Below are 1,153,433 nucleotides of genomic sequence, written 5' to 3' on the forward strand. Positions count from 1 at the left end.
AATTCACATTGTAAAAAATTTTTTTTTGAACATTTCCATTTTTAAAATTCCAGGAAATACGTAATATTTCATTAACGTTCAAGTTTCACATGTTTTTGTAGGTGTTATATTAAACCAAGAAATAACGAAAGTCAATGAGGTAATTGGTACTGCTTATTTCTAACAACCTTTTTTACATTCGCTACGGTCGCGGCCAATGAACATTGTTAATCGTTATCCAACTTCAGTCGATTCCTTTTTGTTATTTTCATTCCGCCGCAGTTGCAAATTCACTTTTGGCTCCTATAATTTAAAGCGAATGGAATCAGTACTCATAAGCTTTTTATAATAATGATGGGTACTCATCAACAATCTTTCTCCAAAATATTGCTAGTAACATTTTACAAAAAACTGTTTTCAGCGTGTTGTCTACACATAGTGCAATAAGTTCTGCTTTCGCTTGAACTTTATCACCGGAAAATATTTCTTCTTTCTCCCGAAACAATCTTAAAACCTAGGCGTTCAGCTGGCGATTCTCCATTTGTTGAAAATACACTACTGGCCATTAATATTGCTACACCAAGAAGAAATTCAGATGATAAAGGGGTATTCATTGGACAAATATATTATACTAGAACTGACATGTGATTACATTTTCACGCAATTTGGGTGCATAGATCCTGAGAAAGTAGTACCCAGAGCAACCACCTCTGGTCGTAATAACGGCCTTGATACGCCTGGGCATTGAGTCAAACAGAGCTTGGATGGCGTGTACAGGTACAGCTGCCCATGCTGCTTCAACACGATACCACAGTTCATCAAGAGTAGTGACTGGCGTATTGTGAGGAGCGAGTTGCTCGGCCACCATTGACCAGACGTTTTCAGTTGGTGAGAGATGTGGAGAATCTGCTGGCCAGGGCAGCAGTCGAACATTTTCTGTATCCAGAAAGGCCCGTACAGGACCTGCAACATGCGGTCGTGCATTATCCTGCTGAAATGTAGGGTTTCGCAAGGATCGAATGAAGGGTAGAGCCACGGGTCGTAACACATCTGAAATGTAACGTCCACTGTTCAAAGTGCCGTCAATGCGAACAAGAGGTGACCGAGACGTGTGACCAATGGCACCCCATACCATCACGCCGGGTGATACGCCAGGATGGCGATGACGAATACACGCTTCCAATGTGGGTTCACCGCGATGTCGCCAAACACGGATGCGACCATCATGATGCTGTAAACAGAACCTGGATTCATCCGAAAAAATGACGTTTTGCCATTCGTGCATCCAGGTTCGTCGTCGAGTACACCATCGCAGGCGCTCCTGTCTGTGATGCAGCGTCAAGGGTAACCGCAGCCATGGTCTTCGAGCTGATAGTCCATGCTGCTGCAAACGTCGTCGAACTGTTCGTGAAGATGGTTGTTGTCTTGCAGACGTCCCCATCTGTCGACTGAGGGATCGAGACGTGGCTGCACGATCCGTTACAGACATGCGGATAAGATGCCTGTCATCTCGACTGCTAGTGATACGAGGCCGTTGGGATCCAGCACGGCGTTCCGTATTACCCTCCTGAACCTACCGATTCCATATTCTGCTAACAGTCATTGGATCTCGACCAACGCGAGCAGCAATGTCGAGATACGATAAACCGCAGTCCTGATAGGCTACAATCCGACCTTTATCAAAGTCGGAAAGGTGATGGTACGCATTTCTCCTCCTTACACGAGGCATCACAATAACGTTTCGCCAGACAACGCCGGTCAACTGCTGTTTGTGTATGAGAAATCGGTTGGAAACTTTCCTCATGTCAGCAAGTTGTAGGTGTCGCCACTGGCGCCAACCTTGTGTGAATGCTCTGAAAAGCTAATCATTTGCATATCACATCTTCTTCCTGTCGGTTAAATTTCGCGTCTGTAGCACGTCATGTTCATGGTGTAGCAATTTTAATGACCAGTAGTGTAGTTACCCATACAATTTAGTCCCGATGATAAGTAATGACTTGTAAGTGCCGATCAAAAAGTTTCCGTTCGAAGCCAATACTGTCTAGAGTTGTTATACCAATCGAATGCAATCGCTATTATAATTGACGCAGTCATCCCTTCGACGCACCAGGCTGAGGATACTCTTTTGGTGAAACACCGTGTCCTACTACGCGAAAAAGTCCATAACTGCCTGCTGCACATCCTGGTCCGACAGGAATAGTCGACCCTTCAAGGTGATAATCGCATGGAGAGAGGTCAGGATTATACTGTGGGTGGTCGAGAGTCTTCCACTTGAGTTGGCGTAACTTCTGAGTTACGACATTTGCGATAGGGGGGGACGTACGTCATAATGCAGCAGCACCCGTTGGCGCACCACTCCACAATGGTGGTTGTCAACAGACGTGCTGCACCGTATATATTCTTTATTCTCCGATGGATGTCTATCTTGTTTATCCTTCGTAAGACAAGAAAATAAAAACAGCACGTTGGTCCTGTTTGGACGCATATGACAACAACGGCGCCACAGTCCACGTTTCCACATTCAACGCGCGCACGTTGAAAAGACACGAATGTCAATCTAATTCCTTGCCTACATGTCGGCGCATCAGAGTCGTTCTATGTTGGGTATACGCTGCAGCAACGCCCTCAAACGGAAGTTTTTTAAACGCCCCTTATATTTCATGTGCGAATGAGCATTTTTCACCGTTGGCTTCTAGGGATAGCATCATTTCTGGAAACATCGAAATACTTTGAACTTTAGGCCTAAGTTCGTAAAGCTCCAAACTCCGAAGAAAACTTGCAACTTTACCTTCTGCTGTCAAAATATTTACCATATTTCTACGCAAGCTGAGTTCTACAGACAAATTCGCAAGATATGGCACTTTCGAAACAAATACGCACAGCACTAGTAATGGCTAGGCATTAGCCGAAATATAGATTTACTTAATAAAACCTGAAAAATAGGACGACTGATTGCTGTGCTCCATCATTTTGAAAATAGCATATACCACCTGTAATGGGACTACGGATAGGTGAAATTGTGGGCCTCGATCTACACACATCAAAAAAAGTGTTGCATCACCCCTGTTCCCAGAAATCCTGAAGGTAGACGTTGACTGTGGACATTGTATCACAGACACAGTCCCTTTGACTGTTCAGAGATGTCTCTAACCCCACAAAAAGATGTAGACAACCATGCATGAGCAACGCTTATTAGACGGAGGGGATCCGACAGAGCCGACCAAAGTGGCCGAGCGGTTCTATGCGCTACAGTCTGGAACCGCGAGACCTCTACAGTCGCAGGTTCGAATTCTGCCTCGGGCATGTATGTGTGTGATGTTCTTAGGTTAGTTAGGTTTAAGTAGTTCTAAGTTCTAGGGGTCTGATGACCTCAGAAGTTAAGTCCCATAGTTCTCAGAGCCATTTTTTTTTGGATCCGGCAGCCGATCATTTCCAGTCATTCCACCAGGAAGGAGGTACATGGCTCGTGTCGTCTGTAGTTCAACCATGCCTTGACGGTTAATACCGCAGTTCGATCGCGTCCGCATTGTTACTTTGTGCCAGGGCTCACAACAAGGGAAGTATCCAGGGGTCTCGGATTGAACCAAAGCGATGTTGTTCGGACATGGAGGAGATACAGAGAAACAGGAACTGTCGATGACATGCCTCGCTCAAACTGCCCAAGGGCTACTACTGCAATGGATTGTCGCATATGCCTTCAACCAGACAATCGTCGGAGACCTGTTTGGAGGCAGGCCGGTCAGGCTGAACGCCTTAGACATACTGTCCAGAGAGTGCAGCAAGGTGGAAGTTCCCAACTGTTTTGGGGTGGCACTGTATGGGGCCGAAGTACGTCGCTGGTGGTCATGGAAGGCACCGTAACGGCTGTACGATACGTGAATGCTATCCTCCGACCGACAGTGCAACCATATCGGCAGCATATTGGCGAGGCATTCGTCTTCATAGATGACAATTCGCGCCCCCATCGAGCACATCTTGTGAATGACTTCCTTCAGGACAACGACATCGTCAGCATGTTGTCCAGACATGAACCCTATCGGACATGCCTGGGACAGATTGAAAGGGCTGTTTACGGGCGACATGACCCACCAAGCACTCTGAGGGATCTACGCCGAATCACCGTTGAGGAGTGGGACAATCTGGACCAACAGTGCCTTGATGAACTTGTGGATAGTATGCCACGACGAATACGGGAATGTATCAATGCAAGAGGACATGCTACTGGGTATTAGAGGTACCGGTGTGTACAGCAATCTGGACCACCACCTCTGAAGTTCTCGCTGTATGGTGGTGCAATACGCAATGTGTGGTTTTCATGAGCAATAAAAAGAGCGGAAATGGTGTTTATGTTGATCTGTACAGATTCAGGAACTCCCGGAACCGAGGTGATGCATAACTTTTTTTGATGTGTGTATGTTATCTGATTTTTTTAGTACTTAGGTCGTTTTCCTTTTCCATACTCACCCTTTTCAGAAACAAAGCAATTTTTGTCGAAGCTCCAAAATGCTACGCAACACTTTTCCATGTGGTAGCCAACGTACTTTTGTGTGGAACAGCAGCGCAACGAAATAGGTCCTAGCCTCTTTGATGAACTCTTTGCACTACCTCGGATATGGTTTACAGTTATCACTGCCTGAATGAGAACATTCAAACAAAACGAGTGGCAACGTTTTAACTGTCAAAGCATAATGCAGTGGCTGAAACTTGCATTTGTAGAAATTTCTTCCACCAGTGTGGAATCCAGAGTGAACCCTCAACATGGAAGGTTCCCAGTCTGTACATACACTTACGATATTCGACCAATGCATCTCCTCTTCCTCAACAAAATTTCTCGCTGATAAGCAGCATCTTTAGTGTGTGTAGAAGCGCCCAGATTCCTCGATACGAATTCTAATTGTATTAGGAAAAGATATCTTATTTATCTTTTCCACGTGGGGCTCTCCTAGAACTAGGTTCACCGCATCTAGTAAAGAAATGAGATCCTTTACTATTGTATGATGTTTCTTGGTCTCAGCGATACGACGAGCGATTCGGTACGAATCAGCAAGACCAGCTTCTGCGCAGTGGAAAAGATAGTCTTATGAATCCATGATTCAACTTTTCAGTGCAGATTCTTTGCGTTCGAAGAATGTAATGCATTTTCTGGTGAACTGTGCATGACTTCTTTCAAAGTGGTCTTTACGTTTGCCGCTGTAACCACTTTACTGCAGAAAACAAATTGGGGATTTTCATTAGTTTTATCAACTGTCATGCTAAAAACCGACATCAGAAAAGCCTATTTGCATTTTTTTTTCTAAAAGTCATGACTGCTGAAAGAAGGAAAAACTTCCTGACTATGAGTACTTAAGATCAATACGCAAATCTTAATGCATTTTCCAAGAAAAATGTCACGAAAGTGTATCATTATTATTCAAAAATAGTTTGCATCTGATGTTTGCTATATTGACAAGTTTGGGATTTTGCAAATGAATTAATGCAGTTTAAATTTTTCATGCACGTTTGCTCCACTTCATTATTATCCACCCCCAGTAGCTTGAAGTACAATGATACGTAAAACTTAAAGACGAAAGTGATTTCGCATGATGTCACAGTCATGTAATACAGCACGACGAGAATTGTACTATACAGAGAAAGAACTGAGACAGTATAGTAAAGGAGGTAACAGAAAGAAATATACAATGAAACGAAGAGAAATGACACTTTTGTTCAAAGACCATAGTTACATTGAAGTCACCGAGATTTACGATGGTTCTCTAGCACATTCCAGAAGGTGGTCCATGGTTCCTAATAGGGCGTGTGATCAAATTGGACGGTAACACATGCTATGCAAGCCGGACGCAGTGGCCGAGCGGTTCTAGGTGCTTCAGTCTGGAACCGTGCGACCGCTACGGTCACAGGTTCGAATCCTGCCTCGGGCATGGACATGTGTGATGTCCTTAGGTTAGTTAGGTTTAAGTAGTTCTAAGTTCTAGGGGACTGATGACCTCAGATATTAAGTTCCAAAGTGCTCAGAGCCATTCCAACCATTTTTTCTATGCAAAGTGCACCCATGCTGCCCACAAAGTTGGTAAGGGTTTATTGTGATACGGCGTTCAGTTTCACTACCAGCGCGGATGACAACAGCTGAATGCTGATGCATGGGCACGCGCTGCAATATCTCTCCACCACGCATCTTACACGTGCTCGATAGGGTTTAATTCGGAGGAACGGGCAGGTCAGTCCATTCGCCGAATATCCTCTCGTTCTAAGAGCTCTTCCACCTGCACTCTTCGATGCGGTCTAGTATGTTCCCTCATAAAAATGAAGTCAGAACCGCATGCATCGTTGAAAAGGCACACGTGAGGAAGGGGTACAGTGTCACAGCGCTGACTAGTGAATGTAACGTGTTCAAAGATTTGGAGGTCAGTACGCCCCCAGTACATGGAGTGAGAGTAAAGTGGAAAAAGCTAAAAGTAACAAGAAGTAGGAGAAATGAGAATAGCGAGAAACCTTATATCAAAATTGATAGTCACGAAGTAGATTAAGTTAAGAACTTTCGCTATCTTGGAAACAAAATAGCCGACGATGAACGAAGAAAGGAAGACGTAAAAATCAGCCTAGCATAGGCAAAGAAGGCATACGTGTGGAGCGCAGCATTGTATGGTAGTGAATTGTGGACAGTGGGAGAACCGGAAAAGAAGAGAATCGCAGCGTTTCAGATGTGGTGCTACTAACAATGTTAAAAATTAGACTCATTGATCAGATAAGGAATGACGAGGTTCTCCACTAAAATTGGCAAGGGAAGGAACAAAAGTGAATGTCGTGTGACTAGGGCCTCCCGTCGGGTAGACCGTTCGCCGGCTGCGAGTCTTTCGATTTGACGCCTCTTCAGCGACTTGCGCGTCGATGGGGATGAAATGATGATGATTAGGACAACACAATACGTAGTTTCTGAGCGGAGAAAATCTCAGACCCAGGAGGGAATCGAACCCAGGCCTTTAGGATTGACATTGTGTCGCGCTGACCACTTTTTTTGAAATCTCATTTTGTTCGCTTTTGTTCGTTGCATCTGCTCGGGGCGGATGTCGTAAGACATCCGTTCAGGTTCGTTGTTGATCGATTAACACAGTTTTTTTTATTACTGAGGGCACATACCCTCGGACCGAACACGCTGAGCTACCGTGCCGGCTCCACTCATCTACCGGGGGTGGACGAAGGAACAAATGGAAAACACAGACAAGAAGCAGGGATAAGATGATACTGTAGGGCGGTGGGTGGAATAATACGAGAGCCTGAAAACTATTTTTAAGGTCAGCCAGAAAGCGATGGAGAACATATTAACCATAATTTCCAGACTACAAGTCCACATTCTTCTTGTACTGACTGAAACAAATGTTTCTACACTCTCTTTACTCAACGGGTTCAGGAACTATGATTATAAACAAAGATTTTGAGTACTAATTGATTCAATTGTATTAAGAAAAAAGTTCACACTCAAAATATAACAATATTCCTGACAATAATAATAATGATGTCCATATCACAAACAGTACTAGTAGCAGTACAGAGGCGACCTCAGCAGTGAATTCTCATTAAATGGCCTTTGGCCCTGACTTCTAATAATCAGAGTTAATTGCTCGCCACAAAATTGGAAAATAATATCACCACTTGCCACGCGGTTTTGTTAACATTACGGGCGGCACACAAACAGTTACTTCCGCGAAATCTAAGCGATCCAGAACGGTGTACAGTCCTCGCTAGTTCACTTTCTATTTGCACCGGAAACATGCGTTTAGTTGCAGCCCGGCGGTGACTCATCCGAGGCTTTGCGTGAGCCGGCGTTTGACTGACGCGGAGCGATTGATAGCTGTGTGCGAAGTGAAGTGTCACTGCCCCTCAGGCAGTGTTTATATTGGACGCAGCGGACGGCCGAAGTGAACATCAGCCGTCATCCGCCCGCTCTATGCCTCGGTAGCAGCCTCTAAATGGCCGATTTCGCGGACGCATATTATTTTGTACCTCTGTCATGAATCAATTTACTATCTTCGTAATTTTTGTATGGGTGGAGTTAAGTTGGCTTTAATTGTAGAACTTTTTTTTCTCGACTGCATTTAAACTTTGCCGGATAGAATTTTTAGAACTGAACAGACAGTAGAACATGACCTCTTTTCTGCATCTTTAGGAGACCTTGTATTGATTGGTATTTGCATCACGGTTTTGAAACTTGTTATAGCTCTATTATTTAATGGATTTAATGAAGTGCTGTATTCAGTACTTACTATCATTAACATAAATGATACTTCATCTATTATAAATAAGAACGTTTTTGTTCCAAATTCAGTTTTCAGTAAATTACTTGAAAACTGTTAAAGGTAGCTTAATGGGGTCACATAGTCAATGTTTTTATACCGAACTGAAGCTTCATACTAATCCTCATATTTCTATGTCTAATGTTTAGCGCCTTCAATTTTTCGTAAAAACGTTGATTTTGATCAAAACATTGCTCCGATCAAGATGAGACTTGTAAAAGTTGATTTTCGCACATATTTGCACATCTTAAACAATTTTCGACTTCCTAGCTTTATTATTTAGCGCCACCTGTTTTTTTTACGTAGAAAGATGAATTCAGGGAAACGTATTCATCTGATCACTTTCAGACTTAACAATTTAAACATTAATATACTAAAGCGTAGGTTGACAAAGTTTAGGAAAGCTTCTTTAATTTGTAATTTCATTCTTAGATTATGGCGCAATACTTGTATCCTACGTTGCGCTAGAAGCAGTGAACTGGGGTAAGTCTTGGAACACTCGCTTGCCTCTGTATCTCACGAATGATACACGGCTTGTTTCGCCACAATACGACTTGTATTAAGACATCATGAAATGATCTTCATGGTACTAGAGGGAACTATCGAGAGTAAATACTATAGGGGTAGACAGAGATTGGAATACATCCACCGAATGATTGTGGACATAGAGTGCAAGTGCTACTTTGAGATGTAGAGATGAATTTAGAAGCAAAAACTTCAAACAGCCAAGATCGCTATAGTACAGCTTTTAATTTGATAACCGAAGGTGGCGACATATTTTGCTAAACCAGTAATTAAAATAAATGCTGTACTATACTGATCTTGTCTTTTTGAGGTTTTTACTTACAATTTCGTATTAATATACAGGATGTATCATAATTAATGGCGTAAACGCATACAGATGAAAGTACACGATACTAGAAGCAAAAATGTCTCATTAAACATAGGGTCGAAGATGCATACCTTAAGGGCTGTGAGCAGTTTTTCATCTTCGATACTGTGAAACAAATCTCTTCTACTGCAAGTGCTTTGCTTTTCATGTTTTGGTAACTGGTAGTATGGACAAAAACAAGAAAAAATCCAGTAAACATGTTCTCTAAAATGTATTCCTTAGAGCCGTGAGCACTTGTTCCGGTGTGGCCGAGCGGTTCTAGGCGCTTCAGTCTGGAACCGCGGGTCTGCTACGGTCGCAGGTTCGAGTCCTGCCTCGGGCATGGATGTGTGTGATGTCCTTAGGTTAGTTAGGTTTAAGTAGTTCAAAGTTCTAGGGGACTGATGACCTCAGATGTTAAGTCCCATAGTGTTCAGAGCCATTTTGAACACTTGTTCGTCTTTGCTACTTTGAAATACAACTCTTCTAATGATCAAGTGCTCCTAACTTTTAAGGTATGCATTTTAGAGCACATGTTTGCTGGACGTTTTTTTCTTATTTGGTCCATACAACCACTTCGCAAAATATGGAAAGCAAAGAACTTGCAGAAGAAGAGATTTGTTTCACAGTATCGAAGATGAAAAATTTCTCATAGCTCTCAAGGTATGCATTTTCGACCCTATGTTTACTGAGACTTTTTTGCTTCTAGTATCGTTTACTTTCAACTGTATGCGATTACGCCATTAATTATGATACACCCTGTATATCACCCTCATCGTTAAGTGTGTCAAGCATATACATTGAGATGAAGAATTGGCGCAGAAGAGGAATTCGTGGCAGGGCGCAACAAACCAGACATACGAATGATGAATTAAAAAAGAAATTTAAAAAAAGCGGCCATGTAATATTATGCCTCCCCACACCATAACTCATGGACCATTGAAACGATCATGTTCGACAATGTTCCTGGCTGCATTACGTGTTCCAACCTCTGGCCATACCCAGGGTGTGTCCTGAGTCACTACTAGGACTGAATCTGCTCTTGTAAGAGCACACGAACCGAGTCCTGGTTGGTCCAATCCCTCCGCTCTTGGCACCATAGCAAACAACGCCTCTGATGTGCGGGGTCATCGGTGACCACTCCACGCAGTTGCCCTACCACTGTGGAGTGTGCGCGTAGCGTCAGTCCTGTTAAATGTGGTTCCAATTACTCCTGCTGCTTGACATGGATCCCTTCTTGCCTGCTGCATAACGTAGCGGTTCATCTGCTACCGTAGTTGACTATGGTCGATCAACTCCTCTCCTCTGGTCTGTAGTATCTGTTGTTCGGAACTCTCCCATGCGCGTGAAACAACGCTGCGAGTAATTTCGAACTCCTGGGCTACACTTGCCGCACTTCATCCTTCCTTCAGTTTTCGGCAATTCTTCCCCTTATAAAGTCATACAAATGTCTCTGTGCCATGTTGTAATGAAGATCATCTCCACAGTGCACCGCAACTTTTCGCTAGTTGGCACACAGTCTTTCCGCGTTCATTCAACTGCCTTGTGTTGCGAGGCCAGCCCCATTTTGCGTTATAGCCACGCTGACCTCAACCACGTGTCGGACAACTTTCTGTGCACGACCGAGTACTTAATATAGTATGTTTCGAGGCCTATCCGCAACGTAAGGTCCGATCGGTCGCACTATCGAAACCACTGTGAAAATCAAAAACGTTGTATTTCTAACAGTTAGCTACTTCTCTACATAGTCGCCGCTCAGATTTAAACATTTATCGTAGCGTTGTACCAACTTTCCAATACCCTCATTATAGAAGGAAGCGGCCTGTGCTTCCTGCCAATTCTCTACAGTGGTCTATAACTCATTGTCTGTGCCAGAACGTTGTCTTCATAGCTAGCGGTTCACGTGAGCAGAGATGAAACTCAGGGAGAGTCAATTACGGGCTCTACTATGGGTAATCAAACACTTACTATCGAAATCTCTGCAGGAGCGTCTTCATTGCCTATTCAGAATGCGAGCGAGAATTCTCATGCAGAAGGAAACGTATGGCAGTTGTCTTATCTCCGAAATCTAACACCAGATCCTCATACTTGGCAGGAGACACTATAGTTCTAAGCACCTTTACGTGCTCACTGTGCGCTCAGAACTGAAAAGAACGACGTCACGCGATCGATGGGCATACTAGGGACACTCTCGAACGCATCTATGCAAAGCATCTTAGGATTTTCACTGTGGTTTGCATTTCGCACCCCATCGGACTTTACTTTCCGAATATCCCTCGTACTTTACCTAGTTCGTTGTTAAGTTTTGCAGAACCGTGTATATACATACATATGTGCTGTTCATGTCATTTATTTATTTGCACATGGACGTAACATATATGATTGTTACACTTTGTTCATCGTTTGTTGAACACGGATGTCAACATTGTGCTGAGTATTGTGTGACATAGGAAAAACAAGACCTGACCACGGTGGAAGCTCTCTTTTTGCGTCCGTGAAAGAAAGAGAGAGAGAGAAAGAGAGAGAGAGAGAGAGAGAGAGTGACAATAAAAGCTTACGCTGAAGTAACGTTACGCTTAGCACACAGTGGAACGCAAAGGTGCCACTCATTGTCGAAGAGCTGCTCCTGTACTGCAACACAGAAGAGTCCGCAACACAATGTCTTGAATCCGCGAGTCTGCATCTTTGATTTGGTGGTGCTTCCTGGACAATATTTTGCAGGTTTTTGACTCCTACTTGGGATTCTGCAATGTCAGTGCGGATGTGAGTCAGTGCCATCATGCGTTACCCCCAGGTTGGAAGCCACTGATTTAGTTCCTTGTAAAATTTTCTTAATCTCTACGTGTTTCGTTGTTTTATGGAATGTACTGCTTCTTCATTTTCTCAAATCGTTTGTCAAGGGTCTTTCATATTTCATACTTACGAAATTTGTTACTGTGAAAATCCAAAGCAAGGGGACGAATTGAGTCTGTTGTACAAATTTCATCATATTAAGCTCAAATGGTAATGTGTACGGACACGGATATACTGCATATAAAGCTATGAAAGCTCGAGAGGATGCAGTGTGAACGACCTGTAGTTGAGAATCGTCGTTGCTTGGCTCATTCAATCACACAAAGAGTTCCGTGAATCATAAAGTCAGCCTTCAGAGATATGGGACGATTGAACTTATACATTAAAAGGCATTCGCTGTTGCAGTAACACGCCAATCCTGCCTCGAGCATGGATGTGTGTGATGTCCTTAGGTTAGTTAGGTTTAATTAGTTATAAGTTCTAGGCGACTGATGACCTCAGAAGTTAAGTCGCATAGTGCTCAGAGCCATTTGAACCATTTGAAAGCAGTAACACGCCACGTCTGTAAGGTACGCAAATGACCAATTACGTTTGGTTCCTTGCCCCAGTTATCTTTGTATATGTACAGCAATGAAAATAGCGCACAACAGCGCAAAAATCTAAGGTATGCACTGTGTATCTTGTTTACATTGACACACGGTACCTACTGTTGACCACCGTAATGCCCTCCTTACCTCGTTGCCCTCAGGGGTGCATTCTGCTCGGTGCCGTATAGGGTCTCGTTGTCCAGCAGTGTTCGTTGTGCTTTAATAGTGATACACAGTTATGTGGATATGTTTACTGATGAAGTGTTGGCGGATATGCAGTTCGTGTATGCGTCCACTGAAGGCAATGTAAGAGCGGCACAACGGCTCTGTGGTGAGCTGTTCCCATACTGATGAGAACCGCATCACAAGATTTCTGTATCTGACGGTTCTTGCAATACTTTGCTTGTACGCTTTGGTTATTGCATATTACCGGCTACTTTTCTGTTGTGAAGACTTTACATTTAACGAAAGCGATTCTCATAGTGATTACCTTATTATAGTTAAATCAGATGTAAAATGCATTACTCAGTGAAAGATATTGAAAGATTGATGATTATGATAATGGGCATGAAGGGTAAATACGTGTTTTTATGGTTAGTACATTTTACCATTTCGCGCAGTTAATGTATTTGCTTCCCAGCATAACCGTAATCCCATTATTAAAGTTAGTTGCAAAATTATTAATGCTAATTCCCTGTTATTTGACGTGGCCTTTCGATGTGAAAGCGGTGTTGCTGACGATCTGGCTTTACCATCTGTGAAAGGACGGAATACGCCATTCCGTGTAGTAATGTTTCTCATCATAATTTTGTTCTTTAAATGAGATGTGACCTAATATATCTTAGGAAATCAAACTGGAAGTACTACATGCCTTTTAAAGTTAATGTTTTATCTTCTCCACTCGCGCGCACTGCGTCGAGTCCTCTCAAACTTCAATAAAAATCATTGCCCTCGTTTCTGCGACGAGCTCACCAGACTTCAATAATTGACTTTCCTCGTTGCTCTGACAGTGTGAAATTTCATAGTCACCGAAGTCACACTGACCTGGCCAAGAAACACCTGACATTATTACGTCACTCTACTTTGGAAATCTTAACCTTGAGTTTTCTTCTAATTACGCAGGTTACTTGCACGACCTGACTTCCGACGAAGATTTTGACATATAGAAGGTACTGCTAAGTTCGTTTGCCTTCGATTTACGGTGTTCCATTACACCTCCGTACGTAACATACGTTGTTCAAACGGTTGACACATTACAGTTCACTGAACTCGTGTTTTCAGCGCGTGGAAGGATTGCTCTGTTTAAAAGACACGTAGCTTTCTTTATTTCTACTGATATGAAGTTCCTCTGTTGTAAAGGCACAGTGTATTAAAGGTAAGGTATGTCTCCAACATCTCCATTGTCGTTTGTCAATTCTTATGGTGCCCCAAATGAACACGTTTCAGTTTCTTCATGCGTACTAGCAAAACAAGCGTGACTGCGCTAACAAACCAAATAAACCGTGATTACATTATTGGTATGTAACGAGTCGGTGGAGACGGGGCCTTTAATGACAAAATATTCAGATGGTACCGCTGAAAGATCTCTGAAAGTTTGTCGGTGTAGTCCTGGTTTACCCAGAACATATAGTGTATACTCGATGGCAGAACTTCAGGAATGGATTCCTCATATAACAAGAAGAAAAAAGGCTATGGCGACATGAGTCCTGATGTCAATAATTACAGATTTTTTCGATCTGCAGTTCCTACAAAGTGTGCTGTACGTCTGTCACGCCAGTTCGTACACTCCGGTTACGTATTAAGCGACCTCCTCCTGCCTAAATACAGGCCCCTGTTCTTCGCCTCATTGAATTTCACACACGATTAAACCTGCATAGTGTGGTCCGTACCGTCTGAAAGGTTTCCACAATACTGCGTGGAGAGTGGTTCATCCACATGTAACGCCGGAAATGCATATCTTCCTATTTCCATCTATTGTACTATAAAGTTTTTCCCTATTTTGTTACCTGAAGATATGACATTTCTGTGTCTTTATATATTGTAATTGTTTTGCTATTTGTATATATTTATGCATTTATGTCGATGTATAATTGGTTTGTTTTGTGAATATTATTTGTATTTTTACGCTGGGTTTGCCTAGGGAAAACTATGCCATCGAACGACTACATCGATAGGTCGTGTGGAGAACCAAAGTGTTTAGGATCTTTGGTAGTGTTAACTCTGCCGCGTGGAGCGCGGGCAGACGGGAGTCTGGCTGGAGTAGGGCGGTGGAGTAGGGATGTTGTATGACGCTCCCGCGAGTTGCCGCGCTTTCGAGGTTTGGCAGCATGTAATTGCGCTCGACTTGCTATGATAGTTTCTGACACGGTGTCGCGGACGGGAAGCATTAGCTGGTGCACATCAAGAGCCCGTTCCGCCTGGTGACAGTGTCGAGAAGAAGGCTTCTGCAACAGCGACGGCCGACAATGAGTGACTGTCGCCAACTCCTCGACCGACGGCTGCAAACCTTCAATCAACCAACAAGGAAGACTAAAAGCACGTAAAGTTTTAGACCTCAGCTTTTCAAACTGTTGCATCACAAAAATACAGCAACTTAGCATGAACCTTTGTTGCTCATTGTCCCAATTGCATTACCAAGCAGGGTCCCTGCCTTTTCCGGAATGAACCCGAGTGTCATTGAAATTCAAACGCCAGCATTAAAGTCATATCATTCGATTTCACTGCTTTAATCTCAAAGTTCACTAAACATAGCTGGCTACAGTATTTAGATTACACAAGCACAAATTAAGAGTGCGAGTTTTGTTACCATATTTTAGCTTACCTGTGACTGCAGCTCAGCTTGGTACGTACTAAATTTTACTATTGTTAATTGTTCAGAATAATTTAATTCAAGTTCAAAGTTAAACCTCTTATTTCTAAATTGCGTAGATTCAAGAAGCTTTTGAAATGATTGTTGAGGTAGCCCAAGACTAACCTTATTTTATTTAATTTCGTAGTGCTTCAGAAACAAAGTTCACTATTAATTTCAGTCACTAAATTAACTTTCAATTTTCCGGTTTTATTAATTCTTTTGCTAAATTAAGTCAGAGTGTAGCGAAATTTATTACTTCTGACAAACTTTCAGTTTTCACACAACACGTGTCAACCTTCAGCTGCCACGCTTTTAGTGCTAGCTATATGTGCAATAACCTTTCTTTTTCAGTTATTATAGCAGTTGTCCATAGGACTGGCGACCGTAATTTTCCCCAAATCTCCAATATCTAATTAACGCCAATTAATTGTTAACGTGACGACCGCACATTTACTTTCTTTATTAATTTTACCCTTTTCTCAAAATTAATTTCCACCAATTTCATTTGTATTTTCCTTTCATTTAGATGTAACCCTTTCCTCCCTCTTTACCGACAAATTAACTTCGGTGGCGATTGCTTTTCCAAAATTTCCATTAGGTGCACGCGGTTTAATTTTTCACTGTCATTAAGGACGATAAGTGAGGGGGAGGTTACACACAACACCACTCGAATACTCAAGAGACTTTACGCGTCCTCATTGGTGAAAGTCCAGGGTTTTACGTCACCCGAACTGCGTCACCAAGCAATCGGTCCGTCTGTACCTGTCCAGTGTTTAAGATTAAAATGTGCCGGAGCACCAGCGAGCATGAAATACAGTTGTCGATGGGATGCCAGTGGCATGCCTTCTAAGTACTCAGGCAATGCAGTACGCAAGATATCTGTGTAGTTACGGGGAAAAGTCCCAACAAGTAATCGCGAACAATGGCTGCCCAGACGTTAATGGAAAACTTCTGTTGATCAGACCACAGGATTTTTGTTCGCCCACACATGCTGGTCATGCATTCACACCCTTATGAATGTCGCTCTGTCTGTTGAAAAAAGGCAGCTGCTAAGTTGGGCGTCGTAGCACATTGCTACAGGAACCACTGGCAGACCGTTACACTTGGCGAGGACAACCTTCAGGAGACAAGGCCTGTAAACGCTGCAGATGGTATGGAAACAGCATGTTTCCCATAAACGTTTCCAAATCGTCACGTGCAGCATGTTCCTCTGGAAGCCTAATCGTCTTGTGCTGATTCTAGTACTTCACAGCGCTCAGTGCGAGTTGGTCTATGCCGAACACCGCTACTTGGTGTACGTGTGGAAGTCCCATATTCACAGAGGTAGCGAAGAATTCCTTCAGATGTCTTTCGATCTGGTAATTCGTGCTATGGGTAGCGTTTCTGGTACAAGCGATGTGCCTTCAATGCACTGCCATCCGCCAAACCGTACTCGTAATGCATGGCCACGAGCTATTTGTTGGTGTACCTATCCAGACTACAAACTACAGGCACAGGTAATTACAAACCACCCCATACACACCTTAACTAACAGCTACGGATACATTTTACGTCCTAGTACTTACTTGTCACTTCATAACAGACTGCCCACAACAATCACTAGCCACAGTTAGGCCGACAGCTAAATACTTGTATTTACCTGGCGATCACTGTACTACCTTTGCCCATATCACACCGAATCACAATTTTATTATTTGTGTAACGCTTGTAACTGGCGTCATGCATTTTCCTCCTTCAAATAGCACTTTTCAGTGAGTGCTGTATAACAGTAACATACTCCAGTGACTCGGTAACTATGCATTTCAGGACCCATGTTGACAGAGCCTTTTCCTTCTTATTCTAGTATGAGTAATCCATGCCTGAAGTTTTGCCACCGAATTCTGAAACACCCAGTGTAAAGAGTGTTTGTTTTAACTTGAAACGATATCTCGACAACAACGTATCGTAATGGTCTAGGTGAACGTTAATACAGTATTAGTAAACCACCCCTCATGCGTGGGTGGGGTCAACTTTGTATTTTAAATTGGAACCTCCTATTTTTATTGCATATTCGGATTCTATGCCAAGAAATACGTACGCTTTATCAGACGATTGTTTTCTAATCGTAGTAGATAACGCTCTAATCGACAAAATATGAAGTGTGCCTGTTTTTGCAATTGAGAACCGACGCATTTGATTCTACATTTCATTTTCAACGTAAATGTAAAACTTCGTGTTCTAACGGTTGATATTTATCTTCAAGAATCACTTAGTGTTGCAGTTTGATTCTGCAATACAATATGGTTAGCCGTTACAATGTCTGCTTGATTTCGGTGAGTTCACTTGTCTCAGCATTCAGGTGCTTAATTTCGGTGAGTCCCCTTGCGTCTCACTGTTCGGATGGTTGATTTTGGTGAATACCCTTGCCTTTCATCATTGGGATGCCTGATTTCAGCGACCCCCCCTTCCTGATTTCACCGTTTGGGTGCTTGATTTCAGTGATTTCCCTTGCGTCTCACCATTGGGACACTTGATTTTGGTGAATACCCTTGCCTCTCATCATTGGGGTGCTTGATTTCGGTGAGTCCCCTTTCTTCTCACCATCGGGGTGTTTGACTTCAGTGAGTTCCTTTGCGTCTCACCTTTAGGATGCTTGGTTTTGGTGAATACCCTTGTCTCTCATCATTGGGCTGCTTGATTTCAGTGAGTCCCTTGCCTCTCAGCATTCAGGCACTTGATTTCATTGAGCCCCATTGCGTCTTACCATAGGGATGCTTGATTTGGGTGAGTCCCTTTGCCTTTCACCATTAGGATGATTTCGGTGAGTATCCTTGGCAGATGCGCCTGTCACTATCACATCATGGACATTTTACCTTATTACAATGGTCAGCACGATAGTTACGCCGGTTGGATGGAAACACACACCTAAATCACACCCTGATGGCGGGATTCGAGGGCGGCCACCGAAATCAAACATTCTGATAGTGGTTCTAGGCGCTACAGTCCGGAACCGCGCGACCGCTACGGTCGCAGGTTCGAATCCTGCCTCGGGCATGGATGTGTGTGATGTCCTTAGGTTAGTTAGGTTTCAGTAGTTCTAAGTTCTAGGGGACTGATGACCTCAGCAGTTAAGTCCCATAGTGCTCAGAGCCATTTGAACCATTCTGATAGTTTGGGGACTCACCACAATTAACACAGTAGGGAACATAAACCATATATGCACTGCCTCGTGACGGCTGGGTGTTGTGTGCTGTCCTTAGGTTAGTTAGGTTTAAGTAGTTCTAAGTTCTAGGGGACTTATGACCACAGCAGTTGAGTCCCATAGTGCTCAGAGCCATTTGAACCATTTTGTGAGCAGCAGAAGAACACAAAGCTTTACAAACACATCGTAAATGAAATGCAGGATCAAATGCGTTGGTTCTTAATTGTAAAAACAAGCACACCTGATATTTGTCGATTACAGTGCCATCTACCACGAATGGAAAACAATGCTCTGGTAAAAAGTACATTTGTTTAGGCGCAGAATCAAATATGCAAAAAAAATTGGGGTCACCATTTGAAAATACAAGGTTGATCCGGCTTACGCAGGAGGCGTGATTAGGAAGTGGCCAGATGTCCCCTTTAAAAACATTAACATTTTTTCGTATGATGCGTCGTTTTCGAGATATTTAGCTGTCTCGAGTTAACAGAAACACCTTGTATACAGGGTGACAATAATTAAAGTAATTAATGTTCCAGTTCCAAAACACTGTAAAACGGAATCCCTGCTCAGAAAGACGTCAAATTTGAACGGAATATTATCGAAAGAGGGGGAAACGTTATATGTATATATATATATATATATATAAAAACGAAATTTTCCCAGTAGATGGTGTTGTAACGAATTCGGCTGTAAGTGACGGTTGAATCGCTGAGTTACACACTAAGCCAACCGTAATAGTGCAATGTGTATGACCGCACAAGTTGTGGCACTGTTAGTCATGTAAACTCATCAACCACGGCAAAGCGCACCACATCGATCGGGAAAAATTGATTTTTAATTATCATGAGGTCAAAAACCGCATAAGACGCAACGGTGAGGTCGGTTTTTAATCGTCCTGAGGCCAAAAATCGCATAAAGAGCTGTAACGAAATCGGTTTTTACCTATCGTGAGACTTCCGCAAGACATGCTCAATATGCTGTCCGCAGTTTTCTGCCATAGGTTGAAAACGGATACAGTTTGTTCTACAGCAGATCGTAGTGTTTCAGGGATCACGCTCAGACTGAGTTGTGCAAAGCGTGCCTTCAATTCAGCTACGTTTGAAATCGGAGCAGATAACCTCATAGCCAAAAGACACACGGGTTAAGATCACTTGATCTGGACGGGAAGGCTGTAGAAAAATGACGACGGATAATTTTAGTATTTCAAAAATGACTCTGCAGCAGCTGCTTCACTGGTTGTGCAACGTGCGGAGGGGCACCATATTGCATAAAAACGATTCTGTCGGTGCTGTTCAAGGACGGGACTGACGTTGATGCGCAGAAGACTCTCATAGCTTTTACTAGTGACGGTACAGGTAACAGAATATGCAGGACCCATCTCCTCTAAAAGTATGATCCTACGATAAGCGACACCGTCAACCCACATCACCATCTTTGCATAATGTAGCGGTACCTGGTGATGTGCAATCAGGTTTTCCGTTGTCCATATTCTGCAGTTCTGAGTTGACGTGTCCTTGGAGATGGAAATGGACTTCGTCTATCCACAGAATGTGTCAAGGCCATTCATTGCCCACTTCCATGCGAGCAAAAATTTGCTTACTGACTGGTAAGTATGGACGAATATCGGTAATTATGTATAGATAACAGTGCATGATATTTCGTAGAATTTTATGCATCCTGCTAGAAGGCATGTCCAGTGTTCGGGGATTCCCCGTGTACTGCATGTCTGCACATCTCCGCTTTACCCTAGCTGCACTGCTGTGGCCACGTCTTCTGCTGACTTTGGATCTATTGTTTTCCTCCCTCTACCACATTGCACTTCAAAAGATCCTGTCTTTTTCGAAGTTCGTAATCATTTTCTCCAAACCCTTGGCAACTGTTGGTTCACAGTCACGGTTCTTGTATTAAAGAGCTCTACCAGCAACGTGCGATGCTGCATTGAACAGTCATGTCGAGCGACTCAGACGGAAACTGATGGATAGCCGTGCCGCATCTCATATTTTGCAGCTTACAGCGCCAGCTGGTGGAAATTTTATTCCGTAACGTTTCCCTCTTCTTCGTTAAGAGTCCGTTCAAATTTGACGTCGTTCCGAGAAGTGGATTTTTACAGCGTTTTGAATACATGCAAAGAGGAGGACTGAAACTCCATCAATGACTGGCTTGAGCAGGATGCTCCCCCCACTCAGTAGTACTAGCCTCTCGAAATTGGACCACTGGAAATGCTTCGTGTTTTACTGAATCTGTCGGTACATATCGCTAAAACAAATATGGCACTAATTTGTCACTGCCCTCTCGAATGGACAAGTAAAATTCCGCTTTAAAAATCATTTTCTTTGTAACGGACAACAAACCGCCGCTTTCCGTCGACACTGGGTGCCGATAAAAGATGTGATGAACAGTATTTGTTTGGAATAACTCCAGTTACACATTGGGAAAACGTAATTGCAAGTATCAACCGAAATACCAGAGGCAATCTGGGGGCTGGGTTGTTTGGGGGAGGAGACCAGGCAGCGAGGTCATCGGTCTCATCGAATAGGGAAGAACGGGGAAGGGAGTCGGCCGTGCCCTTTCAAAGGAATCATCCTGGCATTTGTGGGGAGCGATTTAGGGAAATTACGGTAAACCTAAATCAGGATGGCCGGACGCGGGATTGAACCGTCGTGCTCCCGAATGCGAGTCCAGTGAGCTAGCCACTGCGAGGAAATATGGCTGACAATTCTTAGGAATATATATACATATACAGTAACTCTCATTTTTTTCTCTGTGATTTATTTCTTTTTCCACTTCATTTAGCTCCTGTTTTTTTTTCATAATTTCATTCTCCAACTGCACTTCCCATCCGACAGCTATTTTATTTGTGTGACTTTATCTCTAAGACTTCTGATGAATTTACCCGGGCTCGTTCTAGGTTTTTCTTTCATTTCAGGACACAGTTTTCACCCATTCCGTGTGTGTTAAAATTATGTGAGTATTCTGTATCTTATTAGTAGTAGACTGGGGCTGTGCCCATAATATTTTAATCTTCTTTTTTTGGATGTCTGCCAGTAGTTTGGTTTAACTTTTGTAATTGTCATTTTTGTTCAGTTGGAATTGGCCCTTGGTCCAAGGTGTATTTCTGTGCCACACGTTTCGTCTTCTAAAGCTGTAGACATCGTCAGAGGCTTAAGAAACACAAGAGCAATCGTCGTCTGGGAAACACAGATAAATCGTTAGTAGCAGAACTTGCACTGACACCAGCGAAACACGAAAATTCGAAAGTGCCGTTTGAATATTTCCAGCTCTGATGATGTCTGCAACATTAGGAGACGAAACGGTAGGCACAGCAACATGCCTTGGACCCAGGCCTAAGGCCCATAAAACAAATATCACCAAGAATGGAAACACTGGTCATGGAAGTCTGCATGGTATGATAAAAAAAAATGGTACAAATGGCTCTGAGCACTATGGGACTTAGCATCTGTGGTCATCAATCCCCTAGAACTTAGAACTACTTAAACCTAACTAACCTAAGGACATCACACACATCCATGCCCGAGGATTCGAACCTGCGACCGTAGTGGTCACGCGGTTCCAGACTGAAGCGCCTAGAACCGCACGGCCACACCGGCTGGTTGGTATGATCCATTTTCTATTGCTTTCTGGGATTTTAGTCTGTAGCCATATTCCGTTCTGTTTGGACTGTGAATCGTTCTCATAACTTTTTCCTTCCTCTTCCATGACATTTTCCAAATCACCTTTCGTGTGAAGTGTGAGAATTTCGCTGGCGTACAAAGTTTCTAGTCTGATTACTTAGTTGTATTATCTGATTTCCTCATTTGTGGAGAAACGTATTTTGTTGTTAATATCGTGAGTTATCCTCTAGGCCTTCTCAACTTTCTGTAGGTGAATTTTGTGTACTATTTTCTCTACCTCAGTAGGTTCAAGGATCTCGCGTAGGTACTTGATATAGTGTAGTCTTTCGATTTGACCATACTTTCTGCGTCATTTTTGATAGGGAGTTCTGGACTCACGCATAATTTGTTTTGGAAGAACATTTGTAAGCTAACTTTCTCAGCACATTCATAAGAACAGGACGCTCCTTTAGCACATTTAAGATGTGCTCAGCGCAATCATTAAAAAAAAAGAAAAAAAAAGAAATGGAGTGCAGGAGCTATATTTTTTTTAGAGAGATTCGACTTAGCAGCGTCAGGTATAGGACGACATTTTGGCTCTGAGATTCAAATGAAGTCTGAATATAATAAGTCATTTACTTACTCAAAATCTCGACGTACGAGGTGTGCGAGAGAAGTAATGAGACTGAATTTTTATGTAGGAAAGTTTTTATTTTTTCAAACAACGGTTTTGTTCCCTGCAGTGTAGTTTCCTTTGGCATCTATACACGGATGGAGCCGTTTTTTCTAATCCTGGTAGCAAGCACTGAAAGGCTTAAGTTGTTAGGGCCTTTAGCATGTCGGTCACTTTCTTTTGAATGTTCTCCAGAGTCTCAAAATGATGTGCTTTTAAGGAATTTTTCAAGTTTCGGTAAAGGAAAATGTCACAAGGACTCAGATCAGGTGAATATGGTGGCGGTGGTGGTGGGGGGGGGGGGGGGGGGAGGGGGGGGTGAGGAGGTACGGGTGTCGAACAACAGGAACGCCTTTTGAGATAAAGAATTCCGTGATGAAAGTGACTATGCGACATGGGGCATTATCACGATGCGACATCCACTTAGCACAAACCTTTCGCACGTGAAAATCTTCAGACAAAATTTGATGTTTAGTGAAAATGTTTAGGTTTGACTGGTCACCCATCATCCGCATATAAACGTCTGTCTGATCTCACAAGAGCACACACGCGTTCTACGTTTTCGTCGGTTTTTGAAGTTGCAGGTCTCGCTGAATTAGGTTCATCTTTAGCCTGTTCTCGGCCCTCCAAGAATGTTTAGTGCCAGCGAAAAACATGTGCTCTTGACAATGAATGTTCCCCATAGGTCTGTTCCAGCACTCGCGGATTCCCCAAGTTTAACAGAAAACTTGGTGACATAATGTTCTTCTAAATTCCGCCTTTCCATTTTCGTAAAACACAGCAAAAACACAACTTCACTGATGACGCTCTCAAAAATCAAGTGATAGCTGTGCGGAGCTGAAATTCCGACTGAGCATCTAGAAGGGTGAATACACCGGTCTACACAACTGGCCAACACAGCGTTGCCAGATCGCTCGCAGTGTTGTCAGTTTCATTACTTTTCTCATACACCTCGTATATCACCACTTTGCAACTATAACAACTTAAATTCTGGTAATGTTAACTTAGTAATTGCTCCAACTCAATGAGAACAATGTTTGTTGTCTAAAACAAAAACCGCTTTGCAACTACAGTATATCAACTTAAATCCTGGTAATGTTAACTTAGTAATTGCTCCAACTCAATGAGAACAATGTTTGCTGTCTAAAACATTGATATACAAAGCTCTCTAGGAGCATCATGAATGTCCAGCTAACACTGTGGGAGGTACGTCATATGCATGGAAGACTGCTAGCGGAAGATTCAAAGCTTTCCTAATCTGTGGCGCTTGCAGATGCAAAGTAAACAAGTCCAAGACCCACAAAATAATACATTTAGTCAGGCAACTCAAGGAGATTCCGCAAATTGTCAGCTGCTCAGAAAGTGGATAGCACTAATGCGAAATGTGGCATTGTTCAAACTCAGCAAACGTGCTGCAGAACGCGCCAGTCAGTAGCACATAAGAATAGTCGCGATGACGGCAGAAACAGGCTGCGCCCGAAAACCACTGGACCACGAGAGATCCAGACGGTTTCCCACTGACAAGCGCCCAAACTTCTCATCCTCTAAATCTACCTCTCGACTTCTTTAAAAACTCTACAGGAAGGGGAGGTCGCCAAGACATTGTCGCAGTGAGAAGTGAGAATTCTGCTTTGTTTTCGTGACTAAAATTGGAACCCTGCAGAAATTTCCCATTCTTGGCATTGAGAATGCATCTTAACATGCAGTAGTTTGGTATCGACTTCTAGCCATGCTCCACTTTTTTGGGGTCATCGTATCTACACTGAGGTGACAAAAGACATGGAATACCTCCTACTATTGTGTCGGTCCTCCTTTTGACCGGTGTAGCGCAGCGGCTCGACGTGGGAAGGACTCAACACGTCTTTGGAAGAAATATTAGCAGCAGAAATATTAGCCATTCTACTCCCATAGCCATCCACAATTTCGAAAGTGTTCCCGTTAGAGAATTATGCGCAGCAGCTGACCAGTAGATTATGTCCCATAGATGTTCTATGGGATCCACGTCGGGTCATTTGTGTGGCCAAATCATTCGCTCGAATTTTCCAGATGTTCTTCGAACCAATCGCGAACAGTTGTGGCCTGGTGACATGTTTGGGAACGTGAATTCCATGAATGACGACAGGCGGTCTCCAAGTAGCCGAACATAACCACTTCCAACTAATGATCAGTTCAGTTGGACCAGAGGACCCAGCCCACACTGTTAAAGAGCCACCACCAGCTTGCATTGTGCCTTGTTGACAATTTGGGTCCTTCGTTTCGTGGGGTCTGCGCCACACTCGAACTCTACCATTGGCTCTTACCAACTGAAATCGGGGCTCTTCTGACCACGCCACGGTTTTCCAGTCTGAGGTCCAACCGATTTGGTCACGAGCCGGGAGAGGTACTGCAGGCGATGTCGTGCTGTTAGCAGAGGCACTCGCTTCGGTCATCCGCTGCCATTGGCCGTTAACGCCAAATTTCACCGCACTGTCCTAACGGGTACGTTCGTCGCACGTCTCACTTGATTTCTGCTTTTATTTCACGCAGTGTTGCATGTCTGTTAGCACTGACAACTCTACGCAAACGTCACTGCTCTCGTTCTTTAAGTGGAGCCCGCCGACTACTGCGTTCTCTGTGGTGAGAGGTAACGCCTGAAATTTGGTATTCTCGGCACACTCTTGACACTGTGGATCTCGGAATACTGGAATCCCTAACGATTTCCGAAATGGAATGTTCCATGCCTCTAGCTCTAACTACCATTCGGCATTCAGAATCTGTTAATTCCGGTCGTGCAGCCATAATAAGGTAGGAAACCGTTTTATATTACTCACCTGATTACAAATGACAGCTCCCCCAGTGCGCTACCCTTTTATATCTCGTGTATGCGATACTAGTGCCACCATCGCTATCCCACGACTTTTGTCACATCATTTAAACACAGTAGAGGGCAAGACTCAGTTGATTGGATGCCCAGATTTGGAGGGACAGGCAAAGAATTTTCTCGCTGTGTCTGAGTAGCGCCGTGGCGACCCGTGCTTAGATCTGCGTACAGGGAGAGGAATTCATCACTCCCAGTTGTACTTTAAGGACTCACAGTGACATAGTAGCAGCTGCTGCCTTTAAAGAAGGAAACCGCGTTTGCAGGGCACTATGAACCTACTTCTATTTTACGGAGCCTCTGTGACTGACCTCCTGTGGTCGAGGAAGGCCACGGGTGAACACCTGGGCCTGCTCGTTTCTTGACAAGATAATATGAAACCTTCCTTTTGTATTAGCAAGCCGTACTCTCCTCAAAAATAGACAAGAAATGAGCAGAAAATTAATCACTCAGCTACATATAATGGCCACATCACAATATCTGTCTTAATTATGGTGCTCTCGTCATTTGATAATATGGCAAATTTGGTCATATGGTTTTTTATTTTTTTAAAGAGAAGCCATTGCTCTACGTCCTACTCTGTTCACTTGATGTTTCTGTCTCCTACTTAATTCATTTCAATTATCTATGCATTGGGAAAGCTAAACACATAATGTACACGATGACTAGGAATTAAAGCCCAAGGAGAAGAAGTAAAAACTTTGAGGTTTGCTGATGACATTGTAATTCTCTCAGAGACAGCAAAGGATTTGGAAGAGCAGTTGAACGGAATGGACAGTGTCTTGAAAAGAGGATGGAATTGGGGAGGAAAGAAATTTTTGCACAACCTGGCGAGAAGAAGGGGTCTGTTGGTAGGACATGTTCTGACGCATCCAGTTTAGTACTGGAGGGAAGTGTGGGGGGCTAAAAATTAAATAGGGCGACCAGGAGATTTATACTGTAAGTAGACTCTGAAGGATGTAGGTTGCAGTAGTTACTCGGAGACGAAGAGGCTTGCACAGGATAGAGTAGCTTGAAGAGCTGCATCAAACCAGTCTTCGGACTGAAGACGACAACACCACCACACGATGACTTTGCGATGTGTGTGGAAACGTCACCTTCAGAGAGGACACACAGCTCTTCCTTCTGTTGTTTGTGCAACACCTAGTAAATAATTAAGGTAATTTTTTATTTATAAGAATGACCTTTGGAGACAGCCTGTAGCCAGAGCGGACAGCTGTGTACGAATATCGGCGGAGACAAGCACGCAGCGAATGTATAGTGCTACCAGTTGCTAGTCAAAAGTTGAGCAAGTTCGACGTTCCTCAAGTTACGAGGGGGAATCAAATGAAAACTTAAATTTGTAATAACAAATCGAAATTTCGCGCTGTTATCCTATAAGTTGGTAAGCGTGCTACAAACAGCATGCAGAATGGCCTGTAGGTGGCAACATAGTGTAGATGCACACATACCGTCGCATTATCAGTATAAAGATGGCCGCCCCACTTGCGACTTGCACATCTACATCCCCGTTTTCAAGAAGGGACGTCGAACAGATGTGCAGAACTATAGACCTATATCTCTAACGTCGATCAGTTGTAGAATTTTGGAACACGTATTATGTTCGAGTATAATGACTTTTCTGGAGACTAGAAATCTACTCTGTAGGAATCAGCATGGGTTTCGAAAAAGACGGTCATGTGAAACCCAGCTCGCGCTATTCGTCCACGAGACTCAGAGGGCCATAGACACGGGTTCACAGGTAGATGCCGTGTTTCTTGACTTCCGCAAGGCGTTCGATACAGTTCCCCACAGTCGTTTAATGAACAAAGTAAGAGCATATGGACTATCAGACCAATTGTGTGATTGGATTGAAGAGTTCCTAGATAACAGGACGCAGCATGTCATTCTCAATGGAGAGAAGTCTTCCGAAGTAAGAGTGATTTCAGATGTGCCGCAGGGGAGTGTCATAGGACCGTTGCTATTCACAATATACATAAATGACCTTGTGGATGACATCGGAAGTTCACTGAGGCTTTTTGCAGATGATGCTGTGGTGTATCGAGAGGTTGTAACAATGGAAAATTGTACTGAAATGCAGGAGGATCTGCAGAGAATTGACGCATGGTGCAGGGAATGGCAATTCAATCTCAATGTAGACAAGTGTAATGTGCTGCGAATACACAGAAAGATAGATCCTTTATCATTTAGCTACAAAATAGCAGGTCAGCAACTGGAAGCAGTTAATACCATAAATTATCTGGGAGTACGCATTAGGAGTGATTTAAAATGGAATGATCATATAATGTTGATCGTCGGTAAAGCAGATGCCAGACTGAGATTCATTGGAAGAATCCTAAGGAAATGCAATCCGAAAACAAAGGAAGTAGGTTACAGTACGCTTGTTCGCCCACTGCTTGAATACTGTTCAGCAGTGTGGGATCCGTACCAGATTGGGTTGATAGAGGATATAGAGAAGATCCAACGGAGAGCAGCGCGCTTCGTTACAGGATCATTTAGTAATCGTGAAAGCGTTACGGAGATGACAGATAAACTCCAGTGGAAGACTCTGCAGGAGAGACGCTCAGTAGCTCGGTACGGGCTTTTGTCAAAGTTTCGAGAACATACCTTCACCGAAGAGTCAAGCAGTATATTGCTCCCTCCTACGTGTATCTCGCGAAGAGACCATGAGGATAAAATCAGAGAGATTAGAGCCCACACAGAGGCATACCGACAATCCTTCTTTCCACGAACAATACGAGACTGGAACAGAAGGGAGAACCGATAGAGGTACTCAAGGTACCCTCCGCCACACACCGTCAGGTGGCTTGCGGAGTATGGATGTAGATGTAGATGTAGATGTAGAAGGAAGAACAGCGTTCTGTTATTCGGTTTTTGCGTAGTGAAGGTTTAAAACCTATTGAAATTCATCTACGAATGAAGGTTCAGTACGGTGATGCGTTTTGTCACAGCAGCAAGTCTACGAATGGCGTAGGAAGTTCGCAAATGGTGTGACTTCAGTGGAAGATGCTCCTCGTCCAGGTCAGGCACAACGAGTTGTGACTCTACAGAACATGGCAGCAGTTTAAGCCACAGTGAAGAAAAACCGCCGAGTGACACTGAATGACATTGCAGCGTGTTTACAGATTAGTCATGGGTCAGCACATCACATTGTGCGTGATGTGCTCCAGTTTCACAAAGTGTTTGCAACAATCACAGACCTACATTTTGAGTGTCTTCCTCATCCACCATACTCACCAGACCTTGCCCCAAGTGATTTCCATATGTTTGGACCACTCAAACAAGCAATGAGAGGAAAGAAGTTCCGTTCTGATGAAGAGGTACGCCACGCGGTGCATGAGTGGTTGCGCGGACTTCCAAAGCCGGCCAGGGTGGTCGAACGGTTCCAGGCGCTACAGTTTGGAACCGCGCGACCGCTACGGTCGCAGGTTCGAATCCTGCCTCGGGCATGGATGTGTGTGATGTCCTTAGGTTAGTTAGGTTTAAGTAGTTCTGAGTTCTAGGGGACTGATGACCTCAGCAGTTAAGTCCCATAGTGCTCAGAGCCATTTGAACCATTTGGACTTCCAAAAGAATTTTTTTCTAAAGGAATTTATGCACTTTGTAACGCTGGAGGACTTGCATTGAGCGTGGGGGAGATTATGTTGAAAAGTGATACAGCTTTGTACCACTTTTGCACAATAAATAATATTTTAAAAAATAGTTAAGGTTTTCATTTGACTCACCCTAGTATTTCCTTCTACCATCTACGCTCTGTTCACGACTGAAACTTTTCATGCACTGCTCGTCAAACTTGCTTGATTTAGAGGAGACAGTGCCATGAAATCTTTATATTGTAATCATGTTACGTATAATTTAGTTAGTTTTATGTTGTTTCTGCTTTTTTTGTATGAGTCTCAGAAAACTATCAGTACGGTTTGATTTTACACGTATATCAAAAGTCACCCTATATATTATTTAAACATCAGTGTTAACCAGAATTTACGTCCACGAGTCCAACTCGTCTGGTAAATTACAGAAGGAGTGGTTAGTAACAGACTCCGTTATTTTGTGTTGGACTATCTGAGAATTTCGTTTCGTGGCTGATGATATCTACTAGCAACCCGTTAGAGGATTTTGCACTGGAATATATGACTTCACTCTGAATTCTAGACAGTAATACTTTTAGTATCGTCATTGTGAGTTGCACAATCCATCCTAAATTAATTATTATTATTAATCGCATACTGCATTAGGAAGTTAATGTACTAGTTCACGAGTGTTGAAAACTCTTCTGCAAGAAAACACTTCTGCAAGATAAATAAATGTCTTGCGACTAGGGCCTCCAGTAGGGTACCCCGTTCGCCGGGTGCAAGTCTTTCGATTTGACGGCACTTCGGCGACGTACTCGTCGATGGGGATGAAATGATGGTGATTAGGACAACACAACACCCAATCCCTCCAACCCTTGTGCAAGATGTTGAATTATCAGCTTACATAATTTTCTTACTGTCTGTTTGCGTAGAAAAAATAACTTTTTGGCGTTAGCTGTATTTCAACAGTATTGGGAAGTAATGAGCGGAAGTATTTGGTCCCATTTCCAGGTCAACACTGAGAGAGATTTTTAGTTGGAAAATAAACAAAACTGAACTCTTTAGTTATCTTATTCTCGTGTTGGTACCACCTCAATTTGTTATCCATCTTTATGACTAGTAGGAATTTCACACACAGAGTTTCGTTTACTGTGTGTCCTTCTGCAATGACTGTATTAGACATATTCAGTAACATGCTTATCAAAGACTTAGGTAATGTCTGTCTTGACGGGTTTCTGTAGTCCTGGATAGTCTGTTCTGCAAACACCGAAAGCCATGAGCATCTTTCTTAACTATCTCACGTGGTAATTTGAGAGTTCCTATTTACTTTTAATCTGTTGCATTTCGTGGTTGTCGATAGTGAATATTCAGACACGTTAGGCTTCTGTAATACTTACAAGAAAAATATCAAATATACTCTGCTTTCCACTTTTCTTGCACAGTAGGAAGCTCATATATGTCAAGAGTAATATATTAAATGACCAATGTCAAAATACATGTTGGAAATTACTTCGTAGTGAGCGCTTTATGTGGGGTACGTCACTGATTGTTATTAATCTGTCTGTTCATTCTGCTTGACAGTCTCTCTTGGAAAGGACCGCAGCTGAGCGGAAATTAAATTTTTGGGCCACGTCTTTCTGACAACACCCCAGGGTGACAGCAATGATTTATTTATCGTATTGTGTGCGGAAGAGATGCACAAAGGCAAAAATTCGCTTGTCAGGTCTCTTCACTGCAGTCGGACAGTGCGACGTCCACCTTTGATAATTTCACATGGCGGCGTACTCAGTCCTTCGCGGGAGATCTTGTGTTACACAGATGAATCCCCACAGATAACGTGCGTTAGAACTGAGTTTCAGATTTAGACCGGATAAACGTACTTTGCGGTAAGTTGAAGAAAAGGATTCATGCTGCAGCAATGATCTTGATTATAACGAAGAACTCATTTAGTTGCAAAACTAGCACTTTAATTTCACATACACCCTCTGTCCTACAGTTAACAACGCATGTAATATTTCGGTATGATTAAACGAGAGGAATTAAGTGAACTATATGTCTCTGCATAATTATTTTGGGAAGTGAAATTTGGCTGTTTTATGAACGAGTCCGTGGTTCAGAGACGATCTACATCGAATGTCATGTGTACAGTGGCTCCTGTATGATGTGGGGAAATTGGACATACGAAAAAGCGATACATGTGATAACTGGTCAGGAATTCTGCCTCTGCATTCACAAATGTGCACGAATTTCTCAAACGGCCTTCTGGTCGACAGCAGAGCATGCTCATTTTTTGTTGATGAATTAAGAATTTGCGATTTGAAAGTAAAGAACCACTATCGTCTCATTTGATGTGGAAGAAAGTATGAAGGTCGACGCAGTAATCAACGGTAGGCAGTGGGAAGCACATTAAAGACTGGTACTTGCAAGCACATTCGCTTGAAATGATATGAGAAAGTCACTTATAAGTTATATCAACATAGCAGACAGCAGAAGCTTTTTTTGGAGATGGAGGGGGGAGGGAGAGAGGTGTAGGGGTGGTAGGATATTTCTCCCAAATAAAAGTCCTGTTCTTTCACTTAAAGGGGTTCATTTTTGGGGTTAAACCTGAAGAATACTGTGCAGCGTGAATACAATGGATTTAGATTACGTTGGACAGCATCATTACACTAACACATGACTTATTTTTATATTTGCAATGTAGAACGAAATATCAGTTTTGTCAGTCAACAGATGACCAACCGATGCATCATTAAATGAGCTAGAGAACAGCTATACGGAAGAGTCAAAGAAACTGGTATAGGCAAGCGTGTTCAAAAACAGAGAGATGTAAACAGGCAGAATGCGGCGCTGTGGTCGGCAACGCCTATGTAAGACAACAAGAGTCTGGCACAGTTGTTAGATAGGTTACTGCTGCTACAATGGCAGGTTATCAAGATTTAAGTGAGTTTGAAAGCGGTGTTATATTCGGCGCACGAGCGATGGGAACAGCATCTCCGAGGTAGCGATGATCTGGAGACTTTTCCATACGACAATATCGTGAACATCAGGAATACGATATGAAATCTCCAACATCTCTGTGGCCGAAAAAAGATCCTGCAAGAACGGTAGCAACGACGACTGAAGAGAATCAACGTTCAACGTGACAGAAGTGCAATCCTTCCGCAAATTGCTGCATATTTCAATGCTGGGCCATCAGCAAGTGCCAGCGTGCGAACCATTTAACGACACATCATCGATATGGGCTTCCGGAACCGACTCGTGTACTCTTGATGACTGCACGACACAACGCTTCACGCCTGGTCTGGGCCTGTCTACACCGACATTGGACTGTTGATGACTGGAAACATGGTGTCTGGTCGGGCGAGTCTCGTTTCAAATTGTATCGAAAGGATGGACGTGTACGGGTATGGAGACAACCTCATAAATCCATGGACCCTACATGTCAGCATGTAACCTCCAACTCACTTATCGACCTTAATGACAGTGAAAAATTAAACCGCGTGTACCTAATGGAAATTTGGGAAAAGGAATCGTCACCGAAGTTAATCTGTCGGTAAAGGGGGAGGAAGGGTTACATTTAAATGAAAGGAAAAATGCAAATAAAATTGGTGGAAATTAATTTTGAAAAAGAGTAAAGTTAATAAAGAAAGTTAATGTCCAGTCGTTACGTTAACAATTAACTGACGTTAATTAGATATTTGAGATTTGGGGAAAATTACGGTCGCCAGTCCTATGGACAACTGCTATAATAACTGAAAAAGAAAGGTTAATGCACATACAATTAGCACTAATAGCGTGGCAACTGGAAGTTGACACGTGTTGTGTGAAAACTGAATGTTTGTCAGAAGCAATAAATTTCGCTACACTCTGACTTAATTTAGCAAAAGAATTAATAAAACCGGAAAACTGAAAGTTAATTTAGTGACTGAAATTAATAGTGAACTTTGTTTCTGAAGCACTACGAAATTAAATAAAATAAGGTTAGTCTTGGGCATACCTCAACAATCATCTCAAAACCAACTTGAACCTGCGCAGTTTAGAAATAAGAGATTTAACTTTAAACTTGAATTAAATGATTTTGAACAATTAACAATAGTAAAATTTAGTACGTACCAAGCTGAGCTGCAGTCACAGGTAAGCTAAAATATGGTAACAAAACTCGCACTCTTAATTTGTGCTTGAGTAATCTAAATATAGTTCTGTTTGTTTATTGAAGCCAGCTATGAATACTTTAAGTGAACTTTCAAATTAAAGCAGTGAAATGGAATGATATTACTTTAATGCTGGCGTTTCGGAAAAGGAAGGGACCCTGCTTGGTAATGCAATTGGGACAATGAGCAACAAAGATTCTTGCTAAGTTGCTGTATTTTAGTGAAGCAAATGGAACAGTTTGAAAAGCTGAGGTCTGCCATAAGGTTCTAAAACTTTACGTGCTTTCAGTCTTCCTTTTTGGTTGATTGAAGGTTTGAAGTCGTCGATCGAGGAGGTGGCGTTAATCACTTATTGTCGGCCGTCGCTGTTGCAGAAGCTGGTTGTTGGCGCGCCTTCTTCTCGACACGGTCACCAGGCGAAACGGGCTCTTGATGTGCGCCAGCTAATGGTTCCCGTCCGCGACACCGTGCCAGAAACTATCGTAGCAAGTCGAGGGCAATTACATGCTGCCAAACCCCGAAAGCGCGGCAACTCGCGGGAGCGTCACTCAACACACCTGCTCCACCGTCCTACTCCAGCCAGACTCTGCTCTGCCCACTCCCCACTCGGCAGAGTTAACACTACCAAAGATCCAAAACACTTTGATTCTCCACACGACCTATCGATGTAATCGTTCGATAGCATAGTTTTCCCTAGGCCAGACCCAGCGTAAAAATACAAATAATATTTACAAAACAAACCAATTATACATCGACATAAATGCATAAATAAATAAATAAATAAATAAATAAATAAATAAATAAATAAATATATATATATATATATATATATATATATATATATATATATATATATATATATATATACAAATTCTAAAACAATTACAATATATAAAGACACAGAAATGTCATATCTTCAGGTAACAAAATAAGGAAAAAAATCTTAGTACAACAGATGGAAACAGGAGGATATGCATTTCCGGCGTTACAAGCAGGGGGGGGGGGGGGGGTTGGGTTGTTTTGGGGAAGGAGACCAGACAGCGAGGTCATCGGTCTCATCGGTTTAGGGAAGGATGGGGAAGGAAGTCGGCCGTTCCCTTTCAAAGGAGCCATCCCGGCATTTGCCTGGAGCGATTTAGGGAAATCACGGTAAACCTAAATCAGGATGGCCAGACGCGGGATTGAACCGTCGTCCTCCCGAATGCGAGTCCAGTGTCTAACCACTGCGCCACCTCGCTCGGTCTACAAGCAGGGACTGTTGAATTTGGTGGAGGCTCAGTAATGGTGTTGGGCATGTGCAGCTAGATTGATATGGGACCCCTGATACGCCTAGATACGACTCTGACGGGAGACACGTACGTAAGCATCATTTCTCATCACATGCATCCATTCATGTCCATTGTGCAATTCGACGGACTTGGGCAATTTCAGCAGTACAATGCGACACCCCACGCATCCACAATTGCTACAGAGTGGCTCAAGAAACACTCTTCTGAGTTTAAACGCTTCCGCTGGCCACCGAACTCCCCAGACATGAGCATTATTGAGCATATCTGGGATGTCTTGCAACCTGCTGTTCAGAAGAGATCTACACCTCCTCATACTCTTACGTATTTATGGACAGCCCTGCAGGATTTATGGTGTCAGTTCCCTCTACTTCAGACATTAGTTGAGTCCATGCCACGTCGTGATGCGGCGCTTCTGAGAGCTCGCAGGGGGCCGTACGCGATTTTAGGCAGGTGTACCAGTTTCTTTGGCTCTTTAGTGTATATTGGACTACAAATATCGAGTTTACATTACAAACAATAAATGTTTAGTCAGCTAACTACAATGCGATGTAGCGAACATACGAATGAAGGAAAAGAAACTGCAGAAGTATAAAATGTAAGAAATTATGTTAGATTATCCATCCTCTAAATTATTACATTGGGGCACTTAGGGATCTTGGAATGAGCTTATATTTTCTAGTAGTTCCCATATTTCTACAGAAAAACCTACATTAATATTGAGTTCATAGCTTACTTTCTCGTTGAAACATGTATATAGCAAGTAAGGAACGAGAGAAGAAGTTTAAGAGAAGTTTAAGATATATTTCTTGTGTGTGTAATGGTGTAGATGTCCTTGCCTCGGTAGGGTGTATGTGCGGATTCAGCGAAGAGACTCAAAATCCTCAGAGTGCTTCACTAACGCGCCTTCCAGTTCATATTCTATGACAATCCATAAGTAGTACAGGCGAAGTACCTGTCGTCATTGGAGTCTGCTAGCACTGAGAAATAAAAGGCTCTCTCCTTGTTGGAATGAGTGTTGCTACTGTACAATTTTCCACAAAATAATTAAATCAATACACATTTTAAAAAAGTATTCTGAAATATAGTTCGAATGTAACTAGAACGGATACTTTCGCAGCTGTATAAATCTGAAGATGATGCAGGAAGACCGAAACTAGTCATACAGTACTATATTAGTAAAATACCTATAGTGAACTTGCGACAAGTTGATTACATATGTGAGGTCACTTGCACAGGTCAGTCCTTTACCTATGTCGTCACAAGCCACGTTCTCTAAGTATGATTTCTTCACCATGACGTCATGTTCTAAAGTGTACGAACGATATGAATTTTCCAGCATGTTAAAAAATATCTAAATGACCCAAAATTTTCACCGTGTTCAAAAGAATTGAATAGCTATAAAAAACTATTCATGACCAATATGCCCGTATTGTCTGTCAAAATGTACGACACTGTTGCTGATCAAATTTACAGGTTAAGTAGAATATGTCGATGACCTAAGATCGATCTCGGTACCATATTTTGAGTAAGGCATAGTGGAGCCCTCTGTATTAAAATATTTCTTCATCTCGATTACCACTATTGCTTATAAAACACACACACACACACACACACACACACACACACACACACACACATGGTAAGCACGTAGATGGCAATTCATCTTAGACCTAAATGATGTTTTGTTCAAAAACGAAAGTGTCCAAGCTCATAACTGTACAAAACATGTATAGCTAACACAAAAAAATAGGTAGCTTCAGTTACTATTTTATAACTCTCATCTGCTGGAAGAGTGCTATTAGAATAACTCTGCTAAAACAACAAAGTCAACAGACAATTGACAGAAGGCCCACTTGAGGCTGTGCACAAAAAAACGAATTGCCCAAGCATCATTTTAGTGTGGAACAAGAAACTCTGACGAGAACTTTAATGCGCCACTTAAACTACATGTATTCGTAATATGCTAGAAAAACTTTTTAATGGTCCAGATAGGAAATGTAAATACGCAACATCGCTAAAGAAAATGATGAGCAAGATTCCACACAGAGAGAAAAGTTTCGTATCTCTAAAATACGATCTTCAAACCAAAATAAAATTACTTATCAAAATACTTAACGATTTAGAATACAAAATATATGGAAGTTACTTATCACAATATGCAAGTGTAATTACAGATATTTAATAATAATCAAACATTCCACTGTTACACAGAAATAAAACTATCTGTGTTATTTATGAAAATGCATAAAGATTTATTCTGTAACATTACAAAACACATATGGCACTAGTGTGCATTTAACTTGCATCTTAAAGTGTTGTTGTTGGCGAGAATAGTTTGATCTTTGTACCAAAGGGAATAATGTTATTCTAATGTCTAAAGTAGCTATGTTATTTGTGAACAACTCATCTTAATTCAGCTGAAGCCAATATCAAAGTTAGCCACGCATTATAGTGACCCCATGCTAGGACATAACTTTATATTACATTACAAAACTGTTTGTCATCTTCTGCCAGCGATACTAACTTATGCTATTGCACAGTGGAGAAAACAAGATACTTCGTTCCCCACACATCAAATATTACAGCAAAATTGTGAGAAACTGACCCACACATCAGCATGTTGAAGCTAAAGTGTAAGAAAGTACCCACCTACAACCATGTTACAGCAACATTATAAGAAATTGCCTCATCGTACAAAAAGTTTGTCGTCTTCTACTGAGAATGCTAATGTATACTACCTCATAGTGGGAAATACAATACTAAGCAGACAAGACAGCAATAGCTGAAGCAAACAAATAGGCATTCAGAACTGAAATAGACAGCCTGTCTGTCATAACTTGGCAGCGAGTGTCAGCTGTTGGATTTTAAAACGTCTTGTAACACTATATGCTAACAATGTATGTTTCAAACTTGACATTGTGTGTCAGCTGTTGGATCACAAATAGTTTTCTCAGTTACAGATGAGCAAGAAACAAAACTGTAACAAATGTTACTGCAATGTTACACTGAAACTGTAACAAAACGCTCCATGCATTGTTATTTAACAGAGACATTACAACGAATTGTCCCATACATCATTATGTTACAGCCTAATTGTAACAAATTACACCATATACCTCTAACTACAGTACAATGGTAGCAAATTGCACCTGTTATAGGAAAATCGTTACAAATTATCCCTTACATTGACATGTTACACCACAATCGTAAAAAATTGACCCATATATTGCCGCTGGGTGTCGCCTTCTGGCCCTTAGATGGTATTCCAGCACCAGAATCTGGCAATGCGTGCGTGGTAACCTGACAGTGCGCAGCAGCTAAATGTATCATCAGAAGCTGACAGTAAATGCGCTATAACTTGAGAGTGACTGTCAACTACTGAATCTTGGATAGTATCTCAAGCAACAAAATTTCAGTAAGTTGCCTCATACATCATCACAGTTACACAGAAATGTAACAAATATATAATATTAATAAATATTCAATATGAAATTGTTACATATTGCCTCTGCATCACTGTTGTTAAACAAAGCTGTAACAAACTGCTCCATATATCATCAACTTAGCAAGTTGAGGCTTATTTTGTAAACTGCAGCTTGGTCCAACAAACAAAAGTGAATGGTTAGGAAGTTGTCGCTTGTTGATGCCAGCAAGTCAAGACTTCTTTCAACAAGCATAAGATTTTCCAGATTCATAACGTCACATGCACAAAACACTACTGTATCCATGGCATGGCAAGCCATAGCCCCTTTTTATGATGTCATCATGAAATCACTTTCAGGTCATTCAGCTGTACTGCGTGACGTCATAGTCAGCACAGTATTTTACTGGTCATTAAAACAAAACAGCCAATCTGCAATCTGCAATCTGGGATTGTTTTTCTGACTTTGATATCTGTTTCTGCTGAACTAAGAAGAGTTTTGACAGACAATATTGACGTATGAGACGTGGGAATAGCATTGTTTACTTTGGTACAAAGATCAAATTATTCTTGTTGACAAGAGCACTTCAAGCTGTAAGTTCAGCAACAGTGACATTGTAAGTAGGCTGTTTAGGTTCTTACATTCGTAACGCCACCGGCACGTAGCGCTCTCTGTATGAAAATCACTGGCTGTGCTGTGTGCAGTCTGTGGCTAGTTTGCATTGTTGTCAGCCATTGTAGTGTTGGGCAGCTGGATGTGAACAGCGCGTAGCGTTGCGCAGTTAGAGGTGAGCCGCAGCAGTGGTGGAGAGAGATGGCGGAGTTTTGTAATTTGTCATGAACTGCTATATATATTATGACTATTAAGGTAAATACATTGTTTGTTCTCTATTAATATCTTTCATTTGCTAACTATGCCTATCAGTAGTTAGTGCCTTCAGTAGTTTGAATCTTTTATTTAGCTGGCAGTAGTGGCGCTCGCTGTATTGCAGTAGTTCGAGTAACGAAGATTTTTGGTGAGGTAAGTGATTTGTCAAAGGTATAGGTTAATGTTAGTCAGGGCCATTCTTTTGTAGAGATTTTTGAAAGTCAGATTGCGTTGCGCTAAAAACATTGTGTGTCAGTTTAAGCACAGTCTTGTATAAAATTGTTCAAAGGGGACGTTTTATATGTCGACCCTTAGCCTAGGATACCTCTACATCTACATCTACATTTATACTCCGCAAGCCACCCAACGGTGTGTGGCGGAGGGCACTTTACGTGCCACTGTCGTTACATCCCTTTCCTGTTCCACTCGCGCATGGTTCGCGGGAAGAACGACTGCCGGAAAGCCTCCGTGCGCGCTCGAATCTCTCTAATTTTACATTCGTGATCTTCTCGGGAGGATAAGTAGGAGGAACCAATACATTCGATACCTCTTCCAGAAATGCACCCTCTCGAAACCTGGACAGCAAGCTACACCGCGATGCAGAGCGCCTCTCTTGCAGAGTCTGCCACTGGAGTTTGCTAAACATCTCCGTAACGCTATCACGCTTACCAAATAACCCTGTGACGAAACGCGCCGCTCTTCTTTGGTTCTTCTCTATCTCCTCCGTCAACCCGACCTGGTACGGATCCCACACTGATGAGCATACTCAAGCATAGGTCGAACGAGTGTTTTGTAAGCCACCTCCTTTGTTGATGGACTTCGTTTTCTAAGGACTCTCCCAATGAATCTCAACCTGGTACCCGCCTTACCAACAATTAATTTTATATGATCATTCCACTTCAAATCGTTCCGCATGCATACTCCCAGATATTTTACAGAAGTAACTGCTACCAGTGTTTGTTCCGCTATCATATAATCATACAATAAAGGATCCTTCTTTCTATGTTCTCGAAATACATTACATTTGTCTATGTTAAGGGTCAGTTGCCACTCCCTGCACCAAGTGCCTATCCACTGCAGATCTTCCTGCATTTCGCTGGAGTTTTCTAATCTACATCTACATCTACACTGGAATCTTCTGATTTTTTCTTGTAGTTTGTGTATTTAGTGTAGCTTTTGTTTATTGCTAGCGCGTAATTATAGAGAGAATTTCCTTGGTAGTTGTGGTTTTTCATTGTTGCACAGTAAAACAGTTGTGGCATGCATGTAGATTTGCACCAAGTATTTCGCAGCTGCGCTTGCAATTAACTAGATATTATTTTCAGCGTTATGTTAATGTGTTCTCTTATTTTTGCTCTTCAAATTGTGCTTTTCTGTGTTATCGTGTGAAATATTGTGACAATAATGGCGTGTGAAAAACGTAACACTAGGCTCCAAAGTAAACTGAGAAATAATAGTGACGACGAGTGTAACTTATCAGCACCACTGTGTAGTGAATTAGCAGACATTCGAAGTAGTAATTTGGTAATTGTGCATAAGGAAATGGAGCGGGCGGCAAGCAATGGCGTAGGCAGTGAAACAATTAGTGAACAGGGAAGCATTATCGATCGATCGGTCGGCAACAGCTCGCCTCAGGATTCCGAAATGACAGGACACAATCTTGCAAATACTGTAGATTCAGGTTTTGCGTCCTCACCGTTTTCTCAAATAAATCAAGACACATTTTCTGCTTTTCAAAATGCGAATATTGCCAGTTCAAATGCACTGCCGAATAGCACTGAGGAACATGTTTCAGACACCAGTGCACTGTTATTACAGTTAATGCAACAAATGGGACAAAGGCTACAAAAGTTAGACACAACGCTTGAATAAAATCAGAAACAAATGGGACAAAATCTTCAAAAGTTAGACACAATGGAACAAAATCTTCAAAAGTTAGACACAATGGAAAAAAAATCTTCAAAAGTTAGATACAATGGAACAACACCAGAGACAAACACAGCAACAGTTAGACACAATGGAACAAAATCTTCGGAAGTTAGACACCACACTTGAACAAACACGTGAAGATTTAACTACTGAGTTACATAAAATTGAATCGAAATGTCAAAAAGTCTGTAATGACGTAAAAACACAAATTTGTGAGCATTTTCAACCTATTTTTTCGCGGCATGAAAATGCATTACAGAATCACGAAGCAGCCATAAAAGAACTCCAAACTATTGTTCATGAAAATCACGACACCTTGCAAGCTAAAATTGACTCAGTTGCATCTGCCGATTCGGTTACGCAACTTGCAAAAACTCAAGAAAACTTAAAGGACACAGTAGATACGATTTCAACACAAATGGACACTCTGAAACTTGGTTCAGAAAAACACACTGAGGAAATAAGTACACTATCGGAGAAAGTAGGCGAACTTTCGGATCAGTTCACTAACTTATCTGCAAAGGTAGATGATGATCTGAATGACACAAGACCTGTAGCCATCACAGACACAGAAGAGTGCGAAGAAATTAGGAAATTCAAACAAAATCAGAATAAAATTAATAAGCAACACCAAAGAGAAATCCGGGAAGTACAAGATCAGCTGACACAGGTAATACAAGAATTACGTATTTCAGAGGACACTCCCGCCCCAATACGGGAAGAGGGACATAGAAATACAGAACAGCCACAAAATAATAACACATGGCATTTCGGAAGTTATGAAAGAAATTGGCAATGTACACCGAATTTTGAGATGGAACCGCCGACACGACGTAACAATGACCGATATGCTACTCGCCGACTCGATGATTTTGACTATAAGCTGTTCATTACTACACGTAAATTCAAAACATTTAAGAATTCTGGCAACGACATTCATCCACAAGCATGGCTCCATCAATTCTCTCATTGTTTTCCTCCCAACTGGTCTTTAGAACACAGATTAGAATTTATGTGTGGCTACTTATAGAATGAACCAGCTGTAAGAATGCGATCGGTCATTCACGATTGCCACAGTGAAGGAGAATTTTACCATGCCTTCCTCTCAGCATATTGGTCTCAAGCCACACAAGACCGAGTAAAACATGGCATCATGATGATGAAACATTTCGAACAATCTGAATTTTCTAGTCTTGTGAAATATTTTGAAGACGTGTTGCACAAGAATCAGTACCTGTCAAACCCATACAGCCCCTCAGAACTCATCCACATTTGCTTAATGAAATTGCCTGAACATTTAAGAAATATTATTTTGGCAGGGCGTTGCAAAGACGATACTGAAGCTTTTCAGGGACTCTTACAAGAATTAGAAATTGACACAGACAGTCACGGGATGCGAAAACAGGAAAACAATCACTACAGGTCACATCTGTCACAATTTCGTGACGACAGAAACAATAACTGGACACGACAAGTCTATTCTTACAACGCAAATCGTGACCAAAACAGACACCACCCATATGACAACCACTGGCAGAGTAATACTAGTTACAGAGAAAGATCGCATTTCCGTAGTAATGAATATGACAGAGATTACCATAGAAACAGACAATATGGGAACCAAAATATATATTATCAAGGGAGACAGAATAACTTTAGACGCAACGGTCCAGCGCGCAGTTACGATTCAGGGAGAAATTCTCCACCACTTAACCGACAAGAAAGAAAGTACAGGAACTACCGACATGACGACAGACGATATAATCATAACGACAGACCTGAATTTCATCAGAACTGGCGGGATTTAAACAGGGCAGGGCCCTCTCGTCACGGTGAATTTGTAGAAGTTAGGTCTCCAAATCCCAATAACGACGCGCGCCAACAAAGAAACAGACAATGACTCGCACCGCAGGCAGCCACGTGCGCCCGCTGGCTCAGGGACAAATAACATAGACGCTAACCTTGAGAAAAATTCCCGTATTCTTTACCGACGTATACCACATGATAATTGCGTCGAAGTTGAAACACTGCGTACTAGGAAGAGTAAAGGTTTACACCACATTTCACATGTAAAACCATTTATTGACAGATAATCTGCTTTTTAACTTAGTCTTTGCTATAAAATTTTCACTTAACGCTACTTGTACAATTTGTCGCACTGAGAAACTGTTAACATGCAACAATGTTTTGAAGTTCAATATCCACTCAAGAACCAAGAGAACTTATTTAAACAGAAATTACGAATGCATTGTTATAGTGAACGGACGACGCAGTGTTGTTGTTTGTACATTCTTGCTTGTTAGTTGCACGATCGCGTAACGGCTATGAGGCTCAAATATTTGGAACATATACCGGCACTGCTAATGAGATTTTCATGCAACATTTTGGTTTGCTTGAGAGTGGATTCTGGATTTGAGGTGCTTTCTGTGAAATGCCAGATGACATAGTGGTTTGTTTGTGTGACAGCTACACGATTTTATCACGACGCTGCTAATGAGTGACAATTTACAATGTTGCTTTTGCGGTGTATCTGCTTTATATCTGCACACTTTTTTTTTAATTCTTCTGTAAAGTCAGACATGTTTTAGGCGTAACTTTTGTGGTATAGCTACAATGAGACAGCCTCTTTCGTAGCACAACAATACGTTACAGCACAGTACTTTCTTCACCACAACAATAAGCATAATAACTAAGATATCTATACGCAAAGCATCTCACTTTTGTTTATCATGAGGTAAGTACATTGACTTCTGCAGAACTTAGCTTTCGGAGGACAATAACTACGACACTTCCACAGAGATTATCTTACAGCAAGACGCACATTTAGCACTACAGGACACGTATTTGAGTGGTTAATTTTGTACTTAAATCATTTATTTTTAAAGATATTTGAAGTACGATGATACAAAGGTTTTCCGTAATACATTTCATTCCATTCTTGTAATCTGTAACACCTGAGGGTATTATTCATTAATCCTCAGGGGGGTACACGCTTACTTTGTGTATCATGTGTTTGGCAAGCACAAGGAGCCCTAGCTAATATGGTATTTGCTTATACAACTTTACACATCGGTACCATATTTCTCTAATACATAAATTTCACAGCTATCTGATCATTTAACTGAGAGATAAACTTTTTTTTACTACATCAGTGACACATGTTTACGCAATTACAGAGTTGGATTACTTCACACTTACGAAATTGTATTTTGTCTGTACTTTGTGAACTGTTCATATTTTTTCAGAACCATTGTGATACTATGAGAGCGTTGAATGATGTATTTGGTAAGGGAGCATGATTTTAAAGTACGTTTGAGTTAGATGACACTATTGAAATGAGCAGAGAATATTTTTTAGATTTTGAAATTATTGGCAGAAGCTACGACGATTTTCAGATTTGACTGAGGTGTTATGATGTTATTTTTACGACGACGATGTGTGTTATGCTGTTGAGGTATGTTTATGATCAATAAGATGATGCTACTATATATGAGGAATTTGATTATGCTACATATTTATTATGATGAAATATTGAAGAAGTGTCGACGAATACATATATGAATAATGAGTAGTGTTTAGGGACTCTGATTTGTGGAAAAGGATGTTGGAAACTAAGAAACGTACTTTAAGAGTTATGAAATGTGTGTCTATATTCGTGAATGTATCACAATGCCGGGGAAAATTTTTTGGACACTGTTATATTTATAGGATTTTGTTTCGACACATTTGCAACATAAATTCTTGACCTGTGAAATATTTTTATATGAGACTGTCACTGTAGCGGAAACTGCAGTCGTAAATATTTCCGTAAGAATGTTAAGTGACCACCTGCACGTAATGCGTTGTGGGCACCCAGCTGTGTCAGCCGGCTGGAGAAAAAGCCATTAGTGTGTTCCTTTTCAGAGGCACAGGTAGAAAAAAAAGGGAGGCCATTAACCTCGCTATTGACATTCCTTTATAGAAAGCATCGTAAATACGACACGCTCAAACTTGAAAACATATGATTATACTTTGGAGCTCTTAATTTATGATATTTACTAAAATGCCTAAAGAAACGATGAGAAACATTTCTCAGCTATTGTCTTGCTAGTTGAGAAAAATGCCATATGGCTTGCTTTATGTATTTATTTACTCATTTTGTTTAATATCTAGTTTCTAGCTGCACTGCAGCATTGGTTAAAATAAAATTAAATATATGTACTAATATAGATATTTTATGCCTACAGATCCAGTAAACAGTAATTGTATGATCTACTTCCAAAAAAATGAGGGAGTACAAAAAGACATTTCCCTTCACAGGAACTGCATAATAATTTGCTTTTCATGTACTTGGTAATTTTTTGTAGAACAATTTGTGGTGCACCACTTTAATTACATAGACATTAAGATGTGAATACACATTTCCCTTGTCTGCATTGTTGTCTTTAGTGTACTATTTTTTCTGCTTGAGCTTTGTCATGCTTAGGTATAAGTTACAGCATTTATTGCTGATGTTTGCCAAGCATATTGTTACTGAATTTGACTTTGTATTACGCTGTTAAGCCAGTTTTACTACGGATTTATTTTTCTTGTTTGCTGCACAGTGCCTTATATTAGTTGTCGTACTGCAATTGCTTTGCCTATTTAAAATTTTTGTCCTTGATGTTTGTGTTAATTGTTTTATGCTGCTTCATTGCCTCATTTAGCATCTGAGCTCAGTAGATTTAAGTTAGCTTGAGAGGGGGTAGCCTATAAGAGAATGAGTTGCGATGAATTTGAAGACATGCACTGAGAGGTTATACGAGAAAAATACAGAAAGCATGCTTGGATAGGATTTTTTTGGTGGAAGCAAAGGTCGAAATAAGACGAAAGATCTATGGAATGAAGTTTTGGGTTGGACTGCAGTACCAAATATTACACTGAAAACAAACCCTGTCCTTTCCTTTTGTGTTATCCCACTATGTGTTTGTGTACCCTTGTGTATTTGTTTTCTTCCTGTCTCTGTGTAGTTTCATAGAATTTTTTCTTCTTCTAATACTAAGCTACATTCACTATGATGAGGAATGCTGTTATCCTCAAATATAATTGGCATTAATAATATGTTATTTACCTTGTAAATATGCTTAGACATTATTTATTCTGTTTTGTTTTAATGCTAATGTGTGAAGTGGATGTTTCAATAATTATTCTGATCTTTTATGTATGTACTCATGTCATAATTCCTGTAACACTGATGTATATGTCTATTTCTATTCTTTTGTAAAGCCTGTATTACTATAAATGTTATCTGTATTGTTATGTTTTTAATGATGTATTTTGTACCTTTGTTATTGTATTATTATGTTATAAAATTGTAATTGACACCAGTTCATCAAATTAAGTAACTTGTAAGTTACATTTCACTGCACACGTTTCTGTTGGTCATAGTATATGGACAATATGTGGGAAGTTAGGGCTCTTAGTGTTTACATGTGTGTTAATAATTCAGCAAGGGACTGGATAACAGCATTGCTGGTTCTAAGGAAAGTTCCAAAAACTTTGTGAGTGCACAAGTGTTGATTATGGACTTGCTATATTAACTGCAACACTCTTCAATGGTGATTGTGCACCCGCACAGTCACCACAGATGGCTGCTGGCCATCTCTACAAGGACTGCAGTGGGTCTGCATCTCTGGTGGCCCACCAATACCACAATCTCTACCAGGACTACAGTGGGTCTGCATCTCTGGTGGCCCACCAATACCGTAATCTCTACCAGGACAACAGTGGGTCTACTCTGTGATGACCTACCTACCAATATTCATCAAAACTTCGACTGACTCTGCTGTGGGTTTGCCCTGTTGTGGCCCATTACCTGTCTGCATGTCAAGAGTCAGCACTGTCTTTCCGTTGGAAGGACAACACTACTACTTCAAGACTGCATGGAAATCCACTACTTCCGTGTGCATTGTCTTTTACTGCTCAGACTTCGAAAAAAAAAAAACACCGAAATTTTACTGTGATGAACAATCTGGACTGTCTTTATGGACTGAGAAAATTTTAGCTTTTGACCAACATTGTATCAATAAGTGTGTCCATCTGATTTCTTTGTTATTGTAATTACGATTATCAAACATTTTAACAAATATGTATTGCCCAGTGCCCAAAACAATTTGTAAAATTTTTTGTGGGGAGCATGGGGGCTATGTAAGTAGGCTGTTTAGGTTCTTACATTCGTAACGCCACCGCCACGTAGCGCTCTCTGTATGAAAATCACTGGCTGTGCTGTGTGCAGTCTGTGGCTAGTTTGCATTGTTGTCAGCCATTGTAGTGTTGGGCAGCTGGATGTGAACAGCGTGTAGCGTTGCGCAGTTAGAGGTTAGCCGCCAGCAGTGGTGGATGTGGGGAGAGAGATGGCGGAGTTTTGTAATTTGTCATGAACTGCTATATATATTATGACTATTAAGGTAAATAGGTAAGTAGGCTGTTTAGGTTCTTACATTCGTAACGCCACCGCCACATAGCGCTCTTTGTATGAAAATCACTGGCTGTGCTGTGTGCAGTCTGTGGCTAGTTTGCATTGTTGTCAGCCATTGTAGTGTTGGGCAGCTGGATGTGAACAGCGCGTAGTGTTGCGCAGTTAGAGGTGAGCTGCCAGCAGTGGTGGATGTGGGGAAAGAGATGGCGGAGTTTTGTAATTTGTCATGAACTGCTATATATATTATGACTATTAAGGTAAATACATTGTTTGTTCTCTATTAATATCTTTCATTTGCTAACTATGCCTATCAGTAGTTAGTGCCTTCAGTAGTTTGAATCTTTTATTTAGCTGGCAGTAGTGGCGCTCGCTGTATTGCAGTAGTTCGAGTAACGAAGATTTTTGGTGAGGTAAGTGATTTGTCAAAGGTATAGGTTAATGTTAGTCAGGGCCATTCTTTTGTAGGGATTTTTGAAAGTCAGATTGCGTTGCGCTAAAAATATTGTGTGTCAGTTTAAGCACAGCCCTGTATAATTTTTCTAAGGGGACGTTTCAACATGTATGTATTGCAATATTATAGAACAACTTTTCATATATTTTGATAGATTAAAAGAGATAATCTTTGGTTTCTTTAATGCATGAACAAAGATAAAATTAAGAATGTCGATTAACCTGTAAGTTTATCAGGAGTGCCAATACGTGAGCCATACGTAATTTAACCTGTATATTATACAAGAATTCTAATGTGCCAGCCTTGTATATTTTTTATTCTTATAGAACAATTATGTCACGATGGGAGACATGTCAACACCAGGGCATGAAGTCCTTGCGAATTTCATTCTGTACACTCAATTGGAGAGTAACAATGCTTCGTAGACAGGTACACGAACAATAGTTGCAGATGTCAGAATTTGAGAGAGGAAGTGTAGTTAGACACAAACAAACCGGTTCGAGTAATCGGCGAATTACTCGATATTTGAATAGGAGCGATGCCACTACTCGAGGATGTTGGCAGGAATGAGTGAGTCATGGCCGAACACAGCGTCAAGAAGGAAGCCGTTGAGTTAGAGGGACGACAGAATGTGATGATCGAGCAGCCGTGAGAGAATCACTCAGAGCCCCGAACTCATCATTATAATCTCTTTGACGTGCAACTGCTGCTTCAGTGACCACAGGGACAATTAACAGCTGCTCAGAGAAAAGGGGGCTGAGCTCTGCACATCAACAAGCCCCTACCTAGCGGTGCCAGGCACATTCGGCCTAACATCTGGTTGACAGGAGTAGAACTGTCGTCAGCGAGGTGCCCTGCTTCGAAATGAGACCTGGTAACGAAGACGCGTCTGGAGACGCCCCAGACAGCAGTGGCATAGCAACCTGACTGACGCCCACCATATGGCCCAACATCCAGGAGTGATGGATTGAGGTGTCATTTCATTTCATAGCAGGACCCCTCTGGTTGCCATCCGCTGCACACTTACAGCACAGCGGTACATCGACGATATTCTATGCCCTGTTTTGTTGCTCTTCGTGGCAGCCTGGGATTACATTTCAGCAAGATAGTCCCCGCCTGCACACGGAGAGAGTTTCTGCTGCTTGTCTTCATGCTTGTCAAACCATACCTTGGCCAGTAACGGTGCCGTACCTCTACGCAACTGAGAACGTTTGGGGAATTATGGTCAATACCCATCAACCAGCTCGAGATTTTGACGATCTAGCGCGCCAATTGGACAGAATTTGTCACACTATCCCTGAGGAGGGCATGCAGGAATTCTGTCAGTCAGTGCCTAGCCAAAGAACTGCTTGCATAACGGCTAGAGGTGGACCACCGCGTTATTGACATTCTCAATTTGAAGCTCTTGAATAAACCAGTAAATTCTTCTGAAATTGCAATAATTTGTTGGGCTGTACATGTAAATCATATCTTACGATTTCTGTCCCATTCGGATGATTTCTTCACGGTGCGTCATTTTTCGTTTTAGGGTGTATACTTGCATATTATGATACGTAACTTAGTGCGTTTTGTACACGAAATCATTACGTATTTTGATAAATAATTTTATTTAGGTGCGGAAATCGTATTTTCAAGATATCAAACTTCTTTCCTTCTCTATGGAACCCTGCCTACAAATTTGTTTAGCCATGTTGTGTGTTGACATCTCCTGTCTGGAGCATTAGGAAATTGTTCTATCATATTAAATCACATTACATTAATAGTTGTTCCATAGATCATGAATACGACGTTTTGTAATGATGTGGAACGTGTAAGACTAACATAAGGTTTCGTCACACGATATAATTAATTTTTTTGCGAATAAATGTAGTTTAAGTTATACAATACACTAAAGAAGTCGTCAAAACGCCTTCTAGCACTGTAAAATGGTGATTGGTCAATTCGTTTTTGTGCACAGTCTCATTTAGGTCTAGAACGAACTGTCAACTGCCTACTCACTTTGTTGTTTTTGTAGAGTTGTTTTGTACAGTTGTATAACAGTTTAGACGTGGACAGGTCGCTTCGGCAATTATTTTGAGAGTGAACAGTGATGTTTTTAGGTAACAAGTGTAGGTCACACATTAATTGCATACTACCAGTAGTTGACAGTTACATAACAATAACTGAGACTGGCTATTTGTTAGTGTCATCTATCTCTGGAGCGTAATATTTAGAAAACATATTTTTTGCAGCTATAGACTTGGTAAGGTTCGTTTTCTTACATAACACCAAGTAAACCAAAGTTGAGTTCTCAACTGCCTTCTACGCATATGTGTTTGTGTTTGTGTGAGTGTGAGTGTGTGTGTGTGTGTGTGTGTGTGTGTGTGTGTGTGTGTGCACTTACAGATTTTTTTTGTAAATAATACTGATAATTTGGATGCTGAAATATTTAGTAAGGGAGTCTTCATTGTGCCTTACACCAAGCGCAGCACAGATATCGAACATAGATCATTCACAAGTGCTGTTTTATCTGTTAAGTTCGAGCGGCAGTAGTGTAACGCATATTTTTAAAAATAATACGTACGTTTTAACTGTGGAAATACTGTTGTAATATTAATATTCTTAATATCTTTACACGTTTTTAATAACCAACCAAAAACTTTTGAACAATGCACCAATTTCAGGGCTTTTGGATATTTCTGAATATGACACAAAACGCAGATCATTGGGATACTTTTGAACATTGAACATTTTAGATGAAGCTCACATATTTTGTGAGATAATTCTCATTGTCAGGATACTTTTGAACATGGCACAAAATATAGCATGTTGGATACCTTTGTAAATGGCGAAGATGGTAACTCTAAGACTAAATTCTGATTGGCTGTTTCAATGGTCAGTATATACTGCGCTTAGTTGTCTGTTTCATAGGGGCATTGGCTTGATGGAGTGGTAGAAAAGTGGCATGGCTTGTGACTTCATAGGTATGAGCGTAGATAGGGGCGTAGTTGGACATAATTGGTGGGTTTGCTGACCTACACAAGTGACATCACCGTTGTAAACAAAAGTGTGGGAGGTTCGTCATAGCTATTTTGCTTGTATTAAATGTGCAGCTGAGACTGAAATATAAACGACATGTAAGTTTTTTAACATACCATCACAGCTGGATTCTCTCTTGACGAATCTGTCTAGTATAGTGAATACATATTTTGTTTGTAGATGTTACAATCATTGCGATAAATAACAAATCTAGTATAATTTGAGGAAGAGCTGCTAATGGAATTCTCATGGGCAGTAATAAATTATATCGAGCTTACTGTTTATGATTACAATGGCTGACAGTGTGAAATTATCGGGACTGTAACTTCATAATAAACTCAGTTGGGAGGAGTATACCACAGATTTTATGAAACGACTAACCAAATCTTTGTTTGCAATGTGGGTGTTCTAGTGTAATTTGAGAATGGAAACGCTGGTAACCGTAGCTTACTTTCACTTGATTATTTCACGCCAGTTTATATTTAAGGTTAGTTCACGAAGCCAAGCAAACGCCTCCCGAGTCCAAAAGCTTGTAATATGATTTATTGGTGGTGTGAACTCGAAAAAGGCATGTAGAAGCTTGATCGAGTTAATGGGACCATTACCTACTGGTTCCCAGTGTATTTATTCGTTAATAAATGAATTAATATTTATAATTATTTTATACTAAGCTCTAACTTAATGAAATAAATACTAAAGATAATAATTATCCACTAAAATATATAAACCCACTTATTTTGGTCCAGAATGGTGTCCATTACTCGAAAACACACATTTGCTACAACTTGCTAACAGCCATAAAATGTTTAGCTACTGATGAAGTCTAGTTTACGCTAGTGTCAAAGAAACTATTAATGGCCAGTTTTTTTAATCCATTGGTGTATTTATTAGTAGTCCAACTGATGTGTATATTGTTAATGATATGAGATAATGAAAATGCTACACAAAATATGACTTCTCTGCAACTTCAGTGTAGTAATACGGTCTATGTAACTAAGAGTTGCAAAGTGATCTTGTAAGTTTCGTTGTACATGCTTCTAAATGTGAGAGACAAGTTTGGTAATAACTTTTAAATGAAATATCATTGAACAGTTTCAGTTAAAAAAGGATCATTCCACTTACTATATGTGGAAGAAACTCTAGCATATCTCTACCTCTGTAAATATGTGTATGTATCTTCTTGGCAAGCACTACAACTTTGGGAAGCATCTGACTATTCATCCATGGAACGAGGACTGTGTCTATCTATTTTTCAGTATCTCGATAGATAAATTAGAAAGTTAGTAGAATTTAATCGTGATGTGGTATGTTATGACACAATGTAATTAACTAGATCGAGGTCCACAATTTCATCTATCCGTGGTCCCATTACAGGTGGTATATGCTGTCTTCAAAATGATGGAGCACAGCAATCAATCGTTCTTTTCATCAGGTTTTACTAAGGAAATCTAGATTTCGACTAGCGCCTAGGCATTATCACTGCTAAAAAATACAAGAAGTACATAGGGTTTAGTATAACGAGATACAACTCGTGGCATAACCTATATTGCTTCTACATAGAATACATACCAATGTATCATAGTATCACTGAATGACCTGGTAAGTCAATCCCCTGTTCGGGCTTCTGTCACAGTTCGTTCAAGACTACTGTACAACGAAGGTAGGCTTTGCGGGGAACACATATGCTATTGTTGCCATTTGAACTGACAGTTGTCTCACTCACGCAGTTATAGAAAGATCTACAGTTTATGAAGGAATTCAAATTACGGCACAAATCGTCGGTTGGTATATGCACCAAGTATTACCGGTGATGAACATCACTTTTATTGTCAGAAAAAAACTGTACGATTTGTAATCTGATGGTAACACAACAATTTCCTTTCGTCTTTAGGGTTCGGTGATGAGGCTACATTCCATTTCAGTGGCAATGCCGTAAGAATGTTGGAAACACAGCAGCCACATACCTTCATGAGTTTTGCAGCATTTCCCGAGATAAAAATTTACAGTCCGTTGTTATAGAAATCACGTACCTGGCTATGTTGGATATCTGGCTTCTTCCACAGTCACGGGAACATGCGGGAAAAATCATTTTTCAACAGGACGGTGCACCGCCGCCCTGCCACATACACGTAAGAGCCTTTACTAATAGTGAACTGACTGAGCGACAGATCTGCTGTAAGGGCCTCACGGATCTCACATTGCCCCGTTGGCCTCCAACGTCGTCTGACTTCGCAGTACAGGGGCTGGACAAAATATGGAAACATCGCGAGAAATTCATGACTGAACATAAGTCCTGGTGCTAGCCATCCTGCAGGCTGCGTTGTTGTGTTTGACTACAAACGACATCTGTACAGTGTCCTTAACATGTTGCAAGTGTAAGTCGTGGTCACAACAGTGTTCCGTGTAGTTGTGAACGTATTATGTCGGAGTTAAGTGACTTTGGACGTGGATAAATTGTTGGTGCTCATGTGGGGGTACTTCAGTAACCAAGGTAGTCGAAATGTTTGGCGCTTCAAGAGGCACCTATCGAAGATGCATAGCGCTTACAGGGAAAGCGGAAAAAACATAATCCGCTCAGTCACAACGTGGGTGAAAGTGTGTGTGCTGAGTGATTGTGAGGGACGGTCATTGAAGAAGATGGGACGAGCTGGGATTCCAAAGCCAAACACAAATGACGCAAATCCCCATAAAAGGCAAACATGGCGCGGAAACCATAAAATCTGGACTATGGAGCAATAGTAGACGTCATTTAACCGGATGAGTGTTGCTTCACACTGTTCCCAACATTTGTCCTAACTTACGTCCCAGGAGTGAAGCTTGGTGGGGTTCGGTGATCATTTGGGCAGCCATATCGCGTTATTGTATGGGCCCTGTAGTCACGCTGCAAGCTCGCATTACTGCCATGGACTATGTGACCGATTTGGCTGATGTAGTAGCTCCAAAAGTAGAAAGTTCTTCAGCGGTGATGCTGCCACCCTGTTCACACCGTTCGCATCGACCAGGACTGGTTTTGTCAGTACGCGTATCAATTGTACCGTATGCCCTGGCCACCACAGTCATCAGATTTCAATATTATTGAGGCTCCGTGATCTACTTTTCAGAGAAGTATGGGTGAGCTCTATCCACTTCCATCACCGTTACTGGACTGCCACTATTCTTCAGGAAGAATGGTATGATATTCCCTTGAAAACAATACAGGACCTGTATATTTCCATTCCGAAACGATCGGAAGCCGTTTAGAATGCCATCGATTTTCCTGCGCCGTATTAGGCATGATAAAGTGTTATGTTTTCGGCCTTTCAATATTTTTGTCCGCCTCCTGTGCGTCACTTTTTGTGTGGGGGTTCTGACGAATCCCTCCACTACCCTGTCCCGCTAACAACTTTGCGTGAACTGGGTCGTAGCAAGATCAGTCAATGCAGTAGTCCCAGACATGCTCCCGGTAGTATGTGACGACTCTATCATCTGGCTAGATGTTTGTTGTGAGACCGGTAGAGGTAGCATCGAACATTCGTGAAAGGGAAATGAAAATTTTGATCCGAAACGTAATTATAAAAAACTGCATGTGCCTGCAGGTAAAATGGATACCCTTGTAAAATCTAAGGGTCATTTTGAAAATAAAACCTTAATAGTTCTATGTCTAAGTTAAAATTCACTCAAAGTTTCTATTTTCAGTCATGTAAAAAATACGAGTGTTATTCGCAAATTAGGGTCCGATCCGGTGGGAAATGGAAAACACAGTGAAAATCTGATGAAGCTTTCCACAGATGCGGTGGGCACTGTATTAGTATGCCCGTTGATCACATCATATCGCTTTTTTCAGTTCTGAACGTAAATATGGCTAGAATTTAGTGTCTCCCGCCAAGTATGAGGGCCTGGTGAAAGTACTACAGACATTCTGCTTTTCATGGATTCTGCAAGTCCTACATTCGATGTGGCACCAGTTGTCAAATCACAGGTCAAGCAAATCACGGGATGGTGCTTTTCGGGCAAGCAGCTGGCGCTCGATATGTGTTCCAATGGGTACAGTCTAAACACATTTGCTTGCCAAGACATCAGTTTGAGTTCACTATAGTGGCCCTCAAAACACTATAGCCCTGTTCTGAAGTTGCGACTCGGACAATAATCCTGCCTAGAAGATGCCAACGCCGTAGGGGGAGTCCTCAAGTATGAAGCGATGCAGGTGGTGCGTGATAATGGCTACTTAAACCTAACTAACCTAAGGACATCATACACATCCATGCCCGAGGCAGGATTCGAACCTGCGACCGTAGCGGTCACGCGGTTCCAGACTGAAGCGCCTATAACCGCTCGGCCACTCCGGCCGGCCGTGCGTGATAATATTCACGTAGTTCACTGCTGTCATAATGCATTCTATTACCGCCACAGATCCCATGGCTCTCAGGGTATCTTGGTCTGCTGTCACCAACATGCTTCTATGGCGCGGTGCATGTTTCGTACAGCCATTCTCTTGGATGACGGCGTATAAGGGCCCAGCCACCGACTTGGCGTCACAAGAAATGCCATCCATGCGACAGGCGACACCTTTCCATTGATCCTCTATGAAAACTTCGTGGTGCTGTGCCAACTACAGTCATAGCTGACGATGTCGCTGGGTCAATACACGAACACGTAGGGGTCGTGTGATGTGGAGCTCCATATTCAACAATGGCCTTTGAACTGTGTGGTCTGGAACACTTGTGCTTGCACCAGCTTTGAACGCTGTCGTCAGATATGCCACACACCGCTGCCTATTCTGGATTACACAGTTGGGATTTCTCCAACACGTTTTGTGATGAGACGTGGTCGTCCAATACATGGGACCTACTGGTCATTTCACCATACTTCAACCACTTTCCATAGGTGTAGTAGCACGCCAACAGGCGACCAGCTTCGCCGTTTCAGAGTTTCTCGTTTCCAGCGAGGAGTGCCACAACAATGTGCCTTTTGTCAAAACTGCTGACACCAGTGAATATCCGCATTTGTGGCCCATGTCTTCGCTAAAAAGACTGCCCATTCATCTCTATTCCGCTTATCTTACTGCGTCATGTGCCCGCAACAGTACCAGGAGGCATTCGACCTCACGGTGGGCAGTGATTGTGTTTTGGCTCATCAGTGTATATGTGTAAAGGATGAGCCAGACAGTAGGGGCTTTTACTTTATTGTATGAGCTTTCAAACGGTAACTTCATTTTTCCATTACGGTCAAGCCACAGCTAGCAGTGTTGGCTGCCTGTAAATTATTTCATCACACGGCTTAGCAACAGGAAGTCAGAACCGAGGTAGGGCACCTTGGCCACTCGCCTCCCTCACGTGCTGACGAGGTAACGTCGCCCCAGGCGTCACTTAGCAGGCGACGCTCTGGAAAATTCCATGCTACGCGCACGGTTTTCTCGACCCCGACCAATCAGGGCGGAGGAAGCCGCGTGGTGCATCGAATATACCCGGCCACCCATCGCTGGGCTCGTTCTCTAGTCCTCTTGTCTTCTCACTCTTTTGGATGCGCCCCCTGTAGCAGTGAACATCTCCCGCTTCTCCCGGTGCTGCGGCGCCGGGGACTTAGTTTTCGCAACCGGCATGCCGCTCGGACTGACCCGATTGGCAGACGCCAACTTTCGTTAGCTTCGCGAACTATGTTTCGCCAAACTCTACGCTCTGGCTCACCCTCACCTCCCTAGGCCCATAGGGTGATCCCATTTTTAACATGCTTTCGCCAATAAATGGCCTTTGTCTGAATATTATCCTATTCATTCCATAACGACCACCGCCTTCCCATATGCCCACCATGTACATATGCATACATACTTCCAGTTTTATAACTTGCTTGGATGCTGGGACCCACGGGAGATGACACATTGTGTCGAAATGAGATTGAGTATGCAAACGAATATCGTGTTTTACAAAGCCAGAGCTTTTTTTTTAAGACCAATATCTGATTTTCAAACACAAAAAGAGGGGTAGCAGGAGGTTAAATAACAGCAAGATTATTATACATTTAAATTTGTAATGCACAAATATCTATACTGTTCGTTTGGGGCAAATGAGGAAAATCTTTTAAGTATGCTCTTTTTTTAGAATCTGTAGCGCAAGAGTATAAAAACAGTCGTTTTGCTGCAATGTGGCGAACAGTATCTCAGACCAGTACGGTCTTCTGTTTTGTGCGTAAACTGTTCCATTCCTCCGGTGTCAGTCAGTCCTGCGAAGTGATAAATTTCTTTCCATTCGTTTTCTCAAAGTTCGGAAGGCTTTCCGGATGAACAGCAATGAGTCTTGGTCCACTAACTACGGCCCAGTGTCGGGAGCGCAAATTTCACTCGCCCAGTATTTTGCCGCTGTTGCTCGTTATTGTGACTGGGAGGGTCGTGTATCTGCCTTCCGCCACATTAACCGCCGCCCTCTCGCTCGCTCCGCCCTTCGCTGTAGATATTGTCTCCCGTAACTCAGGCCGAATGGCTTTCCCTGCGGTCTACGGTCATACATCTTCCCCGTCACGGAGCTGACTCAGAATCCCGTCCTTGCCGACTGTGTACCTGAATCAGTTCAATTCACTCTCCATATTTGGCTGTGCTTACGGGAAAATATTCTGTTCGACCCACCTATGATTTACTGTGATTAGGCACACGATAGTAAAACCTGGTGGTCAAGGGAAGGCAGGATTCGGTTACGATTGTGGACGGGGCCGTAATCAGTTACTATTGGTTGCCTTTTACAGTTACACACAATTTATTTTAAATCAGTAATTCCAGACTGCGTGAAGAGTTTGACAGAGCACTGAAAGACCTAAGTCGAAACAAGGCCCCGGGAGTATACCATCTAGTGAGAAAGATGTATGAGACAGACGAAATACCCTCAGACTTCAAGAAGAATATAATAATTCCAATCCCAAAGAAAGCAGGTGTTGACAGATGTGAAAATTACCGAACTACCAGTTTAATAAGCCACGGATTCAAAATACTAACACGAATTCTTTACAGACGAATGGAAAAACTGGTAGGAGCCGACCTCGGGGAAGATCAGTTTGGATTCCGTAGAAATGTTGGAACATGTGAGGCAATACTGACCCTACGACTTATCTTAGAAAATAGATTAAGGAAAGGCAAACCTACGTTTCTAGCATTTGTAGACTTAGTGGAAGGTTTTGACAATGTTGACTGGATTACTCTCTTTCAAATTCTGAAGGTGGCAGGGGTAAAACACAGGAAGCGAAAGACTATTTACAGTTTGTACAGAAACCAGATGGCAGTTATAAGAGCAGAGGGGCACAAAAAGGAAGCAGTGGTTGGGGAGGGAGTGGGCAGGGTTGTAGCCTCTCCCCGATGTTATTCAATCTGTATATTGAGCAAGCAGTAAAGGAAACAAAAGAAAAATTCAGAGTAGGTATTAAAATCCATAGAGAAGAAATAAAAGCTTTGAGGTTCGCCGATGACATTGTAATTCTGTCAGAAACAGCAAAGGACCAGGAAGAGCAGCTGAACGGAATGGACAGTGTCTTGAAAGGATGTAAGATGAAAATTAACAAAAGCAAAACGAGGATAATGAAATGTAGTCGAAATAAATCGGGTGATGCTGCGGGAATTAGATTAGGAAATGAGACGCTCTAAGAAGTGAGTGAGTTTTGCTATTTGGGGAGCAAAATAACTGATGATGGTTGAAGTAGAGAGGATATAAAATGTAGACTGACAATGGCAAGGAAAGCGTTTCTGAAGAAGAGAAATTTTTTAACATCGAGTATAGATTTAAGTGTCAGGAAGTCGTTTCTGAAAGTAATTGTATGGAGTGTAGTCATGTATGGAAGTGAAACGTGGACGATAAAGAGTTTAGACAAGAAGAGAACAGAAGCTTTCGAAATGTGGTGCTACAGAAGAATGCTGAAGATTAGATGGGTAGATCACATTAGTAATGAGGAAGTATTGAATAGATTTGGGGAGAAGAGAAATTTGTGGCACAACTTGACTAGAAGAAGCGATCGGTTGGTAGGACATGTTCTGAGGCATCAAGGGATCACCAATTTAGTATTGGAGGACAGCGTGGAGAGTAAAAATCTTAGAGGTAGACCAAGAGATGAATACACTAAGCAGATTCAAAAGGATGTAGTTTGCAGCAGGTACTGGGAGATGAAGAAGCTTGCACAGGATAGAGTAGCATGGAGAGCTGCATCAAACCAGTATCTAGACTGAAGACCACAACAACAACAACAACAACAATTCCAGACTCAACAATAAATTTAAAAATACCACACGTTATTAATGAAGGAATAAACAAGTGTAAATAGTAAAATTTTCAGTGAGTTACAATTTAGAAAGTCACCACTAAATTCAGATACAACAGATAATGTTTTAAAAGCGAGCCACTATGATCTGTGCAGAAGGCCTTACACACCAGGAATGGCAATAAATTAAGAATTGTTAAAAACCCGGTGCAAATTATAAATTACAGGTATTGAAATATTAAATGCAAGTAGTCACAAACACCTCAGAAGGCATCAGACTTCAGGAATGGCAGTAAATAAGGTTTTAAGGCTTACTGCTAAAGGCTTACTGCTAAAATACAATTTTAGGGCAAATGACCACAATCGGGGCTGAAGTCCTTACACGCCTGGAACGGCAATAAAACTGAAAAAAATTGAAGCCTGCTGTAAAACAGCAAATAAAATAGCGAAAGTTAATTTAAAAAGAAGTAACTGATCGAGACGGTGCTCCCGGAACCGACCTCTGAGATGTTCCGGCAACAAAGACTTTCGCGAGCGATGAGATAGGCAGCCAAGAGTTACATTCACTTCACAAGATGGTAACTCAGACTAGTGGCAGTCTAATGGATGACTAATGATAATCTTGCTGAAGCTACCTGGCGTCCGATAAATCAAATGCAATTATGGAACAATACGTCAGAGTCAGAACTGGTGGTCTGCACTACGTCCCCAGAATACTGTGTTTAGAGCGCCCGGAACGAGAATGGAGCCACTACCAGATTTCCGTCCGATTCCACAAACCGAAAATCTGAACAAACAAGTCACAGTACAGAACACCAGACAAACTAACAGTAACTTAAACCCCACTCGATTTGCGTGCGAGGCAAAACCGAAATGTAACAAACCAAAATCAGCAACCACACGTCATTGCGGAAACAATCGCAAAGCGAGCCAAAACCAAGTACCAAATGAGTGACACCAAATTCATTAGGCACACAAACGCACACTGATCTCAATGTGACAACTCTGACGAACGTTTGTCACAATGAAACAAATCTCTTCACTACCTTATTGATTCATAGTTGTGTAACCACACCGTCTAATCACTGAGCCAAGTGCCTTTAACACAGTAGGGTCTTCAAGTACAAAGCATTACGCAGATCCACCAAACTGCACATGACGGCGCGAGGATAATCTGTCACAACATCACATACGTACTACGGGGCCCACACGGGTGACTAACTCCGCTCTACTTAAAGCTTGCTGGATCCGGTTTACGACGAGGTCGTGCACCCTCGTGACCACAGCCCTTTCATCCGGCAGTCCATGCGTGCCGCCAGTGGTCCCAGGGTGTTCACACACTGCGCGGACCTGGTTCCTCCTGAGTCCCCAACCAAACTGGCTCACTCACACCACCCGGAAAAACAACGACGTCGCCCCAAAGGTAGGCCAACAGTTACTACACATCGACAACCGCCGCTACTGCCACTAGCGGACAGGCAACGCTTGCGAAACCGAGTGGTGACAGTCAACACGAGAAGAAGACAAACAAACGCAACCATTCCAACTAAACGGTACCGTCTGGCCTGTAACAGAGCGCGGAAACCTACAAACAGCACCAACACGAGCCGCAGCACGGTTCAAATGGTTCAAATTGCTCTGAGCACTATGGGACTTAACATCTGAGGTCATCAGTCCCCTAGAACTTAGAACTACTTAAACTTAAATAACCTAAGGACATCACACACATCCATGCCCGAGGCAGGATTCGAACCTGCGGCCGTAGCGGTCGCGCGGTTCCAGACTGAAGCGCCTAGAACCGCTCGGCCACAACGGCCGGCTGCAAGGCTCAGATATAACACATTTCGTGTTTTTACAAGTAAGACATATAAGTTTTTAATTAGTGAAACGTGTAACAATTTGTATTAAAAGTGGCTAAATTAGGGATTTGAACGGTTGTAATAACGATGGTGAAGAATCGTCTTTAAAATGGTTGACATACTTCTAGTGTCTTCGTAAAAAACACTGCCGAATAATACGATAAAAACCTAGCCAACTGGTGCTGGAACACAACTGGATCTTGTTTAAGTGACCACACGCTGTCCATTTCACCGTTGGTAACAAATATATAGATCTGAATACGATCATACTTTAATAATACACTACTGACCATTAAAATTGCTACACCACGAAGATGACGTGCTACAGACGCGAAATTTAACCGACAGGAAGAAGATGCTGTGATATGCAAATGATTAGCTTTTCAGAGCATTCACACAAGGTTGGCGCCGGTGGCAACACCTACAACGTGCTGACATGAGGAAAGTTTCCAACCGATTTCTCATACACAAACAGCAGTTGACCTGCGTTGCCCGGTGAAACGTTGTTGTGATGCCTCGTGTAAGGAGGAGAAATACGTAGAGTCACGTTTCCGACTTTCATAAAGGTCGGATTGTAGCCTATCGCGATTGCGGTTTATCTTATCGCGACATTGCTGCTCGCGTTGATCGAGATCCAATGACTGTTAGCAGAATACGGAATCGGTGGGTTCAGGAGGGTAATACGGAACGCCGTGCTGGATCCCAACGGCAACGGCCTCGTATCACTAGCAGTCGAGATGACAGGCATCTTATCCGCATGGCTGTAACGGATCGTGCAGCCACGTCTCGATCCCTCAGTCAACAGATGGGGACGTTAGCGAGACAACAACCACCTGCACGAACTGTTCGACGAAGTTTGCAGCAGCATGCACTATCAGCTCGGAGACCATGGCTACGGTTACCCTTGACGCTGCATTACAGACAGGAGCGCCTGCGATGGTGTACTCAACGACGAACCTGGGTATACGAATGGCAAAACGTCATTGTTTCGGATGAATGCAGGTTCTGTTTACAGTTTCATGATGGTCGCATCCGTGTTTGGCGACATCGCGGTGAACGCACATTGTAAGCGTGTATTCGTCATTGCCATACTGACGTATCACCTGGCGTGATGGTATGGTGTGCCATTGGTTACACGTTTCGGTCACCTCTTGTTCGCATTCATGGCACTTTGAACAGTGGACGTTACACTTCAGACTTGTTACGACCCTTTGACTCTACCCTTCATTCGATCCCTGCGAAACCCTACATTTCAGCAGGATAATGCACGAAGGCATGATGCAGGTCCTGTACTGGCCATTCTGGATACAGAAAATGTTCGACTGCTGCCCTGGCCAGCACATTCTCCAGATCTCTCACCAATTGAAAACGTTTGGCCAATGGTAGCCAAGCAACTGGCTCGTCACAATACGCCAGTCACTAGTCTTGATTAACTGTGGTATCGTGTTGGAGCAGCATGGGCAGCTGTACCTGTACACACCATCCACGCTCCGTTTGACTCAATTACCAGGCGTATCAAGGCCGTTATTACGGCCAGAGATGGTTGTTCTGGGTACTGATTTATCAGGATCTTGTAACATCGGAAATGCATATCCTCCTGTTTCCTTCTATTGTACTATAAATTTTTTATTTTCTTATCTGAAGATATGACATTTCCGTGTCTTTATATATTGTAATTGTTCTACTATTTGTATTTATATGTATATATTTATGCATTTATGTCGATGTATAATTAGCTTCTTTTGTAAATATTATTTGTACTTTTACACTGAGTCTGGCCTGGGGAAAACTATGCGATCGAACGATTACATCGATAGGTCGTGTGGAGAACCAAAGTGTTTAGGATCTTTGGTAGTGTTAACTCTGCCGCATGGAGCGCGGGCAGAGCGGAAGCTGGCTGTAGTAGGGCGCTGGAGCAGGTGTGTTGCGTGACGCTCTCGCGAGTTGCCGCGCTTTCGGGGTTTGGCAGCATGTAATTGCGCTCGACTTGCTATGATAGTTTCTGACACGGTGTCGCGGACGGTAAGCATTAGCTGGCGCACATCAAAAGCCCGTTTCGCCTGGTGACCGTGTCGAGAAGAAGGCGCGCCAACATCCAGCTTCTGCAATAGCGACTGGCGACAATGAGTGAATGTCGCCACCTCCCCGATCGACGGCTGCAAACCTTCAATCAACCAACAAGGAAGACTAAAAGCACGTAAAGTTTTAGACCTCAGCTTTTCAAACTGTTGCATCACAAAAATACAGCAACTTAGCGTGAACCTTTGTTGCTCATTGTTCCAATTGCACTACCAAGCAGGGTCCCTTCCTCTTCTGGAATGAACCCGAGTGTCGTTGAAATTCATACGCCAGCATTACAGTAATATCATTCCATTTCACTGCTTTAATTTCAAAGTTTAGTTAAAGTATTCATAGCTTCCTACAATATTTAGATTACACAAGCAGAAATTAAGAGTGCGAGTTTCGTTACCATATTTTAGCTTACCCGTGACTGCAGCTCAGCTTGGTACGTACTAAATTTTACTATTGTTAATTGTTCAAAATCATTTAATTCAAGTTCAAAGTTAAATCTCTTATTTCTAAATTGCGTAGATTCAAGTAGGTTTTGAATGATTTTTGAGGTAGCCCAAGACTAACTTTATTTTATTGAATTTCGTAGTGCTTCAGAAACAAAGTTCACTATTAATTTCAGTCACTAAATTAACTTTCAATTTTCCGGTTTTATTAATTCTTTTGCTAAATTAAGTCAGAGTGTAGCGAAATGTATTACTTCTGACAAACATTCAGTTTTCACACAGAACGTGTCAACCTTAAGTTGTCACGCTTTTAGTGCTAATTATATGTGCATTAATCTTTCATTTTCAGTTATTATAGCAGTTGTCTATAGGACTGGCGACCGTAATTTTCCCCAGATCTCAAATATCTAGTTAACGTCAATTAATTATTAACGTAACGACCGCACATTTACTTTCTTTATTAATTTTACCCTTTTCTCAAAATTAATTTCCACCAATTTCATTTGCATTTTTCTTTCATTTAGATGTAACCCTTTCCTCCCTCTTTACCGACAAATTAACTTCGGTGACGATTGCTTTTCCCAAATTTCCATTAGGTACACGCGGTTTAATTTTTCACTGTCATTAAGGTCGATAAGTGAGGGGGAGGTTACAATCTATGCACCCAAATTGCGTGAAAATGTAATTACATGTCAGTTCCAGTGTAATATATTTGTCCAATGAATACCCGTTTATCATCTTGGTGTAGCGATTTTAATGGCCAGTAGTGTATAATGTAATGCTCCTGACTGGCTGCCTAAGCTCCCTCCGCTCGGATAGAATGGGGTGTGGCTATAAAATAACGCTACTGATGCTGACAAAGAGTAAGCATGCATGCACCAAAGGACGACCGATAGCTGTGAAGCGTGAAGCCTTCACAGCCGAATTCACCACGTCTGTTGTCTATAGACAAATCAGTGTGGCCGTGGCCTTCGTTTGTGCAAGAGCTGTTAATATGTTTTGTCGGAAAAATGATAAGTGAAGTTTCTCATGAAACTTGGAAAAACTGCTACTGAAAACTATCTGTTGTTGAAAGAATTGTATGGCGAAGACTTTTTACCACGTACATGTGTTTCTGAGTGGTGCGATAGTTTCCAAGAGAGCCGAGAAGACGCTGAGTGTGACTCACTCCCGGGACGCCATAAACATCAAAAACTGATGAAAATATCGAAGTAGGTGATCTGCTTCAAACTGACGGCCGGCTGAGTGTTAGATCGATTGATCAAACTGTAAGAACTGCCAAAGAATGCATAAGGCAAATTTTACATAACCAGTTCTAACAATACCACCACTTGCAAAGTAGGTTAGAAATCAGATTAATAATGTTGCTTACGCAGCATATGTTCGCTTTATCGGGCAACAAAAAAGTTATTGACTGTGGATGGTATCGTCAGAATGGAAATAATGAAGTCACTATAAAAAAGTCATTAATTTTGGCACTTATCTTGAATGGATTCCCACGTAGATTTCGTCGAAGTTGTTATGGCTTATCTTGTTGATTCTAGGGTGATTCCACTTTGACTGCTAGAAGGTCCAGATCTGTATTTAAGCAATATTTGAAGACCTAACAAATGCGTTTTTCAGGAAATTCTTAATGATCAAACAATTCCAGATCAGAACAATGGTATGGTAGAAATAATTTTTGACTTGGTGTTCACGATCCACATCTTTATTAAACTTCTTGTAAATTCACATATACTTCTTCTTAATTGTCACATCATCAAGAAAACAGTTTTATATCAATCTTCATATATTTAATTTCCACTTTAACCAAACACAAGATTTAACTGTTCTTTTACAAAGCGAAATATCTTAACTTCTGCAAAATGAAACAAAGTCTGCTCTGTGCGCATTCGTGCCAAAACGGTTACAAGTAAGTAAAATATTATGACAGTCTCACAGAAATGAATACACACAAGAACCATATCACTGTAATATATCAATACATCGGGGTACCTATACATTAATAAAACCAAATGTGAATATTGTCACAAAGATATGTCTATTACTTCGCAGAAAAATAGTACGATATTACTGGTATCGAGAACTGGAGTTGGAGTGTCGTAATGGTCATGTAAGTAAAGAACCATTACACTGTTCAACATGAAGAAAGTGTATGCAAAACTGGTGACGAATATGTTGAAGATAGAAAGAAAAGAAGTTCGTGAATATATTTGTGCCGACAGTCTGAATACAACTGAAAATGATCCTAATTTCTTGGAAAGAGTGATAGCATATGACGAATCTTGGTTTTTCACTTACGATTCAGAAACTAGGCGCCCATACGTGCACTGATAATTCCCAACTTCACCGAGAGCAAAAAAGCGCGAATGAACAAATCAAGATTCAAAACGACGATGATTGTTTTTTTTTTGATATCCGTGGAATTGTGTATATTTAATGAGTCCCTTAATGCCAAATTATTAATCAACGTTACTAACTTCAGGTTCTCCGTTACAAAACAAGAAATTGACGACCCGAATTGTGGAAAAACAAGTACTGGTTTCTGTATCAAGACAACGCACCGGCTCTTACGACATTGTCTGTTAAGAGGTTTCTAGCGAAGAACAGCATCTCAATGTCAGACCACCCATATTATTCAGCTGACTTAGCACCATGTGGCTTTTATCTTTTCCCTAAGGCCAAATGTGCATTAGAAGGAACAGGATTTCAGTCCGTTGAAGCAGTGAAAGAAAAGCGGCACAGATCATTAACAACCCCACAAAGGAAACTTCCGGTAGTGTTTTCATCAACGAAAAATTCGCATGGAGCGTCGTAGGGATAGAGGAGGGGAGTATATCGAGGGTAACAGTAACTAAATATTATGTTTTTGAATTATAATGTCCTGTTATATCATAGCCACACCTCGTATGCTACTATAACTACCTGCTGACACGTCACTAACAATCATCTCAAGTTCTACCCAGTCTGTTGTCACAGCTTTAAAAAAAAAAAAAAATGTACGAAAACCGGTACAAATACGAAATCACAATATGAAGACTTCGGTTACAATGAAAGGTAAAAGACAGTCGATGAGAAACAAAGTTATTGCATGTAAAGCATGATAGGTGATGTGTTTTTGTTCATATTAGTTGGTAGTTCCAGGTAATCCGAATAATCGCAGTCCAGTCTCTAATTTCAGATTCTCGTTAATGGCAATTTTGTCAGGTCGTGTGCATGTAAGCAGTGTTAAGTGCCAAAACATGGTTGGCAGTAGTAGTGGTGCGTGTGGTGTTCGCGCCAGGAAAATGCGTTTCAGTGGCGATTTCTATGAATCTGAGGGTGATTTATATAACTGCAACTCATGTAAAGATCCTAAATTTGTTCCTGAACCCAAATGTGTTTCAAAAGTTGTTGCTCATCAGGCAAATGAGAATATTTATTTAAGCAAGTATGCACTGTTAAGTGGTATCTCTTACCGTTGCTTATGTGAATTTACGCGACAGATTGATGATAGACACGTTAAGGTTCATCGTTAACGTTGTTTACGCGCTGTAATAAAGTGCTTGCTAAACATAATTTTATATTCTTCTTAATTATAGATATATTTTTGAGACTTTCATAGTTTATTACAGCAAAACTGTTGATGTAAACCTCAGTATCACAAATTGAAACAATTCAGAACTTTTAAATGTACAGGGTGATCAAAAAGTCAGTATAAATTTGAAAACTGAATAAATCACGGAATAATGCAGATAGAGAGGTAAAAATTGACACACATGCTTGGAATGATATGGGGTTTTATTAGAACAAAAAAAAAAATACAAAAGTTAAAAAAATGTCCGACAGATGGCCCTTCTTCTGATCAGAATAGCAATAATTAGCATAACAACGTAAGACAAAGGACAGATGATGTTCTTTACAGGAAATGCTCAATATGTCCACCATCATTCCTCAACAATAGCTGTAGTCGAGGAATAACGTAGTGAACAGCACTGTAAAGCATGTCCGGAGTTATGGCGAGGCATTGGCGTCGGATGTTGTCTTTCAGTACCCCTAGAGATGTCGGTCGATCACGATACACTTACGACTTCAGGTAACCCCAAAGACAATAATCGCACGGACTGAGGTCTGGGGACCTGGGAGGCCAAGTATGACGAAAGTGGCTGCTGAGCACACGATCATCACCAAACGACGCGCACAAGAGATCTTTCACGCGTCTAGCAATATGGGGTGGTTCTAAATAAAACCCCATGTCATTCCAAAAATGTGTGTCAATTTTTACCTCTCTATCTACATTATTCCGTGGTTTATTAAGTTTTCAAATTTATACTGACTTTTTGATCACCTGGTTTATTGTTCAGATGTAGTTTTGTGTTAATTCGTCCAATAAATAAGCAGTACTAAGTCAATGCCAAACCATCTCAAGTGCACGCAGTTAGGAAGAAAACAATATAAAGTATCCATTGGCGAATTTTTAAGAATAAAATATTGGATAGAATTATCATTTTATAAAAAAAAAATTTTACTGTAAATATATTTGAAAGCAACGACTTACCTGAGTTAAAAAAACAACTTAACATTTTTTTTGAGATGTCTCATTTACGGTGGTTTATGGTGTGGGTTCCTGTTGTCATGGCCTAGTTCATGAACCACGGGCAACGTATGAGTGGCCAAGTAAGCGGTCCTGACAGTCAGGATACCAGTTACTTTGGAATAAGGCTGGGCATATCGGACATATTCTGAGTCGTGGTCACCTTTGTGCTCAGACGGCAAAGACTACCAAATCCACCGGTTAGTCCCTCAACCGTTAGGGGTAAAACCCAATGGGACCCGGGGCAAGTAAGGCTAGTAACCTGCTTCCCTGGTACTTTAAATATGATGCTGGCAACAATCAGAGCAAAATGCCTCGGACCTTTGGAGGTGAAGGAGCCCCACCTCCAATTGACAAACCAGGGACTCCTAAGATACAACTCGGCAAACGAATGGTAACGAGATGGGGAGCTATTAATATCAATGGGGGCTACTCTGGGAAGAAGGTAGAGTTGGCAGAGGCTGCAAGTAAGATGGGGTTGGATGTTTTAGCTGTTAGTGACATTCGGGTAAGGGGTGAGAAAGATGAGGAAGTGGGAGAATACAAGGTTTAGCTGTCAGGAGTCAAAGCAGGAATAGCACAATGTGGTGTAGGGCTTTACCTCAGGAAAGAAATGGAATCCAGCGTAGTTGCAGTAAGATACGTAAACGAACGACTGATGTGGATAGATTTGACAGTGTCTAACATGAAAATTAGGATTGTGTCAGTATATTCGCATTGTGAAGGGACAGAACAAGATAAGGTTGGTTGGTTGGTTTGAGCAAGGAGACCAGACAGCGTGGTCATCGGTCTCATCGGATTAGGGAAGGATTGGGAAGAAAGTCGGCCGTGCCCTTTCAGAGAAACCATCCCGGCATTTGCCTGGAATGATTTAGGGAAATCACGGAAAACCTAAATCAGGATGGCCGGACGCGGGATTGAACCGTCGTCCTCCCGAATGCGAGTCCAGTGTCTAACCACTGCGCCACCCCGCTCGGTGGAGAACAAGATAAGATTGATAGTTTTTATGACGCACTCAGTGATATAGTTGTTAGAGTAAAAGACAAGGACAGTGTTCTGCTCATGGGTAATTTTAATGCCAGGGTTGGAAATCGAACAGCAGGGTATGAAAAGGTTATTGGTAAATTTGGAGAGGATATGGAGGCCAACAGGAACGGGAAACAACTCTTGGATTTCTGTGCCAGTATGGGCTTAGTAATCACAAACTCATTTTTTAAACATAAGAACATTCACCGGTGTACTTGGGAAGGCAGGGGAACCAGATCTGTCATTGACTATATAATAACAGATCAGGAATTCAGGAAGTCTGTGAGGGACACACGTGTATTCAGGGGATTCTTTGATGACACTGATCACTATTTAATCTGCAGTGAAATTCGTATCGTGAGGCCGAAGATGCAGCAGGTCAGGTCTATATGTAGGAGGATAAGAGTGGAGAAACTTCAGGATAAGGAAATCAGGCACAAGTACATAACAGCGATCGCAGAAAGGTACCAGTTAGTTGAATGTAGGCAATTACAGTCATTGGAAAAGGAATGGACAAGGTACAGGGACACATTACTAGAAGTGGCTAAAGAATGTTCAAAAATGGTTCAAACGGCTCTGAGCACTATGGGACTCAACATCTTAGGTCATAAGCCCCCTAGAACTTAGAACTAGTTAAACCTAACTAACCTAAGGACATCACACACACTCATGCCCGAGGCAGGATTCGAACCTGCGACCGTAGCAGTCGCGCGGTTCCGGACTGCAGCGCCAGAACCGCTAGACCATCGCGGCCGGCGGCTAAAGAATGTCTTGGAACAGTAGTGTGTAAAGGTAGGATGAAGCAAACAGTTTGGTGGAATGACACAGTCAAGGCAGCCTGTAAAAGGAAAAAGATGGAGTATCAGAAATGGCTACATACTAGAACTCAGGTAGACAGAGAAAGGTATGTTGAAGAAAGAAACAAAGCCAAACAGATAATTGCAGCATCCAAGCAGAAATATTGTGAAGACTTTGGAAACAGGTTGGAGACTTTGGCTCAAGCTGCTGGAAAACCATTCTGGAGTGTAATTAGCAGTCTTCTAAAGGGAGGTAAGAAGGAAATGACAAGTACTATGGACAGGTCAGGAAAGCTGCTGGTGACTCCTGTTGATGCCTTGGGCAGATGGAGGGAATATTTTGAAGAGTTGCTCAATGTAGGTGAAAATACGGTGAGTAATGTTTCAGATTTCGATGTACAATGGGATAGGAATGATGATGGAAATAGGATCACATTTGAGGAAGTGGAGAAAATGGTCAATATATTGCAGTGCAATAAAGCGGCTGGCGTGGATGAAATTAAGTCGGAACTCATCAAATACAGTGGAATGTCAGGTCTTAAATGGCTACACAGGATAATTGAAATGGCGTGGGAGTCGGGACAGGTTCCATCAGACTGGACGAAAGCAGTAATCACACCAATCTTTAAACATGGAAACAGAAAAGATTGTAACAACTGCAGAGGTATCTCTTTAATCAGCGTTGTGGGTAAAATCTTCTCAGGTATTGTTGAAAGGAAAGTGCGAGTATTAGTTGAGGACAAATTGGATGAAAATCAGTGTGGGCTTAGGCCTCTTAGAGGTTGTCAGGACCAGATCTCTAGCTTACGGCAAATAATGGAGAAGTGTTACGAGTGGAACAGGGAATTGTATCTATGCTTTATAGATCTAGAAAAGGCATATGACCGGGTTCCTAGAAGGAAATTATTGTCTGTTCTACGAGATTATGGAATAGGAGGCAAACTTTTGCAAGCAATTAAAGGTCTTTACATAGATAGTCAGGCAGCAGTTAGAGTTGACGGTAAATTGAGTTCATGGTTCAGAGTAGTTTTAGGCGTAAGACAAGGCTGCAACCTGTCTCCACTGTTGTTCATATTATTTATGGATCATATGTTGAAAACAATGAACTGGCTGGGTGAGATTAAGATATGTGAACACAAAATAAGCCGTCTCGCATATGCAGATGACTTAGTTGTAATGGCAGATTCGATTGAAAGTTTGCAAAGTAATATTTCAGAGCTAGATCAGAAATGTAAGGACTATGGTATGAAGATTAACATCTCCAAAACGAAAGTAATGGCAGTGGGAAAGAGATATAAACGGATTGAGTGTCAAATAGGGGGAACAAAGTTAGAACAGGTGGACGGTTTCAAGTACTTAGGATGCTTATTCTCACAGGATGGCAACATAGTGAAAGAACTGGAAGCGAGGTGTAGCAAAGCTAATGCAGTGAGCGCTCAGCTACGATCTACTCTCTTCTGCAAGAAGGAAGTCAGTACCAAGACTAAGTTATCTGTGCACCGTTCAAAGTTTCGACCAACTTTGTTGTACGTATGGGAGCGAAAGCTGGGTGGATTCAGGTTACCTTATCAATAAGGTTGAGGTTACGGATATGAAAGTAGCTAGGATGATTGCAGGTACTAGTAGATGGTAACAATGACAGGAGGGTGTCCACAATGAGGAAATCAAAGAAAAACTGGGAATGAACTCTATAGATGTAGCAGTCAGGCGAACAGGCTTAGATGGTGGGGTCATGTTACACGCATGGGAGAAGCAAGGTTACCCAAGATACTCATGGGTTCAGCAATAGAGGGTAGGAGGAGTCGGGGTAGACCATGGAGAAGATACCTGGATTCGGTTAAGAATGATTTTGAAGTAATAGGCTTAGCATCAGAAGAGGCATCAATGTCAGCACTGAATAGGGGATCATGGAGGAATTTTATAAGGGGGACTATGCTCCAGACTGAACGCTGAAAGGCATAATCAGTCTTAAATGATGATGATGATGATGATGATGATGTCTCATTTACGAGGTTTTATTAAAACTTTACTGCGCTATGCCTCAAAACAACCAACTCACGTCTTACCACTATTTACAACCGATGTCCTCATACAACTACTTGACAAGATAAACTGATTACTAGATTCTTCTGAATTGTCGTGAATGAATATTTAGAATATGTTTTATTGTATGAAACTGAGGGTGTGTAACCAAAGTGAATTATTAACATTTACTGAGTAATTTGCTGTACATTGTATGGCAATATGAATTACAGCAATATGCGCCATCTAACTAAATACTGATAATTCATTAATGTACGCAGCTTTCCTATAGATGTACAGATTATAGGAGTGCATAGTTTCACGGCGATATGTGCTCGGGCTTCCAGCTGCGACAAGTGGTTTACAATCCACGAGCTTTCGGCCGAGTACTCCTCGGCAATTGTTAAGTGATTCTGGTTGCTGCTGCCGTCCTTATATAGCCGCGCTGCCTTCCGTGACGTCACTGGTATCCAATCCGGCACCATATATGGTAATGTCTGCGTTGTGCGGCCGCCGCGCCCACTTCAAACTTCCTATGGCCGAGTCCCACGCTGTGATTAGCTGCAGGCCGCCGTCTTTATTGAGCACGTTCTCACAAATTTTTGTTTCGATCGCTTCTTTTATTACGCTATCCCAAAAACTGTTAGTCCGTGCGATAATAGATGTCTCGTCGAACGCAATACTATGACTGTTTTCTAAGGCATGCTTTGCTACCGCCGATTTCTCTGGGTACTGTAGACAAAAACATCTTTCGTGTTCTACACAGCGCTGTTCAATGGTACACACAGTGTGTTCGATATAGAACCGTCCACACCCACATGGTATTTTATATAATCATCTACGTTCACATAATACTCCGCAAGCCATCTAATGTGATACAACGTAAGTGGTCGAGCTGCCAGAGGGAGGAGATTTTTTATGACATTACCTCGACCACCTACATTGTATGGCCTTGCAAAGGTTCACAAGAAGAACACTCCTCTACGCCCCATCGTGAGCACCATTGCATCGCCGACTTCCTTACCCAGCGCATTGGTCACTGTGTGCACAACATCAACAATACAGCCGACTTCATCAGTCGAATTAAATGACTGCGTCTTGGAGAAGGGGATATTATGGTCAGCTTTGATGTAGTATCATTGTTCAAGCGCGTTCCCATTAAAGACTCTATAGATCTGCTCTCCCAGTTATTTGACGACAGTGTTGTGGATTTATTCAAGCATACTCTGACGTCATCATATTTCTTGTATGATGGAGAATCTTTTAACCAGACGGACGGCGTTGCGATGGGAAACCCATTAGCTCCACTTGTAACCAATCTGTTTGTGTTCACTGTATCTTGTCAGTTCACATGTAAACTTATATAAATACAATTGCTGCTTAGTGAGGCAGCAAACTTAAACAACAATTTGAGCCCATTAGTTGGCATAACATACAACCGAAACCGTCACATTAAAATTATAATTACCGCCTGAAAATTAAGAATACACCATTTCATAAAAATAAAGTATAAAAATATTAAAATTGACAATTGTGACGATGAAAACAATTCAACGTATAGCTCAAAATTATACAAAGCAGACGTTAACATAACTTCTCCCTCCACTGTAAAGCATGTAAGGCTGTATTGCAATCTCTTTTTCTGTTTGCAATGAGGGCTTAAAATATGACATTGTTATTAAAATACATAGAAAGGGCATTGAAATATTAATATTAAAAGCAACTGTAGACTTCCGTATAGCCGCCATCTCGCGGCTGTAGCGTTTACTTCTGGTGTTGAAGCTGCAAGCATGGCCATATACTGAAATTACGTGAAAAGTTTGCTGGAAATCGCAAAGTGTTCCGATTCTCAAATTCTAGATGAATATAGTCTAGCGCATTTCTGCGCCTTTCCTTTGAACTTTTTTGTCTTTAACGTAAGATTATACCTCTTAATGATAGAATTGTGACAGCATTTTACGTTTTTAAATTCGGTAATAACTGTATGAAAATTCTAAAAATCAAAGATTGCCAGCTTCTGAAAGCCATCAGACAGACAACCCGCAGCTGTATTAGTGTGACTTTTAAGCGATTTAGTAATTCGTATGTCTTTGATTTGCACACATTTATGTAAAAAAGAAATGAAATTTCAATAAATGAAAAACGTATTCCTTTACTAAATATATTTCTTGAGTAACAAAATACGACAATGTTTTCTTAAGAAATATTTCACAAATGGATAGCTTTTTTATTATTCGGACAGAAGATAACTTCTGAAATATGGGAATAATACTGGAAGTCAGTGCTTTCTGGGATATTCTTTTTCCCCTACAATCGTCTTCAAATGTTTTTACATGTTACCAAGGATTTTTGCAATGTACACACATCCAGTTAAGCCGAACGGGGTAGCCGCCCGATCTGAGGCGCCTTGTCACGGTCCGTGCGGCTCCCCCGTCGGAGGTTCGAGTCCTCCCGCAGGCATGGGTGTCTGTTGTCCTTAGCGGAAGTTAGTTTAAGTTAGATTAAGTAGTGTGTAAGCCTAGTGACCGATGACCTCAGCAGTTTGGACCATAGAAACGTACCACTTATTTCAAAAAAAAAAAAAAAAAAAAAAAATCCATCCAGTTACTTTACGTTCTTCCTTCAGCTTCTTTTTCAGATTTTCTTTTGAACTGACTGCAGTTCCTGTGATCTTTAATACCAAATTCATCTTATGCTGTTTAGCGGCTGATATGGAGCATGAATTACTTTTCGTCGCTTACAAAGAAGCCCCCTATGAACCATAGACCTCCGAGATGGGGTAGTTTGCGTGTCTCAATGATGCAGATAATCGTGTCCTAGGTACAATCAAAACAGGGATGCATCTGTGGAGAGAGTGAGTTTCAGGGAAAGCATGGGGAACAATTGACAAAATGGTTCAAATGGCTCTGAGCACTATGGGACTTAACATCTGAGGTCATCAGTCCCCTAGACTTATAACTACTTAAACCTAACTAACCTAAGGACATCACACACATCCATGCACTAGGCAGGATTCGAACCTGCGACCGTAGCGGTCGCGCGGTTCCAGACTGAAGCTCCTAGAACCGCTCGGCGAACAGTTGACAGAAATGGGGGAAAGAAATACAGTATAAGACGAATGAGTAGATTTGAGGGATGAAATAGTGAAGGCAGCAGAGGATCAAGTAGGTAGAAAGACGAGGGCTAGTGGAAATCCTTGGGTAACAGAAGATATATTGAATTTAATTGATGAAAGGAGAAAATACAAAAATGCAGTAAATGAAGCAGGCAAAAAGGAATACAAACGTCTCAAATATGAGATAGAGAGGAAGTGCAAAATGGCTAGGCAGGGATGGCTAGATGACAAATGTAAGGATGTAGAGGCATATCTCACTAGGGGTAAGATAGATACTGCCTGCAGGAAAATTAAAGAGGCCTTTGGAGAAAAGACAACCATTTGTATAAATATCAAGAGCTCAGATGGAAACCCAGCTCTAAGCAAAGAGGGGAAAGCAGGAAGGTGGAAGGAGTATATAGAGGGTCTATACAAGGGCGATGTATATGAAGACAATATTATAGAAATGGAAGAGAATGTAGATGAAGATGAAATGGGAGGTATGTTACTGCGTGAAGAATTTGACAGAGAACTGAAAGACTTAAGTCGAAGCAAGGCTCCGGGAGTAGACAACATTCCATTGGAACTACGGACGGCCTTGGGAGAGCCAGTCCTGACAAAATTCTACCATCTGGTGAGCAAGATGTGTGAGGTAGCCGAAATACCCTCAGACTTCAAGTAGAATATAATAATTCCAATCAAAAAGAAAGTAGGTGTTGACAGATGTGAAAATTACCGAAGTATCAGTGTAGTAAGTCACGGCTGCAAAATACTAACGCGAATTCTTTACAGACGAATGGAAAAACTGGTAGAAGCCGACCTCGGGGAAGATCAGTTTGGATTCCGTAAAAATGTTGGAGCATGTGATGCAATACTAACCTTACGACGTATCTTAGAAGAAAGATTAAGAAAAGGCAAACCTACGTTTCTAGCATTTGTAGACTTAAAGCTTTTGACAATGTTGACTGGAATACTCTCTTTCAAATTCTGAAGGTGACAGTGGTGAAATACAAGGAGCGAAAGGCTATTTACAATTTATACAGAAACCAAATGGCAGTTATAAGAGTCAAGGGGCATGAAACGGAAGCAGTGGTTGGGAGGGAGTGAGACAGGTTTGTAGCCTATCCCCGATGTTATTCAATCTGTATATTGAGCAAACAATAAAGGAAACAAAAGAAAAATTCGGAGGAGGAATTAAAATCCGTGGAAAAGAAATAAAAATTCTGAGGTTCGCCGATCACTTGTTCTGAGGCATCAAGGGATAACCAATTGAGCCTTGGAGGGCAGCGTGGAGGGTAAAAAGAGGGAGACCAAGAGATGAATACACTAAGCAGATTCAGAAGGATGTAGGTAGCAGTAGATACTGGGAGATGATGAAGCTTGCACAGGATAGAGTAACATGGAGAGCTGCATCAAATCAGTCTCTGGACTGAAGATCACATCAACACCATCTGTGGGGAGACCAAAGTAATCGGTGGTTTACGAAGATGGGCACCAGCCTTTTGAGAAGTTGCTGAGGCAGCAGTCTGTATGATTGGCTGATCTCGCCTTGTAACCATGACCGATGATTGGTACCTCTACAACGGACAGTCGTACCCACTCTAAAAATTTTAGAGAAGGTAAGATTCTTACGCTGGACACGAGAGAAGATGTACATACGCTGAGGTGACAAAAGTCATGGGATACTGCCTAATATCGTGTCGAACCTCCTTCCGCCCGGCGCAGTGCAACCACTCGACGTGTCATGGACTCAACAAGTCGTTGGAAGACCCCTGCAGAAATGTTGAGCCATGCTGTCTCTATAGATGTCCACAACTGTGGAAGTGTTGAGGGTACGGGATTTTGCGCACGAACTGATCTCTCGGTTACGTTGTATTAGTATTCGATTAGATTCATGTCTGTCGATCTGAGGGGCCAAATCATTCGCGAACAACTGTGGCCCAGTGGCATGCAGTATTATCATTCATGAAAACTGCATCGTTGTTTGGGAACATGAAGTCGATGAATGACTGCAGATGGTCTACAAGTAGCCGAACGTTACCATTTCCAGTCATCGATCGGTTCAGTTGCATTTCATGTAAACACAGCCCACTCATTATGGAGTCACCACCAGCTTGTAGTTGTTGACCACTTTGGTCCATGGCTTTGTGGGATCTGCATCTCACTTTTACCATCCTCTTTTACCAGCTGAAATCGGGACTCATCTGGCTATGCCACCGCTTTACATTTGTTTAGGATCCAACCGATGTGGTCACGTGACCAAGAGAGGCGCAGTTGGCGATGTGGTGCTAGCAACGGCATTCGCGTCGGTCGCCTGTTGCCATTGCCCCATAAAGCCAGATTTCGGCGCTCTGTCCTAATGGATACGTTCGTCGTACGTCCTACATTGATTTCTGCGGTTATTTCACGCGTATTTACTGCTCTGTTAACACTGGCAACTCTACCCAAACGCCGCAGCACTCAGTCATTAAGCGAAGGTCGGCGACCAGTGCGTTGTTAGTGGATAGAGGTAATGTCTAAAATTTGGTATTCTCTGCACACTTTTGACTCTGTGGATCTCAGAATAGTGAATTCACTAGAAATTTCCAAAATGGACTGTCCCATGGCTCTAGCTCCAACTACCATTCCACATTGAAAGTCACTTAATACCTATCGTGCGGCCATAATCACGACGAAACCTTTTCACATGAATTACCTGAGTACAAATGACAGCTCCGTCAATTTACTACCCTTTTATATCTCGTGTTAGAGGTACTACAACCATCTGTATGTGTGCAAATTGATATCCAATGATATTTGCCACCTCAGTGTACACTAAGTCAACGTACACGGAGTAGCTGTGCTAACTGCAGCTACAACGACGTACTTAAGCCTTAGAGCTCCTCTCCCAAAGAGCTAACCATCTTCTCCAACACGCCGGATAGTAGCCGTATCTCATTTGGGAAGGCTGCACTCGCAGATGTTACGGCAGCCATTCCAAAGTGGGGCAGCAATGCTACGAACGTGTGGTGGTATTAGCTAACTTAACACTTTCGAGACGGTCCTCAGTCACTGGACGGCTTCTTTTAAGACATTTTCCAACTATCATAGGATTGTAACTGTAATGCAATAAATTCGTGTGATGTGCTATACGAAACGAAGAAAGCTGCTTTAACTATTCGCCAAAGGGGAGTTATGAGATAGTAAAATTAACAGATATACAAACAGTTTTACTGAACCATGCTTCTATTCCGGAAAAATTAATACATGCCGTTCGTAAACACAAAATTCATGGAATAGCGATATGCACATACACAGATGGCGGTAATATCATGTACACAAGGTATAAAAGTGTAGCGCGTTGGCAGAGTTGTCATTTGTACTCAGGCGATTCACGTGAAAACTTTTCCGACGTGAATATGGCGGCACAAAGGAATTTAAAAGACTTTGAAGGCTGAATGGTAATTGGAGCTAGGCCTAAGGGACAGCCCATTTGGGAAATCCTTATGGGCATCAATATTTCGCTATGCACAATGTAAAGAGTGTACTGAGAATGCCAAATTTCGGGCATTACCTCTCAGCACGGGCAACGCAGTGGCCGTCGGCCTTCACTTAACGATCGAGAGCAGCTGCGTTTGGGTAGAGTTGTCAGTGGTAACAGACAACCAACAATGCGTGAAATAAGCGCAAAAATCAGCGTGGAACGTACGACAAACGTATCCTTTAGGACAGGACGACGAAATTTGACGTTAATGGACTATGGCAGCAGAGGACCGACCCGAGTGCCTTTGGAAACAATACGACAACGCCTGCACCGCCCATCCTAGCCTCATGACCATATAGGTTGGAGCCTAGACGACTAGAAAACCGTCGCCTGGTCATATGAGTCCAGATTTCCCATCAAGCCATGGACGCTAGTTGTCAGCACGCCACTGTGTAAGCTGGTGGTGGCTCAAAAATGGTGTGGGCAGTGTTTACACGGAACTGACTGGGTCCTCTGGTCCAAGTGAACCGGACATTGCCTGGAAATGGTGATGTTCGCTACTTGCCATTCGTGGAGTTCATGCTCCCGAACAACGATGAAATGTTAATGATAGCAATATGGCATGTCACTGGGCCGCAACTCTCCGCAATTGGTTTGAAGAACATTCGATACAATTCGAGCGAATGATTTGGGCACCCAGATCACCCGTCGTCGATACCATCGAACATTTATGGGGTAGATTGGAGAGGTCAGTTCACGAACAAAATCCTGCAATGGAGACACTTTCGCAATTACGGACGACTATAGAGGTAGCATGGCTCAATATTTCTGCAGGAGTCTTCCAGCGACTTGTTCAGTCTATGCCACGTCAAGTTGCTGCAAACAACCCCAGGGAAGAGAATGTGCCACACGATGTTAGAAAATATCCCATGACTTGTATCGCTTCACTATAACTTGCCTGAGTGTAGTGTGTTTTAAAACATTTAAGCATGCAAAGATCTACATGACAATTTCGACACAACCAGGATGTTTCTTTTTGGCACGTTTTTCCCCTCTGGCTCTTACGGACAGACGAAATTAATATGGAGGCAACACAGAGCAGTATTAAGAGTGCAGAAAGATCGGAATTCGAATACTACGTCGTAGCACAAAGCACAGACGCTTCCTTGTGCTGTGTACATGGTTACCGATTCACGGATGGAAGCATAGTGGCGGCTACGGTGTTTTAAGCACTGCACGGGCAGGACTCGGGCGCCGTCCGCCTGACTAATTGCCGTTGCCCGAGACTCACTCGGGTTCCGTTGCGGAAGTGTTAACATATTGGTGTAGTTGCAGAGGCAATTTACTCAGGCATCATCTGAGTGAACGAACAATGCTTTAATGAAGATTTGTGGTCGAGGTAACTAACCGAAAGAAAAAGGACCGACGAGAAATGGTTTAAAAAGCGTTATATTTTGTTTTTATATTTTCTTGAATTTCACGGAAATGGGATGCTTATTCTGAACGCTCACTACAGACGAGTATTAAAAGCCATTTTTCAAACTCTTAAACGCTTACTAGCTGACACCTCGAGCGTCAGTTTTACCAAATGAAAAGAATAAGTGACACTATTTTTCGCCAGTCAGTGTTTGCCTTTAGTCACCATTAGTCGGTTTTCCATTGCTCTTATAGCTTAAGGATATCAGTTATCTTTGTCTTTTCTTCTATATTCATACTGTCGTAGTACCAAGTGAAGTTTATCGCAGTGAGTCAAGAACATTTTGAGGAAGTAAACGACCGTCTACAGACTTGGTATATATATCATTCACTGTCTGGAAAGAATTACTGTAGGGTAAGAACCGCCCACCTACCAAAGAGGTGGGGGTAAAAAAGCAGAGTAGTCCACGATTCGAGAATACCCATAATTTAATTATTCAGAATTTGAGAATGAGAGATTCGCAACAAACTTTACACATTTTTCAAACCTTCATGAACCTTTTTCTCGGTGACGACCCCCACAAAATGCTGAAAGGAAAAGTTTGTCGCTTCCTACATTTATTCTGTTCATTCAGTAACACTGTCACATGAAGCACGACGCTTTAATTTATTATTTCTTTACTAATAAATGTGTTAGCGACACATCTTGTGGGCAGTATTCACATATACCTCTGAATGTACCAGAAAAAATACACCTTGTACGACACTTAGCTCAGGAGATACGACGTCATAAACACTGCGCGAAAAACTACCGTATCATGCAAGACGTTTCAGTTTACTACTTCTTTGCTGCTAACTGTATTCGCAAGATATTTCGTGACGGTATTCACATATGCCGCTGAATGTTCTTACAAAAATATATAATTCTACGACACGTAGTTCAGGATATATCACGTTAAGCACTAAGTCGCGTGAAAAACTGCCACATCATCCTTGATGTTTTAATTTATTACATCTTTGGCACTAACTCTACTCACAACACATTTCACAGACAGTAGGCACATTACTGTTGGGTGTACCTGCAAAATTATATCATTGCACAGCACCTAGTTCTAACATTAAACTGCGTGAGAATGAAACTGCTGGGCGAAATTCACTAGATATATACGTTATACATGTGTACAAATACCTGTGAAATAAATTAGGTATGTGTGATATATATATTTGACATGTGCGTATACGAACAAAGCCATGGGTAAAAGCCTCATGCGAAATACTTGGAACGATTTCAGTATAATTTGATGCACATATTATTGAATGATTTCAGTATAATTTGGTGCACATATTATTCACAATCTGGAAAGAAATACTGTAGGGTAAGGACCACCAGCCTCCTACTGGATAATAGTGATAACATGGAGAGAGGATGAGGAGATGGTCAGATCAGCGAGGGGCAAGGCGGAGATGACCCCATATAGGAGGAGGAACAGACGGACGGTTAGGGAAGGAGAAAATGGACAGAGAAAAGGGAGGAGATGGACAGAGAGAGGGTAGAGGAGGATATGGACAGAGAAAGAAAATGAGAGGACGTGAAAAGGAAAGGAGGGAGGAGGAGATTGAGAGAGAGAAGGGGCTGGTGGCGATGAACAGAGAGATGGGGAGGAGAAGATGAAATCGGAGGGGGGAAGAGGAGATGGCCAGATCGGGAATAAGCAGATGGGTAGAACGGTGAGGAGAAGATTGACAGAAAGGGTGGAGGAGATGGATGGAGAGGTGAGGATGAAGGAGCAGGGCTGAGAGAGCTGGTAGTGAACAAGGACAGGGAGGGGTGGTGGTGATGGACAGGGAAACAGGTGATGAAAAGAGACAAGAGGGAAGAGATGTGGATACAGAAAGTGGATCTGTAGACAGAGGAGGGAGAAAGAGGTGGATAGACAGAAGGGGTAAGGAGAAGCTGTACGAAAAAATGATTGGAATAAATAAATACCCGGACAGCGCCAGATTTCTCAGCTAGTGCAAAATAAAACCTTCTGCGGAAGCGTTTCAGCAGCAGTGGCGTTGCCCTCTTCAGGCTCTGCCTTCTGCATTTTATCGGGAGCTGCTGCAGATTTTTCATAACGCCGTGCACACGTGCTGAGGCCGACGCCGACGCCGACGCCGCCGTCAGACGCACCGGCGCCGCCACGCCCCAGAGACGCGCCGCGTCGCTATATTTACCTGCGCTTCTTTTCACCTGACTGATGAGTCCAGCGGCAGCCTCCGGTGCAAAAAGAAGGAAGAGCTGCAGGTGCGCGCGCACAAAAACACGCAAACACACGCGCCCGCTGCGAGGAACCACGGCTTTCCGGGACACATTTTATTAATACATCCCGCAGTCGACAGCTGCGGTGGGACGTTGCAGGAACATCCATAACGTGCAGCCGCATCGAAGACCATAGCACGCTATTATTGTTGCAAAAGGAGTAATTGCAACATTTTCGTTTTATTTACGCTTTTTTTTAGTGAGCTATTTCCGCTCAGTTCGATGCAGATTTTTTTTCTACATTATTCAGATCTTTTCATTTACTAATTTCTGGAGCATCGTGGTCCTAATTAATATGATTTACAGTTCATGAAATATTCTCGGTGTATCAGCCGAGTCGTGGCGCAGTGTTGTTACGTTTCGACGAATTTCCTCCTTGTCTTCTTCAGGATAAGAGACGGGTTCATGTCCAGTTTGATCCTTTATAGCCGCCGGACGGTATATTCCTCTGTCGGTGGTCCAATGGGTGAGGCAGTCGCTTGCCTCCGAAAGAGATGTCGCGGTCGGTGGTAAGGCGGCCGCTGAGGGGTCTGGGCTGCGAATCCAAAGGCTGCCTGTCTATTCGGCTCGCTGTGTCGGCTGCTTTCACAGCAGAGCTTTCCTCACCTATTTTAGGTAACACCACGTCCCATACCGAGCTCCGTTGAAAAATGTGGTCCCTAGTGACAAGACCGTCATGTACTCTTATTTCGACTGCATTTCTTGTGATCAAATATCATAGAACCTGTTGGAGTGGCACAGCATCTTTGGCTGTTAAAAACAAACATATATCCTTCGTTGATGCTGTACTTTGCCACTGTAAACTCTTTGGTTTGGCTGAGCTGAATGATCCGCAAATTTTCTGAACAGCCCTTGGTGACGTATCGCTGCATCTGGCCAATATACTGCACAACGTTCGGCAACAGAATGCAGTCTGATTTTGCACTGTTCACGTGAGCACTTGTTTTCTAGATGCATGTTAATTTCAGCAGTGACTCACATGGAAGTGTTTTTATTAGAGATTACTATCTTCTTTAAGGCCTTTCCTTTGCTGCAATTTTAGTTGCTCTCCCACTACTGTGTTCAGCAGATCAAAGTTTCATACCAATAGAGACATTGGGTCTAGATACCCACAGAAATATGATACATTTCCATAAATGAGGATATAAACAGTGTATATGTAGTATTATTTAAGTTTATTTGTGGTATTCATTTGTCAGTTAAGTCTTTTCATGCCCAGCTTTAGTTCATTGTTTCCTGCAGTAACATCTTAGTACTGAGTTACATAATTACTGTAATCGTAACTGTTGTTGTTATAAGTGGAGTACAATCTTGCTTTTTATGATAACTGGTTTGTGCATTAGTGGTAACTACTGCTACCCACATCTTAGATCGCCTTGTAGTCGTGTGTACTACTCAAAAGGAATCTTAATGAAAGTCACTTTAACTACTAATGTTCAATGTTCTTGAAGTAATGTTTCAAATTAATATGCCTAATAAGGCTGGCGACCGTTTATTGTTTCATTCGTATGAACTTTGAAAACACGCCCTGGACACGGCTCCTGAAAAGCCTAGTTGCTTTTATCGTTGCATCGACGACACGTTCGTTGTCTGGTCTCATGGACGTGAAAAGCTGAGAGAATTCTTGGATCACATCAACAATATCCATGACAATAACAAGTTCAAAAAATGGTTCAAATGGCTCTAAGCACTATGGGACTTAACATGTGAGGTCATCAGTCCCTAGACTTAGAACTGCCCGAGGCAGGATTCCGACCTGCGACCGTAGCAGCTGCGCGGTCCGAGACTGAAGTGCGGAAAACGAAAACATACCACATATAAAATCTTTTACACTTTCATTACCCCCAAAGCTAAAGCCTGCTTAGTTTTCTATTGATTGCAATGTATACAAAAATACTGTCCGATACCCTTTATCCGTTAGACACATGCACGGTCGAAACTCAAATTCCTCCCAGAGGGTAACACTAGCTCGTCTCACAGCAAAAGAGAGCTAGTGTTATAGGGTACACACAACAATGTATGGTACTGCAGATCAAGAACCCTTGAGGTACCAGACTCTATTTTTTCAGTCCAGCTCTTTAGGTTCAAGTACTAGTCAGAGTGTAAGTGACATACAGACAGAAGTACATGCAGACAAGTGTACTGTATATACAAATAACCATTTTCGCAAAAGCTGCCTCGCGTGGATGGGCCTACAGGGAACGCTATGTGAGTGAGCAGTCAGACTTACTTAACTTCGTACACTAAGATGGACTTGCAAAGCTTGCCTGTGCTCGCGGCTTTTGATGTTGAATGCTCTTTACAATTTCTTCTTGGCGACGCATTTTCATCGTGTTAGAGCCATTCCGTATTGCCGAAAACACTATGCAAAAGCCAAATCCACATCCGAGGCTATTTTCCATCCAAATCTGCTTCCAAATGACGTCCGTGGCACCCTCGATGTGTACCGTGCAACGGCTCGCCACTGACGCACTGACTGCCAACCGTTCCCACCAAGGAGCCGCCCAGATCCACCGCCACAACCACCTTTTACACCGCGCTAAGCCACTTCCGTTGCGGAGGGGGTTCCCTACAGCTTTTAAATTTCACAAGTTCCATAAGCATGAACCGGTTTTCAGTACACAAATTTTTCTTTATGTACATACATATATTACAAAATTTCATTACTTTTTAAATATCATTTACTTTTTCCATATATATATTGCAAACTTTAAACTTCTTGTCACAAATCAATGACCTTAACTAGCAAAGAGCAAACACTACATAATCACAAACAGATTTTTACATAGTATACACACACTTCTAATCGATTATGGTGTTGCAGCACGAACATTAGCAAAGTTATAGAACGGGGTGGCCACTTGTTCTGGTGATTGGTTATAAGCCTCATCCTGAAGTCGTAAATTGCTTTCTGTTCTCTTCTGCATGTTCCATCCTAACAGGGGAAGAAATAATACAAAGCAGACCGGTAAGCCAGGCCAGAGTCTCATGCCCCCTATCATCACCACATATCTACCTCGTTGGCCAAACATCCGAGTCATTGTACTATCTCCAAGCAGAGACCTAAAAAATCTCAGTTGGACCGTCCTGTACACAGCCGCTTGCGTAGGAAGAAACGGATGACCAAAAATCCCGCTTCACCTCTGATCTTAACGTGAACTTCTAAACTAAGCGTTTTGGGACCTACGTTGGATTAGGATAATATAGTGGAATTCGGTTTGATTTCTTAAACAATCGGTAGTGGGCGGGAGGTGGTGGCGTTACTGGTGCCGCCGGCCGGGGTGGCCGAGCGGTTCTAGGCCCTACAGTCTGGAACCGCGCTACCACTACGGTCGCAATCTCGAATCCTGCCTCGGGCATGGATGTGTGTAATGTCCTTAGGTTAGTTAGGTTTAAGTAGTTCTAAGTTCTAGGGGACTGATGACCTCAGATGTTAAGTCCCATAGTGTTCAGAGCCATTTGAACCGTTACTGGTACCACAGTACCAGAAACAGTGATGTGACCGAAAATGAATGACAAGCTCTGCAGTTCCTACTGAAAATGATTTGCCGTTTCCATCTTCCAATGACATGTCGAGTGCGCGTACATATTGAGTGTGTGGCTTTGGTAAGTGCTTGTGACATGCAGGGCTATGTCTGTGACGTTATGGGTCAGAATGAAATCAAATGAAGAGGTAAATGAAGCAGTAGATATGCCAAGAACTTTTTCCACCTAAGATGTGAAAGTCTGATTATAGCCCCCGTAATGAGGCGACCCAGTAGTCAGAGATTCGGGAGGATTGCGGTTCTAATCTCGGTGCTGCCATATACAATTACTTGTGGAAGTCTATAGCTCTCATGGACACGAGACAGCAGCTGATAAGTAAATAAAACGAACCCCCGCAGCCATATCGTCAAAGAAATCTATTTCAAACAGCTAGTTTCAGCGCAACACTTACGCCATCTTCAGCTCTTGTTTACCAAAGAACAATTTCTATAGTTTCAGTGCCTAGGCCGTATAACTGAATTAATATAAAAATATACCACAAAAGAACTAAAACCATAAAGGGAATAACAATTACACTGTGAGCGTATATGTCAAATACATTATATATATATATATATATATATATATATATATATATATATATATATATATATATATATATATATATATATATATATATAAAACTGTAACTAGAATCATAAAATGAGCGAAAGTGTATGAACGTAAAACACACAATAGAAACTGTATCAAAGTCATCATACATGAAGTTATTGAGGCATGAAAAAATTTGAAAAATATATGGAAAGATGTGGAACGTACGAAAGATAACATTTGGTTCACTTTACATTTGGACCAGTAAAATGCAGCAGAGTATACAGCAGTTTTAGACTTAACAAAGGGGCTTTCACAATTGTCGATGGGTTTTTTATTTTTTCCAGTGGTTTTTGACCAGGTTGTTACTTTTGTTCCTTGGAGGTCGTTCGTCCCAGCCATAGTATTTACGTATGCTGTTTTGTATTTATACTTGGTCTGCGATTAGCTAGCACAATTTTGTTTGCTTCCTGCTGTCTTTAATTCCTTACACCACTTTTATGATCTACATGTGTTTTTTGTACATTAATACACCTGTTTTCAGTTGGATCGTGTCTAGTATTTTGTCCCTTTGTTAGATCCATTGCATGTTACTGGTACAGTTTTAAACAGAGTCAAATGTTGTTTTCTGAATGTTCCACCCATTTAAAGGTTTCCAATTCACTGAACATTTATTGTTGCAACAGTGCATATGGAATACCTGCAATGATTACATTTACAGATCAATAGCACAAGCGATTTGGTGTACGAGGTATCGATCCATGCTGGAAAGACGCACATTAGTTCGTGGTGTAGCCCCCACGGACGGCCATGCAGGCGCTGACTCTGACGTCCAGTCGATCGTACAGGTGGCGAATACTGTCCTGAAATACATTGCTCCACGCTTGCTCGACCTGTTCGCGTAGTTCTATAAGAGTTGTTGGTTGACGAGTCGCACGAGTCATTTCTCGTCCCATCATATCTCACACGCGTTCGACTGGAGGCGAGTCCTGACATCGTGCTGGCCAGAGAACTTGGTGCACGTCTTACAGAGCACGTTGAGTTTCACGGGCAGTGTGTGTGGGGAGCATTATCCTTTTGAAACGACACATGACATTCCTGTTGCAAGAATGGCAAAAGAACGGGTCTAATAACGTTCTGCAAGTACCGAGCTCTGGTTAGCGTCCTCTCCAGAAACACCAAAGGTGAACGAGAGTTGTGGCTTATGGCATCCCAGACCGTATGGCCTGGAATGGGGCTTGTGTGTCTTGGATGAATGCACTCTACGAGACAGCGCTCACTAGTTATGCGTCGTATTCGCAAACGACATCACTTGTGTGCTGGCAGAATCCGCTTTCATAGCTGTAGACGACGGCGCGCCACTCCATCTTCCAATTGATTCTCAGACGGCAACAGTCAAGGCTTGCACATCGATGCTATGGCGCGGCGGGCTACAGGTGTGCATGTCAGTTGGCCCACTGCTAATAACCGGTTCGCAACAGGTCATGTGGACAAGTCTGGGCTGGCAAGCCCTCTTATCCGTGCTCTGGTAGCTGTACGATCTGCCACTGGTGCCCTTACAATACGACGATCCTGGCGGGTGTCTGTGCTGTGTGGACGCCCACAAACTCGTTTGCACGTGTGATAACGTTCATGTGATTCCTGATATCAGCACCGTTGCATAACTGACGCAGCTCGTCCAACTTGCGTGGCAATTCTCCAAAAGGACCATCCCGTCTTACGGAAGGCCATATTCGACCCATTTTCAAACTTGTTCGTTTGGCTGTAGGAAACACGAGTGCATCTCCGTGGCACGGTTTCCTGCTTGCTTCACACGTCTGCAACACGCTGAGCCTTCTGGCTGTGAGCATTCCCTATTAAAGGATAGACACAGATGACGCTTTGGTAGCTATGCCACTACACAATGTGTTGGCGAACGAAATTATTATCAGTACATGTACTATTCCCCAAATGGTACATGCCTCCATAGGATCAGAATCATCGCCTTTACAGGTGAAAAAATTTTTTTCCAGCGCTGTAGACTTTCATTGGCTGAGTTTATGAGAATCCTTCAGATGGGCTCACGCGTGATTTTGGTGGCATCGCGAACGAAACTGATTGTTGAGACAGTTTTTAGTATCATCTCAGGCTGAGGTTTCGAGACTGGACATTCGAGATTAGATTTTGGAGATTCGGTTTTCGACAGATGCGTGACGCCATTTTGCTGCAATTTCAGTTCGCCGTTCAGCTCGGCATAACAAATGTAAGTTTATACAGCAACGAGGCGTGTCAGTGGCATTGACGTGGGAATTTACATAACTAGGAATTACATCAGTCACACATTGAGAGTTGATACACTGGCCATTGTTTTGCTGTTTGATCTTCATGGTTCGAATGGCTCTGAGCACTATGGGACTCAACATCTTAGGTCATAAGTCCCCTAGAACTTAGAACTACTTAAACCTAACTAACCTAAGGCCATCACACACACCCATGCCCGAGGCAGGATTCGAACCTGCGACCGTAGCAGTCCCGCTGTTCCGGACTGCAGCGCCAGAACCGCTAGACCACCGCGGCCGGCTTGATCTTCATGCACACTTGTTCCCTACCTTTTGGTAATCGACGCAATCATAATTTTAATTATTTCTTTAACCTGATATGATTAAAGTCACGCACCCTCCCTTACATCGGACCAGGGTTTCACATTTACAGTACCTATTTTACATCATAGTTGCCTAAAGAATAACAATTTTAATATGACAAATAGTATGAAAATGATTTGAGTGTCTGAAGTGGCAATGTGAGTAAATAATACTACTGTGAACTAATAAAGTTAATACTAGCTATACCTGAACTTTGTAGCTGCTGCCACTAATAATGTTAATAGCAATAATCATATTAATAATGACAATGATGACGACAGTAATAACGATAATGACAGTGGCAAACGTAAAAATGGCTTACAAGTGTACAAATTGCATGTTTTCTGATACAGAGAGTTCTGGAGAAAGGAAATTTAAGGAGACTATATCATCTAAGGATACTGGTAAATGACGAAGATCTGGTTGTAAGGAGGGTGTGCAAAGGAGACGAGTAAGTACAGGAACAACGGCAGTCCTTATTGTTGCTGTAGTAGATAAGTCATTAACAGTCTTCTGAGGATGGAGGTGTTATCCAGTTTTCTAATGTCGTGTGGAAGGTTATTCCAAAGTCAGGTCCCGCTACTGAGAATGACTTCGACAAAGTGGCTGAACGATGGAGTGTGACAGAAAGGATTTTGCTCGGATGGAAACGGGTGTTTCTGGCGTGTTGTTCAGATAAGAGTGTTACAGCACAGAAGAGATATGAGGGACACTTTTTGTTGATAAGACAGTAGAGAGGACGAAGGGTATGGAAATCTCTGCGCTTGTCTGTACGCAGCCAGGATAGCTGTGCATATGATGGTGAAATATAACCAAAGGATCAAACATTACAGATAATACGAGCATAGGCCTTCATGACCACTTCCAGCGGCCGTCAGCTTTCTTGAGAAAGACCTTGCTGAATAACATCGCTGTAGGCAATACTTGGAATTATAGGTATCTGTGCAAGTTTCTGTTTTGGAGAATAGCTTACTATATTTTTGTAAGGCATAACTTTTTGCCTTCTTGCGTGCTGCAGTTACGTTCTTAGTCAAATTTAGATTTTCATCTATTATTACTCCTAAACTCTTTAGTGAAGGAGAGAAGTCGTTATGGTACAGATTTCCGATATTCCTGGCTAATGCGGCTAGAATGACCAAGTTCTGCTTGGGTTTGCATGGGTTGAGCTTTAACCATATGTCCTGAACCATTTTGATAGTGTACATAGATCGGCACCGAGATTCTCGATAGCTGTTTTCTGATTTTCTTGTTTTGCACATAGATACAACTGGAGGTCATCAGCGTGCATGTGGTATTTACTGTTGGAGAAAGCTGATGACACATCATTTATGTACAATGGAAAGAGTATAGGAGTTAATGTCGAACCTTGGGGGACACCTGGTACTGCCTGCCTCCAATGTGACTTATGAGATCCCACATTTGCTGTTCAATTAGGTATACAAAAGTTTCTTCCATTCTTCCCTGGGATATCCTTTCCGATCCAGTATCGTAAGGAACTAATTTGTACGGATTCAGATTCCGCTCTGCACTCACCTCCGGCTTGTGAGATTATCATCTTTGTAATTTCATGCCCTGTGTTGCTTTACACGCAGTCAGACTTTGCTAACAAATCATGTTTTTTAATGAATTCCACTTTAATTTCAGTACGTGAACGTACCTTCCCCTACACCTACTATTATTAATGTAAGACAAGACCAACAGCTACTACTCATCTGTCAGGGCCACCCAGCTGTTCCGTTCCCTTGCTCATACCTCATTATCATACATCTGAATTGTAGTGGGGCGATCTGCATATCGAAAGGGGATGCTCGATACAGGTCATGATTTAATACGCATAATTCCAATAACGCCAGTGGCCTCTTGCAATTTGTAGTAAAAATGTTAACGTCATATTCTTTTCTTGAGCATCGTGTTATCATATGGGGTATCAAGTGGCACGTTATCGTATGGGCTATCAAGCGAATATTGTGACTGGATTGAGGATTTCTTGGTAGGGAAGGGACAGTATGTTACCTTGGATGGAGAGATAGATGTAGAAGTAACTTCGAACGTGCCCTAGAGAAGTGTGTTTTGACCCTTGCAGCTCATGTTGTACATTAATGACCTCGCAAACTCTATCAATAGTAACCTCAGACCTTCCGATAATGATGCAGTTACCTATAAAGAAGCACTGCCTGAAAAAAGCTGAACAAATATCCAATCGCTGCAAAGACTGGCAACAAGCTTTAAATGTTCATAAACGTAGAACTGTGCACTGCACAAAACGGAAAAACGTAGTACCCTATGACCATGGTCCACCGAGTCACAACTGTAATTGGTCAACTCGTGCGAATACCTGGGTGTAACTATTTGTAGTGGTGCGAAATGGATTTATTTGTGAAGTACAAGGGAAATGTAATCAGTTCACAAAGGAGATTGCTTAAAAGTCAGCCGTGCTACCCATCCTAGAATATTGCTGAAAAGTGTGTGACACGAGTCAAATAGGACTAACAGGGGATAATGAACTTACGCAGGGAGGTGCAGCAAGTATTGTCACGGGTTCGTCTGAGTCGTGGGAAAGTACTACAGAAATACTGAAAAAACTGAAGTGGTAGACACAAACTCCCCTACTTACAAAGCTTCAAGAAACAGCTTTAAATGACGAATATAGGAATATACTCAAACTCTCTAAGTGTCAGTCCCGTTGGATAAAAAGTAAGATTAATTACAACGGACACAAAGGCATTTAAGTAGAATACATGAATGGAATGGAAACAAATCCTAATAACTGATACAATGCACTTCAGTAGTTTGCAGAGTACGGATTTAGATATAAATCGTCGTATGGTATTCTTGAGAGTGATGTTCTTAAGGGTTCAGTCGCCTAAATCGGAAGATTTTTTTAGTTCTCACAAAATGAGTATTTTTCTTTTGCGAAATGTGATTCCCTGTCGGTGTAATTGTATCATTTCTGTTACTGTAATGAGTATAGAGTTGAATGACGTGATGTGCTGACGATGAAAACGAGTGAGGAAGCAAGCAACAGGTGTAGACCACGTGGACACGTAGCTTAGTCCTCTTGATGAACACACAGTGGGCTGTCCCGCTTAATGTCTTCACGTTACGGACTACGTCCCGCCCTTGTAGGTCGCTGTTGTGAGATTTTGAATTTTGAACCTATGGCATCGGCGCACAGTTAGGTGGTAAGGAATCTTACGTCATCACCTTTCCTACCTTTGCCGACGATATACGGGTGACGATAATTTCTTGTAACGCTGGCATTCAAAGAGATTACCTCTGGCTCGGAATCTACTGCTCCACCGCGCCGTTGCTACGTGGGACATGTTTGATGAACCACCTTATCCGTAGTTCTCACAGTTTCCACAATAACATTCAGCCGAGCAATGTAGCTGAATGGCTTCCCCAATATTGTTAATAATAATGTCACAGTCACTCAAGGGGGCAATGTAATAATTTAATTTACTATGTTTAAACCAATTTTTTTTTCTGTATTGTGATTTCATTCCCCTGCCCCATATGGGCAGGGGAGGGCTGTCAGCGGCACAATCCACCGCCCTTCAGCCGAGTGACATGACAACTTAAAATAAGAATAAAATGTTACATACATAAGGCGATAAATGGGAACTTAAAACAGAAAATTGGAGAAAATGGAGGTAAAAAATAGACTAACACGGAGACGTTCGTGGAGGACAGTTAAAAAAAAGTCACCAGAAAGTTAAAAAACACAGTTGGCAATTCTTCAAAACTCAGAGAAGACACTGAATGGACATGCACAGATTAAAAGTCGGCCACAGTAGTAAAAACACTCTGGAACAACACACTTAAAACCCACTTGGAGCACACACGGCGAAGAATAAAACTGCCAGGCGGGACCTGCCGAGGGAAAGGGCAGAGAGGATGGAAAATGAGGGGAGAGCATGGGGCAGCAGGGGAAGCGGCGGGATGAAGAGAGGAGGGCATCAGTGGGTACACGAAGAGGCAGGAGACACGTGCGGTGGTAGATGAAGAGGGAAGACAGGGCAGGACAGAGTGCAGAGACACTGAAAGGAGGCACAAGAGATGGAGGGGGAGTAGGAGGGGGAAGCCGATCAGGAGGAGGGAGGGGGACGAGAGGGAGCCCTGAGGAGGAGGCAGGAAGATGGGGTTAGAGTTAATAGGAAGGGTAGATGTCAGGGCGAAGCTCATCATCCGGGAGGGGTAGATGGTGGAAGTTGTGTTGGGAAAGGAGATGGAGTTTGTGGAGATGGAGAGAGGGTGGGACACAACGGAAAAGGCGCGGCAATGGGTTGGGGGTGGAGAGGAAGGGAGACACCAGGGGGTGATTTAAAACAAAGATTTGGTGTCTCATATAATACTATCATCATGTACAATCTCTTAGGACAATTACGGTATTCTGTCTTCGGTCATCTTCGCTGCTGTAAGGACGTCATATTATCTGCTCGCTTTGAATAAGAAATAATAACTGTTGTCTTTAAGTTTATGTATGTTTTATGCATTCTACTGTCATTTGCTAATAACATGTAAAGATTCTTTTAAAGCTCTAGTTACTTGGTAAGTGACTGGCTTGGTTACTTGTTGATTCGTTACTGATCCGATCGCCAAAACGTGCAGATGGCGCAGACGTCGAGCATTGCAGTTTAAATTTACTCTCACTAAGTCCGATTAATGTTTCTACAGCTCAAGATACAACTTTCTGTCGCATTATACTTCGTACTATCATGATCTGTTCTTACGAAACGTATCTGCTCAAGAGCAAAGACTCTGAACCGACGACTACGTAAGAAGATAAATAAGTCTTAATTGACCGTCAGTAGAATGTGTTTTTCAAGACTGTTAATATTTCAATATATCATTGCATGTTCTGCTTCTGCTGCGGTTAGTGTGCTGTATCCTGGCTGTTTACAAGTTGTTTTCGTAGGGATTGAGCGCTCTCATTATTTTTCCACCACGTTTCACCTTTTATTTTGAAAGGGATATGTTACAGAATGATTTTAGTAACGGGCTTTTAGAGAAAGTAGGCTCTCCCGTGCGCAGATTACGTATTAATTGCTCTCTACTTGGAAAGATATTTCTTTTGTTCAAAACTTGTTTATCTGAACATTGTTGGTTTTGTAATTAGTAAAATTCCTTTATCCTTCTTTGTTTTTATTAGTTAACAGTTGCTACTAGAAGTTATCTAATTCATCATTTATTCAAACTAGACAATGATTTACAATATCAACGTGCCTACAAAATGGTTTTACTTTGTCATTTAAAATTGGCCAACATTGACTTGGGGTGTATGTAATGTTGATTCCACCAGTAGCACAAAACGTAACAGTAAAGTGCCAAATTCACACTGTGCTATCAGAATTTTGCTAATAATTTGCATAATAGTACATACACGCACAAAGCAATATTAAGTGCAGATTACAAAAATCTCAATTTCAATTTTGTGCCTAGTAAATATTTCTAAATTTGAAATTAGTAAATCTACTGTCCGCCATTATACAGTGTGTGCGCTAATCACCTGTCATGATATCTGACTGCAGAAATAAGAAACAACTGAGAGCTATAGTCGGCACTGTGTGAAATTTGATTGGTGGTGGGTGTGTGTTTCGCTGTTTTTGTTTGGGCTTACGCAATTTACGTTTACATGGGCATTGTTTTCTCGTGAAAAGTGGGTCCGTGAAAAGTTTTTTGTTGCATTTTTTGTGGGTAATGAACTGTCTTGGCTGTTAGAGAGTTTCTTGGTCGATGTTTCAGTCTAGCGACGCTTTTATTGTCATATGTCGGAATGTCCACTACAGACAGTCACAAGAAGTTTCCGACTTTTTACATTGCTTTTATTGTTGTGCGACAAGAGTTTGTGTTTTGTACAGCATTTGTAATTTTTTAAATCCCATACTTTTAATTGCTGTAATATATATTAAAACTAATTGGAAGACACTGTTAATTGTTTAGTTCCAGAATCGTATGGTGAGTATGATGATACAAACTTTTAAATCTAATTACATAGCATGTGGAAAATTAAACCATACATCGCTAGTCCCTCGCCATCTTGCACCTTAAAACGGAAGAAGATCTTTTATAATGAAACTTCTGATATTTGCAAATGAATTGAGTTTCTTCAGTTTCTTAAAAATTTTACCTCTTTTGATACTGAAAATCTGTGTTAGTCTTCAATACCTTCTATTTAAAAGTATTTTAACTTGTAACTGGTTTTTGGTAATAATTGAACTTAATTAGATTTCAGTTGTAGATTATTGGTATGTCGTGGAGGAATAATGTAACAGATGGACAGTTAAATACAGTGTTGCAACACTTTTAAATTTCAGCCAAGTGAGGTGACGCAGTGGTTAGCAGACAGCATTCACATTCGGGAGGACGACGGTTCAAACCCACGTGAGGCCATCCAGATTTAGGTTTCCCGTGATCTCCTTAAATCGCCACAGGCAGATGCCGGGATGGTTCTTTGACACCATCTGGGTTTGCGCTCCAACTCTAATGACCTCGACTTCGACGAATGTTTGTTCCTAAGTATATGAGTATGTTACACCGTAGAAAATTTTCTCACGTTTGGAAAAACCTTACTTTCACAAAATAATTTTTGTAATCTCATAAAAAGACTGCAGCACACAAAAAATGAATGCTATAATTTAAAAAAGGCAACAGGATGATGTATTAAACTTGTATTACGGAGCTGGCTGAAGATGAAAGTCTGAAAAGTGTTCCGAGGTAAACACTCTCCCCTCACACTTTCAAATCGACGTAAAAACACTGTATAATAAAAATATCTCCAACTATCCCATAGTCGGTCCCAAACTCGGTTGAGAAGGGAGGAGTTAAAAAAAAACCTTTGGTCGCCTGCCCCGGGTGATGGTAGTACCTTGTGAGGGTCCCTTGTCAGGGTACGACGAAGACCACAACGGTATCAACAGCGGAAAAGATGGACTCTGGTACAGTGAAGCTGGTGGAAGAAGCAACCTTCCCCACTTTTGGAAGGAAGTTAAATCCAGAAGCGTCTGTTTCACATTGAGCAGCCCCCTGGCAGGCGTCTGTTCACGATGTGAGGTGCGGCCGCTTCCTACACATCTGACCTTCAAAAGTAAGAGCTGAACCCGATTACCACAAACTAATCATCAAAACAATAATCAGTATGGATAAAAATCTTTATGTAACCGGAATATCTCGAGAGGTCAATCCCCACCATACCCATTGGAATGTTTCAAGTGGTCATTCGCATTCTGGGGTACCACAACATAAAGATTTGGGTGAATAGGAGCACCCTGAAGATCGCACACGCAAAATTAACTCAAAGCAAAGAAACTATGTAGCAACATTAAACGTTCAATCTCTCATTAAACTTAGAAAACTAAAAACTATAACAGTTGTCTAACATAAAAAGAACATAATGATTACAGCTGTACAGGACAAATGGATACAGAATCTATTAGAACAAGTTCAGCAGTAAGATACTGAAACGTGCACCCATTTTCGTCAGTGGTTTCGTTATCTCTAATAAAATAATTGGCTCAATAGTAAGTTTGGACCCAACTGAGGAAGAAACGTCCTCTCTAACATTTAAATCCACGAACAAAACGAACACAATTCTAAATATCCATGCCCCAACAAATGATAAAAACCAAAAGAAAACCAGACAAGACGTAGATGAATATTGGGAGAAAACTGATAACTAAATGAGGAAAAACCATCGAAACACACTAATTTTCTATTGGCGACTTCAACGCACAAATTGGAAAAGAGAAAGACAAAAGTTGGCAAACATTCTGCACTTAACTGTGTCAACAGGAACGAGGAAAGACTGGTAAAACTATGTAATAACCACAGCATAGTCATGAAGTCCACGTCCTTCGAGAAAAAACCTAAGAAGCAATCCACATGGGTGTCACCAAACCCAATATGTGGGGAAAAACAGCTTGAATATATAACAATAATCAGAAAGTCGTCTAAGGAAATGATGAATGTCACAGTTATAAAATCCGCAAGTATCTAATCGACTCACTACATCTCTTTTTTAAGTTTAGAATTAAACGTGAAGTATTCAAGAAACACAAGAGCCAATCTAAGATCCCAGAATACTGCAGCACGGAAAATTTATGTCAGAACTTGAAAACCAGGACTTTAAAGCATGGGATTATCTTAGAAATGGCATCATCGAAGCAGCGAGCAGAGCGCCAACATCTAGCAAACGTAAACAACAGACATGGTGGAACTATCAATGTGACAAGGCTGTACAAGGAAGACAAAAATTATGTGAAAAGTTGAATGCAAACAACAGTCAGGAAAACAGAGGAAACTTCCTATAAAAGAGAAGGGAGGTCACTATAATTTTTAAAATAGAGAGGAATCTCTTCATCATGAATGACCGATGTCAATTCAATGAAGATTTCAAAATGCGTAAGACGAGAAATTATTAGCGACTGTTTAAGAAACACATAACCAGATTTATACCGCCAAGATTACAACTAACCAATTGGCCCATTGGTAAGCAGTATAATTGTGACATAATGGCAAAATATTTTGAAGATTTACACATCTGTCATAAACCTGAAATCAAATTCACTTTTAGTGAAAATTATTCTCAAAATAACAATTCAACGGCCCCAGATTTAAAAGAACTTAAAGAAGGCATATTCGCCTGAAAAAAAAAAACGATCAGGCAGCTGGTGAGGATGGGGTTAAGGCGGAGCTGTGGAAGGCTCTAGATAATGACATTATTCTTAAACTTAGAAATCTAGTAGATAAATTCTGGAATAAAGAAGAAATTCCGGAAAACTTTAAAACTACCATCAAGAAAGGCACTAAAACAGATTCCAATAATTGTATGGGATATAACTTCTGCCAGTAACATATAAAATGCTATCTAAAGCACTACTCAATCCGGCTGAACGTCGACCAGACCCACAAATAGGGGAATACCAAGGTGGATTTCGAAAAAAATATATATTGCATTGAACAGATCTGGAATCTAAAAACCATCGTTGAGATGAGGGAACTGAAAAACGGACACAACTGTTACCTTTGTAGATTTCATGAAAGCATCCATTATCTAGATTATAAAAGAATTCGGCTTGGATCCAAAAACTACAAACATTATCAAGACACATTGACAAACACCACGTCTAAAGTCAGTTTCTGCGGAGAATTCTCCGAAAGCTTTAAAATAAAAACAGGAGTCAGACAGGGAGACAGATTGTCGCCTATATTTTTTAATTGTGCCCTGGAAAAAGTGATTAGAGTGTAGACAAAATCCGATAAGAAATGTATCAAATTAGCAAACCGGAAGGATAACATCTATGTAGATTGCTAGGTATTCGCGGATGGCATTGTCCTGATCGCAGACACACCGGATAATGCGAAAACCCAAATAGGAAACCAAACTGAGCAATCAAGGGAAGTCGGTTTACACATTTATTTCGCAGACAGAGTTTATAACAAATGTAAAAAACTGCCGAGAGAAACAACTGATAAATCGAAATAGAATTAAGAGAGTCAATTCATTCAAATACTTAGGTGAATGGCTAACCATAAACAATAGTGATAAAGAAAGTCTTGCAATAAGAGCAAAGAAGATGAAAATCGCATCCCAGACGACGAGAAACATATACAAGAAGAAGGTATTATCATGGAATACCAAAATTAAACACTACGATACGGTGGTAAGAACAGAGGCTCTCTATGGTGCCGTAATGCTAAACCTAATACAAAAAGGTGTGATAAATAAAGTAATGAAGGAGACTGATTAGAAACATACTCGGCTCAAGGACAACAGGAACAGAATACAACAAACCACGACCAAACAAAGAAATCTACGAAGATGTAGAGAACATAATACATACTTTGCGCAAAAGAAGAATTGGACATTTGGCAAAAACGGAAAACGACAGGCTAATAAAACAATTCTTTAATTAAATAATGGAGCTTAAAGGACAACAATCGTCGTTTCCACAGACTTTAAATGAGGTTAAAGAAGTTAACATTGAGATAGTGGACATACACAGCAGAAATTTATACAGGAACAAAATTCAGAAGGTGATCTTCAGGTAAGAACAAGAGAGAAAAATATAACAGCCTGAAAACATCGAGGAACTTCGAAGACAGAGATCAGAATCCATGAAATTAATGTGGGCAGAAAGAAAGAAGAAGGAAGAAAGCAAGATTTGATGTGTTGATTTAACGTGCTCTGTAAAACTGCCATTGGAATAAATAAAAAAAATCTATGTAGGATATATTAACATGTAAAACGCTCATAATTAAGTTATTAGTTGTCTTGGCCATGAAAATTCACAGCAGAACCTGTGTTGCTGCCACGTTTTAACACAGTTCTGTCGCAGCCCTACCATGTACGTAAATATTTTTACTATAATAAATTACTTGAAAATGATACTCCATACCGAAGCTAGTACGCAATAAAGAACTATTTACTAAAAGCAGTACACGGTAGTAGCATGAGTTTCTTCAAATACGAGTATGGTGGGTAAATCACCTGAAACTTGTACCGTAAATGTTGCGGAATGGAAATATTACTAATGTGTGGTTTTCACAGAATGGATTGGTAGTCAGCGGCTCGTATTCTTGGAAAGTGTATTTTTTGGACAAACACACTTTTTTGAATGAGACAATGTCTATCGATATTAACAAACTAATATTAGTGTAAATTAGAATGTCAGTGGTCTTTGTTGCTTGATTCGTTTACGAGATATCGTATTGTGAAGAGTTCCCACACCGACATTTGTTTGGGCCATTCAACCTGCGTAGTTGCTAGGTCCTTGAATGTACTGCTAGTCAGTTACTTGACAGTCTAAGCAGTAGGTCGTGAGCAGAAGATGGGATTTACCAATGCAGAAAAAGCTGACATGCTCATGGTGTATGGAGAGTGTAGAAGAAACGCAGTTCGTTTACATACGGTGTATGTGGCAAGATATCACAATAGACGCCAGCCATCTCGGCGGTTATTTATCAACCTCTTCAACGTTATGTGAAAGTGGTAGTGTAACTCCTAGACAACCTAACAGGAGGAAACAAGTGACGACAGAAAAGGGGAAAATTAATGTTCTTGTTGCTGCTGCAGTTGATCCGCACGTTAGTTCCCACACGATCACACGAGGAAATGGCATGAGGCAGGCAAGTTTTGCTCTGAGCACTATGGGACTTAACATCTTAGGTCATCAGTCCCCTAGAACTTAGAACTACTTAAAACTAACTAACCTAAGGACATCACACACATCCATGCCCGAGGCAGGATTCGAACCTGCGACCGTAGCAGCCCCGCGGTTCCGGACCGCAGCGCCTAGAACCGCACGGCCACCGCGGCCGGCGCAGGCAAGTTTCCTACACATTACCCATCGACATAGGTTCCATCACTATCTCATTTCTCTCCAGCAAGGACTTTATGGAAACGATTATGAGAATCGTGCTAACTTGTGTGCATAGGCATGAAGACAGGATACGTCAAATGTATCACGTATCTCGTTTCGTGATGAAGCCACATTTACCAATCACGGCCATGTAAACCGCCGAAACACGTACAACTGGTCTTTTACAATCCCCGTTGCCTTCGTTAGCTGGAACGTCAGAGTCCATGGAGTGTAAAAGTGTGGTGTGAGATAGTGAACCATCAGCTCTTAGGCCCGATTTCACAGACGGAACACTGAATGCGTACAAGTATCGCAGCCTCCTAACAAACCATCTTCCACGGATGCTAGAAGGCTTTCCGCTGGGGACTAGTAGGAGCCTATGGAACCAGCATAATGGCTCTCCATCCCACAGCGCACGAGGCACTACAGCACGGGTCACGAATTGTTTCCATATCGCAGGACAGGACGCAGAGCCATATTGCAGGACTGGACGCAGAGGACCTATACCTTGGCCGGCCTGTCCCCCAGATTTTACGCATGTAGACTTTTTCTGTGGGGAAAGCTGAAAGACTCTGTCTGTAAGGACATGCTGACTACACCCGATGATATGGAACATCGTATTATTGCAGCCCTCTCGGACATCTCCGTTGAAATGCTACAATGTGCGCAGCGATCGTGCCAAACGGGAATGAAAGCTTGTATTGCCGCTGCCTGTGGTCATTTTGAACACTACCTGTGATGTTCAGTTGTCTCGTTCCTGGTCAGAATCCACATGACTATTGTATGTATTTGCGTTGTTCTTCAGTGAGTACTGCAACAGGTCTTGTACAAGTATCGGTATAGAAACTTTCCAAAAGATGATATGTCGTAAACGACTCGCACTAGAATCCTAACTTAACCTACTTTTAGTATGTTGATGTCAATAGGCATTGTTCCATTTAAAAAGTGTTGTTGTAGTTGTGGTCTTCAGTCCTGAGACTGGTTTGATGCAGCTCTCCATGCTACTCTATCCTGTGCAAGCTTCTTCATCTCCCAGTACCTACTGCAACCTACATCCTTCTGAATCTGCTTAGTGTATTCATCTCTTGGTCTCCCCCTACGATTTTTACCCTCCACGCTGCCCTCCAATACTAAACTGGTGATCCCTTGATGCCACAGAACATGTCCTACCAACCGATCCCTTCTTCTGGTCAAGTTGTGCCACAAACTTCTCTTCTCCCCAATCCTATTCAATACTTCCTCATTAGTTATGTGATCTACCCATCTAATCTTCAGCATTCTTCTGTAGCACCACATTTCGAAAGCTTCTATTCTCTTCTTGTCCAAACTATTTACCGTCCATGTTTCACTTCCATACATGGCTACACTCCATACAAATACTTTCAGAAATGACTTCCTGACACTTAAATCTATACTCGATGTTAACAAATTTCTCTTCTTCAGAAACGCTTTCCTTGCCATTGCCAGTCTACATTTTATATCCTCTCTACTTCGACCATCATCAGGTTTTTGCTCCCCAAATAGCAAAACTCCTTTACTACTTTACTTACTTAAAAAGTGTATGTTTGCAAAAAAAAAAAAAAAAAAAAAAATACAGTTTCTAAGTATTATTACAACTACGAATCCTTTCTGTGAAAACCGCACAGCAATAGCACTTTCAGTTTCCTCAATACTTACGGTGGAAGTTTTAGGGCATTCACTCTTTATTAGAACTGTGGAGCACGTTATACAAAAGTGTTTCGCTAAGATTAACTTGGATATGATATCTATACATTCTATACATTTTCCTCTCTTTCTTTTTTCCATCTTGATATGATCATCTTTCAAATTCAACACACTTTCACGTTCACAGAAGTGTCTGACAGTTACCGGTATCTCATCACTCGTCTTTTGGTATTTGTCATGTTCATTTGTTTGGATTTTTATTTCTGTTCAATTGGTCGCTATTAAGTAACTACCCAAAAAGAAGTGTACAGCTGTCACCTTTTTAGAGTGTATTGATTGCGGTGTATTCGTCAGACGTTCGCGCCGGGCGGAGCGATTGGTTGCTACACGTCTGAGGCGCCATGGCGCTCCGGCCTTTGTTCGACTCCTCTGATTGATCTCTCGGCGAGAGGCTGTTGGCAGGGCTGAGGCTTCTGATAGCTCACAGCTTCGTCAAAGCTCTCTCTCAGGCCTCTCTGCGGGCCGCTGAAAGTTCTTTTCATAAAGCGCCGTCTTATCGAGTGGTCGGCGAAAAGAACTTTTTCACAGAGGCCGATATTGTACCTCCGGCCGCAAAGAGGCGAGACAGCACTTCAGCCTCTTCTCCGCCCTCCATTCTCCTGCACAAATGGTGTACACTTTCAGGGTACCGAAAATAGGAAGAATTTAATCATACAAGAGACGTCCTTAAAAATAGACTAAAACGTAGTGGGCAAATGTTGTTGTTGTAGCCTTCTGTCAAAAGATTATTTCCATGCTGCTCTCCTCTGCAGGCTATCTCGTGCATGTCTTTTGATATATGAGTATAATAAATGCACCGTATACCCATTTAAACGTGTTTAATGGGTTCAAGCCGTGGTGTCTCCCTCTAATTACAACACCTTCTCCTCCTACCGCCGCCACCGCCACACTCTCCTTTAGCAGATTAAGTATTCCTTGATGCCTCAGGAAATTTCCAGTCAACCTAGTCTGTTCTCTAGCCACGTTGCAACACAAGGCTCTTCTCTTCCCAGTTGGATTTAGTATCTCTCCATTACGTATCTGATCTAATCATGTAATCTTAAGTATTCTCATGTAGTTCAAAACGTCAAAAGCTTCTATTCTTTTCTTATCTTCACTGTTTACCGCCCACGTTTCACCTTCGCATAAGACAATACTCCAAACAAATGTTACATCCATGCTTGATGTTGGTGAACTACACTCCTGGAAATTGAAATAAGAACACCGTGAATTCATTGTCCCAGGAAGGGGAAACTTTATTGACACATTCCTGGGGTCAGATACATCACATGATCACACTGACAGAACCACAGACACATAGACACAGGCAACAGAGCATGCACAATGTCGGCACTAGTACAGTGTATATCCACCTTTCGCAGCAATGCAGGCTGCTATTCTCCCATGGAGACGATCGTAGAGATGCTGGATGTAGTCCTGTGGAACGGCTTGCCATGCCATTTGCACCTGGCGCCTCAGTTGGACCAGCGTTCGTGCTGGACGTGTAGACCGCGTGAGACGACGCTTCTTCCAGCCCCAAACATGCTCAATGGGGGACAGATCCGGAGATCTTGCTGGCCAGGGTAGTTGACTTACACCTTCTAGAGCACGTTGGGTGGCACGGGATACATGCGGACGTGCATTGTCCCGCTGGAACAGCAAGTTCCCTTGCCGGCCTAGGAATGGTAGAACGATGGGTTCGATGACGGTTTGGATGTACCGTGCACTATTCAGTGTCCCCTCGACGATCACCAGTGGTGTACGGCCAGTGTAGGAGATCGCTCCCCACACCATGATGCCGGGTGTTGGCCCTGTGTGCCTCGGTCGTATGCAGTCCTGATTGTGGCGCTCACCTGCACGGCGCCAAACACGCATACGACCATCATTGGCGCCAAGGCAGAAGGGACTCTCATCGCTGAAGACGACACGTCTCCATTCGTCCCTCCATTCACGCCTGTCGCGACACCACTGGAGGCGGGCTGCACGATGTTGGGGCGTGAGCGGAAGACGGCCTAACGGTGTGCGGGACCGTAGCCCAGCTTCATGGAGACGGTTGCGAATGGTCCTCGCCGATACCCCAGGAGCAACAGTGTCCCTAATTTGCTGGGAAGTGGCGGTGCGGTCCCCTACGGCACTGCGTAGGATCCTACGGTCTTGGCGTGCATCCGTGCGTCGCTGCGGTCCGGTCCCAGGTCGACGGGCACGTGCACCTTCCGCCGACCACTGGCGACAACATCGATGTACTGTGGAGGCCTCACGCCCCACGTGTTGAGCAATTCGGCGGTACGTCCACCCGGCCTCCCGCATGCCCACTATACGCCCTCGCTCAAAGTCCGTCACCTGCACATAAGGTTCACGTCCACGCTGTCGCGGCATGCTACCAGTGTTAAAGACTGCGATGGAGCTCCGTATGCCACGGCAAACTGGCTGACACTGACGGCGGCGGTGCACAAATGCTGCGCAGCTAGCGCCATTCGACGGCCAACACCGCGGTTCCTGGTGTGTCCGCTGTGCCGTGCGTGTGATCATTGCTTGTACAGCCCTCTCGCAGTGTCCGGAGCAAGTATGGTGGGTCTGACACACCGGTGTCAATGTGTTCTTTTTTCCATTTCCATTCTCAATTACGGATCGATGGTGGAGAAGAAAACCAGCTACTAATACTTTAAAAATATTTTAATAACATGACCTGATACCAGCTGTAAAGCCTGTCTTCAGATGGCTACACTTGTTTCATTACAGTATTATGTTGTACAGCAGCATATAGCGAGATGCTACTCAGAAAAGAATATTTGAATACACTATTGGCCATTAAAATTGCTACACCATGAACATGACGTGCAACAGATGAGAAATTTAATCGACAGGAAGAGGATGCTGTGATATGCAAATCATTATCTTTTCAGGGCATTCACACAAGGTTGGCGCCGTGGCGACATCTACAACGTGCTGATATGAGGAAAGTTTCCAACCGATTTCTCATACACAAACAGCAGTTGGCCGGCGTTGCCTGGTGAAACGTTGTCGTCATGCCTCGTGTAAGGAGGAGAAATGCGTACCATCATGTTTCCGACTTTGATAAAGGTCGTATTGTAGCCTATCGCGATTGCAGTTTATCTTATCGCGACATTGCTGCTCGCGTTGGTCGAGATCCAATGACTGTTAGCAGAATATGGAATCGGTGGGTTCAGGAGGGTAATACGGAACGCCGTGCTGGATCCCAACGGCCTCGTATAACTAGCAGTCGAGATGACAGGCATCTTATCCGCATGGCTGTAACGGATCGTGCAGCCACGTCTCGATCTCTGAGTCAACAGATGGGGACGTTTGCAAGACAACAACCATCTGCACGAACAGTTCGACGACGTTTGCAGCAGCATGGACTATCAGCTCGGAGACCAAGGCTGCGGTTATCCTTGACGCTGCATCACAGACAGGAGCGCATGCGATGGTCTACTCGACGACGAACCTGGATGCTCGAATGATAAAAGTCATTTTTTCGGATGATTCCAGGTTCTGTTTACAGCATCATGATGGTCGCATTCGTGTCTGGCGACATCGCGGTGAACGCACATTGGAAGCGTGTATTCGTCATCGCCATACTGGCGTATCACCCGGCGTGATGGTATGGGGTGCCATTGGTTACACGTCTCGGTCACCTCTTGTTCGCATTGACGGCACTTTGAACAGTGGACGTTACATTTCAGATGTGTTCCGAACCGTGGCTCTATCCTTCATTCGATCCCTGCGAAATCCTACATTTCAGCAAAATAATGCACGACCGCTGTACGGGCCTTTCTGCATACAGACAATGTTCGACTGCTGCCCTGGCCAGCACATTCTCATCTCTCACCAAATGAAAACGTCTGGTCAATGGTGGCCGAGCAACTGGCTCGTCCCAATACGCCAGTCACTACTCTTGATGGACTGTGGTATCGTGTTGAAGTTGCGTGGGCACTTGTACTTGTACACGCCATCCAAGCTCTGTTTCACTCAATGCCCAGGCGTATCAGGGCCGTTATTTCGGCCAGAGGTGATTGTCCTGGGTACTGATTTCTCAGAATGTATACACCCAAATTGCGTGAAAATGTAATCACATGTCAGTTTTAGTATAATATATTTGTCCAATGAATACCCGTTTATCATCTGCATTTCATCTTGGTGTAGCAATTTTAATGGCCAGTAGTGTAGTTAGCGCCATTTTATCTGTTAAATGCACGTATCCATACTTCTCTGTATTATTATAATTATTTCGAAAACAGATAACGTTAGCCTCGCTACACACGTATTATTATGCAGTGAAAGAAGGTGAGTACGATCGCCCTAAACCTGTCACGGTGATAAAATAAAAGTACGGGTGGTTACAATTACAGTGCAGCTACTCATGGCTGTCCAGTGTGGGTTTCAATTATCGTATAGCAGCGAATCTTGGTAGATGTGCTACTACGTTAATGCGGAACCGATTCACCCTGGAAAAAAACAACTGCTTTCAGTTTTGACTGTCACAGAAAATCTGGCGCTGTACACCGTTTATATGACATTATAACATCCACGCTGTCATTTGACAAGCCATAGCGTGAGTGAACAGTGGCTATCGAGAAGAGAGATCTTGCACTGTTTGTGAAACTGTTGTATGCGGACAGCAGCAATTACATCGCTCCACTGAGGGAGTAATGAAATTCGAAAATAAGAGTAAGCTTGATGTGGCACCTGGAAGAGGAAGGCTTGCTACCCCTAAGGAAATTATTGACGATGCTGCTGTTGCTGTAGCTGACCATGCAGCGTATACTCCGATAGTGCCAGCGCTCGTGCAGTGTCACGAGAATCGTCCATCCCATGGTCAACAGAACGGAAAGTTTTGCGGTGTGTTTTACACTGGTACCCATACAAGATCAAGACCATGCAGCAACTAATCCTCATGATCCGCCGCAACATTCTGAATTTGCTCTTCGGTTCGTGTCACGGATCGAAATGTGACCGGGCAGTATTCCATGGAGTGACGAGACACATTTCAGACTACACGGTGTAATGCATTCAGAGAACTACCGAATCTTGGCTACTGTTAAACAGCGTATTGTGCACGAAAAACCATTGCAGTCACCGTATGTGACTGCTTTGACTGGATTCACAAGCATCTTTAGTATCGGTTTGTTCTTTTTTTAAGAGAATACACCAAGAAGGCCTGTAAGGCGTACCATCATGTCTGGACGTAATCGAGATCTCCATGTGCAGCATGTGATTGTTGTTCTGGAAGCGCGAAACCTTGTGGAAATCACGGTTTTCGTGGGAAACCTTACGTCGCTCGCCCAGTGAAAAATCTCCTAAATAAAACCTTCCACGAAAGAATTAATTCCAGAGCTTTTCCAGATGCATAGCCTACAAGATCACCTATCGAACTGAGCTGCATTGGAACTATGTTCAAAAGCATACAAATCATCTGCCTTCGCGTAAATTGTCGTCATGTTCAAAAGTATGCAAACAACCTGAGTTGCATAAACTGGTGGCATATTCCAAATTACCTGAACGACCTGAATAGTGTAAACTGGTACCATGTTAAAAATTCTCCGAACAACCTGGATTACATACCATAGCACCTTATTTAAAAAAATACAGAAGATTTGAATTGTGTAAATTGCTGTCATGTTCAAAAGTATCCAAATGCCCTTAGTTGCATATATTGCCATTAAGTTGGAAAGCACGCATACTCCTGAACTGCATAAATTGGCACCACGTCCAAAAGTATCTGAACGACCTGAAATGTGTAACTGGTGCCAGGATCAAAAGTATCTGATGATTTGAATTGTATTAAGAAGATAACGAGTATGTCGCCTCGCAGCCACAATCTTGGTCACATTCAGAAGTATCCTAATGAGAGGAAGTGTATAAACGAAACAGCCAGTAAGCACATATCCTAGGTTGTTCTCTATGCCAACACGTAAAGTTAGATATTTGTAGCCCGCTTGGTGAAACGCATAATAGATGCTACATTAAATATTTCCAGATTGAAATTGGCTGCATTAATCATCGAAAGACACATGGTAGTATTTATGTAACTACAACGAGCAAAGTTAGATGTTTGCAACACACTTGACGCAAGACACAGTGGACCCAAAATTAAATATTTCTATATCTAAATTGTCTGTATTATTGTTTCATTACAGTAAAAACAGATGTGGCTAAAATAACATGCTAAGCAAGCACTGTAGTAATAGTTGACATTTTCTTTTAGGCCTAAATGATGGTACGTTACTCGTGGTACAAAAATGAACTTTCATCAACTGACCATGTACCATTTTAGGAGGGAAAGATGATAAAGCATGATACTCTACACCAAAAAATATAAGTGACATAAATGACTGGCTAATACAGCTTTAATTATTACTTTTGATCTTCATCTTAACTGAGTTTATGTTCCACTCATAGACAAGTGCGAACTTTCGAGGAAGTCTGTGAGATCTACTAAACGGAACTGTGGTATCAAGGCTGCCTAAAAACGTTTACAGACTCTCTCTCTCCACAATCAACAACTAAATAACGTCAATATCTATCGAATGTTTATCTAATGGTGTCACATTTTAGCACAACAAAGCACTTCGGTGAGATCTTTAATGCATTGTACAACTTAAACTACATATTTTCGCTTTATGCAAGTGTAACTTCTAAATGCACCATACACGAAATGTTAGCCCCATAAACACCGCACAGTCTGCTTATGTCAGAGACAATGACAAACAACGTTCCACACAGACCTCTGATCAAGAACGAAAATTTGATCTTGGCTCCAAAGTAAAACAGCACTTAAAGTCGTCTGTATTACTTATCAAAATGCGTAATGATTCGTTTTATAAGAGTATAAGTGCACATGGCTCGCATACTGCCACTGCTGATCTAAATTCCAGGTTAAGGTACTCTCTGTGAGGAGTGACTTGTTTTTGTCAGACAGTGGAAACTACAAGACACTTCGATAAAATAGCTTACAGAAGAGTAGATTTAACATTTGAATTTAATACACATTTGGTGACATGGAACAGATTGTTACACAGTACCTACTAGCCCCAATAAAGTTGTAACAAATTTCCACATAGTTGGCATGCACATGGCATGACGCAAATTGTTAAATCATAACAACTAGCGCCTCCCTCCCCCCCCCCCCCCCCCCGCCCTAACACACACACAACGAAATTATAATAAAATGCTCCAAATATAGCAATTTTATTTTCAGTTATAGGCAAGTATCAGTTCTCAATCGCACTGCAGTAGGAAGGACCAGGGAAAATTGTTATGACGTGTATTAAATTCAGTTATTAGAACTTTGCATGTAACAAAGCCACCCCATGTGAGAATTTCCCCCAGTCAGAGCACCTGAAACTTGTGTAGAATAAGATTAATTATCTTTTCCTCCACCTACCCCAAACTGGTGCTTGATTAGGTGAAGAAAACTCGTTTTTGTATCGCCAGTAACACAGCCTCATTTAGGCCTGAGAGAGAGATGTCAGTATTACTGCAATGCCTGCTTAGCATGTTAATTTAGTCCAATGTGTTTTCTACTGTTGTAAAATAATGATACAGACAATTTAGACGTAGAATTAGCGTCGCGGCACTTGATTTCACAGTCTCCATTCATGTTGTAGTCGGCAAATGCAAATCTACAAGTTATACAAAAATTGTATTCTTCAAGTAGCTGATACCCACTGTCAGGTTAACGCACACAAACACACACAAACACTCTACCTGTTTCTGGTGTTACAATACTTTTTTTGAGTTCTGTATACCTATTTCTTTGTTTGGAACTTTCAGCCATCACTGCCTTGTCTGCTTAGCATATTATTTTAACCATCATCTGTTTTGTACAGACATAGAACAGTAGTGCAGACAGCAAATTTGTTCGTTGCCTGACTAGCATATTTTTAGCCAACATTTGTTTTGTAAAGTTACAGGACAGACTGTCTAATTCTTTGGAACCGTTAACTATCACTGCCTTGCATTCTTAGCACATTATTTTTACTAACCTGTATTTTGTATTGTTATGGAGCAATAATAAAAACAATTCAGATACGTAAATATTTAATTTGGGGGTTCACTGTGTCTTGCGGCAGGCGTGACCCTAAGATCAAACTTTGCTTATCGGAGGTGCTAATTAACCTGTAAGTTAGATTAGTAGTGCTACGTGTATTTTGATAGTTAATACAGACAACTTCCATGTGAAAATATTTAATGTAGTAGCCATTGTGCGTTATGCTTTGTACTTAGTTCGCTACAAATATCTAAAGTTACATGTTGGCAAGTATTAGGTACATAAAAGAAGATGGGATATGTACTGATTGGTTTACACAATTCCGCTCATCAGAATACTTTTTAATGTGGCCAAGATTGTGGCTATGGGGCAATATACACGTTATCTTGTTTACACGATTCAGATCATCAGATACTATCGAACCCGGCGCCAGTTGCACATTTCAGGTCGTTCAGATACTTTTTAACAGAGTGCCAGGATACTTTTGAACATAATGACAATGTACTCGTATGCAATTAAGAGTGTTTGGATAGTTTTGAACGTAACACCAATTTACGGAATTCAAGTCATTTGCATTTTTAGAAATAAGTTGCCATGATATATAATTCAGGTTGTTCAAACAATTTTTAATATAGTACCAATTTGCGCAATTCAGGTCGTTCAGATAATTTTGAATATGGCCCCAATTTACCAGTTCAGGCTGTTCGGATAATTCTGAACATAGTATCAATTTAGCAATGCAGTTCGTTTGTGTGGGTCTGAACATGGCCCTGGGGTTACTTACCGACTGGCTGTTTCGTTTTAACGTCAAGTAACGTACTAGATTGTGCTAGAGATATATAAACGTATCTGTTGTGGGTGTTTTACGTGTGTGGTGTGTGGTGAGCGTGTGTGTGTGTGTGTGTGTGTGTGTGTGTGTGTGTGTTTTGCTGATGAAGCTGTGCAATGTTGCAGCTGACAAAGTTTCTCACTGCTCTTGTGCCACTACATGTAACCCACTTTTGCGTGGCTGTACCACTCTGGTACTTTCAGTGTCCCACTTTCTAAGGTGATTTCCATCGCTTGACTTAGTCGATTTTCTATAATTGATTTCCCAATACTGACAGAATTACTGTGTCATTTGTTCTACCTGAACGTTAATTCCTTTTCCAAATATATTTTCAGTTTTCTTTCTTGCTTACCTAATGTCCATACTGAGTTACACCTATATCCGCTATCGCCTTCCTTCCATATCCTTCCATTCTTATAATCGCAGTCTAATTTCTGTATGAATTATAGAAAGTCTTTCGCTCTTGGTTATATAATGACGTGACAAGTGCCGAGGACAGTGAAACTAAGAAGTGCCTAAAGCACTGTATTGGTGACTTATGACTGTGACAGTAGTCTTGTCTGATGTCAATATATAGAATAATTTGTTACTAGTGTAACTTACCCGCCGAATATTTTCTTACCTTATATGAGTCGGCTCTTATGTACCTGAGGCAGCGAGAACAGACCCATCACTTAGTTACCAAATGTGTAGTCACATTTACATCCATCTACAAAGTGATTTAAGGAATCCTAAAGAAATGTATTGAAGAACTCTTAGGCATAGTCGTACATTTTTAGGATAATGGAACGACTGCATATCAATTGCTGCCAATAGCCGCCGGCCAACGATAATGCTTCTTTTCCTCAAGGTTGGCCTTTGTAATAATAAGTAGACAGCGCTGGTTACATTTCTTGCATTGTATGAATTTTATTGCGACCGCATTGTTTCACAACAGATATTGTAGTCTTATGAATTCAATACTACACCGTATTATTCATTGTGGATCCTCTCAATTTCTGTAACGATGATTCTTAGCACATACTGATAAACCCCCTACTCATTAAAGAATCGAAATCTCATTTACAGAACAGTGTCAAACTTCTGATTACTTTACAAATAAGCTAATGTATCAAATATTTGACGTCAACCATGTAAGCGAGAAAAAGTTTAGAAAAGATTTGAATTTATATGTAAAGTTTGTTGTACGATACAAAGTGTTCTTATTCTCAAATACTGGGGGAATATAACCTGCATAGTTGTACATAGTGAATTACGCTGGTACAAGACGTATACGCTGCTTCTAACTGTAATAGTTATCTTACTGTGTTAAACCTTTGACATAAGATTATACCTCTTAATGAGTAGATTATGACAGCGTTTTGAGTTTTTAATTTCTATTGATAATTATAAGAAATATTGAAAATCGAATTTTTGTTGCCTCTGGAAACCGTTTAGAGAGACAGCCTACTACTGGGACCATGCAATTTGAACCATGAACCATGAACTCGGTTAGACGTTTATTAAGATATATTGAGAATAATACATGCACGAATAATAACTGCTCATAATGTATCACACACGGCATACCTAGAACTTAATCTGGGAACACATATCCGTGTAATTATGTTTGAACTACTTCATCTACAGTCAGCATCATTCATGTGTTACCAAAACACTCTTCTTTTTTACGAACACAATGCACAACGTTTTAATGTCGCTGATAGGAGGGATGTCTTTGGTTTATCGAGGGACTTTCCCTCAATTTTAGGCTATGATGAAACAATAGCAAGTAAATTGTTGACATGTTGTGTTGCGTCACGACTCCTACTCAACTTAACTGGACGAAGATTTTTATTTGTTTCAGGTTGGCTGGCTCATACTGTTTATTTCCCTATCATCGAGGCATCTGAACGCCATACACTATTTTATTAATACTGTTAATGGTATGAAAAGATATAATGGAGATTGTATGTGAAATTTTTTGTTACTATAGCTATAGTTATATGGTCATCGCTTATTGTTTTAACGAGAGTAACTACTCATACACCAGTACAACGATCTTGAGAAAGGGTGCTAATGACCACGCTGTTTAGAGCCAGAGTTTTGAATCCATGTATCTGTCCACTAATTAACACACACATTACGAAATGTGCCCGTTGGGACGCCATGTACGGGCAGAACACTCATGAACTGTTCCATGAGCCCACTGGTTGATTCCAAAATGAGGATGTCTGATGAATGATTCCAGTTAACTATAAGTTATATTTCACAACGTTCTGAGTAACCACTCCATCTTTAGTGGTACTTTTTTTTTATCAAATCCACTACAACGCTACGGTCTCATAAGCAGGAATACCACAGGGCTTCCGGCGCTCGTTGATCTTCATTTGATCTTGAAGACTATCATGTACCCTACATGTCATCCTCCACCTACTTACTTGCTTACCTTCATTCTTCGATGTGTAACAACGACGGTTGCTGCACTAAATTTGTTTGGTATTATTGTTTATTAGTGTCGTGAATGAGTCTTTCCCTCTTTACATTGTTTTTATCTCATGAGACGAGTGTTTGCATGCGATTACTAGTTTTATTATTTGACACGGGTGTTTGCTGAGATTCCTCACCTGAACAGCTGTTGCCTTGATAATACTCGTCACAGTGTTCCGGTATATTCCTTAACATTCACGTTCTCAATTAACCATCTGATCACAAATATTCTAACTGACATATTACACATTGTGTGGTATACCCGAACACATGTGCTCTGGTGGTTTTTTTGTCATAGGTCATGCTATCTTTTCTCTTCGCTTCTTTAAGGGATGCATGACATGTAGAGGTAAACCGCCTTTGGTTGTTCTGATTGTAATTAGTGTCTTTATGACATACTGCGTATACATCGCAGTACTTTTCTTTTATGCTTATTCCATAACTTTTGATTCAGTATATCACATCGTCACACGCCTGCTTATTGACAGACTTATCACCTTCGTGATAACGTGGTTTTATCTTTTCCATGTTTCAATACTTACTGCTTAGTGGGAATTCGTTACGGTTTATTACATCAGATTCATAGTTTGATTCACTAGAAATGTGTTATTAAATTTGTTGCATCTCATGGGTTGTGATCGATAAATTGTACTGATGTAGTTTTATTCTTCTTTTATTAGTTACTATTAGTATATGATGATAAAGATAGTTATGGGGTTGACCTCCAATTAGTTTTACTAGTATATGACACCATTTAATCAAACTTTTTATGTTCAGTCTGAACTCGTCAGTATATGACTACATTATTTTACTCCTGTTGCTTCACGGGCATTGTATTAGCATTATACCGTGATTACCTATGCATAACATGAAATATTGACCTCCGTTTAGTAGATTCCTTTTTTAAGGTTATATGACTTCATACTTTGCTCACTAGTTTTAGTTAATATGGTGTGCACAGTTCTCTTATTTTATTCCTCAATTTATCTGTAACTATTGTAACTTCCTGTACTGGCTGGTATGTTATTGTTACGTTATTACATATTGCCACTGTATATAAGACGTGCACCATGCCCTTGTTTTGTTATCTATTTTATACCGGTGGTATTGTTGTCTGTACAAGGGCCTGAAGATGGCATAGTAAAACGCTGAAACTGGATGCCAAATAAAATAAGATTGAAAATTGGCTGCTGAAAGGTATTTAATTTGACGTTCTCTTGCATGTATCACGTCATAAGGATGGCAGATGGCCCGAAATTTAAAAATCCAACGTGGCGTTGGTGGGAAATGCAAGATGGTAGGAAATAAAAACCTAAACCATTTTTTTTTAAATTCAAGAAATGTTCCAAGATGGCAGAACTAAGCCAGGTGTCCTTTGTAACCCCCTCTCTCCTGTTCCTCTTCCATCCCCTTCCCTCTCTTCCAACCAAAGCTTAGTATTTCATCCTCCTTTAATAAAAACCCAGCCATTTTAATGGTCATTAAAATGAAACAGGAAGGCATAATATAGCTGTCTTGGCTGTGTCAGAAAGTACCTGAATGCTTCGAAATTTGATTTTTGTGACATGTTGAAAAGTATTTACCCAAAAAATTACGTAATGGGTGTAGCTAAAAGTACTTAATAAGCCATTGAAATGGCGCAGATAATCACACTATAGCCCCAGGCAGGCGTCTTGGCCGTGCTCAAAAGTATCTAAACGATCTGAATTGTTGCGCCCTGTTAGGAAGCAGTTATGTAAAGAATTACGTAAAGGAGTCCCTGCGCGTGGGTAGAGTTCGATTTCTGTAGCAAAGGTGGTGAAAAGGCACAACGGAGCTCGAGGTAGTTGTTTTCTACATAACGCTATGCAGAAGTATGTGATGAATAAGTGGATTAAGATAGGAAAATTCCCACCCACAATTAAAAAAGGAACGCAGAAATATACACTGGCGAATGTTAGTAGAAAATGATTCATCCATGAAAAGATCGATGCCCGAAGTATACAACTACCACCGTTATAAGTTAGTGAGATATCTTGCCGAGAACTCGACAAAATCCCCATGTTACGCAAAACTGCTAAGCTGGTCGAAATATCGTGTTCAGTTACTCGCCAACTGTTCTGCTGTGGCAATAGAAGACAGCAAAGGAAGGCTGACGTTTTAAATTTCACGTTTAAAAAAAATCATTCACTTAGGAGGGTTTAACAGTCGTACAGACTCCTATAGAGTACTTAGAAACGTAGAACTAACTGAAAAAGTTGAAAGGAAATCAGTCGCTAGATATGGACGGAAAACCAGTTCAGGTTTACAGAGCGTAATCTACGGCGTTGTTCACTTACCTGATTGCATTCGTCTTGAATCTCCCGCCAAGAGAAAAGTTCAAAGTGAGTGGGAAAAATACGCAGGTGAGTCCTGTGCACACGATGGGCGAAAGAACGGATCCATAGTTACAGACCATCATCCATAACGTCGGTTTGCTGGGGAAGTCTTGAGTATATTTTAAGTTTGAACATAATAAATTTCCTTAAGACAGAAATGTTTCACCCACAGATCAGCGCGGATTTAAAAAGCATCGCTTGTGCGAAACTCACCTTCCCCTTTCCTCGCACATCCTGCGAATCGTGAATGAAGGGCAATAGGCAGTGTCCATATTCTTAGATTTCCGGGAAGCATTTGACACAGCGTCCCACTGCAGACTGTTAACGAAGATCCAAGCATACGGAACGGGATCTCATTTATATAAGTGTCTCGAAGAGTCGTTAAGTAAACGAGCGCAGTACATTGTCCTGGACTACAAGTGTTCATCAGAGATAAAAAGAATCGTTAGTTGTTCTCCAGGGAAGTGTGACGGGACCGCTCTTCTTCTGTACATACATACAGGATCAGATGAAAAAAGTGGCCAGCAGTTTGCGACTGTTTGCTGGTGTCGCTGTAATGCGCGGGAAAGTCTCGTCGTAGAATGACTATAAGAGGATACAGGATTACTTAAACGTGTGCTGCTTGAAACAGGTACATCCATGAAATATCTAGGTGTAACGTTGCAAAGAGCGCTTACGGTCGGTAGTAGGGAAGGCAAGTGGTTGACTTCGACTTACTGGGAGAGTCCTAAGACAGCATAGTTTGTGTGCAGGAGAGATTGTGTATAGAACATTTGTCAGACCTATTCTTGAGTAATTCTCGAGAATTTAGTATTAGCACAAGGTCAGACTAAAGGAAGACGTAGAAGTAATTCAGAGGCGTACTGTAAGATTTGTCACCGCCAGTTTAGATTAACGTACTCTGTGAATTCAAATGGGAATCTATGGAGAGGACGATGATCTTTAGTGAAACAGCCCTGAGAAGTTCAGAGAACCGGTTTTTGCAGCTGATTGCTGAACAGTTCTACTACCACCATCGTCCATCTCGCGTAAGGACCGTGAAGACAAGGTAATAGAAATTAGGGCTCACACAGAGGCGTAAAGAACTGTTTTTCCCTCGCTTAGTTTGCAGAGGGAACAGGAAAGGAAATGACTAGTGCTGGCTTGGTTTGTAGATAGACACAATGTGATCAAAAGTATCCGGACACTCCAAAAACATACGTTTTTCATAGTAGGTGCATTGTGCTGCCACCTGCTGTCAGGTACTCCATATCAGCGACCTCAGTAGTCATCAGACATCGTGAGAGAGCTGAATGGGGCGCTCCGCGGAACTAACGGACTTCGAACGTAGGTGATTGTGTGTCACTTGTGTCATATGTCTGTACGCGAGATTTACAGGCTGTTAAACATTCCTAGGTCCACTCTTTCCCAAGTGATAATGAAGTGGAAACGTGAAGGGACACGTACAGCACAAAAGCATACAGACCGATCTCGTCTGTTGACTGACAGAGACCGCCGACAGTTGAAGAGGGTCGTAATGTGTAATAGGCAGACATTTATCCAGACCATCACACAGGAATTCCAAACTGCATCAGGATCCACTGCAAGTACTATGACAGTTAGGCCGGAGGTGAGAAAACTTGGATTTCATGGTCGAGCGGCTGCTCATAAGCTACACAACACGCCGGTAAATGCGAAACCATGCCTCGCTTGGTGTAAGGAGCGTAAATATTGGACGATTGAACAGTGGAAAAACGTTGTATGGAGCGATGAATCACTGTACACTATGTGGCGATCCGATGGCAGGGTGTGGGTATGGCGAATGCCCAGTTGGCAGCGTCTGTATTGCCAACAGTAAAATTCGTAGGCGGTGGTGTTACGGTGTGGTCGTGTTTTTCATGGAGGGGGTTTGCACCCCTTGTTATTTTGCTTGGTACTATCACAGCACAGGCTTCCATTGATGTTTTAAGCACCTTCTTGCTGCCCACTGACGAAGTCTAGGATGGTGATTGCATCTTTCAACACGATCGAGCACCTGTTCATAATGCACGGCCTGCGGCGGAGTGGTTACACGGCAATAACATTCCTGTAATGGACTGGCCTGCACAGAGTCCTGAACTGAATCCTATAGAGCACCTTTGATATGCTTTGGAACGCCGACTTCGTGTCAGGCCTCACCAACCGACATCGGTACCTCTTCTCAGTGCAGCATCCGTGAAGAATGGGTGCCATTCACCAAGAAACCTTCCAGCACCTGATTGAACGTATGCCTGCGAGGGTGGAAGCTGTCATCAAGGCTAATGGTGGGCCAAAACCATACTGAATTCGAGCATTACCAATGGAGGGCGCCACGAACTTGTAAGTCATTTTCAGCCAGGTGTCCGGATACTTTGGATCACATTGTCTAGACGTACATGTATATGTACATGTTAATGGTGAAATATTTTACATATTTTACTGCTGTCAAGGTACTCTGACATATACTCAACTACCTGATGTGTCAACCAATACCTGCAACTGACTCAAACGTAACTTCCATTTATAAATATGATTAATAATTTTTTTAAAGCATTCTAGACTATCTTACACTAATAAAAGATAGGATGAAATCATTTAAGAAAGACAACTATTAGATTACTAACTCGAATGGCCTATCATGTTGCACAGATGCCAATCAAATTACCGAGTGTACAGCACAGCTCCTAAAAATAAGGTACTCTTGAAATGGTGAGTGTAATTAATGCTTCATCAGTTATGAAGCACGATGCTATGCAACTTCTAAAAACACACAAGAAAATCTGTTCTGTGTCAGTCCTAGGGTTTAAGACGTGGACTAGGTGAGTTAGAGTTAAGGGCAGAATAACAACAAGAAATACGGGTGTATAGCACGTTTCAGTACAGTGAGTTTGTATTTTGATGGCATAATCAATAGACTCAAGCAACTACACGTCGGGAGGATTAGGATCGAACCAGTACTTTGAGCAGTTAGGCGGGTAATAATCGCTGCGTCTGTGGCAGTCGATAAGGTACTTGTGTCCAAGGGACGGGCACTTCAGGGAGCTCAGTTGGGTAAGGGTTTCGTGAACCCGGGTTTCCTGAGATGGGGACTGGTGAGCACCGCCATTACTCTGTAACCGTAAGCTCTGGGAATGCTTTAGCGGCGCGGAGGTAGAACATTGTGTGTCACGGAGGACGTGGATCCTGACTTACGCTCGGATTGTGAGGATGGTAGAAATGTCTATAAAAAAGTTTGAGTGTGGCACGCGCCGATGAAGTGCACGGCTGTTAGCGGGCAACCTCTGGGAAACCTACCATTCGTCCTTTGTACAAGGCTTACCTAGATAAGCGGGGTTGTGTCTGGGTGGACCTCCATGTCCATAGCTGCTCGTTGGAACACTATGGCAGATCAGCTACACGACAGGACTTCCACTGCAGTGGGCGTACCGATTGGGATAAGGGATAACCACTCTTCCAAAAGACAAAGGTAAACTATGCCAATTCTCCTGATGATCAGAATGTATTTAGTAACGGAACTCGAGAAGTCAGAATGTTTTTCTAATGATGAAGAGGAAGGAGCGGACGTTTGACAAAGCGTCCCGTTTCAGTACCCACAGAGGTTTAGGAAGGTTTGCAGTTACCTTAAAATCTTTTAAAAGATTTCAAATTGGTTACTTGTTGGTTAAAGTAACAAATCAAAGCAGATGGAATCTTGTTGAGTTCCACAACTCTCTCAACTAAAAGAAGGGTGTGGTCACATGCCGTGATATTACGGAGATGGGTATCTCTGAAATGAAACAAGAACAGGCATCACAGACAACAGTCTATGTTGTGCAAAGTACGAGCAGAAATAATGGAGAGAGGGAAAGAGAGAGAGAGAGAGAGAGAGAGGGAGAAGACCGCCACTTTCATTGTGATCTTTAGTTCTCCGTCGCTACCTAAGCACATCAACGGAAGGTTCTTCCGACTTATCCGAGGTAGGGTTAAACGTAAGAAATGAAATAAAATGATCGTATGTCATTGCGACCGGGAATCCCCACCTACGTAAGTTCAGTCGCCGAGTTGGAAGTCTTTTCCGGTGACACTACGATGGAGGATGTACGTGTCGGTGGTGATGAAATGAGGCAACACAGCACCAAGTCCTCGAGGGTAGAAGCTCCGACTCAGTTGGAAATCGTACCCGGACCCGTTGCATGACTGTCAGATGCGCTGACCACTCAGCTAATGGGGTGGACGATTTGGCGTCACAAGTGCGCGGCTGAAGCAACTTGTGTGAAATGCGGAAAAGCAGCCCGTGAATCTGGCACTGGCATCTGGTCTCCAGCTATACAGGATGTAACAAAAAGTTATCGCCATACTTTCAGGTAACATTCTTCTCACAAAGAGCAATAAAATGTGTTCTAAGGACAAGGATCCGGAAATGCTTTATTTCTGTATTGGAGCTCATTTTCTGCTTCTCTTCATAATCACATTAATGACGGGAAACACAAAGACAAAGAACGTATCAGATGAGCAAATCGTTATAGGAACGATATTCCCATATTGTCACAATGACGTCGCCAATTATGACTGCATGGCGAATGGGATCATCGATATGGGACCGTGGATCAGTATAAACGTTTCTTGTTACGCGAGGTTGATGGCCGTGGCCGTGTATGTCTTCATTCAGGCAGACGGCTGCTCGAAACATGCACTGCGCAACGGACGCAAGTCGGCGAGGACAGTTAATATACTATGGAGTGCATTCATCTGGCCTTCCATGGAGCTGAAGGCGCCATAACAGCTGAGGACTACGTGAACACTGTTACTGACCACCTGCATCACTTCATGCTTGACGTCTTCTCCTACTGTTATGACGTCTTCCAGCAGGCTAACAGTCGATGTCACTATTCAGGAATCGTTCTGCAGTGTTTTGGGGAGCATTGTAGTGAACTTAGCCATCAAATTATCGTGATCTGAATTCTATGGGACACTCGCAGACTTGGCTCCTACAAACCACCGAGGGAGTCGAATGAAGCTGATGACACATACCTCCGAAAATGTACCACTGACTTGTTGAAGCCATGCGATGCCAAGTCGCTGCTGTATTTCATTCCAGAGGTGGACCAACACGCTACTAACCACTTCGTTATGATATTTTTTAAGAACAGAAACATGGTTTAACCATACTGTAATCCATATATTGTCTGGGATATTAACTAATTTCGACTGTCGGTCATTTTCAAGCACCTTGAGGTCACTGCTACTTGCAGAGCAGTGATCCCACATAAGAACAAAATTCTAAAACACTTTGCCAGAAACGTCGCGGGGTAAAATTAGCTGATATCGGTGGAAATTCATAAAGATGGTAAAGTTGAACGAATGCAATCGTTTCAGCAAGAAATATCTACAAGCAGCAGTGATACCAGGGTTCTTGAAAATGTCCGGTGGCACATGAGATAATAGCAGAGACTATAAATACATTGGAACGTGCTTGGGCCATGTTTTCGTTCTTAAAACATATTGAGGCTGTGGACCACCACAAGAACATAATGTTTTCTCTCCTCAGTGTATCTGTTTACTTACGCATCTGTCGTGAAAAATCACGAAGGACACAAGTATTAGCATTCGTAATATAAATTGAGAACTATTGTCAATCAATCATTTATGCAGTCTGCTACAACAAGTGATGTACAGTTAACGAATTTCTTTTACGTGATCACAATATCTTTTTTTAGTATATGTAACACTAACGTCCAAAATGTTCGTGTCACAGGGTTGTACTCATTCCCTCTGAATACTGTAATAAGTATTTGTGCATAATAACTAAATTACTTTAGCCATAAAGTCTCAGTTTAATTAATGACGAGGGAATTCCTTACGAGAGAGGAAACTATATGGCATTGAACGAGGATGTAATGTGAATAAAGTGACATCATCATTACTATTAACTCAATGTCGTGCCAAGACTTGTAAGCAAAACGTTTGTTTTTCTCCATCCAGTGTAAGTTGAAACAGTCATGAATAATTCTACTACGACTCGACAAACTGAAATAATGTCACCACAGCACGTGTAAACCAAGATTGAAAAGAACTGCAATCTTCATTTCTCTTTACTTCAAAGTATTAAATTGGTTTTGCAGTTACTGTCTTGCAGTCAGAATGGGATGACATAGTAGCCAAAACTGTTATTTAAATGATATGTTTGAACTATCTAGTAAATGGGAAAAATCACTAGCTATTTACGCAGCGCTATAATTCGTTTCACTGTCCATTTATTCCGTTGCATCTAACAGTAAGCTAAAAAATATTGAAACTTAACTATAAAACCACCTTAAAAAACCTTTTTTTGAGGGGATCCACAGCCTCGACGTATTTTGACAATGTAACCATGACCAGGAAGGTTGTTTTCTTTTTATTATCTATGCGATTGGCCAATTTGAACCTCCTCTCATTTTCAAGCATGTATCTTAAGTTTCGAGCTTCATTTTACATTATAATACACACATCAAAAGAAGTTTTGCATCGCCTCGGTTCGAGAGTTCCGGAACCTGTACAGAAAATTGGAGTGGAGATCAACATAATGATCATTTCCGCCCTTTTAATTGTTCATGAAAATGAGTCAAAGGGCCAGTGTCTGTGATATAGTATCCACAGTCAAAATTTTATCTTCAGGAGTTCCTTGAATTGGGGTGATGCGAAACGTTTTTTTTTTATGTGTGTATATCGCCGGTACAAGTGGACACCAATAAATCTTACTTCTGTGTGTGTGTGTGTGTGTGTGTGTGTGTGGGTGTGTGTGCAGACGAAACCATGTGCAATAGTTTAACATGTATTCCTCTCTACGTATGGCAGTGGTATATTATAATGTAAAATGAAGCTGGAAGCATAATACACGTGCTTGAAAATGACCAAAGCTTGGAAATGACCAATCGCATAGATAATAAAAAGAAAACACCCTACCTGGGCGATGTTTTCATTCTCAAAATGTGTAATTGCTTATATTGTATCCAATATTGCAGATGTATGCTCATTCATTATCTCTTAATCGTCTGTAGTTTTTCAGTGTATTTCAACTTGTGGAATTTATAGTCAGTAACTCTTGGTCTTGCACCTAGCACGTTTTTAAAACTTTGCTTCCTTTTTACCTCTTCGGCATGTAGCTTAATGCTCTATAAATCACTGGTTCTACATTTAATGATTACGTTTATGAATGGTTGATAAGACACACGTATCTGTTGTATTTTCTGCATCACATTTTGGAGAAAGAAATTTTTTGAGAAGTTTTGGTTGCTGACAACAACATCAACTATTCCGAGAAGTTTCGTTTATTAACATAAATATATTCCTTGCAGATTCACAAAAAAATTGCATTTCGTATCTTTTAGAATTACTGATATTGCGTTTTCCTATTATTTTGTAAGTATCCCACAAATTTAGAACACTTTACTGACAAAAATTTACTGGGCAATTAGTGTTCAACTTTAATTTGGAAAAGTTGTCAAAAATTCTATGAAAGCAAATCAGGACCGAATGATGCTTTGTATTCAATAACGTCGTACATTGAAAAATCAAACATGACGTTGTCGATTAATTCCCGTGGTTGTCTTGAGTACTTCATCACCTGCAATAACAACATAAAAGTGGTTCAGGAACTTATCAAACAGTGATTTTCAGCTGGTAGGGAAACTACTTTCAGCAGATAAGTAGTTTACAAGCAGTTGTGTTATTCGTGGTTATCAGATAATTGGAAATCATAATATAGACATGGTTTGTACACAATATTTATTGAAAAATAAGGCAACAATTTCTTACAATGTTACACTGCGAGTTAGTAAAAGAAGTTTTCGAGTTACAATAAAAGTCAGTTTCTTTCATTAAACTGAGACAAGGACGAACATGACGTCTGACAGTTAAAAGGCCACTGTATGAAAGGTGATTATCTTACAATTTTTCTTCCAACTTTTACAATAGTAGCAAGAATATCTGCTTAACAACAGCTACAGTACTGTGTTTCAAACTGTTTACGAACTTACAAATCTAGACAACTGTACAGTTTTCGATACGCATCTGTATCGATGAAATGACTCTTACCTACCAAATATTAAGACGCACTCTTCCTTTACGTTGTGATTGTTGGACACGTGGAGTTCGTGTCGTTTGCAGAGTCCGTCGTGTTAGCGTAGAATCTTACCGAAATATATTAAAAGTATTTATACTTAATCATTAAATCTAAAACCTTTCGCTAATTGAATAACTTACATATCTTCGAGCTACCCGTCAGTTCGTTCGAATCGTGCAATTTCTAGGTAATGAAAAGGAATTTTATTCAAGTGAAAGTCTACTTGAAATTTACGCCCAGAGTGTGACAACTATTTTCCGTATTGGTAATTGAAAAGACGTCAAAAATTTTCGCTAATTTCTAACGAATGTGTTAATGAAACTTAAAGAGACTCTTATTATTGTACACGCATCCGCCAGAACGGAATGCACAAAAGTGACGCACTCGGTGGACCAAAAATTTCGACGGTCCAGCGTCTCAGTAGTGTCTTACAGTACTTTAAACATTTTAGAAATTGTCATGTAATTTGGACACTCAGCGCAAATACTGCGACGTCTGACTGTCTTTAGAGGGCAGAAATTTCAGTTATCGTTGTTCATATAGCCATTAATCCAGCTATTCAAAATACAATGACGTTGAAAGACCGCGCAAGGTTTCGGTTAAATATGTGAATATCGTTATTTGAACAGAGTTACTACAAACGACTTACCGACATTCGGGATGTTGCGAATCCGAAGTTAAATCGTCCATTCGCTAATGTCATCCGTGATAAGAAAGGAGACGTTCTCAAAATTCAGTATTCGTGGTTTCAGTTTACCTCAAAGCATAATAGAGGTAGTGGCGTCAGCAGATGGGTGGCTGCTGTCTGGATAACAATTTGTCTTTTAAGACTTACTGGTATAGAAATTTTTGTCCATGTGATGCATCTTAGAGATGCATACGCGGTAGACATAGAGAGGTATTCGGAAGAATAGATAAGTAAAGAAGTAGATGTAAAATCCTAAGGGAAAGAAAGAACTTATTGGTTGAACACTTGCCGAGCCATTCAGTACTATGTAACTTGTAAAAGTATGCAGCGCTGGAGGCGAAATCCATAGGACTAGGAAAGGTTCGAACATTTAAAAAGGTTATGAAGAACGTTGGAAGTACCGCGTGTGTAGAAATATTAGCGGAGTGTAGGAGGAGATGGAGCAAGAGAAGTATTTAGCTCCGCAACCACGCTGAATCTTGAAGATCGCTGAATGGAACTTACTGAAACCTACATCCGCCACGTACAAATACTAGAAAGGAATGTGTTCGCTGACGAGATGAGGATGCATACTGCATTTATATTGCGGTGGGTAAAACTTGTGCAGTATCCACCAGTTGTCAGTAATCTCCGCACGGTTTCTAGTTTATGCAGTATAGTGTTAAATTAAGGAGAAGCTTTTGTAGTAACCCTGTAATTTTGGACGTACTTAACAAGAGTTCCTGGAAATTTTCGCTGTGCTGCACTTCACCGACTTGTTGAAAAACTTGGTACACTGTTACAGTTCTCGCAAATGATGCCACTAGAATTGTTCTCGAGCTGGTGCTCAGAAGTAGCTCTGGAAACGATCCCTCCAGCACGCTGTCTCGGATCGACACCACAAACGAAGTAACACGCTACGCAGTCAACACGTACACGGTACGCGTGCCCAGTGGCGCGGTGTACGTCTGGTGAAGAATGAGTCGAAGGCAGGGTTTCTCAAATGAAACGGAGTCACAAAGTGTTACAGAAGGTGCGTGGTGGCGGGGAGGCTGTGGAGCAGACGGCGGCTCCCGGCTAGGGCGCGCCGGCGCCCCAGTGGAAGTAGCCGCCGCGCGTCTCGGCGCCGCAGGTGCGCGCGCTGCCGCACCAGCGGGTCTCCACCAGAGGCGGGCACGGCCTGCCGCCGCGCCGGCCCACCTCGCGCACCACCTTGCGCCGCCGCTGCATCTCGCCGATGCCACACGACTGGCTGCACGGACCCCACGCCGACCAGTCGCCGACTCGGCAGTCGCGGATGCCCGACCCTGCGAACACCAACTCCTGTACCAACTTAACTCTAAACAGTTCAAGAACTGAACATGTCTCTCAGCTTCAGTCACGTAGACACCCTTCTCTATTGGGTCGGCTTAAGGCCCAAGCGTCACAAGCAAACATAGTTTGTTTCATAAAGTCTTTTGATACCATTTCATTAAAATGAAACGGCTGAATTCTTAAAACGAAAGGAGAAAATACGAGATAAAACACTGACTGTGACTGTCAGTTCTATAAATTTACACTACTGGCCATTAAAATTGCTGTACCACGAAGATGACGTGCAACAGACGCGAAATTTAACCGACAGGAAGAAGATGCTGTCATATGCAAATGATTAGCTTTTCAGAGCATTCACACAAGGTTGGCGCCGGTGGCGACACCTACAAGGATAGTTTCCAACCGACTTCTCATACACAAACAGCAGTTGATCGGCGTTGCCTGGTGAAACGTTGTTGTCATGCCTCGTGTAAGGAGGAGAAATGCGTACCCTCACGTTTCCGACTTTGATAAAGGTCGGATTGTAGCCCGTCGCGACTGCGGTTTATCGTATCGCGACATTACTGCTCGCGTTGGTAGAGATCCAATAACTGTTAGCAGAATATGGAATCGTGGGTTCAGGAGGGTAATACGGAACGCCGTGCTGGATCCCAAGGACCTCGTATCACTAGCAGTCGAGATGACAGGCATCTTATCCCCACGGCTGTAACGGGTCGTGCAGCCACGTCTCGATCCCTGAGTCAACAGATGGGGACGTTTGCAAGACAACAACCATCTGCACGAACAGTTCGACGACGTTTGCAGCAGCATGGACTATCAGCTCGGAGACCATGGCTGCGGTTACCCTTGACGCTGCATCACAGACAGGAGCGCCTGCGATGGTGTACTCAACGACGAACCTGGGTGCACGAATGGCAAAACGTCAGTTTTTCGGATGATTCCAGGTTCTGTTTACAGCATCATGATGGTCGCATCCGTGTTTGGCGACATCGCGGTGAACGCACATTGGAAGCGTGTATTCGTCATTGCCATACTGGCGTATCACCCGGCATGATGGTATGGGCTGCCATTGCTTACACATCTCTGTCACCTCTTGTTCGCATTGACGGCACTTTGAACAGTGGACGTTACATTTCAGATGTGTTACGACCCGTGTCTCTACCCTTCATTCGATCCCTGCGAAACCCTACATTTCAGCAAGATAATGCACGAGCGCATGTTGCAGGTAGTATACGGGCCTTTCTGGATACAGAAAATGTTCGACTGCTGCCCTGGCCAGCACATTCTCCAGATCTCTCACCAATTGAAAACGTCTGGTCAATGGTGGCCGAGCAGCTGGCTCGTCACAATACGCCAGTCACTACTCTTGAGCTCTGGTATCGTGTTGAAGCTGCATGGGCAGCTGTACCTGTACACGCCATTCAAGCTCTGTTTGACTCACTGCCCAGGCGTATCAAGGCCGTTATTACGGCCAGAGGTGGTTGTTCCGGGTACTGATTTCTCAGGATGTATGCACCCAAATTGCGTGAAAATGTAATCACATGTCAGTTCTAGTATAATATATTTGTCCAATGAATACCCATTTATCATCTACATCTCTTCTTGGTGTAGCAATTTTAATGGCCAGTAGTGTAACTCTTAGGAAGTCCTTTGTTAAGGGATTTGCCTGGAGTGCAGCCTTGTACAGGTCGCGGAGGATACGGTAGCCGATGTGCAGTGACCAGTTTTCGTCCAAAGAGGTGGGCGAGTTCATTCGTGTGCTGGATGGTGCGAGCCTATTACGAGAGAGGCCAGAGATATGCCCGCAAGCAACATGCCGCCAACGCCTTCTCGACAGCATGTGTTTGGGACGCCGCTGGTGACCGGAAGGACTCAGTCACACTTCCAGTTTGGCGTCTGTCATTCATTCGCAGAGTGAGCCGAGTAAGTGACAGGCTACGACAGTGAACAGCGACCAGATTAGTGACCATAGTGGAACTAGCAGTGAGACTACAGTTTGTAATAGAAAGATTGCCGATGTTGTCTGCAAAAGGACAATGATTGACGAGCTGGTACCAAAACACATGGACTCTATTCCACTTAAGTAAATATATACAGTTCATGCAATTAAATAACTGTACTAATCCACATACGCATTTGTGTTGTAGAAAGAGGATACTGGCCACCCGTAATATCATCCTCTCCCTTGCTTCCTTCCACAGCAAGGCTCTACAATTCATTTTTTCAGGAGGGGAGGCTGAAAAGCGTTTGCCACTTTTCGATCGGTCGGAGATGTCAGAATCGACGCGCACGCCCTACAGTCTTTCGGAAACGATTTTACAGAAATTACTTGGTAAAAGAATTCATTTTTGCTTTACTTGTAGCCTCAGATGTCAGATTCATTATGATATGCCCATCATTCCGTTAATGGACATAGTTATTGTGATCTTTACACGGAAGTAAGACACTGCGCTAAATTCGAAAAAGTTTGCAGTTGGAAATAGAGGATTCTATGATTTTTCGTGTGGTACATATTACATACCATGTCACTGTACATGAAATTTAGCTATATATTGACTTTTTCTTTAGACTTGGTTAGAGGTCTCTATCTGTCAGCAGTCTCGAGAAAATTGATCTCGTGCACTCATTTGCGATCGCACCGTGTCAGTGGTAAAGCCAGAGTGTAATATCGACAGCATTCTTCATATATGAGGATGTCGAAATGAGATTTTGGCAAATGATAACACACAAAGAGGAGAGAATTCTGACCTAAGGTTATTATGGCTTTGAGCACTATGGGACTTAACTTCTGAGGTCATCAGTCCCCTAGAACTTAGAACTACGTAATCCTAACTAACCTAAGGACATCATACACATCCATGCCCGAGGCAGGATTCGAACCTGCGACCTAAGGTTATTACGCAGAACTTCATTATCTACCGTGTTATTACACTAATTTCAGACTTTTCTGATGAAAGAATGTAATTTTGGAAGGTCATCGATAGCTGATGCAACGAGAAGAGCTATGGGTTTTGGAGCAACAAAAGTGAAGTCATTAAACGTTTATTTTGTACCAAGGGTGTACTTTCTCATAGGATACTGGCTTACTTTCCCTCAGTTCCTCACTTAATAAACTTAATAAACCACTGTTTCAGAATTCTCTCGCAGTTGCGACTGCACAACATGTTAGTCAGGTGAGACTGTCTAAACTCGCCGGCGTCTGTGGCCGAGCGGTTCTAGGAGCTTCAGTCTGGAACCGCGTGACTGCTACGGTCGCAGGTTCGAATCCTGCCTCGGGCGTGGATGTGTGTGATGTCCTCAGGTTAGTTGTGTTTAGGTAGTTCTAAATCTAGGGGACTGATGACCTCAGTTGTTAAGTCCCATAGTGCTGAGAGCCATTTGAATTTTTGAACTGTCTAAACTCCAAAGAGTTTTGGCAAAATAAGCAAATTATAAAGTGGCAACAAGAGAAATGTGTGGGTTTTATTCAAAATTCTTCATTCGTCACTTTTCTCTGTAAGTTACAAACCGTTAAAAACCAGACGAAAATAAATCGCTCCATTTTGGACATAATTCTTTCTAGATACTAACCAATGAGGAGCTGATAGATGTTTTTGAATGGTCACCATTCAAGTATGGTCGCGAAGGGGGCCCGTTTAATATTTACCAAAAATGTGAGTATAGGCATCAGTTTAGAATGGCACTTCCCCTCCACCGTTCGGCATTTCCCCTACAGCGCTCTGAGTAATCCCCCACCACTGCCACTCTCCCCACACTTCCCCAGCCGACTGCGCTTCTGGTGGCCAGAGCATTTTGCTCGCATTATATGGAAGTGAAAAGTGGATGACAAACGATTCAGACATGAGAGAAGCTCCTGAAATGTGACGCTACAGACGGATGCTGAAGATTAGATGGATAGATTGGATAACTAATAAGGTACATCGGAGAGGGCCGAGAAAATGGGAGAACTTTATTAAAAAAGAGATCAGCTGACAGGGTGCATCCTGAGGCATCAGTAAAGGAGGGAAGTGCTGGCGGTAAAAATTGTGGCAGCAGACCAAGGCTGTTATGCCGTTGTCGAATGAATTACTTGTTGAAATACAACATTTTGTCGACCATCTGCGGAGGACATCTTCAAGGGTTTAGTAACTTTAGCGAAGGCCCAATGCATTCTCTGGATCGCTAGTGGCTACAGTAAAATTCCATGTGCTCCCGTGCAGAGGCATGATGTTACTTGTTTTAAAAACTCAAGAAGAATTGGCTATTGCCAGTTATTGTCGTCTGCTTAACCTGTCATCCCATGGTGGATGATTGGTAGACATCTTCTTCAGCACCAGAATTCAGATATCATTCATGTTCATGCCATCCTCCTTCCAATCAAAATTATTGGGGTGTTTTGTAATCTTTGCCTGCTCTCTGTACAACCTTTCATAATACCACTGTGACTGCCAGTGTCTGAGTGTTACCAAACCGAATCTGGTTGTCTCCTGGCTGCAACAGCTGATCTCTCTTCTCTTCTACAGCTGTCCTTATCTTCCTCTAGTTATAAAAGAGGGGAAACACACAGGTCTGCGGTTGAGGGATATGCTTTGCAGCCAGGAAACCACCGCATTCTATTTGATAAGACTCAGGTACTTGCAACCACAAGCGGATATTATGAAAGGGTGTATAGGGAGGCTTTGGAGATTGCTGAACACTCCAGTAATTTTAATCGGAAGGAGGATATTGTGAACCTAATGATATCTCGATTCTGGTCCTAAAATAGGTGAGTAACAGTTTTCCACCATGGGGTTACACTAATAGTGGACAAGAGTAACTGACAATGGCCAACTGCTCGTGAGTTTTCAAAAATATGAAGTCACAGTTTTACGCTTCAGCACGAAGAAACCGAATTTTTTTCTTAGCCAGTGACGAGCCTTTGAAAAAGCTACAACCCCTTTGAAAACGTCCTCCACAGATGAGGATGAAAGTTGGTTTCAACAAGATATTCATCAAACCATGAAATAATAAAACGGAATATTTTAATAACTGCGACCTTTCCGGCTGCAAAAGTTTACTTTTTACGCTTAGACCAGGACATGGCACAGATAAACAGACTGAAATCGATGAACACTGTGCAACACAATTAAAGGGTCACTTTTTTGAAACCCCTAATTGTCCGGCATTGCAACATAGAGGATTGAAATACGGTTCAAAGGTGCCTACAACCTCCCTCTGTAAAAGTGCAAAATCTTGCCCCCCTGTGACGCCTGCCTCTGCCTCGGCAACGCTTCTAACAGCAAGGTATCGACACATGCGAAAAAAGGACCGAGCTCAGAAGTTCATGCGAGGTATAACGTGCGTTAATGACGTCACATTGACACCAAATTTCACCACAATGCTTCCCAACGCCATTGTCGACGTGTCGCGCGATGTGGAGGTCATCACACTCCTTGTTACCAACATTTCACTCCTCCTTTTGAACCTCTCCGATGGAGGTCAGAAGCCCATAGCTCAGCGTTGATGTAACGCGGTTTTGTCGTGGGTGGACGAATGAAACATGTAAGATAATAATCGACATGAGAAGGAAGGTCTCTGGAGATGGCATAAGGAGAGTCAATGAAACGAAGCCTTCTCTTGTGGGTGTCGATTCCCACCAGCCGCAGGACGACTTTCTTGACAACGTTCGACACTACAGACAACCTTGGTTGATTCAACCCTTTTCTAAGGACATCGTGGTGCTTCAACCATTTGGAGGGTAGTGCGACTGCAATTTTTGGTGTAGTTTAGTGGAACCACTAGGGACCGTTCAAAACCATTTAACGATATTTGAACGTATTGCGTTTTTCAGCCCTTCGGATTCACGCACGCCCTCCTGGAGGGGGGGGGGGGGGGGAGGACCACATTGGAGCGTCTGTGAATAAAACGGCTAAGAGACCCTCTAAGACCTTCAGTTTCGCAACACCCTAGGTGCTACACTACTACACTATACTGCTGATTAGCACTTTAAAACTGGACCTGAATAGATTCTTCGACGTCCATACAGCTGAGTGGCGCTCCAATGCTACTCTAGCGCCAGTTTGATGACATGTATATGGAGCTGTGGAGCTGAATCGGTGTCGAAGTCTCTGTACAGGTACAGTCTTAAAGTGCTCATCAGCAGTGTAGTGTAGCACCGAGGGTGTTGCCGAACTGAAAGGGGTGGGGGAGGGAGCTATTACAGGATCCCTTTGCCGTTTTATACGCGCACGTGTTAGTATTGCAGCCATCTAGATCGCGCCACAGGTGGCCTCGAATCAGGAGGGTGATGGAGCATAAAGACACTTTTCTGACCGGCCGCGGTGGCCGAGCGGTTCTAGGCGCTTCAGTCCGGGACTGCGCGACTGCTACTGTCGCAGGTTCGAATCCTGCCTCGGGCATGGATGTGTGTGATGTCATTAGGTTAATTAGGTTTAAGTAGTTCTACGTTCTAGGGGACTGATGACCCGCGATGTTAAGTCCCATAGTGCTCAGAGCCATTTGAACGATTTGAACACTTTTCTGCTTCGAGTCACGTTCAAAGTTTGTCGAATGGTTTTGGACGGTCCTTAGTGTTTCGACTCTGCATACCACAGCAAAAATAGCAGTCTTGCTACACTCTGAAGGCGTATGGGGTTAGAAGGCAACGATGTCCTTAGAGAAGGAATAATCGTCCAGGGGTGTCAGCAGTGTCGAAAGTTGTCAAGAACGTTCTCCTGCTGCTCGTCCCACTGCGAACTGTCGTCTTAGTTTTCGACCTCGCAGTCTGTGGAAATCAATGCTCCAAGGGAAGGGGTGGTGTCACTGACGCCCTTTATTCCATCTCCTGAAGCCTTTTCATGTCGATTCCGCGCTACGGTGTGTCTGAAATGTTTTCCTCCGTGATTTCAACGCTGGGTATCGCGGTTCTGACGTCCATTTAAGAGGTGTCGAAAGGAGAGTTGAAATGAGGGTAAGAGGAGGGTGTGATGAGCTTTGCATCGTATGACACGTCCACGGTGGCTTTGAGTAGACTTGTGGTGAAATGTGGTGCCAATGCGACATCATTAACCAACTTACACTTCGTATCAACTTCTGAGCTGAGGCCTATTCTTTGCGTGTCGGCACCTTGGTGTCTGAAGCGTAGAGGAGCCCCAGGGTGACGTCGCAGGGCACCACCATTTTGCACCATTACAGAGGAAGGTCGTAGGCAGCATTGAGACAGATTTCACACTTCTACTTCCCAATGGGACACAATTACGGGATTTAATGTTCTCATCAGGTGAGAATCAACACCGTTGAATACCTTAGAAAATGCATTCCAACCATCAGCTGTTTTATGTACAGGGTGACAATTATTGAACTATACGAAATAAAATCGTCGTGACTTCTGAACGGTTTTGCGTTAGTATGTTCAAACTGCGCGATTGGCCGCGGATCATGATGGGAATTAGTATGCGCGTTGCTGTTTGGCTTAGCGACGAAGCCCACTTTCATGTGGATGGCTTCGTCAATAAGCAAAATTCGCGCATTTAAGGGACTGAGAATCCGCATTTCGCGATAGAGAAGTGTCTTCACTCTCAACCGGTGACTGTGTGGTGTTCAATGTCCAGTCACGGAATAATCAGTGCGATATTCCGCGACGGCACGGTGACCACCGAACGGTACATGAAGGTTTTGGAAGATGATTCCATCACCGTTACCTAAATTGGCCCTGATTTCGACAAGATGTGGTTCGTGCAAGACGGAGCTCGACTCCATCGAAGTAGGAGAGTGTTTGATGTCCTGGAGGAGCACACCGGGGACCACATTCTGGCTCTGGGGTACCCAGAGGCCACTGCCATGGGCCTCGATTGGCCGCCATATTCTCCTGATCTGAACAGATGCGACTACTTTCTGTGGGACTTTATTAACGACGGTGTACAGCAACAACCCCAAAACCGTTGCTGAGCTGAAAACCTCCATTCAGGAGGTTATCGACAGCATCGATGTTCCGACACTTCAGCGGGTCATGCAGAATTTCGCTATTCGCCTGCGCCACATGACCGTCAATGATGGCACGCATATCGAACATGTCATAACCTAAATCCGAATATCTGTAGTGGTGAATAAAGTGTGTGCAGGCCGCAGTTTATAACTAATTTACGTTTTATCATACAGTTCAGTAAATGTCCCTCTGTACCTAACCTGTATATAATGATATGCACGGTTCTTCTTATTAAAGTTTAAAAGCCCCTGAAGCGACTTAGGTGACGCTGAGAAAAGCAATTTCATATAAAACAGAAGAGGCCGCAATGTCGGTTCTAATGGCACTATGGGACTAAACATCGGAGTTCATCAGTCCCTTAGAACTTAGACCTAGTTAAACCTAAGGATATCACACACACGTCCATGCCCGGGGCAGGATTCGAACCTGCGACCGTAGCGGTCGCGCGGTTCCAGACTGAAGCGCCTAGAACCGCTCGGCCACAGTCTCCGGCGCAAATGTCGGGAATGAATAATGTTGAACATGTGATGTCATCAGGTCGGTAAGGAGCAGTGTGTACATCGCCCCGCTAGACTACTCCTTTTTCGAATACCACGCAAAAGTTGTAAAATTATTGTCCTCACAGTAATCAAGCAAAAGCTGTTTTTATTTTGTGTTTCTATTCTTTTGTCACTTATGTTTTTCGTTACGGACTATATTTAGTAAAGAAAATGTAGGTCACTTTCTGAGAGCGACGCAATTCGAAAGCTCACACTGATTTAATAGCGATGCAGTTCGCTAGGTTTCTGTTGTTTTGTACTTGGGAATAAACCAGCGGAGACCGCGAGATGGGTACATAAAATAGCGAATCTCACCTCAGGGAAAACACATAACTGACTAACGCAATGCTCGAAACCTGAGCCCCGGAGTTACAGTCGCGCACGTGGAACCGGAGCCACAGCCACGTGAATAATTGACTTGGGTCGGGATGACCGGGTGCGACAGACCGACAGGCTCAACCGCTGCATGTGCGGCGAGGTTCGTTGTATGGTGACGTCACATGTTAAACATTTGTCTTCCACTTCTGGGGTATTTACCGACATTTGCAGCCCGATGTGTCTTATATTTAATTACTCGTCTCAGCGTCATTTTCGCCGTGTCAGGGTTTCTTGAACGTCAATTAATCACCCTATGTTGGTTAAATAAAACAGCTGATGGTTAAAAAGCGTTTTCTAAATAATTACGGGGGCTGTGCAAAGATAGAGAGATTTGTACAGGATAGACTGTCGTAGAGGGCTGCCTCAGACCAGTCTTCAGACTGAAAACAACAACAGCGATAGCCGTAGTATTATTTGGGCAGTAGTGAGTTGGGTACTGACTGAGTTTCCTGCGGGCAGCCTTCTTGTTGTAGCGCATGATGTGCTTGCGCAGCGCCTTCTTGTCCCCGCGCTTGAAGACGAGGGGCAGCGGGGCCGGCGGTGCGACGCTGGTGGTGCTGGTCGCCGCAGCCGTGCTGGTGGGCGGCGAGGAGGCCGGCGCCGGGGGCGGCGTGGACGCCGGGGCGGGCGCCGGCGCCTGCTCGCGACGCTCCTGCTCGATCTCGTTCTGCAGGTCGTCGTTGTTGGTGGGCGGCGGGGGCGGCGTGGCGGCGGGCTGCGGCACCACCAGCTCGTAGCGCAGGTCGTCGGCCGCGTGCTCGAACACCGCCCCCAGACGGTACTCCCGCACCTGCGGCAGACAGAAAGAGGTGGAGTCAGCGAAGAGCTCAGCAACAGGCACGCACGACGAGTGTTGTCCCGTTTGTACTGACACTAGTTTGTTCCAGTGGTAGTGAAGCTTAGGTAGAGCAGATACAGACACAAACAACGACAATACCACAACAACGCAGTCATCGTAGGCTAAGAAAAGTCTGCTGTAGGGATGTTTCAAGCAAAACCAATCCGTAGCACGATAGGGTAAATGCCGGAGAGGTGGACCACTTTCTTTTCAGCATTAAACGTGTGTGTTTTTCAACTTTTTTTTGACTTCCGGCAGCATGTTGGTATAGAGAACGGGTGGTCAACCTGTCGATCGCGATCGACCGGTTTCATCATGAATAAATCGGCTCCATTTATACTTGACTAATCCTATACAGACAAAATCGTACACACGACCCGGGTTTCAGGATGTGAATCCCATCGCCAATCTCCGCCTCTTTCGTGTCTAGCTGCATTTCACGGCCAAGCAACAGTTTTTCCTCATACATGGCGAGGTTACCACTCGTTAACTAGGCGCGTTGTAAGCGGGGTTAGGCTGAGCGGGGCGAGAGCTCAGGATCCACTACTGGATGAGATGTCGTGTGTAGTGCGTGAGGGAACAAGCCTCGCCTCCCGTAGGCAACACATGCCTCGTTTTTTTCCGTTTCCACGAAACAACGTTGTGCTTGACGGAGGCAATATCAGCCGAATACTTTATTTTATCGAAACCAAGGTTGCTGTTCGTATTGACATGTCAAATAACCGCCTCATTTTTCAGAATGAGTAAGGTTTGTTGAGACAAATTATTAACCAGATTGGAATAAACTGCCAACAATGTGCAAAGCCAAGTATCCGACTAAACTTTTTTCAGCAGTTTTGATGCTGTCTATTTCCATTTTTTCACAATTGTAATATCTTGAAAACTGAGTCGTAGGCCTGCAACTTTTAACGCAGAGGAAATTATCTTTTATGTCTTTTGTGTAGTTAAAATGATTAATCTTGTCTCTGGAATGTTGATCCTCTTAAACCTTTATGAATTTTTAAATGAGTAGATCTCTAAATTGACTAAATTTCATGTAGTATATCTCAAGCCTAGAATGGTTCGGTATCCCTGGTATAGAGTGTCATATAAACTTAAGTGCAACTGAGGTACTGCCACTTAAAATACAAGGGATATGATAAAATGAAATGCGGGAGATGGACCAGTGTGTTGGGGGAGATGGACAAACATAAAAATGGCTACACATGCAGAAAAGAGTGAATTAAAGTTACATGTTTTATTTCGGATATGTTGTAATGATTACTGAATTATACTGTTAAATATTTTAGTCGAAAACAATTTTATTATCTTATCATAAACCTTAATTGAACAATGGCCTTTCTAATTAGTTTTTCGTTTTATTCACGCATTAACCTGTCTTCCTCTCACCGCAGTGATAAAATTTATCACCGAATACTGAACAACAGTCATGCGACCATCGTGAACAGGAAACACACTGAATCCAAACGTTGTTGTTCTTTAGTTTCGTCATAGATTCCACCATACCTCACACATTCATATTCATCCCATTCATCAAAGTTATTTTCGTAATCATCTACAATTCCTGCATCTGATGAATACGGTGAACTATTTGCTGTATTTTTCATTTTTAAGTTTTTTACTCTGTCTTTGTCTTCACTGGTGTTTCTCTTTGATGACTTTTCGTGTTTTTTTCCTGTTCCTTTCTTTCTCATCCCTCTCTTTCTTTACAGTTTCAATATTTTTAGCAGAGTTTAGCTCTACGGAAACAGTTGCTGCCTCCCTCTTTAAATTCATGATTTTATCAATAGAAGGAACAGGTAATATTTCTTCTCAAGTTTTGTCTCTTTCTACTTAGAAGCCATCGCTTTTGAGGGGACAATATTAGAAGTTTTAGGTTTAGTAGGAATGGAGTACGAAGTTGTGTCCTTGAAAGAATCTGACTTCTGCAGGTAACTCTGGTCTTTTGAAGCCTTTGCTATCAGTAGGTTTTTTGATGAGCTTTGAAGTGATTGGTTGACACGCGTGTGAAATTCAGCTCTTCCATTTGTTGGTACAGACGTATCTTTCGATAAATAAGCATAGTCTGGGACTGCGGCTATCTTCAGTGGCTTGAAGCTAGATTTACTTGTGCTCCATCTGTCTCATATTAAAACAAGTGGTCCATCTCTCCAAAATAACACTGGTCCTTCTCTCTCGATTGTCTGGGAGAGACGGACCACTCCATTACATCTGCGAGTAGCGTACTCGGTGGCCATTTTAGGTTACTTTCATTCCTCACCTTTCTCAAACTCGCAGTTTAAAAAATGCATTAATATCGTGCAAATTAAACTTTAATACTAAAGTCATGTAACTATACCATCAAACTTTCGGCTTACCAGGACAAAAAATGAGATTTTTCTCCAGGAATAACAAGAAAATTACAGCAACACGTTTGCCCCACGTTTGTTCACAAAAGAGCTTCCACGCAAGTAGCGGGAGCTACTCCGTAGCGGCGCGTTTGTGAAATACGCCACTGGTCTGCCTCAACCAGTGGTCCAACTCTCCCAGATTTACCCTACCAGTGTTACACTTAAACGTCGTACATAATTTAAAGTACGATCGTATAGAATATCAAGCGAAATTTGTGACTGGATTGACGATTGTTTAGTAGGGAAAACGCTGCATGTAATCTACCGTGTAGTCATCGACAGATGTAGAAGTAACTTTGGATATTCCCAAGGGAATTGTATTGGGATCCTTGCTGTTCATACTGTTTCTTAATGAACTTGCAGATATTATTAATAATAACCTAAGATTTTTCACATGTTATGCAGTTTAGTATAATGAAGCACTGTCCTGAAGCACTGTACGAAAAAAGTTGCAGAAATATTCAGGGAGATCCAGACAAGGTAGGAAAGTAGCGCAGAGATCAGGCTTAAATGTTCAAAAATGAAAACTGTGCACTTCACCAAATCTGTAGTATCCTATGAATATAATATGAATGAGCCACAATTTGAATCTGTCAATTCATACAAATACCTGGGTGTAATACTTCGTAGCGATATGGAATGACACGATGACGCAGGCTCAACTGTAGGCAAATCAGATGGCAGATTTTCACTTATTGATAGAATACTAGATAAGCGCAATCAACCTACAAAGGAGATTGTTCACGAATCACTCGTCCGACTCTGTCTAGAATATAGCTTGTGTGTATCGAATCGGTACATAACAATACTAACAGGGTATAATGAACGGCCGGCCGCTGTGGCCGAACGGTTCTAGGCGCTTCAGTCCGGAACCGCGCTGCTGCTACGGTCGCAGGTTCGAATCCTGCCTCGGGCATGGATGTGTGTGATGTCCTTAGGTTAGTTAGGTTTAAGTAGTTCTAAGTCTAGGGGACTGATGATCTCAGATGTTAAGTCCCAGAGTGCTCAGAGCCATTTGAACCATTTTTGATATTGAACGTATACAGAGAAGGACAGCAAGAACGGTCACACACTTGTTTCACCGTAGGAGAGTCACGGAGATGCTGAAGAAACTGTGTTTCAGTTTACACTACTAATAATGATACAACATGTATTTATCATCTCCACATGGATTGCCGTGTACTTTCAGCTATGTCAGTTTTCGCTATTAGAGGAAGTGGTCTAAATTTTGACTAAGATATAAATTTTGGCTAGCTTGCTATTTGGACAGGGAGGTGCTGCAACCTAGCGGAAACAACGTTAAACAGCGCTTTAGGCCACATCGGTTGCTCTTCATAACAGTCAGTTCATTGTCGCATGCGACTGTAGTAAACATTAACTCAGTTTCGATGAGCTTAATTTTTTTGCAGATAATCATTCATTATATTTCATGCAGTTTCTGTGTTTATGAATAGTTTAGAGCAGGGCTTCCCGACGTGTAGTCAGCGGACCCTTATGGTCTGCTGGGCTCGTTCTACGGGTCTGTGGCTACCTTTGACCAATATTTGTAAAATAATGAGTAACATTATTAATTAAACATGTAAAAAGCAAATTCATAAATATTATCCTTTTTTCGTTTGATAAATACGTGTATGGCTGCGGTTCCCTGGATGTTGCCTCTCTGCTCGAGTATTTCTGCAACACTCCGGAGGACGCGTACGCGCCGCCTCACGGCTGTCGATGCGCAGAAATCTTTTGCGCAAGATATTCCGGAATGGCATGATATCAGTCGAGCAATTAGAGCTCTTGCTGGCATGTATGCGGTCCGAGACGACATTCGATGTTAAACTTCCTTCGTGAATGTTTCATCATTCGCTTTCAACACGTATGTTACTTCCAATGTGGATTGGTCGCTGTAGTTGGGATGATTGAAGAAGCGAGCAGTTTCTCAATAGCCTTCACAGCAAGGAAAGTTTCCGGCTCAAATTAATGTGGAGGGACGACTGCCAAATGAAGAACAATCACTTGAAGCGCCACAGCCGGATTTATTGCGCGAAAAGTCTGCAAGTGCTCCATTAGCTGCAATACCCTGTGGAAGTAGTGTAACGAAAAAGGGTAAGGACAACGAAAGCTATTTAGAAATGGGCTTTATCGATACAGAGGAGAGTAAAGCTCAGTTCGTAATTTATACGCGAGTCGTTCCGAACACTTCGATGGTTCCAGTTAAATTGCACCATCACTCTGAGGGTACTCATCTGGACTTCCACACTAAAGAGATTGAGTTTTTCAAGAGGAAGAGCACAATTCAGCTGTTTCTCAACACTGCTTGAAAACTCATGCAAAAGCAATTAATGAAATCTCATTAAAAGCTTTTTTTCTTGGTTAATTATAGAGCAGCAAAGACAAGCAAAACTCATATCATTACGGAGTATCTCATGAAATAGTGTGTCAGCGATACTGTTTCTTCTATGCTAGACAAAACGGTAGTAAAACTTGTCTCCTCAGTGCCACTATCGATAACATGTCAAATGATGAGAAATTATCTCTCGCTTCTTGCTTACAGCACAATTGAGTACCTGACAGTACAGCAGGTGCTGAATATCCCGGCGGAGGTTCGAGTCCTCCCTCGGGCATGGGTGTGTATGTTTGTCCTTAGGATAATTTAGGTTAAGTAGTGTGTAAGCTTAGGGACTGATGGCCTTAGCAGTTACGTCCCATAAGATTTCACACACATTTGAACATTTTCTGAATATCTCGTTTCTTTGACGATTTTTTGAAGCCCAACGAAATTTAATGGTCTAATAGCATCGATGCGTGCACCGATGGGGGAAAAATTATGACTGGACCAACGGTCGGAGCGATAACTAAAATAAAATAGAGCTCGAAGGATTGCAGTAGTAGTCATTCTGCTCTCCACAGAGATGCTTCAGCTACGAAAAAAAATACCTGCTTCCTTCAAAAAAGCTTTCGATAAATCCGTCGAAATTATTTATTACATAAAATCAGATCCGTTGAAGTCAAAACTTTTCACAATACTTTGTCAGGATGTGGGAAACCTTCATCGTTCCCTGCTTCTCCATACAGAAGTGAGGCGGTACTCAGCTGGGAATACTCTGTCTCCATTGTATGAATTACGTTTAGAAGTCCCAGATTTACTTTTAGACCAGAACAACAAATTGGCAGATCTTATTAGTGACAAAAATTGCCAATGTATACTTGCTTATTTGGCAGATATTTTTTTCAAAATTAACGAAATGAAGATTTCACTACAAGGGAAAAGTATAGCAACGGTCACCGCCAACGACACAGTTCAAGAGGAAAATCAATTCTTGGACAAAGAATGTCGGGGAGGGAAAGGTCGAGTGTTTCCCTCTTCCCTACGATTTTTTGAAAGACAAGACATCGGATGTTGGGAGCAATTTGTTTCATGAAATCCTCGAACATCTCCGAAGCTTGACGTCATCGTTGTTGTATTATTCCCAACAGTTCAAGGTGAGAAGCTGCAGGAATCCGAATGGATGGTCAACCCATTTACTGTATCCAAAAAGCCGAACATTCTATCGTCGAATCAATGTGAGTTGTTGATAGAAATTGCCATAGACTCAGTACAGAAATCTACTTTCGATAGTGACGGTTACTTACGCTTTTGGCCCGTTGGAAAACAAAAGAATTCTGCCCCCTTGTTGAAAAAGCAAAGTGAGTTCTGCTTCCACTTACCACAACTTATCTGTGCGAATCCGGATTTTCGATCTATGCCTTCAACAAAACTAAGTACCGAAGCTCTCCCGACTTTTCATGATTGTGTCAGCAGAAGCACACTCAACATTCACATTAAGATTCCATTATTATACTTTCATATTCATCTCTAGTAAAGAAGAACGCATTTTGCTTCGTCGACGAGCAGTGAACGTTCCTGGACTTCAACTTTCGTAGGTATTTTGGTTATGTTTGGTCTCAGTTACTAAATATTTAGTTGAATTCTGTTGGTATTGATATTTTTGTTCCGAAAATTAAAATGATATCCAACGAATTTTGCTTTTCTTTCAGTATTCCCCTCCTCATATGGCCGGCCTAGTGTACTGAAAAATGCCACGAAATAATAACCAACCAGTTGCATAAAATAAATTTAATTTCTTTACAGGTTTCGGGAGCTTAGTGCCCTTCTTCTGAACTTTATATCTATGGCATTATTTGCGGCTGTCAACAATAAGATGCATACAGCAAAATGCCATGGTCATGTGGTTCATGGGTCTGTACACTAAGCGCCGGAAAACGGTGAAGAAATTAAATTTCTTTTGTGCAGCTGATTGCTTATCATTTCGTTATATTCGAGTACAGTTCCTGGGGATGCATAAAATATTGAACAATGGAAGTAAATCCAACAGCAAACATGTGAATATAGTGGGAATTCAGACAAATGGTAATGTCGTTAGTTTCATGTTGTTTCCATTCATCATTAAACTAAAGACTCTTGATTCATCGTGGGGTTAGTGGAAAAATGGCATCTGCATTACGAAGTTTTCAATTCCAATGGGCTTCGCGCTGAATTTCGTTACTGGGCACTTGACTGACGAAGGATCCACCATGCACTTTTACCTGAAAAAGGGATCCGCCAGTTAAAAAGGTTGGGAAGCCCTGCTCTAGAAGTATATCGTGTTACGGGTAATCTTAGCTTTAAGAACAGCTTTATGCAGCAAATATTTTTCGTAGTTTTATAATAAACCTAAATTTTACGTCGTAGTGATGGTCTAAATTTGGTCTATTACGTATGATCTAAGCTTGGGCTATATCCATATTTTGCTCCACTTTGTCATTACGAACATGCTTTGCTGTTGTCGTTCTAGAATGGAGAGAACAAAGCCAAAATATATCTCGCAGGTAAACAGGAGGCAAATAAACGAAACAGATATGACGAAGGCGATTCAGGCAGTCGGAGATAAAACTATGGGGATAACCCTCTCAAGATTTCCACCCCTTTCGGATAGTCTTGTATGCTGGGAACATTTGACTTGTCAGCGGAATTAATTCATTAACCTCAGCCAAACTGGTTTACCTCATCGGTTGTGTGCCAGATACTAATTATTCAGAACCCATTTTGTATGAAAATAACTTTTCTGATGACGTGTTTGGTGAGACATGTGTAACATGTGGGCACACAATGAACGAGCAGGGATTGTTAAAAAAATGTTTTGTGACTTTTGTCCAGAGAATATATGAAGGACCACACTGACTTAAAAACAAAAACGTGCCATTTTATTTTTCAAGTAAAAATGTTTCTGATACTGTATTCTATAAGTAAATCCTTTTCTATTCATTTTATTGAAAGTTTTCAATGATATTTCAATATTTTTATGACCACATCTCTAAACTGCATAAATTTGACATTTTTTAAAATCCAAAACAAGAAAAAATAGTGGGAGCCTGTTACATTTCACCATAATTGTTTAAATAACAACTCTTGAAAGAATTGTTTGCTGTAATTTTCTATAATTTCAACAGGACGTGAGTTGTGTCTTAAAAACAAAATGGTTGCCCAAATTTAGACCACTTCCTCTAATGATAATGTAACCTGTATTTATTATCGTACTACATGTGTATAGAACCATATAAATGTTTGCTTTTAACGACTCTGACATAAGATGAATAGGACTACAAAATATTAACAATATTTCATTAATCCTTAATAAAATTGCTCCTGTTCTTGTACGAGGGTAATCGCAAAAGTAAGGTCTCCTATTGTTTTATAAGTATATAGACCTGTTTATTTCTACAATAGTTCAGATCAGTTTTCAGCTTGAACATTTAGCTATTTTTCGACATAATCACCATTTCTGTCGGCGCATTTTTGTAGACGCTGTGGCAGTTTTTGTATGCCCATGTCATACCAGCTCGCCGCCATGCTGTTCATAAAGTTATGGACGTCTTCTTTCACCTCGTCGTCTGAACTGAATAGCTGGGATCACAATTAACGCTGAAAGATACTATGAGACTCTGAAAAAACTCAAACAGGCAATTGAGAACCGAAGAAGAGGAATGTTGAGCAAGGGCGTACAGATTCTCTATGACAACGCTCACCTGCACATCGTTCGGCAAACCGTTGCTCTCCTGCAACAGTTTCAGTGGAACATAATCACCCATACACCCTATAGTCCTGACTTGGCGCCCAGTGACTATCACCTGTTCCCTAGGTTAAAAGAACATTTGGCTTGAAAGCGATTCAGCTCCGACGGCGAGGTGAAAGAAGAGGTTCATAACTTTCTGAACAGCATGGCGGCGAGCTGGTATGAGATGGGCATACAAAAACTGCCACAGCGTCTACAAAAATGCATCGACAGAAATGGTGATTATGTCGAAAGATAGCTAAATGTTCAAGCTGTGAACTGATGTAAACCATTGTAGAAAGAAATAGGTCTATGTACTTATAAAAAGTAGGAGACGTTACTCTTGGGATTATCCTCGTATTTAGAATGAAATTTTCACTCTGCAGCGGAGTGTGCGCTGATATGAAACTTCCTGGAAGATTAAAACTGTGTGCCGGACCGAGACTCGAACTCGGGATCCGAGTTCGAGTCTCGGTCCGGCACACAGTTTTAATCTGCCAGGAAGTTTCATATCCTCGTATTTGTTGTCCGAATTTCCAAATAAAGAGTTTAGTTTATAGCCAGGCGTAGCCTTACCTCCAAACGCTTGGCTAGATGTCCACGGTCAGTTTTAGGACCAGCTTACCGTGTAGGATACATCAGGAAATGTGACTACAGATCCTGCTGCAGCGTCTGGGAAGAGAGCGTCCTTGTCGCGTTATTCGCGCTCGGCTGAGGTGAGGCGCGCATTTCGGTGGCCTGCGGCTAACGACGCCATTTTCGAGCCACGTTGCGCACCAAGGCGCGCTTTCAGGGACCCTCGCAGGGTAATTCAAGTAAGCCTTTTAGTTCCAAGGAGAGGACATTGTAGTACTTTTCCTCGGAGGAAATGTGCGCCTTGCGCTCCGCCGAGGTATCGCGTAATGGCGGACAGGAATGCCGACCACAGGACGTGTGCGGAACAATCTCGTCCGCTGGCGGGCATACGCGTTGAGACCAGCCGCTACCAGTTCCAGCCGCTGCGCAGTTCTGTCCCGGAGGCGGCATCCGCGGGACGGATAAGCGCATTAAACAGCGCGGTCCCGCCGTAGCCAGAGCCGCTACAAAAACCACAAGAGTGTAGTTACAGCGCAAATGCTCGTCCGAAGAGTTGCAGTAAATTGTCTCAGCGGCGTCTCGTTAAGCCCTGCAGGCTTCACTGCGTATTCAGGAGTAAAAGGGTAATACGGACACCGCTGGAATCCTGCCAACGAAATGCAGGTAGAGAGTGCTTAAAGGGAACAATTTACGTAAATATTCGCGCCCTGAGAAATGACTTCTCGGACGACGATGTTTGGCTTCCAGCAAGTATTTAGTTCTCTAGGAATGGACAATGCTTGTTCAGCTTTAGTTAAACTGGCCGCATATGGAAAGAATTCTTATCTGTGATAAAATACAGCCAGCGAAAGGTTACTTACAACTTGCGCGAGAACCAGACTGGAGCGCTAACAGTCAATGACTTTACACTGAAACCAGTCTCATTTATTCTTCGGTCTCAGTTGCACATTTTCAATTTCATAACATTTTTTGATGACTCTGGATAATCTTGAGACGTAAGTAGCTGCGTCAGCAACCCATCTTGTCTGTTCAGAACTTCATATCAGAGTACTGCTATTTAGATTTGAACACGATCCAGACTGATGGAAACACGTTATGTAATTAAAAATGTGCAACTGAGGCTGACGAATAAATGAGAATTGTTTCAAATACCAGTACAGTTGCTGCTTCTGCCGGGACGAATATGTCAACTGTAATGGATTTCACATTGAATATACTGCACAATTAACTCCTTTCCTAGCTCATATTTATCGAGATGCTCCTTCGCAGAGAACAGTTGAGCCTGACTGTAAAAGAGCACAGGTCGATCCTGTTTACGAAAAGGAAACTATAGAATTACCAATATAACAGAATTACCAATATCGCTGACTTTTGACTGTTGTGGGTACCTGTAATATACAGGGTGATTCAAAAAGAATACCACAACTTTAGGAATTTAAAACTCTGCAACGACAAAAGGCAGAGCTAAGCACTATCTGTCGGCGAATTAAGGGAGCTATAAAGTTTCATTTAGTTGTACATTTGTTCGCTTGAGGCGCTGTTGACTAGGCGTCAGCGTCAGTTGATGCTAAGATGGCGACCGCTCCACAGAAAGCTTTTTGTGTTATTGAGTACGGCAGAAGTGAATCGACGACAGTTGTTCAGCGTGCATTTCGAACGAAGTATGGTGTTAAACCTCCTGATAGGTGGTGTATTAAACGTTGGTATAAACAGTTTACAGAAAATGGGTGTTTGTGCAAAGGGCAAAGTTCTGGACGGCCGAGAACGAGTGATGAAAATGTAGCACGCATCCAGCAAGCATTTGTTCGCAGCCCAGGAAAATCGACTCGCAGAGCTAGCAGAGAGCTGCAAATTCCACAATCAACTGTATGGAGAGTCCTACGAAAAAGGTTAGTTATGAAACCTTATCGTCTGAAATTGGTTCAAGCACTGTCTGCAGCTGATAAGATTAAAAGAATCGATTTCAGTGATTTTATCCTTGCTCAAATGGGAACAGTGAATCTTTCGTTTCAAAGATTGTGTTTAGTGATGAAGCAACTTTCCACACTAACGGGAAAGTCAAGCGTCACAATGTCTGTATATGGGGCACTGAGAATCCGCGGGAAACAACTCAGTATGAACGTGACTCGCCTAAGGTGAACGTTTTCTGTGCCATTTCAGCCAATAAAGTTTTTGGTCCCTTTTTCTTCGAAGGTGCTACTGTAACTGGACTACAGTATCTGGAGATGTTAGAGAATTGGCTGTTCCCTCAGCTCGAACAAGAAGAACAACAATTCATATTTCAGCAGGATGGAGCGCCACCACATTGGCACTTATCTGTCCGTAACTACCTGAACGTCAACTACCCGAGGCGATGGATCGGCCGCCAGGCAGCCCGTGACAGAGCACTTCATCACTGGCCTCCAAGAAGGGCTTCTTACCCCCTGCGATTTTTTCTTATGGGGGTATGTTAAGGATATGGTGTTTCGGCCACCTCTCCCAGCCACCATTGATGATTTGAAACGAGAAATAACAGCAGCTATCCAAACTGTTACGCCTGATATGCTACAGAGAGTGTGGAACGAGTTGGAGTATCGGGTTGATATTGCTCGAGTGTCTGGAGGGGGCCATATTGAACATCTCTGAACTTGTTTTTGAGTGAAAAAAAAAAACCTTTTTAAATACTCTTTGTAATGATGTATAACAGAAGGTTATATTATGTTTCTTCCTTTAAATACACATTTTTAAAGTTGTGGTATTCTTTTTGAATCACCCTGTGTTATACCTGAAACGTTATGACGTTCCTGATGGTAGACAAGCTGCTCTCAAAGAATAAAGACGAAATCAGGAAACCACACTTGTGGAACATGTCTTGTTCTATTCTTACAGGATATTCCGAAAGGTTGCTTTTTACACTGTTTTACATCGTCAACTGCTAACGAAGATACGATCACACAGAGTATCCTCGCCGATATGTGACTGGCTTTGGGAAGAATTGCTTAACAGAACCCAGCACGTTATACCGGATGGAAACCGACGGAGGTGTTTCAGTGGTTAGCACACTGGACTCGCATTCTGGAGGGCGACGGGTCAAACCTGCATCCAGCCATCCTGATTTAGGTTTTCCGTGATTTCCCTAAATCGCTTCAGGCAAATTCCGGGATGGTTCCTTTGAATGGGCACGGCCGACTTCCTTCCCTATCTTCGCTAATTCAATGGCACTGACGACCTTGCTGTTTGGTCTCCTTTCCCCAAATCAAACAACTATTGCTCTGGGTGTATTTCTTTATATTTTTTATTGTTTTCGACAGTGAATAGCGGCTCATATTAAATGCGAAATAAAGCATTAGGTAAAGAGAAAGAAAAGTGAGTTTGGGTGTCCCAAAACAAAACATAATACGACATCTAATGTTATACAAGTTACATACTGGGTGATTCAGTAACTCCTGCCGATTTCGTTTTATGCAACCCCCATTACCATCAGGAACGGTATCCAGACAGGCGACTGTCACGTAATTGATGTACGTCCCGTCTTAGAGCTTTGGGCCATTTTTAGCAAACGTAATAAAAAAATGGCTCCGAGCACTATGGGACTTATCATCTGAGGTCATCAGTCCTCTAGAACTTAGAACTACTTAAACCTAAGGACATCACACACATCCATGCCCGAGGCAGAATTCGAACCTGCGACCGTAGCGGTCGCGCGGTTCCAGACTGAAGCGTCTAGAACCGCTCGGCCACACTGGCTGGCAAACGGAATCACACTGTAAAAAATAAAAGTGAGGATTGACCATGAATTACACGGTATTTTTTGACCAAGATGTACCTTACTTCTATCATACTTATCCAATTGTCCCTAATTTTTCTTTGTATAATGAGAGGTGTATTCATACAGCTTTGGACGTCTCTGTTGTAAGTTTATTTCGTTTATAGTACTTCAGCTTTCGTAAATGGTTCAGAAACGTTGCCTTACAGAGTGTAGTTCACCATCACAGACAACGAAATTAACATGAGATATCAAAATGGGAAGTGTGGAAGTAAAAAGTTTCTCGTATATAACCTAATGAAAAAATTAATGTAAGGGTGATTCAGCTGCTACTACCTATGTCGTTTTATGCAACTCTTCATGACAGAATATTATTGCCAGTTGTCTCTGGAGATGTGAGGCACACTGTTAAAAGGTTGTAGAATAACCAGTAAAGTATATGAAAACATCTTAGATCTACTGTACACATTTTTTCATGGAACTACTTCAGCACATTAACGCGGCGAGTCATATATTAATCTTTTCATTTGGTTATATACCAGAAAATGGTTACATCCACACTTCCCATCCTGATATGTCCATTTAATTGCGTTATTTTCAATGGTGAAAAAGCTTTATAATGCAACGTTTTTTAATCATTTGGGAAAGATTAAGTACTATAAACGTAATAAACTTACAGATGCATCCAAAACCTGTATGACTACACCTCTAATTATACAAAGAAAGATTGGAACACCTGGATAAGTATGGCAGACGTAAAGTATATCTTGGTACAAAATATAACTATTCGTCAGTCCTCATTTGTATTTTTTACAGCATGATTCCGTTTGCTAAAAGTCGCCCAAAGCTCTGAGACTTGTCTTACATCGATTATGATGCTGTTCCCTGTCGGGATACCGTTTGTGATACAAACGCAATGCGGTTTCCATAAAACGAAATCAGTTTGGGCTGGTAAATCACCTTGTGCGGGATGATACGTTCTTTTGCGATTTTAATTAAAGTCTTATTACATCCAAACGAGCTTCGCTTTATTTTAAACTATCTTTACTGGTTACTGTAACAATATTATTTTTTTTATAATATTGTTTGCTAGGATCATGAACATTTTTTATACTTTAACTTATTGCTGTAAACAGTATGAAATTAGTATCATTACGCATGGTTTTCTTGGTAGCTACATCATTATTAACGTTCATTTTCACATAATTTGTACGCAGCACTTTCATTGCCACAAAATATGTTTTACGGTTTTATGTTGTATAGGAACATTGCTATCTTGCTATTCTGTGTACTTTGTTTTGATATTGCGTGATGGGCTCGTCTGTTCTTTTGTTTTGGCGATAGTGGAAGCTCAGAAATGGGGAGGCTTAGAAGTCTGTTAGGTACAGATAACGCTGTTTCAAATTAGTATGCGGCATATCCGTGTCCTTCACAGTTACCGCTCAAGACTAACATGTTCACAACACAGATCACTAAATATGAAGAACTCGAATGCACTCTGGTGCCGTTCCACCTGTCACAGTGAACTCCAGTTCTAATCCCTCAGATACCCACTGGCGGTGTGAATGTGTGTGAAATTATATTGACACCTGTACGTGTTTAGAATAAACATGCAGAATCACATCGATGTCAAGTTATTTATGGACACGAGAAAATGGCTCTGAGCACTATGGGACTTAACTTCTGAGGTAAGCAGTCCCCTAGAACTTAGAACTACTTACACCTAACTAACCCAAGGACATCACACACATCCATGCCCGAGGCAGGATTCGATCCTGCGACCGTAGCGGTCGTGCGGTTCCAGAATGAAGCACCTAGAACCGCTCGGCCACTCCGGCCGGCTGACAGTGGATGCGTCTGCTATTCCTCTGGGTGTATTTCTTTATAATTTTTAATAGTTTTCGACAGTGAATAACGGCTCTTATTAAATGCGAAATAAAGCGTAAGATAAAGAGAGTGAACCGACAGTATACGTTAAATATTTATTGTCGTGTAGTTCTTGCCAATAACTGCGACCAATCGATATTTTATACGAATCTTTTACACCGCTGATCCTTTCTTTTGTTATCGGTACTGGCTCTTTCCTTAATGTGGAAGAGAGAACGTGTATGTTTTTCTGGTTTACATAGTTTCTGGATGATCGTATGGTCGTAACTTGAAAACATATCAGCTATCATTAATCTAGTCAAAGAAAAGTATTCAAGAAAACAGCGCTCTTGTATATTGACTTCCTGTGTTTGTATACAGGGCTTTCGGAAATTCCCCTTACAAACTCCTAGGACGTGTAGAGGGGAGTGAGTACATAATATTTTGAACAGGAACACATGTCTAGGAACGTACTTTTTCCGTGCTAAAGACATTTGAAAACATGTTTTCTAGGTAAATGTACGGGGAAGCGGAAGAGAGTGATTACATTGGATAGGCTGATGTCATGCGACGTCTATCCTACCTCTCTGACCTAGTTCTAGCCTCATTCAAGTGTCTGTGAGTGTTCGAGCAGCATGGCCGAGTGCACGTTTGCAGAACACACCGACATGATCCTTCGGAATAGCGAAGCTCACGGTAGTGGACGAGCTGCTCTTCGCCTTTATCAAGATCGTTCTCCACAACGTCCGACTCCATGGTATCCCCTTTTCGCCTCAATTACGCAACGACTTCGGGAAAGGGTACCTTCATTGTCAGCAGGCGTAACTGTGGTGCTTCAAGGAGATGCCACACACTCGAATTGGAAGAAATCCTACTGCATCAGCTAGAAGAGAACCCGTTAACAAGTACACGATCAATTTCATTGGCTATTAATGAGTGGAACTGTAGAAGAAATCATGTACTGGGCCATGTCTAATAAATTACTTGTAAAAGTAGTCGCGTTACCAAAGTGTTCTCAAATGGTTGCAGCACAGAAACGGTACGTTTCCGGACAGGGGTTCCAGTTCCAGTTCAAAATATTATCTATTCACTCCCCTCTACAAGTTCTCGAAGTTTGTAACGAGAATTTCCGAACACCTTGTATAAATTTGAATATTATTTGGAATGGCATCAGAGATCGCCATTCTGTCTCTCTCTCTCTGCCCCATCTTTAGAACCTAGTTTGATATGGCTCTTACTATTTTGAATATCACCTGTCCATTACTCTTTCTTCTTATTAAACTTTCATTCCACTTCTTTAGCCAATACAAATCCATATAGTCTCTCGACTAATATTGGTACTGCTACTTAATACATTAACTATTATTATTATTATTATTATTATTATTATTATTATCAATGTTATTATTTCTGTTATTATGCTGAGGTATAACTTCGTAATCAATCAAAACGTGTAACAACTTGAAAAGATGTTAAAACAAGGACGCGTATATCTAAAGGAAGCAATAACATAATTTTAAAAAATAAATAAATACTCGTAAATCCGTTGACCTGCGGAATCGACATGTTGTTACCATATCATCGGATGCAAAATCAGTTCATATTGTGAACAAATAATGAAGGTAAACTATTTCATTATTTGTTCAAAAATGGTTCAAATGGCTCTGAGCACTATGGGACTCAACTGCTGTGGTCATAAGTCCCCTAGAACTTAGAACTACTTAAACCTAACTAACCTAAGGACATCACACACATCCATGCCCGAGGCAGGATTCGAACCTGCGACCGTAGCGGTCGTGCGGTTCCGGACTGTAGCGCCTTTAACCGCTCGGCCACTCTAGCCGGCCATTATTTGTTCACATAGTAAACAAAGAGTGATCTATTCATACTAATGCGTGTTGCCGAAAATAATTTCTAGTGTTATCCCAACCAAAAATTCAGAGAGAGCTTGCAAGGAGAATTTCGTCCGATTCCGCAGAAACAACATTAAGGAAAAGAGAACCAAAATTACTTCATTTCATATTCAAGTTGAAACAATTAGAAATCCATACTTATTTATCAAATATGAAAATTAAATTTTTAGGATAGTATATGGTGAACATCTTGAGCACGTCATCTCGTTTAGATAATGTGGTGAAAAGGGAATGTGTCACATCATGAACACCTTGGCCAGATGTTACCAAATTCATACACCAGTATTTTCATTCTTTAGTATATGTTGATAGAAATTTCATCCGTAAGCGAGTTGATCTTCATTATTTTCAGTACAGAAAAATGACTAATGGTATCATTTCATGATGGGTGTTTGGTATATATAACATTACTGGAACTTATAATTCGCAACACACCATGTACAGAGGATGTATTACAATTTTCGGTCTTGGAGAAAGGATCGATTCATTGGCATGAGGGACGGAGGAGCACCATACCAACAGATTTATAAAGATCATTGCTGCTATATCACTATCAATATGTTATCCATCACAAAGAATGGACCCCACTGTTTCCGAATCAAGCGCTACCAAGAAATCCATATACAGTGTTTCCCAATAATGTTGCAACAAACTTCTCGGAGGTGCAGAGAGTGTCCTGAGAAACAAACGAAGGATAGGAATCCGTGCCCAGAAACGTCATCCAACGACGCTACAGAGAGTCGAAGTTATATGCGCCGGCGCCTGTCACTAGGCAGCCCCTTCCGCAGCAGACGTGATTTTGTATGTTGACGGATCGTAGGCGGAACATCTCGCAGTGTTGTTCGTTATTGACTGACTGCCACGATCGTCATTGGAAAAGATGGAGGTAGCTGTGGCGTAAAAGGCCTTCTATCCTATGAATGCGGTGCTCCTTAGTGGATGACGGTTTCAGAGACGGATTTCCATCCATGGTTAATATTTTTCTTGGAATCCTCTATGAAGTATACAAGGTTTTCGGTATTAGGGCGAAATATAAACTGCAGATGGAAATCCCCGTCCGCAACCGTCATCCACCGAGGCAAGAGAGCAAAGAATTCATAGGAAACAAGGTCTTTCTACATGGCAGCTAACTCCATCTTCGTTACTGGCGATTATGGCAATCACTCACGATCACTGAACAACGAACAAGATTGTCAGACGTTCCGCCTACAGTCCGTCAGGGCACAAAGTCACGTTTGCTGCCAAAGGGGTTGCGTATTGGCAGGTGCCGGCGCCTATAACTTCGACTCTCTGTAGCATCGTTGGATGACGTTTCCGGCACGGGTTCCTATCCCTCTACACCCCTTCGAAGTTTGTCGCAACATTTCTGGGACACCCTGTATAGTGAACATGTTCATCGGAAGTGTTACATTATATGCACTGAAGACGAAATAAAGCATAAAACATCTAGTCACAGAACCGCAAAAGTACTAATGAAGAGCAAATTGGTAAATTATTATAAATATCTAAGGACAATGAACGAAGTCCACCTGTATCGCAGAATAACCTCAGGGGTAAGTTTTGTGATTTATTGTTCCAAATATTACCATCACAGGTCGTTGCACTTATTTCTGACCATCATGACCCTATGATCCCAGTGTCTCCATACTGGACGATTACCAGCTTCTCTTAGAGCCTGCTGAAAAGATAGATTCAAGATATTCTTGATTTTATCAATCCACCTGTTCGCTGACATTCCTCTCGGTCTCTTGCTTTCCATCTTCCCTTCCAGTGCTACTTTATTTTGGTTTTCTCCATCCCTTCTCACAATATGGCGAAGAACTGGAGAATTTTTTGACTGACACGAGAAGAAAGACGCGTGGAGACGTTCAACTCCTCAATAATTTGTTCTTTTTTTGCTCAGTTCTATGCGCAAAATGCTGCACAAGGACCAAAGCTCTAATGTATCGACGCACTGTTTGTCTCTGGCCTTTAGTGTGCATGTCTCGCAACCATGAAAGAAGATGGAAAACACGAGTGTTCCAATAAACTGGACCTCTGTGTATTTCTCTGTTCTTGGTGAGCATCTTCATAGCCACTCCCTTTAGCGTGATCCGTCTTCTTATCTCATCTTCACAGCTTCCCGTGTTACAGACGGTGGACCCAAGATAGATGAACGAATGCACGACTTCCATTTCCTCTGATCGACCAGTAAGTTGAACCTGTACTCCTCGATCAGTTATCATGAGTTTTGAATTGCAGAGACCGAGGTCCAGTTCATATGGTATACTAATGTCCTTTACTTTTGTTAATAGCTCAGCAAGTTTGTCTTCGCTGCTGGATAAAAGAACGGTGTTATCAGCAGATCGGTGGTTATTAGTAGTTCTACCACCAACTGAGATGGCTTTAGTCCAACCATCAAGACCTTTCCTGATGACAAGTTCGACATAGATGTTATACAGTTGGGGGGCTGGGGGGGGGATATAAGTCAACCCTGTTTGGTACCTTTTGATAAACTGAAGAAATCAGACGCGCCATCTCTTGTCTTCAAAGCTGCTAGGTGATTATTGTAAAGACTCCTAGTCAGTGCAGCCGACCGGAGTGGCCGAGCGGTTATAGGCGCTACAGTCTGAAACCGCGCGATCACTACGGTCGCAGGTTCGAATCCTGCCTCGGGCATGGATGTGTGTGATGTCCTTAGGTTAGTTAGGTTTAAGTAGTTCTAAGTTCTAGGGGACTGATGACCTCAGAAGTTAAGTCCCATAGTGCTCACAGCCATTTTCCTAGTCAGTGCTGTCAAGTGCCGTGTGACACCGAATTCTGCAAGCGCCAGCTAACACAGTCAAAGACTTTCCTATAATCAAGAGAGCGGATCAAGACAGGAACAAAAACTCTCGAGGTTTCTCGGTTATTTGTCGAATCTTGAGAATCTGTTCACGAGTTCCTTTTCCTTCCACAAAACATGCTTGTTATATGAGGCTGAATGTATGGTTTCAAAGACTGGTTCAGTTCGTAGAGTAAAATTTTGCTTGCTAAGGTTTGGAGAGCAATTGTTCGGTGGTTGGAGTTGTTCCTGATTGACCCTTTCTTATGTACGAGGTGCATTCAAGTTCTAAGGCCTCCGATTTTTTTTCTAATTAACCACTCACCCGAAATCGATGAAACTGTCGTTACTTCTCGACGTAATCGCCCTGCAGACGTACACATTTTTCACAACGCTGACGACATGATTCCATGGCAGTAGCGAAGGCTTCTTTAGGAGTCTGTTTTGACCACTGGAAAATCGCTGAGGCAATAGCAGCACGGCTGGTGAATGTGCGGCCACGAAGAGTGTCTTTCATTGTTGGAAATAGCCAAAAGTCACTAGGAGCCAGGTCAGGTGAGGAGGGAGCATGAGGAATCACTTCAAAGTTGTTGTCACGAAGAAACTGTTGCGTAACGCTAGCTCGATGTGCGGGTGCGTTGTCTTGGTGAAACAGCACACGCGCAGCCCTTCCCGGACGTTTTTGTTGCAGTGCAGGAAGTAATTTGTTCTTCAAAACATTTTCGTAGGATGCACCTGTTACCGTAGTGCCCTTTGGAACGCAATGGGTAAGGATTACGCCCTCGCTGTCCCAGAACATGGACACCATCATTTTTTCAGCACTGGCGGTTACCCGAAATTGTTTTGGTGGCAGTGAATCTGTGTGCTTCCATTGAGCTGACTGGCGCTTTGTTTCTGGATTGAAAAATGGCATCCACGTCTCATCCACTGTCACAACCGACGAAAAGAAAGTCCCATTCATGCTGTCGTTGCGCGTCAACATTGCTTGGCAACATGCCACACGGGCAGCCATGTGGTCGACCGTCAGCATTCGTGGCACCCACCTGGATGACACTTTTCGCATTTTCAGGTCGTCATGCAGGATTGTGGGCACAGAACCCACAGAAATGCCAACTCTGGAGGCGATCTGTTCAACAGTCATTCGGCGATCCCCCAAAATAATTCTCTCCACTTTCTCGACCATGTCGTCAGACTGTCTTGTGCGAGCCCGAGGTTGTTTCGGTTTGTTGTCACACGATGTTCTGCCTTCATTAAACTGTCGCACCCACGAATGCACTTTCGACACATCCATAACTCCATCACCACATGTCTCCTTCACTGTCGATGAATTTCAATTGGTTTCATACCACGCAAATTCAGAAAATGAATGATTGCACGCTGTTCAAGTAAGGAAAACGTCGCAATTTTAAGTATTTAAAACAGTTCTCATTCTCGCCGCTGGCGGTAAAATTCCATCTGCCGTACGGTGCTGCCATCTCTGGGACGTATTGACAATGAACGCGGCCTCATTTTAAAACAATGCGCATGTTTCTATCTCTTTCCAGTCCGGAGAAAAAAAATCGGAGGCCTTAGAACTTGAATGCACCTCGTAGTGGGATGAAGACAGACTTCGACCAGTTTCAAATACATCAAAGAGAAAATAGCACTGTCGGTTCACCGTGGTGTTTCAGTGCACACCGAGCTGACTGGAGAAGCTGTCGCTCCGGGCGGTGTAACAGCGACAGCTACTGTCAATTTCGCAGTGCTGCCGTTCCAGATTTGCCGCTTCAGCTGAGCTTCCATGCGCCCTATTAATGCGCGCTGTTTCTGTATCGTATCGGTCGTCGTGTCACTTGCGGCGCTGTCACACGAGCGCGCGATACGTCCAGTAAAAGCGCGCCGGAATAGCGGCGCCTCGTTCTTGCAGCTGTCGGGCGTTGCAACAGACGGCCGCTTGTTTTCCTGGAGCGATCCCAGCTGCGCCGCACGTGCCTCGGGCCACGCGCCCGGCCCGCCAGCCGCAAGTGCATTGACTGGCGGCTGCCCCATGTGCACTCGCTGCTGCTGCTTGTATTACGTACGCTTAATCTGTGGCGGTACCCATCATTACGTAAGTTTGTTCTTCAGTGATGAGTCCAATGTCACAAAATGTATGGCTTTCAAGTTGCTGAGACGCCACACAGCACGTGACTGACGAATGAAAAGAGGCATAAGTTATCCACAATTCACTGGAAGTGAGCTAATGGACTCACTGTACATACGCGCAGCATTTTTCCACACCATTATAGCGTAGTATCAGTCAGAGATGTAATTAAGATGGACCTATACATTTACAAGAAAATGTGTTATTATGGGCACCCCTTCCGTTTTTGACTTAAAGGTACTTTCTTTTGAGAAAATTCTAGATTTTTTGCCTTCACTAACAACTGTTGCAGCTTTATTCAATAATAGGAGTCAAAAGAAACAATTATATGGATTATTTATATTTGAAAGCGACTATTCACAGAAAGCTTACAAAACAGCACTAAACATAAGTATGGGATCTGCACAAGAAGGTAAAAATTTTGTAACAATATTTTAATAAAGCTGAATAAAACATTAGGAAACACTAGACTAATCTAGCAAGATCAGCTTGTTCATTTAAGCATTTTAAATTATCATCGAAACAAAAATTATTTACAAAAATTGCAGACTAAAATTGCTCGGTTGCCTCCAGGACAATCTAAGTGTCCACGTTTGGCACATGATGCACAGAAGCCACGCTTCTCCGCAACTGTCTTGAAAGAATTTTTCATCACCGAAGATGCACGTTGCATCGCTTAAGTCTGTTGTAAGCCCACGGTTGATATCAAGGTACTTATCGCTGTCCACAAAGAGACGGTCGCAGGAATGTGATGAGGTTGGTTCAAATGGCTCTGAGCACTATGGGACTTAACTGCTACGGTCATCAGTCCCCTAGAACTTAGAACTACTTAAAACTAACTAACCTAAGGACAGCACACAACACCCAGCCATCACGAGGCAGAGAAAATCCCTGACCCCGCCGGGAATCGAACCCGGGAACCCGGGCGTGGGAAGCGAGAACGCTACCGCACGACCACGAGATGCGGGCAATGTGATGAGGAATCGAATCGTTTCGTGGATGGAATTTTTATTTTAATGAAAGCCTTCGGCTCTCCCACCCGTGCCCACTAGCCACCCTCCAACCGCAGATACACTGAACGACCTTTTTTCCACAGCACTGGTCAACTGATCCTTGTATGGCGTCCAGTGATGAGGCTGATGACTGCGGCTTTGCCTCCGCGTGTGGTGGTTATGTGGTTAATAATGAGGACATGAGGTATCCTGAACAGAGAAACTGTATTTGAAGGCCCCTTAGAATATTGCGGTGTTTAAATGGTGGCCCATATATACACCAACCCCATCTAAGGAAGACGGCCCTTATGACATGTAAAATAAAGACGTATTTCTAAAAGTAGCTTAGTATTCTGTTTTCCGGATATCGCTGTGAAATTACTTTAAACTAACCATAAGGAAATGAAAAAGGTTTGCAGTCCAGAAGAAACATCAATTCGCACAATAACCGACGTTGCTTCCACACTATTTCAGAGGAAGTTTACAAATCTTCTATCAGCAATGTGATACCGTTTACAGTCCTGGCCAGCAGTCTGCCGCACTTCTCATACCCTTCTGGGGAGGGGTGCCGATATTTACACCTGTACCCGTTTTTACATGTTCTCCTTTATTCTGTTTTGTAAGATTGTTCTTAGTTCATTGCTGAGACTCTTGTTAGCGACGAGCGTCGTATGACTGCTTGGCAATATTCTCTTTCTCTGGGGTGGTTGCATTCTAAAGCTTATGTCGTTTTCGTTTCTGTACAACTCTTCTCTATACTTGTAATTTACCATGTTCTTTCTTTATCGTAAAATACGACTGTCAAAATAGAGAGAAAAATCAATAATTGTAAAAGAATCGCAGATATCCGGATGTGATCATCTCAGAAAATCATAGAAGGATTTTTTGTTAGAATAATAACACGTGGTCCTAATAGGTGACACGGTAATGGTTTCGGGTGTCCTGATCTACGGTATTTCATCACGTTACATAGAGTGGCTTAATATGTCCTTTACAACGTTTCCCACGTCCAACGCCCTTAACCCAGTGCACCAGCTCAGGAATACTAGTCCTACTCTGTCGTTTCCCGCCATGGCATTTTCACTTCTCAATCTTCTATGGACACGATAACAGTGCATCACTACGTACATTAGCCGGCCGGCGTGGCCGAGCGGTTCTAGGTGCTTCAGACTGGAACCGCGCCACCGCTACGGTCGCAGGTTCGAATCCTGCCTTGGGCATGGACGTGTGCGATGTCCTTAGGCTAGTTAGGTTTAAGTAGTTCTAAGTTCTAGGGTACTGATGACCTCAGATGTTAAGTCCCATAGTGCTCAGAGCCATTTGAACCATTTGAAAAGGTTTTCAAACAGTTTGGTGTAGACTACAGGGAGCGCAAGGGCTTTTCCAGAGGGCATACGGAAGGCGCTGATATATTCCAGTAATATAATACTTCTTCTTGGGGTCACTGGGGTGACAGAAGTAACGGGGTGGCGTTACGTATAAATACAGAAGGAAAATTTCTACAAGAGAAAGAATCCTAACTGTCTATTACATAGCAATTGAATATGCGCTTCGCATTTTCAGCTTAATGGAAGTGTAAATGAGTACAAGCGTTACTTCAGATTACGCTGACACATCGGCACGGCTTCACTGTTCGTTCATTGTTCTTCCCTCCTCCTTTTAGTGAATCCGCAGTAGAGCATATTCAGATGTTTCGGACACACCTGAGTAAATTGCTACATTGTTAAGGAACAACATTCTTACTGCTTTTCAAGCGAGCAGGTGCATAACTGAGCATCTCCAAACTTCCCATGGTGTCAAATTGCTCCAGTTGACATTTAGTGATAACCGTGACCTCATCCGCTTTGTCCAGTTCGAAATACTTCCAATGTTTTTAAGTATGTACGTAGGATGAATTGGAGTTATGAAACCACACGAAGCCACTGCCGTACGGAGGTGGCCGATGTTATTAGCAAGTTGCGAGGCGCTTTCCATCATCATATATTTAATGTAGCAACTGAAACGCTTTTCAGTGCTATCCATCATTTTATCGCAAACAGAATTATCATGTATCATCGCACCAACCTCGTGACTGCACTAAATCACAATACAAACTCCCAGTATAACAAACGCCACATGTCGATTAAAAATATAATAATTCTTCTAATAACTTCATGTTAGCGCGTAAAAAAATATCCTTAATCTGTCTGTGTGTTTGTGTAAATCAGCATCGCGCTCCTGGTAAGGCTTTTCCAACTTTCCAATTATGACTTTTCTGTTATTTGTGAATCAATAATTACGTGCAATATCCTGTTACCAAACGTACAATTTTTTATTAATTTATTAATCTGATCATAATGTGCCAAAGCGGGTATTTGTAGTTCAGCGAAGTAATCGAAAAAAATGTTCGTTACCAGTTGCTCGAAGGCAGCCTGAAGATTCCTCTTCAGCATGGAAGATGGATGCTGTCCTGTACACAGTCACAACATAGCTATCGCGGATCTGAAACTTGGGCTCCTAATTAATTGATTTCTGCTTCTGATTTGTCCGGCTGTCATAATAAGTGCAAGTATGAAAGAAGAAGTCATAGCCGCTGAATTACAATGGGAATTTTAATTGTGGCAGCAGAATTCACGTCCAACTAAATAAGAGAAGCCGCGCGGTGAGGCCGCGCAGTTTGAGGCGCCATGTCACGGATTGCGCCGTCCCTCCCGTCGGAGGTTCGAGTCCTCCCTCGGGCATGGGTGCCTGTATTGTTCTTAGCATAAGTTAGCTTAAATAGTATGTAAGTCTAGGGACCGATGACCTCAGCAGTTTGGTCCCTTAGAAATTCACACTATTTGATTTGAAATAAGAGAAACCGAACTGAGACACTAAACATTGACGAGAGACCATTTGGGTTACGAGACATAAGTTTGTGAACGAGTATTGGAAACAATCTTAAACAGTTTTATGAGGAATAAACAGATCAACAGCACGTCGAAGAGAAATTCAGAAGCAAGTGTACGAGGATACTTTTGTCTGTTATTGAGTTAATTAGAGAAGTGGTTTTCTCGAGACATACCTTACAACTTCATGTATATTTATGCCCAGCTCCCCGGAGACGGGAATTAATCAAGTAAAATTACAGTGGTTTCGAGGGCGCCAATGCTGCTGTACATAACTCAACGACTGGCCGCAGAACGAAGAGATTTATTCTATAAGCAATTCCTAGAGGCTATAAGGGAAGCCTGAACTCCAGGAGATGAGAAGGATTGCTCATGGAAATCTACTAAACGTACACAAGCAGATGGTGAAGGGAGTCGCACGTAGCTGATAGGAAAAGAACATGCAAGGGAGAATGTGCGCTCAGAAAGTTGGTGACTTGATACGGAAACCAACATTCAGGAAGCTTTTTTTCAATATCAAGTTTTATCTCCTAAAACCCCACTTGAGTACGTTTTATACATGGCAGAAATGAAAATAATACACATTACAGCAAATTTTCATTTATTTCGGAGAGAATTTTTTTTCTCAGCAAGATACCGCAGAACTTAAAGCAGATTACTGCTGCGGCTATCACTGCAGCTGGCAGTTTCTCCCGGGAGCTCAGCAAATGGAAGAATCCTCTACACTGTGGCGAAAAGAGGAGATTCGTAGCGTTTGTCAGAGACATACACGTGTAGAAACTCACACAAAAAAGTGGCAACACAAGAAGGACTTGTGCGATATAAACGAAAGTTGCTAGGCGTGTTTCTACACCTGAAAGTTGTTGTCTGTTCATATCCCGCACCAATTGCGTAAGAGTGGCGATAGTAGCACCGCTATGAGGGTATAAATCAGGTTTGCTTTAAATACACTCTGTAACGATCGTGAGCCTTAGCTGCCTTCGAGATTGGACGTGGTGAGTCGACGTTAGTCAAGAATACCTTTAAGGCGACAAAGACGCCATTATCAACACCGTATTGAGACTGAACGCGGTTGTGTACGAGGTGCATTCAAGTTCTAAGGCCTCCGATTTTTTTTTCCGGACTGGAGAGATATAGAAACATGCGCATTGTTTTAAAATGAGGCCGCGTTCAATTTCAATACGTCCCAGAGATGGCAGCACCGTACGGCAGATGGAATTTTACCGCCAGCGGCGAGAATGAGAACTGTTTTAAATACTTAAAATGGCGACGTTTTCCTTACTTGAACAGCGTGCAATCATTCGTTTACTGAATTTGCGTGGTGTGAAACCAATTTAAATTCATCGACAGTTGAAGGAGAAATGTGGTGATGGAGTTATGGATGTGTCGAAAGTGCGTTCGTGGGTGCGACAGTTTAATGAAGGCAGAACATCGTGTGACAACAAACCGAAACAACCTTGGGCTCGCACAAGCCAGTCTGACGACATGATCGAGAAAGTGGAGAGAAATGTTTTGAGGGATGGCCGAATGACTGTTGAACAGATCGCCTCCAGATTTGGCATTTCTGTGGGTTCTGTGCACACAATCCTGCATGATGACCTGAAAATGCGAAAAGTGTCATCCATGTGGGTGCCACGAATGCTGACGGACGACCACATGGCTGCCTGTATGGCATGTTGCCAAGAAATGTTGACGCGCAACGACAGCATGAATGGGACTTTCTTTTCGTCGGTTGTGACAATGGATGAGATGTGGATGCCATTTTTCAATCCAGAACAAAGCGCCAGTCAGCTCAATGGAAGCACACAGATTCACCGTCGCCAAAAAAATTTCGGGTAGCCGCCAGTGCTGAAAAAACGATGGTGTCCATGTTCTGGGACAGCGAGGGCGTAATCCTTACCCATTGCGTTCCAAAGGGCACTACGGTAACAGGTGCATCCTACGAAAATGTTTTGAAGAACAAATTACTTCCTGAACTGCAACAAAAACTTCCGGGAAGGGCTGCGCGTGTGCTGTTTCACCAAGACAACGCACCCGCACATCGAGCTAGCGTTACGGAACAGTTTCTTCGTGATAACAACTTTGAAGTGATTCCTCATGCTCCCTACTCACCTGACCTGGCTCCTAGGGACTTTTGGCTATTTCCAACAATGAAAGACACTCTCCGTGGCCGCACATTCACCAGCCGTGCTGCTATTGCCTCAGCGATTTTCCAGTGGTCAAAACAGACTCCTAAAGAAGCCTTCGCCGCTGCCATGGAATCATGGAGTCAGCGTTGTGAAAAATGTGTACGTCTGCAGGGCGATTACCTCGAGATGTAACGCCAGTTTCATCGATTTCGGGTGAGTAGTTAATTAGAAAAAAAATCGGAGGCCTTAGAACTTGAATGCACCTCGTAATAAGGCTACGAGAAGTTGGATGTTCTTCCTGCGATACTGCAGAAAGGTTTGGCAGGAATGTAGCCACTGTACATGATAGCCGGCAGCGGTGATCACGGGAACACACGGTCGCAAAAAGACCGGGCTCCAGACTACCAAGTGGCACTACCTTGAGGGAAGATGGTAGTGATCGGCGTATGGCTCTGGCACTTCATACTGCATCTGCATCAGCAATTTGAGCAGCGATTGGCACCACAGTGATGCAACGAACTGTTAAACATCGGTTACTTAAAGGACAGCTTCGAGCCAGACGGGCTATAACGCGCATTCCTCTGACTCAAAAGAACCACCATTAGCGTCTTCAGTTGCGTCAAGCGAGAGCTCACGGGAGGGCGGAGTAGAGATCTGTTGTCATTTCTGATGACAGCTGGTTCTGCCTCGGTGTCACTGATGGCCGTGTGGTATTAGAAGGAGGCCGATTGGGGGCCTAGAACCAACCTGTTACACGTCGCTTTATTGGCTGACCAAGTGCAACAGGCATGGAACTTCATCCCACAATGTGACAACTGCCCACAACGCATGCACGTTTGCATGTATCATTCTGGCGGCAAGCAACACTCGAGAACTAAGTAACAGTAACTACAAAAAAAGGGTGTGTTTCAATTGTGTCCCGAATGACAGTTACATTCGAACTAATGTTCTAGTTTGTGCCGGACAGTTATAATTAAACTGCAAATACTCACAGAGGTCCAGTGTGGGCTGTAACAATCGTATGGCAGCGAAAATTCGTTGATATTCTAATGTGTTAAAGCGGAATCGATTGACGGTGGGGAAAAATTAGTTCCAACTTTGTCCACCAGGTGCAAATCTGGCGTTGTGAATGCAAGAAAAACGTATAGAAATGTTTCCATATGTGATGGATTGGGAATGGGACGTGGGCAGAAGAGTAGCTGCACTTCCCGGTGTCAGATAGAAATGTAATTGTACTGTGCTACCGTCCTCTAAACAGGTTGGGCTGTTCGCGAACGGTGTAAGGTGTTGACGTAGTGCTGTTAATTTAGCGTTCGCATTACGCGTCCGTTCCCCTTCTGGCAACCTAATCGCTCCTCGGCACTGCGCTCTATGAGCAGATGGGCACGCACTTGACGTGACGCGTATAATCTCGGGACACCTACACAGGGTTGACGTCACCAGACCGGGAAGCACAATGCTCGGCCCGGCACAGCGCGTCACGCGTGTCCGTTCTCCTCCCCCCCCCCCTCCCCCCCCGGGCAATCGAGCAGAGTGAGAGGCTCTCGTGAATGCGACCCGAGCTTGTCACGGCGACGCTACAGGGAGCGGACGCGATCGGTAAGCCCGCAGTCAGCTGAGAGCCACGCTTCGACTGACATCTGCGCGCTGTCAGGGCGCGCTGCGACGCGTCGATCGGCCGTTGTTCGCGACGCGAAGAGGGGCGTGGGGGGAGGTGAGCGGGGATACATGCGCCCCGCTTCACGGATGGTCGAAGAGGGACCGACACACACAGACAGACAACACATACGCACACACGGCCGGCGGTGCGCACCGCTGCCTGTCGTAACGGAGTGCGCTTTCTGCGTCTCACAGGCAGAGGCCAGCCAGCCAGCGAGTGCACGCGCGAGTTCAACCAACTCTGATGTTAGCTTTGTCCGAGCGGCAGCGAACACCCGCGCGTTCACTTGCCCGCATTTCGGCCGAGGCGAGGTGAGGGCGCAGTAGTGTTTGTGCACGAGCGGCGAACCGCCGCGAAGCATCTGCTCTGGCTCGCTGCTCTGCTTTGCCGACCGCCCGGATGAGCTTCCGCGTACTGGCTAAGATCTCCTCCTGCCCCAGAGCAGCGACCGCTACCCCACGCGAAATAACAAATATTTTCGCGCGGAACGTTTTGAAAAGCTGCGGCGCGCGGAGCGGTCAGTGGTCTGGAAATTTGGCGGCTTTACAGCGAATGTGTTTTCCTTTCACGAGCTGCTAGAGGGGGCGCGAAGTTTGCCGACGCGGAAGTTATTCGGCCTCCGTGTGAAGTGGGGAGGGGCGCCGGGACGGCGCGAGACGCAATCTGATAACACGTCTGTGTGCGTCCGTCCTCCTGGAAAAAGGATTTTGAGCTGTCGTAAAATAACATTATTATAACAAGCAAGAAAGGTTTTGCGAGGGACCAGTAGGATCATTCGGGTCGATATAGACACACATGCATTCATGACGTGGAGCTCCTCGGACACAATATACTACAACCTCTCTGAAAAGTAACTGTTCACGTTTCTACATGTACAGTCATGGACAAAACGAGCGAGACCCCTCGTCTTTTCGTTATGTTGATACGGACAGCTTTAAAGTCTGCTACACAGCATAACAGGTAAGGCGACGAAGTGCTACCAACATACTACGCACAGGCGTGAAATTGAAAACCTATCCCAACTTTGTCAGACTGTTTTCAGTCATGTGTAATGTTGATTAGTGTGTTAAACACAACTCGTAAATATAAGATATAAATGAAGGAAGCTCACTTTTTACACCGCCAAGGGACCGTCTACCGCAGGAAGTTCGACACATTTCCGTTTATTATGTCTACCCGTACTCGAGGTAAACAGGGTTTAAGGTGGTGGTGGTTAGTGTTTAACGTCCCGTCGACAACGAGGTCATTAGAGACGGAGCGCAAGCTCGGGTTAGGGAAGGATTGGGAAGGAAATCGGCCGTGCCCTTTCAAAGGAACCATCCCGGCATTTGCCTGAAACGATTTAGGGAAATCACGGAAAACCTAAATCAGGATGGCCGGAGACGGGATTGAACCGTCGTCCTCCCGAATGCGAGTCCAGTGTGCTAACCACTGCGCCACCTCGCTCGGTCAGGGTTTAAGGTTTGAGTAGACAGATAGACGGTCAAGAAAGTGATACTAGTAGGGTTCCATTTTTACCGATTTAGGTGACGAAATCCTAACAAAAAAATAGCTACGACCGTTACTGAAGATGAGAACCACATAAATAATTCTCCCTAGTCGTTATTCGAAATGTTCTAGTTGCAGCCGATACATCAGCATATTAATCGTATCTAAGCTTTCGATCCAAATCACGTTTACACGAATGAAAATAAAATCCATTTGCCTATACACGTGGTAATTCAGATCCCAGTATTTTAGAGGTGCGAGCATTCCCATGGCTAGCTAGCTTAAGAAACACTTCGGCTAATGAACGTTTTCTGGCTGTGGCGAGTCTAATGCAGCATTCGAAACATTGTAGAATACGTTTGGCAGCTATGTAGGCGTTTATTTCCTGGGGTGGTGCAGAATTTTCCTACTAAATTTACTCGCTAATAACAGTATTTCGTTATTTCGATAAACATTCCGAATGATTGTCACATGAGCGGTGACAATAAGGTAGAAAATTCATGTTTTTGAGTCCACAAAGCTCTACGCAACAGAAACTGCATATCATTTTGCCGTTTTGTTTGCGAAATTGACGGCTTATTCATGTCTGCGGTAATAATAGAGGGCTGTTTGCCTGAGTTGTCTGATAGCGTAGTGAAAGGTGTTTGCTACTGCAAGGAAGGTCTGGTTTGTTTTCGGTTCTAATCTCGATGCAGGTAGGTAGATTATCAGTAAAGCAATTTTAAGAAATTCTCGCGCCCCAATACGTGTTATTGCTATCTTTATTCTGTACCGGCGGCCTGTGGATGTCCATAGAAACCCTTGTAGAATTTTATACTTGTTACTGCCTACTTTTTCCGCTTCTGTCAATAACTGAATTGACTTAAGTGTGGCACTGAATGATTTTTAACTGAATTTCGTTATGAATCTTCACGCATTAGTAAATTTGCACACTTTCACGGTAGGCCAGCAACGGTAATCCATTATGACTGGTCTGAACGTTGACACAGACCGTTTCGCGGCGGAATGCACATAATATTTTGCTAATTCGTAACGATATGGGGTACTTTGTCTTACTAAAACAGTTCTGTTATCTCGATAAGCTGAATTTCATTTTTATTAGTACAGTTCATAGTAATTAACGTTACTTATTTCATTTATATCTTATATTTACGTGTTGTGGTTAACACACTAATGAGCATTAATATAGTCTTATACACGATTGAAAACAGTCTGACAAAGTTCGGAAAGTTTTTCAATTTCACGCCTGTGCATAGTATGTTGGTAGCACTTCGTCGCCTTGCCTGTTACGCTGTGTAGCAGACTCTAAAACTGTGCGGATCAGCATAACGAAAAGGCGAGGGGTCTCGCTCGTTTTGCCCACGACTGTACATCTACAGGTGTTTTTTCTTTTCTTTTCTTTTTCTATTTTTTTTTTTTTTTGCTTTTATATAATCCATGTTACGCACTTCTAGAAGTTGTAGAGGAGACTTAGTAGATCAGGTTTTACACAGGAACCGATGGTGCGAAACGTCATCCAACGACGCTACAGAGAGTCAAAGTTACAGGCGCCTGTAAGTGTATATACTTACAGAGTGATTCCGTGATGATGTTACAAACTTTCTAGGATAATGGAGAAGGATAAATGTATTAATTTTAGGCTTGGTTCCTGTACAGGAAATGAACAAGGGAAGTTATGAGTGAAAATCGTTCTGATACCTCTGACAGCGGAATACACGAACTACTACTGTTGTTGCTAACATTATACGGTAGGCAACTTTCATAGGTGGTAGTATGGACCAAAACAAGGACAACTGGTCAGTAAACATGGGCTCTAATATGCATACTTGAGAAACTATGAGCACTATCTTCACTATTGTGAAACGCACTCCTCCATTGAACAAGTGCTCATAGCTTTAAGGTACGCCTTGAGCCGTGTTGGGCTCATGTTATGCGTTGGTTTAAACCTTAGTTCCTATTCTGTGTTTCGTTTCACACAGTTATCGCGATTATGCTGTTGTTCGCTCTCTCCGTGAGAGGCAGCAATGGTGTATGTCGATATTCGCACCTTATACTATCTTTGGTCTTGTGCTTATAGTTTCCGGCTATGCTGTGTGCGAGCAGTCGGTCGATTGGCGTGGAGCAGCGAGGAAATCTCCGCAGGGTGTAGTTTGGCCGGGCACGCTGGCGGTCTCTACGCAGTGTCGGAGTGTGTGGGGCTGTTCCCACTGCTACGAGGTCCGTGTCTCACCGACCCTGGACACGAAAGTTGAGTTTGGATTTAATTTATCAGCAAGTCAAGACTGTTCACATTGTGCCGTCTGGTTCTCGTTGTGGGCTGTTGGGACATTCCCGCGAGCAACAACGTGTGTGTTCGAGTTGGCGAAGGTTTAGCCACTGTCTGGTGGAGTCTATGTTTAGTTACTTGCACCAACAGAATTTTCTGCCTTGTGGCCGTTAACGTTCCGGTTACCTGCCCTGGCCGTTGACGTAAATTCAGGCAGTGTCCTTTCCTCACCGTGTTGTCGTTGTCCAGTACGGTGTGTAATTTGACAGCTTAATGTATGCTTCGTTGCGGGCGTTCATGCCTTTTACGTTTTGCATTGAACTCCCGGTTCTGTGCTGGTCGAGTGGAGCGTAAGTTACCTTGTCGGTGGGTCCGTTGTGTGTCTGTTGGTTCGGTTGTCGTCGGATGGAGAATGGTTGGGTCGACTGCCTGTCTCACCTAAGTGGTCGTTAGTATTTCAAATGCTGGACGACCCCCGAAACTTCTGAGAGCCGTTAGCTGCACTGCCTTTTGTTATGTTCTGTTGTGTGTATTTGTATGTCTCATAACCGATGGTTTTGAATTAAAGTTGAATTGTTTTTAGTGGTGTTTTCAGTCATGGGCCTTCAGCCGCTTTAAAATTAAAATTCCTTGCTTGTCAAGTGTTAGATTGTTTGGGTCTTTAGCCTGATTAAAATATTGTTTATAGATAAAGTCTTGGGCCTTCTGCCTACTAAAAATTATTTTAGTTGTGTTTTGAGTCATGGGCCTTCAGCCGTTTTAAAATTAAAAGTTTCTTGCTTGTCAGGTGTTATGTAGATTGTATGGGCCTTCAGCCTGATTAATATGTTGTTTAAAGATAAAGCCTTGTGTCTTCTACCTACCAAAAATTATTTTATTTGTGTTTTAAGTCATGGGCCTTCAGCTGTTTTAAAATTAAATTTCCTTGCTTGTCAAGTATTAGACTCTTTGGGGCCTTCAGAATAATTTAAGATAAGACTTTGTTGTTTAAATTTATTTTACCTTGAGTTTTAAGTCATGGGGCCTTCAGCCGTTTTTAAATTAAGGATCTTTGTCTTTCGAGCATCAGACTGTTTGGGGTCTTCAGCCTGATTGAAGATAAAGTCTTCTGCCTTGTTTTTTTTTTAATTAATTTTACCTTGAGTCTTAAATCATGGGCCTTCAGCCTTCTTTAAATTAAGGTTGTCGCTTTTCAAGTGTTAGATTTTGGGCCTTCAGCCAAATTGTATAACTTACTTAACGTGAGACCTTCTGCCCTGTAAATATTCTCTTTGGCGTCTGAAGTTTGAGTTAATGGCTTTTAGCCTTAAAAAAATTAAAGCGGTTGTGCCCTTAAGGCATAAGATAGTGTAGCATATTCAGCTGATAACTAAGTTCAAGAATTTGTGCTCTAATGTTTGGTCAAATAAATAAAGTTATATGTGTTCGAGTGTAACTGACAGCCGCTCATTTTGGCCCCTTTCCACAATTCCAACTACCTGTCCTATCCTGTGGGTTTAGCAAGGCGTTTCACGCATTTTAGAGCGTATGTTTCCGAGACTTTTTTTTCTTGTTTTCATCGGTACTACCTCCGTTGAATGGCTGGCTCTGAGCACCATCGGACTTAACTTCTGAGGTCATCAGTCCCCTAGAATTTAGAACTACTTAAACCTAACTAACCTAAGGACATCACACATATCCATGCCCGAGGCATGATTCGAACCTGCGACCAGAGTGGTCGCGCGGTTCCAGACTGTAGCGCCTAGAACCGCTCGGCCACTCCGGCCGGCTCCTCCTTTGAAAGTTGCCTACACTGCAATTGTAGGAACAACAGTACCATTTTTTGTGTAACATGAATTGTGAAACACCCTGCATACTCGGCAAAGCACCCTGCGATGTGTATGTGTGTGTGTGTGTGGGGGGGAGTATTCCTGGTTCCACATCAGTTTTCCTCCTCTCCTGCTCCATTGGGAATGACGCATTGGCATGACTGGCGATAACCATTGGAATGAGCTCCAACTTCTCTGATTTTCACCTTAATGATCACTTCACGACGCCGAGTATGTGAAAGAATTTGCTCCTCTTCTAGTAGAAGTGTACCGTAGTACACTGGATGAACGAAGAGTTCCTCGTGATTGGTAGATTGTGCACGTCATTCTTATTTTTGAGGGGCGTCATCGAACACATGCAGATAACTGCCGCCCTGTATCTCTGACAACTGTCTGTTGTAAAGTTTTGGCTGATGTTTTATGCTCGCGTATAATGGGATTTCTGGAGACCGAAAACCTCAGCTGTAGAAATCGGCATGGGTTTCGGAAAGCACGATCGTGTGAAACGTAACCCGCTCCGTTTACACACAAGACCCAGAAAGCAGTAGGTACAGGCGGCCACAGTGATGCCGTGTTCCTTGATTTACAGATGATGTTCGATGAACGAAACACGAGGGTACGCTGTATCAGACCATCTGTGTGATTACAATTATAGTAATACCTTCAGCTGCTGACGGGCGTTGATGTATGTCAATGGGAACAGTTGAAAATGTGTGCCCCGAGCGGGATTCGAACCCGGGATCTCCTGCTTACATGGCAGACGCTCTATCCATCTGAGCCACCGAGGATACAGAGGATAGCGCGACTTCAGGGACTTTCTCGCGCACACCTCCCCGCGAGACCCATATTCTCACCTTGTATGTCCACACACTACATTTGCAGTGTCCCACCCCAACACACTCATTACTCGTGGAAGACATTCTTACTAAGTCCCGTAAGAGTTCGGGGAATATTTGTGCATCGGCACAGAAGAAGAAGGTCACGGCCGGTATTGCCAGAACTATGTACATAAATGGATATGATGTCCGTCCTTTGGGATATGTCCGAAAGAACAGACACCATATCCATATAAGTATATCTGTGTAATTGGACTGAAGCGCTTCTAGCAAACAGAACACAGCGTATAATTCTCAACAGAGAGAAACCTTCAAACGCAATAGTAACTTCCGGTGTGCCCCCAGGGAGTGTTACAGGACCATTATTTTTCACAACGTACATAAATGACCTAGAGCATAACGCCGAGGGACCTATGAGGCTTATCGCAGACGATGCGCAAAACTGTAGAGAAATGCAGGAAGAGCAGGAAGACCTGCAGAGAACAATATTCAAGAAAGGTAGTAGGAGTAATCCACTAAATTACAGGCCCATATCGTTAACGTTGATATGCAGCAGGATTTTAGAACATATATTGTGTTCGAACATTATGAATACCGCGAAGAAAACGGTCTACTGACACACAGTCAACATGGGTTTAGAAAACATCGTTCCTGTGAAACACAGCTAGCTCTTCATTCACATGAGGTGCTGAGTGCTATTGACAAGGGATTTCAGATCGATTCCGTATTTCTGGATTTCCGACAGGCTTTTGACACTGTACCACACAAGCGGCTCGTAGTGAAATTGCGTGCTTATGGAATATCGTCTCAGTTATATGACTGGATTTGTGATTTCCTGGGAGAGAGGTCACAGTTCGTAGTAATTGGCGGAAAGTCATTGAGTACAACAGAAGTGATTTCTGGCGTATCCCAAGGTAGTGTTATAGGCCTTTGGCTGTTCCTTATCTATATAAACAATTTTGGAGACAATCTGAGCAGCCGTCTTCGGTTGTTTGTAGATGACGCTGTCTTTTATCGACTAATAAAGTCATCAGAAGATAAAAAAACTGCAAAACTATTTAGAAAAGATATCTCAATGGTGCAAAAATTGGCAGTTGACCCTAAATAACGAAAAGTGTGAGGTCATCCACACGAGTAGTGAAAGGAACTCGGTAAACTTCGGTTACACGATAAATTAGTCTAATCTAAAAGCCGCAAATTCGACTAAATACCTAGGAATTACAATTACGAACAACTTAAATTGGAAGGCTGTTGGAAGGCTGTTGTGGTGAAGGCTAACCAAAGACTGCGTTTTATTGGCAGGACACTTAGAAAATGTAACAGACCTACTGAGGAGACTGTCTGCATAACGCTTGTCCGTCCTCTTTTAGAATACTGCTGCGCGGTGTGGGATCCTTACCAGGTAGGACTGACGGAGTACACTGAAAAAGTTCAAAGAAGGACATCACGTTTTGTATTATTGTGAAGTAAGAGAGAGAGTGTCACTGAAATGATACATGATTTGGGCTTTCTCCTCCGAATGTGAAAATATTTTGTTGACACCGACCTACACAGGGAGGAACGATCACCACGATAAAATAACGGAAATCAGAGCTCGCACGGAAAGATATAGGTGTTCATTCTTTCCGCGCGCTATACAACATTGGAATAATAGAGAATTGAGAAAGTGCACTTAAATGTGATTTGCAGAGTATCGATGTAGATATGGATATAGACGCTTGGTGCTGGGAGTGGGAACTGACTCTCAACTTAAACAAATGTAACGTATTGCGAGTACATAGTCAGAAAAACAATTTATTGTTCGATTGTAGAACAATTACTGGAAGCAGCCACATCCATAAAAAGTCAAGGAGTGTGAGTACAGAGGGATTTAAAATGGGAAGACGCACAACACTTATAGCAGGAAAGGCAAATATTAGGCTTATATTCCACAGGAAATGTAGTCCATCAGCAAAGGAAGTCGCGTACAAAACTCTTGTTCGAACAGTACTTGAATATTGCTCATCGGTGTGGGATACGTCTCGGGTAAGACTGATAAAGGAAACAGCGACAATCCAAAGAAGAGCACCGCATTTCGTTACAGGTTCATTTAGTGAGCTCGAGCGCGTAACAGAGATGCGTAGCGAGCTCCAGTGGTAGATTATGCAAAAGAGTGGTTCTGCATCACGGTGTATCCTGTGCCCCGTAAGGCAGACAGCGTAATGACCATTGGAAAATGCGGACAAAGGCCGCTGTTCATTTGCGCGGCCGACGCAAATAAGGCCACGAGAAGGGCGCGAAATCAGGAGAGAATGGGAGCGGCCTTGTGGGGCGCCAGATTGTGCCGACCGAGATTCCGCGGCCACGCCTCTCGTTCGAGAGAAATTCCCCGCGGACTTGGGCTGCCACGATGTTGCCCTCTTCAATTCCCACAGCAGTTAAATTTCTGGAGCGCAGCGAAGATGTTGTGGATGCTGTTTCACTTTACGTTCCACAACTCAGATACTCCAGGTTACTGGAGAACTATGTTTTTTCCGTGTCGGTATCAGTGAACGTAAACAAATTATGGATAAAGTAAAGCGAATCTTCTCCGCAAAAGCTACAAGTTTTCAGAGTTTCTTCTCGAGATTTTCCCTAAGGAAACGAAAGAATATATCTAAAACGGTAACTCTGTTCGAGTAAAGTATATCGCTGTGCAAAAATTAAAGATGAAAGTAACATTCACATGATGTGTCACTATCAAGACCCATAACTCGATGAAACTTGGACCGTACATAGAATGAACTGCTAAAGTATAGTACAAAAGGTAAAGAAGGTAACAGGAAGAAATACATAAAGAGACGAACAGAAATGAAACTTTTATTCAAAGACAATAATTACACCGAAGTCAACGTGATTTATGATGGTTCGCTGAAGATTACAAAAGAGGGGACATGGTTCTTACCCCTAGAGATACCAAGGCAGTTACATAAAGTACATTCCAAAGGGGGGAGAGGGTGAGCGGTAAATTATACCCACCATAAAAAAGGTAAATGCAAATTTCAGTGATTGCTATTGACTTTTACTGGCAACATAATTATTGAAGAGACATTAACGCGCAAGTAAGTTTCTGACCCTGAAAATACTGAGTATGACATTCACTTCGGAAAGTGACATCTACTACGAAGACTTGAATTTCTGAGTATATTTTAAATGAAATATTTAAAACATTAATGGTATCTGGCAGAAGAATTCATTAAAAACAACAAACATTTCTTTCCAAATTTTAAAATACAAAATTACTCACTAGATTACACTACTTTCAAAAGCTGGGCACAAACGTACCACCCCCCCCCCCATCCCCACCCCCCACATTCCCCTTGGGTGTTGCAGGGTGGTTGTGACAACCACGGGCAGCAGTATGTGCTCCCCAAAGTGCTCGCGTGCTGGCCACAAAGTTGTTAAGGAGTTCTTGTCGTAAGGAGTTCCACACCTTCACCAGTGCGGTTGACATCTGCTAGAGAGGCGTTGTTGGATGTGGATGTGCTGCAGTACGTCCGACCAATGAACCACAAAAGTGCTCGATAGGACTTAAGTCGTTACAAGAGCTTCTCCGTCTGCGGTGTTCAAAGCGGTCGCACATTGTCGTTCATAAAAATGAAGTCAGCATCGAATGCCTCCCAGAAAGGACGCACTTGTGGAAGAAGTACAGTACTATAGGCCTATATCTCTGACATCGATCTGTTGTAGAATTTTAGAACATGATTTTTGCTCGCGTATCATGTCATTTCTGGAAACCCAGAATCTACTATGTAGGAATCAACATGCATTCCGGAAACAGCGATCGTGTGAGACCCAACTCGCTTTATTTGTTCATGAGACCCAGAAAATATTAGATACAGGCTCCCAGGTAGCTGCCATTTTCCTTGACTTCCGGAAGGCGTTCGATACAGTTCCGCACTGTTGCCTGATAAAGTAAGAGCCTACGTAATATCAGACCAGCTGTGTGGCTGGATTGAAGAGTTTTTAGCAAACGGAACACAGCATATTGTTCTCAATGGAGAGACTTCTACAGACGTTAGAGTAACCTCTGGCGTGCCACAGAGGAGTGTTATGGGACCATTGCTTTTCGCAATATATATAAATGACCTAGTAGATAGTGTCGGAAGTTCCATGCGGCTTTTCGCGGATGATGCTGTAGTATACAGAGAAGTTGCAGCATTAGAAAATTGCAGCGAAATGCAGGAAGATCTGCAGCAGATAGACACTTGGTGCAGGGAGTGGCAACTGACCCTTAACATAGACAAGTGTAATGTATTGCGAATACATAGAAAGAAGGATCCTTTATTGTATGATTATATGATAGCGGAACAAACACTGGTAGCAGTTATTTCTGTAAAATATTTGGGAGTATGTGTACGGAACGATTTGAAGTGGAATGATCATATAAAATTAATTGTTGGTAAGGCGGGTGCTAGGTTGAGATTCATTGGGAGAGTCCTTAGAAAATGTAGTCCATCAACAAAGGAGGTGGCTTACAAAACACTCGTTCGACGTATACTTGAGTACTGCTCATCAGTGTGGGATCCGTACCAGGTCGGGTTGACAGAGGAGATAGAGAAGATCCAAAGAAGAGCGGTGCGTTTCGTCACAGGGTTGTTTGGTAAACGTGATAGCGTTACGGAGATGTTTAGGAAACTCAAGTGGCAGACTGTGCAAGAGAGGCGCTCTGCATCGCGGTGTAGCTTGCTGTCCAGGTTTCGGGACGGTGCGTTTCTGGATGAGGTATCGAATATATTGGGTCAAATGGCTCTGAGCACCATGGGGCTGAACATCTGTGGTCATCAGTCCCCTAGAACTTAGAACTACTTAAACCTAACTAACCTAAGGACATCACACACATCCATGCCCGAGGCAGGATTCGAACCTGCGACCGTAGTAGTCGCGCGGTTCCGGACTGAGTGCCTGAACTGCTAGACCACCGCGGCCGGCTCGAATATATTGCTTCCCCCTGCTTATACCTCCCGAGGGGATCACGAATGTAAAATAAGAGAAATTCGAGAGTGCATGGAGGCTTTCCGGCAGTCGTTCTTCCCGCGAACCATACGCAACTGGAACAGGTAAAGAAGGTAATGCAGTGACACGTAAAGTGCCCTCCGCCACACACTGTTGGATGCCTTGCTGAGTATAAGCGTAGATGTAGATGTCACAATGACGGTGACCGGTGAGTGTGGGTATTCAAAGATTTGGATATCAGTACGCTCATGCAACATTGTGCCATCCCCACACCGTAACACCTCGACCACCAAAACTGGACGTATCCTCTTACGGCGAGAGGTGAGAACATTTAATGAACAGAGGAACATTGCCGAACAGTACAGCAGCGGTTCTAGGCGGTGTAGGATTCATAAAGTCCTTACTAGGTTTCCGAAAGCATGTGGCCCCATATGTCTATGAACACATCGTGCAGATCCTGTGGAATACGGGCGAGTCGTTTGTGGGCGCGAGGCTGGCATAGGTTGTGTTCCACTAGTTTCAGCTCAGGCGAATTTAGTGGCCAAGACATCAACGGATGCTAGAATTCAGCAGGTTTCCTGTTGGGAGATATCATCACCTTCGGAGAAGACGTAATCATGAGGTACGCTGGTGGTCCGCAATACTGATCACGTAATCCACAGAGGATGTGTTAGATGACGATGAAGTAGGCTTTAGGAAAGGTATAGGCAATCTGATGTTGCAATTGCTAATGGCAGGAAGGCTAAAGAGAAATCAAAACTTGTTCATAGGATTTGTCGACCTGGAAAAAGCTTTCGACATTGCAAAACAGTGCAAGATGTTCGAAATTCTGAGAAAAATTGTGGTGAGCTGTAGCGAGAGACAGCTAGTATACAATATGCACAAGAGCCAAGAGGAAATAATAAGAGTGAATGACCAAGAACGAAGTGTTCGGATTAAAATGGGTGTGAGATTGGGACGTAGTTCTTAAAGAACTACGCAAAATATAGGCATGAAAAAGTTCTTGTGCAATCATGGATCATGTGACGAATGTCCAGTGTACAAACTTTGCATAAAGGCGGCAAGAAGAAATATTAGGTGTAAAATGTATTAACGTTTAATTTCTGGGGATAATTCATACTTTGTTTTATTTAAATTAAATTTGGTTTCGTAAATGCAGAATGTCTTTTTATAAACCGCTCTCTGTAATGGTGTTGGATAACTTAGAAATTATAGCGAGTATTGGAGTGCAGGAGCTCTCCTGTTTGTATACCTAATTCAACACCCAGTAGGAACTAAGCATCTACCGCGCTTTGTGTAGTTCTTTGTGATGCAGCTCTGTGTCTCTTGCAGTCTCTGGGAAACCGTCTTACAGCACGAATCAATGTAGGACTGCACAATACAAATTGTTGTTAAGATGAAGTAGAACTTACGTTCTGTTGGTTCTTTTATCGTGACTGCAAAGAAACCGCACTATTAAATGTTTTAGTGAAAAACTGGACCTTTAGTTCGGAAGATATTTGCTTGTGAACTGTCATGACGTCCTTAAAACTCCACGTGGCGTGTTTCGTGAACATCTCGAGACGTTATGACGAACACTTATTTCGAAGAAGTCCACATGGACAACTTGATGTAGTAACACGTGAATGGCTATGCGTCAGTGACCGTACAGAACCTGAAAATTATTTGTGTCGGACTGGTGAACTTCGGGTTGCTTTCGTGTGAAACTTTGTAGTTAAACAGTACCCAACTTACACCAATAATAGTTTAGCAGTAAATACGGACTTGATAACCATTTACAAATTGCTGTGGAAGGCAATAAAGCGTAATTGATGAAACATTGAAACTTATTATGCAAGTAAACCTAGCCAAGAGTTTACTTAGATTTTGATCAGCTTTGAATATGTTGCCGTGTAGACTAAAATAAGACACACATTTTTACATACGTGCGCATACTGCTGATAAGGGGTGAAACACCCCACTGAAAATGTGCTTAGATGGTGCATACAGATTTGTCCAAAAAGTCATTTTTTCGAAATCCCCTAACCCCATTATTTTGTTTTTCATTTTCACATTTGACTGACAGCAAAACGTACAGCATCGTTAGTACCAAATGCAATCGTATGTGATGAAGTGGTATTCCAGAGATGCATTTGTCAGAAATAAGCCTCAAATTTTCTGCATCAATGTGCGTTCAGTAATTTTTTTAACGCAAACAATTATGCGACTTTCTCATTATTGTATTGTACATATTTATAGTAATGTTACAATTACAACGTACAAACAATTTCAAATATAACAAACTATATTGTAATGAAATATGAAAATGGTACAACCTGAAAATAAAAATAAATACACCAAATGGTAAAAGAAACGACAAACAAAACAAGATATTTCATATTTCATAAAATTAAAAGAAAATGTATGTAAAGAACAATATACATAGAATATCAATTTAGAATATATTTATCTGGGAAAGTATTACTGAAGAACCCAACATTACAGTTGGCACTGAAGCGGACATACATCGTGCACGCAACCTTGTCATATTTAATTACGCTGTATTTGAAATTGTTTGTACATTATTGTTATAGCATTTCTGTAAATCTGTACAATAATGAGAAAGGCACAGAATTTCTTGGGTCAAAAAATGCTGAACGCACTGTGATAATGGAGATATTTCTAGCTTATTTCTCTGACAAAGGGGTCTTTGAAACACCACTTCGTGATATACTACTGAATTTGGTATTAACGATGCCATACGTTTTACTATTAGTCAAATGGCTAAATGAAAAAAAACATAGTGGTGGGGAGGGGGAGGGGAGGAGAACTTTAGAAAAAAATGACTTTTTCAACAACTCTGGATGCCAACTTTGCAGCGTACATTAAAAACCATACAACTTTTATTTGAAGGTTTTTTTTTACCTGTTACCATTTCGAGGGTATACATTCAGAAATATTAAACTCAGTTTTTTTTTCAAGAGACTGTTTTGTCCCCTTAACGTCCATATGGGCATGTATAAAAAAATAAGAGTCTCTTATTTTGTTCCACACTACAACATATTCAAAGCCGATCAAATCGAAGTGTGTCCTCAAGGCAGGTTTACTTGATAGTATCCCGCTCTACCGATATTTTTACGAGCTTACAGCTGCCTCCAAGCTCGAGTTACGCTGGCTTCGCGGTCACAGCACTACTACTAACGCAGCCGTTTGTGTTTTGGTTTAGACGTAGCCTACGCATGGGACGATAAATTCCTGGTGCGACTGGCACTAGTCTCCGGTCCTTGGTGTGGGATGTTCAAATGTTCAAATGTGTGTGAGTTCGTAAGGGAGCGAACTGCTGAGGTCGGCACTTTTACGATGGTACACAGCAATTGCCTCGCATTTTCATACAACAGGGTCTAAGCCGCCGTTCCTAATGTAATGAGGTGATTACTATAAGTGCATGAAATGTCTCCTGAGTATAAATAACTTGACACGAATGCCCTTTTCCAAGCTTATTCTAGACTTGGTCCTGTCAGATTTCCGATTGTACATAGAAATTGCTTCGTCTATTCATACAACAGGCTCTACGCCGACGTTTCATTGTACTGATTCGATTACGGTAATCACACGAAACCTCTCCTGCCCAGCCGGTCGGAATGGCCGAGCGGTTCTAGGCGCTACAGTCTGGCACCGCGCGACCGCTACGGTCGTAGATTCGAAACCTGCCTCGGGCATGGATGTGTGTGATGTCCTTAGGTTAGTTAGGTTTAAGTAGTTGTAGGGGACGGATGACCTCAGAAGTTAAGTCCCATAGTGCTCAGAGCCATTTTCTCCTGCCCATAAATAACTTGACATCGATGTGCTTTTGCATGTTTATTCTAAACACGTACAGGTGTCAATATAATTTCACACATGTTCACACCGTCAGTGGGTATCTGAGGGATTAGAACTGGAATTCACTGTGACAGGTGGAACGGCACCAGAGTGCATTCGAGTTCTTCGTATTTAGTGCTGTGTGTTGTGAAAATGTTAGTCTTGGGCGGTAACTGTGAAGGACGCGGATATGCCGCGTACTAATTGGAAACAGCGTTGTCTGCACCTAACCGACTTTTAAGCCTCCCCATTGTGGGTCTCCGGTTAGTGCGCAGGTCCAATCCTGCAATCACCACAAAGGAGCGTCGCTGTATTGTGCACCAAGCACGTCTTAACCGCTTTACATTTGCACCTGCCAGTAAAGAACTTCTGTGTCATCCCACAACAGTCACGCGGAGTGGCTCCGCGGTTTAGGGCGCCATGTCACGGATTGCGCGGCTCCTCCCGCAGGGGGTTAGAGTCCTCCCTCGGGCATGGATGTGTGTATTGTTCTTAGCATAAGTTAGTTAAACTAGTGTGTAAGTCTAGGGAGCGATGACCTCAGCAGTTTCGTCTCTTAGAAACTCACACACATTTGAACATCCCACACCAAGGACCGCAGACTAGTGGCAGTCCCACTAGGGATTTATCGTCCCATGCGTAGGCTACGTCAAAACCAAAACACAAACGGCTGCGTTAGGAATAGTGCTGTTACTGCGAAGCTTGGACTGCTGACAAATGGCGTTGTGCTTGGTAGGTATTTAATCAAATTTTCTTCGAAGCGCCTTTTATCGGCTGAACTAGTATCTAACAACGCAGAGTGAAGGAGCAGACAACAAAGAAGCCTATCGAGGTAGGTGGACTGAATGTTAGGGAAGAGAAGTCATAACCCGCCCCGCGGCACGATGTCAGAAAAGCGCGTGTTTACGTCTGTTGCAGCGGCTACGCCCCACAAAAAGCAGTCAGCCTTACGCCGGTCGGCCTGTGACAGCGCCAGCGATTAAACGAGCCACGAGTGCCAGCGCAACTGGAGAGTCGCCCGACTGCTTCAACAGACAGCCACTTAGAAATGAGAAAGATAAACGACATTTCACAAGACAAATGGAGGGGACCACCTGTGGAGGCTTCTCATTATGGAACTGCAGATGGCTTGTTAATTGAATTGAAATGAATTTGAAATGGCAGTCTTTGCTGAAAGAGTGAAATGCTACACAGAGCGAAAGTGAGGGCAGGAGCGGCAGCAAGAGCGAGAGATGTGAAAGAGGAAATATAAAGCCTCGGATTCGGATGCTGCCATCTACAGCAGCGAAATGAACTCAGAATACTCCAGGCTGCAAAGTGGAAGTAAGTAAAGGAGAACACAGTCGTTAAAGCTTACAAAATGTGTAAATTTGTCTAAAAATAATGCAGAGGTTTGAATGGTAGCTTGTGGAACAGTTCGAGTTATTTGTGCATTTCACATTAATTAAATTCCAATCGCCTTTTGTCACGACTATTACTTGCTCTTAGCTCAGAATGGAATCATATAAACTGTCATCGTTTCAAATGACAACTTGATATAGGGCAAGCCGGTGCAGAACGAAACCACAGGGCAGAGCGGAACTATCGGTTTATTTCGGTTGTAAAGCGGTGCACTGTAGAATAAATTCCAGGAACTATTCTTCAAGCGACGAGGATGGTAATAAGCTATTGTAGAAGGATTTTTCTTTGACTGTTGTGCCTGTAACGTGTTTGCGCTTTTTTTTTCCGCGTACGTACTGCAACGTTAGTGACTCTTTATGTGCAAGGTAAGCAAAAACGCAGTATCTACAAGTTTTCTCTTTCTTAATATCTCAAACAAATGTTAAGCTCCTTATTTCAAGGCGTATAGACGATGTTTGCTTTTCAAAGGGTTTTGTGGGCTTTGAAGTACACCTAATCTCACATGTCGGAGTAAAAATGGAAATGCCATGTGACTAGGGCCTCCCGTCGGGTAGAACGTTCGCCTGGTGCAAGTCGTTCGAGTTGACGCTCCTTCGGCTTCGTGCGTGTCGATGGGAATGAAATGACAATGATAAGGACAACACAACACCCAGACCCTGAGCTGAGAAAATCTCCGACCCAGCCGGGAATCGAACCCGGGCCGTTAGGTATAACATTCCGTCGCGCTGACCAATCAATTACCAGAGGCGGACACAGGTAGGGGTGGAACGGACAAAGGTTCCGTTCTGCCACAGGTACCGTACCATTCTTCCATAGTACTCATATTTATTCTCACACTTCCAAGATACATTAGTACATTTTCCAATTTTTCATACTGATGCTAGTGACAATTCTTCTTTCCTCATACATAGTTAGAATATACTAATCCTCGAAACTGGTATACAGAAAACCTGGAATTGACATCGGTTGTGAAAATGGAAAGGGGACCTAGGAAAGCTAGTATTCAGTTCAACGTTTCTAAAACAACTCTTCAGAGAGCAGTTCAGAATAATCTTCAGAATGAGACTTCTGAAACTGACAAGTCAATGGGAAAAATTTGCCGTGCTTTCTGGAATGAGCAATAGTTAGAGCCTGTCGGTTATTTAAAAGACATGGATGGCAGATTGTTTCGACTGACAGTGAAAGAGTTCAGTGCGTTAGCTTTTCAGTTGGCAGAGAAAAACAAATTGATGCCCATGTGTAATACTGAAATGAAAATGGCGCGCGAAGACTAAATGACTCAGGCATCTAACGTTTTGCCACGTGCAAACTCATATACCTAATGTGTTTTTGAGGATTTTGGGAAATATAATCAAATTTTAAAGTTGAACTTGTAAGGAAATGTAAATTTGTGATACCACTGACTGGGGCGCAACGGGAAATTTTTTTTATAACGTTCGTCTGAGAGCCTTTACATCTGATTTCTCTGAATATATTAAATGTCACACAGAAATATTTTTATCTGTTTCTTTGCCAATTTACTTGAACTGTGGTCACTTCAATGTTAGAATTACTGTCCTGCAACGGGTCCCTCTGCTCTGCATGAAGTGTTAAACAGTACTGTCAGAAACGATGTAGATGACAGACTGCTTCTTGTTACAGTCGTTGAAAGCGACCAAATTGTATCAGGTACGACTGCAAAACTGTTGAATAATTTAAACAGAGGCAGCTCGCTCCCTGTGCGAACCGCCGTAATGGACAACACTGCTGTTCTCTTGAATGTGGAGCTCAAACACTAGCACATACAGAACATTCCTGCTATCGTGGTGTGTTCTCAGATGCGTTTCCGATCACTGAAAGCAACATTGTCAAAGATCTTTTATCTCCACGTTCGAGAGTCCTCAGAATGTTCTGACTGGTATTTGAAACCCGTACCACTTAGATACAAGTCCTGTGTCTTAATTACTAAGCGTCGTCGAGACCTCGCAGGAGCAAAAACTATGAGGTCCGAAAAATATGAAAATAAATATTTCCCTCGTGCTTTCCGTGTTTTATGCTTATGACCCCATCTTTTCTTCACTAGCTGCTCTCTGTAGTTATCTGATAATTGAAGTCAGGTTTGTGAAGTAATGAATTCTCTCGTCGTAATCTATAAGGTTTTTGAGACGGTTTTTGCATCTTTGCCTGTTAGCTCGCGAAATCTTTCGGTGCTATTTTTGCCTTCATGAAGTCTGTCCTTAATAAGACGATTCAACAAACTAAATGAGAAATAAACACGAGTGAACAATATGACTTTGCTATGTTTTCATCTGTCAGTATGATGCAATACCTTTTAAAAGCTGTCCATGAGTGTCATTAAAAGTACGAGCATAACCTTATGTCATTAATGTGCCTATTTACGTTTGTATCTTTGAACTCATTCGCTATTGGAAAACATCTCAAGATCATATATATGTAAACAGTCTCGTCGTTATAAAGCCGTCGAAAGAGTATACCTTCAGTGTATTACCCACACTATTCGCGCTCATTCCAGCACATTAACAATGGATGATTGTCCTTTTCGTGGATTCAAATGCATTAATATTTCCCCAAAGCATCGTAATTACATTAAAATATTTTAAAACAGTGTCAGTGTGAAAGACATGGTGCTCTTTCATACATTAGCTACTATCTCCACACTTTCTATGGATGTAGATATCCAGATCGATAGAAGTGGCTGCTGTATCACCTTCCAGCATCTCTTTGTTAAAGTTTTCCAAGGCCGTCCTGCTTCGCATCATGTGGCGTGAATGCCCCATCAACAAGAACTCTTGCTTATTCAGTCAAGATCGAGAGATGAGTTAGCAGAGAGAAGATAAGAGAGGAGAGTTTCCCTTCTTTAGGCAACGCCGCCACCAGAGACATCCTGGAGAACTTCGTGCTATGGTTGCTGTTGTACATCTGCATTCTCGAATGGGTGAACACCCTACAGATGCGACCACTAGACGGAGGGTACCCTGTTAGTTACGTCGGATAAGAAAAGTCAACGTGTAAATGGCAACAGAGAGAGCAGGTAACTGTATACTCCTCCAAGGTGGTCTAAACGGTCGCAGAGCATGCGAAATAGAACTGTTCCACCGGAAACAGACGCGGAAAGATACAGACAAAGATGCCCCCTCCCATATTTTCAAATAGTGGGACCGCAGTTTGTGTACTCAGAGGGCGACTTAGTCGTTGCTATCACCAAATGATAAGAAAAGGCACGCGCTTAGGATACGGAACAATAAGGTTCTGTTGGACAGGGCTCAATGTGAAATCTCTGCAGCGACCTCTAGACTGCCAGCGGCAGCAACAGGGACTACAGCTCTCCGCCTGATGTATCCTCTATTTTATGTACGCAATAACCCTTTTTAAATCCTACCAGCCAAGAACTTAAGCTACCTAAATGCTACCCTTGATCCCTAAATATTTATTTTGAAAAATTAATGGGAGCATTAGAGCACAACAATTATTCCAGCAAATTCAGCAATACCACAGAGAGGTACCAGCACCGAGTCTTGGGACGGGAATTAGGATCCTGGAAAAATTATTAATCTAGGTCGTCGCTCGAGTGGCTTACGTCAGCCATCAGCAGAGGATCGTCTGCCCAACTGATCTTCTAGTCCATTACCTACCAGCCCAACGGAACGGAAAAAAGTGTAACTGATGGAAACATCTGGGTGTACCAGTCGCCATACTCTCAGTAATAGGGTGTTGAGTGAAGGGGCTGATAGAGTATTAACTGTAATACACTGATGCGCACTACAAAAATATGAAACTAACTGTCACATGACGTGTCACTGCCAAATAATACAGCTTTATGGAACTTAAACCATACATATAAAGAAATGCTGCAGTATACTACAGGAGGTAATTGAAGTGAACATGCAACGAGACGAACAGAAATGACATTTTCATCCAACGACAATAATTACACTGAAGTCACCCCAGTTAATGATGGTCCCCTGGACGTAACAAAGGCGGGACATGGTTCTTAATAGAGTGTGTGATCATAGCAGACATCAATGTATGCTCTGCAACTTGCTTCATGCTGGCTATAAGGTTGGTAAGCAGTTTGCAGTTTTTATGGGAGGGCATTCCTTTCCTCCACCAACGCTGGATGGTCGTTGGTGCGGTGGACGTGCTGCGATACGTCTCCTCAACCCATCTCATATGCGCTCAAAGGTGTTTAATGCGGGGAAAGGCAGGCTATTCCATTGGCAGAATGTCTTTTTATTGCAGGAGTTCCTACACCTGCGCGTTCATGCGGTCACGCATTGTCGTCCTTAAAAATGAAGCCAGGATCGAATGCAGCCATGAAGAAACGCGCACAAGGAGGGAGTGCAATGTGATAAGAATGTTGACTGGTTAGTGTACCGTGTTAAAACATTCGGAGGTTAGTAAGACCATGGAAAATGGAAATGAGCGTTTGGCATCATTGGCCTGGAGGCCCCTTACGAGAAAGTTCCGGCCGCCTTGGTGCAGGTGTTACTACATGCGACGCCAAATTGGGCGACCTCCGTGCCGGATGGGGATGAAATGATGATGAAAACAACACAGCATCCTGTCCCTGAGCAAAGAAAAACCCTGACCCAGTCGGGAATCGAACCCGGGCCTGTACGACGACAATCCGTCACGCTGACCACTCAGCTATCTTTTTTTTTTTTTGCTCCATTTTGTTCGTTGTTGATAGTTGCGTTTATTCGTTGCGGACGTCACATGACATCCGGTCACGTTCGTTTATTGATCGTTTCACTCAGTTTTTTTTTATTACAGAGGCCAACCCGCTCTCTTTTTTTTTTTGTTCGTTTTAGTTCGTTGCATCTGCTCGGGGCGGACGTCGCAAGACGCCAGTTTCAGTTCGTCGGGGATCCATTAACTCAGTTTTTTTATTACAGAGACAGCTAACCCTCTGACCGAACACGCTGAGCTACCGTGCCGGCACCACTCAGCTATCGGGTCGGACAGTAAGCCCATGCAACATTATGACTCCCCATACCTTAATACCTGGGCCACCAAAACGATCATGTTCGACAATGCTCCTGAGTGAATTACGTGCTCCAATCTTGTTCTTGCATGCATTACGTGTTCCGATTTCTTATTAAAAAAAAAAAAAAAAAAAAAAAAAAAAAAAACACGCCCCCACTCCTCGTTGGTCCAGTCCCTAAGCTATTTGCACCATAGCAAACGGTGACGCCGCAACACACAGGCCGTCGGGGAAGAGACCACTTCCACGCAGTCGGCGTATGACTGTGGAGAAGATAGTTGCATGCCTTGCAGTCCTGTTAACTATGGTTGCAATTACACCCACTGTTTGACGTTGGTCCCTACCTGCAAAATGGTTCAAATGGCTCTGAGCACTATGGGACTTAACATGTGATGTCATCAGTCCCCTAGAACTTAGAACTACTTAAACCTAACTAACCTAAGGACATCACACACATCCATGCCAGAGGCAGGATTCGAACCTGCGATCGTAGCAGTCGCGCGGTTCCGGACTGAAGGGCCACCGCGGCCGGCTCCCTACCTGCCTGTTGCACAGTGTACCGGTCAGTTGTTGGTGTAAGTGACCGTGGTTCCACCTCCTCTCCTTCGGACAGCAGTACCAGTGGTATAGGACGCTCCCAATGCATGTGAAAGAATGCTGTGAATAATGCCGAAATCCTGCGACACTCTCGTCACACTCCGTCCTTCTTCCAGTTTCCCTATAAGCCTCCCCCATGTGAAGGCACCCAAATGTTGTCTCCAGGCCATTTTGTATTGGAGAAAACCGCAACAGTGCACCGTAGCTGCTCGCTGATTGACACTCTTTTCCCGTTCCCTGAACTGCCACGTGTTGCGGGGCCAGCGTTATAGTCACTCTGGCCTCACGCATGTGACGTCCAGCTTTTTGTGCACGGCTGGCAACGGAGGCCACAATTCTCAAAAGGGGGAAGGAGTGAAGTGGCCCAAGCGACAAGAGCACCTTGTCAGTCTGCCAAGTAATATGCAGGTCAGCTACAGCCGCAGTCCTGCAGCTGGAAACTGAAGTAATGCTTACGTAAGCTGTCGTTGAATTGCCACAAACCAGGGAAGGTAGCTCACGTACTGCCACATGGGGTAGCACAAGCAACGTTTCCACGTCGAGTACGTGATGGAAGCCCGCCTGGGGAACAACGCACCTGGCCGGAGTGAGTATAAGTACTCCTGGTTCAGCCGGAAAAATCATGCACTTGAAAGGTGCTACCTTATGGCTAGTCTTTAGTGGAATGAATCGCTAGACTACATAGGCCCTTGCCGAGCTGCGTCGTCTACTAGTCGAAGTCGCTGGTCTACAGGCCGACAGCCAGTCCTGGTGATTCCGGGATTTGAAAGGATCCGCCGGAGCTGTGTCAAGGCTTTAGAGTGGATTTTCCAGCTCAAAGCAAGGTTTTGAATGCACGGAAGTCTTTTTCGATGTGTACGGGGGCAGGCATTATGCCAGAGTAAAGTCAAACCTTTTGACAGCTTCCCAGACCGTTTTGATTTTCGGTTTCAGATCTCGCAGCACACACCTCTGTGTTTTGATTTTGGGTTTCAAATCTCGCAGTAGCTCATGGTTGCTGTCATTGTTCACTATTTCATCTTTAGGAGTGTAGCGAATCAGCAATGGACTTTCCATACCCAAAAACACTGACATCGTCGACTTTCCTGTGGGAGCTTGGCTTTTGAACTTTCTTACTGCGGCTAGACATGAGTGGCGCCACAATGTGCTCTGCTTCTTACTCTATGATTCGCCTGGTCATTGGTTAGTGTATGACCGAGACAGGCTTCTCCTCCTCCTTCAAAGAGCCTTTTGCAAATGCTGAACCGTAGCTAATGTTCAACTCTTGCGTCACATCATCAGTTTTGGCACGACGATCATTAGAAATCATTCCATTAGCTGTCTCGATGTTCCTATCCGTTTTTCAAGTGGATGGCCTATCGGGATATTTTTTGTCGCTGACAGTCCACTTCTAAAGCGATTAGCGATTTATTTACATATAAATTTTTCGTTCACTAGGACAGTTGTCACTATAATGGAGCTGCATTATGCGAATAATACCCGCAGTTAAATCCCTTCACACTACAGAAGTAACTTCCCGCATTTCTTCCTTGAAGCATGCCATAACAAAATGCTCTGATATCATTACGAGTGGAGCTATTCACTGTACCATCGCAGATAAAGGCCTCACACACGGACGACAGATCCCAGCAATTCTTCGTCCGTAGGTCGCACGTGTACCTCCAAATCACAGATCACGGCGATCGATCTGTGGTCGCTAGTACATCTTACGCGGTCTGACGAATCGACTACGACGAATCGGGCACGTTTGGAAATACGACTGCCTGAGTGGGACTAATTTTTCTAGTCATTAAACGTGGAGTATGGACTTTAAAATAAGCAGTTACTCTGGCAATACCAGTATGAAAAGTCTAGTTGACGACGAAATTGCCACTAACATTAAGAAGAAATACAAATCTAAAAATCTCTTAGAGTTTTTTTATTGAGCACCATTTTAAAGCTTGTGGTGTAGAAACGGAAATTAATGAGAAGCGCCAATATATTGGGCTCCACTAGTTGATATAGAATTATTTATGAAACAACTAGACGGATTATTATTACAGATTTTAATTTCTACAGAGAATATTAGGTAATATTAAGTGAATTGCCATTTTGTGTAATCTAAATTTCCCTCACACACAGTTTATAGCAAAATTTATGGAAACCAGCTGCACTACTATTGATAACATTTGGAAAGACACAATGCAATTGTAAAGATATCGTGGAAATAGGAATTTCTTACACATAGGGTGCTCTGCAGCTTGTCAATATTGGAAATTATGTCCGTAAGCTGCCCAATAGAGTATATACGACAAGTTGAGTTATATGATAAAGTAGCAGTAAGAATAATTAATACGGAATACAAGATACCAGACGTAAATGTGCTTTGAATGATATTTTGTCTTTTGTAATGCAGATGCCGCTGATGACGGATATGTGCGTCTGATACTACTCTGGCAACAGTTAAATAAGTAAAATTATTCTATGTTGGACACCTACACGCACGCACGCACACACACACACACACACACACACACACACACACACACACACACACACACACACACACACGCAGGGTGTGCCACCTAACTTTGCCACTTCATATATTTCCGAAATGTGAAAAATGCAATTAATGGGGCGCGCGCCCATGTCAGGGGCTGAGACAACAGGCAGGAATTCACTGGAGGTTCCATTAATGTCAGTCTCTGTTTCACTACTCTGAACTCTATACCTTCTAGAATACTTAGGCTTTAATTAATGGAAACGGCGTCACAGTTTCTATCGCAATGATGTAAAGCTACAATGCGAATTGCCTGCCTGAAGCGTGCTGTAGGCAACCCTCGCACTGCACATTACGGCGGACACTGTTGTGCCGTTGCCATCCTTTAAAGTCTACTTCTTTCAGAAGGTATGAAGTTTAGGACAGTGAAAACAAGTCTGTCATCACTAATTGCACCTCTGGTTTTCATTTCTGTAGAAAAAACATACATTTGATGTTTAAAAAAGGTAAATTCTTGTTGAAAGTGATTTGTTACATTTATGAATTGTGCATTCCTGCCCGTTGTATATGATACATTTCCAATTCTGTAAACACCTGTAGTTAAGCAACAAGAAATAAGTGATATTAAAACATATTTATAAAATCAGGCTTGTGGGATCAACGCAGGACACTTAGTGTCCATGGAAAATGTAATGTGTTCTGTAACAGCCTATAATTTGCAAGAAAAGCACTCCAAAACAAGTTGTTGTTGTTGTTGTGGTCTTCAGTCCTGAGACTGGTTTGATGCAGCTCTCCATGCTACTCTATCCTGTGCAAGCCTCTTCATCTCCCAGTACCTACTACAGCCTACATCCTTCTGAATCTGCTTAGTGTATTCATCTCTTGGTCTCCCTCTACGATTTTTACCCTCCACGCTGCCCTCCGGTACTAAATTGGTGATCCCTGGATGCCTCAGTACATGTCCTACCAACCGATACCTTCTTCTAGTCAAGTTGTGCCACAAACTTCTCTTCTCCCCAATTCTATTCAATACCTCCTCATTAGTTATGTGATCTAACCATCTAATCTTCAGCATTCTGCTGTAGCACCACATTTCGAAAGCTTTTGTTCTCTTCTTGTGTAAACTATTTATCGTCCATGTTTCACTTCCATACATGGCTACACTCCATACAAATACTTCCAGAAACGACTTCCTGACACTTAAATCAATACTGGATGTTAACAAATTTCTCTTCTTCAGAAACGCTTTCCTTGCCATTGCTAGTCTACATTTTATATCCTCTCTACTTCGACCATCATCAGTTATTTTGCTCCCCAAATACCAAAACTGCTTTACTACTTTAAGTGTCTCATTTCCTAATCTAATTACCGCAGCATCTCCCGACTTAATTCGACTACATTCCATTATCCTCGTTTTGCTTTTGTTGATGTTCATATTATATCCTCCTTTCAAGACACCATCCATTCCGTTCAACTGCTCTTCCAAGTCCTTTGCTGTCTCTGACAGAATACAATGTCATCGGCGCACGAGAACAATAGCGACTATAAGGCATGTCAGTATGGTGCCGGTGGTACCAACCCCAGGAGAAGAAAAAACTTGCATCTGCTTATTGAGTTGCCTCGGTATTTTTTTAAGTTAACAGGAAGTTACACAGAACCACTCCTCCTGCTGCCGAGCCAAGTAAGAGGGCAGTGTGTACAGGTGTGTGATGTCCGCGCCCTCGTGCTACGTGTCATTACACGGTGTTAGCAGCCGGTGCGCGCGGCTGCAGACGGCAGACAGCGCGCTGAAGGAGGCGGAGGATGGCGGCACTGGCGGCGGGCCAGCACCTCCCGGAATAGAGCGGCCGGCGCTTTCTCAGGTTACCGGCGGGCCGGCAGCGCCAGTGGCAAGCTAGGCTGGTCACGCGCCGGCTACCGCCTTCTGCGAACGCCGTGTCGGGGGACCGACCTGAAGCCGAGGGCCGCTTCGCCCTGGCTGCGCCTCGCCCCCGCCACGAATGTCGCTTTCACTCACTGGAGATACTTCCTCCCACAACATATCGGCTGTTAACTTTATTTACAGACGAATGGAAAAACTGGTAGAAGCCGATCTCAGGGAAGAGCAGTTTGGATTCCGTAGAAATATTGGAACACGTGAAGCAATACTGACCCTACGACTTATCTTAGAAGCTAGATTAAGGAAAGGCAACCCTACGTTTCTACCGTTTGTAGACTTAGAGAAAGCTTTTGACAATTGACTGGAATACTCTCTTTCAAATTCTGAAGGTGGCAAGTCGAGGGACATGAAAGGGAAGCAGTGGTTGGGAATTGAGTGAGACAGGGTTGTAGCCTCTCCCCGATGCTATTGAATCTGTATATTGAGCAAGCAGTAAAGGAAACAAAAGAAAAGTTCGGAGTAGGTATTAAAATCCATGGAGAAGAAATAAAAACTTTGAGGTTCGCCGATGACATTGTAATTCTGTCAGAGACAGCAAAGGACTTGGAAGAGCAGTTGAACGGAATGGACAGTGTCTTGAAAGGAGGCTATAAGATGAACATCAACAAAAGCAAAACGAGGATAATGGAATGTAGTCGAATTAAGTCGGGTGATGCTGAGGGAATGAGATTAGGAAATGAGACACTTAAAGTAGTAAAGGAATTTTGTTATTTTGGGAGCAAAATAACTGATGATGGTCGAAGTAGAGAGGATATAAAATGTAGACTGGCAATGGCAAGGAAAGCGTTTCTGAAGAAGAGAAATTTAACATCGAGTATTGATTTAAGTCTTAGGAAGTCGTTTCTGAAAGTATTTATATGGAGTGTAGCCATGTATGGAAGTGAAACGTGGACGATAAATAGTTTAGACAAGAAGAGAATAGAAGCTTTCGAAATGTGGTGCTACAGAAGAAAGCTCAAGATTGGATGGGTAGGTCACATAACTAATGAGGTATTGAATAGAATCGGGGAGAAGAGGAGTTTGTGACACAACTTGACTAGAAGAAGGGATCGGTTAGTAGGACATGTACTGAGGCATCAAGGGATCACCAATTTAGTACTGGAGGGCAGCGTGGAGGGTAAAAATTGGAGACCAAGGGATGAATACACTTAGCAGATTCAGAAGGATGTAGGCTGCAGTAGGTACTGGGAGATGAAGAAGCTTGCACAGGATAGAGTAGCATGGAGAGCTGCATCAAAGCAGTCTCAGGACTGAAGACCACAACAACAACAACAACAACAATTTTATTTCTCTTTATGGACCTCTTGGTCAAGGTCGCTATATTGTGGCAACACAACAAATCGCCTGCATCAGATTATTACTCTGATCTCGGAACTCCCTCCAGAATATACCCTGAGGTGACAAAAAAAATCATAGGATACTTCCTAATACGATGTCAGACCTCCCTTTGGCCGGCATAGTGCAGCACCTCGACGTGGCATGGGGTCAACAAGTCGCTGGAAGTCCCCTGCAGAAATACTGAACCGTGATGCCTCTATAGGCATCCATAATTGCGAAAGTGTTGCCGGTGCAGAATGTGTACGAACTTATCCCTCGATTATGTTCCATAAATGTTCGATGTGATTCATGTCGGATCTGGATAATCAAATCATTCGCCAGAATTGTCCAGAATATTCTTCAGACCCATCACGAACAACTGTAGCTCGATGACATGTCGCACTGTCATCCATAAAAATTCCATCTTTGTTTGGGAACATGAAGTCTACGAATGGATGTAAATGATCTCCAACGAACCAAACGTAATCGTTTTCAGTCAATGGTCGGTTCGGTTGGAATAGATGACTCAGTCTATTCCATTACACACAGCCCACACCATTATAAAGCCACCACCAGCTTGCATCTATATCTACATCTACATCCATACTCCGCAAGCCACCTGACGGTGTGTGGCGGAGGGTACCTTGAGAACCTCTATCGGTTCTCCCTTCCATTCCAGTCTCGTATTGTTCGTAGAAAGAAGGATTGTCGTAATGCCTCTGTGTGGGCTCTAATCTCTCTGATTTTATCCTCATGGTCTCTTCGCGAGATATACGTAGGAGGGAGCAATATACTGCTTGACTCCTCGGCGAAGGAATGTTCTCGAAACTTCAACAAAAGCCCGTACCGAGCTACTGAGTGTCTCTCCTGCAGAATCTTCCACTGGAGTTTATCTATCGTCTCCGTAACGCTTTCGCGATTACTAAATGATCCTGTAGCGAAGCGCGTTGCTCTCCTTGTTGGATCTTCTCTATCTCTTCTATCAACCCTATCTGATACGGATCCCACACTGCTGAGCAGTATTCAAGCAGTGGGCGAACAAGCGTACTGTAACCTACTTCCTTTGTTTTCGGATTGCATTTCCTTAGGATTCTTCCAATGAATCTCAGTCTGGCATCTGCTTTACCGACGATCAACTTTATATGACCATTCCATTTTAAATCACTCCTAATGCGTACTCCCAGATAATTTATGGAATTAACTGCTTCCAGTTGCTGACCTGCTATATTGTAGCTAAATTATAAGGGATCTTTCTTTCTATGTATTCGCTGCACATTACACTTGTCTACATTGAGATTCAATTGCCGTTCCCTGCACCGCGCGTCAATTCGCTGCAGATGCTCCTCCATTTCAGTACAATTTTCCATTGTTACAACCTCTCGATATACCACAACAACATCCACAAAAAGCCTCAGTGAACTTCCGATGTCATCCACAAGGTCATTTATGTATATTGTGAATAGCAACGGTCCTACGACACTCCCCTGCGGCACACCTGAAATCACTCTTACTTCGGAAGACTTCTCTCCATTGAGAATGACATGCTGCTTTGTTGACATCTTGAGTTCATAGAGTCGTGGGATCTGCGCTACACTCGAACCCTACCATCAGTATTTACCAACTGAAATCGCTACTCATCTGATCGGGCCACGGTTTTCCGACACGGTCTCGAGCCCAGATGACAGCTCCTCCAATCCACTGGCCTCTCATAACTTGTGAGATGATACTACCGCCATTTGTATATATGCATATTCCTATCCCATGACTTGTCACCCCAGTGTTTCTTCCAATCTGCAGTCGAGCGTGCGCTGTTGTCAGATTTTCTGGCAGATAAAAAGTGTGTTCCGAACTGGGACTCAAAGTCGGAACCTTGTCTTCTGCGCGCAATTCTCATACCGGTTGCACTCTCCGCGCATTGCTCACGACACACCCTCTCACATTTACATAAGTAAAGGAAGTTTCACAACAACACACAAACTCTTGCAAAGTGAGACAGTCCCATAAGTGGCTGCTAAGCTACATCTATGCACCATATCTTCTTCCAGGACTGCTACAAGAATAAGGAATGCAGGAGTATTTCTGTGGACTTTTCGCTGGAATCCCTCTGGCATACAGATACTTCTGTCAAAATTTTTGGTTGTTGGTGAAACTTCCTGGTTGTCTGCTCGTGCACCATGAATTTTTATTGTTCTTGACTTTTAGTCCAGACCTGGGTCGAATATTTTCAGAAATACTCCTGGTATCGCAAAGTTTTGCCGACTGACTGGTCGGACGTCGGTGATCAACATAAATACCGTGAAAACCGATCCTGGTAGAGGTTTACACTTGATCGGAGACGTAATACTTGTCAAAGATAAAGTTTAGCTGTCGTACAGTCGTTTTTCAAAGATAACACTTATATTTCGAGTCTGTAGAGCCACTGACCATACACTACCTGTGCAAAAGAATATGAACACCCGTTAATGGACATTAATATGGGCAATGTCCACCTTGCGCCTTGATGGCAGCTTGAATTCTGCTGGGAACACTTTTAGTGAAGTGTCCCAATGTCTGTGGAGCAATCCCGACGGTGATCTACTGGGTTCAGATTGGGTTTCTGGACAGGCCATTCCATTTCAGGAATGTTATCGCCCACAAACCATTGCCTCGCAGATGCTGTTTTATGACATGCCCACTTTCATGGCAATGTCTTGCTGATCCAAGCAATCATTGTCTCTGAACTGTTCCTCTACAGTACACAGTACACAACGCTGTAAAATTGGTTAATTTTGTTCCACATTTAGCGTTTGTTTAAGCGCAATAAGTGGGTTGACAGTCTAACCACCCCATAACACCAAATCCTCATTACTCCACTATTGCCACCATGCGTGATGGTAGGTAACGTTTACTAGGCATTCGCCAAATCAAACAACACCATCGGATTGCCACAAGGTACGTCATGATTCATCACTGCAAGACATCATTACTCGGCATTCATTGCCCAGTGGATTCGCTCTTTACACCACCTCAAGTGTCGCTTAGCATTGCCCGCAGAAATGTGACTTGTGAGGGATTGCTCTACCATTATATCCCATTCTCTTCAACTCCATACACACAGTGACTGTGCGAGCTGGAATCGTAGAGGCACTAAGGACCTCACGAGTCAATCTTTCCGCGATGTTTTGCAACCATCCTCCAGAATGTTTGACGGTCCCTGACTATCAGCTTTGTCCAGGTTTATCTTTGGTTGTTCCTTTGCTTTTCCACTTCAAAATCACATAATCAACAGACGACTTGGGAGCTTTAGAAGGGTTGAAATGTCCATGCTGGATTTGCTATTCAGGTGACATCCAATGACTACTCCACGTACATGTCACTGAGCTGTCTTGACTAACTCATTCTGCTGTTACTTCTACTCTACTGACAACAAAATTCTCCTGTCTTCTTTTATGCTGGTGTGTCAGCATCTCATTACATGTAGTGGTCAATTCATTGTTACATAGGGGTTTTTTGATCATGTGGTGTATATCACTAACTTGATCAAATACTGTATATCACTAACATTCATGGCTTCTTCTTCTGTGTAAAAATTGTGTCCATATACTTCGATGACATCTCTGTTAAGCTGTGGATAATTTTCCATCACGTTGCGTCCCTGCCTCGTAGTTCACCCTTCCATCACGGAGACGTATCATCATGCCTACATTAAGGCAAAGCCAAGAGCGGTGAACATTTTGGTAGCTGTCCGCAGAGGTCGTCAGTTGTGGGCGCACTATTTTGGCGTGTCTCATCACAGGCACCAATTTGCCAAGACAATGGCATCACTCCACTTGGACAGCCGACGATGATGTTGGTTTGTGGTGTGCTCAACATCGTGGTCATCAGCGCCAGTACGAGTTCCAATCTTTCCATTTCCAGTCTCGCCTCTACTCAAATGATGACGGAGGACAGCACAAACACCCAGTCCCTGGGCGGAAAAATGCCTGACCCGGCGGGGAATCGAACCCGGGACCCCGTGATCCAGAGGCAGCAACACTAGCCTAGAACATAAGCTGCGGGAGCCAGCGAGTCGAACGCATGTTATCGTCAGTGGCCTCAGCCAATGCCCAATGAGTCAGCGCGTAGTTGTTATCTACTGGAGACATGAGTTAGTCTTCAGCAGGTATGCAGTCCTTCGCAAGGAGCAAATGTGTTTCGTCAAGAGTAAACCAGCCACGCCGTCCTCAGTCTGGGACTGGCAGCAGCTGAGGAAAGCAGCTACCTGTCTGAATCAGCCTCCTACAGCAAACAACCAACGAGGCTAGGAACCGCCACAACTCCTAGTGCTGCGGCGTTGGTAAAGGACGTAGATTCTGGTCTGCTGTTTATTTCTGAAAGTGAGAGTTTTGCGTTGGAACTTAGCATGAGCAGGTCTATATGTGACTAATTTGAACCGGATGTTACGGTTTGTCTTCAAGAAGAACATTTATTTTTAAGAAAAAAGATTCTATCTTTCTCTTAAGAAGGAAATAACTTTTAGTTGCAACGCAGAAAACTTTATAAAAAAGGAAGGCCCAAAGTTAGCTACATTCGTTACATGAAAAAACACGTCCGAGACCTTTATTTTACAACCAAACAAAGATTTTAGCTGCGCCATGTTACAAGACAAAGAAAAGACTTCTTGTATTAGAAGAAGACGAAAGAGCCACATGAATGCTTCCTTTCTTTTTCTTTTTAATAAGTTGAAAAGTATTATTTTTCTCATGCCAACGCATTTAGAGGAGATAGGTTTTTTTCACTCCAGATACAGCCCAAGCCAATGCAGGCAAATGTTGGTGATCGGAAGGAAAGGCTGTTGATGAGGAAAGAGGCCCTAAAAAAAGGATAGCTCAGCCAGTGAGAGCAATGGCCGTGAAAGGTAAGGTTTGGGTTCCAGGCCCAGACGGACAGAGAATTAAAGTCTGCCTGGAAGTTTCATAATTTTGTTTCATTTTATAGGCAATAACTTTTGTTTTAAAATTTGTGATGTCATAGTTGTTTATTTCAGCTATGTTGGGTTGCACATGTCCTGATTAACCTATTAATTTTTAAACAGAATGCCACTGAAACATACATTTCAAGAATGTTATAAACACAATTTCTCAGTTTTCGGAACAGAAACAACCGTCTTGGTTGCACAAGATGGATTTATTCCCCCCCCCCTCCCTCCACACACCCCCTCCCCTTGTGACACGTTTACCCTGTTCTAGACAGCATCAGACAATTTGGTGAAATTAAAAACTGGTGCAAGTATAAATGGCTATTAAACGCAATAATGAATGAATAAATTAAAAAATAACAAGAGGAAGACATACACAAATTGAACTACGGAGCACAGAGCCACGTTTGTGTTTCATTGCTTGGTGAGGGGTATAAATTTCAACTCATAAAACATTGCACCATAACTAAGCTTATCGATAAAAATTCTTGCTGATCGTAAATGTGGCGTCGAACGTAATTAAGAGTGCCATAGAATTGGGAGGTGAAAGCCACATAGCCAGTGTTAATGCTTCATTACATCACCGATAAAAATTCTTCGTACTCGTAACCGAGGCGTCAGACGTAATTAAGAATTCGAAAGATATGGGAGGTAACAGCCAGACAGCCACTGCCAATGCTTCTTAGCATCACCAAAAAGCAACGCGAGAAACTGTTGTGACACTAGGAAAGAGAAAGCTATCAAAGCGTGCAGGGGGCACCCAACTTAGGCAAATAGGCATATTCAGTTAGCGGAAAAAAACTCACTAGTGCAAAATACACCCGTAGAATACCTAGGCTAACACACCTTGGCCAAATGACTGGGCGATTATAACACTAAATAAACAGTTAAAATTCTTTTCTTATCGGTAAGGTTAGTTACGGTGCAATATTTTATGAATTGAAATTTATACCCCTCACTATCCCTTGAAACAGAAATGTGGCCCTGTGCTCCATAGTTCGATCGGTGTGTGTCTTCCTCTTGGTATTTTTAATTTATTAATTTGTTACTGCCTCTAATAACGGCCTTGCCGCAGTGGCTACACCGGTTCCCGTGAGATTACCGAAGTTAAGCGCTGTCGGGCGTGGTCGGCACTTGGATGGGTGACCATCCAGGCCGCCATGCGCTGTTGCCATTTTGCGGGGTGCACTCAGCCTCGTGATGCCAATTGAGGAGCTACTCGACCGAATCGTAGCGGCTTCGGTCAAGAATACCATCATAACGACCGGGAGAGCGGTGTGCTAACCCCACGCCCCTCCTATCTGCATCCTCCACTGAGGATGACACGGCGGTCGGATTGTCGCGGTAGGCCACTCGTGGCCTGAAGACGGAGTGCTTTAGTTATTGCATCTAATAGCCATTTATACTTACACAATTTTCTGCTTTTTCCCAGTTTGTCTGATGATGCCTAGAACAAGTGAAACGCTTCACATGTGAAAATTAAATAAGCCTATGTTGTGCAAACAAGACTGTTTTTTCTGTTCCAAAGTTCTATTACGATTCCTGCACCAGTGTCACTGTGGTAGTCATGGAGTGGAGTGATTTCAGTTTCTCACTTGATATTGGAAGCATCTTGATGCAATGATATTTAATAAAAACGTGTGGATTGGTGGTGCTAAAATTACGAGTCAGTTAATCAGAACTGGAGAGAACTGAGATAGAAATGTGATGCACTACGGTGGAAACGTTAGAAGAGTACTTCAGTAGCAGAGGGCTTGACGTACGTCAGAGATGGGTCCAGCTCAAGCTGCCGGGAAAAGACTTGCCACTGCCATATGCTCGCTGCTTCCAATAGAGTGTACAGCACGCAATAATTACACCTTAATTCTGAAAGGGTTCCCAAAGCATTTCAGAAAAAAACGGCTGCTTTTAAAGGTAAAGAGAAAAGGAGAGAGAGAATGAAGGAGAGAGAGAGAGAGAGAGAGAGAGAGAGAGAAAGAAAGAGCGAGAGAGAGATTTGAAAACCTTAGTGTCAGAACGGATTTAATTTATTGTTGAAGACGTGTTCATCGGATATGAGGCACGAATTTAAACTGGGAATGGGTGGGAAAGGAAAACGTCGCTGTTCTTTCAGAGAAATCATCCCTGCATTTGCATTAAGAGATGTAGGGAAATGACGGTAACACTAAACCTCGATGGCCAGAGGGGAATCTGATCATTCGTCCTGCAGCGTTTTATCATGACGCTACTTTGTTCGTCCTCTTTTAATAAGGCGAATTCTGTTGATCGTTATAACAGTTTCGTGGAATGTTGTGAAGAACAGTACTGTAGATCAGTTGATAAGGTTTCAGCTTGTCGTACTAAAATATTGTGGACTAAGTCCAACATGCTGGAAATCAACAAACCTTCTCGGTTGTAAAGATGCGTGTACACCCTACCATTCCAGAAAGTATGTGCGCAAATGAAGACTGCTTCTTAAAAGAAAACAAAGAACATTTTTTAAACATCAGTAGTCGACCCCCAGGATGAAAAGGAGACAAAATAGGTAAGGGGACGGGGTATGTACTATATCAGACAGTGTTAATGTAGACAGGCAACCCGCCTATCCGCACTACAAGCTAAGAGCAACTGTACCACAGAGGCAACAATATACCGGTAGTCTGCAAGTTTCTGCAATTTTAATGACCAGCAACTTCTGTACCCCGCTTCCATCCCTGCTACACACACCTCCACACGCTGTAGCAGACTTTCCCCCTCAATTCCCCTGCGGTACTGTAGGTGTGGAGGCGCGGAGACAATGCCCCAATTGTTCTCCTTATGTAAACAAACTGGTCACTTGGCTGGGATGTTTTAGTAAAGAAACTGGTCACTTGGCAGTAACCTCTGCGTAAACAAACTGGTGCTGATGCTCTTATGTTATGTTTATGTAAGTATAATTTATGGCTCAATGATTTTAGTGGTTACAATTTATGATAAAAAAATGGCTTCATTCCCATTTATCGTCCCCCTCCACACTCCTCTATGCCAATAAGGTGATCTGTAAATGGCAGGATGTTATTTTGTCGGTTGAGTTATTTTAATTCCTATAATTTAGCACCCAGAAATCGGTCACTTCTTGTGTTTGGCTAATATAATTTGTTGCTTACTATGAGATCATGACCACCTGAGATTCTTCTCTCCACACCAAGAAACGTGTGTAGAATTATAAATACACTATCGACATCGTCAGCATTATACTAAAGGAAATTTAACGATTACAGACGTATTATAATTTTTTGACTATGTATTAGCACCAGTCAACATCATCTGTAAGCTGTACGTAACGTTAACATGTTCAAGCGAACATCTCATTCAGCAGAGCGGTGGACTTAGAAAAAAATCCACTTACTTCAAGTTTAAAACTGTATAGCTCACTGGTACCGCCACGGAAAAAAGTCATTGAAGTTTGTAGTAGAATAGGGACAAGAGAGATAGGTACTTGCATCTTTATTAAACTGTTGGTGTAATTAAGGTATTTCAGTGAATAAGATAACGCTCCGCCATTTGTACATCACACAAATGGCGTAGAGGAGTAGGGGAGGAGGACAGGGAGAGGGGGGAAGCTGTCATTCTTTCGACCATAACTTATAACCATTACAATAAGTGAGTCAGACTTATTTAAAGAAAAGAGCACAAGCCACTAGTTTCCTTACGAAAGGGTCCCAGCCGAGTGACTGGTTTGTTTGTATAAGGAGGATAATGGGCCCATTGTGTCTGTGCCCCCACAGCACGAATACCGTTTGAATTTCCTGTCACCCTATACTTGGAGTGGGTCTGCTGTGACATCTTAGGGTATGGGGAGCGGTAGTATTGGTCAATAAAATTTAAGATTGTGTTCAGTTTTGCCCTCAGCTTGTAGCGCCGGTTGCCTTTCTACCTTCCCCCTCTGCCTAACATAACCACTCCCCCCCCCCCCCCCAATTAAAATATTCCTACGAGTAGATGGTACCGGCGTCGGAGAGTATGTGGTTCAATTTATCTTTATGGAAACATACTTTGGCTGTGTATATGTTGTGGGACCAGCTGCACCAGTTCACACGCAGTGTGAAACTGGTGTTTCGCTATGTAATGTACGATGTACGAATATCGCCTGTGATCATTCATGCCGTTTGTTGAAGGTTTAGTATCGCAGTTTTCTATCTTATTCGGTGTAGGCAGCAGAAGTTGGGCATCACGGCACTTGGTGGCCAATGAGACAAATGGCATTACAAGTGCCCAGTAACGACTGAGTTCACTTAGTGAATGGCTAGCTGGAAACAAAGTCCAAATCGCAACAATGTCGTTGGAAGCGTGCAAAAATCAATCCAGAGTGAATACCGAATAGGAAAACTTACGCAATAGTCGAACACTATCAAATGGCACCGTCTGAAGGCTTGAAGAGATAACAGACAAGTGGCTATACGTGACCGATTGCGCGTATTTAAGCGCTTTATACCCTGTGCTTGATTACAAGGGGTATGGGGATAATGTGGTGTCACTGCCAGACACCACACTTGCTAGGTGGTAGCTTAAATCGGCCGCGGTCCATTAGTACGTGTCGGACCCGCGTGTCGCCACTGTCAGCACTTGCAGACCTAGCGCCACCACATGGCAGGTCTAGAAAGGCGGACTAGCACTCCCCAGTTGTACGGACGACATTGCTAGCGACTAGACGTACGAAGCCTTCCTCTCATTTGCCGAGAGACAGTTAGAATAGCCTTCAGCTAAGTCCATAGCTACGACCTAGCAAGGCGCAGTTAACCATATCTGGAGAGAGTCTTACTTGTATTCACCATAAACGATGTATACCAAAAAGGATGGATTAAAGTTAAGTATTCCCAAAGCAACGTACTTTTCTTATAGCATTAATTAGGTATCCTGTTCCAGAACTCACGCCAGCCGGCGTGTGTGTACGCGTGCCTTTCTATCGGCTACCCGTCACTGTGGACTGGCTGCCTTGACAGTCCACAACATTGGCGACGAGGATGGGATACGAACCCACGCGTGCAAAGCACAGCACCGATCCCGAAATCCGATGCATCTACCATCAACAAAAGGGGTTTCTGGGGATCGAATGGCGTAAGGCAAGTATTTGAAAGCAACGCCGATTTCAATTGGCGAAAGGCGCGTTCGCATTCCGTCGACCAGACGAACGGAACACCCTTACGGCGTAAGCGATGAAGCGGAGCTGAAATGGAAGAGGCATGAGGAAGAAATTTATGATAATAATTAACTTTTCCCAACACACTCTGTAGCTGCTTCAAATTTTGCGGTGAAGGCAAGTCCTGTATGGCACGGAGGTGCTCTGGACTCGGATGTATGCCTTGGGCATTAAGTACATGGCCCAGATATGGCAAGTCACGAGCAAAAAACACATTTGTCCTTCCTCAAACGAAGACCATTCTGTCGCAAGACCTGAAATAATGTTCGGAGATTTTGTAAATGTTCTGCTTCTGTCTTTCCGGAGATCACTATATCGTCCAGATAGTTTGCTGCAGTAGGGACCGACGCACAAATAGTTTGTAAATATTGCTGAAACAATGCAGGGGCGGATGCACACCCGAATGGCAGTCTTTTGAATCTGTACAATCCAAGATGCGTGTTGACCACCAATACGCGCTGGGACTCTTCGTCCACCGGTATTTGCAAGTACGCATCTGCTAGGTCCAACTTTGAAAAATATTTTCCCGGGCACAGTTTGTCAAAAAGATCTTCCGGGCGGGGCAAAGGAAAAGTAGCAGTCACTAGTTGTGGATTCACTGTTGCCTTGAAATCCACGCAAAGTCTCAATTTTCCGGAAGGTTTTTGCAAAATTACTAAGGGTGATGCCCAGAGAGAAGCCTGCACACGTTCAATTACACCTTGGGATTCTAAATCGTTTAATGTTCTTGCGACCTCATCACGCAATGCGTGGGGAACATTGCGCGCTCTGAAAAATTTCGGTTGCGCGTTGACTTTGAGTTCCAAACGTGCTTCATAGTTCTTAGCGCAACCAAGGCCCGGTGCAAAAATGTCTGCAAATTCCTCACATAGTCGAGAAACACTGGCTGAAGGCACAGTCTGGTTCACTGATAGGACCTGATTCACTATTGACAAGTTAAACAATTGAAATAAATCTAAACCAAACAAGTTCACTGCAGCAGAAGAACGAAGAACGTAAAACGACACAAGTTTTGTTTGTCCCTTGTATGTTGCAAGAAGGCTGCACTGTCCTAACACAGGGATATGCTGTCCTGAATAACTAGTGAGCTGAACTTTTGCGGCACGCAACGGCGGTGCGCCCAGTTGTTTGGAGGTAGCGTGATTGAGCAATGAAACTGCAGCGCCGGTATCGAGCTGGAACGGTATCACTTGTCCAACAAAGTCCAAATCTACAAAAAGTTTATTGTCCTGCTGACGACAAGAGCGACTGTTTTGTGCAACTTGAACAGACACTGGGACAGAATCACTTGCGACGTGACGGGCTTGCCGTCGACGTCGACGCACACTTTTTGCGGGACGAACACAGTCACTGTGAGAGAGAGGAACACTGGGCGGAGTGGCATGAACTACATGAATGTCCATGGGCGAATGTTCCCGAGCCTGAGTGTCCTTGGTTTGATTCCGGCGCGAAGCAAAGGGCCTGGAATGGGTGGCAGTGTCCGATCTAAGCTTTTTCTGGCAAACACTTTGAACATGTCCTTTCCTATTACAGAAGAAGCAAATAGCTTGGCGGGACGGGCAATTCTCACGCGAATGTCTAGTTGCACACCGCGGGCATGATTTCAGCACTGCATTTGCTCGCTTTCGCGGGGCACATGGTTGGGCGGACGTGCGCGAAGGCTGTTTACAGTTCCTTGCAGCGCGCCCGGCGGGCCGGTTAATGCGACACACAGCTGGCGAAGTTTCAAATGATTCCTGAGCAAAGTCAAGTGTGTCTTGCCTATCCAATATGTCTATCACTTGTTGAAGGGAGGGATTAACTAGTTTCAAAATCTGTTCTCTTATGCGAACATCAGAAACGTTCTGTGCTATTGCATCACGCACCATTGTATCTGAATAAGGAAGGCCACAGTCACATTCAAATGCGCAGTCCCTAGTAAGGCCTTGCAAAGTTGCAACCCACTCCCGAGTAGTTTGACCAAACCCACGAGACATGGGCGGAAGCCTTATAACACGACCGTTCGCCGATTTGCGGGGGAGGCATGTGGTGTCACTGCCAGACACCACACTTGCTAGGTGGTAGCTTAAATCGGCCGCGGTCCATTAGTACGTGTCGGACCCGCGTGTCGCCACTGTCAGCACTTGCAGACCTAGCGCCACCACATGGCAGGTCTAGAAAGGCGGACTAGCACTCCCCAGTTGTGCGGACGACATTGCTAGCGACTAGACGTACGAAGCCTTCCTCTCATTTTCCAAGAGACAGTTAGAATAGCCTTCAGCTAAGTCCATAGCTACGACCTAGCAAGGCGCAGTTAACCATATCTGGAGAGAGTCTTACTTGTATTCACCATAAACGATGTATACCAAAAAGGATGGATTAAAGTTAAGTATTCCCAAAGCAACGTACTTTTCTTATAGCATTAATTAGGTATCCTGTTCCAGAACTCACGCCAGCCGGCGTGTGTGTACGCGTGCCTTTCTATCGGCTACCCGTCACTGTGGACTGGCTGCCTTGACAGTCCACAACAGATAACATCCTCATACACCTCTTATTTACATTCAGTTTTGATTGCAGTAAAAACAAGTGCACCTAAGCACTGCACGCACGCGCGCGATTTTGTGTGTATGTGTGTGTAAGCTGGATGAAACGTTCACTATCGGAATGAATCTCTTGTGGATGCCAAGATGCAGTGCAATACAACTATCCTAAAATATAACTCTCTCTTCGTTTCGTAGATATTTCGTTAACGTATGCCCAAATTGCCGTTATTTTTGACAGCACCTCAACCCCACCGTCCAGCTGTATATGGTGCAGAAAATTATGTTCTTGTAACACTTCAGTCAAATTCTACAGTGGCTCGAAAGCTATTTAATTATTCAATGAATCGTAGCAAATGAAAAACAACTGGTTGCATATCATACCTATATAAACTGCCAATAAGAATTTGTTGTACGTATTTATAGTATATAACTAAAAGACAGTACAATTCTTTCCGCTCCATGACGTATCTGGTACAGCAACTATGGGTAGAATTTCTAAAGAAAAATAGTCTTGATTTAAGGACAAACAATACTTTTATTGATGCGTTTCACGCTTCTGGAGCATCATCAGATGTGATGAATGCAAATTTTGCTATATATTAAAATTTTCTAATGATTTCCCAGAATGGCGAACGGGTCAATAGAATACTGTTTCCATTGCAAACAAGACTGTTTTTCTTTTGAAGTAAAACACAGCTGATATTACTTTCTGACGACAGGACTTTAACGACATAACATACTGATGACATTCTGTTTGCAAGTATCTTTGTGTGTTTACATCACATTATTCGATGGTCACTATTGGGTTCAAATGGCTCTGAGCACTATGGGACTTAACGTCTGAGGTCATCAGTCCCCTAGAACTTAGAACTACTTAAACGTAACTAACCTAAGGACACCACACACATCCATGCCCGAGGCAGGATTCGAACCTGCGACCGTAGCGGCCGCGCAATTCGAGACTGTAGCGCCTAGAAGCGCTCGGCCACCGCTGCCGGCGATGGTCACTATTCATACATGGAAATTTCCTGTTCGCTAGCAATCTATAGTGGTATCACTATTAATTTACCAGCCTCATTTACCTCTGCAAATTGAAATTAATGTCATTTGTTTACTATCTGTTCAGTATAACTTAACTGGATACTGACCAACTGTAATCTTTGTTGAGAGTTCCGTTTGCTTGCTCTGCGAGGAGTTCTCTTGTTTCCTCAGTAACTACTAGAGGCGTTCAATAAGTAACGCAACACTTTTTTTTCTGAAAACGACTTAGTTTCATCCGAGAGTCCAATACACTATATTATTTCCCACTGTTTTGGCCACCGAACTATATTTTTAACTTCATCTCCGTTCAGTATGACATTTCTTGTGCCACCAGGGCCTGAACGCCCGCATGGTACCACTCTACTTAGACGACGTCGGAGCCAACATCTTGCTGCATCAATGACCTCCTCATCATCCCCCAAGTGCATCCTTCATTCTGCACTGCTGACCCTTCGTTGCTATTTACGATCTGCTATTGGGTGGCAAGGAACCCATTGGGCACACACCTTTGATTACCGCAACTATTGGACGTGTGTGTCAGCACCACCAACAGACACGTCCATTTGAGCAGGTGTTTGTCATCCGTCGAGCCCCTCGAATGAGAGTGTCCACACGTTCCAATATTGAAGAAGTCGCAGCTGTGTGCGGCCGGCCAGCACGCGGGAGACCGGACAGTTCTGAGCGACGTTGTTGCGATGACGACAGACCCCTCCCCCAACGAGTCGGTGCGCTTTCCTTCACTGTCAGATCACCGCAGATATTCTGGAAGTGCACATGAATATTTGCGATGCTATGGTTTCCCGCCAAAGAAACTCAATTACAATCTCTGGTTCAAACATACCTCCTTTAGAGACGCCATTTAGAAGGCTACGTGTAGCGCCACCAAGTATCGGAACTTCATGAAACTATAGAGGCTGGAGTCTGAGTATTCTGCAATGTCCCACAAAAAATTCCCCTTTTTTTCGACCTCAATTTGCCGAGAATAAAGTATGTTGCGTTACTTATTAAACCCCACTCTTATAATATCGCTCTAATCATAAAGAGAAATTTTCCTCGTTACGAATACTGTTCGGAAAGCCATCGACGTGTATCAGGAACAGTAAAAGGTAAAGGTAAAGTCTGTGACACAAGTCCGTGATTGGAATATCGTCTGATTGCCGGTAGGGAGCAGTGCAGCCCTCTTGTCTGCCGCAGTACTAGGAGTGTAGGGGTGCAATTGTCAAACTACTTGCATCTTTCATTTCACTGTTCCATCCAGAAGCAACGACGTGGGAATTTTCATTGTCATGAACTGCAAACGGTGCCTGAACCACGCCATTTATAGAGCCTCCACAATGAATTTTTCACTCTGCAACGGGGTGCGCACTGATTTCAAAATTCCGAGCAGACGAAAACTGTGGGCGGTTTGTGACTGTAAGATTCATTCTTGCAACCGTCCTCTGGACTATGGCTGAGTACACTCCACTGCAGATTGAAAAATTCAATCTGAACAGCGGATAAGCGTCGTAGTTCAGGCATTCCAGACTATCATTCCGTTGCTTCTGGATGAAGCGCATATATATATATATATATATATATATATATATATATATATATATATATATATATATATATATATATATGTTTGTGTTGAACATCTCTTCCTGGGCCACTGGAGCGGCTTCTACCAGTCGTAGTACACATACCCTTCACTAGCAGGCAACTATCAGTGTGGGGTAAGAACAACTTACCTAACATAGTTTAGAAGATATGTCATAAACAATAATATGCTTGAAAAACTGCGTCATCATGCATGACGTTTACATTTATTACTTCTTTTCTACTAACTGCATTCTCAACACATTTTGCAGACGTTATTCACATATGACTTTGAATCTACATACAAAACTGTATCAATGTATTACAGATAGGTCAGGAGCTATGACGTCGTGACACAAGGGTGCATGAAAAACTGCTGAATCACTTTTGAGTTTAAATTTATTGCTCCTTTGTTACTAACTCTTTTTGCAACATACTTCGCAGACAGTACCCACATATACCGTCGAGTGTGCTTACAAGAATACGAGGGTTGTTCGGAAAGTAAGGAACGATCGGTCGCGAAATGGAAAATATAGTGAAAATCTGATCAATCTTCGCACAGATGGGTTGGGCACTGTGTCTAGTACGCCCGTCGATCACATCACGTCGCTCTTTTCAGTTATGAGCTCGCAGTGAGAATGTAAAGATGGCTGGAAAGTAGCGTCTCCTGCCAAGTATGAGGGCCTGGCGAAAGATTTCGCCTGAAGCTATGAAATCCACATAACATAACTGTCATGCAGTTCGTTCTACACGACAATTCTCGGCCGCACTCTGCAGGGGCAATGAAGATGCTCCTGCAGCATTTTCGATGGGAAGTGTTTAATCACCCACAATACAGCCCGTAATTGGCTACGTTTAAGATTCATCTCTGCTCAAATGAACCGCTGGCTATGAAGACAATATTTTGACACAGACAAAGAGCTGCAGCCTGGAGTAGAAACTTGTCGAAAAGCACTAGCGGCTGTCTTCTATAACGAGGGAATTGAAAAGTTGGTACAACGTTACGACAGATGTATAAGTCTGAGCGGCAACTGTGTAGAGAAGTAGCTGGAAGGTGTAACTAGCCGTTGCAAATAAACAGTTTTGATTTTCACTTTGGTTTCCATTTCGCTACGTATCGTTTCTTATTTTCCGAATAGCCCTTGTACATCATTGTAGGACACGTATATCATGACATACGACGTCACAAACACCGAGATGCGTGAAAAGTTGCCGCATCATGCATGCAGCTTTACTACATTTATTCTTTGCTGCTAAGAAAATTTCTACAGTCGAGTCAAATTAAGGAAATCCTTAACACCTGACAGCGCTTCTGGTAGCTTTAGCTGCAGTCGAAAACAAAAGCTGTCTATAGCGTTTTGAAGAGCCATTGCCATAAGAGATGTCTACAAAATCGCGTTGTAGACACCCGAAGCAGCTGCTACCGGCGTGCAGAAAGTGTCTGGATGCTGAACACATTCATTTGTACATTAGGCAAACTTCTTTGTACGACTGTTTCATGACTTCAAATGTGTTTTCACGAGTACATGGAAATTTTTTATAGTCCACTACTAACGAAGTTAATGTTTTGCTTTCGTTTCTAACAGAAAATATCCAAAATGAAAATCCAGGCAATGCCGGGTTTGTCATCTAGTAAGTCGATAAACAAAACAATAAACCCACTTAGAACATATGTTTCTGAGTGTAGTGGATAATAAAGAACAGGCAGAATAAATGGTATCATGTTTGGAGTAGACACTCCGACGTAACTAAGACAGGTTTCCTGCATACGCGCAACAAACATAGAAACGATACTATTCCTATTGCAAATATCGGTACTTCATCCAATTCTCGGGCGCCACTGTAATAGGTAAACAGTAAGTTTTCTTGGCATTCTACTGTAATACCAGCTTTATTTTAGATGCTGTGTCCGACGAGGTGGCGTCAGAATTTCGCTTCAGTACATTGCGGGTCTGGACTGATGCAAGCATCGGCTGGAAGGGTTAGAGGTAACAACGTTCTTTTGGTGGACTACATATCACGCTCCAGTGAAGTGCTGAATCGGGCAGTCATAATGATCACTCATACAATTATCTTCGTGTCGCACAGTACCGTAAATTTCGGCGTGGCTCACACAGCCGTGTAAAATTTAAGGCAATAATTCACGAAAAAATACCACATTTAAAATTATCGCACGTCGTCGGCCGCAGTCGTATTTCGTACCGTGACTGGCTTCGCATGGGCTGTGCGGTCTGGGCTTGTCTTTTTTTTTTTACGCACCACTGACCACGCCCCACTGCACTCCCTCCATGCACAAACAGCGATTTCCGATATTTTAATTATTCCATAAAATAATTACGCAAGTTGTTATATTTTTGCGGTTATCTGACAGCTTATGAATTGGATACACAAAAATTTTCAGTGATTTACAATTGTTAGGCTGCGTAACTAGTAATTAATTTATCGAGCAAAAACGTATGGAGTCGGCATCACAGAAAATATCTGCTTCTCTTTATAAAAGAGTATTCATTTTCATATAGAGAAACTGAAATGAAAGAAATATTTAGGTTGCTATGCTTGAAACCTCAGAAAAATCTTGGTGTATTTAAATCTATGCGGTACAATTTTACTAACGAATGCCCAAAGGTGTTCTACGAGACAAAATTCTTTTGTCTTTCCAGCCACCGATCATACAAATGGTGTCGTAAATGTAACAACTATCAACGATTACTTTTACAATACCGTTTGTATGATCAGAGATTCGAGACGTCCCACTAGAAATGTTTACAAGACAGTTGCATTATTCTTAGGCATTTTCAGCTGCAGATTCCCGCTCAACGGTGTACGACCCATTCTAGTCCATACCTACACGCGACTACATTAACAGTAGCTAAGAGGTCGAGATAATAATATCACTTGTCCCACAGCTGTCTGCCAATTAACATCAAGAGAAGTTACACTTGACGAAATATGAGTGGCAACAAGTTTTGCAGTACACGATCACTATTAAGAACTGAACATTGCTTCAAGTAAATGTTTCCTCACATGGAGAAGAAGGTTCATATGATGGAAACAATTTCAGAGTGCGTGTGCGCATTGAAAACCTGGGACAGAGATATTCTTAAACATCAAACGGCTACGATTTATTTAATCTAAATGATAGTGGAAACTGAATTTGAATATGTGAAACATTTCTCTTGTGTATAATTCCAGTGACTAGCATTTTGCGGCGTCATATAGTGGGGCGAATTAATGTTTTGAAGGGAAATAGTTATTTCTCAAAAACGAATAGAAGGGCGGTGACGTAGTGTTCATCCTTGAACGTCATGAAGATATCTCTTTAGATAACTGTGCATACGGGCAGTAAGACTAACCGCAAATTTATTTCGCCATAGCGTTTGTCCGCAACAGAAAATCAAAGTTTAAAAATAACAGTGCAACTCAGTAATATTAAAAGGAATATAATGGAATACACTAACAGGTACGCAGCATCAAAACGACACGGGAAGACTCACGCTGGTCGGGCGGAATGGCCGAGCGGTTCTAGGCGCTTCAGCCTGGAACTGTGCGACCGCTACTGTCGGAGATTCGAATCCTGCCTCGGGCATGGATGTTTGTGATATCCTTAGGTCAGTTAGGTTTACGTAGTTCTAAGTTCTAGGGGACTGATGACCTCAGATGTTAAATCTCATAGTGCTCAGAGCCATTTGGACCATTTGAAGACTCTCGCTGCCATAAAAGATACTGGCAATTTGGTAAGTAATTTGAATAGTGTAATAAATAATTATCGAAACAAATCATACTACAGCGAGGTGACGAAGGCATGGTATAGCGAAATGCAAATATGCAGATGGCGGTAGAATAGCGTACAGAAGGTATAAAAGAGCACTGCATTGGCGGAGCCGTCATTTGTACTCAGGTGATTCATGCGAAACGTTGTTCGACGTAATTATGACCACACGGCAGGAATTAAAAGACTACACGCTGAGCGGGAGTTGGAGCTAGCAGCATAGGACATTTGATTTCGACAAACCATAGGAGATTCCGAGATTCACAGTGTCAAGAGTATTCCGAGAATATCAAATTTCAGGCATTACCTCTCACCGCGGACAAAGTGGTGGCCGACAGCCTTCACTTAACGACTGAGAACAATGGGGTTTGCGTAGAGTTGTCAGTGCTGATAGACAAGCAACTCTGTGTGAAATAATCGCAGAAATCAATGTGGATCGTACGACGAACATATCCGTTAGGACAGTGAGGTGAGTTTCGGCTTGAATGGGCTATGGTAGCAGACGACCGATGCGATTACCTTCGCTAACAGCATGACGTCGCCTGCAGCGCCTCTGCTGAGCTCGTGTCCATGTCGGCTGGACCCTTTTTTTTGATTCACCAGTCTTCTGACTGGTTTGATGCGGCCCGTCAGGAATTGCTCTCTTGTGCCAACGTCTTCGTCTTAGAGTAATTCTTGCAAGCTACATCCTCAATTACTTGCTGGATGTGTTCTGTCTTTATCTACAGATTTTACCTCTATAGATTCTTCTATTACCATGGAAGATATCCCATGATGTCTTAACAGATATTCTATCATCCTGTCCCTTTTTCTTGTCAGTGTCTTCCATGTATTCCTCTCCTCTCCGATTCTGTGCAGAGCCTCTTCATTCTTTACCTTATCAGTCCACCTAATTTCCAACATTCTTCTGCAGCATCACATCTCAAAATGGCCGTTTTGACCGTGCTACTTTGCTTTTGATCTCTTCCTTGCTCTGACCGTCATTCGTTATTTTTTCTGCCTAGGTAGCAGAATTCTTTCACTTCATCTACTTCTTGACCATCAATTCTGATGTTAAGTTTCTCGATGTTCTCATTTCTGCTCTCCTCATGACTTTTGTATTTCTTCGATTTAGTCTCAGTCCATAGTCTGTACTCATTAGGCTGTTCATTCCATTCAGCAAATCTTCTACATTTTCACTGAGGATAGCAATATCATCCGTTAATCTTATCATTGGCATCCTTTAGTTTTTAGTTTTAATTTCAGTCTTGAACCTTTACTTTCATCATTTCTTCTTCGATGTATAGATTGAGAAGTAGGAACAAAAGACTACATCCCTGTCTTACACACTTTTTAATCCGAGCTCTTCGTTACTGGTCTTCCACTCTTATTACTCCCTCACGGCTCTTGTTTACGTTGTTTATTACCCGTCTCTCCCTTTACTGCAATTTTCCTCAGAATTTCGAATATCATGCAGCATTTTACATTGTCTAATGCTTTTTCTAAGTCGACATAACCTATGAAAGTGTCTAGATTTTTCTTTAGTCTTGCTCCCATTATCAACTGCAACGTCAGAACTGCCTCTCTGGTACGGTGAATTCCGACTTCAGTTGGTAAGAGCTGATGCTAGGGTTCAAGTGTGCGCCGATCCCATGAAGCCATGTACTAAAGTTTTCAACAAGTGGTTCCATAATAGTGTGGGCTGTGATTACATGGAACGGTTTGGGTCCTCTAGTCAAACAGAACCGATCATTGTCTGGAAACGATTATGTTACGCTAGCTGCAGATAATTTTCAGCCATTCATGAACTTCAAGCTCCCAAATAACGATGGAATTTTATGGATGACATTGCGCCATGTCACCAGGTCATAACTGTTCGCGACTGGTATTGAAGAACATTCCAGACCAGGGCTTCCTAACCTTTTCAGCTGGCGGACCTCTTCTTCAGTCGAAAATCCATGGCGGACCCCTAGTCAGTCAAGAGCACAGTAACTTTAAATTTCAGAGCGAAACCCATGGGAACTGAAAGCTTATTAATGCAAGTGCCATGTCCCCAATGACCCCCTCCCCCCCCCCCCCCAAAGTATCAATAGTCTTTGGAGCTTCTTGTGATAGTTCTTCTTTTGGTCGTCCTCCCTCCTCATTCATGTCAACTGGAAACTTCCCTTGTTGTGAAGTTGATGGAGAAACTGCACTCTTCTTCAATGATCCTGACTTCAACCACCGATCCATGTTAGAAGTAATAAACTGGTCAAAAATCGGCTTATAAAATAGGTAGTGCACTGGCAAAGCAAGTTTAACATTTAATGATGCCTGGGGCCGCATATGTGCCAGCGAGTGCTGTGATAGGTCGACAAAGCTCGCTCCGCGCATGCGTAAAAGGTTTCAGCGCATCTACCGGCGTGAGCCGGCGCACAAACGACCCCTGTATTGTTGCTAAACAGTCGATCAGAGAAGCCGCATTCTCCGGCACTAAACTGTGTATGTGTTCTCACTTAGGAACCGCAAAGGCTGTTTGGGAATACGACCTGAAGTAAAAGTACACATGTTTTTCACACGAAAAACAAAATAGTGATGTATTTGATTTTCACATTTTTATTCAATAATTATACTCATTATTTTACACGATTTGGTGAATGGTGGCCACGGACCCTCTAGAAAGAGCCGGCGGACACCTAAGGGGTCCGCGGACCACACGTTGGTAAGCCCTGTTCCAGACAATTCGAGCGAATAATTTGGCTATGCACAGCATCCGACATGAATCGCATCGAGCACTTACGGGACATGATCACGAGGTCGGTTTGTACACGAAATCCTGCACCGTCAACACTTCCGCAATTATGGACGGCTATAGAGGAAGCACGACTCAGTATTTCTGTAGAGGACTTCCAAAGACTTGGTGACTCCATACCACGTCGAGTTGCTCTACTACACTGGGCAAAAGAAGGTCCGACTAGATATTGGGACATATCCTACGATTTTTGTCACTCAGTGTATACGAAACAGTGTGTGTGTGTGTGTGTGTGTGTGTGTGTGTGTGTGTGTGCGCGCGCGCGGGCGCGCTTTCCCATAAAATTAAATTTAGTTTGTCGTAAACATAGACCGATGGGGAAAAGAATGACTGTTGTTGTTGTGGTCTACAGTCCTGAGACTGGTTTGATGCAGCTCTCCATGCTACTCTATCCTGTGCAAGCTTCTTCATCTCCCAGTACCTACTGCAGCCTACATCCTTCTGAATCTGCTTAGTGTATTCATCTCTTGCTCTCCCTCTACGATTTTTGCCCTCCACGCTGCCCTCCATTGCTAAATTGGTGATCCCTTGATGCCTTACAACATGTCCTACCAACCTATCCCTTCTTCTGGTCAAGTTGTGCCACAAACTTCTCTTCTCCCCAATTCTATTCAATGCCTCTTCATTAGTTATGTGATCTACCCATCTAAAGAATGACTATGTACGCGTAAATACACGAAACATAGCCATGCAAACAGCTAACGGATGTACTGCATTTACACATGTCCTAACATTTTGACACATAAGAAATTACTTTATTTTCTTTCCGTGGAAGTATCTCTGCAAGTAGAAAACGTTCTTCATCAGTCGTTAAAAAGAATGTTGCATTCTGTCATGAGCTATACGGTGATTGCCACTAGAGACATATATCGTCAGTGCTGCTGGAGGTCACTAAGCGAGAACTGAATGTTTGCGGAGATGTTTGTACAGATTTAGTCACACAATTTACTCACGAGCAATTGAATTACAGTTACGAAAGATGAGCCAAAACATTACGACCACCTGCTTGATAGCGTGTTGGTACACCTTTGGAAGAGAATACAGCAGCGATTATGCTTGGTCTCAAAAATGGTTCAAATGGCTCTGAGCACTATGGGTCTTAACTTCTAAGGTCATCAGTCCCCTAGAACTTAGAACTACTTAAACCTAACTAACCTAAGGACATCACACACATCCATGCCCGAGGCAGGATTCGAACCTGCGACCATAGCGGTCGCGCGGTTCCAGACTGCTTGGTATCGACTCAGCAAATTATTAGTAGGTTTCCGGAGGTGAGTGCCACAAGACGTCTACCCAAATATAAATTAACCCCCTACATTAACCCCCTAGTAGTCTGTGGGCGTGGAGCTGGCATCCGGTTGCGTCCCAGATGTGTTCCATTGAGTTCATATCAGGCGAATTTAGTGGCCAAGGCATCAACTTGAGTTCACTGTCATACTCCTCGAACCGCTTTATCACGATGCTGGCCTTGTATCAGAGGCAGTCAACACTCTGAGAGGTGCCATCGGAGTCGGGGAAAACATCAAACACGAAGGGATACCGGTGGTCCACAATATTGTTCACTTTGTTCACAGCTGCAATGATGCCTTCGATTACCACCAGTGGTCTCATGGAAGCCTAGATAAATGACCCTCACACCTTAACGCTGCCCGCGCCAGTCTGCAGCAGTGGCACGGTGCACGTTTCGAGCTGCCTCTCTCCTGCATGACGGCGTATGGTGGCATCACCATCGGCCTGGCTTAATAAGGTCATGGGTCATCCGACCAAGCGACACATTTCCGTTCATCCATGGTTCACTCTAGATGATCCTGTTCCTACTGCATCATAGCTGACGATGTCATTCAGTCAACAAGGGAACACGTACAGTTCGTTTGCTGTGAAGAGCACCACGTCCAGCGAAGTGCGTACTGTATTCAGTCGTCAGATATGCCACACATTCCCTCCTATCTTCCTTATACAAAACGGGAAAGCCTCTGATGTCCGCGTTCTGTGATGGGGCGTCGACATCCAATGATTTTTCGCCTACTCGTAGTTTCATCGCCGTTCAGTCATTTATCATAGAACCTCATGACAGAAACGCGGAACAGCTAACCAGCATGGCAGTATCTGAGACGCTTCTTCCCCACTGCCGGGCCTTAACAATATGCTCCTTTTCAAATTAACTTATGTCAGTGAATTTCCGCATTTGCGACCCGTATAGTCAGTAGAATGATTTACCACTCGTCTTTTCTCCACTTGTATACTTTCCTTACTACGTCACGTTCCAGCAGCGTCACCACGCGATATTCAGCCTCGCTGTGGGCAGTGGTCATAATATCGCAGGATGACTCCGGCTATGCAGATCACCAAGGTTTTTGCGTCGGTTTTTCTAATACACTCCTGGAAATGGAAAAAAGAACACATTGACACCGGTGTGTCAGACCCACCATACTTGCTCCGGACACTGCGAGAGGGCTGTACAGGCAATGATCACACGCACGGCACAGCAGACACACCAGGAACCGCGGTGTTGGCCGTCGAATGGCGCTAGCTGCGCAGCATTTGTGCACCGCCGCCGTCAGTGTCAGCCAGTTTGCCGTGGCATACGGAGCTCCATCGCAGTCTTTAACACTGGTAGCATGCCGCGACAGCGTGGACGTGAACCGTATGTGCAGTTGACGGACTTTGAGCGCGGGCGCATAGTGGGCATGCGGGAGGCCGGGTGGACGTACCGCCGAATTGCTCAACACGTGGGGGCGTGAGGTCTCCACAGTACATCGATGTTGTCGCCAGTGGTCGGCGGAAGGTGCACGTGCCCGTCGACCTGGGACCGGACCGCAGCGACGCACGGATGCACGCCAAGACCGTAGGATCCTACGCAGTGCCGTAGGGGACCGCACCGCCACTTCCCAGCAAATTAGGGACACTGTTGCTCCTGGGGTATCGGCGAGGACCATTCGCAACTGTCTCCATGAAGCTGGGCTACGGTCCCGCACACCGTTAGGCCGTCTTCCGCTCACGCCCCAACATCGTGCAGCCCGCCTCCAGTGGTGTCGCGACAGGCGTGAATGGAGGGACGAATGGAGACGTGTCGTCTTCAGCGATGAGAGTCGCTTCTGCCTTGGTGCCAATGATGGTCGTATGCGTGTTTGGCGCCGTGCAGGCGAGCGCTACAATCAGGACTGCATACGACCGAGGCACACAGGGCCAACACCCGGCATCATGGTGTGGGGAGCGATCTCCTACACTGGCCGTACACCACTGGTGATCGTCGAGGGGACACTGAATAGTGCACGGTACATCCAAACCGTCATCGAACCCATCGTTCTACCATTCCTAGACCGGCAAGGGAACTTGTTGTTCCAACAGGACAATGCACGTCCGCATGTATCCCGTGCCACCCAACGTGCTCTAGAAGGTGTAAGTCAACTACCCTGGCCAGCAAGATCTCCGGATCTGTCCCCCATTGAGCATGTTTGGGACTGGATGAAGCGTCGTCTCACGCGGTCTGCACGTCCAGCACGAACGCTGGTCCAACTGAGGCGCCAGGTGGAAATGGCATGGCAAGCCGTTCCACAGGACTACATCCAGCATCTCTACGATCGTCTCCATGGGAGAATAGCAGCCTGCATTGCTGCGAAAGGTGGATATACACTGTACTAGTGCCGACATTGTGCATGCTCTGTTGCCTGTGTCTATGTGCCTGTGGTTCTGTCAGTGTGATCATGTGATGTATCTGACCCCAGGAATGTGTCAATAAAGTTTCCCCTTCCTGGGACAATGAATTCACGGTGTTCTTATTTCAATTTCCAGGAGTGTAGTAATACTTAGAAGCGAGCGTCGCGATGACGAGAGGCTTGTGAGGACGTATTTTCACTCATTGACTTGTAATAGAACTCAAAAGGTTTGAAGTATTTTCCAAAATTTCATCGATTGACAAGTGTTTGGTGATAACGGACCTACTGACTCGGAGGACGGGAATAAGTCGCTGGTATTCTATGTCACGGTCCTGAACAGCGCGTGTCGTTTATCCGTCGTAAGAGTAGTCGAACCCACACGAAATCCTATTAAAACCCGCCTTGCGCAGCTCTAAGTCTGCGTTCGCAATGTCACCGACAATTGTCGCCAGACGCCGTCATCACAGGTCGCCCGATTCGCCAGATAACATCGGCAGACACCTTGGTCGTAGTGTCCCGATCTCGTTGGTCAGCTTTTGGCGAGATGGAGGAGGTCTGGTTAGGATAGAATCTTTTCTGCGAAGGAGATTATAATTTACACTGCGCAAAAAAATTAACGGATCGCCTTTTCGAAACGTCTTAATTGTCTCCCATTGCGACGCTGAACTTCGAAATTTGGCTTAAAGGTGCCTACAACATTCCTCTGTAATGATGATATAGCGTGGTGCCATCATCGAGCTAGAAGACGCTTCGAACAGCAACATGCTGACACATGCGAAAAAAGACCAGAACTCAGACGTTCGTGTAAGGTGTAAGGTGGGTTGATGCCGTCACATTGACATCAAATTTCACCACAATTCTGCCCCAGGTCACCGTGGAAGTGTCACATGATAGAAAGTTCGTCGTAGTCCCTCTTACCCACATTTCACCTATTTGGACGTCTTTGAGATGCAGGTAAGAACTACGACGCCCAGCGTTGAAATCATGCTGTTTGCTTATGAGTGGTCGAGGAAAACATTTCAGACACACCGTCGCTCAGAATCAACACGAAGGGGAGGTATAAACGTTGTCAGTGAAATCACTGATTTCCTTGGGGCATTCATTCCCTCGTATTTCGCGGCCAAAAACGACAGTTCGCGGTGTGATAACCAACGGATGTTCTTGGAAACCTTTGACCTACTGACAATTCCGGACGCTTCACTCCTTATCTGAAGACATTATGGGCCGGTAACCCCAGTGAATGTGATCGCACCTCTTTGATCCGCAGTTTTACTATGATGTAAACGGTCTAACTACTAGGGACCGTTCAAAATCATTATACGAAATTTGAACGCAGTACAAAGCAGAAAAGGCTTCTTCAGCTTTTACAGCCATCCCATTTCGCGTCCAACTGTGGGTTTAGTCACAGAGGGGCGGGACATTGATAGATCCGTCAATAAAACGGCAAAAGGTATCTTTAAGCCCCCGCCCTCAGTTCGGCAACATCTGCGGCGACTCCCTTCTGACCTTGTTGAGCACAGAAACAAACTTCGATGAGAGTTCTAGGTGCCTGCAGGTAGACTACACTACTGCTCTTGCGTCCGCTAATAGGCATGTGGAAGTGAAATGTTGAAGGATTAGCTGCCTGCAAGCGCCTAGGACTCTGTCCAGTCTGTCAGTGTACAGATACATTTTTAAAATGCTCAACAAAGACGAACGGATGGCACCGATGGTGTCAAACTGGGTGAGTTAATTTCAGATTTCAACCTTCCGCATAGAAATGGGAGACAGGTACGGCGTCTAGAAAAACTGATCCTTTAACTGTGTTCCACAGTGTTTTTTAACCTCCTTCTGTGTGATGGAGGACACGACGCCTCTGTTTTTCGAGACGAGTACAGCATTGCGACTTATCTATTAAAAAGACGCCGAATGCTTGTGAATGGTTACTTAAAAACAGAACGTGGCGAGTACTGTACAGCCTTTCCTCAGTTATTGGAATGATCAGACAAGTTTTACGAATTTTTGAGAGGAAGAGATAAACGTTCTATTACAAACGCTAGAGGATTCTTGGTGAACATCGAAAAACAAGATTACGAACACTCTATACAACTTCAGATATATTAGGCAAAATATACAAGTCAGTTACCCTTCAATGACTCTCATTCTGCATACGTACGAAGGACAAACATAAATTTTAGAATTAGGTACTCTGAGCACCTAAAAGTGTAAATACAAACCATCTCATATAACAAAATCACCAACCTACTGGCATAAAAGTGGCAGTAAGCTGTAATAGCTGTTCCAAGACTGCCAATGACCACCTATTGTAACCCAAGAAAGTTTCACTACAGGAACTTTTTTTAAGGTACGCTTTGCTTCTCAATGAAACATTATTTTTTGAGGATTTAATTTACGCCTGAAACTTCCGTTGAAGGTTTGCCCACTTCTGGTTACGAATAAACCAGATATTTCAATCCACAGATTTCGATCTGTATCCCGATTATTGATATTTTTCATCCTCAGGAAACCACAAACTCCTTTCTCGTACAAAACTCATCAACTTCTCACAGTCCATCTCTTGTGTACGCGGTCGTCGGCCGATACGACCAAAGCAACAATAATTTGAATTACACCGATTGTCGTTCCAATTATGTTCGTTCGGGCGACGAGATCGGCTGCACTGTGATCACGTGTGTAATGGCGTACTCATTTGAAAAGATCGGCCGTCTTCAGCCGATGTCATCAGAGGAAGCGAGTGATGTCGGTGCCACTGTGACCGTAGCTAAGTCGCCTTTGACCGATCCTAGAAGCGCCGAGATTTTTGCTGGATGACGCAAGATCACTCAGGTTTGTGTTACCCTGTGTCAAGCACTTCACTAATTTAAGTAAATGTTATGAACGAAATCCTCACGTATGCGTGTAGAGCGGAATAAGTCTACCTCCATCAATTGGCAGAACTGTGTCCTTTGTCTAGCAGGATGCCTATGGGTTCACCGATGTACTAACGTGAACGCTTCGACGAACTCGTCTCCCGTCATTGACAAATACGAGCGTGTACCCCTCCGTAACAGTCTAGGCAACCTTTCTCCATAATTAAAGCACCCATTTGAATCTCTGAGTTCTGTGACCTGCAGACAGCAGACGTACATTTGTAGGGCAGTTGATTCTGTACCTCATGGCGAGGAAGTGGTACCGGATAATACGGCTGCTCACAGGTGCAGTGTGATTTGTGCGCTGTATCCCACGTACCCGCTATTACACGTAGGCGTAGGCGCCATCGTCAGGGTCTGCATGACTGTCACATGGTACTTTACTTCGTATGACGGAAGAGGAATCCCGACGTACGCCAGAGTTGTTGTCAGTCTTTAGTTGCGAAGCGGCAAACGCTGCTGGCTGTACCGAAGCTACGTGACTGAAGACAATAGTCGTCTATAAAACTGCAGCAACAATGAAGCGTTACCGCAGAAACGTATACAGAATCGTATTACGTGACTGGAGTTGGCAGGCTCACGAAGTATCTGCGCCAGGCCTACTTGTACTCCCAGAGCTCTTCATTCGGTGTAAGGACTGGAGGTATGTGCCTAATTACGCTGTACTTCAGTGAATGTAACGCTTTAAAAACGTGTTTACAGGCTGAATGTGGATGAGCATCAAATATTATAATCCTCGTTCGCTTTTGTTCAATGACTACGAATTTTCAGAAACGCGGGCTACTTCCTAATAAAATCCGATTTTAAAACAGCGAATGAAAAAAGTGAATACATCTTAATATACTGATTTGTTTGTCTTAGAGACTACTCTATGCCAGAAACAACTGAATTATTTAGTTAGATCCTGAAATCATTTTCTTTACTCTCAATTAACGCCCGCATGGGAACATAACAGTTTATAAGTATGTACCTTTCTGAAAAATCTTCACCAGCTACAATGATTATTAGCGTTTATTTTGTGCCGGTGCAGAACACCTTATTGTTGACCGTGCGACCAGTTACTTATCGTTTTTCCAATAATATTATTTGCAAATTTCTCTGAAGGTGGTAACACAGTGTTTCTGATATTCGAGAGATGTGTAGCTCAAATTCCGTTCGTATCTATCCTGATAAAGGAAAATACACGTAACTCTCAATCGCTTCATAGCAAAACTGGTATGTTTTCTTAAGCAAGACGACTTTTTCGTAGTCCGGCCCAATAAAACACTACATCTCTTAACGTCCTAGATGTCGATGGGTTGCTCGCCTCTAATCTTTTTAATTTCTTCTTTTGTCTCTGTATTATTAATTGCAGTAATTCTCATAATTGTATACACACTGTCTTTGGCGCTCCATTCTGTGAATCGTCTTGCGTTCCCAAAAAGCCAATGTGCATGGAAATCCATTGGATAACCTTACAAAATGAAATCTATAAAGATGGTCACTGCATTGTGTGTTAAGTTCCGGGAGTGAAACAGCCACGGGGATAGTCGTTTTGGTAATTCCTTGTTTACCTAATCACTTGCGTAAAGCTTTTTCCTGCTGTTTTATTGTCAGCGCTGAATGAAACTCAACAACGGAAAAAGCTTTTGCTTGTACGTCAGAGGCCAATTTCCAGTTGGGCTGCTCTTGTATAAAGGTGAACACATGCGAGAAGAGTTATAAAATCAGACTTTATCTTCATTAACCGGGGAAAATCTCTGTGTTGAATAAATTTCCTCATGAAACGGTGGGTAATTTCAATCTTCCATTTTACTATTGTAGCTGATTTACTTGCGAAACACGTTAGTGGCGACGTACTCTTAGATGTCAACAATGATCAGGAAAATTGCTTCGATGATCATATGGGAAACCGTCGTAAAAAAGCTGTACAGTATGAATGTAATACGTTTTGCTCAAAATCGAGTTCTGTAACTTTGTTCACTAGAATGAATACTCGTTCCTCTGAGACAGTACTTGCCTCTATGAGATTAGGTTTCAAGGTGAGCTGGAAACATACATCTGCTAAACGTACTATTTTCGCAGGGTTTGCACATGAATTATTTCATCGTTAAGTTCGAATACGGAGTACGGTAAATAAATGTACTATGTATCGTAAGGAGAACAGCAAGTGGAGTGAAGTAATAAGAGGAAAAACTGTAAAGAATGTCGTAGTGGCAGTTACAAAATTGGGACATGCAGAAGAGTGAATTGACAACAGATGGACTAAGAAAAGTCTTTGCAAGATTTGTCGTTGGAAGAATTGATTGAGAAGGCGGTCTAGGAAAGAAGGATCAAGAAACAGACAGAGCATACTTGGAAGTATCAGGATGATGACCGTTGTATGTGGAGATATCTGGAAGGAGAATTTATTCAGGAATGACTGACGATTATAGTGAAACGAAGTAATAGTAATAGAGGTACGACTGATAATGATTAATAAGCCTGTGAGAGGTCTTGCAGTTTGATTTGACTCTGTCGTATTAGAAAGAGAGAGAGAGAGAGAGGAGGGAAAGAGAGTTTAATGTCCCGCTGATATCAAGATTATTCATGAACTGCGTAAGTGAGTGTAACGCCGAAAGGACTTCTACCTATATCGTATTAAACTGTTTTAACAAGAAATTAAAGATAATAAATCGTTAGTTTCTATTACACCGTAGATACACGTACAAGGTGTGCATGCAGATCTACAGGACGGAATTTTAGTGATTAACGTGCATTGCCTCTAAAAGTCAATGACTATGCCCTATAATTAGTACAGGAAGGCCCCTTTCACGCGTTTAATAGGGATCTTACAAGGGAACCTCCACATCGCACCCCCCCCCCCCCCCTCAGATTAAGTTATAAGTTGGCGCATTGGATAGGCCTTGAAAAACTGAACACAGATCAATCGAGAAAACAGGAAGAAGTTGTGTGGAACTATGACAAAAATAAGCAAAATATACAAACTGAGTAGTCCATGCACACGATAGGCAACATCAAGGATAATGTGAGCTCACTAGCGCCGTGGTCCCGTGGTTAGCGTGAGCACTAGCGGAATGAGAGGTCCTTGGTTCAAGTCTACCCTCGAGTGAAAAGTTTAATTTTTTGTATTCAGACAATTATCAAAGTTCAGGCATTTACACATAATCAACTTCGCTCTCCAAAATTCCAGGACATGTTCAGATTTGCTTGGACATATGCAGGATTTGACTGTCTACACAAGGAAAAATTTGAAAACATTAAAAACATATGTTTTGACAGAGCACAGGGAAAACTGTGCGACTGTGAAACTGTTGCATTCATTTGTTGCAGTTTATGTGACAAACTCTTATGTTTTCATCACTTTTTTGGGAGTGATTATCACATCCACAAGAAAACCTAAATCGGGCAAGGTAGAAGAATCTTTTTTACCCATTCGCCAAGTGTACAAGTTACGTGGGTCAACAACATATTCCTGTCATGTGAAGCACATGCCGTCACCAGTGTCGTATAGAATATATCAGACGTGTTTTCCTGTGGAGGAATCGGTTGACCTTGCGATCAAATGTTTTCGGTTCCCATTTGAGAGGCACGTCCTTTCGTCTACTAATCGCACGGTTTTGCGGTGCGGTCGCAAAACACAGACACTAAACTTATTACAGTGAACAGAGACGTCACTGAACGAACGGACAGATCATAACTTTGCGAAAATGAAGAAATTAAATTTTTCGGTCGAGGGAAGACTTGAACCAAGGACCTCTCGTTCCGCAGGTGCTCACGCTAACCACGGGACCACAGCGCTCGTCAGTCCATATTATCCTTGATGTTACATATGTTGCGCATGGACTACTCAGTTTGTATATTTTGCTTTTTTTTTCATAGTTCCACACAACTTCTTCCTGTTTTCTCGATTGATCTGTGTTCAGTTTTTCAAGGCCTATCCACTGTGCCAACTTATAACTAAATCTGAGGGGGGTGCGATGGGGAGGTTCCCTTGTTAGTAATTTTCATTTTATATATGGAATGAAACTTGCTTAAAAAATGGTTCAATTGGCTCTGAGCACTATGGGACTTAACATCTGAGGTCATCAGTCCCCTAGAACTTAGAACTACTTAAACCTAATTAACCTAAGGACATCACACACATCCATGCCCGAGGCAGGATTCGAACCTGCGACCGTAGCGGTCGCGCGGCTCCAGACTGAAGCGCCTAGAACCGCTCCGCCACCCAGGCCGGCAAACTTGCTAAAATTTAGAAGATAAATGCAATGGCATTTTGTTCATTTGCGTGAAGGGCTACAGCTCAGATGTTGCTAATTGTTTTGTTATTCTAAAACCTCTATTTTTATAATTTGTGCAGCTTTCCAGCATGGCCAGATGTAAGCCTATCGAAGAACACCCGTAATACAAGCTATGAAATGCAGCAAGTTAAAGATCTGTAACGCACTGAAATACTTCTAGGAACGAAATTCTGCTGTTTTGCTTCCTGATGTCATATGTTTGATCATGGTTCAATCTTAGGGAAACTAAAATATTAATTGCACATGCTCATTCTCCACTTCATGGATACAACTAGCAAAATATCCTAGTGTTCCTACCTTAAAATACGCATAACGGCTTTTATACCCATATAATATGAACCTAATAATTGAGACGCTCATACAGAAATGTTATATATACGTGAAAATTGTTCGAAACGTGTATACACTGACCGGCAACACATTACCTAATGTACCTACCACTTATCTTGTAAAAATGGGGTGTTAAAGTAATAGTATGGATCAAAAGAACACGAAAATGTCCAATAAACGTGGGCTTTAAAATGTATGTTTTAAGAGTTATGAACATTAGTTCATCTTCGCTACTGTGAAACACACCTGTTTAACTGCAAGCTTTTGCTCTCCATATTTTGAGAGGTTGTAGTATTAACCAAACAAGACAAAAATATCCAGTAAACATGTGCTGTAAAATGCATACGTTAAGAGTTATGAGCAATTGTTCAGTTGAAAATATGCGTTTCACAGCTCTTAAGGTATGAATTTTGGAGCTCATGTTTACTGGATATTTTTGTCTTATCTTTCAAATTATGGTATTATTTTCTGTAACAACCTGTATATGGCCTTGCAGTCACACAAATTAGCCCTACAATACTTGGTGTTTACTACAATGTGTTTCGATATTTTACAACACCCTGAATGGTAATTATAATGGCACATTTGTGATACTTACCTATGAAAGATAACTTTTCCTCCTTTGACATAGTCTGAATTGCATTCCTAGAGGCAAACATTATTCATCGTTATTGTTAGTAACAAAAATGTCAAATAATGGCAAAAAGTATAATGTTAAACTTTTCTCTAAATGCAATATGTAAACAGAATTATAAAGGATGATTCAGCTGCCCCTACCTAGTGGTTTTATGCAATTCGCAACGCCTTCAATTACCACCAGTAAGATTTTAATTTTGCTCATTCGTTACATGCAAACTATTCGCCCCACAGGAAAAATTAACAGAACCCTTTTGCGGCAAATGTAATGTAGTCTAATTTTGTACTGGGTCATTAGAGGCCACAGTTTTCGAATTATTCAAGAAACACGAAAGTGATCTCAAACGTATCTTTCTTGAATAACTTGAAAACTGTAGCCTCCATCGAAAACGAATCCAAGCGCAAAATTTAACTACATTAAATTTCTTACAAAAAATCCTATTCATTTTTTCTGTAGAATTAATAGTTGGCACGCAACGAGTGAGAGAACATGAAACTGTTGCACGTGGTCTTTGAAGGTGTTTTGTGGGTTATATAAAACGTATTGGTAAGTGCAACTGAATTACCCTGTACGTAAGTCGCGTGTAATTTTGGTGTTTGCAACATCGCAGTATGTCCAGCTCACTTCATCCATATGAGCACTCAGCATTTTCTATCGAATGTTCTAATGCAGCTAACTTAAGTGCTAGCAGAGATTACTAAAACACCATAACGGCACAGTCTCTTTACGATTCAGCTACTGACAGAATTAATTATGCAACCTAAAGAAATTTTCCGTAATTTTCTCAGTGCCATGCAGAAGTTAAGACCTATGCATCCAACACAGAATATGACACGAAGTTTCCGGTTTCAGCAGACAGTGAGTCACGTATTGTACAGGAGCATGCAGCTAACTGGGGAAACGGCCAATATGTCGTAGCAGGCGGGGACTCACAGTAGTGGTGACGCACAGTGGGCCAGAATCTTGAAAACGTGGCCAAAAAGGAAAAAAAAGTTTAAAGATGGGGATTTTGGACTATCAGGTTGGCAGCAGCAATGCTGGGACAACTGAATGCCGGCTGTGCGGACGACCAGATGTTCATTTGTTCGGTAATATCTCAGGTCAAATGCGGCAGTTCATTGTTAGCGTGCGCGCAACTGGCCAGGCTACGAAAACAGTCGTGTTGTTGAAGGAAGTTATTTATGTTTTGTGAGAGTGAAACCAATACTTTCAATATGGAATGTATTCCACCAGGTATGTACTAGTGAAAAAACACTTATATAACTATTAAATCATCAATTATGCACGTTTACATTTCAATTAACGTACTACAGGGAAATGATGACAAAACCGTAAAATGCGCTTAAAAAATAGAGATAAGTTACAAATTCCACGACATTCCGCTTTCTTTTGCGCTGTGTGCGCAAGTATATATTATTACCTTTGTAAATTAAGCTTCAAATCCTGCGACTAGTTGCGACTCTGGCTTTGAGCCACGTTTTAAGCGACACTTGCAAAATGTCATTGTTCAGACATCTTCAAAAATGACAGTAAAATCAATTAATTATGAGTTTTATTTGTACAATTTAAATTACAATCGACACGTAGAAGCATTGTAAAGAATAAAATAATTAGAAAAATGACGAAAAGTGTAACACAGATTTTTTTTTTTAAATTTCAGTTTCATCTGATCCAGCGTATTCCAGAATCGGATTTTCGAGGAAAGATATTTTTCTAATAACAAAAGAGTATTTGTCAAATTATTTGGAAGGGGTCATAGAACATTTGGAAAGGTCGTTGACAGAAAAAAGTGGACATACAATTAAAATTCCCTATGATATGAGGCCTACCATTTCGATTTTGTTAACAAAGTTAAGAAACATGTATAAGGAAGCAACTCGGCGACAAGGATATTTTTTCAAGAAGAACGAAACCTGGTTAAATACAATAGTATATATTCCGATTGATTCGAAACCTGCAAGTGTGACTAAATCAACAGGCCGACCTGCCACAAAATTTGAAACATTATCTGATAGGTCTAAAAGAAGGAGAACTGAGGAGATTCGTACGAAGTTCAGTCCTGTGGAATTACCGTTCGCCGCGCAAATGAGTCTTCGATCTTCGGGGCACCCAGATGCTGCGAAGATTGTGAAAGATGTCACACTCTCAAGTCCATCCAAGGTGAAAAAATACAAGGCAGGCTTACGATTTTCAACATCATCGCCATCCTCATATGATGCAAATGAAGGTCTAGCACTCCTTTTCGACTTGAAATTGTCAAAAGAATCTTACCAGCATTTGAGAAATGGGGCTACAGGAAAAGGCTTAAACACACTATATCCACCGTATTCAGCTGTTTTGGTAGCAAAAAAAGCGCTACGGGAGAGCGTCTTGCTCGGAGCTGTCCTTCAAGTAGCCAATTTGTAACAGTTCGTTGTGTCACTGGGGTGTCAACTGCTGCTGAAATTGTTGCTGCAGATGCAGTACGACGCGACCTTGTTAAAACTCAGCGAGGTGTTGATAATGGGGCCTTTGTCGCTTTAAAAGCATTCTTGAATAACGTCAACTCACCACATCCAGTCTCAAACGTAGTTAGCCCTAACGACCCTTACAACGTGTACTTAAAGGAAACCTGTTTCGCATCGTCATAGCTACGCTACTAGCGCCAGTTTGTTGCGATTGGCGCGAAATTTGAGTAGGCATCATCTTCCAGATGCAGAAACACACCTACCAACTTTCGTTTATGTCGCTTGACTCCTTCTTGATGTGGCGATTTTTTTCCGTCTGTATTTTAGTGATCAGACAGCTGCAAATACTTTAACGATTTTTGTAGCTTTCCCTTTAATTTATTGTACGTTTTCTGAGCAATATGGTTTAACGAGTACTGAGTTTATGTGTGTGTGTGTGTGTGTGTGTGTGTGTGTGTGTGTGTGTGTGTGTATGTGTGTGACTTAGTAGAAGTTTTAGGTCACTTTATGTCTTCTAAGTAAATCAGTTTCATAATACTTTTGTATAACTGTTATTTGCCACGCAAGCACCTCATGAACTATGGAGTTTGAGCCGAATGTATCCGTTTTGCATTCAGATTATGCAACAATTCCGTCATTGAACCCTGACCGAGAGGAGAACGGAAGTTGATGTGCGGTATTCCTGATAATAGGTCAGTGTACTCTGTACATTGTAGACTGTACTTTGATATAGTGTGACCACACTGTCAAATAGTGATGTTGGTCAGCACGTTGGGTGGGACATTACTGCTGGAGATTCTGTTCGGAAGGTGTAGCCAGTGTGTTGGCGCCGATTGCTTGCCTATATTTTTCTCTTGTCTCTACAGCACAAATACAGCTCTAATCCTTAAAACACTCATCTCACTGATCTACAGTGAAATGAAACTTTACGATTAGTCGTCTTTCGAGCGAAGTACCAAAGGACAGGTATAGTTAAGTTACGGTGTTATTAATATCCAAGATGAGCATATCGATACCAAGTATTCCACAGAACAGAAGAAATATGGAGTATCGATATATAATGTATCGAATGTGTGGGGGGAAATTAAACCTTTCATTACTGGTTTAATTAATTAAAATGTATGCAGTATCTACGTAGTACACAGGAAACATAAAGAACAGTAGTAAAAACTTCATACGATGTGTAATTTATAATGAACATATCAGCTTTCAAGAGAATATACCGGTAATATTAAGAACGTACACACTACTTTCGGCAAGTGGTTCAAGCACTCAAATGCGTGTGAACTACATTAGATCAAAGAAGACGTTAATATTTTTTAGGCAGTGCATCAGAAGAAAATGATTATGGAAGGTATGAGCTTTCACTGTTGAAATACCGTAGTTTGTGTTTGAAATGTTTGTCGTTTCCTTGTAGCGGTTATATCTGAATTTGTACTTGTCTTAGTTCATGCAAGCATGGCATAATTCCATATTTCGTCTTCTATTGTCAAAAGGCCATTTTGCATCAATGAAACTCTTACAAATGCAGGAAAAAAGCAATCAATACCTTGCGAGATTGTTAGTATCCCTACTTTTATTTCGATATTATGTTGGTGTCGATACACTGTTGGGTATTGGTTGCGTATATACACATCCCCTACTACGATAAGAAAGAAAATGCTCGTGGTTGTTCTGCAGAATTTGTAGGTTAATATACTGAATTGGAAAGATTCATACGTAATACGAGAGCAAATTATCACTAACAATGTACATTGCCTTTCCAAATGAATGCAGTATCTACGTCGTACACAGTAAACACAAAAAACAGTGGCAAAAACTGCAATACGATGTGTGATTTATAATGAACATTCCAGATTTCAAGAGAATATACCAATAATATTAAGAACGTATCCACTACTTTGGGCAAGTAGTTCAAGTACTCAAATGTGTGTGAACTAAATAAAAAGGACATTTAGAAAACAAACTTTTGTTTCCTCCATTATGTGTCGACCAAGAAAATGTGAGGACTCCGCTTGTATAAAACTTTACTTAACAGATCATACTAAACGTACAGCAGTGCGTTGTGGATAAGAACACGTAGGTTTATGTGGTACAGTATTGCGTGATTGAGAATTAGTTGACATCTCACCTCCCGAAACAACCTGCTCAAAGTGTCTGACTGGTTCGTAATTCCTAATACAAACAATTACATTCAGTATAATTAACCGGTTCTGAGAATTACTACTGGTTAAACGAATTATGTGGGTTGTGAACTCGTGCCACTGCAGAGGAATGTTCCTTGGAAAATAAACGTACGATCACGCTGCAACAAATGATGGCAACTTAAACGAGATAAATGAAACGTGAACTGCAAACCCCTGACGCAAGATGTTAAACTCGCGGTCAGCGCTTATTTCAGTTCCTGCAGAATCGTAGCAGGCTAGAGCATTTGTTGATAGAACTCGGAGCGCCTGATGTAATGAAATGCAACGATCCTGAATCATTGGACTCATGTCTGCGATTGTCTGAGCCAGAACTTAAGTCTAGTCATTCAAATGAAAAATTTTTCGTGTATTCTCTACTGATACAAATGCACTCGTTCTGACCCGCGAAATACGACGGTGCGCCGGTTTAGTCCATATAGGGCTTCTTATGACTAAGCTCTTTGTACGTGACTGTCACAGCAGCCCTGTTTTGGGAATGGACAGAGAAAGGCTGCAACTATTTTATTATCTAAAACTGACATAGTGAGACCGTAGCTGTGTACAATTAAAGTACGTTGATTCTTACAAAGAAGAATACAGCAACCAGCCGCTATTAATACTGCTATTTATTTAAGTAAATAGCGCCATAACCTGTTTCGAACTGACAAGTTCATCAGATGGCTGTTCACATTATTTGAAAGATACATTTTACATATTCGTCAGTTTTAGATTTTTATTTGTCCACTGTGGTGAAATATTCTTGGTGTGTTGGTGCCCTACGGTAGAAAACAGCGTTAGAAGTACCCTATGTGAACATAACTAACCTCCAAGCGATGAAATACAGAGTAAATAAATATGTGAGGTTAAGTGGTTATGGTACTTACATCGAAAATTCCGCGCAATTTTGTTGCGAAGTTGCAGGACTGAATTTTTCAAATATTCCAAAATATATGCAGCACTTATATATTTTGCACATCACCATATTGTGCAAAGCACCACACACAAATACTTTTTGGTGTTTGTGGATCACATTTCATAACTGCGTTACCTGAGGGGAGTGTGTCTCAGGAAAGAACCGCAGGGTCACGTTGTTTATAATGTCTCGGTGAATCTGTAACTCGTTTCCAACTTTATGAAAAATTTATGAGACGCGATGAAATGTTAGGTTGTAATGCTTATAGTAAGCTAGACGCCCTTGTGGATAGGAGATCTGCGTTCACCTAGTCAGTGTAAGTTGTTGTTTGCAAGCAGTCAGTCAGTGTGTTATTGTTTAGTCTGTGTAAGTCAACAGTCAGTCTCAGCTGTAAAAGTTTTGTGAAAAAATAGTTGGATCTCATTAAACTATAATCAAAATTGGAAGTGCTGGGTTCGTCATTTTCATTAGAGTGCAGCATCAATGCCCCAATGATTTACATCCAGGACGATGCAAAATGCAGCGAGCAGATTGGACACAGATAGTCGATATAGCACTGGACAGACAAGCAAATGAAAATCCTACAAATTCGTAATATTCTTACCGCCTTCACTGGATTTGCGGTGCCCTTCGTTTTTTTAATAAAGAAATAATACACAAATAAAAATTATAATTTATAGAGTTCTGTTGGTACTGGCATGGTTCTACAAACAGTATTCACCAGATTCGACACAATGGCTATGACAGAACACTCATCCTTGACAAATAATTGATTCAGGTATGCTGGTGAGCAGAAGCTTCGATGAACAATATTGGACAGTCTGATGATTGACCGTATGGTGAATAAGATTCTTGAGATAATCCATACAGACACCCGTTCTAATACTCGTACTTGTGTAATATAACATTCGTAGTGCAGCGTAGAATAACGGTCCCATTCAACCTAATTAAATAAAAAGAGAAAAATAAGGCAGATCACTGTGTCGTCGCTAGACTCCTGCGTGACTACCGAGCACGAGATGGGTACGCCGGAAGACGTCATGTTTCCTACAATGAGATCGCTGCGACCAACTTGTATAATATTCTCTCGGCGAATAAGCCATGTTGTATTTGGATTGAAACCTGAGCTTTCAAAGATTTACACCATCTTTCTCGTCAGATGGCTGACTGACTACTGACTTCGAGATTCTTCTCTTTTACGGGTGTGATCGTCTTCCTATAGGTGACAAGACGAAACCTTGAAAGGTAGTTTAAGATTAGTAGTCGCAAATGTACGAAATATTTCTCCTTGAACCGGAATTACGGAGTGGAAGAGGAGAGAGGACCTTTCTCTGAACCATTGCTCTCTTTTAATGTTTGTGTTTGTGAACCTTTTGCTTGTATTAACCTTCCCCAAGCTCCATCAATCCCAGAAATCAGTCATCTCCTGACAAGGAAGATGATGCAAATCTACGAATGCTCAATTTCACTCGAAAATGACGTGACTTTACTACCGTGCTGACAAAAGAAGTCTATAATGCTCACGTTTTCTACGATCCTGCGAAGCCCTGGAGACTGGCGGTGTGGTGAAACATTCACAAGTTACAAACATTGGTAACATCGTGTAAAGGGAAAGTAGTACTTTTCGGGGCAGTCTTCACCCTGTCCGAAAGGTATGACAGGTTAGATTGCCTTCATTGCCGACTTCGCAAAAATGTGCACACGAAGTTTTCGGTCAACCCTCCCTAAGGTGAAGTCACTAAATATACAATAAGTCATTCCGCGGGTATTGATGAGAGATACATCGATGAAAGCAATTAGTCATATCCCGTTGGAGGCGATGGTGCATATTTTTGAAAGCGCGGGGCTGTACCCAAACGTGTGGTATGACATTACGGCGCTCTCTGCTGGATATTAAGGAATTCTGCGAGCAGGAGCATCGCAGCTCCGGTTATCCGGCAAGTTACGACACTGCACCCAAGTTTTGCGCATTTGCAACCTCTAGTTCCCAGCGACATTAAATTCTGGGGAATTACTGGGAAAACAAAGTTAAAGTTATGCGACCTGCCGATAGAATTCTGTGCTTATGTAATACTTGCAAATGGATAGCCTCGTACTGAAATCGGAAGTTGTGTGCGCAGCTTAAAACAATTCGCCGAACTCTGCATTGTTTTTGGTTTATTCTTAACGCTCTCCGAAAAGCGCCATGTAGGCATTTGCCGGTGACGATCAAGTATATGCCAGTTCACTGCGCGCTGAAGAGAATATTAATTGACCAGTTCCAAATATGGGCTGGTCGAAACGGTGAAAGAACGCGCTGTTGTACGCAAAATCGGAAATATAATGTTTTACGTTTCACTTTCTGCTGTAAGTATCTGATCACGGAAAGAACAAAATAGCGTTACAAATAAAAGATCGAGTCAACGCTAATATTATCTTCGAAGTTCTTGTTAGGTTAAATTTGTAAATTGGATAAAAGTTGTATTTCATCTTCTATAAAGTGGGTGCCAACGCCTGTGACCGTAACACATTTTTTTCATTGTCGTAATGATAACATTTGTCAGAAGCATAATACAGATTTATTATTTTACAGATTAGCAATAAAGCAATATGATATTTTCTCAGTCGTTGTTATTGTGAAGTTTCGTCCGAAGACTGCGCTGTTTGCACCTCTCCACGCTAGAATTTCGCGTGAACGTCACTTCATGTCTGAATAACTATTGCAACTTATATGCGATTGCAGGCTTTCTCGGCGTATTTCAGCTATAAAATCTTCACGGGTTATCAGCCGAGTGGCGTCGTCTTCTAGTAGCAACGTTTCAATCGACTGCGTATCCATCATCTTCAGGCGAAGTATTGCAACTTACATCCATTTATCTCGATGTCAGTATCTCTATAAAGGGTTGTTTCAGTCAAACTGGGACATCTGTTTATTCTCTCCCCGATTTGATTCAACACCGGTTTATTATGTATCCTATCTACTCACATAATCTAATTTTTCTCCCCATAGGGAACGTTTTCATAAGTAAAAAAGTATACCTTATATTCAGCAGCTTTCTTCTAAGCACTGTCATAATTTTTTTCAATGTTTGAGAAAATTAATGAAACATCTAAAGAAAATAACTGAGCCACTTTCGAGTATTTCATTTAGAATTTGGTCTTTAAATTCTATAGAAAAACACTATATCGCGAGTGAAGTACCTCAATATATTTTTCTGACTTTTCAAACGGGTGTTCTGCAATAATCATGTGAACGGCTATTGACGCTCTTCTGTATCGGTTACGTGTGAAAGCATTTACGTGTTCGAAATGGGTGGTGTGTAAATCGCGGCTGTTTCGTTCCTTGTAGAACGTGCAACATTCCTGGCAAGCCATTTTCGCTTGTTTGCGCTAAGGTGAAGTTTGTGGGAATTTTGCAGCAGCTCGTATACATTTAGGTCTCCAGATGTTATAAGAAAAAACTTAAAAAGGAAAAAAAAATAGTGCTTGGCATGAGTCTTGTTGAAGATAAAATAAACAAGTCACTGACCGGCAGCAAAAAATTTTTGATCGTAAAAACGATACCATGCATAAAATCCTTGGGGGAGCACGTACCAGCACTGAAGCTGGCAGTACACACTAATCTTTTATCAGAACACGAGAAAGACTTGCAATCATTATCAAACGGGAAGACCACGCTGTTGGATGTAAAATGTAGTTTATGCATACACAAAATGAGAACGACAAAGCGAAGGCAGAATAGGAGAAAGTAATATAGAAACGAGCCAAACATTTTATTTGAGCAAGGTACAATAGAAGGACGGAAAGAATTTTCTTATTTGGGAAGTAAAATCACAAAAGGTAGGCCAAAGGGAGCTGGGAGAAGGTGCAGTGTGTTTGTGAACTCCCTGAGTTTCATTACTTCCAACAGCCTTGCCACGTTGGAAGTTAAGCAATACCGCACCCAATTAGTACTCGAATAGCTGTCCGTCTGAGTGCGCCGTAAGCTTTCGAACAGGCAAGTCACCACAGTGGCTTCCAGTTGAAAGACTTGCACCGGGCTGTTGAGACACACGATTATTATTATCGTTGCTTCAATTTGAGTTTGATAGATATTGTGGACTACTCGTCTGTATCTGTATGTTATCCATATTCCTCTTCAGATTTTGAGTAATTTCATCTTATACAGGCGAAGATTTTGTCAAGATCTGCATATGCCTTTAAGGCATCGTGTATTTTCTATATAATTACTTGCATTAAATTCTTGCTTGCAGCTTCATTTTTTCCTAGAACTATCTTTATTTAGACAGGCTTATTTTTCTCTCTTGTCCATTCTGAGGTTGTTTTACGCTTGCTTCACATTTCATTTCCCACAGACCTTTTTAAGATTTTGTATCTCAACTTGTCACTGAGATACGTCTTTCATCATCAGTTTTCTTCTTTTGAATCAGACATGTCCGTTACGCTACCGATTCAACTGTACATACAGTGGGCACTTTGGATTTTAAACATTTCCTTCTCTGCTGTGTTCCGCTCCTCTTTCTGGCAACGACTCTCAGCAACTTAACTTAATCCAGTGCTGCAAGACTCAGAGTAGCTCTTTGGTGTTCAGTTTCTCCTCGACGTTCCGCTTTTTAGTTTACTCCATTTTCTTTACGTTCTTCTTCTTTAACAGCATGCCGCTCGTTATTAGTAATTTAAGTTCTAAGATAATATTTATTGACGTGTATGCTTTACAGCCACCTGTGTTTTACAATATAACTATTCCGTTGACAGTCTTTCTATCCTCTGACCTTTTCCAACTGTACTCTCTTCTCTCGTGAATTTTGAGTAAGGTACCAGTCGAATTCCAGAAACATTTATCCCTCTAGTTTCCTTCCATCTATTAATTTTTTCATTAACCGTCACCTGATTAATCCACATTCTGTCATCATTACGCATAATTCGAGTAAGGCTAGCCCATACTATCCACCTCTGTTGTAATTTTGCATCTTCCTTTCTGTATTAAAGTTGTTAATTTTCCTGTATACGATTCCGAGAAACATAGCCTATTTGACCTCGCGATGATCCTATCTCGAGAATTCCAATCTTGTAGTTTCTAACAGGGAATTAACGTACCTTTGAGATCCTTTACTCAGGAGGAGGTTGTATCAGAAATCTTAGGAGAATGAGTGCCCTGTAGCTACCCTTTTTCTTTATTTATTTCAGTAGTCTCCTTGCCTTCTGCAGACCGAAGCCGATAATCACTGCAGAGTCTTCCACCTTTATGGGAAGCTTCTCACCTCAACGTGCCCTTATCTCTGTCCACTCCTCCGCATTCTTTTGAAAAAAGGTTTCGTAGGAATGAGTGTGATTTCTGCTACTGTAAGTTTTCAGTTGCTCTAGCATAAGACCTACATTACTCGTTATTGAAATTGGCTTTACCTCAGAACTGAATGATCATAAAGTTAAATATGAAAGGAAGTTACAAACGCTTGTTCTTGGCAACTTTTTTAGTTCCGTAGTTCCGTAGTAGTTAAGTCCGAAACATATAATTTATATAGTGCAAAAAAAATGAAATTACTTGCATTAATTGAATAAATATTTTTACTGTTCCATAAATTAATCTCATAATTCTCAGCACGAATCTATGTATGTAACACCAAATAACCTGAAAATTATCTCATTCCACGTTATTACGACATTTTGTACAGATCACCCTTGGAAGGCGTAAATAAGTAGACTGGATTTTCAAATACTAGCAGTGACTGCAATCAAACACGAGACCTCTACGATTGTGCTAAAAAGAGTCTAACCACTGGACAATGGCTGCAGTTGATTAATTTAATGCTGCAAGGCAAGAAGGGTTTTGTTGGAAAATTTCGATTTTTACAAACTCTGTTATCTAAAAGAAGATATTTGAATGCACTGGTGAATTCTCAGAATCTAGTTTCGAATCATTGTAACCTTCGCATAATTTGAACGAAATGACTGATTCATCAACGTATTACCGAGGCCATTATGGAAACGTGTTTTCAGAAGCGCCGAGCGTAACTGTAGGAATAGTGGCAAACAACTGTAGATACGATACGTTACGAAAGGAAATACGCTGCCTAGCCGTGTGAGGGAGACAGTTTACACGAAAATTTAAAGAAGACGGGATGGTAAATTCAGACGTCTGGGATTCAAACCGTGTTTGGCTGCAGTATTTTTTCTGGCATTTATCGCTTCTTCCACTTCTGGAAATGATTTCTTAGTGTGGAAAATACCTTGCTACATATCGGCTCAGAGTCAACATTAAACTGTAGGCTCCTTTATAACTGATTAGTGAGGAAGGCAACTGGATACCCCCTCTTATTGGACAATGTCGAGTAAGGGACCGTAATTTGCAACTCAACCTTCCGGTTGATGACAGTTTTTTTAATTCTCTGTTACAAATTGCTGTGTTGATGTTAGACGAAATTAAAAGGAGAAATCGGGTATTTTCTATTGACGTTTGGTTGTAACATGTTGGTTAATGCCAGAGTAACCACGTCTTTTACTTCATCACTGGGCTCTAATAATTGCCTGCTTCCGCGTTATTTGTAAGCAGTATTACCCATTAAACACAATATGTCCATAAACAGCACTCGTCTAAAGACATGAAACATTCACACATGCACACGGCAGAGCATTAGTTCGTTTTGTGAGCGCAGAAGAGAACAAAAGAGAGGAGTTCGTGAAAATGGCTAGTTAGCCTTTAAAAACGCCAACAAAAGGACGGACAGGACGGCGGTGCTGTGGGCGCGCCACGGGGTCATCGATATAATGCTCAGCTTACTCTGACATCGGAAAAGCTCACGGACTGCTGTCAAAGGTGCTTTTGTGAGAGGAATTGCGAATTTGTACGAATGGGGTGCCGGCCGAGTTTTTGTGAGAGGATTAGCGAATTTGTACTAGAATCCAAGTTCAATGAAAGAGTGGAACGCTCTTGTGACAAAACAGGGAAAAGGACGCACGATCTGAAACGATCGAGAATGTTCACTGCCCGTACCGTCGCGACGAGAGACATATTGTGTCTCCAATCGTTTTGGTTAATATTCGTAAAACGGTTATCTGCTTACTTTATTTTCAAACTGCAACATGTTTCTATTAATGACCGCGCGTACTTTATTAAACATCATGCTATAAGTTTTCTATACAACTTTAAAAAACAACGGAGAACAAAACTTCACAGTTTCACCCTGACGGAACGAGGACAGTCCCTAAGAGAACTCATATCTGACGAACGAAGCGGCTCACAACACACGGTGGCTAGAAACTACTACATTAAGATCAAGAGATAAGGACATACTTCGAAACATGTTGCAGTCTTAAAATACAATAAGCAACGTCACCAAGAATTGTGCCGGCCGGAGTGGCCTAGCGGTTCTAGGCGCTACAGTCTGGAACCGCGCGACCGCTACGGTCGCAGGTTCGAATCCGGCTTCGGTCATGGATGTGTGTGATGTCCTTAGGTTAGTTAGGTTTAAGTAGTTATAAGTTCTAGGGGACTGATGACCTCAGCAGTTAAGTCTAATAGTGCTCAGAGCCATTTGAACGATTTTGAACCAAGAATTGTGAGTAGCAGCGATATGTAAAAAAAAAAAAAATTTTTACGAGCAAATAACAGTCAATAGCTCTAAACATTCCCGTTGCTTAATCAATTTTCTTTACATACGCCTGGAACTATAGTGATGATGTTGCACTCGAATGTCGTAAAATACATTCATCAAACATTACTAAGGAAAATCAGAGTTTAGCGTCTCACTGACGACAGTATGATTTTAAACGGATGCCCAGGTAGGGGAAAAAGATGTGGAAAGAAGCTGAAAACACGCAAATGAGATGAAAGTTAATTAACTTTAATCAGTAGTGACTGCATGAGTATAGATGACTGCATATATGCGACAAGTCTTATCGTTAATATTGTCTGTGAGGTCACTAATACACAACATGTACAACAAAGGACCAAAAACACTTCTTTGCGGCACATCTGAAGCTATTTCTACATCTGTCGACGATTCTCGTTCCCAGTTAGCGTGCTGCATGCTCCCTGCCAAGGAAACTCCAGTCACAAATTTCGCTTGATACCTCGTGTGATCGTGTTTTTTATAGCGATGCGTACGTGTGGTGCTGGGGCAAATAGTCTTCTAAAGTCAAAAAATACTGCATCCACCTGAAGTCCTCGATCCATGGCTCTCAGGATGTCATTTGACAAAAGTGTGCGCTGGGTTTCACATGACTGATGGTTCCAATGGGGTGTATCGGTCCTTGTTGTTAATGCTGTATTTTAATGACCTATCAGACAATATTAACTGCAATTTCACACTTTTCCCAAATAATGCAGTTATGTACACTGGAGTGCAAATCTTAAGGACCCAAGTAGATTTCGCATGATGTGCCCCTGCCGAATAATGGAGCTCGATGAAACGAGGACCATACGTAGAAAGAACTGCTGCTGTACAGTACAGAAGATAAATAAACTAAGTATGCAATGAAACGAACAGAAATGGCGGTCTTATTCGAAGACAATACTTACACTGAAGTTACCGCTATCATGATGATCGCCTGGACATTAGAAAAGGGGAGACATGGTTCTTAATAGAACGTGTGATCACCAAAGATGGCAATGCATATTCTGCAAAATTCTCTCATGCAGGCCACACGGTTGGTAAGGACCACTTGTGGTATATGGTTCCGTTCCTCCACCGGTCCTCCACCGGCTGACAATTGCTAGATGGTCGCTGAAGCTTCTGGACGTGCTGCAATTCGGTTCCCCAACACATCCCACATGTCCTCGATGGGATTTAAGTCGGGGGAACGGACAGCCTAGTCCATTCGCCAAATATCATCTCGCCCCAAAATCTTCGGCACCTGTGCCGTTCGATGCGATCGCGCATTATCATCCACAAAAATGAACTCAGGACCGAATGCAGTCCTGAAAATACGCCTGGAGAAGTAGAGCAATGTCATCGTTATACCTGGACTACCAAAACGATCACATTCGACAACGCTGGGGGTGCCCTCATAAGGCGAGAAATGGGATCGCGAAATGCACACAGGTACACTGTCGAGCATGATTGTTACAGTGGCGCAGGTCATACGATGTGGCGAGGCAAAATGTTTCACTGATATAGTGACCTCCAAATCTACGAACGCGGTACGCTAACCGTCAACGTTATTTTGACACTGTACTCCTTCCCCAAGTGCGTCTTTTCAATGGTGCATTTGGTCCTGTGTTCATTTTTTGCGGATGATAATGCGCAACTGCAGCTAATAGCACACGTGCAGAAGCTCTTGAAACGAGATGATATACGGCGAATGGACTGGCCTATCCGTTTCCCCGACTTAAATCCCACCGACTCGTGGGCTGTGTTGGGGAGATACATTGCAGTATGTGCAGAAGCACCAACGACGACCTTGCAGTTGTCAGCCCCACTGTTGGAGGAGTGGAACGCACTACAACAACTACTCTTTACCAACGGTGTGCTGCTTGGAGTGACCGCGTGGTTATAGGCGCCATGTCACAGACTGCGAGGCCTCTCCCGCCAGAGGTTCGAGTCCTCCCTCGGGCGTGTGTGTGTGTGTTGTTCTTAGCATAAGCTAGTTTAAGTTGTACGTAAGTCTAGGGACCGATGACCTCAGCAGTTTGGTCCCTTAGGAATTCACACACATTTGAACATTTGAACCAACCGTGTGGGCAGCATGGGAGCTTCTTGCACAGCATGCAGTGCCGTCAGTGGTGGCCACACACCGAATTAAGAACCATGTCCCGCCTTTTTAGTGTCCAGTGGGCTATTATAACTCGCCACGCCTTGTAATTACTGTCTTTGAATAAATGTGTCATTTCCATTCGTCTCATTGCGTATTTCTTTCAGTTACCTTGTACTGTAGTGCAGCAGTTCTTTCCCTGTATGGTCCACGTTTCATCGATGCTATATTACTTGGAAGTGACACATCATGCTAAAGTTACTTTCGTCATTAAATTTCGCACACCAGTGCATGACAACACTCAAAAATGGTTCAAATGGCTCTGAGCACTATGGGACTTAACATCATCAGTCCCATAGAACTTAGAACTACTTAAACCTAACTAACCTAAGGACATCACACACATCCATGCCCGAGGCACGATTCTAACCTGCGACCTAGCGGTCGCGCGATTCTAGACTGAAGCGCCTAGAAACCCTCGGCCACAACGGCGATAACACTCATTCCGAGAAAACTGTACACGTATTCGACCTAACGTTGATGAGATTTCTAAGTGGTGCAGTTGTTGGCAACTTGCTTTAAATGTACAGTAACATAAAATTATTCATTTCACAAAACGAAAAAAACTTAGTGTCCGATGACTACAGAATCAACGCTTGACGACTGGCATCAGTAACTCACACAATTATCTGCAATGAATGTAAAAATTTAAGACATGAGGGAGTTAGAGACATTGGCGGCGAGTGGGTATTGATGGGAAAGTTGAAAGTTTGTGTTGGACCAGGATTGGAACCCGGTTCTTCTGCTTATTAGGCTGATGCTCTGACACTAAGCTATCTCGACACAGTGGTCATCCCAACTGGCCGGACTGTCCTAGCACGCCTTCCGTAAGATCCAAATACTCAACTTATCCACACACTACTAATGTTATAGATACACACACAATTAAGGCGAGGATGGCCAGTGATCTCTTCAGTGCGGATGCACACCAGCCTTAAACTCGTATGGGAATCGGCGAAATGCCGCGAGTGGTGAAGATAATGGGGAAGGAACACTACGTTAGTAGTGTTTCGATAAGTTGAGAATTTGGGTTTGACGGGAGGCTGTTGCACTGACCACTGTATCTGGACGCCTCAGTGGTCGGCACATCTGCCTAGTTTCCAGGAAAACTGGTTCGAATCCCCGTCCGGTATAAATTTTCAAGTTTCCGCATTGGTTTAAATCAATGTCCACTCGCAACCCATGTCTGTAATTCCTTTGCGTCTTAATTCATAATGGCTGCTGCATCAAAATGATGTCTGTTCTTTCGCACATGTCCGAAAGAACAGACACTTTACATACGTATAGTGTAACAATTTGTAGGAAATGAAAATAAATAATGACACAGGCTCAGTCTAAGGTAAGGCAGGTGGCGGACTTCGATTCATTTACTGGATACTGGAAAAATACTGTCGATCTCCAAAGGGGACTGCTTAGAAATCACTTGTGTGTCCCGTCTTACGATATTGCTCAGCTGAGGTCGAGCGGTTCTAGACGCTTCAGTCCGGAACCACGCGGCTGCTACGGTCGCAGGTTCAAATCCTGCCTCGGGCATGGATGTGTGTCATGTCCTTAGGTTAGTTAGGTTTACGTGGTTCTAAGTCTAGGGGACTGATGACCTCAGATGTTAAGTCCCACAGTGCTTAGAGCCATTTGAACCATCTGATACTGCTCAAGTGTGTAAATCTCATGCCAAATAGGGCTAACGAAGGAATGTGGCACGAACGGTCTAGCGTTTGTTTCACTCGCAGGGAAGTATCATAGAACTGTTGAAAATTCTGAATTTGTAGGCTCTTACAAATAGACCCAAGTTATTACTAAATTTCATGAACCAGTATTAAACAAAAATGGTAGAGGTACGTTGGTGAGCCGAAATGTTAGATAATAAGAAGTGTGAGGTCACCCACATGAGTACTAAAAGGAGTCCGTCAAATATCAGTTACACGATAAATCATACAAATTTAAATGCTGTCAATTCAACTAAATTCCTAGGGATGACAGTTACGAACAACTTAAATTGTAACTATCACATAAATAATGTTGTGCGAACGCGTTTTATTGGCAGAACACTTAGAAAATGCAACTGGACTACCAAAGGGGCAGTTTACACTACTCTTATGCGTCTTCTTTTGGAGGACTGCTGTGCGGTGTGGAATCCGCATCAGTTGTGATCATCGAAAAAGCTCAAAGAAGGGCAGCTCGTTTTGTAATGTGCCGAAATAGGGGAGTGACTGTCACAGATATGATACGCGAGATGTAGTGACAACCACTAAAACACAGGCGTTTTTCGATGCTGCCAAATGTTTTCGCTAAATTTGAATCACCAGTTTTCTCCTCCGAATTGCAGAATATTTTGCTGATGCCCACCTGCGTAGGGAGAAACGATCGTAATAATAAAATACTAGAAATCAAAGCTCGCACGAAATGACTCAATTGCTCGTTCTTCCTCAGCGCTATTCGAGAGCGGAACGGCAGAGAAGTAATTAAGTGTCACGCCCTTAATTGTCAACCACAGAGTAGTCGTGTAGATGTTATCTTCTACATGCGTATCACTCCCGTAGTGATAGCGAAGACGAGATTATACCAATTACTGAACGACTTAGATACCTAAGTAAAGTGTAGCTACTGACGCAGGTCCAGTGAGGGGTGTAATTATCGTGTGACAGCGAAAATTGGTACATATGCTAATGTGTTAACGCGGAACCGATTTATCGGAAAAAAATTAGTTCCACTTTTGACCATCAGATGCAAATCTGCTTCTATGAATGCAAGAAAGACGTATAGTAGTGTTTCCGTATGTAATCGATTACGAACGGGACGTGGCCTGAAGGGGTCAAACAAGTGGGCAAGGCATGATGTTGATTTTATCATTAACCTCGCCTTACACACTTTGTTCAGCATGAGTACCGGAGATGTCGGCGAGATGCTGCATCCGTAAAACGACGTAATCAATAATTGTTCGTAGAGTTCTGGTGGAACTGTACTAAGTGTTCCTGAATACTGGCCTGCGTTCCTTTAGATATCTCAAGAGCCAAAAGTCGCAAGGATTATCAAGTGATCTTGGAGGCCATGCATCCGGTATACCTCTTAATATAACACGTTCGTGGAAGGTTGCAAAAATGGTTCAAATGGCTCTAAGCACTTAGAACTACTAAAACCTAACTAACCTAGGGACATCACACACATCGATGTCCGAGGCAGGATTCGAACCTGCGACAGTAGCAGCAGCGCGGTTCCAGACTGAAGTGCCTAGAACCGCTCGGCTGGAAGGTTGCATTAAGCAGATCTTCCACTGGGCGAACGATCCGAGGTGTTGCTGCATCTTGCATGAAAACAGTGGTTTCCACACAGTTGAGCTCTTCCAAAGGAGGTATCACATTATGCACAAGGGCGTCTCGATAGCGTCCAGACGTCACCTGACAAGCCCTCTGGGTGTATTTTCTTTGAAGAATAACGGGTCGAGAATAAAGGTGCTTCTGAATCCACACCACACAGTGACATACGGCGCTTGCAGTGGGTCTTCGTGCGCAACACGTGATTTAGCAGTACCACAAATTCCGTAGCTCTCTGTATTCATTGTACCCTATAGCGTAAAAAGTGCCTCGTGACTGTGTAGAATACTGCCCGGGCACATGTTATCAGTTTCGATCCGTCGAACAATTTCAGAATGCCGTTGCGGATCATAAGGTTTCACTTGATTCATTGTCTGGATCTTGTCCGGGTACCAGTGTAAAGTAGATCGCAAAACTTTCCATACTGTTGGCCATGGGATGGATAATTTTCGTAAAAGTGCTCGAGCACTATTACTACATGGGACACGTGCCGCATGGTCAGTTACAGTAATAGCAAGCTCGTCAATAACTTCCACTGGGATAAGGCGTCTTCCTCTTCCGGGTGTCACACCAAGGTCACCCGTGTCATCCTTTGTAAACCATTTAATGACATCGGGCCTCTCCTCAGACTTTCAGTCGGCGACACTCTCTCAATGCAGTACTGTAATTGCTGCCGTTCACATAAAATAGTTTTACTAACAGCGCACGGTCTCTCTGACCGATAGCCATACTGTCCCTTACGTTATGGCTTGTCAAATGACACTGTGGATACCATACCGTCATACAAACACTGTACAGCGACAGATCTTCCCCTGGCCTCCAAAACTGGAAGTAATTTTTTTCCAGCGTGAATCGGATCCACATTAGCGTATCTACCAAGTTTCGCCCCCATACGATAGTTACAGACCACGCTGGACATCGTGAGTAGCTGCACTTTAATTATAGCCACCCGGTATTTACGCAGTCACTCTACCCACGATCCGTACGCAGTTGGAACAGGAAGAAACCACAGCATGTGGTAGCACGCTACGTATTTTATGCTGCCGGCCGGGGTGGCCGAGTGGTTCTAGGCGCTACAGTCTGGAACCGCGCGACCGCTACGGTCGCAGGTTCGAATCCTGCCTCAGGCATGGATGTGTGTGATGTCCTTACGTTAGTTAGGTGTAAGTAGTTCTAAGTTCTAGGGGACTGATGACCTCAGAAGTTAAGTGCTCAGAGCCATTTAGTATTTTATGCTTCACAGTTGTTAGCAGAACATGTATGCTGATGTACATTGATAAGCCAAAACATTATGACCATTCCCCACCGAGACGTCGGATGCCGCCTCGTGGCGTTGCGAGCACGTGACGTGATAACAAAAGTATATAAGGAGAGCAGACACGGACGGGGGAAATATGGGCTGCAAATGGGGAAATCTGTTGAGATAAGAGACTTTGGCAAAGGTCAGATTATTATTATGCAGAGCCTGTGCACTAGTAACTCGAAAACGGAGAAACTGATCGAATGATCACGTGCTACTGTCGTGAGCATCTACGGAAAGAGGTAGGAGGACAGTGAAACTACCAGTCGGCGTTAAATGTTTGTAAATTCACGACTCTTCACAGAACGTGTTTTCGGAGGCTTGTCTACCGTCTAAAGTAAGCTAGATGTTGGTCTGTGGCATCTCTGCCGAAAGGTGACAGTGCTGGTGTACACACAAATGTTTCGGAGCACACCGTTCGTCGTACATTGTTGAACATGTAGCTCCGCAGCAGACCACCCCTACGTGTTAATATGTTGACCAAAAGGCATCCTCTAATGCGACTGGAGTGGGCAAAGGAGAATCGGGACTCGACCGTCGATGAATGGAAACGTATCGTCTGTTCGGGTGAATCACTTTTTTTCTACATTAAGTCGATGGTCGTCTGGACAAACGCCGTCATCTAGGTGAACGAGGGCTCAAAACGTGCAGTGCGCCACGGGCGCAGGCTCGTGGGAGCAGGATTATGCTACGGGAGACATTCTCCTACGCTTGCATGGGACCTGTGGTAATAATCGAAGAGACGTTGACAGCTGTGAACCACGTGCATTCATTCATGCTACATGTCTTCCCTGACGGCGATGTCATTCTTCATCAGTATAATTGTCCGTATCCCGGAGATAGGACCGTGCTACAGTGGTTTGGGGAGATTATAGTGAAGTCACGTTGATGTATCAACGACAAAATTTGACTGGCGTAAATCCTATGGAAGCCATCTGGGTCGCTGTCGGGCGCCATCACCGAGTACGCAAATTAGCAGCCCGTTATTTACGCGAATTACATGACCTGTGCTTAGACATGTAATTCCACATACCACCAGAAACCTACCAACAAATTTCCGGATCCCTGATACGCAGAACCAGTGATGTATTTAGTTCCAGAGATGGACAAATAGCCCATTAAGTAGGTGGCCATAATGTTTTGGCTCATCAGTGTTGATTTGGTTTTGTTTTCCTTTAGGGCGCAAAAAACAACTGGCGTCATACGCGCCCAAGTCAAAACTATAGAACATGAAGACAGAGATGAGTTAAAAAACAACTATATGACGGATGAGAGACATGGATGAGGTCATTCTGTCGAAGACAACTCGTTACGCCAGATGCAGAGGCAGGGGGAGAGGGAGAGTCAGCTGTGTGGCGCACGCACCTTGATGATCTGGAAGGTGGCGATGGGCGGCAGCTCGTCCAGCTGTGGGTAGTAGAAGGAGCCGGCCGGGTGCGCGGGCGCGCGGCTGGTGATGCGGTAGACGGGGCCCGGCGGCTCGGTGCGCCAGTTGGGCGCCGTGAACGTGAAGCCGTTGTCCGTGCCCGCGTCCAGCGGGTCCGCCTGCAACACACCGTCCACAACGTTAAGAAAAAAGAATAGTCTACAGTCTTACAAGGAATAGCAACTGAAGCACAAGAAGGCATCAACACCCACATAAAGTGATGCATTCAGGACAGTGATGAATGACCGAGGATCGCTGCACGAGGGGTACCCATAAAATTTTAAGTTACCTACTCGAAAAAAGAAAGTTACGTATTCTTATTGAGGTTGAAGATCTTCTGTCCGTGATTGCTTACAAACAGATTTATTTCTGGAGAGGATCCTCCTTGAGAGAAACATTTTTTTTTTCTTTTACTTTTTATTCCCCGGATATCTTTCGCTGAGATTTCAGCATCATCAGTCGATTTTTGTTATCTTCTATGAAACAGCACAAGTCCTTTCTACTACTGGTACACCCATTCATTTGAGCTTCTAAAGACAGTATGTAGATATTTGAAGAACTTACAAAATTTCTGTACACACACCTTGTTACCACATGCTGTGGAGTCCCTGGATTTTATGTAATTTAAAGTAGTTGTCTTGTTCCACAGATTTTAACTACTTTTATGTGGAGGATTGTGTGTGTGTGTGTGTATTTCCAAATTTGTTTCACTTACTTTTGTTGGTTTCCCCATTATCTTCACCTTGAAGGAAGTAACTTTTCGTGTCAGTGTTTACAAATGACAGAAACAAGATGGCGGACAGCTGAATATTGAATGTTTTCTGGGCTAGAGTTTTGAATCTTTGTAGTGTGTGTGTGTGTGTGTGTGTGTGTGTGTGTGTGTGTGTATGTGTGTGTGTGAGAGAGAGAGAGAGAGAGAGAGAAAGACAGAGAGAGAGAGAGAGAGGAAGAGAGGGAGAGGGAGAGGGAGAGGGAGAGGGAGAAAGAGAGAAAGAGTGAATGCCTGTGACTCTTATTTATTAATTATTACTTTTCCTTATTTCACTTTATTTATCTTTTTATTTAGTGTGTGTGTGTGTGTGTGTGTGTGTGTGTGTGTGTGTGTGTGTGTGTTGCGCGTGCATGTGGTTTGCAAGGGGTGTTTCGGGTGTTTAAGGGCTGTAGTTATCTGATAGTCTTTCGAGGACAGCGAACAGAGTTCAATTGCAAAGAACTGTCTACTCGTTTACTTGCTTTCTTTCAGTTATGGAAATTTGTATTTGATAGTTTTCCTCAGAAAAAGTGAAAGTGAAACATATTGCAAACACTCACTCACACTCACACTCACACACACACACACACACACACACACACACACACACACACACACTATCTTCCACATAATATTAATTAATGGTAGGCATAACCATAACATGCCCAGTCGTAAATTTTCGAAGTAAATAACTGTTCTACATATGGTTGCAGATGACAGAACGTGAAATAAAACAAGTGCATTAAATTACATAAAATCCAAAAATACACAGCGAATGATAACAAGGTATACTTGTATGTACAGAAATTGTATCTGTTTTTCAAATGTGTAAATACTGTCTTTAAAAACTCAAATTTATGTGTGTACCAGTAATAAAAAGCGTTTTTCCTGTTTTATAGAACATAACAAAGTCCTGCTGATGATGCTGAAACTTCAGCGAAACATGTTTGTGGAATAAAAAGAAAAAAAAAACGTATTTGTTCAAGGCGGACGCTCTTCAGAAACAAATCAAAGTTACGTAATTAACTTGTTGGTTGTTTACAGGTACACGTGGTAACCACTGCATCACAGTTTCGTAGGAAGCCGCTAGCTGGACCGAAACAAAATGGCGCAACCTGCCTCCATTTTATTAGTGGGATGGTCATTTCGTATTAGGTCCTCAAGGGACATGCTACGGTAATGTGTCTAGGGAATTTTAATCTTTACCAAGACTGTAGACTGGTACTTGCAAACAAAAAAATTAATTATTTGTTTTATTTATTTATTTGTTTACTGTAGAAACTGATAGATGAAACTTTATGACTATCCTTCTTGTCGAGAAACATATCGATAGGCAGTGCGAGGACCTACCAAATTCGATTCTTACTAACCATCAGCAAGCACAAGAAGATTTTCAGTCGCAGTAACTGTGTTCCGTCTCACTCTGTCTGACGTCATAACTAACAACACAGAACTCTTTACATAAAATTCAGAAAATTCAATGTTTCAGTAACACAGTTGTGTACACATAAACAAAACTTGTAGGTAAAGGGCATCAACAGATTTAATTTTTTTTTATTAGTTAAGCCCATGACACTAAAGGAAGCGTCGAAAATGGTTGATTAAATATATTTTTTTTTACTTAGAATTATGCGTGTCGGTGTCCTTGTTCTACGAGTTATTACCGAGCGAGGTGGCGCAGTGGTCAGCACACTGGACTCGTATTCGGGAGGACGACGGTTCAGATCCACGTCTGGCCGTCCTGATTTAGGTTTTCCGTGATTTCCATAATGGCTCCACGCAAATGCCGGGATGGCTCTTTTAAATGAGCACGACCGATTACCTTCCCCACTCTTCCATAATCCAAACTTGATCTCAGTCTGTGATCATTTCGCTGTAAACGGGATGTTAAACGGTAATTCCCACTTCCTCCTCTACGAGTTGTTGATCAGCCGCAGTCCGGCATCCACATCTCTGTGATGGACCTACAGAAACATACACAAAAGATTTGCATCACCCTAATAGGTCGAGCAAGTATTGACTGTTCCGATACCGATGGGGAGGCGACGCCTGACGTCTTTTGGAAACACACAAACAGTTACCTTAAGCGTCGGCTAGGAGTAGAACGCCACAGTCGAATGGACTGCACAATTTCAATTGAAAGTATAGTGCCAGCAGGAACGCATTAGAGAGGACTCAACTGAGTGATCATACATCACGCCACAAACGACAGTCGCAATGCAATTTGGGTCCGCGTCATCGCGCTTGACAACCGCGTAAGTTGGTCGACGTGTGCACCGGAGTCGAAGTCATGTGGTGCGGATATCGATCCGGTTCTAATTGACTGGTTGTGTTCAGGACTACCTCGCACAGGCCACCCACGTTTGAGAGGTGCACAGAATGATCGATATCTACGAGTCAAAGGACCCTTGAGCTTAGTACTCCAGAACAGAATTCGGCATTCGAAGAGGCTACAGCAGTTCATGTATGGCATCATACTATTTGGGGACGATTGCATGATTCATGACGAGCACCACGTCGTACGTCACAACAGCATGGACACCTTTACATACGGCAAGATATCATGTGGAATCGAAGCCCTAGGATCAGGGCCACTTGTTGTCAATGGACGAAACTCGGATCTGTTCGTACACTGGTAATCGTGGACAATGTGTTTGGAGGAATCCCGATAATGTAGAACACCTCCAGCACTGTCCCACACGTGCAACAAGGTGGTGGTGGAGTGATGCTCTGGGCTGGCATTACATGGGGCCAACGTGCGCCTCTCGTAGTTGTTATGGGTAATCTCGCACCACTACGGTGCAGGGACGAGATTCTGTAACTAATAGTGGGATAGTGTCACAACTCTTTTGGAGACAGTTTTCATCTTGACCATCGATACCTCACGTGCTCATCGTGCGGTTCTGGTGAACACGTTTCTTCAGCATGCTAGGATCACCAATATGGAGTGGCCTGCATGTTCCGTGGGCATGAAATCAGTCGAACATGTGTGAGGTCGATTGAAACGAGTTGTTTATAGTCGTCTACAACGACCACGTACTCCTGCACTAACATAGGATAGCTTGGACCGGCCAATTGATATTGATGTGTCCATCCCTTCATACAGACAGTGAGTGTTCAATCATACCGTCGCTTAACTGTTTATGGGCGTTGGTTGGACGGTTTCACTGATCTGTGCTGTGGGCCGCATCGGAGGAAAACGTGCTACGTTGTTTCCCAGATCTTTGAAAACGAAAGCAGCCTATTTTCTGTGCGGTATAGTTTCACTCCGACGCATGACCTCCATTTGCCCCCGCAGTTCAGCGAGAAAATCTTGAGTAGCATGATAATGCAAAGGTTTGCCATGTACCAAACGCGTTTGCAGATCTTCTTTTAATGCACTGCGTAATCCCAACAGCACTAACTGGAGGGCATCAATCCACAAATCCGTCATCTGTAGGCACTGCACAATGCCGTTTGCGACTGCGTGATATGGTGAAGTCCTTTTGTCACGCGTATTCCTTATACTTGTGCCATTGTGTGAAATCTCTCACTGCCAACCCTGCTCGGAAGCCACTAGCTGGTGACGGCCAAAACTTGAAATCCATCCGTAGATGAACGAGCGCACCATATTCTCTATAGATCGTGTTGACTGTGGGAATGGCTTCAGTCACCTGCTGTATCTGGCGATCAGTGTGAGACAGTCCCATTGGTTAACATGCAGCCGGTGTTGCTGTTACCAAGTCCAGATGGATGCGTGAGAATCGTGACTCTAGAATGTCACAACTTCCGAAGAGAGCTCATATGTGTTACTTTGCACTTCTGGCTGGGAGCGCCAGTATGGGTCCTTTAATGGCAGTCCTGTATATCGGGCCACGAAAAACGTTGCGTACTAACGCCCTCGTGGCAGGGATTCCCGAATTGCTGAGTTCATGTAAAAGTCGCAAACCTTCGCCGTAGAAGGGCAGGCATATGCGAAGGTTGAATGTTCGTAACACGTTGGGCTACCACTTTGTAACTATACACGCTATTGGTCTGTACAACAGTACGACAAATAACTGCTGTTACATAACATACGAGACTGAGAGGAAAAAAATCGGAACACCAAGAAGAAGTTGTACTACATAAACGAAAGTCGGTAGGCACGTTTTCTACATCTGAAAGATGACGTCTCTTCAGATTTCATGCGTCGCATACGAGTCGTGCGAGCAGAGCTACTACGTTGAAGCAGATCAGTCTTCCTTTAAATACATGCAAACTACTTTTGAGATTGGGCGTGATGAGTTGATGTTAATCAAGAATGCCTTTAAGACGACAAAGACGGCATTATTAGAACCTCACTGAGTTTGAACGAGGTCGTGTAATAGAGCTACGAGAAACTGGATGTTCCTTCTGCTATATTCCGGGAATACTTGTCAGGAATGTAGCCTCTCTACATGATTGCTGGCAGCGATGGTCACGAGAATGTACGGTTCCAAGAAGACCATGCTCCGGATGGCCACGTGGCACTGCCGAGAGGGAAGACCGTCGTATTGGGCGTATGACACTGGCGAATCGTACTGCACATGCAGCAGCAATTTGAGCAGCAGTTGGCACCACAGTGACACAACGATCTGTTGCAAATCGGTTACTTCAAGGACAGCTCTGAGCCAGACTCCCTGTAGCGTGCATGCCACTGACTCCAAACCACCGCCATTTGCGACTTCAGTGCGGTCAAGCGAGAGCTTATTGGAGGCCATGGTGAAGGTATGCTGTGTTTTCTGATGAAAGGTGGTTCCGCCTCGATGTCACTGATGATCGTACGTTGATTAGAAGGGGGCGAGTTGAGAGCTTGCAACCAACCAGCCTACGTCCTGGACACACTGTACCTGCACGTGAAGTTATGGTCTGGGGTGCGGTTTCGTATGACAGCAGAAGCACTCTCGTGGTTATCCCATGCATCCTGACTGCAAATTTGTGCGTCAACTGGTGATTCGACTCTCTTTCATGATCAGAATTCTAGGGGATGTTTCTTAACAGGTTAACTCTCGCCCACATACCAATACTGTGATCTAACGTGTTCTACAGAATGTCGACATGTTGCCTTGGTATGCTTGACCACCAGATCAGTCTCCAGTAGAGCACATAAGGGACATCATCGTACGACAACTCCAGTGTCAACCACAAACAGCATTACGCGTCCGTGTATTGGCTCTGAGCACTATGGGACTTAACTTCTGAGGTCATCAGTCCCCTAGAACTACTTAAACCTAACTAACCTAAGGACATCACACATATCCAAGCCCGAGGCAGGATTCGAACCTGCGACCGTAGCAGTCCCGCGGTTCCGGACTGAAGCGCCTAGAACTGCTCGGCCACACAGGCGGGCGTGTATTGCCCGACCAAGTGCAACAAGCATGGAACTCCATCCTCCAAACTGACAGCCGGCACCTGTATATCATGATGCATGCACGTTTCCGTGCTTGAATACAGTATTCTGAGGGATACACCGGTTATTAATGTACCGGCATTTCAGATTTGCACTGGCTTGTCTCACGCTTACATTACCATGTGATCTTGCAATATTAATCACATACAAATGTTACCCAGACGAATGTATCCCGATAATTTCGTAGCTCTACATTGATTATTCTTTGGCGTTGCATTGTTTTTCCGTTAGTGTATTACCGTTCCTCTGGTTACTTAACGTTCCGCGCATCCAACAGCAGCACACATGCTGATCCCTCCGCCGCGGCAGGTAGCGATATACTATGGGTGCGACTGTTACAGACCGCATCGACTGAGAATTCGAAGATATCACAACAACATTTGGATTCGATATCAGTCACAACGGATACGGTACGATTCAACCAGCTGACCAAATGGAGACCCACAATGATGCCGCTTTCAAACTCTGTCAGGTGCTGATAATGCTGTCTCATACGAGTGTGTGGTATCTCCTTGTTCTTCACATTGATCACTCAATATCTGACGCTGTTCAGGCCCCTTATATACTACACTAATGCATTCTGGAGGCCATTCTACCTATCACAGACATCTGAAACTCTTATAATTTACACACCCGTCGATGGCGTGTACATGCACGATGCTGGAGCAATGTTTAGGGGAAGGAGGGGGCCTATTCACTTCAGCCATACGTATATCAACGAAGGCAAATATCTCGAAACCGAGAGGGAGGGGGTTAGTTAGTTTTCAACAAGACTTCCCAGACAGATATGGAAGTCCTAGTATGTGTTTCGGTATCTGTTTCTGTGCTAGTAAAAGACTGAAGTCAATGAGTTGCTCAGAAGGCATCGTGTACCTACTGCATCAAGAGAGCTGGAACAACAGTTCTGAGAGAAATAGAAAGACAGTCTGTTTGTATATCTCTTGTTTGTAGAATTTTATTGATTGTGAGTGGGACTCCAGTAGTACTGCGTAGATAGGGATCTGAAGCAGAGTTTTTCTTCCTGCAGCGGCGGAGCACTGGGTCTTTTTCCTCAAGGAGAGGTTTATGAGACGAAGGGAAGAGAAAATTAGAGCGAACGGAAAGGGAAATGGTAATGGGTCCGCCTGAATTCCGGACCTTCGTATTGGCGTTGCGCCAGTTCCCCCGCTGAAGATTAACTCGGCGCGCATAATTTAGGTAGCACGTAGATCTGGCACACATGTGATCATTTGGAAATGTTACGAGCTTACGGAGAACATCCTCTTCACTTGGCAGAGTGTCGTGTTACATTACACAGTGGAGAGCCGTAAAAGATACCCAGCAATTTTGTCGGGACTCTTTAGAAAGTATGGTTCCAGCCTAAAATTTAACCGAGGAATATTTTTCTGCACGGTATCTCGTCCGGTGCGGATTTGTAGCTGCAGTTTTTTATCTGTCCTGTAAAAGAATAATGCAGCTCTCCGGGAACGAACGCTCCCACAGTATCTAATCAGGTTTTACTTACTGTGATCGACCGAAGTGGATTCAAAGGATTTTTCAGAGATGTATTGCCAAGAGAATCTGATACAGATACAGACCCATAGCCCCGGCTCTGAAGTGAATGTCGGTCATTGGATTCTCGACAGGCGAGAATTTTTACAGCGGCCTTCTCTTTACTGGTCTACAGATATCGCCCTTCGATGTGGTATATTTTAGCGGAATGAATGCGTCTTAAGAACTACGGCCGCATTTCTTGCCTTTTCAGGGAATTCTAGTAATAATAAAAGAAGAGTTGACGTAGAGAAGGTGGCTTTCGTTGTTGTTATTGGGTGTTCGTCAGAAGACATGTTTGATGCAGTTCTCCACACTAGTTTATCCTGTGTAAGCCTCTTTATCTCCGAATATCTACTGCTATTCAGCCTGCTTACTGAATTCATGATTAGGTCTCCCTCTACAATTTTTACACTGTATACCTCCCTTCGTTGCCAAACTGACTAATCGTTGATGCCTGTTGAAGTAGCCTATCAACTGGTGCTTATTTTAGTCAAGTTGTGCCAAAAATATCTTTTTTCCTCGATTCCATTCTGTACCACCTTATTAGTTATATGCCTGTCTGATTTCCAGAATTTTTCTGTAGCATAAATTTCAACAGCTTTTATTCTCTTCTTGCCCGAAGTGCGTATCGTTGAAGTTTCACAAATACCTTCAAAAAAGAATTCGTATCATTTGTATTTATATTAGGTTTTAAAAAATACCTCTTTTGTAGAAAACTTTTCTAGCTGTTGCCATTCAGCATTTTACACCATTTTTATTTCGGCTATCATCAGTTATTTTGCTGCCAAAATATCACAATTAATTTATAAAGTAACAAATGAATTTTAGTATTTTGGTAGCAAAATAACTTTAGTGTCTATTTTCCTCAATACCTCCTAATTTAATTTGACTGCATTCCATCACCCTTGTTTTAGCTTTGTTGATTTCCATCTTATAACCTTTTCCCACCTTTTCCCAAGACTCTACCCGTTCCTGTCAACTGATCTTCCAATTCCATTACCATCTCTTACAGATTTACAATATCGTCAGCAAACCTCAAATTTTTTATTTCTTCTCCCTTTCCAAACTTCTCCTTGTTCTTCTTTGTTACTTGCTAAATGTTGAGATTGAGTAACATCGGGGATAGGCTACAGCCCTGTCTCACTCTCTCCTCATAAACCGCTTCCATTTCGCGTCCTTCAAGTTTTACAACTGCAGCATGGTTTCTACAGAAACTGTAAATAATCTTTAAATCCCTCTGGTTAACCCTGCCAACAGCAAAATTTCAAAGACTGTAGTCCAATGAACACTATCAAAAGCTTTCTCTACGTTTACGAACGCTGTAACCTTAGATTTACTTTTCTTTAACCTACTTCGAAGATATGTCGTAGGATGAGCATTGCCTCGCGTGTTCCTATATTTCTCTGGTACCCAAACTGACCTTCCTCGAGGTCGACTTCTACCAGTTTTTCCGTTCTTTTCTAAATAATTCTTATCACTCTTTCGCAATCATGATTTATTAAAATAACCGTTTGGTAGTATGCACACCTGTCAGCACCTACTTTCTTTGGAATTGGGATTATTACGTACTGTTTCTTTCTCATTCCGTGTAAACACCATGTACAGTAGTTTTGACATGGCTCGTTCTCCCAGGGATCTCAGTAATTTTGAGGGAATGTCATCTACTCCAGGAGCCTTGATCGAGCTATGTCTTACAGAGCTCTGTCAAAATAATCTCACAGTACCATATCTCCCATCTCATCTTCATTTACTAGCTCGCGTATTGTTTGGTTCAAAAATCCCTGACACTTCGATGGGTTACTACTCGAATATTCGACTCTACCTTTGAAGTAGCGGATAAAAATAATTTTAAAAAATCTATAATATTGCTTTCAAGTTCACGGATACTGATTGTCAGCCTAACACGCCCTAACTGACCGAGTCACAGAGAATGAGTGGTTATTAACTGACTTCCGACTTCATGGAACTGTGAAGGGTAAAATACACTGAAAAAAAAAAGACACACTACGAAGGAATACGCAAATGGGTCACAAATCGATATTTATACAGGTATCGACGGATGATACAAAACTGTGAACCCTGGCGGCCGATGAATGAATATGTGACGCTGCATCGCAGTTTCACCGCGCAGCTCGGAAGGATAGTAAACAAGGGACATACTTAAACAAGGGCATAAAGTCTTTGCGAATTTCATTCCGTGAATGCTTCGCAGGTAGGCGCGTTAAGAATAAATGCAAAGTCGGCATATGAGCAAGGACGTGTCGACGCATGACGAACGAGTGATACAAATTGATGACCATTCAGGTATCGACGGAAAACACAAATTCGTAAACTTTGACGGTCGATGGATGAGTGTGTCGCGCTGCAGCGCAATTTCACCGCGCAGCTGGCAAGGATAGTACGCAGGGTACATGCTGATACCAGGGAATAAAGTCTTCGCGAATTTCGTTCCGTGCACTCAGTTGAACATCAACTACGCATCGTAGGCAGTCGCGTGAACAATATGCGCAGATGTCATCATTTGAGAGAGGACGCAGAATTGATCCCAAAGAAGCCAACTGGAGTAATCAGCGAATCGCTCGATAGTTGAGTAGGAGCGATGCCAACTACTCGACGATGTTGGCGGGAACGGGTGACTCATGGCCGAACTCGGCTTCAAGGAAGAAGCGGCCAACCTAGAGAGACGACAGAACGTGCAATCGTCAAAGAGCCACTCAAAGCCCTGGATTCATTGCTACCGTTAATCCGACATGCAACTTACGCTTCAATGATCACAAGGTCATTAATAGGCGGCTAACAGAAAGCTGGCTGACCTCACGGTGCCCATTGCTCCGACTACCATTGACTACTGTGAACAAACAAGCCCTTTTGCAATGGTTTCGGGTCCATTTGGCCTAAAATCTCATTCACATAAGCACGGTACTAGGGAAGACGAGTGGTCGACTTCGGTTTATTGGGAGACTTTTAGGAAAGTGTGGTTCTAATTCTAATGGTTCTAATGGCTCTGAGAACCATGGGACCTATCACCTGAGGTCATCAGTCCCCTAGAACTTAGAAGTACTTCAACCTAACTAACCTAAGGACGACACACACATCCATGCCCAAGGCAGGAATCGAACCTGCGACCGTAGCGGTCGCTCGGTTCCTGACTGAAGCGCCTAGAATCGCTCGGCCACGTCGGCCGGCAAAGTGTGGTTCATCCGTAAAGGAGAAAGCGTATATAAAACTAGCGCGACCCATTCCTGAACAATGTTCTATTGTTTGGGATCCCCTACAGTTCGAATTAAAGTAAGACATCGAAGGAATTCGGAGGCGGACTGGTAGATTTGTTACCTGTAGGTTCGGTCAGCACGACAGTATTACGGAGATGCTTCGTGAAATCAGTTGGGAATTTCTGGAGGGAAGACCACGTTCTTTTCGCGAGGCACTGTTGAAAAAAAAATTAGAGAACCAGAGGGTATTCCACACCAGTTGTCGAAAATGTGCGGCTTAAGAGCTGAATGTGTCAACGTGATCAACGAAAAGACAGAAGTACCCAATAAGCATGTGATGCTGATGGTAAAATGTTTCTATTTCCGCCAACGCACATTTCGCGTAACGACCACCACGGTAAGAGAAATTAGTGCTCATACGGGATCATACAGTCAGTCATTTTTCCCTCACTCTATTTGCGAGTAGAACAGGATAGGAAATCAGTATTAGTGCTTCAGGGTACCCTCCACCACGCACCATACTATGGCTTGCGGGGTGTGTATGTAGATTTCGGTGTACATATATCCTTTAAGTTTTTACAGAAGTTGTGTTCCTTCCTAGTATTATATTTACATTTTACAGACCTTTTTTGACAACAGAGGTATACTGGTAACTACAAACGACATCAAGCTCGTACATTGCGAAACAGTGATCAAAATACGAAGCTTTGGCTCAAAAATGGTTCAAATGGCTCTGAGCACTATGGGACTTAACTTCTGAGGTCATCAGTCCCCTAGAACGTAGAACTACTTGAACCTAACTAAGCTAAGGACATCACACACATCCATGCCCGAGGCATGGTTGTGTCGAACCTGCGACCGTAGCGGTCGCGCAGGTCCAGACTGTAGCGCCTAGAACCGCTCGGCCACACCGGCCGGCCATACTATGCTTTCTGAAGACGTTTAAGTGTAATTTTCTAGTACTGACTCCAGATATAAATGTGGGAAACTGGCTACATACTCTGAAAATATTACGCTTGTAACTCTAATTTCCCCGATAAATGATTCAACATTCATTATTGAAAGAAAACATGAAGAGTGAACAACATTCTTCGTTTATGAAACACATATAATTATAGCAATGCTTACTGAATCAAAAACTTTAGTTACGTCTGGTACATGGGTTTTCTAATCGTATTTGTGATCTGGCTGTAGCTGTAAAAATTGAAACCATCTCTATCTTCTGTTTCTCTGTTTAAAGATATTTAATTTGTAACATCTGACGTTATACGATCAGAACTGAATTTTGTGTATTGAATCTTGTCAAAATTTAATAAAAATCTACCTCGAACCACGCACTGTTACAACGTAATGTTTCCTTGGGGACCTCTTTAGAAAGAGGGCCATCAAAATTATCTTTACAAAATGGCACAATGTGGTACACCTAAATTCTCATATCATTTTCCGATTCCCTATAGCTATGTGATGGAATTGGAATTGATGTATCCTATTGAGCATCATCCAAATGAGATAAAACCGTAACATCCCATAGTGTTTTAGCTTTTTGATGATGGTATCACAATTCGCACAATCAAAATTCTTAAGCAACTGACAAAACGTAACCAATGGCAAAAATCCCTCATTTATTGATTCAAATACATGATATGTGGAAATGAATATAACCTGTTGACATACCAATCCCTTTTGAACTCTTACTCGCAACAAACGCTTCAATATACTTGGTAAAAATGCCATAAAGTCATGCGTGGCGAACGGTTTAAGCATTTTTCGAAATATTCAGGAAGCGAAAAGGAGAGAACAGCTAAAGAAATTAGATGCATAATAAGAAAATAATGTGGTTTGTTAAATATCTACAACAAGAAGCATTTGAAATTCGTTATAAAAATGAATATCTGTATGCGTCGGTAACGCTAACTTTGAACAGGATAGGAGATTTATAGAACAGACAGTAAAGGGATTGAAAAATGAAAAGGAAAAATTGTTCTACGGACAACTATAGGCCACAGTTTGTACCAAGAAAGAACCAAATTCTATACACAAATTCAATGTGACATCAAAAGATGCAGATTGGCTGAATTTTATCAAAATACGAATTGCGAAGAAACAAAGAACTGGAGTAATGAAAATGAATAAGAATTGGAAATAATTTCACAACAATAAAATCAGAATAATAAGTTTTATATACAAGGTTGGCCAAGAGAAGAGAGCCGAAGAAGAAGTGGGTAGCCTAGATCTGTGGAGAGGAAAACAGCTCACAATAACGGGAGAAAAGAAATATGACCATAACGAAAGGCGACACAATGTCACTAACTACTGTGAGGAGAAACTATCGTGCTCTTTGGGAAAAGAAGTCATAATAACCGTCACCGTCATACAGTTATCAGACATAGTGGCACTCCCCTAATATGCGGCAACCACGCTGTCTAGGTGATCTGCACTCTGGCTGTTTGGAGATCAGTTTCTAAGATGGAACATTCTCAGGCGATATTTTCATATGGCAAATTTGATACGACACTAGCATACGATAGTAAATCTCTTCAAATTAAGTCGTCTCATCCATGTTTAAATACTATGTACCTATTCGTATGTTCGTGAAATTAGCAAGTATACGACTAGTTTACAAAAGCCTACACTATTTTCATCGTGAGCATTTGAATAATAGAACTTTCACAATCAGTCTAATCGGGTGGAAAGTTGTTCAAATGCCTGTCTAAACGCTGAGATTTTCCCTAAGTTAATAAGCAATTGAACGATATCATGGCCGGTTTCTTTTTAAGTTGTCGAACCAAAGCGCATACTTCTTTTTCATGACCTCGAAGTCAACGGGACGATGCTCTCCAGTTTCCCTCCACTACTTTTTCATAGTACTGTTTCTATCAGCCACATTACGTCAACAGAAAAGCTTGTCGGAGATACGCATTTAGCTCTTCTGTTACGCTGAGCTGAGGAGGTAAGATTTTCTTGAAGACCGCTTTGATGGAGATTAATTTCGAAACAGTGTCCGGCTAACGAACTGCTAACGATGCCGACTTGTTCCAGTGGAAGTTTCGCAAGCGTCCTTCGCCAAATTCAGATTTACGATGTCGTCGCCGACGGCCAGGAATGCGACCCCTGCAAATCGCGTAACAAATTACACCGTGGTGGTTGTTGCCAAATATTAATCCTCTCAAGGCTGAAGCCGCTGGCTGGCGAAGCGCTGACTTGCACAATCGAATCGTGCTGCATCTCTTTATACACAACAGCGTTTTTTACGTCTTCTTCAGACACGATGTAAACTGCCAATCCTTGACCACTGCATAGGAATTTGCGTTCCGCGGGGTTTGAGAGCTCGGGGCAATTTAAAATATTGCGTCCTCTCTTACGCTATTACAAATTCAAGTTTTAAAACTATTCATTTTTTAAACCTAAAATTACAATTGTAATAGCCCATTAATTCTAAGCAGCATTGATGTAACAGCTTATAGGTATCAACGCAAGAATAACCGAACAGGGAGTCAGAAAAAAACGAGTATTAGAAATTTCAACATATAAATTGCACTTGCTTAAAATGTTATGGATTTTATTCTTGTTCAGTGACATGGTTAAAATTTACATATATTTTTATTTCAATTGATAAAATAGGAAACTTACTTAACCTCAGTCTCTACTAGTTCTTTGTTAGCTTTAATTTCGAAAAACTCCTTTCAAAGTAGCACTCGACACAGTGAGTGTTAAACAAGTTCTTAATGTCACAACAATGTTAATTAAACTAGCTTGCAGCTTCCACTTCATTGTCCAGCTTAACATGAAAAAAATATTCTGAATTGAATGTGTCAACCATGACTGCTCAAGTACGTCGCATTAGACGCCACATTTCTTTATTTAAAGAAGTGCATTCAGAAGAGAACATTTTTGTTTGAACAATATTTTAATAAATATGTATTGAAATCTCCAGAAACTGCTTCTTGTCGAACAGATAGCTCGATAATGTATCTGTATATCTCATAAATAGCTGAAAATATTCTCAAAGGTAGACACGGACTGTTACAATTACAAGAGAAGTATTCTGCATTAACAACTCTTCTGCTTCGAGGTAGTGATCTACATAAAAACCGCTTGTTTTAGTATTTTTGGCTTTATATGTCCAACAAATGTTGCAATTCAGGCTTTTCTACAGGAAAATGACGCTAAATAATCTTTGATATCTAAGTTCTCTCTGCCTTTGATTACACTGTGTTCAGAGAGGCACAGAGAATCGATCACTTCAACATTTATTACATCTTCTAGACACGGAAGAAGCTAATCTATCTCGATTTTCAGGCCCATTACGTTCTGATGATAGAAACTAACTTTTCTGGAAACTGTTACAAATATTGTGGTCCTGTTCTGTTGTAATTTCTTTGAAGACTGTGTCTCTGTAACCTGACTCTAAGCTAAGAAATGTGACCCTCTGACTCCAGTAATGGCAGTGTGTTTGAGCCCCCGCCTCCCCATACACTTTCTTCAAGAAGCTCTGCTAATGTGTGCTCCAGCCTCCTATTCAGTTACAGGCCACGTTTTCCTGTTTTATTCTGCTGTGAGTGAGTGAGTACGTCGTGGAATGTTCTCGACATTTTGACGCACATTAGCAGCATGAAGCAGTATGTATGTATTAAGCTGGGGACCTAGAAACGACGGAGAGGCCTTCTCCCACGGTAGCCATCAGTGGTTCACAACCCCACAACAGGCCACAGCAGTCCACCCACCCCACCGCTGCCCCACACCGAACCCAGGGTCACTGTGCGGTTCGGCCCCCGGTGGAATAGCACCTCAGCATCGAAAGAAACGGGGGATCCTGTCTGCAACCAAGGAATAGTGCATTAATCAAATGAAACTACATGGTTCCAGAGACCTTTTCAAGTTTCAAATATATGTGATGTATATTTGCAAACTTCAGCGAGGAATGGAAATTCGTACCGTTTCATTGGATGCCGCGGTGCTATTCGAGTACAGCTGGAGAACTCTGGAACGCTGTTTCGGTTTAGGGAGGATACCAAGTGAGCTGAGACGTGAGTGGGAATTAGGATTGAGGAGGGAGGTGTGCCAGGGTAGTCCGTGCAGTTGTGCAAAGCCACTGTGTGAGGATGACGTAGTTGTTAGCGCATCTGCCTAATTAGCAGGGAACCCAGATTTGAAGCCTGGCCTTACAAATTTTCATTCGTCGCTTCCGTCTGCATACATACGTCATATATGTTTGAAACTTCAAAAGATATCTGGAACAATATAATTTCATTTGGTAAATAAGATTTTTCATAAATCTGAAGAAACAGTATTATTTTTACGTTTACCTTTTTAAATAAATATTCGTTTGACATATTACTTTGTAAGGTGCAGCGGAAAACACTTTATCTGCAACAGACAGTATATAGTACAATAGTTCGTATTTAGTGACGTCGGTGAAAATAGTAAATAGTGAGATATGTGTTAAAAGACGCTCACTGTTTATTGTCTAAATAGAAGATTCAAATATTAGGAACTGGTTCTTCCGCGGGACGCTCTTTTACTGTATATCACGGACTTCTCATCGCCGCGAGCTTGCTATTGAACAAAGCAGTGCTTAACATCTTCTGTCTTCTCCTGAATGCCAAGTCATCTGATGACCTAAAAATTTAGCCCTAGCTTCTATCACAAACAAAACACGCTACAGAAAACTACCGGACTCTGATCGACCGACCACGGACTGGACTTTACTAAATGCTTTCTAGTAACTCTCTGGCTCTGAGCACTACGGGACTTAACATCTGAGGTCATCAGTCCCCTAGAACTTAGAACTACTGAAACCTAACTAACCTAAGGACATCACACACATCCATGCCCGAGGCAGGATTCGAACCTGCGACCGTAGCGGTCGCGCGGTTCCTGACTGAAGCGCCTAGAACCGCTCGGCCACTCCGGACGGCCTAGTAACTCTCTCTTACAGACCACAAGACATTAGTGATCATAGGAGGAGAGAAAGCGTGCTGGGATGCAGATTGGGGGAAAGTTTAAAAAATTAAATTGACGCTTAGAGGTCACTTATTAACAAAACGAAGCATACCCCTGAACGTAATTAAACATCGAATATATATATAAAATACTAACGCTATGGTTTCCTAAGGGTAAAATGTATTAATCGTAATTATTCAGTAAGAAGTAGGCCGGCTCAGGGACGCTTCACCCACGCTCATGTGCTCACTTGTAAAGACTCAAACGTTCAAAGAATAACGAAGGATAATATTAACGTTTTCCAGTAATAGTTGAATTGTCAAAACTGGCTTGAGATTTGCAGTGGAAGGAAACACGACACTCAGTTGGGATCAAGATGCATGAAGTGACCCGTGACAGCATGAGGAAGATCTTAGATCTCATCTGAATGTCGTTAAATGGTACCAAAACCATCACCTGTGAAAACCCCATAGTGCTAATGACATTAAAATTGCAGAAAGTTCCTAATTAGAGAAATCTCAACTAACTCTCAACCAGAACGACAGTCTACTTCCGCAGAGGAGCGGTAAATCATAATCACCCCACACCAATGCAGCATCTCTACTGGGACTCACCAACTCCACACAGTATTGCCTCGCTTCAGTGCCGAGAGACCAAAAAAGCTTGGAGGAGGCGAGCTTGACCAATCAATAAGGCGAATTTTTCAGTGGTATCAAGCGTCTCCACCAATTAGAAGACTGGTGAAGCAACACTTGTTGCCTATATTCCAAAATATTCCATCGGTTCAACGTCTAAAATTTGAACAAAGGCCTCAGTTGCACGTGGATCTGAAATAAGTAATCGCAAGGCCGTCAGTTGAGAAAGTCGCCGCAGAAACGTCCTGCCTCAGTGGCGCCTCAAGCTAATTTTGATAATTGAACTCAACTGCTGTTCTCGGGTCTCCACTGCAAGGCTGAACCAAGAAAGTCCACCTCGTTTCACCAAGTTCCGTGCGATTTAAATTACACCCTGTGGGGTCCTGCCGACTCTTCCCGTATAGGGTGCCTAAAAGGATGCTGCGGTCTCGGAATGCTATACGACAATTCAAGCAAAATCACATTTACAGTTTTATTTCATTAAAGCAGATTGACACTACTTAACTTTGTATTTATAACAAGTGTCGCAAGCGATGGGCGTCATACAAACAGTAATGTTCTTCGCTATAGACAATGTCCAAACAAGCAATGGATATGGATCACTAATAACTGCTCTGCGGGTGTCGGTCTACAAATGTCCGAATACTGAGCCGATACCAAGCGACTACTGAGCTGCCGAGGCTCGCAGGAGCGGCGGTTGTATTCTCCTCTTGTAGAGGTGGTGCGGTCCTAATCAGCGCACCACTGGCCGAAGTCGTTTCACCACCTTCCCTTCTCTTGCGTTCTTCATCTTCGTTCCGGCGCTAGCGGTTACGCCAGAACACACCCACATTCATTCAATCCACCTATCATCGATGTTTAGGAAATTTGTTTACTGGTATATGGTGCACTGAATATCAAATGTAATGGAAATGAAAATAAAACATACTCAATTTCGGTTCCCAGCGTGATCGTCGTCTCCGTAATGGACCCAATGTGAGAAAACACAGGCAGAGAAAAGAAACTCTGCAGAACTTGATAAAGCCACAAAATTATATGAAAAGTTAATGGACTGCCGCATTTTAGTGTGAATGTAGACTTCGTCGGCATATAAAAAAACTAAACTCCGTCCGAACAGGCCTTGGAAGGTCCAACGGCACCGACTGGCCGCCGTGTCGTCCTCAGCCCTCAGGCGTCGCTGGATGCTGATATGGAGGGGCGTGCGGTCAGCACACGGCTCTCCCGGCCGTATGTCAGTTTACGAGACCGGAGCCGCTACTTCTCAATCAAGTAGCTCCTCAGTTTGCCTCACAAGGGCTGAGTGCACCCCGCTTGCCACCAACGTTCGGCAGACCGGATGGTCACCCATCCAGGTTCTAGCTCAGCCCGACAGGACTTGACTTCGGTGATCTGAGGGGAACCGGTGTTACCACTGCGGCAAGGCCGTTGGTCTTCCTCGGCATATTCTACTGATAAATACCAAGATACACAAACAAGATTTACACAAACACCCCGTATCACTATCTCTAACCTGAAAGACGTCGCTCATTTACATGGGTGTTCATGAACTAACAAGGTACGTTACCTCTCCTACTCTTAGCTGAATATGTTATGAGTATGTAGGGTGCTTATTATAACTTAAGACAAGTAAATATTTCGAAAACGACGCATCGTACGAAAAAAATATTGTACGTGAGAAGTTAGTATCAGTAAAAGGGACATATGTCTGTGCTACAACTAGACGTATTCTAACCACCCCTCCTGCGCTGGCGGGACCAACCTTTCAATTTCGAAAGTAAATCCCCCATTTTTATTGCATATTACACTGTATGCCAAAAAATGCGTGCGATTTACTCGAACAATTGTTTTCCATTCGTTGTAGGTGGCGCTGTAATCGGCAAATATCAAGTTTGCCTGTTTTTGCCATTAAGAACTGACGCACTTGATTCTACATTTAATTTACGATGTAAATGTAAACCTTTGTGTTCTAACGATTGATATTAATATCAGAAATTTGTTTTAGTGTTGCATATTTGATTGCATGGACCAATATGGTTAGACTTTTTCTGTCCCCATCTAAATGCTCGATTTCGGCGAGTCACGTTGCCTCTCACCATTGAGGTCCTTGATTTCGGTGAATATCCATGGTAGGTTGGCCTGTTACTATCACTTTTACCGTACTGCAATGGTTGTGGTATGCATTCCGCCTGTAGCCGCGTAGCGGACAGCGGGAGACTTACGGCAGATGGATAGAACACTGACGCCGTAATCAGTCACCATGATGGCAGGTTTCGAGGGTGGGAACAGAAAGTAAAGCATTCCGATGGTTTGTGGACTCACTACAATCAACCTCGTGAAAACACGAAAGCACGTTACTATACGAGTAGCTTATGTGCCAGAAATTTCAAAGCCTAGCCATATTATTTCTGCTGTTCAATCACACTTGCAACACTCAAGTAACGTCTGACCATCAGTATCTACCGTTAGAGCACAAATAGTTATATTTACCTCGTAAATGAAATGTGCAAGGGTTGCCCAGAAAGTAATGCACGGCATTTTTTTTTCTCAGCCGAAAACAATGATACGAATGCGAAACGATACGTATATATTATTTGAAGTCTCCTCAGCGAGCGCGCCAAGTTTCCAACACTTCTGACAGAGAGCGTGGCTGCAGGTTAGTTTACAAATGGCATCTGTAGGAGATGTACGTTACTAGCAACGTGCTGTCATCGAGTTTCTCACTGCAGAGAAAGAAACTGTGGGGAATATTTACAAACGCTCGTGGAAGATCTATGGAGCATCTGCTGTCGACAGAAGTACAGTTAGTCGCTGGGAACCGAGGGTGAGGTAATCAGAAGGCGGTTCGGCGGGGCTCCACGGTCGGGGAGACCAACCATGGTTGCCCCACCTGACACGTTGCAGCGAGCTGATGTCATTCTAGAGGACAGACGCATTATGGCTCGGCAGTTGGCGCTGCATCTGTCAGTAAGCAAAGGAAGTGTGGATGCAATTATCTGTGAATAACTTCCTTCAGGATAAGAACATCGCTCCACTAGGGTAGCCAGCATGTTCTCCAGACATGAACCCCATCTAACACGCATGGGATAGATTGAAAAGGGCTGTTTATGGACGACGTGACCCAGCAACCACCCTGAGGGAACTACGCCGAATCACCGTTGAGGAGTGGGACAATCTGGACCAACACCGCCTTGATGAACTTGTGGATAGTACGCAACGACGAATACAGGCATGCATCAGTGCAAGAGGACGTGCTACTGTGTACAGCGATCTGGACCACCACCTCTGAAAGTTTCGCTGTATGGTGGTACAACATACCATGTGTAGTTTTCATGAGCAATAAAAAGGGCAGAAATTATGTTTATGCTGATCTCTATTCCAATTTTCTGTACAGGTTCCGGAACTCTGAGAACCAATGTGATGCAAAACTTTTTTGATCTGTGTATATACACTGAAAAGCCATAGAAAGTGGTACAACTGCCTAACATAGTGTAGGGGCGCCGCGAGCACGCAGAAGAGCCGCAATCTGACGTGGCATGGATCGACTAATGTCTGTAGTAATGCTGGAGGCATTGACACCATGAATCCTGCAAGGGTGTCCATAAATCCGTAAGCTACGAGGAGGTGGAGATCTCTTCTGAACAGTACGTTGCTAAGCATCCCAGACATGCTCAATAATGTTCATGTCTGGGTAGTTCGATAGCCAGCGGAAGTGTTTAAACCCGGGAGCCATTCTGTAGCAAATCTGGACGTGTGGGGTGCCGCATTGTCCTGCTAGAACTGCCTAAGTCAGTCGGAATGCACACTGGACATGAATGGATGAAGGTGAACAGACAGGATGCTTACGTACGTGTCACCTGTCACAGTCTTTATCTAGACGTAAGAGAGGTCCCATATCACCCCAACTGCACACGCCCCACACTATTACAGAGCCTCCACCAGCTTTAGTAGTCCCTTGCTGACATGCAGTGTCCATGGATTCATAAGGCAGTCTCCACATCCGTTCACGTCCATCCGCTCGATACAATTTGAAACGAGAGTCGTCCGACCAGGCAACATGTTTCTAGTCATGAACAATTCAATGTCGGTGTTGTCGGGCCCAGGGGAGGAGTAAAGGTTTACGTCTTGCAGTCATGAAGGGTACACAAGAGGGCCTTCGGCTACGAATGCCCATATCGATGATGTTTCGTTGAATGGCTCCACGCTGACTCTTGTTGATGGCCCAGCATTGAAATCTGCAGCAATTGGCGGAAGTGTTGCACTTCCGTTTCGTTAAACTATTGTCTTCATTCGTCATTGGCCCCGTGTTCTAGCAGGTTCTTTTTCCGGCCGCAACGATGTCGGAGAATTGATGTTTTACCGGATTCCTGATATTCACGGTATACTCGTGAAATAATCGTACGGGGAAATCCCCTCTTCATCGCTACCTCGGACATGCTGTGTCCCTTCGTTTGGCCGCCGACTATGACACCACGTTCAAAATCACTTAAATCTTGATAACCTGCCATTGTACCAGCAGTAACTGATCTAACAACTCCGCCAGACACTTTTTGTCTTATATAGGTGTTGCGGACCGCAGTGCCGTATTCTGCCTGTTTACCTATCCCTGTAATTCAATACGCATGCCAATACCAGTTTCTTTGGGGCTTCGGTGTAAGTTTAAATATCTCTGTATTTGAATACCCATGCTTATACCAGTTTCTTTGGCGGTTCAGTATATAACCACCCTGCATAAGTTAGAAATGTAATTGTACTGTGACATCCGTCCTCTAAACAGGTGAGGCTGTTCGCCGACGGTGGAAGGTGTTGACGTAGCACCGTTAAGTTAGTGTTCGGATTACTCGTCCGTTCCCCTTCTGGCAAACTAAACGCTCCGACACTGCACTCTATGAACATGTGGGTACGTACCTGACGTGACGCGTATAATCGGGATACCTGCAACGTGTTGACGTCACCAGACGTAAAACTTTTTAGAATATATCTTCTGGAAAAGGAGGATGTTTATTTCATTTCTAAATTGCTTCTCTTGAAAGTGATACCTAGATACAGTGTAGCCTGCAAACTTCGGCAAACACAGCGGCATTATTTATGAATGTATTATACCACTTTCTTTATCACGGAGCTGGACGGTGCATCCTTTTCTTCAAGAAAGAAGAGGTACATATCACTCTCTTCAAATAAGAGTTAATACATCAATCAATTCAGACTGTTACAGTGGTAATCGTAGCGAGAAGCTGTATAGGTGCGAACTTTGATGCGTGAACTGCGGCTGGTGAAAATACCCGCCGGCCACAGACATCGAAATAATCCACATCATTTGTACCTCCTTACGGCAACAGCACTCAAACAGCAGTATAAAACGTACGATTCAGCAAACAACGGTGGCACGGTTTGCGTTCTTTACAAGAGCTTTTCTTCCTTGTTGGACGCCAGTATGTGAGTCCTGCCTCCAAGTGTATCTAAAGGATAGTTGGCCAGCTGACGGAAGTCAATCGGTCGCGATCCTTCTACGGCGCGTCTGAAATGAGTCAGCTTAGCCCGATGACCCAACGATTGTCCTCGGTTGGAGCTCTCGACCTTCACGACCGTCTCCCGTCTGTGAGTCACGGTCCCAGTTTGTCAATCTGTAGGATGCTGTGGTGTCACCGCCAGACACCACACTTGCTAGGTGGTAGCTTAAATCGGCCGCGGTCCATTAGTACATGTTGGACCCGCGTGTCGCCACTGTCAGTACTTGCAGACCTAGCGCCACCACATGGCAGGTCTAGAAAGACGGACTAGCCCTCGCCCCAGTTGTACGACGACTTTGCTAGCGACTACACTGACGAAGCCTTTCTCTCATTTGCCGAGAGACCGTTAGAATAGCTTTCAGCTAAGCCCATGTCTACGACCTAGCAAGGCGCCATTAGCCTTACAGTGATTGTAATTAACCGTATCTGGAGATAGACTCATTTGTATCGTCAATAGCGATGTACTACAAGGATGCATTAAAGTTAAGTATTCTAGGAGCTGCATACTTTTCTTATAGCATTAATTAGGTATCCTGTTCCAGAACTCACGCCAGCCGGCGTGTGTGTACGCGTGCCTTTCGGCTACCTCAGAGTGGCGTGGCTGTTTTGCTACGCCACAACAGATGCTTCTCACCACAGTCTCTGTGGTAGTGCCTCGTTTCCTGACTGCAGTTGTAAAAGGAAGTCTGTCACGAATACTGTTGATTTTTGTCAAGTAATTAAAGGTGGTAAGAAATCCTTAAAGGAGTGTAGCCGTCACCTCTATTGAAACTTCTTCGTTCCCAGAGACCTGAGCCGCATGCCAGACTTTCCTTCCATAAAGGTTACGTTCTTTGGCAGGCATTCACGCTTTGAAATATACGTGCTCCTGATGGTCAGCTACCAAAAATTTGACAAGTTGTCCGTAACGTGTGAGGCGTTTTTCTCCGATCATTGCTTTAATTGTCCTTCCATTTTCGCCTACATATTCTTTGCCACAGGCACACATGAGTTCACAGACTCCCGCACTATAGAGATGGTCAATCGCTTCGGTTTTACGCCTAAATACGACTTATTTATTGTACTGACTGAAAAATGTGACCTTTATAGAATTTTTGCAAAGAATTTTGCTCATGCAGCCAGTACCGTAAATTAGGACGATTAGAAATAGTTTTTAACGTCAAAAGAAAAAATTATAATATGAAAAATAAATATGAAAATCAGAATTATATAGGATCAAAGGTCTTGGGCCTAACTTTAAACTTACAACAAAATTTGGGACCTAGCGCATGTTTTTGACATAAAAAATAAAAGCTTTGCTTATCTGTTAACCCTACAAAGAGAGGTGATTAGAAACAACGGTGTTAATTCTATTCTTCATTCTATATATATCTTTGAGATGAACAGCGACATGCCAAAATATGTTTTGGATCTAGAATAAGAAACAAAGTTTATATGGTTCAAAAAAAGTTATATTACATATAAAAACTGTGAAGTATGCGAATGCACAGTTTCGCGACTATATATACTGATAAAATTCCCTCGAGCTTCGAGCCGCATCAAGTGGTTTAAAATCCTCTAGCTTTCGGCTGGGTGCTCCTCGCCCATTGTCAAGTGGTGACGGTCTTTTGGTTGCTGCTGCCAACCTTATAAAGCCGCTCTTCCTTCCATGACACTAATGATGCTCGCTACAACGCCATATAAGGCAATGTCTTCATTGCGCTCCCGCCGCGTCCGCTTCAACCTTCCGATGGCAGAGTCCCAAGCCGTGCTTAGCTGCGGGCCACCTTCTTTGTTGAGGGTGTTGTCACAAAATTTTATCTCTATCAACTTCTTTTAACACGCTATCCCAGAAACTATCAGTCTGTGTAAAACAGGTACCTCGTCGGACCCAGTGCAATCTCCGCTTTCTAGGGCATGCTCTGCTACCTCTAATGTCTCGGTATACCGAAGGCGAAAACCTCTCTCGTGTTCTACATAGCGCTTTTCGATAATGCGCAAATTCTCTAAGACATGAAACAACCCCACCCACTTGGTATTTTATATACTCTTGCCGTTATGAGGCCTATATCGTCTTTCACAGGCCTCATAAGTGGTCCAATTTTTGTTGGAGCCCTGAAGTCGGAGTCGATATTATGCCTCGTTAGGAGCCGCCTATCTTTGCTATTACTGAGCCACAGAACGGCGAAAACGCAAGCTTCTTCGTGTTCTCCTCGGGGTCCTTCTGCTTACGTACTTTCGGAATGACGGCTTGCGAAATTTGGCAATCGTTGTATCCGTTTCCCATGAATACTTTCCGTAAATGGGTCAGGTCTCAAGCATCTGAGACGACTTCCGCTCGATGCACCAAGGTCCTCAGAACAGAATGTTTCTGCGGCGGATTGTGATAGCTGTTATCGTGCAGACGTAGGTCCGTGTGGGTGGGTATCCGTTAAACACTATGGCTGAGGCACTCATTTTCCTAACGGCAGACAAGGGCGTCAAGGAACGGCAAGGCACCGTCTGTTTCTTCCTCCATCGTGACTTGAAGTTGTCATTGATGTTGTTGATGAGGCCCAACAATTCTCCCAGTTTTTCACGTCCATGAGACCAGACAACTAATATATCGCCGACATAATAGTAAAGGCAACTAGGTTTCGCAGTATCTGTGCCCAGGCCAGTATCCTCAAAGTGCTCTACAAACAGGTGAGCTATAACTGGAGCTAATGGGCTCTCCATCCCAACGCCGCTCGTCTGGTTAGAATACCCTCCATCAATCAGATTCTATGATAACGTGAGAAAGTGTTTAATTAACGATATACCTCGCGAGGACATCCAACAAACCTGTCAACCAGTGACAGCAAAATAATTGCTCGCATAAGAGCCCAGGTGGACCAACGCGTATTGACTTGCTGAATTTGTGAAACTCTTTCTCTTAAATAAATCATCCAGTTTTTCTGAAATTGTAGCCATTTGTTTGTCTGAACATGTACATCACATCTACCGATTTCAATCCAGTCAGACTAACTCCTTCGTGTTGCGTCGTCTCTTTTGTTTTAGAGAGTAAAATAATTATCTACGTCAGTAGGAACTGTTAGTAACGTTTATTATGTGTTTCGAAACATTTCGTCTTAATGTTTAGACGGGTACAATTGTTCATCAGCTGTATAATGAACAATCGTGACTGTACAAACAGTAGTCTAAATAGGCGAAATCAGAAACAGGTTGTTGTGACATGTATTGTGATGCCTACATCAGCTTGGTGTTGACAAGTGCAACAGAGAGGAAAAGTAACAAAGGTAAAGAGTAGTACAAATACATAAAATAGATTATCTGACATATTGGGAGTCTTAGGCACACCCAGAAGGATGAGATGCAGGGCAACATGAAACAAATTGTAAGATTGTTCAATTTATGAAATAATTTTAAAAAAGAAGACAGCGGTATGCAAGACCATAGTAAGTAAAAAAAGAAAAGAAAATGACACTAGATTCAATAGAGCTGAATCAATTAGCGAAAAAAAACTGTTAAGTTCCAGAAATTAATTAAAATGTATCATTGGAACTGAGAAGAGCTTAAAACTTGATTAATTAATTCAAAAGAAGAGTCACGAGCGTTCAGAGTAGTGAACTGCTCTTTCTTCCTTTTTAAAATACACTAGAAAAAGTACAGAGCTATAAAATTCCCCAATTTAAACTATATTAATCAATAGGAACCAAGGGGACAATATAATGTTATGTTAAGCCGGTAATAGACCAAGGGTTTTAGTGCAACAAAACGTTTTAGGTTTATGTTGCATGTAAACAAAAAAGGTAAATTCATTTACCTTTCTAGACTATGCCTAATAATTGTGAGTGTCAAGACATATAAAGAAAGAAAAAATGAGATTCGTGAGTGATACACCTTATAGAAATTTTTAAAGTAACGTTAGAAGAGAAATCCTCACGAAATTGTATACAATCATAACTATTCATACTCTACGATATGAGAGAGAAGGATGAGTTACAATGAAAGAGAAGGAAAGAAGGTTCCAGATTGCAAAACTTAGTTTTTGAAGAGAACAGTATGTTACACGCGGAAAGGCAAGAAAGAAAAACGTGGAAACATGGTTAGGATCGCAACGTAGTAGCATACAACATTTGCAGTAAAACGGTTTACTACTTAGATGGAATAGGTCACACCTGCGCTCACACACACACACACACACACACACACACACACACACACAAAAATAAAAAACGGGAGCCGGCCGCGGTGGTCTAGCGGTTCTGGCGCTGCAGTCCGGAACCGCGGGACTACTACGGTCGCAGGTTCGAATCCTGCCTCGGGCATGGGTGTGTGTGATGTCCTTAGGTTAGTTAGGTTTAAGTAGTTCTAAGTTCTAGGGGACTTATGACCTAAGATGTTGAGTCCCATAGTGCTCAGAGCCATTTGAACAAAAAAAAGGTTGGACGACTACTGAGACGAAAAAGTAATTATGGGAGAGAGTAAAATGGCTGGAAGAGGACGCAACAACGGGTTTAATAGCAGATTAAATGAGAGGAGAAGAAGAAGAAGAAGAAGAAGAAGAAGAAGAAGAAAACTACATGATGGAACTGTTTCCATAAATGACTGAAACTAGTCGTCTTTTTGATGGTTGAAGTTTACTTTCCCGATTACCGGTTTCAAATCACCTAGCGACTTTTCATCAGATAGCACACAGTTCTTTGTGGCTGTTTACAGCATTTTGTAGATCGTTGTGTAGCTGTGGCAGAACAGAAAAGTATCGGAACAAGTAAGCACTGAATGTTGCGATATGTACGGCATTATTTACATCATAAGGTCGACTTGATGGCATTACTTCTCAGATTACTCCTGATGCGCTGATAGTTTTGGATAACATTGATTATGCCATCTAGTTACGTTAATCATGCGGCACTATCAGTCGATCATAATATTATTGCACCTAGGAGTGAAGGCGCTCCGTTCGACGTATCGTGAGTTTTTATCTGATACCTCACGAGCACACACAGAGCGACGTGACAGCATATGCACAAATGACCTGGAAACATTGACAGTGTCCTGTGTTTCCTTAGTCACCACTGTACTCGTGTAATTCGAAGACAGTAATTTACATTCTTCTTTAAAAAACTGACTTATGTTCTTTACTAATTCAATAAAAGCAGGGTACAGAGTAACATTTCTTCTGTATTACTTGGTGCTGAAATTACACAACGCCGGTTTCTACTTACTTACTACGTATCCATTATGAACTGGGTATCAGAGGTTAGCGCCGGCTGGGGTGGCCGTACGGTTCTAGGCGCTGCAGTCTGGAACCGAGCGACCGCTACGGTCGCAGGTTCGAATCCTGCCTCGGGCATGGATGTGTAGCCGGCCGCGGTGGTCTAGCGGTTCTAGGCGCGCAGTCTGGAGCCGCGCGACTGCTACGGTCGCAGGTTCGAATCCTGCCTCGGGCATGGATGTGTGTGATGTCCTTAGGTTAGTTAGGTTTAAGTAGTTCTAAGTTCTAGGGGACTGATGACCAAAGATGTTAAGTCCCATACTGCTCAGAGCCATTTGAACCATGGATGTGTGTGATGTCCTTAGGTTAGTTAGATTTAAGTAGTTATAAGTTCTAGGGGACTGATGACTTCAGCAGTTAAGTCCCATAGTGCTCAGAGCCATCAGAGGTTAGCATGCTGGTGGCTCCACTTAATGGAAATACTAAATGACGTGGGCGTTTGGGTGCGTTGAGGTGGGGGTTTGTGTGTGTGTGTGTGTGTGTGTGTGTGTGTGAGAGAGAGAGAGAGAGAGAGAGAGAAAGAGAGAGAAGGATGATGATACATCACACACATCCATGCCCGAGGCAGGATGCGAACCTGTGACCGTAGCGGTCTCGCGGTTCCAGACTGTAGCGCCTTGAACCGCTCGGCCACTCCGGCCGGGAGGAGGGGCGGAGGGGGTCGAGGTATGGAGGGGTTGATGTGTGTGTGTGTTTGTGTGTGTGTGTGTGATTTTTCAAGGCTCAGGTATTTAGTGTCAGAATACGTGCTTAATTTTGCAGGGTTGAAAGCTCATTTAAACTTCTCAAAATATGGGTTGTGTGGTAGGTCTGTTCGTAGATTTAAGATGGTGTGGGGTACTTTAAGGTTATTGATGAGAATCTCTCCCTTTAAACACTCTTATTAAATTCCGTTGCGTTAGCTACTCATTCCACTACAGACGTAAAAAGTTGCCTCCATTTCCCTACACTGGAGACAGGAGGGTACAGAAAGACCTTCTGGAAGTATTACTTTCACCGGTGAGCATAAATCACCGCACACTTCCGTAAATAGACGAATTCACTTATCCCACAATCTACATTTCAGAAATTTAAACAATCTTTATCCTTAAAAAAATAAGGATTTACTCTGAGACTAAATACCTCAGGCTAAACACACATAACACACAAATGTCTCTACAACATCACCCCCTTAATCCCTCTCCCAGCCACACACCTACTTACCATCCATCACATACACGCGACCTCCCAAGAGTCAAGAGCCAGGAGCCAGGTAACAAAGTATTTTCACTAAGTGAAGCCATTAGTATGTTAAGCTTTGAGGCCTAGTTCATATATATATATATATATATATATGAAGTTACGCACCGTCTGACGTGGCCAATACTTGCATGCGTCATTTTCCGGGTACACCACAAGCTGCTGACAATTTTCCCTTTACCTGTACGACAGGAGTGGCGATGTAGTCCCTGATCATCAGCTTTTGCGCCCATGCCCAGGTTTCATTTCCACACCTCTCCTCAGTGCCTGGTGAAGTGATGGCATGCGCCACTGTTGACTGTGATCCGTCCGTCGAATCGGGACGTTAAGCTTGGCGGCTCCCTTGGTGCTCTTCGAGAGGAGTAGTCTTATGTGCCGATAGCGGGTTTTACCCTTTCCCTTCTCTCATCATCTCCAACACGAAAATGACACTACACCGCACACACACTCACACTCACACACACACACACACACACATACACACGCACACACACACACTTAAGAGATAAACTTCCACACTCGCGCAACGCTAAGAAAAGGTGCCTGCGGGCGAGGAGGATAGCGGAAACCTTTCTAGTTAGGCGGCTGAACCTGGCCTTCGGGGTCTCCCAGCCGTTCACGACAAAAACGACTGTAAAGGAATGTCATTCCGAAATATGGTCTTATTTTGGAAATAACATATGCCTATTTTTTAACAACGAATGAAATTAATTATCATTCAAGATCAGTGTGCAACTTTCAAAAGTGTGAAAGTTCAGCCAAGAAAAGTCGCTAATCTAGCGCAAGATATTTGAACATTAGCTTAAGTCATACTCTGTGGTTTGTTTACATCCCGTACAGCACGTGGAAGCTGTTACGTGTTGGAAGACATGTGTAGTGCCGTGTAATTAACACCGCTGGAAGACATAACCAATATTCTCCGAAGTGATGTGTGCACAAGGAGTAATGCTGTCAAATCAAAGAAGTGAAAGTAATAGCATCAAGTCGACCTTATGATGTAACTGACTGAAGACACCTCGCTCCGTTGAGTACATATTTGTTTCGATCTTTTCCTGTCTTTCCATAGCCATACAACAATCCCCCAGAGCTACAGTCACTAAGAGCTGTGGACTGTCTAATGATGAGTCGCTAGGCGATTAAAACCAGTAATGGGAAAACAAAAATTCGGTGATCACAAAAGGCGACTGGTTGCAGTCAGTTCTGAAAGCCTTTGTTCATCATACACTCAGTGGTTCTAAACCATAAGGCATGAAACTTTTGTTTTGAAGACTAGATGTTGTCGTCCCGACTAACCTGTTGCCAGAATGAAGAATGTTCCTATCATAGCACAAAAAGGTGAATATATCCTGAGCAGAGTTAGGGACATAAAAGAAGGGAACTAGCTCTTCTATTTATTCGGTACCTACAAAGGCATTTAAATAACAACAGCTTGACATATTCGCGCAAAATTGATTTAGAACCCCCCCAAGAACAAATCCACTCCTAGAAATGTTATCCCCCAGAAAATATTTTTAGCTGTTACGTGTATGCTGTTCAGCCATATGATATATATTGTTCACCATGGCTGACGTATCTAGAGGATTTCAGTCACAGTATCAGGGACTTCACCCTGTGAATTGCAAGATGCGCTGGGGAAGTAGCATTAACTTGCAAAAGCGTGTATATGTAACAATGTTTTGATTTAAATGTCTGTGAAGCTGCTGGATAATCGAAAAGCTAGTTCCCTTCTTTTACATCCCTAAATTGGCCCAGGGCGTACACGACTTTTTTGTGCTTTCAGTAATACCCGCTATTCTGATTCCGCAGAGGCATTTTTCATCCTGGTTCCCAACTTTTACTCTACTATAATTTTGAAAGTAGGCCGCCACAGCTTGGCAAACGATGTAGATTTTTGTTGATTCGTGCGACGAATGATCCGTATAGGTATTTTTTTCATTGTACTGTCGTTCTAATAATGTTGCTTATGTCGGGCAATGGATTACGTTTTCACAAACCAACAGAGCGGACATTAATTACATGAATTTGTCTCCTTCTTACAAAATTTGGGCCGATTGGCGTAAGTTAGAAACATAGAAGTGGCGCGTGTAAAAAAACCTCACAAAAATATTTTTTGCAAGTAAAACCCGAATGAAACTGGATTTTTAAAAGCAAGATTTTAATTTTATCGTAAGAATCCATTCACTTTAAACCGTTTCCGCGCATTCATTTCACGTAAGAACTAAGTTTACATGCTACATTTTGACCGACTTCCAGTCACAGAATCTCGACAATGGACACATATTACTGGAGAAAAATTTCCTTATGACTTTATCCATTTATCTACCTTCGTGCCATGTTAGAGCCTATTCGTACAAATTTAAGGTACAGATGAGGCATGCTTCATAGACGTCCCGGAAAAATGTGTTTTTTGTACGTAAAATCCAAACGAAGAAAGACTTTTTCAAATGGTTAAAACTTATCTTAGACCAAGGTCTGACATACCAACGAGTCAAATCTGAACCTTCAGTCTGCAGTCCAGAGTTATTTAAGGGTGACTGTTTCTGCACGTAAGATCCGAAGGGTGGACATGCAAACGGTGCCATTAGGTGAGCATTAATTTCAGCCCAATTAAAATCGTTTGCGAAAGAAATTCATCGATTTGCGCAATTTGCCTGGGCGCCAGATCCGGTTCGTGGTTCAAACCTTGCTTAATATAATGTAACACAGCTATAGTAATATAAATGTACGAATGCCTATACAGATAGCGGATGGTCCGGGCTAAACCAAAAACTTTGACTCCATATTCCTAGCTCAAATAGGAACCGAGCACCACTAACCCCGCAAGCCGTAATTGTGCGCGCTGCCTCTTCACACGTACACAATGTGACCAAAAGTATACGGACACCTGAAGTTCGTGGCGCCCTCCATCGGTAATGCTGGAATTCAATATGGTGTTGGCCAACCCTTAGCTCTGATGACAGCTTCCCCTCTCACAGGCATAAGTTCAATCAAGTACTGGAAAGTTTTTTGGGGAATGAAAGCCCATTCTTCACAGAGTGCTGCACTGAGCAGAGGTACCGATGTCGGTCGGTGAGGCATGGCACGAAGTCGGCGTTCCAAAACATCCCAAAGGTGTTCTGTAGGATTCAGGTCAGGACTCTGTGCAGCACAGTCCATTACAGGGATGTTATTATCGTGTAAGCACTCCGTCACAGGCCATGCATTATGAACAGGTGCTCGATCGTGTTGAAAGATGCAATCGCCATCCGCGAATTGCTCTTCAACAGCGGGAAGCAAGAAGGTGCTTAGAACATCAATGTAGGCCTGTGCGGTGATAGTGCTACGCAAAACAACAAGGGGTGTAAGCATCCTATATGAAAAACACGACCACACCATAACACCACAGCCTACGAATTTTACTGTTGGCACTACACACCTGGCAGATGACGTTCACCGGGCAGTCGCCATACCCACACCCTGCCATCGGATCGCCACATTGTGTACCGTGATTCGTCACGCACACAACGTTTTTCCACTGTTCAATCGTCCAATGTTTACGATCCTTACACCAAGTGAGACGACGTTTGCAATTTCAAGTGTGATATGTGGCTTATGAGCAGCTGCTTGACCATGAAATCCAAGTTTTCTCACCTCCCGCCTAACTGTCATAGTACTTGCAGTGGATCCTGATGCAGTTTGGAATTCCTGTGTGATGGCCTGGATAGATGTCTGCCCATTATACATTACGACCCTCTTCAGCTGTCGGCCGTCTCTGTCAGTCAACGATGTCGGCCTGTGCGCTTTTGTTTCCACTTCAGTATCACTTCGGAAACAATTGACCTATGGATGTTTAGGAGTATGGAAATCTCGCGTACAGACGTATGACACAAGTGACACACAGTCACCTGACCACGTTTGAAGCCCGTAGGTTCCTCGGAGCGCCTCATTCTGCTCTCTCAAGAAATCTGATGACTACTGAGGTCGCTGACATGGAGTACCTGGCAGTAGGTGGCAGCACAATGTACATAATATAAAAAACGTATGTTTTTGGGGGGTGTCCGGATACTTTTGATCGTATAGTGTATTTGTTACGCCGTTTCCACACAATAAAGATTTTTGTGGACTCTGAACATAGAACAACTTGCTGCAAGGGAATGGTGAGAACTGTGAGGTTGACGATAAAAAAAAAAAATGATTCGAATGGCTCTGAGCACTATGGGACCTAACATGTGTGGTCATCAGTCCCCTAGAACTTAGAACTACTTAAACCTAACTAACCTAAGGACATCACACACATCCATGCCCGAGGCAGGATTCGAACCTGCGACCGTAGCGGTCACGCGGTTCCAAACTGAAGCGCCTAGAACCGCACGGCCACACCGACCGGCGGTTGACGATAACCTTCACAGTTCAGTTTAAGGATGTGTGAATGAAGTCCAGTAGCATTCTCAAGAACGATGACAACTGCATGCGCTAGTTTGCAGCAGAGTCGTTGCTACTCCCTCTTGTGATGCACGTCTTCATACCAATTTCACTGAGCTGTTGGGTAGGATTACATGAAGCAGAAATGAATTTGCCCTTGGACAGAGACGACAAGCCAGTATGGAGTATGAATGAAGGCATACCATTGCTCGTTGAAGATACGTGAGTCGCAGTACGGACGTCGCTTCTCGAGTGCCGGCCCACTTGACCGCGGCCGCTCTGACGACACACACGCACGAACACAAACACACGCTTCCCGGCGCATTCCTTCACCAGTTGCCCTTTCCAAGCGGGGAGCGGTCTGCAGATGCTGCAGCGCCACGTCACGTCAGCCCGCCGCCTTCAATTTGCCGGACGACACTTTTACGGAACGGTTAGCTTCACTTCTGTGGTGGCCCTTGTTGTCTGTGCACGGGTGTCACGTCGGGCGGCGGAGGTCAATCGCGTGGATGACGAGTTGCGAGATACGAAACTATCTTTAGGTCTTGCACGTACACTAGATAGTCTGTGAATAACAATGAATTTCATCAGTGACGTACACGCGACGTTTCTCCGTACGCAACGAATTGTTAGTCGTAGTGCTAATACGATGCGTCAAATCCCCTTTGTTCAGGGTAGAGCGGTAAATGGAGTTGGAGACCCAACGACTCTCTGTGGGATACTTCACATTCTATGCTATGAATTTACGGTCAGATTTGTGGAATGCTGAGCTGCTTAATGAAATTTCTATCGCGTGCTTCGTCTGAAATTGACGCACAGATCACGTGGTGTTCCACCACGTTAAGGGGAGACGGAAGGCAAGTGGGCTTAAAAAATTTGATTTTTAGATTTAAGCAGATTTGAAATGCCTGGTGTTTTCTGCGTGAAACAGTTTTTGTTTTATGTAAATACAATAATTTTTTTCGTGAGATATGATGGCTTTGCTGACGCTCTGTGCAATCTGGGGACGATGACAGAAAGGCTTATGACCGGGTATGTGCAGGAGAACCCTATGGTCCTAATGTCACAATTTCTAAATTAGAGTGCATTGGGCATGTCCAGAAGAGAATGGGGTCCAGGTTGAGAAGATTATTGAAAGAAAAGTAAAAAAAAAAATAGTATTGAAAGATGGTAAGAAGATAGGTGGTAAAGGTCACCTGACAAATGTTGAAGTAGATGAAGAATTATTATGGCTTGGCTATAAGAAGAAATGTAGCGAATTTAGAAAACATGAAAAAAGCTGTGTGGACTATCTTTTCCATAACATTTCCACAAATTAAAATACAGTGCATGGTCTTTGCCCGAATGATCCTGACACTTGGTGCAAGTACAGGAGAAGTGCCATATACGACCACAAACATTCTTTACCTGCAGCAGTAATGAATGAAATTAAACCCATATTTAGAGACCTTTGTAAAGATACTTTGTTGAAGAAATGTCTTCATGGGAAAACCCAAAATATAAATCAATGTGTGAATTCTGTCATTTGGAACTGGTTACCGAAAACTGTATTTGTTCAGCTTACAACCCACGTATTTGGTGTTTATGATGCTATTTTATGCTTCAATAATAGCGTAATTAGAAAACTGGATGTTATGGAATTATTGGGCATAAAATCTAGTGGAAATACTGCAAAATCCTTGATGAAAATAGATAAAGAGAGAATCCGCAAAGCAGGTATTGCTAATTTAAAATGCACAAAAGAAGCCAGACAAAAAAGAAGAGGGACCAAGAGAAGAATAGATCAGTATGATTCAGATTATGCTCAGTGTGGTGCAGGTAAGTATTAGTGGTAAGTAATTCTTATCAATACCCATACTACAATTGCAATATTAAATTGTAAATGGATATTTCTCAAAACTACATTTTTTTTACTTTCGGGTACCATTATTTGATGAAGTAATGGGGTTAGAAACATCAAATTTGGTCAGTTGTACTGCAGATGGTAAAAAGTTATTACACGTAAATTGAGAACCACCAAACAATCAGAAACTGTTTCATAATAACTAACGTCCAAAAAAAGAGTGAAATTTTACTAGTGAAAGAATAAATTTTATTTTCAAAACCATACGAGGTATAATGTTCATTTTACTTGTAAATTGAGAAATATGTGTTATATATATATATATATGCAGTAAAAATTTCATTCTTTTATCACTTATAGTTCTTTTGAAAAGTGCACTTGCTCAAAGGATAAAATAGCATTGGCAGAATACGGATAAATATCGGCTTCCGTCTCGCCTTAATACATTGGACACTTTTCCTGTAGGAACAAAGTCATGTTCCAGTCTACCCATTCTGAATAAAATATGCATTCCTTTGAATAAGATCTTCTCGGTTTACAAGCGGCATCAATACAAATAAAACAGTCCAGCTTTCCACGGCTGTCTTCGCCAGCGTGATCAGTAGTAAAAACCACTGACTGCCGAGGCTGGCAGTGTGTCACGCATATACACTCTAAGACAAAAAAATGGCGCACCACGGAGGAGTTATGCAGATTGGTGACAAACTGATATTCAAAAATGGTTCAAATGGCTCTGAGCGCTATTGGATTTAACATCTGAGGTCATCAGTTCCCTAGAACTCATATCTACTTAAACCTAACTAACCTAAGGACATCACACACATCCATGCTCGAAGCAGTATTCGAACTGGCGACCGTAGCGGTCGCGCGGTTCCAGACTGAAGCGCCTAGAGCCGCTCGGCAACTGCGGCCGGACAGATTGATATTCATACATGTATCGACGGACGATACAAAACTGTAGACTCTGGCTGCCGATGGAAAATAGTGTGACGATGCAGCGCAGTTTTACAGCGCAACTAGGAAGGATAGTAAACAGCGGACATTTCGGTACGAGGGCACAAAGTCTTCGTGAATTTCATTCCGTATACTCAGTTTCACAGCAACTATGCCTCATAGGCAAGCACAGTAACAGTATACACATATGTCAGCATTTGAGGAAGGACGTGTGGTTTGGCTCAAAGAAGTCGGTTGGAGTAATCGGCGAATCGCTCGACATTTGACTAGAAGCGATGCCACTATTCGACGATGGCGGCAGGAATGGAAATGAGCGTTTGGCGTAATTGGCCGGGAGACCCCTTGCGGGGCAGATCTGGCCGCCATGGTGCAGGTCTTACTACATTCTACACCACATTGGGAGACCGGCGCGCCGGATGGGGATGAAATGATGATTAAGACAACACTCATTCTCTGAGCTGAGAAAATTCCTCGACCCAGCCGGGAATCGAACACGGGCCTGTAGGACGGCAATCCGTCACGCTGACCACTCAGCTGTCGGGGCGGACGGGAGGAATGGGTGAACCGTGGTCGAACACAACGTCAATAAGAAAGCGGTCGACCTAAAGAGACGACAGAACATGAGGGCCGAGCAATCGTCGGAGAAGCACTCAGAACCCCGTATTCACCATTATCACCGATCCGACGTGTAACTGGTACTTCAGTCACCACAACCTCCATTAATAGGTGGTTCACAGAAAGGGGTTTGAGCTCACGGCGCCCCTAGCGCCGATTGCCATTGACCTCTGTACACCAACATCCACGTTTACAGTGGTGGTGTCGGCCACATTTGGCCTGGAATCTTATTGACTGGAGTAGAATTTTGTCTTCAGTGGTGAGTTCCGCTTCTAACTGAGCCCCGACGACCAGAGAAGACGTGTCTGGAGATGCTTTGGATAGCGGTGGGGTACCACCCTGACATTCGCCCGCCATACGCCCCGACAACCATGAGTAATGGTCTGGGGTGGCATTTCTTTTCATAGTAGGACCCCTTTGTTTGTCATCCACGGCATCCCTATACCACACCGGTATACCGCGTTTTGTTGCCCTTCATGGCAAGCCATCCTGGGCTTACATTTCAGAAAGATAATGCGCCCCCACACGCGGCGAGGATTTCTACTGCTTGTCTTCGTACTTTGCAAATTAAATAATTTAGTCGGAAATGTCATCGCTTCTCTCTCCAGTTGAGAACTTTGGGGCGTTATGGGTAGGGCTCTTAAATTTTTGACGAACTAACGCGCTAATTGGGCATGAGTTGTCAAGATATCCGTTAGGAAGACATCCATCAATTCCGTCAATCAATGCCAAGCCGAATAACTGCCCACATAAGGGCCAGAGGGGGACCAAAGCGTTATTGGCTTGCTGAATTTGTGAAGCTCCTTCTTTTGAATAAACCGTCCAATTTTTCTGAAAAGTAATCATTTGATTTTCCGTAGATGTACATAGCATCTACCGATTTACGTCACATTCGGATGATTTCTTCCTGGTGCGTCGCTTTTTTTTCTCTCAGAGCGTAATTGTGGAAAGAATCGATCGTTCCTTTTCGTGTCCGCGTCGAAGCATTTGGCGAAACATAATTTAGGAATCCGCAGCAAATATAGACCAGACTATGTTGGTTGGGAAGACACACGACACCACAGTGCCAGACCAGTTTTAGAACAGCTGTGACGCGTCGCCGGGAGTTGGGCATAACATTTACCATTCGCTCGATAGCAAACCCGTCGCCAATAGAGACACAGAGCAGTATGTCTACGCCATTCAAAGGGAAACTTGATTTGATAGGAGAGACACAAAGCAGTAGGTCACCACCACTTAAAGAAAAACTTCATTTGATATGATTCCTTTGCGTAGCTTACGTTTCGCTGTACTACATTACACATTGCAGTAAATGTGAGGACGTTGTTCAAGCAGCGTTTTCGCCATCTCGTAGCTACGTCAATGGTTTGCTGAGTTCTGATGGCGTTGAACAACGAAAAGGATTCATCGCCTCATCTTTGCACAGTAGAGGGATAGATCAGTGTTTATATTAAAAGCAATCAAAATAAGAACAGGAAATTCATATAATGAGTTTCTTCATAGTTTTTAGTTTCCTCCATTTCGCTGAGATAAAGTACAAGTTTGTTGCTTCTTTCTTCAAGTGATTTCTCAAGTGTATTCACGAGACTACATCAGAGTATTTCATGAAAAAAAAGGAAACACTAGTGCTTCTAACACTGAAGTTCAGTGTCAGTTTTAAAATGTGGGTTGTCATTAAATTAGCGAAGTGGGCTTGGTTCTGAATAACATCACTGTGAAGGATGCTTCCAGAGTACTTCACCTTGCTACCTGGAGACAGGAGGCTCTCACCGTCTGCAGCAGTATTATAAACTGCCAAACCAGCTGCATGTCAGCGAATGGCTGTGATGTTAGGTCCAAAAGGAATGGAGAACGTAACAATAAGCCATATGAAACTAAGAAACTTACTGTGAAGTAACAGCAAAAACTACCAAAATTTAGACAGTTTATCCGAATGAGATGAAACTTGCGTGTCAGCTTGCCATTTCCATTTTTCAAATGCATTTTCTTTTTTATCTCGCAATTGAGCTGTTGCTAAAATTGTGCGAAGATAGTACTCAGTTTGATAGGTCGATTGAAACTATCTTGATTAATTCGTAGTGTCTTTAAAATCTACTGGAAAGTCATGATGTTGCAGCTTTCTGGTAGAATGCGCCAATCAGAGCACAGCCTGACCCTAGTCGACGCTGCCTATAATTTCAAAATCTCTAAGTGTTCTGTTCTACTTCCAGTGGTGTTCTGGTTCCCGGCGCGGTGTGTACGGCTTATTTTGATCGCGGTGACGTGTGTTGAATATGACTGTTCAGACTGGTAGTTATGGTCATACACTTCAAATTATCTGGATTATCTGTAGGCATTGACGACTCATTCAGCTTTTTTGATGAAGTGTACAAAAATGGTTGAAATGGCTCTGAGCACTATGGGAACTTACAGCTTAGGTCATCATTCTCCTAGAACTTAGAACTACTTAAACCTAACTAACCTAAGGACATCACACACATACATACCCGAGGCAGGATTCGAACCTGCGACCGTAGCGGTCGCGCGGTTCCAGACTGAAGCGCCTAGAACCGTTCGGCCACTCTGGCCGGCGATAAAGTGTACATGCCATGTTCATATACATGTGTTATACACAGTGTGTCCTAGTTCCGTTAGGGCTGTTGCTATGAAAAATAAAAGTCATGAATTATGTTCATAAAAATCACTATATTTTTTCAAAATAGTCACCCCCTGAATCAAAACAGAGCTGGAATCGTTTCGAAACTGTTTTAAAACTGTCACTATAGTCTTTCTTTAGAGTCACAGTTACACTGAAGCGCCAAAGAAACTGGTATAGCCATGCGTATTCAAATACAGAGATAAATAAACAGGCAGAATACGGCGCTGCGGTCGGCAACACCTATATAAGACAACAAGTGCCTGCCGCAATTGTTAGATCGACTACTGATTCTACAATGGCAGGTTATCAAGATTTAAGTGATTTTGAACGAGGTGTCATAGTCGGCGGCCGAACGATGGGACACAGCATCTTCGAGATAGCAAAGAAGTGGGTATTTTCACGTACGACCATTTCACGACTGGACTGTGAATATCAGGACCCGGTAAAACATCAAATCTCCGACATTGCTGCTGCCGGAAAAAGATCCTGCAAGAATGGGACCAACGACGATTAAAGAAAATCTTTCAACGTGACAGAAGTGTAACCCTTCCGCAAATTGCTGCAGATTTCAATTGTGGGCCATCAATAAGTGTCAGCGTGCCAACCACTCAACGAAACATCATCAACATGGCCTTTCGTGGCGGAAGGCCCATTCGTTTACCCTTGATGACTGCTTGACACAAAGCTTTACGCCTAGCCTGGGCCCGCCAACACCGACATTGGACTGTTGATGGCTGGAGACGTGTTCCCTGGTCGGACAAGTCTCGTTTCAAATTGTATCGCGCGGATGTACGTGTACGGGTACAGAGACATCCTCATGAATCCATGGACCCCGCATGTCAGCAGGGGACTGTTCAAGTTGGTTGAGACTATGTAATGGTGTTGGTCGTGTACAGTTGGAGTGAAATGGAACCCCCGATACGTCTAGATTCGAATCTGACAGGTGACGTGTACGTAGCCATCCTGTCTGGTCACCTGCATCCATTCATGTCCATTATGCGTTCCGACGGACTTCGACAATTCCAGCAGGACAACGACACCCCACACGTCCAGAAATGCTACAGAGTGGCTTCAGGAACACTCTTCTGAGCTTAAACACTTCAGCTGGCCATTTGACTCCCCAGAAATGAACATTATTCAGCATATCCAGGAAACTTTGCAACGTGCTGTTCACAAGAGATGTCCACCCCCATGTAGTCTTACGCATTTTTGGACAGCCCTGCAGAAATCTTGGTGTCAGTTCCCTGCAGACTACTCCAGACATTAGTCGAGTCAATGCCACGTTGTGTTGTGGCATTTCTGCGTGCTTCCGGCGGCCCTATACAATATTAGGCAGGTGTGTCAGTATCTTTGGCGCTTCATTGTAAATCACTCTCTCACACTGACTATGGAATGTCTGAATTGTATCCGTCTGCATTCCAACTAACAAGCAGAGATGCGTGTACTGCAGGCTGCCGCCTCTCGGCCCGCTAGCGACAGCACTGCGAGAGATCGCAGGAAAGCAGTACTCCAAAAACATACACACATCGAGTTGTTGTCAACGTCTCTAGCAGCCGCCACGGTAAAACGTGGCTCCAAATTCGCCGCTAGGGGCGCGAGAGTAGCCGCAATCAGCGCTGCCAACGTGGGCACCAGTCCTACCTTCGGAGATCACGTGGCCGCTCAACGTCATGGCAGCATTCCTCCGCCGGGTGACTTTAGAGGACAGAACCGCCCGCTCTGCAGCAGTTCGCATCGGGAGTGTTCCAAGTCAAGCGCCGACCGTTACCATGCGGGTCCCTCAATCGGAGGTCCCTTCGCCCCAGCGCTGCCGTCTGCTCCGGGCCACATAGAGTGTTCACTCCGGGCCTCGCCTGTCTTCTCCGCGCTGGGTCCAACGTCAGCGCACTCGTGACCCGTCTGTTCGATCTCGATGTCGCTCCAAGACTACGCTGGCAGGACCGCGGCACTTTCAACGGAGTTCATCGTCCAACATCGTCCGCAACAGCCACGCTATTGCCGGTAGCTCTCCCCTGGATTGTCCTTGACCTGTAACGGTCTCCACTTACACGGCTGCACTTACGTCGCCCTTCTAAGAACTCCTCCAGAGCACCGTCAGGCCAGGCGCAAATTGAGAAGCGTGTAGCACGTGTCACGTGACACGACACTACAGCGTTACACGCACGTGCCGCACGGCTCGCGCGGGTGCAGCGCATATTGCGACGCGTATACCATACTTTCGCACACGCCGACTGGCGACGCTCTGCGCTGACTGAACCGAAGCGCGCGCAACCTCTTATCTTTCTCAAACGATTTTACAGAAACTATTCTCTGAGAATATATGATTTTTGACTTACTAGGAGCATTATACACTCCTGGAAATTGAAATAAGAACACCGTGAATTCATTGTCCCAGGAAGGGGAAACTTTATTGACACATTCCTGGGGTCAGATACATCACATGATCACACTGACAGAACCACAGGCACATAGACACAGGCAACAGAGCATGCACAATGTCGGCACTAGTACAGTGTATATCCACCTTTCGCAGCAATGCAGGCTGCTATTCTCCCATGGAGACGATCGTAGAGATGCTGGATGTAGTCCTGTGGAACGGCTTGCCATGCCATTTCCACCTGGCGCCTCAGTTGGACCAGCGTTCGTGCTGGACGTGCAGACCGCGTGAGACGACGCTTCATCCAGTCCCAAACATGCTCAATGGGGGACAGATCCGGAGATCTTGCTGGCCAGGGTAGTTGACTTACACCTTCTAGAGCACGTTGGGTGGCACGGGATACATGCGGATGTGCATTGTCCTGTTGGAACAGCAAGTTCCCTTGCCGGTCTAGGAATGGTAGAACGATGGGTTCGATGACGGTTTGGATGTACCGTGCACTATTCAGTGTCCCCTCGACGATCACCAGTGGTGTACGGCCAGTGTAGGAGATCGCTCCCCACACCATGATGCCGGGTGTTGGCCCTGTGTGCCTCGGTCGTATGCAGTCCTGATTGTGGCGCTCACCTGCACGGCGCCAAACACGCATACGACCATCATTGGCACCAAGGCAGAAGCGACTCTCATCGCTGAAGACGACACGTCTCCATTCGTCCCTCCATTCACGCCTGTCGCGACACCACTGGAGGCGGGCTGCACGATGTTGGGGCGTGAGCGGAAGACGGCCTAACGGTGTGCGGGACCGTAGCCCAGCTTCATGGAGACGGTTGCGAATGGTCCTCGCCGATACCCCAGGAGCAACAGTGTCCCTAATTTGCTGGGAAGTGGCGGTGCGGTCCCCTACGGCACTGCGTAGGATCCTACGGTCTTGGCGTGCATCCGTGCGTCGCTGCGGTCCGGTCCCAGGTCGACGGGCACGTGCACGTTCCGCCGACCACTGGCGACAACATCGATGTACTGTGGAGACCTCACGCCCCACGTGTTGAGCAATTCGGCGGTACGTCCACCCGGCCTCCCGCATGCCCACTATACGCCCTCGCTCAAAGTCCGTCAACTGCACATACGGTTCACGTCCACGCTGTCGCGGCATGCTACCAGTGTTAAAGACTGCGATGGAGCTCCGTATGCCACGGCAAACTGGCTGACACTGACGGCGGCGGTGCACAAATGCTGCGCAGCTAGCGCCATTCGACGGTCAATACCGCGGTTCCTGGTGTGTCCGCTGTGCCGTGCGTGTGATCATTGCTTGTACAGCCCTCTCGCAGTGTCCGGAGCAAGTATGGTGGGTCTGACACACCGGTGTCAATGTGTTCTTTTTTCCATTTCCAGGAGTGTATGTCAGCATCGTGTGGAAGTGCCCATCACCTCTCTAATGACCATTCTTATTGTGATGTACACATTTTAGTAAGACACTACGCAAAACTATAAAAGTTTGCAACGAAAATTAGGGGTCGCTATGATTTTGCGTTTGGTGCGTGTAACACCATATGTTGCTGCGTATGAAATTTAGCTAACATGTAGAATTTTTGTTTAGACTTGGGAGGAGGTCTCTATCTGCCTCCGATCTGGAGAAAATGGATCCCATGTAGCGCGCTCACTTCCGATCTCACGCCCGCGAGAATGAAATACTCGCAACATCTCTCGTATCTCCTAAACCGCTCGAGACATCGAAACGAAAGTTTGGCGAATGATAGCACACAAGGAGGAGAGTGTTTTGCCAATTATTAAACACACGGAACTTTCTTATCTATGGCGATATATCACTACATATACTTATTTTTTTATTTATTTCACTCCAGTGACTGTAATTTTTTAAGAGTTATCGACAGCTAGCGAAACAAGAGCTTCCTAGTATGAAAATAAACATGAAATTTCTTCTTTTATATTACTGCAAACCGATACTATGAGGTTTTTCGTAAGCTATTGAGCTCTGTAATTGCCAATTACTTGTTTAATGAGGCACTCCGTTTCGGAATTCTGTCTCAATAGCTGCTGTGAGATGAGTTTGGCAAATTAGATTGTGACAAAGGAAGTACAATTAAACCAGTCACCAAGAGAAATGTGGCCTTTACTCACAAATGGTTCAAAATGGCTCTGAGCACTATGGGACTTAATATCTGAGGTCATCAGTCCCCTAGAATTTAGAACTATTTAAAGCTAACTAACCTAAGGACATCACACACATCCATGCCTGAGGCAGGATTCGAACCTGCGACCGTAGCGGTCGCGCGGTTCCAGACTGAAGCGCCTAGAACTCACAAATGGTGATGCTTCTTCGAATGAGAAAAGGTTAACAACTCACACAAAAACAGATTGGCAATTCTGTTGGAATTTTGGTGGAATCCCCGTAACCCATCGTATTTTTAACACTGAGCGACGGGATGGAAACTTACCATAGGATTTTATTCCTTCTCTTGATCTGTGCAGTATTAAAATAATGACGAGCGTTCCTTCAGGCGGAATGAAGGGCACATGCCAGATACTGTTTACTCACCTAGGGCTTGCCAAACTTACAATGCGTGATCGCGAATAAAATAGTTGTTATTGAGAAAAATAAACAATTGGATCTGTCGCACAACACAATGGTCAGTGTATTGTCAGCAGCGAAGGATAATGCGCGCGACAGGAATGCACAAGTTAGCAATGTGTGCCTTGTGAGATGGAGTTCGAAAAACATTGTCATGAAAATAGATCTGCCTTTGTCAGCAGCACATTTCAACAAATTAAATATATCTAATCATAACACTCTTTTAGGATATTCCTACTTTCGTAATATAATACTGACCATTTTCTTCATTTGTGTAGCCTGTTGTTGTGTAATTAGTTTATTAATGCTGATAGTGTCCATGTAACAATTGAAATGCTTTTTCTCATCACGGCGAACCAATTAAAACATTGTTATTTGTGACTGCTTTTCGACTGTTTCTAGCTTGCAGTGGAAATATGTTGTTCACATGCATGTAGTACAGTGTGTCGTATTACATTATTACATACATATCAGAGTAATCACAATGAAACTTCTATACTTCAGATCTTGGACGCTTTTTACCACAAGAACAAAGGGATCACACCTGTGGAGATTATCCCTTTCTAAATTTTTGTAACAGATCGTACAGATACGCTAGCTTACTAGGCAGCGAGGATATAACCTTGCTTTACTTTCCTGCCTTGATTCTTAATCACATGATTTTATAATATTCCTTGCTTCCTTATTCACTACCCTCTGTCCCTTCTTGCGATCTGAAAACATCACGGAGGCATATGGTGCAATTCCAGCGGCCAATGGCTTATCGGTTACTGAAGTATACATTTTTCTTGACAGAAGAAAAACAAAACAAAATTATGCAGATATAAATAACAGAAAAGTATAACGTGCTAACAAAGAAAGCTGGAGTGTTTAAATGGCGAAAAACGAAACACTACCCAAAGGCAATAAAATTCAGTACACAGTAAGGCAAAATTTATCGTATTTGCAATACTACCACTGCTGATATGCGCCGTTCCATGGCTGGGCTACTTTTCCGCTCCCCTCCTCAAATTTCCCACGATGCTAGCGAGGCAAGCGCGACGCGCGGCGCGAGAAACTGTGCCTCAACCACAACGCCGCGCGACCTGGCGCAGGGGCGTGTCGCGTCCCAGTCGCGTCGCGTCGCAATTTGCGCGGTCCCACTTGAATCTGTCATGTTACAAAAATGCGCGCTGCGTCGCGCTATACGCGTCTCAATTTGCGCCTAGCCTCAGTGACTATAGGTGTGTTGGAACCAAGTAGTGCGAATAAAGTTGTAGAATTTTGGAACACGTATTATATTCGAGTATAATGACTTTTCAGGAGACTAGAAATCTACTCTGTAGGAATCAATATGGGTTTCGAAACAGACGATCGTGTGAAACCCAGCTCGCGCTATTCGTTCACGAGACTCAGAGGGCCATAGACACGGGTTCCCAGGCAGATGGCGTGTTTCTTGACTTCCACAAGGCGTTTGATACAGTTCCCCACAGTCGTTTAATGAACAAAGTAACAGCATATGGACTATCAGACCAATTGTGTGATTGGATTGCAGAGTTCCTAGATAGCAGAACGCAGCATGTCATTCTCAATGGAGAGAAGTCTTCCGAAGTAAGAGTGATTTCAGGTGTGCCGCAGGGGAGTGTCGTAGGACCGTTGCTATTCACGATATACATAAATGAGCTTGTGCATAACATCGGAAGTTCACTGAGGATTTTTGCAGATGATGCTGTAGTATATCGAGAGGTTGTAGCAATGGAAAATTGTACTGAAATGGAGGAGCATCTGCAACGAATTGACGCATGGTGCACGGAATGGCAATTGTATCTCAATGTAGACAAGTATAATGTGCTGCGAATACATATAAAGAAAGATCCTTCATCGTTTAACTACAATATAGCAGGTCAGCAACTGGAAGCAGTTAATTCCATAAATTATCTGGGAGTAGGCATTAGGAGTGATTTAAAATGGAATGATCATGTAAAGTTGATCGTCGGTAAAGGAGATGCCAGACTGAGATTCATTGGAAGAATCCTAAGGAAATGCAATCCGAAAACAAAGGAAGTAGGTTCAGTACGCTTGTTCACCCACTGCTTGAGCAGCGCGCTCATTTAGTAATCGCGAAAGTGTTGCGGAGATGATAGATAAACTCCAGTGGAAGACTCTGAAGGAGAGACGCTCAGTAGCTCGGTACGGGCTTTTTTTGAAGTTTCGAGAACATACCTTCACCGAGGAGTCAAGCAGTATATTGCTCCCTCCTACGTATATCTCGCGAAGAGACCATGAGGATAAAATCAGAGAGATTAGAGCCCACACAGAGGCATACCGACAATCTTTCTTTCCACGAACAATACGAGACTGGAATAGAAGGGAGAACCGATAGAGGTACTCAAAGTACCCTCCGCCACACACCGTCTGGTGGCTTGCGGAGTATGGATGTAGATGTAGATGTAGATAAATGTCCGAATAACTGTTTCGTTGCATTCAGTTTGCGAATGTAAATAAAATTCATTTGTTTACTGCTACTTGCACCACATTAATTGATGTGGCTCTCTCTTTCACGATAGAACAGTTTGATATCGCTTATGGGCTTGGTCAAAGTACTATGTTCATTTCTGGTTTGTGAGAAATGTGTTTGTGCACTGCCGTTGGGCTATACATCGTTTGGCTACTTGCTTGTGAATCAATTATATCAAGTGGAAATCACGTACCTTCTTTCATTTAAACTACCTTGGCCAATAATTTGATATTTCTGATATGATTTTGATTCTGTCAGCATTATAAGAACAACTCTTGTAAGATGCATACTTTTCCCCAGCAACTGATTTTAACGCTGATCTTTGGGTCACTTTATAAATCACAAAGTTTCCCTTAATAGTATATGTCATACAGGATGTGACAGGTACAAGAGCAGATTTATTACATGTAGTACCTTAATACAACAACACAAAAAAATAATAAATGGAGAGTAATGAAATTTCGGTTCTATGTTTGTCTCACATATGTAAATGATTAGCATTGCAAGACCACGGGTTATTGTAAGCGCGAGACAAGCCGTTGCAAATGAGCAATAACAACCGATGTAACTGTCAGAATTATGAACTAAAGCATGCAAACGTGCATGAATTATGTTGTACAGGCGCCAGATGTCAATTAGTGGGACTGATTCCATGCCTGTTGCACTTGGTAGGTCAGTACAAAGACGGTTAATGCTGTTTGTGGCTGACGCTGCAGTTGTCGTCTGATGATGGAGATTGGAAACAAATCTGGTTATCTAGTTCGCCAAGACAACAAGTCGACTCTCCGTACAACATATTGGGTTACAAAGACGATGTGTGGATGAGCGTTATCCTGTTAGAAAACAGCCCCCAGAATGCTGTTCATGAATGGCAGCGCAACAGCTCGAGTCACCAGACTGATGTACAAACTTGCACTCAATGTGCGTGGGATACGAGTTCGCACTCCAGTCACAGTTCCATGTATAGGCCCAGTATTTTTAGCACACAGACAGTTCGGTTGCACACCCTCAACTGGCCTGCTTCTAACCAACACATGGTCATCACTGGCACCGAAGAAGAACCAGGTTTCGTCAGAAAACACAACAGATCTTCGCCCTGCTCTCTAGTGAAGTCTCGCCCGACAGCCCTGAAGACGCAAATGGCGGTGATTCGGTGTCAGTGGAGTGCGCTCTATAGGGCGTCTGACTCGGAGCTGTCCTTGAAGTAACCGATTCGTAACAGTTCGTTGTGTCGCTTTGGTCCTAACTGCTGCTCAAATTGCTGCTGCAAGGGCAGAACGACGTTCTAGTGCCATACACCGAACACTACGGTCTTCCATCTCGGTGGCACCACGTGGCTGTCCAGAGCGCGGTCTTCTTGGGACAGTACGTTCTCGTGACTACCGTTGCCGGAAATCATGTACAGTGGATACATTCCTACCAAGTTTTTCTGCCATGTTGCAGAAGCAACATCCAGTTTCTCGTAGCCCTATTACGCGACCTCGTTCAACCTTCGCGAGCTGTTGACAACAGTTTCTTTGCCTCCTTTACAGGCGTGCTTGACTAATATCAACTCATCACGTCGAATATCAATGGTTTCTAACTGCCACTACCGTAACACTCTAATTTAAAGTGAACCTGATTTGCACCTCATAGAGACGCTACTAGCAACACTCTTACGCGAGTGGCGCGAAATATCAGATGTAAAAACATACATACCAGATTTAGGTTATGTCACACAATTCTTGTTTTGTTACGTCAGTGTTTATATAGATATCAATATTCGCGTTCTGTGGAAGAAACTGCAGTGACAGAGGCTCGTTTCTTGGTGTTGCTGCTCCGAAAAATGATGTTCAAATTTTTTGCGGTAATGCAGTAATTGCTGCTCAACCAATTACGTTCAGAACGATGTTCGCAATTCTTGAAAGTACAAAAACAGGGTGTACACAAAGCTGACATAAGACACGTTATAGCGATACACAGGGTATAAAAGGGCAGTACATTGGTGGAGCTGTCATTTGTACTCAGGTGAGTCATGTGAAAAGGTTTCCGACGTGATTATGGCCGCACGAAGGGAATTAACAGATTTGGAACCCTGAGTGGTAGTTGGAGCTAGAATTATGGGACTTTCCATTTCGGAAATCGTTACAGAATTCAATATTCCGAGATCTACAGCGTCAGCAGTATGCCGATAATACCAGATTTCAGGAATTACCTCTCACCACGGAGAACGGAGTGGCCGACGGCCTTCACTTAACGACCTAGAGCAGCGGCGCTTCTGTAGAGCTGTAAGTGATTACAGAAAAGCAACACTGCCTGAAATAACCGCAGAAATCAATGTGGGACGTACGAATAACGTGTCCGTTAGGACATTGCGGCAAAATCTGGCGTTAATGAGCTGTGGCAGCTAACGACTGACACGAGTGCCTTTAGTAACAGCACGGCATCGCCTGCAGCGCCGCTCCTGCGCTCGTGACCGTGTCGGTTGGACCATAGACCACTGGAGAAACGTGGCCCAGTCAGATGAATCTCGATCTCAGTTGGTAAGCTCTGATGGTAAAGATCGAGTGTGGCGCAGGCCCTACAAAACCATGGACCCAAGTTGTCAAGAAGTCACTGTGTAGGCTGATGGTAGCTCCATAATGTTTTGTGCTGTGCTTACATGCAATGTAATGGGTCCTCTTATCCAATTGCAATGATCATTGATTGGAAATGGTTATGTTGGACTACTTGGTGGCCGTTTTCAGCCATTCATGGACTTGATGTTCCCAATAAACGACGGAATATTTATGGATGATATTGTACCATGTCGCTGGGAAACAGTTGTTCTGGACAATGATTTGCCACCCACATCTTCCAACATGAATCCAATCGAGCATTTGTAGGATCGGGAGATCAGTTCGTGTACAAAATCCTGAATCGGTAACACTTTGCAATTATGGGCGGATACAGAGGCAGCAAGGCTCAATATTTCTGCACGGTACTTTCAAGGAATTGTTGAGTCCATGCCACGTCGAGGTGCTCCATTAAGCCGGGAAAAGGACGTCAGACACAACGCTAGGAGGTGTCCCATGCCTTTTGTCACCTCGGTGTATGTTTATCGGTACCTTCTGTGTCGTTGCGATAGAGCTGAATCTCGCATTGCAACCTCGTCTCGAGTAAGTGTAGATTCTTTTTTTGGTGACTGAGGACAGTGTAATGAACAACATCAGTTTTTAATTAATGTGCAGACTAATAATTATTGCTCTTATGTGTTGTATGTTTTTAGGTTGGTTAGTACCTTCAAGTACATGTGGCAAGAGCAAGCCATTAAAGCTTATTTTCCTCCAGGTAGTATGTCAGGTGTTAAAATGTGGACGCATGGAGGCAAAACGGTTAGTTTATACTGCAGGTGTAGTCTACTCAGTGGTGCAGTTCAACCTTCCATGAAACCTCATGTAGTACACTGTGTGATATGTTTGTCGGAAGACTGTTTGACGCAGAGAAAAAACAACTAAGACACTGATACTTGTACATATTAAGGTACACATAAAAATTATCTGCACCTATACCTGCAACACCCTGTTTTGTTCAACTTTGGTACGACCTCATCAATGAATTTTCAGGTTCAACCATGTTGAATCAATACTTCTACGCCTAATTTCATTACGTTGCGTAGTTTGTTGTATGTTATACTTAAGTAATACCCCATGTTTTTCCTTAATCAGGTTGCATTTACTGCATTTAAATGGGTGATTTTGTTTTCATTATAAGGCATATCCTCTTATTATCAGGTCATGATAGGTTTTCAATGAACAAGTAAAACCAATTGTTGGAAACAGATAGACACGTTAAATAGTACACTTTTAGACATCTGTGAAATCAAAATCTACAATTAGGTAACATTCAGTACGAGGTTACTCCACGAGATGCAGGCAATATGTTGGTGCATTATCGTCTTGAAAGACGAATCCTTCGCCGAAATGTTGATTGCAGGGCTGGGTATAAGATTGGATGATCCTCTCGGAATACTGTACAACCCTCAAAAGTGAAGAGAGACTTCTGACATCGGTGTGTGATACTGTCCAAACCATAGCTGACTTTATGTCCCTGCATTATCCGTTGTAATTTATGTCTGAAATGTGCACTGGCTGCCTTCAAGTCCTCCTACGACGATCATCAGGGGCCTGAAAAATCCTGAACTCATTAGTGGATATAGCCCAAAGGTACTGATCTACTTTCGACTGGAGGTGTTCCCTTGTCCACATCCTTGGTCCATCACGCTTCTAGACGGTATATACTGTTGTTGGTAATAGACACATGGGGGTCAAATTGAGCGTTTGGAGACGATTGCATATTGTCTGGGTCTACATAGCTGACACAGTTGCCACAGTCTTCTTGCAGTACCTGTGAACCGTAATTTTCAGGTAGCAGTCATCAGCGGGTTTTGTTGATCGTGGCTGACCACAAAGAGGTATATCTTGTCATAGGCCTATTGAATGCAGCATATTCAGTGACTTGTCCTCAGACTGGATACTTGTTATTATTTTGATGTGAGTTGCATCGAAGGGCATATCCATATACTAATATATATAGTTTTTATTTAGCTGATTGTCTTGATGTTGGTTTATTTGTCTTCTTTAGAGGCATGATAACGCCCACAGACTGGGCAGGTGTGTAGAAAATCGACTAATGAAAGAACTGTGGAAATCTGGCAACTATCAGATTACGAAATGAAGTAAAGTAACTGAATTTTTAATCGATTGTATCCTGAAACTTTTCACACATTATAAAGACACAATAAGAAGTAACAATTCGGACTATATGTCTGCTTCCTGCAGTGTCACACAAAGACTTGACCACCATTCATCGCATCTTCCCGCCAAATCCGTACGCACTGAACAAGAACAGAGATGCTATACAAATCAAGGTGTTTACATATTCGTCAGAGATAATCGTTGGTACATCTTTAGCAAAAGGTTTTTTAAGTGAATTCACAAAATTTTGTGTTGAATCTGTAACATACTTCTAATGATAAGCAATACAAACATTTAAGCATAAAATAATTAATTATTATGAGCATAGTTTCTTATGTGAACTTTTATTTTTGTAACCGAAGATACCGATACTCGTTTCTATCGTAGAATTCCGAAAGTTTCATGTGCTTGAAGACATTACAATCTTCAATGATTTGCGTCCCACGATAGTGATGAAATACTTGCTGTCTGTCGCCATGCGGTCAACTCTCCTTGCTGACTTCCCTTGTCACCGCAAAATAACAATGTACGTATAATCTGTGCCTATGATTATTCGAGGAATGGTGAGAGACTAAATAGTGCACGCAAGTTGAACTGTTCCATTGTGATTTGAAACGTTTATTGCCATGAAATATCCTGTTCTGCACTCAGTTAGACTGATTACCGTAACCCTTTACAAAACACATTCCAAGACAGTAAACAAATTTTAATTTCACGCCAAAAGTGTAAAATGAAACATTAATATTTGAACTATGTTTTAAATTATCTCAGAGCAACATTCGTGGGTGTTAATTATAGCTTTGAGAAACACAGAAGCTTGGCTGGTGGACTTTTGCTTCCGTCAGATAGAGCATTTAATCTCGAGGCTGTGACTGGTCTGTAGTATTTGTCGGCTTTTTCGGTCATTGTCTGACGCCTATGCTGTACATCAAATGGTTGAAATGGCTCTGAGCACTATGGGACTTAACTTCTAAGGTCATCAGTCCCCTAGAACTTAGAACTACTTAAACCTAACTAACCTAAGAACATCACAGACATCCATGCCCGAGGCAGGATTCGAACCTGCGACCGTAGCTGTCGCGCAGTTCCAGACTGTAGCGCCTAGAACCGCTCGGCCACCCCGGCCGGCTACTGTTCATCCATAGAGACTCAGCCTTCAGGAGTGTGTATGACAGTGACTTTGCTGAACTGGATCAGGCATCTACTAGCAATAGTTCCAACTGGGTGCCATAGTTTGCACCTATGATCTAAGTCTTCAACAACCTCTAAACACGGATTGATGTGTGCCACATCATATGTAGTTGCAAAATATTCCAGTCTCTCTGTCTCTTTTCAACATTATGAGAAGTCTGCTCGCTATACATATAAATTAAGCGAAAATGTGGAAGTTCATTTGAGTGTCAGATAACTAAAGGGTTACCACGAGGAGGCTCGATACGCAGGTAGGTAGCGTGTGCTGGGGTTAGCTCCAGGTCGCTGCAGAAAGCAGGAGTAGTGAGGCGTGGTGGTGGTGATTTGGGAGAGGGGGGGGGGAGGGGGTGATAGACAGCAGTGGACTGCTCGGCCGAAGCCGCCTGGAAATGCCACAGAGGCAAGGCTAAACTGTGTCACCGTGTGGCTATGGAAGCTAAGCAATATGGCAAGATATGAATGTGCTAAAATTAAATGTTCAAATATTCACTACAAACACGAAAATAACTTCCAGACGAGCGACAGAAAATTTGAAGACACCATTGAAATGATACTAAGGTGACGAATTAAATAAAGTTACTTCCGTATTTATAAAACAGCAGTTATGAGAAGTTATTAACATTTATGTGTAAAATAGTTTATAACAACACTAACAAAAGCTACAAGCATGCTAAAATGGGTACGATACACCATCTGACAGGACTTTGAGTTATCTGGAAGATGGGTTTATTCATAATAGAACAGAATAGACACATGAACTGTTATCAATAAATTATTTAATAAGTATTAAATGAGTGCTAAAACGAAGAGTTTTTCACAGCTACACGATAGATCAACATGACAGATTGCTACTATTACTCCAATTCATTTATAGTTGATTAATAAGAAAATTTATAAGTGAGTGTTTATACGTTATCTGTTTGAGCAACGTAGAGAGGAACCGCCAGACTGAATAAAGTAGTGTATTTGACTAGTGCTTGCCATTACCCGTTTGGTGTGAACTGCAAAATATAATTAAATTGTTTATTCTACAATGTTTAACATATATTGAGATAACAAACCTCTGCAAACTGTTAAAATGTATATAATGTATATCTGAAATACTTAAAATTATTAACACTTATGTACAGTGGAAAGTTAGTCTAACTTCCAGCCCAGCCCAGTAATTGGTCACGTGGAGGAAATTATGAAGGGGAAAGTAGGGCAAATTTCATGGTCTTCTGAAGTTCGTAGCCGGTTGGGTCACGTACTTCGCTTTGTTGAGTTTTTTGTTGAATATAGTCTTGAATTAGCATGTTGGGCATTAGGACTTATTCAGTTTAGTTGATTTGGTCCCTCCCACAATGCCTTTGGCTTTCAATAATCATTGCCTGCAAATACCTGCTTGCTCTGTTAGGTCAGTTCTTTCATATTTCTTTTGTTTCTCTGTTTATAATGTTGGTCTGCGTAAAGACCCTCTGAAAATATCTTGTGCTTAATCTGAATAAACTGATAGTGAACTTTAATACCGTAATTAGCTTTCATTAATAGCCTGATAAATCATTTCTTATTTCCCTTATTTACATATCTCATGTGGTCGATCGCAGCACATCAGTAGTCGGCGACTGCACGGGTGCTGCATGGCCAGGCAGCACCATCAGGCACGAACCAGGAAGAAGAAATAAACCACGCCTCCCGAGAGATTCCAGGCGTCATTACCGAGTGCAATGGTCTTCAGATACGGCCGCAAAGAACAAGCGTGGCAGTTCTATTAGTTTCGCAGTTCTGTCATGATGTCTGACTAGAGGTTCTACTGCCGCCTCTAGAGGACAGTGTAATTGTATCGTCGCTCAATCGAGACTAGTGACAGTTATTAATGTACAGCGTGCCGAGTGCCATCAAAGGACATATGTTGTCGTAGCTGCAGTAACCATTCAGAGTTCATTAACTGCAGCTTGTACTTTCATGCGTCTCAATGTATTCAGCTGCCTCTTGTGTATTTTGACAGCAAGCGATTCAATTGGATAATTAATTCCATTCGTGTTCCCACAGCCACAGAAGTGAATAGGTAAATATAATTCCAGTTTTTACATCAAATAAAGTGTTCTCGTTTGAGTGTTCGTTGAATTGATTGTTTCAGTTGTCCACTTGTGAGTTCAAAAGCAGAACACAACATATCATATTCATTTATCTGCTCTTATATATCACTGATAGTTGTTCAATCTGTATATTGAGTAAGCAGTAAAGGAAACAAAAGAAAAATTCGGAGTAGGTATTAAAATCCATGGAGAAGAAATAAAAACTTTAAGGTCCGCCGATGACATTGTATTTCTGTCAGAGACAGCAAAGGACTTGGAAGAGCACCTGAACGACATGGACAGTGTCTTCAAAGGAAGATATAAGATGAATATCAACAAAAGCAAAATGAGGATAATGGAATGTAGTCAAATTACGTCGGGTGATGCTGCGGGAATTAGATTAGGAAATGAGACACTTAAAGTAGTAAAGGAGTTTTGCTATTTGGGGAACAAAATAACTGATGATGGTCGAAGTAGAGAGGATATAAAATGTAGACTGGCAATGGCAGGGAAAGCGTTTCTGAAGAAGAGAAATCTGCTAACATCGAGTATAGATTTAAGTGTCAGGAAGTCGTTTCTGAAAGTATTTCTTTGGAGTGTAGCCATATATCGAAGTGAAACATGGACGATAATTAGTTTGGACAAGAAGAGAATAGAAGCTTTCGAAATGTGGTGCTACAGAAGAATGCTGAAGATTAGATGGGTAGATCACATAACTAATGAGGAGGTACTGAATAGAATTGGGGAGAAGAGGAGTTTGTGGCACAACTTGACTAGAAGAAGGTATCGGTTGGTAGGACATATTCTGATGCATCAAGGGATCACCAATTTAGTATTGGAGGGCAGCGTGGAGGGTAAAAATCGTAGAGGGAGACCAAGAGATGAATACACTAAGCAGATTCAGATGGATGTAGGCTGCAGTAGGTACTGGGAGATGAAGAAGCTTGCACAGGATAGAGTACCGTGGAGAGCTGCATCAAACCAGTCTCAGGACTGAAGACCAATACAACAACAGTTCTTTAGGCTGGTCAGTTGATTAATGTAACGGGTGTTTCTTTAAGGGCGCAACGCAACAGAACACACCCAAAACCGTATGTTAGTAAATGAACCATAAGCAGAGTCAAGATTGTACTCTGGACATCTGGTTGTTACGTAGCAGCATACTGATTTCAACAGACGATCAATTTCACAATAATTACCTATACCATAAAACCGCACGTTGCATTCTTGTGTTCCATAAAATTTGGTCTGGACATGTCCTTAAATTTCATTGGCCCCCTCACACCTCTCTTCTCGCCTGTTACATTTGTTGCTGTTACGGCGTTAAGTCAAGCGCCGGCACTCCAATCGGGAACAATAGAGCAGAGAGGGCTGCGACAAGACGTCAGCCAATTGCACGCTTTCCGACTCCTTCCAGTACGACAACGCGACAGCAACGGCCTCTATGTGAAATGGAAATAAGCATCACGCTCGACAGGTCGCGGTCCAGTCGAACAGCAGCCTCAAGACTAGTGACTTGCATAGAAGCGTCAAAGCTCATTAATTTGGTTGAACCCTCTTTGTATCAGACTTTGGAATTGTTACACTGGAGAAGATTGATTATTTTGCCTGACTCCCTATGCTTGCGACACCTCTATGTAATTCTCAAAGTTAAGTATATCATTTCCTTTCCGTAATAAAGCTCGTTAATACGATTTGCTTGAACTGATGTCTAGCGATCCGAGAAAGCAGGTTTCCTAGACGCCCTATCTTTGACGAATAGGCACGATTTAGCAGTTGCTATTAAGGAAAGTACTTCAAAAATGGTTCAAATGGCTCTGAACACTATGGGACTTAACATCTGAGGTCATCAGTCACCTAGAACTTAGAACTAATTAAACCTAACTAACCCAAGGACATCACACACATCCACGGCCGAGGCAGGATTCGAACATGCGACCGTAGCGGTCGCTCGGCTCCAGACTGCAGCGCCTAGAAACGCACGGCCACTCCAGCCGGCAAGGAAAGTACTCCTTACGTTCGATAACGGAGTACGCTCTAGACAAGAATGTTCTTTACTTTAAGCACTTCACTCCTGACTATTGTCTCGTTTACCAAGATCTCTCGAAATAAACCCGAATCCTTGTCCTGTCAAGTCGTAAGTCATATGCGATCCTGACATGTACACTTGCGTCTCCAAATTATCATTGACTTACACGTCAATACAGTCCTTTTCTTTTTTAAAATTTGTTGGCTTTCGCTTCGTGCCCATACAGCCATTTCAATAGCAGATTGTTAATTAGGTCGATACGAACGTAAGGACAACGCAACACTCAGTCCCCAAGTGAAGAAAATCTCCGACCCGGGCGGGAATGGAACTCGGGCTCCTTCGGTAGCAATCTGCCGCGTTGACCGTGCAACTATCAAGGCTGACGAATGCCATCCTTGAATCGGTCAGCCAGACCTGGACTTAAAGCAGCTAGTTTTCCAGAAAATGGTTTCTTTGGGTCTCGTGGGTATTTAGAGGGTGTCGTTACAGACACATCACAAGCATACGAAAGGCCACTGAGCTAACTTTCTCACCAGATTCCATTTATTTATGTGAGTCATTTAGACCCTGCTACACAACAGTATACCTAGTGGTTCGGAATATATAGCAAGGCAATGGCACACAGTTTTGCGATAAACAATGATAAGGCTGCACCTCATTTTTCTGATTTTGACACAATTTCGCAGAGAGACATTTCCTATTCCCCTGAGATTCAAAGCTTATGAAGAGATTTTAGCAACTATATCGTCATCCGGACATTAGATATGTTAGTTAGACCGTATCCAGTATCTTCCAGTTAACTTTGTTCGCGCCATAGAATGAATTTAATAATAAGAGATATGACTTTGGTATATCTGAACAGACATTGCAATCAATAAATATCTAGCGATTGCTTCTGTCTAGATGGCAACTACATTTTGAGTGATATAAACTGGTTTATATTTTTTTCTCCAAACAATTGATAATAGCTGATCTTGTGAAAAACTACATTCTCAAATAATGTAAATCGAGGTATCATTTTATAAAGAAGACTTTGAGTTATAAACAAATATCGGTGCACTTAACAAACATAAGCCAGTTTTATTGATTGGCCGTCCCTTTGTCTGCTCCAGCCATAATGCATTTGACGTGCGACGTCTTTGTGTTGGCAAAATTGCGAGTAAACAAAGTAGTACCTGAAGCATCTAAAAATGTAGCACTAAAAGGTATAATTAAAAAGGCAGAACTAAAAAGGATCCAGTTACGGTATTGTGCATGAGCTTCACACTACCACTATATTACTACTGATGTGTTTGCTACGCTGTTAGGGTTCACGGAAAATCATTAATTATACTTAGTTGTTCCTCAACTTCATCATATAACCCAATTTTGGACAGATATTAAGGATGTAACGGATGTAGCTGCACAGATGCACATATTTTGAGATGTGGTAGCCTAACATGTGCCCATAGTTATTTTTTCTCTGTGCCTAACAGTCTCGTGATGACTGGGTGTTGTGTGATGTTCTTAGGTTAGTTAGGTTTAAGTAGTTCTAAGTTCTAGGGGACTGATGACCATAGATGTTAAGTCCCATAGTGCTCAGAGCCATTTGAGCCATTTTGCCTAACAGTCTCCCCACAAACACATCACATAATTTACTGCCTGGTCTTTTCTGCAAGGTCGTAACTGCACCACTAACAAGGGGACCCTCCATATTGTAAATCACGGATTTTGATGCGCTTCAAATATGTTGTAGAAGCACTTACCCTGAGTACCTGGCTATCCGTTTTTTTTTTTAGCGACGGGCCTTGGTTTTTGATAAAATCGATTTTGAAGTTCATTGCGCCCTTTGTATATCCGTAACATTACGTATATTCCGAGCAAGTCAGCGTAGCGCAGCGGTAAAGGTTCACGGCTACCGCGCTGGAGGCAACCGTTTTCGAATCCTGCTCGCGGGGTAGATTTTCGGCGTATTTAATGGCATTTGTGATTTCGTCTTTTGATTATTCGTTCAACTCCTCTACTTGTGGATCTTTTTCTAGCTGCACTACTGCAGAAACACTTGGTTCTTCCATTTCACACAGTTTTTCTAACACTAGAGGCGCTTTGCGAGCAACACGCTGTAGTTAGATGCGAACGTGAAGGAATGCAGCTCTGATCCTCATTGGCCGCAACTGGGAGCTGGTGTTCCCGTTACGCCTAACGGTATTCACGGGAGAGGGGACGATAATGGGCGGAGATCGATTTCAGGTAATGCAAGAAGCGACCGTTGTACGAACTCCAACTGCGAACTACAAACGGAATGAATATTTGAAAAAATTAATAACTGAATATATCTTCATAATTTCGCAAACATTACACTGTTTGTTGATATTCTTTGAAATAAAATTGAAAAATTCGGTCGACTTTGAAAAGAGTACACGAGCAGGATTCGAACACGGTACCTCCAAAGCGGTGGCCGTGAATCTTTGCCGCTGCGCTACACTGACTTGTCCGAAATAGATCTAATGTTACTGGTATACAAAGGGCGCAATGAACTTCAAAATCGATTTGATCAAAAACCAAGGCCCGTCGCTAAAAAAAAACGGATAGCCAGATACTCAGGGTAAGTGCCTCTACAACATATTTGAAGCGCATCAAAATCCGTGATTTACAGTATGGAGGGTCCCCTTGTAAGTGGACTATGCCTGTCAGTATAGACTAATTGTTTTACGTCCATACATCACCGCTTCAACACTTGGCCGCGCTGAGTGGCCCTGACACGGATTGCGCGACCCGACCGATGACCACAGCAGTTTGGGCCCTCAGGAATTCACACACATTTGAATATTTCAATACCTGACCTGCTACCCAGGGGAAAATCTTCATTAGTAACTTGCTCTTGCCATACGAGGTTCATTCAAGTTCTAAGGCCTCCGAATTTTTCTCCAGACTGGAAAGAGATAGAAACATGCGCATTGTTTTAAAATGAGGCCGCGTTCATTGTCAATACGTCCCAGAGATGGCAGCACCGTACGGCAGATGGAATTTTACCGCCAGCGGCGAGAATGAGAACTGTTTTAAATACTTAAAATGGCGACGTCTTCCTTACTTGAACAGCGTGCAATCATTCGTTTTCTGAACTTGCGTGGTGTGAAACCAATTGAAATTCATCGACAGTTGAAGGAGACACATGGTGATGGAGTTATGGATGTGTCGAAAGTGCGTTCGTGGGTGCGACAGTTTAATGAAGGCAGAACATCGTGTGACAACAAACCGAAACAACCTCAGGCTCGCACAAGCCGGTCTGACGACATGATCAAGAAAGTGGAGAGAAATGTTTTGGGGGATCGCCGAATGACTGTTGAACAGATCGCCTCCAGAGTTGGCATTTCTGTGGGTTCTGTGCACACAATCCTGCATGACGACCTGAAAATGCGAAAAGTGTCATACAGGTGGGTGCCACGAATGCTGACGGACGACCACATGGCTGCCCATGTGGCATGTTGCCGAGCTATGTTGACGCACAACGACAGCATGAATGGGACTTTATTTTCGTCGGTTGTGACAATGGATGAGACGTGGATGCCATTTTTCAATCCAGAAAGAAAGCGCCAGTCAGCTCAATGGAAGCACACAGATTCACCGCCACCAAAAAAATTTCGGGTAACCGCCAGTGCTGAAAAAATGATGGTGTCCATGTTCTGGGACAGCGAGGGCGTAATCCTTACCCATTGCGTTCCAAAGGGCACTACGGTAACAGGTGCATCCTACGAAAATGTTTTGAAGAACAAATTCCTTCCTGCACTGCAACAAAAACGTCCGGGAAGGGCTGCGCGTGTGCTGTTTCACCAAGACAACGCACCCGCACATCGAGCAAATGTTACACAACAGTTTCTTCGTGATAACAACTTTGAAGTGATTCCTCATGCTCCCTACTCACCTGACCTGGCTCCTAGTGACTTTTGGCTTTTTCCAACAATGAAAGACACTCTCCGTGGCCGCACATTCACCAGCCGTGCTGCTATTGCCTCAGCGATTTTCCAGTGGTCAAAACAGACTCCTAAAGAAGCCTTCGCCGCTGCCATGGAATGATGGCGTCAGCGTTGTGAAAAATGTGTACGTCTGCAGGGCAATTACGTCGAGAAGTAACGCCAGTTTCATCGATTTCGGGTGAGTAGTTAATTAGAAAAAAAATCGGAGGCCTTAGAACTTGAATGCACCTCGTATGTTCTTGGCGATACTAACCAACATAAAACGTACTACTTCTAACAGCTATAAAAATTAGTCTGCAAATGATGTAAATACTAGTGTAATGTTGTTCAGTACACCGTTCTCCGTCACTAATAGAAATACGTGCACTTACAGGCGTTAAACCCTGGATACTGACGCAGACGTGCTGCACGTAGCTGAAAATCGAAGTAGTTACAGAAAAATATGTTTTTCTGCGGATTATACCTGGCGAATCATTCCATAAACTGTATCATTCACGGCCGGGCCTAGCGTTGTATGTTTCCATTTCGCCGTTGGGCGGCAATTCATGTGCGATAAAATTTTGTGAAATTTGCATAATTTTACGACCGCCACAGTTTTAGAGTGTGTTTGCATTCGAGTGTGAACAGCGCTTTTTGAGTGGGTTCCACTACATTAACTTTTGGTCGTTATTCACCGCAAAATTATATGTGGTCCGTCGCAATGTGGCAACTGACGACAGTAAAAATGTTTTATAATATTTCGCTTTCCTTAATGAATGTAGCGAAAGAAATATAAATACCAGCTCATAAAATATATCACCACATAAAAAAAAAACTGATAGCGGTCGTGGAAGTTACTTTATAACCAAGTCATAAAGTATCAAATTTCGTTGCCAACGGTGCTAGAAAATGACACCTCTTTTTTTTTTATACTGCACATTGCTCTGGACACATCTAGGTCGTTATGAATGTTCTTAATTGTCGAAGACTGTGTACGGACCGTTACGTCCAGGTACATCTGCATATAGTCTACAGGGTGTACGGGAACTCCTCGGACAAACTCTCAGAGGTTGTACTAGGATACCTAACGATTATTTTGGTATGACGACTCACGGTCTCCAACGGCTCGTTGCTGAGTCACTGCACTTCTTTTGGTTTCTCCTCCACACCCCACCAATTAGATTTGGTGTGTCTGTATTGCGCTGAAAATAGTGCAAACAGTACAAACAGTTAAGTGTCGACCCCTCACCATAACCGCTGTTGACAACATTAATGCCCTGAGTTAGCACTCAGTACTGCTCGCTTCTGTCTAGGGTTTTGTTGTCCTGCTTTGTTAGTTGTGCGTCAACAGTGATACACGTCTGTACTATGGATAGGTTTACTGATGGAGAGTTGGCCGATGCGCTCCTCTTGCATCGGTTCACTGAATGCAGTGGAAAAGCGACGCAACGACTCCGTAACTGTTCTCGCACATGGGGCAACCAAAGCATAGTACTTTAACGTTCCATGGTTGCTGCATTACTGCGTGTTATATATAGCAGTTTTGGTGATTGCATATTATAGGATTTTCCAATGTTGTGTAGGTATTTTGACAGAAACAAGAGCGATTACGGTGCACCACCGTAAATCCGAATGGGACGGATATAGGTGGGTGTGATGTATATGACAGACACACAAATGATTAAAATTTCAGATATAATTGGATGATTTTGTCAAGAGAAAGAGCTTCACAAACTGAGCAAATCAATAACGCGTTGGTCCATCTCTGGCCCTTATGGAGCTTGGCATTGACTTATACATTTGGTGGACTTCCTCGTGAGGGATATCGTGCCAAATTCTATCCAACTGGCGTGTTAGATCGTCAAAATCTCTGGCTGGTTGGGGGCACTCCAAAAGTTCTCAGTTGGGGAGAGATTCGGCGACCTTCCTCGCCAAGATAAGCAGTAGAAACTCTCGCCGTTTGCGAGTGGGCATTATCTTGCTGAAATGTAAGCTCAGGGTGGCATGCCATGATGGGCAACAAAACAGGTTGTAAAATACAATCGACGTACCGCTGTGCTTTCAGGATGCAGCGGACAACGACAAAAGAGGTTGTCCTAGAGTGTGATTACTGGTAATGGGTGAATAACGTTGAGGCACCTTGCATGGCTAATGCAAGGGGCCGCAGAAGTGGGTCAGTATGGATCGACGAGCTGAAGTTACATCAGAGACTAGTTGCTGATATGAAGAGTACCGCCGGCCGCGGTGGTCTAGCGGTTCTAGGCGCTCAGTCCGGAACCGCGCGACTGTTACGGTCGCAGGTTCGAATCCTGCCTCGGGCATGGATGTGTGTGATGTCCTTAGGTTAGTTAGGTTTAAGAAGTTCTACGTTCTAGGGGACTGATGACCACAGATGTTAAGTCCCATAGTGCTCAGAGCCATTTGAACCATTAAGAGTAGCACCCCACATTGTAGAGACTGTTTCCACGCCCTACCGTCAAACAAAAGTACGAGAGGCGCAGTGGCATTGACGCACAGGAAGGCAGAGCCGTTATGGCGTGGATGGTTTGATTGCTTGATGTCCAGGCAATCGTTGTGTTATGGCTCACATGACAGTAACCAGTGCTTCAGCAAAACAAGGTTGGGCCTACGTCATATAAATACGCCTAATTTCTTGTCAAACGCTGCTTTGGCCAGCAAGGTGTCCAGATTTCTACCAAACTGAGAACGTGTGGAGAGTTATCGGCAGGATCCTCCAACCAGCTCGGGAATTTGATGATCAAATGCGCCAGTTGGAGAGAATGTGGCGCTATGTCCCTCGGGAGGACATCCAAAAATCTATCAATGGATGGACCTTATTGACTTGCTCAATTTGTGAAGCTCTTTCTCTTGACTAAATCATCCAATTTTTCTGAAATTCTAGGCATTTGTTTGTCTGTTCATGTACAGCATATCTACCTATATCCGCCTCATTCGGATAATTCCTCAGTCGTGCGTCGCTTCTATTTTGTTCTAGAGTCTGTAAAGGGACGCCAGAGACCGTGGGTCCCTTACACCAAAACACTGAGAAGGTAAACCTGAAGAACATCTGAAAGTTCGTCAATAGAGTTCTGGTTCACCTTTACACTTTGCAAACGACGGCACAGTACCTGGAATAGGGTCCATTCCACCAATATTAGACATTTTCTCCGCTGCTCCAATACTGTACTGAATGAGGGGAAACATGGCTGTCTAAATGCCTCTGTATGCGCCCTAGTATGTAACATGTTGTATGCATGATTCCTGCTAGAGAAATCGGACTGAAGCACAGTCCTCTTCGAATGCCGGTTCTCTAAATTTATACAACAGCCTCCCTCGAAGTTCCCTTTCTTCCGAAGATACTCATTTAAATGCCCGAATCACTTCCGATACATTTATGTTTGTATGAGCTGTACCGATCTGTTATAGTCCTAACAACGAATACATAACTTTGAAGCTCTGAGTCTGTTCCAGCAATGTCTGAGCCGCAATTCACAAAATGCAGGGTCCAGTCACATGCGACCACCGCATATGTTAGACATCAACGTACAATAACCACTCATAGACGGCAAGTGGCATGACTAGCAGTGGAGGGCATGTAAATCGTGTCGGGATGACACAGAAAAAAGTGCAGTCGTTCTTATAAAGCGGAAACTGAGCGACTTATGTGACGACCAAAAGGCATGGAAATTGGCTTTTGGGTCAAGGGTGGAGAGATTTCCTAGTCCGCAGCTCGTGGTGTAGTGGTTAACGTTGCTGCCTCTGGATCACGGGGTCCCGCGTTTGATTCACGGGCGGGTCGGGGATTTTCTCCACGCGGGGACTGCGTGTTTGAGCTGTACTATCATTTCATCAAAATTTGGGAAATGGCGAGACTGGACAGTGTAAGGATTGGGAATTTGTACGGGCGCTGATGACCAAGTCGTTGAGCGGCTCACAAACCAAAAATCCCCATGAAGCATTTCCCAAACGGCTAACTCTGTAAAATGTACGCATGCCGCAGTGGTTAAACTATGCCGTGCGTGACAATATGGCGCTATCCGAAACCAGCACTGAGGCAACTGTGGTGAACCACAGGGCATAGATGACAGGAGTGAATGACGGATTTGGAGACGTGTACAGGTGAACAGATGTGTAGCCGTTGAGCAACTGACCGCCCTGTTGAACCAAGGAGCTACCAACAGTGTCTTCTCAACCACCAGTCGGCGAACGTTGCTGCGTATGGGCCTCCACAGCATTCGCCATATTCATGCACCCTTACTGTCTGCTGTTCATCGGCGACGAAGGGTGAAATTCGCACTCCAGTAACGCAACTGTACGTCCACTGAGTGACAACATATGGCTTATTCAGATGGATCGCGTTTTATGGCTGTTGGTGTGTACGACCCTGAAAGGCCATAGAGGAATAGCTATGGTCTGGCATTTCCTACGTGATCTCGTTATTCTGGAAGGCACAGTGGATCAGCGCATGTATGCTTCTCTCCTTGGGGACCATGTCGACCACTACATGCAGATTGTTTTCTCCTCGTCGCAATATCATCTACCAGTAGGACAATGCGTAATGCCACACAGCTCATAGTGTACGTGCGTGGTTCAAAGAGTACCAGGTTCAGTTTACCGCTCTGTCCTCGCCACTAAACTCTCCAGATTTAAACCCAATCGAGAATCTGTGTGACAACCTTGATCAGGCTGTTCACGCCATGGATCCTGAACCGAGAAACCTAGCGCCTCTGGCCACGGCACCGGAGTCGTCATGGCTACACTTCCCTGTCGGTACCTTCCAGAATCTCACTGATTCTCTTCCTGCATCTCTGCACTGTAAAAGCTTATACGGGCTTTTGACAGGCGGTCATATAAATGTGAATGGACCATACAGCAGTTTTGGATATAGCTTGAAGAGTACTAGCGTTTAGCACTGTTCGTTGTAACCTCATTGAGACCCTTCCGATATTTGGCCATGAAACTCGGTGACAGGCGTCTTAAGAAGACATGCGGTCAGGTATATTAGCACGCAAAGAGTGAAATGGAAGGCGGCATCCTGTGGTGGCGTCTGTAGCGCCATTAGGAATAGGAATACGTGACCCGCGCTGGTGCCAGCTGGCGGACCATCTATGAGTTGAGTCTTCAGCTCAGATATGGGCGGCCCGGAGCTCGCTGTGTGCGGTCGTCTAGATATTATCGATATGCCAGAGTGATAAGTGCAACTTCCTTTCGGAAGTACTTACATAACTTTTCACTTTCTGCAGTTCACTCCTGCTACCACGATAATTTCAAAGAGTGTGTTCCAGTCAACAACATCGAAAGATTTCTCTGAGTCTATAGTTGTTATAAACTGATGATTGCCTTTCTTCAGTCTACCTTGTGAGTAAAGTTGGTTCAAATGGTTCAAGTGGCTCTGAGCACTATGGGACTTAACATCTATGGTCATCAGTCCCCTAGAACTTAGAACTACTTAAACCTAACTAACCTAAGGACATCACACAACACCCAGTCATCACGAGGCAGAGAAAATCCCTAACCCCGGCGGGAATCGAACCCGGGAACCCTGGCGCAGGAAGCGAGAACACTACCACACGACCACGAGCTGCAGACGAGTAGAGTTGTAAAACTTCGGTAAGGTACCGTTGACTGTCATAAGCAGACGTAGACTATGGCAGTTTTGGTGGTACCCTTGGTCCGTTAAGGCCAACGGCCTTGCCGCGGTGGTAACACTGGTTCTCCTCAGATCACCGAAGTTAAGCGCTGTTGGGCTGGGAAGGCACCTAGATGGGTGACCATCCGGTCTGCCGAGCGCTGTTGGCAAGCGGGGTGCACTCTGCCATTGTGAAGCAAACTGAGGAGCTACTTGATTGAGAAGTAGCGGCTCCGGTCTCGTAAACTTACATACCGTCAGGAGAGTGGTGTACTGACCACTTGCCTCTCCTTATCCGCGTCAAGTGACGCCTGTAGGCTTAGGATGACACGGCGGCCGGTCGGTGCTGTTGGGTCTTCCAACACCTGTTCGGACGGAGTTTAGTTTAGTTTTTTTTGGTCAGTTAAGACTGTAACCGCATTACCTGTACGATAGGTGGGTTGCATACCTAACAGGCGTTACCTCATTTCAGTCCCTTTATTTGCATATGCAGTCAGTCTCTTACTAATCGGAAGTGGTGAAAGGTCTAGAAACTGAGTGAGGATATATACAGCGCCACATAACCCAGTACGTTTTTGTACTACGTAGTTATCCCCTGTCTGTTACTTCAAAATAAATAGTATGTGTAGCAAAACTGATTGTCAATATTAAATTCAGATTTTATTCCAAAACAGAGGGACGTTGTAGTAAAAGTAAAAAAAAAGGCAAGAGCGATTTATGATATAGCGCTACAAAAAGCAATTTCCTCAACAAAAAACGAAAACAAAAAGAATATTAAATAACTCATAACAAAAACATATCAAACGTTTCTTCGGCACTTCAGAGAGCTTATGTAAAACATGTTTCTGTTATTGATAAATATCTTTCGCACGTATTGGTAATAACAAGATGCTCTTATCTTGATTATGGTGACCTACATTATATTAAGTACAGAACAACAAGAACAATTATATAGATTTCTTTATGTTTATGCATGTTATTTGTACTTGCATCGCCGGCTAGAATGTCCGATTGTTTCTAGACGCTACAGTCTGGAACCGCCTGACCGCTACGGTCGCAGGTTCGAATCCTGCCTAGGGCATGGATGTTTGTGATGTCCTTAGGTTAGTTAGGTTTAACTAGTTCTAAGTTCTAGGGGACTGATGACCTCAAGAGTTAAGTCTCATAGTGCTCAGAGCCATTTGAACCATTTGTACTTGCACCAAAAGAATTGGTTTGATTACAGTTACGTGATAAACTAATTTTTATTATTTATAAAATGTAATTTGTATTTTATAAGGATATAAAACACGCAATGGACTAACCGTGAATGATGTACGATTCTAATATGTGCAAAAGAAACAAAATAACAAAGAAAAGTCGTCGTCTCCCAGTTCCACTCTAACACATTCTTTTATGTTTCTTGCCTTACCTGTGTTACCAAACTACCGGTAATACTATCATTTATTACGATATTTTTGTACTGTATCGAAACTATGGAATCGTAGTTTTGGTACAGTGCAATTCTTCTGCTGAGGTAAGTGTTAGGGTCTGCACGTTGTTGCGTGTTCGTACGTTTTTCCGGAACCCGAACTGGTCTTCTTCAGGATCGGCTTCTACAGATTTTTCTATCCTTCTATAAGATATTCGTGTCAGTATTTTTCAAGAAGAAACTGAAAGCGATCAGCTTCACACAGTCACCGTGCTACGTGGACGGTTGTTTGTCTACGAGTGACCGACTGTGGCGCTATTAATCAAATGGTACGAAAAACACGCGCAGAGCCGGAAGTGAGCGTGTGGGTGTTGGGGGCAGAGGTTCGCACGTGGCCAGTGCAGGGGAGGAGAGGACACGGCGGGCGAAGCGTCCGCCCGGGGGATCGATAATCGCCGCCCCCGCAGTCGAGTCCGGCCCAGCGCAGTCGACGCGGCTGACGGCAGTCGCCGGGCGACACTTTGTCAGCGGCGCAGTTCTGTGGCCGGCGCTGCGGCCGCCGTGTCCCGCTGATGGGCGGCTGTCAGCGCGGAGCCGGCGGCCGGTGTCGCGGTCACCGTTTGTCACGCTGGGCGGCGCGCTGATTTCTAACAACACCCACCGACCATCGTTTAGGCCGTACACGATACGGACCGCGCATGACGTCATTATACACTAAATGGGGAAAAAAATCCCAGCAGTTAGAAATAACTGATGTAGAGAAATGAAATGTCAGGAATACATTTGTCTAGGCAGAATATTTAAGTGATTAATGTCGCAAGATCACAGGTTAATGGAAGCGAGAGAAAAGCCATTGCAGATGCGAAATGCTGGTACATTAATAACGGGTGTAACTGTCACAATGTTGAATGTAGAAACAAGTTCTTTACATACAGCTTTTACTTTTTAGCAATCGACAGAGCTTGAAAAATACAGTTTAGGAATATAACGCCTATTAAAACTTGCAGTGAAGTTGTTAGCGAACATATCATGCTAATATTGCTTTTCAGTCACAGATTCATCAAGTATAGATCGCATTAAAGAGTCTTAGTTTCTATGAACAATTCACTTAGCAGCCGTTTTCCGGAAACGCTTCACTACAAACTATGTCAGTCATTAGATCTCTAGAATTCCGTTGCCAAGAACTCTCGCATTTGGGAGGACGACGGTTCAATTCCGCGTCCGACCATCCTGATTTAGGTTTTCCGTGATTTCCCTAAATCGCTCCAGGCATATGCCGGGATGGTTGCTTTGAAAGGGCACGGCCGACTTCCTTCCCCATCCTTCCCTAATCCGATGAGACAGATGACCTCGCTGTTTGGTGTCTTCCCCCGAACAATCCAATGCCAAGAACTCTCGAAAGCTTTTGGGAGGTAAACCACGTGAACCAATGAAGACAGTTTTCCTTCCTTACATTTATAGACTGAAAGAGTACGAAGAATACCTACATTCTACGTACTGTACTATTCGTTGTCGAAAATCTTGATGCATTTATGAACTGCTATGGGTGCCAATATGTACGCTGTCTGAAAAAAATAGTATCGCATCCAAAGGAGGACGGGCGGAGGGAGGGGGGGGGGGGGAGAGAGGAAGTGGAATGAAACGTAATAAGTTCGGGATGTTTATGATGTTATTTGACTGATTACAAAACTGAATGAAATTTACAAAGAACTTGAGAGTAAGAGCCCACTTCCTATAGCATGGATGCATGCACTTATTCAGTTGACAAGGGTTTCATAAAGCCGTTGTATTCTCTCCGAAGCAATATGTCCTACAACTGGTGTAATTCGTACTTAACATCGTGGATGCTGGCTTTGGAAACAAGTTGACGTCCGAGCTGGTCCCACACATATTCTATCAGAGACAGATGGGGGATTGCCTCAACATAACGCAGACAGTTCTTAGAGACACTTTCCATGTCTTCGCGAGCATTGTCCTGTTGAAAAATGGCACCAAAAACAGACGCATCAGAGGTAACACATCAGTACACAGGATTTATATAATATACTGTTATGCCGTCATTGTTCCTCAGTCACTACCAGCCTTGATCTGAAGTCATATCTGATGGACTCCCACACTATGACGTCTGGAGAAACATCGCTGTGCATCTCAAAAACACTGGAAGAACGAGACCTCTTGCTCATTTCGACGCCCTGCTCGCCGACTATGGTCATTTGGGGTAGTGCAGAAAGGCGATTTATCGCTGGGCACAATGGGATATCATTCCCCAGCAGTCCGTGCTCACCGATCAAGTCACCGCTCTAAACGCAGACGTTTGTGTTTACGGTAGCCTACACACGGGACGGTAATCCTCTAGTTCGGCTGCTGTTTGTCTCCGACCTATGGGTCGGGATGTCACAGAATTTTGCACGGAGTCCAACACTTGTTCTTGTATGGCAGATGTCTATGTGAAGGGGGTTACAATATGCCTGGTGCACAGCACGACGATCTTACCTTGTGGTGGTCAGGTGTGACCAACTGGAACCTTCACAACGTACTTGCCTGCCCACACGCTCCGATGCAGTCCGCCGACGGTTCACTGTGATGTCCTAACCCCCACAAATCTGGATATCTCACGATTCGACTAACCAGCCGAATGGAGACCCACATTTAGGCCCCTTTCAAACTTTGTCAGATTCTGAACAGCGTGTCTGGGCTAGAACTATACAAAGACATCTATTTATATTTCAGTGCCTATTAAAGTGCCGGCCGGGGTGACCGAGCGGTTCTATGCGCTACAGTCTGGAACCGCGCGACCGCTACGGTCGCAAGTCCGAATCCTGCCTCTGGCATGGATGTATGTATTGCCCTTAGGTTAGTTAGGTTTAGGTAGTTCTAAGTTCTAGGGGACTGGTGACCTCAGCAGTTAAGTCCCATAGTACTCAGTGCCATTTGAATCTATTAAAGTTTATAAGTCTACTTGTCCAACACTGTGCACATGAGCTCAAATAATTTTATGCATCTTGCTACAGTTCAGTAGGGACACCTTTTGTTGCTCGACAGATATTGAAAAGGTACTCCACTTCTCCCCACACTTTCATAAGCATGAGAGGTGTTACGGCCTCTACTGCGGCGTAGATCTATTGTCTCAAATCTGCCAGATCTTACCCCTTCTTCTGTGTGCAATGTCTTTGGTAACCTCACAGGCACTGAAATTCAGTGTAGTAAGACCGGAGACTGAGAGGGTCAGGTAAAAGGAACCCTTCCCCCCTTCGATCCAAGGCTCACGAAACGTCTCATGGGGAAATAAACGTTACAACATCCCCATGATAGTGGGGCAGGGCATCATTCAGCTAGAAAACGACGTCGGGAGCCATCTGTGGAACCGAAAAGTCCACTAACATGTCCAAATAGCTGTGCCCGGTCACTGGCGCGAATACCATGCGGCTCAGCGCTATTCATCAAGTGGTGAGGTGAGGATCATCTCTTGGAGAGTGTCTCTATCGATTGTGCATTTAACCAACAACTACAATGTCGAGTTCTTTAGTTATAATAATTTTTTTGTGAACGCCTCTAGCCTGGACACACAGTGTATTCTTCCTGGTCTGGTAACAGTACTAAAGACGAACAACGCTGCTGCATCCTGGTGGCAACTCTAAGCATGTACACACCGGTCGAAGATGTGTACATATACGAATCTACATATGACCATGTCTTCTGGATGCATCACTTTATCAGGCGGTGCACTTCAAAAACAGTGAGCGTATTACGAACCACCAACGTAAATATACACTCTAGTTTCGCAGTTTTCACTATGCCACCCGTCGTGTGTCTTACCTCAAGAGTGATGGAGTCCAACCAGGAGCCGGCCACCAGCAGGTCGACGCTGTCTATGCCGATGAACCAGTCAGGAGACGGCGTGATGCGACTTACGGCGGACACCTGCGACAGACATCAGAGGGAATACCTTCAGTCAGTTTTACATTAAGTAAAAAGCAAAGATTCTGTGTTAATTGCGGTGAAAACGCACTAAAATACATAGTAAAGTTACTCCTAGGCTATTGGCAAACTGAGGTGCCGGGAATTCCAAAATCGGCCAGACACGTGACACAATTCTGTGTACGACTATAAAAACGACTGGAAGACGAATCCAAAAACATGACTGCGTTATCATGATTTTCCGCCTGTAGACTGGTTTTATGTCGCTCTCCAAGTAAGCCTCTTCATATCTCATTAAGTACTGCAACCTACAACCATTTGAACCTGCTTGCTATAGGCCATCTTTCGTTTCCTACTACAACATTTACCTTCTCACACCTCACCCCATTAACATTACCACGTTTCGTTTAACGTTTCAAGACGTGTCCTACCTTATGATCCCTTCATTTAGTCAAGTTGTGCCTCATATTTCTTTTCTCCCAATTCGATTCAGTATCTCCTCATTAGTTAATCGACCTAATCATCTGATCTTCGGCATTCTTTTGTAACAGGACATTTCAGAAGCTTCTGTTCTCTTCCTGTCTGAACTATTTATCATACACGTTTCATTACCTTCAGAAAAGATTTTCTGACATTTAAATTTATGTTCGATGATAACAATCTTCTCTTTGTGAAAAATGCTACCATTGCTATTGTCAGGCTGCATTTTATGTCCTTTGTATTTCTGTCATAATCAGTTATTTTGCTACTAAAATAACAAAACTCATCTATTACTTTAATGTGACCCTTTCTCACCTAATTCCCTCAACATCGCATGATGTAGTTCGTCTACATTCTGTTATCTTCGTTTTATTTATATTGTGCATCTTATAAACTCTTTTTAACACTATCCATTCCGTTCAATTGCACTACCAGTTCCCTTGACGTCTCTGTCATCGGCAAACCTTAGTTTTCAAAAATTGCATGAGCTATTGTTTGAACTCGTTTTGCAATGCAAGATTCATTTCTATTGCAAAGAGCCAGAAGGTACCGACCAACATATTGAGCTTCTCTTCCAAGGCAATGAAATCTTCCTCCACATTTAGCCATTCTATCAGCTGCTACTGTCCGTCCCTACCCTACGCACCATCAGTGTTCCCCACCCACAATTCCATCCGCCCTGTTGATTTCCTTTTCCATTCTATGGCTCGGCCCACTCTCCAATTCACGACTAACATCTATCTCCCATCCCCCACCGCCTACCTACCGTTATCTTTACATTACACCCGAACGTAATCTCTTTATGTAGGACTACACACAATTTTATTAACAAACAAAGAGCATTAACTATTGTACATTTTTCCCATCAATAAAAACACAGTTCATAAATTTAAAATTACACGTAATCGTTTCCTCTAGTAGTATACCTTTTTCATGTATTTAAAGATGACGCTTGGCTGAAGAGCAGGGCGTTTATACCGCTGACAGCCCACCCCGGCATATATGGAGTGATGGCTAAAAGGACGAGCTCTAACTCATCCCTCACTATACCACCCAATAACGTGGTTCACCCGGTCTCTCTTCATCTTTCCCTATTCCTTACCTCTAGAAACCATAGACCAGCCCATATCCCAGCGTGTACTCCATTTCTGTTTACTAAAATCCCTCATCGGCTCCCTTCTTCCGCCCCATCGCCGCATTAGAACTCACATAACCACTTTCTTTAGAGATCTTAAAAACCTCTTATTTTTTCATTCATATCAACCATTCTTTACCAGTGTAACTCCTTCAGGGATTGTGCAGTCTTCATTTCAAGACCTTCCCCATTTCCCTACCGTCTTTTTCTGTTTAATTCAATATAATTCTGGACAAGATTACTCTGTTGATCGACCCATTAGGATTCTTAGTTTGGACATGAAGACATTTCTTCAATAGTCTTGCATCTGAAAAATTTCTGAAAGTTTCTTTCAATACCTCCACTATGTCAAAAGGTATACACGATTTATGAATAAATCTCTCACAGTTTTGCTGTGGTATGTTGAATTTGCTCCATCAATCACTTCCTGAAGGGCATAGGCCGTGAATGAGTTTCTCTTCTATTGAAAGGAGGTGAAACAAAACTGCCCATACAGTTTGTCTCGTATCTTATACGTTACTAACGTTTTGCTTCATGGCCATGCCATAATAATTATAGGTTTTATCTATGATAGATTCTGTGGGTCTGTTCTTATCATTTAATCCTCTGCCGTTTTCCAATTTATTTCTATTGTATGCAGTTTTCAGTCATCGCAACCTCGTACTCATTTGCTTTGTACATGATCTGTGAAATCCAGATTAGTCATAGTTACATTTTCTCTAGGTGGCTTCTCATCCTCAACAGTCTTGAAAGCTTTTAACTCCCCATCTCCTAAATAACTGACGAATCTTACCTTCTTCAGCTTCTTGGAAAATGGTCATGCTCACACAGTGTTTTATTTAAATGAATGAAAAAACGAAAATCAGGGTAATAATGTACATTGTAGAGCCAGAGACAGTGGTACACCTGCCTAATACCGTGTAGGGCCCCCTCGATCACGCAGAAGTGCCGCAACACGACGTGGCATGGACTCGACTAACGTCTGAAGTAGTGCTGGAGGGAACTGACACCATGAATCCGTAAGAGTACGAGGGGATGGAGATCTCTTCTGAACAGCACATTGCAAGACATTCCAGATATGCTCAATAATGTTCACGTCTGAGTAGTTTGGTGACCAGCGGAAGTGTTCAAACTCAGAAGAGTGTTTCTGTAGCCACTCTGTAGCAATTCTGGATGTGTGGGGTGTCGAATTGTCCTGCTGGGATTGCCCAAGTCCATCGGAATGCACAATGGACATGAATGGATGCATGTGATCAGACAGGATGCTTACGTACTTGTCACCTGTCAGAGTCGTATCTATACGTATCAGGGGTCCCATACCATTACAGAGCCTTGAAATGCAGGGTCCATGGATTAATGAGGTTGTCTCCATCCTCGTACACGTCCATCCGCTGGATACAATTTGAAACGAGACTCGTCCGACCAGGCAAAATGCTTCCAGTCACCAACAGTTCAATATCGTCATTGACAGACCGAAGCGATGTGTAAAGGTTTGTGTCGCACAGTCATCAAGAATACAGGAGTGGGCCTTCGGATCCGAAAGCCAATATCGATGATGTTTCTTTGATTGGTTTGGACACTGACACTTATTGATGGCCCAACACTGAACCTGCAGAAATTTGCGGAAGTGTTGCACTTCTGTCACGTTGAACGATTCTCTTCAGTCGTCGTTGGTCCCATTCTCACAGGATCTTTGTCCGGCCGCGGTGATGTCGGAGATGTGATGTTCTACTTGACTCCTGATATTCATGGTGCACTCGTGAAATGATCGTATGGGAAAATGTCCACTTCATCGCTACCTTGGAGATGCTGCGTCTCATCGCTCGTGCGCCGACTATTTCACGACGTTCAAACCTCGCTTAAATCTTGATAACCTGCCATTGTAGCAGCAGTAACTGGTTTAACAACTGCACCAGACACTTGTTATCTTATATAGGAGTTGCCGACTGCAGCGCCGTATTCTACCCGTCTCATATCTCTGTATCTGAATGCGCTTGCCTATACCAGTGTCTTTGGTGCTTCAGTGTATATGTGTTATACGAGTATATAACTGGAAATGGGTAATTACGTATATTAATGTCAATGAAAAAAACAAGAAAACTCTCCACTTCATTCGGATCACGTTCCATTCCAAGGCCTGAGAGTTTTGTGTTTTACTGATCACTCTGTCACTTAGCATAGTGCTCCAGAATGCCTTTTACATTTCAGTGTTGTTACAGATGGTTCACCTGTGTACTGGCATAGCACTCTGTTCCCACTCCTACAGCTGGCCGCTGTGGCCAAACGGTTCTAGGCGCTTCAGTCCAGAACCGCGCTGCTGCTACTGTTTCAGGTTCGAATCTTGCCTCGGGCATGGATGTGTGTAATTTCCTTAGGTTAGTTAGGTTTAAGTAGTTGACCTCAGATGTTAAGTCCCATAGTGCTCAGAGCCATCTGAACCATTTTGAACCCTCTCCCACAGCAAGACAAAAAGTCACTGGCTACTGGGTCACTAGAACCAGTCTTGTCTTGATGTCTAGAAATTACTACCATAATACACTGACGAAAATGGAAAGTATAACACCATGAAGCACACATTACATGTTTTACAAACTTTGTTCAGATGTTTATCACATATAAGATATTAAACGATTAAACTCCCATTGTTTCAGAACTGATATCTAGCATCAGCATCAATATAACGTCTGACCACACTATTGTATTCCCTGTGGCAGGTAGGCAAACAACCTTGGAATGTAATCTTGAGGGTTTTCTTGGCATATGTGAAACACATATTGTGTCAGTTCATGAAAATTATTCGCTGGCGGCTGGTATGGAAGTGTACATTTTCCATTGCATCTCAGTTACGGTCAATGGATGACAAATCATGGGACTAGGAAAATCATTCAAGGTCCTGTATATTCCTCGAGGCTCTAATGTTGTGAACTGCACTGGACGTCTTGCATTATCCTGCTGTACCCTGCTCGTGAAGAGTGTGACAAGAGGGTTTACTGTTTTTGGCATGTACTAGTGACTTTCAGCCTTTCTTCAACAACTATCAAATCACTCCTGTGGTCATATCCAATATCCCCGCATCTCATGAATCCAGGCGTGGGAGAGGTATGGCACTCGAAAATCGCTGCTTCCAATAACATTCTACCAAGTCCTCTGTGGACACGTTAGCGTCAATATGACCAACATATACTGATGTGAGTTAAAAAAATGCCACTCATTCTCCCGGTTTCTCGGGTTGTACACATTTAGAGTGTCTGAAGATCTGTACCTAGTTTCCAGCAGCTTTCTCGACAGTCCATGGTGACACACTGCTCGTTATCTCTGTACGTATTTCAGCTGCTGCCATCTAACTATTCGTCAGAGCCAGTCGAGTAATGCTATGGTCTCCTGGCAGTGCAGTCTTGCCGGAAGGACCAGAGTCTACTTGCCACACTGATGTCCTGAGTCCACCTCGCCAGCTCTCGCTCTGCAGTCACTGCAGTACAGCCAACTGTCTGTGCGTTCTTTCGTATAATGTAGTGAGAAGAGTCATAGGATAGCGACATGCACATATACAGATAGCGGTAGTACCACGTACACAAGATGGAAAAGGATAGGGACGTGATTATGACCACACTACGGGGATTCGTAGACTATGAACGATAGTTGAAGCTAGACCCGTGGGACTTTCCATTTCGGAAATCTTTGAGGAATTCAGTTTTCCAAGATATACAGCGTCAAGAGTGTGCCGATAATATCAAATTTCGGGCATTACCTCTCACCACAGACAACGCAGTGACCGACGGACTTTACTTAATGACGAGAGCAGCGGCGTTTGCGTAGGGTTGTCAGTGTTAACAGACAAGCAACAATGCATGAAATAACCTCAGAAATCAATGTGTGACGTACGATGAACGTATCCCTTACGACTGTTCGGTGGAATTTGGCGCTAATGGACTATGACAGTAGACGACGTATGCGAGTGGCTTTGCTAACAGGACGACATGGACTGCAGCGCCTCTCCTGGGCTCGTGACTATATCGTTTGGGCCATAGAGGACTGGAAAACGGTGGGCTAGTCAGATCAGACGGAGGTTCAATTGGTAAAAGCTGATGGTAGGGTTCGAAAGTGGTTCAGACCTCATGAAACCAAGAACCCAAGTTGTCAACAAGGCACTTTGCAAACTGGTAGTGCTCCATAGTGGTGTGGTCTTTGTTTACATGGAATGGACTATGTCCTCTAGTCCAACTGAACCAACAACTCACTGGAAATGCTAATGTTCGGCTACTTGGGGACCATTCGTTGCGACTGAAGGACTTCGTGTTCCCAAACAATGATGGAATTTTTATGAGTGACAAGGCGCCATGTCAGCGGGCCACAATTGTTCCCGATTAGTTTGAAGCACGTTCTGGACAAATCGAGCGAATGATTTAGCCATACAGATCGCCCAACATGAATCCCACTGAACATTTATGAGACATAATCGAGGGTTAGTTCGTGTAAAATATTCTTTACCGGCAATACTGTTGTAACTATGGGCGACTACAGAGACAGAATGGCTCAGTATTTCTGCAGGGGATTCCAACGACCTATTGAGTCCATGCCACGTCGAGCTGCTTCACTATGTCGGGCGAAAAGATGTCCGAAACTATATTAGGAGGTATGGCATGACTTGTGTCATCTCTGTGTGTGATGTCAATGATTCGACCGTTCTGAATGTCTGATCACGATAAGTTTCACGTGAACGTGCGTGTCCTGTCCGCATGGTATGTTGAATTCTACATCTGGAATGTACAATAAGGCCAGAAGCATCCAATAGCCATGAACTAATCGCAGAACTCTCTTTTCCGTGCTGCAAGTACTGAAAATAAATTACTGCAAGGACGAAATTTCAGCCAGGTGTCACTCGCCCAGGCGTTCATGGAGTAACACTTTGCATTCCTGTCGGTGCGAAATATTCTATTTGCATTTTGGCTGTGAATAGATGCTGGTTGATGTATATGAAATAGTTGGATAGGGTGCCTGCAAACGCAAGTACGGAGGCACCGAGATGGACTACACGCTCCATTCCTCCTCGTTCCAGTTTGGTAATAATTACTGAATAATTCTTTCATGAGCTAATGCAAGCCAGAATTATTCATATTTGAGAAAAGGCGAGATGGTAGAAAAAACTTAATTGAATATTTTATTTGCATGTAATTCATTTCATGAGCTAATGTGAGCTCGAATTATGCACGAGAGCAGAGAGTATGAGCGAAAGTACGGAGAGCTAACATTACCGATTTTATAGCGTATTCTTGCCGGGGCAGGGGTACGTGGGTATTACGAAGCTTCCAGGCGAATTGGCGGACTAATACAGCCGACAGTTCCTCAGATTTAAACGCAGTTTTCTTGCGACGACGCCTCTTTCTTGAAAGAATAAGACCGTCCGTTTCACCCGTGCAGAGGGAGACACAAAGTAGTGCGAAACATTTTTACATCTGACAAATGCTTTCTTGTATCGAAGAAGAGGGTGTGAGGCAACGTGCATGAATTAACTTTATTAAGTTCCACAGGTGATTACACAACAAAGATGTCGTCAAAATAGTAGTCTATCTTCTCTGAATCGAGGCCATAATTAGGGGTGTCATCTGGTCTTCTGAGAGAAGGCGTTGTGACAGGCGCTCGACGGAAGGCTGTGTGGGTGTTAACGTCTTAGCTATAATAGATAAATATTGGCTGGTCACGGCGGAGGTTCGAGTCCTCCCTCGGGCATGGGTGTGTGTATGTTTTTCCTTAGGATAATTTAGGTTAAGTAGTGTGTAAGCTTAGGGACTGATGACCTTAGCAGTTAAGTCCCGTAAGATTTAACACACATTTGAACATTTTGAATAAATATTGTGAATTAATCACGACAAGAGCTACAGAGAAGTTACCAGAATCTTCTACACTGCATCACGCTGTTACGCGGATTCATCCCAGCAGTAGCCGTAAGGGCACCCCTTGGTGTTAGCGATGGCGACGTAGCTCCGCAGCTTACTCCATGTCTCGCGTAATGTACTGACTCACTAGCGCTTCGTGTTTGTGACTTCTAGACAGTGGTATTAAAACTGCTGAGAGCCACTGGGTCGAAATGGAGCAGGTGCTGTGCTGAAGTGCTGTACCATTTGGGCAAATTTTGCGTGTAGTGAAAGTGTAAGACCGGTGTGGAATTATTAAGATTTGGGTATTTCTGCTTTGGTGCCAGGCATAATTGTAATTGAAGCTCACTATACTGTCTTAAGAAGTCACCGAGCTTCAGAGTAAATGCTTGTCCATCAAAAAATAAATTTGTTTTGATTAGCCCATCGAACAAAACATTTCCCTTGCGAAAGCAAGTGTTTTTCCGTGCTTCACATGTGGTATGGAGAGAATGCATCGTGTGCCTCGTACCTTTTGCAAACGATAAGCAGGGGTGAGTTACAGGATACCTGTCGTTAAGACAGTGGGGTGACACGGAATTTTAGTACCTTTTATTGGAGTTCCATTCGCACTCTATTTGGGCACCAGCATAAAGGTGTGATTAGGTGTCTTCCTAGATGGGCCAGCCGCACAGAACGAAAAACTCTATGCTGCAAGCGAAGATAAATTGTGTAGTACACTGCTCGATACAATTAAACTGAAACTTTATCGAAACTCCATAATTGTCTCTCGTTGTGACGCAGACGGTTGAAATTTGGCTCAAAGGTGTGTCATGTTATGTGAGCCTCACTACCCTTTTTTTAATCTAATTTGTCCCTGATGTTATTCTGAGAAGCTCAGTAATGTATGTAAATGCCGTAAATGTAAATTTGATTCAAAAAGTACTTGAAGTGAAGTGAAGAGCAGCTGGACAGCAACAAACTCTTTAGTGCGCAATCCCCGCAACGATAGTAGTTGTGAATCTTTGAGTATGGACTCTAAAAAAAAAAAGACAAAGAGGACGGTTAATCTGTATCTTGTGGAATGAGGACGTGTTGCTAGCACGTCTAACGTCTAACAGAACATATTGTTACATTTAATGAAAATTGCAGTTTCAGTGATAAAAACGAGTAAAGTACGTGTAATAGTTGCCCAGGAAACATTTCAGATACACAACTGTTCAGAACGGACACGAAAATGCCACAGAGTGTAGCATAAAGGACGTTAATGCAGCTACCACTTTCCATTGGGCCGTTGATTTCCACACGTTTCGCGATCGAAAATGCAGTTCGCAGTGCGATAAGCAACAGGGTCAAGTTCTTTACTACTTTTTACACTGCTGACAACCCTAGACGGTTCAGCACTTCTCGAAGGACATTGTGGATCCAGGACGCCATTAAACGTGAGCACACCTTTTTGGGATGCAGCGTGATAGCAATTTTTGCTCCGGTATTCAGTGTGGGACCACAAAGAACCGTTCAAAACTGCTCGACAGAACATGAACGTGAATCGAAGCAGCAACCGGGCCTTTATGCCTTTTCAGTCTTCCTGTTTGACGCCCTATGTGGCCTGATCACGCCGGCCGTGGTGGCCGAGCGGTTCTAGGCGCTACAGTCTGGAACTGCACGACCGCTACGGTCGCAGGTTCGAATCCTGCCTCGGGCATGGATGTGTGTGATGTCCTTAGGTTATTTAGGTTTAAGTAGTTCTATGTTCTAAGGGACTGATGACCTCAGCAGTTAAGTCCCATAGTGTTCAGAGCCATTTGAACCATTTTTGACCTGATCACCAGGGAGGGGGAGGGGGAGCGGGAGGGGAGTGCAGTATCGACACAAACGTCAATAAAGCAAAAAAGGGTTCCTGCAAGAACTCCCAGTTGGGCAACACCCTCAGTGTTACCCGCGCACCTTTGTTGCGCACCTCTGAAATGTCCCTGTACAGAGAAAGCCATTCGTCATTCCTAGGTGCCATTGCGACAGCCAACCATTTCGGGAAGCATCAGATCAGTGCAGCTACGTCGCTCAGCTACGTGTGCTGGCCGCATGCGAAGTTTTACAGCTAACGTGTATGAGGAGCGTTCAAAAAGAAACGACCGGAGTCTGGAATGCGCAAACCGGTGACAGGAGGGTAATGTCGTGACGTGTGTAACGAGGTGTGGTTCCGACCAGAGCGTGGAAGTTCACAGCCCGTCGCTAGAGGGCACTCGTGCACGTCACGTGACTATACAGAGCTAGCAGCAGCATGCATCATCGTCTAACGCTGCCAGTCGCATTGCAAACAGTGAGATGGAGGCGTCCACAGAAGAGCAAAGAGGTATTGTTCATTTTCTGACAGCGTAAGGAGTAGGAGGAACGGATATTCATCGACGAATGTCACAAATGTACGGCGAACCCTGCATGTCCCTTGCAAGGGTCAAGGCGTGGCACAAGATCTTCAGGGAAGGACGGGCGTTTTTAGCCGATGATGCACGGTCTGGAGCACCACACTGCATTTCCGATGACATTGTCCAGCTGGTGGGTGCACTCATTACCCAGGACCACCGAGTGACAGTGAAAACCATAGCCGCCGTGGTCGGATTGAGCGTGTGTTCACACAATCATGAAGGAACGACTGCACATGCGCAAAGTGTGCACCCAACGGGTGCCCCACAGTCTTCAACCACACCAGGAAGCATGTCGAATGGCCCACTGTCTTGCTCATCTGCAGCGCGATGCTCGGGAAGGGAATGCGTTCCTGGCACGAGTGGTGGCTGGAGATGAGTCATGGTGTCATCACTTCGAAACAGAATCAAAACGACAAAGTCTCCAGTGGAAGAATCCAAGGTCACAAGCACCAAAAAAAGCGAAGGCCATCCACACGAGTGCAGGAAAGGTTATGCTGACGCTCTTCTTCGACCAAGACGGCCCCCTTCTGGTTTACTTCCTGCAACAAGGGACAACAGTGAATGCAAACGTTGACCATCCTTCGACAAGCAATCAAATCAAAACGACCAGTCAATCTGACTCGTGGGGTCATTCCGCTCCGACGATGTAAAGCCTCGTACGGCCAACACAGTCGCAGCACTCCTGCAGAAATTCAAATGGGAGATTCTTGGCCACCTTCCATACAGTCCGCACCTCACTCCCTGTGATTACGCCATTTTTGGTCCCCTTAAAAAGGCTCTGAGGAGCAAACGTTTAACATCGGACGACTCGACCTGCGCCACAGCTGACTGAAACACAGCCAGCAAAGAAGAAAATAAATACTGAGAAGGGCAACGTGAAGACAAGAAGACAAAGACAAGAAAACACATATCATTCCACAGAAGACCTGGAGGCAAAGCAGGGACAGCCTACTAGGACTCCGCCTACCCAGGGGTCGGGGTGCCCTTGATGAAGCCCAGACGTCACGTCACGTCACCTCGGACGACGACGTCCATCTCTGAGTGCGGAACTGGTTAACATCGCAGACCCGGGAATTTTATGAGACAGCCATTCACCGCCTTGTGTCACAGTGGGACAAGAGTCTGAACAGCCAGGCTCAATACTTCTAACATACAGGTAGTGGTTTCTGTAATTATGCCTCCGGCTCGTTTCTTTTTGAACGCGCCTTATACGAGGGTTATTTGGAAAAAGTAAGGAACGATCGGTCGCGAAATGGAAACCACAGTGAAAAACCGATGAAGTTTTGCACAGGTGTGCTGGGCAGTGTCTCTAGTATGCCCGTCGATCGCTTTACGTCGTTATTTTTAGTTCTGAACACACAGGGAGCACATAAAGATACCTAGAACAATAGTGTCTCCCGCCACGTACGAGGCCCTGGTCAGAAATTTCGCCTGAAGCTATGCAGCCAACATTACATAACTGTCGTGCGGTTTCTTCTTCAAGACAATTCTCAGCCGCATTCTGCAGGGGCAATGAAGATGCTGCCGCATCGTTGTCAATTGGACATGTTTGATTACCTACAATACGGCCCGTAATTGTCTCCCTCTGAGTTTCATCTTTGCTCACATGAATCGCTGGCTATGAAGACAATTTGGCACAGACAACGAGCTGTGGGCCAGCGTAGAGAATTGGTGGAAAGCACTGGCGGCTGCCTTCTATAACGAGGGTATTGGAAAGTTGGTACAACGCTACGAAAAACGTCTGAGTCGGATCGGCGATTATGGAGATAAGTAGCTGGAAGTTGTAGCTAACTGTTGTGTGTGTGTGTGTGTGTGTGTGTGTGGTTTGAGGTTTTCGGGCGCTAAACAACATGGTCATCAGCGCCCAAACGCATAGAAACAGGAACACAATCGGTGAAGGGGCGAAGACGGACAGCGAACAAGGAGAACGGCTAAAAGACACAGACCTGCCGCAGTTCCAAATCCTCACATATAGAGGCAAAACAAGAGGAGAAGAAACGCACTAAAAAAAGGAAAGGAAAGACAAGGAAAAGAGAACAGAAATTGAAGTGAAACAAGTAGGTAATCGTGACTGGCGGACCTCTTATCTAAAGCCTGGGTGAGCCAGTCACCCAGCAGCACATTAAAATCCTCTCCCTGAAATCCGAGGCAACAAATTGGACAGAACACAAAACCGTAAGACCTTAACCACAGTCTCTGAGTCGTCTTGCAAAATAGAGGGCAAATCCGGTGGCAAGAAAACCACCGCCCTCTGGTCAGAGAATAAAGGACAGTCAAGTAAAATGTGGCGGACATTAATCTGGACGCCACAAGCACTGCAGGTTGGGGGGTCCTCCCGCCGGAGTAAAAAACCATGCGTTAAGGGACTGTGCCCGATGCGGAGGCGAGTGAGGAGAACCTCATCCCGTCTGCATGACTGGTAGGATGTACGCCATGGCCGCGCGGTGCCCTTGACCAGACGCAGCTTATTTTCACCGACTGCCAGCCACTCCTCTTCCCATTGACGCATAACACGAAAACGCAAAAGGGAGATAACAGCATGGAGGAGGACGGCACATTCAACAACGTGAGGGAGGGAACATGCATCTTTGGCAGCCACATCCGCCAGTTCGCTTCCCCTATGTTGCAAATAAAACAGTTTTGATTTTCACTGTAGCTTCCATTTCACGACCTATCGTTCCTTACTTTACGAATAGCCCTCGTACTTCTGAATCCTGGCCCAGTTTCGCACGTGTCGAGATCTTGCTGTTTGAAGCGACACCGAGTCCGAGAATAACGTCGGAGGGTGCTACTGTTACAGATCGACATTTTAGGGACGTTTGAGCTAATTTTCAGACTTGTGCGCCGCAGCGGAAGACAATTACAGGTTTCGGATAAGTGACGCTTTAATTGTGTTGCACAGTGTAAGTCGGTCTCGAGAAACATTGGAGGTGTCCGCAAAAGCAGCCTGAATGAAGACTGAACGAGGTGCGTGCGACGTATGCCGCGCACCTGAGTTTCTGGGAATGACGTCTGGTGGCCCGCGGTTCGCACAGGTATCTCAGGGCCAGGGAGTGCTCGCTTGCGCCGCGGCCGTGGGAAAGTGGCCCCCTCACAGCTGCGGCCGCGAGGCGCTCGTAGAATATTACAGCGCGGACAAACAATGCGCCCTGCACTGTCCCGCTCCCAGATTGGCGCTCAGATGAATACTGTAGCGATGCATCTGCCGGAGGCCGTCGCCTGGCACGCGCGCGCATGTCTGCGCGGGCAACACGCCGCGTGCAGATACCGGGCGAGGGGCGAGCTGCCGGAATAATTCATAATTGTCCCGGAAAGCGCTCCCTGGCTACACTCGCGAGCTTGTCGGCAACAAGGAGCGACTGCTGGGGCCAGAGTGCGCTTTAAATCATGCTGGGACTGAAGAGGAGCCGTGTCAACCGTTTCGAAAAAAAGCAGAGGAGTTTAGATTTCAACTCTTTGTCGACACCGACGTCATTAGACACACAGCACTGGCTCGTTCAGAGAAGCATAGACGGAGGAATCGTTGGTCAGATTTAAAAAAAAATTATTCTGGCATTCCCCTTAAACTGTTTACATGAATAATCGAAAACCTAATCCTGGATGGCCACACAGGAAATTCAGCCCTACTCTTTCGATGTAAAAGCCGAGTGTCTTACTCATTGTACAGTTTTATTCTGCCTACTTGTTTCGAAAAAAAAAAATGGTTCAAATGGCTCTGAGCATTGTGGGACTTAACATCTGAGGTCATCAGTCCCCTAGAACTTAGAACTACTTAAACCTAACTAACCTAAGGACATCACACATATCCATGCCCGAGGCAGGATTCGTACCTGGACTGTAGCAGTCGTGCGGTTCCAGACTGAAGCGCCTAGAACCGCTCGGCCACACTGGCCGGCTACTTGTTTCGAATTAAGCATTTTTAGCAATTTTGCTAACTCCTGGTATCGAACCTCTGCCTGAGAGAGGAGACGCCAATACGAGCTACGATCAATAAGTAATGCAAAAGATTTTTTTTCTGAAAGCAGGTTGGTTTTATTCAGGATTCCAATACACCGTATTATTCCCCACTCCTTTCGCTGCAAAACCCTGTTTTTCAATATAATCTCCGTTCAATGCGACGACCTTATGCCACCTTACTGGCAGGGCTCTTACGCCCGCATGGTACCATTCTAACTGACGTTGGAGCCAACCTCTTGCTGCGTCATCTGTGGAGTGGGTACTTCGATGGACAAAACAGACAGATCTCGGGAGGTGTGGGATCCGGGCTACAGGGTGAAAAAGGAAGAACAATCAAAGGAAATGTTGTGAGCTCCTCTCGGGTGCCCAGACTTGTGTGAGACCTTGTCATGGAGAAGGAAACTTGGCGACGAACACGCTGAAGTTGTTTCTTCAATTTCCTGGTGGTGGCACAAGGCACTTCAGAGTTGATCGTTGCACCGAAGAGAGTAACCCCTACAGAGTCGCAGAAGAACTTCGCCATGACTTTAACTGCAAAAGGTACGCCTTTGAGCCTTTTTGCAGAAGAGAAATAGTGTGGCACCGCGCCATTATTCTCAGTTTCGTTTCCGGTTCGTAGTGATGAACCCACGTTTCATCGCCTGTGTCAATGTTCGACAAAAATTTGTTACGATCAGCATCGTAAAGCGCAAGCAATTCCGCACAGATGGTCCTTCGTTGCTCTTAATGGTCTTCTGTTAAACAGCGAGGAACCCAGTGGGTACAGACCTTTGAGTACCCCAACTGGTGAAGGAGTGGGCCGTCACTACCAACAGAGACGTCCAGTTGTGCAGGGAGATGTTTGATTGTGATCCGTCAATCACCTCGGATGAGAGTGTTCACACGTTCCAACATTGGATGAATCACAGCTGTGTGAGGCTGGTTGGCACGCGGGAGATCGGACATGTTTGCACGATCTTGTTACTATGGTGACAGACACCTCGCCCAACGACTCACTGGGCTTTTGTTCACTGCCAGGTCTCGTAGACATTCTCCAAAAGGAACTCAATGAAAATTCTCTGCTTGGAACGCAGCCCCGTCACAGCCGCCATTTTGAAGGCTACGTGTAGTGCGACTAGGCATCTGGACGTCATGAAACCATAGGGGCTGAAGCGGGAATATTCCACGATGTTTCACAACAAATTCCGAGTCTGCACTTATTCTGCCTCAATTATAGACGCTGTTGTCACCAATACTGATAATTATCGTTTATTACTTCTAAATGAAATGATTAAAAATAAAAACCTTTTTTCACGTTTAGTGGAGCCTTGACGCTGTACGCAACCAAACAGATAATTTTATTGATCGTGTCTTCTCGTGTTCATCAGATAGGGCTGGCCGCTGTTGTAGAGCGGGTCTAGGCGCTTCAGTCTGAAACCGCGCGACCGCTACTGTCGCAGGTTCGAATCCTGCCTCGGGCATGGATGTGTGTGATGTCCTTATGTTAGTTAGGTTTAAGTAGTTCTAAGTTCTATGGGACTGATGACCTCAGATGTTAAGTCCCATAGTGCTCAGAGCCATTTGAATCATCGGGTAGGAAACTGAGTTACTTACTTACTCCTCATGACAGGTTTCCATCTTGTTCCACCATCAGGTTTCAGACCACCTTTTCGCGGGACGACCAATGCCTGTTCTTCCAGTAGGATTATTCTCGAGGGGGACATTCAACATCTGGTAGTAGGGTAGTAGGGTTCCTCGCTGTTTAACAGAAGACCATTAAGAGCAACGAAGGACCATCTGTGCGGAATTGCTTGCGCTTTACGACGCTGATCGTAACAAATTTTTGTCGAACATTGGCACAGGCGATGAAACGTGGGTTCATCACTACGAACCGGAAACGAAACTGAGAATAATGGTGCGGTGCCACACTATTTCTCTTCTTTTCAATTCTCTTTACTCTGAGATACTTGTCATTCAAGGAAAATAAGAAGTGCGTTCAGAAAGAGAATGAGCTTTTGAAATATCGCGTGAATCGGTAGAGGGACCACGCTGCGGCTACGCAGAAAACGCAGTGGCGCGTTTAGGAGCAAACTGCCGTTACTGTCTTCCCGCTGTGACCGTTAGTCGTCGAGCTACAGCCGCCGAAATGGCCACGTGGACCAGCTGTTGTTCGGATAAGTGACGAAATGCTAATAGAAGAGCTTGGAGAACAATGTGTGTATGTGTGTGTGTGTGTGTGTGTGTGTGTGTGTGTGTGTGTGTGCGTCTGTGTGTGTGTGAAATTTGATTACAGATTTGACAAAACGTTTACAGACACATTTTGATTGTTTTGTCGAGCGTACAGGGAGGACTGTATGTGTCACAGGCAGTGCCATGAGTGGCTGAAGCCTTTTGAACACGGCAGAGTGTCGGCAGTAAGGACCGCACGCCAGGACGACATTCCGCATAAACAGACGATGACGTCTAAAATGGAAGAAACTTTGAGAACAGTGTATAGCCAGTGGGGAGGAGTAGGTTGAGGAGGGCAGTGCTTATAATGTAGTACAATGTGCAATAAAGATGTTACAGGCAAAGTTCGGTCTTGTTTGAGTACCTTCCTATTGCTGTCTAATTTCTTCATTCCTTTTGTCATTCCTTAGGGAGTAACCTTTTATTGCTCTCAGAAATCTCATTTAAGAAGCTCGTATTTCATTTTTGTAATTTATTTTATTCATCCACGTATCGCTTCCATACAGCAGACGCGGTACAGCCATAGCTACACTGAACTTAATCTGAGTCTCCACTCGTACTTTACCCTTGAGTGTTCGACGAACTCTATCGCGCCTGTATTGAAATCTGTGAAATTTCTTTTTCACTTCGTTGTCGTCGTCATTAAGAGCTAGTTCACAAAATCTCTTAGTCTTAAATCCGCCACGGTGATAGACAACAGTTAAAAAAATACTTTTATCTGGAGGGTAGTAGCAGATTTACAGTGTCTTTGTGCTTTTGTCGGCTTATAGTGTCTGTAGTGACTGATGTTGAAATATAACTGCATGCTGTGACAGTCGTCTCTTACAAGATTAAATACAGCGTGTATATTGTGTGAAGTCAATGAACAGTATAGCATTAGCTGTCTATATTATGAAGTATCTTCTTTCTAACGACGTCCGAGGTGGGCAGAATTAAACTGGCGCGGAAAATGTTTCATGCATCGTAAGATAGGCAACCCATCATACATCACCTTCCTGGGCTGCGGATGATGTCAGTTGGGTTGCCTGTCTTAAGATTTCCCAGGCCTGTTTGGTTTTGCCCAGCATGTTTAAATGAAACAGTGTCGTGCAAAGGGGATAAACCGAACGAAATTGTACCTTTAACAGAATGGCATTTTAGCAAAATGGCTTTCATACATTTCTAGCTATCCCGATTTAGATTTTCCGCGGTTTCGATAAATTATGTCAGGCAAATGCCTGGATGGTTCTTACTTCAAAATCATAGCCAACTATGCGTCCCGTCCTTGTTAAACTAGACATGTACCGTAACCCGGGTATACTTTGACCGATTTTCAGACTAAAATGTGATTGTCATGACTGTTTTTTAACTTCTGTGGTATTTATGTCAGTGAACACAGTAGGTTGTATAAAAGGATTACGTACTAATTAGTACAATACATTTTCTAAAATACAGAGGAAGTAATGGTAAAAAATGTAGGATGGTCGAAGTTAGAATCGATTGGGGACACGTTGGTTGGCCTACACATCCACAACACGTCAGCTACTATTCGATTTGTGGCCAATATTTCAAAAACGCTGTGAAACTTTGAAATAAATACGTTGATCTAAAGTTTTTAAAGTGCTTAATTAAACTTCGTGAAAGAAAAACTACTACGGAACATAAATCAGAGCAATCCATCATCAAAATTATAAATATAATGAACGTTACTAAGATGTAGTACAACTCATATAGCTCCAAATTTAACTGAGCATAGTACTTGTACTTTTTATTTCATTCATCTTAGTGCTGAATCCTCGTTTCAGAACACCCATTTGAATTAATGACATCTGTTCTTTATTTAACGAGTCAATATGGTCAAACAAACTTCAGACCTCGATTCCAGAGATGCTTCACATATGTCGTATATGAACCACCTCAACAGCTTGCAGTTTGAGCAATATACAACCGACTTTAGTTTCTCTTAGTTGTAGGAACATTAACAGTTACAAATGAGCCTTCGTCTATATACCGATGGTTAATATATGTATTTCTTAGTTTCACATTGTCATTGGCATCAACACTATGTAATAAATTGTGTATCTGTAATCGTGGGGTAGCAATGACTAGTTGTCAAAGTAACCTCGAAACGGTGAAATCGTGCACAGAACATCCGAAATCGTCATACAGTGACATATACGATGGTGAGTCAAATGAAAACCTTAAATTTGTAATAACAAATCGAAATTTCGCGCCGTTATCCTGTAAGTTGGTAAGCGTGCCAAAAACAGCGTGCAGAAATGCCTGTAGGTGGCAGCACAGTGCATATGCAAACGTACCGTCGCAATATCAGTATAAAGATGGCCACCCCACTTACGACTTGCACCAGGGAAGAACAGCGTTGTGTTATTCGGTTTTTGCGTAGTGAAGGTGTGAAACCTATTGAAATTCATCGACGAATGAAGGTTCAGTACGGTGATGCATGTTTGTCACAGCAGCATGTCTACGAATGGAGTAGGAAGTTCGCAGATGGTGTGACTTCAGTGGAAGATGCTCCTCGTCCAGGTCAGGCACAACGAGTTGTGACTCCACAGAACATTGCAGCAGTTGAAGCCATAGTGAAGGAAAACCGCCGTGTGACACTGAATCACATTGCAGCATGTTTACAGATTAGTAATGGGTCAGCACACCACATTGTGCATGATGTGCTCCAGTTTCACAAAGTGTCTGCAAGTTGGGTGCCACGGCAGCTGACTCCTGAAATGAGAGAACGACGTGTTGATGCTTGTGAAGAACTTCTTCGGCGCTTTGAACGAGAAGGTGATGGCTTCCTTGCAAGAATAATTACTGGGGACGAAACCTGGGCTCACTTCCACCAACCGGAAACGAAGAGAGCGAGCAGGGAATGGCACCATTCCTCATCACCAAAACCAAATAAGTTTCGAACAGAACCATCAGCAGGGAAGGTTATGCTGACTCTCTGTTGGGACGAAAAAGGCGTCATTTTGGAGCATTACATGCCTAGAGGGACCACTGTCACCAGTGCATCATACACAGATCTCCTAAAAAAATCATCTGCGGCATGCAATCAAATCAAAGCGACGTGGATTACTGTCAGCAGGTGCCCTTTTGGAACATGACAATGCAAGGCACCACACTGCCCGTACAACAGTTGCAACAATCACAGACCTGCATTTTGAGTGTCTTCCTCATCCACCATACTCACCAGATTTTTCCCCAAGTGATTTCCATATGTTTGGACCACACAAAGACGCTATGGGAGGAAAGAAGTTCCGTTCTGATGATGAGGTACGCCACGCGGTGCATGAGTGGTTGCGCGGACTACCAAAAGAATTTTTTCTAAAGGAATTTATGCACTTTGTAAGCGCTGGAGGACTTGCATTGAGCTTTGTACCACTTCTGAACAATAAATAATATTAAAAAAAATATTTATGGTTTTCGTTTGACTCGTATATACGTGTGAACGAAAAACTAATCAGTGGTATTTTTTGCGTATTAATCGAGTAAAATAAATGATATACTTGAAAACACCGATTGCAGTTAAATGATATCGGTGGATTTTTTACAACCTTATTTTAACACGCTTTTGTGTATACAATTCTCATTCGTCGCCAACTGTTGCGCAAGAAAATTGGCACTACATGGCACTTTTTTGCGTATATTGATGTAACAAACAGTACATAATGAACTCCCAACTGAGAGCCAGCAGAGAGGTGCAAATCTTTTGCTGTATGACTGGTCAAAGTAATCACGGTGATCAAAGCATATCCGGTCCACGGTATGTGAAATGTCTGTATATATTTTAAACTACAATTCCACATTTCCAGCATTCTTGTGAAAGTATTCCGCGCATAAATTTAACTTCTACTACTGATACTATTGATCCCTCTGGTGGTAGTAGTAGTACTAGTAGTAGTACACAGGTCGTCGCCACAACTTCGCGTGTACCCATGAATTTCACTTGAGATATGATATGACTAGTAGGCGCTTCTTGCTCGTGTTGGAGGCCTACTCCACGCCTTGAACAACAAGAGCCTGTTTTGCGCTGCTGGGCGTTAACCCTGAAAACACCCGCCTCCTGCGCATGCGCAATTCCCTTGTTTCCCCTACAGCGGGCATCTCACAACGTAAACAGGAGGGGGAGCCAACGGCGCATTATCACGCTTGTTTATTCGATGACAGAAGCGAACGTAAACGTCATTATAACGCCGTGTTTTGCGCTATTCTGAGCTGAGACGCGAGTGGTGGGGACCAAGCAGCATCTACACCTGTCGCCACTTAGGTTCTCCTCCATGGCGTGTATTGCTCTGAGTCGCTTTGCAACAGGCGTTTGAATACTGAGAGTGAAAAAAGGTGAGCAGGCGGCAGTGAAAACAAACCAAACCGTGTTTCATTATTTTCTTTACAACAGAGAGACTGGACCACTTCCAGCTGCAGAAAGAGAACAACGTAACTAGTCGACCGTGGAGTCTACTCTTCTGTAAATAGCACGGAGGTACGTGCCACAGTGAAGCAGAACCAGAGAGTCATGTTGCTGGGCCTCTTCTTCCAATCTATAGCAAATTAAACGTTTGTGTTAGGTACAGCTACATGCGGCATGCAAAAGTTACAGTCTCTTTCTTTCTTCAAGGGCAACGTTCTCCAATGACGCGAGGAATTTTGTCTCAAAAAATTAGACATAAGAAATATCTATAAGGGGTATTCAAATTAAAACGAAAAAGATGGAGAAAAGTAAGTAAACTATTTATTATTTCAAAGGCAGTGCAAGACGATCACTGCATCCATGGAAAAATGTTTGCGGTTGCCTACGGAACCATGACTGTATCCAGGCATGCAACTCTTCGTTCGAAGCAAATGGACAGCCACGAGCGATGTTCTTCAGCGTTCCACAAACATTGAGACCGAATAGGGAGGTAGGGATAGGGACTGCAAGGAGAAAGTGTAAGGGCTTCCCAGCAATACTTATGCAGATTTTGGGAAGTAATCTTGGCAACATATCAGCGGGGATTCTGTTGGCAGGTTGTTTCGACTACGCTACAGAAGTTTCGTTGGAAAGTACTTATACATCTTCCATACTGTCACGATACCTCCCATGCGGTTTAGATATTTGTGGAGTCCTGAAGAGAAACATTTGTGACCGTCCACTTGCATCTGACTCAGAGGTGCACTCCTGCGGTACAATCATGGTTCTGTGGACAACCGCAAACGTTTTCCCATGAAGGCAGGGACCATGTTACCTCACAATGGGATCATTGTATTAACAATTATAACGATTACTTTTGAAGTAACAAACAGTTTACTTAAGTCCCGAGTTCGAGTCTCGGTCCGGCACGCTGTTTTAATCCGCCAGGAAGTTTCATATCAGCGCACACTCCGCTGCAGAGTGAAAATCTCATTCTAGTTTACTTACTTTTATTCATGTGTTTAGTTTTCGTTTGATTGTCCCTTAAATTAATTGGTTCAGTATATTGCATGGGCCTTAAGTCTGTTACCCTCAGTTCGTGCCCAGATGTTTGCTGCCATGCTTGAACCTGAATCCTGCTGTCATGCTTGTTCGAAGATGTACGAGTACATCGGCCCACACGTTGTTGATGTGGTAACTTATTTTCTTACTCTGTGAGACGCTCGCGTCATCCGTAAATCAAATTCAAATAGTGCGCTATGGATTTTCTGCAGTCCGTCTTAGAATTCATTGTCAGAACTCTAATCTGCAATGTTGGGCTTGTGGCTTGAGAGCTTGTACACGCGGTATATGATATGGAAGAAGCAACTGCTTGTGCTTAATTTTCCATTCACATGTGCGGTTTATGCTTTCAGCAACTTCAGTTCTTCGCATACTTATTTCAGGACGTTCTACTCATCGCACGCTCTCTTCTCCTTTCGGGGCGTGCAAAATGTGCGGTCTCTTGTACTTGCGAATTTCCCCGTTTCTGTAAACTTATCGACAAACCTCCTGCCCCTTTTTTCAGATGGAATTCGGCGGAATTCGTTCGACGTACATGAGACCCGCCTGTCGATTAACATTGACTAAATCAAAGCAAAATATTACTATTATTATTATCTTAATGTTCTGGCACTTGACTTCTCGTTGTTCGCCTCCGTGGTTTGTAGTACAATGTTGTTTCGTCTGCATTACATTCACTTAATTTTGCACACTGTTTTAAATTATCTTTGTTCATGACCAAAGCGATCTTGTGACACACAATACGTTATGAGATGACAGGATGGAGACGTTATATAAGAGGGAGTCCGAACAGTCATGTCCCGTATTCAAGCGGAACATGGCTCTTGCTTCTCTTCTTGGTCCATAGGCTACTACTAACTCGCACACGAGGTTTTTCCAGATCTTTCTCTGACATGAAATTTGTTATATCGCTTTAATTCTTCTTGCAGTATGTTGTTAACAGTGTGTCTCCCTGGAAAATACGACAATTTATTTTCCCAATCATTTCAACTTTGGTGCGCTATTTGTGTAGAAAATCTGCTTTTTCGTTACCATATAGGTCACAATGAGATGGCATTCACTGAATTGCAATTGTCTTGTTCTTCCGTTGTAGTGATTTATTTATTTCTTAAATGTCAGGGGTTTTTTGATCTTTCTTTTGATAACTGCGCCGCTCTGGAATGACAAAATATGGCTGCTTTGTCGAATGTATGTAGAATGTTGTTTAGATGATTTGATGCAGCTGAAATTGCTTCACCTTCACTTTCAAAATTTGTCGATGTGGTCCTAAAGTCTGATGGAAAGAGAATTGCTGCATATTCCTACGCCAAAGTTCCCTTACTTTTTCGATTAATGAACCCTTTGTCTAAATATCGGTCACGGATCCACACCAACTCTTCATTCATTGCTACGTTCATCATTTTTCATACCGCAGTAGATGCTCCACAAACCTGTCCATTGTTTTGGTAAGTTTTCCATAAACATTTTTCCTTGCTGTTCTGTCTAGTATCATCCCAATGCTTATTTTGCCTGCTCACTTACTTTTTAAAATCCTTCTGTAATACCACATATCAGGCGCTCCCCCTCTTTCTACTCAGGTTTCACCACAATCCAATTCCAACGTCTGCATCTTCCCCACAGGCATACGATTTTAGTTTCAGTAATTTCTTCCTTAAAGTTATCGTAGTAGTTGTTATCAGTAAACTTATTTCGTTGGAAAGATGTTTCTTCGTCTGCTCTGATGTATTTCTCACGCCTCCCTCATTTTGACTATATTGTTTAATCTTGATTTCAGATAAAAGTATTCCTTAAGTCCGTGACATGGTCAGGGGGAAAACGGCGGTCTTAATCTGGTTAACTAAATAATTTTTTAAGTTAAATCTTTCAGTGTATAGACCAAAATTTCTCTACACAATTGAAGTTCGATAGCTAGTTTCGGTTGATACCAGCAACCATCTTCAGTTCGTTCAAAACATGAAAAAGCGATGAATAAACATTGGAAAGCGTCGTTAGCTTTAGTCATGCATAGATGCTTTGTACCAAAACAATAACAGTACGTAGTTGAAAACGTCACCGGGAGCAAGCCAGGTTGTAGGCGGTAAAGCCGCAGATTGACGATTATACAGGAAATTGTCCAGTTGCATAAGTAAATGGAAATGTCGTGTGACTAGGGCCTCCCGTCGGGTGGACCATTCGCCGTGTGCAAGTCTTTCGATCTGAAACCACTTCGGCAACTTGTGCGTCGATGGGGATGAAATGATGATGATTAGGACAACACAAAACCCAGTCCCTGAGCGGAGAAAATCTCCGACCCAGCCGGGAATCGAATCCAGGCCTTTAGGATTGACATTCTGTCACACTGACCGCTCAGCTACCGGGTCGGACAGTTGCATAAGTACAAGTTGGATCAAAAGCTCATTATTTGCAACAGTAGAACAGATATTATTGTGAGAACAGTATATGCAACGATCGCAGCACTTCGTTATGACGTGTCTTGTTAGACTGGTGGACGTGCAGCGTTCTCATACATCCTTCAATCTGTGCATATTTGATAAAGATGTTGCAAGTAATGAGCATTTGATCCAGCTTCTACTTTTGCAACTGGAAAATTTCCTATATGACCGCCAACCTTCTAAATTACCGCCTACAACCTGGCCTGCTCGCGATGACGTTTTCAACTACGTACTGTTATTGTTTTGGTACTTAAGAAAGTATGTTGTTGCAAGACTACAACTAACGATGCATTTCTATGCTTATTCACCGCCTTTTCATGTTGTAAACGATCTTAAGATGGTTGCAGATAGCAACCGAAACTAGTAGTCGAACTTCAGTTGCGACAGGAAAATTCCGGTCTATGTATTAAAAGTTCATACGTAAAAAAATTATTTAATTCTTTAAGTCGTTATTATTTTCTTTACTGATCCTCGTCCTTCCTGCTTAGGATTTTGTTTAACCTCATTCCAAACACCGTGGAAGTTAGGTACTAAGCCTATTCAGTCTGCAGAGCACTGTTGTCTGCACATCTTAATACTGGCATCTGCTAAATCTTGCTTTTATTCTTGTGCACAAATTTTCATTATTTCATTGATTACCTCTCTGGAGTTCACATTAAAGAGCAGTTATGATAAGCTATCCCACATAAATTGTTATTCGTGACTTTTATTGATGTGCAAAGTACAGTGTAAGGTGACCTTATTATTTGACACATCAGATGACACGTACACTGTTATTAATACATGTTTTAAATTTTTAATATGTAAATAATTAATATCTGAATTTTCTCCTTTAATTACAAAAGTACTATGATAGAAAGGAATTGTCCAGATAAATACTGTGCTCTTCAGATCATCCCCTGAGAAACACTTGTTTTGCTACTGCGAAACCTTGCGTTGCGTTCACGTGATTAGAGCGTGACACGCAAGTGGAGACACTGTGGAAAGAGGACGCCAGTGAGCCAGGCCGGGGTAGGCGGCGAGGCAAGAGAGACAGGCCGAAGAGACAAACGTGAACGGAGTGCGATTGCAGTCAGGATTGTGTGCAGAACTGACAAAAATTAACGACTGTGCAAATCGTCCAGCGCGCACAGAAAGTGCGACTATCACGACTAAATAATAGGCAAATTACTGTGTTCACTCGATGTTCGATCAAAGACGGAGCACCAGGTACTAGCTGTCTACATTAAAAACTGGTGCTGGGTATCTTTGTGATTATTAATAACTCGTAATTAAAAATCGAATAAAATTGTGAACTTTTTATTCGATATCACGGATATCACGTCCAAAGTTTACAGTGACGTGATGGGAGGTATGCACTCAAGCTGGGTTCTTTGTCATCATGCAACTGAAACAGAGCACATTGTTGGCATGCTCCGAAAGTCATCACTTTCTTCGTAGAGGAAAGATCAAGATACACTTTCAAGATGAGGACAATGGATTTCAGTATTGAAGAACAGACATCAGTACATGCCATAAATTCTTTACTAATAATAAGGATTCAGATTGCAGCAAAATAAAAACTTTGGGCAGCATAGGTTTAAATATCAATTACATGACTGGAATAGTTCATACTACAGACTTAATAATCAATTGTAATGCACTTGATTTTTTCTTGAATTTCGTCGCCAGAATAAAAGCAAAAAAATTATTTCAGTACTATCTCCAACTCGCAAGCGCACTCTACGTGCAAAATCCGCAGACTTCTCATCACAGCGAGAGGACTTTTTTTGTGGAACCTTTTTTTTTCTCTTAGAAGGACCCACCCTTGCAGCCGGAGTCGCTAACGCACGCCTGTGCGATGCGCTCGGCTCATAGATAAGCTGGTTCGAATTCTGGTAGTGGGTGAAATTTCCGCTTCCAATATTTAGCCGGAAATAGGAGGAGAGTAGATGGCGTTAGGTTCCTAATCACCATTCTTTGGCCAAATGTCGTGGATTAAATTCCAAACGTCTCAGCAATGTCTCATGAAGTAAGGGCATGTAACACAATTGACGGTGACCAGTCTGTTGGATGGAGACCTTAAACTCTGCGGCCCCTTGGTACTGTTCGAGAGGAGGAGGCTACTCGCTGGCACCGGGTTTTACCCTCTCCGTTCTCTCATCACCGTCCTCATACAATACATATTTAACACGACCCTGTACACGCATCTATTACACTCAGCTACGCTCTGCAAACCCACATATCACGCAACTCTCACATACCCGCAGCGACAGGGGCCGTTGTGCAGGGAGGCGAAACATCTTGTCCGACAGGCAGTCGAATCCATTTCGTGGTATACACTACCAACAACGTCATACAACATTTACATTTATTTACTTTCGAGTAATCATCCACTAACGGCTACTAGATAAAACTATTTTCAGACAGCATTTATAGCGAACTTTGGTAGAACCAAGAAAGGGATGCAAGAAGATTAGGGGTGAACGTTTCGTTGATGATGAGCTCATCAGAGATAGAGCGCAAGCTCGGATTGAACCCATTGTCTTTTTCTCGGAGGCGGAACATCCTTTCCGACAGGCTGTTGAACCCATCTCGTCGTATACACCAGCCAACAATGCCATATGACATTTACATTTTTTTTCTTTCAAGTAGTCGTGCACTGACGGCTACTAGATAAAACTCGTTTCAGACAGCATTTGTAGCGAATTTTGATAGAATAAGAAAGGAATGCATGAAGATTGGGGGTGAACGTTTCGTCAGTGATGAGATCATAAGAGATGGAGCTCAAGCTCGGATTGGAAAAAGCTGAGGAAGGATATCAACGGATCCAACCCATAACTTGCCTTATTCGGATTCGGGAAAGTACGGAAAACGTAATTGTGGATGACCAGATGTGGATTCGAACACAGATCCTTCCAGTGCCTTAACCACTGTAGAGCACGGAACCGGGTCATGAAGCCTGAGTATAGATAGTTCAACTGATGTGATTAAAGTAAATAGCCCCATTCCGCAGAGAATGCAGTATCCTGGAACACATTTCATAAAATCTTAGAATCCGTTTTCAGTATGAAATCTGAATACTGCCTGTCACAACTGCTTCACATCTTGCTCCACTACATAAAAAATCGCATGGAGCAGTAAATTTTCATGAGCTGTGGATGAGTGTGAGGGCAAGTTTCTCCCAGGTGGTGGGTAAACCTGTAAGCGTTGCTCTAGTACCACAGAATAGCTGCCAATTAATCGCCTGCACAGTTTCGGTTTGGCAACTCTAACAACAGGGCAGTGTAGCGGGCTGCCTACTAGCAGGTGCTGCTAATTGCAGAGTCCATTTAATACGGACTGCAAATACGTACTGCGGAGAGCAGTAGCCTTGCAGCATTGCTCGATATGGATTTAGTACATTCATTCTGTAATAGAAAGGCCTTACCATCACCATGCTAAATCCTTCACTTAAGTGGCTGTCTTGGATAGAGAGATCATGTATTCCGACTCTCACGGACTGGACAGTTCCAGCGTATATGTGCACCAAACCGGCATTCACCCAAACTTCTGTTGATGTAATACCATAAACGTCGTTAAAACTGAGCGGTGTAAAGGCCAAAGATTGGAAATCCGGCGCATATCTTTGTTTCTGGCCTTGTTAATGTCTTACATGTCTCAAAATAACATCGTGTGTGATGGTGTATTTCAACAGGGCATTAATCACTGCAGTGATCGCTTCAAATGAAACTGTACATTAGTCATAAATGTGCATTTGTCCGTATCAGAGCACCCTCCTTTTCTACAACATGTTCCCTACGTTAAATCCATTTCTTAGGCTGAGTGGAAAGCCTGAACACGTTCGCTGCTTACAACTTACTGTTACTTTGACCTCAAGCTCGATTAAAATATAAGATCCTGCTGTCACACTAGCCTATTAACACTCGTTCAGAAATGCGTAAGATTTCACGTGTTCATTATTGAAACATATTTCAGAAACGTACTCTGCAGAACTCCACTTCTTAGCAAACGTTACCTGTGAACACTTAAATTTACTTTTAACTTTCTCTTTTCGATCTGATTTCAGTTTATCCATCTAAATAAGAATTTTATTAGGTTCTAATATCCTCAGCTGCGTTCCTTAAAGCATACATGGAATCTATAGTTTGTTTATGTTCCTTTTCAGGACCGTTTTATACCACGCATATTCTTCGTAAAGCAGCGCTGTCTCTAGGTTCCCTCCAACCATTGCTTCAAATTACTGCATAAGTTGTTTACTGCTCGTCTTCTCACTTTATATTTTTGATTTAGTCTTTGCGTTACTTGATACCAAGCTGCATTTTGACCTGTCACGATGAAAACATTAATGAGAAGAATTAAAAAAGAAATAGTACCGTTAACATTTACAAATATGTAGTCTTTTTTTACAGCTGTGTTTTTGGCTACAGCTCTCTTGACTACCTCATGATAATAACACTCTCGACAACCTAAAATAAAGAACTAACGTGGTGAATTATAATCTATTGATGGAGTCATAAATATAGTTAATTCTGTCAAGGAAACGAATTCTCAATAATTCTTATAGAACTTTTGTAAAGTCAGATTCCATGTACAGTTGTCATCACGAAACCAGTCACACAGCTGAGACAATACTCCACACGCACGCAATTTCATTACAAGTCGCTTGAGAGAAACAGCTTCAGAATTCTCGTGGAGATCTAGAAATACGGGGTAAATGTGACATCCGCTGTCGAAAGCACTCATTACTTCGTGTGAATAATGGTCCCGTTGTGTTTCACAAGAACTACATTTCCTGGATCTCCACAGCCTTTACTTTGAAGTATTCGTTCTTTTTTAAATTTCACGACAGCGATGTGATTATTATTTGAAACTGACTAACTTAAATAATTTGCAACACAGGTGGCGAATCAGTACACGTTCGCAGAAATAACGACCGATGATTAGGATTCAACGCCCTGTCGACCAGCTGCTCATCATAAATGGATGAGGCAAAGGATGGTAAGAAAATCGAACGTAGTGTTCTGAAAGCAACCATGCTGACCTTAAACGATGTGTGGAAATCACGGAAAACCTAAATCCTGGTGACGGTCGAGGATTTGAACGCCAGAACTACTGCCTGTGCGTCCAATGTCTTAACCGCTCCACTCTCTCAACTATAATTTACAGATATAGTTTACAAATATCATTGCTTAAAACAAGTCTTTATTTCTGAGTGTGGCAGCAAATTGAAGCTGCATGCGTGAAGACCGCGAATGTGATATCAACTCCTCCGCGTTAATGATTCTTGCCGTACGAAAGACAGATTTCCTAATTTCTTTGCTTTGATCACAGTGAAATTTAGTCCACGGTAGCGCATACCAGTGTTTCATGTGTTATGCGTTCTGTTTAGGTAATTTACGGATAGAGAGTAGTGGTTGTAGGCGGTCTCAGTTAAGGCTTTCGGATATAAATACAGATTGGTCTTTGTAGAAGTTTCAGGGAAAATAATCCAAAATATCTTGAATATTGACGGTAAAATATTAGAACACGTTAAATATTTTAACTATCTAGGATGTGATATTACTTATGAATAGGCTGGAGATACAAAAGAAATACTAGAAAAATTCTCAAATATTCGTGTAACTATCAACAGGTGCCTGGGAAACAGGACAAAGAATGGGACACTACTGAAATTTTATAAGAGATGGGTGTTCTTATTTTATTGCGGAAATGGGTGACGGATCACAGGTAAACGAAAAGAGAGTAAAGAATTGAAAATCTATGTATTAGTGAATAAAATCCATGAAAACAGAACGTAATATAAAGAACACATTAACAGGATGAGTAGCCAAAGATTATGTCTCAAAATCATAAGATACAATCCTAAAAGGAGAAGAAATCAAGGAAGACGTAGGAGGACATTAGTATCGCAAGAGGTAAATGCTTAATGCTTGAAGTATGGAGGAAGAACAAGTAATTTAAATAATTATTCGCGGCTGTAATCATTTCCGCGTCACAGTAACGATCGCATAACGTAGCAGAGATGATCCGATCATTCATAATGGACCAGATGTTGTTAAATTCATTGAACTAGTGCCTCCATGAGCAGCTACATTTCGGAGTGACAATTTAGCACGTAGAGTAATTGAAAGCATTCCCTGTACGCTGACCAGATTACGAGGCTCGCCAGTCTAGATTAGTCTTGTTACCGACTCGCGATACCGCCAAACTGTTTGATTATGAGCTGACCCAGTTCGGTCGGTAATGATATCGGTGTGGACGAGAGCTAATCCCTAAGCCTCTTCCTCTGAGCTGGTGGAGTCACCTGTCAGTGCGCTGGAGCCGTGGGTGACAAGAGTATCTTGCGTCAGTGGTCGTTGGTAACAACTGACTGTCGTACTGCTGACCGCGGCCGTTTGTTGAAATTCTAAACAGGCTTTATAGAGAACGCTGCAAGTCACAATTCGTTGTTATCTTGTTTAAATCATTTAAACTTTGGAAGAGGTAGAAAAATAGAATCCGCATTTCATATGGAGCCCCTTGTAACGGAACTGAAATGATGGTGGGCTGACAGTAATTTGGAGCCCGCGCGTCGGAAACGGGCGCGCTTGTGTGAGACTGCCAGGGAGTGCACCCTGATGCCATCTATTGGCGAAACTGGGAATTAGCGCTGTCTGTCAGACAATGCGCTAAGCTCTCAGAGTCAAATGTATTCTTTTTCTTGGTAATTATAAGTTATTACTGTATAATTTAATGTTGTAAAGCGCTAGTAGTAAATTATTATGACTGGTATGAACTCCAGGGTAGTAAATATAAATATTCTTAAATACTAAATGATTTCGGTAAAAAGGTGGTAGTGGAACGCCCCCACTCTTGGTGATACGAGCGTAGCTAGGGGTAGCTGGAGACACAGGGACTGAACAATGAAATGGCCTGGGGAGTGTTGACGTGATCGGACGTGCGTAACTGTGCTCACGCAAAAGTGATTGTGCAACAGCGAAGAGGCGAATATCGTCGCCTTTTTGGAGTAAAACGCGACGAATGGTTGTTGAAGCCGCCTCTATGCCACTGGGGCTGATTGTAAGAGTTCCTGTGCCCAGATTTTATGGCGGACGTGCAGTAGCTTATACAAGTGCTACAGCTCATAGTTCCAGCCGCCATTAAGGGCATGAGGCGTGAAGAGCTGCGTTAGTCACATGCATCTCACCACCAGCACCGACACGTCTACCCAAGGCAAGACTGCTTGCAATTGTTAAGTTGAACATTGTATACATGTTAAAGGAGAATACCAGTTTTCTTTTATGCAAGTGCAGAGGACAGAATATAGTAATGAGTAAAATTACGACGCATGTTGTTCATTGTAAAGTGTAGTAACCTCAAACATAGTATAGTGAAATCAGACTGAGGCCACCATCGCCTCTTTCATTTACAATTCTTTTGGTTGTAGAATACTTTAGCGTATAAGAATGTTGAAAAGAGCAATGGTCACACCAGAATGAGTCGCCTATTTACAGTTACTTAAATTTTTCTGAGCAACCTTTCAAGTAAAGTCACTTAACTGATTCTGTATCAATGGTCCAAAGAGTAATATCCAAAATCATTAAATAAGTTGAAGGATAGAATTTTGTTAACCGAAGTTGCATAACCTGTCTTGGTAGTAATTACCAAGCCACCTCACAGAAATTGAGAGAGTATTTGCTTTGTAGAATCATCTAGAATGATCAGAAATAGTAATATTCAGAATTAAGTTTAAATTCAACTCAAGCCATTTCACTTTGAAACGGTCCCAAAAATTGATTTATTCTTTTGCTCCTTCAGAGCTGGCGACCGTAGTTATAAGTATTTTCAGGAGGATTCGACGGTAAGTCTGCTGCTCTCGTCGTGCTGATAGGATTATCCACTGCTGCTAGCAGTGGTGATTGGATACATAAGCTCACTACCAAGTTAAGTGGGTCAGGTAGGCAGTGTTACCGTGTGAACTGTAGGGCACTGTAGGCCGTGGATCGAACCCGTTCAATCATCACAGCTCTTAGGGAAATAGTCCGGTTAGGAGTGTACTATTCATTAGGTAAATACTGGCGAGTAACGGTCAAAAATGTATACGCAAGTGAATTTAGCAAGGTCCACGTAGCACCTAGTTAATGTGGTGCAATGGCGAGGGTAGGAGTGGAGTAAAAGTGAGCTGAGCTTGTGGCAGCTGTGCTGGATTCAAATATTAACTACGTGAATTCACTACTGCCTCTTGCCATTGGGACTGAGCTATTTACAGTTAAAATACGTAGCAGTAAGCGCAAAGGCGTGACAGCTGCAAGTCCGTATTGGTTTTATACATACGGAATTGGGAAGTGGGTCATTCCGTCAGTGGACGGGGTTAAAACAACCGAGTCAGTGGAGAACATACCCCATTTACTGATGGAAAGATTCAGCGGTTCGGTCGCACCCTCCAAGAATTTTCAAGCTCCTTCTCCAACGTGTGTAGTTCTTGAGCAAATACATATATTCAGCCATTGCTAAAAATGGAAAAACTAACTCCTGAATAAACTGACGGATATCATAATCTCAACAACTTTAATCTCTCCAACTTCAATTCAGTGACGTTGAATTAGATAATCTGTAATAATAATCAGTAGTATGTATCGACCTCTTTTTTTCAATAACTACACACATATTCTTCTAGGTTTTAGAATAAGCGTGTGTTTGTAATTAGTGATAGCAAATAGTTTATATTCTCCATTATCGTCACGCAGTTCATGTACACAGAAGAACCAAAGAAACTGGTACACCTGCCTCATATCGTGTATGGCCCCCGAGAGCACGCAGAAGTACCGCAGCTCGAATTGGCATGGATTCGACTAATGTCTGAAGTAGTACTGGAGGGAACTGGCACCATGAATCCTGCAGGGCTGTGTATAAATACCTAAGAGTGTGAGATGGTGGAGATCTCTTCTAAACAGCACATTGCTAGGTATTCCAGATATGCTCAATAATGTTCGTGTCTGGGGAGTTCGATGGCCAGCGGAAGTGCTTCAACTCAGAAGAGTGTTCCTGGAGCCACTCCGTAACAATTCTGCCCTGTGGGGTGTCACATTGTCCTGCTGGTATTGCCCTAGTTCGTCTGAATGCAAAATGGACATAAATGGATGCAGGTGGTCAGTAGGGGGCTTACGTACGTGTCTCTTGTCAGAGTCGTATCTAGACGTATCAGGGGGCTCATATCATTCAACTGCACTACACCACACCATTACAGAGGCTCCACCAGCTAGAACAGTCCCCTGCTGACATTCAGGGTCCATGAATTCATGCGGTTGTCTCCATATCTGTACACGTCCATCCGCTCAATACAATTTGAAATGAGACCTGTCCGACCAGGCAACATGTTTCCAGTCATCAACAGTCCAATGTCGGTGTTGACGTGCTCAGGCGAGGCGTAAAGCTTTGTGTCGTACAGTCATCAATGGTACACGAGTGGGCCTTCGGCTGCGAAAGTTCATATCGATATTTCGTTGAATGATTCACACAATGAAATCTGTTGATGGCCCAGCATTGAAATCCGTAGCAATTTGCAGAAGGGTTGCACTTCTGTCACGTTGAACGATTCACTTCAGTCGTCGTTGTCCCGTTCTTGCAGGATGTTTTTCCGGCCGCAGCGATGTCAGAGATTTGATGTTTTACCAGATTCCTGATACATACGGTACACTAGTGAAATGGTCGTTCGGTAAAATCCCCACATCATCGCTACCTGGGAGAAGTGTGTCCCATCGCTCGTGCGCCGACTAAAACACCACGTCCAAAATCACTTAAATCCTGATAACCTGCCATTGTAGCTGCAGTAATCAATCTAAGAACTGCGCCAGTCACTTGTTGTCTTATATAGGCGTTGCCGACTGCAGTGCCGTATCCTGCCTATTTACATATCTTTGTATTTGAATACCCATGGCTGTACCAGTTTCTTTGGCGCTTCAGTGTACTAACACCAATGCTCCTTCTCCGAAGTATGCAGAAGACAATACAAAGTGACAGATATCACCAGCATCGAAACAGTGGACGAGAAAAATCGTGGGCGACTATGGTGGACGAAGGACAATATGGCAGCTATATCTGATGAAAATATTGAGTGGTGAATTTCATGTTCGTGTTATCAGCAGACCAGCAAACGAATAAATCACACTTTCAAACAAGTTATATTTCTCTTTCTGGGCAGCCACTCAACATTACATGCTGAGGTTAAAAACTGCTATATTAAGATTTACGAATGTTTATGTTGAAACTTTTGGTGTTAATAATTTTGCCTGGTAGTGAGGTTATATGGGGAAAGAGTTGCTGTATGATGATTAATAGTTAAAACAGCACTCCTAGTTGTGCTGTAATTAGTTTCTATATCTTGCACAACTAATCTTTGCAAAGTTTTCGCAGAGATATGCTGTAATCAGTAGCGGTATGTTGGGAACACGGTGTTTATGTCTCTTTGAGATACTGTAGTGGCCGGTAGCGGTGGCCGAGCGGTTCTAGGCGCTACGGTCTGGAACCGCGCCACTGCTACGGTCGCAGGTTCGAATCCTGCCTCGGGCATGGATGTTTGTGATGACCTTAGGTTAGTTAGATTTAAGTAGTTCTAAGTTCTAGGGGACTGATGACCTCAGATGTTAAGTCTCATGGATCTCAGAGCCATTTGACACTGGATCGCTGGTGGGTTCCGGTCGCTTCCAGCTAATCAGAACAGCAGGTGGTATTGGCCCACGCTGGCGGTTGACTTTGTATACACACTGTATTCCGCTGTCGTTGATGCGAGATGTCGTTAGAATTCGGAAGTGACGGTCATAGTTGGAGCTTTGGTGACACCATTTCAGTTATCTGTCGCGATCGTTAACAGTCGACATTGACAGTAATTTCACTCGTGTGGTATTTGCATTTGCACAGTTATTTTGCGATAATTTCGCATGCCGTATTTCTGGTGTCTTGCAAATATGTTTAGCTAGTCAGACGTGAAATATTACAGAGCTCCAGGAATAGCTGGTTTTCCGTATGTTGAAAATTGATTGCAGAATCAGGTCTTAGTTATTGAATCCAAAGTGTTATGAAGTAAATTTTGTCATTATCTTGTGCACTTGAGCTTATGCAACGCGTTGCTGGATGTCATGTAGAGAAAGCTTAAATTTTTGTGGTTGCCAGAATTTCGTCTCGTGTTTCACGTTTATTGTGACTTCTACCCGCAAAACGCTCAATGTTTGATTAATCTGAAGTTAGCATAAAATATCAGTTCAAATTTACTGTTACTCATTTTCGCATTATTAAGTCATTCATTGAATTATAGTAGGTAATTCTGATCCATGCTTTCTGTGACGCGCCGGTCGGAGTGGCCGATCGGTTCTAGGCTCTACAGTCTAGAACCGCGCGACCGCTACGGTCGCAGGTTCGAATCCTGCCTCGGGCGTGGATGTGTGTAATGTCCTTAGGTTAGTTAGGTTTAAGTAGTTCCAAGTTCTAGGGGACTGATGACCTAAGAAGTTAAGTCCCATAGTGCTAAGAGCCATTTGAACCATTTTCTGTGTCGCCATCTTACGCACACATTTTGTGAGGGGTTTCTTTTGTCTAGCCAATGACTGCCAGTGGTACGTAAAGTGAAATAGTTCAGCTCATACACTGCAGTTTCCCATGAAAGCAGTAAATATCCCGCTCTGTTGCACATACAGCTTTCAGGCTATGAAAGACAGATTTTGTTCGCGGATACCTGCATTGCTGTGTTGTTGTTCCACATTTACTACAGTGTGTATTTTTTCATGTCTCCACGAAATAACTTGCACATGCAATTTATTAATACCAGAAATAGGCCTTCGTAGTAGCCTACATTCAGCGTTTGTCTTTCGAGCACCATCATTATTCAACTGCTTTGGCTAAACGTTGTCAGTAATTAACTATTTCCAGATTGTACTATTATGGCTACAGTCGAAGGGAACTATCTCGTCGCACGGTGTTTGGCTGTAAGCTGACCGCTTGTAAACTCTGTTGTTCTAATAAAATTTCACGAGTGATTTTTGTACAATTTGACGTTCATTTCTAGATGCGCCGTTTCTCGTGAGTGTGTTTGACTGCGATTATTTCCTTTTCTTGTTTTCGAAGTCATATTGACTGGACATGGTATCTTTACTATACGCGAGTCCGCTTCCAATCAACTGCCAAGTGTGCCTTTGTCAGACAACGCTGTTAGTCGTTTTGTAAGGGCTTTGATGACCATGGTGTTGAGAGGGCCAAAAAACAAAACTCGGCGAATAATCGATGTCGCTAAAGACATTAACGATCATTTGGTTGGAAAACTGAAAAGTAATGTTGATATCCCTATTCATTTATATGATCTTAGAGACAACCACAATGATGCGTAAATAATTGTTGCGTGTTGTTCATACATGACAACAAATTTTGTGAAGATCTTCTTTTCTGCAGCAAAATAACTCCCGTAACAAAAGAAACTGACAATTTGAAAAACTACACTCTATAATGAAAGAAAACATTAAATGAGAAAATTTTGCAGGCGTTTGAGAAAATGATTGTAGTATTGTTGGCGGTTACCCCGGCTTTCAAGTTCTGATCGGTAGAAATGTTCCTTATGTTTCTTGGACACATCGTTTCTTACACTGAGAAGGACTGGGATGAAAATACATGAACCTTGTCCTTCATGAGGTTCTTCAAAGACTAATGGAACTGATACGCTTCATTACAAGTCGGCCTCTAAAATCGCAGTGTTTTCAACAAATATGTGTTGATGTAGGAGCTGAGCACATTTCCTTATTTTGTTCAGTAAGTCTCGCTGGCTTTCGCTGGGGAATGTCTTTAAAAAAGTATATATACTCAGGAATGAACTTTACTCTTACCTTGCCGAGAGAAACATTTGTGATCCGAGAAGTTCGTGGAGTGAGTTTGTTTTGTAGCTGCCATAAGTTTGTGACGCCTTTGGAAAACTCTATTAATTGTTTACCTTTGAAGTAATGAGAGCAACATTGTGCAGCTGTCGACGAAATCTGTTGTGGAAGATAAAGTTGGATGCTCTTCACACGGTTTTGGAATACAAGGACTTTCTGTTGAATGAAGAAATATAGCCCGAGTTTGTGGCTCATTTAACAGGGCACAGTGATTTTCTTTTGATATACTTAGCAGAAGAAGTTAATTAACACAAATGGGTCGAAAATCCTGCCAGTACAACGACTGTCAGCAGAATATGGAATCGGTGGGTTCAGGAGGGTAATACGGAACGCCGTGCTGGTTCCCAAAGGCCTCGTATCACTAGCAGTCGAAATGACAGGCATCTTATCCGCATGGCTGTAACGGATCATGCAGCCACATCTCGATCCCTGAGTCAACAGATGGGGACGTTTGCAAGACAACAACCGTCTGCACGAACAGTTCGACGACGTTTGCAGCAGTGTGGACTATCAGCTCGGAGACCACGGCTGCGGTTACCCTTGACGCTGCATCACAGACAGGAGCGCCTGCGATGGTGTACTCGACGACGAACCGGGGTGCACGAATGAAAAAACGTCAATTTTTCGGATGCATCCAGGTTCTGTTTACAGCATCATGATGGTCGCAACCGTGTTTGGCGACATCGCGGTGAACGCACATTGGAAGTGTGTATTCGTCATCACCATACTGGCGTATTACCCGGCGTGATGGTATGGGGTGCCATTGGTTACACGTCTCGGTCACCTCTTGTTCGCATTGACGGCACTTTGAACAGTGGACGTTACATTTCAGATGTGTTACGACCCGTGGCTCTACCCTTCTTTCGATCCCTGCGAAACCCTACATTTCAGCAGGATAATGAACGACCGCATGTTGCAGGTCCTGTACGGGTCTTTCTGGATACAGAAAATGTTCGACTGCTGCCCTGGCCAGCACATTCTCCAGATCTCCCACCAATTGAAAACATCTGGTCAATGGTGGCCGAGCAACTGGGGCGTCAGAATACGCCAGTCACTACTCTTGATGAACTGTGGTATCGTGTTGAAGCTGCATGGGCAGCTGTAGCTAGCTGTACACGCCATCCAAGCTCTGTTTGACTCAATGCCCAGGCGTATCAAGGCCGTTATTACGGCCAGAGGTGGTTGTTGTGGGTACTGATTTCTCAGGATCTATGCACCCACATTGCGTGATAATGTAATCACATGTCACATGTCAGTGATATTTGTCCAATGAATACCTGTTTCTGATCTGCATCTGTTCTTGGTGTAGCAATTTTAGTGGAAGACTGCGGTGCCATGCTATTTAGTAAAGAGATGGCAACGAGAAGGCTCAAAGTGTTCTGGTCGGGTGACGACAGTCAACTGAGGCGGCCGCCCTTTGGGCCCAAGGGATGAAATCAACCGTCTCTCACGAGGAGAATGCCTTTAGCACGTGGGCCAAGTTACTTTGTACGGGCTGTACTGGGTGAACTGTCAATACGAGGTTGGCAGCTGCTTTGAGCCCGCCGGCAGAGAAGCGCGGTCTAGCTGCAGCGCATCGCACGGACACTGCGGAGTCCATTGCGGGCAGCGGGCAGTGTGAGGGCAGGGCGGACAGATGCCTATCTTGTCCTCTGGTGGGCGACCCGGCAGCAGCTGTCGGCGGCGGCGCGCGGCGCATGCGCCGGCTGCCGACAGACCAAGTACGCATTCCGCGCGCGCCGCAGGCTTGACCGTGGCACTCTGCAGCCATGCGGTCACGTGCAGACGCTTCACCGCTCAGTGCCCATTCTGTCGGAACAGGAATCCAGTGCAGAAATGTAGCGAAGGGTCCGTATTGTACAGCTCGGACTTTCAGACCGCCCAGTCTTTGATGGGAAGGGGCTGACGTGAGTTAGCCTGTGGTCACACTGGTGCCGACATTGGAGGATTCGACCGACATCGTACGTATACGACCGAAAACCGCCAATCTTTCCAAATCTGTACACCAGTACGTGCGCGGTCTCAGAGGAATCGATCTCAACGGCCGAAAGTGTAGATTTCGAACTACAGTTGGTAGGACTCAAATCGATTTGTTTCCTTCGATCAAATCGGCTGACGTTCCAGCACTCAAATTACTGATTGTGAGGAAATTTTAAGTTTCATATAAGAAAGAAGTTTGTTTCATACTGAGCATGGGAAACATAATAACGAGGATACGTCTCGGAATCTGTGGTCTGAAATCGCTATTCCATTGGAAGCCGCAAATTTGGAACAAACTAAACAATTTGTGATTTATTGAGAGGTTCCTTATATTACATTATGCAAGTCCAGTGCCTATGTAGCCGTGTCACCCTCATGTCTGTACTTAATGCAGCTCCTCATCCGCAATACAGGCTAAGGCGCTGCAGTCATGGACTGTGCGGTTGGTCCTGGCGGAGGTTCGAGTCCTCCCTCGGGCATGGGTGTGTGTGTTTGTCCTTAGGATAATTTAGGTTAAGTAATGTGTAAGCTTAGGGACTGATGACCTTAGCAGTTAAGTCCCATAAGATTTCACACACATTTGAACGTTTTTTCGCAGTACAGGCAAAATCAGTACAGGAAATTTTACGCCAACTACAGTTGGTAGGACTCAAATCGATTTGTTTCCTTCGATCAAATCGGCTGACGTTCCAGCACTCAAATTACTGATTGTGAGGAAATTTTAAGTTTCATATAAGAAAGAAGTTTGTTTCATACTGAGCATGGGAAACATAATAACGAGGATACGTCTCGGAATCTGTGGTCTGAAATCGCTATTCCATTGGAAGCCGCAAATTTGGAACAAACTAAACAATTTGTGATTTATTGAGAGGTTCCTTATATTACATTATGCAAGTCCAGTGCCTATGTAGCCGTGTCACCCTCATGTCTGTACTTAATGCAGCTCCTCATCCGCAATACAGGCTAAGGCGCTGCAGTCATGGACTGTGCGGTTGGTCCTGGCGGAGGTTCGAGTCCTCCCTCGGGCATGGGTGTGTGTGTTTGTCCTTAGGATAATTTAGGTTAAGTAATGTGTAAGCTTAGGGACTGATGACCTTAGCAGTTAAGTCCCATAAGATTTCACACACATTTGAACGTTTTTTCGCAGTACAGGCAAAATCAGTACAGGAAATTTTACGCCAACTACAGTTGGTAGGACTCAAATCGATTTGTTTCCTTCGATCAAATCGGCTGACGTTCCAGCACTCAAATTACTGATTGTGAGGAAATTTTAAGTTTCATATAAGAAAGAAGTTTGTTTCATACTGAGCATGGGAAACATAATAACGAGGATACGTCTCGGAATCTGTGGTCTGAAATCGCTATTCCATTGGAAGCCGCAAATTTGGAACAAACTAAACAATTTGTGATTTATTGAGAGGTTCCTTATATTACATTATGCAAGTCCAGTGCCTATGTAGCCGTGTCACCCTCATGTCTGTACTTAATGCAGCTCCTCATCCGCAATACAGGCTAAGGCGCTGCAGTCATGGACTGTGCGGTTGGTCCTGGCGGAGGTTCGAGTCCTCCCTCGGGCATGGGTGTGTGGGTTTGTCCTTAGGTTAATTTAGGTTAAGTAATGTGTAAGCTTAGGGACTGATGACCTTAGCAGTTAAGTCCCATAAGATTTCACACACATTTGAACGTTTTTTCGCAGTACAGGCAAAATCAGTACAGGAAATTTTACGCCCAGATTATAACCTTAAAATGTGATTGTTGAATTGAAACATGTGGTGTACGACCATTTTGATGCTTATTGTTAGTTCTTGTTGTGGCTGTCTTTTGGGTTGTGCTACTTGGGCACTAGTTGTCTACGTATCATTATTACTGCTTACCGTCGTTTTTATACCAGTAGGGTAGTGATTCTCTTATATGAGGTGGCTTTCAAATGGTGTATATGTCTTTCCACTTTTCAGTGCTTTTGGTGTTCACAGCATCTTATTTTAAAATTTTTCTTTCCCTTTCACAGGTATCTTGAATGACAGCTGCCTACGTTGACCCTGATGTCTATGGGACGTTGAAACGTAATCTTCCATTCTGAATGGCATTTGCTGAAGGTTAATTAACATGGGTCTGTATTGCTGAATTTGTTTGAAGTGATGCAGAGTTTTTGTAAGCTTGCTTTTCATTGTCACAAGACTCATCTCGATAGCATAACAGAACGTTTCCTCTTCGGTTCAGTTATTCATAAAACTTGTCTAGTTATTCCAGTAGGTGACGAAAGAGTGTACATTACCTCTCCCCGTTCTTTTCGGGACAAATATTGGTTACAATAGATTGTAACCCCGTCCATAATCGGAAAAGATGGGACGCACTGTGACCGAGCTGTCGGCCGATGTTATCGGACGACCTCTGCCAACGGTCGGCACTCGCCAGATGACATTGGCCTACAGCTCGGTCTCAGCGCGTCCGATCTTTTCCGGCAGTTTTGGCGAGCTCTTTTTCAGCAGTTTTGGCGGGCTCAAGGATGTTACGTTAGAATCTATTGCATTTTTGAAGTAGTTTACATTTTACCTTCCTAGGGTGGGACGAATACCACGATGCCTCTATGCTTGGAGGCTGTTGCTACGGAAGAGAAACAGAATGCATGTGAATGAGCTATATTTGTCTCTAAAAGAACGTGGGGAGTTCTGACACTCTTTTCAGTTGTTGGAGTAACCATACATGCCTAGGAACATACTGTATGAGATGAACGGGGAGACGTTCTATTATACGCATGTGTTGATGATTCGGGATGACACTGAAAAGCAAGATTACAAGCTCTTTGCACGACTTAAAATAAATTCAGCAAAACAAACATAAGTGAAACTTCCTGGCAGATTAAAACTGTGTGCCGGAACGAGACTCGAACTCGGGACCTTTGCCTTTCGCTGGCAAGTGCTCTACCAACTTTTTTTTTTAAATCTCATTTTGTCGCTTTCGTTCGTCGCATCTGCTCGGGGCGGACGTCGTAAGACATCCTTTTAAGTTCGTTGTTGATCCATTAACTCAGAGGGCTGCTAATCCTCTGTCCGAACACGCTGAGCTATCGTGCCGGAACCAACTGAGATACCCAAGCACGACTCACGCCCCGTTCCCACAGCTTCACTTCTGCCAGTACCTCGTCTCCTACCTTCCAAACTTTACAGAAGTTCTCCTGCGAACCTTGCAGAACTAGCACTCCTGAAAGAAAGGATATTGCGGAGACATGGCTTAGCCACAGCCTGGGGGACGTTTCCAGAATGAAATTTTCACTCTGCAGCGGAGTGTGCGCTCTTTCTAGAAACATAAGTGAGTTGTCCTTCAATGTCCGTCATTCAACGTAAATTTGATAGACAAACATAAATTTTGGAACGAGATACTTTGAACGCCAAAAGCGCTGAAAAGTGGAAAAACATGCACCATATTTTCGAACGACCTCCTATAACAGAATCACCACCATGGGGCCATAAAACCGCAAGTAAGCAGCAATTACAATTCGTAGGCAACTAATGCCCACTTACCAAAAAGAAGATCCACTATTGTAACTTCAATCATAAGATACGCCACCCATTTCACTTCAACAAATTATTTTTTAAGGTTACAATTTACGCCGGAAACTTCCGATAAATAATTTACCTACTTGTGATTGCAAATAAAGCTACGATTTTAATCCATACTTTCCGAACTATATTCCGACTATGATATTTTTCATACCCACGATTCCACAAACTCCAGTACCATTTTGTTTATTTTTATTTCAATTGATCATGATAAATATCAGGATTTTTTAAACATAAGCCATACTAAAATGTTTTCATAACTTGTAAAACGGGTACTCAAACAGTAAACCAGGACGAAAATACTGAATCCTAGAATATTGGTCGTTAGTATGGAATCAGTACCAAATAGGACTCATAGAGGAAATAGAGAAGATTCGAAGAAGAGCAGCACGTTTCATTACAGTATCATTTAGTAAACACGAAAGCGTCACAGACATGATCAGTCAACGCCAGTGGCACACGCTTCATGTTACGGCAAGGGTTACTGTTAAAGTTCCGACAATTACAATTGTAGAAGATTCAACAAATGTATTGTTTCCTCCCACGCATATCTTACGAAAAGACCATGAGGATAAAATCAGAGATATTCGGACCCACACGGAGGCTTACTGCCTACTGCTCTTCCCGCGGAGCATTCGCGACTGGAACAGGAAATGGGGGAAATAACAGTGGTACACAAAGTACTTCCGCCGCAAACCATAAGGTGCCTTGCGGAGTACACTTGTAGAAAGCAGTAGAGAATTTCGTAACTTTCCTTCCGTAGTCTGGCGTTTCTTCTAATGAATGATTTCGTGAACGACGTTTGAGAGTGTTATGTGTCGACAGAAGTGCCGACACAGTGTTATTTTGAAGGGGCCGAATAGGCACGCTATACGCTCACCTAGAATATCGTGAAGTCTGAAACAGGATGCTCAATGAATGCTAATAAGAAAAGTACGTTGCTTTGGGAATACTTAACTTTAATCCATCCTTTTGGTATACATCGTTTATGGTGAATACAAGTAAGACTCTCTCCAGATATGGTTAACTGCGCCTTGCTAGGTCGTAGCTATGGACTTAGCTGAAGGCTATTCTAACTGTCTCTCGGCAAATGAGAGGAAGGCTTCGTACGTCTAGTCGCTAGCAATGTCGTCCGTACAACTGGGGCGAGTGCTAGTCCGTCTTTCTAGACCTGCCATGTGGTGGTGCTAGGTCTGCAAGTACTGACAGTGGCGACACGCGGGTCCGACATGTACTAATGGACCGCGGCCGATTTAAGCTACCACCTAGCAAGTGTGGTGTCTGGCGGTGACACCACAGAGAGTTAATACTCTTAAGAAATAAGGGGGAAGACACTGTTATAATTGTAGGTGAACAGTACTGTTGAGAGATCAATTGTATACAGTCATTTGATCTTGATTTTTGGGGTGGGCTATGTGGGAATGACAATCAGAAGATTAGCAATAAAAGCAGTGAAGGTATTCAACCTTAATAATTGAAAGCAATTGAAATTTCCCCACGTTTTAACAATTGATAAGACACAATTTAATAAACTCTTTGTACATAAACAACTGTGACATTTACCTGTCATGACAGAGAGGTCAAATGTTAACATACTTACAAAGAACGTAAAAATCTACAATTATTTCTCCAAAATAGATCATTACTTACGCTGTGGAAGTGAATTTGACACAACTGCAGATTAAAATTCTTTTTTGTAGCGAGACTAAGCGAGCATGTGTCTAAATGTTTAACTGTCAGAGCATGCCCAACAATGCAAGTAACGACATCAATCCGTCAGTACTTTGCTCTGTAGTTTCTAAAACTACAGAACCCAGAAGTTGGCTGTATGTGAAAATTGCGACCCCACGAGGAAGGATTTTTTTTGGGTCATCAGTCGGGAGACAGGATTGATGCAATCCTCTGCAACTTCCTCTCCTGTGCCAAGCCCTTATTTTCAGAGTAGTGCATGCACTCAACGTACTCGATTATCTGTTGGGTATATTCCAGTCTCCATCTCCATTTACAGTTTTTGTCCTCCAATGTTCCCTCTAGCAATCATGGGTATTATTCTATGATGTCTCCATACATGTCCTACATCTGTCCCTTATTGTAGTCAGTGTTTTTCACGTATTTCTTTCGTCACTGATTCTGTGGAGAAATTTCTTATTTCTTGTCTTAGCAGTACGCTTAATTTTCGTCACACTTCTGTAACAGCTCATCTCTAATGCTTAGATTCTCCTTCTTTCTGGTTTTCCCACAATGTGAAAAGATAGTGCGAAGAAAGTCTTGATTCTAGAATCATAAACGTTAGATCACGTTGGTTCAGCTGACACATTAAAATTATCGGATTATGGCTATAACTTGGGTCCAGAGGTGTGTTCTGCTGGCTTAGCTAACAGGGCGTTACTTTTCAATGGTACGAGTCAGTTTCACTCAACCGGATAGCTGTGCACGTCGAAGCGCCTCTTTCGGGACGTGAAGTGCGCCGTTTTCAAATAGAATGGGCCCGCCTGATTAACGACGAAGGTGCGTGTGCTGGCCAGCCTGATGTGGTATTCAGGCGGTTTTCCACACCCTGCTACATGAATGCCAGACTGGTGCCCAAGTCGCACCTCAGTTACACGATTCGCAAACATTTGGAAAACTTTCGCTCTTTCATATGAATAACAGTAGGCGCATGCGGTTGCAGTACACACTGTACATCCTAAATTTGGTCAGGATGGGGAAATGAGCAGGAAGCGGAGCGTCCGGTGATGTTAGGAGAAAACCTTCGAAAGAAAAGGCTGTTTCCAGTCACCAGTGCGCAATAGGAGGCTGCCGCAATTAAACTGAGAGTCATTGCGCCCCCCCAAAGGAAGGAACTAGTGGACACGTCCGGTCGCGGACAGAGCTGGAAGGCAAGAGAGCGTTCGTAATACCGACGCATTCTCAGCAACCTGTCCGGCGCGCCTCACGTGACCGCTCCCCAGTGCTCCTATTGGTGGGCAGAGGGTTCTTCAGTGGCCGTCCCTTCGTCGGTGGTACTCAACATAGCGTCTCCAATCAGCGGTACTACCGTGGGACGATGTTCATGTGGACTGAGCGTGGGCGTTATGTAAAACATCCAGTTTACGCTGGCCCAGTCTCAGCCACTGGCTTACCAAAGAGGCAATAACATATGTGATATGAAAGAAAATTAAAATGGAATATTCGAAAATAATAGAAATGTGATGACAGGAAGGGCATCAGGCCACCCATTAAACTAACCGAGCCAAATATGTTAATAACTATGCCGACACTGCGCCAACGTGACGTGAAGACACAAAGAAAAGAAGAATAAAAGACAGAGTCAATTTAGGATCCATGTTAGACAAATTCTCTCAGTCAGTGTGCCGTTCTAAAATGTCTCTTCATAAGCGACCTCCATTAAAGTTTGCATTTACCTTACGTTGACGGAAAGAGACAGGCTCTATCTTAGTCACCATCTCTGTCCACCTGCAGCCTCTTCTCATCACATTACCACCTAATTTTTTCCTTCTTTCCTCCTCTCTTTCTTTACTTTTCGTTTGCTCTCTCTCTCTCTCTCTTCCTCTGTCACTTTCACAAACACCCACCCGCCCACCCACCCACCAACCCACCCACCCACACACACACACACACACACATATACACGCTCACATGCACGCACGTGTAAACGCACAGGCATACTCTGACACCTTCGCTTACTGGCACAAACCCAGCTCAGGGTACAAAAGCATGGTGTCTATTACTTTTTCTCTGCACCAAGGACAATGAGACGAGAACGTTGAGAGAAGACTGCGTTTAAAAGGCGGTCGTAATGTAATTGCGGACATTCATACTATGTGAAAATGTCATCTGCAGCTCTCATACGTAGCAATTAACATCCGACAGTGAAAGGGGGAGACGACACTCGGAGAACAGAATCTCGGCGGCAGGGGTCCCCTTGCTTCGCGAGGCGGCCAAGCTTGGTGCCGTATAATTATAGCAGCGTCCCCCAACGTACGCATTAAACCAGGGTTTTAAGAGCTGTGGGAATGAACAAATTGCACACAGTAGTCTGCCGTGAAATTTATTACGACTGAGAACAAAGGAGAAGTCATAGAATTTTCCTCAGCCGAAACGCATCGTAGTATTAAGAGTGGTGTTAACTACTGCGACAGGAAATTTAACTACCACCAGGAGAATTAAGGAACAAGTCTCGCTTATCCCAAACTGCTCGTTACAGGTCAATATGATAAAGTTTCTCTCCGAACAACAGCCCTAATGAAATGTAATTACATAAAGGACATCATTATTCCTCTCGTACCACTAATTAAGATCCCATTACCCTATGGTAATGCTCTTTCGTCGCTTTCATTCTTAAACCGTAATGTTCAACCATTCGCTAGGTTTTTTTTAAACTCGTTACGAAAATTTTGATAAAAATGTTGTCGAGGTCAGGTGATGAAATACAAGGTTTGGTTCCATGTAAAAACCTGGCGATACCACACGTATTCGGAAATCAGGGGATTATGTTAACAGAATTTTCACAGCGCCTACAAAGTGCATAAATTCCTTTAGAAAAAATTCTTTTGATAGTCCACGCAAACACTCATGCACCACGTGGCGTACCTCTTCATCAGAATGGAACTTCTTTCCTCCCATTGCGTCTTTGAGTGGTCCATACATATGGAAATCACTTGGGGCAAGGTCTGGTGAGTATGGTGGATGAGGAAGACACTCAAAATGCGGGTCTGTGATTGTTCGAAACTGTTGTACGGGCAGTGTGGGACCTTGCATTGTTATGTTGCAAAAGGACACCAGCTGACAGCAATCCACGTCGCTTTGATTTGATTGCAGGCCGCAGATGATTTTTTTAGGGGATCTGTGTATGATGCACTGGTGACAGTGGTCCCTCTAGGCATGTAATGCTCCAAAATGACGCCTTTTTCGTCCCAACAGAGAGTCAGCATAACCTTCCCTGCTGATGGTTCTGTTCGAAACTTATTTGGTTTTGGTGATGAGGAATGGTGCCAATCCTTGCTCGCTCTCTTCGTTTCTGGTTGGTGAAAGTGAACCCAGGTTTCGTCCCCAGTAACGATTCTTCCAAGGAAGCCACCATCTTCTCGTTCAAAGCGCCGAAGAAGTTCTTCACAAGCATCAACACGTCGTTCTCTCATTTCAGGAGTCAGCTGCCGTGGCACCCTTCTTGCAGACACTTTGTGAAACTGGAGCACATCATGCACAGTGTGGTGTGCTGACGCATGACTAATCTGTAAACATGCTGCAATGTCATTCAGTGTCACTCGGCGGTTTACCTTCACTATGGCTTCAACTGCTGCAATGTTCTGTGGAGTCACAACTCATTGTGCCTCACCTGGACGAGGAGCATCTTCCACTGAAGTCACACCATTTGCGAACTTCCTACTCCATTCGTAGACTTGCTGCTGTGACAAACATGCATCACTGTACTGAACCTTCATTCGTCGATAATTTCAATAGGTTTCACACCTTCACTACGGAAAAACCGAATAACAGAACGCTGTTCTTCCCTGGCGCAAGTCGCAAGTGGGGCGACCATCTTCATCCTGGTACTGCGACGGTATGTGTGCATCTGCTCTATGCTGCCACCTACAGGCCATTCTGCACGCTGTTTGTAGCACTCTCACCAACTTACAGGATAACGGCGCGAAATTTCGATTTGTTATTACAAATTTAAGGTTTTCATTTGGCTCACCCTCGTATATGAATGGATTGTGTCCTAAAGCAGCCGGGTTCTTAGAAAGTGGGTAAATGCAAACTCATGCATATGAACTTAGTTAACTAGGTTTACAATGTTGTAACACTTATGTTAAAACAAGTATCAAATATCTGTAATATGGTGCAATATGTCGAAAGACCTACAGTCTGGGCAGAATGACATGGAGGTCCCAGTGTGGCACAACGTCCTCGCTTGCTATTGGCCAAGCAAGGCTACGCTATATGTAGTGGCAGAAAATCTTCTTTGCTGTGACTGGCTAAATCGCTCGAGCAGACCCTCACTTGTGCCGGCAGGAACTAGAAGGTCATGGCTGGTAGCTTCAGCGTGGTAGCGGAGGTCACAGTGGTCAGTAATATTGGTGGTGGCTGTCGCCAAGTACGTTAACTATTGCATTGGAAAAGAGTCTTGGAGTGGAGGCCGGAGTACACGGTCGGACCGGTTGTGGCTCTCGTCAGTTGTTGAGAATTATTGTGGGCAATTTTATTTACTACTGATTGTGAATAAGTAAGCTACTGTACGTATAATAACATAAGCTGCCCTCACTTGTCTACCTGTTTGGGTAAGCATAGCTCGTGATGTACTCCGCGCTCTTCCCTCTCCAAAGCTGTCTGAACTTAAGATCTGTCGTGATACACAGCGTCGCTACCAAGTCGTGCTTACAGATGGGCAGGAGCAGGAGTGCGTATTCAAAGGTAGGCGTCGTGCTGTAAAATTAGCTATACACTATACAATGCGTACATTATGCACCAAATAGTGTGTAAGTATGGGTGAAACTACATAAGTATGATATTAATAACTTAGAATCGTATCGCTCGGCACGTATCAGTCATTTTCGCGAATATGTAAAAAGGTTCAAAAGTCAAAGAAAAAACAGCTTTTTCAAAGACTAAATAATTTTTCCTAATTCTAGTAATATTTTTCAAAGGGTTAAAATGGCTCTGAGCACTATGGGACTTAACATATGAGGTCATCAGTCCCCTAGAACTTAGAACTACATAAACCTAACTAATCTAAGGACATCAACCACATCCATGCCCGAGGCAGGATTCGAACCTGCGACAGCAGCGGTCGCGCGGTTCCAGACTGAAGCGCCTAGAACCGCTGGGCCAACCCGGCCGGCAATATTTGTTTTTTTCAAATCAATAAATATCTTTTACTGTACGCTTTCTAAAGTATTATGAGATTTTGAAGTGAAAGTACTGTACGGCACTAATTACCAACGATTTCACCATCTTCTTCCGTATACGTGTCCTCTCCAATTGTTAACAACAGATCAGTTTCGTATTCACGTAACTCAATGTTTATGACGTCATACCTCCTGAACTATGTGTAGAAACGCGCCTAGAAACGCTCGGCCACAACGGCCGCCACTCCACAGCGATTCTTTCCAAAGAATAAGTGATATGTGTAGTAAGTAAGGATGAAGTCTGCGTAGTGGTTTGGCAGGAGATGTGGAACACACGTACGTACATACATACATACTTTTTTATAATATGACGGATTTTTTTTTCGTGGTCCGATTATTATGAAATAAAGCCTAAACGGTACCCAAAATATGTTCAAGTTACCTGCGAAAATCCCGTGAACATTCATGTAGTAGTTTTGGAGAAGAATGTTCAAACAGATAAACAGACAGACACGGCAGTTCCACTGTTTTATTATTAGTATAAAATAAATCAAGAGTCGGAGAGCGGAAACCACAGTAAAAAGTCAGATCGATGGTGGCTCTCGTCGAATGTTGGGAATTTTCATGAAACATGTTATTTAATAAAGGTCTTGGAGCTGGGATCACAGCAGACGATCGAATCGGTGGTTGCTCTAGCCAATTGTTTGGTAAAGTGTGTTAATAACTGCCGGCCGGTGTGGCCGAGCGGTTCTAGGCGGTACAGTCTGGAACCGCGTGACCGTTACCGTCGCAGGTTCGAATCCTGCCTCGGGCATGGATGTGTGTGATGTCCTTAGGTTAGTTAGGTTTAAGTAGTTGTAAGTTCTAGCGGACTGATGACCTCAGAAGTTAAGTCCCATAGTGCTCAGAGCCATTTGTTAGTAACTGTATTGAAAAGACTTCATCGCGTGCTGGTGAACAGCGCCGTCGTGTATGCCACCTAGAACTAATTAAAGATTTAATTAGAGAGTGATTCCAAAATTTTAAGAACAAACGGTTTATTGTGCATATCAACGAGTGCAGTGGCGACTGTGCTGTGATTAAAACCACATGATTTAATTAAAGGCATCCTCGGACAAAGATAAACTCTGAAAATTAGTTAAGGATTTCCTCCAATTTTCATAGTTACTGCGCCACATCTATACAAAGCAACGACCTAGCGCTTCCACTGCAGCTAGTGGACATCTCATTAGAAGAAAGATTAGTGGATTACAGAGAACTATCGCGTGATATTTCTGATTTGCACATTTCTACCCTCGTGTGTCTACTTAATCTTTTACAAACAGACTTGGGGTACCTGCATGTTAACGCAAGGACAGTGTGGTAATGTGATTCAGATGAATTCAACAGATTATGAATTTTTCAAATCGAACTTCCTTGTCAGATTAAAACTGTCAGACTGCGACCCGAACTGGAACGCTCTCTGTAGAAGCTTTCTTACGTTTTGTGATATCGATGTATGAGTCGCAACTAGTATACACAAGGATTAGGTGTCAAGCCCCAACCCGGCGCAAAGCTTAAAAGAGCGACAATGATTTATAAAAGAATAGTATCTAATACAAGGTACGATATTTATTTTGCTTAAACATTAATTTTCTCTTAAAACTTCAGCAACACTGTGGCCGCAGTACGTGATGATTAAAGTGAGATTAGTGATTAATTTGAAGATGTGCAGTGCATACAGAGAAGTAAGGGCAGCAGTGCGCATCTGAAGGTGGGCATCGTGCTATTGAAGTAGCTATACATTATACAACATGTACATTATGCAACAAGTAATGTGCAAGTACGGGTTAAGCGCACTTCAGACTGTACAAACATGCTGCTGCGTACTCTACTCGCCAATGAGAACGGCAGGCTCTACGCTAAGTAGGAAATCTGGTTCATCATCTATCAACATAAGCACGGGCATTTCACGGAAGCAGTTCGGACACAGTGCATACCAATGAGTACTAGCACTGTACATTCCAAGACCGACACGAAAGTCGCCAGCCAATGCGACCACGATTGATTTACAGGCTGTGGCTTGAACGTATTTTAGAAGTGAGCAACCTCGTATTCAATCAATTGTTCTCAATTCTGTCACGACTGATATTAATGAACACTTTCTGGTACATATCCGACAAAGTTTCGTTTTGCCATGAACCAGAATGTCAAAGATGCGAGTGTGGATTTTTTTACGCGAAATATTTCACAAAAACGGACATTTACAATCTGCCTCGTCGCTAAACTTCCCTTTTTGTTGCCAGGAACTCAACACCGCTATTAGCACTGCGTTACGTGTTACAGATATATCTGAAACCGTTGAACCACTTCAGAACATTAGCATCAGTGGTGCACTTCGTTTTCTAGTGCAAAATACAGGATGAAATCTGTACTGACAAACTTCGAGGGACTGAAGAACTTTTCAAAAGGAAAGAATTGAAGTTAGGAATCAATGTCTGGGAACATCGTCCAATGACGCTACAGCGAATTTTGCAGTCTTAAGTCAATAAACCGACGCACCACGAAGAAATTTTCCGCATGGTACGGTAGTCAGTAGATGTGATGCGCAAGTACAGACGAACAAATGATTACAATCTCAGAAAAACTGTATGATTTATTCAAGAGAAACGTTTCACAGACTGTGCGAATCAATAATGCGTTGGTCCTCCTCTTGAGCTTACCCAAGCAGTTATCCGACTCGGTATTGATTGACAGAGTTGCTGGATGTCGTTCTGACGTATATCGTGCCAAATTATATCCAACCGGCTAGTTAGGTCGTCAGAATCCCGAGATGGTTTGAGGGCATTGCCCTTATTGCTCCAAACGTTCGCACTTGTAGAGAGATCCGGTAACGTTTCTGACCGAGGTAGAGTTTGGCAAGCACGATGACAAGCAGGAGAAATTCTCGCCGTGTGCGGACGGCCAATATTTTGCTGAAATTTAATCCTAGGATGGCTTGTCATGAAGAGCAACAGTATGTCGTCGACGCACCGCTATGCGGTAAAGGTGCTTAGGATGACTATCATACGACCCAACAAATAGGAATGATGTTCTGGGGTGCCATTTCTTTTCATAGCAAGACGCCTTTGGTTCTGATCCACAACAGCCTTACAGCACACCAATATGTTGACGATGTTATACGCCCTGTTTTGTTTTCCTTCATGGCAAGCAATCCTGGGTTTACATTTCAGCAAGATAACGCCGGCGCGCACAAGGAGATATTTTCTACTGCCTGTCTACGTGCTTGCCAAACCCTTTCGTGCCCAGCAAAGTAGCCGGATCTCTCCACAGTTGAGAACATTTAGAGCATTATGAGCAGAGCCCTCCAACCACCTCGGGATTTTGACGCTATAACGCGCCAGTTGGGTAGAATTTAGCGCGATATCCGTTAGGGGGCATACAACAACTCTGTCAATCGATGCCAAGCCGAATAAGTGCTTGCATAAGGGTCAGAGGGGGGTCGGCGCGTTACCGTATTGCTCAATTTGCGAATCTTTTTCCCTTAAATAAATCATTCGAATTTTCTGACATTGTAATCATTTGTCCCATTCTGATAATTCCTTCGTGTTGCGTCGCTTTTTGTCTTGGAGTGTGTGTTGCAGATGCAAGCGCGTTGAGTCGGGCCACCCCTTCGACACTTACGTGAGTTTGTGCTCTGTAGATGGTGTTATGACAGGGGTACACGCCCGCCAACGTACCAACTCATGTTTGCAACAGGGGATGAGACGTCCCAAAAATGCTCCTCAGTGCACTTAATTGATTTCATTGAATATCGCCCCGTGACTCTGCAGGCACTTGACGAGACAAGCAACCAATTTAAGCGGACCAGAGGTGAATGAGTGCTCCTTCTGGCGACAAGACCGGGCGCAAATGGCGAAATCCGCTGACATAACCGAGTTTGACAAAGGCAGAGTGTTACGTAGGGCTCGGCCTCTATGAATGAGCATCTCGCAATCGGTAAATGTGGTCGGCTGTTTGCGTGGTTTTGTCGTTCGCGCTTGTGAAAAGAGGCTGAAGGACTTGCAACCACGATTGGGCGACATGGTTTTGGACGTCTACGCCACATTACGGAACATGTAAATCAGAGGTTCGCCCTGTAAAGCACGATAGGCAGCCGCGGCGATATGCGGCGGGTCTGACGACAGAGCAAAATTCTCGTGCAGCCACGAATGTTTCGGAGCACACAGTGTTTGAAAATGAGGCTCCCCATTATACGACCCCTAAGTTCTCCAGTGTTGACCCAACGACATTTTCAATAACGATTGCAATCTGTACGGGATAATTGAGATTCGATGGTGTGTCAGTGGAAATGTGTCACCCGGTCTGATGAATCACATTTCTTGTTATGCCAGGTCGATGGTCGTCTGTAAAAATAAGCAGCCATCCAGGCGAACAGTTGTTCCAAACATGTACCGCGCCACTGACGCAGGCTGGCTGGGGTAGTGTTGTGACATGGGGGACATTTACCTTGGCTGCCATGGGACTTGTGGTAGTAACGCAAGGAACCATGGTTGCTGTGGACGACGTGAACATTATGGCCGACCACCTGGGTCCCTTAATCTCTTCCCTGACGGCGATGGCACCTTTCAGAAGGATAAATGTCCGTGTCACAAGGTCATCGTGCTACACTGGTTTGAGGAGCGTGATAATGAACCTACCTTGATGTCTTCACTATGGAATTCGCTTGATTTGAACCTGATGGAATATGTGTGGGACGCTATCAGTCTCCAGGCCCTCGCCAGCAAACCACCTGCTCGTAACTGTGTGACATGTGCTTAGACATCTCGTGGCTCATACCTACGGAAATCTCCCAACGGCTTGTCCAATCATTGCAATGCAGAATCGTTGCCGTATTGAGTTCCGCCTTTTGGCAGGGTAAGCCACTGTCGTCCATTGACTCCATATGACACATACCTCATGAGAGACAGTCTGGTAACAGTGTTTAGAAGTCTTAGGTAGGAAATCGCTAACAATGAAAGTTTGAGGCAGTTCTGGGGGCGACCCTCCAGATAGCCTAATGGTTAAGCCGACTGCCCGTGAAAAGTAGGAAATCCATTTTAGATTCCCAGACTGGAACAAAATTTTCAGTTTTCAACATTTGTTCGTATCGTTCTTTGTTTTGAGCTTTTTGTTGACGATGGAAACTAATTTGAATTCTGTCCCATTTTGTGAGGAGTCTGTTCCTTCATTTTGACCAGGTTAAGAATCTTTTGAGCAGCTGGTGCCCCATAGCTCGTAAACGTCTCAAGAAAATTATATTTAACAACCATCAAGAGCTGCTGCTGAAATAAACCTGTTGTTCATCACCAGTTTCGATCAGACGAGACATCATGAGGCAACGTTATTTCCATCGGGTTTTGTAGTATCGTCCTTACTGTGGCGCCCAATAGTAAAATAAAGACCCAGAATGCAGGATAGTTTTTTTATTTCACTTCTTGACACCTAAGCAAGACAGGCTGATGTGAGTAACATCGTGATTCCTCATGATGACTGGTTGATTGAAACTGGTAAGAAACAAATAATTATTTAATCAGGAGCTCTACGCGGTTCTTATGTATAGCTTCCTTCAGAGTTCATGAATGGGCAGCTAAATTGCACGTGGCCGCACTTCTTTTGAATACGATCGGAATGTGGGACGTACAAAAGTGCAACAAAAAAATGAAAACAATGGGAAGACGTGCAGTACACTAATGGGCGACAGACAATTTAAGACGTGAGCAACGGATAGCGCTAAACCCATACTACAAGAAAGACTACCGATCATTTTATGGAAAGAATCAGCTATGAAAAACCTTACAGACAGACCACGCAAAAGTTTTTCCTGTTAAATATGTAATAATGAATTTGAGAAAATACGCGCTTGAAATCAGGGAAGCAAATATTTATGTAAGAGGAAAGAATACCATTACCCTCACAGACACGTGAGATAAGGACTCAGGATATTATAACTGACCCCTTAAAAGCACTGCTAGGGTTCAACGTCCCACGGCAATGCTAGACTAAACTCAAACGTATGCGAAGCGGCCACACAACATGCAAGGCGATGAACTGTTAATAAAAACATGTGGACAGTCCGATTTGTGACTTCGGAGCACTTGAGTAGATTATGGACCATATAATAAAAGTATGTCATATAAGAAAATACGGTGGGTCAGATGGAGACTTTACAGAAGCCGCACATCGTGCTACGAAGTAGATACGACGTCTGGACATCGATGTCTAGTCAACAACTAGTCTCGAATTCTACATATCTTAATGAATGTATTTGTTAAGTGGCATTTATAACGTCCTTTATGTTCTCTTATTCTTGTTTGATGCCTGCTGGAGCGGCCGAGCGGTTCTAGGCGCTACAGTCTGGAACCGCGCGACCGCTACGTCGCAGGTTCGAATCCTGCCTCGGGCATGGATGTCTGTGATGTCCGTAGGTTAGTTAGGTTTAAGTAGTTCTAAGTTCTAGGGGACTGCTGACCTTAGATGTTAAGTCCCATAGTGCTCAGAGACATTTTCTTGTTTGATTCTGAATTTATATTTGTATACGTGCAGCTGCCATGTGCTATACAACAAATAAATAAATAAAATGAGAAACTTTCGAGCAACACGCATACTACATTTGATGAAACTGACATACGTACACTGATGAGCTAAAACATTGTAACCACCTACTTAACAGCTTGTTTGTCCGTTTTTGGAACAAAATGCATAAATGATTCAGCGTATCAGGGATTCGACAGCTTGTTGGTACGTTTGTGGTGGTACGTGGCATTAGATGTCTCGCACAGGGCATGTAATTCGCGTAAATAAAGGGCTGCTGATTTGCGTATGTAGTGATCGCGCCCGATAGCGACGCAGATGGGTTTTATAAGATTTACATCAGGGGAATTTGATCGCAGAAAAATCATCGTTACTTTATTATTATGCTCCTCAAGCCACTGCAGCACGGTTCTGGTCCAGGGACTCGGACAATTATACTACTGAAAGGTGGCACAGCCGTCGTGAGAGACATCAAGCATGTATGGATGCAGGTGCTTCGCAGCTGTCGATGTATCCTCGATTACTATCATAGGTCCCATGCAAACGCAGGAGAAGCATAGCGTGACACGGCTTTGACCAGCCTGCGTCTGTGGTGCGCTGCATTTTTCGAACCGTTGTACACCTAGGTGACGTCGCTTTTGGGGACGACCGTGGAACTAATATAGGTAAAATGTGATTGACCCAAGGAGCTGACACTTTTCCATTGATCGACGGTCGAATGCCGATGGTCCTGTGACCACTGCAATAGTAATTGACGATGTCGTTGTGTAAACAGGTTAACATGGCGGCGTGCTCTGCTGCGGAGCTCCATTTTTAACAATGTTCGATGAACGGTGCGCTCTGAAGCACTTGTGAGTGCACCAGCATTGCGCTCTCTCGGCAGAGATGCCACAGATCACCGTCTGCCCTACTTTACAGAGCAGAGAAGCTTCCGAACCCTACGTTCTCTGAAGAATCGTGGACGTCCAATCATTTAGCGCCTAGTAATTGTTTCAGTGTCTTTTTACCTCTTTCTGTAGACGCTCGGGACAGTAGCACGTGAGCATTCGACAAGCATCGCCGCGTTCGAGACACTCGTTCACAGCTCTGCGCTGTAATAATCCGCCCTTTTTCACGGTCGCTTATCTCAATGGATTTCACAGTTTGCAGCCCCTATCTTGCTAGGGTGATCCCCCGTTCGTGTCTGTTCCTATTACATACTTTTGTTATCGCGTCACATTACCACAAAGCCACCAGGGGGAATCCAATGTCGTGGTGCTCAGTGATCATGATGTTTTGGCTGATGAGTGTAAATGTGAAAATGCATGTCTGAATCGTTTTGAAAATAAGCCAAATTATTTTGTGTGCGAGTTCCTTACAAACGATGGGACGCGAGTTCATCGCTCACGCGATCAACGAAACGATAAATGTAGCAGTGGAGGGAAGCTGGTTGCTGTGCACCGAAAAGGCCATATCGAGTTCCTCTGTCTGAAAGAATACTTAATGTTTTCAGGGATGCGAAACGGATTATTCTTATTATTTTGCTTGCATAGATGTAATAACTGTATGAAAACATTCTTAAAGAGAAGACTCGATTCTACATGGTGAAAGTCTTTCGTCAGGATATCGAAAGTTTCTGTAGAGGTGATGTACCTGATGAATATAAAGTAGAAAATATTGAAATATCCGGCGTAGTCAGCAAATTTGTTATTACAAACAATCCTGCCAGCTCTATCATTCTCTGAGTTTTACCTGCTTTCACATCAAAATTACGTTGTGCCTGCAAAAATTGGCCGGGTTCCAGTAGGATTCGCACACAATGGATTCCGTAGAAATTTAATTACAGGTACGAAAAGTTCATGTATTCCGGGAATCGAGAATCTTATCCATTTTTGCCTGTTATCACCATTAATACTGGCAAGATATCGGTCCCACGGATTCCAAGATTTTCGAGAATGTTTTAATTTCAGTAATATAAATGTTACATAAAGTCATGTAGGACGCAAGCCACAATTACTATAATAATCTGTGATTCTCCAGTCAGGTCGATTGGGTCGCAATGGTAAAAGTCGAACATCAAGACAAGAAATGACTTTATTTCTCATACGACGCGTTTCGGAATTTATCCATCATGAGGTATCCAGGAGCGATTATTGCACGTAGATATGACGTTTAAATTAGTTGAAATGCCATTTCTATGTGCACTAATCGCTCCTGGATATCTGATGGATAAATTGCGAAACGCTTCAGATGAGAACTAAAGTCATTCCTTGCATGATGTAAGACTTTTACCATTGCGACCCAGTCAGCCTGAATGCAGAACTACTGACTGTTTTGATTTCAAGTTTGACATGGAATAACAAATGACGAAAATTTTTAATCTTGTGATATAATCACAGATTTACATTTTTCGTATTTTTTTCTTTTGGTTAAACTTGAAAACTTACTTCTTGCCAAATCTCATGATTGTAAGCCAACGGGATGTGTAATATAGGGTTTGATGAATGAGTCTGCGGGTATCAAAATATGACATAAATGGCCTTTTCTTTTGACTACATGGGCTTAGAAGCTTAAATTTTTCACACCGTCAAACGACCATAGGCTTATACATGTGAGATGAATTTCATTTTGATCCGTCAACTCGTTCACGAGAAAAGAGTAAACGGTTCGACTCCATTGGAGAACTTTGCAGGCCGCGCGGGGCTGTTTTGCATACCTCCCTCTTTCATAATCAGATTCCGAGAATGAAATTTGTTGGGAAAAAGTTGATCAAAGTACATTAAACTACCTGGAAAGAAGAGCACGTTTATATTTAAACACACAATCTGTATCCGATGAACCGAGAACTTTTCACCTTTCCCTCATACCAGTGAAAAGTTCTGAACGCTGTGTTTTTTGGTTTTGGTATGAATTCTTGGAACTAAATGAATTAATCCGTAAGGGGCCACATTTGAGAAGACTGCTGGAGAAATAAAACGGAAGTTTCTGGACTACAGGGTTGATTTCCATGACCTCGATGTAGTAAAAAACTTTTGCGAGGCGAAAAATTATCCCGTCTTCATAAAAGTCGTTCTAGACGTAGAGTCCTTTTTAGACTATTTTCTGCATGAATTGGCGTGCAGTTTCATTTACAATTCAGATTTGGGTAAACAACGATAAAATTAAATATATCGTTGTGTTTTATTAGTCTTGATAGGAAATTGTTCACTATATCACCGAGATGATTATGTTCTAATTAGCAAAATACGAGAGCTTTGTTCTTAATGATGTAGTAAAATGTGACGACGATTAACCAATGAAAGTTGTTCATTGAAGAAATTTATTTTTACCTAATAAGGAAGAGTTGTACATTTGTTCATACTGTGGATCGACAACTTTAGTGTTTGGCATACAAACTGATCCCACAGTATGAACCTATCATTTCACATAACGATGAACCGCTCCTCTCGCTCACGTGTCAAATAAAGTGGAAACAGGGCGTCGGTTCTTGCTGCTTCTTACATGGCTTTAACAACAGTGCCTGGGATATTTGTAATGGCGTGATGGAAAATTGATCCCCGTCATGCTTGGAAGCTCAGAATTTTTTTTACTTTATGTTCATGTCAGCAATCCGCCTCTTGTCATTGAGCCATATATAAAGCTCGAATAACCTCGTACTCTTTCTGCTAAAGCAATCAGTGTTCCGTTCAGTTTACTGTCATCCTTCACCTCTTCCCAGCTTGTGCTACTATTTTCATTGGTATACTAGCTGAGTACCCGGCGTTGCATGGGTATGTATTTATTCCAGTCTTCTATTAGTCCATGTCCTCGTCCCATTCTCTCGGTCCACCTGCTCCAATCCCCCTACCTCCACTCTCTGTCCATCTCCTCCTGTCTCTCTCTGTCTCTCTCTGTCTCTCTCTCTCTCTCGCTCTCCATCCGCTCCTGCCTCTCTCTCTCTGTTCATCTGCTCGACCGCCTCTCCATATCAGTCTGCTCCCCCCCCCCCCCCACCCTCACTGTCCATCTCCTCCACCCGTCTCTCTCTGTCCATCTCCCCCCTCCCCCTCTCTGTACGTCTCCTCCTTTCCCTCTCCGTACATCTGCTCTTCTCCCTTCTCTCTGTACATCTACTCCTCCATCCTCTCTGTCCATCACATCCTCCACTGTGTCTCTGTCCATCTCCTCTACCCCTCTAAGCCCACCTCCTCCTACCCTCATTTCTGACCTCATCACGCACTATTCATTCCTGTTCGATACATAGGTGGAGTATGGGGAGAATGATTGCTTCTACTCTTCTGATTGGGCTATCATTGGTCTAATTTAATCTTAACAACGAGTAAGAGAATAAATAATATTATAGCTGCCATCATGTTTCTAGGAATTTCTACACTGCAGACGATTAAAATTTCTTCTAAGCTTTTGGCATTCAGTTTCAGAACGTTGTTCTTCAATTACAAGTCAGTAGTCGATAGCAGAACAGCTCTTTCCTAGATGAAAACTTAGTGCAGTGACACTTATTTCTTCTTCTGCCGCTCTTAATTCGATCATTTTGTATAATCTGCCCATCCCCATATTATATCAATGTGTCACGTCAAATTCTGATGTTAAGTGAGCCGCTGTCTTCTTCTCTATTACTATTCATTCCTTTTGCGTATGTTTTGCCTGTATTTAAACCGCATTCTGTCCCAAGTGGGTCAGCTATTTCATTCAACACTTCCAAGTCCGCTGTACTTGTGGCAAGGACTGCACAGTTAATGTGTTACAGTTCGTATCGCCTGGTCATTAGAGTGACGTACACAAATGTAGGGTGGCGCTAAGGCAACAAGAGAAGCAGAGAGCAAACTGGCGAAATTGCAGTGGATTCCTGCCTGTGCTTTAGATGCACTCTTCAGTAAATGATGTACACAGAAATGAATACCTATAGTGTCCCGTGTATAGCACCAGCAGTGTTTCCTTATTGTTACACATAATTCACAAAGTGAGGAAAACAAAATTGGCCTGGCAAATATAAGGGGTGATTAAAATGTTTATATTCGAAGGACGTACAGTCCAGAATCGGTATGCCAGTCAGGCACAATCTCTGTGAGCACTGAGGCAATCATCCCACCGTCGCACGAGGTTGGAGATACATATTTGGTAAAACACCGTTTCCTGCTGCATGAGGAAATCAGTAACTGCTATCTATACATCCTCGTCAGAAAGAAATCGTCGACCCTTCAAGGTCTTTTCTAAAGGACCGAATGCATGATAATCGCATGGGGAGAGATCAGGACGAGAGGGCGGGTGCTCGTGTGTCTCCCACTTGAGTTGGCATAAGTTCTACAACATGGGGACATGCGTGATCATGAAGTAGTTGCACCCAATTCCACAATGGTGATTTTCGAAAGACATGCTGTCCGATATTCGTTCTTCATTCTTGTCCTTCGGCTGCCAAGAGAAGAATAACAGCACGTTGATCCTATTCGGACGCATTTGGTAATAACGTCGCCATAATCCATATATAAGCATTCACCGCACGCAAGTGGGAAAGACACGAATATCACAGTAATACCTTGCCTACAGGTCGGTGCTCATATACCAGCATCGGATTAGCTCTCCGTTGCATATACGCTGCAGCAATGCCCTCAAACGGAAGCTTTCTCATCGTCCATCATTTACCTTAAGATAGGCAGTTCAGCTCACATCTTTTGCACCTGTGGAAGATGAAGTAAGCTGGGTTGCCTGTCTTAAGGAGCATTAAGTATTTTCTAGGCCAGTTTCATTTTACCCACCATGAAAATCAGAACACCTGTCCCCAGATGCATTCTTTGGCTGCAGTGGAGCGTTGAAGATTAGACACGGTGGAATCAATGTGGCTTCGGATTGACTTTCTATCCAGATTAGGTAGGCAACCCTTCAGCCATCACGGAAGTGGATAGGCTGCTGCGCCTGTGAGACTCTTTGTATGCGAGGTGTCCAATTGATACGAGGGTTGTCCAGAAAGTAAGTTACGATCGGTCGAGAAATGGAAACCACAGTGAAAACCAGAAAGGCTTTATTTGCAACAGTTGGGTACACATTCCACCTACTTCTCTACATAGTCGCCGCTCCAACTTCGAGTGTTGTCATAGTGTTGTATCAACTTTCCAATATCCTCGTCATAGAAAGCAGCCGCCTGTGCTTTCGGCCAGTTATCTGCACTGGTTTCCAGTTCGTTGTTTATGGAAAAAGTTTGTCTTTATAGTCAGCGGTTCTTGTGAGCAGAGATTAAACTCAGGGGGAGCCAATTACGGACTGTATTGTCGGTGATCAAACACTTCTCATCGAAAACACTGCAGGAGCGTCTTCATTGCCCCTGCAGTGCGCGGCCGAGAATTGGCATGAAAAAGCAACTGCTCGGCAGTTGTGTTATGTGGGATGCATGACACAGGCGAAATCTCTAACCAGGCCCTCATACTAGGCCGGAGACGTTATTCCCTACGCATCTTTACGTGCTCACTGTTAACTCAAACTGAAAAGAGCGACGCGACAGTATCTCCGGGCATACTAGAGACACTGCCCAACACATCTTTGCAAATCTTTACCGGATTTTCCCAGTGGTTTCCATTTCGTGACCGATCGGAACTTACTTTCTGGACAACCTTCGTTATTTTTCAAGATGGAACTTACGTCAGGAAATGGGGCTATCGGTAGTCGAGATCTCTGCAGCCACTTTGCACCGATGGCTACTAGGTTGCATTAATGATTAGGATATCAAACGCATCCCAAAGACTCATTGATGATAACGTTCTCGAAATTTATTGACTAATGGCTCTGAGCACTATGGGACTTAACTTCTAAGGTCATCAGTCCCCTAGAACTTAGAACTACTTAAACCTAACTAACCTAAGGACATCACACACATCCGTGCCCGAGGCAGGATTCGAACCTGCGACCGCAGCGGTCGCGCGGTTCCAGACTGTAGCGCCTAGAACCGCTTACTTTACAGTGAGCAAACTGTGCATTTCCGGACAGCGTTCCTCTTGAAAGGCCGGCCGGTGTGACCGTGCGGTTCTAGGCGCTTCAGTCTGGAACCGCATGACCGCTACGGTCGCAGGTTCGAATCCTGCCTCGGGCATGTATGTGTGTGATGTCCTTAGGTTAGTTAGGTTTAAATAGTTCTTGAACTATTTGAACCTCTTGAAAGATGAGAATAAGCTGTTCCGCACAACATACTAAGCGTTCTTGTTGTTTTACGATACAATCTGTAAGAATATTAGTGTGGATCTTTCGTGACTCAACGCAACCTTGAGTAAACATGAAACGCCAAGGTCTTCTCTTAGCTTACAAGAGCCATATTTCACTACAATGTGTGGCCGCAAAAATGGTGCGTTCAAATTCGCTGCAATGTGCCGGGATTGTCCATCAAGGGTGGAGAATGTTTTGTATGGCCGAGCCCTATCTGCATCTGACCTTGGTCTCTTAAATGCTTCCCTCTCGCTCTCGAGATTGGTTCCTCCTTCTCACGCCGACAGCGCTGCCGTGTCAACTCAGGTAATATTAAACAATATCATGAAACTTCAATTTTAAAGATGGCGTTTGCACGCGGACCAACATATTTTTTTTCTGCCTGCAGGAGTGTAGAAGTGACAAAACAAGACAAATATGAACGCTATGACACCTACATCTATAACCAGAGCTCTAGAACACAGAAAGTAATATGTACAAACACGGAAATCCGATAGCGTACAGTTTTACTGCTACCATCATAGTAGAAGATCTGCAGCAATGAGCCATAATTTTATTCTACATTGGTTCGTAAGACTTCTAAACTTTCTGAAGCTTAATCACTTGTTTCCGTGTTCAGGAGTATCGACTCATCAACTGTCTTTTTTTAATTGCGGTATTTATGTCATTTATACGAGGGCTTTTTCTTCAGCCTCCGATCGGTCATGAAAGAGAAACCAGAGTGCAAATCAAAACTATTTTCAACATTTAATTGCACCTTTAAGCTACTTATCTACAAAGTCGCTGTTCCGTTTTAGACATTTATCGTATCGTGTTATAAACTTTCCAATACCCTCGTGGTGTAAGGCAGCACGCCTATGATTTCCAACTTATTACACTGGTCTGTAGCTTGTCCACTAGGAGCCGAACCGCGCAATAACCTTGGGTTCGGTGTGGAGCGGCAGTGGGGTGAGTGGAGTGCTGTTGCCTGTTGTGGGGTTGTGTACCACTGAGGGTTACGGCGGGGACAAAGCCTCTCCGTCGTTTCTAGGTCCCCAAGTCAGTACATACATACATACATTCGTTTATATGCGAGAGCTTCTAGGTAATTGACGTATAAACCAATGACACAATTTTGGACGCATTACAGGTACTTGAAAATGATCCACAATTGAAAATGGACGATTGCACGGATTAAAAAAAAAATAAAATAAAAATACAGCCAACTTCCTAAGGAAATATGTAACCATCATCAGTTCACCAGCTAAATTTGCGGAAGCTGTTCGCTTACGTAGAAAATAATGCATCCATGTACGAAACCCATTTTCTGTTTTCCTTACTAATTTCTTTTTCATTGTGGAATACAAGTTCAGGAGAACCGCCCTCACTTCCACTAGCTCGCTTTCGCCTACGGTACGGCCATAGTAAGGCCCATATAACTGCTTGTGGCTCGGAAATGTATTACTACAAACATTCCTGGGTAATAGTGACCAGCTGACCAGCAACGCTGCGGTAGCAATCGTGTGGCCGGCAATATTCCCAGATAATACTGCTGGGCTATATTGTGGGCAGTGCGCAATTTCTACTGCTCGCATAGACGCACGTTTAGCTAGTACTAGTCGACTAATAAGTTCACTTAAATACACGACCAGAATTCTTTACAACGATTCTGCTCCGAAACACTGCAATGTTAAGAGAAGAAGGAAGGAAGAAAGGAAGGAAGATTACAGTTCAACGTTCCGTCGACTGAGCGTCTATTAGAGAGGGACAGAGTTGCCTACCTACGTTTGGGTAGTTTTGGTGCTGTACATAAATGAAGTAGTGAATGGTTAGCATTGGTAGGGAAGAAGTATAAATGATTGTGTAAGAGAGCAACTGGTAGCTAATGTCTTGTTTTTGTTATTTTGTTTGTTTGATTTGCACATATTTAAACTGCACACCGTTAAGCGGTAGTCCATTGTATATTGTATATCCTTACAAAATAATAGTTGCATTTTATCAGTAATAAAAATTGGTCAGCTACATAACTTCTGCGCTTTTATGTCATCAAACAAATTACTTTTGATGCAGGTATAGATTATATACATGAAAACAAAACAAAAATCTATGTAATTATTGTTGTTATTTTGTACGCGATAGAACATTCTTCATTACGATCAGAGGCAGGAATTACCTGTTATTATTGATAAGTGCGGAAGTTATTAAGCAATAACAGAGACATGTGTTACATAAACTCGACGAAGTACTGAGGCGATTCTGATATGTTTTGTTATGCGTTTTTTTTAAATTTTGTTTTTTATTTTTTATTTTCATTGAGGAAATCGCGTTTTACAGTGCAACATGAGAAATCTGAATTTTTAAAACGAATTTTTACTGTAACAACCTTCTGTTTCACGTTAAAAAATCAACACGTTTCGAATAAAGTCTGAATTAAACATTGACAATCTTAATTCTGCTGTAAATACTTTTTATCTATAAGTTTCAGACAGGAGGTTAACTATGTACAACAAATATCGTCTGTAGGTTACACTGCTCTTTATATATCTTCACTCAGTTTCTAGATTCACTGCTTTCGGTTTCTAGGAGAATCTAGTAGCGATGGACATGAGGTAATGCCTGACAGGTATGCAACACACTTAACGTCCATTTAACGTTGTTATAATCTCAAATGACTAAAGCTACTAGGTAAACTACCGTAGTTTACACTTACGATAATATACGGTAGCCTAGTTTTACAACCCTAGAGACTGAGTAAAAACTCGAATTACAAAAGATTGGGGCCGTGCAGTTTTCAAAGAAACCATACTAGCAGTTGCCTGGAGCGATTTAGGCAAAGCGCAGTAAATCTAAACCTGAATGGTCGGAAGAGGACTTGAACGGTCGTCCTCCCACATGCGAGTCCAGTGTGCTAAACACTGAGTCATCTCGTTTGGTTCTAAGAGAAGAAATAACTAGAAATGCAGCACAATAACGAAGTCGTTATGTGCTCATGGCACTGTTCTCGTTTTCGGAAGGTGTTGTTGTTGTTGTGGTCTTCAGTCCTGAGACTGGTTTGATGCAGCTTTCCATGCTACTCTATCCTGTGCAAGCTGCTTCATCTCCCAGTACCTACTTCAACCTACATCCTTCTGAATCTGCTTGCTGTATTCATCTCTTGGTCTCCCTCTACGATTTTTACCCTCCACGCTGCCCTCCAATACTAAATTGGTGATCCCTTGATGCCTCAGAACATGTCCTACCAACCGATCCCTTCTTCTAAACAAGTTGTGCCACAAACTTCTCTTCTCTCCAATCTTATTCAACACCTCCTCATTAGTTATGTGATCTACTAATCTAATCTTTAGCATTCTTCTGTAGCACCACATTTCGAAAGCTTCTATTCTCTTCTTGTCTAAACTATTTATCGTCCATGTTTCACTTCCATACATGGCTACACTCCATATGGAAGGTGTGGGGTTCAAATTCCTATTGTGTATCCTGATTCGTGCTTTCTGCAGTTTACCTAAATTACTGCATTTGTCAAGATTATTCCTTAAAGAAGGTGTGGCCATTACCTTACTCTGGTTTTGTTCACTTATCCCTTGGGTTCCGTCTTTATTGAAGATCAAGCCGTTTAACCTCTCTCCCTTGGGAACTACGTGCCACATTAAAACTGTGTGCAAATCGGGACCCAAACCCAGAAATATTCTTATCTACAGAGCTATCCCGGCAAGACTCACGACATGTCCCCACAACTTCATTTTCGCCAGTACTTCTCTGTCTTTCCCGTCAGCCAGGACGTATGAGAACAGCGCACACTCCGCCAAAACTAGTGCTGTACTACAAAATGCTGAACTAAAACATGGAAAAAAAGAACTTTTGTCAAATTAGAACAGACAGTATGATGCAAGTTCTTCACTAGCATCAAGAAGCCATCGATCCACACGCCTTACGAACTACACCCGTAAAAAGTACATTGGTTTCATTAAATGAAAACTGACACGACGTACCTTTGATAATTGTCGATCTGCATTTTTAAACTGTTGATATATAAAAGCGCTAAAGCTGACAACATAATCTGAGTTAATAACTCGTAACTTTAAGACTGATACAAGATTTCGCCAACAGCGGTTCAACAATGTCGCTACAGGATTTAGTCCATCTCCTAATACACCTACTTTCCTCGAAGTTCAATCGTCTTGCCCCCAGAATTGATTTTCTTCCTTTCTCTCTCCAGGGGAAGACTCATTTCACACTGTTTCCTGCAAACGTGACGTAATTGTGACGTCACGATCAATATCGCCGAATGCAGGAATTGCTATCGACTTTCCTTGGCGTTCGATTCGTGCCTCTCACAAGACTTCATCCACACATATTGGAGATTTATTAAAATACGTCATTCTTTCAACGATTTATTATAGTTATTGTTATAATTAAACATCACATAATGATTTACCAACGATTAATGTTTTCAAATGAGAGTGATCTCTGAGAAGTGGGTTGTTATGATTTGAAGTAAGCCGTGTAAAGGTAACGGAGCATTGAAAATTTATCACAAACACACCAACAACACCATTAAATGCCAGTTAATAAGGCATCAACAAATAAGCCTTCAAAAGCCAAATACCACTTGACTAATGGCTAGCATAATAGATAAAAATCGTGGTTTCTAGAGTTGCAAGTTATAGGTTCGCATCTAGACACATGAAATTTTTTGTCTTGTTAGCATTGTTAATACATTCTGGGACTTTGTTATGAATGTAACGAAGTATGTCCTGCAATGTTCGATGTGTGGTGAGCGAACGAAGAAAGAAATAAACATCTACCGATTTCCGAGTGTGTTGTTATGCAGGAACCTAAGAGGACAGCTTCCGTTGCAGTGAGTTAAACGATCACCAATAAAATTCATATTCTTCCTTGTCACAAAGTCGACAACATATGCGGTCGTCGATATTGCACATGACATCAGAATGACGTCACGTTCGCGCGAATTGGTGTGAAAAGGCGTTACTCTTCTATATCCTCACGCACGCAGCAAACAGGAGGTCGACAGTCTCATGGTCTCACTGTCATAATTCCCACTCTCGCCATAAATCGCCGCCCGCTGTTTTCGAACTTACGTCAGTGCCATGAGTTCATTTCTCTCAGGGGGAAAAGACTCATCTGCCATACATACAAAAGCAGTCGCAGTACCACGTTACACAATATACGCTGGAGAGAGAAATATTAGTTCTAGACATTCACTCTCATTCGTCATTTCCTTAGAGTTTGGCAGAAAAGAAAATTCTGATGACAGTCCGGCGCACCACGATCAAATGATTCTCGGATCCATTAATAACCTAGAAATCAGTAGTAATTTAAAATATTGAAATCGCTGTTGTGTTTTTCATTCCACGTCTGTAATGTTTCGTCAGGCGTGTCATAGATAACCTACTGCGAAATTAACTAACATTGTATTAGGAGAGCTTCTCTGCAACCAGTCTACATTATAATAACGTACTGGGAAAAACTATAACGGGTCTGTCCTACTTACATAGCCGGAAATGAACCAAATGTTTGCTGCTGCTCATATATGCAACAAGTGATTTGAGTAGCCAAGAGCTGCAGTAATTGTTTTTACAGCCGCTGGCTTCGGAAATAGGCTGTGGTCATCAATTTCCCTTCTGTCTGCTGTCGTCTAAATTGAAAGTTGCTGCTAGAAGTGGTGATGGTATTGAATTGTGGCAAAAACACGTGAAGATCGTTTATTACAACTGATAGCATATAAAAGAGTTTCAGGTATCTTTTGCAGCGCATGGTGCGGTGGGATTAAAGTGACATTTATATTTAAATGTGGTATTTTCATTCGATTTTGTATCGGAGGTGTACGATACCGTTGACTGTTGTACCATTGCCAACATTTGTCGATGGAGCTGTGAGAGTATAATAGTAGTCGTCTTCTTGCTGCCAATCTCGAATAACGCTCTTTGACAGTGACTGTCACGTAGTTATCTCATTTTGTACGCTGCTGTGTATATTATTGTTATTAGCAGGCATTTTCTTCTTCCTCACTCCATTTCTTTCCCAAATTCGTCAACAGAACTGGTCTAGAATGCTAAAGAAATCTTCAGATGATATAAGAACGTAGGCTTCCGCAGCCGGTGTCATAGTGATTAAAATTCTTCTGGGTATTAAGCCGCGTCACTGCTAAAAACTAGCAACAATAATAAACAAAACCGACGTTTCGGCCGAATTGCAACGGCCTTCCTCAGGGCACGACTCAATGGAAAAGTTGCTATTTGGCCGAAACTTCGGTTTTAGTTTATTATTGCCGTTAGTTTTTAGCAATTACGCGGCATAATACCCAGAAGAATTTTAATCACCAAATCTTCAGAGGTTATGAAGGTTCAGTTCTGTCAATGTGTGTCAGAAGTTCCAATATCTTCATAATCGTTTCAGAAAGCAAATTTTTGTACCCAGTTTATGGCTAGAGATAGTGAATATAGATTAAATACGCCTGTTTACGCTCTGAAACATAAACTTCCGCGCGACCGCTACGGTCGCAGGTTCGAATTCTGCCTCGGGCATGGGTGTGTGTGATGGCCTTAGTTTAGTTAGGTTTAATTAGTTCTAAGTTCTAGGGGACTGATGACCTCAGCAGTTGAGTCCCATAGTGCTCAGAGCCATTTGAGCCATAAACGTCCGATAGGGGCCACATACTTTCTTCTGACCCAAAAATTTTTATGCAGATTTATACAACGGTTTAAGTCTGTTTCTGTGCAGATTGGCGATACACAGGAAGCTTACCTGGGTGAAATTCAGTTTTGATTCCATCACTAGTGCTCGTACTGTGGTGAGTAGTGCTCATAACCTTATTTTCTTAATACAGGCATGTGGACCAGAAGAAATTATAACTTTTTGTTCTTGGGTAGCATGTTCAACCAATATGGAGTCTGTGACAAACATATTAGGCTGGTACATAAGTCCTTAGCGTTCACCATAAGTTTAATAAACACAACATATATACTTACCAGAGATATTAGTCATCAATAATACATTCTACTTCAATATTTACTACTGCCTGCTAACGCTGGGATAACTTTTCGATTCCGCGACAGTAGAAATCACATGGCTTTGAGGCGAAGAACTTGTCCAGACATTTTCGGAGTGCAGTTGAATCCGGAAAGGAAGTTTCTTCAAGGTTGTTCGATAGAGAGCGGAAAAAATGAAAATCTCAAGGAGCAAAATTAGGCGAATAAAGTGGGTGCGGAACTGCTTCCCTACCGAATTCCCGTATAGCGTTTTTTGTCAGTCTAGCAGAATGTGGCTGGGCGTTATCGTGGAGTAGCATCACTTCACACAATCTTCCTGGTCGTTGTTGTTGGTCTGTATCTGCAGGATATTTCAGTTGTTGACTACGAATGTCATCAGTGATGGTTACACTTCGGGGAAGCAATACATAGTACATCGCACCGTCGCTCTTCCACTAGATGCATAACATTACCGATAGTGGATGCGCGCAGGTTTACTGGGAGTTACGTTTAAACGCTCTTCATCAAACCCCGAGCGTCTTCCTAAACGTGGACAAACACTAACGTCAAAACGATTCTCCTTAAAACAGGAAAACCTTTTCTTCCCATTCTCTTTCGATGGAATTATCCCCACACACGGCACAAAAGTTTCCGGCTGCCTCTGCTGCTGTCACCCCATCTATCGAACTCAAAGGGAAAAATACATCGGAAATGTTCAGATCACTCCACTTGGCGCTCCATTTCTAGCTTCCACAGCTCTATTCACTATCTCCAAATGACAAAATGACAATACTAGCAAAAGTGAGTTACAAATAAAAAATAAATATCCTAAAATAAACCCATAGAAACAGGAATTCCAAAATGAAAAACAAAAACAAAAAAAGCTACGATCTTATGCACCATCCTAATATACACTACTGGCCATTAAAATTGATACACCAAGAAGAAATGCAGATGATAAACGGGTATTCATTGTACAAATATATTATACTAGAACTGACATCTGATTACATTTTCACGCAATTTGGGTGCATAGATCCTGAGAAATCGGTACCCAGAACAACCACCTCTGGCCGTAATAACGGCCTTGATACGCCTGAGCATTGAGTCAAACAGAGCTTGGATGGCGTGTACATGGTACAGGAGTCCATGCAGCTTCAACAGGATACCACAATTCATCAAGAGTAGTGACTGGCGTATTGTGACGAAGCAGTTGCTAGGCCACCATTGATCAGACGTTTTCAGTTGGTGAGAGATCTGGAGAATGTGCTAGCCAGGGCAGCAGTCGAACATTTTCTGTATCCAGAAAGACCCGTACAGGACCTGTAACATGCGGTCGTGCATTATCCTGCTGAAATGTAGGGTTTCGCAGGGATCGAATGAAGGGTAGAGCCACGGGTCGTAACACATCTGAAATGTAACGTCCACTGTTCAAAGTGCCATCAATGCGAACAAGAGATGACCGAGACGTGTAACCAATGGCACCCCATACCATCACGCCGGGTAATACGCCAGTATGGCGATGACGAATACATGCTTCCAATATACGTTCACCGCGACGTCGCCAAACACGGATGCGACCATCATGATGCTGTTAACAAAACCTGGATTCATCCGAAAAAATGTCGTTTTGCCATTCGTGCACCCAGGTTCGTCGTTGAGTACACCATCGCAGGCGCTCCTGTCTGTGATGCAGCGTCAAGGGTAACCGCAGCCATGGTTTCCGAGGTGATAGTCCATGCTGCTGCAAACGTCGTTGTCTTGCAGATGGTTGTTGTCTTGCAAACGTCCCCATCTGTTGACTCAGGGATCGAGACGTGGCTGCACGATCCGTTACAGCCATGCGGATAAGATGCCTGTCATCTCGACTGCTAGTGATACGAAGCCGTTGGAATCCAGCACGGCGTTCCGTATTACCCTCCTGAACCCACCGATTCCATATTCTGCTAACAGTCATTGGATCTCGACCAACGCGAGCAGCAACGTCGTAATACGATAAACCGCAATCGCGCTAGGCTACAATCCGACCTTGATGAAAGTCGGAAACGTGATGGTACGCATTTCTCCTCCTTACACGAGACATCACAACAACGTTTCACCAGGCAACGCTGGTCAACTGTTGTTTGTGTATGAGAAATCGGTTGGAAACTTTCCTCATGTCAGCACGTTGTAGGTGTCGCCACCGGCGCCAACCTTGTGTGAATGCTCTGGAAAGCTAATCATTTGGATATCACAGCATCTTCTTCCTGTCGGTTAAATTTCGCGTCTGTAGCACGTCATCTTCGTGGTGTAGCAATTTTAATGGCCAGTAGTGTATTTGCGTTTCCCTGGAGCTAAACTTAACATAAATTTATGTTCTACCGTGGCCACTAGTCGAGAAATTTGGCGTAATGGAGAGGGCTTCCTTTTATTATTTATTATTTTATTGATTATAAGTTGGTCTTATGCTAGATTTTAAAATCTGATTGCTTATTGTTTTCAGTATCTTGTCGAGCTGCATCCGATGAATTCAGTTACCATTCGGTTTCTAGCGCGGCTTTTCGTCAGCTCACTGTATACATTTTTGGTTATCAAGCTTTCTGTGTTTGCAAGTAGCTTAAGTGTATATAAAGCCTTAAAACATGTATATAATCGCTGTGTATCATGTCTATGTGAAATGGTGGTATAGAGTACATTGCTTCGAAGTTTTTAACTAAGCTCTTCAGCATTGCATTTTCGTTGCCTAATAATAAGTTACGTGTCTCTCCAAGGTATATTGCAATGCAGAGAACTGTGACATCTTTCTGACGTAGAAAAGTGGGTCTCTAGAATATTTTCCCTCCAATTGAGCCACCTTCATGTTTAGTTTCACACCTGTAATCTGTAGGTACTGCTCTTCCAGTGTTTCAGACTTAATGGATGTACTGTTGGAGTGGCACTTTTGGAAGTAAGAATGTGGTACAGAATGACTTAGAGTATAAGTCAGTGAATACCTGATATATGTGGCCATGATTCTGTAGCTGCTATATAGAATACTGGTTCTGCTACCGTCTGTGCAACTCCTAAACTAATGTCATCATATGCGTTTCCTCTATTCTACAATACATATGAAACACCTAGACGGTCATGACAAAAATGACGAATATAACGACAATGTATCAGAGGTTTCCAGTCAGTCTCTACCACCATTTCAATAGAATGCTTCCTAATTTGCATTAGACTTGTGAGGATTGCGTAATCTCCGATGAAATATTTGTTTCGGATCCAATTATTTGTTATTTCACTCTAATTAAGCTTTCCTCTCATCATTTTGAAATTTTCTATAGTCGGGTATGAGGTAGGTAGGAAATAGTGAAGGGGACCTTATAAACTGCTGAAGTATCGAAATGCACATGGTAATAAAACACCCATTATTTTAGTTTTTGAGTAGACGGTATCAAGATCAATAAAGAATGTACGTAGGTCAGTAGCTTACTTATTAAAAGAAGTTTTATTTATAATTGAAATAGAAATTTTACTGGCTCCAGGGGCTTAATATCGGGTTGTCAGACTTTCTTTGCGAGATTGTAAAAACCGCCGTAAGTCTACCATAACTATTTAAAGAAATATAAATAGAAATCAGGATACGACCTTTAGCTTATTAGTTTTACAACTGCTGAATGTGAAAACCAGAGACTCCCACTGATGGCCCCTGAAATGTCTGCAAGCTAGATCTCCAGAATATTTGCAAATTACGTTTCACGGAAGCTGGGAGTGTTGTTGTTCCCTCGCAAAGCAGAACTTTCTGGAAAGCGCCTACATAGAACCATCTCACGGTAGTGCACAGAGACTCGCTTCCCATTTTGAAACCAGAGCAGTGCATCTGCCCTCGCCTGCAAAGGTGTCCTGTTACAAAACTTTCGTGTCTAGACTTGTTCACAGCGTGGGAAGTTGCATCTGCAGCTACGAGTTCTCCGCACAGGAAACGTTTGCAAGTTTTCGTTCAGACTGCCTTCGGTTCTCTCGCCTGCGACTCTATTCTCCGCAACGGTCAGGTTAGCAGAAACTCCGATACTTCTCCCTCTTTGCTCACAATCCACACTACTTGTCGTAAACGAAGTTCTGCTTTGGCAGACAAAGGTGTAGCTCTGTCTTCTGTTTCACCAAAACATCTAAAACGAGACGGCCAACTCTTTCCTCACACCATCTCACGTTATGACGGATGTTGGGTTTTTCTTTCTTTCTTCACGGGCGGGGTATGAAGCTATCATCCTGCTCCTTGCATTGCCAATTGGACACCTAAAGAACAACATTATCAAAAAACCGTTCTCATATTTTCCTCTTCTTAATGAGAGCTTCAAAAACATTCGATTGCTCCAGCATGATGTGTTACTGCTGTTATGGACATCAATCTGAAGACTGGTTTGACGTAATGTTACAAGCTAGTTAACCCTATACAAGCCTGCTCATCTCCGTGTAACTACTGAACCTACATCCATTTGAATTTATTGTCAAATCTTGATCCCACAATCTTTACCCCCCCCCCCCCACACACACACACACACAACTCCCATCCATTACAAAATTGACGATTCTTTGATGCCTCAAGACGAGTCATATCAACTGAACCACTAATTTAGTCATCTTCTGTCATAAATATCTTTCCTCCACATTTCGATTTACTTCCGGACAAGGTTACACTTCAGACGGTTTCTTTCACAAAAAGGCTCCCTAACACTTAAATTTATGCTGCATGTTAAAAATACCTCTTTTTCAGAATTTCTTTCCTTCCTACGGCCAGGTTCACTTTGTGTTCTCTCTAAATCCGTCATCGTTAGTTATTTTGCTTTTCAAATAGCAAAAGTCATCTGCTACCTTTATACGAGGGTTATTGGGAAAGTAAGGAACGATCGATCGCAAAATGGAAACCACAGTGAAAATCCTATGAAGTTTTGCACAGGTGTGTTGGGCAGTGTCTCTAGTATGCCCGTCGATCGCTTTACGTCGTTCCTTTTAGTTCTGAGCACACAGGGTGCACATAAAGATACTTAGAACAATAGTGTCTCCCTCCAAGTACGAGGGCCTGGTGAGAAATTTCGCCTGAGGTTATGCAGCCAACATTACATAGCTGTCGTGCGTTTTCTTCTTCACGAGAATTCTCAGCCGCATTCTGCAGGGGCAATGAAGATGCTCCTGCATCGTTTTCAACTGGAAATGTTTGATTACCCACAATGCAGCCCGTAATTGTATCCCTCTAAGTTTCATCTCTGTTCACATGAACCGCTTGCTATGAAGACAACATTTTGGCACGGGCAACGAGCTGTAGGCCAGCGTAGAGAAGCGGCGGAAAGCACTGGCGGCTGCCTTCTACAACGGGGGTATTGGAAAGTTGGAACAACGCTACGGCAAACGTCTAAGTCGGATCGGCGACTATGGAGATAAGTAGCTGGAACTTGTAGCTACCGATTGCAAATAAAACAGTTTTGATTTTCACTGTGGCTTCCATTTCGAGACCTATCGTTCCTTACTTTCTGAATAGCCCTCATATCTCACCTCCTACTCTTCTTCCCTCGGCATCACCTGCTTTTACTCGACGGTGTTTCACTATCTTAACTTTCTTCTGTTGACATTTGCCTTATAATCTCTTTCCAACACTTCTCTTTTGTTAGAATAATCTTCCAAGTCCTTTGCCGTCTCTAACAGAAACACAGTATCACAAGAAAATGTTAAAGTTTTTATTCCTCCTGTCTCATATTTCCGCTTCCTTTATTGCTCGTCCGTTAATGTCAATTCCCCCCTCAATTTTAATTCCCTACTCGAATTTCTCCTTGGTTTACTTTACTGCTTGGTAAATGTACACACGCAATAAATATTATAAGCCTCGAATCTTTTCTTGTGCCCCTCAAAACAAGTTATATCTTGTGTGACGAATTCATTTCTATTTAGTATGCTACTGAACAGAGGAAACTGTAGACTCATGTTTCAGTACCACAGGAAATTATAAAAGGTTAAGAATAAAAGATATCATCTGAAACTGTAACCTCTGGAATTAAATTATACGTATCAACTATATGAAGTATCGGCAAAGGTCTTTGTCTCCACAGCTGATGGCGCTGGCGTACACTTGAGCAATTATTCTTGAATCGAAGGTAATCGATAGTAAAATAAATTTTCCATCACTAGCGTTTGTCAGGCAAGCGCATGAGAGGTGGCAGCTCTGACCGCTGACTGCTAGGACGGGTATCACCGCCTCGAGCTAAATCAGAACCATTGCCTTACCCCTCCCCCTCCCCATTGTGGTGAGACGTCGTTTTGACACTCGAGACAGTAAGTGGCTTGAACTCGACCGCTGCTTTGACGGCAGTCGAATGGAGAAAGCAGTATGCGGAAACCACGAATCGTCTTATCTTTCCTATCTCATTGCCATTAACAACACGAAGACGACTCTGCAGTCTAAATACATCGAACACAATCGCCAACAAGAAACAGTTAAAAACACACTCAAAAAGGAGAGATGATCGACTGTGTGCCAAATTTTAGGATCGTTGAGAGCAAATGGCGTGTCGCTACTAGACTCGGTATTTTTTTTATTCATATGTAACAATTTCAGCGATAAGATCTAATAAAGGCCATAAAACGCAGGGGTTCTCACAAATCTGAATACTCTATGCTATCAGTATCGACAAATACAAGGTGCGTCTGAAAAATGGGATGAATGGTCCAAGAAAATAAAGGAAACAAGAGTTAGAAACGAATTACCTTTACTGGCCTTAAAGGTAATCGGCATTAGCAACACACTTCTGTCACCGGTTGTAAAGCTGTTGAGAACTTTCAGCAAACGCTTCTTGTGAAACCGCTCGAATCTCCGTGGTGAGGTATTGTTGGATAGCCGCATCATGAAAGGAGAAGAAACCTGGTTCTACCAATACGATTGGGAGATCAGGCGACAGTGAATGGCATGTTCTTTCCCGTCTCCAAAAAGCAGTAGTCTGACGAAATCCAATATTAAGACGATGCTGATCACCTTTTTCGACAGCAACGGCTGGATTCGTCATACTTTCTGTCCGAGGGAGATGGGAAGACTACGAACACCGTGCCATTGAATGTTGGCTCGTCTCCGAATCGTATTGCTAGCACCAGGTCCCATCTCTAGTAATTATGCAGATGTCCAAAAACGCGTGACCGCGGTGCTTCGGGCGAAGTGTTTGCTGACAGATTTCAGCAGCTTTACAGCCGGTGTCAAAAGTGTGTTCCAGCTAATGGTGATCCGTTTTTAACCCTTGTTTCCTTTATTTTCTGAGACCATTCACCGAACTTTCTCATGCACACATGCACCTAGTAAATGTTTCCTTCCGCTGCTATGGTGTGGAGGAAACAAACTTATAAATAAAGGAGAGAAAGCTACCCACATTCTGCACAAACGTAGATCACCAGCAACTAGAAATTCAACATTTAAATTTGGGAATACCTAAGACTGCTAATACCTTGGGGTAAAATGATGAGAAGACTAATTATTTTGATCACATATCAGCAGCAGTCGTGAATAAGGCTATATTAATTCACAACATAAGAAGTATAGAACTGCTGATTTCAGGCTACCACCGCCCGCCATGAGGTCATACGACAGTGCCATATAAGCCAGCAATGGGCGTACCGAGTCTCTGGGGTGTTCCGAACCACACCATTGGGGTTATGTCTAACGAAAGGTAAAAAAAAGCCCTCCATCCAAAAGATTTGTGCAATAAGATACCTCGCTGAGTCAGAGGGACAATACTGACAAGATGTTCCATAAAATTTCGGGCGTGCAGCCGCACAAATTTGACGTCTTCTTCTGATATTTCGGCCGCATACCTTTCAGCCATGATCAGAGTGAGCCGGGGGAATGACGCTCCTGCGCTTGCTCCGTCCTTTTAAAAGAGCGGACCAGATAATTGTTTATCGGCCACAGATACATAATAGACCAGAAACGTTGATCGGTGGCAATGAGCTACAACATACGCATCAAATTAGATCTATGGCTTGGCACGGTGGATTCACACGGTGAAATCGATGTATCACTGCGAGCTGCACCGTTGCGAAATCTCGCAGTGATACATCGTTGTCACCGTGTAGATCGACCATGCAGCCATAGATCTAATTCCATGCATATGGACCGTCGCCGGTCAACGTCTCTGGCGCATTTTGTACCTGTGGCCCCATGTACAGTGGCGCGGTCCACGGGTCAGAAGGACGAACCAAGTGCTGGAGCGTCGGTCCCCTGGCTCACGCTGAAGATGACTGGACAGCTGACAGCCAAAATATCAGAAGAAGTGAAATTTATGCGGCTGTACATCAGAAATTTTATGGGTCAATCACTGCGCCGCAGAAATATGAAGATGTACAATACCGACAAGAGTTTACTCTTTATTTACAAACATCTGGGAAAGACTGAAAAATGCTTCTTTAAAGTCTTAGTCGTGGAATGGTGCATCTTTTGACAGGACACTGTCCTTATACCAGTCATTCTGAACGACTCACAACCAGAAAGAGAGGCGAGTTCCTAGCGCAGAGACAAAGGCACTACAGGACATGTTGCCTTTCACTGTGCAGTGTTTAACACTGCTGTACAGGATGTTCCATTTGATTTAAGTCTAAATTGGACCCTGAAAAGGGGTGTCATACTGACGACCTTACAACAAAATATTAAACAGAGACGTTGACCGGCGAAGGGGACGCATGAAATTAGATTTATGACTGCACGGTCGAGCGCGGACTCACAGACCCTGCGGATGCAAATTAGGCAGTAGGATTCAACAGTGAGTGCAAATGAAAGTATGAAGGTAGTGAAACCGAAAAGTTCAGTGACGATCTTTACGCATGTGCAGCTCATATCTCCATTGTCAGTACTAACAACGGCATCGTAATGGTAGCAAAGGCCTTACATCTTCAGACACTGAACCACACCGACAGGATTACATAGAAGTGGAAACAGTAACAGAATTTAGGCAACTACGAGGGCTATTCGGAAAGTGAGGAACGATCGGTTGCGAAATAGAAAACCACTGTGAAAATCCGACGACGCTTTTCACAGACGTTTTGGACGCTGTCTCTAGTATGCCCTTCGATCGCATCAAGACGCTCTTTCCAGTTGTGAGCGCACTGTGAGCGAGTAAAGATGCCTAGAACAACGATGTCTCTTGCCAAGCAGGAGGGCCCGCTGAGAGGCTTCGCCTTAATGAATGCAGCCCACCTAACACAACTGCCACGCACTTCCTTCTTCATGGCAATTCTCAGCCGCACTCTGCAGGGACAGTGAAGACGCTCCTGCAACCTTTTCGATGGGAAGTGTTCGATCACCCACAACACAGCCCTATTTGGCTCATACTGAGTATTATCTCTGTTCATATGAAACCCTGGATACGAAGACAACACTTGGGCGCAGGCTACGCGCTATAGATCAGTGTAGAGAATTATCGGAAAGCACAGGGGGCTGCCTTCTAAGACGATGGTCTTGAAAATTTGGTATAATGCTTCGATAAATATCTAAGCCGGAGCGGCGACTATCTAAAGAAGTACCTGGAAGGTGTAGCTAAATGTGCAAAGAAAACAGTTTTGATTTTCACTGTGGTTTCCATTTCGCGATCGATCGTTCCTTACTTTCCGAACAACCCTCGTAGTTGTGGGGGTGTAGTCTCGGTAAATAATCTAGGGCCTCAACAACCGACGTCTGAGGCGAGGACTTAGCCCCCGTCTCTGTCAATTTACACAGGCTGAACCAGAACGCAGCAGACAAGTGTTGGAGACTCTGTACACGGGGCCCATTCTTTCCAGCGGCTCGTTACAGAACATTTCATTCTGTTTGGTTTCTTGCACCAGTTAGCATTATATTTTTATTGCACTGCAAATAGCACAAATGTAAACGGTATACGTTGTGTATCTTGTTTGGAAACCAGTTTGATCCATTCGTTTACAGTATTTGCTGCCGACAACAACAACGCGACGTTTACTCTTCGCCCTCATACTTGCATCCAATACTGCTCCGTCCTGTCTTGAGTTTGTTTTTTCGTCACAGTTACTTTGCCATTCTGCAGTATGGAAGGTTCGCTGATAGAAGGTCGGCCGACACGCATCTCGTGAGTGGGATCACTGCATGCTATGGAAAGGCGACACGACGACGCTGCGCTGAGCTTGTACCTCAGCGATAAGAGCGACATATCAGTAATTTTGTACGTTTTGATGATTACCTACTACAGGCATCTTCACTCTTGTGAACGTATTTTCACAGTAATACGTGTGACAGCGGTAAGAAAACCGCATAAGCCATAATTATAATATTACACTAAAACGAGCCGCTGGAGACCGTGGGTCCTTCATACCAAAATACTCAGAAGGTATCCCGGAACGACCTCTGAAAGTTTGTCAGTCCACCCTGTATATACCTTATCTTACTATAAATTGGTTCGATCTCTTCGGCTTTCCGCATAATTTAAACTGAAGAGCCATAAAAACTGGTACACCTGCCTAATATCGTGTAGGGCCCCCGCCAGCACTCAGAAATGCCGCAGTACGACGTGACATGGACTAATGTCTGAAATAGTGCTGGAGGGAAATGACACCATGAATCCTACATGGCTTCCATAAATCCGTAAGAGTACGAGAAGGTGGAGATCTCTTCTGAATAGCACGTTGCAAGGTATCCCAGATTTGCTCAATAATGTTCATGTTTAGGGACGTATTTAAACTCAGAAGACTGTTCCTGGAGCCACTCTGTAGCAGTTCTGGACGTGTGTGAAGCATTGTCTTGCTGGAATTTCCAAAGTCCGTCGGAATGCACAATGGACATGAATCGATGCAAATGATCAGACAGGATGCTTACGTACGTGTCACCTGTCAGAGACATAACTAGACGTATCACGAGTCCCATATCATTCCAACGGCACACGCTCCACATTATTACAGTCTCTCCACAAGCTTGAACAGTCCCCTGCTGACATCAAGGGCCCATGAATTCATAAGGTTGTCTCCATACCTGTACATGTCCATCCGCTCGACACAATTTGAAATGAGACTCGTCCGACCAGTCATAATGTTTCCAGTCGTCTACAGTCCAATGTCGGTGTCGAAGGACCTAGGCGAGGCGCAAAGCTATGTGACGTGCAGTCATCAACGGTACACGAGTGGGCCTTTGAGTCCGAAAGCCCATATCGATAATGTTTCGTTGAATGTTTCGCACGCTGACACGAGTTGATAGCCCGCAGCAATTTGCAGAAGGGTTGCACTTCTGTCACGTTGAACGATTCTCTTCAGTCGTCGTTGGTCCCGTTCTTGCAGCATCTTTCTCCGTCCGCAGCGACGTCAGATATCTGATATTTTACCGTATTCCTGATATTCTCAGCACTCTCCCGAAATGATCGTACGGGAAAATCCCCACTTGATCGCTACCTCGGAGATGGTGTGTCCAATCGCTCGTGCGCGGAGTATAACACCACGTTCAAGTTCACTGAAATCTTGATAACCTGCGATTGCAGCAGCAGTAACCGATCTAACAACTGCGCCAGACACTTTCTGTCTTATATAGGTTTTGCCGACGGTAGCGCCATGTTCTGCCTGTTTACGTTTCTCTATATCTGAATACTCTTGCCTATACCAGTTTCTTTGGCGCTTCAGTGTAGAATGGATTACAGAAAAAAGAAAGTAACTAGAAAGAAACAATGTAAAATAATTGTGGATCATAGAAATAACAAAATATTAAATTTAGAATGTTTTCAAAGTAGAGAAAAATGAGAAATCAGGAAATGGCGCAGATGAAAGGAAAAGGCGACATGGGAACCAGACGAAAGAGAAATGGAAGAATAGGAAACCACAAACAAAAGGGGAGTTGTCGCTCGATCCTAGGTCCATTGTAAGATACCTGACTAACTCGTGGAGCCATATATAACATCTAACTTGAGCGAACATGAAGTAGCTGACGTATGAAGTCATTAGGCGGAGAGAGGCAGAAAAGACAAATGTTTCCACGTAGCTACAGCGGTCGTGAAAAACTGCGACAGCTGAATCGGCTTGTGTTCTGACTGGCTGCCGTAATAACATAATATAGAGTGATAGACGTCCGGTCTGTACGCCACATCTCATTTTTACATTTATTAATTATTACCAAATTAATTTTCACTTTGTGTTTACAATTACATGATGGAATCTTTTGATACTGCACTATGATTAAATAGTGAAAAAACCATTTTATTGATAACTTTTAGAACACATTTGAACAATAAGGAAAGCCGCATCATTCCGGGTATCATCGACTTCGGGCCGAGTTGGTTTACGCCAAACTTTCGTGTGTTAAGTCGTTACAGTTAAGCTTGATGAACTGGAGTGAGCATTTAAGGCTCATAATTGATGAGTTTAGGAAGGTGTAATTTGGCTTTAGAAATATTAACAATATTTAACAAAACAGAAAGCCCGTGGGGTTTTAACTACCTGACGCGGCTGGAAGCCCGAAAAGATTTTATTAATCCATAACGCCACGATCCATGCATACTCATACATTAATAGTATTTATTTATCAGTTTTAAAGCAAAAAAGAATTGTGTTTGAGCATTAAGATTGATTAACCTTTTCGTGTGAGTTCTATAAGTATGCGCAACGCTACGCAATATTACTGTTCAGTTTACTATTTTATCTGAAGAAATGTGCGCAATAAACAGAAGCTTGCGTCCCAATAAACTACGGGCCTCATTACTTCAGTAAGAGAAAGCCTTGGCCTGTTTCTTCGTAGTTCCGTTAAAGCGTTTCAGTGAAAGCAGCAGACTCAAGATCTATGGGCTACCTCTGTACTGGGGTGACGGCATCACTTAAAAAAAGCCACGTGTATGGACCTATTACAAATTCTGCGTTTTGCTTTGGCATTTCAAGCTACAACTAGGCCGTTGCACTTCTTGGTATTTCAGTACAAACGGAGAAGAGAATCGCACTGATGACTAACTATATTCGTATTCAGCTGCGATTGCAGAATCGCCATGCCATACGAAGATACGAGCAAATAAAAAATAATAAATCTATATTATTCTTCAACTTCTGGTGAACTCATCACGAAATAATTCACAGGTGAACAGAAGGACATCAGGGTCCAACGGGCACAATATTTCGGGAGGTGACAACGTTGCCATCATCGGAGACTCCTACGACCTACTCCGCCTATAAATCCACCAAAAAACAGAAGAGGAAACTGAAGAGGACGCGGCTTGTGTCTTTATTAAACAGTGTTTTGTGACACATTGTCTAGAAAGAAAGGACGAATTCTCCTGAAACACTGATTTCCGCGCACCAGCTGAAATACAGGAACTGCTTGATAGTGTCTTAGAGGACCACAGGCTACAGCAGCTCCCCTGCCGAAGTGATAGGACATGCATAGGTCAGATGGCGCTTACTATAGAAAATTGCTGCCGTTAACGCCAGCAGCACTCCAGATCGTCGCAGTCTAAATAGTCGGCAAACACGGAACACTGCCTATCCGAACTACACTGAATGGATTTCGTTTGTACAGAGGTTCTGACACAGAGGTCTAACTTATGGGACTGTGTTGTTGTTGTGGTCTTCAGTCCTGAGACTGGTTTGATGCAGCTCTCCATGCTAATCTATCCTGTGCAAGCTCCTTCATCTCCCAGTACCTACTGCAATCTACATCCTTCTGAATCTGCTTAGTGTATTCATCTCTTCGTCTCCCTCTACGATTTTTACCCTCCACGCTGCCCTCCAATGCTAAATTTGTGATCCCTTGATGCCTCAGGACATGTCCTGCCAACCGATCCCTTCTTCTAGTCAAGTTGTGCCACAAACTTCTCTTCTCCCCAATTGTATTCAATACCTCCTCATTAGTTATGTGATCTACCCACCTAATCTTCAACATTCTTCTGTAGCACCACATTTCGAAAGCTTCTATTCTCTTCTTGTCGAAACTATTTATTGTACATGTTTCACTTCCATACATGGCTACACTCCATACAAATACTTTCAGAAACGACTTCCTGACACTTAAATCTATACTCGATGTTAACAAATTTCTCTTCTTCAGCAACACTTTCCTCGCCATTGCCAGTCTACATTTTATATCCTCTCTACTTCGACCATCATCAGTTATTTTGCTCCCCAAATAGCAAAACTCCTTCACTACTTTAAGTGTCTCATTTCCTAATCTAATTCCCTCAGCATCACCCGACTTAATTCGACTACATTCTATTATCCTTGTTTTGCTTTTGTTGATGTTCATCTTATATCCTCCTTTCAAGACACTGTCCATTCCATTCAACTGCTCTTCCAAGTCCTTTGCTGTCTCTGATAGAATTACAATGTCATCGGCGAACCTCAAAGTTTTTATTTCTTCTCCCTGGATTTTAATACCTACTCCTAATTTTTCTTTTGTTTCCTTTACTGCTTGCTCAATATACAGATTGAATAACATCGGGGAGAGGCTACAACCATGTCTTACTCCCTTCCCAACCACTGCTTCCCTTTCATGCTCCTCGACTCTTATGACTGCCATCTGCTTTCTGTACAAATTGTAAATAGCCTTTCGCTCTCTGTATTTTACCCCTGCCACCTTTAGAATTTGAAAGAGAGTATTCCAGTCAACATTGTCAAAAGCTTTCTCTAAGTCTACAGACGCTAGAAACGTAGGTTTGCCTTTCCTTAATCTTTCTTCTAAGATAAGTCGTAAGGTCAGTATTGTCTCACGTGTTCCAACATTTCTACGGAATCCAAACTTATCTTCCCCGAGGTCGGCTTCTACCAGTTTTTCCATTCGTCTGTAAATAATTCGTGTTAGTATTTTGCAGCTGTGACTTATTAAACTGATAGTTCGGTAATTTTCACATCTGTCAACACCTGCTTTCTTTGGGATTGGAATTATTATACTCTTGTTGAAGTCTGAGGGTATTTCGCCTGTCTCGTACATCTTGCTCACGAGATGGTAGAGTTTTGTCAGGACTGGCTCTCCCAAGGCCGTCAGTAGTTCCAATGGAATGTTGTCTACTCCCGGGGCCTTGTTTCGACTCAGGTCTTTCAGTGCTCTGTCAAACTCTTCACGCATTATCGTATCTCCCATTTCATCTTCATCTACATCCTCTTCCATTTCCATAATATTGTCCTCAAGTACATCGTCCTTGTATAGACCCTCTATATACTCCTTCCACCTTTCTGCTTTTCCCTCTTTGCTTAGAACTGGGTTTCCATCTGAGATCTTCACATTCATACAAGTGGCTCTCTTTTCTCCAAAGGTCTCTTTAATTTTCCTGTAGGCTGTATCTGTCTTACCCCTAGTGAGATAAGCCTCCACATCCTTACATTTGTCCTCTAGCCATGCCTGCTTAGCCATTTTGCACTTCCTGTCGATCTCATTTTTGAGACGTTTGTATTCCTTTTTGCCTGCTTCATTTACTGCATTTTTATATTTTCTCCTTTCATCAATTAAATTCAATATTTCTTCTGTTACCCAAGGATTTCTACTAGCCCTCGTCTTTTTACCTACTTGATCCTCTGCTGCCTTCACTACTTCATCCCTCAGAGCTACCCATTCGTCTTCTACTGTATTTCTTTCCCCCATTCCTGTCAATTGTTCCCTTATGCTCTCCCTGAAACTCTGTACAACCTCTGGTTCTTTCAGTTTATCCAGGTCCCATCTCCTTGAATTCCCACCTTTTTGCAGTTTCTTCAGTTTTAATCTACAGGTCATAACCAATAGATTGTGGTCAGAGTCCACATCTGCCCCTGGAAATGTCCTACAATTTAATACCTGGTTCCTAAATCTCTGTCTTACCATTATATAATCTATCTGATACCTTTTAGTATCTCCAGGATTCTTCCATGTATACAACCTTCTTTTATGATTCTTGAACCAAGTCTTAGCTATGATTAAGTTATGCTCTGTGCAAAAGTCTAACAGACGGCCTCCTCTTTCATTTCTTAGCCCCAAACCATATTCTCCTACTATGTTTCCTTGTCTCCCTTTTCCTACTGTCAAGTTCCAGTCACCCATGACTATTAAATTTTCGTCTCCCTTCACTACCTGAATAATTTCTTTTATCTCATCATACATTTATTCAATTTCTTCGTCATCTGCAGAGCTAGTTGGCATATAAACTTGTACTACTGTAGTAGGCGTGGGCTTCGTGTCTATCTTGGCCACAATAATGCGTTCACTATGGTGTCTGTAGTAGCCTACCCGCAGTCCTATTTTTTTTATTCATTATTAAACCTACTCCTGCATTACCCCTATTTGATTTTGTATTTATAACCCTGTATTCACCTGACCAGAAGTCTTGTTCCTCCTGCCACCAGACTTCACTAATTCCCACTATATCCAACTTTAACCTATCCATTTCCCTTTTTAAATTTTCTAACCCACCTGCCCGATTAAGGGAACTGACATTCCACGCTCCGATCCGTAGAACGCCAGTTTTCTTTCTCCTGATAACGACGTCCTCTTGAGTAGTCCCCGACCGGAGATCCGAATGGGGGACTATTTCACCTCCGGAATATTTTACCCAAGAGGACGCCATCATCATTTAACCATACAGTAAAGCTGCACGCCCTCGGGAAAAATTACGGCTGTATTTTCCCCTTGCTTTCAGCCGTTCGCAGTACCACAACAGCAAGGCCGTTTTGGTTAATGTTACAAGGCCAGATCAGTCAATCATCCAGACTGTTGCCCCTGCAACTACTGAAAAGGCTGCTGCCCCTCTTCAGGAACCACACATTTGTCTGGCCTCTCAACAGATACCCCTCTGTTGTGGTTGCACCTACGGTACGGCTATCTGTATCGTTGAGGCACGCAAGCCTCCCCACCAACGACAAGGTCCATGGTTCATGGAGGGAGGCTTGTGGGACTGTGTCATTAAAAAAAAAGGGCATCGAGATTCGAGTAGCGGAACTGCTGATAGGTCGCGATAGTGGTTACATCCTTAATATGGCCTGGGACCGGCAATTAGTTGCTAGAGCAAGGAGATATTGCTCAACGAACCGACTTCGGGGACAAACAGCGCAAGAGCTTAGACGCCGCCAACAAGCGTCCGTGGGTGCAAACTCCGGGCGGAGCGACGAATCGGCAGGACGGGACGAGGAGATACGCTATGTGATCAAAAGTATCCAGACACCCCCAAAAACATACGTTTTTCATAGTAGGTGCATTGTGCTGCCACCTGCTGACAGGTACTCCATATCAGTGACCTTAGTAGTCATCAGACATCGTGAGAGAGCAGAATGGGGCGCTCCGCGGAACTAACGGACTTCCAACGTAGTCAGATGATTGTGTGTCACTTGTGTCATACGTCGTACGCGAGATTTCCACACTCCTAAACATTCCTAGGTCCACTGTTTCCCATGTGATAGCGAAGTGGAAACGTGGGGGACACGTACAGCTCAAAAGAGTACAGTCCGACCGCGTTTGTTGACTGATAGTGACCGCAGACATTTGAAGAGTGTCGTAATGCGTAATAGCCAGACATCTATTCAGACCATCACACAAGAATTCCAAACTGCATCAGGATCTACTGCAAGTACTATGCCAATTTGGCGCGAGGTGAGAAAACTTTGATTTCATAGTCGAGCGGCTGCTCAAAAGCCACACATCACATCGGTAGATGCCAAACGACGCCTCGCTTGGTGTAAACATTGGACGACTGAACAGTCGAAAAACGTTGTGTGGAGTGACGAATCACGGCACACAATGTGGCGGTCTGATGGCAGGGTGTGGGTAAGGCGAATGCCCGGTGAACGTCATCCGCCAGCGTGTGTAGTGCCATCATTAAAATTCGGAGGCGGTGATGTGATGGTGTGGTCGTGTTTTTCATGGAGGGGACTTGCACCGCTTGCTGTTTTGCGTGACACTCTCACAGCACATGCCTACATTGCTGTTTAAAGCACTTTCTTGCTTCCCGTTGTTGAAGAGCAATTCGGGGATGGCGATTGCATTTTTCAACACGATAGAGCATCTGTTCATAATGCACGGCGTGTGGCAGAGTGGTTACACGACAATATGTGGGGTGCGTACTGTAAGACCTTCGATTCACACACCATCAGATTATTTGACTTGTCGCTCTAACGAAGTAGGCTAGTGTCAGCAATATGTCTCGTGGTCTTATTGTGATGTGTTTATCTTTTGACATTAGGTCAGACGATAGAAATGCCACTTGCACGCTTAGAGTAGCAGATTGACGGTGACCAACTTTAAACAGAACTTGATTAATTTTCGCACACATTTATTAACATAATAACAAGCATAAAAATTTCTTAACTTGGTTCTGGATGCTATTTACAATTGACAGTCTGAAGTTCCTTTGGTCTTCGTGCGTTAATCTTATTCTCACATATCTCTGAAACTTGACAAAGTGTCTATACATTTAACTTCATGGCTATGTACAGGTATATGATAATCTTATTAGGTGCAGACTGAAACTTGACTATAGACTGGTACAGACTAATGCAGAGTGGTACAGACTGGTGCAGACAAATGCAGACTGACTAATCGGAGGTCTGTACACTCGTTATAATACCTCACGTGTTCAGGTATCACTGCGCGAGTGTGATCCGCGAGGAGAAAAGGTTCTATGTTAGCAGCAATCTCATTGGCTGCGTTACATATTAATACGCGGATCGGCGGAAGCAGAATTTCGTCTGTCTCTAAGGCAGCGCCATCTCGTAGTGTGGAGGCGGACGAGCGCTGCGCCTGCGCTGTTGTGCTTAGCGGGGCGCGCTCTAGTGGGAAAGTTGTGTACGCGCTGACTACGCGGAAGTATGTACACAACACAATAACATCTCTGTAATGGACTGGCCTGCACAGAGTCCTGATATGCATCCTATAGAACACCAAGAGATGTTTTGGAACGCCAACTTCGTGCCAAGTCTCACCGTTTGACATCGATAGCTTTTCTCAGTGCAGCACTCCGTGAAGAAAGGGCTGCCATTCACCAAGAAACTTTCCATCACATGATTGAACGTATGGCTGCGAAAGTGGAAGCCGTGATCAAGGCTAAGGGTAGGCCAACACCATATTGGATTCCAGCATTACCGATGGACGGCGCCACGAATTTGGTCATTTTCAGCCAGGTGTCGGCATACTTTTCATCACATAGTGTACAAGCTCCGTGCGGCTTTTGGGCAGTCAGTTCATCAGCGCACCTGATGACAGTCACGCGATCACTTATCGAAATATTGTATCTCTTGGTCACTGTCATCCAGCCGTTCACCGGTGGACTGTTTCATCAGTAATTCTGTGGCTGATAATGTGTCAGCGACAAGCAGACTCTGTGCGGCTGGTCCCGGTGGAGGTTCGAGTCCTCCCTCGCGCATGGGTGTATGTGTTTGTCCTTAGGATCATTTATGTTCAGTAGAGTGTAGGCTTAGGGACTGATGACCTTATCAGTTAAGTCCCATAAGATTTCACACACATTTGAACATTTGACAAGCAATCAAAATATCCATGGATGTACTGCCAGTCTACAGTGTCCAACGGGCACAATATTTCGGCGATCATACATGTCGCCATCATCAGGTGAACTGACGGACTGAGCTCCTGTGAGCGTGCCGGCACGGAGATCCGTACGCTATGACTGCTCAGAGGGAACTGGGTTCAGTCGCGGCGGCGGCCGATTAAAATACCCTCCGTCCGCGGCGCGCTCCCTCCGCTGTCAATGTGGCAGGTCGTATATTGGTCAGACGATGCGTACCGTCGAGGATCGATGCCGTGAACACCAGAGGCACATTCGACTGATGTATCCGAGCAAGTCGGCGGTCGCTGAACATGGTCGGAAAATCACGCTATGGAGTATGAACGCACGAGGATTCTGGTACAGACGTCGAGATACTGGGAAAGCGTTGTTAGAGAGGCCATCGAAATTCGCGCCAATGACGACCTCATAAACCGTGACTGTCTGGAACCAGCGATTGGATTAATCAAGAGTAAATCGAGCAAACGTATAGGTGTGACGACGACGGCGGACAGAGCTATCACTCCGACGTCATCTCAGACGCCGTCGCAATCTATTCCACCGCGCGACCGTGGCGCGGGGCGCGGACAGCGGAGGGAGCGCGCCGCGGGCGGAGGGTATTTAAATCGGCCACCACCGCGACCAAACCCAGTTCCCTCTTAACAGCCATAGCGTACGGGTCTCCGTGCCGGCACGTTCACAGGAGCTCAGTCCGTCAGTTCACCTGATGATGGCGACATGTATGATCGCCGAAATATTGTGCCCGTTGGACACTGTAGACCGGCAGTACACCCGTGGATATTTTGATTATCAAATACGCCAGGAGGAACTCAAGAATCACATTTGACAAGCAGACTGTGATAAATCAACAGAGGAGCCGCTGCTGACCTTGGAGTGGTTGGTGTCGACGAAGAAGTGCGTCTCGGTGCGGCCGACGCCGGCTCGCACGGGCGGCGCGGTGAACTGGTCGAGCACGCCGGCCGCCGGCTGCCCCAGCGCCGCGTCCAGCAAGTCTGCGCGGCCCGTCTCCGCCAGCACGCGCAGACCCGGCGAGGCCACGGCGCCCACGCGGAACAGCGGCGCCGCCTGCCCGCTGTGCGACCGACCTGCGGAAACACGGGGAAACGCGGCGCTGTATACACTTACCGACGTACCCTCTCCACAAATCAAGGACAAGGCTAGTCTAGCAAAAGACTACCTGGACCACTTCAAAAAAAAAAAAAAAAAAAAAAAAAATGGTTCAAATGGCTCTGAGCACTATGGGACTTAACATCTATGGTCATCAGTCCCCTAGAACTTAGAACTACTTAAACCTAACTAACCTAAGGACAGCACACAACACCCAGCCATCACGAGGCAGAGAAAATCCCTGACCCCGCCGGGAATCGAACTCGGGAACCCGGGCGTGGGAAGCGAGAACGCTACCGTACGGCCACGAGATGCGGGCACCTGGACCACTTCTCCGTGCATATGCAGGGAGGTCAGAAACAGTCTGAAAAGCTTGCAAAACTGCTGCAGGGTAGGTTGTGCCATATCGGTGACACCGAGCGAGGCGAAAACGAGCTCGCCCAGCTGTGGTCTGGCGGTGGAGATTTGAGCGGTAAACCACATTAGGAGGTGGATGGATGGAGAGGTTGGTATGGGCGCACATCAAGGTCTTCAGCGCCCGCTCAATAACAGAGTCAAACGGGTGTCAGGAAAATTCTCAGAACAGGAAGATAAAACAGAATGTAAAACACAGGTAACAAGTTTGAAAAAATATGTGCCTACCCACACCTAAGCATGGGACGAAGCTTGTCGTCAGCAGGAAAAATATGGACAACACAGGAAGCAAACTGGGAGAAGGAGCTAAAACAATATAGCAGATGGAAGTGGCTGGCTGACGACAAGGAAAGAAGGGAGGAGCCAGCAACTCTGCAATACACTAAAACCTCTGGCCTAAAAGTTTACGCCAGAGTCCAGACACATCACAAAACTTTAAAACCCCACATTACGAGACTGTCTGACACTGATTTTTTTGGGACCTTCTTTTGGTGGGAAGAATTAATTAGAATTTAATCAAATTTCTACTTCATTTCATTCCTATTTCCAATAGTTTTTGTTAATTTTTTTGAATAATTATAGCCAGAAATAACTAAGTTACTCTGTGATGTCCGCTGAAGGTTGTGAGTATAGTTCTCCAATTGCGTGGAGTGTAGCCATTCCGATTTACATCTTAAATCAAAAAGGTTTTGATTTTGCATTAATAACTAATTTTCTAAGAATATGAACCCCAATGCAGGTGAAAATAATTAAAATTAAAAAAAATTACAGGTGTTGGAACAATTTACTTCGATTTTCACGATTTTTTTCTCTAAGTATGCAAAGAAAAATACCCTTAAAATCATGATATCACCTCACAAGTTGGTTCATAGAATTCGTAATTTTATGAAGAATCAAACTATTATTTTCATAATGATCGGTTGTATACTTTTTGAGTTAGACTGCACGCAAGTGTAAAAAGGTCATTTCGAGATAAACGCCTTTGGAAAATAAATTCTCGGAAACTAGAAATTCAAGGAATCAACAATAATATAAAACGCTTACATATTAATCTGACATTCCAGCACCACATAGTAATCCTCCTTCTTCTTCACAGGCTTCGTTTTACACTTGCAGCAGTGGTTTCCGAGCTTTCCGACCTTCCATCGATTCCAATGAACAATATCGATTCTGCCGGCTCAAGCGCTGGTTATTCATTTGTTCGGCATAAATGAAGCCTTGCGTGCCTACTGCAATTCCTACCTTGTTCATGACCATCAGAAGGGATGAATTTCCTTCACTGAATAAGCCTGCTGCTAAATACAATGTCATTTCAACGATTTTTGGTCCGGAGTGCAAATGTTTAGGAGCTCATCGACAAATAGTGGAATTAAAATGTTGATTCGCATTTTGTGCGTGGCCACCTAAAAGTCTCTCGAGTAATTCATCCCTTGATAAATCTTCATATATTGGAAAAATTTCCTTCTGTACGTCTGGGTGCAATGAAGTAGGGTGCGGTTCATGTTCCATTCCAAGGGCTGTTCGTTTCTCCCACTCGCACCAGCTGTCTTCTCCCTCTGGGCAATACCCGTGTCGAGGATTTTCATCCGTGGAATTCATATGATAATATGTCGCCATAACTGCTTTTTTTCATCGATGTGACTCGGTTGTATGTTCATAAAATCTAAACGAATGCGAATTTCGCTTTGAAATTTTGACAGGGTATTCTTGGATAGTTAAGCTAACGATTTATGAAATTTAAAAAAAATTGGATTTTTTGAACCTCCTAATGTGGTTTCCCCCTTTAACGTGCCGTCGTCCGCGTAGCTGTGAGAAGCGTGCAGCCAGCCGGGTGCAGACAGCGAAGAAGCCATCCATACCGCAATAACAACTGTAAAACGATGTCCTGCATAAGGTGGATTTCCCCTTGGAACTTTTCTTAAAAACATCCAAATAATGTGCTAAAATTGGAAGACAAGGCGGCCGAAATCGGCTATTTCCGCGTAAACATCGCTATGTTGTGCTCCCATAACAGGATCTGCTGTCATATGCAGAAATAAGATTTGCATATACATTAAGATGGCACGTATTTCATCTTGGTCCTACCGTACTTTGGATGACATAGATACGTGGCCAGGTCCGATTGTCTTAAATGTAAGCCTATCTTCTATTTTATCAGAAAAGGCTTAGGACAACTATTTGAAATCATTGTGTATACTCGTATTTAAGTGAACAGCTATTGTGGAAACGTGTAAACAGTGGAAAAGTTTGATACAACAGCGGAACCTGGCTGGAGACCCCGACTTGTCCGTATTTATGCTGCAACAGCCAACTTTGTCGACCTCGCCTTTCAATTGTAGCACATCTCTCCGATATTTTTGCGAAAAATTTCACTACCTACATTAAAAAACGTTGTATCGCTGCACTCAGCTTTCAAAGCGCTTTCCATTGTCCTTAATTACCACATCGTTCCATTTAAAGAACCACACTTGCTTCTGGATCTCAGTTAATAAAAGAGTTGAGAACATTATCCACAGTTACGTGCGCCTCTGCCTGCTATAATTTAGCGGAAATCTCCTTTTTACAGAGTGATTCCGTGCCGATGTTAGAAACTTTCAGGCATGATCGAGAAGGATGAACGTATCACTTTGAGGTCAGGGGTCCTGATCCATAAACGACCGAATCGAAAGTTATAAGCGAAAATGGTTGCGGTACCTATGGCGGTAGAGTACATATACAGGTACTCTTGTTGCTGAGATTGTAGGGTAGGCAACTTTCAGAGGTGATTATATGGAGCAAAACAAGAAAACGTTATCTAGAAAACGTGGACTCTAAAATGCATCCTTTAAGAGCTATGGGCACTTGTCCAGTAGAAGAGATGTTTCATAGCAGTGAAGGTGATAAGTGCTCATAGCTGTTAAGATATGCAGTTTAGAACCCACCTTTACTCGACATTTTTTACTTGTTTTGGTGCATACTATCTCTTCTGAAAGTTACTTACCCTACAGTCTTAGCAACAACATTACCGGCACATGTATTCCAACATTACAAGTAACAGAACGATTTCCGCTGGTAACTATCGAATTGGTCATTTCCGGACCAGGTTACTTTCCTCAAACTGATGTGTTTTACCTTTATCCATTACCCATTACGATCATCCTGCGTATCTCGAACTGTTCACGAAATAAATTTTTAGGTTATTTATTAGGGGGCTCTAAGTTTCGGTTAAGCGACCATCTTCAAGTCAAGGTTGAACACTACACCAAATTAATTGAAGTTTTATAATTCGCCTCTGGCCACATAATATGCTGAACACAGTAATAGACTGCTAATTTTTTGCACTTGCTGACCGATGGAAAATATAAAATATATCGACGTGCATCTGGGTTGGAGTGGGTGCGAATTACGTGGCGCCGTGTCATGTATTCTACTCTTATGAGACATTCAATACATTCCATAGACAATATCTAGAGCACAGACTTTTCTTTGATCTACAACAAGGCGTGCAAAATCCTCAACTGCAGTCCTGTCCAGCCTCCAGAAAAAAAGAGAGAGTGATTAAATAAAATGTAATTAAAATTTCTACCACAGATTTGGATTGCGCCGTAGAATTACGAATCTGATTATATAGGACACAGGTTGCTCAGATTATTAATTGAAAACTCAGTGAAATTAAATAATCGGTAAATGATATTAAACCAGATTTCCCGGCAATTAGAGCCTATCGTCTTGTGAGGGTAGAGTAATTTTCTGGAACCTGTTTTAATTACTCCTAATAATTTGCAATATGGCTAAATTCTACGAAGGCTGCGGAACCGTGACTTTAAATTTCGAGCCACGGATAATACGAGATGAAGGAATACCAGACGATATCGCCTTTCGCGGAATTGCTGCCAAGTCCGTAGCTCCGATTTCCGAATTGAGTAGTGAGGCTATAGCTGGTCGAAACAAATCACAGTGGCGACCTTTATGAGATTGGCCATGGGTTCTTCTTTCTGCCGGCGTAGGCATACTGTGTACGGCGTTCGCAGTGGCGAAACTGACGAGAGACACTCTGCAACCCCGATGGGTCGCATTTATTATTCACAACCACCTTGCGATGAGCACTAGTGCGGGTGATATCGCCATTTTCGCGTCGGTATACACACTTCAAGTACCTGGTAGTCACCAAGGACCGCTTATCACGTGTAAGTATCACGTTTGATATGTGACACGGTTCGGGATTATTTCGGATGTGATTGCTCAGCGATGCTTCCGGTGGCACCCCGATCGTTAGTCATACTGTATTTTATATCTCCCGTTATGCCAAGTTTCTTCGTCCTTGAAGCTTTGACGTGGCTCTGCATTTGTGCCACAAGAGTTTGCTAGTGTCTAGTGTCCAGATGTTGGGGGTCTTTGCACCGCAGCACGTTTACGGGTTGTCCTTATTAGAGATAACTATGTTTTTATGGCTTTTATTGTTGTTAGTGACTTTTATAATTTTGGATTTTACTGATGTGTTCAGTACTGCTGTGAATAATATTCCTTAAAAATCTTGCATTGTGCTTTTTATTGTAATAGCTATTCTTAAAGTGATCAATAGTGCTCTGAACTAACTGCTTGTACTCTAATTGCTGGTATGCCATGAGTCCTTTACTGCTTTCTTTCCATTCGCATTAGTTGTTCCACAACTTTGTACATCTACAAATTAGTGATAATCTGGAACTATGCTATCTAAATCTTGGGTGACATTACAGGAATTATGTCAGTTCCCTTTGGTCCGACCCTATTGGTGGTTTGCAGTGTATTCAAGTGCAGACGCCGTAATCAGTAATTAGTGCCTCGCTGGTACACGAGAGAAGTTAGCTTCCATGTAGCGGATGATAGTTAGTGGTTTCTTAGACCTGTTGTTGTCGGCTGCATTAATTCAAATTTTGACCGTCAGATGATGTGAGCAGTTAACTCGCTTACAATGCGGCTATACGGCTGCTCCCGCTAGCATTTCAGATTTGGGTTGTTCTTCGCACGTGACTGATGGGTGTCTATGCAGCACTGTGTGCGAGAGACCGCCTATCTGTCTTCATGCGGATCCATGTGCGGCGCGCCCGTAGACCCGGGCCGTTGTTCTCTGCGAGAGGCTTTATGCAAAACCTAGGATTGAAGAGGGTATCCGTTGCATGCCATGTACCAATGATGCACTATGTTAACATATTTTAGCCCGTTTAAATCTCAGTTTTGCATCATTCGTGGACTCACATTTTAATATGCAACTGAAAATAAGCCACTTGGCCTGTAACCGGATTGTGACTTCCTTTTCAGAAACAAATAATATTTACCAGTGTAGCAGATTTTATTATTTTTTCTGATTCCAGTTAGTTACAATTTCAAAGTATTTAATTAAATCTCACAGTCATTGCTTTTGTAATTTCGTCATTACCCAGTCACGTCATAGTATGCAGCATCTACAAATGCCTTGAAATATTTCTCGTAGACTGTTCAGCCCGGTTCAATGTACTTAAAGAACGCCATCACAGAATCACCAGAAGCAGGTGTAATGTGCATTTATTCACGAACAACCAGTTTCGTCAAGCAAACATTTTCGAATCATGGATTAACACTATATCAAGATATAACGTCATTCTGATGAAGGCTGTCCACAATAGCAGCCGAAACATCGGTAGTTTTATCGCATTTGACGCGATCACACGCCCAGAAGTACTGTTTTGAAATGGGCTCCGGCCGCGAAAGCACTGTCACAAATCAAAGAAATGTCGGTCGGTAACTATGGTAACCTCGTGTGTGTTTACTGTACTGACAATGTTCGCTGCGTGCGCGTACGCCATAAGCCAGCGCTTATTTTATGACGACTGCTTATCAGAACGTCAGAGAATTCCCTTATGATACATCCGGTTGACGACGTATCATACACGATGTCAGCAAGACCGAAAGACCGAACAGTCGCCAGTGCAGCAAGATCTTCCGTTGAGATTATCTAGGAAATTTTCTCTAGTCACGTCATTTGCCAACGGCTACTTGCTTGACCTTTAAGCATGTGTTTATTTCCTTAGAGGATATTTCAAGGAGAATGTACTCGTCTGGCAACTTATGGAACTTATTCGCCAGAAACTTGGAGCTATGTTACAGGTAAGATGTAAAACTTTACACCAACAGTAACGTAATCAGTGGTTAACGCTAATTTAAATAAAAATCGTGGAGCATGTACAGGAACTGGGCTTGACGTTCATAGCACCCTGTTTTTCACAGGGTATTTTGCATAATGTACAAAGCTATCATATTTTTTTATGAAACAATCTAGATCATGAATTTTTGTTTTACTAGCTGGTTACAGCCGATTTGGCCATCTTCAGATAAAAAAGACGGAGGGATTGGTAGATGGACCTCGTCAGAAGTTGACTTTTGATGACACTTTCTGCTTGTTACTAGAGATCTATATCTGCTGATTCACCACAATCAATCACTGAAATAGTAATTTAGACTCTGGTGATAAAATCGTCTATGACGAAGTTGTGGAAGACGGAACACAGTCTTGGATTGAGTTACAATGGGGGAGTAAGTCTGCCGCGACATTTGAAAGAAACCACAACGCCATTCGTTCCAAGAAATTTGGGCAAATCACGGAAAAAGTAATGTGGATTGAGGGTTTGAACTACCAGCTTCCCAAATACGAGACGAGTGTCTTACCACTGCGACACCTGGCTCTGTCAGACTTATAGAACAAGACAACGCTGCATGTCTGTAAAGCTGTAGTAATTCACATTATTTTTGACGTGATCTTCAGTCCGAAGACTGGTTTTATGCAGCTTGCCTTGGTATTTTAGACTATGTGAGCATCTTTATGTCCCATAACTAATGCAAGCTGCATAGATTTGAACCCGCTTGCAGTCACAAGTCTTGCTCCCCCTCTACAATTTTTACTACATCGCCCCCCCCCCACTACACACACACACACACACACACACACACACACACACACACACACACTCTTCTCTCCATTACCAAATTGACCATTTCTTGATGCCTCTGAATATGACCGTTTTTCCTTCTTCTTTGCCATAAATTTCTTTTCTCCTCAATTCGATTCAATAACTCCTCATTAGTTACCTGATCTATCCATTAAAAGTTCAACGAGCTCCCGCACCCTCACATTTCAAAACCATCTTTTCACTTCTTTCCTGAACTTCTATTGTCCACGTATCACATGCACACAAGGCTACACTCCAGACAAATACCTTTTCAACACCTACTTTTGTATTCAATGTTTACAAATTTCTCTGTTTTGGAAATATTTTTCTTGCTAGTGCCAGTTTATGTTCTTTCTAGTTTGACCTTCATTAGTTTCTGCCCAAACAAGAAAACCCATCAACAAACTTTAATGCCTCTTCTCCTACTTTAATTCCCCTAACATCCCCTAATTTAATATGTCTTCGTTCCATTACCATTTTTTTACTTTCGGTAATATTGACCTTATAACTTCGTTTCAAAGCACTACGCATTCCCTTTAACTGCTCTTCCAAACTTTTTGCTGTCTCTCACAGTATGACAATGTCATCAGGAAATTTCAAAGTTTTTGTTCCTTCTTCTTGAATTTTAATTTCTTTTCTAAATTTCTCCTTGTTTATTTTCACTGCTTGCTCAGTGTACAGACTGAATAACATCAGGGATCGACCAAATCGTTTGTCACTCTCTTTTCAATCACTGATTCTCTTTCGTTACGTTCTACTATTAAAACTGATGTCTGGTGTCTGTACAAGTTGTGTGTAACCTACAGTTCCCTGTATTTTATCCCAGGATTTCAAAGAGTGTAGTCCAATCAACGTCGTCATAAACTTTTTCTAAGTCTGCGGATGCTATGTATAAACAGAGGTTTACTTTTCTTTAACTTCTCTTCTAAAATACTTGTTACGTTTTTCCGGAAGTCAGCTTTTCCACTCTGCTGCAAATAATTTCTGTCAGTATTTTGATCCACGACCCAGCATACCGACATTTGACTGTACTGTTGTATATTTAATTACGACCCAGGTTTCGGCCTTGCATGACATTTTCAAGTGAATGAGTTTATATCATTAACGTAGTATATTGCAGGACATCAAGCTTCAAATTGGTCATTAAGTTAAGAAAAATATTGGCTCCCCACGAAATGCCTGCTGTAAAATAACCATCTTATAGAAAAATCAGTGAATGATAGTAGGAGCACGTCATACTTAGTAGTCCGGCTGCTGTGACCGAGCGGTTCTTGCCGCTTCAGTCTGGAACCACGCGGCTGCTACGGTCGCAGGTTCGAATCCTGCCTCGGGCATAGATGTGTGTGATGTCCTTATGTTTAAGTAGTTCTGAGTCTAGGGGACTGATGACCTAAGATATTTAGAGCCATAATGCTCAGAGCTATTTGAACCATTTGAACCATACTTAGTGAAACCTGGTTTTACTAAATATGACATGCTTCCACCAGCAAAACCTGGGTTTATTAAATATGACGTGCCCTCACCAGTAAAACCTGGTTTTATTAAATATAACGTGCTCCCACTATCATGTTGCTAAGCAACATCAAAAACTGTTCACGACTTAACACACTGAAATTTCGTCAATATTCACACACCTTGGCAACTGGCGTCGTTAGAAATGGAATTATTACATCCTTCTTGATGCCCGAGGATATACTGTCTGTCTCATTTATCTTCCGCAACAGGTAGTGAAGTTTGGCAAGCTCTTCCAAGTACCACAATAATTCTAAGGAAATGACATCTACTCCTGGGTCCTTGTCTCTACTCTAGAGCTCTCTCAAATTCTTCTCGCACTGTCACATTTCGCCTCTGACCTTCATTTACTTTCTTTTCCCTTTTTCTAACTTTGTTTTCATGATCAATTCACATAAAGACCTCAGAAATATTTTTCTCTGTCGCTCCCAGTTCCTACCTCAGCGACTGCCACGGAAGGCACGCAGTAGCAACAGCAGGCGATGATACACACTGTTCATAGTTGTCTGTTACATTGCAAGTTTTAATATTTAAGTATCTATATTTACAGTTCAGTTATTTCGTGTACTAGTTACCGTAGTCTTACTACAAAGATGCAATTCTGTGCGTTATGTCAATTCATAACAGCTTCATTATCTCATAGTCAATCTGTCAAGTGTTAGGAAATATTCTCTGAGTTCTGGCTGAGCCGGCCAATAAATTCACAGTCTGACTGGCTAAGGATACTGGGTCGGTTTTTAAGAAGACACTCTGTTCTGTTCTGCTGAGCGTTGCAGAAGTTAGCAGTCTGAAGAAGCGGGTCGCTGTTTGCAGCTTTGCAGTGTGGTAAGACGTACTTTGATGGTGTGAGTTGTGAGCACACTTGTAATATGAATTTTCGGTTCGTTTCTGGAAACTGCATAGTTCATGCGTAATGAGGTTCTCGGTTCGTATAGTGGAATTGGAGGTACGCAAATTGACTACTGAAACTTTCTTCGCCGGGAGTCATGTCTACCACGTGGAGATCCGATCTTCGTGTTTTTGTGGGAAGAGATACTTGACACAAAATCTTTTTGCAATTCACCCAGGTGGTTGTCTTCCTTCCCTGCCACAGCAGGGCATGCCACTCACATGAAAGTAACTTTTTGAGTCAGTAAAATTTTGATAGTTTTCTTACTTGAAATTGAAATAATGCAAAACTAATTTTAATCCTCAGACCGGATTTTACGCACACAAAAATTTTGATGTGGTTCATTACTACAACATGGGGTTCCCAAAACCCTTGTGATGATACAGGAGGCACTTCACAGCATATTTCTTCCTGCTAAGTCACTCTACAAACTACGTTTTCGCAAGTAGGGTAACTTTGAACCTCTGTATCTCTGAAACAGATAAAGATATCAAGAAAATTTTCAAGGTTGTTCTAAATTGGGATCTTAAAAATACATTGTAAAAATTACAGCCCTTTGCTGTGCATAGCCGACTTGAATCTGAGGCTCGGTTTTCGTACCCAAGCACCACGTTCTTTGGGTGTTTCTCGATAACGGATAAAGATGTTTGAAAGCGAGAAGATGGCACTTCTAGATAAATGCCAAGAAACAGAGAATATAACGTTGAAATATGAGAAATTAATTGAGCTTATTTATTATTTAGATTTCGCCTCACAACGGAATATACGTGCATATTTTACGTGAAGAGGTAGGGTAACTTTGAACCTCTATATCTCGGAAGTGGATGAAGATACCAAGAAAATTTTCAACGTTGTTCGAAATCGGGATTATAGAAATATATTGTAGACATTTCAGCCATTTGGTGTGGGTAGTTGTCCACAAATCTGATATTCGATTTTAGTACGAAATAATAGTTAAAAAATCTTTCTTTGGGGTTCAATAAGGAACCGCCCATGAGCTATTGGTGCTTCCATAAGCCCCTTAAGGCCTAGTGTGACCACATCAAATGCAAAAAGAACCAACCGATTTGCTCCATTTGTATAAGCAGGAGGAAGAGTGTAATATTCATTCTTTCACCCTATACTGTAGGGTAGGTACTCTCAGACAATCCTTCTGTTAGATACACAAATGGGTGCTAGAACAAGGGCTATCCAAAACACTTGACCCTATCTTTTAGACACCAACAGAAAACGAGGTATAAGCCCTGGAAGAATCCCGTTTTTATGCAATGCGTTTTGGAACGTATTGTGTAGCGCATGCTGTCCCGTGCGTATTGATGATGCAGCTGGCGGAATTGCAGTTCTTCCTTCTATATAAAACTTGATTGTATGATATCTCGTATTTCTGAGCATTTATACAGACTGGGTTCACTTGCCGACAGCACTCCACGAGGCTTAAGCTACTTCGCTCATACAGTTTCACTCAAAGTGAGATTTCTTCTTCTATGCCTGTGTAATATTAAACGAAGTCAGCAATCAGATCGCATTCATAGGGCTAACCATTGTGTGAGAGTTATTTCTTTTAACGATAGATTACTAAACCCTCGTAAAAATTACGATCGCAGTTGGTACTAATTCGCAATATCCGCCAATGTGGTATCGTCAGTATAGGCTGTAAAAAGAGCTCATTTTCTTTGTGGCAAAACAGTGGAGACCTTATAACTGTAATTAACTAGTGCATAAAATATAAATTATTACGTTGAATAAAATATGGAGTAGTAAAATTTACGGTTGTCTAGTAACACCGTACGATTTTTCCTCCCTTTTGTGTTCTAGAGTTAACTGAGCGCAAATTCCGACAGATAATCCGAGTTTGAAACCCAACGGAAACCTGACGCTATGTACATAACCACTCGCTGAATCCCGCGAGAGGAGAAGCCAGTTCGCCAGACTAAACGTCGCAGCCGGTCGAGGCAGCTGACTGCTGAAAAATGCATTGAGGGGCAGAGGACATAAGCGAGACTGCAGCCGCTAAGCTGACACCGGAACGAGGACACGCCAGCAACACGCCGACAAGCCCACGTGCGCTGTGACGTCAGCCGCCACTGGCCTATGCACGCGTCCGCATCGACCACCCGCTAGCTATAAATAGTGCCACGCTTCCGAGACCGCCCATCACTTGACGAGGCCGTGTATCCCAGATAGCTCCGTCAAATCATCCTGATTGCCACTTCCACGAGCTGCGTCCCGAGCTATCAGCTTCAAATGCGTTCAGAACCGTAGAAGGAAGCGTGTGTTCTATACAACTACCAGACATTTACAAATCACTTATGCAATTTTTCCCCTTCATTGGCCCCAGGAGTAGACAATATTCCATTAGAACTACTGACGGCCTTGGGAGAGCCAGTCCTAACAAAACTCTACCATCTGGAGAGCAAAATGTATGAGACAGGAGAAATACCCTCAGACTTTAAGAAGAATATAATAATTCCAATCCCAAAGAAAGCAGGTGTTGATAGATGTGAAAATTACCGAACTATCAGTTTAATAAGTCACGGCTACAAAATACTAACGCGAATTCTTTACAGACGAATGGAAAAACTGGTAGAAGCCGACCTCGGGGAAGATCAGTTTGGATTCCGTAGAAATACGGGAACACGTGAGGCTATACTGACCCTACGACTTATCATAGAAGCTAGACTAAGAAGAGGCAAACCTACATTTCTAGCATTTGTAGACTTGGAGAAAGCTTTTGACAATGTTGACTGGAATACTCTCTTTCAAATTCTGAAGGTAGCAGGGGTAAAATACAGGGAGCGAATGGCTATTTACAATTTGTACAGAAAGCAGATGGCAGTTATAAGAGTCGAGGGATATGAAAGGGAAGCAGTGGTTGGGAAGGGAGTAAGACAGGGTTGTAGCCTCTCCCCGATGTTATTCAATCTGTATATCGAGCAAGCAGTAAAGGAAACAAAAGAAAAATTCGGAGTAGGTATTAAAATCCACGGAGAAGAAATGAAAACTTTGAGATTCGCCGATGACATTGTAATTCTGTCAGAGGCCGCAAAGGACTTGCAAAAGCATTTGAACGGAATGGACAGCGTCTTGAAAGGAGGATATAAGATGAGCATCAACAAATGCAAAACGAGGATAATGGAATGTAGTCGAATTAAGTCGGGTGATGCTGAGGGAATTAGATTAGGAAATGACACACGTAAAGTAGTAAAGGAGTTTTGCTATTTGGGGGGCAAAATAACTGATGATGGTCGAAGAAGAGAGGATATAAAATGTAGACTGGCAATGGCAAGGAAAGAGTTTCTGAAGAAGAGAAATTTGTTAACATCGAGTATAGATTTAAGTGTCAGGAAGTCGTTCCTGAATGTATTCGTATGGAGTGTAGCCATGTATGGAAGTGAAACATGGACGATAAACAGTTTGGACAAGAAGAGAATAGAAGCTTTCGAAATGTGGTGCTACAGAAGAATCCTGAAGATTAGATGGATAGATCACATAACTAATGAGGAGGTATTGAATAGGATAGGGGAGAAGAGGAGTTTGTGGTACAACTTGACTAGAAGAAGGGACCGGTTGGTAGGATACGTTCTGAGGCATCAAGGGATCACCAATTTAGTATTAGAGGACAGCGTGCCGCGTAAAAATCGTTGAGGGAGACCAAGAGATGAATACACTAAGCAGATTCAGAAGGATGTAGGCTGCAGTACGTACTGGGAGATGAAGAAGCTTGCACAGGATAGAGTAGCATGGAGAGCTGCATCAAACCAGTCTCAGGACTGAAGACCACAACAACAACAACAACAATTGGAATTTCATCTCCCTTGCCCCATATTGGTAGGTGGTGGGCAGTCAGGGATACAAGAAGCTGCTCTTCACCTACATGAGATTAAAAAATTTAGAACATAGTATAAAATTGTACATGGTGGTTGACAAAATGAATGTGTGACACGATAAAAAGACAGTCAGTTGCATATGCAAAGATATGAAAGGTTGATTTCGTGATTAATTATAATATTGGCACAGATGAAATGACAAACGAATGTTTCACAAAATACAAAAGACAGTGGACAGTTGGATAAGTTAAACGATAAAAGCCGATGTCTTGACTGATTATGATAGAGACCTAGACATGTGATGTGGGCGTAGACTGCCAAGGAGAGGGTCACCATGGGAACGTGGCATTCGGGGTAGTGCTATCGACTTCGTTGCCAAACTCCGTCCATTCTAATGCTTTTTCTCAGTTTTGATGAGATCGTCAACGACGCCACGTTAAACCCTGAATCTTCCTTTCCTCCTTCCATCCTTGCCAACATTACGAATCTAGATATGTTGATAAAGTTTGACATTGTTACAAACGAGAGTACAGACAGACAGCTGCCAGTAGCGTAATACTTCTTAAAGCCACAAATTTCTCACATAATTGTCATGATATTGTAGAGATAATAACTAAAATCTAGGATATTTGTTATCTGTAAGCATCACTATGCATCGAGCATTGTGCAAACGTTTGTGGTACTATTACGTTTTTTCTACCTGATTCAAACTAGAGGAAACGCTCTTGTCTGTAAACACTAAGTGGAAAGAAGACTATCTTGATACTTGCAACAACTTTGACTAGTCGAGGAAGTGGTTCAATATTGTTACGCCATTGTCAAGTGACTGTCACAACCGCAGATAAAACAGCCATAAGACTGAGTTACTGACCTTACTATGTTTGTGAATGGAAACTTGATTTAAAGTGCAAATTTTATACAAAAACATTTTCGTTTTGAAAACTAATCATTTTCTGGGGTTTTGTACATGCGGTCTTTTCATACGTGTATGAAAAAAAATACTGGTGTTACAAGCGAAGAAATATTCTGCGTATTTTTACCTTAATACTAAGCTCAATTTCCCTGCAGTATCGTTATGGTTTCTAATATGTACAGCTGTGCCACCAATCTACCGTTTTCAGCATTATGGAAAACATTTCGTAGTACATAATTTAGTTACAACGTGCTTAGTTTAAGCCGAAGTCGTTTTATAAGGTCTCCTACTTATCTCATGGTTAGCCCACACAATTGCGACAGCTCTGCCTAATTGGCCGTCGCAAATCTTTTCCCACGTTGTGTATAAATGATCCTACGAGTATTACTCTGTTCTAAAAGCTTTAATGTAACTAAACTGTGGATTGATGCTATTATTATTACTCGCGGTCGGTTTTTGTTATAGTTTAACTTTTTTTAGAAACTTTGAAATGTTGTCCAAAATCGGAGGCTGCACTATTATTTGTCGCTGCTCCTTGGTTCTTGTCAATGTGTGACAGATACAGAAAGAATAAAAGTTTTGCAAAGCGGGGTAGCCGCGCGATCTCTGGCGCATTGCCACGGTTCGCGCGGGTCCCCCCTGTAGGAGGTTCGAGTCCTCCCTTGGGCTCGGATGTGTGTGTTGTCCTTAGCGTAAGTTAGTTTAAGTTAGATTAAGTAGTGTGTAAGCCATAGGAACTTACCACGAATTATCATGAAATAAGAGTTTACGTCTTCTTTTAGTGTATACGTTACCGATCTGCCAGTGTTGCTGCTGTTGCTGTAATCAATATGTTTAACTACTGATTCTGCAGAATTTTAAAACCGTTATTTACTCAGTAGGTTGCATGAAGCTACAGCTATCATAAATGTACGTGCTCCATACGACAGGTAGATGCAGAAAATGAACACTGAAAAATAGTGAATGAAAATTCAGCATCTTTGTCGGCAGATATTTCTCCCTGAAATTTAGCGTATAGGATAGTATTGAAAGCGGGCCAATGGCTTTTACGATTCACTGTATTCTAGCGCTCTAATGTTAAAGTACATTCCCAGTCAGCAGAGGCTCCGTAAATCGTGGACCAGTGGTTTATCTGAGTAGATTTCATCACAGGTGCCAGTTTGCTCTAGGTTTGCCCGACGCTTCATGTTCCACAATGTTGCTTCCGAGCCAATAGACACTTTTCGTTCATCTGACGCACGGTTACTTTCTACCTCTTGCTTCATATTCGGACGTCACGACTGGACAGCGTCTGCCGTGATTTGCGTGCGTGCGTGAGTGTGTGTGTGTGTGTGTGTGTGTGTGTGTATGTATGTGAATTCCTAAGCGACCAAACTGCTGAGGTCATCGATAGACTTACACACTACTTAAACTAACATAACCTAACTTATGTTACGAGCAACACACACGCTCATGCCCGAGGGAAAACTTTAACCAAAAAATGGTTCAAATGGCTCTGAGCGCTATGGGACTCAACATCTTAGGTCATAAGTCCCCTAGAACATAGAACTACTTAAACCTAACTAACCTAAGGACGTCACACACACCCATGCCCGAGGCAGGATTCGAACCTGCGACCGTAGCAGTCGCGCGGTTCCGGACTGCAGCGCCAGAACCGCTAGACCACCGCAGCCGGCAAACTTTAACCTCTGGTGAGAAGGTCCGCGCAATGCGTCACATAGTGCCTCAAACCGCGCGGGCACTCCGCGAAGCTTACTGTGACTTTTCTTCGTCCCTCAACTGTGATTGAGCCTGACAGCGGCAGTTTCCTTTCTACAGCCATCGCAATAAACATATGTCTACTTTAAAGTTTCTGTCACAGTTCTCGGCAGTACATATTTAATTTGACTGTTATATACGATTTAACATCTAAATTTGGATGTTACTTGTTGGTAGAACTTCGTTCTACATACTATTATTCTCGAATTGAATGTGGATGCCAGGTCGAAGTATTTATCGTTTGCAAGACACTAGGAGGTGAACTAGCAAGCAGCAGTGGAAGGCGTGATAACGATGACGAACTATAGAGTGTTGACAATACGATAGTGGTGAGAAAACGGAAAATATGGAGCCGAAGAAAGTGAATTTATAATTAAAGAAATTGTGTGTGTACAGAAAGAAGCCAGAGCGCAGTCAAGGTCATTCCGGAAGATGAAAGTGTAATTTTAATGTGACGTTGCTTCTCTGCTGATAACTCCCTGATAACAGTCGAAAGACGGGAAACACCAGAAAATGGAAACCGCCGAATCGGGTCTTTCTACAAGATAGCGATACATCGACAGTGGCCTGAAAGCTCGAGCTATTAATAACAGCCGGCACCAAGTCATATCTAAGTTACCATTCCTTGCGGCCTTAGCTCAGGTTGTGTTTAAGGAGACAATGACAAACAGTGGAACATCTTCGTCTACATTACTTCTCCCACAAAACTGAATCCCGACATCCCATCATTGGAAGCCCTGGCCTTTCGCTGCACCAGTATCAGCAAATCTCACTTACCCTCTATCTCAAAACTTTGTACATTCTTTCTCAGGTGCCGGCAGCGGTGGCCGAGAGGTTCTAGGCGCTTCAGTCGGGAACTGCGCGACTGCTACGGTCGCAGGTTCGAATCCTGCCTCGGGCATGGATGTGTGTGATGTCCTTAGGTTAGTTAGATTTAAGTAGTTGTGAGTTCTAGGGGACTGATGACCTCAGATGTTAAGTCCCATAGTGACATCTTGGGTTGTCGGGTGTTCTGCCGGATATCAGCGTCGTACTTGCACGATATTTCGGTCACGTAGCTCGTGACCTTCATCAGGTGCGACCTGAGACTGCTCCTCGAGTGGACCTGGTCGAGTATTTATGCCTATGGCCTTCCCCCTCCACCAACGGCTGCAGGCGCTTCCTCTGTGGTCCGCGCCCATTCCCTGCGACCTGCTGGAGCGTTGCTGCTCCGTTTTCCGGAGCAGAACACCCGACAACCCAAGATGTCATTAGATCGCCGGGAAAGCCTGAAGAGTTACAAGTCCCATAGTGCTAAGAGCCATTTGAACCATCTTTCGCAGGGTAAGTTCAATCATCTTTCCTACCAGGACATTAAACCAAACTTAAAATATACCCGTCCTATCAATTGTAATCTACAAATCCCCTCACTTCCCATGCTCCAAATGACCTTCCTCTTTCCTAGCTAGAAACCTACTCACGTTCCATCCTACACCGCCTTCCCCCGCCCTCTCAGCATACGTACCACAAAACATTTTACAACCTTTCCCGACTGAAATTCGTAATCCACTGTTGCCAAGCCCGTCAGCGTAATCGTCCCCCGTAGGCTGTAGGAATGCGAATACCGTCAAAATCATGAAAGAAATTTAACCAACGAAGTTTTATCACATAGATGTTTGAATATTTCTATAAGTTCTTTCCCCGCCCAGCCCGCTGCCGGTCTGTTCTCAGTATAGAGAATATAAATAACGATAAGTAAAATAACATGAAAAGATAGTGAAGCAGATTAATGCGAGATCCAAGTAGATCACTGCCCGGCCACAACACAGGGACAGGAATGGTATCGACGAGTGACTGGGAACGGGTGCAAAAAACGGATCGCTGGCGATGGAGACCAGAACTGCATGACACTGACAGTAATCACATGCAAGTTACAAACCACACCAAGACCTCAGCAGCAAGTAGCACATTTTCGATTGGCCACCCTGCTAATATGTAGATGTGCTGACGCTATCTACGGCTACAAATCGGACCGATATAGTATGCTACTCACTTTAGTTTGGAACGTTGGCCAGTGCAGCAGCTTACTGAGGAAGTGGAAGGGTTCTGATGCATGAAATGTGTTGCGGCTGTCCAACACCGAATGCACTGTTGAGGAGACAGTCATTTCCGCACAGACGTACGTTATTGAGGTGAATAAAGTAATGGCATGAGGCGAGTCCTGTAACAAATGTAAAGCATAAGAGACTTGAAATGACAGAAAGCTGGAAATTATCCGACGATTTCGAAAAGCTCTGTATTGAAGCCTACAGCGATCTTTCCGTTGCCATTTCAGAACAGTGACATTCCTCTGCAAAGGTGTGCTAGGTATTTCTAAACACGATTTAAAGTTTCATCCCGATAAGCTGCAACTGGCTGAACAGTTAGCCGGGCGCAGTTTCAGCACAAGATTTCTGGACAAAATACACTCCTGGAAATTGAAATAAGAACACCGTGAATTCATTGTCCCAGGAAGGGGAAACTTTATTGACACATTCTTGGGGTCAGATACATCACATGATCACACTGACAGAACCACAGGCACATAGACACAGGCAACAGAGCATGCACAATGTCGGCACTAGTACAGTGTATATCCACCTTTCGCAGCAATGCAGGCTGCTATTCTTCCATCGAGACGATCGTAGAGATGCTGGATGTAGTCCTGAGGAACGGCTTGCCATGCCATTTCCACCTGGCGCCTCAGTTGGACCAGCGTTCGTGCTGGACGTGCAGACCGCGTGAGACGACGCTTCATCCAGTCCCAAACATGCTCAATGGGGGACAGATCCGGAGATCTTGCTGGCCAGGGTAGTTGACTTACACCTTCTAGAGCACGTTGGGTGACACGGGATATATGCGGACGTGCATTGTCCTGTTGGAACAGCAAGTTCCCTTGCCGGTCTAGGAATGGTAGAACGATGGGTTCGATGACGGTTTGGATGTACCGTGCACTATTCAGTGTCCCGTCGACGATCACCAGTGGTGTACGGCCAGTGTAGGAGATCGCTCCCCACACCATGATGCCGGGTGTTGGCCCTGTGTGCCTCGGTCGTATGCAGTCCTGATTGTGGCGCTCACCTGCACGGCGCCAAACACGCATACGACCATCATTGGCACCAAGGCAGAAGCGACTCTCATCGCTGAAGACGACACGTCTCCATTCGTCCCTCCATTCACGCCTGTCGCGACACCACTGGAGGCGGGCTGCACGATGTTGGGGCGTGAGCGGAAGACGGCCTAACGGTGTGCGGGACCGTAGCCCAGCTTCATGGAGACGGTTGCGAATGGTCCTCGCCGATACCCCAGGAGCAACAGTGTCCCTAATTTGCTGGGAAGTGGCGGTGCGGTCCCCTACGGCACTGCGTAGGATCCTACGGTCTTGGCGTGCATCCGTGCGTCGCTGCGGTCCGGTCCCAGGTCGACGGGCACGTGCACCTTCCGCCGACCACTGGCGACAACATCGATGTACTGTGGAGACCTCACGCCCCACGTGTTGAGCAATTCGGCGGTACGTCCACCCGGCCTCCCGCATGCCCACTATACGCCCTCGCTCAAAGTCCGTCAACTGCACATACGGTTCACGTCCACGCTGTCGCGGCATGCTACCAGTGTTAAAGACTGCGATGGAGCTCCGTATGCCACGGCAAACTGGCTGACACTGACGGCGGCGGTGCACAAATGCTGCGCAGCTAGCGCCATTCGACGGCCAACACCGCGGTTCCTGGTGTGTCCGCTGTGCCGTGCGTGTGATCATTGCTTGTACAGCCCTCTCGCAGTGTCCGGAGCAAGTATGGTGGGTCTGACACACCGGTGTCAATGTGTTCTTTTTTCCATTTCCAGGAGTGTAGACCAGGTTGACTCTTTTCTGACAAGGCAAACTTTCATCTGAATGGGTGTGTCAATATACAAAACTTCCGATATTACTCGGAAACAGACAATGCTCTTGGCAGCCCAAAGGTCCTTCTATGGCCTGCGAGTAGACAACCTACTGAAATCTTTGGACGAAATTTTAGAACGTTTATATTTTTCTTGTCTGTATGTTGGGTACAAATTTTGCAATGAATTTTAAATTTTCCGGTGGGCTAAGGACTTAAATTTTTTAAATATAGCTCATAAGTGGATGGCTGTGCGATATTACCTCTCTTTTTGTCTCGTGTGCCGGAGGTATTTTGTTTAGCACTGCCATATCCCCTTTTCCTGTTCTACCCGCGAATGGTTAGAGAAAAGAACGACTGCTGGTAAGCCCTCACGTGAGCTAGAATCTCTCTAATTTTTACTTTCATGGTTGTTTTGCGAGATATGCGTGGGAGGAAGCAATGTATTGCTTGAGTCAGGTGAAGAGAAACTTGAATAAACCTGAGACTTACCGCGTGTCTCTGTTCCAGTCGGCTCCAAAAGTTAGAAATCGATTGAAAAGTTTCACGGATATAAGAATAAAACCAAGAAAATAATTATTTAAATGAAAATAAGTATTTAATGTACGCCTTTCCTTAACCGGACAAAAGAGTATAAAGTAATTTCTCCCAGGCTCGTAAGGATTTCCGAAGCCACACAGATTATCGTGAAAATTTGTAATTGACTTTTTGAAGCTATGAAAATACGTGTAAGATTTAAAACGAAAAACGAGGGGTGCATACATTACATAATTCATGCTTGAGTAGTTCGCCTCAGCACTATTACACTACTTGCTAAGTGATGCAGGAATAATTGACTTCATTACAATTATCTATTGCATGCGACCCACGGTTTTCGTTTTAAATGGTACAAGGATTGCCATAGCTGCTAAAAATTCATAATCACAAATTTTTGGAGCTCTCTGTATATGTTTAGGAATGTATAAGGTGCTAGGGCAAATTGTTTCACACTATTTAGTCCGATTTGAAAAAGCACTACATTAAAAATACCTATTTATTTAAATAATTACTTTTAAGGCAAAGACGGCCAGCCGATCGATATGCCACCACGATTAGTAATTTTTTCATTTCACAGCTGCAGGGACACTGCCGTCTAAACGCGTTATATTTGCATGACGGGGCTAGGCGCACATGGCTTGTACATTAGTGACTACGCTGAGGCGCCATTTTCCTCGTCGATTACTCTCACGATTCGGTGATTCCCATGACCGGCGAGATCACCTGAACTTTCAGCCCCGGATCTTTTTCTGTGGGGCCACTTCAAGAACAAACTTCTTCCACGGCGATTCCGCAGTAATGATGAGACGAAGCCCGCAATTCGGGAAGAGATAGACACCATTCCTTATAAAATGATTGAGAACGTTGTGAGAAGCTTCCGCGAACGTCTTCAGGAAATTTGTCACCAATGATGGATACCAATTGTCATATACTTTTTAATAAATGAACGTCTTTGGTTTTTGAAGATTTATTGGTGTAAATATATGCTAAATCTCATAACAGTGAAGTGAAAATGTAGTGCTTCCTGTGGACCTCCCTGTAGCAGCCGTATCAACTTGACTTTCGTTGCAGGGAACATAAAATTTCAAAACTGAAGACGCGAGACAACGTTTAATCAAGCTTATCTCACTCAGTCTCACCTTTCGAGCATCCCTACTGTATCTCTTGTACCTTGTTCACTATTCACTCCACAGCCGCGAGAGCGTAGACGAACAAATGAAACCGCTAGCACGAGATAATTGTTCTCCATCTCACACGTCTGCCCACGTGTGCGACGTGTTGGCAGTGGCGATGCGTGAGAGAGATGTAGAGCGTGAAGGCTTGGGGACCGCGTGTGCGCTAGTGACGTTGCATAGAAGTGGGTAGGGTAGTGGAGGGGAGTGGCGGCTTTGTAGGGAGACTGGTTACGAGTGCGCCTCGTGCGTACGGTAGGTGCGGCCATCATCGCGGGCAGAGTTAGGGGCGCGCTAACTGCCACTGTCGCCCGGGGAGCCCAATAAAGGCTGCGACCGCCGCACTCACGGGGCGTGAATTATTCAGGGGGCTAATATGAGGCGCCTGATGCAACATGTATGCCCCTGCAGACTCGTTACTCACGCCGTGACGGCGGCAGGGCGCGGCGGCGGGGGCGGCCAAGATCCCTCCCCTGGTCACGCTCCCTACCTCCGCCCCCGCTAGGTGTGTGACTGCGTTACGAGATGTCGTCGCCACTCCTGCGGCCGCATACATCTCCGCGGGGCGCGCGAATCTCTGTTAACCGCCTGGCAGGGCGTGCTTTGTGTCGCTCAGTGGCCTCGCGCCCTGTCGCAGCTGGGGTGCGGGGAAGAGGTGTGTTCAGCTACGCACTCACCTCGAGTACACTGCTAGCTATTAAAATTGCAACATCATCAAGGTGGCTTGCAACAAACATTAAACTGGAATGAAGTGTACCACATAGCTGAGTATGCAAAAGATTAGCACTTCCGCGAACAGCAGTACGTGGACGTGGCAAAAATTATAGCGCGCCATCAAGTACAAACGGCCAGGAATGTTGATGGACGGGATCATTCTGTTGCAAGACAGTGCTCCCCAACATGCTGTCAACGTTGTTTCGACTACACTACAGAAGCTCTGCTGGAAAGCCCATACACATCCTCCATACAGTCCCGATTCTCCCCATGCTATTTCCGTATTTTTGTAGTCCTGAAGAAACACGTGGCCGTCTATTTCCTAGAGACGAAGACATGCGTGCCCGGATTTAAGCACGGTTCCGTAGACTACGGCAGACATGTTTCCAGCAAGTTAATGAGCGTCCTGCCTTACGGAGGGTAAATACATTAACAACTATGGCGGTTATATTTGGAATACCCTCTAAGGCAGGGCTCCCCAACCTTTTCAGCTGGTGGACCGCTTCTTCAGTCGAAAATCCATGGCGGACCCCTAGTCAGTTCAAATGGCTCTGAGCACAATGGGACTTAACATCTGAGGTCATCAGTACCCTAGATTTAGAACTACTTAAACCTAACTAACCTAAGGACATCACACACATCCATGCCCGAGGCAGGATTCGAACCTGCGATCGTAGCGGTCGCGTGGTCCCAGTCTGAAGCACCTAGAACCGCTCGACCCGTAGTCAGTCAAGAGCACAGTAACTTTAAATTTCAGAGCGAAACCCATGGGAACTGAAAGCTTCTTAATGCAAGTTCCATGTTCCCAATGACCCCCACCCCTCCCCCCCGACCCTCCCGACGTATCAATTATCTTTGGTTTAGAGATGAATGAAAACAACTTGAAGGTCAAAAATCGACTTATGGAATAGGAAGTGCTCTGACAAAGCACGTTTAACATTTAATTATGCCTGGAACCGCATACGTGCCAGCGAGCACTGTGATTGGTCGACAAAGCTCGCTCCGCGCATGCGTAAAAGGTTTCATCGCATCTACCGTCGTGAGCCGGCGCACAAACGACCCCCGTATTGTTGCGAAACAGTCGATCAGAGAAGCCGCATTCTCCGGCACTAAACTGTGTATGAGTTCTCACTTAGGAACCGCAAAGGCTGCTTGGGAATACGACCTGAAGTAAAAGTACACATGTTTTTCACCCGAAAAAAATAGTGATAATTTGATTTTCACATTTTTATTCAATAATTTTACTCATTATTTTACACGATTTGGTGAAGCGTGGCCGCGGACCCCCTAGAAAGAGCCGGCGGACCCCTAAGGGGTCCGCGGACCACACGTTGGGAAGCCCTGCTCTAAGGCAAAGACCACGACTCACCACGAAGGAATTATCCGAACGGGACGCCATCAAGTAGATGTGATTTACATGTACAGACAGACAAACGATTACAATTTCAGAAAGACTGGATGATTTATTCAACAGAAAGGGCTTCATAACTGAGGAAGTCGACAACGCGTTGATCCGCCTCTGTCCTATATTCAAGCGGTTATTCGACTTGGCTCTGATTGACAGAGCTTTTGGATTTCTTCTGAGGTATACCGTGCCAAATTCTGTCCAATTGGAGCCTCAGATCGTCAAAATCGCCACCTATTTGGAGGACCGAGCCCACAATATTCCAAAGGTTCTCATTTGGATATGGATAGAGTTCCTGCGACTTTGCTGGCCAAGGTTGGGTTTGACAAGCACGACGGCAATCAACAGAAATTCTTGCCATGCGCAGATATCTCTCTGAAATGTAAGCCTAAGATGGCTTGCCACGAAGGGAAACAAAACGGTGTTTAGAATATCGTCGACGTACGGCTGTGCTTCAAGCGTACCGCGGATGGCAATCAAAGGGGCTCTGCTATGAAATAAAGTGGCACCACAGACAATCACTCCTGGTTCTCGGCCCGTATGGCGGGCGACAGCTGTCCCGGGGGTCTCCAGACATGGCTTCCGCCTGCAACCGCATAAATGCGCAAATAATTCCCTCAGTCGTCGAGTGCACCAACCTTCACATTGAACGCATGGAGCTCTTCTATAAAAACAAAAATAGACGCTGGGAAACCGATGTAATAGAGGTACGATCTTTCATTGGATTACTTAAAATTGCTGCTTCTTACAGAGCAGCTAAAATGAATCAACAAGATCTGCTTTCTTCATAGGCATTAGTAGAAATATTTCACATTATTATGCCATTGGACGGATTTTTGTTCCTTATGACATATTTGAGATTTGGCAATAATCATGGCAGGCACAACGTAAGTAATTGCATAAAATTATTGCAATATCGGAAGCATTCACCTTGTTCGACGAAAACTGCAGAAATGCATCCAGCCTTGGAAGTTATTGAAGGACAGTTGGTGCCTTCAGAAGCAAATGTTACTTTTTGTATATCCCAAGGAAGCGTGCTAAATACGGAATCAAGATACAAATATTATGTGATGCGAGGACTTGGTATACATCACAAATAGAAGTGTGCGCCGGAAAGCAGCCTGAAGGGCCTTTCCAAAATCCAAATTTCTAATTCAGGCAAAGACGTTGTTTTGAGACTTACTGAGGGGATTCAAGATACTAGCCGAAACATCACAACAGGTAGCTGATACACTAGTATTTTTCTTGCTGAAGAATTACTGAAGAAACTATTGATACTTGTTGGCACGATAAGAAAAAATAAGCCTCATCTTCCTAAAGAACTGCCTGTCATAAGAGGGAGAGAAACTAAAATTTTGTCACTTGCCTTTCATATGAATAAAAAAAATGTTGAAACGTTATACTTCTGTGAACAATGCATCTAAATCATAAGATTACTGATACTACAACAGGTGACGAGAGAAAACCTGAGATCGTTACTTTCTAGAACGTTACAAAAGGTGGAGTTGACTCTGTTGACAAGCTGTATGCAACATACTCCGTAGCAAGAAGAACAAACTATGAGCATTAGTGGTGTTCTTTCGGATATTTGATGTTGAATGCATTAATGCTCAAGTCATACCGAGATGCAACATCCTAAATTTTGCTGTGGAAAGAAGGCAATTTATAAGGCAGCTGGGGTAGGAGGTTGTACGTCCTAATATTTTAAAGAGAGCCTCAAACGCAGCCGTTCAAAGATCCATCCGGATGAAGGCAGTCAAGATCTCAAACACTGAAGAGGTTATTCCAGCAGTTCAAAGCGATATACGTAAATCAGTAAGTCGCACAGTTTGCCTAAGAAATGCTGATAAAAGATCATGTTCTGTTGCTACTAAAAGCAGTTTATGTGTTTAAATCATATGAGAAACACCTGCAGTAAATGTATCGATTCAGAAACGTCTTGTAGTAATGATGAAAAGGATCAGTACTAAAATGTATTTTCTCACCTGGCTTATGACAATAATGATTATTTTAATTGATATAAATATGTCTGTTCCTTTGTCTGTTAACATCTCTCTATAATTTTAAAATAGTTAAAGCTCTCTTATTTTATTAGTTTGAGAAATAGTACCCTAACATTTGCAATCATTTTACATGTGTTATTGGTTTATCAATTGTAGATAATTATTGGAGTAACTGTCCGCAGCTCGTGGTCGTGCGGTAGCGTTCTCGCTTCCCACGCCCGGGTTCCCGGGTTCGATTCCCGGCGGGGTCAGGGATTTTCTCTGCTTCGTGATGACTGGGTGTTGTGTGACGTCCTTAGGTTAGTTAGGTTTAAGTAGTTCTAAGTTCTAGGGGACTGATGACCACAGATGTTAAGTCCCATAGTGCTCAGAGCCATTTGAACCACTGGAGTAACTTAGTGATTCAAATTGTACTCAGCTGAATTAATAAAAGATTAAATATAAAGCCTAATGTATGATAAACAATTTTTTGAAACTCTTAACCTAAGTATGATATTTATATAGGGTGCTGTGAACATCATTCCTCAATATTTATGTTATGAATGCTCCCCACCCCCCCCCCTCCCCCCCGTTAAAGGCAAGCCATCTTATATTTCAGCAAGATAATGCCCATCCGCGGGAATTTCTTCTACTTGTCCTCGTGACTTCCACACCCTACCCTGGCCATCGAGATCGCTGGATATCTTCCCAGCTGGGAACGTCTGGATCATTATGGACCGGCTCCTCCAACCAGTTCGGTATTTTGACGATCTAACGCCCCAACTGGACAGAATTTGGCACTATATCACTGAGGAGGACATGCTACAACTCTATCAATTAATGTCAAACTGAATGACTGCTTGCATAACCGCCAGAGGTGGACCGACGCGTGATTGACTTGCTCACTGCCTGAAGCTCTTTCTTTTGAATATATCATCCTACTATTCTGAAATTGTAATCATTTATTTGTGTGTACATGTCTTAAAGTGTAACAAACAATTTACTTCCTCTTTTCCATCTGTGTCGTTTTCATTTTACTGCACCTTATATCATCGCCACATCAGAATTAGGTTCATGTAGTGAGACATAAACAAGCTTTTGAGGCAAGCAATGAAAGTCCCGTACGAAATAATTAATTTTGACTTACATTTGATTCATGACTTTAAGTGTGTTGTAAGAGCAGACTAGAGACAGAACATGGACTCCCAGACTCCTGAAGTCCACCTCTCAGATAGAAAGGCTTATTCTCGAAACAGTCCCATGAGCCGTGGCTGAATTGTAGCTCTCCAAATTCTCTCTTCCTGGGCGCCCGTGGAGAAAGTTAAGAAGAAGAGCTTCTGTGAGAATATGAAAGCTTATAGGAGAGGTACTTTCAGACTGAAGCTTTGATTTGAACTGTGTTCTTGTTGAAAGGTGGCAGTATATGCCAACATTCAGTTTTAGTGTTTGATACTGCTTAAATACCCCGTATAGGCTGCAAGGACAGTTTTTCCGTCGGTTGTACTCCCACTGTAAGACAACACACATTATGCTACTATATTTATTCACCCTCTCCGTAACCTCTCCGTTTTCCTGGATAAACACTGCAAAGCAAATATCGATGGATGAATGTATGTAAATCTGCCAGCCAGGGAAAGAAAGACTTTCTTATGTGGTCTGGGCGGTGCAGTACCGATATCGATAGCCTTTACCAGAGAGATCTAGCACAGTTGCTCCTTTGCAAATCATAACGCTTCCCGCTTCTTCTCACTTTTGGAACTGTGCCCCTCCCTCCACCATCATAAAAAACCGGACTTCCGAGGCAACCGCCTCCGTCGTCTTTCTTGAAGCGACGCTTTGGATCCTGCCACTATACTGGTCATATTTATGTTCCTTGGAACATCTCTAGGTATTTGGACTAGTTAGTGCGGATAGGTTCTTGTCAGTTATGAAGAAATTTAATTTTTATGAATAATACTTAAACTGCTACTCTGTCTTTGTTCATACTGGTGGTGACCATGTGGTATCAGCATTGGTGGCCCCTTGATTGTCTACTGTGATTTGCTTAAGAACAATGTACCCTTTAAAACTGCAAGAATAACAGTACTGATTTAAATCGTTTTCATTACCCTAACCGGATAAGTTTCTGTATGATGAACCACGTGTCAAAAATGGCTCTGAGCACTATGGGACTTAACATCTATGGTCATCAGTCCCCTAGAACTTAGAACTACTTAAATCGAACTAACCTAAGGACATCACACACATCCATGCCCGAGGCAGGATTCGAACCTGCGACCGTAGTAGTCGCGCGGTTCCGGACTGAGCGCCTGAACCGCTAGACCACCGCGGCCGGCGAACCACGTGTCGATCACTTGTTTATTCAAGTTACTGATTTCAGCAATCGCTTGTATTCCTGTCATGTCAATCATGAATCAGCTTTTGGAATTGGGGATTTGGTTTTCCATTTGTGCAGCTTCACAGTCACATGAGAATTGAGCTATGATACTATAAGCGCATGCTGTCCCGTTGTGTAGGACACTTAATTCTACATCGATCGAATCCCAGTTTGATTAATATTTCTCGAACAGAATGACGGTTATGGAGTTTATCACATGCATCGGGAAGGTTTTGTTGAAGCATGCTGGAACAGCTGTGAGTCAGCAACTTTTGTTAATCATTGCAACGAAAAAGCGATCAAAAGTTGCAAATTTCAATTTTTTTTATTCACTCGATGACTAGTTTCGAATCACGGTAGCAGTCAAAAATGGTATTACCGAAAATGCCGAAACATGCAAACGATCAGTTACAGCGCATGCTGTTATCTGTGGATAACTGTATCTGTTATCTGTATGCAATGTAACTGTTCGTTTGCACATTTTTGACATGTTTTTGAATTTTCGAAAATACCATTTCTGACTATTTTACGATGATTCGAAAGTGGGTCCCTGCCAGAAACTAGTCCTAGAGTGAATTAAAAAAATGAAATTTGCAACTTTCAGCTGGTTTTTCGTTGTACTGGCTTTGATTTTGATTTTGGGACTTCTGTGGCTCATCCGTGTAGTTTCAGGATTGGTCGCAAGCTGTATTTCTTTCACTTGTCAAGCGTGATTTTATTTAAATATCGATGCAGGAGTATTCTGCTTTTATGTAGTTCCAGTTTTTCTTGTTCCCATCTTTGATTTCATTATGCTGGTTTACCTCATAATCTTTGTTTGAAACATAACCTTTTTATAGGTAAGGGGTTGTCATTTCATGCCGGCCGTTGGTGGCCGAGCGGTTCTAGGCGCTTCAGTCTGGAACCGCGAGACCGCTACGGTCGCAGGTTCGAATCCTGCCTCAGGCATGGATGTGTGTGATGTCCTTAGGTTAGTTAGGTTTAAGTAGTTCTAAGTTCTAGGGGACTGATGACCTGAGATGTTAAGTCCCATAGTGCTTACAGCCATTTGAACCATTTGTCATTTCATTTCTGGTTCAACGTTAGTTCATATATTTGATGCGGAATGCGAACTACAATATTAAATCGCCAGCAACAAAGATAATTACAAATTTGCAAATATCTTTCCTGTAATTGTTCCCCTCAAAAGATAATGGGAAAGCTCAGTATAACCAGTATGGTAAATAATGGCATTTCTCCAGTATGTGACGCACTCGCGGCCTCCATGTAGTCTGACGGCATCACAGGAATCGTAGAGCTGCGCTATTTAAAATCAGGCATCTTCAAAAATCGTTCCGATCGGCCGGCACTGCATATACGGTAGACGTGGATGACATATAAGGTACTTGTGTTCTCCCTTTATTGAAGTAGGGCAATTACTAAAGTCCATGGTATATGGCAGCTTGTTTGCTTACTCGGCATAAAATCCATGTACGGATTTCTAAGTTCATTCATAGGATCAAAAAGAAACAGCAAATAACTTGCACTTGGCAATAGGCAAATTGGCTTTTCTTGAAATTCGAGCTTGGAATGTGAGTGATCAAAAAGAATTCTTCTCATGAAAGCCAAAGGTTCGCATTCGAATCCATGTCCAGAATAGACTTTTAATCAGCCAAAAAGTTTCGTTATGACCTACTTGTTCATAAAGAGCAGAAATTTTATTAGGTCACTAGAGATTTCCTAGTAGATTTTCTGTTTCGCTCGCTATTAAGTAGCACATGATCTTATATTTCACTATTTTTTTACTAAAATAGTTAATGTTACTTGCGTTTGAAGCGTTCATGAAACTTCAGAGGTATCTTACGGTGCGTTTCTCCTCAATCTCTGGATGGTTTTACTGGAACGGCTCACGGACTGTGCAGAAGCAAACGGTGACTGTCCGACTTCATATTCCAATTTCGATCGCAGCCGCCACTTCCCGCCAGCATAAACATTCGGCTGTTTTTATAGCGAATGTTTCTTGCTGCTTGCAGAAACAACATTTCCTGAGAAATTTTGCGCAGTTGGCGTGCCGAAAATACTGGGGCGAGAAAACAGGCCGAGTTTATCGCCGCCGCTTTGCAGCAAATAGCCAGCAGCGTTAAAAGTTTCCAACTGAGCCGCGACCTTCTTAAGCAGCGAGACTTTGCGCTCCGAATACAGCGTCGTCTCCTGGGGAAACAACTCTCATAATGTATGCAAATGATACCATAATTTGTGGAGAAGTTTTACTGCTCAGAAGATATTTACGTACCCGGTTTGTCAAGAAACGAGGCACACTAGGTACGACAATGAATTATGTACAAACTTAGTTATCAGAGTCGAATATTCTACTGATTTTGTAATCGCTAGACATGAAAATAACAAAAAGTTCTGATAAATTAAGAAAATTTTAAGGTACACTATAAAAAAGAACTGCATAAAACCACACAGTGCCGAAAGCTCGTATAAGCCTCTTGAACTGCTAAGGCACAGTGAGATATCATTTCGTTTAATAAATGTTTCTACAGTTTTTTTTATTTCATTGCTACAATTGTTCTCTTAACCATAGAGTAAATAAGAACTCTCAAGGTGGCATTATTTATTTTTGTGTCGGCATAGTTGCCTCCCACGTCTTCATTTCTTCAAGAGTAAGGCAGAAGTTTGTGTTTTACATTGAAACTTTATTAACTGCAATCAACTTGCACATTCGATTGCAGCTCCAGACTTCTTTATGACTTCTAAACTGCTGTTTTTGCGCAGTAGTTAAATAACATCGTTAATTTTCTCCGATCTTTTCTTGGTGCCTTTACGTTTGGCCACTGCACTTTTAACGTTTGCGCAGTAAAGTCCAAACAAACAAATTACATCCGTGAACAATAAAAACGTAATATAACGCTGAAGCTTCTTTGCTCATGTACCCACTATATCATCACTCCCAAGTGTTGTCATGCGTCCCTTTTACCTTGTTCCAACTTTTTACCAATCTTTTGACGTCCGGCCACTGATGTTTATTACTTAAGCATATTAAACTGAACCCAAATTACGTTGGAGCTCTGCTGGTATAATTAAAGGCATGAGATCCGTGTTTTATTTTGCAGTAGGCTTTTTAAATCATTAAAGATCGAAGCATAACTGTATAATATCATCACAATGAATACAGACGAGTGTCTGTTGGACTTAACGCTCGGATAACGCATAGCGGGCCACAATGTACCGGCTGGTTTTAATGAAATTGCAGCTATTCACAGAGGTGCAGCGTGTGCTGTGATTATCGTATGGCAGCGAAACTTGGAAGATATTCTAATACGTTAATGCGGAACCGATTTGCGATGAAAAAAAAGTTATTGCGTTTTTGGCCATCAGGTGCAAATCCGGCGTTGTGAATGCAAGAAAGACGTATAGAAATGTTTCCATGTGTAATTGAGTAGGAACGGGACATTCGCAGATCAGGTCAAACAACTGAAAAGGCGTAGTGTTGACTTTATCGTAGCCGGCCGTAGTGGCCGAGCGGTTCTAGGCGCTACAGTCTGGAACCGGGCGACAGCTACGGTCGCAGGTTCGAATCCTGCCTCGGGCATGGATGTGTGTGATGTCATTACGTTCGTTAGTTTTAAGTAGTTCTAAGTTCTAGGGGACTGATGACCTCAGAAGTTAAGTCCCATAGTGCTCAGAGTCATTTGAACCATTTTTTTTGACTTTATCGTTAATCGCCGCTTGCGGAATTTGTTCAATATGACCACCGAAGACGACGATCGAGCGAAGTGTAGCAGTGGTTAGCACACTAGACTCGCATTCGGGAGGACAACGGTTCAAACCCGCGTCCGATAGTCCCGATTAAGTTTTTCCGTGATCTCCCTAAGTCGCTTTACGCAATTACCGGAATAGTTCCTTTGAAAAGGCACGGCCTTCCCCAACCCGAGCTTGTGCTCCGTCTCTAGTGTTCTCGTTGTCGACGGGACGTTAACACTAATACCCTCCTCCCGAAGTGTCCACAAGATGCTGTATAGCACCAGATTTACACCTGGTAGTCAAGATTGGAATGAATTTTCTCCAGCGTAAATCGGTTCCTCGTTAACGCATTAGCATATCTGCCAAGTTTCGCTGCCATGAAATGATTACATCCCACACTGGACCTCCATGAACAGCTACACTTTAATTATAACCACCCGGTATTTCATTTCTTTGCTAAGTCAACGCAGCTGGTGATGCTATTGTCTGCCTCAGATTTTAGATCGTAAAACTTTCTGTTTTAGTGACTCCGTGGGTGAACTCACAACGAGAACGTACAATTAATTATATGTGCAGTTGTGGAGGTAGCTTGGGTATTTGTCATCGCGCTTCGCAAACTATGTGTGATACACAGCTTTATTCAGCATGTAAACATACGAACTCATGGAGTAAATTAATAAACAGGGGAAGAAATCTCCTCCGGAAAGCGTCCACAGGATGGGTTTTCGCAACAGTCTGTTTATCTCTCCTTCGAGGTAAAGTAATTACGAAAGATGCTGCATCTGGAATCAGGACACGACACAGCTGTCTCCAACATATGTCGGAATCTTTGTTTACGTCTGAAGGAAACGGGGAGGACAGAGTTTTCATGCGACTGTAGTTTGGTATCTTCTGTGTTTATTTTACAAGTACCTCAAAGGCACAGATAAAGTCCCAATCCGAAAATTATTACTTTCAGACATCAATTCGCTATATCGCTTAGAGTCAGCTGTAAGTTAGCGGGAAGGTCGAGCAGTATCTTAGTTTTTGCAAGAAAGAAATACAAATTATTTATAAACGTTTAACGATGGGTATTTAAATCAATATAAGTAGGTCATTTTGAAAAATATTACATAACTCTTTAATAATATTGAAATTACGTAACCTAACCAGTAATATCCAGAGGGAATTCCCCGCTACAAGAAGAAAAGCGTTCTGTAACTTCCTTCTGTAATACCATTTTGGAATCGAAATGTATAATTAAGTAAATAGTACTAATTTTAATTTAAATGTTGTACGTCAACGACAAACGCGTCAAAATACGGTCGAAAATGACTGTTTTTAGAGGAAGTAAGAGGTATTTCGTAGTAACTAATTTTTTAAAAAATAAAACAAATTCACTTTTATCACTGACAGGGAGGAAGGAACATGAAGCAGTCTCAGAAAGGGTAAAGTGAAAATCGAGTAGTTGCCTTCTAGCTTCTCTTTTGACTTTTCATGTTGGATAAGAACAGCAGTATTTGTTAATTCAATTTCCTTAATGTCCAAACTTTAGTTATATATCTTCATTTATAGTCTACAGAGAGTAAGCAAAATGTTCCTCTTTACAAGACCACAGGGAGAACGTGCACACGTTTATTCATTCGCAAAAGAATGAGATAGAAAATAAATGTTGCAGTAAGAGGTGGGTACAGTAAATGAATGGTTCAATTAATCCAACTAAACTTTTTACCGCTGCTGTATTGTTTCCTTCGCAAGATCGTCGAATTCTGAACGTGAAACAATGAATTTCATTTCCTAGGCATTTCACAGCGTGCTGCGTATGCTGTCGGTGAACCGCATCGTTTTTCGATAATATATGCTAATTTGATTTCGGCACTAATTTTATATTCGGCGACTGTCAGGAACGCATCGTGGTTCCTGCCAATATTGCCTTTTAATCAGGAAACGTCGATCTTGAAATGTGACTGACGGAGGAATTTTGTGGAAAAAATCTGAATCATTTACAAAGCCGTAGTGAAATTTTCCGCTCAATGCTCGGGCAATAAACATTGGCCAGATGTACATAGCTTCTTTCGCACTGACGTTCGATATTATGTACTGGCAGAAGCGCAATTTGCCACGTTTGTCACACTCGAGCTGTTACGACATTCGGCTAACCTTCCAGATACAAGTAACTGATATTCTTAGCCTGACGCAGACGGTGGCATGACTTGGTTAGCCAACGTACTCTTTGAGCTGTCCCATTCTAAAACAGTAGTACTGCAAAAAGTCAGCATGTAAATGTGTACATCATTTCTTTCCCAATTTTTGTGACATAAAAGGGAAAAGAAAGAGAAATTAGATTTTGATGGCCTCTCAATTTCATACAGTGGTTTCACTAACTAACAGTTTAATTTGTCCGATAACTGAGAACGCATACGCCTTCTAATGAGATTGGTGCCTGTACAATACCGTCTCAGTTACACGACTGGATGCTTGATTTCCTATCAGAAAGGTCACAGTTAGTAATGATTAAGAGAGAGTCATAGAATAAAAGGGAAGTGATATATGGCTTTCCCCATGGAAGTGTTATATGCCCTTTGTTGTTCCTAATCTATGTAAGTGACTTGGGAGACAATCTGAAAAACCAGCTTAGATTGTTTGCAGATGATGCTGTCATTTACAGTCTAGTAAAGTCATCATAAGAACGAAACAAACTGAAAAATGATTTAGACAAGATATCGATATGGTCCGAAAGTGTCAATTTACTCCAAATAACGAAACGTGTAAAGCCATCCACATGAGAACTAAGAGGAATTCGTTGAATTTTGGTTGCACAATAAGTCCCACAAATCTAAACGCTTTCAGTTCAGCCAAAAACCTAGAGACTACAACTACGAACAACGTAAATTGGAGCGCTCACATGGACAGATGATTGTGCAGTTAAGGCGAAGCGAAGACTGAATTTTATTGGCAGAACAATTAGAAGATGCAACAAATCCATTAAAGAAAGTACCTGCGTTACTCTTGTCCGTCCTCTGCTAATAGGAAGAAGGAAGCAAGATTAGGTTCAACGTCCCGTCGGCACTGAGTTCGTCAGAGACGGAGCACAAGCTCAGATTGTGTCAAAGTTGTGGAAGGAAATCGGCCGTGAACTTTCAAAGGAAACATCCCGTCATTTTCCTGTAGCCATTTAGGGAAATCACAGAAAACCTAAATCTAGATGGCAGGACGCAGGTATGTCCTCTGATAGAGTACTGTTGTGCGGAATGGGATCCTTCACAGATAGCATTGACGGAGGTCAGCGAAAACAAAGGTGGCAGCTCGTTTTGTGTTGTCGCGAAATAGGGGAGAGAGTGTCTCGGGTATGACACGTGAGTTGGGTGGCAGTCGTTAAAAAAAACGGCGTTTTCGCTGCCTCGAGACATTTTCACATGTCAATCATCACTTTTCTCCTCAGAATGGGAAAATATTTTGTTGATGCGCACTTACATGAAGAGAAATCATCGTCGTAATCAAATAAGAAAAAAAAAAGAGCTCGCCCGGAAAGGTCTGCATGTTCGTTATTCCCACGCGCTGTTAGAGAGACGAACGGTAGAGAAATTGTGTGAAAGTGGTTCGATGAACCCTCTGATAGATGCTGAAGTGTGAACTGCATAGCAGTCGTATGTATAAACTCATGAGGGAGAAGATTACGATCAGCTGCGTAATAGCCGGTGTATTCACGTTTGGTACGGATAACAGCGGCGACGCATCGTGACATGGAAGCAATGAGGCACTCGTCGTCTCTGGAGGGAGTTGACACCACATCTGCACACTCAAGTCACCTAACTCCCGGAAATTCCGAGGAGGGGGCAATGACCTCTGACGCCACGTTCAATTACATACCACATGTGTTCGATCGGGTTCAGATGGGGCGAGTAGAGGGAGAGGGGGGGCAGCACATCACTTGGAACTCACCACTCGGTTCCTCGAACCACTCCATCACACTCTTGGCCTTGTGACGGCGCGCATTATCTTATTGAAAAATGCCGCTGCTGTCGCGAAACATGATCGTCATGAAGGATTGTACGTGGCTTCAATCAGTGTACGGTATTCCTTGGTCGCCATGGTGTCCTGAACGAGCTCCACTGGACCCATGGATGCCCACCTGCATGTTCCCTAGAGCATAATGGAGCCGGCACAAGTTTGTCTCCGTCCCGCTGTAAAGGTGTCAAGGAACTGTTCCCCTGGAAGGTGACGGATTGTCGCCCTCCCATCGGCATGATGAAGAAGGTATCGGGACTCATCAGACCATGCAACGCTCTGCCACTGCACCAACGTCCAGTGCCGATGATCACGTGCTCATTTCAATCGTAGTAGGCCGGGCGGAATGGCCGAGTGGTTCTAGGCGCTTCAGTCTGGAACCGCGCGACCGCTACGGTCGGAGGTTCAAATCCTGCCTTAGGCATGGATGTGTGTGATGCCTTTAGGTTTAAGTAGTTCTAATGACCTGAGATGTTAAGTCCCATAGTGCTCAGAGCCATTTGAACCAATCGTAGTTACCCATGTCGTGGTGTCAGCATTGGCACATACACGGGTCGTCGGCTGCGGAGGCCCATAGTCAGCAATGTTCGGTACACCGTGTGTTCACACACACTTGTACTCTGCCCGGCAATAAAATCTGAAGTTAGTTCCGCCATGTCTCCTGTCTTACCATTCTCCCAGCCTACGACGTCCGACACCTGTGCATCTGTAATGAGGGGGTGACCAACCTCACGACGTCTAGACGTGGTTTCACCCTGCTATCGTCACGCGTTGAAGACACTCGCCACAGCACTCCTCGAATACCCGACAAGCGGTGCAGTTTCCGAAATGCTCGTGTCGAGCCTCTGGGACATCGGTCAGACTCTGATAGATCTCAGTCCTTCCCCATTCTACACACGGATAGCACGCTCAATGATACTACACGCACTGTGCGTGTGTCTGACTAGCAGCCATTGCTCACCAGGTGACGCTGTTACCGCCTGGGTTTATAACGATAGCAGCTCGGTTGTCACAGTGTTCTGGCTGATCTGTGTACGTAATGTCACGATGACGACGAGCTGCATCGTTTATTGTTACAAAAACAGACGATAAATTTGCATCATACCTGAAATGCTCGTACATCATGCCTTATCAGCGGCGGCAATAAACGTTATCCTTATATTATATGGCACACTCAAATGAAAGCGAGACACATAAAAAAACTAATTAAACTGTTTATTATTTCAAAAGTAATCGCCATAACTTTGTCTTACTGTGAGACAAAACAGCTGTGCTTTCATGGAAAAATGTTTGTAGTTGCCTACGGGACCATGATTTCACCCAACTCTTCCTGCAAAGTGCGTCCACATGTTGCCGAGATTGTTTCGACTACGCTGCAAAAGTTACGCTCGGAAGCCCCTACAGTCCGCAGCTCGTGGTCGTGCGGTAACGTTCTCGCTTCCCACGCCCGGGTTCCCGGGTTCGATTCCCGGCGGGGTCAGGGATTTTCTCTGCCTCGTGATGACTGGGTGTTGTGTGCTGTCCTTAGGTTAGTTAGGTTTAAGTAGTTCTAAGTTCTAGGGGACTGATGACCATAGATGTTAAGTCCCATAGTGCTCAGAGCCATTTTAACCATTTGAAGCCCCTACACATCCTCCAAACTGCGCCGATCACTCGCCACGCGACTACCACATTTTTGGAGCCCCGAAGAAACACATTCGTGGCCGTCGATTACCTTCGGACGAACAGGTGCAGGCCTGTGTACAATGATGATTCCGAACCCAACTGCAAACTTTTTCCCCGAAGCCACTGACCGTCTTGTCTCAGAGTGGGATAAATGTGTTAACAGTTATGGTGATTAATTTGCAAATAATAAACAGTTTACTTATTTTTAGGGTTCCGTATGCAGACAGCCATCGGCCTTGGCGTAGTGCTAACACCGGTTCCCATCAGATCACCGAAGTTCAGCGCTGTTGGGCAAGCAGGCTGCGCTCAGCCCTTGTGAGGCAAACTGAGGAGCTATTTCACTGAGAAGTAGCGGCTCCGGTCTCGGAAACTGATATACGGCCGGGAGAGCGGTGTGCTGACCACACGCCCCTCCATATCCGCATCCAGTGACGCCTTTGGGCTGAGGATGACACGGCGGCCGGTCGGTACCGTTGGGCCTTCCATGGCCTGTTCGGGCGGAGAGTATCCAGACTAGTAAACACGAGCGGCTTTCCCCGTCGGAGGTTCTAGTCCACCTTTTTTTAAAAAGATTTTGTTCGTTGTTGATCGTTGCGTTTGGTCGTTGCGGACGTCACATGATATTCGGTCAAGTTCGTTTTGTTGATCCTACCACTCAGTTTTTTTTATTACAGAGGTCAACCGGCTTTCTGCCCGAACACGCTGAGATGCCGTGCCGGCACCCTCGAGCATGGGTGTGTTGTCCACAGCGTAAGTTACTTTATGTTAGATTAAGTAGTGTGCAAACTTAGGGACCGCTGACCTAAGCAGTTTGGTCCCATAAGATCTTACCACAAATTTACAATTTTATTTACTCGTAAAAACGGAATCCTTAAAAGATCACTTAGTCGTCTGTCTGCCTGCCCGCCTGTCTGTGTGCGCGACATCTCAAGACCCTTTTCAGCAGGAACAGGTAGATATGTCAACCTGAAATTTATGCTACATATTAAAGCCTACGAACCCTTAGCGACGTAAAAAAGTAAAGCTACTAAGTCAATGCCGTCAAAAGATACAGCCATTTATGTCACACATTTTGATGCTCGCAAACTCACTCATTAAAAGCTTGTGGGTACTTCCCCTTGATGTGGAATCATGAAATCTGCCAAGAAACAAGGTTTCACAGTACGAGTAAAGAGAAAAAAATCCGAAACCAGTTAATTTGTAAAATTTTAAACATTTTTATTGGCAGAGATCCAGAAACAGCACATTTTTTTGCTACAGGATGAGTATATAGCCATATCGGTTGCACAAAATAATTGCCAAATTGACCACGGTTTCGACTACACTAAAAATGTTCAAATGTGTGTGAAATCTTATGCGACTTAACTGCTAAGGTCATCAGTCCCTAAGCTTACACATTACTTAACCTAAATTATCCTAAGGACAAACACACACACCCATGCCCGAGGGAGGACTCGAACCTCTGCCGGGATCAGCCGCACAGTCCATGACGTCAGCGCCCGAGACCGCTGGGCTAGCCCCGCGCGGCTTGGCTACACTAGGGCAATGTTCATCAGAATAAAAAAATTACATGGATTGGATTCTCTCTTCAAATAAAGAGCACGTTTGCTCAGACATTTTTACTCAAGGTGTGATTACATGTAAGCCACGTGAATTTTTTATTCTGATGAAGATTGCCCTAGTGCAGTTGAAACCACGGTTAATTTGACAATTATTTTGTGCAACCGATGTGGCTACATATACATCCTGTTAATTTGTAATTATATCACAAGAAAAATTATTTCTTTGGTCATTTGTTATCGGACTTGGAACTTGAAATTAAAAGTTTGTCGGAAGATTTGTAGTCCCCGGGGCCAACATCTTATGAGTATGAATGTCGGCAACAGGTAAACATCATCGGTATTCTCGATTCCAGTAATTGATGGAATGTCCACATACATAATTAAGCTGGCTGGGAACTTTCAGTGCGCGAGTCATACTTGCACCTGGATAAATTTTTTCCATCTATGTTGTTGTTATTTGATTGATACTTATACAAATGATCCGTGGAACATAAAACTAAGTATCTAATTAACTGTAAACTGCCAAAGCAACTCGCTTTAAGTTCGCGTGTGGATTGCGCCGTGCTCAATGAAACAGCCTGTATGTTTTGTAGACTGCTCACGTCCAGTCCTTGGTGTTGACTTGGTAAGGCATGTGAAAGGCGAACGGTCCAGTCTGTACGTCAAAGCGCTGAAGCCCGCATGGAGTCCAGATGCAAAGCTACTGCTGCTGCTTCTGCTGCAACAGGACCCAGCTGCCACGCCCAGTTTAGCCGGAGCCCCGAATAGCCGGCAGGCGCCGCTGTATTCCACACTGCGGAGCGGAGGCTCATCGCTCTGCCTGAGCGTCTCGTAAATTTGACACCAGCCGCGCGACGCAACGTAGCGCAACGCAACGCAACGCCACGCGGACGTACCGGTCGGCGGCTGGCTGGGCGGCCCGCCGCACGCGCTGACTGATAGCCCCATCCATCAGACGCGAGCCGCTGCCGTTTAACTCGGATTGCTCTGGCTCGGCTCCCAGGAGTTAATCGCAAAACGTTGTGCGCGTATCCTCTCCCGTTACACCGTAACGGCGCAGTGGGGAGCCGGCACCGCTGCGTAGACGAACATTTTCAGAACAGTGAAACAGTTTGTTTTCTTTTACTCGTGGTCTGAATGCCTTAGAGCCGTCTCAGTATTTCAAGAATTTTCTATAATTTTACAGTGTAGCCCTACCTGCACTTAGAAGTTTCATAACAACTTATTATTTTTAAAAAGAAGTGCTGTTTTTATGTTGCTGCGTAAATTCGTAACGTTTTTCTTTTGAATATTGGTATTCCGGATGTTGTGGGTTTATTTCGATTGCTATTTTTTATTTGTAGTACACTGTTGTTATTTCAGTTTACGCATGCTGATCAGCCAAAAACTTATGACCACTGCCCACCGCGACATTGGATGCCCCCTGTGACGTTGTGGGCGCGTGATGCGGTAACAAAAGTCTGTAAGCGGAACAGACACGTACGGGGGATCGCCCTATCGAAGATATGGGTTGAAAATGGGGAAATCCATTCAGATAAGAGACTCTGACAAAGGACAGATTATTATTAAGCAGAGCCTGCAGACCAGTACCTCGAAAACGGCGTAAACTGGTCGATTGTTCACGTGCTACTGTCGCGAGCATCTACCGAAAGATATAGGACAGCAAAACTACCACTGGGCGCCAAAAGGTTGGACGTCCACTACTCTTCACAGAATATGGGGTTTGGGAGCTTCTCTGTTCTCTAAAGTAGGATAGACAGTAACCTGTGGCATCTCTGTCGAAAGGGCACTATACTGGTGCATGTACAAATGTCTCAGAGCATACGGTTCACCGTACATTGTTGAAATGGAGCCCCACTGCAGACCATCCCTACGCGTTCACATGTTGACCTAACGACATCGTCAATTACGATTGCAGTAGGCACCATACTATCGACATTCGACTTTGATCAATCGGAACTTTTCGGCTCTTTGGGTGAACCACATTATTGCTACACTAAGTCGATGATCGTCACCACAAGCGGCGTCGAGATGAACGGCGGCTTGAAACGTGCAGCGCGACGGATGCAGGCTGGTGGGAGCAGTATTATGCTGTGGGAAATATTCTCCTGCACTTGCGTGGGACATATGGTAGTAATAGAAGACACGCTGACACCTGCGAACCACCTGCATACCTTCATGCAAGATGTCTTCCCCGTCGGCTACGTCACCTTGCAGCAATATAATTGCCTGTTTCGCGGAGCCTGAACCCAGCTACAGTGGTTTGAACAGTATTATACCCAACGCACGTTGATGTCTCGACGACCAAATTCGCCGGGTGGCCGAGCGGTTCTAGGCGCTTCAGTCCGGAACCGCGCGAGTGCTACGGTCGCAGGTTTGAACCCTGCCTCGGACATGGATGTGTGTCTTGTCCTTAGGTTAGTTAGGTTTAAGTAGTTCTAAGTTCTAGGGGACTGGTGACCTCAGAAGTTAAGTCCCATAGTGCTTAGAGCCATTTTTTGATGTATCCGATGATGATGACTAGGCTTCGATGGAATGTTTCGCTGTGCAATTTTGTCATATGATGACATGATGGAGACCGTGGCTGTTGTTTGAAGACAAATGTTGATGGTGTTAGGACAGCAACCAGCCACAAATTTACTTCAGTTCCTTTATTCAAAGGGTACCGTTACCGGTTTCGAATCGTTGTGATTCATCCTCAGACGGTTTACATGCTTTCTTTATGGCATGTGGTGTGTTTTTTACATATTAATTGTCCTAAAATATAAAAAACACACCACATGTCATAAAGAAAGCATGTAAACCGTCTGAGGATGAATCACAACTATTCGAAACCGGTAACGGTACCCTTTGAATAAAGGAACTGAAGTAAATTTGTGGCTGGTTGCTGTCCTAACACCATCAACATGTTCCGCTGAATTTGTCCTAATATTTCTTTTTACTACATATCGATAACTGATATTCGTCTTCCTGCTGGTGCCTTGTTCTTCTTCATAATGTAGTCTTCAGGTCTGATGGAGGTAATAAGATGTTTTCAAATGTGTCATTTTGAGAGGCAGTCTTCACTGAGTAGTCGACTATTTCATTATTCCCTTCATTCACATAAACGTTAGCTTGTTACCAAGATTTCATAGTACCCACTACCATTAGTTTTCTTGAGAAGTACTTGTCTCTGCATATTTTCCAGCAAGACTACTGGGGAGAGTTGGTCAGGTGCGGCTGTAAGCTTTAGAACCGAGGTATTTTTCTCCCATGGGAAACTTCAAGCTGCAGAGCTGGAGGGATAAGACATGTCGTCGGTCAAGTAGCGTTTCCGGTAAGAACGTCCTCCAGGAGGCTGGCGGCGATATCTTGGGAGCGGCCTTGACACTGGCGCGTCGCGCTGGCTCCGCCTAGAGTGTGCCTGTCCTGTTTGACCCTGCCCTCAGACGCGACATTGGTATTCCGAGCCACTGTGCAGTCCAGGGACCTCCTAATTCCGGATCCTATTAGCAGTCCGCCTCCGGGCCGCGGCTAAACTCCTCTTGCAGTGCGCACGTGAGGTGCCTCGCGTGAAGAGCTGTTACAACCATCCTGCCCGTCAAACTGATGAGGCAACTAAACGCCAACGGGTCACTAAATTTGCTCCTGTCTCGTTTGACTGCGGTACATTTATAGACGTAACAAATGATACTCTATTACCATGCGCTTCTCTGTTCGAGGAATCAACGTTTTACGAAGTAAAATACATTGACGGGAAAAAATTGCAATGCCAAAAAATAATTGACGTAGAGTAATGAAATTTCGGGAATACATTTATCTAGGTAACATACTTGAATGATTAAAACTGTAAGATCACAAGTTAAAATCAGCACGAGATGATGCCCCCTGTGTGCTCGATTGGAGATCTAGTGGATGAGCAGGCCGAGGGAACATGTCAGTGCTCGGTAGGGCATGTTGGGCTACAACAGCAGCATGCGGACGAGCGTTATCCTGTTGGAAATCATCCCCTGAAATGCTGTTCATAAATGGCAGTACAACAAGTCGAATCACAAGACTGACGTACAAATTTGTTTTCAGGGCACGTGGTATAACTACGAGAGTGCTCCTGCTGCCATATGAAATCGCACCATTGACGATAACTCCAGGTGTAGGTGCAGTGCGTCTAGCAAACAGACAGTTTGGTTGCAGCCCCTCAACTGGCCTCCTAACCGACACGCAGCCATCAATAGTACCGAGGCAGAACCAGCTTTCATCAGAAGACATAACAGACTTCCACCCCGCCCTCCAATGACCTCTAGATTGACACCACTGAAGTCGCGAGTGGTAGTCAGTGGAATGTACGATACAGGGCGTGTGGCTCGGAGCTGTCCTTGAAGTGACCAATTTGTAACAAAAATGGTTCAAATGGCTCTGAGCACTATGCGACTTAACTTCTAAGATTATCAGTCACCTAGAACTTAGAACTAATTAAACCTAACTAACCTAAGGACATCACACACATCCATGCCCGAGGCAGGATTCGAACCTGCGACCGTTGCGGTCGCTCGGCTCCAGACTGTGGCGCCCAGAACCGCACGGCCACTCCGGCCGGCCAATTTGTAACAGTTCGTTGTGTCACTGTGGTGCCAACTGCTGCTCAGATTGCTGCTGCATATGCAGTACCATGCGGCAGAGCTATACGCCGAACGCGATGGTCTTCTCTCTCGGTAGTGTCACGTGGACATCGGGAACCCATTCTTCTCGCGACAGTATTTTCGCATGACCACCGCTGTCATTTACAGTGGCTTCATTCCTGTCAAGTCTTTCTGCAACATCGCACAAGAAACATCCGGCTTCTCGTTCCCCAACACAAAAGCTCGTTCAAAAGCAATGAGTTGTTGATAATTGCATCTTTGTCGTCTTATAGACATTCTTCACTAAAATCAACTCGCCACGTCCAGTCTCACCGGTAACCAACACTCACGACCTGATTGTTTCCTAATAGTGGCGCTTCTAGCGCCGCTCTTATGCGACTGGGGCGAAATTTGGGTAGACATCATCTTACAGATGTAGAAACATGCCTACTAGCTTTCGTTTATAACGCACAACTGCTTCTTCGTGTTACAATTTTTTTTTCCTTCAGTGTATAACAGCTGCAAATGTCTAGCAGCAGCGTTACCGCTACTGAAAGTGTGCCTGTACTACAATCGAGCCTCGTTGATTTTTTTTCTGAGTTTCTATCAAATGTTAGTAACATTACAACGAATCATTTTTCTTCATTGAGAAACAAAAACGATAATGATAATGATAATCTTTCCTGAACATTCTTGGCGATCTATAATGGATGTATAATAAGGAATTGTGATTTATTATTTATTTTTATTTATTTATTATTTTACATGTTCAGGACTTATGTAATACAAAGTAATAAAAATAATAACAAAATTCTGCCAGGCAATGCTGTTAGAGGACGTTAAGCTCCAAAATTCCACTGTCTTCTTGGCCTTCTCACTTGCTGTATATAGATCTTCTGTGGCGCAAGGATCGGGCAGGTTTCTGGAGAAGAGATACTGTGGGTCCTGCAGGTCACCACAACCATAGGATTCATCTTCCGTCACGCAGCCCCTTTCCCCTAACGTTTTGTCTCCAGATTCGAGAGTCATCCTCCGAGATGAAGCGGCTAACTCCAGTCTTATAATCAAAACAATAAAGCCATAAGATAAATGTAAAGGCGATATGTACGCATCACAGCTTGGGAACTGAGCTCAACATCTTTCTCACGTTGGTCACCTATAGTCACGTTTGCCTGTGCAGGCGCGGTGCAGTACCGAATTGTAGTTACGTTGCGGTTTAATAGACGTGTATTATTTTCAGTCTCCAGTGCCGACATATTCCAGTGTGTCCAAAACTAATCCCTGGGAGGTGCTGGAAGGCCTAATTAAAACCTGGAGATGCCAGGGCGGATGCGACAATTCGTCCTCGTGCTTACAAAATCAGTCCTGGACGATGCGACCTGTTTGAACATGGTTCATGTCGTCTTGGAACAGTATCACCATTGGGGAAAACGCATTGTACCATGGGATGGACCTGATCCACCAAAATGGTTTACATAATCTTTCGCAGCAATCCGATCTTGCAGAGTTGCCATGGTGCCCATGGAATACACAAGATGGCTGCCCAAATCATAACCCCCCCCCTCCCCCCCGCCATGTGACACTCTTGTGGCGTAAACTTGGCCAAAACTTGGAAACAGCAAGCACACCCAACTACAAAGATCTGTTCTGAAACGACGCACTCTTGCATCGCATTAAGCACATTGCATAGATGCCGTTCGTGGCCAAATACTAAAGGGTGACCTGCAGGCTTGGCTAGCATCTGTGTTTACTTTTAAGCATGCATTTCTCGCATTGAATCCATAATTTTGTTCAGCCCCTGTAGATGTATTAATTAAGCTTGTCTTTTTTCATTTGATCACGATTGTGAAGTACTTTTGAAGATAACAGTGTTACTAATACCATTCTGACTAATGACGTCGTAGCAAACGGAATAAAACTGATTTTCAGCACTGGAACTTAAATTAATGTAACGAATCCGAGCCTCCGTTCCCGCATCAACAGTGAAGAAAATTCGGATTGTTTACAGTTGAGTAATGGATCTGACTCGCGAGTTGGAATGTTCGCTCATTCACTTTCATTCTCGCCGTTTCCAGATCGTAAATCTTACAGGGACATTTTAGAAAGTTACGCACCTGCCATCATTGTGTTAACGCTGGAGAGAGAATAAAATAATGGATGTTACCGCTTTCATCAGCTTCTATTAATTTTGGCTCCATGGACAGCGCTTAATGTAACGGAAATAAAATCACTTTGTCGCCGCGCTTGGGAGAGAGCAGCACTCTTCGACTTCCTTACTCTTGACTAATGGAACTGACGTGACAGCCAGAATTTCTGCAGTTTCTGTTCCGTTGCCACAACTGCCTGAACGCGCATCCATTCGTCTGCTGGCACTGTTTTAATACGAATTCTGCTTCTCGGCGCAAATTATTTTCAATTTTTTCATCGGTTATGAAAAATTTAATAGGTGGGCCCTATAAAATAAGCTACCGTTTGTAAAAACCGCGAGAACAGAGAATCCAACCGTTTGATATGTGGTGGAAGAATGCTGAAAATTAAATTAACTGATAAGATAAAAAACGAAGTGTCTGACTGCAGAATCCACAAGGGAAGAAATAAGTGGGTAGAAGAAGGGACAGGATGATAGGATGTGTGTAAGAGAAGGGAACAGCTTTCACATTACTATAAGTGGCCGTAAAGTAAAACAAATTGAAGGGGCAACAGAGGTAGGAATACATAGAAAAAAATAATGGAAGACGCTGGGTGTAAGTGTTGCTCTGAGATGGAGAAGTTGGGACAAGGCAAAAAATCGTGGAGGGGCACATCATACCAGTCAGAAAATTTACGAAGAAAAAAGTGTTTGTGAAAATAGCAACTAAATGAAGGAGACATTAGTTAAATAAGAAACTAACGAGACATTGAAAACCAGATATGATATCCAATGGATCAGACCTAGAGAGTGGTATCCTGTGCAGAACTGAGTACTGCCTTCTGAACAGGCAAATAGTTGAATCCCCTTTTTTTAGACGAACACAATCGACAACTTGTGGCAAGGAAGTCTACTGCAGTGCATCTAGCATTTTATTCCTGTACTGAGTCTCACATATCACGAATTTTCGTTTTCGTTTACATCTCAGCGACGAAACTGCGTGTGTCTTGACAGCTATCTGCTGTGCAGTTTGTCACCTGAAAGGTGGAAGTGAAGTTAAGAGAGATAATCCTTGTTACGACAAAATCTAAATACAGGGTGAGTCACCTAACGTTACCGCTGCATATATTTCGTAAACCACATCAAATACTGACGAACCGATTCCACAGACCGAACGTGAGGAGAGGGGCTAGTGTAATTGTTTAATACAAACCATACAAAAATGCACGTAAGTATGTTTTTTAACACAAACCTACGTTTTTTAAATGGAAACCCATTAGTTTTGTTAGCACATCTGAACATATAAACAAATATGTAATCAGTGCCGTTTGTTGCATTGTAAAATGTTAATTACATCCGGAGATATTGTAACCTAAAGTTGACGCTTGAGTACCACTCCTCCGCTGTTCGATCGTGTGTATCGGGGAGCACCGAATTACGTAGGGATCCAAAGGGAACGGTGATGGACCTTAGGTACAGAAGAGACTGGAACAGCACATTACATCCACATGCTAACACCTTTTTATTGGTCTTTTTCACTGACACACATGTACATTACCATGAGGGGTGAGGTACACATACACTCGTGGTTTCCGTTTTCAATTACGGAGTGGAATAGTGTGTGTTCCGACATGTCAGGCCAATAGATGTTCAATGTGGTGGCCATCATTTGCTGCACACAATTGCAATCTCTGGCCTAATAAAAGTCATACACGTCGCAATACATCTGGTGTAATGTCGCCGCACCCTGCCACAATACGTTGTTTCATATCCTCTGGGGCTGTAGGCACATCACGGTACACATTCTCCTTTAACGTACCCCACAGAAAGAAGTCCAGAGGTGTAAGATCAGGAGAATGGGCTGGCCAATTTATGCGTTCTCCACGTCGTATGAAACGCCCGTCGAACATCCTGTCAAGGGTCAGCCTAGTGTTAATTGCGGAATGTGCAGGTGCACCATCATGCTGATACCACATACGTCGACGCGTTTCCAGTGGGACATTTTCGAGCAACGTTGGCAGATCATTCTGTAGAAACGCGATGTATGTTGCAGTGCTCTCCGATACACACGATCGAACAGCGGAGGAGTGGTACTCAAGCGTCAACTTTAGGTTACAATATCTCCGGATGTAATTAACATTTTACAATGCAACAAACGGCACTGATTACGTATTTGTTTATATGTTCAGATGTACTAACAAAACTAATGGGTTTCCATTAAAAAAAACGTAGGTTTGTGTTAAAAAACATACTTCCGTGCATTTTTGTATGGTTTGTATTAAACAATTACACTAGCCCCTCTCCTCACGTTCGGTCTGTGGAATCGGTTCGTCAGTATTTGATGTGGTTTACGAAATATATCCAGCGGTAGCGTTAGGTGACTCACCCTGTATACTAGCAGAATATAGTTACATGCGATGATAATAGAGTTCATTAATGACTGAACCGAAATTCGTATTGGATGTTCTTGACAAAGGTCCACACCCTCAATTCAAAAAATAGGAAAGGTCTGATCCATACATTTCAGTATCTCTAATGTACCTGCTCGAGGGAATATATACAGAGTGTAATAAGCATAAGTGCCGGGATTTCTGATGTTGACTGAGCACAGCGAACTCAACAACATCAGTATTTATGTCATTTGCAGACTAATAATTGTGACTATTACAAGTCGAATGTTTTTAGGTTTGTTAGTACTTCCAACTACATGTGGTAAGACAAAGACGTTGATGCTTATTTCCCCTGGGCAACAGGTCTGGTGCTGACGTGTCGACGCGTGGATGCAAGACGGTCAGTCTATAGTAACAGATGTAGTGCACTTAGTGGTGCAGTTACGGCCATGCAGGACACATCACGTAGTAAATTAAGTGATGTGTTTGTGGGAAGACAACAAACACTGATGTACACATTAAAGCACCACATAAAAACAATTGAATTTGTACCTGTTACACCCTGTATATTTACAAATACAAGAAATAATATTTAGAAGGCCGTACATAGCACCTTTTTATTTTATCGTTTGTATCTTGTTTTCATTCTGAGTGCAAAATAACATCGAAAATGAGTTTCCGCCTTAAATAGATATTGTTTGTTAACTGTTGAAACAATTTTCATTAAAAGCCCTTATCTATTTACCTATTTATTTGTGCACAATGTAGGCTTTTATTTGTCCATCTATTGAAATACTTTTATGCTCTCAGATATTTCATGTCTCTCGCGGGAGGGCAATAGTACGAAAAATACCAAGTCCTCACACAGTATTTGCGAGATGTCACGTAAACAATGTTTAAAGTTTCACAAAAGAACAAGAAATCCATTACTGTAACGGAAAATAGCCACACTCCAATGGTTCTTCGCACGTGCAGTCGGCAGGACATTCAAGATTTTGCAAGTCCAAACTGGTCACAGTCAGTTGACCATTGATGTCACGATTCACTCGTGATGTGACTGGCGGCTGATTTACACGCAATTACGTGACGAGCACCCACAACGAGTAGCTGATTTTGATAATAAAGTCTCTCGTGTAAAACTGCGTAAAGGTAAATGGGACAATAAAAATCTATTACTATAGTAGTTACATATTTTACCGGAAGGTTACATTTGAACTGTCAGTAGCCTTTCAGTAACATTTTACGAATCACAGCGCAACTAATATCCCAGATGTTCAGTGTAACGCCCCTCATTTGTGAGAAAATGGTCGGACGAAGCTGAAAGTTGAACTGCACTGAAGAGGACAAGAATTATTAACCATAACGTTCGATAAAAAATAATTATTTTTTCATTGACATGTAATGTGAGGCGAGCTTTATGCATCTGCCGTTTCAGATAGTCTTATATTCAAACGTCGCATGTTGTCGGATCCTGGGTGACAATATATGCGAAAAAGAGCGACTGAGGGCACTATTATCCGCAATCGTAACAGTTACTGGATCGAATATACGATGAGGGGCCTTTTCAGTAAGCAACTGATAGAATGGGGTGTTTATCACTCTTAAGGAAGAGAATAATCCTAAGGTTTTCTTGTTTACTGGTGACAGGAATTGTTTTAAATGAATTTGCGTGAATACGTCCCAAGAAAAAAGAGACTTGTAACTCGTGGAACAAATGTCATATTGTCGCAATAATGTATTCAGCTGAATACTCTGTGGCCCAGATCTTGCAATGCATTCAGCAACACCCATTAAGTGAAAAACACGACAGACCTACTCGCGAGATGGTTAACAGCCAGGACACTCTATGTCACTCTTACAGTACATCTACTTTTGTAAACTCATGACGATTCATATAGATTCGGTTCCTGGACGAGTTCAGAATTTTAACGATACCTCACGAGGATGATTTCAAGAAATCCGCGCACAATCCAGTATGAACACAAGATAATCTCTAATTTCTCACACGTATTGTATTGACCACGTGCAGAAGCTGCTGCTTGTGTCTTGGCCTAGTGTAACACCTCGAGTAGCACATCGACAGATGTTTTGCGTCTCTCACATCTTGCACATGCTGCCGAACAGCACGTGTCTTCAAACTTCCCATCAGAGCCTTCAGTGAAAAACAAGCACTCGTTCTCTTTGCATTTTTGAATGGTGACCTATGACGACTTGAGCACGACGTTGTATATGTACCTCCGGATTTCTTGTAATATAGTTTCGACAATGATCTTCATCTCGTGATATACCATGGCTTATTTTAATAGGACCCACGTTTAATGAATGCTTTCATCCGAGCAGAGTGCGAAGAGTGACAACTGGCAAATTTGTTTCCATGAAAGGAAAAAGAATCAAGATTAGGTATTGAGATGAAGATAAAAAAACCGAGAAGCGCATGTTTGAAAGCGGACTTCTTAGCCGCTGAATTACCATAGGCATATCCACTATGGCTTGTGAATTTGTGAAAGAAAAGAAGTTTAGGGCTTAACATCCCGCTGACGACCAAGTCATGAGAGACAGAGAACTCGTTCGGATTGGCGTAGGCTGGGAAACAAATCGGCAGTGTACTCTTCATAGGAATCATTCTGGCATTTGCCTTAAGTGATATAGAGAAACCACGGAAAACCAAAAGCTGGATGGCCGGTCGAGGAGCTGAACCCTGCCCTCCAGAATAAGAGTCCAGACTTTTACAACTGCGCCACCACGATCTGTTTATTTGCATGAGGATGGGCAGCAACTCCGGGGCATCCATAGCATTACATGTTAATAAAAAAGTAATAACATCGTTAATACTAGAGTTGCAAAACTGCTTTAGGCTACCCTAGACTGTCAAAAGTAGAGGTAGGCTGCGGTAGCTTTCTTACTAACCTTGGTCAGTTAAGATAGTACCCTCATTACCTGTAAATTAGATGGGCTGCATATCTATCGGGCTTTACGTGTGTAAGTAGGCTGTTTATGTTTTCTTATTGGCAACGTTACGTAGCGCCCTGTATGAAAATCACTGGCTGTGCTGTGTGCAGTCTGTGGCTAGTTTGCATTGTTGTCTGCCATTGCAGTGTTGGGCAGCTGCATGTGAACAGCGCGTAGCATTGCGCAGTTGGAGGTGAGCCGCCAGCAGTGGTGGATGTGGGTAGAGAAATGGCGGAGTTTTGAAATTTGTAAGACTGGATGTCATGAACTGCTATGTATATTATGATTTTTCATCACTATTAAGGTAAATACATTGTTTGTTCTCTATTAAAATCTTTCATTTGCTAACTATGCCTATCAGTAGTTAGTGCCTTCCGTAGTTTGAATCTTTTATTTAGCTGGCAGTAGTGGCGCTCGCTGTATTGCAGTAGTTCGAGTAACGAAGATTTTTGTGAGGTAAGTGAATTGTGAAAGGTATAGGTTTATGTTAGCCAGGGCCATTCTTTTGTAGGGATTATTGAAAGTCAGATTGCGTTGCGCTAAAAATATTGTGTGTCAGTTTAAGGACAGTCATGTATAATTGTTCTAAGGGGATGTTTCATACGTGATATCGATCGCTTCGATGACATATGTGATCAGTGTCTTACTAGATTCCGCTAGAAACCGCAAGCAGTGAACCAATTAGAATGGGAATGAAGGTATATAAATCGCTGCGAAATCTATGGAACGTTTTTGTTCCACAGTGTTATTCTCCTATCTGTTACTTAAATATAAACAGTATTTTTAGCAAAACTGAAATTATTCACTGTTTAATTCAGATTTTATTCGAAAATTATTGATTTGTAACTTTTATAGCAAAAATAAAAATGCAATACAGATTTATTATACAGTTGTTGAAAACGTAATTTCCTCAAGAAATATAAAATTTTCAAAAATCTCAGAACGAAAATGTATCAAATATTGCTTCAATATATTTTTGTTATTCATAAACAACTTTCATATTTATCAGTAATAACAGAATATTCTTGCCTTTGATCATTATGAAGAACGTTGCATTGAGTAAAAAATAACAACAATAATTGCATAGTTTTTATGTTTGTGCATATAATCTATACTTACATCAAAAGTAATTACTTAACTTACATAGAAGTGCAGAAGTTACAGGATCAACTAAGTTTGTTACGAATAAAATTCTGTTTGTATTCTGTAAGGATATAAAATACAAAATGGTGTAACATTGAATTATGTGCAGTTTTAATTATGTGTAAAACAAACATCCAAAGAAACAAAATAAGAATGAGAAGTCGTCGGCTCCCACTTCCTCTCTAGCACAGTCATTTATGTTCGTTTCCCTGTCATTGCTGCCAATAATATCGTTAATTCTATCATATACTGCCTCATTTCTGTACGGTACCAAAACTACAGAACCGTAGTTTTGATAGAGCACAATCTTAATTAATACGCTGTTCTTTCCATAAAATGTCATGACGTTCAGAATGTAACCGTGAATACCACACTGTGCTACGTGGAACATCTTGGCTGCAGTAAGTTCTATTCTCGTTCATGTCGTTTCTACAACCTGAATCCACCGCTTCTCTTTTAAGTAACATCGATGTTGCCTTCAAGAGTCAGAGTGACCTCGTTCAGGTACTTGCATTAACAGAAATTGCCTGGTGGGGTCTAGGGTCGAAACAAGGTCGCCGGCCGTTTTGACCGAGTGGTTCTAGGCGCTTCAGTCCGGAACCGCGCTGCTGCTACGATCGCAGGTTCGAATCTTACCTCGGGCATGGATGTGTGTGATGTCCTTAGGTTAGATAGGTTTAAGTAGTTCTCAGTCTAGGGGACTGATGACCTCAGATGTTAAGTCCCATAGGGCTTAGAGCCTCAGGTACACTGCTCGAACCACAGAGCCGCAAACTGTTGCTTTTTCACGTCTCGAAAATTTACTTTTTCCATTACTTGCAGAACGTCCGGATTAGTCGAGCGTCACTAGTAAAAAGAAGACTATGCAACTCGTTTGTTGCCACTTGCCACTTGCCTTTTGTGTTCAGCTTTCACGTCGTGAATGTAATCAGTTTTGACAATTAACGCAGCTAAAACTTTCTGTGAGTAACGAGTCAACAATGAAACAACAAAAATTTGTTACATGTGAGGAGATGCAGTAACAGCACTAGTTTTTGAGTTGTTTCAGTTAAATGTCCCATAATGCTGAACGGAAAATATGGAAATCATATTGACACACAGATATACACATTACTGTATGGTGTTTACAGGGTTTACAAGATTGCGATGCCAAACTTATGGATGAAAGGCATTTTTACAGCATCGCAGTGGGAGATTCTTAGTGAAAAATGATCCCGAATGAGATACAGCGAGGGAGGCTTATGGCGTAAGCGCAAGGCGCGAAATGCTTAGTGACTGGTTGAGAAAACTTTTCTATATTACAAAGGTAATTTTGCAAGGGAAAGACATTACAATTTAAAAGAGTACAGTAAGATCAACATGTAGGTTTACAATAATAAAGCAAACAACATATACGATAATCCAAAGACAATGGAAATATACAATATTTACACACTGCTTCCGCTACTACTTAAATGGGATGGCATGTACCTTGCAAATGTTGCTTGGAGCTGCGGCCAAGTATGTGCCATTAATTTTGGCTAGCTAACGACAGAGTCTGTTAAGAGATAAGTCATCGCGAAAGCTAATGGAACGCTTGAAGCTGCAGATCCATCTGGCGTTTCACAAATACCTTTAACGGCATTACCTGCACTCTAACTACACGAACAAAAAACAATTTGAAAAAAGGAAGCACAGATTATAAAGCGCTTCCTCTAGCGTACGGAGAAAACGAAGCCAACGACAAAACGGAATGAACAGTTAAGATTATTAATTAAACACTTCTCTGGTACTAAGAATGAATTTTGTGTGTGCTCGTGCGCGTGTTTGTGTGTGTGTGTGTGTGTGTGTGTGTGTGTGTGCTGGTATGGATCCAAACCGCACAGCCTGCCGAGTCTTACTATTGTGCCAATAATGTAGTACTTTTACAATGTTTTCAGACCTTTTGGGGCTGCATTTGTTTAATTTAATGAAAATGAAGAGAAATGCCGTTCTACGCAAAAGGTTGCGACTGTTACTTAATTTCGTGAAAGAGTTATGCGTTAGTAAGTTGTGGCGCGCGAGGTGAGCAACACCCCACAGAATAACTTCTCTGACAGTTTCACATGGTTATATGAAGATTCTGTGCGTTGTGACCAAGTGGGGGGGTGGGGGTGGGGGGTGAGGTATGTGGGGGTGGGGGTGGGAGACTATGTAGATCATCTAAACGATTGTAACCCCCATCTTAACTTTTCTTTACTATTCCAATTTCTAAAGTTTTTGAATTGACAGGATACTTATCAGTTAAAGTGAAACTGGTGGGAAATACTAGGAAAATTTCCTGATGCAATAACTATAGAAAGGCTGACACGTATGTGTGTGCGAGTGAGAGGACGCGTGAGTGCTCGTGCGTGTGTTTGTGTGTGTGTGTGTGTGTGTGCTGGTATGGATCGAAACCGCACAGCCTACCGTGTCTTACTGTTGTGCCAATAATGCAGTACTTTTACAATGTTTTCAGACCTTTTGGGGCTGCGTTTGTTTAATTTAATGAAAATGAAGAGAAATGCCGTTCTACGCAACAGGTTGCGACTGTTACTTAATTTCGTGAAAGAGTGTCTTTTGCACATACATTAATAGAACCGAGGCTACAGGACTCTTTCGTGGAATGAACCACAGTACTGGCGTGTATCAACAGAATGTAACTAAAAACAAAACAAAAACAATATAACCGGTGACAAAACGTTAATTTTCTTTTACACATGTTTAGGAATCTTTGCTCAATCACGTGGCCGACCTTGTGTTTAGCTCAGGTGCATTGCTTCTGAAGAAAATGACAATGACAACAAGATTGCGTGCAGTGCTGTGCATTTTCGTTGTGGACGTTCCTCCAGAGCACTGCATTTTAGCTTTCCATATTCATAATCATTTATTTTTAATTATACTTTAAGCAGTCACGAAAACAGTCCATCAGGTAAGTGTATGTTCCAATAGAGGTGTGGAAAGAGTGTAAGACAGTATTCTTTATTTTGTTTTGTCTTCGATGACCGTTGTTAGTATAGTTACTCTGTTCCGAGAGTGACTTGTCTCCAGTCGTGTGTTCAAAGCTCCACTGCGATAGAACAAGGAAAAACGGGAAAACAGCTGAGTACGCTGTAGCCGTAAAAGTCGCGTATGTGTATGCGGCGAAGGGTCCGGTGCAAGAACCAAGAGCTATCGGTCTCAGCACACGTTGCGACTCCCGATGTGCAACACAAGCTTCCAGACAGCGTTCGCATGCGAGCATTAGCCGTGTGAGATACGGCACAGTCTGGTAGCGCAAGAACTGCTTTACGGTGGCGCCAGCCACTCGTAAAATAGAGCGTGTGCGTTACACCATTACACAACGGCAAAACATAGAATGAAATAAGGTTATCTCCCACTATGCATTTCGTCGCTGTTTGTATATGTGTGTGCGTGTGTGAGTGGGCGCACGTGTGCGCGTGCGCTTTCCCATAGAGCCACTAGCCCGTCTTCTTCCTCTACCACGCGTTTGCTCGGTCAGCAGCTTGTCACGTATGAAATATTGGACTACGGGCGACGGACGACGTCAGATGTATCGGCAAGTGACGGGAACAAACCGCTCCACGCTATACAGCAACAAACTGAGTGATAGCGTGCCCCGCGATGCTATAGACACCGCAAGGCCGTTGACAAGCTACTCTTCCTCTTTCCTTGTGGCGGAAAATTTAACAGCAACGCGGCAGATACTTCCAACAACAGCAACTGCAAACTTTTATTCAGCTCATTGGCTTTCAGGACGTACCCACACAGCTATCTCAATAGCTGAATGTCAGTTATTACGATACGAACCCAAAGACTACCCAACACCAAGTCTCCGAGTGGAGGAAGTCTACGAGCCGACAGCGAATCGAACCTAGGCCCCTCTCGTTAGTAACCTCTGCGCTGACCGCGAAGCTACCGAGGCGTGCCACAGCAATGTCTCGGCGACGTGCTTGGCGACGTCGCTTGCGGCACAGCGTTCCTGCGTATGCAGTTTGAACAAAATATTGATTGTGGTGGTTATTGGTCGCGCCAGACCGCTCGTGAGATTTTTTTTTTAAAAAGACTAAAAACACTAATTCTCTTTTAAGGATGTCATTAAGGAAGTAGAACCTCAGTGGCATTTCATTAATGTCGTTATTATATTATAAAAAGATACACATTGATCTTGCCAAAAGCCGAGAAGCGATTCTTCTTGGTGTTTTAGTTCTCTGGGGCACTCTGGGATGCTCTCTGGGATGTCTCTGGGCACTCTGGGATGTTCTCTGCCTCAGTGTCACATTAAATATTGGTATGATCTACTAAACGGGAAAACCACGCAGAGAATCTGTGAGAAATTTCGGACCTCAGCACTTGTAAAGTAGTCTCATGGAAATCCACCTGCAAGATTTTCGATAAAGAAGTAGGTGTAGGCCAACTCGTGGAATTACTGCTGCTCGCAGAGCTGTGGGCGGTGCTGAAGTGACAATGACTGCACATTGTGTTCTGTTTACTGTCGCATTAAAAAATTCGGAAAAGACAAGAAACTGGATAAACCATAGTAAAAACTGCAGCGAAACATCGCAGTACACTACACGGTGTGTAGGAGAGAGTGTTTCTGGTAACATTATCATTTACTGTTGTAACCGCTCTTTAGAGAGTGGTTAGACAGAAATGAGTATTTGATTAAATTCTGTAATACGAAATGAGCTAAGAGCCAAAAAACGGTAACAGTGTTTCGAAGTAATAGTTAGTTAAAATTTTACAAAGAGTAGATATTCGAAATAGAGTAACGCAAAGTAGTACAAAGAGAATCCAAGGAAGACATAACAGAGCTGCGTTTTGTTTTGAATGTAATATATAAACCAATGCGCACAACTGTTAGGTATCTTGAGATTTGTCTTCAGTGGTGGCGTGTGTGTCCACAGTTCTTCCGTGGTAGTCGAAATTTTGGGATTAGAAGCCTAATTAAACTGCATTCTTAGAACTGGATTAGACATTGGAGTGGTGGAGAATAGATTATTTTGGGATAAATTCAGAGACGGACTCAATTAGAGGTGATAGGGTGTACGAACATTGATATTCAAGTGAATGGTTCAAAAAATGACTCTGAGCACTATGGGACTTAACTTCTGAGGTCATCAGTCCCCTAGAACTTAGAACTACTGAAACCTAACTAACCTAAGGACATCACACACATCCATGCCCGAGGCAGGATTCGAACCTGCGACCGGAGCGGTCGCGCGTTTCCAGACTGTAGCTCCTAGAACCGCTCGGCCCAAGTGAATGGTGATTGTACGTTTTAAACGAAACGCTACGATAGTATACTTACGGTTGCCAAGAGATTTAATGGCAATACGGAAACTTTTATGTTGAATTAGGACTTTATTCGCTATATGCGAATTATTAAAGAGTATTGGGACCGAAAGTAAAAAAAAAAAAGGTTCAAATGGCTCTGAGTACTATAGGACTTAACTTCTGAGGTCATCATTCCCCTAGAACTTAGAACTACTGAAACCTAACTAACCTAAAGACATCACACACATCCATGCCCGAGGCAGGATTTGAACCTGCGACCGTAGCGGTTGCGCGGTTCCAGAATGTAGCGCCTAGAACCGCTCGGCCACCCCGGCCGGCGACCGAAAGTAGTTTGGACCTTATCACACTAGTATCTTTGCCGCTCGTTGTCAAGGTGATTCCGCTAATAAACGAGAAGTGAAAAATAGTGCCCGTTAATAGATTAAACTTGTAGTGAACAGACATTGAAAGGATTCGAACCCATAATTAATATCATGTCGTGAGAATTGAGAAGCTTAGACATTGTAAGGCCCAGAGATACACTCCTGGAAATTGAAATAAGAACACCGTGAATTCATTGTCCCAGGAAGGGGAAACTTTATTGACACATTCCTGGGGTCAGATACATCACATGATCACACTGACAGAACCACAGGCACATAGACACAGGCAACAGAGCATGCACAATGTCGGCACTAGTACAGTGTATATCCACCTTTCGCAGCAATGCAGGCTGCTATTCTCCCATGGAGACGATTGTAGAGATGCTGGATGTAGTCCTGTGGAACGGCTTGCCATGCCATTTCCACCTGGCGCCTCAGTTGGACCAGCGTTCGTGCTGGACGTGCAGACCGCGTGAGACGACGCTTCATCCAGTCCCAAACATGCTCAATGGGGGACAGATCCGGAGATCTTGCTGGCCAGGGTAGTTGACTTACACCTTCTAGAGCACGTTGGGTGGCACGGGATACATGCGGAATTGCATTGTCCTGTTGGAACAGCAAGTTCCCTTGCCGGTCTAGGAATGGTAGAACGATGGGTTCGATGACGATTTGGATGTACCGTGCACTATTCAGTGTCCCCTCGACGATCACCAGTGGTGTACGGCCAGTGTAGGAGATCGCTCCCCACACCATGATGCCGGGTGTTGGCCCTGTGTGCCTCGGTCGTATGCAGTCCTGATTGTGGCGCTCACCTGCACGACGCCAAACACGCATACGACCATCATTGGCACCAAGGCAGAAGCGACTCTCATTGCTGAAGACGACATGTCTCCATTCGTCCCTCCATTCACGCCTGTCGCGACACCACTGGAGGCGGGCTGCACGATGTTGGGGCGTGAGCGGAAGACGGCCTAACGGTGTGCGGGACCGTAGCCCAGCTTCATGGAGACGGTTGCGAATGGTCCTCGCCGATACCCCAGGAGCAACAGTGTCCCTAATTTGCTGGGAAGTGGCGGTGCGGTCCCCTACGGCACTGCGTAGGATCCTACGGTCTTGGCGTGCATCCGTGCGTCGCTGCGGTCCGGTCCCAGGTCGACGGGCACGTGCACCTTCCGCCGACCACTGGCGACAACATCGATGTACTGTGGAGACCTCACGCCCCACGTGTTGAGCAATTTGGCGGTACGTCCACCCGGCCTCCCGCATGCCCACTATACGCCCTCGCTCAAAGTCCGTCAACTGCACATACGGTTCACGTCCACGCTGTCACGGCATGCTACCAGTGTTAAAGACTGCGATGGAGCTCCGTACGCCACGGCAAACTGGCTGACACTGACGGCGGCGGTGCACAAATGCTGCGCAGCTAGCGCCATTCGACGGCCAACACCGCGGTTCCTGGTGTGTCCGCTGTGCCATGCGTGTGATCATTGCTTGTACAGTCCTCTCGCAGTGTCCGGAGCAAGTATGGTGGGTCTGACACACCGGTGTCAATGTGTTCTTTTTTCCATTTCCAGGAGTGTATATTTATAATTTATCGGACAATGGCAAAGGACAGATTCATGGGAAAGAATATCTTCGGTGATAGGTACACGAAGGAATGTAGTACTGATTGACTAATATCATACCGAAACAATACACTCTAGGATCAACTCTCCTTTCATTGATCCCCCAGTGCCATCTCTCATTAATTTAAGAACTTAATTATGTCAATAAAACAGAAATATACGAGACATTCCCAGTATTTACTAAATTCCATAATCAGCTAGTACATAGAAAATAATATCTGTGAACATTCAAGGATTATTGAAGGAAGCTGATAAACCTTTTTACAAACATTTGTAATACGATTCGACGAATGAATACAGACTGCTAAAGTAACTAAATAAAATTACTCAGGGAAACAAATTAGTAAAAATAGACTGGAACACAATTGATTTCTTACTCCAGAGTGATTAAAGGTGTGTGAAACCTCTCTGGAAAAACGGGATCAATTTTCAACTGTTAGTGCACAGCGTGTTTCAGAGATGGTTCAAATGGCTCTGAGCACTATGGGACTTAACATCTGTGGTCATCAGTCCCCTAGAACATAGAACTACTTAAACCTAACTAACCGAAGGACATCACACTCATCCATACCCGAGGCAGGATTCGAACCTGCGACCGTAGCAGTCGCGCGGTACCGGACTGCGCACCTAGAACCGCTAGACCACCGCGGCCGGCGATTCAGAGATGTTTTATGCCCGACTCACACGGCAGGGAATGGTTCTCTAACTATCCGGGACAATACGTACTCAAACTTTTGGTGGTGGTGGTGGGGGGGGGGGAGGTGGTGGTGGGGGGGTTTGGGGGGGCGAAGCGATATCTGTGTAGCGACGACTGTGACGTCGGTGGGTGTGCGGATATAGTGTTCGATTTGCGAATACTTCGTGGCAAGAACTACATTCTATAAGCTCCCTTATGGCCTCTACTTTCTCTGATTCATAGCGGTGGTCATCTCGAAAATACACGAGGTTTGATTTTTCTTCAAGGTCCGATCGGTCGGTTTTCATCAATTACAGAAGGTTCACGAAGCTAGCCGTGGCTTGTAAAACAAGTCCAAACTTTGCTTGGAAATTATACGATTTTTTTTTTTATGGCATCAGATTAGAATATTTTTATTCGATTGTTCTAAAAGCACCCTTTTATAGATTTGTGCTTCGGATTTTAAGAAATCCTTGCGGTCTATTAACTTTGTCCTAGGTATCTGTGAAACAAAGTCTGGGAATTAGGCGAGCACAGACGGGAGCGACGTACGCCTGTCAACGTAGGCGGGTATTCATAGTTGCCTCGTTTACTGACCCCGTTTGCGTTCTCGTTGGGGCTTTGTGCGTGCAGCAGAAGTTTCAAACAAACAGAAAGAGGGTAAACAAACAATTAGTGGACCACGAATAGTAATTAACTGGGTTCAGTCAACAATAGCGCCGACAGGGATGCTACACGTTCCCTTTTGATCTACAGGTACGAGACGAAACGTATGTATGTTGATTATTTTCATATTTATTGAATTTTATTTTTAAAGTGCTTATCCCTGCACGCTACACCTAATACTTTAGTTAAGAATAAACTAAATTTACATAAATACACTGACCGAAGATACCCATTAACACCGTTCAAGAATGATTTTCTCCGAAAATGGTAACCTGTTTATTCGTTAACTTCACCGTCTTATTTAAATTCGAGATCTAAGACTGAAAGATTCACGTAGCGCGAACAGCATAGTGGAAATTAGTGATGAATGTTGAGGTGCTTTAATTGAATATAACGCGGTTGTTGCTCTGTCCCGTCCTTATCTAACCTGAGCTTTTTATTTTATGTTTTTTCATTATAATGAATTATTGGTACAGATACCATGCAAATAGCAGCGTATTACCTAAGATGGGACATTTTATGATAAAAATAATGTAATGGCTTAGAGAGTAGATTATAACTGATGATGTATCATGGTGACAAGCAGTAAATGTAATTCTTTTAGACTACTAAAGTCCGCAGCTCGTGGTCGTGCGGTAGCGTTCTCGCTACCCGCGCCCGGGTTCCCGGGTTCGATTCCCGGCGGGGTCAGGGATTTTCTCTGCCTCGTGATGACTGGGTGTTGTGTGCTGTTCTTAGGTTAGTTAGGTTTAAGTAGTTCTAAGTTCTAGGGGACTGATGACCATAGATGTTAAGTCCCATAGTGCTCAGAGCCATTTGAACCAGACTACTAAGGATGAGACGGTAGAGAATAGTACGAATGCACTAATTTGTTCTGAGATAAAATTGATGCATAATCATCTGGTTATACTAATGACCTCAATAAGACTAGTTTTAATAATACTTAGCTATGACCGAATTGCAGGACCAGCTGAATGGAATAGTCCAGTGAACACATACTGTAGGTAGAAGTTAAACCGCAGAAAGATGGAAATAACGAGGAGTTTTAGAAATGAGATCAGCGATAATCTTATTGAAATTGGGGATCATGAAGTAGACCAACTAAATGAATTTTGTTGTGCTGTAAGCGCAAAATAACACACGAGGAGCTAAGCAAGCAGTACGTAAAGAACGGACTAGCACAGGTTAAGAGGAAACCCCATCTACATGAATATTCTGCAAATCATATTTAAGTGCCTGGCAGAGCGTTCATCGAACCACCTTTACAATTCTCTATTATTCCAATCTCGTACAGCGTGCGGAATGAATGAACACCTATATATTTCCGTACGAGCAATGATTTGCCTTATTTTATCGTCGTGATCGTTCCTCCCTATGTAGGTCGGTGTCAACAAAATATTTTCGCATTCGGAGGAGAAAGTTGATGATTGAAATTTCGTGAGAAGATTCCGTCGCAACGAAAAACGCCTTTCTTTTAATGATTTCCAGCCCAAATACTGTATCATTTATGTAACAAATAATTGAACATCTTCCTTAATTTGAGGAAGTAATTTCTGAGACTGTTCGTTTGTGTCACAGCACTTTATGAAAGTGAACCATGAGTTGGGGAAAATCGGAAAAGAAGAGAATCGAAACGTTTTAGGTGTGGTGTGCAGGATGACGATGAAAATCAGGTGGGGTGATAAGAAATGAGGTTCTTTGCAGACTCGACTAGGAGAGGCACATGTGGAAAACATTGGTGACATGAAGGGGAAGAAAGGTAGGATTTGTCATAAGACATCAAAGAGTAACTTCCTTGGTACCTGAAGGACATATAGAGGGTGAAAAATGTAGGGAAAAGCAGAATTTGAGTATATTCAACAAATAATTGACGAAGTTGGCTGCAAGTGGTATTCGGAGGTGAAGTGGTTTGCATAGGACAGGAATTCGTGGCGGTTCGCATCAAACAAGTCCAATCACTAATGAAAAAAAAGTATTGGAGCAAGCTGTAATTTGTAATAACACCCAAACTGCAACGAAATTTAAATAAATGATGCACAGAAAACTGGGTCAAAACGCTAAAATATGAAACATTAGTGTTTGTTTCGAAGATGTACCTCAAGGAATATGAACTACGAGCAATGAGGTAATGAAACATGGGACTGAAGAATGGCATTGATTCTCATGCCAACAGGCCAGTATGCTATGACAATAATGCAACTACATAGAAAGAGCCGGAAAGATTGCCCTGAAAACATACTGGCGACTAAAGCAGTCTAGTGTTCTTAGTGGATCAGTCACGTTTGGGAAGACTATCATCATTCAGTCGTTGGGAACCATTCATTTTCCCACCCTGAATGTCTTCTTAAGTGTAACTATATCGTGTGGGTGACCCCGACGAATATTTATCTAGTGTGGCCTAGATTTGTCATTAATGACAGTGAGAGACTAGAGAAACTGAACCTTGTGAGAACACAGAGCCTACATCTCCTGGTTTGTATAAGGGGGCCACTGGCGTAACACCCGTAACTGACAGTCACGTTCAACATTGTCATGTTCTCCATTTCAAGAGAGAACAGAGAAGCATTTGACTCTAAATGCAAGGTACTTTTGCTTAGTCTGGCGGTAAGAAATTTCACTCTACGAGTTCTTCTTCGACTGTCTTAATGCGTATACTATCAGCATTCGAATCAGCTGTTCTACGGCGAGAACCTCCGCACCAGCAGTTGTTGGTGATGTCGGTTCATGAAATCTGAATTAAGAAAGGGGTATGGAACTAACAGCGGCCTTCTGGAAGGAAACATCTCAGCAGTTGCCTTAAGTAACGTTGTAAACTACGGAAATCTAAATCAGAATGGACAGATAACGACGTGAAACAGCTCTACCAGTATATAAGGCTTACGAAAGAAGGCATGACAGGGTGGATCTCGTGCACTGAGGGATCGCTGTGTGTACCTTGCTAGGCATTAAAATTGCAACATCTTGAAGGTGACGGAGGAACGTGCACCAGCAAGTAGCGTAATTCAACGGCAGGTGGATCGTGACCTTTCGCGTTGGTCAAGATACTACGACAGCCATGTGACTATGGACAGATCGGTTCAGAAGGGCCATACTCAAACCACTGCGGGATGTCAATGGCCCCACGCGACTAGCGCCCGAGCCGACAGATGTACTGTTCTCTCGGCCGTGTAGGATCGTACAGCTACGTCATGTATCTTGAGTTTGGAAGCTGGCTTATATGCGTTAGGACTGGTAGCCACATGTATAGTGCAACGATGTCTGCTGGAGCACCACAAATTGTCAGGACGGCGACCATTGGCTCGGGTTCCCTTTAAGTGGCAGCAGAGAAATGCGCACTGACAGTGGTCCGCTCGATGACAACATTGACCACAGGAGCAGCGCCATGACATCTTTCCTGATGAGTCCCAGTTCCGCCTACAGCATCACAATAGTTTTATCCGTAAGCGGGTGCTTCGAGCGGAATGAATTGCCAATTTGCACGTTATGAGATGGTATGTGAGTGCCAGGGGTATCGCCTCTAGTCTGCATGATAGGATGTGTCCTACCTTCAAAGTCTTGATATAAAAAAAAAAGAATGGTTAAAAATGGCTCTAGGCACTATGGGACTAAACATCTGAGGTCATCAGTCCCCTATACTTCAAACTACTTAAACCTAACTAACCTAAGGACATCACACACATCCATGACCGAGGCAGGATTCGTACCTGCGACCGTGGCAGCAGTGCGGTTCCGACTGAAGCGCCTAGAACCACTCGTCCACAGCGGCCGGACGTGACGTTATCGTTCAACAAGATAACTCAAGACCACTTCGTACTTGCATCGCCCTGACCTGCCTTTATCGGTTCGAGGCGCTTCAGTCCGGAACGGCGTTGCTGCTGCGATCGCAGGTTCGAATCCTGTCCCGGTCATGGATGTGTGTGATGTCCTTAAGTTATTTACGTATAAGTAGTTCTAAGTCTGACTGATGACCTCAGATGTTGAGTCCCATAGTGCTTAGAGGCATCTGAACCATTTTGTACCTGCCTTTACGGTATGGGTGCTCGACTGTTGCTCTGGCTATTACATTCCCCGTATCTCTCAACCACTGACAGCATTTAACAGCTGTTTGCCGAGAGACTGAAGGCCACCATTCGCCATCCAATGCGACTGATGAACTCTGGCATAGAGAGTTGCAGCAGTGGAATGACGTATTTGTATCTGCAAACGAAGCTCAAAAATGGTCCAAATGGCTCTGAGCACTATGAGACTTAACTGCTGTGGTCATCAGTCCCCTAGAACTTAGAACTATTAAACCTAACTAACCTAAGGACATCAAGCACATCCATGCCCGAGGCAGGATTCGAACCTGCGACCGTAGCGGTCACGCGGTTCCAGACTGTAGCGCCTAGAACCGCACGGCCACTCCGGCCGGCAAAACGAAGCTCAGTTCGACTCGATGCCCAGCCGGATTAGCCAGAGTGTACTTGATGTGTGTTGTTAATCTCACATCCTAAATGACCTACAAATTTAATCAAGTATTCTTCTTACTTTACTGGTTCGCACGATAGGTAAAATTTTGAATGGTGTATTTACACTGGTATGCAAAACTTAAGACCAAAGTACTTTTCGCAGAATGTGTCACTGCCAAGTGGCATAGTTCGATGAACTTTGGGCCTTATGTAGAAATAACTGCTACAGTATTGTGCGTAACACAATGAGGCGAACAGAAATGACACTTTTATTCAAGAACAACAATTACATGGAGGTCAGCACAATTTTTGATGTTTCGCTGGGCATTAGAAAAGGCGAGATATGGTTCTTAATAGGGTGTGTGATCGCCAAGAATGGCATTGCATGCTATGAAACATGTTCCCATGCTGGGAAAATCTTGGTACGGCGTTGTTATGGTAGGCCGTTCAATTCCTTCACCAGCGCAGTTGCTGGATGGACATTCGTACGCGTAGACGGGCTCCAGTACGTCTCCCCATCTAATCCGACACGTAATAGTTGGAATTTAAGTTGGGGGAATGGACAGGCCGCTCTATTAACCAAACATCCTCTTGTTCCAAGATGTCTTCCACCTGCGGTGTTCGGTGCGGTAGCGTACTGTCATTCACAGAAATGAAATTAGGGCTGAATGCGTCTCTTAAAGGATGCACAAGGTGAAGGACTACAGCGTCACAGTAATCTTGAGGGGTAAGTGTACCGTTTTCAGAGAATTCGAGGTCAGTACCCACATGCAACATTTTGTCTCGGTATATAAGACAAAAAGTGTCTGGCGCAGTTTTAGATCAGTTACTGCTGCTCCAAGGAAGGTTATTAATATTTAAGTGAGTTTGAACGTGGTGGTAGAGTCGGCGCACGAGCGATAGGACACAGCATCTCCGAGGTGGCGATGAAGTGGGGGGTCTCCCGTACGAGCATTTCACGAGTGCACTACGAATATGAGGGATCCTGTCCGCCCCCGGTAGCAGAGTGGTCAGCGCGACAGACCGTTAATCCTAAGGGCCCGGGTTCGATTCCCGGCTGGGTTGGAGATTTTCTCCGCTCAGGGACTGGGTGTTGTGTTGTCCTAATCATCATCATTTCATTCCCATCAACACGCAAGTCGCCGAAGTGGCGTCAAATCGAAAGACTTGCACCAGGCGAGCAGTCTACCCGACGGGAGGCCCTCGTCATACGCCATCATTATTATTATCAGGGATCCTGTAAAACATCAAGTCTCCGACATCGCTGTGGCCCGAAAAAGATCCTGCAAGAACGTGTAAGGTCTCCCGACCTTCATTGCTTACATATTCCGCCCTCACAATCATATTCCGCACATCAAGACGCTTCATTTGAAAGTCAATGTTGTATTAATTAATTTAAACGATACGCAGATAACTAATAAATCGCAAGTGCGCACTGTGGTTGAAATACTCGAGGCTGGCGTACACACATACATTCCAGACACGACGGTCACAGGAACTTTTAGTTCGAGAGAGGCAACTGCACGTCAGGAGGCCAGTCCCAACCCATCTATATCGGCCGGTGGCCGCCCGTGGAGCGGACAGCGTTCGCCCGAGGGAAAGGAGGAATGACCCCGTGTTCGGCTTAAAAGCAAATTCCGCTACATTGTGTGGGAGCGGCCAGCCTACGCATTCTTTACACATAGCACGCACTTTCAGAGATTTTCACAGGGAGACAGCAAACGCCGATACTACAGATTTCCGGATTGGTCGCCTTAAACGAAACGTCATTCTCCCGTTTTAGAAGAGCAATGCTGATTGGCAGATGATATTTCTGACACCTTGAGCTGAAGGAGTAATGGAAGAGACCGAAAGATATACCCATTCACGTCTGGCGTGGAGAGGCGCTGTTCTGTTGTCGCTCTTGGAGCGAGGAACAAGTCTCTCCTCAGTACTTCACTGGGAGAGCATCTCTGTCGAGAGCGAATCGAAGGGTGACTCTCTATATTGAGTCCTTGAGATTAAGCATTGTTCACTGTGTTGGCCGACACACTTATTGTGTGGTGTGAACGGACAGAGTTATAGTTAAACGCCTGCGAGCGAATTTTTGAGTGGCATTGCGGTGGACTGGTTTTCTGACCGGTGTACTACGCCAATAGTTTGACTAGGGGCAAATAGGAATCCTTGACTTCATGAAGGTGTAGTGAGAGTTTGATTGGCGAAGGTCAATCCAGATAGAACGAGAGTTACCTTATTTGTCACCAGCGAGCAGCGCAGACAGCAGTCATCGCAGCTTACGGTATTGTGTGCTACAGCTATTGCAAGCCCCATATTTCCTCCACAACAAGTGCACTTCACTGCATTTCACACGCGACAGCCTCGACTGTACCTAGCAACATTCTAAAGGATAATTATTCAAGTTGAGTGGGAGCGCCTCTCAGCTATTCTGCCATGTCTACAACAATCTTAAACTTTGTATAGAAATTTCATTAGCGAATCCTATCCTTGAGAGGTAACTTCACATTCCGAAAAGAACCAGGACATAACTTGTTCAATTCATAACTAAAAGTGCCATTGTGATTTCTCAGAATTTTTGCAAAATAAATAATAAGTTTCATTAGTTTCATTTTGTTCTTACACTAACTAGCACTACTCCAGTACCCAACTGTCCCACTAGTTACGTAAGAAATTTTGTGAATTTTTGTGCCATTTCCTTACAGCGGACGACTCCAGAAGATATTTATTGCTGAAAGTTTTTCAGGCATTTCTCTTTAGAACGTTAGAAGCGCCTGTCTGACTTCTGTAGTAGTGTGGGGGTGGAAATTGCATCTTGCAGGAGCCACAGGGTAAAGGGTACATCTCAGATTAATCCGTTGGGCAGAACAACAGAATCTCAGATCAACCCCACACTCACAAACGGAACCAAAGATGACTGAAGAGAATCGTTCAGTGTGACAATTGCTACGGATTTCACTACTGGGCCATCAACAAATGTCAGCATTTGAAGCATTCAGCAAAACATCATCGAAATGGGCTTTCGGAACGGAAAGCCAACACGTATGCCCTTGATGCCTGCACGACACAAAGCCTTATGCCTCGCCTGGACCCGTCAACACCAACATTAGACTGTTAATGACTGAAAACATGTCTCCTGGTCATACGAGTCTCGTTTCAAATGTGTTCGGGTATGGAGACAACCTCATGAATCCATGGACCCTGCATGTCAGGAAGGGACTGTTGGAACTGGTGGAGGCTCTGTAATTGGGGGGGGGGGGCGTACAATTTGAGTGGTATGGGACCCCTGATACCTCTATATATGACTCCTACAGGTGACACGTACGTAAGCATCCTGTCTGATCACCTGCATCCATTCTTGTCCATTGTGCATTCCGACGGAATTGGGCAATTCCAGCAGGACAATGCGAAACTTCAAACGTCCAGAAGTGCTACACAGTGGCTCCAGGAACACTCTTCTTAGTTTAAACACTTCCGATGGCCACCAAACACTACAGACATGAACATTATTGAACATAATGGAGATCCCTTGCAACGTGCTGTTGAGAAGAGATCTCCACCCCCTCGTACTCTTACGGATTTATGAACATCCCTGCAGGTTTCATGGTGTCAGTTCCCTCCAGCACTACTTCAAACATTTGTCGAGTCCATGACGCGTCGTGTTGCGGCACTTCTGCGTACTCGCGGGGCTCCTACACGATATTAGGCAGGTGTATCAGTTTCTTTGGCTCTTCAGTGTAGATGTTTCAAGCTTGAGACTCTCTCTGGAACTATATAGTTTTATTTGATTAAAGACCTATGCCTAGGTTTCAGGCAAGATCCTCGGTTTCGTTGGCTGCTGGGATGCTTTTCCAATACAATTAGAGAGCCGATGCAATGCTGTTCAAGTTAAGGGGGGGGGGGGATACAAAGTTGACTGGAGCGTGACTGGGAATTTGGACTGAGGAGGGGGCGTAGTAGAGTAGTCTTTGCCACTGTGAACAGCCACTGTGCTGGGATGGCGTAGTGGTTAGTGCACCTCCTTATTGAGCAGGAGACCTCAGTTCGAATCCCGGTCTTAGCACCAATTCTGATTCGTAGCTTCCATCTGGAGATATACGTTAAAGTTACTTTCGTCCGCAAGTGTTGTGAATTTTCCCAACGTTTAGTGTTTTGAAAACTTGATTTCCAAAATTTCACTGCCGGCATCTAAAGTCCATGTTTTCCGGAGGCTATATTCGGGCACAGCCACAGTATAAGCACGGGTCCGCTCGGCCAAGGCCACATCCGCGGAGACCTATGAAGAGGAGCAGCCACGGCGCAGACAGCGGGCAGTGACGCACGGCGCCGCTTGGAGAAGAAACAGCCGCGGCGTCGGTGTTACGTGGAGGGCGGCGCCTGTTTGTTGCTGGACGCCGGCGCTGTTTACCTGCCCGCCCGCTGACTCACGCCTGGGCCCTCTCCGGCGGTAAACACCCCGCAGCAGCGCCTTCCCCACCTCTGGAACCGCCGATAACTCGCCCCCGAATACGTAAGCGCGCGGCCAATGGCGCTGAAAGCGAGCGTCGTTCTGCGCGCGAATCCCGAGGCCAGGGTCAGCCCGTCTCGACGCCGCCGCCGGGGAAACACTGGCGTTGAGCCAGACGCACTCGACGCTCATCACGAGCAGATTCCCGCCAAGGCGCCGGGAAAGGCAGGAAAACAAACCACCGGGCGCGCCCCGAGTGCAGAGGCGGCCGCCTCCTTGTAGGTGAGTCACTGTTGCCAATGTAGAGCGTTTTCGGAACTGCAAGGCATCACCTCTCACCAATGTGGCCACTGTTGCGAGGGGAGAATGTCAAACACTAGCAGGCTACATATATCTACAAAGGGAGGTTTGCTACGATGTAAAGTCATTGGTACGACATTGGTGAAAAAATCGGAGTAATGCGATTGCTTTCGAAAGAGAAGCCGTGGAAGAAGTTACCATGTGCTGTATTTGAAAGTTATGTAAAGAAGAATTGCCGGCGTACATTCTAAAGAGTACGTTACATGCCTCTCTACTGAGTTTAACTCTACGCCTTTTCTCACAAAGTAATGATTAGTTAGTCTTTTATATAGGATAGTTCAAAGTACCTCCAGCGTTCCGGAAGACGACTGCGTGCAAATTACAAGACCTAGACAAACAGACCCATAGAAAAGGATATATCATCTTTATAAGTTCTTAACTCACAATACTGGTGCTCAACACGGGAAGCGTTCGTAACGCGGCAGGTGTTAATACGTGCGTGCAGTGCACTGAAGTCGCTGACGTGATTGACGCGCAAAGGCGCGACACAGCCCGATCTGAAAATTCGGCCGTTAGATCTCCTGTCTGCTGTTGTTCGAACTGCACTGAGGTGGAAAATGTCGTGGCATAACTCCTAATACCGTGTAAGACTTCCTTTCGCCCGGCGTCGTGCACCAACTCGACGTGGCATGGACTCAACAAGTTTCTGGAAGTCCCCTGTAGAATTATTGATCCGTGTTGCCTTTATAGCAATCCATAATTGCGAAAGTGTTTCTGGTGCAGGATTTTGTGCACGAACTGGCCTCTCGATTATGTCCCATAAATGTTGGATTGGGATTCGTGTCGGGTGATCTGGGTGACCAAATCATTCTCTCGAATTGCCCATAATTTTTTCGAATCAACTGCGAACAATTGTCCGGTGACGTGACACATTGTCATGGCAACATGAAGTCCATGAATTACTGCAGATGCTCTCAGAACATTTCCAATGATAGGTTCAGTTTGACAAGAGGATCCAGTCCATGCCATGTAAACACAGTCCCCACCGTTATGGAGCTACCACCAGCTTGTACAGTGTCCTGTTGAGAACTTGAGTCAATGACTTCGTGGGATCTGAGCCACATTCGAACCATACCATCAGGTCTTACCAACTGAAATCGTGACTCATCTGACAAGTCCACAGTTTTCCGGTCATCTATGGTCCAACCAATATGGACAAGATCCCAGAAGAGGCGCTGCAGGGGACGTCGTGCTGTTAGCAAAGGCATTCGCGTTGGTCGTCTGTTCTCATATCCCATTTACGTCAAATTTCGCCGCAACATCCTATCGTAAACGTTGATTTCTGTGGTTTTTCATACAGAGTTGCTTACCTTATAGCACTGACAATTCTACGCAATCGCCACTGCTCTGAGTCGTTAAGTGAAGACCGTCGGCCACTGCGTTGTTCGTGGTGAGATGTACTGCCCGGAATTTGGTATTCTCGGCACACTCTTTGACACTGTGGATCTCGAAATGCTAAATTGGTTCAAAATGGCTCTGAGCACTATGGGACTTAACTGCAGTGGTCATCAGTCCCCTAGAACGTAGAACTACTTAAACCTAACTAACCTAAGGACATCACACACATCCACGCCCGAGACAGGATTCGAAACTGCGACCGTAGTGGTCACGCGGTTCCAGACTGGAGCGCCTAGAACCGCACGGCCACTCCGGCTGGCAAGACTGAATTACCTAGCAATTTTCGAAGTGGAATATCCCATGCTTCAAGCCCCGACTACCATCCCGCATTCAAAGTTTGTTTATGCCTGTCGTGCAGAATTAGATTTTTGTACGGGAATGTGATGCAGGCTAACAGTTCAAAAGGGTTTATTATCAATGATAACCTGCAGACACATATAAGGTGCGTTGTTGCAGCACTGTGTGACACAGTGATCGCTGGATATGTGTTGAAGTTACGCGGAGAAGTCACGGCTGAAGGTTACGAGCAGCCTGTGCGCCCCACGGCAAGTGTTTGTCGGTGGTCAGGAAGCGGGATTCCCGGGAGGAGAGTTTGGCGGCGGACCAGTGGTGGCGGCCACGACGGCAACCCTACACCGCGCGCTGCCCCGTTGCTCAGGTGAGTCAGATGGCCGCTGGCGGCTGCTGCGGTTGACTCAGCTCCGCGTCGGCCTCCCGGGGTATTCTGGTCGCCAGACGGGGACGCCTGCCTCCGCTCAGCGGCGCCTCGCCGCGCTGCGGCCGTTGCTCAGTGCCCAGTGCCGACAACGGCCCCTGCCCAGACGAGAATGCTGACGTTTGTCCCGTCGTGAACTGTCTTATCAGCTGTTGTTGTTGTTGTTGTTGTTGTTGTGGTCTTCAGTCCAGAGACTGGTTTGATGCAGCTTTCCATGCTCCCCTATCCTGTGCAAGCCTCTTCATCTCCCAATACCTACTGCAACCTACATCCTTCTGAATCTGCATAGCGTATTCATCTCTTGGTCTCCCTCTACGATTTTTACCCTCCACGCTGCCCTCCAATACTAAACTGGTGATCCCTTGATGCCTCATAACATGTCCTACCAAGCGATCTCTTCTTCTTCTTGTCAAGTTGTGCCACAAACTCCTCCCGAATTCTATTCAACGCCTCCTCATTAGTTATTCGATCTACACATCTAATCTTCAGCATTCTTCTGTAGCACCACATTTCGAAAGCTTCTGTTGTCTTCCTGTCCAAACTATTTGTCGTCCACGTTTCACTTCCATACATGGCTACGCTCCATACAAATACTTTCAGAAACGACTCCATGACACTTAAATCTATACTCGATGTTAAAAAATTTCTCTTCTTCAGAAACGCTTTCCTTGCCATTGCCATCTTCTCTACTTCGACCATCATCAGTTATTTTGCTCCCCAAATAACAAAACTCCTTTACTACTTTAAGTGTCTCATTTTCTAATCTAATTCCCTCAGCATCACCCGACTTAATTCGACTACATTCCATTATCCTAGTTTTGCATTTGTTGATGTTCATCTTATATCCTCCCTTCAAGACACTGTCCATTCCTTTCAACTGCTCTTCCAAGTCCTTTGCTGTCTCTGACAGAATTACAATGTCATCAGCGAACCTCAACGTTTTTATTTCTTCTCCATGGATTTTAATACCTACTCCGAATTTTTCTTTTGTTTCCTTTACTGCTTGCTCAATATACAAATTGAATAACATCGGAGTTAAGTTACAACCCTGTCTCACTCCCTTCTCAATCACAGCTTCCCTTTCATGCCCATAGACTCTTGTAACTGCCATCTGGTTTCTGTACAAATTGTAAATAGCCTTCCGCTCCCTGTATTTTACCCCTGCCACCTTTAGAATTTGAAAGAGAGTATTCCAGCCCACATTGTCAAAAGCTTTCTCTAAGTCTACAAATGCTAGAAACGTAGGTTTGCCTTTCCTTAATCTTTCTTCTAAGATAAGTCGTAAGGTCAGTATTACCTCACGTGTTCCAATATTTCTGCGGAATCCAAACTGATCTTCCCCGAGGTCGGCTTCTGCTAGTTTTTCCATTCGTCTGCAAAGAATTCGCGTTAGTATTTTGCAGTTGTGACTTGTTAAATTGATAGTTCGGTAATTTTCACATCTATCAACTCCTGTTTCCTTTGGGATTGGAATTATTATATTCGTCTTGAAGTCTGTCTTATCTGCTAGAATGATCATTTTTCTTTCCCTGTCATATGTCTGCTATGTTTTCTAACCAAAGTACGTCGAAGACGATCCAATTATGTAACAATGAGCGAAGTGGAATAACACGTTTCTTGCTTGTTACACAACAGCACATTTTACTTTATCTTTGAACGGACTGCTTAACTTTGGTTATTTGTTGTTTTTATTTTCTACCAAACGCTTTATTTTGTTTCTTACAGCTGATTCTAATCATGGTCTTCAGTTCGAAGACTGGTTTCGTACAGCTCTTCATGCCACTCTATTTGGTTTAAGGCTCTTCATCTCCGAATAACTACTGCAAACCACTTCCATTATTACTCGCTTATTGTGCTTATGTCTTGGTCTCCTCCTACAATTTTTACTCCCTCCACCCCCTTACAGTCCCCTCGCTTACGTAATTGATGGATTATTTATTACTCTGGATATTTACCAGGAACAGATACCTTCTTTTAGTATAATTGTGCCATAAATTTTTTTCCAATTTCGATTCACTACCGCCTCATACGAGGTAATGCGACACATTTTTGGTTTGTCGCCCAGTTTCGATTGAAAAAAAAATGCGGAATTTATTATGGGACATAGTGGAACATTCCCAATTCAGCCCATAAAGATACACGAAGTTCCGATTGGTGGCAGCGCTGTACCTACCCTACAAAATGGCGTCTGTTACGTAGGTGCGTTCCAAGCAGAGAGCAGTCACACTTTTGGCGGAAAATCAGAACATTGCAGACATTCATAGATGCTTGCAGAATGTCTACGAGACCTGGCCGTGAACGAAAACTCGGTGAGGTTTGAACGAGGCGTCTGTCACCATCGCAAGAGAGTCGCGCGAACCTGTCCTATCACCCGCGTGCCGGCCGGCCGGCCGCGCACATCTGTGATTCCTGCAATGTTGGAACGTACGGACATTCTCACTCGACGGATCACAATCAAACACTTCGCTGCACAACTGGATATCTCTGTTGACAGTGCTGGCATACCCGAGAGGAGCTCACACAACTCGTTGGACTGTTCTTCCTCATCCACCCTAAGCCCGGTCTTGCATCTTCCGACTCCTGTCTGTTTGGCCCTATGAAGGATACACTTCACGGGAAGTAGTATGTGGATGATAGGGATGTTACTGATTCAGCAAGACGTTTGCTCCAACATCGACCAGAAGAATGGTACGTTGTGGGCACACACACCTTCCCAGTAAGGCGGCGCGGGGCTGTCGCATTGAACGCAGATTATGTTGAAAAATAGGGTTTCGTAGTCAAACGGAAACGTTGATTTCTGTAGTTTTTCACACAGAGTTGCTTATCTGTTAGCACTGACAACTCTACGCAATTGCCGGTGCTCTGAGTCGTTAAAAGAAGGCCGTCGGCCACTGTGTTATTCGTTGTGAGAGCTAATGCCTGGAATTTTATTATTCTTGGCACATTCTTTGACACTGTAGATCTCGAATTACTGAATAGTGTGGAATAATGTGGTGTATTGGAATTCTGAATAAAAGAAACCTGCTTTCAAGGAAAAAATGTCGCAGTATATATTGAATGCCTCTCGTAACAGTGAATGGGGTGAATAAATCTGTACCGTTACTATTTCAAGGAGTATATTCTAGTCAACATTGTGAAGAGCTTTCTCTAAATTAATAAATGCTATAAACAAACATAGATTTATTTTTCCTTAAGCTGCCTCCTACGATAATTCGTTATAGCAAGTATCCTCTCGTGTTTCTACATCTCTCCAGATCCCAAAGTGAGATTCCCCGATTTCGCCTTTTACCATCCTTTCCATTCTTCCGTAAATAATTCGTGTGAGTGTATTGCATCCAAGATTTATTAAAGTCATAGGTCGGATATATGGACATTTGTCAGCACCTGTTTCCTTTAGAATTTGATTTATTACATTCTTATTGAAATCTGAGGGTATTTCTCATATATCTTGTAAAGCAGATGTTTGTTTTGCCACACTGACCGCCCAAGGATATCAATTACTTTGGGAGAAAGTCACTCAGTACTCTGTCACATTCTTCTGACAGTGTCATATCTCCCAGCTCAGCTCCATGTACTTCCTCTTCCCTTACTATGGTACTACCTTTATTTCACTTGCGTAGACCTACTAGGTAATTCTTCCATCTTTTAACTTTCATTTCTTTGCTTAGTACTGGCTTGACACTCAGCTCTTGATATTCATACAGCTCCTTGTCTTTTCAACGAAAATCTCGTTAACTTTCCTAAAGGTGGTACCTATCTTTGCCCTAGTTATGCATGCTTCTACCGGCTTGATTTGTCCTTCAGCCAATCATGCTTAGCGATTTTGCACCTTCTGTCAACCTCATTTTTTAGACTTCTGTGTTCACCTGCTTCATTCGCTACATTTTTACACACCTCAAAAAAGGGTTTCCATCACCCTGGCTCCCAGAACTCCTCAAGATAGAAGTGGACTATGGATATTGTATTACTGACAAAGACCCTTTGACTGTTCAGAGATGTCACTAAACCCACCCAAAGATGTAAACAACCATGCATGAGTAGCGCCTATTACACGGAGGGGGCACGACAGCCGATCAGTTCCAGTCATTCCACCAGGAAGGAGGTACATGGCTCGTGTTGTCTGTACTTCAGCCATGCCTAGATGGTCAATACCACGGTTCGATCGCGTCCGCATTAGCCGGCCGGAGTGGCCGTGCGGTTCTGGTCGCTACAGTCTGGAGACAAGCGACCGCTACAGTCGCAGGTTCGAGTCCTGCCTCGGGCATGGATGTGTGTGATATCCTTAGGTTAGTTAGGTTTAATTAGTTCTACGTCCTAGGTGACTGATGACCTCAGAAATTAAGTCGCGTAGTGCTCAGAGCCATTTGAACCATTCGCGTCCGCATTGTTACTTTGTACCAGGAAGGGCTCTCAACAAGGGAAGTTTCCAGGCGTCTCGGAGTGAACCAAAGCGATGTTGTACGCACATGGAGGAGATACAGAGAGACAGGAACTGACGATGACATGCCTCGCCCAGTCCGCCCAAGGGCTACTACAGCAGTGGATGACCGCTACCTACGGATTATGGCTCGGAGGAACCCTGACAGCAACGTCACCATGTTGAATAGTGCTTTTCGTATAGTACCAGGATGTAGTGTTACGACTCAAACTGTGCTTAATAGGCTGCATGATGTGCGACTTCACTCCCGACGTCTATGGCGAGGTCCAGCTTTGCAACAACGACACCATGCAGCGCCGTAGAGCTGGGTCCAACAACATGCCGAATGGACCGCTCAGGATTGGCATCACGTTCTCTTCACAGATGAGTGTCGCATATGCCTTCAATCAGACAATCGTCGGAGACGTGTTTGGAGGCAACCCGGTCAGGTTGAACGCCTTAGACACACTGTCCAGCGAGTGCAGCAAGGTGGAGGTTCCCTGTTCTTTTGGGGTGGCATTATGTGGGGTCGACGAACGCCGCTGGTGGTCATGGAAGACGCCGTAACGGCTGTACGATACGTGAATGCCATCGTCCGACAGATAGTGCAACCATATCGGCAGCATATTGGCGAGGCATACGTCTTCATGGAAGACAATTCGCGCCCCCATCGTGCACATCTTGTGAATGACTTCCTTCAGGATAACGACATCGCTCGACTAGAGTGGCCAGCATCTTCTCCAGACATGAACCCTATCGCACATGCCTAGGGTAAATCTCCATTCCAATTTGCTGTACAGGTTACGGAACTCTCGGAACCGAGGTGATGCAAAACTATTTTTGAGGTGTGTATATTCTCTGTTTTCGAAAGTTAAAGCAAGTGTCTCCAGAGATTTCTACAAGACTTTGTCTTTTTATTTGTGTAATACTCTGCTGCCATCCCTATTACACCTTTCAAAGCTAACAGTGCGTCTTCTGTTATACTGATTTCACTTGTTTCAGTCCGAAGTTGGCTAATGCTCTCTTTGAAACTCTGAATAAATTCTGGTTCATTTAGTTTATTCAGATACCATCTCTTTTATTTCTTAGCTTTCTGGAATTTCGTCTTTTTTATAATATCCTTACATTAATAGGTCTGCTCCAACATGAGCCCAAACATGTTAGAATATACGCTCTTGTTAAAGAAAGGCAGCAACACCAAAAACTGTAGCGGACTTGTAGTTGATCCTGACTGTAAAGTAATATAATGTACTGCGTATTAAATCACTAGAAACAATAACTACTGATCATTCCTACAATTACCTGCCTCCAGCGATCTACGTTACAGTGATCATATAAAACTAAAAGTTTGAAAATTAGATATCAGGATGAGTCTCATTCGAAGAACCTTAAGGAAATTCAGTGTATTTACGGAAGAAATGGCATACAAAACACTTGTTTGATCGATTCTGGTAGATCATCATTGTGGCACCGTCATCAGGTTGAAAGATATAGCGAAGATGGAACGAAGAACGACACATTTCGTTGCGGGATCGTCGAGTGCGTTTAGTGCGTCACGGACATAATGAACAAATTTCACTGGCAGACGCAACAGGAAAGGAGTTGTGCATGATGTATAGTTTACTGTAGAAATTCCTGGAGAATGCGTTCCTAAAAGAGTCGTCTAATACAGAGGAAATTGCTTCTCGTGAAACGACCACGACGAGAAAATTACAGAAGTATTACAGAGGTTTACCAACAGTCATTCTCCCCACGCACCATCTTGGCTCACCCTTTCCATATCAAGTAGAGTGACTTGAGTACTTGGATTACTGACTTCAAGCTCGTCGTTCCTCACATTTATTGTTCTGTTTGGTTCTTTTGAAATCTTCCCTGATAATAAGAGGTGGAAAGCTACGTAACGTGGTGCACAGACAGTCATTTCTGTCTCGTTCAATCCGCAAGTGAAACAGGTCAGAGAAATCAATATACTGATTCGAACTACCTTCCACCATGCACTGTACCGTGACTTGCAGAATAAATATGCAAATGTAGAGGTTGCCTTTCAGTGGCAACTGGTGAGCTATCTCGTTTTCTGTGACGATGACGTGCTGATTTGACTTTATTGAATCGCTGTTTAGATTTTTAAGAAGTCTCCAGTTTGAGTTTTGTATTTTGTAGAATTAAAGATCTTTATACTATTGTTCCCTCTTTAGGAGCTTATAAGTTCTGGTAACGTCGTTACGGGCGCTGCGCACGGTAAGCCCAATAGCTGTTGGAGGGGCGCACAGGGAAATAGGGGAGGAGAAGCGGGGAAGGTGGAGAGGAGTCGTTTGGCTGCCTGTGAGCCAACAGGATTTGTTTTCGGGGTTGACTTCCCCAGGGAAATTGGCTTCACTGCGCCTGCAGGAGTTCTCCCTGTCCTCTGACATAGGACACAGTGTGCGAAGCAATTAGGAAAACTGTGAAAAATATAGCCAAGGAGGACACACAAATGTAGCTTTAGAGAACCTTGGCATTACCATGGGGCCTTCTGTGGAAGCGAAACGCCTAAAAACAGAAGTAAAGTTCAAGCAGCTGAAATGCGACTTTTTACAGGCACAAATTGAAGTATCCTGGACTTTGAACACTTCCACAAGAAACACACGAGCATGTAGTTCATCCTCTATATTTAAGAACACAATGAGTTCAACACAAATGATCTTTGTAGACCGTCACAAACAAGTAACAATCGTTGTATCTAGTTCCTAACAGGAAAATAAGGTCACACCTAAACGGAAGTACTTGGATTGAGGAAATAACATAATGAAAGATTCTATAGTCAGAGTTCGCTATCTACTAGTTTGACTACTAAATATTTAAGTCTTCACTCTTCTTGGGCGCAGCACAGTGGAACAGACAAACACACAAACTACGATCAGTAGAAGTTCACAGTTTCTATAGTCTTGCCAAATGAGCCTGACTTAATACCAACAGGCCCGCGAGCATGTTGCCAAGGTCTCTTGGCGGTGAGAGAGGCGTGCGGGGCGCGGTTCTAGATACCAGCAGTGCGGAGATGCGTTTCCTTCTGATTGGCTGCACGTGACATTGACGGATGCAGCAAGGGATCGTGGCAGGAGCGACCTCTCTTGCTGATTTACACTCCCTCTGCGCTTTGGTGCGGTGCACGCGGAAGCCCTCTGGAGGTCACACTGCAAATGGCGGAGCAGAACGTCGTGTAGTCGCAGGCGCTGAGCAGGCAACCACCCCGACGGCGGTGTCTTGTAGTGTGACGTCGACGCCTGACGGCTTTTGCGAGACGCCACAAACTTTCTGAGAAGCCGTGTTAACGTGGACGAGAAGGGGGTGGACGGTAGGAAGTTAGGCGAGAAGTAGGCTTTCAGGAGGTGTTGCTATGTTGGTAAAATTAATCACACGCGACTACAATGTACGTACTTCTTCACTTGCACAAGAAGACTAGACTTCTTAACGTTATTGTTGGAACGGGTTGAGTCCTGCGGTTTTGATGACAACGGCGTTACCGTTGACAGTGACGTAAAAGGGGTATGGTATCTACCTCGTTCCATAGAGCGCCCCACCCCCCTCCCGTCCCCACACACACGTAAGCACGTTCGCACACACACACACACACACACACACACACACACACACACACACAAACACACAAAGCCGGCCACGGTGGCTTAGCGGTTCTAGGCGCTTCACTCCGGAACCGCGCGACTGCTACGGTCGCAGGTTCGAATCCTGCCTCGGGCATGCGTGTGCGTGATGTCCTTAGGTTAGTTAGGTTTACGTAGTTCTAAGTTCTAGGGGACTGATGACCTCAGATGTTAAGTCCCATAGTGCTCAGAGCCATTTGAACCATTTGAACGCACGCACACGCACTCACACACAAACGCAGAAAGAAGACATTGATTTTCAATGGCTGGCACCCAAAAGAGTAATAAAGATAGTGTCGAACAAGAATAGAGAGGATCGAGTTTGCAGCATGGAAAGGTATCACGAAAGGCGAGCCTTGGCCATCTCATGTAGAAAAGATGTTTCAGTATCGCTGCGGCTCTGTACCGACTTCCAGCGGAAGCGAGCAAGACATCATGAGCAACTGCTTTTTCGACAACGAAATACTGGCGGCAATAGAGTTTCACTGTTCAAATTAGTCCACTGAACGACTCTATCACCATACAGCTCTTGCTACCAGTTCAAGAGAGTGATCTAAAGTAACCACCACCATCATACCACCGCCCCCCCCCCCCCCCGACCTTCCCTCTCCTCGGCGTTATCTTGCACAAGCCAAGGAGAAGCACCGTCCCTCAGTTGACAAGAAACGGCCACATAGTGCAGAGTAAAGCGGACGCGTTCTGTGTGCTCTACCCTTGGCGCCAGGCTCTCTGAACACCTGTTATTCTTCAGCCTAACGGCCGAAATCAGCGTCCCTTTTTTCCGTACCAAGACTTTGGAAAAAGCTTTCCCTCACTTACATCAAATATTGACTTTAACAATGTCCTATCAATGTCACACATGATGGGACAAAAGTAGAAGTAGGAAACAGTTTAGTGAGGTGACTAGCTTTTCTGGCAGTTTACAATTTTTATTTTCAATTGGCCAAGGAATATTTGGTACTCGAAGAATGTGGAATTGCTATTAAACTCTTTCACAATCAATTTTTTCAAGAGTGAAAGACTCTAATTAATCTCATAGTCAGAACTAACTATACAAAAAAAAAGTCCTCAGTGTTCCTAACACAGGGAAGAGTTATTCGTAAGTACCTCCGGGTCGACTACAAGATATACAGAAAACAGACACACGTCAGCGTACATAGCGTCTGTCCAAGTTTGTAACTCACAATACAGGTGCTCAGGCACCGTTCGTGACGAGGGAAACCTCAATATATAGGAGCAGTTCATTGACACGAAAGGCGCAACAGCGGCCCACTTTTCAAACGTGTTAATTCGGTTGCCTATCTGCAGGCGCGAACTCTTTCGATCCGATAATACGGAGCAGAATGTTAACAATGAAACTTGAAGACAGCGCAACTTGCAGGTGCAATATGGAAATATAAGAATTCTGCAAACAGGCAGCAGGCTTCCTTTTACCAGTGGAACATTGATACGTAGCAATAATATACAGCAAATTCCACTGGTTCTCTGGTAACTTACTGTGGGACACATACATCGGAATGATAGAAAAATGGTTAATTCTTTTTCGCGAAAGTCTCTCTCATATGCAAGCCTTTCATTTCTCCAAGAGGCAGTATCCTATTATTTTTTATAATATGTTATATCCCTTTAAAAAGGGGAAGGCATCTACAGTTTCTTACATCTGTTCTGGAAACTAAGCTCTACAAATCCTACCTGACAACATTCATGATAGACTGACTCTGATGCACATACACTCACTCAGTCACACTCTCTCTCTCTCCTCTCTCTCTCTCTCTCTCTCTCTCTCTCTCTCTCTTTCCCTCTCTCTCTGAAACACAACACACCTATATACATATGTACACATACCTAACATTTAAATTTCTGAGTGGGATAGTAGCGAATATTGTTCTAGATAGAATTTAAAATCACTGCAATATCTGTTTTTGACCAAGACTTTCAGAGAGATATCCCTTGGTTACAAGGCAAGTGCTGTAACTGGTAACACATCAGTTTTAGCTCAAATTGGGACTCTCTTAACCCCACCATCATCTGGCTATGTAGCCGCGACGCTATTGTGGGCTGAATCTTAAACAGCCCACTCTACTTGTTGCAGCATAGAATGGAAAGACGAATGCACACCTGGAAAGGAGAAAGTAGGAAAAAAACAGAGTGATTTAAAGAAGAGATACTGAAAAATCAGGGTAGCCTGAGTGATTCCCCGGGCTATTAATCGTGGTCTTCTGGGATCTGTTGGATAATCGAACGTTTCGTCCTCATTACGTGGAAGCTGCCATCACGCCCCCTCCTCTCCCCCCCCCCCCCGCATCCTCCTGTCTTACGCAGACGGTGACGAAAATACTGCGTTATCCAACAGATAGAACTACGGCTCAATAATCCGGAGAACTTTAATAGATTTGACTTTTTGACAATTCGTTTTTCCCGAAATGGAGTGAAAGGTTGCTAAATAATATGTAATTCCTTATTGGTACACAAAGAATTTAAAAAAAAAGTCTTGTAAACATGACCTATCGGCAGATCTCAGGCTCTTTCGATCGTGATCATCGTTCGCCACATTCTAGCAAGCTGCCTATGAGGCGACAGTTACGGAACGCACCTTGCCAAAGTCCACGGCGACTTCCGTACCTGCGGCGCTCGCTATGCAGGGTACTGCTGGCCAGAGGCCGTCTGTGCGAGAGCTGGCGCGTAATTGGTTGTGTCTCCCGCCGGGGCCGAGACAGCGGGCGTCCGCCTGGTGCAGCTCGGCTCTCGGCGTGGCCCGCCGCCCACCTGGGCCGCGCGCGGCGCCGCGCTGTGTTTCCGGGCGGCCGTCTCCGCGGCAACATCGATCGGCGGCTGCCGCTGCCTGCTGCCAGCCATCCTCTGCTCCGCTCTGCGCCTGCCGTTGCCGCCACCCTTCCTACACCGGAGCCGCCGGGACGGCCGACACACAGGGAGCCCGAGCTTTCAGTGCACTTTCCACCAATTCAGCGGCGGGTGTCTTAAACAGGTATACCGCGAAACTTATCCCTTTCACTACCACTGGGAGCAGAGCTTTCTGGTGGTTTTAAACGTTAACATCCATCCCTTAGCCAATTTTCAGCTCTTCACATGCTACAGTTGTACGTGAACATTTTAGGTTAGACTTTGCAGTGACTGTTACTGACATCAAATGAGACAAGTTTACTGTTACCAGTCACTGTTTATTTATCCCCACGACGCGGGGGGTTGGACGTCAAACGGGCCGACTTGGAACAGAAGAGGCACCACAGGACATTTTAATTTCCACTGTCTGTACTTTTACAAATAAATTCATAAGACTTTGTCAGCATGACCAGAAAGTACTCAGAACTCACACTCATAGCAGTGGAAGTTCAAAAACATAACAACATAAATTTTTTTTACATGTGAAATTTCATCATTTTTTTCACTTACTGTTGGCTGCATTTGTTGCTGTACGTACACTTTTCTTCATAAGTAAGAGAGATTCTTCGATGAATTTTGCACTGCTTACTCAACACAAACTCCTTAATGCAAAACTCTAGAATTTTCCAAATCTATGAAAAAACTATGGTAAAAATTGAGGTAATTGACTATGAAATTTGAGTTTTTTTAACATGAAGTTTAAAATTTAACAGCTCATTCATTTTTTCATAAAGTAAATCAATTCTAGAGTTTCGTACACCTGTGAGTATGGTTTGTATGCTGTGCAAAATTCATCGAAGAATCTATCTCTCTTACTTATGAATAAAAGTGTACCTCTAGCAACAAATGCAGCCAACAGTAAGTAAAAATGGATGAAGTTTCACATTTTAAAAAATGTATTTTGTTGTGTTTTTGAACTCCCACTGCTATGGTGTGATGCTTGAATCTTTCCTGGTCATGCTGACGAAGTTTTATGAATTTATTTGTAAAAGTACAGACAGTGGAAATTGAAATGTCCTGTGGCGCCTCTCGTGCTCCAAGTCGGCCCGCTTGACGTCCTACTCCCCTTAAACCTCCTTCATTAGGTGGATTTACATTTGTTAGTATGATGTGTGTGTGTTTTATGCTACAACTTTTTGGAGGAATTTATACCACTGTCTAGTGGAGAATCAAAACACTATTTGAGAACATGTTTTTGGACGTCTTTTGACAAAAACCTAAACGTATATCTAATGGTAAAAATAAAATAAGTAAAATAGAGTACCTCTATTGGTCACAGATTCCTTTCACTGTCATAACACATCACATGTATACTGTCATATTTTGTAAGCAAATACGGCGTCTGGAAACGATTAGGTGCAAGGATCATATAGCAGAAGAGAAGCATTATCACAAAGTACCGTAGAAAGAATAAAGGCCTATATCGTAACATTATTATAGAATAAGTTTTAAAGTATTTTGGTGACCTTTGTCTTGAGGTGTTGAATACATGCATTGGAATAAATATTCAGCTGGTATATAAAATCCGATTTTGTCAAGTTAATATAGCTTAAACTTCATATTCGTTTATATACTCAGGTGACATGTTGCAGCCTTTAATTTCAATAATCATGTTGGCTTCAATGGTAAAATCATACATAAATAACAAGTTTGGTTGGAATTCACGGATATGAATGAAAGGCTGGAGGCTGAGGGAGAGGAAGAGAAAGAGAAAGTGAGAGGAAGAGAGAGGATGGAAGGAGTGATTGGATGAGCGCTGTGGTGTCACCGCCAGACACCACACTTGCTAGGTGGTAGCTTTAAATCGGCCGCGGTCCGCTAGTACACGTCGGACCCGCGTGTCGCCACTGTCAGTGATTGCAGACCGAGCGCCGCCACACGGCAGGTCTAGTGAGACGTCCTAGCACTCGCCCCAGTTGTACCACCGACTTTGCTAGCGATGCTACACTGACAAATACGCTCTCATTTGCTGAGACGATAGTTAGCATAGCCTTCAGCTACGTCATTTGCTACGACCTAGCAAGGCGCCATTACCAGTTTATATTGAGATTGTTATTTATCTTGATGCCTGTACCGTCAGACCGATGTTCACCAATTGTGGATTAAAGTTAAGTATTCTACCAGTTACCTCCTTTTTTACTAGACTCAACTCCTATAACTGTTCCAGACCTCACGCCAGCCTGCGTGAGCTTAAACGCGTGCCTTTCGGCTACCCGTCCTAGTGGATTGGCTGTCGGGTCAGTCCACTACAAGCGCAAACTTTCCAAAGCGGGGGGTTCTTAAGATTATATCTGTTACATGTAATAACTGCCTAAAGGTTGGGGTAATACGTTGGTTAATGCTTTAACGTATGCAGATGGATGTACAATTCGTGCCATTAGTTGATGTACATATAGTTTCCAGCTGACAGAGGTTACAAGCTGCTGGTGTGATGATATATTTGTAAATGAGGTCAGTCCCTTGTACGTTTGGGGAATGTCGTGGCAACATAACTAAATATTTATGGTAAATATTAAGGTGTGTGTGTGCGCGCCATAAGTTCCTCCAAAAAAGAAAATCGTAACACAACACACACACACACACACACACACACACACACACACACACACACACATGTCATACCAACAAATGTAAATCCACCTGATGATGGAGATTTAAACCTTTGAAATACGTCGCTGAGATAAATAGTGACTGGTAACAGTAAACTTGTTGTTTCATTTAATTGATATTACTCTTGTAACGACTACATTAAAAGTTGTTCATTTCCTGACAGAATGCACACTAAGCACCCGTACGTCCGTTGGCCTAGTGTGTGGAAGAACATTCACAACAGAGCGCTTACGTCAAATGTCAGAACAGAATGGTACAAAGTTGTCAATGAAACGATTCCAATACGCACAAAGTTGTACTCTATCCATCTTGCAACTTCCCCTAATAGTGTCAGTTTTAATAAAGAGAATACGCTTATACACCGGTTTACTTGTAACCACGCACGTGAAATCTGGTAATGGATTTAACAAAAACTGGCATCACTACTGCAGACGGCACCGCAATACCTCAAGATAAAAATGGTGACAGCAGACCAAAAGCGATCCTCCCCCCCCCCCCCCCCACCGACCACAAAAAACAAAGAAAAAAAGAAGAAAATGGTAATAACGTCAGAAATACGGGTTAACGGAGTTTAAGTTCAACCTGAAAATATTAGACCATCAACTGCATAACAAATGATATCATCAAAATAATTTTGTAAGCTGCGCAAAGGCATGGTATCCCTCCATGTAAGGTAGTAAAACCAGTGCATAGATTGCTGAATACTTTCCTTTTACTTTGTATTTAGGGTTAATATTTTTATTCATTATGTTGCTTATATTTTAAACGCACCTTACGATACCGAAGTTGCCTGTAGGTAGTCCAAAGAAAATGTGCTACAACGAAGGAGAATAAATTTACTTGATTTATTTCTCTGATTTTCCTGACAAAGAAAGAAGAAACTCAGCTTCTATAGATGACAAGCTATTGGAATTAGGAAAAATATCATGTCGCTTTGCATTTATAAAGTAAAGTACATTTCATTTTTGGAAGGTAGAGAGACATGAAGAATTTCGGAGAAGTAAGAACTACTTTACATTTTAAGGATGGAAGAATATACAATTAAAAAGGACCTTACAGAATTATTACTTTTCTTTTTCAGTTCCACGAAATGGTTCCTTACTATTATTTAATTCACAATTAAGTAGAAAAATCGAGATATTTACGTTAGTCAATTTCTTCCATTTCCGAGGTGAACTACTATGCTCTACCAAACAATATGAAAGGCACAGAAGCCAGGTAGCTAAAGGTGAGCGAACGAGAGGACTATAGGGGGGGGGGGGGGGAGAGGGAAAGGAGATTTCGACGGTAGAGCGGCGTGCAGGCCATATACTCCACAATACCACATAGGCAGAGGATGACACGGCTGTCGGTCGGGTTCGATTGGGTTAAAAAAATGGTTCAAATGGCTCTGAGCACTATGGGATTTTACATCGAATGTCATCAGTCCCCTGGAACTTAAACCTAACTAATCTAAGGACATCACACACATCCATGCTCGAGGCAGGATTCGAACCTGCGACCGTAACGGTCGTGCGGTTCCAGACTGTAGCGCCTAGTTCGTGCCAAATTTCATTTCTTTCCGAACGAATTTCCACAAAGTACCGAGGAAAGTAAATGACAAAACACCAGTGAGCGTTCTGGAGCTTGAGTGTACAACAGCACACTGACATTTCTGCGTGTTGTTTATTTTACTTGTAGCAGTTTTCAAAATTGGCAAATAAGATCAGGCCAGCTGTGAGCATACATTTTTCTTTCCTTGCAGTTATTGTCACAGTACTGACATTTAAATCAGCTGCCTGTAAATAATTGTTTTATTTCGTTTGCAACATTTGTTAAAATAGAGAAATGCGTAGAAAACTGCACTTTAACACGATAAATTACACAGTTCCCTTGTTTAATTTGTAATTAACTTTCGTTGTGGTTTACGAATCTATGCTGCAGTGAATTAGACCATGGTTCATTGAAATGTTCACTGGAAGCTTTTCAGACTTATTTTGCCCCTTCTGCATAATTACTGCTTGTGTTTTGCAGGGCAAACAGCTCAATCGCAGTATATACGAGTTCTACATCGTCGAGCGCCGGCATGTTCGCTGCGAAGGCACAGCTGTTATTAATACGTCCCGGACATAAACGTATCGTTTTAGTTTAAAATTGATTATAAAACAGTATAAATAACAAGCCACGTTTATTACAAGGTGAACGATTTAGATAATCACATGATCAAACCATTCTAATGAACAATGGCTGTACACGGAACAGGAACCGCTGGATGGCGATAGTCAGTTGTGGACTATCGTCGATTAGCGGTTCCTGCTTCGTGTAAAGCCACTGTCCATCAATATGATTTTTAAGGTCTGAACATGATCACATGAAGATCGAAACCGGTCACCTTTTAATAAACGTGGCTTGCGATCTACAATGTTTCATAATCAATTTAAATATTCCAATTTTATCGTTGAATTTCTCCAGCAATGTTCTATTGTTCTCAGCCTCGCACTTAGTGCAATATACTGGTACAATATTACTGCGCAATAAATACTGAGCGTGTGAGAAGCCTCTGTACGCTATGTGGTCCTGTTATTTCTCTAGTTAAGATACAGGTAATTCCTAGTTGCTTGATTTAACAACTTTTAGAAAACATGACTGAATAAAAGCTCGAATATGATGCGACTGATGGGAAATTGGTTCAGTGTGAAAGATGCCGGGGCTCTGTGGTTCCAATCACTAAGCGATGCGGACCCCACCAAACTGCGAAAAGATTGCATACCACGGAGTCCTTTTACTGCTTACGACGGAAGCAAAGTCGAAGATCGCTTTATAACAGCGATACACTCTTTCATCAAAGAACTTAGTGTGCCAATGATTCAGTTGTTGCAAGCTTGGAGAGGAAGAAATTTAGCTAGCCAAATTCGTGGATGATGGAGGAAAGTAAGCAATGATGAATGAAGGGAAGACAGGCTCCTTTCAAGATCAACGAGAAATAGCATAGTGTGGTATTGGGCAATTTGTTGTTAAATTCGTGTGAAATAGAAGACGCTAGAAGCTTGTCAGAACAAAGAGTATACCATTTGACACGCATTATTTACTATGAGTGATGTATAAATGCTTCAGTTATTGAGAGCACAGGTTTCCTAGGTGTACAGTCGCAGAATAAAATAACTGTCACTAAATGGATAAAACCGATGTTTCAGTTACAGGCCTTTGTATACGTTTACTACTGGAGAAAAAATATTATCAATTGCACTGGTACATCACTAAATGTAGTTTTTGTTCGTTGTAATCGAGGTACCATCTGATGAAGATCGCAATACCGTAACTATCACAGAGAAAAAAAAGATGGTTATAATGGATAATAATTCCGTCGTTTATGGACAAAATAACAAGTGTCTAGCATGAACAAAAACAGCTATAAGAAATTTTTTACAAGATGGTGTTGCATTCATTCAGAACTAAACAAAAACAAATGCGAAAAGGAGATGGCAGTCACAATAGAATGTGGAAGTCAGTGACATTTAATCAATAAGAAGAAGTCAATTTCATTTTCAGAAATAAAATGATCAAGATTTTTGAGAAGCTAAGGGAATTCCTCACTTTTTCCTTGGACTGATATTAGACATGATACCCAGATGAAAAAAAAATCAGACATGCAAAAATAGCTCCATCCAAATTTTAAAAAATAAATAATCTTTGGCCTGTACACTGCACTTGCCTGTGTAGTTGGGAGAACTTCTAGATTTGAAGTAAAATCTTTGAAGCACCCACCCTGTTCACCAGATTTGCACTGTCTTTCTTTCACATACAACTTATGACTGGAAATCTAATGATTTTCATTTCTTCCAGTAGATAGTACGTTTTCACTGTTTATTATCGATGTTTACCATCACTGTTTTAATACCCAACTTTTAGCATTTTAAGAACGGTAAAGTTTTAACTCTGACACATTAGTTTTACTCAGTACAGAGCGAAAAAATAAAGCAATAACAAAGAAACCAATAATGGGTAAGTTAGATTATTTCTGTAAGCAACTTACGTTCTGATCGATACGAACTGCCAACTGTAGCTATCTAGCTAACGACATACTAATTAAGAGGGATATTTGGAAAGTAGGGTCCGTTTCATATGGTTCAAATGGCTCTGAGCACTATGGGACTTAACTTCTGAGATCATCAGTCCCCTAGAACTTAGAACTACTTAAACCTAACTAACGTAAGGACATCACACACATCCACGCCTGAGGCAGGATTCGAATCTGCGACTGTAGCCGTCGCGCGGTTCCAGACTGTAGCGCCTAGAACCGCTCGGCCACTCCAGCCGGTGGGGTCCGATTCGGCGCGAAATGGAAAACACACTCAGAGTTTGATGAAGATTTGCACAGATGCATTGGGTACTGTGTCTAGTATCCCGTCGATCGCATCACGTCACTCTTTCCAGTGCTGAGCTCACAGTGAGAACGTAAAGATGGCTAGATAGTAGTGTCTACCGCCAAGTATGAGGGCCTGGTGAAAGATTTCGCCTGTAGCTATGCAACCCACATAACTATCATGCATTTAGTTCTATGTGACAATTCTCGCCCACACTCTGCAGGGGCAATGAAGATGCTCCTGCAGCGTTTTCGATGGGAAGTGTTTGATCATCCACGTTACAGCCCATAATTGGCTCCCCCTGAGGTTCATCTCTGCTGTTGTGAATCGGTAGCTACGAAGACAACCTTTTGACACAGACAATGAGCTGTAGATCAGTGTAGAGAATTGGCGGAAGGAACAGGCGGTTACCTTCTATGACGAAGGTATTGTGAAGTTGGTACAACGCTACGACAGATGTCTAAGTCGGAGCGACGATTGTGTAGATAAGTCGCTGGAAGATGTAGCAAACTGTTGCGAATAAAACCTTTGTTATTTTCACTGTGGACCTTACTTTCTGAATAGCCCCTGGTTGAAGAATTCAAAATTAAACCAGTTGCTATAACGGAAGTGGACATGGAGAGCGGTCCAAAAAAATGTATCCACTGTTTAAAAGTCCATAACTGGCAAACTAATTGACGGAGTTGTCTCATCTTTCGTAGTGTAATAGTCTGTAGTTCTGGCAATCACCACACAAGCGCTGTATTGCGTTGTTTTGTTTTGTCAGATGACAGTCGCCAGACAGGTAGTGTTTTGTTCTTAGTTGCACCTAGTTACTCGAGTAAACATGGCTGGCGCAAGGCTTACATTCGATGAAAGGAAGTCAGTTTTGAAGTGGTATTTCAAGTACGAAAACATTAATGAGGTTCAACGGCAATGGCGAAATGAGTATCAAACAGAGCCACCAACGTTTAACGATTCGTCGCATTTGAGACAAATTTGAAGCTGAAGGCTGTGTTAAAGATGTACACAAACAACGATCTGGACGACCTGTAACAGTAACAAGTCCAGCTAACTCCCGTCGTGTGTTACAACAATTCACTCGCTCACCACAGAAGTCTGTGAGACAGTGTGCCCGTGAAACTGGAGTAAATCGCTCAAGTGTTCGGCGAATTTCGAAGACAGCAAAGTGGAAGTGCTACATCCCACGGTTGTTACACGCAATGAACGAGGACGACCCAGATCGTGGAATGGAGTACTGCCAGTGGTTTACTAACATGGTGCGCAACGATGAAGAATTTGCAGAGATGATACTGTGGTCTGATGAGGCACAGTTCAAACTCAATGGTACAGTAAATCGCCACAATTGCTACTACTGGGCCGCCGAAAATCCGAAAGTCCATGTAGATAAAGCCGTGAATTTGCCAGAAGTAAATGTGTGGTGTGGGTTGTCTTATCGGGGCTTGATTGGGCCATTCTTCTTTGACGGCACAGTTACCGGTGAGGTGTACCTTCAGAAGCTTCAGACATCCATTTTACCTGCCATCCGAGACATGTATGGAGACGTAAGAGTTTACTTTTAACAAGATGGTGCCCCAGCCCACTACCAAAGTCGTGTTAGGGCGTATCTCGACGAAAATCTACCAGGAAGATGGATAGGCGGTAGAGGTGCTGTGGAGTATCCACCACGTTCCCCAGACCTAACTCCTCTGGACTTTTACCTGTGGGGAACACTAAAGGACGTAGGTTATCGACAAAAGCCACGCACATTGGATGAACTTCGAGAATCCATTGTACATTCATGTGCAAATATCCAACTGAACACGTTGCAGTCGGTAGTTCGTGCTGCATTTCGGCGGCATCGTTTGTGTGTGGATGTTAATGGTGACCATTTCGAACACCTACTGTGATATCTTTAAGTTGGACTTTAAGCTACACTTTCATCAAAAATGAGACAACTCCGTCAATTAGTTTGCAAGTTATGGACTTTTAAACAGTGGACACATTCTTTTGGACCCCTTTGTATAAACAGGAGCTTGTACTAGATATTTTGTTGAAGGTAATAATTTTGTTATGAAAATAGACTTCTGTTCACCGTATAACGTCGTCACTTGTTTTGAAGTTGATGTGAAAAATGAACACAAGGTTACTGCTAGAGGTACCATAAGATAATATCAGAGCATGTCACTTTCTCAGGATACTATGAAAAAATAACATAATAAAGCGTTCACTTGTCATGGTAGTGCCTAACCATAACTATATTCCTGTCAGAAACTGGCTGTTTGTACAGAATTTCGTATGTCTGAATAGGTTTGGCCCGTGAGCTGTAAGTCACCGGCATAAGCTCACGGAGCAGGACTTAGGAACAAATGCAGGCCACAGTTTGGCAGAGTGCGGGTCCTAGTATATCCAGGGAAACGCGGAGGCCCTGTGCGATCCTTTCTGGCGGAGAACAAAACTTGGGAGCTGTAAGAAAGTCCAAGTGCGGAACTTTCTTTAACGGCTCCGCTCGCTGCGAAAGATTCACGGCGGAGAGGCGGGAGGTGCTACAGAGAGAGAGCGAGAGCGCCGCTTTCCGTTTGATTTAGGGCCCCGTTACGACTGTATTTGTCACCGCTGCCGTGTGTCAGCCGAGCATGTGCTCGCCGCTGCCGACCAGCGCCGGAACGCGCCCCTGTGTTTCTTCTCTATTGGCGGAATCTCAGAAAACAGCTCTGCTTTCCGCATCTATCTTCCGCAAAAGTGTCAATAGGCGGGAAAAAATTCTGACTTTCTACTCACGAACGATAGTCGCGTCTTGGTATGGCGACTTATATATGGAGGCACACTTTACAGAGATTCTTAGAAAATGAATCGATATTTTACCCGATTTTATTTTTCCATTTGTAAGAATTAATACGACGACTGTATGGGTTAATAAATTTCTTCATTCAGTTGTTCCAAATCTAAACCAGTTTTATAAGCAAAGTGCCAGCGCAGCTTCTGATATTTGGAACAAAAATCAGATGGCATTACAACTTCTCCTGACATAATTCGCTGTCGATTAAATACATGTATTATTTGTGAGTGCAGTCTTTCTCAGCGGGACTTAACTGCTAAGGTCATCAGTCCCTAAGCTTACACACTACTTAACCTAAATTATACTAAGGACAAACACACACACCCATGCCCGAAGGAGGACTCGAACCTCCGCCTGGACTAGCCACACAGTCGATGCATGACTGCAGCGCCCTTAGACCGCTCGGCTATTCCCGCGCGGCTGGCCGCCCAACCCCACAACGTCTAGACGCGGTTTCACCTTCGTTTCACCACTTGTTGAAGACACTCACCACAGTACTCCTAGAATACACAAGTAGTGCAGTTTCTGAAATGCTCTCACCGAGCCTCCCGGCCATCACAATCCGCCCTCGGTCAAACTCAGATAGATCGCGCTCCTACTACACACGGACAGCGCGCTCACTGATACTACACGCACAGTGCGTGTATCTGACTATCAGTCATTCCTCGCTAGCTGATTCTCTTATCCCCTTGACCGGTTTATGACGATAGTAGCTCGGTGGTGATACTGTTCTGACTGATCAGTGTATGTGTATGTGGCAAATAGCATAACTCGCGTGTTAAAGTGAGGCCATTATAAGTGTTACACGTCGTGGGAAGTAACAGATGTATTGTGTTCGGGCAGTCACAGGATATTTAGTGAAGTTGCGACAGTTGAGGGGGTGGAAGAACGGCTGAAAGATTGAACCTTGGCTTTTGTATTGATTCTGACATCGAGGTCACTAAACACTGGACACTAGTTTAGCTGGAGAAGAGCTGATTTACATAACATAAACAGGGGCATCTGGAGAGGAGTAAGAACATATTTCTCCCAAATACAACTCCAACGCTTTTTCCTTTCAGCATTGTGGAACGTCGGCTAGATGGGTGTTAATTACAATCGCGAAACAATAGCTCTAGGTAATTTAATAATTCCCACTAGTGCTAGCGAATTATTTAACCTTACTGCACTGAGACAAGAAATTTTTCATCACTGTTTACTGATATTTGTTAATTGTACGTTTAATTACTAGGTAGTAGGTTTGTAATATTACTCTGAAGCTTTTAATAGTCAAGAAGTGTGAACAGTTGCAATACTGTAGCGTTGTAGTTCTATCTTCTTTCAGTGGTTCGTTAGCTCAGTGGTAAGTGTCAGACTAAATCTAAAGGTCTATAGTTGATCCTAGCCAACAGTAGTTCTTATTTGTGAGCTATCACTTCTTTTACCACCGACAGCGATTTACAAATGTGAACGATACCGAGACGCACCAGGGTTCCGACACAAGATTGAATTGTAGCTCCAATTATAATTGTCTGGATAAGTCAGTTCGACGGTCGGAGGAACGAAAGGCCATACTACCTCCAAAAGGGCCGTAAGTAAAAGTAATGTGGTGTTCAAACCAAACTTCAGAATGAGTACAGCTTCACTATTTATAAATTTCCTTTAGTTCAGGTCTATGTTCACAAATTTTTATGTCATCAGACTACAGGTTTCGATCTATGATGACCATATTCAGGTCTGTTTTATAAAAACATGTCCTAATATACTGGAGCCATAGTGGGGAGGGGGGCAGGGTTTAATGTCATACTATTGCAATGTTTAATCTGACACGGAGTTCTACGTATTTCACTGCAAAAACACATTTTACATCGATTTAAACAGTATACACTTAATACAATATGGCAGCCCTGCAGCATCGCCACAAGTAACTATATAACAATGTTTGATCGCATCATTCCAAATTCCTTATACGTTACAGATGTAACTGAAGCAAAGATAGACAATGATACGATGATACGGTATGAGACTGTCGAGTCAAAACGGCACTGACAGAAGAAAATTTGTATGTATCTTCTGCCTGTTGCTATCTGAAAATCGTAATCGACCATGCAATTATGCATCCTAATCGACCGTGAAAATTATGTCACGATATGAAAAATAAAAATCAGATACATTTAGTGTAAATGAATTTAAAGTTTGTATGAGAAGATCAGATTAAACGACATGGACAATATATTTGCCACAAATTATTTTTTCCAATGGATGACGTTCAAAGGGTCACGAAAACTGGTACCACATTTCATAAACACAGCAATAAAGGGATGGCGTTCCTGTTGAACAAATTCACACGTATTTCGAGGTATCCGTGCATCATACCTGACAGTAGATCTACGGTTTTATCGGCGCAAAGCGGTGCTGCGGTTCCTGCGGTGGCCGCGCTAGTAAAGAGACGGAAACGCTTCGCCAAAAGTTTCACAAACGACCGGCGCGGCATCATTTCTGATGCTATTCACACGCGACATGCTGCGGCTGGTAGTTTTGTAACCAGAATATAATGCCACATTAATTCTCCTCTCCCATCGACGATGATGTAAAAATAGCTCTATTAATTCATATCATCGAATTAGATGCAGAGCTGTTATTGTGACGCAGTTGACTGCGAAATTCCTGACATGTTCCTGCACGACCTGCAAGATAATTACCATTGAGTCGTTAATGACATACTTATAAGATTCACGATTACGCCTTTGCAAAGTTTATTAGATACTTCCAGCGAGGGAACACGGGATGCAATTTTGCTCTTAAAGTACGCACGCATGGCCATAAATATTGCTAATACTTAAATGTTTTGACATTATTATGGACCTTCTGCGATGTGTATTAAATTGCAGCGCGGGGTACAGCGGATGTTTTCATAGCATCTTTCTCTTTACTATTAAATCACCTTACCGTGTAGTATGATAACCAACGTTTAATTTTCTGTTTCTTAGTGACTCTGCGGAAACGGGATAATTTCTCTGTTTCATCTTTTACTTCACATCTTGGGACACTTCAGGTGAAGTAACGGCTAATCCACTGGACGCGGGCTTTGTGAAAAACTGGTAAGAACTTCCCGTTTTCCCGTTTAAATTGCTCACTCGTTTCGTAAATTACATCACGTAAAATCAGAAAGGGATACTTTAACAAACGACTAATTTATTTCTTCCTATCCAACTGAACTTGGGTTTTTGTTTCTTCCAAAATCATATGAACTTCAGCTAAATATGAAACCCTACCAAAATGAAAAGAATTCTTTTGCAGCTCTGTGCGTTATGCGGAGCCTCGCGGAGAGACCGCGCGGTTAGAGGTGCCATGTCACGGAATGCGCGGCCTCTCCCGCCGGCGGTTCGAGTCCTCCCTCGGGCATGGGTGTGGGTGTTGCTGTTAGCATTAGTTAGTTTAAGTTCGTTTAAGTAGCGTTTAAGTCTAGGGACCGATGACCTCAGCAGTCTGGTCCCTTAGGAATTCACACACATATGAACATTTTCGTTATGCGGAAGGTTTTGCGTACAGTGTTTTCGTAGTGGAAAAAAGAAGAGCGTTATCCAAAAATACAGAAAGTCTGGTCACAGTTTATAAAGACAGGCAGTTCATACTCATACTCATATGTCAAGTGTATGCAATGTTTAAAAAAATGTTTTGCCTTTGAAGAGGTTGTAAAATGCGTGTAATATCGTTTATCTTGCTGCCGTTCTTGACTTCTACTAAAGTGCCCTCGATTAATCCCTGAGGCAGAGTGGCACACAAATCCTGAACAGCCACTTCTAAATCATGTGCGGAGTGACACGGCGGCTTCTGGCTTTTCAGATGGTCCGGCACATGCTCTATTGCTGACAAGTGTGGAAGGTAGGCCGGATATGGAAGAGTGGGAACATGACGTAAGAAGTCTTGAGTAACTCGAGCTGTATGCCGACGAGCATTACCTTGCTGGAAAAGTGCCCCTGGTAGCCCGTTTAGGGAAGGTCCCAAATGGAGGTTGAAGAATAGAATGTCATCTACCGTCCCATTTAAGCTCCACGTGCCACAAGCTATGAACCCCAGACCATTACGGCGGCTGTGCCGGCGGTGTAGCGAGCTACAGCTTGGGTGGAACCTCACCATTCACGAGGCCGCCTCCACACTCATCCGCGGTTATCACGCGTCCCCAAATCGAATCGGATTTTACTACTAAACACCGCGTTTTGCCAATTTGGGGATGTCCACGACGATCAGGCTGAGTACCACAGTAGAAGGAGTCGTCGATGTCTCAGTGTTAACGATAGTACACGATAAGGCCGCCTGGATTGCAAATTCGCATCCCGTACACTGTAGTATCTCTGATCGCTTGCCGCATGATGCCTCTAGACCAGGGCTTAACAACTGGCCGGTTTTGAGCGCGAGTACTCGCATCTGCTCAGGCACGTGCTCGCGAGCAGGTGCAAGGTCGCGGAGTAGGGAGGGAGAGGAAATGCGCGCGCACCTTTGAATGTGATCTCGCGTTCTTAGCAGATTTAACTAGCCATATGAATGCTTTGAACATTTTACTACAAGGTGAAGATCTGCTAATTACTCATTTCATAGATCGAATACGAGCTTTTAAAATGAAATTGACACTTTGGGTGAGTCAGCTGGAAACAGGAAACCTAGCTCATTTTCCTAAATTATCATCCATGCAAGATGTTCACAAAGACTGTGAACGTTATTCACATAGTTTAGTTGATCAGCGCTTTCAAGATCTGACAGCACTAGACAGTGATTTTGATCTGTTCTCTCCATATCCAGCGAATATTTAAGAGATTTGTCCTGAGCTGCAGCAAGAAATTATTGACCTGCAGTGTGACAGAGAATACAGAGACAAATTTCAGAACAAGAAAAACATTTTGGAATTCTACAGACACTTCCCTCAGGATAGATTTCCTCATTTGCACAAAGTGGCGGCTACAATAATATCAATGTTCGGTTCCACGTATGTTTGTGAACAACTGTTCTCTGCAATGAAATGTAACAAGACGCGCCTGAGAAACGCATTGTCTGATCGAAATTTTAACTGCACGCTGCCCCTAAAATGCACAAGAACAATTACTCCGAACATAGACGCAATTATAAAGGGCAAAAAGTACAAGATAACCGAGAATACCACACTTCAGTGACACCTTTTATTGTGTAACAGTTCACAAATTAATGCGAATGTAGAGGCATACACTAAGCTAATAAAATTATGTGGCATGTGTACATTCTCCTTTATTTGTTTTATTTGTCGCAGTAATAATTCGTGAGTGATATCCCTGCAGGTGGCCGCGGATTTACATTGACTGGCGGCAGCTGTTGTGTGCCCCACGTGACTTTCCCCACTCTCCGCTCTGGTCCGGTAGTGGGGGTAGCGTGCTCGCGCTGTTCCGTGTTCGCGCCTTGCTGCTCACAGCTTGCTCCGGGAGCACGTATGTTGTGAAGCCCTGCTCTAGACCTCTTCCCTGGTCGCTCCAGAGCCGGTACGTCGCACTTGAGTGTCACCTCGTGTCGATTGCTCCCGTCCGCCTGCTTAGCTTGGTGGTAACGTGCATGCCTCCCATAAAATCTGGCCCGGGTTCGATTCCCGGCTGGGTTGGAGATTCTCTCCGGTCGTGGACTGGGTGGTGTGTTGTCCTCATCATCATTTCATCCTCATCACCAGCGCGCAAATCGGCCAATGTGGCGTCGAATGAAATAAGACTTGCACTTGGCGACCGAACTTCCCCGAATAGGGGTCTTCCGGCCAAGGATGCCTTACACTCATTTCATTTTATTTCCACTGCTCCCAATATCACCTGATGGAACACTACGAACGATCGACCTGGCGAAACACTATCGGTGTCGACCAGCCTGCAGTTTTCATGCAGATGATTAGTCCCATCTGAAACTGTCTAAATTGTGAGAAATGTCGTTTAATACGTCTACCTAACATTTCACGCCTACTAACGTCCTCCTCGAATCAAGATGTGATCGTCACGTGTATGATTTGTCCTCTTTACGCCGCTGAAAAAGTGTCCCCTGCCCGATTGCAGTGCCACTGTAGGGTCTGTGGTTTTAGGGCGCAAACCACTGTAGGGTCTATGTGCATGCTTATTGGCACCAGACGTGACTCTTTTACATATATCACTGTACATATTTGCAAAGTTTCGTATTACTGCCTTTCTTCCCTCTGGGTGCGCTATTTTCACTGTTCCCTGCCCGTAGATTGAGTCCGAATTTAAGTAACTTTGCCAATAAGCCTGTAGTCGGAATAACAAGAAACATCAGACACCGAAATGGAAAGTGTACGATGTTTGTTTCCTGTCATAGAGATGAAACCGAATGAGAAAGACCTAAATGGGTACATTGTCTGTCACAGACTCTCTGTCGATAGGACAATAAACTGCATTGGAAGCAAAAAATGGACTGCCACTGACACAAAAGGCGAAATATGTTATCCATTGATTGCTTACAAAGATGTTTTAGCAATACAGCCGCCACAGGAAATGACACTGCAGCGGGAAAAATAAAGACAATAAGTTTGAGAAGAAGAATGACGAAATGCTTAGGATATCGCAGTACATTTGTTAGGGTAAAGGAATCAGTAACGCATTTACACACTTTCTTCATTTACCACATACAAGATTACGGAATCGTTCTGAAGATGATTAGCCTGAAAATTCTCAGCCAGCCGTCAGTAAGTACATTCCACTTCGTTTCCCTAAATCATTTGGGATTATCGTTTTCGATTTGGTTACGACTGATTCGCTCCAGCGATCTCCTCTAGCTGTGCTTGTCTTTGATGACCTTGATGTCAACGGGATGTTAAACTCTAACCTCTCTTCGAGTGAAGGTGCGGCCTTGAGCGACACATTTGCAGAACGGCGCTGTCAGACAACGAAGGTGTTACGAGGACTACTGATTAAGCGGATCGTCTACCCACAGACGCAGGCGTCACGTACAAAGGAACTTCACGACTCCAGTAAGAAGCGCCATCGTCCTTTGTCGCCCGCCAGCTTCCTTTATTACCCGCAGGGGAATGGCGGTTTCCGTTAGATTGTTCGCAGTACGCGTTAAATCACACAGAATTATGGGTCGCCTTTCGTATCATATTACTACTGTTACTAAACATATTTTTTACCCTCTGGATTTTTATTGTGAACCTCTGCATGGCTGACAAAGCAAAGGATCTGTCTGGAAAAAGGCTTAGCGCACTATCCATCTTTCCTTGGTGGATTGCTTACAACTGGCAAGGCAAGCTACGACTATCTTACTGCCGTTCTTGACTTCTACTAAAGTGTCCTCGATTAATCCCTTCTACAGCATATTTCGTGAACTCATCGCATCTGCCTGAGAGTGGTCAGGGTTAATGTACCGTCGAAATCACCGTCTTTATACGAGGCCACCTACTCGACAAAGATTAGGAAGATGGCCATTACTTCCCATAAACAGGCAAATAAACGAACCATTGTCGGGAACATTCCGAAACCATCTCCTATTCTACCTAGGAGGGCCTAGACAAAAGAAACAAGAATATTCGCACTGAAGTAATCATTTGCCTGGCATATTAGTGCGCGACTGATGTTTCCGACAGTGATTTATCGCAAGTTTGATCAAAATCGAGCAACTTGAGACGTAGCAAGATGGGATGGCTACATTTATGCAATTGTAACCCTTAGATAATTAATTTTTTAAAGTAATCCATAGGTATGTAAAATGTTCAGATTCTCATTCAAGCAGGAATTCATTAAATTTTATTATTAATGGCGTCATTTACAGATTTCTAATGATATCAGTACAGTTAGTTTACCTGGAAAAAATTAATTTAAAGGAAAATTCGTAAGTGTGGAACTATTAAAAACACGTGGAGGTGAAATTTTCATACAGAAAATATCTGCTTGTTTCTAAATTGAAAGAGTTAATTAAAAAAAAAAACAGTTTTTACTTCTCGACAAATGCCTCGCATTGCCCAAAGACTTCCTATTTAAAAAAGTTATTCATATTAAAAAAGTTCCTGTTCCAGAATGTTCCAATCTTAATTTGTGATTATTTTCAAAATTCAGTAGTATAGGTTTATAACTTCGATTTTTTTGATTCCTGAAACATCTATTTTCAGAAAGAGGACTTGTTATCGAATGAAATAAGATCCTTACTGTTACCAGTCACCGCTTATTTATCCCCACAACGCGTTTCGAAGGGTTAAACCTGCTTCGCCATATGGATTTATGTGGATTAGTATGGCACCTATGTGTTCTGTTACAACTTCGAGATAACCTGTGCTACTATCTTAGAGACAAAAGCAAAATGCTATTTCAGAACGGGGCTCACATTTTTGTGAAACTTTTGGACTAGAGTTTGAAAGAAAATATAAACGTGAAAGTAAGATAAGCAAAATAAAATACTTCCAATGGTCACAGGCTCGTTCCTCTTTCGTGTGCATCATATAAATAGCATCACAGTTTGTAAACTCTAGTGAAATAAAGATGGCGTCTAGAAACTAATAAGTGCAGAAAACATAACAGAAGCAAAAACGCTATTTAAAAGTACAAACACCATTTCTGAATAATTTTTAACGAGATTTTTCGTTGCGTAGATAAATAGATATATAAACGTAAATACCTCCAGTGGTCACAAATCGTGTAGGTGAATAGATATGCAAGGGTAAATATCTCCAGTGCTTGAAAATTCTTTTCATTGAAGTTTATAGAGTTGATAATTTCAACATATGTATGTAGTCAAAGTGGCAGAAAGATTAAGTGTAACTACAATGTTGCCATTAGCGACCAAAACTTGCGTATAAACAACATGGCATGTTACTACTATGTCACGTTGTATGTGTGTGTGTGTGTGTGTGTGTGTGTGTGTGTGTGTATAGACAGAGAGCGGAAAGAATGGCAGAGGAAGAGAAAAACTACCTTTATACCAGGTCTGTGGTTTATTACGATTAAGGCTGTTACGTGTTGTAAATAACTGAGGATTGAAGTAAGTCAGTGATAACGGTTTAAAATAATACACTAAAAAGTAGACTCACCACGAAGGAATTATCCATATGGGACAGAAATCGGTAGATATGATGTACATACAAACAAATGATAAGAATTTCAGAAAAAACTCATCATTTATTCAAGAGAAAGAGCTTCACAAATTGAGCAAATCAATAACGCTTTGGTCACCTGTGGCCCTTATGCAAGCAGATATTCGACTTGGTATTAATTGACAGAGTTGTTGGAGGTCCTTCTGAGGGACCACGTGTCAAGTTTCGTCTAATTGGCGCGTTTGATCGTCAAAATCCCGAGCTGGTTGGAAGACCTTGCCCATAGTACTCCAAACGTTCTCAATTGGAGAGAGATCCAGCGACCTTGCTTGCCTAAGTAGGGACTGGTAAGCACGAAGACAAGCCGTACAAACTTCGCCGTGTGCAGTTAGGCATTAACTTGCTGAAATTTAAGCCCAGGCTCGCTTGCCATTAAGGGCAAGGAAACCAGGCGCAGAATATCGCCAACGTACCTATGTGCTGCAAGTGTGTCGCGGATGACAGCTAAAGCGGTCCTGTTATGAAAAGGAATGGCACCCCAGACTATCATACGTGGTTGTCGGGCCGCATGGCGGGTGACATTCAGGTTGATATCCCACCGCCGTCCGCGGCGTTTCCAGACAGGTCTTCGACCTGGAATCGCATGTATTGGGTAGGATTGTGTTTAATAATGAATCCTGCTTCGAAGTGAGCCTCGGGGAACAGCGAAGGTGTGTCTGGGGACGCAGCGAACAGCGGTACTATTATTTGAGATCTGCTAAGGTTTATTCTGGCTACAAAGAATGAATTGTTTTGCCAGAATGATTTATGTCTTACATATTGATATTCTGCAATTGAAATAAATTGTTATTAAGGGGGGTAGGACGTCAAACGGGCCGACGTGGAGCAGGAGAGGCACAACAGGACATTTTATTTTCTACTATCTATACTTTTACAAATAAATTAATAAAACTTTGTCAGCATGACCAGGAAGGATTCAGGATTCACACTCATAGCAGTGGAACTGCAAAAACATAACAAAATAATTTTTTATAGATATGAAATTTCATTATTTTTTCACTTACTGTTGGCTGCATTTGTTGCTACAGGTACATTATTCTTCACAAGTAAGAGACATTCTTTGATGAATTTTGCACAGCATACAAACCATACTTACAGGTGTATGAAACTATAGAATTTTCCAAATCTATTAAAAACTGCGGTAAAAATTGAGATAATTAACAACAAAATTTGATTTTTTTCTAAACATAAAGTTTAAAACGTAACAACTCATTCATTTTTTCATAAATTAAATAGATTATAGAGTTTCAAACACCTGTACGTACATCTACATCTACATCTACATCTACATCTATATTCCGCAAGCTACTTGACGGTGTGTGGCGGAGGGTACCTTGAGTACCTCTATCGGTTCTCCCTTCTATTCCAGTCTCGTATTGTTCGTGGAAAGAAGGATTGTCGGTATGCCTCTGTGTGGGCTCTAATCTCTCTGATTTTATCCTCATGGTCTCTTCGCGAGATATACGTAGGAGGGAGCAATATACTGTTTGACTCTTCGGTGAAGGTATGTTCTCGAAACTTCAACAAAAACCCGTACCGAGCTACTGAGCGTCTCTCCTGCAGAGTCTTCCACTGGAGTTTATCTCTCCGTAACGCTTTCGCGATTACTAAATAATCCTGTAACGAAGCGCGCTGCTCTCCGTTGGATCTTCTCTATCTCTTCTATCAACCCTATCTGGTACGGATCCCACACTGCTGAGCAGTATTCAAGCAGTGGACGAACAAGTGTACTGTAACCTACTTCCTTTGTTTTCGGATTGTACTTTCTTAGGATTCTTCCAATGAATCTCAGTCTGTAATCTGCTTTACCAACGATAATCTTTATATGATCATTCCATTTTAAATCACTCCTAATTCCTACTCCCAGATAATTTATGGAATTAACTGCTTCCAGTTGCTGACCTGCTATTTTGTAGCTAAATGATAAGGGATCTATCTTTCTATGTATTCGCAGTACATTACACTTGTCTACATTGAGATTCAATTGCCATTCCCTGCACCATGCGTCAATTCGCTTCAGATCCTCCTGCATTTCAGTACAATTTTCCATTGTTACAACCTCTCGATACACCACAGCAAAATTCATAGAACAGTCTCTCTTACTTATGAAGAAAAGTGTACCTATAGCAAAAAATGCAGCCAATAGTAAGTGAAAAAATGATGAAATTTCACATGTAAAAAAAAAATATTTTGTTTTGTTTTTGAACTTACGCTGCTACGAGTGTGAATCCTGAATCCTTCCTGGTCATGCTGACAATGTTTTATGAATTTACTTGTAAAAGTATAGACAGTGGAAATTAAAATGTCCTGTGGTGCCTCTCCTGCTCCAAGTCGGCCTGTTTGACGTCCTACCCCCCTTAAAGTTAAGCCCACGTCTACACAATCCACTGCCGGAACCCCACTCCACCTAAATCCCACGCACTACTGCAAATCATTTAAAGCGAATGCATTGTCCTATGCAGAAGGTCATGGATGATGTCTTGCCACAATCTGCTTCAGTAAGACCATGGTCTCCGTTTTCGATAACCTGTCGTTGATGCAACATGGAAAGGTAATGTTATCTCCGGGAGAATACCCGTTGTGCTTTCTCACACTTTGCGTGTCTCTTCCCCTATTAGTGGGAAATTGGAAGAAACCGTGAATATTACTATAAGATAGCAAAATTTTATTTCATTACAGATATGGGTTTGTGTTACCTCCAATCGGTTCTCTTAACGTTACTGGAAGACATCAAATTGAGTGCATCCAAAGTGAACGAATGGAGAACCTGCGTGGAAGTGATATTCTGTAGAGGATTTCTTAAACATGAGACCAGCAGTAACCAGCTAGAAGGTGAGGTGTCATTCTGCAGGAAGGATGAATAACTAACTTTCCAATTACGGGTTTGCCATTTTCTGCGGAAATTTCCGGCCAATTTTTTTTAACATTATCATATTGTATCTATGTTTACACTGATTAATGTTTGAGGTGATTTATTGAAAAACAGTACATACACACGAATATTATATTTCCTAAAACTGGCAAGAAATAATCATTATCTTTTGTTTTTAAACTATTTGTATCGTTGAGAAGCATATTTAGTTCACTAGAGTGGTGGATAAATTTTCCTGCGGTTACTTTTTCTACTTTCAGTAACAGAATTAGATTATGTCATGGACAAAGCAGGTAATTTTCATTCCTTATACATGGGGTTGAAACATGGACACTTGCTAAGACGACTGAGAAAAAAATTAGACCCTCGGAAACAAGGTGTAAGAAAAATCTTTGGACGTGTGTTAGAAAATGGAATTTTTAGAAGAATGAAAAACACCTAAGTCGAGAAGTTGTTTAATGTATCAGATGTAATAAAGAGCGAAAGACCTGAATAGTTGTGACATACACTGACAAGAGAATAAAGAATGTTCAAGGCAGTGCTAGAAGGGAATCCGCAAGGTACGAGAGCCCTTGGTAGACCAAAACTGAGCTGGGCTGGTGGAATCAAGGAAGACCTTGCGACCCTGGGAGCCCACGAGAACATCAAAAGCTACAGAGACCAATAAGGAACGTTAAGGTGTGAGGCAATGACCCGACTCTGTTCCTGTGGCCAACTAGGTAAGTAAGTCTTAGGTCACTCAAGCCTACGGCTATTTTTAAATTGTGACAGGGTATTAATGAGAAACTTTGCAGGATAATAAATACACTGTGAGACTATTATTTGTCTGTAAACTTGACTAAACGATACTTTACATGACGGTTCAGTCGCCGGCCGAGGTGGCCAAACGGTTCAAGGCGCTACAGTCTGGAACCAAACGACCGCTACGGTCGCAGGTTGGAATCCTGCCTCGGGCATGGGTGTGTGTGATGTCCTTAGGTTAGTTAGGTTTAAGTATTTCTAAGATCTAGGGGACTGATGACCTCAGCAGTTAAGTCCCATAGTGCTCAGAGCCATTTGAACGGTTCAGTCTGTCCAGGTTTCCCTAAATCGTCCCCCTGAATATTACTTTCTAACGGCTACTCTAATTCGTCGTCATGGGACTTTGACAGCTAATCTTGCTTGTTTCCTTCCAATGAATACTTCGTTTCTAAGTGTATGGACAGGGTGTACATAATTAATGTTCTGGCTCTGAGCACTATGGGACTTAACTGCTGAGGTCATCAGTCCCCTAGAACTTAGAACTACTTAAACGTAACTAACCTAAGGACATCACACACATCCATGCCCGAGGCAGGATTCGAACCTGCGACCGTAGCGGTCGCGCGGTTCCAGACTGTAGCGCCTAGAACCGCTCGGCCACTCCGGCCGGCAATTAATGTTCTATTTCCAAAACGCCGTAGAAAGAGAATCACAACTCTGAATGATGTCAAGTTAGAATAGGATATTATTCACGAAAGAGGAATCGTCAACGAAAACAAAAACAAAGAGTAAATGGAATGTAAGACGTAAATTCTAGCAATAAATGGCACTGTAAGCGTCTTAACGGAAATGGGGTCGCCTACAAAATGACACATGAATCGCAATACGACAGCTATAGTTTGAGATGCACATTTCACCATCCACACTGTTCAATGTTTACGACTGCAAAGATTGGCAGTCAACAGTCGTAGCGGAGTTGGTTAGGCCAATCCACCACACAAAGTTAGTACCTCATCAGATGGGAAAAATCGCTTTTCAACTGTCCTGAGGCCGAAAACCGCATAAAAAACAAAATGACGTCGGTTTTTAATTGTCCTGGGAGTAAAAAATCCATAAAAAGCTTAATGATATCTGTTTGTAAATGTCCTGGGAACAAAAACTGCATAAAAATCAATATGACGTCGGTTTCTAATTTTCGTGAGACTGGCGCAAAACTTTTCAATGTGCTGTCCATCGTTTTCTGCCAGAACTTGATAGTGAGAAACTACATGTTTAACAACAGATCGGAGTATTTCGGGGCTCACGTTCAGATTGCGTTGAGCAATGCGTGCATTGGATTCAGACACTTTCGTAACTGGAACATTGAACACGACATCTTTCAGATAACACCACAATCAGAGGTGACATGGATTAAAATCAGGTGATCTGCACGCCCATGTTGTAGGGAAAAGGTGGCTAATAATTTCAGCGTTTCCGAAATGCTTCCGCAACAGCCACTTTACCGGCTGCACAATGCGCGGAGAAGCGCCAACTTCGGTAAAAATGATCCTATCGAAACACACGTGATGTTGAAGGATTGGAACGAAGTTGGTGTGCAAAAGACTCTCACAGCATTTCCTGGTACAAGTAACAGGACCTTCACGACTCATCTCCTCGAATAAATACGATCCTAAAACGATACCGTCAACCCACATCACACAGTCACCTCTGCAGAATGAAGTGGCACGGGTTGATATGAGTGCGGGAATACCGTTGCCCATATTCTGCATTTCAGCGTATTGATATGTCCTTGGAAGTGAGTTTTGTCTGTCCACAGAATGCTGCATGGTCATTCAGCGTCCACTTTCATGGGAGGAGTACGAAATTCCTGAGCGATCGCTTGTCTTGCTGGCAAGTCGGCAAGGAGCCAATCCTGAAAAAGAGTGATTTGGTGTGGATAGCAATGTAGGATGTGTCGCAGGACTACATGCACTGCGCTCAAAAGCATGTCCAGCGTTCGGGCAATTCCCCATGCACTGCACGCTTACACACCAACGCTCGACTTCTCCTGCAGTGCTCTGGCCACCTCATCGACAGGCGTCGGATCATCTGATTTCCTCCCTCTGCGAAGTTGCACTTCAAAAGAACGTGTCTTTTCCAATTTTGTAATCATCTTCTCCAGACCCTTAGCAGACATCGGACCAGCGCCTTTTTCAATACCCTTGAGTGTCTGAAGTGTTCCAAACATTCAAGGGTACACAGTCACCTTGCTTTTAAAAGAGCTTTGCCAGCAGCGCGCGATCATTCATGGAAACAGACTTGTGGAGCATCTCGAGCGCAAATTGAGGAACAGCTGTGTGCCGTGCGTCTGATGTTGTGCATATGCTGACGCTTACAGCGCTAGCTATGGATGAAATTTTCTTTTATTTCATGACGCTTCCCCCTGGGACAATAATAAACTCTTCAAATTTGGCGTCATTCTCTTTCTATAGCGTTTTGGAACGGGAACTTTAATTATTGACACCCTCTACATTTACATACAAAGGGTGTTAAAAAAAAGTACTCCGTATTTTGAGAGGTGGTGTGTGAACGGAGACAAGACAAAATATTCTTTGAACATGGGATCTAAAAGGCATACCTGAAGAGCTATTAGCACTTTTTGTCGATCTTCGCTACTGTAACGCACATCTCTTCTACTGTAAGCTCTTTGCTATTACGAACGTCCTTACATTCTACCAGACAGGCTGACTGGTTCAAGGTATCATAAGTACCTATTAAACTTCTTGCCTGTCCTGCTACAGGAGATACCATCCCTACAACGGCTGGAGATGTGGGCTCGTGCATGATGACGCAGAATCCCTGTATCTTCTAGATGTCCGCGAACACCTCATACAGACAATTGATGGCCAATAGACTGATCTGGAAGGTGCAGTATGTTGTCCATCTTGTTCTTCCTTTCTCAATACGTTGGATGTTTGGTTGTGGGAACACCTGGAACCTTTGGTCTCCATTAATGATGTACAGGTACTACAAGAACGCATAATACGTGCCTGCCAGAGCATCCGTGACTAGCGTGGAGTTTTTCAGTGTGTGAATGGTTCCATAAGAAATCGGACGGAAGTCTGACTCACTACGAATGAGTACCTTTTGCTGTGACGGCGGCCTTCCCGCGGTGGTAACGCCAGTTCCCGTCAGATCACCGAAGTTAAGCGCTGTTGGCATGGGCTAGCACCCGGATGGGTGGCAATCCTGTCTGTCGACCGCTGTTGGCAAGCGAGGTGCACTCAGCCCTTGTGAGGCAAACTGAGGAGCTACTTGGCTAATAAGTAAAGGCTCCAGTCTCGTAAACTGACATACGCCGGGAAAGCAGTGTGCTGACTACATGCTCCTCCATACCCGCATCCAATGACGCCTGTGGGCTGAGGATGACACGGCGGTCGGTTGGTACCGTTGGCCCTTCATGGCCCGTTTGGACGGAATTTTTTGGTTTACGGGTCGTTCAACCTGTCAACCAGCAACCCCTCACACATCTGTGGTATGCGAGTGACCTATGCTGGCCGGGGTCACCCCAGACGAAGACAAGTTAACGATCGTTCCCGCTCACGAAGCAGACACGCAGCAACGTGAGCGCCACCAGAGGTCACTGACCAGGCGGACCTGCTTGCGTCCGTGGATCACGTGTCCGCAAATAGTTCGTGCTATATCCTGACACTACGCGGGTACTTAGGCCGGTGCAGAGCCACTCGAGGCAGACTTTTCCTCGTGTCTTCTCGGCCAGGCACCGACTGCGCTCACGGTCCATCATTCAGAGCTCTCGAAGGAAGCCTTTGGAACGTTCGACTCTGTGTTACTCATGTCACTGCCTATCATGGACGCTGCCAGTGACTACCTCAGATATCGCATGGACATGGCCTCCACACCTGATACTGCAAAGAACATTGGTATCGGCCGTCGATCTTACCTTTTGCTGCACTGTTCTAGTTTCAAAGCGAATCTAATACTTTTGATTTTGTCCGTCATTAGAGCCATCTGCCCTCTTACGAACTTATGCCGTGCAGGGAAGTCGCCGGCCACTGTGGCCGAGCGGTTCTAGGCGCTTCAGTCCGTAACCACGCGGCTGCTACGGTCGGAGGTTCGAATCCTGCCTCGGACATGGATTTGTATGATGCCCTTAGGTTAGTTAGGTTTCATTAGTTCTACGTCTAGGTGACTGATGACCTCAGATGTTAAGTCCCATAGTGCTTAGACCATTTGAGCCATTTTCTGAACAGGGTAGCCACGGTTCGCGAGCCTGTCCCCGCCGGAGGCTCGAGTCGTCCCTCTGGCATGGGTGTGTGTGTTGTCCTTAGCGTAAGTTAGTTTCAGTTAGATTAAGTGACGTGCAGGCCTAGGGATCGATGACCTCAGCAGTTTGGTCCCATAGGAACTTAACCACCATCACGAAGTTACGTACCGTTCAAGCAAATGTGACGGGGACAGGGTAAACACGACGGACAGTTGACGCCGCTCGGTCCATCACCAGCGTAGGGCGTGTTGTCACCGAGTCAGGCTGAACGCTCCATTAATGAATACTCTGGGAGAAAACACTCATAGTTGAAGACGCCACCAACACGAAGCAAATTAAAGTGCAATGTTCTTCGTAGACAAACATGTGAAGTGGTTGCAAATAACTACCAGTTTATGAAGAAAGAAGCGGTGCTAAAATCCACATTGAAACGAGTGACCGAAGCAACTGGTATATCATTTACTTCTGCTCAAGCATCAAGAGAGAAGTGGAAAGAGTCCAGGGTGGTGAATCCTCGACATTTTTAACACCTCCCAAGGAGGTGTCCAGATCGTCCTGGGGGCCAATTTAGACAAGTCGTTCGCCATGTGGCGAATAATTTCTACATTACAGATAAAAGAAGACCCACTTCGAAGGAAATTCATAAAAAGTTAGAGAGCTTAAATTTTGAAGGAAGTACAAACGCACTTTGTAAAATTCTGCACACTCTAGGATTTATGTGGAAGAAGACGGAGATTAATCGAAAAGTTCTCCAGGAGCAAATTAGTATCAGGGCAAAATGAATTACTTACTCCAAAAAGTATCCCAGGGTACAGAGATGAGTGTCGTCCAATTGTCTACAGCAAGTGTGGGAAGTGGTGCAGATTCGAATAGCAATAGTCATAGTGATGGGAGCAATACTGATTTCGCAAGTCAATATGACAGTGACTCAAATGACACTGCCAGTGGATCTGAAACAGATGCGGGTATTGGAAATGAAGACACTATGACGAGGTGTTTTGTAAATGTGTTCTGTGCGTCTAAACAGTGACAGAGGAAGATCCGTAGTAATATGTCGAACGATGAACTGTATCATTTGTAATGTGCAATTGTGTCTGCAACTTCTGTATTGACCTATGAATGTTATCTTAACAGTGAGGCTACTGTTTATGACCAAATTGTACTTTTCACAAGGCTATTCTTGCACGATAAACCCGCTTACATTTCCTTATGTATGCTGGTACCACCTCTAATCCCGTTGCTCGTACGCTACACTGCAATTCTTCTTCCTCTCCCTTGCATTTCTCCTCGTGCGCAAACGAGTATCCTCCTCCGTTAGTATGAATTGTAAATTCATTATTTCCCCTAACTATTGCAAACAGTGCTTGTAATTGAATTTCTCCAAGGAGGAGCTCTAGTGCATGTACTTTATAACAAATCTGTTCCACATCGTTAACGTCGGCTGTGTTCTCACTGCTCAATAACCGGCACAGGATATAACTTTTTATAACACCCCGTATACTCCGCAAACAATGTTATTGCATTTATCGAAGAGTGCTTTCGTTACCACTACAATTTCCCATCTTCCCTATTCAATTCACAGATGGAGCGTAGAAAGGACGACTGTCAGTAAACCTAACGTGAGTTGTAATTTTTATTTTCGTCGTCGTGATCTTTCAATGAAACATGCGTGAGAGGAGTAAAATGTCGCCAGACTCCTCCTGGAATATACGCCCTGGGAACTTCACTAGTAAAACTAAAACTGACGCACGACGCTTCACTTTTAGCGACTGCCCCTGGAGCACGTTGGGCATTTCCGTAGCGCCCTCGCAATTGCTAAACGGTCCCGCAACGAAACTTTGCAATCTTCGGCTGATCTGCTGTATCTCTTGTATTATTACAGCGTGCTAAGAGTACCAATCTGGCGAGCAATACTCAATAATCGGTCGAAGAATTGTTTTTATTTCACAACAAAGTAAAAATGCCCAAGTTATAGTTTCTAGGCCATAAATGGGGCTCAGAATGTCGCTGTATGTGACATTCATAAACGGAAGTATGGAAAGTGAACTGCTCTCAAATGACAAAATAATGAATTTGAGAGCATTGATTTTAATTCTGTTTAAATTCCAGTGCTTGATCGCGAAATTAAGTCTGCGTTCAAATGCTAACAGTAGGGAGAATTTAAGTTTGTAAAAATTTACAAAATTTCACAAAGATCTTTTGTCTTGATTGAGAAATGATGTATTGTATTACAACCAATTATAAGTTTCGGTTGCTAAACAGCCGTCTTCTGAATATTCACAGTAAAGATGTTTTTTTCTAAATACACTATACGCTAGAGCACCATCGTGTGATATTGTATCTCAGAACACGATCATTAATGAGCGTAGCTGCTCGTTATACTCAAGGAAGCTACAGTGCAGCTCTGAATCACGCTTATTAAGAGTACCTAAGCACTCTGTAACTTCGTTGGTGTAGCCAGCAGTTGTCTCATTAATTATCAGATTTACCAGATCCACTATGTGATCAAAAGTATCCGGAGACCCCCAAGAACATACGTTTTCCATATTATGTGCATTATGCTGCCAGCTACTGCCAGGTACTCCATATCAGCTAACTCAGTAGTCATTAGACATCGCGAGAGAGCAGAATGGGGCGCTCCGCGGAACTCACGGATTTCAAATATGGTCAGGTGATTGGGTGTTACATGTGTCATACGTCTGTATGCGAGATTTCCTCACTCCTGAACATCCCTACGTCCACTGCATCCGATGTGATAGTGAAGTGGAAGTGTGTAGGTACACGTACAGCACAAAAGCGTACAGCCTGATCTCGTCTGTTGACTGACAGATACCGCCGACAGTTGAAGAGCGGCGTAATGTGTAATAGGCAGACATCTATTTAGACCATCACATAGGAATTCCAGACTGCGTCAGGATCCACTGCAAGTACTACGACAGTTAGGCGGGAGGTGGGAAAACTTGTATTTCATGATCAAGCAGCTGCTCAAAAAAATGGCTCAAATGGCTCTGAGCACTATGGGACTTAACATCTGAGGTCATCAGTCCCCTAGAACGTAGAACTACTTAAACCTAACTAACCTAAGGACATCACACACATCCATGCCCGAGGCAGGATTCGAACCTGCGACCGTAGCGGTCGCGCGGTTCCAGACTGAAGCGCCTTTAACCGCGTGGCCACACTGGCCGGCAAGCAGCTGCTCATAAGCCACACATCACGCCGGTAAAAGCCAAACGACGCCTCGCTTGGTCTAAGGAACGTAAACATTGGACGGTTGAACAGTGGAAAAAGGTTGTGTGGAGTGACGAATCACGACACACAATGTGGCTATCCGATGGCAGGGTGTGGATATGGCGAATGCCCAGTGAACGTCATCTGCCAGCCTATGTAGTGCCAACAATAGAATTCGGAGGCAGTGGTGTTATGGTGTGGTCGTATTTTTCATGGAGGGGGCTTGCACCCCTTGTTGTTTTGCGTGGCACTATCACAGCACGTGCCTACATTGATGTTTTAAGCTCATTCTTGCTTCCCACTGTTGAAGAGCAATCCGGGGATGGCGAATGCATCTTTCAAAACGATCGAGCACCTTTTTATAATGCACGGTCTGTGGCGGAGTGGTTACGCGACAATAACATCCCTGTAATGGACTGGCCTGCACAGAGTCCTGACCTGAATCCAACGGAACACCTTTGGGATGTTTTGGAACGGTGACTTATTGCCAGGCCTCACCGACCGACATCTATACCTCTCCTCAGTGCAGCATTCCGTGATCAAGGGGCTACCATTCTCCGAGAAACCTTCCAGCACCTGACCTAACGTATGCCTGCGAGAGTGGAAGCTGTGATCAAGGCCAACACCATACTGTTGCAATCAAGAGAAAAGATTTAGTAAAAAAAATTGTAAAAAATTGTAAAAAGAACATAGGACTACGTTTCTCCATCACTTCATAAAGCCAGGTCTTACTAGAATTAAAATTAACACTCCATAGATTCTGTTTCTTTCCACTGCGAAGATGTAAGTCGTAAACGATTGTGAGTTGTCAGTGAAGGGAACATTGAAAAGTAAAGATGACACAGTTTGTCAATACCGAATACAATCATTTTATACAAAAAGTTTCACAACAGTTTATTGCTTTTCTGAGTGAGGCTCTCCAGTCGGTAGCGTGCTTTACTGCGCCTGTTTCGCTGCTCTTCGGGTGCAAGACGATCCCTCAGGCTATGCAGTGTGTCCAGTTTAAGGTATGACGTCACGCACGGGAGCGAGAGGGCGGTTTGTGGAGCAGCGGATAACATTAGCCGGCGCTCGCTCATTTGGCGCTCTGCCCTGTCCTGCCGTGAGGGGCAGCCGGATGGAACACAACTTGTAGCACCGGGAAGCTCCAGTCACTCACGCGAGGAGTTGCCTTGCAGCTGGCGCCTCAACTGAGCTTTAGATTTCCTATAATCGTAGGCTTTCACGGTCGGTGTCAGTTCGAATAAAATCCTTTTGGATATTAGGGCGTTACACCATAATACGCCATAAAACTAAACAACCGACGTTTCGAGTGTCTTTGTAAATGTCTTCTTCATGTGTTTAGCACCGAAGATGACAGCGGCAACGACGATCGAAACGTCGGTTTTTCATGTTTTCATGTTTTATAATGAGATGGGCTAACATCCACAAGGATTTTGAAGAAACATTAGTATAAGTCTTTGGTGCACAGTTCGTCCTGTGCTCGAACTGATAAGCGGTGATTTTCAGCCAGTGAAGTAGGTATGGTGGTTGTTCAAAAATGGTTCAAATGACTGTAAGCACTATGGGACTTAACATCTGAGGTCATCAGTCCCCTAGGCTTAGAACTACTTAAACCTAAGGACATCACACACATTCATGCCCGAGGCAAGATTCGAACCTACGACCGTAGCAGCAGCGCGGTTCCGACTGAAGCGCCTGGAACCGCTCGGTCGCAGCGGCTGGCATGGTGGTTGTTAGTGAGCAACAAAAGTATCTTACTAGGGTTCTCAAATTTTTGAACAACCACATCAAGAATCGACCAGATAAATCCGTGGCTCTTACTCATAATTTTTACAGACGTTACCTGTCAGTGACAAATTAAAATAGATGCTTGAAAGCTCCCCAGACAAAAGACGAGGGGCGACCAATAAGTAATGCAACATATTTTTTTATGAAAGCATGTTGGTTTTATTCAGCATTCGAGTACACCATATTATTCCCCATTGTTTTGGATACAAAACCCTGTTTCCCAACGTAATCTACGTTCAATGCGACGGTCTTACTCGACCTTGCTGAGAGGGCCTTTGTGCCCTCACGGTACCACCACTGGCCGACGTTGGAAACAACGTCTTTCTGTGTCAATCACCGTGCCACCCACGTGCAGCTTTCTGCGGTGTGCATGCTTTATTGGGCAAGACAAATGCAAGTCGGAAGGTGTGAGATTCGGACTGTAGGATAGATGAGGAAGAACAGTCCAATGAAGTTTGTAAGCTCCTCTCGAGTGCGGAGACTCGTGAGAGGCTTTGCGTTGTTATGGAGAACGAGAAGCTCATTTGCATTTTTGTGGCGACGAATACGCTGAAGCAATTTCTTTCGTTTTCTGATGATATATTTCGTAATTGACCTTTGCACCATGACGGGAGATGACAGAATAACCCCTTCATGTTCCCAGAAGGGCTTCATCATGACCTTACCGGCTAAGAGTGCGGTTTTGGGCATTTCTTCGGAGTAAAAGTGCTGTGGACCCACTCAATGTATTGCCGTTTCTTTTCCGGTTAGAAATGATGAACCCATCTTTGATCGATTATCACTATCAGCCTCGTAATGCGCAAGCAGTTCCGCACAAATGGTCCTTTGTTGCTGTTTACGGTCTTCTGTTAGCCGGTGAGGAACCCAGCAGACACACACCTTTGAGTATCCCAACTGGTGGCGGAGTGTGCCAGTTCTACCAACGGGGAGCGAGGTGTTTTGATTGTAATTCTTCGATCACCTCGAATCAGAGTGTCCGCACGTTCCAACATTGCAGGAGTCACAGCTGTGTGCGGGCGGCTGGCACGCGTGAGGTCGGACAGGTCTGAGCGACCTTGTTGCGATGATGACAGGCGTCTCGCCCAACGACTCAGCGTGGTTTTGTTCACTCCCAGGTCTCCGTAGACATACTGCGAGAGTTTTTGAATATATGCGATGCTCTGGTTTCCCGCCGAAAGAAGCTCAGTGACAGCTCTCTGCTTGGAATACTCCTCCGTTAGAGACACCATTTTGAAAGGCTTCCTATAGCGCCACCACCTATCAGAATGTCAGAGTCGGAAATATTCCGCAACGTTCCACAAAAAATTTGGCATTTTATCAAAGGAAACTCTGCGATGAAAAGCTGTGCTGCATTACTTATTGATTGTCCCTCCTATTTGTCAACCTTTTGAAAGACTACACTGGTGGCTTTGTGGAGCTGCACTTGGAGTAGAGCCAGTGCCATGTGGTCATGTGATCCACCACCTCTGACTCTGTCGTAGTTGTAAATCAGAGTGTAAACGCCTGTCTACTATACAGAATCAACGGAGTAACATTGGTCAACATGGAGACTTGACAGAGTGGCAGAAAGAAAGAAGTCATTGCGTTTGGACGTGCTTGAAGTTGCCTTGTTTGTGTGGTGTGTCAATATAGGCTGTCTAACAGTGTGTACAAGGATGGTGTACCACTAGCAGCCATATAACACTGCCTGAAAAGAACTAAACCGACAGCGACCAGGGAATGATTGTCGCGCTTTGGATTATTTGCATACAACTGCAGGTAACACTGTATTAAAGTGGATGAGAAAACGAGCAGAGGGCACCGAAGTTGCGCAAAAAGTATCTAGGAATAAACGGCCACATCCAGAACTGTAGAAACGGAATGGGGATCAGAAACTGTTGTTAAACAATGAATAATGTATGGAGGTAGCTACATATAATATTAGGAACACAATTAGCTGCATACAATTCTCGTAGAAATATATTACTGCCGCGCTGATGTTAATAGCGCTGCAAATGGATTTCCACGCAATTACTGCTGATAAATAAAACTGAAACAGCCCCATAAAGCAAAAACCGCTTAACGAAGCTTCTATTTGATTTAAAATAAAGCTGCCTAACGACGTATGAATACGGACCAATACTGCACGTAACGTTACAACCAATAGTTCCGAACGTAGGAAAGGAGGAAAAAGTTTTTCTGTTAAATAACTTAAATGGGACCCTTAACGAATAGTAGTCTATCGCAGTAAATATTCCTGACTTCAGCATTCATCTTCACTCCAAATCTGTTTGAAATTCACAAGGCTCACAAAATTCTATATCACATCTTACAAATTAACTATAAAATACGATATGTGTTACGAAAAACCATACATTTGGAAAAAAAACAAAACAGATCCTTTTATCGCTCGATATCCGACTAATGCTTTGGACCAGAACTAGATCTGACCCCTTCTCATAGAGTTAAATAGTTTTTAAGTTGTTGTTGTTGTGGTCTTTAGTCCAGAGGTTGGTCTGATGCAGCTCTCCATGCTACTCTATCCTGTGCAAGCTTCTTCATCCCGAGTAACTACAGCGACGTACATCCTTCTGAATCTGTTTAGTGTATTCATCTCTTGGTCTCCCTCTATGGTTTTTACCCTCCGCGCTAAAATTGGTGAGCCCTTGGTGCCTCAGAACGTGTCCTACCAACGGATCCCTTCTTCTAGTCAAGTAGCGCCACGAATTCCTCTTCTCCCCAATTCTGCTCAGTTCCTCCTCATTAGTTACACGATCTACCCATCTAATCTTCAGCATTCTTCTGTAGCACCGCATTTCGAAAGCTTCTATTCTCTTCTTGTCTGAACGATTTATCTTCCATGGTTCACTTCCATACAGGGCTACACTCCATACAAATAATTTCAAAAAATACTTTCTGGCACTTAAATCTATACTCGATGTTAACAAATTTCTCTCCTTCAGAAACGCTTTGCTTGCAATTTCCAGTCTACACTTTATATTCTTTCTACTTCGACCATCATCAGTTATCTTACTCCCCAAATAGCAAATCTCATATACTACCTTAATTGTCTCATTTCCTAATCTAATTCCCTCAGGATCACCAGATTTGACAACATTCCATTATAATCGTTTTGTTTTTGTTGATGTTCATTTTATATCCCCCTATTTAGACACTATCCATTTCGTTCAACTGCTCCTCCAGGTCCTTTGCTGTCTCTGACAGAATTACAATGTCGTCGGCAAACCTGAAAGTTTTTATTTCTTCTCCATAGATTTTAATTCCTACTTGGAATTTTTCTTTTGTTTCCTTTACTGCTTGCTCTATATACAGATTAAATAACTTCGGAGATAGGCTACAACCCTGTTTCACTCCCTTCCCAACCACTCCTTATCTTCCATGCCCCTCGGCGCTTGTAACTGCCATCTGGTTTCTGTACAAATTGTAAATAGCCTTTCGGTCCCTGTATTTGACCTCTGCAACCTTCTGAATTTGAAAGAGAGTGTCCCAGTAAACATTGTCAAAAACTTTCTCTAAGTCTACAAATGATAGAAACGTAGCTTTTTCTTTCCTTAATCCATCTTCTAAGACAAGTCGTAGGGTCAGTATTGCCTCACGTGTTCCAACATTTCTACAGAATTCATACTGATCTTCCCCAAGATTGGCTTCTACCAGTTTTTCCATTCGTCTGCAAAGAATTCTTATTAGTATTTTGCAGCTGCTACTTATTAAACTGTCAACATGTGCTTTCTTTGGGATTCTAATTATTATATTCTTCTTGAAGTCTGAGGGTATTTCGCCTGTCTCATACATCTTGCTCATCAAATGGTACAGTTTTGTCAAGGTTGGCTCTCCAAAGGCTGTCAGTAGCTCTAATGGAGTTTGTAAGTTAGCTGCACAAAATGATTATGAACTTTCCTGACGAACTATCAGGAGCTGTTCAGAGCTGTTTCATTCTTAGCTTGATATAAGACGTACAGGATTCTTATTTTCATGTAACCTATTCACCTGCTTGTGATGTGTGTCTTTCAAGGTTTTCGCGACGTGTCAGTGCAATTAAATCTTCACTGGTTTCTTGCCTCATATAATCGCAGTGTGAGCACGAAAGTTTCGGATAGACTACCACTCTTTCAGTCTTACAGCACAACTCGAATCGTTGGAGACTATCGGGTCCTTAAATTGAATAATTTCGCAAATGCCTGTAAATAAAGACCGAAAGTTGGTCGGTGCCTTCTTTTTTCCCTTCTGTATGGCGATTACGGGGTATGCATCATTAGGAAACACTAAAACATCTAAAATACTGAAGTTTCGACAGCCTTTTGAAGAGGTCATATCCAGAGCGACTAACTACTGAATTTTGGTGATGGTTTTCTCTTGTAGGCAACCAAAGGGTAGCCGCTCTCTGTCTTCAGGAGTTTTCCAGATCACGTTTTTCAGCATCTCCCTGACACTCTCCATGAATCGAACAAGCCTGTGACCATTTTTGGTGTCCTTATTTGTATACTTTCATTACTCTTGTACTATTTATTAGGGTCCCACATACTTGAGCAATATTCTAGCATGGGTCGCACGAGTGTTTTTTTTTAACTAATATAGATTGTAGACTGATTGTATTTTCCACCAATGGACCAAAGTCTGACACTTGCTTCACCTACATTTTTGTACAGTTTTGTGAAACTCAAAATTTTAATTTAGTGAATGGGCAAGTAGCCTGTCAGCGAAACCCGTTAGCATGCTCCTATCATTCTTCCTTGGGGGTGAGTCCGTGACCGTTTCATGCAGCCGTCGTATGAGTTGTACGTAAATCGGAGACTATAAAACTTCTCTGACAGCATCAGTCTCGTTGATGGTAGACGAGGCAGTGAGCGCCTTTGCATACTGGTTTACTAGCTTTAAAACGTTCGCGGCTGTTATGCAGGCAGTGTCAAACAAAGACCGGAAGGGCGTTATGGAGGGAGCGACGACGTAAATGGGTTGCCACCGCTTGGTCTGCGAGCTCACTGCAGTAGTACCAGTCGTCACTGGGCAACACTGCGACAAGATTCAAATGTGAAGGACTGTACAATACGTAACCGAAAGTCCTATGGATTTTGGCAGCATAACGAAATACAGCTGCAAATGCTATTAAATGAAAAACGACATTTTACATTCAGGCTGGAGACAACGTACAGCAAAGAATACGAAGTCTGATAAATTTTCAGCATTTCCAGCGCTCTACTATCGTAAAATCGCAGTTAAGGACAGTTCAGTCTTTACGTCTGTGCGCCGAAAACGGTATGATAAGTTTATTTCCTGCCATAAGCCGTCCATATTTTTGATCAGCTGGCTAAAATTACTACCGGAGCAGAAATTTCAAGACAGTTTGTCAAAATCTGGATCTTACTTTTGGAAGAACGCAGACGTAGCCCACTTTGAAAAAGCACTGTGTACTTAAAAAACAGACCTTCCTGTAAAGTCAGTGTCCCAGTTAAAAACCAATGGACAGCATCCAATATGTGCTGATGAAGTAGATCAAATTTCTACTGGTAAAGGATGTGGTTAAAGAAAATAAAAGTCGTGGTGAATGTGTCTCGGGCACAGCTCCAGTTTATTGAATGAGGAAACAAAGATACTGGCAAAAAGAATATCATAAGCATGTTATGCCGTTACGGTTTTACCATCAATTTGTAACAGTTAATGTCTTGTGGTTACGTGGTATGCCTACACACACTCACTTATTAGCTATGGGATTCTTTTATGGGGACTGAAACACGAACAGAGACACGTTTTTAAACTTCAGAAGGAAACCATAAGAATGCTAGCTAGAATTAGTAGACAGGCATATTGAGAAGAGCTATTTAAGAAAATTGGGCAACCTTACTACACCAAGTGCGTACATCTACCAATCTCGAGTGCATGTCAGGCAAAACGTTCTTTACACAATCATGGGACAAGAGCCAGTCTGGACTTACGTTTACTAAGAAAAAAAACTCAAAACAACATTTACTATCAGCAAAGAAAACTATATAATAAATTGCCAAAGGAAATGAAAGGTTTACTAAAGTACTCTTGGAAGCTGAAGGATTCCTTATAGCCCGCGTCTCGTGGTCGTGCGGTAGCGTTCTCGCTTCCCACGCCCGGGTTCCCGGGTTCGATTCCCGGCGGGGTCAGGGATTTTCTCTGCCTCGTGATGGCTGGGTGTTGTGTGCTGTCCTTAGGTTAGTTAGGTTTAAGTAGTTCTAAGTTCTAGGGGACTTATGACCACAGCAGTTGAGTCCCATAGTGCTCAGAGCCATTTTTTGATTCCTTATAATAACGGATAATATGCAGTGAAATATCACTAACAACAACACCCTGTCAAATTTCAATGCACGATCACGATTTACTGCTTTTACATATGTCAAGATTTAAAATGCATGATAATAATGTCTTGTCAGTCTCCTGGGTTCAACATCTCACTCATCTTGGAGGGATGCTGAATGAGTTTTTCATGTGATCTGAAGAGCATAGATCAATGTGTACAAGCATGGAATCTGTTTTCTGAACAGACTAGAGTCGCTTCAAGAGTCACAGCAGCATATTAATAATCGAGGAGTGTCCGCTGGATGTCCTTAGTGTATTTCAGCGATAAAGAATGGAACCGCGTTTTATGTTACGAGATACCTGAAACAATTTGTGTGTAACTCAACGGACATTGTACAATAGGGACCAAACGAATGGGACAGTGCAACTGTTAAGACACTGAACTCATATACGGGAAGATGGAGTTGCTCTATCTGGTTATCCTGATTTGAATTTTCCATTGTTTTACTAAATCACTAAGGCAAATGCCAGGATGGTTCCTTAATGAAGACCCCTGCTGACCATCTGACCTCACCTCATGGACCACTTGTCCTACGGCAATAAAGCGTGTTATATATTCTGTGTGTTGCTTATTTTGAGCTATGGATGTGTATTGTACTATCCTCACAATTTCTATATCATTGTGAAATTATCCTTGGATGAGTAAAGAAGATAATAATAATAAATATACACTTGACATGATATGTTAGCGTAAGGGGGTAGCATATCCTCAACGCCGGTACAACAAGTCTTGATTTGTTACGCTTTCTGCTGACTTTGTTACGTATCTAACAAACAAAACTTTAGGAGAAATTACAAGTGTTTGTCAGACGGATCCCTGATACGGTCCATTCACTTTCGCGCAAAACTCTGAAGTGAAATGTCCTGGATCGAGTTACGGACATAAGAAGTAGCTTGGAGAGGATTATTGAGGAAACTGCTGAGTTCTCAGATTTTCCGTCCCCATCGAAAGAGCATATCATAGGATACTATGGCGAATTTGTAACCTTTGCATAGTGAAATCTGACGAAAACGAACTAAATGTTACACCAGTTTCTCCCATTTCCTTAACCCTCCCAGTGCCGTCGGGTAATTTCTTCCACCACGCCACTAGAATTCCCGGTAGCAGATATAGTCTACAAAATATGTAATGAGGAGGTTCAAATTATCTAAATATAAACCATGGCGTAAATATATTGAATTTAAAATGTGATGATGCTATTACTTTAATTTGAAACTAATCCGAAAACTAGCTGGTGAAGTGGGTGGATATTCTTCCCTAATCTCCATTTACCGTTAGTAGCGAAGTTTCCACTGAAACACTATTCAACGCGACAAAGACAGGCGATAGTTGCTAATAATAAACGGGATGTTCACGTTTAGGAGCTCACATATTCTGAACAGTTATATACTTCTTTGTTCGTGTTTGGGGGCGTCGTAGAAAATAGAAAAACCTTGAGCTTTAGATGTACACTGAAAAATTATGCTGTGTGGTTCGCGGCCTGATGAAAGCATTTGTTCCAACAGTTTCTATATATATATATATGAAGATGGTATCTGTTCTTTCAGCCATGTCCGAGAGAACAGATACTATCTTCACACACACACACACACACACACACACACACACACACACACACACACATATATATATATATATATATATATATATATATATATATATTTATATATCTTCTTCTGTGTGGACGCACAAACAGTGCCCGAACTCTTACGGGAATCGGCAGTAAAGCCGCGAGTAATGAGTACAATGGGCAGGGACACTATGAATATAGTGCGGGACAATAAGTTTCGAATGTGGGTCTCACGGGAGGCGTGCCAGAGATAAGTCCCCGCAGTCGCACTATCCTCTGCGTCCTCGGTGGCTCAGAAGGGTAGAGCGTCTGCCATAGAAGCAGGGGATGCCGGGTGCGAGTCCCGCTCGGGGCACACATTTTCATCTGTCCACGTTGACTTATATCAACACCTATATGCAGCTAGGCGTATTCATTTCATTGTAATTCCAACAGTTTCTCTTTTGGCCACTTCAGCCTACAGATAATTTTAAAGGTAGGGCTGCCACATCTAAAGTAACTACACGTAACTGACTGACCGATTCATACAGTAAACAGGCGTTTACACACAGGCGTTAAGTTTATTAAAATACAGAAGTGAAAGAAAATTCCAATAGTCTGCTGTAGCTATATCTATTTAAGTCGATTAGAGACTCACGCAACCAGTTTCTCGACTTTTAAGTTACATCTTCTGGAGTATATAATGCTATGTCATGTGCTATCGGGAGTTGATGGGGCCAGGAAAAGTTCTTAACTTTCTCCAACTGTTAAAAACCGTCATCAATGATGAATGTTCAGTCTGTGTTCCTGTGGGTCTACGTCAAGCAACGAACGATGCCTCTCATTTACGACGGACATCGTCTGTTGCTTGACACGAGTCCACAGGAACTGAACAAAGCTGAGAACTTAGCCTGTCCACAGCGACTGTTACTCTGTGGCATTCTGTAATAGCTCCCGATACCACGTGACATAACACTAGATACACCAGAAGATGCAACTTAAAAGTTTCGATAGCAGTTATGAGAGTCTCTAATCGACTTAAATAAATACAGCTACAGCAGACTATTGAACTTTTAACTTAGTTTCATATTTTAATAATTTTAACATCCGTACGTAAACACCTGCTATACCGTAAGGTACACATGTTGCGCTATGGGACGATCGGTATGGTGACAATGAATATACTTTATACCCCGCGATCGCAGTGCAAACACATTTATTGCTTCAAGATGGCTGGTTTGAGCAGTCTTATGCTGCCATCATTTGATCTTCTGGCGTCAGTTTAGGATGAAGAGTACATAATAAATTGACCAATTCACACAGTATAACAGATTGACAACCAACAGACATCATACGCCGCGATCGCAGTGCAGACACTTTTATTGCTCCAAGATCACCGGTTTCGACAGTCTTATGCTAATATAATTTGATATTCTCGAACTTGCTGTAAAACTGCCATGTGTCCTTACATGAAGTCAAAGCATACCAATCACTCTCCACGTATACATGTCCTGATATGAATCCAGTGGATAAAATACACACAGTTGGTGAAATACCACAAACGATAAAACGAACGTACTTCAAATCCTCGTATCGTCCATGCAAGCTGGCGGCGGACGTGATTCTCCAAGCCTGCAGCAAAGCACCCCTTTGCGGCGAAGTGTTGCAGCGGCAGGCTTGGAGAATCAGATTCGCCGCCATCATACATGTCAGAAGCCATAAAAAGTTTTCTTTTGGTTGACATTAAAGAAATCAACTGGTCCCAGGCCTTATTCAATTGAAAGCCGCCATCACGATTAATGAGATTCTCCGCCAAACGTATTTCCACGGATTCCTTAACAACTGAATCTCAGAAGGATCTCGATGCGGCCAAGATTTTCGTGGCAGAATAATCCATGGTATGTCCTGTGGAAATACAATGTTCGGCTATGGCCGACTTACTGGGCTGTAAAAGGAGAGTGTGGCGCTCATGTTCAACGCAGCGGTCGTGTACTGTGCGTGTGGTCTGACCAATGTAGGCTTTCCCACACTCGCAAGGTATTTTATAAATTCCAGCCTCCCGTAATCCCAGATCATCCTTGGCTTTTAAAATCGTGTCATAATCTACTCATTAAGAGATATATTCTTATATCAAAATTCAACACAGTAAGGCAAGTATTACAGTTAGGAACATCGCAATGCGCAGCTCACAGCACGTAAACTACCCAGACTATATTCATCCAGTATTTTGGAAAGAGAGCGCTTAGCTATTCCAAATACTCTTTACACGCAATTTCAGACATTTACAAAAAAAATTCTCGCTGACATCCTGCACAAAAGGATGAAAGATAAAAAGTTCGTCGTTTACTACATTTCCGCTGTTCATGCAATAAAACTTATGCATCAGCCATTACGTCTTAACTTGCTACTTCTTTACTACTAACTCTATTCACAGCATATTTTGCAGACAATATCCACACACACCACTGAATGAACCTGCAAAATTATATCATTTTACCAAATATGTTCAGGGGATATGACTTTAACTCTGAAATACATGAAAAACTAGCTTTTGCTTGAAACGGGGCTCAAATTACCCAGACTACAACATCAAGTGTTTGATAATGATAGCAGTTGTCGAGTTCCGAAAAACTTTAAACATTATTTCAGAGATTTTTTTAAAGGTTTTATCCCTTACGTGCTTAACATCAAATATTTAACTCATTAACTCATGTGTAAAGTAATCAGACATTTGAAGCTATTTTATACATGGGAGTTCGATTCTTTGAAGAATCGGCCCTGGGTTTTTTGCTCTAAGAAAACTATAATGTCAGTTATACCATAGCATCAAACTAATAATAAGGAGCCTGCTTAAAGTGTTCATTAAATTCTTTTTGTATTATTAATAATACATATTCACTAGATAATTATGGCAGACGCTTAGATAATGCCTAAAACGTACTCACTGACTTTTTCTGATTTTATCCTCAGTTGTTCCAATGCCAAAAGAGACTCTTACCTGCAAAAGAAAACAACACACTTCGTAAATAAACATATTATAAGAATTGCATGTGAATATAAAAGACTATGCTAGGTCTTCTACACTCAAAGTATTACATACGAATCGCCAAATGATAAATAATTCTTTCCGATGCAGTAAGAAAGACGAGACTACTACACATAGATTTCGAGGCTAAGCTGCTTCGAGAACCCGTTAATGTAGTATTGTGAACAAATCACGTTTACAATAATGGCATGATCGGTGTCACTATATAATAACTGCAGAACTAACAGAGTATATTTCAACATGATCCAAATTTCCAACACAGTCACTGATCAGCGAAGATATTAATTGCTACTCATTAATAACCATCTCAAGAGGAAGTTTTTTTGAAGTAGGACAATAAAAGTGGCGGAATTCTGGTATGAATGTTTCTCGAGCAGTTAAAAGTAGTTAGGCGCTGGGAGCAGGATACGTTAGAACAAGTGACTTCCATGTTACGTAGATCAGTGCTTTTCATTTCCCCAGGCTTTGACTAAGCCAAGGTTCCGCAGCATCCTTTCTTCCAGGAGTACTAGTACGGAGATATGAGAGAATATTTCTGTGAAGTTCGGGAGGTGGGAAGTGAGGTACAGGCGGGATTAAACCTGTGAGGACAAGTAGCGAGTCATGCTTCGATAGCGCAGTCGGTAGTGCATCTGATCGCCAAAGACAAAGGTTTGCACCACAAATGTAATAGTTGATATGAACATCTTTGATCTTAATGATCAGCATAAAAAACTGACGTAAAGTCACAAATTAAATCAATAAATAGTTTGCAGAAAATAGGACAAAACAGTTCATGAGACAAACTGTATGGTAATTATTAAGTATTAGCTGTCATTGGATAATGTAGTTGTGTCCTGAAGAACCAAAGAAACTGGTACAGCTGCCCAATATCGTGTAGGACCCCGCGGGCACGCGGAAGAATTGCATCACGGCATGGCATGGACTCGACTAATGTCTGAAGTAGTGCTGGAGAAAGCTGACACCATGAATCTTGCAGGCCTGTCCATAATTCCGTAAGAGTGCGATGGGGTGGAGACCTCTTCTGAACAGCACGTCGCAACGCATCCCAGAGATGCACAATAATGTTCATATCTGGGGAATTTGGTGACCAGCGGAAGTGTTTAAACTCAGAAGAGTGCTTCTGGAGCCAGTCTGTAGCAATTCTGGACGTGAGGAATGTCGTATTTTCTTGCTGGAATTGCCCAAGTCCGTCGGAATGCACAATGGCCATGAATGGATGCAGGTGATCAGACAGGATGCTTAAGTACGTGTCACATGTCAGAGTCCTATCTAGACGTATCAGGTGTCCCACATCATTCCAACTGCACACGCCCCACACCATTGCAGAGCCTCCATCGCCTTGAACAGTTCCCTGCTGATATGTATGATCCTAGGCTTCATGACGTTGTCTCCGTGCCCGTACCTGTCCATCCGCTCGACACAATTTGAAACGAGACTCGTCCGACGAGGCAACCTGTACCCAGTCATCAACAGCCCAATGTAGGTGCTGACGGGCCCAGGCTAGTCGTAAAGCATTGTGTCGTGCAGTCATCAAGGATACACTAGTGGGCCCATATCGATGATGTTTCGTTGAATGGTTCGCACGCTGACATCTGTTGATGGCCCAACATTGAAACCTGCAGCAGTTTGCGGAAGCGTTGCACTTCTGTCTGGTTGAACGATTCTCTTCAGTCGTCGGTGGTTACGTACTTGCAGGATCTTTTTCCGGCCGCAGCGATATCGGAAATTTGATGTTTTAACGGATTCCTGATGTTCACGGTATACTCGTGAAATGGTCGCACGGGAAATTCCCCACTTCATCGTTTCTCGGGGATGCTGTGTCACATTGCTCGTGGGTCGACTATAACTCCACGTTCAAACTCACTTTAATCTTGATAACCTGCCGTTGTAGCAGCAGTAACCAATCAAACAACTGCGTCAGACACTTGCCTTATATAGGCGTTTCCGACCGCAGCACCGTATCTGATTGTTTACGTATTTCTGTATTTAGATACGCATATACGCATGCCTATGCCAGTTTCCGTGGTGCTGCAGTGTCGATGGCGTGTTACATCCCTTGTGAGTCTAACGTACGGTATCGGCGCAAGAGACGTACAACAGGGTGCCCATACAGCTGAAGTTAATCGCAGCTGATCGTAAGACAACGCCTCACAGCTCCAGACGCGGTTCCTAACCGGGTCACAGTGAGTGACAGCCACAAAGTGCAGCTCCACATTCTAGGTTTACTCCGTCCGAGGAGAGAGGCGATCTAAATCCGTTGTGACGCACCGTAATGCGGCCAGCTCTCTGGGGAGCGGCCGCACTCGGCCCGTCACTGCGGCGATGCGCGAGCGCTGCCGGGGCCGCGCCGGGCTGCCAGCCGGTGGGAGTCGTAATCGACGAAGCTGAACACGATGCGGGAGCCAATTTCCCTGTTGCAAGGCCGTCATTCCCGTTTTGCGACTTGGCCTTGCTCGCTAAGAAAGAAAAGCATTCTAGAGCATCCTCTTGACGTAATCATACTCTCATAAGCAACCAAAATATCTCAGCTAGCCTTCTTGTCTGACAGTGCCTTGCATTTGGCACGTATCATCTGCGAGAGGCGTTCAATAAGTAATAAGCACATTTGCATCTACACGCGGGTTGGTTTTATTCAGCATTCCGGATAACAATACCATTTCCCACTCTTTTGGTTACAAAGCCCTAATTGTCAACGTAATTTCCTTTCAAATAAAAAATGGTTCAAATGGCTCCAAGCACTATAGCACTTAACACCTGAGGTCATCAGTCAAAAAAAAAAAAGGTTCAAAAAGTTCTGAGTACTATGGGACTTAACATATGAGGTAATCAGTCCCCTACAACTTAGAACCTTTAAACCTAACTAACCTAAGGACATCACACATAACCATGCCCGAGACAGGATTCAAACCCGCGGCCGCAGCAGCAGCGCGGTTCCGGACTAAAGCGTCTAGAACAGGTCGGCCATATCGGTCGGCTAATGTCCTATCAGTGTGGAGGCTTTATGTCACTTTACTGGGAGAGCCTTTGTGGTACCACTTTACTGGTCAACGTCAGAGCCAACGTCTTGCTGCCTCAGTAACGTCCCCATCATCCAAGTATTGCTTCCCGCGGAATGCATCCTTCATTGGGCCATACTGGAGGACGTAGGAAAAGTACAGGCCATTAAAATTGCTACACCACGAAGATGACGTGCTACAGACGCGAAATATAACCGACAGGAAGAAGATGCTGTGATATGCAAATGATTAGCTTTTCAAAGCATTCACACAAGGTTGGTGCCGGTGGCGACACCTACAACGTGCTGAGATGAGCAAAGTTTCCAACAGATTTCTCATACACAAACAGCAGCTGACCGGCGTTGCTTGCTGAAACGTTGTTGTGATGCTTCGTGTAAGGAGGCGAAATGTGTACCATCACGTTTCCGACTTTGATAAACGTCGGATTGTAGCCTATCGCGATTGCGGTTTATCGTATCGCGACATTGCTGCTCGCGCTGATCGAGATCCAATGACTGTTGTCAGAATATGGAATCGGTGGGTTCAGGAGGGTAATACGGAACGCCGTGCTGGATCCCAACGGCCTCGTATCACTAGCAGTCGAGATGACAGGCATCTTGTCCGCATGGCTGTAACGGATCGTGCAACCACGTCTCGATCCCTGAGTCAACAGATGGGGACGATTGCAAGACAACAACCATCTGCACGAACAGTTCGACGACGTTTGCAGCAGCATGGACTATCAGCTCGGAAACCATGGCTGCAGTTACCCTTGACGCTGCATCACAGACAGGAGCGCCTGCGATGGTGGACTCAACTACGAACCTGGGTGCACGAATGGGAAAATTTCATTTTTTGTGAAGAGTCCAGGTTCTGTTCAAAGCATCATGATGGTCGCATCTGTGTTTGGCGACATCACGGTGAACGCACATTGGAAGCGTGTATTGGTCATCGCCGTACTGGCGTATCACCCGGCGTGATGGTATGGGATGCCATTGGTTACACGTCTCGGTCACCTCTTGTCCGCATTGACGGCACTTTGAACAGTGGACGGTACATTTCAGATTTGTCACCTTACTGGAAGAGCCTTTGTGGTACCACTTTACTGGCCGACGTCAGAGCCAACGTCCTGCTGCCTCAGTAACGTCCCCATCATCCACGTACTGCTTCTCGCGGAATGCATCCCTTATTGGGCCATACAGGAGGATGTAGGAAGGTGGGAGATCCGAGGTGGGTGAGGAAGAACAGTCTAACAGAGTTTTGTGATCTCCTCTCGGTTGCACGGACTTGTGTGGGACTTTGCGTTGACTTGGAGAAGAAGTTCTTTTGCCGTTTTTTGCCGACGTACACGCTGAAGACGTTTCTTCAGTATCCTGAGGGTAGCACACTACACCTCAGAGTTGATCATTACACCATGAAGTAGGATATCAAATAGAATGACGCCGTCAGAGTCCCAGAAGACCGTCCCCGTGACTTTACCTGGTGAGGGGGCGACTTTCAACTTCTTCTTCGGAGGAGAGTTGGCGTGGCGCCGCTCCATAGACAGCCGCTTTGTTTCCCTGTCACGATGTTCGACAACAAATTGTCACTATCAACCTCGTAACACGCAAGCAATTCGACACAGATAATCCTTCGTTGCTCTTTATGTTCTTCTGTTACGGGGCGAAGAACCCAGCAGGCACACATCTTAGGACCCCAGCTGGTGGTTCAAATGGCTCTGAGCACTATGGGACTTAACTTGTGAGGTCATCAGTCCCCTGGAACTTAGAACTACTTAAACCTAACTAACCTAAGGACATCACACACATCCATGCCCGAGGCAGGATTCGAACCTGCGACTGAAGCGGTAGCGCGGTTTCAGACTGAAGCGCCTAGAACCGCTCGGCCACATCGGCCGGGCCCAGCTGGTGGACGAGTGTTGTCAGTGTTGTGGTTGGCAGGAGAGCCAACACCTTGTTTTTAGAGGAAGCCGAAAGGCACGCGTTTTAGCTCACGCAGGCTGGCGTGAGGTCTGGAACAGGACAAGGAAATTAGAATTTAGAAAAAACGGACGTGGAACACTTAACTTTAATCCATTAATGGCGAACGTCGCTCTTGACGTTACATGATTCACAGTATCAATAGTAACTGGTAATGGCGCGTTGCTAGGTCGTAGCAATGACGTAGCTGAAGGCTATGCTAACTATTGTCCCGGCAAATGAGAGCGTATTTTGTCAGTGAACCATCGCTAGCAAAGTCGGTTGTACAACTGGGGCGAGTGCTAGGAAGTGTCTCTAGACCAGCCGTGTGGCGGCGCTCGGTCTGCAATCACTGATACTGGCGACACGCGGGTCCGACGTATACTAACGGACCGCGGCCGATTTAAAGGCTACCACCTAGCAAGTGTGGTGTCTGGCGGTGACACCACAGTCAGCACTACCAGCTGTGCAACGAGGTGCTTGTGATCATCGTTTAACACGAATCAGAGTGTCCACACGTTCCAATACTGTAGAAATCATAGCTGTGTGCGGCCCGTCGGCATGCAGGAGATCTGCAAGGTTTGGGCGATCTTGTTGCAAAGACGACAGACGCTTCGCCGAGTCACCGTGCTTTTGTTCACTGTCTGGTCTCCGTAGGCATTCTGCAAGCGCATGTCAATATCTGCGATGCTCTGGTCTTCCGCCAAAAGAAACTCCATGACAGCTCTCTGCTTGAAACGCACCTCTGTTACAGACGCCACTTTAAAGGCTATGTATATCGTTGCCACCTATCGGAATTTCATGAAACTACAGAGGCTGAAGCGGAAATGTTCGTCGCTGCCCTACAACAAATTCCGCATTTGTTCAACCGAAACTGGTAGAAAAATGTGCACCTCGTAGATTATGATGTCGAAACTGCAATGCCCACAACACGAATGCTTTAAGATATTGACGTTGTGCTACTCTTTCTGAGACAAACTTAACACGTGTCAGACTGCGAATCATACGATAGCCGGAGTTCGATCCCGAGTCTTTCCTGGGATTTGACCAGATCTTATCCTGTACTGTACCTCTGGTTATAATCTGTTAATGTCAAACATAGGTACGGTGTTGTATCGTGCTACAAACACAGTGTTAAACTGTAGGTTGTTACATAATGGCTGGATTAGTCACTCCGAAGATTGAAGAAAGACAACATACGGTCTCCAGTAGGACCGAAGGCAGTGGTACTCAAACCTTTTCAGGTCCTCTTTAGTTAGCGCCACTATACAACATTTTTTTGCTCATATCTTCGGTATTTCCTTGTAACATGTCGCACCCCAGCAAGAAAAGTGACGCAAGTAAAAATACGCGTTTTTTTAGTTTATGTCACTGAAAAATACATGCAAAGTGCCCCAAAGTGCACGGAAAATGTTGAATCTCTATCTCGCAATTTGTCCAGTTCAGGGCAGTAGTTTCAGTTTTGTTGTAGGCTACATCATGATTTACCACGGCGAGAACAATGTCGCTTCAGATTTGCTACTGACAGGTATGCATGGGTCATTCAAGAAGAACAGCACATTCTGAATTGTGACACTTATCATGTATAAGAGAAGTTGAATGTACTTTGTAATATCATTAATTATTATAGTGTCTGTGTTTATAAAGTGCCTGTATCTTACGTTACAATGTCCTTCACACGTGGACGTATGTCTGAAGGAGTAGACACTGTTTCCACTATTAAAATTTTTGTAAATATTACGAAACTTGCAGCGCACAAGACAAAATGGAAATTTCTGCTGTAAAGTAAGTTCACATTGACTCTCATTTATCGGCGAAAGATATTCGCACAGTATGTAAGCACGTTTATAAGTCTGTGGTTCCGTAAATAGTGTTCTGTAAATTATACCTAATTGATGTTTCCTAACAAATTAAATTAATTTTCACAAATTAATGTTTTGTATTTTGTATTTTTCTAATAAAACTGTATCAGCTTATTTTTCATTTTTTATTCTAAATTAAATGCTAACTTCGTCCAAGGGATCTTCGAATACCGTATTATTTTACACTAAATAAAAATATATGTCTTATGTGGGATGAAAAAGTGGCAAAAGTATTACATGAAAGTTCATAAAAAAACAAAAATATGTTTTTAGGAATGTTAGAAAAGTGACACAGTCCAAAGAACTAATTAATAATTACCTGATAACACCCCACATTCGACGTGAACAGAACATGTCCATATTACTGTTGTATAGAGTAAATTTGAATTTATTGCCACACATACTTAAAATTTAAAGGAAACTTTTACTATTTCATTATAAGTTTTATAGACTTCTTTAAGTCGATTTTTCCCAAATATAGCATTTCTGAGCTGTGTCACTGTTCTTGCAGGGGTGGTGCGAAATGCTACGCGTTATTACAAAAACCTGTTATATCTCTGATTACTTAGGGAAAGAATTTCACAGAAATTCATATTAAACTGAAGTTGTAGAGGCTGCAGAAAAATATTTTGTCCATCGTACAGAGATCCCTTGTCAAAATTTCGAGTTTCCGTATCCAATTAGAGTCTACACCTTCCTTCCAACATATAAGATCGAGAATGTCAAATTGGACACATTAGGTTCTTATACAGGGAGTTCGACTACCATTCTTCACAACAAACATCACAATTACTTTCATCAAAACAAGCACCCAACCTTCCTTGAGCTACCTCGACAAATTTATGGCTACAGTTGGGCTACGCCTTGTGTCAATGGCTCAGTACAATAGAAATTCGGAAGCAAGATGACACTGACCAAATATGGAAGGGACCATAAATCCTCATAAATTTACCATCAGAAATATCCGTAGATTTATATTTCTCCGCAGTAATATTTCAAGTTAGACGGCGAATAATTTCATTCTGACGTTTGCCATATTTGAAAGGAGGCTGGCTTAGGTGCTTCTGTTTGCTACCTATACATTCAACTGGAATGCACTCTGTCCCACATGCCTGCGAAGTGTAAACATAGATGTTATTTTCTTTTGTGTTACAGAGCAGGTTTTGTTAGATTCTTCTGAAGATGTGTCACACGTTTTCTGCGTTCCAGTTGCCATCTGATATCCAATCCTACAGGGACGGTAACGTAGTGGGTCGATCGAAAGGGTGCAGAACGCCTTGACAACAGGTGACGGATGGCGTGCCGTGTTTCAGAGCATTTCTTGCGGCTCAGAGCTGTGGGTGGGGGTTTTCGTTCGTACCCGCCACGCAGTGGCACGGCCCTTCCGGGCCACGACCGACGGCGCGTTTGAGGGCTCTACGGAACACACAAGTCCGCCTCCTCTCAAATACACAGAACTTGTGAATGAAATTACTCGCCGCCAGGACTTTAAAGATGACTCCACCGAAGTATAAATCTACAGAAATCTCTGATAGTAGTCAATTTATGAGCATTTATCCTCTCATCCATATTTCGGAAGTGTCATCTTGGTCACGAATTTGTAATTTTCTTAGCCAGTTATGTAAGGCGTAGCCCAACCGCAGCCATAAATTTCCGGAGTTAGCTCAAGGAAGTTTTGCTGTTTGTTTTGGTAAATGGTATTCAGTACCTGTTTGAACTGCTGCCTTATAATTTTTGCGTTTTCCTATGAAAACATAGATACTGGATACATTTTGCCTGAATTCTGGGTATTTCATTTATCTATTTATTTATTTATTTACTTATGTGATGCCATGGGACTATGCGAACCAAAGCTACTCGTTCGTGGAATGCGTCAGTATATGATTTACAGAATGCTGATCACAAAATTTACAGACAAAGAATTAAAGAATAAATAAGACACGAAAAATAGAGAGTACGGGAGAGCGTTGCACTTTCACTTTACAGACCTTTGCCTCGAGCGAGCCATGTAATGGAGGAGTAATATATTTGCTTATTACATTCTGAAATGATAGCACTCAGTTTATTGTTGAAGTCTTTTCCTGAAATCATTCTGGGATGCTAAGGTTTTACCAAATGTGAAAAACGGTTCCAAAGTACTTCATGGTCACGTAGCTAGGAACAGATATTCTATTCAAACTTAAGAGTGTCGCAATCGTGAAAGCCTTGTAAATAATGTGTGTAATAGTCTATGTTTAACATAGTTACTACTCACCAGTAAACAATAAGTGAAATCAAACTAAGAAAACCAGTTAAAAGTAAAAAAAAACTGACACCAGCTTCCATTTTCAAGACAGATAAAATTGGTTAGACATTAAAGAAAATTAGTTGATTTACAAATATGACGTTTTCCGTGGTGGAACAGAGTCTTCCAATTCGAGGTACAAGATAGTGCACGACCACTGGCTACGTAAATTATTTTAAAAATATACTGAATGCTACTAATCATAAAACTCTGTAAGTGAAGAATTAACTTATCCTCCAAATTGATTTAATATTTTGTACAGCAGTTAAATGTGTAGAACTCAGAATATTTACAAACGCCACACAAAGCACAACTTCATATCACACAGCAACAATAACAGTAGAAAATGCCAGAAACTGATTATGGCAGTATCTACTCCGCATCTCTTCATGTGATTCTAAAATCAGTCATTGGACTGAATCATTGTTGAGGGAACATTTCGAGTTCAACGCCCTCCCCTATACGAATAAATACGAGGAACGTTCAGTAATCAATGAGGCACATTTTTTTTTTCTGGAAACAGGTTGATATCATTCAGGATACCCATAAAGCATATTATTCCGCACTCTTTTGGTTAAAAGACCCTCCTTTTCAACCTAATCTCCGTTAAATGCGATCGCCTCACGCCATCTTAATGGGAGGACCTGTATGCCCACATAGTATCACCCCACTGGCCGACGCCGGAGACAACGTCTTGCTGCATCAATAACGTCTCCATTATCCACGCACTGCTTCTAACGGAGTACACCCTTCATTGGGGCAAACAGATGGAAATCGGAAGGTGAGAGATCCAGGCGGTAGGGTGGATTCCACCGAGCACACATCTTTGAGTACCCCAACTGGTGGACGAGTGTGTCAGCACTACCAACGAAGACGTCCAGGGCTGCGGTGAGATGTTTGACTGTGACCCGTCCATCACCTCGAACGAGAGTGTCAGCGCATTCCATAGGACAGGTTTCACGCGACCTTGTTGCGATGATGACAGACGCCTTGCCCAACGACTCACCTTGGTTTTTCACTGTCAGGTATCCGTAAACATTCTGCAAGTGCTTCTGAACGTCTGCGATGCTCTGGTTTCCCGCCAAAAGAAATTCGATGACAGCTTTCTGCTTGGAACTCATCTCCGTTACAGACGCCATTTTGAATGCGAAGTATAACGCCAGCATCTATCGGAACTTCATGAAGCTATAGGGGCTGAAGCGAGAATATTCCACGACGTCTAACAAAAAATATTTTTAAACGAAACTGACTGATCAAAAAATGTGTTGCATTACTTATTGGCTCAAATGGTTCAAATGGCTCTGAGCACTATGGGACTTAACTTCTGAGGTCAGCAGTCCCCTAGAACTTAGAGCTACTTAAACCTAACTAACCTAAGGACATCACACACATCCATGCCTGAGGCAGGATTCGAACCTGCGACCGTAGCGGTCACGCGGTTCCAGACTGAAGCACCTAGAACCGCTCGACCACAAAGGCCGGCGCATTACTTATTAAACGCACCTCGTAACACATGACAGAGAAAAACTATGGCGAGAAATTGCTGTACAGAATAGGAGCGCGCCACAAGGAAACCTTCCAGATTGGGTTTGCTGGAAGACCCCTGGAAATGATACGTGTTGAATACTGCAGAGCTTTCTATACAATGATTCAGGAAGTATGATCCAAGTATACCTTGTATTTCCGCCTAGTGTTTGCTGAATGAATGTACCAGTTTCTTCTGTGTGAGTCAGTACTGTTAACAACAAATACCATGAAGGAATGTTTCTACAGGACGACAAAGTTAGAAATCCGAGACACCCGAACGAAGGTCTGCATGAAGCTCGCGAACTGACACAGCAGACTAGTCTCACCGCGTGTATCTGGTTTAAGAACACACTTGGTGAGTACACAGAGCTGCCCAAAATGGTGACACCATAGGAGTTGATAGAGTGACAGTAAGAAAAGCAAACAAGCCTTCGCATTTTTCAGAGGCAGTGGAATTCATTTTTCCAGTGAAGACAGCAGCATACAGTATCTGCCGATATCTTGAACGTAATATTTTCAAGAAAGCCTTCCAATTAACCTCAGTCCTAAGAATTTAAAATGGTCGACTTCAGAGACACTTTGATCACTTTCGGACAGTAAAATTTCCATTTTACGAAAAGTTTCGTGTAATTCTCAGATTGAGGGCATTTCATACTTTACTAGTTAAAAAGTACGTTATTGCCTGGTATTCATTTTGCCAGTTTTCTATTACTAACGAAAACAAACAAAAAATGAAATGTGTTTGTATTCAAGTATAAAAAAAATTCATTGCAATGTGTTCTTGTAAGCAGCTTTGAATCTGTGAAGCAGTAGTACAAAGAAGTATGCGTAATGTAAAAATGTGTAAGTATAGTATCTAAATCAAGAAACATGGTCCCGGACACTTTCTGTACGCTGAGAGCAGCTGCTTCACGTGTCTACAAATCAATTGTGTAAACATCTCCATGGCAACGTCTCCTCATAGCTTTATAGACAGCTATCGTTCTCGTCTTCAGCCGTTTGCGTTTCGCGGTTGAAAGCTGTCAAAAGCGCTGCCAGGTGTCAAGAATCTCCTTAAGTTGACTCGACTGTAGGATTGCATTAGCAGTAAAGAACAAATGTATTAGAACTTCATGCACGATTCGGCATTTTTTCACGTATCTCAGTGTTTATGACGTCATATCTCTTGAACTTTGTGCCATAGAATGATATATTTGTGTAGGTACACCCAGCGGCATATGTGGATATTGTCAGCGAAATACGTTGCGAATAGAGTTAGTACCAAATAAGTAATAAATTTAAACTTCAGAATCAGATTTTCACTCTGCAGCGGAGTGTGCGCTGATATGAAACTTCCTGGCAGATTAAAACTGTGTGCCGGACCAAGACTCGAACTCGGGACCTTTGCCTTTCGCGGACAAGTGCCCTACCAACTGAGCTACCCAAGCACGACTCACGCCCGTCCTCACAGCTTTACTTCTGCCAGTACCTTAAACGTCATGGACAATACGGCAGTTTCCACGCATCGGAATGTTAATGACATATCTCCTTATGTGTGGTACCATGACATACTTTTGGGTGCATTTAATGCTATGTGTGGACACTGACTGCAAAATTTATTGTGAATACAGTTGATAGAGCAGAAGTAATAAATTCAAACGTATGATAATGGCAGTTTTTCACACAGCCTAGTGTTTGTGACGTCAGATTTCTTGAACGATGATAGGGAGGCGGTTACTACTTCCACAGCATTTCTTGCCTGACAGTAAGGGATATGTGTATCAAAATAGCTTGAAATCGGTCGAGTGGTTTAGGAGGAGATGTGGAGTATGCACACACATACATAGTAGAAGTACATATATCAATTTTATAATATGTATGGACGGATACCAAGGGTCGCTAGTTGCTGGAATCGTGGCACTGGTGAAAATAATTGGGATTACATAGATGATACGCTGTCGATACATAAATAAAAGCTTTCAATGTTGTTTTGTTATCTACACATTACGTAGTTCTTGAAGATGTAACTATAGCACTTTAATACGATTAATTATACACTAGAGCGCGAGAGCGCCTGGTGACGCATGATTCGACAAACTGAGTACAAACTGCCGAATTCAGCCGTAACAGTGATAAATTTTGAGCCATGATACTTTGTCAGATCATCTCCTTTCACACGAGTCAGTTGTCTAAATAGATTTTGGAGGTTTTCAAAAAAGTCTTACAAGCTGCGAAATGGTTACAAATGGAATATGACCCGAAAATGTAGATAAATTTCTTTTATTTCGCGTTTGTGGTCACAAACTTGTAGGTCCTCAGGCTACCGGTCTCAATCAGCAATGACTATCTTCAGATCTGCAGCAAAATATGGGAAAAAACACAAATACAACTAGTGGAGTGTCTGCAGCTTTAAAAAACAGGCCATAATGAAAAGTATTACTGACACACATGTGAAAATTGTGCGCTTTAAATACGAGGCGGCATATTTGTTTTATAAAAAGCATGTCTTAATATACTGGAGCCGTAGTGGCCTCGTCAAATGCTAAACACAAAATCAGCGACAGCATCGTCACACATATAGAAATTATAGTATATACAAGAGTCAGCTTGTCAGCAGGGCTACTGTTCAAAGCGAACTGCCGTGCACTAGCCACAAAATGATGTCACTAACGTAGGCTTTATTATGTTCTTCAGAGATAATTGTACGATGTAAAATTAAAAAGAGGGATACAATCAGTAAAGTCTGTATTGGGCTTATAAGGCCTAACAGTCATTACAATAATAAAATGCAATAAATTAAAGGACGACAAAAGAAAAAGTTAAGTGACAGTAATTCTGATACATTCTAGTGGCGACATTTTAGGTAGTAACAAAGATAATAAACACCTTTAGAAGTACACAGAATAATATAAAAAATATAAAAATTTAGCGAAAGAAGCCCAATGAATGAATATAGTATAATTTGTATATGTGTGACGATGTTGGCTCTGATTTTGTGTTTAGTATTTGACGATGCCACTATGGCTCCACTATATCAGGACAAGTTTTTTTATAAAATAAGTATGCCTTGTCATATTTAAATCGCTGCATTTTAACATTTATATCAGTAATACTTTTCATCATGGTCTATTGTTTAGTTTTAAGCTGTAGACAATCCACTAGTTATATTTGTGTTTTGTTCCATATTTTGCTGCAGATCTGAAGATTGTCATTGCTGACTGAAACGAGTAGTCCGAGGACCTACAAGTTTGTGACCTTAAACGCTAAAATTAAAGAAATTTATTTTTAAATAATGTGACAAAGTCCTGTAGGTGGTAATTTTGGTCAACATTAGAAGAAAAATTCCTATAATAGAACATTATAAAATCAGTATCGCTGAGATATGGGTTGCTGAAGATCCGCAGTTCAGCACCTGTATTTTATTGACATTCGGCCGGAGTGGCCGAGCAGTTCTAGGCGCTACAGTCTGGAACCGAGGGACCGCTACGGTCGCAGGTTCGAATCCTGCCTCGGGCATGGATGTGTGTGATGTCCTTAGGTTAGTTAGGTTTAATTAGTTCTAAGTTCTAGGCGACTGATGACCTCAGAAGTTAAGTCGCATTGTGCTTAGAGCCATTTGAGAAATTTTTATTGACAGATGAGGTGGAATTCACAGGAGATAGCATAGTGAATTAGCAAAATACGCACGTGCGGGCAGCTGCAAATTCACGAGCATTCGTGGAGGTGACGCATCAGAATCAATTCAGTATGAATATATGTGCAGAAATTGTCGTGACAGACTCATAGGGCCATACACTTCACCAGACAGCTTAACAGGTGCTGTGTTATATCGATTTCTACCCGATGAATTACCAGCGCTATTGTAGAACGTTATTCATGCTGTAGTTTGCGCACGAAGAGGAACCACTCCATTTTCCACTGTTCGTGGAACAGTACGTCACAGCAGTATTTCATGGACGACGAATGGGTCGAGGGTATCGGTTAGCATGGCCTCCCACGCTCACAGGAACGTGAGAGTCCATTATCATCGATATCCTTTCGCCTTGAATTTTAATCCTACTCTTGAATCCTTCCTTTTATTTCTGTTATTGCTTCTTCGATGTATAGATCGAAGACTAGGGGCGAAAGACTATATTCCTTTTTGCGCCCTTTTTAATCCGAGCACTTCGTTCTTGGTTTTCAAGTGTTATTGTCCCCCCCTCCCCTGGCTCTTGTATATATTGTGTATTTATAGCTCACCCCGATTTTTCTCAGAATTTCGAACACCTTGCAACATTTTACTTTGTCGAACACTTTTTCTAGGTCGGAAAATCCTAGGAACGTGTCTTGATTTTTCTCCCATCATACCTTCTCCCTAACTCCGGCTCTCACTTGATTCAGGCACCGGGTGCTTGATCATGCTACCTATAGATAACTGTACGATGTGAGATTAAAGAGGGATACAATCAGTAAAGTCTGTATTGGGCTTATAAGGTGTAGAGGTAGTTACAACAATAAAATGCAATAAATTAAAAGACGACAAACGTAATATTATTAAAAAGGAAAAAGTCAAGTGATAGTAGTTCTGATATGCTTTGGTGGCGATATTTTAGATAATAACAAATATAGTATACACCTTTCGGAGTACACAGAATAATATAAAAGATACAAGAAATAGCTAAAGAAGCTAAATGAATGAATATATTATAATTTGTGTATGTGTGACGATGCTGGCTCTGACTTTGTGTTTAGCATTTGATGATGCCACTATGGCTCCAGTATATTAGGACAAGCTTTTTATAAAATAGGTGTGCCTCGTCATATTTAAATCGCTGAATTTTGATATTTATATCAGTAATAGTTTCCAACATGGTCTAGTGTAAGCTGTAACAATCCACTAGTTGTGTTTTCTTTCATATTTTGCTGCAAATCTGAAGACTGTCATTGCTGACTGAAACGAGTAGTCTGAGGAACCACAAGTTTGTGACCTTAGACCTGAAATAAAAGAAATTTATTTAAAAAAATGTCACGAAGTCCTATAGGAGGTAATGTTGGACAGCATTAGAAGAAAAATTCCTATAATAGAACAACAGAAAATCAATACCGCTGAGATATGGGCTCGTAAAGATCCGCAGTTCAGCACCTGAAATTTATTGACAGATGAGCTAGGGTTCACAAGAGATAGCATAGTGAATTAGCACAAAACGCAAGTGCGGGCAGCTGGAAGCGCGCTTCCGCAGACTTGGGCGGCATGACGGAGTACGCCAGCTGGACCACATGAGGCAGCTACGATGGGACGAGCAGCTCTTGCGACAGCGCAGTACTTCAGGAGCGCTTTGATGATGTCGGCGAGTTACATCGACGAAATATAGGGTTATTCGTAAGTATCGCAGGGTTTCAGAAGACGACTGTGCGAAGAAAAAAAATACACAGAAAACAGGCACATAGTGGATAGAGCATCACTGCAGTTTCTTAACTCGCGTTACAGGTGCTTAATATGGGAAACTTCGTGACGCGTAAACGCCAATATGCACGTGAAATTTTCTGAAGTCGCTAGTGCAGCAGCACGGGAAGGCCCAGCGACAGTATCTCGCAATGTAAATCCGTTAACTGGCTTGCCCGGTTGTCGGCACGAACTAATTCGATACGACTGTATACAGCGGATTTTGACAAATGATGTGACAGGTAGAATATTATTGTAGCAATATATGATAACAGATTCAACGAAATGAAATATACATGTTACAGGAAAGGATGGCCAAACAGTTGGCAGCCATGCAGGCGCTTATTCTAGCATGCAAACGGTCGTAAAGGTGCCGGAAACTTGGAGAGATTGTCCCAAGCACCTCACAGCTTTCTATTCCAGTTCGGCAATGGTTACTGCAGGCTACGGAGAACGAGTAAGTTCCCGCTTCACCATTCCCCACGATGAGAGGTCTGGTGATTTTTCTGACCAGGGAGCTGTTGCACGTCTTTGGAGAGCACGATGCGTTGCAGCAGGCGTTTGTAGACACTCACTGTCCTGTTTAAATAGCACATCAGCTTCCTGTCGAAGAAATGGCAGTAGCAGGGCGACAAACACCTGTGGTACGTAGCGGGCACGGATTACTTTAACCTGAAGAAACACCAACCTACAGAAACCTTCCGTCATCACTGAAGACGACAGTGCGCCATTCCATTCTCTCTTCCACCCTTTCATGATACCAAAGTAGCTGTGATTGGCGGCGGCGTGCTGTCTGTGGTGACCTGGCCTGAGGAACACGTGATCTTAGTGCTGATGCAAGCAGACGGTTCTCAATAGTCCCGGGTCAGGGATTTTCTCTGCCTCGTGATGACTGGGTGTTGTGTAATGTCCTTAGGTTAGTTAGGTTTAAGTAGTTCTAAGTTCTAGGGGACTGATGACCATAGCTGTTAAGTCCCATAGTGCTCAGAGAGCCCAATAGTCCTCGGTGACCCATCAGGTGTAATATGTTGTCCAGATTTCTTTCCTAGATGATGTTCGGTCGGCCACTGCAGTTCTCACAATGTGTCGATCTTGAAGTGCGTCTGAACTACGCATACGTCCAGAACATGGTCTAAAGGTGTGGAAATGTTCCACAGACCACAGGTGGAAACCGGAACACTGCGCTCAACATGTGCCGTTCCTCTCAAAACGTCCATTCAGCTTCCCACAGGTCCATAAAGCGACTCTGTTCAAATGGCTGAAGTTGTTCTACAGGAACAAGTATTCTACATCTACATGTACATCTACGTGATTACTCTGCTATTCACAATAAAGTGCCTGGCAGAGGGTTCAATGAACCACCTTCAAGCTGTCTCTCTACCGTTCCACTCTCGAACGGCACGCGGAAAAAACGAGCACATAAATTTTTCTGTGAGAGCCCTGATTTCTCTTATTTTATCGTGATGATCATTTTTCCCTTTGTAGTTGGGTGCCAACAAAATGTTTTCGCAATCGGAGGAGAAAACTGGTGATTGAAATTTCATGAGAAGATCACGTCGCAACGAAAAACGCCTTTGTTTTAATGATTGCCACTCCAATTCACGTATCATGTCTGTGACACTATCTGCCCTATTTCGCGATAATACAAAACGAGCTGCCCTTCTTTGTACTTTTTCGATGTCATCCGTCAGTCCCATCTGATGCGGATTCCACACCGCACAGCAATACTCCAGAATAGAGCGGACAAGCGTTGTGTAAGCACTATTTAGTAGACCTGTTGCACCTTCTACGTGTTCTGCCAATGAATCGCAGTCTTTGGTTTGCTCTACCCACAATATTATCTATGTTATCCTTCCAATTTAGGTTATTTGTAATTGTAATCCCTAAATATTTAGCTGAATCCACAGCCTTCAGATTTGTGTGACTTATCGCGTAATCGAAATTTAGTTAATCAACTCTCGACTTCGTAGCAGCTGAGGAGAGCTCCGACTACCATCCTAAGGGAGCAAATGGCAAATGGCTCTGAGCACTATGGGACTCAACTGTTGTGGTCATAAGTCCCCTAGAACTTAGAACTACGTAAACCTAACTAACCTAAGGACAGCACACAACACCCAGCCATCACGAGGCAGAGAAAATCCCTGACCCCGCCGGGAATCGAACCCGGGAACCCGGGCGTGGGAAGCGAGAACGCTACCGCACGACCACGAGATGCGGGCATCCTAAGGGAGCCATGGGTCTGTTGATGGTTATGTAAAAATAACCGAAACCGGTTACCTATGTCATTGAAATATAAATGGTGTGATCAAGACTGAATTTTAGTCAAAATATAAAACTGAGCTGCCGGCTGGGATCTGAATATGAAGGCTTGATTTCTGGGGCCTCTGGAGGAAGCGCTCTTCGGATCGTTACATCTGGCCTCGTGGGCTTCTGCACTGAGCTGTTTGGAATTGTTATAATGATATTGGATTTAGGACACTCAACGGAATAGTCATCAACTCCCTTACTGGGTATCAACATACACATCTTGTAGTGTGAACGATGCCAGTCTACACAAGTGAAATTCCTCCGATGGTTCCTCTGGAACAGATTTTTTTCAGAATGTCTTGCTACGTCGAAGCAGATTTGTGTTTCGTATCTATTAGAATACACCATTCCTTTGGAAACAACGTCTTCGTGACATGATAACTTGAAAAAGGCCTAACTATCCACTGAGAGGTCATTGACTTTCTCTCACAACACTTTGACAGAAGTTCAAATTTTAAAATGGGTGTTACACTGTTGTTATTTTCAACAGTGATGGTGGACAGATCTCCTGTCACGCAGAAGGTTGTCCTTATGCCAGCATACAAAAGACACATAGTTTAAAAAAAAAAAAAATACAGCACCGAAAGCGGTATTCCAAAAAGTTCACGTATTGGTAGATCGTCCTATAGTACGCTCTGTTAGCGAGTTTAGCCCATCTCAGAATTATCGCCTAGACTTTCAAAAAATACGGCTTAATACAGTTTACTGAGTCTGCGTACATTTTTTGTACACAAATGCTTTTTTGCGGGCTCAAAATAAAGAAACTTTCAAGTCGCAGCCCCATTTTGCAAATCAACTCGAATTATCGGCAGACTCAGAATAAACAGAAAGAAAGAGCGAAAGAGAGAACATGGCCTCTGTGAGCTATTTGCGGTGCTAGTCAAGATCCATAGCCCATCCTTCATTGCATTCGGGCGCAGGTTTCTAAAGATAACCGCAGCCGCTTCTGTAATACGCCGGCGGTGGTCGTAAACATTCGCCTCAAAATACAGAGAAACGGGTCGCCACTCTACTCTGATTGAAAGCCAAACAAATATTCCCTAAAATAAACCGTATCGGCTGGAAACGGCTGGTATCTCCTGCCGTTTGTCCTTGGAGATCAAAGGACGAGCACAGCGGCGGTCAAGATCACGGTGAAATGGGAAGATTTGTTCCATGTGAAAGTTTGATTCCACGTGTCATTGAGAATAACTCAGATCGAAATTTACACAGAGGGTAGTAGGGGCTGGGAAGAACGTGCAACAAGAAGAAAACAGTTCCTGTCGAGTGGAGACGCTTGTCTTCTGTACGGATACTGAAGTTGTTTTTCATCCACGTCACTTACTTACAATGTTGCGGGGGAATGCTACAAAGCAACGAGTGGATACTGCAGGCTTAAGAGGACACTGTTTCTTAATGTCACCAGTAGACAACATTAATATATATTCCTTTACTTTGTTAGAGGTCAAAAGGACACGCAAACGTTGTTTCGCGAGGCTATTACACAGACACCCATACTTCTTAGTCACGACTCATTTAAAATGAATGCTATTCCTTAAAGTACCGCTATAATTTCAAAAAATCGTTACTTGGATACGATCAGAGATAGAGAATCGTGGTTTGTAATAAAACGTATAGCAGCCCACAAGAGTTTTTCGTTTTCGGGTTTTTCTTTTTCCTCTGCCCATTGTTGCAGATTTGACTTGGAGGGCGTCAAAATAGCGACAGATCAGGAGAAGACGCGGAGTGTCATCTGTTATGCAGAATCCAAATCTGCGACAGCGAAACTGTCGGCGCCAGTACGGGAGGCACCACTCACAAAAACAGACGTAATGAGGTGGTTCAAACATTTTGAAGACACGAACAATGTGAAAGATTTTCCTTGAAGGTCCCTCCCCAAGTCTCATCCTTGTAGACACTTACGTACAAGTACAGACATTGTTTGGTTGGTTTCAGAAACATGTATTATTTATTCAAGGGGAAGCGCTTCACAAGATGAGCAAATCAGTAATGCGTTGACTCTTACACAAGCCTTTATTGGGCTTCACATTGATTGACAGAGTTACTGGATGTCCTCCTGAGGCATATCGTGCCATATTCTGTCTAACTGGTGCGTTAGAACGTCAAAATAACGAGCTGTTTGGATGACCCTGACCATAATGCTCCGAACGTGCTCAATTGGGGAGAGATCCGGCGACTTTTCTGGTCAATGTAGGGTTTATCAAGCACGAAGACAAGCAGTAGAAACTCTCGCCGTTTGCGGGACGGCATTGTCTTGCTGAAATATATGACCGGAATGGCTTCCCATGAATGGCAACAAAAGGGGGCGTATAGTATCGTCGACGTACCGCTGTGCTGTAAGGGCGCCGTACCAAAGCAGTCCCTCTATGAAATGGAACGGCACCCCACACCATCACTCCTGGTTGTCGGGCCGTATTGGTGGGCGACAGTCAGCTTGGAAAGCCACTTTTCCTGGGGCCTCTCCAGAAACGTCTTCGCTGGAAACAATAAGTTTACAGTAACCATTCACTGTCCCACGTATTACCTCCATCCTCCCCTTCCCACTTACTTTGAAATTAGTTCGTTATTTTCACCTTTTCACGATATTTTCTAAATTAAAAATTCACTTGCCCGACTCATAAAACTCAGCGGATCTCACCAACAGTGTGGACCCTATTTCAGCCTCACAGTTTACGTATACAACTGTTTATATTATTAAGAGATTACTATTGTATTGGTTAAAAATATTGGTTAAAAACAGTCTTGGTTGCAATTTCAGTTTTTTATTTTTCAACGGCGCGTTTCGCCTTATTTAGGCATCTTCAGGTTATCTTTTCTAGATGGACGCGAGAAGCACCAAGATCTGCATAACGCGATCCCGTTCACAGGAGCGAGTAACAGAGTGAGATGGGAGCTCAGGTAGTAAGCATAATGCGCCACAGCCACGCTAAATAAGGCGAAACACGTCGTTGAAAAATAAAAAACTAAAATTGCAACCAAGACTGTTTTTAACCACTACTGTTAAGCACTGGTTTGCTGTATGCCACATATGGATTGGGAGGATTACTATTGTACCATGTGCAGACACACTGTAAGACAAGAAAAGGATACATCACGAAGGAATTATTCGAATGCAACGGAAATCTGTAGATGTGATGTACATGAACAGACAAACTTATGATTACAATTTCAGAAAAATTCGATGATTTATTCAAGAGAAAGATTATCACAAATAGAGCATGTCATAATCGTTGGTCCACCTCTGGCGCTTACGCAAGTGGTTATTCTGCTTAGCATTGATCGATGGAGTTGTTGGATGTCCTGAGGGATATCGTGCCAAATTATGTCCAATTGGCACATCTGCTGCTGCTTAGAAGGCATTAACCATAACTCTTAGAAAGTTCTCAATCTGGCACAGATCTGGCAACCTTGCTGGCCGAGGTAGCGTTTGGCACGCACGATGCAAAAGAAACTTCGCCGTGTGCGTGCGGGCAATATCTTGCTGAAATGTATAAGCGCAGGATGGTTTGCCATGAAGAGGAACAAAACGGGGCGTAGAATATAGTCGACGCACCGCTGTGGAGTAAGGGTGCCGCGGGTGACAACCAAAGGATCCTGTTATGAAAAGGAATGGCACCCCAGGGCATCACTCCAGGTTGTCAGACCGTATAGCTGGCGACAACCAGGTTGGTATCCAACAGCTGTCTGAGGCTCTCCAGGCACGTCTTCGCTGGTCATCGGGGCTTAGTTAGAAGCGTGACTCATCGCTAAACACAATTATACTCCAGTCAATGAGATTCTAGGCTGAAGACGTGTCTCGAGACGCCCCAGACAGTGGTGGGATACCAATCTGACTGTTGCCCACCATAAGGCCCGACAAACAGTGGGGGGGGGGGGGGGGTGCCATTTATTTTCATAACAGGATCACACTGGTTGTCATCTGACGATATTTTACGCCCCGTTTTGTCTCCGTTCAAGGCGAGCCATCCTGGGATTACATTTCAGCAAGATAATGCCCGCCCTCACAAGGCAAGAATTTCTACTAACTGTCTTCGTCCTTGCCAGATTCTACCTTGGCCAGCAGGATCGCCGGATTACTCTCAAGTTGAGAACGTTTGTGCATTATGGGCAGAGCTCTGTAACCATCTAGGTATTCTGACGATCTAATGCGCCAGATGGACAAAATTTGGCACGATATGCGTAAGGAGGACATCCAGTAACTCTGTCAATCAATGCCAAGCCGAATAACTGCTCGCGTAAGGGCGAGTGCCGGCCGGGGTGGCCGAGCGGTTCTAGGCGCTTCAGTCTGGAACCGCGCGACCGCTACTGTCGCAGGTTCGAATCCTGCCTCGGGCATGGATGTGTGTGATGTCCTTAGGTTAGTTAGGTTTAAGTAGTTCTAAGTTCACGGGGGCTGATGACCTCAGATGTTGAGTCCCATAGTCCTCAGAGCCACTTAATGGTGAGTGGTGGACAAACACTTTACTGGCTTGCTAAATTTTTGTAGCTCTTTTTCTTGAATAAATCATCCAGTTTTTCTGAAATTGAATCGTTTATTCGTCTGTAAATGTACATTTTGTGTGTGTGTGTGTGTGTGTGTGTGTGTGTGTGTGTGTGTGTGTTTGTGTGTGCGTGTTAGAGTACATATCACCGCCGATAAGAGTGACAACACAATTGCTGTTAGCATACAAAATTTTATCATCTTTGTGCGTATGTGTCTTGGACGTTTGTTTGGAGCAGGAACCGACAGTTTTAGCCGGCCAGAGTGGCCGAGCGGTTCTAGGCGCTACAGCCTGGAACCGCGCGACCGCTACGGTCGCAGGTTCGAATCCTGCCTCGGGCATGGATGTGTGTATTGACCTTAGGTTAGTTAGGTTTAAATAGTTCTAAGTTCTAGGGGACTGATGACCTCAGATGTTAAGTCGCATAGTGTTCAGAGCCATTTGAACCATTTGAACCATCAGTGTTCGTGTGTGATGAGCCATCCAGACATACAATATCTGGTCCAAAGTATCCGGATACATACTGGTGGACATTAATTCGTGGTATATGCACCCTTCATCCTTATGACCTCATGAATCCTAGTGGGAATATTTTTAATGTGGTGTCTGAATGTCTGCGTTCTTTCACAAGAGGGGCAGCCAGAATACGTAGCGGTGTTGGACGTTGGAGATTGACCTAGGAAGTGTTCCACTGAGTTCATGAATGTTATTGTCCGCAAACCATTTCCTAATAGATACTGCTTTAAGACAAAGCGCATTGTCATGCTGATACACAATGCTTTAAAACGTGTCCACGTCCTCCTGGATTTAGTGTTTGCTTAACGCAATAAGGGGAGTACGAAAATAAACCTACACACCGTAACCACCACCACCCCTATACTTCGCTGTTGGCGCTACACGTGACGGCTTGTAACGTTCTCGAGTCATTCGCCAAACTCGAATCATTTCATCGGATTGTCACAGCGTACAGAGTGATTCATCACTCCGTATCATTATTTTGTGGTCATCGAGAGCCCAGGATCGTCATTCCGTACACCACCTCAAGCGTTGCTTAGCAATGATTACAGAAATGTGTGGCTTATGAGGAGCTGGTCGACCGTTGCACTCTACTCCTTTTAACTTCTTTGCACAGTAATTGTGACAACTGGGCTGCTGATAGCACTTTGGAACTCACGATTGATCCCTTACGCTGATTTGATGCGATTTTTTTACAACCACCCTCCGCATTGCTCCTCAGTCCCCTTTAGTCAGTACATGAACTCTGCGTGGTGTTTGTTTAACTCTAGTTATTCGCTCGTGTTTCCACTTCGCCATCACATCATCGACGGTAGACTTGGTCGGCTTTGGAAGGGTCGAAATATCCCTGATGGATTTGTTACTTAGTAACCGACGCTGAGTAGTCCACGTTCGAAGTCAGTGAGATCTTCTGGCCGACTCATTCTGCTGTAATGGCCTCTGTATAGACAGCGCAATACTCCAACCTCCTTTTATACTGACGGGTACGCCGCTCGTGATCTCTTGTGGTCAATTACCCTGTATACAGGTGCGACTGGTTACTTTTGATCAGGTAGTGTACACATAAGATGGTTTAGGGAGAGCGAAGAAAACCTGATAAGGTCGTTGATCTCATGATCTCACAACTTGTCCCAATATTGATGTGTGCGTACGAGCGTAGTGGGACAAAGCATGGCCAGGTCGTGAGAACAAGTAAAACTGGACCCCTTGTCTGAGAAACCCATTTGTTTGCCCTGTGTTTAGCGTCGTGGACAATAGGAGCCGTGTTGCAGATTCGTCGGCGAGCTGTCGTAGTGAATGATCGTAAGGGTCTCTCGCGAGACTGACTTTTAGTTGATTCGTCTTCGTATGATAAGAAAGAAGTTGGTCGCACGAAAGAGTCCAGGGTATAATTTAATTATATGTAAATTGACGGGGGGTCACTGCCATGAGTTGCAGCGGGACATTAAGCGGAACCAGTGGCGGCGAGTGAAAATGTGTAGGAGACCGTGATAGTCCGTGCAGTTGCGATAACGCTGTGTCCCAGATGCCACAATGGTTATCGCACCTGCCTAGTCAGCATGAGATCCTGAGTTCGTATCCCGGTACGGTACACACCTTAACTCGTCGCCGCTGATTCCTCTTGATGTACCGCTACAGCTGATAGCAGAGATCCCCTTCCAATTTACATATAGTGCTTCACAGCTGCGGCATCTGCGTGGTGTCTGTTCTTTCGAAGGAAGAGCCACAATAGATTCAGATAATTTAATTTAATTATCTGTTAGATAGATCAGTTAAAGTCAGTTGCACATAACACTCCGTGAAGCTTGATATGAAGGAGAACCTTGCCAGTAATAAAAAATGGTTATTGAAAGCCGGAACACTCGTGTAAGGCAGTTAAATTTAATTTTTCCCGATTTTTAATTTTTCCGCATGCCGCTTTCAGACAAGAGAGAACGAAGGGATAGGTGAGATGAGAATATAACGCCTGGAATGTTATAGCTTTATCGACGATCGTAGGACTGTCGTTCTATCACATGTCACCCCTACCCGCATCTAGTATTTCCAGTGGCGCCTGTGAAGTTTATAGTTGAAAGATTAGGTCACAGTAATGTTAATAAGTTTGCGTGTTTTCTGTTTCTCGTTTGTGCCGCTTCAAATATGAAGAGTCGAACGAGGAGTCAGGCACGGAGCGCCAACGTCAATGAAACTATTCTCAGCTGTGCAAGATATTCCAGACTCTTAAATTTTGGAAACTAAGTAGGCATACGATACGTGTTAATGGACTCGGTCTTGCTTCCACTGACGATACTGAACTGTTTGTCTCTAGCGCAGATAAACCTCACCAACACTGGCAGGAAGCATGTGGAATGTGACTCATTCTTGAATATCCGCAGCGCTGTGCCAAGAAAGGGAATGACTTTTGTCGTGAGTCATCGCCGGAGACGAGAGATGGTGTCATTACCTGGAACTCTTCAATGCAAGCATGAACGGTCGCCGCCACTCGAAAAATTCACGGCCGTCCACACAAGAGGGAGAGAGACAGAGAGAGAGAGAGAGAGAGAGAGACAAGGGTTATCGTCACCTTTTTCTTTGACGAAAAGGGTCACCTTCTCATCGACTTGCAGCACGGGATATCGGTAAATACTCACAAGGGAACCTCCCCATCGCACCCCCCTCAGATTTAGTTATAAGTCGGCACAGTGGATAGGCCTTGAAAAACTGAACACAGATCAATCGAGAAAATAGGAAGAAGTTATATGGAACTATGGAAAAAAAGCAAAATATACAAACTGAGTAGTCCATGTGCAAGATAGGCAACATCAAGGACAGTATGAACTGAGTAGCTCCATGGTCCCTTGGTTAGCGTGAGCAGCTGCGGAACGAGAGGTCCATGGTTCAAGTCATTCCTCGAATGAAAAGATTTTTATTTTTAGACAATTATCAAAGTTCAGGCACTCACACATAATCAACTTCGCTCTCCAAAATTCCGGGGAATGTTCAGATTTGCTTGGACATATGCAGGATTTGACGGTCTACAAACGGAAAAATTTTAAAACCTTAAAAACATATGTTTTGACAGAGCACAGGGAAAACTGTTCGACTGTGAAACTGTTGCATTCATTTGTTGCAGTTTATGTGACAAACTCTTATGTTTTAATCACTTTTTTGTGAGTGATTATCACATCCATAAGAAAACCTAAATCGGGCAAGGTAGAAGAATCTTTTTACCCATTCGCCAAGTGTACAAGTTAGGTGGGTCGACAACATATTCCTGTCATGTGACGCACATGCCGTCACCAGTGTCGTATAGAATATATCAGACGTGTTTTCCTATTGAGGAATCGGTTGATCTATGACATTGCGATAAAAAGGTTTTCGGTTCCCATTGGTAAGGCATGTCCTTTCGTCTACTAATCGCACGGTTTTGCGGTGCGGTCGCAAAACACAGACACTAAACTTATTACAATGAACAGAGGCGTCAATGAACGACCGGACAGAACATAACTTTGCGAAAATAAAGAAAGTAAACTTTTCACTCAAGGGAAGACTTGAACCGCGGACCTTCTGCTCCGCAGCTGCTCACGCTAACCACGGGACCACGGCGCTCCTGACCTCAGAATATCCTTGATGTTGCCTATCTTGCGCATGGACTACTCAGTTTGTATATTTTGCTTATTTTTTTCATAGTTCCACACAACTTCTTCCTGTTTTCTCGATTGATCTGTGTTCAGTTTTTCAAGGCCTATCCACTGTGCCAACTTATAACTAAATCTGAGGGGGGTGCGATGGGGAGGTTCCCTTGTCAGCAATACTCACAAACCTTGACCACCCTTCACGAAGCGATAAAATCGATATGATCGTGCAAGCTCACCCGCGGCATCATTCCGTTCAACGACAGTGGAAGGCTCCATACAGCAGACGCAGTGAAGGAGCTGTTGCAGACACTCAACTGGGAGGTCTTCAGCCACACTCCGTAGAGTCTGGACCTGCCTCCCTACGACTGTACCACTGCTTTGAGAGGCAAACGAGTCAGGGTTTTCTTTTTATTTTATTTTGTTCTATTTTTTTCTGGCCTCTCATAGCAGGGTGGAAATGGCAGCAAGATCGGAGCTGAGAGTGATTTGGTGGCATGCCACAATACAATCAACACGTCACCCAGAAAAATAAACTGGTTTCATTTAACAAGTTATGCAAAACTGTATTGTGAATTTCTGACAAACTCAAATTTATAACAGTTCAAGAAAATCAGCAATAAAAATTTAGAATTTCATATTAGTTCAGTATTAAATTATGATTTCAAATAGCGACGTTGCGTAGAGATGCATCCCGCTCAGGTGGTTCTGTCTCAGAGCAAATTATGTGAAGCAAAGAATGAATTCAAGTACTGCTAGAACAGAGAGAAAACATTTCACTTCACAAATGTTTCAGAATAATACGTTAGGCAACAATAAAATTAACATCTGTTAACATCGGCAACCACACCAGGTCACAACAATCAAAGAGCAAATATAAAACCAACGTGAAATATAATGTTTATGTAAATGAGAAGAGCGTTACTTGAACCCTCATAAATAGGTAGCAGTGGTCCCACTACAAAGCCTGAGATTCGTAACAAATAGCTAAACATGGAATTAGGTAGAACGCGAATCTCAAGCAAGGAAGAATGTACGTAGATGTATTTTAAGTTGCTAAAGCTCTGGCTAGTTTCATAAAAGAATGAATAAATAAAGCTTATACAACAACGCACAAATGGCTTGCATTAAAATAACAGGTAGTAAAATTGAACTTACTTTAATTCTGGGAACAAAATAAATTACGCATATCCAGCACATATAATCCATATATATATATATATATATATATATATATATATATATATATATATATATATATATATACTATATAAGACCTATGACGACGGCTCACTGAGCCCACTTTGCCCCTGAATTCTGTAGATGCAAATTACAAGGCAAGGCCGTCTTCCATATATATATATATATATATATATATATATATATATATATATATATGTGTGTGTGTGTGTGTGTGTGTGTTTTCACATCTTCTTCCAAACAACAGGAGTTGGTACACATAGCCTTTACTCTCAACCAACAACTGCTGTGGGGGAAGGGGGGGAGGGGGTAAGAACCATCTATCCAACATAGTTAAGGAGAAATGACGTCATAAATACCGAGATGCGTAAAAAATTGCTGCATTGTCCATGATGTTTAAATTTATTACTTCTTTTTCTACCAACTCTATTCTCAACACATTCTGCAGACAGCATATGCCGCTGGATGTATTTACGAAATTATGTCGTTGTTTGACACACAGATCAGGCGATATGATGTCATAAGCCCTGAGCTGCGTGGAAAAGTACTGCATTATGCATGACTTTTAAGTTCGTTACGCCTTTGCTACTAGACAGACAGTATACAGTTATGTCTCTGAAAGTACCTACACAAATATATCATTGTATGACACATAGTTCAAGTGATATGATATCATAAGCACTGAGATGCGTGAAAAGTTGCTGCATCATACATGAAGTTTTAATACATGTTTCCGTTACTACTAAGGCACTCGTATAATCGAATAGAACTACCGAAACCCCTGACGCCTGGCAACAGTTTTGACAGCTTTCAGATGCGAAGCAAAAACAGTTTTAAGCGAAATTATTAGCCGTCTATAGGGCCGTGAAGAGGCGTTGCCATGGAGACGTTTACAAAATCGCGCTGTCGACATGCGAAGCAGCTGCGCCCAGCGTACAGAAACTGACCGGGATCGTGTTACTTAATATGAATACTGTACTTACGTATCTGTACACTATGCGTATTTCTTTGTACGATTGTTTCTTTAATTTCAAAGATGTTTTCACGAATACATGGGAATGAAGATTTTTCGATACTTCGATACACAGTGCCTTTTTTATTTTCATTTGCAACGGAAAACTGGCGAAATGAATACCCGGGAATGTCGTCAGTTAGTATGAATTATAAACTACTAACAGGGCTCAAATACAATAGACAGGAACTAGACAACCCACCACAAATAAATGCAGCATATGGATTTTTAGCAGTGTAAGTTAGACAAGCTGGAACCGATAAACTTTCAAAAAATTGGGGTCAACTCAAAAATAGAACAATATAACACAATAGTTTAAAGACCCCTTCCGGTACAGCGGATTGCTCCGGATTACCATTCGTAAAGCCTACACACTAAAGTGCTGACCAAATAAGTCCAACAAGCGCGTATGACTACGTCTCACTTTTCCCACTTTGCCCTTGAATTCTGTAGATGCCAATAGCAGACAAAATTCGAAGGCCGTCTTCCATAAAATGCGAGTGACGTCCTTCTCGGGCATGTATGTTGTTAGAATAGAAACTCGCACACCTGCTCGAAGTCAAATGCAACTTCGGCAAATGCTCATAGCATCAACTTGCCACATGACTGACAGCACTTCTTCTTACTATATTGCAGAGCCTGCGTTATTCCAAATTACCTTGCAATATTCGTTCGGACATGCATGCATGTCTGAAGGATCAGGCACTGCGGTGACTACAGCTTTTATGAAATACATGAAATTAATTCGCAGTTGCGAATATGGAAAACCATCAGCTGTGTAATGGAATGACGACAACGAAAATTTGTGCCGAACGGGGACTCGAACCTGGATTTCCTGTTTACTGCAAGCGGTCACTTTATCTTTACCCTGCCGGAGCACGAATCACCGCCACACCCAAACTTCCATGTCTTCAACCATCTGTCTACATCCTGCACTAGTACATCCATTATGTATATTCCCGTACAGGGGAGATATTTTAATTGAAAGTCGCTTGGCTAATGTGGGAAGTTAAATATGATATTGCAGGTCCTGTGTTGTTCAGAAGTACGATGTAATGTTCCTTCGGACGTACCATATTTAGCTGCCGACACCGGGCAAGCTACTTTCAGTTAACATGTTTCCCCTGTGTGGAAACATGTATAATGGATATACGAATGCAGGTTGCAGACAGATGGTTGACGACATGTGGAAGTTTGGACCTGTTGATTGGTGTTCGAGAAGTCTAATCGCGCCGGCACATTAGCTCAGTGTGTTCGGTTAGAGGTTTAACTGCCCTCTGTAATAGCCGGCCGAGGTGACCGAGCGGTTCTATGCGCTACAGTCTGGAACCGCACGACCGCTTCTGTCGCAGGTTCGAATCCTGCCTTGGGCATGGATGTGTGTGATGTCCTTGGGGGTTAGGTTTAAGTAGTTCTAAGTTCTAGGGGACTGATGACCTCAGAAGTTAAGTCCCATAGTGCTCAGATCCATTTGAACCCTCTGTAATAAAAAAAGGTGAGTTAATGGATCAATGATGAAGTTGAACAAGCGTCACTGGGGCGTCCACCCCAAACAAACAGAACGAACAGAAGCGAACAAAATGAGATAAAAAAATAAATCGTAAGGCGATCACTCGCGATAAGCGGGAAATCCGGTTTTGAGTCTCGGTCCAGCAAAAATTTTCACTGTCGTCATTTCACTATACAGCTGATGGTTGTCCATATTCACAACGGCGAATACATTTCATGTACTTCATAACTGCTCTGGAAGTAACATTCTATCGTTCCTCTGAACAACACAGGAACTGCAACAGTACAGTCATAGTGAATGTAGAATGGCTTATGGTGATGACTTTACATTAAATAACGGAAAACAGAGAGCGCAGGGCAATATCGTCTGCCACCGAGGGGATTTGCGAGGAAAAGGAGGTTCAGTTGAAGTCCAGAGCTGCAACAACACTTCCTGGTACGCTCGTAGCTTAATGGAGGTTCGTAAATAATCAACCTTTAAAAAAGTTGCAGCTGCTTCCTATCAGACCAGCAGTTACCACAAACACTTTCCGTGTAGGTGAACAACCAGCTATGGCTACAGAAATAGTAGAATGAAATATGGGGTGATTACAGGGCCGAGGCGCTCTGCTGACGCTGATGTGTTGTGAGTGCAGCTACAGCCTGCAACAGATATTCCTGGAAAGTTGCTCAGACGCTTTTCCGTGAAACAGCCGTTGCAGGAGGAGCCGTACGTTACACAATCTGTGATGAAGGCACAATGGATCTCGCTACGGCAAACACAGCACAGCTCTTTGGCGCCGTGTAAACAAGCCCAAGTGACGCTATTAGGGCACCGGGACAACTCTGAGAAACAGGCAGCTGACATCCGTTGGCGGGCTGATTGCTCGCAGCCGTCTCCAGGAGAAACATACAGCTCCTCTTAAATATGGGTGTGTGTCTTAGAGTCCCCGTCACCATGGAATAGGTACAAAAGAATGCAGCTGCTAGCCTCTTCGAATGTTTTCCTCTTTTTTTGTCTTTAACTCTGTATATCTTCGGAGAGGCATCTTAATGGTCCCACGTGGCTACAGGTACAATCACTTTAACGGCTATATTTCTAAACTGAGCAGTGAAATGGAATGCGGAGCTTAAAAAAACAACGTGAGAATGCCTAACTGTTTTCTTTCTTCGGTGTTCATAGAGGTCGTCTGTGATTTACTTTAGTACAGTTTGTGGAGGTGGTAGGTTGTCAGATGCGTGACCGCACTGTGTAGTTGATTGCGAGAAATGCGTATTAGTTTGGATTGAAGAGGATGCAATGGGAGGAAGTGGTCGTAAAAGATAGAATATAATAAAGTGACTTTTTCACTACATTCCGTAAGGCGTGCTTAACTATTAAGACTGCATGAATGTGTGGCCAACGAACGGATCTTATGAGTTCATTACATTACATACAGGCCAAATAGTAAATTTCTCCAGTTTCTGCAAGTAGAATAAACTGTTGTATAAAAAATTCTCGGACTTCTTGCAGCGTCACTTCAGGATACAACCCTGCGCTTGCATGCACCCAAACATCGTGTTCACCGTCGAGACAGAGAAAGAGGGAAGGTGGCCGTTTTTAGATGTTCCAGTACAACGTAAGTCGGATGGACGTCTCGGCCACTCAGTGTACCCCCAACGCACCCTGATGTATATCTTGGCGCCCAGAGTTTTCACCATCCAGTCCAGAAGAGAGCAGCTTCAAATACACTGATACACAGAACAGAAACCGTTTCTGACGAATACCACTTCCATTCCGAAATTAATCATCTGAAGTATGTGTCCCGAAGGATCACGTGATATCGTGTCAGCGTTCTCCAAGAAAAGGAAACGTGCAAATGTTGAATATTCACATGATTAACCAGCGACTGCGTTCCTTCCCTTTTGCGGTGCTACATCCAGCAAAATAGGGAGCATCCTGGGGAGACGAGGTATCAGATGTATTATCCGACCTCCTAGGAACATGAAGCATATAGTATGCCCTGTTAAGGACAGTTTCGGCCTCAGGGTCCCTGTGATTTACAACATCCCGTGTGAGTGGGGAAACAATTTTATTGGTCAGTCCATCCGCACCATTTCCGACCGTTGTACAGAACATCGACGGCGTATTAAAAATCGAGGACTTGATAAATCTGCAGTTGATAAGCACAGTCTCACAAACAATCATAAAGTACTATTCAAAGAAACAAAAGTTTTGTCCCATGCTTCCACCTACTGGGACTCTGTAATCAAGGAGGCTATAGAAATAACAATGTTTGAAAAAAACCTTCAACCGTGACGGAGGATTTAATCTTAACGATGCATGAAGCGACCTATCGTTGCAGAGAAGATCCAGAGATATTCGTCGCAATGTTTACGCTACGGCGGGAGCGGTGGAGCCACTAGCGCAGACGTTTACACCACCTGCGACAGCATGACGTAACCACGGACAGGTCGGAAGACAGAAGCTGTCTTTGGGCTATATAAAGCCACCACAGCAGCAGTTTAGACAGTCAGTTGCTCCAGAAGAAGACGATCGTGGAAATCGTCGAAAGCTCGAGGTTTTACCTGAATCGATGCGGCAAGCAGTCCGAGAATGTTTTATACAACGGTGCCGCCGCGAAAGACTTCGTTCTCATAGAATACGCTTTGATCACACATCCAGTCACCACAGCTAGCTGACTACACTCCGTAAATTACATTTAACTAAGTGTATAACGAAAAATAAAATACATCATCTGACTGGTGCCACGGCCACGCGGGGTAGCCGAGTAGTCTAGTGCGCCTTGTCACGTTACGAGCGATTCCCTCCGTCGGAGGTTCGAGTCCTCCCTCGGGCACGGGTGTATGTGTTGTCCTTAGCGTAAGTTAGTTCAAGTTAAATTAAGTGGTGTGTAAGCTTAGGGACCGATGACCTTAGCAGTTTGGTCCCATAAGACTTTACCAAAAATTGCCAAAAATATCGTACCTTTGCTTGTAGTCATCCATCACATTGTCTCCTTCCTAACCTCCGATACTTGTACACTGAGGCATCCGCACCAGCAAGTCTCAAAATCTCACCCTTAATTTCCCCCCTCCCCTGTCAACCTCACACCTCTGCTTATGCCGTTAAGGTGTTAGACGCCTATTCTAGAAGAATAAGCTTGATATCCCCATCAGGACGTTCTGATCTAGAAGTTTCTGTAATTCCTTAAATCTGTAGACGCCAACTGTGAGATATTTTCATCAGCATGACTTCAGTCTAGCCGGCCGGGGTGGCCGATCGGTTCTAGCCGCTTCAGTCTGGAACCGCGAGACCACTACGGTCCCAGGTTAGAATCCTACCTCGGGCATGGATGTGTGTGGTGTCCTTAGGTTGGTTAGGTTTAAGTAGTTCTAACTTCTAGGGGACTGATGACCTCAGAAGTTAAGTCCCGTAGTGCTCAGAGCCATTTGCACTGCAGTCCATCTCCTTGCGGAAGTAATGTTTCATCTATATTTGCTTCGGCATCGTTAGGAAGCTAAGCCATCTTGCTTTTTTTCTTCCCTTTCGTTGCAGGCAGATGGGACATTTTACGCTCTTATCGTTTGTGCAGCCGTAGTTCATGAATTAGGAGATGATGACAATCATATTTCGAAAACCATATTAAACAGAAAGTTTATACAATAATTATTACTAGCATCAATTTTCGTAATCGAATGAACAATAGTTTTGTAACGAGAACCATAATTACGAAGTTTTGAGTGTGTAGCCCACAAAATTAAAGTAGGTGTCACAAACAGGAGCAATCGAGAGGCACAATCTAGTTTTGAGGAATGTGCAAGTGCGGCTACAGCTAATGGCCGATTTGTATAACTTTATGTTGAGGACGCAATGAAAGAAATATTTTGTAATAATAATAAAAGCGTAAGAGGGGAAAAATCAGTGCTATGTGTTGTAGAATACGCATCTCACTAAGAAGGGCATATCGCAAGAATGGTTCAATGAAGTGAACAGTATACTCAGCACAGAATTTGCGTCGAGGATAAATAAAACAAAACTGAAATTAATGAGAAGCACGAGAGAGGAAAACAGCGACTTGTTGAATGTGAAAAGTAATGGGATGCAGACACAGTATGGAGTCAGCTAGCAAAGTGGCTACAGCGAGTAAGTTATCTGAAGGAGAACAGTCCAAAGTTTTCTTCGGAAACGAAATGTTTTGGTATCATATACTGAGATGGAATTGAGGAAAATGTTATTAAGAAAGTGTAAGTAGTCTATAGTAACTTACGGAAGTGATTGGTGAAACTTGGGAAGAAGAAGAAGAAGAAGAAGAAGAAGAAGAAGAAGAAACTTAAAATGTTTTAATGTTATAGTTGAGAAGGATGCTAAAAATGCAGTTGTAAGTAAGGAACAGAATAGGAAAGAACAATACAGTAGAGTATTACCGGTAGAAAGGGCAGATGAAGGAGGAAGTGCGGAGGCCCTGTTAAGATTAGGGAGGAAAGAAGAACTTGAAATATCTTAAGTGGGTGAAGGGGAAGACTAGTAAGGACATATGATATGCCCTCCGGAAACAGTAAGCTTGGCACTACAAAGGGCACGAAAGGGAAGAAATTAATGGCACAAATCAATTCTACAGCACATAAAACTGATCACTTTAGAGGTAGCGCAGACACTGATGAAATAGTAACAGTGGAAAGCGTGATAATGTAAGTAAAAAGGAAGTACAGTGTTTACTGTCTGCGACGTCGCTAGTAGGGCTAACAATAATACAAAGAAATTGCAGATGTGTGGTCTTTCTGTGGGACACTGACTATTTTTATTTGTGTCTTGGTCTGATCAAGAGTAATGAAAGACACAGTTAGTCAAAATGAAATGCACGAAACTGCAGTACCGAAGGAACAACGACTCCACCGTCCTTGAATGCGACAGCCCATTGTCGAACTTCTGTCATTGATTACTTTTCTGTTACAGTATTTCTTATGTCATAGTATATTAGAAAAGCTGAATTATTTATACGCGTCGCTCTCCTTTAGAGAAACCTGATTCGCAAGAAGGGGACAGCTAGTAATGGCAATATACAGCATATACCGGTCCGCGGTAAGACTTCGTGACCTGCGGCTTTGCCGGCCGCCGGTGATTACGCGCCGTATCTCTGACATCTCCTGTGGGACGGCGCCTCGGTCGGACGTGACCTCGCCGCTAAGAAGACCGCCAACGTCGCAACCTCCCTAATACGTACGTCGGTGCGCCCGCTTAACCTTGTGCCCGGTGACCCGCGTAATGGATGACGGCGGTCCGTCGCTGTCAGAGGACAAGCCGCGAAGCCAGGCCTGTCCTCTAACGAGACGCCAGCGGACTGCCAGGGTCGGGCACCCTGCCGTAAACCGTGTTTACCTTGTTCGGACCACTCACCAGACTTGTGCGATTCATAGGATGGTAGGACATTCGATCCTCACTAAATGGAAATGCAGAGCACAAAATCCGTATCTACATATATACTCCGTAGGCGACCATATGGTGCGGCGCGCAGGATACCCTGTACCACGACTAGTCTTTTCCTGTTCCACACGCAGACAGACCAAGGGCAAAACAGCTGCCTGTATGTCTCCGTATAAGCCGTAATCACTCTGATCTTATCTTCATGGCCATTACGCTAAATGTGCGTTGGAAACAGTAGAATCGATCCATAGTCAACCTCAATTGCCAGTTCCCTTAATTTTCTCAACAGTTTTCTCGAAAAGAACGTCGCCTTTCCGCCAGTGATTCCCATATCAGTTGCCGAAGCTTCCCCGTAACACATGTGTGTTGTTCGAACCTAACGGCAACAAATCTAGCGTTCTGACTCTGAACTGCTCCGATGTCTTCCGTTAATACGACCTTGGGCGGATCCCAAACAGGAATAGTACTCAATAACGAGTCGCACTGGTTTTCTATATGCTGCCTCCCCAATAAACAGAAGTCGACCATTCGGCTGCCCTGCTACATACTCTTTCCATTTTATATTGTTTCGCAGCCTCATACCTCAATATTTAATCGACGTGAACGTGTCCGGCAGCACGCTACTAATGCTGCACTCGAACACTATAGGATTATTTTTCCTCCTCGTCCACATCAACTTGCATTTTCCTACATTTAGAGCTAGTCACCCATCACCACACGAACTACTAATTTTGTCTAAACTCTCTTGTATCGTCCTAGAGTCACTCGAGGACCACACCTTCATATATGCCACATCATCGTCAGCAATTAGCCGCAGAGTGTTGCTTACCCTGTCCGCCAGATCATTTATGTACACATAAAATAACAGCGGTCCTATCACACTTCCCTTGGACATTGTTGACGATACCCTTGTCTCTGATGAATTCTCGCCGTCGAGGACATCGTATTGGGTTTTGAAGAGATTGAAAAATCAGCCAACCAGTTGCAAACAAATGTTTATTAGCCCTTCACCTAGGTTTCGATATTTGTAAAATTATGTAAATATCTTCCTCAGAAGGAGTGGGCCTTGTTACATCACATGATGGTACATTAGATCGGATGAAGCAGAGCGGCTCTTGTCATATATAAAATTGCCAAAATAAGAATTATCCCAAGCCATATATATATATATATATATATATATATATATATATATATATATATATATATATATATATATATATCGTCCTTCGAATGAATGTTCACTAGTAAATGCCCACAGGAAGAGGTTCTTCTCAACATAAAATTGTAATAGGCGTCCCAGGCCTTAGTCTCTGGCATGATATACACGTAACCTAAGTAAATATTTTAACCTGTAGCTTCTATTACTATTTTATGTTGGCAAGAGTTTTACCTGTGGGCATTTACTAGTGAGCATCCATTCCGAAATTATATGTTATCTGGCTGCTATCTAAAGCCATGGCTTGGGATAATTCTTGTTTTGCCAATTTTATACGAGGTTTGGAACTTAAATAATTCTGTGGACTGTTTACTTACTTTACACTGTCTTGCAGACACATATGCGGCACTTATCAGTTGCAAGGAATAGGAAATCAACAGGTTCTCACTCTTTCTCAATTGAAACTTTGACATTGATGATATTTTCATTTGAGGTTAGGTTGCGTTCAAAAATGAGTACTCAGTTCATGATTCAGTTGTTCAGCTGATTCATTATATTCAAAATTACGGTTAACGTTTGTGGCCTTTAATGGTTTACGTAAAATGATTCCCAGAAAAATATGAACTATGTGTAATAAAATATTTTCGCATACTTCATTGTTGTTATAAAGTATGGAGCACAATTTCCCGAAGTAACGTACGATATTTTATTATAATCTACAGGTATTAACCCTTACAAAGACAGTCTCGTCTTCCTCCGGCAGCTGTGAACAGTTCTCCTCGCTTGCTACCGTGAATGCACTGGTTTGTAACGAATAGACGCTTTGACTTGTGCCGCTAAAGTGGACGCATTGAAACTACATTGTGTAAGAGTTTGGTAAGAAGGTTGCTGGCTCGCGCTGCGTTTGTGTATTTGTAAGTTGTGTGAATTTTCAGGATTACTTACGGGAGGCATTTTACAGTTGTATTTCATGTGAGCAAAGCTAGTTCATTGTTTGAATTCACGTCGTGGTTAGAACAAGTGGGCATCGAGACCTAATTTCTCTTCTGTCATCCGAACATAAAAGACAACTACCTCATTATCCTCCCACATCTTAAATAATTTTACCCGCGCTTGTGCTAATATGGCGTTTTCTCCCCTCTTTTGTGAATGTATCTGTGACAAAGAGACGTGGTCCATTTGAAGAACATTTGTATGTGTCATTCATGAGCTTATAGTAATTTAACTTTAGTCATCATGTTAACTGGGTTTCGTAGCTCGTTATTTTTCAGTCCTTCAAAATGACTCTGAGCACTATGCGACTTAACTTCTGAGGTCATCAGTCGCCTAGAACTTAGAACTAATTAAACCTAACTAACCTAAGGACATCACACACATCCATGCCCTAGGCAGGATTCGAACCTGCGACCGTAGCGGTCGCTCGGTTCCAGACTGTAGCGCCTAGAACCGCACGGCCACTCCGGCCGGCCTCAGTCCTTCAATCTTCATATTAACCTGGACATATCATCACTTAAACATTATCCGTCAAAAGAACAACGTTCGAGAGCAATGTATTTAGTAATGAGGGCACACTAAGTACCTTAATTAGAAACAGCATTTCTTAATTTTAAATGAACTTTCCAATTATATAAGATAAGTGTAAGTTACGGTGGATCATTAAGTGACGTGTTCTTCAGGAACATAAAGTTCGAGACTTTACCTTTAAATGATTAATTAATAACTTCTTAGGTATTACAGAATACAGTGTGGATGTTCATCTGCATTGCACGTATCATTTCCCAACGTTAATAGGTTACATTAGATTTGCTGAAAATTTCTGTTAAAATTATTTTAACTCAACTCATTTTAAATATCCCTTTGTTACTCCGTTGCACTATGAGAAATTTGGTTCGATACAGCATATCCATTCATCACAATCACATCGCGTTGTTATTTATTTATGGGTCAAATTTCGTTCAAAGAGGGAATGTTTTCAGGGCGTTGAAACTGGAGTCACAAAATGCTAAGTACTCACTGGTTAACGTTAAAAGGTGATGACCGCTTTTGAAGTATAGTACAGTAGAAGCTAACACGCTCCAGTGAACACGGATCCGCAAAACGAGCCGCTTGCGTGATTACTGCGAACAGGCGTGTGGTGTCACCGCCAGACACCACACTTGCTAGGTGGTAGCTTTAAATCGGCCGCGGTCCATTAGTACATGTTGGACCCGTGTGTCGCCACTGTCAGTAATTGCAGACCTAGCGCCACCACATGGCAGGTCTAGAAAGACGTACTAGCACTCGCCCCAGTTGTACGACGACTTTGCTAGCGACTACACTGACGAAGCCTTTCTCTCATTTGCCGAGAGACAGAATAGCCTTCAGCTAAGTCCATGCCTACGACCTAGCAAGGCGCCATTAACCATATCTGGAGAGAGTCTCATTTGTATAGTCACGAGCGATGTACCACAAGGATGAATTAAAGTTAAGTATAAAAGAAGCTACGTACTTTTCTTTAGTGCATTCATAACTTATCCTGTTCCAGACTTCACGCCAGTCGGCGTGTGTGTACGCGTGCCTTTCGGTTACCCGTCACTGTGGACTGGCTGTCTTGTCAGTCCACTACAAGGCGGGTACCAGCATCCACTGATCTCTGTGAAGTACTGTCCTACTTAGTACACATAAAACTGAAATGTAAATTTTTTTCCATTAAGTTCCCATCTAAACGGGCTCAAATATCACCCATGGGACATGGTTAGTGTGGTGTCACCGCCAGACACCACACCTGCTAGGTGGTAGCCTTTAAATCGGCCGCGGTCCGCTAGTATACGTCGGACCCGCCTGTCGCCACTGTCAGTGATTGCAGACCGAGCGCCGCCACACGGCAGGTCTAGAGAGACGTCCTAGCACTCGTCCCAGTTGTACAGCCGACTTTGCTAGCGATGCTACACTGACAATTACGCTCTCATTTGCCGAGACGATAGTTAGCATAGCCTTCAGCTACGTCATTTGCTACGACCTAGCAAGGCGCCATGACCAGTTTATATTGAGATTATATAATGTATCAACAAGAGCGATGTTCACCAATTATGGATTAAAGTTAAGTATTCCAGCAACTACGTTCTTTTCTTACTAGACTCAACTACTTTACATTGTTCCAGACCTCACGCCAGTCTGCGTGAGCTTAACCGCGTGCATTTCGGCCTCCTCTAACAACACGGTGTTGGCTCTTCTGCCAACACAAAAGGTAGGGAATGTGGTACATGAATGATGGGGCACCGGCACGTTTTTCTTCCTGGTATAATGCAACACCTAGCGTGCCAGTATGGTCCAAATGTACAGGTGGGGCAGGGCTTGTCCCTTTTCCTCGGAGAACACCTGAACTTTGCATTCTTTTTTTCTGGAATTACTTCAAAAGTCAAGTGTGAAGCCTTCCCATCAATATGCACTGAATTCTGCAGTCTTGTCAAGATTTACGAAATAATCTGGGGCTGTGTGACATAATTTTGGAAGTCACTGTAGAGACTAGTGCAGTACTGCTTCCAAATGGGAGGACGACAGGTAGAACACCTTCCTTAACTGGTACGAGTGTGCAATGAATCGTAACATATTTATTGTTAACCTACACCAATACTCCGAAAGCGACCTATACCTCTGGTACAGATTTCTTTTTCTCACTTTTCTCTTCCATTTGCGAATGGTGCGTAGGAAAAATTGTACATATACAAATCTGCGTATGGGATCACGTTTCTACGATTTTCTGGTTGTGGTCGTTTCGAGAGACAGTAGTGGAAGGAACTAATATGTTTTCCTTCTCTTCTTGCAACGTAGGCTCTCGGAATTTCATAGCAGCGCTATCCGTCACACACAACGCCTCTCTTGTAGCGACTCCCACTGGAGTTTGTTGAGCATCTCTGTAACACTCTCGCGTCGACTAATCGATACCGCGACGAAACGTGCCGCTCTTCGTTGGATCTTCTCTCCTCTGTTAAGCGTGCTTGGTAAGGGTCCCAGAGTCATGAACAATACTCGAACATCAGACGATCAAGTGTTTTGTACGCCACTTCTTTACTGGATGAATTCGTACGAGTCTCAACCTGGCACTTACTTTTCCTACACTTTATGTCGGCATTGTCCTAAGGTCACTGTGGGCAGTTACGCCCAAGTATTTTCCATTACTGCTTTGAGCGATTTTCCACTGATAGCGTAACAGAAAAGTAATGGATCTCATTGCATATTTACACGCAATCGTTACACCCATTTACATTCTGGGTCAGTTACCAGCCTTTGCAGCGATCGTCGATCCCCCGCACGTCTTCATGCATTTCGCTACAGTTTTCTGCCGTTATCACCTTCCTCCGTTGCCTCCCCTTGTATCTTATGAAGTGTCTGAGAAATTTTTGTGCTCAAAATTTTACAGGTGTAGGAGCCCAAAATATATTTGAGATGACGAGTCAATAACCGGAAGTGAATGCTTCAGACGGTACAAAATCTTGCATAAACAATGTGTGGACCGAACGCCAGTTGTTTGTAACTTGCTTGCGTTTCACACCAAAGAACTGCTTCATGTTGGTCATAATCTGTGATGTACCCACTGTTTACAGTTCTCTACTGGTTGTCAATGAGCGAGTTTTATTTGTTACAGAAATACGCATACGTGCAATTAATATATGGTGGAACAGGTTGTAGCACTTTGGTACCCGAACTGATGTAATGATGAAAGAAATAACATCTCTGTCTATGAACTCATAGGAGGCACTACTTTCATTTTCGATTTGTTCTTCTGAAACTTCAACAACTGAAGAAAAAAAATTAAGCGAAGTGTATGTATGAAGTGCCCTTGACGAAAAAGCATAGAAACGTACAATTAAGATACAGTCGGATACGGGTGAGTTTTGTAAGCAGCGTTAAAGTCGCAGATTTATCGAAAAGAGTATAGAATGTAGCGTAAGAACGTCCTGAGCAGTCGACCACCAGTGCTATTGTGGCCTCCCATGCATATCTCCACGCTGTCTATCCTGTGCAATCCTCTTTGTTGTGGATTGGCAAGACAGCCAACCCACTATAAGGAAGCCGAAAGACACGCGTTTAAGCTCACGCAGGCTGGCGTGAGGTCTGGAACAGGACAAGGAATTGAGACTAGCCAAAAAACGTACGTAGCTTCTGGAATACTGTAATCCATAATTGGTGAACGTCGCTCTTGACGGTACATGTTTTACAGCATCAATAGTAACTGGTAATGGCGCCTTGCTAGGTCGTAGCAAATGACGTAGCTGAAGGCTATGCTAACTATCGTCTCGGGAAATGAGAGCGTAATTTGTCAGTGAACTATCGCTAGCAAAGTCGGCTGTACAACCAGGGTGAGTGCTAGGAAGTGTCTCTAGACCTGCCGTGTGGCGGCGCTCGGTCTGCAATCACTGATAGTGGCGACACGCGGGTCCGGCGTATACTAACGGACCGCGGCCGATTTAAAGGCTACCACCTAGCAAGTGTGGTGCTGGCGGTGACAACGCACTCTTCATGCCTGCATAGCTTTTCTAACTTATGGCCATTTGAAAATGCGTACTGTAGTCAATCTTTGATCTCTCTCTCTATTGTTTTAACTCCTACATTTCCCTCCAGTACAATATTGGCTATTCCTTGATGCCTCAGCACAGGTCCTATCAACGGATCCCTTCTTTTAGTCAAGTTGAACCATAAAGTTGTTTTCTCTCCAATTCTATACAGTACCTCATCTTTAGTTATCCTATTCATTCATTGAATCTTCAGCATTCTTCTGAAACATCACATTTCAAACGTTTCTTTTTGAGAACATTTTATCGTCCAGGTTCCATTTCCGTACTTCGCTGCACTCCAAACAAATACCTTCAGAATGTACCCTTTAATATCTAAAGTTGTATTCGATGTTAACAGATTTGTCGTTTTCAGAAACGTATTATTTCTTGTTGGTAGTTTATATTATCTTTTCTTTCTACATTAACTATCCTCTTTACTTTGGCCATATTCAGTTATTTTGCTGCCCAAATAGCTATGCTCTTAGGGTCTCGTCTCGTAATCTAATACTCTCAGCGTCGTCTGACTTAATTCGACGACATTTCATTATCCTTGTTTCAGAGTCTCGTATCGTCCATGAAAGAATTACAAAGCCATTGGCGAACTCCCTGACGACCAAGCGATAGTAGCTAGGAATGAAAAAGAAGGTAATTACAAGTTAAAAGAAGAATACGAGAACTGGGGACTTACCTAAAACAGAACTTCTGAATATGGTGAAAGTCGGTTTACGACGCACAATTGGTAGCAACACTGTCATCAAATGGTAGAAGTATGAATGATATAAACAATAAAATTGGCCAGAGCACCAGCGAGCCATAAAACAATCGAGCTCAATCCTGTTAGAAATAACAGAATCAGAGGTATCCTGAACATCGAAAACACACCTCTAGATGGCGTAGAAAGGAAACGCCTACTCTGGTATGGTCACTTACGACGTATGCCAGAGACAAGGTGGCCAAAACTAATAAGACACAGGACCCTAAACCAAGGAAGAAAGCGTGGCAGACCTTCGCGATGCTGGAAGGATGACGTCACAGAAGCATCTGTGGCGACAGACCGTAATGAAGGCCCAACGGAATATAACATGGAGATCCCGGAATGCACTTACAGCTATTGGGACAGTGTTATTAAGGAAGCAGTTGAAATGGAATTAGCAAGTAACCATGTAGATAGGATAGAGGTTTTTGCTTAAATTCTGCGTGGTATTCTTTTCCGAAATTTCTCCACAAAGCGAGCTTTTAAATTCCATTGCACAGCACATACATGCTGCAGTTTTGTCTTGAAAACGACAGGGTAGTCATTTGTCGAAATATTGGCGGCTGTCGATGACGTCACTCGGCTATATTTCCACAAGTTCTTTGAACTTTCCGAGAGGAAATCAGGTCTCTACTTTGTCCCTCTTTATCGAAGAGAAAATCTGCAAACAGTTGCTAGAGATTCCATCGATAGCGGAGCTGTTACCACTCTCCTTCCGGACGTATGAAGGGAGAAAACCTGTTAAGCTGTCAACGGCGCGTTTACGTTAAGTTGTGGAAACACGAAGTAAAGTGGTTCACGGACTTCAAGAGGGCTGTAAAGAAAAGTTAGTAGAAGGAGAGACGCCAGGTGGTTTACTCAGCGGTATTCCGCCTGGGGCCAATTTCTTGCTGGAACTTTGTAAAAAGGTTTTATCTGCTTATTATTTCTCAGGTGTAGTACCAATGGTCGTTACACATAATGTGTTATCTGACTTAAGAAATAAATGAGACTGTTTCTGTGTTGATTGAATTCGTGTAATCAAGTAAAAAGTTACCTGAATTAGACCACTTAGATTGGATATATACTGTTCTGGAATGAACTTTTCTGGCAAGTTAAAGCTATATGCTGGACAAGGCTAGAATCTACATCAATACCTTCCTCTATGTCGCTCACCATCCTATGTCATCCTCTCTCGCTTCATCGACTGACACAGAACTACAAACTGCCGGAACTTTGCGACTGGCTCATTAAGGTGAATTGCTTAACTATAAATTGTTCCTAGAGAAGCTGAGGACAAATCGTAAGTAACAACCAACTTTATATAAAGGTATAGTACAAAATTCTTCAAATTAGAGGAGTGTACCTTAGTAAGGAAAGATAATACAATGGCGTTCAATTCATACACTTCAGTCACGACAAAGTGGCCCTCCATATGACTTGAGCAGTCAGAAGCTGTATTAACTTCACACCCAGCTTTTATCTGTTATATGAGACCAATGAATATCAGTTGTGAAAAGTGTAGCGACATCTGCGAATAATGGTGTAGGACCGCGTTGAGACTTAAGTACTAATTACTGACTGTGCCACCTAGACATAACGGACGAGCTGCACTGCGAAAGGCAAATTAGCAGTCCGGCACACAATTTTAATCGGTCAAGAAGTTTCACAAAAGCACAGACACCGACGCAGAGTGAAATACTCAATTTTTCAAACAAGTCCTTGTTGTATCGAACTACTTCCTCTGCAATATTTCTTCTTCTCCGAAGTAGAAACATTTTTGTGAAGTTATGAATGTGTAAAGATGTAATGGGATAAGTGAGACTGTACGGGAAAGCTGTGTGTGGTGAGTGGATATCACCTTCTGTAAGAACGTTGCCCTTGTAAGGCAATGGTCTGAGTTTGAATCCCACAACATTTTTATATGTGCAGAGTGAAACGTTCTTTCCCACACAATGCACTTTATTAAACGGCATTAAAAAACGATTGACGATTATCGCGCCAATTGGACATAATTTGGCACAATATCCCTAAGGAGGAATCCTGTTGTTGGTACATGTACATCACACATATCGATTTCCCTCTCATTTCGATAATTCCTTTATGGCACGTCGCCTTTCGTTCTTTTTTTGTCTCAGGGTGTGTGTGATTTACTTATTCAAACCATGATTACTAGTTGTCCCTTAATGGACTGTAGGATCAATCGTAGTATCTTCTTGCGCCAAATAAGTAATAAAATATTTTCAATAATTTCCAATTTATATCAAGTTACGTGCCAGAGTGACTCTATCTTGTATATTTTTCGCTTCTTGTTTTAATATTTCAAAAAAAAATTCAAGATTTTATTGCGGAAGAACGGAATTTACTATAAAGTAAATTTTAGAGAAATTCTGATTTCATAATACTAGAAAATTTCAGGGTAATAGCCAGATAAAGTTTATAAAACAAGGGAATTTCCCATGATCACATACCCCAGCGGAAAGCAAGCCATAAGGAGAGCAGACAAGAGGAACTTAGAAACTACCGAGATGAGATTCTTAAGTTCTGTGGTAGGCTACATACTCCTGGCTGAAACACTAAGTAATGAAATAAGGGAGGAACTCGGAAGTTCAAATATAAATGATAGAATACAAGACAACAAATGAAAACTAAAAGAGCATGTTGAACAAACAAAGAATAACATAGTACTGACCATAAATTTTATATCAGTCAATGCTCACACAATTCTTATTTATTGCATATGTCAGTTTCGACATGTAAATCATAATCAAAGACACTATAAAATAAGAAACAATATACTACAACAAACGCGTGGAAATTATTTTACTGGAAATTCATCATATATCACGCTTACAAACAACACATTATATCTGTTTCAACTGACACATCTGGTTATACAGGGTACTCCAACACCTTCTTATCAAAAGTCTAGGAGTGACGGATCAAGTCTCGCGGAACAAGTTTTGTTAGAGACAAAATGTTCACTGGCACTACCTAGCGACGATAGGCGTCCATTTGTATTGGTGATGTCCCTTTGAGGCGGTAGAGGGTATGGGCTCTGTGGCGCATGTATGCCTTGTGTGTTGCCTATAACTCACCCATCTCTTCCAGAAAGAAAGGTAATAGGCCAAGCAAATTTAAAGTTCCTGGTTCGCTTCTAAAATATGTACCTCTTCTTAAAGAAACTGATTCTTAAGGTTTTCTTATTAAAGATCACTATCAGTTTACTGGGATACGTAGTATTCCGTACACTTTATCAGCAGACCCTGCTAAAGTGGCCGTCAATAAATTAAAGACACCTCAAGGTCACACCCGCTGCATACAGTTCAAATGGTTCAATTGGCTCTGAGCACTGTGGGACTTAACATCTAAGGTCATCAGTCCCCTAGAACTGCCGGCCGTTGGTGGCCGAGCGGTTCTAGGCGCTTCAGTCTGGAACCGCGCGACCGCTACGGTCGCAGGTTCGAATCCTGCCTCGGGCATGGATGTGTATGATGTCCTTAGGTTAGTTAGGTGTAAGTAGTTCTAAGTTCTAGGGGACTGATGACCTGAGATGTTAAGTCCCATAGTGCTCAGAGGCATTTGAACCCCCTAGAACTTAGAAGTACTTAAACCTAACTAACCTAAGTACATCACACACATCCATGCCCGAGTCAGGATTAGAAGCTGCGACCGTAGCACTCGCACGGTTACGGACTGAAGCGCCTAGAACCTCTCGGTCACAAAGGCCTGCGCTGAGTCTACAGGCGCTAAGCGCCATGGTTCGCCCATCTCAGTGTTTTCGTACGACATAAACACTTAACCCTTTGAAGTTTAAAATTTACGTAACTACATCCGTGTATTCATGGGAACCTTTGATTTTCAGAGTTAAATTGTTAATTTTAAAATGATTTCATTAGGATAGCAACTATGGAAAAAATAGAACAAATGGGTAAAAACACTCATTCTTCAGACAATGAAAAACATGAAATATCGCACACAAACTTTCAACGTAACATTTGAACATGGCTTTGACGTACCACACACCAACGTTTTCTACATTCTACGAAGTTTTCGGGGGCATATACGTCCCACAACATACAAATTATGTGCAAACCAGCAGTTGTGTGGAAATGTTTCAAAACAATGTCTGTAATGTATAAGAAAACAAAATTAGTTACTTCAGACGTTCTTGGAATACAGAAAATGCTGATTTTCATGAATAGGCACATTGTGCCAGCAGTAAACGCCCGTCGCCCCATTTAATCGCTCACACCCTTCTATATATCCATCCCAGTTCAGTGAACACTCGTCATCCCGAGATTGGCGAATACTGTGATATCGTAGCGTCACGGGGAAGCTGCAGCGAACAATTAGTCTCTCTTGAAAGTTGTCCTCCACGACGTTACGTTTATCTGTCACCTCTAGACGTTTGAAGCACAGACTTTGAAACACTTTGAATGAGCACTTTTCGTAACTAGATCCTCGCAGTTCTCTAGTAGGTTCAAATGGTTAAAATGGCTCTGAGCACTATGCGACTTAACTTCTGAGGTCATCAGTCGCCTAGAACTTAGAACTAATTAAACCTAACTAACCTAAGGACATCACACACATCCATGCCCGAGGCAGGATTCGAACCTGCGACCGTAGCGGTCGCTCGGCTCCAGACTGGAACGCCTAGAACCGCACGGCCTCTGTAGTAGGATTCTCGGGGATACGCTCATATTCTGGCGCAGCCATCGGCCACGGAAAATTATTTATGTAGTTTATTTAGTTTTTTATGTAATGTCGAAAAGTATCTTTTGTATACTGTTCCTTGTTTTATGGTGTTAGTGATAATGATTGGAAAGTCGAAACCAGTAAACCAGAAAAAAAGTTTGTATGAGTATTGACAGAACGACAGAATGTAGGAAGACTGATCACCTGACGTAGTGATAATTTTCGTTGACGGAAGAACAGGACCACGTGGTCAAAACTTCATAGACGGTGTTCATGATGGTTAATTTTCTTTGAAACTCATTTTATTTCTTGCGACTTGCTAATTGCCAGCGTATGAGAGCTAATGAGCACGCTGACGTGTTCCGCAACTGAGCCAATGAAAGCACCGAAAGTAAGAACCTAGGTGCCATTTTTGTTGTGTGGAAGAAAAAGACGTCCTATTGAAAGAACTGACAGTGCTCAACCCCATTTATAAACATTTCGCGCCGCGCTAACGCTGCTTTAATTGTGTTCTGCTATTCCAGAGCCGTTCGCGCTCTAGTGTGCGTTACTCTACGCATTACGTCCCGCTTTACAGAGGGCCGTCGCTTCCTTCAGAGCATCAAAGCAGCTTTTGTAGTTAATGCGACTCGCAAAAGCAAAAGAAAACCTGAGACGCCCGCGCGGAAGAAGCAGTGACCTTGGACGTCGCTGAGAGAAAGAGAGAGAGAGAGAGAGAGAGAGAGAGAGAGAAAGATAAGGAGAGACCTCCATTATTACTTAACGGAGGGCAGAGACGCTAAGAGTGGGAAGCGAGACGGCGGCGCTTTACAGAGCGGTGGCTGCCAAAAAAGAGCCAGAAGCGAGATGAAGGCGCCCGCACGCATTCGACTGATAGGGTGCGCCTCTGGTGGCGGCGGTTCTTGCCGTCAAGCGTGTCAGCACGTGTGGCTGACAGACCCATCGGAAAACATTGCTGATCCATTGGGAGTAGTGACGAAAAGGCGCTGTATACTCTTACGTGACATGACGCAACGCAGGTTGTCTGGTGATTCAGACTGCTTTCCACAGGCTGCTGCTCCAGTTACAGAGTAACTACAGTGCCATACTCGTCGCTTGCGGAAAAGTTTTCCATACATCAAACTGCATCATTAAGAAGGCGACATGCAATACACTTCTAATTGGCATGAATCCACTACATCCTCGGAAATTCAAATAAGTAGAGCGTCGATTATCCGACGTAATTGGGGGACATGGGTGTTCGGAAAACTGGTTTGTTCGGATAATCGAACTGTACATGTTTATTTGCCAAAAACAAGTACTGAACAGTAAATTTATTCATAAAAACAGTCATCTCTTTTAGTATTACAAAGTAACATACAAAGGCAACTTCAGTAGGAATATATAGTAATAATCTCGTACTTGTCCCTCATAGAAAGGACAACACTTTTACGTTTAAGCATTTAGTGTCGTCAAGTTCACTTCTTCACGCAGCAGCACACAATTACTTGTAACAGAGAACACAAGGTGACTGCACCGTGAGAAGCAGTTCTTGGGGGCGCGCAATCCTTCAAACTGCGCGGAGCGGCACGCCTCAACTCCAAGCTGGCGCAGCTGTTGCTGTGAACAGCTTTGATACTGCCGCTACTTCTACTGCCAGTGTCAAGCAGACAGAAGTGTGCTGATTGTTGAAACACAGCGACTGGCGGCTTGGCAGGTCAGCAGCGCCTTGCGAAGGCCCCATTAGAAGCAATGTTCCGCCAGCGGTGGCCCAGTGCGGCGACTACTGTGGAAAACTTGGTTTGGGAGTGAGGGGGATGATGGACGGTAGGGTGGGAGAGTAACAGGTGCGAGCGAGTACACCGTTCGGTTAAGCGGTCGTTCGATTGACCGACGTTCGGATAATCGACGCTCTACTGTAATTCACATTTCACCGCGACGGTACAAAGCAGTTTCGAATAAAGTCATCTGTTCTTTATAAACTTTCCATTAATGGTGACCGCCTGTCAAAATCCTGAATAAGCACCTTTTGCAGTGCGGAGCACTGTGGGGCGTACAGAAAGAGTGATGTTCTGGAAGGTACCAACAGCGATGAGGAACCGTGTCGACTCCAGAGCCGCGGCCAGCGGATTCTTCTAACGAGGGATCCTTCAAACTAGGGTATTTACTTTCGGACGTTTCACGCCGTACACGCCAGTGGCCCTCAGCCTGATGGAGCATAAAACGTGATTTATCTGAACAGGCCACCTGTCGTCACTCAGTGTCGTCAGCAGCTGCGGTGCTGGTGTACAAATTGCAGCCTTCGTCGCCGAGGAACAGCAGTCAGCATGGGTGCATGAACCAGGCGCCTTCTGCGGAGACCCATACGCAACAACGTTCATTGAATGGCCATTGAGGAGACATTGTTGGTAGCCCCTTGGTTCATCTGGGCAGTGAGCCGCTCAACAGTTGCACCTCTAATCGATTGTACACATTTCCGCAGACCGTCGTTCACGCCTGTCATTTGTTGTGCACCACTGTTGCCTCAGTGTCGGTTTTGGATAGCGCTATTTTGCCCACACAACATATCTTAATCACGGCGGCATTGGAACGGTTTACAAATTTAGCCGTTTCGGAAGTGCTTCTACTCTTGGGCCAAAAGCCAATGACCTCTCCCTTTTAGACATCAGATAAGTCGCTTCGTTTCCGCATTATGACAACTGGCACAATTGGCACTAAACAAAGAAAAGTGCCAGGTCATCCACATGGTTATTAAAAGAATTCCGATAAATTCTGGGTATACCATAAATCGCACAAATCTAATTCGACTAAATACCTTGGAATTACAATTATGAGCAACTTAAATTGGAAAGACCTCATAGATAATATTGTGGGGAAGGCGAAACATAGACTGCGCTTTGTTGGCAGGACACTTAGAAGATGCGAAAAACCCATTAAAGAGACAGCATGCATTACACTTGTCCGTCCTCTGCTGGAATATTGCTGCGCGGTGCAGGATCCTTACCACGTGGGATTGACGGAGGACATCGAAAAAGTGCAAAGAAGGGCAGCTCGTTTCGTGTTATCGCGCAATAGGGGTGAGAGTGTCACTGATATGATACGCGAGTTGCGGTGGCAGACACTGAAACAAAAGCGGTTTTCTTTGCGGCGAAATCTATTTACGAAATTTCAATAGCCAACTTTCTCTTCCGAATGCGAGAATATTTTGCTGACACCCACCTACGTAGGGAGAAGTGATCATCATAATAAAATAAGAGAAATCAGAGCACGAACGGAAAGATTTAGATGTCCCTTTTTCCCACGCGCCATTCGAGAGTGGAATGGTAGAGAAGTAGTATGAAAATGGTTCGATGAACCCTCTGCCAGGCATTTAAGTGTGAAATGCAGAGTAACCATGTAGACGTAGATGTAGAACCACTACACTAGTTTTTGCGTCCCCTCGATATTCTTTATACACCTTCCATGCTACTATGGCCAGCTGCTGTCTGTTATCAGATATTACATCTTGATGTCGAACATAGTCTGTAGTCACATCGATGTGACTGAGTCGTCTATAAAGAAAGATTAAGCTACGTCTTTGTCACTCAGCCCTTCATAATGTATCGACTGGCAGAGGATGACACGACGGTCGGTCGGATTCGACTGACCGTCCTTAGTTTGACCTTACCTTTTCTCATACATAAATCTGACTTGAATATTGGTTGTTTCTGAGAAGATCGTGTTATGCCCTGTGCAAGAAGGAGCAGTTTCTATTACCATCCATCGGCAATCGACAGCGGTAGGATCGTATTTTAAAGCGAGCGCGGTTCGTGGTTCATCGATATTATTGCTCGGGTTGGTCGAGATCCAATGACTCGTCCACGTGGGCTATACTAAACATCATGGAGGATCTAAACGGTCACGTGTGTCCAGCGCCCGAGAGGACAGATATGAGTATAATTGGCCACTCAGCCATGCAGGATGGCACAGCCACATCACATACCTCGAGTCAGGAAATGGAATTGTTTATCGCGAGACAAGTATCCAGTGTGTCGACGTCTGGAGCAGTGCGGACTTTAAACAAGGCAGCCACTGTTGCCGCTTTCTTTGATGCGACAGCAGAGAGAGGCGAGCTGACAGTCTTTCGCCAAACTACAGCAATGTTTGCAGGAGAGAAACCCTGTCTTCTTTCCACATGAGTCCTCATTTTGTATACAGTATCGCTATGGAGGTATCTGTGTGTGGAAGGTCCGAGGAAAACGGTCGTTGCCAGACTGCATTCGTCATCATTATAAACGCCGAGCGCCTGTCGTGATGCCATGGGGTTTCATTGGGTACAAAATACTATCACCTCTGATTTGCTTAGACAGTAGTTTGGACAGCATCTGCTACTCTTCTGACATCTTAAGGCCGATGTTACGTTTCAACAATGTCGCATGTGCTGTCCTGGCCTACGACGATACCGAGAATATCTGACTGACTCTCGGTGACCAGCATGTTCTCCAGATATCTCACGCACTGAAAACATCTGGCTATGGGTTGCCGAGAGACTGGTGTATCATCAACCGCCACCTTCTAATACTGACGAACTCTTGCAGAGAGATGACGTAGCATGAGGTGATCTATAATCCAACCTCAGTTTGATCTCAAGCCTGGCTGGGTAAGAGACACAGTTTCTGTCAGAGATGACCGTTCTATGTACTAAAATTCGCACCCGTTATCTTCTTTGTATACTATAAAGGGAAATGTCCCTCTTGACTGACTGATAGACTCATTAACACCCAGTCCAATCCACTAAGCATGGAAACTTGAAAATTGAGGAGGGTGTTGATCTTACACAGTAGGGATCGTTTACGAAGGGATTTTTCGAAATTTCACCCATAAGGAAATGACCTAGTGAACGATAAGCTTTTTGAAAACATGTCGCTATTAAGGCAATTTTGAAGCTAGAAAATTGGTATTTGGTTTCTTGATCAGCAAAAAAATTGTGGTTCAACATTTTTAGAATTTCAGCCCCTAAGGGCGCGAAATAGCGAGTGAAACTTCTTTTGAAAGTAAATCAATATCAAAGAACTACTAAACCTTTTTTAACGGTACATCTAAGAAAATACGTATTTGACATCTCGGTTATATATATATTATTGGGGGGAGGGGGTTGATGTTACACAGTAGGCATTGTTTAGGCAGGGATACTCCGAAATTTCCCTCATGAAGGTTTTTATGGAAATATTTCGTTAGGGAAGTATTTTTTTAAGCTAAAACAAGGATAATTTGTATTTGACTTCTCGGTTGGAAATAAAAAAAACAACTGTTTTCATTGTTGTTGGAAAGTCAACGTCTAAGTTGAATATTTTTAAAGCTAAACCTACGAAAATTGGTATTTGACTCTTCAGTACGTATGTATTAGAGGATAAAAGTTTCAATGGAAATAACACCACAGGGGTTCAAAAAATTGGGTTAAGAAACGCCTCCGACTCTGGCTACCAGTACCGAATTTCAGTCAAAAGTACATCCAGAAAAGACTGTGCTTCTGTGGGATTAATGCGTGAAAAGTTAAAAAGATTTTGCAGTTTGTGAACTAAACCACAGAAAACTATTTAACAGTCACCATGACAAAATAGACTTTATCAGAACTGCTAAGAAAGAGAAACGAGTCTTTAATACATTAATTTTTCAGTAGGCCTAACATATGCTTATAAAATTATGTTTGTTGTAATTATTACTCAGACTAATCATTACCAGTGACAAAATAGATACCATGTTAAAATGCGATTCCATGCAGAGGAATATCCATTTGTAATGAGAGAATTCAATACCGAGTGTAAGACTGGCCCTAATAATTATTAAATTTTAATATACTGTCTGCAGCTTAGTTTGTGTAGAATCGGTACACTGCTTGCACAGTGTATAGATTTACACGTGATCAATGGGCTTAACAACATATAAATTCGATTTAAAATAAAGAAGGAAAGAAAGAATCTGTGCAGATCATACACTATACGGGAGCGAAGCAGGTGGGCGCTAAACAAGTGTAGAATAAATTTAATCATTCATTTTTCCTGCTACAGTGTATACGCGCAATAAGTAAAGTTTCAATATTTTCTTTCCTTCATTTTTCAGTTTTAATGGCGAGCAGTGCAGAAGATAGTCCTGTGAAAGTACAAGAAACGAATGCTTTTTAACAGGTAGGCCGTACTGCTAGTATCAAGAATAGTTAGATTTCTGTGGAGTAGGGTTTCTTTCGGTTAACGTTCATTGCTAATTTCTTATTTGTTGTGCTCCTCTTTGGATTTAGTTCACTGATTGTGATGCTGCTGTCAGCTTCTAGAACATTTACCTTTCCTTGCATATGGTTTTTGAGGTTGTGTTGGCATCAGGACAAGATTAGTGATTTCGTGGAATGTGAACAACTACAGTGAGAAGCAGATTCGTATTATTTCACACGGGTATAGGCGAACATGTTACGCTATTCTACTTTCTTTAGACAATTGTCTGTAGACAACTGCGTTTATTATTTGGTGCATGGCCATATACGCCGAACGATGTCCTCAACTCAGCATTCCATATAAAGATAAACGTTCAAACTATTTTTGCCGCGACTTCCAGGCACGGGATAGGAAAAGTAATCGCGGTAGACGTCGCACTGTTCGCAGGCCGATAGCGAAAGGAAGGAAGGTTACAGTTTAACACCAGGTGACGACCACGTCATTACAGACGGAGCACAAACTCAGCTGAGAGAAAAAAAGTAACGTAAATCGTGACAGTTCTTTTCTAAGAAACGATATTGGCATTTGCCTTAAACTGATCAGGTAACCGTGGAAAAATGAAATCTGAATGGCGGAACAGGTCGTTTTAACCAGCGTCCTGAATACAGGTCTTGTGTGTGACAACTGCGCCTCCTCGCTCGGTATTACTAACACCGATGTGCTTTTGTAAGAATGAAGATATTAACTCTTTCACTTTTGAAATTTATTCTACGTATATTTGAAAAATAAAAGGCCGAAAACGGTCTTCCTTTGCCATAAAAAACACACATTCAGCCGGCCGAGGTGGCCTAGCGGTTCTAGGCGCTACAGTCTGGAACCGCGCGACCGCTACGGTCGCAGGTTCGAATCCTGCCTCGGGCATGGGTGTGTGTGATGTCCTTAGGTTAGTTAGGTTTAAGTAGTTCTAAGTTCTAGGGTACTGATGACCTCAGAAGTTATGTCCCATAGTGTCCAGAGCCATTTGAACCATTTTTAAACACACATTCACCAGCAAAAAAATTTTCACCTGACCAATCTTAAAAATCGCTCAGATGGGACTCAAATGTACCACGAACATAACTAGATCCATGTTTTCATATGAACCTAAGATTTTCAGCGTTACATTGTTAATTTTAGAATTATTTCGACAGGATTACAGTTATGGATAAAATATAACAAATCGATACCAAAACACATTTATACTTCTGACAATGAAAAACATGAAATGCCGCACACAAGCTTTCAACATAACTTCTGAAGAAGTGTTTGACATACCACACACCAATGTTTTCTATATTCTACCAAGTTTTCTGTGGCATATACGTCCCATTACATAAGAACAATGTACAGACCAGCAGAATTACTGAGATGTGTGAAAATATTTCAAAACCATGTGTATGATGTATAAGGAAAAAACTATTAGTTATTTGAGACATTGTTTGAATGGAGAAGACGGTAATTTGATCTGATTTTCGTGAAATAGGCGCACTGTGTCACCTATTTTAAACACACACCACCCCATTTGATCGCTCACAGCCTTCTATATATCCACCCCATGGTTCGTAGTATTTTTCTACAAGCTACGAAAGTGTCTCGTTACATGTTAGCACTGAGATACATATGTCCCAACACTCAAAAATTCGTATTACTTTAATGGGAATTATGTATCCCATCAACTACGAAAAATTAATGTTCGCTTTTGACTAGGTTCGGGCGAAGGAGCAGTGAATATTACCTGCTTCATAGCAAGGCGGTATTATCAAGTAACTAGAAAAAAACGCAAAGAGCGATCGATGCATACTGATCTACTTAATGTCTACGGTTGTGTGAATTCTGAATGCCCATAGTTCATTAGTTTACACGGGAATAAGAATTGCTGTCATTTGTTAGTTTTCAGACTAGTAGCATAAGGGTACGGTTACTTACATTTGTGCCGTTACATGATATCGAATATTTATGCGTGATAATGACGTCCGCCGAAACCGCAGTAGTAGAAAAATAAAGTCTACTAACGTCAGCGGGAAATAACCTCTTTTAACCACTTTATAACGCTGCGGACCCTTACTGCATGAATGTAGAGACATTCGCCTGTTAAAATGCGATACATTCAACAGAATTACATCACAGTATGACGGGTAACGTTTTTACTGCACGGTTTATACTGAAAAGGTCTCAATTAAGTGTATATTATTCAAATGAGACACCGCTATTCACAGTCGACCCGTTTCAGCAAGGGCAGTAAAACCTGTCTGCCAAGATGACTGCCTTGTGCTTCTATGATTTGTCGCGTGGCTGTGCCTTTAACGCTTAACGAGCTCAGTTTGTAGCTAAGCCACCTTGGAGTATAAATGTATAATGACTAATAGCGTAGGCGCATAGGATGGTAGTTCATCAAGGGTAATAGCAACTCCAAGTATATATTATAAAGGTAATCTGCAGTTAACCATGATCTCTCTGGCGACTGTGATTTTAATGCTCAGCGAACTGCTCCTGTAGCGGAAACACTTACCTACAAAATAATGAATTTATAAATACGAATACAGTGCAGCTGTTTTCAGTGATAACATTTTAGTCTCAATTTTGTCTCCTGTACCGAATCGAATTCAACGGGTAACTATGAGAAACTGTTTTAAGTTCCCCAATAAGATGTAACATCTGCCTTATGCAATGTTTGTGAGCTTGGAAGTTTATCGTAACACTATCGAGCTAGCATAGAGCACTTGTCACGTCATACCAATGAATATAGGACTGTAAATCAGATAAGCTGTAAAGTTTACAATCGCTTACTATTCTGTCATGAGGGGATATTCCTTCACTTAATTTGTAGAGCGGACTATAACGATAACTGTCCAGTATAAACAAAGCCAATGAAACAAATAATCAGTAAGCAGCGCTGCTGTAAGGCTGAGTGTTGATTAACCCAAGCGAAATTGTACTTTACTTTGGTGATTCAATGTTGTAATCTACCTGTTTTTCTGTTTTCTGGGCCGGCAGATGTGTGTCATTACTCTGTATGAACCTGGAAGGATTCCCAAATGAAATAAAAAAAAACTCCTATATGCTGTAAAATGTCGAGATTGTACACAGATACAACAGAACGTAACGAGACTGTCGGGAAAAATAACTTTTTGATAAATGTTTGGCTTCGAGAAATTTCCGTAAACCAAAAACCTTTTTAAAAATAAATCCTACTTGTAATTTCCGATAGTATACTGTTTACAGCAAGCACGAACAGAAGCAGCAACGGACGCTGCAGCCTGTAACTAAATGAGTAAACATCTGTTGTTTGTGTCTCTAACGGTGGCAAGAGCAAACGGGAAATACAGTCCATGTATGCACTGGCTGTAAACATCAGAAACATTCATGTTCAAACCGTTTCCTGGCAGTTTACTTTTTTCCGTATACAAACCGATCCAAAAAGTGGGAAATGAAATGGCTATGTCAGAATGTTCCTCGGCGAGGTAATTATTTACACTGGAACACAGTACTATATGATGTATCGATATGTTTTGGTTATGAGAATAGCTGTATTTAGTTTAACGTTCCTCACACAACGTTTAACATATGTAACGCGCCATTACTGAGTAATTACAAACGTGTACCATTGCGTCCTCTATCACATGGAAAATAAAATAAACATCCTCTTCTTTTCTTAGCATTTAAAGGTCAGAGTTCGGTTTGTGCTCCGATACTGACACAGAAGCAAACCAAAGAATCATGAATAATGGTTGGGTTGGGTTATTTGGCGGAGGAGACAAGACAGCGAGGTCATCGGTCTCATCGGGTTAGGGAAGGAAGTCGGCCGTGCCCTTTCAAAGGAACCATCCCATCATTTGCCTGGAGCGATTGATATAAATCACTGAAAACCTAAATCAGGATGGCCAGACGCGGGATTGAACCGTCGTCCTCCCGAATGCGAGTCCAGCGTGCTAGCCACCGCGCTCGGTAATTATGAATGACCCTCTGAATAGTTTCACTTTTGAAAGTCGAAGGCATGAGCAGTATCTCATGTGAAGTCCATTGAATGATGTGGCTGAAAGGCATTATGAACTTCCGGAGCCTTTTCCATAACCGGATAAAGGCGCCTCTGCAACATTAAGACTTTCATAAACTTGAATCGAACACCTTCCCGCGAACTAGAGTCAGGAGGATGACATCAGACCCTTTGTTTATAATTATCTTTTCTCACTGTCGTTTCTTCTGCGACACAGTCTCGATTAAACACTCTCTATTGTCGGCTTCGTACAAGAATTTCAAGAAAAACTGATGTACAGAAGATACATAAGAAATTTCACTTTCAGTCTGGGTGCTTGGTGGGCAATGATTATACGGGAAAACACACCTTTTTGCCACTTGTATAAATAATTATATAATTCTGCGGTCTGGGTTCGCGTTATTACCCTATTGTCTACTATTATATTTATTTTGGCATTAAGTAGTTGCGAATGTATTATTTTGTACACTTACTATTAGCAATTAATTTATTTGGTGATAGTAAAGTCTTTGGTGTTTATCTTTGTACCGTTACAGACAACATCATCGTTGTTAGTTTTGCTAGATGAGTTACAAAAATGGTTCAAATGGCTCTGAGCACTATGGGACTTAACATCTGAGGTCATCAGTCCCCTAGAACTTAGAACTACTTAAACCTAACTAACCTAAGGACATCACACACATCCATGCCCGAGGCAGGATTCCAACCTGCGACCGCAGCGGCCGCACGGTTCCGGGCTGAAGCGCCTAGAACCACTCGGCCACTCAGGCCGGCAGATGAGTTACACAAATCCGCAAAACGATTAGTAAAACGAGGAATAAAAGGTTAGTTATCCCATGAGTAATTAATTGTTTCGTTACTTACTTTTTAGCCGGATATTAACCACACGTTTTTTCGAACACATTGTTATGCGTCGACAAACGTTATGTTTCAAGGAGCCAAATGTTATGTGCCCGTTGTTAATGTAAAATAGGTGGAAGGTGGCCAAAGGGATCTGTTCCTATAGGAACCTGGACAGGAAAGCAAACGATTAGTTGACAAAAGTGCACTTTAAATGCAAGGAGACAATTATTGAAGTATATGAAACGAAATCGTTATAACTTCTGAACGGTTTGCGTTAGGACGTTCAAACTACGCGGTTGGCCGCGGGGCACGATGGGAATTAGTATGAGCCTGCATGCATAGTTTAGCGGCGAAGCCCACTTTCATTTGGATGTATCCGATATTGCAGTGCCTGTGTTTATATAAAGGAACTTTGCATCGCAATCAGAATAACAGAGGCACTGCAGTACGTATTTATCTGCCAATACCGGTCAAGCGACTTTCAAGTTTGACGTCTGACCTGCACCGGAATATACTTAATGGATCTACGAGAAAGGTCGTAAACGCAAAGTTGACGACGTATGGAAGTTTGGATCTGGCTGTGAGTCGTGCACGTGTAGCCAAATGGTTAGGCGACCGGTCGCGATAAGCGTGAAACACGGGTTCGTGTCCCGGTCCGGCACAAAATTTCATTGTCGTCATTCCCTTCTACAGCTAATGGTTGTCCTTAGTCATTCATTTCATGTATTTCATTTGGATGAGTTCGTCAGTAAGCAAAACTGGCGCATTTGGGGGACTGAGAACCCGCATTTCACGATCCAAAAATCTCTTCACCGTCAATGGGTGACTGTGTGGTGTGCAGTGTCTAGTCACGGAACAATCGGAGCTATATTCCTTGATGGCACGATGGCTACTGAACGGTACGTGGAGATTTTGGAAGATAATTTCACCCCATTATCCAAAGTGGCCCTGATTTCGACAAGATGTTGTTCATGCAAGACGGAGCTCGACCCATCGAAACAGGCGAGTGTCTGATGTCCTGGAGGAGCACTTTGGGGATCGCAGGCTGACTCTGAGGTACCCAAAGGCCACAGGTATGGGCCTCGATTGGCCACCATATTCTCCGGATCCGAACACATGCAACTCCTTTCTGTGGTGCTATATTAAAGACACGATGGACATCAATAGCCCCAAAACCGTTGCTGAACTGAAAACAGCCATTCAGAAGGTCATCGACAGCATCGATGTTCCGACACTTCAGCACGTCATGCAGAATTTCCCTTTTCATCTCCGCCACATCATCGCCAATGATTGCAGGCGTATCAAACATGTCATAACCCAAATCCGAATATCTTGAGTGACGTTTACATATTGAATAAGTGTGTGCACACCGTACTTTGTAACTAATTTACATTTCTTTTCATATAACTTAATGATTGTCACCCTGTAAATATATCGTACTCAACTGTTGCTTAATAACTGCTACAAATTGACCACTTGTTGCAGCCGTGGCTAGCTATAAGCCGAGTCCCGTCCCGACGTGCGTCTGTGTACACTGAATGTTTGTCGCTCGACCATGAAATCCATGTTTCCTCACCATCCGCCTAACCGTCATAGTACTTGCAATGGAATTCCTGTGTGATGGTTTTGATAGATGTCTGCCTGTTATACATTACGACCCAACTGTCGGCGGTGTCTGTCACTCAACAGAAGAAGACGCTGTACGCTTTTGTGCTGTACGTGACCATTCACGTTTCCACTTCACTATCACATCGGAAATAGTGCACCTAGGTACGGTTCTTTTTTTTTCTTTTGGTCATCAGTCTACTGACTGGTTTGATGCGGCCCGCCACGAATTCCTTTTCTGTGCTAACCTCTTCATCTCAGAGTAGCACTTGCAACCTACGTCCTCAATTATTTGCTTGACGTATTCCAATCTCTGTCTTCCTCTACAGCTTTGGCCTCTACAGCTCCCTCTAGCACCATGGAAGTCATTCCTTCATGTCTTAGCAGATGTCCTATCATCCTGTCCCTTCTCCTTATCAGTGTTTTCCACATCATCCTTTCCTCTCCGATTCTGCGTAGAACCTCCTCATTCCTTACTTTATCAGTCGACCTAATTTTCAACATTCGTCTATAGCACCACATCTCAAATGCTTCGATTCTCTTCTGTTCCGGTTTTCCCACAGTCCATGTTCCACTACCATACAATGCTGTACTCCAGACGTACATCCTCAGAAATTTCTTCCTCAAATTAAGGCCGGTATTTGATATTAGTAGACTTCTCTTGGCCAGAAATGCCTTTTTTGCCATAGCGAGTCTGCTTTTGATGTACTTCTTGCTCCGTCCGTCATTGGTTATTTTACTGCCTAGGTAGCAGAATTCCTTAACTTCATTGACTTCGTGACCATCAGTCCTGATGTTAAGTTTCTCGCTGTTCTCATTTCTACTACTTCTCATTACCTTCGTCTTTCTCCGATTTACTCTCAAACCATACTGTGTACTCATTAGATTATTCATTCCGTTCAGCAGATCATTTAATTCTTCTTCACTTTCACTCAGGATAGCAATGTCATCAGTGAATCGTATCATTGATATCCTTTCACCTTGTATTTTAATTCCACTCCTGAACCTTTCTTTTATTTCCATCATTGCTTCCTCGATGTACAGATTGAAGAGTAGGGGCGAAAGGCTACAGCCTTGTCTTACACCCTTCTTAATACGAGCACTTCGTTCTTGATCGTCCACTCTTATTATTCCCTCTTGGTTGTTGTACATATTGTATGTGACCCGTCTCTCCCTATAGCTTACCCCTACTTTTTTCAGAATCTCGAACACCTTGCACCATTTTATATTGTCGAACGTTTTTTCCAGGTCGACAAATCCTATGAAAGTGTCTTGATTTTTCTTTAGCCTTGCTTCCATTATTAGCCGTAACGTCAGAATTGCCTCTCTCGTCCCTTTACTTTCGCTAAAACCAAACTGATCGTCACCTAGCGCATTCTCAATTTTCTTTTCCATTCTTCTGTATATTATTCTTGTAAGCAGCTTCAATGCATGAGCTGTTAAGCTGATTGTGCGATAATTCTCGCACTTGTCAGCTCTTGCCGTCTTCGGAATTGTGTGGATGATGCTTTACCGAAAGTCAGATGGTATATCGCCAGACTCATATATTCTACACACCAACGTGAACAGTCGTTTTGTTGCCACTTCCGCCAATGATTTTAGAAATTCTGACGGAACGTTATCTATCCCTTCTGCCTTATTTGACCGTAAGTCCTCCAAAGCTCTTTTAACTTCCGATTCTAATACTGGATCCCCTATCTCTTCTAAATCGACTCCTGTTTCTTCTTCTATCACATCAGACAAATCTTCACCCTCATAGAGGCTTTCAATGTATTCTTTCCACCAATCTGCTCTCTCCTCTGCATTTAACAGTGGAATTCCCGTTGCACTCTTAATGTTACCACCGTTGCTTTTAATGTCACCAAAGGTTGTTTTGACTTTCCTGTATGCTGAGTCTGTCCTTCCGACAATCATATCTTTTTCGATGTCTTCACATTTTTCCTGCAGCCATTTCGTCTTAGCTTCCCTGTACTTCCTATTTATTTAATTCCTCAGCGACTTGTATTTCTGTATTCCTGATTTTCCTGGAACATGTTTGTACTTCCTCCTTTCATCAATCAACTGATATATTTCTTCTGTTACCCATGGTTTCTTCGCAGCTACCTTCTTTGTACCTATGTTTTCCTTCCCAACTTCTGTGATGGCCCTTTTTAGAGATGTCCATTCATCTTCAACTGTACTGCCTACTGCGCTATTCCTTATTGCTGTATCTATAGCGTTAGAGAACTTCAAACGTATTTCGTCATTCCTTAGTACTTCCGTATCCCACTTCTTTGCGTATTGATTCTTCCTGACTAATGTCTTGAACTTCAGCCTACTCTTCATCATTACTCGCGTACAGACGTATGATACAAGTGGCACCCAATGAAATGACCACGTTCGAAGTCCGTGAGTTCCTCGGAGCGCCCCATTCTACTCTCTTACGATGTCTAATGACAACTGAGGTCGGTGAGATGGAGTACCTGGCAGTAGGTGGCAGCACAATGCACCCAATATGAAAAACGTATATTTCTGGGGTTGTCCAGATACTTTTGATCACATAGTGTAGGTACACAGTGCATTGATGTGACTGTTTAGGTATCCTTTACTGCGACATATGTGATTCATTTGGTATGGATTTTCCGCCATACACACATACAATGATGAACTACCTGCACCTCAGTTGTCCCTAGAGGGTGTCAAGATTTTTGGCGGCAGAGTGTAACTAAACCACTGACCACCTCTTTGATAGTCATTTCACTTGCCACGTAAGTGTAACCGAAATATGTCCTTCCATTGAAGAGTTTGTTCAAGTTCGGGAAAAATAAGTATGCCAAGAAATTTAATATCTTCAGAACGACTTGTTCTAAAGTCTACTATATCAAATAAGAAAGCCTAGAATATAGCCGACAGAAAACAAGTTCGATTCTTCAGAAAAACAACAGAGAAGATCATTAGTTTTTCTGTTTCACACGCTTCCATGAATAAATGTCAGCAATGAATGTCAGGAAATCAAACTACGGGTCTAGACTAACAAATGGAGATTTTGATGAATTCTGCGAAGCAATGAGCAATGAAGTACACCGATGAAAGTCACAATGAGATTGAGATTTAAATTTCGTAAACAGAATATTTATACCATGTAAGCTTCTGCATGTATTGTTAGCTAATTACTTATTTTAAAGAAGTTACGTAAACAATAATATCTATGTGTTGGTTGGTTGGTTAATTCCGGGGAGGGGACCAAACAGCAAGGTCATCGGTCCCATCGGGTTAGGTAACGGTGGATAAGGAACTCGGCCGTGCCCCTTCACAGGAACCATCCCATCATTTATCTGAAGCGATTTAGGGAAATCACGGAATACCTAAATCAGGATGCCGCGCGCAGGTTTGAACCGTCGTCCTCCCGAATGTGAGTCCAGTGTGTATGTGTTCAAATCGTATTTTTGAAATAACATTTTTCCATTACATGCATTACTAAAGATGTCCATACAGAAATTTAACTTAAAAAACTATATGATGCCCACCACAGTCGATTTTTGACATTGTGCTCTTACGTCCCGTAATTAATAAATTTATTTGAAAATCTGACTATGCAACTCGAATGAAGTATGTATTTCCGTGACCATGTGCATTTCGTTTTATTGACTTAAAATGTCGCCACTAATAACGTTGTAAAGTATATACGGATGGTATGGTCACACAAGTGATAAATTTATATTCCATAAGGTTGTGGATCTGTGGGTTAAAAATACAGCGAGCGTGCCTCACGGTACGTGGAAGTATACGGTGTATCACTTTATTATGGACCTTCCCACGCCTGACGTCAGCAAACCGTGGATCATGAAGCTCTGGTCACGTGTCGTGAATTGCCGTGACGGGCACATGTGCGCAGTAGACCGTCTGTATGCATATCGCTCATTGCTCTCGCGAGTTAAACGGGCGATTTATCCGGGCAGCAAAAAGCGATGATTATCGGCTTTAGGACTGGCAGTATTTGTGAAGCATCGCTATTGGCGCACTACACGCATGCCGTTGGCCGAATGTGTATCACACAACACCGTTCTGAACAACTGGGGTGCACTACTGAACACCGCACACCATGGAAGTCAGGGGGCTAATGTCAGTTTCTAAGGTGATTGTGAGGCAGCCGATCATACTGCAGTGGTGTAAATCTACGAGACGGTTTTGGAAAATGGCGGGCAAACGTTGTCGATTACGACCTCTCAAACTTCACCTATGCGAATATAGCGGCTGTTTTTACGATAACACGAGAAAGAGACCCTACGAAGGTTATCTTCACTATGAGTGTCATCGAACACATTAAAACCGGGCACCAGTAGGACACCCATGCTAGAAGAGTACAAGATGGGAGCAGTAGCTCTATTATCTAACCAAATCAACGAATTTTCGCTTGTGAGAAACTTGGAAACAATTTGGTTATGACGTTGTGCTTGCTTATTATTTTCTGTAGGATGGATGTTCAAATGGTTCAAATGGCTCTGAGCACTATGGGACTTAATTTATGAGGTCATCAGTCCTCTAGAACTTATTTTTTGGTCATCAGTCTACTGATTGGTTTGATGCGGCCCGCCACGAATTCCTTTCCTGTGCTAACCTCTTCATCTCAGAGTAGCACTTGCAACCTACGTCCTCAATTATTTGCTTGACGTATTCCAATCTCTGTCTTCCTCTACAGTTTTTGCCCTCTACAGCTCCCTTTAGTACCATGGAAGTCATTCCCTCATGTCTTAGCAGATGTCCTATCATCCTATCCCTTCTCCTTATCAGTGTTTTCCACATATTCCTTTCCTCTCCGATTCTGCGTAGAACCTCCTCATTCCTTACCTTATCAGTCCACCTAATTTTCAACATTCGTCTATAGCACCACATCTCAAATGCTTCGATTCTCTTCTGTTCCGGTTTTCCCACAGTCCATGTTCCACTACCATACAATGCTGTACTCCAGACGTACATCCTCAGAAATTTCTTCCTCAAATTAAGGCCGGTATTTGATATTAGTAGACTTCTCTTGGCCAGAAATGCCTTTTTTGTCACAGCGAGTCTGCTTTTGATGTCCTCCTTGCTCCGTCCGTCATTGGTTATTTTACTGCCAAGGTAGCAGGATACCTTAACTTCATTGACTTCGTGACCACCAATCCTGATGTAAAGTTTCTCGCTGTTCTCATTTCTATTACTTCTCATTACCTTCGTCTTTCTCCGATTTACTCTCAAACCATACTGTGTACTCATTAGACTGTTCATTCCGTTCAGCAGATCATTTAATTCTTCTTCTCTTTCACTCAGGATAGCAATGTCATCAGCGAATCGTATCATTGATATCCTTTCACCTTGTATTTTAATTCCACTCCTGAACCTTTCTTTTATTTCCATCATTGCTTCCTCGATGTGCAGATTGAAGAGCAGGGGCGAAAGGCTACAGCCTTGTCTCACACCCTTCTTAATACGAGCACTTCGTTCATGATCGTCCACTCTTATTATTCCCTCTTGGTTGTTGTACATATTGTATATGACCAGTCTCTCCCTATAGCATACCCCTACTTTTTTCAGAATCTCGAACAGCTTCCACCATTTTATATTGTCGAACGCTTTTTCCTGGTCGACAAATCCTATGAAAGTGTCTTGATTTTTCTGTAGCCTTGCTTCCATTATTAGCCGTAACGTCAGAATTGCCTCTCTCGTCCCTTTACTTTTCCTAAAGCCAAACTGATCGTCACCTAGCGCATTCTCAATTTTCTTTTCCATTCTTCTGTATATTATTCTTGTAAGCAGCTTCGATGCATGAGCTGTTAAGCTGATTGTGCGATAATTCTCGCACTTGTCAGCTCTTGCTGTCTTCGGAATTGTGTGGATGATGCTTTTCCGAAAGTCAGATGGTATATCGCCAGACTCATATATTCTACACACCAACGTGAATAGTCGTTTTGTTGCCACTTCCCCCAATGAGTTTAGAAATTCTGATGGAATGTTATCTATCCCTTCTGCCTTATTTGACCGTAAGTTCTCCAAAGCTCTTTTAAATTGCGATTCTAATATTGGATCCCCTATCTCTTCTAAATCGACTCCTGTTTCTTTTTCTATCACATCGGACAAATCTTCATCCTCATAGAGGCTGAAACGTCCCCTTTGAAAAATAATACAAGAGTGTGCTTAAACTGACACACAATATTTTTAGCGCAACGCAATCTGAATTTCAATAATCCCTACAAAAGAATGGCCCTGACTAACATTAACCTATGCGTTTCACAAATCGCTTACCTCACATAAATCTTGGTTACTCGAACTACTGCAATACAGCGAGCGCCACTACTGCCAGCTAAATAAAAGATTCAAACTACTGAAGGCACTAACTACTGATAGGCATAGTTAGCAAATGAAAGATTTTAATGGAGAACAAACAATGTATTTACCTTAATAGTCATAATATATATAGCAGTTCATGACATCCATTCTGTACTCAAAAATCCGCCATCGTATTTCCCACATCCACGACTGCTGGCGGCTCACCTCCAACTGCGCAACGCTATTCGCTGTTCACATCCAGCTGCCCAACACTACAATGGCAGACAACAATGCAGACTAGCCACAGACTGCACACAGCACAGCCAGTGATTTTCATACAGAGCGCTATGTAACGTTGCCAATAAGAAAACATAAACAGCCTACTTGCAAGGCTTTCAATGTATTCTTTTCACCTATCTGCTCTCTCCTCTGCATTTAACAGTGGAATTCCCGTTGCACTCTTAATGTTACCACCGTTGCCTTTAATGTCACCAAAGGTTGTTTTGACTTTCCTGTATGCTGAGTCTGTCCTTCCGACAATCATATTATTTTCGATGTCTTCACATTTTTCCTGCAGCCATTTCGTCTTAGCTTCCCTGCACTTCCTATTTATTTCATTCCTCAGCGACTTGTATTTCTGTATTCCTGATTTTCCTGGAACATGTTTGTACTTCCTCCTTTCATCAATCAACTGAAGTATTTCTTCTGTTACCCATGGTTTCTTCGCAGCTACCTTCTTTGTACCTATGTTTTCCTTCCCAACTTCTGTGATGGCCCTTTTTAGAGATGTCCATTCATCTTCAACTGTACTGCCTACTGCGCTATTCCTTATTGCTGTATCTATAGCGTTAGAGAACTTCAAACGTATCGCGTCATCCCTTAGTACTTCCGTATCCCACTTCTTTGCGTATTGATTCTTCCTGACTAATGTCTTGAACATCAGCCTACTCTTCATCAATACTATATTGTGATCTGAGTCTATATCTGCTCCTGGGTACGCCTTACAATCCAGTATCTTATTTCGGAATCTCTGTCTGACCATGATGTAATCTATGAAATCTTCCCGTATCTCCCGGCCTTTTCCAAGTATACCTCCTCCTCTTGTGATTCTTGAACAGGGTATTCGCTATTACTAGCTGAAACTTGTTACAGAACTCAATTAATCTTTCTCCTCTTTCATTCCTTGTCCCAAGCCCGTATTCTCCTGTAACCTTTTCTTCTACTCCTTTCCCTACAACTGCAATCCAGTCGCCCATGACTATTAGATTTTCGTCCCCCTTTACATACTGCATTACCCTTTCAATATCCTCATACACTTTCTCTATCTGTTCATCTTCAGCTTGCGACGTCGGCATGTATACCTGAACTATCGTCGTCGGTGTTGGTCTGCTGTCGATTCTGATTAGAACAACCCGGTCACTGAACTGTTCAGAGTAACATACCCTCTGCCCTACCTTCCTATTCATAACGAATCCTACACCTGTTATATCATTTTCTGCTGCTGTTGATATTACCCGATACTCATCTGACCATAAATACTTCCTTCCACTTCACTTCACTGACCCCTACTATATCTAGATTGAGCCTTTGCATTTCCCTTTTCAGATTTTCTAGTTTCCCTACCAGGTTCAAGCTTCTGACATTCCACGCCCCAACTCGTAGAACTTTATCCTTTCGTTGATTATTCAATCTTTTTCTCATGGTAACCTCCCCCTTGGCAGTCGCCTCCCGGAGATCCGAATGGGGGACTATACCGGAATCTTTTGCCAATGGAAAGATCATCATGAAACTTCTTCAATTACAGGCCACATGTCCTGTGGATACACGTTACGTGTCTTTAATGCAGTGGCTTCCATTGCCTTCTGCATCCTCATGTCGTTGATCATTGCTGATTCTTCGCCTTTAGGGGCAATTTCCCACCCCTAGGACAAGAGAGTGCCCTGAACCTCTATCCGCTCCTCCGCCCTCTTTGACAAGGCCTTTGGCAGATTGAGGCTGACTTCTTATGCCGGAAGTCTTCGGCCGCCAATGCTGATTATTTATCAAAATTTAGGCAGTGGCGGGGATCGAACCCGGGCCCGAAGACTTTTTGATTACGAATCAAAGACTCTACCCCCTTTTTTTTTGTAAAGAAAAAGAAAGGAAAAAGGAAAAGCAAAAAGAAATAAAATCCGCGCAATCTGCGACGCGCTCTCCCATCCGCGGAGGTCAGAAGTAGAATAGATCGTAGGCGGTTGAAACTCTGACACCGCCGGGGGAGGAGGGGTGGGTGCCCTCTGTGCCAGGCACCCCCCAACTCAGTGGAGGTCTAACAAAGACAGCTCGAAGATAATTAGCAAATAATGTTCGGTAACGTGGCGTGTTTTCGAGAGCTGCATGGGCTGTTCGTAAATAGGTCCAGAAGTCGAGGCGGGATTTAGGTCCCTCATGAAAGAGATAAGCGACCGCCCACCCTTTGACCCAAGTAATAGCATGACATTTGGCGGCGGGAAAATGTCGGTCCTCCGGGTATAGAAACATTCGAGGCTCGACTGTGTCTGGTGGCACCCGGAGATAGCAGGCAATGATTTGCTGCACGAAGCGCCATACATCTTGCGATGAGGCGCATGTCAGACGGTGTTCATCAGTGTCCAGTTGCTGGCAAAGGAGACAAAGAGGGGATTCTGACAAGCCAATGTTGTGCAGGCGCTGCTTCGTGGCAAATTTCCTGTTGACTATGTGATACCACAGTGCCCGGACGTTCGCAGGGAGGAAGGGCTGGTGGACGGTAGTCCACATTATGGGCCACTGGATGGAGGGGTGTTTTGTCTCCATCACATTCTGGGGAACACAGCGCTGCAACAGGCTGTAAAAATCCTTAGTCCTAGGTGGGCGTGTATCTGGGAGACTAGTATGTATGTAACTGTAATCGACGAAAAAGGTCGAAATATGGGACAAATGAGGCACGATATGGCCGACAGACACCGGTGGTGAGGTGGAAGCAGGTAGGAGGACCTCAAGCAAGCTGCGTGTTAGAACCCCTAGACCACGGGTTCCACCCCTAGAACGTAGAACTACTTAAACCTAACTAACGTAAGGACATCACACACATCCATGCCCAAGGCAGGATTCGAACCTGCGACCGTAGCGGTCACGCGGTTCCAGACTGTAGCGCCTAGAACCGCTCGGCCACCCCGGTCGGCCTAGGATGGATGTAATAATCCACAATTTGGTTATGATTCTATGTTTCATTATGATTTTCTGTAAGGTGCGTGGAATCTCCCAGCTAGAAATTCTGATGTGACATAAACCTGGGATGGTCTGACAATAGGTCAGAGGATCAAGACCAAGAATCCAACGAACTTGACCAATCACCTTAGTCTCTGGACTTTAGTGTCTGTGCGTGTACTTATACATGTTTACTGAACCATTTGTTCTCTGTTGCACGTCTTCAGGTACAAGTAGATATAGTGCAAGCATGAGATGCAGACTCTCCGAGACGTGAGGGAAGAAAGCTTTATCTTGCAAAATATACACGTTTAGCTTGATAAACATCTTTGAATTTGTCCAATAATGAGACTTAATACTGCCGATGACCTGTAATTGTGAAGGTAGTCTGTGAGCATCGCGCCAAGTTAAAACAAGAAACAATATTCACGACTTTTTCTACAGAAGAAACCATTTTTGTTTTCATTAGTACACTTATCACCTTCTGTCACCAGCTGTTTCGACTGCACTTTTATCTCTGGCGTAATATGAATACATGCGGAATCTGCTGTTACGAATACTCGTAGGAACTCACTGGATTTCCATTGAAATCCCTTCAAACACTTTTTTAGTCATGCTGACTCGAAAACGTTTTTGCTCAGTTATTAATATGTGCGGTACTCATTTAGTTTAGAACTTGGCATTACGCATAACTTCGTGTTAAACATGGTGCACACGGTTTGCCAAGGCCTTCGAAATACCAGCGAACTGTCATACCGCAGGCAGCAGTCATAATACGGAAGCGTAAATTTTTACCATAATTTCTTTTGTCGTAGTGGTTGTCGGAGATCCTGTTCACGCTTAAATTCAGCTGATCGCCTCTGGACAGTCGAAAACGAAAAATGTTAGAGCTAAGTCGTATTTTTTGTGTGTTTCGATTTCCGCAATTCGTAACGAAATTTCGTCCACTATGTTTTTTATTTACACGATCGCGCCAAGCAAACAACCATTGCATACTTCTCCGAAAGTTTTCAGCACGGCATCTAAAAACGATTGTATACATGACGTCATTTTTTGCACACGGCCGTATAAGTTTTTTATTGTGCAACTATAAATTTTGGCTTACGCCATTGTTAAGCACAAATATTCGATATAGTGTTACGGCACAGATAGAAGTCGTAATATCACCTCGGGTATTTAGGCTTGACATTGACTTAAGGCCAAAGAAAACTGCAGCAGCAGAGTAAAAGTTTTTCCGTCATAATCAGAAATTGACGACGTCTGAACGATTCATACGGACTGTGGACTCAGGTTAAGCAATGTTAATACACCAAAAGCTTCCGAAAGATCGCAGCAGTTAGGTGACATTCGCACCATCCACATGTTAGGGCTGATAATTTTTAAAATGTCACTAGCACATTCTTCAGAGATCTATATTTGGTCGTGCATAGAACTACTGTGTGCACTTCTATTCAGGGAAATCCTTGGGAGGTATCCCGGAAGGCGTCGGCGCGACTGCCTTGACCCCGAGGCGAGGTGAGGTGCAAACGCTGAGCTCAGACACGTTGCAGACACACTTTTACTTCGAAGCGTCCGTGAGCCGGTCTCGCGAAATGAACGGCACATGAACCTTATAACGAAGGGGCAGGTGTGTGAGAAGTTTAACTTGAGTCTGCTGAGTCTATCAATGGCTTTCCTGCCTGAACTGATGAGAAGTACATCTAGTAGTCAAGAAATCGTAGTCTATAACGGTGAATAAAACTGTAGTAAAAATCATTCACTGACAGAAAATAAAATTGAAGCTCCCAGAAGATAAGTCGTTCATGTACATAGCATCTGTGAACAAGTAAATGAATAGAGCTGCTATTCTCTGTGACAGATAGAACGTCCACCAGAGGGCATTGGTGTTTGTTTGTGTTTAGTGTTGTTACCAGAATTGGTAGGACATTATGACCACCTATCTAATAGCCGGTATGTCCGCCTTTGGTACGGATAACAGCGGCGACGCGTCGTGACATGGAAGCACTGAAGGCTTGGTAAGTCTCTGGAGCGAGTTTGCACCACATCTGCACATACAAGTCACCTAATTCCCGTAAATTTCGGGGAGGGAGGCGATGAGCTCTGATGCCACGTTCAATCACATCCCAGATGTGTTCGATCGGGTTCAGATCTGGAGGCTTGGTGGCCATAACATTGAATCGCCTTTTTATTCCTCGAACCACTCCATCACTCTCCTGGCCTTGTGAAATGACGCATTATCTTGCTCAAAAATGCCAATGACGACAGGAAACATGATCATCACGAAGGGGTGTACGTGGCCTGAAACCAATGTACCGTACCTCATGACCGTCATGGTACTTTACACGAGTTCCATGGATGTCCACCTGAATATTGCCTAGATGTGCAGAACTATAGACCCACATCTCCAACGTCGATCAGTTGTAGAATTTTGAACACGTATTATGTTCGAGTATAATGCCTTTTCTGGAGACTAGAAATCTACTTTGTAGGAATCAGCATGGGTTTCGAAATAGACGATTGTGTGAAACGCAGCTCGCGCTATTCGTCCACGAGACTCAGAGGGCCATAGACACGGGTTCCCAGGTAGATGCCGTGTTTCTTGACTTCCATAAGGCGTTCGATACAGTTCCCCACAGTCGTTTAATGAACAAAGTAAGAGCATATGGACTATCAGACCAATTGTGCGTGGAGTTCCTAGATAACAGAACGCAGCATGTCATTCTCAATGGAGAGAAGTCTTCCGAAGTAAGAGTGATTTCAGGGGAGTGTCGTAGGACCGTTGCTATTCACAATATACATAATGACCTTGTGGATAACATCGGAAATTCACTGAGGCTTTTTGCGGATGATGCTGTAATATATCGAGAGGTTGTAACAATGGAAAATTGTTCTGAAATGCAGGGGGATCTGCAACGAATTGACACATAGTGCAGGGAATGGCAATTGAATCTCAATGTAGACAAGTGTAATGTGCTGCGAATACATAGAAAGATAGATCCCTTATCATTTAGCTACAAAATTGCAGGTCAGCAAATGGCAGCACTTAATTCCATAAATTATCTGGGAGTACGCATTAGGAGTGATTTAAAATGGAATGATCATATAAAGTTGATCGTCGGTAAAGCAGATGCCAGACTGAAATTCATTGGAAGAATCCTAAGGAAATGCAATCCGAAAACAAAGGAAGTAGGTTCCAGTACACTCGTTCGCCCACTGCTTGAATACTGCTCACCGGTGTGGGATCCGTACCAGATAGGGTTGATAGAAGAGATAGAGAAGATCTAACGGAGAGCAGCGCGCTTCGTTACAGGATCATTTAGTAATCGCGAAAGCGTTACGGAGATGATAGATAAACTCCAGTGGAAGACTCTGTGCGGGAGAGACGCTCAGTAGCTCGGTACGGGCTTTTCTTGAAGTTACGAGAACATACCTTCACCGAGGAGTCAAGCAGTATATTGCTCCCTCCTACGTATATCTCGCGAAGAGACCATGAGGATAAAATCAGAGAGATTAGAGCCCACACAGAGGCATACCGACAATCTTTCTTTCCACGAACAGTACGAGACTCGAAGAGAAGGGAGAGCCGATAGGGGTACTCAAAGTACCTTCCGCCACACACCATCAGGTGGCTTGCGGAGTATGGATGTAGATGTAGATGTAGATGTAGAGCGTAATGGAGCTGCCGCCAGTTTGCCTCCGTCCCGTATTACAGGTGTCGGGAGGTGTTTCCTGGAAGACGAGGGATTCGCCCGCTTCCATCGGCATGTTGAAGAACGTATCGGGATTCATCAGGCCATGTAAAGTTCTGCCACTGTGTTAACGTCCAGTGACGATGGTGACGTGCCCATTTCTGTTGCAGTTCCCGATGTCGTGGTGTTAACAGTGGCATATGCATAGGTCATGCGTTGCAGAGGCCCATCGTTAGGAGTGTTCAGTGCACTGTGTGTTCAGACACACTTTGCCCAGCTGTTAAGTCTGATGTTCTTTCTGCCACAGTTCACCGCCTGTCCTGTTTTACCAGTCTGCTTAGTCTACGGTTCAGACATCTGTAATAAGGGGTGGCCGTACAAGCCCACGACTTCTGGATGTGGTTTCACTTTGGTTTCTCCTACATCTACATCTACATCTACATCTACATACATACTCCGCAATCCACCATACGGTGCGTGGCGGAGGGTACCTCGTACCACATCTAGCTTCTTCTCTCCCTGTTCCACTCCCAAAAAGAACGAGGGAAAAATGACTGCCTAAATGCCCCTGTACGAGCCCTAATCTCTCTTATCTTATCTTTGTGGTCTTTCCGCGAAATGTAAGTTGGCGGCAGTAAAATTGTACTGCAGTCAGCCTCAGATGCTGGTTCTCTAAATTTCCTCAGCAGCGATTCACGAAAAGAACGCCTCCTTTCCTCTAGAGACTCCCACCCGAGTTTCTGAAGCATTTCCGTAACACTCGCGTGATGATCAAACCTACCAGTAACAAATCTAGCAGCCCGCCTCTGAATTGCTTCTACGTACTCCCTCAATCCGACCTGATAGGGATCCCAAACGCTGGAGCAGTACTCAAGAATAGGTCGTATTAGTGTTCTATAAGCGGCTCCTTTACATATGAGCCACATCTTCCCAAAATTGTACCAATGAACCGAAGACGACTATCCGCCTTCCCCACAACTGCCATTACATGCTTGTCCCACTTCATATCGCTCTGCATTGTTACGCCCAAATATTTAATCGACGTGACTGAGTCAAGCGCTACACTACTAATGGAGTATTCAAACATTGCAGGATTCTTTTTCCTATTCATCTAAATTAATTTACATTTATATATATTTAGAGTTAGCTGCCATTCCTTACACCAATCACAAATCCTGTCCAAGTTATCTTGTATTCTCCTACAGTCACTCAACGACGGCACCTTTCCGTACACCACAGAATCATCAGCAAACAGCCGCACATTGCTATCCACCCTATCCAAAAGATCATTTATGCAGATAAAAAACAACAGCGGACCTACCACACTTCCCTGGGGCGCTCCAGATGATACCCCCACCTCCGATGAACACTCACCATCGAGGACAACGTACTGGGTTCTATTACTTAAGAAGTCTTCGAGCCACTCACATACTTGGGAACCAATCCCATATGCTCGTACCTTAGTTAGGAGTCTGCAGTGGGGCACCGAGTCAAACGCTTTCCAGAAGTCAAGGAATATGGCATCCGTCTGATACCCTTCATCCATGGTTCGCAAGATATCATGTGAAAAAAGGGCGAGTTGCGTTTCGCAGGAGCGGTGCTTTCTAAAGCCGTGCTGATGCATGGACAGCAACTTCTCTGTCGCAAGGAAATTCATTATATTCGAACTGAGAATATATTCGAGAATCCTGCAACAAACCGATGTTAAGGATATTGGTCTGTAATTTTGAGGGTCCGTCCTTCTACCCTTCTTATACAGGGTGCTACAAAAAGGTACAGCCAAACTTTCAGGAAACATTCCTCACACACAAAGAAAGAAAAAATGTTATGTGGACATGAGTCCGGAAACGCTTACTTTTCATGTTATAGCTCATTTTATTACTTGTCTTCAAATCACATTACTCATAGAATGGAAACACACAGCAACAGAACCTACCAGCGTGACTTCAAACACTTTGTTACAGGAAATGTTCAAAATGCTCTCCGTTAGTGAGGATACATGCATCCACCCTCCGTCGCATGGAATCCCTGATGCGCTGATGCAGCCCTGGAGAATGACGTATTGTATCACAGCCGTCCACAATACGAGCACGAAGAGTCTCTACATTTGGTACCGGGGTTGCGTAGATAAGAGCTTTCAAATGCCCCCATAAATGAAAGTCAAGAGGGTTGAGGTCAGGAGAGCGTGGAGGCCATGGAATTGGTCCGCCTCTACCAATCCATCGGTCACCGAATCTGTTGTTGAGAAGCGTACGACCACTTCGACTGAAATGTGCAGGTGCTCCATCGTGCATGAACCACATGTTTTGTCGTAAAGGCACATGTTCTAGCAGCACAGGTAGAGTATCCCGTATGAAATCATGATAACGTGCTCCATTGAGCGTATATACTGACGAAACTAAAATGAGCTCTAACATGGAAATTAAGCGTTTCCGGACACATGTCCACGTAACTACTTTTCTTTATTTGTGTGTGAGGAATGTTTCCTGAAAGTTTGGCCGTACCTTTTCGTAACACCCTGTATGCAGGCGTCACCTGCGCTTTTTTCCATTCGCTCGGGACTTTACGTTGGGCAAGAGATTCGCGATAAATGCAAGCTGAGTAAGGAGCCAATGCAGTAGAGTACTCTCTGTAAAACTGAATTGGAATCCCATCAGGACCTGGTGATTTATTTATTTTCAACCCATTCTGCTGCTTCACAACCCCAGGGATGTCTATCACTATGTCCTCCATACGGGAATCTGTACGAGACTCAAACGGCTATATGTTTGTACGATCCTCTTGCGTGAAAGATTTCTCAGATGACAAATTGTGTCGAGTTGAAGACACTCACCACAGCACTCTTGGAACATCCGAGAAGTCGGGCAGTTTCAGAAATGCTCGTGACGAGCCTCCAGGCCGTCACAATCTGCCCTTGATCAAGGTCAGATAGATCGCGACCCTTCTCCATCCTACACACGGACAGCACGCTGATTGGTAATACATGCACCGTGCGTGTGTCTGACTAGCCAGTCATTCCTCGCAAGATGTCGCTCTATCGCATGGCCGGGCTTACATCGATAACATAATGATCTGGATGATTAGCGTATACGGGCGTGAACGGCATCGCATGTTGCGTGATCGCTGTCAAGAACACGAAGATGCCACATGCTCATGTGAGACAGTATTATCATCATCTGACAGAGTTTGAGAAAGGACTTATTTCGGGCTTCCACTCGGCTGGGTGGTCGAAACATAGAATGCAGGACGGCGTGGGAACGTGGTGGCAGGAATACTCGCTCTAAGGGCCGACCACATCTGTACACCACTAGAGGCACAGCCGTAGTACATCGTCAAAATGGCCCCTACATACGACTCATGTTACAAGCAGCGTGCTGTTATTGAATTCTTGTGTGCAGAGAAAGAAACCATGGTGAACATCCATAAACGTTCGGGTGCAGTGTATAGCGATCGCCGGCCGGGGTGGCCGAGCGGTTCTAGGAGCTACAATCTCGAACCGCGCGACCGCCTCGGGCATGGATGTTTGTGATGTCCTTAGGTTAGTTAGGTTTAAGTAGTTCTAAGTTCTAGGGGACTGATGACCTTAGTAGTTAAGTCCCATAGTGCTCAGAGCCATTTGTATAGCGATCCTGCAGTTAGTAGGAGTATAGTTGGGCGATGGGTAAATAAAGTTACAGCCTCAGGAAATGCAGAAACAGAGCTCCATGATCAGCTACGCTCGGGACGCCCTGTCACAGCCACTGCTCCAGACATGCTGAATCGTGCGGATGCCATTATTCGTGCCGACCGGCGCAGCATAACTCGACAACTGGCTCTACAGTTGTCGGTCAGCATTGGAAGTACGTCTGCAATGGTCGAGACCCTTGGATATTCAAAGAGGTGCTCGTAATGGGTTCCACGAATGCTCACAGAGGACCACAAGTTTCAAAGAAAGGCCATTTCATTCTGAATTGTTGGATCGTTTTGAGACCGACGGAAAAGCCTTTCTGTCACGGATCGTGTCACTCATGAAATAAAAACATGGCTACGTCTACCGGACAAGAGCTTTTACAAGCAGTGAATACATGCTCTCCACAACGTTGGTGCACGATCATATAACGTGATGGATACTACGTAGAAAAATAGGACATGGACAAACCATGTTGAAGTTTATTGTTAGCAAATTCTGACTCTTAACAATAAATATGTTCTGAGAAAAAAATGTGGGGCATTGCTCACTGAACGACTCTCGTATATGGGATTCCAAAATTACGCCTTCCCAAATGGTTTGAATTTCCTGTATAACTTTTATGCTTTTGGTCCCATTGGCAGAAACTGCAATATATGGTGCCATTTATTCCTCATAAGTAAGTGCGCAACATGCGTCAACTGATATTTGTGGATTCTGTAAATTTTATAAAATTACATTTATGAATTTTACTGATCCTAGGAATTTATACGCTAGAAGTTGTCAAAAATTGTTTGTTAACAGGTTCTTCCTATGTATTATTTTCGACCACTCAAAAGATCTGTTACACATTGTTTGGCAAAGAAATACCTTGTTGTAAAACACTGTAAAGTGATTTCCATGAATTGTTTACTGATAAAATTGTTTAATACGATGTAACGATGAAAATGTAGTTGTGTACAAACAAATGAAGCATGTACCATGTATCCAGCGCCACCTAGCGGTTTAATCAAGTTCCAAACTGTCCATTGGTGGCAGCTTGCATTTGTCTATTGGCTGAGAATGTTGACGAGATACAAAGTATCTAAAGAACTATTTTATGTAATTGACATATCATTGTGTTGTGTACATAGTTCCGCGTAGTCAGCGCGTACACAACTTTCCCAATAGAGCGCGTCCCTCTAAGCACAACAGCGCAGGCGCAGAGCTCGTCCGTCTCCGCACTACGAGATGGCGCTGCCATAAAGACGGACCAAATTATGCTTCCGCCGATCCGCGTATTAATATGTAATGCAGCCAATGAGATGGCTGCTAACGTAGAACCTTTTCTCCTCGCGGATCACACTCGAGCAGTGATACCTGAACGCGCGAGATATTATAACGAGTGCACAGACCTCCGATTAGTCAGTCTGCATTAGTCTGCATTTGTCTGTAGTCAAGTTTCAGTCTGCGCCTAATAAGATTATCATATTCGTATACATATCCATGAAGAGAAATGTATAGACACTTTGTCAAGTATCAGAGATATGTGAGAATAAGATTAACGTACCAGGACCAAAGGAACTTCAGATTGTCAATTGTAAATAGCGTCCAGAACCAAGTTAAGTTATTTTTATGGTTGTTATTATTTTAATAAATGTGTGTGAAAATTAATCAAGTGCTGTTTAAAGTTGGTCACCGTCAGTCTGCTACTCGAAGCGTGCAAGTGGCATTTCTATCGTCTGACCTAACGGCAAAGATAAACACGCCACGATAAGACCACGAGACATATTGCTGACACTCGCCTACTTCGTTAGAGCGACAAGTCAAATAATCTGATGGTGTGTGTACCGAACGTCTTACAGTACGCACACCACACATTGATAAGGTAGAAGGCCATATTATACTCATTATACAATGTCTCTAATTAATTGTGAAATGTAATGTATATTCATATCGTTGAATACCAGTTTTGTTTTGTATGTTATAGCATTTGAAGATGATGGAATGTCGAAACGCATAAGGCAGTTTCGAATCTAATGAAAAGTGTGGCCAAGATAACAGGAAGTTATTAAATTATAACTAAATAGCCGCTGCGTTTCATAGCATTTTCGTGCAAATTGCAGCGAATAAAAATTCATTGACTCCCTCTGTGCTTTCCTGATCGTTACTCTCGTCTAGCTACGAGCCCTGCTGTGCTCAAGATTTGGAAAATTTGTCCTATGTATCACTGCTACCGGATGTCGTTTCTGTCGCTGCATTCGTCAGTTACTTAAGGGACGTTAAGTCCTGTGCGCCAGAACTCCGTTCTGTGTGTGACGGTGTTTTAATTGTTTGAGTGTATCGCATTTCATGACATGGAAATTGGGAACCAGCCCAGCATTTGCCCAAACGAGAGTGCGAAGCCGTCTGAGAAAATTTTTTTTGGAAATTTGTCGTAAGGTCTTATGGGACCAAACTGCTGAGATCATTGGTCCCTAAGCTTACGCACTATTTAATCTAACTCAAATTAACTTACAGTACGGACAACACACACACCCGTGCCCGATGGAGGACTCGAACCTCCGACGGGGAGACGCCCAAGACCACACGACTATCCCGCGCGACGAAGCCGTCTGAGATCCACACTTAGGCCAGCCAGTACACCAGTCACAATTGTTAATCTGCCGCGCCGATTCGATGTTGGACAGGCTTACCATCCAATTTCACAACCCAGCGCTCTGCTCGTTACACTACGCGAGTGAATGAATCACGCGTTCTATACATTAGCAAACCGTAGAAACGTAAAGGGAGTGGACAAAAATATGGGACAACCAAAAGCACATCACATATCCATGTCTAATATGGTACAGGAAAACCACTGATATTCAAATAAGCTTCCAGTCTTCTCAGAAAGGATAAATGCAGGTCCCATATGGTTTTCAGGGAAATCATTCTTCATGCAAAATAGCGGCAAATTCAGGCAACTATGATGGAGGTGAACATGTAACGAATAAAACTATAATAAAATATGACAAAGATAGTATGTACAGTTGCAAAGAGAGAATTTAAGTTTCGTGACAGTTGCTTCAAATGTGTAAAACAAAAGTGGCTTTTGGCAGATTTACACTTAAGCTCCACACTGAACTTTACAGTGTGTGGATGGGGATACTCCGTGACGGACTATCATTTCCCTCCTATTTCCGATCCATTTGCAAATTGTTCGTGGGAACGACGACTGTTCTTAGGCTTCCGTATGAGCCTAACACCGTCACCACTTAACAACCACGACGCCGTTGCACTTACCTCCTGCTCTATATTGGACCTCCTGCTCTGTACCGGATTTCTTGTCCTTCGACCGTTCACTGTTTCTATTTTGCTTTTTTCTCGCAGTTTAGTACGCCTTCTTCCTGTTTTCATGCGTGATCTGTTCAGCTTTTGACGTGTTATCCACTGGGCTCTGGCTATGAGCACTATGGGACTTAATTATCCACTGGGCCCTCTTGCCACTAAATCCCAGGGGGCTGCAGTGCGGAGTTTCCCTAGTCACTGAGACTACTTTTCCCCCACGGCCACGCCACGCTGAACGAGAAGAGGGGTACACGGCGAATTCACAGTATTTAAATGGAAATGTAGTCTTACAGCATACGCCTCGGTTACATATTTCCCAACAACATGTATCACAAACGAAACAAATTCTCAGAATTGCTTGATAGTTTTTGGCACGCTGAAGGCGCAATACAAGTTTTATCTGATACATACTGTCGGTATACTGGCGGACGGAGACAGTATCACAGATTTTCGCACTCAGGTCCCAGCGTAATTGTGACTCATTCAGTTTCGTAATCGAAAAAAGCCTTTCACACTCATATTCTGATCGAAATATTATATCATGTTTACAAACTCACCATGGACTTTTTCTGAGTCGCGGCTCCTCCTGCCGGAGGTTCGAATCCTCCTTCGGACATGGCTGTGTGTGTTGTTCTTAGCATAAGTTAGTTTAAGTAGTGTGTAAGTCTAGGGGCAAATGACCTCAGCAGTTTGGTCCCATAGGAATTCACACATTTCTTCCTGAGGAAAACAATCTAGTCCTAGGTAGTTTAAAACAAAAACAAAAAAAAAGGTTCAAATGGCTCTGAGCACTATACGACTTAACTTCTGAGGTCATCAGTTGCCTAGAACTTAGCGCTGATTAAACCTAACTAACCTAAGGACATCACACACATCCATTCTCGAGGCAGGATTCGAACCTGTGACCGTAGCGGTCGCTGGGTTCCAGACTGTAGCGCCCAGAACCGCACGGCCACTCCGGCCGCCTTAAATTAAAAGGATTTGTTTTTAAAACGGGAATTACATTCCAGATCAATCAGTTACAACTGCACATTCTCGGGGATGATTTCAACTTAAACGGCAAACGGCATCGAAAACTGTTCGAAGATACATGTGAGACTGGCAGTGTCCTCAAAAACTTTTATGCAGCTATTCTTGTAATTCTTTCAAGGCAACAATGAATCCTTCAAACGTCCTGTGTTCTTCAAAGCCTGTGGGCTCAGGGAACTGGTCTGTGGTTTTTTCTAAGAATTTATTCCTTCTACAGTGTGATTTTCTTTTTAAAATGCATCCATCAGAAATATGTTGCGTTTCAATGCGAGATCTGCAATACATAACCGGATGTTCTAATTTTCGTTCCTCTCTTCTTTTGCCTCAAACATTGAACAATAGTAGGCTTTAAATCGAAAACTCGTTCCAGGTATGCTCCTTGACCTAACCACCGCACTTTTCAGTAATATCTAAAATGCCCATACTTTTCATTCAGTCGCACCGAAAACTGTTACAATAGACTGTGGAATAAGACGTGCGACATCAGAAATTCATTTCAGTTTCCTCGCTCTGTCCACAACTGAAAATACAGCACAAAGGGCTTTTCGCTACAAAGAACGATGAACCATGTCTGTTGATCGTTGTAATTTTTTGCTCTTTCAGTGTTAAATAAGTCTTTTAATTCTTTCTACATGGTGTTTTAATGTCATTTCATGGCAAATACGCACTACGCGTTGATTACACAGCTGTATTATACACATTAAGAGTTCTCATCCCTCTCTTCTGACATCCACATTCGGTTTTCACATTTTATGAACGTAAATGGCCGGACTGCCTCTTTCTGTGCAAACAGCCACTGGACCTGCGAACGTCCGTCATGACAAGAACAAATAGCGAAGTGCAAACAGCGCCACGATTCTATAGGCCTGAAGAGAATCGTGCCGGGCGAAAAACATCACGGGTCAATGCTGAATGTAATGTTGCGCTGCAGCGAATACCATCGGGAAGGAACAAACAAAGCTGAGACAGGTCGAGACGTGGGCCACACACGGCTCGCACACCATGTGCATGTGCCGTTTGTCGCGCCTTGGCGGGCCCTGCTGTATACAGTTTGTTGCACCCACTATGGCACAGAGATTACATCTACTCCTCTTATGAGATGGCACACTGACTCCCATAAATAAATGATACGTTGAAAAGATGGAAGTGATGGAACTGTCAAAATGTAGAACATTTGACGAATAAAATATAATACAGCTCCAGAGAGAGAATTTAAGCTTCATGGGACTTGGTACAAATGGCTCTAAGCACTATGGGACTTAAAATCTAAGGTCATCAGTCCCCGATAAATAGTTAAACCTAATTAACCTAAGGACATCACACGTATCCATGCCCGAGGCAGGGTTCGAATTTGCGATCGTACCAGCAGCGCGGTTCCGGACTGAAGCTTCTAGAACTGCTCGGCCACAGCGGCCGGCTCATGGCACTTGCTTCAAATGTACAGAACAGAAGTATCTTTTGACTCATTTACAATTAAGTTCCACAATGAACCTTACAGTGTGCGGGAAGGATATTTCGTGTTGCAATATCACCCCACCACCCCTTTTCTGATTCATTTGCAAATGGTGCGTGGGAACGACGACTGTTACTAATGTTCCCTACGAGCTCTCATTTCTGTGATTTTCTTTTTTGGTCATTTCGTGGCATGTAATGGAGTGGCCAAAGATATGGAAATACCAGAAACACGTTATCATGCCTAATACTGTGTAGGATAACCATTGGCATTCAGGACGCCTTCAAGAGAATTCTACACAATTCTTCCTGCAAACTACTAACGACGATGGAGGTGGATAGCGATCACGCACCCTTCTCTCCACGTAAGCGAGACACATCGAAAAAAGTGAGTAAACTGTATATTATTCCAAAAGTAAACGGCATAACTGTTAACACATTTATCCTACTGTGAGATCACGCACCCTTCTTTCTAAAGTACAACACAAAACCTGAATAGTATTGAGATCTGGTGACTGTAGTGGTCAGGAGAGATGCTACAATTCATCCTCGTGCTCGTAAAACCAGTGCTACACGATGTATGCTTTGTGAAAAATTGCCCTGTTTCCTTGGCACACAGCCTCACCATTAGGGAACAAACATTGTATCGTGGGAAGGACCTGACTAGCCAAAATAGTCACAAAATCCTTGGCAGTAAGGCGACCTTGCAGAGTGCCCATAGAACCCATGGAATACTACTATATGACAGCCTAAATCATCTCCGAACCCACGCCATGTTTCACTCTTGCGACGTAAACTTGGACAGAGGTTGGAAACCGTGTGAAACAAGACTCATCTGATCACATGATATTCTACCATTGCTGAACAGTTCAGTTTTTAACGGTTCGGCACCACTTTTTCTTGTTACATTTGAATCATTGATAAGTGGTTTTGGAATTCCAGCTCACCCCGTAATTCCCTGCACATAAAGCTCACTTTGTATTATTTTAGTGCTAACAGGGATCGTGAGTGAGACATTCATTTGCTGTGACTTTCGCAGCTGTCATCTTATTTTTCGTCACGATACTCCTCACGACCGTCTGTCATTACCACTCAACACTCACTTCCGGCCACGTAGAGTCCTAGCGGATGGCCGGCCGTGGTGGCCAAGCGGTTAAAGGTGCTACAGTCTGGAACCGCGCTGCCGCTACGGTCGCAGGTTCGAATCCTGCCTCGGGCATGGATGTGCGTGATGTCCTTAGGTTAGTTAGGTTTAAGTAGTTCTAAGTTCTAGGGGACTGATGGCCTTAGAAGTTAAGTCCCATAGTGCTCAGAGCTCTTTGAACCATTTTTCTTAGCGGATGATGTTCTCCCGCTTACCCACATCACAGTATAAGTCTTGAGACAACGAAAGGTTCGGCTGCATTGGTTACGGAAGCACCAACAATTTGCCCACGTTCGGATTCTCTTAGCTCCAACATAAAGACTCCGGCATCATAACTACACAAAACACTATTCCGACGACGACTGGCGCTTGCAACGTGTCGAGGACCTTGTGCAGGTGTCGTTCGTGGTCAAATACACAGTACAACCTGCAGGTTTCTCATCCGGAAACAATGCTACGAATGCAAAACGTTGCGTAAGTATTATTTGGAGTGTCCTGAGTGAGCGTGCCAAGTTTCCGTCACTTCCGACTGATAGCGTAGATGCAGCAGAACAGTTTCAAAAGGCGTCTGTAGGTGATGTACTTTAAAAGGCACGTGCCATCATTGAATTTTTGACTGCAAATGGTTCAAATGGGTCTAAACACTATGGGACTTGACATCTGAGGTCATCAGTCCCCTAGACTTAAACCTAACTAAACTAAGGACATCACACACATCCATGCCCGAAGTAGGATGGGAACCTGAGACCGCAGCAGCAACGCGTTTCGGACTGAAGCGCCTAGAACCGCTCGGCCACAACTACCGGCTTCTGACTGCAGAGAAAGAATGTGTGGGAAATATTCACAAACGCTTGCGCAAAGTCTGTGGAGCATCAGGTGTCTACAGAAGTACTGTTAGTCGCTGGGCACGGTGGCTGAGATCATCAGAAGGCTGTTCGGCGGAGCTCCACGATTTGCAGCGATCGGGGAGACCATTCACGACTGACACACCAGACCTAGCCCCTTGGACTTCCATTTGTTTGGCTCTTACGGATGCCATTCGTGGAAGACATTTTTAGGACTATGAGAACGTGATTCACACAGTGAAGTACTGCTCCAACACCAGGACAGGGATTGGTACCGACAGGGCATAGACGCCATTGTTTCGTGCTAGGGGAAGGCCATAGAACGGGAAGGAGATTATGTGGAAAAACAGATGGTGAAGATAAAACACCGTTCTTTCGTGTGTGTAATTCTCATTATGTTTAATGAAGAATTATTGTAGAAACAAAATGCGGTGCATTACTTTCCGGGAAACCCTCGTATATTCTATCATGCGTTTCACGCTGTTTTTCCATATTTTTGTCCATCCCATATACGGATCTCATCATTAGTACCATTCCATCTTAAACTACCAGATGACAACACTATTTTACTGAAGTGCTATTTCTCTAGTACAGCTCGTTATCTTAGCACATTATTTGCATTATTATGCTTTTAGCGCAGTCTATTTCGTAGTTATCCTTTACCCAGTAAGCGACACATAAAATTTGCAACTGAGGTAAACAGCCATGGACAGGAATCCAAAGTCCGATTACCTTTGACTATTTAGCTACAGTCATTATCTTCACCTCATTTATTTAGTGGCTACGCTTTTTAGCATAATGGATTATTGCTGGTGCAAGTGAGTTTAAATTCAAACATTTGTGCATGCTTTCGGTGATTCGCTTTCGTCTTAAAGTTGTAGCCTCACAGAACCGGGCGTTCTGGCCGAGCGGTTCTAGGCGCTTGCTTCAGTCCAGAACTGCGCTGCTGCAATGGTCGCAGGTTAGAATCCTGCCTCGGCCATGGATGTGTGTGATGTACTTGGTTAGTTAGGTTTAAGTAGTTCTACGTTTAGGGGACTGATGACCGTCTTTTATGAAGTGTATCATTGCCCGAGTTGTTACCAACGTCTTTAAAATTATGTGTTAATGAGCGAGATGCAAATCACTCATATAGACTTTATATCCTTGTTGTCTTCAAGCAGAACTCTGAGTGCAGAGCTTGTCAGGCAATCAGGTTACTTGGCGCAGAGCTTCAAGTTCGGCTGGGCAGAGGGCCTACCGTACACTCTGTTCTACTCTTCGTCTTGTCATGGTCTGCGTCGGACACTGTCGATGTCAGGCTGTTCACCGCGCGAGGTAGCCGCGCGGTCCTAGGCGCCTTGCCACGGTTCGCGAGGCTCCCCCCGCCGGAAGTTTGAGTCCTCGCTAGGGCATGTGTGAGTGTTTGTGTGTGTGTGTGTTGTCCTTAACGTAAGTTAGTTTAAGTTAGATTTAGTGGTGTGTAAGCCTAGGGACCGATGACCTCAGCAGTTTGGTCCCGTAGGAACTTACCACAAATTTCCAATCTTCAGGCTGTTCGCTGATGACTTGAAAGTACAGAATTTTATCCTGTTATTTACTTGAGGTGGATATCATTCATACGATCTTTGCTCACTTGCACTGCATTGGCGTAAATCCATATTATATCTTTGCAGTGTTCCTGGAGACGCGAGATGGGTGACAACGACTAAATGTGGGTGTGCCTGTTCATAGTTAATTCATTATCTTATTTTTATAGATTTAAGCTCCAGTTAAAATTAACGTCTTGGCCATATTTATCTGTTGAACAACGGATAGCAGTAGGACGTAAAAATGAAAGTTTGCAAGGGAATACGTAAGCACATGCTCCGGTAGAAATATCACGTGTATTGAGGTTCAAAATGGTTCAAATGGCTCTGAACCCTATGGGACTTAACTTCTGAGGTCATCAGTCCCATAGAACTTAGAACTACTTAAACGTAACTAACCTAAGGACATCACACACATCATGCCCTAGGCAGAATTCGAACCTGCGACCGTAGCGGTCGCGCGGTTCCAGACCGTAGCACCTAGAACCGCTCGGCCACTCCGGCGGGCGTTTATTGAGGAACTGAACAAACTAATAAACTAAACAACTAATAAATGGGTGATGGTTGCTGTTCTACATAACACTCTTGGCTGAGTTACAGAATTACATTTACAACTGCGTCTCGGTGGCCCCAGTTTAATATTTATTTAACTATCATAAACATGCGGATGCGGCAACTAATTTCGTCTAAATATCAAAGATTTTTCTTCCATATATATCTAGATAACGACTTCCCACATTCTATGTTAATAGATAACTCATTTTTATGGACACCTTCATCACGAGCACCGACAGATACCCTTCAGTAGACACAACCCAGAAACTTGGAAATCGTGTAAGAATAGCGTTTGTGATAGTATCAGTATTGCCTAAAGTCTCTCGACGATGCACAGTGTCTACTACACTGTAACATAAGGTAGTGATGAAGGTATTTACGGTCGGCCCGTAGAGAGCAAAGTTTCCAGCTTAGCCGCAGTAAACTCGTTAGCTGTGGAGGAAGGAAGCGAGCCCGTGACAGCGACGTCTCTCCCGGTGGGAAGAGCTCTCGCTATCATTAGACGGCCGGAAATAGGCGCGCGCGCGCTACGGCCGCGGCGGCGACGCCCCTCGCCGCGACGTCCAGCGTCACCAGGGAACGCGGCGCGCCGGCACCTCCCACGGCGCCCGCCTCCACCTCCCACGCAATCACTCATTCTGCTGCTCTCCTCCGCCTTCGCGGAATGTATCGTACTACAGTGTATTCTCTGTTTTTGAGTTTCTAGAACACTGTAGCGAAGGGTTTGGCTGGAGTGACGTAAGCGTGGTCTTAAATAGCTCTTTATTAATAATCAAAAATTATAACTGGAAGGGCGTACAAATAACTATCTTTCCGCTTGATAGAAAAAAATAACTTAAAGTTGATAGTAGCAGAAATAATCGTTATTACGTAAATTGAAAGAGGGGGGTCGGGGGGGGGGGGGGGAGAAAGGAAAGAGAAGGAATTATTGATGTCAAGTGCATCGGGGCTTTATGCGTAATCAGCAGCGACGAGTGAAAATGTGTGCCAGATCGGCATTCGAACCGGACATCTCCTGTTTGCTAGGCTGTTGCGTTAATCACTGCACCACCCGGACACATTGTTTACCGCAATTGCGAGAACTATCTCGGCACGCCTTTCGGCCAACCCACAATCCCACCTAGCAACACAAATCCTCAGTCCCCATTCATTTCTCCCATGATCGCTACTTTGAGAGTCCCGCAGGCGGTCGAACGTAATTTTGCATCCGCAATGTAGGTGGTGGAGTCATCGTCCATCGAAGCGAATCATGCCCGAAAGCACAAACACCGCGCATTCGTATGATCACTATTGTGCCTGGATATATACTGCCGGAAAAAATTAGTACACCTTTTAGAGGTTTCCAACTCACTCAAGTTTTATTGCTGGAACAGTGAATATGGAGCACATGAAATGATTACACCTGTTGATCAATAGCTCACGCTGTTCTGAGATACCAGGTATCGACCCGTGATGAAACACCCATTATAATAAGTGGTGTAGCCTCGACAGGTCGCAACGCAGGCGCCCGCTCTGCAACCATGTTGACTGATGAGTCACTCGAATCACATTTCGTCCCACCATAAAGCCACAAATGCTCGATTGGAGACAAATCGGGAGATCGTGCTGGCCAGGCAAGTTCTGCATGTCTTGCAGAGCACGCTCAGTTTTACGGGCTGCGTGCGAACGAGCATTGGCGGCCGCTGTGGCCGAGCGGTTCTTGGCGCTTCAGTCCGGAACCGGGCTGCTGCTACGGTCGCAGGTTCGAATTCTGCCTCGGGCATGGATGTATGTGCTGTCCTTAGGTTAGTTAGGTTTAAGTAGTTCTATGTCTAGGGGACTGATGACCTCAGATGTTAAGTCCCATAGTTCTTAGAGCCATTTGCACCATTTTTTGAACGAGCATTATCCTGTTGGAACAACACATCACTCTTCTGTTGCAAGAACAGCAAAAGAACGCGTTTAACATTCTGCACGTACCGAACGCTGGTTAGTGTCCTCCAGAAACACCAAAGGTGAGCCGGCCGGTGTGGCCGAGCGGTTCTAGGCGCTTCAGTCTGGAACCACGCGATCGCTACGGTCGCAGGTTAGAATACTGCCTCGGGCATGGATGTGTGTGATGTCCTTAGGTTAGTTAGGTTTAAGTAGTTCTATGTCTAGGGGACTGATGACCTCCGATGTTAAGTCCCTTAGTGCTCAGAGCCATTTGAACCATTTGAACCAAAGGTGACCGTGAGGTGTAGCTTACCGCTCCCTGGACCATAAGGTCTGGGGTGGACCCAAAGTCTCTTGGACGAATGTACTCTATGAGACAGCGCTCACTAGGTCTACGTCGTACGCGCAAACTATTATCACCTGCGTGGAGGCAGAATCTGCTTTTAGTCAAGCTATGAAGTTTGGAACGTACGAGACGAGATATTGGCAGAAGTGAAGCTGTGAGGACGGGGTATGAGTCGTGCTTGGGCAGCTCAGTTGGTAGAGCACTTGCCCACGAAAGGCAAAAGTCCCGAGTTCGAATCTCGGTCCGGCACACAGTTTTAATCTGCCAGGAAGTTTCAGAATCTGCTTTCATCACTGAAGACCTTCCAAGTCATCCTCTGACGGCACCAGTCGGCCTGAGCAGTTCGATGCTGGGAGGTGAGTGGAAGATGGGATAAAGGTGTGCGTGCCCGTAGTCCCAGTGATAATAACTGATACACAACAGATCGTACTGACACGTCTTGGTTCACAAGCCCTCATATCTGTGCTGTGTTTGCTGCGCGATCTGGCACTGCTGCCCCTAGAATACGACAGTACTGTCCAACGTTGACATCCAGCACCTCATCTACAGGTGTGAGAGTCTTCACGTGACTGTTGATGACAGCATCGTTGCACAGATGACACAGCACGTCCACCTTGTGTGGCAATTCTCTGAAAGCACCAACCCGGCACTCGGAAGGCCACAATTTGACGCCTTTAAAACTCACTCACTTTGCTGTGGGAAGAACGATTGTGTCTCCGTGGCACAGTTGCCCGCTTGCTTCACATGTCTGCACCACGCTGAGCCTTCTGGCTGTGAGCGCTCCCTGTTAAAGGATAGACACATATGACGCTCTGGTAGCTATGCCACACTCGTTATCTGTTGGCCGACGACGCTGAAACTACACTCCTGGAAATGGAAAAAAGAACACATTGACACCGGTGTGTCAGACCCACCATACTTGCTCCGGACACTGCGAGAGGGCTGTACAAGCAATGATCACACGCATGGCACAGCGGACACACCAGGAACCGCGGTGTTGGCCGTCGAATGGCGCTAGCTGCGCAGCATTTGTGCACCGCCGCCGTCAGTGTCAGCCAGTTTGCCGTGGCATACGGAGCTCCATCGCAGTCTTTAACACTGGTAGCATGCCGCGACAGCGTGGACGTGAACCGTATGTGCAGTTGACGGACTTTGAGCGAGGGCGTATAGTGGGCATGCGGGAGGCCGGGTGGACGTACCGCCGAATTGCTCAACACGTGGGGCGTGAGGTCTCCACAGTACATCGATGTTGTCGCCAGTGGTCGGCAGAAGGTGCACGTGCCCGTCGACCTGGGACCGGACCGCAGCGACGCACGGATGCACGCCAAGACCGTAGGATCCTACGCAGTGCCGTAGGGGACCGCACCGCCACTTCCCAGCAAATTAGGAACACTGTTGCTCCTGGGGTATCGGCGAGGACCATTCGCAACCGTCTCCATGAAGCTGGGCTACGGTCCCGCACACCGTTAGGCCGTCTTCCGCTCACGCCCCAACATCGTGCAGCCCGCCTCCAGTGGTGTCGCGACAGGCGTGAATGGAGGGACGAATGGAGACGTGTCATCTTCAGCGATGAGAGTCGCTTCTGCCTTGGTGCCAATGATGGTCGTATGCGTGTTTGGCGCCGTGCAGGTGAGCGCCACAATCAGGACTGCATACGACCGAGGCACACAGGGCCAACACCCGGCATCATGGTGTGGGGAGCGATCTCCTACACTGGCCGTACACCACTGGTGATCGTCGAGGGGACACTGAATAGTGCACGGTACATCCAAACCGTCATCGAACCCATCGTTCTACCATTCCTAGACCGGCAAGGGAACTTGCTGTTCCAACAGGACAATGCACGTCCGCATGTATCCCGTGCCACCCAACGTGCTCTAGAAGGTGTAAGTCAACTACCCTGGCCAGCAAGATCTCCGGATCTGTCCCCCATTGAGCATGTTTGGGACTGGATGAAGCGTCGTCTCACGCGGTCTGCACGTCCAGCACGAACGCTGGTCCAACTGAGGCGCCAGGTGGAAATGGCATGGCAAGCCGTTCCACAGGACTACATCCAGCATCTCTACGATCGTCTCCATGGGAGAATAGCAGCCTGCATTGCTGCGAAAGGTGGATATACACTGTACTAGTGCCGACATTGTGCATGCTCTGTTGCCTGTGTCTATGTGCCTGTGGTTCTGTCAGAGTGATCATGTGATGTATCTGACCCCAGGAATGTGTCAATAAAGTTTCCCCTTCCTGGGACAATGAATTCACGGTGTTCTTATTTCAATTTCCAGGAGTGTATTATCAATACATCTACTAACCCCCAGGTGGGATAACCCGTCATCGGATCGAAATCGACGTCGCCTTTCCAGGTGTGCTAGTTATTTCTTCCCAGTACGATTCTTGCTCAGAATGGGCACAGTAATATAATAATAAAATTTAATAAATATAATAAAAAAATTTAGGTAATAATCTACGAGTGGTTCTAGGCGCTTCAGTCTAGAACCGCGAGACCGATACGGTCGCAGGTTCGAGTCATGCCTGGGCATAGATGTGTGTGATGTCCTTAGGTTAGTTAAATTTAAGTAGTTCTAGGTTCTAGGGGACTGATCACCTCAGATGTTAAGTCCCATAGTGCTCAGTGCCAGTTGAACCATTTTTGAAGTTGGTTGGTTGGTTGGGGAGAGAGGAGCAAACAGCGAGGTCATCGGTCCTATCGGATTAGGGAAGGATGGGGAAGGACGTCGGCCGTGCCCTTTCAAAGAAACCATCGCAGCATTTGCCTGAAGCGATTTAGGGAAATCACGGAAAACCTAAATCAGGATGGCCGGACGCGGTTTTGAACCGTCGTCCTCCCGAATGCGAGCCGAGCGTACTAAGCACTGCGCCACCTCGCTCGGTTTCGACTGCAATGTTCCTAGTAAAAAGCATAGCATTCCCGACGACAGGACGCTTCAAACGTAAAAGTAATTTCATCCGTTTCCCAACAAACTGTTATAGCACTGTTACTGTTCCTAATAAACACAAATTATCTAGAGGGCTATACTGGTATCTCTATGAGAGTGTTCCCAGACGACGGAGGACGTTTTACGTTTATAGACCAGTCACGAAACTAGGAAATCGTGACGAAACGTAATATCAACTGCAGAGCATCGACGCTTGGTGCAGGGAGGGCATAAATAAATTTAACGTCTTGTGAACGAACCGGCTAAAAGAACAGTTATTGTCTGATAGTGTGACTGCCGACTTATCACTGGAAGCAGTCACATTAATTAAATATTTGGGACTAGATGTAGGGAACTATGTAAAGTGGGGCAGTCACATAAAAATAATAGTGGGATAGGCAGATGTCAGAGTGGGATAGACTGGAAGAATCCTCAATAAGTGGAGTCCTCGCACGGAGAAGGTAACTTACCAAACCTTCGCTCGGAAGATAGGTAAGCACTGCCCATCAGTCTGGGATCCTTACCACATACACGAAGCGCCAAAGAAACTGGTATAGGCGTGCGTTTTTAAATGGAGAGATATGTAAACGGGCAGAATACGACGCTGCAGTCGGCAACACCTATACAAGACAACGAGTGTTTGGCGCAGTTGTTAGATCGGTAACTGCTGCTAGAATGAAAAGCTATCAAGATTTAAGTGAGGTTGGACGTGGTGTTATACTCAGCGCACGAGCGATGGCACACAGCATCTCCGAGATAGCGATGAAATGGGAATTTTTCCGTACGATCATTTAACGAGTGAATCATATTGCCTGGTCGGACGAGTCTCGTTTCAAATTGCATCGAGCGGATGGACATGTACGGGTATGGAGACAACGTCATCAATCCATAGACCCTGCATATCAGCTGGGGAGGCTCTGTAATGGTCTGGGGCGTGTGCGGTTGGAGTGATATGGGACCCCTGATACGTCTAGATACGACTCTGACAAGTGACACGTATATAATCATCCTGTCTGATAACCTGCATCCATTCATGTCCATTCTGAATTCCGACGGACGTGGGCAGTTCCAGCAGGACAATGCGACACTCGAAACGTCCAGAAGTGCTACAGAGTGGCTCCAGGAACACTCTTCTGAGCTGAAACACTTCCTCTGGCCATCGAACTCCCCACACATGAACATTATTGAACATACAGTGTGCCTTGCAACGTGGTGTTTAGAAGAGATCTCCACCCCTTCGTACTCTTACGGATTTATGGACAGCCCTGCAAGATTCATTGTGTCAGTTCCCTCCAGCACTATTTCAGGCATTAGTCGAGTCCATGCCTCGTCGTGTTGCGGCCCTTCTGTGTGCTCGAGGAGGCACTACACGATTTTAGGCAGGTGTGCCAGTTTCTGTGGCTCTTCAGTGTAAAACTGATATAGGCAATAGAAGATCCAAAGAAGAGCAGCGCATTTCGTTGTGGCGTTGTGAAGCACAGAGTCATTGACTGACAAAATTCCGGGAGTATATTCCTCCTACAAATGGTACAAATGCCTCTGAGCACTATAGGACTCAACATCTTAGGTCATAAGTCTCCTAGAACTTAGAACTACTTAAACCTAACTAACCTAAGGACATCACACACACCCATGCCCGAGGCAGGATTCGAACCTGCGACCGTAGCAGTCCCGCGGTTCCGGACTGCAGCGCCAGAACCGCGAGACCACCGCTGCCGGCCATTCCTCCTACACATATCTTGCGAAACTACCACTAAAGGTAAAAATGAGAGAGCTTCGAGCTTACACGGGGCTTTACCAGCGGTCGCACCATTCGCGACTGAACAGAAAACGGCCGAAGTGACAGTAGTACACATAGTACCTCCCCCTAAACACCATAGGGTCGGCTACAGTGTATAAATGAAGAGCCATGTGACATACAGGGTGTAAATGTTTAGTTGACAAACCAGAATAGCTCGAAAAATAAGCTTCACACGAAAAAATGTGTAGAATCCAAAGTCGATTATTTTCGAGGGGGACATTGCTGGTGCTAAAATTAGCCCGCCACCCCAGCCCCCTGGGGGTGGTGCGGGAGGCAACTTGAAAATTTCAAATGGGAACCCCCATTTTTTATAGCAGAATAAGATTCTACATAAAAAACTACGTACATTTTGTCTTAACATTTGTTTTGTTTCTTGGTAGTTGGCGCTGTAATTCAAGAGAATCCATGTTCTCATTTTTGCGTGTAAAATGTTTACGGATATATAAAAAATACTTATTTACTTCGTAAATTTTGATTCGCTAAAACTAAAACTCTCCCTCTCTCCCCGTAGGGTGGGGTTTGAGAGAGAGGAATTAAAGTTTTACAAATGTTGACCCAAATATTAATTTTTTCTGCAGATTCGGATAAGTTTTGTTTGTTTCGTGGTCAACATTTGTAAAACTCAAATTCCTCTCTCTCAGACCCCAACCTATGGGGAGAGAGGGAGAATTTTAGTTTCAGCGAATCAAAATTTACGAAGTAAATAAGTATTTTTTATATATCCGTAAACATTTTACACGCAAAAATGAGAACATGGATTTTCTTGAATTACAGCGCCAACTACCAAGAATCAAAACATATGTTGGCGCTATGTTAAGACAAAATGTACGTAGTTTTTTTATGCAGAATCTGATTCTGCAATAAAAAAAATGGGGGCTCCCACTTGAAATTTTAAAGTTGGTGGGTTAATTTTAGTACCAGCAGATGCTCCCCTAGAATATAATCAAATTTGATTTCTATAAATTTTTTCGTGTGAAGCTTATTTTTCCAGCTATTCTGGTTTGTCAATTAAAATTTATTCCCTGTATAAGACGGAAGATATTTCGAGAGCACGTTTGATATTCATTTTCTCCTAACAGTTTAAGCACTGGAAGACCATTATTGATGTTGGTGTTCGGAGAAATGGTAAGAAGAAACAGTACTCTCGGTGTGTAACCCGTGAAAGTTGTGACTGCGTCGAAGGCCAGCGATGAAAATATCTGCGCCTTGCCCCTCCCCCCTGCGTCAGCAAATGTGCGCAAGCTGTCTACGGGCACATCGCCGGCTCCCTCATTAGGGTTCGCATGATAAATTGGTTTCGAGGGAGGAAGCCATCATGCCTCCAATTAAGAATTTATTGCAGCAGCCGCCTACAGTAATACAGGGACGGCGCGATAAATCTGCACCTGCATGAGTTTAAAGGAAATTGCGTTCCGATAATGGGGACGGAACGCGCTGGCAAAGCGCCAGGGTTCTAAGAGCGCCTGTTATCGCTGCTACGGCGACCTCGCCCCCACTAGCGCTACATTCGATTCTCGTATTTCCGCGGTGGCATTGAAATAACGAGTGCGACCAAATAAGGTGTTTCTAAAGTAATTTACTGTAGCAGTATTCACGACGCGAAACAGCGCGCTGCGCCCACGTCATTATGGCGAGATTATTGCTCCCATGCAGTTTGCGAGCGCCGACTGTCGTAATGATTGCCACGTCAGCTGAACTTGCGGCACCAACACTGAGCCTACCACAGGTTCTCCAGGGCTTCGCCGTATTTGGAAATGGAAAACGTAACAAAATGGCTGTGGGCTAATAGTCAGACAGCACCGGATTCAGTTTCAAGTTGTACAGCTGGATATTATGTCCTCGATTCACCTGTTGTATAAAACTAGGACAACATTTCAAGTTTCTAAGAATTCCCTGTATTGTATTCGTCACCAAGAACTTACTAAAGGTAACATGTTGTAGGTTGTTACGCCGCGTTATTTTCGATTTCAAATTTCTGCTTCTCAACCTACATTTCTGCCCTGTGTTGGAATAATCTCAAGAATCTACTGGTGCTTCCGGTTAGTTAATGTTAGGCTAACCGGTATTGTTAGAAGATACTGGGAGATACTGAAGATAATCCCAGCAGAAGTATCGATTGTCAAGAAACAGTCTGAAGAGCAACATGGCGTTCACTAACAAGTGAGAATTTTTACCTTCATTGGCAATGGCAGCGAAAGCTTACAGAATTGTAACTAACTGTCTCAGATATTTTGGGATTTCACCGATGTGAATGATATGGTGGTGCTCCCTGGAAGCACCCCATCAAGAAGGCCGTGGAAACGCAAACGTCCCGCCCCCATGCAACGTCATCCCCTTTCCTTCTCGCTTTTTTACTCTTCGGTTTCACACAGCCCATTGTGACTTCCTCTACTGTATTTTGTACGAACGTCGTCACCTCGTGAGGTACCTGAAAATAGGTCAAGTTGAAAAAACGAACTTCTTTGTTTCGTAATATCTGATACGGTTCGAGACTTGCAATTTTAGATACATTTTTATAAATAAAACACTCGACACATTAAAACATTAATGTAAAACTCAAGAGTAAGAACGTACATAAAATGGCTTAAGTCTAGTACTCTAGAACGGTCGATAGCAAAATAAAAAATAAATCAAAATGAAAAGACCGCAATTTTGTAACGTTTTAATTAAAAATTCATAAAACCAACAAATAAACTCTAACTAATTTGTAATTTGGAGATTGTAAAACGTTCCAGAAGATTATTATTTTTTGGAATGTTCTGGTTCTTAATCGGAGGTAGCATAATTTCGCACAAAGTTAATTCTTTATCTCAGTTGTTAAGAAATATTAGCTTGTCTCAAGAAGTTTCCTCTGGACAACTTCCATCAGAACTGCTCTTTATAATTCCAGCTGCGATGTTAACATGTTCTTGGATGAAAATATCGGATTAAACTGTGACGTGGACAATAAAACTGTTTCAGTCTGTTACTAGAATAGACCCTGATGTTTAATTCATCACTCCTGATGGACAAAATCATATCCGTTCACAACTGATGCTATTGAAAGGTAAGTATTTCCATCAGTTACATATAACACATTTAACATTTACTGAATTTTCCGTCGGTGCTTGGCACAAAATGATAATAATATTAAAGAGGAAAACAATTCCTAATGTTGTGCAAAATTGTATTTATTTTTTCACGAACCGACATTCGGCTCCTCAGGAAATCTTCAGGAGACAATACAATTTTGCAGAACGTTAGTAGAAATTTTTCTCTTTAATATTATAACGCATTTATTGTGAATATGCAACGGTTAGAAGAATTACTACGATTGCATGGGAAAACACCTAAATGCAAATAACTGATATCACAGAGATACATTATAAGAATTAATTAATTAATTAATTACAGCCTGTTATCTGAAAAGTTAAAATAGGTCATGAAAGTCACATTTCCTTGGATGGTAATAAGTTATGTATTAACTACTATGTCTGATACTTAATTTTTAAAATACTACAGCTACTTATACTACTAAAAAACAATAATGAAAGTCTAAACCAGTTACCCAACTACTAATAATATTACAAGCACTACAGAATTTCTTCTCTATTTATGTTAATTCATTTAACTTGCAGATAGTTGCTCCCGCTCTGGTTCCGCCCTCACACTATCCCATGTCAACAGCCATAGTCTGTTGGATTTCTTGGGCGTCGGGCAGCACGTCAACACCGTTTCCGCTATAGTAAGTAACTCCACCCATCAATGTTACGTCCTAAATTCTACACTTCTATGATCCCTTGCACCAACGCAATGTAGATTCTTGTGACACTATTTCATTCGGTGGTCGCCGACCTAGGTTATCTTCAACAGAGTACGTTGTCCAGTCCGGATGGCAGCATGTTGACTTACGGTTGAATGCCTCGTGAAGTCTTGTTTGGTCTTCCTGGATTATCGCGACTGCAGTGTCGTTCAAGATGCGCCAGGTCGACTCGCTCCTTAGTGCTGCTTTCGTATCCAAAATCCTTAATACCTGACATCCATTACCGGCCGCATCCTCATAGAGCGTGCAGTCTTGCAATGTGTATTCTGATGTGCCCACACTGCCACATCTATCATTCTGGTTTTGTACAGATACATTGGTTGGTTGATTTGGGGGAGGGGGCCAAACAGCGAGGTCATCGGTCCCATCGGATTAGGGAAGGATGAGGAAGGAAGCCGGCCCTGCCCTTTCAAAGGAACCATCCAGGCATTGGCCTGAAGTGATTTAGGGAAATCACGGAAGAGATAAATCGGGATGGCCGGACGCCGGTTTGAACTGTTGTCCTCCCGAAAGCGAGCCCAGTGTGCTAACCACTTCGCCAACTCTCTCGGTGGCATAAAGGCTATGGCCGATCAGGTAATGTATCAGTCTACTAGACGGGTTCAGAAATCTCATTTTTAATCTCTCAGCGATAGTAGGGAGAAATTCATATATTCTCCTGCTTGTGTCTGAAGTGTCTCATCCATTTTGCCACAGTTGTAATATGCGTTCTTTTATTGCCTTTTTAGTATTGACCCCAGTTCCAAGCTTCCTTCGTACTTTCATTTGATGGCCTTTATTTAGCCAGTGAAACCCACCCCTTTTCCTAATTTCCAAGTCCAGTGGGTATATTCCTAGGATTATTACCAAAGCATCATTTGGGGTAATGCAGTAGGCGGCCGTTAATCTTAGTAGCACTCCTCGTTGAACTCTTCTCACTAAAGAGTTGTTTCAGTAGCTACAATCTATGAGCTCAAACGCTCGCACCATATCCTACGGCTGACGCTAATACAGGTTGGTGGTATACTCTGACTATTTTCAAGGGAAGCCGAAATACTATAATATGATAGTTTTATAATCTCAGACTAGCAACCAGAAGGTGGCGCAGTGGTTAGCAACTGGAGTCGCATTCGAGAGAATACGATTAAAATCCACATCCGGCCATCCAAATTAACAATCCGAACATGTGCTCCGTTTCTAATGGTCCAGTTGTCAATGGGACGTAAAATTATAATATTTCTTCCTTCCTTCAAAACAGCAATTACACCACATGTATTCCAATTATTGGATGTATTTCAGTCTCTGAATTTCTCTACAGTTTTTGCCACCTACAAATTCATTTCCCGCCGATTCTGCAGACCACCGCTTCATTTTTTTATGTCCTGTGTAACACTCCATCTGAAACCCTTCGTAAGTTTCAAAACCTAAATGAGCTATGTGATATGCACCCAGAAATGCAGAAAAGCAAGCGCTTGATGTAGATAGACTACAAAGTAATTTGAGGCGTAGTTTACACCGTGTTGCTAACGGTGACGTATCATGAATATCAGATTACATCGGAATTTCCCATAGCCTATGTGACAGTTGTTCTCCTCAGGGAAACAGTTGGTGAAGGTCTCAAAAGTTTGGAGTTTCATTCCAATTTGACGCGACAAAATAACGGACAAATTGCTGTCGTTAAGGAAAATATCTCGTTTAAAGTGTACCTTGAGGCATATCTTCAATTCATCCTTTTGAGGTATTACGATACTATGAAATTATTGGTAGCCTCAGTTAAACTATAAAGTCAGCCTCTCAACAGTTACTGACACACTATACATAAAATATAACAACTGTTGAGTACTATACATTTCCTAAAGTATAGGAATACAGAGAAATTATGAAACGTGTTGTTATGGTAGTAATGAAATTCTGTGGAGTTCATTTACTTTCATTTACTTACATCACAAGGTTTGATATTTGAATCCTGTCTAATCATACATTAATTACACTGAAGAGCCAAAGAAACTGCCACACCTGCCTAATATCGCGTAGGGCCCCCGCGAGCACGCAGAAGTGCCGCAACACGGCGTGGCATGGATTCGACTAATATCTGAAGCAGTGCTGGAGGGAACTGACTCCATGAATCCTGCAGCGGTGTCCAGAAATACGTCAGAGTACGAGGGGCGGAGATCTCTTCTGAACAACACGTTGCAGGGCATCCCGGATAAGCTCAATAATGTTCATGTCTGTTTGTGTTTGAACTCAGAAGAGTGTTCATGGAGTTACTCTGTAGCAATTCTGGACGTGTGGGGTGTTGCATTGTCCTGCTGGAATTGCCCAAGAACATCACAATGCACAATGGACATGAATGGATGCAAGTGATCAGACAGGATGCTTACGTACGTGTCGCTCGTCAGAGTCGTATCTAGACGTATCAGGGACCCCATATCACTTCAACTGCACACGCCCCACACTATTATAGAGCCTCCATCAGCTTAAACAGTCCCCTGATGACATGCAGGGTCTATGGATTCATGAGGTTGTCTCCAAACCCGTACACGCCCACCCGCTCGATACATTTTGAAACGAGACTCTTCCGACCAGGCAACATGTTTCTAGGCATCAACAGTCGAATGTTGGTGTTGACGGGCCCAGGTGAGGCGTAAGAATTTGCGTCGTGCAGTCATCAAGGGTACACAAACGAGCATCCGGCTCCGAAAGCCCATATCGATGATGTTTCGTTGAATGGTTCGCACGCTGACACTTGTTGATGGCCCAGCATTGAAATCTGCAGGAATTTGCTGAAGGGTTGCACTTCTGTCACGCTGAACGATTCTCGTGATTCGTCGTTGGTCTGTTCCTGCAGGATCTGCGATGTGGCAGATTCGATGTTTTATCGGATTCCTGATATTCGGGATACACTCCTCAAATGGTCGTACGGAAAATCCCCACTTCACCGCTACCTAGGAGATTCTGTGTCCCATCGCTCGTGCACCGACTAACACCACGTTCAGACTCACATAGATCTTGATTATCTGGTATAGGAGCAGCAGTATCTGATCTAACAAGTGCGCCATACACTTGTTGTCTTATATAGGCATTGCCGACCGCACCGCCGTGTTCTGCCTGGTTACATATCTCTGTATTTGAATACGCATGCCTACACCAGATTTTTACGCTTCATTGTATAAAAAAATGTTTGCCTGAGACAAATAATAGCCAAAATTTTGTAAATGGTGTTATGCTGCCATGCAATAAAACAAATAATGAAGTGAGGAATGTTGCTCCTTGTTTCCCAAGTTCCTCGTAGAAGTCGTTTTACTTTTGCTTGTTCTTATTATATTCAAGAATTGTGTGACTGGGGATCGGGTAATTGGGAAACTCTCTTGGCTCAAAATGGATCGTCTTTAACTTTTAATCCACGTCCTACGTGCATTCTAATGGCCATTTACTGAGATTCAGTAGAACGATATCGTTTTCTTGTGATAACAGGTTGAACACGGGCATAGAAATTTTATCTCTAGGTGTATGTGTGTGTTTCTTGATCAAAGGGGTGAAGTCAATGTAAGGGAGCCCAGTGATTTGGAAACAGCCTTTTGTAATACTTTGCGTCGCTAAGGCATATACCGTTTCATTGTTATGTGCTTCAATTTGAGTTTTCCATATTAACGTTTTCATGTTTAATTTCACTCAGAATATCTGCTAGATATTTATTTGCTCGACTCCAGTGGTTGAGATATTCCAATCTTTGTAACGTACTTCTATGCTCCGTTAGCAATAATGGATTCGCAGATTTTGATATTCCATGTCTTTCTACACGTCTACGATTGTTAGATTCTGAGCGCAATTTTGTAAGTGGTGAGAGAAGAATGGAACACTGTATTTCGCAAGTTGGTCCAGCTGTCGGGCCAAAGTGTGAAGGTTCTAGGTCATCAAATTTCAGAAGTGATAGAGCAATGTCCCACAACCTTTGCTTATGATCGCTTGATGCGTCCGTTTTGCCTCAAAATGTCAGGGGATTTCAACCATTAATTTCTGTTACCAAGAATTCAAAAAAATTATACCCAATATTTCGTAATAATGTCATAAAGGCATGAGATTTAAAAAGAAAGTATCCAGACAACAGGACGCTGTGGCTAGCTGACGTGGGAGCCTTGTGTCTGGGCGCATGTCTATATCTCATGGCTGATCCGCCTGTTTTGTTAGGGGTCAACAAAGATATACATGCAGACGATATGATACTTATCACTTGCAGACAGGGGCCAGTAGCCATTCACCAGCAATACAGCTCGCGAGAAAATAATACTAATAAAAGGAACTTGAGATATAAGCGTAAAAGTGGAAGACAGAACTCAACGACCCCAAACACCAGCCACTTTGATACATGTATCCAGCGGACGCATTTATTTATGTATTTAACCTGATCAGGCCCTGTCTTGCATCATTCCAGGGCTTCAGATTGTAGTACACTTTTGCATCATAGTTACGAAAGAAATAACAATAATTTTACTATGACAAGTGATAATAAAATAGTATTAATATAAGTAATAATTTTTTATTGTATGTAGAGACAGAATGAATAAATACACCTCGATAAAAATTAATAAAGCTAATACTAGCACTACTACTAATACTACTCATTGTGCTACTGCTGCCACCACTAATAGCAGTAATAATAATAATAATAATAATAATAATAATAATAATAATAATAACCGTGATAGTGGTATACACAAAACATATTTATAGGTGCAGGAGAATGATATTCTCTGATATAGCGAGTTTTGAGAGAAAGAAATCTAGGTAAACTGCACCAGCTAAGAGCATTGGGAAACGAGGAAAATCTAGACGGAAAGTACGATTTAATGGGGTAACAGTGACAAAGGCAGACATTATTATCGCTTCAGTAGACATGTCATTAACCTTCTTTTGAAGCTGAAGATGTTATTCAGTTCTCTGATATAATGAGGGAGGTCGTTCCAGAATTGGGTTCCTGCTACTGCAGAGGACTTCCAGTGAACGGGTGAGTGACAGAGTGGGGCAGAATGGATTTTGTCCTGATGTGAATGAGTGCTTGTGGTACGACGTTCTGACAAGAGTTTTAATGTAGAGGAGAGATATCACGGACAGCGTACGTTGATAACACGGTAGAAGAGACAGAGTGTATGGAATTCTTGTGCTTGTCTGTAATGGCCGCCTAGCGGTTCTTGGCGCTACAGTCTGGAACTGCGCGACCGCTACGGTCGCAGGTTTGAATTCTGCCTCGGGCATGGATGTGTGTGATGTCCTTAGGTTAGTTAGGTTTAAGTAGTTCTAAGTTCTAGGGGACTGATGACCTCAGAAGTTAAGTCCCTTAGTGCTCAGAGCCATCTGAACCTTTTTTTGTAGTGGCCAGGATAGCGGTCCATAAGATGGTCAAATATGATCAAAGATTCGAACGTCACAGATACATCAAACACAGGCGTTGATCACTAGTTCGAGGCTCCGTGACCTTTCTCGGGAAAGACCTTGCAGGGTAACATCCCTGTAATTATTAACTGGAAGTTTAAGCATTTGAACAATTTTTTTTCAGGTCAAGAGGGAAACAGTTTTTATATTTTTGTAGGGCATGGAACGATGCTGATGCCTGCTTGCATATCGCAGCAATGTGCTCAGCCCAATTTAGTTTTTCATCTTCTTCATCTAGACTCTTTGCTGAGAGAGATAAATAGATATTTGTCCCATTTACATCAGAAATTAACTTGAGACATTATTAGGATGCCACAAGGACAGTCCACAAAAGAAATGAGGCTCCTACAATCATTTCAAAAATATAATTGCACTTTTAAGGCATGAAAGCAGTAGACGGTGAACTCAAAGTACCTTCGATATAGTTCCACATCGTTATTTGGTAAGTATGATACTCCCATATGGAATATCCGAATAGATATGTTATTGCATCGAAGACTTCCTACAAAACAAAATTGAATGTATCATTCTTAATGCGAGGCCTTCAGAAGTGAAGGCACAGTGCAGCGTAACTCAAGGTAGTGTGGCAGAATCACTGATGTTCCAGATAAACAAAATGGTCTCATCTGTAGCTCATTGACGCTCTCTGCAGACTACGAAATTGTGTACATGGAGGTGACATGCTTAGAAAATGGTTACGAAGTGGAGAGAAGTTAGTAGATTGTCAGTGCCTGGTTAAAACTTGATAGCTGGTTCTAAACAAAAAGAATTTATTTTAGAAAAAATCCGTCTGGATAGCTTACTTATTTTTCATTAATAAAGACATTTCGACTACTGGCATCGTCAGGTCCAAACTTCTTTTCCTTGACCTTATCCCGTATCGTCTGGGGTTCGCTGTGTTATTCTTGATTTGGCAATGTTAATCGTAGAGGCTGGCCGAATGTCCTTCCTGTTGCCAAGCCTTACGGCGAATAATTTTTACTTAAATTTATACATGTTATATAGATGTTATTTGAGTGCTGTAATTGTATTGTTAGATTTTTATGAAATAATATACATTGTAAAGCCACTTGTTACTAATATTTTATTAGCAATACGCGTTCCGACAACATGTTGCTACCAACATGTGCATTTACAGCTAATTTTACGTTGTAATTAACATGAAGTGAGGTTAGTTTCCTCTGCTGTGTGTGCCCGTGAGGTCATATGTTGAAAAAGACACCTGTTCAGAAAGATTAATGTGTTGTAGCGAGTCTTTTATGTGCTAAGCATGATTAGTCATTTTGTTAGTGCACTTCTTTACATTTTTGTCAGTAATTTCCTTCTCTGGCACACAGTATACAGCAGCTAGTACGTTTTCACAATCATTTGCGTACGTCAATCCAAAGAGTCTTAGAAGCTAAGATAAACTTGTTTTTATTCCTCAAACCGTTGCATAGAGTGAAGACAAAACATTTATATCTAGATGGATTTATGTCATGGCATATATTAGGTGAGCGGTTGGTAAATACCTTTTGTCCAATGAAATAGTCATTCGATATTGGAGGACTTTTTAAAGGCTTTAATATCATTACTTTCAAGTTTATCTTTTAGTATCATGTCTCCATATACTGTGTTATGAATGAATGTTTCCTATTCTTCATATAAGCCCATTTGGTGTCTCTTGTCCATTTTACATAATATATGAAGATTATCCGCAATATCATGCAAGAGGTGGCCTGTGTTTTTTTTTGTATGGGTGGCTATTGCTGATTTATCATAATTGTTAGTGTGGTAGGCATTTGTATGTTCACTGTATCTTATTTGGAAGTCTGTCGCGTTTTGGCCTACATAGAGGGCTTTTCAGGTACTACATTCCACGTATTTTATAAATTCCTCATTGTGTTTATCTACATGTGTGTCAGTATCGTATCTGTGTAAGTGCTGCAGTTTTTTATGTGTTGTGAAGGCAATGTCAATGCTGTGTGTCTGAAAATGGTTGCTGTTTTGAAGGAGATTTTGCCTTAGAAAGGAATGGAAGCAGTGAATTTGTTTTTCATTTTCTGTGTGGAAGTTGGTATAATATAGTTTTTTCTTTTTTATGTGAGACTGTTACTTAGTGTGTCGTCAGTGATATTTGCTGTATCACTTTTCACTTTTATTGTCTCAGTTTGCGTCCTAGCTCTTCGCAAGCTCTTCACAATTACTCCCGAATCAATGATGAAGTTAAGCGCCTTTCCGCGTTTACAGTTTACAACTTTACCCAAAATTAACTCGTAACCATCACGCGGATGCACGAGCACTGGTACGTTGACGTCACAGGTAAAAGGAGCAGTGCGCGACAAAGAAGTACAAACACGAACTATCCGTGTTGATCTCAACCATTAGCGCACTATTACTCTCGTTGTTAACAGCAATGCAGGACTGACGATATTTCGTCAGCCAAGAAAGTCCGACCCAATATCACTATAACGAGCGTATAGACACTTCCATGTCAATATATTCAGAAAAGACTTCCTAAAATTTAAAGTTACATTCTTTTTTCAGAAAAACCTTTCTGGCTTTTGGCAGTTTACATTTTGTATCATCTAGAGAGAGGAGACACATTAGGACAAATTCCATAGTGTAAAACAAACTCCCACTATGGCTGGTATTACACTATCAAATTTCTTTGTCCAATATCTTTATCAAAAATCTTTGTCAAAGAAATTTGATGGTGTAATAGGGAACTTTGTCAAACGTCGTCAAATATTTGATCAAATCTAGGGTCTCGCTGTAGTTTTGACCACAGAAGTCGCTTGTGTTCTGTTCACTGCAATGTGACTTGTTACCACGTGGAGCGCTAGCATCGCTGCAGCGTTCTGACATTTATAGTGTTTTTATAAACATTGCTGGTAAATGAAATTGGTGTGTACTGACAACTACAAAATTAACAGATGTATGCAGCTGATGAGGCGCCTTACAACGTGAGAAACCCTGAATACAAGAACAGATTAAGAAGATTGGGGACCTGACCTGACCTAGCCTAACCTAACCTAACTCTCTCCTGTAGCAAGGTATTAGAGTGTTACACAGAGCCTGTCTTCTGTATATATAGCAGTTCTTAAGTGAATATTGTGCTTTGTGATATGAGGATACATTTCACTGAGCACATACAGAAATGTATGCACATCCATTCTTAAATAATTGATGTACGACTTGACGTCCTCCACTAGAAGCTCACGTAACAAGTCTTGCTGAATGCTTTTATCGAGTGGTCGTAAAACCCACGGCTTCACTCAGGTATGTTTCCTTTTTTTCCCCCGCTTCTCATCCGCATGTGCACACAGTGCAATTGTGGTACATGCAATTGCTGCGGTTAATAACAACTTGTTGTTGTCAGCCATCTTGAAATTTGACGAAAAATATGATGACAGTGTAATACCCATTTTTAGCGCCACGTCAAAGATCTTTGTCAAATATATTTTACGGATACTTGATCATATCTTTGATCAAATCTTTGACAAAGAAATTTGATAGTGTAATACCGGCCTAAGGAAAAATCCTGGTAGTACTCTGAACCTGTCTCTTTCGCGTTGCTGTCAGATGCCCTCATCAGAATTTGTTTCATTTTTTTTACGTTGTTCTGTCACCCGTGATTCTTGCGATTTTTGTAGTACGTAGGGTGGCCAGCCCCCTGACCTAACACACTTGGCTACCATGCCCACTGTTCACTTTCGGAGACGGACTACAGCATACAGTACACTACGCGAACGAAAAAGAATCACCTAGGAAAGAATGGAGAACAGTGAGCTTGGACTAACAACTTGGCCGAAGAGAAGAGCACGTAATGGCAATTGTATGTAGCTTCCAAGCAGCAACGTACTACATAAGAGTGGAGTGGCGAAATTCCCAGTGACAAGTAGAGACAAGACTCGCGCTGACTCGTGGTACAAAGTGCTTCCGACAGTGCTTGCGGTGGCTGGTCTGTGTGTGTTGTGAGAGGTTTGGCTGATGATGTCGGCGGTCGTCGGGAGGGGGGAGGGGAGGGAGTGCGGGAGAGGGGAGAGGGAGTCTCGGCCCGGCGTGTTGCGTGTCTGCGCGGTGTGTCGGCCAGAGGCACAGCAGACGCGCTGGCTGCGGCGCCCGCCGCGGTCAGGGGTCAGCAGCAGCCGCGCAGCGGGGTCACTGGCCGTTTCCCGCTCGCCGCCGGCCTTATCACCGTTCGCGGAAACCGCCAACTACAGCAGCGTCCCGATGGCGGCCGTAGTTGCAAAGGATGGCAGAAGGGGGACCTAACGTCCGGTCGACGGCAACATTACTAGGGACTGGGCGACAAACGGGAAGAAAAAAAAAGTACAGACAGGACTGATAATCAGTCAGTGCACATAGGCCTACTGGTTTCTTCGCAGTTCGGAATTCCACTGTCTTTGTATGTAACAGGTACTCTTCTAACTATTGAACGTACTGTCTGTATACTTTGATTCTTTGGAGAACGGATAATCCCCGCAAATAGACTTACCGGTCAAGTTTTCTTTGCATATCGGAAATCCACTGTTTTTGTTGAAAACTGGCTCTTTCAGAAATACTGAACGTAGCAATTCCACCCGTCTGCGATGGTCCATGATGTCATCAAAATTGTGTCAAAAACCGCTCATTTAAATGGTTCAAATTGCTCTAAGCACTGTGGGACTTAAAAACATCTGAAGTCATCAATCCCTTACACTTAGAACTACTTAAACCTTACTAACCTAAGGACACATCCATGCCCGGGGCAGGATTCGAAACTGCGACCGCCGACCGTAGCAGCAGCGCAGTTCCGGACTCAAGCGCCTAGAACCGCTCGACCACAGCGGCCGGCAAACCGTTCATCTAATTTGGACGTTATCATAATGAAAACTGTCATGGAAAACTTAATAATAAATACCATCTTCAGGTACCTTCGGAAATACTGCAAGTAGCAATTCCACCCATCTGTGATAGTCTATGACGTCATCAAAACTGTGCATACAAACCGTTTATTACTCAGCATTTACCTAATTTCGGCACTTTGTGTATTATCATAATAAAAACTGTCGTGAGAAACTTAATAATAGCCGACCGGAGTGGCCGAGCGGCTCGAGGGGCTGCAGTCTGGAACCGCGCGATCACTACGGTTGCAGGTTCGAATCCTACCTCGGGCATGGATGTGTGTGATGTCCTTAGGTTAGTTAGGTTTAAGTAGTTCTAAGTTCTAGGGGACTGATGACCTCAGAAGTTAAGTGCCATAGTGCTCAGAGCCATTTGAACCATTTTGAACTTAATAATAAATTTCATCTACCGACTTTATAGCATTTTTATTATTCCGATGTACATTTAGAAATCAGAGTTTCATCAATAAGGCTTATCGCGAGCGGGAAATCCGGGTTAGAGTCCCGGTCCGGCACAAATTTTCACTGTCGTCATTCCCTTCTACAGCTGATGGATGTTACTATTCGCAATTGCGAATTCATTTAATGTATTTTATAACGGCTGTAGTCCCCTCAGTGACTGTTCCTTTGGATATGCATCCATGTCGAAAGGAACTTTTCATCGTAATCAGAATAACACAGGTACTGCAATATCGTGTTCACTGACGTATGTTTGAAGCCTGCTTTAGTTTTCGTTGGGTGAGAATGAAATTTCGGTTTGACCCTCCTACTGGGTGCACATAACAACTGCCGTATTTCAGCACCACAACTAATTTTCATTGTGGTTACGTTTTGGATCAGTTTATGTATCTCAAATTTTCGTTTCACTTCGACTGTCCCAAGCGCGTCAGGAAACGAAATTGTATAATTTGGAAATCGATCACGTGATTTAAACGCCATTAATGAAACATGATGAAATAAAATAAGCTCTGACGTTGGCAGCAAATAAGCACTGATACACGTAAAAAATTGTGCCGGACCGGACTCAGACCCGGATATGCCGATTCGCGCAAGCGGTTGCCTTAACTGCTTCGGTTTTCAGAGCAGCTTTCCGTCCAACCCAAATTCCCGGCTAGTCGCACACTACTCAAGTAGCGCCCCCTGCCGAACATACTCCTTGCTCGCAGTATGGCGCTGAATTCCTGCAGGAGTTGAGGAGAGAGAGTCTATCCGCACTGAAATGATCTTAATGGCCTCAAGGTATATATGCACATTAATAAAACATCTGAATGGGTTATCCAATAACAGTATATTAACGCCAGGAAGTTTATTAGAGTAACTAACGAAACAAAGACGTCTTTCGAACACTGATCTGCACCATTAATTCGGAGTACATTTCGAAATAAACGAGACAAAACGCAGTTTCTGCAATGCGTAATATGGTACAATGTGTCATTTTAATGCGTAGGCCGAGGTGCCGAGACACAAGAAATCTTTTCGCTCGTCAGTACAAAATAGACCAATCTACAACAAAACTAATCTCTCGACTAAACGGCACCTTTTTGAGTTGTATCCACGTGTGCGTCTCAGTCGTCTTCAGAACTTAGACCTGCTCCAGGACTTGCGCATTCTGGTATAGTCTGCATCGGAGGCTCATAGCTCTTGGTCTGTTTTCCTTCCTTCGTTCTCGAGTTTGCAACATCGATATAAGTCCATAAACGAAACCGTTAACGTGCCCTTCAAAGATAAGTCCCGTAATGTACATGTAAAAAAAAAAAAAAAAACTAAAGCAGAAGCTGGACGGATTAATAATGATCGTGACGGAAGCTCGTTCGGAAGTCATCCTGGACTGAGGCGTCTTGCACTGTCCGCGCGGCTTCCTCCGTCGGAGGTTCGAGTCCTCCCTCGGGCATGGGTGTGTGTGTTGTCCTTAGCGTAAGTTAGTTTAAGTTAGATTAAATAGTGCATAAGCCTAGGGATCGATGACCTTAACAGTTTGGCCCCACAGTCCTTACCACAAATTTCCAGTTTTCCATCCTGGACTGTAGCGCCACAGAAGAAGAAGAAGAACCGGTACAATCACAGGAGCCTCTTGGTAAGAGACCAGTATAATGGTGATAGTGTCCTGGCGCCAGGAAGAATCATTTAGGATTAATGTACCGCCGGCCGAGGTGGCCGAGCGGTTCCAGGCGCTACAGTCTGGAAACGCGCGACCGGTACGGTCGCAGGTTCGAATCCTGCCTCGGGCATGGATGTGTGTGATGTCCTTAGGTTAGTTAGGTTTAAGTAGTTCTAAGTTCTAGAGGACAGATGACCACAGCAATTAAGTCCCATAGTGCTCCGAGCCATTTGAACCATTTTGATTAATGTACCGAGTTTCAGATTGTTTCTGCTGGTCGGAGGAACACTGTCAAGTACTCAGAAGTAGGATATTAAGGTACTACCATGAGATGTACGGCTTTCGGTAGGTACCATTACGTCTGTTCATATCCAGATAATCTGATGAGGATATCAGTCAAGTGAGCTGCCCAGTGAGGACTCAGGACCTGAATCGTGTCGAGTGTATCTGACGTTATCTGCGGAGACCAGCAGTAGTACGTGAGATGCCAATTCCACTTCCAGTCCTTTGGATGTCACTTACAAAGAATGGGAACAACTGACAGTCAGTGACAGGGAGTATGATAATTAAATGTAGTTGCACTCATAATATGTAGTAACTGTTTTGCTAGCCGCGCGGGTTTAGCCGAGCGGTCTCAGGCGCTGCAGCTATGGACTTTGCGGCTGGTCCCGGCGGAGGTTCGAGTCCTCCCTCGGACATGGGTGTGTGTGTTTGTCCTTAGATTAATTTAGGTTAAGTAGTGTGTAAGTTTAGGGACTGATAACCTTAGCAGTTAAGTCCCATAAGATTTCACACACATTTGAACATTTTTTGAACTGTTTTGCTATTACGGGAAAATTTTTATAGTTTCTTCTACGTATGTGGGGTAGCACAGCATTTCGTACCAAAATTATATAGTTAGAGCACGAGGTTAAGCTGAAAATTTTGAGATACGGAACCAACTACCCGAAATGAATATATATAGCGGAACGAGCTCTAACATTATCTACGAATACAAAGAACGTGCTTGAAACTGTTTACGTTTCATAACAAATAATGGCCTGCATGTTCGACGATGGTGGCGCTGTACTGAAAAAGGAAGGTGTTCACTATTGTTTACAGTTCATGAAAAGTTATGCAGAAACTTAATGTATGGTGCAGCAGCAAGTAGTAGTTGTAAAGCCGACTGAATTCACAGTGAAAAGTTTCTCATCAGTGGCATCCTAATTAAGGGATATTTACCGCCATACATACAGACTTGAGAGAAACTGTAACCCTAAATGATTCGTTTACACACACAACGACATACGCGTGATACTTTATTCTGGAAGGGCAGCTGAGGCGAAATGCAAGATGATGGCATAAAAATTGATACGAAGAGCAGACTAACAGCAGCAATAAAACGCAGCCTTCGAAAACAAAAAAAGGAAATAACACAGAAGGTACCAGCTTAATAGCGTCACGTTGCGACTTATTTTAAAATAAATTATAACAACGTCGGCATTATATCTTCCAGCAAGGAGATTCACAGAGACGGAAGTGGGACAGAGGACAAGAAATGAAAATTACCGCAACGAGACAGACGCTGCCACACCACAAAAAAGGATGAGAAATGCTTTTTAAAGAAAAGCCTCCCCGTCTTTGTCATAAAAGAACAATGGAGGAAAAAGTCGGACGCTTCCGGCCGTAAGCCGGCTGTGTGGCGGAGACAAAAAGCCGCGCTCAGAATAGACCCACAGCTATTGGCGTCTGCCGTCGGCGTCGCCATTGGCGTCGAAGATGGAGTTCGGGGCGGGGTGCGGGGTGCGGGCGGACGCGTCTGTGTTATGAAGAGCGCCGCGCGGACACTGAGGCAGAGGGATCGGCCGGGGATTAGACCTGCTCGGCGACCACGCTCTGCTGGTCACCAATTAGCGCGTGCCGGGTGCCACTGGCGACGTCTGCGGCATTACCGCCTCCGGCTACGTTAATCTGCGCAACCTGCACGTCGGACGTCCGCAATGCGTAGTGAGTTACGAATGTGAGAGACTAAGCGTAATCCGAGCTGGAAAAGCCTGGAAATCGTGCCGGCCACGCCCTGACGAGGGAACCAGTGTTTAATAGTCATTCCCAAGATCCATATGTAATATCTCTTTATATTCTATTAATTATCCCTGCACAATTCTATAGGTAAATTACGTTTCCTACTTGACCATCTATATACTCGCAGAATCGATCCGCAAAGTAGTACAGTACTATTACACTACTGGCCATTAAAATTGCTACACCACGAAGATGACGTACTACAGACGCGAAATTTAACCGACAGGAAGAAGATGCTGTGATATACAAATGATTAGCTTTTCAGAGCATTCACACAAGGTTGGCGCCGGTGGCGACGCCTACCACGTGCTGACATGAGGAAAGTTTCCAACCGTTTACTCATACACAAACAGCAGTGGACCGGCGTTGCCTGGTGAAACGTTGTAGTGATGCCTCGTGTAGGGAGAAGAAATGCGTACCATGACGTTTCCGACTTTGATAAAGTCTATCGTGATTGCGGTTTATCGTATCGCGACATTGCTGCTCGCGTTGGTCGAGATCCGATGACTGTTAGCAGAATATGGAATCGGTGGGTTCGGGAGGGTAATACGGAACGCCGTGCTGGATCACAACGGCCTCGTATCACTAGCAGTCGAGATGACTGGCATCTTATCCGCATGGCTGTAACGGATCGTGCAGCCACGTCTCGATACCTGAGTCAACAGATGGGGACGTTTGCAAGACAACAACCATCTGCACGAACAGTTCGACGACGTTTGCAACAGCATGGACTATCAGCTCGGAGACCATGGCTGCGGTTACCCTTGACGCTGCATCACAGACAGGAGCGCCTGCGATGGTGTACTCAACGACGAACCTGGGTGCACGAATGGCAAAACGTCATTTTTTCGGATGAATCCAGGTTCTGTTTCCAGCATCATGATGGTCGCATCTGTGTTTGGCGACATCGAGGTGAACGCACATTGGAAGCATGTATTTGTCATCGCCGTAGTGGCCTATCACCCGGTGTGTTGGTATGGGGTGCCATTGGTTACACGTCTCGGTCACCTCTAGTTCGCATTGTTGGCTCTTTGAACAGGGGTCGTTATATTTAAGATGTGTTACGACTCGTGGCTCTACCCTTCATTCGATCCCTGCGAAACCCTACGTTTCAGCAGGATAATGCACGACCGCATGTTACAGGTCCTGTACGGGCCTGTAGCTCGATGAAAAGTCCAACACACCCACTGGCTCGCTACTGGCCGTCAGTAGCGAGCCAGTGGGTGTGTTGGACCTTTCATCGAGCTACAGACACCATTGAAGATGTCTCCCGCAGACGAGGACGAAACGTTGGGAAACAACAGAGAAGTCATCAACCGACCATGGCATAACAGCTCGAATAACTATAATGGACATGACATTTCCGGCCGTGAATGTCTACATTTTAGTAAGAAACGCTATTCATTCAACCTGGCAACACGTTTTGTTGATCCGAGCGTCGAATTCGATGGTCTCGTGCCTCACTGCAGTCATAATTGACGACGTCTTTGGGTTAACACTGGAAAACCTAGGTATCGTCTGGGCTGGAGCACGATTTTTAACAGTGTTTACTGTGAAACACTTGTCCCTGTACCTGCATTTTTTTCTATCATCAGATGTGCCACAGATGGCCTCCTATTCTGCTTTACATAGTAGGACGGCCTCCGACATCCACGTTCTGCGATGCGGTGTAGACGTCCATCACCGAGTCTCTTACTAGTGGCGTTACCGTGCTACAACCACTTACAGTAGATGCTCATGACAGTAGCAAGCGAACGGGTGACCAGCTTCGCCATTTCCGAGATGACCTTTTCCAGGCGCTGGGCCATAACAATCTATACTTTGTCAAAGTCGCTTACGCCAATGCATATCCTCATTTGTGGGCCGCATCGTCTCTAGAACTCTTTCCATTTCCTCTTTTTATATATCCTTTTATGTATTTTCCTTACTGTGTAATTTTTCCTCAGTGCCATCAGACAGCATTCAGTTTCGTGACCGGCAGTGATCATAATTTTTTGTCTCATCAATGTATGTTCTCTCTCTCTCCCTCTCTCTCTCTCTCTGTCTCTCTCCCTCCCTCAGATGTTTTAGTTTCCGGTAGCGCTGTCGATACAGACCCGCCACACAAGAACGAGGGGACGGCTTCATAGGCCACTCTTTGTCGCTTGGCCGTGGCCTATCACCCCGTACCGAGAACAGAGGGGGCGGGAGAGGGGGAAGGTACTACGGCGGCAGCTTCAGCACTCTCACAGCACTACGCCTACGCTGTTTACGGTCGCGATCTGCCGGACGTACTCAACGATAACCAACGATCCTACGATACTTGATTTTCTCTCAAGGACAGTGCTTGATTTATTCGTGCTTGTACTGCAGACAGTTCTCGGCTACGAACTGGTTTCCTAAGTGTGTACACTAGTGTTACGCTGCCGAGTGAACTCGGTATTCCATCCTGTCATTTACTGTATCTTGTGTTCGAGCAATAAAGTGTGGCTGCCTGTCGACAAAAATGAAATTAATTTTATTACCAATTAGATATTTTGCATCTCTGGGAGAAAGGTCAGAGATTTTTATATGTTAGTATATCACTCCGTGCTATCTCACACCAAGGCTGAATGACAGATACTACGTCATTTCTCCTTCCCGTATTATAGAAGGGTCATTTCATGACTCATGGAAGCTATGGAATATCTTGCAATAATACGACAACATAAGAATTCCACGATGGCAATTGAGCCGGTACGCCAGTGTGTATGTGCATGCCAACATAAAATAGGGTCCAGTACAAGGGGTCGCAGAAGGTAAGGATTGAAATGAAACACATGCAAACTCTGTGCAAATTTATTATGCACGGCACGAGTACAAATGGAGCAAAAATGAGTAAAAATCAACTACTGTGCATACACACAGCATTGTCAATGATGGGCAAGGCGTGGATTACCAATGGAATTGCCGTCAATGTGTGCCGTGAAGACACTGGCTCTATTTGCAAAGCGCCTCCCAAGCAATGGTTTCCTCACTTGTGGAATGAGGTCGAAGTTCCGTGGACTGATATCTGGCGAGTGTATTTACTGCGAATGCAGCGGTGCCACGCTTTCGCACGATATATCATAATTACCATGACTTATGGAATGATCCCCGTTTTTATGAGTGCTATTGTTGTTTTCGGATAGTAACTGATTGTTCACAACAAACGCTGAAAGGGGGTAAAAGTACTATTAGGCGGTTGCTAGTAAGGACAACTAAAGAAAAAAAGTTCTAAGTGGACATCACATATTGTCGTTATTACAAGATTCTGCACAACAAATATTTTTTTCGTTAATGAAGAGTTGTCCCAGTATACTATGTTATACAAGATCAGTGAATAAAAATATGAACAATTAAGTGAATATTTTACTTTGCATCTCCTAAATCTGTTATTATATGTTCCATAAAACTTGCTGAGCTTAGACTTTTAATAAAATCTGCAATCGTTTCTCATCAATAAGAACACCCAAAAATTTAGAAAATTCTTTTTCATTTACTGATATATTTTTAATGGTAAGGCCAGGCCTTGTGCTATACAGAGGGCCGAGAGGCTTCCTCTGGAGGAGCGTCAGCGACGACAACTGACTCACGATTTTTGTCAGGCTGTTGATATACTTTCCGGGATGTGAGGTCGTGGTCCAAGAACTTTTCTGCTCCTTACGTTTCGTCCAGGACTGCGCTGGACTTCCTCAGAGGCGCTGCTCCGCTGGGTCTTGCCGACTCTGAGGAAGTCCAGCGCAGTCCTGGACGAAACGTAAGGAGCAGAAAAGTTCTTGGGCCACGACCTCACATCCCGGAAAGTATATCAACAGCCATGTCACCCGGTCGTGAAAACCTTCATTCTACGATTTTTGTCAGCCAGAGATCGTGCCCACAACCAATTCGTCAGACGAATCAGGAAGGCCCTTCGATCGGCACCCCATATGCCTGCCATATTTTGAAATAACCTCTCAGTCGACCGCAGGCGACGGGCTATTCTCAATGCGAACAGTAACCAGGGCGATCATAGTAACGGACCGATTGGGGGACATGGGGGATGTGCTGGAAGCTGGAAGGACGTTGCATCCCAACGTCCAGCCCCTCCACAGCGATGCCCACTGGCAACAGCGTCAGGCTGTGTGACGAGGCCAGTACCACCTGGAGCTGTGAGTGAAGCGTCACCAGCTCAGATCGCATCTGTATGGAGTGATCACAGTCCCTTTACATACTAAAGACGGCGGAACAACAGACTAGACAAAACGCGGAGCTGAGGCTACTAGATACACAGATACACAAGCTTTAAGATTTTAGACTAAATTGCACACAGTAAGTATAAAAACCAGCCGCTTCTTGTTATTCGAAGCTCGTTACAACTCACATACGAGACGATGTGCTCTTACGTGCTGATAACGATACAGAAACTGCTGCCCAACTACCGAATTACGCAAAAACGAAATGCTGTGCTCTGATGTGCTACTGGCGACATGGAAGCTGCTGCCCGACGTCATTCTCCATACAAGATTCATAACGCAGTATTGAATCATTATATCTCTACGAAATGTGCCCATATTATTTGAAATGAAACAAACATACATTTTACTTCACTGTGTTTCATACATTCTTTTCATTTGTTTCCATTTTCCTAAGACTTGGTGAAGATTTTCAACCTTCTTCGGAACAAGTCATCGTTAGGCAGCAAGTACTAACATCTCTATGCACCACACCCTCCTTATCATATACAACCTTTCACTTCGTCTATGGATGTTTCACCGAAAAGTAAGAAATGTCACAAGGCTGAGACTATTTCGATCAACACAACTGGCTAATTAAATCGGTCAATAATTTCACCTGACTCTGTCTACCTGGAGATTCAGGGGTCTTTCTCGATCACTGTGTGCACTCACTAGTTTCCATCTTCGGCCCCTATGACACATATGTAGACAGTATGAATATGGAGAAAAAGACGAACGGATAGCTAAGGTTTAACATGTAGTTGTTGACGAAGGAAGGAAGATTAAGACTTAACGACGCCTCGATGAAGAGATCATTAGAGAGGATAGTAAGTTGGCACTGTGTAGGAGTGTGGAAGAAAATCGGGCGAGTTTCACTCAAAGAAACTGCTCCGGTTTTTATGGAAACATAAAGCTGGATGGCCGTAAAGGGAATTAAAACGCTGTCCACTCAAATGCGAATCTAGTGCCTCAGCATTGCTTCATCTTGCTTGGTCATTCGAGACGAAACAAAACTACCGAGATCTGTGGCAATGAGCCACTGAATTATGGAGTTGCTCTTAGCCACTACAGCTACCACTTCCATGATGCTACTCCAGGTGGGTGTAAAATGCATGTGCGCATCATAAAATATTGAACGCTAAAATGATGATTTGGGCCTGTCTGACTACCCCCTGAAGCAGATCTTAGGGTATCTTCATGCTCTTCAACATATAAATTATTTCAATATAAATGAATGATTAAGGCAACTAATAAATGATAAACGTTGTTTCTTATTATACATCTATTGCAGATTAAGAAACAACCCTTTATATTACAATTGTCTATATTTCCTGACTAATAATTGCTGATGAATTGCCCAAATCTGATCATTTTTATGGCCACGCGATCTAACATAAATAACGTGAAATGACTGACATCATCTACGTACCAAACACTAGAAGACATTACTTTCAAAGGTTATCTACAGTGGTGTGGAACCTCAGAAGAAATAAACTAGCGTGATCACAGCTGTTTAGCTTTATAGCCCTAATAAGCAGAAGATATTAGAAATATCACCGCATGTACGGAGTCCGGTTCGTCGGAGTGATGGTTCTCGTACACGTCTGCGACGGTGGAAGAACTCCAGCCACAAATAAAACTCTTTCACACACTAGGACGGCAGAAGGCGGTCCTCTGACTAATGTACTCTAATACTGCCTTCTTCTCTCTGTGTCCACCAGACGAGATACGCGAACTCCCAGCCACAAAGACGGAGTTCAAATAACGTCTCAACGTAAGTATAGGCAGAAGAAGTGCTTTGAATCACTGAACGCTGCGTACTCAACGACGACTTCCAACCTGGAGGCGAAGTCCAGAATCGTATAAGTTCGCAACAATACAGTGCCTAACCGTTCTAATGATAAAATCTCCTCAGAGCAAAGACAGCAAGTCCACCTGTACCAACAAAGCTGATACAGAGCTACCGTCACACACGGGTGCTCTCCACCGCTGGCTTCCCAGCAAGACTCGGCTCCCCTCACTCGCAACTGCAGAAGCCGAATCATCTTCATAAAACCACGGAATATTCTCTCTCTCTACAGATCTTCCGAACGCAGACCAACTGTATTTAAGCCTTTTGTCGTCCATCGCGGAAAGTGTTTTGCGCCCTAAAACCACAAACAAAAAAAAAAAAAAAAAAAAAATCGCGGAAAGTTTGCCAGGAAATAGCTAAACACATACAGTGGTATGATTATAAGTAAAACCCCTGGAAATAACCCAGCCTGCATGGTTTCCGAGGTGACGCTTTCCAGTTCCCCTCAGGTGCGTCCAATATTTGCAGAGGTCCCGGTTATCCTTCTGGCCTACCTACAATACCGGCCAACCGCGCTGTATTGTGTTTCCTCGCCCAGGTGTCCAGACTGTCCGTCTTCGCATTTCCTCTGTCAGGCAGGACCAACACCTGTGAGGTCTTTTTCCACCCAGGGCTTGAGCCATTTGAACCATTTGGTAATTTTCGTGACTTAGACGATATAACAGGATTTAGATAAACCGGACATCTTTGAATTCAATTACAACTATCTTAGTCGAGTGATTAAACATATATTGTCAGGTGATTTACTGCTGAAAGTGTTGTATTATTCTGCCGCGCAGGATTAGACAAGCGGTCTTGGGCGCTGCAATCGTGGACTGTGAGGCTGATCCCGGCGGAGGTTCGAGTCCTCCCTCGGACATGGGTGTGTGTGTTTGTTCTTAGGATAATTTAGGTTAAGTAGTGTGTAAACTTAGGGACTGATGACCTTAGCAGTTAAGTCCCATAATATTTTGCACACATTTGAACTTTTTTTTGGTTGTATTATTTTGCTGTGAACAACAGCTGCAAAGTTCCATCGACGAACCGAATAAATATGTGTTTCCTGCAACACGAACAACCCCTTTTCGCCGTTGTGCAGAAGCCGTCGCTGGTACACGTCACTGGTAATATTAGCAAAAATATGAGCTGTTTGCTGCGAAGCATCCCATAAAATGCCGTACTGTAACGTTTTATATGCCACTTGAGCAACTAAATGCGCTAGAACATAACGGAGTTATTGCTTCACAATAAAACGTCGGAAGCATTAAACGCGCATGAATTCATGTACGTTGCATGCAAACGATTGCCTTGACGACGTGTTTCTAGAACTTTTACATCCTCTGCATAGTCTAACTTAATTAGATTAAAATGTTCGTCTTTGCATTTATGGAGACATACGGAACTTAATACAAACTAGGACTCAGCTGTGTTCTTTGATTGATTCTTTCAACTGTTTCTGCCTCTATTTCTTTGGAAAAAAGCGACTAAATTTCGATGATTGTGTCAGTGCATTTTCAGCGGCGGAGAGGAACAGTGAGAGCAAGAGAATGAAGTTTAGAGATGATTTAGCGAGAAAATATGACTGATCAAAAGAAGTGACAAGTTAACATCTTAAACTTTTGCAGTCCTGTCTTCCTCAGTTGGGCGTAGTATCACTATTTATCGATAATTTTTGCTTTTTGGACCGTCTGACTTCGGCTGTGTGGCACGAAAGTTGTGTTTTATTCAGTTCTAGTCAGACGGTCCAAACAGTAAAAATATCAATATACCGTAAGTGAAAAATTATTGACAGAGGGTTCACCAAATTTTGGAATGGTTATAGTGGCACGGAAAGTAACACTACAGATGAAAAATTGTAGGAACACATGAAGATTAGAGCACGAGAGAAGCTGGCTATAGTATTAATACGCATGTAAAGAACTAATCTTTGCCTCAATACTGAAACATGCAGGACATAATCAGTCTAGTCAAAAGAGTTATGACTACAAGGAAGAGGAACAGGAACAAAGATTAGTGTTTGATATTCTCAAATGACGAGATCATTACAGATGGAACACCAGTTCCGGTCGGACGAGAATGGAGAAGTAAAAGGAAGGACCGTCTTTAAAGAGCCCGTAGAGGGTTTACCTTAAGTGATTAAGAAAAACCTAAACATGGGTGGCCGGAAGAAGACTTCGGCCCAGACCATCCGAAAGGCGACTCCACTTCGTCACCTTGGCCGGTACCTGAAGTAAACTGAGGTTTATTATTTCACACACACACACATACTGACATAGGGGGAGGGAGAGCGAGAGAGAGAGAGAGAGAGAGAGAGAGAGAGAGAGAAAGGAGGAGGATGTGAGACGGAGAGTGAGTCAGTGAATGAGTGAGTATATGAGAGGGAGAAAGAGTAAAAGAGAGAGAGAGAAAGATGGATAGATAGAATAGATAGTGGTAGACCAGGAAATCACTGTGGGAGATGCAAAATGAATAAGGAAAAAAATAAATAGGTAGGCTAGACACAAGGTACTACCGATGCAATATGCATGTCTGTTTCTGATACTAAGGTGTACCAGACGGTCAACATAGATGCAGCTAATGTTCCGTTACGATTAGAAAGTAAAATTTGGGACAAGACAAAGGGACTATACATTTGGAGTTGGTAAAGAGTGAGCTCTTTAGCAGTATCGTTTCACGCCTTCATGCACCTTTGCTGTTTAGTATATCATCGACGAGACTGTGATGCAGTAATTCACGATAGTTTCAGAAGATCAAAGCATAGCCGGCTATCACGGCTTTCATATATTATTGACAAGATGCTGTAAAGACTTATAAGCATCGCTCTGTATTCCTAAAAAGAAAGGAAAATTTTTCCTTTGACCTTGAAGAGCGTTTTTAGTGGTTTAAAGTGGGAATAAGCCATTTTCATTCAGATGCAATGTCGTAGGAAGCTGCTGATGGGATAGTATCTACCGCTTCGTAGGCGTCTAAACCATTAGAGAGTGATAGGCTTATGCACGGAATAGCAATTCCCGTCAGCATATAACTTTCATTTTCAACTTTACTGCCCAACAAAAAAAGTAGGTCGGGTTTTCACGTAACTTTGTACACATACATGCCATAGGCGGGCATTTAAATGGTTGGAGTTGCCTTTCTCTGTGACTGATAAAACGGCCAACAGTGAGTGTTAGCGTGGTGCAAGTTTAGTGTTTTTTCCATGCCTAGTAGACAGGGCACGAACACTGTGAAGAACACGGAGATGACGCTTACTTGCATGAGACAACGATATCAACACCTCTAAGAGTTCGAAAGAGGATTCATTATGAGTCTACAATTGTCCGGATTGTCGAATCGGGCAATTTTCACGTTTGTGGGACATTCAGTTCTAGCAGTGGCCTGATGTTGAACTGTATGAGAACGAGAGGCGCAGTCGCCGCCATGGTCCCAGTCGACCACGTGTGACCACCGCATGGGAGGATCGTTGTTTTGCGTGCCAAGCACATCGCAGCCCTTTCGCATCAGCACCTGCCATCTGAGGACAAGTAATGGACTACCTGCAACATTATGAGTCGTCCCGCACCACTGGTTGGAGGCTACAAGCAGATAGACTAAGGAATCAACGTTCCATGCGTACGCTGCCAGTAACAGCACAACACAAAATTTCATTTTATCCTTCGCTTCTGGGCGCTTCACCTTTTCCTGCCAGACAGTACTGAAAATACCGAAAGTAATAATGCACGCTGGAAACTTCATCAGAACTCATCACACTATACAGTAACACACGTGGCACAATAAACTAAACATAGAAGGAAGATAGAGGCAATAAAGCTACGCTAAGACTTAAGGCAGTGACTGGGTCCCTACATTATCACCACACTCAGTTACCTAGTAAAAGGACTCATTGCCAGGAATACAGCAGCAGTCTGAAACAGTAACTTCGCTAGCACGCATATGTTGCGCTGCGGTTGCACTTTATTCACAGACTGAAGGGAAGCGCTCTTAAGCTTACTGGCGGCTTGCAGTTCTACACCGCGGATGTGCACATGTTGGTAGCCTTGGATTGCACACATTGAGTGTACGCATACGAAGGAGAGGAGCCTTCCTCTGCACCGCCAGGGAAAACGCAGTGATAGTAGAGGTAGTAGCTGAAGATAGGTTGCGCGGCTTGGTCGAGATAAGCAGGCGGGGAGATTGCGGGACGTGGAGCACAAGAACTGCAATTAAGGTGCGCATACGGAGATAAGACGCCCGTTACCTGCTAAACGTATGGGACATTTTACTACAGGTCAGTGGCCGCAAGTATCATGCATACACAAAATGCAGAGATAACTAAGGAGGACGGCTTTCGAGTGTGTGTGTGTGTGTGTGTGTGTGTGTGTGCGCTTGTGTGTGTGTGAAGCAACGGGAATCTTTGATCGTTCAGTATTTCAATGCAGTTATTTATAGCATCCACATGATCTAGGTCGAGCGGTACTGAAATACACGTCCGAACTTCCAGGTTTCGATTTACTGTGATTTTCCTACATTGCTTGGGGTGAGTTTAAGTCCTATATTCCTCTATGACCTTGTCCTATCCCACATTTTGCTACGAGTCTAATGGACTCGCTGTCGATGGGATGTTAAGTACACCGGGGAAGACTGCAGTGCCTTAGTGGTGGTTTATTTACATGGTGACGTAATTGCACTACATGGCACGGCTCTAACAATGCCTCTTGAACAGCATAAATTTTTCTTTGTTTCTTATATCCTTCACTTTCAGTACTAGAAAAGTTATTGGTTGCTTTTCGTCTCTCTTTTCTCTTATGACATAAACTTTTGTCTGCTGCAATAAGTAGCATTTCTCAATCTATTATAGGTACTTTTTCAATACATCGCCTATGCCTGGTCCTTTTCATAACTCATATTAAGGTTTACATGACTCATTAATTCCCAAGAAATTTGTTTCATTCGTCTCAAAAGGATTCTCTGTGCTGTTTTGAAAATGACACACTCTTACGTCAGCGAGTGGGGAGATCATTAGAATTATATGTGTACTTTGTTTTAATTATCTTATTAATTTTATTTTTTTTTGTATCATTCACTCCAGGCTGACATAATTGTTTCACATCTATTTGACTGTAGCGTACGATGATACTTCAGCACTGCTGTTAGTACAAATATTTAAGTTAGATGTATGTTTGATATCTGTCGACCTTTGTTTTAACAAAACCGTGAGGCCACCACTAAATGGTGAATCATTCATAAATACGGCGACTTCTCGGAACGGTATCTCCGGAATAAATTTTTTCACGGGGCAAACTGTAGCCCTACCGTCCTCAAACGTATGTAATCTGCTAGTTTCTCGTCCGTTACATATTCCTAAATTTCTTTGAGTGACGATGTGAGGTGTGTGTAATCTATATAACTTCTCTACTTCATTATTTCCATTAATATTTTCTTACACACACACACACACACACACACACACACACAGACACACACACACACACACACACACACTGGTAGGCCAAGCCATTATGACATCCTGGTTAATAGCTTGTTTGTCCATCTTTGAAACGAACCACATCACTGATACTGTGAACTAGGAATCCGACAGTTTGGTGGTAGGTTTGTGGAGGTATGCGGCTTTACCTGTCTAAGCACAGGTCATGTAATTCGCATAAATAACGGACCAAATATTTGTCTACGCGGTGGTGGTACCCGATAGCGACCCAAATGGGTTCCATAGGATTTGCAGCAGGCGAATTTGGTCGTCGAGACATCGACCTGAGTGCACTTTAATGCTCCTCAAACCACTGTGGCACGATTCTGGCTCCGAGACACGGACAATTATACTGCTGAAAGATGACATCGCCGTCGGGGAAGACATGAAGCATGAAGGGATGCTGGCGGTTCGCAGCTGTCAGAGTGTCTTCAATTACTACCACAGCTCCACTGCAAGCACAGTAGAATTTCTCCAGTAACAGAATGTTTACTGCTCCCACCGGCCTGCGTCCGTGGCGCGCTGCACGTTTCGCACCGCCGTTCACCTCGATGACGGCTTTTGTGGAGACGACCATCGACCTATTGTAGCAAAAACGTTATTCACCGGAAGAGCTAACACGTTTCCATTGACTGAGAGTCGAATCCCGACGGTTCCGTGCCGACTGCAATCGTAATTGACGATGTCGTGGGGTCAACATGTGAACCCGTAGGGGTGGTCTGCTGCGGAGCTCCATGTTCAAGAATGTACGATAAATGGTGTGTTCCAGAACACTTGCGCTTGCACCGGCATTGTGCTCGTTCCGCAAAGATTCCACAGATCAGCAAGTATCTTACTTTACAGAACAGACAGGCCTCCGAACACCTCGCAAATATAAAGGACTCTAACTCATACTTCGTGAGAAGAATCAATAACATTTGTTTCTCTACATATGTAACATTGAAAAACCTAGTCCCAGAGGCATTACCCGTAACTCTTTAATGGTTAGTGACGCCACTGTTTCGTTGCTAGTGCTTTGTACCTGCTTCTGTATGTTTTAGGGTGAAGGTTTCCATTGAAACTCCTTACTAAATATGAAAAATGGTAACATTTTCTGGTCTCTGATTATTCACATACGCACCGCTCTCGCAGGTACTCGCGGTGGTCCCCTTTGGCAGTGCAGTGTTTGTTTGTTGGCAATATTTCATTGTTACGATATATTATCCCTTTGTCATACTTTAATCAGAGATAGTTTCTTACTGGAAATGTAAACATGGCTCTTCATCGACCTCCGTAAACACATAATTAGGGCTAGCGTGTTCTGCTCCTATACCAGAACCGACGTTGCTGAGGCATAAATTGCATGACTGCAGTCTCGCGAACAGAAGGTACATTATTAATCAAATAATCTTGCCTATAAGTAACGAGTAGAAAACGAGGAGCAAGTTTCCCACTCTGCTTTGTTCAGAAAGTCAGAGAATAAATCAGGCTTACTTTTTGAAAGTGAAAGGAACTGTAACGATAGAATGACAGTTGTTGGGGAGAAGTGATTCGCACGTAATAAGCAAATTCTTGATTTGGATTTCCCAGTACTCTAGTTATTTAGAAGAATTTAACACATATTGCAATATGAAAATGACCCTGGGAATTTGTGACATATATTACGCTGAATAGTGTGCAGCAAATCTGTGCGAAGATGCTGTTCAAGGGATATTTTCTCTGTTATACTTGTCTAAGTTGCATTGAACTGGCTGAACTATACGACTGTATTACCAAACTTATAAGCTAGCCCTCTTTCAGCTCCAGTTACATTTACTTTACAACAATTTATTGATACGAAGTGTTTCGGCAGCATGCTGCCATATCTTGAAGAATTTTTGCTGTGTGTACCAGTGAGGCTATGCTCCGAAATACCTTTCGGTGACTATGTATGTAAGACCTCTACTAATAAGTTATTACACAGTAATTAATTTTTGTTAATTGGGCTGGCTAGTTAGTACTAGAACTCACATCCTTTGGTTGTATTCGTTCTTAACAATGACGAGGTGTCCACAACCGACACGACCCTAGTTGTAATCATTATATCGACTCTTAATGACTGAGGTAATGTCGAAAACAGTTGAAGTTTGATGGCACTTTGAAATTTACTGTCAAACTAGAGACCCGGCCAGGCTTCGCATATGTAGCAATAACTAGCTACAGCCGCACAATTTGCCTGGCATTACTGTTGTTGTGGTCTTCAGTCGAGAGACTGGTTTGATGCAGCTCTCCATGCTACTCTATCCTGTGCAAGCTTCTTCATCTCCCAGTACCTCCTGCAACCTACAGCCTTTTGAATCTGTTTAGTGTATTCATCTCTTGGTCTCCCTCTACGATTTTTACCCTCCACGCTGCCCTCCAAAACTAAATTGGTGATCCCTTGATGCTTCAGAATACGCCATACCAACCGATCCCTTCTTCTAGTCAAGCTGTGCCTCTTCTCTCCAATTTTGTTCAATACATCCTCATTAGTTATGTGATCTACCCATCTAATCTTTAGCATTCTTCTGTAGCACCACATTTCGAAAGCTTCTATTCTCTTCTTGTCTATTTATTTAACTATTTATCGTCCACGTTTCACTTCCATACATGGCTACACTCCATACAAATACTTCCAGAAAAGACTTCCTGAAACTTAAATCTGTACTCGATGTTAACAAATTTCTCTTCTTCACAAAAGATTTCCTTGGCATTGCCAGTCTGTATTTTATATCCTCTCTACTTCGACCATCATCAGTTATTTTGCTCCCCAAACAGCAAAACTCATTTAGTACTTTAAGCGTCTCATTTCCTAATCTAATTCCTGCAGCACCACCCGATTTAATTCGACTACATTCCATTATCCTCGTTTTCCTTTTGTTGATGTTCATCTTATATCTTCCTTTCAAGACACTGTCCATTCCGTTCAGCTGCTCTTTCAGGTCCTTTTCTGTCTCTGACAGAGTTACAATGTCATCGGCGAACCTCAAAGTTTTTATTTCTTCTCCATGGATTTTAATTCCTACTCCTAATTTTTCTTTTGTTTCCTTTTGTTTCCTTAGCCTGGCATGACGGTAATAAATTATATACACTATCTTCCCCATGAATTTTAATTTGCCGGATATAGACTGGGAGACTCAAACGTTCATAACGGGTAGCAGGGACAAAGAATCCAGTGAAATTTTTTAAAGTGCTTTGTCTGAAAACTACCTTGAGCAGTTAAATAGGGAACCGACTCGTGGCGATAACATATTAGACCTTCTGGTGACAAACAGCCCCGAACTATTTGAAACAGTTAACGCAGAACAGGGAATCAGCGACCATAAAGCGGTTACGGCGTCGATGATTTCAGCCTTAAATAGAAATATTAAAAAAGGTAGGAAGATTTTTCTGTTTAGCGAAAGTGACAAAAAGCAGATTACAGAGTACCTGACGGCTCAACACAAAAGTTTTGTCTCAAGTACAGATAGTGTTGAAGATCAGTGGACAAAGTTCAAACCCATCGTACAATATGCGTTAGATGAGTATGTGCTAAGCAAGATCGTAAGAGCTGGAAAAGAGCCACCGTGGTACAACAACCGAGTTAGAAAACTGCTGCGGAAGCAAAGGGAACTTCACAGCAAACATAAACATAGCCAAAGCCTTGCAGACAAACAAAAACTACGCGAAGCGAAATGTAGTGTAAGGAGGGCAATGCGAGAGGCGTTCAATGAATTCGAAAGTAAAGTTCTATGTACTGACTTGGCAGAAAATCCTAAGAAATTTTGGTCTTATGTCAAAGCGGTAGGTGGATCAAAACAAAATGTCCAGACACTCTGTGACCAAAATGGTACTGAAACAGAGGATGACAGACTAAAAGCCGAAATACTAAATGTCTTTTTCCAAAGCTGTTTCACAGAGGAAGACTGCACTGTAGTTCCTTCTCTAGATTGTCGCACAGATGACAAAATGGTAGATATCAAAATAGACGACAGAGGGATAGAGAAACAATTACAATCGCTCAAAAGAGGAAAGGCCGCTGGACCTGATGGGATACCAGTTCGATTTTACACCGAGTACGCGAAGGAACGTGCCCCCCTTCTTGCAGCGGTGTACCGTAGGTCTCTAGAACAGCGTAGCGTTCCAAAGGATTGGAAAAGGGCACAGGTCATCCCCGTTTTCAAGAAGGGACGTCGAACATACGTGCAGAACTATAGGCCTACATCTCTAACGTCGATCAGTTGTAGAATTTTGGAACACGTATTATATTCGAGTATAATGACTTTTCTGGAGACTAGAAATCTACTGTGTAGGAATCAGCATGGGTTTCGAAAAAGACGGTAGTGTGAAACCCAGCCCGCGCTATTCGCCCACGAGACTCAGAGGGCCATAGACACGGGTTCACAGGTAGATGCCGTGTTTCTTGACTTCCGCAAGGCGTTCGATACAGTTCCCCACAGTCGTTTAATGAACAAAGTTGGAGCATATGGACTATCAGACCAATTGTGTGATTGGATTGAAGAGTTACTAGATAACAGAACGCAGCATGTCATTCTCAACGGAGAGAAGTCTTCCGAAGTAAGAGTGGTTTCAGGTGTGCCGCAGGGGAGTGTTACAGGACCGTTTCTATTCACAGTATACATAAATGACCTTGTGGATGACATCGGAAGTTCACTGAGGCTTTTTGCAGATGATGCTGTGGTGGACCGAGAGGTTGTAACAATGGAAAATTGTACTGAAATGCAGGAGGATCTGCAGCGAATTGACGCATGGTGCAGGGAATGGCAATTCAATCTCAATGTAGAAAAGTGTAATGTGCTGCGAATACATAGAAAGATATATAATTTAGCTACAAAATAGCAGGTCAGCAACTGGAAGCAGTTAAATCCATAAATTATCTGGCAGTATGTATTAGGAGTGATTTAAAATGGAATGATAATATAAAGTTGATCGTCGGGAAAGCAGATGCCACACTGAGATTCATTGCAAGAATCCTAAGGAAATGCAATCCGAAAACAAAGGAAGTAGGTTACAGTACGCTTGTTCGCCCACTGCTTGAATACTGCTCAGTAGTGTGGGATCCGTACCAGATAGGGTTGATAGAAGAGCAACGGAGCACCGGAGAGCAGCGCGCTTCGTTACAGGATCATTTAGTAATCGCGAAAGCGTTACGGAGATGATAGATAAACTCCAGTGGAAGACTCTGCAGGAGAGACGCTCAGTAGCTCGGTATGGGCTTTTGTTAAAGTTTCGAGAACATACCTTCACCGAAGAGTCAAGCAGTATATTGCTCCCTCCTACGTATATCTCGCGAAGAGACCATGAGGATAAAATCAGAGAAATTACACCCCACACAGAAGCATACCGACAATCCTTCTTTCCATGAACAATACGAGACTGGAATAGAAGGGAGAACCGATAGAGGTACTCAAGGTACCATCCGCCACACACCGTCAGGTGGGTTGCGGAGTATGCATGCAGATGTAGATGTAGAATCAGTCTGTATATTCCTGAAAACCGTATCAGAATCCTTGCAGTACCTCCTGAGACTATCCTTCACATGCAGACAGAAAAACGCAGTGAGGGATTTTAATTTTTAATTATTATCAGTATTCGTCGCTGTGATTTTGACTCTCGCACACACATGTTTCTACCTTTCATACACGTAGGACCGTTACCAGCGATAGTTCTTCCAGTTGTCTATAATAATAAACTCAAGATAATATTCTGCGTAAATTACTCGTTATATCGTATCATTTGTTCCCTGTTAAGTAAATCTGTTAGATCTACTTCCACGTCATCAACGCGACAACACACTTCTTCTCCATACTCCGTTACCAAATAAGCCGAACAGTACACTGTTCACGGAAATAATGAGTTTTGCCAAGTCTCCAAAACGAAATAAGCTAAATGTGTCCACGAAAATAGCCAGTAAAAAGCTGAAATAAAACAAAGCGTTTTATTCGGCAGATTTATTTTTGCGGTACTTATACTGACTGACTTATACTGTGTAAGGTAGGTAAGTGAAGGAGAAGCGCCGGCCGCGGTGGTCTAGCGGTGCCGGCACGGTAGCTCAGCGTGTTCGGTCAGAGGGTAACGTGCCTCTGTAATAAAAAAAAACTGAGTCAACAGATCAACAACGAACTTAAATGGATGTATTACGACGTCCGCCCCGAGCAGATGCAACGAACTAAAACGAACAAAATGAAAATTAAAAAAAAAAAAAAAGCGGTTGTAGGCGCTCAGTCCGGAACCGCGCGACTGCTGCGGTCGCAGGTTCGAATCCTGCCTCGGGCATGGATGTGTGTGATGTCCTTTGGTTAGTTAGGTTTAAGTGGTTCTAAGTTCTAGGGGACTGATGACCACAGATGTTAAGTCCCATAGTGCTCAGAGCCATTCAAACCATTTTTTTTAAGGAGAAACCTATACGAAAATCCGGTAAGGTACATAGTGTTAGTTAACAACAAATTTTACACACGGAGAAGCCAAAATGTAATCAACACTGACATTTTTTTAAATCAAATTCTTGAAGAATAATTTATTAGATTTGTTCATATCAGGTATGTAGTTCATTTTAAAACAACTTCATGATTTCGCGTATGTCTTATTTTTGAAATAAGGTAACGTCGTTCATTTTGAAGGCGCTAATAGCCAGAAAGACAAGCACGAAAGAATAAAAATTTAGAGCTGTGTCTTGTGCATACCACTAGAGAAATGATTTCTTGATTCACTTCTACTTCGAATGCAGATATAACAATTTGGGATTTTATTTCTGTAATATGCATATAAATTGCCAGCCCACTTTTTAAAACCTCAATATTTGGACGCAATAACGAATTTAAATAAATATCTTTATGTGAATTTCTTTCACAATATCTGCTTTGTAATATTACATTACTTCTTACACTTAGCAAAACTACTACACAGAGTACAAGTTCGCTACTCTTCTCCTCACTTCAGTCGCTGGTGCATTGTTTATTGTAGTTGTGAAGCGGATGACTTCTGATTCATCCTGCGTACATCAGAGGCTGCTTTGGTTAGAACAACTTCTTTCATCGTTGTGAAGCGATGATAGTATACTGGGCTGCAACAGCATTTGCAGTAAGGCTCACAGTTGTTTATTTTCTGGTCTTTTGTATGTGTATGCTGACGATCCTATAACACACACAATTACGACTTAAGTTTGTTTTATTGTGCTTTTTGATTTAATCTAATAATACGCTTCCACAGCATACTAAAACGACTTTTGAAATATTAATTAAATGCAAATAATTTTCCCTTGGTCAATATGGATTTTAAGACTTTCCTGCTGTCAAGGGAACAAAAGCTAGAAATTACGCCAAATGATTGTGGGGAAAACAATACTTCCGGACCCCAACTAAATCACCCATTTGCCAGCTAAGTTGTATTAAAAAGAATCCAGAGTTACCTCTAAAAGACAGCTGATTTAGGAACCCTGGAAATAATACCCATCGTCGGTAGCAGCCGTATTGCATTTCAATGAGAAGCAAATGGAGGAGAAATGGTACACTGCTCAGGTTAAGATAACTGGTGCCTTTGGATCATAACCTCACTGGTACACCGAGAAAAAGTCTTTCCTAACTTAAGGGAAATTTTTAATTTAGAATTGTATGAAAAACACAAAGACACCTGTGACGGCAGCAAGCTGCCGCATTCCATCGCGCCAAAAAATATCGGAAAATATTCGTGGCTGACGCTGTAAAAGCGTCTTTTTATAAATATTTATTTGTCTCTGGCTCATCTTTTATCCAAGAGTCATTTTTCTTCGGACCACATAATCCTATCGACTAACATATTTCCTATTAATTCTTTAGAGGAAAAACTGTAGACATTTCAATACATCACTTAATAACGATACAAACCAAAAGTTCATTTTAAATGCGAACATTTTTAGGTTAGGCTTTACCGTGACTGTTACTGACATTAAATGAAACAACAAGTTCACTGTTACCAGTCACCTTGAAAATGGTTATAACAGCTCCATAGTAGACACCCTAAAACACTCAATAATGGCAAAGGAATCACAACACAAAAAACAAAAAGAAAATAACATCTTCCATACAATCCCCTTTCTGGGTAACATTTCATACCAGATTGCCAATGTCTTCAAACGAAAAGGCATAAGCATATCCTTTACAACTGACAACAAGATTGGACAGAAGTTACCCCACAACATCGGCACACGAAACCCACTTCATCACACAGGTGTGTACAAAATTGAATGTTTGGACTGTGACTGCTTCTACATAGGCCAGACAGGCAGATCATTTGAGATTAGGTTCAAGGAACACATGGCAGCACTAAAAAACAAAAAATTATCACACCCACCTGCATGAAACAAAACACGATGTTAGCAAACACAAGTATTAGCATCCTACACATCCAACCAAAAGGCAGAAAACTATACATCCTTGAAACACTCCAAATATACAAACATCAAATGAAACAACCAGAGTCCATCTTAAATGACAAAAATGACAATATTTACAATAGTATCATCTCCGTTTTCAACAACTGCCTACACTCTTAAAAATGCACACACACGCACACACACACACACACACACACACACACACACACACACACACACCTAACATTTATCATAAATATTGACAGCTGCAAAGAGTACAAGAGATTGACCTCATTCACAGATAATTCATCACACCAACAGCTTTTACCCCTTGTCAGCTTGAAACTGTATGTACATCAACTACTGGCACAAATGTATATCTATCTGCTTATTTTATAGCACTGACCAATGTATTACCCCAACCTTTAGGCAGCTAATATATGCAACATGCAATCTTAAGACTCCTTGCCATGTAAATGTTTGCTCTCATATAATCACTCCTCCCTCTCTCTCACACTCTCTCTCTCTCTCTCTTTCTCTCACTCTCTCTCTCTTTCACACACACACACACACACACACACTTTTTCCCTCTCCCTACCTCTCCTTCTGCCTCCAGCCCCTCACCTCACATCTGTTTATTAATTCCAATCAAAGAATGTAATGTATGTATGATTTTGCTGTTGTAGCCAATATGATCATTGTAATTAAAGTCTGTAACATTTCACCTAATTGTTATCAACAAGTACGAAGTTTAAGCCATTTTAACATTTCACCTGATTGTATAAACGAGTACGAATGTTTAGCTGTTCTAACTTGTCAGAATTGGATTTATATACCACCTGAAGTACACACACATATATTTGACACCTCAAAACAAACACCGCCAAATGCTTAAAACAATTATTCTGCTACAATGTTATTACGATGTATATTCTTTGCACTTCGCGATTATGTCTTCTTTTCTGCTATGCGAACCTTGCATCCAGCTGATTCCCGACGCCATATTTGTTTACAAATGTGGCAGTATACATGTGATGTGTTACGACAGCAAAAGAAACCTGTGACCACTGAAGGTACTCTAGTTTACTTATTTAATGTTTTGTCCGCAGCTCGTGGTCGTGCGGTAGCGTTCTCGCTTCCCGCGCCCGGGTTTCCAGGTTCGATTCCCGGCGGGGTCAGGGATTTTCTCTGCCTCGTGATGACTGGGTGTTGTGTGATGTCCTTAGGTTAGTTAGGTTTAAGTAGTTCTAAGTTCTAAGGGACTGATGACCATAGATGTTAAGTCCCATAGTGCTCAGAGCCATTTGAACCATTTAATGTTTACCATTAGATATCAGTTTAATTTTTTGTCAAAAGTAATCCTAAACCGTGTTCTGAAATAGTGTCTTGTTTCTCCACTAGGCAGTGCCACAAGTTCCTCCAAAAATCGTAACACAACACACACACAAATGTAATACTTACTAATGTAAATCCACCCGATGATGGAGGTTTAAACCTTCGAAACGCGTCGTGGAAATAAGTAAAACGGTGACTGGTAACAGTGAACTTGTTGTTTCATTTAAAGTTCATTTTCATGATATTTTTGTGGTGCTTTATTCATTTTTCTCCGACACAGTTTAGTGGCCGAAAGGTATCAATGGCATTACAAACAGAGCACTCACTATCTCTCTGCTAATATGCTTCGGAAGAAATCAATCATAAGTTATTTCAAAAACCATTAGTGCGTGGATTGAAGGGTTCCTCGGAATCAGAACGCATCATTTCTTTCTTTACGGACGGAATTCTTCAAACCAAAAACTAGGATTCCAAAGGGACGAGAGTGTACCCAGGATCTGAGCTTCTATTAGTTTCTCGGTGATTGACGAAATAGTGTTGAGATTTCAGAACAAATAGGGCTAGGTAACCAGAATGAATTGTCACTTTGCAGCAGATTTTGGGGTTCGAGTCCCGGTCTGGCATACGGTTTTAATCCAGCTTCAGGTACGATTGATAGTAGAAAATGTACGTTGCATGATCTAGACTTCTTCAAGCTCTCAAACTAATACTGGTTTCATATGTCTGTCACTTTGGTAGGGGTGGATACAAGTTCGCTTTGCGATTTTTTTTATCTAGGGAGGAACGGCTGCTTCCCCCCCGTTAGTGCTCAGAACATCCACAACTGACTCAGTGGGTAACATCTGATATTGCAGAGACTCCTTGCTAATGATGCTGTACACAGAGCCGTGGCGACGCTAGAAAATTGTTGACAACACAAAGGAATTAAAGACATTAGCTGCAAGTGGGCATTGATTTATATCAATTTGGAAAATTGAAACGTTGTGCCGGACTGGGATTCGAACCCGGGCCTCCTGCTTACCGACACAGCACGTACTACCTTAGCACACGTCCTGTCAGATCCAGTTTATACCATACATTAGTGATGTAGTGCCCCTACTCATTAGCCTCATCACTCGTGGCATCTCGCCGATTTCCGCAAGATTTCGAGCGTGGCGTGCTTCTGCACTGAAAGGATCTTTGCCCGCCATTACCTTAATTATATCACCAGTTATCACGCATATAAAATGCAGTAAAATCTCCGCAGCATTTATGCTTCGTGCAGGGACTGGCAATTAATTCTCAATAAAAACAGATGTACTGAGCATAAACAGACCGTAATTGTATGAACCCACGATTGATGAACACTGACAAGAAGTAGTCGATTCCATAACAATTTCGAAGTATGCGTATAGGGCGATTTAAAGTGAAGTGGCCACATAAAATTAATTGAGGGATAGGAAGCTGCCAGACTGAGTTTGACTAGAAGAATTCTCAAGAAGTGTACTCCAACCTCGAAGGATATAGCTCACAAAACCCTCATTCCACTGAAACTTCAATATTGCCTCCCAATCTGGGACTCCTACCAGGTAGCATTGGTTGACGAATTAGAGAAGCTCGAAAGAAGAGCAGTGCGTTTCGTCACGGTGTCATTTGGTAAGTGTGAAACCGTCTGGGAGGTGTTCATCAAACTCAGGTGGCAGACGCTAAAAGAGGGCCGCTGTGTATCACGTAGTCGTTTACTGTTGAATTTCCAAGAGTGTACACTCCTAGAAAAGTAACTGCATCTTCCTATACACTTCCCACGAAAAGCCATGAAGGTAAAATTATAGAGATTCAGGGTTACACGAAGGGTTATCTATAATCGTTCTGTCTGCTCACCATTCGGTACTGGAACAAGAATAAGGGGTAAACGACAGCCGTATCCGAAGTACTCTCCACTACACTCCTTATGATGGCTTGAGGAGTGTGGATGTAGTTGTAGACTCTTTCTAAAACCACGCCCACATTCACTTAGTGTGAAACATAGCTGACAGTGGATACTGATCTCTCAGAGACGGCGCCTATACGTTGAATGGGGCGTGGATCAGGCCGCTGGCGGAGGGGAAAGGACAACAGTAACGCTGACAATAGCCTTGCCGCCGTGGCTATTGCCGCCATCCGAGTGGAGCCGCAGCTGGACATCGCTGATTGGGTCCTATTCAAGCATTTACTGCAAGCCATATCGATTGGATGTTGCAGAAACTTCACACTGTTATAACGGACGCTGCGGGAGGTCCACGGGGAACGTTCTGGTTGTAAAAGGCGTAATATTTTATGGTACTGAAAGAAAAACAGTTTTCACCTTGTGACGGTGAAAACTGTGCCTATGACTCTAGAGATACTGCGTTATAACTTTTATTACACGCTACTTTCGTATGAATTTTCTTATGTTACTTCCATCGCGTCGGAAGCGGCAATAACGTGAAAGATAAATCACGAGACTGTAATAAGGTTTCAACGCGACTCCTTCAGATTACGATTCCAGTACAATAACTACTGCGTACTCCTCCTTTTACTTACCTCGTTAAATGTGGATCAGTAACGTTACTGTTCACTGTCCGAGAAAAAACCGTAGTTGACAATAAAACAATGTCAATCATTAAGCAATTTTTGACTAATACAATTTCCAAAGCTAAACTGAAATAACAACAGCTATCGAAATTAAAACTGGTGTGAAGTAGGAGGATGGACTATCTCCTTAATTATTTCTCTGTGTTTCGGAGAAATTAGTACTAGAATGGAGAAAAAGACTACAAGAAGGGGAAATGATAATGTGAAACATTGAAGAAGGAAAGAGAAACTTGAAACTGCCTGATTAGCTTTTGTTGAATATTTAGCGAACTTGGCAGAGAACCTACAAGATGCAACAAAACAGATAAACGCTCTCCAAAAGGTAGCAGAATATAGTTTTAAAAAACGGTGTACAAGGTATACAAAAATATACGGAAACAAAATATGGAAAAACAAAGTTTCAGCATATAAATCCTTGGGAGGATAAACCCAGCCAATTAAATCCTGTGGAAAAAGCAACTAACATAAATATAAGCAGAAAAATGGAAATGGGATTCCACTTAAAAAATAACATGTACAACAAGAAATTATTGTGTATTAACACAAAACTGAGGCATTGCAATGTGGCAATTAAAACCGGGTGTCTCTTGGCCTGAAAATGATTCGTCATAAACACAGTAAACAGTTAAATAATTTGTAGAAGAAGAAAAGAGAATAATTCCAAAAAATTGGATCCCAGAGTATGAAAATGGGATTCGGAAATTGATAAGTGGCAAGTAAGTGTATGAAAAAACTAAGAATATAATAGATACAAAGAGAAAAGAATGGATAAGAGGAGCTGACGAAAAGATATCAAATTTCTTTCACCAAAATAAAAAAAAAAAGCAAATGTCATGGTTTGTAGATGTGCAGAAGTTGGGAGTAACAGGCAGAAACACACAAAACAGTCATAAATGAAGGGAGAAGGAAGAAAATACAAAAAGAAGAGATAAGGGATATGACAGAAGAAATAAGACCGATTATTGAATGTTGCTCATCACTTTTGGACCCTTATCATGTGTGACTAATAGTAGAGATAGAAAAATTCAACTAAGAGTAGTTCGTATCGTGGCAGGGCCGTTTACAATTTAAATCCAGAGAGACCACGTTCGGGAAAAGTCGGAAACTTTACTTTCTCCCATAAACTTCTCGGGGGATGACCACAGCAAGAAATTCGGGAAATTAGAGCTGATACAGAGGTCTACTGACAATCATTCTTCCCAAGCGCCGTTCGCAAGTGGAGCAGGAAAGGAGGAGAGCTAATGGTACCAGAAGTTCCCACCGCCACACAATGTCAGGTGGTTTGTGGGTTGTTGATATATAGGTCATAAATCAGTTGTTCCAAGTGATCCTTAGTTGGCCCAATTGAGATAAAAATAATAACTAAAGCTAGCTCGATCTATTCTCAGTGACATGAAAAATTCTTCTTAGTGCATCTCAGAAGTTTCTATAAAGAGGGAATTCAACTTTGTTCAGACTTCTTACAACCTCGGCCTTAGTGACCTGTTTATTCATGGAGAATTCTGAGGAAAATGCGTAGGGATCTGGTAGCTTAAGGCCCACGGTGCTTTGGAAATACGTTGACCAAAAGTTTGTAGTTTGGCCCAACGGTGGAGATAAATTACAATAATTTTTAAGCAATCTGAATTTCATCCGTGGACAAATCCAGTTTTCATTATAAATTGAAAATGAATGATGTTTTTGTTCGGTGCAATAATGATAGCACCTTGGGACATCGAAAACCGAAGCACGCAGATTTATATTTACGTGCAAATATCTGCCACCATCCTTCGCAGACGATGAGTGTTTTCAGAACTTTGATTCAGAGAGCGTCCATCATCATTGACGAGGGCAGTCTGCAGGACAAACTTCTACATTTAAACAGAGTTTATGAAGCTAATGGGTATTATCTACAGCAGATCGTAAGGCGATAGGAGTGGAACCGAAGACGATCGTAAGCCATGTAGAAGAAGACACAGAAAGATTTAAATCCATGGCTTCCCTGCCATATGCGGGAAGGCTGTCGTCAAGAACAAGATGGATTCTCAGCAAGCACAATGAAAAGGTGATTTTTCGTCCTCCAGCGAAGGCAGCAGCACTTTTGACTTCAGTTAAAGGTGATTTGATGCTCCGGAATGCTGGGTTTTACAAGAGCGCCTGCAACGTCGCTTTTCGTATATCGCACAGACGACGCGCAATGTCCATGAAAGATGTATTGAACACCCGGGTCTTATAGCCCAATAAATCGGGTCTATCAAGGACTGTGTTGATAGTGGTCTCTCTCTATGTTGTACGAAAACGTCGAAACTTTAGCGTCTACTACATTTTTTTTTTTTTTTTTTTTTTTTTTTTTTTTTGGGACAGGATGGTGGAAAGTCAATTTAAATTCGCTTGGCGACGAACTTAATTAGTAGAGATAGCGGCTTCAGCCTGAATATCTCGGAATCCGATCCTTTCTGTTAAACTTGTAGAGACGAAGGTACAGTTCAGCTAAGAATGACATCCGAGCGTGGATCGACTACACAGCCACAGATCATAACTTTCTTTGGGCCTTTGCCACACTTCAACTCGGGGTCGGCCTTGTTACCATATATTTAGCGATGTTAGGATAAGAGGGTGGCCAGACGCTCTTACTGTCGCCACCTTGTACCCCTCAGGACGGAATTAGTGCACCCCAGCTGTCTGTATCTAGTGTAAACTATGAAATAGTGCGAACGTTTTCAAATGTCTGCGAGACTTGGGGACCAGCCCAGTACTCACCTAGGGGAATGTGGAAAACCGCCTAAAAATCTCATCCAGGCTGGCCAGCACACCGGCCCTCGTTGTTAATCAGAGCCGTGGCCGGCGCGCCTACCGAAGTCCAGGAAGGAGCGCCGCAGCGCTCTCGGTTAACCTGGCAGTTTACGCGGCTACAGACCTAATTCATATATCTTGAAGCTTTTGACCGTCGATCAACATCTCTGGATCTTGTGTTTCTGTGGCCGCATGCGCAGTGGCGCGATCCGTGAGTTTAAAAAGACAAAACAAGTGCTGGGGCGTCGGTCTTTCGGCTCACTCTGAAGACGGTTGAAGGATATACAGCTGAAATATCAGAAGAAGAATCGGAACCTATGCATCTGCACACTCCAGATTTAATAGATAAGTTCTTCTGAGATTACATCAGTCTTTTACTGATCGATAATAGTGATGCCCACTACCAACTCCTGTGAAAAACCTTTGTTACTGAATCTCATTTATCACCGTCGTACTCAGAAAGTAATGACAGTATCTGTGTAAATACATACATCTCGTGCGATGAATACTGGGTTCAGTCCTACTACGTATAACGCGAAAAGGGCAAAATCAAAGTCAGAAATTGACACACAACGTTTAAACACTGTTCAGAAGATCTAGCGTGTCAATAACAAAATACTGCAGCGCATTTGATTCGTGGGTAATTACAAATACCTGGAAAAAACATTTGTTTCGGACCCGAGAAACACAACTGACTTCTGATACTCGGAAATGGTAGCAATAGTAAATGTTTTTTAGAGCAGCTGATGGTGAATAGCTGATTTTCGATATGTATTTGCAAGCTGTTGGTCATCCTCTACTGAAGAGAAGTCGTATTTATTTCTATTTACATGGAACTTTTTAAAAATTTTAAAACTGGCTTGATCACTAGTTTCGGAAAGCTTCTTTCCGTTTTCCAATTTGTACCTCGCAACCTTTTTGGGGCATGGCACATGCACATAAATTCTCTCATACTCGCAAACTGGGATTCTCTTATCGTCGTTTTCCTAATTCGCGTGACTCCACATAAAATCCAGAAAGAAAAGGAGATAACGAGACACCGAAGCCTTGACGAGGAGGAACTGTAGAGCTGAATGCACACGGTGTGCTAGTAGGCAAAGAGCGCACGTGGAACTGCTTGTACAGCTTATCAGTTGTGCAGGACATCAATGAACGATTTATTTAAAGTCGTCAGTCTTTCCACTGGTTTGCCGCAATCGTCCATCTCTTTCGATTCAGCGCTAATATTTTCACGTCTTCCTGTATGTACAAGGAATATAGTGTTAGTAGCTACTGTTATCGCTGAACTTTGACGCTATGAAGACACTAATAAGCAAAGGCTGGCACACAACAAAAAATTATTTGCAGCAAAAGGAATACACTTACGATAACCTTACCTCCAGCGTGCAAATTATAAATACACTGAAGCACCAAAGAAACTGATATAGTAACGCATATTCAAACACAGAGATAATGTAAATAGGGAAATGCGGCGCTGCGGTCGGCAACGGCTGTATAAGGCAACAAGTGTCTGGCGCAGTTGTTACATCGGTTACTGCTGCTACAATGGCAGGTTTATCAAGATTTAAGTGAGTTTGAACGTGTTGTTATAATCGGCGCACAAGCGATGGCACATAGCATTTCCGAGAAAGCGATTAAGTGGGGATTCTGCCGTACAACTATTTTAAGAGTGTACTGTGAATATCAGGAATCCAGTAAAACAACAAATCCCCGACATCTCTGCGGCGGGAGAAAGATCCTACAAGAACGGGATCAACGATGACTGAAGAGAATCATTCAACGTGACGGAAGTGCAACCCTTTCGCAAATGTCTGCAGGTTTCAATGCTGGGCCATTAACAAGTGTCAGCGTGTGAACCATTCAACGAAACATCATCGATATGGGCTTTCAGAGCCAATGGCTCACTCGTGTACCCTTGATGACTGCACGACACAAAACTTTACGCCTTGCTGGGCCCGTCAACACTGACACTGGACTGTTGATGACTGGAAACATGTTACCTGGTCGGACGAGTCTCGTTTCAGATTGTACCAAGGGAATGGGCGTGTACGGGTATGGAGACAGCTTCATGAATACATGGACCCTACATGTCAGCAGCGGACTGTCCAAGCTGGTGGAGGTTCTGTAATAGTGTGGGGCGTGTGCAGTTGTAGTGATATGGGACCCCTGATACGTCTAGTTACGCTTATGACAGGTGACCCGTACGTAAGCATCCTGTCTGATCACCTGCATCCATTCATGTTCATTGGGCATTCCGACGGGCTTGGGAAATTAGAGCAGGACAATGCGGCACCCGCACGTCCAGAATTGCTACACAATATTAGGCAGGTGTACCAGTTTCTTTCGCTCTTCAGTGTAAAGATTAGCCATGACACGAAGCAGGTAAGTTAATTTTAATCTGACAAGAGAGAGAGAGAGAGAGAGAGAGAGAGAGAGAGAGAGAGAGTGAGTGTGTGTGAGAGAGAGAGAGAGAGAGAGAGAGAGAGAGAGAGAGAGAGAGAGAGAGAGAGAGGGAGGGAGAGAGATAGATAGATAGAGAGAGACAGAGAGAGAGACAGAGAGAGAGAGATAGAGCAGTTGAGTTCAAAAACTGGAAGAACTGAATCACGATTTAAATATGCAATCAAATTAAACGACTAATTTGGTACCGAATCTAGGAATACATAAAGAAAATGGTATAGTGTACAAGAAATGAGTAGCAGTCCTGCCCATTTATTAACACAGTGCGGTAGCAGGCCGCTTCTGAGCCCAAAGTAAATCGGCACAGACCGTTGGTAAAGCGCAGTGTCGTGCGACAAATCGTTTTCGGCATCAGTTGAAATGTTGTTCATGTGTCAGGCGAATCCAAAGCGCTACAACAGTCTCGGCCATTTATCCAGTTTTAAAAGGGTTCCAGACTGATCAGAGGTACTCAAGAAACGGCAGAAAAAGCCATTTCTTTGGTGGGCGAATTACATTTTCGTAAGATTTCCCTAATTAATCTCAGTCTAGCATCCGATTTTCCTGCAGTTTGTTTTATGAAGTCATTCAGTTCTAGCGGCTTTGAGCGGATTCTACTAGATATTCTATGTTTCCACTGATTTGTTACCGATAGCATAATCGAACAATAATGGATCTCTTCGCCTATTTGCGTGCAATACGTTACATTCATTTACGTTCAGGGTCAAAATCCAAAGCCTACAGCAGTCATCGATCCTCCGCACGTCTCCCTGTATTTTGCCATAGTTTTCTGGCTTTCCAGCCTTCCTATATACAACGATTCTTCAGTTAGTTTTACGTCCATGAATAATTCGCAAGATTAGTCGTATTGATGTGGTGCGAGTCATTTTACAACCACTTTACACATTCTTATGTAAATATTCTAGCCATTTACAAGATTTCTTCTTTTTAATACAGATGTGAGTTAGTGATTCCCTCCCAAGCACCATTTACAAAAGTAGAAATTTTCTACAGCGTAGAGAGAGAGAGAGAATTGTGTAGCAAAACTTTATAAATTTAACTTTTCTGTCCGTCAGACATGTTATGTCATTGGGTAAATGATCAAAAATTTTGGTGGCAGCATTGTGCACCCCTTTATGTGCTAAAGCGATGAATGTCATCCTTTCTTCTGGTGTTGCAATTACGTACATCAGTTTTCCTTTTGACTTGCATTGGATTATTACCACAAACTATATGAAGGAATAAATATACTGTGAAGCAGCCGAAAAAATGCCTAATTCCTGAGAGAAATGTTTACAAGATGGTCGTGGGTGAGCAGGACATATTATTCTTACAGTACGTTTTTCAGCAATGAAGACTTTCCTTCTTAAAGGTGACTTCCCCCAGAACATTATTCCACAGAACATTATTGAATGAACTACATTAAATATGTCAACGTACTGACATTTTGCGTAGGCGGAGCTTTTAGGAATGTTATGAATTGCTGTGTGCAATACACAGCTGTATTAGTTTATTTGTATTTAAGATAATCGATCTCGATCCTGAATCACACGTATGATTGAATACTTTAATTCATTTGTTATCTTCTGCCTGTGTGGAGACACATAGACAATTTCTTTACTTTATTTTTACTAAGTTAGTAAATTTTGGGGAGAAAAACATAGACATGCAGTCTTCTTAAATGTTTTGTCACAGTTGTTAGCCAGTAATTCTATTTCATTGGTCTCAGTGCTTTGTACGTACATTTCCTCTATTTGAAACTCATCAGTGAGTGTAGACAATTACACAGTTGAGCCTGTATATCTTGCTATATTTTTATCCTATATTTGCATTACCTTTTTTCCGTACATTATAACAATGTTCGATATGTGAAAACAAAGTGATGTACACTCGTAAGTTATATTAGCGTTAAAGCTAACGAACTGTAACATCCAAATATTGGTTCTTCTCAACTGAGGACTTTTGTTCTACCTAACTGAACAAGTAAACACATTTTCTCTTCATAATTTTTTATAATTTTTACTACAGTGGACTGGTTAAAAATGGTTCAAATGGCTCTGAACACTATGGGACTCTACTGCTGAGGTCATAAGTCCCCTAGATCTTAGAACTACTTAAACCTAACTAACCTAAGGACATCACAAACATCCATGCCCGAGGCAGGATTCGAACCTGTGACGTAGCGGTCGCGCGGTTCCAGACTGTAGCGCCTAGAAGCGCTCGGCCACCCCGGCCGGACATTGGACTGGTATGAGTTGTTTTATTATTGGTATGAATTTACACATGTTTGTTTTAAATGTTTTATTCATGCTGCTACAACAATCTAATACGATAATTAATGCTAAAATGTGAATGAATAAATAATGTAAATTCTGTTGCATGCAGTCACTAGTCGAATTACGAAACGTCATGACATCTTCGATATGTTGACAGACTGATTAAGTCGATAGTCGAATATCTTTGGAAGGCTCACAAGTTCGAAGTGGGTCAATAGGGTGTACACAAACGTTTCTGATATTGTTACGACATAACCGTTATATATAACAAAATGGCATATTCTATAAGTTTTATTTGCCGTTGCAATTGGACAACACATAGCTGAATAGCCTTTTGTATGTCCTATTTTGTAATAATGCCAACGGCCTTGCCGCAGTGGTAACATTGGTTCCGATCAGAGCACCGAAGTTAAGCGCTTTCGGGCTTGGCAAGCTCTTGGATGGGTAACCGTCCGGGTCTGCTGAGCGCTGTGGGCAAACGGGGTGCACTCAGACGTTGTGAGGACAATGGAGGAGCTCAAGTCACAAAAGCTGACAATGGCCAGGAGAGCGGTGTGCTGACCAGATGCCCCTCCATGTTCGCATCCAGTGACACATATCGGCTAAGGACGACTCGGGGTCGTTCGGTACCGTTGGGCCTTCTGATGCCTGTTCGGCCGGAATTTAGTTGCAGTTTAGTAGAATGCAAATAACATGTGATCCTCTAAATTGAATGTTTATACACGTGATGAGTAACGCTTTATTTGTTAGAGTTGTGTGCACTTGGTATTTGGTTTTCTCTTTTGTTGTAGCACCAGAACCTTCTTTGATTCAGGACAGAAATCGATTGTCTGCAATAAAAATTATATAATGTAATTGTGTACTGCTCAGTGCAATTTTTAACTGTCTGATTTGTGTTCAAACGGCTCTGAGCACTATGGGACTTAACATCTGAGGTCATCAGTACCCTAGAAGTTAGAACTACTTAAACCTTACTAACCTAAGGACATCACACACATCCATGTCTGAGGCAGGATTCGAACCTGCGACCGTAGCAGTCGGGCGGTTCGGGACTGAAGCGCCTAGAGCTGCTCGGCCACCGTGGCCGGCTCTGATTTGTGACTTCCCGAGATTTACAATGATTCTAAGTGTTGATGTGGCTGAACTAAGCTGTTTTAGGAGTTCCATAATATTTCTGTGAAGCGCCTCGTGAAGTTTTCGACCTTATCTGATGGATCATTTATAGCACTGTAAGCAGAAGCGGCCCCGCAGCGTTCCCTTGGGGTACTCGGAATTCCCTTTAAGCTGTCGATCGCGGCTCGTCAAGAAAAGGTATTAACTTTTACCTCTTACACTCAGTAACTCCCGAGTCCAGTCAAAAATGTGGTCGGATAGTCGGTAAGCTCGTTTTTTGTTCACTAAACGACAGTGCAGGATTTTACTGAATACCTTCCGGATGTCACGGAAACGTCATCAACCATGGCGTCTTTGTTTACGGCGCTCTGGATTTCGTTTAGGAATAGAGTGCTCTGTGTTTCTGAGGGTGTGCTTTTACAGAACCCATGTTGGTATTTGTACAGGTGATGTTCGTTGTCTACGAATTGGAACACTTATGTAGCACGTGTTTCTGCCAGCCGCGGTGTGGTGTCCATCGCTGTGAACACGTGGCGGCCGGCGCCCGCACCTGTTTCAGAGCGGGGCGCGCCAGCCTGGCGGTGTCCCAGTTGCTGGTTGCCAGTTCCCAGCCGCCAGGCCCCTCTGCGCGCCTCTGAGTCAGAGCCCAGCCCAGCCTTCTCCACTGCTGCTGCCCACAGGGCACCTGCTAGACTGTCGCCTCCTTGTCCACGTGTGCAACATTTCTCCTTCTCCGCACAGAAATGCTGGCCATACATACTATCCTCCTTGGTTCGCCTCACAAGAATTTCAGTCCGGAGTGTCTTTTATGGCTTCCCGTGGTTAACCACTCAATACGACCTCAGATACAGCTTGGATTTAACCAACTGTCGTGTAACTTCTTCCTTATATATACAGGGTGTTTCAAAAATGACCGGTATATTTGAAACGGCAATAAAAACTAAACGAGCAGCGATAGAAATACACCGTTTGTTGCAATATGCTTGGGACAACAGTACATTTTCAGGCGGACAAACTTTCGAAATTACAGTAGTTACAATTTTCAACAACAGATGGCGCTGCGGTCTGGGAAACTCTATAGTACGATATTTTCCACATATCCACCATGCGTAGCAATAATATGGCGTAGTCTCTGAATGAAATTACCCGAAACCTTTGACAACGTGTCTGGCGGAATGGCTTCACATGCAGATGAAATGTACTGCTTCAGCTGTTCAATTGTTTCTGGATTCTGGCGGTACACCTGGTCTTTCAAGTGTCCCCACAGAAAGAAGTCACAGGGGTTCATGTCTGGCGAATAGGGAGGCCAATCCACGCCGCCTCCTGTATGTTTCGGATAGCCCAAAGCAATCACACGATCATCGAAATATTCATTCAGGAAATTAAAGACGTCGGCCGTGCGATGTGGCCGGGCACCATCTTGCATAAACCACGAGGTGTTCGCAGTGTCGTTTAAGGCAGTTTGTACCGCCACAAATTCACGAAGAATGTCCAGATAGCGTGATGCAGTAATCGTTTCGGATCTGAAAAATGGGCCAATGATTCCTTTGGAAGAAATGGTGGCCCAGACCAGTACTTTTTGAGGATGCAGGGACGATGGGACTGCAACATGGGGCTTTTCGGTTCCCCAAATGCGCCAGTTCTGTTTATTGAGGAAGCCATCCAGGTAAAAATAAGGTTCGTCAGTAAACCAAGTGCTGCCCACATGCATATCGCCGTCATCAATCCTGTGCACTATATCGTTAGCGAATGTCTCTCGTGCAGCAATGGTAGCGGCGCTGAGGGGTTGCCGCGTTTGAATTTTGTATGGATAGAGGTGTAAACTCTGGCGCATGAGACGATACGTGGACGTTGGCGTCATTTGGACCGCAGCTGCAACACGGCGAACGGAAACCTGAGGCCGCTGTTGGATCACCTGCTGTACTAGCTGCGCGTTGCCCTCTGTGGTTGCCGTACGCGGTCGCCCTACCTTTCCAGCACGTTCATCCGTCACGTTCCCAGTCCGTTGAAATTTTTCAAACAGATCCTTTATTGTATCGCTTTTCGGTCCTTTGGTTACATTAAACCTCCGTTGAAAACTTCGTCTTGTTGCAACAACACTGTGTTCTAGGCGGTGGAATTCCAACACCAGAAAAATCCTCTGTTCTAAGGAATAAACCATGTTGTCCACAGCACACTTGCACGTTGTGAACAGCACACGCTTACAGCAGAAAGACGACGTACAGAATGGCGCACCCACAGACTGCGTTGTCTTCTATATCTTTCACATCACTTCCAGCGCCATCTGTTGTTGAAAATTGTAACTACTGTAATTTCGAACGTTTGTCCGCCTGAAAATGTACTGTTGTCCCAAGCATATTGCAACAAACGGTGTATTTCTATCGCTGCTCGTTTAGTTTTTATTGCCGTTTCAAATATACCCGTCATTTTTGAAACACCCTGTACAACTGAAGCGCCAAAGAAACTGGTATAGGCCTGTGTATTCAAACACAGAGATATGTAAACAGGCAGCATACGGCGCTGAGGTCGGCAACGTATGTATAAGACAAGTGCCTGGCGCAGTTGTCAGATACGTTACGACTGCTACAGTGGCAGGTTATCAACATTTAAGTGAGTTTGAACGTGGTGTTACAGATGTAGCACGAGCGATGGGACACAGCATTTCCGAGGCAGCGATGAAGTGGGAAATTTCCCGGACGACCAGTTCATGAGTGTACCGGGAATATCAGGACTCCGGTAAAACACAAAATCACGGACATCGCTGCGGCCGGGAAAAGATCCTACACGAACGGGACCAACGACGACTGAAGAGAATCGTTGAACGTGACAGAACAGCAAATTGCTGCAGATTTCAAAGCTGGGCCATCAACAAGTGTCAGCGTGCGAATCATTCAACGAAACATCATCGATATGGGCTTTCAGAGCCGGAGGCCCACTATTGTACCCTTGATGACAGCACGACACAAAGCTTTACACCTCGCCTGGGCCTATCAATACCGACATTGTACTGTGACGAGTCTCGTTTCAAATTGTATAGAGCGGTTGGACGTGAACGCGAAGGAGACAACCTCATGAATCCATGGACCCTGTATGTCAGCAGGGGAATGTTCAAGCTGGTGGAGGCTCTGTAATGGTATGGTGTATGTGCAGTTGGAGTGATATGGGAACCCTGACACGTCTAGATACAACTCTGACAGGTGACACGTACGTAAACATCCTGTCTTATCACCAGCACCCATTCATGTCCATTGTGCATGCCGACGGACTTGAGCAATGCAGCAGGACAATGCGACACCCTACATGTCCAGAATTGCTACGAAGTGGCCCCAGGAAGACTCTTCTGAGTTTAAACTCATCCGCTGGCCGCCAAACTCCCCAGGCATGAACATTATTGAGCATATCTGGGATGCCTTTCAACGTGCTGCTCAGAAGAGATCTCCACCACACCGTACACTTGCAGATGTATTGACAGCCCTGAAGGAATCCCAGCCTTCGTGCAGTTCTCATTCGTTTCTTCAGTCTGCATATACACGTAATAAAATTCGTTCATTTCGTCTATTTTGCAGACCCCAGTAGTAGTATTGCTGATCTCATTTCTGCTGCTCCTCACTGCCTTCGTCTTTCTTCGGTTTCAATCCACATAATCTGCTTATTACACTGATCGTTGAATTCAGCAGGTCGTGCAATTTTCCCTCACCTTCAGTGAGGGTAGAAATGTGGTAAGTGACTTTCATCGTTGGTATACTTGCATCCTGAAATATAACCCCACTCCGGAACCATTCTTTTACTTCCTTCATTGCTTATCAATACGGAGATTAAACGTTAGCGGAGTATGACTGCATCCCTGTGTTACACACTTTCTAATCAGATCACTTCCTTCTTGGTCTGTCGATTTTCTTCTTTCTTTTTATGCCTGCACACACTTTGTATGCCCGTCTTTCCCTGTAGCTTACATATATTTTTCTTAGCATTTCCAACATCTTGCAATACTTTACACTGACGAACGTTCTGTCTAGGTTGTTAGATCATATTACTGTGTCTTGAATTCATTTAGGTCTTATTATCATTATTAAGCACAACCTCAGAACTGCCTCTACAGCACCTTTACCTTTCCGAAAGTTAAAAAGATCGTCCACTAGATTATCCATAATTTTCTCTTCCATTCTTCTGTAATTTATTAATTGGTAAGTTGGAGTCCTATAGTTCGTAGTGTTAATAAATGGCTGCTTGGACCGCATTGCCCACACAGAAGTTTTTACTATATACACCCATTTATCAATTCTCTCGTTCGTCTAATTCAATTTCCATTATAACGTGTTGCGTGTTATCTTGTAGAACTGCAATTTACACTATATGATCGAGTGTCCGAGCACCTGTTAGTGAACATGAATGTGGGTGTGTACTAGGATTGTTGATATTTTTAAAAATATCGGTAATCCGATATATATATTAAAAAAGTATCAGACGAAATTGCGGCGTACCGGCCTATAAAAATTTCGGCAGCGCATTGTAAATATAATGCCATTTTTAGGGCTGTATATCCAAGTACTGATTTATTATTAGATATTCTGTACATCAACAAGCTCACAGCTTGCCTATCCCCCTTAGAGCAAGAACTGATAGGAAAACGGTGCACGTTCAGACTTGTGAATAACCACTTTGCTAACAACGGTAATTGCATGTGTGTGGCACAACAAAAGGTTCCCGTCGTTCGGTTTCCTCACATACTGGAACTGTGCGGAACGCTTGACGTCGACTCCTGTTTTCTCATTTCTGCCAACGCCAGCATGCTAGCAGTCCTAGTGTCGAAACTGCGCGGTGAAGTTGAATGTTACAGTTTGTGTTGGTAGCGCCGAGCACAGATTACATCAGCTTTTCCCTCACACGTCTTCGCACACCGCAAAGAACAATGTTGTCATTTAGATTTTTCTTCATCATTTCAACCAATTGGTTTTGAAGAATGCTGATGTGAAAATGCAGCACCTAGTTTCGTTAATTTTTTTTATTTATTTTTACCCAATGGGTGTGCTGTTTCTTCACATGTTTAATCTGGTTATTGTCCGCCCCGATAGCTGAGTGGTCAGCGTGACGGATTGCCGTCCTACGGGCCCGGGTTCGATTCCCGGCTGGCTCGGCGATTCTCTCCGCTCAGGGACTGGGTCTTGTGTTGTCTTCATCATCATTTCATCCCCATCCGGCGCGCAGGTCACCTAGTGTAGGGTCGAATGCAATAAGACCTGCACCAAGGCGGCCGGACCTGCCCCGAAAGGGGCCTCCCGGCCAATGACGCCAAACGCTCATTTCCATTTCCATATGGTTATTCAAATAACACCGCCAACCCCCAGTGGAATCGTACATCTTCTTGTGTCACCTATACTTGCTTCACTTAAAGAGAACGACTGGGCGTGATGAAAGCTCAAAAAGTTGCAAGATTCCTTCACGCAGTGAAAGTAAAATTATGTTCTACTACAATTTCAAAAGAAATATTTCAAATATTAACCAAAAATTGTGAAAAATATACTATAAAACAAAAATATCGCCCCCCAGTACTGTCATTTCGGTATCGATATATCGTTCGTTATATCGTGGAAATGAATATCGCCGATACATATCGATAATTCTTTTCATGAAGCATACCGATTTACTCATGTTTTATCTGCAGCTCTAGCAGCTCTATCTTGAAGTCTGCTGTGGGCACTTTTCATGAAGTATCCGAAAGTGCTTGGAAGAATGACAGATCATTCTTCTTTAAGAGCAGAAACCAGAAAAGATAATGATGTTGGATGCTGGTGGGAAGGAAACAGGAAGCACACGTTCTAGCTCGTTCCAGAGTTTTTCCATTGGGTTCAAGTAGGGACCGTGGGTAGGCCACTTCGCTGATACAAACAGTCATCGTCTCCGAATTGTTCCTCAGATGTACGCAGTGCACAATGCTGTAAAAGTGTTCATATCCCTCCACATTTAGCGTATTCTTAAGTACAGTAGGTGGACTGCACCCTAACCACAACGACCGCAGCACCTCCTTCTCCGTACTTTACTGCTAGCACTGCACACGATGGCAGGCAACGATCTCCAGGCATTCGCCAAAACCAACTTTCCCATCTGACTGCGAAAGGGTATAGCGTGTTTCATCACCAAAATCAGCAGTTTCCACTAATGCACTGTCCATAGGTGTCGCAGGTGTCGCCCTTTACAGCAGATCAGGCATCGCTTAGGTATGTGGCTTATGAGGAGCGGCTCGACCGTTTTACTCCACTCTTTTTAACTCCCTACGCACAGTCACTATGCTGAATGAACTGCTGGTACCTCGTTGGAACTCAAGCGTGATCGTCTGCTGATTTCACTGAACTGTCCACAATGCCAGATGGTCCCTGTCCAGCAGTACATGAGGTCTGCCCGGTTTTGGTTTAGCTGCGGTTGTTCGATCGCATTTTCACTTCACAATCTCTTCATCAACAGCCAAGACGGCCGCCTTAGAAGCGTTGACATGTATCTGCTGGATTTGTTACTGAGGTGACATTCAACGACTTGTCCACTTTCGAAGTCACTGAACTACCCTGACCGATCCATTATGCTGTCACTTCTTCTCTATTGACTACACAATACTCCCTGCTTCCTTTTATGCTGGCGGATCCGCCTCTAGTGACACCTAATGATCAATTCCGCTTTACGTAGGGGCGTCCGCATACTTTGGATCAGACACCGTACATTGTTGGAAATTCTAAGCAGGTCTTGCATATTCAATAACCATGGTGATATAAAACGATTTATACTTTGTATATAGTAATAAATTAACTAAACAGGAACCGTCGGAAACATTAATGTAGAAATAAAATAGAAAACTGAAAATAAGAATAAATTAAAAAAAATAAACCAAAGGAATTAACTCAAGTTTCAAGTGAATAAATTGCAGCTCATATTACTATAGATACGTTATTGGCAGCCTCGGAGTAACTCGAGGTTTGCCGACTAACTACGAATATACCTACTTTTAAACTGCACCACATAGCCCCTACTCGAGGTATGATGCACCTATTAACAGGTCACGGTCCATATCCCGAACATTTGCATCGAGTGGGATGTAGCAACACATTAATCTGTGAATGTGGAGAGGAAGATTACGCTGATTATGTGGTTCTCAGATGGCCCCTTTTTCAGATGGAGAGATACTACAGACAATTTGACTGCGATCTGCAAACAGTCGTCAGTAATCAAAGCTTGTGAATGACAGTTAACATGATTGCACATAGAATATCTAAAAGGCAACTGCTTAAATTTCAGTCTGTAGGATAAACTCGGCGCTGTGAGTATTAGAATAACGTCCACATAGAAGTAGAGAAGGTATAAAATGTAGACTGGCAATGGCAAGGAAAGCGTTTGTGAAGAAGAGGAATTTAACATCGAGTATTGATTTAAGTGTCAGGAATTCGTTTCTGAAAGTATTTGTATGGAGTGTACCCATGTATGGAAGTGAAACATGGACGATAAATGGTTTAGACAAGAAGAGAATAGATGCTTTCGAAATGTGGTGCTACAGAAGAATGCTGAAGGTTAGATGGGTAGAACACATAGCTAATGAGGAGGTACTGAATCGAATTGGGGAGAAGAGGAGTTTGTGGCACAACTTGACTAGAAGAAGGGATCGGTTGGTAGGACATGTTCTGAGGCATCAAGGGATCACCAATTTAGCACTGGAGGGCAGCATGGATGGTAAAAACCGTAGAGGGAGACCAAGAGATGAATACACTAAGCAGATTCAGAAGGATGTAGGCTGCAGTAGGTACTGGGAGATGAAGAGGCTTGCACAAAATAGAGTAGCATGGATAGCTGCATCAAACCAGTCTCAGGACTGAAGACCACAACAACAACAACATCACAAGAAGCGTTTGCTCCATTATCGATAATGATAGGTGTATATAATTTTAGTCAAGAGAAACTTTAATAACTCACAGGCGAAGGATACCGTCTACTATCACACACAGTCACAGAAAAATGTTCCAACATTATGTATGTAATAAACTCACAGGCGAAGGATACTGTCTACTATCACACACAGTCGTCACAGAAAAATGTTCGAACACCGAAACCGATTTGCCCAAACGATGACTGAAATTCTATGGACACATTATGAGACTTGATGACAACCGACTAACAAAGAAATTTTTGACATACTTACAGAAACTGGAAACAACAACAGTCTGGATAAAATAGGCTTGTGAACATATTGTAAACACGCTCTGCAGTGCTCCTAGTGTCCCAATCGGACACCCATTCATCTGACTTCCAGATTCGTAAATGTATCAGTCATATGATTTCCTGTGATCTTGTACACACGATCGTATCGTTCAGTCCCAACCAATACAGCGCTGCCCTGTAACGTACCACCATATTCGTCGGACATTTCCCGAGAATCACCAATAATCCCTCGCTATGTGAGCCTAAGTCGTACGCTCCGCTGAATTCGTCGCATACCGCCCTGTACCCGCCGCCGCCTCCCACGGTAGCCGGCGGCTGGCTTTCTCCGGCGCCGGGGCTCGACCCGGCGCCCTCGCCCCGTGCCGCCCCGCCGGCACTCCCACGGTTTCTTCTGGAAAGCCGCCGCCGCATAACAGCACGCGCGCCCGAGCTGCGCCGGCCTGGTCCTGCACGCCATTATTTATTATGAGCCCCCCTCCCCTCCCCCGAGAACAGCTCGCGGATGGCGTGCACGCCGGCAGCCCAGCAGACTGGGCCGTTACTCGTCCCAGTGAGCAGCGAGAAAGGTCCCAGCTGATAGCTATCGGCCGCGCATTGTACCGCGGCTGCGGCATGACGCGGCGAATCAGCGGCCACAATTGGCAGCTGGCGTGGCCTGTTTCTCCTGGGGCTCAGACAACGCGGAGGTCGAGCTGGAACGAACGCGTGAAACCTACGGTAATGAAAGGCCTTTTGCTGTCGCTGTTGTTGTAGTGCTCACTCGGAAGACGGGTCTGAGGCGGCTCTCAAAGCTAGTCTATCCTGAGCGAGACCCTACATGTAACAAGGGAACCTCCCCATCGCACCCCCCTCACATTTAGTTATAAGTTAGCACAGTGGATAGGCCTTGAGAAACTGAACACAGATCAATCGAGAAAACAGGAAGAATTTGTGTGGAATTATGAAAAAATAAGCAAAATATAGAAACTGAGTAGTCCATGCGCAAGATAGGGAACATCAAGCATAGTGTCACCGCACGCGCGCCGTGGTCCCGTGGTTAGAGTGAGCAGTTGCGGAACGAGGGGTCCTACGATCACATCTTGCTTCGAGCGAAAATTTTACTTTATTTATTTTCACAAAGTTAGGATCTGTACGTTCGTTCATTGACGTCTCTGTTCACTGTAATAAGTTTAGTGTCTGTGTTTTGCAAACGCACCGCAAAACCGTGCGATTAGTAGACGAAAGGACGTGCCTCTCCAATGGGAACCGAAAACATTTGAGCGCAAGGTCATAGGTCAACCGATTCCTCCACAGGAAAACACGTCTGATATATTCTATACGACACTGGTGAGAGCATGAGCGTCACATGACAGGAATATGTTGTCGACCCATCTAACTTCTACACTTGGCGAATGGATAAAAAGATTCTTCTACTTTGCCCGATTTAGGTTTTCTTGTGGATGTGATAATCACCCCCAAAAAGTGATGAAAACATAAGAGTTTGTCACATAAACTGCAACAAATGAATGCAACAGTTTCACAGTCGCACAGTTTTCCTTGTGCTCTGTCAAAACATATATTTTTAACGTTTCCAAAATTTCCGTGTGTAGACCGTATAATTGTGCATATGTCCAAGCAAATCTGAACATGTTCTGGAATTTTGTAGAGCGAAGTTGATTATATAAAAAATTAAACTTTTCACTCGAGGGAAGTCTTGAACCAAGGACCTTTCGTTCTGCAGCCTCTCACTCTACCCACGGGACCACGGCGCTTCGGAGCATACATTCTCCTAGATGTTGCCTATGTTGGACATGGTCTACTCAGTTTGTATATTTTGGTTATTTTTTCATAGTTCCACACAACTTCTTCCTGTTTTCTCGATTGATCTGTATTCAGTTTTTCAAGGCCTATCCACCGTGCCAACTTATAACTAAATGTGAGGGGGGTGCGATGGGGAGGTTCCCTTGTAAGTACTGCAACCTACAGGGTGTTTCAAAAATGACCGGTATATTTGAAACGGCAATAAAAACTAAACGAGCAGCGATAGAAATACACCGTTTGTTGCAATATGCTTGGGACAACAGTACATTTTCAGGCGGACAAACTTTCGAAATTACAGTAGTTACAATTTTCAAAAACAGATGGCGCTGCAAGTGATGTGAAAGATATAGAAGACAACGCAGTCTGTGGGTGCGCCATTCTGTACGTCGTCTTTCTGCTGTAAGCGTGTACTGTTCACAACGTGCAAGTGTGCTGTGGACAACATGGTTTATTCCTTAGAACAGAGAATTTTTATGGTGTTGGAATTCCACCGCCTAGAACACAGTGTTGTTGCAACAAGACGAAGTTTTCAACGGAGGTTTAATGTAACCAAAGGACCGAAAAGCGATACAATGAAGGATCTGTTTGAAAAATTTCAACGGACTGGGAACGTGATGGATGAACGTGCTGGAAAGGTAGGGCGACCGCGTACGGCAGCCACAGAGGGCAACGCGCAGCTAGTGCAGCAGGTGATCCAACAGCGGCCTTGGGTTTCCGTTCGCCGTGTTGCAGCTGCGGTCCAAATGACGCCAACGTCCATGTATCGTCTCATGCGCCAGAGTTTACACCTCTATCCATACAAAATTCAAACGCGGCAACCCCTCAGCGCCGCTACCATTGCTGCACGAGAGACATTCGCTAACGATATAGTGCACAGGATTGATGACGGCGATATGCATGTGGGCAGCATTTGGTTTACTGACGAAGCTTATTTTTACCTGGACGGCTTCGTCAATAAACAGAACTGGCGCAGATGGGGAACCGAAAAGCCCCATGTTGCAGTCCCATCGTCCCTGCATCCTCAAAAAGTACTGGTCTGGGCCGCCATTTCTTCCAAAGGAATCATTGGCCCATTTTTCAGATCCGAAACGATTACTGCATCACGCTATCTGGACATTCTTCGTGAATTTGTGGCGGTACAAACTGCCTTAGACGACACTGCGAACACCTCGTGGTTTATGCAAGATGGTGCCCGGCCACATCGCACGGCCGACGTCATTAATTTCCTGAATGAATATTTCGATGATCGTGTGATTGCTTTGGGCTATCCGAAACATACAGGAGGCGGCGTGGATTGGCCTCCCTATTCGCCAGACATGAACCCCTGTGACTTCTTTCTGTGGGGACACTTGAAAGACCAGGTGTACCGCCAGAATCCAGAAACAATTGAACAGCTGAAGCAGTACATCTCATCTGCATGTGAAGCCATTCCGCCAGGCACGTTGTCAAAGGTTTCGGGTAATTTCATTCAGAGACTACGCCATATTATTGCTACGCATGGTGGATATGTGGAAAATATCGTACTATAGAGTTTCCCAGACCGCAGCGCCATCTGTTGTTGACAATTGTAACTACTGTAATTTCGAAAGTTTGTCCGCCTGAAAATGTACTGTTGTCCCAAGCATATTGCAACAAACGGTGTATTTCTATCGCTGCTCGTTTAGTTTGTATTGCCGTTTCAAATATACCGGTCATTTTTGAAACACCCTGTACATCCACTTGAACCTGTCAATTTTGTTAACCCTTTAGTATTCTTCTATAGTATTTACGCCCCTTACTTTCCTGCGGGTCTGAGGAAGGCCACGAGCAACAGTGGTGGAAACGTGGCAGAATTTTAATATATTGACAATGCGGTCACATACCTTGAAAATGTTATTGACGCTGTCAACGGCTGCGGATGTCTACGCTCACATACAGAATCCCTCGTGCCTCAGGAAGCATCTTATCAACAGATCTCTCTGTCAACGTAGTTTCGCCGCAAATTTCTTTTTCACCTAATTTGAATCAGCATCTCCTCATCTGTTATTCGATTTACCCAACAAATTTTCTACATTCTTTTGTCGCGCCACATTTCTCTTCTTGTCTGAACTGCTTACCGTTCACGTTTCACTTCCGCTTAAGGTTACACTCCAGACAAGTACTTTCAGAAGAGCCTCCATCATTTTTCTTCTTTCTGCATGTATTAGGCCTTTGCTTGGTACTCCCTGTTGCTTGACATTACTGATCTCATTTCTTCCTTTGCCTTCCTAAAGATCTTCTGCCCACTCACTAATAATTTATAATTAATTTTGGTATTCTGTCGTATTTTATTATTGCGACATGGCCCTTTCAGTTGTTTCTATACTCCTTAATCTTCTCACTTAAGCTTTTCATTTCCAGATCTACTCTGATGTCAGCATTCCTCTTCCTGTCGAATAGTATGTACCCAACTACTCTTCTTAGAAATCGGATCCCAGATGCTTCTATTCTCCGTTCATTTCTTTCTATCACAGTACACAGGTTACTCCCACATATGACGGTTCGTCCGACGACTTTTTGTAGAAATTAAATTTACTTCGGAATAGACTTCCTAACGCTTCAGTTTATACACTGAGGTTACAAAAGTCGTGGGGTAGCGATAAGCACATATACAGATGGCGGTAGTATCGTGTACACAAGGTGTAGAATGGCAATGCATTGGGGGAGTTGTCATTTCTACTCAGGTGATCCATTTGAAAAAGTTTCCGACGGGATTATGGCCACACGACTGGAATTAACAGACCCTGAAGGCGGAATGGTAATTGGAACTATATGCATGGCACATTCCATTTTGGAAGTCGGTTGGGAATTTAATACTCCGAGATGCACAGTGTGAAGAATGTGCCAGGAATACTAAATTTTATACACTACCTCTCACAACGGACAACGCAGTGGCCGACGGCCTTCACTTAAAGACCAAGAGCAGCTGCGTTCACGTAGAGTTGTCAGTGCTAACAGACAAGCAACACTGCATGAAATAACTCCAGAAATCAATGTGGTACGTACGAAGACCGCGAAATCTGTCGTTAATGGGCTTTGGCAGCAGACTACCGACGCGAAATCGTCTGCAGCGCCTCTACTGGGCACATGACCATATCGGTTGGACCCTAGACGACTGGAAAACCGTGGCCTGGTCACATGAGTTCCAGTTTCAGGTGGTAAGAGCTGATGGTAGGGTTCGAGTGTGTCACAGACCCCACGAATCAATCGACACAAGTTGTCAACAAGGGACTGTGCCGGCTGGTGGTGGACTCATAATGGTGTGGGCTGTCTTTACGTGGGGTGGAACCGATCATTCACTGTAAACGGCTATGTTCGGCTACTTGAAGACCATTTGCAGCCATTCATGTCCCCAAACAATGATGGAATTCTTATGGATGACAATGCGCCATGTCACCGGGCATGAACGTTAGCGACTGGTTTGAAGAACAATCTGGACAATTCGAGCGAATGGTTTTGTACCGCAGATTGCCCGACAAATCCATCGAACATTTATGGGAAGTAATCGAGAGGTCTGTCCGTGTACAAAATCCTTCTCTGCTAACAATTTTACAAATATGAACGCCTATAGAGGCAGCATGGCTCAATATTTTTGCAGTGGACTTCCAGCAACTTGTTGACTTCATGCCACATCGAGGAGCTGCAATGCGCCGGGCAAAAGAGTGTCCGACACAATATTAGGAGGTATTCCATGACTTTTGTCTCCTCGGTGTGTACTGACAATGTGGTCACAAACGTTGAAAATTTTACTGACACTCTCGACGGCCACGGAAGCCTACGCCTGCATAAACATTCGCTCACGCCTCAGGTATTATCCTATCAACTTATGCCTCCATCAACCAAGTTTTTCCACAAATGTCTTTTTGCCGAATTTGATCAGCATCTCCTCATCGGTTAGTCGATCTACATGTTTAATTTCTACATTCTTCTGTACCATCACATTTCAAACGATTCTGTTCTCTTCTCGTCTGGATTGCTTATTCTCCATCCCTCATTTCCATACAAGGCTACACTCTGGACATATGCTTTCAGAAAAGCCTCCATCCTTTTTATTCTTTCTGCATGTATTAGACATCAGCATGTCCCCCCCCCCTCCCCCCTGCCGGTTGACACAGTTCAGTATTTCAATCTTTCCTCGGTCTTCCTAAACATTTTCTGCCCACTGGATAATAATTCATTAATTTTTGTATTCCGTTGTCTTTTACTCGTGTGACATGGCCCTTCCTGTTGTTTCTGTATTCTTTAATCTGCTCAGTTAAACATTTCGCTTCCAGTTCTTCTCTGATGTTATCTTTGCTCCTCCTGTCAGATAATGTGTACCCAACTGCTCCTCTTAGGAACTGCATCTCCAATGCTTTTGTTCTCTGTTCATTTCCTTTTGTTGTAGTGTACGTGTCATGGTTCGTACCGACATCTTTTTCTAGAAATGCAGTAGAGTTTCCTTGGGAATGGACTTCCTAACATTTCAGTTTATATCAGACGTTAGAAATGTATCTTTTTTCTACTGCCGTAATAGCAAAATTCATTTACTATTTTTATCGTCTCATTTGCAAATCAAATTCCGGCAGCATCACTTGATTTGTTCATATTCATCTTATACCCTGATTTCAAGACACTAGTTCAACTGCTCTTCCACTTTCTATGCCATGAGTGACAGTTACACTGACATCAGCCAACCGCAAAGTACTTACTTCTTCTCAGATAACTTTACTTCGCCGGCCGTGGTGGCCAAGCGGTTAAAGGCGGTACAGTCTGGAACCGCGCGGCCGCTACGGTCGCAGGTTCAAATCCTGCCTCGGGCATGGATGTGTGTGATGTCCTTAGGTTAGTTAGATTTAAGTAGTTATAATTTCTAGGGGACTGATGACCTTAGAAGTTAAGTCCCATAGTGCTCAGAGCCATTTGAACCATTTTTTTTTAACTTTACTTCCCTTTCCAAATTTGTTCTTGGTTTCCGTTAATACTTGCTGGATCTATACACTTAATTACATCAGGGAGAGGCTAAATCCCTGTCTCATTACTATTTTTCCTTCGTGCAGTTCGTCTCTTATATACTGTAACATGCTTCCTGCGTAAGATGCAGATAACTTTTCGTTCCCTGTAGCTTAAATACTGCTACGGTCCGCAAAGATTTTGTCGCCTTTCATCGAAATATTCTCCTTTAAGTTCCCCAGTGCAAATGGGTTACACTAGCAGTGCGTACTGGAATTCTTTCGGTGTTTTGTCATGCCTGCTTGATAAAGGTAACAAACACTGGAATAATACTCTAGAACTTGTCGCATCAGGGTCTCTTATGTGGTTTCCTTTACCGATACACTGCACTTTCCGAAGACTCTTCCAAAAATTCTAAATCTTGCTTTCGCTTCCCTAACCCATTTCATGTCACTTCTTAAATTTAGCCCTGCACAATTATTCGTTTGATGTTCTCCAGAATATAGCCCTTAATCTTATAATGGGATGCTACTATTTCTTACTCTTTTTTATAGCTGCCATTCATCAGAAAGTGGAAATTTAGTTTGTTTTTCTGCATTCGTGCAAATGGTATTTCTGAAGACGTTGTTGAGTAAATTACGCGTATGCGCAAATTGTAATAAAAATCTCCAAACTCATGTTTTTCAAGACGTGGTTGGATATTTGTCTATACGAGCAAATGATAATGATGTATTTCGGAGTTACGAAACTGCTCTGACGAACAAAACTCCACTCTCCGTCAATCAAGAGCAATAGCAAAGCGCGCTGCAGAACTGTACGCAAAGGAAATGCCTACTCACTGCTCATAACGGACGGTCTTGCTTATGACCTGAATGCAGAAGACTCAGACTGGAGTAAGATAACGTAACTGAAGAGATCGTTCGGCGAATGAGATATATGTCCCTTGTCTGTGAAAGTAGAACTTTCATTTAATGCGCCTGTTAGCGGTAATACCGATTTGGCAACAGGCCCATGGTCAAGATTATTGGCTGCAATAAATTATGTGCCAACAGCGCGCCGTTGGAACGCTACCGATGCTGCCGGCAAGGGATCGTTGCCAAACAGTTGGCCGGCAATCAGCGAGATGTACGGCGTGGGTCAGTCCGGGCGTGGAACGTTGTTGGTCTTTTAAATGCTCCAATGGGAACGGTCGTCTGTATACTACTACAAGCGACTGTGATAAGACTCTTTGGAGTTAAAAGACGTATATCTACTGACTGTTTTATTCAACTCTATATTCGTACACCGCAAGCCACAATACGGTGCATGGCACAGGGTATCTCGTAGCATCATTAGTCATTATCTTTCTTGTTCTACTCCCAAATGTAGCGAGGGGATCCGCAGCTCGTGGTCGTGCGCTAGCGTTCTCGCTTCCCGCGCCCGGGTTCCTGGGTTCGATTCCCGGCGGGGTCAGGGATTTTCTCTGCCTCGTGATGACTGGGTGTTGTGTGATGTCCTTAGGTTAGTTAGGTTTAAGTAGTTCTAAGTTCTAGGGGACTGATGACCATAGATGTTAAGTCTCATAGTGCTCAGAGACATTTGAACCAATTTGTAGCGAGGGGAAAACGACTGTTTATATACTTCCGTATGAGTTCTGATTTCTCTTATACAAATTTGAAAAGCTGTCACACAATTAGATTGACAGCTCATGCATCCGAGTTGCCGACCAGAACAATACGCAGACAAATGGAAAAGAAAATTAAGGCATTTTGCATTTTAGATGATTATCTATTGGAATCGGTCTCAAAAACTTGCAATTCTCAGAGAAAAACACGGTGGAGACAATACGGTGTCGAGTAGAGACTCCTGAAGAAAGCTGGCCCAACTTTGTTAGTAACAAGGACTCCAAAATAAATGCGCCATGGAAATCTAATACCCTTCGGGCAGTGGTTGGGCCTGAGGATGGCTGTAATGTGCCGCCGAAACTAGTCGTGTGAGACAATGACGACATTCTCGAGATACAGCTGTGGTGGTACTTTTTCTCATAAATAACTATAGGCTCTAAAGAAGACGAATGGTATATAATATGTTCAGAGATCAATAGGGAACAAGAAGAATGAAGGACCATTAGAGAAGTAGTCGGATTAAAAAGAGATTAAGGTAGGGATGCAGTTTCTACGATACTATTCAACAAGCGTATTCAAACTGCAAGAAAGAAAAGAAAATTAAAGCTCAGAAGTGTTATTAAAACCGTGAATAATGAGATTCGATGATTACATTGCTATAATCTGTGAATGTGAGAATTAGAGAACCTGTTCAATGGGATGAACAGTCTACGGACAACAGAATATGGATTGGAAGTAGACCTATGAAAGACGAAAGAACAGAGAAGTAGCCCAAGTGAGATCAGCGACAATCTTAACATAACGATTCGGCACAAAATAGTAGAAGAAAGAAGGAATTCTGCTACCTTGGAAGCAGAATAATGCGTGACGGGTGAAGTAATGAGGACATAAAATAAGTACACTAGCAGAATCAAAGTGAGCATTTCTCGCCAAAATAAGTATACGAGTATTAAGTATAGGCTTTACATTGAGAAAGAACTTTCCATGAGTGTACGTCTGGAGCAAATCATATTATGGAAGTTAAACATGGAATGCGGGAAAACCAAAAAGGAAGAGGATTGATGCATCTGAGATGTGCTACTCAAAGTATTCTGATAAGAAATGAGAAAGTCCTCCAGAGAATCAGCGAGGAAAGGAGTGTATGGAATACATTGGCTGTAAGAAACAGAAGGATGGTAGAAAATTTGTTAAGCCATCAAGAAGTAACTTCTATGGTACACAGTTCAGTAACATTAATGTGACCATCGCCTACGTTCAACGTCAATGTGCAATAACTACTCGCAGATCGCATGTGGCAGCACTAGCAGTGGATGATATATAAAGCGTATGGGAAGGGTGCGGAAAACTGTGGAGGCTTCATCGTAATGCAGTAACAGAGCGATATATCCGACGATCGGAAGGACATTATCATTGGCTTTCGGACAAAGGCTGGAAGTACTTCCAAAACGGCTAAGACTGTAAATTTTTCACGTGCCGCCTTGGTTGAAGTATACGATGCATGGCATAATGATGCTATCCAAAACCGGCGCCGAGGCAACTGCGGTGCACCGCGGTCCGTAGATGACAGAGGCGAGGAGCGGCTGTGGAGTGTGTGGGCTAACAGAAGTGCGACTTCTCCTCAACGATCGTTCAGCTACTGTTGCCACGTACGGACCTCCGCAGCAGGCGCCTGGTTCCTGAAACGATCCTGACTGCTGGTCAACGACTATTTAGGCTGGAATCTGCACATCATTACCGCAACTTCACGTCCAATGAGTGGTGACAGGTGGCCTTTTCAGACGAATCACGTTTCATGCTCCAACGGGCAGATGGCTGTAGGCGTGTACGACGTGAAACTTCTGAAAGTAAACACCATGCAACAATCGTCGGAAAGGTCCAGCCCGGAGGGCATTATCTGGGTGATGTCGTCATTCTGCAAGACACAATCTATCCATACAAGGCCGGGCGGGGTGGCCGAGCGGTTCTAGTCGCTTCAGTCTGGAACCGTGGGACCGCTACGGTCGCAGGTTCGAATCCTGCCTCGGGCATGGATGTGTGTGATGTCCTTAGGTTAGTTAGGTTTAAGTAGTTCTAAGTTCTAGGGGACTGATGACCTCAGCAGTTAAGTCCCATAGTGCTCAGAGCCATTTGAATCATTTTATCCGTACAAGTATGCATCTATCCTTGAGGACCATGTCCACCCCTACACATAGTTCGTTTTTCCACAGCACCATGGCTTCAACCAGCAGTACAAAGCAAAGTGTCACAGAGCTCGCAGTGTAAGTGCGTGTGTGAAGAGCACAAGGATGAGATTACTGTACCCTCCTGGTTACCGAAGTTCCCACATTTAAGCCCGGTCGAGAATCTGTGGGGCTACTTCGACCGGGCTGTTCGCCCCATGGCTCCTTAGCCATTGCGCTAACAAACCTAGGGCAGCTTTTACGGCACTGGGGTCGATATCCCTGTCGGTAACGTCCAAAACTTCAATGACTCTTCTTGCATGTCCCGAAGCGATTGGTTATTCAGGCTCTTGATAGGTGCTCACATCAATGTGATGGACATTATGAGAGTTGGAAATAATCTTTTAGGACTTAAAGGTTGGCTACAGCGCGCATACACAAGCTCTGGAATCTATGATATTGTTGTCGCTCTTCGCAGCGCACGGATTAATTAGTGGCTGTCTGGAAGCCAGTGTAGGAGCCCGCCTGTTGTGGTGCGCACGTGTGTTGGGCGAGGGGTCGTCGCCGAGCTGCCGTACTGCCGTGTCCGCCAGCAGCGACACAGGATTTGGTTTTGAGTTGATATTTTTTGTAATTTGCAGCTCGCTTACTAATTTAAAGAAAAGGGTTTGTGTATGTGTGTAGTAGCAGACGGTATTTTTGATAATGATAGGAGTTGAATTCTTAAGGGAAACCATTGCTAGGCGAATAGAAAAAAATGGCTCTGAGCACTATGGGACTCAACTGCTGAAGTCATTAGTCCCCTAGAACTTAGAACTAGTTAAACCTAACTAACCTAAGGACATCACAAACATCCATGCCCGAGGCAGGATTCGAACCTGCGACCGTAGCGGTCTTGCGGTTCCAGACTGCAGCGCCTTTAACCGCACGGCCACTTCGGCCGGCGGCGAATAGATTAAGTATTGATTTATGTCATTGATTTCTTCTGTAATTGTCAGGGAATTGTTTCACTATGTATTTAATTGAGAAGTATTTCAGTCTGTCTCAAGAGTTTGATTAATTTGTAATATTGCTTTAATGCCACTGGAGGCAGATTTACATGCGAAGCGATTGTTCAAAGAGCTTCTAGCGTTTTGTTAATTGAATGAGAAAGAATCGCTTTCAGAATATAGTTTTTGAAAAAAGTAATTTCTTGTTTGGGTTATCATTTACCGAGTTTAGATTTGACCAAGTCCTTTCTCTTGAATTATATGTAGTTGTAGTAAGCAGCAGCAGCCGCAGCAACAGCAGAAGTCGCCATACAGAACATGCATTGCACTCAGCATGAATAACAGTTTTTTTATGTATTTGTTAAATAATGGAATGCAGCAGATCAAGCAGAGGTAGCAGAAAGACCAAGTAAGTTATTTGTTGCGCACAGGACCAATTAAAACAGAAAAATGAAGTTTAGGCGATCTCTGTAATAGAAAAGTTAACAAGAGTACAAGCACGAGATTTTCAGTAGAAAACACGAGATAGAAGATAGAGCTCGCGACTTTCAATTGTAATTGAGGGGACCATAGGGTGCAAAAATTATAGATAAAAAGCTATATTCACTGAACAGTTGAGGGCGTTGTGTGTAAGTATTCATAAGAGAGGGAGAAACTAGTACAGACAGGATAATACCAATCGGAAAGAGAGAAAGGGAGGGTGGGAGAGAGAGAGAGAGAGAGAGAGAGAGAGAGAAAGAGAGAGAGAGAGAGAGAGAGAGCGAAGGACAAGGATATGAAACTAAGTTTGATCCGTTGAGATCAGTGGGTGGAATATCTGCTTGAGAGTACGTTGCATCAGGGAGAAAGTTCGGCCTCTGGAAAATCAGACTTCCATGTTGTGACACTCGGTGTTGCATGTTTCCTGTTGTGAAGTGAGCTACGTGCACGTGTAATCAATGGACGGAAGAAGATCGTACATTCTTATGGGATCTGGACTACTTGAGCATGGTACGGAACGATCGCCGCTTTATGGAGAAGACACTAACAAACAGTAAATCTACGTCCATAGTATTACTCCACAGGCCGGCAGCTGTGGCCGAGCGGTACTAGGCGCTTCTGTCTAGAACCGCGCTGCTGCTACGGTCGCCGGTTCGAATCCTGCCTCGGGCATGGTTGTGTATGATGTCCTTAAGTTAGTTAGCTTTAAGTAGTTCTAAGTCTAGGGGACTGATGACCTCAGATGTTGTCCCATAGTGCTTAGAACCACTTGAACCATTTGTTACTCGACAACGGTACTCTGCAGTGTGTGAACGTGTCTGTGTCGATAAATTGATGTGGTCTTCCGGAACTGGTTGGAGATACGGCTCTGGTCCGGTAGCCTACTCGACAGGGACCAATGGGCAAGTGGATCGTGGCTGCGGCGTGCTTGATGGTAAAATGTGGTGTCTCGGACATTAATGCTTCAATTTAACCCTACTCTACTAGCCGATGCTACGATGGCCGGAATTTATTTATTTATTTATTTATTATCATCCCAATGATCACATTTGTGATATAGGATTTGTCAAGATACATTTAAACAACTATATAATATCTTTACAAATTTTTATTTCTATGCTGAATTCATATGAATATATCTTATGTTTAATATAATATATAACTAATTAGTGTTTTATAACATAATTTCTTATGTGCTTGACAGACCTATTCCTTGATGTTGTGATTTTATTTGTCACATTTATGATATCATATATTCTTATACAGTTGAGCAGAGCTATTCACTTATATTGTAGTGACATTTGTTATGCATGTCGTTCTTAATCTTCTTATGTGTTTGACAGACATATTCATTGATGTAATTTCATTTGTCACATTAATTTAAACATATATTCTTATACAGTTGCGCAGAGATATTCACTTATGCTGTAATAACATTTGTTAAGCATGTGGTTCTTTATATTCTAATACAGTTGAGCATAGAAATTCACTTACACTGTAATAAAATTTGTCAAGTATGTGATTCTTTGTCACAGTTTTAAATTTATGCTCATTTTCCAGCTCTTTGATACGTTTTGGTAGTGCATTAAAAAGTTTGATGCCTTGATTACATACATGTTTCTGACTTCGGGTCCTTGTTACAGCTTGTAAGTGGAGACCTTTATATTGCCGTGTATCGTAATTATGATAGTCTGTATTGGTTTTCATTTTGTCCTGATTGCTTTTGATCACCAACAGACATTTCAGAATGGTTAATGATGGAATTGTTAAAATTTTCAATGCTTTAAAAAGGGGTCTACAATGTGCCTGAGGTGGGCTCTGGGTCATTATCCGAATAGCGCGTTTTTCTAATTTTAAAATCCGGTAGCTTATGTTGTGGCTAAAGTGTGGTCGTTTGTTGTGACAATAGTTACAGTTTAGTGGACTACTGAGGGCTATAAGAACAGCATACGTGTTATGAGGGGAATCGTGGACAGTGACATATTTTGCTTTGGAGACCGGGCTAACTTTATTTCTTTTTTTCCAAAGAAGACTTTTGCTCTGACTGTATACGGTTATGTTCATGCGCCATATTCGATTGACGCTGAATTTCCAAATACGTCTGTGTAATACTTTCCGAAGCACAGCACTACACTGTCCTTCGCTGACCCTAATTATCTCGGAAACTCTTCGCTGGACTGGCTCTGCCTTATTAGAGCTTGCTTTAATTTGGAGACTTTAAAGAGCTCAGGAATTTCTGCGCAGAGAAAGCAGTGGCTGGACGTGGGACGGGACGGGCGCCGTCTACCGCAGTGCTGTACAGTGGACGCCATTTGCGCTCATCTGCAGCCGCTCGCCGGTGAAACCACAAAGAGAATCAGCTGGGGAATTAATGGCTGCGCCCGCGAGCGGAATGTTCGTGCCGTTCGTGTTTATCTTCCCGCACGATAGAGATAATTAGAAATGCGGCCCGTTCCAAACGGGCAGATCCCGCTGCCGGATCCGTTAATGAAGCCTTACGGCATTCGGTTGGTGTATCGGATAATGGCGAGAATGTGTCTCAAAATAGCCGTATCGCGACCTGATTCCCATCGCCCGGAATGTAATTCAGGCTGCATTTTCCCGATCGTTACTGTACGGAGCTTCGTTACGGATATGTCAATTCCTGCGGTTATCTGTTGTTCTAGAGATCCTGCCATACAGGAACTGTGTCGTCATGCTTCTTTTGGCGTTATCTCACAGTACAGAGCTATTATAAATATCGTTTTCAGAGTACCATATTTTACAAAGCACTACAAGTACAAATATGGTTGATGCATATACAAAAACGTAAACTCACCAAGTTTGCACTGTGCTCACCAGTTGGAGTTGCGAGTACAGTGCTTTGACAAAATGGCGACAGAGCAAGAAGAGAGTTTTGTGTGTTGGAATATTCGAGATGCTTATCTGTTGCAACAGTGCAGCGCGCATTCAGCAGGTACTATGGAAAAGCACTGCAAGCAGATACTGTGTGTTGGTATCGACATTTAGAGACTCTGGTTGTCTCTGTGAACAGAAAAGTAACAGTCGACCAAGTGTACCGTGGAAACGAGCTTGGAATACACATCAGACAATCTGGAAGATTTTGCAATGGCTGTTACATTTCAAACGGGACCTTCTGCAGCTTGTGCAACTACTAAAACAGGAAGATTATGCCCGGCGCTTTTAAGTTTGCATCACAACGCAAGAAGCGCTTTAGAATGAACATTTTTTATTTACGATAAGGATGATAGCTGAAGAAATGAATTGAAATTTATGCTATGGCCGGGACTCGAACCCGGATCTCCTTGCCTTTTTATTTTTTATTTAAATAATGAAAAATTGCACCATTTAAAGTGTATAAGTAACTGTTACAGTTTTTCATTATTTACATCATGAATGACACAGTTGCAGGCTCTCTTAAAACATCGAATACGATGAACGAAATTAAGATGAACGTTTTGTCTCCAGGCTTCTGTGAGAAGACTGTGACGGATACACCTTCCATTGATATGTTGCATTTGGTTGTTTCCGCAACTGACTGCTGATTATGAGAAATTCGTCTTGCATCAAGTTGCGACACCGCCTCTCGCTATCTAGACGAGGAACATTCGCATCGCTGGGTTGGGCGCCGTGGTTCAGATGTGGTTGCATTTTTCCGTTGGCCCCCCAGGTCGCCTGACCGAATGCCTTGTGACTTCTTTCTTTGGGGGTACATTAAGGACCGTGTATACGTACGCCCAGTGCCAACAACACTGGAACAGCTCAAGGAACGCATCAATGCTGCAGAGATGAACACTGACGGGATGTTGCTACATAAAGTATTAAACTAACTTGATTATTGCTTGGATATGTGGCGTGTGACTAGAAGGGCACCCACAGGACATTTGTAGAGTGCAAAATGCAAACATGATGAGTTTACCATTTTATTTATCCATCAATCACATTTGACCGTGTATTGTTTTTAAAAATATAGAAAGTTCGAAATGACAGAATCATCTATAGTAGCCCTGTATTAACCGAGCATGTAGAACCTCTCCCTCTATTCAGGCAGGATAATCTTTCAAGTACCCACTGCCGATGACTACAAGTGGGAACCTGGCTCAATAATTACTATCGGGACGACGATACCACAACACATCTACATCTACGTGATTACTCCGCTATTCACAATAAAGTGCCTGGCAGAGGATTCAATGAACCACCTTCAAGCTGTTTCTCTACCGTTCCACTCTCGAACGGCGCGCGGGAAAAATGAGCACTTGAATTTTTCTGTGCGAGCCCTGATTTCTTTTATTTTATCGTGATAATCATTTCTCCCTATGTAGGTCGGAGTCAATAGAATGTACTCACAATAGGAGAAGAAAACTGGAGATTAAAATGTCATGAGAAGATCCCGTCTTAAGCAGTCCGTGAAACACGTAAACGTTCACTTCAGTTAGCGTGTTAGTTAATGCCTACGCTTTCCGCTAGATGGTGCTGACTTACTGCTGAATAGCTTTGGTTCCGTAAAACCTTCACCGATTGGTACTAGGTAAATGAAATAAGTACAACACTCTTGTATGTCACATTCACTCTATATTCAAGGATTAAGATGGTGATGGATGATGGTCTATTTAAAAGGTCCCTAGTCTGGAGCAATCTAAATAGTCCGCAAATGCCGATATGCACGCGCTCTACGTCCAGATTCGCAACTAACGGCACACGACACTTTCACAAGTCCACAAAAATATCTGAATACCGGTATCTTTGAATTCACCCGTATCAGCAGATGATTTCAGTTTCTGTCGCCTATATGTCCGTAAAGTTCCAATCTAGCACTAAAGTCCTAAAATCCCCTTAATACTCCGTTACTACCAACAGAGATCGTACAGTACATCACTTTTAATCTCCGTAATATTCTAACAGTTTATCGTCAATCTTAACACGATAAAGTCTATTGTCTCGCTGAGTGACACGGGTTCCCCGCCCTTCAACGAAACAATCAATGAAAGAAGGCGGCAATAATGACGATCAGGCCTTTTTATAGGTTTTTCATCACAAAACGTCACTGCCTTCTCCATGACGGAGCTTCCGTGGCTTTGCTGTACTTAGACGTTAAACTACTTGCTGATATACTATAATTTTGATCTGAAATTACCGAACTGTGATTCTACACAATTTTCCCCTCTAAAATTCTATTCTTAATTTTAAATTATTCTTTCTATAGAGTTTATCACTGAAAACTGAACCGAGCTGTTACACATCGCAACGAAAATCGCCTTTGTTTTAATGATTGCCACTCCAATTCACATATTATGTCTGTAGCACTATCTCCCCTATTTCGCAATAGCACAAAACGAGTTGCTCTTCTGTGAACTTTTCCGATGTCATCCGTCAGTCGCACCTGATGTGGATCCCTCGTCGCACAGCAGTACCCCAGAACAGGCCGACAAGCGTGGTGTAATCAGTCTCTATAGTAGACATGTGGTACCTTCTAAGTGTTCTGCCAATGAATCGCAGTCTTCGATTTGCTCTACCCACTACATTATCTATGTAATTGTTCCAGTTTAGGTTATTTGTAATTGTAATCCCTAAGAATTTAGTTGAATTTACAGCCTTTAGATTTGTGTGACCTATAGCGTAATCGAAATTTAGCGGAATTCTTATAGTACTGATGTGAATGACTTCATACTTTTCAGGGTCAATTGCCACTTTCCCCACCATACAAATATCTTATTTAAATCATTTTGCAAATCATTTTGGTCATCTCAAGACTTTAAAAGACGGTAAATGACAGCATCATCTGCAGAGAAACTAAGACGGCTACTCAGATTGTCTCCTGTATCATTAATATAGACCAGGAACAATATAGGGCCTATAAAACTTTCTTGGGGAACGTCGGATATTACTTCTGTTTTACTCGATGATTTACCGTCTATTACTACTAACTGTGACCGTTCTGACAGGAGATCACGAATCCAGTCTCACAACTGAGCGATATTCCATAGGCAGCCACTTCGATTAGAAGACGGTTGTAAGGAACGGTGTCGAAAGCCTTCTGGAAATCTAAAAATATGGAATCAATTTGTCATCCCCTGTCGATAGGACTCATTACTTCGTGGGTACAAAGAGCTAGTTGCGTTTCCCAAGCACGATATTTTCTGAATCCGTGCTGACTACTTGTCAATAAATCGTGTTCTTCGAGGTAATTCATAACATTCGAACACAGCATATGTTCCAAAACCCTACTGCAAATCGACGTTAGTGATACGGGCCTGTAATTTATCGGATTGTTTCAACTTCCGTATTTGGGTATTGCTGTGACTTGTGCAGTTCCAGTCTTTAGGTACGGATCTTTCTGTGACCGAGAAGTTATATATAATTGCTAAATATGCAGCTATTGTAACAGCATACTGTGAAAGGAACCTGACTGGTACGCAATCTGGACCAGGGACCTTGCCTTTATTAAGCGATTTAAGCTGCTTTGTCACACCGAGGATATCTACTTCTATGTTTCTCATCTTGGTAGCTGTTCACGATTGGAATTCAGGAATATTTTCTTTGTCTTCTTTGGTGAAGGAGTATCGGAAAACAGTGTTTAATACCTCTGCTTTAGTAGCACTGTCATCACTTCGCCATTGTTTGACCAGAATCTCTTTGAGTTTTCTGCCAGATTCCAAGACAGAGATTCGTTGTGGAAATTATTAAAAGCATCTCGTATTAGAGTACGCGCTATATTTCGAACTTCTGCAAAACTTTGCCAATCTTGGGAATTTTGTGTCCTTTTTATATTTGGCATGCGTTTTTCGTTGCTTCTGCACCAGTGATCTGACCAGTTTTGTGTACCACGTGGGGATCAGTACCACCACTTATTAATTTATGTTGTATCTCTCAATTGCCGTCCATACTATCTTTTTGAAATCATTCCACTTCTTTTCTACGCTTACATGACCAGATCAGAAGGAGTGAAGACTGTCTCTTAAAAAGGCTGAAGCGAATTTTTTAAATAGATGTACTTTGCGTTTCGTTTTGATTGTTATAGTTGTTACGGTATTCAGCCTAGCAGCAACTGCCTTGTGATCGCTAATCCCTGTATTCGTCACGATACTCCTTATTTGTCCAGGATTATTTGTTGCTAAGAGGTCAAGTATGCTTTCGCAACCATTTACGCTTCCAGTTGCCTCATGAATTAATTGTTCAAAACAATTTTCTGAGAAAGGAGTGTCGGATGACGTTTTATGCCTGCCGCCGGCTTTAAATGTATAATTTTTCCGCATATCGAGGGTAGTTTGGAGTCACCACCGACTATAATTGTATGAGCGGGGTACTTATTTGAAATGAGACTGAAGTTTTCTTTGCACTGTTTAGCAACTATATCTTCTTAGTCGGGGACTCGGTAAAACGATCCATTTAATAGTTTTGTTCGATTGTCAGGTATAACCTCTATCCATAATATTTCGCAAAAACTATGTACTTCAATTTCACTACATGATAAACTACTTCTGACAGTAATCCATCCTTTCTGAACACTGTTAGGTCATTAAAAAAAAAAAAAAAGAAAATCGGCTGAACTTATTGCCGTCTTTAGCCAGCTTTCTGTACCTATACCTATTTGAGCTTCAGTTTTCTCTGTTAGGGCTTGGAGCTCTGGTTGTGTCCCAACACAGCTACGAGAATTTACAACTACAATACCGATCGTTTCTACAACTACCTTACTGTGTTTCACCTGCCACCTTTTAGACGGACACCCTTTCTGTGGAGACAGGGCTCTATTTTTCTACTAAAAAAACTAAAGCTCTGCCCGAGCAGGCCATGAAGGTCCAACGGTACCGACCGGACGCCGTGTAATCCTCAGCCCATCGACGACACTTGATGCAGACATAGAGGGGCATGTGGTCAGCACACCGCTCTCCTGGCCGTATGTCAGTTTACGAGGCCGGAGCCGCTACTTATCAATCAAGTAGCTCCTCAGTTTTCCTCACAAGGGCTGATTGCGCCGCGCTTGCCAACAGTGCTAGGTAGACCGCATGGTCACCCATCCAAGTGCTAGCCCACTCCGACATCGCTTATCTTCGGTGATCTTATGGGAACCGGTGTTACGACTGCGGCAAGGCCGTTGGCATATTATGCTGCTGGTGGGATGGAATTACGCCCATTGTTTCAGATCTTTCACTTTTGCCCTTGTTACCGCTACATATAAAATGATAGCACAGTAAAAGAGCTTCACAAATACTGAACCGTGGAAGTCGTATTTAGATTTGAATCTTTCTTATTTTTCTTAGCGTTAATCTGGCCTAATTACGGGCTCCGCTGTACTCAAGACGTGACAAATTTATTTTTATTTAACTTTGCAGCAATTGCCCTTCCTGTCGCCTGTAGCCGTTAGTTACAGGAAGGAAGTCGTTTGCGCTATCTGTTTGTGAATTGTGTAAGCTTTGTTCTGTGTGTATCGTATTTTAACTATTTATAAGGGGGAAATTGGGTACCAGTCCAGAATTTGCTTAAATGAGCGTGGGAAACCACCTGAAAACCACGTTCAAGGAGGCCGGTATACCACCGACGGCCGTTACTCTGCGACGTCGGTTCGCTATCGCTGCTGTGCGTTACCCTATACGGTCATATGTACTGTACGTTCGAGTCCACATAACGAAAAACAATGGAGATTTTAGAGGGCTTCAGTAAACTCGTGTCTGCAGCCATCGTCCGCTGAGGCAACAGAGCATCGCATCCATAGGAGAGAAGGCCTTTTTATGCAGCAGACCCCTCCATCCTCTCCAGTGGCAACCGTGGCAACCAGCCCCTATCACTGAATAACAAACAACTGTGTGAGACGTTCCGTCTGTGGACAATTAGCACATAAAAGTCATCTTTGCTGCCGAAAGGGTGGCCTAGTGACAGACGACAGTGCCCGTAACTTCGATGCTGTGTAGTGTCGTTGGATGACGTTTCCGGACACAGGCTCCTACCCTCGATCTGTTGCTAAAAACACCTGCTAAAACCACTCGAAGTTCTGTATAGGTACACACAATTGCCTCAATACAACACCGAGCGAGGTTGCTTATTGCTTAGCACACAAGATTCGCATTCGAGAGGATGACGATTCAAACCTGCGTTCGGCCATTCTGATTTAGGTTTATCACGATCTTTCTAAATCGCTTCAGGCAAATGCCGGAATGGTTCCCTTGAAAGGGAGCTGCCGATTTCTTCCCCGTCCTTCCCTAATCCTCAGTCTCTAATGACCTCGATGTCGACGGGACGTTAAACACAAATTTCCTCAAAATAACACATGCAGATTTACGGTGAAAAATCAAAGTATTCGTATCGCTACAATCATTATAATCATAATCATAATCATTAAAAAAACGCCCGAGACAGAACCGGTCAGTGCTGGATGAAAACTTCATAGCGACGAGTCAAGTGGCCATTATGGTCGTCAGCTGCAAGTGCAGAGAATGGATCAACTTTGTTTCCAAAGAAGGCACAGCACATACAGTCGACATTTGCATTGTTGTGCAAATACCATTACAGTGTGGGGATACAAAGATAAATGCGAGTAAGTAATCGAACGAAATACAATTCTCGGTAACGAGTCACCGGAGACTACAGGTCCCTTTTCCCAAAATACTTGGAAAATATCGCTGAAACAGTTCGGAAACGTTATCGGCGAAGTTTGGTCTCAGCCGGTCTGCGGGAAAATCTCACCTGCGCTCTGTTAGCATGGCAAGTAGTTTATGAGACTTGGCAGCTAATGAAGGACGCCACGTCTGGGGAGCGGCACTAATTTCCAGGCACTGGAGCCCGGAGAGGTGGCGGCGGCGGCGGCGGCGGCGGCGGCGGCGCTCGCCTTTAAGGATCGATGGGGGTTCCGGTGTCGTCCGCACAGCCTGCCCACCCACCGCAAAGGTGGCGTAGCCCACCCCCACTCCACCCTATACCTGCAACTCGCCGCCGAGAACTCGACAACTGCGCAACACGGTGGTTTATCGTAGCGCTCTCCCCGGAGAATCCGTGTGTCCCCCGCTACCCTGCTGCCTATTCCCGCACGTGGAGGAGGCCGTTACTTCCTCATAATAATTCTGTCGGCCAAGTTTTACGCGCTGAGTGCTAACCTGATTGCCTCATAATGTCTGCAACAGTTTTGTCGTTGTTTCTTCTTTTACTGTGTTGTTAACGGCGTTTTCATTGAGGCTGGAACACTAATCGGATTGCGAAAGAGCGAAAAGGTGATTCAGCCGTGCCGTTCTGTTACCATCGGTGATCGCACTTGCTAGAATCATTTACGAAAACTATAACACTTCCTTTTTGATCGTTAAGTTTGTCGAACAGCAGGTAAGATTATGGAGAAGTAGCTCTCGGCAGCGTTTTGGGATCTTCATCTGACCTAGACAAAGATAAATTTCTATGAAGAAAGCTTGCAAAATTTGGTAGTTAATTTTGTACCTTTTATTCATATTACTATATGGCTATCCTGGTTTAAGTGCACGATCTCCAACCTACCAGCTTCCAGGGGCCAAAATTATTGCCCGAAATGAAAAATGTAAATTCTGTTGTAATCTTCTCATTGTAAGATATGAACTGAAGTGACAAAAGACGTGCTATACCCCCTAATATAGCGTAGGATCTCCTTTTGCCTGGAGTAGTGCAGCAGCTCGACGTGACATTGGCTCAAGTCACTGGAAGACCCCTGGAGAAACATTGAACCATGCTGCCTCTATAACCGTCCATAATTGCGAAAGTGTTGCCAGTGCAAGATTTTGTGCTCACACTGACCTCTTGATTATGTACCATAAATGTTTGGGATTTATGTCGGGCGACCTGGGTGGCCAAATTATTCGCCGGCCGCTGTGATCGAGCGGTTCTAGGTCCTTCAGTCAGGAACCTCGCTGCTGCTATGGTCGCAGATTCGAATGCTGCCTCTGGCATGGATGTGTGTGATGTCCTTAGGTTGGTTAGGCTTAAGTAGTTCTAAGGGACTGATGAACTCAGATGTTAAGTCCCATAGTGCTTAGAGCCATTTGAACCAAATAATTCGCTCACACTGTCCAGAATGTCTTCAAATTAGTTACGATCAACTGCGAATGGATGACATAGCGCACCGACACCTATAAAAATTGTTTGTTATCATGATGTCCATGAATGAATGCAAATGGTCTTCAAGTTGTACAGTTGGACCAGATGACCCAATCCATTCCATACAAACACGGCGCACACGGTTATGGAGCCACCAACAGCTGGCACGGTGTCTCGTTAACATCTTAGGTCTATGGCGGTCTGCACCACACTTAAACCCTACCATCAGCTGTTACCAATCCTGACTCATTTGACAAGGCCAAGGTTTTCCAGTCGGCTAGTGTCCAACTGACGTGGTCAAAACCCCAGGAGAGGCGATACAGGCGATGTTACACTGTTAGCAAAGACAATAGCCATAACCCTCAAACGTCAAATTTCTCCGCACTGTCTAAACGGATACGTCCGGCGTGTGTCCCGCACTGACTTCTGTAGTTATTACACTCATTGTAGCTCATCTGTCGGCCCTGACAAGTCTAAACGCCGCTGCTTTCGGTCGTTAAGTGCAAGCCATCCGTCACTGTGTTTTCCGTGGCGGTAGGTTATGCCTGAAATGAGATTCTCATACACTCCTGACGCTTTGGATCTCTGAATACTGAATAATGACTTCCGAAACGTAAAGTCGCATGCGTCTAGCTCCAACTACCATTCCGTGTTCAAAGTTTGTTAATTGTCACCGTGCGGCCGTAATCACGTCGAAACCCTTTCATATGCATCGCCTGACTACAAATGACAGCTCCGCCAGTCCACACGACATTTCCATTTTATACCTTGTGTACGCGATAAGGTATAATCTTATTTTAATACTTAAACACAGTAAAACAAATATTACAGTTACAAACAGTGTATATGCCGTGAGGCTGCATAACTCGTGGCGCGAGAACTATCTAGATGATACTCATCCAGTATCAAAAAATGGTTCAAATAAGGGTCTAAGTACTACGGGACTTAACATCTGAGGTCATCAGTCCCCTAGACTTAGAACTATCTAAAACTGACTAACGTAAGAACATCACACACAGCCATGCCCGAGGCAGGATTCGAACCTGCGACGGTAGCAGCAGCGTGGTTGCGGACTGATGCGCCTAGAACCACTCAGCCACAGAGGCCAGCATCCAGTATCTGAGAATGCGAGCACATAGCGAAAGCCAGCAAATTTTATGTATTGTTTCAAACTTTTACGAAACTTCTTCTCTCTAACACCGTCACAAAAAAATGATGAAAGGAAGAAAATTTATTGCCCACAACATTTTCGCTGTTCGTGTACTAAAATTCCATGTTGAAGTGTTTCAGTTAACAACATTCTTACTTCTAACTCTGTTCGAAACACAAGCATGAAGTTTTGAAATTATTTGTAAAGTTAACGATCGCCAGTAGCGACGTGTTTGCGTAGAGTCGTCGCAACCAACAATTGAGTAACAATGAGTGTAATAACAGCAGAAATAAGTGCGGGACATAGGACGGACGTATCCGTTAGGACAGTACTGCGATATTTGGCATTAATGGGCTACGGCAGTAGACGACGGACGCGTATGCCTTTGCAGACAGCCTCTCAAGGCCTCATGACCATATCGGACTCTAAGACTATTGGAAAACAGTGGCCTGGTCAGGTGAGCCCCGATTACAGTTAGTAAGGGCTGATGGTAGGGCTCTAATGTTCAGACGCCACGAAGCCATGGACCCAAGTTGACACTGTGCAAGCTGGTGATGGCTCCATAATGGTGTGGACTGTGTTTCCGTGGAGTAGAGTGGGCCATTGACTGGAAACGGTTACGTTCGGCTTCTTGGAGACCATTTGCAGCCATTCGTGAAGTTCATGATCACAAAGAACGATGGAATTTTATGGATGACAACGCGCCATATGGGGTTTCAAGAACGTTCTGGACAGTTCGAGCGAATGATTTGGTCACAAAAATCGCCCCAAATGGATCCCATCGAACATTCATGAGACAACAGAGAGGTCAGTTAGTGCACAAAATCCTGTACTGGCAACAATTTCGCAATTATGGACGGCCAAAGAGACAGCGTGGCTCATAAATCCTAAACAGGGTTTCCGGTGACTTACTGAATCCATTTCACGCCGAGAGGCTGCACTACGCTGGGCAAAAGGAGGTCCGTCACGGGAGTGGGAGGTACTCTACGGCTTTTGTCACCGCCGTGCATTTAACACACTAACTAATTTGTAAAATAATCAAACATCTGAAGCTGTTTGATACATGAGAGTTCGAGTCCTTCAAGAATTGAGATTGGAGAGATTGCTGGCGAAATACTAAAAAAATAACGCCATACAAGATACAAGAGTTAAATTTTATAAAGTTATGGGTCGATAAGTGTTTCTGTACGTGACTTACAAAGAGAGCTTCAGACAAAACTGAAAACGCAGAAATAAAATTTCTGAGAAGAACCTCAACTCACTGAAGAATGGATCACGTATTACACGAAACAATGCGAGGAGAGCTAGAAGCAGAGCCAATCGACTGTGGAATCATGAAGTACCGCAACGTGACATCCTAAATTCAAATGGCTCTGAGCACTATGGGATTCAACTTCTGAGGTCATCAGTCCCCTAGAACGTAGAACTACTGAAACCTAACTAACCTAAGGACATCACACACATCCATGCCCGAGGCAGGATTCGAACCTGCGACCGTAGCGGTCGCGCGATTCTAGACTGTAGCGCCCAGAACCGGTCGGCCACCCCAGCCGGCTTCCAAATTCACATTAACTTCTAAACTGTTAAAGGCAAGAGATTTATATGAACAGTTTGTTATGCAAAATCAAGAAGGAAAGTGAGTAAAAATTGCAGATGTGTGTCTTCTGAATCTCCCGCAGTGGCATGCATCAACAAATCTTCACGGGTCTTTCGTGATGAAGCGGTTGGAAAATCGATAATATTTTGTTAATACTTGGAGATGAGAAGAGTCAGGGCAGCACAAGTGATGGAAGAGCAGCAATTGAAACATGGCAGTTGGTATGCGCAAATCCGTTATTCGTCGAAGATTAATTATCAGTGGCTTCAGTTTCTTACAGAACACGAATTCACCACAGCCGTCGAACGGCTGTAATTTTTACGTCAGAGCAGAACAGAAATCTAACTGCATTAGTTTAGATTTGTTGTCCTTGTAGTCCTGTAAATCGTGTAAAAGATCAGCAGCAGGTTGGGCGTGCAGGTCTCATTCACAATCATCATGACATTTGGTCAGTACGACATGTAACTCGAATGCGACTTGAGATGGTATTTCAGTTTCTTTTGGATAAATTCTGGTTGGCTGTCCACATCCTCCATAGACAGACAATACTCAAAAGATGTTCAAATGTGTGTGAAATCTTTTGGGACTTAACTGCTAAGGTCCTCAGTCCCTAAGCTTACACACTACTTAACCTAAATTATCTTAAGGACAAACACACACACCCATGCCTGAGGGAGGACTCGAACCTCCGCCGGGACCAGCCGCACAGTCCATGACTGCAGCGCCTTAGACCGACAGGCAATACTCAAAGCCATCCGGACACAATACGATAACCCATCCATTCTTCCATTTCAGCTGAAATGTGCCACAGAAATGTATATCTTATCTGGAATGAGAGAAAGACCAACAGTTGAATAATTTCCACTTCAGCGTGTCGGAAGAGGTTGGAGAGAAAGAGAGAGAGAGAGAGAGAGGGGGGGGGGAGAAATGAAAAATAATAGACTAACGAAAGGAGTAAACAGATACACGGCACCAGAACCATAACTACATTCCTTACGGTTACGATGTAGAATGTGTTTCAATCGACGAATATTACGCTGTCTTGTCTTCTCTTTCACTTAAGTTACACAGCAGACTTCAGCGGATGATGGCAGTACAGCGGTGTTCTTTTGCCCTCAGTCTGTGTAGCAGAGGCAGGTCTCTGTGGCTGAGCGGTTCTAGGCGCTTCAGTCCGAAACCGCGCTGCTGTTACGGTCGCTGGTTGGAATCCTGCCTCAGGCATGGATGTGTGTGATGTCCTTAGGGTAGTTAGGTTTAAGTAGTTCTATGTCTAGGGGACTGATGACCTAAGATATTAAGTCCCATAGTGCTTAGAGCCATTTGAACCATTTTTGTGTAGCAGCGTCTGCAACGGTGCGCTGAGTGGGGGGGGGGGGAGGTATTCAAAGAACGTTAGTATTTATATGAGGAATTATTCCTTTATTCTATCAAAGGTAGTTTTTTGTGTTCTCGTGTGATGTGATTCATTACTCTCCTCTGGGAATGGCTGGTACAGCGTCGCATAACACTACCTTTCTAACACATTTTTTTTTTTTACAATTCTCTTAGGGTATGTCCGTGTGGGACAAAATAAGAAAATGATTTAAAATATTGTCAAAAGAAACAGATGGGAAAACTCAGTTTTTCTACATTTCAGTGGTTATTACAACGGTGTATGAAAATTCTTTCACGGTGATATCTCGTATCATAAAACATGAAAGTAATGTTTGTTACACGAGTACTATAACTTCAAGATCTATCCACACTTCCAAAATAAGATAAATGGTTATTGTGTGTTTAAGATTTCAGCTTGAGTCAAAAGCAATAAAATAATCGATAACAAGTTTTAAATGATCTATATTTTATCTGTCTCTTTAGAGGAACTTTGTGCTTATACAGCGTTTTATAATTTTATATTGCATTGTCCGACATGTAACTTATACTGCTTCATATTTACTACAGCTAGAAAATTCTTATCGTAACGAAAACAGGCAAACAGATAATTGAAGAGGCGATAAAATTTAAACTGCAAAGACTCCCTAGCTCATATATCTTTGAAGCTGAGTTGCTTTAAAACAATTAGTTTTATTTTGTATTGCAAACGAAAATCTCCCAGAGCTACATAGGCAGCTGCAACATATTACGCTGCATTAATTTTAGAACAGTAAACTTCTTTCAAATGAAGTGTGTATCAATACTGAAAATGTGCTTAGACCAATGCGTCTTTAATATGTCTACTAAATGGATTTAGTATCGGATTAGACACGAAGAAAATTGCCATTTGCAGGGAAACATCTCTTGTCATCACTCTCTTTTATTTGGAATGAAAGTGTTACACGGCGAAGAGAATATAAATATGAATGAACATTTTTCTTTCTTCAGAAATGATATGATTTATGGCTATACAGACACGTTTTTGTAAGAGTATAATTATGCAAGTAATGGAAAACTTCTGAGTTTAAAAATAAAACAATTCAGCTATACGTAGCAGCAGACATCTAACAAAGAAATAAAGACGGAGCAGGTGATTTGTTTCCTGTTATTTATAGTTAATAAGGATAGACGTAGCGAGGAAATTAGCCGGAGAGCTAACACAGCGGAAGCTCTGATAACTCAGTGACAAAAATATGGCAGACTTCTATCATTAGTGGAGACACCAAAATACGCTGGTTAAGTCTGCAGCGCTCTCCATATTTCTGTAGTCGTGAAAAAAATAGGCTCTGTTTACACCGATCTCAGCACACCAAGGAATCTGAAATGAGCCGGCCGCTGTGGCCGAGCGGCTCTAGGTGCTTCAGTCCAGAACCGCGCTGCTCCTGCGGTCGCAGGTGTCGAATCCCGCCTCGGGCATGGATGTGTGTGATGTCCTTAGGTTAGTTAGGTTTAAGTAGTTCTAGGGGACCGATGACCTCATTTGTTAAGTCCCATAGTGCTTAGAGCCATTTGAACTATTAGAATCTGAAATGCATTATGAAAGATACCGTGCTGATAACTTATCGAGCCTGCAATGAAAGTACAGTGGGAGGACAAATTTGCGAGCGAACATCCCAGCGATCTGGTTTCATTGGATTCCATGACAGCTATTAGGAAATAGCAGTGTAACCGAAGCAATGGAACAGTTTGGCTCCATGCCCGCTTGGGGTGGTTCAAATTGCTAACTGGAGGCTCTGACTATCTCGCTTTTGACATGCGGGATATGAGATAGTCTCCCACATGCCTTCATTGTAGACGGCAACGAGTGAGCGTCGTATGATTTGTTGCTGTGATGAGGACTGGAAACAAGGAGTGTGGAACTCACTAGAAACACGGTATTCTCGAGAAGTATCAAAGAATCTACCTATTTTGATGTCAACATATCTCAAAGTTTGAAGCTAAACTACGTGCAGTAAAGCACAGTCTAGAGATTTTCTTGTCTATCAGATTATTCAAATTCTAGAACTGGAACCGATTATTTGCGATCATTTTTATCTGACGGTCCTGTCAGGGATCCACGTTTATAACTACGCATTATTCTGTTAAAGTCACCAGTGCGCAACGAAGGGAACGCTATACCACTATTAGCGATATTCTATTCTACTCTCTTTACATACTGTCCTGGTGAAAAATGATTGTCTGTATGGGTCTGTAAGCAACATAATCTCGTTCGTCTTACTGATTGCTTCGCGAGATATACACTATCTGATCAAAAGTGTCCGGACAGTGACACAGAATGTCAGTGCTATTGGGAACACGTGTTGTTTCATGTTGCTTCTCGATATTAGTCATATTTTTTTAAACGACGTGACGTCCGCCACTAATATTATAATGGGTTAATGTCGGGTTCTTCCTCTTTTTTTATAGACATTACTTTTCATTTAATCAATGTTCAAGGGAACTTTATATCGCATGGAAAACTAAAACGTAGGCTCAGCGTAAGAATCATTTACGCGCAAGAAATTTCTTTACGTGTAATACATTTACAAACGCTCACCCACGCTTCTGAGAGGGCTTTGCGTGTTCGGTCTGGAATCTCGTTGATTGGAGTAGAACTGTCTTCAGTGATGAGAACCACTTCGAAATCAACCCCGAAGACCAGCGGAGTCGTGTATGGAGACATCCCGAGAAGACGAAGTAAATATTCCACAATTCGAATTGAGAACAGCTGCCAACATGAGTAACATAGAAGTATCCTCGGAGTAGTGAAGCAACTTAAATCACTTAATAGACGCAAGTCTTCTGGTCCAGACTGTATACCAATTAGGTTCCTTTCGGGGTATGCTGATGCATTAGCTCCATACTTAACAATCGTATACAAGTGTTCGCTCGACGAAAGATTCGTACCCAAAGACTGGAAAGTTGCACAGGTCACACCAACATTCAAGAAAGGTAATAGGGGTAATCCACTAAATTACAGGCCCATATCGTTAACGTCGATATGTTGCAGAATTTTGGAACATATATTACGTTCGAACATTATGAATTAACTCGAAGAAAACGGTCTAGTGACACACAGTCAACATGTGTTTAGAAAACATCGTTCCTGTGAAACACAACTAGCTCTTTATTCACATGATGTGCTGAGTGCTATTGACAAGGGATTTCAGATCGATTCCGTATTTCTGGATTTCCGGAAGGCTTTTGACACTACCACACAAGCGGCTTGTAAAGAAATTGCGTGCTTGTGGAATATCGTCTCAGTTATGTGACTGGATTTGTGATTTTCTGTTAGAGAGCTCACAGTTCATAGTAATTGACGGAAAGTCATCGAGTAAAATAGAAATGATTTCTGGCGTTCCCAAGGTAGTGTTATAGGTCCTTTGCTGTTCCTTATCTATATAAACGATTTGGGAGACAATCTGAGCAGCCGTCTTAGGTTGTATGCAGATGACGCTGTGGTTTATCGGCTCATAAAGTCATCAGAAGATCAAAACAAATTGGAAAACGATTTAGAAAAGATATCTGAATGTTGCTAATAGTGGCTGTTGACTCTAAATAACGAAAACTGTGAGGTCATCCACATGAGTGCTAAAAGAAAGTAAAAACGCTCACCGTGTGCGGATGGGCATTTATCTTGCTGAAATTGTTGGCTCAGGACGGATATCTATGAAGGGCAACAAAACGGGGAGCAGAATATCGTCGACGTTGAGCTGTGCAGTAAGGGTGCCGCGCATAACTACCAAAGCGGTTCTGCTTTGAAATAAGACGGCTCCCCACACCATCACAGCTGGTTGTCGGGCCGCACGGTGGGCGACGGTCAGCACTGTATCTCACCGATCTACATCTACATGGATACTCTGCAAATGACATTTAAGTGCCTTGCAGAGGGTTCATCGAACCACCTTCACAATTCTCTATTATTCCGATCTCGTATAGCGCGTGGAAAGAACGAACAGCTATATCTTTCCGTACGAGCTCTGATTTACCTTATTTTATCGTGGTGATAGTTCCTCCCTATATGTCAACAAAATACTTTCGCATTCTGAGGAGAAAGTTGGTGATTGGAATTTTGTAAGAAAATTCCGTCGCAACGAAAAACGCCTTTCTTTTAATGATGTCCAGCACAAATCCTGTATCATTTCTCTGGCACTCTCTCCCATATTTCGCGATAATACAAAACGTGCTGCCTTTGTTTGAACTTTTTCGATGTACTCCGTCAGTCGTATCTGATAAGGATCCCACACCGCGCAGCAGTATTCTAAAAGAGGACGGACAAGCGTAGTGTAGGCAGTCTCCATAGTAGGTGTGTTACGTTTTCTTAGTGTCCTGCCAATAAAACGCAGTCTTTGGTTAGCCTTCCCCACAATATTTTCTATGCGTTCCTTCCAAATGGTTCAAATGGCTCTGAGCACTATGGGACTTAACATCTTAGGTCATCAGTCCCCTAGAACTTCGAACTACTTAAACCTAACTAACCTAAGGACATCACACACATCCATGCCCAAAGCAGGATTCGAACCTGCGACCGTAGCAGTCCCGCGGTTCCGGACTGCAGCGCCTAGAATCGCAAGACCACCGCGGCCGGCTGCGTTCCTTCCAATTTAAGTTGTCCGTAATTGTAATACCTAAGTATTTAGCTGAATTTACTGCTTTTAGATTAGACTGATTTATCGTGTAACTGAAGTTTCACGAGTTTCTTTTAGCACTCACACTTTTCGTTACTTAGGGTCAACAGCCATTTTTCGCAACATTCAGATATCTTCTCTAAATCGTTTTCCAATTTGTTTTGATCTTCTGATCTTGAAGAGTTTTCACATAAAGAGTTGGGAAGCATAAATTTTCAGCACGCCCTCGTAGTACACTAAGGTGAAAAGAGTCATGGGGACCTGTTGTAGCCCGCGGAGTGGCGCAACCCGACGTGTCATGGACCAAACAAGTCGTTGGAAGTGCCCTGCAGAAATACTCAGCGATGCTGCCTCTATAGCCGTCCATAATTGCGAAAATGTTGCCCGTGCAGAAAGTTGTGCACCAACTGATCTCTTGATTATGTCCGATAAAAGTTCAGTGATATTCATGCTAGGTGAACTGGAGGACCAAATCATTCGCTCGAATTGTCCAGAATGTTCTTGAAACCATTAGCGAAAAGATGTAGCCAGTGACATGAATCGTTTTTTTGGGAACATGAAGGCCATGAAAGGATGCAAATTGTCTCCAAGTAGCCGAACATACTCATTTCTAGTCAATAATTTCAGTTGGATGAGAGGACCCATTAATTCCATGTAAACACAGACCGTATCGTTGTGGAGCCACCACCAACTGGCGCAGTGACTTGTTGACGACTTGGGTGCATGGCTTCGTGGGGTCTGCGCCACACTTGAACCTTACCATCAGCTCTTACCAACTGAAACCGGGACTCATCGGACCAGGCCATGTGTTTCCAATCGTTTAGGGTCCAACCGATATGATCGCAAGCCCAGGAGAGCCGCTGTTGGCCATTTAGCACTATGAGTAAAGGCACTCGGGTCGATCGTCTTTTACCATAGCTCATTAACTCAAAAATTTTGCCGTACTTTCCTAATGGATACGTTCATCGTATGCCCCACATTGATTTCTGTGGTTATTTCATACAGTGTTGGTTGTCTGTCAGCACTGACAGCTGTACGCAAACGCCGCAGTTGTCAGCCGTTAAGTGAAGGCCGTCAGGTCAGGCAGTGCGCTGTCCGTGATAAGAGGTGTCGCCTGAAATTTGGTATTCGTGGCATACTTTTGATACTGTGTGTCTCCAAATATTGAATTCCCTAACGATTTCCAAACATTCAAATGGCTCTAAGCACTATGGGACTTAACATCTGAGGTCATCAGACCTAACTAACCTAAGGACATCACACACTTCCATTCCCGAGGCAGCTCTAACGATTTCCAAAATGGAATGTTCCATGCGTCTAGCTGCAACTACCATTTCGCGTTCAAAATCTGGTAATTCCCGTCATGCGACCATAATCGCCCAGAAACCTTTTTACACGAATCACCTTAGTACAAATGACAGCGCTGCCAATTGACTGCTCTTTTATACCTTGCGTAGGCGATTCTACTTCGATCTGTATATGTGCATATCGCTATTGTACGACTTTTGTTGTAAGTTGTGGTGTCACCGCCAGACACCACACTTGCTAGGTGGTAGCCTTTAAATCGGCCGCGGTCCGTTAGTACACGTCGGACCCGCGTGTCGCCACTATCAGTGATTGCAGACCGAGCGCCGCCACACGGCAGGTCTAAAGAGACTTCCTAGCACTCGCCCCAGTTGTACAGCCGACTTTGCTACCGATGGTTCACTGACAAATTACGCTCTCATTTGCCGAGACGATTGTTAGCATAGCCTTCAGCTACGTCATTTGCTACGACCTAGCAAGGTGCCATTAGCAGTTGCTGTTGATGCTGTAAAACATGTACCGTCAAGAGCGATGTTGACCAATTATGGATTAAAGTTAAGTATTCCAGAAGATACGTACGTTTTTTGCTAGTCTCAATTCCTTGTCCTGTTCCAGATCTAACGCCAGCCTGCGTGAGTTTAAACGCATGCCTTTCAGCTTCTTCATAGTGGATTGGCTGTCTTGCCAATCCACAACATAAGTATTCTGTTTAGGTTTTTATGTTGGTACCGTCACGTAGCGCTCTGTATGAAAATCACTTCCTGTGCTGTGTGCAGTCTGTGGCTGGTTTGCATTGTTGGAATATTTGCTGTTGTAGTGTTGGGCAGTTGGATGTGAATAGCGCGTAGCGTTGCGCAGTTGGACGTGAGCTGCCAGCAGTGGTGGATGTGGGGAGAGAGATAGCAGAATTTTGAGAGCGGACGATCTGGACCTGTGTCCATCAGAAAGAGTAAATTTGTAATACTGGATATCATGAACTGCTATATTAATATGATGAGTTGTGAATATTATTAAGGTAAATACATTGTTTGTTCTTTATCAAAATCTTTCATTTGCTAGCTATGCCTATCAGTAGTTAGTGCCTTCAGTTGTTAGAATCTTTTATTTAGCTGGCAGTATTGGTGCTCGCTGTATTGCAGTAGTTTGAGTAACGAAGATTTTTGTGAGGTAAGTGATTCATGGAATGTATAGGTTATTGTTAGTCAGGGCCATTCTTTTGTAGGGATTATTGAAAGTCAGACTGCGTTGCGCTAAAAATATTGTGTGTCAGTTTAGTGTTGATCAGAATAAGTCAAGAGCGAAATGTCTGAGTACGTTCAGTTTTGCTCAGCTGTTTGAAAATCAAATAACGTAAGGGGTTTATCAGCAACGCCACAGATAAATTTTTCTAAGGGATGTTTCATTGTCACCTCGGTGTGTGCTAAGAACGAGAATCAAAAAAATAAAACAATGTAGACGGCAGACAACGTAATTATAATAATGTCGAATAACGACAGATGCTTTCAACTGACTGTCCAGTGTATTACAATACGAATAACAGTACAGCAGAAGAGTAAAATAATTCGTTCTTGGTGTAAGAATTTAATTTTTTGTACTTCTGGCGACTTCCTCCGCTTACTGAGTCTTAGAAGCTCGTTTTACGTGAAACTGCAGCTGGGAATAGGTGGCGTGGAGTTGAGAAAACACTGCCTGCTCTGCTCTGCTCTGCACAGTATCGCCAGAGATCGTGGGCCCCGAAGCCAGCGGCTTGAAGGCGATTAGTGGCACAGCAGCCTCCCTCGTGCGCCCCCTCGCTGAAGCTTTAGCGAATCACGCTAATGGGTATCGCCCCTATCCGTTAAGGCGGGGAGATAAGCTGCTCTTCGGTCTTAGTGGACTCCAGGAAGTACACACACTAATCGAAGGTACTTTGACTCGCTTCCCTCCACTTGATATTTTACCGACAGAAGGACTTGTCACAACTTCTACCGTACTCGCGCGCTGTAAACACTGCATCATACGGAGCTACGGGATTTAGAAATTTATCCGTCGTGGAGCTTCCCTTCGCGTATTCGCTGCAATTGTAATGCTTTTTATTTTTTATTTATTTACTTACTCATTAATTAACTGGTTCTAACAAACGTTTGTTGAAATATTTACTCGATATGTTTCAGTAATGAAACTGTAGCGCTGGAAGTGCTAATTTTTTTGATCGACTGCCTGATATTCAAATCAGGAATCTATAGCTCTGTGCATGAGTTTGTTGTTGGTGGCACTTGTTGTAAACTACAGAACTTCGTCTGTATTTATTTATTTTCACTGGTTAGCGAAATAAATTAAGCTTAATAATTACTAAGACGCATATCTGAGAATACATGGAGCAGTTATGGGTAGAAAAGCCAAAACTGAGAAACTCAGTTACATAAACTGTGCCATTAGAAGAACTATAAAAAAAATCCGTTAAATTTTATAATGTTATGTCGTTACCAGCATCGATGTATGGGAGCGACCCTTGTGTAATGGAAAAAAGGAAAAAAGGAAGGAAACAAAAGATTACAGGCCAGTCAAATGAAATTCATTATAAACATAGCAGGCTACACAAAGCTTGCAAAAGAAACGTCCGCGTGCTTGGCTGAGCGGCGCTCCCGTTGCGACGACAGCCAGAGTCCATCACGCCGGACGAACACCTACGCCCAGATACTGTCTACTTTCCCACCACCAGAATGGCTCTGAGCAATATGGGACTTCACTTCTGAGGTCATCAGTCCCCTAGAGCTTAGAACTACTTAAACTTAACCAACCTAAGGACATCACACACATCCATGCACGGGGCAACATTAGAACCTGCGACCGTAGCGGTCACGCAGTTCCAGACTGAAACGCCTAGAGGCGCTCGCCCACTCCGGCCGGCACCACCAGAATGAACACCGTCAGTTGGTTGAAGGCCATGGCGCTGTATTACATTTTGCAAGCCACGCCCGACTGCGCTCTCGCCCTGTGGTTCCACCTGACGACGACTCATGAGGCGTCCCGCCATCATGCATTGTACCGGACACGACTATCGAATTGTTTAGGCGCATTATTCGAGGATCCTCCTGCCCGTTTGGGCGTTCCGAGTGCATATTCTAGCTAATGTTCAAAAAACTGATAAAGGCTGTGCCGGTTTCGTCTGCCTAGTCATCATCAACAACCCATAAATATTGTCCGGCTGATGGCTGCATCGAAACCAACTGGGAGTCAACATTTCGCTGAGGCTCCTACTAGAGGCCTAAGGAGGAGAACCGGGTGGATGAGAAATGTCAGCGGAAATGAAAAAGTAAGTCTCGGAATGAGGACTCCACCTTCTACGTTTCCATGACAGCTTCGTATGTTTGCGTTTACGTGAAAGTAAATTAGAGTGAATATGATACTACTTCAGACGCTGTTATTACAGTAAACTGATAATAACTTTTCGCTGAAGCGTTAAATTGGTAGCTCATGAAGCAGTCTACTATTAAAGAAGCATACTCAAGCGTTCCTTCATCAATCGTGGACAGAACCATTTTGTATTAAAGTGTGTCACGCCATAGCTACAACGCCACATCTCAGTATCATGAAGTAATTCAATATTAATGCAAACTATTATTGATACACTGCTTTAATCATTTTTTTTAAGAACGATGCGTGTTCCGATGGTCATGCTACGCCAGATAGCCAACACGTGTACGTCATGAACAAATTTAACGATGTAGGAGTGGTGTAATACACGAGATGATGAAGGCATAACCATCGAAACACGTAGCGATATTAAAAATTAAATTAAAAGTGACTGAAGTAGTGAACCAATCATTTTTGTATCTAATCATTCCAAGCCCCTAACAAGCACCCTAGCACGCATGATATATTTGTCTTTGTTTTTGTCCATATACTATACAAACTTTCGAAATATATTCATCAAATATAAATGCGAGGAAACAAGCGACTATCTTTCACGGAAACAATAACAAAATTAGTAAAACAACACGAGTGCTACGTAGAATGGAGTACTAACTCTGACCATTAAATGTAGAGGAGGATAGACTTCGCGACAACGGTTAACTATGAAATATCACGTGTTCTGGAAACAGAATGCAGTGTAATAATGAGAATTACAAAACTTTTCTGTTATTAGTACTGCTGTTATAACTGTACACATGAATGACATGTAAGTTTAATCACAACAGCAATAACGGCAAAAATATAACTGGAATTTCTTATGCTCAGATTTCGTTCTACACGGCATAAAAGCGAGTTGTCTCTGTTATTCTTAGCACAGAATGATTCCTCAGATCTTTGCGCATCTTATCACTGATACTCTCGCATGTGTGACTCGTTATGTTTTATTATTGTTGCTACTACTTTACTGTCATAGACTTTTTTTACTTACATATAACACCAAGTCACATTCATATAGTAAATGTATCTTATAAACAACATACTATATTGCATTCTTGCATCTCCTAAGCTGCTCATAGCGTTCACTTAACAGTTTCGAAAGAAAGTTTTTCGTTTTCTTTCTTTAAGCGGTAAAATGTTTTTCCTAGTGACCTGTGTAATACTGAATACGCAGTCTCTAACTGCTTGTAGCGTTTTTTGGATTCGTCAGTTTTAAGTGCTGAAAAACGCTACCGCGAGCATAATTATGCATCTGCAATTAGGTCTTGCCTTTACTAGGCAGCAAATCCACAAAACTAGAGCTTATTTTAATTATGTTTTGTTAAACTCAACAACATCCGAACCGAGGAATGACGATTATAAACCCTTAGAAGCTTAACAATGACATCTCAGACAAAAGCTACGTGAATTTTAAAACTAATTCAAGAGGGAACCATACCAGAAAGCACAAGCGTGGAAGGAGAGAAGGAAAGGTGGAAGAAAGTTCCCAGCAGACCTAATTCCAAAACTGTAATAAACCACATAGAGCGCCGGCTGATCTGTGTATAAGACATTTTGTTGAAAAGAGAAAGAAGGTGACTGTGAACATCGTAGTCGGAACTCTACTGGTGGGACTGACCTGCCTGAAGTCGAATAAATCGTTTCTACAGGTATATGATTCACAAACATGTGAAGTTTTCTGCAGATTACTTGACTACAAACCAGATCACACATGTAACGAAGGTCGGGCAGCAGACAACAGTTGCTAATGAAAAATGCACCAGAGAAGAGAATGATTTCTTTAGATCGAATCGAGTTCCATAAATCAATAATTCCTTTCAAACACATGATTCTCAATTGCATTGATCCGTACTGTGTGTGGTATGCTAATGCTCGTACCTATGATAGCCATTTTCTAAGTGTATAAAATAATACTTCGAATCATCTTACTTCTGTGAAACTAATTTCTGATCTTTCGAAATAATGTAAGTATTATATGACTACGATTTTAACTGTCCGCTGGTTCGCTCGCGTAGACTATATGGCCTGCAAATATTTTTTTGTTATTTAATCGAATTTTTATGTTGTTCACAAATTGCAACAACTTCTACGCGTTTTACGTTAATTAGGGCCATACAAGCATGGTATTTTCCGAATGTACTTCTGACCAAAAAGCGATACTGGTAGCTGGAGTCCAAAGTTTTTATTAATCATGCCCTTTGCTTTCTTTAGGAGATACTTCCACAACAACTTTCATCTCCTAAGAAAAATATCTTTATATCTAACCAAGTATTGAAACGTCAGTTTCATCTTTAAAATTTTTTTATGTAAAGAAATATTTCCTTAAAATTTTTCATCCCCTATAACGCTCCCTTAGGGGCTGAATTTTCAGAAACACTAAAACACTTTTTTTTTTATTGCTAACCGAGAGGGTCAAATACCAATTGTCGTAGATCTAGCCTTCAAAATTCTTTAGTAATTCTTTAGTGATTATTTATTTCCAAGAAACTTTCATCTACTATTTTACCATCTTAGTGGCCCAATTTCCGAAAATATTGAAACACAATTTTTTTTAATTTTATGACTGAGAAACCAAATACCAATTTTCGTAGTTCTAACTTCAAAATTCCCTTAAAGCAATACATTTTCAAGAAGTCTTTCATCCCCTATATTACCTCCTTAGAAATGAAATTTCGGACAATCCCTTCTTAAACTATGCCAACAGTATAAGAGCCACGATTTCTCCAAATTTCAAGTTTCTATCCTTAGCGGTTTGGGCTGGGCGATGATGGGCTAGTCAGTCAGTCAGGGCATTGCCTTTGATATACAGAGATTAGATCACCAAGATAAATACATATCATAGTTGTTGTTCCACGAAAATGTTAGTATTTTACCTACACTGGAATTCGCACCGGGAAAGACTGATGGAGGAAGTAGAGAAAATCGAAGAAGAGCAGCACGTTTCGTCAGTAGTTCATTTAGTAAGCACAAAACCGCCACGGAGAAGGTGACGTTACAAAAGATGTGGCAGACGTTACAAAAGAGGCTTCGAGCATCACGGTGTGGCTTACTGCTAAAATTCCGTGAACGTACTTTCCTAGAAGGGTCAACCAACACATTGCTTCCTCCTAAGTTTATCTCGCGAAAAGACCACGAATGCAAAATCAGTGAGATTGGAATTTATAGCCGGCCAGTGTGGCCGCGCGGTTCTAGGCGCTTCAGTCCGGAACCGCGCTGCTATGGTCGCAGGTTCGAATCCTGCCTCGGGCATGGATGTTTGTGATATCCTTAGGATATTTAGGATTTAGGATTAAGTAGTTCTAAGTCTAGGGGACTGATGACCTCAGATGTCAAGTCCCGCAGCGCCTAGAGCCATTTGAACCATTTTTTCGAATTTATAGGAGGTCTTCCAACAATCGTTATTCCCGCTCCACATTCCCGGCTTGAACAGCGAAGGGTGGACACGAAATCGTACACGAAGAATTCTTCGCCAGACACCATTATATGACTAGCGGAACGTAGATGTATACTTAGGGAAGGAGTTAATTAGAATCTGATAAAATGAAAACTACTGAGTAAGAGTTGGATATTCTACGAGAAACATTGACAGATTATTGAAAACTTTATTTGTCATGTTGAATGGCACAGTTCATAAATTTTGACACTTATTACCTTTTATAGCACTCATTTGTTGATCAACGTCCTGCGTTATTTGAAAGATTGTGAGGTGACGCGCAAATCACCGAAGCGGCGTCAAATAGGACGACTTGCACCAGGCGACCGAACAATCGTAGACGCATTTCCCGGACACTGCCATCCGAGTATCCTTCTTTTTTTAGAAATTGCTCAGTTCGAAAAAAGAAAAAGAGAAAAGGAAAAAAGAAAAAAAAATAGCGACGCACCATGAAGGAGTATACGAATAGGACGGAAATCAGTAGATGTGATGTACATGTACAGACAAACAATTAATTAAATTTTCATTAAAATTGTGTGATTTGTTCGAGAGAAAGAACTTCACAAATTGAGCAAGTCAGTAACGCGTTTGTCCGCCTTTGGCGCTTATGGCAGCAATTATTCGGCTTCAGATTAACAGAGTTGCTGGACGTTCCCTGGGGGGTCGAAGTAGAGAGGATATAAAATGTAGACTGGCAATGGCAAGGAAAGCGTTTCTGAAGAAGAGAAATTTGTTAACATCGAGTACAGATTAAAGTGTCAGGAGTTCGTTTCTGAAAGTATTAGTATGGAGTGTAGCCATGTATGGAAGTGAAACATGGACGACAAATGGTTTGGACAAGAAGAGAATAGAAGCTTTCGAAATGTGGTGCTATAGAAGAATGCTGAAGATTAGATTGATAGATCACATAACTAATGAGGAGGTATTGCATAGAATTGGGGAGAAGAGGAGTTTGTGGCACAACTTGACTAGAAGAAGGGATCGGTTGGTAGGACATGTTCTGAGGCATCAAGGGATCACCAATTTAGTATTGGAGGGCAGCGCGGAGGGTAAAAATCGTAGAGGGGGACCAAGAGATGAATACACTAAGCAGAGTCAGAAGGATGTAGGCTGCAGTATGTAATGGGAGATGAAGCAGCTTGCACAGGATAGAGAAGCATGGAGAGCTGCATCAAACCAGTCTCAGGACTCAAGACCACAACAACGACAACAACAACATAGCGAAACTCTCTTGAGAAAGTTTAACAGAACAGCTATTTGCGACAGACTGCAGAATTATTGTATCGGCTCGAGCATACGTACATCTCGCGTAAGGGTAGCGAAGAAAAGTTTAGAGGTGTCAGGGTTCGTACGGAAGGATTTAGCCAGTGTATCTAGGGAGGCAGTGACTGACAGTGGCGCAAAGCGTCCTGCGGTGGACCCTGTATCGTGTCTTGCAGAGTACCTACACTGATGAGCCAAAACATTATGGCCACCTGCTTAACAGCTTGTCTGTGTGTCTTTGGAACGAAGAACATCACTGCTTATGCGGATGTGGAGAACGACAGTTTGTTGGTTGGTTTGTGGAGGTACGTGGCACTATATGTCTACACACAGGTCATGTAATTCGCACAAATAACGGGCCGCTGATTTGCATACTCGGAGATGGTACCTGATCGCGACCCAGACGGCTTCCACAGGGTTTACAGCAGGCAAATTTGGTCGTCAGGACATCAACGTGTGTTCAGTATAATGATCCTCAGACCACTGTGGCACGGTTCTGACTCGGAGACACGGAAACTTTTGTTGCTGAAACGTGACATAGCCGTTGGAGAAGATATTGGGTATGAAGGGATGAAGTTGGTTCGCAACTGTCGGCGTGTCTTTGATTACCATCACAGGTCCCAAAGTGCAGGAGAATGCCTCCATAGGATAATACTGTTCCTACCAGCCTGCGTCCGTGACGCGCTGCACGTTTCGAGGCGCCGTTCATATCTATGACGGCGTTTGTGGAGACGACCTTCAACTTAATTTAGCAAAAATGTGATTCAACCGAAGGGTCCACACGTTTTCATTGATCGACAGTGGAATCCCGATGGTCCCGTGCCCACTGCAATCGTAACTCTCGATGTCATTAGGTCAGAGTGTCAACAAGTATGGGTGGTCTGCTGTGGAGTTCCATGTTCAACAACGTACGACGGACGATGTGCTCCGAAACACTTGTGCATGCACCACCATTGTGTTCTTTCGCCAGAGATGCCACAGATCACAATCTGTCAGTCCTACTTTACAGAGCAGACAAGCCTCTGAACCCAACCATTAGCGCCTCGTAGATATTTGACTGTAGTTCCACCTCTTTCCGTAGATGCTCACGACAGTAGCACGTGAACATTCGACCAGCTTCTCCGTTTTTGAGATACTCGTTCTTAGGCTCTGCACAATAATCATCTCAACGAATTTTGCCATTTGCAGCCCATATCTTCGCTAGTGCGATTCCCCGTCTGTATCTGCGCCGCTTACTTGCATTTGTTACCGCGTTACTTGCGCGCAACGCTACCAGGCGGCGTCCAGCGTCGCAGTGGGTAGTGGTCATAATGTTTTGGCTTATCAGTGTATGTAGATTTAGATTAAAAGTTACATCCAGAAGGATGAATACGTTTACTGGTGAGTTGCGGGTGCTAATCTTCAGCGATGTTGTGGCCGTCACTGCGGGAACACATCATCATGGTGTTGTGCCGCTTTTCCGCTGCATTGACTGTACCCATACATGACGTGCATACAACTCAATTCCTCATGACTAAACCTATCCATACTGCTATGTGTCACTGTTGATTGGGAAACATAGAAGAGCGGTATTGAAAGTAAGTTTGACTGCGCAGAGTCAAGTGAGCATTATTGATGTCAACAGCGACTATTGTGAATGAAAGAAACACATTTGTTTCTGAAAAAGACACGCAGCACATGCCGTCGACATTTGTACTGTTGTGCAGGTATTTTCAGAGCAATAAAGATACCGGAACAATCGGGGGAAAGAAGCCAAACGAAATGTAATTATTCAGTAACAGCCCTTTATACTAAAATATTCAGAAAATATCTCGCATCAGTCTCCGAAACTTCGTCAATAGTCTTCGGGTTCACCCTGTTCACATGTTTACAAGTTGTGACATACTCACGAAAAAATTTTCCACCGATCCGGAAAAATATTTGCGTTATTACAATTCCAGTCTTGGATCACAATGTAGTTAACTTTGGTCGGTATCGACTATCTTCAGATCTAGCAAATATAATTTCATAGAGCTAGCCAAAATACTCCCTACTGTACGAATGTAAGGCAGAAATTAATTGTACAGCATATTCTTATTTGAGTCAAAATGTGTTGCCTTACACATATCACACCATTACACATTATGGTGCGGTTCGGCTTCATCAAGCAAATAAAATTATCGTACGGAAAGAGCACCACTGAAGCGTACACACTGCACATGAAAACGGACTTAGTTATACTGCTGTGCAGAGACGAGAAACGTGCCTCCGTCGAAGCAGAGATTATGTAAACTTCTAATATACGAGGGTTGGAACTTTAATAGTGGCAACTATTTATTTACAGCTCGTACAAAACAGATCCGTATTTCAAAGTTTTACTGCCCTTCAAAGTAGTCACCAGCATTGTGTATAACCCGTTGCCAGCGATGTGGAAGTGGTAGGATACCCTTAGCAGTGCCAGTTCTGTTGACAGTTCGAGCGTTCGAGCGGCGCTTTCTATTGCCCGACGAATTTTTAGCAGTTCTGAAGCGAATGCCGTTAAGTTGAACTGACGATGGCTTAAGTCAGGGGAGTGCAGTAGGTGTTATAGCACTTAGTAGCCCCATCAGTCAAACAAATCAGTAACAGCTTGCACTGTACGTGCTTGAGCATTGTCCTGCAAAATGATGGTCAGGTCCTGCAGAAAGCGTCATGACTTCTGTCTCTATGCTGTTCATTTTTGGAACACAAACTACGACACGCACCTTTTCTGTACGAGCTGTAAATAAATAGTTGCCACTATTAAAGTTCCAACCCTCGTAGTTGTTTGTTTTAATATAGCCTCCTTTACTACTACATTTATTATATGACATGTACCTACAATGATTTTCGTTTTATCTTCTGAATGTCCTTTTATAACATTTGAAATGAGTTTCTATATATGTGAGTGTAAGGAATGTACTTCTTTGAAATCATGTATATTGACGTGGGGCGGCAACATCTAGCGGACTTGGATAGTGCCATGTTTCTTGCCGCTGCACGGTAGTATGACTGAGTCTCTCTTCATTTGTAGTATGTACGCTTGAATGGTGCTCTTTACATACTATAATTTTATTTCTTTGACGAAGACGAAATGTCTAATAATTTTGACTTCACCATCACAGGTAATGGTGTAATACATGTAATGCAACATGTATTGACTCATGCATGGATATGTTGTACATTTGTTTTATACTCATTTTCTGCCTTACATTCTGATAGGAGTGTACTGCAAATTAAGATACCTCTATGTACTTCTATTTTCTAGGTCTGAAGATGGTCATTGTCTTCCGAAATTAATAGCCTGATTAGAAATAAACATCGTGATCCAAGTCAGGAATTGTAATAAAGCACCTAAACAGAGTGTTCGCAAATTTGCATTACGTACTTCTAGGACTTGTGGAGAGGAGTGAGTACGTAGCATTTTGAACAGGAATCCATGACAGAAAATGTACCGCGTCCGTTCTACGAGGTTTCAATTCAGATGTGCCATACCTCCTTCCATTCAATCTAACTGATCTTGCATACTTGATCTTCCTACAAAACGCACTGGACTCATTCTTGGAAACTGTGCCACTGAAAGTCTGTAAGCAAATGTGGTTTCAGCATGACGGTGCTGCACCTCACTTCTCACGTGCCGTTCGGAGACATCTCAACAGGCTATATGGTGGCCAAGCCGAGGTGGGCCAACCGCGTGGCCACCGCGATCGGCAGATTTAACTCATATGGGCTATTTCTTTTGGGATCGCATGCAATGTTTAACTTATGAAGCTTCTGCAGGGACAGAAGAAGATCTGATGGCTCGAATTCTGGCCACTGCGCTTGAAATTGAAGAGACACCATGCTGGATGGAGAGTGTGTATCAGAATATGCTTCGTATGTACAGTGTCTGACGTTAGTGGTCAACACATCGAGCCGTTGTTGTAATTCATCAATACTGTTCTGTACATAAATTATGCTGTGTTCTTTTTTGTTTTGGAATAATGAGAACACGTAATGTTTCAATGTTAATATAAACAAATACGCCGAAGTGATAAATGGATGTTTTTTTATGTGTCCTCCAGAAATGTTACCTAATAACTGTGCTGCGTTACGCCTAATTCAGTTCCTCAAGCAGAAGTGGACGAGCTAAACATCTGAGTTGAAACCGTCGTAGAACGGATACTGTACGTTTCCGAACATGGGTTCCTATTCAAAATATTATGTACTCACTTCTCTTTAGTAGTTCTGTAAGTCAGTAACGGGAATTTCCGAACACCATGTATACATTTAGGCATTCCTCTGGAATGGAGTAGGGAGGTGACAATGTGCTGGTGGTGCACTACGTAACCTCTGCAACACACCTCACGATGGCATTTGAGGTGCAACCGTAGATTTTTGTAGGTAATACACGGCGAGAATGTAGCTGCGGTCGGAAAGCTGCTAAGGAGCATAGATGCAAGAAAACAGGAAAAAAACAGGGCAGTTGGTGGTGGACTCACCGATGAGTGCAGAGAACTGTGCGGGCGGCCTCCAGTCCGGGAAGTGCTTGGGGAAGCGCGCCCTGTCCCAGAAGGTGTGCAGCACGAGCCGGTAGACCAGCAGGTGCTGGCTGGCCGGCGTGCCGCCCCCGCCGCCCCCACCTGCGGGCACCGCCCCCGGCAGCGAGGCGGCCAGGCCCAGCAGCAGCAGTAGCATCAGAGACGTGAGCGACCGGGCGCCGCACGCGCGAGCCGCAGCGGTAGTGGACATGCCTGACTCCCTCTCGGCTCCCGCCTACGCACCACACCGCCAGCCTCGCAGACTACCGGGACGCGGCCGCCGCCGCTTCAATTATAGACGACGGCCGCCGGTGCTCGGCTGTTTCCGCCAAGGCTCGGGCGCGTGCGCCGACTCGGCCGCTGCTCCTCCCGCGCGCCGTAATTGCTCCAGACGAGCGCGCGCGCCTTGCAGTACTGTACTGTGCGCAACCAATGTGGCGTGCACCCCTCTCGTGCGCTCACGTGACCTAGAAACATAACGTACGGCGGCAGTGATCGAGTTACTGCGCCAGATGCGAAGTGAAATCGTCGATGCTGAAATACGCTTTCCTTCGTATGAGAATACTAATTATCCTGGCGTCGAACTTTACGAGCTCGTTTGCGTTTCCTAGCGATGTGATTCTCGCTTGGTGACACTAATATCCTTATTCATTTACTCTAATTTTGGTTTCGTCTTTGAATTCGATTGTTTGTAGAGTAGTGAAACAACCGTGGGGTATCGCAGACTATCATAAGTAAGAGTAGATTACAGTAGTCTTCCTGGTAACTTTGGTCAGTCACGGTCATGCCCGTGTTTCCTGTAAGTTAGGTGTGTTGCATACCTATCGGGCGTTACCTCCCCATAGCGATCGCTTTCTTTATATCAGTGTCTTACTAGATTACTCTAAAAATCCGAAGTTGTGAATCGTCTAGAAACCGAGTGAGGATTCATAAAGAGTCTGGTAATCTACAGAAATTTTTGTTCTACATAGTTATCCTGCTGTCTTTTACTTAAAACGTAAACTGTATTTATAGCAAAATTGAAACTGTCAATGTTTAATTTAGGTTTTATCCGACAATTGTTGATCTGTAACGTTAAACAGTGAAATGTTGTAATAAGAAAAAAAATACAGATTTATCATATCTACATCTACATAGATACTCCGCAAGCCACCGTATGGTGCGTGGCGGAGGGTAGCCTGTACCACCACTAGCCATCTTCTTTCTTGTTCCACTCGCAAATAGATCGACGGAAAAACGACTGCTGTATGCCCTCGTATGAGCCCTAACTTCTCTTACCTTATCTTCGTGGTCCTTATGCGCAATTTTATGTTGGCGGCAGTAGAATCGTTTGGCAGTCAGCTTATAATGCCGCTTCTCTCAGTGTTCTTAATAGTTTTTCTCGAGCAGTACGCCGCCTTCGCTCCAGGGATTCCCATTTGTGTTCCCGAAGCATGTCCGTAACATGTTGTTCGAACCTACTGGTAACAAATCTAGCAAGCCACCTCTGAATTGCTTCGATGTCTTCCTTCAGTCCGACCTGATACGGATTCCAAACACTAGAGCATAGGAAATAACAGCGGCCATTACGCGGTCCCGTTTACAGATGAATCACTCTTTCCTAAAAATTTTCCAATAATCCGAAGTCGACCATTCGCCTTCCCTACCACAGTCCTCACATGCTCGTTCCACTTCATATCGCTTTGGAACGTTACGCCCGGATATTTAAACGACTTGACTGTATCAAGCAGGGTACTAGTAATACTGTATCCGAACATTACAGGTTTGTTCTTCCTACTCATCCGCATTAATTTACATTTTACTACATTTAGAGCTAGCTGCCATTCATCATAATAACTGGAAATTTTGTCGAAGTTGTAATGTATCTTTCCTACAGCCACTCAACTTTGACACTTAACTGCAAACCACAGCATCACCAGCAAACAATCGCAGATTGCTGCCCATCCTGCCCACCAAATCATTCATGTATACAGTGAACAACAACGCTCCTATCACATTCCACTAGGGCACTTCTGGTGATACCCTTGCCCCTGATGAACAATTGAAGTCGAGAACAACGTACTGGATTCTATTACTATTCGAGCCACTCACATATCTGCCAACTTTTTCCATGCACTTGTACCCACGTTAGCAGCTTGTAATGGGCCACCGGATCGAATGCTTTCCGGAAATCTAGAAATTGGAATCATCCTCTTTCACTTCGTCCACTGTTCACAGTATATCATGCGAGAGAAGGGCAAGCTGAATTTCGCACGAGTGATGCTTGCTAAAACCATGCTGATACGTGATCATCAGTTTCTCAGTCTGACGAAAGTTTATTTCAAGGATTTTACGACAAACCGAAGTTAGGGATGTTGATGTGTAACTCTGATGGGGTTCGTTCTTTTACTTTTAGCAAATGTTCTTTAGCCGTCCGGGGGACATCAATCAGCGTGATTGTCTTTGTTATAGCTTTGTTTTTTTACAATGATATGAACAGCGGTATGACTTTTTTAAATAACACCCTGTATTTTTTTAATCGGAAATTCATTTCCTCTCATCGAGATCTATTCAAAAATGTATCACAGTGTACCATTCACTGAAACACAAAGTTATTAATTACATAACACAACATTGACTTTGACTCTCCTGTACCATTGCCCAGTAGTAGAACATTCAAACGTGCTCAAAGTGGTGACCCTAGACACCGATACACTGGTGCATTTGTTCAATGAAAGAATTGTTTACTGCTTCCAGTGTTCCCTGCTGAAGAGGATTATAAGCAAGCACGATACGTTCCTGCATATCGTCTGGAGGTGTTGGAATATCGCGATAGACAACGTCTTTAATGCATCCCCAAAGAAAAAAATCCTAAGGATTTAAATCAGGAGACCTAGCAGGCCAAGTAACTGTTTCTCCTGGACCAATCCATATGGCAAGGTACCCTCGGTTCAGAGCACTACGTGCACGCAAGGCATTATCTGCTGTAAATCCATCGTTTTAATACCACATAAGGATTCTGGGTCTTTGCGGCACTTCATCCAGAAGAGGAGGAAGAATTCGTCTGAGGAAATTGGCATACGCTGTGCCGTTCAGACTACCATTGATGAAATAAGGGCCAATGATTGTAGTACCAAGCATCGCACACCAGACGTTAAGTCTCCATTGACACTAATGTTCCACCTGTGTGTTGTCGCTGGACCTATAATGCATGTTTCTTGTATTTACCTGTCCTTTGTTTGAGAAGAAACATTCATCGATAAATAGAACATTGGGGAAGAAGTTCGGGTTGGCGAGGATTTGCTACTAAGCCCATTAACAGAACTGTTCACGATTCTGGAAATCATTCCCATCCAATTCTTGATGTGGGTATACATGGTAAGGATGGAATAGGTGACGTGTAAGAATACAATGTACACTGGTGTTAGGAATGCCAATCTCGTGTTTAAGCTGTCGTTTACTCACATGTGGATTCATAGCAACGCCGGCCGGCGTGGCCGAGCGGTTCTAGGCGCTACAGTCTGGATCCGCGCGACCGCTACGGTCGCAGGTTCGAATCCTGCCTCGGGCATGGATGTGTGTGATGTCCTTAGGTTAGTTAGGTTTAAGTAGTTCTAAGTTCTAGGGGACTGATGACCTCAGAAGTCAAGTCCCATAGTGCTCAGACCCATTTGAACCATTTTTCATAGCAACGGAAGCGAGAACAGTAAATTTGGCAGTTTCGTCTATGCGAGTGTTAAGACGATTGCGTTGTCGTGAGTTGAAACTTCCCGTTGCCTGAAGCGTTGCAACAAGACGAAAAACATCAGTCGGGAAGGTGCGTTCTTGTCATGATTTTGCTCTCTGTACAGTTCCGCTGCCTGCGTAGCATTTCGCCTATATTCAACAACAATAAAAGAAACGTTATGTCGATGCAGTCTGCCGGAAGGACAGCCTTTACTGTATGCCTACTCTACACAACAGTGTTTAAAAGGACTAAACTACTGAACTCAATGTACCCGTACATAAGAAAACAGTATTGCAATTACTGTTCTGCTAATTCACATTCCCCCTAGGTGAGTAGTATTTCTATCTTCTCTTCGTTGGTGTACATTCTACTCACACAACTCTTCAACTGACGATAGTTGATGGAATGGCGGGTGTGCATTCTACTTATTTTTACATTTGTACTTTGTCAACGTCAGCACGTGGATGTCTTCCATTACCCCGAGTACCTGCACTAAGCGCTGGGACCGTCAACGTCAATGTTGTGTTATGTAATTAATAACGTTGTGTGTCAGTAAATGGTACAGTGTGACAAATTTTCGAATAGGTCTTTAGGAGAGGAAATGAATACCCGAATAAAAAATACAATTAAAGTCATACCGCTGTTCATATCTTTTTAAAAAACAAAGCTACACCGAAGGCAATCGTGCTGATTAATGTCACCCGGATGGCTACAGAACATTTGCCTGAAACATTTTGTGATCTGGACAAACAGTTATTTAGGGTGGTCAAGATAAATGGGACACCCTATATATATAATTATTATTGGTGTTTTGCGCTTAATGAGAGCAGTTAGACTAAACTACGTGGCCAGTTCCCTTTGCTGCCTTCCTTGCTGCCCAAACTTCCCTCATTCGCTCACTGTGTTTCTGCTTCCGGTCCTCTTGTAAGTAGGCTGTTTATGTTTTCCTATTGGCAACGTTACGTAGCGCTCTGTATGAAAATCATTGGCTGTGCTGTGTGCAGTCTGTGGCTAGTTTGCATTGTTGTCTGCCATTGTAGTGTTGGGCAGCGGCAGCTGGATGTGAACAGCACGTAGCTTTGCGCAGTTGGAGGTGAGCCGCCAGCAGTGGTGGATGTGAGGAGAGAGATGGCTGAGTTTTGAAATTTGAAAAAATGGATGTCATGAACTGCTGTATATATTATGACTTTTGATGACTATTAAGGTAAATACATAGTTTGTTCTCTACTGAAATCTTTCATTTGCTAACTATGCCTACTAGTAGTTAGTGCCTTCAGTAGTTTGAATCTTTTATTTAGCTGGCAGTAGTGCCGCTCGCTGAATTGCAGTAGTTCGAGTAACGAAGATTTTTGGTGAAGTAAGTGATTTGTGAAAGGTACAGGTTAATGTTAGTCAGGGCCATTCCTTTGTAGGGATTTCTGAAAGTCAGATTGCGTTGCGCTAAAAAATATTGTGTGTCAGTTTAAGCAGTCTTGTATAAAATGTTCAAAGGGGACGTTTCACTCTGTCCATGCTTCTTGTCGGCTTTGTGTCTTCGGCTTCATCTTGGTTGCCTTTTGGTTGCCCATGTTTCTTTCATCTTCTGGCTGTGATCTTGTTTGCATTCTTCGGTCCGCTTTACGCCTGTTCCTTTCTTACAGTGTATCTCTTGTAGTTTGCTTTTCTTAATGATGTTTCTGAATTTTATTCTGTCGTTTATTGTGTCTGGTCTGATGTTGAATTGGTTCAGGTCGTTTTTTACGTCTGCCACCCATTTGTTGTTTCTAGTCGTCACCCTTTCAAATATCTCTTTGGTCAGTCTGTGTGACGGCATTCTGTATAGGTGTCCATAGAATTGTAGTCTGCGTTTTCTAATCTTTTCTGTACTTGTCTCCGTAAATATAATTTCAATACTTCCACGAATTATATAAAATATATTTTTGTCATCCACAAACAACATTCGCTTTTGTCAACAGTAATAGGGACCACTTGCTTTACATCATAATGAAGAACGTTCTGCCGAGTACAAAATAACAACAATAATTATATATATTATTTGTGTCTGTGCATGGAAATTTCTTTGGTTACATAAAAGCGCGGAAGTTACGCGATCAAATAATTTGTGTTACTTATGAAAGAAAATTATATTCTGTAAGGATCTAAAATGCACAGTGGAGTACACTGAATTACGTGCAGTTCTAATTATGAACAAAACAAACAAAAATACAAATAGAAGTCGTCGGCTCCCAGTTCCTCTCTTACACATTCATTTATGTTTCTTTCACTACCATTGCTAACGGTAATGCACAATATGCTGCGTAATTTATGTATTTTATGAAAACTGTAGAACGGAAGTTTTGACATAGCTCAATTTAATACATTGTAATTCTGTTTTCAACCAAATGAATTGTAAAAAAGTCCTTACTAAGTAGCGTAAGTCTCTTTGTATAGCTATATTAATTACAGAGAAACCAGTACCAACTTCGCTTCTTGAAATAAAATTATAGTAAGATATTTGAGACTTGCAACCAGTCATTGTTAATTATTCTTCAGAATATTTCGGTTACCTTGCTCTGCCACTTCATACTGTCGTGTACTAATGGTTTCGGCATTCTTTTTTAAGTCCACAGCCTCTGTCCTTATTTCTTTTTTCGTTTCCTAGCTTATGTCTACTGAACACTTCAATTTTTTATTTAACCGTTCTGCTTGTTCCTTGATTTTCTCCAATGAGTTCCCTTGGAGTCTAAGCTTCAGACTGAATAATTCAGCCCGATGTTTTTAACATTGGGTCTCAAATCTCTTGTCGGTCTTTTCAAACTGTTCCTTATTTTCCTTACTTAAATTTTTAAAGTGCTCCTCTTTTTTCTCGTCGGCAAAGACTAAAAATACCTGAAGACTACCTAACCAAGATCAAATGTAGGAGGTGATTGTGGAGCCGATTCATAAACCGCTGGTCTGCTCAATTTGCACAACGCTCCCTAGTACACAGTGACTGCTGTTCCTGATATCTGCGGATCAGATTTGCCACAGATGTCGTTCAACTTGGAACCGGACCTGAGATGTCTTCAACATCCCGTCGTCTTAAGATTTTGCTTTCTTCACTCTCTCAGTTTCGTGAAAGCTCTTTCTGTCTTTCACTAACGTTAGCCTGCACGTTAATCTTTGACTGATTCTCCATATCACTATTCTCAGTATCCATCTTCTCCACATCACATGCGTTCTGTTCCCCTACGCTCACCGTAATTAAAATCTTTTCGCTGGCCGTTGTCAATGTGGGCATTGCCTAATAAAGCGTCAACTCACAATCTACAACACACTCCTGTCACACGAACAACTATGTAAAATCCTCACATAAAACGATATCACAAATTCTCTAACCTCTCACACAAAACACTAATCTCCCCTCTAAAGTAGGATAACGCCGGGAAACAGCAACAACGCGGGCAATACAAACCAATCAGTTTAGAAGAACGATGAAAAGGAAACACATTCATTAATTATTCACACAAGCAGCTTATTTTTTATTTTCCTCTCAGTCTCAACTTTTATAGCTGCAGGTCAGAGATCCAAGGCATACAGAAACATAGACAGACATCACCAGATATACTAGTGGGCGTTTGTAACTGTATTCTTCCATATGATCATGTAATTTAATTAAAACTGTGCACAAGAGAAAGGGGTGGCCCAGATGAAATAAGATCATAGATGAAGCACAAGAGAATATGTAATAACAAAAAGGAGAACATCTGACTAAGGATTGAAACATGTTTCCAGATCGAAAAGAAACAGGTTTACAAATTGAGATGAAACAGGGTTCCAAATCAATCCTATTTATTGCAATAGTTCTTTTGTTTAGATACATGATTATAAATTTGATCTCAAGATCTAACTGAATTTTAGAAACGCCGAGAACACAGAATAAATAATCACTTAACACGAGAGAGTCTAATGACTTGGCAAAATAGAAGGTAATGGGATCATGTGAGGTAGTCAGCTAAAAAATTACCTAAACTCGTGATGCCTGCTCGGTAATTGCGTGATTACGCCGAAAATATGGTTAAATGTAAAATGCACATTGTGTCAAAAGACTGTTACGTATCAAGTGTTTAAAGCACAATCTCACTTTGCGACTTAGATGACTACTCGTCGAGTGTAAATACAAATAGGTATCAGAGGGATTACGATAAACTGAGTGCCCCAAGGAATCATCACATTTCCTTCTAGGTAAAACATCAGAGAAAGCAGACAACGATCATTTTTGTAGCGAACCGTGTGTCATTATGAATAAAGTTGAGGTAACGTAAAAACTCTTAAATTTATCGTCTTTATGAGGCCCCACTGTGGAAGTATCGTCCACATATCTCCAAAACACTTTTGATTTAAGAGCTGCTCATTCAATCTGTCTCTTCGCAGAGTCTTCCATAAAGAAGTTGGACACCAGGGGATACAGAGGGCTGCCCAAGGCGACGCCGTCAGGATGCTCAAAATATTTTTGGTAAAAAACACAAAATGGTTGAGGAAAGATCGTGTCTAAACCAAGCAGTGGTGCCCACTTAGCAATATTGTAACCTACATCCATTTCAGCCAATTTACTGTGTACAATCCTTGGTCACCCTCTGCAATTTTAACCCCCACACTTCCATCCAGTACCAGACTGAAGATTCCAGGTCCCCACAGTATGTTTCTATCAACTGATCCCTTGTTTAGTCAAGTTGTGCCATAAATTTATTTTTTCCCCAATTAGATCCAGTATACACATCAATTAAAACATGAACTAGGTTATGTTGTTTAAATGAAGTACGAAACGTCCTTTTGCTGTGTGAACATTACTGTTTCCAACTTCCACTAGTCACATGGCGTCTCTGTACGACTCAAACCTACTCTTGAAGCATTCGAGTTTACGACAAGTAATTAAGACCGCAATTAAAGCCAATGTGCAACTCCTTTCCAAAGCATTAATTTTTGTATGAGTGAAAAGCAATTCTCCTTGTATTTAATAAAACATTTTGTAGCAGCTAGTGCCTATTTGTTCCTTCAGATTGTTGGGGTGCCCCCTTTTCTGCTCTATTGGCGTAACATGCCTAAAACCGTCACACTGAATAGACGGAGCCATGCCATCCACTTGACTAGCCATAGTTAGTCCATCCTATCATGCAGAAAATTGGAATCACAAGAGAAATTTACCTGTCACCAATTAACTGCAGCCCATCTTCAATACTGTTGACAAAAATTCTTATCCATGAATGCCGCATTGTTAACATGGGTATAAACTCCACTGTCTCCTTTGGAGCTCCATAAGCTCATAGAATTGTTACGTTAGCTATGAGTCTGGTTGTCCCTGGTTTATTTGGACGTTCAGCTGTTTCCCAAAAGGATGCAAGCAGGCCTTCATACGATGTCGGAGTCAATTTTACATCACAGAGAGATGATTTTTTCTAGTTCGCTTGATCTGAATGTTGACTGAACACTGCAGAAATGGAAAGTATTGGTTTTGCTTATAACTCTGCGTTTCTTTCGAAAGATCGGAATACTGTTGACTAGAAGTAACCGAATAGTTACGTCAGAATTTCGTTCCTAACGGAACACAGGTAACACAAAAATTATGAAAGTCTGCAGAAACTAGATTAATCACCATCGAAGATCTGCAGATAGATTAACGAATATATTAAACAATGAAACATGCGAAACATGAAAGTATAGTAGCGCAATATGAGAAGGAGATATAAAATGAAATATGGAAAAAGGACTACTGTAACAGAAGACAGTTTAAACACGATGGTAGTTCGTCAGTGCCTTTTTCTTTAGTTAACAAAATAGTATCGGTTGATATTTCCTGTATTCAATAAAGCATTTGACTGCGTGAATCACAATATTCTCCTAGATAAACTGGGGTTTTATGGTTATACTGGTTTAGTCAACCAACGTGTAATGCCAGATCCAACCAAAAGACTGCAGCAAATTGTACTTAATAAGTCTCCAATGTAAGCAGAGGAGACTCTTCTGGTTGGGGAGAAATTACTTATGAGGTTCCACAAGGCCAACCTTAGGTACACTAATGTTTCTTATTTATGTAAACGACCTTCCGTCTAGTAAACGAGGAGAATTAATTTTTTGGGGGAGGACACTAGTATTGTAATCAATCCAAACATACATACAGTAACAGAATGTTCTTAAAAGTATTATTGAGCCACTATCACTCTCAGTCTCAAAAAGACGAAACATTTTCAGTTTTGCGCATGTAAATATAGTGCACCAATAGTAAGTGTAATACACAGTGAGGAAATACCAACTAGGTGAGGAAATTTCAATGTTTTTAGGTGTTTATACTAATGAACTACAACAGCTTAATTTAGCAACATTTGGACTTCAAATCATTGCAGATCTTGGGGAGAGACAAATAAGTAAATTTACATACTTGCGAATTTTCAGTCAGTAATGTCATATGGATTAATGGTTTGACATAACTCATCTTAACAAAATAATCTTCATTGGTCAAAAACGTGCTGTAAGAATTAATATATGGTGCTCACCCAAGATCGTCTTTAAGGAGATATGCATTTTGACTACTGCTTCATGGTATATCTGTTCCTTCATGGAATTGGCTGTGAAAAATCAACTGTAACGAAAAGCAGCAATGATGTACTAGAAGAAAAAATGACATTCATAACACCACGCTACGGTTATCTTTAGCACAAAGATGGGTGCACAATAGAGCTACCAAATTTTTCATCACTTAGTAGTATAAAGTATCTGACAGAAAGCGACGTTAAATTTGAAAACAAACCGAAAAAGTTTCTCCTTGACAACTTTTCTATTTTATGGAAGAATGTCTATTTTTATAATGTGTTGTGAGATTATTGCACGTATCGTTAAGCGAAATTTTTTCATTTTTCTGACACTGTTTTGTTGTTGTGTTATTGAGAGTACTGGACGCATAAGCTCGTGTGGAAAGCTTGGTATTTTTCTCAGTGGGATGATGCACTCAAATTGTGGTCTCAGCATCCTCTTTGGTAGAGGGAGGCAGTCAGTGAATTTCATTAGGAGAGGCGAGCCTCCGCAGTGTGTTGGGTAGCGTTTGTGGAAGTAGGGGCTGTAGCCTGCTTCATTCTTTTGTGGGCAGAGCCAGTGCCTGTCCTCATTTAGGACAAAGGACGCACTGCAGGCCACTGCTGTCCCCAGATAACAACTGAGCAAAATATTTTCGTCTTTTTTGCATGAAGGTGGAAAGACGAGACCCTGTGACGCCATTCAGCCACTGAGAGAAAGTTAGTTGCTTTCGCTTCAAAAACATTTTGTTCTTCCAGTTGATTGTTTCACCCTGCCACTGTGCATGACGCCAAGAAGCCGACCAAACAGGGATACATCCCTAAAGGCTATTATCAGCGTATCAACTTCAAGTTGATTGAAGTGCATTTTGTACTCCAGTAGTAGGAAGTTCCTGCTGCTTTCCCTTGATTTAGCAGGAAGTAAATGGCAGTGTGGCAACGGCCTTGCCGCAGTGGATACACCGGTTCCCGTGAGTCACCGAAGTTAAGAGCTGTTGGGCGTGGCCGGCACTTGGATGGGTGACCATCCAGCTGCCATGTGCTGTTGCCATTTTTCGGGGTGCACTCAGCCTCGTGATGCCAAGTGAGGAGCTACTCGACCGAATAGTAGCGGCTTCGGTCAAGAATACCATTATAACGACCGGGAGAGCTGTTTGCTGACCCCATGCCCCTCCTGTCCGCATCCTCCTTGGAGGATGACACGGCGGTCGGATGGTCCCGGTAGGCCACTCGTGCCCTGAAGACGGAGTGCTTAAATGGCAGCGTCATCAATCACATTGGCAACAGCACTGAGGCATCCCGCCGTGTAAAGTTTTTTCAAAAGTAGGGAGTTAAGGGCGGAAAACGGAGCTTCATGGCATTCGTTCCCAGGCCGCTGAGCTACTGGGTTTCCTGCCTGGCGTGTGGTGCTGATGAGTGCCCGTCTTGCTGTTTTTTGGGGAAAGGTAATTGTCACACTCTGCCGTAGGGCGGTCCATATTTGAGCAGCTAGCTGCGGAACTGTTCAGGCATACGACATGTGCTTTGTTTCACTATAATTTGCGATTTTGTCTGATTCACTCTGAATCTGTGAGATGGGCAGGTAGAGACATGTTGTTGCTGCGTTTCCTCCATGCAGTCTTCCATATAAATTGTCAGTTCGCCACAGCGTTAGCGTCATACTGTGTCATTTCAATGGAGATATGAAAGCACTTTACTCTCAGTCAGTTTCTTGTGAATTGTGTCCAATGTTTAGAACAAATAAAAATATGTTTTATTGACACCTGATTTAAATTTCAAGAACCTTTAATAGTTCGCAACTTTTTCACGGTTAGGCGACCTACTGATAATAAATATAACGCACTGTACTCCTAATTTTGTTGTTCTCACTGTCATGGTGTTACCGCAGTGTGCAGAGGCCAAACTCAACGATCTGTTGTTATTCAGAGAGGGTAACGAGCACTACACTCGCTCATCGTGCGTTATTATAGATTTGTTTATTGTCCGGGGAGAGTTGTGTGAATTTCCCTCGTGGTTATAGGTTAGCGGTTTGTAGTTACATTATAAGTTGGCTGATGACCTTGCAGTATTCACACGTAATAAGTAACATAATCTTTATAGCAATGTCATACCATAATACAGGTCCAGGAGACACTGCCAACACAACGAGTAGCCACACAACTTGCAGTCTAAACTGTCACCAGGTTGCCATATTTATATAAGAATGCGTAACGTTAATGTAAAGTGAGTCGTTGGACACCATTAAGTTTGATAGTACAAACGATCTATGGAACGTGAAGCTAACTCCTTCCCTTCAGTCAGAAAGATCTGTAACCTGCTTAATCACATCAAGGTTTAGAAACTGTTGCAGCTCATGGTACCTCATTTAAATTCCTGATGCATTCGGGTAGAATGCAGATGCTTGGCCGTTGAACTTTGCCAGTAAAGTACTAGAAATAGTGTCTAACTTGCTTGCTTCTCCTGAGTTTCTTTCAGTATCTTTTAGAGACTGATAACCGGAATCAGTCCAAAATATCCCACCTGATAGCTCCATGTTGGCACCTCTGCTTTCCAATCTACTTGTGACAGACACGTTAGAGGCTGAAGTGAAGACATTAGTCTACACCGATTATGTGACCATAATTTTCCAAATCCGCATCCTTCAAAACATTCTAAGAAAGAGTACAGCCGGTGGTGAACCAACTATGCCAACGCTCGTGCATACGGAACACTACTCTGATATTGTCTGAAGGTCGGTAAACATATTTAGAATTTCAGCCGCCGTACCAAACTGGTACATTTAACTTCAACACAAACAAAAAAGACCTTGGATTACGTTGTGCAGATATTATTCACCTCAAAAACATTTTCCTTAAGCAGCTGAAAAAGTGAAGTCACGAGTTACTACGGTGAAAGTGCTGACTGAAAAAACCTGGATTATTTACACTGTGGTGATGTGTGACTATTGTTACGTGTAGTCAGTTGCGAAGGACTATGTTGCTCTTCGGCAACGTAACAGTCTATTCAAGTAGGGACGACGTGTAGTTACTTGCTCCTGGAGTGAGCGCGATTATTAATTTATTACCAAATCATTATAAAGGTTAGGCATTTGGTGCCTACGGTCCACCTTGCTAACTACTACAGAGAGACAGAAAAAAAGGGCACAATCTAATTTCAGTAATAATTTTCTGCTATTACATATACTGCAGCATAATACTGTGTGTAGCACATACATTGGTTTTCAAAATGTGAAAGGTTAACGTATAGTTTTCCCATTCATACACGTTAATATTTATACTCCTAGTGTCACGAACAACCTCCAGTCAGTTTCGCGCCATCCCCAGGAATTCCACAGCGCAATGCTCAAATGCATGACCTCGCTGTTTGCTCCTCTCTCCCCAACCAACCAACCAACTTCAAAAATGGTTCAACTGGCACTGAGCACTATGGGACTTATCATCTGAGGTGATCAGTCCCCTAGAACTTAGAACTACTTAAACCTAACTAACCTAAGGACATCACACACATCCATGCCCGAGGCAGGATTCGAACCTGCGACCGTAGCAGTCGCGCGGTTCCGGACTGAGCGCCTGAACCGCTAGACCACCGCGGCCGGCAAGTGGTGTAGAGTCAGATTGGAAACTAACTGCGTGTTTGCTATTGTGGGACCCTTAAGTGGTATGCAAATTAGGAGGCAGGCTCACAATGTTATACACATCACAACCAAGGATCTATGTTGAATCTGCAAGCGCAATCTTACAGTGGCCCTGATATAGGTCCTACGAGGGGTGGCTAGCGTCTCATATAATTTACTCATTAAATTAACTGATCAAAGCTCTCCTCCAAAAATGATGATGGCTAAGGATTCTGGTGAGCATGATTATTTGACAGATAAACGCCAGCCTAAATTTTTACAATTACTTTTACTTTCTTTAAATGGTACCCAAAATTGATCATGAATTTGTACAAAGTACAATCATGTGTATTAACGTAAACCCAATATGTAAATAGTCCTCACTTGACAGAGGTGTTGGGGAGAAGCCAGCACAAACAACACTGCATTCAGTGTAGTGTGCTTCCCTACTACGATAAGGGAGAGCAAAGAGAACAGGTTCAGTGTAAAATATCAATACACAAGTGGGTAATCGGATTGAGTACCATGATATCCCCTAAGGAGGCAAAATGATTATGTACTGATGCCATCGCTGAAAAACCGCAGTTCGAATTCTGGGCGGCTGAAAGAGTCAAATAAAACTCTAAAGGCTGGAGCTGCGTATATTACCAACAGTACGGGGCAAGGGGGCGTGTTGATGACGGCTGTTACTCGTGGTCGTCTCGGCTGCATGGAGATGGGCTCTGCCTTGGAGACCGAGCGAAACGCTAGCAGTGGCTGGACAGGTGAAACTGCGAATGAAATTACTCAGCAGCAAGGGAGGCAAAGTACGCGGCCAGTTGTTGCGGCGGCCAGGAACCAACTCTCAGAATTCTCTTCTGTCCCGTGCCCAGAGAGCAACCGCTCCGCTGTACCAGAACTCGGCAAATCGTCGCCGGTACACAAAACTTTCGCCAGTTATGGCCTTACAACAAATTCGTCTTCACTCCCATAACCATACTCCATCAACAGAGGCGTCAATACCATTTCTTCCTGACAATTTCCGACGGTGACTGTAAATGTGTACCGAATAACAGTCGAGCGGCCTATCACACACTCGAGCGAGACTTTGCATGGGAAGCTTTCTGGCGACGGGTGCCAACGGAATATGATAAATGGGTTGCTACGTGCGGCGCTGTTCTGTCGACTATCCAGTGGAGCTCGTCGACCATTTCCCCGAAACGTTATAAACAACAGCACAGCTGTGGCACCGCACAAAACATGAGTCATTGTAAAAAGAGCGAGCGTACTTCGCTCTGTCTTCTGAGACCCGACATCAAAAGAAAAAGCCACCAACCAGGGGCAGATTGGGACTCAACCCGCAATCCGCAGTGCCCAAACGTTCTCCCTGCCATCTGACCGTCCTCTGCTATTGTGAGCGGTTGGCCCCCTCACAGCCTAAAAGTTGCCGCTCGTCTCCAACGTGAAATAAAAAGAATGAAGATGTGCATGCATCCTGATCCCATTCATGTACATACTGGTACATAGTATCTGATTAACTATTTTGCATGACAGTGTAATACGGTAACGAAATGGCATTAACTGCACGTTTGCAAATTCAGATTTCAGAAACACAAAATAGGCTGGTGTAACAGTGGCCAGAGGACTGCCGTCTTGCAGGGTGGCCTTGGCGGTCACCAAATCGTAGCATCTTGTCCAGTACACCTATACAGAAACTTTTCATCCAGAAACTGAGGGACAGTTGTGGACCGGTGAAGTGACAACCCAGTCACACTGGAATACGCCGCCGAGTTACAGATGCTGCAGTTGTGGCACAGAAAACTCTTGTAACATTCCAAGGTGTTCATCAGAGTGGACAGTAAACTCGCTGGAAAAGAACTGACCAGTCATGCAATTGTGCGGAACTCCGCACCAGACATTCGTCTTACGATTGTCTTTCACATTTCACGTGTAACCTAAGACCACTATAATCCGATATGTTAATGTTATGACGCTTCAGTTTAGTAAATTACGTGAAAAATCGAATCATCAACGAAAGAAGTCTGTTCAGGGAGGTCATTGTTTAAATTAATGTTGCTTAACAAATCCGCTGCAAACTGTTCGCCCCGAGATTTATCCGACGGCTTTAGTGCCTCATGCAGCTAATCCTTGTAGGTACAGGGTGTTTCAAAAATGACCGGTATATTTGAAACGGCAATAAAAACTAAACGAGCAGCGATAGAAATACACCGTTTGTTGCAATATGCTTGGGACGACAGTACATTTTCAGGCAGACAAACTTTCGAAATTACAGTAGTTACAATTTTCAACAACAGATGGCGCTGCGGTCTGGGAAACTCTATAGTACGATATTTTCCACATATCCACCATGCGTAGCAATAATATGGCGTAGTCTCTGAATGAAATTACCCGAAACCTTTGACAACGTGTCTGGCGGAATGGCTTCACATGCAGATGAGATGTACTGCTTCAGCTGTTCAATTGTTTCTGGATTCTGGCGGTACACCTGGTCTTTCACGTGTCCCCACAGAAAGAAGTCACAGGGATTCATGTCTGGCGAATAGGGAGGCCAATCCACGCCGCCTCCTGTATGTTTCGGATATCCCAAAGCAATCACACGATCATCGAAATATTCATTCAGGAAATTAAAGACGTCGGTCGCGCGATGTGGCCGGGCACCATCTTGCATAAATCACGAGGTGTTCGCAGTGTCGTCTAAGGCAGTTTGTACCGCCACAAATTCACGAAGAATGTCCAGATAGCGTGATGCAGTAATCATTTCGGATCTGAAAAATGGGCCAATGATTCCTTTGGAAGAAATGGCGGCCCAGACCAGTACTTTTTGAGGATGCAGGGACGATGGGACTGCATCATGGGGCTTTTCGGTTCCCCATATGCGCCAGTTCTGTTTATTGACGAAGCCGTCCAGGTAAAAATAACCTTCGTCAGTAAACCAAATGCTGCCCACATGCATATCGCCGTCATCAATCCAGTGCACTATATCGTTAGCGAATGTCTCTCGTGCAGCAATGGTAGTGGCGCTGAGGGGTTGCCGCGTTTGAATTTTGTATGGATAGAGGTGTAAACTCTGGCGCATGAGACGATACGTGGACGTTGGCGTCATTTGGACCGCAGCTGCAACACGGCGAACGGAAACCCGAGGCCGCTGTTGGATCACCTGCTGCACTAGCTGCGCGTTGCCCTCTGTGGTTGCCGTACGCGGTCGCCCTACCTTTCCAGCACGTTCATCCGCCACGTTCCCAGTCCGTTGAAATTTTTCAAACAGATCCTTTATTGTATCGCTTTTCGGTCCTTTGGTTACATTAAACCTCTGTTGAAAACTTCGTCTTGTTGCAACAATACTGTGTTCTAGGCGGTGGAATTCCAACACCAGAAAAATCTTCTGTTCTAAGGAATAAACCATGTTGTCCACAGCACACTTGCACGTTGTGAACAGCACACGCTTACAGCAGAAAGACGACGTACAGAATGGCGCACCCACAGACTGCGTTGTCTTCTATATCTTTCACATCACTTGCAGCGCCATCTGTTGTTGAAAATTGTAACTACTGTAATTTCGAAAGTTTGTCCGCCTGAAAATGTACTGTTGTCCCAAGCATATTGCAACAAACGGTGTATTTCTATCGCTGCTCGTTTAGTTTTTATTGCCGTTTCAAATATACCGGTCATTTTTGAAACACCCTGTATAAACATGTAATCCATTCTGCAAACCTTTGTGCGCTGTTGAACGTGTCTTTGGCCGCCGTACGCACGAATTTTGTCGAACTTCATGCAAACGCCTGCCGTACCTTTACCACGTTGGCATCTGAAACAGCAAGGCAACCCGACCCCTCTTTATGGAGAACACTACTTATCGCTATCATAAATGACGTATTCCAAGCTCAAATAGTACGCCGGAATTATAGTCCCCTTCACACTGCTTCAGAAATGTTCACTTGGCTGCTGGACTTCGGCTCTATGAACCAGGTTATACTCTGAGCTTTCTCGTGAGACGTCCACATTTTGAGTTGTTTAGTCACATGATGCAAATCAAATTTTATTTCGTACTGTAGCACTAAATTTAATAAAGTCTATAGTAGAAAATTTCGTCTGTGATTACTCTGCATATCACTGACCTAGTTCAAGAAGTACCTGTAACTTGTACACACATAAAAAAAAGAAAAAAATTGCATCACCCTTGTTCTCAGAACCCCTGAAGATGGATATTGTATCACAGACAATTTGACTGTTAAGAGATGTCACTAAACCCGCCCAAAGATGTAAACAATCAGGTATGAGCAGCACCTATTAGACGGAGGGGGTGCGACAATCGATCAGTTCCAGTCATTCCAATAGGAAGGTGGTACACGGCTCGTCTTGTCTGTAGTTCAACCATCCATAGACGGTCAATACCGCGGTGCCTTCGCGTCCGCACTTTTACTTTGTGCCAGGAAGGGCTCTCAACAAGGGAAGTGTTCCAGGCGCCTCGGAGTGAACCAAACCGCTGTTGTTCGGACGTGGAGGAGATACAGAGAGACAGGAACTGTCGATGACATGCCTCGCTCAGGCAGCCCAAGGGCTACTACTTCAGTGGATGACAGCTACCTACGGATTATGGCTCGAAGGAACCCTGACAGCAACACCACGATGATGTAAAATGCTTTTCGAGCAGCCATAGGACGTCGTGTTACGACTCAAACTGTGCGCAGTAGACTGCATGATACACAACTTCACTCCCGACGGCCATGGCGAGGTCCATGTTTGCAACCACGACACCATGCAGCGCTGTACAGATGGGCCCAACAACATGCCGAATAGACCGCTCAGGATTGACATCACATTCTCTTCACCGATGAGTGTCGCATACGCCTTCACCCAGACAATCGTCGGAGACGTGTTTGGAGGCAACCCGGTCAGGCTGAATGCCTTACACTGTCCAGCGAGTGCAGAAAGGTGGAGGTTATCTGATGTTTTGGGGTGGCATTATGTGGGGCCGACGTACGCCGCTGGTGGTCATGGAAGGTGCCGTATCGGCTGTACGGTACGTGAATGCCATCCTCCGACCGATAGTGCAACCATATCGGCAGCATATTGGCGAGGCATTCGTCTTCATGGACACCATTCGCGCCCCCATCTTGCACATCTTGTAAATGACTTCCTTCATGATAGTGACATCGCTCGACTAAAGTGGCCAGCATGATCTCCAGACTTGAATAATATCGAACGTGCTTGGGATAGATTGAAAATGGCTGTTTATGGACGACGTGACCCAACAATCACTCTGAGGGATCTACGCCGAATAGCCGTTGAGGAGTGGGACAATCTGGACTTGCGGATAGTATGCCACGACGAATGCAGTCATGTATCAGTGCAAGGTATTCTACTGGGTATTAGAGGTACTGGTGTGTACAGCAATCTGGACCACCATCTCTGAAGGTCTCGCTGTATGGTGGTACAACATGCAATATGTGGTTTTCATGAGCAATAAAAATGGTGGAAATGATGTTTATGTTGATCTCTGTTCCAATTTTCTGTACAGGTTCCGAAACTCTGGGAACCGAGGTGATGCAAAACTTTTTTTGATATGTGCATATATAACTAAAATTAAAACTGCTTAATTTCAAATTACTAGTTACACTATCTGAGTATATGGTTTCACTGTGACTTGACTGAATAAAATTTTTTACAGCCTTCCAGTCACCTTAACCACCTCACATTGCTGGAAGCTCAGAAGATTTTGCTTATTCTACCTGATATTGACAGACTCAGATGTGTACGTCCAGAGCAGTCACTACTGAATTGCTGTAGCCTGTCACGGTTTGCCTCACACACACAAAATATTCCTATATTTCTTTGAGTAGTTAAGTAATAATATGTAATATCTAATAATGTAATAATCATAATAAAATCTGGCTCAGAATGTGATCAGTCCTCTTTTTGTATCCTATTTACACTAAGGTCACAAAAATCACGAGATGGTTCCTAATACCGTGTCAGACGTCCCGTTGGCCGGCCTAGTGCAGTATCTCGACGTGACATGGACTCAACAAGTCTTTAGAAGTACCCTGTCAAAATATTGAGCCATGCTGCCTCTATAGCCGTACTTAACTGCGAAAGAGTTGCCGATGGAGGAGCTGTGCAGGAAGTGACCTTCCGAGTATGCCCCATATCTAGAAATCTGGCTGGCCAAACCATTTCCCCTAATTGTCCGGAATGTTCTTCAAACCAAGTTCTAATAACTGTGCCCCAGTGACATGACTCATTGTCATTCATAAAAATTCCGTCGTTTCTTGCGAACATGAGGTCAACGGATGGCTGTTAATGGTCTCGAAGTATCCGTACAGAACCATTTACAGTCTATGATCGATGCAATCTGACCAGAGGACCCATTCTATTCCATGTACACACAACTTACACCATTACGGAGCTACAAATAAGCTGCACAGTGCCTTCTTCACAGCTGGGATCCATGGCTTTGTGAGGTCGTGTCACATTCTCAGCTCTTACCAACTGATATTGGGACTCATCTGACCAGGCCACAGTTTCCCAGTCATCTAGGGTCTAACCAATATGCCCATGAGGCCATGAGAAGCGTTGCAGGTGATGCCGTGCTATTGGGAAAGGCATTCGCTTCTGTCATCTGCCGCCATAACCCATTAACGCCAAATTTCGCCGCACTGTCCTAACTGATAAGTTTGTCGTGCGTCCCACATTGATTTCTGCGGTTATTTCACCCAGTGTTGCTTGTCTGTTAGCACTGACCACTCAACACAAACGCTGCTGCTCTAGATTGTTAACTGAAGACCATAAGCCACTGAGTTGTCCGTGGTGAGAGGTAATGCCTGAAATGTGGTATTCCTTTCACTCGGATTACTGAATTCCCTAATGATTTCCGATATGTAATGTCCCATGCGTAGGCATTCAACTACTATTTCACACTCAAATTCCGTTAGTTCCCTTGTGCGGCCATAGTCTTGTCGGAAAACTTTGCATGGAAATGGTTAAAATGGTTCTGAGCACTATGGGACTTGACTTCTGAGGTCATCAGTCCCCTAGAACTTAGAGCTACTTAAACCTAACTAACCTAAGGACATCACACACATCCATGCCCGAAGCAGGATTCGAACCTGCGACCGTAGCTATCGCACGGTTCCAGACTGAAGCACCTAGAACCGCTCGGCCACTCTGGCCGGCGTAAACTTTGCACATGAATCACCTGAGTGCAGATAGGTCCGCCAATACACTGCTCTTTTATACCTGTGATTTCTGTCACCTTAGCGTATGTCACACCTCCGAATCCTCTTTGCAAGGAAAACAGGGACCTGAACAAGTATTGAGCATTCTGATTCGTGTTTCTTTAATGGGTACAGAGCTAGGGGTAAGAAATAGGTCGAAAAAATACTTAGGATGTGGTGCGTACACGCTGAACACAGGACGAGTAGCTGGCACAGACGAATGCGTACTTTATGAAGATGGTATCTGTTCATTTCGGACATGTTCGAAACAACAGATACCTTCATATAGGTAACGCTAACCGACCATTGGTCTTCTGTGCGGATGCACACGCATTGCTCGAACTCTTACGGGGCTCGGTAAGATTGCCTGCCGCGAGTAATGAGTGTAGTGGGCAGGGGCACTTCGAAAGTAGTGTGTGGACATTAAGTTGGGAATGTGGGTCTCACAGGGAGCGTGCAAGAGATAAGTCCCTGCAGTCTCTCTATCCTCTGTGCCCTCGGTAGCTCAGATGGATAGAGCGTCAGCCAGGTAAGTTGGAGATACCGAGTTCGATTACGGGTCAGGGCACACATTTTCAACTGTCCCCGTTGGTGTATATCAACGATTGTCAGCAGCTTAGGGTCTAGATTTAGTTATCATTTCATCGAATGCGTTCTTATCCAGAATGTCAGTTGCTCTTTACTTGATTGGTGGTCTGTAGCTGTTAATCCGGAACCATAAATGTTACATTTGTGTGTTGCCGGTATAGCTTAATGCACACTTCGTTAGCTTACGAGTTCGCAGCTCGTGGTCTAGTGGCTAGCGTTACTACCTCTAGATCACAGGGTCCCGGATCCGATGCCCAGCTGGGGTTGGGGACTTTTCTCTGCTCGGGGACTTCGTGTTTGTGTTGTCCTCATGATTTCATCATCGTCATCATCATTCGTGACAGTGGGTAGATTGGACTGTGAAAAAATTGGGACTTTGTATGGGCGCTGATGAGCGAGTAGTTGAGCGCCTCACAAACCAAACATCATCGTTAGCTTACGATACAATGGGTTCCGTTAGCGACCATTCGTGTGGTACAGCGGTCAGACAACATTTCTGGGTGGTGTCCCACACTCGTTGAGCAAATGGCGGCATGGATTTCCAACTTCGATTCAGAAAATTCGAAATATATATAGTTAAAAAAGGATAAATCACAGAACAAGGTTTACACGATTCACGAACAGGTGACACGTACAATTTTCATCACTTAGAGGGCCTACTTTTAGGTAGGATGTACCGTCCATTACTGAGTCCGTTTTAAACACGGTATCTGGTTGGAGTGACGACTCATATGATTTAATTCATGTGAAATACGTAATCAGGTTGAAGCGGTACTGTGACTAGGCTTCATGAATAAGTGGCTAATTAACATGTAGAAGGCAATTAAGTTTTTTATTTCTTTTCATTGTGTCACGCTTCCTCATCCCTGTCTGCACCTTTCCAATATGTATGAGGGTATGCTGTGTTGGGCTTGGAAAGGTGACTGCTATTTAAAAGGATTGTCAGTAGATGCGGTAGGCTCTCAAAAGAGAAACTAGGGAAGCTAAACACAGCGAGGAGTGTAGAGGGCGGAGGTTGGCCCTCAGCCAATAGAAACGTGGCAATTCGAACAACGGTCGGGGTTGCGATCGGTAGCGTGGCGTGTGGTGGGTAGCCGGGACTTGGTTGAGGAGAGCACGCAGTGCGGAGACGCTCCGTCTGGAAGGTGGTAGGAGGTGAAATGCAGTATATCATAGCAGATCCAGTTCGCGAACCAACTACCTATCTTTAGCTCGTCTCACTAGCGTATTGAAAATTACGTGTTCAAGCTTCTCAATGGGTGGCTTCCCAGCTCAGTGCGGTCGCGCTTGTGCGTTGAGTTATATAGTAACGGCATTTCGCGTAGTGCTTCGCGGTGTGCTTCAGCGTGGCGACGCATAGAAGAATTATGCCCCGGTGTGTGATAATGAATTCCCTTCAGCCTCCCTGAAGTGCGACCATTGATCGGCTGATAATATGAGACCAATTAAATATTTCAATACTTGTCAGAGACAGCAAAGGACTTGGAAGAGCAGTTGAACGGAATGGACAGTGTCTTGAAAGGAGGATATAAGATGAACATCAACAAAAGCAAAACGAGGATAATGGAGTGTAGTCGGATTAAGTCGGGTGATGCTGAGGGAATTAGATTAGGAAATCAGACACTTAAAGTAGTAAAGGAGTTTTGCTATTTGGGGAGCAAAATAACTGATGATGGTCGAAGTAGCGAAGATATAAAATGTAGACTGGCAATGGCAAGGAAAGCGTTTCTGAAGAAGAGAAATTTGTTAACATCGAGTATAGATTTAAGTGTCAGGAAGTCGTTTCTGAAAGTATCTGTATGGAGTGTAGCCATGTATGAAAGTGAAACATGGACGATAAATAGTTTAGACAAGAAGAGAATAGAAGCTTTCGAAATGTGGTGCTACAGAAGAACGCTGAAGATTAGATGGGTAGATCGCATAACTAATGAGGAGGTATTGGATAGAATTGGGGAGAAGAGGAGTTTGTGTCACAACTTGACTAGAAGAAGAGATCGGCTGGCAGGGCATATTCTGAGGCATCAAGGGATCACCAGTTTAGTATTGGAGCGGAGCGTGGCGGGTAAAAATGGCTGAGGGAGACCAAGAGTTGAATACACTAAACAGATTCAGAAGGATGTAGGTTGCAGTAGGTACTGGGAGATGAAGAAGCTTGCACAGGATAGAGTAGCATGGAGAGCTGCATCAAACCAGTCTCAGGACTGAAGACCACAACAACAACAATACTTGTCAGCACCGATAATAGTATGGACCAGTGATTTCAGATCATCTTCAATTATAACATCTAAACTGTAATAAAATTTCAGTCACCTAAAAAGAAGAGTTGGAATTTTCAGACACTTACCTCTCGTCTCCCAAAGCTCAAATCCATAATTTTAATAGTAAGAACCCCCTTATTACTACCTTAGTAAATAATTCCAAATCAACTATCATTCCTGTTTTGATAACCCAGTAGGAATATGTGCGTAGGCTTCAAAAAATGCTAGCGGTTACCGCCCCCGTTACTGACTGCGGTGGGTTTGTCGGTGTGTGTCTTGTTATCCGTTGCGTGCACTAGTGTTTCATCAGTAAATAAAAATCACGTCGAACTCACACGAAATATTATCACTGACATTCAACCACAGCATCCAGTAGGGGAGATAAGAATACTGTGTCATACTAGCGTATGAGCACCAAACAAACCAAGCAGGCAAGTAGCACAGGCCAGCATCGCAAACAGGAAAGACGGTTACCGCGCAAAGTTACGGTGACAGACTCATATGAAATGATTGGACGGCCTTATAGTGATTTCAGGTTTTTGTTGCATATTATTATTATTATTATTATTATTATTCGTTACAGTCAACTTTGGACTACGCTAAGCATCAGTCATTTCTTGTGCTTTTTCTTGCGTTCTTCCCAGTACTTCTTCATTTTTTCTGAGTGGGCTTCTTTACGTTCTTGCGACCAGGTTGTTCCCGTCTTCTTTGATTGCGTTCGGTCTTTGAATCCCTGTATTTTGTTGATGGCGTTCCTATATTCCATTCTGTTGTAAACTGTCTCTGGTATAATGTTCATTTCTGCAATGTCTTCTTTTACTTCTTTCAGCCAGTTAATTTGTGTCTTTCTGCTTTCCATGTATTCCAGGATTTTCTTTGCCGTTCTTTCTGGTGCCATTCTTTTGACATGCCCATAGAAACTCAGTCTTCTCTTTTTAAAGGATGTTGTCAGTTTTTCAATTTTCTCGTATAACTCTTTATTGGATCGCAATTTATATTCTTGTCCATCCTTTTTAGGTCCTAAGATCTTTCTCAGTATTTTTCTCTCTTTTATTTCCAATTTCTCCAACAGACGTTTTCTGTTCAGTGGGATGCATTCAATCGCATACAAACTTTCTGGTTTTATTACCGCATTGTAGTGCCTGAGCTTGGCATTGATGGAGATCGACTTTTTATTGTATACATTTCGGCATAGCTGGTATGCCGTTTCCATCTTTATTGCTCTTTCCTGTAGTGAAACATTTGGTAACCCTGTCGGTGTAATCCATTCCCCTAGATACTTAAATTTATGAACTCTCTTAATTATTCCATATTTAGTTTGCAATGTCTGTGTTGGGTCTGTTTTGTCCTGTATCATCAGTTCTGTCTTTTCATACGATATTTGTAGACCTGTCTTCTCAGCGATCTCATGCAGCATTTCTATCTGAATCTTTGCTGTTTCGATGTCATCTGCCAATATTGCCATGTCATCAGCAAATGCCAGACATTCAATTTTTGTTTTATTCCTTCCTAACGTTATCCCATTTTTCACTCCAGCTTCTGCCATCTTCTTTCTCCATTCCCTGACCACTTTTTCAAGGACAATGTTAAACAACAGTGGGGAGAGCCCATCCCCTTGTCTAACACCTGTTCCAATTACAAACGGTTGTGACAATCTACCCAAAAACTTCACTTGCGATTTTGTTCCCGTAAGGGTTTCCTGGATTAGACTTCTGCTTTTATCATCAATCCCAAATTCTTCTAATGTGTTAATCAGAGTTGGTCTATCAATAGAATCATATGCTTTTTTGAAGTCTATGAATGTAATTACTAGATTTTTCGATGTGCGTGCGCGAAGTTGTATTATGGAGAGTAGACTGAATATCTGTTCACTGCATGATCTTCCTTTTCTAAACCCAGCCTGATATTCACCCAGTTCTTTCTCTACCTGATTTTGTTGCATATACGTATTTCTGTTATTGAGACAGCACTATTTATGTTGAAATATTATTAAAGATTTCATTTCAACGAAGGAGTCTTGGCTGTAGTGATGGAATGATCCTTAGCGTAGCATGAGATCTAGGTGTGATAAGAAAACGAGAGTACGATGCGTCGGTGAAGCCAACGAATGTGAGTGTGAAATCTTGACTGTGGTGAAAAATTGATCTGTAACGCAGTCGGAAGTCTATGTTAGCGTGGGGGCTGGTAGTTTCATTTTTCACTGCTTTTTCTTTATTTGTGTCCAGAGAACTGGAGTATTTTAGAAATGACCAGATGTTTCGCATGCTACTGTTAATAAATTTATTTATTTACAATTGCAATTTTGTCTCTTTTGTCATTGTCAAGTGATAGCTGCAACAACATACATTTGCTGCAGAAGTATTTCAGTTTTAGAGATGTGTGCAGTTCTCACTTTTTCTTAAAGCTTTGTCGCTTCCTACTTCACTATGAGATATGTGAATACACAATCATTCCGATAAAGAGGACGTAGTCATCGTGTCAACAACTTTAAGACATTTCCTGACATGACACAGCAAAGACATGTATTCCAGACAAAGTCATTAATAACCTTTCAACATAAAACTACGAAAATACTGTACGTATCAGCAGCAGAAACGGGTGTCTGCCGAAGAAGCAGGAAGCGAAGGACGGCCCACTCGCCCAACACGAGTAATTGGCTTCAGTCTGTCATCAATATCAAAATCCCACATTTCTGACGAATTAACTCGTATCATTACAACATCGCAAAAAATATTCAATCAGGCAGCAGCAACAGGAAATTAACTAATTTTGTGATTTTTACGAGTTCCTAACCAGGAGCGAATTGTAAAATTTCGTCTGTGTGCTTTGGTAGTTTACTTTCTCGAGTTTCTGCGTGTTAACTTAATATCTAATAGACACAGTTCTCGCGTTTTCGTTTGCGTCGGAAAGTAAACCGTTTTGTGACATGTTACAAGTTCCTAATCAGAGACGAATTATTTAGTCTCACCTGAGTGCATCGCTAATTGGATTTTGAATCTCTGCGTATTAATCTAATCTATTAGATGCAGTTCTAGCGTTTTCGTCACGGTCTACACTAGAGTTCAGTAGCACGTGTCGGTAATCCGTTTGTCTGAGTTGTTTTCCACGGTCTTTAGTATGGATAAGAGCTGTGACTGTTGTGCGAGGATGCGAGCCTAGTTGGTGATACTTCGCTCGCAGCTTCAGGCTGTGATGGCTTCGGTTACAAAGCTTGAAGCTGCGGTGAACGGCCATCACTGTTGTTGGCCGGCCGTGGGGATCCAACGGTCGTCCAGCACTTCCGAGTCCTCCGATCGGTCCTAACCGGTGGCCAGCCCTGTTACTCGTCGCCCAGAGGTTGACCCTTCAGCCCTTCAGTCTAACAAATAGGTTCCAGATGCTGTCTGTGGCTGACACTGTCGCTCAGCCAGATGTCGTCGCCTGTCCTGTTTCAGACGAAACCTCTCAGCCTCCAAGATCCGGACAATCACAGAGGGTGGGATTATTGGTATTTGGGAGCTCCAATGTTAGGCGCGTTATGGGGGCCATTAGGGACAAGCCAGCCAACAAGGAGAAAAAGACAATGTTCGGTCCGTGTGCATACGGGATGGAGTCATTCCAGACGTGGAATGGATCCTTCGGGAGGCCATGAAGAGCACAGAGTGCAGCTAACTGTAGGTGGTGGCTCACGTCGGTGCCAATGTTGTGTGTCGCTTTGGATCGGAAGAGATTCTCTCTGGTTTCGAGTGGCTAACAGAAATGGCAAAGGCTGCCAGTGTTGTTTGCGAGATGAAAGCAGAGTTCACCTTTTGCAACACAGTCGACAGTACTGATTGCGGACCTCTGATACAGAGCCGAGTGGAGGGTCTGAATCAGAGGCTCAGACGGTTCTGCGACCATGTAGACTGCAGATTCCTCGACTTGCGTCATAAGGTGGCTGGGTTTCGGGTTCCGCTGAATAGGTCAGGAGTCTACTACACGCAGGAGGCGGCTACACGGGTAGCAGGGGCTGCGTAGCATGGACTGGAAGGTTTTTTAGGTTAGAGGGTTTCGGGGAAATTCAAAAGAGCTTCAGTCTCAAAGAGTGCAGGCCGAACACAGGAAGCAAGTAGATACAGGAACCATCGGTAAAACAGCTGTAAATTGTGCTAGCTGTGCTGAGAAAGTACCAGAGCTCGAAGCGCTAATAGAAAGCACTGATACTCAAATCGTTATAGGCACTGAAAGTTGCCAATTGCTTGAGATAATCAGTGTGTAAGCTTAGGGACTGATGACCTTAGCAGTTAAGTCCCATAAGATTTCACACACATTTGAAACATTTTTTTAAATTATTATTATTATTATTATTATTATTATTATTTGCGCTTGCTAGACGCGACAGGTAAAGGCGGTGAAATGCAGATGGAGACGAAAGAGATGAAGACAGTGTTGTCACATTTACCGCCTACAAGCACCGTGCGAAACATTCACTGTCATCCAACTTATATTGTGTTTGGTTGCTGCTTAAATTCGTTGCGCTTTTGTTTTGCATGTTGATATTACGGTTGCTGTGGGTTTATTTATGGACTGTCCTTTTTTATTTGTAGTTCGCTGTTGCTATTTGATTTCACATATTGTCATTTTGTCATCTGAAAATAATCAGGGGAGCTATGGATGCTAGAAAATGGAGTGCCAAGTGGAGATATCGGAACATTTACAACATATTGTTCAGTTTGAGTTCAATAGGGGAGTGGCAGCAGTGGAGGCAGCCAGAAACATTTGGGCTGCGTGTGAGCATAACACCACTGGACATAGCGCAGCAAGAAAATCTTTTTCTCGTTTTAAGGAGGATCTTTTGACATTAATGACTCTGCACGTTCAGGATGACTTCGGGGTTTGACGAACATCGTTTAAACGCATTTATTCATAATGATACACGTCAGTGTACTCGAGAACTGGCAGATGTGATGAATTGCGATCGTTCAACCATCGCGCGACATCTGAACGCAGTGGTGAAGGTTCAAAAATCTGGTGTAAGGGCACAGCATGATCTAAACCAAAATCACAAAAATCAGCGGATGGCCATATAAGCATCCATGCTTGCTCGTCATCAATTAGCTCCTAAACAAAACTATTCTGTAGTGTTACTGGTGGCGAGAAATAGTGTCTTTACACGAAAATAAGGAAAATATAGTATTGATTTATCCCAAACAAAGCACCAATTCATCGTATAACGACCTGTGCTCATCCACGAAAGGTAATGTTACGCAACTGGTTGAACAGCGACGGTGTTGCATACTATGAATTACTTACCCAGGAATGTAACGATCACTGTATTTATTGTCAACTGAGACGTCTTGCAGACGCAATCCAAGAACAACGACCGTGGAGACTGCGTGAAGTGATGCTACTCCACGATCACGCTCGCCCACGTTCGGATAGGTTGATGTAAAACATTATATACACTACTGGCCATTAAAATTGCTACACCAAGAAGAACTGCAGATGATAAACGGGTATTCATTGGACAAATATATTATACTAGAACTGACATGTGATTACATTTTCATGCAACTTGGGTGCATAGATCCTGAGAAATCAGTACCCAGAACAATCACCTCCGGCCGTAATAACGGCCTTGATACGCCTGGGCATTGATCAAAACAGAGCTTGGATGGCGTCTACAGGTATAGCTGCCAATGCAGGTTCAACACGATACCACAGTTCATCAAGAGTAGTGACTGGCGTATTGTGACGAGCCAGCTGCTCGGCCACCATTGACGAGACGTTTTCAATTGGTGAGAGATATGGAGAATGTGCTGGCCAGGGCAGCCGTCGAACATTTCCTGTATCCTGACTGGCGTATTGTGACGAGCCGGCTGCTCGGCCATCATTGACCAGACGTTTTCAATTGGTGAGAGACATGGAGAATGTACTGGCCAGGGCAGCAGTCGAACATTTCCTGTATCCAGAAAGGCCCGTACAGGACCTGCATAATGTGGCAGTGCATTATCCTGCTGAAATGTAGGCTTTCGCAGCGATCGAATGAAGGGTAGAGCCACGGGTAGTAACGCATCTGAAATGTAACGTCCACTGTTCAAAGTGCCGTCATTGCGAACAAGAGGTGACAGACGTGTAACCAGTAGCACCCCATACCATCACGCCGGATGATACGCCAGTATGGCGATGACGAATACACGCTTCCAATGTGCGTTCACCGCGATGACGCCAAACACAGATGTAAACAGAACCTGGATTCATCCGAAAAAAGAAATGACGTTTCGCCATTCGTGCACCCAGGTTCGTCGTTGAGTACACCATCGCAGGCGCTCCTGTCTTTGATGCAGCGTCAACGGTAACCGCAGCCATGGTCTCCGAGCTGGTACTACATGCTGCTCCAAACGTCGTCGAACTGTTCTTGCAGATGGTTGTTGTCTTGCAATCGTCCCCATCCGTTGACTCATGGATCGAGACGTGGCTGCAAGATCCGTTACAGCCATGCGGATAAGATGCCTGTCATCTCGACTGCTAGTGATACGAGGCCGTTGGGATCCAGCACGGCGTTCCGCAGTACCCTCCTGAACCCACCGATTCCATATTCTGCTAACAGTCATTGGATCTCGACCAACGCGAGCAGCAATGTCGCGATACGATAAACCGCAATCGCGATAGGCTACAATCCGACCTTAATCAAAGTCGGAAAGGTGATGGTACGCGTTTCTCCTGCTTAGAAGAGGCATCTCAACAACGTTTCACCAGGCAACGCCTGTCAACTGCTGTTTGTGTATGAGAAATCGGTTGGAAACTTTCCTCATGTCAGCACGTTGTAGGTGTCACAACCGTCGTCAACCTTGTGTGAATGCTCTGAAAAGCTAATCATTTGCATATCACAGCATCTTCTTCCTGTCGGTTAAATTTCGCGTCTGTAGCACGTCATCTTCGTGGTGTAGCAATTTTAATGGCCAGTAGCGTATACAATGTTTTACATCAACCTAGCCGAACGTGGGCAAGCGTGATCGTGGAGTAGCATCACTTCACGCAGTCTCCATGGTCTTTGTTCTTGGATTGCGTCTGCAAGACGTCTCAGTTGACAATAAATGCAGTGATCGTTACATTCCTGGGTAAGTAATTCATAGTAAGGAGATTTCATTAGTGGTCAGGTGCGTCTAATGGTGCATTGTGGAACCATGCACTATGGATTTAATGTTCACCCCAAACGCACATGAACTTCTGACAGCATATTACTTAGAAAATGAAACATTATAGAACTAGTGACCTTCATATTTTACTTTGTGTTTTTTGACGTGAGTACTTTTTTTAAAAATTTGTTCATATGGAGAAGAAGTAATTCTTTCTATGTTTTAAATTAGCCCAGAAACCCTACAGATATTTGCCGAAACCAGCAACGTAACACAAACAGTTGGCATTTTTTCACATTTTTGGTTGTGAGGTGAGTGTACACTGGTCAAATATTATTTTACGCACGAACGCAACGTAACTTTTGAGAGTGGGAATATGCAGTCTGCTATTTTATGCAGTACAACGAATCACCTGATATTTACTTTCCGTGCTCCTCTTATATTTACGCGATTTTAAGTGGAGCTCAGGCTGTTCAGTTTTTGCAGCAGGGATTTATCGGACTTCCGCAGCAAATAAAGCAGTTACGTTATGTTTTTGCTCTGCCTGCATTACGCATTCTCATTTTAACATTCATTTTGTCGGACTTCTGCAGCAAATAGGAGAATCAAGTTACATTGTTGCTATGCCAGCATTACTCATTTTCATTCCAACATACATTTTATTCGTGTTCGGTTCTTTTTTATTGCAGATAAAAGTAGCTTTAGCATTTAATTCTTAGGGAAGAAATGTTAAAGCGAAGGTTAATTGCAGTTACACGAACATTTATTTTATCATCAAACTAGCATTTAGAACGAAAATCCACCTCAAAATTTTTCGTTTATTATATAAAACTGTGATCCACTCTTAAATGAAACATATCACAGTAATAACCCTCTGTGGTAGTGACCGCCAAAATGAGAATCGGAGCGAATCATGGAAGTAAAAAGATTATAGCCACATAAACTGATGCGCAAAACTTAAGGATCAAAATAACTTCTGGACGATGTGCCAATGCAAAGCAACATAACTCGATGAAACTTGGACCATACATAGAAGAAACTGCTGCGCTATAGCAGAGGAGGTAACTGCACGCAATAATCACTGAGATGAACAGAAATGACATTTTTATTCGAAGACAATAATTACACTGAGGTCATTAAGATTCATGATGCTTCCTTGGATATTACAAAAAGTGGTACATCGTTCTGAATAGGGTGTGTGATCACCACGGACGGCGATGGATGCTCTGCAATGTCCTCCCATGTTGGCCACAAGTTTGGTAAGGATTTCTTGTGGTAGGGCGTTCCATCCCTCCACCAGGGCGGTTGACATCTGATGGATAGTCGTTGAGGCATGTGGAAATGCTACAGTACGTCTCTCCAAACGCACCCCACATACGCACGATGAGATTGAAGTCAACAGAATTAGCAGACCAGTCCATGCGCTGAGCATTCTCAAGTTCCAAGAGCTTCTCCACAAGTACAACTCGAAACGGCTGCACATTGTCATCCACAAATCTTAAGTCAGAACCAAATGCACTCCTAGAAAGACACATGCGGAGAAAGAGTAAAGTTTCAGTGATTTGGAGGTCAGTACGCCCATGCGACATTTTGAATCCACACACCATAACACCTGGGTTACCAAAACTATCATTTTACGCAATGTTCCTGGGCGCATTACGTATCCTCAAATGGTGAGACGTGAGAACACGTGATGCCCTCAGGAACATTGTCAAATATGGTCATTTTCGTGGTCCAGGAGTTATAGTGTAGGGAGGAATAATGTTTCATTGGCATGCTGATGTCCAAATCTTTGAACACGTCACACTGACCAATCAACGTTAGGGTGACACTGTAGCCCTGCCCCATGTACGTCGTTCCAGGAGTGAATTTTGGAGTGACGAAGAAACCATAATGAATCATGGGGACATCAGTATAAATATTGTTATCGAATGAAAGTATGGTTTCTGTCTGTCTCGTTGCGTATTTCTTTGACCTATCTTCTGTATTATACTGCAGCAGTTCTGTCTATGTACTTTCCAAGTTTCATCGAGCTATGTTACTTGGGAGTGACATCATGCGAAAGATACTTTCGTCCTTAAGTTTACACACCAGTGTATTTTCCCCTGCAACTGGAACAAAGGTAGCACCACACATTAAATTATCTGCTGGTGTCCTGAAACACTTTCGAAACGTTTCTCATGCTTCCAGTAATCCAAAAGTACTTAACGGAGTCTTGCAATAAATTACACACAGCTTATTCTTTGAGTCATGTATCACCGTGTTATGATGATAAGTATGTGGAAGAGTAATACTGAATACAGGCCATAGGCATGTAATTTAGAGGAGCTATAAAACGTAATCAATATACTCTGCCACAAACAAGTCGTTTTGGGTCTTGTTTATGCAATTATTGAGCAACCAGGTACCTCTGTCCTATCTGGCTGGAGAACTGTGCTCATGGGGCACAGAACTTACGCATGACTTCAAATTCCTATTATCCACGTCGCCCACCATGTAGCCTATGGATTATGTTTCTAACCGTCTGTACATGGTTAAGGATTAGTACTTACTTCTGGTTATCTAAACATTGTACCAATGATTGTAACAGTGTCTGACTGTGGTAACTATCAGATCACAACATCGCAACATTTCATAACCTGAATAAGGGCTACCTTTACATAAGCTACGAATTTTACTTTTTCCCGTGCAGTTTTATTCCTGAAAATGGCAACAGAAAATATATTGTTCCATTTCGTGTTTGCTGAATCTTTACTGTGTACATCATTCAAGAAACCGACAAACACTTGCAACACTATTTCCAAATTTACGGTATTAACTATAGCAGGTGTGTGAGTGAGACGGCTATACGTCGAAGGCCGAAGACAGCATGTGCTTTAAACTTAGGGGGACATGACTGCAACACGATGTAATTACATCTAAGAGAAGAGTATTGCAGCGTACTTTTATAAGGAGGATCTTAATACTAGTATTTATTTTCAGCTTTTTTTTGCGAAGAAGCATTAACATTGCTCGGTAATTCAGAAATTACATTAGAGAGAGCTAATACAGTGAGCAGAATCAGGAAAATCTTCACATACGGGCATTTAACACTAAGTTGTGATGTTTATAAATTTATTCACAGTTCGATTTTAGAACGTGTATTCTGTATGGAACTATGGTTCATGATACAAGCACAAGGTATTATATTTAACTCTGTTAAACCAAAACGTTGGCTGGGCTTCCTCAATTTCATAACAGAAAAAAAAAGTTCGCACACATACGTTAAACCAAACGTTGAAATAACTTTAGTGACTTCTCTATGCAGTCGATCATATTGTCGATTTGTACAATAACGCGACTGACTGCCATATTCGTGGTCGACCATTACATAGAAAAGCGGAAACTCGTTGTAGGGACCACTGTCATCTTACAGGGAAGTCCTGTGGCGCCACCTGTGATACATTCAACTTGAAGTATCAATTACAGCGACACAGGGACGTTTTCCTTTATAATTTAGTCGGGTGAGACGCTCGCTTTCTTGTTGAGCAATTGGTTAATTTCGGTATGGAGAAGGACCATGTCAGCGTCCTGCCTGAAAATGTTGAGAAATATATTACATTCTCCAAACGAATGATGCCAAGAATTACACTCCGCTTTCTTGACTCGCTACGTTTTATGCAGGCATCATTCCAGATATTTGTTGAAACTCTGCATCAGACGGATATGCGTACCACTCGAGCTGCTCTTCCCGACGAGGAATAGTTTCAGCTTGTGACTAGGAAGAGAGCTTTTCCATTTGAGTATCTGCATAGTATGGCAAATCTCAGCGACGCCAGGCTTCCACATAACTGCGTTCTCCAGCAACCTTACAGACGATTCCATGTCGGATGCAGAGTATGAGCATGTTGTGAATGTCTGGAGGGAATTCAATGTCTCCGCTTCAGAAGATTACACACAGCTTTACATGGAGACAGACATGCTCTTGCTCGCAGGTGTTTTCAACAAATTCCGCAGTCTATGCATGACCACATATTTTCACATATTCTCTGGATCCTGCCTTTTATTACACAGCATCTGGGGTGTCTCGGGACGCTATCTTCAAGAAAACGAAGCACACCATCGAACTATTGAGCGATGCTGACATATAACCCACGTATGGGTGAGAAGTTCAGTGCATCCTTTGACGCTAGTTACAACATGTACTTGGATGTCAATAACCTTTACGATCACGCCATGCAACAATCATTGACGATTAGTGAGTTTTGATGAACGACTGATGAAGAATGCGAGGGATTAGGTGGAAAAATCGAGGGTATGGCGGCTGATTCTGATGTGAAGAATGTAGCAGAACTCACATACTCTATTAGTTTCGATGATGTGAACGCCGATTTACTGCTGTGTCTGGAGCAACTGTTTCCATGAGGAGGCTCCATCCCCAACTTGATGGCAACGCTGGGGAATAAGTGGAGATACATCATTCCCTGTCAGAATCCCCAGCAGTGTCTCATATTGGGGATGAGGCTGGTTAGAATCACGCGGGCAATCTCCTTCAAGCAGTCCCGCTGGTTGAAGAAGTGTATTGATTTGAATGCGACAGTGAGGCTTTCCGCGACATGTGACTTCGAGAATTTTTTTTTTAAATTAATGAGTAATTCAATGTTTGGAAAATCAATGGAGAATTTGAGGGAAAATCGTAAAACTTTGCTTAGAACCGAATTGGATAGGCGTTGGGGAGTAAGAAAATGTATAGCCAGACCAAATTTTAGATGGGCCATAATATTCAATGAGAACTTTGATGCTGTGAAGATGGCGAAGGTTGTAATTCATTTCACGAAACCTATCAGTGTGGGAATGTGCTTACTGGACCTATTCAAATTCCATGAATTGTGAAACCTCGTTTTGCTGATCCTAAATTACATGGACACAGCAGCTTCACCTCTTGGGTGAAGAACTGCAATCCATTGTCATTGAATGACAGAGTTGTTGGATTTCCTCCTGAGGGATATCGTTCCAAATTTTGTCCAGCCGATCTCGTTGGAGGGTCCTGCTCGTAATGCTTGAAATATTCTCAGTTGTGGGTATGTTTCTGGTCAACGTAGGATTTGGTAAACACGAACACAAGATGTAGAAACTCTGGTCGTGTGCAGGCGAACGTTATCTTACTGAAATGTAAGCCTAGGATGGATTAGCATCAAGGGCAATAAAATGGGAACAGAACATCATCTACGTACCACTGTGCTTTAAGGGTACTGTGGATGACAACTACAGGGCAGTGCGAAATACAAAAATATTGTAATACTCATGTTAGTTGTTCGATACAGCATCAGTTATGGAACTGACATCTAGCATAAAAGAGTCAGCAATCGGCCACCATAGTACATATAATACAAGTATCCCAATGAGCTGATGGAATGACTGACTGCTAATGGGATTAGCTGCTTCTGGTAACACTGCACATTCGAATGAGGTTGTTTCAGTAATCTCCGAGCTTGGAGAGAGAGAGGTATAATAGAATAAGTATGGAGACATTAGTTAGAGAACAGCATAAACCAGCACACAGATACGATGTAAAATAGTATTAAAAAAAGTCGATTTGACATAAAACAGATTTTACAGTCAGGTGTACTAAAACGAGTAAACAAGCCGGAAATGGAACACAGGATACACAGTATACTGTTAACAAAGAAGAAATGATATATTGCAGTTGGTATATACATTTGGGATATTCCCATTTCAGTCCACTTGAATGACTATCTATCTAAATTATTAATAAAATGTTCTTTGTATGTCCTGTGAGAACTGATTCAAAAGCTGCAGGTAGGGAATTGAATATTTGTCCAGGACGATAAGTTCCATATTCAGGGGATGAGCATTCCATATTCTGCAGAGTAGCACGTGGGTATATAATCATTCAATTGCGCTGTTGTCTTCTCCCGGAATTCGAAGTACTGGAAACTATATCTTGATGTTGGCAGTGTTGAAGAACACATACAGTAGCTTGTACGTTGCTACATCGTTGGATTCTAACAAGAATTGGAGGTTGTTTAGGAACTGATGACCAAGAGTTCGAAGATTTCTTGCAAGAATCTTTATGTGACACGTGTTCCGAGGACACTGTAGAAATGTATGATTTGTATGTTCTAACTCTCCACAAACACATAGAGAGTGGCGCCTAGGTTGAGGCGATAGAGGTGTTTTTTAAACTTTCAGTGATTAAATTTCAGCTGTACTATAGCTATCGTGAAACTCCCTGATGTTCATGCCCTATTATACCATGGTGCTCTTGGAATCGTAGGATAAACTAGTGCATAAAGTCTGACTTTGATTTTAAATGTCCATGACTATTCCTCTTGCTATTCGAGGACAATCACTTTCAGAGCATGGGTATCATATCTGTGAGAGCGAGTTTATAATATTTAATAACTGCAGGAAAAGATGTCTGCTTCACTAGGGCATCTACATCCTCATTTCCAGGTATCCCAGAGTGGTCTTTCATCCACATCATCACAATGCTGCCACAGTTTCTCTGCATCCCAAACACAACGTCGACAATTGCTGAAACTGTTGGGTTGGTACAACTATTACGATGGTAATCAATTGTAGGGCTGACATACAATCAGAGATGATGACTATTGTGTCAGCTGTAGACATCTGTGCGAACGGCAGGGCTAACAAAATGGCAGTCGTCTCTTCTGTCATAGTAGTGGAGTATGGATCCAGCTTGTGTAAGCCTTGTTATTTGGTTCGGTGAACCCAATAAGCACTACCAGCGCCTTCACTAGACTGACCCTATCTGTATACACCAAGCACGTATCGTGGTAGTGAGGAATTCCACTGCCGTTGCGTAAGTTGGGTCCTGGTTTTGACACTTTAAACTGGCACTCACATCAGTCTGCAGAACCGACGTTTCGTACGGCCTGTTGTAATGGTGTAGAAGAGGGCTTTCGCACACCCGATGCCTTATACGTCGAAATACAGTCGCAGGAGCAATTTCTCGCAGAGAAATATTCGTCGCAACTTTACAGATGCTTCATTCGCTACAAACAGTAATGCGTTCGTTGAAGTTGAGTTGAATTCCCTTGTAACTATACGCAAGGTCTTTTACTGTATAGTTTCCAGTCTTTGGAACGTGCTGTCTGATGATGATCCGTAGCTTAAATGCCCGTAATCAAAATGTCTCCTTAGTAGGGACCGGCATAAAAACAATGCTGTCCGCCGATCACAGTCCCACCATTCTCCAGTTGTAGCTCTGATTAGATTGGACGCTATTTCACACCTGGTAATGATATGACGAATATGAGCAGCCCATCTTAGATGTACACCACTCATACAGAAGTATGAGCACAGTGTGCATTTTCAGATGACAGGACTGAAGAGTATTTGTCCAAATGTGTGTGAAATCTTATGGGACTTAACTGCTAAGGTCACCAGTCCGTGAGCTTACACAGTGCTTAATCTAAATTATCCTAAGGACAAACACTCACACCCATGCCCGAGGGAGGATTCGAACCTCCGCCGGGACCAGCCGCACAGTCCATGACTGCAGCGCCTTTAGACCGCTCGGCTAATCCCACGCGGTGAAGAGTATTTGCTTCGGAATACATACATATGTCGTCTGCATATTGTAATATTTCGATGTCACTAGAAAAGAGGTGATGAAGGTTTGCAGTATAGAGATTGAATAATAAGGGAGCCAAGACTGATCCCTGCGGGAGTCTTCTGCTAATTTCTTTGGGTCCCAGTGTAGTTACATGTTGCAAAATGATTGTCTTCCTGTTGCTCAGACAGCTTACAGCGTTATGTACGAGTGCTTTTGGTATTTCTAATTTCTTCAATTTTCCCCCTGAGACTGACAGTAGTTGATGCAACTACCATATAATTATTCTGAGAGAAATTTAGCCATAAAAGAATTTCGCTGACCCTTTCCTTTTCGAAATCCAAGTTCTTTTTCCGTTAATAGTTTCTTGTTTTAAGACCACCATTCTAAACGCCGCTTAGTAATCGTTTCCATCGCCTTCGCCTCACACGACAGTAGGGAGATAGACCGATATGACTCGGGTTCATCACACCTTGTCACCGATTTGTGGATGGTAAAGGGTCGATTTTGATCTTTTGTATCCATACGCTATTGCAAAGTTTGAGCAGCGACAGTTTTCCTTTGGGTGGGATGTGTCGTAGCATTGGGTAGCTAATATAATCCGGACCAGGTGCAGTATCCTTCCCTTGGGAAAACGCAATCTGAAGTTCTTCCAGCCAAACAGGATTGTGTAATGACACCGTTGTCCTCTTCATATTCCGTCTCGTCTTCTTTGTCCAGCACGTTAGCTATCATCCGCAAGAACGACTCTAAAAGATCGTCGGATTGTGGAGAAATGTACAAATCCATTGTCAGAATGGTTTTAATGTCCCGTATTATGTTCCATAATATTGGTTTACGGGTCTGCTTTGCAGACTGCAGTGCAGAAACTGTGTCACGATTTTATTTTCTTGTACCTGAATATTTTCTTGGCTGCAGCTTGTGCTTTCTTAAAGACAAAGAAGTTTGTGACATCAGAAAATTTTTTGTATTTTCTTAAGTCTCCTTTCGTGCCTTTTGAGGTATTTAGACTTCTGCTACTTCGTTGATAAGCGATACCAAGTCCTCATGGAGTCTTTCTGTACTCCCAGTTTCGATGATCGATTCAAGTTTGGCTTCAAGCAGTGTTTTGTATAGATTCCAATTGGCTTTGATTGTGTTCTATTTCCGGCTGATCGCGTGTTTTGCAGTCTCCCTAGGATGTGCGTTTATTATAATTTGAATTGGCATGTGATCCAAATCTAAAGTGTCCGGTATCAATTCAGATGTTCTGGTAGACTGTGCAGGGGATGCTATGCTCAAGTCCACTGCTGTCGAGGTTTTATTTGCCCGGACTATTCGCGTAGGTGAGCCATGATTTAGTACTATAAGGTTGTCCTAATCTAGTACATCCACTAGCATTTTCCCCATTGCGTTGGCATTTCTGCAACCCCAAAGTGCACGGTGGTCGTTAAAGTCACCCAGTAGCAGAGGGGTATTGACAAAGGAGGAAAAGATTGTTGTTAATTGTTCTGTGGAAAACCTGTCGTTAGGTGCTTTGTATGTTGAGATCAAAGTCTGATGGAGATCCTTGATCCTCAGATGCATACCCACCATTGGCAATGGGTCACGCTGAGTGCCAGTATTGATAACGGAAAAGTGGATATCTTGTTTACCAACAACGCTGCACCACCGTAGCCACCATCTCTATCTTATCTAATGACAGAGAAGCCCGGGTGGGCGAAAGGTTCGTTCGGTTTTAACCATGTTTGGGTGATGACACAAATGTCTACTTGACTTTCGTGCAGAAAACGTCGAAGGCTTTTGTTTGCCTTGAGCGATCTTGCGTTCCATTGGATGATTTTATATGCCATTTTGGTGTTCAAAGAGTGGCGTCAACGTATTTTGGATTGACATCTGGATCGAATACGTTTGTAATATTGGAGTGGGCCCATTAATAGCCTGCTGGTACGTTATATCGTTCACCACTGCCATAATTATGATTAAAATGTTGTTTATAAGGTAGTTCCCAACATCAGTATGTTGATTGAGTCTGTGGAATTGTGGTGGACAGGTACTGGGATCCATTGGAGCAAAGTAAGCCAAGCTCTGGTTGATAAAACTGCTCCCGCGCGATCACGTTTTGGTGGTGTCATCTACGTTCTATAGAATGTACGCGTTGTTAGTGTGGCAGGTGGGCATGCCGGTGGTGTAGGAGATGAATCCATTGGAATCCCGTTCCTGAAATCGGCAGCATTGTCGTCATGACATGGGTTGGTTGCCGCTGATCGTAGGTACCGGTGCTGATACTTACACTGAGCCGCTGTTCAGTCGAGAGGGGCGGGAATTCTGTACCCTGTCTTGTAGTGTTCGGGGGAAAAGTAACTGCATTCGAATAAGGCTTGTTTTCATACATTTTCTTGATTTCTTTGTTTTTAAGATACATAGGGTAGGTTCGAAATAGAGCATGTGACAAATGGTACAACGAATGCAGGTTAGTTGATTTGCCCTTTCACAGGCATCAAAATGGCTGAGCACTATGGGACTTAACATCTGAGGTTATCAGTCCCCTAGAACTTAGAACTACTTAAACCTATCAAACCTAAGGACATCACACACATCCATTTCCGAGGCAGGATTCGAACCTGCAACCGTAGCGGTCGCGCGGTTCCACACTGAAGCGCCTAGAACCGCTCGGCCACTCCGGCCGGCCGCAGGCATCACTTCTGTGTCGCCCTGCGCACTACTCACATTTTGTGTTACTTCTTCACCGTTTGCCGCCATGTCCATATCGCAAACAGTTATAGAATTGTAAGACGTACGGTATATACACGTCCACTGGAAAGCGTACTTCGTGAATACAAACAAACTGTGGAAGCCACTGTGATCTAAATGTCAAAAACTGGAGACGGGTTAGTTACCTCTTTCCCGTTCTGAATTAGTATTTTATTAAATCTCCTGATGGCAGTAACTTGGCAGCAGTATTACATTTCCGTTAGTAATTCGTCCTCCGTAAGGGAGGTTTCAACATATTTGATAATGCCTTGTTTAGTAGTGAAGAACGTTGGAATGTTGGCCTCCAAATTTGCTTTGCCTACGGAACTGTGTTGAGCTAAGGCAACGGCAGTTAATGCTGACACAGCCTCAATTTTCACGCAATTTTCCCTGCTACAGTTGTAAGTAGGCTGCTTAGGTTTTATTATTGGCAACGTTACGTAGCGCTCTGTATGAAAATCACTGGCTGTGCTGTGTGCAGTCTGTGGCTAGTTTGTATTGTTGTCTGCCATTGTAGTGTTGGGCAGCGGCAGCTGGATGTGAACAGCGCGTAGCGTTGCGCAGTTGGAGGTGAGCCGCCAGCAGTGGTGGATGTGGGGAGAGAGATGGCGGAGTTTGGAAATTTGTAAGACTGAATGTCATGAACATGTATATTATGGTTTTTCAACACTATTAAGGTAAATACATTGTTTGTTCTCTATTAAAATCTTTCATTTGCTAACTATGCCTATCAGTAGTTAGTGCCTTCCGTAGTTCGAATCTTTTATTTAGCTGGCAGTAGTGGCGCTCGCTGTTTTGCAGTAGTTCGAGTAACGAAGATTTTTGGTGAGGTAAGTGATTTGTGAAAGATATAGTTTGATGTTAGTCAGGGCCATTCTTTTGTAGGGATTTTGATAGTCAGATTGCGTTGCGCTAAAAATACTGTGTGTCAGTTTAAAGCACAGTCCTGTACAATTTGTTCTAAGGGGACGTTTCATATGTCGACCCTTAGCCGAGGATACCTCACTGGAATCTTCTGATTTTTTTCTTGTAGTTTGCGTAATTAGTGTAGCTATTGTTTATTGCTAGTGCGTAATTGTAGAGAGAATCTCCTTTGTAGTTGTAGTTTTTCATTGTTGTACACAGTTGTGGCATACATTTAGATTTGCACCAAGTATTTCGCAGCTGCGCTTGCAATTAACTAGATATTATTTTCAGTGCTATGTTAATGTGTTCTCTTATTTTTGCTCTTCAAATTGTGCTTTTCTGCGTTATCGTGTGAAATATTGTGACAATAATGGCGTGTGAAAAACGTAACACTAGGCTCCAAAGTAAACTGAGAAATGACAGTGAAGACGAAAGTAGTGTGTTAGCGCCACCGTGTAATGAATTAACTAATGTTCAACATAGTAATTTGGTAATTGTGCATACGGAAATGGAGCGGGCGGCAAACAATGGCACAGGCAGTGAAACAGTTAGTGAACAGGGAAGCATTATCGATCGATCGGTCGGCAACAGCTTGCCTCAGGAATCCGAAATGACAGGACACAATCTTGCAAATACTGTAGATTCAGGTTTTGAGTCCTCACCCTTTTCTCAAATAAGTCAAGACACATTTTCTGCTTGTCAAAATGTGAATGTTTCCGGTGAAAATGCACTGCCAAAAAGCATAGAGAAACAGATTCCAGACACTAATACATTATTATTGCAATTAATGCAACAAATGGAACAAAATCAGGGACAAATGGGACAAAATCTTCAAAAGTTAGACACAATGGAACAAAATCAGAGACAAACACAGCAAAAGCTTCAAAAGTTAGACACAATGGAACAAAAGCTTCAAAAGTTAGACTCATTGGAACAAACACTCGAACAAACACGTGGAGATTTAACTACTGAGTTACATAACATTGAATCGAAATGTCAAAAAGTCTGTAATGACGTAAAAACACAAATTTTTGAGCATTTCCAACCTATTTTTTCGCGTCATGAAAATGCATTAAGAATCACGAAGCAGCCATAAGAGAACTGCAAACTATTGTTCATTAAAATCATGACACCTTGCAAGCTAAAATTGACTCAGTTGCATCTGCCGATTCGGTTACGCACCTTGCAAAAACTCAAGAAAACTTAAAGGACACAGTAGATACGATTTCAACACAAATGGACACTATGAAACTTGGTTCAGAAAAACACGCTGAGGAAATAAGTACACTATCGGAGAAAGTAGCCGAACTTTCGGATCAGTTCACTAACTTATCTGCAAAGGTAGATGATGATCTGAATGACACAAGACCTGTAGCCATCACTGACGAAGAACAGTGCGAACAAATTGGGAAATTCAAACAAAATCAGAATCAAATTAATACGCAACACCAAAGAGAAATCTGGGAAGTAAAAGATCAGCTGACACAGGTAATACAAGAAATACGTATTTCAGAGGACACTCGCGCTCCAATACGGGAAGAGGGACATAGAAATACGGAACAGCCACAAAATAATAACACAGGGCACTTCGGAAATTATGAAAGAAATTGGCAAGGTACACCGAATTTTGAGATGGAACCGCCGAAACGACGTAACAATGACCGACATGCTACTCGCCGACACGATAATTTTGACTATAAGCTGTTCATTACTACACGTAAATTCAAAACGTTTAAGAATTCTGCCAACGAAATTCATCCACAAGCGTGGCTCCATCAATTCTCTCATTGTTTTCCTCCCAACTGGTCATTGGAGCACAGGTTAGAATTTATGTGTGGCTACTTGGAGAATGAACCAGCTGTAAGAATCCGATCGGTCATTCACGATTGTCACAGTGAAGGAGAATTTTATCATGCCTTCCTCTCAGCATATTGGTCTCAAGCTACACAAGACTGAGTAAAACATAGCATCATAATGATGAAACATTTCGAACAATCTGAATTTTCCAGTCTTGTGAAATATTTTGAAGACATGTTGCACAAGAATCAGTACCTGTCAAACCCATACAGCCCCTCAGAACTCATCCGCATTTGCTTAATCAAACTGCCTGAACATTTACGACATATTATTTTACCAGGACGTTGCAAAGACGACATTGAAGCTTTTCAGGGACTCTTGCGGGAATTAGAGATTGACACAGACAGTTGCGGGATGCGAAAGCAGGAGAACAATCACTACATGTCACATCCGTCACAATTCCGTGACGACAGAAACAATAACTGGACAGGACAAGCCTATTCTTACAACGCAAATCGTGACCAAAACAGACACCACCCATATGACAATCACTGGCAGAGTAATAATAGTTACAGAGAAAGATCGCATTTCCGTAGTAATGAATATGACAGAGAATACCATAGAAACAGACAATATGGGAACAAAAACAATTATTATCAAGAGAGACAGAATAACTTCAGACGCAACTGTTCAGCACACAGTTACGATTCCAGGAGAAATTCTCCACCACATGACCGACAAACAAGAAACTATGTAAACTACCAACAGAACGACAGACCTGAATTCCATCAGAACTGGCGGGATTCAAACAGAGCAGGGCACTTTCGACAACGTGAATTTGTAGAAGCTAGGTCTCCTAATCCCAATAACGACGCGCGCCAACAAAGGAACAATGACTCGCACCGCAGGCTGCCGCGTGCGCTGGCTGGCTCAGAGAAAAATAACATAGACGCTAACCTTGAGAAAAATTCCAGTATTCCTTACCAACGGATACCATATAATAATTGCGTTAGAGTTGAAACTGTGCGTACTAGGAAGAGTAAAGGTTTACACCACATTTCACATGTAAAACCGTTTATTGAAAGATAATCTGATTTTTAACTTTGTCTTTCCCATAAAACGTTTCACTTCACATTTCTAGTATGCATTGTCAGACTTAGAAACTGTTACCATGCAACAATGTTTGAAGTTAAATATCCAGTCAAGAACCAAGAGAAATTATTTAAACAGAAATTACGAATGCATTGTTATTGTGAACAGATGACAAAGTGTTATTGTGTGTGTATATTCTTGCTTGTTAGTTGCACGATTACGTAATGGTCATAAGGCTGACATACTTAGAACATTTACCAGTACTGCTAATGAGATTTTAATGCAACATTTTGGTTTACTTGAAAATCCATTTTGAATTAAAGTACGTTCTGTGAGATACCAGATGACACAGTGGTTAGTTTATGTGACAGCTACACGATTTTATCACGACGCTACTAATGAGTGACAATTTACAATGTTGCGTTTGCGGTGTTTCTGTTTTATGTTGGCACAGTTTTTCTGAATTCTTCTGGAAAGTAAAACATGTTTTAGTAGTAACTTTTGTGGTATAGCTACAAGGAGACAGCCTTTTCCGTAGCACAACAATACGTTACAGCACAGTACTTTCATCATCACAACAATAAGCGTAATAACTAAGATATCTCTACGCAAAGCATTTCACTTTTGTTTATCATGAGGTAAGTACATTGGCTTCTGCAGAACTTAGCTTTCGGAGGAAAATAACTACGACACTTCCACAGAGATTATCTTACAGCAAGACGCACATTTAGCGCTACAGGACACGTATTTGAGTGATTAATTTTGTACTTAAAACATTTATTTTTAAAGATTTATGAATTACAAAGAAAGTTTTCCGTGATACATTTCATTCCATTGCTGTAATCTGTAACACCTGACGGTATAATTATATCAATCCTCAGGGGGGTCCACACTTACTTTGTGTACCATGTGTTTGGCAAGCACAAGGAGCCCTAGCTAATATGGTATTTGCTTATACAACTTTACACATCGGTACCATATTTCTCCAACACAGAATAACACAGCCACCTGATTATTTAACAGAGAAACAAACATTTTTTTTACTATATCAGTGACACATGTTTACACAACTACACAGTTGGGTAACTTCACACTTACAAAATTGTATTTTGTCTGTACTTTGTGAACTGTTCATATTTTTTTCGGACCCATTGTGATATTATGATAGCTTTGAATGATATATTTGGTATGTGATCACGATTTTTAAAGTACGTTTGAGGCAGATGACACTTTTGACATGAGCAGAGAATTTTTTTTAATTATTGGAGGAAGCTACAACGATTGTGAGAGTTGACTGAGGTGTTATGATGTTATTATTACGATGACTATGTGTATTATGCTGTTGCGGTATGTTTATGATCAATAAGCTGATGCTATATGAGTTATTTGAGTATGCTACGTATCTGTTATGATGAAATATTGAAGAAGTGTTGACGAATAAGGTAAGGAATAATGAGTAGTGTTTAGGGACTCTGGCTTGTGAAAAAGGATGTTGGAAACCAAGAATCGTACTTTAAGAGTTATGAAATGTGTGTATGTGCGTGAATGTATCACAATGCCGGCTAAAATTTTTTGGACACTGTTATATTTACAGAATTAGGTTTCTACACATTTGTAATGCTAATTCTCGACCTGTGAAATTTTTTTATGAGACTGCCACTGTAGCGGAAACTCCTGTCGTAAATATTTCAGTAAGAAAGGTAAGTGACCTTGACGTAATGCGTTTTGGGCGCCCAGCTGAGAGGTAGTCGTCTGACAAAAGAAAGCCTTTAGGTGGAGAAAAAAAAGAGGCCATTATCCTCGCCATTGACATTCCTTTAGAGAAAGCATTGCAAATACGACACGCTCATTACTTGGAAAGATACTTACATCTGCACGCCTGATTATGACAAGCGTCTTTCTACAAGAGTTGAGAGAATTTGTACTAACTTATGAAATGCCACATAGCTATTGAATGATATTTTTATGCTTGGGTTTGCGTAATTGCTTATTTCATTTGATATCTGTTTTCCAGCTGTGTTGCAGCATTGGTTTTATAAAATAAACTTATATGCATTTGCTTATGTGAACACTTTCTGTCAACAGATCTATTAAATAATTATTTTATGATCCCCATTCTTCGAAAAAGGAGCTCTTGGAATGGAAAGAACAATAAGAAGGGACTTATAACAGTAACTGCATATATAATTTTCTTTTCGAGTACTTGGTAATTTTTTGTAGAATTAGTTTTTGTGGTGCACCACTTTAATTACATAGACATTAAGATGTGAATATACATTTCCCTTATCTGCATTATTGTCTTTAGTATAATGTTTTTTTTGCTTGAGCTATGTCATGTTTAGATATAACTTGCTGCTGCTGTTTGCCAGGCATAGTGCTACTAAATTTCACTTTGTATTACTCTGTTAAACTAGTTTTACTACTGATTTATTTTTCTTGTTTGCTGCACAGTGCCTTATATTAGTTGTAATATTGCAATTGCTTTGCCTACTTAAATTTTTTGTCATTGCTGTTTGTGTTAATTGTTTTGTGCTGCTGCATTGCCTCATCCCTTAGTTTAGCATCTGAGCTCAGTAGATTTCAGTTAGCTTAAGAGGGGGTAGCCTATAAGAGAATGAGTTGTGAGGAATTTGAAGAAATGCACTGAGAGGTTATGCGAGAAAAATACAGAAAGCTTGCTTGGATAGGATTTTTTTTTGGTGGAAGCAAAGGTTGAAATAAGACGAAAGATCTATGGAATGAAGTTTTGGGTTGGACTGCAGTAACAAATGTTACACTGAAATCAAACCCTGTCCTTTCCTTTTGTGTGATCCCACTATGTGTTTGTGTACCCTTGTGTATTTGTTTTCTTCCTGTCTCTGTGTAGTTTCATAGAATTTTTTCTTCTTCTAATACTAAGCTATATTCACTATGATGAGGAATACTGTTATCCTCAAATATAATTGGCATTAATAATATGTTATTTGCTTTGTAGATATGTTTAGACATTATTTATTCTGTTTTGTTTTAATGCTCATGTGTAAAGTTTATGTTTCAAAAGTTATTCTGATCTTTTATGTATTTACTTATGTCATAATTCCTGTAACACGGATGTATATGTTAGTTCGATTCTTTTGTAAAGCCTGTACTACAAATGTTATCTGTATTGTTATGTTCTTTAATGATGTATTTTGTACCTTTGTTATTGTATTCTTATGTTATAAAATTGTAATTGACACCAGTTCGTCAAATTAAGTATCATACCACTGCATACGTTTCTGTTGGTCATAGTATATGGACAATATGTGAGAAGTAGGGACTGTTAGTGTTTGCACATGTGTTAATAATTCAGCAAGGGACTGGATAGGAGCATTGCTGGTTCTAAGGACAATTCCAAAAACTTTGTGAGTGCTATATTGTCCGCAAGACTCTTCAATGGTGACTGTGCACCCGCACAGTCGCAGCAGATGGCTGCTGGCCATCTCTACAATGACTACAGTGGGTCTACACCTTTGATGACCCACCAATACCATCATTTCTACAAGGACTACAGAGGGTCTGCACCTCTGGTGGCCCATCAATATCGTAATCTCTACCGGGACTACAGTGGGTCTACTCTGTGATGACCTACCTACCAATATTCTTCAAAACTCCGACTGACTCTGCTGTGGGTTTGCTCTGTTGTGGCCCATTACCTGTCTACATGTCGAGAGTCAGCACTGTCTTTCCGTTGGAAGGACACCGATACTTCTTTAAGACTGCATGGAAATCCACTACTTCCGTGTGCATTGTCTTTTACTGCTCAGACTTTGAGAAAGACACTGCAATTTTACTGTAATGAACAATACTGGACTGTCTTTATGGACTGTGAGAAAATTTTAGCTTTTGACCAACATTGTATCAATAAGTGTGTGCATTTGATTTCTTTGTTATTGTAATTATGAAAAATTTTATCAAATCATTATTGGCCACTGCCCAAAGCAATTTGTAAAATTTTTTGTGGGGAGCATGGGGGCTATGTAAATAAGCTGTTTAGGTTTTATTATTGGCAACGTTACGTAGCGCTCTGTATGAAAATCACTGGCTGTGCTGTGTGCAGTCTGTGGCTAGTTTGTATTGTTGTCTGCCATTGTAGTGTTGGGCAGCGGCACCTGGATGTGAACAGCGCGTAGCGTTGCGCAGTTGGAGGTGAGCCGCCAGCAGTGGTGGATGTGGGGAGAGAGATGGCGGAGTTTGGAAATTTGTACGACTGAATGTCATGAACATGTATATTATGGTTTTTCAACACTATTAAGGTAAATACATTGTTTGTTCTCTATTAAAATCTTTCATTTGCTAACTATGCCTATCAGTAGTTAGTGCCTTCCGTAGTTTGAATCTTTTATTTAGCTGGCAGTAGTGGCGCTCGCTGTTTTGCAGTAGTTCGAGTAACGAAGATTTTTGGTGAGGTAAGTGATTTGTGAAAGATATAGTTTGATGTTAGTCAGGGCCATTCTTTTGTAGGGATTTTGATAGTCAGATTGCGTTGCGCTAAAAATACTGTGTGTCAGTTTAAAGCACAGTCCTGTACAATTTTTCTAAGGGGACGTTTCACTGTAATACTCGTATTGTGCTGGAGTAGTGATTATGTTTCTGTCTCTGTTTTCAACAAATAAGATGAATGTCCCTTTCTAGGTAATTGCGTATAAATGAGCAGTGTAACTTACATGTTGGTTATCAAAATATCCAGGGGTGTACTGCCGTCTACAGTGTCCAACGGGCACAATATTTCGGCGATCATACATGTCGCCATCATCAGGTGAACTGACGGACTGAGCTGCTGCGAACGTGCCGGCACGGAGATCCGTACGCTATGGCTGCTCAGAGGGAACTGGGTTCGGTCGCGGTGGCGGCCGATTTAAATACCCTCGCCCGCGGCGCGCTCCTTCCGCTGTCCGCGCCCCGCGCCCCGCGCCACGGTCGCGCGGTGGAACAGATTGCGACGGCGTCTGAGTTGACGTCGGAGTGATGGCTCTGTCCGCCGTGGTCGTCTCAGCTACACGTTTGCTCGATTTACTCTTGATTAACCCAATCGCTGGTTCCCAAGACTTGCTAAGATTATAGCCACAGTCACGGTTTATGAGGTTGTCATTGGTGCGAATTTCGATGGCCTCTCTAACAACGCTGTCCCAGTATCTCTACGTCTGTACCAGAATCCTCGTGCGTTCATACTCCATAGCGTGATTTTCCGACAAACAATGTTCAGCGACCGCCGACTTACATCAGTCTGGTGTTCACGGCATCGATCCTCGACGGTACGCATCGTCTGACCAATATACGACTTGCCACATTGACACGGAATCTGGTACACGCCGGCCTTCCTCAAACCGAGGTCATCTTTGGCGCTCCCCACCAAGTGCACGAGTTTTATTCGGAGGACAAAACACAGTTCCCACCCGGTGTTTCTTCAAAATGCGGGTGATTTTTCCAGAGAGTGCGCCTGTATATGGGATAAACGCAGTGCCTATCTCCTCCCTCGTGATTTCATCCATCTCCACAGGTTGTGCTGTAGTGGATGGGCGGAGATCACGTTGAATCTGCCACTCTGAGTACCCATTTTTTCGAAATACAGTTCTCAGATTTTCCAATTCCTGGGGCATACTCTCTGCGTCAGAGATAGTGCGCGCCCTATATACTAGAGTTTTAAGTACCCCATTCCTCTGTGAAGGGTGGTGGCAGCTGTCTGCGTGAGATCTGGAGAATGTGCTAGCCAGGGTAGCAGTCGAACATTTTCTGTATACAAAAAAGCCCGTACAGGACCTGCAACATGCGGTTGTGCATTATCCTGCTGAAATGTAGGGTTTCGCAGGCATCGAATGAAGGGTAGAGGCACGGGTCGTAACGCATCTGAAATGTAACGTTCAAAGTGCCGTCAATGCGAACAAGAAGTGACCCAGACGTGTAAGCAATGGCACCCCATACCATCACGCCGGGTGATACGACAGTATGGCGATGACGAATACACGCTTCCAATGTCGCCAAACACGGATGGACCATCATGATGCTGTAAACAGAACCTGGATTCATCCGAAAAAATAACGTTTTGCTATTCATGCACCCAGGTTCGTCGTTGAGTACTTCATCGCAGGCGCTCCTGCTGCATGATCCGTTACAGCCATGCGGATAAGATGCCTGTCATCTCGACTGCTAGTGATACGTGGGCGTTGGGATCCAGCACGGCGTTCCGTGTTACCCTCCTGAACCCACCGATTCCGTATTCTGCTAACAGTCATTGGATCTCGACCAACGCTAGCAGCAATGTCGCGACACGGTAAACCGCAATCGCGATAGGCTACAATCCCTCCTTTATCAAAGTCGGAAACGTGATTGTACGCATTTCTCCTCCTTACACGAGGCATCACAACAACGCTTCACCAGGCAACGCCGGTCAACTGCTGTTTGTGTATGAGAAATCGGTTGGAAACTTTCCTCCTGTCAGCACATTGTAGGTGTCACCACCTGCGCCAACCTTGTGTGAATGCTCTGAAAAGCTAATCTTTTACATATCACAGCATCTTCTTCCTGTTGGTTAAATTTCGCGTCTGTAGCACGTCATCTTCGTTGTGTAGCAGTTTTAATGGCCAGTAGTGTAGAAAGAAAGATCTCATTCCCACGACGGAGAGGGTAAAGGGGAGGGGAACTTGTTTGACTAATGGAAACATGAATCTCGCCAATCGAGTAAATCAGATGGAAAGCTTACTTTTTCACCCTGTGAGCTGCATTTCAGTGTACACGAACCTACTGTAACACAAGGCTGCTTGCACCATGCTTTATTCAGATACACTGTGAACTTTTCCAGGACGACAATAGATCAGTCTCGCAACAGGACTGTGAACCATGAACCGGGTTAGTCGTTTACTAATAGACGAGGGCCGATCAGCAAAGATTAAGGCCGACTTTTTTATTCACTTATCTTCATTACTCCATTTCAAGGTATACGTGATCTTTTTCAAGGTTCTCCAATCCTACTTGAATGTACTTTGTATAGCATTTCCACCAGTTGCCGAACTCGTGATGCAGACCATTCTTCGTCACGTCCTCGAGAATCATTGTCGAGCACTGCTTCAGCGTTCGTAAATCGAATGCCCCGAAGCTTTCACTTTAGCGATGGCAATTAAAAAAAAAGACAGGGTGCAAGATCGAGCTATAATGCAAATGCGATACACAGGTAATATTGAATTGAACCAAAAAAAAAAAAACTGCATGAATTGACTAGCAACGTTTAGCCCCGAATTGTCATGATAAAGTCGTCACCCATTCCGAGAAAGTTCTGATTATTTCCATGCAATGTGCTTCCTCAGTTAAGCCAACACTGACGTGTAGTACGCTGCTGTAAAAGTTGTGTGAGGGGAACTGCATGTTGATAAATCATTACATTACTGTCAAAAAATCTGATTACCATCACTTTCCCAGCAGATGGAAAAACTTTCCCCTGTTTGAATGTTGGAGGACCTGGCGATTTCCAAACGGTGTTTTTCATCAGGATCATAATAATACAGCTATGACTCATCACCAGTGATAATCGATTCTAGAAACGCACCCCTTCATCAGCAAAGAGACGCAGCACCACACGGTTTGTCTCCATTCGCATAGCCTTTTTGTTCGGGAGTTCACAAACGTGACACCTAACGGGCACAAAGACGGGTCATATGGAGATGATTATGCATAATCGTAAATACACTACCATGTAATATTCTCAACACTCCAATGAGGCTACTTAATGTTATCCTCCGATCCTCACTGTCATTAACAGCAGCTGTGTTGACGTTGGCTTCAGTCACAGCAGAAACCGAAATACCAGGCCCACCTTGCTTTAACATAGACACGTCGACGTTCTCTGAAGTCCTTGAACCACCTACACACTGTTGCACGAGCTAGTGCATCTTTTGCTGCAGTTTTTCGTACGTTTCAGAGGCTGTATAGTTTAAACAAACAGAATTTTATTGCGCCTACTGCTCCTCTCGCGTCACCTCCATTGTTTGGTTAAGCGACATGCGAAGGGCGTCTACAATATAGAGCATCACTACCAACCTACCGCTACGCGAGTGCTGCCGCGTGTGGATATTACATAAATACCCACTCTTTTCAAATATTCATGGTACAGATAGGAAACTAACATGGAAGCTACAGGAAAAAAATCCGTTTCCGTCTTTGTTGATGAGCCCTCGGAGGTCTTTCTGTTTGCCGACACTTGTTCGTAACGAACCAGGAGTGCCTTGTAGTACCATCTTGACATGGTTCCAAGTAGATGGTAGTTTCATAACACAGGATTCATTTCTGAAAATAGAAACTTCAATTCCGAAAATAATAATGAAAAACCGCTCTCCTTGTTACTGGGTCAAAACTGTCAACAAACGATATGAAATCCGAATATGAGTCCTCGTTAGCTACAGCAGTCGAACAAAGTTCTGTCCATACCATTTCTGTATCTACTTATACCAAACATCTATATGCTTTCAGCCTATGCCGTTAATGCTGTCATCAGAATTACACGGAGCTGACGAAAGTCGTGAGATGGCGATACGCACCTATACAAATGGTTGTGTCGTGTACATAAGGAATAAATAGGCACTGCATCAGTGGAACTGTCATTTCTATTTCGGTCATTCATGCTAAAAGGTTTCGGCGTGTTTACGGCCGCACGACGGGAATTGGTTCAAATGGATCTGTACACTATGGGACGTAACTTCTGAGGTCATCAGTCCCCTAGAACTTACAACTACTTAAACCTAACTAACCTAATGACATCACACACATCCATGCCCGAGGCAGGATTCGAACCTCCGACCGTAGCGGTCGAATGGTTCCAGACTATAGCGCCTAGGCCGGCCTGAGTGGCCGAGCGGTCCTACGCACTACAGTCTGGAACCGCGCGACCGCTGCGGTCGCAGGTTCGAGTCCTGCCTCGGGCATGGATGTGTGTGATGTCTTTAGGTTAATTAGGTTTAAGTGGTTCTAAGTTCTAGGAACTGATGACCTCAGAAGTTAAGTCCTATAGTGCTCAGAGCCATTTTTTGTAGCGCCTAGAACCGCTCGGCCACTCCGGCCGTCCGTCGGGAATTAACAAACTTGGTAGCTGGAACTAGATGCATGTGACATTCCACTTCGGCAATCGTTAGGCAATTCAATATTCCTAGATTTACAGTGTCAGGAGTGTGCCGAGAATACCAAATTTCAGCGTTTACTTCTCACCGCGGGCAGAGCAATGGCTAAGGGCCTTCACTTCACGACAGAACAGCGGCGGTTGTGTAGAGTTCTCAGTGCTAAAAGACAAGCAACACAACGTGAAAAAACCGCGGAATTCAATATGGGCCTTGCGACTAAAGTATAGGTTAGCACAGAAATTTGACGTTAATGGGCCATAGCAGAAGACGATCGACGTTATTGCCTTTAGTAAGAGCACGACATTACCTCCAACACCCCACCTGGGCTCGTGACCATATCAGTTGGACCTAGACAATTGAAAAACAGTGGTCTAGTTAGATGAGCCTCGATTTTGGTTGATAACAGCTGATGGTATTGTTCGAGTGTTGAGCAGACTCCACGAAGCCATGAACACAGGTTGTCGACAACGCACTGTGAAAAATGGTGGCAGCTCTATAATGGTCTGGGCGGTATTTACATGGTATGGACTGGTTCCTCTGGTCTTAATGACAGGATCATTGACACTGAAGAGGCAAAGAAACTGGTACACCTGTCTAATGTCGTCTAGGGCCTCTGCAAGCACGCAGAAGTGTCCCAATACGACGTGGCATGGAATCGACTTACGTCTGATGTAGTGCTGGAGTTGACTGACCCATGAATTCGCAAAAGTACGAGGGGGTGGATATCTCTTCTGACCAGCAGGCTGCAAGGCATCCTAATGCTCAATAATGTTCATGTCTGGAGAGTTTAGTAGCCAGCCGAAGTGTTCAAACTCAGAATAGTGTTCCTGGAGTCACTATTTAGCAATTCTGGACGTTTGGGGTGTCACATTGTCCTGCTGTAATTGGTCAAGTCCGTCGGAATGCGCAATGGACATGAATGGATGCAGGTGATCAGACAGGATGCTTACGTACGTATTACCTGTCAGAGTCGTATCTAGACGTATCAGGGATGCCGTATCATTCCAACTGCACCCACCCCACACCATTACAGAGCCCCCACTAGGTTGAACAGTCCGCTGCTGACATGCAGGTTTCATGGATTCATGAGCTTGTCTCCACAGCCATGCACGTCAGTCCGCTCGATACAATTTGAAACGAGACTCGTCCTACCAGGCAACATGTTTCCAGTCATCAACAGTTCACTGTTGGTTTTGAGAGGCTAGGCGAGGCACAAGGCTTGGGTGTCATGCAGTCATCATGCAGTCATACACGAGTAGGCCTTCGGCTCCGAAAGCCCATGTCGATGATGTTTCATTGAATGGTGCACACGCTGACACTTGTTAATGGCCAAGCACTGAATTCTGCAGCAGTTTGCGGAAGGCTTGCACTTCCGTCACTTTGAACGATTCTCTTCAGTCGTCGTTGGTCCCGTTCTTTCAGGATCTTTTTCCTGCTGCAACGATGTCGGAGATTATATGTTTTACCGGATTCCTGATATTCACGGTTCCCTCATGCAATGGTCTTACGGAAAATCCCCACTTGATCGCTACCTCGGAGATGCTGTGCCCGATCGCTCGCGCGCCGAGTATGACACCACGTTCAAACTCATTTAAATCTTGATAACTTGCCATTGCAGCTGCAGTAACCGATCTAACAACTGCGTCAGACACATTTTGTCTTATACATGCGTTGTCGATCGCAGCGCCGTATTCTGCCTGTTTACATATCTCTGTATTTGAATACCCACCAGTTTCATTGTCAGTTCAGTCTAGTTTTGTTCGGCTGCCTGGAGACCATTTGCAGTCATTCATGGACTTCATGTTACCAGACAACGATGGAGTTTTTATGGATGACAATGGGCCATGTCACCTGGCCATAGTTGTTCGCGATTGGTTTGAAGAACATTTGGGTCTATACGAGCGAGTGATTCGGCCACCCAGATCGCCCGGCAAGAATCCCGTAGAACAATTATGGGACATAAGCGAGATGTCAGTTCGTTCACAAAGTCCTGCATCTACAACACTTTCGCAGTTACGTACAGCTATAGAGGCAGCATGGCTCAATATTTCTTCAGGGGACTTGTTTAGTTCATGCATGTTCGAACTGCTGCACTACGGCGTACGAAAGGAGGTTCAGCACGATATCAAGAGGCATCCCACGAACTTTTATAGCCGCAGGGTACATTTAAAGATGAAGTCTTTATGCAAGCCAGTGATCGCACTACCGACCTGACTGCAGACAGAGAGCTAACGATGTATCCGCCGTGGCAGTAGGAGGGGGAGGGTTGGCGGGGCCCTCACCCTGGCCGTCTCTTACATTCAGGAAAGATCCCCGGTACTCATTTCGATAGCAGGCTGGATAGAAGCGGGACAGTCCTAGAGTGACTAGACCGAGGAAAATCCTCATCCCTAGCTGGCGTTGAATCCAAAACGTCCACAGCCAGAGTCTAGTTCTCTACCTTCTAGACAACAACGGCCACAGAATAACGTTCAAAAGTAAAGGGTTCTATGTACGAAAATTTATTGTACTCTAGTGCTACCTGGAAGAAGGACAGTTGTACGGAATGGAAAGTGTCTTGAAAGGAGGATACAAGATGAGCATCAATACGAGTAAAACGAGGTTAATGGAGTGGTGTCGGATTAAATGAGGTGACGCTGTGGGAATTAGACCAGGAAATGAGACACTTAAAGCAGTAGATGAGTTTTGCTATGTGGGGAGCAAAATAACTGATGATGGTCGAAATAGAGGAGATATAAAATGTAGACTTGCAATAGCAAGGAAAGCCTTTCTGAAGAAGAGAAATTTGTTAACATCGAGTATAGATTAAAGTGTCAGGAAGTCGTTTCTGAAAGTATTTGTATGGATTGTAGCCATGTATGGAAATGAAACATGGACGATAAATACTGTAGACAAGACCAGAACAGAAGATTTAGGGCATCAAGGGATCGCCAATTTTGTGCTGGAGGGAAGCGTGGGGGGTAAAAATCGTAGAGGGAGACCTAGAGATGGGTACGTTAAGCAGATTCAGAAGGATGTAGGTTGCAGTGGTTAAGAAGCTTGCACAGGACAGAGTAGCACGGAGAGCTGCATCAAACCAGTCTCTGGACTGAAGGCTACGAAACAACAGCTACCTGTCAGCCAGAAGATACAATCCTGTAACGGGTACTGAATAACTCTTTGGGAATTTAGAAGAGTTGGATGAAGGTTCTGATGGACTGAACTTTCGAATCATACCGTAATGAGCGTTCACCTGGATTCTGATAACTGTGCTGGCGGAAATTCATGTCAGAGTTTCACTTAATCTCTCACGAAGTTTCACAAAGTGCAGCGTTGCAACGTTTTAAGTGCTAATGGACTCAATTATACTCGGATTTATCAGGACGTCGAGAGGTCACTCGTGTGTTCAGGGGTGTAAGGTCGCTTGCAGACGATAATGAACGTCAGAGCAAAGCTGTTTAAATGAGCATTTCCTCGTAGGACTTTCTCCTTCCCATGGCTCCGGAAATAAATGCTGCGCGATGTGGAAGCCAGTGATAATTGGAGTACTTATTTATTGAAGTGGTTAATTTTCCTTTTTTCACTGCTGCAACCCTCGCCTGCTAGATACTAGTGCAAGGCACTGCAGTCACAACAACCTCTTGTGTGTAGCGAGTGTACCAAGAAAATGATAAGATGTTCGCGTACTGTCACCCACCTACTCATCCACCCACCCGAACACACACACACACACACACACACACACACACACACACATGCGTTTCGGATTCCCGTCTGAACATGTATGGAAGTGAAACATGGACGATAAATAGTTTGGACAAGAAGAGAATAGAAGCTTTCAAATGTGGTGCTACAGAAGAATGATAAAGGTTAGTTGGGTAGATCACATAACTAATGAGGAGGTATTGAATATAATTGGGGAGAAGAGAAATTTGTGGCACAATTTGACTAGAAGAAGGGATCGGTTGGTAGGACATATTTTGAGGCATCAAGGGATCACCAGTTTAGTATTGGAGCGCAGCGTGGAGGGTAAAAATGGCAGAGGGAGACCAAGAGTTGAATACACTAAACAGATCCAGAAGGATGTAGGATGCAGTAGGTACTGGGAGGTGAAGAACCTTGCACAGGATAGAGTAGCATGGAGAGCTGCATCAAACCAGTCTCAGGACTGAAGACCACAACAACAAGAAAGTATCGCTAGGAAATAAATGCAAGGAATATATTTTGTTGAGAGACGATTTGAAAGGTACTTACGCTAGCGGTGATTGCAGCTCATTTTCCTAATTTAGTTTCCTAATGCGCAATTTTCATATGAGCGAAAGTTGATAGTGATTTTTTTTTTGGATGGGGGGGGGGGGGAGGGTAGGAATTGGGGCGGAGGACTGAGGGGGGAGATTATTGACTGAGTGCCGCACATTAAGGTGAAATTAATAAAGAAATCTGCAAGAGTGTTGAAAAGATTTCGATACGAAATAGGTGAGAAACAACGAGTTCTGATAAAGTGATCCTTTGATATTATTAACTCACAATATAAGATAGACGGAGTCTCTGCAATCTCCAATCATCTCACCATGAGAACGATGTTTCTGTGTTGTAGGAATTGAAACACACAAAACTGGTATTTCGCACAACTGGATATAGCAACTGATTTTTTCATACATTAACCACAACATTACCTGCGGCCTTATAAGAAATAAGCTGAAAAGAAGGAAAACGGCACGTGCCTCAAGACCGGAAGATTAGAATTTGACACGTTACCCACTACAGACAGTTGATGGTCCGACCATATGGTTTGGATCCTTACAAATGTGAGTGGCCCGACGACTGTTTAAAGTAGTAGAACCCAGTACGTGGTCCTCGACGGAGAGTGCTCATCGGAAACAAGGGTATTATCAACAGGGCCCCATTGAAGTGTGATAGGATCGCCTTTATTCTTTGTACACATGAATAACCTGATGGGCAGGGTGAGCAGCAACTTGAGGCTGTCTTCTGATAACACTGTGGTGCGCGGGAAGGTGTTGTCGTTGAATGACTGTAGGAAAATACTAGATGACTTAGACAAAATTTATAGTTGGTGTGATGAATGGCAGTTTCCTCTAAATGTAGAAAAAGTATGGTAATCTGGATGGGTAGGAGAAACAGTCCTCGTTTAAATACAGCGTTAGTAGAGTGCTGCTTGACGTAATGATTTTGGTTAAATATCTAGGAAATGGAATGACCTATTCAGGTTAATAGTAAGGAAGGCGAATACTCGACTTCGTTTTACTGGGAAAGTTTTGGGAAAGTGTAGCTGATACATAAAGAAGGCGATGTATAGAACGCTAGTGGAACACGTTCTAGAGTACTGTTCAAATGTTTCGGGATGCCTACCAGAACGGATTAAAGGAAGACATCGAAGAATTTAAAAGATGGGTTGCTAGATTTGTTTTAAGTAGATTAGATCAGCACGCAAGCATTACGGAGATACTCTTTCCACTACTGCGCAAATTTAGATAACTGGAATTTGAGGCCGAGTACAGAATGATACTGCTGCCAATAACGCACCTTTTTCACAAGAATCATGAAGATAAGATGCGAGAAATTAGGGCTCGCATGGAGGCTTTTAGACTGTTGTTTTTCCTTCACTCTGTTAGAGAGTGGACAGCAGAGGTGAGACGCCCGCTAAATCCGCAGGCAGAACAGGTGATTAGGATTGTGTAAAGGGACACAAATAAGGTGTCGGTCAGGTACACCTGTAAACCAAAACGGCACATAGCCGAACCTTTAAAACTACGAGTTTAAAAAAGGCAATTATTTCACGGCTGAGGGCCTGCAAACAAGAAATCTTAAAAGTCAACAAAATAAAAATGCAGTTAAAAGATTTATGGTATCAAAGTTAGGCTCGAAAGCCTCAAGGCAAAAGTAGATACACTACTGGCCATTAAAACTGCTACACCACGAAGATGACGTGCTAAAGACGCGAAATTTAACCGACAGGAAGAAGATGCTGTGATATGCAAATAATTAGCTTTTCAGAGTATTCACACAATTTTGGCGCCGGGTGCGACACCTACAACGTGCTGGCATGAGGAAAGTTTCCAACCGATTTCTCATACACAAACAGCAGTTGACCGGCGTTGCCTGGTGAACCGTCGTTGTGATGCCTCGTGTAAGGAGGAGAAATGCGTACAATCATGTTTCCGACTTTGATAAAGGTCGGATTGTAGCCTATCGAGATTGCGGTTTATCGTATCGCGACATTGCTGCTCGCGTTGGTCGAGATCCAATGACTCTTAACAGAATATGGAATCGGTGGGTTCAGGGGGGTAATACGGAACGCCGTGCTGGATCCCAACGGCCTCGTGTCACTAGCAGTCGAGATGACACGCATCTTATCCGCATGCTGTAACGGATCGTGCAGCCACGTCTCGATCCCTGAGTCAACAGATGGGGACGTTTGCAAGAGAACAACCGTCTGCACGAACAGTTCGACGACGTTTGCAACAGCATGGACTATCAGCTCGGAACCATCGGTGTGGTTACCCTTGACGCTGCATCACAGACAGTAGCGCCTGCGATAGTGTACTCAACTACGAACCTGGGTGCACGAATGGCAAAACTTCATTTTTTCGGATGAATCTAAGTTCTGTTTACAGCATCATGATGGTCGCATCCGTGTTTGGCGACATCGCAGTGAACGCACAATGGAAGCGTGTATTCGTCATCGCCATACTGGCGTATCACATGGCGTGATGGTATAGGGTGCTATTGATTACACGTCTCAGTCACCTCTTGTTCCCATTGACGGCACTTTCAACAGTGGACGCTACATTTCAGATGTGATACGACCCATAGCTCTACCCTTCATTCGATCCCTGCGAAACCCTACATTTCAGCAGGATAATGCACGACTGCATTTTGCAGGTCCTGTACGGGCCTTTCTGGATACAGAAAATGTTCGACTGCTCCTCTGGCCAGCTTATTCCCCAGATCTCTCATCTAATGAAAGCGTCTGGTCAATGGTGGCCGAGCAACTGGCTCGTCACAATACGCCAGTCACTACTCTTGATGAACAGTGGTATCGTGTTGAAGCTCCATGGGCAGCTGTACCTGTACACGCCATCCAAGCTCTGTTTGACTCAATGCCCAGGCGTACCAAGGCTGTTATTACTGCCAGAGGTGGTTGTTCTGGGTACTGATTTCTCAGGAGCTAGGCACCCAAATTGCGTGAAAATGTAATCATATGTCAGTTCTGGTATAATATATTTGTCAAATGAATACCTGTTTACGATCTGCATTTCCTCTTTGTGTAACAATTTTAATGGCCAGTAGTGTAGAACAAACATATTGCAGGTGCAATACAAGTGGCTGAGGGCCACAGTTAAATTTGAAATATTTAAGAAATATATCTCCATAATGTTTTAAGGCAGAAGGCCGCAGTGCTTTTGCTTAAAGGGTAATTTCAAGAATAAGGTTTTAAGCGGATTATGGCCCACAGTTGATTTTCCAAACTTTAAAAAATACATAAATTCCACTAAAAACAAGAATTTTTAAGTAATTGGCTATGACAGATTATCAACAGACAATCAAACACCGGTGAGAAGGACAACATAGAAAAAAACACTCAGAAGCCTCCAGGGAGGTCAGTCTGCCCTCGTTCTCACAGGTGGTGACCCCAGATACACTTGATGCAACGGAACGCAACCAGGGGACAGCCACGGACCGACCGAGACAACTTGCTTGCCACCAATCAGAACATGAGAACTCAAACACAAAAGGCTACGAAATGATTTTCCACAGTGAAATATGTATTAGCTGCCAAAGCAACACACCATGTTGGACAACAACTTTAGATGAGGAAATGACGATGCCTGAAATTACTTTAGTGGGCAGGGCAGGTAACCGCAACACTAACGGCCACAAGGCAGAAAATTCTGCTGGTGCACTCAAATTGTAGTCAACCAATATAATTAATTGCGCCACATGGCGACGAAACGTCAGCAATAGAAACACTCGGTGTTGCTCACATGAAGACCTCCCCAACAGCGAACCACCGAAATGGACCACACAACATGAATGGACGTGGCTCGGATAGTTGAAACCCCTACTCAAATTTGACGTCCTGGGTAGGTGAATCACGAAGCTCGTAGCGATTGGACAGCTCCACACACGCTCCGACACTGCGCAGGGACCGCCTGCGGACCCAGCCGACCGCACCACACGGAGATAACTTCCCTGGTCCGCAGCAACCGACCGACTCGCCTCAGAATGCCGACAACATCTAAAATAGTCGTCAGTGGAAGTAACGCCAACTACACACACAACCTGATAAACACTTGCACGAAGACCTAAACGATACCCAACAGTAACTAAACAGGCACAAAGACCAATCGGGAGTCGATGTACACGCACGCACACACAGCCGACTCATGAACGATCGGCAAGCCAAAACGCGTCGTCCGGCAGGACGACCGACCGACAATCCACCAAGACCGTGGCCCAGCTCAAGTGTTGCGTGGCTGCAATGGTCGGGAGAGCCATGTCGACGCAGACGTCACTGCTGCTCCAACCCGACTGCACTAGTGCCGCATTGCAACTACCCGACTGGCAGGTCCGGACTGCGCTCCAGACGCGTTCCAACTGACTGGCAGACCCGAACTCGCGACCCGAACTGGCTTACGACAGACAACGTCCAGGAAGTAATAACAGTCGAGCAAAGATACTATGAGGGGGCATATATCGATACGCGCTGCTAGCGCCGGTCACAGTCAGGCAAAACAGCATCTCAGTGACAGTAGTAATTTAAATTAAGGTAGTGAAGTGGAAGTACGTTGAAAACAGGGTGTAAAATACATGATGGCGGGAGCAAGAGCCACGCAGGGCTCAAGAGGAAATGAATAGTTGTTTGCAGTGTATCTGGAGACAAGTAGAGCACTGATCACCGTTAAGTAAATTTCCTTAACGAACTATCTTCTGTGATTCTTTTAATCAATTTGTAGTCGTTTTACGTGGCTCAAAGAGACAGTGAAAGATATATGCGGTATGTATTATTGTAAGTTCCCCTCCTTATTTGTTTCTGTCTGAAACTTAACCCAGATTCATAGAACCTGATGTGAACTGAATTGTAACTGATCTGAATGCAGCTTGACCTTGCATTAAATGAACAACCGAAGTAAAACAACTAGCTGTCTCTAATTAAAATTTCCAATTAACTCGCAGCTTGACAACATTGTCTCAGATTTCTCGAAATTACAGTGGCAAACAGCCAGCAGGCAATGGCTAAGCTAGATTTCTGTTTCTAAATGCATATTCAAACTGTTACATGTGGCAATAAGTAATAACAAACAGAGGGGTACGGAGACTGACTAATCCTATGAAATGATATTCCAAGACAACGATTTTAGAATCAAATACGGTCTGACGTGGAGGAACGTAATGCGTTATGATAACCCCATCACAGTTGTACAAGAGAATCACCATAACTTTAGACCGCTCTATACGCACCATCAACATTCTCTGGTAACGGTATCCTACGCCTTCCACATTGCTAGCAACGGGTTCTGCACAACGCTGGTGACTATTTTGAAGGACAGTAACAGGTGCAAACATGTAACTCTTTTGTATCGGTTGGAACGTTAATAGTGGCAACTATTTATTTACAGCTTATACAAAATAGATACGTGTTTCAAAGTTTTACTGAGGTTCAAAGTAGACACCAGCATTGTCTATAATCCGTTCCCAGCGATGTGGCAGCCGTAGGATAGTCTTAGCAGTGCCAGTTGTGTTGACAGTTCGAGTGGTGCGGTTTATTGCCCGACGAATTTGTAGCAGTTCTGAAGCGAATGCCGTGAAGTGTTTCCTTCAGTTTAGAAATCGAGTTGAACTTACGAGGGCGTAAGTCAGGGGAGTGCAGTAGGGGGTACAGTGCAAGCTGTTACTGATTTGTTTGATGGGGCTGCTAAGTGCTAAACCACCTGTTGCACTCCACTGACTTAAGCCGGCGTGAGTTCAACCCGATTTCTAAACTGAAGGACACACTTCATAGCATTCGCTTCAGAACTGCTAAAAATTTGTCGGGCAATAGACTGTACCGCTCGAACTGTCAACAAAACTGGCACTGCTAAGAGTATCCTACGACTTCCCCATCGCTGGTAACAGGTTACTCACAATGCTGGTGACTACTTTGAAGGTCAGTAAAACTTTGAAATACGTATCTATTTTGTACGATCTGTAAATAAGTAGTTGCCACTATTAAAATTCCAACCCTCGTATTAAAAAGACCGAGATACACTTTGAGTGGTCTGAACAATACTATGCTTTACGAAGTGAACAATGATTTAAAAAGGGTACAATATTAACATAGAATTTCAATAAAAAATCAAGCAGCTTAACCAATTAATATGTTACTCCATGATTTTGGGAAGTGGGGTGGCCTTTCTCTCAGCTCTGAGCAAATTAACTAACTAATTTTCCTACAAATTAAGTGAGCAGTGCTGCAGTCTTACCTTAGATTTCTTCCCTTCAAAAAGCAATTAAAACATTATGCAAAATTGATATTGCTTTCACCTTTCAATGAATACATGATATTCATCCTTGTTGTTCTTTCTTCATCCAACAGATACAATCACAAGTCCACACAGCACTACTAAACACGCCCATCACCTGCCACACTTTAATTGAGAACGTATGACACTGCGTAGATCCGAAGACTGTGCCACGACAAGGCCAAATATTGTTTAACTGTACCGTAACTTGCTCTCTCTCTGATGTGCACATCGATGACCTACAAAAATCAAAATGACACGACCACCTTACATTATGAATAAAAATCCGTCGACTGTCTGCATTTCGGTTCTTTTGGTCTTTATTTCCCACATATTTCTCGGAAGAAAACCTCTGTCATTAAGTTCTCCAAGATTTACCTTACGTGGTGATGCAGTCCCACTTGCATATCACGTAGGATGTTTCTTTCACACTTTAGTGTGACGATATATGTGCAGTTACAACAAAACAGCTTTGAGGAAATTTACCATGGACCGCCAGTGAAGAAGATTCTCACAATATGTCGGTGCAACTGGTTCAACAGGTCATTATGAAAACCTTGAAGTCAATTGCGGAACAAATTACACATTGGAGTTGGAAAAATTGGGAAAAAATTAGTGAACCGTGAATTTACTTTCAAAAACCTTTTCTTAAGAATTTACTTTATTTACTATCGATTCATCAAGAACATTAACACATTTAATCACATTATGTGAGCGTGGAAGTAGTTGCCAATTGGTAACTGATGAAACAAATTAAGACTTTTTTTAAATAAATGGAAATTTTATTCCTAAAAGCCCTTTTTTTAAACAGATTTAAAATTATAATCAGAAAGCACCCTGTAAATATCAAGTTACAATTTATTCAGATGCAGAAATAACAATTTTTTGATAGTATGAGCTTTCGGGCTGAGAATCTTGCCGCTCCCTTTTAACACGGCCGTAGTCACGGCCGCTCAAAACCTCTGAAAGTCTACACTGGGGCAAATCTGCAACACACCAGATTACTTTAAACTAAAAGTTTTAACAACTCACACAAACACAAGAACTATGCACCCTATAAGAGGGATGGAGATGGTAAGAAACACTCACATTAAAAATTATTTGCCACCGAAAGTGCAACCTGCTTTTAAAAGAACTTTCACGGTGGAAGGGTGGCAACTTTATGTACTAAAATGACAATTTAAAACAAAATCCAGGAAATGCAATTTTACATAAAAGGTACCAACATGCTCTCTATTATACATATACCACCTCGCAAGATGATAGGCAAGATAAAAACATATTTCAGGAATTCTGCCTTTGCACCTTAAGCAATAAATTCGTTAACACCGAATCCGACAAACATGACAGAGGCAGCTATTAACGTATGGCAGACCTACAGACAGACAGACACTAACTGCCTAAGAAATGCGGACGAGGGACTGACCAAGTAGAATTTAACAAGTAAATGGAAAAACATATCACGAATCACTTAACCTTCAATAAACTGCGATATCTGGCGAACACCTGGCGCAGCACCCCCAAAACGCTCTCCCGAACTGTCCGCTGGCAGCCGCTTCAACGGACGCAGGAAGGCGCGCCGATCTCCCGTCGCACGGCGTCGCAACTCGCACCGGCCAGACCGATGTCGTGGTTTGACTCCTGTTGCTCTCGTGTCTGCCGCGAAGACACTACCCCTCGCTATACAGCGCGGCCGACTGGACTGACGTGGCGACCTCACATACGCCGACGCTCAAGACGGACAAGTCATCTTGTGTCCCAGTGCGCGATCGATCAACCGATCGATCGATTCAACCGCCAATCACCGTGGCCCAAGCAATTCGAGCAGACTGGCGGCCTAACGCGCAGACTCAGATGCAGAAGCACAGCCCTGACCGGGCGACCACTAGCTGAGTTCTGTTACTGGCGGAGTGTCAAGACTCTCATTTTCTGGCCTTTAAAGTTTGATCGAAACGACAGCCATACTAGTACTCCGACGGCAGACAGACACTCACTGCCGCACAAATGCGAACGAGAGACAGACCAGCAACTGGTGACGCGAGACTGACCCAGCCTCACTCGGACTGACCAACTGACCAGACTCGCCTTGACTGACAGACTCCCCTACTGCCGAGTTTTTTTTTTTTCCTTTATTGAATTTCAATTCCCCCCGAAGGGGGCGGGCTGGCAGCAGCTTAGGACGCCGCTCTGCAGCCTACAGATTTTCTGACAAAGAGGAGGAGAATAAATAATAATAAAAAACAGGCGATAAAATCGGGGACTTAGTGAGTAACAAGGTGAAAAGAAAATGGGGAAATTAAAACAAACAACAGAGGGATGATGAAGCGAATAAAAATACATACGGAGCAGACAGGGGAAACAATAGACAATTAAAAAAAAACACGGCGACAGTCTGAATTCTGTTCGCAAAGTATATAAAATGCACACCCAGCGACAGCACGGTTTCTGTTCGCAACACAACACTGAATAGTCACTAGAACACAGCACGAAAAAGTCGGCAAAGGTGACACCACAGTCGAGAGCAGGTGGGGGGAAACCGGACAGGAGATGGGAAAACAAAAAGGGGGGGAAAGGAGAGTAAAAGCGAAGGGGGGGCTACTGCCGAGCTGATAGCGCCCCTTAAATGCACGTGTACAGGCAACCCTTTCCCCTTTCCCACCAGAGGGAGACACCAAAGCTGCGATTGCCACAGAGGCGCAACCGACAGAAACGGAGGGCGACTGCTTCACAGAACGCGCTGCGGCGCGCTCTTCAAAACAGCAATTTTTACCACGGCTCAGTTAGGGACAAGATGCGCGGAGGAAGATGTAAACACCGGACAGGTCCTGCAGCTGTATCTTTTATAGTAAATACTCATGGGTGGGTCGGCCGCGGTAATCTCGCGGTTCTAGGCGCGCAGTCCGGAACCGCGCGACTGCTACGGTCGCAGGTTCGAATCCTGCCTCGGGCATGGATGTGTGTGATGTCCTTAGGTTAGTTAGGTTTAAGTAGTTCTAAGTTCTAGGGGACTGATGACCACAGCTGTTAAGTACCATAGTGCTCAGAGCTATTTTTTTTTTTCTCATGGGTGAGTTATCACTACTGTTACCCGAACAAGTACATAGTTTCACTGAAACTACAGGATCTTCACTCTATGAGAACTTTCCCCGCATTTGTTCAACGCCAACGAAAAATTCAGATTCCAGTGAACGTAGTGAAGAAATTGAATAGAGGACGTATTCCTTTTATTTTCCAGTGTTTTCAAAAGCGTTGAAATTATAAGTTTCCAACTATGATTTATTTGTTCAAAAATCAAACTTATGTTAAAATAAATAAGAGGAAATAATTATCCATGTTCAATTGCTGGTATTTTTTACATATAACGAATACGTACAGCACACTTTTAAAAAAGAGGAGTTATAACACAGTTTCGGGTGCAAATAGTTTCCATTAAAATCTTATTTTTCCCAAATGTAATCACATGTGGGATTAACCACTCTGGCGCTAGGTTCTCCAATATGCAAATGAATTTTTTTGATGAAATGTACTCTGAGGATATGGAGATATATTATGAAGGGCTACTCTTACGAAGATTGTATTTCTCGCTGCTGAGCTGTAGAATATTGTTACAGAGAGGTTATTATCTACCGCTGCTATTGCTATCACAGTCCGTTCACTGTTATGAAGCGTTTCCGTTCGTTATACTACTGGGGGAACTGAAGAGCGCATTGACATGGTTTGCTACACAACAAGGGCGCTTCTCTTTGTTACTCACAGAGGCAGAACAATGTATTGAGCTGGGGGTCATTTCGCAACTGACGAAAGCCTTTGTCTATACATGCTCCCCTGTTTCCTGCGGGAAAGAAGAGGTCCACAGCTGTACGCAGCAACGCTGATGAAGTGCGGGTAGTTACTGGCCGGTTCCTGGGTTTAATGAACACAGGGGTGGTACAGAGCAGCACTGTTCAATTTACTGGATGCGAGGCGCATGAGATAACATCTTCTGGCCGCTGTTGCTCTGCCACCCACTGCTGCATCCCCATCGCCATCTCTCGTTTCTATCCACTGTATGGTGTGCCGGCTGAAGAGGGTGAGTATATATTTATTACCATCGTAGCAGAAACATAAATATTATATATACACTTATGTCCTTATTAATTTTTTTCCAAACTTCACCACTTCCAACCCATTTTCTGCTCCTTGATGAAATTCATCATAGGTTCAGGAGACTGGACACAGTCATCATTGAAATATAAGATAAAAATTCTGGTTTTCTCTACAGCCACCCTGAATATCATCTTGATCAGTGCAGCCTCATCTTGTCAAACTAGCCTTTAAAGTACCACCTCCAGATCTCAGTCTGTTCACGGACTTCCAGGTCGTCCATTTCTCATCATAGCCACGAAGTAGAGTTCAAATGGTTCAAATGGTTCTGAGCAGTATGGGACTTGACTTCTGAGGTCATCAGTCCCCTAGAACTTAGAACTACTTAAACCTAACAAACCTAAGGACATCACACACATCCATGCCTGAGGCAGGATTCGAACCTGCGACCGTAGCGGTCCCGCGGTTCCAGACTGTAGCGCCTGGAACCCCTCGGCCACCCGGCCGGCAGGAAGTAGAGTTTCTGAAATTCTATTCCAGCCAGGGTGTAGGCTGGTCGTAACCTTCCGTAGTTGCAGACTAGCTTCAGCAGTGGTTTCAAGTGCCGTCGATGTTCATAGGAAACAACTCATTGATTTCAGAGGATGGGCTCTCTCCTGGTCTACTGTCTTCCTTTCCTCATTCGTAGCTGTTTGTCTTCGAATATGAGGTGGTGTTATTCCTGCGAGGTGGTGAAGCTATTCCAATGGAGTGGATTTCAAGCAACGCGTTATGACTCTGCATTTGTCACGGAGAGCTATGTCCACTTGTTTGGTATGTGTTCAATTATACCAGTCAGGACACGGACAATCCACCGCAGAACAGCATAGTTCCATTGTAGAAGTTCGTAAATTTTCATGTTGACTACCTCACTGTGATCCTGATGGAAACTTTTGACGTGTAGTTCAGGCAATGCTTTTTGTAAGTAAGAGATCTGTCAAGCGTCAATGATAGATGTTTTGGTTCCTCACAGTGTTTCAGTAAAAATCCTTCGTCAAAAGACACTGAGCACATTTTAAGAATAGGAATTTGGATTAAATGCGACCACTTTCGCAGGAAGCACATTTGTCTCTGTGGCACGAAAGGAGGCCCAAAAGTAGGCAAAGACGTGTCTCTCGTTTGATTGCGCTCTGTACGTGGGAGATAGTGTCCTGTTTTACCGAATATGACTTGTTCATTTTAACCGACCGTGAGAAAAGTTCTGATTACATTCAAACACAGCTGCAGTACAAGCGTAATCAAAATCAGCCGAGAACGAAATGAGATATTATTGGCAACGGAAACAAACGTGTGTGGGTGGCAGGGGAGGGGGGAGGAGAGGGAGGGTACAAAGATGTAGCAGGAAGACCTAAGCTCTTGCGTGTTATGTGATCGGTCATAACAAAACGAGATTTCTCTACAACCGCTTTAAAAACTTATACAGATATAGCATTAAATTTCATTTTCTATGCAGGCAAATAGCCTCCGCCAGTAAGTCACACACATCCCCTGCGCATAAGCCAAGCGACATCACCAGCCAGCCTAAAATTGTGACGGAAGAAATGGAATCCGTTAAAGCCTTTAGTGAACGAAGCTAAATTAGATGATAGCAACTAGAACTACAAGTTTTGTAAGGAATGTTAACAAAGTTGGGAAAGTACTTTCTCTTACCAAGAGTAAGAGGATACACATTCCAGAGCATCCAATATGAAATGCTTAGGACGAAGGTGTGTGGAGCGCAAATGGAAAGTATTCAAAAGCTACATTCCTTATCCATTAGACGTGTTCAGAGCAAGGTCTTAAAGGTTGGGAAAGACCCACTGTAGTTTAATAGCCGTGTTAGAAAACTTCTACGTAAAGAAAGGGAGCTTAATCACTGATTCTAGAAACGTCAAGACCTAGGTAACAAATTCTGAACGAAGCGAAAATGAGTATAATGAGAGCAATGAGAGAAGTGTTCAATGAGTCTGAAAGTAACATTTTGTCGACTGATCTGACTGAAAACCGTAAGAGGTTTTGGGCTTACGTAAAATCAGTAAGCGGCTCGAAATGCCCTATTCACTCATTCAGTGACTATACTGGTACCGAAACGGAAAGTGGCAGAGAGAAAGCCGAAATACTGAATTCGGTCTTTCAAAATTGTTTCACCGCGAAATATCCTAACACGATCCCTCCATTCAGTCATCTTATGAACGTCGAAACGGCGGATATTGAGACCCATACTAGCAAAGGAATTACAATCGCTTAGCAGTGGAACGACATCAGGACCAATGAGATACTATAATTCTACTTGCTCTCGTTCTAGTAGTAGTTTATCGTGGATCACTAGAGCAATGAAAGGTCTTTCCCCTTTTCAAGATGGGTTGTAGGAAAGTTGCACATAATTATAGATATATATCGTTGATGTTAGTCTGTTATAGAACACGGAACATGTTTTATGCTCAATAATTATGACGTTTTTGGAGAATGAATATCTCCTCTATAAAAATCAACATGCGTTCCGTAAACAGAGATCTTGCGAAACTCTGTTCTTCCAGATGCATAGCGCTGTAGGCAACGGCGCTCAGGTTGATGCCGTGTTCCTCAACTTCAAGAAGGCATTTGACACCGTCCTGCAATGCCGTCAAAAATCATGGAGGAACTACCCACAGCGATTTTCAGTGGAACAACCACATAAGACGAGTAGTAGGTAAAGCGGATACCAGACAGATGTAACCCATCCACGAAGGGGGTGGCTTACAAGGAGCTGGTCGACCGATTATTGAGTATTGTTCATCAATCTGGGATCCTTAACAGGTAGGACAAAATAGCCAACAAAGATCGGCATCATTCGTCACTGTTCGTTTAGTCGGCGAAAGAGAGTTTCGGAGATGCTTGCCGAACACCAACGACAGACGTTACATGAGAGTCTTTGGACGTTTGCTACTGAAAACCTCGGAAAATATTTCGCTTCCTCCTATACACGTCTCCCGAAATGACCACAACGAGAAAATTTGAGAAATAAGATCCAATACGGAGGTTTACCGACAATCATTCTTTCCATCGCCTTTCGCGAGTGGAAGAGGAAAGGGAGGATCAGTTTTACCGCAAGAACTCTACGCTACACAACGTTTGCTGGCTTGCGGAGTATGAGGTAGATGTAGGAAGGCAAAGTTCCATATGTAAATTTACATTATACAAATAGGTAAAAACCTTCCGTGATGTCATTTTCTCGTGTTGTGGCTTTATGGCACGATATGGTTGAAATGGCTCTGAGAACTATGGGACTTAACTTCTGAGGTCATCAGCCCCTAGAACTTAGAACTACTTAAACCCAACTAACCTAAGGACATCACACACATCCATGCCCGAGGCAGGATTCGAACCTGCCACCGTAGCAGTAGCGCAGTTGCAGACTGTAATGGCACGATAAAGGCACTGAGTAAACTGGTAGTAGATTTGAAAATAATACTTTTCCACGTCTATACGCAGTAGCCGCGAAGGTTCGAGTCCTCCCTTGGGCATGGATGTGTGTGTTGTCCTTAGCGTAAGTTAGTTTAAGTTAGTGTCTAAGTGTTTAGTTAGTGTCTAAGTGTTTAGTTAGTGTCTAAGTCTAGCGACCGATGATCTCAGCAGTCTGGTCCCATAGGAACTTAACATAAATTTCCAAAATTTATGTTTAGTGAAATTTTGTAATCTCACTACACAGAGTATTAGACGCCCACTTAAAGTGTGCACATAGGACCGCTTTAGAACGTGTAGAACTGCTATTTGCCGTGTAAGACGTGAATATTTCTATTGTCTATTGTCAAATCACAATTTATGAAATATGTTTATATTTTATTAATAGGATTAAGTAGGAATAATTAATATTTGTCATGTTGGAAATAATTGTGGTAGAAGGGAATGTCTGCACCACAGTTCCTTACCTTTTTTTTTTTTACTGTTACTGGATCGCCATCTGACTGCTACATCGAACTGCGACATGAATATACTTACTCTGGTTTACTATATTAGCTGCTGGTGGGCTGTCATAATAAGTGGCTGTATTTATTAGCAAAGCTGATGTTATTCTTTAATTAATTTGACTGAAGTTACGTAATTCATAGTTACAGTTTTTCTTGACAACAATAAAATTTTTGCAAAGTTTTATCTTGATGGTTTTTGGGATGGATTATAATTAGAAATGCAATGTTGGTGGCAAAAGTTAATAATATTCTGAATGAAATGATTTTACAAACGTTCAAATGGGACTTACTTTTTACAACAATTTTACAACTAGCAATGCGCAAACACCCCTTCAGTAGTCTTGAGTTTCTCAAAAAATTAATTCAATAATATTAGTTCCTCTTATTATAATAATTAGCTGATGTCTCTGTACATCCGTTTATAATCTCTTGTAAATCATAGCTAGTGGCTGGCCGGCACACCGCTCCTCTCAACCTCTCGCTTCAGACCTGCTACCGACTCGCTTCACTTCTCGCTTACTACTGACTTCCTACGAACGCTAAAGTGCGGTCTCTCCTGCCAACAATGCTTTCTGGTGCAGACAATCCCTGCTACCATTACAAAATGTATCAATGCGCGGTCTTCCCCGCTCTTTTCTTAAAATGTATTCATACGCGGTCTTCCCACCCTTTTTAAAATTATATCAATTTGCGGTCTCTCTTGTCAACAATACTTCGGTGCACAATTATTTCCAACATGACAAATATTAATTATTCCCACTTAATCCTATTAATAAAATATAAACATCTTTCATAAATTGTGATTTGACAGTAGACAATAGATATATACACGTTTTACAGCCGCCATTGTGGCCTTCGACAACTGACAAAATTTACGGCTGTGAAGTTGTGTGTGTGTGCCAGTCGGTTGTATGGAGTCAGTAGAGTAAAATGGCTCTCTGGACAGATGCGAACAGAATGGCACAAAGATTCTGTCATGCTAGGACGATCCATTGCCACCACATGAATCAAGTTGTACAATTTGTTGGTGTATCAACGCGTCTTAAAAGAATACTGTACCAATCGCGACCGTGTAAAAAGGCGTAACAACAGTGGTTATGAGAAGTTCGGAGACGAGTGCCTCGCCTTGTCAACGACAGTCTTTTTCAAAGCCGACAAGAATTGCTGGTGACAGTGCTGGACGTCCAACAAGTTTCCGAGAAGACACTGCGTACGCTTTGTGCAATAGACAGTTGCTGTTAGTTGCCAATGAGGTGTTCAATCCACAGTGTGTGGTGGATTTAGTTAAGGCCGGAGGTGGTTCTGTGATGTTCCTGGGGTGCTATAAGTACCATGACCTGGGCTCACTCACTCAGATTATAGCGAACATGAACCAAGATGTTTATTTCAACATTTTCGGTGACAAAATGTAGCCATTTTCTTCCGCTTTCATGGTGAGTATGCTGTGGACATTACCGCCTTGCTCACAGACCTATACGCATACGCACAGGGTTTGACGAACACTCAAGCAGCCTGTTGACCTCAACTGGTTAGCTAAATAACCCCACCTTGAAACAAGTATGTGTTTCGCCTCGACTAGTTTCATCGATACCTTAAAATGATGTCTTATCCAAAAAAGCATGCATGTAGATACACTTGTCTTTTGTATCTTTCTGGTCTAGCTGGACACGTGACATGTCTCACAGTAGGCTTTTGGATTGCAGGCGACAATCGAGTGGTTACTGCGAGAATTTAATTTGAATTCACCATGAAGTGAGGCCGAGTTACTTTTCTTCTGTCAGTGCTCTTCTCGTGCACGTGTTCGTTGGTTCCTGTTTCACTTCATGCTGCTTCAAATCTGAAGGTGATATCGCTCTATGCTATGGATTAAGAAACGTATTACAAATACAGTCCACTGCCTTACGATAGGACGAACTTTTTTTCCGGTATCGCGGTCAGGCACAGGAAATCTTTTTACTTTTATTTGACATTCTGATTGAAAGCGAAACTTAGTTCTTTATGGACGGGTTTGAGTGTACAGGAAATTTACGCTTTCTATTGTCATCCAAAATTCGCCACTCACTCAGTAATAAGTCAGTTAGATTCTTTGTCATCAATATTTTATGTATCATGAAGAGTTGTCGATTTCTTTTGTACTTGGTTTGACTTTGGATACTAATTAATGGGTTCCCATGTCCAGGGATTGGAAAAAATATAAGGAAACACCATGGGAAAAACATGTTTGAATATAAATGTAGATTTAAGCAAAGCATATAGGTGGTGCTGTTGTTATTGACAGGTCCATTCCTGGTCAACGTCTACTGCATGCTTCGCTTTGGTCTACATTTATCCTCAATGTAGATCAAAGCGAAGCCGGTATGTGACGCTGCTGTAGTTGACCAGGAACGGCACCTGCGCAATGACCTCAATACGCTGTAAGTGTGAGTTGTAGTCATAACAGTGCTCTGTACAGTTGTGAGTGCATTATGTTGGAGCTAAGTGATATCGAACGTGAGCAAATTGTTTGTAAGCATATTGAGGGTGCCACCGTAACCAACGTGGTCCAGACGTTTGGTGTTTGAAGAGGCACCATATCGAAGATTTATACCTTATACAACAAAGAGCCGGCGCGGAGTGGCCGCGCAATTGGCAAGTCACGGATTGAGCGGCCCCTCCCACCGGTGGTTCGAGTCCTTCCTCAGGCATGGGTATGTGTGTTGTTCTTAGCATAAGTTAGTTTAAGTAGTGTGTAAGTCTAGGGACCGATGACCTATGCAGTTTAGTCCCTTAAGAATTCACACACACACACACACACACACACACATACACACACACACACACACAAAATAAATAGATAAAACGTCATCCGCCAAGTCACTTGGACCAAAGTATGTTTTGAGCGATCGTGAAAGACGCTCGTTGGAGAGAAGACGACAGCTGCAAAAGTCATTGGAGAACTGTATGTCGCATTCGCAAATCCTGTCGATACCGAAACTATACGGAGGAAGCTCCATTAGGTAGGAATTGCGGGGCGTGCTAGAATTTCAGTGCCACACATCAGTGATGAAAATGCCCGTAACAGGGAAAAGTGATGCCGAAGCCATAAAACCTGTTCTATATAACAACGGAAGAAAGTAAATTGGTCGGATAAGTCTTGTTTCAGCCTGTTTCCAACTTCTGGTCGTGTTTACGTCTGGCTTATGCTGTTCCAAACTATGATGTAGACTTTTGCTATCAAGAGGGACACGTGGCGGGACTTAGGCGATGATTTGTGCAGGTATATCGTGGTATGCCACGGGCTCCATGGTTACTCTGCAAGGTCACATTTCTGAAAAAGATTATAAATTGTGCCCATTTTGGGTGATCAGGTTCATCCCATGGTACGTTTGTTCCCCAAAGGTGATGCTTTGTTCCAAGACGATACGACTCCTGTTCATACATCTGGCATCGTCCAGAACAGGTTTCGTGAGCACGAGTATGAATAGTCACATCTCGACTAGCCACCATAGTCACCAGATCCCAATATTATTGAGCCTTTGTGGTCGGCTTTGGGGTAAAAGATCCGTAATTGCTGTCCTCCTCCAACATCTCTCTCTAAACTTTCCACTTTTTGCAGAAATAATGGTATAAGCTTCCAGTGAAATCCGTACAGGACCTGTTTCTACCTAGACGACTGGAAGCTATTTCGAGCGCCACCTGTTTTTCTATACCATATTGGGCGTGTAGTGTGCTGTGGTTTTGGCGTTTCCATAGTTTTGTCCACTCCGTATATGTCGACAGGCTACACTATGATATCATGCTTTGTTTAACTGCACCTCCATTCACTAATATTTTGCAGATTTCGAATCTCGATGAGCATTATTACATAATGAAAGGTGGACATATATTGGTGGCTTGGAAAATTCATGTTACGAGAGCGAATCGATCGCGTGTGACATCTGTGGAATAGCCTACTTACTACAGTGACAACAGTATATCTGAGTTTATGTATCTTTGACTCAGTTGAAGAGCGGAGAGTAAACAAGTGTTGGCCATGGAGTAAGCTGGCAGAACTTTTAGGCTAGTGCATATTGGAAAAGAATGTTGCTAAAGAAACTTGATAGGAATGGTTAATCTGATGGAAAGACTTACAGATGCAGCATTTATGGAAGAGAGAGAATGGATTTCCTGATGGATACGTTTTTAAGGTAATAATTTTTTGCTGGCCGGTGCTGATAATGTTAGCGGTTCTTGCAACAGAAAAGTCCACCTCCCCACCTCAGTTTATGTTATTTTAGTTTAATTCCTTTCAGTTTGCGTATTCGTAAAAGCATTGCCTTATTCGAATTTTGTAAAGAAAGAAAAGTTTTTGGTTTTTTTTGAGAGTTTTATGTTCTTGTGAAATAAGAGGTGAAAATACAGTATCACTGTTATAATGAACCGTTTAGTACTTTTATTTCAAGTAAGAATTTTTTTAGTATGAGAAAATTATCCCAATGTTTCTCCCAATAGTTTAGTTTTACGTTAGCATGTTTTAGCTGGCGCAATTTCTCAATGTTGTGCTGTTGCTGCTGATAACGCCGTAATTTTTCAGGTGAGATTCTTTTCGTATTTTGTTGGTTCTTTCATTTCTCATCTTACGTTTACACTGTGCAAATTCTAGTCATTTTTCTAGTAATTTCGTTAGTAGTAATTTCTAATAATTTCAGTGTTTCAATTTTTTTGGGCAGTGCAGTTTGATTTTGGTAGTGGCTTTTGAGTAACAATTTTGATTTAGTTCCCTGCACAGTGAACGTCAGTTAGTTTTGTCTTCATGTAAATGTGTCCACTGAGGCACGCTATTCGCAGTAGTAATTCCAGTTCACCCTCTTTATAACACATTAAAATATATTCAGTTTTGACTAAAATGCCGAAAAACATTTTAATGCTCATGAACAAACGGAGGATCTAGTCAGAGCAAATAAATTTCAATATTACGTGTTTTTTCAGCATTTTTAAGTAAGTACTCGTACGGAGGACAAATGATAATTACGGCAACGCAACAAGCACGGGTTACATCTGAGCCCTCATCAAATGCTCAGCTCATGTTATGTTCGGACATTTATGTTTCCCTATCTTAGTAAGGTTCGGAATTGTTTCAGATCTAAAAAACTGCAAAAACATGTGCACTGCATGGTCGATAATTCGCATGACCATCTCCATTACACTACAAGTATGTAATACTTGCACACTCAAGTTCCGCTTCTCTCTTTTGCAGTACTGACTAGGCATTTTGCTCTGAGACTCATGAGTCTCTTTTCCATTGCGTTTCATTATCTGTCGTCGACACATAAATTAAAGTCAGATGCGTCTTACTAGCAGTCACTTACAAGGAGATCAAAAGTTTGATTCGACTTGTTAAATAAACAAAGCGGGCAGTTAACTTTCAGTCTTAATTCCATAAAAAAGACTGGAGCGATCTGAAACATCTCGGCAGCCAACAGCCGGTAGCTCTATAGGACAATATAACCAATCAGTGGCTTCAGCTGGATGTGACAAACCTGAAGAATCTTTGTACTCTCTTGTTCACTGAACAGTAGCCATTATCATGGCTAGAGGTTGTGTGGCATAGTATTACAGTTACGTTTGGGCGACTAATATTTTGTCTGGGGTACTTATTTGGCTGTAGCTCTCTCTGAAGTTACATTAATTCGTCTTCAGAACAGAAAATTCAAGTGGATGTTTAGACTAAGCACATTTCCCACATGTACAATACAAAATATGTAGCATAAATGTGAAACTACACGAAGTGATCGATTTTCGTCGATTTTCGTCCGTTTTCGCGCGGTAATGCTGAGACAGTCCGACTTTGATTCTTACTGTAAGCTATGAAGTGAGTATTTTTAACGTATAGATTGCTGTCATGAATGTTTTCTGGTGTACTTTCCGTTAGTATTATTTGGGTGATTATATAATAGAGATTAATGGAAAGAGTACAACAACAAGGTGACCATGAGCAGTGTCACATACTTCCACTTCTTTGCAAGAGCGTTTGTTCATCTGAAGATGCGCGCCATCAGCTGTGAGTGCTAAATGAGCCTGTGTTAAGTTGTACTTGTTTTCTAGTTACACGTTTTTTTCCAAAAAATAGCATTCATTATCGATCTCCCTGTTCTAGACCTCCTGTTTTCTCACGTAGCACACAGCCCATATAATTTGAGATTACTGCCTTCAAGAGAATTTGTTGCAAACGGAATTGAAGAAGTCAGCTCCAGAGAACCACAGCAGTTTACCCGAATGTCTTGTTATAAAAGCAGAGGATGCGGTAGCGGCGAAGCGGACCTGTTTGACTTTAGTGTCATATCGACTGTAGATAACATTTTATGCGGGTGCAGGGGCAAAGAGGGCAATACGATTCATGTACTGCAGTTTGCTAGCAGCATGTGTCGATAAAACTGCGGACGTCTTTTATGATGCGTGTTACCAAACAGTTCGATGAGCAAAGAATAAAAGCAAGACATTGATGATCCTTGTAAAGGGTATTTCTCTAGGGAAAGGACGTATGCTATGAGTTATAAGGAAAGAGCGAAAGAAGGAAGATTAGGTTGCCATTCACGTCGACAACGAAGTCATTAGAGACGGAGGATAAGGGGTGATTCCCGGAGGAAATCTATGTCCTTAAGAAAACCATTGCGGGATTCTCATTGAACGTTTCTCGGAAAGTTCGAAAATTACTTGTTACGAAAACGAAATATCAGACGAATACCGTGCAGCTATGGTCCCCCAAAGTATTGCAGGATATGAGGGATGGCGCATGTGCATGTGCAACTGACACGTGGGCAGACGTGTCCACGAAAATGCCTCTTACTACACATTCAGTCCAGAAAGCGTTGCAGTGCAAAAATCGGGTTCAGTTTGTCGCAGAGTTCCCATCTGATATGGAGAAAAGTAACACAAATGTATGAAATGAAACTGAAACTGACGTGATCAAGTTATTTATACTTATAAGCCATCTCTTCAGGGTTGTGTTCGTTACCGATTAGGTGGAAAATATGAAAAAGGCATTAAAGAACCATGGACGCGTTTCGTACAACAACCATGCACTCAGAACTGTTCTAAGCTACACAGTTAAGGATCAATGGTTGTAGGAATATTGTCCTAATGTTCACCCATCGTTCAAATGCCGTAACTTATTTAAAAAGGAGTTGCCTTGCGAAAGACTCGCGGTTGTAGTTTACCGTAAAGCAGCACTTTGAGGCTCGCTTGAATACGTTGTGTATCATGGTGATATCAGTGTTCATGCAGCATGAACAAATTTCTGAAACTTTACATGAATTCAGGAAAATACCCTTGTTTGGAAACTGGGATTACCTGGTGGGTGACAGAATAATTCAATTTCTCGAAGTATTTCAAGATGCTACGATGGTTATTCAAGTTGTCAGTGGTTCAACTCTGCAGATGAAGGAACACTGATGTAAAAAAGCAGTTACAAATAAATAAAATTTATATTTTGGTTAAATATTTTAAACACCCAGAATTGGATAAGAGATCTATTTAAAAAAGACAGCGTGCCTCAATATTGTCAAACATTTGCGGGAAATAGCGTTGCTGAAAGCAAGCGCATTGAACCTTTCAAGCAATAAACTGGTAATAAAGTCAGTGCACTTGCTTTCGTTAAATCTAGTACCACAAGCGTGCCATCTAAAGCATATTATCGATAAGTGAGAAAAGGAAAGTTTATGCCGCAGCATCATGTTGATGGGAAAACCAGATGAGCGACAGTCGCTCCTAGAATGTAATGAATTTTCTTAGGGGAAAAAGCAAAGAATTTGATTGTATTATGGTTACGAAACTAAATTATTTTTTAAAAGATCGTTACTATTATCGCTAAATCACTGTAACACTGATTACTAACTTCCCAGTCTCTATCGTTTTTTCTCAGATACGAGCATTAACCCGTGACACAATTTGGTTGAGATTAAAACTAATGAAACTAATGCATGAACATCTTCTTCCTCGCATAGCCATTTACTGTACACAAACATTTTACTTGTGCCATGCATCTGTGACAAGAAAATTGGTACATATACAACACATATAGTTTTATATCTCATAAAAACGCCTTCTCCGAGTTGTAAGTAGTTCCCACAGCGAACCACAAATTGATTCATTTTGCATTTGGCAAGGGATAATCCGTCTAATTGACGACTCAACAGAGACTACGTAATGCTTGATAAATTGCTGTAGGGCCTCCATTGTTTCATTATTTTTGGTAGTAGTTGTCCCACATAAAGGTTTGACAGCCTCAGATCGTCCAGTTCTTACCAGTTCAGAAGTAAGGAGTGCAGCAATAAAGTAAGACTCGATAGGGAGAGGAGTGGTGAGGAAGAAACATACACTCCTAGAAATGAAAAAAAGAACACATTGACACCGGTGTGTCAGACCCACCATACTTGCTACGGACACTGCGAGAGGGCTGTACAAGCAATGATCACACGCACGGCACAGCGGACACACCAGGAACCGCGGTGTTGGCCGTCGAATGGCGCTAGCTGCGCAGCATTTGTGCACCTCCGCCGTCAGTGTCAGCCAGTTTGCCGTGGCATACGGAGCTCCATCGCAGTCTTTAACACTGGTAGCATGCCGCGACAGCGTGGACACGAACCGTATGTGCAGTTGACGGACTTTGAGCGAGGGCGTATAGTGGGCATGCGGGAGGCCGGGTGGACGTACCGCCGAATTGCTCAACACGTGGGGCGTGAGGTCTCCACAGTACATCGATGTTGTCGCCAGTGGTCGGCGGAAGGTGCACGTGCCCGTCGACCTGGGACCGGACCGCAGCGACGCACGGATGCACGCCAAGACCGTAGGATCCTACGCAGTGCCGTAGGGGACCGCACCGCCACTTCCCAGCAAATTAGGGACACTGTTGCTCCTGGGGTATCGGCGAGGACCATTCGCAACCGTCTCCATGAAGCTGGGCTACGGTCCCGCACACTGTTAGGCCGTCTTCCGCTCACGCCCCAACATCGTGCAGCCCGCCTCCAGTGGTGTCGCGACAGGTGTGAATGGAGGGACGAATGGAGACGTGTCGTCTTCAGCGATGAGAGTCGCTTCTGCCTTGGTGCCAATGATGGTCGTATGCGTGTTTGGCGCCGTGCAGGTGAGCGCCACAATCAGGACTGCATACGACCGAGGCACACAGGGCCAACACCCGGCATCATGGTGTGGGGAGCGATCTCCTACACTGGCCGTACACCACTGGTGATCGTCGAGGGGACACTGAATAGTGCACGGTACATCCAAACCGTCATCGAACCCATCGTTCTACCATTCCTAGACCGGCGAGGGACCTTGCTGTTCCAACAGGACAATGCACGTCCGCATGTATCCCGTGCCACCCAACGTGCTCTAGTAGGTGTAAGTCAACTACCCTGGCCAGCAAGATCTCCGGATCTGTCCCCCATTGAGCATGTTTGGGACTGGATGAAGCGTCGTCTCACGCGGTCTGCACGTCCAGCACGAACGCTGGTCCAACTGAGGCGCCAGGTGGAAATGGTATGGCAAGCCGTTCCACAGGACTACATCCAGCATCTCTACGATCGTCTCCATGGGAGAATAGCAGCCTGCATTGCTGCGAAAGGTGTATATGCACTGTACTAGTGCCGACATTGTGCATGCTCTGTTGCCTGTGTCTATGTGCCTGTGGTTCTGTCAGTGTGATCATGTGTTGTATCTGACCCCAGGAATGTGTCAATAAAGTTTCCCCTTCCTGGGACAATGAATTCACGGTGTTCTTATTTCAATTTCCAGGAGTGTATTCTGTAACAAGTCTCCATCCTGAATGTGCACAGTTGGCTTTCTTTTCTGAAGGGAAGTTATAGGTAGCACTGATTAGTGCTTCATCATTCTATAAAAAAGGTTATTAGAAATAAGCAGAACCATTAGTTCATTATATGATAAAACACCTACAGACACTATCTTTCGTCATTCTAAAAATAAAAGTGTTCGAACAGAGTTTTTTTTTCATTCTAAAATTTAATTAGGCACTGATGACCAAGACGTTAGTGGTCTGGTGTTCCAGGTAATATCTGATTGCACTCAGGGGTAATGCCTCAGAAAGATAGGGAAACACTGCTCTAGCGAGAGTGTATTTAGTGGAGCTGCGCTGTCATTACGGATAAACGTAATGGAATGCATGCGGAAAATGTGAGTGACCTACATATGGTGCACTGTAGTACCATTGTAAGATTGAGATACATTACGTTTTATCCTATTTCATTATCATAAATCTGTAACGTATTAATTGATTGTTCCAGGAATAAGTGATCCAGAAGGTCATTGCAGTGTTACGAGCTGAAGCAAGAAAGATTGCAATAAACTTGACACGTCTTTTTTGTCTGCAGTTTGTGTTCCTTTATTATTTTACTTTTAATTGTAACAAATATGTTTGCACCCAACACGTAATTTAGTTACTGTGACGTACGAGTGTGACGTCATGTGGATAATTTTGCACGTACCAAATAGCAGTGGTTCGTAAAGCTTGTCGACCTGTGACATCCTTCCACAAAAATCTGATGTGTGTGGACTCCCATCTTATACTTACTGTGACACAGAAGTAACTGAATTTCAAAAAAATCATTTAATAGCCCTAATGCTTACATAATCCTTTGCATTTCAGTTTTACCGCCTTAAAAGGGCCAATGAAGGCTTTTGCACAATAGGTAGGTGTAGTATGCAATATTAAAGTATATTACACTTTTCTGTTAACCTACTAGTTTTCATTATCGAATTAACTAGATTAGTTTTTCCCTGGAATCCGGTGACGAGGATCCATTCGCCTGATTTGAAATCAGGAACAGAAGCTGAAAACAGTCTCAAATTACTTTCGCTTAGACGTTTGTATCTATTTTTTATGTAAGTTTAAGAAGGAAATGCCTTTTCTCACAAATATGTAGTCGAGGCAGGTAATAAGTTTGTCACCGCTTTATTTGACAGCACTGGAAAATCAGCCTTTAAGCTTAAGCTGAAACTTATCGGTGAGAAAGAGTTACTTTCTGTAACTTGACGTCATTGGAAGTTTCGAGTAGCTGCTCGTTTTAATTTAAACTTCATGTGAATTCCAAGCGATTGCGAATACAGTTATTACTAAACATATCAGGGAAACAGTCTTCGAAAGCTTTTTCAAATCCGTTGGGGCCGGCCGCTGGTGGCCGAGCGGTTCTAGGCGCTTCAGTCTGGAACCACGCGACCGCTACGGCCGCAGGTTCGAATCCTTCCTCGGGCATGGATGTGTGTGATGTCCTTAGGTTAGTTAGGTTTAAGTAGTTCTAAGTTCTAGGGGACTGATGACCTCAGATGTTAAGTCCCATAGTGCTCAGAGCCATTTTAACCATTTTTGAAATCCGTTGAAATGTTCCGTTATCATGTTGTTGACATTTTCGAACGAAGTAAGATGAATTTCTACTAGTATACCGTGAAGGGTATCGAGGCACTCAGTGTGATTGGAGTTTAAACCGATTTCCAGACTGTGATATTTTTAACGAAAGTTTCGATGCACTCTTGCTCATTACACAAGTTTGTGTTCTGCCTCTGAAGTAATAAATTTAAACCGTTATTTTCAAGAAAATGACTGCCAAATAAGCCAGTTTGAAGCCAGACTTTCCGTAGGAAAAGGTGAACCTGCTGAGAAAAAGATAAAGTTTGTACATGGGGGGCACAGTTCTGCAGTTACATAACCATGCAATTTTCGTGTGTGCCACCAAAGATTTTAAATACTTACCATTTCGTCACGGAATATTAGAACAATTCGATAATTAGTAGGAGCTCTTTAATAAAATAAACTACTTTCGCTGGATCGTAAGGGGCAGAGTTTTCTACAACCACGTAACAATAACTTGATTTAAAAATTACATGATTTAAGTAAGCATCTTGTTCCTGTATTTTAATGTACGAGCAACGCTGGAGGTGAAGTACAGTGTCGGTAAAACTGTGCGAAGTAAAAAGTTATCTGCAAACGGCACACAGTGATTTGGTTCGGCGCCCGCTACAGTGTGATGCCTAATGAGCGCGCGACTTGGCGAGCAGCCGAGCCCCACGGGCGCCGGGCCGGACTCGGGTTCTGGCGGGGCACCGTCCACCCCAGCGGACCCCGGTGCGGCTCCACCGGCTGACCGGGCAGCGGGAGTCAAGGTTCACCTGGCAATCGTGGCTACGGCCCCGGGAGGGCCGCACAAGCTCGGTGTACGACGTGACTATAATTAAAATTTCACACCGCTGTAGAAATAACGCCACTGGTCAGAATGAAGTCAAATTGCAACGGAATATTATCGGAGAAGGGGGAAACGTATGGCAGAAGAAAAGTACACTACTTGCCATTAAAATTGCTACACCACGAAGATGACGTGCTACAGAAGCGAAATTTAACCGACAGGAAGAAGATGCTGTGATATGAAAATAATTAGCTTTTCAGAGCATTCACACGAGATTGGCGCCGGTGGCGACACCTACAACGTGCTGACATGAGGAAAGTTTCCAACTGATTTCTCGTACACAGACAGCAGTTCACCGGCGTTGCCTGGTGAAACGTTGTTGTGATGCTTCGTGTAAGGAGGAGAAATGCGTACCATGACGTTTCCGACTTTGATAAAGATCGGATTGTAACCTACCGCGATTGCGGTTTATCGTATTGCGACGTTGCTAATAGCGATGGTCCAGATCAAATGACTGTTAGCAGAATATGGAATCGGTGGGTTCAGGAGGGTAATACGGAACGCCGTGCTGGATCCCAACGGCCTCGTGTCACTATCAGTCGAGATGACAGGCATCTTATCCGCATGGCTGAAGCGGATCATGCAGCCACGAACAGTTCGACGACGTTTGTAACAGCATGGACTATCAGCTCGGAGCCCATGGCTGCGGTTACCCTTGACGCTGCATCACAGACAGAAGCGCCTGCGATGGTGTACTCAATGACGAACCTGGGTGCACGAATGACAAAACGTCATTTTTTCGGACGAATCCAGGTTCTGTTTACAGCATCATGATGGTCGCATCCGTGTTTGGCGACATCGCGGTGAACGCACATTGGAAGCGTGTATTCGTCATCGCCATACTGGCGTATCACCCGGCGTGATGGTATGGACTGCCATTGGTTACACGTCTCGGTCACCTCTTGTTCGCAATGACAGCTTTCTGAACAGTGGACGTTACATTTCAGATGTGTTACGACCCGTGGCTCCATTCTTCATTCGATTCCTGCGAAACCCTACATTTCAGCAGGATAATGCACGAGCGCATGTTGCAGGTCCTGTACGGGCCTTTCAGGATACAGAAAATGTTCGACTGCTGCCCTGGCCAGCACATTCTCCAGATCTCTCACAAATTGAAAACGTCTGGTCAATGGTGGCCGAGCAACTGGCTCGTAGCAATACGCCTGTCACTACTCTTGATGAACTGTGGTATCGTGCTGAAGCTGCATGGGCAGCTGTACCTGTACACGCCATCCAAGCTCTGTTTGACTCAATGCCCAGGCGTATCAAGGCCGTTATTACGGCCAGAGGTGGTTGTTCTGGGTACTGATTTCTCAGGATCTGTGCATCCAAACTGCGTGAAAATGTAATCACATATCAGTTCTAGTATAATGTATTTGTCCAATGAATACCCGTTTATGATCTGCATTTCTTCTTGGTGTAGCCATTTTAATGGCCAGTAGTGTAAATAGTTAGAAAATGTAGCAACAGATGGCGCTGTAAGGATCATAATTTAATAGTGGTCGACTACAAATAACAAATGAATCATACAACAGTGCCTAAGATGTACGTTTGACGTTAAACAAATTCTACTGCTCAGTGTGCATGGGTATAGAGGTGTGATACTGTTACATGCGTAAGCCCATCCACCACGGCAAGGTCATATCACGTCGGATGGGAAAAATCGGTTTTTAATTGTCCTAAGGCCAAAAACTGCATAAAAACCATGAATAAAAATCAAATCGGATTATTAATTTCAGTGTGACTGGCGCAAAACATGTTGAAATGCTGTTCACCGTTTTCTGCAAACAAGTTGAAATCGAGAAACAGCATGTTTCGCAACTGATCGAAGTGTTTCCGGGGTCACATTCAGAATGTGTTGCGCAATGCGTGCCTTCAATGCAGCTAAGTTCCCAAGAGGAATACTGAACAGATTTCAGATGGCTCCGCAGCAAGAAGTCACACATATTAAGATCAGATGATCGGGACGGCCAGGTTGTAGGCAAATGGCGGCTGATAGTTCTAGCATTTCCGAAATGGCGCTTGAGTAGCTACTTAACTAGATTTGAATTGTGCGGAGGGGCGCGATCTTGTATAAAAATGATCCCATCCACACACCCACGCTGTTGGAGAGCTGGAATAACGTGGTTGCGCAAAATTCACTCGTACCGCTTACCAATGACGGTACAGGTAACAGGACCGGAAACACATGTCTCTTCGAAAAAATATGCCCCTACGATAAACGATGTCGTGAACCCGTACTACACAGCGACCTTTTCAGGATGAAGTGGCAATGGTTGATTTGTGTGTGGATTTTCCGCTGACCATATTCAAAAATTCTGTGTATTGACGTATCCTGTCAGATGGAAACGGGCTTCGTCTGTCCACAAAATCTTCCACTGCCAGTCATTGTCCACTTCCATGCGAGCAAGAAATTCTAAAGCAAAGATACCGGCTGCTATGACCGAGTGGTTCTAGGTGCTTCAGTCTGAAACTGCGCTGCTCCTACGGTCACAGGTTCGAATCCTGCCTCGGGCATGGATGTGTGTGATGTCCTTAGGTTAGTTAGGTTTAAGTAGTTCTAAGTCTAGGGGACTGATTACCTCAGATTTTAAGTCCCTTAGTGCTTGGAGCCGTTATATATAAAGCAAAGGTCTCTCTTGCTAGCAGGTCAACAGGAAGCAACTCTTGCATATTGGTAATTTTGTAGGGATAGTAAAGAAGGATGTTACGTAGGATTTTACGCACCATGATAATGGGTATGTCCAATGTTCGGGGAATTCTCCGTGCACTACACGTTTGCACACTCGTCTCCTCCAGCATTGCTGTGGCCATTGCTTCTACTGTCGAATAAATTCGTTTCCTCCCTCTACCAGGTTGCACGCGAAAAGAATTCGTCTTCTCGAATTCCCGAATAATTTTCTCCAGACCCACGGAAGTCATCGAACCAACGCCGTTTTTCAAACCCTTCAGTGCCCGAACTTGTGCAGAGCGACGTGTGCACAGTCATCATTCTTGTAATAAAGCTTTACAAACAGAGGGGGATCCTACATTGAGACAGTCATGGCGAACATCGCAGACGCGAAAGGAAGAAATCTGTGTAATCGGCGTGTTTCTACCAACTTGATTGGCTCGTGCACATGACAGGTGTTTTCATTTACGTATTCTGACACACACAGTGCCATCTACTGATCAGTTTTCACACTATTTTTTCTTCTTCTGGCATACGTTTTCCCCCTTCTCAGATAATATTCCATTGAAATTTGACGTCATTCTGATCAGTGGTGTTATTTCTACAGCGTTTAGAAAGTTTAACTTTAATTATAACCACCCTGTACTCTCCTGTTCGTAATGATATGTCTATGTTCTGTACGTCTTGTAGTTTTTGCTCACAATTTGCGGAAAGGCGTGGCACCATAGATTCAACGTTATTGGTCGTCTTGCTTAGGTATGTTAATACTTTTCCTTGTGCTCTGCAACGGCTAGGTTATGTAGACGGAGCATTACGGTAAATTGTACTTCTGCAACTACTGCAATGAAAGTTGAAGACTCCTGTTCGAAAACACGTCTTTTATTTGCTGAACTCAGAAATCCCTCCTCTTTAGAGTTTGCCACAGAGTGTAGGTGTGTAGTTATATCTCGTTGTTATATCTCAGTGTCCACATTGTATACAAACGAAATGTGGACGCAACCTAAGAAGGTTTCTTTTTCCTTTATTGTAATGCAGCAGTCTTTTTGCGGCGGATTATCGGCAGCCGGTTCGTGGAATCATTTTTACATTCTTTGAGTTGAACTGTAATATTCATGCAGAGTGAAGTATGGCGTATGTCAGTCGAAGACTAGAAGAAAGTGAAAACAGTTAGGAGAGTCAAATGTCCAACTTGAGGACGTAGCTTATTAGAGTTTTCTAAGTCTTTCAGATGCGGGAATAGTGCAACATTTACGTTCAGCTCACCAGCAGTTTTAGTATATTTAGTCTATACTGGAAGACGTGTCGGAGAAGTTCACAGATCAGTTTGTAGAAGAGGTAGAAGTAATCAAGTCGGCAACAGTAGATGATTTTTCCTATAAGACTCGCCGAGATAATATCACTGATTTGTATTACCGTAACACGGCAACGATATGTACAGGGCAGTATAGTTAAGGTGCAACAATTCACTAAGGTCTAGCGCAGGCAGCAATTATCGATGGCAGCGAAATTACTAAATAAGCTGATGCGTTACTGAGGAACCGATTTACGCTGGAAAACAATTTAGTTCAATTTGTGGACAAATCTGGCGCTGTACGCTTTTTATATGGCGGTATGACATACATACGAAAGTGAACACTAAGGCTATCGAGAAGAGAGACCGTGCTGCGTTAGTGAATCTGTTGTGTGTGAACGGCAGCAATTGCAATGCTGCGTTGAGAAAGTATCGCCGACTGAAAAGTCTGCGGTGAAGCCCGATGTCGTTAAATTGTTTAATGGAGATGATAATGAAATACGAAAACACATGGGGTTGGTGTGGCACCTGGAAGAGGAAGGTGTCCTATCCCGGTGGGGGCTATTGACTAGGTTATTGTTGCTGTAAGTGACCACGCAGTATGTGTCCCTGGTCGTGTTAATGCTTGTGCAGCGTCACGAGAATTATCATCCCATGGTCAACAGTAAGAGAAGTGTTGCTGGTACCTGTACAAGATAATGGCGGCGCAGCAAGTGATTCTGGCACGGATCCAAGTTGTTGACATGTGGTAGGGCATTATTCTTTCGAGTGACGAGCCAGTGAATACACAGAATTGCCGAATTTGGGATACCGTTAAACTACGTGTTGCGCACGAAGAGCCATTGCACCTACCGTAAGCGACGGTCCGTTCGTTTTTGAAGAGGGCCTGTCAGGTATACCGTGACATCTGCATGTTATCGAGACCTCTTTGTACAGCAATTGATTCCTGCTTTGAAAGAGCTCAACTGTGTGGAAACCACTGTTTTCATGCCAGATGAGGCAACATCTCATGTAGCTCGCCCAGTGAAAAATCTGTTTAATGCAACCTCCAGAAGTTTTCCGGATGCGTGGCCTACATGATCACCTGATATGAATCCTAGTGACTTTTTGTGCTGGGGATGTGTAAAAGATCTTGTTAACCAGGGATACGTTCCGTCTCCACCTGATCTAGAAGGCAGTATACAGGAAAGTTGGTTAGACTCCACCGAAACTGCTGGAAGCAACAGTTGATCACGTAGTTCTACGGATGGAGGATCTCGTCGACATCTCCGTTGCTCATAATGAACGAACTGTGTAAGCGGCGGCTAATAATAAAATCAATGTTATGCCTTTCGCGCTTGTTTGACCTTTCCTGCCCACGTCCCATTCCTAATCCATTATATATGGAAACATTTCTATACGTATTTCTTGTATTTATTGGTCCAGATTTGCACCTGGTGGCCAAAATTGGGACTAATTTTTTCCATCGTAAATCGTTTTACATTAACATATAGCATATCTATTAAGTTTCACTGCCATACCTTAATTACGACCCACACTGGACCGCTGTGAGTAGCTGCACTTTAATTGTAACCATCCCGTACAACACTGTTGGATAAGGTACTATACGCAGACTCACAGGAGACATGATAACGGCCAGTGCTATAATTTACTATCCTCAAAATATGTAAGTGTTGCCCCTTTACAGGATTACTTGACCGTGATCGTGTGTCTAGTGGGTTAAAGCAATCGAGCAGTAGAATTGTATTAAGAACAGAGGAGAAACATAAAACAGGATTCGAAGCTGGGTTCCTCAACCAAAATTAACGATTAGTGACCTAAAAAATAATAATGGTCGCCATGCCAAATCGGAGAAATAACTTAAGAATTATTAACAATGACTTTAAAACTTCAGAAATGAAATCTAAGCTTTTAACTTTATTTTCGTTCCAAATTAAAAATAAAAATGTAATCAGACGATAACATACTAGCAGCAGCAGATGATTCCTACCTCCGCAATGTTTCCTACCGTTAAGCATGAATGATGCAACAGTTGAGTTACAATTCTAAGATTCCCTTTGGTTTGGTCAGTGAGGTTACAGAATTGTTCGTGCATTTAACACAGAAAAGAAACATTTACGGATTTCCAGCATGCTGGGATGTAGAAGGGTCAGCAACTTGTGGTACTGTTTCAATATGACAAACAGCCAAAATTACAAAAAGCTCTATTTACAACTTGATATGACTGGTTTGGGTTTTTATTCATAACCCATTCTCAAATCATCCTGCGAAGCAATAGGCTAAAATCATAAGTTGTTAAATAAAGTGCGAAAAACCCAATACGTGTCACAAAGCACAATATCTAACAAATCGTCCAATCAGAATAAATATTACTCTGAGTAGCAAAAATGTTCAAATGTGTGTGAAATCTTATAGGACAAAACTGCTAAGGTCATCAGTCCCTAAGCTTACACACTACTTAACCTAAATTATCCTAAGGACAAACACACACACCCATGCCCGAGGGAGGACTCGAACCTCCGCCGGGACCAGCCGCACAGTCGATGACTGCAGCGCCTTAGACCGCTCGGCTTCCGAGTAGCAAAAAATCACGAGAACCGTTATCCAGAGGAGTACGATGCAAGTGCTCACGAAATCGGATACATACAGAAACTGACAACTTATGCCACAGTTTAGGAAAGACTTTATTGCATACTTTCATCAATACTGCAAAATAATGAATCCAGGAATGTTCTTGTTCAAATTTTATTTATGGATTCCTGTATAGAACTAGTGTGACTAATCGCAGTTTAAACTCATGCTAGGTACATTGTTAACTGTTTCTGTTCTTTAAATTTTCTTTTTCCTTTCTTTTACAAAAGTAAAATGAGTCATTTGCATTTTATTTAAGAAGTTTAAGTAATATCTCACTGGTTTAAGTAAACCAGGTTTTTCATGTTATTTTATAATTGCCTACCGGTTGTCGTGAATTGCTACATTCATGTCTTGATTAAATGTTTAGTGATGTTCTTTCTTTGGCACATAACTTAACTAAAATATTCCGTTTTGTCCTTTCTAGCGATGCCTGAATTTCACATTGTCTTTCCTTGAAATAACTAAAATTTTAGTCTCTCTGTTCTATTAACGCACCCGTTCCGTACTGTGCTTTGGCATTATTAAATTTTAAATGTTTGAAAGAAAAAAGTTTTAAATAAAATCTTTTGTGGGTGACGTGCTACATTTTTATGCTTTATACTCCCAGCTCCTCCTCGCTTACTGAAATAAACACATCAAAAAAAGTTTTGCATCACCCCGGTTTCCAGCACTCCTGGAGGTAGACGTTGACTGTGGATATTATATCACAGACGTAGCCCCTTTGACTGTTCAGAGATGTTACTAAACCCGCCCAAAGATGTAAACAACCATGTATGAGCAGTGCCTATTAGACCGAGGAAGTCCGACAGCCGATCAGTTCTAGTCATTCCTCCAGGGAGAAGGGATGACCGCTACGTAACGATTATGGCTCGGAGGAACCCTGACAGCAGCTTTTTTGTGCAGCCACAGGACGTCGTTTTACGACTCAAACTGTGCGCAATAGACTGCATGATGCGCAACTTCACTCCTGACGTCCATAGCGAGGTCCATCTTTGCAACCTCGACACCATACAGCGCAGTACAGATGGGCCCAACAACATGCCGAATGGACCGCTCAGCCTTGGCATCACGTTTTCGTCACCGACAATCATCGGAGACGTGGTTCGAGGCAACCCGGTCTGGCTGAACACCTTAGACGTACTGTTTAGCGAGTGCAGCAAGGTGGAGGTTCCCTGCTGTTCCGGGGTGACATTATGTGGGGCCGACGTACACCCCTGGTGGTCATGGAAGGAGCCGTAACGGCTGTACGATACGTAAATGCCATCCTCCTACCGATAATGCCACCATATCGGCGGTATATTGGCGAGGCACTCGTATTAATGGACGACAATTCACGCCCCCATCGTGCCCATCTTGTGAATGACTTCCTTCAGGATAATGACATCGCTCGACTAAAGGGGCCAGCATGTGCTCCAGAGATCCAGAGATGAACCCTATCGAGCATGCCTGGGATAGTTCAAAAGGGCTGCTTGTTGAAGATGTTACCCACCAACCACTCTGAGGGATCTACGCCGAATCGCTGTTGAGGAGTGGGACAATCTGGACCAACAGTGCCTTGATGAACGTGTGGATAATATGCCAAGACGAATACAGGCATGAATCAATGCAAGAGGACGTGCTACTAGGTATTACAGGTACCGGTGTATACAGCAGTCAGGACCACCACCTCTGAATGTCTAGCTGTATGGTGGCACAACATGCAATGTATGGTTTTGAAGAGCAATAAAAAGGGCGGAAATGATGTTTATGTTGATCTATATTCCAATTTTCTGTACAGGTTCCGGAACTCTCGGAACCGAGGTGATGCAAAACTTATTTTGATGTGTATATTTAAATGATATGTAAATATTTACATAGGTGGAAGAAAAGTTTGAGTGGTGTTCCATCATAGATACAAATTATAGAATGGTGTTACATTACTGGACTGAACCTAATACACCCATGAAGGGCTTGAAGTTTCTGAGCGACGAGCCGATGTTCGTTGAGAAGACTACAGGATACATTGAAGGGCAAGGAAGACGGTGTTGTCGACATATTGGAACTTCAGTAGAGCAAAGAGAGCTTAGTGTACGACTGCTGTCTGGAAGAAATTTAGGAACTGTGGTAGATCAGTTCATGACAGGAGTAAACGGTGTTATTGACAGTGTCATGCAAGGACGCGGTAATGTGAGAAAGAAGAGGAGGAACAGGTCTTAACTTCCGAGAGGTGTTGCTGTGAGTAAGAAGTTAATCGACACGCAACGACAGCAACTGTAATTTTTAAATGAACACATCGCCATTTGATTGTATTGTTCTTTATTTAATTACAAGCCAGGTTTCGGCCTTTTATGCCATTTTCAAGTTACTGAGTTTATGCCGTTAACACATAATGTTAATGACATAGACACAGTCACTTGAAAATGCCATAAAAGGCCGAAACCTGGGTCGAAATTAAATAAAAATTAACACAGTCAAATGACGGCGTGTTCGTTTAAAATTATTGTATGACTGTTGCTCAGCAACATCAAAAACCGTTTACAGCCATTGTAGTTTGTATGTTCCACAAATATTTTAGACCTTTTCACATAGATAAGGGAGAGATGCATGCCTATTTCTTGGACGACAACAACTTGACCATGAAGTACAAGAGTTAAAGTATTTTTTCCTATTTCTGCAGCTAAGCAGGCATAAGCACCGCAGTTCTGCTCGCAGAGGAGTCAATCGCGTCGGATGCAGTGCAACATGCAGCAAAATAACCAATAACGGTACTACCTAGGCAGCAAAATAGCAATAACGGACGGAATGGAGGACATAAAAAGCAGATTAACACCGTGAAAAAGGGCATTCCTGGCCGAGAAGTCTACTGGTACCAAACACAGGGCTTAATTTGAGGAAGAAATTTCTGAAAATGTACGTATGGAGCAGAGCATTGTATGGTAGTGAAACATAGACTGTGAGGAAAGCAGAACAGAAGAACTTCGAAACGTTTTGGATCTGTTGCTACAGACAAATGTTGAAAAGTAGGTGTCCTGATAAGGTAAGAAATGAGGAGGTTCTGCGCAGAATCAAAGGAATAAGTAGAAAATGCTGACAAGAGGGAGGGACAGGTTGATGGGACATCTGTTAGACATCGGGGAATAACTTCCATGGTACTAGAGGGAGCTGTAGAGGTTGAAAACTATAGAGGAAGACAGAGCCTGGAATATATCCAGTAAATAGTTGAGGACGTAGGTTGCAAGTTCTACTCTGAGCTGAAGAGGTTGGCTCAGGAGTGGAAATCGGGAGTGCTGCATCAAATCAGCCAGAAATATCTAATGAAAAAAAAATGCTGATACAATCATCGTCTCTGAGTCGCTCCTATGCAGTACACAGTACACAATGCTGTAAAATGTATTCTGATCCTTCCACATTTAGCTTTTTCTTAAGAGCAGTAAGTAGACCACAGACTAATCATGGAAACCTTTCTCACAAAGTAACACCACTTAATCCATACTTCGCTGTTAACCTTACAAACGATTACTGGTTACGTTCTCCAGGCATTTGCCAAACCCACACACTTCAGTCTGAGTTGCACAGGATATTTCGTGATTTATAGCACCAAATTGTTTGTTTACAGTCATCTCCTACCCACTGATGTCGCTCTTCACACAAACTCAAAAGTCGTTGACTACAGAAATTTACTGGATATCAAATAGAACACCTATCAGCCGTCTAATTTCGAAACTGTTATTTTACTGGGCTAACAGGTTCGGCAATGTTATTACTTCATATTCAGGTCGCCTGACCGACGTGTAGGAAGATTCCAACCTCGGTTCAGGTCAAAATAGGGGCCAGCATTCAAAGACTGGTATCTGTAGATTTTTGATACAGCCATCACAACAAACATCATCTGCAGATGATGTTCGTAGTGATCGCTGTATCACAAATCTACATAACAGTCGGCAAATGATGTTTTTAGTGATGGCTGAATCAAATATCTACAAATACCAGTTTTTCTATGCTCGCCCCTATGTTGACCGGAACCATGGCTGGAATCTTCCTACACGTCGGTCATGGGGCCTGAAGATGGCGCAATATATCGCCGAAACTGGTAGCCTAATAAAATAACAGTTTGGAAATTAGACGGCGGAAAGGTGTTTAATTTGACTTTCTGTACTGAAGAGCGGAGGTCTTGCAACCAACAGATGGACTTACAGAGGTACGAATTTATGGTTTTTGAGTAGCTCAGGACCACTGCACCCCATTCTTTTAACTCACCTACATCGGGCATGGGTGTGTGTGATGTCCTTAGTGTAAGTTAGTTGAAGTTAGATTAAGTAGTGACCTCTGACCTTAGCTGTTAGTTCCAATAGGAACTTACCACAAATTTCCAATTTTAACTCAGTGCGCGCAGTTACTGTTCTAGCTGCACTACTGGCTGCATTTTGGAAGTCACGAGTGATTCATTGCGATGATTTGAAGCGTATGTTTACAGCCACACTCCACGTTGCTTAATGGTTATTGTCCTTCAGTACGCGAAATCACCCGGTCTTGGTGGAGCTGTGACTGTTCCTTCGCGTACGTTTCGCAATCATATTTCTCACAGTCGACTTGGGTAGCTTCAGAAGGGTTTAAATTTTCCTGACGAATCTGGTACTCAGCTGATATCCAATGACCAGTTCACGTTCGAAGGCACTGAGCTCTCCTCACCCACCAGTTACACCGATATTGCTTCTCTACTGACAACAAAACATTCCTCTTCGTCATTTACAGTGTCGAGTGTGCGTCTCAAGACGTCTAGTGGTAAATTCCGCACGACATAGGGGTGTCCGGATACTTTCGTTCAGATAGTGTAAACGTAGAGTATAATTTAGTGAACCGACTAGCTGTGATGGGAAATTACGATAGCTGTGTTTAATTGACCGTTTATAGTTTCGCAATGGAATAGTAAGCCATCTTATGAAATTTCTTGACTTGAAGACATTCGTCAGGCACCACCCACGCAGTCATTCCTCCAAATGACAGTTTATTTGTAATTTTAATATTTTAGTTCTTAATTTTGGAGTAGAGTGTATCAGCTGCACCTCATCACACGTTTAGGAAACAAACTGCTGCAAAGGATGACATCAAAGAATGATTCACTAACGAGAAATTAATTATTAACAGTCGCTTTTAATCTGAAGTGGATACCATAGTGCGATACCCAGCATAAAGCTTTTTCGAGGTTAAAGTAGGGTAAGAACGGCTTTAGTGGCCAGTGCAGTTAATGCGGCCGCATCGTTTTATGCGTGTCATGCTCCTGAAGACTAGAACTTTCAGATTTTCAACCAAGAGAAGGAGAAATAATTACTTAACTTTAATTTTCACAGGGAACAACGGTATGATGACAAACCGGTAGCTGATAGCATATCAACTTGCTGAGCAGCATAATGCCGTACAAGTATTGGATGGCACAGTTCAGGAAGAGACATCCAAACAGAAGCCGTAGAAAACCAGATTCAACTTCGTCTGAGTATGACTTTTCTCTGATTACTTACCCTTGTCTTCCGGGCGAAATCACCGATTTGCGGGCTTTGCGCTGAGTTGATTCTACTACAAAAGGAAGATCTTATAATGAAATTTTCCCCAAGACATTCAAGTCTTATCTTTATCTACGATAAGGAAGAGCTGAATAATAGTATAACTGCTCCGGTGATGCCTACGATCTGAGGATGACATGACGGCCGGTTGGTACCCTTGGGCTTGCAAGGCCTGTTCGGACGACGTTATTTTAGTCTCCAACAAAGTGAATTTGCTAATTGCGAAAGTGAAGGAATTTATGATCGATACGACTTTTACCATGACCATGAAATTCAAGAGGCGATTGTGAAACGACTGCAGAGAAGGTGGATGAGTAATACAGTACTGGAAAAAAAATCAGCCTCACAATACTTAATACAAGCAGTGGTAATTCCGTGGAAAAATAACTGGAAATATGCTTTAAAAACTGCATAACTTAATTTGAAAATTTTGTGTTCAAATGTGTGTGAAATCTAATGAGACTTAACTGCTAAGGTCATCAGTCCCTAAGCTTACACACTACTTAACCTAAATTATCCTAAGGACAAACACAGACACCCATGCCTGAGGGAGGACTCGAACCTCCGCCGGGACCAGCCACACAGCCCACGACTGCAGCGCCCTAGACCGCTCGGTTAACCCCGCGCGTCTGAAAATTATTTCCTGTGCTGTGTATCTTCATTTTCTGGATAATCAACTTACTACGAAAGAGTGTTTGGAATATGGATAAACGTAGAGAGATATAGTCTATACACGGTCGCCAGGAGGTATAAGTTTCCAGTTCGCACAGCTTCTAGGTGTGACAAGCTTAAATGGAGCATGGAAGTGTACATGGATTATATACAAAACCTGATAAAAAAACTGGAAGTGTCTTATTGAATGATGACTGATATAAATGACCAGGAAAAAGTAAATAAAGCCGGCCGTGGTGGCCGTGCGGTTCTACGCGCTTCAGCCCGGGACCGCGCGACTGCTACGGGCGCAGGTTCGAATCTTGCCTCAGGCACGGATGTGTGTGATGTCCTTAGGTTAGTTAGGCTTAAGTAGTTCTAAGTTCTAGGGGGCTGATAACCTCAGATGTTAAGTCCCATAGAGCTCAGAGCCATTTGAACCATTTAGTGTTAAGTGTTTCGTTCAATTTACTATAAACGGCGAGAGAATTTAACGTGAATTAAAACGGCTTTCACCAATTTTTTTACTTTTTACTGAACTCGTAATTTGTTTTACTTGTTGCACAAAAAGGTTGAAACTGCAGGAAACTGGTATTTTTAGTAGGGCCTAAGGTAAGTTTCTATTTCAGGTAAAATGTTCTCTTCAAATTGATAAAATCTCTTCTTTAATTTTGTAATAGTCACAGCAAACAAGGTAAAGTGTAATTTATTTATATTCCTACAACTAATGCACCTGCACTTGAATTTCAGATGTAATGATGAAATACGTGTGAAAGATAACTTTGCAGAGCTGGTCACAAGATGGAATGAAGGAGACAGAAAATGCAGTTCTTGAAGGACGGATGGGATACACTGCAGCATCGAAATCTTTCAGCGTACTTAGGACAACCTAGACTGACAGGGTGAAAAAAGTGCAAAAAAATGACTGACATTTGAGCTGGCTTCCGAAAAGCAATTTGGTCGCTATGATATGTGTTTTCTGAAACGCAAGAAAAGGAGTTAGTTGATTACGTATTATTTATGGAAGAAAGACTCTTTGGCTCTACAATTTCAGATCTACACTGGCTGGCATTTGATTTAACTGAGAAATATATCATAAATCATTGCTTCAACAGATCCGAAATAACGGCGGGTAAAGACTGATAATACTGATTACTTGAATTAAAACTAAGGTTACCAGAGCAAAGGATTTAATGGAGCTGCCGTAGGGAAATTCTTTGATCTTTTGGAGTTAATTTACGCAAAGTACAAAATTAAACCAAACGATCTGTACAGTGTGGATGAGACAGTGGTTCTCACAGTCCCAAACAAATCTTCAATGGTGTTAGCGCTCTGGGGAAATAAAACTTTTGCAGAACATAGTGTACCCGTTACAGTAGAAACGTTTATGAGCGCATCTGGAAACTTTATGCCTCCAGGAAGGAGGAAAATCCGTTGTTAATGGATGATGCTTCTCCAATAGCCTTCAACTGTTACCATGAATCAGGGTATATCAATAATGAGACATTTCGTATTTGCTTTAAGAAATTCACAGAATTTTCTAACCTGTCACTGGAGAAACCAGCTTTTCTCATTAATCACATGATAAAATTTGGTCTTATTGACCTAGCTCTGAAACACAATTTCAATTTACAGTACTTTCCACGTTATACAAAACACCGCCTTCAGCCCCTAGATGTTTCTTTTATGGCCCCTTTGAGTGCGTGCTATGAGCAATAATCTAGACAGTGGTTAACTGTGCGTCCTGGGAGTTGCATTACCATCTACCAAATCGGTAAGCTTGTGAATAAGGCTTTTACAAGAGCTGCTCTTACGCAAAATGCTATAGGGAACTTTGAGAATACTGGAATACGCCCATTCAATAGAAACTTATTCCCTTATCACTTGTATGCTCTATCTGAAACTACTGCTAGAACAGAAGAATTAGATTCCATAAACTGTCAGCCATTAATTTCTACATAAGCATCGAACACTGCACAGTGTCAGAATTTAGCTTCTGCTGCATCAGATGTTGTACAGTCGCAGGGCTCTGCAGTCCTCCTGAGACTGGGTTACAGGAGACCTGTCGACAGTCATCCTTAGTCGTTACGTGTTCCGAGCTTTTAACTTCTGAAGCAGCCTTCCATTTTCGAAGCAGCAAGTTCAGCACATATGTCATCGGGCCCAAGACCAGTAAGCCTACAAAAAATATCATTGAAAACAAGTGCATTTCTAATATTGCCTAAATTACTAACGCCACCTCCACAGGAAAAATGGAGAGTTCACAAGAAAAATGGAAGCAACGAAGGAAAGACAGCCATCCTCACATCCTTCGCCTACATAACAGAACTAGAGGGAGAGGAGAAGAAAAAAGAAAGGCAAAGGAAAGTTAAAGAAGAAAGAATGAAAGCTAAAAGCAATGGAGCATTGGACAAAGATACTAAAAATAAAAGGCGTCCAAAGAGAAAGTTTCCTTTTCAATCTAAGCTCCAAACAAAATATGAAAAAAGCAAGGTAAAAGAAAAGAAATTAAAATGAATTTTGATGAAGATAATGAATCTTGCATATTCTGCAATGAATTATATTCTAGCTTAAAGGTCAGAGGGAGGTGGATTCAATATCGGAACTGTAAGGAAATGGCATACGAGGCTTGTACAAGTTGCGAAGGAGAAGATAATTTCGTTTGTGAATTTTGTTCTTAAGACATAAATCTAACATTATGGAATGTTAATTTCTTATTTCATACTGATTAACGTCTTTTTAGTTTTTTAAAATACATGTGTATAGCATATTTTTTGTAAATTTTGGAATACACTTTTTACTTTTAAATCTGTTGGATGTCAGTCTTACCCCACCTACGGGGCAACAATGTCGCTTTGTCAACATGGGAAAAAACTTCACAAAAATCAAACTGATTCTCATTAATATGTTACACATGAATATCATACATCTTTAAGATGCACATAATATTAATAATCTCATGTTACAAAATATTTTTAGCAGCAGTCCTATTTTCATAAAATATAAAGTTAACAGGTCGGTTTTGCCCGACTCTCCCCTACTTCTGATGATTTGCGTGTATCTTTAACAGTCTGCCGATTCAGGTTTTTCAACATTTCCATGACGCTCTCCGGTGATTCGAACAAACCCATGATCATTCGCGCTGCCCTCCCTTTTTTTTATACGCGTTCATTCTCCTTTGTTATTCCTTTATCGTACGGGTCCCACGCACATGATGTTCCAGTACGGGATGGACAAGTAAATTCTATGCAGTCTTCTTTGAAAGTATAAGCTCTCATTCTAAGCTGAGATACTACAGTAATCAGAAACAAGGGTGATGATAATTCCTAACTTAAACACAGGCCACAGGGTAATTTTTCTGCATGAGTTTTGTGTGACGTAAAAGAGTATTGCAGGGATTTAACCGGTTGGTTAAATATTGAAGCAACTGAGGCTATTACTTACAGTCTGGTAATATTTTAACTCCGAATCCGAGAAGTATATTGCAGCACTGGAACTGTCACCTGATACGTTGGTGAGGAGGCGATACAAAAGAATCCACGGATCCATCCAAGCGCCATGTTTTCTTCTGTATTTTTTCACGATGTGCTGTTCTGCATCCCGCCAGCGTCAGATACTGACATGTGATAAAGCTTCGTGCATTAGTTACACAACGTCTGGCAGCTTAAATGTCTTGGTACTTCTCATGACAAATCCTTCATCTTGGCTGCAGATTTCTATTGCGTTCAGATTGTAGTAGCACAGTAGCATATGTAGAAGTGCATCTGTATGGTGTGCTCAATGCTGTGAAAATTTCTTTTCCACTTTTCTACGATGTTCATGACTGAGGCTCGTGTGAGAGCACATCTGTGGCTATAAACGAATGGAAACAGTCCAAATGAAGAGTATTTGATTTTTCATTTTTGTTAAAAAAGTTAATTTGTATGTTTTCATCATCCAAACAATCTTTATTAAAAATATTTCATAAAATATAGGAGGGTAAGAATTTACATCTGCAATGAAAACTGGAATTTAGCATACGATATGTAATTAGAAACAAGAAGACGTGCATTTTTCATAAAAATATTTTATACATTTTATAATTAAATGATGTAGGTATTCGAGCTGAACGGAAGAAAAAAGTCAAGAAAAGCCCAAAACGAGATTACAACCAGAGATCCATAGAATGTACGATTACAATTCGTCAATGCTACCAACTCAGTCACGTAACTGTTTAAACAAGCGGTTTAACTTTAGTAAGTAAAGTCTCTCAGAAAATTTCAAAGCCGATTTTCTCAGTGAACTTGTGAGAAACGTTTGAAAACCAGTGTATTTCTTAACACTCTTTATCGGTGTTCCACACGCATGTTTCACTACGGAGAAGAAAGCACCGTCAGCCATTTTCACACCACATATCAACACTGCAACAATCAGAGCACAAATACCGGTTACAGAGACTTTCCAAAAAAACATCTCTAAAGTACGATTAAGCGATAGTGGCTGTTAGTACATGAGAATATCTTAAAGTTTCATTTACAGTAATGTCGAATTAAGATACCTAACACAAAATTAAGATCTGCTTGCAAGAACGTACCAACACCAGAGTACGAGTGATACGGTAACTGGCAAATCACCGCGTTTGTCTTTGTTTACATCAAGTTTATTCTTACGATGAACGAAGTATAGTAAGAGTCACACTACACCAGCGTCGTCCGGAGCCAGTGTGGGAGGCCACTGTGTACTGCAGACAGAACGTCCAGTACCACAGAGAGAAGAATGTCGAGTACCACAGAGGAAAGAACATTGTCCGTCAGAAGGCAGAATGAAATGGTCAAGCAGGAAGCACTGTTAGCTACACTTGGGTAGCCGCTGGCAGGCGGATGGCTGCGAAGAAGAACGTGTAGGTTGACAGATGCAATTGTGGCACGTCTGGCGTTGTTCCTGTAATGCAGTCTGCGCTGTGAGCTTACTGGAATTATGAGAACTTGCGTTAGACTTGAGCTCTGTGTACGTGTGTGTGTGTGTGTGTGTGTGTGTGTGTGTGTGTGTGTGTGTGTTTGTATGTCCGTGTGAGTGTACCTGTTTTGCATGCAGCTCCCTACAGGCTCCTGTGGAAGTTGCAAGTCTGCCTGTGCCACGGACGGTGTATTTACAGATAGTAGAAGGCGGAACAATACAATGCAATGGTCGCCAAGCTGCGGCCCGAATCAAGTATTCGTACGGCCCGCGGTTCTCAGCCGAATTTTATAATACTATACATCCAGTAACTAACAACAGAATCCAAAGACGTCAACTAACATTAAGAATTTCTTAACAGTGTGGTTTTCCTGCTCAGTAACAAACAAAAATACAGAGACAGTAATATTTTAAGATGTGGTGGGTCGCCCGTGAGCTAGGTAGAGTTGGCCGCTCACCTGAAAAGCAAAGGGGTTACTACCGTGGCCATTGATGTGAGAGGTGGAATGTTTGCTAATTTGTCTTGCAGCGTTGACATCCCATTGACGTCTCTGTCTCGTACCGATAAACTGATATGGCGTAAATTTCTGACGGAAGTAACGTGGATTCGTGCAAGCGCATGACTGAGAGAATAATTTTCGGATATTGTACATATGAAATTAAGTTAAGGCTGTTGTAGTACAATGGAATGAATTACAAGGAAAATTATATTCAGAGCATTTTTTAAACATTTTTGAAGCTGTCTCATGTAGCATAATGCACTTAAATAGAAGCACAATTACTGTTATTAACACGGACTACTACTCCCTTCAATTGATGGCAAGCGAAAATTCCGGTAGACTGACGATCCCGAAATTTGACGTTTTAGATACGAACCCAAGTGTATTGACGAACTCCATCTGTCTTCATTGTGTTGCAGACATGCAGTTTCTGAAGACGCCGTTTGTTTTATGAAGTCAAGCTGCCGGAGGGCGGCAAGTGATTGTTCAGGACGTAAAGAGACAAAGGACATTGCTTCACATTGTCATACGGACGGCGAAATTTTGCGTGAATTGGAGCGAGATTTTATTGACAATGACAGTATGGATGACCATGTAGACGATTCAGGTGACTCGCAAGAAGAACTACGTCAAGTTATAACACACTATTTCTCGTTTTGATTTCGTACAATTTCGTTAAAACGTTGCGTTTTTTTTATGACGTTTCCGCATTTTTTGAACCCTGAAAGATTGCAAGGAAAGACACTACATACTAGTGCAGTGAGTGCAAAATAAGCATCTGCAATAAGCCTTATTTTATTGGGTATCACCACAAAAGCATTATACCATGTCAAAGAAATGTGTAACAATTTATATGTGTAATCCAGAAGAACTAGTTTCAATATATTCCGTTAAAGGTTAGTATCACAGTTAAATTTTGGCTAGTGTTCTTAGTAAAAGGATATTGAACAGCCATAAAAATGAGAAGCATTGTAGGAGAATGTAAAGTTTAAGTGGCCGGCAGTCAAAATGTTAACAACACTACTTCAGGCAATTAGTTTGTCTCAACTTTGGTGTTACTGAGGATAGCAGAAGCCTAAAACAGGGAACAGTCAACACGAAGTGTTCCGAGTAGTGACGACTTCTTAATTATCAGTACTGAGCCACAGGTAGCCGATTTACCGCGCCCTTACTGTAGTAGGTCTGTCTGGGACACACAAAATAATAATTTATGTAGATTACCAGTTAATAATAAGAGCAGAACATATGCGACAGTGGTACCGGCCAATAGTGACTGCATTGGCTGTCGAATAAATAAGTTTGTCGACCACTAGTACATTGGGTATATGCTATCACTGTGTCTGAGTTTCACTATACTAATTGACACTGCTTTTAATTGTTTATGGGGCTAATTTTGAGCAGAAGCCTTAAAGTTGAATTGTGAGCTTACTTGGCTGATACTAGTAAATTAAACTGGCTTTGTCTTGCCGTTGCGTACGTATCTGAGTAATAAGCTGTTCGACATATGTCAGGCGAAGTGGTAATTCTGATTAATTTTCAGTGTATAAATCAGCAGGACCGGCGGTTCTGTTAACTGGAATTTCCTGTCCTATTGGATAACTTTACTGGGCACACTGCTTTCATTTGCATTCACTGTATTAGTATATATTCGTTTTCTGCTTTCAATATTTTAGCTATTACTGAGTGTTGCATATTTTGTACACTGGAATTCTGTTTGTCTTCTACTTTTTTTGTTTACCTTCATTACATGATGAGAATTTTTTTGACTATTACAGCTTTCACTCTTTCGGGTTCCGCAGTAACCACCATTTTGAATTACGAACTGTTGTCTGTTTCATTTGGCTTATATAGAGGAAGCGTTATGATGTCAGTTGTCTTGTTGTTGTGTTGGGTATCCAGGTGACGGACTGAAATTTAAAAACAATTTTAATAAAATTTTATATGTTGAAACTTTATACGGTTAGTAATTAAACGATCTAATGCATCTATGTCCACTGACAGCTCAACGCAGTCGTAGCAGTCCCGCTACCTCCATTACTTTGGATTGACTGCACATTCGCCGGCCGGTGTGGCCAAGCGGTTAAAGGCGCTTCAGTCTGGAACCGCGCGACCGCTACGGTCGCAGGTTCGAATCCTGCCTCGGGCATGGATGTGTGTGATGTCCTTAGGTTAGTTAGGTTTAACTAGTTCTAAGTTCTAGGGGACTTATGACCTCAGCAGTTGAGTCCCATAGTGCTCAGAGCCATTTGAACCATTTGACTGCATATTCCCAATGTCCTTTCAACAAACCCAGGTCCGCCCACTCGCCTTACCTACGAGTGAGCCTATTTATCTTGACTGGAATATACAGAAGCAGTGTAATTTGTAACTAGAGAGCCATTGAAATATGAGAACAGTGATGGACGACCATACATATACATACGTAGATTCCAAGAGTCAGTGCCAATCTCATTAAAATCCTTCTGGTTCTAGTGACGAGACATCTTGCAAAATACTTGAAATACTGAAACAGTAAAATGTGCTGACATTTCGTCTGTATTGCAGAAAACCTTCTCTGGACAAAGTCTATTTAGCTGGGGGTTCGGTGCTTGATCATGTGCTTTTCTATTGGTGTTACTAGACCACCGAAGTCACGTTTATTAGATTTTATCGGATCTAAAACAACGTTGGCTGGTGTTAACAGAACGGCACGAAATATGCGGCAGACTATTTGTGTATTACGGAGCTTAGTGGCATTTGGTAGTCCACGAGGAATCAGCGTTAAGTTCCTGGGGGTCGTGATTTCCTGTTGTTAATTCTTGATAAACGACTCCATTTGTGCATGCTATGTTTGGAGATTGGTGGCCTGTCCGGTGTGGCCGTTGCTCTAAAAACATCGTACTAGGATTGCTGCTTTGGATTTTCACTTGCCTTTTTGTATTTTGCATGTGCGCATCCATGGCTGTCTTGGAAGTGCCGTCAGTCACTAAGTTGCTCCGCTTGTGTTGGTCAGTGTCCCCACCGCAACCGAACACACTACCTGATGAAAAGTGTCTGGATATTCCAAATACTACGGAACTGACCACCAGATATCATGATATGTGGACCAGTCAGTACTGTGTTTTCAGTAGAGTAGCAAGTAACAACAGTAAGAGTCATTCATGGGAGCTTAGTCACTACGGATATGGAATAGTCATTGGATGACACTTAGGCAACAGATCCATTAGCGACACTGAACGCCTTTTAGAGCTCCCAACTCGACTGCTGATAACGTTATTGTTAGGTGGAAAAGCAAAGGAAAAATGACAACTAAATCAAGACCAGGCAGACCTCATCTACCTGGGGGCAGGAACTGTCGAACGTTGCTGAGGGTAAAAAATCGCATAAAATCAGTGAAATGTCCCGTGAATTCCGAAGTGCTTACGGCAATCCAGCTAGCACAATGACTGTGCCTAGGGAGTTAAAAAGAATGGGATACTATGGTCAAGCAGTTCCTCATACGTCACATTGTTTTGTAACCAGTGCTAAGTGATGACTGAGGTGTAAAGATCGACAGCACTGGACAGTGGACTACTGGGAACGAGTAATTTGGAGTGATGAATCAGGCTATATTCTGTGCTAATTTGATGGAAGGATTTTGTTTTGGGGGTGTTTTTCGGGGTTAGTGTTTGGTCCCCCAAAGGCGTTTAAGAAAATACAAAATTTGGAAGGAATGAATACACTTTACAGCACTTCATGGTGTGTGCAGTAGAGGAATAGTTTGGAGACGAGGACTGATTGTATCAGCAATACAATGCGTCCTGTTATGAAGAAGAAATCTGTGAGGCAAGGGATTGCGGACAATAATATCCCTGTAATCGTATGGTCCGAACAGGATCCCGACCTGAACCTAATGTAATACTTTTGGAATGCTGCAGACCCCAGAATCCAACATCACTAGCACATCTGGTTTTCACTCTTGTGGACGAATGGGTTGTCAATCAACCCTAAACATTCAGACTCCTAACCGAAAGTGGTTGCAGCAGAATTCAACCAGTCATAAAGATGCGGATTGTCGGATTCCGTATCAGTGTCCACTAATAGATTTCTGTACAGTTTTTATCAGATAATGTTGAGGTGCGCCACGAAGTTTGACAGGTCATGGCACAGTTCTGAGTCCCACAAATTCTCCACTAGAGAGCATCACCCATGAGGACGTGCAGGTGGTGTGTGTCAAGGTCTCTTACCATGGCAGGTGTCCGAGGGATGAATCAGTCTGAAGTAGGACATGTTTGCCTGAAGAGGACAGTCCGCCTTTAGCAGCTGAAGCAAGAGGTTTTCCATCTGGGAAACAGACAGGAAAGCCTGAGTTATGCTGGAGTGCAGCTGAGCACACCGACACCTGGAATACATCAGATCAACAGCATCCCATAGGCGGAAGAGTGGGCAGGAGGTTGTGCGGGCTGCAGCTCACCAAGGAAGGAACCATTGGGCACGTGGAGGACGGCCGCAACACTTAAGTCAGTCTGCTATCATCGACAAGGCCCCTCTCAAAAGACTACGTGGGATGAGTGTGTTTTTGAACAGATTTAAAATTTTGGTTTGCTCGTCTAATCTTTCACGTATATAGGCGAGTTAATTGACTGCCTAGAATTGGGATGAGGCGAATTAGTTTCAATGGCTCAACGCTAGTAGGCCGGCTGATCTAAAGCGCTACTGCCCCAGCTGCAGCTATCGTTGTTAGCGAACCCAAGTGTGGGTATAAGAGCTTGGCAAGAACTGGGAAATCCAACAAAGTGGAAATGAGGCGGCAGTCGCTAGCATAGAAGAAGATACGAAACACCAGAAAATGGCAAACTTTTAGCGAGCCTGAAAGATGGCTTCTTACAGTGATTTGCAATTCGACAGTAAATCAAAGACAAATAATAAAGCAAATCTGAATATATATATATATACCTCCGAAGAATGAGGCATATCCAATGACACAACAAAATTTTAAATATCCTTAAAACTACAGAAGTTCATATTTTAGAGTGACTAAACATTTCCAGGATGAATCTCTGAATTGGCAGCTTTTAACGACTACATGCGATTTCAACAAACAGTATCTCAGATTTATTAAGTGTTTAAATCTTTTCATTATTCCAATGTTTCTTCGAACATTACAGTCTCAAAAATAACACAGCAAACAAATACCGCATGAATACATCATCGTTTGTAATATTTGTGTATTTATTTAATGAATAAATCACTATTTTTACCAGATTATTATTTAACTAGTGATTACAATTGCTAATGAGCAATCAGGGTAATTTAAAATGTGGTCAGTCACATATATTAGATGATACCACTAATGAAAAGAAAACCAGAAAATGCTTCCTTCAAGCCGGCCTAAATAACTGTTGTAACAATATTTATCGACAGTCCGTCGTCATTTACTTTGAGCACACCTCCACAAAAATGCTGGCTTATTTATTAAGGAAAAAACTGTTACTTATGTTTGTTGGAAAATATCTGAGAGTGAGCGAACACTTACACCATTTCTTTATTTAAATGCTTATTATAATATATTAGTTTAACATGGAGAGTGGTCAAGTCATGTCTGTAGATCTTAAGAATGATCTATTTTGGGAGGGGTGGCCTTCAGGGAATGGAAAAGCAGGCAGTGGCGGAACACGTCTGGAGTCAAGGGAGATAGACTTTTTTCGAGTGAAGAGCTCAAGGGAATTAGTCTGGACACTTTCACGTTTGTTCCTGATGATAGCAAACCTCCCAGTGACCTAGTGCGTGTTTGATTCTAGTGGATTATAGAACATGGCCAGTGAACGGTCACTATGATACTTCAACTTTTGGTCACTTTATGTCGAGTTATTGAAGAAGGCATACATGCCTGAGGTGACGTGAATTATTCGGTCAGGAAGGTGATTGATTGTGGGTGGTGAATAGCCGCTACAACACTCCAACTTTTCCCGATTGCATTACGGAATTGAGAATACACAGGGTATGGGCCTGTACTCGTTATCTTGTGTCTGTTTATTAGTAAACCGTTATGTCAAACTATTTTGAGCTGGTGAATATTTCGTGTCTTGTGATACCATAATTGTGATAGTGGCAGAATCCACAATCTAAACAGCCGTCCAAGATGCATGAAAACTATCAGTCATGAAACATTCTAAACGCGTATTTTACAGCGTTTGATTAGGTAATTTTTGTATATTTTAATTGGATATTATAGGACCGCTTTCTGTTTAGTTGAGATTTACTTCTAAGAGTAGAAATTATTCATCATAATTCTCTGTCCTCTACATCAATCACAGACATCAGAATAGAATCATTTTAATTAAATTATTCTTTTATGTTTTATTCAGTATTCCTGTGTATTTTATTAATTCGCAGCCTCCAGCCAATGCACAGATTATTAGACTGCAGGGTCACAGCCACAGATTATTATTTGCAGCGAGTTAGTTGCTGGGCACGAGCAGAACTCGACCGTATGACTATATCAAGCCATTCCTTTTAAACAGGGCCGTGCATAGTAAAGTTACCTCAAGTGCGAGCAAAGTTCTGATTAGTTTGCAAGTATAGCCTGCTCGTTACAGAGCTACTACTCGGCGGAAAACCGCAAGTAGCGTCGTACTCTGCTGCATTGTGTTAAGTGGAATGAAATGATCACACTTTGTCATCTCGTTATGGTGGGCATGTCGTGTGAATGACACCTCTTAACATCCAGAATTGTGAACTATTGTCTCAGCCACGTTTAAGCAGTGGCTCCAAGTGTTGTTTTGTTACACCGTGGAAATTTGAAATGTTCTAAGGCTCAATATCATGATCAACATGTACAGTTCAGTCTCTCGTGTTGAACATTGACTCATGTGTTTTATTCTTGTTCTCTCATTTAATAGTGAGCTTTTGGGGGTTACTTAAATTGTCCTGTTTTGTGGGCCAAATTTTAAATGGACTTTCTCATGTAGTCCTACCTCCAGGACGAGACTGTTTTATGCAGCACGGATAATTTGTTATGCGAATTATGTTTTGCTGTCGGTGAGTAAATTGTGTTTGCATCAAGAAGTTGTTGTATATTTTGAACTGTCTCAAAAACTACCGAATAGTTATGGTTCAGTCACTGAACTGTTGGAGAGGGGATTTACCGTGCAAACTGGAGCACCCTTCAGTCATTTGGATTCTGCTGTATAATGTTATTTCAAGGAGAGTGTTTCATTTTTATTCTGTCACTAGGTATTTAAAGGAGCTACCATTTGATCTGTGTGAACTCATTTACGCTTCTAAATTGTTAGGTTTATGAACAATGTGTGTCGCCCATTGTATTAGCATTCGTTATACGAGTTTAAAGATACCTTTGTACATGTGTTCTAGAAGTGTCCTCTGTTTGAATTACTCGACCATTGTGTACTGCGGCACGTTCAAACTAGTGGGAGATGCTGGGGTTTTAGTCCTGTTTCCCAATGCGTCACTGGGGAGCAAGGTGATTGTGCTCTGCTGAAGCACCTGGTCTTCGTTATAACGTTGTTAAGATTGTTAAATTGCTTGTCAATTTACCGCAGCACTGGGAGATCTAATAAACTGTATTGATGTTGCGAATTCAGTTCAAATTCCCATTGCCCGGTCCTTCCACACACGACTAACGGCTGGCTATATACCAAATGTATAGCGCTAATCCTCTGTTACGCGGCACGGCACTAACAAGCTTTCCGGTTTCCCAGTATAGTGCTCACTCTATATGGCATACACACCTTCGGCTTTGAAGGCTTTTACTGCACCATTATGGGCCCTACCAAATCATGGATCGTGTAGCCACTCCGTAAAATTGTTCTCATGCCTCTATGGCGAAGCACCTTGCTTATACAATCACTGATGCACTTTATAAATGAGGCACTGGTGATCTAATGACACTGTTGGAAGTGAAATATACAAAGTAGCACCCACTGGCAAACTAATATGAGAGGTATTCAATAAGTAATGAAACATTTTTTTTCTGAAATCAGACAGGATTCCAATGCACCTTATTACTCCTCTCTCTTTCGGTTACAAAACTCTATTTTTCAACATAATCTCCGTTGTACGGACTACCGAAGATCCACAAGGATAATGTTCGCTTGAGACCTATTGTCTGTACAATTGATTCTCCTACCTACAAGCTTGCCAAATACTTAACAAAGTTGATGAATCCTATAGTCGGCCGGTGTGAACATCGTATCAAAGACTCCCAGATGTTCATTGAGAAAATCAAACAGATTAGCGTCAGTCCAAATGACATATCAGTCAGTCTGGATGTGGTATCACTGTTCACAAAAGTTCCTGTGGAGGACATTTTGAAAATGCTGGCGGATCTTTTTCCTCCTTAAACTATAAAGTCGTTCCGGCATGTGATGACGACCACATACTTCTTGTATGGTAAAAAATTTTATGAAATGACGGACGGTACGGCGATGGGCTCTCCGTTGTCTCCATCAATGGCTAGCTTTTTTATGGAGAATTTTGAGGAACGTGCATTAAATTCGGCTCCCCTCCGTCCATCCCTATTTTATCGTTATGTTGTCGATACATTTATTGTCTCGTCACACGGCGCAGAAGCTCTCAAAGAATTCGTGGAACACATGAACAGCATACATCCGAACGTCCAGCTCACTTTCAAGATGGAGAAGGAAGGAAGGCTGCCATTCTTAGATGTTTTAGTACAACGGCAGGCGGAGTTTCGGCCGCTCTGTACACCGTAAGCCGACGCATATCGATTTATACTTTAATGAACAGAGTTTTCATCATCCTGTTCAGAAGAGAGCCGTTTTGAACACTTTGGTATTTAGAGCAAAAACTGGTTCTGACGATGATAACCTGAAGTCCGAAATTAACCATCTGAAGTACGTGTTCCGAAAGAATGGCTATGGTATACGCGATATAACGGCAGCGTTCTCCAAGAAAAGGAAACGTGAAAATGCTGGTGAAAATGCTGCACACTCACAGGATGAAACACCGATTGCAGCTCTTCCTTTTTATGCCGCTATATCCAGCAAAATAGGAAGACTCCTGGGTAGATGGGATATAAGACCGATTTCTCGTCCTCCCAAGACAATTAAGGAGATGGTTCGCCCTGTTAAGGACAGTCTCGGCCTCAGGGTCCCTGGAATTTATAATATCCCCTGTGAGTGTGGAAGCATTTATATAGGTCAGACCTTTCGTACCGTTCCCGAGCACTGTGCAGAACACCAACGCCATATTAAAAATAGAAAACTGGAGAAATCGGCAACTGCGGATCATAACCGCACGAACAGACATACAATACTGCTCGACGAAACAAAAATTCTGTCCCATGCCTCCACATACTGGGATTCTGTTATTAAGGAGGCTGTTGAAATAAGAATGAGCGACAACTTTAACTGTGATAGCGGATACTATCTGGGCGGTGCATGGAAACGAGCGCTCGATGCAGAGAAGCAGCAGAGACATACCTTCCAAGGTTTAGGTTCCAGCGGAAACGGTGGCGCCACCAGTGCACACATTGACACCGTCTGCGACATCAGTACGTAATCGCCGTCCAATCACAAGCCGACCGATCAGAAGCCGTCCACGGGCTATAAAAGACCACCACAGCAGCAGTGCAGACGGTCAGTTGCTCCTGACGATGACGATGGAGGCAATAGTCGAAAGCTTGAGATTTTATCCCGAACTGACGCGGCAAGAAAACCGAGATGTTTTACATATATTGTTCTTGGGCCTGCAGTCAGATCATCCTGAAACAATATTTCCACGGGCCACCTGGCCGCTCTCTTCAGCTGAGTATAACGATGCACGAACTCACCGGGAGGGAATTCAGACTACGAGCGGTGGCTCCTTTATACGCCAAGAAGCGCGTGAGCAAGAAATCGTAGTAAAGTGAACCTATAGCTTGGAAGCTGGCGAATCGATAACTCACTGTCGAAAACTATTCTGATGACTAAATCGAAGATCGCTGTTTTTTAACGTGTGCTGAAACAGGGTTTCGAATCTTACTTAAAGGATAACCAGTCCCAATAAAGAGACGCAGGGGCAACCATTTGTGTCTCTTCGCACAGCATGTTCTGTCTATCGGTAAGACAGTGCTCTGCCACCACAGATTTCTGAGGCTGAAACAAACGTGTGTGGCGCTGTGCCTCAACACATCGAACGTGAACGGTAGGAACACTTTGACCATCACAGGATGAGTCAAAAAGGACTTTACAACTTTAGAATGATACAGAAGTTTATTGAGATAACTTACAGGATTGGTAGATGTGTCATTTTGTAGCAAACAACCTCATGTTTCACATAGAAGTATCGTGTGTCATTTTGGTTCGATGTGACTACCATTTGTGTTGCGGCAGACATCCCACCAGCAATCAATTTGTTCACACAATCGTTTCGTGAAATCGCATGTAACTTGGGCAACAGTATCATAGATACGATTATTCAGATCGGCTAAATTGTTTGGTAGGGGAGGAACATACACATGATCTTTAATGAAACCCCACAGAAGGAAATCCAGTGGTGTCAAGCCGGGGGAGCGAGGTGGTTATGCGATTGGCTCTTCGCGGCCAATTTACCGACCTGGGAAGCGATTATCGAGGAAACCTCGAACTTCCTTGAGGAAATGAGATGGTGCACTGTCTTGCTGTTAGTAAACCATCTCATCTCGGTCATCTTCATCGATCTACGGAATTAAAAGTTTTCAGTGACGTATGAAGATTGCGACGGGGTGGTAAATAAGTGCTGTTGAAGAGTTCACACAAATGTGCATATACAAATGCTCGTTAAATAATGTTAGAGCAAATTTTGGCTCTCACGAAAGTTTCAGGGGATGATTTCCACACTTGGTGCATTAGTACACGGTTCCACACCTGCGCATTAGTTATAGTTTTTGAATTAATATTCACTCAGAAATGAGTACAGTTTATGCTAGGGAACAAAAATTAGGCGATTATTATAGCAAAATTATTTCTCACGACACAGTTGAATTAAGTCTTTATCATCACTCTTTATTGGCGTTGTCCTTTTCTTTCACACAATGAAATTAGCATTGGTGAAGCGGTTTACAGTTTTACTTAAATAATAATTTAACTCCGAGCCTCCAACAGCAGTAATGTAGGCTGCGATAATCGAAAGTTACTCAATCAACTCGAACAGAACCACAAGTCCCACTGTCCTCTTTATTCTAGCAGTTTTGGCGCCAAATCGCAGATCACTACATGTTCATTTACGCCGATGTGTAAATCGTAACTCGTTCTCACACAAATAATCGTAGCACTTCCAGTTCACCAAATATATGCTTGCACATTTGCACTATTTAACAATACTCTTTGTCAAAATAAATCGGCACGAAAAATTCTTACTCAAACGACCGCCTGGGCCACCCACAAGTGGAGCTCGCTCGCCCCCCACCGGCCCACCGATTGCCGAACGACTGCCCTCCCCCGGCCAAGATAGCTGCTCGCTTATATTGGCTCGGATGTCAATGCCCCCTTGGCTATGCAAGTACCAATCTCACCAGTTAAGGTTACAAATTTTGACACATACATCCCTCAACAGAAATAAGTACACCATCGGAAGCGCACTAAAATGTATATCTTATTTACTATATTACATTAATTTCTAGGATTATTCTATCGCCCGTAAATCGAGTTTTAGGTTTTTGCAAAATTTCTCACTTAGCGCAAATTTGTTTCTTTATATCTGTGCTGAAACCTTCAACATAGAATTCCACACAGCACTGTTTTTAGGCGTAATCTATAGCGATCTGCACATTGTGCTGCTCAAAATCTTCATATATATATATAACAATTAATTAATTATGGGCGATAAATGTTAATAATAATTCGCAAACTATGAAAACTATTGCAAGTTAAGTTTAAAGTATAACGTAAATAGTTTAAAATACGTGTAATGCCACCCAAAATATTATATAGTGCCGTTCCTTACGTCATGAATTTCCTATTGAATTTTATAAACAATTTCCCATCAAACTTTGTTTATTGCTCTTTACGAGCTCAATTACACTCCTGGAAATGGAAAAAAGAACACATTGACACCGGTGTGTCAGACCCACCATACTTGCTCCGGACACTGCGAGAGGGCTGTACAAGCAATGATCACACGCACGGCACAGCGGACACACCAGGAACCACGGTGTTGGCCGTCGAATGGCGCTAGCTGCGCAGCATTTGTGCACCGCCGCCGTCAGTGTCAGCCAGTTTGCCGTGGCATACGGAGCTCCATCGCAGTCTTTAACACTGGTAGCATGCCGCGACAGCGTGGACGTGAACCGTATGTGCAGTTGACGGACTTTGAGCGAGGGCGTATAGTGGGCATGCGGGAGGCCGGGTGGACGTACCGCCGAATTGCTCAACACGTGGGGCGTGAGGTCTCCACAGTACATCGATGTTGTCGCCAGTGGTCGGCGGAAGGTGCACGTGCCCGTCGACCTGGGACCGGACCGCAGCGACGCACGGATGCACGCCAAGACCGTAGGATCCTACGCAGTGCCATAGGGGACCGCACCGCCACTTCCCAGCAAATTAGGGACACTGTTGCTCCTGGGGTATCGGCGAGGACCATTCGCAACCGTCTCCATGAAGCTGGGCTAGGGTCCCGCAAACCGTTAGGCCGTCTTCCGCTCACGCCCCAACATCGTGCAGCCCGCCTCCAGTGGTGTCGCGACAGGCGTGAATGGAGGGACGAATGGAGACGTGTCGTCTTCAGCGATGAGAGTCGCTTCTGCCTTGGTGCCAATGATGGTCGTATGCGTGTTTGGCGCCGTGCAGGTGAGCGCCACAATCAGGACTGCATACGACCGAGGCACACAGGGCCAACACCCGGCATCATGGTGTGGGGAGCGATCTCCTACACTGGCCGTACACCACTGGTGATCGTCGAGGGGACACTGAATAGTGCACGGTACATCCAAACCGTCATCGAACCCATCGTTCTACCATTCCTAGACCGGCAAGGGAACTTGCTGTTCCAACAGGACAATGCACGTCCGCATGTATCCCGTGCCACCCAACGTGCTCTAGAAGGTGTAAGTCAACTACCCTGGCCAGCAAGATCTCCGGATCTGTCCCCCATTGAGCATGTTTGGGACTGGATGAAGCGTCGTCTCACGCGGTCTGCATGTCCAGCACGAACGCTGGTCCAACTGAGGCTCCAGGTGGAAATGGCATGGCAAGCCATTCCACAGGACTACATCCAGCATCTCTACGATCGTCTCCATGGGAGAATAGTAGCCTGCATTGCTGCGAAAGGTGGATATACACTGTACTAGTGCCGACATTGTGCATGCTCTGTTGCCTGTGTATATGTGCCTGTGGTTCTGTCAGTGTGATCATGTGATGTATCTGACCCCAGGAATGTGTCAATAAAGTTTCCCCTTCCTGGGACAATGAATTCACGGTGTTCTTATTTCAATTTCCAGGAGCGTATTTATGAATCTTAACATATGACTATGGCACTCGATCCGCTATGACGAGACGTTTTTAATGAGCGCTCACTCATCGCTGTAAGTTGTTATTTACTATTTTTATTAATTTTTCAGTATTCATGATATTAAACAATTTTCAAGTTACTATAACTTTTGCGTCTCGTGACTTAAAATAAAGATCGATCTTTCAGAAGCTGCATATTGCTGAACAGAATCCACTGCCGCATCGCTCTTCACCGTAAGTTACATAGTTCTCGCGTAATGCGCGAAAAACCAAACAATTCCCCAAGAAGCGGGTCACGTGGCCTCCCGGCGGCAGAGGCATTCCACCAACACGTAGCAAATCTCGCGCGGGCTCGCCACGCACTTCCGTGAATGGCGCACCATGTCGCACGCTCGCTCTCCACAAATCAATCCTTCCACACTAGACCTAGTCATCTAGTAACGGGGGTTTGTACCGTCACAAGATACACAATACCAGTGACTGTTTTCTCCATGAGCCGGCCGGTGTGGCCGTGCGGTTCTAAGCGCGTCAGTTTGGAACCGCGTGACCGCTACGGTCGCAGGTTCGAATCCTGCCTCGGGCATGGTTGTGTGTGATGTCCTTAGGTTAGTTAGGTTTAAGTAGTTCTAAGTTCTAGGGGACTGATGACCTCAGTAGTTAAGTCCCATAGTGCTCAGAGCCATTTTTGTTTTCTCCATGAAGCAGAAAGGGTCGTACACTTTCAATTTGCTAGGGGCACAAAATACATTAACTTCAGGACTGTCAGGCATTCTAGGATTTCACGTTGATTTTAGTAGGCCATATTCAGCAGTTGTGGGTGTTCACCACGCCACTGTTATCAAATATGACTCATCGCTGTAGATTAGTGTGCTCAGGAATGTCTCGTCGTTCTCTTTCCGATGCAACATTTCAGCACAGACTCCCACCCCCCCCCCCCCCCCCGAGTAACCTCATCTGCATCACTAATGTGCTGTGCCATTGTAAATTTATATGGCTGCAAGTAAAAGCGTCTACGCAGTACTCGCCAGTCTTTTACGGAAAGCCAGTCTCGCGGAAAGCACGTGGCGTTGATTTTTGTGGACTGTGGGCAAAGCTCTCCCTACGCTGTTCGACATAATCATCAACACTCGGGCCACCTGATGATTTTTCACGTCGCAGTGAGCAACCCGTCTCAAGAAAGTTCTTGAGCCAACAGTAAATTGTAGGCCTGCTTGGAGGATCTTTAGCGAATTCGGTGCGAAATTTACGCCGAACAGCTGTTGCAGAGTTCGTTTCGTGGAACCAAAATGTACAGAGAGCGCACTCGGCACCGGTGAAACCAGCCATTTTAGCTGTGGGCTACGCTGGCGCTCCTGGTTGCGGAATGGGGTACTGATGCTCTACGTGAAAACTAAAATTCGTGTATTCCATGTATCAAGTTCTCAATCAGCATTTAATCTGTACAATACCAGGTGTATGTATCTCATGTATCCACAGAATATTCCACAACTGCCAACAATAATGGAAACAAACAACTACTGAATATCATGTACTGTCCTGACATGCTACACCCCAAGTAGAATATAAATATACGTATATGAGTGTTGGCCGCCGCTTAAACTGTCACTAGTTGCCATCCGGTTAAGTGAATACAACTATTGGCTGCCTGTCTCATCGTTTACGAAATTGAACGACTTTCCCACGTCGATCCTTGGAGCACTGTTTGAGGCCCACTTCTCTCTTGATTTGATCAGATTGCGATGATTGTCAATAAGGACTTCAGATGTGAATGCAATTTGGTCTTACGAATTTTAATTAGATATTGTCTCTTAATATGATTGTCCTTTTCTATAATATTTTAGTAAGAATTTGCTATCTAGGCCTTCAGGCGTCAAATTGTTTTGAGTAATTACTATTGGGGCCTTCAGCCGACAAATAATTTGAATTTCTGGTCAATAAGGCCTTCAGCCGTGAATGCAATTTGTCTAAAGAATTTTTAATTAGATACTGTCTTAACAGCCAATTTGAAAATTGTTCCTTATTATTAGCCTTATATGGATTTGCTTCCAAATAAAGTGTACGTGATTTAAAAAAAAATACTGAGAAACCAACGGTAACTGATTAAGGGCCCGTCCACACCGAAATCTGCCTTTTCCCTAAGTACACACATCTCAACATATAACTACAATAAACATACATAAACACAAACCATTGCAGATGACAATAGCTCGAAGTTCTGCCGAAACCTCACCTAAAATAGGCAGAAAAAGGCTATTATAAACCAACAAGCTAGTTAGACTACATTACAGATCAAAATGTTGTATATCAGTTACCTGTACATATTGAAACTTATTTTCAAACACTTATTGTATTACGTTTTTGCGTTACATGAATTATATTATCCTCAAATAGGCAGAAAAAAATTATATACAACGACTTTAACAAATGTTAAACGTTCAGTTTTCTGTAGCCTCAAATTTTTATAGTTTATGTTCTTTATATTAGTTAAAAAAGAATTAAGAACTGTATATCACTCACACTTTACTAATAAGAAGTCTTTTCTGTTAGATTTAGAAGCATCCGAACCACCTTACATTTTAGTGCGATGCGTTACTATTTGCTGTTAATGGAAGTAAAATGCGAATCAAACTTGAGCTAGTTCGCTACTCCATTCCAAAGTTGTAAAGTCCTTTAAGTCATCCTGTGTAAGCTTTCCCACGGTGGCAGGAGATTTTGTACACACCAGGCTTCCTCAATCTCAAGTCATGCATTAGTGAGCCAAGGAGCGCTCTAATCTTAGCCGGCGGATGAAAAACACTTTCGATCTCATATCTATTTAGAATTCTTCCTATTTTGGAATTCCAACGGCGTTGCCGCAGTGGTAACACCGGTTCCCGTCAGATCACTTACATTAAGCGCTGTCGGGCAGGGCTAGCATTTGGATGGGTGACCATCCGGTCTGCCGAGCGCTGTTGATAAATGGGGTGCACTCAGCCCTTGTGAGGCGAACTGAGGAGCTACACTACTCGCCATTGAAATTGCTGCACTACGAAGATGAGATGCTACGGAAGCGAAATTTAAACGACAGGAAGAAGATGCTATGATATGCAAATGATCAGCTTTTCAGAGCATTCACACAAGGTTGGCGCCGGTGGCAACACCTACAACGTGCTGACATGAGGAAAGTTTCCAACCGATTTCTCATACACAAACAGCAGTTGACCGCCGTTGCCTGGTGAAACGTTGTTGTGATGCCTCGTGTAAGGAGGAGAAATGCGTACCATCACGTTTCCGACTTTGATAAAGGTCGGATTGTAGCCTATCGCGTTGGTCGAAATCCAATGGCTGTTAGCAGAATATGGAATCTGTGTGTTCAGGAGGTTAATACGGAACGCCGTGCTGGATCCCAACGGCCTCGTATCACTAGCAGTCGGGATGACAGGCATTTTATCCGCATAGCTGTAACGGATCGTGGAGCCACGCCTCGATCCCGAGGTCAACAGATGAGGACGTTTGCAAGACAACAACCATCTGCACGAAGAGTTCGACGACGTTTGCAGCAGGATGGACTATCAGCTCGGAGACCATGGCTGCGGTTACCCTTGAGGCTGCATCACAGACAGGAGCGCCTGCGATGGTGCACTCAACGACGAACCTGGGTGCACGAATGACAAAACGCCATTTTTTCGGATGAATGGTCGCCTCTGTGTTAGGCGACGTCGCGGTGAAAGCAGATTGGAAGCGTGTATTCGTCATCGCCATACTGGCGTATCACCCGGCATGATGTTATGGGGTGCCATTGGTTGCACGTCTCGGGCACCTCTTGTTCGCACTGACGGCACTTTGAACAGTGGACGTTACATTTCAGGTGTGTTACGACCCGTGGCTCTACCCTTCATCCGATCGCTGCGAAACCCTACATTTCAGCAGGATAATGCACGACCGCATTTTGCAGGTCCTGTACGGGCCTTTCTGGATACAGAAAATGTTCGACTGCTGCCGTGGCCAGCACATTCGCCAGATTTCTCACCAATTGAAAACGTTTGGTCAATGGTGGCCGAGCAACTGGCTCGTCACAATACGCCAGTCACTACTCTTGAAGAACTGTGGTATCGTGTTGAAGCTGCATGGACGGCTGTACCTGTACAAGCCATCCAAGCTATGTTTGACTCATGGCCAGGCGTATCAATGCCGTTATTACGGCCAGAGGTCGTTCTGGGTACTGATTTCTCAGGATCTATGCACCCAAATTGCGTGGAAATGTAATCATATGTCAGTTCTAGTATAATATATTTGTCCAATGAATACCAGTTTATCATCTGCATTTCTTCTTGGTGTAGCATTTTTAATGACCAGTAGTGATTGAGAAGCAGCGGCTCCGGTCTCGTAAACTGACGTACGGAGGGAAAGCGGTGTGCTGACCACATGCCCCTCCATATCCGCATCCAGGGACCCCTGTGAGAGAGGATGACACGGTGACTGGTCGTTATCGTTGGGCCTTCCGATGCCGGACGTAGTTGAGTTTTAGTTTTTTCCTATTTTCGAAGATATGATCCCAGCAAGATGGTTGGTTGGTTGGTTTGGGGAAGGAGACCAGACAGCGTGGTCATCGGTCTCATCGGATTAGGGAAGGATGGGGAAGGAAGTCGGCCGTGCCCTTTCAGAGGAACCATCCTGGCATTGGCGTGGAGTGATTTAGGGAAATCACGGAAAACCTAAATCAGGATGGCCGGACGCGGGATTGAACCGTCGTCCTCCCGAATGCGAGTCCAGTGTCTAACCACTGCGCCACCTCGCTCGGTTCCCAGCAAGAGGTGAGTAACTAGTACTGGTTAGTATTTCATAGAATGACGCGGTAGTACACCCAGAAGGATTTTAACGAGACGCCGCTATAGGAGGGGTGCAGCGGCGCGCAGCCCTGCACGGCGGGAGCGGAGTGGTCGCCGCAGGTGTCCCGAGTGCAGCCGCGGGACGCCGGCTTTTAGCGGCCTGTGTGTGCTCCTCCTGCCACTATTGTCGCCGCCGCCGGCAGGACATCGATCCGGCGCGGTGTCCCGGGGATTAAGGCGGGCGTCGCCACTCGCCAGTCGCCACAACGCGCCGCCGCCACCGCCACCGCCGCCGCCGCCGCCGCCGCCGCCGCCGACTTGTCGCCGCGGGAAGAAAGGCAGGGCCGCGTGGAGCTGCTGGCGCCCCCTGCCGCCTGCATTACGCTCTCTGCCCCCGCGGCACTCTTCCCGCTGAAAGCCGCCCTCTGAAGGAAGGCGCGGCTTTCAACTCCTCCCCGAGGCAGATGCGCAGCTACACTCCACATTCCGCATCTCCCCAGTTATTGTTGCGCCGTATGGGAAGGCACCACTTTGAAACCGGGTAACTCGGTAACAGGCGCGGCTCGTCGTGTAAATTCCTCCGCCGTCACCGAACGAAACTTACTCTTCTTCTTTCTGCATGTAGTAGCCACTTACCTATTACGCTCTTCCTCCTTTTCCTCGGCCTTCATAAGGACTTGGAAGAACAGTTGAACGGAATGGACAATGTCTTGAAAGGAGGATATAAGACGAACATCAACAAAAGAAAAACGAGGATAATGGAATGTACTCGAGTTAACTCGGGTGATGCTGAGGGAATTAGATTAGGAAATGAGACACTTAAAGTAGTAAAGGAGTTTTGCTATTTGGGGAGCAAAATAACTGATGATAGTCGAAGTAGAGAGGATATAAAATGTAGACTGGCAATGGCAAGGAAAGCGTTTCTGAATAACTTGTAAACATCGAGTATAGATTTAAGTGTCAGGAAGTCGTTTTTGAAAGTATTTGTATGGAGGGAAGCCATGTATGGAAGTGAAACATGAAGGATATATAGTTTGGACAAGAAGAGAATAGGATCTTTCGAAATGTGGTGCTACAGAAGAATGCTGAAGGTTAGATGGGTAGATCACATAACTAATGAGGTATTGAACAGAATTGTAGAGAATAGGAGTTTGTGGCACAACTTGACTAAAAGAAGGTATCGGTTGGTAGGCAATGTTCTCAGGCATCAAAGGATCACCAATTTAGTTTTGGAGGGCAGAGTGGAGGGTAAAAATCGTAGAGGGAGACCAAGAGATGAATACACTAAGCAGATTCAGCAGGACGTAGGCTGCAGTACGTACTGGGAGATGAAGCAGCTTGCACAGGATAGAGTAGCATGGAGAGCTGCATCAAACCAGTCTCAGGACTGAAGACCACAACAACAACAACAACAACATACGGAACTTGTTTACCTGGGTAATAATTCATCAGTACTTTTGGTGTTCTGACATCTACCATTCTTGTAACATGCGGTCGTATGAATAAAAAAAGAGAACATCGTCCCGAGTAGATTCTCAGAGCAAAAGCAAGTTCTCTGATAAAGTTGTAAAATTTCGTACGAATAAAAAATTCGAAGCATGTTCTCTGACAAGGGAGTTACTTCTCACTACGTCCCCTCTTCATTTACCAGGTTCTCGTTGTGTGTCGTCTGCCGTGTCCGGCACACGACGCACGCGTAATGTTACACTTCATTCAACTCACTCAAAAAAATGGTTCAAATGGCTCTGAGCACTATGGGACTAAACATCTATGGTCATCAGTCCCCTAGAACTTAGAAGTACTTAAACCTAACTAACCTAAGGACATCACACAACACCCAGTCATCACGAGGCAGAGAAAGTCCCTGACCCCGCCGGGGATCGAACCCGGGAACCCGGGCGCGGTAAGCGAGAACGCTACCGCACGACCACGAGCTGCGGACTCACTCAAAAAGGCAAACTATACAGGGTAAGAGTTGCACTACGTTTCGATTTTTCTTTAATGTGCAGCAACAATTTATTAAGACGATTGCAGACAGTTACGAATGCGTGTTTTCTTATAACGTTACCGAATTTCCCACATGCAGGAAAATTTTTTGTTATTTAAGTTAGGCGAACAGACTGTTGTTGTTGTGGTATTCAGTCCAGAGACTGGTTTGATGCAGCTCTCCATGCTGCTCTATCCTGTGCAAGCTTCTTCATCTCCCAGTACCTACCGCAACCCTCATCCTTCTGAATCTGCTTAGTGTATTCATCTCTTGGTCTCCCTCTACGCTTTTTACCCTCCACGCTGCCCTCCAGTACTAAATTGGTGATCCCTTGACGCCTCAGAATATGCCCTAGCAACCGATCCCTTCTTCTAGTCAAGTTGTGCCACAATCTCCTCCCCAATTCTATTCAATACCTCCCCATTAGTTATGTGACCTACCCATCTAAGCTTCAGCATCCTTCTGTAGCACTACATTTAGAAAGCTCCTATTGTCTTCTTGTCTAAACTATTTGTCGTCCATGTTTCACTTTCATACATGGCTACACTCCATACAAATACTTTCAGAAACGACTTCCTGACGCTTAAATCTATACTCGATGTTAACAAATTTCTCTTCTTCAGAAACGCTTTCCGTGCAATTGCCAGTCTACATTTCATATCCTCTTTAGTTCGACCATCATCACTTATTTTGTTTGCTTTCCAAATAGCAAAACTCGTTTACTACTTCAAGCGTCTCATTTCGTAACCTAATTCCCTCAGTATCACCCGATTTAATTCGACTACATTATGCGAACGAAATCTTAAGATTACATGAAACAAACATGGAAAGTCTACGATGGAATGTAACAATATTGTAGTTTCAGTTGCCTGAAACTGCAGTCGTGTGTGTGAGTTGTGTGCGTGTGTGTGTGTGCACGCATGTCTGTCTATTGTTGACGAAAGCCTTAACGACCGAAATCTATAATTGTGAGAGTCTTTTTGTTGTGCCTATCTGCTCTGAGCACTATGGGACTTAACAGCTATGGTCATCAGTCCCCTAGAACTTAGAACTACTTAAACGTAACTAACCTAGGGACAGCACACAACACCCAGTGATCACGAGGCAGAGAAAATCCCTGACCCCGCCGGGAATCGAATCCGGGAACCCGGGCGTGGGAAGCGAGAACGCTACCGCACGAGCACGAGCTGCGGACTGCCTATCTGCGACTCAGCATCTCCACTATAAGGTGAGTAGAAACTTTCCTTCTCAATATTATTAAGATTACATCACATTTTCGTCTTCTACAAACCGGAACTGTTTCAGAGTTTTCTAACGCGAGATAGTTTTGGTTAAATACGGTGCATAATGGTGTGCTCGCGTGTCGAGTACGGTTTCATGATTTTCTGGAAAGAAGCTCGCCACTCGCCAAGCAAATAAGGTTTTTTTTTGTTAAACTTGTACAAAATTGCAGTTTCTCTCTTCAGTTTTTCTTCGGGTTACGTATATCTTTTTTTGCTTCAAAGCAACATAAATTCTGCCATTACTACCGAAAAGTCAGTAACACTGAATCAGCAAAACTCACTCAGCTCGGAGTATGCTACAGAGCTAACTTCACGAAAAGTAGAATTTTCTCCGCTTTTGAGAAGCTCCTCTAGTTTTAGCCATACGAAATCGGAGAATGTTCTTTGTTTTGAGTAACATCCTCCCTCCGTTTTATTCACGCTGAGAACTTTCTAGGGTAAAGCATGTTCTCCGACTCGCTTTATTCATGCGAACCTGAGAATGTTCTCCGAAATTTCGAGCGCAAAGTGCAGAAATATTCTCAGTTTTATTCATATGAACCACGGCCTATCCGGTTACTCCTGTGTTCCTTTATCTCCCCATCTAGTTTCTTCACTTCCATTTCTTCTCTGATGTTAGCATTTCTCTTCCTGTTGGGTAGTGAGCTTCCAGGTACTCTTCTTAGGAATCGGATCTCCGATTCTTGTGTTCTTGGCTATTTTCTTTTTGTTACAGTTCACAACTCACTTCTACGAGCGCTATTCGGAAAGTAAGGTCCTATCGGCCGCGAAATGGAAAACACAGCGAAAACCAAAAATGCTTGTTTACAACAGTTTGCTACACCTCCCAGGAACTTCTCTGTACAGTCGTCGTTCCAACTTACAGTTAGACACTTGTCGTTCCAGTACTCTCGTCATAGAAGGCAGCCACCTGTTATTTCCGCCATTTCTCTACGCTGGTCTGCAGTTCGTTGTCTGTGCTAGAATGTTGACCTCACAGCCAGCCGTTCGTGGGAGCAGACATGAACATCAGATGGATGCAAGTCCGGGCTGTATGGTGGGTAATCAAAGCTTCCCATTCAAAACGCCGCATGGACGTCCTCATTGCCCTGCTGTGTGTGGCCCCAGAACTGTCATTAAGAGGGAAATTCATGACACATACGTTATGTGCGGTTGCATGAAATCAAACGAAGCCCTGCAGTGGGCACCCATACTTGGCATGAGACACTATTGTTCTAGACGTTTTACATGCTCACCGTGTGCTCAGAACTGGAAAGAACGACATGACGCAGTCGACGGGCTTACTAGACACACTGCCTAACACATCTGTGCAAAGCTTCGTCGGATTTTCATTGTGGTTTCTATTTCACGCGCAATCGGACTGTACTTTCTGAATAGCCCTCGTATGACATCTTCAACTTTTGTAGTCCTGTCTTCCTCAGTTTCGTATAATGTTACTGTATATTGATAATTTTTACTTATGGACCGTCTGACGGCAACTGAATAAAACACAATTTTAGTGCCATACGAGTTTCGCTTTTATTTTCTGCAAGGCATCATCAGTGGCCTGGAATATGTACATATGTTTGCTATTTAATTTACATTTTTGTCACTGTGCCTATAGATAATAAACAGTTCTGGTGGTTGGTATTTCCCATTAAGTAGTAATGTTTTGAACTGTACTTACAGGTTGCGTGGACAATTTCTTACATATTACGCTCTCGTATGTGTTGAGGCTGAAACTGATATAGATTTGCAGAGCTTGCGTAGAGGTTACTTTCTCACTTTAGTCCTCAGGTAACTATAGATTGTTCGATTAATGTAATTAAATCCTCCTACTTCCTATTCTGCACTCATTTCTGCCATGAATGAGGTAGAAGCTGAACATGTTAACCCCTTCTAATTATTGATCATTTATTCTTATTTTCCTGGGAATTGCCCTCTGGCCCGTAGTAGCCATAATTTTTGTTTCTTTTAAGATGCTGGGTGACAATTATTGAACTATATGAAATAAAATCGTCATAACTTCCGAATGGTTTGCGTTAGGACGTTCAAACTGCACTGTTGGCCGCGTGTCTTGATGGGAAATAGTATGGGCATGTACGGTTTGGTTTACCGACGAAACCTCGCTTTCATTTGGATGGGTTCGTCAATAAGGAAAATGGTCGCATTTGGGGGACTGAGAATCCGCATTTCGCCATCGAGAACGGATGACTGTGTGGTGTGCAATTTCCAGTCTCGGAATAATCGGTGCAATACTTCCTGATGGCACCCTGACTACCAAAAGGTACGAGAAGATTTTGGAAGATGACTTCATCTCCATTATCCAAAGTGACCCTGATTTTGACAAGATGTGATTCACGCAAGACGGAGCTTGACCCCATCGAAGCAGGAGAGTGTCTGATGTCCTGGAGGAGCACTTTGAGGACTGCATTCGGGCTCTGGGGTACCCAGAGGCCACTGGCATGGGCCTCCATTGGCCGCCATATTCTCCAGATCTGAAAACGTGTGACTCTTTTTTGTGGGGATATATTAAAGACAAGGTGTACAGCAGTAACCTCAAAACTATTGCTGAGTTGAGAACAGACATTCAGGAGGTCATCGACAACATCGATATTCCGACACTTCAGTGGATAATGCAGACTTTCGCTAGTCGTCTGCGTCACATCATCACTAATGATGGCAGGCATATCGAACACGTTATAACTTAAATCCGAATATCTGTAGCGATGTTTACATGTTAAATAAAACCTGTTCACGCTATAGCTTGCAACTAATTTACGTTTTATTTCATACAGTTCAATAATTGTCACCCTGTACTAATATATCGCATAACTAACATGTTGTGGATAAGTATTTTTCTCTTATGCTCATTGGAGTTAGATGGTTGAAATCGAGAAAGAAAAGGAAACCTTTGAAGGACTCGCTGCAGCATATAACTATAGAATAAAGGTTTGGGGACAATTCGACTTCAAAAAAAAAAGAAAAATGAGTCACTCGTTGGTCTCCTTGTCCCATGAGCCAATTATATCATCTGCTCTTTCTCGCAGTTGCACCACGTACCATACGAAGTTATATTGTGACTGATTACATCACTAAATTATTCATAACGGTGATGGTCTAAGTTCACTGCAATTGTTTCCTGAATATGCGTAAACGTACATAACGCTTCCACATTTTCGGCTGGGACAAATTGTTTGATAACTGTATTGATTGGCAAATCTTCTCCTGAGTATACGTAAATATATACACATACACTGCGTTTCTACATTTTTGTCTGGGACAAATTGAAGGCAATTACAGTGACTGCAAATCGTCTCCGAGGCCCAACCACCAGCTCGTCACGCCCCTGACTCTGCATATACACTCCTGGAAATTGAAATAAGAACACCGTGAATTCATTGTCCCAGGAAGGGGAAACTTTATTGACACATTCCTGGGGTCAGATACATCACATGATCACACTGACAGAACCACAGGCACATAGACACAGGCAACAGAGCATGCACAATGTCGGCACTCTTCTTCTCTTCTTCGGTTATCAACCCACAGGTTGGTTGGCAGCAGCACGCCATTCCGTTCTTTTGTCAACTTTCTTCTTCATATCTGCATAGGTCTGGCACCCGATGTCATTTATTACTTGTTGAATGTAGGTTAATCTAGGTCGTCCTCGGCGAGTTCTTCCTTCAATGATTCCTTCTAATATTCTCTTAATGAAATTGTTATGCCGTAAAATGTGACCTATGAAGGTTATTCTTCTTTTCTGTATATTTCGCCAAAGAGATCTGTTTTCTTTCACTCTTCTGAGGACATCTTCGTTTGTAGCCTTGTCTCGCCAGCTGATTTTTTCCATTCTCCGGTAGCACCACATTTCGAATGCCTCTAATCTTCTCTTTTCTTCTTTTCCACAAGTCCAAGTTTCACATCCGTAAAGGGCTGTACTCCACACATAGGTTTTCATGACTCTCTTTCTTACGTCTAAACTAACATTTCTACTCGTCAGTAAGTTTCTTTTTCCATTGAATGCTATTTTGGCAAGTTGTATTCTGTTTTTAATGTCACTTTTGCTCCTTCCATCTGCTGTTATTTTGCTACCTAAGTAGTTAAATTCTGTAACCTGCCCTAGTTTCTCTCCCTTTATTGTTATTCGTATGGGTTCATTGTAGTTCAGGGCGCCACTCACCATCACTTTAGTCTTTTTCTTATTTATTTTCATTCCATACTGTTCTTTTAAGGTGTTTTCCATTTCATTGAGTGCGGCTTCTAAATCTTCTTTCCTTTCTGTAATTATGGCGATATCATCTGCATATCGCAACATATCTATTTTCATTCCGTTAAGTTTTATTCCTACTTCGATATTCTCTCTTATTTTGTCTATTGCTTCTTGGATATATGCGTTGAAAATTACTGGAGATAGTGGGCATCCCTGTCTCACTCCTTTCCTTATTCTTGCTGTTTCTTCTTTGTTTTCCTTCTTAACTAAGGCTGTTTCATTTTGGTATATTTTAAAGATTATCCTTCTATCATTATATTTCAGACCAGCCTTCTTCAGAATTCTAAACATTTCTGGCCATACAACATTGTCAAATGCCTTTTCGAGGTCTACGAAGGCTATAAATACTTGTTTGTTTTTGGAAATTTGTTTCTCAATTATTAGTCTTAAAGATAAGATTGCTTCCCTCGTCCCTACACCGCTTCTAAAACCGAATTGGTCTTCACTTAGAGTGCTATTCAATTGGTTTTCAACTCTTTTCAAAATTATTCTTATTAGAATTTTTGATGCGTGTGAAAGAAGACTGAGTGTTCGATGGTTTTCACAGTCCATAGTAGATGCTTTCTTAGGTATGGGGAATATGATGCATTTCTGATAGTACAGTGTATATCCACCTTTCGCAGCAATGCAGGCTGCTATTCTCCCATGGAGACGATCGTAGAGATGCTGGATGTAGTCCTGTGGAACGGCTTGCCATGCCATTTCCACCTGGCGCCTCAGTTGGACCAGCGTTCGTGCTGGACGTGCAGACCGCGTGAGACGACGCTTCATCCAGTCCCAAACATGCTCAATGGGGGACAGATCCGGAGATCTTGCTGGCCAGGGTAGTTGACTTACACCTTCTAGAGCACGTTGGGTGGCACGGGATACATGCGGACGTACATTGTCCTGTTGGAACAGCAAGTTCCCTTGCCGGTCTAGGGATGGTAGAACGATGGGTTCGATGACGGTTTGGATGTACCGTGCACTATTCAGTGTCCCCTCGACGATCACCAGTGGTGTACGGCCAGTGTAGGAGATCGCTCCCCACACCATGATGCCGGGTGTTGGCCATGTGTGCCTCGGTCGTATGCAGTCCTGATTGTGGCGCTCACCCGCACGGCGCCAAACACGCATACGACCATCATTGGCATCAAGGCAGAAGCGACTCTCATCGCTGAAGACGACACGTCTCCATTTGTCCCTCCATTCACGCCTGTCGCGACACCACTGGAGGCAGGCTGCACAATTTTGGGGCGTGAGCGGAAGACGGCCTAACGGTGTGCGGGACCGTAGCCCAGCTTCATGGAGACGGTTGAGAATGGTCCTCGCCGATACCCCTGGAGCAACAGTGTCCCTAATTTGCTGGGAAGTGGCGGTGCGGTCCCCTACGGCACTGCGTAGGATCCTACGGTCTTGGCGTGCATCCGTGCGTCGCTGCGGTCCGGTCCCAGGTCGACGGGCACGTGCACCTTCCGCCGACCACTGGCGACAACATCGATGTGCTGTGGAGACCTCACGCCCCACGTGTTGAGCAATTCGGCGGTACGTCCACTCGGCCTCCCGCATGCCCACTATACGCCCTCGCTCAAAGTCCGTCAACTGCACATACGGTTCACGTCCACGCTGTCGCGGCATGCTACCAGTGTTAAAGACTGCGATGGAGCTCCGTATGCCACGGCAAACTGGCTGACACTGACGGCGGCGGTGCACAAATGCTGCGCAGCTAGCGCCATTCGACCGCCAACACCGCGGTTCCTGGTGTGTCCGCTGTGCCGTGCGTGTGATCATTGCTTGTACAGCCCTCTCGCAGTGTCCGGAGCAAGTATGGTGGGTGTGACACACCGGTGTCAATGTGTTCTTTTTTCCATTTCCAGGAGTGTATTATCACCCGAACAGCCAGATGAACCTATCGCTCATTAACGGACCTGTTTTTGAGATGTCTTTCTTAGCTGTTAATTGAATTCCATAACTTTGTATCCTCTCTCAAGTACTCCCAGTTAGGTTTCTCTCTTCTCATCTGCCAGTCTACTGCCGGCCGCAGTGGTCTCGCGGTTCTAGGCGCTCAGTCCGGAACCGCGCGACTGCTACGGTCGCAGGTTCGAATCCTGCCTCGGGCATGGATGTGTGTGCTGTCGTTAGGTTAGTTAGGTTTAAGTAGTTCTAAGTTCTAGGGGACTGATGACCGCAGCTGTTAAGTCCCATAGTGCTCAGAGCCATTTGAACCATTGCCAGTCTACTCTGAAATTTTGCTGGAAATAATGACGTTTCGAAACAACTCTCCCTCCGGGGCACAGGTACACGCCCTGAATGGAACCCACTCGGCATATTAACGACGAAGGCCGGTCTGCTGGACCGCACGGGGTGGGGTTGTTGGGCGGTTCCCATGTACTCCTAGATATTGCCGGCGTAGTATCTACTCCCCGCCCAATTTACGCGATTCGCAAACATTTCGAAACAGTTTTCACTTTTTTTGTTCAAATTATTGGCATTCAGGAAGTGACCATGTATCCATCTCAATAGTGTAATGTCAGGTACGACGATACGAACGTGAGGACAACACAAGACCAAGCCCTGAAGGGCAGAAAATCTCTGAGGCCGATGGGAATCGAACCCGGGCCCCGTCACTTAGCAGTTCGCCGCACTGACCGTGCAGCTACCGAGATGTACTTCTCACATTTGTACACGAGGTAACACTAGACTCAGACAGATGAGGTACACAGATTCCGTCCAGGTGGAAAGCGGTGGCGTGAGGAAGTTATCCAGCCACCAACTACCACTAACAACGCCGAATCCAAAAATAACATGCCGACGCCATGGAGCCACTTGATGAGGCCAGCAAGAAGAAGAAGGAGAAGAAAAAAAAAATGGTTCAAATGGCTCTGAGCACTATGCGACTTAACTTCTTCGGTCATCAGTCACCTAGAACTTAGAACTAATTAAACCTAACTAACCTAAGGACATCACAAACATCCATGCCCGAGGCAGGATTCGAACCTGTGACCGTAGCGGTCGCTCGGTTCCAGACTGTAGCGCCTAGAACCGCACGGCCACTTCGGCCGGCGAAGAAGAAGAAGAAGCGAATCAAAGTTGTGTAAAGGAAAATAACAGTTACCAGCAAAATACTTGACTACTCAGTGAACCCACGACATGCTCACTCTGTGATGCAGGAACAAGATTAGAAAGAATATCGGCTCGCGTGGCCAACCCGGGGAAATCAGGTCCATAGATTATCTTGCCAGAGCGTGTCCAAACATTGTCGCGTCCACAAATGATACAGACAGATTTTACGAAATAGATCTCATGTGTCACAAACAGCTGACGTCAATTCATGGCCACATAATGAGAATCTTTTTCGTAATGTTTACCACAGACAGTGTCTGTGCCTTTAGATATTCATGCACCTAAGAAGGACATAGTATTGAGACGATACAGACACTGTATAAACAAAAGCATTGTAACCATCAATGATTTATAGGAATATAGCTTATAGAGAAAGAATAAACTTGTTGAAATTTATGTCTCGATGATGAAAGGAGATGAAATGCGTTCCTTTCAAGCTTAGCTGTTTGGGAAGCCTGCCACTCTATAACATACTGTATACAACGCGCACTCAGAGATAACTGTAGCTTCCATTTAAAGATTAATTGACATGTTGTTTCTAGAATACATAGTTCATTGATTTCAGTTGCTGGAATTAAGGTATGGGTTGGTCACCATGAAAAAAACATCACAAGCATCCAGTCGGCATATAGGGCGTTTCCGTAAGGGCGTGCAAAAATGTAACAAGACATAGAGAATGCTCCACTGAACAATTTGAGGAAGGGAACTGGGCTCGGAGAAGATAGTTTAAGGGGATATATAAGCCGACTTGTCTACCGCTTTGCGTAGCATCACTCTTTTCCCGCATATTTACAGCTAACATGCGTACAAGTTTACATGAACTGTGCTGTTTATTTACATGTACATTCTTTACTTCCTGTAAGGAAACAAGGAGGACGAACCTGTTTTCTGGGAAGTCATAATCTAGGTTTTGTTTGCCTTACTTGCTTTTCACTCTGCAGCGGAGTGTGCGCTGATATGAAACTTCCTGGCAGATTAAAACTGCAGAGTGAAAATCTCATTCTGGAAACATCCCCCAGGCTGTGGCTAAACCATGTCTCCGCAATATCCTTTCTTTCAGGAGTGCTAGTTCTGCATGTTTCGCAGGAGCGCTTCTGTAAAGTTTGGAAGGTAGGAGACGAGATACTGGCAGAAGTAAAGCTGTGAGGACCGGGCGTGAGTAGTGCTTCGGTAGCTCAGATGGTAGAGAACTTTCCCGCGAAAGGCAAAGGTCCCGAGTTCGAGTCTCGATCGGGCACACAGTTTTAATCTGCCAGGAAGTTTCATATTAGCGCACACTCTGCTGCAGAGTGAAAATCTCATTCTGGTACCCATCTAATCTTCAGCATTCTTCTGTAGCACCAGATTTCAAAGGCTTCTATTCTCTTCTTGTCCAAACTATTTATCGTCCATGTTTCACTTCCATACATGGCTACACTCCATACAAATACTTTCAGAAACGACTTCCTGACATTTAAATCTGTACTCGATGTTAACAAAGTTGTCTTCTTCAGAAACGCTTTCCTTGCCGTTGCCAGTCTACATTTTATATCCTCTCTACTTCGACCATCATCAGTTACTTTGCTCCCCAAATAGCAAAACTCAGTTACTACTTTAAGTGTCTCATTTCCTAATCTAATTCCCTCAGCATCGCCCGACTTAATTCGACTACATTCCATTATCCTCGTTTTGCTTTTGTTGATGTTCATCTTACATCCTCCCTTCAAGACACTGTCCATTCCGTTGATAAGGATATCTAAAGTCACTTGTGTATGAGACCCCAGTGGATACGGAGATGGAACTGTAGCAGAACTGTAGCCGCCTATGATGTGATTCGAAACACACCACGGATATTTGTCAGGGTGCGAAAGAATCTTGTTCCCCGACGTCATGCTTGCATTGACGTTGGTGGCCGCCAGTTTCAGCACGTTTTGTAAGATACAGTACCAGTGAGATTACACACATCAAAAAAAGTTTTACATCACCCCGGTTCACAGAACAGAGATAGACGTTGACTGTTGTATTGTATCACAGACACAGTCCCTTTGACTGTTCAGAGATGTCATTAAACCCGCCCAAAGATGTAAACAGCCATGCATGAGCAGCACCTATTAGACGGAGGGGGTTCGACAGCCGATGAGTTCCAGTCATTCCACCAGGAAGGAGGTACACGGCTCATGTTGTCTGTAGTTCAACCATGCCTAGACGGTCAATACCGTGGTTCGATCGCGTCGGCATTGTTACTTTGTGCCAGGAAGGGCTCTCATCGAGGGAAGTGTCCAGGCGTGTTGGAGTGAACCAAAGTGATATTGTTTGAACATGGAGGAGATACAGAGAGATAGGAACTGTCGATGACACTGCTCGCTCAGGCCGCCCAAGGGCTACAACTGCAGTGGATGACCGCTACCTACTGATTATGGCTCGGAGGAACTCTGACAGCAACGCATGTTGAATAATGCTATTCTGGAGCCACAGGACGTCGTGTTAAGGCTCTAACTGTGCACAATAGGCTGCATGATCCGGAACTTCACTCCCGACGTCCATGGCGACGTCCATCTTTGAAACCACGACACCATTCAGCGTGATACAGATGCGCCCAACAACATGCTGAATGGACTTTTCAGGATTGGCATCACGTTCTCTTCACCGATGAGTGTCGCATATGCCTTCAACCAGACAATAGACGGAGGCAACTCGGTCAGGCTCACACTGTCCAGAGAGTGCAGCAAGGTGTAGGTTCGCTGCTGTTTTGGAGTGGCGGTATGTGGGGCCGACGTACGCCGCTGGTAGTCATGGAAGATTTCGAGCCTGAATTGACCACAGGAGCACTGGCAATAGCTCGTGCAACAGAAACTCATCTTGAGGTGAGTTCAGTTTTAATATAGATGCTCTCGATAATTATGCCACTAAATAAGACCGTGTGAGAGACGTAGTCTACGAGAGGCGCACTGCCAAGGAAGGAAGAGAGTTGGACCCATCATACATGAATTCCGACTGTTACGAGATGTGTTTCTCCCAATAGTCTGCGACTCATTGTCTCCGGCGTATCCAATCTGCTTCCAGTTCGCTTGTTGCACGGTACTGATGTATTAGCTCCATACTTCACAATCATATACAACCGTTCGACGAAAGATTCGTACCCAAAGACTGGAAAGTTGCACAGGCCACACCAATATTCAAGAAAGGTATTATGAGTTATTCACTAAATTACAGACCCATATCGTTAACGTCGATATGCACCAGGATTTTGGAACATATATTGTGTTGGAATATTATGAATTACCTCGAAGGCAACGGTCTATTGACACACAGTCAACATCGATTTACAAAACATAGTTCTTATCAAACGCAACTAGCTCTTTACTCACATAAAGCCTTGAGTGATATTGACAAGGGATTTCAGATCTATTCCGTATTTCTGCGTTTCCAGAAGGCTTTTGACACAGTACCACATAAGCGGCTTATAGTGAAATTGCGTGCTTACGGAATATCGTCTCAGTTATGTGACTGGATTTGTGTTTTCCTGTCAGAGAGGTCACAGTTCGTAGTAATTGGCGGAAAGTCATCGAGTAAAACAGAAGTGATTTCTGGCGTTCCCCAAAGTAGTCTTATAGGCCCTTTGTTGTTCCTTATCTATATAAACGATTTGGGAGACAATCTGAGCAGCCATCTTCGGTTGTTTGCAGATGACGCTGTCGTTTATCGACTAATAAAGTCATCAGAAGAGCAAAGAAAAACAAACTGCAAAACGATTTAGAAACGGTACCTGAATGGTGCGAAAAGTGGCAGTTGACCCTAAATAACGAAAAGTGTGAGGTCATTCACATGAGTGCTAAAAGGAACTCGTTAAACTTCGGATAGACGATAAATCAGTCTAATTTAAAAGCCGTAAATTCAACTAAATACCTAGTATTAGAATTACGAACACCTTTAATTGGAAGGGACACATTAAAAATGTTGTGGCGAAGGCTAACCAAAGACCGCGTTTTATTGGCAGGACACTTAGAAAATGTAACAGATCTACTAAGAAGACTGCCTACACTATGCTTGTCAGTCCTCCTTTAGAATAATGCTGCGCAGTGTGGGATTCTTACCAGATAGGACTGACGGAGTCCATCGAAAAAGTTCAAAAAAAGGCAGCACGGTTTGTATTATCGTGAAATATGGGAGAGAGTGTCACAGAAATGATACAGGAATTGGGCTGGACATAATTAAAACAAAGGCGTTTTTGTTGCGACGGAATCATCTTACGAAATTCCAATCAGCAACTTTCTCCTCCGAATGTGAAAATATTTTGTTGACACCGACCTACATAGAGACGAACGATTACTACGATAAAACAAGGGAAGTCAGAGCTCGTACGGAAAGATATAGGTGTTAGTTCTGTCCGCGCGCTATACGTGATTGGAATAATAGAGGTGAAGGTGGTACGATGAACCCTCTGCCAGGCACTTAAATGTGATATGCTGAGTAGCCATGTAGATGTAGATTTAGATGAAACATTTCAGACAAATAACGTTTATCGCTTTTTTTCGCGCGACGCTCATTGTCAATGGAAAATTTCAGTTTGGCACTCGTTAAAAACTTCATTGTATCTAACGTACTAAATTAGAAGAAAGGTGATAAATAAATCTAGTAATACATTCAGAATACCAATACGTGTTAAAAGGACCCTCAAACTACGAAGAATGCCGAATAGTCGAGCAGGAACTGTTGCTGCTTGACGGTAGCCACGAACGGCTTAAGGTCCAAGCAACACAAGCCGCCACATGGGGAGCCCATTTTCCTCAGGGTTTCGACTGTTTTGCACCTTATTACATTGTTGAACGCTTTTCCTGGGTCACCAAAGCCTATGAGCGTTTCTTGAGTTTTCTGAAGTCTGGCTTGCATCGACAGCAAGAGGACTGCCTCTCTGGTGCCTTCTCGTTTCCTAAAGCCAAACTGATTGTCATATAACAGATCTTCAATTTTTCTTCTGTATATATCCGTATCAGCAGCTTGATTCAATGATCTATTAACCTGATTGAGCTATAGTTCTTCCACTTACGTCTGTCATTGCTATGTTCAGAATTTTATGGACGATATTTTATATTTTTTAAAAGTCTGATGGTACGTCTTCATATTTTTGTGAAAGTCTGATGGTACGTCGCAATTCTCATAGGTTTTACAGACAAATCTGAATAGTCGTTTGGTCCCTATTTCCCCCCAATGATTATAGATCTTCCGGTGTATTGATATGGATGGTGAATCACCTAAAACTTGCACAGACAATATTGCATGTATAGAAAGTGGTATTGATATGCAGTATCGTGAGTGGGCGATGGGATTTACGAGTGCAGAGAAAGCCGATGTGCTCTTGGTGTACAGAGAGTGTAGGTTAAAATGCAGTTCGTTTTTGTATGGTGTATGCGGCAACATATCCCAACAGAAGTCAACCGTAACCATCTAAGGAGTTATTTATCAACCTCTTCAACCAGTTACGAGAAAGTGGTAGTGTAACACCTAGACAACGTAAGAGTAGGAAACAAACGATGACAGACGATGGGGAAATTAATGTTCTTTCTGATGTTGCAGCTGATCCGCAGATTAGCTTCCGCGCAATCGCACAAATAATTGGCATGAGTCCGGCAAGTGTCCTACGCATTCTCCATTTACATAAGTTCCATCTCTGTCATGTTTCTCTCCATCAAGAGCAGCGTGGAAATGGTTATGAGAATCATGTTAAATACTGTACATGACAGCGAGACAAAATGCTTCAGATGTATCACGTATTTTGTTTAGAGATGAAACTCGTTTACCAATCATGATCAGATAAACCACCAAAACATGCAGTATTGGTCTGCTAACAATCGCCGTTGGCTTCGTAAAGTGGAACATCAGTGTCCATGGACTGCAAAAGCATGGTGTGGAATAGTGAACCATCAGCTCATAGGCCCGTACGTGCACAAATATCGCAGTCTCCTAACAGATCATATTCCAAGGTTGCTAGAAGACGTTCCTCTGTAGACTAGGAGGAATCTGTGGTACCAAGTCGATGGCTGTCCAGCCCATAGTGTACGAAGTACTACAGCATGTCTTCACGAATTGTTTCCAAACCGTTGGATTGGACAAGGAGGACCTGTACCTTGGCCGGCTGTTCCTCAGATTTGACGCCTGTAAACTTTTTTCAGTGAAGAAAGCTGAAAAACGCTGTCTAAAAGTACAGTACAACTACACCCGATGATACGCAACGATGTATTACTGCAACCTGCAACCTATTCAACACTCGTTCCACAGCGGACTAAAAGCGTGTATTGCTGCTGACAGTGGTCATCTTGAACACAACCTGTGATGTTCAGCTGTTTCGCTACTGGTCAGAATTCACATAACTGGGGCATGCACTAGTGTTGTTCTGTAGAGTGTGCTGCCACAGCTATTGCACAAGTGTCCGTGTGGGAAATTTTCAAACTATGGGATCAAGAAACGACTCGCAACAGAATCCTGTAACAAACACCACTGACATTCTAATTTACCCTACTTTTAGCTTGTTAACCCTTTAACTGCTCTGGACGTGTTAACGCGCGCGCCTTTGTACCTGTTCTTGTGTGCTCTGAACGTGTTTACGCGCGTTACCAGTCCTTATACCTGGTACTCTGAACGTGTCTACGCGTAGACGCGCGTTAACACGGCCAGAGCAATTAAAGGGTTAATGTCAGCTGGCATTGTTCCATTTAAAAATGCATTCTTCAAGAAAAATACACTTTCTAATTATTATTATAATTCATTGATTGGCTAACAATACGATTCCCATGCTACCAATCCAATCTATGAAAACCGCACATCAATAGTACTTTCTATTTCAGCAATATTTGTGTTGCATGTTTTAGGTAATTCAACCTGTATATCCTTCTGACGTATTTTATCTCATGTCTTCCAGAGCTCTTTTAAATTCTGATTCTAATACTGGATCTCTTATGTGTTTTATTTCGTTGCTATTTCTTCTGCTATCACATCAAACAAACCATCCCCCACATAGAGGCCCTCATTGTGCTCTTTCCATCCATCCGCTCTCTCTTCTGAGTTTAACAGTGCACCTTCAGTGTTACCACCCTTGGTTTTAATTCCAACGTCGGCTGTTTTCACTTTTGTATATGCTGAGTCAGTCCTCCAGACCACCATTTCTTTTTCTAGTTCTTTACATCTTTCCTGGGGCCATTCCAGCTTGGCTGCCCTCCACTAGCTATTTACTTTAAAAAAATGGTTCAAATGGCTCTGAGCACTATGGGACTTAACATCTGTGGTTATCAGTCCTACTACTTAAACCTAACTAACCTAAGAACATCACACACATCCATGCCCGAGGCAGGATTCGAACCTGCGACCGTAGCAGTCCCGCGGTTCCGGACTGAGTGCCTAGAACCGCTAGACCAGCGAGGCCGGCTATTTACTTCATTCCGAAGGGTCTTATATTGCTGCAGTCCTGTCTTTCCCTGAACATTTTTGTACTTCCTTCTTCTACTGAATTGAAATATTTCATCTGCTATCCAAAATTGATTAGCAGTTTTTTTTATATCTATGTGTTGTGTGTCCAACTGTCCTTTTTAGAGATGTCCATTCTGCTTCAACTGAACTGCCAACACTAGTATCCGTTATCAAGTATCCAGATCCTCAGCTAACTTCAAACACGTTTCATCATATCTCACTATTTCAGTATCTCACTTCCTTCCCTACTGACTGTTCCGGACGATTTTGTTAAACCTCAGTCAACTCTTCATCATATCTGATTTCGGAGTCTTTTTCCGCCTATGATGTAATCTGGCTAGAATCTTCCCGTACCTCTGGGTCGCTTACAAGTATACTTCCTACTCTTGTGATCCTTGAACATAGTATTTGCTATCATCATTCGAAATTTATTGCAGAACTCGATTAGCCTTTTTCCTCTGTCATTCCTAACTCCAAGCCTGTATTTTCCCGTAACCTTTTCTTGTACAGCTTCTCCTACAACTGCGTTCCAAACCTCATGATTGTTAGATTTTCACCTTTCTTTGCGTGCTGTATTTCCCCTTCAATATCCTCATATACTTCCTCTATCTCTTCCTCTTCTGCTTGTAACATTTTATGCCTCGACTATCGTTGTCGGAGTGGTGAGGGCAAACCTGTCACTGAGCTATTCACAGTAGCTCACTCTCCGTGCTACTTCCCTATTCGTAACGAATCCACTTCCCGTTATACCATTTTCTGCTGCCGTTGGTACTGTCCTATATTCGTCCGACTAGACAGTCTCATCTACTTTTCATTTCACTTCATGTTTCACTTCACTGAGCCCGACTATATTTAGACTGAGCCTTTTCATTTCCATTTTAAGATTTCTATCGTTCCCTACTACTATCAGACTTATGACAACACATGTTCCGACTCGTAGAATGTTATCTCATGGTTGGTTGTTCCATTTTTTCTCATGATCACCTCCCCATCGGCAATTCCCTCCCGGATATACGAATGGGCGTCTAATCCGCATTATGTTATTAATGCAGAAATGACCATGAAACGTTTTCAGTTTCAGGCTACATATCGAGTGGATACATATTATGCGTCCCTCATGCAGCGGTTTCTATTGCTTTCTACATCCCATTACCGTTGATCATTATTGAATCTACCGTATTTTAGGGAAATTTTCCCACTAAAAGGCAATAGTGTTCCTGGAACCTCTGCCCGCTCCTCCGCCCTTTTCGGCAAAGGCAGAACGATGGTGGTTTCTTATGCCGGCAGACTTCGATCATAGCTTACGTTTATGGAATGGTATCAAAACAACTGCCGGGCTTAACGTCTCCATTCGATAGGCGGAAATTCATAAATAGTGTCACACTCCCTCATTCCTTGACGCACTTCAGAGATATCTAAATATTAATCCAGGACATTGGCGCAAAGCCAGGTGATAAAGAAGTTTGAGCCACCTCTCCTCCATTTGCCGGCCAAACGTAGTGTAAATTATTCCACCGACTTTATATTAATCAGCTATCTCCGAGCCGAGGGCCACAACGTGGCTTCCGTTGCCAACTTCGGCAGCAGATTCTGGTCCTTACGCGATATTAGGGGGATAGCAAAGTGTCCCATGTGCATGAATGACGAAGATACAGCGATATTCTTCATCCACGCTAAACAGCGTACCCAACTGGCAGCTGAAGTTCGCTTTATACGGTGGCCTTCTGTGCCTACCACGGCCAGTGATGTAACGTGATTTGTTTCCTTTGCTGTGACAACGTCTGAGAGACGTCGTAGTGGTAGGCAGCTGTTGCTTTCAGTGAACGGTTGAAAGCTGACAGCAGCGGCACTACCTGTGAAGAATCATCTTGCGGCAGGGTACCCTCACAAAGGGCAAAACACCACATTTGTCGTTCTGTGTGGTGCTGTTGTGTGAGTGGGAAAATTTTTTTGCGGTTCATCGAATTTACAGTACAACATTTTGGTGTCGATGGTAAGCATTCACGTAAGTAACACAAATTACCACGTGCTCTGCAACGAGGGCAAGTAATAGGCTCATTGCACGACTTCGAGAAGTTACGGCAGGACAACTACCCTGCCATTGGGATGCAGCGTCTGGGTGAGAATGCACGTGCTGCCTTCAGATGTTTGCTTCCGTTGTGGAATCGTTATATGTTTGGGATGGCCGCACGTAGAATCGCGGTTGGAGGGTGTATCTGCTCGGTTCCTTTTTGAGCTGCGAATGTAGGGTAAAATGTTTTTGGTTTAGCCCAGAGTAACGATCATTTGCGTAGCCATTCGAATATCTGTCTTACTATAGCTATGTTACAGTTCGTTAAGCAAGGTTTGAATGACGAACCGGAGCTGGCACCCAGGCAACATATGTGTATCGATAATTCATTCCTTTTGCAAAAGATATTAATTAGGCTGAAATTAATGCTCAGCTAATGGCACCATTTGCATGTGCACCGTTAGGATTTTGCATGCAAGTACATGCAAAAAACGCGTTATTATATTATATTATAAATTAGCTGATTAGCTCCAGTTCTATCATGATGTCTGCACTTGTTTTTTGCCTTCTTTATACCTTTTTGTACAGGCTCTACGAACCTCGTGACCGCAGAATTTTGCTGTATGCATCTTACTGTTGACACTCGCAAGTAATGCGATAGGTTTAACATTCTAAAAAAAGACATTAAGTGTCCGAAACCGGTTAAGAAATTAAATTTCTTTTTATGCAACTGGTTGCTGTTTATTCCAGTTTATAAATTGTAATCAGGTTCTCTGACGGTACGTAAAATAAAAATAAGTGTGTTATCAACAAACTGTTACATCAGCAATAAGAAACTAGGTCCACCGTGTCAAATGTTACGTTCAAATTGATATGGGTTAAATATAGCCGTAGTCCATAGAAATCTTCCAGACGTGCTAGTTGGGAACTATTCCTTCCAAAACCAACAGAGCAGATGGTTGTCAGAAATGGATACCGTCATAAGCATAAGACGCTTTGGTGGTCTTAGAAATCAAACCAAACGATAGTTAAATGCGTGTACTGTTTGCGAGAAACATTGCGATCAAGACGTACGAAACTGCACTTACTTCAGCTTCTACTTTTTTGCTGGGAAGCGCTGCAACGTCAGCACCTAGAGTTCCATAAAGAAAAATGTCTTTTCAGAACTTGTCACTGACAGTTCCGACCCAATATTTTGGTATTTTCTTGCCCATGATCTTTCCCTTCCAGTGAATGTACAATTATGTAATCTAATTAAAAACTACTTAATGGTTGAATTAAAAAAAATGATTCAGAGTACTTATTCGTCAGTTAGTGGGCATTTTCCAGTAGACGCCCAGTAACTTCGTGAATAGAAATTCATATAAACAGTACTTTTAGGTACTCGTTTCTTAGACCGCGGCGGGTTTCCGAAAGGCGTTTGACCATACAGTAAAACAAAAATTGCTCCAAGTGCTATGGGACTTAACATCTGAGGTCATCAGTCCTTTAGACTTAGAACTGCTTAAACCTAACTAACCTAAGGACAACACACACATCCATGCCCAAGGCAGGATTCGAACCTGCGACCGTAGCAGCAGCGCGGCTCCGGACTGAAGCGCCTAGAACCTCTCGGTCACATCGGTCGCCTGACCCTACAGTACTGTCGACTAATATGCAAGGCATGGCTGTACTGAGTATCGCTATAGACATGTGATTGACTTTTTGAATTTTTAAGTTATATTACCGAATACGTAATCATTTGGACCATGAGCAATGGAGAAAAATTCCTTGAGAATTTCTGTCAGTCCTAGTGACGAGCCGTCGGATTATCAAATTGCCAGTGGGCAAAAAATCCCAAATAAATATCTTGACTGTATTTCAGAATCCACTACTCTATGCTGAACTGCAAACATTCAACAGAAACGAAAGAACATAGATTGTTTCGCAAGTAACCTTCATACAAACACTAATTTTCTGAACGTACAAAAGCGATTCATCAACCCATCATCGCAATGAGACAGTTCGCCGGCGATGTTGTTGTCTGAAGATCAGCGTTCGATGATAGTAAGGAAACCTAGATAGACTAGGACGTAATTTCCACTTCATGTAACGAATGGCAGTTCTCGCTGAATGTTAATAAATGCTACATAATAACTATAACAAATAAGATACAAAGGAACAAAAGACATTAACTACCAGTTGGTAGTGATTTATATCAATGGGGTAAGTTGAAAATTTGTGCCAGAGTGGGACTCGAACCCCAGTCTCATTCTTATTAGGCAGATGCCCAGACCACTACACCATACAGACACAGTGGTCACCAAAACCGCATGGACTAATAGAGCACACCTTCCGCGAATTCTCAACCTGTACCAAGCACTACTGAAGTTGTGCCCCTTTTATTTGGTGCGTTAGTCACGGAATTTCGCCAGTTCTTGAAGACATAATGTCACTGATATTTAACGCGCTGAATGACAAAACTTCTTTAGAAACTCTGATAAGAGGAGAAAGTTCGAACTTGGTGTGCATCTACTCTGAAGGGACCATTTGCCATCATCCTCTTGAATGTTACACGATTATTCATTTATTTCTTGTTTCCTTCTTTTTCTCTTCCCATAACATCTTTGTTTCTGAATTTGTCTCTTGCGTTTATGATTTCAATACTTATCCCTGCCTGTCGTAGGCATATATTCGATTGAACTACACTCCTGGAAATTGAAAAAAGAACACCGTTAATTCATTGTCCCAGGAAGGGGAAACTTTATTGACACATTCCTGGGGTCAGATACATCACATGATCACACTGACAGAACCACACGCACATACACACAGGCAACAGAGCATGCACAATGTCGGCACTAGTACAGTGTATATCCACCTTTCGCAGCAATGCAGGCTGCTATTCTCCCATGGAGACGATCGTAGAGATGCTGGATGTAGTCCTGTGGAACGGCTTGCCATGCCATTTCCACCTGGCGCCTCAGTTGGACCAGCGTTCGTGCTGGACGCGCAGACCGCATGAGACGACGCTTCATCCAGTCCCAAACATGCTCAATGGGGGACAGATCCGGAGATCTTGCTGGCCAGGGTAGTTGACTTACACCTTCTAGAGCACGTTGGGTGGCACGGGATACATGCGGACGTGCATTGTCCTGTTGGAACAGCAAGTTCCCTTGCCGGTCTAGGAATGGTAGAACGATGGGTTCGATGACGGTTTGGATGTACCGTGCACTATTCAGTGTCCCCTCGACGATCACCAGTGGTGTACGGCCAGTGTAGGAGATCGCTTCCCACACCATGATGCCGGGTGTTGGCCCTGTGTGCCTCGGTCGTATGCAGTCCTGATTGTGGCGCTCACCTGCACGGCGCCAAACACGCATACGACCATCATTGGCACCAAGGCAGAAGCGACTCTCATCGCTGAAGACGACACGTCTCCATTCGTCCCTCCATTCACGCCTGTCGCGACACCACTGGAGGCGGGCTGCACGATGTTGGGGCGTGAGCGGAAGACGGCCTAACGGTGTGCGGGACCGTAGCCCAGCTTCATGGAGACGGTTGCGAATGGTCCTCGCCGATACCCCAGGAGCAACAGTGTCCCTAATTTGCTGGGAAGTGGCGGTGCGGTCCCCTACGGCACTGCGTAGGATCCTACGGTCTTGGCGTGCATCCGTGCGTCGCTGCGGTCCGGTCCCAGGTCGACGGGCACGTGCACCTTCCGCCGACCACTGGCGACAACATCGATGTACTGTGGAGACCTCACGCCCCACGTGTTGAGCAATTCGGCGGTACGTCCACCCGGCCTCCCGCATGCCCACTATACGCCCTCGCTCAAGTCCGTCAACTGCACATACGGTTCACGTCCACGCTGTCGCGGCATGCTACCAGTGTTAAAGACTGCGATGGAGCTCCGTATGCCACGGCAAACTGGCTGACACTGACGGCGGCGGTGCACAAATGCTGCGCAGCTAGCGCCATTCGACGGCCAACACAGCGGTTCCTGGTGTGTCCGCTGTGCCGTGCGTGTGATCATTGCTTGTACAGCCCTCTCGCAGTGTCCGGAGCAAGTATGGTGGGTCTGACACACCGGTGTCAATGTGTTCTTTTTTCCATTTCCAGGAGTGTATTTACAGCGTTAAAAATCCTCTTTGTGAGTCTCTTGCTGTATGTATGTGTTACCGGCCAAACCCGTTTTTAGGATGAACTAGTTTCGCCTAGGTCAAACTCGTTCATCTTGTTACCGATAGGATAAAACAGTTTAGCCTGGGTCGAATCGGTTTATCCTAGTTAGAATTTACATACTTTAGGATAAACTGTTACGTCCTAGTCTGAGCTAATTTCACCTAGTTTGTATCTTCCATAAGCTTTTCAAAGTAAATTTAATAAATGAATAGAAATAAAATAGTGAATATGATTCATTAAAGCCATTTATTAACTAATCAGTAATTTAACATCGATCACTAGATCAACTTGCATATATCCATCCACAGAAATGAGCTTATATGCAATTCGCCTATTTACTTATTTTTCCAAGGTTTACTCTGGTGGCACTTAGAATTGTAGAGAACTTTGTTTTTCTTATAATTGTGTTTGTTGTGTTGTATAGTTTTTCATGCAACTGCATTTCTCGAAGCCTTGCCCTTATCCAACAGAATGTTTTGTGGCTGCAGTCCTTAAAGATATTTCAATATCCTGGTTAATATCTCTCAAATCTAAATCTTCTGAATGCAGACGTCAATATCAGTTCTAAAAAAATAAAAAAGAAGTTAAAACAAATATTTTTAATATTTTATTAGAAAAAGCTGTGGAAAATTTTAATAAAACTATACCTGCAATAATGTTTTTGAAGTACGCCGCGTTTGGTGCCAATTTTGTAGAGGCCCTTATCAGTCTTTTGAAGTATTACTGCAGTTACGTTTCGAAGGTCACCTCTGCCTTTATCTACATCTGGAATAGGTATGGTTACGTTATCTACAATGTCACCTGGTGGATGGGATTTGTCAGAGGAAGCTTTCATTCTTTTAGCTTGTTTTTTTTTTTTAATTTTCTGTCTCAATTTTTCTAGCATTTTGAATGTCGTTTTTGTCAGTTTTCACAGTTTTATCATCGTCACTGTCTTCGTACTGTTCAGTATTGCTCTCATCTTCGATTGCCTTCCTTAGGTCATCTTCATCCTGAATATCATTTATGATTTCTTGAGGCAACGAGGAAGTGGAAAGTTCTACTGTAGGTTCGATTCCGCATAATGCTTTGTAAGGTGATTGTTTTATCCCAGAGTGGTAAGATCAATTTTCATGAATTGGAATACCTTAATCCTTCCGGTACTCTAGGTTTGATTCCGCATAATGCTTTGTAAGGTGATTGTTATATGCCAGAGTGGTAAGCTCGATTTTTCATGAATTGGACATACCTTAATCCTTCCGAGCACTTCGTCGGATTTTCAGTTCTGATCAAAGCTCTGCGAGTTCACTTATAACATTATCGACAAATTCTCTGCTATTATCAGATTGAAGAATGCAAGGCGCCCCTACGTTCATTCAAATGATAAGCCTCTTTGATGTTAACGCACGAAGGATAACAAATTTTGTGATATGGTTTTGGTAAACTAGAATCAATTTTTAAATTCTCGCCTGGTTGTGGTTGGAAATCGATCAAATCGACTTGGCATCTGCTATTCATTTCCGAATGGAGAATTAGCTTTGAAACTAGCCCACTTTTCTTTTTTGTCTTCTTTTGTTGACAAACATCACGTATTGATAAATAAAGGCATTTCCTTTGTGACACTGTCATATTTTTTTGATGTTTCGGCTAACATCCTATCGCGATCACCATGCCCCACAGCTACATGAGCTGCGTCAATCACACCATAAGTTCATCAGCTGGAACAAAGTATTTTATATTCCCTTCACACCGTGCAATGAGTTTTTTCGCATCATCAATTGTCAAAACAGCAAATCGTTATAAGTCTGCTTTTTTGTAATGATGTTCTTTTTTTTCCAACTTTTCCTCGTCTTGTTTAACCAAATCCGCATATTCGTCTACTGATAACACATTATGATGAGAAGAATTTTTGTTTTCCCTCTGCAAAATTTTTTCCAGAAACTTTTCTCTCCACAGCTTTTGATTGGCTTGTCTACTACACAAATGCTCATCCATGATGAAACGCCTCATACTAATTATAGTAGGATTATGATAAAATCTTTGAAACGCAACCAGCTACTTAACACGCGCACTCGTCGATCCAGAATACCGTTCAAAACAAAGAACAGTGCTAGCGATGAGCTGTTGTTAGGCGCGAGGGCGAGCCAGAGATGATTCGGAGATTCCTCGTTCGTACAGGCAGCGACATGCGTTCCGACTAGGCAAAAATAGTTCAGACCAGGATGCACCAGTTTATCCTAAAGCACGTAAATTCTAGCTAGGATAAACGGATTTGACCTAGGCTAAACAAGTGTCCATAGAATGTTAGTCGGCGTTTTCTGACCATGTCTGTGAGCCTGTCTGGGGGTTCATATAATTCTTTGGTTGGTCTCTTCATCCATATACCATCTCTGTGTACTGCTCCAGATTTTTTTCTGAGGATTTTAAGTTCTATTTTTTTTTGTCCCTGTGATGTCAGATGCCCTGATCATGCTCGTTTCTGATACATAGAGTGCTTCTGGTAGTGCGAATCTACTGTAGTGCCTAAGTTTTTCATGTCTTGAAATACACTCCTGGAAATTGAAATAAGAACACCGCGAATTCATTGTCCCAGGAAGGGGAAACTTTATTGACACATTCCTGGGGTCAGATACATCACATGATCACACTGACAGAACCACACGCACATACACACAGGCAACAGAGCATGCACAATGTCGGCACTAGTACAGTGTATATCCACCTTTCGCAGCAATGCAGGCTGCTATTCTCCCATGGAGACGATCGTAGAGATGCTGGATGTAGTCCTGTGGAACGGCTTGCCATGCCATTTCCACCTGGCGCCTCAGTTGGACCAGCGTTCGTGCTGGACGTGCAGACCGCGTGAGACGACGCTTCATCCAGTCCCAAACATGCTCAATGGGGGACAGATCCGGAGATCTTGCTGGCCAGGGTAGTTGACTTACACCTTCTAGAGCACGTTGGGTGGCACGGGATACATGCGGACGTGCATTGTCCTGTTGGAACAGCAAGTTCCCTTGCCGGTCAAGGAATGGTAGAACGATGGGTTCGATGACGGTTTGGATGTACCGTGCACTATTCAGTGTCCCCTCGACGATCACCAGTGGTGTACGGCCAGTGTAGGAGATCGCTCCCCACACCATGATGCCGGGTGTTGGCCCTGTGTGCCTCGGTCGTATGCAGTCCTGATTGTGGTGCTCACCTGCACGGCGCCAAACACGCATACGACCATCATTGGCACCAAGGCAGAAGCGACTCTCATCGCTGAAGACGACACGTCTCCATTCGTCCCTCCATTCACGCCTGTCGCGACACCACTGGAGGCGGGCTGCACGATGTTGGGGCGTGAGCGGAAGACGGCCTAACGGTGTGCGGGACCGTAGCCCAGCTTCATGGAGACGGTTGCGAATGGTCCTCGCCGATACCCCAGGAGCAACAGTGTCCCTAATTTGCTGGGAAGTGGCGGTGCGGTCCCCTACGGCACTGCGTAGGATCCTACGGTCTTGGCGTGCATCCGTGCGTCGCTGCGGTCCGGTCCCAGGTCGACGGGCACGTGCACCTTCCGCCGACCACTGGCGACAACATCGATGTACTGTGGAGACCTCACGCCCCACGTGTTGAGCAATTCGGCGGTACGTCCACCCGGCCTCCCGCATGCCCACTATACGCCCTCGCTCAAAGTCCGTCAACTGCACATACGGTTCACGTCCACGCTGTCGCGGCATGCTACCAGTGTTAAAGACTGCGATGGAGCTCCGTATGCCACGGCAAACTGGCTGACACTGACGGCAGCGGTGCACAAATGCTGCGCAGCTAGCGCCATTCGACGGCCAACACCGCGGTTCCTGGTGTGTCCGCTGTGCCGTGCGTGTGATCATTGCTTGTACAGCCCTCTCGCAGTGTCCGGAGCAAGTATGGTGGGCTGACACACCGGTGTCAATGTGTTCTTTTTTCCATTTCCAGGAGTGTATATCTTTTATTCTAGTGCGTCCATGTTAGTTCATGAGCTTTCTGAAGTTTTTCTGTTCTCTGCATGTTGGATGCCTTGTTTGATCGACTTATTTGTATATATTCCTCAAGATATTTGAATTTTTCCGCTCTGCTAACCTTCCCGTATTTTGTATACGTGGTTGTTGTTGTTCTTCTTCCTTTCGACGTGTTGCGTCTTCTCATACGATATCTGTAGATCCGCTCTCGCAGAGACTTCACGTATGTATTTCAGTCCTTGTCTATTGCCGCCGAGTATCATCTGCAAATTCCAGGCATTTTATGATCGTCTTGTTTGCACATCTTATTCCTAAGTGAATTCCTTTTACTTTTTCTACCCGTAGCTTCATAATTTTGCCCAAAACAATGTTGAAAGCATCTCCTTGTCTGATCCCTTTCTGTATCTGCTAGGGTAGTCTGACCACTGTGTCCAGAAGACGTAGTGGTAAGCATATCTGCTTAGTAAGCAGGATACCCGGGCTAGAATCCAGATCCAGCAGAAATTTTAAACTGCCCCCCTGCAGGATCAGAATGGCGTCTACTCTTTTAGACTCGTTCTAAAGCACAGACACCTAGGACGGCCAATTGTTACTTCAGTACATAAGTACACTAAGCTAGAACTCTTACGGCAATTGGCGAAATTGTGCGAGTAAGGGCTCTAATGAGCAGGACCACTATATTAGTAGTTTGTGGTATAGGTTGAGAATTTGGGTCTGACAGGAGGTGTGGTAGGGCAGTCCGCGCAGTTGTGTTGACCGCTGTGTCCAGAAGGGATAGTGTTAAGCTCATCTGCCTAGAAAGCAGGAGACACGGGTTCGAATACAGGCCCAGCACAAATTTTCAACTTACACCATTGATATAAATCAATGCCCACAGCTACCTAGGTTCTAATTCATTATTGTCTCGATTCAGAGTGGCTGCTGGATCAGAATGTTGTCTGTTATATCGGACTTGTCCAAAAGAAAAGTCACCACACACACACAAACACGCAGTCACAAACAAACAAACAAACACATACATACACACACACACACACACACACACACACACACACACACACACACATATGTGTATATAACAAACAAGCCGATAGTGTCAGACTATGCTGAGGATCTAGAGTGAGTCACATTTAAGTACATCAGGGTAACAAAAAGCAGCAACTCGAAATGTGACATCACATAAAATTTGCAGTAGGGAAAGAGAACAAACAGTTTCGATATCCGGGAAATTTTCTTGGAAAGCGTAATCTATGTGCAAAGAAAATCGTGTACAAGACGCTATTACGGCTAATTATAAGGTTATTGTTCCTGCGTATGGAGTTCTCCATTGTGTAGTCCTTGCAGCATAAATCTAATGCAGAAGCAAGATGCTAAGGCCATACAGAGTTGCTATAGCTCATACGAAAATGTAACAGACATGCTCTGTGGACGTAAGCGCTAATCTTTGGAAGACTGGAGACCTTATTTTAGTGTTAGTAACACATACTCGCCGCTTGTCACGTGCGTAGGAATTGTCAACATTTTATTTTATTTATGTTAATATCTTGTATTGACGCATTCCATGGCCACAGCGATTTGCCCCTCAATTGGTCCTACGGAACTAGACGTGTAAAATACAAACTGAAAAAAAAACTTTGTAGGGTAAACACAGGGTGTCCCACGAAGAATTTTCGATATTCGGTGATATGACACGAACAATCATTTGAAGCAAAAAATTGTGGTAAACATGTCTGTTCTATTCTGTTTTTTACTACTGGCTGGATAATGAATTAAAATTTTCGAATTGGGAACGTTTACTGACTTTTAACTTTGAAATCATAAGGGAAGTTAATAAAATGCTTTTATGGCCAGCTGCCGAACAGCACCATCAAACAATCTGAAATAAACATTCTAGGAAATTTGATGGTAAATGTTCTTAGTTGTGTTTTCTCCTGAGTGGGAAACTTTACATGTTCTTTATGCTGATGGTGTTTAGGTTGTGGGCAGATCAACTGCGCGGTCATCGGCGCCTGTACAAAGTTCCAATTTTTACACAGTCCATTTTCTTTTCACATTCCAATCTAGTCACTTTCACAAATGATAATGATGAAATGATGAGGATAGCACAAACACCCAGTCCCCGGTCAGAGAAAATCCCCAACCCGGCCGAGAATCGAACTCGGGACCCCGTGATCCAGAGGCAGCAACGCTAGCCCCTAGACCACGAGCTGCGGACACTCTTCTTTCTGCTGCGGAGGTAGTGTCGAATATAGCTTTCGTAGAAGTTTGCAATTTTGGACCGTGTCGCGTAATGAAAGAAACTCATATTTTGATGCAGTGAGATGAACTGTTTACCAGATAATAGACGCGCACTGTAAGTTATTTCACGTTATCTATATTAACCCCAAAATCCAATATTATTAACAAAACTATTGCAATAGCAAGACAGATAAAATGTTGATATCCTCTCTTCATCAAGATACACCACGGACTCTCCCCTTTCCGCGATCGAAAAAAAGGAATAGTCACATTTCTCTCATTTGACAGCTTCTCCACTGCAACGCATCACTTACTCTTTTATCTTACGTACATACTTTGGAAACATCTATCAAGTGTCATCACACCTGCCGCCTGCTGTGCGCTGTGGATCGATATACATAGCACATAATACAAAATTTTGTAATTTTAAATTAACAACAGTCTCAGTTGCAATGTTTACCTAGATTTATCTAGGTTTCAGTTGGGATAACCCAGCCTTCTTCAGAATAAAAGGAACTAAGATTTGTCCCTTGATGCCTCAGGACATGTCCTACCAACCGATCCCTCCTTCTAGTCAAGTTGTGCCACAAACTTCTCTTCCCCCAATCCTATTCAATATCTCCTCATTAGTTACGTGATCTATCAAACCTAATCTTCAACATTATTCTGTAGCACAACATTTCGAAAGTTTCTATTCTCTTCTTGTCCAAACTATTTATTGTCCACGTTTCACTTCCATACATGTCTACACTCCATACAAATTCTTTCAGAAACGACTTCCTGACATTAAAATCCATACTCGATGTTAACAAATTTCTCTTCTTCAGAAACGCTTTCCTTGCCATTGCCAGTCTACATTTTATATCTTCTCTACTTCGACCATCGTCAGTTATTTTGCTCCCCAAATAGTAAAGCTCCTTTACTACTTTAAGTGTCTCATTTCCTAATCTAATTCCCTCAGCATCACCCGACTTAATTCGACTAAATTCCATTATCCTCGTTTTGCTTTTATTGATGTTCATCTTATATGCTCCTTTCAAGACACTGTCCATTCCGTTCAACTACTGTTCCAAGTCCTTTGCTGTCTCTGACAGAATTACAATGTCATCGGCGAACCTCAAAGTTTTTATTTCTTCTTCCTGGATTTTAATACCTACTTCGAACTTTTCCTTTGTTTCCATTACTGCTTGCTCAATATACAGATTGAATAACATCGGGGAGAGGCTACAACCCTGTCTCACTCCCTTCCCAACCACTGCTTCCTTTTCATGTCCCTCGACTCTTATAACTGCCATCTGGTTTCTATACAAATTGTAAATAGCCTTTCGCTCCCTGTATTGGAGGGCAGCGTGGAGGGCAAAAATCGTAGAGGGAGACCAAGAGATGAATACACTAAACAGATTCAGAGGGATGTAGGTTGCAGTAGGTACTGGTAGATGAAGGGACTTGCACAGGATAGATTAGCATGGAGAGCTGCATCAAACCAGTCTCAGGACTGAAGACCACAACAACAACAACAACAATATTTGTCCATAATGGACAACGTTAAAGACTAAAAACTGTAATATAGTAATACATCGTCATATTGCAATAAATTATCTGGGAACCTGCCTCGGCCCCACTTCGCGACCGCGGTAAGGCAGCAACGGATGTTGTACTGGAACTGGCTATATCCTCGAGAGCGCATGGGAGATAGTGGGTCATGCGTACTTCTTAACACTGGTACGAAATGTACTCCTAAACGTAAAATTTTGTGAATAACCAGGTGCGGCTAACGAAATTGACGTATACGTTATCCTGTAAGGAAAAAAAGATATATCGACTTTCTTAACATTTGTAATAATTTGTTGGACGTCAGAAGAGAAGGGAACAATGCATTTACTATTTTAAGCCAACCTAGTATATTCGGACTTAATCATCGAACTTGATCGCATGAGGATATTATAGTTTTTAGTCTTTGACGGTGTCCATCATGGACAAATCGTAGTTCCTTTTATTCCGAAGAAGGTTGTGTTATCCCAACTGAAACCGAGGTAAATCTAGGTAAACATTGCAACTGAGGCTGTTGTTAATTTAAAATTAATATTTATACAGTTGCTGACAGGGCCGCGAAATGTTGAAAATATTACAAAATTTTCTGTTGTTTTATACATTTTACGTTATTTTCCCAAAGGGGCAAGGTTCAGTCGTCTGCTTTCATGACCAAAGGGTGAAAGCATTTATTTTCGATGCTCAGCTATTGGCATATTTGTCTATTATTCTTTAATATACTGCTTGACTAATGTGTATCAGCTATCTGGAGACTTCGTTTTTACCAAAGTCTTTATATGTCATGTATGTGTAACGAAAAATTTTCTTATATCACATTACAATTACAAATAAATCGATTACTTTACAGTATTACAAATTTTGTTTCACATCATGCAGTCCTTTTTCACATTCAATTTAATTTATCTTTTTTTATTTACATTTATGACAATTCCGTGTCTCTCCTCTAGCTTGCAACAAAAATTTGCCTCTTCTCTGTCCTTTCTTTCACTACTGTCGTTGAGTCGACGTAGTAAACTGCTCCATTGTTTGAACTTCCTCTCGGCTATTGTTTTCCGAACCACGCAGCGCATTATTCACGCGTTGGATGGAGTGTGAACACAGTTCCAGTGTCCACTCAGGGTAACTATTTACACTTGCCTACGGATTCCGTAACCTACGACGGTCTCCACTGCATCTTTATGCAGAAGAACCCTGCTTGGCCAGCTACGTCTGGATAAAATCGTCGTCGACGTTTTGGTGTTTACCTTTCCTTTAGCACACTCGTCCTACTGCTCATTCAGCTCGGCACTGCAGATTCGTTGAACATTCGACATTGTAGATGATGAATCACTTGGCGATTGCAAACTTAAATCGTCGCACAGTACTATTTTTTAATCACTAGGTGGCAACTCCACACACTTGAGGTCCGTTAAAAAGCTTACGTACCACTCTTTCACACATATTTGCAGTTCCTAATACGTCTGATGTCACGTAATATTGGTTTGTACAGGTTTAAAATAATATATGAGTAGATTTACAAAGATATGTAACAAATGAAAGTCGTACAAGAACAGTCACAAGAAAATCATTTCAAAGTTTTTACTCTAGGATCCTTGCAATTAATTTTTTGCTGGAACCTTTATTTGTAGCTGTAAGAAAATTTTGACCATTTTTTTTTCTTTCAGTGATTGAAGAATTTACTTCTCGGAGTGTTTACATCTCCCATAAAAACCTGAAAACCGATATTATAATCAACACAATCAAGAGCATATTCACCATTACATGAGGAAAGGAAAAGCATACGAATTACATCAAGCATCTTCTGGCAAAAGTATTTATTTTCACAAACACTTTACGACACTTGGCAGGAGAACAGGTGAAATACTGGTTGTAAATCCATGTTCTAGTCGCAGCATAATGTTTCTTATATTCCTATTTACGTCTCAAAATCATTTGTTTAATATTTACATTTTCCACTCAGCTAATCAATGTTTGAAACCGTCTTTTTATGCTACAGACCGATATATGTTTTGCATTTTATGTTCAGTTTCACAAGCAGCTCTCTGTTTGTATATAATGTTCGAATGTGTCTACTACGCTATTCTTCTATTACTCTTTGTACAACGTGAACATAAGTGTTAATTTACTGTCAAAAACATAAGTGTTAATTTACTGTCAAAAACATAAGTGTTAATTTACTGTCAAATGTATCTTGCATAACGATGTTGTATTTCATTGATTGCTTAACACACAGGCTAAATTAATGTGAGACTCACTATACTCGTTATTACTCTTCAGCTGACAGAGCCACATTGGTTTTTAGCTGTTTCAACGAGCTGAATATAAATGTATTCTCCTTTACATAAACGAATACACAATCACAATTATACTCTGTATAACTTACAAACTAATATAAGGAGAGGGTCCTTTTATTTGGTACCTTCCACATCCAGTTCAATCCTTCCGCCAAGAGGGACGTGCTACTTTACATCATTCCCTACAAAATATTTATTACTACATAACTTCTTAACCATGCATAACTGCCCATAGCTCAGTCAGATTTTTGTACTCACTTTAATGCAGAGGTGGGTTTTAGTAGAATACTGTAAAGTATTGTACAATCTTCAGAGCTTAATCGGTTGTAGTTTCACATAAGTAGTGTAGCTCTTTCTTATTGTAGGTAGCTGCAGATAGTGTAATATCACACTTAATTTTAGTGCCGTCACTGTATTCATTAGCCTGTTCCTCTTCACAGGTCATTTGTAACCTATTGTTTTATTTATTACTTTAGTATAATCGTAACCTTTCTGTATATCGTCCTTTCCTCACACTTGGCCCTAGCTCTTATCATTTAAATAATTTCTTTTGTATATAGCTTCATACTCTGATATATCTTTCTTCTTGTTCATCTACGTCTACGTATGCTCGTATGTGTGAAGTTGGTTTTGAAGTTTGTCACACAATGTCGGGACAAAATGGATATGTCAATAGATGAAATACTTCATACTAGCAAAGTTTGTGTAGAAAACGCGAAGAGTGTAGTTATATAATAATAGTCATTATACATGTTTATTCTTATGGTTAATACATTTACAGTGACAAAATTTATCAAGTGTACTCTTTGATCCTATAACTAGTTGTATATGTAACGTGGAAAAATTGCTACTTCACTTGTTCGAACTTCCTGTAATTTGGTCTTATCTATGGGTCAGCGATTACTTAATTTGGTTTATTTATAGCATTTCCTTTGCAAATTTATGTCTTATTTTCTCACTTTCACTAGTTAATGTTACATTCAGTCACTGTGCGTTAAGAGACGCACTAGTGTGTTGGGTACAGCATGCATGCGCAAATATGGCCATTGCAGACTACGTCAAAAGTGGGAAGAGAAGGGGGGGGGAAATGTTTACCACCCTCAATTCAGTTAACTCTTCCCAGGCTGCCAGGCTGTATTGCTATAGTCCATATTCACTGTTTCCCAAAATGTATTTAATGAACAATTTTTAAGTTGTCATTTCGCTGTGAATAGGATTACAAAATTTTCATAATGGTTTCAAAGAATCTTCATACATACTTGGTCTAACATCCATTACGAAATTCTTCAATTTGTTTCAAAACTATTATAGATATTTTGCGTGTAGTTAAACGAAAATGTATATTGTGTCGCGTCCTAGAGATGTTTTCATTTTTTGCTATCAGATAGACCCTCCAAATTTCTGTAAGGATTACAGTTTGTTGCATTTCCGTATGGGCTGTTCGCGCTGAAGGGTTTGATGTGCATTGACCTCGTATGTTAGCGCATAAATGTTTTCGTACCTACATGTGGATATAATTAGCGTATTTTCCTTGTTTTTGGGTTGCTCAATAAACATCCCGGATTTGGTATTCCGTATATAATAAATGGTCTTGTGTACAACAACTGTCATTTTTTGTTAAGCTATATGTGTTTGGTAGATTGAGGATGTGTGCGTAATAACACCTCCCATTCAACGTGAAAAGCAGTTGTGTGACCTATTCTTTTATCATGCATTTTTTCCCTAGCTTGTGCTTTTTCTTCCAGCGTTATTAGTGCATGTTTAACCATTACTTCTAATGGTATCTCTTTCTCAGAAAATTAGGTAAGGGTTTAACTCAGTCGTGTATTTTATACTTCATGCACATTAGGCCTAATTTGATTGGTGTATAACTTGTAGATGAGTGTGGCACATTATTTACTATTTGTTGAGAAAGCCTCTCCTATTCAGTCCACTTAACATCCCTTATGGTGCATACTTTCTGATAAACTTGTTAAATTCACGAAATACCTGTACTGTTGGACTGGTCTTAGTATGAAATTTAGATACATAAATATGTTTCATGTTATGTGACTTGACAAATTCTTTTACTTCGCTCTTGTGAACTTAGCATTACCAGTCAGATAGCTTTGGTTTACCCACTCCCACAACATATTCTCTCACGATCCGCTTGATTGTAGGCCCTGCCATTATTATTTTAATGGCATACATCTTCAGATATTTAGAAAACACGTCGCATAAGGCTATTACATATATCACTTCTCCATTTTCCGTTGGAAAAGGTCCTGTAGCATCAACTGATATGAGGTAAAGGGATTATTGCTATAATAGGACGCAATTCATTGAATCATGATCTATGTCAGTCTTCGGTCTTTGGACAGATTACACATTTCTTGATGACTTCTTGTACACTCTGTCTAATGTTAGGGAGATAGTAGTATGACTTTATTTTCTGAGCACACTTGGCTACACTGCAGTGACCCGAAGAGATAAGTGTATACCTAATAAAACTGTCTACACATGCTTTTGGTAAACAAACACACCAGTTACAAGACTGAGACATTTGACGATAAAACAAAACTCTATCGTGTAACTTATGTAAGTAGGCTGTTTATGTTCTCTTATTGGCAACGTTACGTAGCGCTCTGTACGAAATTCACTGGCTGTGCTGTGTGCAGTCTGTGGCTAGTTTGCATTGTTGTCTGGCATTGTAGTGTTAGGCAGCGGCAGCTGGATGTGAACAGCGCGTAGCGTTGCGCAGTTAGAGGTGAGCCGCCAGCAGTGGTGGATGTGGGGAGAGAGATGGCGGAGTTTTGTAATTTGTCATGAACTGCTATATATATTAAGACTATTAAGGTAAATACATTGTTTGTTCTCTATTAAAATCTTTCATTTGCTAACTATCCCTATCAGTAGTTAGTGACTTCCGTAGTTTGAATCTTTTATTTAGCTGGCAGTAGTGGTGCTCGCTGTATTGCAGTAGTTCGAGTAATGAAGATTTTTGTGAGGTAAGTGATTTCTGAAAGGGATAGTTTAATGTTACTCAGGGCCATTCTTTTGCAGGGATCTTTGATAGTCAGATTGCGTTGCGCTAAAAGCATTGTGTGTCAGTTAAAGCACAGTCTTGTATAAATTATTCTAAGGGGATGTTTTATACGTCGACCCTTAGCCGAGGATACCTCACTGGAATCTTCTGATTTTTTCTTGTAGTTTGTGTAATTAGTGTAGCTTTTGTTTATTGCTAGCGCGTAATTATAGAGAGAATTTCCTTTGTAGTTGTGGTTTTTCATTGTTGCACAGTAAAACAGTTGTGGCATGCATGTAGATTTGCACCAAGTATTTCGCAGCTTGCAGTTAACTAGATATTATTTTCAGTGCTATGTTAATGTGTTCTCTTATTTTTGCTCTTCAAAGTGTGTTTTTCTGTGTTATCGTGTGAAATATTGTCACAATAATGGCGTGTGAAAAACGTAATACTAGGCTCCAAAGTAAACTGAGAAATGACAGTGAAGACGAAAGCAGTGTGTTAGCGCCACCGAGTAATGAATTAACTAATGTTGAAAGTAGTAATTTGGTAATTGTACATAGGGAAATGGAGCGGGCTGCAAATAATGGTGTAGACAGTGAAACAGGTTGTGAACAGGGAAGCATTATCGATCGATCGGTCGGCAACAGCTCACCTCAGGAATCCGAAATGACAGAACACAATATTGCAAATACTGTAGACTTGGGTTTTGGGTCCTCACCGTTTTCTCAAATAAGTCAAGACACATTTTCTGCTTGTCAAAATGTGAATGTTGCTGGTGCAAATGCACTGCCGAAAAGCGTAGAGGAACAGATTCCAGACACTAATGCATTGTTATTACAATTAATGCAACAAATGGGACAAAATCTTCAAAAGTTAGACACAATGGAACAAAATCAGAGACAAACACAGCAAAAGCTTCAAAAGTTAGACACAATGGAACAAAATCTTCAAAAGTTAGACACCACACTTGAACAAACACGTGAAGATTTAACCACTGAGTTACATAACATCGAATCGAAATGTCAAAAGGTCTGTAATGACGTGAAAACACAAATTTGTGAGCATTTCCAACCTATTTTTTCGCGTCATGAAAATGCATTACAGACTCACGAAGCAGCCATAAAAGAACTGCAAACTGTTGTTCATGAAAATCATGAGACCTTGCAAGCTAAAATTGACTCAGTTGCATCTACCGATTCGGTTACGCAACTTGCAAAAACTCAGGAAAACTTAAAGGACACAGTAGATACCCTGAAAATTGGTTCAGAAAGACACATGGAGGAAATAAGTACACTATCGGGGAAAGTAGCCGAACTTTTGGGATCAGGTCACTAACTTATCTACGAAGGTAGATGGTAATCTGAATGACACAAAACCGGTAGTCTTTAATGACACAGAAGAGTGCGAACAAATTAGGAAACTGAAACAAAATCTGAATCAAATTAATACGCAACACCAAAGAGAAATCCGGGAAGTACAAGATCAGCTGACACAGGTAATACAAGAATTACGTATGTCAGAGGACACTCGCGCTCCAATACGGGAAGAGGGACATAGAAATACGGAACAGCCACAAAATAATAACACAGGGCATTTCGGAAGTTATGAAAGAAATTGGCAATGTGCACCGAATTTTGAGATGGAACCGCCGATACGACGTAACAATGACCGACATGCTACTCGCCGAGACGATGATTTTGACTATAAGCTGTTCATTACTACACGTAAATTCAAAACGTTTAAGGATTCTGCCAACGACATTCATCCACAAGCGTGGCTCCATCAATTCTCTCATTGTTTTCCTCCCAACTGGTCATTGGAGCACAGGTTAGAATTTATGTGTGGCTACTTGGAGAATGAACCAGCTGTAAGAATGCGATCGGTCATTCACGATTGTCACAGTGAAGGAGAATTTTACCATGCGTTCCTCTCAGCATATTGGTCTCAAGCTACACAAGACCGAGTAAAACATAGCATCATAATGATGAAACATTTCGAACAATCTGAATTTTCCAGTCTTGTGAAATATTTTGAAGACATGTTGCACAAGAATCAGTAGCTGTCAAACCCATACAGCCCCTCAGAACTCATCCGCATTTGCTTCATCAAACTGCCTGAACATTTACGACATATTATTTTAGCAGGACGTTGCAAAGACGACATTGAAGCTTTTCAGGGACTCTTACAAGAATTAGAAATTGACACAGACAGTCGCGGGATGCGAAAACAGGGAAACAACACTACAGGTCACATCCGTCACAATTCCGTGACGACAGAAATAATAACTGGACACGACAAGGCTATTCTCACAACACAAATCGTGACCAAAACAGACACCACCCGTATGACAACCATTGGCAGAGTAATAGTTACAGAGAAAAATCGCTTTTCCGTAGTAATTAATATGACAGAGACAATCATAGAAACAGACAATATGGCAACCAGAACCATTATTATCACAGGAGACAGAATAACTTCAGACGCAACGGTCCACCACACAGTTACGATTCCGGGAGAAATTCTCCACCACATGACCGACACGAAAGAAACTGTGTAAACTACCGACAAAACGACAGACCTGAATTCCATCAGAACTGGCGAGCTTTAAACAGAGCTGGCCCCTCTCGGCAAGGCGAATTTGTGGAAGTAAGGCCTCCAAATCCCAATAACGACGCGCGCCAACAATGGAACAGACAATGACTCGCACCGCAGGCTGCCGAGTGCGCCAGCTGGCTCAGGGAAAAGTAACATTGACGCTAACCTTGAGCAAAATTCCCGTATTCTTTACGGACGAATACCGCATGATAATTGCATTCAAGTTGAAACTCTGCGTATTGAGAAGAGCAAAAGGTTTACACCACATTTCACATGTAAAACCGTTTATTGAAAGATAATCTGCTTTTTAACTTTGTCTTTTCCATAAAACGTTTCGCTTCACATTTCTTTGTCACACTTAGAAACTGTTATCATGCAACTATGTTTTGAAGTTAACTATCCAGTCTAGAACCTAGGGTACATATTTAGACAGTAATTACCACCGCATTGTGATAGTGAACAGAGGACACAGTGTTACTGTGTGTGTACATTCTTGCTTGTTAGTTGCACGATTAGAACATTTACCAGTACTGCTAATGAGATTTTAATGCAACATTTTGGTTTACTAGAAAATACATTCTGGATTTAAGGTACTTTCTGTGAGATACCGGATGAGACAGTGGTTAGTTTATGTGACAGCTACACGATTTTATCACAACGCTACTAATGAGTGACAATTTACAATGTTGCTTTTGCGGTGTTTCTGTTTTATATCTGCACAGTTTTTCTGTATTATTCTGGAAAGTAAAACATGTTTTAATAGTAACTTTTGTGGTATAGCTACAATGAGACAGCATTTTCCGTAGCACAACAATACGTTACAGCACAGTAATTTCTTCATCACAACAATAAGCGTAATAACTAAGAAATCTATACGTAAAGCATTTCACTTTTGTTTATCATGAAGTAAGTACATTGACTTCTGCAGAACTTAGCTTTCGGAGGACAATAACTACGAGACTTCCACAGAGATGATCTTACAGCAAGACGCACATTTAGCGCTACAGGACACGTATTTGAGTGATTAATTTTGTACTTAAAACATTTATTTTTAAAGATATTTGAAGTTCAACGATACAAAGGTTTTCCGTAACATTTCATTCCATTGCTGTAATCTGTAACACCTGAGGGTATAATTACATTAATCCTCAGGGGGGTACATGCTTACTTTGTGTATCATGTGTTTGGAAAGCACAAGGAGCCCTAGCTAATATGGTATTTGCTTATACAACTTTACACATCGGTACCATATTCCTCTAACACATAAATTACATAGCTATCTGATCATTTAACTGAGAGAGACAAACTTTTTTACTACATCAGTGACACATGTTTACGCAATTACAGAGTTGGATTACTTCACACTTACGAAATTGTATTTTGTCTGTACTGTGTGAACTGTTCATATTTTTTCGGACCCATTGTGATACTATGAGAGCTTTGAATGATGTATTTGGTATGAGATAATGATTTTTAAAGTACGTTTGATGTAGATGACACTATTTAAATGAGCAGAGAATTCTTTTTAGGTTTTTAAATTATTGGAGGAAGCTACGACGATTTTGAGATTTGACTGAGGTGTTATGATGTTATTATTACGACGACGATGTGTATTATGCTGCTGAGGTATGTTTATGATCAACAAGCTGATGGTATATGAGTTATTTGATTATGCTACGTATGTTATGATGAAATATTGAAGAAGTGCCGACGAATAAGGTAAGGAATAATGAGTAGTGTTTAGGGACTCTGGTTTGTGAAAAAGGTTGTTGGAAACCAAGATTCGTACTTTAAGAGTTATGAAATGTGTGTAAATGCGTGAATGTATCACAATGCCGGCGAAAATTTTTTGGATACTGTTATATTTATAGGGTTTTGTTTCTACACATTTGCAACGCAAATTCTCGACCCGTGAAATTTTGTATATGAGACTGTCACTGTAGCGGAAACTGCTGTCGTAAATATTTCCGTAAGAAAGTTAAGTGACCACCTGCACGTGCGTCGTGGGCACACAGCTGTGTCAGACACCTGGAGAACAAGCCTTTTCAGACGCTCAGGTAGACAAAAAAAAAAAAGGGAGGCCATTATCCTCGCTTTTGACATACCTTTGTAGAAAGCACCGCAAACACGACACGCTTACATCTGCACACCTGATTATGACAAGCGTCTTTCTCTAGAATTGAGGGAATTTTTACTGCGTTATGAAATGCCATATGGCTAATGAATGACGTTTCATGCCGTCCTTTGTACATATTTGCTCATTTTCTTTAATATCTAGTTTCTAGCTGCACTGCAGCATTGGTTAAAACAAAATTTAATATATGTACTAATATAGTTATTTTATGCCTACAGATCCAGTCAATAAGAAATTTATGATCTACTTCCAAGAAAACGAGGGCACATAAATAGACATTTCCCTTCACAGGAATTGCATAAATAATTTCTTTACGATTTGGTAACTTATCTGCTAGTGTAAGTTCTCGTGATGCATCACTCTAGTGTTAAGATGTGACATAGGTATTAGACATGGCCATTTTAGTGTAATATTTTTTCTGCTTGAGATTTGTCATGTTTAGATATAAGTTTCTGCTGCTGTTTGCCAGGCATAGTGCTACTGAATTTTAAATTGTGTTACTCTGTTAAGCTAGTTTTACTACTGACTTATTTTTCTTGTTGCTGGACATTGACTCATATTAGTTGAAATGCTGCATTGCTTGGTAATTTAGATTTACTGTAGCTTGCTTTGCAATTTTCCATTTTTTTTGCATTGCTGTTTGTGTTAATTTGTTATGTGCTGCTGCACTGCCTCATCCCTTAGTTTAGCATCTGACCTCAGTAGATTTAAGTTAGCTTAAGAGGAATAGACTATATAAGAAACTAACTATGGTGAATTTATAAGAAATGCATTGAGAAGCTATCAGAAAATGGTCTGGCGAAAAAAAAGGGATACTGTACAGTGGAGAAAAACTATTTTTGACAGAGGATGTGAACAGAATACAGAAAGCAGGCTTAGATAGGACTTTTTGGGAATAATGATGAACGAAGGGAGATCTCCATGCAAAATACTGCAGTAAAACAAACCCTGTCCTTTCCTTTTGTGTCATCCCTCTATATGTTTGTGTACCCTTGTGTATTTGTGTTTTTCCTGTCTTTATGTGTTTAGCTGATGAGAGCTATGTTGTAGAATTTTTCTAATACTCTGTTATTTACTTTGTAAAGATGCTTAGACATTATTTATTCTGTTTTGTTTTAATGCTCATGTGTGAAGTTGATGTTTCGCTAGTTATTCTGATCTTTTATGTATGTACTCATGTCATAATTCCTGTAACACTGATGTATATGTCTATTTCGATTCTGTTGTAAAGCCTGTACTACAAATGTTATCTGTATTGTTATGTTTTTAATGATGTATTTTGTACCTTTGTAAGTGTATTCTCATGTTATAATATTGTAATTGACACCAGTTCATCAAATTAAGTAACTTGTAAGCATTCATTTCACTGCACACATTTCTGTTGGTCATAGTATGTACACAATATGTGAGAAGTAGGGACTGATAGTGTTTGCTCGTGTGTTAATAATTCAGCAAGGGACTGGATAACAGCATTGCTGGTTCTAAGGACAATTCCAAAAACTTTGTGAGTGCACAAGTGGTGGTTATGGACTTGCTATATTATCCGCAAGACTCTTCAATGGTGATTGTGCACCTGCACAGTCACAAAAGATGGCTGCTGGCCATCTCTACAAAGACCACAGTGGGTCTGCATCTTTGATGACCCACCAATACCATTATTTCTGCAAGGACTACAGTGGGTCTACATCTTTGCTGACTCACCAGTACCACAATTTCTACAAGGACTGCAGTGGGTCTGCACCTCTGGTGGCCCACCAATACCACAATCTCTACCAGGACTACAGTGGGTCTACTCTGTGATGACCTACCTACCAATATTCCTCAGAACTTCGAATGACTCTGCAGTGGGTTTGCTCCATTGTGGCCCATTACCTCTCAACATGTCAAGGGTCAGCACTGTCTTTTCGTTGGAAGGACTCCACTACTTCTTCAAGACTGCATGTAAATCCACTACTTCTGTGTGCATTTTTTTTTACTAATGAGACTTTGTGAAAAAAAACTGTAATTACTATTATGATGATCAGGACTGTCTTTATGGACTGTGAGAAAATTTTAGCTTTTGACCAACATTGTATAAATAAGTGTGTGCATTTGATATCTTTGTTATTGTAATTATGAAAAATTTTTTCGAATCATTATTGGCCACTGCCCAAAAATATTTTGTAAATTTTTTTGTGGGGAGCATGGGGGCTATGTAAGTAGGCTGTTTATGTTTTCTTATTGGCAACGTTACGTAGCGCTCTGTACGAAATTCACTGGCTGTGCTGTGTGCAGTCTGTGGCTAGTTTGCATTGTTGTCTGCCATTGTAGTGTTAGGCAGCGGCAGCTGGATGTGAACAGCGCGTAGCGTTGCGCAGTTGGAGGTGAGCCGCCAGCAGTGGTGGATGTGGGGAGAGAGATGGCGGAGTTTTGTAATTTGTCATGAACTGCTATATATATTATGACTATTAAGGTAAATACATTGTTTGTTCTCTATTAAAATCTTTCATTTGCTAACTATCCCTATCAGTAGTTAGTGACTTCCGTAGTTTGAATCTTTTATTTAGCTGGCAGTAGTGGCGCTCGCTGTATTGCAGTAGTTCGAGTAATGAAGATTTTTGTGAGGTAAGTGATTTCTGAAAGGTATAGTTTATTGTTACTCAGGGCCATTCTTTTGCAGGGATCTTTGATAGTCAGATTGCGTTGCGCTAAAAACATTGTGTGTCAGTTTAAGCACAGTCTTGTATAAATTATTCTAAGGGGACGTTTCACTTATAACGTGTTCTCAAGTCTGCTTCTTCAGAACTTGTTATCTGTTGCCTTACATTGTTCCCTGAAGTATCTTCCTCTTAAAGCTGCCTCATATTTTTACAAACATTCACATAATAGGACCTATATGTACCATCGCCTGTACTACATCGTTTATTGTATATCATTTTTCTTATCTGTACGTGCGTCATCTCGCGTACAGATTTATTTGTCATACTTTGAGGAATGATTATTTATTAGTGCCTGCTCGCATTCTCGTTTCCGGCAGGCGGTGGGGGGGGGGGGGTGTCTACACTGACCGATCGCCGTTTACCCTCTGAGGAGGCGGGGTGCTGCCCCTTGCGTCAGTCACTTCTACAATGTTTACAGTGTGATCGGTATTTTGCCATGTTTTTCATGCGCATAATTGAGGGTGTCGTTCGCTGATTTTGGTTTATGATGTTCCAGTAGCGCTGTTTTTATGATTGATATTTATACATGCTGTTCATTCCCTTTCCTGTAACCTTGTCGTCTACTGTCACTGGGATCGCGCCAGTTATTCCAACCTTTACGGTTATTTCTTGATGGTGAGCAATTGTACCCTGAATTGTAATTTCTTTCTCTCTGGGAAACCGTTACTTTGACGATTTCTCAATCCTCCGTTACCATTACATCACTGTGGTAACGTGTATGGATGCAACCGCATAGCGTGTTGCCTTATTGATTTCTGCTATTAATGCCGTTGTTGTTATTGTTGTCACCATTGTCACGATTATTAAATCCTTCATTTTTCGGTGAATACGAATGGTTTCCGTCACACTTATTTGTGTTTTGACTGCATATATCCTCAGAATGCATGTGTCCATTCCATTCATTCAATATCCAGCTCGGAAAATTTCCTACGTCTGTTGCATTGTTTCTATCCAAATTATTTTGAAAAGAGACATGTTCTATTGAGGACTGTGAATTAACTTCATCGAATGCTTGCCATGTGACATCATTTTCGATAACGTTTTGTCTATTCTTTGCAACTGAGTTCAGTTGTACATTTTTTTCGACTGCGACATTGCCAGCCTGTTGCGATTTGCTGTCATTTTCATTTTATAGTACATTAGAATCTGATTCAGTGGTTTCCTGGTCACTGCCATTAGTATTAATTTTCTTATTGACACTTGATTCCATTTTCATTGACAATAAAAGGTACACACTGAAATGGTATTGTTGAACTATGACAGATACTCAAGAGTTACGGAAAATTTCGCTCGTGATATAAGTTCACGACAAGGCGGCAGTTCGGTATGTCACTGTTATTTACATAAAAATCGTTTATTATTACAATGAAAAATCAACGATAAATATTATTGCTTGCGAAAGGGCTTTAATCACGTTAAGGATCAGGATATTGTGGCGAACTTGCTACTGTGTGCTATGATCAATGGAATATTCTTGATCCTTTCTTTGGCTGGCATAATTCCGTCCATGTTTCGTGAAGATCAACTATTTGTCTTTGGAGAAAATAATTTTGTTCCGTCTTTACTGGTAACATTCTCCTTTTCTCATTGTATCCTCATTGGCAAAAATATGGAACACAGACAGAACAGAGTTAGTGTGTCTACAATCACTGTAACAGTCACTTTTTACTTGCAATCTGGAGATTGCGGGAGCTGGTCGTGTCACGATCACCAGTGAATTCTATTCCACTTTTTACAGATGGCTGGATAATGAATTAGAATTTTTGAACTGGAAATGTTTTCTCACTTTTAATTTTGAAATCATAAAGGAAAGTTAATAAAACGCTTTTACGGCAAGCTACCTAACACACACCGTTAAACATACCTAAACTAAACTTTATAGGAAATTTAGTGGTAAATGTTCTTAGATTTATTTTCTTCTCAGTGAGAAATTTTACTTCTTCTTCCTGATGCAATGTTCATCTGGAATACAGCTGTCGTACAGGTTGCTAATTGTTGACAATATCATATAATCAAAGAAACTCATATTTCAATGGGGTGAGATCAATTGCTTGTCATATAATTTACTTCACTTTATTTATATTAACTTCAAAACCCAATATAATTAACAGAACTATTACAATAGGAAGAGTGATAAAATGTTCACGTCCTGTCTTCATTGAGACACACTACAGACTTCTCTCTTTCTGCCGACCTAAAAAAAAGTGACTGTCACATCTCTTTCTTCTAACAGCGTCTATACTGCAGCGTATCGCTTTCTTATCTTACGTATACCTCTCAGGAAACATATATAAAGCGTAATGATACGTGGACTCTAAATTACATACCTTAAGAAAAATGTTAACTTCTTCATCTACGATATTGTGAAAAGAATCGCTTCTAGTGCATGCTCTTTGCTATTGGCTCTATGTTTTGCGAGGAGGTACTATGGAAAGAAAACTGTCTAGTAAAAACAGACTCTGAAAGGGATACATTAAGAGCTGTGAGCACTTGTTGAGTAGAAGAGATGTCTTTCACAGTAGCGAAGATGAACAAGTGTTCATACCTCTTAAGGTATGTACTTTAAAGCCCATGCCTATTGAGACTCATTTCTTGGTTTGGTCCGTATGAGCACCTCTCAAAATATGGAAGGCACGTTGTGAAAGACATCTGTTTCACAATATCGAAGTTGAATAAATGTTCATAGCTCTTAAGGTACATTTTTTGGAGCCCATGTTTACTAGGCTTTTTTGCTTCGAATGATCGTTCCTGTCGTATCCCTGCATATTTACCATTCCTCCCGTGAACATTGTATAGAAAATCGGTTTTCCATGTAGAGAGTGTGAACATCTTTTTCTTAACTGTATGTGGTCCAATAGATTCAAACATTTCAGTTACATACATCATTCTATAGTTTACGAGGTTTCTGTGTTATAATCTGAGCAACTGCAATACACTAGAAAACTGAATAAAAGTTTTTGTACTGGCTTGTAGTAACAAGAGATGCATTTGAAATTCTACAGGTTCGTTAAACAAACTTACAACACAAAATAATGATTTTTTAATGTTCCTTTATAGAACATATGTGCCTAAGATACTTCGAGATATATTTTTCTACTTGTGGAGGTTAAACTGATAACCTCTATAAACATTAAATTTCACTGCCTTCGTAGGCTGATTTTAACTTGCCTTCATAGGCTGACGGTAACTTCATTTCCTAAGTGACTGACTGGATATATAATAACACTCTATAAATGTTACAAGTATTTCCACATCTCATAAGACGTAAATTGTTCGAAGGGACGCGTGTTTTTCAACATAGTTTCCCAATATTTCTCGGTCATCAAAACTGTATCAGCGATTTGGGAATGGTCTAATTACTCCAGTCGCAAGGAATAACACTGTAATATTCCTTAATGCCCTGTCTTTCGCCTTCTTCTTTTCTTTTTCAGTTGTTGTTGTTGTTGTGGTCTTCAGTCCTGAGACCTGTTTGATGCAGCTCTCCATGCTACTCTATCCTGTGCAAGCTCCTCCATCTCCCAGTACCTACTGTAACCTACATCCTTCTGAATCTGCTTAGTGTATTCATCTCTTGGATTCCCGCTACGATTTTTAACCTCCACGCTGCCCTCCAACACTCAATTGGTGATCCCTTGATGTCTCAAAACACGTCCTACCAACCGATCCCTTCTTCCAGCCAAGTTGTGCCACAAACTCCTCTTCTCTCCAATTCTATTCAATACCTCCTCATTAGTTATGTGATCTATCCATCTAATCCTCAGCATTCTTCTGTAGCACCACATTTCGAAAGCTTCTATTCTCTTCTTGTCCAACCTATTTATCGTCCATGTCTCACTTCCATACATGGCTACACTCCATACAGATACTTTCAGAAACGACCTCCTGACAAATCTATACTCGATGTTAACAAATTTCTCTTCTTCAGAAACGCTTTCCTTGCCATTGCCAGTCTACATTTTATATCTTCTCTTCTTCGACCATCATCAGTTATTTTGCTCCCCAAATAGCAAAACTCCTTTACTACTTTAAGTGTCTCATTTCATAATCTAATACACTCCGCATCACCCGACTTAATTCGACTACATTCCATTATACTCGTTTCGCTTTTGTTGATATTCATGTCATATCCTCCTTTCAAGACACTTTCCATTCCGTTCAACTGCTCTTCTCTAAGTCCTTTGCTGTCTCTGTCAGAATTACAATGTCATCGGCGAACCTCAAACTTTTTATTTCTTCTCCATGGATTTTAATACCTACTCCGAATTTTTATTTTGTTTCCTTTACAGCTTGCTCAATATACAGACTGAATAACATCGGGGAGAGGCTACACAACCCTGTCTCACTCCCTTCCCAACCACTGCTTCCCTTTCATGCCCCTCGATCCTTATAACTGCCATCTGGTTTCTATACAAATTGTAAATAGCCTTTCGCTCCCTGTATTTTACCCCTGCCACCTTCAGAATTTGAAAGAGAGTAACCCAGTCAACATTGTCAAAAGCTTTCTCTAAGTCTACAAATGCTAGAAACATAGGTTTGCCTTTCGTTAATATTTCTTCTAAGGTAAGTAGTAAGGTCAGTATTGCCTCACGTGTTCCAATATTTCTACGGAATCAAAACAGATCTTCCCCGAGGTCGGTTTCTACTAGTTTGTCCACTCGTCTGTAAAGAATTCGCGTTAATATTTCGCAGCCGTGACTTATTAAACTGATAGTTCGACAATTTTCGCATGTGTCAACACCTGCTTTCTTTGGAATTGGAATTATTATATTCTTCTTGAAGTCTTAGGGTATTTCGCCTGTCTCATACATCTTGCTCACCAGATGGTAGAGTTTTGTCAGGCCTGGCTTTCCCAAGGCTATCAGTAATTCTAATTCAATGTTGTCTACTCCCGGGGCCATGTTTCGACTTAGGTCTTTCAGTGCCCTGTCAAACTCTTCACGCAGTATCATATCTCCCATTTCATCTTCATCTACATTCTCTTCCAGTTCCATAATATTGTTCTCAAGTACATCACCCTTGTATAGCCCCTCTATATACTCCTTCCACCTTTCTGCTTTCCCTTCTTTGCTTGGAACTGGGTTTCCATCTGAGCTCTTGATATTCATACAAGTGGTTCTCTTTTCTCCAAAGGTCTCTTTAATATTCCTGTAGGCAGTATCTATCTTACCCCTAGTGAGATAAGCCTCTACATCCTTACATTTGTCCTCTAGCCATCCCTGCTTAGCCATTTTGCACTTCCTGTCGATCTCATTTTGGCGACGTTTGTATTCCTTTTTGCCTGCTTCATTTACTGTATTTTTATATTTTCTCCTTTCATTCATTAAATTCAATATTTCTTCTGTTACCCAAGGATTTCTACTAGCCCTCGTCTATTTACCTACTTGATCCTCTGCTGCCTTCACTACTTCATCCCTCAAAACTACCCATTCTTCTTGTAGTGTATGTCATTCCCCCATTCCTGTCAATTGTTCCCTTATGCTCTCCCTGAAAGTCTGTACAACCTCTGGTTTAGTCAGTTTATCCAGGTCCCATCTCCGTAAATTCCCACCTTTTTGCAGTTTCTTCAGTTTTAATCTACAGTTCATAACCAATAGATTGTGGTCAGAGTCCACATCTGCCCCTGGAAATTTCTTACAATTTAAAACCTGGTTCCTAAATCTCTGTCTTACCACTGTATAATCTATCTGATACCTTCTAGTATCTCAAGGCTTCTTTTAGGTATACAAACTTCTTTCATGACTCTTGAACCAAGTATTAGCTATGGTTAAGTTATGCTCCGTGCAAAATTCCATCAGGCGGTTTCCTCTTTCATTTCTTACCCCCAATCCATATTCACCTACTATTTTTCCTTTTCTCCCTTTTCCTACTCTTTAATTCCAGTCACCCATGACTATAAAATTTTCGTCTGCCTTCACTATCTGAATAATTTCTTTTATCTCATCATACATTTCATCAATTTCTTCGTCATCTGCAGAGCTAGTTGGCATATAAACTTGTACTACTGTAGTAGGCGTGGGCTTCGTGTCTATCTTGGCCACTATAATGCGTTCACTATGCTGTTTGTAGTAGCTTACCCGCATTCCTATTTTCCTATTCATTATTAAACCTACTCCTGCATTACCCCTATTTGAATTTGTATTTATAACCCTGTATTCACCTGACCAAAAGTCTTGTTCCTCCTGCCACTGAACTTCACTAATTCCCACTATATCTTACTTTAACCAATCCATTTCCCTTTTTAAATTTTCTAACCTACCCGACCGATTAAGGGATCTCACATTCCATGCTCCGATCTGTAGAACGACAGTTTTCTTTCTCCTGATAACGACGTCCTCTTGAGTAAACCCCGCTCGGAGATCCGAATGGAGGACTATTTCAGTAAACTCCTCTGTTCCTCGAGTCCGTATTATTATAGCGGATGTATTATTACGCTGTCAAACAATGAAAGATTAATAAACAAAATATTTTGGCTCATCGCAATACAACACCGACAGTTAATTACTTATGTAGCATTTATGTAACGAAAATAATGCTTCTGCGACTGTAATTTAGTAACACGTTGCACTAAAAGTTCACTGTCGACTGCTTACTCAGATCCTAACACTGTCTGCTTCTATTTGTGCTGTTGGTGGGGGACAGGTGGCATTTTATTACCACTGTCATAAGGCAGTACAGAGTGGCCCAGCTCCGTGAATTTATGTACGCAGCGATCAAAGAGTATGTAAATGTATAACCTGTCCCGTAGCTTGTTTGCAAATGCCCCTGACACAGTCACATAAGTTTCGTTTTATCGGTAATAATTCACCACTCTAGCAACTGCTGTCTGCGTGACAGGGTAGCGTTTACTACCACATAAACGCGAGCAGCTCCGAAGCTGAATACTGCTGCTACGCCAGGCGAACGGTGTGGTGGTGAACTGCAGCAGGTGTGCTGGCTACGAAATACTAAACATTTACGATTACCCTTCGTATCAAACAGCTTCAGAAATCCTATTCATTTTTCACCTCTGTGTTAAAAGGTCTAGATCAATGTGGTGCTAGCCACGGCGCATCTACTCTGTGACACGTATGTTGACATTGCGGCAGTGTCGCGTACTCAGTGAGAGGGTAGTATTAGATAAAAAACGAGAAGCGAAAGAGGGAGTAAAGTGTTTTGACTGACTAAATTGAAATAGTTTGATGCTATTCGCGACTTCCGTAGATTTGAGCCGCAATAGGATCACCATTGTTTCATTTCTTGTTGGGAACATAGGTCGTCGTAACGAAGAGGTTTATTGATCAACCTGGTATTTAGCTGAGTTTTAAATGTGATACTTTGTATGCGATGTGGCGGTTTTAGCGAATATGGTAAGACATTACAGATTGGTTTGCAATGTAACGCTGCGTTTAAGGTGGGATACAATAAATGGTTGGCTCTGAGCATTACGGGGCTTAACTTCTGAGGTTATCAGAACTTAGAACTAACTTAAACCTAACTAACCTAAGGACATCACACACATCCATGCCCGAGGCAGGATTCGAACCTGCGGCCGTAGTGGTCGCTCGGTTCCAGACTGTACTGCACGGCCACTCCGGCCGGCTACAATAAATGAAAATTGATTTTTCAAAAATATTATTTTCATTATCTACAGAGTTTAATCTATGTTGTGTGTGAATTTTAACGTGATACCAGGATTAGAAAAGCCTTTAATATATTAAACTGTTTAACTATGCACTGGCAGCCACCTCCACATTTTCAAACATTTCGGAAACCGTTTGCTTCAGCGGAAGTTTTGTGAGTGTAAAGGCTATATTCTTTCGATATCACTGGCTAACATCTATATCGTCGCTTATTGAAGAAGAAGAAAGGTGAAGTGTTTCAGGATGGAAAACCACTAGGAGGAAAAGACAGGGGTACTCTGAAAGAAACTGATTCTCTCATGTTATTTTATGGGAGAGCTATCAGGAAAAACACAAACAATTTAGAGGCAATGAGGCTTGCTGTGTGGGCAGTTTTTTTCCACAAACTACCCACTGACAAAACACCATTGCTTAATTTGGTTCCAAAAGACGATTGGTGTAAGTACAACAGAAGAAATGAGACGGTATCACATTAAGTACAACAGAAGAAATGAGACGGAATCACATAAACACTCATTACCAGAACCCGTTATGAATGCAGTTAATGCCACTTTCACGTTTCTTGCAAACATTGGTTTACTGAGGAATTGTCTTCATGGGAAGACACAGAATGCAAAGGGAAGTCTCAATAATTTAATGTGGATTATACGCTCATAAAGGACATTCTGTGGACATGAAGTGCTCAAAATAGGTGTCTATGATGCAGTTTTATGTTTTAATGACACCAGTAATGGAAGAATTGAAGTGCTGAACAGAGTTGGTACAGATCCAGGTGTGTTTGCAACAAAAGCATTTTACACCATCGATGAGATCGGGGGCAAGATAGCCGACAGATCACTGTGTTACCTACAAATAGCGGACTGGCAGATTCGAAGGGAGGAGTATAGAAAACTGGAATATGAGGAGTATCGATATGGAGGATTTTAAAACTGAGGCAAGCTTACAACGTGTAGAACGATGAGAAGAAAATCTTCCAATCCCATTTTCTCAGTTTTACATTTTTTGCATTATTAGAAGCCTTTTTTCAAAAAATATGTGTGCTAATGCCATGAAATTTTCAGGAGCTCTTCGTAACGTGTCTCCGCATCATTGTAAGTAAATAATAAGAGATCTTGCCGTTACATTCTGATTTGTAAAGGATTGTATGTAGAAAAAAACTTAATTTTGAATGTACAAAATTCAAAACTTTGTTAATAATAAAATTAGTACTGCAGGTGGTCTTATAACCTCCTCAGAACACTACTATGACATTTCCATATTCATTGCATGATTAGGAGTTACGGCTTTTTATAAAAAGAAGACAATTAAAAATTCAAAATTAAAATTTATTGAAAAATATTAATCCTACGTCTTTTATTACATTTTTCCCTTAAAAAACAGCTCTTTTCTTACACATGCAATGTTTTAGATCTGTACATTAATAACTATGGCTGCAATAAAATATTGTTACATTTTCGTTTAGTGAAGTTAAAATATGATGCTTTGTTATTATATTATATACCCGCAGAATGAAGCAGTTTGCCAAATGTCGGAGAAGCCTCTGTTTTGCTGAGTTTAGTGGTGAACAGTGTTTGTAACATTCTTTCTAGGCCACAACAAAGCCCTACCGGCGAGATGGTACTCCTGGAACAGTTTCAGCCATTTAAACGGATCCACCTACTGGGCCTGCAGGACGCTGAATCGACGGATCGCTGCATGTTGTGGGCACAACTTGTTGCTGATGTACCGCCGCTGTCAGCAGTGTTCTGTGTAACTTTCCACGCCTGCAGACCAGGTGGTGGGGGTCTGCATAGTATAGGCGCACATCAGGATCGATACACTGATTGAGTAGAGATGGCCGACCATTCAGGAAAGAAATCCGGGCACATGTTTGGCTCGCTGTTTCATCAGGAAGCATTGGGAACCGTTTGCTTCTAACAGGATTAAGATCACGTGTGTCTCTGGCCAGGTTACGAGTGACACGACGAACCTGCCAGTTATGGCTACTCTGGTGTGTGAAAAAATATACAGAAGAGTGAAATCGCACTCTGTTTTCAGCGATAAGAATGGTTTCTCTTTGTATGCGAGTTGTGGACGTCAACGTGCATGGTGCAGACTTAGTGAACGGCCAATTCTAAAGTGCATTCACCCGCAACACGTAGATCTAATCTCAGGCTTCACGGTACTGGCAGCCATCAGATACAACTCGCAGTAACATTTAGTGTTTTTGCACGGTAAGGTAACAAGTGCCCGCTACATCACAGATGCTGTTATCCACGTGCTACTGCGATTTCTTCGACAGGAACGTGGTGTGCTTTTTCAGCAGGACAACGCACGTCCACATAGGGCTGCTGTGACTCACCATACTCTCAGTGTTCTACAACACCTGTCTGGCCTGGAAGATCACCAGATCTCTAGCCAATTGAATACCTATAGGACATGAGAAAGCAAAAAATTACTCGTTCTCCTGGGCCTGCAATAAGCGTCTACGAATTGCAAGAAAAGGTATAGGATGCTCGGGACGGTCTGTTACAAAACGTCATTTGGTACCTTTATGATAGTTTGCATGCGGTAATACACTCCCATTTTGACGCTTGTGGTGGGTGCACTGGGTATTGATGCCCCTATTTGGGCACCCTTTACTGGTCTGAATTTCTTATCATACATAGAGGTGAACTACCTGTCATCTCGCTTGTCAATAAAACGCCTTTGTCCTTGAGGTTGTTGGACTTTTTCCCGCAGGGTCCTGAAAATGTCAGTCCACAATACTCTAAGCAATGGAAAGTAGCAATAAAATCTTTCTCTGAAATTAATAAAAAAGTAAAAGTTCTCACTAACGAAAGCTTATATTGTGTTGATGGAACATCAGAAAGAGCTATGAGCAGTTGTTCTGCATCGGAAGCACAGACTGCCTTGAATTTATAATTCGTAATGTTCCCCACCAAGCTAGCCGCATTAGTGCTGTTCTCACGCTGGCGGGTGGATGGGAAACGCTGTCGGCAGTGTTCGCGTCACTGCTGGCATTACTTCGACACCTGGCGGACAGCGCAGGAAGAGAGTTGGGCAGCCACTTGCTCCACTTCGAACGCCGTGTTCGTGGTCGGATAACCTGCTTCGCATTGTCAGCGGTCAGCGCAAGGCATGAAGGGCTGTGGCGACGGCCGAAGTTCGCCGCTCGGGCTGCGCTTGGAGTTTGGACAGCGAAGTTGGACTCTGGGGATGGACAGCACAACAGCCGGAATAGACAGACGCTTGTAGGCAATAGCTGGACAGAGACAAGTGAGCAAATTCTGGGCGGAATTAAGAGGATCATCAAAAAAAAAAAATGGCTCTGAGCACTATGGGACTCAACTGCTGTGGTCATAAGTCCCCTAGAACTTAGAACTACTTAAACCTAACTAACCTAAGGACAGCACACAACACCCAGCCATCACAAGAGGATCATCCTTGACGTATTGATAAGCTGTGGTATGGTCAGCTGGACATCATGAATAATCATCGCGTGGTGTGGCTGCTGTGTAGGCCCACCAACCTGGTAGTTTACGTCTTTTCCTGGCCGAGCTGAGTCATCCCAGTGGAGTCAGAGAAAGAGGCTTCTGCACGTCAAAAATATCATCACCTGAGTGCTTTTTCAACTGACATTTGCACCCTGTTGGTTTAGTGCTTCATAATGCTCACTATATTAAGTATGAGCCGTGCATTGTGTGTTTACACTACCAAATCATGTTCTGCATGGGAGTCAGTGGTTGCATTGTGACAAGTTGTGGTTGTTAACTGATAACATGAGGGCGCTTGTCCGTGTGTGCTCAGTGAACAAGACGATATCATATTCTTAAATAACGTGCTGTGAGCGTAATCAATTGAACTAGACAAAAAGCGGTTTTGTTTGAACTTGTTTCATTCTCCTCATTATTCCGTGATTTTCTTTATTGAGAGTACTGGACATGTTTGCCTGAGAGAAACGATTTTCGGTTTTCTCGCTGGGAAGACGTGCTCCCAGTATTGCAGAAGGTGGTGAGTTAGTCTCATTAGGGGGGCCGATCACTCTCAGGGAGTCGAGTAGTTTCGCGGAAGTGGAGGCCGTGGTCCATTCTGTGCTTTTATTCGTTAGAACCGGCACCTGTCCTTGATGAGGGCAGAGACCATTGTGCCACCATTGCCAAAATAACTGACCGTGTCATTTTTGTCTTTTCTACACGGAAATGAGAGGAAAGAATTCTGTGGAGCCATCCAAACAACATGAGAAACTTGGTTGTTTTCGCTCCAAATTGTTGCTGTATCCTATCAAATGAGTTGCACCCACCATTGTGCTTGCCGAAAAGAGGTTGACTAAATTGATGGGACACTGCTGCAGACCAGTAACGTTCTCTTGCTTGTCAATGTGCGTTTTGTACGATAATAGTGGGACGTTTCTGATCCGTTGCCCTGTTTTCCTGTGAAATGAGCAATAATCTCATTGTCAAATTGGCAACTATATTCAGTCATTCCCTCCAGAGAGATGAGGACTTTTCATCTCGCGGCCGCCATTTGGTGCTGACTGGCGTATCCTATCTTGTTTTGGGGAAATGTAAATGTCGCATTTGTGACAGGATGATCCTTATCCTGAGCATCTCGCAGCATAGTATTTCTGCCATATAACTTGTGTTGCCTATTTGGTCAAAATTTTTGGTCTCTTTTTACCTCCTTAACTTGGACTTCAGGAGGTGACCAGTTGATGAAATATTGCTGCATCCCATGTAATATTGTACCTCCCATAAGGTTTGCGTAATTTTGTGCCATTTCTATTGGGATTTTAGAGAACTGTGCTCTGTCACTTTCATGCGAATTGTGTCCATCTCAAAAAGCAAATAAAAATCTCTTATATTCAGGCTTGAGTTAGATTTCAAGATCGCTTAGTTATTCTACAACTTTCCCGTTATTAGGCAACCAACAAATAACAAATGTAAACCTATTGCGTGTCTAAGTTGTTGTTCTCAACGTGATGACATAGTCATTGTGTACAGTGGCCGAACACAACCACCACCTGTTTGAAGTTAAAGATAAAAAAAAGTAGCAAATTTACGTTTTTCTGTTCTGAGTGAATGACAAGTTCTGTATGTTATTGTATAAGCATTGTCGGTAGCTTGTTGTGGAAATTATGTGGTGATGGCAATCGTACTATACCAATTGTAGTCATCGCTATCCAACTGATCCTAGCTAAGCCAAAGGGTTGTTTTGGCTTCTAATGTTTAATTTCAGGAATTGTGTTCATTATAATTAAAATTTATGACAGAGAGCCATAAACGTTAACGTTCTATCCCTGTTACGTATTGTTGGGCCACATGTAGTAAGCGTTGCTTCACGCAGTGGAGAATGGTAAAACAGAGGCACACCGCCGATCGAAGCGTTGCGAAGTAGGCAGGCACAGATAGCCTTGCTGACAGCAGCTGTCTGCCAGCAGGCTGACGCAAGAACGCACACAGACCGAGCGCCAAGCGAAGCCTGGAGAGTGCTGAGTAAGGGGACGTGAGGCCAGCACGCTAAGTTATGCTGCAATATGCTGCGGGAGTAATAACAAAAAGCAACCACCGTGGATAAAAAACGTCCTCCTGCCAGATATAAATAGAGGAGTGCAGGCAGCAAACGACAGAAGCCATTAAGAAGCAGTTCGGATCGGGTTCAATGTTCGTAGGTGACGATTCCAGAAGTCTGTTCCAGCTCGCAGGGGTCATCCGTTCGCCACCAGACGTCAGCTTCAGCTCTGGCGGTCGGCCCTAGTTCGGTCGGCACCATGGCTGACCAACTACAGTGAGTACTTCCAGCAGGACCGGCCGCAGCGCGGTTTGGTCACAGGCGCCGCCGGGGACTGACGCCCAGACTTCACGGCAACCCGGCCCCATGGCGTGTGGTCTGTCCATGACGGGACCTCGCGGACATCGCGACTGACGGCTTCCCAGCCGCCGGTGCAGCAGCTGTTGGCAGCTGACCTCACGACGATGCGGCTCCATGGGCGTGCCCGTACTAGGACGCGGAGCGGCGACGAGTTCATCTCAGCCACAGGGCATCCTGGCTTCAGCGGAGCACTGGCGGCCTGAGGCTGCCGAGTGCGATCAGCGGCGCGCGTTGCGCGCATTGTCGGAGAATCTACACAGCAGCAGCCAGTCGGAGGGCTCCGCAGGGCTTGGCAGCGACGATGAGGGAGAAATTGTAAAGAAAGTTTAATAAATAATTGTAAAACTTCACGCCGTCTCCGTCTTTGGCGAAGCCACTGTGTCTGCTGCTAACAAGTGGTGCAGAAGTCGTAACAAATGGCGTCAGGCGCACCCACGCCACGGCTTTGACTAGCACCATGCGGAGCAACCGAGAAACACCGAATAGGGGGTGTGCAGCAACTGCCTTCTCTCTATGTTTTCTGTGTAGCAAGACATGTCGAGGGTAGCATTAAGGGACGTGAGAGTGTCATTTGAAAGGCCTGGCAGCCCTGTAGACTTAACGCAGTTTCGTGGGAATGATAGTCACGTTAACTTAGTACCACCTAAATGTGTAGTGTGTGGATTAACAGGTCACATCGCTCCTTGCGATAAATTTGTACCAAGCACTAGTGATATGTGTGGCTTCTATGGTCATGTAATGTGGCGGTGTGGTAAGTCTAGATGGCTTGCCGTTAGACGTACTAGGAATTAACTTGCTTCTAGGTAATATAATTTTATTTTTTTAACGTGATGTATACCACATCGAAAATGCCAGAGAAACGTGCAACCGGGACAAGTGACGCCATAGTCGCATTGACAGAGCAAGTGAAGAAACTGAATGAAGAAAATAAGTTGCAAAAGCAGCACATATAGAGGATGGAGCAACATCTGTTGCAAAATACTCAATCAGGCTCGGGAAGCGATAGTGTAGAATGCAAGGATACTGTCTTTTCCGATGTGGCAGATTGTTCAGCGGCTAATTTGGTACCTTCCCTCTCGGGTAAAACATCAGAGGATGTGAATGTTTTCATTGGTGATGTACGTAGTACGGCTCGACTGTGTGGCTGGTCAGATGAAATGTGTTTGCAAATGGCGAGGTTACAGTTAGTAGGTGACACAAAGACTTATTTGGCATACCACGAAGGGTTAATGGATGCTACTACGTTCACAGAGTTGGCTGAGGGATTATTGCAAAGGTTTAAGAAACAAAATAGTGCCAGATATTTTAGAGAAAAATTGGGGAGGATGATGCAAAAAACGGGTGAAACAGTTGAACAATTTTCAGACAGAATTAGGAGAACGAATGCGCACACGTATGAGTTACCGCAAGATGCGAGTGCAAATGAAGTTCTATTGAAAGAAGCAGAGAATAGAGCTTTAGACGCATTTTTGCAAGGGGTGTCACCGGATTTTTCACGCCGGATACGGACGGAAAGTCCAAGTGACTTAGCAGCAGCATTGCGCATAGCTACACATTTGCAGGAAGTGGTTAGCGCCACTAGAAGTCGTAATGACAAGAAAATTTTTTCGTCTTCGAAAGAGTGTTACCGTTGTGGGAAGCAAGGTAATTTTAAGGGACAATGTCGGGAACCATAGTATTTCAATTGTTAGAAAATAGGGCGTAAGACATGGCAGTGTAAAGCCAAGAAACAGCAGGTAAAAAACTGTTAAACGAAAAATGGAGTGTTCCTGCCGTCGGGAGGTATTCCCAGTAAAAAGAGGTTGATTGTTTGGATAAAAGATAAGTGGGGAAGAGTTTTAGTGGATACTGGAGCACATGTATCAGTTGTCAGTGTGGACCTCATGGGCAAGAAAGGATTGGAAGCTCCGAGATACAGATTGCGCGTAGTAGGTGATAAGAAATTAGATGCACTAGGGACAGCACAGCTTAAGTTTAAGATAGAGAACATGTGGTTCCGGGAGCAAATGGAGGTGTTGCCAACTGTGGGACAGGGATTTTCAGCGATACTTGGGTTTTTGATTAAACATCACGCCAAAATTGGCCTTTCGCAACATATGCTGGAACTCGATGGGTACAGCCGTTGCAAATGTTTCAGAATCGCAAGGTGAACCGACAGTTAAAGTGATACCAACTAAACTGTGTACAAATGCGTTAAAGGTGATTCCGTGTGACAAAGTATGAACAGGTACAGGGAAGTTGATCAGTGTTGCTTTATTCATAGGAGTGTATCAGGGGTAACGGACATAAACGGGCAGTTTATGGTTCCGGTGAGTTTAGATAACTTAGGGCGGGATGATGTCGATGTGCCGAAGGACTTAGTAATAGCCACAGTAGAATTAATGGATGAAGAGGACATCGATAGTTCGAGCCTAGACTATAATGTAAAGCAAACCGTCAGCACGTCTGCACTTCGTGACAAGGTAAATCATTTGAGAGGAAATGATGGTTCAGGTATGGAAGCATTATTACCAAAGTATAAAGCATTGTTTAAACACAGGGTTCGTTATATGCTACACTGGTAACACAGAATCGTATTCTGACAGGGAATCACGCTCTGGTGTATCGTAAGCCATACAGACTACTGAAACAATTACAACCAGTAGTAGAGCAGTTAATAGAGCAACAACTGGAAGATGGGATAATTCAGAACAGTAATAGTCCTTGGTCTAGCAGCGTGGTCCTGGTTCTGAAGAAGACACTGGACGGGTCGAAAAAATTTCGCTTATGCTGTGATTACAGACACTTGAATGAACAGACAGTGGCGGATGTATATCCGATTCCGAATATCACAGAAACGTTAGACAACCTAGGGCAGTGTAAATTTTTCTCAACTATGGATTTACGAAGCGGTTATCACCAGACTGAAGTACATCTAGAGGACAGGCCAAAAACAGCATTTACGACGCATTGTGGTTACTTCGAGTATAAAAGAATGCCGTTTGGACTAAAAAACGCTTCAACAACATTTCAGAGGTTGTTGCACGGAGTCCTTCGCGGGTTGAAACCGAAAAAATGCATGGTGTATCTGGATGACAGTATAGTTTTTTTCAAGAGATATAGAGCAGCGTGTGGAACGGTTAGAGGAGGTGTTTAAAAGATTAGAGGCAGCACGGCTAACATTAAGTTTGGACGAATGCCATTTTGCGCAAGCCCAAGTAAATTATCTCGGGCATGTTATCAGTCAGGACGGGGTACGGACAGATCCTCGTCTCACTTCTGCAGTACGAGATTTTCCGGTTCCGCAAACGGTTAAACAACAGCAATCGTATATTGGTCTTGCGAGCTATTATCGAAAATTTGTACAGGGGTTCGCAGAAATAGCGAGGCCACTTACTAAGTTGATAAGAAAAGGTGTTACCTTCCTACTAAATTGATAAGAAAAGGTGTTACCTTCCAGTAGACGTCAGAGTGAGGGAAAGCATTTAAAGAATTGAAACGGATACTGACATCAGACCCAGTTTTGAAGTTTCTCGACTTTTCGAAGGAGTTTATACTACAATGTGACGCGTCTAATCACGCTCTTGGGGTTGTACTTGGGCAAGAAATTGATGGCAGAGAATATCCGATTGCGTTCTCGTCTCATCAACTTAACAAGGCGGAACAAAATTACTCCACGACGGAGAAGGAATTGTTAGCGGTAATATACGCGATTTCGTACTTTCGATGTTATCTGTACGGTAGAAGGTTTAAGGTTGTGACGGATCATTCAGATCTGAAATGGTTATTAGGTCTGAAAGACCCAGCCAGTAGGTTAGTGAGATGGGCGCTGAAACTCAGTGAGTTCGATTATGAGGTAATACACAAGCCAGGTGTAAAACATGCCAATGCTGACGCATTGAGCAGGAAAGTGGCAGTATTACAAATAACAGGGGTGACTGAAGATGAGTGGAAAAGGGCTCAAGCCGTGGATAGTGATTGCCAATTGTTCAGAAAGCAACTGCAGTTGCTAGTACACTAAGGGCTACTTTGCAAGTCGAAGAAATGCGGCCCGCGCGTCGTCGTACCAGCAGAGTTAAGATCTGAAGTTTTGCAACAGGCGCATGACCATTTTCTTTCAGGACATGACGGGAGAAGAGCTACAGATAGGCGGACAGCGGAGAAGTTTTGGTGGAGGACACGACGTCAAGATGTGGACGAGTACATCAGGAATTGTGTGCCATGCACACAGCATGCGGACTTGAGCCATCAAAAGATTCAGCTTCAAAGATTACAAGAGGCAGACAGACCTTTCCAACAAATCGGAATTGATGTATTAGGCCCATTTAATAGGAGTGCAGCAGGGAATAAGTATGTGTTAACAGTGATTGACCACTTTTCTAGGTATTTAGTCATGGTCGCATTGGCAGATCAGAAAGCAAGTACAGTGGCACAAGCTTTAGTTAATAATTGGCTACTCAGGTATGGGATACCTCAGTCCTTAATCTCGGATCAAGGTACTAGTTTCATGTCACATCTGATGAAGCAACTGTGTAAGTTACTGAAGGTAAAAAAATTACGGACTAGTCCATTCCATCCGTAAGCAAACAGATGAACACAGAGAATGCATCTCATGATCACCAAGGTGTTGAGTCACTACGTAAATAGTCAACACACTGACTGGGATGTGTACTTGCAATTCGTAACCAGTGCATATAATAGTAAGGTACATACGTCGACGGGATTGTCGCCATACGAATTGGTGTATGGGCGGAAGATGCTGTCACCTTTTGACATGATTTGTGCAAGGCTGGGAGTGGAGGGCGAGCATGTAAGGCAATTTGCGGAAACCCTTAAGGAAGTATGGAAGAGAGTTAGACGAGCTAACATAAAAACGTTGGAACGACAAGAACAGATGGGAGGTACAATGAGGAAGTTGCCACAGTACAGAGTAGGCCAATGAGTGCTACTAGCTAATCCCTATGTTCCAAAAGGGTGAACCAAGAAGTTCACAATCAAGTTCCAGGGACCATACCAGGTAGTAGAAATGACATCACCTGTCAATGTAAAATTACATTTGCCTACCAAGACAACGGTGGTTCACGTTAGTAGAGTTAAGCCGTTCCAGGGGGTAGTAGATCCGTGTATATGTACTTCTCCTTCTGGCATAAAGCGAAAAGAAGCGCCAGAAGCAGACAGTAAACCGGGTATTAAGTATAAGTTGCAGTTAGCCGTAATTATCATGTGTGTATTATTTTTGTGCACGGACTAGGGTTATTTTATTGGTATTAAGGGGTAGTGATGTGAGTTTTTTCCTTCTCTCTCCATTCAGTAGGTGACACAGAATGGGGTACAAGTGGATAGTATGGGTTGTAGTCCTCTGGCAGCTGACACAAGATGGCCAGGTACAGGATATGCCGTTGCAAAGTGGGGTGTTGTTCGGGAAACAACCGGATGTGGTCCTCATGAGTCACGAGTGGACGCTTCGGATGACACTCAGCATCCTGCAGGTAAGGGACGAGATGCGGCAGCTACAGGAGGTGGTATCAACTGTGGAAACAGTTGCATCTAAGAACAGAATATTATGGGACGTGCAAGGAGAGTACGAGGCTTTGGATAGGTCATGTAAGGAAATAAGGGAACAACTGCGCCAAGTTGTGAGCATGATTCCAGGGAGGAGAAAGAGAGTAAAGAGAGGTTGGTTGAATGCAGGTGGGAAGTTGCTGAAAACAATTTTTGGATCAGCGGATAGAGACGATATTGAGGATTTAAACAATTCTTTAACAGTTATTCACGACAGGGAGGAAAGCATAGGGAAGTTAGTGGATATACACACAACAGAGATACCGGGATTACTTACAGAGTTGTTGAATGTGACATGCGTGGTGCATGGGATGGCTGCAGGGTTACGAGCATATATAGAACAAACACAGAAATTATTGAATATGGATCTGGAACAGGTACAAACGCGATTGGATATAGTGGAAAGGAAGCTGGAAATGGCTAAATTGGTTAACAGTGTTGGTGATGCACGAGTGAGGATGGATGAATTGCAAGAGGCAGTACATCATGCATTGCGCGGACAGGTGAGTGTGACGTTTATGTCACCAGAAGAATTCAGACGGAGTCTGATTCAGGCAGAGGGAGAGTTTACAGAGGGGGTAGAGCATGTAGTGCTAATAATTGAAGTGAGCATGTTACATTTTTTGCCATATGTCTAGGATTAAGGTAACAACGGATCTAGTAAAGATGTATATAGAGATTATATTTCCAGTAACTAGTGTGGGGAGACAGTATCACTGTTATACAGTGCATCATTATCTGGTCAGATGGGAGTACATGGGGAAGGGCGCACAGTTCAGGACACAGGAAGTTTTATTAATTTCTAAGGAGGGGGATACTGATGCTACTATGTCGAGTTTAGAGTTGAGTAGATGCCTAACGGAGTCAGTTTCCATTTGTCCATCACGGGTTGTTTTCATGGGCAAGGGGTCGTGTGAGATTCAGTTATTTAGGGCAGAAGCAGAAGCTTCGGAGTGTAGTGAAGACTACGCCATATTTTCAGCAAGTTGGGAGGCATTGGTTGTATTCAGTATTCGCTGGGGAGAGGATATCAGCCCTGTGTTATGGCAATGGAAATTGGACAGCAACCACGGAGATGGAATTACGGGATAGTGGTTTGCTAATCAACAGGAGAAATTGTGAAATAGTAGGGTATCGTTTCAGCTTACCAGCGACAGTCACGGGAGTCACCAAGGTTACAGATACTCATCTGACGTTGTATTGGTCCAAACTCCTGCCAAAAACCGTAGAATTGGAAGTGATATTGCCCATTTGTGAATGTCATGTATGTGTATGACGTCGTCTCATCTAAATTTTGTCACTTCAGTGAATAAAATATACGGTACGGAAACATGCTGACACATTTTTGTGCAACACGTATGCCTCAATAAAAACGATTTATAGAATGAACACTTAGAGAGTTACTTTGCCTTGATTTGACTCTAAGAACCACGCCGGAAGTTAGTTATGATAGTTTAGAGACATTCTCTACATTTCGATTTGACAAATAATAATGCATGATGGAGACATTAGGGAAGCTCGTATTAGTAGATAGTTACCCCAACGTTAGGATTCACCTTGTATATACTGTACACTGCTTTTGCAATGTGAACCCTAGATGAAACTACACTGAAATCAGTTCCACACACATCCTAGCAGCTCATCACTAAAAAGATGCCACTGTTATAACCTCGTCTGGCGAAATGTGTGCCTCAATTAATCATACTATCAATAAAACACAGTGGCACTATGACACTAACAGGGACAGAAACGAGAGCAAAAAGTGTTATTATACCCGGCAATTACATTCTAACCGTATTTTACACGTGTAGTATCACCTACACGTAGCAAATTAGTAGATATTACAGATAAATGATCGCTAGGCTAACAGTTATGCTACCACACAGTTAAAGTATCGTTATTATCTACGCTCTTATGCATACAAATTACTTTTTTCAAAGCAATCACCTAGAAACTAGAGATGAACATGTCAGTGACATGTATTTTGTTCTATTAACGCTCTCTAAATGGTCCATCACAGTCGTAAATTTAGTTTCGTAATATAGCAGGTTTTTAAAATCGTAAATTCAATAATGACAGGTGGTAACACAGGGGTCTATAACTAAAGTTCCATATTCAAAGCTCTGTAGAAAAAGAACCACTGCTCACACTGACCTCAAATTTTAACAACGTATTACTGAGGCAGGCGAAAACGTCCTGGAGCACACACACACACATACACACACACACACACACACACAAATTGACTAATAGCTTTAGAATATGCACACCAACAGACACGCGGCAGACGGCTGTTATTCGGTTTGCTGCGGGTAAAGCTCTTTTACAACAAACGACTGTGCACCAGTAGCGTTGCAAAAGTTCCGCACAGTAAAGGGAGTGGAAGAAGACGTTGGTCTGATGTCTGTTAAGGATCTGGAAAAAATGATTACAAAATTCGGAAAGATATGTTTTTTGAAGTGCAATATGGCAGAGGGAAGGACCTGACGTCTGTCGAAGATGTGGCCGCGACCCTGCAGGAGGGGTTGAGGGGCCGTGTGCAAACATTCAGTGCACGGGGAACCACCCGAACATTGGACATACCTATGGTCACGGTGCATACCATAAAATCCTATGAAACAGCCTGAATTGCTATCCATAAAAAATAACCCATGTTCAGTAGTTGCTTCCTGCTGACCTGCCAGCAAGACAGAGGTTCCCTCTGGAAGTGGATAATGAATGGCCATGGAATATTCTGTGGACAGGCGAAACCCATTTCCATCTACAACGACATCTCAATACGCAGAATTGCAGAATATGAGCAACGGAAAATCTTAATGCACATCAACCGGTACCACTTCACTCTGAAAGTGTGACTTTGAGGTGCAGGTTGACGGCACCGTTTATCGTAGGGTCACATTTGTTTTGTGCCATTACAAATAAACAAATCAGTCCCTTGTTTCTGACACTAGTTTTCGTTGAAAGTAGTGTGATTATCAGCTATTTTTGTTGTAAGATAACTTCTATTGCTTTTTATACGTAAATAAAATGACTAAGCCGCAAAACTAACTTTGAGAAACACAAATTTGCGAATAACAAATACGTGAGACCTGCATTTTATTCTGAAGTACTTGAAAACACGTGTGCTAGCTCTAAAGGCAACCACGATAATTTTTCTGAAGTGACCACGCCCCCTACTGCATCAAAAAGGAAAGTAACTTTAGAAACGGGTGACATTCTGTTCCTATGGCAGTAATGGAGGCAATCAAACCTATTTACAGAGATTTGGCAAATCCTGAGATACTAAAGAAGTGTTTACATGGGAAGACCCAGAATGTGAATGAGTGCTTCAATAATATAGTGTGGTGCCGTGTGCCTAAAAATATATTTGTTGGCCTCATGACTCTAAAGTTAGGAGTGTCTGATGCTATAATAACTTTTAATGGTGGGAACTATGAAAGACTTAAGGTTCTGGAGAAGTTAGGAGTAAGATTTGGACAGATCACAGCTAAAGAACTGTGGGAAATGGATGAGCTTTGTCTACGTGAAGCAGAGTTGGCTGCTCAGCAAATGACAAAAGATGCAAGAAAGAATATGACGAGGCAAACACTAGGCTGTTGTGACACTGAAGAAGACACAGACCATGAGCCAGGGCAATTCTAGTGCATAAAAAAGGCATAAATGTAAGTCTGTATAACAATTTGTAATAAGAAAAGTTTTAAACCTCAATATCTCTGAATTAGATTTTTTGCAATAAATGACCAGTTTTCTAAAAAAGTACTGATGGTAGAGACATGAAATTTTCGCAGCATACCAAGTGTGAGATTCGACAGATATGGAACTAGAATAATTGAAATATCCTGAGTTGTTTTGTTTTTATGTTCATTTATTTACAAAATCCTGTGAAAAAGTTGAGCGTTTGAAAAAAATAGCATGCCCCACAATACAATTTTAGTGATAATTCTAGTTCAATGTATCTAGAAAGGTGTATTCAACATGTATGGAAAATTGTAAGTTGGTGTCTTAAAAATTTTCCATAATGGGTTACACAATTCCATAATTTAACATTGGCAGCGTAGGACATACAATGTCCCCTTAAGCTCTTTGGAGCAGAACAAACATTACAAGATGTTTGTGGGAGGGAGGCTGCTCCCGCGATTAGCGCCCCGTCCCTCGCCGCATCGGATAATGTGTCAGTGTACGGAAGCGAGCGCTGCATAGTTGGGGCAAGGAACGTTACTCCCCTCCTAAGTTAATCTTGATTTTTTTAGATGGGGGTATCTGGGTAGTCTTTCAAGCGTATGACGAGCTGGGCGTAATGGGAAAGCAGCTAGGATGTTGACAACATTTCATTTTTTGCCCTATCTCAACAGCTAAATATCGTATTAATTACTTGTATCTGCTTCCTGCTTCCACGTATTTAACATTCTGAAAGTCATGCACCACTGACATTCTTCTTGCAATCCAGTTACTACAAATAACATACAATAAATATGACTCTCGTAAACTCACTCAGCCTCGATCTGACATCGCTCTCACAGGTACTTGCAGTCTTGTGAGCTGAGAGAAAATTATGCTTGGGTTGTTGACATACTTTCATTCATCGCTTTATAGTTACTGAAATATATTTCGTCGCGGCCTGAAAACGAAGGAAATAGTCTTACACATAAAAAGAAGAAAAATTTGGCTTGGATACTAACGTATTAATAAATTTTGAGATGTTGGAATGGAAACAAAGCATAATGCAGTGAGCAAGAAGCCAATGCAATAAAATCCAATCGTTTGTAAAAATTCAGTTTACAAATACCCACAGTAAAAAAAAATAATCTTTCGGCAAAGAAAACTATAGCCGATGTATCAATAGCTCACGTTACTATTGAGGGCCAAGAACCTTGTTCCATATATAAGAGAATAGTCTGCAAGTCGCATACTAGTGACACTTTCATGCTGAGAAAAGAGAGGAAAAAAAGTGGGAGCCAGGCTAACGAACAAAGCGAATGTCACACCGCGTAAACTACACGCTGAAAGCAATATGTGACACTATATGCTATGTAACTGTTCAGTATCTACAGAAACGTCCAATCTGAAAATCATGGTACCATAAATAAGATAAGCACTGATGACGCTATCAGAGTATTCCTTCATGTAGGCAAACTGGATCACATTCCCACTCTTGTATCATAAAACAAAAAGTGGTAGCGTTGGAGGAAGGCTGCTGTGTCGAAACAACCCTCAATTGCTATTGAAGAAGGAGGTTTTGGCGTTATCATCTTTCTCAAGTGGTAGGCCGCGTTGGCCAAGTTAAAGACGATGATACGTGAAGTGTATCTGTAATGAAAGTAGTGCAAATGGTGCGATACCTTACACGTATCTTGTTGATAGTCCTGGGTGAAGTATATGTAGTACACAGAAAAGAATGTTAGTTTGTTCGTCTTCTATGCGTTCCTATATCACTCATCCGATTGCAGTGAACCTTTCGTCAGTTGTTGTGCACACGTCCGGTAATTGTTCTGATGGAGAGGAAGAAGCAACTGCCACCGAAAATGATAGCGGTGAGAAGAGGGGGGTGGGGGGTGGAGAGGTGACATTCACGGTTAACTCAAGAAGATCTGAAGCAATTTCATTAAATGTTGTGATAACGACCGAGATTAGTAGCAGATCATAGTTTTGACGTCCGCAAGACTTATTGGTGACACTCATGATGACATTTCACCCCTAGCGTTGGAGATGGGAACGGTGTGAAAAGTGACATTTTAGCATACCTCTGTAACACCTGCAGGAATTTCTACCAAAACTGAATCACGTGTTTCTTGATATCTGGAAAAAAATTTCCGTGACAGCAAGACATTCACAGAACTATATGGCTGGGGGTTTTGGGTGAAAAGAGTTTACGTGAAAGCGTAACTCTGGGACTCCTGCAGAAGTTTCACCAAATTTGGTGTATACATCACCCATCATTTGTATAAAAATACTGCCGGAGTAAAGCACCCCAATGGTTGGGACTGGGTGGAGGTCGGGGTGACAATGATGTACACTGAAGAGCCAAGGAAACTGGTATATGTATGCGTATTCAAATACAGAGATATGTAAACAGCCAACGCCTACGTAAGACAACAAGTGTCTGGCGCAGTTGTTAGATCAGTTACTGTTGCTACAATGGCAGGTTATCGAAATTTAAATGAGTTTGAACGTGGAATTATAGTCCGCACACGAGCGATGGGACACAGGATCTCCTAGATAGCGATGAAGTGGGGATTTTTCCGTACGACCATTTCACGAGTGTATAGTAAATATCAGGAATCCGGCAAAACATCAAATCTCCGACATCGCTGCGGCCGGAAAAACATCCTGAAAGAACTGGATCAACTACGACTGAAGAGAATCGTTCAACGTGAAAGAAGTACAACTCTTCCGCAAACTGCTGCAGATTTCAATGTTGGGCCATCAATAAATGTCAGCGTGCGAACCATTCAACGAAACTTCATCGATATAGGCTTTCGGAGCCGAAGGCCCTCTCGTGTACCCTTGATGACTGCACGACACAAAGCTTTACGCCTCGCCTGGGCTCGTCAACACCGACATTGTGCTGTTTATAACTGGAAACATGTTTCCTGGTCGGACGAGTCTCGTTCCAAATTATATCGAGTAGATGGACGTGTACGGTTATGGAGACAACCTCATGAATCCATGACCCTGTATGTCAGCAGGGGACTATTGCAGCTGGTGGAGGGTCTGTAATGGAGTGTGACGTGTGCAGTTGGAGTGATATTGGACCCCTGATAAGTCTAGATACGACTCTTGACAGATGACACGTACGTAAGCATCCTGTCTGATTACCCGCATCCATTCGTATCCACTGTGCATTCCAACAGACTTGAGCAGTTCCAGCAGGACAATGTGTCATCCCACACGTCCACAGTTGCTACAGAGTCTTTCCAGGAACTTTATCCTGAGTTAAAACACTCCTCTGGCCACCAGACTCCCCAGAAGTAAAGTTTATTGAGCATATCTGGGATGCCTTGCAACGTGCTGTTCAGAAGAGATCTCCACCCCTTCGTACTCTTACGCATTTATGGACAGCCCTGCAGGATTCATGGTGTGTATTCCCTCCAGCACTACCTCAGACATTAGTCGTGTTCATGCCACGTCGTGTTGCGGCATATCTGCTTGCTGGCTGGGTCCTACACTACATTTGACAGATGTACCAGTTTCTTTGGCTCTTCAGTAAAAAACAGTAAGAAAATGACCTGTAATTATCTGACTCGAAATGCTTTAAAAGTGTGAGGCACGACATGTCTCTTATTTGATTCCAATCGACGGTAGTTTCCCGTTCGTTTTGGATTTTCAATGACCACCAACGAAGCACAAAGTCAGTCGCTTCAAGTGTGTGGATGAAATCTGGAAAGCCAACGCTTTTCACGCGGTCAGTTATTGCCTAGAGTGGGGCAGCCGAAAAAGATTATTTACTTTGTAGAAGACGGAAATATTGTACATCCAACAACACCTGAATAATTTGTACAAATTTAATGCACAAGACTCATTGTACTTTATATATTTTGTGCAGGTATATGTGTGTTTCTTTTATAGTAGTAACTACATAGAAAGGAAAACAGGCATTGCAGTCCGTTCTGGGCACAGCTAATTGAATTCTGACATCTATTTTCCTTGGAGATTAATGTACTGCCTCTGCTTCACAGAGCGCACTGAGAGAGTTTCATCAGCCATCAGCAGCTGCCACAGACTTTGTGGTTCCCTTCCACGATATTCGTTAACTGAATCGTGTCACGAGGTCCTCGACTGTTCGCATTTTTTGTTAAATCTCATAGCTGCAAATTTATTTCACACAGTGAATGATTTGATGAACTGTGTACAAATATCGTTATTTACACCGCTGACCGTTAAAGCTGTGACACCAGGAAGGATAATAAATAACAAAATTGTATTTATTATGCGTATATTCTAAAATAAGAAAAACACAGCACCAGATTTGTAGGTAATCCGGGAGAATGCATGGTGTGGAATTTATTACTCTGCGTTACCACCTCAGGCATCGGGAATGGCTCTAATGTGGCGCAGAGTCAGACTGGCTTGTTATTCCATGCTGTTTCAGCTGTGCATCAGAATTCCTCAGAATTGTTACCGAGCAAGCTGTGGGGTGAGAGTCGTTTGTCAACCGTGACCATTTGTTTTCAGTGGGTGAAAAATCTGGAAAACCGCCTTCCAGGGCAACAGTTAAACACCCACATTGCCCTTACTACATCAGAAATCTAACAGCCGTTGTACTAGGTAAGCGAACCAAAGGTAATCATGTTGGGTTAGCAATGACACCGTATTTCATCACACATGGTTACGTCCGTAGTGATGCTGTGTGCAGAGCCAGCACTCGTCTGAGAAGACACTTGGTTTCCAGTTTTGTCGTAATTATTTATATATAGCATGATGAAAACAAATACATATATACAACACATGTCAATAAATGAGAAAAATTACATTCTCGTACAATCTTACATCTCCAAATACAATTCTCTGACCCATGCGATTGTGTCATCCGCTGCCTGGTGAATGTCCATTATCGTTTCTTCGTGTGCTCCAAGAGGCCAGTCAGCAACGCTATGGTACTTAACTATAAGGAGGCACCACAGTAGTAATTTGCTCAGCCAGCCCATCCCCCTTGAGCATTAAACACATCACATCTGCCTTGTCCGGTTCCAATACGGTTATTGGTCCTCTACTGACGTCTGGCGAGATCAAGTCCTTGCACCACAAGGAAGGGCTCTGGACTAGATGTTTGTTCACTACAGATGACTGCTCCAACTGGATTTTGCACGAATGGTTGACAGTGAAAGAAGGCACAACAAAGTTGTTTGCTGTGCGCCACATCAGTTTTCTTGACTTCAAACGTTGGTGTTCTGCTTCCGCGGTATCTCAATTAATGGGTAGCTGAGGATTCTTGTGATAATTGCTCCAGACTATCAGGAGAGCCTTTGATCCTCTTGGGGCTGGATGTGGGGTGCTGTTGACAACAGGAAGCCATAGTGTTTTTGTACTCCGAATACATTACGTTATTATTCTAATTGCTTGATTGAGTTGCACGTCTATCTTCTTAGTGCGAGCATTATTGGTCCAGGTCCGCGTTACTCCTACCTGCTTTGTCTGGTTGCACTAAAATGTTAATCATTTGCTTACCTAAGCATTTTACACATTTTATCCCCAATTTGACATTTGTTGCTTCCATGGTGCTGCAATTTTAATGGCGAGAAATGAGCAATTGCTATTTTCATGACTCCTGTTTATATTAGTTCTTACAGTGTGCTCAATATTACGAGGGGTGTTCAGTATGTAATTCTAGACGATACAGTCTGGAACTGCGCGACCGCAACGGTCGCAGGTTCGAATCCTGCCTCGGGCATGGATGTGTGTGATGTCCTTAGGTTAGTTAGGTTTAAGTTGTTCTAAGTTCTAGGGGACTGGTGACCTCAGAAGTTAAGTCCCATAGTGCTCAGAGCCATTTGAACCGTTTGAAAGAAGATTGGTTTTGTTCAGTATTTCAGGACACTATATTATCCTCCACTATTTTGGCTACAAACATCTTTTTTTTAAATATAATCTACGTTCAATGCAACATCCTTACGCCACCTTACTGGGAGGACCTGTATACCCGCATGGTACCATTCTACTAATCGCAATTGGAACGAACATTTTGCTGCATTAAAAACGTCCCCATAATCCATGTATTGCTTCCAGTGGGGTGTATCCTTCATCTTGCCAAACAGATGGAAGTCAGCAGTTACGAGATCCGGGCTGTAGTATGGATGAGGAAAAACAGTTTAATGAAATCTCGTGAGTGCGAAGATTTTTGTAAGACCTTGCATTGTCATGGAGAAGGAGAAGTCTGTTTGCGTTTTTGTGGCGACGAACGCATTGCAGGAGTCACAGCTGTGCATAGCCAGCCAGCACATGGGAGATCGGACAGGTTTGCATACCCTGTTTCTATGATGACAGACGTCACGCCCAACCACTGACCGTATTTGGTTCACTGCAAGGTCGCCGTAAACATTGTGCAAGAGCCTATGAATATCTGCGATCCTCTGGTTTTCCGTGAAGTTAAACTCAATGACAGTTCCCTGCTTGGAACATACCTTAGTTGAAAACACCATTTTGATGCATACGTCTAGGTCCGCCAGCTGTAGGAAGTTCATGAAACGATAGGGGCTGAAGCGCGAATATTTCACGACGTCCCACAACAACTTTTGCATTTTTCGACCGAAATCGACGGTGAAAGAAATGAGTTGCATTACTTACAGAACGCCCCTCGCACTTGCATTATAGCTACAAAATGGCTCTGAGCACTATGGGACTTAACATCTGTGGTCATCAGTCCCCTAGAACTCAGAACTACTTAAATCTAACTAGCCTAAGGACATCACACACATCCATGCCCGAGGCAGGATTCGAACCTGCGATCGTAGCAGTCGCGCGGTTCCGGTCTGCGCGCCTAGAACCGCTAGACCAACGCGGCCGGCTGCATTATAGCTACAACTTGGGCCAATATTCGAGTCGTTATGTTATTATGATCTATTCAAAACAACTGTTACTGCTTGCTAACAACCCATGTCCTATGCAGAGTGTTTTGTCTTCAACTCCTATATTCTGTTTATGGACAAGACGAATTATTTGTCTTTGCTGCTGACAGTGAAATCTTTCGTGATGTGGTGGAAGTGACATAATATTTTCTCTAAGCCACGATTCCATATTGACGTATAGGGCTTTATTCACTACTGAGTTGACAGAATGGATATTCTTTGATCTGAGATGCAGATATGGCTCAAAGATATTTGATTCCGCACGTTTATCTAGACTTATCAGAACTCTGCTTCTATTTCAGATGTACGATACATATAGCTAACGATTTCCAGTTTTCAACCAGTACAGACATACTAGTCTATAAAATGCACTGTGTCTTCTTGCCCATGAAACCAGAGCAACGGCTTAAGCTCTTGATAATAACCTTTAGCTGCTGCTGACAATTACAAGTCGTGGAAAACTCACTGTTTTTCTCTTATCTACTCCCGTAGTCCGCCTTCGTTACTGAGTCGTTAGCATGGGTAGTTGAGATACAGAAGGCCTGGGTTCAATTCCAGAAACTGCCGAAGATTTTTCCTTGGCCGGACGACTGGTAAGGGATACGCCCCGCATCTTGATGGCAGCTGAGGAGCTATATGAACGATAAGTTGCGGCAGCGCCATCGGTAAAGTTGACAAAATGGACGGGAGAATTACATGATGACCACTTTCCCCTCCATGCAGCAACTGTATGGTGCTGCAAGGCAGAGAGTGACTCGGCGGCCGATCGACATACTTTGGGTCTTCAATGCCTGGACGAGGAGCTCGTTATATGCATCCGTACGTTAGAACTTGCACTCCCTTCGACAACGGGGTCATTAAAGACGGAACAATAGCTTAGGAAAAGTAAGATGGGGAAGGAAGTCGATTTTAGCCTTCAAAGATGCTACTCGTGGCGGATGTAAAATGAATGTGCGCAACGGAAAATAATAAACGCTAAAATGAAGATCTGGGCCTGTCTGACTACCCCCTGAAGATGATCTTAGGATCTCTTAATTCTATAAATTACAATCTCAACATAAATGAATAATGAAGGCAAGGACTCCTACTATATGATAAACGTTGTTCCTGCTTATATATTTATTGAAGATTGAAAAACCTTTACATTACAAAGTTTACGTTTCATAAGTAAAATTACTAATGAACTGCCCAATCTGCCCCTTATTATGACTTTGCGATCTGATATCAATAACGCGAAATGACTGACATCATCCACGTACCAAACACTAGGGGACACTACTTTCAGAGATGACCTAAGGTGGAACCTCAGTGGAAATAAACTAGCGTGATCACAGCTGTTTAGCTTTTATAACCCTAATAAGCCGAAGAAATTTGCTATATTACCCTACGTACTGCGTCCGGTGCGTCGAAGTGATGGTTCTCGTACTCGTCTGTGACGATGGAAGAACTCCAGCCACAAATAAACTCTTTCAAACACTAGGAATGCAGAAGGTGGTCTTCTGACTAATATACTCTAATACTGTCTTCTGCTCTGTGTGTTCTACAGACGAGGAAAGCGAACTCCCAGGTACAAAGACGGAGTTCAGATAACTCCTCAACGTATGTATAGGCAGAGGAAGTGCTCTCAATTACTGAACCCTGCGTACTCCACAACGACTTCCAACCAGAAGGTGAAATCCAGAATCGTATAGGTTCGCAACAGTACAGTGCTTAACTGTTGTAGCTATAAACTCTCCTGAAAGCGAAGACACAAAGTCCGTCTGTACCAACAAGGCTGATATCGAGCGACCGTCCTGCAGGGCGCTCGCAATGGAGGACCACGTCTCTCTATTGCTGTCTTCCCAGCAAGGCTTGGCTCCCCACCATCGTAATTCCGAAAAAGAAACATACTCCCGAAACCACGGAATATTCTTCCTCTCTACAGATTCTTCCGAATGCCGACCAACCATATTTTAGTCTTTTGTCGTCCAGCGCCGAAAGTTTGCGAGGAAAAACCTACAATCGTACAATGGTACGCTTCTGAGTAAAAATCCTTGGAAATAACCCAGCCTGCGTGGTTTTCGAGATGCTGCTCCTTTAAACCTACAATCGTACAATGGTACGCTTCTGAGTAAAAATCCTTGGAAATAACCCAGCCTGCGTGGTTTTCGAGATGCTGCTCCTTTGTTCGTCTCACCTGCGTCCAAGATATGCAGAATTCGAAAGTATTAAAGTATTATCCGGTTATCCTTCCAGCCCTACTGACTAATATACTCTAATACTGTCTTCTGCTCTGTGTGTTCTACAGACGAGGATAGCGGCCGGTCGTCACCCTACTGTGCTCCAGAGCTCAGGTGCCACGACGTCCGTCTAGCTACTTCCTGTTTTTAAGCAGGACCAACACCTATGCGGGCCTTCCACCCAGAGCTTGAGTTCTGCCTGCTGTTTTATCTCCAACCTCTACTAGTATAGGCAATCATTCATTACGCCGTTTTCATAATACAGACACTCCACCACCTTTCATGCAATTACCGTTAACAATTATTTACAAGTAGTACGTGACAATGTCAGTTTCCTTTAAATATTCATATATACGACGTACAGCCTATCAAATTATACCTAATTGTGGTTGTAGTTCACGGCAAAGTATGTGGATGAGTGCTTGTAAGGTGAGAAATTATAGCCACCTTACAGCCTTGCAGAACAAGTGATCCCGGAACTCTCTTTAAGAGGTTTATGAAACCAGAGAATGTACAATAAAAGTAGGCTGGGATTTCAGCGAAACTCAGTGCGTAATCGAATCCATTGTCATTCTCTCTCGATACATGCCAGTAAGTTCCACTGATTTTATACCGCTGAGTGCTGTGTACCAGGTAAGAGGTACGTCAGAAAGTAAAGCCGCTACAGTCCTGAATGTAGGTGAAACACGGCGGTGCTGTACCAGGTATGTTCACTTTGTTGGTGGGAAGCATTTTCCTTTCATGGACCTGAGAGTTATTCACCTAGGCGGTTGAAGAGATATCAAAAGATTAACGTGAAATCTGGATCATGATCGAATTTGTCTCTTTACAAAAGGCAAGACTACATCATTTTTGATATCGTTATAACTGTTCGTTTATTTCACTATTTCCTCTTTCATTTGACTAATTTCAGTTAACATCTTACACATACCTTACACGTTATCAGCAATTTATGCTACTCTTTTTCATACGTTCCTTTTTGTCAAAAAAAGCTTTGTAGAGCCACTACGTACGCTATATCAAGTACTGGTCTCTCCTTTCCCTCGTATAAGCTGTGAGAAAGAAATCACTCCTTCATTATTTTACTTTATTTTACTCGGACTATGAGACTACCTTCTAGACGGACTCTCTACTTGTTTCACCGTCTCTTTAAGCTGCTGCTCAAGTAATGCAGTTTATAAATGCAAAGTAGCGTGCACTGTGAACGATTATGTTACTCTCCCTGCAGTCAACGAAAGAATAGTGTTTTCGACAGAACGTAGACGTCACTTAATCATTTCCTACACTTGTCAATCAGCTTTACATTACAACTTCCAGTATTTAGTAACACAAACGCTGAATTACGGCAGGGGAGTAGAGGTAGATCGCTCATAACCGCTTTATTAAATTCGGATTCTCTCATAAAAAGCTAGGCACATAGCTCAAATAATGAATGAATATTGCTCCTTTATTAACTGTATAACGAACAATGACCCAGCAATTATGAATCTTTAGACTCCAACATCTGTGGGAGTTGTAACCACCCTTTTTGTTTGTGGATAATTCATTCGCTATTGTCTACAGAAGAAGAGGAAGGAAAGAGAGGAGGGCGTAGTTTTCTCATCTTGTCGACGTAAAGGTAATTAGAGATTAAGGGTTAACTACGATGGAGGAAAATGGAAGCAGAAATTGAGGACGGCGGAATCAAAGCAATCGCCCAAGAGAAGCACCCGCTTATTCACCTTATACACTGGCGCGTATTGCAGCACATAAAAATAAGTCAAAAGTAGGGAAAAAACGAAGAAAGACTGGGGTTTACCACTGAGTCTAATTAATAAAGATTATTTCAATCAACGTTCAGATAAAGTTATGCCTATAGTGGATTCGGCTTACTCGTATTTATCAATAGCTCATAAACACTTCTTAGTCATGGCCGCGTCAAGAAATGCTAGGAACAAACATTCCCATGAGGCTCATCTTAGAGGATTCACGCTACTCGTAGCGTGCTTTGACGCAGCCATCGCTTAAGAAAGGTTTATCGACTATTGGTAATTATTAATCAGTTGAATTTGGTATAGCCATTAAAACGTTTTCGTGATTGCTGATTGAAATACACTTTATTCTCAGGTATAATGTTCTTTCTGTTGCTCTGAGCCAATAACATGGGATATATGATTCACTTGATTAATTCAAGTTGGCCGGAGTGGCCGCGCGGTTCTAGACGCTACTATCTGGAACCGCGTGACCGCTACGGTCGCAGGTTCGAATCTTGCCTCGGGCATGGATGTGTGTGATGTCCTTCGGTTAGTTAGGTCTAAGTAGTTCTAAGTTCTAGGGGACTGATGATGTCAGCAGTTAAGTCCCATATTGCTCAGAGCCATTTGTACCATTTTTTAATTAATTCTAATGAGATGAATGGCACTTGAATGGGATCGGTGTGTTTTGAGAAAGAAAATTAAACTATCGTAATGCTATTGCAGCATTATTAAATCAGGTGGTTGTGAGGAAATTAGATCTGTGAATGAGATACGGAAAGTAATAAGTGGGTTTTATTATTTAGGTAGCAAAAGAACTGACTATTAGCAAAGTGGAGAGATATGAAGTGCATACAGGTAGCAGTCAGTAAGGCATTTCTGAAAATGAGCATCGAATATGAGCTTTAGAAATAGAAACTTTTTTTTCCGCAGGTACTTATGCGGAGTGTGAAATTGAAACGAGTAAGATTTGAAGTTCATGGAAGAAGGGGATAAAAGGTTTTGATATAAGGTGCTACAGAAGAAGGCCGAGGGTTAGATGGCTAGACCGAATAATGAGTGAGGTGGTCATGAGTCGATTGAGCGAGAAAGAAATTCGTGAGAAAATTCTTCTACAAGAAGAGATCAGTTAATATGACATCCTGAGACGTGAAGAAATCGTTAATATGGTAATGAAGGGAGGCGTGCCGGGTGAAAATTATAGTGAATACGAACGCTTGACTAAAGTAAACAAGCTGATGAATAGTCTTGTTCAGGATAGCGTGCAGAGCTGCATCAAGCTAGAGTACAGAGGGGGCCACAGGCCACACTCCCACAACGATTTGTAAATTCACGTCTTTCCGTGTGTAAAATGAGTGTCTCAGTCTTCACTGACATATCGTAAACAAGAGAAAGGGGACTGCTCTGTTGTAGTCCGTAAACCATGAACCTGACTGCATATTAGTCTCGAAGAACGGATTCAGTAATCGATGCGGAACAACTCTCGATCTTGGGGGTCCTGGATCGGATGAGCGACATTCTTCATCTGCACTGACTCACCAAGTACCCTTGCAACTATTCAGTACATGTATGGATCAGAGAAGTGTCTTCGTTGTCTACGAAAATTGCTGTCACTATTTTGCCGAACACAAATACACACGAAAACTGGGGGGAAAATACTAGCGTGGGGTGCAGTTAGGGAATCTTGTAGAAGAAATACTGTGACAACATGCAAAAGTGTAACCCTGTGACCCTTGAAAGGTTCCTTCTCTTTCGTCCTCGGAACTGCCGTTGCTTCGCCCAGGGTCGTGATCACGGCCGCGGCCCGAGTCCATTCACTAATGGCGATGAGCGGCGAGCGAGGAATGTTACGCAAAGTACCATCTGCTCCACAGCCCTACTAGAAAATGTACTGCCTGCTCCACAATTTTAGACGAACAGTTGGTAACAGGTATGTAATTTAAATTAAAATACAGAACGTAGGTATGTTTGAACATTTTATTTCGATTGTTCCAGTGTGATACATGTACCTTTGTGAACTTATCATTTCTGACAACGCATGCGTGATTACCTGTAAATACCACGTTAATGCAATAAATGCTCAAAATGATGTCCGTCAACCTCAATGCATTTGACAATACGTGTAACGACATTCCTCTCAACAGCGAGTAGTTCGCTTTCCGTAATGTTCGCACATGCATTGACAATGTGTTGACGCATGTTGTCAGGCGTTGTCGGTGGATGACGATAGCAAATATCCTTCAACTTTCCCCACAGAAAGGAATCCGGGGACGTCAGATCCGGTGAATGTGCGTGCCATGGTATGGTGCTTCGACGATCAATCCACCTATCATGAAATATGCTATTCAATACCGCTTCAACCGCACGCGAGCTAGGTGCCCGACATCCATCATGTTGGAAGTACATCGCCATTCTGTCATGCAGTGAAGCATCTTGCAGTAACATCGGTAGAACATTACGTAGGAAATCAGCATACATTGCACCATTTAGATTCTCATCGACAAAATGGGGACCAAATTTCCTCCCATAATGCCGCACCATATATTAACCCGTCAAGGTCGCTCATGTTCTACTCGTCGCAGCCATCGTGGATTTTCCGTTGCCCAATGGTGCATATTATGCCGGTTTACGTTACGGCTGTTGGTGAATGACGCTTCGTCGCTAAATACAACGCGTGCAGAAAATCTGTCATCGTTCCGTAATTTCTCTTGTGCCCAGTGACAGAACTGTACATGACGATCAAAGTCGTCGCCATGCAATTCCTGGTGTATAGAAATATGGTACGGGTGCAATCGATGTTGATGTAGCATTCTCAACACCGACGTTTTTGAGATTCTCGACTCTCGCGCAATTTGTCTGCTACTGATGTGCAGATTAGCCGCGACAGTAGCTAAAACACCTACTTGGGTATCATCATTTGTTGCAGGTCGTGGTTGACGTTTCACATGTGGCTGAACGCTTCATGTTTAATTAAATAACGTAAGTATTTACACTTGGATGATGTCGTCCAGGATACTGAGCAGCATATACATTACACGCCCGTTGGGCATTTTGATGAAAATAGCCATATAGCAACACGATATCGACCTTTTCCGCAATTGGTAAACCGTCCATTTTAACACAGGTAATGTATCACGAAGCAAATGCCGTCCGCACTGGCGGAATGTTACGTGATACCACGTACTTATACGTTTGTGACTATTACAGCGCCATATATCACAAAGCGAAAATAGTGATCCAACTAAAACATTCATATTTCTTTACGTACTACACGAATATGTAATAAAAAAATGGGGGTTCCTATTTAGAAAAACGCAGTTGATATCCGTTTGACCTATGGCAGCGCCATCTAGCGGGCCAACCATAGCGCCATCTGGTTTCTCCCTTCAAGATAGACGCGTTTTGTTCTTTGTAGTTTTTTCATTTGATGCTTATTTCGTGAGATATTTGGCCCGGTCACTAGCAATGCACCACCCTGTATATATATTTTATGCAACGGCTGTAAAGGGAACAGAATTGGAAAAGAGTAGTACAGAAAGAGAAGAATATGAATTGGGAAGTATTGCACCACAAAAAGAATGCAACAGAAGATGGCATGTCCTGTGCGCCTCAGCAGCTGAGTAGTCAGCGCAGCTGTATAGCATGCAGAGGCTCCGAATTCGATTCCCAGGACTGGCAAGTATTTTTTCTTGATAGGAGGACTGTTACAGGGTGCACTCTCCTTCGTGAAGCTAACTGAGGAGCTAATAGACAAATTAGTAAATTAGTAGCGGTTCCCAGGTCCAAAAACCCGACAGAGCAGTGTGTTGGCCACAGGCCCCTCTACACCGCACGTGATGACGCCATTGTCAGAGCATGACACGGCTGTCGGCCGGGCCTGGATGGACTATCTAGGGCCAGAACCCAGAACTCAACCTTCAAGTTAACTGAAAGAGCTAAGTTTTAACGAAGTTCCTATACAGACGACAGCGCTTCAGAATTATTGAGTTACTTGGTGGAGACAACCATAACAAAATCATTCAACCTTGTATGAAAGATACCCTCAGACTTTAAGAAGATTGTAGTAATTCCTATTCCAATTATGGCAGCGGATGACAAGTGTGAATATACTTAACCATTAGTATAAAAAGTCATGGAAAAAAGAAGTCGTAGAAGCCGCCTTCGCCGAAGATCCGTCTGTGTTTAGAAGACATTTAGGAACATGTGAGACGATACTGACAGAACGACTTAGAGCAGGGCCAGCGAAGGCGTGCCAAACTTCACCTTTACAGAGCGTGCAGGCTGTGTGCGAGCCAAGACCCTCCCTGCCAAGTGACAGAGAGGGCCTGTTCACCTCGGCAATAGTGACGATCGAAGAGGGGGAAAATAAGCTGAAGATGTGATTTGAAGTTTGTATTAGGGAGCGCATTGGAGTGGGGTAGACCATGCAGCTCTGTTAGGCCTATTGCTGTGGTAGTGTAATGGATAGGTTATCTGTTTTGTATATAAAAAGACGTGGATTCGCTTCCTGCCTACTATACAAATTTCAGTTTCATTACATCAGATCTATAGACACTTATGCCTAAGATACAAACGAAATTTCCCAAATTTGTCCAACCCTAATGTGCTGTTCCAATACCAGGGAGCCTCGGTGATAGTGACGATCTAAGAAGGACGAAATACGGTGAAGATTTGAACTGAAGTTTGTGTTATGTATAACATTGGACGAGGGTAGTCTGTGCAGCTAAGGTAGCTATAATGATGTGGTCGGTTAACGGCTAACATACCTCCCTAGTAAGCAAGATGACCTGTGTTCAAGTGTTGGTTATGTTACAAATTTTAATTCATTTGCTCACCTTCCATCTTTATCGTAAATTTCACTGAATTTCGAACTCAAGTTGCCACGTGATAGTAATTTTTTATTTTCGTAATCGGCCTCAGACTTCAAGAAGAATATAATAATTCCAATCCCAAAGAAAGCAGGTGATGACAGATGTGAAAATTACGGAACTATCAGTTTAATAAGTCACGTCTGCCAAATACTAAGGCGAATGTTTACAGACGGATGGAAAAATTGGTAGAAGCTGACCTCCGGGAGGATTAGTTTGGATTCCGTAGAAATGTTGGAACACGTGAGACAATACTGACCCTACGACTTATCTTAGAAGATAGATTAAGGAAAGGCAAATCTACGTTTCTAGCATTTGTAGACTTAGAGAAAGCTTTTGACAATGATGACTGGAATACCCTCTTTCAAATTCTGAAGGTGGCAGGGGTAAAATACAGGTAGCGAAAGGCTATTTACAATTTGTATAGCAACGAGATGGCAGTTATAAGAGTCGAGGGACATGAAATGGAAGCAGTGGTTGGGAAAGGAGTGAGACAGGGTTGTGTAGCCTCTCCCCGATGTTATTCAATCTGTATATTGAACAAGCAGTAAAGGAAAAAAAAATTCGGAGTAGGTATCAAAATCCATGGAGAAGAAATAAAAACTTTGAGGTTTGTTGAAAGTAGGATATAAGATGAACATCAATAAAAGCAAAACGAAGATAATGGAGTGTAGTCGAATTAAGTCGGGTGATGCCGAGGGAATTAGATTAGGAAATGAGATACTTAAAGTAGTAAAGGAGTTTTGCCATTTGGGGAGCAAAATAACTGATGATGGTCGAAGTAGAGAGGTTATAAAATGTAGACTGGCAATGGCAAGGAAAGCGTTTCTGAAGAAGAGAAATTTGTTAACATCGAGTATGGATTTAAGTGTCAGGAAGTCGTTTCTGAAAGTATTTGTATGGAGTGTAGCCATGTATGGAAGTGAAACATGGACGATAAATAGTTTGGACAAGAAGAGAATAGAAGCTTTCGAAATGTGCTGCTACAGAAGAATGCTGAAGATTAGATGTGTAGATCACGTAACTAATGAGGAGGTATTGAATAGAACTGGGGAGAAAAGGAGTTTGTGGCACAACTTGACTAGAAGAAGGGATCGGTCGGTAGGACATGTTCTGAGGCATCAAGGGATCACCAACGTAGCATTGGAGGGCAGCGTGGAGGGTAAAAATCGTAGAGGGAGACCAAGAGCTGAATAGACTAAGCAGATTCAGAAGGATGTAGGTTGCAGTAGATACTGGGAGATGAAGAAGCTTGCACAGGATAGAGTAGCATGGAGAGTTGCATCAAACCAGTCTCCCGACTGAAGACCACAACAACAACAACAATCGAAGTCAGGTCTTTCACACAAATATGTAGATAGAAAAACTGTAGAAATTTGGCAGACTCTTTATGGAGACTTGGAAACTCTACCTGCGGAAAGCAATGTTAGGTCCTGGACACACTCAGTGTAAACAGATTTGTCATTAAGACTGAAACTATCTTTCAGGTCAGTCCTTTACATCTACACTTACACAGGGGCGCGGTCAACTCAAACGGCAAACGGTCTCGGAAACACATGTAAGATTGACAATGTCCTAAAAATCTGTATAAAACTATCCTTGCAATTCTTTCAAGGCCACAATGAATTCTTCAAACCTTTCGTTTTCATTAGTCAGTGAGCTTACGGAAGTGAACAGTCTTTGTCGGAATGCGTTTTCTACAACGCAATTTTCTTTTTAAATGCATCCCCATAAAATCAGAAAGAAGTTACTTTGCAATGTCTTAATTTGAGCAGTGTTCAGTGAAGTACATCTAAAATACGAAGTCTGTAATCCATGAAGTCTCCGTACTCTTCGTTAAGTTCCATTGAAAACAGTTGCAACCGGCAATGGAATAATGTTTGCGACTTCAGAAACTTTATTATTCGAACCAACAGTTTCGTCACATGCTCCAGGTCAGGAAATTTAGCACAAAGTGCTTTTTGATGTACAGAATAATGAATCCTGTCTGTTATTCGTTATGATTCTGTGCTCTTTCATTCTCTACTAGACCATTAAATTCTTTCTGCGTGATGCTGTAATGCAGTTTCTTAGAAAATATACATCAACGGGCCGCTAACGCGAATTGAGAATTCGCCTCCCTCTCTTCGGTCATTCTCATTCATTTTATAGAATTGCGACTGGACTTGGGAACATCCTTCATACGGATAAACGCGAAGGTTAAACAGCGCTGACAGCACGATTCTGCCGAAATGAGAGAGTTGCAGAGGGGAAAATACCGCACCGCAATGCTAAATGAAATATGGCGCTATTCCATATACTTCCAAGAAGGACTGAGCAAAGTCAAGTGACAGGGAGGGCCTTGACTTGCACACAGCCTACACTCGTGAAATTTGGCACTCCTTCGCCGGCCCTGCTCTAACTCGTGCGGTCAGTATCGTCTCGCATGTTCCTAAATATCTTCGGGACCCAAACTGATCTTCGGCGAAGGCAGCTTTTGCGACTTCTTTTTCCCATAATTAATTCGAATCAGTGTTTGGTAACTATGACTTTTTATACTGATGGTTAAGTAAATTCACACAAGTCATCCACTGCCTTAACTGGAATAGGACTTTCTACACTCTCCTTGACGTCTGAGGGTATTTATCTTTCATACAGTGTGGAATGGTTTTGTCATGGTTGTCTCTACCAACGATCTCAATAAATTTGAAGGGCTGTCGTCTACATAGGAACTTTGTTAAAACATAGCCCTTTCAGTTAAAGACTGAGTTCTGCGTTCTGGCTCATGATGGGCCAACCAGGCCCTGCCGGCCGCCGTGTCATCCACTGCCAATGGCGTCACGACGTGCGGTATGGAGGCGCCTGTGGTCAACACACTGCTCTCTCAGTCGTTGTCGGGCTTTTGGACGTGGGAAACGATTCTGATTTGTCGAGTAGCCCCTCAGTTAGCCTCACGAGGGAGTGCGCACCCTGTAACAGTCCTCCTCTCATTGGGCATTTGACTACTGTAGCCGATACAGGCATAATAGCTACATTCTGTGATGGTATAATGCCTAGCATACCTCACTCGTAAGCAAGAAGACCTGTGTTCAAGTAGAGGTTGTTGCGCAAATTTTAATTTGTTTCTTTAATTTCCATAATAATAATGAGCGTATGTCGTTGGTGGCCGGGAGACCCCTCGCGGGGCGGTTCGGCTGCCGCTCCACAAGTTCTTTAACGCCACTATGGCGACTTGCGGATGAAATGATGATGAAAGACACACAACAGCCAGTCATCTCGAGGCAGGGAAAATCCCTGACCTCGCCGTGAATCGAACCCGGAACCCCGCGTGCGGGAAGCGAGAACGCTACCGCGAGACCGCGAGCCGCGGACAGTTTCCATCATTATCTTAGATAAAGAAAAGACTTAAATGTCTCGAAGAAAACTGAATTAACTCAGTGCAATTGTCGGTATCTGTCCACATGCTAATGGTTAGTGCTAGATAAAAATTATTAGTAATTAAATCATACAGAAAATTTGTTTTGTTTGTGACCTATGTTGCTGAGAAATGCGAAACATAAAACCAAGTAGTATTCCGTGAGATTACACTGCCATTTAAATGCGGTGCGTTTGCAGTTTCCCCCTCTTCCGCCACCTTGCGCAGAGACAGTGTGGCGTGGCGGTGTGGGGAACGTGAAGCGAGTCTGAGCTCCTTGGCAGTAACGCCCGGGCACGGCGCGTGAGTCTAAAACTTGGCTGTTCCTGAATTACAGGATAGGGAACGAAAGCAAACCAATGTTTATGGTATTTGTAGATTTAGAGAAAGCTTTTGTTAGAGTTAAAATGAATATTTTATTTGAAATTGCGAATATTGTAGGGATAAAACACAGAGAGCGAAAATTTATGTACAGCTTGTATAGAAAGGAGACTGCAGTTATAAGACTGGAAGGACATACAAGGGAAGCAATAGTTGTGAAGTGAGAAAGATAGGTCTATAGGTTATCGCCAGTATTGTTTAATCTCGACATTGACAATGCAGCAAAGGAAACAAGGAAAAGTTTTGAATAAAAGAATTAAAAACTTTGAGGTTTTCCGCATTTGTCAGAGACTGCAGGACACTTGCAGTATCAGTTGAACGAAATTGATAATATCTTGAAAAGAAGGTGTAAGATGAACGCCAATAAAAGAAAAACAAGGGTAATGGAAAGTAGTCGAATGAAACTAACTGCTGGTCATATAATTAGATTAGATAATGAGATACAAAAATCAATCGAGTAGTTTTCCTAATTTGGCAGCAAAGTATTAGACAATGGCTGAAGCGGACAGGATGTAAAATGCAGACTGGATATAGCTTCTGCTGTTCTAAAAAAGAGACATTTGTCAACAAAGAATTAAATTTTAGTGTTAAGAAGCTGTTTATAAAGGTGTTCATATGAAGCATAATCTTGTGTAGAAGTGTAACAAGGATGATAAACAGTCCAGACAAAAATGGAATAGGAGCTTTTTAAATGGAAAATTAGGGTAAAAATAATTTTTCAGGCAACCTGACTAAAGAGGGGAGTGGTTGGTAGGACGTATTGTCACTGTGATAATGAAAGTTGCTGAGGAAGATCACAGCCTGAGTAAAGTAAGTGAGTCTGACAGATGTACAGGGAATAGGCAGAATAAAGCGAACACGTGTACTTACTTGGGAATGGTTTATTAATAAGGGGTTGGACCCCCATTTGCCTATAAGACAGCTGCGATTCTTCTTGGAATACTGGCATATAACGATTATATAGTCTCCAGTGAAACGTTATGCCACTTTTTGATCAGAACCTTTTCTAAATCCTGTAGTGACGAGGGAGGCGGAAATATGCTCCGGAATCTGCGCTCCAGTACCGCCCGTAACAGTTCTATACTGTTCAAGTCCGGGGACTGTGCTGGCCAGGGAAGAAACTGCAGTTCAGTTGCATGCTCCTCATACCACGATTATACTGTCCTGGCTGCTTGAATCGGTACATTATCGTCCTGAAATACGGCATCATTGCCGGGGAGCAACATTTGAAGTATGGGCTGCACCTGATACCTAAACTGTTCACATAATCGTTGGCTGTAACACGGCGTTTGAGAATAATTGTGGGAACAGTAGAATACCACGATATGGCTACCCATACTGCCACACTTCCACCTCCATGCTTAAGAGTTGAAATCAGGATTGTAAGTTTCTTTTGTCGTTCTACAGATGTAAACCCGGCCCGATATTGGAAATAACGGAATCGTTGCATCGTATGACGTGTTTCCACTGATCAACCGTCCAGGATTTATGCTCCTGACACCATGCTTTACGCTTCTTTGCATTGGTTGTCGTTATTAATGGTTTCCGTACAGCGGCTCGTCCATATATATTCGCGTTACGGAGTTCTCGGCGCACAGTGTCGATAGATGCGGTGTCTAAACGATGGCTATTGAGCTCTGCAGTCACTTTAGCGCCCGTAGTTTTGTGTTGTTATGACACAATTCGTGTTAACGTACGATGATCTCTGCTATTTAGTTTTAATTTGTGCCCAGTATTACGTTTACACGATGATGTCTTTCCATGTTTTGTGTAGGCTATCACGACTGTCGAAACAGTTGCTTTTGAAACATTCAATAAGTTGGCTGTCATGGTTACTGATGGTCCAGCTAACGGGGGCCCCACAATCTGCCCTGTTTTGAACTCCGTTAGGTCTTTCATTGCACGTCGACCTCGGCCTCTGAATGCAAGTAAGAAGTGTGCACTACTCGTAAATAAGCTGCACTGATGCCTAGTCCCTACTGAACACGCACAGTCTAGCGCGGCACGTACCTTACATGCGTTGTAAACCGTCAAACACAACCGTCCCATTACTACCACTGTTCACAATATTATGCCTATCTATCTTCTGTAGGTTGCAGTAATGAAGAGTCTTGCACAGAGTGCTTGCGTAGAGTGCTACATCAGGTCAATCTTTAGATGAACATCTCAGTAACAACAATTAACAGACGTCGCCAAGATCGTCTAGCCCGTTGAACAACACATCCAGCTAGCTAATGGGTCCACACTCTGCTATGCAGCTTCTTACTACAGATTGCCTATGCGCCTATTGTACCGCAAAACTCAACTTGAAAACCGGCAAGTGACTAAGCCGGTTCCTACCCCTACGTACAGAAACGCACTTGCAAAGTCTGTAGACACTTGCCACTCAGGGTCAGTAATTTTATTGATCACTGACCGTCACTGAATATCATCAATTCCGAAACGCAGTTCTCACCGCTACCTCTGCACCAGAAGGCACAAAACTGCCTCCTGAACCCCACGAGAACTGCCGGTCAACTTTCCAATTATGAAAGTTGGAAGCGGCTTCACGAAATTGTTTAACATTTAAGTAATCCAGGTTGTCAGTCTCAGCAACAGAATTGAGGCATATCCGTTGGCGTGTTTAATGCTAACGTTGATTGCCCTTGCTGTAAGGTGCGGCTTCCTGCAAAGGAAAACACTTACCACGCTAGGAAAACCACTCGCTCTCTTGAGCTAGTCCAGTAGGCCTTCACTACAGGCCATTTTGGAGGATTAAGAAAGATAAGGCGTCAGATAGGCAATTCTGACGTTGCGATTGATAATGGAAGCAAGACTAAAGCAGAATCAAGACATGTTCATAGGATTTGTCGACCTAGAAAAAGCGTCCGACAACGTTCGACAATGTCAGATGGTGGTAGGAAAGTAGGGTTAAGCTATTGGGAGAGTCATGTAATATGCAACATGCGCAATAGCCAACAGGGGGAGTCGCAGAACGAAGTGCTCGGAATGGAATGGGTGTAAGTCAGGGTCATAGTCTTTCACCCCTGCTATTCATCGAAGAAGCAATGAAAGAAAAAAATATTCAAGACCGGAATTAAAATACAAGGTGAGAGGATCTACATCTACATCTACATACATACTCCGCAATCCACCATACGGTGCGTGGCGGAGGGTACTTCGTACCACAACTAGCATCTTCTCTCCCTGTTCCACTCCCCATATCAATGATTGGATTCACTGATGACATTGCTGCCCTCAGTGAAAGTGAAGAATGATTACAGGTTCTGCCGAATGGAATAAAAATCTAATGAGAATAGAAGATGGGCCGAGGGTAAATCTAAGAAAGAGGAAAGTAATGAAAAGTAGCAGAAATGAGAGCAGCAAAAACCTTAACACCAGGATTGATCACGAAGTACGTGAAGTAAAGGAATTCTGCTACCTTGACTTCAAAATATCTCATGAAGGGCGGAACACGGAGGGCATAAAAAGCAGACTAGCACTTGAGAAAAGGGGTTTCATAGCCAAGAGAAGTTTACTAGTATCAATGATAGACTTTAATTTGAAGAAGAAATTTCTGAGAATGTGCGTGTGGAGCACAGTATTGTGCGGTAGTGGAACACGGGCTGTGGAAAAACCGGAACAGAGGAGAATCTACGCATTTGAGATGTGGTCCTACAGAAGAATGTTAAAAATTAGGTGCAGTGATAAGGTAAGTAATGAGGAGGTTCCCCGCAGTATCGGCGAGGAAAGGAATATGTGGAAAACACTGACAAGAAGAAGAGACAGGACGACAGGACATGTGTCAAGACATTAGGGAATATCTTCCATGGTACTAGAGGGAGCCGCAGAGTGTAAAATCTTTAGACATGGACAGAGACTGGAATACATCGAGCAGATATTGGAAGACGTAGGCTGCAAGTGCTACTATGAGATAAAGAGGTTGGTATAGGAGAGAAATCGTGGAGGAAAAGAAGAGTGAGAAGAAGAGAGGGAGCGAAATGACCATCCTGTTATCGTTAGACTGAAGAATTATTTCTACATAGTGTAAGTTTTTTTCTGTAATACGCAAATACCTTTTTGGTTTGAGATATTTCGTCTGTTTTGTAAGGGAACACTAGTAGGAACAAATATCAGGTCCTTGTGTAATTTTTCAAAGCGCTACAAAAACAAAGCAAATAACAAAATGAAGATTATGGAGACACGTAAGTACAGAATCGATTTGTGTAATAGGAGTGAGCTCTGCAAAATAGGTTAATTTGAGATGTTAGCAGAGGCCACCAGAGTCACTAGTTTCTGCTCATGTGCAGCGTACAGCATACTCGGAAATTCAGAACTTCTAACTCGAGAAAATCTATAGATTATTGGCACGCTCGCGTTGTGGTTGGTTACTGATTTACGTGGAGGCACAAAACGTGCACGCACTTCGAGTAATCGATTTTAATCAGAAAGTCGCTCGTATTTAACGGGCTTCAGGCGTGCCCAGCAAATGTGGTGTTACACTCTGTGACCAGTCTGTGGAGGCAGTGAGTTATTTGCAAATGAGAGGGAGAGTGGGCAGAAGTGAGGGGTGGACAGAATCTGTCGAAATACTCCTCCCTTCCATGCAGCACTTAATTCTATCTCTCAAACGGTTTAATGGGACGCTGATCAGCACTCGAATTCGAATTCGCCCCATGACCCATGGATTGTTTAGCTACCGAGATCACTCAGCACCACTGTGCTTATAGTGTTCCATTTACAATAGATCTAATTTTAGAGACAGACAGACAAATGTTATCCTATTGTATATCATTCTCAGTCCCCAAGTAGCATGTCCGTTCATATAAAAAAAAAATTTCTTGATGTGGAAATAAAATAAACACGTTGTACATGATTGTAGCTTGTACTTTACACACGGTACTTTCAGTACATCATATCTCTTCATTTTTGCGTGTTATCTTTACTTTGCGGCATCTGCTTATAAAAACTGTTTATCGCAGTGTCAGAATGTCTTCCAGAAATGATGGTAAACGTGCCTCGTCAAACTACCTGCTTTTTGTGTATATTCTACAATTGTTCACCCTCTCATGTGTAAACTTCTTCTTTTATTCTCGTGTTTTATGTATGTACAGTTCTCCTGTGATGTTTTACATAGCCTCTTGGCTGAAGAGCGGCAAATTCGTTACCATATCCACCGTACTACTGACTACTCGCAGACGACTACGCTTTGATATTGGTTTTCCTCTCTTGTCTCGATTTGGAGTGTGGCTCGTACTTCATCTGTTGACAGCGTCGTGTCGAAAGTTTGTCGCACTTCATTGTCATTTAGAATGCTATTGCCTTACTCTTGTTGTGTCGGATTCCGTCGTGCGTGTGAGCCCCAATCGAAGGTGGTCTTCCCACCTGGCGTCGTCATCGTCTCTCGCCTGTTTTCTGACGTCTTCACCGGTATCTGACGACTCGTCGACGTAGCAGTGATCACTGAACATCTGTCGCTGTTCACGCCGCTTACGAACGATACCATGCGTAATAACAACGCGAAACACGAACAACACCACAACACCGCTATACCGGCCACAGAGAATTGCAACTACAATCACTTACAAGCCGCTGACAGTGTAACCGTGAATGAAGTGTTATTACCACTCAGCAATGTGTCCTGGGTGCTTTATTTTATTTTGGCAAACAGTGTATTTGGAACTGTGGCTACTTTTAGTCTATGTAGTACACAAGACTTCGAAAGACATAGTTCGAAATGGGGCACGTTGTGGGATTCTTGTGAGAATCGAGGAATATCCAGCTTTCTGGGGCATTCGGGTGTGACAGTAGTCCAATATAGAATTGTATGGGAATGTGAAAGTTGTGGCCTACCATGTCTGACCACTACAAGGGAGCGCCGTATTGAGCATCAAGCATATCGTACCTGTTTACATCTGCTCCTGTAAAACGAGAACAGGTGATAGACTCCCCTAGAACAACCTATGTAATAATCGTATACTCGTGGACAAGATCCGACTTTTGTAACTCGTTCAACATATTAAGTTGTCTAGGATACAATAATTAAAGAAGACATTTTAATGAACAGTTTTGTAGAAAGGCAGTAGTAGATTTGGTTGTGATCTAGAATGCAGAACATATTACTATAAATGTCTTTCTGAGTATAAAATCATAATTTATGACTAAAGTCTTATCTGTGTAAGATTTGAAAGTGAGGTTGGTGCCTTTCGTTTGCTTAGCTAGCGAAAACAACCGCCTCATATGTTTTCTTTCTCTCTGCACAGCGTTTGAGTGTTTTAAGCACCAAAGATGTTTGCTTTTGTTCTACAGTATTACTTTTATTGTTAACCGGTTTTCGGCTTACAAGGCCATCTTCAGACATTTACTGAGTATTATCAGCAAAGAAGTTAAAATGTTTGCAAACAACATTGGAAGAGAAGTAACACGTCTAGACTGAAGTAGAAACATACAGTAAGTAACATCTTTGCAATGAAGAGGTAAAAACTGAACAATACATAAATAACAATGGAGTAGACAGGAAAACCTTTAGCAGTAAATAGGAATAGCATGCCTACATAACAGTTTCTATTAATAAACAAAAGCCATAAAATAAAATAAAATAAAATTAGCACTAGGCAAGGATACCTCAGGAGGTATGAAACATGGAGAGTGATACACAAACCAATTAAAAGAAGAGACAATCATCAATGTAGGTCAATGTAGCTACAGAATACATAAGGAACTTAAGCAGTATCAGTAAGATAAACAGAAATAAATACATGCAGAAAAATGGAGGTGTTTGAGGGAACCTACAGTTTGAGAGTGTGGTGGTACTGCATTTTAACATTAACATTATAATCAAAGCAGTGGCTGGGTAACAGTTTTCATTAAATAAATGAGCAATGTAAAATATGAACAGTATATGATGAGACAACTACAAGGGGTGTTAAACATGGATAGTAATACAAGTACCAGTTAAAAGAAAGCCTTAACTATTGGAACTACAGTCTATATGAAATACAAAGAGAACTTCAACAAAACAACTTAATGAATACAGGAAAATGGGAATATGTAGGAAGAGAGAGTGTGGGAAGTAATGAACAACAAGGATGATTATATGAAATTTAGGAGAGGGGAAGTGTTGAGCTCTGTCTGGTCATTTAGGATGAGATCTGGACTGTGAGCAAGATGTTTGTTAATTTCCAGGGCTTGCAGCAGGTTGAGTTTATGGCCTTTGTTTGCTAAGTGAAGTACATGGGACACTGGCTGATAGTTGTGCCCCTCAATCAGTACATGCTCAGCGAATGCAGAGTCTGAATTCTGCAACCTCCAGCTGCGTTCAAGTTCAGCCAGCCTAGTTGATATGTCTCTGCCTGACTGACCAATGTAAAATTTGTCACACTCAGAACAGGTGATTTTGTATACCCCACTGTTGGCTAATAACTGGATCTTGTCTTTGCTATTAAAAACACACTGGGCTGTCGTGTTCCTGACATAGTAGGAAAGCCTATACTTGCAGGATATCAGTGCTTTGGCTACAATCTGGGATACCTCCTGATGTAGCCTTGTCTAGTACTAATTTTATTTTATTTTATTAGTTTTGTTTATTAATAGAAACTGTTATGTAGGTATGCTATTCCTATTTACTGCTAAAGGTTTTCCTGTCTACTCCATTGTTATTTATGTACTGTTCAATTTTTACCTTTTCATTGCAGAGATATTACTTACTGTATGTTTCTACTTCAGTCTAGACGTGTTACTTCTCTTCCAATGTTGTTTGCGAACATTTTAACTTATTTGGTGATAATACTCAGTAAATGTCTGAAGATGGCCCTGTAAGCCGAAAACCGGTTAACAATAAACGTGATATTGTAGAACAAAAGCAAACTGGTGCTTTTCATTTATTATAATGTTTTTCTACCAAGAACAGACGGAAGATTCTGTTAACATGACCAAAGATGTTGTTGTTGATGATGATGATGATTGGTTTGTGGGGCGCTCAACTGCACTGTTGTCAGCACCTGTACCAATTCTCAACCTTTACTTAGTCCAATCTCGCCACTTTCATGAACGATGATGAGAGTAACACGAACACCCAGTCATCTCGAAGCCGGTGAAAATCTCTGATCCCGCCGGCAATCGAACCCGGGACCCCGTGCTCGTGAAGCGAGCACCAAAGAAAGGGGCGAGTAAAAGATAGAAACAAGCAATAATCCCAATAAATATTGTTTCCTCGATACGATACATGCGCAAGTGCAGTCATGCCTATGTCACAGCTGTAAATGTATAATGCTTCGTTCATTTCGAAACTTGACAACTGAGGTATAAACTGCCCATATTTGATGTTATCATTCCAGATACAAAATACTGATAAATATCGTTTCGATAACATTTGTATCAGTAGTGGCTCGTCAGGTATCCCGACCTAAACGCGTCCTATTTTTATGAGGGGGGGGGGACGTTATTTGAGAGCTTCGATGTGTTCCAGCCCTGCTGATAATGTCGATGAACTTCGGGATCGGGTTGTGGATAGTTGTCAATGCATTCGGAACACACCTGGAAGTTTTGAAAGTGTTTAGGATTCACGTTGAAGCCTGCCTCAATACGCATGATGGCTACATGGAACAATTGTTGTAATGTTCATATCTGTAGTTTCGATCGTCGTAAGGTGATCATGTGCTCAGTCATAATAAGCTGTATCCGGGAACCTGTGTTTATTCGGATTATTCACTTTTCTGATTGTATTCTACTAAGCACTTTCGATGGTACCTGTAATAGTCATACACCCTGCATGTTTACATCAGTCCAAGTCTTCAGCCTGCGACTGTCCATTCTTTAAGTACAATTTGGTGGACTCACTTAGTCACATTACTTGACACACTGTCGATTTTAAAAGCAGTCTAACGATTTCTTCCACGATGACAGTTGTCATCGTGGGTTGATTTATTCCATTTACGACAAAAGAATGTCATCAGCCCCAGAGAGACAGGTACACCGCACTTGTCGAGCAAACCGTCAACTGTGAACACATCAACAAATATCTTTTCGTATACTCTGAGATTCAAAAGTTTTTGTTTGGGTTTCCCGATCAAGGTATTCGTGCGGTTTCCGCTGGCTGTAAGGCAAAAGCCAGAACAAGAAATCACCTACCAAATAGTCCCAGTTTGGGTTCTCTCTTTAACCAGTTTAAATCTGTCATGTATCTGAACGAAGAACATCTGAAAACGGTCACTTATTCACAGTGCGACTAGCTTAACGACTGAGTGTTACTTCAAAGATGTTCACAATGATTTTAATACTGAGCTTCACATTTACTTCAGTCATTGTTATCGTAAAATGACTTTAACTGCACCATGCTGTCTATTTATTTATAATTGACTAATTAATACACACAGCCTTAAGATTGGTTGTAGGTAAGTATCCAGACCTCATCCTCATACGCGTCTAGAGCGAATTTCATTGACAAGATTGACAGCTGCTTCACTGCGAAACAATCAGTTGTTTTCGGCGTCGATGATTGTTGTGTTATTGCTGGGAGGCGGTAAGCTATCTCGACACAGTTCTGGCGTTGAAAACGTGCTTCACTGAAACTGGATTTGTTGCAGAATGTAAGTAGCAACAAGTATGCAGTGTTCAATATTATCTTGCAGTTACGATATCAGCAATTACTACGTGAAGTGCAAATGTCGTTAACGGCTAATGAGTCAGATGCAGATAGCCAATTAGAATGATGTTCTTTATTTCTTTCGCTTCGTAAATGAAGATAGCTTATATTTTACTTTCGTTGTGACGGCACAGATGTCGATGATCATTGACAATATCGTTTATTATTTCTTTGGTTGCGTAAATAAAGTTTTTTTGTTTTGTTTTTTGTCAAGTAGGAACTGAGAGTAAAGTTATGTGGAATTAGCTATGTCTTATTATGTTTCATAGTAGCGAAACATTTTTAGATGGTTGAAAATTCCGTGTTTATTCTGGTGTCGTGATAATCTACACTAGTTAATGATAGCCATTGAGTGTAATTTTTTTCGGCGAAAGGTTGTAGTTTAATAGTTTTGTTTTGTTTCTTTCGTGATGGAAGATTTCAAGATTGAATACGCTAAATTTGTTTTATGGATTTTAAGTTTTGTTAGTTATTTAGGAATTTTTCGATGTGTTCAATATGTGTGGGTATACTTTAGGAGTTTTCTAGACCAATTGTAACTGATATGGAGTCGATTCAAAATGCAGAGTGAATTCATAGAGGGATGTTTTAATCGAGGAGTGCTTAGAACGAAAAGATCATGTACAAATGTTATGCAAAAATGGTCCTCGTTCCGAGATCGTACACACGGGCTCCAGTGGTGTTGCAGGAAAGAAGGTTCCCACGGATGTTCATGGTACGACGACGTAGTTGGTTTTGTGGGAGCAGACACTCCGTTGGTGACATTTTGAAGTTAACACTTCTGTGGGTAACAAATGTTCTGATACTTTCATATCATCAGAATTACACTTGGCGGGACACGCCGTCGAAGACTGAAGAAGCTTCTTGTCTTGGAGTGTAGTGATCTCCAGAGTGGGGTAGGAAAAGTAGATGAGATGGATGACTCTACGTTTGGGAAGCACAGATTCCATACGGGTTAGCGTGTAGTTGGCAGAAGGATGTTAGGTGGACCACAGAATACGTAGCCTAAGATTTCTAAGAAAAATACGTTCTCCGAGGAAACATTGTTGTTTCAGGTTGTTTATCTTCATACAACTGCCTCAACCGAGAAGATTCTGCTCATTTATTTGTGAATCATAGTCTTCATTTCAAAGCCCCACAAACAAGTACTCATACATAAAACGTTGAGGGAACCTGGTCTCCCATGAAAGCGTCATTTCGGAATAATGATCAACGCAAGGACACTTTCGGTGCACGTTTACTTGAATACATATGGAGAAGGAGAGGGAACCACGAGACAGACCTTTACTTTTATCTTTCTTGGAGCTGTGAAAATTTTATAATCTCATATGTGGATTTCTACACTTTCCTTACACGCTACTTTCATTTCACTTAGTAGTACACACGTTTTTCGCTTCATTTCAGTGAGTAACAAAGTATTATCAATATTTATTAAATTTTTGTTCTGTCTTCCATTCCCTTTTCTCTCACTTTTTATCTGATTTACATAAGTATTATGTTATAAGATTTTAGAGGATTTGCTTATGCAGGAACCTAACAGCAAAGCTGAAACTGCTGAGATTTGTTTACGAAGCGAAAAGAATGAAGAAGCACAATTTCATTGGCTATCTGTAACTGACTCATGACTGGCTGACTTCACTTCCAGTGATTCATCACACCATTGCTGTTACCAACACCCACACGCCACACAGAAACCGATGACACTGTGAGCGTACTTTTACCATGTGTTTAGTGAGGAGTAGTTTGTGTCACAGCAGCATCTGTACTTCGATTAAAAATACTTTGTGATGGAATTTTCAGCGAATCGTGTGGTAAGGTCCAGTCATCAGGCAATCGTAGCTCATTCCCAAGTGGCATGTGCTCGATGGCTTACCTGTTACAATTAGGTACACGCAGAATCTTGCCGCACATCGCTGCCTTTACTCCAGCAGAATTGCTCGCTCTCCATCCCTCCTCCCTCCACGGTAATCTGTGTAACAAAGGTAATTTATAGGGTTATAAGCAGATTATCCATAAATATATTAGTAGAACTTGATAGCAATTAAGTGTAGCTTAGCGTGAGTCAAGCTTTAAGCTATTTGGGTGTGTTTGCCATAGTTTTAGCCGTTGTTATCCAATGGTTCCTTACGAAGGATAGGTGAAAACGGTAAAATCTAATGTCTACATCATATCAAATCAGCAGGGTGCAGAGTTAGTTAAATTAATACGAGGGGTATTTGCTGGCTAGTGGCTGGCCAAAACATACTGAAAAAGGAAAAATCGAGGTTTGAGAAACCTAGATTCCTTCATTCAATTTGCCCTCTGTATTCAACTCTTCTCTATAGAATACTATCGCACACACACGTGTGAAATACGCAAAGTATGTGCCATGGATACAGACTACAGGTTACTTAGTTTTGAGTATGTGTAATCACAGGAAAGAAAACACACATCTTCGACGAATTTTGCACGTATGTCAGTACTAACCGGCACAATGTTTTCCTTATTACTTCATAGAGTTTGTAATGACTATAATTAGTGTGGATATATGTGAGCTTCGGGATCTAAAACAGCGAGTTACTGTGTGTTTACTGTTCTGTAAGACGTGGAAATTAATGATTTCATATCTATGTCATTTTGTTTAGGAACTGGTCTGGAATACTGATGTATTGTTACTTGACGAGTTGCAATTGGTTTCTTTTTCAAGCAAGTAATAACTAGAAAGAGATAGTAATTGTTTTATAGTTTTGATTCTGCCTTGCTATAACATAATGTTCAAAATAAAATAAAAGTCAAATTAACAAAATAATAGGTACTGTACCGTATTAATACTGTGCTAAGAACTAGTTTCCGACATTCGCTTTTATTCACGTATTTTATTTCCACATTTAATGTTACAAGGATATCATGTTGTTGTTGTTGTTGTTGTTGTTGTTGTCGTCGTCCTCAGTCCTGAGACTGGTTTGATGCAGCTCTCCATTATTACGGATTTATTTCTATCACAGATAGTAAAGTTTTCATATTTATCGTTTATTTATTTACTGTTGTTTAAATTTATAAATTTAATCTTTATGTAATTTTTTGTGAGTTTGGCAGTTCGTTTTTCATCTAAAAATACCAGAAACTATGCTATAATGAGAAATATGAGATTGATACATCTACGTATATTGGTCAGTACTCAGAATAACTTAGATGCCCATTCAGTGATCTTTCACTGAATGGCTGACTCATTTACACTTTGTAACCTCTTCTTGCGGTTAGTTTGCTTACGGTCTATTCTGCCATGCGCTGGTTCTATACTTATGGAGAAGAAAACAAGTAATCAGTGGGGAACGTCTGGCAGTAGTTGCGAAACGCCAACATTATTATGAAAATCAAAGTGGATGACTACCTAGATACTGACATTATCTGTCAAGAAGGTGTCTGGTCTCCTTTTTCTGCTCAATCTGAAAGTCTCTTGGTGCTCTCGCATCTTCTGCCATCCACGACCTCCTGTCTCGGTCGTCCTCTCTGTCCTCTTCCTCTTCCCCCCTCTCCTCCGTCCCTCGATCAGAGTTGTGACACTGCTGCGGGTCCAGGGCTAAGAATAAGCCCGAGGTATTCCTGCCTGTCGTAAGAGGTGACTAAAAGAAGTTTCACACGTTTCGGCCTTTATGAGATGGTCCGCTGTAGCGTTTGACCTCCATTCTTCAAAATTTTCCCGAAGAGCGAGCCAATAGGGGAAGGGTGTCTTACATGGTGAATCCTGTCCATCATGCACTGAGACCTATCGCATCCTTCGTTGATGTGGATCTGCACTTCTGCTCGTTCAACAATTGGTGGGTGAGGTCACACTCCTGGGTGCATATTTTTCCATCAACTGTGCAGTATCGTTTTCTACGCTGACGATGTCAATGGACTTGTTTGCTTGGTTGGACCTGATATCCAGCACGGTAGCCATTCCGCTGTGGGCCGCCATGTACTCTGTTGGTTGTAGCCCCCTGACCACACAGGGATCGCTCTTCTGCTGCCTGCGCCGTTACCTTCCCACATATTCCAAGGGGTAGATGCCCATCCCCCTGAGGCATCATGGCCTTCAGCTATGGCCATGCTGCCACGTACCCTTTGCTGCATCTGGGTGGCGTCCTTGGGGAGGGCCCCTGGTCGGTGGCATCAGGGTGGATGAGACGTGATGAAGCAGAGTACATCATCTCTTGCTGGTGATCAAACTCCAGCAATCTCTAAGCGCCCAGGGACTCAATTCAGTGCACAGAAGTGTGATCCCAAATCGTTTCCCTCCCTGGCCACTCCATGGGAGGAACGTCAGCCTAAGAATGGCAGCAGGTCTTATTCGCCACGGTACCTTGTATGCTCGAGAGCTGATGGGGAATCTTTCATGGTGATGAAGCCTCAGTTTTTTTGTTGAGGTGTTCCAGGCGCTGCAGTTTGGAGCCGAGCGACCGCTACAGTCGCAGGTTCGAATCCTGCCTCGGGCATGGATGTGTGTGATTTTCTTACGTTAGTTAGGTTTAATTAGTTCTAAGTTCTAGGCGACTGATGACCTCATAAGTTAAGTCGCATAATGCTCAGAGCCATTTTTTTGTTGAGCATTTAGAGGACAAGTTTGGGGAGGTGGAGGGCTTGACCAAAACGAGATCTGGGTCAGTCTTGATCAAAACAACATCCTCCACCCAGTCACGGGCGTTACTCGCTTGTGACAAGCTGGGGGATATATCTGTAACCATCACGCCCCATAAGAGCTTAAATATGGTCCAGGGCGTCATATTTCACAGGGACCTTCTTTTGCAGCCCAACGATGAGCTGCGCTCCAGTTTAGAATGACGAGGTGTACATTTCGTTTGGCGTGTTCACCGGGGTCCAAGGAGTAAGCAGATTGACACCGGGACCTTTATCTTTTCTTTTGCCCTTTGAGGATGATACATTACCCGAGAAGCTCAAGGTGATGGTCTACCACAGTGATGTGAATCCCTATATCTCTCCCCCAATGCGGTGTTTTAAATGTTGGTAGTTCAGTCATATGTCTTCCCGCTGTACTTCCAGTGTCACATGTCGAGATTGTGGGCATCCATCACATCCCAATACTCCACGTGTTCCACCTCCCATCTGTGTCAACTGTGGAGAGCACGATTTGTCTTGCTCGCCAGACTGCAGGATTCTCCAGAAATCAAGGAAAATCATTGAATACAAGACCCTGGACCGATTGACCTACACTGAGGCTAAGAGGAAATTTGAACGCCTACATCCTGTACACATGACATTGTCTTAGATTGCCCCTACAACAGTTCTAAGCCCATCAGCTCCACCAACCCCAGTCATCTCTCAGAGCCAGAAGAAGACTACCCCTATCCCTTTTATGGTGGAGGGCACTTCCCTGCCTGTTGCTCCAGCACCACCTACTTCAAAAGAAAAATCTCCCCCCCCCCCATCCATCGGGTATGTCCATCCCCACTTCTCAGCCGGGGAAGTGTACAGCTTCTTTGGCTGCTCTCGCTAGGAAGGGGTCCCTTGGGTCGCCCCCTTCCCAGGTTTCTGCTAGTGAGAAAGATGACACTCGCCAGTGGCTGAAGAGCCCAAAAGCAGCTGGTCGCAGGGCTTCACACTCATCCTCAGTCCCGGAGACTGAGCCAGTGAAGTACTCTAATCTAGGGAAACCCAAGGAGCAGTGAGAGAAATCCAAAAGGAAGACCGCTAAGACCAAGGAAATAGCAGTTGCACCGACACCACTGCTACCTACAAGCTCTGCACATGAGAATGGGGTGGAGGTCCTGGTGTCAACTGAGGACATACATCTCGCCAGACCCTCACACACAATAGATATAGACTACTCAGGCAATAAGTCGGTGGCAGCAGGTGATTCTGAGGCGTAAACTGCCTCATTGAATGTTCCATGCCTTCCCAGTCTCACGATGACGTCATCTTCCAGTGGAATTGCGGTGGTTTTTTCCACCGCCTGGCTGAGCTAGGGCAACTGTTAAGTTTACACATGCTCTCAGCATTGCCCCCCAGAGAACCTGGTTCGTGGTAATGCGGACCCCTGCCGTCCGTGGCTATAAGGGATATTACAGGAACTGGAGCGACTATAATCGAGTGTCAGGTGGAGTTTGCGTTTATGTCCTAAACTCTGTCTGTAGTGACACTGTGCCCCTTCAAACCCCTCTTGAATAAGGATGACAGAATAAGGACGATGCAGGAAATAACTGTCTGCAATGTATATCTTCCTCCAGATGGTGCAGTGTCCCTAAATGTATTGGCTGCACTGATTGATCAACTCCCTAAACCTTTCCTACTTTTGGGAGATTTTAACGCCCATAACCCCTTGTGGGATGGCACTGTGCTTACTGGCCCAGGCAGAGATGTCAAAACTTTAGTGTCTCAGTTCGACCTCTACCTTTTAAATGCTGGGGCTGCCACACAATTCAGTGTGGCTCATGGTAGTTACTCGGCCATTGATTTATCAATTTGCTGCCCAGGACTCTTCTCAGCTATTCACTGGAGAGCACATGACGATCTGTGTGGTAGTGACCACATCCCCACCTTCCTGTCACTGCGCTGGCTTCAGGCCCATGGACGCCTGCCCAGATGGGCTTTAAAGAAGGTGGAGTGGGAAGCTTTCACCTCTGCTATCAGTATTGAATCTCCCCCATACGGTGACATTGGTGTGATGTTTGAGCAGGTGACTACAACAATTGTTTCTGCAGCAGAAAACGCGATCCCTCGCTCTTTAGGGTGCCCCCTTAAGGCAGCCCCTTGGAGGTCACCGGAAATAGCTGAAGCAATTAAGGAGCGTCGGCAAGCTCTACAGTGGCATAAGTGGCACTCTTCCCTGGAGCACCTCATAGCCTTTAAACGGCTCCGTGCCCGTGTTCGCCAACTTATCAAACAACGGAAGCAGGAGTGTTGGGAGAGATACATCTTGACCAATGGGTGCCATACGACACCTTCCCAAGTCTGGGCAAAAGTGAAACGTCTTTTCGGGCACCAGACCCCAACAGGTGTTCCTGGTGTTACCATAAATGGTGTGTTATCTACCGACGCAAACGCGATTGCCGAGCACTTTGGTGAGCACTTTGCTTGAGCCTCTGTGTTGGAGAATTACCCTCCCAGCCTTTCGCACTCTCAAACGGTGGCTGGAAGGGAAAGTCCTCTCATTCGCTACATGTCACAATGAATCCTATAACGCTCCATTTATAGGGTGGGAGCTCCTCAGTGCCTTTGCACACTGCCCCGACACAGCTCCTGGGCCTGATCGGATCCACAGCCAGATGATTAAATATCTCTCATCTGACCACAAGTGACATATCCTCGTTGTCTTCAACCGGATCTGGTGTGCTGGCGTCTTTCCCTCGCAATAGTGGGAGACCACCATCGTTCCAGTGCTCAAACCCGGTAAAAACCCGCTTGATGTGGATAGCTATCGACCCATCAGCCTCACCAACATCCTTTGTAAGCTGCTGGAACGTATGGTGTGTCGGCGGTTGGCTTGGGTCCTGGAGTCACGTGGCCTACTGGCTCCATGTCAGGGCGGCTTCGGCCAGCGTCACTGATAGTCTTGTGTCCCTCGAGTCTGCCATCCGAACAGCCTTTTCCAGACGTAGACACATAGTTGCCATCGTTTTTGACTTACGTAAAGCATATAACACGACCTGGCGACATCATATCCTTGCCACATTATATGAGTGGTGTCTCAGGGACCCGCTCCCGATTTTTATCCAAAACTTCTGTCGCTCCGTACTTTCTGGTCCAAGTAGGTGCCTCCCAAAGTTCTATCCATATCCAGGAGATTGGAGTCCTGCAGGGCTCTGTGTTGAGTGTATCTCTATTTTTAGTGCCCATTAACGGTCTAGCAGCAGCTGTTGGGCCCTCCGTCTCACCTTCTCTGTATACAGACGGCTTCTGCATTTCGTACTGCTGCTCCATTACTGGGGTTGCTGAGCGTCACCTATAGGGAGGCATCCGCAAGATGCAGTCATTGGCTCTAGCCCATGGCTTCCAGTTTTCCGCCATGAAGACCTGTGTCATGCATTTGTGTCAGCGTCGTATCATACATCCAGAACCAGCATCCACCCACTGTAGTGGAGACATGTCGTGGGAGTGTGATTTATAGTTTGGCGGCGCCCTCAGCATTGCATTTACTCGACCCATTGCACCATTGCGGAGTTCGACTAGCGACAGGAGCTTTTAGGACGAGTCCTGTGACAAGTGTGCTAGTGGAGGTGGGAGTCCTCCCATTGAAGGTCAGACGTGCATGACTGCTCGCCAGTTACGTTGCACACATTCATATCTCTCCTGAACATCCTAACTACCGTCTTCTTTTCCCAACCACGGCGGTTCGCCTCCCGCATAGGCGCCCCAGGTCAGGGATAACGATTGCGGTTCTCGTGCGATCGCTTGTGTCTGAACTGGAGTCCTTCCCTTCACCACCTCTCCTCGAGATCCATACACGTACACCTCCACGTGTAGCTGTAGGCCGAAGCTTCACCTGGAATTTTCACATGGCCTTATGGACTCAGGTTAACCCTGCGGATCTCTGCTGTCACTTCCTCTCGATTCTTGAAATGTTCCGGGGCTCTGTAGTGGTTTATACCGACGGCTCGATGGCTGATGGTAATGTTGGCTTCGCCTTTGTCCACAGAGGCCATATTGAACAGCATACTTTGCCCGATGGCTGCAGCGTATTCACTGCAGAGCTGGTGGCCATATCTCGTGCACTACAGTATATCCGTTCACGCTCTGAGGAATCGTATCTTCTGTGTAATGACTCCTTGAGCAGCCTACAATATATTGACCAGTGCTACCCTCGCCATCCTTTGGTCGTGTCCATCCAGGAGTCCATCTATGCCCTGGCAGGACATGTCGGTATCCCAGGCAACTAACTTGCCGACAGGCTGGCGAAACAGGCTGGGCGGAAACCGCTTCTGGAGATGGGCATCTCTGAACCTGCTTTCCGACTTACGCCGAAGGGTTTTTCGGCTTTGGGATAGGGAATGGCATAATAGTATCCACAACAAACTGCGTGTCATTAAGGAGACTGCGAATGTATGGAAGTCTTCCATGCGCGCCTCTCGCAGGGAATCAGTTGCTCTCTGCTGGCTCTACATAGGCCACCCTTGGGCGACTTCACGGTTACCTCTTGGGCCGTGAAGACCCGCCTCATTGTCGGTGTGGCAGCCGGTTGACAGTGGCCCATATTCTGGTGCACTGTCCCACTTTGACTGCCCAGCGACGAAATCTTGGGTTACCGGACTCGTTGCCGCTCATTTTATCTGACAACGCCTCATTGGCTGATTTAGTTTTACGTTTTATTCATGAGGGTGGGTTTTATCATTTGATCTAAGTTTTAGCGCATGTCCTGTGTCCCTCTGTGTCCTCCACCCTAATGCTTTTAGGGTGGAGCTTTTAATGTGTTGCAGAGTGGCTGGCTCTTTCTTTTTATTCTCGTGGTGAGCCAGCCACTGTAATCTTCTGTTTCTAGCGTCTCTCTGTTGTTTTCTTGCCCTCTTTTGTTCCTTTTGGTGTTCGCTGTCTTTCCTTCGTTCTTGTGGTTTTTCCTTTCTTTCCATTTTGTGTTATATGTCTTGTCTGTTTTATTCTCGCACTTGTGGCTTTGTTTTATTAAGAGCAAGGGACCGATGACCTCGTAGTTTGGTCTCTTCCCGCCCCCCCTGGGACCTCTATCAAACCAACCAACCAACTTCAGAGTTGTGAACTGAGACGAATGACGCAATAGATGGCTCGCCACGCTGTTCGTACTGCGGCAACTGTTTTGAGCATGCACCTTTTCTACCTTTGTCTTCACATTAGTTCTTCGTCTGAGACTCTGATAGTCCACAGTATCTTCAATATTCTCCTCCATCACAGTTTGGAAGCTATCAGTATCTTTCTTTCCGTCTTACTTAGCGGCAAATTTTCTGCCCTATACGTGCATTACATGCATATGTTGTAATATAATTTAATACCAATATATATAATAATAATTAATAAAATTAATAAAAAATAATATAGTAAGAATTGTTATTTGAATATTAATAGTAGTAATTTTTTCTTTGCCAGAGAGGCTAGATGTACGACTTATGAATTAATTATTGTCTTTGAAATTAGTTTTGTAATGTGAATGAGAGTTAACTCCCTAAGCACTTCGACTTGAAACTGTGAATATGCTTTGATAGCTTTTAATAAAGTTACGTCAAAACAAAAGAGGAATAGCTCTAATAATACTATGATCACAGTTCTGTTATATAATTATGCACTCTGTCTCTCAATGATTAATAACGCAACATTACTATTAGCCCGACGCTGATCAGCAATTAGCACACTAGCTCAGTACTCAGTGTGGTTACTTGATTATAAATAATTAATTGTTTCTCTCTTGAATTATCACAGATATTCCTCAATATTTACCATAAGTATAGTTAAAACTCATGTGCTTATAGCACCAGATAACATTTCGTAGTTCAGTTCATTGTGAAGCAAAAAGACCCGTAACTCCAGATCGTGAATTCGTCTCGAATACCAATATAATATAATAAGCTTAATCTTTTGCACATATAATCTTATACTAGAACTAGAATCCTGTGACCAGACCTACCTGTAGGAATGTTATCACGCAGCCTTGAGAAAACCTGTAAGTGAAATATATTGAATTATTCGTAGCCGCCGCATAGCTCGTAGAATCTGAAAGAAACCGGCGGCACGTCTCGAAGGTGAGCTGAAAGAAAATTACTAATTATTTTCTAGTATGACCCCTAACAATGATAAATGTTCCGTTAAGGCCATATCTACTCAGGACAAGCAAGGTTTAGGTTTACAAATAATTATATACCGTACAAAAGTTTGTCACCATGAACAACTATATTTTTGGTTTCGCTTACAACTTATATAGACTGTTACAGCAAGATGAAGCTCAGACAATCGTTCTTTCCTCTTCGAGTGCAAGACCGGAAGAAGTCAACCAGAATAGAAAGTTCAGACACATAATCTCGAATGTCCATGGAATATTCATTTTATTTCATTTCATTTCATTTATTGGTCCATTTGATTCATTAAATACTTAAACAGTACATTGAATATACGACAAGTCAAAATTGCGAAAGGAGCAGAAACACACACACACACACACACACACACACACACACACACACACACACACACACACACACACACACACACACAGACAGAGAGAGAGAGAGAGAGAGCATGACAAAATTAATTAATTACAGATAACAATCATAAATTACAAGTGACAAATATAGCAGTTTGAATTTAACCATTATTACATAATAATTGTTTACAAGGCTATTTTCTGTAATCTAAAAATTCTTTTACAGAGTGAAAACATTTAGATTATGTTTAAGATCTATTTTAGATTATGTTTAAAATTTTTTTTATGTTGCTGCGATTTTAAATCACTGGGTAGGCTGTTATATAGCTGAACTGTTATCTGCGATACACTTTTTTTTTCATCAAGGCATACACTGCAACATAATGCATATGTTTACTCTTTGGCATAGATCGTCAGTTATTCATACAGTAATTATCAATACATGGCATTTTCAAACTTCAAATTCATGACCACTCCAGGAGATACAGTACAATATTCTAAATATAGATCTTCTGGAATCGTTTCATAGTATTAACGAGACACTGTCAGACATCGGTAGTGTTGTTGTCTCGATAAGTGATTCTTTTGCCTACCCTATTCTAGCTTTGATATCCGTTGTACTTCCTCAGTCTGCTGTGATAAAACTTATTAGGTACCTGATAGTAGTCGCTTCTGACAGGTGCATGTCTGTGTTCGGTTTTCCATCTCTTGTGCGCTTGATTAATTTTCACTTTTACCTCGCACTTTTTCATACAGATTTGATTCATCTGATGAAGCACCTACTGTAGCTCTTCTTCATCTCTGTCCTATAAGGTAATATCATCAACAAAACGAATCGTTTTGAAGAACTCCCCAGGCTAAACGATACGTTCATGTATTGCCACTGTGAAAGTAGAGCACTCCTTGGTCAAATATCATCAATCAACATTCACTGCTTCCAAAAGTTTTCGAAACAATGACTTCATCTTTACACTAAAAGTTTGAATAAATTAATTCGTCTGGATTGCATTCTCGCCTTCGAATCAGAATCCTTGAAATGTTGTAACTTACACGATACGCCGAACAGACTGCCAACCATTGTTACTCTAGACGACCAAACTCAACACCGACGCATTGAGTTCAGAGCTGGAGAATTCTGGCGTTGGTACTGCTGTGTCTTCCACTAATCCAATTTTCCTGAGTAGTGTTTTTTTCTGATAAATTTTAAATCGTATTACAGAGAACCCTCCCTGCTGGCGAGCCAGAAACTCATGCAAGCTTCAATCGCGAACTCTGGAACGCTTCCTGAAGAAGTCATCTATACCCAACTTAATAAAATTAGCATTCCGCTTGTGATTGTTAACGAGGAAAGATACTTAACCTGTACGTGTTATCGAAGAACAGATATCAGTAGTAATTGAGATACGTTCCTCTTGAAGTACTGTATTGTATCACGAGTGATATATGGGAAAGGTATTCCTGGTTTCATATCTGGGTGCGAAAATTAGATTATGAAAAAGACAGGTTCACAATGGTTAAGAAACGATACGCCTCAGTATCCTCCTGATACTTCACACACGTGAAGGATAGTTATGACGCACTATAATTCCGTAATTACTTGCAGAGAGTCTACTCTCGGTGGGAATACAATGAGAACTGTGTCATTCACAAAGCATGGGCAGTTTTGGGGTAAGCACATGTGGAGGGTAAGGGGTTTTCATTACCCAAACGTACACTTTACATTAACGGCTAGGAGTCAGAGCCACCAGCAGCGATCTCCAACAACCATAGTAGTGCGGACATACCATTATGGAGGCTACCTCTGATATTCTTCTGAGGAAATAATCAGATCTCTGGAGTGAATTTCCATTTTGTACTGGAGCGTGCTCAGATTTGAAACTTCCTGGCAGATTAAAAATCTATGATGTACAGGGTGCCGAATTTGGGACATTTACCTTTTTTGGTTGAGGCTCTACCAACTGAGTTATCCAAGCTCGACTCACAACCCACGCCAAGTCAGTTTTTCACTATATCTTTTCTCCGATAAGTCCTAGTTCCTCTATGTGTGCGGGAGAACTTCTTTGAGTTTTGGAAGGTAGGAGAAGAGATAATGGTGGAAGCAAAGCTGTGAGAGTGAGTCGTGAGTAGCTCAGTCTGTAGAGCACTGACCCGCGGAAAGCAGTGGCCCCAGGGTCCGGTCTTGATTCGACACTCAGCTTTAATCTACCAGGAAGTTTCTAATCAGAACTGGCTTCTGGACTTTCCGCAGAAACTATCCAACTATTGGAATCACGAATTTTGGAAGTTTATGTTACATAATTACATCATTTACTCCATTAGTGTGGTACAGACCTGATAACAGCTCATCTAAATCTTTTGTGTGATCCATCTTTCATAAACGAAGAGTATAGACATTTAATGACGGGAACATCTTTTGGACCAACATGTAAGGTAACTTAAAACAAATTGGGATATTGTTCATGGGTGGCGCCCTATCGCAAGAACTCCTTACCAACCTTGTGCCTCCACGTTACAGAGCATGTATTGCTGTCCACAGTGCTTACGCACACTATTAAGGCCATGCCCCTCTTTTTGTAATGTTCAGCGGACAATTATAAATTGCAGTGACTACAATATAGTTAACGTCTTTGGATAAAATTCTCATTCCTTTTCGTTTCATTGCATATTTCTTTCCCTTACCTTCTTTGCTATTCTGTGGCAAATACACCGACTTAAACCCCATCGGACAAGTGTGGAACGCGATAGTTTTAATAGCTTGCGGTACAGTGAGAAATCTGCACAGCAACTTTTAGTGTTACTTTATTCTCCTTAGACATATTTTCAAATTCATTGCCGCCATTGGAGATCTTATATCTTTTTTTTATACAGATTACGATATGGCTAGGGACTGTGCTTGTTGTGAGCTGACATAAGGGGAGTTGGCTGCTGCCCGTAAGCAGCTGGAAGCTGCGTTGGTTGCCGTCGACAAGCTTCTAGCCAATGCTCAAAGTTGCGGTGACGTCGGGGCGCCAGTGACGAGACCTGCGACACCTTTGGTGCCACTGGAATCGCCTGGTGACTCGGACATCGCTGCGGCTTCTGATACGCAACATATGATTGGCCCGTCCTCACTCCAGAGTGGGTGGCAGACAGTGGTGGGTTCACGCATCACTGGGTGGAAGACGAAAGAGGGGGCAGGCCGTGCGGCTGGCTCCCTTAGCAACAGGTTCGAGGTGCTACACAGCGTTGATGAATACTCTGAGCCAGCACGCGATGCCTCTCCGGTTGGGCCAACAGTCGATTTTCCTGCCCAATCCGGACAAGTACAGAGGGTGGGTATGCTAGTCATTGGGAGCTCCTGTATTAGGCGGGTGATGGTGCCCCTCAGGGAGATAATAGGCAAGGCTGGAAAGAATTCCAGTGTGCATCCGGTATGTTTGCCGGGAGGTCTCATCCGTGATGTGGAAGAGACCCTGCCGGTGGTTATCGAGCGCACTGGGTGCAACCGGCTGCATGTAGTGGCACATGTCGGCATGAATGATGCCTGCCGCTTGGGTTCTGAGGCCATCCTCGGCTCCTTTCGGCGGCTGGCTGACTTGGTGAAGGCAACTAACAACGCACTCGGGGTGCAGGCTAAGCTGTCTATTTGTACCATCGTACCCAGGGTTGATCGAGGCCCTCTGGTGTGGTGCAGAGTGGAGGGTCTAAACCAGAGACTCTGCGACGGTATCGGATGAGAATTTCTCGACCCCCGCTATCGGGTGCAGAATTGCAGGCTTGCCCTTAATAGGTCAGGCGTGCACTACACGCAGGAAGCGGCTACTAGGGTAGCGGAATACGTGTGGCGTGCTCATGGGGCTTTTTTAGGTTAGAGAACCCTTCCCTTGGGATCAAAGACGATTTGCCTGGTAAATCAGCCACAGCGACCTCAGAGACTCTTGGTCCTCGCACATCAGAGATAGAAAAGATTAATACGATTTTAGTAAACTGCAGGAGCATCCAAGGAAAGGTCTCAGAACCAGTATCGCTAACTGAAGGTTATAATGCACGGATAGTATTGGGAACAGAAAACTGGTTGAAACCAGACGTCAGTGACTACGAAATCCTAAGTTCAGATTGGAATGTTTATCGTAAGTATTGGCTAATCGCCAATGGTGGCGGCGTGTTTATTGCAGTAAAAGAATCGATAAGACCTAGCGAGGTTATCACAGATTCCGAATGTGAATTAATCTGGGTGAAATTAAGTATCAGAGAACGGTCAAAAATGGTGATCGGATGCCTTTATGGACCACTTGGGTCAGGATCTGAAGTTGTAGAGTGTTTCAGACAAAACTTGCAGAATATTATTAGTAATTTTTCTGATCAAGCCGTTGTTATAGGGGGTGACTTTACGTTGCTAGGTATAGATTGGGAGTGTTATGCCATCAAAACTGGTGCCAAAGACAGGGAACCGTGTGGCATTGTTCTGAATGTCTTGTCCGAAAATTGCCTTGAGCAGGTAGAGACTCAATTCGTGAGGGTGACGTCTTAGACCTCCTCGCAACAAACAGACCTGAATTTATCGAATCAGTTACCGTAGAGGAAGGTATCAGTGATCATCAGGCTGTGACAGCATCTATGACAACGGGTCCAACAAAGAATGTTAAGAAAGGTAGGAAGATATATTTGCTCAGCGAGGGTGACAGGTTATAAATTTCAGAATATCTCAGCAGTCAGCATCAAATATTCGGCGATGAGAACGAAAATGTGGATAACGGGAAAAATTCAAAGGCATCGTTCAAAATGCCCTAGACAAATATGTTCCAAGTAGAGTTTTAAGGGATGAGAAAGATCCACCATGGTTTAATAGAAGTAGTAGTAGAAGGGTTTTGTGAGCGCACGACAGCAAGGTCTTCAGCGCCCGTTCAGTATCATAGTGAGACGGGTGTCAAGAAAAAAAACTCAGAACAGTTACAGAAAACGGAACATAAAACACGGGGAACAATCATTGAAAAATATGTGCTCACCCACACCGAAGCGTGGGATGAAGCAGGGCGTCAGCAGTAAAACATGGACAACACAGGAAGAAAAAGGTAGAGGGTGCTAAAACAATGTAGCAGATGGAAGTGGCTGGCTGACCGCAAGGAAAAAAGGGAGGAGTCAGCCACTCTGCAATACACTAAAACCTCCAGCCTAAAAGTTTAGGCCAGAGTCCAGACACATCACAAAACTTAAAAACCCTAGACACACACGTCTCATCGTTAGCTAAAACACAGGGCACATCCCCATCAACTTGTGCTTCTGCCCTTGCATCACGGTATAAAATGCAGTCTGTTAAAATGTGCCGGACAGAGATGTGCACACCACAAGCATCACAAAACGGAGGACTCTCCCGCCGTAATAAATAGCTATGCGTCAGAGGACAGTGCCCGATCCGAAGACGTGTGAGGGCCACCTCTAACCCCCCTGAGCAGCCGGCTGGAGGAACGCCACGGCCGAGTCATCAATATAAACGACAGTGAAACCGTGATGCACATCTAAAATGTTAAAAAACAGAGATTGGAACGTAAAATCTGGTGTGCCATCTTTCTTCAAATTAGTCAAATCTAAAATAAGTTTGGGTCTCCGGAGGGGCCAAGGTGGAGATCTGCTCCACAGAGTACGCGAAAGAACATGCCCCCCTTCGAACAGCCGTGTATCGCAAGTCTCTAGAGGAACGGAAGGTTCCAAATGATTGGAAAAGAGCACAGGTAGTCCAAGTCTTCAAGAAGGGTCGTCGAGCAGATGCGCAAAACTATAGACCTATATCTCTGACGTCGATCTGTTGTAGAATTTTAGAACATGTTTTTTGCTCGAGTATCATGTCGTTTTTGGAAACCCAGAATCTACTGTGTAGGAATCAACATGGATTCCGGAAACAGCGATCCTGTGAGACCCAACTCGCTTTATTTGTTCATGAGACCCAGAAACTATTAGATACAGGCTCCCAGATAGATGCTATTTTTCTTGACTTCCGGAAGGCGTTCGATACAGTTCCGCACTGTCGCCTGATAAACAATGTAAGAGCCTACGGAATATCAGACCAGCTGTGTGGCTGGAATGAAGAGTTTTTAGCAAACAGAACACAGCATGTTGTTATCAATGGAGAGACGTCTACAGACATTAAAGTAACCTCTGGCGTGCCACAGGGGAGTGTTATGGGACCATTGCTTTTCACAATATATATAAATTACCTAGTAGATAGTGTCGGAAGTTCCATGCGGCTTTTCGCGGATGATGCTGTAGCATACAGAGAAGTTGCAGCATTAGAAAATTGTAGCGAAATGCAGGAAGATCTGCAGCGGATAGGCACTTGGTGCAGGGAGTGGCAACTGACCCTTAACATAGACAAATGTAATGTATTGAGAATACATAGAAAGAAGGATCCTTTATTGTGTGATTATATGATAGCGGAAGAAACACCGGTAGCAGTTACTTCTGTAAAATATCTGGGAGTATGCGTGCGGAACGATTTGAAGTGGAATGATCATATAAAATTAATTGTTGGTAAGGCGGGTACCAGGTTGAGATTCATTGGGAGAGTCCTAAGAAAATGTAGTCCATCAACAAAGGAGGTGGCTTAGAAACACTCGTTCGACCTATACTTGAGTATTGCTCATCAGTGTGGGATCCGTACCAGATCGGGTTGACGGAGGAGATAGAGAAGATCCAAAGAAGAGCGGCGCGTTTCGTCACAGGGTTATTTGGTAACCGTGATAGCGTTACGGAGATGTTTAGGAAACTCAAGTGGCAGACTCTGCAAGAGAGGCGCTCTGCATCGCGGTGTAGCTTGCTCGCCAGGTTTCGAGAGGGTGCGTTTCTGGATGAGTTATCGAATATATTGCTTCCCCCTACTTATACCTCCCGAGGAGATCACGAATGTAAAATTAGAGAGATTAGAGCGCGCACGGAGGCTTTCATACAGTCGTTCTTCCCGCGAACCAAACGCGACTGGAACAGGGAAGGGAGGTAATGACAATGGCACGTAAAGTGCCCTCCGCCACACACCGTTGGGTGGCTTGCGGAGTATAAATGTAGATGTAGATGTAGAACCGGCAACGTGCCACGCAGCCCTATGGGATTCGCGCACAGGATTGCCTCGGTGCGATGTCTATGGCTGGTCTTCGTGTTTTACGTCGCGGTTCTACATCTACATCTACATTTATACTCCGCAAGCCACCCAACGGTGTGTGGCGGAGGGCACTTTACGTGCCATTGTCATTACCTCCCTTTCCTGTTCCAGTCGCGTATTTCCACCTCCTTTGTTGATGGACTACATTTTCTAAGGACTCTCCCAATGAATCTCAACCTGGTACCCGCCTTACCAACAATTAATTTTATATGATCATTCCACTTCAAATCGTTCCGCACGCATACTCCCAGATATTTTACAGAAGTAACTGCTACCAGTGTTTCTTCCGCTATCATATAATCACACAATAAAGGATCCTTCTTTCTATGTATTCCCAATACATTACACTTGTCTATGTTAAGGGTCAGTTGCCACTCCCTGCACCAAGTGCCTATCCGCTGCAGATCTTCCTGCATTTCGCTACAATTTTCTAATGCTGCAACTTCTCTGTATACTACAGCATCATCCGCGAAAAGCCGCATGGAACTTCCGACACTATCTACTAGGTAATTTATATATATTGTGAAAAGCAATGGTCCCATAACACTCCCCTGTGGCACGCCAGAGGTTACTTTAATGTCTGTAGACGTCTCTCCATTGATAACAACATGCTGTGTTCTGTTTGCTAAAAACTATTCAATCCAGCCACACAGCTGGTCTGATATTCCGTAGGCTCTTACATTGTTTATCAGGCGACAGTGCGGAACTGTATCGAACGCCTTCCGGAAGTCAAGAAAAATAGCATCTATCTGGGAGCCTGTATCTAATAGTTTCTGGGTCTCATGAACAAATAAAGCGAGTTGGGTCTCACAGGATCGCTGTTTCCGGAATCCATGTTGATTCCTACATAGTAGGTTTTGGGTTTCCAAAAACGACATGATACTCGAGGAAAAAACATGTTCTAAAATTCTACAACAGATCGACGTCAGAGATATAGGTCTATAGTTTTGCGCATCTGCTTGACGACCCTTCTTGAAGACTGGGACTGCCTGTGCTCTTTTCCAATCATTTCGAACCTTCCGTTCCTCTAGAGACTTGCGGTACACGGCTGTTCGAAGGGGGGCAAGTTCTTTCGCGTACTCTGTGTAGAATCGAATTGGTATGCCGTCAGGTCCAATGGACTTTCCTCTGTTGAGTGATTCCAGTTGCTTTTCTATTTCTTGGACACTTATTTCGATGTCAGCCATTTTTTCGTTTGTGCGAGGATTTAGAGAAGGAACTGCAGTGCGGTCTTCCTCTGTGAAACAGCTTTGGAAAAACGTGTTTAGTATTTCAGCTTTACGCGTGTCATCCTCTGTTTCAATGCCTTCATCATCCCGGAGTGTCTGGATATGCTGTTTCGATCCACTTACTGATTTAACGTAAGACCAGAACTTCCTAGGATTTTCTGTCAAGTCGGTACATAGAATTTTACTTTCGAATTCACTGAATGCTTCACGCATAGCCCTCCTTACGCTAACTTTGACATCGTTTAGCTTCTGTTTGTCTGAGAGGTTTTGGCTGCGTTTAAACTTGTAGTAAAGCTCTCTTTGCTTTCGCAGTAGTTTCCTAACTTTGTTGTTGTACCACGGTGGGTTTTTCCCGTCCCTCACAGTTTTACTCGGCACGTACCTGTCTAAAACGCATTTTACGATTGCCTTGAACTTTTTCCATAAACACTCAACATTGTCAGTGTCGGAACAGAAATTTTCGTTTTGATCTGTTAGGTAGTCTGAAATCAGCCTTCTATTACTCTTGCTAAACAGATAAACCTTCCTCCCTTTTATTATATTCCTATTAACTTCCATATTCAGGGATGCTGCAACGGCCTTATGATCATTGATTCCCTGTTCTGCGCTTACAGAGTCGAAAAGTTCGGGTCTGTTTGTTATCAGTAGGTCCAAGATGTTATCTCCACGAGTCGGTTCTCTGTTTAATTGCTCGAGGTAATTTTCGGATAGTGCACTCAGTATAATGTCACTCGATGCTCTGTCCCTACCACCCGTCCTAAACATCTGAGTGTCCCAGTCTATATCTGGTAAATTGAAATCTCCACCTAAGACTATAACATGCTGAGAAAATTTATGTGAGGAGGCTGAGCAACGGTATGGTATGCAGGGGTGTATGGTGTCGACAAAGTTTTATACGCCTGGCGCACTGTAAGTAGCCGCCGCCGCATTTGAAGTGGCGGTTCACCAGCCTCTGCACAGAGGCTTGGTATGGGGCTAGTTCGGCATGCCCCAGTGGCCAACCGAAGCCCTTCATGGTGCACAACGTCCAACAACTTTAAGTAAGAAGGCCGCGGAGACCCATACACCGTGCACCCATAATCGAGCCGAGATCGCACAAACGCCCTGTAAAACTGGAGCAGACAAGTCCTGTCAGCTCCCCCATGTACTGTGGCTAAGACATTTTAAAATACTTAAAGCCTTAAGTGACCGCCGTTTCAGGTCTTTAAGATGAGGTAACCATGTGAGCTTCGAGTCAGAAATGAGCCCCAGAAATCTCACCGTGTCTTTAAAAGTAAGAATAGTCTCCCTCATCCTCAACTCAGGAAAGGTTAAAATCGAACGAGAACGGTTAAAGAGAACACTTACAGACTTCTCGGTGGAAAACGTAAAACCACTCTTCTGCGCCCAGTCATCCAAACGCCTAATTGTAAGTTGCAACTGACGAGTTGTCGTTGCAAGGCTTCAAGAAGAGCAAAACAAAGAGAAATCATCCATAAACAAAGAACACTGGACAGGATTTTTCACTATGGACGTAATGCTATTAATAGCGATGGCAAAGAGAGTCACACTTAAAACGCTACCCTGTGGGACACCGTTCTCCTGCGCAAAGCGATCAGACAGGACATCACCAATTCGGTATCTAAAATATCGTGGCGAGAGGAAAGACTGAATAAAAAGAGGAAGACAACCACGAAAACCCCATTCGTGAAGCTGCTCCAGGATGAGACGCCTCCAAGTGGTATCGTAGGCCTTCTCGATGTCGAAAAATACACCTAGAAGGTGATGACAGCGTAGGAAAGCTTGTTGTATTGCCGCCTCCTGGAGGGCAAGGTTATTGAAGGTGGAACGAAACCTCCTGAACCCACACTGAAAGGGACTAAGAAGTTGCCGGGATTCTAACATCCAGACAAGGCGGCGGTTGACCATCCGCTCCAAGGTCTTCCCTATGCAACTAGTGAGGGCAACACTACGGTAGCTACTTGGGCTCGGGCGGTCTTTTCCAGGTTTAAAAAAGGGATTAAAACTGCCTCACGCCACGCGTCAGGAAAGTGACCCGACGCCCAAATGGCATTAAAAAGTGCGAGGAGGACTTCTCTGTTGCGCATTGTGAGGTGCCATAGCATACTGTAATGGATCCTGTCGTGACCAGGGGATGTGTCACGAGCTCCAGACAATGCAGAATCCAGCTCCCACATAGAAAATGGGCAGTTGTAAATTTCATGAGAAGTGGACTGGAAGTCCAGACTACAGCTCTCAGCAACGGCTCTATGGCGCTGGAAACCTGGATCCTGACTGGTTGTTGCAGTAACTGTGGCAAAATACGCTGCCATAGTCTGGGCAATGTCTCGCGGATCCGTGTGGAGAGTGCCGTTATTCATTACAGCAGCTATGGGGCAACTCCCTCCTCTGCCAGAAATTCTCCTGATGGTCTCCCACACTATGGAACTGTTGGTGGAACGATGAATGGTGTTCAGGAACTGTTGCCATGACCTCTTCTTGCTCTCACGAATAATGCGGTGACATCTTGCCCTCGCCACCAGAAAGGCTGCAAGATTCGCAGCAGTCGGCCGACACTTGAACCGACGCAGAGCTGCACGCCTCGTCCTGATTGCAGAGCGGCATTCGGCACTCCACCAAGGCACAGGTGGCCTCTTCCGGTGGCCTGTGGACTGTGGAATGGATGCTGCAGCGGCGTGGTGGACCGTTTTGGTAATATGATCCACCCACACCTCAACAGTCGCACAGTGTTCGGATTGGACCAACTGGCTATAAAATGTCCAGTCAGCGCCACTGAGCACCCATCGTGGTGGTCTCCTTTCGGGGCCCAGGCCATCTGGCAGGTGAATCCAGATTGGGAAATGATCACTGCCGTGCAAGTCAGCGACCACTTCCCAGTGAGCACTGGGGGCAAGAGCTGGAGAGCAAAGCGAGAGGTCAATGGCAGAGTCGCTGTGCAGAAATGAGTACTCTGTCCTCCATTGAGCAAGTAGGCACAGGATGACAGGAGAAGCCTCTCAATTGCTCTACCCCTGGGGCAGGTAATTGCAGAGCCCCAAGGCACATTGTGGGCATTAAAATCACCACAAATAACGAATGGCTGGGGGAGCTGTGTAAGAAGGTCGGTGAGGGCCGCTTCATCAAGTGCATCACGTGGGGGCAAGTAAAGCGAGCATACAGTCAATGGATTGACGCACGTGCATGGACACAGCGACGGCCTGTAAAGTCGTCGTAAGTGAGAGGGGCGAGGAGTGGTAGTCTGTCCTGACGAAAATACCTACGCCTCCTTTAGATCTCTCTCCACGCAGGTCGTCCTTTTTGTGGAGTGTATAGCCTCGTATCTCAGGGGAGTATGATGGATGGAAATAAGTCTCCTGGAGACAGAGACACAGTGGTCTACCCTGAGAGAGTAGACGAAGTTCCTCCACATGCGTCCTGAACCCTTGCAAGTTCCACTGAAGTATGGGAGCCATCTATGATGGGAGTAGCACCTTCATCCTGTCTCTCCGACGGGGCGGGGAGACCGCAGCAAGTGGAGGGGCAGGCGTGGCGCGAGATGATTTCCCCACACATACATCGTATTCCATCAACTCTGGGGAAGAGTCAGATGAAGCCTCACATAAAACAACATCCGCATGGTCAGATGGTTTACCACGGGATTTGACCCGCTGTTGCTGCTGTACAGGAGCTTTCTGTGGTTTGGTGGGCTTTGGGGGAGCTGGTGTGGGAGTGGTAATTGGCGCACTGGGCTTGGGAACACCCTCAGCTGTTGCAGGTGCCAGGGCCTGGCCCACGTTCGCCACTGTACCTTTGTCTGCCATTCGAGTAGGGGCTACTGGCTCTGAAACACTGGCTGCGTTGCAAGTGCACTGACAGCTGCAGGTGTTAGTGCCAACACTCGCCACCTCAGTCTGCGTTGAGGCATCGACTTTTGGAGTAGGCTTCTGAACCAGGGATGCAAAAGATGTGGCAAATGTGGGAGGTTGCATCGACTTATAGATCTTCTTGGCCTCACGATATGGGATACGCTGGGATGTTTTTATTTCCTGGACTTTGCGTTCCTCTAAAAATATTCGGCAGTCCCTACTCCAAACAGGGTGGTTTCCAGAGCAATTGATACATCTGGCTGGAGACGAGCAACCAACTCCTTCATGTGCAGCCTTACCACACTTGCCACAAGTCGCTTCGCCTTTACACCCTAAGGTGGTATGGCCAAAACGCTGGCATTTGAAACAGCGCATTGGAGACGGGAAATAAGGCCTCACACTGAGGCAAAGGAAGCCAGCTTTAATATGTTCTGGAAGTTTCGTGCTACTGAAGGTCAGAATAAAAGAGTCCGACTTCACAAGACTGCCATCAACCCTCTTCATGATATGTTGAACATCAACGATACCTTCCGGAGCCCACTCACGTTGCAGTTCGTCTTTGGGAATGTCGGCTAGATCCCGGCATGTCACAACACCTTTGCTATAATTCAACGTGCTGTGCAGTTCAGTGTCTATGGCATACTCCCCAAGGCATTTAGCAGCTTGCAGGTTAATGGCTTGCTGGGAAGTGGAAGTTTCCACGAGCAAGGTCCCATTACGCAAACGCTTCACTGATTTTAAGGAGCCACAGATGCCCTCCAGACCCTTTTGTATACGGAAGGGCGGAACCTTCCCAAAACTACCCTCCTTCCGTTTTACAATGAGAAACACATTCTGATTACCAGAATGCATTCTGTTACTAAAGACTTGACTTGTCAAAGATGTGCTGCAGTCAGGGGGACTGACTGCACGAGCCCTCTTCAGAGACTGGGTGTTAGAACCTTCCAGCGGCCCACCCTTTCCGCTGGGAGGAGGAAAAGAGGATTTCGAAGGATCCATCTCGGTCCCACGAGCAGCTAGGGAACTAGAAGTCCACCTAGACAGAGCCCCGCGTGCCTAGGTAAGCCTTATACAACTGGGGTGTGGCAGGTGTCTCAGAGGTTGCCCGCTTGCGACTGTTCCACCCCAACAGCCATGCATCTTATAGGCGCGCAGCACACCGTAAGATTGAGGGATTTTTATAGAGGTTTACCTACCTCGCAATGCAGGCGGTCAAGCCAAGATTACCATTCCCCGCAGCACACAACATTCCACCGCTGCACCATACGGTGGTCGCTGAAGCATGTCCGGGGTTTACGGTGACAGAAGACTGGCGGCGCTGACCAGTCTCCAGCTCAGAAACCCCGGGGTCGCCAAGCCCGTACTCAGCAAATGAATGCTGAGCCCCTGGGGGCCATGGTTTAATAGCCGTGTTAGAAAAGCGCTACGTAAACAAAGAGCACTTCATCTCAGATTTAAGAGACTTAAAAACCTAGCTGACAAACAAAATTTGAATGAAGCGAAAATAAGCGTAAGGAGAGCAATGAGAGAATGGTTCAATGATTTTGAAAGTAACACGTTGTCAACCGACCTGAGTAAAAACGTGGGTCAAAATCATCTATTCATTCTCGGAGCGACCACATCGGCACCGAAATGGAAGATAACAGAGAGAAGGCAGAAATACTGAATTCGGTCTTCGGAAGTTGTTTCACCGCGGAAGATCGTAACAGTATCCCTCCTTTCAATCATCATGCTAACGTCGAAATGTCAGAATTGAGATAACCCATCGCAGAATTGAAAAGCAGCTACAATCGCTTAGTAGTGGAAAGGCTTCAGGACCAGATTAGACACCTATAAGATTCTATATAGATTATGCGAAAGAACTTGCTCCCCTTGTAGCAGTAATTTTACGTACATCGACTGACCAAAGAAAGGTACCTAACGACTAGAAAAAATCGCAGGTCCCTCCCGTTTTTAAGAAAGGCAGTAAGACAGATCCACACAACTATAGACCCATATCGTTCACGTCAATCTGTTATAGAATTATGGAACATGTTTTATGCTCAAGAATTTTGACGTTTTTGGAAAATGAACACCCCCTCTATGAAAATCAACATGGATTTCGCAAACAGAGATCCTGCGAAACTCAGCTCGCTCTGTACGTCCATGAGGTCCACAGCGCAGTGGACAACGGCGCTCAGGCTGATGCCGTGTTCCTTCCTTTCAGTAAGGCATCTGACAGTCCAGCATTGCCGTTTAATGAACAAAATACGAGCTTACTGAGTATCGGAGCAGACCTTCGATTGGATTCAAGACTTCCTTGTAGATAGAACTCAACACGTCGTTCTTAACGAAACTAAATCGACAGATGGAAAGGTAATATCCGAAGTACCACAGGGAAGTGTGATAGGACCGTTGCCGTTTACAATATATATAAATGATCTAGTAGAAAGCATCGGATCATCTTTAAGACTATTCGCAGATGATGCAGTTGTCTGTCCGAAGAAGCAACGTCAGAATATTGTAAGAATTTGCAGAACGACCTGCAGAGAATTGATGAATGGCACAGCCTCTGGCAGTTGACCCTGAACGTAAATAAATATAACATATTGTGCAGGATAATAAACCCACTAATGTACAGCTACACTATTGATGACAGAAAGCTGGAGACAGCATCTGCCATAACATATCCAGGCGTAACTATCCAGAGTCGAATTACTATATAAAACAAACAGTGGGAAAAGCATACACCAGACTCAGATACATCGGAAGAATCTTAAGGAAACGTGACACATTCACGAAAGAAGTGGCTTATGAGGCGCTTGTTCGCCCGATTCTTGAGTATTTCGTCACGGGAAAGTTTAGCTGGGGAGAGAGAGAGGGAAAACAAACACCACTGGCAGACGCTACAAGAGAGGCTTTTTGCATCATGGGGAGATTTATAGTTGAAATTTCGGGACAGCACTTTTCAGGAGGAGTCGGACAACATATTACTTCCCCCCACATACATCTCGCGCATTGACCATGAGGAGAAAATTGGAGAAATTAGAGCCAATACAGAGGCTTACCGACAATCTTTCTTCCCACGCACTGCTCGCGAGTGGAACAGGGTTGGAGGGATCAGATAGTGATACCAAAAGTACCCTCCGCCACACACTATTAGGTGGCTTGCGGAGTATGATGTATATGATGTTGATGTAGATAGCGCTACGTACTGCAGCATGTACACAAGCACCATATAACCTATTATCTTACTGCGGCCTTTTGTTTCTCCCACGCTGGCCACAGAGTTGATAAGGACTTCATGTGATAGGGCGTTCCATTACGCCTCCAGCGCGGTTAACAACAGCTGAGTGGTCACTATCACGTGTGGACTCGCTGTAATCCGTTTCCCCAACGCATCCGACAGGCGCTAGATGGAATTTAAGTTGAGGGAATGACCAGGCCAGTCCACTCACCGAAAATCCTCTCGATCCAGCAGCACCTCCACCTGTGCTGCTTGGTGCGGTCGCGCATTGTCAACCATTGAATTAAGTCAGAATGCATCCATCAAAAGATGCACTTGGGAAAGTAGTACAGTGCTATAGAAACATTGATCTGTGAGCTTACATTGTACGAAGATTTGGAGGTCAGTACGCCCATCGTCATTATACCTCCGCACACCATAACACCTCGACCACCAAAGCGATCGTGTTCAAGAACCCTGGATGTACCCTCATATTGTTGAAGTTGGGAGTACGTCATGCACCCAGGAACATTGTCGAATATAGAAGTCCAGGTGTTACGGTTTAGGGAGGAATAATGTTGCATGAGACTACTGACCTCCGAATGTTTGAAGATGGTACACTCACCGGTCAACGTTATTACGACACTGTAATCCTTCCTAGTGTGCTTCATTTTGGGGGTACATTCGGCCCAGACTTCATTTTCATCGATGCCGATGCGGAACCTTATCGAACTGCGCAGTTGGAGGAGCTCTTAGAACGAGATGATCTTCTGTAAATGGGCTATCCTGCCCTTTCCGCCGACGTAAATCTCATCTGAAAATGTTTGAAGCGTTTGGCAGAGGTATTGCAGCACGTGATGATGATGATGATGTTTAGCTTGTGGGGCGCTCAACTGCGTGGTTATCAGCGCCCGTACAATTTCCCAACCTTTACTCAGTCCAATTTCGCCACTTTCCTGGATGATGATGAAATGATGAGGACAACACAAACACCCAGTCATCTCGAGGCAGGTGAAAATCCCTGACCCCGCCGGGAATCGAACCCGGGACCCCGTGCTCGGGAAGCGAGAACGCTACCGCGAGACCACGAGCGGCGGACAAAGTATTGCAGCACGTCCATGTGCACCAACGACCATCCAGGACCTGTCAACGGCGCTGTTGGAGGAATAGAACGATCTACCCGATAAAGAATGAGATCTCTCATATTGAGAAAATGGAAGAAACGATATACATTTACCTGTTATTAAAAAAACGGCTCTGAGCACTATGGGACTTAACTTCTGAGGTCATCAGTCCCCTAGAACCTAGAACTACTTAAACCTAACTAACATCCATGGCCGAGGCAGGATTGGAACCTGCGACCGTAGCAGTCGCGCGGTTCCCGACTGTAGCACCTCCAACAGCTCGGCCTCTCGGCCGGCTACCTGTTATTCACTACTGGCTTTGACAGTTGAAACTTTCATTTTCAAATCTTCAAAAAATTTGAGGGATAAACTCCTAAGGGAATCACTGAAAATCCCCATTTTGCATTGAGCCCTGATGACTAGCCAAAACACGCTGGAGTCACTCTGGACTCCTTGGGGTACCAACCTGACTGTCACCCACCATTCGGCCCGACATCCAAGAGTGATGGCCTGGCGTACCATTTTATTTAATAGCAGGACCCCTTTGGTTCTCATTCGCCGAACCCTCACAGCACAGCGGTACGTCGATACACCACGCCCTGTTTTGTTGCCTTTCACAGCTGTCCCTCTTGGGCTTCCACTTCAGCAAGATAATTCCCGCCCGCACACAACCCGAGTTTCTACTGCTTGTCTTCGTGCTTTAGGAACCCTGCCTTGGTCAACAAGGTCACCGATCTCTTTTCCAATTGAGAACGTTTGGAGCATTATGGGTTCAGACCTCCAACCATCTCGCGATTTTGACGACTTAACGCGCCGATTCGACAGAATTTGGTACAGTATCCCCCAGGAGAACGTCCAACAACTCTACCAACCAATGGCAAGCCGAGTAAATACTTGTACGGGGTCCAGGGGTGGACCAACGCACTGTTGACTAGCTCAAGCTCTTTCTGTTGAATAAATCATTCACTTTCTCAGAAATTGTAATTACTTTTCTGTCTGTCAGGTACATTACATCTACCGATTTCCGTTCTATTCGGATAATTCCTTACGTTCTGCGTCGTTTTTGTGTCTTAAGAGTGTATTAATTAATGCAATATTTGCTATAAAAATATTTTTCCACCACAAGAACACCTTACCACCCTCGTGGCCGACATGGGAGCACGTTCCAGAGCGTGCATGCGGGTCATGATGATTACACATGCTATTAAGAACCACATCCCGCCTTTTTAATGTCCAGGGAAGCATCATAAACTGCAGTGGTTCAGATGGCTCTAAGCACTATGGGACTCAACACCTGAGGTGATCAGTCTCCTAGACTTAGACCTACTTAAATCTGACTAACCTAAGGGCATCACACGCATCCATGCTCGAGGTTAGGATTCGAACCTGCGACCTTAGCAGGCGCGTGGTTCCAGATTGAAGCGCCTAGATCCACTCGGCCACAGCGGCCGGCTAAATTGCGGTGATTTCAGTCTATTTATTGTCTTTGAAAAAAGTTCATTTAAATTTATTGCACTGCCTATTTCTTTCACTTACTATGTGTAGTATAGTGTAGCAGATCTTTCTATGTAAGGTCCAAGTTTCATGAAGGTAACTTGGCAGTGACGCATCATGCGAAAGCTACTTTCGTCCATAATTTTTTCACACTTGTGTATGACAAGTAAAAACTTCAACCACGACCGAACAACAGAACTAAGTCATTAGCAATGCCATTTCCTCAGTTTGATAGTGAGACGTTTACTGTTCGTTCTACGCAGCACAATGTGCCTCCCAGAACTTGTCAGTTAACTGTGGGTCAGCCTGCACTTGCTTCTTTTTTAAACACCTTGTGAATGGCTCCCGCCCAGCCCCAGCAGCGTAGAGTGACGTCTTTACAGCGCTCCCGGATGCAGGCGCTACCCCTTGCCCCTTGGATCGACCGTAAAGTTAGGGCGGCACCGGACCGGCAATAACCTTAGAGCGAGAAGGTCCTCATCCACAATTTAGAAGGCGTCGCGTGGCGCTTTACCGGCCGGCGGGGGCGGGCTGTTGGCTGTTGAGAGCCCCAGCAGCCACGCCACGCGAGATTAATCACGACTGCCCGCCGTAAATTCCAGCCGGGCTGCCGAAAAAAGAACTACGGCGCTCCTTTCACCACGCGCTCTGAAAGTAACACCTCAGAGTGGCGCTATTTGTCGCAAGCAGTCGTGACCTCACCCACACACGTAAACTAATTACGACTGCACATAAAGAATTGCTTTTTTCTGTCTTACTCGAATTGTCATTTAAGAAAGTGGAAGATGACTGCGTTTGCTGTTATTGACGAAGCGTCATGAGTCGTTGGATCTATACAGAACTGCATACATAATGACCTTATTCCTCTATATTCTTACAGAGTTAAAAATAATTTTGCTAATGATTAAGGCGTACACGTTACATACAGCATTTACTGCTCCATTTTACATATTTTGAACTTAGTACACTTAACGGACAAAAGTCATGGGATACTGATATGGCCGCGCGGAGTGGCCACACTGTTTGAGGCGCCTTGTCACGGATTGCGCTGCTGCTCCCGCCGGAGTTTCCAGTCCTCCCTCGGGCATGGGTGTGTGTGTTGTTCTTAGCATCAGTTACTTTACCTTAAAGTATTGTGTAAGCTTAGGGACCGAGGACCACAGCAGTTTGGTCAATTAGGAATTCACACACATTTGAACATTTGATACTGATATGCGCTTATACAGAAGGTGGTAGTTTCGCGTACGCAAGGTATAAAAAGGCAGTGCAATTGCGAAGCTGTCATTTTTACTCAGTTGATTCATCTGAAAAGGTTTCCTAAGCGATTATGGTCGCACGAAGGGAATTAAGAAACTTTGAACCCGGAATGGTAGTTGGAGCTAGGCGCATGGGACATAACATCTTGGAAATCAAAAGGGAACTCAATATTCAAAGATCCAAAATGCTGAGAATACGAAATTTTAAGCGATACCTCTCACTACGGACAACGCAATGGCCGACAGTCATCACTTAACGACTGAGAACAGCAACTTTCGAGTAAGGTTGTCATTGCTACGGGAAATAACCGCAGAACTAAATGAGGGACGTACAACGAACGTATCCGTTAGGACAATGCGGCGAAATCTGGCGTTAATGGACTATAACAGAAGGCAACCGATGCAAGTGCCTTTGCTGACAACACAACATTGGGTGCAGCGCCTCTCTTGGTATCGTGGTTATACCAATTGGACTCTAGACGCCTGGAAAACCGCGGCCTCGTCACATGAGTCCCGATTCCAGTTGCTTCAAAATGGTTCAAATGGCTCTGAGCACTATGGGATTCAACATCTTAGGTCATAAGTCCCCTAGAACTTAGATCTACTTAAACCTGACTAACCTAAGGACATCACACACACCCATGCCCGAGACAGGATTCGAACTTGCGACCGTAGCAGTCCCGCGGTTCCAGACTGCAGCGCCAGAACCGCTAGACCACCGCGGCCGGCACATTCCAGTTGCTAAGAGCTGACAGTAGGGTTTGCATGGACCTCAGTAGTCAACAAGGGTCCGTGCAAACTGCTGGTGGCTCCATAACAGGGTAGGCTGTGTTTACGTCGAATGGTTTGGTTCATTTGGTCCAGCTGAACCGATCATTGACTGGAAATGATCGTGTTCGGCTACTTGGAGAGCATCTGCGGCCATTCATGGACTTCACGTTCCCACTTTGCCAGGGGGCCACAGTTGTTCGTGATTGGTTTGAATAACAATCTGGAGTATTCGAGCAGATGACTTGACCACCCAAATCGCCCGATATTAGTCCCATATAACATTTATGGTATATAATCGTCAGGTCAGTTCGTGCATAAAATTCTGCACCGGCACACATTGCAGGGGACTTCGAACGACTTGTTGATGATATACGATGTCGAGTTTTGACACTACACAGGACAAAATGAGATCCCAACGATATTAGGAGGTATCCCATGACCCTTGTCATCTCTGTACATTCATACACTAAAAAGTTTTCCATTTATTCTGTATTTATTATATTAGTACAAGTATATTTTCTGCCCTTTAGGCCACTTATAAGTGTTATCTGTATAAAAGAGAGAGCACTGAATTTCCTAAAAGCATGGAAACGTAATGATATGGATATAACTTATTAGAAAGACAGTCATCTGCAGTAGGAAAATGTGCCATACGTATTGAAATGACTGCATCTTTAAAATTGCGTGTTCTGTTGGATTTTATTCAGACAAATGCCGTCTTATTGCTTTGACAGCTTGACATTTTAATAACGCGAAAAATTACAAAGATTTTACGTTGACCAAAGAAAAACAACCTAGGCACGGACTAATAATTGAAAAAGGAAATATGACTATGTTTATGTGTGTATTTGAGGAAAGATAAAAGACCTTAAAAAGTAAAAATTACGTGGAAAATAAAAATTAAGTGTTAAGTATAAAACTGTATGGTGAGGTAAAGCTAAACCATAATTTAAATTTTCTAGAGCGTATCGGAAAGTGTACACTGAACAAACTGGAAAATACGTTTCAAGGAACACATGAAGAACAATACAAGAAGATAATTCAAATTTTCAGTCATTAAAAAAGTCAACCAGATACATTTATTAATTACGAAACAGATTTGCAGAAGTTTTTCGGTAACTTAAGTCACATTCTGATAATGGCCTACTAGATATACCGATTCAATAAACTAAATTTAAAACTTAGTCTTTCCGCACCACGTATTGCAGTTTTTTTTTAAATCTTATTTTTATTGCTTTGTAAATTTGGCACTTTCTTAAAATTTCAAGTTCTCAAACCGATGTTAAAAATGCCAATAAGACAGGACATGTAAAAAACAAAACCAATAGAAGACGCTAATTTAAACACTCTGTCACTTTAATGCATGTGGAACATTTTTCTACTGCAGGTAATTGTCTTTCTCTCACTCACCGCTGTTTTGCTTTCATCCTGCACTGTTGTTGTTATTGTGGTCTTCAGTCCTGAGACTGGTTTGATGCAGCTCTCCATGCTACTCTATCCTGTGCAAGTTTCTTCATCTCCCAGTACCTACTGCAGCCTACATCCTTCTGAATCTGTTTAGTGTAATCATCTCCTGGTCTCCCTCTACGATTTTTACCCTCCATGCTGCCCTCCAATACAAAATTGGTGATCCCTTGATGCCTCAGAACATGTCCTACCAACCGATCCCTTCTTCTAGTCAAGTTGTGCCACAAACTTCTCTTCTCCCCAATCCTATTCAATACCTCCTCATTAGTTATATGATCTACCCATCTAATCTTCAGCATTCTTCTGTAGCACCACATTTAGAAAGCTGCTATTCTCTTCTTGTCCAAACTATTTATCGTCCATGTTTCACTTCCATACATGGCTACACTCCATACAAATACTTTCAGAAACGACTTCCTGACACTTAAATCTGTACTCGACGTTAACAAATTTCTCTTCTTCAGAAACGCTTTCCTTGCCATTACCAGTCTACATTTTATATCCTCTCTACTTCGAGCATAATCAGTTATTTTGCTCCCCAAATGGCAAAACTCCTTAACTACCTTAAGTGTCTCATTTCCTAATCTAATTCCCTCAGCATCACCCAACTTAATTCGACTACATTCCATTATCCTCGTTTTGCTTTTGTTGATGTTCATCTTATACCCTCCTTTCATTGCACTTTCCATTCCGTTCAATTGCTCTTTCAAGTCCTTTGCTATCTCTGAGAGAATTACAATGTCATCGGCGAACCTCAAAGTTTTTATTTCTTCTCCATGGATTTTAATACCTAGTCCGAATTTTTCTTTTGTTTCCTTCACTGCTTGCTCAATATACAGATTGGATAACATCTGGGATAGGCTACAACCCTATCTCACTCCCTTCCCAACCACTGCTTCTGTTTCATGCCCCTCGACTCTTATAACTGCCATCTGCTTTCTGTACAAATTGTAAATAGCCTTTCGCTCCCTGTATTTTACCCCAGACACCTTCAGAATTTGAAAGAGACTATTCCAGTCAACATTGTCAAAAGCTTTCTATATGTCTACAAATGCTTTCCCTTCTTTACTTAGAACTGGGTTTCCCTTCTTAGCTCTTGATATTCATACAAGTGGTTCTCTTTTCTCCAAAGGTCTCTTTAATTTTCCTGTAGGCAATATCTATCTTATCCCTAGTGAGATAAGCCTCTACATCCTTTCATTTGTCCTCTAGCCATCCCTGATTAGCCATTTTGCACTTCCTGTCGGTCTCATTTTTGAGACGTTTGTATTCCTTTTTGCCTGTTTCATTGAGTGCGTTTTTATATTTTCTCCTTTCATCAATTAAATTCAATATTTCTTCTGTTACCCAAAGATTTCTACTAGCCCTCGTCTTTTTACCTACTAGGTCCTCTCCTGCCTTCACTACTTCATCTCTCAAAGCTCCCCATTCTTCTTCTACTGTATTTCTTTCCTCCATTCCTGTCAATTGTTCCCTTATGCTCTCCCTGAAACTCTGTTCAACCTCTGGTCTAGTCAGTTTATCCAGGTCCCATCTCCTTAAATTCCCACCTTTTTGCAGTTTCTTCAGTTTTAATCTACAGTTCATAACCAATAGATTGTGGTCAGAGTCCACATCTGCCCTGCAAAATGTCTTACAATTTAAAACCTGTTTCCTAAATCTCTGTCTTACCATTATGTAATCTGTCTGAAACCTGTCTGAAATCTCCAGGTTTCTTCCATGTATACAACCTTCTTTTATGATTCTTGAATCAAGTCTTAGCTATGATTAAGTTGTGTTCTGTGCAAAATTGTATCAGGTAGCTTCCTCTTTCATTTCTTATCCCCAATCCATATTCACCTACTACGTTTCCTTCTCTCCCTTTTCCTACTACCGAATTCCAGTCACCCATGACTATTAAATGTTCGTCTCCATTCACTACCTGAATAATTTCTTTTATTTCCTCATCCATTTCTTCAATTTCTTCGTCATCTGCAGAGCTAGTTGGCATATAAACTTGTACTACTGTAGTAGGCGTGGGCTTCGTGTCTATCTTGGCCACAATAATGAGTTCACTATGCTGTTTGTAGTAGCTTACCGGCACTCCTATTTTTTTATTCATTATTAAACCGACTCCTGCATTACCCCTATTTGATTTTGTATTTATAACCCTGTATTCGCTTGACCAAAAGTCTTGTTCCTTCTGCCAGCGAACTTCACTAATTCCTACTATATCTAACTTTAACCTATCAATTTCCCTTTTTAAATTTTCTAACCTACCTGCTCGATTAAGGGATCTGACATTCCACGCTCCGATCCGTAGAACGCCAGTTTTCTTTTTCCTGGTAACGACGTCCTTCTGAGTAGTCCCCGCCCGGAGATCCGAATGGGGGACTATTTTACCTCCGGAATAGTTTACCCAAGAGGACGCCATCATCATTTACCGATACAGTAAAGCTGCATTCCATCGGGAAAAATTACGGCCGTAGTTTCCCCTTGCTTTCAGCCGTTCGCAGTACCAGCACAGCAAGGCCGTTTTGGTTAGTGTTACAAGGCCAGATCAGTCAATCATCCAGACTGTTGCCCCTGTAACTACTGAAAAGGCTGCTGCCCCTCTTCAGGAGGTATTATTAGTTAAAAATAACAATGAAATTGTTCAGTTTTAAATCTTCTATTTCATAACTCTTCGTTCCCAAAACATTCATGCCTTGTATCCATTTCTCTCTCCCACATCTTAAATGGAATTATGAATCAGTTTTCTTTTGTGTCTACTTTGCTTATTTTTCTCCCTTATTTCCTTCTGTCTCCCTCTCACCAATGCACACACACACACACACACACACGGTAGGGAGACGGTAGGAAAGATTTATAAATATGTATCCTACCGTCTCCCTACCGTGTGTGTGTGTGTGTGTGTGTGTGTGTGTTTGTGTGTGTGTGTGTGTGTGTGTGTGTGTGTTTATGACGTTATTTTGTACTCATGTCGCAGGTCATTGCAAAATATGTTTGAAAATTCTGCGATCGCAGGTCAAGGCAAGACTGCTCACCCATATCTAAACTAGTTCGTTAATCGCCAGGTGTTAGGTTCTGAGCTGGAACTGCCAATGAATTTTCTCCTCTCTTGTAATGAAACTGTCCAACTCTTGCCATCGGGACTGCATTCAAAGTAGCTATCATGAACACACACCGCAGAAAAAAGAGCAAGAAGCATATTAGTCATTTAGGGAAAAATAAATACTGGAAAAGTAACAGACGTGAAATACGATGAGGGATAGTATCAAGAGACATGTTGATGTTCCGAACGTTACGAGTACCTATCACAAAGACATTATTCTACCTTCACAATAGGCTCCAAGCTTTTTGCCTGGTTTCGGACGTGTCAAACACTTTATGGGTTGAGATCAAATGATTTAGTTTGTCTACTGTTAAGTATTCCAACTAGATTTCTCGTAAGGGAGTTACCTAAAACAGAACGGTATTCACACAACACGAGATTTATTACGTCCAGGAACAGAATTTACGTGACATACACACGTTTGGGGTCAAGGTGGGAGGTCGTCTGCAACTAAAATTTATTATCTCTACTTCGAAGAATCAGTCATCTTCAGAAGAAACTAAATTGCGGCATTTTGTTTAAAGAAGAGGAGAAATTTAGGTTCAGGATACTAGGCCTCCAGCTGGATTTAAATGAGCAGCTCCAACAAGACTCATTTCAGACAATGACCACATTACCACTGAGCTAACGAACTACTGCTACGATCTCTGCTCTATCATTGCCATGATGAAGGGTAAGACACACAATTCACGACGTTATGAAAGATGAGATTAGTTGTGTTACCTGTATAACAGCCGGCCGGTGTGGCCAAGCGGTTTTAGGCGCTTCAGTCTGGAACAGCGCGATCGCTACGGTCGCAGGTTCGAATCCTGCCTCGGCATGGATGTGTGCGATGTCCTTAGGTCAGTTAGGTTTAAGTAGTTCTAAGTTCTAGGAGACTGATGACCTCAGATGTTAAGACCCATACTACTCAGAGCCATTTGAACGTGTATAGCACGCGCTTTCTGGACTTCAAACCATAAATTCGGTAACTCATTGTCAGGCCTTATATGAAAATTACTCAGAGTACGTAATGTAAATCACAAGAAAATATGAGGTGAACTTAGCGGGATAATTTGTCCCACTTCAGGGAGTACGTGGACGATCGCTGAATTTTCAAACATATTTTGCAATGTTGCCAATTATACTACCCACAAGAAGAAAACTGTTTCACAGTTATTGTATTTCCTGAGTGGGTCTGTCGATAAATTTTTGCCATAGTGACATAATTGCCTCTTGCAGTGAGCAGCTTCCGTCTAAAAGACGTAGCCGTCAATTTCATCTACGGTCAAAATACTGAAAACAGAAGCCAAAGACTTTTGCTCTCATTTTTGTAACTAGGTTTAGGGGCTAGAACATAGCTACTAATAACACTTAGATGCACAGACTCTAAGCTGAACATCACAGATCAATAGCTTCTATAATTATTACTAATTTTCTTTCTTAAGCATACTGCAAACTAAAAAGCTCGCTGACCAGAAGCGATGCACTATTTTGGAGGATCTGTGAAGGTTATGGTGCAAGCTTTATGGGTATGTAGCACATCTTCTGTTCTTTATATACTAAAAATCTTTTTCTTAAGAGTACTATCTTTGGCACTACTCCCAACACCGAGGAACACAAATGAGAAGACAACAACGTAGCAATTATTGCAAAACACGAAAACCCAGAAAGAAATACTGTAAGCCAAAACTAATTAAGGCTTCAGATCATTTGAGTGAGCTATGGAAAGAAACATTGAGCGATGATCAAGAAAGCGCGCTGCAAAGGCACATAGAATCGAACGCAGGGAATGTAAAAGGGAACACAATACGCTGCCAGTAAAGTCTTTAATATGTTATTTCTAAGCAAAGCGATCATCAATTTGCAAGACGTTTATACGAGAGAGAAACCGAAAAACAATAAAAAGTTCACCCAGTTGAACTTAGGGCACATATTCAATACAATGCCTAACAGCCAGAGCAGTTTGCTTTAAATTCATTGCTTCTTGGTTTTAGATAAACAACGCCTTTAGGTCATCACAATATTTGTAGAAGATTCATCTATGAGTAAATACAAGAACAGACTGCATAAATCATCCAAGACTATTTAAGACAACAATTCATGGCTTTCTGGTGGCGTGTACTACGCATTCTGTAGTTGGGCAACATGCCCCAAGGTGAACTGCTGTCATAACGTGAAATTACTGTAGATTTGTGACAATACCAGCTTCCCGTATCAACTGTTTTCATCGGGTATTCTCCATCTGCTGCCACTATTTAAAAAATAGTGAAAATTTGGCATCGAAAAATTCTTACGAACGAATAATCGAGTAGTACAAATTACATTGATTACTTATTTCAAGCGAAACTGCAGCTAATACCCGTCAGTATGCAACATGTATGCATATTGTGGTAGTTTGGCATTGTAAATGAGCAGCGTCTATTTAGTCTCCCCATACTGCAGCACCAACCGCCCATTTGCACCATGGCCCATCTGTGTGTCACGTAGTGAGGCTTCATGCCATGTGGCATCAGGAAATTGAGCTGTTACATTAAGTCTCAAGGAGGACGTCAGTTACACGTACTAGAGGTAATTTCGTCATCTACGCGCAAATCAGCATAAGGGAACTTAAGGAAGCAATGCGTTTTGTTTCCTGTTTTTAGAGTTCTTAATGACTTCGCAGGTTTTTCAACCGCTCTCATTTGTTATATCGCTAGTCTTAATGCCTGTTTCTCGTTCTGGTTTTATTGCATTTGTGCGACCCCAATTTTTTTAATTTGGACAAGAGTTAGTGAGCAGTTATATGCTGAGAAAACTAAGTGTGTTCAAGGGGTAGGCAGAAGCTCGTTGACTGATTTTGAACGAGGTAAACATTTCAGGGGTTGGTATCCTGCAGTGTCGTTTATCTAGCAGTGATAAGGCTTTTGCAGTTTTACGGGACAGTTTTTCTCAAAACTGCTGAGTAGCCTAACGAATAACCAACTACTCAAATTAGATTACCAAATCAATCCAATTTTCTACTGAAGCGTGAAAGTGTGGATGTAATTCGAACAAACACCAATGATTGCGAATCTGGTAAGTACTTCTCAACATATATTCTGTATGGTGAAATATGTGTGTAACTTTTTCCGTAAGCTGGGTCCGCTAGCTGACTATTGGAGAGTGATTACTACGGGGGTACAGCTGCAAGCGTATAGTAGAATTGTTCCTCGCTGAAATACAGACTCCCAAGTCAGGTGCATACCGAATGGACAGGCCCTATCAGAGACAGTGACCCACTTTCTGATAAGAGCGCCGGCCACGGTGGCCGAGCGGGTCTAGGCGCTTCAGTCCGGAACCGCGCGACTGCTACGGTCGCAGGTTCGAATCCTACCTCGGGCATGGATGTGTGTGATGTCCTTAGGGTAGTTAGGTTTAAGTTTAAGTAGTTCTATGTTCTAGGGGACTGATGACCTCAAATGTTAAGTCCCATAGTGCTCAGAGCCATTTGAATCATTTTTTTGTGTGATAAGAGCCTCGTAGAGGTCTGGAGGCAGCATTCGGCAGAGTGTAAACTTCCATCGTGTGAAGCAGCTTGAATAATACTTACTTCATTTTACTTGTACACGATCATGTCCAGCGAATAGTGCGCTCCTACAAGTTGTCTTCTCCATTGTCTTCTATCCATCTCTGCCATCCACCATCCGTCCGCATCTGTCGCTGACTGTTGCAGATCCTCATGCTGGCCATTCCCGCACCTCTTCCTTACTGTTCCTGGGGGTCTCCTACCAGTGAGAATGAAATTAAGAAGCTTCCGTGGCCACCTGTTTTCTTCCATGCGAGTCCACAGCTCGTGGTCTAGTGGCTGGAGTTGCTGCCTCTGGTTCACGGGGTCTCGGGTTCGATTCCCGGCCGGGTTGCTGATTTTCTCTTCCCGGGGACTGAGTGTTTGTGTTGTCCTCATCATTTCATCATCATCATTATCATTATTCATGAAAGTGGCTAAATTGGACTGTGTAAACATTGTGACTTTGTACGGGCGCTGATGACCGCGCAGTTGAATGCTCCACAAACCAGACATCATCATCGTCATCCACTACCATCAGAGCCACACACCCAGCGCACTGCAGTGGCTTCCATCGCATCATTCCTGCTATCTTGGCGTCTCTGTGCAGTTCACCTACCTCACGGTTGTGTAGGATCCGTCATCACTCGTCTTTGCCCCCAACACTGGAACTACGAGGCAGTTCAATAAGTAATGCAACACATTTTTTTTCTGAAACAGGGGTTGTTTTATTCAGCATTGAAATACACCAGGTTATTCCCCAATCTTCTAGCTACACAACACTATTTTTCAACGTAATCTCCATTCAATGCTACGGCCTTACGCCACCTTGAAATGAGGGCCTGTATGCCTGCACGGTACCATTCCACTGGTCGACGTCGGAGCCAACGTCGTACTGCATCAATTACTTCTTCATCATCCGCGTAGTGCCTCCCACGGATTGCGTCCTTCATTAGGCCAAACATATGGAAATCCGACGGTGCGAGATCGGGGCTGTAGGGTGCATGAGGAAGAACAGTCCACTGAAGTTTTGTGAGCTCCTCTCGGGTGCGAAGACTTGTGTGAGGTCTTGCGTTGTCATGAAGAAGGAGAAGTTCGGGAACAAAACTTTGAATATCCCAACTGGTGAACAACTGTGACAGCACTACCAACAGAGATTTCAAGTTGAGCACTGAGTTGTTTGATGGTGATCCGTCGATCATCTCGAACGAGTGTGTTCGCACGCTCCGCCATTGCAGGAGTCACAGCTGTGCACGGTCGGCCCGCACGCGGGAGATCAGACAGTCTTGCTTGACCTTGCGGCGATGATGACACACGCTTTGCCCAACGACTCACCGTGCTTTTGTCCACTGCCAGATCACCGTAGACATTCTGCAAGCGCCTATGAATATCTGAGATGCCCTGGTTTTCCGCCAAAAGAAACTCGATCACTGCCCGTTGTTTGCAACGCACACCCGTTACAGACGCCATTTTAACAGCTCCGTACAGCGCTGCCACCTGTCGGAAGTCAATGAAACTATACGAGACGAAGCGGGAATGTTTGAAAATATTCCTCAAGAAATTTCCGGTTTTTTCAACCAAAATTGGCCGAGAAAAAAAATGTGTTGCATTACTTATTGAACTGCCCTCGTAAAGTCTTCCGCAGTATTTTCCTCTCAAATACGAGAAGTTCATGAAGGGTCTGCTTTCGGACATACCAGGTCTCACATCTGTATAGTACCACGGGTTGGATCAGACGTGCTGATTAAGCAGATATGGTAAGGCTAGATATGCTGGGTCTTCTTTTCGACTTGGTTCCCTCCGGATCTCTTTTTAAAAGTCACAAGTATGATCTTGTCAAGGACTAAACTGAACAGGGAAGGAGATAAACCATCTCCTTGGTTGAGACCGTAACAGCTTCAAAGGTGGAATGCTTTCTAAAAGGATAGAGATCTGCAAGGGGATGGAAAACATGAGTCAATAAGAGCGAGACAAATATGTTGGAGTCATAGGAGACCAACAGTAGTTAATATTAAAATTTTGTAATGGAGTTCTGGATTGGTTCACCAAAAATATTTTCGTAGTGGTGATGAAGAGTCGCAAATACATACATGCAGCCACTATCACTACCCGAAATGTGGAACCCCTCTCATAGTGGAAGGGAATTTCTGCTTTTTGTCCCACCCTAAGAGAGTAATGTGTATTACTGGTTACCCACAGTAGAGTCTTTAGTGGAGGGAAGATAGTTGCTACTATTATTAATTTTTCATTGATCGGAACTCGGAAACTCTACAACGATTGGCTAATGAGGATTCGATCCTGGCAGAACCAGGGAAATAAGGAAAGGAGATACGTATTTCATCTTAGATCTGCAGAGGGGGAACTACTTCGTATTTGACCATCATAAGGCGAGATATCTTCGCCTTGGAGCTGTAGAGAGGGGGGACTTAACCCTAAACCTGATCACAGATAACGGGACTGAGCTTGTTACTCTCAGCTATCATTACAGCCATCCCCTACGCTTGAGTTTTAGAATGGTGGTAAGCATGAGACACATTTGGGTGCGTCGTAAACAACGGTTCAATCCCGCGTCCGGCCATCCTGATTTAGGTTTTCCGTGATTTCCCTAAATCGCTCCAGGTAAATGCCGGGATGGGTCCTTTGAAAGGGCACGGCCGACTTCCTTCCCTAGCCCGATGAGACCGATGACCTCGCAGTTTGATGTCCTCCTCCCTCATCAACCTCCAACCTCTTGACCTCCAACCTCTTCGTTTAGTCAACTAGAGTAACGAATTTATTTATACTAGACTTGCATGGAAGGTCGTGAGTTCAAAACTCATCTGAACTGTAAAATTTTAATTTCTAGAGCTGTACAGGTGTTTCAGTGGATACAGTTTTAGCCGGCACGGTAGCTCAGCGTGTTCGGTCAGACGGCTGCGTGCTCTCTGCAATAAAAAAACTGAGTCAAAGGAATCATCGATCAACTTGAACGGATGTCTTGTGACGTCCGCCCAGACCAAAACGCAATGAGCTATATCGAAAAAAAAGTGGTCAGCGCGACAGAAAGTCAATCCTAACCGCCTGGGCTCGATTCCCGGCTGGTTCGGAGTTTTTCTCCGCTCAGGGACTGGGTGTTGTGTTGTCCTAATCTTCATCATTTCATCTCCATCGATGCGCAAGTCACCGAAGTGGCGTCAAATCGAAAGACTTGCACCGGTCGAACGGTCTACCCAACGGGAGGCCCTAGTCACACGACATTTACATTTACTTCCCCCTCCGCCCATCTGTGCCAAGATATTATTGTGTATCTTTTATAATCAATTTGAATGTTTGTCACTCTATGACTATTCTTTGTGCTGTTCAGTGACTGGAAGGACGTTAATGCATTTTACTGATAAACAGAATTTTACTGTGACCTGTGGCTTCATTTTGTGCTCTTACGAAAAACTTTCTCATTACATCTATGAGAGTTGTCGTACAAAGGTTTCATGTTTCATTGGGCTACAACCGTTTAAAGTCAGATGTTGATGAGTTTCTATTGCGCTACTTTGTCTTCTCATTTCACATGATCTTATAGGGGACAAATTTCTTACTGTATAAATGAACAGATTCAGATCTTGGTACATGATGGGTATGCTAAATGATCAGCCCTAGTATCATACAATATCTCTTCACCAAAGGGGTTTAACTAAAACAAGTAATGAAGTCCAAATAACAGAACTGAGTCATTACACATCATTTCGATAAACGAATCGTTAAATATATCTACAGAACATGTAACTAACTAAGTAACTAACTTATATTGCATTTAGGATTATAATTTATGAGAAATGACAGCTCGTCTGGGGGACGGATTTAAGAGGGAATGCATAGTGGTGTTATCGGAGTGGTTTTAGCTTGCCGTAATGAATTACTATGACCTTCATAGTTTCCACAATTACCAGAACCGGCTTCAGACCGCTTCGTGCCATTCGTATTCCCTAAAGTTGCTATGTGGCACTGTGCGTAAATGTCACTCCAAGTTAAATCGCTTTTAATTTAATGGTTTGGTGTCACTGAGTCCTTCAGCACATTGAGTGTCACAATGATTTACTAATTACGACCTCAAAACCGCCACCAGAAATCCATGATTGCCCGGTATTGAATAGTCTCGAATAATTTATTGTCTTTTCAGCTGCCGACTAAATGAATGATCTGAAAATGACGGAAGTTTCGTGACACTGAGAGTCTGGTGCCAAACTTACGAAATACTCGTATATTCAGAATTTGGCTCAAACTCCCAGAGTTACAGGCTGCGAGATTCTCTTGTGATATATGATACTGAAAACTATTTATAAGTCCCCTGACAACCTTGACCTAACGTTGCGTGGGGATTATTATAGTGGGGTGCTCTGGTAACACTGATCCACTTTGGAGAATTCGGTTTACGAGGTTGTTGGGACGAACTGGTGCAGGAATTATTTGTGCCGATCATTTCCAATCTGCAACTGAAATATGATTTTTCTCAACAGAAAGACGACTGGTGTGAGCTTCAGAGGATTTAACGATCTATGGCCTGAGGCTGATACGCAAGCTGGATGCCTCCATTTCTCTTTGGCCATTTACGATGGGCTTTCACTTTCGTCGGCATTCCTGAACTTGGTGTGAGTTAATTATTTCGTTAGTTAAATGTTACGTATATCAGTTTAAAAAGTATTTTATAGAAAAGATGTGGAACAGGACATTTATATGCTGAAGTGATAAAAATCATGGGATAGCGAATGCACATGTGCAGATGGCTGTAGTATTACGTACACGAGGTATAAAAGGGCAATGCACTGGCGGAGTTGTCATTTGTACTCATCTGATTCATGTGAAAGAGTTCCTAATGCGATTATGGCCAAACGACTGAAAGTAACGGAAATGGTCAGGTTCAGCAACTTGGAGACAATCTGCACCTATTCATTGACTTCATGTTTCCAAAGAACGATGGAATTTTTGTTGATGACAATGCGACATATCATCGAACTGTAATTGTTCCCGATTGGTTTGAACAAGTTTCTGGATAATTGGAGCGAATGATTTGGCCACCTAACGCAAATTTTGGAACAAAATCGAGAGGTCAGTTTCTACACAAAATCATACACCAGCAACACTTTCGCAATTATTGACGGTTATAGATGCAACACTGCTCCATATTTCTGAAGGGACTTTCTAACGACTTCTTGAGTCAAAGAGACGTGGAGTTGCTGCTTTACGCAGGGCAAAAGAAGTGTCTACACTATATTACGAGTATCCCATGTCTTTTGTAACCTCAGAGAACATGATTATTATTAACATTTGCGAATATATTATATTTAAATCTTCTCATTCAACTACAGGTAAAAATTGTTTTTTGCATTGTGCCAGTTATTAAATAGAAATTCGTCCATGGAATAGAAGAAGTTTTTCAGGAACAACAAACAAATTACAAACGAAACTTGTTTCGCTACTTCTCGAACGTTTCATGTTATTGGCCAAATGATCGAAAACTTATGTTGCAGCACACTCAATTCCTTTCTGAGCCAATAACACTCTAAAATGGGTGACAAAATCAGTGTTTCCTCTAGTGTTGTTGGTATGGGCATCACTTTTCTTCTCAAACTGTGATGGATTATTTATGACGAATTTGATTACCGAATGTATGTATTGTGATGGTGCAGTTAAAATGTTATCTCCTCGAAGAGTTACCTACATGTTGATCTTGTGTGAACACCGCATGTTATTCTTACTGCTGTCTTTCATGCAACCAATAATTTGTTTCTAAGTGATGAGTTACCCCAGAAAGAAACTGCGTGAGACATTATTGCCTGTACCGGATTCACGTAGAATTCTGATCTTCAGATATGCTGGATAAGGCTTTATTGAAGTACTTACGTTAATAGGATGACCGGGTGTCACCATGTCGCAAACACACATTCGTTAAAGTTTTTTCGTTTTCGTATACCTCTTGATATTTACAGGTATTACCATAAACTCCTTTCATTCTCTGTTGAATCTCCTTTGCGGTGACACCTTCTCCCGTAAAGAATTCAATGACTGCACGTTGCTTAAATCGCAATGACCGACCGTCTGCGCAGGGTTCCATACTTTACACTGCAACAAAACAACCATTCAATGCTAAGGCTCCCTGCCAACTGGAACTATAGAGAGGAGGCTGCGGAACAAGCTAGTACCTGTCGCATACCAACGCTGCAAATTGTTGAAGAGTTACGAAGGTGGAGGCATTACTTTTCAGTCAACCCTCGTACATTCAAATGTAAATATGCTTTCAGGTCGAAACGTTGTAATCATTTTCCATTGCGAGACTGAACGTTGCCCAGTGTAGTTGCGAGCACGCGATGAGATAAGAAATGTGCACTATTGTGCGAAACGTAAGTACGAGAGCAAGTTTTGCATTATGTGTCACTGGCTAGTAACACAGTTCGATGAAAGTTGGAACATACATAGAAAGAACTGCTACAGTAAAGTATAGAAAGAAACTGGAAGGAGCACGCAATGAGACGAACAAAATGGAAACTTATATTCAAAGAAAATACTTGTACGGAAGTCAACGCGAGTTCTTATAGTCCGCTGTATAGTACGAAAGGTGGGACATGGTTCTTCATAGGATGGATGATCACCGCGGAGAGCATACACCCTCTGCAACGTGCTTTCATCCTGGCCTCAAGGTTGGCAAGGAGTTCTTATGGTAGGCCGAATCATTCCTCCACCCGTGTGGTTAACAGCTCTCGCATGGTCGTTGGTGCATGTGGCGTGATGCAGTACGTCTCCTCAACACATCCCACAAGAGTTCGATTGAATTTAAGGCGAGGGAAAAGGGCAGGCCAGTTAATTCGCCGAATACCCTCCAATTCCAAGATCTCCTCCACCTGCACTGTTCGGTGCGGTCACGAATTGTCATCCATAAAAAATGAAGTCAGAGCGGAATGCACTCCTAAAGGGACGCACGCTGGGAAGGAGTACAGTGCCACAAAAACGTTTACGCTGACTGACCATGTTCAAAGGTTTGGAGATCATTAAGTCCTTGCAACATTACGCCTCCCCACAGCATAAGAGCTGTACCAACAAAACGACCATGTTCGGCAATGTTCCTAGGTGCTGTACGTATTCCCAAGTCTGGCCATACGAGGGTACGTTCGGCATTGTCGAACATAATTGTTTTGGTGGTCCAGGTGTTATTTTGTGGGGAGGCATAACATTTCACTGGTGTACTCCCCTACAAATCTTTGAACACGGTGTGCTCACCAGTTAATGAGACACGCTACTCCTTACCCATATGCATTTTCTCAGGGGTGTGGTGTATTCGGACCTGACTTCATTTTCATGGACGAAAACGCACGGCCGCATCGAACTGCGCAACTGGAGGTGCTCTTGCAACGAAATAATATTCGGTGAATGAGCAGATCTGCCCGTTACTCCGGCTTAAATACCGTCGAGCATATGTGAGACGCGTTGTGGAAACGCACTGCAGAACGACTGCATGCACCAATGGCCATCCAGTATCTGTCAAATACGCTGTTCTAGGAATGGAACGCCCTACCTCAAGAAACCCTTACCAACCTCGGGGCCAGCATATGATAACGTTACACAGCATATACTGGCGTCCGTGGAGATCACACGTCCTATTAAGAACCATGTTGCGCCTTTTGTTATAGCTAGGTGGCCATCATAAATTCCGTTATTCATTGTAGTTATTGTGTCTGAATAAAAGCGTGATTTCTGTTCTCTCATTGCGTATTTCTTTCCGTTGCCTTCCGTACTATACTGTAATAAATTCTATGTTGACCAAGTTTATTTGATAGTGACAAATAACGCGAAAGCTACTTCCGTCCTTACGTTTTCACACCGGTGTATGAAAACGGAGCACAAGCTAACGGGAAAAACTTCAGTGACGATACTCGCAGAAAACGTGGAAATCCACGGACATAAGCGACTTTGACAAAGAGTATCCTGTAACAGCTGGGCGCCTGAAAACGAACATCTTGCCAACAGTGAAACTGCACAGCTGTCTGCGTGCTACCGTCATGATTGAAGGACACTGAAATCAGGAATAGACGACAAGGTATTGGACGTCCTTTCCTTAACGCAGCTCTGGAAGGCTTACTCGCTCTGTAAAGTAGAATATGGGTCAGTCTGTGGCAGATCTGAAATTTGTGAGGACAAAATACAAAGCCGGTAAAAGCAGAAGCGATTCAGAGAATAACGTTCAGCGCACGCTGTGAGACGTGGAACTTCGCAGCAAGCGAAACCTCCCAGTTTCCGTGTTGACCCAACAGCATCACCACTTACAACTGCAATGGTCACTACGTAACTGAGACTGGTTCAAAAATGGATCAGATGACTCTGAGCACTATGGGACTTAACATCTGAGGTCATCAGTCCAGTAGACTTAGAACTACTTAAACCTGACTAACCTAAGGACATCACACATATCCATGCCCGAGGCAGGATGGGAACCTGCGACCCTAAAAGCCGCGTGGTTCCGGACTGAAGCGCCTAGAACCGCTCGGCCACAACGGCCGGCAATTGACACTGGACTTTGGGTTAATCGAAACGTGTCACCTGGTCGGATGGATCACATTTCTTGTTACACCAGGTCGAGTGTCATGTCCCAATACACCGTCACCCAGGTGAAAGGTTACACGAAACATGTATCGTGCCACGGACCCAGGCCGGTAGGGGAAGAATTATGCTATGGGGGAGATTCACCTGGCTTCTATTCGACCTGTGGTACTAATGGAAGGTACCATCGCAGCTGTGGGCTACGTGAACATTATTGCGGACCATCTACATCCATTCGTGTCGAATGTCCTCCATGGCAACGATGGCATCTTCCACTAGGGTAAGTGCCCGTTCCACAGAGTTAGAATTATGTTATAGTGGTTTTAGGAGCATGATACCGAACTCACGTTGATATCTTTGCCCCAAAACTCTGCTGTTCTCATCTCGAAGGAACATGTCTGGGATGCAACCGGGCACAAGCTCCACGCCCACAAACCACCCGCCCATATAACTCACGGAAAGCGCATGACCTGCAGGTGGACTATTGGTTCCATATACCTCCGGGAAAAAACGGTGTCCGTGTGGAACCGATGCCACACAGAGTCGTGGCTGCATTGCGTCCCAAATATGGAACAATATGCTATTGAGCACGTGGCCGTTATGTTATGCTCATCAGTGTACGCAAACGGGTGTGCTGAAAAGTAACGCCTCCGATGTATGTGATAACTCTTAAAGCATTTTCTATAAAACAATTTTCATTAATGTTATACATTTTTATTTTTCATGTCTATTCATTTGCAGCACTCTGCCACTAGAAGGCTGAGAATTGTAGCGTATGACATGGCGGTGTGTAGCTTAATTACGTCGGTGAGCGAGAAACAGCTTGCTGTAATCGAGTTTTGAATTCCAAAAGGTCGTCCACGCATGGAGTTCCCTCTCCTTCAGCATGAAAATGCCAGACCACACACGGGCTTTGCGACATCTGTAACAACCGGACGCCTTGGGCTCACTGCCTTCGGTCATCCTCGATACACTTCCGACTTGGCCCCACCCAATTTTCGTGTGTTTACAGGCCTTAAAAAAATGGCTCTGAGCACTATGGGACTCAACTGCTGAGGTCATTAGTCCCCTAAAACTTAGAACTAGTTAAACCTAACTAACCTAAGGACATCACAAACATCCATGCCCGAGGCAGGATTCGAACCTGCGACCGTAGCGGTCTTGCGGTTCCAGACTGCAGCGCTTTTAAACGCACGGCCACTTCGGCCGGCTGTACAGGCCTTAAAGAACGTCTCGAGGACCTCACTTTCATAGCGATGAAGCTGTGCAAGCAGTATCAGGCTGTGGCCTCCGTCAACAAAGTCAAACATTCAACAGTGAAGATATCAACAATCTGATCTCTCGTTGGGAGAAGCATGTCTATCGCTACGTGATTATGTTGAGATAAATGCATAAATATGTAGAACAAAGATGTAGAATATTAATAATGTCGGTTTATTCCAGACTCTGTTAGAGTTTTCAAATAAAAATTCGAGGGTTATACTTTTCAAGACACCCTCGTATCTATATTTCATTGTATACAGGATGAGGGATTGCAGATCTAGGAGTTGGCCATGAAGACAGAATTTTTCGGTCTCTTGCTGTTTCCCTCTCTCCCTCCCTCCCTCCCTCTCTCCCCCCTCCCCCCCCCCCCTCTCTCTCTCTCTCACACTCTCTCTCTGTCTGTCTCTCTGTCTCTCTCTTTCTTACATAGTGGATTACATAGTTACAATGTTTGCGAGGTATAATTTCTGATCCTTCGAGTGAATACTTTTTGGGACTCGAGTATAACCAATGACAACAAAGACTCGAACACGTGCTACCTATGTGCACAGTACTTACCAACTCGGTGAATTTCGTGACTTGCTCACCACACAGTGTTGCCGGAATGAGGAAACAGACCAGAATGTCCTACCAGCGGCGTGTAGAATAAGCACACAAGTAATGGCACGACCACAGACAACCTTACCTAAAGCATGGCTCTGTCGCTACAAAGGCCTTAGTGTGCTTGTGTTCGAAATGCCCTAGCCCAGAGCCAGGCAAGCAAACTACGAAACTACAATTTTTGAGTGTGGTGAAGGGTCGTGAAGATTTTTAGAAGGGGATTCATTTAAACTGAAACACTATATGTGCAGTATTGTGAATTGCGTCTTCAATCATGACTGCTATTCATTGTTACTACAGTTTTGTCCAGCGACAATCCAGAGGCAGAAATGGAGCCAAGACGCAGAAGCTCAATAACTAGACGCTGCTCGTCCATGAAGTAAACTGCTGAAGAGGCGGCCATCTTGACTCTCTTCCTGTACCGATACTAGCACCCAGTGAACATCTGAAACATAGGAAGAGTGGGTGTAACAATTTGCTTACTTCGTTTACAGGAGCCATCACATTTCTCAATGCAGGTATTTGTAACGGAAGGCACTTTTTCCTCTTATCTTCACAGTAGTAATTGTAACAGTAAATACTGAGATACCTTTATTACATTTTTAATACAAACTTACCTAGTTGCAGGGCAAAATGAAACAGATAAATTCCAAACAACAAGTTTGTGAAAAGATTCTACAGAATTGTTGTAATGTTCTGTGTATTGCCTTTAACAAATAATTACTCACGCTTTAAAATTTCCGACTGCAGCAGCTTACTTTTATATTTGACGTTTTTATAATTACATTTCACTTGCCTGAAAAATAAAAAGTCACACGTTCTGGCAGAATAAAAGTTTCACACGTTTTATACTTAATGTTTCATTATACCCTAGATAGTTCCAACGTCATAAACGCAAAATTTACATCCTCTGCATGTAATGAAACTGCGGAAATTACGGCTCATAGTAACTTGCTAGGTACAGCGTTGCTTTTTGTTTTCTGTACAGTTTATGTTTGTCCATTCCAGTAGCTAGAAAAACAGTTCAAAAAATTGAATACAATATGCAAACAAAATAAATATTGATGCTAAATGCTACTATTAAAAGAGACACGGAGTAGCGTATAATGTGCAGACGAAAAAAACCGTAATTACCTTAACGTGAATGTAGTTCCTTGTGGCATTAAATATGTCAGTATGTACATTGTTCGCAGAATCTTTTTGGAGTTTTAAAAAGTCCATTGTAGGCTACAGCTGCACATGTCTTTCTACATGTTGTTATTGTACTTAAGTTATTTAGTTTATTAGTTTAGAAACTTAATGACTGAGAATCATTTCAGCAAGATCTTCTCTATACGTAAGACTAAAAAGGGAGTGTGACAGATTAATATCGTTGAGATCGATGTCACTAGCGACCGATTCCTTCCAAATATTTGTACACACTCTATCACCACCTTGTCTTAGACATGAGTACACCTTAGCAGTGTGACGTCATTATTAACTCCTCTGCAGTTAAACAGAAAATTTTCCAATGAAATTTAAGGACACTGTATTTAGTTTTCACCTATTTGAGGAAAGAGTTTGGAAAAGACGATGACAGTATACTCCGATCGTCCTTATATTCAATTTTATCTCTAGTAGCACATCGTGGATGTTTTGTATCCTCGCTAGTGTAGAGGAAACGATCCCCAATATGGAAGGAGATTACGGCACCAGGAAGAAAGCTTACAACAAAAAACGCATATAAGAAATTTAAAATAAAGCATTAGAATGTACTGGTGAAACCAGAACGCCTATATGCCAGTGAATGTCTGATATTAAATTACAATTTGGAGGAACTAGAAACACTGTAGAGAAGGATTATAAGAAAATTGCCGCGTCCGCTGAAACATGTGGTCTCCTGGAAGTTAAGAAGCAGTGCTAAAATATGAAACAACATAAAAATATAACTGAAACAATAAGAAATAGGAGACATGTTTGTACGAGAAAAGCAACGTAATGAATATATGAAGCCAGAAAGGAAAGAAAAAACAAAAAATATGAAGAATAATAATTAGCAAATGACCTTCTGAATACCTACAAGAGAGAAATAATAAGGTAGTCATTTAATAGTTCCTTTGTCTGATCATATATTAGTCAATGTGATATCCAAAGGGCACATAGTTCGCGAAATTTCAGCCTGACCGCCACAAGTTTCCATTAGGTTGTTCTTTGTGCCATTTGTACTCACGAGGGATACAACAGAGAATCTCCTCAGTCAATCCCTCCACCATTTCATCTCGCTGTATGCAAGTTTCCATTTCAGCTTGCTAACAGTCACTGTCACGTCCTCAACTCATGTCGTTCCTTTTATCCATTTTTTGTCTTTCTATTCCTAGTAGGAAGCGTAAAATGCATCTTCACATTGCTGCTAGGTGACCCTCTATTTTAGAACTGTTTGTGCTTTTTAAAGTCCATCTTTAACTTTGGTACATTAGTACAATCAGTAAAAACTGGTTAGAGACTTACCGTTTAAGGGATACTGGGGATTTCTGTTTAAATGCAGCGTTCAGCTCATCATCATCATCATCATCATCATTTAAGACTGATTATGCCTTTCAGCGTTCAGTCTGGAGCATAGCCCCCCTTATACAGTTCCTCCATGATCCCCTATTCAGTGCTAACATTGGTGCCTCTTCTGATGTTAAACCTGTTACTTCAAAATCATTCTTAACCGAATCCAGGTACCTTCTCCTCGGTCTGCCCCGACTCCTCCTACCCTCTACTGCTGGATCCATGAGTCTCTTGGGTAACCTTGCTTCTCCCATGCGTGTAACATGACCCCACCATCTAAGCCTGTTCGCCCTGACTGCTACATCTATAGAGTTCATTCCCAGTTTTTCTTTGATTTCCTCATTGTGGACACCCTCCTGCCATTGTTCCCATCTAATAGTACCTGCAATCATCCTAGCTACTTTCATATCCGTAACCTCAACCTTGTTGATAAGGTAACCTGAATCCACCCAGCTTTCGCTCCCATACAACAAAGTTGGTCGAAAGATTGAACGGTGCACAGATAACTTAGTCTTGGTACTGACTTCCTTCTTGCAGAAGAGAGTAGATCGTAGCTGAGCGCTCACTGCATTAGCTTTGCTACACCTCACTTCCAGTTCTTTCACAATCAGAGCGTTCAGTTTTCCACAAGAAATTCAAAATTATGTTTACCCTTCTGTTTTGATTCTTAAGTCTTTATCCAAGACCAAGCGTAGTGGCCGCGCGGTTTGAGGCGCCATGTCATGGACTGCGCGGGCCCTCGCTCCGGGCATGGGTGTATGTGTTGTTCTTAGCATAAGTTAGTTTAAGTAGTGTGTAAGTCTAGCGACCGATGTCCTCAGGAGTTTGGTTCCGTAGGAATTTACACACACGTAAGTCCCTATCCATCTGCGGCTTGCAAGCGTAGTATGAATAGGAATTCACCAAGTTTGTCTATAATTTCATCACTAATGTTCACTACTCTAATCTCAGCATTGTGATTGTAATTTGTTTCCCTCTTACAGTAATTAATATTCACGTCGACAGTCATTCCAGTTTTGAATAGTTGGTGAATTTCTCTTGGATTCCAAGCACATAAAATAGATTTTAAAATAAAACAACATTATCTCTAAATCTATATTATTTCAGGTAATATCCAGTTCTGTATATTCCTTCTTCATCCTAGATTAGTGTTTTGAAGACATCTACCAGAGTTTCAGAATATAGTTTTAGTGAAATAGAGTCACCTCACGTAACTCCTTCCTGATTCTGAACTTTTCACGGTTATTACGTAACTCAATAGAAACGTATCCTTCGACGTGCAGGTGTGTGTTGATGCTAGTCCATGGTTCCCAAGTTATGCCAGCACACATAATCATGAGCCAAAACGTTATGGGCATCCGGTTAATAGCGTCTTGATACACATTTGAATAGTGATACAGCGCAGTGATTCTGCATGGCATAGATTAAACAAATCGTTGATAGATTTTGGAAGGTATGTGACACCAGATGTGTACGTACAGACCACGCGATTTCCGCAAATCACGGGCAGATGGTTTGTGAGCGTGGAGTTGCCGGTGATTGCGTTCTAGACGTGTTTCATCGTGATCAGACAGCCAAAATATCAATAGGAGTTCACTGTCATGTTCCGAAATCACTGTAGCACGTTTCTGGCATTATGACACGGACGCCATCACCCTCTAGGAACAGCTCAACCACTACGGGAAATTAGGTACTCGGAAATAACATTCTCGTCGTCCGCAGTTGTCATGGTACCTTCGATTACTGCCACAGGTCCCACGAAAGCGCAGGTGAATGTCCCCATAGTACAATACTGCTCCCACTGGCATGCTACAGTATATAACGTCCCCAGTGAGGTAATAAGAAAACACTTAAAAAACAGTATTTATAATGAAGAGACCTTTAAAAATTGAATAATATATTTTTATCATGTAGCCGTAAAATAATAATTTCTCTGTGTAAGTTTCGAGTGCAAAGAAATATAACAAAATGATCTAAAGAGATGACAAGATACGCTCTTTTGTTAATCCTTAGTCGTCTTCACTTCTTCTCTTGTCTTGGTTGTGTGTAGACGGACATCTTGCGAGTGCTGGCAAATGTAAGCATATTTGTATGAGTTAAGCAGATAATATATTGATTTAATATTATTGTGCACTTTTAATTTGTAAGAGGTGATCCCGATTTCATGTCCGCCTTCCTTGAATTAACCTGCATTCAAGTAATTTACAGTTCAACAATCGCAGCGGCCGATGCAGCCAACGACGCCATTACGTGGCGATATTAACTTATAAAATTTAGCGGAAGCGAAATACTCGCCCGCTATTAACGTAATACACATTTTTCTCCACAGCCGCACGAAGTTGCAGAAAATAACGTAGCTTTCAGATTCTTATTTTCAGTACCATAGCCGAGAGCCAGAGCCAGGACTCCGACTACAATACAATAGTTAACGCAGGTAAGAAAAAATACTCTCGCGCGTGTGTGGGCGGCAATTGTAATTAATAACTAAAGATCTTTTGCTTTAAAGTGAACTGACTAGCCGAGGAAATTAACATGGAAAGTTTATTCCAATGTTCAACTTGTATGCTCATGTTTTAAGATTCAGCGAGTCTAACATTCATTAACGTAACAAATAATTTAAGATTAATATTGTTAAAATGGAGAACTTCACAAAAGCATTTAACCGTAAATAAAAATTGAATGAAATATCATTTTTATCAAGGCCCACCACGTAAGTCGGCAACAATCAAAAAATAATAATAACAATAATAATATATTAAATTACGACTGCTGGCGGACGCGACACGTACATGTTTCGACCAGCCGTTCACCTGCATGACAGGATATCTGGCCACCACCATCGAGCTGGTATAATTAAAAACGTGATTCATCCGAGCAGACTGCACGCTCCCTTTGATTCGCGGTCTAATCTCTATGACACTGGGCTCACTGTACTCGTAACTGACGACTTCGTTGGATCAACTTGGGAACACATAAGGTCGTATGCTGTGGAACCCTATGTTCAACGCTGGGCGCCGTACGTTGTCCTTTGAAACACTTATGGGTGCACCAGTATTGTACTCTGTGTTCACATTTGTCACAGAGTGCCGCCTACCCTTGTTTACAGAGCGAGTGAGCCTCTGACCTCCGCGTTCTATGGTGAGACGTCTACGTCCAGTATCTTGCTGTCTACTCGTGGCTTCACAATCCTTCATCCCTTTCCACAGATGCTCACGACCAGCGTCGACGTTTCCTAGACGCTCCTTGCTAGGTACGGGGCCACAACGAACTCCCCTTCGTCATATGACACTTACGTTCAGAAAAAAACAACGACTAGAGAGAGATTGTTCATATTCACAGGACATGTACGTTAGTAAGTTCGGCAGAAATGATTTGCATTTCAGTAACCTCGGTTCACCTTGTGTCCTGTTGCCTAGTAGGCACAGGGTCCGTCACGGCCCCTGATAACTTATTGCACGCGTGATGGTATAGACACGTATAAGCCGCGAATGGCGTCCTGTAGTAGAGCCATGCATGCTGCATTCTCCTGCTTTCAAAGTTCGTCTGTGGTGGTTAATATCGGGTCACAGCACTGAACTCGTCATTCCACCATATCCCACACATTTTAGATTGACGACAAGACTGGTGATGTGGCGGGCCAGAGCAAAAGGCTGACATCCTGTGATACCACGAAGGTACGTGTTCATGCAGCAACATGTGGTGCACCATCTTGATGAAAAATGGCGTCCTGGGTGCCGTACAGTAAGGGGATGGCTACGGTTCGCACGATGCCATTCACATAGGTCACGCTGCTCCCAGTTCCCTAGATGCATACCAACTGTCATTTGTGGTTCTACCGAATAGCACCCCACACCATAGGGTCTTGAGTTGGCGCTGTATGAGTTATGCGAAAGCACTCACTGTGATGCCGTTCCCCCTGTCTGCGGTGAACCAAAATCCAGCCATCATTTACAAACAAACAGAACCTGGATTCATCCTTAAACACTATCTGATGCAATTTTTGTTCCTAGTGACTTCGTTCCATACGTTATTGCCGTCTATCATGTTTCTGCACATTCGTCAGATGTAGGCGGACAAGTGGGCGACGGGCACGTAATCCATGCCGTAATAAGTGGTGACTGTCACCCCTGATAGTGCACAATGTGTTCCACTGTTCCACTGCAGCGCCAGAGCCGAGGAGGACTTAAATCTGTTCTGGAATGCCAATCGGATGAGTTGTCGATCTTCTCAGGGTCTTGATGTGCGATCTGACCCATCTCGTCGTGTTCTACGGCCTTCCGTGAACCATTCCGAACACGCCCGTTGCACTATCGAAACACTTCATCCCACACGAGCAGCACTTTCTGGAATTGATGCATCACAATCTCTCATGCCAATAATGTGCCCTCTTTCAAACTCACTGATTTGACGGTACGGCTCACGCATATGTCTGTGAGGTATTCTACACGTCTACTCAAGTCACACTGATCAATTACCTTCTGTTTATAGCGACAACGGGAGCTGCAGGCACAGTTTACCGACAGGTGCTGTTGCGCCGCGATGTAGATGTCGTTCCTGAACCCGTGGGCCTACATGATTCAATTGCTAATCGTTTCTGCATAATATACAAACGTACATGTCCTGTGAATATGAACGTACTATCTCTGGCCGTTCAAGGTGTTATGCTCTTTCTGAACATTAGTTTAACTTATTTCAGAGGAATTAACTTTTACCGGTCCTTTTCGTTGCTGGAATGATTTCCCATCCGTCTCTGCTCCGCTTATATACTTCCCTGGCGATGGACAAAGGCAATTCGTTTCATCATTAGTGGCTATTACTGTTATAGAATTAAATGCTTTCTCATAATATTTAAACCTATTGCAAAGAGGCAATTGATAATCGCTGTACTCTTCTACAGCTTCTTCATAATCTGTAGATGGTCCTTTGTGTTATTACCATTTCGCACACTGGTTGTTCTTTCCGGACTTAAAGTCTAAAGTTGTGTCTAGACTGTTTGTATGGATATTTGTGTAAGTCTTGTTCGTCACAAACAACAGACTAATGAGCCTGAAGTTTTTCTCGGTTAGTTACGCGTTTCAAAAATGCTTTGAAACATTCTTTTGTCAAAAGGATGTGGAATGATTCAGTTTACAGTATGTATATACAGTAGATAACTATTGTTAACATTAGTGAACACACAATTTTTTAGTCCTTCTTATGCAACTACACTCTAAATGAAGTCTTCTTATTCAGGCTGCCAATTATTAAATATAAATTTGTTCATGGATTAGAAGGAGTTGTCTTGGAGAAATTGTTTAGGTTAGTTTTAAGACTTGCTTTGATAACTGTCAGACATTTTGTGTTATTGGACAAATGATCAAAACTATTTGTTGCTGTATATTGGACTCCTGTTTGAGCCATGGACAGATTTAATAACAAATAACAGAGGCAAGTTATTCCCCAAGTGTTGTGGATATGGATGTCACTGTTCTTGTCAAATGGCAATGGATTGTTTATTACGAATTTCATTAGGGAATTTATGTACTGCGAGGCTGCAGTTACAATGTCGACCTCCTCAAAGAGGTAACTAAATGATAATCAAGGGCGTACACCATATGTTATTTTCACTGCTCATTTTTGTGCAATGAAAACCTTCTTTTTAAGTGATGAGTTAGCCATAATTTATTATTTTTAAATAAACACACCGTCACTTGACTGCATTGTTGTTTATTTAATTACAACCCAGGTTCCGGCCTTCTACGCCATTTTATAGTGACTGAGGTAACATATATTGCAGGACATAGAGCTCAATATTGGCCACAAATTAAGAAAAGTGTTGGTTGCCACGAAATATCAGATGTAAAATCGCCATCTTGTAGAAAGATCAGTAATTATAGTGGGAACACGTCATATTTAGTAAAAACAAATTTACGTTTATATATAAAAGATGAACATATGTCCTTCAGTCATAATAATAGTGATAACTGTTGCTCAGCAACATAAGAACTGTTTATAGAATTATTACTTAAGATACTATTCAGTGGAAATACGCAAACTGTGCGAGGAGGTTAATTCTTACTGCCAACACGGCAAATACAACAACTCCAAGTCCAAAAGAAGGGGGTTAACTCCTTTTTTTTCAAGACTAGCAATTATATGAAGAGCAAAAGTAGCTGAAAAAATGGCTCTGAGCACTATGGGACTTAACATCTGTGGTCATCAGTCCCCTAGAACTTAGAACTACTTAAACCTAACTAACCTAAGGACATCACACACATCCATGCCCGAGGCAGGATTCGAACCTGCGACCGGAGCGGTCACGCGGTGCCAGACTGAAGCGCCTTTAACCGCACGGCCACACCGGCCGGCAAAAGTAGCTGAATTTATCTGTTTGGAAAGCTCAGTAATATGCTTCTTCCTGTACAAGTTGTCATCAGTATGTAGATCCAAACAACTGGAGCATTGTTCTCTATTTACTGACTGCTGTTCATGTGCTACATCAATTGTTAGAATGACTATTTGTTATACGGAACTGAACACAGTGTGTTTTTCCAAAAGTTGAGGCGAGTCTGTTTTCCGAGAACCACTTAATAATTCTCTGTAAAACATCAGCAACAGTCGCTTCTGAGACTATCTCTCTTGTATCGTCTGCAAAGGAGCCCATTCTGCTCACTGAATGTTAAGTGGAAGGTCATTCACATATACAGGGTGGTCAGATACACTGTGAAAAACTTCAAACCTTGCAAGTTTGTGGCAGGGTAGGTTATGCTGAGAAAAAAAATCTCTGGAAAAAAAATTCGACACGTTGCGTCGTTTCCGAGCTAATTAGCACTAGCTTTAGCCAATCAGGCCGTTCCGCGAGCAAATTCAAGCTGCCCGTCGGACACAGTTACTGTCAGTTGTTCTCACAATGCAGATGATAGTGCACGAGACTGCTTAACCTTTTGCATGGGTTCAATCGTTACTACCATCCCATGCCCATTTTTCGTATCGCTCCCTTGGTCACTTTTAGGAAACCGAAGGAAGGACGCGTACGGCGACACGGTCTCCTGCGGACAGCTTGAATTTGCACGTGCAACGGTTTTATTGGCCATTTCTATGCTAATTAACTCGGAAATGGCGAAACGTATCGATTTTTTTCTTAAGAGTTATTTCGCAGCACAGCCTCCTCTGAAACACTCTTACAAGCTTTCCAGATCGTTTCTGATCACCCTGTATAAGGAATAAGAGTAGAACCAAAATGGGTACTACCATTTCCCATGGTCACTTTCTATTGGATTACGAGAATTACAGTGTCGTTCCAACTATCGGGTGTCGCACTCGTACGTAAACATACTATCAATAACTGTTTATTATGGAACGAATAGATTGCTGCCCACCATATAGAGGAGGCAATGAGTAACAGACGGGCACAACAAAAAGACTGTTATACTTTAGAGCTTTCGATCGCAAGACGTTCTTCTAAAGTAGAAAACACACACACATTCACACGTACAGAGCTCACACACACACATGACCACTGTCTCTGGTCGCCGTGCGGGATTAGCCGAGTCGTCTAAGGCGCTGCAGTCATGGACTGTGCGGCTGATCCCGGCGGAGGTTCGAGTCCTCCCTCGGGCATGGGTGTGTGTGTTTGTCCTTAGGATAATTTAGGTTAAGTAGTGTGTAAGCTTAGGGACTGATGATCTTAGCAGTTAATTCCCATAAGATTTCACACACGTTTGAACATTTTGTATCTGGTCGCTGTGGCCGGACGGCGTATACCAATCGCTACGCATAGTCCGGCCTCAGTGGTCAAAGACAATGGTCATGAGTGTGCTCCTGTAAATGTCTGCGTATTTTCTAATTTACAAGAAGCCCATGTGGCCGATAGCTCTAATGTATAGCAGGCCTTGCGCCGTGCCTGTCTGCAACTCAGCGTCTCCTCTACACTGAGGTGGCCTAATATCCCGTCGGACCTCCTACTGTTCAGCGTAGCACAAACACTCGACGTGGTATGGGCTCAATAAGTCGTTGGAAATCCCCTGCAGAAATATTGACCATGCTGCCTCTATAGCCGTTCATAATTGCGGAGGTGTTTTCCGTGCAGAATTTTGTACACGGACTGACTTCTCGATTACGTCCCATAAATCTATAGATTTTATGTCTGGAGTGCTGGGTGACCACGCCATTCGCTCGAATTGTCCAGAATGTTCTTCAACCAAATCGCGAACAACTGTGGTCCGGTGACATGGTGCATTGTCATCTATAAAAATTGAATAGTTGTTTGGGATCAAGCAGGCCATGGATGACTGCAAATGGATTCCAAATTGCCGAACATAGGCATTCACAGTCAATGATCGGTTCAGTTAGACCAGAGAACACAGTCTGTTCCATGTAAGCACAGCCCAAATGGTTCAAATGGCTTTAAGAACTATGGGACTTAACATCTGAGGTCATCAGTCCCCTAGACTTAGAACTACTTAAACCTAACTAACCTAGGTACATCACACACATCCATGCCCGAGGCAGGATTCGAACCTGCGACCGTAGCAGCAGCGCGGTTCCGGAGTGAAGCTACTAGAACCGCTCGGCCACAGCGGAAGCAAGCACAGCCAACACCATGATAGAGCCACTACGAGCTTGCACAGTGGCTTGTTAACAACTTGAGTCCATGGCTTCGTGCGGTCTGCGCCACATTCGAACCATACCATAGTTCTTATAACTGAAATCGGAACTGACGGTCACTGCATTGTCCGAGATGAGAGGTAATGCATGAAAATTGATATTCTCGGCACGTTGTTGACACTGTGGATTTCGGAATATTCAACCATTAAAGATTTCCGAAAATGAATGTCCCATGCTTCTAACTGCAACTACCATTCCGCGTTCATAGTCTGTTAATTCCCTTTTTTCACGTGAATCACAGACTATAAACGACAGCTCCTCAAATGCATTACCCTTTAATACCTTTCCTACACTAAACTACCTCCATCTGTGCATGTGCATATCGCTAGCCCGTGACTTCTATCACCTTCGTGTGTATGGTGAGTAGCAATTTATCCTTTCCATAATATTGTCGTTATGAATAAATCTGTAATTATTGCTTTCAACACTCTTCATTTGTTTTTATCATTTCTACTCTTGTCTCATTACTCCCAAAGGTTTTTCTTCTCTACATGAGCCGAACTATTGTTTCCACTTCTTCTTGTAGTACTTACGGAATGAATTAAATTTCTCGAATGTTCGCAGCCTAAGCTGAACTATGAAACAATCTCCAAACACCTTGCGCAAAAATTAATCACAAGAATTGCGCAGAAAATAAAATAATGTGATCAAAAGTAACCGGGCACCCCTAAAAACATACGTTTTTCATATTAGGTGCATTGTGCTGCCACCTACTGCCAGGTACTCCATATCAGCGACCTCCGCAGTCGTTAGACCTCGTGAGAGAATACAATGAGGCGCTCCACGGAACTCACGGACTTCGAACGTGGTCAGGTGATTGGGTGTCACTTGTCTCATACGTCTGTACGCGAGATTTCCACATTCCTAAACATCCCTACGTCCACTGTTCCCGATGTGATAGTGAAGTGGAAACATGAGGGGACACGTACAGCACAAAATCGTACAGGGACCTCATCTGTTGACTGACAGAGACAGCCGACCATTGAAGAGGGTCGTAATGTGCAACAGGCAGACATCTATCCAGACCATCATACAGGAATTCCAAACTGTATCAGGATCCACTGCAAGTACTACGAAAGTTAGGCGGGAGGTGAGGAAACTTGGATTTCATGGTCGAGCGGCTACTCGTAAACTACACATTACGCCGGTAAATGCTAGACGACGCCTCGCTTATTGTAAACATTGGACGATTGAACAGTGTAAAAATGTTGTGTGGACTGACGAAACACGGTACACAATGTGACGATCCGACAGCAGGGTGTGGGTATGGCGATTCCACGGTGAACGTCATCTGGCAGCGTGTGTAGGGGCGGTGGTGTTACGGTGTGGTCGTATTTATCAAGGACGGGGCTTGCACCCCTTATTGTTTTGCGTGTCAGTATCACAGCACAGGCCTACATTGATGTTGTAAGCACCTTCTTGCTTCCCACTGTCGAAGAGCAATTCGGGGATGGCGATTGAATCTTTAAAGACGATCGAGCACCTGTTAATAATGCACGATATGTGGCGGAGTGTAACACGACAATAACGTTCCTGTAGTGAACTGGCCTGCACAGAGTGCTGACCTGAATCCTATGGAACACCTCTGGGATGTTTTGGAACGCCAACTTCGTGACAGGCCTCATCGACCGACATCGATATCTTTCTTCAGTGCAGCATTCTGTGAGGAATGGGCTGCCATTCCGCAAGAAATCTTGCAGCGCCTGATCGAACGATGCCTGCGAAAGTTGAAGCTGTTATCAAGGGTAAGGGTGAGCCAACACCGTACTGAATTCCTGCATTACCGATGGAGGGCACCACGAACTTGTAAGTCATTTTCAGCCAGGTGTCCGGATACTTTTGATCACATAGTGTAGATATTAAAAACAAAGAAGACACAGAAGTGTTCCGTAGCGAACTTGTTGCGCATAGTAATATTCTTTCCAGTACAGCCATTGAGAAAATTACGATATGCATCATGAAACACAAAAAATTTTTCTGTGAAATTAACCCACAACTCAAGTATATTGTTGTACGTATCTTTTACTCAGACCGTCTGTTAAAATACACTGCTGTTTTATAGTCCTTCCGCTAGTTAGCAGAATCAGTAAAGATTAAGAAAGAGTCGTAAAACTGTTATTGCTTCCAGAGGAAAAACGCATTAAATAAATAACTAGTTTTGCTTTAGTGCTTAATCCGTCTACATACAAAATCTACTTATAAGGAAAGCAATTTAGAATTTTACGACTCCGGAACTTCAGTGACACTGGAGTGTGTTCATTAACTCAGTTTACGATAAAAGGATTAGAAAACTGCCAGCGGTCTCTTTGAAGGAACCATTCTACACTTTCTTTGAAGTGATTTAATGAGAAAACGTAGGTGTGGTCTTTGGAATAGCCTGAACCCACTTAACCCCATTTCTTCTTAATATGATCCTGCATCTCAGTCACCATGAGATCGTACTTAGTCTAAGGGGCAGTCACATGAAAACTAAACAACTAAACAGTTGGAAAAGAGTAAATAAACTGTTTATTATTTCAAAAGTAATCGGTATAGTTGTTAATACATTTATCCCAGTGTGAGACATGACGGTCAGTGCCTTCGTGGAAAAATATTTGCGGTTGCCTATGGAACAATGATTATGACCAGGCGTGCACCTCTTCATCCGAAACAAATCGACGATCAAGAATGTCTTTCTGTAGGCCTCGAAAAACATGGGAACCGCGTGGGGAGAGAGAGATTGGGACTGTATGGAGGATGTGGAAGGGCTTGGCAGCAAAACTTTTGCAGTGTGGTCGAAACGATCTTGGTAACCTTGGCAAAATGTGGGTCATGTAATCGTATATGATTTTTCAGTTGTATTGCTTTGGTTCCAAACAACCGTCGGGGCTTCTGATTCGGCAGCGTTATGTTTAATTTTACTTGCGATTTACTTTAAATACTCTCATTAATCATCTGCAAGTCAATCTCGAACCACGATTGCCAGTAGCAATCATTCACAACATTAGAATATAGGGAACATTATGATCTAACTTTTACTTCATTGTGCACTTAACGAAAGTGAATCAAATGCCAATATTTTCTGCCAAACACTCAGCGTCTCCTTGTCACCCTTCATTTATCTACCACTCACCTCATCCTGCTTTCTTCTTTCTGCAAATATTCCACCCTTTCTATTCGTTACTCTATTGCTCTGATATCTTCCTTCACTTTTTTTATGAATAATGCGGGCGGGATGGCTCAATTTACACAGCGCAAAATAATGAAAAGGTCGCTGTTTTGGAACCCGTCATTCCCCCCCCCCCCCCCCCGTTGCTACGCAGAAGTTTGAAATTAGGCTCAAAGGAATCTAAAATCTTCCTCTGTAACGGAGCAACCGCGTGAAGCTCTGTGACGTCAGCCTCGGAATCGGCGACGTCCGAACAACAATGTATCGACACGCGCGAAGAAAAAAGTGTCTCTTTAATTCTATTGCATAGTGTATTTTCGTATATAACTGTGTTTTGGCTTCTACCGTAATCAGATCTGTAATGAAGATCAGAGTTACATAAGAATGAGTGGTGTTGCATATACATAACCAACAAAAGTAGAAGTTCGCGCACTGAAACTTAAAGCTTGCAAAACGAAGTTCAGTATCAGTTATTATAAAACCTGTGCCTAAACGAGGCGTCAACTGCCGTATTACGTTAGTCAGAAAACTTTCAGAAATGTATGTTCTAGACTAAAGACGATGCTCTTTGGATTATCCTTGGCTTGATTTTTGCCATAAATATATGAAATGAGAGAGAGCTTTTGACATCAGAAACTTCATTAAATTCTAACAGTACAATATGATAAGTGTGTGGGTGCAGTCCTAAAGTATCGACTGCACGCCGAGCAGCGCAGCGCCGCAAAACGGCATCAAGAAGGCGCTGACCTGCGAGCAAGTGGAAACAGTGGCAACGCCACACCTCCAGGAAGGTAAAGTTCAGCACCTCCTGTGAACGCTGATTTAACCAGCCGCCAATCGCTGGCCGGCCTCCTATTTGGTCACAGACTTCGAGATCATCTGTATTAAGTAACAGGAAGATGATAATTAGCCTGCGTTCTGCGAGTAGTAGTAGCGGATAGCAGCAATTGCTATAGGAGGTACAGGATGCACAGAAAACCACCTCATAACGAGAAGTTAAGTTATGCTTCTGTCCTTTTAAGAAACAAAGTGCTCTATTAATTTGAAAGTGTTTTGTACACATCATTTTCGACTCCTGCCAGCGGCCATCGCAACTCCTCTCCTTTGCCTCACCTCGTTTGCGTCGGTGCTTACTCCCAAAGTAGCCGATATAACAGAGTACTTTTTCAGAATCATTAAATGTGCATTTCAGATCGCATCAAGAAGATCATGCATGGGTTATCGAAACATAACAGCTAGTAATTATATCTACTTGACAGAAATATATTCGTCGTCTACGTTAAAATTAAGTTTTAAATATATTATGTCTTCAAGAAGTTTATTGCCGTTCTTAATAACGCTTCATGCACGTCAATATAAATCTGTCTTCCTGTATAATATATAAATTATCCTCCTCTTCAGAACTGAATCTAAACTGTTTGTTTTTCTATAATTGCAACTGGTTCTACATTTTAGATTCTACAGGGTGTCCGAGAAATTTTGGTACAGTATTCGAGTGGTTGTAAAAGGTGACATTAGGAAGAAATTGAGGATACGAACCCGTGTCCGGAAATGTTATCCAGCGACGCTACAGAGTGTCGAAGTTACAGGTGCTGGCGCCAACCACTAGCCCACACCTTCGGCAGCAAACATGACTTTGTACGCTGACGGACTGTAGGAGGAACGTCTCGCAACGCTGTTTTTCATTCAGTAATCGCAACTGATTGCCACGATCGACAGTGAAAAAGATGGAACTAACAGCTGCGTAGAAAGGCATTGTCTCCTATGAATGCGACACTTTGTAGTCTCGGTGGACCACCATTTTGGACATGCGTTTCCGACTGCAGTTTATTTTTCTCCTGGTACTCTCTAAGGCCTTCAGTATTATTCGGTATGCGGGAGGAAAATAAACTGAAGATGAAAACTTATGTGAGCAAGAGTCATCCACCGAGGCAAGAGACTGTCGCATTCACAGGGAAGCAAGGACTTTTTACGCAGCAGCTACCTCCATCTTCTCCACTGGCGATTGTGGCAATCAGTCGCTACCACTGAATAACAAACAACTTTGGGAGACATTCTGTCTACAGTCAGTAAGCGTACAAAGCCACGGTGGCTGCCTACGGGGTAGCCTATGTGTAGGCGGCGGTGCCTACAACATCGACGCTCTGAAGCGTCGTTAGATGTTTCTGGACAAGGGTTCGTATCCTCGATTTGTTCCTTGGGACACCCTCTACAACCCCTGTAAGTGTTTCGCACCATTTCTGGTACACTTCGCATATTCAAGAAATGACCTTTGAAATAGGTAATATTATAGTAAATTTCTGAGTAAAATATCAAAAAGTCTGATTAGACGAAAAGGATAAATAAATCGTAGCACTAAGAAAGAGCAAGTCCGATATGAAGAGCTTTATGACTTTTATTTCTAAGATTAGAAAACAACAGTTGGTTACGAGATTAAAATATTTATTTGCTTGAACAGTAATTTCATATCAGCTTTTGTAAGCTTAAAAATTATATTTGCTGTTGCTTTTGTTGTGTCACACAATATGTAACGAAATCAGACTCGTTACCAATGTTTCTCAGTCACAGACATCGACATCATCTGTGGTAGGAAACAGAAGTTCTGTGACTTCTTGACGTCTCCATGGCATACGTCGGTGAGTTAAGTACTACCACACGACTTATTGAAATATCTCCTTACGATCGCAACGGAGAAACTCGTTGAAAGCGTGATACAGAGTATAAATGTTATGCGCCTAGAACTCCTTCAAGCATCTGTGCAAGAACGTCACCATAAAAAATTCCTTGTCATACTATTACAATATTTGACTACATGCATTCTCAGTAGCCACAATGAAAGCAATAATGTACGCAGAGTATATTGTATGTAATACAGAGAGCTAAAATTGATCCCAGGCGCAGGAATTTGCTTATGGTGGCACATTACACGCGAGAAATCAAAGAATGTGGACACAAATTCACTAACGTCCTTTCCGCACCTGCTAACCCCTGACCCATAACAGTGGCTGTGAAAGTAGGTTCGTTTCCCATAAAGAAGAAGACAATGCGATGGGGAAATTGCATCATCGCCGTTACTGAAAGGTAACGCTTACAAACGCTTAAATTAAGAAAATAACCTTTATAATCAAAAGGACGAGTAACATTAGTTATGTCGGAGAAAACGCATGATGAAAGAACTTGAACAAAGCTGGAGAGCAATGCTGAACGGGAGACGACAGAGATGTAATAGCGCAACAAATATAAACAAGAGAAACAGCCAGTCATAGCTTCAGAAGATGACTTTGTCATTTTTTACCTTGTTTTCTAGACAGTTTGAAATCTCGTTGTCTCCTTGTTTGTGCTATAAGGTTGCATGTCCCATATGTAACTACTGTGTAGCCGACATTTACTAATAATTCCACATGCCTGTTTGATTGCAACAACTGTAGGAACTTGCCCAAATAGTAACACCCCATCTAGTATAAATTATGACCTTAGTATAGGGGAAGTTGCATTTTAGCTATTAATTTGTAATTCATTTATTTATTTCAGTGTTTACCAGAAATTAAACAGCGGGTTGAGCTAGTTATCAGGTAGCTTGAGTTGACTTCCTAGTCTATTTCGTACCAAAGATGTACTTTCTTCTTCCGTCTTGTTCGAGTCGCATCTTCCATTTCAGTTCATCTGCGAGAATAACATTAAATTTATTAACGTTTTTACCAATTTTCCTTTTCAGGCAGGAATATCTTACACAAAATGTCATTCACCGCAGATTCTTTGCTGATTCTCACTTTGACTCGTACTATTCAGAGATTTCTATATTCCTGTAGATATAATTTGTATTCATCCACCAACATTCCCTCTGAAATAAGGGAAGGTAATGGATGTTAAAACAGATATAAAATCTCTGGCTCAAATCGGAGTTTGGTGAACTGTTAAACCGTCTCCCTTTAAATCACACGTCAGACGAATTATTTTTTGAAACACATCGTAACAAAGCGTCAATCAAATAATTCATATGAAACAATTACAAAGGACACATAATATCGGAAAAGAATGGGGTTTTTATTCACACGCGAAAGGGAGCAAAAAGCTATTATGGACAACAGTTATTACTTCACAAGAGCAATTTAACTGTTCATTTTGTCCTTTGAGTGTAGGTCGATATAACAGCGCAGTTTATACCAACAAAAGCGAAAGAATATGTACTTATAAAATAAATACGTGTTGTCTCTCTGTTCGTAGCTGCACATGATTCATGCCTTCATACAGTCACTGCACAGTGTGAGTTTTAGATGCGTGGTATAGGCCCAGATTAAACGTCTTTTAGAGTCTGCTTTTAGCGATATTGTTGCTTTTGGAGAATATTCGTTCGGCATATTAATTTTTGTCTTAGCAAAATGCAAACACGAGTAACTGTTTTGTTTGGTTTGCTTTTCTCTACACGTCTCTTATTCTTAATATTCGAATGTATATGTATTATGATGCAAACGTTCCGTCAACTCAACAGTGAAACTGGTGTCCTCACGTAAACGGTATCTGCTGTAAAGAATCGCCAAACCCATCTGAATTTGTGTAACTGCATTCCAGTTAACTTTGACTAAAAGTCTTTACAAAACAACACTAAAGAAGCTATCAAAGGGAACTCTGTATTGTGCAATGCAGTGAACAGTGTTACAATGCGTGGCACTAACAACCTTTTGTGACCTACCTAGTGGCAACAAAAACTCTGTACTTTTCGAAGTTCGTGAATTTTAAAATGCAACACAGCAGCAAACAAGCTAAAAAAACTCGCCAAGTGCATTGCATGGAAAAACAGCTTAGCTAAGCACATCACACTTTTAAGCGTTGAGTAACTGTGTTCCGCTAAGTGCAGTGCAGTGTCACACGATTACAAAGTAAAACTTCAGTAAGGGACTGTAGAAGAAACTGATCTCGCTGAATGATATAGAACAGACTAACACTTAAAAATTGCATTATGAAGCTTACTTTGCTTTATTATAACAATTTTTCAAAATTCATTTCTTATAAAAATGTTACTGTGCCTTGTAATTCGGTAATGAAATGGTGAAGAAGCGGTGAGGCTGTACCTCTGAGAGCAAGCCATGTGAGCAGGTAATTTTGTTTAATATCGTCTCGACAATCAAACTAATCGACCGGAATCAATAAAGAAAAATCACACAGAAAATCTACCATTCTAAAACTCATCAGAACTTACGCTCCAGCAAGCAATGCAGTGACATTACCTGAATATCTCCACACTTCTCTAATCAATCTTTACAGAAACATATTTCCAAAAATTAACATCCTCTGTGTTTAAAAGTCTGTGTTCTGCTAATTGTTCCCAGATCACTCTGCAGTGTGACCAACACCAGACTCTCCCACTTAATATTCACGAATGCTACTCAGGCAACGAAACGACAATACCACTAACAACCAAACATCACATTGGTTTCACTCAAAACCTCTGAGGCGTAACATATCGACTATTGAAGACTTCTATCTGAAAAATATTCATCGTGCAAGTATATGAAATACGGACTCTTCGAATGAAAACAGAACTTACATCACATTCATCGAATACCAAAAACTAGCTGGAAGCTTTACACCTGTAGCACCATATGACAACAATATCGATGAATGAGAACTGGAATTATTCAATCCATACAAACGCCTGTGCGTAACAACTTATGGGGATATGAAATTGAATGAATAAATAGGCTCAGGTGAAGGTAGAGCAGGTGGCAGTCTTGACTTCACTGGTAGGATGATGGGAAAATGTAGTTAGTCTACATACGATACTACTTACGGTACACTAGTGTGACCTATCCTAGAATATTGTTCAAGTGGGTGCGGCCTATAACGAGTAGGTTTAACAGCGAATATCGAACATACACACATCAAAAAAAGTTTTGCATCACCCCGGTTCCTAGAACTCCTGGAGATAGACGTTGACTGTGGATATTGTATCATAGACACAGTCCCTTTGGCTGTTCAGAGATGTCCAATGATGTAACCAACCATGCATGAGCAGCGCCTATTATACGGAGGTTGTCCGACTGCCGATCAGTTACAGTCATTCCATCAAGAAGGAGGTACATGGCTCGTGTTGTCTGTAGCTCAAACATGCCTAGACGGCCAATACTGCGGTTGGATCGCATCGACATTGTTACTTTGTGCCAGGAAGGGCTCTCGACAAGGGAAGTGTCCAGGTGTCTCGGAGTGAATTAATGCGATGTTTTTCGGACATCGAGGAGATACAGAGAGACAGGAACTGTCGATGACATGCTTCGCTCATGCTGCCCAAGGGCTACTACTGCAGTGGGTGATCGCTACCTACAGATTATGGCTCGGAGGAACCCTGACAGCAACGCCACCATGTTGAACAATACTTTTCGTGCAGCCACAGGACGTCGTGTTACAGCTCTAACTGTGCACAATAGGCTGCATGATGCGCAACTTCCCTCCCGACGTCCAAGGCGAGGTCCATCCTTGCAACAATGACACCATGCAGGGCAGGTACAGAAGGACCCAACATGCCGAATGGGCCGCTCAGGATTGGCATCACGTTCTCTTCACCGATGACGGTCGCACATGCCTTCAACTAGAGAATCGTCGGAGACGTGTTTGGAGACAACCTGGTCAGGCTGGACGCCTTAGACACACTGTCCAGAGAGTGCAGCAAGGTGGAGGTTCCCTGCTGTTTTGAGGTGGCATTATGTGGGGTCTTGGTATGCCGCTGGTGGTCATGGAAGGTGCCGTAACTGCTGTAGGAGACGAGAATGCCATCCTCTGATCGATAGTGCAACCGTATCGGCAGCATGTTGGTGAGGCATTCGTCTTTATGGACGACAATTCGCGCCCACATCGTGCACTTCTTGTGAATGACTTCCTCCAAGATAACGACATCGCTCGACTAGAGTAGCTAGCATGTTCTCCAGTCATGAACCCTATCGAACGTGCCTGGGATAGACTGAAAAGGGCTTTTTATGGACTACATGATCCACCAACCATTCTGAGGGATCTACGCGGAATCGCCGTTGAGGAGTGGGACAATCGGGACCAACAGTACCTTGATGAACGTGTGGATAGTATGCCACGCCGAATACAGGCATGCATCAATGCAAGAGAACGTGCTACTGGGTATTAGAAATACTGGTGTGTACAGCAATCTGGACCACCACCTCTGAAGGTCTCGGTGTATGGTGGTACAGCATGCAATGTGTGGTTTTCATGAGCAGCAAAAACGGCGGAAATGATGTTTACGTTTTTCTCTGTTCCAGTTATCTGTACAGGTTCCGGAACTCTCAGAACTGAGGTGATGCAAAACTTTTTTTGATGTGTGTACGTGAAGGAGGGCAGCACAAATGCTGACTGGCGTTTTCCACCCACGAGAACGGGTTATAGAAATGCTGAAGAAACCTGAACTGGCAGGAGCCTGAAGCAAGACGTCAATCAAGATTGACTAAGTAATGCGGATCTGCAGTTTTTTACGGAGACATTCTGCCCGTCGTTCATACCAGTATGGAAGGGGAAAGAAACCTATATACAGTGGGAAGTTCTCACTGCCACGTACTTCGCACTCTTTAGCAGACCACGTATTGTCACCTGGATTTATTCGATTTTTATCGTGGTAATGTTCGACTTTTGGTGATGTTACATGGTTTCTGATAGAGAATTGAAGAAGAAGGAACAGGTTCAATAAATAAATAAATGAAACTGTTAGTTTTCAGTTGGGCCCAAATTAATGTATAATATCGGGCGAATACCGCGTAAAAGTGATAGGAACTAACGCAACTACAAAAAGTTTTTGTGCCACTCGTCGCTAAGCTGCGTCGCTATTCGCAGAAGTAGGGATGTTGTTAGTACTACATGAAATTTACTTTCAGACATTGCAAATGATATGTTTAGAGTACTGTGTGTTTTGTTACTTTTACGTTATTTCAAACGTTGATAAGTATTGTGTGGTAGCAGTGAACATCCACAAGCATGGCTATCTCTTTCTTGGTGCTTTTACTTCTAATATGAAATTTTACCTCGACTACCTAAGGTTGGAATGCGGGAGCTTAGCCAACTCTCGTTTGCATATCCGGTAATAAGGGCAACAGCCACTACGTTTATGAGATGGTAAGGATGGTGGCTGTGCTCTGTCTTTGAGGCCTTCGTGATGTTAGTTTCAACAGTGGTGTTGCCAGTGCTGTCCGCATCTACATCTATGCAGAGGGTTTTTTACCCTGGTCAACGCGTTTTGTAATTTTCTCACCCATGGTCATGGGTTGTCGTGAGACTCGTATGCCACCAGTCGCTCACTTTACGTCTGAGAACTCTGACATGTAGTTGAAGGAGCATGGTGCATCTGTCATACGAGTTCAGTTCGACTCGATGTTCAACTTCATTAGAACCGTTGTCACTTTGCGCAGTTCTGTGTACCACATTCCGCTCACTGTATCGCTAAAAATCACCTGCTGAGTTCAAAATGTCTTCTTCCTACTACAGTGTGGCCCGATTTTCAGCGTACAATGAAGCAAAGCAGAGGATAGGAAATACAGCACTAACCTGACGATAGCAGATGTTGAAAGTGACCACCATTCATCTCTTGGAACTTTTAGGCACTGGTCAGCAAGTTGCTGAATGCAGATCAAAGTTGGACTGCTGAAACTGTTGCAGTATCATCCGAAATGTTCTGCAGCAGTTCTTGAAGGCTATGAAGGTTGTTGTGATTCACCTTAGACTTGAGGGCTGCCCACACAAAATAATCTCACTCTGACAGATCAGGTGACCTGGATGGCCACACATGGCCTCGATCAGACTGACCACTGTTAACAACTCTGTCAGGCATGAATATTGTGAAAAGTGCTCCAAGTTTCGGCTGATCGTGTGGACAGTTGCTCCATCCTTTTGGAAGTAACTCCCGGTCTTTTCCTTCCCTGTTAATGTTGCCACAAGTGGTCTCAAAATTTTGGCAATGTAACGTCCCGATGTCATTGTCTGATGAAAGAAGAATTGATCAATAATGGGGCGTGCGGACACTGCAGGCCAAACCCCAACATTCTGATCTTGCAATGGTGTTTCGTGGAAGTAATGCGGATTCTGTGCTGCCCAGAACATTTGATTCTGTGGGATGACATAACCACTCAAGTGAAACCAGGCTTCATCAGACCTAAAGAAGAGATCCATATCCAAGCCATCCACTGTGAACAGCCGCTCACAAAACTGGAGGCGCTGAGAAGCATCTGTTGATTTTAGTGCATGAACAACAGACATTCATTGTGAATGCATGTAAATGTTCAGTTGGAGTATTTCTCTGCATGGTCGACGTGATATGCCGGTCTCTTGTGACAGGCGTCAGGTTGATTTGGTAGGAAAAAAATGTCCAAATGTGTGTGAAATCTTATGGGACTTAACTGCTAAGGTCATCAGTCCCTAAGCTTACACACTACTTAACCTAAAGTATCCTAAGGACAAACACACACACCCATGCCCGAGGAAGGACTGCAACCTCCGCCGGAACTAGTCGCACAGTCCAGATTTGGTAGGACTCTGAAGCATTTTATGGTGAGCAAAAGCCACATTTTCTGGTATGTGAACACATTTCGAAATGTTTTTTGAGTCCTTCAGATCCCGTCTGATGACATTTTCGGACTAAGCATTGCATGGCACTTTGACACCATTAAACCTCTCAGCAAACAACTGACCACCCCGTTTCCACGACTTTGGCGTCACGTAACTTTCCACAACGAACACCCGATGCTCCCCTGTGAGTACCATCGTCCCCTTTGCACTGCTCCACTCACTCTTGTTACAGCCCGCAGTACGCTCTGAACTGGTGTGGATCATGTGGCGGACGTACACGGGGTGTGGTTATATGCAACCATTCACATCAAGTCGTAGCAACTCGTCCGTGCCACTTCTCTTTGCCCCACACTGTATGCCATATACGTAAGAGAAGTAAAATTTTGTTATTTACCACCCTCACTGGTGTTGCAGTTTTAATGGAAACTGTAATTAGATAATCTATGGAAACTCTACCGCTTTGTGAGTGTTGGCGATTTATGTACATATTATATGCAACCAGACCGTTTTTGAAGTTGATACGATTTGTTTTACCATTAACTAGTGATCGAACCACTGCAGGGACAACACCAGACGTACATATAACCACGCCTAATATGGTGTGGGAAAACCGCTGGCTTACGAACCAACTTCCAGTCGTCTCGGAATGCACAAATACAGGGCTCGTAAGGTTTTCCAGAGAATCTTATACCATTCTTCCTGCAAAATAGTGGCAAGTTCAGTTGACGATGACGAAGGGGGATAGCCTTCACGCAGCCTTCTCACTAGAGTTGTCCGCAAGGCTCAACAATATTGAGATCTGGTGACTGTGGTGGCCAGTAGAGATGAAACAACTGATCTTCGTGCTCAAGAGGTCTGTCCTGGTCCATGCGAGCTTTCTGAAAAGAAGACCAGTTGTTTTGGATCACAACATTACCACTGGGGAACAAAGACTGTACAATGGGATGGGCCTGATCAGCCAAAGCGATCACACAATCTTCGGCAGTAATGCGACCTTGCAGAGTAGCCATGGGGCCCACAGAATACCACGATGTGGCTACCCAAATCATCATCGAACTCCAGCCATGTTTCACTCTTGTGACGTAAACTCGGCCAGAAGTTGGAAACAGTTTGTAACAAGACTCACCCAACCAAATGACTGCTTTTACTGCTCCATGGCCCAGATTTTATGGATTCGGCACCGCGTTTGCCTGTTACCGGCATATGCATCTCCGATGAATGATTCTGGAATTCTAATTCGCCCTGTAATTACCTGCTTATGGAGATTCCTTCGCGTTTTTTTGGTGCAGACCCGATTCGCGTGTACGACATTAAGTTCTGTATCGACTTTTGCAGTTGTCCTTTTATTTGTTGTAGCAGTCCTCTTCAATGAGCGTCCATCACAATCACTCAACAAACACTTTCGTCCGCGTTGTGACTTAACGGATGATGTTTTTTCGGTTTATCTGCATGCGCTATAAATCTTTGGTTGGATGCCTCTTGAAACAGTACTTCGACTCCCTTTGTTAGGGAAGCACCCGTCATACGATCACCAGCAATCTGTCCACATTCCAAATCACTTAGCTCCAACGTAAAGCAACGATGCACTCACAACCAGACAGAACACTGTTCTGACCACGACAGCTTCAGAAGTCGTTTAACAACTGAAAATGCTATATTCTCTGTTCTCTGTGAGGTACCGGATGGGTTAAACAAAAGACTTTTAACCCTAAGCACAGTTGTTGATTTAACTAAGGCGTTTGACTGTGTTGACCTCAAAATATTGCTCCAGAAGTTGGATCATTACGGAATACGGGAAGTAGCTCAGAATTGGTTCACCCCTTACTGTAGCAACACAGAGCAAAAGGTCACTATTCACATTGTTGAGAATGGCTGTGATGTGGGATCTGAGTGGGGTACAGTCAAGTGGCGGGGGGGGGGGGGGGTGGCGTGCCCCAGGTATCAGTGTTGGGGCCACTACTGTTCCTTATTTATATAAATGATATGCCCTCTAGTATTACGGATAACTCTAAAATATTTCTGTTTGCTGATGACACTAGCTTGGAAAGAAAGGATGTTGTGTGCAACATTGGCTCAGTTTCAAAGAGTGCAGTTCATGACATAAGTTCATGGCTTGTAGAAAATAAACTAACACTAAATCACAGTAAGACTTAGTTTTTACAGTTTCTAACACGCAATTCTACAAAACCTGACGTTTTAATTTCACAGAATGGTCATATGATTAGTAAAACTGAATAGTTCGAATTTCTAGGTGTTCAGATAGATAGTAAACTGTCCTGGAAATCCCACGTTCAGATTCTAGTTCGAAGACTGAATGCTGCCATTTTTACTATTCGAACGGTATCTGAAGTAAGTGATCGTTCGAAAAAGGATATTTTTTCGCTCAGAAACGGGCGGTTCGGGCAATAAGTGGTGTAAGTTCACGGATCTCTTGTCGACCCCTGTTCACGAGTCTGGGTGTTTTGACATTAGCCTCTCAGTATATATATATATATATATATATATATATATATATATATATATATATTCCTTACTGCGATTTCTTGTTCATAATATTAGCTTATTCCCAAGAATAAACAGCTTTCACTCAGTTAAAACTCGGCACAAATCAGACCCGAATTTGGATCGCACTTGCTTAACTCTTGTGCAGGAAGGTGTGCATTATACTGCTGCATCCATTTTCAATAATCTACCACAAGAATTCAAAAATCTTAGCAGTAATCCACGCTCTTTCAAATAGTAACTGAAGAGTTTCCTTATGGGTCATTCCTTCTACTCTGTCGAGGAGTTCCTTGAAAAATTAAGCTGATTATTGTTGCATTGTTGGCTGCGTTTACTTAAAATGTTTTTCGGGTTCATAAATATTTTATTTTTACGTTCCATGACCTTGGCGATTGCTCCCCATTTAGGTCCTACGGAACGTGACGTGTAAATAAATAACAAATAAAACTGACACTACAACGTATTTAGGTCATAGAACAGGTGCCGTGCGTGGTCAAATACGACAGTGCAACCTGCATGTACCTTCAAGTATGATCTTCTAGCGCTGTTTCCATATTTTTATCCATTCGCCGAATATTGGACCAAGTGCAGCTCGACACTAGGGCCGTGATTCTGGCGGAAATAACGGTAGTTAACGTAATTATTTCTAAACGAAAAGATCGTTATGTTCTAGGACACGTGCTTTGTACTGCCTTACGATATCCATGACAAATTTATTCCGATGAAGTACATTTTGTCAGCTCATACACAAACACACACACACACACACACACACACACACACACACACACACACACACACACATATATATATATATATATATATATATATATATATATATATATATATATATGCGTTGCTTAGATGCACATGGTTTGACAGGAGTTAAACACTAGCAAGAATATGCTAGATACTACACTTTACCACCGATGATAGATATCGAACTTTGCCAGAATTATCGTGCTCAACGCTATTCCGTGTTAGGGACTTAATCTTCCGTTATGATGGTATTTGCAAGACATCAGAAGCAACGTGTCCTGATACCAATACTTCGCTGTCTGTTGATCCTACGAGACTTATTGGTTGAACTGCTACAGCTCACTGCAGAAATCTTTTCTGTATCAATGTCACCGTGGGTTATACTGTTCAAACACACAAAAGAATTCACCGTTAGTATCCTCCGTAATGATTTATGAGACATGAAGATGCGTAACGTAATTAGAGTAGCTTCAAGTCCGACTTATACTTCAATGAGTGCCAGAAAATCGCCGTCAGGCTCCTTTGTATCGGTTTTTGTGCCTCCCGTTCGTGCCTCTTCAACAGTTTTCTATTTCAAAGAGGATGTATGCTCCTTTGTTATACGGGAAGCATGACTTGGCTGTTTCTTTTCTGCCTGTGGGGATGTGACCTTTAGATGTTACCCGTAACAGTTTTTCTTGTCTTCATACAGGAGCCCATCAATTTTTCTGCTACCTCAGTTTGGTAATTACCTTTGAGAATATAGGTGTTCGCGTCAGCTACAGTCAAGGGAGACCACACAGAAAGTTTCTATGTTCAGAAGGTATTTTTAGTTTCACCGATGACATACGTTACAACTATTTACGACCGACTAATTTTTCAGGAAATGCACAGCATTCTATCATTCGATCAACATATTTTCAAGATCAGACTGACACCATTCGTATTCTGGTGTGCTTGTTTTCCACGCTGGTAATGGCCTGGTCATTACAAGTCATTGAGATATGTCCAAAGTGCACAGTTCTAACTGATAACTCTATAAGTGACTCATGAATCTGAAAACGTTAGATAGCATTTTAAGAAGCTAGAATAAGGGTTTTACGTCTTCTGGCAAAACAGGTGAAGATAGTTTTTTTTAGTTCACTATTAATTCTCTTAATGAACTTCCTCACACCTCTGAAGCATTCATTTTGCCATGTCTCTTCCAGTTCTTGAGAGCTGCGAAACAGAACCGTGGGAACGCAATTTTATAGCGCAACGTGACGAAAATAAGGCATCAGTTGACAGTAGATGTCCTGAGGCATCAAGGAATCGTCATTTGGTAGTGGACGGGAGGGTGGTGGGTAAAAATTGTAGTGGGAGATCAAGGTCTGACTATAGTGAGAAGGTTCAAACGGATATACACTGCAGCAGTTATGCGGAGATGATAGAGGGCTGCACAGGATAGGCCAGAGTAGAGAACTGGGTAAAGATGTCTTCGAAGTAAAGACCACACCAACAATAACAACATATGCAGTTTTTTATATTTACCACGCCAACTAATGATTATAAAAAACTGAGATAAATTGAATTTGTTAGCGTTTATAAGGCGCATTTAGTAAAGCAACATAGTAATATATCACTTTACATCTCGTTTTTTTACGCACATGTTGAGCACACACCTAATTTCTACGATACTTTCAAATGTACATAAATCCGCATACAATTACTAAGACAATAATATACCCACAAATGTGTTCAGTACAATGAACGTGTTTCTTATTACAATGTTCCAATGTGAACGAACAAAGGTCTATAAACTCTAATTCTCTCTCGAAGAAAGGCTATTACAATTCAAAAGCCTTGAAATGCACTGAATATTATGGATCTTTCACGAAAATCTTGTCACTGTTTACCTGTAAGGTATTTCCCACTGAACTTTACTTTGTTTAACCTCACTGCAGGATACACGTTCTAGGACAGATGCCAGTACACTTAGAATTAGACACTCCACCAGAGAATTCTATTCTGTCTGTATACTAATGAAACATTAGAATTTGAAATCCATACTGCTTTTAGAAGGAAATACCTAATGCCGCCCTGATTACCCATTAGCGTAAAGGTAGATTATGCAGGAAAATGAAGCACAGATGTGCTCTAATGGAGTATGGTTACTCTTTAATATTTAGAATTGCATGCGGAAGGGCTAAAACGATGGAAAATCCAAAAAAAATACACATTACCATGACCAGAACGGAGGTGGAAAACCGTTGGCATTCAAAACGTCTTCAGTCGTTTCGGAAAGGATAAATACAGGTCCTGCACGGTTTTCAAGGGAATGTTGTACCATTCTTGGAGCAAATTCGTGGCACGTTCAGGTTAACTATGACGGAGTTGGGTGGGTCACACACCCTTCTCTCCAAAGTATATCAATAAGACTAAAAAAAAAAAATAGAGAGTTGGTGACCGTAAGGGTCAGGAGAGATCCGACAGTTTATGTTCATGTTCACAAAAACAGTCCTGGACAAAACGAGGTGTGCGGACATGGGACCTATCGTCTTGGAACACAGCATCATTATTGAGGAACAATCATTGTACCATTGGACGGATCCCGTCAGCCAAAATGCTCACTTAATCCTTGGCAGTAATGTGACATCGCCGCCGAGTGCCCGTGGGACTCGTGGAATGCCACGATACGGCACCTCTGCCATATTCACTCTTATATCGTAAACTCTGACGTAAGTTGGAAGCAAAGTGCAACAGGACTTTTCCGACCAAATGTCTTGCTTTCTTTGTTCCAAAGTCCTGGTCCGTTACAACCTTCTCCAGTTATGGGCATTTGCATCACTGGTGGGTGGTTTTCGATTTCCAGTTCACCCTTCAGTTCCCTGCTTATGAAGCTCTTTTCGTGTTGTTTTAATGCCGACAGGATTCACGAGTACAACAGCCAGTTTTGCAGTGACCTTTGCGTCTGTCGTCGTCTTATTTTTCGTCACAGCCCTCTTCGTCTGTCACAGTCATTCAACACACATGTGATTTACCGGATGATGATTCTCCGCTGTCCCTGTAGCAGCTACAAATCGTCGATACCGTTCAGCTTGAAATACAAAGCACGCGCCACAAGAGTAACAAAATTTTGTCAACGTTCGAATTCACTTACGTCCGATGTAATGCACTCACAACTACGCAGGACACTGTTTGACGACCACTGAAGCTTGTAACGTATTGAGGACATTTGCACAGGTGTGGGTAGTGGTAAAATACAAAGGGCAACCTGAATTCTTTCCAAGCAATTACATTTATGTGCAAGCATGCATTTCTTGTGGTGCTTCCATGTTTTACTCGAACCTTGTATATACAACGTCATGCAATAGAATACGGCTTGGCCGAAGGGGTTATTCTAGCTATACTGATCCAGTTATGCCTGTGATAGCTATAATCATACTCATAATTAAACTTTATGGCTGTGGAGCAAGACTCTAATTTTAACTGATACAATCTTAAGAAATACTGGAAACTTCTCAACTGAATTAGTACTAGGTAAAAATGAAACAGAACGAAAATCACATTATGTAAAATTATACACACATACTCAGAGTTACAGTGCAATTATTATTATTAAATTCTATCACACAAATATATCCGGTTATCCCCATGTCACGACGTTTCTCAGACTAATGAAATCTTCCTACATTTGTGTGAAGCCGGATGGATCATACAGTTGGTGCACATATTACGTAACCTAGCAGAGACCAGGGCTCTTTTTCTGACGTACGTTTATACACTGAAGCGCCAAATAAACTAGTACAGCCATGCGTATTCAAAACAGGCAGAAAACGGTGCTGCTGTCGGCAACGCATATATACGAAAACAAGTGCATGGCGCAGTTGTTAGATCGGTTACTGCTGATACAATAGCAAATAATCAAGATTTAAGTGACTTCGAACGTGTTGTTACAGTCGGCGCACGAGCGATGGGACAAAGCAGCTCCAAGGTAGCGATAAAGTGGGGTTTTCCCGTACTACCATTTCACGAGTGTACCATGAGTATCAGGAATCCGGTGAAACATAAAATCTCCGACATCGCTGCAGCCGGAAAAAGATCCTGCAAAAACGGGACCAACGACGACCGAAGAGAATCGTTTAGCGTGACAGAAGAGTAACGCGTCAGCAAATTGCTGCAGAATTCAGTACTGGACCATCAATAAATGTCAGCGTGCGAACCATTCAACGGAACTTCATCTATATGGGCTTTCGGAGCCGAAGGCCCACTAGTGTACCGTTGATGAGTGCACGACACAAAGCTTTACGCCTCGCCTGGGCCCGTCAACACCGGCATTACACTGTTGATGACTCGAAACATTTGCTGGTGGACGAGTCTCGTTTCAAATTGTATCGAACGGATGGACGTGTACAGGTATGGAGACAGCCTCATGAATCCATGGACCCTATATGTGAACAGAGGACTGTTCGAGCTGGTGGAGGCTCTGTAATGATGCGGGGGGGGGGGGGGGGGCGTGTGCAGTTGGAGTGATATGGGACCCTGATACGTCTACATACGATTCTAACGGGTGACACTGTGAGTTTTAACTCTTTCCCTGGCCACCAGACTTCCGAGATATGAACATTATTGAGCATGTTCCATTAATTTTTGGGTGTGCAGCCGCAATAAATCTCCTTCTTCTTCTAATATTTCGGCTGTATAACGTACAGCCATCTTCAGAGTGAGCCGCAAGACTGCCGCTCCAGTTTTTTTTTCTTTATTGGTATTTTAAACCTGTACAACAGGCAGGCTGTCAGCAGCACTCTACGCTGCTCTTCAGCCATAGGACACACAATGAGAAAAAACAGTGAGAAGACACATAAGTTACAGAACGGTGGGCAAGAAAACAGTAGACACATAAAGACAAACACGGAGCCGTTCACACTCGACGATAATCCACACTGCAAACTGTTGATACGACGCACAAACACTGAAGATGACGATGGCACTGGTGAACGATGGAGTGTGACGGTGAACACTGAACACTAAACACGACGGCACACACGAGATACTGATGGCGGTGATCTCCGGCGTGCGAATGTCCACTTAGCGTGTGCGAGTCTGGGGACCTGCCAAGGGGGGAACAAGGGTGAGGTGGGGGAGAGGGGAGAACAAGGATGACAACGGCTGAGGATATGGGGACAGGAGGAGAGGGACAGGGGAGGGGAAACCCGGGCAGGAGTGGTGAGAAATGGAGGAGGGAGGGAAGAGGGAGAGAAGGGAGGGAGGGTGCACAGAGGAGCAAACATAGGAGGAGGGTGGGAGGATCAAAGTTGGTAGGAGGGGTAGATGGAGGGGAGGAGGGCATCATGAGGGAGAGGGAGCTGGCGGAAGCCACCTTGGGAGAGGGTAAGGATGGTGGAGAGATGGAGACCGGGGGGGGATGTGGGAATACAGGCGCGGCAGCGGGCGGGGATGGGAGAGGAGCAGGGAGACTAGCGGGTGAGGAGGATCGAGTTTACGGGAGGTGTACAGGATCCGTATCCTTTCAAGGAAAAGGAGGAGGTGGGGGAAGGGGATGAGATCGTACAGGATCCGTGCGGGGGGGGGGGGAGACGGATGCGATAGGCGAGGTGGAGAGCATGGCGTTCAAGGATTTGGAGGGATTGATAAAATGTAGGGGGAGCGGAGATCCAAGCCGGATGGGCGTAACAAACGACAGGGCGGATAAGGGATTTATAGGTGTGGAGGATGGTGGAGGGGTCCACGTACGGCTGGAGAGGAGCTTGAGGAGACTGAGGCGGAAGCGTACCTTGGCTTGGATTGTCCGGAGGTGGGGAGTCCAGGAGAGGCGACGGTCGAGGGTGACGCCAAGGTACTTAAGGGTGGGAGTGAGGGCGATAGGACGGCCATAGATGGTGAGATAGAAATCAAGGGGACGGAAGGAAGGGGTGGTTTGGCCTACAATGATCGCCTGGGTTTTGGAGGGATTGACCTTCAGCAACCACTGGTTGCACCAAGCGGTAAACCGGTCAAGATGGGATTGGAGAAGGTGTTAGGAGCGCTGCAGGGTGGGGGCAAGGGCAAAGAAGGCGGTGTCATCGGCGAACTGGAGAAGGGCCGCTCCAGTGCTCGCTTCGTCCCTTTATACTCGTGTACCGCGCGACTGCGCACGCGGCCACAGATGCAAGTGCACCAGAGACGTTGGTCGGCGGCAGAGATGTGCATAATGCGCGAGTTGTATCTATGACTCCGCAGTTGATCTGTGTTGGCATATCGATATATCGTTGTGATCTGCACTGTGACGACGTCTTTGTGAGTTTATTACAGCAAGTGCCGGATTCCATGAATTATCAAGATTGAAACCACTATCTCTATTAATTAAATTCGTCGTCAAGCGAATTGCAATCGCCTCCTTCACTATCGAGTCCCAAAAGGATGATGTAGTTGCCAAAATTTCGACGTTGTCATCCAACATTATGTGGCCATTATCAATACAGTGCTCTGCTACTGCCGACTTATTAGGTTGTAAAAGTCGTGTGTACTTCCGGTGTTCTGTACATCTTTCTTGGACAGTACGAGTTGTTTGTCCGATGTAAGAAAGGCCACATTCACATGGAATTTTGTAAACTTCAGATTTTCGGAGCAGCAAATCATCTTTCACGGAGCCCACGAGTGCAGCTGTCTTGGGTGGAGGACGAAAAATCACTTTTACTTTGTGTCTGCCAAGGACACAAAGTCGTTAACGTTATACAGCCGAAATATTAGAAGAAGAAGGATATTTCTTGCGGCTGCACACCCGAAACTTAATGGAACAGTCTTTGCGCCGCCAAAACCTGAAGATGCACATCAAGTACCTCTGCGGGGAGGAGATGGTTTTATGTGTTCGACGATTGGATAACCTTCGACACTTGAGAGCGAGATTACTGAGCTCTTTAAGTTTTTTACTAAGGTGCCGTGACCAGGGCATAATTCCGAAGTTTGCCAGATTAGTACATTTTATAAAAACGACGTCTATGAATAAGATTTTAACAAAAGCTGGTTCTGCTATTGTTAAGGAGAGGATCCACTTTACTCGTCGAAAATTAGACCTGGTTTCTGAAGAACTTTATCGCCTGCACCTTCAGATGTCTGTGGAGATACCCTATGATTCTTGGAATTGGATTGATGGTACAACTTGGGCCAAATCAGACTGGATTCGTGAGGTGCCCACATCCCGACAGACTGCAAAATTTAGTCGACTGAAGACAACATCGCAGCGAGAAACTGTTATTCGACGCCCTGTTATTAATATGACAGGTAGAGACTTGGACGATGCTACGATGATGGTTTTGAGTAAGGGACTGAATTTTGCACCCACGCCACAGGTTCTGCCAGTGCCTTCGTTTATCAGCGCCATTGAAGAAGCTGTTCGACCACTTCCCTCGGATTCAGCAGAGGAAATAAGACGTGAAACATGCCGTGCAATTATGAAGGCTCGCCCACAAAGGAGCAATATATCTGTGGCAGAGAGGGCTGCTCTACGCAAGCTTCGCCTGGATATTCAGACGGTGGTACTCCCAGCAGATAAAGGTAATGCTACTGTTTTATTGTCTCGGTACGAATACCTTGATAAAATGTACAATTTACTAAGTGACAGCATGTACCGGAAGATCAGCAGGGATCCCACTAATCGAGTGGCGAAGAAAACTGTTTCGCTTCTGAATGATTCTCCCTTTCCACCAGAAGTTGTTCGGAGATTGAAACCAAGTGGGCCAGTGCCTCCTAGACTTTATGGACTACCAAAGGTCCACAAGAAAGATGTCCCTCTACGCCCCATAGTGAGTAACATAGGCTCTCCGACCTATGACGTTGCCAAACATCTGGCATCATTGTTGAGGCCTCTTGTGGGAAAATGTACCCACCACATAAGAAACTCGGCTGATTTCATTAGTAAACTGAAATAATTGAAAATGAACCCGTCTGATATATTAGTGAGTTTTGATGTGGTGGCTTTATTTACAAAGGTTCCCCTTCCAGAATCTCTACAGCTTATTGAAAGAAGTTTTGACAAAGAGATTTCAACTTTATTTAAACATGTTCTGACCTCCACATATTTATTATTTAACAACGAATTTTTTGAACAGACGGACGGAGTCGCCATGGGTAGTCCCTTATCCCCTCTGGTGGTCAATTTATTTATGGTGGACTTCGAGGAGAAGGCGCTTGAATCTGCTGACTTGAAACCCACGGTATTCTGGAGGTATGTTGATGACACCTTTATAGTTTGGCCCCATGGTGAAGACAACTTGCAAGACTTCTTAAGACATCTGAACTCCCTCCACGATCAAATAAAGTTAACAATGTAAATTGAAAAGGTGGGATGCCTTCCATTCTTGGATGTTTTGGTTCGGCGCAGAGAGGATGGCACTTTGGGACATGAAGTATATAGGAAGCCGACGCACACCGATCTGTATTTACGTGCAAATAGCTGCCACCATCCTGCCCAGACAATGAGTGTTCTCCGAACTTTGACCCACAGAGCTCATCTTATTTCTGACGAAAGTAGTCTGCAAGATGAACTTTCCCACTTATAAAGAGTGTTTGAAGACAATGGGTACTCTCCACAACAAATACAGAGGGCACTAAAAATGAAACCGAAAGAGGCCACAAAGAAAGCAGAAGAAGATGAAGAAACCTTTAAATCGATGGACTTCCTGCCGTATGTGGGTAGCCTCTCATCAAAAATAGGACGTATCCTTGGCAGACACAAAGTAAAAGTGATTTTTCGTCCTCCACCCAAGACAGCTGCACTCGTGGGCTCCGTGAAAGATGATTTGCTGCTCCGAAAATCTGGAGTTTACAAAATTCCATGTGAATGTGGCCTTTATTACATCGGACAAACAACTCGTACTGTCCAAGAAAGATGTACAGAACACCGGAGGTACACACGACTATTACAACCTAATAAGTCGGCAATCGCAGAGCACTGTATTGATAATGGTCACAGTATGTTGTATGACAACGTCGAAATTTTGGCAACTACATCATCCTTTTGGGACTCGATAGTGAAGGAGGCGAAGGAGGTGATTGAAATTCGCTTGAGGATGAATTTAATTAATAGAGATAGTGGTTTCAATCTTGATAAATCATGGAATCCGGCACTTGCTGTAATATACTCACAAAGACGTCGTCACAGTGCAGCTCACAATGATATATCGATATTCCAACACAGATCAACTGCGGAGTAATACACTCCTGGAAATGGAAAAAAGAACACATTGACACCGGTGTGTCAGACCCACCATACTTGCTCCGGACACTGCGAGAGGGCTGTACAAGCAATGATCACACGCACGGCACAGCGGACACACCAGGAACCGCGGTGTTGGCCGTCGAATGGCGCTAGCTGCGCAGCATTTGTGCACCGCCGCCGTCAGTGTCAGCCAGTTTGCCGTGGCATACGGAGCTCCATCGCAGTCTTTAACACTGGTAGCATGCCGCGACAGCGTGGACGTGAACCGTATGTGCAGTTGACGGACTTTGAGCGAGGGCACATAGTGGGCATGCGGGAGGCCGGGTGGACGTACCGCCGAATTGCTCAACACGTGGGGCGTGAGGTCTCCACAGTACATCGATGTTGTCGCCAGTGGTCGGCGGAAGGTGCACGTGCCCGTCGACCTGGGACCGGACCGCAGCGACGCACGGATGCACGCCAAGACCGTAGGATCCTACGCAGTGCCGTAGGGGACCGCACCGCCACTTCCCAGCAAATTAGGGACACTGTTGCTCCTTGGGTATCGGCGAGGACCATTCGCAACCGTCTCCATGAAGCTGGGCTACGGTCCCGCACACCGTTAGGCCGTCTTCCGCTCACGCCCCAACATCGTGCAGCCCGCCTCCAGTGGTGTCGCGACAGGCGTGAATGGAGGGACGAATGGAGACGTGTCGTCTTCAGCGATGAGAGTCGCTTCTGCCTTGGTGCCAATGATGGTCGTATGCGTGTTTGGCGCCGTGCAGGTGAGCGCCACAATCAGGACTGCATACGACCGAGGCACACAGGGCCAACACCCGGCATCATGGTGTGGGGAGCGATCTCCTACACTGGCCGTACACCACTGGTGATCGTCGAGGGGACACTGAATAGTGCACGGTACATCCAAACCGTCATCGAACCGTCGTTCTACCATTTCTAGACCGCCAAGGGAACTTGCTCTTCCAACAGGACAATGCACGTCCGCATGTATCCCGTGCCACCCAACGTGCTCTAGAAGGTGTAAGTCAACTACCCTGGCCAGCAAGATCTCCGGATCTGTCCCCCATTGAGCATGTTTGGGACTGGATGAAGCGTCGTCTCACGCGGTCTGCACGTCCAGCACGTACGCTGGTCCAACTGAGGCGCCAGGTGGAAATGGCATGGCAAGCCATTCCACAGGACTACATCCAGCATCTCTACGATCGCCTCCATGGGAGAATAGCAGCCTGCATTGCTGCGAAAGGTGGATATACACTGTACTAGTGCCGACATTGTGCATGCTCTGTTGCCTGTGTCTATGTGCCTGTGGTTCTGTCAGTGTGATCATGTGATGTATCTGACCCCAGGAATGTGTCAATAAAGTTTCCCCTTCCTGGGACAATGAATTCACGGTGTTCTTATTTCAATTTCCAGGAGTGTAGATACAACTCGCGCATTATGCACGTCTCTGCCGCCGACCAACGTCTCTGGCGCATTTGCATCTGTGGCCGCATGCGCAGTCGCGCGGTACACGAGTATAAAGGGACGAAGCGAGCACCGGAGCGGCAGTCTTGCGGCTCACTCTGAAGATGGCTGAATGTTATACAGCCGAAATATTAGAAGAAGAAGGAGATTTCTTGCGGCTGCACACCCGAAACTTAATGGAACAGTCTTTGCGCCGCCAAATCCTGAAGATGCACATTATTGAGCATATCTGGGATGCCTTGCAACGTGCTGTTCAGAAGAGATCTCCACCTCCTCGTACTCTTACGGGTTTATGGACAGCCTTGCAGGATTCATGGTGTCAGTTCCCTCTATCACTGGTTTAGATATTAGTCGGGTCGAATCCACGTCATGTTGCGGCATTTCTGCTTGTTCGCGGGGACCCTACAAGATATTAGGGAGGGGTACCAGTTTCTTTGGCTCTTCAGTATAGTGTAGTCTATGGCTGGATCTTAATACTTTTAAATCTGTTTCTACTGTATCTGGGTGGTGGTTATGGATCGTTAAGCAGTCAGCAAATGTACTAGGGGAGTATTATTTTTTAGAACTGTGAGGTGTTCTGAATACATTATTTTGAAGTTGTTGCATGTTGGCACAATACATCCTTACTGAAAAAATTGGCATCTATGTTCGTAACTACACGATCTGTTGGACTGATCTGTGGTTGTTTCCTGTGTGGTGTGTATTTCCTGTGTTGAGTTGTCCGTTCTGTATCCTACTTGAAGTTCTTGTTTCTATATAATGTTATCTGTTCTGTTAATTATTTTTTACTGAAGGTAAGTATGTTCCGTTTTGTTTTGTTAAAAAATCGCTCTGAGCACTATGGGACTTAACTTCTGAGGTCATCAGTCCCCTAGAACTTAGAACTACTTAAACCTAACTAACCTAAGGACATTACACACATCCATGCCCGAGGCAGGATTCGAACCTGGGACCGTAGTGGTCGCGCGGTTCCGGACTGAAGCGCCTAGAACCGCTCGGCCACCACGGCCAGCTTTTGTTTTGTGTTTCGTGCTCTGTTTTATCTTGCGTGTGGTCATTGTCTGTGTGTTGAGTTCTTCTGATTTGTTGTGCAAGGTCTTGTAGGCACGTGGTCTATTCATCCCTTGTCCAATTACAAATGTTTGGTTTAACTTCTCTATTACACTGAGATCATAATCATTCGCTACTATTTGTTTATTGTATTTAACTCATGTATGTGATTCAGTTCGTATACGAGGTTTCTGTTTAATTAATGGACCATGGATGGGAAACATGCTCGTTTCTGTGTCATGGGTGGTTCCATTGATTGTGAATCGCTATGGGTTTTCTGTCTATTATGAAATCATATGTGTTGATTATTCCTTCTGTGGTGAGGGCTAGAAAATTTATTGTGTTGTTTTTATATTTCTAATATGTACTGAATTTTTGGGTGCATATTGTGTAGATGTTTTATGTTCGCGTTTCATCAATGAGGCGTATTATTTTTTGACATAATGGTACCAGCATGTAAGATGGTATACTTTTGGGTCTTATTGTGTATGTGAAGATCTTGTTCTCTGTTTATTTCATAGTGTAGCTGTTTTGTATTCAAACCTCATCAGTCAGGCAAATTATGTCATTGATACAAAGTTACCAGCATGCAAGATGTTATTCTTTTGGCTTTTATTATGTGTCTGAAGATGATCTTCTCTACGTTTTTCACGATTATGTTAGCTAAGAGGCCACTAATTAGTGATCACATTGGCAATCCTTTGTGTTGGGAATAAAATTCTTTGTTGCACACAAAGTAATTTTATGTTGCGAGTGTGGCTCCTATTTCATCAGTGCGTATCTCTGGTGCGTGTATTTGTTGTTGGAGTTCTTGTGTGGCGATGTTGATTGTTTTGTGTTTTGGAATGCATGTGTACATTGATGTGACTGAAATGTCTATGACTTTTATCCTGCCATCTAATCCCTTTTAGTTTATGAGGTCCCCATTGTTTTCAGAAGTGGGCGAGTATTGGGCTACGTTATAGGATGGAGAATTTCTGAAGTTAACGAATGGTCTTACGGGAATATTTCGTTTGAGCGCTTTGGGTAAGGAATGTAGAGTATATGTGTTTGGATTTTTCAGTGAAATTCTTTTTATTTACTTTTTTATGAATGTATCCCAATGTTTTTCAGTGCTGGTTGAATGTTTCTCTGGTACCTTGCAGTTGGGTCACTGGTCATATTGGTGATATTGTTGTCCTTCAGAAAATCAGCTGTTTTGCCTGTGTACTCACTTTCATTTATGAGCATCATTATATTGCCTATGTCTGTTTTTGCTAGTATGATATTGCGTTGGTTTTGTCTTTGTTATAGCTACTTGGATGTCTGTACTTTAGGTGCTGTACATTATAGAGGGTTATATGTTTTGTTTATTGGTTTTTCTTATAAAGTTCCTTTATAATGTGTTCAGATTATGTTAAAAGGTTTGCCATTGTTTTGTGAGGTATGTGTGTGTATTAATGTTGTGGTTTGAACACTTATCACGTACACGCTTTACATGTTCATTGAGATTTATGTCAGATCTATTGATTCTGTCGTGGAAGTTATCTGTTAGACGCTAATAATCGTTTTCGACTGGTGTTGTGTGCTATTTGTGTGTTTTTTTTTTCCTCCTGTGTTACCTGCGTAAACTCTCATTTTTGTGCCTTTACTATTTCTGCTATTCCTCAAGGCTGGCTGACATTTCGATTTTAATTGCCAATTCTAAAAGTGTGTTGTACAGTTCAGTTTTTAGCAAATGTTATTTAACATACAGTTTCCTGTTTTCTCGTTTTAAACATATTAGTTCCACCTTCATATTACTTTTCTTCCTACCATTGCAGAGCAATGTAGAAAGGGTTCCACATACGTAACAATATAGAAAATAATTAAGGCAACGACAAAAACGGACAAAAACATGTTTGGCCTAATTTCGTTACAAGCGTTATTAATCAGAAGATGTTCACGTTTTACGGAACTGACAACGACATGCCGATGGTGGAACATGTTTGAGTTTATTTGAGAAACTTCTGTTTGCATCCAGTAGTTTAGTGCGCAAACACCACTACTAAATGGTTTCAAAACCAAATGATGAATAAAGTGCCCTTTGTTAAAGTCGGTTATGTCAGTGGATTTACTCATCTGCGGCCGTATCATTGGCAGACTGATTCCCCATTCTTCTCTGCTCAGCCTTTACGCCTTCCATACCGCGTCATGTGCCCACACCGCCACCAGGCGTCATTCCATCTCGCGATGGGCAGTTGCTATGGTTTGGTTCATCAATGTATATCGAAAACATGGAGTGAGCATTTCACAAATCTACCGACGTAAGGTTTCGTCCATGGGAGGCCAAATTTTTCAAGTACAATTACTTCCAATAGCCACTGCTTTACCTTTGCCACGTCACTAGTCCATGTCGCACATGCTTCTATTCGCTGATAGACCGTTTTTTGCACCCGTTCTCTGCCTGTTACAGATTGACTATGAGCGCACAAAACGGCAACCCCTTCGCGCCTTCGTAACAGAGGTGTAGGAATTCTCCTCCCAGACTATCTGCCCCTTTCTCCGCTGCTACCATTAAACCAGCTCACCGAATACAAGAGCACATGTGTACTGAAGCACAGTGGTTAAAGCCGGCCAACTTGGGTTTCATCTAGCCTAGCAAACTTCACGGGACCTGTTAGTTCTGCCGCTCTTGACAACGGGTTGCACTGTCAGTCCAACGTGACTAGTCAGGTATATGTTTACGTAGGTAGTTTCACTGTAGCTTATTTTACAATAACCAATGGAGCAGCAAACTGGACAGATCAAACTTAAAGGAGAGTGAGGAGAAGTTAAGAGCTGGAGAGTATACAGGGTGGTCCATTGATAGTGACCGGCCAAATATCTCACGAAATAAGCATGAAACTGAAAAACTACAAAGAATGAAAGTCATCTAGCTTGAAGGGGATACCCGAGGGCCCTATGGTTGGCTCACTAGATGGCACTGCCATAGGTCAAACGGATATTAGCTGCGTTTTTTAAAAATAGGAACCCCAATTTTTATTACGTATTCGTGTACTACGTAAAGAAATATGAATGTTTTAGTTGGACCACTTTTTTCGCTTTGTGATACATGGCGCTGTAATAGCCACTAACTTATAAGTGCATGGTATCACGTAACATTACCCGTGTTAAAATGGACCGTTTACCAATTGCGGAAAAGGTCGATATCGTGTTGATTGTGATCAAAATGCCCAACGGGCGTGTGCTATGTATGCTGCTAGGTATTCTGGACGACATCATCCAAGTGTCCAGACCGTTCGCCGGTAATTTACGTTATTTAAGGAAACAGAAAGTGTTCAGCCAGATGTGAAACTCAACCACGACCTGCAACAAATAATGATGTGGGGAAAGTTGAAGGATATTTGGTATGGTGATCCACCGACAACGCCTGACAACATGCTTCAGCACATTGTCAGTGCATGTGTGAACATTACGGAAGGCGAACCACTCGCTGTTGAGAGAAATGCCGTAACACGTATTGCCAAATGCATTGAGGTTGACGGACATCATTTTCAGCATTTATTGCATTAATGTGGTATTTACAGGTAATCACGCTGTAACAGCATGCATTCTCAGAAATGATAGGTTCACAAAGGTACATGTATCACATTCGAACACCAGAAATAAAATGTTCAAACGTACCTACGTTCTGTATTTTAATTTAAAAAATCTACCTGTTACCAACTGTTCGGCTAAAATTGTGAGCCATATGTTTGTGACTATTACAGTGCCATCTATCACAAAGTGAGAAAAGTGGTCCAACTAAAACGTTCATATTTCTTTACGTACTAAACGAATATGTCATAAACATGGGGGTTCCTATTTTAAAAAACGCAATTGATATCCGTTCGACCTATGGCAGCGCCATCTAGCGGGCCAAAAAGCGCCACCTGGTTTCCCCCTTCAAGCTAGATAAGTTTCGTTGTTTGTAGTTTTTTCGTTTGACGCTTATTTCGTGAGATAATTGGCCCAGTCACGATCAATAGACCACCCTGTACAGCAGCCACTATGCAGTGCGCAAGCTCCATAGTGAGAAAGTCGTCGTGAGTCTACGACGATGCTTCAAATAAAATGGTAAGTTTCTCGCAATGCAAATTGTGTAACAAGTTACTAAACACTCATCCTAAGAGATCGAGTATCTTACAATGTGTTTGTAAATTTGACCAGCAATTTCCTCACTCCACAAATGTTTTGAAAGAGATCAAAGTCTTAGAGACTGATAAGTCTGTGGAAATGTGTGCTAAGTACTATTTATCACTCTATAGGGTTTATAATTTTAGGGCAGACACTGACTGGAATATGAAAAAATATGGCTCATTGCATTAAAAACCAAGCTTTGATGGTACGCAACGTAGTACGAATGAAGCTTAGTATGAAAGAAAAAGATCTTTTTAGATTAATATAATATGAAAAACGAACTTCGTCGTTGTTGAAATGCATTTGAGGAATTTGGAATGAACTATTTAGACCAATTAGAATCAATTCAGCGAACCACAACAGATACTGGAAAAAGTAACTGATACCGGTATAACTATGGTCAAGTTTGGCTGGAACACACTAAGTTTGCAGAAGCTAGACTGCCAAAACCTTACTTTGGTTGGTGTTGCGGTATAATAGACATCTTCAGGTTCTTAGGTGCAAAGGATCTCGACTTTCATAGATGGCTATCAATACGACGGAAAACATATGGATCGATATGAGAATTGCCGGTGATAGCCGAAAGCGGGTGAACTTGCAGAGAAAATGTTTCATATCGAAATGAGTAAGTGAGCCCGGGATACACCAAAAAGAAGAGGGTGCAAATAAAATCCACCATTTTCTGGACTACAAGGACCCAAAAATATATATTTCATTGTGCCTTGTCTTGTAAATAAATGTCGTGTGACTAGGGCCTCCCGTCGCGTAAACCGTTCGCCGGGTGCAAGTTTTTTTTTCTTTTTTTACCATCTCCGATGCTCAATCAGACCCACAACCCCAGACGATGGCCCAAATGTGAAAAAAAAAATATATATATATATATCAGCTGGACGTGAACAGGCGACCACAAGTCTAGAATTTGCGAATTTGCGACGATTACCAGTTTTTATTTTTTAGTTGAAAATATATGTCCCTCCCGGGACTCGAACCCTGGATCTACTCCTTACATGGAAGACCCTCCATCCTTCTGAGCCTTTTTTTTTATTACACTGCTCCCTCACCCCACAGTACAACACCGCGACCAATTTAATTTTTTTTTTCCTCGACACAGGAAACACACCGAAATTATACACTCAAATGGCAGTGCATTCATTCAAAAAACGAAAATATTCACTCTTTTTTTTTCAAAGTACTCTTTGAAGGCCATCAATTAAAATAAAAAAAAAAAAAACTTCGACAAAAAGAAAGGGGTGAAAGCACAAAAAAGTATAGGAAGGAATGGGGCGTCAATTTTAACGTGCCCACACATTCTTCCTTCCTTCACTTCTACGTGGTGGAACATCTAAATCCATAGAACTGTCCACGAAAATAAAAAAAGAAATTAAAAAAAGGAGGGGGGCATGGCAACTTATCCAACTCCTTGTCGATGAAAAACAAAACACAACATATTAGAAAAAAATTTCACGATAACGGGGCATCCTGAGCCACGTCCATTGTGCGGTGGCCATATATTGGGAAAAGGCACACGGATCTGCGTCATATCCACTCACCATCACGTAGTGGACATGATGGTGTTGTTCTTCGATCGAGGAAAGAAGGTTAAATCGTGACGCACGAGAATCTCCCATTAGATAACCGCCTCCGACGTCCTGAGGAGAAAAGCCAGTTGTCGGCAAAGCCATCTCCAATGGTCATGACCGCAGGAAATCAACCGATGAGATAATGTATCAGTTTCATGGCAACGACTGCAGCGATCCGTTACACTGAGGCCAATACGAAAAAGTCGCACGTTGGTAGGTACAATATCATGAACAACTTGGTACCACTAGGACGCCACTTCCATCGGGAAAATCAGGAGGCTGATGTTAGACCAAACAATCTTCCATTTCTTTTCTGGCGACAGGGCTTCCACAGAGGGAATACTATGAGGAAGTGGCCAGCGGCTTAACAGCATTTTTAGGGAGAGATTCGATTGGGAAAGGATATTTACTCCAAAATAACTGACCTCAAGAAAAAATTCCTTCACGTGCCGTAATTTATAACTAATCCTACCAATGTCTACTGGAGGTGTTAAACTCGCCGGTCGGATACAGTCATAAAGGCGAGGTGTATGTGAAAGGGGGCGGGGGGGGGGGGGGGGAGCGGCGCGTTGACACGGTGCGACGGAGGAATAAGGCCGAAGCCTTAACCCGAATGCCAGGGAGGCCCAAACCTCCCTGCAAACGGGACCGCGCCATGACCCCATAACGCACGCGAAATACAGAGTGGCGCCAGATAAACCTGCTACTTAAACTTTGCAACTTGCGGGACATCATCGCAGGAAGTGGAAAGATTTGTGCAATAAAATAAGCCTTACTTAACACATACGTTTGAATGGCCCGAACCTTATGAAGAAGTGAGAGGGAGCGACGCTCGTTTTTCAATGATTGCACCTTGAATCGTATCCGCGACTGACTTCCAGTTTATCGTAGCCATCTTTAGCGGACATCTGTCAATTATAACACCCAGCGATCGATATCGGGTGACCTTCGAAGCCCATGGAATTTCAACAGCCGTCATGCAGCATTTTTAAAACCAACAGTCGTCAATACTCGCATAAGGAATCCATGATTGACGCGGTGGAATAAGGACTATTTTAGCAACCTTAAAGCTGGGCGGGAGAAGGCCTCCGTGGAACACTTCATTCACCATGGAAGTTATCGTACCTCCTATTAGGGGCCAAACTCGAATATAAAATTCTTTGGGAAGGCCATCGGGGCCAGGTGATTTATGGGAGGGAGAACGAGCCACAATATCAGGTATATCATCGCGATGGAATACAGAGAAAAACTCTTCCTTGAGAGCTGGTTTAACAACACGATCAAGGAGGGAGGTGAAACCAACAGACGGTGGACCGTCTGAATCCACTTCAGCACAAAGCTCGGAATAGTACTGGTAAAGTTCAGGCATGATATCAGATTGGCAGGACCACTCACGCCCATCTAGAGAACGAATGGTACGAAGACACGTCCTTTGAGATCGCTTGTGAAGCCGGAGAAGATGATAGAGAGAGGTCAACTCATCCTGTACGATTGAACAAGGCTGGGAAGGCAGTCGGACCCCATCCATTTGCCTTCACACGGTGGACGTCGACGACCCTCAAGGGGGCATCACGAGCATTAGCGTAAAGATCGCTAAGGGCTGCATAATAAAATTCTCCAGTGTACCTTATTTCAGCCGCTTTTTCCGCGCTAAAATGCTTGAGTGTATTTCGAATCCGGGGTTTACCAAACGTAACCCACCATTCGAGAAGTGAGGAATAACGCGTCTGGGACTGGGTTGTCCACCGCCATACGTCTGCGATGACGTCTTCCAGAGATGGGTCCGTGAGATGTAGTGTGTTTAGCTTCCATAAATGGCGCTAAAGATGGACCCTCTGCGGGACGTGGTTAAAAGTCATGGAAACAGCACAGTGATAAGTGAAACTGCCAGGAATTACATCAATCGATGGAAGCTGACGACATTTGGAGGCAGATAAATAAAAGCGGTCCAGTCGGCTACTTGAAGTAGCTGTAAAAAACGTAGACCGCACCAATGTAGGATATCTGCAAACCCAAGCATCCTGGAGACGCCAGGACGTCACCATATCATTAATTTCACGACAAAATGTATAATTGGGGGTCTCATCAACACGGCGTAAGACGCAGTTAAAATCGCCCCCTAACAAAACCTTGCGCGGGTTCCGTCAGAGTAAATAAACAACTTCTTCCTTATAAAACCGCGCGCGATCGGATGAACGACCGGATCCAGACGGAGCGTAAAGAAACATTAAGGTGAGGTCATAAAAACTACAGCCTATACCGCGACCATCATCTAGCGTTTCGAAGTCCGTCAGCGGGATTCCATCTCGATAAAGCACAGCCATAGCGGAGAATTTTCTGGCGTAACATTGAAAAACATAGAAAATCCAGGAAGACGAAACACATCAAATAATTCCTCTTGTAAACACACGATATCAGCTTGGGAATCGTAAATAAACTGGCGTAACGCAGGAAGCCGTACTTGGGAACGTATCCTATTAACATTGAGGGTTAGAAATGTAAACGCATGCATCCGTTAACACATGAAATATCAATTACACAACATTAAGGAAAAAGCACTATCACGTCCGTCTCTCCCCAACGTCCGGAGACGGGGCAAAGAAGGCATAATGCTAGTCCTCCTCACCTGACGCCGAGGAATCCTCGCTTTTCTTTTTACGACGCGCCTCGGCACGGGCAGGATGAAAACGCTGTTTCACACCACTCCGTGAAAACATACACTCTTGATGTCGAGGGGTTGGGGGCACGTCAAGCGCCGATTTGACAGAAGAGCCATCGTCACCACACTTATCGGAAATCGGGAACAACAACTCAGAACGACCAACAGCAACATCAGGTACAGAAGAGACAGGTGTCGGATGGCATCTCCTGATCATCAGGATGAGAACCCGTAGAATCCTGTTGCTCGACCGTCTCAGCGTGGAGGAGGGGTGGTACTGCACTGGAACACTTAAAGGCTGTCCAGCAGGCGACGTCTCTGCGGGAACAACGGAACCCACGGGAACCGTCACGTCGACGGGTGAAGTGGGGGACGCAGACTGAACGCACATTTCAACATCAACAGAAGCAGCTACATCCTCTCTGGTAATACTGGAATCACAATTAACATCAGTAGACAACGCATTACTGCAAGAAGGTGCACCCTCTGTCAACGCCGTGTCAGAAGAATGAGACTGGAGTGGGGCGTCCTCGAAATCTGTACCGTCCTCAGTCCGCCGGCGTGGACAGACGCCGTACTGGTACGCGTCGGTAACGGTGGAAATTCGCGAGGAGTAGGGGTAATGTTGCCCCTACATCGCTTAAAGCTGGAGACTGACTGACAGCTGACTGTGAAGTTACGGTGTCTGCTAACGTTAAAGGAAGACGTTTTTGATAAGACGACGTCAGAACAGAAGTACGGCGCGGGCAATCATATCTGAGATGTCCGCTTTCGTTACAGAGGAAACAAGTTCCTTCTTGCCCTGTGTACGTAACATGGATTCGGTAACCACAAACAGTTAAGTGGGAAGGAATATTCTTTTTAACGCACATGTTCACAGTCCGGATACTATTATAACACTGGAAGCGGTGTTGTGCTGACCAGCGTTCCCATCGGATATTCCGTATGACTCCGAACGGAAGCAACGCTGTTTTAAGAAATGAATCGTCCACTTCAGGAAGAAAGTTATAAATTCTAACCGGAGTATACTCGAGTGCCGCATTTTCAAGGAGGACTTGACTGACGGAACCATCGCGATGTGTAAACAACACTTTAGAACCAACCCGGGAGAGAAGTCTTTCTTCTTGAACGGGACCATAAAACTTCACAAAGAATGCATAAAATCAGAATCAAAGTAAGCAGTATCTACCTGATCAGGTGTAACACGGATAACATCAGCCAACCAATCGTGAATTTCTAAGGAGCCAGGTTGAACACGACGCGTACTCTTGTCAAAACTGAAAGGAACAGTAGCTCGGCGAGGAACAGATTTAGGAGACTCGACAGACACCATGGCGCTGGCAGAAAACACCGCCGCCAAGAGGAAAACGACAAGAAACTCCGCTACGCAACTACGATGTGACTCCGGCCGATACACCAACAAGACTGAGTAGCTTCGACACAAGCGGCGCTGCGGCACAGGCGGAAGTTAACGACAACCTGATAGCTCGACGCGCAAGGCGACACTATTCTTCCGATTTGACGCCACTTTGGCGACTTGCGCGTCGATGGGGATGAAAGGATGGTGATTAGGGCAACACAATACCCAGTCCCTGAGCGGAGAAAATCTTCGAGCCAGCCGGGAATCGAACCCTGGCCCTTAGGGTTGACATTCTGTTTCGCAACAACTAAGCTATTTACTTTTATGTCACTCGTGCTAACAGTTGTTCTGGTTTCGAATTCTGGAATATTTACTTCGTCTTCTTCCTAGGAGAGTCAACTAATGTATTTCTTCTCCTCGTGTATATTTTGTGAAAATAGTATGAAGATAAAATTAGAGAGCTGGAAACTCTCTAATTTTATCTTAAATCTACTATCACAAAATATACACGAGAAGAAGCTCACACGTATGCTTACCAACAATTGTTCTTCCCGAGACCATCCGCGACTGGATCAGGAAAGAAGGGGAGTAACAGAAATGTACAAAGTACCCTCCGCCATACGCCGTAAAGTGGCTTTCGGAATGTGGATGTAGATATAGAAGGATTCTGTTAATATCAGCAGCTGCACTGACTATATTGTATTTGGTGTACTGCTGCCAGTTTGTGATGAAAACATCTAGCGATACCGTTCATTTCAAACATCCAGCATTCATTGAGTGAGTGTTAGTTTATTGCTGTCAGTATAACGCAGACAACACTGAATAAGGTTCATTCCAAATACGAACGCACTGGATCCACCGCTCGTCAATTCTCGCTCGACGTGCAAGGCGACACTATTCTTTCGATTTGACGCCACTTTGGCGACTTGCGCGTCGATGGGGATGAAAGGATGATGATTAGGGCAACACAACACCCAGTCCCTGAGCGGAGAAAATCTTCGAGCCAGCCGGGAATCGAACCCTGGCCCTTAGGGTTGACATTCTGTCGCGCAGACAACTTTTTTTTCCCTTTCGTTTTGTCCGATATTCTGCGGGGCGGACGTTATAAGACATTCGTTCAAGTTGATCGTTGATTCCTTTACTCAGTTTTTTTTTAATTATTATTACAGAGGGCGAACAGCCCTCTGAGCGAACATGCTGATCTACTGTGGCGGCAATCACTCAGGTACCGGGAGCGGACGCCACGTCTTCTGACACTCGGGTATTTCATCATCTTATGAACTCTACTCATAACACTACAGTGAAAACACACAGAATAAACTGCTATGCAGCGTAGCACGTGGAGGTAAGCAAGACTCCTTTAGCCTCCTTGAGCTGGGCACAGCTTGCCTTGTATGAAAGTAAAGGAATGTGCCCGTTCTGCTGATATTGTGCGGCAGCTTGCCTGTGTGCATAACCGGAAAGCAGGGGCTAGTTAAAAGCGGAATATGTACACCTCCGCTTCCTAACAAGTAGTTCCCTAAGACCATGTTCCGATTTCAAAAAGTAATATCCCATTCTGGATGACATCACAGAGTTACGTTTTTCACGTACTTAATTATTACTTACAAACTTCAACAGTTACAAAGTGAAAAGTTAAAGAAAATTCCTTAACAACCGCTCAGATTCATAAATACATTCATTCAAAACGTTGCATAAGAACAGGGGTCTAAATAAACCTTGTGAATTGACAGAGAGACGTGTAATCTGCATTACTGTAACAGTGCTCTTACATTACAACATTTAGTGTGTGGTGCAGATCATATATCATAGGATATCCGTAACTGACTTGTCTTTAACTGAATTAAAATGTAGAGATTTACACTGAAAGTCTTTCGCTTCTAAGTCGCTTCACATCTTACAGCGTTCCTGGCAAGAACTACTTAAACCTAACCAACCTAATGACATCACACACATCCATGCCCGAGGCAGGATTCGAACCTGCGACCGTAGCGGTCACGCGGTTCCAGACTGTAGCGCCTAGAGCCGCTCGGCCACCGCGGCCGGCTAAACGGGTGTCAATGCCTTCAAAGTTAAAGTTCTTTTTACGACGGGGAAAATAAGATTGTTTATGAAGAAAGAATTATAAACCTGATCTTTAAGACTGTATCTGAGTAAAAAATTCGGCGCTTGTTTCTATTCTTTTTACTCCACTGGTAATATTTCACCCGTAACTCACTTTATTAAAATACAAATACCGGATAATTAACACTTTCAGCGTCTCTTATCATTGACGGGTCGCTTGTCACTTCGGCATTTATTCGTGTACATCATATATTAGAAATGTTACGGAGGTTTCTTTTTTAGAAATAAAAAAAGTGTTTCGAAAGCAATGATCGCGTGTAACTCAACTCTCTCTGTTCGTCCAAGACACACAAAAGGCAGTGAGACACTGGTGCCCATGTTGATGCCGTTGATGCGCGTTGTGCCGTTGATGCGCGTTGGACACAATTCTGAACTGTCGCCTAGTGCACAAAATACGGACCTACGAAATATCAGACCATTTCTGTGTTGGGACTGAATAGTTGAGAATATACAGAACACTCAGGTGTGATTCTTAACGGATGTCAATCTTAAGACCAAAAAGTAACTTCAGTGCACGCCAAGGGAGTGTTGTAGGGCCGTTATTTTTCACAGTAAATATAAATGAGCTTCTAAAGAACGTCGTATGTTCCACGAAGCTTTACACGGATGACGCTGTTTTATACAGAAAAGACACAACGCCGGAAAATTGTAACGATATGCGTGAAGACCTGATGAAGTTCGACGCTTAGTGCAGGAGTGGAAGTTTACGCTCAACATAAACAAATGCAACGTATTGCGTATAAATAGCCAAAAACCCGCATGACTATACGGTTGCAAAACATTCATTGGAAACAATCACATACATTAAATATCTGGAAATGTGCCTACGGACCGAGTTAAAGTGGAACGACAACATAAAACTAGTCACAGATGCTACTCTGAGACTTATTGGAAGAATCATCGGCAGGAATCCAAGAGGGAAGTAGATTACAGAAACCTCGTTGGACCAATAACTAAATATTGCTCTCCATTCTGGCACTAGTATTAAGTTTGTTGGAGAAATAGAGAAGGTCCAAAGTGTGTTTCGTCACAGGCTCATTTAGTAAGCGCGAAAACGTCACGTACGTCCTCAAACAACTCTACTGGCAGACACTACAAAAAATCACGTCGTGACTTACCGTTAAAATTGAGAGAGTGTATGTTCCTACATCTACATCTACATGGTTACTCTGCAATTCACACTTAAGTGCCTGGCAGAGGTTTCATCGAACCGTTTTCACACTACTTCTCTACCATTCCACTCTCTAATAGCGCGTGGGAAAAAGGAACAGCTAAATCTTTCCGTTCGAGCTCTGATTGCTCCTATTTTATCACGATGATTTCTCCCTACGTAGGTGGGTGTCAACAAAATATTTACGCATTCGGAACAGAAAGTTGGTGATTGAAATTTCGTAAATAGATCTCGTCTCAAAGAAAAGCGCCTTTGTTTCAGTGACTGCCACCCCAACTCACGTATCATATCAGTGACTCTCTCACCTCTATTGCGCGATAACACGAAACGAGCTGACCTTCTTTGCACTTTTTCGATGTCCTCCGTCAATCCTACCTGGTAAGGATCTCATGTTGTTTTAGTTGTGGTCTTCAGTCCTGAGACTGGTTTGATGCAGCTCTCCATGCTACTCTATCCTGTGCAAGCTTCTTCGTCTCCCAGTATCTACTGCAACCTACATCCTTCTGAATATGCTTAGTGTATTGTTGTGATGATGTTTGGTTTGTGGGGCGCTCAACTGCGTGGTTATCAGCGCCCGTACAATTACCCAATCTTTGCTCAGTCCAATTTCGCCACTTTCCTGGATGATGATGAAATGATGAGGACAACACAAACACCCAGTCATCTCGAGGCAGGTGAAAATCCCTGACCCCGCCGGGAATCGAACCCGGGACCCCGTGTTCGGGAAGCGACTTAGTGTATTAATCTGTTGGTCTTCCTCTACAATTTTTACCCTCCACGCTGCCCTCAAATGCTAAATTTGTGATCCCTTGATGCCTTAGGACGTGTCCTACCAACCAGTCCCTTATTCTTGTCACGTTGTGCCACAAACTCCTCTTCTCCCTAATTCTATTCAATACCTCCTCATTACTAGTGTGATCTACCCATCTAATCTTCAGCATTCTTCTGTAGCACCACATTTCGAAAGCTTCTATTCTCTTCTTGTCCAAACTATTTATCGTCCATGTTTCACTTACATACATGGATACATTCCATACAAATCTCATACCGCGCAGCAATATTCCAACAGAGGACGGACAAGTGTAATGTAGGCTGTCTCTTTAGTGGGTTTGTCGCATCTTCTAAGTGTTCTGCCAACAAAGCGCAGTCTTTGTTTCGCTTTCCCCACAAAATTATCTATGTAGTCTTTCCAATTTAATTTGCTCATAATTGTAATTCCTAGGTATTTAATCGAACTGACAGCCGTTAGATTTGTGCGATTTATCGTATACCCTAAATTTATCGGATTTCTTTTCGTACCCTCGTGGAGTACCTCGCAATTTTCTTTGTTTAGTGCTAAATGCCACTTATCCCACCATACAGAAATTCTCTCTAGATCATTTCGTAACTGGAATTGATCGTCTGATGATTTCACTAGACGGAAAATTACAGCGTTATCTGCAAACAATCTTAGGGGGCTGCTCAGATTATCACCTAGATCATTTATATAAATAAGGAACAGCAGAGGGCCTATGACTCTACCTTGTTGAACGCCAGATATCACTTCTGTTCTACTCGATGATTTACCGTCTGTCACTACGTACTGTGACCTCACTGAAAGGGAATCACGAATCCAGTCACACAACTGAGACGATACTCCATATTCACACAACTTGATTAATACTCGCTTCTGAGGAACGGTATCAAAAGCCTTCTGGAAATCTAGGAATATGGAATCGATCTGAGATCCCATGTCGGCAGCACTCATTACTTCATGGGAATAAAGAAAAGTTGCACAAGAACGATATTTTTCTGAATCTGTGTTGGTTATGTATCAATAAATCATTTTCTTCAAGGTGATTCATAATGTTCGAGTACAGTATATGCTCCAAAATGCTACTGCAAATTGAGGTCAGTGATATGGGTCTGTAATTCAATGGATTACTCCTATTTATTTTCTTGAATATTGATGTGACCTCTGGTATTTTCCACTCTTTAGGAACAGACCTTTCGTCAAGTGAGCGGTTGTATATGATTGCTAAGAAACGCGCTATTGTGTCTGCATACTCTGAGAGGAACCTGATTCGTATACCATATGGACCAGAAGACTTGCCTTTCTTAAGTGATTTGGATTGTTTCGCAACAACTAAGGTATTTACTTTTATGTCACTCATGCTAACAGTTGTTCTGGTTTAGAATTCTGGAATATTTACTTCGTCTTCTTCCTAGGAGAGTCAACTAATGTATTTCTTCTCCTCGTGTATATTTTGTGAAAATAGTATGAAGATAAAATTAGAGAGCTGGAATCTCTCTAATTTTATCTTAAATCTGCTACCACAAAATATACACGAGAAGAAGCTCACACGTATGCTTACCAACAATTGTTCTTCTCGAGACCATTCGCGACTGGAACAGGAAAGAAGGGGAGTAACAAAAATGTACAAAGTACCCTCCGCCATACGCCGTAAAGTGGCTTTCGGAATGTGGGTGTGGATATAGATATAGAAGGATTCTGTTAATATCTGCAACTGCACTGACTGTATTGTATTTGGTGTACTGCTGCCAGTCTGTGATGCAAACATCTAGCGATACCGTTCATTTCAAACACCCAGCATTCATTGGGTGAGTGTTAGTTTATTGCTGTCAGTATAACGCAGACAACACTGAATAAGGTTCATTCCAAATACGAACGCACTGGATCCACCGATCGTCAATTCTTATTTGAAAGCAATCTGAAAGCATTCCTCGATACCACTCTGAAAAAAGCACTCATCGATGATGCTGTTCCGGTTGCAGTCTGTTCTTCGAAATGAAACGCAAACAGAAACGAAACGAACAGTTTCCAATAGCTATGCTCTGGGTTTCATCGGAGATAAGCCACAGAACTGACACAAATACTTTTCAGAGCTTTTCCGCTTCGTTATGGACAAGCTTTAGTTGCACATCGCGCTGTAAAAGAACATGTCTGCGCTCTTAAAGAGACCGTCTTCTGTGGACCTTGCAGTACTAACTGAAAATTGTAGTATTTGTATGAGTGGCACGGTGTTATATAGTTTTCATAAGAAAAATTTCTCTTTTACTTGTTTATTTGTTTGTATAGCAACCATTCTGTTCTGTTCTCTAACAGTTTATTCATCTTTGCGCTCCTAAAACGTCCAGTGTCTTCGGTAATCCATGTACTTTGTTTGGAACTGTTCTCGATTTATACTATATGTTAACTACTCCAAATGGAGAACTTAAATCGTTTGTTCATTACAATTTCCGTTATTTTGTGTATGATAAACTGACTACACATTGTCATCTTTGGCATGCTAATGCAGAAGGGTTACAAATTCATCTGAGTAAAAAAATCAGCGCTTTCTGCACTTCAGTTTCACATTTAAGCCACCTTCTGAATTCTTCTTTGTATAAGACCATATGTGCGGATCAGATTCGATTCGAAATCCTAGATTATAATATTTTACTGTCCTGTGTACTGTGATACATTACGCATTTTTCAATATCTGCGAGTACCTCGCAAAACGTTTACTGTATCGTTGACTGTAAAATTTAAATGGTAAGGTCTAGTGTAAGAACCCTCATACTATTGGAGAATTGAAAACAAACATTCGCAATGCGACTGCGGAAATCACACCAACACGTTGAGTTATGCTGATTTGCGTATCGAAGTTTATGTTGAACATTTTGAGCACCTCATGTGAACTACTGACGTATTGTACGTTCAGTACGTAGTTTTCCGTAAAAATAATTTACTACTCTGTGTTCCCCATTTACAATAAACCAGTGAATTGCCTGCATGTTACTTATAAGACATAGGGCCTCCTTTATTTTGTCCACCCTGTACAGTCGCTGTAAAGAAACTTCCAAAGGGTCAGTGACTACTGCATAACAAGTGTAAAAGGGTAGGGCTGTAGATTGAAAGATGCTAAATAAAGCATAGTAGGCTGTCAAGATTTCATTGCGTAAAGGCTTCAAGGACTACCGTAGTATAATCTTTCATAAAGATCTCTCACAAAACCCAACGGAAAGCCAGTCACATGTAAAGGCAGTCAGTGACAGCAAGTCATATATAAAGGCAGTCAGTGACAGCAAAGTTAGTGTCGAGACAGTTATGGACGATGTGGGAACTTGAGTAGAAATGTATAATTCTGTTTTCAAACGTTTCTTTACTAAGGAAGATACAGAAGTACTGTTACAGTTTGTTTCTCGCATCACTGCAAAGATGAGATAGATGTCAGTAGATGTCGCGTTGAGGAACAGCTAAAATATCTAAAACGGACCCAGGCTCCAAGGCCAGATGGGGAACGTGACAGGTTCGTTACAAAATTTTCACTTGAATTAGCTCCCGTTAAAAAATAAATAAATAAATAAATAAAAAATAAAAAAGTTGTTCGTAGATTCCTTGATGAACAAAACTCGCCCAGTGATTCGAAGAAAGTACAGGACATACCCGCCTATAAGAATGGTAGAAGGGGTGATTCACAAAACCACCATCCTGTCTCACTGACGTACATCTTTCGTAGTATACTAGATTATAATAAAAGCAGCCTCAACGTAATGACGTATCTAGAAGATTATGTGCTCCTCTATGTCAATTGGCGTGGATACTGAAACCATCAATTATGTGCAATCCAACATGCACTTTGCTCATATGGTATCTTGAAAGCTATAATTCAAGATAATCTGGTGGCTACATTATTTATTGACTTGAGAAAATTATTTCACTCGGTTTTATACAATCGATTATTAACAAGCATACGACTAGGTGGGGTGTCAAACAAAATTTGCCACTGGCTTGAGGATTTCTTGACAGGAAGGACGCAGCATCTTATCTTGGATGGAGAGACATCTACAGAGTAGCTTCAGGCGTGCCTCGGGGAGGCATGGCAGGACCATTGTTTTTCATTATGTGTATTAATGACTTGGAAATTTTTTGGAAATTTGTGGTAAGTTCCTATGGGACCAAACTGCTAAGGTCATCGATCCCTAGGCTTACACACTGCTTAATGTAACTTAAACTAATTTACGATAAGGACAACACACACACCAATGCTCGGTGGAGGACTCGAACCTCCTACGGGGATAACGGCGCGAACCGTGCAAGGCGCCCCCAGACCGCATGGTTACCCCGCGCGGCGATGACTTGGCAAACAATAGTAATAGTCAACTCAGATTATAGCAGTACTCTACAATGAAGTAATATTAAAATACGCTGCACAAATAACCACTCATATCTTGGCCAGAATTAAAAATGGTACTAATATGGGTCACTGGTGTTAATTGCACAGAAATGGAAATACTGCACTTCGCAAAACACAGGAAAGTATTATACCATGACTACAACATTAATGAGGCACTGCTGGCATCAGTCAGCTTATACAAATAACTGGATATAGAAATTCGTAGGGCTATGAAACGTAATGATAATGTAGGCTGAGTCATAGATAAGGCATGTGGTCGACTTTGCTTCATTGACGTGACACCAGGAAAACGCAGACAGTCTGCAAAGGAGACTGCTTACAAACTACTTTGCGTCCCATCTCAGAATATTGTTAACGTGTGTAGAATCCATATCAAATAGGACTAAGAGGGGTCACTGAACTTTAACAAAAAAAAAGGCACGGATGGTCACAGTTTATTTAACTCACGGGGAAGGGTTGTGAATATGAAAACCTGAATTCTCAGACGACTGTCGATTGTTGTGGATTAGGCCGATATTACACTATCATAGTTATTGGACAAAGTTTATTTGTCAAATGTATTGGATGTAGTGTAGTAGCGAACTTCTCTCAAATGTCGCCTTTCATCCAATGTATTTGATCAAATCTACCCCCTCGCCTTGAATTTGGTCAAAGAACTCATTCGTCTTCTGTTTTCTGCAGTGGCAAATGCAGCCGCTACGCGATGTCTGACATCTAATGTGTAACATGACTTAGAAATCAACATGTCCCGTCGCATCTACAACGAAATTGATAGAATTTTTCGAGGCAGGGGAAACTCTATATAACTTGTGACGTCTCGAATAGAAAAATAGAATAAGAAGAAGCGAGAGTGATAAAAAAATTGCGGATGCCATTAGCCGTGAAGTACGGCCAGGATGTACCCCCGAGGATATAAAAGAGAAAAACAATAACTTTTGTAGGAACAAAAATATTACCTTCTGGCTATAGAATTTACTGAATAGTTATTTGCCTTCAGATATTATTACTTCGGTGCCTTATAAATAGCTTCACATGTTTCTGGTATTATTTTCGTCAATGTACACTGCGGTATTCGAGTGCTATACTATAAAATAGAGTAGCTTTCTCCTGTTTCAAGAACTCGCAGTGTCATGGTAAGTCTATCTTTTGCGGCTATAGTATTTCTGAGGTGAGTATTCTGTTTCGTAATATGGGGAGCCACTTTCCTGACCATATACTAAAAGGTATTCTCGTTCATTTGCAGCTCCCCTAACAAATTTTGTTGTATGCTTTTATTGTATCGCCGTGAAACCCACTACTTCACTCAAGAACGTTCTCTTTCCCTTTCTTTCCCGCTCCTCTTCCGAATGCAAACGCAGTGCAATTGTAGTACATGCAACAGATCAAAGTAACAAGTTCTTGTCCACCAATTTTGGATGACAGTGGAATACCACATTTTTGTGGCACGTCAAACATCTTTGTCCAATATTTGATCAAATTTCTTTGTCCAATAAATCTGGTAGTGTAATAACCCCCTTATTCCACGACAGCCTACTTACCAAAGTTCCGAGACCCAGTACTAAGTGGAGAATGTTCCATCCCCATACGTATCGGCAGCGCAAGATTATAGTGATTAAAGTTCGCACAGAGGTATTTGGGCAATCATTCCTTAGACACTCCATACGTGACTGTTTCGAGAAAAAACTCATAACATGTTGTATCAGTTTAAGCACTCTCTGCCTTCGACTTCGCACTGATTTGTAGGAAATTTATGTACATGCAGATAGATACAGATGTATAGTTTTTATCCTTAATCTTCTCCTCCTCAACTGCTGTTCAGTTTTCTCAACTCTCCCTCCTCTGTTTGCCAAATTTTCCTTTTTTTGTACGTGTTCAGCGGAACTGATTTTTATTAAAAAGTTTCAAGTGTTATTTCTAGTGTTTTCTTGTCATCGTTGAAATTCTTATATCTATTTTTAATCCCTCGTCTTTCTTCCTTTCTGTAAGAGCGTGGTAATTGGCTGTTAGTGAAGAAATTCCGCTTCGAATGCTTTCGCTTTACTCACATGCAATCGTTGCCATGTTTTCCGGACCTCTTTAGCTTAATTTTTCTCATTTTCAGCTGCTTGTTGTTTACTTTCCTTCTACTACCAAATACTTTCATTTTTCTTGTATTGTTTCATCATTCTGCTCATGTGCTAACCTTTATCTAATTTCACTTCAAAGCTGTTATTATCATTCACAAATGAAAGGTTACTGTGCTGTCCCATTCTGATTTTTGTTATGTTGTAGGTTTCTTTCAATGACCCGTTAAGCACATGCCTTACGCCCTTTTTGATTCGTATTTGCTTCTGCTGATTTCCCACATTATTCTGATTTGGTTATCGTATAACTACTCGTCTATCTTTATACACTGTCCAGAATTCGCAATACTTACTGCACGTTTCTTAGTCCACCAATGTGTTGATGATATTCGGCTTTTCCTTCGTTTCCTTTCTTATTAAGAATAATATTAGTTCCTGGTGTTCTTTATATTATCTAAGACAACAAAAACTTTCACCTTCTAGCTCTCGTGTTTTCGTTTTCTTTCTGCTTCTCTAAATCGCAGTCAGCCGTTCTAAACTACGAGACACGCTCTCGGTCACTGATCACCTAAGACACAATTACTGTAAACGAAAAATACTGATTTATTCACGATATTTTAAGGTAAGTTTTTGAGAATAATAGCTTTGTTTGTTAATTTACGGACATTTATAAATCTAGAGCTCGTTAGGAAGTTATATTTAGACATTTTCAATGTAATTTTTAATATTTTACCTTCGTATCTAGATTTTTAATTTTCTTATCATGTGAAAAACAATTTGATTTTTTAGTGACATATTTCTATCAAATCTTTATCATTTTATTGTAATTTTTTCTATGTTCTTTAAGAATAAAAAACTCAAAAATGTCAAAATAAAAGACCATGATCAGTCAGTTACTTTATCTCCATGGAAAACGTGTCATATTTTTCTGTTTCTTCATCATGGCTTTTGGGTTGTTTCCACATGATCCATATTAAACGGTCAAACATTTTTCTATCCACAGTAAAACATACAAGTTTTAGTAGCCCCGATGCAGTACATATACAATTCGACATCTTTTCAAAAAGAGCTGTAGGCGACATCTCGGTCCTTTCCTTTCTTTAATACCTGATAATTATACAGTTGCACTTTTATTTCAACCAATGAATAAGGGTTAGTTACTGAAATCTGTATGTGGTATATGTGACTTGATGACAACAGATATAGACTTTCATTGTTGGTGTGGGTACGGTTTCAAGTAACAGTAAAGCGATTGTTATTACGTCACTTTGTTCAAACTAGACATTGCGGACGAAAAAATGTGCTGCATGAAGAGGAAAGCAATAAATATGCAGTTTACTGGTGGGAAATGTTCTGGTGGTGTCTGAACGTTGGTTGAAAGCGTTTTTGTTTGTGCTTTAACGGTAGTGGACGACCAAGCGTCGGTGCATGAAAGTGCTTAAACAGGGTTAATTATGTAACGGGATGCTGAAGACAAAGCCTGCTTCATTAAAGAAGAAAAAGGAAAGGGAGCTGCCCTCGGGGAATTTATAAAAAGAATTTCTTTCTTGTAATTTAAAAAAAAGCTTACCTTAGAATTTAACATGCATGTGTTAGACTGAATGATTTGATTAACTGAATTATTTTCCCGACGTTTGAAACATGTACGTACCCTTTTTTCTTATTAATTTGATGTTTGCGTCTTGCTTTGAAAACGATACAGTGTTTCTTTTGCGTTACTTTGCAGATAGTTGTATTGGTTGCTCTGGAGGAATGCTTTGTTTTTGAAGATAATGTTATAAAATAATGTATTGCTTGCAGTATTAAGTGACATGGGGATTAGTGATAATGTTCAGTAGCTTGTACAAAACAATTTTACGTCGGTGAGTGGTACGCAGCGACAAGGAATTACCATTTCCACATCACCCTACGGATTTGTTTTTTTTTTCTTTTTTACTACCCCTTTTTATCTAAATTCCTATGACATCTAAAAAAATTTTGTAGGAGAATATACTTAAGCCTCTTATAGAATAATTAATGTCGACACGATTCTCCATGGCCAGCCGCTGTGGCCGAGCGGTTCTAGGTGCTTCAGTCTGGACCCGCGCGACCGCAGGTTCGAATCCTGCCTCGGGCATGGATGTGTGTGATGTCCTTAGGTTAGTTAGGTTTAAGTAGTTCAAAGTTTTAGGGGATTGAGGACCTCAGATGTTAGGTCCCATAGTGCTCAGAGCCATTTGAACCATTTGAACCTTCAGGACGTGCGCGGGAAAAGGCTTATTGAAGACGGTCGATTAAATCCGCTGGCGGTAGAATTCTACGGTCAGTGTGTAATGGGATTGCAAAGAATACATCAGTTTTAAATGCTGACCAATTTTCCTTATCCTCCAGTCGAGTGCCAATATAAAAGCAATGAGGGAGTCGAGCACTTACCTAATGAACATTTTAATTTAAACTGTTGCTGTTATGTTATAAATGGCAGATCATAGTATCAACTTTTTGTTTTCATCGTAACCATGAGTGTTTCATCGAGTTTGACTTTCCAATGCACACCGCAAGCGTGCAAAGTTAATTAGTCTACTACTCGAAATGGATAGTGTTTCGAAAAGAGATTATAAACTGGACATCAACAAAATCGAAACAAGGGTAACAGAACGTAGTCGAACTAAATAGGTGATGATGAAACATTAGATTAGGAGGTGGAGCACTAAAAGTAGTAGATGAAATATGCTACTTGAGCAGCAAAACAACTTATGTTGTTGGTTGACGTAGTGAGGATATAAAATGCTGACTGTGTATAGCGACAAAAGTGATTCTGAAAATGAATAAATTTAATAAATGTAGTATCAGTTTAAATGTTATGAAGTCTTTTCTGGAAGCATTTATTTGGAGTGTTGTCTGCACTATAGTGAAACGTGAACAAATGGCAATTTAGACAAAAAGAGAATAACGGCTTTTGAAATGTGGTGCTGTAGAAGAACGTTGAAGGTTAGAAGGGTAGATCGAATAAAGAAATGAGGAGCTGCTGAATCAAACTGGAGAAAAAAAAGGAATTTGTAGCAGAACTTGACTAAGGGAGGGGATCGGTTAATAGAATACGTCCCGATGCATCAAGAAATTGTCAGTATGGTAATGGAAGGAAGTGTGTGTGTGTGTGTGGGGGGGGGGGGTTAAAATTGTAGAGGGAGACCACGGCTTGAGTATTTTACAAGAGGTTCAAATAGATGGAGGTTGTGGAAGTTACGTAGATATGAAGAGGCTTGCCCACGTTAGACTAGCACGGAGAGCTGCATCAAACCAGTCTTCAGACTGCCGACCGAAACATCAACTACAATAACTCGTTTTCTTAAATAATATTTTATAACTTGTCTGCACAATTCATAACCGAGTGGTCGAAGTTTTCAATTACTTAATATAACGGTTAGAACGTTATTCGTTTTTTAAAAATGAAGGGCGTCACTGTGGGGTATCGAACTCGGGGATGCGAGGGACGTCGAGCACGTCTCACGTGTCCTCCGATCGGTCCACTGCTGTGGCCGCCCCAGGTACTGCCTGCACTGAGGTTGACCCCTCACCCATGATCGAGTAGGAGATCATTCCAAAGTCCGGCACGCAACGTAAAACTTCCCGAGGGGCCGATCGTAGGGCCTGCCCGGTTCGTTTGACGAACAGATTTCGGGCATTATTTGTGGCTGACGATGTCTCTGAGCCGGATGCAGTCGTCCACCCTGTTCCAGAGGACGCTTCTAGGCCCGCAAGGACTGGGCGTTCACAGAGGGTGGGTTTGCTGGTAGTTTGGAGCTCCAACGATATGCGCGTAGTGGGGCCCCTTAGGAACATGGCTGCCAAGGAGGGGATGGAAGGCAGTGTGCACTCCGTGTGCATTCCAGAGGGAGTCATTCTGGATGTGGAAAGGGTGCTTTCGGATGCCATGAAGAGTACACGGTGCAGCCAACTGCGGGTGGTGGCTCATATCGGTACCAATGACGTGTGTCGCTTTGGATCGGAGCAGATACTGTCTGGTTTTGGGCGGCTAGCGGAAATGGTAAAGACTTCCACTCTTGCTTCCGAGATTAAGGCGGAGCTCACCATTTGCAGCATCGTCGAGAGAACCGACTGTGGTCCTTTGGTGCAGCACCGTGTGGAGGGTCTGAATCAGAGGCTCAGGCGGGCCTGTGACCGTGTAGGCTGCAGATTCCTTGACTTGCGCCATCGGGCGGTGGGTTTCCGGGTTCCGCTTAATAGGTCAGGAGTCCACTACACACAGGAGGCGGCTACGCGTGTAGCGCGGGCTGTGTGGAAGGGACCAGGCGGTTTTTTAGGTTAGATGGTCTCAGGGATCCACAGAAGGGACGTCCGTCTAAAAGTGGGCAGGTAAAACACAGTAAGGTAATTGTAGAAACGATTGGTATTGTAGTTGTAAATTGTCGTAGCTGTGTTGGGAAAGAACCAGAGCTCCATGCCCTAATAGAAAACACTGAAGCTCAAATAATTGTAAGTGCAGAGAGCTGGCTAAAGCCGGAAATAAGTGCAGCCGAAATTTTTTAAAACGATCTAACAGTGTTCAGAAAGGGTAGATTAAATGTAGGTGGTGGTGGAGTATTTATTGCTGTCAGAGGTAGTTTGCCTTGTAGCGAAATTAAAGTAGATACTTCGTGTGAAATAGTATGGCTAGAGGTTATACCTGACAAGCGGACTAAACTATTAATTTGATGGTTTTACCGAACCCCCGACTCAGAAGATATAGTTGCTGAACAGTTCAAAGAAAACTTGAGTCTCGTTTCAGAGAAGTACCCCGCTCATACAATTATAGTCGGTGGTGACTTAAATCGACCCTCGATATATTCGAAAAATTATACGTTTGAAGTCGGCGGCAGGCATAAAACGTCATCCGAAATTGTACTAGTGGTTTCTTAGAAAATTATTTTGAACAATTAGTTCATGAGCCCACTCGAAGCGTAAATGGTTGCGAAAGCATACTTGACCTTTTAGCAACAAATAATCCTGGCCAAATAGTGAGTATTGTGACGAATACAGGGATTTACGACCAGAAGGCAGTTGCTGCTAGGCTGAATACCGTCACACCTACAACCATCAAAAACAAACGCAAAGTATATCTATTTAAAAAAGCTGGTAAAAATGCTCTTAACGCCTTTTTAAAATATTGTGGTCAGTCTTAAAGCACACCAGTGGCAAGACTTAGTCAATACCTTCACTGCGCAATAACAACGGTGAAGTCACTGATGACAGTGCCACTAAAGCACGTTTATTAAACTCGGTTTTCCGAAACTCCTTCATCAAAGAAGACGAAGTAAATATTCCTGAATTCCCATCAAGCACAACTGCCAAGACAAGAAACCTAGAAGTAGATATCCCCGGAGTAACGAAGCACCCCAAACCATTCAATAAAGGCTAGGTCTCCGGTCCAGATTGTATACCAGTCAGTTTCCTCTCAGAGTATCCTGATAAAATAGCTCCATAATTAGCAAATATATACCACCACTCGCTCACAGAAAATAGCTCAAGTCACACCAATTCCCCGAAAAGGGAAGTAGGAGTAATCCGCTGAATTACAGGCCTATATCACTAACGTCGATTTGCGATAGGGTATTGGAACGTATACCGTATGCGAACATCATGAAGTACCTCGAAGAAAACGATTTATTGACACATAGTGAGCACCGTTTCAGAAAATATCGTTCTTCTGAAACACAACTAGCTCCTTATACTCATGAAGTAATAAGTGCTTATCGACAGGGGATGTCAAATTGATTCCATAATTTTAGATATCCAGAAGGCTTTCGATACCGTTCCTCACAAGGGTCTTCTAACAAAACTACGTGCCTACGGAGTATCGCCTCAGTTGTGAGACTGGATTCGTGATATCCTGTCATAAAGGTCATAGTTCGTAGAAATAGACGGAAAGTCATCGAGTAATACAGAAGTAATAATCGGCGTTCCCCAAGGAAGTGTTATAGGCCATCTGTTGTTCCTGATCTATATCAACGACATAGGAGACAATATGAGTAACCCTCTTAGGTTGTTTTCAGATGATGCTGTCATTTACCGTCTTGTAAAGTCATCAGATGATCGAAACGACTTGCAAAATGATTTAGAGAAGATATCTGTTAGGTGCGAAAAGTGACAGTTCACCCTGAATAAGTAAAAGTGTGAAGTTATTCACATGAGTACTAAAAGGAATTAGCTAAATTTCGATTACGCGATAAGTCACACAAATCTGAAGGCTGTAAATTCAGCTAAATACTTAGGAATTACAATTACAAATAACCTAAATTGGAACGATGACATAGATAATATTGTGGGTAGAGCAAACCAAATACTGCGATTCATTGGCAGAACACTTAGAAGGTGTAACAGGTCTACTAAAAAGACTGCTTACACCACGCATGTCCGCCCTATTCTGGAGTATTGCTGTGCGGTGTGGGATCCGCATCAGGTAGGACTGACGGATGACATCGAAAAAGTACAAAGAAGGGCAGCTCGTTTTGTATTATCGCGAAATAGGGGAGACAGTGTCACAGACATGATACGTGAATTGGTGGGGCAATCATTAAAATAAAGGCGTTTTTGGTTGCGACGGGATCTTCTCATGAAATTTCAATCACCAGTTTTCTCCTCCGATTGCGAAAACATTCTGTTTACACCCACTTACATAAGGAGAAATGATCATCACGATAAAATAAGAGAAATCAGGGCTCGCACAGAAAAATTTAAGTGTTCGTTTTTCCCACGTGCCGTTCGAGAGTGGAACGGTAGAGAAACGGCTTGAAGGTGCTAGGCACTTCATTGTGAATAGCAGAGTAAACACGTGGATACAGATGTATAGCCAGTTACGTTTTAATATGTTGTTGACATTTTATTTTTCAGTTGAATTCTGTGCATTACACATAAACCAATTTTTCTAGCTATCCGTTTTGCTGCGACGATCGTGTTCTTAAGTTTCTACTTCTTTCTTAACCCTGGTAATTGTCTTACACCTCAAGGGATACGTCCCTGGCGGACAACGTGTGTGGAGTGTGTAAGAATACCATTATAGACACCTTTACTAATAACTGACAACTGCTACCTACTTCCGCGAACTACTACATCGTTGGTTCCATATGGGGGTGTTTCGCGCTAAGGATTAGTAAGAGGCCTGCTTGAATGTGCGCGCTTGGGAGATTTTCGAGAGGAACCAGTGGGTTAGAACTGGCCAAATGGAATGGGCAGGTTTCGGAATAACTTATTATAGTTTCAGAAAATTATCTGGACTGAAATTACGAGAAGTATCACGAATAGATGACATGTTTATGTACAAATTGGAAGGCTTTTTCTGAGTTTATATGAGAAACATCGGACGTTATAAGCAATTTAAGAGCATCGTGTAGTAGGACACGAGTAGCAGCTACAGTTATCGCATGGCAGTGTGAATACCGTAGAGGCGCCTGTCGCCATAGCTGTATACCGAAAGAAATCTTTTCATGTATCCACGGTACTACAGAGACAGTAAAATCTTTCTGAATGTACAGGGTGTCAATAATTACAGTTAAACTTTCAAACCGCTGTGGAAATAACACCACTGATCAAAATGACGTCAAATTGCAACGGAATATTACAGGAGAAGGGTGAAAACGTAAAGGAGAAGAAAAATAGATAGTTTTAAAATGTAGCAATAGATGGCGCTGTAAGCATTATAAGTTAATAGTGATCGACTACAGTGACAAGTGAATCATACAACAATGCCTAAGGTGTACTTTTGACGTTAAACAAGCTGCACTACTCAGTGTGCATGGGTGTACAGATGTGATACCGTTAGTTACATGAGCACATCGACCACAACAAGGTCGTATCATATCGGATGGGAAAAATCGGTTTTTAATTGTCCTGAGGTAAAAAACCGCATAAAAAGCGTCAGTCACATCGTTTTTTAATTGTCCTGAGGCCAAAAATCACATAAAAAGCATCAATCAAAATAAAATGGGATTATTAATTTCCGTGTGATTGGCGCAAAACATGTTTAATATGCTGTCCATCGTTTTCTGCAACAAGTTGAAATCGAGAAACAGCATGTGCCACAAATGATCAAAGTGTTTCTAGGGTCACGTTCAGAATGTGTCATGCAATGCGTGCCTTAAATGCAGCTAAGTTTGCAATCGGAACACTGAACACAACACCTTTCAGATAGCGCCACAGCCAGAAGTCACAAGGATTAAGATCAGGTGATCGGGACGGCCAGCCTGTAGGGAAATGGCGGCTGATAATTCTAGTATTTCCGAAATGGCGCTTCTGAAGCTGCTTAACTGGATTTGCAGTGTGCGGAGGTGGGTCATCTTGCATAAAAATGATCCCATCCATATATACACGCTGTTGGAGAGCTGGAATGAAGCGGTTGCGCGAAAGACACTCAAAGCGCTTACCAGTGACGGTTCAGGTAACAGGACCGAAAGCACCTGTCTCTTCGAAAACATATGGCCCTATGATAAATGATGCCGTAATGCCGCACCACACAGTGACCTTTTCAGGAAGAAGTGGCACTGCTTGATTTGCGTGTGGATTTTCCGTTGCCCATATTCGACAATTCTGTGTATTGACATACCCTGTCAGATGTAAGTGGGTTTCGTTTGCCCACAAAATCTGCCACAGCGAATTATTGTCCACTTCCATGCGAGCAAGAAATTTTAGGGCAAAGGTCTCTCTTGCTGGCAGGTCAACAGGAAGCAACTCGTGCACAAGGGTAATTTTGAATGGATAACAAAGAAGCATGTTTCGTAGGATTTTGCGCACCGTGCTCACGGGTATTTCTAATGTTCAAGCAACTGTCCGTGCACTAAACGTTCGCACACCACCAATCGTCTCCTCCTGCATTGCTGTGACCACTGCTTCCACTGATGTCGAATCAATTCGTTTCCTCCCTCTCCCAGGTTGCACCCCAAAAGAACCTGTCTTTCCAAAGTTCCGAATCATTTTCTACAGACCCACGGCAGTCATCGGACCAACGCGTTTTCAAACCCTTCAGGAGGAGGAGGATATGAGTGTTTAACGTCCCGTCGACAACGAGGTCATTAGAGACGGAGCGCAAGCTCTGGTGAGGAAAGGATGGGGAAGGAAATCGGCCGTGCCCTTTCAAAGGAACCATCCCGGCATTTGCCTGAAGCGATTTAGGGAAATCACAGAAAACCTAAATCAGGATGGCCGGAGACGGGATTGAACCGTCGTCCTCCCGAATGCGAGTCCAGTGTGCTAACCACTGCGCCATCTCGCTCGGTTCAAACCCTTCAGTGTCCGGAACTTCTGCAGAACGAAGTGTGCTCAGTCATCACATCTTTACAAGCACAACGCGTTTTCTGCCGGAGTCATTCAAGAAAAAGTGAGTTTCAGCGCACTCCCATACTCAGGCCCCACTGGTCAGCATTCTTAGACTGTTGTTGATGGCACGCTGGCACACTCTTCTAACGCTGTACAAAGATTTTTGACGGCAGAAATTACAAGTACGGAAAAAGGAGATGTGCGAAGAAAGATGGTAGGCGTGTTTTTACATCTGAAAGATGATGTCAATTGAAATTTCTCGCCCATCGGATAACGTGGAGCTAATAGCGCTACCACGAGATTGCAAATCAGATTTGCTTCTGTAGCAGTCGTGAGTGTTAGTTACCTTTAAAACTGGACGTGGTGAGTTGACGTTAGTCAAGAATGACTTTACGGCGACAAAGACGCCGTTATCAACAGCTCACTGAGTTCGAACGAGTTCGTATAATAGGGCTACGATAAGCTGGATGTTTCTTCTGGGATGATGCAGAAAGACTTGGCAGGAATGTAGCCACTATACATGACTGCTGGCAGTGATTGTCACGATGGCCACGTGGCCCTGTCGAAAGAGAAGACCATCGTATTCAGCAGGTCCCTGTCGCGTATCGTACTGCATCTGCAGTAGCAATTTGAGCAGCAGTTGGCTCCCCAGTGACACAACGAAATATTACTTCAAGGACAGCTCCGAGCCAGATGCGCTGTAGCATGCTTTCCACTGACGCCAAACAACCGTCATTTGCGACTTCAATTGTGTCAAGCGAGAGCTCATTGCTTGGCAAGGTGGAGGTTATTGTGTTTTCTGATGAAAGCTGGTTCTGCCTCGGTGCCAGTGATGGACGTGTGTTGGCTAGAAGAAGGCCAGTTGCTGCTGTGTAACCAACCTGTCTGCTTGTGAGACACATCGAACCTGCACTCTGACTGCAAATTTGTACCTCAGTCTGGTGATTCGACTTGTTGTGCTGCCATATGTGAACACCATTGCTGAGTGTGTTTTCCAACAGGAAAACGCTCGCCCATATACCGCTGACGTAACCCAACATGTTCTACGGAGTTCGACATGTTGCCTTGGCTTAGTCGATCACCGGATCTGTTTCCGACTGAGAACGTAGCGGACTTCATCGGACAACAACTTTAGGGACATCCACAAACAGCATTAACCGTTCCTGTATGACCGTCCAAGTGCATGAAACTCCATACCGCAAGCTGACAACCGGTACCTGTACAACACAATCCATGACTGTTTGCATGCTTTCAGTCAACATTTTGTCGGTTACACCGGTTATTAATGAACCAGCAATTCACATTTGCAATGCCTTATCTCGCACTTACATCAACCCTGATCTTACAATGTTAATCGCTTAAATATATTATCTGGACAAATGTATTCCAGAAATTACATTACTTTACATTATTTATTTTTTGATGCTGCGGTTTTTTTCCGTCAGTGGAGTTACCGCAGTCGAATTGTTTTGATCTTCATAACTGACGTTATTACTCCATCGGCTTAGTCAAACACTTACAAATTTTAAAATTTATGTTTCTGTGAATTTTGGCTAGCAATTTTGTGAATTTTAACAGGATAATATAAACAATTGCATCGTTGCATTCGTCACGTCTTCTCACTACGAAAGTACAGTACTTGTTATGGTTAAGTTTGGATCGAAGTGTCAAATAATTAGTTTCATCGTAACGTTGAGAAAAGTTTTTTTTTCTTCATTACACTACCGGTAAAGTTTAAATTAATAATGTTATCGAAAAAACTGACTGCAGTTATGACGTAACAGCCCAGTCCACAGAGACCAAGAAAGATCGAATATCGGGAATGATTCTTGTAACCGGGGTTAATTTTTGAACGGTAGTGGGAGGGAGTGCCACGAGTAACTTGTGATGGGTGAGTCTGGAGACGAAGCTACATTTGAAGTGCACATTTGTACGTTTATCTCGAATAACTCGAAAACCGTATCCCAGAACAAAATTTAACCGTATTAAATTTCCTACAAAAAATGTACAGTTCGTTTTTTCTGTAGGACTAATAATTCGCGCGTAGTGAGCGAGAGAATACGTAAATACTCCGAGCGTTTTTTGAAAGCCATATTTCACATTACAGGTCGCTGCTTTCAGGGCAACTGAATCGTCTCATATACATCTACATATGTAAGTGTAAATAGAATAATATGTATTAATAACTGATCAGTCTTACTAAATAACTAGTAATCCGTCCCGGATTCGCACGGGTGACACAAAATATCCACAGCCGGGCGACTATTCTCGCTTAGCGGAAGTAAATTATTAGCGCAAATCTACCTCGTAAATCAGTCTGTCTACTTGCGAAAACAGTTTCAAAATAGCTGCAAAAGTTCCTGAGATCATCCCTGACATTCAGACAGAAAAACGAGGGACTTCAGTTTATAATACGCATAGATAATCGTCATGTCTAGCCGTTGTGTGCGTAGTGGTAATACCGCCAGTTCTCTGTTATGCTCTCGTTCTCGTGTGACTCGCTCTCCTTTCTATGCTTGACTATGATGGTAGAGCCCACTTGCACCCGACAAGACTCTAGCGACGTGTTTACTGTTTCAAGTGGTCAGTGCGGATACTGACCAGTCAAATCTCCGAACAAAAGGAGGCGGCGAGCTCGGAGATGAACGTTATAGAACCTGCCGGCGAGTTCAAAGCGACTTTACAGAGCTTATTTCTGATCCTACTACAACTGATGTAAACCCCGACAATTTCACTCGTCCGATCGCAGGTAAAATTGAGTGAACTCTCATTAAGAAAGAAATTTATGAAATTAAATATACGCAAATGCTGGGTGTAGAGGATATAAGTGCAGATATTTTTTATGTGTGATACCGCATTATGTACACACATCAGTGTGTTGGTTGGTTTTTCTTTGCTTCCCACCAACTCGTCACAAGCATTACTATCTGATGTTTTTCAAAGTCGGAACCCCACCACTGACAGGACTACGACTGCCATAGTAGACTAACTGTTTTGCATCCATGTGTCCACACTTCGGCACTTGACCTGCTGCCTGAGGAAAATAAGAATAATAGCTTGCTCTTCTCGGCCGGGTGCTGTGGCCGAGCGGTTCTAGGCGCTTCAGTCTGCAACCGCTCGACCGCTACGGTCACAGGTTCAAATCGTGCCTCGGGCATGGATGTGTGTCATGTTCTTAGGTTAGTTAGGTTTAATTAGTTCTAAGTTCTAGGGGACTGATGACCTCAGATGTTACGTCCCATAGTGCTCAGAGCCATTTTTGAACTTGCTCTTGTCACACATACTTGGAGATACTAGTCAACGAATTTTAATAACTGTAATTATTAGTCGGCAAATGACGTAAATACTGATGTAGTGTTGTTCAGTACACCTCCCTCAGTCATCAATAGAACTATTTGGACATTTATTCGATACGCCCTGCATATAGTTAAGACTTGATTTATCTAGCCTACATGCCTTGTCTAATGCTTTCGTTAATTTTCTTTCTCGTCTGTCTGCATTGTGGTCTGACATTTGTCCTATTGTGCGGCTGGTCCCGGCGGAGGTTCGAGTCCTCCCTCGGGCATGGATGTGTGTGTTTGTCCTTAGGATAATTAAGGTCAAGTAGTGTGTAACTTTAGGTACTGATGACCTTAGCAGTTAAGTCCCATAAGATTGCACACACATTTGAACATTTTTTGTCCTATTCAAATGGTTCAAATGGCTCTAAGCACCATGGGACTTAACATCTGAGCTCATATGTCGCCTAGACTTAGGACTACTTAAACCTAACTAACCTAAGGACATCATACACATCCATGTCCGAGGCAGGATTCGAACCTGCGACCGTTGCTGCCGCGTGGCTCCGGACTGAAGCGCCTAGAACCGCTCGACCACCGCGGCCGGCTGTGTCCTGTTCTCTATTTTGTTCCATACTGATTATTTGTTCACTCTTTTGGGCGCAATGTTACGTTGTAGGTTAATTTGGCTGATTTAAGCTACACTGTGTAATCAAAAGTATCCGGAGACCCTAAAAAATACGTTTTTCGTATTAGGTGCATTGTGCTGCCAGCTGCTGCCGGCTACTCCGTATCAGCGACCTCAGTAGTCATTAGACATCGTGAGAGAGCAGAATCAGGCGCTTCGCGGAAATCACGGACTTCGAACGTGGTCAGGTGATGGGTGTCCCTTGTTTCATACGTCTGTACGCGAGAGTTCCACGCTCCTGAACATCCCTAGATCCACTGTTTTCGATGAGATACTGAAGTGGAAACGTGAAGAGACACGTACAGCACAAAAGCGTACAGACAGACCTCGTCTTTTGACTGACAGACACCGGCCAGTGTGGCCGTGCGGTTCTAGGCGCCTCAGTCTGGAACCGCGTGACCACTACGGTCGCAGATTCGAATCCTGCCTCGGGCATGGATGTGTGTGATGTCCTTAGGTTAGTTAGGTTTAAGTAGTTCTATGTTCTAGGGGACTGATGACCACAGATGTTAAGTCCCATAGTGCTCAGAGCCATTTGAACCATTTTGAACTGACAGAGACCGCCGACAGTTGAAGATGGTGGTAATGTGTAACAGGCAGACATCTATCCAGACTATTCCACAGGAACTCAAAATAGCATCAGGATCCACTGCAAGTACTATGACACTTAGGCGGGATGTGAGAAAACATGGATTTCATGTCCGAGACACTCTTCACGCCGGTCAGTACCAAACGGCGGCTCGCTTGGTGTGAGTAGCGTAAACATTGGACGATTAAACAGTCGAAAAACCTTGTGTAGAGTGACGAATCATGGTATACAATGTGACGATCCGATAGCAGGGTGTGAGTATGGCGAATGCCCGATGAACGTCATCTGCGAGCGTGTTTACTGCCACTAGTAAAATTCGGAGGTGGTGTTGTTATGGTGTGGTCGTGTTTTTCATGGAGAGGACTTGCACCATTTGTTGTTTTGCGTGGCACTATCACAGCACAGGCCTACATTGGTGTTTTAAGCAACTTCTTGCTTCCCACTGTTGAAGAGCAATTCAGGGATGGCGATTGCGTGTTTCAACACTATCGAGTACCTGTTCATAATGCACGGCCTGTGGCGGAGTGGCTACACGACAATAACATCCCTGTAATGGTTTGGCCTGCACTGAGTCCTGACCTGAATCCTATGGAACACCTCTGGGATGTTTTGGAATTCCGACTTCGTGCCACGTCTTACCGACCGATATCGATACCTCTCTTCAGTGCAGCACTCCGTGAAGAATGGGCTGCCATTCCCCAAGAAACCTTCCAGCACCTGACTGAACGTATGCCTCCGAGAGTTGAAGTTGTCATCAAGGCTATGTGTGGGCCAACACCATATTGAATTCCAGCATTACCGATGGAGGGCGCCAAGAACTTGTAAGTCATTTTCAGCCAGGTGTCCGGATACGTTTGATGACATACTGTACATTGGAAGTCAGTCACATCGAATATTATTAAGTATTTACTGTCAAATTTTTCACTGTACCTCACTAGATCCTAATTTTGTTCTGATACCTTGATTATATTTATTTATCCTAACATGAACACTGCAATGAACTTACACAACTTTTTCTTTCCTTCAGTATTCTCATTGGTTTGATACAGCGTTCACAACTTCCTCTTGCTTGCAAAATCCAAATGACTTGAAGTAATTGTTCGGTTCATTACAACCAGAATGAAAAATGATCGCACTGTAGCGCAGAAAAGACGAATATGTCCTGCGTAGTGTAAGGGATGTAAAAGAAGGGAGGTAGCTTTTCGATTTATCTGGCAGCATCAAAGACATTGAAATCAATACATCTCTACACATTCGTGCCTTTTTACTTGTTTGCATTAGTATGAATGTTGTTGCATAATATAATGCATCGAATCAGGTAAAGTAACATGATACATGATATGTGCCCAGGAACAAATCCATCACCAAAAATTTTATCTCTCCAGAACATCTGTTTTAGCTATTCCGTGTGTATTCTTCTGCCATATGATATTATATACTGCTCACTATGGCTGGAAAATATTCTGGATTCTTGGCACAGCTTGCAGCTAAGAGAGCTCACTGCGCTGGGGAAGTTGGGTTAACTCGTAAAAAAGCGCGAATATGTCGAGATATTTTGATTTAAATTCTTTGAAGCTGCCAAATTAGCTGAAAAGCTAGTTCCCTTCTTTTACATCCCTAAATGTGCCCAGGACCTATTCAGCCTTTTGTACGATGATACAAGTATTTTTCATTCTGGTTACCAAATTTTGCTCTACCATAATTTTGACGTGAGACCACCATAGCTTTTGCAACCGATGTACTTTTTTGTTGATTAGGACGAAGATTGATCCGGTATAGGTTTCTTATTGTCTTTCAAACCATGTACTTATATCGTGATAACGGATAAAGCTTTCACAAAACAACTGGATGACCATTAATAAATGTATTTATCCACCGTCTTACAAAATTTGAACCGATTCTCACTAGATTGAAACTTAGAATCGGCGCGTGAAAATGCACAGAAAACGAGTTTTTTGCACTAAAAAACCTAATGAAGCCTACATTTTTGAAAGCGAATTTGGTCGACTGAGAAGTAGCGCCACTGGTCACGAAAACTGACATCAGCCGGGAGAGGGTTGTGCTGACCTCATGCGCCTACGTATCCGCATCCCGCGACGCTTAAGGGCTGCGGATGACTCGGCAGCCGGTCGGTAACTTTGTGCTTTCAAGGACTGTTCGGACGGTGTTTGTTTCTCTTATAAATTACTTTAAACCGTTTCTGCGAATTTGATTCAAGTGAGAGTGAACTGCATGTGCTGCATTTAGCCCTACTTTCAATAGTCGTATCTCAAGAAGGGATAAAGGTTATTGAAAAAAAAATCGTTTTGACTTTATCCGTTTATCTGATTTCGTACAAAATGCTAACCGATTCGTACGAGTTTAAAGTACAGAAGTGGCGCACTTCTAAAACCTCCCTGAAAAACGCGTTCTTTGCAAGTATTACGACGTAATATCCGAACGGTGCAAATACAAATGATATCATTTACTGAACATTAATTTCAGTTCAACTGAAATCTTTTGGAAAACGAACAGATCCGTTCGCTCAGTTTGTCTGGACGCCAGATCCGGATCGTCGGTCAAACCTTGCTTAATATACTGTAACATAACTACACTCCTGGAAATGGAAAAAAGAACACATTGACACCGGTGTGTCAGACCCACCATACTTGCTCCGGACACTGCGAGAGGGCTGTACAAGCAATGATCACACGCACGGCACAGCGGACACACCAGGAACCGCGGTGTTGGCCGTCGAATGGCGCTAGCTGCGCAGCATTTGTGCACCGCCGCCGTCAGTGTCAGCCAGTTTGCCGTGGCATACGGAGCTCCATCGCAGTCTTTAACACTGGTAGCATGCCGCGACAGCGTGGACGTGAACCGTATGTGCAGTTGACGGACTTTGAGCGAGGGCGTATAGTGGGCATGCGGGAGGCCGGGTGGACGTACCGCCGAATTGCTCAACACGTGGGGCGTCAGGTCTCCACAGTACATCGATGTTGTCGCCAGTGGTCGGCGGAAGGTGCACGTGCCCGTCGACCTGGGACCGGACCGCAGCGACGCAAGGATGCACGCCAAGACCGTAGGATCCTACGCAGTGCCGTAGGGGACCGCACCGCCACTTCCCAGCAAATTAGGGACACTGTTGCTCCTGGGGTATCGGCGAGGACCATTCGCAACCGTCTCCATGAAGCTGGGCTACGGTCCCGCACACCGTTAGGCCGTCTTCCGCTCACGCCCCAACATCGTGCAGCCCGCCTCCAGTGGTGTCACGACAGGCGTGAATGGAGGGACGAATGGAGACGTGTCGTCTTCAGCGATGAGAGCCGCTTCTGCCTTGGTGCCAATGATGGTCGTATGCGTGTTTGGCGCCGTGCAGGTGAGCGCCACAATCAGGACTGCATACGACCGAGGCACACAGGGCCAACACCCGGCATCATGGTGTGGGGAGCGATCTCCTACACTGGCCGTACACCACTGGTGATCGTCGTGGGGACACTGAATAGTGCACGGTACATCCAAACCGTCATCGAACCCATCGTTCTACCATTCCTAGACCGGCAAGGGGACGTGCTGTTCCAACAGGACAATGCACGTCCGCATGTATCCCGTGCCACCCAACGTGCTCTAGAAGGTGTAAGTCAACTACCCTGGCCAGCAAGATCTCCGGATCTGTCCCCCATTGAGCATGTTTGGGAGTGGATGAAGCGTCGTCTCACGCGGTCTGCACGTCCAGCACGAACGCTGGTCCAACTGAGGCGCCAGGTGGAAATGGCATGGCAAGCCGTTCCACAGGACTACATCCAGCATCTCTACGATCGTCTCCATGGGAGAATAGCAGCCTGCATTGCTGCGAAAGGTGGATATACACTGTACTAGTGCCGACATTGTGCATGCTCTGTTGCCTGTGTCTATGTGCCTGTGGTTCTGTCAGTGTGATCATGTGATGTATCTGACCCCAGGAATGTGTCAATAAAGTTTCCCCTTCCTGGGACAATGAATTCACGGTGTTCTTATTTCAATTTCCAGGAGTGTATATTAAGACCGATATTCGACTGGCCATGCAAATGTCCGCTGATACGAGCTAAATGAATTACTTTTCACCTCATAGTCCTAGCTGAAACAGTAATCGAGAACCAAGACCCGTCCCAGCGATTCTAAGCACGTCCTTCTAAAACATATTTGAACATTCTTAAGTTTCTCCCGGCGTATTTGATAATCAAAATATCCACGGGTATGCTGCTCAGTCCGTCAGTTCACCTGATGATGGCGACATGTTTGATCGCCGAAATATTGTGCCCGTTGGACACTATAGACCGGCAGCATACCCGTGGATATTTTGATATTTGAACATATTTGTTATAGGAATTCTGCGCTGTAGAGATCATTCCTTCCCCACAACTTTTATCCTCGGTGGCTCCCTATGGTACAGTGTAAGTTATTACTTGATGTTTTAACACTTGGCCTGTCATCCTATACCTTCTCCCAATTAAGACTGCACATATTCTCCTCCTCGGCAATTCTGGAGTATCTCCTCATTTATTATTATAACAGCCCATTTAATTTCAGCATTCCTTTACATTACATTTCAGACGTTTCTACTCCCTTTGTACATGTTTTCCACAGGCCATGATTAACACTACTGTATTCCAGAAGTACATTTTCCGAAATTTCTGCGTCTGAACAAGACATATGTTTCATAATAGTTGACTCTTTTTAACGATGGCGTGTTATATACAACAATTATTCAGTTGATGTAAATGTATAATAGCATTTATTACGCCCCAGTAATTGATTAATTAACTAAACCTTATTTTTCAGAATACGGTAAACCACGCAGTGGCTTCTGCTTTTACAGAAGACTAATTCTGCCACTGAAATATGACAGGTACTAATGGTTGAATTTCCAGTAGAAACTGTCAGAACTTGTATGAGAGTTAATCATTCAGTGAAGACAAATTGAATTCGCGTGGGCTTGTTTCTTTCACTGCACGGAGCTTAAGGATTCTCAGCATTATGTCGTAATCTGGAGGCGTCATACGAGCAGTTACACGTACTCTATTTTACACGGGCTCTGCGTCATGAGATGCAAACAGTGTGAGTATCTGGTGAACGGGTGGTGGGGAGGTGTGATGCAATGTGATTCACATCAGCCGACAACGTGACCTGCCGTGACAAACTCTCTTATCTCGTACTATGGAGGCCGTCGTCTCCAAAAGCCTTAGCTGGGCTCAGCCGGATCTGCGATACCAGAAACAGACGACTCTCGCTATCTCCGAGTCGGAGAAGCAACCGGAAGTCGAAACAACTGATTCAATGCTACAACAAATTCAAATCTTGAGACGTACTTACAAGGAATGTGACGTCTACAGTGTTGTCACTACTTTCGATTAATTTCGCCATCATTTAGGAACGCGACATTGAGAAGTTTACTAGATCTAAGATGCTGAACGTTAATAAAAAACATGCGACTGAGGTCACTAACTCTGACGTGGAAACAGTGACAAACATCTCGGTTTACATCGAGCAAATAGAATACGCTATGCGACCTGCAAGAATAAGGTAAACTTACGGCAAATTTAAACGCTGAGTATCATTATTAGACGTTCTCTGACGGCTCAGTTTTGGAATGTTCTCGTGAAAAGTAAAGGTACAGATTCAAATATCAGTCTAAAGAATGAGGAGTCTTCATCTGCCAAGAAATTTCAACAAAATTTAATGTAAGATTAACATCTCGCCGATAACAACAATATTAAACACAAATTACTTTCTCACTTTGAGAAGGATATCGGAAGTAATCTGGCTGTAGTATTATAGGAGAAGGTGATTACTTATTGAAATACTCGGCGAGCCACTACGCTGTGCATACTAGAGGCTACTTCTTGCCTACTGTTTACTACTGACTTCCATGTTCACGTCGAGAATCAGGCCAGGGTTAAACGACTCTTGATATGTCCCCACGAATGAAATAATATCTCTTATCTTACTGTTTTGGTTATGGAAGTAGTAGACCCGCTTTCCAACCTATCTCGAGTTCTAGTTTATTAAACTTACCGTAAAACATCTCACGACAGTACTACCGGCTCGTTAAAATTAAAGTGCAGCTACTCACAGACTCCCAGTGTGGGCTGTAATAAATGTATCTCAGCGAAACGTGGTACATATTCTGATACGTTAACGCGCAAATAATTTCCGATCTTAAAAAAATGTCCCAATTTTGAGCACCACATGCAAATTTCGCGCTGTACGGTACATCGTCGATGACTCCGGTGCTCATACTGAAAAAATTGTGTAAGAGGCAGTAAATAATATCAACATAATACCTTTCTCACTTGTTTAAACTTTTCTGCCTGCGTCTAGTTCCTAATCCATTACATATGGAATCATTTCTGCACGTCTTTCTTGCATTCACAGCGGCAGATTTGCACCAGGTGGACAATATTGGAACTAATTTCTTCCAATGTAAATCGCTTTCGCATCAACGTGTTAGAATATCTATGAAGTTTCGTGGCCATACGATCATTACAACCCACGATGGACCTCTGTAAGAAGCTACGCTTTAAGTACAACCACCCAGTATGTTCAAGAATGAAGTAGGAGAAAAATATGACTCGCCTGGAGCGTATAATAATATTTAATTTGTTACAGTATTAAGCAGAAACACATATTCAATGCATAATCAACTATCTATACACAGAACTTTGAATCTGTAAATTTCTACATTCTAAGACAATAATGTATATTGCGTTTCGTTTTCTTTTGGTATTTAAATTTCTACTTATTACGGAAACTTCCTAATTTCTCCAGTTTGCCGTAAATGCACCTCCAGCACCGCTGCTTCGTCTATAGCAACATCGTCTCAGAGCCAGAAGGTTGCATTATCAAATCAAGCTTAATTTGACAATACGCTCGTAGCTGGCAACAGTTCTTGGCTCTGAGACCGGCCCCCAGCCCCGGAGAAGTCTACTCCTGTGACAAACGCCCTTGGCACCATCCACCGAGTAACTACTGCCTAATTCCTCGGTGACACGATTCCCGACGTTGCGTTCTACGCTGGGTGACAAATGGCCAATAAAAAGTGCCTTGAACTGGAGGTAGTGTAATTTGCTGAATTGCAAGTGCTCTACTGCAGATGAACATTTTAATCCAGTATCACTGCACCTAAAAGAATGTAACGCAAATTTCGCAGAACGGCAATTTCCTTGGAAAAAAAACCAGAAAAGAAGAAACAGGGATTGAATGATCAGAGAAAGTAAGCATGACTTGTCTAAGTGGCACGAATCATTGAATGCGTTTGGCCTTATTAGTGATGGTATAACCAAGGATCTGTGAGGATTGGTATGAGCTTTTTACGTTTCATCAGCGTCTGAGTAACTAGACACTGAGCACAAGTTCACTTAGAGGGCGAAAGAGGAAGCATCTGCCTTAATCTTTTTAAGGAACCATACCAGAAATTTGTATACATGTCTTCTAGCGACCACGTTTGCGACATCATTTTGATTTTATACCTTATATCATAACAACTTTTTTATGTTAAACTTTCTGGAAGATTAAAACTGTGTGCCGGACCAAGACTCGAACTCATATCAGCGCACACACCGCTGCAGAGTTAAAATCTCATTCTGGAAACTTTTTTATATTATTTCAGTCGATCAAAGAATTGCACCTTCATTGTGTGACAAACTACGTATTCCCTCGTTCTGTTAGTTTAAGATCGTGAGGGATTATTCCATGAAGTGTTTTCTTTCTAATTTTTCTCTGTAAAATTTGTTTATGTCAGTACTAGGAGAGTTGACCCCTTACAATATGTACTGTGTAACTAACAGTTGCCTATTATGCACCAAACCATATTTGGGGACATGGGGTAAAGTCTTTTGTTTCTTCGCACATTTATTTCTTTCATTCAGCACTTCTAAAGTTCTCAATAAAAAGGTTACTTTGTAAGCCCAGTCAGTTCTGTTGCAGTTCACCACGCAAGGTGCTCACCAGTCCTTTGACTGGTTTGATATGGCTCCTCTCCCATTCTAATCTTGTTTTATTTCAGAATACTATCTGCACCCCAAGTTGTCTCTTTATTTGTTGAACATTTACCAGTCTTTGTCTTGGGGTACAGTTTTTGCCTCTAACGCTCCCTCTAGCATCTTGAAAGTTATTCCCTGATGACTTAACAAATTTCCCATTAACCTGTTCCTTTTTCTTGTAAATGTCCTCCGTATGCTGCCGATCTAGCACAGAAATCTCCTCGTTTATTGTATAATTAGTTTACCTACTTTTCAACTTCATTCTTCAGTACCACATATGAAACGCTTCAGTTGTCTTCATTTCCGGTATACCCACGGTCCACGATTCGTTTCCTTAACAAAGGCACATTCTTAGGTATTGGTTTCTCAAATTAAGGCCGATACTTGATAATTGCATATTTAATTTACCTAGGACTGCTATCTTCGCCTGCGATAGTCTGTTTTTTACATCCTCCATGTTGCGTCCGTCATGCGTTGAAGTTGCGGATGTCCATGTCTAGAACTATGTCCAACAACAGAGTCACTGCATTGACATCGTGCTTCTGTAGAATATCGAAGAGTCCATCAGTTAGTATAGGTCACTTCGTAAATATGGATAGGACCGGAAATCCTTTGTCTCATTAACCCTCGCAATACCAAGGGAGGGGGCCGGGGATCCTTTATGCCCACCTTTTGAAAATATTGAAATATACTCAGATACGTTATTTTTTAAAATTTTGTAAGAAATATTGTCTTTAAAGAAGTCTTATTCCAGATTCTATGATTGTTTTACATTTTTCGTTTAAGCTTAATCGGAAAAATTAATTTTAAGGGAGGTGGTCGTAAAGACCGCCCCCTTCCGGTTTGGTAGTTGGTGCGACTTCCCAGAACGTTCGTCTAACTCCACAAATAATAGCATTACGTGACGTTAGAACACATGGACATTATATTTCTCTGGGTTGACAGCAACAACGGTCTCAACAATAATTCATTTCCCTTTGGTTCTTTATTGTATCCTCTTCAGTGGAACATAGTCCATTATTAGATACAGCTGTGATTGAAAATGTATCGATAGTCACTTATTGACAGAGAAATATCACAGATTTTGGAAGAATCTACAGATTCTCAAATTGTATTTGGTGAAACTGACGATGTATTGAGCGAACTTTGAGAGGAATTTGTTGGGCGCTAGGATGAGGGCAGTAATAGAGTACATACAGACACTGAAGATGAACTGTGGGCACCTGAAGCTGATGACGAAACTTGCGAGGTTAGTGACAGGTATATAAGAAGCACTGGAAAAATTTATAGCTTCAAACCTCCTAACATCAGAAAGCGAGTAGCACAAAACGTAGTGACAGAAAGTGAAGGCATGAGATACGAAGGTAAAGTAGGAACAATAAGAGAAACGTTTTTGTCTCCAGAAATTGTCAACATCATAATAAAGCATACCAATGAAGAGGCATTGAGGCAGGAAATACCCAAGTGAGACAGAACTGAATTCAAAGCATGTATAGGGCTACTTATTATGATCGGTAATGAAAACGACAGTAAGTCATCTGTTACAGATTTAGAGTCCTGCACTTCAGGAAGATTTGTTTATACTGCTACCATAATCCAAACCAGATTACAGCAGATTACTAAAATAGTAAGATTTGATCACAGAGTGATGAAGCGATTGTAGGAAACGTGATAAGTTTACTGCAATGCGAAACGTTTTTGATAAAATGAATGAAATACTGCCAAAATATTATTCTGTTGGGACTCACACTGTTATTGACGAAATGTTGTCATTGTTCCGTCGCAGGTGTCCCTTCTAGGTCTTCATGAAGGAAAAACCTGGTAAATACAGTGTACTTATACGCATGGTCACAGACGCTAAAACCAAATAAGTTATCAGCATGGAGCCTTATGCTAGGAAAAGAAATGATGGTACACAACGATCAAATTCCGCTGCAGCAGTGGTCAAATGCATGGTGTTTCCTATACATAATTCAGGGCGAAATGTCACCACAGACCGATATTACACTTACATTGATTGGCCGAAAATCTATGGAGGAATAACAAGCTAACTCTCGTGGGAACACTACAAGCTAATAGGAAACATATACCTCAAGAACTGAAAGATATCTCAAGACAAGAATAATATTCTAGTAAATTTGCTTTTAATGATGCTAGTACTGGAAATATTCCATTCGCAATTGTTTATTATATCCCCCGTGAACCACCCAAAGGAAATCTGCTGCTTCTATCATCTCAACATTATGACGCTGCAATTGGTTCACCTACTGAGACTAAGAAGAAAACAGTTATAAATTTAAATTATAATGAGACTAAGGTGGCGTTGACACTATATATCAAATGGTGAGGAAATATTCAACTAAGATGGCTACAAGAATGTGGCCGCTATCTGATTTCTATACTCTTGTGGACATAGCAGCGGTAAATAGTTATATACTATATTTGTTGAACTTCCCGGACTGGAATAAGAGAGAACCTAGTAAGTGACAGCTTTTTCTTCAAGAACTGGGACTACAGCTCACGAAACCATACACTGAAGAAAGGGTACAAATATTGCAGGGCTGCCAAAGCCTGTCGTTTCAAGTATGGAGGGCATTCTCGGACGGAAAATCAAACAAAACTTTGTTGGGAAGGAAGCTATGGAGGTAGAGGTACATGCCATTTGTGTGTTAGTGAAAGCCGTTCAAAAGCAGAAGTGTACAACAAAGTGAACAGAACAACAATAACCTGCAACAATTGTAAGAGATACACACGTGCTAAAAACAGCAAAAAAAGTGTGAAGTAGATTCCGAAGAAAGTGGTGAGTAATTCTTATCACAAAAATATGTTGTGTACCTAAGCAATTTTTATATTACCACTAATTTTTGTAATATTTTTTAATTATAGTAAAGTGAACTTCAGTAGTACTATAACGACTTTTACCACTAATTTTTCTCAAGATAATTAGACTTAGTAATGTTAAATGACGAAGTATGTGAAAGATATATAATGCATTTTTGAAAACAGTTTTAAAAGAAATATCCAGATTCTGGATCCTGTTTATGCATCAATAGTTCTTTCAAATGTGTGTTAGTAATGTAATTTAAGAACAATTAATGAATTTTATTTATTTTTTAGATTTCTTTCTGGTGGGCACAAAATACCCCCTCCCCCTCTCGGTAATACGCATTACTGAAAATGACATGGTATTGCGGGGGTTAAACTGGAGTGACAAACGTTTGGGAATCATTCAGGCGTTTTCAGACTAAATACGAAAGCAAATCTGAAGAAACTAGTTTATGACCATTGCCTTCTACCATTTCTAATCTGTGCTGCCTAATCGTGAACATGAAATGTATGCACAAAACAAAAGCTCATAATAGCACAAAAAGTTAAAGAGAAAGTGAATGGTAGGAATAGAAAAGTGAACGGAATGGAGACAAGTGATGTACGATCTGTTAATAAGGTCAGTGAAATCTCTCAACATGCAGCTTCACCAGAATCCCTGTGGAGTGTTAAGGATGACCGATATACGGTCCTGGAGCTACAATGGGGTGCAACGAACAGAGAATCTAAGTAAAAAAGAGTAAAGGAATTTTAATGGAATGCGGTGAATTTAAATTAGCTGATACTTGTTGTGTTGGCAGAAGAACCAGCACCGTGTTACTAGAGGAGGCCGAAATACACGCGTTTTAGCTCACGCAGGTTGGCGTGAGTAGCGAAAGACTATACTGACGTGAGGTCTGGAACATGACAAGGAATTAGAATTCAGAAAGCGGACGTAATTAGTTGGATAATTAACTCTAATCCATTAATGATGAACGTCGCTCTTGACGGTACATGATTCACAATATTATCAGTTCAGAATACATTCCTGAAGAATATGGTGCCTAGCTAGGTCGTAGCAAATGACGTAGCTGAAGGCTATGCTAAACTGTCGTCTCTGCAAATGAGAGCGTATGTAGTCAGTGAACCATCGCTAGCAAAGTCGGCTGTACAACTGGGCCGAGTGCTAGGGAGTCTCTCTAGACTAGACCTGCCGTGTGGTGGCGTTCGGTCTGCAATCACTGATTGTGGCGACACGCGGGTCCGACGTATACTAACGGACTGCGGCCGATTTAAAGGCTACCACCTAGCAAGTGTGGTGTCTGGCGGTGACACCACAATACTGGTGAATCAGACGAGGAAATAGGACACTAAACGTAATGCATGAGTTTTATTATTTCAGTATCAAAATAAGTAACGATTTTCGAAGTAGAGAGGATGTAAAATACAGACTGGCAGCAGGAAGAGAAACATTTCAGAAAAAAAGAATTTAAAATCAAATACAAATTTAAATGTTAGGAAGTATTTTTATAGGTATTTGTCTGGAGGCATGACACAACGACCCTTCCCAGACTCACCACACGCTGGGACGTGTGCGTGAGTTCCAGTGTAAGTCTTCTACCACAGAACAGACAATAATTAATTATCCATGCACTTAATTGCAGATTATGGACTCTTTCCTAATGACCAATCCTCAGATAATTCGTTTTAGAGTTTATGTTTAGCTTCCTTAAATTTGATTTATAAATTAATCATTTAACTGAACTTCCGTGAGAAATGAGACCATAATGAACAGATTCCTGAAGTGCTGAACTCCAGAAACGGATTTCGGTTGCAGTCATTCAGAGAGAAGTTGATAACTTGCTCAAAATATTGGCAACCGCTAAAAAAATACGTTAAAGTTTCAAACAGCGTATTCTTCGTCTTCATGGGATCAAAGGGATACAGCGATGGCCGTTTTTCCATTGTTGGAACTAAGGCAAAATGTAAAACCCGTCAGCAAAAGACATGGTCAGTTCACTATGTCAGAACAGACTGTTCCTCCCCATAGTTCGCTACGGCTCTAGTGTTTTGAGATGGCAAGCTCACTGGAGAGTGATGACCGACGATATAAAAACTGTAGAGCACCGCTGTCCCTGCCCATTCTGTTTGCTTCCATCCTGACGGACGCCCGGCCGGATAGCCGTGTGGTCTAACGCAATGCTTTCGGGCGGGAAGGCGTGACGGTCCTGGGCAGGAATCCGCCCGGCGGATTAGTGTCGAAGTCCGGTGAGCCGGCCAGTCTGTGGATGGTTTTTAAGGTGATTTCCATCTGACTCGGATAATGCGGGCTGGTTCCCCTCATCCCGCTTCAGTTACGCTATTTCGGCGATTGCTGCGCAAACACTTTCTCCACGTACGCGTACACCATAATTACTCTACCAGGCGAACATTGGGGTTACACTCGTCTGGTGCGAGACGTTCTCGTGTGTGGGGGGGGTGGGGGGGCGGGGGGTGGCACTAGAGGGTCGACCCTTTGTTCGGCGTGGGGCGGCGGTGGGATGAGTGGACTGCTGTGGCCGGTTGTGGGGTTGTGAACACTCAGGGCTACGGCGGGGACGAAGCCTCTCCGTCGTTTCTAGGTCCCCGATTCTATACAATACAATACATGCAATCCTGACGGACGACCGCCTAGAGAAATCGCCGACAGGAACGCGATTTACTCTTGGCACATACCGCCTTGCAGCTAGTATCAGTTTGCCTGTTCATTACTTTCAGGAGAAAATCGTAGTGTCGCTCGTGCACAAGCATCACAGTTATTCTACGTGCGCGCCTAAGTCGCGCCTTGCCGGCCGGAGTGGCCGAGCGGTTAAAGGCGCTACAGTCTGGAACCGCACGACCGCTACGGTCGCAGGTTCGAATCCTGCCTCGGGCATGGATGTGTGTGATGTCCTTAGGTTAGTTAGGTTTAAGTAGTTCTAAGTTCTAGGGGACTTATGACCACAGCAGTTGAGTCCCATAGTGCTCAGAGCCATTTGAACCCTTTTTTGAAGTCGCGCTTTGGGTAAACGTCTGCAGCACCTTTCATGTGGTAGGACATCAAGGCAGCCACCCCTAACTTTGACTGCTACCTTACAGGGTACACGTATTAACTGTAGCATGAGAGGATCTATTCATGCAATCTCCCCTAAGCACAGTACTAGCGTTTGTGTGGTGTAGACATACTTTAATTTTTTATGTAAATAGTGGTTACGGTCTCTATTAACGCTAGAAAGGCGGAAGCGGTCAAAATGACTCCTGTCATACTTTTTTCTTTTATTCATTGCTATATTCAATTTATTTACTTCGTCAATGAAATCATATGACTTTCCCTTAAATTTTTCTCCTCTTAGCGATGATGTATTAGGATGTACAAAATATTTGTATTTTCTTCGACATTTAATTCGATATGCCTAGAATGGCAGAAGGAGTCGGTTTGATCCCACTCTGATTTCTCTTCCGAATTTATGTAAATTATCCATCAATGCAGCGTAACAGTCAGCAGTCATCCAGAGCAGTTGCTGCTCATTGTTGCAACTTGGCACGTGTACAATTCAATTTACCACAGCTTATATCGTGTCATTTAGGCAATAGTCGTCTTCGTCTCTGAAACACATATTCGAACACGTATCGTCGGCGTGGACGTTCTAATGATGAAATGTTATTTCTCTTAGAGAATTCCGAAGTTGAATCGGAAATTATTATATTGTATTGTATGTTAACCGGGGACCTGTAAACGACGGAGAGGCTCCGTCCCCGCCGCAGCCGCAATGGTCCACAACCCCACGACGACTACCGCAGCCCATTTCACCCCTCCGCCACCCCACTCCGAACCACTCTTTCAGGGTTATTGTGCGGTTCGGCCCCCTGTGGACGCCCCCAGGAAACGTCTCATACCAGAGGAGTGTAACCCCTGTGTTTGCGTGGTAGAGTAATGGTGGTGTACGCGTATGTGGAGAACTTGTTTGCGCAGCAATCGCCGACATAGTGTAGCTAGGCGGAATAAGTGGAACCAGCCCGCATTCGCCGAGGCAGATGGAAAACCGCCTAAAAACCACCCACAGACTGGCCGGCTCAAAGGACTCGACACAAGTCCGCCGGGTGGATTCGTGCAGGGGACCAGACGCGCCTTCCCACTCCGGAAAGCCGTGCGTTAGATCGCATGACTAACCGGGCGGGCAATCGGACATTAACTTCACTAATGAAGATAGTGAGTACGTACGTGAGACAAGTGAAGATGAATGTATTGTGAACGAGGAGCGATTAGTGGAAGAAGATACATATGCTGATCTACGTCAATTATCACCTCATACATCACAGCAGGCACAGATAGGAAACGTCTGGAAAGATGATTACTAGGAATGGAACCGTGTAAGAAATAACCAATTTTTCAACTTCTGAAAGAAGTTCGGCTGTGAACGTTCTGAAGGAGAGAGGAGGTCCCACGTCTCACGCTTTTATTTTTGACGAAGCATTGCTACGTCTCATGAAGTAATACACAGGATCAAATGATCGAAAAATACTAAAAAACTGTGACAGAACTGTGTCACTTCATGAACTGGAGAAACTGATAGCTACCACGTATGCTCGGTGTGTCATCTGTGTGAAAGGTATGTCTGTGGATGGTCTCTGGTGACACTCTTGAGGGCCTACTTTTATCAAGGACATTATGCCAAGGCTCAGATTTCAGAAGCTTCTCAGATTTCTCTGTTTCGATGAAAAATCAACCCGAGCTGAACGCCTGGCGGCCAACAAATTCCCTTTTGTATCTGAAATTTGGGAAAGGTAATTGAAAACAGTATTATTTTTTACCGCTCTCGAGAAAATATACCCAGCAAATCATGATATCCAACAAAAAAGACAAATATGGTGTCAAATTCTGGTTGGCTGTCGATGTAACGATAAAGTATACATGTAATGCATTCCAATACTTCGGCAAAGGGGACACCCATAGACAGAAGCGACCATTGGGAGAGTACGTCGTTCTGTGTCTCATGGAGCCATTTGTAAATCAAGGGAGAAATGTGACGACAAACAACTTCTCTACGTCTCTTGATCTTGCTAAGAGACTGAAAGATAAGGAAACTTCATTAGCACGTACATTGAACAAGACCCTTCGTGAAATCCCCGATGAAATAAGGAAACCGATGCTGAAATTCATTCCACAACCCTCCTGTACCATAGTGTCAACACACACTGCACCATGACTGTATACCAAGGAAAGCAGAATAAAAATGTCATTCTTCTGATTACACTGCATGCTGAAACAGCAATAAGAAAGGGAGGAAAGAAGAAGCCTGAAACGATAATGTCCTACAATGCAACAAAGTATGGGGTGGACGTGGTTCATCAAATGATCCTAAATATACTACAAACATTGCATGGTAGGAGATGGCCAATGCGAGTCTTCTACAACATCTGGAACATGGTGACAATAAACGCATGGGTTATCCATAACATACTAAGGAACAAGAAAATGGAAGTTCATACTTCAGCTGACGAATGAACTCAACAGAACGAAAAAGCAAAAGCATCAGACAAAGGAAGAGGCTACAACACTGAAATCACCTATAAAGTGGAAGAAGTGCCATATAGGCCTCTGCAATGATAACAAGACCAGAGAAATCTGTGTGAAGTGCCACAAAGCCGTGTGTGGGAAATCTGCACGTAAAAGAGAAATCACATGTGTTAAGTACATCCAGTAGATTCCAATGACTTGAGTGAAAAGTAATACAAAACTGTGTGCAGTACACGTGCGAGAGAAACATGTAGCAAATATACTACACATGTCTAGAAGATTCTACAAATAGTTAATAAATGAAAATTTACTGTTTGGGAAACTTATTAGCAATACCAAAAATAAATTTGAAGGATTTTTTGTTGTTGAAATAAATAATTAGTTAGAAATTATCGTGTTAAAAATTACTGTGATTACTAGAAAAAGGTATCAATTAACAAACATTAAAACAAATTACTTGTTTAAGTCAAATATGAAAACATTTTATGTGGGTCAAAATTAACCCTTTCCGCTGTTTTGGGAATGTCAGAAACTCCGCCGTTCTAGTTTTAACGTACCTTGTACTCCTGTGCGTTGGCAAAACGTCAGCAGAGGTTCTACCCTACTTATGACTGACTTTCTAATGTGCACTATGTGATCAAATGTATCCGGACGCCTGGCTGAAAATGACTTACAAGTTGGGGGCACCCTCCATCGGTAATGCTGGAATTCAATATGGTGGTGGACCACCCTTAGCCTTGATGACAGCTTCAACTCTCGCAGGCATACGTTCTATACGGTGCCCGAAGGTTTCTTGGGGAATGCCATTCTTCACGGAGCGCTGCACTGAGGAGAGGTATCGATGTCGGTTGGTGAGGCCCGGCACGAAATCGGCGTTCCAAAACATCCCAAAGGTGTTCAGTAGGATTCAGGTCAGGACTGTATGCAGGCCAGTTCATTACAGGGATGTTATTGTCGTGTAACCACTCCGCCACAGGTCGTGCATTGTGAACAGGTGCTCGATTGTGTTGAAACACGCAATCGCCATCCCCGAATTGATCTTCAACAGTGGGAAGCAAGAAGTTGCTTAAAACACCAATGTAGGCATGTGCTGTGTTTGTGCCACGCAAAACAACAAGGGGTCAAGCCCCCTCCATGAAAAACACAATATCTTAAAACCACCGCCTCCGAATTTTACTGTTGGCACTACACACGCTGGCAAATGACGTTAACCGGGCATTAGCCACACACACACACTGCCATCGGATCGCCACAATGTGTACCGTGATTCGTCACTCCACACAACGTTTTTCCACTGTTCAATCTCCAATGTTTAGCTCCTTATACCAAGCGAGTTGTCGTTTGGCATTTATCGGCCTGATGTGTGGCTTATGAGAAGCCGCTTGACCATGAAATCCATGTTTTCTCACCTCGCGGTTAACAGTTATAGTACTCGCCGTGGATCCTCATGCAGTTTGGAGTAGTTGTGTGATGGCCTGGATAGATGTATGCCTATTACACATTACGACCCTCTTCAACTGTCGGCGGTCTCTGTCAGTCAGTCAGACGAGGTCGGTCTCTACGCTTTTGCGCTGTACGTGTTCCTTCATGTTTCCACTTCACTAGCACGTCGGAAACAGCGGACCTAGGGATGTTTAGGAGTGTGGAAATCTCGCGTACAGACGTATTACACAAGTGACACCCAATCACCTGACCACGTTCGAAGTCCGTGAGTTCCGTGGAGCGCCCCATTCTGCTCTCTCATGTTGTCTAATGACTACTGAGGTCGCTGATATGGAGTGTAGAGTTCAACCTCAGTTGGAAGTGACATGTGGATGATGAGCAGTTCAGACAAGAAGAGCAGGGAAGCGTGTTAGATGTCGTGCTATAGGTGAATACTGAAGATTAGATGAGCAGTTCGAATAACTAAGGAGGAGGTACTGAATGAAAATAGGAAACAGAAATTTATGTCACAACCTGATTCAACTCTCAGTTGACAGGAGGTTCAAGATGGCTCTGATCACTATGTGACTTAACTTCTGAGGTCATCAGTCCCCTAGAACTTAGAACTACTTAAACCTAACTGACCTAAGGACATCACATACATCCATGCCCGAGGCAGGATTCGAACCTGTGACTGTAACAGCAGCGCGGTTCCAGACTGAAGCGCCTAGAACCGCGTTGCCACACCGGCCGGCTTGACAGGAGGGATCCTGAAGCATCAAAAAGCTGTTATTTGTCAGTAATGGGGGAAATGTGGGGCAGGAGGGTGGGGTTGGGGACAGGAATTGTAGCTGGAGACAAAAAGTGGGACTATAGTGAAGCAGTCGGTACACGGGCCGTGCATTCGAACGCCAATGTTGAGCGTGTCGAGTTCAACGTGCTGCTGAATGCTCAGGAACGATGTGGCTTGTGCACACAGTAGCGTGTCTCAGTGTGATACATGCGATCGCAGCGTGCTCCAGCGGTAGTAGCCCGCTGTATCTGGATTGCAAATCGCTTAGTTTGTTTACGAAATGGCAGGTGTAAAATTCCTACGTCATCTCACTTAAAACGCACACTCACTCTCTTATCCACACGCTAGTTACGTTATTCTGTCTGTAGTACACGTAAATAGAACTCTAATACCCCTGTAAAGAAAGTTCAATATTAAAAGATCATCAGCTTGCAAAAATTCCATTACAAATAGTGCGATGCAAATTTACAACAATGTGCCACATAAGATAAAGTTTATTTCACCGTTCTCAGATTTCAATAGAACCCTAAGGTCATTCTTATTTGATAAATGCGTCTATTCAGTAGCAGAATCTGTAGAACCTGCGAAATACAAGACTAAACAAGAAAGTGCAAAATATCTTACTGGAATTAATGCAAGCTCTCTTGGAGATAAAGCCAATAGAACGTACACATTCTAGAGAGAGAGAGAGAGAGAGCGCACTTTTTTTTTTACATAACATCGAATATTATAGAATATTCATACAGTAAAATTATAGGAAAGTTTCAGAATCTACTAGAAAACGCGAAGGTGAGTTAAAAAAAAATAAAATAAAAAAATCATAAGTCGTAAGAAGCGAACCTGCAGAGTATCATGTATCAATTTGTAACTCTGCATTTCTTTTCATTATGCTACACTGAATTTGCATATTTCCTTCTTTTGTAGGTTATTATCTTCTGAAGGCTTTTATCGCAGATATACTTTTACGTGACATTTATTTATAAGAAATCCTACCAGGAAAAATATGCTTTTGGTGAGTCATCCTTGTGCCTTTTCCCTGAAATGGCATACTTTCATAGGAAGCAGGATGCAATACGAAAAGTATGTAACTGCCTCTGTGACATCGGCAGTCATTATATCACAACAAATTGTGCAAATAAACGACGGGTTTTCAAGATATCATTTTTCTGGTGCTTTTAAATAGCGTACATTCGTAGGACGTATATTTTGATTCAAACTGAAATGTACTAAAGACTCTGCACTAGAAAGAGATGCGACGTAGATGGGGTACTTCCATCTCCTTGGTCTACGTTTAAACTTATGTTCAAAATATCTAACATGCTAGATATTGCTCTACACGTTCGGAAAGGATCCACAACGTGCTTTTTCCACCATGACGTCAGAAACTCGGCATGCTCAACGTTGATGTTCGAATGCACATTTCGTGCGCCGACGGCGTAAGTAGGTTCAAGTGTGTGTAGGTTGCGGTAGTTACGGAGGGATCAAGGGGACTGCACAGAGAAGACTAGAATGGAGAACCCCAACAAACCAGTCTTGGGATTGAACACCACAGCAACAACATGAGGGCGCTACGACCGATGGAACAACAACACCCAGTGCGGGGATTAGGTGTTTTTTGACGAAGACTCTTTTTGTTAGAAATGGCTGATGACGATAGTTCACAACACACCTATTACGTTTTGATTTCTCGATCTGTTGTAATGTCTCTTACTTCTCTTCGTTTATTTCGTTTAACTGTTTATTACATATTTAATTTCCATGGGGCCGGCCGGTGTGACCGAGCGGTTCTAGGCGCTTCAGGCCGGAACCCCGCGACTGCTACGCTCGCAGGTTCGAATCCTGCCTCGGGCATGGATGTGTGTGATGTCATTAAGTGAGTTAGGTTTAAGTAGTTCTAAGTTCTAGGGGACTGATGACCTCAGATGTTAAGTCCCATAGTGCTCAGAGTCATTTGAACCATATTTCCATGGGTGAATGTCTTTGGTTTTAGAAGCATACAAACAATATTCTCTTAATGATTAACAACAATGTCGTCTGGTTTGTGGGACAAGGATTACAACAAATATTTAAGTCGGTCCTGTATACCTGGTATTCTGGAACCATAAAGAATCTTCTCGATTAACAACGTACAGGAGACATGAAATATATGGTTAAGTTATCTTATTTTCCGATAATTCACATGATGCATCCTTAAACGTTCCGAGTATAGATTATGTGTAAGTATGCTACATCTTTCCGTCGTATGTAATGGCGCATATCAGTTAACGGCAAAGCTAGTCACAGAAGATCGTGAGTCTGCTCGTAATGATGATCTCTGGTGTAGTCTCCTTGTTCGATAAGATACAATCGAACGAACACACAGCCAATAAAATAAACTCCAACGTATCGATATGTAATCTTGCTACGGTGAAGGCACAACATAAAATTGTCTGTTGAATTGCAATTTTAAGTTTTAATTCAAATGCCTGTCTATTGGACTTTCCTTTTCGAGAGGATGACTAGCTTTGATATCCACATGATACTGACGCTGCCCGGTTCTACGGTATAAATGTTATGGCACACTCCAGTAGAAAACAAAACAATACAGGGTAATGTACATTTGTTTAAAGTAGAAGATATAAGGCTTGGTGACCTGGTTTTTTGTCAACGGCCTTGCCGCAGTGGTAACATCGGTTGCCATCAGATACCGAAGTTAAGAGCCGTCTGGCTTGGCTAGCACTTGCATAGGTCACCGTCGGGGTCTGCCAAGTGCTGTTGGCAAACGGGATGCACTCAGACCTTGTCGGGCCAATTGAGGATCTACCTGATTGAGAAGTAGCGGCAGTGGTCGCGAAAACTGACTACGGCTGGAAGAGTGGTGTGCTGACACATGCCCCTCTACCCATATCTTTATGCGTTGACACTCGAGGGCCGGTAGGCACCGTTGACCTTCAACGCCTATTCGGACGATGTTTATCGTTTTTCTCTCGTTTTTTTTTTGTTTGTTTCAGAGTGAAGCCTACTCAAACTAGAATCTGCTGCATCTTTATCTACATCTCCATACAGTAATCCACTATATGATGTGTGGAGGAGGGTACTTCTACGACCACAATCGCTTCGATCTTCCCCGACCCATTCGCAAATGGCGCATGGGAAGAATTTGTTGGCGGCGAAGGTCCGTGTGAACTCTAATTTTGTATTCGTCTCGCGAAACGTAAGGAAATAATATGTTGCCCAAATCTTTACTTTCTCGGAATTTAAACTTGAATAGGTTTGTGAAGCACATCGCCTCTCTTGTAGCGTCTGCCACTGGAGTAAGTTGAGCATTCCTGTCACGCCATGGCGCTTGCTAAACGATCCTGTGACGAAACGCACCGCTCTTCGTTGGATCCTCTTCACCTCTTCTGTTGATCCTATTTATTAAAGACGCAGACTGCTGAACATCAGGAGAATCGGTGGGACGAGTGTTTAAGTCACTTCTTTAGTGGGTTACGATTCTCTCAATGCATCTCACACTGGAATCTGTTATACATATTAATTATTTTGACGTAGTAGGATTCAGGACCTATTATTTAAATGTAAATGGTTTTTGTGTCCCGTGTTCCCTCTGTGAATGGTACAGTTTCTTTTAGATGTATATATGTTACACGAGATCCACGTAGTGCTATGTGTTCTGGGACAGCCGTGCGAAGTTCGCGGAATGATATCGCTTACTGCAGTGACACCCCTTTCCTGGCTAAGAGTACTTCAGGGAAGCACACATTTGGTACGGTTTGTGATGTCTTTACGATTGAAAATCCCAACCCGCCAATCCGTGTTATGGTTCCTGATTTCAGTCAATAGATTGGAGGATGATCTTCAGTGTGGAAGACCACAAGTTTCTGCTTTCTGGTTATGTACCCTATCGACGGAAACAAAACGCAAATACAGTACTGCGCAAGACATAAGGACGAAAGTATCTTTGGCATGATATGTCACTGCCAAGTAACACAGCTCGATGAAGTTTTTAACCATACATAGAAAGAACTGGTATTGTGTAGCACGTTGGTTGGTTGGTTGGTTGATTTGGGGAAGGGGACCACACAGCGAGGTCATCAGTCCCGTAGGATTAGGGAAGGATGGGGAGGGCAATCGGCCTTGCCCTATCAAAGGAACTATCCCGGCATTTGCCTGAATCGATTTGGGGAAATTACGGAAAACTTGAATCAGGGGGTCTGAACTGTCGATCTCTAGAATGCGAATCCAGTGCGCTAGCCACTGCGCTACCGCGCTCGGTAGTGCAGAAGGTAACTGAAAGAAATATGCAGTAAGACGAATAGAAATTACACTTTTATTCAAAGACCGCAATTACACTGAAGTAACCGCAGTTTATGATGGTCCCCTGGACATTAGAAAAGGCGCGACATAGTTCTCAATGAATGCGTGATCGCCATGGACGGCAGTGCGCGCTCTGAAACGTGCTCCCATGCTCGCGACAAGGCTACTAAGGAGTTATTGTGGTAGGGCATTCCATTCCTCCACCAGGGCGGTTAACAACTGCTGGATGGTCGTTGGTGCATGTAGAAATGCTACAGTACGCCTCCCCAGCGCAGCCCACACATGCTACATGGGATTTAGGTCGGGAGAACGGGCAGCCCAGTCCATTCGGTAATGCTCTAGTTCCAAGAGTTACTCAGCCTGCGCTGTTCGATGCGTTCCCGCATTGTCGCCCATAGAAATGAAGACAGGGCGGCATATACGTCTGAAAAGTCGCACGTAGGGAAAGGCAACAATGTCACAATAATATTAACCGGAGACTCTACCATGCTGAAAAATTTATAGGTCTGTACGTCCATGCAACATTATACGTCTCCACAGCACAGCACCTGCACAATTAAAACAATCGTGTTGCACAACGTTCCTGGGTGTATTACGTGTTCCCACATCTTCCAAAATGAGGTAACGTCAGCATAGCTGAAAATTATCATTTTGGCGCTCGAGGTGAGGTATAATGTTACATCGACTTCTTGACCTTCAGATCTTTGAACACGGTGCACTCACCCGTCAACGTGTATTAAGCCCTCACTATTTGTGTGGATGACAACGCGCGAACGCATCGAAGGAGTTCTGGGAACAGGAATGGACTGGCCTCCCCGTTCCACCCTACTTAAATACCGTCGAGCACGTGTGTGGCGTGTTGGGGAAATACACTGCAGCACGTCCACATGAGTCATCGACAACGTCTAATCGCGCATTTCATTCAGTTACTTCTGTACTATACTGTAGGTTTTATTTCTATGTTTGGTGCAAGTTTATCGAGATGTGTTGTATTGTATTGTATCCTATGTTAACCGGAGGCCAAGAAACGACAGAGAGGCTCCGTCCTCGCCGCAGCCGCAGTGGTCCACAACCCCAAGACGACTAGCGCAGTCCACTTCATCCCTCCGCCGCCCCACACCGAACCACTCTTTCAGGGTTATTGTGCGGTACGGCCCAGGGAACGTCTCACACCAGACGAGTGTAACCCCTACGTTTGCGTGGTAGAGCACTGGTGGTGTACGCGTACGTGGAGAACTTGTTTGCGCAACAATCGCCGACATAGTGTAGCTGAGGCGGAATAAGGGAAACCAGCCCGCATTCGCCGAGGCAAGTGGATAACCGCCGAAAAATCATCCACAGACTGCCCGGCTCACCGGACCTCGACACAAGTCCGCCGGGTGGATTCGTGCCGGGGACCAGGCGCTACTTCCCAACCGGGAAAGTCGTGCGTCAGGCCGCACGGCTAACTGTGCGGGTATCGAGATATGTTACTTGGCAAAGACACATCACGCAAAAGTTACTTTCGTCTTTAAGTTTTGCACACGAGTTTTCTGCAGGCCTTCCCACGAGTGCCTTCGGAGGAGTCGTGACGGTAGCACTTCCCCCTGCTGCCCTTCTCTCTAAGGAGTAACGTGCCAGTGCAGCCAGCCGCAGAAGCATTCGTCTTCACGGGGTCGCGGCTCCGCCAGCAGGCGCCGTGTGCTCCACAGCCAGCCATCGTTCCGGCTCGCTGCAGCGCAGCTTTATGTCTGCCAGCTGCGGCCAGACAGAGCCGCACGCCGTCGCTGCCAACTTATGGAGGACGAAAGTGACTTCATGAGGGCATGCATTGAAACATCGTCATTGCTGGAAGCTTTTTTTTTGTGCATGGAAATTTCGCAGAAGCGGTTCACATTACGACATTTAGCATACAGCAGTTTCGGTAATGCAGAAGAGTTATTAGACATTGGTACTCAATCGGCGCCAGACAATGACAGTAATTTTCTGGCATACAAACGGTACCTGCCATACAAAGTCGATATGACAGGGCAGAGCAACGACCCTTTTAAGGACCATCTGTACAGAACATTTGTTCCCAGTGTTAAAATGTGCCTGCCGAACACTGAAGGCATTAGTAGAGCAAAAAGTCAAGTTCCACACAAGATACTAAATGAGAATGAAATTGATTTGGAAACCATCCCCGAAATTCGTGTAGGAATTGAAGAGCAGCTTGCTTTAAAGAGGTAAAATACCTGGTTTTTATTTACTTGGTGCCACATATGACATGGTTTATGGTGCAGCAACGTACATTCGGAAAGATATAGAAAAGACCCACACTATCTCTACTCAGCACCACGAATAATATCCACGAAGTCAGTGTCATAATTCGTGAAATAACTGTTCTGAATATCTACGCTACTGGCCATTAAAATTGTTACACCAAGAAGAAATGCAGATGATAAACGGCTATTCATTGGACAAATATATTATACTAGAACTGACATGTAAATACATTTTCACGCAATTTGGATGCATAGATCCTGAGAAATCAGTACCCAGAACAAACACCTCTGGCCGTAATAACGGCCTTGATACGCCTGGGCGTTGAGTCAAACAGATCTTGGATGGCGTGTACAGGTATAGCGGCCCATAAAGCTTCAACACGATACCACAGTTCATCAAGAGTAGTGACTGGTGTATTGTGACGAGTCAGTTGCTCGGCCACCATTGACCACACATTTTGAATTGGTGAGAGATAGTGAAAATGTGCTGGCCAGGGCAGCAGTCGAACATTTTCTGTATCCAGAAAGGCCCGTACAGGACCGCAGGGACCGAATGAAGGGTAGACCCATGTTTCGTAGCACATATGAAATGTAACGTCCACTGTTCAAAGTGCCGTCATTGCGAACAAGAGGTGACCGAGACGTGTAACCAATGGCACCCCATACCATCACACCGGGTGATACACCAGTATGGCGATGACGAATACATGCTTCCAATGTGCGTTCACCGCGATGTCGTGAAACACGGATGCGATCAGCATGATGCTGTAAACAGAACCTGGATTCATACGAAAAAATGACGTTTTGCCATTCGTGCACCCAGGTTCGTCGTTGAGTACACCACCGCAGGCGCTCCTGTCTGTGATGCAGCCTCAAGGGTGACCGCAGCCATGGTCTCCGAGATGATAGTCCATTCTGCTCCAAACGTCGTCGAACTGTTCGTTCAGATTGTTGTTGCCTTGCAAACGTTCCCATCTCTTGACTCAGGGATCGAGACGTGGCTGCACGATCCGTTACAGCCATGAGGATAAGATGCCTGTCATCTCAACTGCTAGTAATACGAGGCCGTTGGGACCCAGCATGGAGTTCCGTATTACCCTCCTGAACCCACCGATTCCAGATTCTGCTAACAGTCATTGGATCTCTACCAACCCGAGCAGCAATGTCGTGATACGATAAATCGCAATCGCAATAGGCTACAATCCGACCTTTATCAAAGTCGAAACGTGATGGTACGCATTTCTCCTCCTTACATGAGGCATCACAACAACGTTTCACAAGGAAACCCCGGTCAACTGTTGTTTGTGTCGGAGAAATCGGTTGGAAACTTTCCTCACGTCAGGACGTTGTAGGTGTCGCTACCGGTGCCAACTTTGTGTGAATGCTCTGAAAAGCTAATCATTTGCATATCACAGCATCTTCTTCCTGTCGGTTAAATTTCGCGTCTCTAGCACGTCTTCGTGGTGTAGCAATTTTAATGGCCAGTAGTGTACAAACCACCAGGAACTATGTGGTCAATAGATGTTAAGTCCCATAGTGCTCAGAGCCATTTGAACCATTTTTGAACTTTGTGGTCAGTATATGTACTAAACCCTCACGATCACCCTACGACATACTTGGGAGACTTCAACAGCCATCATGGACTATGGAAATACAAACGTAACGATGTAAATGGGAACAATCATGGTTGAAAGATCTGAAGGAATAACCTCCATCTTGCTTTTAATGCTAAAGAGCGGCGCACATTTCGTTCCGGCACCTGAAGAGCGGATCAGAATCCTGATTTATGTTTTGTGTCCTCTGACAACAATAGCCTGCCGTTACCAGCGTCAGGGAAAGTCCTGGATGACACCCCGCTCAGCCAACATCGCCCATCGATTCTCGAATTATGTACCAGCATACGTGTCATAATATCATTTCCCACATCCAGAGGGAACTATAAAAAAGCCGACTGGTCTGCTTTTTCTGAAAATCTGGACAAATATGTGGGATGGATCCCAACAATAAGCACAAACTATAAGAGATATAATGGAGCTATACTATCCACAGCAAAGAAGTGTATCCCAAGAGGCTTCCCAAAGGAATATGTATCTGAATGGACGAAAAGTGCGAAACTTGGTACAAAAAGCTTTTACACAGTGTCGAAGCAGCTGGCCGTATCCAGTGGACTGAAATAATTGAGGCCTTAGACTTCTGCACCTGAAACAGAAAAGCCTGGTCCCTGCTGAGAAAACTCGGAGGCGCCAATCCACCAGACCGCACGATGGAAGCAAGATGCAAATAACGTTGTGACTACTTATAGAGCTCCTAAGATTAAGTCACATATAATTAAGATCAGAAAGGAGTTGATGGCTTTCAAAATGGCCTGTAACCCTGAGTCAGACTACTAGAGACAATTCAGAAGTGAGGAAATAACAACAGTTCTCAAAGAACTGGAAACAGGGAAGACACCTGGTTATGACGGCATCTATTCAGAAATCATCATCCACAGTGGGAAGCATGTAAAAATTTGTCTAGCAGTGTTCAATGCTGATATCCTCCAAATTGGTAACATACCCAATGGTTTGAAAAGAGCACAAAAATCATAGCCATCCTAAAGCCAGGTAAACCAAATGAGAAACAGATAAGCTACCGGCCCGTGGCTCTACTTAACACAGTATATAAATTTTTGAAGAGAATACCTTATAACAGAATCAGACACAAAATTTTCCAGAATCTTTCTGCTGAACAGGCAGGATTGCGCGCAAATCGCAGCTGCATCGACCAGATTCTCTCTTTGATAACTTTTATTGAAGCAGGATTCCAAAACATTCACAAGACTTCAAGTGTGTTCACGGATCTAACAACAGCCCATGATACTGTGTAGGGGCAGAGGGTTATATTCAAACTTTTAAGAGACATACCATGTTAAAAAATTGGAAACCTCATCAATGCTGTGTTACGTGATAGTTGCTTCCAAGTTCTAATGGGTAATAAGATGAGCCCTCTAAAGAAGCTTAATAAAGGCATTCTACTGGTATCAGTGCTAGTCACTATCCTTTTTTCACTGTATATAGCAGAGATGTCTAAGACGTCAAGGAAATTTGGATATGCTGACGACTGCGCTTTTTCTGCGACCCACAATGACCTGGGCATTACTGAGTCTGTCTTGAATGAAGACCTACAAATCGTTGGCGAATACATCTGTAACTGGAGGCTACAGCCAAGTGCTGCCAAGACAGAAGTCACCGGCTTCCACCTTAAGAACAAGCTCTCGAACAAAGTAGTAGAGCTACGTATATTGAACGGAAACAGCTATACCCTAACAAAAATCCACGTTATCTGGGGGTCACTCTTGACAGGACGCTCAGCTTCTTGCTGAAAACTGCCGCTAAGATGAAGTCAAGAAACAACACCTTGCTGAAACTAATTGGGATAACATGGGCATCATCAGCTCCAACACTAAGGACATCTGCTCTGGGATTGGTGTACCCTATGGTGAGATTACTGCGCTGCAGTTTGGATAAACAGTCCATACGCTACACTCTTCGATACGCAGCTCAGCCAGATTATTCGCATCATGTACAGGAACAATCTGAAATACCCCAGCATTCTGACTGCCAATACTCAACCATATTGCTCCCCCGTTTTTGCGCCGTGAAACTTCTCTCAATGGGGAATTTATCAAAATAGCTGGTAATCCTTACCTTTCTATACGTGAGGATATTCCTGTGCTTAATACAAACAGACCTCTTTCTCATTACCCGTCTTACAAGGCGCAATAACAACAAGCCGACGGACAGAAATCTGACAGAACAACGCTACTCCATAACAGCTGATGACGCCCTGCATCTCGACTACGTGTCTAGGATTCTAGGATTTGAGGAGCATCGCAAGATCTGCTCTGCACTCAATAGAATAAGGATAAACCGGTTGAGATGTATTGACTCAATGTACAAATGTCGATTAATAACATGACGAAGCTGTGACAGTGGTGTAGAACTGCAAACTGTTCAGCACTTCATACATGCGTGCCCAAATCGATCGTTCGCTAGAGATCTGGAGGAGTTCCTATTAGGAAATAAGATATCAATCAATCAGTGTTGGAGCAACAATGTTGAACACACGTGCGCATAATATACCGACGTGATCCTTCCGTACGGCGAAGCTCACGGTAATGGAAGAGCTGCTCGTCGCCATTATCAAGATGGTTATGCTCAACGTCCTCCTCCATCGCATATACTTTCCGCTGCAATTACACAACTGCTTCGAGAAAGGGGTATTCACCGTCTGAAGGCGTGACTTTGGTGCTCCAAGGAGATGCCGCACGACAGAACTGGAAGAGGCCATACAGCATCATGTTGGAGAGAACCCGTCAACGAGTACACGAGCAATTGGTCGTGCAATGGATGTTGCTCCCAGCACTGTGTGGTACCTTGTGGATGACCAACAACAACATCCATACCACCTCCAGCACTCCATCCACCTCTAACACGCCCAGTCATGCGAATAAGGCTCAAACCAGGTCAGAGAGATAGGACAGATGTCAAATGATATCAGTCAGTCCGACATAAGCACGCCCCTTTATGACTATCCTGTTGCAAACCTACCTAGCAAACAAGTTTTCAAACGGCTGTAGCACGAAAACAGTACGTTTCTGGACATGGGTTCCTATTCAAAATAATATTTACTTACTCCACTCTACACGTCCTAGAAACCTGTAACGGGAATTTACAAACACCCTGTATAACGAATTTACAGGTAATACGAGGTGCATTCATGTTCTAAGGCCTCCGATTTTTTTTTATTAACTACTCACCCGAAATCGATGAAACTGGCGTTACTTCTCGACGTAATCGCCCTGCAGACGTACACATTTTTCACAACGCTGACGCCATGATTCCATGGCAGCGGCGAAGGCTTCTTTAGGAGTCTGTTTTGACCACTGAAAAATCGCTGAGGCAATAGCAGCACGGCTGGTGAATGTGCAGCCACGGAGAGTGTCTTTCATTGTTGGAAAAAGCCAAAAGTCACTTGGAGCCAGGTCAGGTGAGTAGGGAGCATGAGGAATCACTTCAAAGTTGTTATCACGAAGAAACTGTTGCGTAACGTTAGCTCGATGTGCGGGTGCGTTGTCTTGGTGAAACAGCACACGCGCAGCCCTTCCCGGATGTTTTTGTTGCAGTGCAGGAAGGAATTTGTTCTTAAAAACATTTTCGTAGGATGCACCTGCTACCGTAGTGCCCTTTGAAACGCAATGGGTAAGGATTACGCCCTCGCTGTCCCAGAACATGGACACCATCATTTTTTCAGCACTGGCGGTTACACGAAATTTTTTTGGTGGCGGTGAATCTGTGTGCTTCCATTGAGCTGACTGGCGCTTTGTTTCTGGATTGAAAAATGACATCCACGTCTCATCCATTGTCACAACCGACGAAATGGAAGTCCCATTCATGTTGTCGTTGCGCGTCAACATTGCTTGGCAACATGCCACACGGGCAGCCGTGTGCTCGTCCGTCAGCATTCGTGGCACCCACCTGGATGACACTTTTCGCATTTTTAGGTCGTCATGCAGGATTGTGTGCACAGAACCCACAGAAATGCCAACTCTGGAGGCGATCTGTTCAACAGTCATTCGGCGATCCCCCAAAACAATTCTCTCCACTTTCTCGATCATGTCGTCAGACCGGCTTGTGTGAGCCAGAGGTTGTTTCGGTTTGTTGTCACACGAAGTTCTGCCTTCATTACACTGTCGCACCCACGAACTAACTTTCGACACATCCATAACTCCATCACCACATGTCTCCTTCAACTGTCGATGAATTTCAATTGGTTTCACACCACGCAAATTCAGAAAACGAATGACTGCACGTTGTTCAAGTAAGGAAAACGTCGCCATTTTAAGTATTTAAAACAGTTCTCATTCTCGCCACTGGCGGTAAAATTCCATCGGCCGTATGGTGCTGCCATCTCTGGGACGTATTGACAATGAATGCGGTTGTTGTTGTTGTTGTCTTCAGTCCTGAGACTGGTTTGATGCAGCTCTCCATGCTACTCCATCCTGTGCAAGCTTCTTCATCTCCCAGTACCTACTGCAACCTACATCCCTCTGAATCTGCTTAGTGTATTCATCTCTTGGTCTCCCCCTACGATTTTTACCCTCCACGCTGCCTTCCAATACTAAATTGGTGATCCCTTGATGCCTCAGAACATGTCCTACCAACTGATCCCTTCTTCTGGTCAAGTTGTGCCACAAACTTCTCTTCTCCGCAATCCTATTCAATACTTCCTCATTAGTTATGTGATCTACCCATCTAATCTTCAGCATTCTTCTGTAGCACCACATTTCAAAAGCTTCTATTCTCTTCTTGTCTAAACTATTTACCGTCCATGTTTCACTTCCATACATGGCTACACTCCATACAAATACCTTCAGAAATGACTTCCTGACACTTAAATCTATACTCGATGTTAACAAATTTCTCTTCTTCAGAAACGCTTTCCTTGCCATTGCCAGTCTACATTTTATATCCTCTCTACTTCGACCATCATCAGTTATTTTGCTCCCCAAATAGCGAAACTCCTTTACTACTTTAAGTGTCTCATTTCCTAATCTAATACTCTCAGCATTACCCGACTTAATTCGACTACATTCCATTATCCTCGTTTTGCTTTTGTTGATGTTCATCTTATATCCTCCCTTCAAGACACCATCCATTCCGTTCAACTGCTCTTCCAAGTCCTTTGCTGTCTCTGACAGAATTACAATGTCATCGGCGAACCTCAAAGTTTTTATTTCTTCTCCATGGATTTTAATACCTACTCCAAATTTTTCTTTTGTTTCCTTTACTGCTTGCTCAATATACAGATTGAATAACATTGGGGAGAGGCTACAACCCTGTCTCACTCCCTTCCCAACCGCTGCTTCCCTCTCATGCCCCTCGACTCTTAAAACTGCCATCTGGTTTCTGTACAAATTGTAAATAGCCTTTCGCTCCCTGTATTTTACCCCTGCCACCTTTAGAATTTGAAAGAGAGTATTGCAGTCAACACTGTCAAAAGCTTTCTCTAAGTCTACAAATGCTAGAAACGTAGGTTTACCTTTCCTTAATCTTTCTTCTAAGGTAAGTCGTAAGGTCAGTATTGCCTCACGTGTTCCAGTACTTCTACGGAATCCAAACTGATCTTCCCCGAGGTCGGCTTCTACTAGTTTTTCCATTCGTCTGCAAAGAATTCGTGTTAGTATTTTGCAGCTGTGGCTTATTAAACTGATTGTTCGGTAATTTTCACATCTGTCAACACCTGCTTTCTTTGGGATTGAAATTATTATATTCTTCTTGAAGTCTGAGGGTATTTCGCCTGTTTCATACATCTTGCTCACCAGATGATAGAGTTTTGTCAGGACTGGCTCTCCCAAGGCCGTCAGTAGTTCTACTGGAATGTTGTCTACTCCGGGGGCCTTGTTTCGACTCAGGTCTTTCAGTGCTCTGTCAAACTCTTCACGCAGTATCGTATCTCCCATTTCACCTTCATCTACATCCTCTTCCATTTCCATAATATTGTCCTCAAGTACATCGCCCTTGTATAGACCCTCTATACACTCCTTCCACCTTTCTGCTTTCCCTTCTTTACTTAGAACTGGGTTTCCATCTGAGCTCTTGATGTTCATACAAGTGGTTCTCTTATCTCCAAAGGTATCTTTAATTTTCCTGTAGGCAGTATCTATCTTACCCCTAGTGAGATAAGCCTCTACATCCTTACATTTGTCCTCTAGCCATCCCTGCTTAGCCATTCTGCACTTCCTGTCGATCTCATTTTTGAGACGTTTGTATTCCTTTTTGCCTGCTTCATTTACTGCATTTTTATATTTTCTCCTTTCATCAATTAAATTCAATATTTCTTCTGTTACCCAAGGATTTATACTAGCCCTCGTTTTTTTACCTACTTGATCCTCTGCTGCCTTCACTACTTCATCCCTCAAAGCTACCCATTCTTCTTCTACTGTATTTGTTTCCCCCATTCCTGTCAATTGTTCCCTTATGCTCTCCCTGAAACTCTGTACAACCTCTGGTTCTTTCAGTTTATCCGGGTCCCATCTCCTTAAATTCCCACCTTTTTGCAGTTTCTTCAGTTTTAATCTACAGGTCATAACCAATAGATTGTGGTCAGAGTCCACATCTGCCCCTGGAAATGTCTTACAATTTAAAACCTGGTTCCTAAATCTCTGTCTTACCATTATATACTCTATCTGATACCTTTTAGTATCTCCAGGGTTCTTCCATGTATACAACCTTCTATCATGATTCTTAAACCAAGTGTTAGCTATGATTAAGTTGTGCTCTGTGCAAAATTCTACCAGGTGGCTTCCTCTTTCATTTCTTAGCCCCAATCCATATTCACCTACTACGTTTCCTTCTCTCCCTTTTCCTACACTCGAATTCCAGTCACCCATGACTATTAAATTTTCGCCTCCCTTCACTATCTGAATAATTTCTTTTATTTCATCATACATTTCTTCAATTTCTTCGTCATCTGCAGAGCTAGTTGGCATATAAACTTGTACTACTGTAGTAGATGTGGGCTTCGTATCTATCTTGGCCACAATAATGCGTTCACTATGCTGTATGTAGTAGCTTACCCGCATTCCTATTTTCCTATTCATTATTAAACCTACTCCTGCATTACCCCTATTTGACTTTGTGTTTATAACCCTGTAGTCACCTGACCAGAAGTCTTGTTCCTCCTGCCACCGAACTTCACTAATTCCCACTATATCTAACTTTAACCTATCCATTTCCCTTTTTAAATTTTCTAACCTACCTGCCCGATTAAGGGATCTGACATTCCACGCTCCGATCCATAGAACGCCAGTTTTCTTTCTCCTGATAACGACATCCTCTTGAGTAGTCCCTGCCCGGAGATCCGAATGGGGGACTATTTTACCTCCGGAATATTTTACCCAAGAAGACCCCATCATCATTTAATCATACAGTAAAGCTGCATGCCCTCGGGAAATATTACGGCCGCAGTTTCCCCTTGCTTTCAGCCGTTCGCAGTACCAGCACAGCAAGGCCGTTTTGGTTATTGTTACAAGGCCAGATCAGTCAATCAACCAGACTGTTGCCCCTGCAACTACTGAAAAGGCTGCTGCCCCTCTTCAGGAACCACACGTTTGTCTGGCCTCTCAACAGATACCCCTCCGTTGTGGTTGTACCTACGGTACGGCTATCTGTATCGCTGAGGCACGCAAGCCTCCCCACCAACGGCAAGGTCCATGGTTCATGGGGGGTCATTTTAAAACAATGCACATGTTTGTATCTCTTTCCAGACCGCAGAAAAAAATCGGAGGCCTTAGAACTTGAATGCACCTCGTAAAACGGTCCTAACTACTGCCTTTTTCTGCTTGTCATGGCTGCATCTGAATTAATTCAGGTTCTTTTACAACTATTAGTTATGTTCAAAAATCGTCGATGTTAGTCATTAAGCGTCCAGTTGTAAATAATTAAGACTGTCGAATCCAGTATTCTGACCACGCTGTCTATAACGTATCGATAGTAAACGATCACTACATTGTCACCAGAACGTAGCACTTTAATGCACAAAGCGTCGTCATGAAAACCTTTCTGATCGACATTAATGCAGAGTACCACCTTCCGTTTTGACCGATTCAGCTTAACACATGATACTTCAAACATAAGTGAAAATGCCTATGAAATCGTCTTTTGGCTATCTTTCCCCAAGCGACTGACTGGGATCAGCAACGAGACACACTCACGCATTGACATACTCTTATACAAATATCGAAAATAAATTTGAAGTTATATGTTTGTTACTAAAACCGAATACGTGGTTAAGTGTATCAGTTTGTTGGAATCAGAGTTATGCAGGGAGCTAGTGGATAGATATACTCTGCTGACATGTATTAACTATTCGGTGATCTGTAAAATGTTCAGCTCGAACATAGTAACAAAATTACGACTATTGTAAATGTCTGTTACGTTTTATTGTGTGACAACTAGCAAAAGTTAGGTTGTAACGGTGTTGAGTGACAATAAATATCCTGAATGATAAACACTTCTGAACAAAATCTAGGATCAGAGTTGCTGGGAGTAATATCGGAACAACGATATTCCCACATTCAACTTGTTGTTCTCATAAAATGTTGATATACTCCAAGATACCAAGTAATGAATGAAGTAAGTACTTATAAATTCTGTTTTTCATTCTATTTCTTTCTCTAGTAAACTCTTTCTGTGCACAAATCAAATATTTTACCATGAAGCTGCTTACTGTATTATTTCTTAATCATGTCTAATGTGTGTGAGGTTGGTGGTGATATATATTCTTACCACAGTTGCCCAAGGACGCTGTGTGAGTGTTTTAGGAATTTGGTGTTGAACCTGCAGCCTGCAAGTTAGGAAGATAGCATCTCACGCATGCAGAGTTCAGAATGGTGTAGCAGTATGGACAGTGATGCAATAATCTCAATGTCGGTTCCACTACACTCCCTGTACAGGTAACGTTATCACTAGCAGAAATTAGGGTATGGCTTTAGGTGTAACTATATGTTAGCAAAAATGAATATTTTAGAGTTTCGTTATAAAGGTTTATTTTTTCTCTACATTTGACTTCTTAATATTATTTTTGTTAATGCACACCACTCGCGGCTGGAGCAGGAAAAGTGTGTGTGACAGTGGTACTCTCCGCCACACGTCATAAGGGAACATGCCAGGTACAGATGTAGATGCAAAAGCGGACGCGGGTGATGGCTGGTCAGAGCGCCAGAACGTCCTCTCAGCCTGCATACTCGGTCCCGTCGTACGACGATTGCCGCCGCCGCTTAGGCGCGCCGCGCCGCGCCACCGCTGGCGACGCACCGGCCCGCTGGCGCCTGGCGTGACTCTTGTTGTCTGGGTAAACAACCTGTGCAACTCCGTGATAGCGCCGCGTCTTCCGCCGCGCGGCTGCACTGCACTTGCATGCTGCTGCGGTACTCACCTGCGGTACACGACGACGATTTATTAGGTAGGGTCGGCGACGTTACAAGGTTGCTCGGCGACAGTGCAGTTGTTTAGGTGCGTCGACATGGGGCATTCGTAATTAAGAAAGTAACAACACTCGGAAAAAATTCTGCTTGTTTTAATGACAGATGTGGATCTTCCTTTTGTAGCGGAACAGCTTCTTTAAATAACGTGAAGTTATACGCAACTTTATCGAGATGGTTTTGTCCAAACATGGATTTAATTTGATGTTAGCGTAACGAAAGTGTCAAAATCTTGCTAACCAGCCAAACAGAAAATTCATAAGCTGTTGCCGTGGCCTTTGTGTCGAAAACTTAGTACGCTGCAGGGTAGCGACATATTCCAGAATTAGATTTACACTCTGCTGCGAAGTGTGCGCTGATATGAAACTTCCTGGTAGATTAAACTGTGTGCCGGACCGAGACTCGAATTCGAGACCATTGCCTTTCGCGGGCAAGTGCTCTACCAACTGTGAGGACGGGGCTTGAGTCGTGCTTGCGTAGCTCAGTTGGTAGAGCCCTTTCCACTGAGAGGAACCCACATGCCAATAGCACTCGACAGACTCGGACGGTGACCCATCCAAGTGCTAGCGAAGCCCAACAACGCTTACCTTCGGTGATCTGACTGGAGCCAGTGCCACCATCTAACCCAGGCCCTTAGGACTGACATTCCTGCCGCGCTTACCACTCAGCTACCGGGAGCGGACGGTGCTACTGAAACGTCTCCTTAGAACAATTATACACGACTGTGCTTAACCTGACACACAATATTATTTAGCGCAACGCAATCTGACTTTCAAAAAATCCCTACAAAAGAATGGCCCTGACTAACATTAAACTATACCTTTCACAAATAACTTACCTCACAAAAAATTTCATTACTCGAAGTACTGCAATACAGCGAGCGCCACTACTGCCAGCTAAATAAAAGATTCAAACTACGGAAGTCACTAACTACTGATAGGGATAGTTAGCAAATGAAAATTTTAATAGAGAACAAACACTGTATTTACCTTAATAATCATAATATATATAGCAGTTCAATTTCAAAACTTCCGCCATCTCTCTCCCCACATCCACCACTGCACTTACATAAAGAAAACATAAACAGCTTACTTACATAGCCCCCATGCTCCCCACAAAAAATTTTAAAAAATATTTTTGGGCAGTGGCCAATAATGATTTGATAAAATTTTTCATAATTACAATAACAAAGATATCAAATGCACACACTTATTAACACAATGTTGGTCAAAAGCTAAAATTTTCTCACAGTCCATAAAGATAGTCCTGATCATTCATCACAGTAAAACTGCCGTTTCTTTTATCAAAGTCTGAGCAGTAAAAGACAATGCACACGGAAGTAGTGGATGTCCATGCAGTCTTGAAGAAGTAGTGTTGTCCTTCCAACAGAAAGACAGTGCTGACTCTTGACATGCTGAGAGGTAATGGGCCACAACAGAGCAAACCCACAGCAGAGACAGTCGACGTTTTGAAGAAGATTGATAGGTAGGTCATCACAGAGTAGACCCACTGTAGTCCTGGTAGAGATTACGGTATTGGTGGGCCACCAGAGGTGCAGACCCACTGCAGTCCTTGTAGAAATTGTGGACAGGCCCACTGTAGTCCTGGTAGAGATTGTGGTATTGGTGGGCCACCAGAGATGCAGACCCACTGTAGTCCTTGTAGAGATGGCCAGCAGCCATCTGCTGCGACTGTGCGGGTGCACAATCACCATTGAAGAGTCTTGCAGTTAATATTGCAAGTCCATAACCACCACTTGTGCACTCACAAAGTTTTTGGAATTGTCCTTAAAACCAGCAATGCTGTTATCCAGTTCCTTGCTGAATTATTAACACACGTGCAAACACTAACAGTCCCTACTTCTCACATATTGTCCACATACTATGACCAACAGAAACGTGTGCAGTGAAATGGAACTTACAAGTTACTTAATTTGATTAACTGGTGTCAATTACAATATTATAACATGAGAATACAATTACTAAGGTACAAAATACATCATTAAAGAATATAACAATACAGAGAACATTTGTAGTACAGGCTGTATAACAGAATAGAAATAAACATATACATCAGTGTTACAGGAATTATGACATAAGTAAATACATAAAAGATCAGAATAATGATTGAAACATCCACTTCACACATGAGCATTAAAACAAAACAGAATAAATAATGTCTAAGCATATTTACAAGGTAAATAACATAGTATTAGAAAAATTCTACAAGATAGCTTTCATCAGCTAAACACATAAAGACCGGAAAAACACAAATACACAAACATATAGAGGGATGACACAAAAGGAAAGGACAGGGTTTGTTTTACTGCAGTATTTTGCATGGAGATCTCCCTTTGTTCATCATTATTCCCAAAAGTACTATCTAAGCCTGCTTTCTGTATTCTGTTCACATCCTCTTTCAAAATAGTTTTTCTCCACTGAACACTACTTTTTTTTTGTTGGCCAAACCATTTTCGTATATCTTCTCAATGCATTTCTTCCAATTCATCATAGTTAGTTTCTTATATAGTCTACCCCCTCTTAAGCTAACTTAAATCTACTGAGCTCAGATATATATACCAAGAGACAAGGCAATGCAGCATCACATAAAACAATTAACACAAACATCAATGACAAAAAATAGAAATGGCAAAGCAAGCAGCATAAATTACAACTAATATAAGGCAATGAGCAGCAAACAATAAAAATGAATTATTAGTAAAACTGGCTTAACAGAATAATACGAAGTCAAATTCAATAACACTATGCCTGGCAAACAGCAGCAACTTATACCTAAACATGACATAGCTCAAGCAGAAAAAATATTACAGTAAAAACAACAATGCAGATAAGGGAAATGTATATTCACATCTTAATGTCTATGTAATTAAAGTGGTGCACCACAACAACTTATTGTAAAAAGAAATATTACCATGTACTTGAAAAGAATATTATGTATGCAGTTACTGTTATCAGTCCCTTCTTATTGTTCTTTCCATTCCAAGAGCTCCTTTTTCGAAGAATGTGGATCATAAAATAATTATTTAATAGATCTGTTGACAGAAAGTGTTCACATTAGCAAATGCATCTAAGTTTATTTTATAAAACTAATGCTGCAACACAACTGGAAACCAGATATTAAACAAAATGAGCAATCTCTCAACTACAAAGACAATAGATGTAAAATGTTTCTAAATATTTCATTAGGCATTTTAGTAAATATCATAAATTACGAGCTCCACAGTATGCTTTCAACAAGGAAATGTCAATAGCGAGGACAATGGCCTCCACTTTCTTTTTTTCTACCTGTGCTTCTGACGAGGCACTCACTAATGACTTGTTCTCCCGGCGTCTGACACAGCTGCGTGCCCACGACGCATTATGTGCAGGTGGTCACTTAACTTTCGTACGGAAATATTTACGACAGCAGTTTCCGCTACTGTGACAGTCTCATATACAAAATTTCATGGGTCGAGAATTTGTGTTGCAAATGTGTAGAAACAAAACCCTATAAATATAACAGTGTCCAAAAAATTTTCGCCGGCATTGTGATATATTCACGCATTTGCACACATTTCATAACTCTTAAAGTACGAATCTTGGTTTCCAACAACCTTTTTCACAAACCAGAGTCCCTAAACACTACTCATTATTCCTTACATTATTCGTCGACACTTCTTCAATATTCCATCATAACAGCTACGTGGCTTAATCAAATAACATATAGCATCAGCCTATTAATCATAAACATAGCTCAGCAGCATAATACACATCGTCGTCATAATAATAACATCATAACACCTCAGTCAAATCTCAAAATCGTCGTAGCTTTCTGCAATAATTTCAAAACCTAAAGAAAATTCTCTGCTCATTTCTGTAGTGTCATCTACCTTAAACGTACTTTAAAAATCATGATCTCATACCAAATACATCATTCATAGCTCTCATAGTATCACAATGGGTCCGAAAAAATATGAACAGTTCACAAAGTACAGACAAAATACAATTTCGTAAGTGTGAAGTTATACAACAGTGTAATTACGTAAACATCTGTCACTGATGTAGTAAAAAAAAAAATGTTTATCTCTCAGTTAATTGATCAGATAGCTGTGTAATTTATGTATTAGAGAGATATGGTACCGATGTGTAAAGTTGTATAAGCAAATACCATATTAGCTAGGGCTCCTTGTGCTTGCCAAACACATGGTACACAAAGTAGGCGTGTACCCCCCTGAGGATTATTGTAATTATACCCTCAGGTGTTACAGATTACAGCAATGGAATGAAATGTATCACGGAAAACTTTCTTTGTAATTCAAAAATCTTTAAAAATAAATGTTTTAAGTACAAAAAAATTAATCACGCAAATACGTGTCCTGTAGCGCTAGATGTGCGTCTTGCTGTAAGATAATCTCTGTGGGAGTGTCGTAGTTATCGTCCTCCGAAAGCTAAGTTCAGCAGAAGCCAATGTACTTACCTCATGATAAACACAAGTGAAATGCTTTGCGTATAGATTTCTTAGTTATTGCGCTTATTGTTGTGATGAAGAAATTACTGTGCTGTAACGTATTGTTGTGCTACGGAAAAGGCTGTCTCATTGTAGCTATACCACAAAAGTTACTACTAAAACATGTTTTGCTTTCCAGAATAATACAGGAAAACTGTGCCGATATAAAACAGATACACCGCAAAAGCAACATTCTAAATTGTCACTCATTAGTAACGTCGTGATATAATCGTGTAGCTGTCACATAAACTAACCACTGTGTCATCTGGTATCTCTCAGAAAGTAGTTTAATTCAGAATGTATTTTCAAGTAAACCAAAATGTTGCATTAAAATCTCATTAGCAGTACTGGTGAATGTTCTAAGTATGTGAGCCTCATAGTCGTTACGCGATCGTGCAACTAACAAGCAAGAATGTACACACACAGTAACACTGTGTCCTCTGTTCACTATCACAAAGCAGTGGTAATTAATGTCTAAATATGTACCCTAGGTTCTAGACTGGATAGTTAACTTCAAAACATAGTTGCATGATAACAGTTTCTAAGTGTGACAATGCATACTAGAAGTGTGAAGCGAAACGTTTTATGGCAAAGACAAAGTTAAAAAGCAGATTATCTGTCAATAAATATTTTTTACATGTGAAATGTGGTGTAAACCTTTACTCTTCCTAGTACGCAGAGTTTCAACTTCAACGCAATTATCATGTGGTGTACGTCGGATTCTGTAAGGTCCATTGTAAACTAGAAAGAATTTGTGACTCAAGTGTTTCTTCTTATGTGACAATGAATGAGCTTTAATGAGAACTTTCTGACCAATATATGTAGTTTTCTCCTTTTGTCTGCTGCAGATTTTATATTTTTAAGAGCCAAATCAATTATGTCTTTGTGTCGAAGTTTACGTGTATTCGGGAAAGGTACAAGCTCTCTGATTCTGTTCGGTGGTTCTTCATTCTTTAGTACAAGAGTAGGTGGTAAAGCGGTGGAATCATGAGGCGCTATGTTGTAGAATTTTTCTATGTTATTTACTTTGTAAAAATGTTGAGACATTATTTATTCTGTTTTGTTTTAATGCCCATGTGTGAAGTTGATGTTTCGCAAGTTATTCTGATCTTTTATGTATGTACTTATGTCATAATTTCTGTAACACTGATGTATATGTTTATTTCTATTCTTTTGTAAAGCCTGTATTACTACAAATGTTATCTGTATTGTTATGTTTTTAATGATGTACTTTGTACCTTTGTAATTGTATTCTCATGTTATAATATTGTAATTGACACCAGTTCATCAAATTAAGTAACTTGTAAGTTCCATTTCACTGCACACGTTTCCGTGGGTCATAGTATATGGACAATATGTGAGAAGTTGGGACTGTTAGTGTTTGCGCGTGTGTTAATAATTCAGCAAGGGACTGGATAACAGCATTGCTGGTTCTAAGGACATTTCAAACAAGTTTTTTTGTGAGTGGACAAGTGGTGGTTTATGGACTTGCTATATTCTCCGCAAGACTCTTCGATGGTGAATGTGCACCTGCACAGTCGCAACAGATGGCTGCTGGCCGTCTCCACAAGGACTACAGTGGGTCTGCATCTTTGATGGCCCACCAATACCATTATTTCTACAAGGACTACAGCGGGTCTACACCTTTGCTGACTCACCAATACCATTATTTCTACAAGGACTGCAGTGGGTCTGCACCTCTGGTGGCCCACCAATACCACAATCTCTACCAGGACTACAGTGGGTCTACTCTGTGATGACCTACCTACCAATATTCTTCAAAACGTCGAATGACTCTGCTGTGGGTTTGCTCTGTTGTGGCCCATTACCTGTCAGCATGTCAAGAGTCAGCACAGTCTTTCAGTTGGAAGGACAACACTACTTCTTCAAGACTGCATGGAAATCCACTACTTCTGTGTGCATTGTCTTTTACTGCTCAGACTTAGAAAAAAAAAACACTGAAATTTTACTATGATGAATGATCAGGACTGTTTTTATGGACTGTGAGAAAATTTTAGCTTTTGACCAACATTATATTAATAAGTGTGTGCATTTGATATCTTTGTTATTGTAATTATGAAAAATTTTATCAAATCATTATTGGCCATTGCCCAAAAATATTTTGTAAAATTTTCTGTGGGGAGCATGGGGGCTATGTAAGTAGGCTGTTTATGTTTTATTATTGGCAACGTTACGTAGCGCTCTGTATGAAAATCACTGGCTGTGCTGTGTGCAGCCTGTGGGTAGTTTGCATTGTTGTCTGCCATTGCAGTGTTGGGCAGCGGCAGCTGGATGTGAACAGCGCGTAGCGTTGCGCAGTTGGAGGTGAGCCGCCAGCAGTGGTGGATGTGGGGAGAGAGATGGCGGAGTTTTGAAATTTGTTATTCTGGATATTATGAACTGCTATATATATTATGATTATTAAGGTAAATACATTGTTTGTTCTCTATTAAAATCTTTCATTTGCTAACTATCCCTATCAGTAGTTAGTGACTTCCGTAGTTTGAATCATTTATTTAGCTGGCAGTAGTGGCGCTCGCTGTATTGCAGTAGTTCGAGTAATGAAGATTTTTGTGAGGTAAGTTATTTGTGAAAGGTATAGTTTAATGTTACTCAGGGCCATTCTTTTGCAGGGATCTTTGATAGTCAGATTGCGTTGCGCTAAAAATATTGTGTGTCACTTTAGTGAATGTTTGAGTACGTTCAGTTTTGCTCAGCTGTTTGAAAAGCAAATAGTGTAAGAGGTTTATCAGCACAGTCGTGTATAAATTGTTCTAAGGGGACGTTTTACTACCACTGGGGCAAAGCCGTCGGCAATAATGCAAAGAACCTATATGAAATTATTCTTTCCAAGCCGTACACAGGAAGCATGTAAACATAAACAAATATAAATTTACTGAGGCACTAATGAGCAACATTCATGTTTGTGGCCGTTGCTCCGAATATAAATAAAAACATTCGCAGGATGGAGTTATTTGATGGTGGAGACCATGAAAGAGGTGAAAATGTATGGTCGTTCCGGTCACTTTTGGAATGGGAACACCACTTCGTTGCGTCTGCCCTCTTTCAGATGAAATCGGAAACAGCTGACTTCGGCACGTCTACTAGAACTGAAAAGCTTCGCATGACTTTATCGCACATAGCACACAGTCGCGCAAACTATAGGGTGACAGTTGTCGAACTGTACGGAAAAAAACATAAATCAGTTACAAAATAGTGCGTGCACACACTTTATTCAACATGTAAACGTCACTACAGATATTATGATTTAGGTTATGACATGATCGATATCCCTGACATCCTTGGCGGTGATGTGGCACAGACGAATAACGAAATTCTGCATGACCTGCTGAAATGTCGGAACATCGATGCTGTCGATTACTTTCTGAATGCCTGTTTTCAGCTCAGCACTGGTTTTGGGATTACTGCTGTACACCTTGCCCTTAATATGCTCCCACAAAGAGGAGTCGCATGTCTTCAGATCAGCAGAAATATGGCATGTTCATGCCAGTGGCTTCTGGGTGTCCCAGAGCCTGAATGCGGTCCCTAAAGTGCTGCGCCAGGACATCAAACACTCTGCTGCTTCGATGGAGTCAAGCTCCGTCTTTCATGAACCACATCTTGTCGAAATCAGGGTCACTTTGGTTAATGGTGATGAAATCATCTTCGAAAATCTTCACATACCGTTGTCACCGTGCCATCAAGGAATATCGCACCGATTATTCCGTGGCTGGACATTGCATACCACACAGTCACCAGCTGAAAGAGAAGACACTTCTCGATCGCGAAATGAGGGTTCTCAATTCTCCAAACGCGCCAGTTATGCTTATTGACGAGCTCATTCAAATGTAAGTCGGTTTTTTCGCGAAGCCAAGCCACATACCGCATAGTAATTCCTATGAAGCCCCACGGCCAACCCTGCAGTTTGAACGTCCTAACGCTAACCGTTCAAAAGTTATCCAACAATAGGCACATGCTGTCCGTTGCCAAGTGTATACCTTGTGTATTATATCTTTACCAAATGTAATAGTTTACTAGATTTCAACTGTCCATAGAATAATTTTTTTTGACTGGCTGCCAATGAAGGAAAGAAATACCGAATGTAAGCTGGAGACAATGGATACTATCTGTGCACAGGGAGGTAATCCATCAAGCAATTAGAAAATCGTGAAATTTCTTAGATTCGTACGTCAATCGTCAATGATACGTACCAGACACTGGAGGTACACTCCTGGAAATTGAAATAAGAACACCGTGAATTCATTGTCCCAGGAAGGGGAAACTTTATTGACACATTCCTGGGGTCAGATACATCACATGATCACACTGACAGAACCACAGGCACATAGACACAGGTAACAGAGCATGCACAATGTCGGCACTAGTACAGTGTATATCCACCTTTCGCAACAATGCAGGCTGCTATTCTCCCATGGAGACGATCGTAGAGATGCTGGATGTAGTCCTGTGGAACGGCTTGCCATGCCATTTCCACCTAGCGCCTCAGTTGGACCAGCGTTCGTGCTGGACGTGCAGACCGCGTGAGACGACGCTTCATCCAGTCCCAAACATGCTCAATGGGGGACAGATCCGGAGATCTTGCTGGCCAGGGTAGTTGACTTACACCTTCTAGAGCACGTTGGGTGGCACGGGATACATGCGGACGTGCATTGTCCTGTTGGAACAGCAAGTTCCCTTGCCGGTCTAGGAATGGTAGAACGATGGGTTCGATGACGGTTTGGAAGTACCGTGCACTATTCAGTGTCCCCTCGACGATCACCAGTGGTGTACGGCCAGTGTAGGAGATCGCTCTCCACACCATGATGCCGGGTGTTGGCCCTGTGTGCCTCGGTCGTATGCAGTCCTGATTGTGGCGCTCACCTGCACGGCGCCAAACACGCATACGACCATCATTGGCACCAAGGCAGAAACGACTCTCATCGCTGAAGACGACACGTCTCCATTCGTCCCTCCATTCACGCCTGTCGCGACACCACTGGAGGCGGGCTGCACGATGTTGGGGCGTGAGCGGAAGACGGCCTAACGGTGTGCGGGACCGTAGCCCAGCTTCATGGAGACGGTTGCGAATGGTCTTCGCCGATACCCCAGGAGCAACAGTGTCCCTAATTTTCTGGGAAGTGGCGGTGCGGTCCCCTACGGCACTGCGTAGGATCCTACGGTCTTGGCGTGCATCCGTGCGTCGCTGCGGTCCGGTCCCAGGTCGACGGGCACGTGCACCTTCCGCCGACCACTGGCGACAACATCGATGTACTGTGGAGACCTCACGCCCCACGTGTTGAGCAATTCGGCGGTACGTCCACCCGGCCTCCCGCATGCCCACTATACGCCCTCGCTCAAAGTCCGTCAACTGCACATACGGTTCACGTCCACGCTGTCGCGGCATGCTACCAGTGTTAAAGACTGCGATGGAGCTCCGTATGCCACGGCAAGCTGGCTGACACTGACGGCGGCGGTGCACAAATGCTGCGCAGCTAGCGCCATTCGACGGCCAACACCGCGGTTCCTGGTGTGTCCGCTGTGCCGTGCGTGTGATCATTGCTTGTACAGCCCTCTCGCAGTCTCCGGAGCAAGTATGGTGGGTCTGACACACCGGTGTCAATGTGTTCTTTTTTCCACTTCCAGGAGTGTATATTCACAGTACAAAAAAAAAAAAAAAAAATTACTGTCAATGTTAGAACCGCAAAAGTATGCCTACAATAATATTGTTAATTAGATTTCAATTTTATGTTGCCTTCAGGTCGAACAGTGATATGGCTGTCCTGTAGCATCTCATGAAAGTAAACTGTTGCGTGAAAGCTATCGGCATATTGTGCAGATTGGGATCCAGCTGTCGGGTCACGGTGTAACACTTATGACTTACCCAAACCTGTTTCTTCCTTACTCCATTAACATGGAAAATGCAGTAGGTAGCTTCGAACGTTGAGCCACTGTAAGTTTCTAACACTGTAACAAAGTCATGCCTACTTAACTGTTGTTTAAGTGACGAAGATCACGATGCACTGCACATGTAAATTATCAACTTTACTTCCTGTACACATAAATAAATACATTTACACACACACTAGGCTTTCATATTTCTGTTTGGCACATTCTATCCCAGACTTGAAATGAAAATAACTCCCATAACTTATGACCAAGGCTTTCGGGCTGTTTCCTTTGCTACTAAGGCAAACGGGAATTTCGTTTCTAAGTAATCCCAGTTGCGGCTTTCTCTTCCCCACTGCCAGTTCGTGTGGTATATGGTTGGAAGGACCTTCAGTCTACAGTCTGTCAGAACTAGAACAGCCCATTCTGCTTTTAAGGATACAGAATGAAAATTATTAAAACATTTCGAATATTGTCTGAAACATGGAAGCAAACTGCTTTTATAATATACAGGATTTTACACCAACGGTTTTTATATGTATTGTGTAGAAAACTTTAACGCCTTCTACAGGAAATCGACAATGGAGCTGTAATGGTTGGAAATCGGCCTTCTAACAAATTTCTTTACATTGTAGCTTGTGAGGTAAAGGGCGAATTGTGGCGCCCTGAAAATATTCGAGTTGGCGTGGCCGCACTGGACGCTCGTCAAAGCCGGGGCCCGGCAGCAAACACGTGGTGGCAAACGTTAGCCGGACGAGAAGGGTAGCCCCAGCGCATGGTCCAGCCGCGTGGCTGGGAATTCCGTTGTGACGAAGACGGTGCTTTGTATCGATGAAGGAGACAGACCGGGAGCGCCAAGGGTGGCGGACTTAACTTAATTGCAGACATTTCACAGTTCGTATAGAAAGTAATAGTAGCCAGATGAATCATGATACTTCAAAAAGAAACATGTACATTACCACTAATTGCACGACGATTCTTTTGGTCTAATCAGATTTTCAATACATTTATTAGTTTAAAGTTTAGCATCTGACGGTAAATTATACAAGTAACACCCAGCAACGGATTTCCAAAATCTAAACGGTTCTTCCGATTTCGTCGATCTACGAGTCTTTAGTAAGCTGTTAGTGTAAACCTAAATTGGTGTGAATTACAGGCATGTAACTTAAATAGTACATGAGTTATTGGAGGTCAAGTATTTAAATGTAAATCCTGTATTTCTTATGTGTTTTATGTATGTGAGTGTGCATTGGCTGTAAGACATGGCGGAAGCGCTCTAGCCAATCACAGCGCTCGTTAATGGTGAGACTGTATGGACGTGGGGGAGGAGCATCGTTTCGAGAGAGGCGACAGCGGAGTTCAGGATAGGACGGCAATGGACAGGGGAATTGCCGGGACTGTACGGGCGACAGACGCACGGTCGCGAGAGAGACTTGGAGTGTGAAGCGGTTTGCGCGTGGTCACGAGAGATAGAAATACTTCGGAGTGCGGACTTGTGAACTTGTGAGATTTACGAGGTTTCTACAGTGAAGACGTAGTGTGAGTTTAGATGTGAATATCTCGCGAGCTATGTTGTTGTTCATAACTAATTACGTGCAGTAGGAATCTACTGTTTCCCTGTTATTCAACTTATATTTTATTTAATTGCTGGACCATCGACACCAATAAGAAATATACCGCATTCTCAAAAGTATTTCTACTTACCTGCAGATTTTATTTAATTGTAATCTTTCATTTATAAATTTGTTATGTTTCTTTCATAATTCGCAATTGCCGAATGATAGAAACCTTTGACCATTCGATTCATGTGTGTATTCTTACCGTATACTGTAGACTGAGCAGTATTTGGCCTGTATTGCGGCAACTACGTATCCCAGCCCGTAGACAACGAAACCAGCCAAAACTTTTAATATCACAACTCTGAGTCGGAGGATGCGTAGATATTTTGGAAACCCCGCAAGATACAAAGCGAATTTCCTTTCCCTACAAAATAAGTTGCATAGCTGCAGACCCAATACATTTAGCCACTAATCGAAAGTGCATCAACATAAATCATTGACTTTGGTCGTCAGCTCCGACGAGTTTCTCTGTAAATTTGTGTCGATAGAGACTGAGCGTCATGTCAGTAATAAAAAATAACTATTAAAATTTCGATAGCTTTCCTTGACTTAAAATTCCTTAAGCATATTACTCTCTTAAGCATACAGCGAAAATGAATTATAATTAGAAAATAATAAAATTTATGCCATACATCGAAATGATTAAACAGTCGTAATCTGTTCTGTAACCGAAGTCACTCGATCCTCTCACAGCCAGTTAGAGTTATTATTGTAGAAGGGGTTAACGTCACGATACTATAGCCATAGGAGAGATTCTATGATATACCGTATTAACGGGCTTTGTCTCCGTGGCCTGGATTAAATACGAAAACTCTCTGTTGTATTTGTGGAGTATTAATACGTGCGGCAGGTGTAATGTCTGGTAACTATGGTGGCACCTATTCTTTAAACTACCAAGAAAACGAGCCGTCCTAAACTGGCGGATTACTATAGAGAGCGGCTCTTGACGCTTTCTAGTCCTAAAGCAACAGTTAACAAAGGTTTTATGAAAGTATGCCCGCGGTTCTGCATGTGGTCTCGAATTCAGCGATGTTAAGGTAAAGGAACTTCTGGACAGACTACAAAACATGTGGGAGTTGTTAACGGTTTAGTGTACCCTCACGACGTTTACTTCCAGCAATAGAGACTCGCTAGAAAGTAATGTTTCAAACTCGCTAAAATTCTGAATTAACAATGCGCGTGACACTTACTTCAGACCAGTCACTTAGAATAAATCAAATGATGCTTGAAACACGTATGTATTCAGTACCAGCGATGGCGAGCCATGAGAGAATCTCCGACCAGAGAGTTATTTATCGTTGCGAGTCTGCGCTTAACCGCGCGAGTGTGCAGTTCCGGGTGGGACGCAGTTGTGGTAAGTAGCGAGTCGCGAAAGCATGTAGTTCAGTTGCAAGTGGCACTCTGTCTGCAGTAGTCAGTCAGTACAGTAGTGTGTGAGGAGTCGGCGGGGGTCGACATGGGTCTCTGGTCACGATTCAGGACGAGGTATATTGTTAAATAAGGTAATGAAGCAGCATTGCGCTCAGCTAATAATGTATTGTAATTGTAATTAATTTGTTCAAGAAATGCCCCAATAATAATTCTGTTTTCAAAGCAATCGTTATTAAAAAAATCATTACAATTGAATGTTCATTTCTCAATTTTTGTGCCGAATTTACATTGGGCCATTATTTTTCAGTAATCTTGTGGGGAAATAACTTTTGGCACGTTTTCATTATCATAGACTTTTCTTTTTATTTTTGCTGGGAAATCACACTTGGCTCTATTCACATTAACATTTGTATTGTCTTGTAAGAATTTGCTGCGAGGTTACGTTGAGCACGATTCCCATTGACGTTTAATTATTGTCATTTACAAAAAATTTACGGGGAGGTTACACTTGGCGACATCCGGTCCAGGATCGTATTTCTTTGAGAATCTTCTGAAAAGTAGCCAGATATCTGCTCTTATTTACTAAAATATAATTAGCATTTGGCGCAACGCTTTTACTAATTTTATGACTTTCTTTCCTCAGATCATCGGCAATTCGTTGCTCTGTTGTATTTGTGTTAGTTGAATTTTGCATTGTCTTTGTTTCATTTGTGAATAATTGTGATTTGTGTAAAATGCCGCGAAAGACTGTGAATAGTGCATCGCGAAGTATAATGAATGAAATAACCGAATTAAATAACTTCACCGATAGTACTTGCGACACGCAGTATAATGATGACAATCCTGCGTTCATTCACAATCAGTGCGTTCCAACCACTAATGATGATTCTTATCTTAATGATGAACAAACGAACTCAATTGTCTCCTCTGTTAATTTGACGACAATTGATGACGCGGGCGCTCTATTGTAATGAGCGCTGCCCAACTTAAGACACTCGGTCGAAAAATTTAAGTAACGTACAGATAAATTTTTCTAATGAAAATGGACAGTGTACTGAAAGTACGACGGATTCATTTAATTCCGAAATAGTGACTGACAGTGTACATTTGACTGGCAAACCTTTTTGTAAATCTCAGAATAACCAAATGGTTACAGAAAGCGAGACAATTCCAGATCCACCATTAAACAGCACAGAGAACAGAAATGCTAATTTTGGCTTGGATCAAACGACGGCATTATTGTTACAAATTCTTGAACAGAACAAACACCTTAGTGAAAAACAAGACAGCCTTAAAGAAGATTTCAAACAACAACTTAGTGAACAGAACAGACAACAGAATGAAAAACAAGACAAACTTAGTAAAAAATTAGACAACCTTAGTGAAGATAACAAACAGGATAACGAAAAACTCAAACAATACTTTAATGAAAAATTAGACAACAATTCCAGGCAGCTTAGTGATCAGATTAGAGCCGTTGCCGCGCAGTGTCATGATACTAAGGAAGAGTTACGCGAGGAAATTGAGGCTTGTTCAAAGAAAATTAGCGAAGAAATTAGATCTGTTGCTCAAGAATTAAGGGATATGCAAACAGCTGCAACAGAATCACTCAGAGACGAAATTAGTACAGTCGGTAAACAATGCTCTGAAAAAGCTACACAATTACGCGACGAATTTAAATTAATGACAGCAGAACTTTCGCGCACAATGGACGCAAAGATAGACGCGAAATTCGAACAACAGAACACTCAAACTGACGAGCGCTTTAATCACCACATACAAAACAGTGAGTGATACGCGTTTCCGCAAATTTATACAGGATCAAAATGAAGTAAAACGTCAAGTAATGGAAACAATCACAGCACAGAGACAAGAAGACAAACGTAAATTGTTTGCGAAGGCAAAAACATACGTAGACAACAATATTGCTACAGTGTCCGACGAAATTAATACCATCAAACAGTTGAACGCCGAATTACGTGATGAAATTTCTGATCTTAAATCAAAAACAGATACTCACACAGCAGATATTCAGTCAGTGACAGACAGATTCGAACAATTAGAACTAACACAGGATTCCGATGTCGTGAAAGCTGACGTTAAAAAATTGAACGAAACCACACGTAAATTACAAAAACAGATTAATGCTTCTGACAGTAAAAACGATGATCAGGCAAAAATACTGACTGAAAAATATGATGAATTGGCCAGTCGTATTGATGTTATTGAAAGTAATAATGACAGCAAATTAGACGATACCTCACCGGTTTCATTTAACCAAACACCTGAATTCCAAAATTTACAGTAGACAATTAATGAGATCGATTCGTCTAATAACACGTTGCGTAGAAAATTGTCAAGTTTACAGCAAGAAGTAACAGAGATAAAAAATGTTTCAGGGTATAACACATCACAGCAGACGCCACTTTACGAACTTATTTCAGACTCACGCAGCGCGTATAATTTGGGTAATCTACAGAGAGTACGGGACTTAGATTCCGAACAGACACAGACAAATAGATTTTCTTACAATCATGAACCTGTTCCATCATACAGAGACGACAATTTTGATTACAAACATTTTCTGTCAGTGAGAAAATTTAAAGTGTTTAAAAATGACAGAACACAGATTCATCCGCTAGATTGGATACAACAATTTAGCTTTGCTTTTCCACCGACTTGGCCTGTAACACAGAAAATTGAATTCATTTGTAGTTTTTTCGAAGGCGAACCGGCAACTCGTATGAGACCGATCGCGAGACAATGTTATTCGGTACAAGAATTTCAGAATGCTTTTCTGTCAGCGTACTGGTCGAAGACGACACAGCGCGAAATTAAAGATCAATTAATTAGTTTACCAAATTATGAGAACTCCAATTTTTCCACTGTCACGCAATTTTTTGAGCATATGATACAACAAAACCAGTACCTAAGTGAACCGTACAGTGAATCTGCACTTATACAATTATGCATTTCTAAATTACCACGATCATTAAGAGTGTCACTTTTAACGGGACAGCAAAAAGAAAATATTTCGGAATTCAGGGATCTGCTGCAGCTTTTAGAAGTGCAGCAATCAGATTATTCCTTCGTAAACAAAAATTTTTCATATAACAACCAAGGCCAACAAACTTACAGTAATTACGGCCAACCACGTAATTTCAATAGCAAAGGTAACAGACGCTTTAGGAACAACAACCACCAGAACTTTAATTGCAGACAAAATTTTGATTATCAGTATCTAGAAAATTATCAGCAAGAAGAACCACATTTTAGTAACAATGGAGGTTTTTCACAACAACTGCAACAAAACCAGGAGGTTAGAATACCTAACCAACTATGGAATGCACAAGGTCAACCTAACTTTAATGTTTCGCCGCGTGGACGTATAGTCCCTGGTGCAACAAATAGTAACGCACGGCAGCAAAGGAACAACTACGTGCAGAAAACACAGTAATTCAATTCCTATCGCAATGCACCGTATAGGAATGACTATTACGACAGACGTAAAAATAATGAGGACAATTTTCAGCGTACATCTAACAACAGTCGGTCTTACCAACAGCAAAATTATCCACAAGAACATATTCTCATGAATGAACCCGACAGTAGGTATCATCCAGAGCGTAATACGTCTGGAAGAAATAATAGAACAGTTCAAATAGTCGAAATGCCACAGAATCGTCCTGACAATAATAACACGTCAGATAGAATCTGACTAGATACTGTACAGGTCGCATCTTCCAGTAACACAAGCACTACCTTTGACACGCAGAATGTTGTTCACGAAAATGTAATTACTTTCGACGACATCCGAGACACTCATTTACAGGAAAGACCAGTTGTACAAAAAACCATTTCACACCCTGTCATCGAAATTAAAATTGGATCATCGAAATTTTCAGCAGTAATCGATTCCGGATCACCTATGTCAGTTATTAATGAGGAAACTTTCAACGAATGTAATAAAGAGAATACCTATCCTACATTACCTCTAGGCAAAACGAAAGTGAAAGGAGCAGTGTCGAGTAAAGGAGTAGATGTTAAATTACAGACACATTTATCATTTTGTATTGCAGGTCACACATTTCACTCAAATTTTTGGATTGTTCCTTTATTGACAACAGACGTTATTTTAGGTACTAATTTTCTGGTACAACACGACGCAGTTATTGACTTTCAAAATTCCTATTTAATGCTAAAGGATGAAAATGTACAATTGGCTTTAGAATTTCAGCACTCACTATCTGCGGAAGAACAGACAATTAATCGCACAGAGGTCATTTCCGTATCACGTAACATAGACTGTAACCCCACATTGTTCACAGATACGTACGTACACAACTATAATACTCCAGACGAAGCTGACTACGACGTAATGCAGATGATTTCTGACAAAGTTAAGCAGAGCTGTGCAAATACAGACGACGAACGCACGCAACTACACAAAATTCTTTTACAGCAATCTCCAGTTTCTGACAACATTCCTGGTACTATGTCCGGTTTTATGTATGAATTTCAAGTCAAACAGCATGATACATTTAAAGCCAAGCATTATCCCATTCCATATATTCATAGAGAACAAGTTAAAAAAGAATTGCAAGATATGCTCGACCAAGGAATCATTGAACCGGCAGTTAGTCCGTACATAAACCCGCTACATATTGTTAAGAAAAAGGATGGCTCACTTCGCCTCGTACTTGATTCACGTCACATCAATGACATAATTATTAATGAAACAGATCGACCACATACACTGGAAGAACTACTACAGAAATTTCACGGTACTGCTATTTATTCTACATTAGATTTAAAATCGGGATTTTGGCAAATTCAGCTTCATCCGAATTGCAGAAAGTATACAGCTTTTCTCTGTTTTGGCGACTGTTATCAATTTCGTAAATTACCGTTCGGCTTAACTATTTCTTCTGCAGCTTTTATTCGCGGTTTGAACACAATACTTCCGACAGAACTTAAAGACAGAATCACGACGTACGTAGACGACATTCTTATCGCAGAAGCTGACTGGTCTGAACACAATGTGATTTTAGAACGACTGTTGCAAATTTTTCATGCGCAAGGACTCACAGTTAATCTCAGTAAATCGCACTTTGGTAAAACTTCTATAAAATTTCTTGGACACGTAATTTCAGCAGAAGGCATTGCACCTGACCCGGAAAAACTTCAAGCTCTACGTGACATTACTGTTCCTACGACAAAGAAACAATTACGCAGCTTTTTGGGATTAATTAACTTTTTTCGCAAATTTATTCATTACTCTGCTTTGGACAAACCCAGATTATGTCAATTGACAGGAAAAAACAGTATTTGGTCCTGGGATAAGCAAGCACATTCTGAATTTGTGAACTTGAAAGAAGCTTTGTTGAATGCACCACTTTAATCGCACCCAGATCTTACCAGAAATTTTTCCATTGCCACCGACAGTTCTAACACCGCTTTAGGCGTATACATTTTTCAGGAAATTGAAGAAGATGGTTCTACAGTAATTAAAAACATCGTATTTGCAAGTCGCATTCTGTCACCTGCTGAACGAAATTATTCTGTTACTGAACTTGAAACATTATGTGTTGCCTGGGCATGTTCTTTATGGGAGACACACTACAGTTTACACAGACCATAGAGCGATACAATTTTTACTTTCAGCTAAATTCACACACAACAGACTAAGTAGATGGAAGCTTTATTTACAGGAATTTAATTTTACAATTGTTCACATTCCCGGCACAAAAAATGTTGTAGCAGACGCACTATCTCGTCCTCTCAGCAACAATCAGCAAGACGTCGCAACCAACTTCTGCAAAGCAAATTTCAGCGTTATGTATATTCAACAAGTTGCATTTGAAAATTTTATTTCGTCGTCATTACAGGACATAGCAAAAGAGCAAAGTAAAGACAACGTGTGGAAAGAAATTAAACACCTTTGGCAAGATAGGAATAATGTTACGATTAGGAACCATTACACTGTACGCAATAATATTCTGTTTCGCCGCTCTCATCCAGACAGCAACAATTGGTTGTTATGCATTCCTGACGAACTGGTTAACAAATTAATCTGGTATACTCATTTAAGTTGCGCACATTACGGAGCAAGAAAATGTTTTCTTATACTGAGACAGAACTGTTATTTTATGAACATGGAGAAACGTATACGACGAGTTTTAGCGTCGTGTAAAATTTGCCAGAAAGCTAAGTCAGACACCACTTCACATATTCCTCAATTATATCCCATTGTACCTGTTAAATTAAGACACATGGCCGCTGTATACATTTTTGGTCCGATTCCCAGAACTAATAGAGGTTATTGCTACATCTTTGTCGCTGTTGAACTCACTTCAAATTTTGTTACCTTCACTCCGTTACGCAAAGCTACTGCTAAAACTGTTTCGAAAGCATTTGTGAAACATTTTTTATTTCATGTAGGGCATGTGTTGAAAGTAATTTCTGACAATGGATCACAATTTCGTTCTGGTATATGGACACGTATGTTACGAACTAGAAAAATTTCTCCGATCTATATATCCAGGTACCATGCTTCTTCGAACCCTTGTGAACGATTAATGAAAGAAATTGGTAAACTGTGTAGAATTTACTGCCATAAAAGACATATTGATTGGGACACACACATACACTCATTCCAAGATGTAATTAATTCCATACAAATGAATCCACTATGCTATCTCCGTCTGTTATACTGAAAAATGTTGAACCACCTAACAAAATTAAAGAATTAGTAAACTTTCCTACATCTCGTCGACTACGACACCATGAAATAATTGACATTGCGCTGAACAACATCAAACGTGCCGCAGAACGCCGGAGAAGACAACAAAAACAGGTTTGTACACGCCGAGACTTTCACGTTGGACAGAAGATATTAGTACGTACACACTATTTATCCAGCACAATAAAAGGTAAGTGCAGTAAATTTGAACTTCTATACGCAGGTCCATATCGGATTCGCAGCATTCCTCACCCCAACGTAGTATACGTCGAAACTCTGAGAACCAGAAAAAGTAAAGGCAACCACCATGTCTCCAATATTAAACCCTTTATTAAATGAAGACACTTTATGATTTAATATGCTATGATGCCATTTACTAATTTTTATGACCACTTATGCAATTATATTCACATGACTAATTACTGATGATTATCGTATTTTTTCTTGGCAAGTGCCCAGCAAGGTAAGGCTAGCAGGTCGCTCTTCTTGTCGTCACACGTCAGACCGTGCATATTTTTCCAGACGAACTTACACATTTTATGACCACTTATGCAATTATATTTATGTGATTACCTACTGATGACTGTCGTATTTTTTTCTTGGCAAGTGCCCGGCACGGTAAGGTTAGCAGGTCGCTCTTCTTGTCGGTTACACATCAGACCGTGCACATTTTCCATTTTTTTTGTATGTATGATTGTTTTCCTGTTTTGTTTATATGCATTATGAAATAGCTAAGACATAGCAAACACCAGTTGGCTTTGACATTTTTGCTTTAAGATATCTCAACATCGTGACTATTTTTTACATTTTTTGCTGCTGCATTATGATATTCTGTGTACATTTTGCTTTTGAACACTATGTTTCTGACATATTACTTTTTCTGTCATGTTATGCTGTATGCTTAATTATGTTACCATAAACCAGTTTTTATCTAATGGGTATATGATTTAAATGCAAGACATTAATCTTTGTTCATCAAATTCAGAAAGAAATGATGCGTGTAAAAGAAATAAATTAAACATAAATGGGAATTTCACTTTCGGAATTGACGAAAGAAGATACAAAAACCTTATGAGGAAGAGTAAATGGATCAGAATTAACAACCATTAACAAGAATATACTATACACATTGTAGAATAGCAGTCTTAACTAATTTTTTCTTTCAGAATACGAGGCGATTGATGCAGGCTGTCAGACAGAACTACACATCTTAGTTTTAGTGATGAAATATGATAGAAATAAGGAATAATTGTATAATGAATAATGAGGTGATTTTTTGCAGATGATAATGAGTGGTGATGAATAATAATGAAGAATATGCTACTATGAATAATGAAGTTTTTTCTTTACAGGTGATGATAATAATGGAGTTATGATAATATAGATAATGAAGTGATGGATAATGAAGTTTTTTCTATACAGATGAGGATGATGTTGAAGTTATGTATTTATGCTATGTAGTTATTTAAGTATTTGTTGCAGTTCGTTTTGACAGTATGTATTATATTGCATAGTAGGATGAATGAGGGTTTTGGAAGGGACAGCTATGGAACACATCTTTATACACATTTCACTACCTGTTAATTCGAAGTTCACTACTTTTCAGCATAGTATGCGTTTCTTCTTTCAGCTCAATAATCCATTTTGTATTTTTTCCAGGAGAAGCTTTTCATGATACTAACTAAACCTGTTACTTATTAAACCTGTACTAGGACTTACATTTTTTTTACCCAGTTGTGTCTATCATTTATAAATATGATCACATATACTGCCTTGTTTCATAACCTTGCTGCAGCTGACTCATGACGAATGACGTTACACATCTTCATTTGCAGCAATAACTTAAAAGCAAACACAGTAATTACCAGTCCTAAATAATGCTACTAGTTTAAGAGAATTCTGAATAATACTGATCAGCTCTGAATAGTATGTCACTTCAGTAATGACTTCTTAATGATACAAAAATAATAATGCTTTGTAACTGGCCAATGAATGCCACTGTTTATTGTAATAAGACTACTTATGATGCCCATGATTATTAATTATGTATAAATGCTATGACAGTAATTAACTGATTTTCAATAATGACTTCTTAATAATACAAAAAAATGATGCTTTGTAACTGGCCAACGAATGCCACTGTTTCTTATATTTTAAATTTGTATTATGTCACTTTTATGCTATATATATGAATACTAGTAGCTTAATGCTACACTCATTAGCTCTTGTTTTGAATAATGACTTCTGTTGGTTTGTAACTGGCCATAGATTGCCACTGTTCGCTGTAATCAGATGATTTATGAACATTATTCTGTAATACTTCATACATGGTACAGAAATGTTCAGTGACTGGGCGATGAGTGCCACTAATTACTTAAATCAGTTGTTAGACTAGTGTAATTCTCATTGAATACTAATATGTGACTTAATGTCCTTCACCTTCTGACCTGACTACCCTGAATTACTGCAATATCCATTTGTCCTGTATATCCTCTTGATCATGGAGCACTATATTTGGTTTTCGCACTAATTCTACGTTGGTGTGCCTTGTAAAAGCGTGGCGTTGACACGACATGCTGTCCACCGCCGTGAGCGATGGAGACGTTATTATGGTCCCACTGTTTGGTGTACCTGATGTACTGCCAAAATGATAACATGGAATATTACTACGACATTTCAGTGTCTTGGGTACGCTGATAAATACTTCTGGGAAAAGAACTTCAGATTGTCTCACTTGGTGTTGTACTTCTGTGGCAAGATATGGACTTTCAGTGCAGCTGCGTGCAACCTAAAGTGCTACAACCATGATGCAATCTTTCCCTTTCCTATCCTAATTCTTGTAACATAGTGAAAATCATTTTTTGCTAACATGATTTGTATTCATGATGTATACATTTTTTTTCGATTTGCTGATATATTCTGCATTTCAGTGTGTGTGCACTTTTGTCATTTTTCCAACATGATTTCTACTTATTGTATATACATTTGTGATTTGCTGATATATTCTGAATTTCAGTGCGTATGCACTTTTGTCGTTTTATAACATGATTACTACTCATTGTATGTACATTTTTTGATTTGCTGATATGTTCTAAACTACAGTGCATGTGCACTTGTGTCATTTGGTTAATATGATTTATGTCCATTGCCTATACATTTTTTCGATTTGCTGAAATATTCTGAATTTCAGTGCGTGTGCACTTTTGTCATTTTTCTAACATGATTTCTAGTTATTTTATATACATTTGTGATTTGCTGATTTTTCTAACATGATTTCTACTCATTGTCTGTGCATTTGTACTCATTCTGTATACATTTTGTGATTTCCTAATATGTTCAATACTTCAGTGCGTATGCACTTATGTCATTTGTTACCCATTGTATATACATTTTGTCATTTGCTGATATATTCTGTACTACTGTGCGTATGCACTTTTGCCATTTGTGAATATGTTTTGTACTCATTGTATATATTTTGTCTTTGTCTGATATGTCCTGTACTCAGTGCATGTGCACTATATTTACGATATCTGTATATATTCTGTAATTGTAAAGTTAATTAATTATGAAAAAATTTGTTGCTCATGGCAAGTCCAAATGACTCACCATCGCTGCCAAATTTTTGCCCCCCAGTGGAGGGTTATGAAACACACATGTATTCAGTACCAGCGATGGCGAGCCATGAGAGAATCTCTGAGCAGAGAGTTATTTATCGTTGCGAGTCTGCGCTTAACCGCGCGTGTGTGCAGTTCCGAGTTGGACGCAGTTGTGGTACGTAGCGAGTCGCGAAAGCATGTAGTTCAGTTGCAAGTGGCACTCTGTCTGCAGTAGTCAGTCAGTACAGTAGTGTGTGAGGAGTCGGCGGGGGTCGACATGGGTCTCTGGTCACGATTCAGGACAAGGTATATTGTTAAATAAGGTAATGAAGCAGCATTGCGCTCAGCTAATAATGTATTGTAATTGTAATTAATTTGTTCAAGAAATGCCCCAATAATAATTCTGTTTTCAAAGCAATCGTTATTAAAAAAAATCATTGCAATTGAATGTTCATTTCTCAATTTTTGTGTCGAGTTTACATTGGGCCATTATTTTTCAGTAATCTTGTGGGGAAATAACTTTTGGCACGTTTTCATTATCACAGACTTTTATTTTTATTTTTTCTGGGAAATCACACTTCGCTCTATTCACATTAACATTTGTATTGTCTTGTAAGAATTTGCTGCGAGGTTACGTTGAGCACGATTCCCATTGACATTTAATTATTGTCATTTACAAAAATTTTACGGGGAGGTTACATGCTTCCAAAGCATATGGCCAGCAAGTAATTTTGTATGTATCGGGATCAACATTGGACATTCAAGTACACCATACAATACGTATTTAAGAAAAGTAATAACATCCCTAATGAAATTATTTATGCGGGACAAAAAGACTTCGTTCCGCACTCGATGTCTATCTATAGCTTATTTCAAATTGCATTACTTCGAACTCCTACCAATAACGTAGGTTCCCAGATATACAATTCTAGTGAATGTATTTCTAGTCGTTTGTTACCAGGATTGTAGATTCACGGCTTCCCATGTTGGTTGAGGTACTATTTTACTTTATAACTAAGGAACAGAAACTTCGAATAATGTTTATTTTTTTCGTTCTACAAAGAAACAATAACACTAGATCCCTATACTGAAGTATCTCACTGTCTCAGCCAATCAGTGGTACCACCTTTATCCTAGGCAAAAACAAGTAGCGATATTTTGTAAAAATACACATATCTGTGGCTGGGTAACCGTCGATATCATATCAAATATTTTCACGACAACTGCTCAAATACTAAGTGCCCCTTTTCAGCTGAAGCTTCTGCTTTTATTCTAATGTGTGTTGACGTCATTCCTGTGATGTCAGACAAGCCCTACTTGAAATGTATGTGTGTTATGATTCAGTTTAAGTGTGATATAATTTTATGCTGTTCTAATGGCCAAACGACATTGGAAGTCACACATTTTCCATTTCAGATCGCGTATAACTCATGTTCATAATATAGTGTTTGAACCAGTCTGGAAGATTGTGGAAGGTTTAAATACATAAAAAGCAAAAATCCATAGAAAAATGTCAAAACAGAGATAAAACGGAATGTTATCGTAATATAAAATGATGCCGTTACATGCGGAGATTATGGGAGTGAATACATTTTTCGTCTAGGCAAAATATTACAAAAGTTATCAGTGTTTTAATTAGCTGACATTAACTGAAAGATCGTCTTTTAATTGTAACTAGTTATCAGAATCGAGCTGTTTCGACTTCTTACTTCAATTCAAGTACATCATTTGTTTCAGATGGCTTTTCCAAAAAAAGTGTCGAACTTCAGACGAGTAGTGTTCTCATATGTATAATTAGTTGATGGAAATATTAAAAGGAACTATTATGTTACCGTGAATAGCAAGTACTTCTGACTTCCAAGACATGTTAGTAAAGCTGGAGCTAATTTCGACTGGGGATTAGACAAATCATAAACGAAAATGTGAAGCACACAAAGAACGCAGAAAAAAAATAAATGGTAGGTAAAGAAAGTGACGTATAATTACAAGAAGTTTTATGAAGTGGCCGAAAGCGTCTTTTATATTATATTAGAACCAACTTTTATTACTTATAACTTAAGTTATGACGAAAAAAAACACGTTTCATCTGAAATAATCGACTCGGAATAAATCGACTTGTTACAATCGAACTCAGATTGATGAAAAGTAGCGAGTTGAATAGAATTATATCGTTTTTGAATCTAATTGACTGTACCACTAGTTCACATAAACTGCAATTGTAGAGTGGGAAGCCGGTGTCAGAGGGTGTAAATGATAACTGGCGAGGAACGTACCGGAAGTACACTGACATGCAGTTGCGGAGCTTTTATCGCCACCTACACAGCTGTCCTAACTATACTGGTCGGCTTATATCCCTTGGACTTACAAACAATGAAAACAGCTAAACTTTCAAAGGAGTGCAAACCTCGATGCACAGTGATAATTACTCTTGAAATAATCCACAACGCTGCAGCTAAGTCATTACTCCACAGTATCCGTACTTCCAACAGTGCTAATTCCGAAAGGTACGCAGGACATGGTAGGCAGGACAATTTCTATGATGTTTGAAAGGCAAGAAATGATTTACTAGTGGAAGAGAAAATGTGAGGGCGTCTCGTGTGTAATGCTTGCATAGCTCCGTTGGTAGAACAGTTGACTGCCAAAGGTAAAGGTCCTAATTTCGATACCCGGTCCGGTACACAGTTTTAATCAGCCAGTACGTCTCAAATCAGTGCATACTAAGCTGCAGACCTAAATTCATTCTGGTAAGAAAGACGATTGTCATCTATTGGATATAGAAAAATCAGCGGGTAAAAAAATACATAAAATACTTGGAGATATAGCAAGAAATTCGTTACAAGTCAAGAATATTAATCTTTACAGAATGGCAGTAGAGGAGGAATTCCTCAAAGGACGGAGGGTTTTCCCTTTCTTCATTGCGTTATTAAAAGCGTCGTCTAACACACGTTGAGCCAAGTAGAAAACTGATCAACTACTTTTAAGGATTGTGAGCCGTATTCTACCTACATATCTGTACAAAGCTGGTAGAGAGCAAAACGCATTGTTAAATACGGCTTAATGGGCACAAAAGATGTGATATGGAGATATTCTCCAGCTGAAGACATAGTGAAGACTGCTGGTTATGTCTAACCAGGCAAAAAGATTCACAACGTAATTTCAGAAAAGAGGATTTTGAAATTCTAAATTTTCTAGCCGAAAAAAGGCGTAACTACAGTTAACAGACATCATAACAAAGATGAGAAAAGTCTTTAGAAGAGTACAAGGGACGAGAAAGAAGTCCTGTAGACATACTGCCGCTTGGCAGAGTAACGCATCAGTGAAAGTAGGTGGGCGCAAAAGCCCCGAGAAGAATAGTGGCTCTCTAGTTAAGGATAAGTGATCCATTCTGACCTCTCGCTATGCTGTCTTGCTGCAGTAAGACATTGCTGGACCAGACAGCATAACTGATCTATGTAAAGATAGCCGCGGGGTCTGAGGCGTCTTGTACGATCGGCGCGGCTCCCCCCCCCCCCCCCCCTCCAGCCGCCGGAGGTTCAAGTCCTACCTCGGCCATGGATGTCTGTATTGTCCATGTCATAAGTTAGTTTAAAGTTAGATTAAGTAGTGTGTAAGCTTACGGACCGATGACCTAAGCAAGTTGGTCCCATAAGATCTTACACAAATTTACAATTTTATGCAATGTGCAGATATACCAGAGAAACTAAGTACAACTGAATAACATTAAAACGTGTGCGACATTCCCAGACAACAGTGAAGAAAAAGTGAGTAGTGATATGATATAACACACTATTGAAGCCAGTTCTGATTGCCAGTGACAAAAAAAAAAAAAAAAAAAAAATTACCAAACGTAATCTTGGTTAGAAAATAGCCTTATTATAAATTTTAAGTCCTTAAATTTTAGTAGTGGTTGTTGCTGCAATACAGTTAAATGGTAGTAGTAATAGCACCTACTAATATTTGTAGCTGTAGTTTTTGACGTTATAATTGTAGCCATAGTTGTTGTCATAGTATTTACACAGTTTTACTAATATTCGTAGTTGTAGTCTTTGTTGCTGTAATTGTTGCCATAGTTGTTGTTAAAGTATTTACACAGTCTTAACATAACAGTCGTGACACTCCGTCTCTCTTTTGTTACCCACTGTGATTGCAGCGCGCCAAGCGGCCAGGAAGTTATGCTTCTGAGTTGGGCGAGATGTCGTGAAAACGAAGGCGAATGTCTGTAGCGCAATAAATTGCAGCAACAACAAGAAGAAGACACCACATTTGCCTTTTTTTAAGTTCCCTAGCGACCCTAGGAAGTGTGAACCGTTACAGTACAGAACAGTTTATTTACGATTTTCTTGTGACCTAAAGATATTTACTGGAGATTGTCGTGTTCTTCAAGAACAAAAAAATTGCCAGTTAATAGCAGAATACGCGACCTTTTTCAGAAAGGCGTCCTGTTTCCACTAAAAAACGTGAAGTTTTCTTGGCTACACTTTCATTCAATTCAGTGAATGTGGAACGTAGGTAACTTCTATGTAATTCAATACGGACATTATTTAATGTAGCAGACAAGCTACCACAACTGTAACTGAAGAAAAAACCACAAAGACGTGATTATAAAAGAACAAAAGCAATAAAACCGTTTACCAACACAGAAGAAACCAATTCTACAGTTGATTCTTCATCTGAGCCACAAACACATTCGGTTTTGAAACAAAAGCAATTACACTTACTAAAATATTTTTGTTTGAGCTATACAATATGCATGTTGCATAATTATCCACAGGACAGAAAAACAGAAAAGCACACACACACACACACACACACACGCACGCACGCGCGCACGCGCGCGCTCACCTGTGTCTCATGCCATCTTTGAGGAAAGTAACGTAATGGCGAACTGCATCTAACATAATCATGCCATAAACCGTGCTGGATTCCTGCTCTGCAATGGGCGCTTCGTTTTAATTAGTAGAATAACTTTGATTTTTCACGTGCTGAACATACTGTCCTTAGATGTTTTTGAAAGGTGATTAATTATTTTGAAGCCAAGTAACATTTTTAATATGCCAACTGTTACCATGTCAATATAAAATCATCTTTAAATGTAGTAGACGAGGTGCATTTGGAGCAGAAAGTAACTACATGATTACAACAGGCATAGGATATGACACAGTTACTTTTCCAAATATTGGCAACAAAATATTTCGATTTGTCTGGCCCAGGAAAGATATTAGAAAGCTATTACGATTCTCAAAGTAAAGAGAACGACCAAGCTACAAAAAGCTTCAGAACAATCTTTGTATTAGCTGTTCATTCCCAAGAGAGCTATTTAGATATCTAGATCTATCTAGATCTATCTAGATATCGAGAGAAAGAGAGAAAGAGAGGAGAGAGAGAGAGAGAGAGAGAGAGAGAGAGAGAGAGAGAGAGAGAGAGAGAGAAAGAGAGAGAGAATAAAGCATAATAAAAGGGTGCGTCCTAGATGCTGAATGACAGAAACTCTTCTTTAGCAATGACATATATAGCCTAGACGCTCAACTAAAACCTCTCTTCCCAGAAACGGCGCGCTTGTCCGTTGCCCTGCAAATACATAAAATGGGTTACTGTTAAACAGACGTGAATTGAAGCCTTAGTCAATGCAGGTCGTATTGGGTAGCTACGCCTTCTTATTTAACCTCGAGAATGGTGGAGCACCTCTGCAGGGTTTTATATCACAGGCGACAAATCGACAAATTCCTCGGCCGACAGTGATAGCTCCTTCGTGATTTACAAGGTCAGTGCGCTATGCTGGTCAATCACACTCAAGCCCGTCGAAGGTCCCTCTGTAGGCCGTGCTTGCAGCTAAGCCGCGGAGGCCGTTACACTGACAGACGGTTATTGCCGATCTTCCTCAGTTTTGAACTGACAGTTCAGGCGAGGCATATCTTTCGCCACTTAAACAAAACACGAATTATCCTTAGTTTCTTATTTCAGCCAACATTCCGCTGTCACTTTAACCGCTGTCACCCATTTCTGTCTACACCAGGTCTTCTTTTTGGTACACTAACGACATTTAGTCTCATCAAGAATCTGTGAATAGTGTCCAGTTTCAGTCATGTATCATTATTTTGCCTTGAGAAAGACGTACATACTTTTGGCTGTTTACGGGTTTTCAGTAATGGAAGAAAATTTCTCTCCTCCAATTTCTCGAAATGTTCTGTTTTCCTCGTCTCAAGGCCATATCCGTTTTCTAATCATCGGTAGGTATTCATTTGGTAATCTTTTTTGAGATTTGTGTCTTTGGTAAGAGTCCAACATAATCGCCTCACACTAACACAGTCTTTCCCTGCTTTATACTGTAAAATATTTGTATATTTAAATAAATGGCAAATTTTATAAACAATATACCTTCATTCCTGTTCTCCCACATACCTACCATTGATCATGATTAACCGTTACATAATTCCGCTACTAGATTTGCGCCTGTTAATACACTGATGAGCAAAAGCTTTTGACCACAACCTACAGCGAGAAATAATGCCACTTCCAGGAAAGTACATAAGCGAAGCAGAAACGAATAGGCGATCAGTCTACGCAAATGAGGAAATCCCCTAACACAGGCAACTGTGGGAAAGGGCAGATTGTTATGCCACGGTACCTGAGAATCAGCATTTCGGAAACGGTGAAGCTAGACGGCTGTTCTCATGCTACTGTCGTGAGCATGAATGGAAAGCGGTTGATGGACGATAAAAGCACTATTAAGCGACAAAGTGTTGGACGGAGGTCGGAGGCTTTCCCGCTCTGTGCAGAAGCATAAGCGTCAATATGTGGCAGATCTAACGACGGAGTAAATATTGGTGCAGCACTTATTGTTTCGGAAAAGATCACTCGGCGCACATTGTCGAAGATACGGCTCCGCAGCAGACAAGTCCCAGTTGTTTCCATGTTGACTCAACGACATCGCCAATCACTGTTGCACTTGGGAAGGGACCATTGACAATGGATCGTGGCTCAAAGGAAACGTGCCACGTTGATAGTCATGCCCAGATACGTTGTATTCCTGACGAATGGCTACTCGAAACTTGCACTGCACCACGGACGCAGGCACGAGAGGGCAGAATTATGTTATGTGAAACACTCGCCTGGGCTTTCTTGGAACCTGTGCTAGTAATTAAACGAACCACATCAGCTGTGTAGAACGAGTATATTACTGCAGACCGCCTGCATCTCTTCATGCTTGATTTCTTTCCCACCGGTAATGACATCTTCCACACAAGGTGAGTGTAGTGCTACAGTTGTTTGTGGAATTTCATATTTAACTCACGTTGATGTCTTGGCCAGCAAATTATCCCGATCTTAACCCAGTGGAATACACCTGTGGTGCTAGCACACGCAAATTCACCCCCACAATTTACGGGAATTGCGTGGTCTGTGTTTGAATACCTGCTGTCACATACTTTCGGGGAGCTATCAAGGGCTTGTCGTATCCATGCCACACAGTATCCTGTATTTCCGAACGTGGACCATTACGCTATTAAGCGAATGATCATAAAGTTTTGAGTCAACAGTATATGTTTGAGTAAGTTCGTGTTTACACGGATTGGAATTTGTTCCTTTTGGCTGGTAGAAGAACTGGTGCGCAGGTTAGGTGTACTGTCACCATGTGGACATCACCTCCCAGAGTACGTTAACCAGCCTCTTACTAGACGAAACCCTCGCATCATCGTCTGGGGCGTATTTTAGTGTTTCGGTTGCTCCATGCTGCTTGGATCTACATGTGTAGCGCTACATCTAGGAACCTATGGACACTGAAGCGTGTGACGCACTCACCCACTTACCGTCTTCTTGTAAGCCTTGGTTATCTCTAACAATAGTGTTCCTCAGTCGATTGCTGTATGAAATTCAGTACCAGTGCAAAGATTACCGAAATAGGAACTTACACCACAATGGTAAGGAAAAAGGGAACTACTCTTTATTGATCATACCACGTGGATTTAGTTAATTTTATCACGGACAATAAGACATTGGAAATGCAGGCTTGCCAAGAGTGCATACTCTTACACATTCTATTCTGAGATATTTGCGGGTATTATCAAGAATTTTCGGAAAATACGAGGTCTATTCAAAAAAATTCCGGGGTCTTTGTCCACAAATTTTTTCTACGCTTATCTTTTACTAATTATGCATACTCTCCTTCGAAATACTCTCTTTCACGATTCATACACCGCTCCCAACGCCATTTCCCGTTCAAGAAGCAGTCTAAATCTACATCTACGTATACATAGATACTCCGAAAATCACCATAAGGTGCGTGGCGGAGGGTACCTTGTACCACTACTTGTCATTTCCCCTCCTCTTCCACTCGCAAATAGAGCGAGGGAGAAACGACCATGAGCTGGTGCACTGCTGGCGCAAGTTTCCATCGATTGTTATTCCGATCGTTGTGAGTCGATTTTTGAAGCCTGCTTGTCTTCTTCGCATCTTTGGCGGATGGCTATTTAACTGTGGCGCGCGCTCTGCTGCGCGGAAGTTCGGGCATCAGCTGTGTGAGAGACAGTGACGTGAGGCGTTCTGGATGTATGCAGCGTGGCGAGTGGCCCAGTAGGTACGACGGAGGAGCGTGAAGAAAAGATTTCCTTCCCGTCTGTTACACGTTACTCAAAGTGAATGAACTGAAGCCGTCGAATTGTCCCTTGGTGGGTTCTGTTCATGTTGATTGAATACTCGAGTGCACTGAAAACTGTATTGATTGTTTCAGTTATTTGTCACTGTATTTGATCTGGCCACCTGATATGTTGACGGCATTTAAAGGCGTGCTAGCTACGCACAACAAATAGACATGAAGCAGTGCTTATTGCGTAAGTCTGTGCCTGGCGTTCGAGAGCGTACTGAAATAATTTTTCCTATTGCCTTTTTCCATGTTATTAATTTTTTTGTTTGTTCTAGAAAATTGGCTAATCAAATTATAAGAGCCGTTACTGGGAAAGTGGTCACGTAGGTTAGTTCGGCTTGGGTTCATTTTGTGCCGTGTATAATTAAAGGTTTATTTATAACCAGTTGCGCAGATGTGTTTTGTGTATCTGGTGCGCCAGAGTGTTGTCTGCCGCTGATGTGTTTATGTTTCAGATAATTGGCAGTGGTCAACGCGATCAAGCCCCGATCGGGGTATCACGGTGGAAGAGGGAAATTTAAGGACATGGGTCGGTTCTATGGTTACGTTGTTAGTGCCCTGCAATTCCATCTTTCCGGCGGAGCATTGTGGTTTTCTGGAAGCTTAATTGTAGCTCAAATTTGAGTATAGTCCTACTTCACCTTCTGGTCCGTGAATCTTCTGTATCTGTCAGAACCTTTCGGTCTGCTCGCGTCCATCTCTAATTTTCAACGTAAAATTGAAACGGCCTCATTTTAAGACTATTTAATATGCTATTATTATATTATGGGGATGATATGTATGTAAACCTCGTACCTGTCAGTAATACTAATGAGAAGCATAGTTGAGTGTATTAATCTAATAATACTTTTAATTTGTTAGAATTGCTTAAGATCAGTCCATGGAAGAAGTCTTAGTTGTTGGAAGCAGTTTTAGAATTTGATATGAATTATGTGAAAGCCAGTTTCTATGTAAGTCATGAGGCATGTCTAAAAGGTTTGTGTGATTCAGTTATGTCAGTTAAATTTGATTAAGGGTGGTTTTATGGATATTGTTTCAATTAGTGAAAATTGGTCTATCGGACTTAAATGTATTAATGTCTTAATCTGAGTCCTGCTGGTGGTTCTGTAGGGCAGGTGTCTTTCATTATAATCGTTGTTACTGTTAATTTCATTAAGAGCGTGTGTTTGTAATAAAGAAGTGTGTGGTAACTACAAACTGGTTATGTGTTTAATTTCGATGTGTCGAAAAGAATAACACATCAGATTATCTGTACGCCTCCGTATGAGTCTTAATTTCTCGTATCTTATCTTCGTGGTCCTTACGCGCATTATATGTTAGCGGCAGTAAAATCTTTCGGCAGTCGGCTTCAAATGCCGGCTCTTTAAATTTTCTCAATAGTTTTTCTCTCTCGGGATTCTCATTTGAGTTCCCAAAGCAGCTCTGTAACACTTGCTTGTTGGTCAAACCTACCGGTAGTAAATCCAGCAGCGCTTCTGAATTGCTTCGATGTCTTCCTTCAATCCCACCTGGCATGGATCCCAAACACTAGAGCTGTACTCAAGAAAAGGCCGCACAAGGGTCCTATATGCGGTCTCCTTTACAAATGAACCATTCTTTTCTAAAATTCTCCCAATAAACCGAAGTTGGCCATTCACCTTCCCTACTACAGTTCTCACATACTCGTTCCACATCATATGGCTTTGTAACGTTACTCGCAGCCGACTTGACTGAGTCAAGGAGGACACTAGTAATACTTTATCCGAACATTACAGGTTTGATCTTCACACTCATCCGCATCGAATCCCATTTTTCCACATTTACGGCTAGCTGAGATTCATTACATCAACTGGAAATTTTGTCTAAGTCATCTTGTATCTTCCTATAGTCACTCAACTTCGACACCTTACCATTCACCAAAACATCATCGGAAAACAAGCGCAGACTGCTGCCCACCCTATCCGCCAAATCATGGAGCGATTTAGTGAAATCACGGAAAACCTAAATCTGGATGGCAGGACGTGGGGTTGATTGTCGTCCTCCCGAATTCGAGTCCAGTGAACTAACCGGGGTGCCATCCTGGTGATTCCTTTCATGTGGATGGCCTCCACATTTCTCATTTTTTGAAGAAAATTAGCAGTTTTCTCACCATAGAGATACCTCGTTAAATCATTTTGCAATTAGTTTTCAGCAGACGACTTTACAAGACGGTAAATGACAGCATCGACAGCAAACAATATAAGAGGGGATGCTCAGATTGTCTCCTAAGTCGTTTATATAGATCAGGAAGAGCAAACGGCTGATATCACTTCCTTGTGGAACGCCAGATATTAATTCTGTTTCACTCGATGACCTTCCGTCTTTTACTACGAACTGTGACCTTCCTTACAGAAAATCATGAATCTAATAGCACAATCGGAACGATAATCTGTAGGCAAGCAATTTGATTACAAGTCGCTTGTGAAGAACACTGCCAAAGGCCTTCTCGAAATTTAAAAATATGGAATGAATTTCAGATCCACTGTCAATAGCGTTCATTATTTCGTGAGCACAAAAAGAGCTAGTCGTGTTTCTTAAGAATAATATATTGTTAATTCGTGTTGACTGTTTGTGAATAAACAGTTTCCTTCGAGGTAATTCGTAATTTTCGAACACCGTATTAGCATATGTTCCAAACATCGACGTTAGTGATACGGGTCGGTAATTCGTCGGATTACTCCTATTTACTTTCTTTAGTACTGGTGTGACTTACGTAACTTCTCAGTCTTTAGATACCAATCGTTCCACGAGTGAGCTATGGTATCAGCCTACGGAAGCCTTGTCTTTATTAAGCGATTTAAGCTGCTTTTCTACACCGAGGGTATCTTCTTCTAAGTCACTCATATCGGCAGTTGTTTTTGATTCTTCTTTTATGAACGAATTTCGGAAAACCGTGTTTCGTAACTCTGCTTTAATGGCTTTGACATCAGTAACATTACCATCGCTATCACTCCGATCCCTGTCAGTTAGGTACTTTCCTTCAACCGTGCTTATGCCTTGTTTGCACGTCTGCGAGTTTTATTCAATTCCTTGAAGGCACGTTGGACGGATTGCGTTTTCAAACCGACACTTTATGCAACTAAATTCACATGCTGTATGGGCTCGTCCAAACACTATAGCCCCTCTCTCCCGTTTTATCGCGACTTCGTATCGACTCACTTTCCAGCGTTGTTTCCTATAACCGACTGGCACATACACATCACTTCACTGCCCTGAGTCGCGTAACCGGGGAGGGTCGCATGACCGTTTCGTACCAATTCTTTGAAGCGTTCCTAAGCCATCACTGTGTCGTGTCAATGTGACGACTAATATTTTTTCCGGTGAGCTTAAGACTGGAGTATATGGGGAGTCTTTGCTCTCAAAAGGAAACGGTGGTGTATGGCGGGAAGCATGCAACAACTGTGGACTCTCGTTCGACCTATACTTGAGTATTGCTCATCAGTGTGGGATCCGCACCAGATCGGGTTGACGGAGGAGATAGAGAAGATCCAAAGAAGAGCGGCGCGTTTCGTCACAGGGTTATTTGGTAACCGTGATAGCGTTACGGAGATGTTTAACAAACTCAAGTGGCAGACTCTGCAAGAGAGGCGCTCTTCATCGCGGTGTAGCTTGCTCGCCAGGTTTCGAGAGGGTGCGTTTCTGGATGATGTATCGGAAATATTGCTTCCCCCTACTTATACCTCCCGAGGAGATCACGAATGTAAAATTAGAGAGATTAGAGCGCGCACAGAGGCTTTCAGACAGTCGTTCTTCCCGCGAACCATACGCGACTGGAACAGGAAAGGGAGGTAATGACAGTGGCACGTAAAGTGCCCTCCGCCACACACCGTTGGGTGGCTTGCGGAGTATAAATGTAGTAGTAGTAGTAGTAGTAGACTGTGGTGTGGCCGAATCTCCTCACTGCTTCAGTGAAGTAATAACAGACTGAAATATTGCAAGGGGAATGTAAACAGTGGAATTATTTATATTTGTAGTCACTCTTGCGATTATAGATAGTAAACTTGTCCATTTCTGTATTAGAATCAAAAATTCTCCTGTTTTAGTACAAAACAGTCTGCGATGTCCTGGGCAATGCACTGAGGTGACAGAAGTTATGTGACACCTCCTAATATCGTGTCGGTCCTCCTTTTGCCCGTCATACTGCAGCAGCTTGACGTGACATGGATTCAACAAGTCGTTGGAAGTAGCCTGCAGGAAAATTGAGCCACGCTACCTCTATAGCCGTCCATAATAGCAACAGTGTTGCCGGTGACGATTTCGAACACAAACTGACCTCCCGAATGCGTCCCATAAATATTCGATGGAATTGATGTCGGGCGATATGGATGGCTATATCATTCGCTCGAATTGTCCAGAATGTTCTTCAAACCAATCGCGAGCAATCGTGGCCCGGTGATATGGCGCATCCTGATCCATATGAATCCCATCATTGTTGAGGAACTTGAAGTCTATGAACGGCTGCAAACGTTCTCCATGCAGGCGAACAATAACAATTTCCAGTCAATCATCGGCTTGTATAGACCAGAGGACTGAGTCCATTCCATGTAAACACAGCCTACACCACTGTGGAGCCACCACCAACTAGCATACTGCCTTGCTAACAACGTGGGTCCATGACTTCGTGAGCTGGTCGGAGTGGCCGTGCGGTTCTAGGCGCTACAGTCTGAAAGCGAGCGACCGCTACGGTCGCAGGTTCGAATCCTGCCTCGGGCATGGATGTGTGTGATGTCCTTAGGTTAGTTAGGTTTAATTAGTTCTAAGATCTAGGCGACCGATGACCTCAGAAGTTAAGTCGCATAGTGCTCAGAGCCATTTGAACCATGACTTCGTGGGGTCTGCACCATACTCGAACCCTACTATCAGCTCTTACCAACTGAAATCGGGACTCATCTGGCGAGGCCACGGTGTCTTGTCTATGGTCCAACCGACGTGGTCACGAGCCCAGCAGAGACGCTGCAGGTGAAGTCGTAATGTTAACAAACGCACTGGTGTCCGTCGTCAGCTACCATAGCCAATTAATGCCAGACTTCGCTGCACTGTCCTATGGGATACATTTGTCTTACGTCCCCCGTTGAGCTCCGCAATTAATTTAAGCAATGTTTCTTGTCTGTTGGCAATGACCACTCTACGCTAACGCCGCTGCTCTCGGTTGTTGAGTGAAGGCTTTCGGCTATTACGTTTTCGGTGGTGAGAGGTAATGCGTGAAATTTGGTATTCTCTGTACTCTCTTGATATTGTGGATCTCGGAGTACTGAATTCACTAACGATTTCCGAAATGGCATGTCTCGTGCGTCGAGCTCAGACTACCATTCCGAATTCAGAGACTTTATTTCCGTGTCGTGGGCCATAATCGCGTCAGAAACCTTTTCATATGAATGAACTAAGTACTTATGACAGCTCCGCCAATGCACTGCCCTTTTATACCTTGTGAACGCGATACTACTACCATCTCTATATGTGCATATCGCTGTCCTATATATTAGTCACCTCAGTATAACGCAGCGTGGCAGTAAAGTAACAAGATACACGATGACATGTCCTATAACATGACACATGCAGTTGTAACATCCAACGTCGCATTTGTCATGTCGGGCAGTGTGACACAACCTGTCATTACAGTTTAGCACGCATTCGTCACCACTCGAGAATCATCCTATTATAGATGCGCCCAACTCCCGGATGCATCCTATTGTGGATGGATCCCACTCTGTAGAAGCACATAAATTCGTGTCTATTTTTTATCACTCGCCTCACCACACCTGTAACAGAGGGTGGGTTTAAGAGAGCCCACTGCCTTGGGGAAGAATGGTTAAATAGTAAAAAAGCACAAATATGTCAAAACGTTTTGATTTAAATATCTTTGAAACTAGTTCCTTTGTTTTACATCCATATTCCCCTTCTTTGTGCTACGATAGGAGCATTTTTCATTCTGGTTTCCAAATTTCACAGTACCATAATTTTGACATTAGACCGCCTTAGCTTGGCAACTGATGTAGAGTTTTGTTGACTCAGGCGACGACTGATCCGACATAGGTTTTTTTATTGTCCATTGAACCATCGAGGCAACGGATAAGGCTTTCATAATACAGAAGACAGGACGACCACGAATTACGTGTATTTGTCTTCCTTATTTCAAAATTTGAACCAATTCATACAAGTATCAGACATCGAAGCGTCCCGCGTATGAGAAAACACAGAAAACGTATTTTTTGTTTTTTTTTTCTTGCGCTTAAAATCCGAATGAAGCAATATTTTCGAAAACGAGTTTTCAATGTTATCGTAAGAAAGCGTTTTTTATTTATTTCATTCACTTTAAACCGTATCCGTGTATTCAGTTCACATAACAAATAATTTTGTGTGCTACATTCAGCTCGAATTCAGTCCACCGTATCTCGATAACGGGTAAATATATCTGGATAAAAAATCCGTTTTGACTTTATTCATTTACCTACCTTCAAGAAGATTTTGAACAGATGCGTACATGTTTAAAGTATAGAAGTGACCCGTTTCAGAGACCTCCAGGAAAACGTTTTCTTTTTGCACGTAAAATCCGAACGAGCCAAAGTTTTCAAACATTTAAAATTAATCCTAGACCTAGGTCCAGTATACCGATGGGCCAGATTTGAACCATCACTCTCACACCAGGTCGGAGTTATTTAAAAGTTACTGTTTTTGCACGTAAAATCCAAACTGGGCACAAAGAAATGGTGCATTAGCTGAGCATTAATTTCAGCCCAATTAAAATCTGTTGCAAAAGGAATTAATCGACTCACTTAATTTGCTTAGTCACCAGCTCCGGTTCGTCTTTCAAACTTTGCTTAATATACTGTAAAATGCTTCAATGAAATAGATGTTCGAATGGCTACAGAAATGGCCGCTGGTCAGGGTAAAACGAAAAACTTTTCACCCCATGTTCGTAGCTCAAATAGGAAGGGAGCACCTAGACGCCCCCCCCCCCCCCAAAAAAAAATGCACGATTTGTGCTCGGCCTTGTCATTCATATTAGCTACAGATATTCCACACTGTAATGATAATATAAAAGACGTCTTGTTGGTACACATTCAGGCACTTTACTAATTGTATATTTTTTATACCAAACCGGTGACATGGTTAATCTTCTGCGGTACGCAAGCAATAAAGTTTTTATCGGTATCAGTCAGTAGCTTCAAACTATTCGGATATCTTTCATTATCATAAGGATGTCTAACAAGCCCCGTGATAATATAGCCTCTCCAAATATTTCAAAGGTGACAGATATCTGTGATGTAGACGTTAATTCCCATATAACATGAAAGATGAGCGTTGAGGCTTACAGTGTACTAACAACTTATCAGTATCAAGCATTTGAGAAGTTCAGAGCAGCCACCATGCAAGATGTTCTTTCTTAGTGTTCCTATATATAATAATATGCTAGGGTGTCATTGTTATGGAAGAAATTGATAAAATTGCGTGCGTCGGATTCTTTTATATGTTAATATAAAACAAACTAAGGAACTGTTGTTTTTAAACATTCCTCTGTGACAAACCTAAATTGCATTGAGTGAGACTTAAAACTGCTATAAGAGCTTGCTCAGATCTGGCATTTTCTTAGACTGTTACGAATTAGGATTAAAGAAAGTTTCTTTTTTTAGGTACTCATGGCAGTGAACCTTAGTAACTCATTCTCAAGTCCTGTCCAGACCCTCCGTACTCTCAGCAGGTAGCGCGTTATCCTGTGACGTCCTGCAGAGCCATCCCATCGCAGCGAAACGTCTGCGACGCTGGTTACGGGGGCTCAGCCTTCTCACGTGAGTCGGTTACGTAACGTCCACCTGGCCTGATGACGTACCATCCCACAGCCCTCATCCTTACCGAGACTTAACGCCAAGAAAATTCACGACAGAAATTAAGTTCGCTAGAGAGTTTTAAGATAAGCTCAGTTTCATTATCACATAAAACTGACAAGGATTTCAAACTGATTTTAATTAAAAGTGGGCAAAAGAATGTCTAACGCCAAGTTAGGGAATAGGGAGCATGTGACAGTGCAGTGAGCTTTAGCTTTTAACAACACCGATATTAGTCTAAAAACAAGCGTTACCTAATGGTATGTCGCCGTGTGTTTCGAACCCGAGTTCATCGTCTTGCGATCATTTGGAAAACGTTTGAGACATCTCAAACATGAAGAATTGTAACTATGAAAGAGACTGAGGGTGCCAATGGGATGCGCCAGTGACTGAGAGCCTTTACGTCCTTAGACTATTTCTTAGCAAAAATTTTTTCATATCCAACCGTATTCTTAAATGTCACTTGAGCAAAATCTGACGCTCTAAAGGCGAACCAAATCATCGTTAGGAAAATCACATATCGTAACGTAATTCTTGTTTCCTTACTTGTATTCGCATTGTAAACGTAACATTCATGAACTACAGAAAAGCGGAAATCTATTAACCCGTCCATGCATGAAGTGCACGGTACCGGTATGTCCCAAATTTCACGCGCTAAAATGCTATTTTTCTGGGATCATTTCTTGGGTTTAATTGATCACAGAGATAAGGTGTCAAGCGTTTTGGATAGCCGTCGACCCATCAGAAGGACGGTTATACAGTACATCTACATCTACATCATACTCTACAAGCAACCTAATGGTGTGTGGCGGAGGGTACTTTCGGTACCACTATCTGATCCCTCCACCCCTGTTCCACTCGCGAATGGTGCGTGGGAAGAATGATTGTCGGTAAGCCTCTGTAATGGCTCTAATTTCTCGAATTTTCTCCTCGTGGTCAATACGCGAGATGTATGTGGGGGAACTAATATGTTGTCCTCCGACTCCTCCTGAAAAGTACTGTCCCGAAATTTCATAGTAAATCTCCCCGTGCTGCATAAAGCCTCTCTTGTAACGTCTGCCAGTGGAGTTCGTTTAGCATCTCCGTAACGCTCTCTCTCCAACTAAACGATCCCGTGACGAAACGCGCAGCTCTTCGTTGGATCTTCTCTATCTCCTCTATTAGTCCTACCTGATAAAGATCCCAGATAGATGAACAATACTCAAGAATCGGGCGAACAAGCGCATTATAAGCCACTTCTTTCGTGGATGAGTTACATTTCCTTAAGCGGCCGGAGTGGCCGTGCGATTCTAGGCACTACAGTCTGGAACCGCTTGACCGCTACGGTCGCAGGTTCGAATCCTGCCTCGGGCATGGATGTGTGTGATGTCCTTAGGTTAGTTAGGTTTAAGTAGTTCTAAGTTCTAGGGGACTGATGACCTTAGATGTTAAGTCCCATAGTGCTCAGAGCCATTTGAACCATTTGAACATTTCCTTAAGGTGCTTCCGATGAATCTGAGCCCTGTGT

At 43.0% G+C, this 1,153,433-nt stretch overlaps 1 protein-coding gene, 1 non-coding gene and 1 pseudogene across 2 annotated transcripts; 1 reads left to right on the top strand and 2 right to left on the bottom strand.

The window, feature by feature from the left end:
* Positions 1-123,253: 123,253 nt before the first annotated feature.
* On the bottom strand, positions 123,254-735,385 carry LOC126187524 (spondin-2-like). The gene is made up of 6 exons (XM_049928660.1): positions 735,073-735,385; positions 409,696-409,913; positions 319,411-319,515; positions 247,192-247,371; positions 134,889-135,237; positions 123,254-125,581 (listed from the first exon to the last, which is right to left on the bottom strand). The coding sequence occupies exons 1-6, from the start codon at positions 735,320-735,322 to the stop codon at positions 125,352-125,354; spliced, it is 1,332 nt and encodes a 443-aa protein (XP_049784617.1). The 5' UTR covers positions 735,323-735,385; the 3' UTR covers positions 123,254-125,351.
* Trnat-ugu (transfer RNA threonine (anticodon UGU)) lies at positions 170,705-170,778 on the bottom strand. Its single transcript has one exon. It is a non-coding gene; the product is annotated as a tRNA-Thr (tRNA).
* Positions 314,236-314,353, top strand: LOC126189373 (5S ribosomal RNA; annotated as a pseudogene).
* Positions 735,386-1,153,433: the final 418,048 nt, after the last annotated feature.

This window comes from Schistocerca cancellata, chromosome 5 (genome assembly GCF_023864275.1).
Source record: "Schistocerca cancellata isolate TAMUIC-IGC-003103 chromosome 5, iqSchCanc2.1, whole genome shotgun sequence".
In the NCBI taxonomy this organism is placed as follows: Eukaryota; Metazoa; Arthropoda; class Insecta; order Orthoptera; family Acrididae; genus Schistocerca; species Schistocerca cancellata.

Excerpts from the sequence above, each read along its gene's own strand:
- LOC126187524 (XM_049928660.1), bottom strand. The coding sequence starts at position 735,322 with ATGTCCACTACCGCTGCGGCTCGCGCGTGCGGCGCCCGGTCGCTCACG. Across the intron at positions 409,914-735,072 it reads ACAGTTCTCTGCACTCATCG|GTCGGTCGCACAGCGGGCAG; the intron begins GTGAGTCCACCA and ends GTGTTTCCGCAG. Across the intron at positions 247,372-319,410 it reads TGGACTCCATCACTCTTGAG|GCGGACCCGCTGGACGCGGG; the intron begins GTAAGACACACG and ends GGTGTGTTGCAG.